The sequence below is a fragment of the Aotus nancymaae genome, unplaced genomic scaffold, assembly GCF_030222135.1.
Source record: "Aotus nancymaae isolate 86718 unplaced genomic scaffold, 86718_ANA_hifiasm-v0.15.2.pri h1tg000040l, whole genome shotgun sequence".
Lineage (NCBI taxonomy): Eukaryota > Metazoa > Chordata > Mammalia > Primates > Aotidae > Aotus > Aotus nancymaae.
Window position 1 is genome coordinate 83179394 of NW_026988454.1, and position 1136549 is coordinate 84315942.

Here is a 1136549-nt window from a genome sequence, read left to right on the forward strand (position 1 = left end):
TGGAACATGCTTAAAATTTTTGGAGGCCAAGGCAGATGGATCACAAGGTTGGAGTTCAAGACCAGGCTGGCCAATATGGTGAAACCTCATCTCTACTAAAAATTTAAAAATTACCTGGGCTTGGTGGCACACATGTGTAGTCCCAGCTGCTTGGGAGGCTGAGGCAGGAGAATTGCTTGAACCCAGGAGGCAGAGGTTACAGTAAGCTGAGATGGTAAAACTGTACTCCAGTCTGGACAGAGCGAGACCAAGTCTCAAAAACAAAACAAAGCAAAACAACCCAACCCCCACCATGATTTTGAATATATTCAAGGTGTAATGTAATAAATAGCTCAAATATAACACAGTTTCATTTTCAGGTGCTTTGTATCAGCTAATCCTATAAACACTAATACTGTAATAGGTAGACTAATTCCTTTAAGAAGGACTTTGGGATGTTGCCAGTATCTGCATCTATATTTTATTCTTTGATCCCTTTAAGAGTTCATTATGTGAGCTTTGCTTAGACACCGAGAACAATTATGAAATTATTGTACAATTTGCTTATTTCATTGAAAACTCTCCATTTTATAGTTTCAAAGTTTTGGTTTTCATTTTTTATTTGTGGACCATAGGAATTATTGTATTTGAAATGCAAGTATATTTCTGAGCCCACTTTCAGTCTGCCATCCAGCTAGGATTAAGGGATAACATTTCGGCAACTGTGTAAGTTCACATTCTTGGGTTCCAAGCAACAGTTTCAAAAAAGGTTTCCTTTCTTCTTTGCTATTTCCAACATAAAGAAATCCTATCATAGAGTTTCTTTCTATCATGAATGGACAGCTTCTACCACAGAATGACAGAATCTTAGAATTGGATTTAGTCCAACATCCCACTCAATTCAAGAATCCATTAGTTAACATAATTTAGTATCCCAATGGATGACCATCTAGTCTTTGCCTAAAGTCCATCAGTGATGGGAAAATTCATCATTGTAAACCCCTATTCCATATATGGTATAGTAGAAAGCCCAGTGGCTTTGGAAACAGATAAGATGGATTACAATTGCAGTTCTACCAACATGAGCTAGGGCAAAGTTACTTACTGTCTCTGATCTGTGTCTTCCATGCCTATGTCTAGCATATAAGTGCTCAAAAAATGGCTGATGACAAACTCTACGAAGATAAAACTAGTTAACATAAAACATCAGTAGTTGAAAGTTCTTCCCCTTTCCTCATAGAAAGAAAATTCTTTCTCTATTAAGCCCAAATCTGCTTCCCCATAAATTAGTTCACTCAATAAATATTTATAGTAGTACTGTTCAAGGTACCGTATATAACTGTGAACAAGACAGAAGGGAACTTAGTCTCAGGGAAATTATGTTCTAGTGAGAAGAAACAGACCAACAGAAAATAAATTAATAAATTAAGTTTACAGGAAAAAAATTAAGTGAATAGATAAAGATATTGATTATACAGAAAGCTAAAACAGTTATGTACTAATTACAGGGTGGCTACTTCAAGGCAAGATGCAGCTGAAATCTGAATGACAATTCTTCTACCATTTGTTTCTAGGCATGATTTCTGTGGCAGCTCAGAAAAATTCTTTCCAATTGTCAAAGGCAGCTATTATGTGTCTCTTTAGTTTTTTCTTCTTCAAGCTGAATATTCAGTCACTTCAACTGTTTTTTATATAACATGATTTCAACATAAAGTTTCAGCTGAGGAGACTCATGTTTTATTAATGCCATCTCTAAATGTGTCCTTAAGTTGAAAACAATACTCCAGGTGTAGCTTGAACCAGGTAGAAATGGTAAGAACAACTCTCCCCTTCCATCTGGATTCTACACTTCACTGATGATACCTAAGCTTACATTATCTTTTTTGGCAGCCCAATTCTAAACTATAGCCCAATTCTGGCTAAGTTTTCATCAACTAGAAATACCCAGTCTTTTCCACAGGAACTCCTATTTTGATGCATTGCGTTCTTCCCATGCAGGCACAGGTGTTTCTATACCAGGACTTTACATTTACTTTTTTTTTTTTTTGAGATGGAGCCTTTCTCTGTTGCCCAGGATGGAGTGAGGTGGCGCAATCTCTGTTCACTGCAACCTCTGCCTCCCAGGTTCAAGCAATTCTCCTGCCTCAGCCTCCCAAGTGGCTGGGATTACAGGCACATGCCACAATGCCTGGCTAATTTTTGTAGTTTTAGTAGAGATGGAGTTTCACTATGTTGGCCAGGCTGGTCAAACTCCTGACCTCAGACGATCTGCCCTCCTCAGCTTCCCAAAGTGCTGGGATTACAGCCATGAGTCACTGCGCCTGGCCTTCATTTACTTTTGCTATAGTTTATCTTGTATTTCAACTAATTCTTCCAGCTTATGGAGGGCTTTGAATCCTAATTCTTTCCTCTACCATACTAGCTATTCCTTTCATCTCCATGTCATTCACAAATTTAGGTAATATGTTGCTAGGTCTATGAAATGGGCATTCTGACAAATATAAAAATATTTCAGAGCCTTGGTAAATTATTCAAGAAATATAATTTGCTAATGAAAAAGAAAAGCCACACTACTATGGATGATTCCCCACCACCACCATCCTGTGTTTCCTAAATCATCTGTGTTAAGCATTAATTAATTTTATAATTAGGAAAAAAGTTAGAAGACATACATATCACAATATAAGTATACCACCTATATTTTCATCCAAAACGTTGGTGAATGTTAAGAGTAAAACCAATGAAAGAGCTGTGTGGCATTCTATTAGAGACTTTGTCATAGGCTGATGCAGGCCTGTTAATTTAAACCTAATTCAACCTGGGCAATAAAAATGTATTACTTAGTATGTTAACATATTATGGTAGCAAAATAATGGTCCAGAAGGATGCAGGCCTTTGAGTCAATATGCTATTTGTTATAGTCTCAACCAAATGAGATTTTCTGGTGGAATTTCTTCTTCTATTTCTTAGTTTAATAATAATTTTCTTGGCCGGATGTGGTGGCTTATGCCTGTAATCCAAGCACTTTGGGAGGCTGTGGCAGGCGGATTATGAGTTCAGGAGTTTGAGACCAGCCTGGCCAACATAGTGAAACCCCATTTCTACTAAAAATACAAAACATTAGCTGGGCATGGTGGCAGGTGCCTGTAATCCCAACTACTTGGGAGGCTGAGGAAGGAGAATCGCTTGAACTAGGAAGGCAGAGGTTGCAGTGAGCCAAGATCACACCACTGGATACCAGCCTGGGTGAGAGAGCAAGACTCCCTCTCAAAAAAAAAAAAAAAAAAGCCCAGGCACAGTGGCCGATGCCTGTAATCCCAGCACTCTGCGAGGCTGAGGCCGGCAGATCACCTGAGGCCAGGAGTTTGAGACCAGCCTGGCCAATATGGCAAAAACCCATCTCTGTTAAAAATACAAAATAAAATAGCTGGGCATGGTGGCAGGTGCCTGTAATTCCAGCTCCTCAGAAAGTTGAGGCAGGAGAATCACTTGAACCTGGGAGGCGAAGGTTGCAGTGACCCAAGATTGCGCCACTGCACTCCAGCCTGGGTGACAGAGTAAGACTCTGTCTCAAAAAAATAAATAAGATAGACTGGACAGGGAAAATGTGGCACATATACACCATGGAATATTATGCAGCCATCAAAAACGATGAGTTCGTGTCCTTTGTAGGGACATGGATGAACCTGGAAACCATCACTCTCAGCGAACTGACACAAGAACACAAAATCAAACACTGCATGTTCTCACTCATAGGCGGGTGTTGAACAATGGGAACACATGGACACAGGGAGGGGAGCACTACACACTGGGGTCTGTTGGGGGGAAATAGGGGAGGGGACAGCGGGGGGTGGGGAGTTGGGGAGAGATATCATGGGGAGAAATGCCAGATATAGGTGAAGGGGAGGAAGGCAGCAAATCACACTGCCACGTGTGTACCTATGCAACAATCTTGCATGTTCTTCACATGTACCCCAAAACCTGAAATACAATTAAAAATAAATAAATAAATAAATAAATAAAATAAAATAAAAGTATTTTTCTCAAGAATCCCTAGAAATAGTGATTAAGTCAGTCAAACATTAAAAAAAAAAAGTCAGTTTTCTGCCATAGTGTATGCTTAAAAAACTAAACAAAAGTGTTTAGAATTTAAACTTTGAATCTTGGCACAAAACTAATACTCAGAGGACCAAGAATGCATTTCTGAGTGTGGGAAAGCATTTGCCTTTGAGAGAAATTTAGAACAAAAAATAACATTTTGCCGGGTGTGGGCAGAGAATTAGTTCTTAGTCAAGGAGAAATGCTTACATGATATAATTGTCTTGATACAATTTATACAGAGAACACATTGACCTTGAGAAGTTCAAGTCAACTTGAATATTTACCCTTTTATTTCCCTGGAGATCTGACATTGGAATTTGGTTCTTTTCTGATAAAACCTATCTTAAAACCTAATCTGTGTCTTTTTCCAAAACTTGACAGTAACACAGGCAAAAGCAAGGTCATCACCTTAATAACATCAGCCTCTTCTCCCCATTTCCCAGCTTTCTGTTGCTGATCTCAGGGCAAGAGTGAGCTGGAACATGGTAGGTAAAGCTGTTACATAGGTTCAGCTGAGGAAAGAGGGAGAGGTCTGAGACGAAGAATCATTTTTCGTTGTTAAAACAATGACCAGTTTTCTTTTAAAAGCATGAGCATGGTCTTGATGAACACATTTCTTCTTCCGTCGTATCAGATTTCATATCAATGATATTCACTGATTTTGCTTGTCACCTAAGAGAGTTAGTCAGTCAGCATCTTACTGCTTAAGATGGAAGTTAGAGAATGTCCTAGGGCATGTACATACCCTCCATAGTTAAACTGCCTTTTCAAGTCTTCAGGCCAACATACATCTTGAACTATTATGCCCCAAACACCAGGGATTCAAAGATGAATGAAGTGTAGGACTTACTCTCAAAGAGCTCACAATTAAGTAGGAAAGATATAGGCAATCTGGATATAAATGCAACCTAGAGGAAAATACAATAAAGATATGCCCATCTTATTTTGTGATCACCGAGAGGGGACACCCAAACCCAAGCCAGAGGGATTCCTAGAGGAAGCAATAGTCTCTAAACTCGATCAATAAAATTCTGAGACCACCATGCTCATCACTGCCTCTCTCCAGCAGCTACCATAGTGCCTAGCCCATACTAGGTGTTTAATAAATATATGCTGGACCAAATTGAATGTGCTTTACTCTTATTAAAAGATTTATACAAGATCAGAAGAATGGTATATTCCCATTATACAGTTCTTCCCATTTCAAAGAATTCAGATATATTATGCTTATTATCTCCACAACACTTATCAACACTCCACAACACTTTATGTTGTACACATAACTAATTGTGCTTATTATTTGACATGCCACCTCCTCCAGGAATGTGAGCTTTTGGGGATAGGATTTGCATTTCTGTTGCCTAGATCTGTGGCTGGCATCTAGTAGAAACTCAATAAATATTTGTTAAATGAATGTGGAGTTCAACAGTAGTGATGCTGATGAAATGAACAATTTAAAAGGCAATTCAATACATTTGGCTTATTTTTGAGGGGGTTACATGAAGCAAATTCATGGGACTCTACATGAGAATTCAGTGACTAAATTCTTGTTGCCTAGGGCAACGGTCCTGGGTTTTCTGAGACACTCACGAAGCTATTAACTCTCTCTATAAGAAAATGTACACATACATCAAGTTTTGACATTAACAAATATATAAAAATATTTGGTTGAGAGCTCTTGAGAACTCTTGGGAAAATTTGAAAAGAATTGATTAGGCTTCTTTGTGAGTTTGCTTTTTTAGGGGGGTAATTTTAATGTCGGTCTTTAAGTGTTGTCTTAATTTATTTGTAAAATGAGAGCTATTGCATGATATATGTGCCAAAGAATCTGTATTCTATATTATCCAGCTCAATATTGAAACATTTTGAAAAAAATTGATTTTTTTCTTCTGACTCCCTTTAATTTTGTTTATGTTTTGAGCATTTAGATATAACATTAAGTGAAAACTAGGCAATTATTTTAAGATTTATATAAGAAATTATTTCAAACAATTTTTAAAATTTCAGAGTACAAAATATACCATCCTTTATTGAAATAAAACTTACCAACCTTTAGAAATGATTATCCAAGATTGTTGAGATCTGCAAAATCTCTCGAGCTATAAAGCATTTCCCATATCTAGTGTGGTAGGCAGGCAGCCTCTAAAAAAGCTTCCAAAAATCACTGCCCCTTGGTATCCACATGTTTCGTGCAATCTCCTCTCCATTATGTTTAGTGGACTAAACATAATGACTTGCTTCTAACTAACAGAATATGGCCAGAGTGATGGGCTAACACTTCTCAAATTAGCTTATAAAAGTCTGTAACTTGCATTTTGCTTCTAGTCTGCTTCTCACTCTGGCTCTTCTTGTTTGCTTGCTTGTTCTGGTGAAGCAAGTTGCCGTGTTTGTTTTGCCCTATGGAGAGGGCTGCAGAACAAGGCCAGCTAAAAACTGAATCCTGCCAACATCCACAGTGTGAGTGAGCTTGGAATCTGACCCTGCCCTAGTTGAGCCTTGAGAGGACAGCAGCCCTGGCCATCACCTTGACTGCTGCCTTGTGAGAGACCCTGAACCAAGGTACCCAGATAAACCCTCTCTGGATTCCTGACCCACAAAAACTGTGAAGTAAAAATGTCATTTTAGGCCACTAATTTCTTACACATTGGTAGATAACTAATATATCAGTACTAACTTATCTACTGCCAGGAACACTCTGATGTAACTCAAATATCACTACAATGGCCTTTAGGGTGAAACAAGTACTTCATAGTAAGAGTAGCACATTTCTAGCAAAACCATCTTTACTAAAGTTCAGTTTACTCTCTTTTTAAAAAATTATCTAATTATTTGTTTCTCCAGTAACCTTTCTGTCCAGCCCCCCACAAGAAGTCTTTCTTTGTAGCATTCCACTTCTGCTTTATTTTAATAGGTTGAACAGAAATAAATAATAGCAATGCCTTTTTAAAATGAATAGATTAGTTTCCTGAAATGACTGTGTAGAAATAAGAAGATAAAACCTCAGAATTATAAATATAAAAATAAATTTACATTTATATCCACTGCTAGTATCGATGGTTTTGAAATAATTGGCATGTTGTGAATGTTTGTTTATACATTTCTAAAAAGAAGTCTCCAGGGAGATGTGAATCTTTGTCTGGGTTTGCTAAGTCCTCTTCTGTTTGTAAGACTACTATAAAGACTATCATAAGTAGAACTGGGAAACAAAAGAATCTTAAATTCAAGTAAATTGTGTCATTGAAGGAAGAAATAACTCTTTCCCATATGTTTGATACAGATTTTAAAGCAGCTAATTCTAGAAAAATTGCAATACATTATCTTCCTTGAAGTATGGAGGTTGGGAGACATGTATATGAAAAAGTGAGATCTTCATGTGTAAGAATTAAAATACCGTTTTGTCATTCTCTCTACTGATCTTTAATAGTTCAGAAACTAAGGTTTCAAATTTATATAACTTTATCTTTATGCCCTCTTACTTTTTGTTACGTGCACATATACTTATTAAGAAACTATACGTGTTGAAAGAAAACATAATTTTAAAAGAATTTTAGCCTCATGGAGATGGACTTAGTGTCCCTTCAACAGATATTAGAAGACATAACAATTTCCAGACAAACTATATATAACAATGTCCAGGTGATTTAATACTTGTAGTAAGTTAACAATATCTTTTCTACAATTATATATCAGTTTCCCTATACACAGGGCAAACAAATCAAAGTCTCTGGGATCTGACCTGTAAAACTAATCATATAGTTTATGGCAAACCTAGAACCTATCACTGAACTTAATATCAAGTCTTTAGGGACATTTTGATAATTATATTCTTTTTAATTAAATGATTTTTATAGTTTTGCTCTAACTTTGTCTGTGTTCTGGAAGCTTCTTCCCTTTTCTGCTCAGGATGATCTTTTCACTGGTTGCTGCTTATTTTTTTCCATTACATCAAGTGGCTTAGTAAAGCATGAAGAAAGGAAAGGGAAGGGATGAAGCAAATGTGTTTGGATTATTCATCTTCCCTTTGTGCAGCTCTGGTTTGCCTGTTAAAACTTAATCCCTGCCTTGCCCTGATACTTTACCACACTAAAGCCACAATGAGGGCATAATGGTCTCAGGATTTTCCACAGCCCAATTTAACTGGATGACAGAGCAGTTTCCATAGCAATCAGAGAGGAGAGTACACTGAGGAGCCTCCTTTTCTGCTCCATTAGCCTTAGAGGATAAACAGTCAGTGGAGGTGGAATAAGCAGGGAGGAAGCCCAGAATTACTTTGCAAATTTTTTTGCATATGGTTCTAGCAAAGAATCCAAAGTTTTCTAGTATTCTAGCAAAGAATATCTCTAAATCTAAATATGAATGACCTGGAAATTTTTTAAATTGCACATAAAGTTTTTTGTATCAATATGAGTTTGACTCTAATTTGGAAGTCTTGAATGGATTTGTGTGGATAACAAATACAAAAAGTTTGGATATTGTCAAAACCCCAAAGTGACTTAATAACTTTCCTACCAAATCCGTATGATTTTTTTTCTCCTGCCCAAAGATTCCCCAATTTCTCTTGAGGAATTGGACCTTGTCTTCAGAATGCATTTTAACACTCTAAATTTCCTCTGGCCTACGTGCTTTCATTCAGGTCTCTCCATCTATCATGAATGAATCTCTGTGTAACTCTCCTGAGTACAACCTTTCATGTACATATTCTCCCTCTTCCAAGAACCAGAAGGTGTGGTGCTCTGCCATTAAATTAGGAGCTTCAGCTTAGAACTAGATTTTAAATGCCAAGTTTCTGGTGGCATTACAGATGGATAGTTTGTGCTTAATGCTGGCTTCATTCTATTTCTGGCTGGTCACTGGATGTTAACCACTAGTTAGAGTGGTTAACAAAGTTAACAAATTAAAAAACTTTGTGTTTTGAGTTGATCTCCAAAATAAAGAATATTCTGTCTAGATTAAACAAAGAATATTCTCTCTAGATTATTCAAATTACATAAAGAAATTTGGTAAGGCTAACTCTTTTTCTGTGTGCTTTTTTTATTCATTTAAAAAATAATATATTTTTGAGATAAGAGACCAAATAATTTAACATGGTACCAGAAAATAATGCCACTTTTAAAGCAAGAATTGGCTAGAATTCATTCCAAAGAAAAATTTTAATTGTTTTTTGCACTACTTTTTTTGTGTATGTTTGAAAAACTTTACTCAATAAATATTAAATGTGTATTTTCTCTAACTCCAGCGTCAAAATTTTCAAAATATGTAGAAAAATACTGAGAAGTAAAAAGCCACATAATACTGTTGCTTAGTGAATTACTATTAACCTCATGTTGTTTTTGAAAGTCAATTATTTATTAAATAAGTTAAATGACTATGTGTTCTTTAGATGAGTCTGGGTTAAATAAATTCAATCTATATTGTTATGAAAAAAAGTTAAACTTTCAATAAAGTTTTTTAAATTTTACTTTTAAATTTTTAAGATAATTTTTGTTTGTTTGTTTTTAGTCTGGCTTTTTCAAAGTAAGAGCAGGGTGAATCTGCACGGATGTTTGGCAGAGTAAGGTATTCTGAAACTTACCCTCCCTAACTCAGAGTTGCATTATGTGGTTGACTTCAGTGCCTACTGGCAAGCAGTCAGAGATTTTAAGGTATCCACATTGCAGGAAGGTAGTGAAGTAAGATGCCAAATCATCATCTCAAATTAACTTTGGAACAAATGGAAAAAAATTGTGATTCCTAATATTTTATCATATATTGCTTTTATTATATCCTCCCCTGGGGTATGTTCCAACTGTTAAATGTTTTTTTTTTCCTGAATGTAAAAGTAATACTTTTTTGCAAACTTCAAACATTACAGAACTACAAAAGGAAACAAACCATCAACAGTTTAGAAGCAGATTTTTCCAAACTGAAAAAATTCTCAGGCCACACGTGGTGGCCCAGCACTTTGGGAGACTGAGATGGGAGGATCACTTAAGGCCAGAAGTTCAAGACCAGCCTGGGCAACATAGCAAGACACTGTCTCTCTGTAAAGAAAATTCTCTATCTGTTCAATATTCAGTGTCTAGTATTATTTTTAATATGGTATTTTTACTGTAACTAAATCACTTCATGGTTCCAATGGGCTCAAACAACTTTTGTTTCTAATATATAATTCTTTCACAGCTCCTTGTTAGCATTCTCTAAAACCAGCCTAATTTAGTAATCTAAATTAGTAAACTATTTAAGGTAGTTAAAATATTGTAGAATGTTGTATTTTGGCTAATATAATATTCTGGCTGAATTCTAAAATAAAATATACTTCATTAAGCCACACTGAAAACAATTTAGAAGGTATTAATACTTTGAAATCTCTTTGTAATTAGAATCACCATGAACTCCAACATCTGATGCACTGAAGATGTTGTAAGGGTTGGGGCCTGAATCTAAACTGAATTATGATAGACCCTATAAACTACCTTCCTGGAATAAGTTTCAACTTATTTATTTATGCACATTTTATATTGATGTCAATATTTTGTCTATATCAAGTGCGCCACCCTCTCTTTATTTCAAATGAGTTTAAAAGGTGACATAAAAAAGTGTTGGAAATAAGCAGATAAGAAGAGTTAGGTCTCTTCTGCCAGGGGCAGTGGCTCACACCTATAATCCAAGCACTCTGGAAGGCCGAGTTGGGCAGATCAGGAGGTCAGGAGATCAAGACCATCCTGGCCAACGTGGTGAAACCCCATCTCTATTAAAATACAAAAAAATTAGCTGGGTGTGGTGGTGTGTGCCTATGGTCCCAGCTACTCAGGAGGCTGAGGCAGGGGAATCACTTGAACCTAGGAGGCAGAGGTTGCAGTGAGTGAGATTGTGCCACTGCACTTGCACTCCAGCCTGGAGACAGAGCAAGACTCTGTTTCAAACAAAAGAAAAAAAAAAAAAGAAAAGTTAGGTCTCTTCTTACTTCCACGTGTGTGATTGTATTTTCCAAATGGCTGCAACATTTATCCGATCATACAAGCTCTTCTTACAGGTAACTTGGACACTCTTCCAATGGAGACAGGCTTTTGTGACTGCTTGTTTGGATCAAGAGAGTAAGAAAGAAGTGACAATATGTGACTTCTAAGGCTAGGCCACCCAAAGAAAAAGCATATTCTGTCCTGTTCCCTGGAATGCTTGCTCTGAAAGTCTTCAGGCTCCTGGTAAGCACTTTGACTGCCCTGAGGCTGCCATGCTGTGAGGAACTCATTGGCCCATAATAGAATATGTAGAGAGCCCTAGACTACTTGAGAGATAGAGCTGGGAGTGGAGGGAAGAGAGAGGAGAGAAGAGAGAGGAAAAAAAGAGAGAGAGAGAGAAAAAACACACATAGCCACCCTTCACCCTCTTTTATCAGTCCCAGTCACTGTTTACCTCTAACTACATGAGAAACCCTGGGCCAGAACTAACAAGCTAAGCCCCTCTCAAATTCTGAATGCACAGAAACCATGAGAGATAATGTAATGATTATTACTGTTTTAAGCCATTAAATATTGCAGTAATGTGTTACAAACTGATAAATAACTGGAATATCCCATAAGCTTTTCCTAATTTGGGGGGTGACATAATTTCCTTTCTTGTTGTAGAATCTGAACAGCTGTACCATTTTCAACCTGGAGAACAGTTTTGGATTTGCACAGGTACAACAAAGAGAGTGGCAAGCTTTAGCATGACATACATAGATAGCTGACCCCTGACCTAGATAGAGAAATGATGTATTGTAGAAGGCATATTGTAGTGATATCTGGGAAAACATGAAAATTAAACAAAAATAAGCAGTTTCCAAAAAATTTTACTTTGTTATAAGAGAGTGAAAAACACAAACAGAAAAATCCTGTACAACATTAATTAATCCCACAAGATTAATACTTAATCTTGTCAAGTCACTTAATTCTACTTTCTAAAGCCAAAACCTGTAATGGCTAAAATTGTAAGTAAAATTTATACTCTTAAAACATTTTAATTTCTTTCTTTCTTTCTTTCTTTTTTTTTTTTTTTTGAGATGGAGTCTTGCTCTGTTGCCCAGGCTGGAGTGCAGTGGTGCAATCTTGGCTCACTGCAATCTCTGCCTCCCCAGGTTCAAGCTATTCTCCAACCTTAGCCTCCACACTAACTGGGATGACAGGCATGCACTACACCTGGCTAATTTTTGTATTTTTAGTAGAGAAGGGGTTTTGCCATGTTGGTCAGGCTGATCTCGAACTCAGATAATCTGCCCACTCGGCCTCCCAAAGTGCTGGGATTACAAGCATGAGCCACTGTGCCTGGCCAATATTTTAATTTCTTTTAGTGATGGATAGTGTTTTCTTTTTAAAAGTTGAAAGTAAGTATACAGAGTAATGCATCTGATTTATTTTTATCTTTGTTTTCATTTGACAACTACCCATGTAGTGCTTACTATGATGAGGATAAATCATTGGAGGGGACAAATGGAGGTAAGTAACTTGACAAAGTTGGCAAAGTTGGAACAGAAGCCCAGGAACTCTTAGTCCAAAGTCTATATTCTAGATTACTATCTTTAATGCTTCGTTGACAAGTACACCAGCTATTACTTGTCTAAATGAGTATTTTCCCCTTCAAAGTTAATGAAGTATTTCTGGGAATATCCCCAGTGGGGGCAAATGTGCTATGAACATTCAAGTGAAGTGTTACTGAAGCTATCTTTTATTTACATTTGAAAGAATACTGTACTGTTCAAAGAGATTTTCAAATACTTAAATATAAGACATCCCAAATACTATTAAAAATTCAATTTAAAACATTATGAATATTTAAAAATATTAGTCTTCATGTTGCTAATTGCTGAAGTGTACACTAATTTCTTTTACGGTTCAGATTTCATAATTACCTATGTCTTTACTTGTGTATTGGCTGTTTGTTCCCATAACCTTATGTCTGCATACCAGTGCCTAGTCTAAGTCTTGGCATATAGAAAGTGTTCAGCAAACATTTTGAATAAATTAAGGGAGAAATATTTATGTGAGGGAACGGGGAATGGCTTCATAAGATGAACCAGATCTTGAAGAAAAGGAATAACATTTGTTGAGTGCTTACTATGGGACAAATTTAATTTGTTATAAGTGCTTTACATGTATCTGTATTATATGATATGACATAGTATAGCTTGTTTATTATCTCAATAGGATGTAATTTCCAGATGCTGGAGAGTTTGTATTATTCACTATAAATCTTCCAGGGCCTATATCAGGGACTGACACATAGTAGGTTAATCAGTAAGTATTTATTGAATAAATACACACAAATCACCTCATTTAATCCTCATAACAACTTTAAAAGGCAGATACTTTTAATATCCTCTTTTTTCTGATGAGAAAGCTGAGCCCCAGAGAGAATAAGATATCCAAAGACACAGAGTTAGAAAGATTCAAACCCAGTCAGTCTGCTTCCAGACTTCATATTTGTTATGGATTGAACTGTGGCCCCCAAAAGATATTTTGAAGTTCTAAACCTGGTACCTGTGGATGTAAAACTGATATAATCTTTTTTTTTCTTTTTTCTTTTTTTTGAGACAGAGTTTTGGCTCTATTGCTTAGGCAGGAGTGCAGTGGCACAATCATGGCTCACTGTAGCCTTGACCCCCTGGGCTCAAGCAATTCTCCTGCTTCAGCCCCCTGAGTAGTTGGGACTACAGGTGCATGCTACCACACTGGGCTAATCTTCTTTCCCCATGGTTTTTGTAGAGACAGGTCTCACTTTTGTTGCCAGGCTGGTCTTGAACTCCTGGCCTCAAGTGATCCTCCTGCCTTGACCTCCCCAAATGCTGAGATTACAGGTGTGAGCCACAATGCCTGGCCTGAAACTAATAAAATGCTCTTAAAAGAATGTGGTATAGTGTTTACCCAGAGTAAATAAGAACTAATTCCAAAAGAGGAACTGAGAAACATTTCAAATAATGGCAGCTGGCCAGGTGTGGTGGCTCATGCCTGTAATCCCAGCACTTCAGCACTTTGGGAGGCTGAGGTGGGCAGATCACTTGAGGTCAGAAATTTGAGATCAGCCTTGCCAACATGGTGAGGCTAAAAATACAAAAATTAGCCAGCCATCTGGTGCACACCTGTAATCCCAGCTACTAGGGAGGTTGAGGCAGGAGAATCACTTGAATCCGGGAGGTGCTGGTTGCAGTGAGCTGGGATTGCATCACTGCACTCCAGCCTGGGTGACAGAGCAAGACTCTGTGGGTTGGGGGGAAGGCGGTGGTGGGGGTTTGGGAAATGGCAGCAACATTGAGAGTATGTGCAAAATTTCTCTAGCAGTTGGCTGTCTTGAAGTACAATACTTACATGGTCATCTGAATTTTAAAAGGTTTATTCAAAATGCAGTTTTACTATTTTGGAAGTTTATTCCATATGCCATGTTATCAACTGGGATGTTGTGAACTTTTAACACAATGGTTTAAGGAATGAAACTAAGTTGGCTACCTGAGAAGAAGGAAAATAATCTGCTTTGTAAAGAAAATCAGTATGTTGCATGCATTTACAGTTATAAATAGCTATGTATGTGAAAGACTAATAAGGTAATATAACTTGAGTTACTCTGCAAGTCATATAACCTCTGTATGAACATTACAAAAACACAGGTATGTATATTTGACCTTTATTTATGTAAAACATTTAATTAAGGGCCCAAATGGATTGGATTAGCCTTGTGCTAATTCAGTGGTCATTGGCATGTTATTAAGCATTTGAAATGTGGCCAGTGCAAATGAGGTACTCAGTTTCAAATTGTATTTGATTTTAATTTAAATATAAAACAGATACTCAGTTTAGTTGTTGGAAAAGTTTAAGGTGTATTTGCAACAAGTTAGGTCTAAGAGTCTACTATAGCAACTGTAAGCTTTATAAAATTGAAATACAGATCAAATTCTTGATAAAAATTTGGTGTCTAAATTGAGATGTGCTTTAAAATGCACACGATTTCGAAGTTGTAGTGTGCTTTTTATGTGAATACAGAACCATTTACTTAATATTACAAATCATCACAGATACATCATTTTCTATTAATTTTTTTTAATCTCATGAAAGTAAAACATTTGAATTGCTGTATGTGCTATATTCCTGAATTTTCTATACTTGCAATCTCAACTAACATTTGATCAGAGTATCTATTACAATCATATTTTACTCAATGTTGTAAAAGCTCTTTACATACTAAACTATAACTTGGGAAAGAAAAATGTGATTTTGACTGATAGCATTCTCGCCTGTATATAACAGAAATTTATAGGTTTTATTCCCTTAACTTGTAAATGATACCCATTCTTAACATTACCAATTATGTGCAGAGTGACAGCACAACCACAATTTGTTACAAGGCAAATTAAAGCAGGAATTTCTTTCTCTGCATCCGTTTTCCTATGTTTTTGGAAATAAAACCTAATCTTATAAAAGATTATTATAAAAAGACTGAAAATTTTTATATTCTAGCTAACATTTATGTAGAAAAATAGGTTCTTTTCAGTATTCTTGGAACTGCATATGAATGTACTAAATGACTCCTTCAGCTAGGCCTTTTTCTGTTATTATTCAAGATGACTGAGGCTATTTACATAATTAAAGTAAACATATAAATGAAAGATGTTTACCTACTACTGGCAGGATATTGTAATCCCCTTGTAATGTTGCCTTTGAGGGAGAGGCCATATACTCTTTGTGGGTTACTCCCTGTACTTATAACACCTTTCCTTTCTGTAAATATTAAATCTCAGAAACAGGAACAGACAGGTAATATATCTAAATTTATGTAATAAGTACTTCATTATAATAAGGGTCTGTTGTACTAACATTTTGTTTCTTCTTAAGCAGCTTGAATTCCCAGGCCTGCTGTTAAACTGTTTTCTCTTACATAAAACACCCTAATTGTAATGTGCTTCTGTTAATTCAGGAGAGTGAGTTTTGTAAAGTATACTTTTTTCTTAGATGTTGTAGGATTAAGTATTTATGGAGTATAGAATTCACAATGAAAGGTGTCATTTAACTTCAAGGACTTTTTTGAAAAGAGCTTTGTGTGCCTAGAAAATATTCTCTATAAACACAACTAATTATAGATAATTCAGACTAGGTCAAAGAAGCTTCTGGATGTAAATATGGACAAAATATAATTACTGTAAGAAATCTTTCTGATAAGCTAAAGTAACATAACTAGAAATTAAAACACTGTGATTGGATGTGTGTCTAGTGTATGGAGATACAAAATCAGCAAATAATCAATCTCAAGTAGTATTTTTTTGTATTATCAATATGCAGAGATGAATGAGACAAACTAGCAATCCTATTTAACTGAAAAGGAAACTGGGGCACAGAAGGCTTTAGTGTCTGTTGCTATTAATTTATTTTTATCAACCAGACACTCCTTTTGGTATGATGTGACTATTTCTCCAGTCCATGAACCTCCAAGCATAAATATCAATAAAACAATACAAAAATATCACCTTTGAAAGATCATTTGATTTACCCTCTTTTTTTTTTTAACCAAAGAAGAAACTGAAGCCCTGAAAGACTGCTTACCCCTTATTCAGAGAGAGCAGCGGTTCTCGAACATCAGGTTTCTAGAAATCCCAGAAAAATGATATACAAGATAAAAATGACTGTTCATTGGGCCTTTGCACCCTAGCACCTTGACTCTTATTTTAATGGCATTCTAATAAAATTCCCGTGGAAAATCTACAGAAACTGACAGGTGTGGCGCCTGAGCTCCCCTCTGGGCTTCCTCCCAGTTCCCCGGGCCTCCAGGTCAAGGTTGGTTTCCTCAGGCCTCAGGGCCCCAGGCATGGCTGGCATCCTGGACCGCGCGGTGATGGCTGTAGATAGAAAGCTTCGAAGACGCTAATGAGAAGGGAGAGATGAGTCTGATTCTCGTCAGCCAGTCGAGGTCTTTTGTCAAGTCCCGGGGTCTCATGAATCCTTCAGTCCCGTAGTCCCCCTGGGTGTCTGCGCAGCCGCCAGCCCTGTCTGAACCGCTCAGGTTCGCACTTTCTGGCATCTTCTCGCACCTTCTCCGGCCTTCCTAGGCGGGCGGGGGTTAACCTGTCCTGACGCTCCCCGCTCCCCACTCCCACCCTGGGTCTCTGGGGTCAGCGGACCCACCCAGGGCACACCCTTTAGGCCCACATGGAGAGAGGCGACCACAGCGGTGATCGTAAGCCCATGGTGGGCAGAGGCCCTATGGAACCAAGGGCTCCGGCCGCCTCCCCCTCCGCCACCAGCAGCGCTGCCAGGGCCTCGCTCTTCCTCCTCCTCCTCAGACGCCGGCTCGGATGATCTCCTGCCATGACTCAGCGCTTCTCGTAGGCTGCCCTGTGGGAACACCAGCTTCGCTCGGGCCCCTCCCGACGCGTCCACCCCCTCTCGCCACTCACACCCGCCCCCAGCTGCTGGGCCTTTCACCGTGCGGCCGTCACCGCAGCTGCAGTCAGCGCCGGCGCCCCAGCAGCATCTGCCGCCTGCACCACGCGTGCCGCCAGCCCCGGCCTGACCCCGCTGCCGAACCCAGCCCCAGCCATGGAGCCTAAAGTCCCCCGTCGCCGCCACACCCACCAGCGCGGCTACCTGCTGACGCGGAACCCTCACCTCAACAAGGTAAATCTGCAGGCCCGCCTGGCCGCCTATCAACCCCTCTCGCTCAGAGTCAGGCCCCTTTTGCGGGTCCCTGAACTGAACGATGGCCTCGGCCCTCCGCCGCTCCCCCGGGACGGTTCCCCATGAGCAGCCGCGGCGTGGGGGACCGAGAGTGATGGCAGGGCGGTGCTGGTGCCTCTGCACTTCGGCATCCCAGGTTAAGGATAGAGGTAAAGGTGTAACTTGTTTAGGATACTTTTTGGCAATTTTTCTCCAAAAACAAGAGCCCAGCCAAAGAAAGTAGTATCCAAGTGTGTGAATGGAGTGTTTTTTGTGAAGGTAGCAGACGGGCTGCCAGGTCAGTCTCCATGTGCCACCTACTTACTGGTTGCACACAGTGTGGCAATTATTGGAGGTTGATATGGCGAGAAGTGGCTCTACTGGTCCTGCCCAGATAGAAAAATGTATTGAGTACCGTAAGATCACGTTAGCACTCTGGAAATCCAAGTCCTCTCGGTTTCTAGAGTGACATGGTTAAGAGTCTGGGAATGCGTGGTGGGTGGCCTCTGCCTTGGACACTTTGCATGGCCTGGTAGAAGAGCTCTGTCCCAGACATGGGACTGTGGGTAAAGCCATTTCTTTTCTTTCTTCTTTTTTTATTTTGTTTTTAATTTGGTCTTCTGCAAGTTAAAAATTTATTTTGTTTAGACCTGTTCTCTTTTTATTAAAGGGGAATTCATTGTATACCCTATTCAAAGACTCCTTTTCGGATCTGGGTAAGACTTCATTTTCCTTCACTGGTGATGCACTATAAACACTCGGGATCTGTCTCAAATAAAAAATACCTCCTAATTTATCATTTTGCTTCCACGATGTTATTTTACAGCCAGGTTTGTCTCTGGATTGTTCCTTTTGTGAGTGAGTGTGTGTGTGTGTGTGTGTGTGTGTGTGTGTGTATGTGTGTTCGCGCTCGCGCATTTTGGACATTTCCTATTTATTCAGGACTTTGAAAATGCCATCAGCACAGAGGTCCATTTAGTTATTTTGGTTGTCTCTTTGGTGGACATGCTTTTTACATTAAGAACAGGAGCTCAGCTTTTTCCTGGTGGTGTTCCTGATGATTTGTTGATCATATTAATAGCTTAAAGACATGATTTATTTAGTAAGTTACAGTTAGTGTGAGTTTTTTTGTGTGTTTTGTGGTGACAGGCAACTTTTACATCTCTATAGTTATGTGTTATCTGTGGTCATGTAGCATTATGAAATTGTAAATAATTCCTACTTATTTCTTTCTTTAAAAATTTAATTGCTAGTTTGATTTTTAAAATTCTCTTTTATTATTCTGCAGGTTTGCCACCTATTTTCAGTAGAACAAAAGTAAAATTTGATGTGACAAAACTATTTGTGACTTATATGTGTCACCTGCCTGCTATAATTTATGACCAAGTTGTGGGTTGACACTTAAGAAGGACTACATGAGTTGTATAACCTGTTTGATTTTCCTCATCTTGGGGGCAAGAGTGTCTATTAAGAGTGTATAGATGGCATAGGCAATCACTGAGCAAGAGTAATTATTGCCTTTACTATGATTACGTCAAGAATTTATGATATAAAAATTCTTTTGACTCCTGTTCACAAGATTACTAGGAATCAGGGATTAATTCCTACTTCAGAGTAATAGTATCACAAAGATCTTCCAACAAAGATGAGATGTAACATTAATATGTTAAAAGCACATTTTTGAATTTGTAATAATTGAACTTTTTATCTGCATTACATCAAATTGGATTCACAGTCCAGTGTACCAACTTTGAGTCAATCAATGCAATAATGTTTTACTCAGTTCTAGGTTAGTTGTCTGGTGCCTTATGGAAGTAACAGAATTTCCTATGTATCATTGAAACCGCAGCCATGGGACTTTCTTCATTTGTCATATACTCAAGACCTCTAGGCCTTTAAGTTGCTAGTAGCCCAAGAATGTTTTGAAGTGTTTTTTTTTTTTTTAATTATTTTTTAATAACCCTTGGCTCTTAATGGTAGATTTTACTTTGTTCCAGCAACCCAGCCTGTCACGTATCTTTTTCAACCACGCTAACACAGAACTTCATCACTGTACCTTTGGGTAGCTGCAGCAACAGTTTTGCTGCTTTTATTTCCACTGATATAGTTCATTCTACATGTAGGTATAAAAGATTTACCTTCATTAATTAGCATTTTCTTCACTTTACTCTTATATTGTTTAACCATTTATAGTATGTTATTATTTCCTGTCATGTTTAATGTAAAATCAGTCTGTCAGTTGGGTTTACTGTCTTCTCCAAATTTATCTTATTAGTTCCCCAACATAGGCTCCCACTTAAAATATATTTGCTGAATCTCTTAATTCTTTTCTTTTTGTAATTTCTACTATTATAATATCGTAGTTGATTTAATAATGATCTCTCTAAGGAAGCGTTTCCTAGTTATATTAGTCTTATTATCATTATTTGACACCTCTGTTTTTATGTATTCAGTTGTACTATATAGTTTTTTTTATTTTGTTGTATTTTTTCTTTCCTTTTTTTTTTTTTTTTTTTGAGACAAGGTCTTGCTCTGTCACCCAGGCTGGAGTGCAGTGGTGCGATCTCGGTTCATTGCAACCTCCACCTCTTGGATTCAAATGACTCTCATGCCTCAGCCTCCTGAGTAGCTGAGATTACAGGCATGCACCACCACGCCCAGCTAATTTCTATATTTTGATAGAGACAGGGTTTTGCCATGTTGGCCAGGCTGGTCTTAAACTCCCAACCTCAAGTGATCCGCCTGCCTTGGCCTAGGACTTCCAAAAGTGCTGGGATTACAGGCGTGAGCCACTGTACCTGGCCATAAGTTGTATATTTTTTCTCATTTCTTTGATTGTCATAGGGCAGGAGTGACAACATTTAGAACAGTATTTTGCTCAGTAGACATTAAATAAATATTTACTTAATGAATGAATGAGCCATGTCTTTTTTTTGTCTTTAAACAGAACTCACCTGTTTAAAGTGATAGTTTGGGCATTATCCTCTTTAAAATAATTTTGTGAAAATAAATTCACATTGAAATCTAAAGTTTAGTTGACTTCCTATGTCATTATATTGTATGCTGGAATATAGTCAGAAAAGTTGGAATTTGGTTTAAGCTTGATAATCTCATAAAATTTTAATTACTTGCTAGATAACCTAAGGGTGGTGCTTCATCTTGGTAAAATCAAAGTTAACAGTAGATGTGATATGAATTCAAAAATTTTCAAAAAACTTAAGAGAATTAGGATCTTCAGTTATAATGATTTATGTATGATTCTAAGACTATTTGTTTATACTAAAATATGCATCATTCCAGATAGGATTTAATCAAAGCAATTGGGGAAGTAAATCTACCTCATGTTTAGGAAATTTAATATTTTTCTGTACATAGCCCAAACTATTTTTGAGATGCTTATCCTTGCCGGTCTTATAAAAATGTGTCTAATTTCATGTTAGTGTTTTTTATTTTCATGGATATCATCTGATATAGATGAGTTGTGTTTTAAATTTTTTCTCAATAATTTTCATGTGACTAATAATATTTCATAAATTTCCCTTCAGAATTAAAATTCTACACATAATAATCATTTTTTTTTATTTCTCAGTTAGTTTATTTCCCTTTGCAATGGTAGAAAACACTAATTGATAGTTCTATCATAATTGTGCTTACATGGTTTCTATGTCTTAAGATTAAATAATAAGACCCATAAGTACATCTCCAAAAGATACCACTCTTCCATATTTCAGTCAGTTTGGTGCAGTATAAGTCATGTTTAAGAGTTATGTTTCAATAGAAAATAGTACTGTATCGAAGTTAATTTGGGTCAGCATTATTCACTTTTAAATCTAAAAAACGAGGTTTTGTTGCTGTTTGCTTCCTGGAATGACAAGATCTAGTTGGGTGTGTTGTAAGGAAAAGAGAGAGAAATAAGTTTCATGACCATGAAGGAAAAGTACCTTAAACCTCTTTTTCTTCAATGTAAACTAGACCCAAATGAATTATTTGGAAAATTTCATCCATCACAGTTCTCTAGAGTTGCCTCAGCAACAAGAGAAACTGATTTATTATTTAAGATAGAATCCCACTTATGTGAAAGCCATATACAGCCAGATGCCTCTATCTATGTCTGTTACTTTGCTTTAGTTGAAACAACAGCAGCAGTATAGAATATCCCAATAACAAAATGTGTGCTGTAATAAGAAAGATGAGTTTGATATAACTCTTGAGAAAGGTGATATGGAGTTTAAGAAATATCAAAGAGAGGAATGTATTTGAGATTTTTCATTTTTTAGCTCTGATTTCCATCTAACTTTTGACAGGTAGAGGAGAATGTGATGTAAAGGAATGGACATTCTAAAACTTTGTGCCTAAAAGCAATGAGCCCAAGTCCCAATTCTCCCAATTAGCTGTGTGATGTAGCATCTGGGAAGGTCCCTCTTGCTACATCATCTCATGGTGGAAGGCAAGAGAGGGGATGACAGAGGGTGAGAAAGAACAAGAGAGGGCTGAACTTGCTTTTATAAGGAACCCACTCTTGCTTACAATAACAAACCCCCTCCTGCATTAACAACACTAGTCACCTCATAAAGATCCCACCTCTTAACACAGTTGCATTGGAGATTAAATTTCCAACACATGAATTTTGGGCGACACATTGAAACCATAGTAGGAAGTCAAGTAATATAATAATGAATAATGTTCTCTAAAAACATGAGACTGTAACTCCTAGAGCTTTGTATTAATGTACAAACCCTAGATTTAAAAACACTGGTATTATTTTTTCAATAATCAGGTTATGGTTGAGTAAGAACATCAGCAAAAGTACTTGTGTGTTCGATATGGTTTGTCTGTGTTTCTACCCAAATCTCATCTCATCTTGAATTGTAGTTCCCAAAATCCCCATGTGTCATGGGAGGGACCCAGTGGGAGGTAATTGAATCATGGGGGTGGTTACCCCCATGCTTCTGTTCTTGTGGTAGGAGTAAGTTCTCACAAGATCTGATGGTTTTATAAGAAGCTTTTCCCCCTTTTGCTCCTTCTTCTTCCTGCCACCATGTGAAGAGGATGTGTTTGTTTCTCCTGCCATGATTGCAAGTTTCCTGAGGCCGCCCCATCCATGCTGAACTTTATAATTACGAATCAATTAAGCCTCTGCCTTTATAAATTACTCAGTGTTTCTATATCTTTATTAGTAGCATGAGAACAGACTAATACAGTGTTCATACCAATGTTAGTAATTCTGTTATGAGGCCAGGTGTGAGGGCTCACACCTGTAATACCAGATGTGAGCCACCTGGAAGGCCAGGGTAGGAGGATTACTTGAGCCCAGGAGTTCAAGACCAGACTGGGAAACATGTCAAAACCTCATCTTACAAAAAAGAAAAAAACATACAAAAAACTGGGCATGGTGGTGTGCACCTGTAGTCCCAGTTACTTGTGTAGCTGAGGCAGAAGTCCACAGTGAGCCATGATCACACCCACTGCACTCCAGCCTAGATGACAGAGTGAGACCTTGTCTCAGAAAAACAAAACAAAGCAAAACAAAACAAAAACCTTAGAGATCCAGAGGCTGAAGGAGTTCTGAGACTTCCATTATAATATTAGGCATTGGCCTTTTAAGCTTAGAATATATTAAAATACATTTAAATTGTCTTTTCAGAGTCTTAAGATGACCATCTAATAAGTCCAGAAGAGAAGCCATAGAATAAAATCAACCCTGCCAACACCTTGATCTTGGATTTCTATCTTCCAGAACTTTAATAAAATAAATTCCTGTTTAAGCCACCCAGTATGTGGTGCTTTGTTGTGGCAGCCCTAGCAAACTAATAATATACTTATGTAATTTAGGTAAAATTTCATAATATAGCACTTTCCCTGGCTTTGTTTGGTTGACATTTCTTAGACTTTGATAGGAACATGTAGGTGAGAAGCAGTAATGATCTAATTAGTCAGGTTTACTTGTAGCCATTGCCAATTTCTGACAATCTCTATCTTTTGATTTGTGTGTTTAGACCATTTACATCTAATGTAATTATTAATACACAGAGAGTTAAACAGATTTCTATCATAGGTGTCTGTTTCCTTTTCATTCCTCTATTTCTTCTTTCCAATCTAATTTTTTATTGCTTAATTTTTTTTTTTTTAATTGAGACTGAGTCTTGCTCTATCACCCAGGCTGGAGTGCAGTGGCATGATCTCAGCACACTAAAACCTCCGCCTCCTGAATTCAAGCTATTCTCCTGCCTCAGCCTCCTGTGTAGCCTGGATTACAGGCACATGCCACCACACCCAGCTAATTTTTGTATTTTTAGTAGAGATGGGGTTTCACCATGTTGGTCAGGCTGGTCTCAAACTCCTGACCTCATGATCCGCCTGCCTCAGCCTTCCAAAGTGCTGGGATTACAGGCATGAGCCACCACACCTTGCCTACTTAAATATGTTTATTATTCCATTTTGATTTATTCAGTGAGTTTTTGACAATATTTCTTTGTATAGCTTGTTTTTAGTACTTTTTCTGGTGATTTTAATACACATACTGAACTTTTCACAGTCAACTTAAAGTTAAAATTTTACCACTTCAATTGAAATATAGAAATCTTACCATTATATAGGTCTCATTACTTTCCTCTATTTATGTTGTAGTTATATGTATTATATTTTCTTATATCTTTATATATGTATTACATAAACATTTTTAGAATGATAATTCAATGTAATATTTATAACTTCTTTTATGTGGTAGAGTCTTGCTCTGTTATCTAGGCTGGAGTACAATGGCACGACCTCCTAGACTCAGTCCATCCTCTTGAGTATCTGGAACTCCAGGTGCACACCCTCATGCCTGACTAATTTTTGTATTTTTTTGTAGAGGTAGCATTTTGCCATGTTGTCCAGGCTGGTCTCAAACTACTGGGCTCAAGCAATCCTCCCACCATGGCTTTCCAAAGTGCTTGTATTATTGGTGTGGCCTATAACTTTTATTTTTTATTTATTTATGTTTTTGAGACAGTGTCTTGCTTTGTCTTCCAGGCTGGAGTGCAATGGTAACATGACTGACTGCAGCCTTGACCTCCTTGGCTCAAGTGATCCTCCCACCTTAGCCTCCTGAGCATCTGAGACTACAGGCACATGCTACCACTCCTGGCTAATTTTTATATTTTTTGTAGTGACATGATTTCATCATGTTACCATGACTGGTGTCAAACTCCTGAGTTCAAGGTGTCTGCCTACCTCAGCCTGCCAAAGTGCTGGGATTACAGACTTAGGCCACTGTGCCTGGCCCTAACTTTTGTTTTTAACTGTCACACGTATTTTAAAGAGTTTAAGAGGGAAAGGATAATTTCTGTTGCTCTTGTTTCATTCTTCATGTTCCATGTTTGTTTTGGGATATCACTTCCCTTCATTTAAAGAATGTCCTCTAACATTTTTTTAGAGCAGATTTGCCAGAAACCAGTTGTCTTAGTCTTTCTTCCTCTAAGAATTTATTTTACCTTCATTTGTTAAGTTATTTTCAGTAGTTATACAATAATGAGTTGACAGTTCTTTCCCTTTAAGACCTAAGAAAAGCCATTTCTCTCTCTCCTGCCCTTTCTTTTCCCTGATGAGAAATCTGAGGTCATTCAAGTTCTTATATGTTTACAATACATTGGTTTTCTCTGGATGTTTTAATGGTATTTTCTTTTTATTTTTAGTTTTCAGAATTTTACATATAATGTTTCTGGGTTTGGAGGTTTTGGGTTTATCTTCTTGGGATTTGCTGAGCTTCTTGATTCTGTAAGTATATGTCTTTTACCAAATTTGATATGTTTTCAGCCATTATTTCTCCAAATATTTTTTTCTTTCTCCTCTCTTTCTGGGACTCTGATGAAACAAATGTTAGGCCTTTTGATATTGTCCTAAGGCTCTGAGCCTCAGGTAACTATATGATAGTATCAAAAGGCCTACTTTTTTAAGGAGTTGTTTTCTCTTTATTTTTCAAACTGGTTTATTTCTAATGATTCAGGTTTAAGTTCACTGACACTTTCTACTCTCATCTCAATTCTGTTCCTGAGCCCATCCAATGAATATTTTATTATAATTATTGTATTTTTAAGTTCTAAAAGTTCCATTTGGTATAGCTTTTATTTCTTGGTCAATACTTTCTTTCCGTTTAGTTAAAAAGAATTTGCCTTTATGTTTTTAGGCATGGTTATAATAACTGATTTTAAGTCTTTGTACATTGTACAAAAATTTCAAGGTCTGATGTCTCAGGATTGGTGTTTGGTTATTTATCTTTTATTTTCCAAGTTAACGTTTTCCTGTTTCTTTCTATGTTTAGTAATTTTTTAATCTATTCTGGACATTTGCATATTATGAGATTCTAGCTGTTGGTTAAATCTTAAGGGGAATACTGTTCCTTTTAGCTTTAGTGGTCACTCAACCTGGTTAGGTAATTTTGCAAGTTGGACCCACCTGTGGTCTGTGGGTCTGATGTCAATTTGGTTTTCAAAGTCTGCTTATTTGGATTTGTCCACTATGTGTACCACCCATTGGATAGTGTGGGATCTATGCAGTAGTCTACTCCATAGTTTACTTCTCAAAACTTTTGGTATGCTGTTTAAGGTCAGATCTATGCACATTTACCTCAAAGGTGAATGTATAAGTTTATATACAACTTTATGGGATTGCTCTCATGAGTTCCCTTTTTCTGTCATCTCTCTGATACTTTATGTTTCCATGAGGACCCTCTTTCCAGTCCTCTGGCCAGAAAACTGGACCTTTGTTTTCCTGCCCTGCTGTGTATTTCCTTCAGATGTATTTGCATCTGAGGTCATGTGATTGGAAGACAGGGAGAGAAAGGTGCAACAGGCATTTGACCCAAGATTTTGAGACCAGGTTTATATCCTCTGATAAAAAGAATTATTCCCTTACTTTAGAATTTTAGGCATCTGTTGTGGTTATTACTCCTGACATCCCTGTGGGATTACCTGGGAGTTGGGACTAGAAAGGATGGAAAAGAATACTGGATGTTCTTTCTTCCTCCTCTGACCTTCCAAGAGTCCCCTTTCTGATTCTTGGTCTCTTGGCACTCTTTGTACACAGTCAGTTGCACTTCCAGATTTTCTGCTACTTTTGAGTCAGGCCAGTGGACTACAGCAGGGAGAGAAAAAAAAGTCAGGCCATATTGGAGGAAAAAAATGCCAGGAAACTTAATCTGGTTTTGTGGTACTTTAGGTTCTAATCTTCTTCATTAGTTCTTCTGCTACCATTTATTTTTCAGTCTTTAAATAGCTGCTCAATGCATTCTATACAAGGATTATTGTTGGTTTCACTGGGAGAGTATACTGTAGCCACCATTTGCACAGAACCAGACCCTTAGGTTGTTATTTTTAAGGTATGAATGTGTGAAACTCAGTCTAACTTGATTTTAAGTTCAGAAAAGAAAAATATCAGGGAATTGGCTCTAAAATGTATACTCAAAAATTTCCCCATTTTACTAGGTACATATTTGGTATACAAATCAATATTAATAATAAAGATTATTGTGTGGAAATGGTTCATGTAAGATAAACACTCTATATATAATTTATAAAATTTCTGTGTTTTAAGGATTTAGAAAAAAGTTTTGCCTTTTTGATCTCTACATACCTTATTTCTGCCCTTCTTTGTGCTGTGGAGGAGAAAATACATTGCACAGAAATTACGAGGTTCAAAATTTCTTTGTGATTCCCTCTTCTGGCTTTGGGGCCCCCTCCCTGTCTCTATACAGGGGAGCTTCTTTCTTTCTTCCCTACCTTCTTTCTTGCCTATTTAGCTCTCTGCTCCTTAAAAAAAAAAAAAAAAATTCTTTGTGGATGTGGAAAGAAGTGTTATACTGGTTTGCATCATAGATTTGTCTTTCAACACAATTGCTCTTGGGGATTCGAATGCAGTAGGTATTTTGTAATCATTTGTTGAATGGATGAAACAGGGATAATGTTTGAAGTAACATTCTGTTTTACCTTGCAGATACTGCTGTAGTTAACATCCTACCTTGTGAGATAAATGCAGAATAACCTCTTTTATGTGCTGTTGAATGTGTGTTGGAGAATCTCTTTTCCTTAATGAGTGTAAGGATGACCAGTATATCATTTAGGATTAGGTTTTCCTATATATAACAAAAAAGCAAAATAACAGTGAGTTAACTAAGATAGAGCTTAATTAAAATAAGGTGTTTGGTGGCTCCACAAAGTCATCAGGAACATAGGCTTCTCTATTGCTTTGCTGTCATCTTCACAATCACTTCATGGTCCTGAGTATGTAGGTCTAAAGATACCATCTACAGGCCGGGCACTGTGGCTCATGCCTGTAATCCCAGCACTTTGGGAGGCCAAGGCAGGCTGATATTTGAAGTCAGGAGTTCGAGGACAGCTTGGCCAACATGGTGAAACCCTGTCTCTGCTACTTGGGAGGCTGAGACAGGAGACTCGCTTGAACTCAGGAGGTAAAGGTTGCAGTGAGCCTAGATTGCACCACTACATGTCAGCCTGTGCAATAGAGCAAGACTCCATTTAAAAAAAAAACAAACCACCTATGCAATCCAACATGGCTGCTGGAAGAAATGAGAGGATTACAAGAAGGCCTGCTTTTCAGTGGAGTCTCCTCTTTCAAAATAGCCTTCCCCACATCCCACATCATACTTCCACTTACTGTTCAGAACTCCATCATATGGCCACATATAACTATAGGGGAGTCAGGAAATGTCTTTTATTTAATGCATTGCCACCCCAAATAATATTAGTATTCTGTTCGTAGGAAGGAAGAGGGAAATAGATGTTGTGGTAGGCAATTAACAGTCTCTACTGTAGCCAGAGCTACCAGAAACAAAAGGATTGAGATGTAATCGATGTAAATATTAAATATGAATATAATATTCTTGGAGATTGAGAGGAATGGTTCTTAATATTTTTAAAATAGTCTTATAGATTCATTGTATAAAAACAAGAAGATACAAAAATGTGAAAAGTTTGTCTGCCATTTCTGTGTCTGGGCTAGCTGGTTCCCCTTCCTAGAGGCAACTACTGTTGCCAGTGACCAGTGTTTTCATTATATACTAGAGATATTGTATGAAGTATATATATTATTATATAGTAGAGATATTGTGTGAAGTATTTTTTAAATTAATTTTCATAAGTTAAAATGTTATTTATACAGGGCATAAATCAGATATGCCCTTAGTGTGGTACATAGAAAATAATGTTATAAAGAAAAATGTTTCAGGTGGGAGTATGTATGTGAATTTTATAGAGACACTGAAAACAGATTGAGAATCATGATATGAGGTTGAACCATCTATGATTTGCCTGGTAGTCTGAAACTGGTTCTGAAGATTTGTTCTACACACCACCTTTTGTTTTTTTTTTAAATCTGAGCTACCCTTAGTGTCTTGGTTCCTTAATGTGGTGAATGATAAACATTGCAGGTTGACTATTGCTAAACTCACTCACAACATTTTTATGAAATGGAATAAATAGGAAAGGTGCTGGGGCTTCCCATTACTCTTAGAATAATGTTTGAAACTTCTTACCTGGTTAACTAGAACTTGCTCAGGTTTCTACCTGCCTTTCTAGTGCTCATATTTTATCATTTTCTCACAGTCAGTGCAGTTTCCTTCCCTATCCTCTCCCTAGGAAGCTAAGCTTTTATGCATTAGGCTTTATGTCCATGCTGTTTCCTCTCCATCTACCCCCAACTTTTCACCTGGTCAACTGTTACTCTTTCTAGTCATCCTTCAGATTGCATTTTGACATTACTCCTCAGTGAACTCTTTCTTTTTTAACTGCCTAAATTATCTTAAGTTTTTTTTTCTTTTCCCTATACTTATCACAATTGTTATAGTTATTTGTGTAGCTTTTCATATAATATCTCATTAAGCTCTTTATGTCATAAGCCTCATGAGACTATTGACCATACCTAACAAGCCACTGTTTCATTGGAGTAGTGCCTGTATGCATTGTAAACATTCACTCAATGATATCTCTGAACGTGATGATTAATTTTATCTGTCAACTTGCTTAAGCCATGGGGTGCACAGACATTTGCTCCAACATTACTCTTATAGTGTCAGTGAGGGTGTTTCTGGATGAGATGAACATTTGAATTGAGTAAAACAGATTGCCCTCCCTAATGTGAGTGGGCTTCATCCAATCGGTTGAAGGACCAAAAAGCTGAGTAAGAGGGAACTTCTCCTGCCTGACTGTCCTGAAGCTGACATCAATATTTTCCTGCCTTTGGACTCCAACTAAAATGTGGGCTTTTCCTGGGTCTTGAACCTCCTGGCTTTCAGACTGGATCTACACCATTACCATTGGCTCTCTTGGGTCTAGCTCGCTAGCTGCAGGTCGTTGGACTTGTCAGCCTCCATAATCATGTGAGCCAATTACAATATTTCTCCCATAATAAATCTCTTCATGTATATGAAGGTTCAGTTTCTTAGGAAAACTGTCCTTCCAAAAAGCAACTGTAAAAGGAGAGAGAAAACATTTCTTAAAACCTCCACAGTGGATCTGAAGCAAGAAAGCCATCTTGTGGTGTTTCTGGGAATATCATGTCTGAGGTATATATCCCTTAAGAAACGCGTAATTCTCTGCAAGAGTCCTTAACATATTTTGTGCCAAAGACACAAAAGTTGGAAAGTTGATGAAGTCTGTGGACTCCTTCAAGCAATGATTTTAAATAAATGTATACATAGAATTACAAAGGAAACCATTTGTAATTAAATATAGATATCAAAATATTGACAAGTATATCTTACAAATGTGTATTGCAAAATATATTCCTCTATTGAAGACTTATATAGCAAGATACTATATTTAAATATGGGCATTTTAAAGTAAAGTTATATTTTTTAAAGAGATCAGTATGAAGGTTGTCTGCATGACTAGTTTGTGTGCCTGTTCATGTTATTAAAGTTTGTCAGGCACAGTGGCTCATGCCTGTAATCCCAGCACTTTGGGAAGCTGAAAGAGGAAGATTGCTTGAAGCCAGAGGACAGGAATTTGAGATCAATCAGGGCAACACAGTGAGACCCTGTCTCAAAAAAAAAAAAAAAAAGCCAGATGTGGTGGTGTAGGCCTATAGTGGTGTATGTCTATAGTCCCAGCTACTCAGGAAGCTAAGGCAAGAGGATTGCTTGAGCCCAGGAATTCAAGGCTGCAGTGAGCTATGATTATACTACTACTCTCTATCCTCAGCAATAGACTGTCTCTAAACAAAGCAAAACAAAACAAAACCTTATTGCAGATCTAAAGCTACAGTAATTTCAAAGTAATGAAGAACATGAATGCTATTTCAAGATATATGCCACAGATGTAACATGACATTAAAATATTTGTTATTTCTGTTATGACAAAGACACCGAAACAGGTGTCTGGTTTTTTTTTTTTTTTTTTTTTTTTGGAGACAGGTCTCACTCTGTCACCTAGCCTGAAGTGCAGTGGCACGATCTTGGCTCACTGCAGCTTTGACTTCCAGGGCCAAAGAGATCCTCCTACCTCTGCCTCCTGAGTAGCTGGGACTACAGGTGCATGCCACCACACCCAGCTATTTTTTTTCTATTTTTTATAGAGATGGTTTGGGGGACGGGGTCTCACTGTGTTGCCCAGGCTGGTCTTGAACTCCTGGGCTCAAGTGATCCTTCCGCCTTGGCCTCTCAAACTGCTGGGATTATAGGCGTGAGTCAGTGTGCCTGGCCGGGAACTACTATTAATATGTCTCTTGTTGATTTCATTTAAAATGGAAGGAAATACTAAATCTCATAGAGTTCGTGAAAAAGATGTCCATGTTCAGTCCTCCTTAATTACTCATCCATGCCGTGAGGATCTGTGATTAGGTCTGTGAACCTTAGGTTAAAAACCTCTGATAGGGAGCTAAATTGGTTCTTCACCAAAAGCACTGACCTAGGTCTCTGAAAACTGATTCTTAAACTCAGAGGCTTTCAGACAGTACTGGAATGTGAAGAATAAAAGTCAGTATTCACTGAGCATGTGCATATTAGTGACTTTATTTAAACTTAATAACATAAGCGTTAATAACACTTTAAAATTTACATAGGATGAGAAAATGCCAGGTCTCATTTTTTCTTCCCAGCAATCCAATGAAACACACATAACATATACTATGTGTTCAATAAATAGTTGATTAGCCTTATTTAGTAGATGCAAAAATTGTAACAAATCTCCATTTACCCCTTAACACCTTAAATATTTTCTCAAAATCAAGTGTTAAGTAATATCTACTTGTGACTCAAACTTGACAAATGGTATGTCCTTCAGCCTTATGTTGCTATTCAGTCATATTTGTTGGTTAAGTGTGCATCTAAATTTCTAGTGTATGGATTATTGCAATCTATTAAATACCAAAAATCTACTGAATAGCTGCCTACAACAAGTAATTGTTGGTCCTAAAATGTCATTAGTGTCAAGATTGAGAAACCTGGTCAAGATGAAAGTACTTTAAAAGAATCCCCATAAATTCTGGCATTTATTCTGATATGTAGATATATATTTTGGTCAAACCAAAGTTGATCTTGAATGCCTGGTTTAGAGTCAATGAAAAAACCTGTTTATATTAAATGGATTAGTAAATTAAATGATTTCCTAACATATATATGGAAAACTTAATTATTATTTGGGAGATTTTAAAGTAGCACTCTTTGTACTATTTCATAAATAAATCTTCATTTGAAATTTGAATTGATGATTTGGTTATTCAAAATAGAACTACACAGAACTGAGCCACAGAGTACTGAAAAGTTGTTTCAGATTAATATATTTATGCATTTATTTGTTTATTTAAAATTTGTTAAGGCCCTGCTCCATCCCGACATTGTACTAGGTGCTGTCATACAAATATTAATAGCATAGTGTCTATCTTCCAGACCTGGGTAAAACAGCAGTAAGCAGAAACAATGAAGTATGGAACATTCTATGACTGAATCATACCTTGAAGGAGATCATTATTCAGGAATAGGCAAAGGACACAGGAAGAAACAGACATTTGCAACTTTGTGTGTAAATTAATTGGTAATTAAATGTAAATAATTTTGGGGTATTGTAAAGTGATATTTTTCTGTAAATTTTAGGGTATCAAAGGCCAAGACTTAGCTGAATATATTTTAGATATATTATTATAGTTATTACTCTACCAGGTTAAAATTACTTTATATCACATATGAGTAAAAATTCATTGCTATGCAATGAAACTAAATGATTTTTTTGTAAAGAAGCTGTGTTTAATATATTGTTGGTCTCTTTTAAGGGACAGAAACCAATTATTTAAGACCAACAATATATTAAAGAATTTGTTTGTATAGTTAAATGTATTCAAAGTAATTATTTTTATATGATTATTTACTGATATAAACTTTACTTTGGAAATACATATGTCATCTGGCTGATATTTTTGGGAAAAATGAGGTTGGATACCACAAGGAAAATAATTTTTTTTAGTTGTTTTTTTTTTCCCCCCCCAAGACCGCGTCTCATTGTGTTACCCAGGCTAGACTACAAGTGGTGTGATCTCGGCTCATTGCAACCTCAACCTCCCGAGATCAACAATCTTCCCACCTCAGCCTCTTTTTTATTTTTATTTTTATTTTTATTTTTTTAATTTTTTTTTTTATTGCATTTTAGGTTTTGGGGTACATGTGAAAATCATGCAAGGTTGTTGCATAGGTGCATACGTGGCAGTGTGATTTGCTGCCTTCCTCCCCTTCACCTATATCTGGCATTTCTCCCCATGCTATCCCTCCCCAACTCCCCACCCCCCCGCTGTCCCCCCCACTCCCCCTCAACAGACCCCAGTGTATAGTGCTCCCCTCCCTGTGTCCATGTGTTCTCATTGTTCAACACCCACCTATGAGTGAGAACATGTGGTGTTTGATTTTGTGTTCTTGTGTCAGTTTGCTGAGAATGATGGTTTCCAGGTTCATCCATGTCCCTACAAAGGACGCGAACTCATCGTTTTTGATGGCTGCATAATATTCCATGGTGTATATGTGCCACATTTTTCCTGTCCAGTCCATCATTGATGGGCATTTGGGTTGGTTCCAGGTCTTTGCTATTGTAAACTGTGCTGCAATGAACATATGTGTGCATGTGTCCTTATAGTAGAATGATTTATAATCCTTTGGATATATACCCAGTAATGGGATTGCTGGGTCAAATGGAATTTCTATTTCTAGGTCCTTGAGGAATCACCATACTGTCTTCCACAATGGTTGAACTAACTTACAGTCCCAACAGTGTAAAAGTGTTCCTATTTCTCCACATCCTCTCCAGCATCTGTTGTCTCCAGATTTTTTAATGATCGCCATTCTAACTGGCGTGAGATGGTATCTCAATGTAGTTTTGATTTGCATTTCCCTAATGACCAGTGATGATGAGCATTTTTTCATATGTTTGTTGGCCTCATGTATGTCTTCTTTTGTAAAGTACCTGTTCATATCCTTCACCCATTTTTGAATGGGCTTGTTTGTTTTTTTCTTGTAAATCTGTTTTAGCTCGTTGTAAATTCTGGATATCAGCCCTTTGTCAGACGGGTAGGCTGCAAAAATTTTTTCCCATTCTGTTGGTTGCCGATTCACTCTATTGACTTGTTTCTTTCGCCATGCAGAAGCTGTGGAGTTTGATCAGGTCCCATTTGTCTATTTTGGCTTTTGTTGCCAATGCTTTTGGTGTTTTGGTCATAAAGTCCTTGCCTACGCCTATGTCCTGAATGGTTTTGCCTAGGTTTCCTTCTAGTGTTTTTATGGTGTTAGGCCTTATGTTTAAGTCTTTAATCCATCTGGAGTCAATTTTAGTGTAAGGTGTCAGGAAGGGGTCGAGTTTCTGCTTTCTGCACATGGCTAGCCAGTTTTCCCAACACCACTTATTGAACAGTGATTCCTTTCCCCATTGCTTGTTTTTGTCAGGTTTGTCAAAGATCGGGTGGTTGTAGATATGTTGTGTCGCCTCTGACGCCTCTGTTCTGTTCCATTGGTCTATATCTCTGTTTTGGTACCAGTACCATGCTGTTTTGATTACTGTAGCCTTGTAGTATAGTTTGATGTCCAGTAGTGTGATGCCTCCTGCTTTGTTCTTTTTGCTTAGAGTTGACTTGGCTATGCGGGCTCTCTTTTGGTTCCATATGAAGTTTAAGGTGGTTTTTTCCAGTTCTGTGAAGAAGGTCATTGGTAGCTTGATGGGGATAGCTTTGAATCTGTAAATTACTTTGGACAGTATGGCCATTTTCACGATATTGATTCTTCCTAACCATGAACATGGAATGTATCTCCATCTGTTTGTGTCCTCTCTTATTTCGTTGAGCAGTGGTTTGTAGTTCTCCTTGAACAGGTCCTTTACATTCCTTGTTTGTTGTATTCCTAGGTATTTTATTCTCTTTGTAGCAATTGTGAATGGCAGTTCATTCTTGATTTGGCTGTCTTTAAGTCTGTTATTGGTGTATAGGAATGCTTGTGATTTTTGCACATTGATTTTGTATCCTGAGACTTTGCTGAAGTTGCTTATTAGTTTCAGGAGATTTTGGGCTGAGACGATGGGATCTTCTAGATATACAATCATGTCGTCTGCAAATAGAGACAATTTGACTTCCTCCTTTCCTAATTGAATACCCTTGATTTCCTTTTCTTGCCTGATTGCTCTGGCTAGAACTTCCAATACTATATTGAATAGAAGTGGTGAGAGAGGGCATCCTTGTCTAGTGCCAGATTTCAAAGGGAATGCTTCCAGTTTTTGCCCATTCAGTATGATATTGGCTGTTGATTTGTCGTAAATAGCTTTTATTATTTTGAGATACGTTCCGTCGATACCTAGTTTATTGAGAGTTTTTAGCATAAAGGGCTGTTGAATTTTGTCGAAGGCCTTCTCTGCATCAATTGAGATAATCATGTGGTTTTTGTCTTTGGTTCTGTTTATGTGGTGAATTACATTTATAGACTTGCGTATATTGAACCAGCCTTGCATCCCCGGGATGAATCCTACTTGATCATGGTGGATAAGCTTTTTGATGTGCTGTTGCAATCGGCTTGCCAGTATTTTATTGAAGATTTTTGCATCTATGTTCATCATGGATATTGGCCTGTAGTTTTCTTTTCTTGTTGAGTCTCTGCCGGGTTTTGGTATTAGGATGATGTTGGTCTCATAAAATGATTTGGGAAGGATTCCCTCTTTTTGGATTATTTGGAATAGTTTCAGAAGGAATGGTACCAGTTCCTCTTTGTATGTCTGGTAGAATTAAGCTGTGAACCCATCTGGACCTGGGCTTTTTTTGGGTGGTAGGCTCTTAATTGCTGCCTCGACTTCAGACCTTGTTATTGGTCTATTCAGGGTTTCGACTTCTTCCTGGTTTAGGCTTGGGAGGAGGCAGCTGTCCAGGAATTTATCCATTTCTTCCCGGTTTTCTAGTTTATGTGCATAGAGTTGCTTGTAATAATCTCTGATGATGGTTTGAATTTCTGTGGAATCTGTGGTGATATCCCCTTTATCATTTTTTATTGCATCTATTTGGTTATTCTCTCTTTTCTTTTTTATTAGTCTGGCTAGTGGTCTGTCTATTTTGTTGATCTTTTCAAAAAACCAGCTCCTGGATTTATTGATTTTTTGTAGGGTTTTTCATGTCTCTATCTCCTTCAATTCTGCTTTGATCTTAGTTATTTCTTGTCTTCTGCTGGGTTTTGAGTTTTTTTGATCTTGCTCCTCTAGCTCTTTCAATTTTGACGATAGGGTGTCAATTTTAGATCTCTCCTTTCTTCTCATGTGGGCACTTATTGCTATATATTTTCCTCTAGAGACTGCTTTAAATGTGTCCCAGAGATTCTGGTATGTGGTGTCTTCGTTCTCGTTGGTTTCGAAGAACATCTTTATTTCTGCCTTCATTTCAGTGTTTATCAAGTCTACATTCAGGAGAAAGTTGTTCATTTTCCATGAAGCTGTGCGGTTCTGGGTTGGTTTCTGAATTCTGAGTTCTAACTTGATTGCACTGTGGTCTGAGAGACTGTTTGTTATGGTTTCCGTTCTTTTGCATTTGCTGCCACCTCAGCCTCTTGAGTAGTTGGGACCACAGGCATGCACCACCAAGCCCGGCTCATTTATTTTTATTTTTTGTGGAGCCAGTGTCTCCCTTTGTTGCCTAGGCTGGTTTGGAACTCCTGGGCTCAAGCTATCCTCCTGCCTTAGCCTCCCAATGTGCTAGGATTATAGCTGTCAGCCATTGTGCCCAGCCAATTCTAGAAATTGTTATCTGTATTGTCAATTAGAGGTTTAAAATAATCATTTCCAAAGAACAATTTTTGGCACTATAAAAGCCTTGGAGGAAGGAACCCTTCCTTCAGGACAAATTAGTACCACTTCTCTTAATGTATATGTAATAAATTGAAAATATAACACCTAACACAAGCCCAATTTTATCTCTTTATTTCACAATAATAAATAATAAAAATATAATGGGTCTTCCTTCTGTACTCTTTGTATATAAATAATTTCTCCCCCAAATTAGTATTAAAATTAATTCTAAAACTTTTTTGATATGAAGAAATAATTTTAAGATAAATCTTTATTATTTGCAAAGTCACATTAATAAAATACCTATAATTCATTTGAAATAAAAAATTATGAAAAAATTTTGATAAAGGATTCAAAGACAATAAAATTGAATGAAGAATATTTTAGGCTGGATGCGTGAGCCACTGTGCCCTGCCTAAAATATTCTTTATCTAATTTGATTGTGTAGTAATCCTAGCACTTTGGGAGGTCAAGGCAGGCAGATCTGTTGAGCTTAGGAGTTCGAGACCAGTCTGGAGCAATATGGTGAACCCAGTCTTTACCAAAAAATGCAAAAACAATTAACTGAGCATGGTGGCATGTACCTGTGGTCTTAGCTATTTAGAAGACTGCGGCAGGAGGATCACTTGAGCCTGGGAGGTGGAGGTTGCAGTGAGCTGAATTGAGTCACTGCACTCCAGCATGGGTGACAGAGTGAGACCTTGTCTCAAAAAAAAAAAAAAAAAAAGAGTATTTAAAAATTTGGAATATGAAATATGTCAATAATTTGCTAATTTTTAGTCATCGTAATTATGTTTCTTTTTTAACTAAAGAGAATATTAGTTACCAAATTGACTCTATAGAGCCTAATAAAATTCAGTATAAGGAAATTTACTTTTTGATGTGCAGTTCTAGTAGTTTTGACAAATGTACAATGTTGTGTAACCAACACCACAATAAGGAATGTTTCTATCACCTAAAAACATTTTCCTTTTGCTTCCTGTTTGAAGTCAAACCCTTCTTTCCACTCCCAGTCCCTGGAAACTACTGATCTTTTTCTATCCATATAATTTTGCTTTTTTGGAATGTCATATAAATGGAATCATACAATATGTAGCCTTTTGAGTCTGGCTTCTTTCACTTCACATAATGCATTTAAGATGCATCTATGTTTTGTGTATCAATAGTTTGTTTCTTTTTATTGTTGGGTAATATTTCAGTGTATGGATATACCTTAGTTTTATCCATTTACCAGTCGAAAGACTTTGTTGTTTCAAGTTATTTGCAATTATTACTTTCCATTTTGCTACTCTACTATTTTTAAACTTCCTTATTCACTTTTCTGCTTTGTCTTCTACAAAATGTACTATAGCAAGTATAACTGATTAATTAATCATTAGTTAGTTAATCTAACACATTTTTGTTGATTGCCTATAAAGAATAATACCACACAAGTATTATTCTAGACACTAGAGATTATACTAGTTAAGCAGAACACACAAACTGTCTCTGCCCTAATTTGATCATAGCCTCAAACATGTAAATTATAAGCTATCTTACTATAATGAATTTTCATACATGTATAGATTAACTGTCTTAAAGATCTTTGTGAATAAGATAAAGTTCCACCCCCTTTGTTTTTTTGTTTTTTTTTTTTATTTGCAATTCAGCTTGATTTACTTTTAGTAATTATTCAGGGGAAAAAAGAAAGTCATTCATTGGTTAGTACAGAATATAGAATATATTTGTACTGTTTTTATGGTAATAGTTTCTGATAAATTACTCAAGACAAAGTTTCTTTCTCAGTTATGCTTGCTCCCTGCAAATGTGTTTCTAATACAAGTCCTTTGTCATGTCAGGAATTTTCATTGCTGCTTGATAGTCTCAGTTTTCTCAAGAAGATATACATAGGTTAATTAGCACAATCCAGAAGAATAATTGTCCTATTTACTGCCCTCAGCAGTGAAACAATGTACCATTCTGCTGTCTAGGGATCTAGTCCAAAGGTTTTTTAAGGAATAGGGAAAGGAAAGGATAGACAAAAAAGGAGAAAAACCAGGGTCGAACTTAGCATATATGAGGATGCTTTTAGAGAATTAGATGGTCTGGAAACCTTATATAGATATATAGATAGATGTCTAATATTTTCAACTACATGAAAGTCTTGGTAGAAGTCCAATGAAAGTTAGAACCTGCATGTATAATTTGGATTCATTATCTTTTGTTGTATAGGCCCTTCAGGATAATGCTAAGGTAAAAATTCTTTGAAACATTTTACTTTAAACTTTAGACATAAATGACCTGTTTATAAATTTCTACAAACTATATCTCTAATGAGTATATCTCTGTTAGTATGAAAAATAGAAACTGTGGCTTAAATGAAGTCATACAATATCCATTTTAAATTTTTCAGGGATTTTAAGATTTAAGTTTACTTATTGATTGATGTTCTTTTAACTTACAAAGGGTAGTCATAGAATGTGAACCCAGTCATAGGACTATTTTTTTCCCCCAATCCTAGGACTTTAACTTGGCCTGGTTCCCTAGATTTCTAAGCTCTAGGTTTTGTTGCTATTGTTTTTAAAAGAATTGAATTGGCACTTACTAAAGTAATTTAGTAATTTAGTATGTCTTGGAAAATTTGGCTAACAGTGTATGGGAGTTTGTAGTTACTAAATATCAAAGAATATAAAAAGATTTCCAGATGGCATTGTCATTTACATGGCATAAGAGATGGAGAACTGTTAGATTTAGGAATCAGTTTCAGAACACACCACTGGAAAATTTATATTAAAACACTGGCTAAGTATAGCAATAAATGTTGTTAAATGCCATTTTTAAGTGAATGAAAGGGCATATGTTAGTACTTCTTACAATAAGACTTATTATCAGAATATTGATATTTTGATTATTATGTTTTTGGGCAGATTTTCAAGGCATAATACTCAGAAGTTTACTGCTTTTTTGCATATATTTGTATATTTTTGAGACTTTAGCCAGCTTTCCTTTCCCCTTTTCATTTTCTAGTTAGAGAAAAATCCATTGAGTTTTCTCTTTTTTCTTTTTCAAATACATTACTGTCCATAATTTTGTCTCATTCCAAGGAGTTATTTCATGACATTTGTTTTAAATGTTGTCTTCCCAGGTATCTTTAACAAGTGAAGTCTGTCTTCCATTTTATAAATTACTCTTTTATACAAATATCTCTTTCTTGTTGCTTTAAATTTTAAAAGTAATTTGATCAGAATGAATATTCTAATCAGTTTTTTGAGCAGTAATTTAATGGATTTGTAAAATTTTTTATGTCTCTAAAATTGAATATTTGAAATTTTCTATGAATTCTAAATTTTCTAATAATAAATTTCAATAAATTATATTCTATTGAATATGTTAAAATTTGATGTGCAACAAATTACTGAGTTCTAATTATGTCAGTCACTGTTGTAAGCATTAGGGAGAAAGCAGTGAAGACAACAAACAAAATTCTGTGGCTCCGTGGATTTTTCATTCTGGTGTAGGGACACAAACCACAAGTAAAAAAGTAAATGGCAAGCAAAGAGTTTAGGCAATACCACAAATGTCTCCTGATGCCAGCTGGAACTGCTGGGCATAGGTCTGAAAGATTGTACTGTCTGGCATTTAGGTATCCAGGAGCGGGTGATTGGTCCAGACACAGTTGGACATACAGGATTATCCTCTTAGAAAGGGATCATTCTGCTGCCATTCACACATATTGGAACTCCAGAGGATGCCCTTCTGTAACAGTGGGGGCTTTTGCAGCTATGAGAATGGTTGCTAATGAAAAATATCTTGCAACTAGACACCAGCTGTGGTGATAGCACTTAGAGACCTTATGAGAATTGAAGGTTGTACACTGCTTCTTGTGCTGAAGATTCTGGAGCCATTGGTCTCCCTAACTCTTGCAATTATCTTAGAGAGCTCTATCATGGCACCATTCAGTGGATGAATTTGTCTTTCTTCAATCTGGCCCTCAACCCAGGAGGCTAATTAAACATAAACTTTTCCATCAGTGACATGAATTAATGGGTATATCTATGAGAAAAATTAGAAGAAAGAGAAGATTGTTCATTCATTGACCTCTTTCACAAATTTCCTGAGGTTGGACATGTTTATTCTTAACCAATCAGGGTTTGTCATCTTCCTGTGGAATGAACCAAATTATTTCTCCTTTCTCCCAAGTAATACACTTTGTAAGTTCTCAAGAGTTACTATGCTGTCATTGCAAGAAACTTTCAGGGACGGAGGAATCACTGTAGAATCACTCAATGCAAAATTAGTGAACACATTCTTACCCATCCAGGTTGTTTAGAGATATCAGTAGTCACAATGAGCAAAACCAACCGTCTTAGTCCTTTCAGGCTGCCATGATGGAATACCAGGAACTGGGTGGCTTATAAGCAAAAGAAATTTATTTCTCGCAGCTCTGGAGGCTAGGAGGTCCATCATCAAGGTACTGCAAATTTGGTGTCTGGTGAGGGGTCTGCTTCCAGATTTGTAGATAGTGGTCTTCTCACTGTGTCCTCACATGAAAGAAGGTCTGAAAAGCTCTCTGAAGTCTCTTTTATAAGGGTACTAATCCTATTTCTAAGGGGTCTGCCCTCATGACCTAATCACCTCCCAAAGGCCCTTCTTCCTAATGCCATAGCCTTGGGGGTGAGGATTTCAATATGAATTTTGGGGTACACAAATGTTCAGACCACAACACCAACTATCATATCATGTTGGTGTACTTACCCTGGACCCAGAGGAACAGCAGTCACAGTCTAGACAAAGAAGTCTCTTGGGCTTCACTGTCTCCAATGGGAGGCCTCTCCAGAGAAACTCCTCATACTAATCTACTAGATCACTTTCCTGACTATAGGAGCTACTCTGCTGTTACTGTGCCTTGAATTATATGCCAGTGAATATCTTATGTCCATTATGGTTTGTGTATCAACACATAATATCTATTTGGTTTTTATGTTTTTGAGTTTCATTGTTCATTATTATCATTTGTTTCATACAATCGATGTTCATATAAACAGATAACATAGGTATAATAATAGAGTTGTAATGGATATACTAAGGCTTTAGAGAGGAGGAAGCATTTAAGGTAAGGCATGAAGATCAGAGAAACAGGGAAGAATATCTTGACCATGTGCCATGGAAGAATAAAAGGGCATGGTATGTATGGGCAATGGTTAGAAGTTTTGTATGCCTAGGAGTGAGTAAGAATCAAAGGCTACAACTTGGCAGAGGACTGTTAAAACAGGTAACTCAGAATCATGTAGGGCATTTCCTGCCCTAAAGGTGGAATCACAGCAGGGTACAAGTGACTTACTCACATTCATAATTTTAAAATCTCTTTTAATAATGACTTTTTATTTTTATATTTACTGACAATAATAATGATTGTATCTTCTTTCATTTTTGTGTCTTTAAGTAGTTTCCTTCCATTAATCATCTGATTTTATCCTAATAATCTTGAGTGGCATAGCTCTGAAATATTATAGTATTCTAATTTCTAGAGATAGGGAAACTGAGATATGGAGAGCTTACATGATTTACTCACAGTCACATGGCCATGCTTCCAGTGATGCAGACTTCTGATTTTTATTGCATACACTTGTTGGATTTTATATATGTGCTTTCTGTCTATTTTCCTCTCAAATACTATTGTGGATTTTGTTTCTGTTTTTGTTTTTTTGTTTTTTTTCTCTGTAGGACTTGGCCTTTACCCTGGAAGAGAGACAGCAATTGAACATTCATGGATTGTTGCCACCTTCCTTCATCAGTCAGGAGATTCAGGTCCTTAGAGTACTAAAAAATTTTGAGCGTCTGAAGTCTGACTTTGACAGGTAACACATTGCTGAAGGTGGTTTTTATATTTCTATTAGGCAGTTGTCTAGTTTATTTTTTAATGGGTGAGAAAATGAAAACATTTAATGATTTGGAAAGGGTAGTCAACTTTGAGGAGAATTTGCCTGTAAATGCAATGATGTTCTAAAAAAAGTTTACTCTCTCTAGGAACATTTGAATGAAATAAAATTCTGTTTTCTAAACTGTATGCTCAGAGAGACCATGTTTCTCTTATGGTAAAATTGTTACTATAAAAGTAAGTTATCAGGAAATACCATCCTAAAGGAAACAAAATAGGTTAAAGTGGCTTTTGGTCAGACTTTAAGTATATTGTAGATGAAAGCACACATTTCCAGCCTCCAGACTTTTTCCAACATGGTTGCGAATTTAGGTCACTTACTTTGTGTAGTATTCAGTATAGGATTCAGTTTCTATATTTGCACAAAGATGAAGATAATATTTTTCCCTCCCTTTGGGATTAGATAGTCTTAGGTTGAAATTCTGGCTCTATCTCACTCACAGTAGATCCTTGAGCAAACCACTAAAGCCTCTGCCATGGCCACTTAACTGCTTTGCTCTCTGCTTTTAACCTCACTTTTTCTCACTAAGGTACTAAACCTTTGTAGCCCTTAGTTTTTCTTCATCCATGGGTTAGAGAGAACCATAGTTACTTGAAAACATTGTAGTGAGGGTTAAAAGAGATAGCCAACTCAGTGTCAAGTAAGTATGGGTATTAATCAGGGTTCTCCAAAGAAACAGAGCTGATAGGATGTGTGTGTATAATTGAAAATATAAATATAAATGGAAAGCGGGGGCGTGGGGAGGGAAGGAGAAGGCTTGTTAAATTCAAAATCTTCAGGTAGGTCGTCAGCCTGAAGATTGAAGGAAGAGTTGCAGTTGAGTCCAAAGGCAGTGTGGTAGCAAAATTTCTTTTTGCTGGAAAGGAGGTCAGTCTGTGCTATTAAGGCCTTCAACTGTTTGGAGGAGGCCCACCTACATTTTGGAGCATAATCTGCTTCACTTAAAGTCCACCAATTTAAATGTTAATCTCATCCAAAATCACCTATGCAGAAACATCAAGAATAGTGTTTGACCAAATGTTGATACACCGTGTTTGTTATGGACTGAATGTTTGTGAACCCCTGCAAAGTTTTTTGTTGAAATCAGTTCCCTGTGATGTTATTTAGAGGTGAGGACTTTGGGTGATGATTAGGTCATAAAAATGGTGCCCTTGGCTGAGCATGGTGGCTCACATCTGTAATCCCAGCACTTTGGGAGGCCAAGGCAGGCGGATCACTTGCGGTCGGGAGTTCAAGACCAGCCTGACCAACATGGAGAAACCCTGTCTCTACTAAAAATACAAAATTAGCTGGGTGTGGTGGCACATGCCTTTAATCCCAGCTATTTGGGAGACTGAGACAGGAGAATCGCTTGAACTCGGGAGGCAGAGGTTGCGGTAAACCGACATCACACCATTGCGCTCCAGCCTGGGCAACAAAAGGGAAATTCCACCTCAAAAAAAAAAAAAAATGGCACTCTTATGAAATGGGATTAGTACTCTAAAAAGAAGAGGCCAGAGTAACAATGAAAAAGACCCCAGGATCATATGGATTCAAAACTGAATTCTACCAGAAATACAAAGAGGAGCTGTTCTCGTTCCTTCTGAAACCATTCCAAACAATCAAAAAGGAGGGACTCCTCCCTAACTCATTTTATGAAACCAGCATCATCGTGATACCAAAACTGGGAAGAGGCACAACAAAAAAAACTTCAGGCCAATATCCCCTATGAACAAAATGTGAAAATCCTTGATAAAATGCTGGCAAACCGACCACAATCAAGGCGGCTTCATCCCTGGGATGCAAGGGTGGTTCAACATATGCAAATCAATAAACATAATCCATCACATAAACAGAACCAATGACAAAAACCACATGATTATCTCAATCGATATAGAAAAGGCTTTGATAAAATTCAACAACACTTCATACTAAAAACTCAATAAACTAGGTACTGATAGAACATATCTTAAAATTATAAGAGCTGTTTATGACAAACGCACAGCTAATATCATACTGAATGAGCAAAAGCTGGAAGCATTCCATTTGAAAACCGGCATAAGACAAAGATGCCCTCTCCCACCAATCCTATTCGACATAGTATTGGAAGTTCTGGCCAGGGCAATCAGGCCAGAGAAAGAAAGAAAGGGTATTCAAACAGGAAAAGAGGAAGTCAAATTGTCTCTGTTAGCAGATGACATGATTTTATATTTAGAAAACCCCATCATCTCAGATCAAAAACTCCTTGAACTTATAAGCAACTTCAGCAAAGTTTCAGGATACCAAATCAGTGTGCAGAAATCACAAGCATTTCTTTACACCAATAATAGTCAAGCAGAGAGCTAAATCAAGAATGAACTCCCATTCACAATTGCTACAAAGAGAATAAAATATTTAGGAATACAACTAACAAGGAATGTGAAAGACCTTTTCTTGGATAACTACAAACAACTGCTCAAGGAAATAAGAGAGGACACAAACAAATGGACAAAAATTCCATGATCATGGATAGGAAGAATCATATCCTGAAAATGGCCATACTGCCCAAAGTAATTTATAGATTAAATGCTATTCCCGTCAAGCTACCATTTACTTTCTTCACAGAACTGGGAAAAACTACTTTAAATTTTACATGGAACCAAAAAGGACCCTGTATAGCCAAGGCAATCGTAAGCAAAAAGAACAAAACTGGAGGCATCACGCTACCTGACTTCAAACTTGTTTGGTTACAGTAACCAAAACAGCATGGTATTGGTACCAAAACAGATATATAGACCAATGGAACAGAACACAGACCTCAGAAATAACACCACACATCTACAACCATCTGATTTTTGACAAACCTGACAAAAACAAACAATGGGGAAAGGATTCCCTATTTAACAAATGGTGCTGGGAAAACTGGCTAGCCATATGCAGAAAACTGAAATTGGAACCCTTCCCTACACGTTATACAGAAATTTACTGCAGATGGATTAAAGACTTCAATGTAAAACCTAAGTCCATAAAAACCCTAGAAGAAAACCTAGGCAATACCATTCAGGACACAGGCATGGGCAAACACTTCATGACTAAAACACCAAAAGCAGCCAAAATTGACAAATTGGATCTAATTAAACTAAAGAGCTTATGGTCAGCAAAAGAAACTATCATCGAAGTGAATAAGCAACCTACAGAATGGGAGAAAATTTTTGCAATCTATCCGTCTGACAAAGGTCTAATATCTAGAATCTACAAGAAACTTAAATTTACAAGAAAAAAACAACCCCTTCAAAAAGTGAGCGAAGGATATGAACAGACACTTCTCAAAAGAAGACATTTATGTGGCCAACAGACATATGAAAAGAAAGCTTATCATCACTGGTCATTAGAGAAATGCAAATCAAAACCACAATGAGATACCATCTCACACAGTTAGAATGGAGATCATTAAAAAGTCAGGAAACAACAGATGCTGGTGAGGCTGTGAAGAAATAGGAATGGTTTTACATTGTTGGTGGGAGTATAATTAGTTCAACCAGTGTGGCAATTCCTCAAGGATCTAGAACCAGAAACACCATTTGACTCACCAATCTCATTACTGGATATATACCAAAAGAATTATAAATCATTTTACTATAAAGACACATGCACACATATGTTTATTGCAGCACTATTTACAATAGCAAAGACATGGAACCAATCCAAACACCCATCAATGATAGATGGGATAAAGAAAATGTTGCACATATATACCATGGAATACTACTCAGCCATAAAAAAGAATGAGTTCATGTCCTTTGCAGGGACATGGATGAAGCTGGAAACCGTCATCCTCAGCAAACTAATACAGGAACGGAATACCAAACACCATATGTGGGAGTTGAACAATGAGAATACATGGACACTAGGAGGGGAACATCACACACTGGGGTCTGGGTAGGGGAAGAGAGGAGGGAGAGCATTAGGACAAATTCCTAATGCATGCAGGGTTTAAAACCTAGATGACAGATTGATAGGTGCAGCAAATCACCATGGCACATATATACCTAAAACAAACCTGCACATTCTGCACATGCATCCCAGAACTTAAAGTAAAATAAAAAATAAAAGATAGAGGCCTAAGAAAGCTGCCCTTTCCCTTTCCCTCATGAGAGGATGCAGTGAGAAGATACTGTCTATGTGGAATGCGTTCTTACCAGGCTCAGAGTCTGCTGCCACCTTGATCTTGAACTTCCCGGCCTACACAACTATGAGAAATCAATTTCTGTTGTTCATAAGCGACCTAGTTTATGGTATTTTTGTTATAGCAAAGTGAATGTACTATGACACCACCCATATGCATCTCCTCAAATCATACTTAATCTTTGAATAAAGGCAATACCAAAGTTAATACTTTCACCTAACACAACATAACTATCCTGCATACAACTAAAAATGAACCAATCCTTTCCTCGAAAAAGGTTGCCAAATCCTTGGGTGATGTTTATTCTCATTGATATTCCTTAGCTTAAACACTGTGATGTAATGTTAGCAATACTTAAATACTATGATGCAGAATCAGTGTATCTTATGTTATCTGATAAGGTGACAAGGAAGAAAATTATATTTTCCGATATTTGCATATGGATTTTTGCTTATGTGTATACACACATATTAATAGAAAATTAAGGAAGAAGTGCTTATGACAATTATAGTCTTTTCTTTAGTTGATCACATGGTCATAGCTGGTATTTATAACTATCTTTTTCCATGACCCATTCCATATCCACTTTGCCCTCAACAGGTATCTCAGATGATTTTGATTCTTTACCTGGTGAGGGTGACTCAAACCTTCCATCCTGAAGTCTGGGCCATTAGTAATCCTGCTTGAATTGGATTGTTGTTTTCATTAGCTTTAATCACAGAGCATGGTAATATTAAGAGCTACCCTAAGGGATCTCCTGTATTTCAGACATACTCTCTCACCTCCACTGTAGTGTAACAGTTTAGTTTCCTCTTGGTAGTCAGGATCAGTTTTTCCCAGCCAGCACAGTAACTCCTTTCTTGGCCTGCTAATTCAGAGGCATGTGGTGCCCAAAGTGGCTAGGTGGCAGTCTCAATTTCCTGTTCAGTGAGTTTATTACTGTTTCTTTGGATGGAAACATTCTTCCCTTTGGAATAAAGACCTCTAGACAAGCAGAGCATAAAGTCACAGGGGCAGAAAGGAGAAAGTTTGATAGTGTGTCACTAGGGTTGTTAATGAGTGGTGCCATTCTCATTTCCACTCCTTGATTCCTACACCTATGAATCCTGGCTATGAGAAAAACAGTACCATTTTTTTGGACACAGATTCAGAGCATATCCAGCCTCCTGAAGAACCTTGCCTCAGCTTTGCAGGGTATTGCCACTTTGCTGGTACTGTAACTGAGTCTTCAAAAGTATGTTCCACTTTTCTGTCAAACCAGTTGCTTCAGATTTTGGGAAGCATTGTAAAACTAGTGAGTTTCATGAGCATGGGCTTATTCCCGTACTTCATTTGCTATAAAATGAGTTTCTTGATCAGAAGCAATGCTATATGGAATACCATGATGGTAGATAAGACATTTTGTAAGTCCTTGAATAGTAACTTTGGCAGGAACATTGCATCCAGGGAAGGCATATCTAGATCCAAAGTAAGTATCTATTCCAGAAAAAAAAGTAAGTTGTCCTTCCCATGATGGAAGCTTTTGAGTATAATCAGCTTGCCACCAGGTAGCCAGCTGGCTGATTACCCTGGAGAATGGTGCCTCATCAGGGACTCAGTGTTAGTCTCTGCTGCAGATTGAACACTCAGCAGTAGCCACTAATAGTCAGGTTGGCCTTAGTGAGTGAAAGTCCATGTTGCTGAGCCTATATTTAACCTCTATCCCTGCCACCATGGCCACTTTGTTCATGAGCCTGTTGGATGTGATGAGGTGGCTGGGCAAAGAGGCTGACTCACTTTGTCCAGTGTGTATACATTTGCTTCTTTTTAAACTCCTTCACAACCTTTCTTTCATTTGTTCCATAACATTTTCCTTTAGTTGCCTGTGTCCTTTATATTCTTTTCATGGGCCATTTTATCAGCTATCTGCTAAGAGCTGATGACCTTTATATATTTACTACAAACTGTTCCTCAATATATATTGAACATCAACTCAGTGTCAGGTACTCTTTTAGATATTGGGGTTATATGCAATGATCTCTGACCTTATGAAATTTACATAAATTATTAAAAATTATTATTATTTTGAAAGAGGATCTTGCTCTATTGCCCAGGCTGCAGTGCACTGACATGACCATAGCTTACTGTAGCCTCAACAGCCTGGGCTCAAGCAGTTCTTTACTGCCTCACCCTTCCAAGTAGCTAAGACTGCAGGCATGCACCACCATGCCTGGCTTATTTTTAAATACAAATTATTAAATTTTGTAAATAGTAATAAAAATCTGTAAATTCCAAAATATGCTAGAAAATGATTACTGTCTTGGGGTGGGGGAAGTAAAGGTAGAATGGGGTAAAGAGGAACTGAGAATGCTGAGGGTAGGTATAGCCAGTTTGCATTGTTGAGTTGGGTGATAAGGATAGCCTCCATTGAGAAGGTGAGTTTTGAGCAATAATCAAAGGTGGTGAAGCAGTTAGCCATGAAGAAGTCTGAGGAACGGTATTTTGTGGCTGGCATGTTCAAGAATCAACAAGGAGACTTAGGTCTAGAGTAGAATGAGCTAGGGAAAGAATGGCAAATTGGGAAAGGAAGTTAGTGAGGTAATGGGTGATGGATTAAGTATGGCTTTGCAGGGTGCTAAAGGACGTCTGCTATGCTATGAGTAAAAAGGTTAGCCTTTTGAGGTTTTTGAACAGAAGAGCCACATGATCTAAACTATAGTTTCAGAAAGACTGGCTGCAATGTTGAGAATAGAATGTAGGCTGGGAGAACTCTTAGGTGACTATTATAATAATCCAGGCAAGAGATGATGGTGATTTAGATCTAGGATAATAGTAATGAGGGTAGTCAGATTTTGGATATATTTTTAAAGTAAAGCCAACACAATTTCTTCATGTATTTCACATGAGTGTTAGAAAACTTTCAGAGAAGATGAGTGTGTTAGTCTGTCCTTGTATTGCTGTAAAGAAATACCTGAGGATGGGTAGTTTATAAAGAAAGGAAGTTTAATTGGCTCACCGGGGCAGCAGATAGCATGGTGGCAGATGATTTGGGAGCAGGTGCATCACATGGCAAGAACAAGAGCAGGTAGGATGGAAGTGCCAACTAAATCTTGCATCAACTTAGAGCAAGAACTCATCACCAAGGGATGATGCTAAGCCATTCATGAGGGATCCACCCCTATGATCCAAATACCCAGCAAGACCCACCTCCAACGCTGGAAATTACATTTCAACATGAGATTTGGAGGGGACAAACAGCCAAACCATATCAAGGAGAAACCAGCAAGGAAATAGAAAAGGAATGACCAGAGAGATAGGAGGAAAACTGTGAGAATATGATAGACTGAAGTCAAGGAAAGAAAGTATATTGAGCCCTAGAGAATATCGCCTGTGTCAAATGTTCTAATAGGTAAGATGAGGTCTGAGAATAGACCATTGATTTAGCAATGGTAATTTCCACATTGCCAAATTAATTTTATCATGTCTAAAGTTAAAACTCTTTGTCTTCCACATGTTTACTTTCTGGGTTATGTCTATCTAATTGCCTAAACGTTGGAATCCATGCATCTCTTACTCAGAATTCTGTGCATTTTCAGCTATTCTAGGGAATGAAAATCAATTCAAAAAGGCTGGTAAGATTGTTGAGTAATTTTGCAAGATTCTTTTAAGTTGTACTGAGCAGTTTGAGTTTTATTCTATAAACGATCGAAGGTTACAGATAACATGAAAAGGTTTATATTTACAAAGATAAATCTGGGTTAGAAATGAAAGCAAAAGGCCATAAGATACAGACACAAAGAAAAGTTTCTGGAATTTCCCTATCTTAGTTATTTTTAGGATGAGTGTTACATTCCCTTACTTATTTGCTGTGTGTCATTTCCCTTGGTTATTCAGTACTGCAAGTCAAAGGATGGAATCTTTCTTCTAACATATTTACTATTAAACTAAATCTATAGTGGTGTTTTCATCTCTTTTAAAATAGGGATTAAGTCTCTTCAAGTGTTAAAGAAAACTGTGCTTTTTCAGCAATGATGTTAATGTTTCAATGATATTAATTAAGTTTATGGTTCTTTATTCTCTGAGATATTTAAGAATATTTCTTGGCTCGGTGTGGTGGCTCACACCTGTAATCCCAGCACTTTGGGAAGCCAAGGCAGGCAGAGCACTTGAGGTCAGGACTTCAAGCTCAGCCTGGCCAACATGGTGAAACCCTGTCTCTACTAAAAATACAAAAAAAATTAGCCGGGCATGGTGGCATGTGCCTGTAGTTCCAGCTACTCAGGAGGCTGAGGCAGGAGAATTACTTGAACCTGGGAGGCAGAGGTTGCGGTGAACTGAGATCACACCACTGCACTCCAGAGCAAGACTCTGTCTCAAAAAAAAAAAAAAAAAAAAAAAAAAAAAAAAAATTAGCCGGGTGTGGTAGCAGAAGCGTGTAATCATAGCTACTCAGGAGATGGGGTTTCACCATGTTGGCTCGGCTGGTCTTGAACTCCTGACATTGTGATCCACCTGCCTCCTCTTCCCAGAGCGCTGGGATTACAGGCATGAGCCACCGTGCCCAGCCATTTTTGTATTTTTAGTAGAGACAGGGTTTCACCATGTTGGCCAGGCTGATCTCAAACTCCTGACCTCATGATCTGCCAGCCTCATCCTCCCAAAGTGCTGGTATTACAGGTGTGAGCCACTGCACCTGGCTGAGACTCTGTCTTAAAGAAAAAAAAAAGAACATTTCTTAAGTCTTTTTTAATCAGATGTTTTCTATATAACCTAAAAGTACTTTATATTTGGTTGAAAATATTTAATTAGATTTCTAAGTAGCTATTTCACGGCTTTATGGGATATAGATCTAATTATGTCCAATTTCTACAGGTATCTTCTCTTAATGGATCTCCAAGATAGAAATGAAAAACTCTTTTATCGAGTGCTAACATCTGACATTGAGAAATTCATGCCTATTGTTTATACTCCCACTGTGGGTCTGGCTTGCCAACAATATAGTTTAGTGTTTCGGAAGCCAAGGTATGTCAACTTTTATTTTAAATGCAACTTGTGTCTTTATTTTTGTAAGTTTTTTGCAGTAATTTAAAATTTTATATTATTATTTTAAAGTTGACAATGAAATTATATATATGTATGATGTACAGCATGTTTTGAAACATGTATACATGGTGAAATGGTGGAATCAAGCTAATTAGCATATGCATTATTTTACATTCTTAATATTTATTTGGGGTTAGTACAATAAAATCTACTTTTAGCAATTTTCACGTATATAATAAATTATCCTTAGCAATAGTCACTAGGTGTCTTTAACTCATTCCTCCTGTTTAACTGTAATTTTGTATCCTTTCATCAGCATTTCCCTAATCCTGCAACCCACTGCCCCTACCCTTCTCCTATCCTCTAGTAACTACCATTCTACTCTCTGCCACTATGAATTTGACTATTTTCGGGTTCCACATATAAGATCGCGTGGTATTTGTCTTTCTGTGTCTGGCTTATTTCACTTAACATAATGTCCTAAAGGTTCATCTGTATTGTTGCAAATGACAGAATTTCCTTCTCTTTAAGGCTGAGTGGTGTCCTAGGGTATATATGTACCACATTATCTTTATCCATTCATCTGTTGATGGACTCTTAGCTTGATCCCATATCTTGGTCATTGTGAATAATGCTGCAGTGAACATGGGAGTGCAAATATCTCCTAGACATACTGATTTCATTTCCTTTGGATACGTACCCAGTAGTGGTATTACTAGATCATATGGTAGTTCTATTCTTAATTTTTTGAGGAGCTTCCATACTGTTTTCCATAATAGATGTACTAGTTTACATTCCCACTGAATAGTGAATAAGAATTTCCTTTCCTCAGGATCCTTGACAAATCCTTATCATTCATCTTTTTGAAAATAGCTGTTCTAACAAGTGTGAGGTGATACCTCACTGTGCTTTTAATTTCAGTTTCTCTGATGATTAGTGATGTTGAGCAATTTTTCATATACCTGTAGGTCATTTATATGTCCTCTTTGAGAACTGTCTATTCTGGTATTTTGCTCATTTTAAAAACAGGTTATTTGAGTTCCTTATATATTTTGAATTAATCCCTTGTGAGGTCTATGGTTCACGAATATTCTCTCCTATTCCACAGTTGTGTCTTTACTCTGTTGACTGACTCCTTTGTTATGCAGAGCTTTTTAGTTTATTATAATTCCATTTGTTTATTTTTGCTTTTACCTATCCCACTGGGGTCATATCTAAAAAAATCATCACCCAGACCAATATCATGTAGCTTTTCCCCTAAATTTTCTTGTAGTAGTTTTACAGTTTCAAGTCTATTCAAGTACCTATTGAGTTGATTTTTTAAAATATAGTGTGAAGTAAGGGTCTAATTTCCGTCTTCTAACATATGGAAATCCAGTTTTCCCGTCACCATTTAATGAAGAGACTGTTGTTTCACCATTCGTATTTTCTTTTCACTTTTGTAAAAAATCAGTTGACTGTAAATGCATGGATTTATTTCTGAGCTCTATTCTGTTTCATTGGTCTCTGTGTTTGTTTTTATCCTGCTACCAGGCTGTTGTGATTACTATAACTTGCAGTACATTTTGAAATCAGGTAGTATGATACCTCTAGCTTTGTTCTTTTTGTTCAAGATTGCTTTGGATATTTTGAGCCTTTTGTGATTCATATGAATTTTTTGATTATGTTTTTCTATTTCTGGGAAAAAATGTCATTGGAACTCTGATAGAGATTGCACTGAATCAGTAGATCTCTGGGTAGTATGGTCATTTTAATAATATAATTCTTCCAATCCATGAAATGGAATATTTTTCCATTTATTTGTGTCTTCTTCCATTTCTTTCATCAATGTTTTGTAGTTTTCAGTATATAGATATTTCACCTCCTTGGTTAAATTTATTCCTCAGTATTTTGTTTTTTGGTGGCTATCATTATTATTATTATTGTTTTGAGACAATATTATGCTATCTAGAGTATAGTGGCATGATCTCAGCTCACTGCAACCTTTGCCTCCTGGGTTCAAGTGATTCTCATGCCGCAGCCTCCTGAGTAACTGGGATTACAGGTATGCACCACCACACCCAGTTTATTTTTGTATTTTTAGTAGAGATGGAGTTTCACCATGTTGGCAAGGCTGGTCTCGAACTGTTGGCCTCAAGTGCACCCACCTTAGCCTCCCAAAGTGCTGGGATTACAGGCATGAGCCACCACAGTTGGCCTTGGTAGCTATTATTAATGGGATTGCTTTTTTGATATTTTTGGATAGTTCATAGTGTATTTGAAACATTACTGACTTTTGTATGTTGATTTTGTATCTTGCAAATTTCCTGAATTTGTTTATTAGTTGTAATAGTTTTTTGTGGAGTCTTTAGGGTTTTCTATATATATGATCATATTGTCTGTAAACAGAGACCATTTAACTTCTTCCTTTCTAATATGGATGCCTTATTTTTTTTTTCTTTCACTTGCCTAATTGCTTGCCTAAGTACCAAATTTTCTCTCTAGATTTAAGATTTGGCCAGGTGCAGTGGCTCATGCCTGTAATCCCAGCACTTTGGGAGGCCAAGGTGGGCGGATCACAAGGTCAAGAGATCAAGACCATCCTGACCAACATGGTGAAACCCCATCTCTACTAAAAGTACAAAAATTAGCTGAGCATGGTGGTGCGTGCCTGTAGACCCAGCTTCTTGGGAGGTTAAGGCAGGAGAATCACTTGAACCTGGGAGGCGGAGGTTGCAATGAGCTGAGATCGCACCACTGCACTCCAGCCAGGCAACAAAATGAGACTCCTTCTCAAAAAAATTTAAGATTTAAGATAATGGAAAGTATTTCTAAATCAATTTGGATTCCCTTTTACAGATAGTAAATGAATTTTTTTGTTGTTTTGAAAGAAAGTAATTGACCGGGCGCAGTGGCCCATGCCTGTAATTCCAGCACTTTGGGAGGCCAAGGAAGCAAATCACCTGAGGTCAGGAGTTCAAGACCAGCCTGGCAACATGGTGAAACCCCATCTCTACTGAAAATATAAAAATTGCTGGGTGTGATGCTGGTCACCTGTAGTCCCAGGTACTAGGGAAGTTGAGGTAGGAGAATTGCTTGAATCCAGTAGGCGGAAGCTTCCGTGAGCAGAGATTGCACCACTGCATTCCAGCCTGATGACAGAGTGAGACTCCCTCTCAAAAAAAAAAAAAAAAAAAAAAGGAAAGTAATATTCATGATAATTAAACTTACCTTTGATATGCTAATTGCCACTATTTTATATATATATATATACACACACACACACACAAGTTAAAGATTCCAAATTTTTCTGAAATGAGAATATTACTTTTTAAATTAAGTCGAAATTAAATGATCTTAAAGTAGCTCTTTTGTTCTTTTCCTTAAATGAACTGGTATTCACCTTTGAGGTGCATAAAATATAGAATACAATTTTTCTGGCACTATTTATTCATTACATTAGTTTCAATACTTTCTGAAACGAGAAACTATTGAAATAAATAAATATTAATACTTTTAACAACAGCGACAACAGAAGGTCAAGTTGAATATGTCTGTGCTACTTTTGGCTCTGAATTTAAAAATAAAAAAGAAATGTTTAAACTATGTACCACAAACCCAAAAGCCTATTGAAAGTACTGTCCTTAAAAGGAATATTTCAGGGGCATTATCTGAAAGTTATATTGAATGTGGATTTCATGTAGCTGTATTGATGTAGTGGTAATATTTATCATACTTGTGCTGCATTACTCTTTGTATAAAGAAAAGAGTTAGCCACATCATCCCTTTGTATAAAGAGAATAATTAGATAAGTATCTATAGATGATCTAAACTACATTAAAAATGTGCATTGATACATATTAGATGTACATATTTTGAGGGTATATGTGATAATTTAATACATTCATATAATTTGTAAAGATAAAATCAGTGTAATTGGGATATCTATCACTTTAAATATTTATCTTTATGCTAGAAACATTTGGATCATCTTCTTCTAGCTATTTTGAAGTATACAATAGGTCTTATTTCTTCTATCAAACTGCATAATAAACTACATTAACAGCACACACCCATGTTATATTGATATAATAGCTACATTAACAATGACTAAATTTTTTTCATGGAAGAACAAGAGTTAGAATTTACTGTTAATTATATTTCAAAGTAATTGTTTTCTGGGTATATAAGAGTATTGTTTTAACTATACAAATAGATATTCATTACTGAAAAAAATAAGAAATAAAATATTCAGAAGGAAGGAACTTAAAAATGCCTAATGTTGTCATACCAAAAAATCCTGACAGACACAATACAATTTTCCTTATAGATGAAGGAATTATACTGTATAAGCTATTTCTTGCCTTACTATAGGCAAGAAACCTACATTATTTTTCTTATAGATGAAGGGATCATATGATATAAGCTATTTCTTGCCTTACTGTCTTCTCTGAGGAATGTATCATAAGCATTGATGCATGTCCAAAAATATATTTCTACATAAAGAAAGAATCTTAATAAAAGCATAATAAAAGGCTATTTTAAATTCAAGGATGTTTATTGAAATTCTGTTTCTGTGAGATACTAAGTACTAACAATGATAAGAAATGTAGAAGAGCTTAAATGAAGTATTTGGGTTGAAGTTGATTGAAATCTCAATAATAGTTTTTTTTTTATGGCTGAGCACAGGGGACTTTATTGATGGTACATGACAAGATGGGGCTCTCTAGGCTCCTCCCTCTTCAGGGGGTCTGCATGGAAACTGTGAGGAGGGGAGATTCTCAGTGTAGTGGGGCACTGAATGTGGCAGGGACTCCCCAGCAGTGAGGGCCTCTGTCTTCCTGTCATGCTCTCACTGGGGCTGGTGGTTTGGGGGTCTTACTCCTTGGAGGCCGTGTGGGCTGAGGTCCACCACCCTGTTGCTGCAGCCAAATTCATTGTCATACCAGGAAATTAGCTCAACGAAGTGGTCACTGAGGGCAATGCCAGCCCCAGCATCAAAGGTAGAAGAGTGGATGTTGCTGTTGAAGTTGGAGGAGACAACCTGGTGCTCATTGTAGCCCAGAGTGTCCTTGAGGAGGCCCTCCGACACCTGCTTTGCCACCTGTCATCATATTTGGCAGGCTTTTCAAGATGGCAGGTCAGGTCCATGACTGACATGTGGGCAGTGGGAACACAAAAGGCCATGCCATTGAGCTTTCTGTTCAGCTCAGGGATGACTTTGCCCACAGCCTTGGCAGTGCCAGTAGAGGCAAGGGTGATATTCTGGAGAGTTCTGTGGCCGTCACACCACAGTTTCCCATAGGGGCCATCCAAAGTCTTCTTGGTGACAGTGATGGTGTGGACTGTGGTCATGAGTCCTTCCACAATACCAAAGTTGTCATGGATGACATTGGCCAGGGGCACTAAGTAGTTGGTGGTACGGGAGGCATTGCTGACAATCTTGAGCTGTTGTCATACTTCTCATGGTTCATACCCATCACAAACATGGAGGCATCAGCAGAGCGTGCAGAGATGATGACCCTTTTGACTCCTCCCTGCAAGTGAGCCCCAGCTTTCTCCATAGTGGTGAAGATGCCAGTGGACTCCATCATGTACTCAGTACCAGCATTGCCCCATTTGATTTTGGAGGAATCTTGCTCCTGGAAGATGGTGATGGGATTTCCATTGAAGACAAGCTTCCTGTTCTCAGCCTTGATGGTGCCATGGAATTTGCCTTGGGTAGAATCATACTGGAACATTTAGACCATGTAGTTGAGGTCAATGAAGGGATCACTGATGGCGACAGTATCCACTTTACCAGAGTTAAAGGCAGCCCTGGTGACCAGGCACCCAATACGACTAAAACGGTTGACTCCAGCCTTCACCTTCACCATGATGTCTCAGGAGTGTAGTTGGCAATGAATGAGGAGATGTGGCTGTATGTTGAGTGGGAGGAGCAGAGAACTGCAACAATTATTTTCTTGAGAGCTTTTACTATGTTAGATGGTTTTCTCAGGCTTAGGATACTTTGGTGTTTATATATTCCAAGAGAAGAGACAGACATATAAAATAAGTAAATTGTCTAGAATGTTTGAAGGTGATAAATGGTATGGAGAAAGAGAACAGGAAAAGGGGGATCAGGGATGTCAGTTGCTTTGCAGGAAGCAGTTGTAATTTTAAACAGAGTGGACAGTGTAGGTCTCATTGGAAGATGATATTGGAGAGTTAGGGAGGGAGTCACGTAGGTACAAGTGGAAACATTCCAGACAGAAAGAACAGCCAATGCCAAGGCCCTCAGTGGAAACATGCCTGGAGACCAGGAGCAGCATGGAAACCAGTGTGTCTGGAGTGGAGCGAGCGAGCGAGAGAGAGAGAGAGAGTAGATGAGTTCACAGAGATAGGTCAATGAGGGGGTGTAGATCTTAGGGTTTCCTGTAGGCTATTTTGAAGAACATTGGCTTTTACTGTTAGCTAAATGTAAAGCCCTAAATGGTCTTATGCAGTTACATGACATGAGCTAATTTTTTAAAAAGAGCATTTTGGTTGCTGTGTTCAGAATAGACTAAAGAAGCAAAAGAAGAATCAGGGAGCCTTGTTAGGAGGCTATTACAATAAACCCAGTGAGAGATAATGGTGGCTCAGATTAGGAAGGTAGTAATGGAATTAGAGGTAAGTTTTAAAATCCAGATTCTGGATAAAAATAAAGACAGTCACAAGGACTTTCTGTTGGACTGAAGTCTTCCTAGAGTAGTGATTGAAAGTATGGGCTCTATATAGAGTAGGTAGCCTATTTTTACTTACTGGTCTTGCCACCTGTTGTTGTAGTCTGGTGTAAGGTATTTAACTTTTCTGTGCTTCAGTTTCCTCATCTATAAAGTGGGAGTAATACTACAGCCTGCTGTATCTTATCCATATTTTTAAATTCCAAAACTTTGAAAACAAATCTCATTTTGGACAAAATGTAAAAAAATCTCATTTTGGACAAAACCTGATGTTATCTGAAATCACTGGTAGAAGTACCAAAGACTATATATAGTCTCATCAGCCAGCAGTAAACTGGATTTATAAGACTATAATAGTTTGTTTATCTCAGTGTCATTTGTTTTTCTGTAGATGTATTAATATATTTGATTATGGGGGCTTTCTTAGAAATAAATACATTTATATATATAAACTTATATAAGTATATATTTGTGTGTGTGTGTGTGTGTGTGTGTGTGTGTGTGTATGGAGGGGATGGCTAGGGATGGGAAGAGGAAGAAATGGGGAAGAGGGTAGAGGTAGGCGAGCATTTGTGGCAAATGCTTACAAATATTGAATCTAGGTAAAGGTATTGGTTGTATTATTCTTTCATATTCTTTCAACTTTTCTGTAATATTTGAAATTTAAGTAAGTGAATGCTTTACTACTAGAGAAAGCAAAGTTTCTAATTCCATTTTGGTATGATCTCTTCTTGGCAGTTTTCTGTCATATTGCAAGTTAGTATGTATATTTCATTGAATGTTTGATAATTTTGAATTTTTCCGGTAAGATAATTATGGCTTCTCCTATAATTATAAAAAAACTGTTTGAAATTATGTTATGTAGCTTAAATTTAGGTGTTGTATTTAATTAGAAAGGGAATTGTGGATGTGTGAATGATGAATCTTCCATTAGCATATAGATGAATTTTATTTTTAAGCCAAAATGGAAAAATGTCTAGTAAACCTTATATACTAAAACAGCAGATATTTTAAAACATTCAGAAGGTACAGATGAGAATTATACCTTTTATTCTATTAATGCTTACTGTGTATGATTTTGGTGGTAGCACTTAGGAACATAGTGAAAATTAAGGGTTAGTAAGTACTTCAAGTACTGAGCTTAACATAGTTACAGTTATATCTTTTGATAATACTTTTAAATATATAATGCTGTGATACTCTTCTGTGGCTGGATGTTTTTTAATTTTGAATATGGCATTAAAATCTTGCTAGGTATCCAAAAATAAATTCTCATATGAATAACCCTATTTCTATTTTTTTCCTAAATGACTGCTGGAATATTCATTTATTGGTTTTGTGTGGAATTTCTCTTCTCTTTGGCATAGATACTTTGTGTGAGTTTTTAAGCTGTCATAGATAATCATTTTTAAGAATATTTTTGGGCTTGCTTAGATTGTCTTGTTCCCATGTGCCCATACCATTTTAATTCTTGAAGAATTTCCAGAGTTTGGTAGTGCAATCTGCTTATGTCAGTGTGCCTTATTGTGATTAATTTGTACATAGAGGTGTGATTTTTGGAAGCTACAGACAATTTTTTTTATATTTTTGCAGACTGCTGAGCTTCTTTGTTACTTAAGTTACCTGTATTTTGTGAAACTTTTTCAAAGAAAAGTTTTGTGCAAATTGATAATGCAGGTATATGTAATGGACAGCTGAAGCAGATTAATACAATTTCTTTGGAAATATTTCTACTTACTATATTTTTACACTGCCTTTTCTAAGATTTATCTCCCTCTCTGAGTTCTGATTAGCTACATATTATTATACCATATATTTGGAAATTATTCATGTTCCTACTTTTGATATTTCTAATGTTCTATCAAGATATGCTTGATCTCTCTCTTTTTTTTTTTTTTTTTTTTTGGTATTTTACCATTCATTTTCTCTCAACTAAATTGTAAGCTTCCAGAAAAAAGGGATTATATTTTATAAATTATTCTTGTATTTTTCATGCTATTTAGACTTAATGCCTGGTTGGTGTTCAATTAATATATGTTCCTTGCTGTCTCATAGAAATAATAACTTAGAATTACTTTATTCATTCACTCACATAGAAAAATATAAAGTACTCATATGTTCTTTATTTCTCCTACTGTTTAAACATATTATTCTAACAGGCAAATTCTCATAAATAATAGATATTAAAGAAATTGGACACACTCCAAGGAATCAGACTGTGAGGACATGAAATATTATTATTATTATTATTATTTATTTTTCATCTTTGAGATGGAGTTTCACTCTGTCACCCAGGCTGGAGTGTAGTGGCACAGTCTCAGCTCACTGCAACCTCTGTCTCCCAGATTTAAGTGATTCTCCTGCCTCAGGCTCCCAAATACCTGAGATTACAGGCATGTACCACCATTTCCAACTCATTTTTGTTTTTTTTGGTAGAGATGGGATTTCACCATGTTGCCCAGGCTGGTCTTGAACTTCTGGGCTCAAGAGATCCACCCGTCTTGGCCTCCCAAAGTGCTGGAATTACCACTGCACCTGGCTTGAGTCACTCATCCTTATACAGTGCACCACTGATTTGATTTTGGCAAACAGAATGAGCTAATACAACAGTTTGTTCATGATAGTCTTTTTTAAAAAAGCATTTCCAAAGTGTGATTAGAGTAGTACTGTTGGTTCACCAAAAAATTATAATGAAAATAGTATTCAGTACTCAAATTAATTGGAGAAAAACGGAATTAATGAAATCAGACAGGATTCTTTACGGCAGAGTTTCTCAGAGTAATACCTTCTTTGTGAGTGTTTTGGATGGTGAGAAATAGATTTAATAAAGAAGTATATGTAGCCTAATTCTTAGTACAACGTAGATATTCTCAAATGGTGGTTATTGTTACTGGTATTATTTTAATTCTCAGGTTTCTTGATGATCAAATAGATTACCAAGTTTCAGAATATTGGAATATTTGAGAGAGAGAGAAAGTTCATTTGGGGGGCCAGACATGGTGGTGCATGCCTGTAATTTGGGAGGCCAAGGCAGATGAATTAGATTAGTTTAACAGTTCAAGACCAGCCTGGGCAACATGGTGAAACCCCATCTTTACAAAAAATACAAAAATCAACTGGTGTGGTGGTGTGTGCTATAGTCCCAGCTACTCAGGAGGCTGAGGTGGGAGGATTGCTTGAGCCTGGGATGTCGTGGCTGCAGTGAGCTGTAATTCCAGCACTGTACTCTTTCTAGCCTGAGGGATAGAGCATGATCCTGTCTTAAAAAAAAAAAGAAAATTTATTTTGGGACATGCTAACTTTTAAATGTCTTTTGAACTTCTAAGTAGAAGGGTCTAATGGTCAATTAAATGTATGGATCTGAAACTTAGTAGATGAGGTACTTAAAATGTCCTAACATTTTAACTTGCATATTATATTTGCTGTGCAAATGGTATCTGTTTTGATTTTGGCAGTATCACACATTGTCAACAAGAGTAATTGTTAAAAAGAATGAGTCAATAAAATGTTCTATTATGCTGCTTTATGTCTTCCTAGAACATTCTTTGAAAAATACATAAAAGAAAATATTAAAATCAGCCAAAACAAAATATTAAAAGATTTTTTCTACATTTAACAATATATTTTTATACTTATTTCCTTTAGTATCCCAAAACTATTTGAAGTAGAGTATTCATTATTTAAATTGCGGGGACTAAGCTTTCTTTATCACTTAATATATAATTTCATGTGAGGAAGTATATCTTGTATACCATCGTGACCATGATTAGAAATGGAGATATATACAAATATGAGAGTCTAAATAATGTTTACTTATATGGAAACATATAGTCTCTGGAGATGTATAGCCAATAGTATTGTCTTATATGATGAGGGTGTCAGTTTTAATATTTGATTTGTGAAATAGCAAGAAAAGAAACTTAAGAAGACTAACTGTAAAAAGAAACCTTCCCAAAGCTAATACTTCTTTAACCAAAGAATGTTCTCATTGTATGGTGCAGATTATAATTATACTATCGAAGGAGAGATTAATAGAATAAAACTTTTATGTTATTCTTGCTTTATAAATTTTCTCTTGTTTTAAATCTACCTGGCTTTTTTCCTATATCTATAATGATATACTGTATAGTATGGTGAGTTTACTTGATTAAGGTGTAAGTATTTCAGTAACTCAGTAATTGATTGTAAAATGAGCCTAAGTTGTTTATGGAAAAGAAACATAATTTCACAGCACTTTTAATAAATGCAAGTTAAATTTTTAATGCTTGAAATAAGACTGTGGCACTGTCTTAGTCAATTTGGACTGCTATAATAGACTACCATAAACTGGGTACTTTATCAGTGACAGAAATTCATTTCTCACAGTTCTGGGGAAGCTGGGAAGTCGGAGAGCAGGGTGTCAGCATGGTTGTGTTCCAGTAAGGGCCCTCTTCTGGGTTGCAGACTGCCAGCTTCCTATTGTTTCCTCGCGTGACAGAAAGCAGAGTGCTCTCTGGGGTCCCTTTTATAAAGGGCACTAATCATATGACTTAAATCACCTCCCGAAGGCCCCATCTCCTAATACCATCATATTGGGGGTTAGATTTCAAAATATATTAATTTTGGGGGTCACAAACATTCAATCTATTGCAGGAACTTTCAATAATTTAATGCAATTCTACTTGTTATTTGACAGTCACAATGTAAACTGCCAGGTGATTCAGTGCCCCGAAGTTAGTAGACATGCCTTGCTGTCCTAGGTCCTCTCACTCTGAGACATGTGCAGCTAGGCTTTTTTCATGGACCAGAATGGGAGTTTCTGGGAAGGGGTGAGTGAAGGTCCTAAACCTTTAGGTAGTCCTGGATACTAGAGCTGTTCAGGTGTACCAGGACTATTCTTAATTAGATTTGCCTTTCTTTAATTATACTGTTTTAGAATCTTAAGGAATATCTAGGAAACTTTTGAGAACTAGGGAATATTTTTGACTTACAGTTCTGGTTTAGTGTGTGACTTTTATTTTCTACTATGTTATAATTGTCTGCATCTCTAGAAATTCTCTTAAACATCAACTATTTGATGTTTAAGAGGGCAACTAGCTTTTAATGCTTTGAGAAAAGTGATCATTTTAATGTTCAATATTAATAAAATTTTCACTATCTGTAGTAATAAGCCTTTGATTTTGATTTATACTTATTCTATAATGTTATTTGGTCCATTTATTTCATTTCCTTTGAAACTGGCTGAAAAATACATGCTGTAATTTTTTTTCGAAGAAATGAAACAAGTCAGATGGAATGTCTGGACAAGTTCGAGTCTTAACTGTTACCTTAGTTGATTTTGTAGTTAAAGATAATTATTTATTAAAAGTTGATTTTTATTTATTATAGATATATAGATGATGATTTCTTAAATTACTAATTTGAACCAATTATTTTTTCCAAGTAGAATAATATTTATGAAAATGTATATATAACTTGTGCTAACTAGGAGTGAGGTAGAGTATCCTATATCTTAAGTACTGGAAATTGAGCAAGTGCCCAGAAATAGTTTAAAACACCAAACTATCTTCTTTCCTAAGCATTGCCTTAATGAGGAAAAATTTGGAGAATGGAAAAAATGTAGACATGTTTCAAACATCAGTTCTTTACATCAAGATCTAAGGGTTGTCTAAATTTGTGCATAGACATATAAATCTTTTTAGCAAAGCAGTGAAACTTATCTTTTACTGTAAAAAGCCATTAAAAATATAAAGTAACAGTTCATTGAGTCTCCATATTCATCTAGAGATTTTAAATATGGAAAAGTTGAATGGAAATTTAGTTTAGGATCCAAAAATAACTTTTCTACAATCTGTGTGGTATATCCAGGTGTTTTGACTTAAGTTTACACTAGCATTTGGAGAATTATGAAAAATGGGCAAGTTTTATCTCAAGTGGTATTTGTGGAAGTCTGTTTATTTGGGCATTATTTCTTCATCTTTAAGAAGGGTATTTATTTTTAAGGAAGATTATAAATCTCACTCTTCTTTACTAAAAATAAAGAAATTTTTAAAAGGAGGTATAGTTCTTATATCACTTTGCGTCCCCTTTCCAGATCACATCTGGAATACCGTGTTTATTTTTGCATACCATATTTTTGAAGTGTCATGGCTACTCAGAGGAAGTGACCATAGTAGTGACAGTTATTGAAAACTTGTTGTGTGAGAAATGGTGGAAATAGGAATGTTTAGCCTAAAAGGAAAGACTTGAAAGTTAAGCCTTCAATTATTTGAAAGATTTTCATATAGAAGAAAATGTATGCTTGCATATAGTCTCAGAATGTAGAACTTAAATCACTAGATGAGGTTTAAAGCCACATACCCACAACCATGTCATCTTTAACAGAGTCGACAATTACAAACAATGGAGAAAGGACTCTCTATTCAATAAATGGTTCTAAGATAACTGGTTAGCAATATGTAGAAGATTGAAAGAGAACACCTTCCTTTCACAGTTAACTCAAGATAGATTAAAGACTTAAATGTAAAACCTGAAACTATGAAAAACTAGAAGAAAACTTAAGAAATACCATTCTCGACATTGGCCTTGGTAAATAATTTATGGCTAAGTCCCTAAAAGCAATTGCAACAAAACAAAATTTATATATATATATATTTTTAAATTGCACTTTAGGATCTGGGGTACATGTGCAGAACATGCAAGATTGTTGCATAGGTATCTATATGGCAATGTGGTTTGCTGCTTCCATTCCCACATCACCTATATTTGGCACTTCTCCCCATGTTATCCCTCCTCAAACTCCCTACCCCCCATTGTCCCTCCCCTGTTCTCCCCCAACACACCCCAGTGGGTGATGCTCCCCTCCCTGTGTTCATGTGTTCCCATTGTTCAATATCCACTTATGAGTGAGAACATGCGGTGTTTGATTTTCTGTTCTTGTGTCAGTTTGCTAAGAATGATGGTTTCCAGATTCATCCATGTCCCTACAAAGGACACAAACTCATCGTTTTTGATGGCTGCATAGTATTCCATGGTGTATATGTGCCACATTTTCCTTGTCCAGTCTATCATCAATGGGCATTTGGGTTAGTTCCAGGTCTTTGCTATTGTAAACAGTGCTGCAATGAACATATGTGTGCATCTGTCTTTATACTGGAATGATTTATAATCCTTTGGATATATACCCAGTAATAGGATTGTTGGGTCAAATGGAATTTCTGTTTCTAGGTCTTTGAGGAACCGCCACATTGTCTTCCACAATGGTTGAACTAATTTACACTCCCACCAACAGTGTAAAAGTGTTCCTGTTTCTCCACATCCTCTCCAGCATCTGTTGTCTCCAGATTTTTTAATGATCGCCATTCTAACTGGCATGAGATGGTATCTCAATGTGGTTTTGATTTGCATTTCTCTAATGACCAGCGATGATGAGCACTTTTTCATATGTTTGTTGGCTTCATAAATGTCTTCTTTTGAAAAGTGTCTGTTCATAGCCTTCACCCACTTTTGAATGGGTTTGTTTGGTTTTTTTCTTGTAAATCTGTTTTAGTTCTTTGTAGATTCCGGATATTAGCCCTTTGTCAGATGGGTAGATTGCAAAAATTTTTTCCCATTCTGTTGGTTGCCAGTTCACTCTAATTGTTGTTTCTTTCTTTTGCCATACAGAAGCTCTGGAGTTTAGTTAGATCCCATTTATCTATTTTAGCTTTTGTTGCAAATGCTTTTGGTGTTTTAGTCATGAAGTCCTTGCCTATGCTTATGGCCTGAGTGGTTTTGCCCAGATTTTCTTCTAGGATTTTTTGGTGTTAGGTCTTATAGTTAAGCCTTTAATCCATCTGGAGTTAATTTTAGTGTAAGGTGTCAGGAAGGGGTCCAGTTTCTGCTTTCTGCACATGGCTAGCCAGTTTTGCCAACACCGTTTATTAAACAGGGAATCCTTTCCCCATTGCTTTTGTCAGGTTTGTCAAAGATCAGATGGTTATAGATGTGTGGCGTTGCCTCCAAGGCCTCTGTTCTGTTCCATTGGTCTATATCTCTGTTTTGGGACCAGTACCATGCTGTTTTGAATACTGTAGCCTTGTAGTATAGCTTGAACAAAACAAAAATTGACAAGGACCCTAATTAAACTAAAGAGCTTCTGCACAGCAAAAGAAACTATTAAAAGAATAAAGAGACAACCTACACAATGGGAGAAAATATTCACAAACTATGCATCTGGCAAAGGTCTATAATATAAGGAACTTAAATTTACAAGCAAAAAGCAATCCCATTAAAAAGTGGGCAAAAGACAGACACTTCTCAAAAGAAGACATGAAAAAATGATCAACATCTCTAGTCTTCAGAGAAATGCAAATCAAAACCACAAGGAGATACCATCTCACACCAGTAAGAATGATTATTAAAAAGAAAAAAAAATCAGATGTTAGGGAGGTTACAAAGAAAATAAATGCTTATACACTGCTGGTGAGAATGTAAATTATTTTAGCCACTGTAGAAAGCAGTTTAGAGATTACTCAAAGAACTTAAAACAGAACTGCCGTTCAACACAGAAATTCCATTTTTGGATATATACCCATTATTGGGTATATTCCCAAAGGAAAATAAACCACTCAACCAAAAAGACGCATGCACTCATAGGTTCATTGCAGCATTATTCACAATAGCAAAGACACGGAATCAACCTAAATGCCCACCAGCAGTGGACTGGATAAAGAAAATGTGGTGCATATACTCCATGGAATACTACACAGCCATAAAAAGAATGAAATCATGTCCTTTGCAGCAACATGGATGTAGCAAATTGTTGATTTTAACGCAATACTGTATGTTTTATTGTATATGTTACAATAATATTTTATTTTTGCTATAGTAAAATTTATAAAATTGTTGGTAGAAGGATTCCAAATGAAATAATTACTTAAAATGAATCCTTGAAGTTATCGAATTTTATTTTTTCTAAGCAATGAACTTTCTCATTTAACAGTGTAAACCCTGATCTTAATATGATTGGTGGCTGAATTAATGACATTTATAATAGTTTGGAGAGTATCATATTTTAAATATTTTCAAAACATAGTGCTGCCTTGTGAAATAAAATATTTTCACTATGAAATGAGGTAATTTATTTTAAAAGCTGAAAATGTGCAAATATATTATTTCCCTCTTCAAATAAGTTCATTTTTATTGTCAGTGTGCCAAATAAATGCCATCTGTCAGATGAGATCAGTGTTACCTTAGGATTCTTTCCAGTGCTTTTTACCATGAAAAGTACTTTGGAGTTTATCAGAACAACAGTCTATTTGTATTTAATTAATTGGGTGCTTATACTAGTTTAAAAATGAGTAAATGAAGAAGTTATGTAAAATTATTTTGTGTACATTTTGAGTTCACATTTATTTGGAAACAGTAGTTGAGCTGTGATATGTAGAGATTGAGTCAGTAACATTTGCTATTTGTTGATTTTTAAAGTCTGCTCATTTTATAATAGAAAGTAGTTATTGTAAGGAAAGTATCACCAGGTAGTGAAAGCCAGAGTTGGGACTTGAACTTGTTTTCTTCCTCCTAATCCTCTGTATTAATAAGAGTCCTCCAGAGAAACAAAACCAATAGTATATATGTGTGTGTGTATGTATATGAATGTATATGTATGTGTTTATACATTTTAACGAATTGTTCAATGAGATTGTGGAGGCTGGCCAGTCTAAAATCTGCAGGGTAGGCTAGCAGGCTGGAAACCCAAGGAAGAGTTGAGTCTGAAGACAGTCTGCTGGGCGAATTTCCTCTTCTTCAGGGGAGGTCAGTCTTTTCAAATAAGGTTTCAGCTGATTGGATGAGGCCCATACACACTGTGGAGGGTAATCTGTTTTATTCAGAATCTACCAATTTAAACATTAGTATCATCTCAAACTTACCTTCGTGGAAACATTTAGAATATTTGCCCAAACATTTGAGTACTGTGCCTAGCTAGGGTGACACATGAAATTAGCCAATACATATTCCTAAACCAATCTTGAGTCTTCTTATCTTTGATTGATTATGTTTTCCAACTCAGCTCTGAGATGTTCAGAGAAGCTTCACTCTATAATCTGTTTTATTCAGAATCTACCAATTTAAATATTAGTATCATCTCAAACTTACCTTCTTGGAAACATTTAGAATATTTGACCAAACATCTAGGTACTGTGCCTAGCTAGGGTGACACATGAAATTAGCCAATACATACCTAGACCAATCCAACTCAGCTCTGAGATGTTCAGAAAAGCTTCACTCTATCATGTGGCTTCCTGGAACTTTCCCTATTGACTAATATGTGTTCTCATTTTCAAAAGGTAAAATGATATGTTTGTTAATTAAGATTATTCTCTTAAATACTGGAGTGTTTATGTATGAAGAGTTTCATATATTGCTTTTCAGAAGAACTTAATTCTAACAGATATTTCTTAGGAATATTGCTCTACTATGGTTTCACTTTTAAAAGTTCCTAACACTGATTGGATTAATTATAGTAATTTAACATTTAAACCTAGTTTTAGAAATTGCCAGATAACATTATTGACCATTCAGTTCTTCCAGAAGCCTCTTGCTTTGTTTTTTTCCCGACTCTGCCATTTCTTTACAATCTTTTAAATTATTGGCTGTGTTTATTATTTCATTTCTGCTTCCTTCCTTTCCCAGAAATTAATTGTTTACTGCATGCCAGGCACTTTACTAAGCATTGAGAATAGGTAAATAAAGATTTAATTTCTGGATTTGTGGAATTTACAGGTAATAGTCAAGTGAACAAAGGGACATGAGTACTGTTTGTGTTGTGAAGGAAATGAACAGAGGACAATGATAAACAATAATGGGATTTCCTTTCACAGTGTAGTTAGGGATGTTCCTCTGAGGAGATAATATTTAGGTGGCCACTTGAAGGATAAGGAAGCAGCTTGTGAAAATCAGAAAAAAAAAGAAAAAAAGAAAAACTTTTGAGCCTAAGAGAATAGCATGTTCAAAATATTTGGGACTGGGGAGGTGGCATGAGATGAAGTTCGAGGAAGACAGCAGTCTCTTTTGGGTGTCTGGGTCATGATAGAGTTTCATTATAATGCTTAATCCATTTAAAAAGCCACTGAATATTCAAAGTAGAGGAATGACAGCATCTAATTAAAGTTTTAAAAGATTACTATGGCTACCATGTGGTTAAAATATTAGAAATGAGAAGCTAGAATGGAATGGAAAGAGCACTAAGAAAACTTGCAGTATTGGCTCCCTTTCCAATCCTAATTGCTTTGAATGCACATGATCTTCTTAGGTTATGGAGCAAGGAAATCAAGAAAAGCTGTAAGCTAACAGAGTTGCCAATAGCAGCAACCAGTTCACATGGGAATAATTCCACCGTCTTGTAGTCCTGTAGTGATGGCTATAGGTAGATGAGATGATAGGGATATGATATGGATACACAGCATCTAGTTATATACATAGACTCTAAATACATCAGCTGGAAATAAGAAGGTCTCCTATACATAAGAATTTCTCAAGCTTGCAGGCTTAATACAGTTCATTTTATTTATAGCCCAAGTCAATCCCCTCACTATCTTGTCCTTTGCTCACTGCACAAATCCATCCTGAACCAATCCTTTCTTACCCTCCCAGAAGAGCCAACTAGATCATGTTCTACCCAGCTAGTAAGTATTACTCATTGCATTTCTGTGCACCTATTTTTTTTAATTAAAATATTATTAATGTGTGGTTGGAGTGCTATAACTCTGCCTGCACAGTTCAATTTCAGCTAGGCCTTCTGCTCCTCAGAGTTTCCTTCCAGCTGTGTTTTTGGCTCATCTCACTCCTGTGGTTACAAGAATTTAAACACTCTGCAGTCTTATCCGCCTTATCTCATATATTTCTCTCCATGTCCTCCAGGAATTTATTGGTTCAACATTTTATTTCCATGAACTAAATCTAATACATTTCCTTTCTTCAATATAATATATTTCCTTCTTAATCTGTTTGACTAACTGCAGTGATCCATTCCACCCACTAAATGTTGGTAAAGTTTTATTCTGGGTTCTATTTTCTGTTTATTCTGTATATTCTCTTATTCACATGTAACTGGAGAATTTTTAAGTCAATATCTGTAGCCTATATCTCTTTTCCTAAGATTATTACTCACATTTTCAATTATTAAGTAGGTCATCTTATATGGTAAACAACTGCTTCCACCTACTCACTCCCTAGCCTAACATCCCAGACTCCCAGGTTTTCTAACAGTGTAAGGTGCAACATCATTCATTCAGCTATCTAAACCAACACCTGAGATATACAGGAATTTTCCCCCTTCCTTTCTCTCTTTGAGCATTAGAAATTGTACCTCTTAATTATCTATTGCGTGTCTTTTGTCCTTTCAGTCCCCATTGCCACTTTTTCAGCTAGGCCCTTCTTGCTTCTTTCCTGGACTGTTACTGCATATTTACCCTTGAAAACTGTCAAAAGAGAGTGGATTTTCAAAAAGATATATCTAACTATGTCATTGTCCTGACTAAAATAACTGAACGACTCCCCAGTTACCCAATGGTAAAATTCAAACTCCTTAGCATGATATTCAATGATTTTTATAATCTGACTCCTTTGCCTGCTTCTCTGTCATCTCTTTCCTATTCCTCCCACCCAGATCCCTACCCCAAGTTGAATGCCTTCAAAATCCCCTGGGCATTTTCAGAATCTATATCATATTGATGGTGTAGTAACTGACTTTCTTTTTTTTTCTTGAGGGTAGCAACTCTATCTTCCAGCTCTACCCCTCAACTTAAGTAGAATTAGCAATTTTTGGTAAGTGAATAAATGAGCAATAAATTATGACTAAATATTGCCAGCCTTGTATGTGCTTTGGACCTGAAGAGGGTTGGTTTGAATCCTTCTATTTCTCCTTGCTAAATGTCTGATCTGAACATTAGTTTCCTCTTCTGTAAAATGAACATTGTTACTTTGCTTAAGTAAAATGTTCCCTCTTAAACTTTTCTTTTGACAAGAGGTATATAGAACTTAAAACTGACTTATCTAAAATTCAAATGTACCTACAGTTCTCAAATATCAAATTCTTCTTGTAAAGCCAACATTTCTTTTTCTAAGTATTGAAATTTCTTTTGACCATAATTACAGAAATTATCACTGGAACATAATTAGTTGTAATGTTATAACATGTATTTAGTAATATATAAGAATGGAAAAGGATGGATATCATCTGACTCATCAACTAAACTTATAATTTTAAGGACTGGATTTTAAAAAAACCGAGCAAATGTAAATTATGTATTATAAGTACCATTAATTAAGATATTTCTAAGACACTAACAAATCAAGAATCATATAAAAAGTAAAAACAGTGTTTACAAGTATTCATAAAACACAAAGGAAGCTAATATGTTACTCTGCCTCATGATTTGTATATCGTATTTAGCACCTTAAAGAAAATACAAATATTTCTGAAGACAGATGGAAAGTGTTAAATCTAAGCAATAATTTAAACTATATGAACTTTCTCAAGGAAGTCCTCACTCAGAAAACAATCTTTTTTATATTACGGAGTTCTTTCTTTTTCACATGGGCAGATGAGCTTACTAATTTTTCTTTTCTTTTCTTTTAATAAAATATATTTTATTGCATTTTAGGTTCTGGGGTACATGTGAATACAGGATTGTTGCATAGGCACATACATGGCAATGTGATTTGCTGCCTCCATCCCCATTGCCTACATCTGGCATTTCTCCCCATGTTATCCCTCCCTGACTCCCTACCCCGCAGTGTCCCTCCCCTAGTCTCCCTCCACAGACCTCAGTGTGTGATGCTCCCCTCCCTGTGTCCATGTGTTCTCATTTCATTACCAGCCTGTGAGTGAGAACATGCAGTGTTTGATTTTCTGTTCTTGTGTCAGTTTGCTGAAAATGATAGTTTCCAGGTTCATCCATGTCCCTACGAAGGAAACGAACTTATCATTGTTTATGGCTGCATAGGATTCCATGGTGTATATATGCCACATTTCCCTTGTCCAGTCTATGATTGATGGGCATTTGGGTTGGTTCCAAGTCTTTGCTATTGTAAACAGTGCTGCAGTGAACATACGTGTGCATGTGTCCTTATAATAGAACAATTTATAATCCTTTGGATATATACCCAGTAATAGGATTGCTGGGTCAAATGGAATTTCTATTTCTAGGTCCTTGAGGAATTGCCACTCTGTCTTCCACAATGGTTGAACTAATTTACACTCCCACCAACCGTGTAAAAGTGTTCCTTTTCTCCACATCCTCTCCAGCATCTGTTGTCTCCAGATTTTTTAATGATCGCCCTTCTAACTGGCATGAGATGGTATCTCAATTTAGTTTTGATTTGCATTTCTCTAATGACCAGTGATGATGAGCATTTTCTCATATGTTTGTTGTCCTCATATATGTCTTCTTTTGAAAAGTGTCTGTTGATATCCTTGGCCCACTTGTGAATGGGTTTATTTGTTTGTTTCTTGTAAATCTGTTTTAGTTCTTTGTAGATTTTGGATATAAGTCCTTTGTCAGATGGGTAGATTGCAAAAATTTTTTCCCATTCTGTTGGTTGCCAGTTCACTCTAATGATTGTTTCTTTTGCTGTACAGAAGCTTTGGAGTTTAATTAGATCCCATTTGTCTATTTTGGCTTTTGTTGCAAATACTTTTGGTGTTTTAGTCATGAAGTCCTTGCCTATGCCTATGGCCTGAATAGTTTTGCCTAGGTTTTCTTCTAGGGTTTTTATAGTGTTAGGTCTTGTATTTAAGTCTGTAATCCATCTGGAGTTAATTTTAGTGTAAGGTGTCAGGAAGGGGTCCAGTTTCTGCTTTCTGCACATGGCTAGCCAGTTTTGCCAACACCATTTATTAAACAGGGAGTCCTTTCCCCATTGCTTGTTTTTGTCAGGTTTGTCAAAGATCAGATCATTGTAGATGTGTGGCATTGTCTCTGAGGCCTCTGTTCTGTTCCATTGGTCTATATCTCTGTTTTGGTACCAGTACCATGCTGTTTTGATTACTGTAGCCTTGTAGCATAGTTTGAAGTCAGGTAGAGTGATGCCTCTAGCTTAGTTCTTTTTGCTTAGAATTAACTTGGCTATGCAGGCTCTCTTTTGGTTCCATATGAAGTTTAAGGTGGTTTTTTCCAGTTCTGTGAAGAAGGTCATTGGTAGCTTGATGGGGATAGCGTTGAATCTGTAAATTACTTTGGGCAGTATGGCCATGTTCACGATATTGATTCTTCCTAACCATGAGCATGGAATGTATCTCCATCTGTTTGTGTCCTCTCTTATTTCGTTGAGCAGTGGTTTGTAGTTCTCCTTGAAGAGGTCCTTTACATCCTTTGTTAGTTGTATTCCTAGGTATTTTATTCTCTTTGTAGCAATTGTGAATGGCAGTTCATTCTTGATTTGGCTGTCTTTAAGTCTGTTATTGGTGTATAGGAATGCTTGTGATTTTTGCACATTGATTTTGTATCCTGAGACTTTGCTGAAGTTGCTTATCAGTTTAAGGAGATTTTGGGCTGAGATGATGGGGTCTTCTAAATATACAGTCATGTTGTCTGCAAATAGAGACAATTTGACTTCCTCCTTTCCTAACTGAATGCCCTTTATTTCTTTTTCTTGTGTGATTGCTCTGGCTAGAACTTCCAATACTATATTGAATAGGAGTGGCGAGAGAGAGCATCCTTGACTAGTGCCAGATTTCAGAGGGAATGCTTCCAGTTTTTCCCATTCAGTATGATATTGGCTGTGGGTTTGTCATAAATAGCTTTTATTATTTTGAGATACGTTCTGTCAATACCTAGTTTATTGAGAATTTTTACCATAAAGGGCTGTTGAATTTTGTCGAAGGCCTTATTTGCATCTATTGAGATAATCATGTGGTTTTTGTCTTTGGTTCTGTTTATGTGGTGAATTAAATACTGATGTTGTAGACTTCTTTTTGCAAATATGATTTCTTTACTAAATTTAGCTTGTGACTTACCTTGCAGTTATAAGGCATTCCTAATATGTGACTGTTAAAGTCTTGGAGATGGTAATATGGTTTTTTTTTATTAGTTTTCATTGTTTCTCACGTAACAAAATAGAGCACAGTTTACTCAAAAATGTGAAAAGTTATACCAACAAAATTCAATTTATTAGTGTCAAAAATAAGGAAGTAATTAGAGCACTGTGTATAATAAATAAGTCATTATCATGAGCAATGCCAAAGAATATATAGAACTGTTTTCTTCTTGCTTTTATTTGGAATGAGGTACATGCTAAAAAACAAAACAAAACAAAAACCTCAAGCAATCCCAGAGGACAACCTTCTTTAGTTTGTACCCAGAGAAAACCACCGATGACTATGGTGAGAAGAATTCCTTGTGGTTAGAAAACAGATGAACAAGTTGCTGAAAGTCTCATTTATGTATTAAGCTAGTTCAGTCAGTTTAAGAGTTATATGAAGGATTTCTTTTATGCAAGTATCTGGTAACTGCCACATTTAATTGGTTAAAAAAAGAAAGAAAGAAAAAAACCTTCCTTCTGCTGTCTTCTCCAATCAATAGACAAATATAAATATCTGAATAGAGAAGATACCTTCTAGTTTGATACTTTAACAATATAGCAAACTGTCTTTGGTGAAGATTATTTCTGACTCATTCAACCTGATTTACAGGCATTTGTAACTTTCATTGTATCTCGTTCTTGTCAGGGTCTATATCAAAAAAATATATATCAAGTAGAGAAGATTCTTTTATATCTTTCGTTGAAACCATGGTTAGAAACAATGTCTGCTATGTTGTTCAATGTGCTTTATATAAAGACGTGTATGACAAATTCTTCTCAATATCAAAGAAATACCTTTTTTCTTCTTTCCCTCTTGCTAGAATTGAGAACCAATTCAGTTTCCTTATTGAGTTTGCCTAAATAGTACTTTATGCTCAACTATAGTAGTTTTCTTTAGACCACCTTTTTCCTGTCTTTTCCCCACCCCCATTGTATTAATTATTTTTTAATGAATGAGTCTTGCAAACACACATTTTAGATAGTCTTTAGCCCTTGAGTTCCTCCTAGGCTCAGTGGAGCGCTCATGTCCTTTAAAAAATTAAAAACAAAAAAAAACAAAAAACAGAGAAAGTGTGAGTCTCTGCCCCATTTTAGCAGAGTTTCACACTTTCTCCTCCAGGTATATGGGGCATCTTACTGCAGCTCAGAGAAAACAGAGACAGGGTAAATCTTGCCTGTCTTCTGGATCTCCTCTCATTTTTCGGTGGTTTGAATAATTTCATGATTTTACTGAATCTGTAACTTTATTATTATCTCAAGCCTTTTAAAATTTGTTTGAAACCTCTAACAATTTATTGTTTATTTTATTTTAGTTTAAATGGAAAACAAAGAAACTAAAACCATAATTTGAGTCTTTTTTTAAAAAAGATACTTTGTAAACACAAAACAATCCCTTTGTATTCCCAGCTATGGACATAGTTAATTAGCAAGATCTTGAGGGAATCTGAAGGCTGAGATCCCAAAGGCTTCATATATTTTTTTTCAAATAATTATTTACCAACCTAGTACCTCTCTCTTTTAAATTATTATATGTTTGGGAGTTTAAAAGGTTAAATTATTTTGATTGCTGGCATGCTGCCAAATGTTAGGTTAAATTTAAGTGTTTCCAAAAGCTATGCTCTCAAATCTGCAGTTGCATGTTTGAGAGTGAATAGTAATTTCATCAATGCCAAATGATTATCATTCCTCTTTCTGAAGAGACGTTTTTGATAAAAAGTTATTTTTTCTTTCTTATTACTGAATGTCAAAGAGTTTTGTTTAGCAATGTCATTTAATACTTAGAACTTTTTCCAACTCATGTGCCAAAAAACATGTAGAGATATATTATGGAAACTTACTGATGTACCAATTGACAACTAGAGTATATTCTCCTTCAAAATTGTCGAAAGCAAAGAATTAGAAGCCACTTGAATTGTAAAAGGATTTGTTACCCCATCATCATAATGATCACATTTTGAATTTCTGAAAACTATCTCCAAAAATCTTTACTAAGATTTTTCAAATGGTCTATTATCTGTTATTTTTTCACTTAAAGTCAATAAAGTCATTTAATCTGAGATACTCATAAAGGGTTGGGAAAATTAAAATATTAGTTTTGACGCATTTCCTCAGTATAAACTTTTCATTACAAAATGTTTATATCTTACACTTTTGTCATAAACTTGAAGTTACAGATTTAATTCATTGCCTTAATGGAAAATACTTGCCATGTAACTTCATTGGCCCAAGCAGTCCTCTTTATCAAATCATATGGGTGAATTAGACTTACTTTCTGCCAGAAATATTCTGACTTCATTTTCAATCAAAATGTGTTAATACTTCTTCCTTGAATTTTTTATTTACTTTTTATTTTTATTTATTTATTTATTTTTTAGACAGGGTCTGGTTCTGTTGCCTGGGCTAGAGTTCAGTGGCACATTTTCAGTGCATTGTAACCTCCACTGCCTGAGTTCAAGTGATTCTCATGCTTCTGCCTCCCAAGAAGCTGGGATTATAGGTGTCTACCACCACGCCCAGTGATTTTTTTTTTTTTTTTTTTTTTTTTTTTGTATTTTTGGTAGAGATGGAGTTTCGCCATATTGGCCAGGTTGGTCTCGGATTCCTGGCCTTGGGGGAGTGCTGGGATTACAGGATTACAGGTGTGAGCTACTGCACCAGGCCTCTTTTGTGTGTTTGTGTGTGTGTGTGTGTGTGTGTGTGTGTGAGAGAGAGAGTTTTGCTCTTGTTGCCCAGGCTGGAGTACAATGGCGTAATCTCTGCTCACTGCAACCTCTGCCTCCTGGGTTCAAGTGATTCTCCTTCCTCAGCCTCCCAAGTAGCTGGAATTACAGGCATGCACTACCACACCCGGCTAATTTTGTATATTTAGTAGGGATGGGGTTTCACCATGTTGGTCAGGCTGGTCTTGAACTTCTAACCTCAGGTGATCCACCTGCCTTGGACTCCCATTACAGGCATGAACCAACATGCCTGGCCCTGGCCTCTTTTTAAAAATATTATAAACAGCACTGAGAAATAATTTATAGAACACATCTTATATGATTAATAAAAATTATAATATGAAGATTAACGTGATGCAGATATAAGTAAATTGATTTATCTATTTAAAAATAAAATATAAAACAAGATAATTGTTTCTCATTTGTTAATTTGTAATAAAGCAACATAATATATAGCAGAAAGTACAAGTTATTTATGTAGTAGAGAGTATGAAACACTTCCAAATATGATATTACTTGGAAGTATGTGTGTATCCATATATTAAGTTCTGGTGTTGGGCATTTAGAAATAGCATACACAAATCAATTAAGGTAATCCATCACATAAACAGAACCAATGATAAACACCACATGATTATTTCAATAGATACAAAAAAGGCCTTTGATAAAATGCAACATCCCTTTATATTAAAAATTCTCAATAAACTAGGCATTGATGGAACATATCTCAAAATAATAAGAGCCATTTATGACAAACCCACAGCCAATATCATATTGAATGTGCAAAAACTGGAAGCATTCCCTTTGAAAACTGGCACAAGACAAGAATGCCCTCTCTCACCACTCCTATTCAACATAGTATTGGAAGTTCTGGCCAGGGCAGTCAGGCAAGAGATAGAAATAAAAGGTATTCAAATAAGAAGAGAGGAAGTCAAACTGTTTCTGTTTGCAGATGACATGATCCTATATCTAGAAAACCCTAACGTCTCAGCCCAAAAGCTCCTTAAGCTGATAAGCAGCTGCAGCAAACTCCACCAAAGGATATCAAGTCTATGTACAAAAATCACAAGCATTCCTATACACCAACAGTAGGCAAGCAAAGAGCCAAATCATGAATGAACTCCTATTCATAATTGCTACAAAGAGTATAAAATACGTAGGAATACAGCTAACGAGGGATATGAATGCCCTCTTCAAGGAAAACCACAAACCACTGCTTGAGGAAATAAGAGAGGACACAAACAAATGGAAAAACATTCCATCCTCATGGATAGGAAGAATCAATATTGTGAAAATTGCCATACTCTCCAAAGTAATTTATAGATTCAGTGCTATTCCCATCAAGCTCTCATTGACATTCTTCACAGAATTAGAAAAAACGATTTCAAATTTTATAGGGAATCAAAGAAGACCCCATATAGCCAAGACAATCCTAAGCAAAAAGAACAAAGCTGGAGGCATCACGCTACCTGACTTGAAACTATGCTACAAGGCTACAGTAATCAAAACAACATGATACTTGTACCAAAACAGACACATAAGCCAATGGAACAGAATAGAGACCTCAGAAATAAGACCAGGCAGCTACAACCATCTAATTGTTGATGAACCTGACAAAAACAAGCAATAGAGAATGGATTTTCTATTTAATAAATGGTGCTAGGAAAACTAGCCATAAGCAGAAAACTGAAACTGGACCCCTTCCTTACACCTAACACAAAAATTATCTCAAGATGGGTTAAAGACTTAAATGTAAAACCCAAAACTATAAAAACCCTAGAAGAAAATCTAGGCAATACCATTCAGGACACAGGCATGCACAAAGATTGTATGATGAAATTGCCAAAAGCAATTGCAACATTGTTAAAATTGATAACTGGGATCTAATTAAACTAAAGCCTTCTGCACAGCAAAAGAAACTATCATCAGAGTGAACAGGCAACCTACAGAATGAGAGAAAATTTTTGCAATCTACTTGTCTGACAAAGGTCAAATATCTGGAATTTACAAGAAACTTAAATTTACTAGAAAAAAAACCCCATCAAAAAGTGGGCAAAGGTCATGAACAGACACTTCTCAAAGGAAGACATTTATGTGGCCAAGAAACATGAAAAAAGCTCAACATCACTGATTGTTAGAGAAATGTAAATCAAAACCGCAATGAGAAACCATCACATGCCTGTCAAAATGATGATTATTAAAAAGTCAAGAAACAAGAGGTGCTGGTGAGGTTGTGGAGAAATAGGAATGCTTTTTCATTGTTGGTAGAAATGTAAATTAGTTCAACCATTGTGGAAGACAGTGTGGCAATTCCTCCAAGATCTAGAACCAGAAATACCATTTGACCCAACAATCCCTTTACTAGGTAGTTACCTAAAGGAATATAAATCATTCTATTATAAAGATACATGCATGCGTATGTTTATTGCAGCACTATTCACAGTAACAAAGTCATGAAACCAACCCAAATGGTTATCAATGATAGACTGGATAATGAAAATGTGGCACATATTACACCATGGAATACTATGTAGCCATAAAAAGGAATGAGATCATGTCCTTTGCAGGGATGTGGATGAAGCTGGAGGCCATCTTTCTCAGCAAACTAACATAGGAACAGAAAACCAACACTGCGTGTTCTCACTCATAAGTGAAAGATGAACAATGAGAACATATGGACACAGGGAAGGGAACAACACACGCCGAGGTCTGTCGGGGGTGAGGGGGAGGAGATCACCAGGACAAATAGCTAGTGCATATGGGCTTAATACCTAGATGATGCATTGATAGGTGCAGCAAGCCAACATGGCACGCGTTTACCTGTGTAACAAACCTGCATGTAGTGTACACATGTATCCAGGATCCTAAAGTAAAATAAAAAAAAAAATTAACAAATTAATTTTGTTAAATATAATGATCAAACTTTCTACATATTTAATGAAAGATAAAAATACACATTGCTAGCTGGGTACAGTGGCTCACATCTGTAATCCCAGCACTTGTGGAGGCTGAGGCGGGTGGAGTTCAAGACCAGCCTGGCTAACAGGTGAAACCCTGTCTCTACTAGAAATACAAAATTACCTGGGTTTGATGGCATCTGCCTATAGTCCCAGCTACTGGGGAGGCTGAGGCAGGAGAATCACTTGAACCCAGGAGATGGAGGTTGCAGTGAGTTGAGATTCCACCACTGCACTCCAGCTTGGGCAACAGAGTGAGACTCTGTCAGAAAAAAAAAGGAACACATGTTGCTAAAAATGTTTCGTTTGGTGGTCGGTCAATAATTTGACCTTTGGACAAAGATACAGAAAATATGAAATATTTGATAAAACAATATGAGGGTTATTTAACAGGAATAAATGTTTCCATTTAATTAAGTGTTATCTACTGTCTAACTGAATGATGGACCTTTTATTTGAATGAAAATAACATGAAATTTTATCTGCAGGTTTTATCTAGTATATCTAGTAATATTTAGTAGTTTTAGAAAATATTCTATTTATATTAAAACAATATCACTAAACATTTACTTATTTCAGGTATTTCAACATATGGTTGCCTTACTTTTATGAGTGTTTCCTTTAACAGTGAAGCCATCTCCCACTGATCTACTCTACATTGTCTGAATTCAGAACTAAATACCCTCATTCTAGTGTCAGAGTTTACCTGTAACAGGAATATGTGAAAGACAGATAAAGCATGCATTAGCAGGCCTTACCTGGTCATGTAAGTTACCTCACCAAATCCAGTAAAATCCCAAAGGTTTTTACACCTCGAGACAATACCAATAATAACTTGAGATAGATAATTTGGTGTCTTTCTTTTGTAAGACAGGAAAAGGTCTAGCATTAAAGCAGCTGGGGAATGCAGAATCTACTTAGGTGGATCAGTCTTGGAGAACCACACTAGGTTTTAGCAGATCCAATTTAGGAAAGAGAGATATGGAAGGTAAATATCTAGAAATTGATTACAGTAAAACTAGTGATGCTTTTGTTGTCCTAGGAAAGTCTCTCAAACCATACCCCTGTCAGTCAGGGTTCCAAGAACAAATGTTTGAAGAGACAAAGTGGAAGCTGATAGTTCTTTTTTGGTTTTTTTTTGTAGTTTTTTTTTTTTTTTTAAATAGATACAGGGTTTCACCATCTTGGCCAGGCTGGTCTTGAACTCCTGATCTCGTGATCCACCCACCTCAGCCCCCACAAAGTCCTGGGATTACAGGCATGAGCCACTGTGCCTGACCAATAGTTCTTAAAGAATTGGTTGGAAAATGTCACAATGTTACTCCATATTTTATGTGTCAAAGCAGTTACAGAGACCATCTGAAATCAAGGAGAAGACATCTACCCCACTTCTCTATGGGAGAAATGTCAAAGGATTTGTGATCATCTTTAATATGCCTCAGCTACTATTTGCCAGACACTGTATTAGGTCACTAGAATAAAATAATGAATACAACAGACACAGTGGTTTGTTACATGAAGCATATGGTCTAACAGAGGAGACAAGCAAGCGATTATAATATTGTGTGATAAACACCATGATAAGAGAATATAGGGTATTATGGAATCATACAGGAGAGGGCCCTAACCAGAGAGTACTGGAATGCAGGCACAGCTCCCCACAGGAAGTACCATGGAAACTCTATTGTGAACTAAGTCTTATTGATATGATAATAATACAGCTATACTTTTTAAAAATGTATTTCTCACTCATGCTAGACTTAAAGGAAACTAGTGACAGATTTTCAGTCATAGTATAAATTTGAATTCGTGACGAGATGATCTAGATCTGGGGGAAAATGGGCATTATTTGGTTTATAGAGTAAAATTGGAGGGATCATTTTCTTAGTACCCAGCAGTAGCAACCTCCTCTGGAAAATTCCTTGGAAAAGTGGCTTCATATCAGAAGAATTTGCTTGAACTGCATTTGGCAGTATACCAAGTCTGTCCATATGGCTTATATTTTTCTATTGATAAATTTTCTTTTCTCTGAAAAGGAAAAACCCAGCAACAAGGCTTGTGAGCAAACAGCAGTTTTTCTGTTTAGGTTTATATAGGCCAATTCCTACAGTTTTCAGCATATGCATATGATTCTCGGTCATTTTTCTAAAACATTAGAAAAGAAAATGAGATTGATTTGTTGAATGATTTGATCAGTTAGTTTTGGGTTTAGATACACTAATATGCAAGAATACAGACTTCTAAAGTAAGGATCGGGAGACGGAAAGACTTCCGGATAAAGGCTGAGTCAAGGCTGTGGGATTTACTTTATTAGCAGTTTGAAAGGACCTTGAAAATAAAACTTCAACTAAGAAACTCTTGCTGTTTGAGAATGCTGCTTATCAGAGAAAGAATAATGAAATTATGAGAATAAATTATAAATGAAATTACTACAAAGTTTATAGTGACAACAATATGATTAATTAAAGTTATATTAATCATAGAGATTACCTAAAGATTTGGGACTTGAGATCTTGACCCAGCATAGGTAAATTTCATATAAACATTGGGGAAAATCTTAATGGTCTAAGTAAAGTTTTAGAGGTTTAGAAGTAATTGAGTTCTACTGTATCCTCCTTTTCTTCATTGCTGTTTTTTGTGCTTTATGCTTTGACTTCTTGCATAAAAAGCGTGGCGTTACTGTGGTGCTCTTCCATCAGAGTGTCTCTTCTATTTCCGCTCTTTGATTCCGTTGCATAGTCAGTTTATATTGGCCCCAGATATAACTGTCATTCCCTAAACATTAAGTAATGGAAATATTTTTTAATTTGCATTGCCAATAAATGCTTGATAGGATGTATGTATTTTCATTTAACAGTGAGAAGTGCTTTCCCCCCCTTTACTTCATTGCTATTATTTGTAATATTTGGAAAGAAATAGGAGATATCAATCTAGATATGAGGCTAAGCAATTATTTTATTTGGTAGAATTCGCTAACTCAAACAGGATGAGTAGGATAGATACTTGGCAAGCCTTTGGTACTTATGCAGTAGCTTTTTATGCATAGGAGCTTATTATTCTATGGATATTTCTGTGTTTCTCCATTCTCATTTCAAATTGTCTCTTATTTCCCTCTCTATAATGTCATATTCAAACAACTGTAGTCTGTCCCATTAAATATTACAGTGTTTTTGCCACCCTCTTCACTGAAAGGGAGTTTAGAAAAACCAAGTTATCACCTAAGGGATTGAACACAGTTAAGTTGACTGTTTTTCCTGCAAAGTAGTAGAATTTATTATGCCTTTTCCTCTCACCATATAGTATCTTGAAATAATTACAGTACTGACCGAGAAAGATAGGGATTTGTCAGCTACTTCATTTCTTTAGCTTCCAATGTCACAGAAAAGTATGAACACGTCTTCATAACTTTATCCATTTTAGTATGTAACAGTCTTTACAAATTTTAGCCTGAATCACTTGTATTTTACTTGTTTTTATTTTTGATTGAGATATAGATTCTTAAACTCTTTGCAATAATCCTATAAATATTTAAGAACTATTATCTTTTTCTCTTCATATCTTCTCTGCTGTGTTCTTTGAAACCTTTCCTGTGAGGGTTCCCTTTTAAAACATTGAATCATCTTTACTGTTCTTTTATGACCCTTTAAAAATTCTCTGTAATCAGTTTAAATCTTATTATACCGAAGTTAATTTGATTGGTAATATATAGGACTTTGATATAGTTGACTGTCAAGTTTTGAACCTAGAAAGAACATATTCCTTCCTCTCAAGTTGTGAAAAAAGCATTGTTTTCTATGAATTTCATTTCTCTTTCTCTTTCTTCCCCCAACCCCCTCTTTTTTTTTTTTTTTCTAACGAATTCGCATTCTGTTGCCCAGGCTGGAGTGCAGTGGCATGATCATGGCTCACTGCATCTTCAACCTTCCTGGGTTAAGCTATCCTCCCAACTCATCTTCCCGGGTAACTGGGACTACAGGCATGCACCACCACACCTGCCTAATTTTTTAAATTTGTTGTAGAGCTGAGGTCTCATTATGTTTCCCAGGCTGGTCTTGAACTCCTGGACTCAAGTGATCCTTCTACCTCAGCCTCCCAAAATGCCAGGATTACAGATGTGAGCCACTGTGCCTGGGCTGTTTTCTGTGGCTTTTATTTCTAATAGTAGTAGACATTCTTGCTCTTTCATGATGTGATCTTTTGATCTGAATGAGAACATCCTTTCTTAGCATATTAAGAATGAAACACTTACCAGGCTCTCAACACTGTGCAGGCATTCAACATAGGAGATGTTTGCCTTGTTCCTAAAAGTTATAGCTAAATATAAGGCCAAAATCCATATGTTGCCTAAAAATAGAGAATAGGGAGGTTACATGTTATAAAATGACTGAAACAGTATCATCTATGTAAAGCCTGCTTGCCATCTGTATAAAAGGAGCTGCCATTTCAGATCAGTTGGCATGGCCTATATAGGAGAAAAAATCATTTACTTAAAAAAATTTGTTTTGTTCAATAATATGGTGATCGTTACATAATGAATGCCAGTTTGTACTTATGAATTGAAGAAGAGGAAAATTTGCCCATTTGTTATGCTTGATGAAGCATTCTTTTTTTTTTTTTTTTTTTTTTTTTTTTGAGACGGAGTTTCGCTCTTGATACCCAGGCTGGAGTGCAATGGCGCAATCTCGGCTCACCGCAACCTCCGCCTCCTGGGTTCAGGCAATTCTCCTGCCTCAGCCTCCTGAGTAGCTGGGATTACAGGCACGCGCCACCGTGCCCAGCTAATTTTTTGTATTAGTAGAGACGGGGTTTCACCATGTTGACCAGGATGGTCTCGATCTCTTGACCTCGTGATCCACCCGCCTCGGCCTCCCAAAGTGCTGGGATTACAGGCTTGAGCCACCGCGCCCGGCCGATGAAGCATTCTTATAAACTATCACCAATTGTGACCAATTGGTGATAATTTTTGAGAATCAAAATGTATAATGTAATATTAACAATATTATATATAATGGTCAAAATATATAATGTAATATTAACAATAGTCAACATCTATCGTCTTAGAAAGTAGAAGGATCATTTTTCTACCAGTCATTTGAAAATGAAAGGTGTTATCTCCATCTTAGTAAGGGTACTATTTTTATTATATGGTGGCAGATTTTGCATTTAGGTAGAGGGAGAAAATAAGGTCATTGACTTGGAAGTACTAGAGAGTTACTTTAATATAATCTGTTAGGCCCAAACCCTGTTAAATAAAATATATTTTTAAAATTATGGAACAAACACCTCAATTCATTTCAGTAGACATTTAGAGTGCCTACAGTAAGTTTAGTGTCAGGAATAGAAAAGAAATTTCCAATGATGTGTCCTCTTTGGGCTACCAACATTTAGTTAGGTCTTTAATCTGCCATTCATCACCCTTTTCTTCATGTAATGGCCCATGACACTTAACTGTGTGCCTGGAAGTACAAGGAAGAGTGGGGAAAAAATACAGGAGAAAATTCTTTAAAGAATATTTATCTGTTTTTATTTTAAAAGTCACATTCTGCACATGTATCTCAGAACTTAAAGTACAATTTTTTAAAAAAGTGTATTTTATTTGAAAGGAAGATTTCTTCTTTGAACTTTCCTGCAGTTCTCTGGTTGCTAGCAAATATTGCAGAGGGAAATGAACATAAAATGGGAAAATCTTTCTATGGCAAATTCAGGATTGGGAAAGACAATATCATAGACTTAGAGAATATTGAGTCTCAGCTTACTGATCATTCTAGGCCCAGCTCTTCTTATCTCTAAATTACTGAGGCTTGAGAAGATAACTGACTGTTCTAAGGATTCATAGCTGTGACTAAAATTCCTATTCCTATCCAGTACCTTTCTTAGTAAGAAGCCAAAAAATATAATAGGGTGTACTCAGTAAATTGTAACATGTTAGTTTTGTAAATCAGTGTTGTAAATGATGAGATCAATGCATGTAGTTATATCACATTTTATCATACAATAACATGTGACTCCTTTGAAGTTAGTGGACTAAATGCAACAAAAATTAGAAATGTGGCCATAAAAGTGGCCATAAAAGTAATGTAATTAATAGTTAATATTTAAATCTCAATGCAAAGCATGTTGAAATATTTAATATGAATTAGAACCAAGCTTATTAGTACAAGCATGCCTCATTTAATTTTTGTTCACTTTATTGGGCTTTGCAGTTTTAGTTTTTTTTTCAAATTGAAGGTTTGTGGCAATCCTGCATTGAGCAAGTCTATCCATGCTGTTTTCCAAAAGCATGTGCTCACTTGTATCTAGTACGTCTGTGTCACATTTTGGTAATTCTCACAATATTTCGAATAATTTTGTTATTATATGATAGTGATCTTATATCTGTAATCAGATGTTTGATGTTAGTTTGGAATTATTCTGGGGTGTCACGAATTGCTTCCATATAAGACTGCAAACTTAACCCATAAATGTATGTCTTCCAATGGCTCCACTGACAGCAGTTCTCATCTCCCTTTTCTCAGGCCTATTTCCAGACACACAGCAGTGTTGAAATTAGCCCAATTCATAACCCTACAGTGGCCTTTAAGTGTTCAGGTGAAAGGAAGAATCACACATCTCTCAGTTTAAATCGAAATCTGGAAATGATTAAACTTAGTGAGGAAGGCAAGCTGCAAGCTAGGCCTCTTGTGCCAAATCATTAGCCAAGTTGTGAATGCAAAGGAAAACTTCTTGAATGAAATTAACAGTGCTATTCCAGTGAACATACCAATGATAAGAAAGTGAAGCGGCCATATTACTGATATGGAGAAAGTTTGAATGATCTGAATAGAAGATCAAACCAGCCACAACATTCCCTTTAAGCCAAAGTCTAATCCAGAGCAAGCCCTAACTCTTCATTTCTAGGAAGTCTGAAAGAAGTGAGGAAGCTGCAGAAGAAAATGGTGAAGCTAGTAGAGGTTGGTTCATGAGGTTTAAGGAAAGAAGTCATCTCTATAACATAAAAGTACAAGGCTAAGAAGCAAGTGCTAATGGAGAAGCTACAGCAAGTTATCCAGATCTAGCTAAGATCATTGATGAAGGTGGCTACGCTAAACAGATTTTCAGTGGAGACACAGAAGCCTTCTATTGGAAGAAGATGCCATAGGACTTTTATAGCTAGAGAGGAGAAGTCAATGCCTGGCTTCTTCTCCATAGCTTCATAGCTCCAAAGGACAGACTGATTCTCTAGTTAAGGCCTAATGTAGCTGGTGACATTAAGTTGAAACCAATACTCACTTAGTATTTTGAAAATCCTAGAGTCCTTAAAAATTATGCTAAATCTACCTTGCCTATAAATGGAACAAGAGTCTAAATGACAGCACATCTGTTTACAGCATGATTATTGTTTTAAGCCCGCTGTTGAGACATGGCTCAGAAAAAATCTTTTCTTTATTTAAATTATACTTTAAGTTCTGGGGTATGTGTGCAGAATGTGCAGGTTTATTACATAGGTATACACATGCCATGGTGGTTTGCTGCATTCGTCATCTATATTAGGTATTTCTCCTAATGCTATCTTTCCCCTTTCCTCCCACCCCACTGCTATCCCTCCCCTATTCCCCCACCCCCTGACAGGCCCCAGCATGTGATGTTCCCCTCCCTGTGTCCATGTGTTCTCATTGTTCAGCACCCACTTATGAGTGAGAATATACAGTGCTTGGTTTTCTGTTCTTGTGTCAGTTTACTGAGAATGATGGTTTCCAGCTTTATCCATGTCCCTACAAAGGATATAAACTCATCCTTTTTAACAGCTGCTTAGTATTCCATGGTATATATGTGCCACATTTTCTTTATCCAGTCTATCATTGATGGGCATTTGGGTTGGTTCCAAGTGTTTGCTATTGTGAATAGTGCTGCAGTAGACATACATGTGCATATGTCCTTATAGTAGAATGATTTATAATACTTTGAGTATATACCCAGTAATGAGATTGCTGGGTCAAATACTGTTTTTATTTCTAGATCCTTGAGGAATGGCCACGGTGTCTTCCAGAATGGTTGAACTAATTTACATTCCCACCAACAGTGTAAAAGCATTCCTATTTCTCCACATCCTCTCCAGCATCTGTTGTCATGTGATTTTTTAATGATCGCCATTCTAACTAGCGTGAGATAGTATCTCAATGTGGTTTTGATTTGCATTTCTCTGTTGACCAGTGATGATGAGGTTTTTTTCATATGTTTTTGTCTGCTTGGCTGCATAAATGTCTTCTTTTGAGAAGTGTCTGTTCATATCCTTTGCCCACTTTTTGAGTTGTTAGTTTTTTTCTTCAAAATGTGTTTAAGTTCTTTACAGACTCTGATTGTACTTCACGGTAAAATGGAAGGAGCACTGCTCTAGGAGTCAGAAGATCAGAGCTCTTATTCTACCTCTGCTACTAAGTAGCTATCCAAGTTCGGGGAAAAAAAAAGGAAATCACTCATCTCCTTTCTGCTTCAAGAGAAATATATTTACTTTACTTTTCTCTTAAAAATATAAAATAAAATCACTTTTTTGAAAAAAAGTTCAAATGTAGGAAAAGTAAAAAGACTATAAATGCCTATGTATTCATCGTCTGGAATTCAGATTTGTTAACATTATGTCATATTTCATTTAAAAAAAGTTAGTGATTACATTGAAGTCTCCTTTGCCCTCTAACCTTGCTCCCATTGCCCTTACAATTATTTATATATTCCCCATAGAGGCCTGAAATAGAATATCTTAAAATACACATAATACAATTATTTATATATTCCCGATAGAGGCCTGAAATAGAATATCTTAAAATACACATAATGTAACATTAACAGTGATTCTTTTTCAAACATATGTGATTCTTTTGCCTAAATATTCTTGTTTTCCCATATATCTGAGATTATCATACTATATATGCATTTTTAGAAGAATATTGCTTTTGCCTCCTTTTGAAATTCTTAAAGTTGAATTGTAATAGGTAGCATATTACCACCATTTGGAATAATATTGGAAATCTCAGTAGTCTTGATTTCTGGAAACTACAGCCATCTACGTGTGCTATTTAAATCTAAACTATCAATGCAATGCATTGATAATTTGGTCACAGAAGTGACAAAGAGGTATACAGCAATGCCTGATAGTCCTCTTATATTGATCATGTAGCTCCTCAATGTTCTTCATCCTAGGATTTTTGTTACAGTGTTTCACCCACTTTTGAGCCAGCTAGTGCCCCAGTCTAATCTGAACTATCTTTCTTTCTTTTTACCTTTATCCTTTCTGTTTCTCCCTGTTTCCTTCTTTTCTGAAGGCAAATTCCTTCTTCACACAAAATTCCAGACTTCAAGAGTTGGTATAGGACAGACATATAAGAAATTGAAAAATTATATGACAATATGATAAGTGTCCATAGAAGAGAAAAGCAGCAGGATTCTATGGGATTTCTAAGGGATTCCAAACTCAGCTTGAGAATGTGGGTCAGGAAATATTTCCAAGAGGAGCTAACACTTGAACTGCCTCTGGTAAGCAATTAGGAGTTAGCCTAGCAGTGAAAAGGATGGAGGTATTGGACAGATGCCTAAATGAATCCTTAAAAGATCACTCAAAGTTGGAAACCAGATCGTTCTCAGGCTTAGTTGATCAAATGCCAAGAACAAGGGTGGGAACTTTAATGGGAGAAGAAGCCAAACGATCTGATATAGCAGAAACTGAAACAAAGTGGACTTTGAAAATGAGTCCAAGGATTGGAGAAAAGCAAGGATTCCCTAGGCATTCACTGTTCGCTAGAGTGAAAAAGAGAAGAGTTGAACACTGGAGTCTGGAGAATGCCAACATTTAAGGGATAAGCAGAAACAAAGAGACTGTGAAGAAGACTGAGGGGTAGCCAGAGACTGACAGTGTCAGGGTAAACTGGACTAGAGGGCAGAGACACTGATCCTTTATTTACTAATACTATAATGAAGGAAAGAATTGGGGTACAGATGGAAGGGAGTTTATAGGTGGATGACTAGAAGCTGAGTCCCTGTTTCTCTTTGGAGCAAATGAAAGTGAACTAATCTAATGAGAGTATAGAGTGGTGGGAGTGAGGGACGGGGAAATATGAAGTAGCTCTTGTGAAGAATCTAAGTATAACTAGTAGGAGGTATCTGAGTAAGTCATGTTGAGCTGTGAGGACCTAGCTGACACTAGAAAGATTATAAGGTTTTGGTGGATCTAACACACATGGTTGAGTGCCTTTTTCAACCATCATTCTGCAGTAGAGGTTGCAGAAAAGAGAAAGCAGATGAATTGATACATTTTTGGAGGTTTTCAAATAAATTCAGTAAGGATACATTGATAATTATGAGGAAAAAAATAAAGCAGGTGTCCAAAGACAGGAGACATTAATGAGATCAAAGAGTAGTTATACCAGAAGTATATTTGTAAAAGTATGAAATGCAATTTTGGATTCCCACCTAATGGACTGTGCTGAAATTTTAGATTTAAAGAATCAGATTAAACCTAGGAAAAGTAGTGAAATACAGAAAAGTGGTTAGTGAGGCATGCTTAAAGAAACAGAAATCTGAAAGGAAAAAAATATTCAGTTTATTTCACTAAATACAAATGGAAACAACAAAGAAAAGTGAAAGATAAATAGGAAGACAATTTCTACAAGTATAAGCAAGAGATAAAAAATTTTTAATATATAAAGCTATGACCTAGGTTGGTATTCCTCCAGCAGCAGTAATTTTTTTTTTTTTTTTTTTTTTGTAGACAAGGTCTGGCACTATTGGCCAGGCTCATCTTGAACTCTTGGCCTCAAGCGATCTCCCATTTTGTCCTCCCAATGTGCTGGGCTTACAGGCACATGCCACTGTACCAAGCCAACAGTAAAATAATTTTAGCTTGTTTTTGTATACCTTGCAACCAGCTTTTTTTGTGTGTTCCTTGGAGGTAGCAGTAACGGTCGGCCTGCACCCCTCTCTGTGTCATGCTCTTTCATTCTTTCATTGAAGGGGCTGGAGCCCCTGCATGAAATGTTGAAGGCTGGGCAGGGTTAAAAACACTCCCATAGGACCAGGCACTGTGGCTCATGCCTGTAATCCCAGCACTTTGGGAGGCCAAGGCAGGTGGATCACCTGAGGTCAGGAGTTCAAGACCAGCCTGGCCAACATGGTGAAACATATCTCTACTAAAAATACAAAAAATTAGCTGGGCATGGTGGTAGAAGCCTGTAATCCCAGCAACTCCAGAGACCGAGGCAGGAGAATTGCTTGAACTCAGGAGGCGGAGGTTACAGTGAGCTGAAATTGCGCCACTGCAGTCCTGCCTGGGCAACAAGAGCACAACTTTGTCTCAAAGAAAAAAAACAACACCCATATAGGTTGGTGGCCTGCCTCAGGGTGTGAGGACAAAGGAGGTGAGAGGAGAATCTGTGTAGGAGGGCAGTCCAGTGCCAGGGGACAGAATCCCAGTGGGATGAGGAGGACTTCTGGGTAGGAGAGCTACCCTTGAGAGATTGGTGTGTGAGTGAGGTGATTGGGGCATCAACTTGGGGAGGGAGGGCAACTGGTTTCATTCAGGAGGACTGATCAAATAAGTAAATATATTGAACACAATGGGAGCTAGGTTTCTCACTATAAGAAAAAGTGAAAACTGAAAGGAGACAGTGACAACTAGAATGAACCGTGTTGGAAGTATTGCTGCAAATTTATGCTTTCAATAGGTAGATAGATAGATGATAGATAGATAGACAGATAGATAGATATGTGTATACACATATATTCACATACATATGTATGAAGTATGTATGTATCTGCATATAGTCTCCAGCTCTGTCCATTGGGTTGGCCTGGAAGCAGCAACACACCTGGAACAATGAGTACATGGAACACTCACATGTAAATAGTTTTCTTTACCAAAACTCCTTATTAAGAACCAGAACTTCTTAGAAAAATTGCTGACTCCAGGGCTGTGCCAGAGTAAGTAAAAGATGAGCTTGGGATATGTACCAAAAAGTAAGGAAGTACTTGAAAAATGATTGGTGTATTAGTTAGGGTTCTCTGGAGGGACAGAAGTAATGGACATATAGAGAGAGAGTTTAAGAGGAGTTTATTATGTATTAACTCACACTCACAAGGTCCCACAATAGGTCATCTGCAGGCTGAGGAGCAAGGAGAGCCAGTCCAAATTCCAAAGCTGAAGAACTTGGAGTTCGATGTTTGAGGCCGGGAAGCATCCAGCACAGGAGAAAGATGTAGGCTGGGAGGCTCTGCCAGTCTCTCTTTTCACATTTTTCTGCCTGCTTATATTCTAGCCATGCTGGCAGCTGATTAGATTGTGCCCACCTGGATTAAGGGTGGGTCTCCCTTTCCCAGCCCACTATCTCAAATTTTTTATCTCCTTTGGCAACACCCTCACAGACACACCCAGGATCAGTACTTTGTATCCTTCAATCCCATCAAATTGACACTCTGTATTAATCATCAGAAGTTCACCCCTTGTCAATTTGAACCCACACACATCTCCTGAGATCATACATAATCTTCAAATAAAGACAATAATAAGGTCATAATTATGCCTAACATAATACAATTATCCTTCCTACGGCTGGCACCACACCAATCCCCAATGCATACATAAAGTTAACAATACTTAAATGCTGATGTGAAGTCAATTAATCTTATGTCACATGATAAAGGGGAAAGGAAATAAAATGATATTTTCTTAGTACAAGTATATATATGAACAAACATGTTTTTAACAAAAGAAGGAGAAAATACTCATGACAATTACAGTCCTCCCTTCTGCAGCTGGTCATGTGGCCATAACTAATATTGATGACTACCTTCTTCTACTATCCATTCTGTATTCCCTTTGCCTTCAGCAAGCACTTCAGCAGGTTGTAGTTTTTTTTCCTGGTGGAGTATCTGAAGTGACCCAAACCTTTATTCCTGAAGGGTCTGGGTCATTTGTAGTCCTGCCTGGATTGGGCTGTTGTAGTTTCCCATTGACCTTATTCACACAGCATGGTAATACTCAGAAGTGCCCTAATGGATCTCCTGTATTCCATGCATACTATTCCTTGCCTCTATTGTGGAATAGCAGACTGATTTCACCTTGATAGTCCAGGTCAGTCACCCCAGCCAACACTGTTACTCCCTTCTTAGCCTGTTAACTTAAAGGTAGGAGGAGCCGAAAGTGTCCAGGTGACAATTTTAACTTCCAGTTTAATAAAATAGTTGTTGTGTCTCCTGGTGGCAGCATTCTTCCCTCTGGAATTAAGACCTCTAGGCCACCAGAACATAATGTGGGAACAGGAAGCAAAAATTTTGCTAGTGGATACTAGGGTTGATGGTGAGTGTCACTTCTACTTTTACCCCTTGATTCCTGGACCCATTAATCCTGGCTAGGGGAGATACAGTGCCATATATTGGACACTGATTCAGAGCATACACTGCCTTCTGGAGACCTTTGCCTCAGCCCTGCAAAGTATTGTCACCTAGTTGGCATTGTAACTGTGACTTCAAAAAGCCATTCCACCATTCTGTCAATCCAGCTGCTTTAGGATGATGGGGAATGTGGTAAGACCAGTGAATTCCATGAGCATGAGCTTACTGCCACACACTTCTTTAGCAGTAAAGTGAGTGTCTTTGTCAGAGACAATGCTGTATGGAATAACCATGATGGTGGATAAGTCATTCTGTGAGTTCGCAGATGGTAGTCTTGGCAGAAGCATTGCCTGCAAGATAGGCAAACCCATATCCAGAATAAGTGCCTATTCCAGCGAGGACAAACCTCTGCCCTTTCCATGATGGAAGAGGTCCAATATAATCAACCTGCCACCAGGTAGCTAGCTGATTACCCTGAGGAATGGCACCACATTGAGGACTCAGTGTGGTTTTTGCTGCTGGCAAATTGGACACTCTGCAGTGACTGTAGCCAGGTCAGCCTTGGTGAATGGAAATCCATGTTGCTGAGCCCATGCGTAACCTCCATCTATGCCACCATGGCCACTTCGTTCATGGGCCCATTGGGTGATGACAGAGGTGGCTGGGGAAAGAGGCTGAGTGGTATCCACAGAACAGGTCATGTCCTATCAGTTGATTATTAAAACCCTCCTCTGCTGAAGTCACCCATTGGTAAGCATTCACATGAGATACAAATATCTTCATAGTTTTTGACCACTCGGAGACATTCACCCACATACCTCTTCCCCAAATTTCTTTGTCACCAATTCTCCAATCATTATGGACTACAGCCCATGAATTCTTATAGAATTATGCATCTGGCCATTTCTCCTTCCATGTAAAGTGCACAACCAGGTGTACTGCTTGAAGTTTTGCCCACTGGGAAGATTTTCTTTCACTGCTGTCCCTCAAGGATGTCCTAGAAAGGGGCTGTAATGCTGCAGCTGTCCACTTTTGGGTGGTACCTCCATATTGTTCAGAACCATCTGTGAACCAGGCCCTTCTCTTCCTCTGTCAACTGATCATAGGGAACTCCCCATGAGGCCACTGGTGCAGGCTTGGGAAGAGAAGGCAGGGTGGCAGGAGTGGAGAGCATGGGCATTTGAGTCACTTTCTCATGTAACTTACTTGTGCCTTCAGGATCTGCTTGAACCCAGTCACCTATATACCATTTCCATTTGATGATGGAATGCTTCTGTGCATGCCCCATTTTATAGCTAGATGGATCAGAAAGCACCCAGTTCATGATAGGCAGTTCAGGTCACATGGTGACTTGATGACCCATAGTCAAACATTCAGTTTCCACCAAAGCCCAGTAACAGGCCAGGGCCATCTCTCAAAAGGAGATTATTTATCTTCAGAAGATGGCAGAGCCTCGCTCCAAAATCCTGGAGGCCGCAACTGTGATTAACCTATTAACCTTACAGCAAAGGCTCCAAACAGCATTCCTATCTGCCACTGACACTTCAAACACTATCAGATCTGCTGGGTCATATGGCCCAAGTGGCAGAGCAGCTTGCACAGCAGCCTAGAACTGTTGCAGAGCCTTCTCTTGTTTGGGACCCCACTCAAAACTGGCAGCCTTTCAGGTCACTCGATAAATGGGCCAGAGTAACACACAAATGAGGGATGTGTTGCCTGTCAAATCCAAATTGGCCCACTAGGCATTGTGCATTTTTCTTGGTTGTAGGACAGGCCAAATGCAGCAACTTATCCTTCACCTTAGAAGGAATATCTCGACAGTCTCCACACCACTGGACTGCTAGAAATTTTACTGAGGTAAAATATCCCTGAATTTTAGTTAGATTTATTTCCCATCCTCTGGCATACAAATGTCTCACCAAAAAGTCCAGTATGTTTGCTACTTCTTGCTCACTGGATCCAGTCAGCATAATGTCATCAATGTAATGGACCAGTATGGTATCTTGCAGAAGTGAAAGTGATCAAGGTCCCTCTGAATAAGATTATGACAGAAAACTGGAGAGTTGATATACCCCTGATGTAGGAAAGTAAAGGTATATTGCTAGTCTTGCCAGCTGAAGGCAGATTGCTTCTGGTGGACCTTATGGACAAGAATGGAAAAAAAGGCATTTGCTAAGTCAATGGCTTAGCAATACCAGGAACCAGGAGATGTGTTATTTGCTCAAGCAATGAAACCACATCTGGTACAGCAGCTGCAATTGGTGTCACCACTTGGTTAAGCTTACAATAACCTACTGTCATTCTCTATTATCCATCGGTCTTCTGCACAGGACAAATGGAAGAGCTGAATGGGGATGTAGTGGGAATCACTACCCCTTGATCTTTCAAGTCTGTGATGGTGGCACTAATCCCTGTAGTCCCTCCGGGATGCAATATTGTTTTTCATTTACTATTTATCTAGGTAGAGGCAGCTCTAATGGTTTTTATTTGGCCTTTCCTACCATAATAGCCCTCACTCTACCAGTCAAGGAGCCAATGTGGGAGTTCTGCCAGCTGCTAAGTATGTCTATGCCATTTATGCATTTCTGGCACTGGGGAAATGACTATAGGATGAGTCCGGGGACCCATTAGACCCACTGTAAGTTGGACCTGAGCTAAAACTCCATTAATTACCTGACCTCCATATGCCCCTACTTTAACTGGAGGACCACAGTGGCATTTTGAGTACCCTAGAGTCAACATTATCTCAAAGCCAGTAGTCCCCAAAATGTCTGATCATTTCCCTTTTCCCAATGCACAGTTAACTTGTAAAAGCCTGGAGGTCTCCTTGGGGAAGGATGGGAGAAAGATTCAGTACATAAATTGTCAGATATGTAGTGGGGTCCTTCCTCCAGGGGACCCAGCCTCCCTTTCATTCAAGGGATTCTGGGTCTGTAAACTGGTTCAAGTCTGGAAATTAATTGAGGGGCCATAATTCTCTGATTTTATAATCCAAATTAGGCTTTTGTCCATTGGACTGGAAGTTTTCTGTTTGTATAGATTAAGTAGGAATGCAGTAGACTTCCTATCAATTTCACTTCTAGCTCTACACGAGTCTAACTATTTTGATTGCTGTTTAGTCTCTGCTGTCTATTACGGTAGCTCTGCCCACCTTGCCTTTGACAATTGAGTGCTGCCACTTGGCCCCAGCCACCTTGGGATCCAATTATTCTCATTGTATTTAGGTTTTGTACTTAAGTGACTGCAGTTCCCACTGTTAGATCTGACATACAGAGAAGAGCACGTACAAGCCTTTTCAAAGATGTAGGTGCTGCCCTCCCAAATCTGTTTCTCAAGATGTTGGTCAGTTGGTCAAGGGTGTATTTTCTGTACCCTCCCAGTTGGGATGAGTCAGTCTAAAGTGACTAATCCACTCCACCACCCCACTCTCCCTACGCCCCTACCTCTACATTAAACTCTTCCTCTACATTAAACCAAGGGAGATCAGGCATTTCCAGCTCACTCACAGTGGGCCATCTTTTAATCCATATTTCAGCTAACCAAGCAAATAAACTATTGGAACCTTTTGTAACTCCCCAAGCTGCAACATTACAGAGTCCCTACTTAGCAGGCCCAATTTAATAAATTCAGCCTGATCTAAGTCTATGGTCCTTCCACCACTATCCCACACCCTTAATATTCGTTCCCATGACTGTTCTCCAGATTTCTGCTTATACAAATTCGAAAACTCAAGTTCTGTGTAATGCACCTCCTCATATGTCACACTGTCAACCTCGTCTCTAGGGGCCTGCCAGGACTTTAGTCTAATTATATTATAGGTCTAGAAGCAAACAGGGGTGTTTATGGTGGCTCCTGAGGAGAATCAACATTATCTTGTCTAGGCTGCTTCAGGGGAGGCTATCACTGTTGCCTCAAGCAGCACAGGGTTATCTTTTCAGACAAAGGTGGAAAGGCTGATGACAGCATGGGTCCGGGAGGGGATGTTGCCACTACTGGAGTTGGGGAAGCTGTTCCTTCTGGCAAAAAAAGTTCATCAGAGTTTACAAACTCAGTGTCCCCAGCTTCATCAGGGTCCTCCCACATGTCCCCATTCCAAGTTTCAGGGACCCATTCTTTTCCAGTCAATTCTCTCACTTTAACAGTGGACATGCATTACATCCTTTGGTAGTGATGAGGCATCATGTTGGCTATTTAAATCACACTTCAGAAAAAAAAATTTATATAATGTACTTCAAAGAAGAATTCAAACAATTTATTGCACTTAATTATCATATTGATCTATGCTTTCTTAACATTTTTTTCCTTTGACTTCCTTTGGCTTCAGAAACACTGGTTGTCTTACCTGTTAGAATCATTATTTTCTCAAGGGCTATTCTTAGTCACCTTATTCTTTTATTGTGGGTACTAATTTGTAATGTTCTTTCTTGGCCTTCTCTTCTTTCCCCTTTGATAATTTCTTCTATTCCTTTCAACTCAAGGCATATCTCTCCTAAATCTGCATCTTTATCCTAGCTATTTCCTGATCTTTAGACCTACATTTTACTTGAAGTTAGCCTTTTTTAGTACTTCTTTTTCTGTCAGTCCAGACCTTTGGTATATAACTCAGCATTGAGTTAACTCTCAGGGCTCCCTAATACATAGTCATATTTTGTACAAAATATGGGGTTTACTTTTCTTATTTCAAAAGATAATAAAATTGGCTTCTGTGAGGAAACAGGGTTATAAAGAAAATTTCAGGATGGCTACTTCCTGTACTGATCTAGGATCAGGGTTTGTAAATTTATTACCAAAATGAAATACAAATTTAATTACAGTGGAAAGTTGCATGTTATAAAATGAATTTTATCTTGATAATAAACAAACTTTTAAGGATATTTTCTGAGATAACATGAAGAAGTAAGAATATTATCTCATCTCTCAAATCTGTTTTGAAGGTTATATATACATAAGAGGTTATGAGAAAAATTTGAACTTCACATAGGAAAAAGCAGTCCATATTTTAAAATTGTCTCAGTTCTAACATGAAACAAGAATGAAAATATGAGTATTTTTTGTTGGCATGTTTAAAATTAAACATTTTAAATTGATCAAGAATAAGAGGATGGTGAAAAGGCATTCACTGTAATTCCATTCATTTTTAAAATATCATTGATATACCCTTCTTATTTAAACTTTTTTATTTTATAACTACATATATGTATATGTTGGAAATTAATGTTTTATATCCAACTGTATACCAGAAAGTATGAGTCATTTCTGTGCCAGAACACTTTTGGAAATCTCATTAAATTTCTAGTTATGAAGACATTTCAGAAAGTATTGTAAATCACTCTCCCAAAATGCTTGGTTTTGGTGGGAATTACAAATCCTTTATTTGTTGAGCTCTCTTCAAAAGTAATAATTCTTTCTATGAATGAATCTTTACTCAGTGCAAGAGATTACAGGTGGCCAAATGACTTTTCTTCTGAAGCTGAACTCAGATATAATAGACATTGGCATTTAATTGGTATTAATTTTGGTATAATTCATTATCTCTCTTATTAAAAAAAAAAAAAAGAAATTTCCTGAAACCAGTGTTACTTGGAAAACCTTGGCTAACAAGTTCCTGAGAAATATTGTTGGATACCCCAATACCCCCGACTTGACCACTGTGCAAGCTATGCATGTAATAAATTTGCACTTGTACCCACTAAATGTATACACATTAAAAATAGTTTATTGCCAAGAACATCTTAATAATTCAACAAAATCTCCTTCTTTAAAAAGTCCAAAATATTTTATTTTAATTTTGTAATTATTTATTGAGATCCTGCTGATTTTATAGGCTCACATTGGCTATGACAGGGACCCAAAAGAAATATGTACTTTATAAAGAACTTACAGTCAATTTTGAGAAACGAAATACATTCATATAAAATAGCAAGAAAACCATGAAAGGATATAATGTAATCAGCTTAGTAAATTAATATTCTTATTGAGTCAGACAGTCATCAGTAGTCTTCCTATAGCACTGACATAATTTTTGGTTACTTAATGAGTCAGTATAAGTCTGGATTTATTTCATGTTTTCTGTGCTTTATAATATTTGATTATAAAAGTCTTATTTTTTCAGCACTGAAGTCAGCACATATTGTTGGATACATACTACTTGCTAGCACACTTAGAGGCATCAGGGTTAGAAATGTAAGCAAAATAGAGTCTTTGTACTTAAGAACCTTACTGCTTTGTGTGCACATATATAGTAGGTGATGGTGCCAGGGAAGACACAGATAGTTCACATGTGAATACATAAATAAATAATTCTAGATATTTATAAGTACTATGAAGGTGATAAAAATGTTGGAGTGGAAGTGCATTGACTTAGTGTTATCAGAGAAAGCTTGTCTGAGGAGCCAAGATTTTAGCTGAAGATTGATTAATGAGAAAGAATTAAGTAGGTAGTTAGATGTATAGTTTGGAGCTCAAGGAGGGGTCTAGGGTGATGATAGAAGTTTGAGAGTCACTATTACGCATATGATATTAAAACCATGAGAGGCCAAGTACAGTAGCTCACGCCTGTAATCCCAGCACTTTGGGAGGCTGAGACAGGCAGATCACTTGAGGTCAGGAGTTCAAGACCAGCCTGGCCAACATGGTGAAACCCCACCTCATGTCTACTAAAAATAAAAAAATTGGCTGAGCATGGTGGCAGGCACCTGTAATCCAAGCTATTTGAGAGGCTGAGGCAGGAGAATCGTTTGAACCCAGGAGGCAGAGGCTGCAGTGAGCCAACACTGTGCCACTGCACTCCAACCTAGGTGACAGAGCGAGACACTGTATCAAAAACAACCAACCAACCAACCAACCAACCATGAGAGTGCTTAAGTTACATCAGTAAGTGTAGCTGAAGAAGAGAGGAGTATAGCGTCCCTGAACACTTCAACATTAAGAAGACTAGGAGAGGAGGTGGAGGCAGCAAAGGAACCTGAGAAGAAGCAGGTAGTGATGAGAAGGAAACTCAGGCAAATGTGGTATCTCAGCAGCTAGAAAAGAAAGTCTGTCACAAAAGAGAAAGTCAACAATGTCAAACACAGTCAAGATGTCAAATAAAATGAGAGTTGAGAGCTGACCTTTGCCTGCATTGAGATGAAAATCATCAGTGACTTAGTAAGAGCTATCTATGGAGAGGTAAGGAAAAAAAGCCTTATCGACAGATGAAAGAGAGAATAGGTGGTAAAAAAAAAAAAAAAAAAAAAGAAAGAAAGAAAGAAAGACAATAAGAAAATGCAAATCTCTTGAAGGATTTGCTATGAATCAGAGGAGAGTAGGGGATAAAATCCAATCTTTTGAAAAGATGGATAATATAGCACAGGTTTTTGTGCCAAAAATTGATCCCGTAGAAAAAGCAGTGATGCAGCATAGAGACAGAATAATTGTAGGAGTGAAGCCTTTGAAACAGTAAGATGGGATAGGACCCTGAGCACAGGAGGATGGCCTTAATTATGGTAGGAAAAATTCTTCTATTTTAACAAGGAGGGAAGGCAGAAGTTGTGAAAAAAAGAAAAAGATGCAGCTGGGTTAGTAGAATTTATATTAGAATGATGAAGTAGTTTTTACCCTTTTGCATCTACTTCCGTTTGAAATTCAAGATTAAATTATCAACAAAGCATGACAGGGGGATGGGTGTGTGAGAGTGGGAGAAAGAAGGTGTAGAATTGTCTTCTCTGAGAATAATAAGTTAAATCTGCTAAGACATCATAGTGGTAAACTTCACAGAGAAGAGTACCAGTTGGAGATTTGCAGCTATATATAGGAAGTAAATCTTACCAACATTGTTTTGTGATTTTTCTAAAAACAATACTTTTGCCAATTAGTAGCAGTAGGCATCTCTATTACCTAGATTGTATTCTTGAAAAACTACTTTCTGGTCAAAGAAACAGATTCGAAAAATGGCTCATTTTAGGCCTGGGGCAGAACATTTCCAAAATAAACCTGGAACATTTGATCATAACAGAGCAAGGAAGCTATCAAAAACTACTATAGTCATGTCAAAAGGACTCAAGGGACAACATGAAAAGTCTTTCACTTTCTCAAGGTGAGATAATATGAATATCAACAAGGAAAATAACTAAAATGGGCTGAAACACATCAAATATGTTTAAATCCATGAGTTCAAATTGATCCAAAATAAAACCAACAACAAAACCACACACACACACACACAACAACAGCAACAACAACTAAGTGGAAACCCTGGAAGAATTCTAGTTAACTTGCTTTTTAATTTAAAAACTGATAAGCAAAGAGAATCAAGCATTTTTCCTTTTTCTATGTCAACCGTATCCTTGGATACCCAAATAGTAGATGCGGTGAATTTCTCTTTAAAGGAGTGTTCCAGTAAATAAATAATGAATGATAAAATTGGAATATCACCATTTTATAATGCTAGATGAATTCATGAATTTAGACATTTAGCAAAAGAAGCTACTGACATTACAAAAAGGAATTCCAAATATAGTGTGCCTTCTGATAACATCAACACATAAAATGTCTTGTCCAAAAAATTGAACATGAATCTGATTATGTTTCTAGATTCAATTACCAATTGTCCAAGAGTACAGAGGAAAGATCATGTTAACCTATACCATAGGGATGTAATTAACTAAATCCATATTATGGGAAACTCTACTAGAGAAATTAAACAATAGTACCTATGGAAGGTTTATGATTTGGGGGATAAAACAAAAAATTAACTATAAAGGAAGTGATACCAAAAAGTGAGGATAGTAGTTACACCTAGAAGGAAAGAGTCTTTGGAAGAAAACCTGTGGATGGGTTCTGGGTAGCTGGAAAGATTCTGTTTAAATGAATATTTTTATGTAGAAAGGTGGTTGTCTTACAAAAATTCATTAGGCTGTATTTGGTTCTCTGTATATGAGTTATATTTAACAATACTAGAGCAAAATTTTTAAATGAGGGTAAGTTACTTACATATTTAAAATTCTATTATTTTAATATGTGAAGTTACTTGTTAAGCTTTTGTAGGAAATGGGAGGGGCCAGCAGTGTTAAAGAATTGAGAGTGTAAATAACAGAGTTGCAAACAGCAGTTTGCAACTAAGATCACAAATCAAAGAATCAAGTGAGCTCCACATGAAGGAACTGCTCAGCATTAGTCAGTCACTTTAGCCATCTTTAACACATGTTCTCATCTTCATATTGAAGATGGATTAAGTGGAATATACACTGAAAATGCCTGTTTACAGATGCTTCATGTTGCTTTTCAAAGTGCTTTTATATATATTATTTCATAACAGATTCTGAATGAATTTGTGAGTGGAACTGATAATGCTATTTAAGTTCTCTGTACATAAAAATAGTAAATGTTTCTTAATTTTAAAGTATTTAAGAGAACAAACCTACATTTTTTGTAGATGTCAATATATTATTTCAAGTAATTTCTCCTATACTTTTAAGATTCCTGGCCCTTATTTGTTTAAGGAAATAATGTTCACTAGTTTGATAAAAATTGAGATATATTAAATTATTGTTTGAGAAAATTTTAAAGATATTCATGATAGTTTGACAGGCCTGTAAATGTAAACTATTCCTTATGTTGTTGTTGTTTTCTACCAGAGGTCTCTTTATTAGTATCCATGATCGCGGGCATATTGCTTCAGTTCTCAATGCATGGCCAGAAGATGTCATCAAGGTAAGTTATCACATTTTTCCACTATGGCAATTTTTTTCTCTTTTCTGTCCCATAAAACAGTTTAAAACATACTGACAATTCTCATGATAATAGGTAGCATTCATTAGCTTTTCTCGTGAATATCACCTAATTTATATCCTTTTGATTTTTACGTAGTGGGTTAATTTTATTCTGGTGCCATTTAGATACTAAGTTTTCTCATTATTTCTGTCTAATTTCTTAGTACCTCCATTCTAAGTGATGATAAATGTTGAATATGCGGTAGCATCTAAATTTCTTTAAGCAAACCCTTAAATTCTATCTGTTGTGTTTAATTATCCCACTAAGAGGAATCCAAGTAGGCAAAAAAAAAATCTGTTAATTTATTTCTTTTATGATTATGACTTTAAGTAGCTCATTTGACTTCCCTCTGTAAGTAATGAAAATAAAAGTAGTAATAGTACCTGACATTTGGTAGCGTTCTGAATGAGACATTTTACATGGATTAACTCATAATAATAATAATAATTCATTGAGGAAAGGACGGCACAGATAGGTTACAAAGTAGTATAAGATAGTGGTAGGAACTGAATGCAGGCCCCAGAGCTGGCCCCTGAGTCCCTGTTCTTAGACACAGGGCTATGCCATCCTGCTTGTCTAAGGGAGGTGAGAAGTATTTGTTCTCCCTTTGGTTCCCTTTTTATTTTCTGTTGAATACCTAGCAACTTTGTGGAATCTTTTAGGACTAGGATGGAATAAATCAATGCCTTTTGGTGGTACAAAGGCACTTCAGCTATAACTTATGATGTGTAAGTCCGTTAATGATCTTTTTAAAATTATTTTAACTTTTTTAGAAACAAAGTCACACTGTGTTGCTCAGGCTGGTCTTGAACTCCTGACCTCAAGCAGTCCTCCTTCCCCAAGTATTGAAACTATAGGTGTGAGCTACCATGCCTCAGCGATCGTTCCTATTTGAGAAATTGTGGCCATAATTAATTAATTTGGCTCTCTAAGGCTCATGCTAGGAAAACTTATAAATTAAAATGGTTTTTGTTATTTCTGGTGTCCTCAATTTTTTTATTATATTTATTAATTTATTTATTTTTGCTTTTTCCACCTAAGTTGCTTCCTCAGCTTTTCTGCTATCAACTTCCTCAGCTTTTCTAAGACCATGTTATCCACAGATTCCGGTCTTAGAAACTACCCTAAGAAACATCTTAATTCTATAAAGCAGAAGTATCTGATCACCTAAAGATGTTTACTTTTAATCAGGAATCTAAAGGAGATTTTAAGAATAAACAGGTTGACCAGAAGTGGTGGCTTATGCCTGTGCTCCCAACACTTTGGGAGGCTGAGGTGGGTGGGAGGATTGTTTGAGGTCAGGAGTTTGAGACCAGCTTGGGCAACATAGTAAGACCCCATTTCTAGAAAATATTTAAAAATTAGCTGGAATGGTGGTGCATGCCTGTAGTTCCAGCTACTTGCTGGGGGCTGAGGTGAGAGGATCACTTGAGCCCAGGAGTTCGATTCTGCAATGAGCTATGATCACACCATTACACTCTAGCCTGGGTAACAGGGCAAAACCCTGTGTCAGAGAAAAAGAAAAAATAATTGACAAGTCAATAGAGAAAGTAGTTCTGCAGTAGAAAGTTCTAGTCAATATCCCTATAATCATAACAGCTAGGGAGTAAGCTATCACACCATGTTTCTTGTTCTTCCAACTAGTTGATCTCTGCATCTTTAACTTTATTCATAGCCTAGTTTTATCCTTTGGACTCTTAATATTGGGTCCTTACTGATGTTCTTATCCCTAGCTATGCCCTCTTTTATTTAAAAATCTTAGCATAGTGCCTGGCACATAGTAGGTACATGGCAGCCTTTGATTGTAAAAGAATACTGAAGATAAATAAGAATATCATATATGGTCTCTACTATATAATTGAAAGTACATGTGAAACAAAGTCAATTATTATTAGGCATAATGTAATCAAACTGTGTATTAGAAGTGCCTTATTCATTCATTCTGAGGAGAGTATTATTTAGAGAAGTCTGGAACAGTTAAGAAAACTTTTCTAGCAAAGTTGGAACTTAATCCAACCTTTGATAATTAGAAAGGGAAGAACATACTATTCTAGGAAGAGAACAGATGAATGTAGGTATCAAGTTCAATAAGAGAATGTAGTGTTTTTAGACAATAAGGAAATTCACTGGCCTGAGTAAAGCTGAGTGTTAGTATTGGAATATAGTGGAATTAGCATTGCTTAAGTAGTGATCAAATTATTATAAAAGGTTTTGAAATTCAGAAACAGATTTAGATTTGAGAATAGAATGTCATATTTGACAATATATAAGTAATATTTGAAGATTTGAAGAAGCTTCAGCTGGAAACAGATTTTAGAACAGTTTCAAAAAAGCAGGAAAAGATGCAAAGGTTCTACATTTAGGTAGGCTACAAGAGGATGGGCTTTCAGAAGGAAAAAGAAGGGGTGAAGACTGGACACCTGGAGAGTAGTTTTATGTGTTCAGGAGAAATCTGAATATTTCATACAGAAGTTTCTATTCAGGTAATGCCTAGATAATAATTTGTGTAGTGAAGTGAAGATTTAATTTCTGAAAAACAGACATCATTGATAGAATTGTAGTTGTCTTACTGATATTAGTCCTGCTATTGTGACTTGATTATTGTATGGAAAACGTCCAACTGCTTCATTTTTCTGAAGCAGGAGATAAAGTAAGTTAAAAAAAAAAAAAAAAGCAAGGGAATATTAATTGTGATAAAATATGTAAGTGACAAAACTTTTTTCTTTGAGAGAATTCTTTTACTGTTAAAATATATATTTTTTATGTGGAAGTATTTATGAATTAATGCCATAAATATTCATTTGTAATAAAGCATAAATATCAAATGACTCAAAACATTTTAAAAATATCTCAAACTACTACATATATAAATGTTCGTGTATATGTATATAACTAAATAATATAAATAATGACTCTGAAAGAATAAATAGGGAATAAAAATTATGAAGAAACAAGAAATAATGTGCTTTTTTTTTTTTTTTTGAGATAGAGTTTCACTCTTGTTGCCCAGGCTGGAGTGCAGTGGTGCAATCTCGGCTCACTGCACACTCTGCCTCCTGGGTTCAGCATTTTATAAATTATTGTTCAAGTCATAACTAAGCTAAATGACAATATTAGTCTCCTTATAAAACACATCATAAAAATTTTTGTAACTATAGGCAGGCCAATTGGACTTTACTAAACTATACAAAGAACATGTTCATAAAAGTATATAACATCAGTGATATGTAAAAGTATCTCTATTTGTGGTAATGCAATAAATAAAACTGTTAAATACATATTAGAAATATTAGGACTTTGAAAATTTGGCCTTAATTTAATTTAAAAACCAAAGTTATAGTTCTTTGCAGTATTTATTTTACTTTAAATCAGAGCTGAGTTAAGCCAGTGGTATCAGATTGCTTCCTCCAAAAGAGCATCACATACTGACCCATTGCTGTTTGACATGGAACATTTTCCAAAGACAAATGTGTAGAATATGCAAAAATGATTTTCACCTACCTCTCAAATGTATTTACCTTTAAAATAATTTTTCAAGAGCTGCATAATATAGGTGAACAGGAAATTAAAGGAAATATCTTAAAAGTATATTTTAAAATATATTCTGCAATGTGGTATGGTGAAAACAGCACTGTACTAGGAATTAACATACCTGGGTTTCTGCTTCTTTGATATTAACCAAGTAAATCACCTTAGGCAAATTACTTCAGTTCTCTGATTTTTTTCAGTTTCCTAATTTATAAAATAAGAGGAATGGATGGAATGTACTTTAGATTTCTCTTGACTTCTAAAATGCTATGACTTTATAATTAGTTCTGAGGAAATAATAGTAATAATAGTTGTAAATTTTTAAGAATATTTGTAATGTACCAGGTACTGTGGTAAGTTATTTTTATATAATGATTTCATTTTATGTAATCATAGTTTTATTCAGTTTACTAATATTTGTTGATTATTTACTGTTTGCCAAATAGTGTACTAGGTGTTGATGGACAGTGGTAAGCAAAAAGAGCTGGTTCTCAATTTTATACAGCTACTCTGAAAAGTGCATTTATTACTCCCAATTTACCAATAGGAAACAGAAGCTTAAATTCACCCAAGGCCAATAACTGACCTTTTTCCACATTTCTCTGAATATGATGAGTGTAGCAGTTTGTAGAGTATCTAATAAATTGCTTCATAAGATTGGTTTTGTTTAAATTCGTATAATTGCCATGAAACACAAAGATGTTCAATAATATCAAATTACATAAAATTAAAATCTCCACATGATTGAAGTATATGCTTCATAAATATTCAAGGTAATTAGAAATAAACTAAACAAGCTGGGCATGGTGGCTCACGCCTGTAATCCCAGCACTTTGAGAGACCAAGACAGGCAGATCACAAGGTCAGGAGTTAGAGACCAGCCTGGCCAACATGCTGAAACCCCATCTTTACTAAAAATACAAAAATTAGCCAGGCATGGTGGTATGTGCCTGTAATCCCAGCTACTCAGGAGGCTGAGGCAGGAGAACTGCTTGAACCCGGGAGGCAGAGGTTGCAGTGAACTGAGATCATGCCACAGCACTCCAGCCTGGGCGAAAGGGCAAGACTTGGTCTTGGGAAAAAAAATTAATTAATTAAAATATATATATATAAAAGAAAATGAAATTCATTAAGTCTAGTGGAAGATTTTCAGGTAAGAGAAGTAGCAGACTGTAATGGACATGTTTCACAGATACCAGGTGGTTATAGGAGTTAAGGAGAATGGGTCAGATTGTTGTAAAAATAGGAGAATGGTGCCAGGATGCATAAACCAAGGATCAGAGCATTTGGGGCAGAGGTATAACCTTCTCAATCTCCTTCAGTAATTATGCATTACTTTACTAAGGACACTCTTGTGCTCAAAATGGACGTGACTAAGTTCAAAGCCATCCTATGTTTCTTTTGGTTCCCAGTCTGAGCTCTTATTTCCCTATACTTTACCCACTTGCTCCTCTTGATTGCAAACTTATTTGGTTTGTTTGAATCTTTATGTGCACACTTGCCCTTCTTTTTTCCATAACCTAATTTAATATATTTATAAATCAAGTTCATTTCTTCACCCTATTCTTCCACAGTTACAATTATAAAAACTTTTCCATATATATTCAATTTATGTTTTTTAACAGCTTGATATTTCACTAGTATTAACTTCAGAATTTGTCAGAAATTGTGTCTCAGGATTTGCAAAAACTTGTTAATAGGTAATTTTTCTTCTAGGCCATTGTGGTGACCGATGGAGAGCGTATTCTTGGCTTGGGAGATCTTGGCTGTAATGGAATGGGCATCCCTGTGGGTAAATTGGCTCTATATACAGCTTGTGGAGGGATGAATCCTCAAGAATGTCTGCCTGTCATTCTGGACGTGGGAACCGAAAATGAGGTAAATAATTTAAGTCTGTAAGGAAGCTGTGTACCTTTAAAAATGGCACCAATTCTTGCATTTTGAACTTATTCTGGGAACTTCATAAAATTCATTCTTTTTTGTCTGGTTCTCTCTCTCTCTCCAAACCTGCCCTTTGCTATTATAAGAAAATTACTTCTTCTGTTTTCCTTTTCCCATCTGTATAATGTGATTAATCTTTTACCTGCTTCCCTAGTGCCTTATGATGCTTTGGTATGCATTTACACCATTATTCCATAGAGTGTATGTTTTACTTTAAGACTTAATAGTTTTTAAAATTATTATTTTTATATTATATAGGAATTAATCTCATGGGATTTATTAAGTTTAATCAGTCTGAAATATTCTTGTTTTAAAACTGTATTGAACCTGAGGTAGATCATTTAGAGTTTAACTTTTCTCATTCCTGACTCAATATTTAGAATCTTAAAGTTAGATGTTAAGTACTACTCACTTTTGCTCATCCTTTACTGCTAATATTTAGGATTAGTTAGATGGATACTAGGAGCTAAAGGCAGAATTTTCTGAAACAGAAATGAAAGATAATAGTCAGTTAAGGATGAACTTTTAAAAAGTTATTTATAAATTTCAGACCTAGGTCCCAAACAGATAGATCACCAAATAAGACCTTGATATAAATATGTACATGCATTATGTTTATTTTCTTTGTCTCCTTCTAAAACAATTGAAAATATAACTTTTGATCTGTCAGTAATGTGAAATGTATTTTTTAAATGAGCAAAAATATATTTATAATAGTAACTTAACCAGTTATGTTTTTTAATCTACACATACAAAGTTATAATATATAACTTGATCTGTGTATGAATGCTCACTTAACCTTTATCAAAGGATATATTTTGATAAAAATACATGGCTTATTTGGCCTTTTCTCAATACCAATAGAAATGGCTTAGAAATGATCAAAGCTGGCTTCTTTAAACAATTATTCTAAAATTTTCCTCAAGCCAGAAGAGGTAGTGCGTACCTATATTTCTACCTACTCAAGAGGAGGCTAGAAGGTAGGAGGATTGAACCCAGGAGATTGAGTCTGCAGTGAGCTGTGATTGTGCCACTGAACTCCAGCCTGGGCTACAGAGTAAGACCCTACTCTAAAAAATTTAAATAAAATAAAATAAATATATTTCTACTTTATTTTAAAAGATATTCTAAAAATTAGTATGTGATAAGTTACATTGAAATAAAAGAGTTTTTTCCTTATTTTTTTATTTTATTTTTTTAAGACAGGATCTCACTGCCGTTGCCCAGGCTAGAGTGCACTGTCATGATCATGGCTCACTGCAGCCTTAGTCTCCCACACTCAGGTGATTCTCCCACCTCAGCCTCCCAAGTAGCTGGGACTACAGGCACTTCCCACCATGCCTGGCTAATTATTTGTTTACATTGAAATCAAATTTTAAAAATTACAAAATTATATAGTATATCTTAAAATTCTATGAAGAAGTGAATATGTAATGACAAAACAGGCATGCAAAAATGTAAGAATTTGGCTTTTTTGTTTTTTTGTAAGAGATAGGATCTTGCACTGCCACCTAGGCTTTAGTGTAGTGGCACTGTCATAGCTCACTGCAGCCTTAAACTCCTGAGCCCAAATGATCCTCCTACCTCAGCCTTTCAAGTAGCTGGGATTCCAGGTGTGCACTGTCACACCCAGCTAATTTTTTTTTATTTTTATTTTTTGAGATGGGGTCTTGCTATGTTGCCCAGTCTGGTTTTGAACTCCTGGTCTCAATCCTCCTGCTTCACTGGGATAACAGGTGCAAGCCACCATGCCCAGCAAGAATTCAAGTTTAAACCTGGGCCATTTATTGAGATTGTTTGTATAAGGTAGACATTAAAAAAAAGCTGTGCACTAGTGAAACTGTAACACTAAGACTCATGCATTGATAGACTGTATTATATGAAAGAATTGATTTCATAAAACAGATTGTATTATATGAAAGAATTGAGTTCATGAAAGTAGGTCTTAAAATTGCCAAATTGATGGTTGTCTTGAATTTTCCACATTATCTCTGTTTAATGTGCATTTGTTTCCTCTTTTGGTGTTCATTGTTTTTATGTTATTACATTTCTATCCAGTATCTTACTTCCTCAGCCTGCAGAACCCATCCACTTACCCTTCATGAAATTTCTTACTTTACCCCGCTGTAGATCTAGCTTTTTCACTCTTGTTTTATTAAGATATGTCTGGTGTATACTACATTTCAAAATTTCAAAATTTTTAAGCTGTTAAATTAGAAAATAATCTGATTATCTAAATTAATCTATTGTTAAATGCTATGTATTATTTCTAGAGATTTTGCTTACTGCCACTGGCCTTTCAGGAATTATTAAGGGAAGAAAATTAAGTGAATGGTGGATCTTTAACTCTTTGACAGGTCACTGGAGCATACTTTTGTCACTTAGAGAACTGTCTGAAACTCCTCAAATTCCATTTGGTAGATTTAATTGAATTAGACTAATATTGAGTACCTACTCATTATGTTAAGTGAAATAAACCAGGTACAGAAAGACAAATATCCCATGTTTTCACACTTGAGCTAAAAAAAGTTGATCTCATGGAGGTAGTTGCCAAAGTCTGGGAAGGGTGTGTGTATGTCAGAGTAGCGGGTGTGAGGATGAAGAAAGGTTGGTTAAGGGGTGCAAACATGTAGATTGAAGGAGTAAGTTCTAATGATTAATAGCAGAGTGGGGTGACTACAATTACCAAAAATGTGTTGTATATTTCAAAATAGCTAGAAGAGAGGACTTGAAATGCTACCACCACGTAGAAATGATACTCAAGGTGATGGACTCCCTAAATGCCCTGACTTGATCATTACACATTGCATGCATGTAACAAAGTATCACATGTACCCCATGAAAAGGTATGAATTTATGTATCAATAAATCAAATTTAAAAAAATATTGAATATCTGCTATCCATCAAAGCTTAAGAAAAGCCTAGATATCATTGGAGTAAGAAACTTAGGATTTTGCTGGCAGGATGCTCTGAATCTAGAAGAGGAGATACACATATAACTAGTTTCAGCATGTATTAGTTGCTTTGGTAAAGGCTTTTGAAAGCGTTTAGCAAACCAATTCTCTAATAATTATTATATAATCTTGTTACCAGTGAACAAAGAATTGGACAAATCACACAAAGCAAGGAAAGAATGAAGTAACAAAAGCAGAGATTTATTGAAAATGAAAGCATAATATCCTAAGTTCTCACAACCAAGCTAAAAAAGTTGCTCTCATGGAGGCAGAGAGTAGAATGGTAGTTGCCAAAGGCTTGGAAGGGTGTGTGTAGGTCAGGGTAGTGGGTGGGAGCCCACAGCCCAGGAGCAGTCCTGAACAGCCGCTCAAGGACCTGTATACAGAATTTCTCAGGTCCAAATACTGCCTAGAGGTTTCCCATTGGCCACTTGGTGATCACCCCATGTAAATGAGGTGGTGGCCTGCAATCAGTGAAGTTACAAAGATCACACTCCTAGCAAACATCTGATTGGTTGTGGAAAGCAACCAGTCAGAGGCTAAAGTGAAGTTACAAAGCTGCACTTCTATGCATATGAAGACTTGGCCCACAGTCAGTCTGACTGGTTGTGGACAGCAACTCATCAGAGGCTAAAGTGAAGTTACAAAGTTACACTCCTATGCAAACGTCTGATTGGTTGCAAAAACCAACCAATCAGAGGTACTTTCAATTTCTCATCTGCTAGCAGAAAAGGTAGGGGTTTGCAAAGGGAGTAGCCTCTGGTCCTTTTGTTACTTAGGCATGGAAGTTTCGGGTTTTCCTTTCAATTTGGTTCTAGGAAGTCAGTGCGAAATGGCCTTAGGTTTCCAGCCTCCAGACCCTATTCTCCTGCCTCACTCTTAGTTTTAAACTCAGCATTGCTGTTATCTTCTTATAAATTATCTTTTTCGTCTCTACTAAAAATACAAAAAATTACCTGGGCATGGTGGTGCATGCCTGTAATCCCAGCTACTCAGGAGGCTGAGGTAGGAGAATTGCCTGAACCCAGGAGGCGGAGGTTGCGGTGAGCCGAGATCGCACCATTGCACTCCAGCCTGGGTAACAAGAGCAAAACTCTGTCTCGAAAAAAAAAAAAAAAATTATCTTTTTAAATAAATCATATTTGGGGAATTTAATTGTAAAAATGTATACTATTAAATGATCAACTAGAGTTCTTGTTGTAAAAGGAGAGTAACTTATTTGTTCCATTTATAAAAGACAGTTTAGCTGTACACAGAGTTAGTTACACTACAAAGTTTACGGGTATACTCCCCAAGACTGCCCTCATTTCTGACATCAGTTGCAAGTTCAAGAGCTTCCCAAAACTAACTTCAGTCTTGTTAATTTGCTAGGACTCACAAAACTCACCAAAAGCTATTGTACTCACAGTTACAGTATATTATGGGTGAAAGATACACATTAAAATCACACAAAAGAAGAGATGCATAGAGAACTGTCTAGAAGAGTCCCAAATGTGAAGTGTCCATTTTCTTGTAGAATCAGAACATGTCACCCTCCCAATATGGATATTAAATATCAACATGTGTCCCACTGTTCAGAGTTTTATTGAGGATCCATTACCTAGTCATGATTCATTGATTGATTGATTGCCTATGTAGTTGAACTCAGTCTCCAGGTTGACTGGTACTATATAAGAAAAAGGCCCTACCCCAGATCACATGGTTAGTCTTTCTGGCATCACCAGCCTTCGCCTGGTGACTATCAGTTATGATCACTAAGCTACTAGATAAAAGGATTAGGCCCTATTCAAACTGGTGGAATGCTTATGAATTGTCACCAGAGCCCATGCACAGAATAAATAAAAATATAAGAGGCAAACAGACAAAAAGGAAAATAGATGGCCGGGCACAGTGGCTCATGCCTGTAATCCCAGCACTTTGGGAGGCCGAGGTGGGAGGATCATAAGGTCAGGAGTTAGAGACCAACCTGGCCAATATGGTAAAACCCGTCTCTACTAAAAATGACAAAAAAATTAACCAAGCATGGTGGCATATGCCTGTAATCCCAGCTTCTCAGGAGGCTGAGGCAGGAGAATTGCTTAAACCCCAAAGGCAGAGGTTGCAGTGAACCAAGATCGCACCACCATACTCCAGTCCAGCCTGGGTGACAGAGTGAGACTCTGTCTAAAAAAAAAATAGATGTAAATTTCATTGTTAAATAAGCAGAATTAAGTTTTAAGCTCAGATAAAATTAAGGATTTGATCATTTAAGCTTTTAAGGAAATATAGTTCCTATGTTAAATAAACTGTCCCAGAGCATATTAAAATTGAAAGGTTAACATTTCAGTTTTTAAAAAGAGCATAACCTTGATATCAAAACCTGGTTAAAAAAAAAAAAAAAAAAAGCACAAACCAAGAAATTGCTAATTAGTCTCATATTTACCCATGCTCCCAGTTTTGTCACTTACTAGTTACATAATCTTAAAAGAGCTACTTAACCTTTCTGTGTTTTGCTCATGTAAAATGAGTACTTACCTCATAGAGCTGTCATGGTTTAATACATTTAGAATGCTTAAGTTGTGACTGGCATTTGGTAAGCACTTAGTAAATGTTAGCTCACATGAATGTAGATGTAGAAGCAAAAGTTCTTTATAAACTATTGGCAAGTAAAATCTTGCAGAATATTTTCATGTTGAAATAATGTTAATGTTTGAAATCTATCCAAACCATTAGTTACATCATAATTAGTGGTGATATAGTAGAGGCATTCTTTTAAAAGACAGGAGAGCTGTTATCACTGCTGTTCTCTTTTTTATTATTCAGAAAATTCTAGCCTACATAATGAGACAACAAAAACAAATGGGATATAACTGACAGGAAAAAATAATTATCATTATTTTTAGGTAATATGTTTATCTATTACTGAAACATAAGAAAACCAACTAAAAATACTGTGGTCAAATTATAGCACTCAGTAAAGTGGCTGCTTATAAAATAAATATTCAAAACCTAATAGCTTTTCTATGTAATTGTAATAGCCAGTTAAAAAATTAACTCATTAACGGTAGCAACAATATTCTAGTCTGCTAATGTTATATAGTATTTTACATTTCTAAGCAAAGAAATAGTTACATATTATTTGATTAATCAGAAGAATTAAATTGGGGGCAAGTATTTTTTTCAAATCTGATCAAGGTATGTTGCATTTATTAAGCAAAATATCTTTTCATCTTTGACTCAACTTGCTGTTACTTTTATTGACTTCTGGGCTGTGCATATCAACTGTATTCCATTAGCAATATAGTACTTCTCAGGGTAAAAATAGAAGCGGTTTAAGATTCTGGTTTAACATTTCTGTTGCTTAAAATAGATAGAAATGCTCTGACACATAACTTTCTCTTTCTGTTTGAGTTCTTGGAGTTCAAACTATGTTAGTAATATTGAAACCTGTAAAACTTCCTAATCTGGATTTTTATGGTCTTTAATAATGTGTGGTGAAGAATAGAAAAATATTTGGAATCAACTGAGTTGCCATGCATAATGTTCTTATTTTATTCATTCTGACATTTTATTCTTTGTATTTATTCTTCCACTGCTGCATTACTGAGAAGACAGGAAGGAAAACTTAATTATGACTGAGTCTGTAGGTTTGTTTAAATTGTAATAGTGTTTTTATGTAGTGACAGTTTCACATGTAGAAAACTGATCTGCTTTACTGAGAAGACAGGAAGGAAAACTTAATTGTCACTGAGTCTATGGGTTTGTTTAAAATGGAATGGTGTTTTTATGTAGTGACAGTTTCACATGTAGAAAACTGATTTTAGTCAAAATATTCCTGTAGTAATAATTTTTAATCTTACTGCTTTTTTGACTCTCTGAATAGTTTTACACTTCATAACCAAACTATAAAAACTGCTTGATAACATCACTTAGTTTCTTATCCAGAATAACCTAGCAAATTTTTTTTTAATTTTTAATTTAATTTTATTTTATTTTTTGAGACGGAGTTTCGCTCTTGTTATCCAGGCTGGAGTGCAATGGCGCGATCTCGGCTCACCGCGACCTCCGCTTCCTGGGTTCAGGCAATTCTCCTGCCTCAGCCTCCTTAGTAGCTGGGATTACAGGCACGCACCACCATGCCCAGCTAATTTTTTGTATTTTTAGTAGAGACAGGGTTTCACCATGTAGACCAGGATGGTCTCGATCTCTTGACCTTGTGATCCACTCGCCTCGGCCTCCCAAAGTGCTGGGATTACAGGCGTAAGCCACCACGCCCGGCCTGCAAATTTTAATAACACTATAAAAACCCTAGAAGAAAATCTAGGCAAAACCATTCAGGACATAGACATAGGCAAGGATTTCATGATCAAAACACCAAAAGCATTGGCAACAAAAGCCAAAATAGACAAATGGGACCTAATCAAACTCCACAGCTTCTGCACAGCAAAAGAAACAGTCATTAGAGTGAATCGGCAACCAACAGAATGGGAAAAAATTTTTGCAGCTTACCCATCTGACAAAGGGCTGATATCCAGAATTTACAAAGAACTAAAACAGATTTACAAGAAAAAAACAAACAAGCCCATTCAAAAGTGGGTGAAGGATATGAACAGATACTTTACAAAAGAAGACATACATGAGGCCAACAAACATATGAAAAAATACTCATCATCACTGGTCATGAGAGAAATGCAAATCAAAACTACATTGAGATACCATCTCACGCCAGTTAGAATGGCGATCATTAAAAAATCTGGAGACAACAGATGCTGGAGAGGATGTGGAGAAATAGGAACACTTTTACACTGTTGGGACTGTAAGTTAGTTCAACCATTGTGGAAGACAGTATGGCGATTCCTCAAGGACCTAGAAATAGAAATTCCATTTGACCCAGCAATCCCATTACTGGGTATATATCCAAAGGATTATAAATCGTTCTACTATAAGGACACATGCACACGAATGTTCGTTGCAGCACAGTTTACAATAGCAAAGACCTGGAACCAACCTAAATGCCCATCGATGATAGACTGGACAGGGAAAATGTGGCACATATACATCATGGAATATTATGCAGCCATCAAAAACGATGAGTTTGCGTCCTTTGTAGGGACATGGATGAACCTGGAAACCATCATTCTCAGCAAACTGACACAAGAACACAAAATCAAACACCGCATGTTCTCACTCATAGGTGGGTGTTGAACAATGAGAACACATGGACACAGAGAGGGGAGCACTACACACTGGGGTCTGTTGGGGGGAAATAGGGGAGGGACAGTGCGGGGTGGGGAGGAGGGGAGAGACAGCATGGGGAGAAATGCCACATATAGGTGAAGGGGAGGAAGGCAGCAGATCACACTGCCACGTATGCACCTATGCAACAATCTTGCATGTTCTTCACATGTACCCCAAAACCTAAAATGCAATAAAAAATAAAATACTTTAGCCAAAAAAAAATTCCCTTTTAATACAAATTATAAATGTTTTCCTCTTTTATCATATCTACATGTACTAGATAGTAATGAAAACAGAAAATGAATTCATTGCAAGTTAATAAGACAGTCTTCACTTGTCATAAAGCTACACTTGCCTGACTGCTTTAAATCTTCTGCAGCTTTGAGCTAAAGGAAGTTTAAGGAACTAAGACACCACAACAGAAGTACACAGAAGTGCTTGGCTAGACACCTGAATAACATTGTACCCAATAGGTAATTTTTTTTCCCTTACCTACCTCCTACCCTCCTCCCATCTGAGTTTTCAGTGTCCACTATACTGCTTTGTATGTTCCTGTGTACCCATAGCTTAGCTCCCACTTATAAGTGAGAATATTCAGTATTTGGTTTTCCATTCCTGAGTTATTTCATTTATGCTAATAGCCTCCAGTTTCATCCAAGTTGTTAGGAAGGACATTGTTTCATCCTTTTATATGGCTGAGTAGTACACTACGATATATATGTGAAATGTGGTGTATGTGTATATATATCATAGGATATCATAGTGGTGATATGTGGTATATGATATATATACACATACATCACATTTTCTTATTATACTATGATATGTATCATATATACTATGATATATATACACTACATTTTCACATATATATCATAGTATAATGTATAGTATATCTATAGTATAGTATACTATGATATATATACACATACACCACATTTTCTTATATACATATACCACATTTTCTTTATCCACTCATTGGTTGATGGGCACTTGAGGTTGATTTCATATCTCTGCAACTGTGGATTGTACTGTGGTTAACATGTATGTGCAGGTGTCCTTTTGATATAATAGCTTCTTTTCCTTTGGGATTAATTTCCTTAGGGATTCAACATATGAAGTTGGGGGCAACACCATTCAGCCCATAGCATATGGTCAGTCCTCAAGAGGTCATGGACAAAATGAGTAGGAGAATATCATTTCTGCATAGTTATTCTTTGCATATTAAAACATTGCTCCAGGTCTCAGCTTTTATGTCTAGTTTTATGTTTAGTCTGGCCTTTAGCTGATGTGTACAGTGAACCCTGATACAGAATCCTTATTGCTTGAACTGGCAAAGTTGAAGAGTGACCTTTCCCATTTAGACGATTCCCTTATGTGTTCCAGAAAGTAGTCTTCATCTTTGGCATGAACCAGCCCTGCTGGAAAGAAACTGAATGAAGGAAAAACCTTACAGATTTTGTGTTGTGTGTACCTGCCGTATATCTTCTAGCCTCTCTACTGAATCTGATGTTATCACCAAATTGTGGCCTGTGTTTGTTTTCTATTGCAGCTATAACGTATTGTTACAAATTTAGTGACTTAAAACAACATAAATGCATTTTCCTGTAGCTCTGTATGTCACAAGGCCAACACAGTCTCAAAAGGTTAAAATCATGAAAGGTGTCAGTATGGCTATATTCCATTTCCTGGTCATTTCCAGCTTCTAGACTGCATGCATTCCTTGGTTCATGGCCCTCTTTATTCATTTTCAAAGCCAGCAATATAGCAGCATTTCTCTGACCCTGCTTCCATCTTACATCTCTTTCTCTCACTTCAGCCAGAAAAAGTTTTCACTATTAAGGACTCACCCTTAGTCACGTAAAGTTTCTTTTACCATATAAGTTAATATATTCACATGTCTCAGGGATTAGAATATGGGCATTTTGGGGGGAAGATATTATTCTGCTTACCACGTGATACCAACTAGAGTATCATCATCTGTCCTTTAGCCCTCCTTCACTTCTACCCTTTATACGTTTATACTGCTTGCCACTTCACACAAGTGATTCTGTATTGGAATGAATACCAGTCATCATTAGTAAAGCCAGGGAAAGAAGAAAATTCTCAGCTCCCAGAATATTGGTTTGGCGTTTCATTCACTTGCTCTTTGTTGTCTCATTTTGCCCCATCTTCTCTAAATTAGAAGGCGATAATGGATTTTATGAAGAATTTATCTGCTTTTTTGAGACACTACACTAGTGCCTTGGGAAAGAGAATGGGGTCTTTCTTTTGTTTGATTTTATACACACTATAACTAGAAGGAACTTCTTGAAATTTTGAGGTAAATTTCAGAAATACTGATTGTATAGAACAAAATAGAAAAATTATTTAAATGAGACAGAAACCTGGTAGGAAATAGGAGAATGGTTTTAATTTAATAGTATAAGTTCGAAATGATAATACAAGTTCTCACCACTTCAGAATTATCAGGGGCATGTGTTAAGAATGTGGAATTTTTCACCCCACTCCAGACATACTGAATCACAAGTAAATTTTAATCATTTTTATTTCTAGCACTTTTTAACAATCGTGCCAGCTCATATGCATGCTGACATTTTAGTGCTACTGGTTTTAGACTCTTGCCTGAATCTAATGGTTACTTTGCTTAATACTGTTGATGACACGAGCAAACAAAACAGCAAAAGTTGTATATTATTTCTTTATAGAGTCTGTAACAAAAAATAAGAAATTGTAACAAAGAAAATAATTTTCTGTAGATTATAAATAAAGTTTAAGAATAAATGCTAAAATGAGGAATAGTTACAACAGTATGGAAGATAAAGGTATATAGTGTTCTTAATATTCAAAGAATACTTTCAGGTTGATAAGAGAATATTAGACTAAGCTCAGTAACTCACACCTGTAATCCCTACACTTTGGGAGGCTGAGGTGGGAAGATCACTTAGCCCAGGAGTTCAAAACCAGACTGGGCAACATAAACGAGGCCCTGTCTCTGCAAAAAGTAAAATAAAACTAGCTAGGCATGGTGCCTGTAGTCCTAGTTACTTGGAAGGCCAAGGCGGGAGGATTGCTTGAGTCTGGGAGTTTGAGGCTACAGTGAACTAACTATGATCATGCCACTGTACTCCAGGATAGGCAACAGAGTGAGAGCCTGTCTCTAAAAAATGATTTTAAAAGAAAACATAAAAAAAGAGAACACTTTAAGAAAATGTCAAATGTCCAATATACAGATTGCCTAAGGACATATGGACACAGACAATTTACAAATGAAGAAGTAAAAATGGTCAATAAACTTATGAAAAAAATACACAACAGTAATAGAAAAGAAATATAAATGAATGCTACTTGATAACATTTTTGTGCCTACTTGCCACACACACACACACACACACACACAGACATACATATAGCAGGTAGTATAGGTATTTACTTATTGTATCCTATTGTATGTTTATAGGTATACTTCATAAACAGGCATTATATGAAAAGGTATCTTATTTGAGACTACAACAAAATAGACATACTTATTATATACCACTGGAGGTGTGACGAGGGGCTGTTAATTTGTTCGTACATTCTAGGAGAGCAGAGTACCAATACAAATGTTTGTCTATTGACATGAAAACTTTCATCATATATTCCTTTGTGAAAAGAGGTTAAAATATACTCTGCTGTCATCCCAAATTTGGACAGATAATCTTGTATATTTATAGATACAAAGAAAAGGACCTGGAAGAATATGCATCAAGGTGCTAATGTTGCATAGTTCTGAGTGGGTAGAAATTATTGGTATTGTTTTTAATTTTATTTTCAGTGCCCTCAAACATTTGTGATAAACAAATACTGCTTTTGTAATGACAAAAACACTTAAAAAGAAAATATTAAGACAGTATTTTTTAATTCTCAGATTGTAAGGATAGAAATGTGAGAAACAGGAAATGTGAGAAACAGGCTGGGCGCAGTGGCTCATGCCTGTAATCCCAGTACTTTGGTGGGCAGATCATGAGGTCAAGAGATCGAGAACATCCTGGCCAACATGGTGAAATCCCGTCTTTACTAAAAATGCAAAATTAGCTGGGCTTGGTGGCAGGTGTCTATAGTCCCAGCTACTCAGGAGGCTGGGGCAGGAGAATCTCTTGAACCCAGGAGGCAGAGGTTGCAGTGAGCCGAGGTGACATCACTGCACTCCACCCTGGTGAAAGAGCAAGACTCTGTCTCAAAAAAAAAAAAAAAAAGTAAGAAATGTGAGAAACAAAAACAAGGTGAGATTTGATAATGATTAGCTTCAAATAAATGGATGCTTCAGTTATACTTTCTGAAGAGTCCAGAGTTGAGATAGTATTAACAAGTAAGATAATTAGTATAATTGCCAACATATGCCCTCCTTACTTCCATTTTTGAGCTCTCCTATATTTCCATATGTCTTGTTCCTTACTTTTTCCCCAGTCTTTTTCCTTTTCTCACACTTATAAATTTTCGTAAGTCTTCAGTTGCACCACATGTATTTAGCATGACATTTTTTTAAGTGCTTGCTTGATAGCAAGTGTTTATTCTCTAACAATGATCTATTGAGTGTTTAGTAGTGGCTATAAGAAGTTTTTAATCTAGTAAATTACTATCACTTCTTCTGTGCCAGTCTATTTGGTCTGTGCAACCATTATCAAATTGAATAATCTTGTTAAATTGCTTTTTGTAGATACTAATTTTTTTTGTGAACCAAATCTCTGAGGATATACTCATTATTCAAGCCTTAATTATCTTAATTAAAATTATGAAATTTAAAAAAACTAATTTTTGACAGGGATATTATTATGATTGGAAGAATTTTTTTTTTAATTTTAAGTTCTGGGATACATGTGCAGAACAGGCAGGTTTGTTACATAGGTATACACGTGCCATGGTGGTTTGCTGCATCAACCCATCATCTACATTAGGTATTTCTCCTAATACTATCTCTTCCCTTGTCCCTCACCCCTGACAGACCCTGGTGTGTGATGTTCCCCTCCCTGTGCTCATGTGTTCTCATCGTTCAACTCCCACTTATGAGGGAGAACATGCTGTGATTGGTTTTCTGTTCCTGTGTTAGTTTGCTGAGAATGATGATTTTCAGCTTCCTCCATGTCCCGGAAAAGGACTTGAACTCTTTCTTTTTACAGCTGCATAGTATTCCATGTTGTATATGTACCACATTTCGTTATCCAGTCTGACATTGATGGGCATTTGAGTTGGTTCCAAGTCTTTGCTGTTGTAAATAGTGCTGCAGTAAACATAGGTGTGCATGTGTCTTTATAGTAGAATGATTTATAAACCTTTGGGTGTATACCCAGTAATGGGTTTGCTGGGTCAAATGGTATTTGTAGTTCTAGATCCTTGAGGAATTGCCACACTGTCTTCCACAATAGTTGAACTAATTTACACTCCCATCAACACTGTAAAATCATTCCTATTTCTCCACATCCTCTCCAGCATCTGTTATTTCCTGACTTTTTAATGATTACCATTCTAATTGGTGTGAGATGGTATTCACTGTGGTTTTGATTTGCGTTTTCTAATGACTAGTAATGATGAGCTTCTTTTCATATATTTTCTGGATGTATAAATGTTTTCTTTTGAGAAGTATCTGTTCATATCCTTTGCCCACTTTTTGATGGGGTTGTTTTTTTTCTTGAAAATTTGTTTAAGTTCCTTATAGATTCTGGATATTAACCCTTTGTCAGATGGATAGATTGCAAAAATGTTCTCCCATTCTGTAGGTTGCCTTTTCACTCTGATGATAGTTTCTTTTGCTGTGCAGAAGCTCTTTAGTTTAATTAGATCCATTAGATCCCATTTGTCAATTTTGGCTTTTGTTGCCATTGCTTTTAGTGTTTTAGTCATGAAGTCTTTAGCCCATGCCTGTGTCCTGAATGGTACTGCCTAAGTTGTCTTCTAGGGTTTTTATGGTTTTAGGTCTTATATTTTATCATTTTTTATTGAGTCTATTTGATTCTTATCTTTTTTTATTCTTTATTAGTCTGGCTAGGGGTCTGTCTATTTTGTTAATCTTTAAAAAAAAAAAACAAAAACCCAGCTCCTGGATTCGTTGATTTTTTGAAGGGTTTTTTGTGTCTCTAATCTCCTTCAGCTCTGCTCTGATCCTGGGTATTTCTTCTCCTGCTAGCTTTTGAATTTGTTTGTTCTTGCTTCTCTAGTTCTTTTAATTGCGATGTTAGGGTGTTGATTTTAGATCTTTCCTGCTTTCTCCTATGGGCATTTAGTGCTATAAATTTCCCTCTAAACACTGCTCTAGCTGTGTCCCAGAGATTTAGTTCGTTGTGTCCTTTTCCTCATTGGTTTCAAAGAACTTATTTATTTCTGCCTTAATTTTGTCATTTACTCAGTAGTCATTCAGGAGCAAGTTGCTCATTTTCCATGTAGTTATGCGATTTTTGAGTAAGTTTCTTAATCCTGAGCTCTAATTTGATTGTGCTGTGATTTGAGAAACTGTTATGATTTCCATTTTTTTGCATTTGCTGAGGAGTGTTTTACTTCCAGTTATGTGGTCAATTTTAGGATAAGTGCAATGTGGTACTGAGAAGAATGTATATTCTGTTGATTTGGGGTGAAGAGTTCTGTAGATGTCTATTAGGTGTGCTTGTTCCAGATCTGAGTTCAAGTCCTGAATATCCTTGATAATTTTCTTTCTCATTGACAATTGTCAATATCAAATATTGACAATGGGATGTTAAAGTCTTCCACTATTGGGAGAGAGATCCAAGATGGCCCATTACTAGCAGCTCAGGATTGTAGCTCCCAGTGGAAGCACAGAGAACGAGAGGACGCCACACTTTCAGGTGAATTTTTGTTGCTCACGGACCAGGAGATTCCCAGCAGAGGAGCCCCACGGGTCGCCAGCATGACTCTTGTGGCCGGTGCGGCAGTTTTGCCAGCCCCTCAGTGCGGCAGTTCTCAGTGCAGAGTAAACGGGACTGGGTCCCCTTCTGGTCGACGTTTGGAGCTCCGGGAAGGCAGAGGTGCCCATTCAGCTGATTGAAAAAGGGACTCAAGAGGGAAGCCAGACCGGAGATTCCCAGGCAGAAAAGCACCATAAATCTTAATGCCGCTGTTTTAGCCGGCACAGTGGGTTGCTCAGATTCTGGCGCTGGGAATCGACAAGTTGGACGTCCACTCAGAGACCTAATTTGAAAGTCGGTAATTACAAAGACGACAGGTGGATAAATTTACAATGATGGGAAGAAACCAGCATAAAAAGGCTGAGAATACCCAAAATCAGAATGCATCTCCCTTTACAGGGGATCACAGTTCCTCATGATCAGGGGAACAAGGCCTGATGGAGAACGAGTGTGTTTCAATAACAGAATTAGGCTTCCGAAGGTGGATAATAAGAAACTTCTTTGAGTTAAAAGAACATGTTCTAGCCCAACGTAAAGAAACTAAGAACCTTGAAAAAATGTTTGATGAAATCCTAACGAGAATAGACAATTTAGAGAGGAATATAAGTGAATTAATGGAACTGAAGAATACAATACGAGAACTTTGCGAAGTATGCACAGGTTTTAACAGTCGAGTTGATCAAGCAGAAGAAAGGATATCAGAGGTCAAAGACAAACTTAATGAAATGAAACGAGAAGACAAGATTAGAAAAGAAAGAGTAAAAAGGAATGAGCAAAGTCTCCAAGAAATATGGGACTATGTGAAAAGACCTAATTTACGTTTGATAGGTGTACCTGAATGTCATGAAGAGAATGAATCCAAGCTGGAAAATATTCTTCAGGATATTATTCAGGAAAACTTTCCTAACCTAGTAAGGCAGGACAATACTCAACTCCAGGTAATACACAGAACATCACAAAGATATTCCTCAAGTAGAGCAACCCCAAGACACATAATCGTCAGATTCACCAGGGTTGAAATAAAGGAGAAAATTCTAAGGGCAGCTAGAGAGAAAGGTCAGATTACTCATAAAGGGAAGCCCTACAGACTCACAGCAGATCTTTCAGCAGAAACCCTACAAACTAGAAGAGAGTGGGGGGTCAATATTCAATATCCTCAAAGAAACGAATTTTCAACCCAGAATCTCATATCCAGCCAAACTAAGCTTCATAAATGAAGGAAAAATAAAATTTTTCGCGAACAAGCAAGCACTCAGAGATTTCATCACCACCAGGCCTGCTTTACAAGAGCTTCTGAAAGAAGCATTACACACAGAAAGGAACAACCAGTATCAGTCATCCCAAAAACTTACCAAAAGGTAAAGAATATCTCCATAATTAAGAATCTACATCAACTAATGGGCAAAATAGCCAGATAGCATTAAATGACAATATTAAACTCACAAATATCAATATTAATCCTAAATTTAAATGGATTAAATGCCCCAATCAAAGACACAGACAAGCAAATTGAATAAAAAGTCAAAACCCATCGGTACACTGTATCCAGATCCATCTCATAAGCAAGGACACACAAAGACTCAAAATAAAGGATTGGAGGAAGACTCACCAATCAAATGGAGAGAAAAAAAACAAACAAACAGGAGTTATAACTTTTGTCTCTGACAAAATAGACTTTAATAGTAACAAAGACTAAAAGAAACAAAGAAGGACATTACATAATGGTAAAAGGATCAGAGCAACAGGAGTCAATGATCATAAATATATATGTACCCAATATAGGAGCACCCAGATACATAAGACAAGTTCTTAATGACTTATAAAGAGACTTGGACTCCCACACAGTAATAGCAGGAGACTTTGACACCACATTGTTAATATTCGATGGATCAATGAGATAGAAAATTAACAGGGACATCTATGATTAAAGCTCAGACCTGGAACAAGTAAACTCAGTGAATATTTATAGAATTCTTCACCCCAGATCCACAGAACATACATTTTTCTCGGTATCACATTACACCTATTTTGAAAGTGACCACATAATTGGAAGTAAATCACTCTTCAGCATTTGCATAGCATTTCATAGACTTAAATGAAATATTGGTTGGCTGTTTGTTATTTTCTTCCCTTATTCCTTCCTGTCTCCGCTGTTAAGCACAATTATTGGCATAAAAGAGGTTTTTAATACCTATTTTTAGATTGCATTTCAGCCTGGGCAATAGAGCAAGACTCCTGTTCTCTCTCCCCCTTTCTCTTTCTCTTTCTTTCTTTCAAAAATAAATAAATAAATAAAATACATAAAGTCTCCCACTATTATTGTATGGGAATCTAAGTCTCTTTGTTGGTCTTTAAGAACTTGCTTTATGAATCTGGGTGCTCCTGTATTGGGTGTGTATATATTTAGGATAGTTAGCTCTTATTGTTGCGTTGATCCCTTTACCATTATTTAATGCCCTTCTTTGTCTTTTTTAATCTTTGTTGGTTTAAAGTCTGTTTTATCAGAGAGTAGGATTGCAACTAGTGCATTTTTTTGCTTTCCATTTGCTTGGTAAATCTTCCTTCATCCCTTTATTTTCAGCCTATGTGTGTATTTGCATGTGAGATGGGTCTCCCAAATATAGCACACCAATGGGTCTTGATTTTTTATCCAATTTGCCAGTCTGTGTCTTTTAATTGGGGCATTCAGCCCATTTAATTGGAGCATTTAGCCCATTTACATTTAAGGTTAATATTGTGATGTGTGAATTTGATCCTGTCATTATGATGTTAGCTAGTTATTTTGCCCACTAGTTGATGCAGTTTCTTCATAGTGTCAGTGATCTTTACATTTTGGTTTGTTTTCACAGTGGCTGGTACTGGTTTTCCCTTTCCATGTTCAGTGCTTTTTTCAAGAGCTCTTCTAAGGCAGGCCTGGTGGTGTCAAAAACCCTGAGCATTTGCTTGTCTGTAAAGGATTTTATTTCTCCTTCACTTATGAAGCTTAGTTTGGCTGGATATGAAATTCTGGGCTGAAAATTCTTTAAGAATGTTGAATATTGACCTTCACTCTCTCTAGCTTGCAAAGTTTCTGCAAAGAGAGCTGCTGTTAGTCTGATAGGCTTCCCTTTGTGGTTAACCCGACCCTTCTCTCTGGTTACCCTTAACATTTTTTTCTTCATTTCAATTTTGCTGAAACTGACAATTATGTGTGTTGGAGTTGCTCTTCTTGGGCAGTATCTTTGTGGTGGTCTCTGTATTTCCTGAATTTGAATGTTGGCCTGTCTTGCTAGGTTGGGGAGGTTCTCCTGGATAATATCCTGAGGTATGTTTTCCAACTTGGTTTAATTCTCCTTGTCACTTTAAAGTATACCAGTCAAATGTAGATTTGGTCTTCTCACAGAGTCACATATTTCTCGGAGGCTTTGTTTGTTCCTTTTCATTATTTTTTCTCTAATCTTGTCTTCATACTTTATTTCATTAAGTTGATCTTCAATCTGTGATACCCTTTTTTCCGCTTGATCGATTTGGCTATTGACATTTGTGTATGCTTCACAAAGTTCTCATGCTGTGTTTTTCAGCATCATCAGGTCATTAATTTTCTTCTCTAAACTGGTTATTTTAGTTAGCAGCTCCTCTAACCTTTTATCAAGGTTCTTAGCTTCCTTTCATTGGGTTAGAACATGCTTCTTTAGTGCAGAGGAGTTTGATATGACCTACTTTCTGAAGCCTACTTCTGCCAATTTGTCAAATTCATTCTCCATCCAGTTTTGCTCCCTTGCTGGTGAGGAGTTGTGAGCCTTTGGAGGAGAAGGAGTGTTCTGGTTTTTGGGATTTCCAGCCTTTTTGCACTGGTTTTTCCTCATCTTTGTAGATTTATCTTCCTGTGCTCTTTGATGCTGGTGACCTTCTGATGAGGATTTTGTTTGAATGTCCTTTTTGTTGATGTTGATGCTATTGCTTTCTGTTTGTTAGTTTTCCTTCTAACAGTCAGGCCCCCTTCTGCAGGTTTACTGGATTTTGCTAGATGTCTACTCCAGACCCTGTTTGGCTGGGATCACCAGCGTAGGCTGCAGAACAGCAAAGATTGCTGCCTGTTTCTTCCTCTGGGAGCTTTGTCCCAAAGGGGCACCCGCTAATTGCCAGCCGGAGCTCTCCTGTATGAGGTGTCTGTTGACCCCTACTGGGAAGTGTCTCTCTGTCAGGAGGCACAGGGGTCAGCAACCCACTTGAGGAGGCAGGGTGTCCCTCAGCAGAGCTCAGACATTGTGCTGGGGAGATCTGCTGCTCTCTTCTTCAGAGTCAGCAGGCAGGAATGTTTAAGTCTATTGAAGCTGTGCCCACAGCTGCCCCTTCTCCCAGATGCTCTGTCCCAGGAGATGGGAGTTTTATCTATAAGCCCCTGACTGGGACTGCTGCCTTGTCTTTCAGAGATGCCCTGCCTAGAGAGGAGGAATCTGGACAGGCAGTCTGGATAAAGTGGCTTTGTGGAGCTGCCTTGAGCTCTGCCCAGTTCAGACTTTCAGGCAGCTTTGTTTATACTATGAGGGGAAAACTGCCTACTCAGTCCTCAGTAATGGCAGAGGCCCCACCTCCAACAAGCTCCAGTGTCCCAGGTCGTCTATGGACTGCTGTGCTGCCAGTGAGAATTTCAAGCTAGTGGATCTTAGCTTGCTGAGCTCCATGGGAGTGGGATCTGCTGAGCAAGATCACTTGGCTCCCTGGCTTCAGCCTCCTTTCCAGGGGAGTGAATGGTTTTGTCTCATTGGTGTTCCAGGCGCCACTGGGGTACAAAAAAAATCCTGCAGCTAGCTTGGGGTCTACCCAAACATCCTCCCAGTTTTGTGCTTGAAACTCAGGACCCTTTTGGTGTAGGGACCCAAGGGGATCTTCTGATCTGTGGGCTGCAAAGACCATGGGAAAAGTGTAGTGTCTGGGCTGGAGTGTACAGTCCCTCATGGCATGGTCTCTCACAGCTTCCCTTGGCTAGGGGAAGGAGTTCCCTGACCCCTCGAACTTCCTGGGTGAGGTGACGCCCCCTCCTGCTTCTGCTCACCCTCTGTGGGTTGCACCCACTGTCTAACCAGTACCAGTTAGATGAACCAGGTAGCCCAGTTGGAAATGCAGAAATCATCTACCTTCTGCATTGGTCTCTCTGGGAGCTGCAGACCAGAGCTGTTCATCAGCCATCTTGCCCGGGAATCAAGAATTTTTTAACTTTCTGATTTACTTCAAAATCTCTATCTTATTCATAAATCTTTGTATTTTACTGTGTTGTAGTCAGACTTCTTTATGGTGTATACTTTAATCATTAACATGGGAAAGGAGGGAGAAAAGAGAAGGGGAAATGTAACATTTTTTTCTCAATTTTGTTCTTTTCTAATTCACATTTTAGAAGTCTAAATATATTTTAGACAAGGAGAAAGTATTTTAATTCTGGCAGCCATTAGTAGTGCATCGGCACTTCAACCTCAGCTGCTCAGAAGCCTGCCAGTAGATTGTTTAAAGTTTTTATGCCTTAAGGAGCAGCTGCACTTTACAGCAGCACTTGGTTTCAGATTTCACATTTCATCTGAAATACATTTATATGGTATAACTTGTTAACTTTCAGCTGGCTGGAAATCCTTAACTCTTGTTATGCAGTATATTATAAGTAAGATATATCGGCCAAACCAAGACAATTTCACAATGACAGAGGGTGCCATTACTAATTACACAGGACAACAAGTGTCAACAACTGGGCTATAATTTCTGTTGGTTTTAGATAAACTCCACTTCAGATTATTCTTAACATCTGAAGATTTAACCTTCTTAACATCGCCATTTCTGAAAAACCTTATCATTTACCAAAGCCACCCACAGACTCAGTGGCTTAAAACAATTACTGTTTTATTAATGTTTATGATTCTGTGAGTTGGCAGTTTGTACTGGAATGGCTAAGAAGGCTAGGATGCCTGCCACAGCTGGGCCTTTCTCCACATCAGTTCTCATTCTTCAGAAATTATTCACATTCTATATGCAAAATATGTTCATCACCATCCTAGGATTTTAAAAGTTTCATCTCACTGATAGCAGCGAGTCCAGAGTTCAAGATATTGTCATCTAAATCAGGTCTAGATGCAAATGAGGTTTCCTGGGTTTTGCTCCTTGGTGGGACTCCTTTCTGTATTCCTACATATCAAACATACAATGGCAAGGCAAGGACAGAATAACCACCATGAATATTCTCATTCAAAGCTGGAGGAGTAGGAATCATATGGCTCTAAATAGGCCATAGCAATTCTGAAATCTCACAGTACACATGTTGCCAGGTCACCTACATTGGGATAAGGGGTGAATAGGGCCCATTCTGTTTCCTCAGAGTAGTTCTATAATTCATTGTTTATTTTAGGCTTTTGGTTTTGCCCTCTTGGTCTTGACTCTGTCCTCTGAGATATCCTTCTTTTTTCATAAGAAATGATCTGTATTAGCAGCTGAATAACTTTTCAGTCTGTTTCCTGACTATAGAAAATTGGGGACCCAGATAATTATTTTAATTTTAAAGTGTCTTTGTCTTAATAATCCAAGATAGTACCATACCCTTAAAAACTCTTTAGGCTTTCTCTATATCAGGTTATAGTCTACTCAATTTGACAGAAGCTCCATTCACAATTCTTTTTAAAGTAGGCCTCCTTCCTTTGTTGGCTGGTATGTCAGAGTGCTGCAGGGCCAGTTCCTTTTGTCTAGTCAAGGTGATCTATTAGGCTTCATTTTAAATCATTCAGATGTTTCTAAAAAAGTTATTATAACCACACACTAAATTTGATCTTTGAAGAGCTTATTTTACTCTGCAAATCTTTTACCAGCAAGTCCTGTGTTGTCTATATTCCTTCAATTTTGATCACATACTGAACATTTTCTTCTCTAGCTCTTCTCTGTTTTATATCTTATTATATAGACACAAGAAGCCAATTCAGCATTCTGCCTGGAAATCTCATTAGCCGGTTTCACAAGTTCATTATTTTGATTTTCTCTAGTCTACATTACTGAAGGTGTCAATTTGGTCTTTTTTTTTTTCTGGGCTATTCCCAGTTTAAGTCTTTTTGAGTTTTTTCAGCAATATTTTGTAGTTTACAGTGTGCAGGTATTACACATATTTTGTCAAATATGTCCCTGTGAATTTTGCATTTTGGGATGGTATTATAAATGGAGTTGTATATTTTATTTCATTTTTAACTGCCCATTGCAAGTATATCGAAGTGCAATTGATTTGTGTATATTTACTTTATAACCTGTGATTGTGTTAAATTCATGTATTTTTTTCTACTTTTTTTTTGTTGTTGTAGATTTCTTAGTATTTTCCATGTACACAATCATGTGTGTACAAATAAAAAAAGTTTTGCTTCTTTTTTTTCCAATCTGTATTCCTTTATTTTTCTTGCCTTATTCTAATAGATAGGGTCTCCAGTATAGTGTTTAGTAGAAGTGATGAGGGTAAATTTTCTTGTCTTTATAAATGCTATAAATACGCTATTAGCTTTGGGTTTTTCATAGATGTCCTTTATTGCATTGAGGAGATTTCATTCTGCTTCTAGTTTACTGAGAGCTTTTGTTATGAATGGGTACATTATACTGTATTTAAATTATATCTCAATTTAAAACTGATTTAGTAAAATTTATATTACATACTATATATATCAAAACTTATACAGAGAAATGTTCTCAGATATATCAGTTTAAGAGACAACTTAAACTGTATAAAGTTAAAAAGTTTAAGAAAATACTAGTAAAGGCTAAAAAGTTTATTTTAAAGTCTGTTAACTATCATAGTAAAGGTAAAATAAAACTGTTGTTTGAAAATTTTTTTTTTTGGAAGTGGAAAATTAAGAAAGCAGTTGCTAAGCTGGGTGCGCTGGCTCACACCTGCAATCCCACCACTTTGGGAGGCCCAGGTGGGCAGATCACAAGGTCAGGAGATTGAGACCATCCTGGCCAATATGGTAAAACCCTGTCTCTACTAAGAAATACAAAAAAAAAAAATTAGCTGGGTGTGGTGGCTCACACCTGTAGTCCCAGCTGCTCAGGAGGCTGAGGCAGAATTGCTTGAACCCAGGAGGCAGAGATTGCAGTGAGCTGAAATGGTGTCACTGCACTACAACCTGGGCGACAGTGCAAGACTCCATCTCAATAAAAGGAATTGCAGTCTTTCCATTCTTTAAGCTAATATTTTAAAACTCAATATTATTTCTCTGTGTGATAAACTTTGTAAAATCTGAATTGTACTTTTCAAATAAACACAAATGAGATATTTTAATTTTTTTCTTTTCCTCAGAATAATCCAGAATGTTTTTAACATTTAGGATTTATTTTTCTTATTTGGCGGATAAATACTATAAATATAGTCTATGTAACATTAAGTAACGACTCTAGGTTAATTCTGAATCAGTATAGTCAGATTTCATTTCTATTTTTAATCCCTTTTATACAGATTAAAAAACTGAGGCTCAAAAAACTACTTGCCTATAGTTATTTCCATTTTTATGGTAACATTTTTTTTTAATAGGAGTTACTTAAAGATCCACTCTACATTGGACTACGGCAGAGAAGAGTAAGAGGTTCTGAATATGATGATTTTTTGGATGAATTCATGGAGGCAGTTTCTTCCAAGTATGTATCTTTATTTTATCTATATTTTAGTCAATAACAATAACATAACAGACTATTTTAAAAATCCAAGATTTATGCAACATGGTTTAATAATTAGAAGTAATTTGAATGAAAAAAGTATATATCCTATTTCCTCTTAATTATTAATGGACAGATAATAATATCATGTGTCTATCCAGAAAAGATTATCTCTGTTGCTGTCCCTGAATATGCTTTTTTTTTTTTTTTTTACAATAATCTTTAGAACCTGTGGCTGTTGAAATGTGTGACTATGGTAAAGTAGGCAGTGACCAGTGACTAAATTATGTGGCAAACTTTTTGTTTGTTGACAATCTGTACTTTCTGGTTGATGATAAAATCTGATCTTCAGTCATCTTTGACTCTTTTATGGTCAACTACCAGCCACAAAGGAAAAGCAAAGAAAGAGGTAGGGATTGAGCATGAGTTCGTACAGTCCACAGGGTTCCAGATGGAGCAAGAACAGGGCATTCCATCACGATCAATACATCTCTGATTAAATCTATGGTATTTGATTAAAATGCAGTAGTATATATGCTGAGTATCTCTTATCCAAAACACCTGAGACCATTAGTGTTTATGCAGATTTTGAAGTATTTTCACATATATAATGGGATGGTACCCATATCTATACATGAAATTTATTTTTCATATAAACCATATACACATAGCCTGAAGGTAATTTTTTATTTTTTTTTTTTTGAGATGGAGTCTCACTCTGTCACCCAGGCTGGAGTGCAGTGGTGCAAGCTCTGTTCACTGCAACCTCCGCCTCCTGGGTTCGAGCAATTCTACTGCCTCAACCTCCTGAGTAGCTGGAATTACAGGTGCATGCCACCACCCCCGGCTAATTTTTGTATTTTTGGTAGAGACGAGGTTTCACCATATTGGTCAGGCTGGTCTCGAACTCCTGACCTCATGATCCACCTGCCTTGGCCTCCCAAAGTGCTGGGATAACAGGCGTGATCCACCACATCTGGCTGCCTGAGGGTAATTTCATGCAAAAGTTTAAATAATTTTGTGTGTAAAACAAATTTGTGTACGTCGAACCATCAGAGGCAAAGATGTCACTCTCTCAGCTACACATGTGGACAATCTTTGGTTGTTTGGCATCACCATTATCCCTGACTCTGAATTTTACATGCTACCAATAAGCAAACTTTTTTTTATATTTATCACACATAAATCCTTAACAGTAAAAAACATGATATACCATGAATGCAATGAAAAAAATAATGTGTTCAGGGTATGTGGCATCATATCAGTGCTCAAAAAGTTTCAGATGTTGGAGTATTTTTGGATTTTGGATTTTTGGATTAGGGATGCTCAACCTGTATTTTCATCTTTTCCAGTTAGCATTTGATTGTGGGCCAGATGCTATTGTAAATTTTTCCTTTTTTTTTTTTTTTTTTTTTTTTTCAAAAAAGAGACTCCCACCATAATTTAGCAATATGTTCTGAGAGAATTTTGTCACACTGACAGTCATCCCTTGGTTACTGTATAGCCACAAAAACCACATACTATTTAAAAACACATATGTTGCCTTGGTTTTTCTTAGAAATAAAGTCATCACTAGAATTAACTGTAACTAGAGATGCACTTCTGGTTTCTTTTTATTATAATGTTTATTTTTAAGCAGTTGTATCCAACAGCAGAAAGTGCTTTCATCAGTTTGCACAACATTTAGAATGTATTGAACCTCTCATTACTCAAGGTTTTAGTGCTGAGTACATTTACCAATTAGTATGGACTACATTTTAGAACCACATGCTTGATTTGTTTATTGTAATTATTTGACCAATTTCATTATACTTATTTATAGAAATAGTTGAGAAACTTTTCAGTTTAAGTTTGAGATCACATGATACAGTTAATTTCTGATAGTTTTTCATAAAGTGCCTTACCTTGTGAAATACTCATGTAAGATTTTGAATTATCTAACTTCCTCAGTAATGACATTAATCAAGACATATAGATAATACTGTAAGGCTATATAAAAGGAAAGGAAATGCAGTCTGGAATAAAATCTATCTAAATAAAGCAACTTTAACAAACAGAGACACTGTTAACAAGTTAGGTGCACTTTAAGTACTGATGAAGTAAAGGGAGAATAAATTTTTTTTTTTTTTTTTTTTTTTTTTTATTTAAAACTTAAAATATTTATTAGTATGAATCAGTGTGTGTTAAACCAAAAATAACAGATACAATTGGGCATTGTTGAAGGAAATGCTTTACTACAGAATAGGATACATGGTGGAAAGGTCCTAGCTGACTGTAGCGGTGTCTTGTATGTGCAAGAACTGGGTCCAGCCCAGACGGAAGCGCTTTGCAAAAACACGAGAAAAGGAAGCGGTCTGCACAACAGAGCAGCACCATTGGATTACGGGGTCTGGTTTCAACAATGTTAAGACAGTAAGCTAGATAACAAATAGGTCTGAATACAGCTCAGAACCCTTTAGTGTATAAGCTAGTTCACCATTCAGTTTGCCATGAGCATTGCAGAACAGTGAGAACTGAAGCTCACACAAAAAAGTTCAGTTTCAGCCATCACATGCCAAGGTCCTTGACTGTAGAGGAAATATTTCAGTCATCCAAACCTTTCTCAGAAAATGAACTCAGTTTTCATTGGGGCACAGCCCTTATTGTTGGTTAAAAGTTAGTTTCGCGTCTTCAGCCTTTTAGTCTGCAAGGTAACATCATCTTCAATGCCTAATGTGCCATTTTAAACCATAAAATGGCAAGTCAATTATGTGACAATGCAAAATGCTTGCACAACTCCACTGCCATTCTCAGGGATTTCCGCTGGGAAATCAGCCCTCTGAGAAGCCATGCCTACCTTATATTAATGTATGGCTAGAGGCCAAACTCAATCAGTGAAATGGATTACATGTTGGAAAAACACATACACAATCATATTTACACAGACACACACTCATGCCACACATGAAAGGAAAAAAAGGGAGAAGGAACAAATTTTGGAAAACGTTACATGAAACATCACATGAAACTACATGAGTTCTTTTTAGCAACAGTAATTTCCAGGCCTTTACATAATACTATGTGGTTATGGTTCAATTATTAGACAGCCAGGAAGTAATCCCAAGCCAAAACAAAGGAAGGTCGTAATGCCTCATTGTAGACAAGGCCTGAGCATCCACAGAGAAGATTCAATGTTTATGTGAATACCAGTGTGCCCTAGTGTGATCTACTTTCTTCACCGACTGCTCTGAGTGATGATCAGAATATATATATATATTGTCATCTGACTGGCTTGAATAGCTAAGGCAATACAGAAAGGTAACAGTGGTTTTACACCTTCATGTGCTTCTGAAATAAAACCATGGGCTCATTAGTGAGTAGCTCACTACGTGTGGCTAAGACTAGACATTTTATGCAAAATACAACCACTGCAAACCCAGCCCAAAGATACAAAACTCTCAGCTAGGATCTTATCCCTCAGCTCAAAACCTGATCAGCTGTCTAGAGATAAATCCAGGTTCTCAGGGAAAACTAGATGAAGAAAGGTTACAAATTAAGCCTACATGTCAGCTGGAAAGAGGTCACTTTAATTTTCAACTCAATTTTTTTTTACCTTTGGCAAAAGGTATGATCATTTCTTGGCCTGCAAGCACCATCATGCCAGCCGTTAATGTGGAAAAAACCCTAAAAATTCCTGCAAAGACCCTGTCAAGACATCCAAATGCCACTTGCTAAGTTTTTGAGGTACCTGTTTGGGAGATCCAAATGTAACTCTTGAAGCAAAATAAATGTTTTCCAGCCTTCATATCCTAAGACTGTCAATGAACTCTCTTGAGTGAAGCAGAAGTGTGCTGATTACTGAAGTGCCAGGTCTTTTTTTTTTTGAGATGGAGTATTGCTCTGTTGCCCAGGCTGGAGTGCAATGGCGTGATCTTGGCTCACTGCAACCTCTGCCTCCTGGGTGCAAGCAATTCTCCTGCCTCAGCCTCCTGAGTAGCTGGGACTAGAGGCACCCAACACCACACAGCTAATTTTTGTATTTTTAGTAGAGATGAGTTTTCACCATGGTGGTCAGGCTGGTCTCAAACCCTGACCTCATGATCTGCCTGCATGGGCCTTCCAAAGTGCTGGGATTACAGGCATGAGCCACCTTTAATCTAATCAGCTCATGATCTCTTTCCTGACTTTCACATTATAGATTGTCAATAAGGGTTAGCTGTCCCTCGAATGCTCATGGCAAAGAAGGTACCAGCTGGCCCTGGTTAGCACACAGCATGATTAACCATTTCTGAGCACCAATCCTAATGTCCTTTAAGAATCACCCCCTAATATAAGCCCTGGCAGGAAATCAACTGCTTCTTGATCCCAACATTTTATGAAAGTTAGAATGGTAATAGAATTTGAATTTTCAGTAGGAATCACTTTTCTTCCTTTCCAAGCTTTTTATTCCTTGACTTCCTTTGGATTCAAAGATCTTTAATTAATTGAGCAGACAGGGAATCTGAAAAGGAAGGTTTTCATCGAAGTCCATTCTCAGTTCCTTGGCATTCCAGGGTCAGACCTCTGGTTAGCCCTAAAACCTTCTCTCCAAGCTAGAAACATAAAAATACTTTCTCTGATTTTGTAGTTTTTTTGTGTCTAGAATTTTAAGGTGCTGATACTTCCTTTGGCTGGCTTTCCTATAACCTATTATTAATTGCTATTAATAGAAGTTTGCCCTATGATTTAGATTCAAACATTAAACTTAATTCCAGTTAATTCTCTTCCCTTAGATATGACACTAAGAGATATTCTCTTAGTAAAATAATACTATGTGCATTAAACTTCTCTAAGAGAGGAGAAATGTACTCCTGCGGAAGAGAAGCATGTCAGGTGGTCTCTTGAATAACATGTATATCCTGCATCTCTCACCACTTACATAGTGATTACTTAAATTGCTCTTTCAAACTAGGCCTCCCAGTCTCAAAATCATATGCAATAATTTAGTCTGATTTGGTTTGTTTGGGTATATATGACCATAACTTAGAAAAATGTTCACCAATTAAAAGAGGTGTAGACAACAGTTTCTAATACACTTTTCCTGGCTTCTGTAATAGCTCAAGTCTCAGTCTGAGTGATGGTCCATTGACACTTCTCCCTTTCCCTCAGAAAAGTAATAAATAAAGGCTTACTTCCAAAGCTAGCTAAAACCTAACCTCCTGAATTAAATTTGCCTTTCAGTGAAGGTTGGTTAGGCAACAAAGGCAATGACACTGAAGAAGTTACTGGAATTTGGATAGATAGCACAGGAAATCCGAGTGGAACTCCACTTTAGAATTCCATACACATAATAAGGCAGTAAGACTTTTGCATACATCCAAGAATTTTTAAAGGTTTTTTAGCAAAAATGCAACTACATCCCTTCCATGTGCATTTCATGCACTAAAGGCCATTTTGTGGTGGTGTGGTGGGTTTCTCCAGGGTTTTCTAAAATCCTTTTTCAGGGACATTTTCTGCCCCACCCCCTGCAGGTCTTCCAGGATGCAAAGCCAGGGTGCTCATTCTTCTCAAAGTGAGGTGCCAGGACACCGAGCATAGGGTCCTTCAGCAGCGCACAGGGTTGTGGGCTCTGGCTTCTTCAAGTACCATGGACCATGGCCCTTGGGTCAACAGCACCGGCGGCTGGCTTGCGTAGTTTGCTTCACAAGTTTGATTGCTCCATTGTTTCCATTTTCATGGGGGTCCAAGGGTGGGATCTGGCGGCTGATTCCTTGAAAGAGTTCTTCAATATTAATAGCATTTTTTGCACTTGTCTCAACCACGATGGCACCTATGGATTCAGCATATTCCTTAGCATCCTTCAGGGGAACCTCCCTAATATCCGAGAGGTCACACTTGTTTCCAGCAATGGCCATTACAATGTTTTCCGGACCATGTTCTTTCAGCTCCTTGACCCATTTCTTCAAGGTATAAAATGAATCCTGCTTCGTAATATCATACACAATAACAGCAGCAGCCGAGCCTCGATAGTACATGGGAGCCAACGAATGAAACCGTTCCTGACCAGCAGTGTCCCAAATGAGGAACTTGTGAAGTTCATTTCCACAAGGCACAGTTTTGGTCATAAAAGATGCCCCAATAGTAGGGCTGATGTTGTGGTCAAAGTGATCCTGGACAAATCGACACACAATGCTTGATTTCCCAACCCCAGTGTCCCCCAGAAGGCACACTTTGAGCTCCCGTATTGCCATCATGTGCTCGCGGCCGGACCAGGCCGGGGCTCAGCAGCATCCTCCGGGGCCGCCGCGCCCGCGCCCCGCCGGCGTCTCCCGCCTGGGTCCCTTGCTCGCGCCGCCAGCCGAGAATAAATTTTTATTATTGGGAACCAATGAAAAGCTTTTGGGAAAAAATGAGATATGAGTGAATTTTGAATACTTTGTGTTAATCCAGAATCAGAAAAACTGGTTATTTTTAATGTGAAATTGAGGGATTATCTTAAGTTTTTTGTAAAGAAATGGGGATTGACAAGTGTCAACAATAATTTTAAATGTAGAGAGCAACTATAAATCAGGGGTTGTGCTTCCAGAGAAAAATGCGAAAGACTAAAAAAATAGTTCCCATCATAACATTGTTTCAGGAAAATTATCTAGGTGTGAAACCTAAATTGAGAAGTAGTCCTGGAGATAAACTCAAGATTATTTTAAAAGGAAACATAACTTAAATTCAAAGTGAGAAATGATTGTTACAGGTTACCTAGACATCAAACTCTGAGATAGAGTTTATTAAGAAGTACTCTTGGGCCAGGCACAGTGGCTTGCACCTTCACTTCAGGAGACCAGGGCAAGTGGATCAGGCCAGGAGTTGGAGATCAGCCTGGCCAACATGGCGAAACCCTGTCTCTACTAAAAACTACAAAAAAATTATCCAGGCGTGGTGGCACATGCCTGTAATCCAAACTACTTGGGAGGCTGAGACATGAGAATTACCTAATCTGGGAGCTTAAGTTTGCAGTGAGCCAAGATCACGCTACTGCACTCCAGCCTGGGCAACAGAGCAAGACTCTTCCACAAAAAAAAAAAAAAAAAAGGAGTACCCTTGGGATAAACCTCTTTGGAAGAGAGGGGTTAGTACTGAAGTTATACTGCAACATGGACCCACCAATAGCCATGGATAACTTAGTTGGGACCACCCCTGCTTGCTATTTAGATACTTACATGGACACTTATTTCTGCCCATCAACCTCCCACTCTTTCTCCTTCAATGCTGTGTTGGTTTTTTTATTTACCATCTTGGCAGGTTTTGGGTAGAGCAGCTTCAAATTCTTCCTCTTGGTCTTCTCCACAATGAGAGCTCTTCCCTCACAGGCTGAGGATTTAATGTGGGTCTTGTGGCACTTACCAAGTCTGTCTTTTCTGATTATACATTTAGAGTCTGAGGAATCACCACTAGGTGGGTCTGTGGTCACAGTGGACCTATTATGAGCTAGACCTTGGCTGGGGCTCCGTTTATTACTGGCTCCTGCACGCCTCTGCTGTAACAGGGAGAGGGGAACAGTGTTTTGATGCCTCGGGTCTCCAGGTATCAGTGTCAACTGTGTGCTCATTAGTCCTCAAACATTTGGATAGTCCTTCTCCAGTGCACAGTTACTTGAGTAAAAGGCTTTAGTCCCTGTGGATAAAGACTGGGGGAATTATTACCCTGTATTCTTGTCATGGTGTTATAAGTTTCTTTATTCTAGGAACTAGACTTCTTCTTCAGTTTGTGGGTTGTGGGTCTAAAAATTAGCGCAAGTTTGTATTGAAGCTGAGCAAGATTGTGACTTCATTGGAGCAGCTATCCTCAGTTTTATGGTCATTCATCTTTTGATGGTAAATATTGAGTAGTGGTTTTGTTAGCTCTCTGTTTTGCCTCTAGGGATGCAACATTCCATTAATTATCACAATAGCATTTTGTGGGTTAGCCTCACCCACACTGCACTTTGCCACTCTTATGATAATTGTGTCCACCTCACTTCTGATGGGTAAGCATTCTCACCTGGTCCTGTCATCCTCATTGCTATCAGTCAGTCTAGTTATATGTCATCCTTTTCTTCTGTCACTCCTGACTTTCAGAAGAGAGCCACCACTGAAATTTTTAGTAATGTTGATGTCTTCTCATTGAGATATTCCTTATGGCTTTAGGAAATGATGTGTTTTCTGGGCCTTCATATGGAATATATTCATCTGATGACTTTTCTGACTTTTATATACTATCCACATACCAGAATGCCCAGTTCCCTAAGCCTTGCAATCCCCTCTTCTGCCATCTGCAACAGGATTCCTGGCATTTCAGTCATGTTAGTATCAGCCATTAATTTGTTTATGTTTCTGGAACCATCCTAACAGTAAGTTTGCACCATCTTCCAGGATTCTTGCCACTTGTTAAATCCTACATCTCAGGAGAGTGTCTGCAAATCAGTAAACTCTCCCTTATCTTAGGTTCCGGCCCTTTTAATCAAACACCCTCAGAATTTAATTCTACATGTATTCTCCTGGCTAATACAAGCTATCTAGGTCTTGTGGTAAAGTCTTTGAAGTAAAGTCTCTTTCTTCTTTTATCAACTCTAGCATGTCGCAGGTAGGTTATATCATGATAAAACCTTAGTTATTAGCCCAGGGATCTGGAGGGGAGGCAGAGGTAGATGGTAGTTAGGGGGCACATGTTATCTTATAGGGGTGAAATCTCTATCCTTACCACCCCAATAAAGAAGAGGAAGGCCGCTTTTGTGAGATTAGAAAGCTCCGGGGGAATCTGGAGATTCAAGATTTCAAAAGACATCAAACCAGACATCCCATTCCATGTGGCAGATTCCCATTCTTTTCCAATTAGAATTCTGACTTAGCAGCTCTGCTTCCCTTGAGTTTGGGAGCTTGAATATTCTGATGATTAAGCCCTGTTTCTGGACATAAGCTTTCTCTACCCAGGAGCTACAGAAGCTGAGAATATCTTTGTATCTACAAAGTAGGCCTTCTGGCTTTCATGTTGGCAATTACTTGCCTTGAGCTTTTTGTGATCTTCTTCCATTGTTCTTATAGTTACTATTTCTCCCATATTTCTAAAACATCTGAAATAGCACTCTAGCTAGCATGTTCCCTTCCCAACATCTCAACCCACCTCTGGTGAGTTTTAATAGTTGGACTGCTACCTTAGACTGGGCGTGTGCTCCATCTACTACCAGTGAAGGGGTCCTCGTTGCCACCATGGCAGCAAGTGGACCAGCGCCAAAGCCTCGTCTTATCACCTGCTTTCTCAGACCATTCCAAGATTAGGTTACCTGGGAGGCATATGCGGAAATGAAATTTAGTGTTTAAGAGGTTTGTAAGAAGTGCCCTTGAGATAAACCTCTGTGGAAGAAATAACAAAGGAAGCAGGAATGAGCAGAGGAAGAAGTTGAGCTGCCTGCAGGCACAATGTCAGTTTTCCCTGATCCCATGGGGAACTCTAACAGATATATCTGCTCATTGGTAACATAAAAAAAGACTCAAAAAAAAAAAAAAAGAAGAAGACTCAGTGTGATTTCCTCAGTTATACTCATAGATTAACCTAAAAAAAAAAACAAAAAGCATTATCAATAGCAATATCTTGTAGGTTAAAATAAGGTCTTTTGTTTATAATCTTTTATTCTTGCCATCCTTAATTTACATGTATTTATAGACAAAGGTAAAGCAGGTATGAACATATGAAAGCAGTTTACTTTTTCTTTTTAAAGACCAGCTATGTGATTGGTTTGGGGAAATCTTATAACAATATTAATATTAAGTACATAGATTTTCATTATTAGAGATTAAAGATGCTGAAAGGAAAAGAATAATTAAAGAGGCCAAGTTAGAAAATTGGTTTGAGGATAAGGTCCAATTAAGGGGACTTTTTTTGTTCTCTAGGAAATTGAAACTTTAATTTGCAACCAGTATCATATCTGAACCTAACATTAGTATTTACAGTCAGTACATTTCAGTTTCTTGAAGCCAAAGTTCTTATAATTGCCCTCAAGACCTGGCATAGCCCCCTTCTTGACTTCTATGATGCACTCACTCTCCTGCCCCCACACTCTCCATGCTGCCTGTACTGTTATTGAATTCTCAAGGCCTGTTTCTAACTTAGAATATTTGCACTTGCTTTTCCCTCTATCTAAAATTTCTTCTCCCAGAAATGTGCTTGGTTAACAACTTAATCTTTTTCATATATTAGCTCAATCTTAACCTTTTTCTGAGGTTTACCCTGACTACCCCATATAATACTGAAACCTGTACCATCTTCTCCCCACCCTGGCTCTCCTGATCACCCTTGTTTTGCTCGACTTTTCCTTTTTTTAAATACCACTTACTACCTTTATTCCTTTATTATGTTTATGCTTATTGTGTGTCTCTTCCACTAGAACGTATGCTCTCAAGGGCAGGGATCTACTTTGTTCATTTTATGAACAAGTTCTTTCCTACATCAATGCATGGCACAGACTAGATAAACAAGAAATATTTGTTGAACTAAATTGAGCTACTCCAAGGGAGGCCACACAAGAAAATCTGAGTGGTTTTGCTGAAATCTTTCACCATTACTAAAATATTATTTCATTTAAACATATGTCTTATTTTTATTGAATTACTGGCATCATTTTTATGTGGAAAGGAGAGCCATAAGCACATGGTAAGTGATGAATACCTGATTGTCTCAGGTCCCAGAAACAGATGATCCCTCAAAGAGATAGAGGTTAGTTCTAGTTAGCTTGCTACATAGCATAATCTAATGACATTTAATGCAAGTTGATAGTAAATATTGTTTGGGCCGACATATTTCAAAGTCTCATTATTTAAAGCTACAACAAAATTTGTGTAAAATTTGCCATAATCAAGATGTAAGAACAAAATAATCATTCCTGTTGCCAAGATGATCACATTCTGGCTAACTCAATTTTCCATGAATTGACTGTTATTTTTATTTCACTAACTATGAAGCAAGCCAGAATTAACAGCGTGCCATGTTTTTGATTTGACCATGTCATAGTGATTAATTCTTGACTGTTTTTCTTTGTGGTATCCACAGATGGTGACCCATTATTTTTCATATCCTCATGAAAATAATATCATATTCTGCATATATGTGGTAAAAATGCCACATTTGTGAATAGAAAGCAAAATAAGCAACTGTTAAATTTTTGTTGACCAATATTGTTAGATTGGGATGTGTAGAAATTTAGATGGAAAGAAAGGCTCATCCTACTGAGCACATGTTGGAGTGGTGTTACCTGAAACAGATTTGCAGTCCATTTCTTCAGAGGCCTCATAGAATGACATTTCTTAATTCAGTGAGTTTACCATGGTTTGGACAGAGTCTGACTCTCAGCTCAGGAAGTTTAGAAATCTAATTTTGACAGCTCACAAAGCCCATATCTCAGGTACATGTGATAAGTAAAACCCACACTTTGGAGTCAATCCTCACCTTCATCAACTACTACATTTGCAACCTTGGGAAAATTATTTACCTTCCCTAAGGCTTAGTTTTCTTGCCTGTAAATTGGGGGAAAATAGTAATAGTACCTTCAATAGTACCTTCAGACTATTTTATAATGATTGAGAGAAAACATAAAAAACAAATTACTTTTATTAAGTGCTATAAATAGTAACTATAATTTTTATTTTTCAGGAAGGATAACTAGGGCCAATAATTTAGTTAAAAGGCATAGTCTGGGAAATTTGGCTTAATATTAAATGGAGAATTTAATAGTTGGAATTGTCCAAAAATAAAGCAATGTATATAAAATTACTTGCACATAAAAATTACTCAGAGGATGTTATTCCTGATTGTTTCTGTTGTTAATATTATTTGTGACCTCTCTGTCACTCTAAGAATGTGGACAGATGTGCTTAAAGATATAAAGATTTATAGTTTTAAGTGAGATGATGAATTAGACTTAAATGTCTCTAAAATGTTCCAACTTTAAAATTCTATGAAAGTGCTAAAAATAAATCATATTTTGTTTCAACATTCAGGACTGGTTGTATCATAAAATACAGTGATTCAGCCATGGTTGTGATCATTGAGTCAGTTGAAATTGATCATCACAATATATTTGACCCAGAGGAATAAACTTTTCATTCAACATTGTAATTTATTTTGTTTTGCATAACAAAACAACTTTAATAAACTTCAGTAAACTTATAGTTTTCCCTTGATACCCAAAGTTTTTTTCATAAGGAGCTCATGAGACAATTGGCAAGGTAAATAATTCAAGAGAAAAAAATTTCACAACATTTTTCTTTGCCTTGCATTCTACTCCCTATGCTACACATTAATTGTATAGCTAGCTTCAAAGTACGTTTGTAATAAAAATTATTTTCACAATAAAAAAATGGTACATACATGCAAGCAACTATCGAATTAACTTTCAAAGAATAAAAATAAGATGTGGGCTTACATAAGCCATTTATGCCAATTAACTAGACCAGTTCTCAACTCTCTCTTTTTTTGAAACCTCTATATCAGTATCGTATGATTATATCCTAAAGCAGATATAGAAATAATTTATTGTTCTTGAGTCTCTTCTATGACCCCATTATTGTCCTGTGCATTTATCTCAAGAGCAGATTCACTATTAAATCTATCCAGACAATTCCTCTATTATGTCCTTGATCCATTTCCATAACCATAACTCAGTTTCTGTAACCATAACCCAACTTGACCATTTTATATCTTACACCATCTCAGTAACTTCTGATTGTCTTTAGGATCATATTAATAAGTATTCAGGAACTTACCTTTACCCCATTATTGACTGTTTTCACCTACATATAAGTCCCTTTCTGATCTGGCCCATGCACTTCACGTTCCTATCTTGCCATCCTCTACCCCTCCATCTATCCTTTACACCATTGTATAAATAAATAGTTTTAGTGGCCTGCACATGTCATTGTTCTGTCACACTTCTGTCTCTGTATAAACTGTTCCTTCTTTCCCTACTGCTTTTGCTTATTTAATTCATGCTTGTCTTTCATAACTCAGGTTAAATATCTAGATTGGATTAGAGAAGTTTTCTGTACAGTATTCTAGCATGGATACACCCTAAAGAGCATGTATCACACTGTATTGTAATTATATTTATTTTTTTGACTTAGCATTAAGTCATCAAGATATAATAGATCAGGACCTCATTCTTTTCTCTCTTCCTTTATAATATATGTTGTTATTGTGATACTTCTTTTTAATAACTTTAATTTTTTTTTTGAGATGGAGTCTTGCTCTGTCTCCAGGCTGGAGTGCAGTGGCACAATCTTGGCTCCCTGCAACCTCTGTCTTCCAGGTTCAAGAGATTCTCCTATCTTAGTCTCCCAAATAGCTGGGACTACAGGCGCGTACCACCACACCCAGCTAATTTTTGTATTTTTAGTAGAGATGGGGTTTCATCGTGTTGGCCAGGATGGTCTCAATCTCCTGACCTCGTGATCTGCCCACCTTGGTCTTCCAAAGTGCTGGGATTACAGCGTGAGCCATCGCGCCTGGCCAGTAACTTTAATTTTAGGTTCAGGAGTACGTGTGCAGGTTTGTTATATAGGTAACCTTGTATCATGGGGGCTTGTTGTACAGTCTATTTCATGACCCAGGAACTAAGCATAGTACTTGATAGTTATTTTTTCTGCTCTCTCCTCCCACCCTCCTCCTCTAAGTAAGCTCCAGTGTTTGTTGTTTTCTCCTTTGTGTTCACATGTTCTTATTTTGCTTCCACTTATAAGTGAGAACATGGGGTAATTGGTTTTCTATTCTTGCATTAGTTTGCTAAGGATACTGGCCTCCAGCTCCATTCATGTTCCTGCAAAGGACATAATCTCAGTTTTTTTTTTTTTTATGGCTGCATAGTATTTCATGGTGCATATGTACCACATTTTCTTTATCCAATCTTGTATTGGTGGTCATTTAGGTTGATTCCATGTATTTGCTATTTTGAATAGTGCTGGAGTGAGTATACATGTGCATGTGTCTTTACAGTACATTGATTTATGTTCCTTTAGGTATATACACAGTAATGGGATTGCTGGGTTGAATGGTAGTTCTGGTTTTAGCACTATGAGGAATCTCCACACTGCTTTCCACAATGAGTGAACTAATTTATACTCCCACCAGCAGTGTATAAGTGTTTCCTTTGCTCTGAAAGTACACTAGGATCTGTGTTTTTTGATGTTTAGATAATAGTCATTCCGATTGCTGTGAGATGGTATCTCATAATGGTTTTGATTTGCATCTCTCTAATAGTCAGTGATATTGAACTTTTTTCGTATGTTTGTTGGCCACATATATATCTTCTTTTGAAAAGTATTTGTTGATGTCATTTGCCTACTTTTTAATTTTTTTTTTTTTTTTTTTTTTTTGTAGATTTGTGTAAGTTCCCTACAGATACTGGATGTTAGACCTTGTCAGAATGCATAGTTTACAAATATTTTCACCCATTCTGTAAGTTCTTGGTTTACTCTGTTAATAGTTTCTTTTGTGTGGAGAAGCTCTTTAGTTTAGTTAGATCCTATTTGTAAATTTTTGCTTTTGTTGCGATTGCTTTTGGCATCTTTGTCATGAAATCTTTGCCAGATCCTATGTTCAGAATGATATTTCCTAGGTTACTTTCCAGGGTTTTTATAGTTTTGGGTTTTATGTTTAAGTCTTTATTGAGGTGACTTTTGTATATAGTGTTAGGAAGGAGTCCAGCTTCAGTCTGCATATGGCAAGCCAGTTATCCCAGCACTGTTTATTGAATAGGGAGTCCTTTCCCTATTCCTTGGTTTTATCAGCTTTATTGAAGATTAGATGGTTTGCCTGATACCAAAACCTGGCAGAGATACAACAGAAGAAGAAAACTTCAGACCAGTATCCCTGAGGAACATCAGTGCAGAAGTCCTCTATAAAATATTGACAAACCGAATCCAGCAGCACATCAAAAAGCTTATCTACTGCGATCAAGTCAGCTTCATCCCTGGGATGCAAGGCTGGTTCAGTATAAGAAAATCAATAAATAAGTTCATCACATAAATAGAACTAAAGACCAAAATCACATGGTTATCTCTATAGAAGCAGAACAGGCTTTCGATAAAATTCAACATCCTTCATGTTGAAAATTCTCAATAAACTAGATATTTATGGCACATATCTCAAAATAATAAGAACCATTTATGGCAAACCCACAGTGCATATCATACAGAATGTGCAAAAGCTGGATGCATTGCCCTTGAAAACTGACATAAATCAAGGATGCCCTCTCTCACCATTCCTATTCACTATAGTATTGAAAGTTCTGGCTAGGGCAATCAGGCAAGAGAAAGAAATAAAGGACATTCAAATAGGAAGAGAGAAAGTCAAATTATCTCTGTTTGCAGACAACATGATCCTACATCTAGAAAACCCCACTGTCTCAGCCCAAAAGCTCCTTAAGCTGATAAGCAACTTCACAAAGTCTTAGGATACAAAATCAATGTACAAAAATCACAAACATTCCTATACACCAAAAATAGACAGACAGAGAGCCAAATCATGAATGAACTCCCATTCATAATTGCTGCAAAGAGAATAAAATACCTAGGAATACAGCTAACGAGGGAAGTGAAGGACCTCTTCAAGGAGAGCTACAAACAACTGCTCAGGGAAATAAAAGAGGATGCAAACAAATGGAAAAACATTCCATGCTCATGGTTAGGAAGAATCAATATTGTGAAAATGGCCATACTGCCCAAAGTATCTTATCGATTCAATGCTACTCCCATTAAGATACCATTGACATTCTTCACAGAACTAGAAAAAGCTGCTTTAAGATTCATGTGGAACCAAAAAAGAGCCCTCATAGCCAGAAAATCCTAAGCAAAAAGAACAAAGCTGGAAGCATCAAACTACCCTACTTCAAACTATGTACAAGGCTACAGTAACCAAAACAGCATGGTATTGGTAAAAAACAAACAAACAAAAAACCAGGCACATAGACAAATGGAACAGATTAGAGCACTAAGAAATAAGACCACACATCTCCAACCATCTGATCTTCAATAAACCTGAGAAAAACAAGCAATGGGGAAAGGATTTTCTATTTAATAAATGATGCTGGGAAAACTGGCTAGCCATATGCAGAAAACTGAACCTGACCTCCTTTCTTTCACCTTATACAAAAATTAACTCACAATGGATTAAAGACTTAAACGTAAAATGCAAAACTATAAAAATCCTAGAAGAAAATCTAGTGAATACCATTCAGGACATAGGCATGGGCAAAGATTTCGTGACAGAAACATCAAAAGCAATTACAGCAAAAGCAAAAATTGATAAATGGGATATGATTAAACTAAACAGCTTCTGCACAGCAAAAGAAACTATCGCCAGAGTAAACAGACAGCCTACAGAATGGGAGAAAATTTTTGCAATTTATCTATCAGACAAAGGTCCAATATCCAGAAACTACAAGGAACTTAAACAAATTTACAAGTAAAAAACGAATAAGTCCATCAAAAAGTGGGCAAAGGATATGAACAGATACTTCTCAAGACATTTATGTGGCCAACAAACATATGGAAAATAGCTTAACATCACTTTTACACTCTTGGTGGGAATGTAAACTGGTTCAACCATTGCAGAAAATGATGTGATGATTCCTCAACGATCTAGAACTGGAAATGCCATGTGACCCAGAAATCCCATTACCAGTTTTATAGCAAAAGGATATAAATCATTCTATTTTAAAGATACATGTACACATATGTTCATTGCAGCACTATTCACAATAGCAAAGATACGGAATCAACCCAAATATCCACCAATGATAGACTAGATAAAGAAAATGTGCTACATATACACCATGGAATACTATGCAGTGTAAAAAAGAATGAGACAATGTCCTTTGTAGGGACATGGATGAAGCTGGAAGCCATTCCTCTGAAAACTAACACAGGAACTCATAAGTGGGAGCTGAACAATGAGAACACATGGTCACAGGGAGGGGAAGAATACACATTGAGGCCTGTCAGGTGTGGGGGCAGGGAGAGCATCAGGATAAATAGCTAATGCATGTGGGGTTTAATACTCAGGTGATGGGTTGATAGGTGTAGCAAACCACCATGGCACATGTTTAGCTATATAACAAACTGCACATCCTTCACATGTATCCTGGAACTTAAAATAATATTTTTAAAAAAGATTAGCTGGTCATAGGTGTGCAACCTTATTTCTGGACTTTCTACACTGTTCCATTGGTGTCTTTGTCTGTTTTCATTCCAGTACTATGCTGTTTTGGGTACCATAGCCCTATGGCATAGTTTGAAGTCAGGGAACATAATGCCTCCAGCTTTATTCTTTTGCTTAGAATTGCTTTGGCTAGTCAGGTTTTTTCATGGTTCCACATGAATTTTACATAGCCTTTTCTAGTTCTGTGAAGAATGTCGTTGATAGTTTGATTGGAATATCATTTAATCTCTAAATTGCTTTGGGCATTGTGGCCATTTTAATGATATTGATTCTTCCTATCTGTGAGCATGGAGTGTTTTTCTGTTCGTTTGTGTCTTCTCTGATTTCCTTCAGCAGTGTTTTGTAGTTCTCAGTATAGATATGTTTCACCTCCCTGGTTAGCTGTATTGCTAGGTTTTTAATTCTTTTTGTGGCAGTTGTGAATGGGACTGAGTTCCTTATTTGGCTCTCAGCTTGGCTGTTGTTGGTGTATTTTTATGTGCAGGTATTTTACATCCCTTAGGTAGAAGAGAAAGCTGAAGTCTACTGAAGTTTATTAATGTTATTTTCTTATGCAAAAGAAAATAATTTAAAATGTTGAATAAGGAGTTTATTCCTTTGGGTTAAATATGTTATGATCAATTTCAGCTGACTCATAATGATCACAGGTATGGCTGAATCACTGAATTTTATGATCCAACCAGTCCTGAATGTTGAAACAAAACACAGTTTTTTAGCACTTTCATAGAATCCTGAAGTTGGAACACTTAGCTGAAGTTGTTTATCAGATGAAGGAGCTTTTGGACTGAGAAAATGGTGTTTACTAGATGTAGAATCATGTTATTTGCAAAAAGGGATAGTTTGACTTCCTTTCTTCCTATTTGGATGCCCTTTATTTCTTTCTCTTGCCTGATTGCTCTGGCCAAGACTTCTAATACTATGTTGAATAGGAGTGGTGAGGGAGGGCATCCTTGTCTTGTGCCAGTTTTCAAGGGGAATGCTTCCAGCTATTACCCATTCAGTATGATGTTGGCTGTTAGTTTGTCATTGATGGCTCTTATTATTTTGAGGTATGTTCCTTCAATACATAGTTTATTGAGCATTTTTAAGATGAAGGATGTTGAATTTTATCAAAAGCCTTTTCTGCATCTATTGAGATAATCATATGTTTTTCGTGTTTAGTTCTGTTTATGTAATGAGTCACATTTATTGATGTGTACATGTTGAACCAACTTTGCATTACAGGGATGAAGTTTACTTGATCATGTTGGAGTAACTTTTTTTTTTTTTTTTTTTTTTTTGAGACAGAGTTTCGCTCTTGATACCCAGGCTGGAGCGCAATGGCGCGATCTCGGCTCACCGCAATCTCCGCCTCCTGGGTTCAGGCAATTCTCCTGCCTCAGCCTCCTGAGTAGCTGGGATTACAGGCACGCGCCACCGTGCCCAGCTAATTTTTTGTATTAGTAGAGACGGGGTTTCACCATGTTGACCAGGATGGTCTCGATCTCTTGACCTCGTGATCCACCCGCCTCGGCCTCCCAAAGTGCTGGGATTACAGGCTTGAGTGGAGTAACTTTTTGATGTGCTGCTGGATTCAGTTTGTAAGTCTTTTATTTCTTAGGATTTTTGCATCAGTGTTAATCAGGGATATTGTTCTGAAGTTTTTGTTGTTGTTGTTGTTGTGTCTCTTCCAGATTTTGGTATCAGGATGATGCTGGCATCATAGAATGAGAAGGAGTCTCTCCTTCCCATTTTTTGGAATAGTTTCAGTAGGAATGGTACCAGTCCTTCTTTGTACATGTGATAGAATTTATCTGTGAATCTTTCAGTTCCTGGGCTTTTTGGGGGATGGTAGGCTATTTATTATGATTCAATTTTGGCGCTTATTATTGGTCTGTTCAGGGATTCAGTTTCTTCCTGGTTTAGTCTTGGGAGGATTTATATGTCCAGGAATTTATCAATCTCTTCAAAGTTTTCTAGTTTGTGTGCATAAAGGTGCATAACAGTCTCTGGTAGTTATTTGTGTTTATGTGGGATCAGTGGTAATATCCCCTTTGTTGCTTCTAATTGTGTTTATTTGGATCTTACCTCTTTTCTTCTTCATTGATGTAGCTAGTGGACTATCTATTTTACTAAGTTTTTCAAAGAACCACTCCTGGATTTGTTGACCTTTTAGATAGTTTTTCATGTCTTAATCTCCTTTAGTTCAGCTCTGATTTCGTTATTTCTTGTCTTCTGTTAGCTTTGGAGTTGGTTGGTTTGCTGAGGCTGGAGAATTGCTTGACCGCAGCAGGCAGAGGTTGCAGTGATCCAAAATAGTGCCATTACACTCCAGCCTGGGCGACAAGAGCAAAACTTCATCTAAAAAAAAAAAAAGATTTCTTGAATTGAATTTTGATTTCTCCTAACTCTCAATGATCTTCATTCCTATCTATATTCTAAATTCTATTTCTGTCATTTCAGTCAGCTCAGCCTGTTTAAGAATCCTTGTTAGAGAACTCTGTGGTCATTTTGAGAACAGAAGATACTCTGGCGATTTGAGTTGCTGAAGTTCTTGCTTTGTTTTTTTCTCATCTCTGTGTTTGAGTGTTCCTTTAACTGCCATGTAGATTGATTAAAATCAGTAAAATTCTTTTCTAGATGTCTCCAGACGGCTGAGCTTTTGTGCAGGGTCTTTGTTTCTAGCTGTCTTCTTGTCTTTGATTTCACACGGGGATGTGTTAGCAAAGTATTTTTGGTTTTGAAGTTTTGGGGTGTGATCCAGTAGGTGGCGCTTAAGCATAATGGTCAAGTAGGTAGGCTCTTAATCAGAAGACTACTTTATATTTCCCCACAGTTGCAGCCATGCCCCCTCTTTATGCTCTGAAGGTGGGTTCCTCTTCTATTTAAGTGCTGGCTGCAAATCGAAGGTTGGCACTACTGGGCTGCACACCACAGATCTGGGAAAATCTCAGTTTTTATGTTCCCTCTCCAACTTGGAGGTAGTGGTTGTGGCTGAGGGTCTTTCTCTTTCCCTTTTCTTCTCGGGCTCTACCCCCAGAGAGATGTGGCACTGCAATCTATCAGTGCAATCGAGTGGAATGGGGAGACCGCACTGCCTGTTGATCAGCAGGGAATTTGGGGGGAATTGTGGGAGACAGATTGGCCTCCCCTCCTTAGGGTAACTGCACCTTTCTGGAGATGTAGATGAGGCCCTTAGGGTCTTTGCTCCTAATCCAGTGTGAGGACCACAGGGGCAGTACCACTGCAGAGGAAGTGGCAGAAGGGCTTTTGGTTACCCCTGGGTGCTGCACATCCAAGAGTCGTTTAGCTGCTGCCACTGGGAATGTTCACAGGGGGTTGGGTGGCTAATGCTGGCCTGAGTGGGGGCCTCTGCTTGTTTGGGAGCGAGGGGTCCAGGGCTCACCAGGATGAGAGACTGTTCTCTCTATATGGTGACCATGGCATGGTCCAAGCTTGGATAGAATACTTATTAGGTGGTCAACAATTTGTTGTTGAATGAGGGCTGAGGTAAAATCTTAGAACTGAAATGTCAGAGATGGTGTATCTGAAGACTATGTAATCTTAAGGGAATTACTTGAAATTAATTCAGAATTCTGGATGAAATAGTGTTTCTTTTTTCCTATGGATTTACAACATAAAATTAACAGTTCTTAATAAATGAGCAAAGTATACATAGAGTGGTTATATATTTGTCCAGTGTTTTTGGAAAGGTATTGTGTATGTATTTCAGTGGCAAAAGAATTTCTTGCATAGAAAGTAAAAGTTTAGCTTTATGCATGTCCCATACTTAATATATAATATAATCTACAAGCATTTATGTTGTTTTCTGGTTACAAATAGTTGAGAATAATACCAACTTTAGCCTTATTTTAGTTTTCATATTAAACTCTGGATTAGTCTACAACTATAGTCTCTGCCTAGAAGTATTTATAGCTAATATAAATCTCAAGTGTACATAGAGAGTAAATAGATGCTACAACTAAATGCAAAAGAAGAATTAAAATGAGTGTAGTAGCTCACTTGAGTGGTGTTGGTGATAAACCTGACTCTGGAGAATTTGTATGTTAGAGATGTCATTTGGAAATAGGAATTGGGCAAAAGAGAAATTAAGGAGATACCCTGGAATGAAGGCAAGTGCAGTGAAACAACTGAGCCAGAAGCAGATATAGTATGACAGCTTCTTTCACTTATTTAATTTCAGCCCTTTCCTCATTCCACACATTTATGCAGTTGATTTCCTGGGCAAAATTCATTTCTATTCAATTTATTTTAGAAAACATTTTTTTTTTTTTTTTTTGGTTCTGGTTAAAGTGCTAGGCACTGACTAACTCTTCAGCTTCAGTAAAACATACCTAAATAAAACTTTGCCTGTGGGAAATTGTAATGTTATTTTGCTCATATGCAATATCTAAAGTAGGAAAAATCATAGAAACGGAAAGTAGAAATTGGTTGCCAAAAGTTGGGGGAAGAGAGGAGGGAGAATTAGTATGACGGGTATAGAGTGTCAGTTTTGCAAGACGAAAAAGTTCTAGAGATCTATTGCATAACACTGTGAATATACTTTACGTTTCTGAACTGTACACTTAAAAATGATTATGTTGATAAGTTTAATGTTACTTTTTTACCACAATAAAAAGATTTTTAGTATTCATCGATGAAAATTTTCATAAAAACTGTTTTAAAGGATTGTTGAAATATCATTTAGTGTTATATACTAACCTGTTTTATCATTTTTGTTATTAAGTGAAATATACAGTTCATATAAAGTGCTTGGACTAGTACCTATAGTAAGTGCTTAATAATAATATGATTGAATATGTAACATTCACTTTCCAATGCAATATGATGCTTTCTTTTAAAGCTGCTTTTACTGAAAGGGTACTTGAACTGTCACTCAAAAAGATCTGATATAGTTCATGAGGGCTATTTATAGACATAGAGCACCACAAGGCTATAAGGAAAATTTTAATATAAATATACATTTTTCAGGAATATTTTATGCTTTGTAATGACTCATTTTCCTTGAAATAGCCAGCCTGCTCCTGTGTTTATTACTTGTTTGTATTTTTCTTCTAAATGTTATAAATACAAAAGAATTTGCTTTTAAGTATGCTTTTTATATACTGCTGAGCACTCACAAATATTAGGTATTAAAAAGCATGTTTTCTTCTAATTTAGATATTATGAGAAGGTAACTTAATTTGAATTCATTGATTCTCAATATTTAAAAATATCTCTTTAAATGTAAGAATGAATACTTGACTCAAATATTATCATGGATTTGAATCTTTAGGAATTGGAGAATGATTTTAACTATTGACATCAAGAGAGAAAAATAGAAGAGTTAAGGAAGCATTATTTTTTCTTATTTTGGCTATGACACGTCAAAATACCCACCTGATCTTTTCCATCAATGTTAATAACAACAATCACAGCTAGTACATTTGTTGCTCAGTTCTATGTGCTTTACATTATTTTTATTCTCAAAACAACTCCGAGATACTTATAATTATTTATCTTAATTTTTCAGAATAAGATAACAGAGGCACAGAGTAACTCACTATAGCTACCCAATCAGAAAGTGACAGTCTGAGATTGAAATCCAGACTCTGGCTCCAGAGCCTATACTTTTAATCAGCGCGTGACACTCCTGTCTTATTTAAAGAAATGTTATTCAGATATATCAAGTACAAACAGGATGGCATCTCTAGTACATTCAGACTTCAGAAATCTTATAAGCACCGCTTTTGGTATAATGTGAAGATAGAAATGACAATGACTGTATGCTTTTGGCTGAATTTTAAACATGAAGATAAGCAGTACCCGAACAACTGAAAAAACAACTATGGAAAACTTGGTTATTCAGTTGAAAATCATCCATTTTCCTCTTTTCCTAAACATTATAACTTCCCTAAAAAAGACAAAACAGTTTGATAGTCTTTTGTTGTATTTGAAATTCAAACAAATAGGAAATTTATGTGAATTCAATAGAAGTTTCATTCAATGACATTCCAAATCTTGCTATTTCTTATACACTTCAGGTGCACTCCTATCTTAAGGTCGTTGCTTTTGCTGTTCTCTTGAATGTGAAATCTCTTCTAGGTGTCTGCATGCCTTTCTTTATCCCTCTCTCCTCTTCTGCAAGTCTTTACTAACTTCTCAGTGAAGCCTTCTCAGTGACGCCTTCCCTGCAACATTTATGTATCTCATAGTGGCTTTCTCCTTCTTCCTTTTCTGCTTTACATTTCTTTACAGCACATATCACCTTATAACATGGTGTATAGTTTACTTATTCTTATTTATTATCTGTATTCAACAGGTACAATACAAACTCTATAAAGGCAGGGACTTTTTTGTCTATTTTGTTTACTGTCATATCCCCAGAGCCTGATTGCAAGTAAGCACTCACTATAAATTTGTTAAAGGTATTCACTTTATCTCTGGTTTCAAAGCAGTTTACATTAAGATTTATCTGACAGTCTAGTAGATTTAAAGCTTTTATGCATTTTGATGCAGGCAAAAAAACAAATGAGAAAAAACCAATCCATTTGGTTTTCAACAGTCCCTAATGCACATACATTTTCAATAACTGTTAAATATATATTATACTCTGCTGGTTAACATTGTTGTATTAATCAATTTTGTAATATACTGTACCCCCATTCACTTATTTTCAGTCTAATGTTAAGAAAAGATAAAACAGGAAAACAGATCATTATATCAAATAGATACCCGCACTCATATGTTTATCGCAGTGCTATTTACAATAGCAAAATCATGGAATCTAAGTGTCCATCAACAGATGGTTGGATTTTTAAACATGATAAATATATACCATAGAATGCTACTCAGAGAGATTACTTGACTTCTTCTTTTCCTATTTGGATGCCTTTTATTTCTGTTGCCTGGTTGATCTGGCTAGGACTTGCAGTACTATGCTGGATGGGAGTGGTGAGAGTGAGCATCATTGTCTTGTTCCTGTTCTTAAGGAGAATGATTCCGGCTTTTGCCACTTCAATATGATGTTGGCTAAGTTTGTCATAAACGGCTCTTATTATTTTTAGGTATGTTCATTCTATGCATAGTTTGTTGAGGATTTTTATGATGAAGGGATGTTGGATTTTATTGAAAGTTTTTTCTGCCATCTATTGAGAAGATCATATGGTTTTTGTTTTTAAATCTGTTTATGTGGTAAATCACATTTATTGATGTGTGCCTGGTGAACCAACCTTGTATTCCAGGAATAAATCCTGCTTGATCATGGTATATTAACTTTTTATGTGCTGCTGGATTTGTTTTGCTAGTATTTTGTTGAGTATTTTTGTGTATATGCTTATCAGTGACATTGGCTGTAGTTTTCTTTTTTTGTTGTGTCTTTGCCAGGTTTTGGTATAAGGGTGATGCTGGCTTCATAGAATGAGTTAGGGAGGAGTCACTCCTCCTTGATTTTTTTGGAAGGATTTCAGTGGAATTGGTACCAGATTTTCTTTGTACGTCTGGTAGAATTTGACTGTGAATCCATTTGGTCTGGGTTTTGTGTTTTGTTTTGTTTGGTTTGGTTGGTAGGGTTTTTATTACTAATTCAATTTTAAATGACTACTTGGCTGGGCATGGTGGCTTGTGCCTGTAATTCTGGTGCTTTTGGAGGCTGAGGTGAGGGATTCCTTGAGCCCAGGAGTTCAAGATCAGCCTGGGCAATGTAGCAGGACCCTCATATCTACAAGAAATTAAAAAAAAAAAAAGTCTCTAGTGAGGCACCAGGCATGGTGGCAAGCACCCGTAATCACAGCTAGTTAAAAGGCTGAGGCAGGAGGATTGCTTGATCCTAAGAGTTCTGGGTTACGGTGAGCTATGACCTGGGCGACAGAGAAAGACCCCATCTCTAAAAATAAAATAAATGTAAACAATCAAATTTAAAAAGTGATTACTATTCTCTCCCCCCTTGCTGGAAGTATAAGGGGCTTTTCCTCAAATCTACAGTCAAAACCTAATGAAGCTCCTGGACATAAAATTTATGAAAGTATGGAGGCCCCCATAAGACTGGACCTCCTAGTAGTTTTTAACTTGCAAGTCAGTATACACTGAGTCTCCAGTAATTCATTAATTATAGATTAAAGCTTTGCTACTGATACTGGCTCTTGCTGCAGGGTTCTGCTCCTGGGCTCCTATTCAAAGCCATGATTCTCTGTATTTACCTAGCTTTCTAGTTTTGGGGGCAACCTAATGCATCGTGATAGATTGAGTTGTTAACTTGTAGTTTGTTCAGCATTTTTATTGTGAGATGGGACTAACAGTTTCCAAGCTCTTTACATATAAGAACCGGAAACTCTTACCCTAGATTCAGAAGTCTAGGGTGCAAATCGCAGGAGGTTCAAGAAAATAAGGAAGCTTTCTGGCACACTAAGTTGAATTCCAAATCTTCTTCTTATTTTTTTTTTTTTTTGAGATGGAGTTTCACTTTGTCACCCAAGCTGGAGTCCAGTGGTGTGATTTTGGCTCACTGCAACCTTCACCACCCAGGTTCAAGCACCACCACGCCTGGCTAATTTTTGTATTTTTAGTAATGATGGAGTTTCACTATGTTGGCCAGGCTGGTCTTGAACTCCTGACCTCAAGTGATCCGCCCACCTCAGCCTCCCAAAGAGCTGGGATTACGTTGTATGTTAGCCACGATGCCCAGCCCCAACTCTTATTTTTGTTCTTAGTTTTAGTTTGATAATCTAAGCTATAGATTAGAATGTACTGTATGAATCCTTTTCCCATGTTGTGTTACCTTAAGCAGTATGGTATTCTAACTATCCTGTCATAAGCGTAACTGAGCCTCTCATCTTCCTTGGCCTGTGACTGTCCATGACACAGAGCCAACACACGTGTAGTGGACATTGGTTTTCAGTTGTGCTTTCTGCTATTGTATTAGAATTACTGGTTAATCCTGATTAAACTAGGGGTGCTAAGGCTAGGCCTGCTGGGGAATTTATATCCAGATTCAAAAGCCATTGAATTTCATGTTATAAAAAAATGTTGTGTATTTAAGGGGTAAGCATTATACAACTTAAGACAGTGAATATGTGAATGTTAATATTCCCTTCATCAAAGACAATATGATGGATATGTAAGTAGCCAGGCTTGTTTTGTTTGGTTCGCAAAATATATTAAAAGTTGTATTTAAAAGAATGTTTATTGCTGTTTTTTCTTCTAAAGAAATGCCATCTTATACATTTATCAGTTGTTAAATATTTCTTTGATGTGGAATGGAGTTTACTTCAACACAGATGACTATCTCTTTTAAGACTCAGTATGCTAAAATTCGGTTTTAAAATTTTAACCACTTAACAGTTTATTGCAGATCTAGAGAACTGTAGTGTAGCATATACGTTAGTCTCTTTCTTATGGCAATTTGTTATCAGTGACAGAACGTTTTGCAAGTAAATCAGTGATAATTCTAAATGACCAGGGAACCTGAAACTGTGATTATTAGTTATCTTAATGACCAATAGGAAAAGTTAAAATTGTTCTGTGACCTTTACAATTTTTTGTCAAAACATTAAAAGCTCTCTTAATGTGGGTTATAAGTACATTGGGGAATGAAAAAATAGTAAAACTAATATTTAGTATACTGTAATTGTAAACATCAGAAACTTCAGAATTAAAGTGTTTTATTTCTTTGTAAAAACTTTCCAAGAGTAGTTTGAACACTTCTTGCCTTGTTTTCATTTTATGGAGCAAGAGGTTTTCTATGCCTTGACAAATTATCATACTCCTTTCCAAATGTGGATAAGCTGTCCACTTTTGATCTGTGCATTTTTGATGTCCTGAAATATCTGAAAGGTCTTTTAATGTGAAGATATTTGCTGGCATCACTGCTTCTGGGACATCGTTATGCTTTGCATCACAACTACTTTCCTGAGTTGATAGAGTTCTGTTGTATATGGATTTCACAGCAGAATCTTTATCTGCTCCAGCAGTTCAACAGATAGCTGAACATCAATCAATTCATGCTGACTTTTGAAACAAAGAAATCAGCCTTTACCGGAGGTTAGAGATTCATCTTCAGTCTTCTGGTAATTACTGTTTTCTTTCAGTGTGATGCCTAACTTTGGTGCTTGGACCTAAATGCTAGGCAACTGCATCGTGAATTTGTTTTATTATACGATCTTCAGTGCAAAAAAGTCACTGCTTCATTTCATCCATAAGTGACTTCCTGTATGTTGTGCAGATTAAACTAAAAAATGTCAAAACTATTTTACCTAATTCTCTAAATACCCACTGGACTTTTCAATATAGTTTATACAGCAGCTTCATTAGATTCCATATAGTGCTAGGTTTTTGTTGTTGTTTTTTTTTGTTTTCTTTGAGACAGAGTCTCGCTCGATTGCCCAGGCTGGAGTGCAGTGGCACAATCTCAGCTCACTGCAACCTCCATCTCCCAACTTCAAACAATTCTCCTGCCTCAGCCTCCCATGTAGCTGGGATTACAGGTGTCTGGCACCACACCCAGCTAATTATTATATTCTTAGTATAGACAGGGTTTCAACATATTGGCCAGGCTGGTCTCAAACTCCTGACCCCATGTGATCCACCCACCTCGGCCTTCCAAAGTGCTGGATTACAGGCATGATGAGCCACTGAGCCCAGCCCATTTTTGTCCTATCTTAACTTTGCTTTTATCATTTTAAAATCCTCTAGTCACATCTAATTTCACTTCCAGTGTCACTTTTCATTTCTTCATTGTACTTTCTTAAGGCATTTTTGGAAATTTCCTCTTTTTATTAAACATTTTTGTAAAATGTCACTGGAAGTTTATTACTTGGAGACAACACAGTTACATACTTTGCTGTCTATGCATGAGCTAACAGACGCATGATGACCAATCAATAGTAGGCTCTGAAAAGAAGTGACATGATTCATCACTGATCCTGATGTGCATCTCTTATTTATGTAGTGATTTGTGAACAGCAGCAAGCACACCTGGTTTGGTATATTTTCTATAACAGATTTCAAAATGTAAGTCAATTGCTTACATGGTGGTTTTAAGTCCCAATATATGTCTTATACTCTGAAATAAACTCTTCTAGATGTATTTTATGTTGATGCTTAGTAGTAGTTTAAATGGCCTTCTATCCTGGAATTAAACTATAAAGATATTAAACAAAAATAATGAAAACTAAATAGAAGAACTGAAACAACCTTTTATGAATCCTTTGAAAAAAATGTTTCTTTAGTAAATTTCTGCTAAAATAACTAATATTATATATGGACTCATCTATAATATACTATTTATGTGTTTACATCAAGAGAAATTACTACCAAAAGATCCAGTCCTTCAGGTTTTTGTTTTTAATGTTCCCTGTAGTTGAAGAGATGGAGCATTTTTATAAGCTCCTGTACTTCCCTTTTCCCATCCATTCACTGCTTAACTTCAGGCAGTATTTTTATCAAATGTGTTCTTTTTCTCTGTTATCATTACCCAAGATACATGTTCCATTCTTTTTAAGTTAACCATGGATATGAATACTTATCAATACAGTAAGAGAAATCAGAATGGAAATTTTAAAAATCAGGTAGCAAGCATAAAATAGTTTCATATTCTTCTTCTCCATATTTTGTTGTTAGTAGAGCATTAGGTGACAATATTTGAGTGTTAGCACATCAGAGGAAGGGAGTCAGATTTTGGAAAGGTAGCAGTGAAGCTAAGGGATACAAGTTTGAAGAAAGAAGGGATTAATAGGGCCAAACATAGTGAAGCAAGCAAGGCAAGCATTTAAAAGTTTCCATTGAAATCTCACTTTTACACTCTAAAAGTAGGGTACTTTTACATGAAGGGGCTAAAAGGCACTTAACCAAATAACTGAAAAGGTCCGTGCAGCACATAGGTTAGTATAGTTAGAAAGGCTTGGCAGAATAAGACTTAACTGAAGCAGCAGAGACAGTGTCATATAACTTTCATTTCATAACATAACATGAAGTAGATTCTTGTCAGCTGACATAAAATCTTCTTTCTAAAATAGTAGTGATTTTACCTGATTTTAGCACTGTAAAATCAATCATCTGAATCTCTTAGTATAATTATATTTCAAGAGTTTAAAGGAAAATCAACCTCTGTTTTATACGTAAAAATAATTTATCATAGAAGAAAAATTTCTTTTCAATCATGGAATGTTGTTTTTGTTAATGGACAAGTTTAGGATTTTTGTTGAAAACATTAAGTGTTGGCTTGAGGTGGTTGATTGTTGTAGAACCTTTTAAAAACTTTGTTAAAAAGTTTTTCAAAACAAGTTTTAAAAGAACTTGGAGAGCGGTGTTTAAACCAAGGTTTTTATGAAGCCAACCTTGAAAAAATAGCATTCTATATATTTTGAGTCAATTGTTTCTCTTTATTATTTTACAAAAGATTTGCTCATAGTCATATTAAAATGTTATTTTATGTCTTCTTAAAGGGGATAATTTGAAATTCTCATTTTAGAAACTGATATTACAGCTTTATACAGTGTCTTATCTTTTGCCTATATATTCTTTTATATTTTGAGATGTTGTCTCACTCTAGCTTCCAGGCTGGAGTGCAGTGGCACTGTGTTAGCTCACTGCAACCTCCATCTCCTGGGTTCAAGCAGTTCTCCTGCCTCAGCCTCCTGAATAGCTGGGATTATAGGTGCCCACCACCATGCCCAGCTAGTTTTTTTATATTTTTAGTAGAGACGGGGTTTCACCATGTTGGCCAGACTGGTCTCGAACTCCTGATCTCAGGTGATCCACCTGCGTCAGCCTCCCAGAGTGCTGGGATTACAGATATGAGCCACCTTGCCCAGCCCTTTTGCCTGTATTTTAAGGCACTATTAGTTGCTTTTAGAAAATTAGTCTACATGTAAAGATTAATTCTATGAATACACATATAAATATCAATATAAATTAAATATATACACATATATAAATATCTGCATATATAACTGCTAAATCTATAAAGAGAGACATTCTATGAACATGATATGTATGTCCTCAGTTTTAGAGAAAGCTTTATCTTGCATTTAGTTGTTTCAATCTAATTCTTGAACATGATATGTATGTCCTCAGTTTTAGAGAAAGCTCTATCTTGCATTTAGTTGTTTGAATCTAATGCTTGGACTTAGTGGGTAAGTAACTGACTACATTACCTTTCTAATCACCCCTAAAAGAAATAAAGCATAGCTTCCCTGAAGTATAGAGCCATGGGAATATTTGCAAGTATAATATATAAGTCTTGCCAACTTTAACCTGCATATCCTCTGTTTCACTTTCTCCTCTTTCATACAGTTTTCAAAAATATTATACACCTCAATTTTAAGGCCTAGAATGTTGTTTTTAGATACAATTAAAGTATGTTACACACAAATTATCTTCTGTAACGCTTGAAATTGGTACCTTTAAAAACTTAATACATACCAACATGGAAATTCAAGAGAGCACATTATATTTCAGAAAAAAAAATGCTTCTCTGTTAGGATTTCATGACAGTGTTTAGACTTTTCTGTGTCTGTTGTTTTACAGTAAATTTTTTAAATATATATTTATTTTAAATTGTACTTCAGGTTCTGGGGTACATGTGCAGATCATGCAGGATTGCTGCATAGTTACATACATGGCAATGTGGTTTCCTGCCTCCATCCCCCTGTCACCTATATCCAGCATTTCTCCCCACATTATTCCTCCCCATCTTCCCCACCCCCGGCTGTCCCTCCCTTAGCCCTGCCAACATATCCCAGTGTGTGATGCTCCCCTCCCTGTGTCCATGTGTTCTCATTGTTTAACACCAGGCTATGAGTGAGAACACACAGTGTTTGATTTTCTGTTCTTGTGTCAGTTTGCTGAGAATGGTGGTTTCCAGATGCATCCATGTCCCTACAAAGGACATGAACTCATCATTTTTTATGGCTGCATAGTATTCCATGGTGTATATGTGCCACATTTTCCTTGTTCAGTCTATCATCAATGGGCATTTGGGTTGGCTCCAGGTCTTTGCTATTGTAAACAGTGCCGCAGTGAACATACGTGTGCATGTGTCTTTATAATGGAATGATTTATAATCCTTTGGGTATATACCCAGTAATGAGATTGCTGGGTCAAATGGAATTTCTATTTCTAGGTCCTTGAGGAATCACCACTGTCTTCCACAATAGTTGAACTAATTTACACTCCCACCAACAGTGTAAAAGTGTTCCTATTTCTCCACATCCTCTCCAGCATCTGTTGTCTCCAGATTTTTTAATGATTGCCATTCTAACTAGGGTGAGATTGTATCTCAATGTGGTTTTGATTTGCATTTCTCTAATGACCAGTGATGATGAGCATTTTTTTAAATGTATGTTGGCCTTATAAATGTCTTCTTTTGAAAAGTGTCTGTTCATATCTTTTTCCCACTTTTGAATGGATTTTTTTTTCTTGTAAATCTGCTTTAGTTCTTTGTAGATTCTGGATATTAGCCCTTTGTCAGATGGGTAGCTTGCAAAAATTTTTTCCCATTCTGTTGGTTGCCAATTCACTCTAATGATTGTTTCTTTTGCTGTACAGAAGCTCTTGAGTTTAATTAGATCCCATTTGTCTATTTTGGCTTTTGTTGCAAATGCTTTTGGTGTTTTGGTCATGAAGTCCTTGCCTATGCCTATGGCCTGAATGGTTTTGCCTAGGTTTTCTTCTAGGGTTTTTCTGGTGTTAGGTCTTATGTTTAAATCTTTAATCCATCTGGAGTTGATTTTAGTGTAATTTGTCAGGAAAGGGTCCAGTTTCTGTTTCCTGCACATGGCTAGCCAGTTTTCCCAGCACCATTTGTTAAACAGGGAATCCTTTCCCCCATTGCTTGTTTTTGTCAGGTTTGTCAAAGATCAGTTGGTTGTAGATGTGTGGCATTGCCTCCGAGGCCTCTGTTCTGTTCCATTGATCTATATCTCTGTTTTGGTACCAGTACCGTGCTGTTTTGATAACTGCAGCCTTGTAGTGTAGTTTGAAGTCAGATAGTTTGATGCCTCCAGCTTTGTTCTTTTTGCTTAGGATTGTCTTGGCTATGCAGGCTGTCTCTTGGTTCCATATGAAGTTTAAGATGGTTTTTTCCAGTTCTGTGAAGAGGGTCATTGGTGGCTTGATGAGGATAGTGTTGAATCTATAAATTACTTTGGTCAGTATGGCCATTTTCACGATATTGATTCTTCCTAACCATGAGCATGGAATGTTTTTCCATCTGTTTATGTCCTTTCTTATTTCCTTGAGCAGTGGTTTGTAGTTCTCCTTGAAGGGGTCCTTTATATCCTTTGTTAGTTGTATTCCTAGGTATTGTATTCTCTTTGTAGCAATTGTGAATGGGAGTTCACTCTTGATTTGACTCTCTGTTTGTCTGTTATTGGTGTATAGGAATGCTTGTGATTTCTGCACATTGATTTTGTATCCTGAAACTTTGCTGAAGTTGCTTATCAGTTTAAAGAGATTTTGGGCTGAGACAATGGGGTCTTCTAAATATGCAATGATGTCGTCTGCAAATAAAGAGTTTGACTTCCTCCTTTCATAATTGAATATGAAAAGAGGAAGTCAAATTTTATTTCTTTTTCTTGCCTGTTTGCTCTGGCTAGGACTTCCAATACTATATTGAATAGGAGTGGTGAGAGAGGGCATCCTTGTGTAGTGCCGGATTTCAAAGGAAATGCTTCCAGTTTTTGCCCATTCAATGTGATATTGGCAGTGGGTTTGTCATAGATAGCTTTTATTATTTTGAGATACGTTCCATCAATATCTAGTTTATTGAAAGTTTTTAGCATAAAGGGCTGTTGAATTTTGTCAAAGGCTTTCTCTGCAGCTATTGAGATAAACATGTGGTTTTTATCTTTGGTTCTGTTTATGTGGTGGATTATGTTTATAGACTTGTGTATGTTGAACCAGCCTTGCCATCCCCAGGATGAAGCCTACTTGATCGTGATAGATAAGCTTTTTGATGTGCTGTTGCAATCAGTTTGCCAGTATTTTATTAAAGATTTTTGCGTCTATGTTCATCATGGAATTGGCCTGAAGTTTTCTTTTTTTGTTGAGTCTCTGCCAGGTTTTGGTATCAGGATGATGTTGGTCTCATAAAATGATTTGGGAAGGATTCCCTCTTCTTGTATTGTTTGGAATAGTTTTAGAAGGAGTGGTACCAGCTCCTCTTTGTACATCTGGTAGAATTCAACTGTGAACCCATCTGGGTCTGGGCTTTTTTTGGGTGGTAGGCTATTAATTGCTGCCTCAACTTCAGCCCTTGTTGTTGGTCTATTCAGGGTTTCAACTTCTTCCTATTTTAGGCTTGGGAGGGTGCAAGTGTCCAAGAATTTATCCATTTCTTCTAGGTTTACCAGTTATTTTTAGAGTTATTTGTAGTAATCTCTGATGGTAGTTTTTATTTCTGTGGAATCGGTGGTGATATCCCCTTTATTGTTTTTTACTGCATCTATTTGATTCTTCTCTCTTTTCTTTTTTATTAGTCTGGCTAGTGGTCTGTCTATTTTGTTGATTTTTTCAAAAAACCAGCTCCTGGATTTATTGATTTTTTGAAGGTTTTTGTGTCTCTATCTCCTTCAGTTCTGTTCTGATCTTATTATTTCTAGTATTCTGCTAGGTTTTCAGTTTTTTTGATCTTGCTCCTCTAGCTCTTTCAATTTTGATGATAGGGTGTTGATTTTAGATCTTTCCTCACTTCTCATGTGGGCATTTATTGCTATAAATTTCCCTCTAGACACTGCTTTAAATGTTTACCAGAGATTCTGGTATGTTGTGTCTTCATTTTCATTGGTTTTGAAGAACATCTTTGTTTCTGCCTTCATTTCATTGTTTATCCAGTCAACGTTCAAGAGCCAGTTGTTCAGTTTCCATGAAGTTGTGCAGTTCTGAGTTAGTTTCTTAATCCTGAGTTCTAATTTGATTGCCCTGTGGTCTGAGAGACTGTTTGTTATGATTTCCATTCTTTTGCATTTGCTGAGGACTGATTTACTTCCAATTATGTGGTCAATTTTAGAGTAGGTGTGATGTGGTGCTGAGAAGAATGTATATTCTGTGGATTTGGGGTGGAGAGTTCTGTAAATGTCTGTTAGGTCTGCTTGGTCCAGATCTGAGTTCAATCCTGGATATCCTTATGAATTTTCTGTCTCGTTGATCTGTCTAATATTGACAGTGGAGTGTTAAAGTCTCCAACTATTATTGTGTGGGAGTCTAAGTCTCTTCGTACGTCATTAAGAACTTGCTTTATGTATCTGGGTGCTCCTGTATTGGGTGCATATATGTTTAGGATAGCTAGCTCTTGTTGTTACGTTGATCCTTTTACCATTATGTAATGCCCTTCATTGTCTCTTTTTTTCTTTGTAGATTTAAAGTCCACTTTATAAGAGACTAGGATTGCAATTCCTGCTTTTTTTTTTTTTGCTCTCCATTTGCTTGGTAAATCTTCTTCCATCCTTTTATTTTGAGCCTGTGTGTGTCCTTGCATGTGAGATGGGTTTCCTGAATACAGCACATTGATGGGTCTTGACTTTTTAATCCAATTTGCTAGTCTGTGTCTTTTGATTGGTGCATTTAGCCCATTTACATTTAAGGTTAATATTGTTATGTGTGAATTTGATCCTTTGCTAGCTGGTTGTTTTGTCCATTAGTTGACGCAGTTTCTTCTTTGTGTCAATGGTCTTTACCATTTGGTACGTTTTTGGAGTGGCTGTACTGGTTGTTGCTTTCCATGTTTATTGCTTCTTTCAGGAGCTCTTGTAAGGCAGGCCTGGTGGTGATGAAATCTCTGAGTAATTGCTTGTTTGTAAAGGATTTTATTTCTCCTTTGCTTATGAAACTAAGTTTGGCTGGATATGAAGTCCTAGGTTGAAAGTTCTTTTCTTTAAGGATGTTGAATATTGGTCCCCACTCTCTTCTGGCTTGTAGGGTTTCTGCCGAGAGATCTGCTGTGAGTCTGATGGGCTTCCCTTTGTGGGTAAGCTGACCTTTCTCTCTGGCTGCCCTTAGCATTTTTTCCTTCATTTCAACCCTGGTGAATCTGACAATTATGTGCCTTGGGATTGCTCTTCTTGAAGAGTATCTTTGTGGTGTTCTCTGTATTTCCTGAATTTGAATTTTGGCCTGCCTTGCTAGGTTGGGGAAGTTCTCCTGGATAATATCCTGAAGAGTGTTTTCCAGCTTGGATTCATTCTCTCCATTACATTCAGGTACACTTATCAAAGGAAGATTAGGTCTTTTCATGTAATCCCATATTTCTTGGAGGCTTTGTTCATTTCTTTTCATTCTTTTTTCTCTTTTCTTGCCTCTCTTTTTATTTCAGAGTTTATCTTCAATCTCTGATATCCTTTCTTCTGCTTGGTTGATTCGGCTTTTAAAACTTGTGTGTACTTCGTGAAGTTCTCATGTTGTGTTTTTCAGCTCCATAACTTATATTCTTCTCTAAGTTGTTTATTCTTGTTATCATTTCATCTAAGCTTTTTTTTCAAGGTTCTTAGTTTCTTTGCATTGGGTTAGAACATGTTCTGTTAGCTCAGAGAAGTTTGTTATTACCCACCTTCTGAAACCTGTTTCTGTCAGTTCATCAGATTCATTCTCCATGCAGCTTTGTTCCTTTGCTTGTGAGGAGCTGTGATCCCTTGGAGAAGTGTTCTGGTTTTTGGTGTTTTCATCCTTTTTGCTCTGGTTTCTTCCCATCTTCGTGGATTTATCTACCTGTGGTCTTTGTAGTTGGTGAGTTTTGGATGGGGTCTCTGAGGGGACGTCCTTTTTGTTGATATTAAAGGTATTTCTTTCTGGTTTTTAGTTTTCCTTCTAACAGTCAGGCCCCTCTGCTGCAGGACTGCTGGAGGTCAACTCCAGACCCTGCTTGCCTGGGGATCACCTGCAAGGGCTGCAGAACAGTAAGAGTTGCTGCTGGTTTCTTCTGTTATCCCTGTCCCAGAAAGGTACCCACCAGATGTTAACCTGAACCTTTCTTTATGGGGTGCCTCTTTGGATATACAGGGGACAGGGAGCTACTTGAGGAGACAGTCTGTCCCTTATAGAAGCTTAAGTGCTGAGCTGGGAGTCCCATTGTTCTGTTCAGAGCTGCTGGGCAGGTACATTTAAGTCTGCTGCAGTGGAACTCATAACCACCTTTTTTCCCAGGTGCTCTCTCCTGGGAAGGTGGGGCTTTATTTATAAGTTCCTGTCATGCTGCTGCCTTTTTTCAGAGATGCCCTGCCCAGCAAGATGATAGAGTAGTCACAGTCTGCCAGCAGAGGTGTTGCTGAGCTTCCACAGGCTCTGCCCAGCTGCTGTTTAAACTTCCTTGTGGTTTTGTTTACAGAGGTACAGTTAGAACTGCCTTGATAATGGTGGTCTGCCTCAGTAATCGCAGACTGCCTTGGTAATCGCAGACTGCTTCAATAATGGTGGACTTCCCTGGTAATGGCGGACTGCCCCAGTAATGGTGAACTGCCTCGGTAATGGCAGATGCTCTAATCCCCACTGAGCTGGACTGTCCTGGGTCCAGATGTGCTTGCTGTGAAACTCTCAATCCAGAGCGTTTCAGGTTGCTGGTGGTTGTTGGGGTGGGACCCGCCGAGCCAGATCACCTGGCTGCCTGTTTCAGCCCCCTCTTTTTCAGTTGAATGGGCGGCTCTGTCTCCCAGGTGTTCCAGGTGCCAGTTGAAACAGCCGCCTAGATTTGTGTGAGTTTTTGTGTGGAAACCCACAGCACCGGCTGAAACAGCCGTGCTGGAAACTCGCAGCACTTTTTGGCCTGGGAATCTCCTGGTCTGTGTAGTAAAAACTCGTTTGGAAATGCATTGATCACTCACTTTCTGCGTTGTTCTCACTGGGAGCTGCACTCCAGAGCTGTTCCTATTCGGCCATCTTGGATCTCCCCCTACAGTAAATTTTTATGGATTTCTTTACTTGGTTATTTGGTAGCCCTGTTAAGGATATTTCATAATTACAGCTTTAGGATCCTTTAATATATCAGGTGAGTTGGGTTGATGATGTCCACATTTTAAAACGGGTACAAAAAAAATAGAAAGAATTAATAAGACCTAGTATTTGACAGCAAAACAGAGTGATTATAGTCACCTGTGCATTTTTTTGCATTAAAATTTGAAATGCAAAATTGTGCATATTTAAATAACTAAAAGAGTACAATTGGGTTGTTTGTAACACAAAAGATAAATGCTTGAGGGGATGGATACCTCATCTTCCATGATGTGATTCTTACATATTGCATGCCTGTGTCAAAGTATCTCATGTACCCCATAAATACATATATCTACTATGTACTACAAAAATTTTTTAAAATAGTAATGAAAATAAAATGTTGCCCTTACTGTCTTATATTTTGATTATGAAATTGAATATTTTTACTTGAAGCTATAACCTCCTGTGTAGTTCATATTGTCTTTGCATTCCTTGGTATGTGGGGAATTTGGAATGTCCCATATTTAATATTTTGACTTGCCACCAGGATTGCTCTGAACCCATATTCTTCTTTATTGCCAAGTTTCTTCTTAACTGAGGATTTGAAAATATAAACTTTAACCATTTTTTCTGGACACCACAGAACCCACAACATGTAACTGTGATCAGCTTACATAAAAACACAATGACTAATATGTGACTAATGACTGATGTAGTTGATATGAGAAAGACTAATCATATCAATGATTAATATAGTTCATATGAGAAAGAGGAATGGGGACCTCTTTATTCCACATATGCTTGTTATTCAACATTGCCAAATTTTAAAAAACCAATTGTAGCCTCCATGTGACTCAGTTGTAGCCACAGTCTCCCCTTCTCCATTAAACTGCCACACAGCTCTTTTTGCTTATGACCTGATAGAGCCATCCCTAGGAAAAGAACATGGTTTTCAGACAATTTACATCTCTAAGTCATTTAACTTACTTTGTTTTTAAATTTTTATTCCTTTTGAATTTTCTGGAGCTTTATGAAATTACTTACTACTTAATAAGCCTATCTTTGAAAAGCGTTAGTGCTGTATCAACAAGTAATCCTGAGGTGGGAATAGTCCCAAATTATGGGCCCATTCATCTTGAGATCTTTTCATTTGGTATTACCAGAAAGTAAAAGGCCCTTTTCTGACATTTTAGTGTGAATTTTCTAGTTAGATTTTTTTTTTACCTCCTTCGCCTATCTACAACTTTACTTCATTTGAAATTAACTAAAATTTTTTGGGTTTGATTATAAATTTATCTTGTTTCTTTAAATGTTCTTCTCCCAAAAATGACATTCTTATTTATTAGTGTGGAACAGTTATTAATCCTTTTCATTTTTGTGATTTTTATTATAAATTGTTGAACAACTTGGAACTTTTCTTACTCTGTTTTAAGAATTGCATGTGTAGAGTCTTTTCAGTAATCTTTTCAACTCTTTTGGACTGTGAAAAGATATTTTCTATTAAAATAAGAATGAGAAATTCCACATATTATGCATCTCCTTCTCAAAGATCAGTTTACAGTAGCATGTTAGGATTCAGAGAACTTGAATGCTGAGTAAAGAAACCCCATTGTTTTGCTTTGTCTAGTGTTTGCAAAATCATTTAGTCAGGATTGCTGTGTTTGCAAAATCCCAGTTAATGCCCTCCATTAGCGTGCAGCTACTGCGTGCAATAGTGTGCAGTTCTGAGAAACCCAGTTTCTCAGGTATTTTTATTCACTACAGGATATGGTGATCACGTTTGCCAGAGGAACGTATAATAATTAAATATCCTAAATAAATATCATTTTTTTAAATTTTCTAGAAGGCTTTAGGGAGAAAAGAGATTTTGAAGTAGAGTAGACCATTTAACAAGAAATCTGGGGCCTAATCTGTTCTGCAGTTTAGCTAACAACTTCAAAAAGAAAAGGAATAAAGAGTGGCAATTGAGAACATATAGAATGTAAAAACAGATATGGTCTGCTAAGAAATGTGTTTTTAAAATGTATACGTCTTAGAAAAATCAAAACGGAATTTATTATGCAAATCAACTGAAGTATGAAAATATCATTTATTTCACTTACACAATAATACAGGTCACCCCACCCCTTGCCCTAGCACCATTTTTTGATGTACTGTTTTTTTCTATTAGATGGATTAAAGAATGAGATATATGATATATTTGTAAAAAAAATCATTACAGAGGCCTATAAATCCAGACCTCTGGTCTATATTTTATGAGAACTTTTGAAACAATACAGAGCAGAATTTTGGAATGAGGCAAAGATTTTTTAAAAGGTAATGAAGACTTTTATTTTTAAAAACACTTACACATTCCAGACGTTTACATTTGGCCAAACTTCTAGTTTAAAAACTGAAGATAGCCACTAAAATGTCATCGTAATAAATCTGTTTAGGTCATTTTGGAAGACTTAATGCTCTTCCAAATTCTCATTAACCTAGTCTCCGAGGACAAGAGCACAACCAGAATGCGTTAGTTACTGAACTTCTCTCCCAATCTCTTTTTATAGATAGATTCATTTAGGCCTATAATTATTTCAAATTCTATAATATTATCGATATAAAAAGGGGGAACAATTGGGTATATCTGAAAAATGCATTTCAGGAGGGAAAGCCAATTAGCTGATTTAGAAAACTGACTATATTTTGACTTATGTATTGTCTAAATAATGTTTTATGTTATTGTTTGATTACTTTGTAATACCTCCCCCTAAAGTAAACTAACAGAACAGTCGCAACATTTTTATATTATGAAATCCAAATATTGTGTACTTTCTGATAGAAAAGGCGTGTAATCAAAGCCTCACAAGAATATTTATGAAATTCATAATTAGTATTCCTTAATGTTACTTGCATACAATTTATTATATATGTGTTGTATATGTATTAAATACTTGCATGTACAGTTTATTATAGATAAAAACACAAATGACAGAGGAACATTTAGAATATAAATGAATTAGTAACTGAAAGGTAATCAGACTGGAACTGTTTATTAGCACTGAGTATTTCAGTTGGGATCATATTACCTTTACCCACATGCTATAGTAACACCTACCTAAATATACACAGATATCTAACGAAAGGACCAGTAAATATTCCTGGGTCATTGTTTACTCAACCATGGTTTCTTATACCACCAAGCTTACTCACAGCTTTTATGATAAATAACAAAATCCCACTTGGCAAACAATAACTAATAATTGGTGAATCTTTATTATGTACCAGAGTTTGTTCCAAGGGCTTGTATGAATTTAACCTCTCAAAAGTATGAGCCAGATGCAATGACTTACACCTGTAACCCCAGCACTTTGGGAGGCTGAGGCTGGCAGATTGCTTGAACTCAGGAGTTCAAGACCAGCCTGGAAAATATGGTGAAACCTAGTCTCTACCAAAGATACAAAAAAAAAAAAAAAAATTAACTGAGCATGCTGGTGTGCATCTGTTGTCCCAGACACTTATGGCACTAAAGCTGGAAGATCACTTGAGCCCAGGAGGTGGATACTGCAGTGAGCTGAGATCGCACCACTGTACTCCAGCCTGGGTGACAAAAAAGCTTTATCTCCAGTGATAGAAGCCAGTCACTGACTTTCTGGGGCCAGTGCTGGACTGGGGATTGACTGAGATGGGCCACAAGATACTTTTTGGGGTCATTGTGAATATTGTATATCACACCTTTGTAAAGGTGAGACATAAGATACATTTATTGGCTGGGCACGGTGGCTCATGCCTGTAATCCCAGCACTTTGGGAGGCTGAAGCGGGTGGATCACAAGGTCAGGAGTTTGAGACCAGCCTGACCAACATGGTGAAACCCCGTCTCTACTAAAAATACAAAAATTAGCCAGGCGTGATGGTGTGCATAGTAGCTGTAATCCCAGCTACTCAGGAGGCTGAGGCAGGAGAATCACTTGAACCCGGGAAGCAGAGGTTGCAGTGAGCCAAGACTGTGCCATTGCATTCCATCCAGCCTGGACAACAGAGCGAGACTCTCTCCCCACAACCCAAAAAAAGATACATTTATCAGAACTTACCTAATTGTACACTTAATAGGGGTACTTTTATTGTATGTAAGTAATACATCATTTAAATTAATTTAAAAGAAAGCAAGACACAGTAAAAATTTTACCCTGAAATAAAACTACAATAGTACCTTACTGTTTATCTAGGCAACTTTATAGATTTTATTATCAATATTTAGATTTTTCCAGGCGTTTTATTTATTTTCTCCTTTCATACGAACATACCACCTTTTTTCGGTTTTATTATTCAGTTTAAACCCTAAGGGAGTATGAAAAGAAGAACACTTGCTAACTTAGGCTGTTTGAGTGAGGAGAATGTTGGACCTATTGGCTTACAATAATTGGTTATCAAGTATCATATATGTGTGTTCTTGTTATGCTACTATTTTTCCATGGATTATCAGTAGCTATCACATATACAGAATATATATGTTTATATATAAAAACAAAAAATATAGATTGATTCAGTATTTCTTTGAACCTTCTTAGTCTATTAGTTTCAGAAGTGATAATGGAATTCCAAGGCATTTGCCAACATGAACCATAATTATCTTTTTCAGAAGTTACCTGTGTTTCTTGCACATCTCTGGAAAAAACAGTTGGACCAAAATGCTCTTATCTGGAAAATTCAAAATTTATATGCCTCATTAAGAGACATAATTTTATTTACACATTTTTCATCAGAGAAGCTAAAACTGTTCTCCTCTGACTGGACTACACTGAGAGAAAAATTATCAGATTTTTACTTCCTCACTTTCACTCATCAGGTTAGTGACAGGGTCAGACTTTTTCAAAACCTGAATATTTTGCATAGTAACAAGTGGCCTGGGGTTGTTCATTTGATCTCTGTTGAGTATACTTTTTCCACTTCTTTTTATTGATTTAGAATTGCACAAGGAGTTCTTAGAAGGGCAGTGGAAAGACTTGAGATTTTAACCCAAAAGGCTCAATTTGTTTGTAATAATCTGCTGAATTATTTTGGGCTCTTTTCAGTAAGTATTGTTTTAGGCACAGAAATTTCTTGTGTTTGTTTATGTTTCTCAGTCATACCAGAATAAAAGTATTAGTTTAAAATGATAAATTATTGAGCTTCAACACATCCCTATGTTAGTAAACTCAGTAAACTACCAAAATTACCCTTTCTAAAAGATAAACTACCTACAGTATAGCTTTGTTAATCAGATTATGGAAATTTGTCAATGTGGCAGAGATGAAGTTGCATTCTTGAAAATGTAGGCTAAAATATAAGTATACTTGTTAATTCAAAAAAGTTTCAGTCATCTATAAATGGTTTAATATGAAAAGAAGTCAAAACAATTAGTAGAACTACATAGATGGCATCATGTTTTGTCCCTAAAAAGTTAAGAATTAAACAGAGACTCTGCTAATAGAATTCTAATTTTAGTAGTATGTTGGATTAAATTAAATAATTATTGCACTATTTTAAAGGTGGGCAGAGATTCGCATGCAGGTAATTGTACCCATACGGGTGCCAATGGAAACAATTCTCAAACAGTTTGGGCTTAAATAGCTTCAATACCACTGGACGTATGATGGCTTAGTTCATGACATCCTCAGTTTATGAGAGGAAAAGAGCTTATTTATAAACAAGGAACATAATATTTTGGCATTTTTATTAGTATTAGACAATAAGACTGCCATAAGAAACACTATTAATTTGGAATTATAAATAGACCTAACTCAGGACATGTTATTGGTAGGTGAGTGCTAATTATGGAAGATAGTGTTCAAACTTTGACTTTAGTCCAGATGATTGTGCCAGAGAAGCTAGATTTGTACTTTACGTTGGATTTGCGCTTTCAGCTATTTCTTAATGTAGTGTTCTGATTATTCTTAAATAGTATGCATGAATTTCCATTACTCTGTGGCCTAAGAATGGATATTGGCTTTCAAAGTTTTTATTTTAAGTAGTTATACATGCAAAGTCCTTTTATAAATTTTTACTCTGATTTTGAGATTTCACTATGAAATAGTTTGATTTTTTTTTTTTTAAGCACAGACCTGAATGAATGTAAACTTTTTCTAAGTGGTACTCTGGAACTCTGTACAATGATAACTGCTAATGGTCATAATACTTTTGCAATGCCTCTTTGAAGATTATGTATAGAACCTACAAGCAATTATTTTAAGTATTGTAATAGTGACATTTCAGGAAAAATATTTGAGATGGATATTGACTTGTGAGAATAATCAGAATGAGAATATTGATCCAATTAGTATGCATGTTCAATTATAGTTCACAAAATATTTTTTCAAATCTGTTATTGCCCTGTAAAGAAAAAGGATAGAAAATTACCTACAGGATACAACTATAAAGCAATGAAACTGATTTTAAATTCACCTTGAAAGTAGTTGAGCAGTTGCAGCATCATTTTCTAAACATATAGCCTAAAAGTGTGCACAGAAAGATAAATAACATTCATATTCATTTGAATACAGGCATACCTCAAAGATATTTGGTTCAAAGCTTTGGTTCCAGACAACCACAATAAAGCAAATATTACAATAAAGCAAATCACATGAATTTTTTGGTTTTTCAGTAAATATAAAAGTTATGTTTAAGGTCAGGCCTGGTGACTCATGCCTGTAATCCCAGCACTTTAGGAGGCCAAGGTGGGTGGATAGTTTGAGCCAAGGAATTTGAGATCAGCCTGGGCAATGTAGTGAGGCCCTGTCTCTACAAAACATTAAAAGAAAATTTAGCCAGGCATAGTGACACACTCCTGTGGTCTCAGCCACTAAAGAGGCTGAGGTGGAAAGATTACTTGACCCTGGAGGTTGAGACTGCAGTGAATTTTGATCTTGCCACTGCCCTCCATCCAGCCTGGATGCTAGAGTGAGATCCTGTCTCCAAAAAAAAAAAAAAACCTCAATTGTGTTTATACTATACTGTAGCATATTAAGTGTGCAATAGCATTATGTTTAAAAAATTTGTATACTTTAATTAAGAAATACTTGATTGCTATTGAATGTGAATAATCATCTGAGCCTTCAGAGTCATAATTGCTGGTAGAGGGTCTTGCCTTGATATTGATAGCTGCTGACTGATTAGAATGGTGGTTACTGAAGGTTGAGTGAGTGTGGTAATTTCTGAAAATAAGACAGCAATTGAGTTTGCAACGTCGATTGACTCTTCCTTTCATGAAAGATTTCTTTGTAGCATACAATGCTGTTTGACAGCATTATATCCATAGTAGAACTTCTTTCAATACTGGAGCCAATCCTTTCAAACATGTTGTTGCTTTATCAACTAAGCTTATGTAATATTCCACATCTAAATATTCTAAATTGTTGTTTCAACAGTATTCATAGCATCTTCACCAGAAGTAAATTCCATCTCAAAAAAACACTTTCTTTGCTCATCCATAAGAAACAGTTCCTCAGCCCTTCAAGCTTTATCATGATTGCAACAATTCAGCCCCATCTTCAGGCTCCAGTTCTAATTCTAGTTCTGCTTGTTATTTCCATCACATCTGCAGTGACTTCCTCTGCTAAAGACTTGAACCCCTCAAAGTCATCAATGAGGATTGGAATCAGCTTCTTCCAAACACCCATTAATGTTGATGTTTTGACCTCCTTCTATGAATCACAAATGTTCTTAGTGACATCTAGAATGGTAAATCCTTTCCAGAAGATTTTCAATTTACTTTGCCAAAATTCATAAGAGGAATTATTGTCTAGGGCAGCAATAGCTTTAGGAAGTGTATTTTCTATGTAATAAAACTTGAAAGTTGAAATTACCTCTCTATCCATGGCTGCAGAATAGACGTTGTTTTAGCGGGCATGAAAACATTGTTCTTGTACATCTCCATCAGAGCTCTTCAGCTGACTAGGTGCATTGTCAATGAGCAGCAATATTTTTAAAGGAATCTTATTTTTTTGAGCAGTAGGTCTCAGGAGTGGACTTAAGATATTCAGTAAACCATACTGTAAACAGATTTGTTGTCATCCAGGCTTTTTTGTTTCATTTATAGGGCACAGGCAGAGTCTAGCATATTCTTAAGGGAATTGTGTTTTTCAAAATGGTAAATGAGCATTGGCTTCAGATAATATCACCAGTTGCCTTAGACCTTAACAAGGGTGTCAGCCTGTTTTTTGAAGCTTTGAAGCCAGGCATTGACTTCTTCTCTGTAGCTATGAAAGCACTAGATGCTATCTTCTTTCTACAGAAGGCCATTTTGTCTCCATTTTAAGTCTGTTGTTTAATGTAACCATCTTCATTCATGTCCTTAAGTAGATCTTCTGAATAACTTGCTGCAGCTTCTACATCACTACTTTCTGTTTCACCTTGCTTGTTATATTATAGAGACAGTTTTTGTCCTTAAACTTCATGGATCAGACTCTGCTAGCATCAGACTTTTCTTCTGCAGTTTCCTCAACTTTCTCAGCCTTTATAGAATTGAAGAGAGTTAGGTCCTTGCTGTGAATTAGGTTTTGGCTCAAGGAAAAGTTGTGACTGGTTTGATCTATCCAGATCACTCAAACTTTCTCCATATCAGCAAAAAATACTTTACTTTCTTATCATTTATGTGTTCACTAGTGTAGCGCTTCAAGTTTACTTCAAGAACTTTTCCTTTGCATTCATAACTTGTCTAACTTCCTGGTACAACAGGTCTAACTTTTGTCCTGTCTCAGCTTTCAACATTCCTTTCTCACTAAACTTAACCATTTCAAGCTTTTGAAGAGATGTGTGACTCTTCTTTCACTTGAACACTTAACGGCTATTGTGGGGCTGTTAATTGGCCTAATTTCAATGGTGGTGTGTCTCAGAGGATAGGGAGGTCCTAGGAGAAGGAGAGAGTCATGGGATTGGTAAGTCAGTGGAGCAGTGAGAACATACAGAGCATTTATTAAGTATGCCATCTTATATGTAATTATAATGATAACATCAAAGATCACTGATCACATATTTAATAATATAATATAATATATAACACATAATAACCATAACACATATAATAATAAAGCCAAAGTTTGAAATATTGTGAGCATTACCAAAATGTGATAAAGAGATGCAAAGTGAACACATTCTGTTGGAAAAAATGGTCCCAATAAACTTGCTTGTCAAGGATTGCCACCATTCTTCAATTAGTAAAAAAATTACAGTATCTGAAAAATGCAGTAAAGCAAAGCATAATAAAATGAGATGTGCCTGTATATAAATTCTGATAAATTTATCTAAAAATATTCTGTATTCTTATAGTATGAAATAAGAAGATATCTACTACATTACAAAAAAAGTCAACTCTACCACAAGTGGCTATTGGACTTTGTCCCTCTGGCTTTTCTCTTAGGTGACAATACTCACTAGCATATCTTTTTCTGGAACCTTGGGTGTTATTTAACCCTACTAGTCATCAGTTATTGCTAAATGGTCTCTGAAGACCTTTCTAGATCTAAAATTTTATGACTGTAATATTCTTCAGTAAAATAATATACAATTCTCTTTTCTGCTGAATATGTGAGCCCTAGTGTTTTGTAGAAGTTGCTGGCTTTTAGAAAGAAATAGTTTGATTCAGACTAAATGGAGAAAAAGACACAGATTTGGTGATTCAAACTACAGAAGTAAATGACATGATTGAGGTTAGAGATGAGGTATTTACTGAAACATGCATTTGAGGAGACCTTTAATTCTCTATTGCTCTATTGTAAGTTTGCAGATGGAGTTTATAAAAGCATTTTCTAAATTTCTGCATCCCTTATATGAAGGCATTTTGGGCATAAGGAATGGTACAAACTAGAAATAGAAGACACGAATGCAATGATATGTTGAAGCACAGATAAGTCCTTTACAGCCAAAGCTTCTCTGAGGGTTTGAGCCTGTATCCGTGCTGCCTTCAGCTCAGAGGCCATGATGTTCCCTCTTTCGCATACTCATCTTCCCATGCTTCACCTTTGCAGTTCATCAGATGGCTTGGGCACATAATTAGAAAATCTTGCTTCACATTATTGTTAAACTTGATTGCCTATTAAAATGTAAAAATAACATGTAATTTGTCTCTTTCCATATATGCCTTCACATACTTCATGGATTTTTTTTTTCTGTTTTTCTTTTTCTTTTCTTTTTTTTTTGAGATGGAGTCTCCCTCTGTCGCCCAAGCTGGAGTGCAATGGCCCAATCTCGGCTCACTGCAAACCCCGCCTCCTGGGTTCAAGTGATTCTCCTGCCTCAGCCTCCTGAGTAGCTGGGATTACAGGTGCCTGCCACCACACCCAGCTAATTTTTATATTTTTAGTAGAGCAAAGTTTCACCAGGTTGGCTAGGCTGGTCTTGAACTCCTGACCTCAGGTCATCCACCCGCCTTGGCCTCCCAAAGTGTTGGGATTACAGGTGTGAGCCACTGCGCCCAGCCTGTGCTTTTTCATACTTCATTTTTGTGCTTCATCTTCCCTAAACCAGACTCCTAACATTCTTCTTCTCAGATCTTTCCACTGTTTACTTGGAAACCCACACTTTAACAGCAGGCTCCCTTACCCCCTCGCTTCCTCACTGGATGTTCCCTTTACCTCCACGCTTTACTGAGAAATGGCTCTCTGAACACAGGAACAGGCAAAGATTTCATGACAAAGATGCCAAAAGCAATCACAACAAAAGCAAAAATGTAGAAATGGGATCTAATTAAACTAAAGAGTGTTTCCACAGCAAATAATAAATAATAGTAATCAACAGAGTAAACAAAGAACCTAGAGAATGGGAGAAAATATTTGCGAACTATGCATTTGATAAAGGTCTGATATCCAAAATCTTAAGGAACTTAAATCTACAAGAAAAAAACAATGCCATTAAAAAGTAGGCAAAAGACATGAACAGACAGTTTTCAAAAGAATACATACATACGTCCAATAACCATATGAAAAAAAAGCTCAATATCACTGATCATTAGAGAAATGCAAATCAAACCGTAATGAGATACCGTGTCACACAGTCAGAATGGCTGTTATTAAAAAGTCAAAAAGTAACAGATGCTGGCAAGGGTGCAAAGCAAAGGAAATGCTTATACACAGCTGGTGGGAGTGTAAATTAGTTCAACCATTGTGGAAGCAGGGTGGAGATTCCTCAAAGAACTAAAAACAGAACTACCATTCGACCCAGCAATCCTGTTAGTGGGTATACACCCAAAAGAATATAAATCATTTTACCACAAAGATACATATGCACATTTTTATTTGTTTATTGCAGCACTGTTCACAATAGCAAAGATATGGAATCAACCTAAATGTCCATCAATGATGCACTGGATAAAGAAAGTGTGGCACATGTACCATGGAATACTATGTAGCCATTAAAAAGAATGGGATTACATTCTTTGCAGGAACATGGATGGAGCTGGAGGCCATTATCCCTAGCAAACTAATGCAGGAACAGAAAACAGTACTAGTACCGTATGTTCTCACTAACAAGTGGAAGCTAAAATGAGAACACGTGTACACACAGAGGGGCACAACAGACACTGGGACCTAGTGTCCATGTGTTCTCATCTTCACCCCAGAGGGTGGAGGATCAGAGGAGGAAGAGAAGCAGAAAAAGTAACTATTGGGTGCTCACATAGCATCTGGGTGATGAAATAATCTGTACAACAAACCCCCATGACGTGAGTTTACCTCTATAACGAACTTGCATGTGTACCCCGAACCTAAAATAAAAGTTTAAAAACAACAAAATAATAAAATTAAAATCACAAGGGGAAAGATTTCATAATTTTGGAGATGAGGATTTTTAAAACGCTTTTTAGTAAAATATACTAAATAGCAAATTTAGTTATAAATGAAGCTTCAAAACTTGTTGAATTTTAAGGAACCTAGAATCTCTTAGGTTTGCTTTTTGTTTGTTTTTGAAAAGCAGACAACACCTAAATGAAATTATTCTATTTTGCTTGTGATTCCTTTTTTTGTTCTTGCTTTAAAAGTTGTGTGATTTTTGATACTATAGATTCTTTTGCAGAAATAATACTGAATAAAAAATGGTTGGAAATATTATTTTAATTATCCCTTATTCTAAAAGAAAAAAGATTCATAGTATAACATTTCAAGTCCTTGGTATCATTTTGGAAACAGAATTGTTTCTTTGAAAGATAGCAACAGAGATATAATTTAGAAGTCGTTTGTGTAAAACATGATTGTCAAATTCTTAAAAATAAGAGAAGTTTAAGGGGATGAGAGTCTAGGGGAAAAGAATGCATGATTATGGCTGAATCTTTATCATTTCTACTGTCACAGATAATAATTAAGAAGTCACAGTAAAATGTAATAAAATGAATGGTAAGAGAAATCAAAGGACTGTCTAAATGTTACAAAATAATACAGAAGTAAAGTAGTAGGAAAAAAGCCATATTGCAATGAAAGAAGTGAACACATCTGTCTTCTTCATTTTTACCTACAAGGAAGAATTGAATGTGAATGGTTCTTGGCCAGAGAGAAGTTGAGTCAACTTCACATTACTTATTCTAGCATTCAAGACCATTCATAATCGGAAATTCAACAACCAGTACTGATCTTCTAAAGTCCTTCTAACTAATGTTTGTCAGTGTCCCCAGTACAAACTTTGAGACCTCTATTCTATGATTGATTCTTCACTCCACTCTTCTCCTTATTTGAATTCTATCAAGGGCCCATCTTAAGTCTCACCTAATTCATGTCTCCCCTCAGTCCTTTAGTGATCAATGTGCCACTGCTTTGGCTTTTAATCTGAACCTCTTTTAAGTTATTTGCTTGTATCCTTTTGTCTTCCCAATGAGACTGTTTCCCAGTGAGCATTTTCAGGGCAAGATCCCTGTTTCTATTTGCTGCTTAATTCATTGAGCACTCTCAAGCTTCAATACATTATCAAAAATGAATAATTTGGAATAAGTTATCCCTAAAGTACTCATCAGAGCTAAAGTGCACTGGATCTTGAATTTTCCATGGTTCTACATATGTAATAAATCCTATAAAAACATTTTACTATATCTCATAGGAAAAATTAAAGCATGCTTGGTTAACCTGGTTACAGTGAATTCTTGATAGTTTATAATCAAAGAAAGAGTCATGTTTTTCCTAGTATCTGTTCATACATTTCCTATAATAAAAGGACCTGGTATCTTGAATGCATACAAATGTTGTTTTTCTGTTAATATTTTTATTATAAAATTATAACACCTTTATTTTATCAGTGCAATCTTTTCAGATGTAAATATGCTTTTCATTTCATTGATTTGATAACTCTGTTGGTGCTCTGTGGTAGCCAGTATATATAGCAGTGAAAGCCAACCACGGGCCCTGTGGTTCAGTCCAGACCTTACCACGTATTAGCAGTATGAACTCAACCATGGCTCTTAGTTTTACTGAGTTCATTTCTTTATTTGTTAAATGGATAATAATGCTACCTTCTTCACTGGGTTGCTGACAGAATTGAGATAATCCCTGTAAAGTATGAAGCATAGTGCCTGACACATGGAAGTGCTAGGTATAGTGATTAGTCACTGAAATAAGGTATTTGTAAGATTTAACAATGCCATAAGAGCAAAGTCTCTGCAGTTTTTAAATGTTAATTTTATGGGTGCTATTTCTGTTAACTTTCAAAACCGTTTGCACCTACTATTTTATGTGATATTTTGATCATAAAATAGTAGGTTCTTTTCATAGTTATGTAGAATTGAATTGGCTAACTTCTCAGTGTTCTACTACTTGTAATTTTATAGTGACAAAGTGGGTTCAAATTGGAACTAACTATCGCTTACATGGCTTTCTTTTATTATATGATGCAAGATGCTTGTATCACAAAATGAATTCAGAATGCTTCTGTCTAAATCTTCAGGAGTCAAATCAGAGTTAACTATCAGGTAGAGAAAAGTCATAAAACTAAAACTGATACGTAGTTTCCAAAGGATACTTGTAAAATAAATTTTTGTAAATGATAAGGTATCCTATACACACCATTTTATTACCTATGCCTATTCCCAGATTTCACTTAAGAAACATTATAAATTTATAGCCTGACCACATTGTGCCCTAAACATTAAAGGCAAACTATATTGTAGGGATTTCATTTTAACCACAGAGAAATTGTAACAAGCGCAAAACCGCAGAACCAAGTAAGTAGTAGATCCGGGAATAGAATTGAGAAGGCTCTGATTCCTCCTCACATACTGAGACCACAGAGTTCTGCTCCTTCTGAACATAATGACAGCTCATCCAATGCTGCTAGACCACCAGTATATGATATGACAAACCATATGCCAGCAGTCTCCAAAGGCTCACAGACTTTACTTTTTAAAGGCCTACTTTGAAACCAGAGAAGTAGGAGGAACCATTACAAGCACCTCGTGATTATTGACTGATACTTGTGTTTGGGGTACTTAGTTGCTATGACAAAGTTTGCTTCTCTGCTAGGTTATAAAAAAGTAGTAATTTGTAACCATAGAAATGGTTTTACTAGTTTTTAGTAACATTTTTGTAATTACCAATACAGCTAGCTAAAGAGTTTCCTTGGAGAATGAATGGCATCTTACATAAAAGAAGTAGAAAAATTTTACATTTCCTTTAAGAATTGACCCCATTATCCCATTTTACTTTTAAATTTTTGCTTTTTGTCTTTAGTGATTTACAGAGCACTGAAATGGTTGTTTTAAATATTTTGTCTTGCAATATTGTTGCTGTTTGGAGAATGAATTTGCCAACCTCTTCACTCTGTCATGCTAGAATTAGACTTATTTTTATTACTATTTTGGATAAAATTTGATTGGATAAAAATTGCTTGTATTTCCATACATTTTACCATTTTATTATAGATAGACCTTTTAAACTGGGATTATTTTCATTCTTTCTGAAATATATGTTTTAGAAGTTTCTTTAGCAAAAGTCTTTTGATTTTTATTGATCTAAAGATGTCTTCATTTTAACCTTACTGTTGAATAGCTTTGTCTAGGATAGCAGTTATTTTCCCCTAGCCCCTTGAGGGTTCTATAGCCTCTAGGCTTCACAACCACTTTGTGAAGTAAGTACTGTTATTATTCTCATCTCATAGATCAGGAAACAGGCACACAGGTATACTACATCCATTCTGCTCAGTAATGATAGTCTGATAGTAATGATTAGTCCTACTAAACTATCAAGAAAAAAATACCTCTCTGCTTTAATTCCTATAGCTTTATAGTAACTTTAATATTTAGTTCTGTTAATCATCTGTATTACCTGCCTGTGGCTTCTATTGTTACTATTAAATAATTTTTTAAAATCTGGTGGCTATAGAGTACTTATGTGTCAGTCATTGTATTGAACACTTACTTTTATGACTTCATTTAATCCTGCCAACAACCTTATGGTAATAGGCTGTTACTATTCTCATTTTTCTGATAGGAAATCAGAGGCACAGAACAGTTAAGGACACATAGTATGTAAGGATGACAAGATTCATCCCGGGAGCTCTGACTCCAGAGCCTATACTTGTAAACCAGTATGACAGCCAAGTAAATACTTAAAAAGAAGGATAAAAGATGATTAATAGTACTAAATATTAAAGTTACTATAACGCTATAGGAATTAAAGCAGAGAGGTATTTTTTTCTTGATAGATTATTAAAACTACTCATTACTGTTAGACTGTCATTACTGAACAGTACCAATGTGGTATACCTGTGTGCCTGTTTCCTCATCTATGAGGTGAGAATAATAATAGTACTTACTTCATAGAGTGGTTGTGAAGAGTGTGTGTGTGCGCGCGTGTGTGTGTGTAATATAAATTGAAAACATATTTATTGTCATCAACAGTAGTAGAATAAAATAGAAAAGCACAGAAACAGACCCTACTATATGTATCAGAATATAGTATCTAATTACACGTGATTAGGAGAAGGATGGACTACCACCTATGTACTGGCATAGGTGGGTGATTATATAGAAAACAGAAATTTTGATATAGCTTGTTTTTTTAATCTATGGCCTAACAGTAAAAGTATACTTGATTTAGAGGTTAACTATTTTCTAAATCTATGATATAATTTGAGGAAATTTTTGATTAATAGTTAAATAAATATATGTAGAGGAGACTGTTGTAAGTATTTCATCAAAGGAGAAACCATAAATAAACGGATTGAAAAATCTGACCACATAAAAATTTAAAATTTATTTGGTGAAAACAATTAGGAACACTGTCTAAATAACTAATGGTACAGTGTACTAGATTAGAAAACCATTTGCAACATATATAACAGAAGGTACTATTCTTATGAAATAATAAAGAAAACAACTATAACAATAGAAAAATGAACAAACATAGAATCTTCCAGAAAGAATTAAAAATGACTAATAGACATAGAAAAGGGTGCTAGGCTACAATAGTAATAATAAAAACTAAAAATAAAAAGTTAATACCAGTTTTCACCTGTTATAGTAATTTAAAAAGATAGTCTATCAATGATAAATATATAATTATAGATAAATTAACTTAATGGAAGGGAAATAACAGACTTACAGAGTTTGTTTTTATTGTATCAAAAGAAAAAGAGAGAAAACTCATCTGCCTTGTGGTATTAGGGGGTGGTGGTTTGATACTGTCCTTGAATTATAATGTTGACAAGAAGTGATAAATGAGTGCAGTGTTTAACATTCTCTTTTCTTGAGGTTTGACATTCAGGGGAAGAAAGATAAGTAGCTATAGGTTTGATTTTGCCATGGCCGAGGGAGGTGGTTTTAAACTCAGGTAGTCCTGAAAATGCTTGAGGACAGGAAAGGACCAGTGGAAGAGGAGAAATTGAAGCTGTCAGTATAAAGAGGTGCAGTTGATTCAGTAAGGTCCGTAGAGAGATTAGAAACAAGGAAGCAGAATCGTTCTCACAAGTTGAGGAAGAACATAGAAATAAAAGTACAAAATATTTTAATGTAGGGGAAAAGTGAGAAGGTTAATATTGTTCTCTCTAGCATTGATCTTAATGAGATAGTGACTGGTAAGAGACTTGGGAGACCAGGAGAATAAAAGAAGGTTCGTAAAAGCTGCTGCTATGGTCTGATCATTACTATTACATGTTAAGTTTTATATGTTGGAATGTAGTCCCCATTGTGAAAATATTAAGAGATGTGGCCTTTGGGGAAGTGATTAAGCCATAAGGACTCATCCTTCATGAATCTTTTATCAGTGCCCTTATAAAAAAGGCTGAAGAAAGCATGTTTATTTACTCCTTCTGCCATGCAAAGATGTAACTAAAAGCCACTATCTATGGGAAAAGGGTCCTTACCAGACACAGAATCTGCTAACACCTTAATCTTGGACTTTCAGCCTTCAGAGCTGTGGAACAATAGATTTTTATTGCTTATAAATTACCCAGTCGAAGATGTTTTCTGATAGCAACTGCTCTGGGTATTGTGTTGTGGACCAGTAACAGATGAAAACAAATATTTCAGGACTTTATTGAGATCCTGGCTGAGATTCAATAGCATTGATTTATGTGCTATCTTAACAGAAAAAGAGCTTCATAGTGATAGAGAACAAGGGGACAAGGAAGTCTAAGGAGACAGCCAGTACACTGTTGAAATAACTGTCTTTGGTATCCAGATATGAAGCTAGACGAGAGGAATGGAAGGGCCACAAGAAGATCTGACCGTATCTTTCACTATACCCTTACATATACTACCACTTTATAGCCAAATAGGGCTTTTAAACTATTTTATTTATTTTTATTTTTATTTTTATTTTTTTAAAGATGGGGTTTCACCATGATGGCCAGGCCAGTCTTGAACTCCTGACCTCAGGTGATCCACCCATCTCGGCCTCCCAAAGTACTAGGATTATAGGCGTGAGCCACCACGCCCGGCTAAACTATTTTTTAAACAGTTTTTTCTTTTTCTTCTTTTACCTGAGTTATTTTGCTTCTGTTTTTCCTCAGCTTATAAACCCCCCATCTGTACTTTTGGAATTATAACTATTCGTTAAAACTTAGTTCATTTGTTGCTTTGTCTTTGATCACAGCCAGAAGTGATATCTGTCCTCTGAACACCTATTATTCCTTATTTATACCATCTTTATATTACTTCTCATTTACTTCAAGAAGAGTTTTGTTTCTACTAAAAGTTAAATTCCTTAAGGAAAGGGAACATATTTTGGTCATTTTATGTTATTTCACAGTGCCAACACGATGCCTTTTCCATAGTAAGCATGTAGTAAATATTTGCTGAACAGATACTATATTGCATATTTATACTAAGCAGCGAGATAGAACCTTTAAAAGGAAATAATGTTTTCCTATTTCTATGGGCTAATTTTAAAAGTTTATTTTTTTATTTTTTTAAGTTTATTTTCAAATAGTATTTTATTAGCTCTTTTAATATGAATGTTTTTGTCCCATAGGTATGGCATGAATTGCCTTATTCAGTTTGAAGATTTTGCCAATGTGAATGCATTTCGTCTCCTGAACAAGTATCGAAACCACTATTGCACATTCAATGATGATATTCAAGGTAATGAAATTTTCACTGCTTATGGATCAATAACATATCTGAAATTAGTTCATAATTTTATAAGGATTCAAATTAAACCAATTATACTGAGTATCTTTTCAAATCCAGGAATTATGCTTGTTGATGTCACATATTATTTCTCATCTAGTTGCATATATTTGAGGAAAGTACTCTCTGACTCTAGAATATACCATATTATCCATTAGCTAGAAAATGAGCTCCAAGAAATCTGACAAAATCCCTGGTGATTATGCCTAAACAAAGAATGAAATGTATGAGACCATATTATTCATTGTTTAAAAATAAAAGTGTATATACTTCTGTCTTCAGCCTCATCTCAGTCAGCCAATTTGTGCTTTACCCCAGTAGGAGCCACCTTTATATGGTGTGCTGCATTTTACTATTTGATTGTAGATGCTTGGCTACCTGCCTTTGTCTAAGCTGCTGAATTTTTTCCTCTTTAAGCTCTACTTTTTTAATCCTCTACAGATCCATGCAGAGCCCACCCCCTATACACATGTCTTACTATGAGAATCTTAGGGATCCTGTTTCATTATTGGAAGGTAGGGGGAAAGCACAGGTAGATACCCTGAGGAGAAAGACCATAAAGAGTTTTTGTAACTTGAAATAAGATTCAAAATGCTTCCATTTCACTAATTTTAATGAATGTTTTCCAGTGTTTATCTTACTTGATTCTCAGCAGCATTCCACATTGTTGGCTCACCTTGTTTGTTAAAATACTCTGTGCTGTTGGCTTCCATGTCACAGCATTCTGCTGATTTCTTCTTACCTCTTTGGCTGTTGGCCTTTTCTTTTTCTTCTGCAAGTTCATCCTTTCCTGTCTAGCTATTAAATGACAAAACATTTCATTTTTAAGTGACCCACTCAATGCCAGGTCATTTTCTTTTTGTTCTGCTTTATGTTGTTAGGTATCTACTCCAAGTCCACAGGTTCAGTTAGCAGATTTATATTGCCAATCCAGACTTCTTTGTGTTCCAGGTCTATATACCCATCTCTTTATTTAAAATCTCCTCTTAGGCACCTGTAATCCCAGCACTTTGGGAGGTCAAGGCAGATAGATCGCTTGAGCCTAGGAGTTCAAGACCATTCTGGGCAACATGGCAAAACTGTCTTTACAAAAAAGTACAAAAATTAGCCCAGCATGGTGGTGTGCACCGGTAGTCCCAGCTACTCAGGAGGCTGAGGTGGGAAGGATCGGATCTCTTGAGCCCAGGAGCTTGAAGCTGCAGTAAGCCATGCTCATGCCACTGCACTCCAGCCTGTGTGACAGAGCAAGGCCCTGTCTCGAACGACAGCAACAGCAGCAGCAACAACAACAAAACTCCTGTTGGATATCTCAAAGTTACCTCATACTTAACCTGCTCCCAAATCAAACTCTTATTTCCCCACCATACCTGACCTTCTTCCAGTGTTCTTTTCAGTGAATTCTGATAGCTCCCTCTTCAGCTTTCCCACCAAATACAGTCTATCACTAAATCTTTCCCATTTCTTATCATAAAAATCTGCACTTTCCACAGATTTCTCCTCATCACCCTAGTGTAAATTACTATCATCTAAGAAATCTATCCACATTTACTCTTGCTTCCCCTTCTTATATGTTTTCTGCATAGTATCTCTACAGTTTGTCAGATACAGATCTAAGTAAGTGCTGAGGCTTTTGTGGTGAACAGATAGTTTTCTTTTGGTTATAGAAATCCGATCATATTATTTCTTCCTCGAAATAATTTAATGGATTTTCATTGTACTTAGGATAAAAATGAAAATCCTGAATGTGGCCCAAAATGCATGGTCTGACCCCTGTTTTTCTCTTCAGCCATTCTAGCCACACATCCTTTCTCAGGTCCTGAAATGAACCAGGTTTCTGCCTATTAAGGGTCTATCCAAATGTTGATCTCTCGTCCTAGAATACCCTTTCTTCTGCTCTTCAAATCTCATCTCAAATATGACATTACTCAGTAAACCCTTCTGAATTTCTGTATCTGGGTCAATTCCACCTCATAGGCTGCCATAGCACTAATTATTTTTCTTTTTTGCTTATCATAGTAGCATTGTTACATATTTATGCAATTTTTTTTGAGACAGAGTCTTGCTCTGTTACCCAGGCTGGAGTACAGTGGGACAATCTTGGCTCACTGCAACCTCTGCTCCCAGGTTCCAGTGATTCTCCTGCCTCAGCCTCCTGAGTAGTTGGGATTACAGGCACGTGCCTCTATGCCTGGCTACTTTTTGTATTTTTACTATAGACCAGTTTTTGCCACATTGGCCAGGCTGGTCTTGAACTCCTGACCTCAAGTGATCTGCCTGCCTCAGCCTCCCAAAGTGCTGGGATTAAAGGCATGAGCCACCACACCTGAAGTACTTATGCAATTTAAAAAAATTAATATCTCCATCCCAACTAAATTGTAAGCTCTATGAAGGCAGGGAACATGACTATTTTGCTCATCATTGTATCATTAACTTGTCACTAATACAGCCCTAGGCCCATAGAAAGTACTTAATATTAGTGGAACGAATCAACATAATATGTCTAAAGCAGGCAAACTACAGCCTGTGAGCCAAATCTAGCTGACTGCCTGTTTTTGTAAAGTTTATTGCAACATAGCCATGCCCATGTGTTTATGTAGTTTACAGTGGCTTTCATATCATAATAGCAGAGTTAAGTCTGGGATAGACACTGTATGGCACAGCCCTAAAATATTTACTATCTTGCCCTCTATGAAAAGAATTTGCCAACCTTTGGTCTAAGGGATTAAACTTGAAGGAGTTGGTGAAAGTTGAACTAAGGAGTTGGTAGGTTGGTTTGGGTAGGTTTGCATTTGGAAAGATCACGCACACTGCCTTCAATCTAGAGAACAGAATGAATTGGAGCACATTTGAAGTCTGTTGCAGAAATCCATGATGATGGCATCTTGCTCTAAGAAAGTGCCAGTGAAGATGGAAGTAGACAGATAATTAGTTATTGATAGTAAAGGTGAGGAAGGAGCCAAGGATGGAGCCTAGGATTTTGCCTTGAATAACCAGAAGAATGGCAGGGCAGTAACTGAGATGGGTAAAATGAGAGAAACTCTTACATGTAGATGTTAAGAGCATGGACTTAGGAGTCATAATGATTTGCTTTGCCCCTTAGTAGCTATGGACTTTGACCAATTTACATAACCTCTCTGTGTTTTAATTCCTTTCCTATGGCAGAAAGTTACACAACAGTTTCTATTTTTTCTTTGAAACAATAGATCAGAAGTTTACGGAAGATAAAAAAATATGTCTAATAGCCTGTAATTTTTCTTTGAAATAACAGGATTGGAAATTTGAGGAAAATAAAAAACAGATCTGAAAGAACTATTGTAGAGGACAAGAGAGCCACTGACTATGAAACATATAAGGATTCAGTTAGTGGACGTTGCAGATTCAGTTGAAATTAATACTGTAAATATATCATGATGCCTGTCTAAGCAGCTTGAGTTTAACAGTTCAAGAATAGGCAAGGCCATAATGAACAACTGGATTCATCTACATTAGAAATTTTATTGTATTTGTGCAAAGAAAGGACAACGGGATAAGAGCTAAGGTTAAAGTGATGACCATGACACTAAGCTGGATAGGGAAGGAAGTGAAGATAAAAAGATTGTTAGATAGGGGAAAAGGTCTAGACATTTCAATGGGGTTGAAGATGGGTATAATAAGGATAATTGAATAAGAGACGTGGGAAGATAGGAGGTTGTAGACTATACATGAAAGTAATTGGTCAAATCTTTCTTTTCCCCAAATTCTTTGTGATATTAATTACATTGTTCCTTTAGTGCCAGTTTTCATGACAAAGATGCTTAAGTTGTTTAAGCTTTGTTTTATTCTTTTTCATATTAAATTTCTTATCGAGTATTCATGAAAAGTGAATATTTGGAGATTTCAAAAATAAAATAACCTCAAAATTTCCAGGTGTTAAGAATTATGAGCTATAGAAGGACTAATACAAATAACATGAAAATCAGGCTGTCTATTTTCACACTGCTACAGAGAACTTTCCTGAGACTGGATAACTTACATAAAGGAAAGAGTTTTAATTGACTCAGTTTCTCATGGCTTGGGAGGCCTCAGGAAACTTACAATCATGGCAGAAGGCAAAGGGGAAGCAAGCGCCTTCTTCACAAGGCAACAGGAGAGAGACAAGAGAAGGAGGAACTTCCAAACACTTATAAAACCATTAGGTCTCATGAGAACTCACTCTCTATTACAAGGACAGCTTGGGGGAACTGCCCCCATGATCCAATCACCTTCCTCCCTTGACACGTGGGGACTACAAGTCCCTCCCTCAACACATGGGGATTACAATTTGAGAGGAGATTTGGGTGGGGACCCAGAGCCAAACCACATCGGTATTGCACACTAACTTGAAGATACCATGCATAATAACTATAGAGTGCCTTTGTTGCTGCAAACACATGCTTTGTAGACCAGTGTTTTGAAGTCACTTATCAATTCATTTTGCAGTGTTCTCTAAAACAGCCACCAGTAAACTGTTGAACAAACCTATAGAATTCCTTTAATATTATATATCTTCTGATTTTGTGGGTCTCATGTAGATGTCCATACAAAGTCCATAAATGTCCATAAAATGTCCATACTGGTTAAAGACCAGTATTAAATAATTTTGAATCATCATGTAGAGTTAATGGGAAACAGAGTTCAGTTTAAGAAAAAGAATGCTAAATTCAAATTATCAAACAAAACAAACAATTAGGGTCAGGATTTTTATCCATTAAGGCCAGGAATTTACAGGTCAGGCTCTGGGTACATCAGAATGAAAGTCTGGAGCACAAGAAATCAGAAGCAAGAGCCAAGCCTAGGTCCAGAGCAGTGCATGAAGGAGCCCTGAGGATCCACAGCAGAATATTCCCCCCTGAGCAGGGCACCACAGTGGAGGCATTAAATAACTAGTTTTTCACCACGACTAATTTGTCCTAAAATATAATATGTACATATATAGTCTTTTTATTTCCATATAGGAATTTGTGTTCAGAAAGTATTTCCTAAGGCAGAAAGTATTACTGCCTTAGGAAACAAAAAGATAGGTTTGAGAAAAATATGTCTAATCTCTGACTAGAGAAAGCCTTTGATAAGTTATTGGGGTTCTGACTAGAAATGTCCAAACCATTTTGTGCACGTCATACAAAATTGTGTCCTTATGACACATTTTCTCCATACGGTTCTTTTTTACCTTTTTAACCTTATGTTCTTACCATTATGCCCACAGATGTAATACTTTCCTCTTTGTGGGCACAGAAATTGCCTTCTAGTGTCAACAAAAATAATTACCTAACCATTACAGCCTTACCATGTAAATAAGTGTGTTTACACTGGACCCTTGGGTGGACTCTTTTCTTTTTCCTTTCTTTTTTTTTTAACAGATGTGCTATTTAAAGATATGATTTATGAAAAGTATTTGATTAAAATTATATATACTTAGAAGTCTACTAAGTTAGTTATCTAAAATAACCTTAAATAATATAGATTTTGGTTCAAAATGTATTTTAGACATGAATGCGTTCTCATTATAAATTATTTTAAACTGGAAAAATGCAACAAATTGAATCTATTAAGAAATTGGACATGTAATTATATAATCTGAAGACAACCAGAATTCAGCAAATTCAGAATGAAAAAAATTACGTTTTTAACCTCTAGTCATTTAAAATAAACTACATAAAGAAATTTTTCTTCTCATAATAGCCTCTCTGGAATGGCTTCCCTGTAACATGGTACTTTAAATATTGCACATGGAAATCTTAGCCGTAATAAACTAGTTTGACTTGTTAGGATTTTTAAAAAATACATTTACTGTATCAGGCTACATTTTTGTAAAATAATCTAATCTTATACTGAGTGCTTTGATTGAAAAGATCAAAATCAGACATGGTGAAACAGATATTCACAAAAGGATACCATGGCCAGTAAACGTATTTTGGAAGTTTAGCCTTACTATAAAGTTTTTAAAAATTTATTAAACAGCAAGTGAGAAACTGATTTTTCTCTATCAAGCTAGCAAAGATTTTCATTATAATCCCAACTGTTAATGATGCTTTTAGAAAATGACAACTTGCATACATTGATGATAGAAGTATAAGTTGGTACTCTTTCGGGGGGGCAGATTGTGTCAAAAACCTTAAAAACATTCAGATCTTTTACCTGATACAATTCTTTTATACAAGTTTATCCTGAAAACATAATGATGTGCAAAACAAATATACAATGTATTGCAGTGCTATCTTTAACAGCAAAAAATCAGAACCCCCTAAATATCTAAAAATAGAGGTTTGGTTGAATGAATTACCATATACCCATAGTAGGGAATATTATAACTGTACAAAATAATATTTTAAAGTGTAGACATGGTAAGGTAGTCACAAGATTTTTTTAAGAGATAAAAGCATGTTAAAATGGTAAGTAGTATTTTATTAGGTATTTTTTGTAAATTAAAATCTTTTGAATATACACATGTCACTATGAGACAAAAATTTGTTAAGACTATACATAAGAATGTTGAAAATGCTTATAGCTAGACGGTGGGATTACAGGTGACTTTTTTGTCTTTGTTTATCTGGATTTTAACTATTTGATGCATTTACCACAATAAGCATGTATTTATGAATAACTATTTCAACTGTAAAAAGATCAAACATGGCACAATTGTTGAGCCATAATATCAAAAATACCTAAAATATATTCTTTGATTAGCAAGATAACTTAGTATCAAATCTTTTAACTTCTATTAGTATTCTTCCCAAAGTGGTATTGTTTTTTGTGTTGTAATCTGGAATTTGCCATCATCTCATATCAATGACATTCTTCATTATGTCACCACTTATTTGACAAAATATTGGACATAACGGATCATAGCAGACAAGACAAGTCATACAAAGAAAGATAATAGCATTGTAACTATACTTGTTACTCATAGAATTTTCTGAGTTAATACTCATTTAATACTTATAATATAATATTCTGAAACTTTTTTATGTGTAGATCTTATATTTATGTGTAGATCCTTAAAGTATAGGTTTTCTTTATATTAATATGCAAGAAAATATTTTAGACTTTTATTATATTAAAATGTGTTTGTCAAATACTTATCAAAAAAGCAGCACATGAATTAGAATATAAGAATATTTTATTAAATATTTTTATTACAAAAGAATGTAACATAGAAGAATTTTAAAGTGTTACTTTGCCTTATTAATAATGACACCCCACCACTTTGGGAAACATGTTCATGGTTGAAAGATGGCTTCTTTTGCTGTAACTTCAACCTCTTTCTCTCTATTGCCTTCTTCTTAGTCTATGACCATATTTAAATTGCTTTGATTCTTAAAATTATTGCCTCAATTCTACTTTCTTCCCTCCAGCAGCCCATGTCTTCCTTCTCTTAAAAACATAAAAGTAAGATATTTGCCTCAATCCTGTTTCCCTCCTACCCCATCTCTATCCTCACGCCATTCTTCCTTTTCTTATCTAAGCTTCTCCAAGGAGTGTTCCACACCTGCTCTCCCTGTTCTTTGCCTTTTATTTCTTCCTAAGAATACTGCTGTACATCTTGAGCCCTAACATACATGCCACTAAAATAGCTCTCTGATAGGTTACAGATGATGTGATTGCAAGATCCAATAACAATTTTTCATTTTCTTTCTTGATTGACCTTTGTTCTTTGTTCTTTGTACTTCTCTCTGTTTTCAGGTAACTATATGCTGTCCTACTGTCTCTTACCTCTTTGACCATTTTTTTCTGTCATCTTCCCCATATCACATTTCTTGCCCTTTACTCCTTAAATGTTCATGTTCATTTAGGTTCTCTCCTTTTGCCACTCAGTCTGAATAATGTTATCAATCCATATGACCTCAATACAACTACATGTTTTAAAATCTTTATCAGTGGCCCAGATTATATGTAACATAATAATATAAATGTAATATAATATACATCTTTATCTGTGGCCCAGAATAACTCATGACAGAAAGCATAAGCTTTGTGCAGAAGCTCAAAATTGAATCTTCTAATTTGTTTACTTACCCACAGCCTCAAACCTTTCAAACCTGTCACTCACCATGATTCTTGAATTTAAAATCTTTCAACACCATCTGCTACCTATGTTATAATTATGGATAGTCATATATGCCTGTACGTAATATTAGCATATAGTAGAAGGCCCTACATGATCTGACTCCAATACTTCTCTAGCCTCATATCACTTTGCATTCGGATAAGTTGTGTTTGCATCAACAAAACTGCTCTATTCACAGTTTCACATGTGTTTCATGTCCTCTCTCTTTTATGTATTGGAAGGCTGGTTATACAGATGGAACTTGTATTCTGAGTCTTTACTGTAAGGTGACTTGGTTGGGCCACTTCCTTAGGTAATCTTCCTTGTCAGTCTCTTTGGATTTTTTTCTCTTACACTGCTGAGATTCCACAGAAAAGATTTTTCCAATCTCTCTCCAGATACTGCCTTTCTGCCAGTGTTCTTTAAGTAGGAGAAGATTGGAGGGTCTCCCTATTGAATATGGAAACTTTCAGTTAATCTTGTTTCCAGTATGGCACCCTTGCCCCCAATTATGCCTAGTCTCTTGTTTTTGTTGTTGTTTGTTTGTTTGTTTGGAGGCCAAGTCTCACTGTTGCCCTGGCTGGAATGCAGTGGTGAGATCTCAGCTCACTGTAACCTCTGCCTCCCAGGTTCAAACAATTCTCTGCCTCAGCCTCCGGAGTAGCTGGGATTATAGATGCCTGCCACCACACCTGACTAATTTATTTTGTATTTTTAGTAGAGACAGGGTTTCACTGTCTTGACCAGACTGGTCTTGAACTCCTGATGTGGTGATCCACCCGCCTCAACCTCCCAAAGTGCTGGGATTACAGGTGTGACCCACTGCACACACCCACCTGGTGTCTTATACTCCAGTGACCCCTTCCAGAAAATGAGCCTCAAGTTTTCTTTCAAACTTCCACAGTGTGGGGAAGTTGGCTATCTTCTAGGAGAGGGAAGCAGATCTGGGTTTTAACTGATATATAAATATATATTTATTTATTTATTTATTTAATTTTGAGACAGTATCTCTCTCATTACCCAGGCTGGAGTGCAGCAGTACAGTCATAGCTCACTTCAGCCTCAAACTCCTGGATTCAAGTGATCCTCCTGCCTCAGCCTCCCAAGTAGCTAGGAAAAAGGTGTGCAGTACTATAATCAACTAATTTTTTAAAATGTTTTTTTGGGGGTAGAGATGGGTCTTTCTGTGTTGCCCAGGCTGGTCTCAAACTCCTGAGTTCAAGCAATCCTCCTGCCTTGGCCTCCCAAAGTCCTGAGGTTACAGACATGAACCTCTGTACCCCAGCCTTCTTAATAGATTTTTTGACCAGCTTTCTGTTTTCAGCCTCTCCTTTATCCCCACTTCCAGAGGCACTTGGTGCCTCCAATACCTGGGTTTTTGAAAATTTTGCTGTATCGGTCTGGTCACTTATTCCCCACTGCTGGCCAACAATTCAACTTTCTCAGGTCTGCTAAGTCAGTTGCCATTTGCTCATTTAGAAGCCTGTCAGTTTCTAAAATGTTATTGCTACCCTTTTCTCTTGGCCTTTTAAATTCTTTTCTTTTCAAAAAAAGTTGCTTTTTATTGTTTTAGTAGAGTTTGTTGGGGAAAGGAATACTAATCGTGTGTTCAATCTTCCATTTTTAGTAGTGAGTCATCTCTGCTTCCATGTCTTCACATATGTTTTTCCTGCTCAGCATGTCCTCCTGTCTGAGGTCCTGGAACTCTCACATTAATTTTTCAATACTGTGTTCAGGTAGAAGGCACTCTAAATGCGTTTACCTTTGCCTAGATAAATTCACCTCTCCCACTGGTACTTAGAGTTGTTGTATTTTACCCGATCTATTTTACTCAATCTATTTAATAGCACATAAATAGTTCTTGTTTTTACCCAATCTATTTAATAGCACATAAAGATAAATAAATATAAATATGTGCTATTAAATAGATTGGGTAAAATACAAGAACTATTTTAATAGGATTATAATTATTTGATTACATATTGATCTCCCTTACTAAATATATATGGTAATTTTAATCAGATAATAAATTATTGCATTAGTAGAGGCTATCCTTTGATGAAAGGTGAGACTTTTATTTAACAATCATATGTTGCTATGTTTATGTTAAAGTCATAAGTTTCTAAAATGTTAAGAAATATTTGATCTGTTTAATATCTTGCTAATAGTGTTAAGTCTTCTTTAAAACTGATAGTACAGGTGGGGCTCAGTGGCTCACGGCTGTAATCCCAGCAGTTTGGGAGGCTGAAGCAGGCAGATAACCTGAGGTCAGGGGTTTGAGACCAGCCTGTCCAACATAGCAAAACACTATCTCTACTAAAAATACAAAAATTAGCCAGCCATGGTGGCGGTCACCTGTAATCCCACCTACTCGGGAGGCTGAGGCAGAAGAATCGCTTGAATCTGGGAGGCAGGGGCTGCAGTGACCAAGTTCGTGCCACTGCATTCCAGCCTGGGTGACAGAGTGAGACGCTGGCTCAAAATAAAAAAAAAAAAAATCTGATAGTACGAAGATAAATTTAAGCATGCTTTCTATCTCATTTACAAGAAGCTTAGTTTTAAATCTTAAAGAAAAAGTTATTATGGAATAATTTATTGTAAAAATTTACAGTTTTATGAAATTTCAATTTTCTACATGTATTCCCTTCTCTGCAATGAAATTTAAATCAAGGTAGTACCAGGCCATGTACAAGAATCATGTTCAAGTTAAATTTTTGATACTGCTAAAAGTATCTTTCTGATTTTATTAATTCTATAAATGGAAGATTAGTGTTTTCATTATATTCTCAGGAAATATTATGAAATATATCTTTAAATATAATGTTTGACCTTAACACATTTTGAGTTTTGAGTTATCTAGCATAACCATATGAAAATAAGGTATTAAATAGGATATTTACTATTTCTGAATGACTTCTTATTTAGTAAGTGGATATCTATACTTCTTTTTCTAATTTAAATTCTCTTTCATCTGTTTAATGACTCTAGTGAATATATCTTACATGAGGAAAATATCATTCTAATCATGTCATGATATATTCTCTAAATACACTAGCCATATTTTTTGCATAGACTTTCACCTTAAATAATGTATAGAAGAGTGGCTTTTTCATAATATATAACTTAGCACAATTCATAATTATTGAAATGGGGACTCTAAATTGCATGCATTTTATTTTTGTAGCCCACATTTTCATCCTAAATAAAAGACACATATGGAACAAACAGGCCTTCAACAATTGTTATTTATTGTGTTCTTATTTGTGACTACCTAATTATACAAGAAAAAAACTAACTAAAAGATTGGATAGAACAAATTTACTGATAGTAAATGTTGAATATCTTTGATACTTGGCATGCGTAACACTTCATCGTTGTGTCATTCATCAGACCTAGTCTAATCTTTGTTTTAACCGTAACATTAAATGAGAGTATTGAATGTTCAGCCAGGCATTACTACCCAGCTAAGTGATGTAGGAAATATTATAGGTATAATGTTACCTTAGAGGAGTAAAGTATAGATACAGCTGGAAAGTGCTGCAAGAAGCTGCTGCTTTATTTCAGGCATAAGCCATAAAGAAGTTGAGCTGTAATTATGTTTAAAGCAAGAGAACTGCTCTGTGATCTGTGAAAGCTTATATGGTGAAGTAATATTATTAGAACTGGTGAAGATTTTATGCCTATGAGACATAATGAGGAAAATACAAATTTTATCTTAAAGAACTTTTGCATTAGTTTTGTCTAGCACCTTTGGGATCCACCGGTGATTGTTATAGGTAAAAAGTCATTATAATGCAATAGGGCCTGGTGTGGTGGTTCATGCCTATAATCCCAGCACTTTGGGAGGCCAAGGCGGGCAGATCACAAAGTCAAGAGATGGAGACCATCCTGGCCAACATGGTGAAACCCTGTCTCTACTAAAAATGCAAAAATTAACTGGACATGGTGGCGTGTGCCTATAGTCCCAGCTACTCAGGAGGCTGAGGCAGGAGAATCATTTGAACCTGGGAAGCAGAGGTTGCAGTGAGCCAAGATCATACCACTGCACTCCAGCCGGGTGACAGACTCAAAAAAAAAGCAATAAAATTATATTTTAGTTGCTATTAACATTAAATTCCAAATGTATCAAAAATGTCAGTGAGCACCAATACCATCATCAGCAAGAATTTACTTTGTGCCTTCTTTGTGTGAAGGGGATCATTAATAAATTTCAAAACCCCAAGAGTAATTAGGTGGAAGAATCTAATAGCACTTATTACATTTTATATCATAAAGTAAAACTACTTTACATATGAGGAAACTATCTATTTGATGTACACAATAATTTCTCTAACTTCTTTCAGCTAGACAGTCGGTTTTTGAGCTGGAATCTGAAGAATCCACATCCCATGTTTTCATTGATTATGTGACTAAGATAAGTCACAGAATCTTCTTTTAGGGAAGTTTTTAAGAATAGTGGTAAGCGGCTATCTTAAAATATTGATGTAAAATATGAGGTAAAATACTGAGAATTTTACCTCATATGCAAGTATGGAATCAGACAACCACAGGTTTCTCTTCTGTACCAGTTAACCTGTGTTATGATGATTTCAAGATGTGAATAAAAGCTTGGAAGTTGGCAGGATCTGTTTGAGGATTACTCAAGGATATTTATTACTTGTTTCAGGAACAGCGTCTGTTGCAGTAGCAGGTCTCCTTGCAGCTCTTCGAATAACCAAGAACAAACTGTCTGATCAAACAATACTATTCCAAGGAGCTGGAGAGGTAGTTGCCTTGTATAATACTTTATGTTCTCCTAAACTAACATATAGTTAGTGTTAATTGCTCATTAATTCAAGATTTGAGGTATTCTTTCAAATTTTTAGTATATTATGACTGTAGGCTTTATGGAAGATTCCCAAATTAAGTACTGAGACATGTTAATCATTCATAGGCTAATTTAGTACAGAGGTATTGAAATATTTTTCACAGTTTTAAATTTGCAATATTATCAAATGTTGCCATAGGTATTTGTTATGCTTATCTAAGGTGCCAAACAGGAAAAGTTTCCAATGTCAGTGTATATATGCAAGCCTTTAAGTATTTAAGCTAGTTTATCTGATGCTGGCTGTTAGTATACTCTAGTGTTACAAATACAAGTTTTTAAAATTTGACTCACAATTCAGTTACATATGTAAGTATATATGTATTTTTAAGAAAAAATGTTTCTAATTAGGGATTCATAATACATTATTACTGTTCACATGCAAAAAATCCCAAAATATTTTAAATTGTTGGAAAGAGACTGCAGCAAGACCAAATTATGTTTTTTGTTATTTGCTTAATTTAATAATCTAAAAGAAGAAAACCAGATTCCTGTAATAATAATTTACCCCCAAAATAGAAATTAAAATGTTAGTTGAGTTTGAGTTTAAGAGAAAACTGCCAAAATCTCTTTAGAATTATAGAATGTAAGTAATAGAGAAATATTTTGTGGGTATGAATGTAAATTACAAATTCACTTTTACATTGAAATAAAAATCAAGGCTAAATGACAGCTCATTAACATTTGAGTTCTTTATTTTGTGGATTATTACATGCTGTATTTAACTTTAGTAAACCTCTTTGAATTTTCAAAGAGTTTGATGAATGGCACAGACCAGTTCTTGATACTCAACTAGGCAGAAGAATTCATGGTTGGATGATTCAAAATTAGCACTTGTTTGCCCCTGAAAAGATATTGGAAATTTCACAGATTATTATAAAATGTACCAAATACCAATTCCATGATTCCTTTAATCTTGGAATAAATTTCACAGCACTTTTGATATCCAAATTAGAAGAGTAAGTAGATGCTTGGGAACACAAATTTTTTTTTTTTGTTAGTTTCATTCTGTTGCCTAATTGGTCAAGTTCCCATCCAAATGACCAGGCTTCATTCTTCAAATTCAATTAGAGGAGCTTGAACCTAACAATAAACAGTACAGTTCAATGAGCAAGGTTGACCAGTTCATTATTTTAAATTCAGTATTTTTTCTTGGAGCAAATCTTGGTTGTATTAACAGGATTAAATACACTGACAATCAAGGATATCACCAGTTTATCTGTGGCCAAATAGCAAGCCACATAATAGTGGTTCTGTTGTAGTAAAAAGGGTAAATAATTGTTATTTGGCTTAACTTAAATGTAACAAAAATATTTTGTTCCCACTAACAAAGACAAAATAGGTTGAAATGTAACCCTTGATAAGATATCATGTGGAACAACTTTTAAAAATTTTTCTTTTCATTACCCAGGCTGCCCTAGGGATTGCACACCTGATTGTGATGGCAATGGAAAAAGAAGGTTTACCAAAAGAGAAAGCCATCAAAAAGATATGGTTGGTTGATTCAAAAGGATTAATAGTTAAGGTAAGAATTTCTCATTTATAACCAGAATAAAAACCAACTTTCCATTCCGGATGTCCATCTCAAAGACTACTCTGTTTCTACCACCTCCCTTTACACTGTGTTAAAAGAGTAGCCATTAAATATGAATGATCATGTCGTACAGTAATACTGATATTCTTCTGAATAAAACAGAAAACTATGGCTCTGGATAGATTCTAGCTGCAATGTGAGTTGACTTCTTACATCCCTTTGAATTGTCAGTCCATTTGAATTAGTTTAGTTTGTTTGCTTGCTTGCTTGCTTGAGATAGGGTCTTGCTCTGTCACTCAGGCTGGAGTGCAGTGATGCTACCAGTCCCTGTAGCCTAGACCTCATGGGCTCAAGGGATCCCTACCCTGCCTCAGCCTCCTGAGTAGTTGGGACCACAGGCGAATGCCACCATATCCAGCTAATTAAAAAAAAAAATTATAAAGACAAGCTCTCACTGTTTCCCAAGCTGGTCTTGAATTCCTGAGCTCAAGTGATTCTCCTGCCTCAGCCTCCCAAAGTGCTGGAATTTACAGGCATAAACCACTACACTTAGCCAATTTAGTTTTAAATTTAGCAATTTTATATTGATACAGATGAAACACCTAGATATATCACTTTTTATTGAGAGTTGGTCATCAAATTGTATGTTAGCTAGAAAGAAATGAGGAAATAAATGAAATAGCTACTCTTTACCTGCTACTTTCTCTCAACCAAATTCTTAAGGGTTTGATTGGGAATTCCTGACAGAAAACTTTGATAAATGGCTTGTTTGAATGTTATCTTATCTGAGCTTGAGTTTCCCCATCTTTAGTAGAGATAATAGTACCTACTTCATAGTATTAATGTCAGAACTAAATAAGATTAGGTATGTGGCCATATTGCTATATAGTTATAAGGCATTATTAATACTTATGCCACCTGTGCATATCAGTCATTCTTTAAACTGCTAGGAGAAAAGTACATATAAATCCCCCTCCTGTGTGAAGATGAATGATTAGGAATAACTGATGATAAGCAGTGTCTTCTGGAATGTAGTATAGAAATAAATGTGAATGTGTACAGACAGACTTTCTGGAAAGCTGTTTTATGTGCCTTTAAAAGTTTATACTTTTGAGCCAATAGTTACCATTCAAAGAATTCATCCCATGGAGATAGAGATGTATACAGTGTTTTATGTATGAGGATGTTATTGCAGGATTATTTACAATAATGATATGGTTTATAACACATTAATTATAATGCTGATATGTTACACTTAACCTAAATAAAGGATGATTGTGAAATAAATTGTGGAATAGCCACGTTAGTATACTGTATAGGCTTATAATTGTTTTCAAAGAGCAATAGATGACATGGTAAAGGATTCATCATACAATATTAGATAAAAAAACGAATACCATAGTATATATAATTTTTTATTTAAAATACAGTTGTATATAAAAGTCAGAGAAGGAAATACATCAAATGGATATTACCTGAAAACATTATTTCTAATGTCTTTTTATGTAATATTTTGAAGTGTTAGTAATCTGTTCCTTTAAAGCTAGAAAGATGTTTTTTAAAATCAATATACATATTTTCCTTTAAATGAAGAAAAATATATGCACAACTTTTTGTAGCAAATAAGTATATATAAAGAAAGACTTTTGGTATGGATTTCTTAGCTTAAAATTTGCTATTGCTTTGAAGAATCAGCATAACTATAAAAATTTGTACACTGTTACTATGTGACAAGTTGTGGGCGTGAAATAAGAACATTTACTGAATAAAATTGTCTGTGGATCAGGTGTTGTTCCAGACTCTGGGGATTCAATGAAGCTTGATATCAGGAAGCTCATAGCCTAGTGAGAAAAACTCAAGCCATGAGTTACAGAACTAGAACTAAATGAAAGTGTTATAAAAATATGTTCATGGGTGTCAGGGTGCACAGGAGATGATGCTCCCAACTGCACTAAGGAAAAAGATGGGAATACTGAGGAAGATTTCAAGACAAGGTGTCTATTAAGCTAAGTTGGAAAGGAACAGTTAGGAGTTTATCTAGGGTCTCCATAGATGTCTTAAATTTCCTATATACAAAACTAAAACAAAGGAAGCATGATGGCAAGTGCACCGAGATATCTTGATCAAAGCTAAAAATTATGTCTTTTGTCTCTTTATATCTTCAAAGTTCTATACAATGTGTAGTACATTCCTGACAACAAATATTTTATTAATAAATGAATTAATAAGTGGCTTTACAGGCAGAAGAATAAGCATGTACAAAATAAAATATTTTGGTATAAGGGACATTTACAGATTAGATTAGAAAGGAAGCAGATGGCAAGAGATGAAGGACTTTCTGAACCCCAAAGATGAGCAATTGAAGAAACCTGTGTAGGGGGGTTTGCCTCTCCTTTACGCTGATGGCATTGTGGAGGATGGATTACAATGAGGGGAAACTGAGAAAAAGAACTAGTTACAAAGCTGTTTCAATAATCCAGATAAAAATTAATTGGGGCATGACCATGAAGGTGAGTGAAAGAAGCTTAATTAAGTAGATATTTAGGAAATAGATGTGGCATACTTAGTCACTGATGAAATATGGAAAGAGGAGTAGGGTATAGTGGAGGAAGAAGTCTAGGTGGACTCCTTGGGGGTCTAGGAAGTAATGCAGCTGTTCATGTGGAAAAGGAATAAAGAACAGACCACTTGAAGGGAAGTAACAGGATCAATTTCACACATAGTAAGTTTAAGGTGCCTGTGGAGACCTCAGACAGAGATACTCCATTGACAGTTGGAGACATGGGACTGATACAGAGGATGGGGTCTGAGTTGGAGATAGGGATCTGGGGTTCATCAGCATGTAAATAGTAGGAATAGTAGGAGCTGTAGAGAAAGGTATACAAATTGTTGTCCTTAGGGATATAAAATATTCAAGAGTCCAAAAAGGGGAAGTCTATGACTGTGGTTTTATTTTGTGGTTTCTGATGACATTTTTACTTGAAATCTGTATAAAAATGTATAGATTTTAGCATCTCAAACAATTGTAACTTACATTTACTGAGCTGAGACTCCAAAGTCCATGGATTATAATACTTGGAATAACTGTGAAGTCGTTGGCTAGACCTAGTCAGTCACTCTTACTTCATGTATTCTACTTGCCAAAATAAAGAAGTTCATATGTTCTGCTTGCCAAGATAAAGTTACATTTTAAAAGGTTGTTATATATTTAATAGCTTGTACACTATTTAATATAAAAGATACATATTAAGTTTCAATCACTTTCTCTTTCATGCTTTTTAAACAGTCAAAATCCTTATACTGACTTTTGTTGCAGAACTAAGTCTTAGAATAACCAGTAAATTAGTGTAATCCTGTTTTCAAATTTACATGATTCTTTTGTGTTTTTTATCCTTCATCCTTAGTACTTTTACATCTTCTGAGAACCAGTAATAATTTTATTAACTTGTAATGTAACTGTTTATAAATGTAAAAATACCATAAAATTTTAAATAAAAAATTTTCTTGGTGAAACTCCACTTTTTAAAAACACCATGCCAAAAACTAAAATATAAACTGTGAAGTCAGCTCATCTTTGAAGTTATATCATCATCACACTAGGGAACTATTATTACAGCACATTTTCTCTTTTAACTTTCAACATCACAGCCTTAGCAGTTTCCATCATTTACCCCATATCCATATGTGCATTTATGCTAAAAATACCAATATTATAAATAATTCATCAGTATCAGGAAGGTTAATTGAAGTCAATTACTTGGTCATAGATCATACCCAAATATCTTTATACTTTAGTATAAAGTACTAAATATACCTTAGTGTTTTATGATGGGAAATAATTGACATATTAATTTTGTCAAATAATATTAATACCTTTTAATGTAAAACTAATAATTTTAAAAAAAGCTTTCAAAATAAAAATTAGAGTGAGAATAAAGACAGTGAAGAGAGGATGAAAAGGGAATGTTGCCAACATAGTATTTGCATTTTGCAGTGATTTGGAGCATTTTCAGGGAGGATAAGAAGCCACAAAGATAAGTGCAGCCATTAATGTAAAAAAGGAATAAAGAACAGACCAATTTAAGGGAAGTAACAGGATGAGTTCCACACATAGTAAGTTTAAGATTTAATCTTTGTCTTAAATAAATATTATAGTTTGGATATTACTAATAAACCAAATTAATGCTACAACAGAACATCAAAATAAAAAGTAGGATATTAACGGGTGTTATAAAGGATAGATTTTATCTAACCCAGAATAAGGCCATAGACTGGTCTGAATTTTGTTTTTATTTTTATTTCTTTTTGTTTTAAATAATTTTACTGTACTGTATTTTTCTGATTTATAGTTAAATGTTTAGCTCTTGTAGAAAGAGATAGTGAATAAAGGTATGTTGTATGTTATAAAGGTAGTTTTGACAATATAGTTATTTCATTCCTGAGAGTATAATCTCTAGGTCAAGGGCTTGAAACTACAGACACTATAGTTTCTCTGCTATTGAAACTATAGTTTCTCTGCTATTTTATCAGAATTCTTCATGGGTGCTGCCTTCACCCTGAATGATGGTTAATACATTTCATACACTGTGGTTTAATAAAAAAAAGTCTAACTCCCAAGAGACCATGTAAGCTGGTTAAAAGTATCTGGCTTGATTATTTTCTCCATTTTTCATTTCATATAAAGTATGATCAATGCATGTAGGTATTAAAAAGAACAGAGGCCAAAGATTATATGCGTGAGTCTTAGAAAATTATGAACATTGATTTTTAATGTACAGAATTAAATATTGTTGGAGTTCCCCTTACTATACTTTTGTCATATAATTTATCTTTATTTAATCTGTATGAGATGATGAAACACGGCTCTGAACTCTCACAACTCTGGACTTTTTAGCAAGTGCATATACCTGATTTGCAACAATTGCAGTGAAATGCTACTATGTGCTGAGAAGTCCCTCCCTACAGATCCATAGCAGGGCCAGGTTCATCTCTGATAAACTAATGACATGACAGCAAAAACAGGCCAGTAAAATGAGGGTAGGTAGTCCAACTGGGCATGGATTCAATGTAGGCATTTGTGGAAGAGTTTTCTAGTCCATTTGTAGGAAGGAATAAATATTTATTGCTGGTAATCTAGAACTAATTTACTTATACCTCTCCTGGGCTGTGGAATGATAGCCCAAAATCTTGGCAACCTTTGCCCCATTCTCCTTGCTACCCCCACTAAAAACTTATGTGCTTTTGAAAAAAGTAGTAATTCAATCTGGTTATATCTTCTACCATATAGTAAGAGTCATCACAATATAAAGGAAGAGGGGAGATTAAAGTAATAATAATACAAATAAAGTTTCAGCTATCCATAATATGTTTGACATAATTAGAGACTCTTTAAAAAAAGAGAGAGAGAGAAAAGAAGCAGTATAGAATTTGGGATTTCTGAGGTAAGAGGTGCCTACATGCACTTTGCCAAAAGAAGGCAAAAAAAATTTCAGCAAGGGATTCTGAAAAGGAAGAATGAAGGGAAAATACATCTACTCATCTCCATACCAACTGAAGTTATTGGCGTAAAGAATATGTATTCCAAATCAGATTTTGAAAAAATAGAGAAACATAAGCAATTCGTCTAGAAAATAGAAGTCCAAAGGTACAGGTAGTTGCCTCAGTATTACTGGATTTAGAAAAGGTTATCACATTCCAATAGTTGCTTTAATCTAAACTAGATCATCAAGTCAATTTTGAAAATGGTAGAGAACATACTTGGGAGATCTTTTGTGTGTGTGTCTTTTGATTCTTCTGTTTTGTCAAGTAAGACTTTTGGTGTTGCTAATATTACCATTTCGTGATTCCTGGCCTTTTTTCAGCATTCTTTCAGCATTTGTAAGTCATACCGGGAATCAAGCCTTTGAAGGTGGTGCTGTGGGTAATTTAGGCTTCTTACTAGATGAAATGTCTTCTGGCTAAGTTCCGGCTTCAGTGTCTAGGAGCTGCCAGTGGCTATACTGTGACTAATAAAGATGTTTATGATTAAGCATATATCTTTTTCTTTACATACATTATTCAACTGTCTTCTTTATTATTTGTTTCCCATTCTAGGCAATTTAAATATTTTTCATTATATCTCAGGTTATCAGCCAAAAAAAGCTGTGATTTATTTCCAGTTTGTCTTATTCTATAGCTTGTCTTCTTTAGACTCATTATTGTATACGTTTTTGAAAACATTTCACATAACTTTTTAAAAATGCATATGGTAGGGATATGATAGATCATTTAGTACACTGATTCTCAAAACTGGCTAATCATTTCTATTCACCTGGTAAGCTCTTTAAAAAATACAAAGAGATAACAGGACCTCACCCTGGAACTGAGTTTGTTTTGGAAGCTTAGGCTATTTTTCCTCACGTGACTGGTGCTCAGTTAGCTTTAAAAAGCACACATCTGGTTTATTCTTACCAGCACTGCCATGATCACCAATCCAAACCATTTTATAGATGGAGAAACCAAGATCACTGGAAGTATGCAACGCCTTGTCCAAGGTGGTGTGGTGCATAGAGGAGCCTAAAGACGCCTCTGTCCTGAGTTTTAGTCCCATTTTCTGTCTCCAGCATTTGTACATGTTGGATAGTCTGTTAGACATACTCTGTGTCTGATTGTGGAGCCTTTCTTTTCCTGAATATCATGAAAAGTTATCAGAAATAACATAAATTTGATGTTAGCTATTAGAATCCATTCTGCTACTAGTTATTTATGTTCCTAACCAACAAAATTTATCACAAAATTTGATATATTAACTACCATCAACAGCGAGGAGGACAACACTGTAAAATACATTAAAACATTTTAAATTTGCTGTTTTGGATAATTCAGGGCATTTAAGTGATTGCATTAAGAAAATAGGGAATATATCTCTCACTTTCAGATTATTTACCATATTTTAAATTTATTTTACATTACGGATTTGTGGGTCCACATACAATATAAACAAATTCCTCCCTTATTCACGTATAGCTTTTAGCAGCAATCATTATGTATCAATTTGAATTTGGTTATTTCAGCTGCTAGCAAAATCATCTTTAAGATATTTACTCTTATGCTAATTTTATTTTCTTCCGTGGGTGACTACTTCTTGGTTTGGTAATCTAATGAAAAGGAATATATTTCATTGTTTATGGCTATCATATGCACATTTTTAACTACATGCCAGAAGCAGTTTGGATATGTTTTCATTGTCATGTTGTTTGTCAGTAGTTGAATGGCCTAGGACTGGTCATTTTTTCAGACTAGGAACCTCTACCCAGCTGCTTTCACAAGCCTGCCTTGGGAGCTACCATTTCTGTTTCATGCTGGGCCGTGCTGTTTTACCATGGATTGTGCGGAATTTTACTGTTTGGTGAGCCCAAGCATTTTCTAAAATAAAGATAACTGGTGGCACATTTTCCTCTTAAACCATTTTTACTGTTTTTTATTCCTATTCTGTTAACAATCCTGAAAAATCTTATAAATATTCATGTCTCTCACAATCATTTTGTTAGGTTTTTTCTATTTCAAAATAAACTGTAAGGTAAGGAATAATTATAATATTTTACTACTATTTAAAGATAAAACACGATACTGGAATACATTAGTAGAACATTAACGGGAAAATCCTTCAGCATATCCTTGACCGTATTCGTCACCAGTTATTCCTTTCAGTAGAGGTTTTTTTTTTTTTTTTGGTTCTGTGGTATACAGAGGGTGACACAAGCATCTGAGAGTTCAGAATAGAGCCACTTTGATAATTATAAGAAAGAAAGTGGCTCCATGAGAACAGATATGGGTTCCTTATCTGGTAAAAATGAAGATGTGATTAATTATCTGTCTTCAGATTTATAAAAGATTATTTAAGGGTAATGGTACAAAATTGAGTGGAAAGAAATGGAATCACATTGCAGTAAGCAGTTATTTGGTTAGGAATAAAAAAGAATTGCCTAAATATAGAAATATGGTAGAATTTACGTTACTGCAAATCTTTCAAAATTGTGTGGACACTTTCTTGGTCTTACTAGTTTGATCACTGACTTTCTTTGCCCTCGAAGATAAGAGCTTGTCAAGGCAGAGTCTTCTGAGTCTGTCTGTCTGTGCTATTTTCACATATTTAAATTGAAGGAATTAGGTTTTAGGTTAAGCTACTATACAAGGAGACACCAAAATATAGTAACTTAAACAAGATATAGTGTTTTCTTGTTTTTTTTTTTTTTTTTTTTTTTGCCACCTAATATTGTAGTGGTACGCAGACCAGGAATTTAGGATGTAACCACCATCCTTTGCAGGGCGGAAAGAAGATTTTAACTTATTACCATCTTCCAGTCAGCTGAGGGGAGTGGAGAATGGAAGTGGGGTAGTGTGTCTCATTCCTTTCTAGGGACACAACTCAGAAGTTTCACACATCACTTTTCATTTCATCCCTTTGGCCAGTAGGTAGTCTCATGTCCCTCCAAGGTGCAAGGAAGATAAGAAATACAGTCTTCACCTGGGAAACTATGTAGCCAGCAAAAACTGGAAATATTATTATTAAAAAGGAGAGAATGGAAATAAATAATAAAAAAGAGAATATTGATGGGCAGTTAGAATTCTCTGCTACAGCATGAAAAAAGAGTTTCAATATTTGGAAACAAAAGTTATGTGACATATTAAGATAATTTAGCAAATTTGTGCAATTGTATTTGCATAATATTTACATGTTGTCTAGTGGAAAGCCAAAAAGACTAATAGGCAAACACTGAGATTCATTCAGTCTTCTCTATAGACATAAGTTTTCTCAGCAGCCCTCAAGATTATTGTATAACATTTCATTGAGATGACTATAGCTAGTTTGGAGTAGGTAAATAATTATCTTGAGATCTTTTTTCTCTGTAGAGAACCTAGCATACATTAGACAAGTTCCCTTATCTGTAAAAATGTCCCAAAAAGCAAATCTCTGTGAACTCTTGAAGAATTAGGCTTCATGCTAAGTTTTAAGTAACAATTCTTGCAATACAAATCTCTGTCAGCAAGGAAGCTACTGTGGCCACTGCTATTACTGCTTACTCAAGAATTAGCGTTTCAGCCAGAAACAGGAAAGCTACCAGATATGGTAGCTGCCACCACCATTACTTAGCATCTACCTGTTGTTAGTGTACTAGATACTAGAGATTGCCATATCTACCTGAGAAAAACCAAAACGTCACCAGCACAAGCTTCCAGAAGAGCTACATGGTCACCATGATGCCCATTTCTCCTTTAATGTGCTATGAGGATATATCAGCTTGGCAAATGACATGTTTCATGCAGAAAGTCTAGCTGCAAGAGAGTCTGGGGAACATAGTTCAGACTTTTAGCCGCAAATATACAGGAAGTCGTGCTAGAAGCATTTAGGAGTTTGGTGGTATTTGCCACATATGGCTTCAGAAGGATATTAGTTGAATTTCTTGCCTTACTTCTGCAGTTTAGTCCATGTATTTTTGGGAAAGAGTAACAAGCCAAAACTGTATCATGTTTTGTTTAGAATGCTCGAAGCTGAAAATTATTACTCCCAGGAAATATGCCTTCCTAAGCTGCAACTTTATTTGGTACTTCTCCTCACTGTTTAAGAGTCAAAATAGTCATGAATTTTAGCTTACACTACTTCCAAAAGTTGTTTGTAAATGATTTAGTCAGTTAAAAAACAGTAACTGTCAAATGGTTTTAAATTCCTATTCCTATCCATGACCAGAATTGCTCTTTTCTTTCTCATAATTCAAGATTATTTTTGTCAAGTAATAAAGGCAGTAATAAGAGCATTGAAGTAGCATATAGTTTACAAAAGCATCTTTTCATCAAAGCCCTTCAGGGAAAAGAACTTCCTACTCACAGAGCAACAGCTAGGAACAATATTGAGTTAAAGAGAAGTTGGAATATATAATCAAACTTAAAATCACTTCTGTATCAGTCAGCTATATTATCAACAACCACAAAATCTAAGAGATATACAGCAATTATCATTTATTTATTACTTATCTTTGGGTCAGATGGGACAGCTGTGAAGATATTGGCTCTGTGGCTGTTAGCTACAGGATGGGAGGATGGGTGCACATCTGCTTCACAAGGCTTTCATTCTCCCCAGACCAGCAGCAGGCCAGGTCATGCACCTTTTTTTTAAAATATAGGATCTTGCTCTGTCACCCAGGCTGGAATGCAGTGGCAGGATCACAGCTTACTACATTTTTGACCTCCTCACTCAAACAATACTTCCACCTCAGCATCCCAAGCAGCTCGGATGACAGGTGCATGCCACCATGCCCGGCTGATGTTTTCATTCTCCTATAAAGACACATGCACAGGTATGTTTATTGCAGCACCATTCACAATAGCAAAGATTTGGAATCAACCCAAATACCCATCAATGATAGACTGGATAAAGAAAATGTGGCACATATACACCATGGAATACTATGCAGCCATAAAAAAGGATGAGTGCTTGTCCTTTGCAGGGACATGGATGAATGAAACCATCATTCTCAGCAAACTGACACAAGAATAGAAAACCAAACACTGCATGTTCTCACTCATAAGTGGGAGTTGAACAATGAGAACACATGAACACAGGGAGGGGAACATCACACACCAGGGCCTGCTGGGGGTGGGGGATGGGGAGCGATAGCATTAGGAGAAATACCTAATGTAGATGATGGGTTGATGGGTGCAGAAAACCACCATGGCATGTGTATACCTATGTAACAAACCTGCACGTTCTGCACATGTATCCCAGAACTTAAAGCATAATTTTAAAAAAGCTTTTATTTTTTATAGAGTCAGGGTCACACTATGTTGCCCAGGCTGGTCTTGAACTCTTGGGCTTGAGAGATCTTCCTGCCTAAGCCTCCCTAGTAGCTGGGATTACAGGCATGACCCATAATGCCCAGTTAATTTTTTTCTTTTTTGTATTTTTAATAGAGATGGGGCTTTGCCATGTTGGGTGCCAGGCTGGTCTCGAACTCCTGAACTCAAGTGCTCTGCCCACCTTGGCCTCCCAAAGTGCTGGGATTACAGGCATGAGCCACCACACCCAGCCTGTCACATACTTTTAAAGCAATGACAAAGCCACAAGCAAGTGAGCAGAAACGCCAGTTCTTCTTAAGGCCTAGGCTTGGAGCTGGCACACTTATTTCAGTACACATTTTATTGAACAAAGCAAGTCACATGTTCAAGTCCAAAGACAAAGATGAGAGTATATATTCTGCCTTTTGTAGAAGAAACTGCAGTTACATGGCAAAGAAGATTGACAGGAAAGGGATCACGAGGAATTGGAACCAACTGAATCTACCACTTCTGCCAAGTCAAAGTCTGATGATTATCAAAAAATATTTGAGGATAATTCTTTTATACCTCAAATACCTCTGTTTTCTTATTTGTGACTAATAAATTATCATTAGGTTTACCCACATTCTACATGCTAGGATAATGCTTATTTAATCTCCACGATTGAGATATGTAAAGAAAATAAATTTCCTAGCTGTGAATCTAAGAGAGGTGACAATGAAAGATTAGGTGTCACCACCACCCCCAATCATTGCAAACTTTGTGAGAACTGGAGAATTGTAATTATTTCAGCATTGTAATAGATTTTAAAATATGAAAAGGCAATTTTGAGACCAGGCATGCTGGTTCACACCCATAATCCCAACACTTTTGGAGACTGAGGCAGGAGGATCACTTAAGCTCAGGAGTTTAAGACCAGCCTGGGAAACATAGCAAGACCTCATCTCTACTAGAAAATAAAACAATTAGCTACTTCAGAGGCTGAGGTGGAAGGATCACTTGAGCCTGGGAGGTCAAGGCTACAGTAAGCTATGATTGCACCACTGCGCTCCAGACTGGGTGACAGAGCAAGACTGTCTCAAAAAATAAAAATAAAAGTAAAATAAAAGGCAATTTTTAAAAATCTTGTTTCATAAATACAAAAGACGTGTTTGAGAACACTGTTTATTCACAAAATCAGTCTAGGTTCACATCAACTGTATGTTCTTTTGGACCCATGACTGATTCTAAAAAGGCAATGATAATAGATGAATTTTATTGAGCAGTGTGATGCTTCTTGATGAAAAAAACTGAATTATATGATTCCTTTGACTAGGTTTTCTTTAATAAGCATGATGAACATGAGTATGGACTAATGATATTCAACTTAATATTACTAGAGTCGAGAACGTTCTCCGCTGAAATGAATATGAAACAGCAACCTTCAAATATGATTCTGAATGAATTAAATAAGATTATTATTCACAGTATCTCAGATGTAGTATATTTTGATGTATAGGGAAGAGGTAAGATAATAACATCTTAGAATCTAGAAATGACTAATGGTGAATTCTGTTTTTAGAAAGCCATCCAATCTGATGTTACACTCATAATGGAAAACAGTGATACAGAAGTAGCACTTTACAGCAGACTATCAATAGGAAAAAATATGCCAAAATTTTAAGTGCTGAAATTGTGATTATTTTTCTTCTTCACAAAAATTGTAATTGCAACAACTAGCATTGAGCTCTTGTTACAAACCAGGTACAGTCCTGAGTGTTTTACATATATTACATTTCATTTACCCCACAAACAACCTGACGAGGTAGAAATTCTTATTATCCTTATTTACAGATGAAGAGACAATCACAAAGAGGTTCATATGTTTCCAATTTTTTTTTATAATTAAGTATATTGCTTTTAAAAACAGGGCCTGGCACAGTGGCTCATGCCTATAATCCCAGTGACTCAGGAGGCTGAAGTGAAAAGATCCCTCCTGAGGCCAAGAGTTCAAGACAAGCCTGGCAATGTAGCAAGACCCCAATCTCTAAAAGAAAATGATAAATTAGCCAGGCATGGTGGTACATGCCTGTAGTCCCAGCTACTAGAGAGGCTTTGGCGGGAGAATCCCTTGACCCTGGGAGTTCAAGGCTGCAGTGACCTCTGATCACGTCATGGCATTTCAACTTGGGTGATAAAGTGAGACCTCATCTCAAACAAACAAAAAAACAGAAATAAAATAATAGTAACCACTTAAAGCAAGAAAATTATAGCATCTTCATTATTAACGATTTGCAAAGACTTGTGACATACTATTTGTTAAGCTTTTTGCCCAGGGTGGTTCTGTGCTATATAGAAAAGACTGGACTGAGTTCCAGGACAATCTCTTGCCTCGAGCAAGTTCCTTAAAACCTCTGTACCTCAGTTTCCGTATATGTAAAATGATTCTACTTATACTTGCCCTGCTTCTCAGAATTGTTGAGAGGATCAAATGAAATATATGAAAACAACTTGTAAGTCATAAAGTACCATATAAAATTAGGCAGTAATTTATTATGTAGTCAAATTTTTAAAATTTACAGCTAGAATATTATAATTAGATATTTACTAGGTAACACATGGCACATATATAATCAGAAGATTAAAAACATAAAAATGAATACTTATTGAGAAAAATCTAACAATGACATAAATATAGCTTCAAATTCCTTTCTTAGAATAAATCGGTAGTGCTACAGCTAAAGCCAACTGCAGATTTTGAGATGTGCTATAGAACACAATGTGTGGCAAACAATATCATTATTTAAATGATATTTTGCATTGCCATTTTGTTAATTAGTTCTCACATGTCTGTAAAATTAGGATTTTTAATATCAGTTAAATGAAGGAACAGCCAGGCGTGGTGGGTCACACCTGTAATCCCAGCACTCTGGGAGGCTGAGGCAGGTGAATCACAAGGTCAGGAGATCAAGACCAACCTGGCCAATACGGTGAAACCTCATCTCTACTAAAAATACAAAAACAGTAGCTGGGCATGGTGGCAGATGCCTGTAATCCCAGCTACTTGGGTGGCTGAGGCAGAGAATTGCTTGAACCTGAGAGGCGGAGGTTGCACTAAGCCAAGATGATGCCACTGCACTCCAGCCTGGGCAATAGGGCGAGACTCCATCAAAAAAAAAAAAAATGAAGGAAAGACTTTGTTTTGTTCACTGTTATATCTCTGTTGCCTAGAACATTAACACATAAATATTGTTGAAAGAATGAATGAAATAATATTCTGACAATTGAAGAAGAGACTTTAAGAATAGCTATAACACATCATACATAAAAATGTTAAACATAAATACTGTTAATATATATACTGAAATTTCTTTTACATGTTTGGCAGATTCTTATTTTTTTCTTACTTGCTTTACTTAGGGACGTGCTTCCTTAACACAGGAGAAAGAGAAGTTTGCCCATGAACATGAAGAAATGAAGAACCTAGAAACCATTGTTCAAGAAATAAAACCAACTGCCCTCATAGGTAAACTTTTTCTCCTTCCACTTTCCCCCTGCCCACCATTTTAACCTGATTGGTGTTTTTACTACCAATTTTGGGGGTATAATTTATCCTTTTTAAAATTCTAACCCTTTGAATTCAAAAACAAAACCACATGTTCAGTCAAGTGACAGTACCCTGTAGAGACCTAGATTTTTAACTTCAGTCCTGTCTTCTTTCTCTTACTGATCTGCACTGAAGTATGTGGCCTCCTTCTTTAACTCTGTCAGCCTGCTAATACCTGGCACATTCAGCACTTTTCTAGGCTTGATTATTCCAGATAGACAGTGGTTCTCAGATAAGAGAGATTTTTACCAGGCAGAAAACAGTTGGCAACCTGGAAGCTTTTAGTTGTCTTAACAAGGGCAGCAGGGTTGGAACGGGAGTAAAGGGAGGGGCTACTGACATCTAACCAATAGAGGTGGCTGAAAGATTCTGCTAAATATCCTACAGTGCACTGGACAGCCCCTGTGACAAGGAATTATCCAGCCTAAAATGTCAGTAGTGCTGAGGCTGAGAAACGCTGAAGTAGATAAGACCCTCCTGGAAGACAGGGATCACATGTCACAAATCTTTATATTCCTTATAGCACTTACTACCGTACTTACACATTGCATGTGCACTGCAAGACTTTAAAATGGTTTTAAAAAAACTCAAAGGAAGTTATGAAGCTTTATTCTTTATTCTGTATATATATAATGTTGATTTTTACCTTATATTATACTCCATTCCTAGAAGCTCTTGTGAAACAGATGATAATATTGAAAATAATGATGATAATCATAATAAAACAAGTACTCCATGACAGGAACTTTATTAAGTGTTTAATATTGTTTTTACAAAATATAGTCTGTCAATAATCTTATTGTTTTTCATTTCCATTATGCTAATTGCTTTATTCTTCTGTTAAAGTTATTTCAATAGGTGGTACTTCACTTTTGAAATTCAATCAGATGGTTGTCTTAAGTGATAGCATTGGTTTATAAAACTTAATTGCTTGATAGCCTGACAGACTGGAATATACTTATAGAATTGCTTATAGAGAAAGTATACATACTGGACACAGATTTCCAAGTGATTGGCCACTAATTCACTGTATTATAGGAGCCAAATATTATCTTTAATAGGTATTTGTAGATTTGTGACCCTAAGGATTGTAAGGATTGTTGGCATTAACAAACTTGCCTCTTTTTGTCACTATATTTTAATACAAATATTCTATACAGTATTTTGTTTAGGGCCTATTAGAAAATGACCTGACAGAGATCATTGATTTGGGGCATGGGCTTCTTGTGTGAATTAACCAATGACAGTGTTAATCACCAGTTTTTTATTTCTTCATTAGGAGTTGCTGCAATTGGTGGTGCATTCTCAGAACAAATTCTCAAAGATATGGCTGCCTTCAATGACCGGCCTATTATTTTTGCTTTGAGTAATCCAACTAGCAAAGCAGAATGTTCTGCAGAGCAGTGCTATAAAATAACCAAGGTAAAGTAAAACTATAGCTCATATTTTAATAATCAAATTTTTATTTATTATAGGGAGACCTAGGATATCTAAGGTGCTTACTGTTTATGTTTAAAAATTATACACCCAAAATGGAAAGAAAAGCACACAGGTCAGAGGGATAAGAACTATTTCCTTTTCAAGAATGTTGTATAAATCCTCTTTCAATAAAATAAAATACATATTTCAATGTGTTACTGATAATTTTCCTCAAGTGATTTGGAAATATCTAAGATTTAAACATAGTAGTTAAATATAAAGGATAAAGCTTGGTTCTAGAGGCTTATTAAAATAGCTTTTTTAACTAGCTGTTCCCAAACACTGAAGCATATAGTGTAAAACCACAACCTTATTTTTGCTCTGCAAAATCCTGGGTTTGGGTTTTGGTACCATGGATGGAACATTTGGGCAACTATCTTGACATCCAGCCAGATTAGGATAGGAGTCCTCAGTGTTTCAGTATTTTACTATGATTTATTTTATACCATGTTTGAACTAATATATATTTGATTGATATGCTGAAAGGAGCCTTTTTCCCTTCAAAAACTTTAAAACATCATTACAACAAAATAGAGATTGAGTCTTACCTATCTAAAACATTTATATTGGAAATACAAAACAAACTAGAGAGGTAAACATGAAAGCTGTGTCACTCTGCACTGATTGGAACTTAATGGCTCTACTTTAATCATATATCCTTAAATGCTTACTAGAATTAATAATTTGTTTTTTTTGGCAAGGAGTCACTCCATTGTTTATCTCTCTTATTTGGGATGGCATCAGTGTTCTCACTAATTTTGTCTCATCTCTAAATTGGGGAATTTGCCTGACATTATTCAGTAGTCCTTAAATCCTTAAAGGAAACAAAAAATGTTCTTTGAGCAACAACAAAATTTTAGCATTGTGTCTTGCACATAGTAGGCATTTAATAAGTGTTTAATAATTATTTTGTCTTAATATATCTCGACAGGCCTCAAAGGTTAAGAGACTTATCTATAACACACATAAAGTTAGCCAAATTTATGTAGTTATGTTTTAAACTTTGAATGTGTCTGATATAAATGTATGCTTCATATCTTTCTTATGATCTTGCCTAATGGTCTGTGCTTTTCTACATAAAACATAGTTATTTTGAGAATGAAAATTTAGACACTGGTTTGGCGAAAGGATTGGATAAAAAGGAAAGGTCTGCCTATTGGTGGATGTGAATTTCTCTTGTTGCAGGCACAGGTGAAGATAGGAAAACTTAAATTACAATATACAAAAAGACTATTGAACAAGAAAAATATAATCCAAAAATGGTATGGGAAGATTTCCTTTGCCATATTAATAACATATATTTGAGAATGTTTAGCTAGCTACAGTACTATCATTTATTTAATGACGTTTCTCCTTAACATATGGTGATTATAGAAAGATAGGCAGGAAGAGTGGGAGTGAAAGAGGGGAGGGAAATACATAATGTTACAAGCCTCTTTCTCAAATATAATTTTCCAAAACCTTTATACATGAAATAATAATTTAGTTACATTAGAAAGTTATTTATAATAAAATATTTTATCTGCTAAAGAACTTAAGGTATCTGACTTGTCAGAAAACAAAACCAAATTCTGTGCAAAACCTAACAGTGTCTTATAAACAGCTAGCTGAGAATTTGTTTTTCTGTCTCATCTATTTTCATTTTTTAATATCTTGAAGAAGGTTGAATTTTTATGTTATACAAGTTTAAGAACAACTAAAAGGTATGTTATGACATTTGCTAAAAACAAGTTATAATTTAGACTCTAGATCCAAGAGATATGAAAGTTAAAACCCATTCTGTCATCATTTAAACTATGCTTGGGGATTTGATGCTTTAGACTTTTCAAATAGATTTCTTAGACTGTGATTCTCTATTTGTTGAGGGTTTCTGATTCCTCCTTTGAAGCCTAAATACTCTCAACTAGATGTTCACTCACCATCACAGATGAGACGAATATTCTTTTGATTAGCAGTATGAAATGCAGCACCTAACAGGCCCTAAGTTAATGCCTTTTTTTTTTTTGAGGTGGAGTCTTGCTCTGTTGCCCAGGCTGGAGTGCAGGTGGTGTCTCACTGCAACCACTGCCTCCCGGGTTCAAGTGATTCTCCTTTCTCATCCTCTCAAGTAGCTGGGATTACAGGCGCCTGCCACCATGCCCAGCTAATTTTTATATTTTTAGTAGGAATGGGGTTTCACCATGTTGGCCAGGCTGGTCTCAAACTCCTGATCTCAAGTGATCCTCCTGCCTCAGCCTCCCAAAGTGCTGGGATTACAGATGTGAGCCACCATGCCCAGCCAAGTTAATCCCTTTTTAAAGCAAGGGATACATGAGATTCCTCAAAAACAATTATGACAAAATATTAATACTAGGCAAAATGAAGACAGCTGTTGAAAAATATTGATAACTTAATCTTCCTCTTACTTGCCAGTTCTACCCCCTGCCAATGAGTTTGTTTCCTATGTGAGTGATTCTCCATAGAACTCTTTTTTTTTTTTTTTGAGCTGGAGTCTCGCTTTGTTGCCCAGGCTGGAGTGCAGTGGTGCAATCTAGGTTCACTGCAGCCTCTGCTTCCTGGGTTCAAGTGATTCTCCTGCCTCAGCCTCTCGAGCACATGGGATTACAGGCACCCACCACCACTACCCAGCTAATTTTTGTATTTTTAGTAGAGAAATGTTGGCCAAGGTGGTCTCAAACTCCTGACTCCAAGTGATCTGCCTGCCTTGGCCTCTCAAAGTGCTGGGATTACAGGCGTGAGCCACCATGCCCAGCCCACATAATTGTTTATAATATAGAAATATATATGATTTTCTCAGTTTTTATTTTGGAAATGTGTGAGTTCCTAAGCCCCAACCCAAAATATCATTATTTTAATATTTAAATATTAGCCCATCATTTTTTATCTTCAGAAATCTATTAATTGGAAGCCTATATAGAAATGGTTAATGAGCCTATGGGTTGAACCACTGCAGAGAATAGAGTGATGGTCTTAGGGTGTCCTGTACTTTGCATGCTCCTCTTGGGAGTAAAGAGTAAGATAGAGAATAGTAATAATCACCCATTCCAAAACAGGTTGCCCAACATCACAAAAGCTTGTCCAGACTAATTAGGAAGTTAATATAAAAACAGACTTCTTTCTAAGTGCTCATAATTTAGGCTATGGGGTAGTTCCGTTATGATACATTTGTTTTAAAATATCCTGCTTCCTTTTAAAGTGAGTTGTGTGTGTCTTTGTTGTAGGGACGTGCAATTTTTGCCAGTGGCAGTCCTTTTGATCCAGTCACTCTTCCAAATGGACAGACCCTATATCCTGGGCAAGGCAACAATTCCTATGTGTTCCCTGGAGTTGCTCTTGGCGTTGTGGCGTGTGGATTGAGGCACATCACAGATAAAGTTTTCCTCACTACTGCTGAGGTATTGTAAAATCCTCTAAGTTTACCAAGGGTATAAAATACCACATGTACTCAGCCTAGGTTGTCTAATGTTTTATTTATCTAGCATCTCAGCTTGCTCTCTGGAAGAAGTAAACTCTGAAGAAGAGAAAATCTCCAGTGGACAATAAGGGGTTGGTAGCATGTTCATACTGAATCACAAACAAAAGGTTCTTCTTCAATAGATATTAGAATAGTTGTGTTATGATTTCTTAAGGGGAACATTTTTGTGTCTTCACACATCAGATCAAGTTCTGTGACAGTGATGAGACAATTAAAAATATTGTTTCCAGGGCTGGGCACGTGGCTCATGCCTGTAATCCCAGCACTTTGGGAGGCCATGGAGGCTGATCATTTGAGCCCAGGAGTTCAAAGCCAGCTAGGCAAACATGGTAAAACCCTTTCTCTACTAAAAATACAAACATTAGCAGCGCATGGTGGTGCGTGCCTGTGATCCCCACTACTCAGGAGGCTGAGGAAGGAGAATCGCTTGAACCTGAGAGGTGAAGGTTGCAGTGAGTCGAGATCGCACCACTGCACTGCAGCCTGGGCTATAGAGTAAAACTTTTATATCAAAACAACAACAATAACAAAACTTTCCAAATGATGATTAAGTGGTAAATATTTCCCCATTGAGAACACTGCTTAATAATGAATGGCATTCTGAAGGTTTAAAGTGAAATTCTGATATGGCATAGTGAACATGTTTATCATTTAGGGTTCAGTACAGGAAACAGATACCACCCTAGTATTTAAGCAGAAGTTAAATCAAAATAGGAAATTCGTTGTTTATAAAATCATTAAAAGAGTAGAAGGGAGCTCTGTCTGGGCCTTGAAGAAAGATTCTCAGAACATCACAGAGCAGTCCCACTGGGGAATCTTGTACTGTCATGAACTGTGAAAGATCTGAGCTTTTGCTCTACTTGCAAGATAACAACTTAGCCACAGTTTCATAGATATTGACAGAAGACATGTTACTCTTAGGTCACAGACAAAGAACTTTGATTATTCCTGGCACAAGTGATAATCATAAGCTGCATGTTCCTATTAGTTCCCTCCTTGTCCCAATCCTCAGCACGATGATACAGTGATTGGGCATATATTTGTAAAATTATGAGCTTTTGGTAATCAGAATGTTCATCAGGTTGATATCATGTTTTCAGATTTGAACAGGATACTATTTGTGGATGAGAAACTTGAATTTCTTCTCTTATGATTAAACATTCGCAGTTGAACTGATCCAAATAGAATTTGATTGATAGTCAAATATTTTTATCCTACAAATATTTTTTCCATTGTGAAAAGGAACCCAAAATATATAGACAAAGAGTCTTATGTTACTGACGTGATCTAAAGGAACATAATCTTGGTGGCTAGCGCCTGGCATCATTCTATGAGAACAGATGTCTGGAAGCTATAATGTTCTCATGTTTTTTTCTTCACTGCATTAAAAGCATGCCAGCTGATGTCTCAGGTTTTCTTTAACTCAGAAAATCTTGTTAAACATAAATGGATGTCTAATTACTAAGAGAGCATTTAAAAGTTGTTTCTGCATTAAGGACAATGTAATCATTGTCGGTTTTGGTTACTTGCAGTAGTCAGTGTTTTCTTTCTTAAATAACTCTACCGCCCTCTAGTGACAAATGTTATGAAAAATATTTTCAATTTACTCTCCAAGAAAGGTAATAATCACTACTAAACAAAAACTTTGAAGAAAAAAAATGTGGTGTTGTCCGCATACCACATCACTAATTCTTATCATAGCTAGTGATCTCTCTGGCTGTATCTTTTGGACTTTCTACTGGTTTTCTCTTAGGCTTCAACCCAACAACCCTATTTTTTATATCATCTCTATTATGTCCCCATTCATTATTTTGTTTGTCTGCTTTTCATCTCCCTTTTAAGTAAGAGCTTTTTTCTAGCATTCATTTTTTGTTACCAGTTTTTTCTTTCTTATGCTTTCAAAGATCTCATTCATTTTTTGCTATCATCTTCATTTTAGTAGTGGCCAAATCTGTGTATCTCCGTTCTCATCTTTTTCCGTATCTCCAGTTGCCTGTTGGATAATTCCAAAGAAATGCCCTACTGTGTCCTTAAATACAACTTGATTATCTTCCCTCATTCTCAGCATCCACATTTTTATTAATGATACCCCCTTTCCAAGCAGGCACCAAAGCTTAGAAGCCTGACATTCTTTTCATTCTCCCTTATCCCATAGCCTTCAAACACATCATGTGCATGTATGCCTGTGTAACTGCTTTCTCTCTTATCCTGCCTGGAAAGTCCTCAGAATTATTCTCCACTGATCTAAGTTTGCCCTTTAGGGTACTCCTTAAATCCCACCACATCCTGGAATCTTTCTGTGACAAGTCTAGCTTATCTTGATCTTTCACCCAAGCCATGGCTATCTTTTATTTCATACTTTGACGTTTAATTTTATTTCTGGTTATATTACGCTCTTGAGAGCTTCTTATCATAAAAGATTAGGTGTACTCTTTTAAAACTTCAGTAGCACCTAGCACAATGCTAGACACAAAGCAGAAAATTAATAAATACTTGTTGAATAGGATTAAATAGAACTATTCATGTATCTTAGCAAGAAGAATAAATACAATACCACAGACATTCACTACTAGATGGCTGCAAAAAGAAGAAAAGTACTTCTTGTCTAGATTATATTTTGTCGTTAACAAAAGTAATGTATAGGAGATCTATCTGAATTTTTTGTTTTGCAACTACAAATTTAATAACTGTTAGGATTATTATCAAAAATACTAGTTGGATCTCTTATGGAACTAGAAATTTTATGGATTAACACCAATCTCAAAGAATATTTCTGGACTTTTTTTTTTTTTTGAGACCAAGTCTCGCTCTGTCACCCAGGCTGGAGTGCAGTGGTGCAATCTTGGCTCACTGCGACCTCTGCCTCCCTGGTTCAAGCGATTCTCTGCCTCAGCCTCCCAAGTAGCTATAGGCACGTGTCACCACACCTGGCTAAATTTTTTGTATTTTTAGTAGAGACAGGGTTTCACCATGTTAGCCAGGATGGTTTCAAACTCCTGACCTCATGATTCACCCACGTTGGCCTCCCAAAGTGCTGAGATGACAGGCGTGAGCCACTGCGCCCAGCTATTTCTGGACATAGTTATATCATGAAGAGATTTTTGGCTTTCCTGGCACTGTAGACAGTCTTCTGGACCTCTGGTGAGAGCACACAGTGCTCCCCTGGATCAGCCCTCCTGGCCCTTTGTGGTCTGCACTATAGCCTGGGAATAGATTCCTCACCTCCTGTCCACACCTGGGAGACAAATCTCAGCTTCCTATCTTCACACCACTCTTCCTGAATCACCTGTTGGTGTCTTCTCATCTGCCCTGCTCCACTCCTTTCTCATATCTGCTCAGAGGACCCTTTAGATAATTATCATGGACAGTAGTATCTGGAGAAACCTTTTCCTTACTTAAGATAATTGGAAATCCAACTGCCATAACAATGTCAAAACAAAATGGAGAGAGATTATTTTAAATTAGCCACAATGTCATTAGAGAGAGACAACCAAAGCACATCAAAGGCAGCAAAGAGTTTTTGAATAAATGATTTAATAGATGAGAGTGAGGCTAGGACTCTTGTATGCTCCTTCCTTTCCCCCTAAGATAAATTCCTTACATTTAGTGCATCTCCTCATGGTCACCTGTTTGCTACTTGATTTTGTTTCACAGTTCTTTGGCTCCTTCTTTGTTTGACAGTCATACATGGAGAGTAAGGATCCAGAATGATTCTTCTTTACTCAGCTATCTTATCACTGTCTCCAATCACTTTAAAGTGATATTTGTGTGGCATTCTGAGAAGAAATAGTGATATTGAATGCCAGCAGTGTGCTGGCGGTTAGAGGTGGAATACACACATTATGTCGTATAAATACTTGAAAAAACTTGAAGTTGATTAGTTATAGAACTTGCCCCCAAATCAAATAGCTAACAAGCTATACACTGTACAGCCAGATCTGACAGCAAAAGCTATTTTGCTTCCACTTAGCCATGTGGGCTGCCTATTTGTTCTTCTTAAAACAAAATAGCAGGCCAGGTACGACGGCTCACGTCTGTAATCCCAGCACTTTGGAAGGCCAAGGCAGGTGGATCACTTGAACTCAGGAGTTTAAGACCAGCCTGGCAAACATGGTGAAACCCCATCTCTGCTAAAAATATATTTTAAAAAAAAGGAAAAGAAAGAAAAAGTAGTGGGGCATGATGACAAATGCCTATAGTCCCGGCTTCTCAGGAGTTTAAGGTGGGAGAATCACCCAAGCCCGGAGAAACAGAGGGTTGCAGTAAGCCAAAATTGTGCCACTGCACTCCAACCTAGGCAATCTGAGTGAGACACTGTTTCAAATAAATAAATAAACAAATAAAACAAAACAGCTAAGTTTCACTGAATGCTTTCTGACAGACACTGTGGTAAATTCTTTGTTAGCATTTATTTCATTTAATTCTTATGAATTAGGAACTATTATTAGTCCTGTATTACTAATGAGAAAATTGAGGCCTAGAAAGGTTAACTAATTTGCTCAAATACAGATAGTAATTGATGGAATTAGAATTCAGACATAGGTCTACCTCACACCGGAGCCTGAGCCTTCAATCACCATGCTGTGACATCTTTTTAACATTGTGCTATTCATTTTCTTCTATCCAATCAAATAACAATACCTGATACCCTGAAAAGTTTTTGCCTTAACATCTGAGAAATTCTGATTTAAATCTGCCACATATCCTTTGCAGAACAACAAGAATTAACAAGATTTTTTAAAAGTTTCAATTCAATGGAGCAATTAACATAAAATGGTTTTATTTTGCCTCAGTCACTGTTTTAAATTATTCTCCACCAGCTTTCCCTCTTGTTTCTCTTAGTGATATTTAGGTAAGATCCCATAACTTTCAGTTCACTCATTCTTTTAATATTCTTTTAATTAAATAACTGACATATGCTAGGCATTATTCTGAGTGCTGGGAATATATCAGTGAACAATAATTAAACATCTATGCAGTTCAAAATTTTATATCCAATTCAAATGTCATGTCCTCGCCCTGCAATATGCGAAGCCTGCAGTAGCAGATAGAGAATACACCTATCTGTAACTGCTCAGGCTCAGTAGGGAAATAGAATGCCCCCTAGTCTTTCCTTGAGGACACTGTAAGCCTTTAAGAAGGAGTAGCATGCACCAAGAAGCGGGGAGGAAAAAGCCACTACATTACCCAGTAAGGCAAATCATGGTTTCAGCAAACTTTCTACCTTTCACCATCTCAGCCTTCGGGAATCAGGTGGCTGTGGTTGTGTGGTTGGCAGGACTGGTTCTATTTCTGAGGTTGATGGCAAGCCCCACTTGTTTGGTGGCTTCCTGATAGTTTGGAATGCTTAATATCTCTTTGTCCTAGAGTTTGGGACCCTGATCACCAATTCTAGGGCCAACATCCTGTTACAAAGGCAAGAAATTAATGAGTTAAATGATGAAGTTATTATAAAATTATGGTCAACACCCTGCAATTATATGTTATAATATTTTGTATAATATGTAGAGCAATACTAATCAAACAGTTACACTAGTAACTTTACCTTCCTCTCTTTCCCCTCCATCCCACTGCCTAAATGACCAGGACTTCCTTGGTGGGAAGTCCTCAGTCACCCACAGGATTTAACCCCAAACTCCTTTTTTGACATTGGTAATGCTCCAGCCCTTATTTCTGTACTACCCAGACTCTCTGCTTCCCCAGGTCAGGATACTTGGGCCTGCTGAATCCAGCTCACACACATCTCTGCCTTTGGTCTGACTCTGGTTTTTTTGGTTTTTGTTTCTTTGTCTGGAATGCCCACCCCCTTTCTGTTTGTCTAACTCCAGGCATTCCTGTAGGTTTGCCTTTCAAGCTGCTCTGCATATGAGGCCTTCCAGAACTGCTCTTCCTCTGGATTTCTTAGCACCCATATTTCACCTTTAGCCTAAGCCATCTTCTCTTTCAGCATTCTCTTTTTCTTCCCATACACTGTTACCTCACTAAATTATAAATCTCTCAAGGACAGTAACACTTATTTTTAGCTTCTCTGCAGTGTTATGCTTGTTCAGTGTCATATATATTTGTTGATGGCAACAAATAAATATTTTGGAAATAATTTCATGATTTAAAAATCTAAAAGGTATTAAGATATACTGAAAAATTAAGATATACTGAAAAATAAATATGATTATTTAAAATGTTGCAAAAGAGGAAGGTTTCCTACTCCCTCTCTGCATCCACATTTTCATGGAACAAAGGCCCAGGTATAAGCTGATTTAGATTTGCCCCCATCAAGAAATTTAATCAAAGCCTTATAGCTGGAGAGAACATCAGGGTTACTGAGTGAGTCTCCCTCTCTGCTTTAGGATTCAATACAAAATTTAACACTGTTTGATTTGCAACTAGGGAATGGTTTGGGGAAAGCAAATGTTAAGGCTAATTAGGTGATTCAGATAATGCAGAATCCGTATAAAATTAATGTCTTACTCACAGTGAGACTCTGAACTAGCTTTCTCAGCTTTTTGCTCTACCTTCTGCACAAGAGTATGGCAAGGAGCTGGGAGTAATGGCATGCTTAGCCTCGGATAGCTGTCCTCCTCTGCTTTCAGGATCCGTTTTCATGACTCTGTGGTCTTCCTCTTTCTTTTCTTTTCCCTTGTTCCCCTAATGTATCAATTGGAAAGTATCTAGCATTTCATGGTACAATAGAAAAGGAAGTGGACTAAAAGGAAACGCAGATTCTGTTCCCATCTTTTTCAACAATTGTGTGACCCCAACCACCACCGCACCTCTCTGGGTTTAGTTTCCTTATTGATAGAAGTGATGATGAAATTAGATAATCCTATTAATGTCACTGGTTTTTGTATAGACCATTATATGTGACCATTCACTTCTTATTTGCATACTCGCCACATTGTATGATGTGAAGTATAAACACTTTCTTTCTTTTTTTATAAGGTTATAGCTCAGCAAGTGTCAGATAAACACTTGGAAGAGGGTCGGCTTTATCCTCCTTTGAATACCATTAGAGATGTTTCTCTGAAAATTGCAGAAAAGGTAAAACCATCTTGTTCAAGCTTCATTATTTTTCCTTCCTTCTCTTGCTAAATATGCATTTTTAAATATTAAAAATCTGCTTCCTTGAAATGTATATCTGTATCACCTTACTATGTCAGAAGTCAGAGAAGTGAGGCACAATGACTCCGTAGAGCTTAGGAGTTGCATTTGCACCTCAGAGAAGAAAGGAAGAACTGGGCTGAATAATTAATTTCCCTTCCTGTCATTCTTTTTTCTCCTAAAATTTAAATAATTTTTTAGGGCTTCGTGTCAGCCAGATTTCTCCTATTTCACCTTTTGAAAGTTATTCTTTTCTATATCACATTTGTGATAATTAGCAAAGTATTACAGATATGGTAGAGTGACATTTAGACCTTGAACCCCACTTTCCATATCCATGTCACTATGATGTATGGCATCTTAAATGACAGATCACAATGATAATACTGGGGCGGAAGGCAAAATAAAGAGGGAAAAGAACTTGGAGGCTGTTGGGGTGGCAGATGAGCTACTGAAGGAATTGGCCAAGAAGAACCCAAAGGCAGAGAAACTTGCTGTAACTAAACTGGAAGATAGGTGGAATTTTTTTTGCAGTATAATTGTATTAGTTTTCTTGGGCTGCGATAACTACATACCACAGTTATTTAGTAACTGTTTTTAAATATTTAAGCCAAAGACTGTGTGGCTTAAACAACAGAAACCTATCTTCCCATCATTTTGGGAGCTGGTAGTCTAAGATCAAGATGTCTGCAGGTTTGGTTCCTCTGAGGTCTCTCTCCTTGGCTGGCAGATGGCTGGCAGATAGCTGCTGCCCTCTTTCTGTGTCCCCATGTGGACTTTTCTCTGTGTATGTACACAGTTGTGTGTCCAAATTTCCCCTTCTCATAAGAAAAACCATCAAATTGGATTTAGACCATTCTAATTATCTCATTTTAACTTAATGATCTCCTTAAAGGCCCTATTTCTAAATACACTCACATTCGGAGGCACTAGTGGTTAGGGCTTCAACAATGAATTTGGGGTAGGGGGAGCACACTTCAGCCATGACAGTAGTTATATGTTTAAATTGGGGTTTCTCTACCTCAGCACTGTGGACATTTTGGGTGGATAACTGTCATGTGGCTGTCCTGGGCATGGTACAGAGTTTAGCAGCATTCCTGGCCTCTGCCCACTAGATGTCAGTAGCATCTGCTCAGTTGTATCAACCAAAACTGCAGACATTGCCAAGTATCCCCTTGGGGGCCAAATTGGTTCCAGTTGAAATAGTTTAAGTATTAGCAAGTTATCTAAACAACACCAGTTAAGAGTCACATATCATTATTTATCTTGTTGACTGAAGGTAGAGTTTTAAAAAGAAGTAATCCTCCAAAAACCTTGACACAATAATCTGCTTGGTTATCTAATTATGAAAAAGTATGTTCATATTTTCTACTAATATGTATCTGCTAATTTCTAAGTAGATTAAACTATTAATATGCTGAATAGCATATTATTTTAAGTTCATTTTGGATATTTAAATGAAAAGGAATTAGCTTACAATTAGAGAAGGAAAAAAAGCAGGGGACAGCAGGGGAGTGCAAAAAGATTCAGCTATTACACCTACAATAATAGAAGAATACAGAGTGCATACACAGAAATTGAGAAATTAGAACAAAGAACCAACTTCAGAGAGGAAGATCATATAAGTGGACTGCAAGTTTGAGGTATCAGTGGCACATTTAGATGTACCATTCTATCAAGTAGATAGAAATGACTGAAACTTAAAAAGAGGCTAGATAAAAGACCTGGGCATCTTCTGCCTGAAGTAACTGGTGAATGTCTAGGAGTGGGTGGGGTTGCCAAGAAAGCAAGTATAGAAAGAAAAGAAAAATGAGGATAGCATATAGTTTGTTATTCTGTCTAGAAGACAGAAGAAAGATGCCAGCTGAGAAGAGAAGTGGTCAGGATTTTAAGAAGAGACTCCAAACTGAGCAGTATGTCAAGAATTAGGAGAGAGAATTCAGAATGGGAGTGGAAGTTGTGGCCAACACAGCCAAATCTTGGAGAGAAAAACAGATGCAGACTTTTTTTGGTACTTTACAAGTTATCAGAGATTTTTATAAAAGAAATTTCAAGATGTTCAAAAGGTTAAGAAGTCAGAAAATTAGGAAAGCAATAAAATATAAGCCACTCTGTCAGAGAGTTTGGCATGGACAGGACAGGGATTTAAGATTTCATTGAGAGAGGGGATTATTTCTATGGTATATACCTGGGAGCAGAAAGAGGAGATGAATTTCCACAGAGTCTGTGTCAGTAATGAAACAATGTGTTTTATTATAAAATTAACGTAGCCATCTTAAACAGGCATGAGGATCTTTCTGGGGTGATGGAAATATTCTAAAACAGAATGTGGTATATTGTTGTGCAGTAAATTTACAAAAATAATTTAGTTGTGCACTTAAAATGGTTGAATTTTGTGTTAATTATATTTCAACAAATCTGTTTAAAAAGTAATAATACCACATTATAGGCACTTTGGAAAATAAAAAGAGAACAGGAAAATAATCAATATTCTATTTTTCTAATATAAGCATTATTTTTTTCCTGTATTTTGAGTCTTTAATTTTTTTATTTTCTAACATCATTATAGTTATGAAGTATACATATTGTTTCTTGCTTTTTCATAGACATCTCTTCATAGTACAGCACAATATTTATAACCTTAATTGTTCATAAATGCATAGTTTTACATTGAAAAGAGATACTTAATCATTCTGATATTCTTTGAAATCAGACTTATCAAAATAAATCAGTCATATAAATACCGTTTTAAGAACTGGTATGAATTAAGCCGGGCATGGTGGCTCACACCTGTAATCCCAGCAGTTTGGGAGGCCGAGGAGGGTAGATCACCTAAGGTCAGGAGTTTGAGACCAGCCTGGCCAACCTGGCGAAACCCCTTCTCTTCTAAAAAAGTATAAAAATTAGCCACGTGTGGTGGCAAGAGCCTGTAATCCCAACTACTCGGGAGGCTGAGGCAGGAGAATTGCTTGAACCGGTGGCAGAGGTTCTGCAACATCCAAGATCGTGCCACTGCACTCCAGCCTGGGTGATAGAGTGAGACTCCATCTCAAAACAAACAAACAAACAAAAGCTTGTGAATTAAATAGTACATATGGAATGATTAATTTTGATGAGAAGAGTCCATTTTTCTAAAAGAAAGTAGAGAAAGAAGATGTATGAAGATACTGAGGAGATAGTTTGAGTTGGTCAAAGGGGAAATTAAGGTCATTTTTTCTGAGTAGTTGGAATTTTCTCCAGTGATATGATGTGATAATCTGATTCTCCAGTGTATGATGTGATCACTCACTCCAGTGAGTGATGAGAGTCAAATGGAAACTTGAAGACAGCAGGACGGTTTGGAATTGCTTTTTGGGAACCACAAGAGAAAGTTTTAAGAGAAGAGAGAGGGAGAAAAGTATAATGTGCAGACTAGAAAAAAATAAAGCACCGCAGAAAGTTTACTGCATGGTTCTAGGATGCACAGCCATGAAAGGAGAAAGCTAGCTCTGAGGGGTCCCCAAATGAGGGACTAGAATTACGCATGTAACACAGAACGTGGTGATTAGAGATTCTGTGATACTGCAAAGAGCACTGATACTGACTGTGGTGTGCAGATGATAAGCTGAGCAGGATCAGGAGACCCTGGAATACAGGAGGAGATTCTGCAGGAGGCTGTGGTCAGAATAGGGATTCTTAAAAATTCAAGGTTCCAGGCATGGTGGCACAAGCCTGTAATCCCAGCTACTCAGGAGGCTGAGACAGGAGAATTGCTAAAATTGGGGAGGCAGAGGTTGCAGTGAGCCAAGATCAGACCACTGCACTCCAGCCTGGTGACAGAATGAGCTTCTGTCTAAACAAACAAAAAAAAATTCAAGCTTCAGGTTTAGCAGGACTATTGAGGTATTTAGTTCAAGTTAATTATCAGTCAGGTCATGACAATACTTTTAACGCTGGCTTGTTGGAGAAATCCAGGTGTGATAGTAGTTGAATCAGCCTCACTTATTCACACTTTCCTCAGTTGCTGGTATCATTTTCCTCTCTCACTATATGATTTATAATTGCTTTTTCATCTTATATCTTCATTGCTTATATGTGCTTTTATTATAATACACTTAATGTTTTTGCAAACATAAGATATACAATGTTTTTGAAATGGATAAAAACTCCCACTCACATGGGCTCACCATCACCTCTATTATTAAAATAATTAATATTATTTTCTTATATCTAGATTGTGAAAGATGCATACCAAGAAAAGACAGCCACAGTGTATCCTGAACCGCAAAACAAAGAAGCATTTATCCACTCCCAGATGTATAGTACTGATTATGACCAGATTCTACCTGATTGTTATTCTTGGCCTGAAGATGTCCAGAAAATACAGACCAAAGTTGACCAGTAGGATAATAGCAAACAATTCTAACTCTATTAATGAGATCTTTAAACCTTTCATAATTTTTAAAGGTTGGAATCTTTTATAATGATTCATAAAATGCTTAGATTAAGATTTTACTTTAACAGTCTAAAAATTGATGGAAGAATATTGATATAAATTGGGATAAACATCATTTGAGACAATTTTGCTTCACTTTGGCTTCTCGTTATTTATGATTTCTATCTGAATTATTCTGCCTACATTCTCTTTAAAAGCTATTGTACCTACTACTGAGAAACTCATTGTTTTTATACATGAAACTAATGGGAAGACCAAAATTAGTAATAAATTGATATAATCAACATTAAAATGCATAATTCTTTTCTTGACCATTTTGTTAAAACCTACTTTTTTTAAAAAAAAAGGTAGAAATGAATCTAGGCATAGGTGAACTTTTGCTAAGCAGAAATAACATAACACTACGTTGTTGCCTAGAGAAAACAACTTCTCAGGTATTTTTATTCCAGTCCTAGATCATATATCTTTTTTTTTTTAATTGCATTTTAGGTTTTGGGGTACATGTGAAAAACATGCAAGATTGTTGCATAGGTGCATACGTGGCAGTGTGATTTGCTGCCTTCCTCCCTTTCACCTATATGTGGCATTTCTCCCCATGATATCTCATATCTTCTTTAGTGCAGCCGAATTCTAACATTTCTAAGAAAGATCATTGCTGTTTACAATGCCTTGTACAGCCTTAGATTTTAATATTATTTTGTCATTGTTACAGCTCATAGAGTAAAGCTATTATTACCTTGCTCTAGAGCCAGAAATCCCACCTAAAACCACCTTTATTTCCCCTTGATCAGTCATCCTATCCTTCAGCTACTATACTGTTGCTACAGGGCCTTTGTGGACTGTGGCCCCCGTCCAGAGGTTGATACCTTTAGTTCAGCACAGCCTGAGCAGTGAGAAGGTCTGAAAGGAGAGAATAAAGTTAAGATACTTGAGAAAGGGCTGCCTGAGGAACTGACCTCTTAAAGATCTCAGGAGTCAGTTCCTACTGGAGTTACCTGCCATAATGGCCTCTTGATTAACTCAAGTAACTAAGGGCTCACTGTGTTACAATCACCTCAGTTTCTCCTGAATTTGGACAAAGTGTTATAATTAAGTTCCCAATATCAGAAATTATCTTAAAGTATTAAAATATCTTGATTACCAAGACCATTCTATAAGAAAGAGTAGTTATATGCCCAGACTATATTAATTTATTTTAGCAACTAATGGTTGAAGTAATGGAAAAAATTTTAAATTATAAAGCTAAGGTGCAATAACATTTGCTATTTATTTGTAGAATTATTTGAAGAATTTTGTTTTTGAAGTAATGCTTTAAGGAGTATAAGATGTTCGAGATAAATTGTACTATAAAATGATTTTATTGAAAGTTGACAGTTATGCAAATTGTTTTAGGTATGAGCAGAAGAGGTTAAGGTATTTCTAAAGGTAACATATAGTCAAGAGCTTCCTCAAAATAGTTATTTGGAGAAGAATCAGAATGTCTATGTATTTCTTGCCTATGTTGTCTTAGAGTTCTAACTAAATGTATTTACCCATGCAAAAGATTTATTAAAGCATAGAAAAAGTGAATGAATAGAAATATAAAATAATTGTCCTTGTTTCTTAAAATGTTACACTGTAATGCTGGATCTTGGGGTTGTATGATTATGTATGATGAATTTGTAAAATATTCTAATAACTGCTAATTTCAGTACAAACATCATTCATTTAATATATGTGGCTGGGCGCGGTGGCTCACGCCTGTAATCCCAGCACTTTGGGAGGCTGAGCCGGGCGGATCACCTGAGGTCAGCAGTTCGAGACCAGCCTGGCCAACATGGTGAAACCCTGTCTCCACTAAAAAAATACAAAAATTAGCTGGGCTTGGTGGCTCATGCCTGTAATCCCAGCTACTTGGGAGGCTGAGGCATAAGAATCGCTTGAATTGGACGTTGCCATGACCGAGATCGTGCCACTGCACTCCAGCCTTGGAGACAGAGTGAGACTCTGTCTCAAAAAAAAAAAAGACTATGTAATCACATATTCTGGACACTGTGATGTGTGAGCCACTTCCTTGTCCTCAGGTAAAGATAATGAAATAAAGATTAGATAGTTACTTACTAGGTGTCAAGTATGCCACATACATTATTTTAATTTAATGTAGTCCCCTCACTTTCCTTATGAAGTTGATATGTTAAGTAACTTGCCAAGTCCACAAAACTAATAAGTAAGGAAAGTAACCTTGACATCCATGTTTACCTTTCTTTACAGTTTCTTCTCCTTTCCCTAGGCTATAGTCTGGAACAGCACTGTCCCATGTGTAATTTTAAATTTCCTAGTAGCTTCATAAAAAAAAGACACTGGTGGAATTCATGGTAATAATATATGTTGTTTGAACCAGTATATCCAAAATATCACTTCAACATGTAATCAACATAAAATTATTAAGATAGTTTATTTTGTTCCTACTGTCTTCAAAATCCAGCACACATTTTACACTTACATTTTTTTTTTATTTTACTTTAAGTTCTGGGGTACATGTGCAGATCTTGCAGGATTGTTGCATAGGTATACATATGCCATGGTGGTTTGCTACCTCCATCCCCCCATCACCTACATTAGGTATTTCTCCTAATGTTTTCCCTCCCCTACCCCCCACCAACAGACCCCAGTGTGTGATGTTCCCCTCACTGTGTCCACGTGTTCTCATTGTTCAACATCCTCTTATGAGTGAGAACATGCGGTGTTTGGTTTTCTAGTCTTGTGTCAGTTTGCTGAGAATGATGGTTTCCAGATTCATCCATGTCCCTGCAAAGGACATGAACTCATCCTTTTTTATGGCTGCATAGTATTCTATGGTGTACCTGTGCCACATTTTCTTTATCCAGTCTGTCATTGATGGGCATTTGGGTTGGTTCCAAGTATTTGCTATTGTAAACAGTGCTGTAGTGAACATATGTGGCCATGTGTCTTTATAATAGAATGATTTATAATCCTTTCGGTATATACCCAGTAATGGGATTGTTGGGTCAAATAGTATATCTATTTCTAGGTCTTTGAGGAATCACCACACTGTCTTCCACAATGGTGGAACTAATTTACACTCCCATCAAGTGTGTAAAAGTGTTCTTGTTTCTCTACTTCCTCTCCAGCATTATCTGTTGTCTCCAGATTTTTTAATGATCGTTATTCTAACTGGAGTGAGTTGGTATCTCAATGTGATTATGATTTGCATTTCTCTAATGACCAGTGATGATAAGCATTTTTTCATATGTTTGTTGGCCGCATAAATGTCTTCTTTTGAAAAGAGTCTGTTCATATCCTTTGCTTGCTTTTTGATGGGGTTGTTTTTTTCTTGTATATTTGTTTTAGTTCTTTGTAGATTCTGGATCTTAGCCTTTTGTCAGATGGGTAGCTTGCCAAAAGTTTTTACCATTCTGTTGGTTGCCAGTTCATTCTAATGATAGTTTCTTTTGCTGTGCAGAAGCTCTTAAGCTTAATTAGATCCCATTTGTCTATTTTGGCTTTTGTTGCTATTGCTTTTGGTATTTTAGTTATGAAGTCCTTGCCCATGCCTATGTCCTGAATGGTTTTGCCTAGGTTTTCTTCTAGGGTTTTTATGGTGTTAGGTCTTATGTTTAAATCTTTAATCCATCTGGAGTTAATTTTTGTATAAGATGTAAGGAAGGGGTCCAGTTTCAGCTTTCTGCACATGGCTAGCCAGTTTTCCCAACACCATTTATTAAACAGGGAATCCTTTACCCATTGCTTGTTTTTGTCAGGTTTGTCAAAGATCAGATGGTTGTAGGTGTGTGGGGTTGCTTCTGAGGCCTCTGTTCTGTTCCATTGGTCTATATCTCTGTTTTGGTACCAGTACCATGCTGTTTTGATTACAGTAGCCTTGTAATATAGTTTGAAGTCAGGTAGTGTGATGCCTCCGGCTTTGTTCTTTTTGCTTAGGATTGTCTTGGCTGTGCAGGCTCTCTTTTTGGTTCTATATGAAATTTAAGTGTTTTCTTCCAGTTCTGTGAAGAAGGTCTATGGTAGTTTGATGGGGATAGCACTGAATCTATAAATTACTTTGGGCAGTATGGCCATTTTCATGATACTGATTCTTCCTAACCATGAGCATGGAATGTTTTTCCATCTGTTTTGTTCTCTCTTATTTCCTTGAGCAGTGGTTTGCAGTCCTCCTTGAAGAGGTCCTTTACATCCTTTGTTAGTTGTATTCCTAGGTATTTCATTCTCTTTGTAGCAATTGTGAATGGGAGTTCACTCATGATTTGGCTCTCTGTATTTTATTGGTGTATAGGAATGCTTGTGATTTTTGCACATTGATTTTGTATCCTGAGACTTTGCTGAAATTTTTAATTCAGTTCAGACTAGCCACAATTCTCAGTAGCCACATCTGGTTAGTGACACCATATTGCACAGTGCACGTCTAGAAGAGACAGTTATATATCAATAGCTGTAACACCGCGTCTCCATGAGAAAAGTGAAGCAGAAGTTTGCAGGAAATGTTTATTCAAAAAATATTTTGGTAAATAATGCCCCAATAAAATAGATAAAAAAACAATTTATGTCAGCCTCTCTTCATAAGCCTGCCATGCATATTAGGAAGGGAGCATAGCCCCAGAACAAGAACATTATTTAACAATTTTTTATAGAATGCTCACTTTGCTATTAACAAAAGAAATGTAAAATGCTACTAGAGCACACATAGAACAAATAAATTATACAGTGAGGAGATGTCAGAAAAAAGAATATAATAACATATTAATGTTAATAAAATTAGACAAAAAGAGAAAAATTTAAAAAGACAGATTACTTTATCACAAAAATAGAATATCCAAAGAATTAAATTTACATTCTAAATGTAAAAAAAATATCTGAACTTAGGAATTCATCAGACAGATGGCTTAACAGCCAACTGGAGGTCATGGAGGAAAGGATCAATGACCTCAAAGGCAGGTCATTAGAAATTGCCAACTTTTTTTTAACTTTTAGGTTTGGAGGTACATGCAAAAGTTCATTATATAGGTAACTTGTGTCATGAGGGGTTTGTTGTATGGATTATTTTATCACCCAGGTATTAAGCCTAGTACCTAATATTTTTTCTGCTCCTCTCCCTCCTCCTGCCCTCTACTGTCAAGTAGACCCCAGTGACTGTTGTTCCCTTCTTTCATGAGTTCTTATCATTTAGCTCCCAGTTATAAGTGAGGACATGTGATATTGGTTTTCTGTTCCTGTGCTAGTTTGTTAAGGAAAATAGCCTCCAGCTCCATCCACGTTGCCACAAAATACATGATCTCATTCTTTTTTATGGCTGCATAGTATTCCATGGAGTTCCTGTACCACCTTTTCTTTATCTGATCTGGCATTTATGGGCATTTAGGTTGATTCCATGTCTTTGCTATTGTGAATAGTGCTGCAGTGACCATTCGTGTGTGTGTGTCTTTATGGTAGAATGATTTCTATTCCTCTGGGTATATAGCCAGTAATAGGATTACTGGGTTGAGTGGTAGTTCTACTTTAAGCTCTTTGAGGAATCGCCATGCTGTTTTCTACAGTGGTTGAACTAATTTGCACTCTCACCAACAGCGTATAAGTTTTCCCTTTATTCCAAAACCTTGCCAATATCTGTTATTTTTTTGACTTTTTAATAATAGCCAGAATGTCATGAAGCCATTCTAACTAATGTCACAATGAGATAGTATCTCATTGTGGTTTTGATTTGCATTTCTCTAATGATCAGTGATATTGAGCTTTTTATCATGTTTGTTGGCTGCATGAATGTCTTCTTTTGAAAACTGCCTGTTCATGTCCTTTGCCCACTTTTTAGTGGAGTTGCTTTTTCTTGTAAATTTGTTTAGGTTTCATATAGATGCTGGATATTAGACCTTTGTCAAATGCATAGTTTGTAAATATTTTCTCCCATTTTGTAGGTTGTCTGTTTACTCTGCTGATAGTTTCTTTTGCTATACAGAAGCTAAATTTAATTAGATTTTGTTTGTCAATTTCTGCTTTTGTTGCACTTGCTTTTGATGTCTTTCTCATGAAATCTTTGCCTCTTTCTATGTCAAGGATGGTAATGCCTAGGTTGTCTTCCAGGATTTTCATAGTTTTGGGTTTTACATGTAAGTCTTCAATCTATTTTGAGTTGATTTTTGTATGGTATAAGGAAGGGGTCCAGCTTCAATCTTCTACATATGGCAAGCCAGTTATCCCAACACCATTTATTGAACAGGGAGTCTTTTCCCCATTGCTTGCTTTTATTAGCTTTGTCAAAGACCAGATGGTTGTAGATTTGCAGCCTTATTTCTGGGTTCTTTATTTTGTTCCATTGGCCTATGTGTCTGTTTTTGTACCCGTACCATGCTGTTTTGGTTACTGTAGCCCTGTAGTATAGTTTGAAGTTCCGTAATGTGATGCCTGCAACTTTGTTATTTTTGCTTTGTATTGCCTTGGCTTTTCAGGCTGTGTTTTGCTTCCATGTGAATTTAAAAATAGTCTTTTCTAGTTCTTTCAAGAATATCAGCTAGGTGTGGTGGCTCATGCCTGTAACCCCAGCACTTTGGGAGGCTGAGGTGGGTGGATCACCTGAGGTCAGGAGTTCAAGACCAGCCTGGACAACATGGTGAAACCCTGTCTCTACTAAAAAAATAAAAATTAGCTGGGCATGGTGGTGGGCACCTGTAATCCCAGCTACTCAGGAGGCTAAGGCAGGAGAATCACTTGAACCTGGGAGGCAGAGGTTGCAGTGAGCAGAGATCATACCATTGCACTCCAGCCTGAGTGACAGAGTGAGACTCTCAAAAAAAAAAAAAAAAAGAAATGTCATTGTCATTGGTAGTTTGATCAGAATATTATTGAATCTATAAATTGCTTTGGACAGTATGGTCATTTTAATGATATTGATTCTTCCTATTTATGAACATGGGATGCATTTCCATTTGTTTTTGTCTTATCTGATTGCTTTGTGTAGTATTTTGCAGTTCTCTCTGTAGAGATCTTCCACTTCTCTGGTTAGCTGTATTATTAGGTATTGTATTCTTTTTGTGGCAGTTATGAATGGGATTGCATTCCTGATTTGGTTCTCAGCTTGTCTGTTGTTGATGCATAGGAATGCTAGTGATTTTTTACATTGATTTTGCATCCTGAAATGGATGAAGTTGCTTACCAGCTGCAGGAGCTTTTGGGCCAAGACCGTGTGATTTTCTAGTTATAGAATCATGTCATCTGCAAACAGGGATAGTTTGACTTCCTCTCTTCCTATTTGGATGCCCTTCATTTATTTATCATGTCTGATTGCTCTGGCCAGGACTTCCAATACTATGTTGAATAGGAGTGGTGAGGGAGAGCATCCTTGTCTTGTGCTAGTTTTCAAGGGGAACACTTCCAGCTTTTGCCCATTCAGTATGATGTTGGCTGTGGGTTTGTCATAGAGGGCTCTAATTATTTTGAGTCATGTTCCTTCAATATCTAGTTTACAGAGAGTTTTTGTGTTCTTTTGTGATTTTTTTTTTGTTGTTGTTATTATACTTTAAGTTCTGGGGTACCTGTACAGATAGTGCAGGTTTGTTACATAGGTATGCATGTGCCATGGTGGTGATTTGCTGCATCCATAACCCCATCATCTACATTAGGTATTTCTCCTAAAGGTATCCCTCCCCAATCTCCCCACTCCCTGCTATCCCTTCCCTAGGCCCCCACCCCCCAGGCCTCAGTGTGTGATGTTTCCCTTCCTGTGTACCTGTGTTCTCATTGTTCAATACCCACTTGTGAGTGAGAACATGTGGTGTTTGGTTTTCTGTTCTTATGTCAGTTTGCTGAGAATGATGATTTCCAGATTCATCCATGTCCCTGCAAAGGACATGAACTCATCCTTGTTTATGGCTGTATAGTATTCCATGGTATATATGTACCACATTTTCCTTATCCAGTCCATCACTGATGGGCATTTGGGTTGGTTCCAAGTCTTTGCTATTGTGAACAGTTCCACAATAAACATATGTGTGCATGTGTATTTATAACAGAATGATTTGTAATCCTTTGGTTATATAGCCAGTAATGGGATTGTTGGGTCAAATGGTATTTCTATTTCTAGATCTTTGAGGAATTGCCACACTGTCTTCCACAATGGTTGAACTAATTTACACTCCAACAGTTTAAAAGTGTTCCTATTTCTCCACATCTTCTCCAGCATCTGTTGTCTCCAGATTTTTTAATGATTGCCATTCTAACTGGCATGAGAGGTATCTCAATGTGGTTTTGATTTACATTTCTCTAATGACCAGTGATGATGAGCATTTTTTCATATGTTTGTTGGCCGCATAAATGTCTTCTTTTGAAAAGAGTCTGTTCATATCCTTCACCCACTTTTTGATGGGGTTTTTTTTTTTTCTTGTAAATTTGTTTAACTTCTCCATAGATTCTGGATATTAGCCCTTTGACAGATGGGTAGCTTCCAAAAAGTTTTTACCATTCTGTTGGTTGTCAGTTCACTCTATTGATAGTTTCTTTTGCTGTGCAGAAGCTCTTAAGCTTAATTAGATCCATTTGTCCATTTTGGCTTTTGTTGCCATTGCTTTTGGTGTTTTAGTTATGAAGTCCTTGCCCATGCCTAGGTCCTGAATGTATTGCCTAGGATTTCTTCTAGGGTTTTTATAGTGTTAGGCCTAATCTTTAAATCTTTAATCCATCTAGAGTTAAAATTTTTGTGTAAGGTGTAAAGAATGGGTCCAGTTTCAGCTTTCTGCACATGGCTAGCCAGTTTTCCCAACACCATTTATTAAATAGGGAATCCTTTCTCCATGGCTTGTTTTTGTCAGGTTTGTCAAAGATCAGATGGTTGTAGGTGTGTGGCGTTACTTCTGAGGCCTCTGTTCTGTTCCATTGGTCTATATCTCTGTTTTGGTACCAGTACCGTGCTGTTTTGATTACAGTAGCCTTGTAATATAGTTTGAAGTCAGGTAGTGTGATGCCTCCAGCTTTGTTCTTTTTGCTTAGGATTGTCTTGGCTATGTGGTCTCTTTTTTGGTTCCATATGAAGTTTAAGATGGTTTTTTTCCAATTCTGTGAAGAAAGTCATTGGTAGCTTGTTGGGGATAGCACTGAATCTATAAATTACTTTGGACAGTTTGGCCATTTTCATATTGATTCTTCCTAACCATGAGCATGGAATGTTTTCCCATATGTTGTGTCCTCTCTTATTTCCTTGAGCAGTGGTTTGTAGTTCTCCTTGAAGAGGTCCTTTACACCCCTTGTTAGTTGTATTCCTAAGTATTTTATTCTCTTTGTAGTAATTGTGAATGGGAGTTCACAATTTGGCTTTTCATGATTTTGCTCTGTGTTTGTCTATTATTGGTATATAGTAATGCTTGTGATTTTTGCACATTGATTTTGTATCCTGAGACTTTGCTGATGTTGCTTTTCAGCTTAAGGAGATTTTGGGCTGAGACAATGGGGTTTTCTAAATATACAGTCCTGTCATCTGTGAACAGGTACCATTTAACATCCTCTCTTCCTATTCAAATACCCTTTATTTCTTTCTCTTGCCTGATGGTGCTAGCCAGAACTTCCAATACTATATTGAATAGGAGTGGTGAGAGAGGGCATCCTTGTCTTGTGCCAGATTTCAAAGGGAATGCTTCCAGTTTTTGCCCAATCAGTATGATATTGGCTGTGGATTTGTCATAAATGGCTCTTATTATTTTGAGATACAATCCATTGATACCTAGTTTATTGAGTTTATAGCATAAAGGCTGTTGAATTTTGTCGAAGCCCTTCTCTGCATCTATTGAGATAATCATGTGATTTTTGTCTTTGGTTCTGTTTATGTGATTGATTATAGATTTGCAGATGTTGAAACAGTCTTGAAATCCTGGGATGAAGCCAACTTAATTATGATGGATAAGCTTTTTGATGTGCTATTGGATTCGGTTTGCTAGTATTTTATTGAAGATTTTTGCATCAATGTTCATCATGGATATTGGCCTGAAATTTTCTTTTTTAGTTGCATCTCTGTCAGGTTTTGGTAGCAGGATGATGTTGGTCTCCTAAAATGAGTTAGGGAGGATTCCCTCTTTTTGTATTGTTTGGAATAGTTTCAGAAGGAATGGTACCAGTTCCTCTTTGTATCTCTGGTAGAATTCGGCTGTGAACCCGTTGGGTCCTGGACTTTTTTTGGTGGTAGGCTATTTATTGCTGCCTTAACTTCAGACCTTGTTATTGATGTATTCAGGAATTCAACTTCTTCCTGGTTTAGTCTTGGGAGGGTATAAGTCTCCAGGAATTTATCCATTTCTTCTAGATTTACTGGTTTATTTGCATAGAGGTGTTTGTAGTAATCTCTGATGGTAGTTTGTATTTCTGTGGGATCGGTGGTGATATCCCTTTATCATTTTTTATTGCATCTATTTGAATCTTCTCTCTTTTCTTTTTTATTAGTCTGGATAGTGGTCTATCTATTTTGTTGATCTTTTTAAAAAAACCAGCTTCTGGATTGATTGATTTTTTGAACGGGTTTTTGTGTCTCTATCTCCTTCAGTTCTGCTTTGAGCTTAGTTATTTCTTGCCTTCTGCTGGCTTCTGAGTTTGTTTGATCCTGCTCCTCTAGTGCTTTTAATCATGATGTTAGAGTGTTGATTTTATGTCTTTTCTCACTTCTCTGGTGGGCATTTAGTGCTATAAATTTTCCTCTGGACACTGCTTTAAATGTGTCCCAGAGATTCTGATACGTTATGTCTTCATTCTCATTGGTTTCAAAGAACATCTTTATTTCTTCCTTCATTTCGTTATTTATCCAGTAGTCATTCAAGAGCAGGTTGTTTAGTTTCCATGTAGTTGTGCGGTTTTGTGTGAGTTTCTTAATCTTGAGTTCTAATTTGATTGCACTGTCATCTGAGAGACTGTTTGTTATGATTTCCGTTCTTTTGCATTTGTTGAGGAGTGTTTTACTTCCAATTATGTGGTCAATTTTAGAATAAGTGCAATGTGGTGTTGAGAAGAATGTATATTCTATGGTTTTGGGGTGGAGAATTCTGTAGATGTCTATTAGGTACACTTAGTCCAGATCTGAGTTCAAGTCCTGGATATCCTTGTTAATTTTCTGTCTTGTTGATCTGTCTAGTATTGACAGTGGAGTGTTAAAGTCTCCCACTGTTACTGTGTGGGAGTCTAATTCTCTTTGTAGGTCATTAAGAACTTGCTTTATGTATCTGGGTGTTCCTATATTGGATGCATACATATTTAGGATAGTTAGCTTTTCTTGTTGCATTAATCCCTTTACCACTATATAATGACCTTCTTTGTCTCTTTTGATCTTTGTTGGTTTAAAGTCTGTTTTATCAGAGATTAGGATTGCAACCCCTGCTTTTTTTTGCTCTTCATTTGCTTGGTAAATCTTCCTCCATCCCTTTATTTTGAGTCTATGTGTGTCTTTGCATGTTAGATGGGTTTCCTGAATACAGCACGCTGATGGGCCTTGACTTTTTATCCAATTTGTCAGTCTGTGTCTTTTGATTGATTGGGGCATTTAGCCCATTTACATTTAAGGTTAATATTGTTATGTTTGAATTTGATCCTGCCATTTTGATGCTAGCTGGTTGTTTTGCCCATTAGTTGATGCAGTTTCTTCATAGTGTCAATGGTATGAAGGTATGTTGAGTTTTATGGAAAGTCTTTTCTGCATCTATTGAGATAATCCTGTCATTTTTGTCTTACATAAACAGAACATTTCCAAATGGAAGCTTAAAGAGATATTTTTTTAAAAAGGAAAAAGAAAGATGTTGGCTAAAATGAAGTGGTCGAATATATGTGCTATGGGGTGCTGTAAGGAAAGAAAAGATACTGGAGTACAAATATTTGAAGAGATTATGGAAAAACATTTTCTCAAATTAATGAAAAGTGTCAACTGATAGACTCAGAGCTAGCAAGCCCCAAGTAGCATCGATACAAAGGAAGCCATAACTAGGGATATCATAATCAAATTCCTGAAAACCAAAAATAAACATCCTAAAAGCAGCCAAATGAAACAGATGTACAATGCCTTCAGACCAACAATAAGAATGACAGCCAACTTCTCAGCAGAAAAATTTGAGAGATAATAGAAAGACATTTTTAATGTGTCAAAAGAATAAAACTTAGCATTCTATACATCGGGAAAATATCCTTCAGAAATTAAATCAAATAGACACATTTCAGACTAATGAAATCTGAGATAATTAATGGCCTGCAGATATATGCTGCTAGAAATACTAAAGGAAGTCCTTCAGGCTGAGGGAAAATGATCCTAGATGGAAACATGTATCTGTGGGAAGAAATGAAAAGCACCAGAAAATGTGAATGTGTAAGAATATAAAATATTATTTTAAAATTTGTATTAGTTTGACTAATACAAATAACAATGTATGTGGGTTCTATAAAATATGTACTAGTAAAATGTATGGCAACAGTAGGGAAAAGGGTGGAAGGGGGATTAATAATGGAAGTATACTACTGTATGTTTTATACATTATTCATGAAGTGGTTCATCAATTATAAAAGAAATACTGTGGTAAGTAATATACCACTTCACAAACAATCTAGAAACCTTACAATTTAAAGTGTATTGCAAGAATTCAAGGAATATTGAAATAAGAATATTATAACCTCTAAATCACTAAAAATAATACAAAAATATATAGTTTACATGTTAATAGGCTGGAAACTGTGGTTCACACCTGTAATTCCAACACATTGGGAAACTGAGGTGGGTGGATCACCTGAGATCAGGAGTTCAAGGCCAGCTTGACCAACATGGTGAAACCCTGTCTCTACTAAAAATACAAAATTAGCTGGGTGTGGTGGCACATGCCTGTAATCCCAACTACTTGGGAGGCTGAGGCAGGAGAATCACTTGAACCCAGAAGGTGGAGGTTCCAGTGAGCTGAAATCATGCCATTGCACTCCAGCCTGGGCAACAAGAGTGAAACTCTGCCTCAAAAAAAAAAAAAAAGAAAAAAAAAAGCTAATAGAAGAAATAGAATAATTTAAAAATACTTGATTATTGCAAACAAAGAACATAAGAGCTTAACTCCTTAGATAAATATAAAACTAATAGCAAGATGGTAGACTTAAACCCAACTTTGTTGGTAATTATCTTAAACGCAAGTGAACTAAACACCCCAATTTAATAGCAAAAATTGTCCGATTGGATTTTTTTTAAAAAGATCCAATTATATGCTGTTTATATATGTTTTTGTTATTATGGAGATGAGGTCTCATTATATTGCCCAGGCTGGTCTTGAACTGCTGAGCACAAGTGATCCTCTTGCCTCGGCCTCCCGAACTGCTGGGATTACAGTTATGAGTCACCATACCCAGTTTACAATTATATGCTGTTTATAAGAGACATACTTTAAATGTAATGACACAAAAAGTTTGACAGTAAAAGGATGGGAAATATCTCATACAAAAAGTAAGCCCAGGAAAGATGGTGTGCTTCTATTAATATCAGAGAAGTAGACTTCAAGCCAAGGCATATTACCAGAGATAATGATAAATGGGTCAGTCATTAAAAGACACAAATCTGTCTATGCTCTTAATGAAACAGCTTCAAAATACATGGAAAACATGGCAGAAATAAATAGTAACATATACAAATTCACCATAATAGCTGGATATTTTAACTTACCTCTCTCCATAAATGAAAAATAATGACCCATAAATAATTAAGGCAATTTGTCACCAGGAACGGTGGCTCACACCTGTAATCCCAGCACTTTGGGAGGTCAGAAGTTCAAGACCAGCCTGGCCAACATGATGAAACCCCATCTGTTTTAAAAAAAAAAAAAAATTAGTTGGGTATGGGGCCCAGTTACTCTGAAGGCCGAGGCAGGGGAATCACTTGAACTTGGGAGGTGGAGGTTGTAGTGAACCAAGATCACACCCACTGCATTCCAGCCTCGGTGACAGAGCAAGACTCTGTCTCCGAAAAAAAAAAATAATAATTTGTAAAAGCAAAGCAAAGGGGGAATTACTCTACAGATAGTTGGATATACCTCAAAGTCATGAGAACACACAGGACAATGGAATGGAACAGGAAACCCACAGGAATATGAGATACAGTTTGGCTGGGTCCCCACCCAAATTGCATCTTAAATTATAGTTCCCATAATTCCCACATGGTGTGGAAAGGACAGGTGGGAGGTAATTGAATCATGGGAGCAGTTACCTCCATACCCTTCTCATAACAGCAACTGAGGTCTCATGAGATCTGATGCTTTTATACGGAGTTTTTCCCCTACTTCGCTCTGCACTTCTCCTTGCTGCTGCCATGTGAAGAAGAACGCATTTGCTTCTCCCTCCACCAGGATAATAAGTTTCCTGAGGCCTCCCCAGCCATACTGAACTGTGAGTCAATTAAACCTCTTTCCTTTACAAATTACCCAGTCTTCAGATATGTCTTTATTAGTAGTGTGAGAATGGACTAATACACCAAGGTAGCACAAAAATCAATAGAAAAAGAACAGACTGCTTGGTAAAAGGACTGGAAAAACTGGCCTACAACATGGAGAAAATTAAAACTAGAACCATACCTTACACTGTATGAATAGGTAGACTCCAGACGGATTAGAGACCTAGATATGAACGGTAAAAATATACAGTTAATGAAAATCAATGTAGCAAAATATGTTTGGGACCTCATAAACACAACTATCAGGTAAAACACTTACGAGATGTATTATCTAAGGAAGGGAAGGTTTAGGTGGATCAAATGGCTGCTGCCATAAAACAATGTACAGGACAAGGAATTCCAGAGCTGTGAGGTGGTGTGATTGCTGCTAGCAGAGATGGATACATAAAGAAAGATAATTTAGGCTTGAGTCTGAAATCCTCAGCTCAAAACTTTTAGACTGAATTCTCAATCTAAAAACCAGGAAAAGCCCCATGTTTTTGTTAACAAAATCTTTTCTCTCTTTCTAGTTATAAGGCTGTAACAACTGAAAACCAAGGTCATACTTAATCTTGCTGGTTGCCAAATTTTTTTAGTACCATGAGTTAAATTGCCATCCTCATTAGGCCTCTTGGGTAAAACTTAGAGTACTGACCAAGGAACAGTAGGACCTTGATTTGGAATGAGGAAGGGGATTTGGAGGACTCATAATATTCTACACTAGGGAGAACAATAGTCCAGGTTTCAGAACTGAAAGTCCTGTGTCCCAGGAACCCCCTCAGTCCCAGGAAACCTGGGATAGTTGACATGTTCTCCTTCACCAATTCAAGCAGTTGCTCTTCCTGTCTAAAGAGGTTCTTACTGCCTTGCTAGAATATCCTGTAATGATCTCACTTGAGGTAATAATTACCTTGTAAAGGGAAACCAATTTGCCTTACACTCCTCCTCCAGTATTCTTATTATTTCAATACACCCCAAATCAGATTTCAGCATGGAGAGAGGCTGTGGTGGCTGAAATTTAAAAGGCAAATCCAGGAGGAGGAGACTTATGCCAAAAAAGTTCTAGACTTTGCTCAAATATACTGGCACAAAGCCAAAGAAAAATGTGTGGTATTCTCAGAGCATTACTCTGACAAGGAGAACCATAATTTTGGATTGTGCAGAAATGATTAATCGGGTACACCTGTCACAGATCCTGGATTATGTGCGCTGCCTTGAGGAGCTGGGGGTGATTCTACTTGTTCAGTTAGTTGAGTGAAACATGGACTTAATAATGGCCCACATTAAATGAAATTGAGAATCCAAACATTCCTTGAATAAAATAAAGGCATTCAAAGATTTACAAAGATGGGAATGCCGGAGTGGAGTTTTCGTGTGCAATCTATCCTAATCTATTGATCCCCCAAGTCTCCTTGGAGGACCTATCAATCACTTTCCTTTCACTAAGGCCTTGAGAGAAGTACCACTGGTGAGGGGGGGTGCCAGCATCCATGAAAAGCATTTTAATGATGCTTCTCTTTAAGCTAGGAAGGCTTGTGGAAAATGCTGTGGTTAAAAGGGGTTCCCAATTTCAATGGAGACATCAGACTCTTGGGGGTTGGTACAGGCTTAATAGCATTTAGGAGCAATTAACAACTGGAGACAAGGTGAAAACAGTGATTATAATGGGAGCAGGTCCAGTGTAATCAAGAGTTCAGCCCACAGAAATCTTGGTTGTGGATAACACGTGGCCTCCTGGCCTGAAAGGCTGTTCAAAAATTAACGAGGCAGCATAGGTACTGACCAAGAAAAATTGATACCATTGTATAAAACTGATACAGCCATGCCAGTACATACCAGCTGAATGCCAGCCTGGCCTAGGACCAAATACACTGGCAGTCCACATAGGTCCTACTTGATATATATAACAATAGCAGAAAAGTCTGACTGGAGCCACCAAAATACAGTGTCACCAAATTGCCACAGATATGAGTGAAAGACCCCTAAAGATGAAGAACTCTGTAATAATATCATAAATGTGTTTCCAAAATCCTTTGAGGTTCCCATTTGCTAAGGTAACAATGCACTGCAGAAAGGAAACTATTAGGCCTTTTGGAGGTCATCTGGGAACAGCTCTGAACAAATATAAATTTCTGAGGTCTCTGAAACCATTGTGGTCTATGGAACAAAGTATATGCTATAGGAATAAACCCATCCTCCAGTTATTTTTCCAGTGAAGAGTTAGAATTTATTTCTTCATCCTCTGTGGCAATATTGGATCCCTGATCCATAGAAAGAAGGTCATTTTATCAGGAAGTATGAAGAGATTTGCAGAGATGAGCCCCACCATCAAAAGCTTTAAAAGCAGCAGGAATGTGGTTCTTACCATGTCCTGGTTTAGCATGATCTTTCGCACATGTAGGAGGAGAGAGAAGGGTCTCTAAGAATGACTGTACAGGCCAGGTTCAGTGGCTCACGCCTGTAATCCCAGCACTTTGGAAGACTGAGATGGGTGGATCATTTGCAGCCAGGATTCGAGACCAGCCTGGCCAACATAATGAAACCCCATCTCTTCTAAAAATACAAAAATTAGCCAGGCATAGTGGTATATGCCTGTAATCCTAGCGACTGGGAAGGCTGAGAACGAGAATCACTTGAATCCTGGAGGGGGAGGTTGCCCTGAGCTGAAATTGGGCCACTGCATTCCACACTCCAACCAGGGCAACAGAGAGAGTGAGCAATCTATTATCTTAAAAAAAAAAGAATGACTGCACATATTCAGAAACTTAATTAGATGGTGATTCCAACTGCAGCTGCTGTTAGACAAACTATTTTTCTTGGAGCAAAACAAAAAGTAGCTGGCTGTTGATTTGGTCAATGCTTTTTTTTTGTTTTTCCTTTATTCCAGTAAGTAAAGAGCACTTGAAGCATTGACTCTATCTCAGTAAGCAGCAATGTGATTGTCTTTTTCCAACGTTACATTAACTTTCTATGTCAGAATATCAGTCTCGATATCAGACCTTTGATCAGCTTACCACTGTACAGGGCAGCATGCTGTACATCTCCAGGCGATATTCTGATAAAACCTGGAGAATGGAGTCACGTTTTCTGGATGCCTGGTGAGATGTGTCATGCCAGAGGGTGAATGATAAATCCCATGAAAGCACTTGGCCTGCAGCCAAGTTTTATAGAGGTCCAGTGTCTGGTACACACTGGGATTTCCCCTTTGTCATGAGGAAAATTGTATACTGTTTTTCCTATAACTACTGAGAACTCTCAGTGTTTGGTGGGTGACACGGTTTGGCTGTGTCCCTATTCAGATCTCTCCTTGAATTGAAATAATCCCCAAGTGTCAAGGACAAGACCAGGTGGTGATAATGGAATCATGGGGGTGGTTTCCCCCATACTGTTCTCGTGATAGTGAATAAGTCTCACGAGATCTGATGGCTTCATCAAGGAAGTTCCCCTACAACAGGCTTTTTCGCCTGCCCCGATGTAAGATGTCGCCTTGCACTGCCTTCATCTTCTGCCGTGATTGTGAGGTCTCCCCAGCCGTGTGGAACTGTGAGTCTATTAAACCTCTTTCCTTTATAAATTACCCAGTTTCAGGTATGTCTTTATTAGCAGCATGAGAATGAACTAATACAGTAGGCCTATTTAAATTCCATGTGCCTTGCTCAAATTCATTTATGGGTTAATCCAAATGTGTTTAGTTCTGACTGGGCTCAGAAACAGAGGTCTCTCTAGCTAGTCCAGGGTGTGGTGAAATTAGTTCCACCATGTGGAACTTATAAGGGAAACCCAATGGGCTCAGAGTTTCTGTGGCAAATCAGGATTAGGTATAAAACCAGGAAGTGTGAGCAACACTATGCCTTCTTCAGACAGTAACTATTGAGATAAAAGCAAGTGAAAAAAACCTGTTCAAACAGGTTCCATAAAGACTGCAGCAGACAGCATCAGAGCCTTCTCCAGTTCTAAGAGGAAATGGATGGCATGTAAGCAGTCGTATATCAATGCTCGAGTTCACAGGCAATGTATGTTTGATTTAATAAGGAATGTTTTAGAGGTCCCTGTGTTGTGGTCTGCCAACTCATCTGGGACACTCAATTCATTATGCAAGTATCCTCATCTCTTAGCCTACCACATAACAGACCAATAAGGAATGAAAAGCAAAGAACATACTTGACGATATGCTTAACTCAGCAAACTTTAAAAAGACACTGCAACTTTTTTTTTTAAATGAGCACATTTTCCAAACAACCATTTAAAAATATATAGAATATCCAGATTTGTAAGTTACAAGCAATAGAGACCGATGCTGATTTCCAACAAAAGGGAAGATGCTGGGTCGTTTAAAGGACGTGCTGAACAGCTGAGCATTCAGTAGTAGGCCAGAAATTAGGGTGGCACTAGAGGCTTCAGCAGCAAGAGCTCACAGCCATCTCTCCGGGAGGCTGCCAGAGGACAACTTGATTCCTATCACTTTCTCCCAAATCACACAGAGAAGGGGCAGTTCCCCAGAATAAGCAATGTGTGTAGGGGAAGAGGGGAGGGAATGCCGGACATTTTGTATGTGCTCATATCAGGTTGTGCCAACAACCAGCAGTCTCCTATACATACAAAGTTGAGTTTTGAATTAGATATGTACTTTTTTTCTATAAAACCTACACTTCCCCATAATACTATCTGCATTAGTATTCCTGATAGGAAAAAAGTATTGCAGAAGGCTCAAATTAGGCTTGTAAAAGTAGGTTCTGAAAAATCTCCAGATTTTTCAGAAATAGCTCCAGAAGCAGTAGAGTTCACAACCTAGAATTTCTTTTACTTTACACTTATCTTTCTGTAGCTACTTTTGCTCATGTAATCTGGGAAAAAACCTCTATTAGGTAGGTAGATGGCATATAATGATTCATTTCAAAGTAATAAAGTTAATGGAGTTACATCTGTTGAAGGCCTAAAAACTTGTAAATGCTAAGTATACTTATCGATAGTTTTGCAGAGACTGTGGAAAAAAGATTCCTATACTTTGATTTTAGTGCTGGCAAACATTAAGAATTAATTCTTTGGCAATGTAAGTCCTATTTCTTCTGTTTGCATATAGGCAAAGTGTGAGGCTCCAGCCTGAGTTCCAGCACAACCAAGGCTAGGATGGAAACATGAATGGCAAGACGAAGGACCTGGCAGGGCAGGGCTCCCCACAGTGAGCCATGGCTTGAAGATCCGAGTTGTGCCCTGAGAGGAAACTCATTGTGACCTAAGAAGAAAGAGGCAGTACAAAGTGGACCCAGTTCTAAGACCTCCTGGGCATAGGGCTTTCTGGTCCATCATGTCCTCTCTGTAGCCCAAGGACATGTCTGCATCCAGGGCACAGAGTCGGTAAAACCAGAAGGTAGTTTCATCAGGAGTTCTGTAGGCTCCCCAGCACAAGCAGCACTGTCTGACATCTAACAGGATGTGTCACAGGATGGAGAGTGAGGTGTTGCCCTGCATCTTCCTAAATCCCAGCACCCAGCTTTGGCATCTTGAGGGGACCTAGTAGGAGAATGGAATGCCTCCCGGGAAAGGGCACCAGTACCTACAGAGACCACAGAAATGGGGAAAACTGTGGAGGCTGCTCAGGACATCTCTTAGCACAGGAGACTCACAGAAATACTTGGGGAGGGATGGATACCTGGTAATGAAAAGGCTTGGCAAGAGCCACTTAAATAGGGGTTTTTATCATTAAAATAAACTCATTTTGAAAAGCCTGGTGAAGCCTGTGGAGCTTGGAATTTTCAGAGGAGATGGCAGTTAACACCACCTAACTGTAGAATTAGATATTTTTTACCCATAAGGCAATGATACAGACATCCACACTGGTCCCCTCAACACTCTCTTATCCTGTATAGTAATGCATACTGGCACACAGGCAAAGACTGGATTGAAAAAGGAATACTTTGTAGACAAAGAACCATGTATTTATCTTTTGTGTATAAGAATTAAGCTAAGAATACTGGTTATCGACGTTGCTAGTGTCATTAACTGATACAAACAGCCAAAAGAAGAATACATAGCATTGTATGTCATCTTTATAACTCATGGGACTTCATTTCTGAGTCCTTTGCCACTGCTGTTAGGATCTAGTTTTACTAAAAACTCGAAATAGGAGTTTAAAGTAAGAAATGAAGTAAATATGTCCTTTCTTTTTTTTTTGAGACGGAGTTTCACTCTTGTTACCCAGACTGGAGTGCAATGGTGCGATCTTGGCTCACCGCAACCTCCGCCTCCTGGGTTCAGGCAATTCTCCTGCCTCAGCCTCCCGAGTAGCTGGGATTACAGGCACGCGCCACCATGCCCAGCTAATTTTTTGTATTTTTAGTAGAGACGGGGTTTCACCATGTTGACCAGGATGGTCTCGATCTCTTGACCTCGTGATCCACCCGCCTTGGCCTCGCAAAGTGCTGGGATTACAGGCGTGAGCCACCACGCCCAGCCCAGTAAATATGTCCTTTCTTTCTGTTCTCATTTTAAACTTGATTTCCAATAATGAAAGACAAGTGGGTGTGTCACATGTGTGCTAGCAATGTAAAACAGAAATGCTATTCATATTTTTGGATTCATAACTGGAGTTTGATTTTTGATGTTAGCTATGGGCTTTGGACTCTTCATCAATCAAATCAGCTTCACAGGTTAAATGGATTGTTTTTATTAATTTATAATGAAATAGTTTTTGAATGACTTAACACAAGAACCTAGAGATAACATCACAATTGCACTGTTATAAAGTTTAAAGGCCTGTTCATTTCACTGTCAGTTGAAATTCATTATCAGGTGAAAATTCTGGAGCTAGGTTTTGCACTGAGGATGCTACACAGCCACTAGCCTTTTTATTTTGGTCTTATTAACAGAAATACTGACTTAGTGAAATTACAAACATAGGCCTCTTAATAGCTTTTTACGGGTCTGAACTTTTGCTTTCAATACCAAATAGTATCTGAAAAACATGCTCACTTTTGTGCTTCTTGAGAAATTCTAAGAACTGGCCCAGATTCATGTGATAGTCATTCCTTAATCCATAGTCACCATGGGCCTCAAGGAGTAATTCTTCAAAAGAATGGAAAAGGCGCAGGTCCTCGCCATTTCCTTCTGTTTCCACACTTTCAGCATGCTTACAGGAAATGTGCTTCCAATTAGGGTACCTAATTGTATGCCAGAACTCCTCACAGTGCTCTTTAAAACCCTCCACACAGATTATACCAGGCTTTCCTGTCATGCAAAATCCAGTCACATCTAACCTTTTCCCAACATCCAAAATCTTTTTCCTTAGGTCCTGCTGATATATATGGTGACTGTAGATCCACATTCGGAGGAATGTGTTCTTGACTGGCTTTGCTTGTGTAGATGGTTCATATACAAGCTTTCTATTCAGGAAATAGGATGCACTGTTGTCCTGTAGCCACTGGATTGCTGCACATATACAGAGCTCACCTGGATCAAAAGTCCCTATGTAAGAAGTGAGATCTTTGTTGAGAAGTAGCTGCTGATGTCTGTCAAGTTCAGATGACCGTCCAAACAGCTGCAATGCTACATAGGGGTAGCTGTGAGGCATGGTCACTTGCAAATCAATTTTCACCTTAAAATGAAAATCAAATAGATTTAAATACCATAACATCACATAAGCTGGTTTATCAATAGCAACTGCATGATTCTGAAAAATGAGTTATTGCTACTATTGTCAGCTGTGTACCAGGTGCCTTACATACACGACTCCTTCCTTTTATGCATTCCTTCTTTCAATATTTATTGAACAACTACATGTGCCAGGTGCCCTTGTGCTGGGATAAAAAAGTGAGTAAGCCAGACACTATCTTTGCCCTTCATGAAGTCCAGGGCCTAGTGAAGGAGACACACATTAAATAATTACACATAGCAAGTATTTAATTTCAATTATGAGAAGCACTGCCATGGAAAAGTGGAGGGTTCCACTGAAGTGTGTAACCAGCAGGACAGATTCCATTCTGGGGAACCAGGAAGTCTCCTCTGAGAGAATGGCAACTGAAGGATGAGTAGGAAACAGCTAAAACAGTGGTTCACAATTGCCCAGTCCACGTGTTACCTATGCTATGCTAATGTTGCTGGAGATAAATGGATCAGAAGATGGAGGTAAACTCATTTTTAGTCTTTAGATTTTTTTCATCGGTATATTTGCTTTCTTTGTTACGGTGCCATAAAAAAAACACTCATTCACTCCTTAAAAGCCAGTTTTGTTACAGGTGATACTTAGATTTAGGAAAATCATGATACATGTGAAAGGTAGTCGAACTGGATGATGAACAAAATAATAATGGCATTATAAGACTGCGAGATAGCTTCAATAAAAACTCCAGATATATTTGTTAAAAGGTGTGTATGTTTATATAAAATTCAAGATATTTACTGAAAACAATTTATAGGGCATTCCATATCTTACTTTCAAACAAGTAAAGGACATATACACCTTGAATATTTCTGTTTCCTTGACAGAAAGCTCATGTTCCAGATGTTTCCGTTAAAAACTACGCACCTGGCGAACACTTAAATCAGGGCACCTACCTTGGGCTCCTCAATCTGGAGTGTAATTACAAATTCGATTTTTGGTGGCAGCGCCTCCCTTGTGCCTTCCAAATACCTCTTTATATTCGTCAGGGCATTTACATCTTCAAGTTTTACTTCTCCTTGGTTAGGAAACATAGAAAACAGCATTTCCATCTCCAGTAGCTGAAGCTGAAGGCTTTCTTTCACTGAAGCAGACATGTCGCCTCGAAATCAACCTGCCTGAAAACCTCACAAGGCCCACGGACGCTGGGTTTGTCAATGCCAGCGGTGTCCAGCGAAATTTCCCGAAGGTCCCTTTACGTGGAAGCAGGTCTGCAGGAACGCTTTGCACCGAGAGCTAGGGGCACAAACCGGACACTTACACTCTTCTGCTTTATTTCCTCACTCCAAAATCTAATATGCATAACATCCCCTAAAACACTGCTAAAATCCATATTTCGCGTGTCGGGGCTCCAGCTTCCCGCCTCCCGCACTAGATCCGGGAATCTGCACTTTCAACAGGTGTTTAGAATTGTCCCGCTGCAGGTGGCTGACCGACGCCTGCAGACGCTCTGCAAGCCTGAATTCTGGTAAAGGCTGGGGCCGGGCTTCCGATCCCACCCGGGTCTCGGGCTTGGGTGGAGCCAGACGCCGCGGCGACAGAGACCGCAGTGCCAGCGGGATGGGCTCCGGGTTCCCCAGCTCAGGCGCCACCCATAGCGCCCGTCGCCACCTCTCGGTTCCGGACTCGCAGACTCCCCCGGGGTGGCTTTTTCGCCAGGGCTGCATCTCAGGGCTCCGGAGGTTTAGGATTCACTGGCCTCTGCCCCGAGGGACCCAGGCTGAGAGGGTAGGGGGGTCTCAGAGGTCATTAAATAAAAGATGACTACAGCGAGCTGGGGGAAGGGGATACTCGGGGAGACGGCAGCTGGAGACGGCTTCCCGGATTCAAAGGTTTGGGAGATGACCTCGACGACGTGCAGGGGGATGCTGGCCGCCGGCGGCGCTCACAGTAGGCGAAGTCGCCATGTCGGAGGGCCAGCGACGGGGCTGATTCCCCACCCCGCCCCCATCGAAGACCACTAGGAACCCCAGCTTCCCAGGGACGCGGGGCTTGCCGCCCCCTGAGGCCCGGATTTGGAGGCAGAGGCTGCGTCTCCGCTGTCGCGGTGCTCTGAGGACCCGCAACCCTCGACCCCAACCCCCGGGCTACCGCGGGGGCCTCACCCTTCCTGGTCATTCAATGGAAACAGCCCCAGAGCCCCGCTCGGAACCGCAGCCGCAGTTCCTCAGGCGCGAGCTGCGCGCGACCGGCGGCGAAGCGGGGGCGGGGCCGGAGGACCTTCCTCCGCCGTGATTGGCAGTGGGGCGTGGCGACGAGCCGGAAGCCACGCAGGGCCACGTCTGCGGTTGCGAGGGCCGGCTCTGGGTGCCGACGTTGCCGCTAGAGCGCTTCTCCGCTTCGTGGAGGTGAAGGGGGCTTCCTGACTGAGGTAAGCTGGGCCCGAGGCTTGGAGTTGAGAAGGGGGACTACTGGTCGGCAGGGGCTCGGTGGGAGCGGGACAAGTCGGATTCTCGGCCAGACCGAGGGGCTAGCGGGTCGGCGGGCTCCTGACCGAGCGGCGGAAAGCGCGGGACACACCTACAGGTCTCTGCGCCTCGCGGGCGGGCTGGGCGGGCCCGGCCGCGGTCTCCTGCGGGGACTCTGGTCCGCGGTCCTGGGCGGGGACCTCACGGTGGAGTGCGGGGAATCACTCTGTTGCGGTGATGCGAGGGCAGGTGGGAGAGAGGCACCAAGGAGGTTTGAAGATTGAATGGAGAGAAGGGCATAGATACTCTAACTTTCTTAGGGAGGACTTTGGATTTGGCAAATATACTTTCAGTAAAGGCATTCGCAGACACATTGAAAGTAGTTGTAGTACCTAAAACACATGGAAGGGTGAAAGCTTATTATCTGGACTTTTTTTTTTTTTTAACGGCTTTTTGGAGTTAACAGGACTGGTTTACTCCCTTATGAATAATCATGATGCATAGCTGTTCAGTTTTTACAGGTATGTATTCATCCTTAGGAAAGAGATTTGATCACTCACTTGAACTAAATTAGTTTGCTGAATGCCAGCTTTTTCCAACTGGACAAAAGCAAGTATTTTTCACCATTTCTTGTAAATTCTGTTCATTGAAGCAATGAAGGACAATAAAGAAAACAAGACTATGAGGCTACAGCTGGGGGTCTGCTCCTCATCTCTGGGCTAATTGGGAATTAATTGACCCAGGAAATGCATAGTATATGGGCCACTGAAGGAAAGCTACTGCCTGAAGTTGGAAACCCCAAGTTCCACTTAATTGGAGTATCCCGCAGAAAGCAGTATTAGTGGGCTAAGGGCCGATTTTGTTTTGTTTTGAGACAAGAGTCTCGCTTTGTCACCCAGCCTGGAGTGCAGTGGTGCGATCTCAGTTCACTGCAACCTCCACCTCTTCGGTTCAAACGATTGTCCTGCCTCAGCTGAGATTAAGGCACCCACCAACACGCCTGGCTAATTATTATTATTATTTTTTATTTTTAGTAAAGACGGGGTTTCGCTTTGTTGGCCAGGCTGATTTCGAACTCCTGACCTCAGGTGATCCGCCCTCCTCGGCCTCCCAAAGTGCTACGATTGCAGGCTAGCCAGCGTGCCCAGCCGATGTTTGTTTTTTTAAAGTAAAGGAAAAAAGTGGTATTCTTTAGGAAGAAGATACTGCTGGTTTTAGAGCAACATTTTAGAAGGGTGTCCTGATTGTTCTTAAGAAAATGGAGAAAGATGTGGGTAGTCTTGGAGAAGAAACTGTTGTCTTTTGCTTTTCCTTTGAGAATATGTGTCTGTAGCTTGGGAGAAATAGCAAAAGAACCACAAAGATTTCTCAAATATTTGGGGGTATGTAGTTTCAGTCCACTCAAGCATCTGACTTTAGGCCTTAGTCCATCACCAGCTATCCATATTAATTTAGTTTCCCCTTTTGTAAAATGAAATGATCTTTGAGCTCATAGGAGTCTCTGAATAGGTATAAAATCTTCATTTTATTTGAGAGCGGGCCATTTTAAATGTGCCCGGGGTCCAGGAATAGTCCTGGAGCTAAAATGGGAGGAGAGTTGGGGACAATCTGATATCTGCCCTGAGGCTGCCCAGGAGTGGACCGTACAAGTTGGGCAAGATCTTCTAGTTGGTAATTCTTACCCACAGGACTTACTCTCCTGCCCACTGCTCTCTTAAACATAGGGTTCTTTAAGGAGGTTCAGAATGAGACAGACTTATTAGTTTGGGATGGCAATTTTTGAAGCATATGGTTCTTGAGAGATTACTTGTTATGCCTGAAATAATATTTCTTAATTTTGTAGATATGGATTTAGGTGCTATTACAAAATACTCAGCATTACATGCCAAGCCCAGTGGACTGATTCTTCAGTACGGGACTGCTGGATTTCGAACAAAGGCAGAACATCTTGATCATGTCATGTTTCGCATGGGATTATTAGCTGCTCTGAGGTCCAAACAGACAAAATCCACTATAGGAGTCATGGTAACAGCGTCCCACAATCCTGAGGTAATGGTTTTAGTGCCCTGATAAAGGAGACCATCACTTACAAGATCAAGCCTTAATGTCTGAGCAGTTTGACCTAAAGTACAAATTCTAATTCTAGGAATGTGCCTTCTCATTTATATGTGCCTTTGTGAAACAACTTTTTTTTTTAAAGAGCGTAACTAAATTACAAATCATTTAGTTTGTAATTCCTTAGAGGGTGTGGAAAGAATAAAAAGAGACTCATTTTTTGGAGTGTCCATATTAAAGAAATAACAATGTCCTTCCAAATTTATTGATTTAAGACAAAGACATTTTCAGTAATTGAAAAGTGTATCCTTTATTAACTTAGCAGTGATTAAAGATATTGGGGATGGGTGGGGAAGGGCAGAGATTATTATGAACTACAGTCACCAGGCTGTACGTTACTCTTCCAGAATTTACTCATCTTATAACTGCAAGTTTGTACCCATTGGCCAACATCTCCTCATTTCCCTTACCCTGTAGCCTCTGGCGGCCACCATGCTACTCTCTGTTTTTATGAGTTCTACTTTTTTACCTAACACATGTATGTTACGAGCCTGCAGTATTTGTCTTCATGTGTCTGGCTTATTTACCTTAGCATAATGTCTTCCAGATTCAACCAAGTTGCAAATGGCAGTATTTTTTTTTAAGGCTGAATAATCTGTTGTGTGTGTGTGTATATATATATATATATAAACACACTATATTTTCTTCATTTATCTGTTTATGAGCACTTAGGTTGTTTTTATATCTTAGTCAACCTTTTGACACAATGTTACTATTCTGTATGGCCTATAGGCCATTAATACAGGTTTGAGTAATATGCTTCTATTTGATTGCTGGGGGTGTGGGATGTTTGCCTTTGTAGCTGAATCAGCAGCAAGTTAAAGTGGGGTAGGTTTGTGAAGGATTGTAACCTCCTACTCCCCCAAATAAGGGCATTACTTGTCCAAATGTGTTATCACTAAAAATGTGTAAATGTCTAAATATTTAAGTCACCGTAATTGATCGACTGACTGACTTACAGAAAGAGCCTCATATTTCTTGCTAGTTCCAGAGGCATTTCTTAAAACAATTTTCTTTTCTTTCAGGTGACATTCACTGTGTGAACTACATTTTCTTTCTAGGAATTTGAGCAGACCGGTGTTGGGAGGCAGTTTTCAGTTTCTGTCCCACCTGCTGGTTGACAAGCTGGCCAGTGTGTTCTTGGAGTTCTGAGTCATAGTGAGCAGGGTCTCCGTGTGCCCTTATTCTGCTCCACTTGTGCCCCGGTCAGTTTTTATTGATAGTGAATGCACAGATCACAGCCTTTTTACAAAGGCTAGTGTGGCATAGTGTTGTTAGGCGAGTCAGATAGACTCAATGTTTTAATATCAGTACTGACACTTATTAGCTGTATGATCATAAGCAGATCACCTAACCTAACCTCTCTCTGAAGCTCAGTTTTCTCAAAGTTAAGATTGGAATAACAACAGGATTATTAGTTTAATTTAAGTGTATGATGAGGATTTAATGAGGTTTTATATATATATATATAAAAATACCTAATCCAGGGTCTAGTGTTAATATTTGGTGTTTATTGTTGAAACTGCTCAGTCATCACTGTCTTTGGTTAAGGAGAAATGGCTTTTGAGTTCTACTCTCAACTCAGCCTCATGAGTATGCGCAGATTGGTTATTGTTTGTTTTTCTTTTAAGGAAGACAATGGTGTAAAATTGGTTGATCCTTTGGGTGAAATGTTGGCACCATCCTGGGAGGAACATGCCACCTGTTTAGCAAACGCTGAAGAACAAGATATGCAGAGAGTGCTTATTGACATCAGCGAGAAAGAAGCTGTGAATCTGCAACAAGATGCTTTTGTAGTTGTTGGTAGAGACACCAGGTGATGATAAGAGTTACTGTCAAAAAAAAAAAAAAAAAAAGCAGCTTTGGAAACATGATATAAACAGTTGTATCAATTTTAATATCCAAGACAAATGGAAAGAAGTAAAGTAGAACTACCCTGAGTCGCATGTCTACCTGCATGGCCTTTTTAGTAGGATATTGTAGCTAAGTCACTGCTGCAGCTTGCTGTTGGGAGCTGACTGGTTTGAACCCTCACTCCAAAACCCAAGCTGTAGAATAATGTATATAAAATACTTCCTGACACAAGAGAAGCATTTAATAAATGTCTCCTACCCCCCCCCGTAGGTTTTTTTTTCCCTACAGAGTCAGAACACATGATTTGAACTCATTAATTTTAAAGATTTACTTTGTAATCTATGTTATTGTTTCAAATATTTATATAAGTTTCCCCATGCTGGAATTCACTGAAAAATACAGTATTATTTTCCACAGTTACATTTTGCAGCTTTTGCCTTCCTTAACAAAGATACATCTTTTTGTAAAATGTTAGATGAAAAGTGTACTTTGTAACAGTAGCATTTCTTTTTGCATAAGATCTAGTTTTAACCTGAGATTCTTTCAAAACAAAATTTCTACTCAATCTCCCAATGGCCTGGACTGGTGCTTTTTTTTTCAACCCTCTATTGTGTTACCGGAGGGTCTTCCAGAAACCGATGATGGTAGCAGAAATAGCCAAGTGACTTATGTTCCGAAGTAAATTATCCCACCACAGTAAAGCCATCCCACACGTATTTGGTTCTTAACTATTAACTAATCTAAGTGATAAAACATCTTTTCCTACAAGTGAGTTTTGTAATCTGTTTTATTTTCAGATAATTTTTTGTTCTGACTTTACAAAATGGAAAACAGGTTCTATATCCTTGGTGGCTTAATACAAGTACAGTCTTATACACATCATGTATACTTAGTATTTATGGTTACTGTTCTTAGAGTTCAAACATGTTGGTGTGGTCAAACTTCAAAAGGTATTTGGGTATCGTGTGGTTAGAGTGTTCTTTGTATCTGTTCTCTAAATTCATTTAAATGCCAAAATTTTCCCAAGAAGTAGATTGTGAAAGGCTACTGGAAAATGCTTATAATTTACTAGTATCTTCAGAGTTTATAGCTTTCACTTCATATACAAGGAACTTATTATTTTGAAATTTGTAGCATGTAATTTCTGCATTTGCTTGCAGAACCAGTAACCCTGCCAGTTTCAGAATGGGATATATTATTTTCTTCCTTTTCTTTCCTAGGCCCAGCAGTGAGAAACTTTCACAATCTGTAATAGATGGTGTGACTGTTCTAGGAGGTCAATTCCATGGTATGTGGTTATCCTGAGTTGGAAATTAATCTTTTTTTTTTTGAGACAGAATCTTGTTCTGTTGCCCAGTCACTACAACCTCCACTTCCCAGGTTCAAGCGATTCTTCTGCCTCAGCCTCTTGAGTAGCTGGGATTACAGGCGCGTGCCACCACACCCAGCTAGTTTTCGTATTTTTAGTAGAGATGGGGCTTCACCATGTTAGTCAGGCTGGTCTCGAACTCCTGATCTCGTGATCTGCCCACCTCAGCCTTCCAAAGTGCTGTGATTACAGGCATAAGCCGCCACACCCGACCAATTAAACTAATGTTTAAAAAACTTTTAATTGACAAAAGTAATACGTATTTATTTAGAAAAGTTTGAAAATACAGATGAATAAAAAATGTTTAAAAAATGAACTCCTAGATACAAAATAATAACTTTAAAAATAATCTTCCAGGTCATTTCTGGACAGGCATGTTTTGTTTGACCTATAGCAGTACTATAGGAGATTATAGGTGGGAAAGGCTGAACTAAACAACTTCCTTTACTTTGGTAAGGCTGAATTTCCTCAAAAGCCTTTTAAGTACTTGAAGATGTTCATTGGGGGGAGCTTTTGTCAATATTAGGTCTTCCCTAATAGCTGCTCTCCTGTGAAATCAGCTGTTACCTGTCAAGTAGTGATGGGAAATATATTTGACAGGTAGTTCTTTCTTTTATATCAAATGACAGAGAATCAAATGAGACAAAAGAGAATATGATCCTCCTCACATTGTGTCTGTTGTGAAGGCACTATGTTTTGAGGTGAATATTTTCCTAGTGTGAGATCTTTCTTATTAAAACAAACATCCTCTCTTGACCTTTGAAACCTCCTCTCGAGTTCCAGCTGTGTTCCCTTCCTGCACGGTCAGTCTGGCCTCTCCTGAGGGCTCCCTCTGCTTACCTTCTCTGTTTCCTCCTTTTCTGTCATTCTTCAGCCTTCTGCAGGTGAGTATCTATCCTTACCTCTTTGTAAAATAAATGTCTCTGCAGCCCACCCCTGACATCCATCTGCATTGTGATTGCTCAATCTGGTGGATATTATAAAGTAGGGATTCTTTTTTTTTTCTTCTTTTTCTTTTTTTTTTTTGAGACGGAGATTCGCTCATTACCCGGGCTGGAGTGCAATGGCGCGATCTCAGCTCACCGCAACCTCCGCTTCCTGGGTTCAGGCAATTCTGCTGCCTCAGCCTCCTGAATAGCTGGGACTACAGGCACGCGCCACCATGCCCAGCTAATTTTTTGTATTTTTAGTAGAGACGGGGTTTCACCTTGTTGACCGGGATGATCTCGATTTCTTGACCTCGTGATCCACCCGCCTCATCCTCCCAAAGTGCTGGGATTATAGGCATGAGCCACCGCGCCTGGCCCAAAGTAGGGATTCTTAACCAGGGACCTCTGTGGGATGTCTGGGAATGCTGCAGAGGACCTGTGGACCTCGTGATATGATGTACAGAGTGTTGCCCACACAAGCACTTTACCAGGGCATACACACATACGTCTGCTCAGATACTCTGTGGGGCTGTGATCTTAATTTTAATAATTTATGCTTTTAAGTTGTTATAATTGAAGTCTTTGTAGCTTTCCATAGCATTAAAGCTCTTTGTTTGAGCCTCTAATTGCTTAGCCACTATTCCTTGTTGGTCTTCTCTATTGGCTCCTCTCCTGTCTCTTTCCAGGAGGGCATTCCTTGGGACTCTCTTTTTCTTTCTGCATGATTTCTGAATGATTATCTCTACTGCCGTAGCTTTAACTACCTTTATTCATTCATTTATTAATTCATCAAACACGTTTTACTACCTGCAGTGTACATCCCTCTAATAGTCTATTTGTTTTGCTGTGTATCAACCCATAGTAAGAAACCCAATATGTATCATGACATGTCAATGTATACTTGTGTGTATAACTGAAATAGCTTCAGTAAATAATGCTCACCTATCTTAGATGACATGCAGTCATCTGTTTAAAATGCAGAAATGCTGGTTGTGTCTCACCGAGTAAATTCCATGGTCCATTGGCAGTCTGTGGCCTGCAATTTGTAAAGCATTGATCTGAGTGGTATCTTGCCATAGATGGCCTGCTCCTGTCTCGTGTTCACCCTGCTCCAAACTGTATTCTTTCTGTCATCTCCAGAATGGTTGTCTTTCTCAGCATTTTCATTCTATTGCTAGAACCATCAATCTTCTAGTGTTTTAGTCTAGAAAAAGTTGAGAGTAAATTTTTTTAACCTTTCCCTCATTTCTCTCTTCAGCTTAGTGTATTTCAGGAAATGAAAAAAGGTTAATGTAGCTGCAACATAGGGAGAATGGGGGCTAGGAGAAGAGAGTAAGGAGGTAAGGTGGGGACAGTTCATTTCAAACCTTGGAGGTCGTGGCAAGGACTTGGGCTCTATTCCAGATGCAGTAAGACTCTCCATTGAAGGATTTTATGCAAGAGAGTGATATGATCATATTTTCATTTAAGCCAGTCCCTCTGTTGTAGACAGAAGGGAAAAGAAAGTTGTAAGAAAGGGAAAGAGACCAGCTGGGCCACTCTTGAAAAATTAGTATTGCATTCAGTGGATTTTGTGATATGTGGGGAGGACAGAACTGTGAAGAACACAGTCCAGGTTTCTAAGTTGATAAGTTGGATAGATGATGATCCTTTTCACTGGGTATATATACTAGTCATTTAGTAAATGTTTATTGAGTAATTTTGATATTAGTCACAAAATTCTTTTGTTTCTTCCTTTAGCATGTCTTTTAGAATAATGGGCTCCTGTAGTAAACACTTCTGTTAAACTAATCAATGCTATTTGCATTTTTTTGAGCTTCTCCATCTCCTCCCATCTCATCATCATACCAGAGCTAAGGTTGCCTTCATAAGGTATCATTTCTGTTAAATAACTTCAGGGCTCAAGAATTTAAAGTGACTCCTTTTTGCCTTAGTCAAATTCTTGTGTTTGAGGTTCAGGTCCAACTGATAGGTTTAGTAACTGAATATTTACTTACTGGAATCTTCGCTATCCATTTTTCTTTTTTTGCTCATGGTGTTTTTCTTATATGTTAGCTATGTTTAACTGTAAGCTGGTTTTCTTTTCTTTTTTTTTTGGAAAATTATGGGATGTTTTTGAGGTTTACAATGAAGGTATAGTCTTTGGTAAAGTTTAGTCTTTTGCTTCTGCTGGGTACCTGGGGCACTGGCTGGGTTCACTTTAAAGTGATACATGACAGGCCGGGCGCGGTGGCTCATGTCTGTAATCCCAGCACTTTGGGAGGCCGAGGTCGGTGGATCACACATGAGGTCAGGAGTCCGAGACCAGTCTGGCCAACATGATGAAACCCTGTCTCTACTAAAAATACAAACATTAGCTGAGCATGGTGGTGTGCGCTTGTAATCCCAGCTACTTAGGAGACTGAGGCAGGAGAATCACTTGAATTTGCGGAGTGGAGGTTGTAGTGAGCTGAGTTTGTGCCCGTGTACTCTAGCCTGGGCAATACAGCGAAACTCCATCTCAAAAAAAAAATTCATGACAAAGTTCTTTTGGACCCCAGTGGTTATGTTTGGGCAGGAAATCCGTGCAAGGGCCTGTGCTTGGTAACAGCTCTTCAAGAATGGATTTTCCCCTCTTCCCTGCTCAATGTTAAGCTAACTGTCCTGGGAGTCATGACATGGGGTGATTAATTTCTGACTCACTCTTGCACTGAAGGTATGGTTCTTTGGGATTTCAACTTAATGAGAGTGGTCTTCTACTGGGCTCTGGATCTTAGATCAGCATGGGCCTTTTTCTTCTGAAAACCGTAGCTCAATTTCTAGTTTAGAGGAATTACCTCAGAACAAAACTGGCTTCTGAACTATCTTAAATCTTGGAGTCCTTGCTTTTAGGCATGTTTTTGACCTGATACTTCTGTAACTTGTCAGCACTGTAGTTCTTTTTAAAAGGAGATTTTTGTCTTTTATCTAGCATCTTGGTGGTTTTCAGAAGGATGATTCATCTGAGTTACATAGTTTTCAATGTTACTGGAAACAACTCAATTATTACTTTTCTGTATTGCTTTATATTTACATTGTTATGTGTCTATATGTAATTTTTTTTTGCTACTAATAGTTTATATTTCTTTTTAAGATCGTTTTTATGTTTTCTAAGATGTCTGAGTTGACAAAAAAGGATTTGTCACCTTGAAATTCCTACATATGAATGAATTTGAACTTTCTTCTGTTTGTTAAGAAATGTGGTGAACTGCTTTTGGTATTTCTATGACAGATTATGGCTTGTTAACAACACCCCAGTTGCACTACATGGTGTATTGTCGAAACATGGGTGGCCGATATGGAAAGGCAACCTTAGAAGGTTACTACCAGAAACTCTCTAAGGCTTTCGTGGAACTCATCAAACAGGTGAAAATTCTCTTGAATATGGTTAGAGTTAAAACAAATGAATAAAGTAACACAGTCTGTTGAACAAATTATCTTAAGTTTGTCACGCCTCCTCCTCCCTTTTCCAAAAATGCTGTGTATCTCTTTTTTTGTTTTGGTTTTTTCCTTTAGGGCCACACAAGTTTCTAGTCTATGTATCCTGCTAACTTATGTTGGCGTTTACTTGGCAAAGCACATAATATATTCTGAGATTCTTTGGGGAAGAAAACATGGTGGGAGTCTTGATTATGGTTATCATATTTATTCAGATGAATTTGATCTTAGTAAATGTAGGTGCTGTTGGCTCAGTACCTGAGGCATCTACTGTTGAGAGATTTGAGAAGTATAATTCATTTGATCAACAAATGTTGAGTGTATATCCTTACCAGGGACAATTAACTAAAAGCCCTTGTTCTCATAGAACTTATAATTTAGGGTGAGGATAGCTGGGAGAGGAGACAATTAGGAAAAAAACCAAATCTGCCTGATGATGATGTCACATACTATAAAAAGAATGACATGTCATTACTGCTTATTTGTCTTTGTGCATAATCTTGCATTTGAATGTCTGCCTTGTAATACTACTTTTAAGAGACCCTATTAATTGAGACTAAATTCTAATAAAGTTCTATTTTTGTAAGTTGTTCAATCAGCGAAACTGTTCTGTTGTTCCAGGTGTTTTCAGATTTTTAGTGTTTTATAATTATAAAAATTGCTAAAATTTAAAAAATTATAATTGATAAAATTTAAAAATTAAAATAGATGAGTTAACTGGATATTTACATAGGCACATATGTATATATGCTTTATATTTCACTTTTATTTTTGTAACTTGAAATTTTTCTTCCATGTGTCTTTTTCCTTTATAGGCTTCCTGCAGTGGAGATGAATACAGATCACTTAAGGTCGACTGTGCAAATGGCATAGGGGCCCTGAAGCTAAGGGAAATGGAACACTACTTCTCACAGGGCCTGTCAGTTCAGCTGTTTAATGATGGGTCTAAGGGAAAACTCAATCATTTATGTGGAGCTGACTTTGTGAAAAGTCATCAAAAACCTCCACATGGTATGTCATACTAGCACTGTAAAATTTTGTTTTTAATGCTCTTTGAAGCCAATCTCACTTATAAACTAAGGTGGTAAAGTGAGTTAAGAATCATGCAGCTAGTCCTGGCTCTGCCACATTTAGACACTGAGAAATCTTTCCACTCTCAGAGCCATTGAAACATGGTCTGCTCTCTATGTCTGTAAATCACACCACTCCTCATTGTCTACAGGAAATCAGGTGGGGAAAGCAAAGTCAGGAAGTGGCATTCTAGAACAGTGGTTCTCAAACTGGCGTGTGTCAGAATCACTTTGAGGACTTGTTAGCACACAGATTCCTGGGCTCCACTTCCGCATTTCTAGAGGTCTGGCATAGGATTTGCATATGATAGAAATTTGCATTTCTATCAGGTTTGCAGGCTTTGTTCACAGTGCTTGTCTGGGGATCCCTTTTTGAGAATCACAGCTCTAGAGGGTAGCATAGTAAGTATTATTAGATACTTTATCTGAATTAGATATACTATGGAAAGTGAATGTAACTCTGCTTATACAATTTTCAGCAGTCAGTGTTTTCCACTGAGTGCAGATTAGGAGGAAGACCTTTCTTAAGATTTTAGTTGTAGTAAGAGGTGTTCTGGATTTATCTGCATTATGGACCCTAAATTATTCACCTAGGCCAAACCCAGCTTGCAGATATGTTTTGTTTGGCCCACTGCATTTGTGTTTGTGTCTATGTGCCAGTGTTTAAAAATTCTGTGACTTCTCTTATATATTGAAATTTCTAGCATCTCTTTACCAAAATGAGAAAATGGTCACACATGGCATTAGTCCGCTGCAGTCAGGTGCTGCCCCGCTTAAATAGGACATGCATTCTAGAACTCTATAGACTTCATCATCCAGTTGCCTAATTCATTCATGTTATTATGCCTTACTTAGTAAGCATTTAAAATATCAGTGTAATCAACCAATCTGAGCTCCTTTTCATTGAATTGCTTGTTTTGACATTTACTTGACTGACAGTTCAGTTCTGTCACTTATTTATCCATTCATTAAATACTGAGCTCTTACTCTGTATGCTCTAGGCATTGGGACTACAGTATGAACAAAACCATAGCCCTTGCTTTCCTGAAGCTTGCATCGTGTCCTTTAGTCAATCTTATGATCCCATTCCTGACAAAAGCCTTTTACTTCTTAGTTGCCTCATGTTGGATTTGTCAGTCTGCTGTGGTCATGGCTAAGGAAGAGCCAAATTTTCTAATAAATTTGATGTGACGATTGCTGAGATTTCAGCAACTTTATGTAAATTTCCAAGCCATTTATCTCTCAAAGTTAAAATTCTTGGCTTTTTATTGGTGGTATGAACAAATAAAAATCACTTATCTTAGAATTAAAGCACATAACTCACCTGCTGCTGATTTTTTCTATGTAAAGATCATGGTACTAGGTAAATGACATTCAGAAATACATGTAGCTTTAAAAAAAACTTTATGGGACACCTGTCTAGCCAAACCAACCGGCTTGTAAAGTGGAATTTTATGGTAGTATTATAGCAAGTTTCAGCATAAATAGATTTTGAATGCTCCTTTTTTTCACTTTGCAGTGAATGAATTTGACCTGTAAAAACCACTAATCAACTATGTACTGTTTAAAGATTAAGACACTGATTTTTAGGACGATAATTTTAAGAGAAAATTCTAAAACTCTTTATAATAAATTCATAGACTGAAATGCATGTTAAATTATCCTCTGTGCTAGGAATGGAAATTAAGTCCAATGAAAGATGCTGTTCTTTTGACGGAGATGCAGACAGAATTGTTTATTACTACTATGATGCAGATGGCCATTTTCATCTCATAGATGGAGACAAGATAGCAACGTTAATTAGCAGTTTCCTTAAAGAGCTCCTGGTGGAGGTATGGTGGGGGATTGCTACCCTCTGAAACAAGACTTACTAGTGAAATAGTTCCATATTTTACAGTCATTTGTCAGAAAGGCATAATTTGTGACAAGTTTCTTACATTAGTGACCAGAAAATTTAAAAAAAAAAGAGCAATGGTAATTCCAGTCATTTGAACACTTGAGGCATTGGCTTTGGAACCTGAAGGTACTCTTTTCTTCTTTATACTGGCCAAGTTTTGTGATTTTAAGCTGTAGGAAATTTTGCTTCCTTCATAATTGAAACTTTAATGAGAGTTCTGTGGTCACTCCCTGAAGCCCTAAATTCTAATAGGAAATCTCATCATCTGAGATATATATTAACTATAAGTTTACTAATGTGAGATTTGTTTCATTTTGCTTTTTTAGAAATCTCTTTCAGGCAAGCTTTAAGTATAGGATGTAGCTAGAAATTATTATAATCTGAAAAAGTGTACTTTAAGAATTCAATAGATGACTTTTTTGTTTTGAGAGGGAGTATTGCTCTGTCACCCAGGCTGGAGTGCAGTGGCACAATCTCGGCTCACTGCAACGTCTGCCTCCTGAGCACAAACAGTTCTCCTGTCTCTGCCTCCCAAGTAGCTGAGGTTACAGGTGGATGCCGCCATGCCTGGTTTTTTGTATTTTTAGTAGAGATGGGATTTCACCATCTTGGCCAGCCTGGTCTCAGACTCCTGACCTCAGGGGATCCATCTACCTCAGCCTCCCAAAATGTTGGGGTTTACAGGCATGAACCACCGCATCTGGCCAGATACTTTATTTAAAACATTAGAGAGGTGAAGATCAGGAGATACAGGCTTCTTAAGAGGATTTCTCATAGAATTGCTTTAAGTAGTGCTCAGAAGTATTTTAGGCCTTTTTTCTGGTATACATGTAAATTTTCAGTCAGACATTTATTGCATAAACTAAGGTACAATTGAACTAGCTGATAATTTTGTTAGCATTTAGAACTCTCATTATATTTGTTTTTGTAAACCATACTTTTGATGGCAAGTAACATTGTTTTTGTCTAGATTGGAGAAAGTTTGAATATTGGTGTTGTACAAACTGCATATGCAAATGGAAGTTCAACACAGTATCTTGAAGAAGTTATGAAGGTATTGAACCGTTTTTGTTTTCTGATAGTTTCTTAACATTATAAGATGTTTCTGTGAGGAAGATACTGCCCTCATAAAAGTGGTTATGTTGTAGTGCATAAAGCTGAGCTGGTGTTCATGTAAGGGTAAAGAGAAATAAAAAATAAGAAAAAATTTAGTTATCTTTGATGAAAAAAGGAAGACTTCCTTTTCTTGGGAGTATTCCTTTAGAAAAATGGTGAATTATTTCTCTGCCCCTTTGTAATGAATATAAATCTTTTTAAAGGCCTAATAAGCCAGTTTTGTAGCTCAGGAATACTTTTTTTTAAGGGCTGAGAATCACCAATTTCAAGTATAAACATCAAGGAAGATAGCTCCCCTGTCTCCCAGTCTCATGAGAGTTTAACTTAGGTGTCTGGCTCCAATTTCTAACTATCTGCCTGTCACAGAGGTACGAAAAGTTTTATCACTCCCTTAGAGAGAGGCAGTTAACACAGGTGGTTGTCCCTATTTCCAGGTAAGTTTAGGATAAACCATGTGTGTGACAAATGGTGTTGTCAGGTTTTCCTATTTGAGGACTAGTGTTAAAAAATAATTCATGACACTTGTTAAAATGGTAAGGCAGACTTGATTCAGGACTATGTGATAGGTACAGGGACTAATGTGATGGAGTTTTGCAGTGGTAGGAGAGAGATTGGGGTCAACTCCAAATGAAGTAAGGAGAAGTGGGGTTTTATAGTCAAGGAGCAGGCTGTGTGTGGCCTGGGTGTTGGTCAGTGGGTGAAAAATTACTGAGAGGAAATGAGGGTAAGTGGGTGGTATTTTGGCTAAACTGACCTAACAGGACTTTTGCTGAAGGTAGGCCAGGACAGTCGGTCATATATTACCTGGGGGACAGTGGAGAATGAGAACTCAGATCAGATGTCAAGAGTGGTCATATATTAGGATGAGGGAGTCTGGCTAAGCTCACTTACCATGACTCTTACTAAAATCAGACTATTGGAAGACATGAGGACAAGGCCTAGTCAGGCTCACCTAAGCCTGACTAAAGTTTGGTCAAGGAGAGAATTTTTGTCATTAGTCATCTTTTATCTTAGAAAATTGGATTGGAATGTATCTGCTTGGCTATGTTAAAAGATGAGAGTTTATCTTTGCTATCTCGGCAAATTTGCCTGTGATTGAACATCAGTTTGGCTTAATACTTATTCAGTAATAGAACTGTTTCTTGCCTTTATGTTTTTTGGAGAGATTTTCTGGGGTGGTGGGAGATTCTAATTATTTCCCTGGTGTCCACCAGATGACCACCCTTGGCACCACACTACTTGTTCAGAGAGTTACCAGGGTTAACAGATAAAACTGGAAGCCCGTTTGCCTTTACTCTTTTTCTCATTAATGAGTATAACATTTTTCCAACTTTTTTGTATCCTGTTTCAAGTTCTGGCATTTATACTAGCTCTAGTTACCTTTCCATTCTCTAGAAAGCAGGAATTGTAAAGTCAGATTCCTGCAGGATTTGGACAGGAAAAGTGAATGAGGGCGGCAGGTGCTTAAAAACAGGGAAGTATGTGCTAGCTGATGTTAAATGTAGGCAGATTCTTCAAGAGAAGCACAAAATCTGAATTTTCATGTGAATTTCCTACTTTTTTAAAAGAAACAGTGGCTGGACAAAAGGAAATATATCTTGAGGCTGCTAGTTTGTGACCTGATTTTAATACATGGTTATAATAAACTCATTCAAGGGACTCCATCTGGGGCCTATTTGCCTCCCTTTCACAGGGATTAGGTTATTTCACAGCACTTGGGTTTAGTTTTTTCATTTTCTGTCTTAAAAATTTATTATAAATAAAATATAATAATAGATTATTATAGATAAAATATATATTATAAAATGTAATATAAAAATAAATATAATAAAAAATAATAGTAAGAAACTATTAATTCTCAACTCAGTCTTCCAGATGAAATATTTCAGCCCTTGCCATTCTTGAGGTCTCCTACATCCAATCTAATGCCAATCTTTCTTTTGCAGTTTTGCTCCTATCTTTTCTTAACCATTCTTAAAGCTCTCTCAGATCCATCCATCCATCCATGACTTTCCCTATTCACTGTTGCTGATCCAGCCACTATTTCTTACTGGAATTAGTACTAGAAGCCTCCTGATTCCATTTCTTAACCTTCTAATTGAACTTGCCACTATTTGTAAACAAAGTTTTATTATAGATCTATGTTCATTTTTTGTTTGTTTGTTTTTATGTGTGTAGTCTGTGACTGCTTTTGCACTATAATGGCAGAGTAATTGTGACAGAGACCATATGGCCTGCAAAGCCTGAAATATTTACTGTCTGGCCTGTTACAGAAAAAGCTTGCAGAACCCTACTCTAAGCTGTTCTCTACACTGTAGCTTAACTCAGCTTTTTAAAACAGTTAGGTCATGTCACATCCCCACTTGTAATCTTTCGTGTCTCAAAAGGAGACCCTCATCTCTCTCACCGTGCTTTACCCTTGGATGCGTGCTTCTGGAGTACGTTCATGCTCCTATTGTATACATACCATTTGTGTTTTAATGCTTAATCATCTTCCTCACTAGACTCGGCTCCAGTACATTTTGTTTCCCTTGTATCTCTTGAGTACTAGGTATGCAAGAAACATTTGACATCTGAGTAATTGCTGTATTTCTTTAAATGCATGTGTTATAGGTACCTGTCTATTGCACTAAGACTGGTGTAAAACATTTGCACCACAAGGCTCAAGAGTTTGACATTGGAGTTTATTTTGAAGCAAACGGGCATGGCACTGTAAGTTCTCTTGATTACAGTTGACCTTAGCTGGCACTTTTTTTTATGATGAGACTTCTGTATCTGGGAGGTAATAGGTAATATTGTACTTTGTTGAAATAATTGGATGTGACAAAAAGATTCCTTTGTTATCTTATATATTGATGTGTTATAAAACTGTGATTCTCTTTTAGATTATAATGATTCTTCTTTGAATGTGAAGAGATATACTAAGGTGTTTTGAATAGTTTAAAATTTGTAGTTCTAAATTTTCTTATAAGCCTTTTGTCTGTGCATTTTCCAACTGGCCATAGGAGGGGGAAAAGAAAAATTCAGTAGCTATGGTGAATTGCAAAGTGTTGGAAAGTTGATAATTAATAAAAAGAAGTGAAAATGAATTTAAGGTAACTGGTGATAGGCATATGAAATTTTTTAATGGCTTTCTTAGAAGACAGTATTTGAAAAACGTTTCAACTTATATAATGTAAAATTCACATTTTACATAAAATTACATTTTCAAGTGTATAGTTAAGTAGTTCTTAGTAGATTCATAATGTTCAGAATATTTTTAAAATGTTTTTATACTGACCTCATTTAACGAGTGCACTTGAGGTGGCTAATGGGACATTTGAGTGTAAGCCAAATAATTTTCCTCATTAATTTAAAATTGGCTTTTGGAGGGCATAAATATAAAAAGGGGAAAAATAAGTTCCTACAAAATGCAATTAAGATATAACTTCAGTGATCTAGTAGGAGAAGTTGGTAAATTATTTTTTAAAAGGCAGACAGTAAATATTTTTGGATTTTCAGGCCATAAGGTCTCTGATGCAGCTGCTCAACTCTGCTGATCTAGTTTAAATGAATGGGTGTGGTTGTGTTCCAGTAAAACTTTACAAAAATAAGTGACTAGCCTGTGCCTTATTTTATCAAGAAAAATGTATTTTATCAACTAGTTGAGCATAGTATGCTAATCTTGCTTAGTATTAGGCCTCTTGAAGGCAGTTAAAAAAAAAAAAAGGTGTTTCCAAATGAGATGAGACTCTTGAGAAGCATCTATATTATATATTGTAATAACTATCCATGGCACTATTCGCCATATTTTGATAAATATTGTGAACTCTCTAATTTTGCCTAACTCATACCCTTAAGTTTTAGAATAAAACTGTACTAACTGCAGTGAATTATATCCTTCAAAGTAAAAAGAATACAGACAGGCTCTAAGTAACCTGGTTGCACAGAAATGATTTAGCTGGTTGAAGGGAAAACATGAAATCATTGTGTGTGTTCACCTCTTGTCACGGTGGTGTTTTCTTTGTAATCACGTTTAAATTTTTATTACCAGTTACATAATCCACAATAAAATTTTTTTCCCTAGTACTATCTTTGGGTTCTCATGTGAATCTTACATTAATTTCATACATTTTAAGGCTCCCATTATTTTTCCCCTCAGTTTCTCCAGATTGACTAAGACAGAAAAGTGGGTTGGGCAGAATAATAGTACTTATGATTAGGGCTTGGATAGTGTTTTGAGAATGATTTTGTATGCTTTTGTTGCAGGCATTGTTTAGTACAGCTGTTGAAATGAAGATAAAACAATCAGAACAACTGGAGGAAAAGAAAAGAAAAGCTGCTAAGATGCTTGAAAACATTATTGACTTGTTTAACCAGGTAAGGACTAATGGGGCAGTAGACTTGGTTACCTTTACATTATTCAGAAGATGGACAGAACAGAGTGTGGCTGCACACAAAATTAATGTGGAGACATCCTGGTGGCTTCCTTGCAATAGTGGTATATTCAGTTGAGATTTATACTGAAATGGAATGACAGAACATTTTTAGTATGCTTCCCTTCCCCTATATCTTATGATGGAAAATTAAGTATATTGGGTAGCTTCTACCTAGGATCACAGATCCAGCTACTGAGTGTATACATACATATTATTAAATTTTTTTAACCAAACCTCGAGGAAATTCAGTAAAAATAACTGGCTGTCTCATTGACAAAGGACATAATGTGGGTTAGATAGTTGGGGTTGGAGTGTCGTTTGATACTCAGTAGGGAGGAAAGCAATTCAGTCATTTGAGTGTCTTGCACACATTGGATACTTTATATACCTTATTGTGTAATCCTTGCAGTAGCACAGGGAGAGGTGTTACTATAATTCCCATTTGATAAGTGAAAAAACAAGGGCTGAGAGAGTTACTATAGGGTAAAAAAAGAGGTCTATCTTCAGTTATGTCTTTTACACCAAAGCTCATGTTTCTCCATTTTACCATGATGCTATCCATTGTTGTGGGGTAATCTCTCAAAAGGGATCTAATTATAAAGAAAAATGAGTGATGGAATATTAGGCTGAGCCTTAGAGTTATCCAGTCTAATTTCATTTCATAGATAAGGAGTACTAAAGGCAAATTTCTCAAGAGCTATTTTCAGTATTCTTTGTATACCTTTCATTGTCTTCCATGGAGATTTTTACCTCATTATTCATATTCATCCATCCACAAAAACACTTCAGTTAATCATGCTGCATGTGAGAAAGCACAGTATACAGGGTGAGTATCCTTTATCCAAAATGTTTGGGACTGGAAGTGTTTCAAATTCCAGATTCACTGGATTTTGGGATATCTGCATATATATAATGTGACATCTTGGCTATGGCACTCAAGTCTAAACACTAAATTCTTTTGTTTCATGGAATATAGTTACATAAGCTTAAGGGTGATTTCATAGAATACTGTAAATTTTGTGCATGAAACATGTTTGCTGAACCATGAGAAAGCAAAGGTGTCACTCTCAGCCACCCATTGGACAGTCTGTGGTGGTTTGGCATTAGCATCATTCCTGACTGAATTTATATGCTACCAATAAACAGTCATTTTTTTTAACACTTACACACAAGTATTTAATTGTAAAAAATACGATGCATATCTGGCATGCATGGAAAGGATATGTCATAGCTGAAGGAAGCTGAGAGGGTCTTCTTCCCTTGGGGATGCTGAATAAACTGTGGGCCTGCCTTTTTTTTTTTTTTTTTTTTTTTGATGGAGTCTTGCTCTGTTGCCCCTGCTGGAGTGCAGTGGCACAGTCTTGGCTCACTGCAACCTCTGCCTCCCAGACTGAAGCCAGTCTCCTGCTCAGCCTCCCGAGTAGCTGGGATTACAGGTGCCTACCACCACACCTGGCTAATTTTTTTTTGTATTTTTAATAGAGATGGAGTTTTACCATTTTGGCCAGGCTGGTTTTGAACTCCTGACTGTGAGGTCAGGAGTACATTTGTTTTTTATTAAGAGACAGGGTCTTACTATGTTGCCCAGGCTGGAGTACACTGGCTATTCACAGGCATTATCACAGCACACTGCAGCCTCAAACTCCTAGTTTCAAGTAATCATCCCATCTCAGCCTCCTGAGTAGCAGGGACTGTGGGTTTATGCCACCATACCTGGCAGTTGTGTACCTGCATTTTGACTGACCTGTCATAGGAGGCCAGGTGTGGAATTTTTCACTTGTGATGTTATTTTGGTGCTAAAAATGTTTCAGATTCATGATGTTCAGCCTGTACTGTGATTGGTTTTCTAAGACAAAACATCAGTTTCCAAGATTTGCTTGTGTTAAGTGGTTTCTTTCCTTTGTTTCCCCATTTTGCAGGCAGCTGGTGATGCTATTTCTGACATGCTGGTGATTGAGGCAATCTTGGCTCTGAAGGGCTTGACTGTACAACAGTGGGATGCTCTTTATACAGATCTTCCAAACAGACAACTTAAAGTTCAGGTGTGAGAGGAACAAACTGTAAAATAACTTATCTGAATATTAGCTAAGTAAAACCTATTATCCCAATTCTTACTATATCTCACTGACAAACGTTTCCTAAGTACACATCATTATATACATTAACACATAATACATAGAAAATAAGGCCTTGTGATAGCTAACTGTATTTTCTTATAGCTTAAAAAAAATTATAGAGTAAGTTCATTTACTTAACCATTCTATTGTTTGAGAAGTATTTGGTTTCCAACTTTATTACATAATACTATGAGTGACTGTATCACTTTTAAAAGAAGATGTTACGGAAAATTAAAAATAGATATACATGTAGAGAAACAAAACAATGAACTTTTATGTACCCAGCTTCAACAGATTTCAGTTATTGCCCTATACATTCACCATACCCCCACCCAACATTCTTTTGTATATTTTATTTAGAGACGAGGTCTCATGATGTTGCCCAGGCTGATCTCGAACTCTTTGAGCTCAAGTGATCCTTCTCCCTTGGCCTCCCAAAAGGCTAGAGTTACAGGTGTGAGCCACTGTGACTGGCCCCAACATTATTTTGAAGCAAAACTCAGATACCCTGTTATTTCAAGTGAAAGTACTTCCTCTGCATTATGTTTAGTTTACAGAGTACTTCCTGAGGGAGAGAATTCAGATAAATTGCTAACTGATTTCTGTACATGTTTATGCCAGTTTATACAGCAACAGAATTTGTGAAAGCCACAAATGGCTGTTGATTGTTTAGATTGTTTTTGGCATAGTTAAGAGATTCCCATCAGTCTTCTTATATAATGGGCCACTTATGTTGTTTTTATGTGTGATAATGGGACTTAAGGTCATATTGTATTTACTGGCCATTATCTTAGTGGTAACTCCCAAGCGTCTGTGGAAATACTTTTTTGCTAAAGGTAATTCTTTATAGACTGAAGAAGAAGAGAAAAGTTGTACAGATGTTGAAATTAGTTACCCTGACCTTGGAGAAATAACTTACGAAGTTTTATTGTAATTTTGTATTTAGTCTGAGACTTTACTATCTCAGTGTTGTATTTTGTGGTACAATAAATTGAAATGTAGGTTTATTACTGTGAAAATATTTTGGTAGAATTTAACAGGTTAAGCTTCTGAAAAAAAGTGTAATCTAGTAACAAATATGAAATGCTTGCACTTAGGTTGCAGACAGAAGAGTTATTAGCACTACCAATGCTGAAAGACAAGCAGTTACACCCCCAGGATTACAGGAGGCAATCAATGACTTGGTGAAGAAGTACAAGCTTTCGCGAGCTTTTGTCCGGCCCTCTGGTACAGAAGATGTCGTCCGAGTATATGCGGAAGCAGACTCACAAGTAAGCTAGGATAGTTCTATTGAAAAAGAGCCTAATATTAGGTGATGGGGAGGCAAACTATTTTAATAGTGTTTAGAATCTCACTATGATGATTAAGGCTTTATTTTGTTGAGTCTTTTAGGTTCACATTAAGACTACAAAATTATTTTCGGTAAATATATAGTTGAACAAAATTAGACCCACTTAGTTTATTTCCCCAAATATTTTTGACTTATTCTAGACTTCCTGAAGGTGTCATATTTTTAACTGGCAGGAATAACAGTTGCTTTATAAGGTAGATGATCCTTTTCTCTTCTTTTAAAAATATAATCTTGTGATGTTATGAAAACAACCAACTTTGTAGTTCATTTTTAAGTCAACTGATAGCATTCTGGATTCTTGATTTGTTGTTTTACAAAATATTTCCTTTAAATGAACAGCCTTACTCTGTGCCTCTGTTTTCCTGATGGGGTCAAGACTTGTCATCTGGATTTTTATTATTTGCCCACTTCACATACATACTCTTTAAAGTATCTGCAAAGCTAGGGCAGAGTACAGTGAGTGCACTGAATAGGGACTCAGGAGGAGACATTTCCAAGTAATTTATACACAACCTGGCAGCTTTTTTTTTTTTTCCACTTTATTTTATTTATTTATTTTACTTTAGGTGTATGCTATAGCCAGCATTTCTCCCCATGTTATCCCTCTCCACCCTCCCCTACCCCCCGCAACTGCCCCCAGTGTGTGATGCTCTTCTCTCTGAGTTCACATGTTCTCATTGTTCAACACCCTGTGAGTGAGAACATGTGGTGTTTGGTTTTCTGTTCTTGTGTCAGTTTGCTGAGAATGATGGCTTCCAGATTCATCCAAGTCCCTACAAAGGACACGAACTCATCATTTTTTTATGGCTGCATAGTATTCCATGGTGTATATGTACCACATTGTCTTTGCCCAGTCTATCATCGATGGGCATTTGGGTTGGTTCTAGGTCTTTGCTGTTGTACACAGGGCTGCAATGAACATACGTGTGCATGTGTCTTTATAGTAGAACGATTTATAGTTCTTTGGGTATACACCCAGTAATGGGATTGCTGGGTCAAATGGAATTTCTATTTCTAGCTCCTTGAGAAATTGCCACACTGTCTTCCACAATGGTTGAACTAATTTACACTCCCACCAACTGTGTAGGAGTGTTCCTATTTCTCCATATCCTCTCCAGCATCTGTTGTCTCCAGATTTTGTAACGATCGCCATTCTAACTGGCATGAGATGGTATCTCAATGTGGTTTTGATTTGCATTTCTCTAATAATCAGTGATGATGAGCATTTCTTCATGTTTGTTGGCCTCATATATGTCTTCTTTTGAAAAGTGTCTGGTCATATCCTTCACCCACTTTTGAATGGGTTTGTTTTCTTGTATATCTGTTTTGGTTTTTTGTAGATTGGAAAAATTTTTTCCCATTCTGTTGGTTGCCAGTTGGCTCTAATAATGGTTTCTTTTGCTGTACAGAAGCTCTGAATTTTAATTAGATCCCATTTGCCTATCTTGGCTTGTTGCCATTGCTTTTGGTATTTTAGTCATTAAGTCCTTGCCTACGCCTATGTCCTGAATGGTTTTGCCTATGTTTTCTTCTAGTGTTTTTATGGTGTTAGGTCTTATGTTTAAATCTTTAATCCATCTGGAGTTAATTTTAATGTAAGGTGACAGAGAAAGGGGTCCAGTTTCAGCTTTCTGCACATTGCTAGCCAGTTTTCCCAACACCATTTATTAAACAGGGAGTCCTTTCCCCATTGCTTGTTTTTGTCAGGTTTGTCAAAGATCAGATGGTTGTAGATGTGGGGTGTGGCTTCTGGGGCCTCTGTTCTGTTCCATTGGTCTGTGTCTCTGTTTGGGTACCAGTACCATGCTCTTTTGATTATTGTAGCTTTGTAGTATAGTTTGAAGTCAGGTAGTGTGATGTCTCAGGCATTATTCTTTTTGCTTAGGATTGTCTTGGCTATGCGGGCTCTCTTTTGGTTCCATATGAAGTTTAAGGTGTTTTTTTCCAGTTCTGTGAAGAGGGTGGTAGGTAGCTTGATGGGGATAGCATTAAATCTATAAATTACTTTGGACAGTATGGCCATTTTCACAATATTGATTCTTCCTAACCATGAGCATGGAATGTTTCTCCATCTGTTTGTGTCCTCTCTTACTTCCTTGAGCAGTGGTTTGTAGTTCTCCTTGAAAAGGTCCTTTACATCCTTTGTTAGTTGTATTCCTAGGTATTTTATTCTCTTTGTAGCAATTGTGAATGATTTCGCTCTTGATTTAGCTCTATTTGTCTGTTACTGGTATATAGGAATGCTTGCGATTTCTGTACATTGATTTTGTATCCTGAGACTTTGCTGAAGTTGCTTATCAGTTTGAAAAGATTTTGGGCTGAGACGATGGGGTCTTCTAGATTCACAATCATGTCATCTCCAAATAGAGACAGTTTGACTTCCTCCTTTCCTATTTGAATACCCTTTATTTCTTTTTCTTGCCTGATTGCTCTGATTAGAACTTCCAATACTATTTTGAATGGGAGTAGTGAGAGAGGACATCCTTGTCTAGTGCCTGATTTCAAAGGGAATTCTTCCAGGTTTTGCCCATTCAGTATGATATTGGCTGTAGGTTTGTCATAAACGGCTTTTATCATTTTATGATACATTCCGTCAATACCTAGTTTATTGAGAGTTTTAACATGAAGGGCTGTTGAATTTTGTCAAAGGCCTTCTCGGCATCTATTGAGATAATCATGTGGTTTTTGTCTTTGGTTCTGTTTATGTGATGGATTACGTTTATGGATTTGCGTATGTTGAACCAGCCTTGCATCCCCGGGATCAAACCTACTTGATTATGATGGATAAGCTTTTTGATGTGCTGTTGCAATCAGTTTGCCAGTATTTGTTGAAGATTTCTGCATCGATGTTCATCATGGATATTCGCCTGAAGTTTTCTTTTTTAGTTGAATCTCTGCCTGGTTTTGGTATCAGGATGATGTTGGTCTCATAAAATGAGTTAGGGAGGATTCCCTCCTTTTGTATTGTTTGATACAGTTTTAGAAGGAATGGAACCAGCTCCTCTTTGTACAAGTCTGGTAAAATTCGGCTGTGAACCTGTCTGGACCTGGCAGCTTTCTTAACAATGCTTAAGCCATTTCAGAGTCGAATGAATATCCATGATGGATGAGGATAATGGCAGCTGAGGCAGCAATAGTTACTGTTAGGCCAATTGTGGACTAAGATATTATTGAATTTTTCAGTTTTGGAATGATAGCTATTTTTATAATATGAATTAATTAAGAACTTACCTTATTGGGAAGAATTTGGCCTGTTTTCCATTTTTTTTTTAAAGGACTTGGAATTTGTTACTGAAAGATGAAAAAAGATTTTCATTAGCATTTGTTAGTGAAACAAAATCAAGAATCACCCCTCTCTCCCCTAGAGGTCCAAGTAACATGGTCTTGCACGTTAGACACATGCTATGTCTTTCTCATCTAATATCTTTTAATGTAATTTGCAGGAAAGTGCAGATCACCTTGCACATGAAGTGAGCTTGGCAGTATTTCAGCTGGCTGGAGGAATTGGAGAAAGACCCCAACCAGGTTTCTGAAGATGATTTTGATAATCCTGAGAAACTGGACTTTTAAAAAGTCTTTACAAAGCGGTCAATAATAATGGCAATACTAAGAGATTTATCATAATGTTTACAAGGTACCCCTACTGGATTGTCTCTAGGTCTGATTGTTATTCTTAAAACACTACCAGAATAATTCTTTATAAATAGGTAAGCCTTACACTTATTAAAGAAACATACCGCTCATTTGATTCTCACTAATGTAAAATATTGGGGTTTAAGTATACAATTCAATCACTAACCCAACAGTTTTATGTGGGGAACAACTCATGCAGGCTACTGGAAAATTAAATCTTGTTATCAGCTCTTTCTTTGTGCATCTTTGCCATTGCCATCGTATGAGCAAGATGATGTTTTACAGCATTCCCCATTGCTGATACAAATGGAGAGGGTGGAGAAGACTTATAACCAGTTTTTCCACTGCAAAGTCTTAAGAAAGATTATTAGATGACCTACCTATATGACTCATGCCATCAGGAACTCAGAGGTATGAATAGGGAGGGGGTTGTCCATTCCCCCTACATACTGAGGTGGAGATGCTCGTGCAATACTTAGAAGGATGCATGGTCCAGCCTTCAGATATTCTTCACTGCTCTTGGTGAAGGTATGTGGGAAAAAAACAACTAATTGTAATACATTTCCCAGCCTCTGATGGAGAAGGGACACCACTCTGATATCAGAACACAGTTAATAAGGGAAAGAAAGAGAAAAATCCCCAACCAATCTTGTATTAAACCAAGCCTGAAACCAATGGAAAAAAATGTGTAGTGTATATTTTGCAGGTTTAAGACAACTCAGGACAATAAAAACAATGGACTTTACATGTATATATAGCTCTCTTAGGCACCATAATCAATATGAGCCAACAATATTTAAACTTGATTCAGGCCACGCTCAGACATTTGCTCTTATTTACAAATATTTAAATTAAAAAGAACCTGAAATGTGTTTTGTTACATACAAAAAAAAAAAACAGGAAAAACTATACAACTCAGAGCAGTGTGTTTGTTTTAAATAATTACATTTACATGTAAGCTAAATGGAACCACCATTGGTGCTCAAGTTTTTATCATCCCTTCCAGAAAATCTTTTTCTACCATCTCTTCTATTTTTTGCCTGGCTTTGCTGGAACATGGTTTGTGGTTCTCCAGTTTCATGTCCTTATTAGGGAAGGCATTTGAGTAGAGGATGGGACTTCCTGAGTGTCCTCCACATCGGCTTGTGACTTTGCTGTTGAAGACTTGACTGAGCACATTGAAGAATGGCAGAAGCTGCTCCATGCTGCGCACGGTGCAGATCGTGAGCAGCAAGTGCCCTGGCTCCCAACCCAACGTCCTCCCTGAGTTGTCTTCTTCTGGATTTTTCTGCAGAAAACAAAAAGTGAATTGGTATTAACAATGTGGTGTGTTAGAAAAATTAAAAAGATACAAGCATTGGCAGTTGGTCAAGGAATGAACACAAATGACATTAAGTTTCTACTCCTGACCTGATCAAAACCCTTGGTGCTTCTGAGACCTTTTAGTGCCATCTATTAGTTTTATATGGAGCAGTCTAACACTGTAGTAATAGTTCCCAACTAGAATGGACAGATTAGCTTAGTTAACAGAAATAGCTTTGAACAGGACTAGAGTCAAACAAAAAAGTTTTATGTTGTGCTTTGTATTTACTCAAAAAGCTCCCAGGTTTCTGAACTCTTGCTAATGTATGTAACCACGGACTAGGTCACAAAATGACTACAGAAAAAAGGGACGAAGAGCTTTATACATCCCCTTTTATTATAATTAGTTAATTCCCATTTATCCAAATGGCCTAAATTTGCTTTGATGGTAGCAGTGTCCAGAATGAATAATTACTGTCAGTACTGCATCACAGAAAAAGGAAGGGATCCCTCAGGAGAGACACTGCTTTTTCCTTCTGGGTTGTGCTCAACAACACAGGGAGGAAAGCTGGACCTAGAGTCAAAGGAATTGGGTTAGTGTACTGACTGTACCATACTTGTGACATCCTTGATACACAAAGGTTCCTCACTTATAAAATGGGACAGTCTATGAGAAGGTATATGAAAACTCTGTCAACTAAAATATAAACAAATAATTTGTGTATTAAGAGACTAGTTTAAGAAGCCACTTGAATTACACAAACATAGCCACAAACATCATTCTGTCTAGAGAAAGATACGAGACAACTGAGGTTGGTTGAACTTGGGCAGAATCACAGATACAATACCACACTAAGAATAATGAAAATAAGCAGTGAACTAGACAGAAGGAAGAAATCATGAAGACTTAGGAAGCAGAATTATTATCTGTCATATTAACAAATGGAGTTTGCCTTCTAAGATCAGATGTTGCTGAGAAACTCATTGTTTACCTAATAATTTATCATCACTAGTTTCCTAGAGGGTAAAGCAGATGCAAAATCCAGCTTATTTTCTTCTATGTGCTCTCAAGCTTGTTGCTTAAAGTAAAATCCTGAAAAAGGAAAATACTAGGTTGGTGCCAACATAAAACTGCGGTTTTTGCATTGTTGAAATTTGCCGTTTTATGTTGGAGTATGTTCTTATATAAATTTGGTTATGTTATACATAATTTTAAGCGCATTTCTCACTTTTTTAATGCTAATGACTTACTTCTGTTTATATTCAGACTTATAGAAATGATGTTAGACAAAAATCAAATTTGAGTCATTTTCTTAGAGTTCAAAATTGGTCATAGGGCAGCAGAGACAACATGCAGCATCAACAATGCATTTGGCCTAGGAACTGCTAACAAACATACAGTTCTGATACAATGCAGTGATGGTTCAAGAAGTTTTGCAAAGGAGACTAGAGCCTTGAAGATGAGGAGCACAGTGGCCATCCATCAGCAATTGACAATGATCAATTGAGAGCAATCATCAAAGCTGATGGTCTTACAGCTACAAGAGAGTTGCCCAAGAACTCAGCATTGACCATTTTATGGCCGTTCAGCATTTGAAGTAAATTGGAAAGGTGAAAAAGCTCATTAAGTGGGTGCCTCATGAGCTGAGTGAAAAATAGAAAATCGTTTTGAAGTGTTATCCTCTCTATTCTGTGCAACAATATATATTTCTTGACTGGACTTGTGACCTGCGACAAAAGGTGGATTTTATACAACTGACAATGACCAGCTCAGTGGTTGGACTGAGAAGCTCTAAAGCACTTCCCAAACCTGAACTTGCACTAAAAAATGGTCATGGTGATTGTTTGGTAGTCTGCTGTCCACTACAGCTTTCTGAATCCAAGTCAAACCATTACATCTGATAAGTATGCTCAGCAAATCAGTAAGATGCACCAAAAACTGCAATGCCTGCAGCCGGCATTGGCCAAAAGAAATTCTTTTCCACGACAATGCTGGAGCACATATCACACAATCAGTACTTCAAAAGTTGAACTAATTGGGCTATGAAGTTTTGCCTCATCTGCCATATTCACCTGACCCATTTTGCCAACCAAATACCACTTCTTCAGGCATCTCAACAGCTTTCTGCAGGGAAAATGCTTCCCCAACTAGGAGGATGCAGTAAATGCATTCTAAGAATTCGTCAAATTTGGAAGCATGGACTTTTATGCTATAGAAACAAACTTCTCGTTGGCAAAAATGCGTTGATTGTAATGGTTCCTATTTTGATTAATAAAGATTTGTTTGAGCCTAGTTAAAATGATTTAAAATTAAAGGTCCCAAACCACAGTTACTTTTGGACCCAACTAAACATTTACATTAAAATGGAAGAATCCAAGAGTGAACCAAGAAAAGATCACCTACTTTATCTGTCTCTGGTCAAAACCCATAAAACTCAATACCTATCACTTAAGTTTGCTTCTTACTAATTATTTAACTTCCAGTCTAGATTATAGGATATATGAAACTATCTTTCTTAACTGACACTGGCACCAATGAGAGTCCTGTGACTTTCACATTTCAACTATTACTCAAGTACTGGTACCATACCTAATCCCCTAAATCAAAACTGCAATTCAACAATAGTGTACAGAGATGACTTTATCCTGAAGGAAAATAAATAATATCCTTACACCCTCTATATAGAGAACTATGAGGAAACCTTTTGTTTATATTCTTACCAAGATGAACCTTTAACAGAAGGACTTTTATTAAGCTCTTGACAAGAATACACTTGATTCAGAGCTTCTGATGCTCTTAATCAGAGCTATATCTATCATTTCAGTATTTAAAGTCAAACATTTCCATACAAATGATTTCTCCTTGGACTTCACCAATCTACACTTGAAAAAAGACTTCCTTCCTGTTTACCTCTTGTATCTGTTGACATTCAGACCTGGGTTTGTCTCTCGATATTTGGCAACTTTTACTGCCATATCATAAGCATGAAACAGCCACCCTCACCTGATTCTTGGCCATCTCCAATCCCTCCAAAACCACTGTCTTAAAGTCCTCCTCCTTGTCCTGTGGAAGGAAAGAGGAGAACTCACAGCCTTTGTTCCAGTGAAAAGTACGCTTGGCCATGAAGACCTTGTTTAAAGTGATTTGGATGGGAAGATGCCTTTCAATCAAAATAGTTTTCTTACTCTGTGGGACAAATTTTGGGCAAAAGACTGTCATTTATTATTTAGATAAAGGAGGGGGGGTCTTATAAAAATTCTCATTACTAATGAAAGGCAGGCATAACAGAAAGGACATGTGGCTAGGGTCATATTTGCTTCTAGATCTGTCATGATTACTTGCCCAAACTCTGAGATATCAAAGTGAAAGTACCGAAGTCCTATCCTAAACTCAGGACCCAGCTTTCATCCTCATCTCTGTCCTTTTATTAATCCCCTACAGAAGCAACTGGGAATTTAAATCAAATTTCTCATATAAATTTCTTCCAGCAAAACCTCTTTAATCATTTTCTTCCATTCCATATCTATAGTTTATGGAATTCAGTTTTAAGAGCTGCTGCCTGATGAGAAGGACTCCAGAAGACTGGAAAATATCTGAGCACTCAAAGCACACACTGCAAACTAGAGCTCGCCAAACAACCAAGATCACTCCTAAATTGTACAATTTGTTTTTGAAATTTGTTGAATGCAAAAGAAAATTTGACAAAAGGTTAGTAACAAAGGCCCAATAGTGAGCATACCAGTGTCACTGCTGGTAGGTTCTTGGGCAAAGATTTGTAATAAATTAGCATGATTAGGGAAGATAAGAAGTATGTAAGATACAATATAAATATATTTTATAAGTTTTATTTTCCTACACTTTTTAATGGTATATGTTTTAAGTAAATTCCTACTTTTCACCTTATATAATTTCTCTAAGAAGATGCTTTATATTAATGAGTTGTAGAACCAGTTTAATTTCGAGCAATGTTTTAAAAACTGCAAGTTGTGGGTGTCTTCAGATCTGTAATCAACATCATCACTGTGAACTACAAAAAGGAAAATACCTCACATGTTAAGGGCAAGAATGGTTTTATGAAACTAGATTCTATAACTGTATTGGATCAGGATAAGGAATGCATTTCTTAATGTCAGAAAGTGAAGAACACTTGGAAAATGAATTTTTAGCATATACATTTTATTTCATATAAACAGAATGAATGCTAATGGTTATTTCCTTTGTTCGGACTGACATCTAGCTCATTCAATTTTAATGAAATTTGACTCTTTTTTTTACAAATTTAAAATGTATAATTTTCTCACGCATTGATTAGTTCTGTTGAAACAACTCTGACAGGTTCTAAAAATCTCTTTTGTATTGCATTTTTCTCAAGTTATATTTTCCTGTTTCTCATCATGGTGTTAAGATGAACACTACGAATATAGTACATTCTCAAGTTTCTGACATGAACACTGTTCAGGATTACAGTCTTAAGTACTCATGTGTATGGTTCCAAAGTTATTTTCTTTTTTGAGAGGAAAATATTTTAAGGTAGATGTTATTAATGTAGAAAAGACTTCCTTTTTCTTCTCTTTAAAAAAATGATAACCACATATTCCTTTAAAATACATATGTTTTCTAATGTCCAGAAATATGAGTCTTACGGACATTAATTCACAAAACGATGGACTTGTTTTCAAAATAGCTGAACTTGATAATGTTCTGTTTCCCATGAAGTATTTAATACCTACTTCACTAATGCAACATGTAGTAATGTAAAACAACCACAAAAAAATGGAATACCTTTGCCCTTTTCCGAAGAAGTTTTGCTAGTCGTACCACGTAAGGTTTAAATTCTCGTTGATGCATACCCTGCCTTCTGACTTCCAAACCTGAATCATCTGAGGCTTCTGGAATAAAGGCCCATCGGTACCTATGTATAGAATAATGACATTAGCATCAGTAAGGCAGACTTTATGCTATCTAAGATAAGGCCACATAATGTAGTAGAAAGATCATGACCCCACTGCTTATAAAAATCCAAATGCCAGTTGTGCCACTTGTAGCCTTGTCACTGGGTATGTTTCTTAACCTCTCTGAGCCTTCATCAGTAAATAAAGATACTATTAACTACACCTCATAGGGTTGTAAGGAATAAAGGATATGAAAACTTGTACTCTCATCATTACTTTTTTCATGAGCACAAATCAAGTACTCAATAAATGTTTCTTTTCTCATTAGCTAATAGGCAAAAAGTCCTTAAAAGGAAATTTTTTTCATATAGCTTATTATCTCTTTGTACTGTAACATAACAGTCTGACAAAGACTTGATTTTTCAACATATAATTGGCCAAATGTTCCCTAGCTGCACAGTAAAGGAGTAAAAAATTGAATGAATTTAAGAAAACTGTAAGTAGGACTTTTTTTACACTTGTATTTTTGTTTTTGTCTTTAATAACTAAATAATATCTGACCATGGGAAAAATTCAAACAGTATAAAAGGGCATACCAAAGAAAGGTAGTCTCCCTCCTCACACAGGATCCATCAATGTTGTCAGCTTCCTAAGCCCTTCCAGAGAGTTTATGCCCAGAAGAGTACATACTCACACAACCAACCCTCTCCTTTAAAAAAAAAAACATGATTGCTGCCTGTTCTGATTTAATCATACATGTAGGATATTTTTTATGTAATTTATTTGATATTAATTATCTTGGAGATAATTCTGCATCATATAAAACTTCATTCTTTTTAACAGCAACATAGTAGTACACACCACAGCCAGTCTCCTAGATTGTCCAGTCTCTTGCACTTAGAAAAGTGCCACAATGGATACCCTTATATAATGCTTTTTTTGGTGCATATCTGAGAGTATAGAGGCAGGATAAATCCTTGGATATAGCAGAATAATATCTATTTTAAATTTTGGTAAATATAACCTCTGAACAATGTTGGACAATATCAGTGTATACTTCCAACAAGAGTAAGAATGCTTCTATTACTAAACGTAAAATGAAAGCCATTTTCAGATCTTTACCATTCTGATGGTTATCTGTAATTTTAATTGGAAACTCGGGAGAGCAACTGAGCAGCTTTTCCTATGTTTAGAAACCATCCTATAAATTATTAACTGTGTTGCTCATTGGCCCATTTTTCTACCAGGTTATTTTTATAAAGCGTTTTAGACTTGTGTCATATACATTGAAAATATCTTTTGCCAATTCATTGCTATCTTTCAGACTTTATAGTACCGTTTAGTTACATGGCTACTTTTAAACTTACAGATGGTAAACTTACCAAATATTTTGAACTTTCCAAATATGGATCATGCTAAGATACTACTCTTTCAAGATAATTGAAATCTTCACATTTTCTACTTTATAGGTTTTTATTTTTAGAAAGACAAAAGTTTTTAATAAACTAGTTAATAGAATGGCATGTTTCCTTCCCTTTTGTAGTAACATCTTGACAAGAGGATAAACTCATTTTGGTTCTTGTCATGAAAGGTAAAAAGTCAGTATCATAAGCATACTATTTAATGTCCCTCAAAAAGCATCACAGAATAGAGTTTCTATCACTTTTGTGAAGTTAAGTATCTTGGTTAATATTGGCCATTTTCCTACAATTCTGTTTAATATTCTTTTCTGGACTTCCTTAGGAGTAACATCTGTGTAACAGATACCAACCAATGAAATTCATCAAAACATAGATATGTATGGTTTTCAAGTAGAAGAGAAAAATTAAAGGAAATAGACTAAATCTAAAAGTAATTTCTAGTTCTTACCATTAAGTGTAATGAAAAGTAAGCTTGTGAAACAATAAATTTTGAAGCATGTCCAAATAAAAAAGAGAAAAAGCTCTAGTATACTCTTCATCCTATTATTCCCATTCCAGAAGAAAAATATGACACAATGTAATAAATCATATTAATACATATTTGATCTTGTGGATAAATTCTCACATTACCTTAGCTACATTTTGATAAGACAATCTTACATAGCTTGCCCATTATTTTTTAAATTTATATTATGAAAAACCATAATTAAATATTTTTGCCACTTATGAAGCAAGGCATTGTGAGAATTTTATCAACTTTTCCTCTATACCTTTCAGTTCAATTCATTATCATCTAAGATAAAACTGCCTCCTTCATTTTAGCCTTGCCCATCTCCAGTCAATTCTCCACACTACATAGGCAAAATAACCATTCTAAAATTCAAGCCTAACAAAATCACTTCCTTCCTTAGCTGTCCAAATTCACTAATACAGCTAAGAAGGTCTTACATGGTTTAGTTCCTTTCCAGTTTCATCTCAACATTCTGCTCCAGCAATACTGATCTCTCCACATTTCAGACTTATCATGTCTGCTCCTGCTTCTGTCTTCACAGGTATGCCTCCTCCCAGTTGTCAATCTTTACCACCTGAGGTTAAGACTCCCCTCAGGGCCTGCTCTGACCCTCAGAGCTAGTAGGGGTCTCTGCTATGTGGCCTCACTGTGTCTTGTACGTGAGCTACCATAGTATCTATCATATGTTGAACCGTATGTCTCTTTCCCTGAACTTGAAGCATGTGTTATGTACCCTACTGTCTTACAACTGGAGGGTATTCAATCTGTTGTCCCAATAGCCTGTTAATGTATCCACATCAACCATTTACTTCCAATAACTGTGCTGTGCCAAAAGAATTACATTTTATTAAAAATGATGAATATTTCAACTTCCACAAAAAACTTTTTAATTAGTCATAGATGTCAGTGACCAAAGCAAATGCACTTTAAAAAATACACATTTAATATCTTTGATTTTACTTACATCTGAAACTGAGGAAGGTTTTCAGAGGGCAATGCAAGAGCCAAATCCAAAAATTTGCAAGCAGACAGATAGAGGTTTAACCACCGCTGGCTGTTATATGAAGTAGAGAAGCCATTACCTCCTGTATATGTTGTCTCCAGACCAGCTACAGAGGGGCCTGAAGTCCTGTAAGCAAGAGACAGTGCTGTCAGCAGCTGGACCCATTTACTCAGGAATTCCTGGAAAGATCTAAAAGTGACAGCTAATATTTTTCATAATCATCCTGAGTTAAATGTGCCAGTAATTGCTAAGCAAGGTCATAACGAAATGTCACCGTTTTCAAATCGAAAATTTACTTTTCTTCTTTAAGAATGTAAAAACAGTACATAAACTGGGCGCAGTGACTTATGCCTGTAATTCCAGCATTCTGGGATGCCAAGGAGGCAGATCATTTGAGTCCAGGAGTTTGAGACCAGCCAGGGCAATATGATGAAACCCTGTCTCTATAAAAAATAAAAATTAGCCAGGCATGGTGGCACACACCTGTGGTCTCACCTGCTCAGGAGGCTGAGGTGGGGGGATCACCTGAGCCTGGGAGGTTGCGGCTGCAGTGAGCCATGATCACACCACCGCATTCCAGCCTGGGTGACAGAGTGAGACCCTGTCTCCAAAAAAAAAAAAAGGTAGTACATAACTTGTATACTTGTATTACATTCAAGAAATATAAAAATATAAACTGTAAAAGCAAGAAAATTCTTTACTACTCAGTTTCTTTCTGCAAAGATAAGACTGTTCTCTATAATAATAAACATAGTTATTAGTACAGGAGAGCCTTTTTATAAATCTGCTGAAGAAGAAAATATATTCAAGTTGGTCTTGAACTTTTCAATTTATAAATTTGTGTAAAAATTTGTATAAAAAATTATATTTAGTCACATATCAATAAACTGCCTCTACTAAAAAGAATAAAATTAAAGTACATTAAATTGGGACCATCTATAAGATCTGAACATATGGATGGCCTGGTTTCAGGTTACCTACTGTAACAGGGTTTGCTGTATGTTGCAATGTTTCAGGGACCAGATCTGACTTACCCAAACCAACCTAGCTCATGTAGCTGAAACAATACTGTACTGCTTTAAAGTAAATTTGTGTCTAGGGGCCCAAGGCAATGAATGCTGATGGTGTAACTCAATCTAAAGTGCTTAAGGAATAAGTAAAACTACATTATATCCAAACGTGATCAACTAGATAATAGACTAAGCATTCAGAAAAATAATTTTCTCCTAGATGCTGAGTAATATTTTGAATAATTTCACGATATTAAATAATGGACAAGAATACATTAAAATTACATATTACCGTGAAATATCTTCATCAGCAGTGAGTTCCTGCTCCATCAGTAAAAATACCTGTACCTGAAAATGGTGAAATAAATGTTAAATGTTTAAACTAGATATTTAATCCTTTCAAGTTATCTTTAAGTTATATTTTCATTAACACAAAAGCAAATTTTAGAATACACTTTCAGAATCTTTTAAATTATGCTTAGTTTCTGAAAGTAAAACTGCAAGTTTAGCCACATAGAGCCCTGCTAATCATTTGGTGGAATCCAGTGAGATGAAGGCGAGCTTTTGTTTTTAGTGATTATGGAACAAAGTCAAAATTATTAAAAAAGTAAAAAGAAAAGAAATATTGAAGCAAATATATTTGTAGGGAAAGTATAAAGCTAGATTTTCAGAGAAATAGATACCTTTTCCTTTCTTTACTCATTCCTCTTTCCTAACTCCTCAAATCATTCTGATAAGAATGAGGATGACTGGGATGGTTTGAGGAGGGGAACAGAATGGTGTAGGTAGGACTTGGGAAGGTTTTACTGTCTGGTAGTTTACAAAATCTTTGTGAAAGTCTCTGAAGCAAGTTTAACTGGTGCTGCACTTCAAGAGTGAATATATGTCAGAGCAGTTAAATCCAGCTCAGCCATCTCTATCACTAGAGGTATTGCTATAGCTATTGTAAATGGCTCCAGCTGCAGGACTGCAGGCCATGACAGAGTTAAAAATGTAGTGTAGTACAAACTAAACACTAAACCAGATCCAAGAAAGTAATCATTCACAAGGAGCTGGCCATCCACCTACGTTGCATATTTGTAAATTTCAACTGTATGGAAATGGAATCTGACTTGTTTTACTATTTTCAACTGTAAAAAGTATATGTGACTGGTTTAACTACAGTTCATTTCTCTCCCAAGATTCGTTTTTATCTAGTAAGTACATGGAAACAAATCACTGTTTTATCATTTAGATTTATAATCTTACTGAATTAAAATTAACTCACAAGTTCTGTAATCATGGTAGGCCAGAGTGAGGTAAGATGCTGGGGAGACATTCTTAAAAGTAACACTCTAAAAAACAGGAACACTTGAGAATGGAGAGTTGGCACCTGAGGCAAACGGAGACTCTCAACCAATCTCTCTGAAAGACATCCAGAGCATTTTCAATAACTAAATAATCTTTATCACATAAAACTTTCTATATCATCTGATCCAGTACTCTCAAACTATCTGTAGTGAAAGATAAACTTTAAAAAAATTCCAAACTATTGTGGGTATTTTCATAAAATATAATAATGAATTATAAGAAAACTCCAATTAAAGATACACAAAATACAAATATCATTTTCTTATTAAGCAGATTCTGTCAAATAGCAGAAGTTTAAAATGTTTACTCTAAATTTCTGTACTTATGTATGGGGTAACAGACCGATTACTGGTCCATGGACCATACTTTGAGTAGCAATGATCTAGTCAACTTAAACAAAAAAAGCATAGGGACAAAAAGTGTACATGCTGTAAATCAGGCATAAAAGGTTAGGAAACAAGGAATCATTTGTCTTCTGGGAGAAAAGAAAATTCTCCCTAGAGAGATGACAACTATCATGTTCCCATGTCAGCTACCGAGGCTGGAGGCTTTAGAGTACACTGACTTGAGCAGCAAATAATTCTGCTCTGGATAAGTCCTCTTTGTGGAGCTGTTTGGTGGTACAGGGTGAGGATGTGTGTACTGATATCCTTCTGGACACAAGTTCACCAAACCCATTTGATGAAGGTTACCAAAAATGTTACATAATCCCCATGCAGTCCCCAAATCACAGATCTCCAGATATTACTTCTAGCCACAATTTCCTGGCTTTGCCTTATATTTTGGTCTTCTCAGAGTATACAAACTCTTGTCCACAAGGAAAACATGCTAACATGCTCAACAGCAAAATCATCTTATACCTCATCCTCAAACATGAATTCCTAAGAAATCTGAACTAAACAATAAAATAGAGACCACATTTAGGCATGTCCTACAACTCAGTGATGATTTCTTTTAGATACCAGCAAATTGATAATTTTTGTTGTTTCAGTAGAAAAATTTCTAATTCCCCATTGATCTACACTTGATATATTTTACCCCAACTTAGAATTTAGAGAAGTATTTTCTAAGGAACAAAAAACCTAAAGTTAGAGAAAATAAAGGTTTTTCATTTGTTACCTTGTATATCTGGAAGATATTTCTGGTACTGGTCAATTTCACTGCTAAAAATAGCAAACGCTAATCTTTTAAGAAGCATGGCTCTCTGTTCTAGCTCCACATCACGGTTTGCAAAGAGATTAAGTGAACTGCTTTGAGCCACTGCTACACGAGCTGAAAAAGCAAGTGAAAGAAACTGTGACACTGTTATTTGAAAAAAGATTGTTCTGTTGTTATTAAAAACAGCTAGATGCTAGAGGACATCCAAAACTGAGAGGAGCCTGGGGTACAAAACTTGATGCCCCTCTCTGGGGCAGATGGACTGGCAAACAGATCCAGCATACATAAGCCAGAGGACCAGAGTGGTAGAAGTTGTGATGTAGAGAGGAAAATTTAGAACTGTAGGTTTTAGAAGGTAAAACCACTAATAATACAATTTTATAAAACCCCAAGGAAATCCTTTTATTAATTGAGGCCATCTGCTTAAATCCTTCTCATTATTTTGAAAATACTTTATGGTGTAGCCTTGCCTACCTCCCTCTCCTTCCTCATGTTATTACTTACCCTCGACTCATTCTGCTTAGCAACACTGTCTTGCTTGCCATTCCTTCAATGCACCAAGCTTGCTCCCATCCCCAGACCTTTGTAATTTATTTTTGTTTTTTTTTAGAGATGGTATCTTGCTCTGTCACCCAGGCTGAAGTGCAGTGGCACAATCATGGCTCACTGCAGCCTCAACCACCTGGGCTCAAGCAATCCTCCTGCCTCCTGAGTAGTTGAGACTAATTTTTAATTTTTTTTTTTTTGTAGAGATAGGGGTCTCGCTATTCTGCCCAGGTTGGTCTCAAACTCCTGGCCTCATGCAGTCCTACTGCCTTGGCCTATCAAAGTGCTATGATTACAGACATGAGCCACTGTACCCAGCCAACCTTTGTAATTTTTGTTCACTATTCCTGGAATATTCTGACCCTAGGCCTTCTCATGGTTGGCTTCTTTAGTTTCACCTTGTATATTATGAGCTGTTTAGCTGTTACTTCAAATCCATCATACACTGTCCTATTTTCTTCACAACTTCTTAGTCCACGAAATAATTTTTTTTAAATTTGATTAAGGTTAGCTCAACGCATGGCCCACTGCTGTCTTGTAATAAACATTTGTTGAATGTATAAATCTGAACCTTAAAACAACCCTATGAAGACAAAACAGATATGCTGCCATTTTTCCAAATGAGAAAACTGTAGCTTTGGCTAAAGAATTTGTTAAAAAAAAATTACAGAATCATATAATGTCACTGCTATTTAAGTTTATTTAGTAACTTTCAAACATTTTCTAAAACTTTTTCAGATGAAATTATAAATGGAATCCTAAACTATAAACCCAATCAAGATAGAATAGAAAGAGGGGATGGAAAGTGATTCTGTCCTTCTTGGCACCCCTCTTTCTTCCTTAAGATGAAATAAACAGAGCCCCAGAGATTTAAAGTGACTTGTCTGACAGGCTGGATTCAACTGCCTGCCCTTCTCTGCTTCACCATCTGTCAGTCTCTCGTTAACTGAATAATTATTTATTGAGTGCTATTGTGTGCCAGGTATGATGCTGTGTGCTGAGGAAATAATTTAGAGTCAAATTAGAGACGGCCCCTTCCTTCCACTAGTTGCTTCAAAAGGACACAGTTTTACTTCATATTTAGTACTTAAACTGTCCTCTGTAAATTTTAAGATTACATTCCCATAGGGTACTAAGTATAACTTGACAAAGAGCTAATTCAGTAGTCTCCAGAAAAGAGTAAATAGTAAGAAGCAATCATGCACAGGAAAGAAATTGGATTGTCATCCCACAATACTCACTCATCAAATCTCTAAATGTTGTTTTATCATGTGTCATCAGATTGTCCATAATTGCTCTCCAACTGAAAGAGATAAAGGTTACAACATGTAATTAAGATTATGTTGTTACTGTTAAAGAACAGTATTCTGAGGATCCAAGAGAGTAGCTGATTTCAACAGACTGTGAGGTACATTACCATGCTGAATAAAAACAAGAGAAAAACTTACTGATTAACACAAGAGGCATCCATCTGAAAGAAACTGGGATCCATAAAGAGGTCAAAAGCTTCTTTTTTCCAAGCTCTTCGTGTATACTGATAACCGCTAAGACTGCTGAGCAGCTGGACACAAGCTCGATAACTAGGGGCATTATGTGCACTATGAAGAAGAAAAACAACCTTAACCTGTATGTCCTAACTTTAATCATCCTATCAAGTTATAGATAAATGTTCACATTTACCTAAGACAGTGACATGAAGATATGAAATATAAAGTACCATAATAAAAATAACATATGAATTTTTTTAAACAATTATAATTCAAGGTAAAAATAATGTCATTTTGTAAAAATTCCAGAAATGGCAGTAAGGGAACAGAACTTGTTTCTAACAGGCTATGAATTAATTTTTAAAAACTATTTAAATAACAATAGTACCTGTGATTTCTGAGGTAGGGCACAACATAATGCATAATATTTACAAGTAAAGGAATAACCCGCTCCTTTTCATCACTATAGAAAACCATATCCAAAAGATGAGCCAAAACCTATAAAAACATAAAAATGAAGAGTAACCTATGAACTCAAACTGACATCATCCCAAAGTACTGATTTTCAGTTTGTTAGAAAACCCTGACTACTTGAAATTAAAAAATCTAAAATTAAATACTCCTGAATCATTTTTATGTTAATGGGTTTTGCCACCATCTAGCGTTTTTGTATATTGTTACTATAGGATATAAATATGGTTAAATCTTGCCATTTCCAATGTAGATAGGAAAGTAAAACAAAGAAAATAGTTCAAGAACCTTCTGTGACAGTGAGTAAAGTGAATTTAGGACTAGAAACTATAGTATTCTTTTTCCCTGACTCAGTTAAAATATGGCTTAGAAAAAAACCAAACAATTGCACTGGGCTGTTCAAATCCCAACACTGTCAATTAACAGCTATTTCACCTTAGTCCTATTGTTCTGATCTTTATAAAGGTCACTAGCCACATCTGCAAAGAAGAAACAAAATGACATGTGTATAATAGGGTATAAAAAGAGCCTGTCAGACAATGTACATAAAAATGTTTGGTAAATAATAAAATACATTATAGTGACAGGCATCATTAGATCACCTCCACCCCTCCCCTCCGCAGTGATACAAAAGCACTTTCCTTTCTTAAAAAGTACACTTTAGGCTGCGTGTGGTGGCTCATGCCTTCATAATCCCAGCACTTTGGGAAGCAGAGGCAGGAGGATTACCTGAGGTTAGGAGTTTGAGACCAGCCTGGCCAACATGATGAAACCCCGTCTTTACTAAAAATACAAAAATTAGCTGGGCATGGTGGCACACGCCTGTAGTCCCAGCTACTCAGGAGGCTGAGGGAGGAGAATTGCTTGAGCCCAGGAGGTGGAAGTTGCAGTGAGCCGAGACTGCACCATTGCACTCCAGCCTGGGCAACAAGAATGAAACTCTGTCCCCAAAAACAAAAACAAAAACAAAAACAAAAAAACCCATACACTTAAAAAAGAACAGAACATGGAGAAGGGGAGCACTATCTAAATTTATCACTAATGTTTGGCAAACTAAATAATCCAAATACATACAAGGCAAAAAGTTTGTTAATTCTATATAGTGATTTCTAGAAGTACAAAATAGTTTCTCAAATTAAAAATTCCTCTATAAAAATTACTTGCTAATTTTTAATAATGAAACTGTCTACTTGAAAGTTCATGTGAAAAAGCTTGATAATATTTACCTCCGAGAGTAATGTCAATGCATGGACACTATATACAGAAGGAGTTATGTTTGCGGTTTCCATTGCAGGTGATAACATATCTATAAATAAGAGAAAATTAAAGATATGGCTAGTTCCCACAGAAAACAAGTTTTATATGTGTGTGTGTGTGTATATATATACATAGTTGCCATGGGAAAAGAGCTACTTGTTGGACACAAGGGATAAATTTGTGCTACTTACAGAACCAGCCAAAGTGATTTCTTAGTAAATATATGCCTACTTACAGATTATAAAACTAAATGTTTGACAGGAATACCTTCAACATCAGATTCCAAATTGGTTCCATCCACCATTATTTTGGGAGAAGGCTTAACTTCAAGATTTCGTCGCAGCCATGTTGTCTGTTCCAGAGAAGAACCAGCAATTGCACCAATTGCATCCACTATTTTGTGAGTTACATCCTGAAGAAATAAGGAAGAACAACTATATATGTACACACATGCACACTACTTATGAATTTCTGCAGTTTATATTTCTGATAATAGATATTTTACAAAAGACAGTGCTGATTTCCATAGAATGTTTGAGTTGAAAAAGCTTCACAGTTTATCTTATTTGACTCTCTCATTTTCAAATTGAGGGCACTGAGAAACAGTTTTGGCAACAGTTCTTAACTCAGACTGCCTTACCTGAAGGTCTCTTTGGTCTTTTTTATTTTCCAGACTAGGGTTTTTCATAATAAACTCATTCAGAACCCTAAAAGGGCCAAAGAGAAAACAGAAATGGGAAAGAGAAAATAATTTGATCTAATTTCTCACAATGAATAAGTGCCTTAGTGGTCTTGATTTCCATTTTAAATATTTAAAATGTATATACATATCCTATGACTCAACTGAAACACATAAACATATGTATAAAAAGACATTGTATAAGAATCCTCAAAGCAGTATTATTTGTAAGAGCCCCAAAGTGGAAGGAACCCAAATGTCCAGCAAGAGCAGAAAAGATAAATTGTGGAATGTGGCCAGGCGTGGTGGTGTATGCCTATAGTTCCAGCTACTTGGTAGGCTAAGACAGGAGAATTGCTTGAGGCCAAGGCTGCAGTGTGCAACATGCTGTGAATAACCCCTGCATTCTGGCCTGGGAAACTTCGCATAATCCCATATCAAAGAAAAAAACCACAAACTGCAGAAGGTTCATAAAAATACCAAACAACAACGGAAATAAATTATAGATATGTGAATTACACAAATGAATCTCATAAACATATGTTGAACAAAAGAAGCCAGACACAAAATATTTATAAATACTTATAGTTCAAAAGCAAGGCAAAATGCATCTGTGGTGTTAGAATAGTGGTTACATTTGGGGAAATAAAATAATAGTAATTGGCAGGGGTGCAGAGGGACACATGGTGTTTTATTTCTTAGTTTGGGTTTGTAATGTATAGTGGTATGTTGACTTTTTACAAACTTTTTATTTGTAGAGTTGTGTACTAATTCTTTGTATATTTTTCTACGTGTTTCACATATAAACAGAGAAATTTAAAAAATCTTAAATTGTAACAGAGAAATGATTTCTTACCATAACACATTAAAAATAGTTCACAAAGAAAATTTCCATTTTCTTTATTTGCTAAGAGTCTACTCAGTATTTACTGACATGATTTTTTAAAAGATAAATTATATGCACAGTTACTTCCAAACTAATATGTAAAATGAAACTAAAGAGCAACCTTCGTATCAATTTCTATTTTTTAACTAGGTGATTTTACAGGATCAGTAGAATGGTTGGCAAAAAGGTAAACTGACAATTTCAAAAAGAAATTAAGTTTCTAGTATAACTGAAAATATTCAACTTTCAACTTTTTGTTTTAACATTCAGAATATGCACATGTTGAAAAGGAAGAGGATCCTTCATTCCGAAAGAAAGAAAAGGCATGCGAGGAAACAGTAAAATCTTGTAGGGGAGCAGCTACAGATCACAACAAATGAACTTAATTTTTTAATGAAATTAGCCAACAGGGTTATTTGGTGATGATTCCAAGAACTGTACATACATTTGTTCTTTGAACCTTATGACAACTCGTGTGTAGCTGGGACTACAGGCATGTGTGACCACATCTGGCTAATTTTCAATTTTTTTGTAGAGACAGGGTCTCCCTATGTTGCCCAGGCTGGTCTTGAACTCCTGGGCTCAAGCAATCCTCTTGCCTCAGCATCCCAAAGTGCTGGGATTACAGGCAAGAGCCACTGCACCTGGCTTCTTTTCATGATCAAATATCCTCAAAGAAGAATCAACACTTACTTTCCCACACTAAGCATTTGCTCTTAACATGTGTGCTTACTACCTCTCCAAACCCTCTCTCCTATATCACCAGATAACTGGTGATTAGATAATTAGGATGCCTGTCGAGATTGTCAACAAACATAGCCTTTTATTGTCCCTCACCTTCCTAAACCTCTCTGAAGGTGTCAATCATGCCATCTTAATCTCCCTTTGCTTCTGGAACAACTAAATGCCTAGTTTTCTTCTACCTTTTTGATATTTCCCTTTCTATCTCCTTTGCTGGCCCTGTTTCCTTCTTTATCCTGCTCTTTCAATACTGTCAATAGTTGGAACCATCCTCACACCTCCCACTTGAAATAGAATTCCAAGTCTAGCCTCTTTCCCCTCTGATCTCTCCTCAAAAACCTGCCAGTCAAGGCTCTCCTCAAAAACCTGCAACCACTTCGACTCCCTTTCAAGACAAAATTCTTTAAAATTCAAGATCCTTCCCCATCTAGCTCCCATTTCCCTCTTCATCCAGTCTTATTTTCCACTATACCACTGCCTGTGCCCTGTTCTATTACCAAACCAAACAATGTACTTTGCTCCAGTATACTCTTCCCCTTCCTCTTTCAACAAAGGCTTTCTGCACCCGCCACCTCTATTCACTGAACAAGTATTTACTGGGGACCTATTAAGAATCAAGAATAATGGCAAGCAAAAAACAGAGACTGTGTATGGCATCACAGTACTTGCAGTCATAGGTGACTAGCATTTATCAGATAATCATATAAATCATTAAGATAAATCAGGGAACTCCAAGACAAAGAAAGAAAAACTTTCCCAGCTTGTTTAGGTTTGGGATCCAGCTCAAGTGTCCCTCCTCTATGAAGCTCCCCTTCAGACATGCTACATGATCCCTTCCCCTTTCCATCCCATACTCTCCACCACCACCAAAACTGCTGTTGTAACAGTTTTATGTTAGTGTATTTACATTCTGTATATGTATAAACATAAGAGTATTTCGTCTTCTCACCCTGCCCCTCACTCTTTAAAAAAAAACAAAAACAAAACAGGCCTTATACATCTAGTTTTGCATCTCAAAAACAGTGTGAAAAGGCAGAGAAATCACACTGTCACCTAAAACAGCTGTTATTAATACTGGACAGTAAGGACAATGAACATTATCCTTTTATTTGAAATAATATTTTTAAGTGAAATTGCTTACCCAAGTATAAGAAACTGCCCTGGAGCTGGAAGACTCAGCTGTATAGAGTCTTTCAGAAGTATCAACAGTGATGCCCAGCTATCCACCAAATTGGGCACTGGGATCCTGCAAGATAAATATAGTTTGTATATAACAAAAGCCACAACAAATTATAGTTTTCTACTAGTTTCTGGAACATCCCCTATATTTATAGACAATGATAGAACAAAATTCCTAAAAGCTTTACATTTTTACTAACATTAATAATGTATTTTATAAATTAATAAACCAACAGTTAAAATAGCACTAATAAATAAACATTAATAAATAAACCAACACAGTTAAAATACCAATGCAATTTCATTTTTCTTTTTTATTTCTTGTAATAGAGATGGAGTTTCACTATGTTACCCATGGTGGTCTCAAACTCCTGGGATCAAGTGATCCACCTGCCTTGGCTTCCAAAGTGCTGGGATTACAGGCATGAACCATTATGTCTAGCCCCAGTGCTTTTTCTTTTTTTTTTTTTTTTTGAGATGGAGTATCACTCTGTCCCAGGCTAGAGTGCAGTGGCAAGATCTTGGCTCACTGCAGCCTCTGCCTCCTTGGTTCAAGCAATTCTCCTGCCTCAGCCTCCTGAGTAGCTGGGACTACAGGTGTGGGTTGCCATGCTAGGCTAATTTTTGTATTTTCAGTACAGATGGGGTTTCACCAAGTTGGCCAGGATGGTCTTAATCTCCTGACCTCGTGATCCACCTACCTTGGTCTCCCAAAGTGCTGGGATTAAGGCATGAGCCACCAAGCCAGGCCTGCAATTTCTTAATCTGGAAATTATGCTATTGAAATCTCATTTATCACATGGAACCTCAAAAGTAAAATACAACTGCAATAATTCTCAGTATAACTACTGACATCACAGTCACCTACTTCCTAACCACCTAACCTGGTCTCTCCACTTCCCTCTTACATTAGTTCTTTTTCCTTCACCTTATAAGTAAGTCTCTACCTTATGTTATGGAGGGCTGCCAACTGAACATTAGTCTTTAACCTGCAAAAAGAATGAAGATTATCTTTGTTTCAGTCTGACCTTAGACCTAACACCTCTGTATATAAGTTCAGATTTTAGGCAGTCCTTGCTCTAGGTCACAACCAGTTTAAAATACGCTAAATAGCATGATCTTCTAATGCTAGTCACAGATTACAAATGGACACTGAGTTTGGTGATTAAAATGAATTATCCTATAAAGGAAGATTAAGAGTCAGGTTCTTAAGTAAGAAGTTACAAAAACTCAAATCATAACTTCTGTTCATAGGTCAGTTAAATGCAAAATGGAGTATGATAGCAAGAAGATAATTTTCATTTTTGTTTTTGAGACAGAGTTTCACTCTGTCACCCAGGCTGCAGTGCAACGGCACTATTTTTCATTTTTGTTTTTGAGACAGAGTTTCACTCTGTCACCCAGGCTGGAGTGCAACGGCACGATTTCGGCTCACCGCAACCTCTGTCTCCCAGGTTCAAGCAACTATCCTGTCTCAGCTTCCCGAGTAGCTGCGACTACAGTTGCATGCCACCATGGCAAGCTAATTTTTGTATTTTTAGTAGAGACGGGGTTTCACCAGGCTGGTCTCAAACTCCTGACCTCAAGTGATCCACCCACCTCAGCCTCCCAAAGTTCTGAGATTACAGGCGTGAGCCATGGCGCCCCGCCTGCAAGAAGGTATTTTCACATCGTCATTCCTAATATTAAAAAGCAGAATGAATTACTGTATGTTCACCTATACCAAAATAATGGGTTCAGTGGCAATATGCATAGTTTCGAGAGTAGGTTCAGCTTTTCATTTATATTTAAATGATTTTTATCACAATTCAGTGTTTTACTCTCTAGGAATCTTCAATATCCTTAGGTCTTTAGGTTTGTAGAATATACATGGCTGGGTCACTAAGATACTCATGACTTGTATTAATATACCCATAAATAATGTTTCTCTGTTTCTAACAACATAGTAAGGAGAGATCATTATCAGTAATCTTACCTTTGAATATAAGCATAGAAAAACTGAAGCATGCAGACTTCCAAAGAAAGATGTTTCTATAAACAAAAGAAATCAATTTTATAGTGAAGAATACTGCCTTTGCCTTTTCATTGTTGCAACTACTCTGTATTTTACTGCCAATTTTTAATTTAAAAACTTAACAGAAAACAAAATCATAAATTTTTCATTAATGAGCCATGTACCTCTCTTCCACTCAGTAGGAAAAATTTGTAACACAAGAGCTATTTTAAAAGTTGAAAATAGATGGTAGGAATGGAAAGATTGTCAATTTTTCCCTCCATACCACTCACTTTTAAATGATTCATGTACTCTATAAGTATCAACACTATCTTAGGTAGCTTATGCTTGGTGCTGTCAGAATTAGGTTGAGATTTTTAATGAAACGTGTATTTAAGTCTTTACTTATTACACATATCTGTTCAATTAGTGTAGTTCAAATTTGTGATCAATTCCTAACAGCTTCAAATATAGCCACTAAATTAAAGACAGTGTTGAGTGTAATATATAGTAAAACACCTGCCCCTGGAAATTACTAAGAGGTCAGAGAATGATAATGATGTCCACTGACGTTTACCAATTTGTTCTTTTTTAGACCCAACTATTTCCTTGAAGGTTTGCTGTTTTACCACACAAAGAAAAATCAAGTGTTTAATAGATTCAGAATTTAATAAGGGGACACAGGTTGGTGGGGCAGAGGGTGTATTAGCTCTAATTTGTTTTCATATCCATCATGTGTAGCCCAATGTCTGGCACAAACAGGTACTCAAAATACAAACTAAAAATCCTATGACAAATGCCCCAGTTTTTATTAAAAACTTAAAAAGAACACTGGCTATTCACACACACCTTATTCCGTTTGGATTCAAGATAAAAGGAAAACACAATTCAACATTTTCAGATACACATAATAATTCATTAAAGGATGTGATTAGGTCTATTTTGGCTTGTCTCAAAGTATCATGTCTGGAGTTGGTATATACTTTCTGAGAAAATATGACCTCTTGGTATTACTTGAACAAAGAGCAGAAAAAGTAGAAAAGTCCATAATATTCCTAATTTGTAGACTTTTATTTCTGCATAGAGACAAAACAACATTATGTGCAGAGACTATGTCATTCATAGTGTAGCCCTTGCAGAGCACATTATACATGTTCAAGAAATAACATTGAATAGAACTAAGGTTATAGCAAAATTTGGGGGAGTTCACAGAATTAAGAGATTCATTCAGAAAAGCAAGCAATAAGGAAGCTGTGAGAAATGACAACAACTAAGGAAAGCTGACCTTGAGCTCTGGCTTATGTTCTTTAAGTGACCAGAAAAATCTCCCCTGAGAATTTAGTCATATGGTTGCTGACTGCCTTTGATGTACATATGAAGATACGAGCAGTTAATGGCTCTTCACTGGCTACTGAAGAATCAGAAAAGCAAGTCCCTACAAATATTGATAATTGTTTTGATTGAAGCAGTGTGAGACACACAGGCAGTCATCTCTGCAATCTGTACTATAATGAAAGGACATTACTGTAAAAAAAAAAAATCTTACTTACCAGCATCATTTCTGAAACAGAATTGTAAACACATGTGAAGAAGAGTTTTTTCTTACCTTGTCCTTGGCTATGGCTGGTGGCTGTTTTAAAACTTCTTTTACAGTCTGGATAACAGTTTCTGCTCTCATGACACTGATTGAACGAACCAGTTCCACTAATAAAAGCTGTTCTTCACTGGCTGCAGGAATGACCTAGGTAATACATCATTGTATTTATGTATATTTGCATATAAGTCTTTTAGGGGAAGTTACAGAATTAAGAGAATATTTTGTGACCTTTTTAAAAATTTATTTTTATTTATTTCACGGTCGCCCAGGCTGGAATGCAGTGGCGTGATCTCAGCTCACTGCAATCTCTGCCTCCTGGGTTCAAGTGATTATTCTTCCTCAGCTTCCTGAGTAGCTGGGACTATAGGCGCATGCCACCATGCCTGGCTAAATTTTGTATTTTTTGGTAGAGATGGAATTTCACCATATTGGCCAGGCTGGTCTTGAACTCCTGACCTCATGATCCACCCACCTCAGCCTCCCAAAGTGCTGGGATTACAGGCATGAGCTACTGCACCAGGCTTTTTTTTTTTTTTTTAATTGTATTTGGGCTCTGGGGTACATGTGCAAGTCCTGCATCCTGCAGGATTGTTGCATAGGTACATACATGCCATGTGGTTTGCTGTCTCCATCCTCCCCCACCACTGCCTACATCAGGCAGTTCTCCAGGGTTATCCCTCCCCCTCCTCCCCGGCACCCCCACTGTGCCCCCCTCCCCTCCTCTTCAACCTCCCACCTAGCTGTGTGAGTGCTGTTCCCTTCCCTGTGCCCAAGTGTTCTCGTTGTTCATCATGGCCTATGAGTGAAAACATTCTGATGATAGGGTGTCGATTTTAGATCTTTCCTCGCTTCTCGTGGGCATTTATTGCTATAAATTTCCCTCTAGACACTGCTTTAAATGTGTCCCATAGGATCTGGTATGTTGTGTCTTCATTCTCGTTGGTTTCAAAGAATGTTTTTATTTCTGCCTTCGTTTCACTGTTTATCCATTGGTCACTCAGGAGCAAGTTGTTCCGTTTCCATGTGATTGTTCGATTTTGAGAGTTTTTCTTAATCCTGAGTTCTAATTTGATTGTGCTGCGGTCTGAGAGACTGTTATGATTTCTGTTCTTCTGAATTTGCTGAGGAGTGATTTACTTCCAATTATGTGGTCAATTTTGGAGTAAGTGCAATGTGGTGCTGAGAAGAATGTGTATTCTGTGGATTTGGGGTGGAGTGTCCTGTAAATGTCTATTAGGTCTGCTTGATCCAAATCTGCGTTCAAGTCCTGGATATCCTTGTTGACTTTCTGTCTCGTTGATCTGTCCAATATTGTCAGTGGAGTGTTAAAGTCTCCCACTATTATTATGTGAGAGTCTAAGTCTCTTTGTAGGTCTTTAAGAACTTGCTTTATGTATCTCTGTGTTCCTGCACTGGGTGCACAAATATTTAGGATAGTTAGCTCTTCTTATTGCATTGATCCTTTTACCATTATATAATGCCCTTCTTTGTCTCGTCTGATCTTTGTTGGCTTAAAGTTCATTTTATCAGAGACTAGGACTACTACCCCTGCTTTTTTTTTTTTCCTCTCCATTTGCTTGGTATATCTTCCATCCTTTTATCTTGAGTCTATGTGAGTCTCTGCATGTGAGATGGGTCTCCTGAGTACAGCACACCGATGGGTCTTGTCTTTTTATCCAGTTTGCCAGTCTGTGTCTTTTGACTGGGCTGTTTAGGCCATGTATATTCAACGTTAATATTGTTATGTTTGAATTTGATCCTGCCATCTTGTTGCTGGCTGGTTGTTTTGCCCATTAATTGATGTGGCTCCTTCATTGCATCATTATTCTTTACCATTTGGTACGTTTTTGCAGTGGCTGGTACCGGTTATTCCTTTCCCTGTTTAGTACTTCCTTCAGTAGCTCCTGTAAAGCAGGTCTTGTAGCAACGAAATCTCTCAGCAATTGCTTGTCCGTAAAGGATTTTATTTCTCCTTCACTTACAAAGCTTAGTTTGGCCAGATATGAAATTCTGGGTTCAAAGTTCTTTTCTTTAAGCATGTTGAATATCGGCCCCCACTCCCTTCTAGCTTGCAGGATTTCTGCTGAGAGTTCTGCTGTGAGTCTGATGGTCTTTCCTTTGTGGGTGACTCGACCTTTCTCTCTGGCTGCCCTTAGCATTTTTTCCTTCATTTCAACCATGGTGAATCTGACAACTATGTGCCTTGGGGTTGCTCTTGAGGAATATCTTTGTGGTGTTCTCTGTATTTCCTGGATTTGAATGTTGGCCTGCCTTGTTAGGTTGGGAAAGTTCTCTTGGATAATATCTTGAAGATGGTTTTCCAACTTGGATTCATTCTCCCCATCACATTCAGGTATGCCGATCAAGTGTAGATTAGGGGTTTTCACATAATCCCACAGTTCCTGGAGGCTTTGTTCATTTCTTTTCATTCTTTTTTCTCTAATCTTGCCTTCTCATTTTATTTCATTGATTTGATCTTCTGTCTCTGATATCTTTTCTTTTGCTTGACTATTCGGCTGCTGAAACTTGTGTATGCCTCAAGTAGTTCTCGTGCTGTGTTTTTCAGCTCCATCAAGTCATTTATGTTCTTCTCTAAGCTGGTTATTCTAGTTAGCATTTCATCTAACCCTTTTTCAACGTTCTTAGTTTCTTCGCATTGGGTTAGAACATGGTCGTTTAACTCAGAGAAGTTTGTTATTACCCACCTTCTGAAGCCTGCTTCTGTCAATTCATCAGATTCATTCTCTATCTTTTTTTGTTCCCTTGATGGTGAGGAGTTGTGATCCCTGAGAGGAGAAGAGGTGTTCTGTTCTTTGGTGGTTTCATCCTTTTTGTGCTGGTTTTTTTCCATCTTCGTCGATTTATCTCCCTTTAATCTTTGAAGTTGGTGATTTCAGGAGGAGTCTCTGCACAGATGGTTATTTTTCTATTGAGGTTGGTGCTGTATCTTTTTTGGCTTGTAGAGGACATTGCTGGGCTCCCTCAGGTTCAGTCAGGTTGTTGGGTGGGTGGTTCTTCCCTGGAGCTTGTTTGCAGGTGAGATTGGCACCACATTCCCAATGGTGTCTCTCCCAGAGCTCAATCTTCCTGGTTGGGGTCAAGCTGGTGTATTTGCTGTCAACCTCTCTAGCGAGGGTTTCAGTCTGAGTTCTGTGGGGGTGAGGCCTGCCGGCCTTATGGCCTATTTCCCTGCTTTCAACTCTGCCTCCCTCTGTGGGATGGTCCATCCCGCTGGCATTACTCCAAACTCCTGCCCAGATCCCTGTGACAACTTGCCAAGCCCAGTGGTAGCCACTGCTCAGATTTGCATCGACTACCCATGGTGTCCCACCATCTGGCAGGGCCCCTCTGGACCCTGGGTTGCAGGAGGGATGAGGCAAGCATAGGATCTGAAACGGTGCACTGAGGGGGTTAAGTCCCCCAACCCTCCGAGCTGGCTGCACATTTCAGGTGGGGACGCACCCACCCCGTCTTGATTTGCCCCCCGGGCGGCTCTTGCCCTGCAGCTCCTTCCCTGGGCCTATTTTCAGAGCCCTATCTGTCCCACAGAAAAGAACCCAGCACCTCGTTTGGAACTGTGAAGTCCTCCAGCCCTCTGCGTCTCATTCACTGGGAGCTGTGTTTCAGAGCTGGCTTCTCTTGGCCATCTTGGCCCGCACAGGCTTTTTAAAATTTTTTTTAAATAGAGATGAGGTCTTGCTATTTTGCCCAAGTTGGTCTTAAACTCCTGCGCTCAGAGTGATCCTCCTGCCATAGCTGCCCTCAAAGTGTTAGGATTACAGGTGTCAGCCACTGCACCCAGTCCTGGCCTCTATTTAATATAAAGACCTCTTCAAGTCCCTTGACTACTTTAGGCAAATTTTACTTTTATTTAGATATATATACATATATTTTTGAGACAGGGTCTTGCTGTCATCAAGGCTGGAGTGCAGTGGCTCAATTACAGTTTACTGCAGCCTCAACCTCTTGGGTTTAAGTGATCCTCCTGCTTCAGCTTCCTGAGTAGCTGAGACCACAGGCATGCTACCATGCCCAACTAATTTTTTAATTATTTGTGGAGACAGGGTCTCCCTAAGTTGCCCAGGCTCAAATTTTTTTTCTAATCAATACAGGTACATCCTCTCAAAAAACTAAAACAGAACAATGAGCTTTGTAAGAAAAAACACTATTTTCCTATATCTCTTACCACGCTCCAAAGTAACCATGCTCAACTCTTTAAGTTCTTTTCCATTTTGTTTAAATAACATACACTGCCATTTTTCCTATTTCCTGATTTTATTTTCAATTTTAGATATTATCTATTCATTACTTATTTTAGAAGACAAAGATGTAGCTCTCTTACACTTTTCTACCTATCCTCCCAACATTGTTATATCATATTTTTATTTAAATCCATATCCAGTGTTCACATGATTACGTGTGGCTGCACTGTGTATTGTACTAGCATTGGTTTTACAGCACAACTTTTTGTTTTTCCTAGAGCTAATAAACTGCTTTTTTCGTTTGCTTCATTTTCTCTGTACCTATCAAAAATTCGTCCCTAAATGCTTCAACTGTAAATCTCTAATTACATATTCAAATACTTCAGATAATTAATAATGTATGATTTCCTCCCTCTCTTCTCTTTTTTCCTGGAGACATGTCTGTTAGATGTCTTTTTATTCTACCCTGGGTTGCTACTCTCTAGGTTTGCTACAGAGTGTCACCTCGGTATCTCTCCTGTTACCATTATCCCAGAGATTTCCCTTGCTCTCTCTTCTGTGTAGGAACCCTTGTTTCTTGGATCCCCTGTCTTCTTCATTCTTGGTTTATTCCTCCTCTGGTGGAGTTAAATCTTCCAGTAGCTGAGAAAAAGGGAACTGATGGCAATTTTCTGTTGTTGTTGTTGTTGAGACATTGCATAGCTGAAAATGTTTTGAGTGACAGTTTGGCTGGAGATAGAATTATGGGTTGAAACTGGCTTCCAATCAATATTCCCAATGTTGCTGTTAACAAATCTCATCTTCATTCTTTTGAGTGTGAGCAGTGTTCTTTCTTTAGATTTTAGGATCTTTTCATCGCCAGTGCTCTGAAATAATATGCTAATCTTTGCACACATCACTTTTCACAGTGCTAGAGACAATCTGGAAACATATTTACTTCATTCCTGAGGAATTTTATTGTATTGTTTCTTTGCATTTTTCTCCTGTTTTTAAATTCTGCAGAAAGATACTGGGTCTCTACTATCACTCCTCTAATATTCTTATCTCTTTCTCCTATTTTCCATATCTTTAAATTTATATTCTACTTTTGGTATGTATCCACTTTCTGTTCCAACCTTCCTACAAACATTGTTTTGTTTCTGCTGTAGAATTTTTAATCTCCATGAAAAATTTTAATTTTTGGAATGGTCTTTCCTATGATCTCCCTTTCTATTTCACAGTCTCACTCACTGAAGGACATTATTATTATTTACATTTTCTTCTGTTATCTGCATTGTTTGACTTTTTAAAATCTAGATGTTTCAGTCTTTGTCTATCACATTAGAGACTTTCTTGATGAGACTGGTAATCCTTGGCTCCCCATTTCTATTTAAATATGAGGAATAATATTACAGCTAATATTTGTGAGTGATTATTAAGTACCAGGCATTGCTCTATGTGAATTACATGTTATCAGCTATAATATACCTGATAATCCTTCTGCCTCACCTCTGAGTAGCTAGGTCTACAGGCACATGCCACCACACTTGGCTAATTTTTTAAAAATTTTTTTGTAGAGACAGCGTCTCATGAGGTCTTGAATTCCAGGCCTCAAGCAATCCTCCCACCTTGGCCTCCCAAAGTGCTAGGAGCTGTGAGTCACTGTGCCTGGCTTCAACATGCCATGTTAAATCACATGTCCTTAGGATTTCAATTTTCAACGTGAGTGATACCTACTACTGAATCTTCACATGCAAAATAATGTAATAGGGTGTGAATGTTTATTTTGATTACTTTAGAAATGTAATGTGAAATCAAAACAAAATCATATTTTTTAAATAAATGTAAGTTATATAATTTAGGTGGAAAAATCATATTTTTAAAATAAATGTAAGTTATATAATAGCCTTATTATTCTAATGTGCCATTATTTATTTCCAATATAGAGCATTTCTCTTGAGCTTTGAAACTCAAAGCAACAAAATTCACACACATAAGACCAACAGCAAAGTGAGACCTCATCTCTACCAAAAAAGTAAAAAAAAAAAGAAAAAAAAATTGTGAATTATATTCAGAAACATGAACTATTCGAACTATCACATAATAAAAAACATAGTCAAGATGAAAACTTTTCTCTATATCCTTGCTTTGTACCCGAAATGACTAGCACTTTAAAAACATACTGTACCATATTACCATTTCTACTTAGTTTTAGTATCATACTAAATTTTTTTTCACATATCTTTTATATTTGACCTCAAATTTTATTTTTATTTATTTATTTATTTATTTATTTATTTATTTATTTATTTATTTATTTATTTGAGACGGAATCTCACTCTGTTACCCAGGCTGCAGTGCAGTGGCGCAATCTCAGCTCACCACAACCTCTGCCTCCCAGGTTGAAGCGATTCTCCTGCCTCAGCCTCTTGAGTAGCTACAGGTGCGTGCCACCATGCCCGGCTAATTTTTGTATTTTTAGTAGAGACGGGGTTTCATTATGTTGGCCACGCTGGTCTCAAACTCTTGATCTCATAATCTGCCCACCTCGGTCTCCCAAAGTGCTGGGATTACAGGTGTGAGCCACTGTGCACGGTCTTGACCTCAAATTTTAATCAATACTTAAACAAATTAAGGCAATAATTTATCTAACCCCGTTGAAAAACTTTCGTTTTATACTCCAATCTACCCCAGCCCCACTGCAATGCATACAGAGGTGAAAATTAGCATGTACTCATCAAATGCAGAAACAAAAAGTGCCAAATGTCTAAATACATACCTTAGTCCTGGTGGTTGTTTTATTCTGTTTTCTTTCATTCCACACAAATGCAATGGCAGCCATAAAGTGAACACCATGATTCATTGAAATGGGGCCCAACAATTCAAGAATCTGTTGTCTCAAGTTCTAAAACAATTTGAAGTAAATGAAAGTGAAATTAAAAACAATGAAAACATTCACCACTAGACTGCATTTTTAGTTTCTTTGAAATAATATAGTTCTTATAGGTTTTACTACCTAAATAATATGAGAGGAACCTTTAATAACATTAAGAGCTACACTATGACTATAATTCTAAAAGAAAAACAAATCCTATAAAATGACGGCTACCAATCTGCCAAATACAAGTCTATTCACTGTGAAAAGATACTAGAAAAACACAACATAGGAAATTCGACTAAGTTTGATATAGAGTACTTTAAAAAAAGGTGAGGCATTCTATAATTATACAACACTTTATGTTTTATTTAAGTAAAACAAAACCTAAAAAGTATAGTTTAATCCAAGCATCAAAACTTAGATTAAATGTTCTAATGGTTCCCGTTCTTATCCTTCTCCCAATTCCGTATGTGTTCCCATGGATCCTAAATCCAGGTAGTCTGGTTCAGGAGTAAAATTAGGCTATTGAAGGATGTCAGTTTGACAACTCAACATGGCAAAGCATTTGGAAAATATCAGAGTGCAAGGAAGAAAAAAAAATTTAAAAATAATTAATCCTATCATCCTGAGATAATTACTGATAAAATGTAAACTTTCTTTATTCCTTTTTCTGCAGATTTACTTTTTACATAATTGAAAACATGTTATTTGTTCAATTATGTAACATCCCTGTTTCATTGAGCTTTTGAGCCCTTCTCCATCCGATAAGAATTCTTCAAAACCATGATTATTATTGCCTGTTTAATGAAACACCAAAAGGATAATTTCAACATTCCCTAATTTCTCTTCTTCTGCCATTGAATAATACTATAACGAACACTTTATATATATATCTTTGCATAATTTCTATTACCTTAGAATTAATTCCTAAAGTAGATTACTAGGTCAAAGACTATGAAACCTTTAAAGCTCTCTGTACAGATTGCTAAATTGTTTTCCAGGAGGGCTTTGCATATTAAAATGTCAACTTAAAATGTCCTAAAAAAAGGAACAAAGTATGAATAAACCTTAAATCACCTGAAAGAAGCTAGACACAAAAGACCAAATATTGTTATCATTCCATTTATATGAACTTTTTCAAAAAGAGCAAATCAATATATGGAGAAAACAGATTACTGGTTGATTAGGATTAGGAATGGGAAGAGGAAGTGGAAATGGCCACAAAGAATCTTTGTGGTAAAAGACATATTCAAAAATTTACAGAGTTCACAACTCTGTAAATTTACTTTAAAAAATTAAAGAATTATATACTTAAAAATGGGCTAATTCTGTGATATGTCATCCATAGCCTAAGAAAAATGTTAAAAATTATTTGATAATTACTTCATCTATGCAGGTTCCTATAAATACTACACAAATTATTCATATATTCTGAATATAATCTTTGGGAAGGTTCTCAAACAGACTCTTAAGCTCTACAGATAAATATTAATTGTCTAACCTTTGTAGCTCCAAGATTAATAGTGGTAACAGATGCAGATGCAGCAATAGTCATCTTTTCTGAAGAATCGGCTTGATGCAGTATGCTCCAAAGCAATGTCACAGAGGACATGATCATATGAAGGATTGAGAGGATTCCACTGCGTGCTTCAAACAAGTGTTTCTGGTCTACACTGACCAAAAGCTATTAACAGTGGAGGAAAAAAAATATATACTATTACTTACTGAGATTTACAAATGGAAATTCATTAGACCTCATAGTCTTTCAAAAGGAGTCAAATATATGTACAGTCTTACTTGGTGATACTGTGTAGTTGGATCCAACAAACAGTAATGAATAATGGCTGTAATCCCTTCCAAAAGAGTAAGAATCATATCTGGTGGAATAATTGATGCCATCCACAGAGGCCTGAAATAAAGTTCATTCACTTAAATCTAAGTTTTATAATAGCATAGTTCATATTTTATCACTAGTACATACAATGTGTCAGGCACATAGTAAATGTGCAATAAATACTAGATTAATAAGTGGCTAAAAGAATAAATCAGAGGCTTTTACTACTGCATCTATAAAATAAGTGAGTTGGACTAAATGTACTAGAGTTCTTTTGGCTACAGAACTCTATACAAAATAAACAAATAATGGCCAGTGAATCTCTAGCTATAATAAATGGCTAAAAGAATAAATCAGAGGCTTTTACTACTGCATCTATAAAATAAGTGAGTTGGACTAAATGTACTAGAGTTCATTTGGCTACAGAACTCTATACAAAATAAACAAATAATGGCCAGTGAATCTCTAGCTATTGGGAAATGGGAGGCATATTAACATTAAACAATACAGGCAGTTTTCTTATTATTTTACATGTAGAAACTGAGGTTACTCTAAAGAAAAATAAGACATCAGTCTACTTGAACTAATTTTTCAGACTTCATTTTGAGCATGGAGACTCATCAAATTTGCCTCTAAACCATGAAAATCCAAAACGAGAAATAAAATTGCATGGAAAAGATTTATAAATTTAAATTATTTTCAGTCTGAAATGTATTTGCACTTAGATAAAATACAAAACCTGGGAAACCTTTTCCTAAGCTTCCTATTAGTTTTGCCAGCTGAGGCAAGAAGAGCATTAAAATTAATTTCAGACCTTGGGAGAAAAAAGGCCTGTTTAAATTTTTCTTCCCTTTCCATTCTAGATTCTTTTATTGATACTCTTCCTCAAGCCAAATTTTCTTTTTTTGTGGAACGTAACATACTATTTGTAACCTACCAAAAACCACTAATTTACTCAAGTTGTGACCTACTTTCCAGACATTACGCAGTCATATGTGAAAAATGTCAATAACAATAAAGTTAAAAATCACCTCTTACCTACTATCAGATAATCCTGTTTCGTATTTGTACTGCTGAATTAGATTATCTAAATTTCTGCACATTTGTAGTGTCACAGAAACAACCACTCTCTGTAGAACTTTTCCCATGTAAGGCAGAGTAGATGTGATTAAACCAATCCATTGTGGGTGCATCTTACATGCACAGTGTTGATGCAAAGCTCGTATCACCGCACAGAGGAACATGCCTTGACACGTGATTGGCTGAGCATGCAAATACTGAAGAGAAGTCATGGGCTGATGGGGATTAATGTGTTCCAAGTCAGATACAACAAAATCAAAACCTGTTTCGTTCTCTTCAGGAATAGTCATTACTCTGTGTTCTAGAACAATCAGTCTCTGAAGCACCTTAAGAAGTTGTGACTGTAACGTGCTGCCATTGTCAAATTCATCCTCTGAGAAATTAATAAGGCTGTCCTCTGAGAAACCTTCTTCCACAGCAACCATGTTCTTACCTGCCATTTTTTCACTATGCCATTTCTGAGCACTAAAGATAGATGACAGCAAACAATGAAGAATCACTTTCTGAACTTTGCACTTAGATAACATATCAGAAATAAAACTAGGGAAACCCTTCGCTGAGCTTTCTATTACTTTTGCCAGCTCAGTAAAGAGTAGTGTCAGAATTTCTATGCTCATCATCTGCATGTTTCGATTGCCTATTAAATCTTGTGGAGTAACTTTAACATGAGTTGGGTAATGGCTACGCATGTAATATAAGCAGAGGGAAATAAGAATTTCTATGTACATAGAACTCCGGAAGTTATGATTTGAGTCTACTGGAATGTGACTATAAAAATCTTTGCCCATAACAGAAATCCGGTGTCTAGCCAATAGATTCTGAAGGAGAGACAACTGAGGAGTATATGCATTATTTACACTAGTAGTTGAAATGGCATTTACAAAAGCTATAGGGTTAGTTTTCAAGATGGCTTTGATGGCAGAGAAAGCATACAAAGTCCTGGATGAATCATACAACTGGAGGTACAGGAGCACATGTTGATAGAGAGGATGAATGTTGAATATGGGAGACTTCCGAGATCCTGGAGAACCCATGTCGCTCTCAATTTCAGAAATGTCTCCCTCTCCACAGCTATACCAGTTCTCTAAATCCAGACCATCACTAAAGAATACACTGGTTTGTTTGAGTTTTTCATTTGAAGATTTTTTCTTATCATCATCCTTTTTTCTGGCAAGTTTTACTTTAGGTTTTGCTCCTGGTTGTTTACCTGACTCCTTAACTATTGTTTCCTTCTCTGAAACTTTTTCTGATAATTTTTCTTTGAAGCTGAATTGAATACTACTGTGACTCCTCTGTCTAGATTTGGTTTCTATGGAAGCAACAGAATCATCATGAAGAGTGTGTGTGGTTCCTGAAATACAAGGTGAGGAGCTATTCCTGGAGATTCCATTTGCCACACACTCATGGCCTCCCTCTGCAGACACAGACAGAAACTGAGAACTTTCATTACTTAGCAAAGCATTCTGACTCTGTTGATTGGAGTCATCTTCAATTTTAATTATCTCTTCACCTGGATCTGTACCACTGCACTTTGGGGGCATAGCTTCAATTTCTAATTGAGATGTAACTGATGCAGATTCCACTTCGAGGCCACTTACAACTTTACATATCAGGTCAAACACTACCTGCTGAACATCATCATCTGGGGAGCCTTCCTTTGGCATCTGAGAATCCTCTTGGGCATTCACAGTTTCAGAATCAACTTCATAACTCAAGTTGTCCCCTGCAGAGGACTGTGAACATCCTGAGTCAGAACTCTGAAGTATTTCTATCTGTTGGTCTGGAAGATCAAAATCAGACACAACCATTGGAATTGTCTCACTGCTGGTACTTAGGAGGGAAAGTCTGTCGCTTAATGGATTAACGGTGAGACTAAAGTTCTCTATTTCATCCATGGTAAGTGGCTTTTCTCCATTTCCTTTTAATGTGATGAGTTGTACTTGGCTCACTGATAGAGAAAAACAGTAAAAGAAGAAAAATACAAAATGCATTAAAATAATTGAAATGCAGAAATGTAGACTGACCAAGATTTTTAATCATCAGTGTCAGCATCTACTTATATTTTCCTATTAAAATTACATTTTATTGCAGGTAAAAATTTTATTTTTCCTCCCTGTGTAATATCTCACTTTAGTTATGCTGTTTCTAAACTCTCTGAAGAGTTTAAAATTAGCAGCAAACCACAAATATATCATTCATTTCTGTATTTTTTAGGGGGTATACAATGATGATGACATTCTTTTAGAAAAGGTGAAAGGCTTAGTGCTATACAAAGTAGTATATAACAAATGCTAGCAAATTTAGGGAAAGAATCATAATACCATTGATGAGGTCTGGTACTGATCTCAGAGAGGAGGTGAGAATTCAGCACAGTCAGATAAAGCATCAACACAACGATGTTTTGGCAATACACAGGGTAATGCAAATTCTTAGAAGACTCAGAAGAGGCAGTGGAAAAGAAGTCAGAGAGAGGAATCAAGCCTCTGTAGGAACACACTAGAGATGAAGTAGGTATGTAACAGTTTGGTTTCAGCTTCATCACTTGCCAGCCATGGAACTCTTGAGAAAGACATGGCCTTCTAGGCATCAACGACCTGCTTAGTAATATCATCTTTTCAATACTGACCCCACAGGGTTATCCGTCAAGAGACAAATGACATATATGAGAGTCTTCTGTCCCTTAAATAAATTAATTCAAGGGGACATTACCACTGTATAGAAGGCATCAGTCAACAGTTTATAAAGTGTGGACTCTGTAGTAATGTTGGAATAGTGAATATTTGGGCATGTCACAAATATGACTATATCTGACGGTCATAATAAAACCTTGAAAGTTGGGCATTATTATTCTTTTGAAATATGAGGAAAATGATTCATGAAATGCAAAATGTGTATTACAGGTTTACTATAAATTCCCAATAAAGTATCTACAGAGCTTTGTAGGACCAGAATTGCTAACTAAGCTCTAAAGGTATTGCCATCAAAACTGAAGAATGCCTCTAACCAGAGCTGTGCCTGATTCCTACCCTGAGTCAACTGAGAGACCCACATCCTCTAAGATGGTCACTGATGAAGTATATTCTGACATGGTCCACATGGCACTGTGGTTGTATTCACTTATCACTTTATTTTAATAATTCTAAATAAAGCTGTCTACTTCTATGTGATATTCACCATTGCTGCAGGCAAAATTTTGCATGAAATGCTTGTCACTCTCCTCTCCTGGATAACAGGGAGCCTTATTCCAGTAACGTTCTGCTTGTACGCGCTGTACTGAAACTCTCTGAGTTTTTGGATGAAGTAAGAGCAATAGCAATGGTTCCAAAACTCGTGCAATATCATGTCTTTGTAGGACTTGGTTCAGCCAGGCTTGTCCCACAGAGCTAGTAGAACCATCAAGACTGTTAAGGCTATCTAACATGATGAACAGTGACCTAAAATAAACACAAATAATTAAAACAAAGAACCAAACATCTACTTTAACTGTCACACTCTTTTCTAAAATAAATTGTGTTTCCTATTTTGAAGTGGTCATACTTTGACATAAATTTTACATAAATTTATGCTTCAGCATAAATCATAGCATTTTAATAACCTTAATCCCAACATTCTTGGTAAATATAATAAGAAAGGAAAAAAACTTTTTGCCCTTTTAAAAATATACTTATGCTTTGAAATTTCACACGCATACATTACTTTTCTAAGATTAGTACTGAAGAATAGAAAAAAAATATAATTAGTCTTGCTTTATATTATATAAAGCAAGACTAATAAAGAAACATAAAACCAAACAGTTTATGTTTCTTTGTATTAGCAACATAAACTGAGCCTTCTGCAAGTCAACATTACTCCATGTTGGTCCATGTTCCTCTGCTCACACTCTCTTTGTGAGTCAAAGCTATACGTTTAATTCAAGTAAAGATCTTCTGCGAAAGGTAAGAGGGTGTGGTTTGGAATCAGAAAACGCAAGATTCAAATCTTTTGTATGGTGTCGGACAAGTAACAACTTTTCCTGACCTCTATTCCCTCACTTCTAAAATTAGGAAAGATAGTTGTCAAATTAGAGATGATTATTTACAAAGTAAAGGTTCAATATATTCAATACATTGTAGGGGTTCAATATCAGATCACTTAAAAATGGTAATGTTCATTGAAAAGCACCAGCTGAAATTATGTTAGGTAGAGCACACAACTGATCTGACTGAGCTCAAACACAGATTCATGGCCACCATTATGAGACCGGCTGGTGAGACTATCTTATGACAATATGTGAATCCACCTATAAATGGCAGCTTGGAATTTAATGCAGATCTGGTATTTGAAGTCACCTATGTAGTCCTGACAAAAACCAAAACCACTCTTAGGCAGCTACAAATTCTCTGGATTCATGGAAAGAATCTGTTAGTGTTTTCAGCTATAGATTTTAATAAATCTAATTTAGGCAGAAGCTTGAAAATAATTGCTTGAGAAACACACAATCTATTATTTATATGCAATTTCACTAAACATGAATATAGACTCAAGAAAGCTGTATCCATTGCTTTATCATTGGCATCTAGAATGGTGCCTGACACATAGTAGGAACATGATGAATAGTTGTCCAGGGAAGGGAAGGGGAGCTGGGTAATATAAAACCAACAAGTAAAAATTTGGTGAGTAAAAATGCCATGCATTTTAATACAGCTTACAGTTTTCAAAATAATAAATTTTCTTTATAAAAGTTATAAATTGCTATCTCCTACACTTGCCAAGCTAGACAGTAGACTCAAGGAAAGAGACAACATTAAGATATCTGACTGTGAAATCTTAATATAAAATATAACTGACCTGTCAAAAGAACGTGCAAAAGATGAAGATTTATTTATATGGAGATCTCTTGTTAGATGCCAAAGGACTGCAAACTTGGCATGTGCTTCCATCCTTATTTTCTGAGGAGAAACATGGGACTTTAAATTATGTTATTCTCTCTTGAAGATATTAAGTGATTTTAGTAAAATCAAAGTATTTAGGAGTAATGTATTAAAATCAAACTATTTAGGAGTAATGTATTATGTTCAATGCCCACAATATTCAAACACACACTGCAATAAACTTCATATTCTTTATGGAAGTAGAAACATAGAAAATATGTAAATACATACAGAAATATTGAACCTGAAGGGCCATCTCATCCTGTCTCATAATTATTACTGAGTTTAGACTTTAAGTAATGAGTTTACTAGATTATTATATAACAGAAGAAAGAAGTTAATAACATACATGTCATATCTAGAGTCAAGAAAGCACTTCATCCTTCATTTAGCATAAACATTTAGTTGTCAAAATTGATTATATTGCACTATATATTTTTTTGTCCCAGAAACGATACATTAATCCCAAATAGTTCTTCATCACTTAAAAAGCTGATTTAGTTGACTCAAAAAAAAATCTAAACACTTAAAAATTATTTCTACAAAAAAATATTAAACTACTTTTAAGATTACTTGGGAAAAGATTAACATAATAATGGGTAGAAAAATGTAAAATAATTTAGAAAGGCAAGCACATTTGGTATTAGATAATAAACATGTATTAATATAAATCAAGTAGAAATTGTCATATTATCCAAATTTCTTAAAGCCTTTCCTTAGCATTTATGGATCCTCCAAGCAAAAGCCCCAAGAAACCAGACTGCAACTTTCTAAATTGCTTGTGATCGGTTAGAAGAGTGCTTGTTTTTTCTATGAGCTTAATACATGCTTTTCTTATGAAGCCTGAATTTGTATCAACCAACAGAAATGTAAAATTTAAGTAATAAAATATATTTTAATTTTTTTCATGGACATATGTCTTTATTTAGAACTTGGGAGTATTTCTTTAAATGAAATGCTACCCAAGTGAACATAGGCATATAATTGGTCCTAGATTTATACTAATGTAAAACTTAAATTCTTAGAATAGAGTGCTTTATCTAAAATCTTATTTCTGAATAATTTTGAAAAAAAATGTATTATAGCAGAAATAGAATTTTAACGTTTTTCTTGGAATAAAGTTTTCATTCCTTTTATTTACTCTATCATATACCACTTTCTTCTCTGCCAAATGTTTCATTTATTTAACACAATTCCTTTTCTGAATATGACTCACTCAAACTCACTAGCATTTTGAGTTTTTAAAAATAGGACAATCCACTTCTAAAAGTTCTTCAATAAAATCTTTAATTTATATTACAGAGCAGCACAGGAAGACCACAAACATCATTAAATTACCCTGATGAAGTTAGTCAAAATGCTTATTCCAGCTTCTTCTCAGGCTGAAAAATAACTCAGCCACCTCTGACTGAATTATTTATCACACTTCACATATATTAGGATACAAAATTCTTATTTTAAATATGTAGTATAATAATGCAAATAATATAATCTCATATTCTAGCATTCTCTGGCTTATAAATATACTTTTATACATTATTTCATTTCATATATATTAGTTAATATATCCATAAGTTCCCTAACTGAGGCCACTGGTTCCTCTTTAAATGAACCAAGAACTGAGACCACCAATACTAAACATCATTATCCATAAGTGGCATCCTGAACAAAGAAATAAACCCAGCATTTGATTTTTGTATTACTTAATTTTTCATATTACTGATGCTTTTGTGAAGAATTTGCTTCTAGAAAGAACTGAATACATTTATAGATATTAAGATCACTGTGAACAAAGCTATTTTCTCTTACTCCCATGTTAACTGCAATAATTTCTCTAAAGTTTTCTTAATTTACATTTTAATATCATGTGTGTGTGTCAGAAGGTCAGAGTGCACAAGATAAGCGGATTTACCTTATCTTTATGGGTTAACTGGTGACTTATAACATCCTCACAGATGCTAGAAGAAGGAACTAAGTTATGTAATTGATAAAATAGTTCCACACTCTTCTGGTGATGCTGAGGTGTCCCATCTCCCAACTGGTCCCACAATGTTGAAGCTACATGCTACAGAAAAAGATGTAAAAGTAACAGTCACAATACCATATATGAAAATTTATTTAACAAATATTTCCTATCAGGTACAAATGAATGCCTGCTTTCTGTCAGACCTGAAGGGTTTTTAATATTCTATTCCACGGGAATGAGATTAGTAAGTGCAGTCTTTCACGTGCCTACTTTCTGATCACCCAAGCCCTTGGAAACTAATGATAGTCCTTTAATGATACTTATTTTTAGACATCAGACATGTTGGCTGGGCACAGTGGCTCACGCCTGTAAACCCAGCATCTTGGAGGCAGGGGCAGGTGGATCACCTGAGGTTGATCATCTGAGGATCACCTGGTAGATCACCGAGGCAGGTGGATCACCTGAGGATCAGGAGCTTGAGACCAGCCTGGCCAACATGGCGAAACCCTGTCTCTACTAAAAATACAAAAAGTTTGTTGGGCACAGTGGCATGCACCTGTAATCCCAGCTACTCAGGAGGCTGAGACAGGAGAATTGCTGGAACCCAAAAGGCAAAAGCTGCAGTGAGCTGAGATCACGCGACAGAGCAAGACTCCGTCTCAAAGAAAAAAAATCAGACATGTAAATGTTTTCTGCAGGGCCCAGATAAGACCCCGTTTCACTATTTAGTGATGTTTGGTAAAGTGATGCTAGAATAAATTATCCTTAATAAGATACAAATCCCATACTGAATGCAATTTAATATTTATGGTTATATATTACAGAGTGAAAAATAATTCATAGTCCAAATATCCAAACTACTTAAAACCTATAAAATAGATAATAGGTATTTCAGAGCTACATATGCTAACACATCACTTGATCTGTGACAGTATTAATAATAATGCAATTAGTAATAATAATAATGCAATAATCTTCAGGGTTCACCACAATACTATAGAAATCAACTCTAGCAGGAGGAAATATCTTAAGGGGCACAATGACGTGAAATCAGATTTTAAAACTTTTTTTTTAATGTACAGTATAAAGAATCTACCTGCTTAAGATGTACACAATCCAAATCTACTTGATGTTTGTTATACAGGATAATATTTATACTATTGTGGTAGAAATCAAAGACTGAATTTTCTGGATTTTTTTCTGAATGACTTTATATACCACAGATGATAATGAGACAATATGAAGAGTCAGAAAAAGTTTTCATGAGTGTTTTGGAGTGCTGAGATTTCGCTATATGAAAGCAAAAGTGTCATAACCACTTAATTTGAAAGAAAGTTCTACTGCTTTCCTCTTTTAGCTGAAATTATTTCCTCCACGGCCTCAGTGCCCTGATACTTCTCTTTCTTTATCCTAATATACCTATTCCTTTATCCTTATCTTTCTCCCCTGCTCACAAAATTGGGAATAAGATGGGGAGAGCAGTATGTATATCAGCTGTGGCATCATTTTCTACATGGTATGACATATTAAGAGGTGTTTAATGAAGCTTTATTATCATATTTAAAATAATTCTTAAAGCAAACTAGGCCAAGTATCATACATGGCTGTAATTTTCATAGTCATGTATGCATTTCTTAGAATTTACCTTGAAAAATTCAGTCTTCTCAGCTATGTACCTCAGATTGCCCTGAGTGAGGGGAGGTCTAATAACCACAGCTACTCTTCCCTGGTTTGGACTTAAGGGTTGTGCAGACTCCACACTGTTGATGTTTTCTCCAGTGACCATGGCCACAGACTGTGTCAGTCCCACCAGGTCCATGACTAGTGAAATAGCAACACTCTGAACACTGAAATCACTTGCTTGGCTGCAAGCATTCATCAGAGTCTGGAGCCACTGTGGAGGCTGCACATGCTCACAGTCTGAAACAAAAGATGGTAGCAATCAGAGTTCATCATACTAAACATTTCACACACACTTTAAGTTAATTTTGAAAAACTAAGTCACTAAATACTTTTAAGGCCTTGACCTGTTAGCAAAACCATGGTTTCTCACCTAGTCTAGAACTTTAATTAAGTAGCAAGAAGAATTTCTTATATATTTTTTTCAATATACATTTTTCTTATGCCAAGTCATACAATCTATTTTCCTGTCCCCAAAATCAGTATATTGATTAATAAACATTATGCAGTAGTCACTGCACTATGTGTGTATATTTAAAAATCAGGCCGGGCACGGTGGCTCACGCCTGTAATCCCAGCACTTTGGGAGGCTGAGGCAGGCAGATCACAAGGTCAGAAGTTCAAGACCAGACTGGCCAACATGGGGAAACCCCCTCTCTACTAAAAAGTACAAAAATTAGCTGGGTATGGTGGCTCGTGCCTATAATCCCAGCTACCTGGGAGGCTGAGGTAGGAGAATTGCTTCAACTGGGACCAGGGAGGCGGAGGTTGCAGTGAGCTGAGATCGTGCCACTGCACTCCAGCCTGGGTTACAGAGCGAGACTCCATCTCAAAAAAAAAAAAAAAAAAAAAAAAAAAAATCAAAATAAAGGTAAACACATATGTTACTTGTCATAATAAAAAGCAGAACTACTGCTACATTACTTTTCTCCAGAAGATTTCCTTTTCAGCTCCTACTTACCTGCAAGAAAACTGTGAAAGACATCAAAATCAGAAAATCTTCCAATGTATCAACCTCCGCATAGTGACAGTATTTCATTTAAAAAAAAAAAACTTACAAATTAAAACCTTAAAAAACTGGCTAAAAAAATCCAGCTTTAATGAGTGCCTCTTTAAAAAAAAAAAAAGCATACTACAGAAAATACTGAAATATAAGCAAAACTGAGATGACCTTACCAGTCTCCAATTTTTCAGAATGTAACTCTGACGTATGGTTCCCCTCAGCAATGTAAACTGGGAAACTTGAGCACTCTAAGAAGAGCTGACAGGCAGCAAGGAAGGCAGAAAGGTATTCTTTAGAAGTTTTTTGTTTACTTATGTTTCTCTCTTTTACATCTCCTTGTGAATTTCTGTCCCATTTTGAAGTCTCTCCTTGTTCTCGACCAAGATCCCCTTGATGCTCTGTAGCCAAAACCTGAGAAAAAGAGTTACTCTGAATGATGTAGAGGTTGATAAGTCTGGTAAGAAACTGTTGGACATATTCCAAGCAGCACTGCATTGCAGTCTTTTGGGCTGTCTTCCCACTTCGGGTTGTTGTCCCCTGAGTGACTAAAGAAGGGGTCTGAATGATGGTTTCTTCAGATCCCACAGTGGATGCTGTTTCTGTCTCAGAGGACGTGCTACCAATTGGGATGGTAGCTGGTCCCTGTCCCTCACTCAGTTCTCTGTCAATGTCATCAGTTCGGTCTGCTTGATATTGTATAAACTCAGTGAATCCACTTTCTGATGATCGACTACTTGGTGGATTTTCTCCATCTTCAAACACTTCAGTAGGATTTTCATGAGAAACTGATGATACCTGTTAGATTGTTAAGAAAGCGAAAGGCTGAGTAGCAAAGGATATATTAGGAATTAGAAATGGCCATTTTTGAGAGACATTTTAGATTATTCACAATTTAACCTACCCATTCTGTTAACTCTTAAGGCAGCCCCTACACTGATTTATATGTAATCAATAGGAAATACTGATACAGTTCTAATACATTAATATGCATTCATTCACCAAGTATTTATTATGGACTACATACACAGCATATGTAAAGTTAGATTGAGGACAAAAATACATACATACAAATCTCTAGGATCTATATCCTTGTTTTCAAATGACTATTTCATTTACTTCATGAAATCATTTTCCTAATGTCTAAACAATACAAATAATGAGATATGTAAGGTTAAAAAATGACATATTAATAACTACAAATAAAATATAATAGGTCATCTGTTCAGGGACAAATGAATGTAAAATTTTTATTGAAATATGTAAAGTACTAATTAAATCTTTACTATTAATCTTACATTCTTTCAGTGACTAGTTCCTGAACTCTTATCATGTGCCAGACACTGTATTAAGTAGTAGGAATAAAGGGAATAGTTTATAATCTAGAGGGGAAGATAAGAGACAATTAAAATAAACAAACAAATGAACCGGTTCCTGGAGTATAACTAGAGTATGTTAGCCTTTTCTTTCCTATAACTGAATAGAGTAAGTATAAATATCAAGCATATTTTCCGGCTTAGTTTAAGTAAAAGTTATACCTAAGAATTCCTTGGGTGACTGTGTCAGAGTATAATTTGCATTTGAATAAGATCACAAAAAGTGATCTTATTAATATATGAACTAAATGCTCTGTTGCCCAAAGCTGGGTGTCCAATGTTCCTTGCCTCAGTGAATGACACATTTTTCCTTGAGTCAGTAACATAGAAACCTAGGGGTCATTCTTGGTACCTTCTCCACCCCTCCTCCCCTTCCCCACTTTCGTATCAGTAGAGGGGGTAAGGATGCAGGCCTTAAATCAACTAGGGCTCTGCCATTCAATAGTTATGTGATACCTGGCAAGCTATTTAACCTCTCCAAATCACCATTTCCTAATATGTATAACTGAGATAATAATTCTTACATTCTACAGTTGCTATGAAGATTACATGACAGTATATATAAAGCACAAGGCACAATGCTTAGCACTAGTAAACACTCATTAAGTGTTAGCAATCATTACCCTTATCAATCTATTACTAAGTCTATTTTTCCTCCTAAATATATTGCTAATCCATCCATTTCTATCTTTACTCCTCATATCTTGGTACAAATTACCACCACCTCTCACCTGTGCTACTATAGGTCTTCCCACATCTGTTTCTCATCTACATTTCACAAGGCAGCCAGAGTAACTTTTCTAATACACTAACTTAATTATGCCATTTGCCTTTTCCCCTTCAGGGCCTTCCCGTTGTTCCTAAATAATAAAAGCCCTAGAATAGCTCAAGGCCCTCTAAGACCTGGCCTCTGCCTATCTTTTTTTTTTTTTTTTTTTTTTTTTTTTTTTTTTTTTGAGACGTAGTTTCGCTCTTGATACCCAGGCTGGAGTGCAATGGCGCGATCTCGGCTCACCGCAACCTCCGCCTCCTGGGTTCAGGCAATTCTCCTGCCTCAGCCTCCTGAGTAGCTGGGATTATAGGCACGCGCCACCGTGCCCAGCTAATTTTTTTGTATTAGTAGAGACGGGGTTTCACCATGTTGACCAGGATGGTCTCGATCTCTTGACCTCGTGATCCACCCGCCTCGGCCTCCCAAAGTGCTGGGATTACAGGCTTGAGCCACCGCGCCCGGCCGGCCTCTGCCTATCTTACAGCTGCATCTCTAGTCTGCTTGGTGCTTGTCTCTGCCTAACAGCCTTTGCGAAATCATAGCTGAGAATATTACGACAGTGAAAGATATCACACCTAACTGACTTCATCTTGCTTCTAACCTCTCAGCTGTCCTTGTTCATTCCTGGGTGTAGGCTGAACTAGCCTTAGGAAAGAATTTAGTTTATAGTTTAAAGCTATATTGTTCTTGTAAAACAAATGAAAGGCTGCCAGGTTAGAATCAGAAGGTCTGGAATTCTATATATTACCAGTCATTATTCCAGAGGTCCTAAGATTTGCAACTTCCCCAATTACTCTTGTAGGTAACATCACTATGTGAACCTAAGTTTTTGCATTTCTAACAACTGAATGGCCCCACCTGGACAGACCAACCAGTTCTGTGGCCCCTACCCAGGAACTGACTCAGCATAAGAGAACAGTTTCAAGTCCCTATAATTTCATTCCTGAGCCAACCAATCAGCATTCCCAATTCACTGCCCCCGCCCCCCACCCACCTAACGAATTATCTTTAAAAACTCTGATCTCCAAGTTTTCGAGGAGACTGATTTGAATAATAATAAAACTTCAGTCTCCTACACAGCCAGCTCTGCATAAATTACTCTTTCTTCATTGTACTTCCAGTCTTGATAAATCAGCTATGTCTAGGCAGTAGGCAAGGTGAACCCACTGGGCTGTTAGACTTCTTCCTCTGTCAAATGCTGTCTTTTTACCTCTCTCACCACACCAATCTCTCTAGGGCTTCACTCAAACATTCCTTCCTCAAAAAAGCATTCTTTGACCCCAGCCTAGGTCAGGTCACACCATTTTCCACATTCCTACCATTTGATTATTTTCCTTTGTACATTTACCACAACTGTAATTAAATACCCATTTACTTGTTTAATATCTGTCTCCCAATTAGAAAGAAAGGATAGATAAGGGCAGACTATGCATAGCTCACCACTGGTTAGCCAGCAACTAGCAGTGATAGCAGCAGGAGGCAGACAAATCCTAGGCAGCCAGGAATGGTCTGCTGAAACCCTACCTTCAAGCCAAAGACAGTTTAAAGCCTAGCTGCAAATCCTGGATACATCCACAGACCAGATTGAGAACCTCTCTTCCCATGTGGCATGCCTTCCTCTGATTGATCCCCACTCTTCACCTATTTTACATATACCTACCCTTCCCTAATTGGTTATTTATACTGTTGTGCCCACATTTGAGTGGTGCCTTTGTTTTAGCCTCTTTTGTATACTCAAAAACAAATTAGCATGAAGATGTGCTGTTAAGTGTAAAATGTGCACTAGATCTTGAAGACAGTACAAAAAAGAATTTAAGCTACCTCACTCATTTTTTTATGACATCAATTTTATGTAGCTCACACTGAAATAATATATTGGCTACAACTGTCTAAATAAACTATAATTAAAATTAATTTCACCTGTTTTTTACTTTAATGTGGGTACTAGAAAATTTTGAATTACATATGCCATTCACATGATACTTCTATTGAAAATTACTGATATAAACTGCCCTACAACCAAAAGCCTACAAGCCTACTAACGCTGCATTTGGATCTAAGAAAGACTCACTATTATTTAAATGCTTATGTATAAGTGATTTTACTAAGTAACAGTTCTGCTTTAAAGAAATATAAATGGTCTAATACCAAAAATAATAGTTAAAATTACCTTTTTGTCTTCCCATTCTTTGACTGAATTGTTCTGCCCACTTGGAAACTGTAACACAACTCCAGTGCTAGCAGATAACAGTGGAGGCTGAACCTTGCTAAGGATCTTTGAGCAGAGTCTGAGTGAATCTGTGAGTTCAGATAAGTTCAATGTCTGGAGATGGCTCGTCAAGGCAGAAATCATTCTGAGTAGCAACTGAGGCAAGTGTTCTGTCTGGATTTCAATATAAGTCTCCTGAAAATAAAAGTGAAATTAAAAAAGTTTAAACAATATGTAACCCAAAAGTTACATTTTTAAAATCTATATAAATAAGGCAATAATTTTACTCTTTCATGTTTTATATGCATCATGCTCTTAATTAACACTGTATATTTTATTATTGATGCCTTATAAAATTTCTAATCCCAAATTCTCAATTTAAATATTGCAAAGCATATATTATAAAAGAACCCCAGTTTTATCTGTTACATTATTAAAATTATAACATAACAAAAGTAAACAGAATCATTTAAAAACAAAACAGGCTGAATGTCGTACCTGACACAGCACCCTCATACTTCTAGTAGGCTTCAAAATGAGAAAGCAAAGAAGTGAGGAGAGAAAACAGAAGGGAAAAGATTTCCAACAGTCTTCATTTAATAGAAATACGTTAATATAAATGCAGTATTAGACCACTATGCATTAAACAGTTAAGATTTTATAACATGCAATTATGATGTATACTCCATATATTCTTTATGTGTATATGTCAAAAGACAAAACACTTGAAAGATTTTATGATAAAAAGCTTACCAAAGAGGAAAAAATCAATTTAATTTTAAAGATGAAATGTATCTAAAGACAAGGCTTGCCTCCAACGTGAAATATTTGAACTGTATTATTAGATTTCCTTGATATTTTCTTACCAAGGTGGTCTTACCAAAGAAACTATGTCCAACAAAAAATCCACCAGTAAGCAGAAATTCGTCAGCTGTAATTCAGATGAGTCACTACTATCTCCAGGCCCAATCTGAAGTCTGGCATGCAGTGTCCTCCTAAAAGGACAAAATTGACTTTATTAAGTATACTGTCAAGTGATGTGAACACCTGTGACAGCATCATCATCCTTCTAATGAAGGCCAAGTCAATATTGGGTCACACACAGTATTGTTTTTGTGATGACATATTCTATTTCCCCTAGGACACTGTACCTTTATGTGGAAAATTCTCAAAGCAAGATTCCTAGGCTGAACCTCTCCCTGCAACTTCTATCCTGCACTTCGAAGCGTTCTGAATGGATCTCACTTTCTGGGACTTATTTCCCACTGCTTCTACTACAGATGTCACCTCCCAGTTAACATTGATTAATTGCTACTTGATTTATAACACTGGGGTCTTAAAACAGGCTCATTTGTCCTTCTGTACTACTTTCCTCCCCAATCTCATTTTGCCATGTTCAGAATGCATCTGTCCTTCAAAGTCTGAGATCAAATGCTACCTCCTCCAGGAAGCCTCTTTTGATCCAAGTAGTAGAGATAATTCCTCCAACATTCATATTAAATCATAGAAATCCTATATGACTATACATTGCCCTACACTCTGAAGACATAAAGTAAGAATATAATATAGTCCCTGACCAACAAGAATATAAGCATGTAGGCAAATAAATGCAACAATGTGACAGTGTTGGAGGCATTGATTCTGATAGGAGATTTGAGGGAGTCAAGGAAGGAAAGGTGGGTAACCTCTACATAGGCTCTCAGATGGGCAAGAGGGAAGAGTATTTTAGAAAGAATAGCACAAGTGAAGCCTCAGCAGCATGAAAGATAACTTTCTAACTTTCAGAGAATGGTCCAGATTGGCTGAAGAAGTTTGGATGTGTGCATTTCAGAATGTAGAAGGAAAAATCCCAGGGTAGGATCAGGTGGCACAAAGATACGATTCCTCTGCATTCCTATAATCTATTAAGACTAGGAATATACATGTGCATGTCTTATTTGTTCTCACTATAAGATCTTTGAAGACAGGGACGGTCTTTCTGCCTAGCATGATGCTTTTTAGCTGGGTGTTCAACATCTGCTGAATAAGCCAAGAACTTTCTAAATCATTAAAGGATTAATGTATAGGAGCAATAATTACATTTTTTATTAAAAGACTTCTAATGCGAAATCATACATAATTACATTTTGACTACATGCTGCTGAGCCTTGAGTGATTAATCTGGTTGAGAGGATATGGTGTAGCAGCCAGACAGAGATTCCACACAGGCTCACTAGTATCCTAGGGTTTTCAGACATATTTTTGGCTTTATTTCCTAAGGGGTAGAAGGCTTTTATCACTCACCAGTGACAGTAGGAATTAGTTCTAATGGCTTTAAAAACACAAGTCAGGCCAAGAAGTTTTTTGTTAATCAAAGTGGAAATTCTTTTGGGAAAGTGTGCTGAGGCAGTAGCCAAAAATTTGCTATCTTTTCTACACAATAAAAAAATGGATTATTATAGACTGAAGAGGAAAAATCTTTAATCTATTCTGGTGTATGAATAAATGATCTCTAAACTCCTTTCCAATTCTAAGATTATATGATCAATGAGTTTATATCCTATGTGACAACATAGAGTCAGATTATGGATAGTAAGTAACTAATAGTTGTTAGTAGTAGAACATATAAAAAAAATTCACTAAATTTAACAACTTAGAAAAAACTCAAAGGTTAGTTTTGGAAGCTACTAAATTAAAAGGAATGAAAGTTCAACATACCTACAACATTCTTCAAACCATCGTGCAACATAATCCCACATATAATAAGGTTCGAAGGAATTAAAGAGAAGGTTGGCAGTTTTAATCAGCTCTGCTGTTTTCTTATTTTCTCTTAATTTACTGAAAAAAGAGAAAAGAAAACACAACTAAAAAATATTAACATTTATTTTTTCAAATTTAAATTTGAGTGCAATGCCAGTACATATTCCCAGGTAGTTGCTAGAAAACGTGCTAGTAAGAAGACTGCAAAAAACAATTTTTATCTACTGCCACTCCCTTATTACTTTATGTGCAGTTATTTTTCCAAATTTGAATTTTTGTAACTCAAATACGTGGTCAAGATCAAAAATTAGCCTTGCATAATTTCTGAATAAAAAAGACAAAGAACAAGAAGTTCTTTTTGAACTATTAGAGTGTGGGACTGTTAATTTGGCAAAATTCTTTTATTTCCCTTGGCACATATAAACTGAGTAGTGATTTGATTTTCACAGCCTTGATTCTCAAGAATTTTATCTGCTTCCCTGTGCCATTCAGGATTTTCTTAAGAAAGGTTTAGTTTATTTTGACCAGCTTCAACCAAATTATTATTCTTAGTTTGAAAAACAACAACAACAAAATAAACTAGTGCTGTTAATACCCATTATTACTGAAATTGCATCAGGAAAAAATAACTTTGTTATTTCAAGTGGCAACCTTTAGCCTATTAGCTATTTTGTCCTCCTGTCTTTTCTAACAATTAAAACAACTGTCTTTATATACTGAGGTACTGTCAATACAACCAGTATGTCACAGAAGAAGACTAATTAAATACTCTATGGGTGTATTTCAATTATGAATTGAATGAATTGAATATGGATATCAATTCTCAGATAGATAGCATACAGAATGAAAAAGAGTACCAGGTTGGTTAATGCTAACTTCTACAACAAAAAATACATGGGATTATATCACCAGACATTAAAAACTGTCTTAAAACATTCATATATATATATATATGTTTTAGGAAAGCCCAGGGTAGCTCCAAAGTCTCACCAAGAAGACACCAATGAAATGCAAACTATGTAAAAAACAAAACAGTAGTTTTGGAACCCTTTGCCATATTACAGTGACAGATGATACGGGAAAAGTGTTGGTCTGCTTAATGTAGAGAAGAAAAAAAATTTTGTCAGCATCTATTACTGATTAGAAAACAGGACATGCTAATGTTACATGACTTGTCCTATGTATGCATGTACACAAACATACATATGCCTGATTTGTTACAACTCCAATTATTAACTAATATGTGGCAATTAGTTTCTTGTGAGTTTGGTAAATATAAGTAAATTCCCTGGAGCCAGTATCTTCAAATTAACTTGTAAAATTTAATTTTTCTAAACAGGTGAGATTAACAACCAACGCTGAAATGTGGTGGTTCTGACATCGTGCTGTTAAGTGTCTGTTTGAAAGATTACAGTGCAGTTAATTATAATAAATTACCAAAATACAGTTATATTTTAACTTATTAGAACACAAACTTCATAGAATATGATCCCCAGTTATTACTAACACTTCAAGTTTCTATTAAGAGAATACATACTATATCTTTAAGTCATATTTAATTTTTTTATAATCTACCTGCTTAACTGAGCATGATCCTTGCTGAATGGTGGTTCCGTTTGAAGATCCAACTCTGCTTTGCATTGAGAATATAATGTTCTAAACACTTCAATCAGGACATCTTCTAGAATTACAGGTCCTAAAATTAATATGCAAATTAAAGACAGTACTTAATTTGCATGAGCAAATCATGCTTCTCTGAAAATTGGCCTAATTAAACAATGCTCTAAAAACAAGTATTTTTTTTTTTGAGACGGAGTTTCGCTCTTGTTACCCAGGCTGGAGTGCAATGGCGCGATCTCGGCTCACCGCAACCTCCGCCTCCTGGGTTCAGGCAATTCTCCTGCCTCAGCCTCCTGAGTAGCTGGGATTACAGGCACGCGCCACCATGCCCAGCTAAGTTTTTGTATTTTTAGTAGAGACGGGGTTTCACCATGTTGACCAGGATGGTCTCGATCTCTTGACCTCGTGATCCACCCTTCGGCCTCCCAAAGTGCTGGGATTACAACAACAAGTATTTTTTAAATAATATTTCTTCAGGAGCTAAGCTAAATTCACATTTTTTTAAGATGATAATATAAAACATTACACAATTGAACAAATATTTAAAGTGCAGGTTAACACAACAGAAGTTACAGAATCAGAGAAACTGGTTTTGCCAGTTAATAGTTCTGTTACCTTGGACAAGTTATTTACCTTTTTTGAGCTTTAGTTTCCTCACCCAAAATGAGGGCAATACCAAAGCTTACAGGACTGTTAAGGGTTATAAAAAATATTTGTAAGGTGGGTAGCATAATTTCTAAAATATAATAAATATTAAACAAATGCTACTCGTAATTACTATTAATTTAATACTAAAATGCATAAGGCTTAATTTTCTTGCTATTACAGATATCATTTCCTTAAAAAAATTTCTGAGTTTCATCTGTTATAATAGCTAAAAAATCTCTCAAGACCATTTATATAACTCAAGTTATTCTTACATTTAAATTTTTTTCATTTTTAAGAAATGGTGAGAAGACATCTGCTAACACATCTGTATATAATTTAAAGAAATTACATACTTTATGATTTCATTTTATTGTTGCAAATATTTACAATTTTTCCTGATTTCTGTCTCAAGGGCCATAATATATAAGAAATACACAATGAATAAAGAGACAACATACAAAATAAAGGGAATGTGGAGAAAAAGTTCATATAACATATTTTTTCTCAAGTCATTGGATTCTGTGAACTATAAATTGGTCATGATAGATAAATGTTTTAATTTCAGTAATATAATCAGGATTAAGAGAAGCTTAAATAGCATCTTTATAGTGATCCCTTCTGCTACATACATAGCACAGGACAAACATATAATAATGTATCAGCTGGATGAATACCTGTATCTTAACTTCGTAGAGTGAACTTTAAGAAACTGTTGAGAACTTAAATTTAACAGCCACCTCAAAGTATAACAATTTCCTTGATGACTCTTCTTATTTTCTTATTAACACAAAGTACCACACATGACCTTATGCCCTAAGACAGTATATATTACCTAGCTCAGGTTTGTCCAGTAAACTGATTAAAATTCGAAAAGGCTTTAGATCCTGCATTAGAGTGCTCTCTTCTCCATATCCATTCACTTGTAAGATTCCCACCATTGCCTTTAAAAAAGGAAAGTACACACTGGTCATTTAAATGAACAAATTCAAAGATTTTTTCCTTAAAATACTTTTAAATGTAACCATATGTAATGGAGATTTATGCATCCATTGCTTTTCTGAAGCCTTTTCACCAACCTTGGCCTTCTTATGCTGCTAGGAAAAAAATATATTTATCTATCTTGAGAAAAAAACTGTCTAAATTTACTTTAAACATAGTGGAATATCAAAGTAAATTTAGAAAAACATATTCATGAGCCAAGTGTTTTCCCTACAGATGAATTTCTATTTAAGATAATCCTTCTCAAATTATGCCACATTATCATTGCAGTATCTGCTGTTAGGTGATTATTTTCCCACTAGTGACTTAATAACTATATTCTTATAACCTCACTCCTTTAAAAATGCTTCAGACACCATGTATTTTCTTCAGTTTATTTGACTACCTTAAACAAATATAACTGAAATAAAAATAATATAAAATAAACTTCTCCAGAGCTTCACAAGAAAAAGCACAGGTCCTGACTCATTTTTGGAAAAGCTCCAACTTTCACAGGGCAGACAAGTGAGAAGCTGCAACTATGTTTTAATAAAGTAATGAAAACAAAGTAAGAGAAAAAAATCTTTTGTCTTACGTGGTAGTCTAACATATGATTATTTATCATTTTACAAGCATTTGCATGTTATGAACATTCTTGGGAAATTTGTAAGTTTTGTCTCCACCCCTTCAACTGTAAAATCAATTAAGGGAGGACCTCGTCTTACACTTTTTCAGTAACTCTAGTGGTCAGCAAGTGACCAAAGAATAATGAAAATATTCATTACCTGGACCAATAATTCTTTTGAAAATGTAGTGAAATAGTAAGTGGCATGTTCTTCGGGATTACTGTGTCTTGTGCTTCTGGGTCCTATGATAGCACCGTTGTTATCAAAACCTCCAGGGAAACAAATCACAAAATTAATTAAAAAGGAATTCTCAAAACTGCTGTTCACTAAATAGCAAAACAGCAAAATCTCAAAAACAGCACTAAACACTTACCAATTAGTAGCCCATTCAATGTCAGCAAGAAAGATCATTTTAGATAGTTTAATAAAGGGAAACCAATACATAAGTATCATAGTATTCTCCCAGAATTACCCTTTTTTTAATTGGCCAATTTTACTAACAGTGAAATAACTGAATATGCAGAACATCCACAATAAGTTACATTATGCCCCCTCACTCTAGGGAGAGAAGAGTTGTGAAGACAGGCAAAACACAAAAAACATGGAAAATCAAAGTGTACACATGTATTAATGCCTGAGTGGGACATTCGTATCATGTATAAGACAATGGTACTAGTCCTGATTCCTTTGATGACTTCAGAGTTTTGGACAGTATGCCAGCATTTTATTAGCTCATCCTTGTTTGCCTACTAACTTAAAGTACAACTACCTCAATTTGTAATGGGAAAAACAAATTAAGGACTAGGCAACATGACTTTATGGATTCAAATAGCCTATTCAACTATGAAGCTTCTGAAATTTCTTCATGTAATACATAACTAATACTGTTTGTATTTTTATTGTCCATTTACACAAGAAATCTTAGTGTTTAAATTTAAGACACACATACAACTTGGTAATCCTGATAAATGACAAATCTCCCTCCATTTTTTCCCAATTATGACTGAAGACATCAAATACCTACCAAGAAGCCACGCATAAAGTCTTCGATTCAGAGACATATCCCTTCTTAGTACTACATGAAGGGCTGCTGACAAGATCCTAATCATATCCGGTCGAGTGGCCTGAAAGAGTCAGGAATATGGTTGTACTTAACAATATATAATACATAACATTATGTTTTTCCTCTTCAAAAAATGCTTTGCAATATGCTCAGAACATTAGGGTGTATGGAGTACTTTCATATATTATTTCAAACACAGAAATTATTACTTCCATTTTACAGATTAGCAAACAAGAAGAAAGTTAGGTAACATGGCTATTTAGTTGTATAACTGAAACTGTAACTTAATTATTTTAACTTCCTGTTTAAAGTTTTTTATATAAAGCAAATTCTGACATAAAATAAATAAAATGGAGCAAGATGGGACAGACATAAGAAAATCATATGCTATTAGTCTTTCACATTTACAATGTTGTCAACTGACTATAAACTTAGAAGGTCACTAACTTCATCAACTCAAATTCATTTATTCTTTTAAAAAATTTTTATCCTGTAGTATTTTAAACATATCAAAAAATACAGAAAACAACATAATAAACCATTTTCCACCATTCAGCTTTAACAAATCTTAATTTTCCTATCATTTTCTTCCAGATCTTTTTAAGAGATTTTTTTTCTTCTTTCCCAATATCCTTAATTCAATATTTAAAAAACGATTAAAGGAGATCTGGTTAGAGCTAAAAGAGGTAAAGTTATAAAAATCAAAATAGAAGAAAAGCAACTAACTTGCTATTAAGATGAATTACTTTACAATAGAATCTTGGAATCAGAATTAGAAGAAAATGTGGAAACTAATTTAGCAACCACTCTATAAATAAAGAACCTAAGCCTCACAGGTTCTGGAGGTTTTGGCTAAGTGCTTAGTCAAATTCAAATGCCTGGTTATGTGCCCAGGCTAGATGGAGAACTCACTTCTCCCTAATCATAGATCAGTGAACTTTGTCCTCCTATACTATGCTTCTTTGATAGAATTAGAATTAGAAAGGATTCACCCAGATCATTTATTTTAAAGGAATCTTAGAGAAACAACTGAGATGATAGAGAACACAGATCACCAACAACTGACAAATTAGGTTCACTCCTTTGAACATGAATGTCTTCTATTGAACTGCACGATCCTGAAAGTACAGTTCAAGACCCCTTAAGACTTTTTCAGGGTGTCCACAAAATAAAAACTAATCATATTCATAACAAATAAAACTATGCATATTCATAACATTACCAAGATATTATGGGGCTTTTTGTTCTGTTGACATTTGCCCTGATGCACCTTAGCATGAAAAGAGGCAGCACAGCAGTGGCACCCACTATACTTGTAATCATTGTATTTTTACTGCCATGTACTTGTAGTAAAATCAAAAACAAAAAAAAAGAAGTCAGTTCCATTTAAAAGTGTTGTTAAAACAGTATAAATTTGTTTTCTTAAATATCAACCTTTGAGTGCATGTCTTTCAATATTCTGTGTAATAAAGTGAAAGATACACTTACAGTACTTCTGATGTACACTGAAGTATGACAGTTGTCTCAAGGAAAACCAATTGTGTAACTGGATTGTGAGCTTAACTACCAGCTTTCTCACAGAATGTCATTTTTTACCTGAAAGAATTACTAACACCAACTATGGTTATGCAGACTTGGGCATTTTGTAGTCATTTTCTCAAAGTGAGCCTGTCATTTCAAGGAAAATAATATTAATCGTGACGAATAATAAAAGTTGAGCTTCCAAGAGAAAAGTAGAATTATAGAAAACTTGCGCTTAGATTGAAACTCTGTGTGTGTGGGGATCACTCCAGCGTTGAGACCCCAAGTGTCTCCGCCATAATGGAGTTTGAGCCCAGACACGTTTCTCCCCACTGGAGGCAGTCAAGCTGAGGGAAAGAAGGAACTGAAAGGAGTTTGATATTGCAAAAGTTTATCTCTGGCTCACTGACCTAATATTATGGCTGGGTTAAGGCTGTGTGGTTTTATTAGACATTGTGTTTCTTGAAGTTTTTGTACTGGGATAGTTTTATCACTTTGTTTACCAAGTATTCACTGAAGCTTGTGACTATTCGCATGTCATTTGAAATTGTTGTCCTCAAGATTTATCACTTGCTTTGACAGTTGTAAAATGTTATCTTATTCCTGTAAGTGGAAAAGGTCATCTGTTTGTTTTACGATTTTTTGGATCAATCTTTATGTACTAGTTTTATCTTGATCCCCAGGCTTGCAATGTTCTGTTCCCCTTTGTTGTAATGATTTGACGTCAGCCATTGCGGGCTGAAAAGTATATAATGAGACGCTGTACATGAAATAAACTGCTGACTGAGGTATCCCCTCGTCAGTCCTCCAGACCCCATCTGTCTATCATTCTTTTCTTCCGTGCACTCTCTCTTCCAGGTATTGGGACCCTCTTGCAGGTCAGGAGACCCCGGCAGACGTGCCGTTCTCACGGACCCCAACATGTGTGTATATAAATATGTGTGTGTGTGTATTTTTTTTGAGATGGAGTCTCGCTGTATCACCCATGCTGGAGTGCAATGGTGTGATCTTGGCTCACTGCAACCTCTCTCTCCCAGGTTCAAGCAATTCTCCTGCCTCAGCCTCCCAAGTAGGTGGGGTTACAGGCATGTGCCACCACACCCAGCTAATTTTTGTATTTTTATTAGAGATGGGGTTTCACCATGTTGGACTTGAACTCCTGACCTCAAGCGATCTGCTCGCCCAGGCCTACCAAAGTGCTGGGATTACAGCTGTGAGCCACCATATCTGCTGAAATTGTACTATTTTGATTTGAACTAGCTTGAAAGCTTCTCAATACTGGGCTTAAAAGTTTCTCCCCATATCTAAGAATCTTTACTGATGAGATCAGTGGCAACAGTAATAAATGTTATTGGTATTGTACAATAAAATGTGAAAACATTCGGAAAATCTGCATAATTCAGTAAGCCAGTATTTCCTAAATATCCAATCATGACATTACAAAAACATGTATGACTTAAAGATCCACTGAAAGTACAAGACAGGTCAGTGGATTTTAATGAAATAGAACATGAAAAGTTCATTTATATGGTTTAAGACTCAATATTGTAACTAATTTTTAAAATCTACAGCTTGCAAAATTTGGTATATCAAAGAACATGTAATTTTAACACAAAATGCTACTGAAATACTTCTCAATTTTCCAGCTATATATCAATGTGAGAGCAGATTTTCTTCATACACTTTAACCAAAAGAACAAATCACAGAAGACAATGCAGAAGCAGATGTAAAGCACTCTGCTTTCTGCTATTAGGCCAGACAATAAAGAAATTGGCACATATACAAAACAATGCTTCTCACTAATTTTTTTATATGTTGGAAAACAGTTACTTACATAAAATGTTATTTATGCTAATGTAATAACTGTTATTGTTAGATGAATCAGTAAATATTTTAAAATTTGCCAGTTGTAATTTCTAATATGATAAACACAGATCCAACCAATACAAGCAAAAGATTTTTGAAGACCTTCAGTATTTTTGAAGAGTGTAATGGGGCTCTACAACTAAAGAATCTGAGAACTTCGGATCTAATCAACATCAGGTAAAGGATTATATTGTCACAAAATCTTTAAAAGTACAAATGTCTCCCCATCTTATTTTGGGAGAAAAACTACTCTTCTTAAGAAAGCAGGAAGCAGAAGATTTTAGTCAAAGGATAAAAAATTTCAGATAGGAAAAATAAGTTCAAAAAGATCTACTGTACAACATGGCAACTATAGTTGTTAGCAATGTACTGTATTCTTTAAAACTGCTCAGAATATATTTTGTGTTCTCACTGTAAAAATTAAGTGTGAAATAATGAATGTTAATTAGCTCAATTTATAGATTCCAGAATGTATACGTATTTCAAACATCATGTTGTACAGGATAAATATATATAATTCATGTCCATTAAAAAATTTAAAAAGTTGCTTCTTGATTACAACTAGTATCACCATCTATTTCTAATATGAAAAAAGTCTACTATAATCTCAAAGTGTAAGTACTACAGATTTGGGTGTGCTTTCCAGGAAACAAGTAAAAGAAATGTAGCAGTCCATCCCACTGCTAAAGTTCCTAACAGCAATCATCCTTTTGGGATATGGTAATGAAGGTACTGTTAAGTCACAATTATAATACAATTCCATACTTGCCAAGAATCTGGCAAGACACAGAAAGAGGGAAAGTGGGAAACTAAGGTGACTACATCATAATCCTTATTCAGTTTGGTACAGTAATAGGGACAACTGTATTAGAATTGGGTGGAGTAGTGGGGAGTGTCAGGCCTCCATGTGCAAGTTCAGACTCAGAAAGGCTAAAATTCCGCCTGCCTCAGCTGATCACCCCCACCGCAAGCCTGCAGAGCTTCCCCTGGACATAAGCTTCCCCTCACCCATCCTGTCATCTTAACTGTTCTTATAACAATGTGAATACTCCTCACCCAACCCTGCCATCTTAACTACTCTTATGCCTTACCTCACCCACCACTATAACTGAAATTATGGTAATGTATACTCCTTGCCCCTACTCCTGCCACTGTAACTTACCTTAATCCAACACCCCTGCCCCCTCCCCAAAAGATCTGCCCCAACCTATAAAACCAATTCCTATCCCACCACCCTTCGCTGACGCCCTTTTTGGCCTTAGCCTGCCTGCACCTAGGTGAATAAACAGCCATGTTGCTCACACAAAGCCTGTTTGCGGGGGGGATCTCTTCATTCAAAGAGTGAGTTTTAACAGGGAGAAAAGTATTAGAATTACAAGATTATTAGAATTGGGTGTGTACTTTTAAAAAACACATTCAACAAAGCTACTGTTTTCATAATACATATTACAGAATGTAAAAATCTAGAACATTTTGGCTGGTAGGAATACAGAGAAGGTAGAGTAAGAAAGAACAGGCTGAGAAAAGCTTAGGAAACACTGATAATAATATTAAGATTACAAATTAAGTTCTTAATTTGAGTCTACTATGACTTAATTCCTCAGATCTTGTTGAAACATGTATCAAATGAGGGCCCAATGATGTTGAATATTTAGAAGGTAAGAAAGCAATGGGAAAGTTCAAGAGTGAAAGTCAATAATAAATTTTTTGGCCAAAGATCCAGTCAACACATATCTTAGACTTTTGGATTACATATATTGCTTTGGCATATTCTTTGTTTTCTAAGACAAAACAAAAACCTTTCTTATCTTTTGGGCTGTTTGGCCATCCCTATACTAGAGATTTGCTAAATTTAGATTATGCTGAGTTGACTCAACAGGTGTTTTTTGTGAAAAGCCAAAGGGTAGAATAAAGTCCCTTGGTTTAAGGGTCAAAGACTCAAAATAGAAACAGAGAGTGATTTACATTCCAGTTAGTGACAGTATAGACAATGAAGTGTACAATTATTTAAGTTATTAACATTTCAACATCAAATTAAAGAAAAATCTTAATAGAGTAATGAATAAAAAATTGTCCAGTCATAATGAAAATTCACTACAGTTATCAATTAATCACAGTTCTTATGAAAAACTCAAATAATAGTCTCTTCAACTAATATCTTTTTAGGAATAAATTTACTTTTCCAAGGTAGTTATTCTCTATATCTTATTACTTTTGTTAGGTATGTAATTCTACCATTCTGAATGCCTACATTCTGGTGCTGTAAATCACCTTCATTAAGTTTTAGAACTCAAAGGAATTTAGATAATCTCTTTTAAAATGAGGGCACTGATTAAATTAAGTTCTAGGAATTACCTTCATTTATGATTTGTCAAATTAGTTGCACTTATTACAAAAATAAATTTATTACAGTAAGTTGCACTTATTGTAATAAGTTACACTTATTTGTAATAAATTTATTACAATAAGTTGTACTTATTTGTAATAAATATCACAGTGATAAGGCTGGGCGTGGTGGCTCACGCCTGTAATCCCAGCACATTGAGGGGCTGAGGCGGGTGGATCACAAGGTCAGGAGTTTAAGACCAGCCTGGCCAAGATGGTGAAACCCCATCTCTACTAAAAATACAAAAATTAGCCCAGTGTGTTGGCAGACACCTGTAATCCCAGCTACTTGGGAGTCTGAGGCAGGCAAGTGCTTGTACCTGGGAGGTGGAGGTTGCAATAAGCTGAGATGGCGACACTGCACTATAGTCTGGGTGACAGAGTGAGATTCTGTCTCCAGAAAAAAAAGAATATCACAGTGAGTAAACATGTGGCTGGCTCTTAACTTATAGTCAACTCTGCTAAGGGTCTGGCATGCATGTTAAAATCAGCATAACAAGATAACATAACATCAGTACAGATGATGGCTGGGTAGAAGGCCTGCGTCTCAGTCTTGGCTTACTCAGAGTTAGGAATGAGAACCTCTTGCTTTTTATATGTTACAACTTTTTTCAAAAGTATGAAATAGTCTACTTGAATTACCACATTCTTATCAAATCAGTGGAGCTTTTTTCTTTAGTTTTTCTTTTTTTCATGACAAATTCCACTCCTAAAAAGGAACTTATTTTCTATGTGCTTACTTATTTATACAAGAATTCAACATACATGCCTTTAAAAAACAACTACACATTATCAATCTATAGTTTTGCAACAATGCTTTATATTAATATCAGCATTAATATTTTACCTGACTCATGTGGAATGGAAAACAGAAGAGTATGAGGTCCAGTGTGCTTCTCTGTACAAGGACACTTGAGTCCTGCACCGAAGTACTTACTGCTTCTACCTGAAATAACAGCATCTTTAACATCTATTGTCTATTACACTGGGAATTTTTTGCCATAAAAATGTAACAACTCTTCATTTTCTCAAAAGTATGCTTCTGAGGATCTAATCAATATTTAAAGATATTCACATTATTTTGAATAGTAAACACATCACGACAGTTTAAAAATTAAGAAGTACAAAAGACTATACAGCAAAACTTCCAACTATCCAATTTTCCTTTTGTAGGCAACAGTTTTACTAGTAAATATCTTCTGCAAATACAAGAAAAACACATACATATATTCTAAACTCTGCCTTTTTCATTTAACATCTTTCAGAGATCTTCCCTTATTATTACATAAAGAGCTTCATTTCTTAATGGCCAAAGTATTTTATTTTGTAAATGAACTCTAATTTATTCAACCAAGCTTCTAATCATGTGCACTTATACTGTTTCTAAGCATTTACTATTGTAAATAACGTTGCAATATATAATATTTACATAATATACAACTACATCTCTAAGATAAATCCCTCAAAATAGAATTGCCAGGTCTTGGGGGTATGTGCAGTTACAATTTAAATAGCATAATACTGCTGGGTGTGGTGTCTCACGCCTATAATACCAACACTTTGGGAGGCTAAGGTGGGTGGATCACTTGAGGTCAGGAGTTGGAGATCAGCCTGGCCAACATGGTGAAACCCTGTCTCTACTAAAAATACAAAAATTAGATGGGCACAGTGGTGCATGCCTGTAATCCCAGCTACTCGGTGGCTGACGCAAGAGAGTTGCTTGAACCCTGGAGACAGAGGTTGCAGTGAGCCCAGATTTTGCCACTGCATTCCAGCCCGGGTGACAAAGTGAGACAGTCAATAAATAAATAAATAGCATAATGCTTTCTATTAGATTTCTATCACTTTATATTCCCTCCAAGTTTGCATGACAATTTGTTTCTCCACATGCTTGCTTAGCAATACATTTTTTTTCCCCATTTTTTTTTAGACATAAACACTGGCTTGGTGTAGTTTAAACTTTTATTTCTTTATTACAATATAGATCATCTCTTTATATTTGAATGATGTTTATTTCCTTTAAGTTAATTATCTACTCAAATCCATTTTCTACTTGATTATTCATATTTATCTATAGCTCTTTGAATATTAGAAAGAATATTCCTTTGACTGTGATATTTTGCACGTTTTTCCATGTGTCATTTGTTTAATAAGTAAAAAAAGATTTGTTTAAAATTTACATTAAGTCATTAAAAATAAATGTAACAGTATATTTTAAAACCTAAACTTAAAAAGCTTACCCATTTTGGAAATAGTTTGGCAATTTCTAATCAATTTACACATTAGAAGAAAAAAGAGTAAATCTCTGATACCTTGGATTAGACAATGGTTTTTTTTTTTTTTTTTTTGAGACGGAGTTTCGCTCTTGTTACCCAGGCTGGAGTGCAATGGCGCGATCTTGGCTCACCGCAACCTCTGCCTCCTAGGTTCAGGCAATTCTCCTGCCTCAGCCTCCTGAGTAGCTGGGATTACAGGCACGCGCCACCATGCCCAGCTAATTTTTTGTATTAGTAGAGACGGGGTTTCACCATGTTGACCAGGATGGTCTCGATCTCTTGACCTCGTGATCCACCCGTCTCGGCCTCCCAAAGTGCTGGGATTACAGGCTTGAGCCACCGCGCCCGGCCGGTTTCTTAAATATAATATCAAAAGCATAGGCAGCAAGAGAAAAAAATTAGATAAACTGGACTTGATCAAAATTAAAACTTTTTTGCTTCAAGGGACCCTATCAAGAATATGGGAAGACAATCTACAGAATGGGGGAAAATATTTTCAAATCATATATATGATAAGGGTTTAATACTCAGAATATATAAGGAACTCCTACAATTCAAAAACAAAAAGGCAAATAACCTAATTTTTAAGATGGACAAAGCATCTGAACAGAAACTTATCCAAAGAAGATATACAAATAGCCAATTATCACAATATGTTCTTCATTAGTCATTAGGGAAATGCAAATCAAAACCACAATGACAATACTTTATACACACTGGGAGAAGTATAATAAAAAAGACAAGTGTTGGCAATGATGTGACGAAACTGAAATCTTCATATACTGCAAGTGGGAATAAAAATTGGTGGTGTCACTTTGGAAAAAAAATTGCCAATTCTTCAAAAAGCTAAACAGTTACCAAAAAACTCAGAAATGGCACTACTAGGTATATACCTGAAAGAAATGAAAACACATGTCCATACTAAAACTCATACATGAGTGTTCAATGGGCATTATTTTTAACAGCCAAAATATAGAAGCAACCCAAATGTCCATTAGCTGATTAATGGTATATGCACACAGGCCGGGTGCAGTGGTTCATGCCTGTAATCCCAGTACCTTGGGAGGGCAAGGCAGGCATTTAAAACCAGTCTGACCAATATGGATCTAAAGACCACAAAAAATGAGTCCACTTATATACAGTACGATTTATGTAACATTCTAGGAAAAACAAAACTATAGAAACAGTAAACAGATCAGTGTTTCGAAGGGCCTGGGAGTACAGAGGAAGGGGAGTGCCTAAAAAGAGGCACGGAGGGCTTTTAAGGGCGATGGAAATATTTTGTATTTTAAGGAGTATACCACTCTAGAGATCTGAAAAATGTAAGTTCCATGAAAATGGAAACTCTGTTCATTATACAATCCTCAATATATGTCTGGAATAGTGTCTGGTTCTAAGGAAATATTGCTGAAATGAGCAATCGTATTTTTAGACCTACCATTAGCTCAATATCACTGCCAATGATATAAAGTTGATCTTCCATAGAAAGCTTCCTGTTTAAATGGGCAAGAACATATGTGATTCCAGGTAAACGCACAGCAGGACTGGTGAGAAGACTACCCCACAGGGCACTGTAGAATGCTGACTGGTCCACAGCAGCAGCAACCTTTTCCAACAATGTATTTGTTCTGAGGTATAAATAAAGTAGTTTAAAAAGGGAAACATTCAGTTTCATATTTTTAAAAATAAATCACTTTCTTCCCAGAATGTATGCAAACATCCATGCTATAGTCATATGTTCCACCCTAGAAACAAGTGTGATAGATTGAAAGAAGTCAGAAAACTGACTTTAAGCCCTGGCTCTACCATTTACTAACTATATATGTTGAGGAAGTCACTTCATTGTTCTTCAGTTCAGTCTCCTCATTTGTAAAATGAAGAGAACAACAAAAAACTCCATCACAAGACAAGACAAACAAACATCACAAAACATCACAAACCTACCTCACTGGGCTGTTAAAGTACTCTAAGTAATAAAACACCATATACATTTCAGTTAATAGTAATCCTATAGAACATATGTTCTGTTGACTTTCTAAAAAATCTTAAAAAGACATTTCAAATCTTTCTTTCTGAAATGATATAGTTCAAAACTTCAATGAATTAGATCTATGACAAAATCAAAGATACCTCACTGCTTTAATAAGAAATACACTTAAAGATTACTTTTTAGGGGAGGGAAGAAAGGGGAGTGGGCTAAAAAAAAAAACCTATTGAATACTAAGCTCATTACCTGGGTGAAGGGATCATCCCAACCCCAAACTTCAGCATCATGCAATATAACCATGTTATAAACTTGCACATGTACTCTCTGAATCCAAAATAAAAGTTGAAAAAAATTACTTTTGTTTTTAACATAAGATAAACAATGCAATACATGAAAGTCTATTACACTATAGTGAAAAAAGTCTATAGTGAAGAGAATTTGATGAGTTCTACTGTTTACTTGCTACTTAAAACTAACCCTGTAATTTCTTCTGGCCTCAATTTATCTACACAGTAAAAGAATAACATTTACAAATCCTTTTATAGAACTTATATGAAATAACTAGCAAAACATTAACAAGGTAAATCATGGGAATACCGCAGTTATAAAGATCATTATTCAACTTCTATAAAATTTTAAATTGTAACTAGCAGAGTTATAATTGGTATTGAGTCCATGCTTCCTTAAGAGAAAAATAACAGTTTTAAACAAAACTAATTTATAAGCTAAATGAAATAATTTCATATTGCATTTATGAAACTGTAGGCAAATAAATAAAAAAGTAAAATTAATTAAAACAAGTGATAAGCTTTAAACTCTGAGGACAAAATTATTTTTTCTGCAAGGAGCCTTTAAAAAGGTAATTTAATGTATTAAGAATTAGATTCTTACTGCATGATGGGAGCAGCTGAAAAATAATAACTAGACAATGCACTTGAATAAAATATTTAAATTTAACAATTAAGTCTACTTATAAAGTAAGTTTGGTATTTTCTATTTTTGCTACCTCAACTCAGTTTTTTAAAATAAGAATATTAGTAATGAGATATTAGAGATACTTAATGCCATAATGCATTGCCTACAAGTATTAACTCCCCAAAAATAATAATGGGCACCAAACAGATCAAGTAACAGTTAAATACCAAGAGTACCATGTCAATCGCTAGCAAAACAGCACTGTACTGGCACTAAGCTATTTTCTCCCATTAGCAATTTAAAAATTATTACTGCATGAACTAATTTTTCATTCTTTTCATTAAACTAAATGTCCTATTTATTATTTTAAATTATCAGTCACAATTTTCTTGAGTGACTTGTATGTACTTGGCAAAGGACTAAGTAAGTGATTTCTTATTATAATAACACAAAGAAATAGGTACTATGTTTGTTTTAAAGATGAGGAGACTGAATGAAGTTCATGGACACTAAAAAAACTTGCCTAAGATCAGTGTCTGTATAGGCAGGACTTCAACTCAGTACATCCACCTCCGAAGTCTATGCTTTTACCACTAGCTATGTTTTCAGTATGATACACAGACTAGATAAACTATAATAATGTTTTATTGCTATAGAATCACTCATGTGATACACTGAATTGTCTAGAATAATTCATTTGTGATGTTAAAACATATTTACCTAAAAATGCTTGCTGACAAATCCATGACTTCAATTACCTAACTGCACCAAATATGATCTTACCTCTCATAGTACTCTGATCCTTCTTCTAAGCCAGGAAGAATACCAGTAAGCAATCCCTGTAGACCAGGTTTCAGTGTTTTACCCAAAGGCAGATAATATATCTCATACAAACTGAGCAATGTTGGTTTCACAGACATGGCAGCATTTGCAAGAAGAGGAAATAATCCAGAACTGTTAAAAAAAAAAAAAATAAGGACAAAGAGGGAGAGGGAAGCAAAATAACTAAAAATACTAATTCATATGCAATTATATGTATAAATATTTTACTTATTTTTGATTAAAATGTTATACTGATTGGCTTAAAATGATACTTGTATATTAATGACTATATCCATTAAACCAGACCAGTTCTCTCACCTAAGTTTTATACTTGTAAACCCAATAGCTACCTAGCTGTTTCACAAAGTTCTCATATTTCACAATTCCAAAACAGAATTCCCCAACGTGCCCCAGCAAAACATCTGCCTTCCCTGTAATAACTGTCATTTCAAAATATGGCATCATTATCTATCTGGCTTCTATCTGGCTGATCAAAAGCTATAAATCTAGGACTCATCCTTGACTCATGCCATCCTCCTGCCTCAGTCTCCTCAGTAGCTTTAAAAATCTTCTACTCTAAGCTGACTAAGTTGGCTCATACCTGTAAACCAAGCGCTTTGGAAAGCTGAGATGGGAGGACTGCTTGGGCCCAGGAGTTTAAGACCAGCAGCCCAGGAAACATAGTGAGACCCTATCTCTACAAAAAACAAAAATAATTAGCTGGGTACAGTGGCATATGCCTGTAGTCCCAGCTACTTGGGAGGCTGAGAGTGAAGGACTGCTTGAACCTGGGAGGTAGAGGCTGCAATGAGCTCTGATCATGCCACTGTACTCCAGCCTGAGTGACAGAGGGAGACCCTAGATCCAAAAAAAAAAAAAAAAAAAAATTTTTTTCTACTCTAACCCGCAATCAGTCATTGGGTCATCAAGTTCTCTGTACAAGTCACTCTCCTAGATAATTTTTGAATATAATAAATTATATCTCCACTAGATAGCTATCTAGAAGCTGCTATCATATCTTGCTCTTCATGTTTTAACATGTATTGCTTCATTACTGCCCTGAAGCAGCTCTCAATAAAACCTTTCACTGATTTCCCATTGCCAATGTGGCCTTTAACATCTTTTAAGAAATGAATACTACATACCTCTGTACAGTCCATATACACTCACCAATTTTACTCCTGTAACCTCTGCTCCAGCTATACTGAAGAATTCCTTTCTAGTTTCTTTCAGAACCTTCCACGCTCTTTTTAGTGTCCATACCTTTCCATGTGCTGCTCTGACAAATATAATTTCCAATCTCTTACAGCCTTTTTGTCTGGGTGATTCCCAAACTTTCAGGCCTCAGTCTAAGAAGCCATTTCCTTAGGGAGACTATCTCCTAATTAGACTAGGTAGGCCCCCTATTTGACGTTCTCATAGTACCCAATATTTACTTACTAAAACATTTATCATTCTTTATTTGAATTGCTTAATGTATATCTTTTCCAACAGACTGTGAATATCAGAAAACAAGGGACCATGACTATCTTTTTATTTCTGTATCCTAAGTTTCAAGCACCGTGTCCTGTAGTTAGCAAGTGAGGAACAAATGAACTAAGAATCTCTCTTGCTCCTAGTTTATAAAAAATAGAAATCATCAAGAATGGCTTCAGCTTTCTACTTTTCCATCTCTCATTTTAGGTACTGTTTGATCTAAAGATACGGTTATAGTCGCTCAGTCTCTTTCAGGGTACCTTTTTTCCATGTGCCCCAGGGCCATGATCTGCCTATCCAGGGACCTGCTTCATCTATTATCTTTTTTCTTTTCCATAATTTCTATCTTTCTTCCTCAACTGACAACTTTGCTTTTTAATACAAATGTACTCACATCTTTCCTCAAAATTCTAAAATGAGAAAAAAATAACAGCAACAACCAAACCCCAAAATCTCTTTTTTTTTTTTTTTTTGAGATGGAGTCTCACTCTATCACCCAGGCTGGAGTGCAGTGGCATGATCTCAGCTCACTGCAACCTCTGCCACCCAGGTTCAAGCAATTCTCCTGCCTCAGCACCTGAGTAGCTGGGATTACAGGCACCTGCTGCCATGCCCGGATAATTTTTTTTGTATTTTAAGCAGAGACAGCGTTTCACCATCTTGGCCAGGCTGGTCTTGAACTTCTGACCTTGTGATCCACCTGCCTCAGCCTCCCAAAGTGCTAGGACTACAGGTATGAGCCACTGCACCCAGCCCCAAAATCTTTATTCTAAGTAACTTTCTGGTTTAAAGCCACCATCCTCTATCAATTGTTAATACATACATATATATAAATACACACACACACACACACACACACACACACATATATTTCTTCTATTTATTATCTTCCATCATTAATCAATCACAATACTTCTACTCCCTCCACTGAAACTGTTCTCATTTTGGTCACCAATGTCTACCAATTGCCAGATCCAATGCTCTATTTTCAACCCTTATCCTATTTTATTTAACATTTGATACTATTAACCACAGCATTCTCTTGAAGTGTTCTTCCCTTTTGACTTCCAGGATTGCTCTGTCTCTTGGTCTATTTTCTTTTCTTTTTTCTTTTTTTGATAAGGAGTCTCTGTCGCCCATGCTGAAGTGCAGGGGTGCAATGTCGGCTCACTGCGACCTTGGCTCACTGCTACCTCCATCTCCCAGGTTCAAGTGATTCTCATGCCTCAGCCTCCCTAGTAGCTGGCATTACAGGCACTCACCACCACACCCGGCTAATTTTTATATGTTTAGTTGAGATGGGGTTTCACCATGTTGGGCAGGCTGGTCTTGAACTCCTGACCTAAGGTGATCCACCTCAGTCTCCCAGCCTTTTGGTACATTTCCTATCTCTGATTCTCTTTCATTGCCTACTTTCCCTCACCTAATCTTTAAATACTGAGACTCCTAAATACTCTCAAAACGCCCACTTTCCTTTTTCCCTCTTGTTACTTACAATGTGCCTAGGCAATTTCAATTATTCTCTTGGCTTCAACTGCCACCGAAATGCTGATAACTCTACAGTATCTGTCTAGTCTGCAGATACTGTAGGGCATTAAAGATAGTATGTAAAGCCAGTAAAGGTACTTTTAATAGTAATACATAATACATTCAAAGGATAGTGTTAAGAAAACTAAGCATTGCTGAATCATGCTGTATGTAATTAATAATTTTATTATTTTATTTTACCAAAAGCTTACTTGACATGCCCATCTAAATATTTTAATGCATTCAAACTCCACTTCTAGCCTTCTTAGTAACATCTTTGTGCACTGTATCACATTAAAAAGAAACAACCTTGAAGAGGCAACATGGTACTCTATCATGTAATAGGTTATAAAACTTTAAAAGTATTTGTATTTATGTTAAACCATAAACCTTGAGACTAAAAAAATCATTAATTAAAAATAAATGTATCTACATTTAACATAAACTTTGGTTTTTAAAATAGCTATACTTCAAAGTAGTATAGAACCATGATATAATTTACTCCATAACATTTGTGTGTGCATGTGTACAAGAATATATGCCATACTTAGAAACGGTATTCTAGAATTTAATCTTACATAACATACTGAGGATAAAAACAGGTACACTACAACTGAAGAATAACTGTGTTGTTTAAGGTAAACTTTCTCTTAAGAGTTAAAAAGTAGCAGGCAGGAATTATGTAAATCTTGCCTTGAGAAAGGAAAATCTATCAACTATTAGATAATTACATGCAACACTGATTCAGCAATGCTCAGTTTTCTTAACATCACTCTTGGAATGTATTATTTATTATTATTAAAAATACTTTTACTGGCTTTACATACTATCTTTAAGACATCCATGTTTGGCTGGGTGTGGGATTACATCACGCCTGTAATCCCAGCACTTTGAGAGGCCGAGGCAGGGAGATCACGAGGTCAGAAGTTTGAGACCAGCCTGGCCAACATAGTGAAACCTCGTCTCTACTAAAAATACAAACATTATTTGTACTTTTGTATTGGTGGCAGGCACCCATAGTCCCAGCTACTTGGGAGGCTAAGGCAGGAGAATTGCTTGAACCTGGGAGGTGGAGGTTGCAGTGAGCTGAGATTGCACCACCGCACTCCAGCTTGGGGGACAGAGTGAGACTTCGTCCCAAAAAAATAAAAAAAAGACATCCATGCTCATTTATCTTTATTATATTTCCATGCTAATTTCTCTTTAATAATATTTTAAAATATCTAAGAATTGAGTACAGCAAATAGTGTTTCTTTATTCACTAAACAAATGTTCATTAAGGGTCTACTATCTGTCAATTCTTCAGGATACTGAGAATAGAGCACTTAATCACAGGAAGAAATCCCTGCTCCTTATTAACCTTATGAAGTTTATTTTTTGGAGAGTATATATGTATATATTTTAATTGCTTGGTTATTGTATGTCTATACATACATACACACATATACATACATGATACGCATGTATACATATATACATACATATCAGATGGTGATAAATGTTACAGCAGAGGAGAAAAAGGTACAGGGGAATAACAATGAGATTGGAGCAGAAGCAGGTTCTAAACAGGGTGGTCAGAAAAGGCTTATCTGAGCAGAACTGAAAGAGCAAAGACATACACAGTAGAAAGGATCAGTAAAACTAAAAGCTGGTTTTTAAAAGACTAACAAAATTTATAAACTTATGATAAGACTAATCAATTAGGAAAAAAGGATGGCTTGAGTCACCAATATCAAGAGTGAAAGAGGAGGCATTACTATAGATCCTAAATGTTACAAAGAAGGGACTATATTATGAACTTTAGGCCAATGCATCTAAAATTTAGTAAAAATGGGTAAATTTCTAGAGAAAAAAATTTACTGAAACTGACAAAGAGATTTGAATAGTTCCATGTCTGTTAAAGAAATTAATCTGTAATTACAAATCTTCCCATGAAGACAAATTTCAGATAAAATTTTCTAAATATTTAATTATACCAATGTTGTAAAAACTGTTCCAGAGAGCAGACTAACAGAGAACAATCTGAAATTTGTTTTATGAAGTTAGCATAAACTTGAAACCAAAATTAGATAAAAATGTAATATCATGGCCATTCTCTACTAAATAAAGATTAAAAACTACAAATAAACAAAAAAAAAATCCAGTGATACAAAAAGGATTCTAAATCATGAGCCAACTGGATATATTCCAGAAATGGAAGGTTGACTGAACCTTCCAAAACATTTAACATTTCCTACCTGAAGTGAGAAGACAGACAAAAATATACTTGTCCCTACTCTCTTCAACACTTTACTATAGACCCTAGTCAATACGATAAGGCAAAAAAAAAAAAAAAATATTAAAAGTGGAAAATAAGAAATGTAACTTGCTATTCACAGATAGTGTGATTGTATATCTCAAAATTCCAAAAGCTATTAGAAAGAACAAGTAAACTTAACTAAATTTCTAAATACAATGTCAATACAGAAAAACACCTTTGTATTTCTTCATTCTAACACCAATATACCAAGGAAATACTCCTTAAACGAGAAGCAAATAGGACCACTCAATAAAAGGTTGACAAATCAGACTTCATTAAAATAAACTTCAAAAGACTGCATAAAGAACTTTTGGTTCTTCAAAGATACCGTTTAGAAAGTTTTAAAAGTTAAGCTGCAAGGCCGGGTGCGGTGGCTCACGCCTGTAATCCCAGCACTTTGGGAGGCCGAGGCGGGTGGATCACGAGGTCAAGAGATCGAGACCATCCTGGTCAACATGGTGAAACCCTGTCTCTACTAAAACTACAAAAAATTAGCTGGGCATGGTGGCGCGTGCCTGTAATCCCAGCTATTCAGGAAGTTGAGGCAGGAGAATTGCCTGAACCCAGGAGGCAGAGATTGCGGTGAGCTGAGATCGCGCCATTGCACTCCAGCCCGGGTAACAAGAGCAAAACTCCGTCTCAAAAAAAAAAAAAAAAAAAGTTAAGCTGCAGTCTGAGCAAAATATATATAGTTAAATAGTAGGCATTTTCAGTAGAAGGGGGTAGGAGGGAACTTTCTGGGTTGACAAGAATGTTCTATATCTTATTTTCAATGGTGGCTACAAAATTGACTAAATTTGTCAAAACATCACACTGAACACTTAGGATCTGTTCATTTTACTGTATGTAAATTATATCAACAGTTTAAAAAGAAAAGTTAAGTGGTTAAGAAAAGGGGAGACAGAATTAGGGACCCAGAAACTAGGTCAGAGGAAATTCCTGAGAATGCAGCACAGAGAGAGAAAAAAGTTAGAAAACTGAAAAATGGTTAAGAGATGGAAAAGCCATAGTGGGAAGACATAACATGTTTAAACATAGTTCCAAAAGTAGGGAGAGAACAGAAGCAGTAAAGGCAATCTCAAAACAGAATGGTTGAAAATTTTCCAAAATTGGTGAAAGGCATCAATTTATAGATTTAAAAAATTTTTTTCAATGGCTTTTTTGCATAACAGCCATGTTTGGTTACATGATTAAGTTCTTTAGTGGCGATTTCTGAGATTTTGATGTACCCATCACCCAAGTAGTGTACACTGTACCCAAAATGTAGTCTTTTATTCCTCACCCCCTTACACCCTTTCTCCTGGGTTCCCGAAGTCCATTGTATCATTCTTATGCCTTTGCATCCTCATAGCTTAGCTCCCACTTATGAGTGAGAACATACAATGTTTGCTTTTCCATTCCTCATTTACTTCATTTAGAATAATGGTCTCCAATTCCATTCAGGTTGCTGCAAATGCCATTATTTCATTCCTTTTTATCCAATTCATAGATTTTTTTAAGTCCAACAAATATCAACGGGATAAAAAAAAAAACCTACCTAAAAACACATCACAATAGAACAGAATACTAGGGACAAAAATGTGGAAGAAGGGCCATTTCAGATGATAATTAAACAAGTCTTTAGAGGAGCTGATATCTGATCAGAGGCCTGGATTTGAGAATTACAGGGCAAGGGAATAGCAAAGAGAATAAACAAAGAGACCTGTGTGACCTGAGTGCAATAAATTGGGGGAAAATAATAATAGTTTAATTTTAGTTTATTAAGAGTTGAGGTCACTGACAGAGCCAGGGTCAGAGTACTTCAGGAAGTATTCAATGCCATGGTAAAGGCTTTTCCCTAATTTTCCTTAAGTGTGCTGAGAAGAAGTCAATAAAGCTTTTTAAGCAAGAGAGTAACATTATTTAATATATTAAAAAGATTACTCTGGTACTATGTGGAGAAAAGGGTAGAAGAGGTAAGAAGAGATGGTGGACAAATGTTAGGCTGCTGACAAAGCCCAACCTAGAGATGATGTTTACTTAGACTGCATGCTGCCAGTGAAGGTTCAGGGAAGTAGATGTATTTGAGACAGCTATCAGAAAAGAAGCTAACATTTACTGAGAACTTATTATATGCTGCCCATTGCATTTTACATGTACGAACTCTTTCAATACTATTAACCACCCTATGAGGTTGATAATCTTATTTTTGTTGTGCAGGTAATGACACAAACAGGTATGGACAATGGCCCCAGATCACAGAGGTAGTTTGACTCTACCATCTCTTCTCTTAAGAGACAGAACTCTAAACAACAGACTGTGTACATGGAAGGTGGGAGAATGTGGGTGGGGAAAACAAAGCAGCAAGTGTAACTCTTGGATTTGAGGGTTGTATAAATGGAACAGATGGTGATACCATTTATTGAGCTTTAATATAGTACATTGCAGAAAGGTCAGGTTAATAGGAGAAGAAGTTTAGTTTTAAACAGTTTGAACTTTAGTTGCCTTTAAAGATCTATATGAAGACATTAAGCAAGCAGGAGTTTAAAGCTGTTGCCAGAACTGGAAATGTCCACTTGGGAGTCAGCATATAGAAAACAGTTGTTAACAGGGGCAAGAGGAAATGGGAAATGACAGAGGAACAAATCTAGAGAGCAAAAAATGAAAACTATAATTAATAATATTTTATTAGGGATTTTTACTAAATGAATATATTTTAACTGCTCCTGTCACATACACAAAAAATAAGATAACTATGTAAGACAACAGCTATGTTAATTTGTTTATCTATAGTAACTGTTTCACTATCTTTAGGTATCTCACATCATGTTGTGGCACATCTTAAATGCATACAATATAATTTAAAATAAAAAATAAATCACAGGTATGGCTAAGTTTGCCTAAGGAGAGATTACAAAGTGAAAACATAAGAAGGTGCTGCATTAAGTGAGCCCTAAGAAACTGTGTGGAGTTTGGGTAAAGAAGGAAAGGTTGGTAAAGCAAACTGTGAAAGAGTAACTAAAAAGGAAAACGTGGTATCATGGAAGCCAAAGGAAATGACTGTTTCAAGTGGAGAAGATTCAACTATGTTGAAAGTTGCTGAGAGATCAAGGTATCTTATTTTTTTTTCCTCAGGCCAGTTTTCAAGCTTAAGAAGGTAGAATGTACCATAGTTTGAACAACTTTGAATGAAAACTTTTAATAAATGACTTATAAGAATAAAAAAAAGAACATTAAAGGCATTTTTCTGACTCACTTAAATATTTAAGATTGATATCTGAAAACTTCTAATCATTAAGGAATTTTCAAGTTTTTAGTTTTTAGTGCAGAAAGTATAACAGTTTAGCACTATATTTTCTTTATATTATTTGTGTGTGTGTGTGTGTGTGTGTATATATATATATATAGTAAAATTATTCTTACCTATATAAAAAAAGGTCTTTGGCAAGTCGCTTAGGTCCAATTATTTTGAAGATAATTTCATATGTTTCAAGTGCCTTCCGATGAACTCCACCTGGTAATGCTGGATGTAGACATTGAGCTAGGCGTTTGCCTATGGTCAGCTTTTTGGGTACTACCTGGTACTTTGCATTATTTTGTAAAACCTTAAAGAAAGCATTTTAATGTAGTTGAGAAAAACAAAATATTGCATTCATTTTACTTCCATTTTCTAGCATATTACTAAAAATGATCATTATAGATCTTTGTATTTTGTCAGTTACATTTGCCTATATATATATTTAAAATTAAAATTGAGGAAATGTTAAAAACTTTATTAATTTGTTTAAAAAATAAACCTGTTAACAGAATAACATTTTTAATGAAAAATAGTATTTTCCAAAACAAATTTATGGAGCAGAGAGGCATTTTAGATTTTTTTTTGGTAAATTTGTAATATTTGATGCGAGGTAAGATAGCTACATGAATCAGCCTTCAATCTATTTTTGCTACTTTGTTTGAAATAAAGTCTGACCTCACCATAGATATTTACAATACTTGGAAAAAGTACAACCATTGTCCTGGCATATCAAATTATAGCAAGTAATTCTAACGCTTATAAGAAAACCTATATAAGATTATAATTGCCCATTTATTTTTATAAACTTAATTTTTCTAATCGGACAAAACAACTTTTTGTTTTATTTATTCAACCATAACTTTCCTTAGAAATAATGGTCTGGGCCAAATTTATATAGAGAGATCCTATCTTACCAACCACTCAAAGGGGATTAGTTAAGTAAAGAAGATCTTATAATAAATGTAATTCTTTAGCTTGAACCTAGAAGTCAGTATTATAATAAAGTATTGATAGAATGTCATAAAGTGAAGACTCAGAATGAATACAGACTGTGTTAGAACTGGAATTTAGAAGAAATATACAAAGTCTTATTTTACAGAATAAACTGAGGTTGAAATATTAGGTTGGTGTAAAATTAGTTTTTTTTCCCCATAATAAATGAAATGGTTATCAAAGGCAGTATAATAGAAGAGTCAGCACTAGATCTCCTGGTTCATTAAACTTATACTAAAACATGTTTAGACTACATTCAAAAAATACACACACACACACACATACACACAAATGTGTATATATATACACATATGTAATCCTTGCCTTCTTCCATCACAATTTTGGCTAAGTTTCATTAATAACTTGGGTATTCTACTTTTAAGTTATCTAGATACCATGAAATCTATTTTCATGACTACTGATTAATCTAAAAAAATGAATTATGTACCTAATTAGGCAAATTAATTTCCATCATTTAATGACTTGTCTTTAATACCAGTTCCCAGTATATCTTCAGAAACAGACTCTTCAGAACTCTTTAGAAAAAGAAAGAACCTAACTACCTTTAAGCAAACTTGTACATTTAGATGCAAGTTCTTGTGGATGTTGTAAAGAAATAAAGAATTATTCAAACCTCAAATGATAAATGTCAGAAGTTCTAACATGTTAAAGAGAAGCTTCTGTATCGAATTTTAAGATCAATTCTTGGCATATTGAAAATGTAAACTTTTCTTTTTAGGGTATCAAAGTGATTATCTGTCATATCAGGTTGAAAACTAGTGTCCCGGTGTGGTATTGTGAATGAGTGTGTGTGTGTAGGTTTTCATCCGTTTCCTGGCTCATAACTCCCATAGACCTTATTATAATATTGGGGAACTTTGGGGCCTCAGAAGCAGGCCTCAAAAAAACAGCTTCTGACTTTTTCCTGCCCTCTTCTCATCTCCTTTTTCTCCCTAAGGCAGGAATCTTTCCCTACCTTTCTGTCTTGGAGCTGGCCATAATGAAATTCTCTGGAGTACTTGGTCTCATTGTAGGTCAAAAGACCCCCATTTCAGAAGGGGTCCTGCCCCATACCCAGAAGGAAGGAATGCTGCACAGAGAGGCCATTTCTACACGGCTGTCCATGCTTCAATCATGCCACTCCAATGAAGTCTCAAAAGGCTCAAAATATGTTTCTAGGCCAGCTGAACATGTGGAGGATCCTGAAGGGTGGCACTCCTGGGGAGGGCGTGAAAGTTCTACATCCCTTCACCCATACCTCACCCTATGCACCTCTTTACGTAGATCCTTTGTAAGGCCTTTATAATAAACCAGTAAATGTGTTTCCCTAAGTTCTGTGAGCCGCTCTAGCAAATAAAACCTAAAGAAAGGATTGTGGAAATCTGATTTATAGCCAGTTGGTCAGAAGCACAGGTAAAACAACCTGGGGCTTGTAATTGGCATCAAAAGAGGAAGGCAGTCTTATGGGGCTCAACCCTCAACCTTGTGGGATCTGATACTATCTCCAGTAGATAGTACCCAAATTGAACTGGGGCACATCAAGCTGGTGTCCATGGTAGAACTGATTGCTTGCTTGCTGATAAGGGAGAAATAACCACTTATTTTAGGGTCATAGAAGTCTTCTGCATTGATTGTAGTGGTGTAAGAGGAGAGGAAAAGCAATTTGTATTTTTTTTTTCCCACACACATCTTTGTGTGTATTTTGAGAAAAATTTCTTTCCTTATTTGTATGTTAAGCTATTTGATAGCCTGGGTGTGGTGGCTAATGCCTGTAATTCCAGCACTTTGGGAAGCCAAGATGGAAGGATCACCTGAGGCCAAGAGTTCAACACCAGCCTGGCCAACATAACAAGACCCTGTCTCTAAAAAAAAAAAAACAATAATAAGCCAGGCATGGTGGCATGCCTGCAGTCCCAGCTACTCAGAAGGCTGAGATGGGAGGATTCCTTGAGTCCAGGAGGCTGCAATGAGCTATGATGATGTCACTGGACTCCAGACTGGGTGAAAGAGTAAGACCTTGTCTAAAATAAAATAAAATAAGTTATTGAAAAACCACATCTTCCCTATCTAACCCCTTTAATATTTAGAAACACTCCCATTCAGCAACAATTAAAAAAAAAAACAAAACCCTTAACTATGGGTATGAGGTGAAAAAAACTGATGTTTACAAAAAAAAAAAGGTCAAAACAAAGAGCCAAAAGTTGATCAATGATGCCACCACAGTAACTGAATAAAAAACAGATGTGTCAAGAAGAATCACTCGAGAACAAGCTGCAAGTCATAACCAACGGCTTATATATTAACTGCCTTTGTAAAAAGTACGAAATTATAACTACAGCTTGCCTAGATACAAAGTGTTTCCTTGCTGCTATATAGCATTCGTAAAGGACACAGGAATTTCTGCTTTCCATCTGTAGGTTTTCATTTTGCTGCCAGGAATTCCAGGATCATATCTGATGTTCAATTACAGAAATCTACTAGCCCTCATAGTTAGCATAGTTGCTTCCTTCCTTCTCTTGTTTTTATAGTTAATAATCATAGTGGTAACTATATTTTTCAAGCACTGTTATTTCTTTCAATTAAAACTTCCAAAGCCTTAACAATATACTTGACTATATAGACATGCAACTCATGAAGAAAAATAGCACTACCAAGAGTAACCCAAAGTTCATTTATGTTTTTGCATTCTTACTTCAAGATTTAGAGAAATCTAACAAGTACAAACACAGATTTCTAATTTTTACTCCTTTTACGAAATGGATAATACAGACATACCTTATTAAGTTTTCCAAGTGCTGATATCAAATCTGCCCATTCACTGGAGTATTCAAAATTCTTTAGTGCTTTGTCAATTGCAGCTACATAGTTTCTGTATTTGGAGTCACTCAGTAACTCCAGCTCTTCTGTGTTCATCCTCCCACAATGTCCCACTAGAGACCAGTTCCAAACTTATGTAAAGTCATTACCTACAAAAGAGTTTGCAGGAGAAACCAAGGTTACAAAGTATTAAAATGGGTTCATATGATCTTACTACAAAGGTAATGACTAACTTGAAAATGTTTCCTACCGTTAGCAGTGGTTGAAACTCTTTTCAGCTAGTGTGCAGGGTCATGGAAGTATTCAAAGACAGCCTGAAAGATAACTATTTATGTGTTCCTTCCTAGGAATTGGAAAAATGACTGTGAAAATTTATTATGTAATAGCGTAGAAAATTTTCTTATACTTATTTCAATTTAGAAATCATGTTATTTCCCTGTCATATTTATGTAACATTTCTGATATATATGCTCCATTACTTTGTTTTGATCCTAAAATACACTAAGTCTGGTTAGATTGGCAGACTCAGGAACATAGAAGGAAATTTTTAAAATGAATGATTTGGAGATCATTTTTATTAAATAATAAGTGAGCATCTAGTATGAAGGCCCATCAGCTGTTTGGAATTAGACTTTACTTTGAAAAAAACAGACAAGAACATGTGGTGATTTAAAGTATGTCCATAGCTGGGTACAGTGGCTCACACTGGTAATCCCAACTCCTTGGGAGACTTGAGGATGGAATATGGCCTAAGGTCAAGGTTTTAAGACCAGCCTTGGCAATACAGTGAGATCCTAAAAAATAAAAAATAAAAATATATTTAAAACAATAATAAAAATGAACCAGGCATGGTGGCACCTGTAGTCCTAGCTACCCAGGAAGGTGAAGCAGCAGGATGGCTTGAGCCCAGGAGTTCAAGGATACAATGAACTATGATTGCCCCACTGCACTCCAGCCTGGGTGACAGAGCAAGATTCTGTCTCTATTAAAGCAAAACAAAACAAATCCACAAATTCTTTGATATTTCTTTGAAAAAGTAGTGCCTAGTCCCCCAGCACTGTAGGGTCAACTTTGTGACTCATTTCTAATGAAAAGAATAGGGTAGAAGAGACAATGTTTAATGGCCAACAGGTCATAAAAGCACTTTGGTTTCCTTTACTCTCTTATCATTAGTTTTGGGGGAAGCTAGCTGCCATATCACGAAGACACTTTTAAGGAGCCCTATGGAGAAGGCAGGACCCGTGACAAGGAGCTGAAGCTTTCTGCACAGCCATGTGAGCCACCTTAGATGCAGATCCTCCAGCCTCAGCCAAGCCTTAATTTGACTGTGGCCCCAGCTGGCATCCTGACTGTAACTTCATGAGAGACCTGAAGCCAGAATTACATAGGCTAAGTCTCTCAAATTCATGACTCACAGAAGATTTTGTTACAGGCCACTGAGTTCAGGAGTAATTTGTTACAAGCAATAGATAATCTAGGATAATAGGAAGAATTTAATCAAGGTTCCACTTAAAAACCAATGTCATTCTCCTTTAATTTTTTTAGTATCCTAACTGACTTCTTACTAACTTGGTACCTTTCTCTAGAGCTGGGTGTGTGGATCTACAGGAAGGTCTAAGAGTGGGCCTCAGGGAATGCTAACACAATTCAACCAAGGTAAGAATAGTCTTTTCAATAAGCAGTTTGGGATAAGTGAATATTCCATGTGCAAAAGAACAAAGTTGACTTCCTCACATCTACACAAAAGCTACTTTAAAATAGATCAGAGATCTAAATGTAACAGCTAGAACTATAAAACTCTCAGAAGAAAATATAGGATTAGATCTTCATTACCTATGGCTAGGCAAAGTCTTCTCAGAAATAAAACCAAAAGCTGGGTGCAATAGCTCACGTCTGTAATCTCACCACTAAGGGAGGCCGAGGTGGGCGGATCGCTTGAGGTCAGGAGTTCAAGAAGAGCCTGGCCAACACGGTGAAATCTTGGCTCTACTGAAAATACAAAAATTAGCCAGGCGTGGTGGCTCATGCCTGTAACCTCAGCTACTTGGGAGGCTGAGGCAGGACTATCACTTGAACTCAGGAGGCTGAGGCTACAGTGAGCCAAGATCACACCACTGTACCCCAGGCTGGGCAACAGAGTGAGACTCCATCTCAAAAAATAAATAAAATAAAACCAAAAACATAAGCAACAACAACAAAAAAACAGATAAATTGGATTTCATCAAAGGTAAAACTTTTGTGTTGCAAAGGATAACATCAAAAAAGTGAAAAGACAACTGAGAGAATGGGAGAAAATATATCCCCATATATCTGATGAGACTCAAACTAGATAATAAATAACTCTTCTAAGCCAATAATAAAAGGACAAATAATTCAAAAATGGGCAACAGATGTGAATGGACATTTCTAAAAGGAAAATTTACAAATGATAAGTACATAAAATGACACTCCACATAAATAACTCTTCTAAGCCAATAATAAAAGGACAAATAATTCAAAAATGGGCAACAGATGTGAATGGACATTTCTAAAAGGAAAATTTACAAATGATAAGTACATAAAATGACACTCCACATAATTAATCATCAGGAAAACAAAACCAAACCACAAAAATATTTCATGCCTAGTAGGATGGTTATAATAAAAAAGACAGACGATAGTAAGTGTGGGTAAAGATATGTGGAAATTGGAACTCTCATACACAGCTGGAGGAACATAAACTGGTATAGCTCTTTGGGAAAACAGTCTGGTAGTAGTTCTTCAAGGTTCAACACAGAATTACTATAAGCCAGAAATTCCACTCCTAGGTGTAGTGTAGACCCAAGAGAAATGAAAATATATGTCCACTCAAAACGTATGTGAATGCTCATAGAAGCATTATTCATAATAGCCAAAAATAAGAAATAACCCAAATATTCATCAACTAACACACAGATAACTAAAATACAGTGGAATACTATTTGGTCACAACAATGAATGAAGTAGTGATATAAACTATAACATGCACGAACCTTGAAAACATGCTAAGTGAAAGAAGCCACTGATATAAGACCATATGATTCCGTTTGTAAGATATGTCAAGAATAGAAAAATCTATAGAGACAAAGTAAATTAGTGGTTGATGAGAGTTGGGGAAGAAGAGGATTTGGTGGAAAATGGAGAATGAACTCAAAATAAATATAGGGTTTCTTTTGGGGATGACAAAAATGTTTTAAAATTGATTATAGCGATGATTTTACAACTTTGAATATATTGAATACCATATTATACACACATACACATATATACACACACACACACACACACACACACACACACACACACATATATATATATATATATATATATATATTTTTTTTTTTTTTCCCCTGAGACAGAGTCTTGCTCTGTCACCCAGGCTGGAGTGCAGTGGTGCAATCTCGGCTCACTGCAACCTCCACCTCCAGGGGTCAAGCGCTTCTCCTGCCTCAGTCTCCTGAGTAGCTGAGATTACAGGCACCTGCCACCACGCCCGGCTACTTTTTGTAGTTTTAGTAAAGACAGGGTTTCACCATGCTGGACTCAAAATGTTGACTTCGTGATCTACCAACTTTGGCCTCCCAAAGTGGTAGGATTACAGATGGGAGCCACTGCATCCAACTCATATTATATACTTTAAATAGGTGAATTGCAGGGATCTATGAATTGCCTTAAATTACGTGCAAAATTTACACATCTTACATTTTATTGGAGAGTCTACTTCTTTTATAATATTCTCAAACAATAGTTTTTTAACAAAGGTTCAGAGCCACTAGAGAATATTGCTAATGAGAAGAACTTGTTTGTGTTTAAAAAAAAAAAAAAAAAAAAAAACTACAAATCTGTTGACTTATAAAATCAAAATTTCCTTGGTTAAGGCTGTGTCAAAGAGAGGTAAGACAAGCTTCCCAATTCTCTACTTCACTTCTTTTATCCACAAAAATGAAAACAAGCCCCAAATCCTATCTTTGAAGAGAGTAATCACTGTAAATGTGATTTCACTTCACATGAAATTATTTTGCTTCACTATACCATGTGCCAAGTGTGCTGACTAGAGAGAACATCCCTGACCTCATGATACTTTCATTCCCAATTGGGACGGGTAAGAGTAGAGAACAAAATAATATAGTCAATCTATTTTTCTCTTTAAAACTGAGTATTTGATGCTAGGGGACATAATAAAAAGTTTATGTGGGGGGAAAAACACAGTTATACAGTAGTTCTCTCTCACCCTTGTCCACATTTTCGTTGTCTGTGGGGTTTCAGTTAACTTCAGTCAACCACAGTCTGGAAATATTACATGAAAAATTCCAGAAATAAACAATTCGTAAGTTTTAAATTACATAGCATTTTGAGTAGCATGATGAAATCTCTCACATAACAAAGTGAATCCTCCCTCTGTCCAGTGTATTCATGCTATTGATGCTAACTGTCCATTAATCACTTAGTAGCTGTGTGGGTTATCAGATTGACTGTTACAGTATCACAGTGCTTGTGCCCTTATTTTATTTAATAATAGCTGTAAAGTGCAGCAGTACTATGCCTAATTTGCAAATTAAACTTTATCATTGGTATATATGTATAGAAAAAAAACATTATTTACAGAGTTTGGTATCTGCAGTTTCAGGAATCCACTGGGGGTCTTAGAACATAGCCCCGGCAAATATGGGAGGGTGGGAGGGACACTACTGTCCCTTCAAGCTTTGGACTCAGCAGCAAATTGAACATAAAACAGTATTTTGAAGTACTCTGAGGAATTCACAATAAACATGAACTTAAATACATGAATTAAAATAGTATTAACCTTGCACATCGAATTAATTTTGTTTTACGTAAGAAATCACTATGCAATTTTCCTACCAGGGAAGTTCTTTAAGGGTAGGAACTATGTTTTATACATGTCCATATGCTGGAAAACATGTAACTTACAATAGTGAGGCTCAAGTTGGACTCATGATTAAAGTGTTTAAACATAATAGTTAAAGACTGGTAATAAATTAAAAATGATACAAGCTACTTAATTATCAACTTTTAAATACAAGATTTAACCATAAACACACACACAGCATACATACAAAGCAATATCTGTATGCATGTCAGATACAAAAGACTAGCATACTAAAACATGCAAAGCCATAAACTTTTATAGCTAATAAAACAGTTAATACTAATAGTGACATATACAGAACGAACGGTAGAGTGAACACAATCTAAAACATTTCTAATTCTGTTTCTCAGAGTCAGAAGGACAGCAAAACCAAATTAAACTCAGGAAAAGTATCAATTGGACTGGATTTTCTGAAAGCATATAAAATTAGTATAAAATAACTACATTTTAGTCAATGAACCTAAGAATGTACTTGTTGTGCTGATAAATTTTATCAGCAGTTGAAATTTTATCAACAATTTTCTTTCCTTAGCAAGATTTCCAGAATAAGATATAAAACAGCATTCATTTTGAAGATATATAATATTCAGTGCATGAGGAAGATTAACCTGCAAAGCAATTTAGTAGTACTTTCTATTAATGAAAATAGGGGGCATTTATCAGCCTAACAATTTTTAAGCAATATTATCTCAACATACACATCCTTCAGATAATCTTTTCTTATTTGCTATTAAAAAAAAAAAAACAATGAATAATGACCAACTAAGGTTTTTAACTCTTGCATGTTTCTACAGCTAAAATGTTTGGTCAGGAAATTAATTTGAACTTTCTTATTTTTTAGCCAAAAAATTCCTAAATATTTAAATATGATTTAAAAGCGTTCATATAGCTTAAAACACACATAAAACACAGAATATTAAAAGTAAAATCTTATGAAAATTGCTGAAAAATGAGAGGGGACATTCTGTAGAAGTTTCATCAGCAGAGCTGCAGTATTATTTTTCATATGAAAAGATGGTTGGTATGTTCGGCCATGTCCTTGCCCAAATTTCATCTTGAATGCCCACATGTTGTGGGAGGGACCTGGTGAGAGGTAAACAAATCATGGGGGCAGGTCTTTCCCATGATATTCTCATAGTGGTGGGTGGGGCTCATGACATCTGATGGTATTCCAAGGGGGAGATTCCCTGCATAACCTTTTTTTTTTTTTTCCTGCTGCCATCCATGTAAGACATGACCTGCTCCTCCTTGCCTTCTACCATGATTGTGAGGTTTCCCCAGCCACTTGGAACTCTAAGTCCAATTAAACCTCTTCCTTTGTAAACTGCCCAGTCTTAGGTATGTTTTTTATCAGCAACGTGAAAACTAATACAGTGGTCAAATCCTGGGAATAAAAATTTAGTTATAATTCCTCATAACTTTAATACAAATAAAATTACTCATTATATATCAGAAGAGAAGTGTAAAGATACAGGACTTTTAAGCTTTTCATCCAATATATAAGTACAAATTGCAGTTCTCAGGTATTTTTCCCCATATTTTATTTTATAATGGCTTAGGTCAATACTTCTCAAACTATCTGTAGTGAAAGTTCATTATTTCCACCCAACCCATCACTGACACTGACCAATACTTTTCTAAAACATAAAATCATGTACTTTAGTTGTTGCAGTAACATTAAATTGCTATAGAAGTTTTTAAACGTTTACTTTTATCTCTGTGCTTATTTCATCATGTCTGTTAACAAAGTTTGTGAAAGTCACACTTTAAACACCACTGGCTTAGATCAAAATGTAAATATAACATATCCCCATACTGTATCAAACTTTGTATCATGCCTCTTCTCCAGAATAAATACACATATTCAATAACAAAACTGTTTCACAGAAACCCCAGGCAATGAAAAGACAGGCAGTAGAGGGTAGGGCTTCCAAGAACAGGGGTTAAACTCAAGATGGCCTAAATTCAAATCCTAGCTCTAATGTTTATGCAGCTGAATATATTCCCATCAAGCAATGCATTACTGTAATAACTACATAAGTATAATAAAACTTTTTCCAAAATTTTCTGCAACTAGAGATTACCATCTAATTAATTTGAAAAGATTTGACTTGACTTCTGGGAGTATCATACTTAAGTAGTTTTTTTTTTTTTTTTTGAGACAGAGTCTCACTTTGTAGCCCAGGCTGCAGTGTAGTGGTGCCATCTTGGCTCACTGCAACCTCTGCCTCCCGGGTTCAAGCTATTCTTGTGCCTCAGCCACCTGAGAGACTGGGATTACAGGCATGTACTACCACACCTGGTTAATTTTTGTCTTTTTTTTTTAGTAGAGATGGTTTCACATGTTGGCCAGGCTGGTCTCGAACTCCTGGCCTCAAGTCATTCGCCTCCCTTGGCCTCCCAAAATAGTGGAATTACCACATCCAGCCTAAATAGGATTTTTAAAATCTCCTTTCACAAGGGCTGGAATGACATCCTTCACATTTACAGTTATGTTTAATACAGATTAAACTGAACAAGATTTTTTAAAAAGAGTAACTGGATATAGTACATTTTTTATAGATGTTCTTAGGCAATCTTTGTTTTTTTAAGCACTTAATAGCCATGTGAATATATTCTATATTTGAGGAGAGTAAAGTCAAGTGTGACTATACCAGTTAAGAAATATACTGTAGTTCCGCTTTTATTTTTTTCTACAAAGCTTTTCTCAGAAAAAAAAAAACAAAACAAAATGGTTAACTACATTGTCATTGATAGATTAATTCATTTATTTAGATCATATTTGAGGGCCTATTATCAATCACTATTATGGGATTGTTGATGCAGATATGAACAAGTAAGATAAGGTTATTGACGTCATAGTATTTACATTCCATTGAGAGATGATAGGAAACAAGCAAATAAATATGAAAATTTCAAACATTAACAAATGCTAGCAAGGAAATAATGTGATGTTATGGGGAAGATGGTAAGAGTTTGGGCCCCAGGCAGGGTACTTACACTGATCAGAAAGGGTTTTGTTAGGGTTTGATATTACTGAAGGATGGAAAGAAATTTGTCACACAGAGTTGACCTAAGAGATTTTAAGAATAGCAAGAACAAACTGCCTGCAATGAAAAAAATTTTGGTCTATTTGAGTTTGGATGTTATTTTAAGCTTTGTATTGGAATATTTGTTTTTAGGGTGTAAGTACACTGTAGGGTTAGCTAAGATGCTGCTGTTTCTGCTGCATCAGAAGAGGTCTTATCCTCAGAATAATTAAGACTAGAAGGTGACAGGACAAGCTTTGAAGAAAACCATTGTGAACTACTGTCTCCTTTGTCAAAAGCCAGTTTGTTGTAAGGCTGGGCATGGTGGCTCACATCTGTAATCCTAGCACTTTGGGAGGCTGAGGCAGGTGGATTAATTGAGGCCAGGAGTTTGAGACCAGCCTGGCCAACATGGCAAAACCTCATCTCTAATAAAAATTAGCCGGGCATGGTAGTGCATCCCAGTAATCCCAGCTACTCAGGAGGATCGCTAGAACCTGGAAGTGGAGGCCACAGTGAGCTGAGACCATGCCACTTGCATCACAGCCTGGGCAACAGAGCAAGACTCTGTCTCAAAAAAACAAACAAACGGTTGTAAAAGTGTGGAATTATTTCTGGGCTCTCTATTCTGTTCCATTAGTCCATGTGTCTGTTTTTATGCCAGTTCCATGCTGTTTCGGTTACGATAGCTTTGTAGTATATTATGAAGTCAGGTAGCAAAATATCTCCAGCTTTGTTCTTTTTGCTCAAGATGGCTTTGCTTATTTGGGGTCTTTCATGGTTCCACATGAATTTTGGGATTTTCTATTTCTGTGAAGAATGTCATCAGTATTTTAATAAGAATACCAATGTGTATTGAATGTGTAGATTGTTTTGGGTGACAGACATTATAAAACAGGGATTCTAATTCAATAAATGGCCATAGTGGAACTATATACAAAGTGAACTACATACAGAACATAGAAGACGACAATCTACTCCTCCCAAGAAAATAATTCCTAAGAGGTAAAAATATGCTCTGAAATGGGATGAAATACTATTTTAGAGAAGTACTGCATGTAGGGTTGCACATCCAAAAACAGAATCACAGATCTGGCTGTCCCCAAATTTAGGATGTCTAGGGCTGATAACAGGATTCCTGATCGACTAGGAGTATGCTTTAGTGTACAAATTCTATTATTAAGCATCTAAGTGATGCCTTATAGGACCTACTAAAGACAAGTTTTTTCTCTTGGCAAAAGGAGACATAATTCCTGAGGGTTATTAGTTATTAGGGACAAAACAATAGTTCAGAAAACAAATATATCAAGGAAGTTTCCTAAATTTTGATGAAACCTGTGAACAGCACTGATAGTTCAATTACATATTCTGGTTTAGTCATATATCATTGTATTAACCGTATCTATAGAAAGAAGTAGTTGTGTGGATAATCTAAAACAGAATCCCAAACAACTAAGTTTTGCTTTTAGGATGTATCTGCTTTTCTCAAACATATCTTTCTAATGTTTTGTTTTTCCTAACATTAAAATGTATGATTTCCCTGTGTATACACTGATTGGGCAGGGGAAAATGAAACAAACATTTTAGATGGCAAGGGAAAAAAGTCAGTCTAAGAGTAAAATCAGAATGATACACTTAAAGAACATTTAAATTATCTAGATTGACCATATTCTGTTTTGCTTTCATTAATAGTTTGGAAGAAGCAAGAAGACATTGATTATTTTTTTATATATAGCAGAAAGCAAGACATTAAGAATAATGATAAAAATGAATGCATGGCTATTCAAAATGATTAGAAATAGAGAAGTGAAATACAAGATGAGGAATAACTTTTAACTATCCCACCATGTTTTTTTTTCCAGCTTATTTGAAACGTCACTTTTCTCAGAAAGTACCTTTCTCAAAATTAGTATCTTTATTTGTAGCTATAGCTCTTCATTTAATGACAACAATTTTGCTTAAACTTTTAAATATTCTAAAACATACTACTAGAAATATAGTAAAATAAGCAAAAATAATTTTTACAGCATAATTAAACCCATATGTTAATCAAATCATTATTTGCAAAATAGCATTTAACCAATATATTTAAAAATTAGTAATTTAACAATGTTTTCAACATTTAAAAATAAATAGTATGCTATTAACTTATTACAGTGTTGGATTTTAAAATAAAGACTGGTTTTTACATAATTTAACATAAAAGCACTGTACTATACATGCTAACCAAACATTTTTCTATACTTCCTAGTGTGTTCCAATTTAGCTGAATATCTGTAAACAAATTTTAATCACAACCAGTAGAAAAAAATTTTTCCCATTAAAAAAAACCCATGCAATTTTTTAAAAGATTTTTTCTTTTGCACATTAAGACTGTTCCAAAAGTAAAATCATAAGAGAAAATACACATGCAAAAAATTCACTGAGATGCAAATTCAATCATGCCTATGTATCTAAAGGATAAGATGAAAATATTACACAGGAAGTCACCAACAGGCTGAGTAATTTAAAGGCTTTTAAAAAATAAAGATTCACATTGTACGCAGACCATGCATGTATTTGTGCACATTAGTTTACAAAAAGCTATGAAAGAATGGTGACAGAAAGCAGTCTTGCACAAGGGTTAACTCCATTGATGGGCAAAGGACAGCAATCTAGAATGAATTTTGAGGATATCAAGATACTTTACTGAGAAAAATGGGGTCCAGCCTACAGCAGATCTTCCCCCAGCTCCTACAACCCTTCAGTGTTCATCCCCTCTCATGTTGTAAGGTTAAGATGAAAACAAAACAACAGCATTAATAACATTCATTATGAAAGAACAAAATAACTTTGCTGAGGTGTTAACTCTGTAAGAGAGAATTAACTCTAGATATTTTTGTAGATTCTGAAGCACCTAACAGAATGAGAATCAAAATAAGGTATTGCTTATTGTAAAACCTTTATTCAGAATCTCTACAAAATATAGGCACCCTCAAAAATACTGATGAACCATAACCTGTTATTAGACCTCTCCTTACTTTCCATTTCATACTACCTGTTGTCAGAATATCACTTCAATACAAGAAATGCTGTAAAATCTGTCAAGCACTGCTACTGTTTTCAGAATTTCCCTTTTTCCTTCATTACTGTCAACTGCACCATCATCTTCCTAATTGAACAAGTTTGTACTTGGACAATTTCGTTTTGAAGCGGTTTTAATAAAGTCTACAAATGCACATTTTTCACAATAGTCTTCTATTCATGTATCCTATTTTATACCTAAACTATGACAACAGCCTATTTTCATTACCTTCACCTTCTCCAAGAGCCAATTAATTTTACCCAGGAAAGAGCAGGTGGAGCATGTTCCCTGCTAAAAGCTCAAAAAAGTACATTTGATAATCCCTGGAAAGCACTTTAGCTCGGTGTTAACTGAGCACACAGGAAGTGCTCTTATTACTGCTATAATTGTGACATTCATTTCCTGAGACATGAAATTCAAGCCGTTAGCCATATAACTAAGGTCTTCATAAAGTAGACCTATTCCTTCACTCTTATCATTCACAGCTCTGTCCTGGCTAAGCAAAACCTAGGCGATTGTCCACTGTTAAAGACTTGCTCCCTCCCATCTCAGTGCCTTTATGCTATTAATTTTACGGACAGAATTTAATTTTCTATTAAATCATACTAAACTCAAAATGCTATGCCTCTGCATGATACCTTGTGACTCAACCCCTTTGACTTGGCTATGTTTAAATCAGTATCTTTTTCAATATTCAGAACAAGCCTGTCCAACCCACAACCCAAAACAGTTCTGAATATGGCCCAAGAAATTTGTAAACTTTCTTAAAACATTATGAGATTTATATATGGACCTTTTTAGTTCATCAGTTGTATTTTATGTGTGGTCCAAGATGATTCTTCCAATGTGGCCTAGGGAAGCTGAAAGTTTGGACACTCTTGATTTAGAAACATGGCTTACATGACAGTATAAAATGTAAAAAATGTACATATGCTTCATGTTTTAAAAGTTTAAAGCCCTTTTTATTTTTTTGAGACAAGGTCTCATTCTATCACCTAGTCTGGAATGCAGTGGCACAATCATGGCTCACTGAAGTCTCTTAACTGCTGGGCTGAAGCAATCCTTTTGCCTTAGCCTCCTGAGTAGCCAGGATTACAGGTGGGTGCCACCATGGCTAATAAAAAAATTTTTTTTTTTTTTTGTAGACAGGGTCTTGCTTTCTTGTCCAGGTTGGTCTTGAACTCCCAGCCTCAAACGATCCTCCTGCCCTTGCTTCCCAAAGTGGTGGGATTACAAGCATGAGTCACTGTGCTCAACCTATAGTCCTTTAAAAAAATTTTTTTTTAAGCATACAACATTTACTATCTTTTTTTTTTTTTTAAGGGGTCTTCCTATGTTTCCCAGGCTGGTTTTGAACTTCTGTGCTCAAGCAATCCTCTGGCCTTGGCCTCTCCAAGTGTTGGGATTACAGGAAGGAGCCACTGAGCCTGGTTTACCATCTTAACCACTGAGTGGTTAAGTACATTCACGTTGTTGTGCAATCAACCTCCAGAACTTTTCATCTTGCAAACTGTAACTCTAACTCATTAAACAACAATTCTACTTTCTGTTTTTATGAATTAGACTACTTTAGATACTTCATTTAAGGGGAACTATACAGTATGTGTCCTTTTATTATGACTGGCTTATTTTACTTAGCATAATGACGTTAAGATTCATCTATGTTGTAGTATGTGTCAGAATTTCCTTAAGGCTAATATCTCATTGTATGTAGACACTATATTTTGCTTATCCATTAATCCACGGATGCACATTTAGTTGCTTCTACCTCTTGATTATCATGAATAGTGCTATCAGCATGGGTGTGCAAATTCCTCTTCCAGATCCTGCTTTTTGATCCTTTTGGATACATCCAAAAGTGGGATTGCTGAATTTAGAGAGTAATTTTTTAAACTTTTTTTGAGGAATAGACATACTGTGTTCCACAGCGGCTGAGCCATTTTACATTCCTACCAACAGTGGCCAACAAGTTTTAAATTTCCCTATATCTTTCCCAATACTTTTTTTTTTTAATAGTAGCCATCCTAATGGGTGTAAGGTTAGGTATCTCCTTGTGGTTTTGATTTGAATTTCTCTAATGATTAGTGATCTTCAACATTGTTTTTTCTTTTTTGAGACGTAATCTCACTCTGTTGCCAAGATGGAGTGCAGTGGCGCAATCTCAGCTCACTGCAACCTCCGCCTCCTGGGTTCAAGCGATTCCCCTGCCTCAGCCTCCTGAGTAGCCGGGACTACAGGTGTGCGTCACCACGCCTGGCTAATTTTTTGTATTTAGCAGAGACCGAGTTTCACCATGCTGGCCAGGATGGTCTCAATCTCCTGACCTCGTGATCCACCTGCCTTGGCCTTGCAAAGTGCCAGGATTACAGGTGTGAGCCACCGCACCCGGCCTCAACATCTTTTCATATGTTTGTAAGCCATTTATATATCATCTTTGGAAAAATGTCTATTTAATTCCTTGGCCCATTTTAAAATTTGGTTATTTTGCTATTATCATTGAACTGGATGAGCTCTTTATGTATTCTGGGTATTAGCCTCTTAACAAAACATACAATTTATGAATATTTTCTCCCTTTCCATAGTTTGCTTTTTCACTTTATGATCTCTGATGCACAGAAAGTTTTAAGATTAACATAATCCCTTTTTTTATTTTTGCTTTTATTGTCTGTGCTTTTGCTGTCCTATCCAAGAAACTGCCAAACCCAATGTCATAAAGCTTTTCTCCTATGTTTTCTTCTAGGAGTTTTATAGTTTTAGGTCTTATCTTTAGGTCTTTAATCCATTTTGTGTTAATCTTTGTATATGGTATAAGACATACAACTTCATTTTTTCACATGGGGTATCAGTTTAGCCAACACTATCTATCTACTATCTAACCAGTTTACCCAACACCTTCCTCATTCAGTCATCCTGGCACCCCTGTCAAACAGCGTTAGACCATACAAACTAGTGTTTAATTTAGGTCTGAGATTTTATCCCCTTTGGGAAGTCTTCTGTGACCATTTCACCATTTCTCCAACACTCACATACACACCTCCTTCTTGTCAATTCCTACTACACAGTAAACTTCCTCTATCATAGAACTTACCTTGCTTTATTGTAATTGAACTGTAACTCCAGGGGTGGTAATCCCTATAACAGAGAGACCTCATCTGTCATTTTAGCTCTCAAACCCCCAGCTCCTAGTAAAGTGCCTGATCCACAGTAAATAGTCAATAAACATTATAAAAATTGAATGACAACAGAATATTTTCAGCTGGTAAAAATAATGAATTAAGTCTGTACATTGATTTTTAAAGTGCTAAGATACATTAACTAGAAGAAGCAAAGTACAGAATAGTGTTTATAATATGCTACATTTACATTAAGAGGAAAAATATGTATTAATTTGCATAGGTACAATACATATCTCAAAGAGCACGCAAGAAAACAAAACATTACTTCCTAGGAGACAGGTGGTAACAGGGTGGATGAGGGTCCCGGAGAGGGAGTCTTTTCATTGTACAGATGTTCTTTGACTTACGGATTATATTCACACAAACTCATCCTAAGTTGAAAAATCCTAAGTTAAAATGTATTTTAACATTTCATCTAAAATTGCTAGGCTCAAGCAATCCTCCGGCTTTGGCCTTCCAAAGTGTTGAGATTACAGGAATGAGCCACTGAGCCTGGGCAAAATTTATTATCTTAATCACTGAGTGTACAGTTCAGTAGTGTTAAGTACATCACATTGATTCACTATTATTTACATTATTGTTTAGCCTAGCCTACCTTAAATGTGCTCAGAACACTTACATTAGCCTATTGTTGGGCAAAATCACCCAATATAAAGCATATTTTATAATAAACTGTTGAATAGCTCATGTAATTTATTAAATACTATACTGGAAGGAGAAATCAAAATGGTATGGGTACTACAAGTCCAGTTTTTACTGCATGTGTATCATTTTTGCATCAGTGTAAAGAAAAAACTACCATGTTTTGGGGACTGTCTGTATACTTTCTTACACTTTTAAAATCATATTACTCTATGGTAATAAAGGGTGAAATAATGAATAATGTCTCTAAAGAACATGAAATAGCAACTCTGTAAAATGTGGTGTTTCCTTTCATCTAATATATAACAAAAAGAAAATAAAAATAAAATCTGTATCTTAAGTGCCACATCTCAACTCAAAATCATAACCCCCTCCCAAAAGACCATGGAGACTAAGAATTTTGTCAAAGTGCTTGATTTGTATGGCACATTAATTTTCAAGTGGCATTTTAAGTTAATCTTCGAATATTCTTTCCAAAATCATAATGAGGTGTGTATATACCACATACGGAGTAAATAGGTATTGCTTACAATTTAGACACATATTCACATACTGGCTTCCAAGATGGCTTTCAAAGATACTCACTTCCTGATATTCATGCTCTTGTGCAATTCCTTACCACACGGAATATTGCTGGCCTCTGTGAATAATCAGTAGAATACTGCAGAAGTAAAAGGCCATAATAGACAGTGCAATTCCCACCTTAATGTCTCCAGAATCTCTTATTCTGGCGCAAGTTGGCCTCTATGTCATAAGGACACTCAAGTAGCCCTGTGAAGAGGTCCACGTGGGAGTAACTGAGTCTCTACTCTAAAAGCCAGAAACAACTTGCCTTGCCAGTCATGAGTGAACCGCTTTGGAAGTGGGTTCTCCAACTGCAATCAGACTGCCTGCAGCTGACGCCAACATCAGACTGCAACCTCAAAAGAAACTCAAGCCAGAACTCAACCCAAACAACTTCCCTATCCCCTCTGACAACATTTGTGGGAGATACTGTAAAAACAGTTTATTCTCAAATAATATTTTCCTTTTTTCAACCACAACCTCTATATATTAAGACATAATAAAAGTTACCAGATTACACAAAACTAATTGGCCGCCTGAAGTTATGGAATCAGGTAGTTTTGGGAAAACAGTGCTTTGAGAACAGCCTTCCAATAAAATGTCAGAGGCCATATAATATTTCTGGAACCCTTCATTCAGGCTCAAATGTGAACTGCTGATCGGGTGCCGTGATTCACATCTGTAATCCCAGGACTTCGGAAGGCCAAGGTAGGCAGATCTTAAGGTCAGGAGTTTGAGACCAGCCTGGCCAACATGGCAAAACCCCATCTCTATTTTAAAAAATACAAAAATAACTAGCCAGGTGTGGTGGTGTGCATCTGTAGTCCCAACTACATGGGAGACTGAGGCAGGAGAATCACTTGAACCCAGGAGGCGGAAGTTGTAGTAAGCACCGAGATCACGCCACTGCACTCCAGCCTAGGCCACAGAGCGAGACTCAATACCCAACCCCCCCATCCCCTGCAAAAAAAAATGAACTGCTAATTGGTGGTAATGCTGTATACAATATGGAAGTCATTCAAACACATATTTCTTCCAAAATGTCGGAGACTAAAAGCAAGTACTGTACTATATTCTATTTTTTCACAGGCCAGCAGGAGAAAAACCTCTCCAGGAAATTTTTAAACTGTTAAGCATGTATGGAAAAGCCACTGTGCCAGCTACATCATGCTGAACAGAAGCAAAAAGCATAATCGGTGCTCTGCGATGGCATTTGGACTATATAAAAAATTCTAGCTATCTAGAACATTTGACAAAAATAACACATATTCTAAGGGTTTAGGTAGCTGATACTTTATAGTACCTTTTCATAATATAATAGCACAATCAAAAGCAACTGAAAAACGTAGGGCTATTTACCTGTATAATTCAAAGGGCTAAGACCGCAGTGCTTTAGATTACAGTCAGCTGTCACTTCTAAATGATGACAGTTTAGCTGTACTGCTTCTATACTGCTCTTTTTACTGTAGAGAAGCAGGAAAGAAACCACTTGCTTGCAAAATAAAGGCTATGCATCCAAGATGGCTCTTTTCTTCCAATTTTTGAGGTTGTATCCCAGAAACTTAGATTAACAGGAATCTGACCTCTGGTTGAGTAGCAAATAACTGTGTGTACTGATAAACTTATCACTACCCAGGTTAATTTTTTTTTGGAAAACAGTTAATACCAAATGAAAGGGTCTATCTACCCAAGCTCTTTGTTCATGAAAAAAAGTAACAGCAAACTTTAGGATCACAATATGGATATATGCCTGTAAGTAACTACAGCAACTTTACATACAAGATGTATGTTACAAGGCCAGGAACGGTGGCTCATGCCTGTAATCCCAGCACTTTGGAAGGCCGAGGTAGGCGGATCACGAGGTCAAGAGATCTAGACCATCCTGGCCAACATAGTAAAACCCGGTCTCTATTAAAAATACAAAAATTAGCCAGGTGTGGTGGCACGCGCCTGTGGTCCCAGCTACTCGGGAGGCTGAGGCGGAAGAATCGCTTGAACCCAGGAGGCGGAGGTTGCAGTGAGCCAAGATTGCGCCACTGTACTCCAGCCTGGTGACAGAGCAAGACTCCATCTCAAAAAACAAACAAACAAAACACACACACACACAGAAAAAGATGTATGTTACAAACTAAGAGCAGGGAATTTATTTTCCAGTCTGTTCATATGAAACTCCTTCCATGGGAGAGTAGAATGTGTCATCTCAGAAGGAAAAAGTCTAGAAATGTCTTCAGCAGGATGGAAATATGAAAATATAGCTATATAAAACTTAAGTGACGAGAGAACTTTAATACCTCATCTACTCATACAGCAGCTTTCCTAGATAATTATATTAACATTTCATCACTCCTGAGTCAACAGTCATCACTTTGTCATCTAACAGGTTCCCACTTGTTTTCAGATTTAGATTTTAGATTTAAATGTTTATCTTAAGGGTAATATACCCTAATAAGATGTAACATCAGTAACATTCAGAACATTTTTGAAAAAATAAAGACATATATCTGATTCAAGAATGATTATATTATTGTTGTACTGTATTTTCTAAAGTAACTATATTTTTGTACTATATTTTTTAAGGTAAATGTAGTACACGTCTCAATTTAATTAAGACTTTATTTTCCAATTATTGCACAGATAAAATTCTAAGGCATTTTCAAGCACTGATTAACTTGGTATCTACAAAAATTTGGGCCACCAAATGGACAGATGTGAGATTATTTTATCAGATCCGAGGGCAGAGGTAAGTGACAATGAATCAAATGAAGGGCCAGGCGTGGTGGCTCATGCCTGTAATTCCAGCCCTTTGGGATGCAGAGGCAGGCAGATCACCTGAGGTCAGGAGTCTGAGATCAGCCTGGCTAACATGGTGAAACCCCGTCTCTACTAAAAATACAAAAATTAGCCAGGTGTGATGTCAGGCGCCTGTAATTGCAGGTAATTGGGAAGCTGAGGCAGGAGAATAGCTTAAATCTGGGAGGCGGAGGGTGCAGTGAGCCAAGATCATGTCACTGCACACCAGCCTGAGCAACAGAGAGAGGCTCCATCTCAAAAAAATAAAAAAAAAAAAAGTTATTCCCTCTTCTTTCTCTCTCAGTTCCTCTGGCTGCATCAAGAACAAAGTCCCAGTTTGGTGCCAAGATGTTAACACCATTGAAATTCTTGCCAATCTTACTTTTAAATAAAGGGCAAGTTTTAGTAGTTCCTAGCTAGAAATTAACAACATTTGGTTTTCATTACTTTTACGTATATGTCCAGCTTCTGTTTATGCCAAGTGCCACCTGCTTTCTACTCATAGTTATCTCAAGTTTCCTTTAAAACATTACACATTGATATAAAGAAATATTAGTATCAGAATGTCAAACAGGAATATATGGCCAAAATGTTGAAGATGATACCACAATGACTGAAGTTTAGAAAATATCACACTAATCCATTTGGTCAACAAGTAAGTGCCTGCTGTATGTTCGCCATTGGGTTAGCCACCACAAAGAACAGAGAATAATGTTTAAAACAATGTGAATAGGAAAGTCAGAAGGGGGGAAATAAATTCAAAATGAGGTAATCAAAAAAAGGTTCACAGGGTAGCATTTGAGTTAGGTCTTGAAAGATAGGTATAATTTAGACACTTAGAGACAGGAGAACATCCTGAGAAAGTAAAAGTATAATATATGCTTGAGTGGCGGCATGTTCCAAATCTTGATTGTGGTGGTAGTCACATAGGCGCGTATATATCTACTAAGACTTGCTGAAATGTACATTTAAATAAATGTACAGCAGTGTATATAAATTTTTCCTTAATAAATTTGATACCATATCATTGACCAATGCAATGAAAGGTCATTGAGATTTCAGGCTTGGACAGCTTACAGAGGAGGAAGTAAATACAATAAAGGAAAAAGGGAAACCGCCAATTAAAGACAAATGGATCATATTCTCAATAAAAATTGTTAGCTGTTACACAAAAAATATTAGTTTTACATTTCTACTTAATAGTTCCAGGGAGAGAATTTACCTGAATTAAGGTTTATCTATTAAAATTTCATGTTCTTTTCCCACCTCTATGCCCAAGCAAAATTGTACATTAACACCATTCACCCTAAGAAAGTAACAAAGAATGGACAGAATAGCCACACTGGTTGTGTGCTAGTGACACTTAACAGAATTTAGCAAAACAATTTAAGATTGTGTTCAGCACACATCCTGTTTGTAAAGCAATTTAGAAACAACCATCTCAGAATTTGTGTTTTAGCCTTTAGCTCTTTTCCATGATATAACCTCTTAAAATTATGTAGTTATTACACAGGAAGCACATTTGGGGTGGCTTGTACCACAATTTCATTTTAGAAATTCAAGACTTAAGGAGAAATCATAAAAGTGATGCCACTATCAACAAGTCTTCACTTGGAACTTTAAAATGCCATTTTGAGTAAAATCAACTCCACTCCACCATAAAATCAAATTCAAAATGTTAATTATGGTTTTAAAAAATTTTTTAAAAAACAAAAATAATAAGATAACTCTTCTGCCAATAACTAAAGCATTAAGATTCACGGGAACTTAAGTATGTCCTTAATGTTTTACTAAGAAAGATATAATTCTTTTTTATTTTTTAATACAAGTGAGTTGCCACTAGATCTTCATGCTCCAAAAAGCTTAAAATGAATGACAACCCAAAAAAAAAAAAAAAAAAAAAAAGCCTAATGCATGGACTTTTATAGTTGAAAGGGACTCAGCTCAAGTACAATAGTTTTCAAATTTGTATTCCATGTAATTACATTCTGAGAGTTGTTAACCAACTGGTCATGAGAAAATAGATTAGGTTAAGTATAGGGAATGCTAGGATAACCTTCCCCTGGAGATTTACATGTATAAGACTAACAGTAAAGGTTTTGAAGAGTCCTGCCTTTATAGGCAAAAAAGTTAAACCTAGCTTAACCTAGTGTGCTCTCAAATTATTTGCCATGGAACACTGCTTTGGGGGAAGTAAGCCTATCAAATGACTTTAGAAGACTGTTCTGAGGGAAACACAGTTTGGAAAACCTTGGTCTTTTCAAATTCCCTTAAACAATGACAAAACTAAAGCCTAGAGATCATGCTACCAAGCCTGGTTAGTAGCATATTAAAGAACTTGAATCTAATCTCTTCATCCCCAGGTCAGAGCTCATTCCATTACTTTAACTACAAAATAGGAATTCTTTGAACGTATACAATCAAACATTTAACTGACAACACTTACCTTACATTTAAGATTTGGGATATGGTGTCACATTTTCTGGTTTGTGTATTAACTCAGGTGTTTTTAGTTCTTTCAGCACTAGGTTCCCCAATAATGAAGCCCACGTGGAGATTTGCTACTGCTTAACAATTATAGAGAATGATTTAGTTATCAGTTGTGGCTGAAAGTAATCACTAATAAAGCATTTAGACTACTCAGTGGTTTTAATTTACTTATAACTTCAGTCGGCCCACCTAAATCACTGTGTTATCTATCAGGTGGTGAGTTACTTAACACAGTAATGCTGACATGTTATTAACCGTAGATCATATTAATACCTACAAACAAAATTAAAATGCAAGAACTTATGTCTGCATAGACAATAGCCAACAACATCAAAACAGTTATTTGTCTCTGTACAGTTCAGGGCCGATTTGTCAGGCAAAGAGTTTCCTACATTTTTGGTAATTATAACTTGACAGCTTTAGCTGGAGTCGAAATAATTTTCCCAATCTTTATATTTTTCAAGCTCCACAGAACTCTAAGATAGTGTAAAAAATGTTCAAAACACAGCTTACTTAGCTTTTGAGAATAGTTATGTGCATTCCCCGCCTGCTCAGGGTATTGGAATGGAGGAGGCCGAACAAGTGACTATTGTTATGTTGCAACTTTAAAAGGCTAGGAAATCAAAGGTGGTAATTGTTAACAACTGCCGTTTGACGCTTCGGACTTCCTCTTGATAAAACTTCGGTACTCCTTTCTAAGCCCCCTGGAGAACCGGAACCATCGCGGGCCTTCGTGTCTCCTCAATGCTGAAAGAACCCACCAGCTGAGGAGAATGCACAATGCCGCGATTCCTCCAACAAAGAGGGTATTCCGCGCGCCTCCACCTCACAGGTGCGACCTCTGCCCCAGCTTGCGCACTGCTCCACCCCAGCTCGGGAAGCTCGGGACCTGCCCTCGGGCCCGGCCCCGCCTCCGGCCTCCCTTGCCCGAAGCCGCCCTCGCGCCTCCGCCCGGTCCCGGTTCCGGCCCCAGCCCTGGCCCTGTAGTGCCCGCGCAGCTCCCGACTCTTCCCGGAAACCAGAAGGCGGCTGACCAGCTTCGCGGCTCCAGGCGGGGCCGGAGCGGCAACACCCCTGACGCCACAGCAGTCAGACCCGCGAGGCGTCCCGGCGGCTCAGAACCTAGCCTAGCCTGGCCGAGGATGATGCTCGGAGCCGGCGACCAGCCTGGCGACCGCACTAGGGGCGGGAACGCTTTTACCTGCTGCGGGCTCAGCCGCTCCCCGCCGGCACCGCTCTCCTGGCAACCGCGGCAGCTACACCGAGGCCGGGAGCCGAAGGGCCTAGTGACAGCTCCCAGCGTACACCGCGCTCGCGCCCACGCCGGCGTCGACGTCTGCGGCCTTCGATCCCCGCCCCCGGTCGGCTTCTTGCCTCCCAGCGCTAGCTGTTGCCACAGCGCCCTCAAGTGGACTGTCGCGGGAAGCGGCCATGGCTACCAATTTCAGGAGTGGCTAGAAAGGGGTTTAGCAGGTGTTTTCAACTTGCCAGAGCCAGTCTCATCTTGATGGAGAGTTTGAAGGGATAATAAGAACCGGAAACAGCTTTTAAATATTATTTAAATAACTATGTAAATATTATTTTAATAGTTTCTCAATATTTCATGTAAGTAACCTGCGGCCCAGAGAGGTTAGGAGACTTGTGAAGTTAGGAGACAAATATTTGGTATCAGATTCGGAACTATTTTGAGTCTAGAGCTCTTTTCTGTCAATCATGTCTAGTTATTCCCAGGTGGATTGCACCGTTTTGTCAACACTTTAGGGTCAAAAAAAATGATTGAAGTTTTTACAAATACGTAATTAAATATATAGCAATCTTTTAAGCTGACAAAACAATTATGAAGGGTAAGCTGTGCTAAGGAAGATGTGTATTTCAATATAATGTGTCAATATTTAAACATTCAATAGCTTCGAGGATTAAAGGTGGAGGATATGAATAGTTGAAATCATCATCCTTTAAATAGATGAATTGAGACCAAATAGTAGTAAACTTAATTTTTTTAAGTGAGTTGTTGCTTCCATGTATGATTTCAAATTATTGTGATAGATATAATAATTTGTGCATCAACATGATGAACTTTAATAACCCCAAATACTGATTGTAGAAAAATTGTTTCAAGCTATTATCTTAAAATATGTGACAGGATTTATTTATTTATAATTTATTGTCTGGGCTAGGTGGCTCATGCCTGTAATCCGAGCACTTTGGGAGGCCGAGGCGGGCAGATCACATGAGGTCAGGAGTTCGAGACCAGCCTGGCCAACATGGTGAAATCCTGTCTCTACTAAAAATACAAAAATTAGCTGGGTGTGGCATGCGCCTGTAATCCCTGCTACCGGGGAGGCTGAGGCAGGAGAATCGCTGGAACCCAGGAGTGGGAGGCTGCAGTGAGCTGAGATCGCGCCACTGTACTCCAGCCTGGGCAACAGAGTGAGACTCCATCTCAAAAAAATAAACAAATAAAAATAAAAAAGAATTTATTTATGGTCTAGGCAGGGCGCTATGGCTCACACCTGTAATCCCAGCACTTTGGGAGGCCAGGGTGGGCGGATCACTTGTGGTCAAGAGTTCTAGACCAGTCTGGCCAACGTGGTGAACCGCGTCTCTACCAAAAACATAAAAATTAGCTGGGCATGGTGGCGCGCGCCTGTACTCCCAGCTACTCAGGAGGCTGAGGCAGAAGAACTGCTTGAACCCCGGAGGCGGAGGTTGCAGTGAGTGGAGATCGCGCCACTGCACTCCAACCTGGGTGACGAGTGAAACTCCGTGTCAAAATATATATATATATATTTATGGTCTAATTTTTTTGTTTAGAAATACTCAAATTAATGTGTTTGCTGTGCAGTAATTATTACTTTGAAATAATGAAACAGAACATCAATAAACAAGGTTTTATGTATACAAACCATCACTATTTTTGTTTTTAAAAAATAGCAGCTTCTTGTTTTTAAGAAATCCTATTGTAAATTCTACCCTGGTCTTACATTTTAATGGTTCTTCATTATAAGTATTTACATTATATCAAGTGCCAAACTTTTCAAAACTATCTTCTAGTCGTAATGGGATGACGACTTCTCTTAGTTTTTACTTCTGTGAAAGTGAATAGTGGAGCTGTACGTACGTAATCATTCTCATAGTCCTTTTTTACCCCTTAAAAAATGGTTAATCCTGTATTCAAGATAGACTTCAGCTACACTCTTCTGCATCAGGTAACAAAAAACTTCTTTACGTTTTTGCACCTGTTTCAGTTTTGGAGCTATCCTGTCTAAGTTGAGAAGCAATGGCAAGTCAATTCTTGAAATTTTTGTTGCTTTAGACAGAGGCTAACAAACTATCCTTGTTCATAAAAGAGACCAGGATAAAATGGGTTTGGGGCGGGGAATTCTGCTCTTGGATCTCCTGGGGACAAAGCCCACCTGTAACACCTGCCTCCATCATCTCCTTCCCTTCGAGCTAGCCAAAGGAGTGTACCCTGGGTCTGATTTTTATGGTCATTTCCTGGGAGGCCAAAGCGTCAAGTCACGTTCATAAGAAGCAGAGTGGGAGGATAGTTTGCCTCTCGCCACCCACCTTTCTCAGCACTCTGGGCCAAAGCCTGGTTTTGAAAACGCGCGCCCCGCCCCGCCCCGCCACGCCCCGCCCCGCCCTCCGGGGTCCCGCGCGTTCACTGTAGCGCGCTCACCGGACGGCAAGCGGCGCTGTGAGCTGGTAGGCGGTGCCAGCCGCGCGACTGGTACAGGCGCCTGCGTCGCAGCGGCGCTGCTGCTGGTTGGTCCGCACGTGGAACCGCTCCTGGTCACGTTGATCCGGGCCTTTGGGACCCTCCAGCTTGGTCCAGTCCGGGATTGGACGCCCGCCATGGCAACAACTGCGGCGGAGACGCGCGTGTTTCTGGAGGTGCGGAGACAGCTGCAGAGCGCGCTGCTGATCCTGGGGTAAGAACTGGGATCCTAGGCGCGCTGCCTAGCACGCTTTTCTGCTCCCGGGGGCTGGGGGCTGGTGAGTCTCTTTCTGCCTCTCTCGGAACGAGGGACTTTGAGTTTCTTGTTTCCAGTTGCGTAGAACCTCTCGACCAGTGAAGCTTTCCCCTGTAGTTCGCCTCCGCCATCTCCACCCCTACTGACAGTCTGGGTGTTTTGGGGTGCTTTTTAGAAACTCGGGGTCTCAGCCCCACACCAGAGTTACGGAATCAGAACTTTTATTTAAACAAGATTCCCAGGAATCAAATGCACATTAAGATTTGAGGAACGGTGATGTAAAACACTGTTGGCAGTGCTTGGCGTTTCCGACAAAATGCAAAAAATGCCTCGTCTACCTCTCTTCGGGATCCTCCTTACTGGATCAGTTCTTGTGTGCGCTTCTTGTTTTGTAAATAACTTCGGGTCTTTTCCCTTCAAACTGCTCTTTGCAGAGAAACCACACAGTCATTCAATAAACCTGAGTTTAGTGAACCACTAAGAAAGGTTGCAGACTTCTCATTGGAGCTCGTTCTTTTATTCATATTCTGAGTTCCAATGAGAACGTTGAACTTGTTATTTGCTACACAAACAAGAAACTTTTAGGGAAAATTTTCTCTTTTTTGTTTGAAAGCAGTTTTAATGATTTGTGGTTCCCTTGTCTATTCCTTTGTGATCGCTGTCTCAGAGAGAGATTAAGTTAGATGTTAAAATCCTGAGAATGTTATTACACAGTGTCACAGGTAGATTGATGCTTAGTTTTTTCCTCTTTTCTCTCAATCTGCCAGATATCTGGTGTGGCAGTTTGGGATATGGCTTGAGAACTGAATTCAAATGCTTGCTTCCTCACAAAGTTGGAATAATTTAATCTGAATTACTTCAATCTTGAAATGGAAATAATACTTAGTACTCTAAATGTATTTCTTTTTCTCTTTCAAAAATCATGAATTTGGACAAATATCTCCAATTCTGGTGCACTTTGTAATTAGGAGCCCAAGCCCTACCAAAACAAAACAAAACAAAACAAGAAACAAACCACACACACCAACAAACTCTCCCTTCCTCTTATCTAGGGTCCTTTCACAGTTCCCTTGGACTACTCTCCCTTGTTTAAGCAAGTTAGGAAACCTAACTTTGCTGGACTTAGTTTTGACATTTCTTGAACTGCTTATAAATGGATATATATATATAGATATCTATATATATATCTATATATATATAGATATATATATGTATATAGTGTCTGGCTGCATTCCTTCCATAATATTTTAAAGATTCATGCTCCATCTATGTGGCTGCATATATCAGTAGTTCGTTCCTTTTTCTTGCTGAGTTTTCCATTGTGTGAATATACCACAATTCATTTATCTGTTCTCCTATTGCTGGATGTTTTTCTTGATTCTAGAGTTTGCTTATTATGACTACAGCTGTCATAACATTATTGTATAAATCTTTTTTTGGACATACATTTTCATTTCTTTTTAGGTAAGTACCTAAGAGTACTTATCTGAAATTTCTGGGTCGTAGGACAGATATGCGTGTTACTTTGTGAGAAATTACCAAACAGTTCTCCGAAGTGATTATACCAGTTTACACACTCAACCAGAAAAAAAATGAGAGTTTCAACTGCTTACATTCTCTCTTGGGTTTAGTATTGTTAGTCCTATTAGTTTGAACCATTCTAATGGGTGTAAAGTAGTATCTTGTAGTTTTAATTTTCACTTCACTGATGACTAATAATGTTAAGTGCCTTTTCACTTGTTTTTTGCAATTCATATATGTTCTTTCTAAAAGTGTCTTCCAATTTTTTGCTGTTCATCAGATTATTTGTCTTATTGTTTAATTGAGAGTTCTTTATACAGTCTCAAAACGAGCTTTTTCATATAAATGCCTTGTGAATATATTACTATTCATATCTGTGACTTACCTTTTCATTTTCTTTTTTTTTTTTCTTTTTGAGACAGGGTCTCAGTCTACTGCCTAGGCTGCAGTGCAGTGGTGTGATCATGGCTCACTGCAGCCTCAACCTCCTGGGCTCAAGCAATCTTCCCACCTCAGCCTCCTGAGTAGCTAGGGTACAGGTGCATGCCACCACACCTGGCTAATTTTTGTGTTTTTTTGTAGAGATAGGGTTTCACCATATTGCCCAGACTGGTCTCCAGCTCCTGGACTCAAGCGATCTGCCTGCTTTGGACTCCCAAAGTGCTGGGATTACAGGTGTGAGCCACCATGCCCAGCCTCATTTTCTTAATAGTGTCCTTTGATGAACAGAAATTGTTATTTTAATAAAGTCCATTCTATTGCTTTTTTTTCTTTAAGGGCTTTTTTTTTTTTGGTGTCTTAAATCTTTGCCTACCTCAAGGTTGTGAAGATTTTATGCTAGGTTTATTTTCTAGGAGTTATATAGTTTTAGCTTTTACATTTTGATCTGTGATCATGTCGAATTCATTTTTGTGTTTGCAGTGAGGTAGGGATCAAAGTTTTTTTTTTTTTTTTGTATGAGGATATTCAGTTATTCTGTCACCATTAGTTGAAAAGCCCATAATTTCTCCCATTAAAATAACTCAGTATATTCATGAGAAATCAATTGACTATACTGTTTGCATAGTATGTCTTTTCTACCCTCTTAACTTGTCTTACGTCTTTCAGTATAAAGCATAAAACTGCAAAAATACTGTATTTCTGTAAAAATAGCATAAAACTATATGCTATTTTTAAAAATATATAGTTTGGTGATTTTAAATCCATTCTGATGATCTGTGCGTTTTAATGAAAATGTTTAGTCTATTTTATAGTTAATGTAAATACTGGTGTTCTCATTCCTAGTTGCTATGGTTTGGATGTGTTTTGTCCCTATGTTTTGTCATGTTGATCCCCAGTGTGGCAGTGTTGAGACATAGGGACTAGACTAGTGGGAGGTGCCTGGTTCCTGGGGGCAGATCCTTCTTGAATAGATTAACACCCTCCCATGGGAGATGGGTAGGTGAGTTCTCTTTCAGGAATGGATTCATTCCTGCAATAGTGGGTTGTTCAAAAGAGTCTGGCTTCCTCATTTTCCATTCACAGATGTAAAGATCTATTTATGTTAAACCATCTTAGCATTTTGGGATAAACTTTGGCCATTTGTTTATTCAATCCACAGATGTTTATTGTGTTCTTACTCTAGTACGGAAAATTCACATTCTAAGTGCTGAGGATACAGCCATGAACAGTAATAACAGCAAAGAAGAATACTTGCCTTTGTTGAGCTTACAGTCTAATGGTGGCAGTACGGAAGAGGCAACAGAGAGTATACAAAATAAATAAAATATATATTTGATAGAAGTAGAGAAAAAATTTCAAAAGGGATGGGGAGGAAAAAGTTACAATCTTTTATTTCAAATGAGAAATAGACATTTGAGTATTAAACTAAAAAGGGTGAGATATAGAAGTGACATACTTGTGTGAGACAATTTCCATTTGTGAGAAAGTACGTTTGAAAGGGTTCCTAATTCAGAGAGATGCGGGTGAGGTGGGGCAACACATAGTAAAACGTCTTATGGCAGTGTGCTGGTACGTGTTTAATATTCTACTCTCCATGAAAACAAAAAGACAAACAAAAGGTCTTGATTTGCAGCATTTGTTGATTTCTTTGGTGTGAATACTTTGGCCATGGATGACCTTCAGCCTACCAACTGGGTGAGTTGACCTGCTTTGCAGAACTGCTAGAATTTTAACAACAGGTTCTCCAAACCTTATAGCATACTAGAGTATAGTAGTGGCCTACTAAACCACTGTGACTTGTGGACCATCAAAAGGACTTTAGTTTGTAGAGTGAGAGATGAAGTCATTGGATAGTTGTAAGCAGGATGTGATACCTGACAAAATATAAGTCAATGGTGAAGAAAGCCTCAACTATAAAAATAGTGTATGGACCTTGTCATCAAACTTAGTCTCAAAGTAGGACTCTCCTAAATAACCATCATTCAACCCTCAGAATTGGGAAATATGTTGCTACCATCTTACATCATTCATTCTTTGCCAGTTGTCTGTTATAATATCCCTGATAACAGAAGAATCCATTTCAGAATAATGCATTGCATTTCACTGTCATGCTTTCTTTGTTTCAGTCTGGAAGAACTCCTCATTTTCCATTGACTTTCATGATCCTGGCACTTTGGAAGATGATAGCACGATCATTTTGTAGAAAATCCTTCCATTTGGATTTGTCTTATGTTTCTTTAAGACAAGATTCAGGTTTTGCATCTTTGGCAGGAATATAACAGAATATAACAGAAGTGACGCTTCCCATCAGGTGGCACAGGATTTTGCTTTGTTCCATCAAATTGGTTGTGTTAACTTTGAGCACTTAAGAAAGTTGATGTCTGCCAGGCTTCTCTACCTTAAATTTACGCTTTTTCTCTTCGTAATCAATAATTGGAGAGGTATTCTGAGATTATGTAAATACGCTGTTCCTCACCAGAGTTTCATTTTATTCATTTATGTATATCAGTGAGGACAAATGATTCTTATTGTGGGTTACTCAGTGGGTTTTAATTTTTGTTTTATTCAGTGGGCTACTTTTTTGCTCATATTATACATACCAGATGTGGCCAAGGAAGTCCCTTCTGGATGGTTTCTGGGTCTTTTTTGATACGTCCCTGTCATTCTTTGATTTCTTCATGTTTCAGCGACATATTCCAGGTTTATTTCATTCTTTCCCTGTTACAGCCCTGGATGTAGTCATTTTACTGAGGAACTTTGTTTTTATTTGTTTGTTCTGTTTTTTTAAAAGTGGAAAGTGACCTTTACAAACCAAGATCTGGGCGCTAAGTATACTCATTACTATTGGATGTCACTTCTCCCAGAACTGTGTATGACTTATATATGATGTTTATGTATGGATGTACCTACATACATATGTACATACATGCATTTACATCTATCTGTATTACTGTATTTATAAATATTGAAAACCATCACTTCACACAGATATTTCCAATTCTGGCCCACCACCATAGGGTCCATTCTAGTTATCTCCCTTTCTCTTTTTGTAACTCCATTCTCCTTCAGTGAGAATCATGGCCCTCATTGTCCTCCTGGCGTTTATTATTTGGTCAGTCTCCCTCTATGTGATTGTCTGCTGGCATCCTTTGCCACCTCCCCCTGCTCATTGTTAACACTCTCCTCGCCTGCCAGGACCCTGTTGTGGACTGAATGTTTGTGTCCCCTCAAAATATATATGTTGAAATCCTAACTCCCAAAGTGATGATGTTAGGAGATGGGGCTTTGGGAGGTAGTTAGATTTAGATGAGGTCTTGAGGGTGGGTCCCCCCCAATATTAGTGTCCTTATATGAAGAGGAAGAGACACCGAACTTCTTTCTCTGCCATGTCTGTTGTTTAAGCCACCTATCTGTGGTATTTTGTTATAGCAGCTGAGCTAAGACGTGCTGCCCTCACCTCCTGTTAAGATTTCCACCTGACCTGTTTTGCGATCTGACACCCCTGCTAGGTGGTCCTCCTGGTGGAAGCCCTCCGCAGCCTGCTTGGTTTCTCATATCCATGCTGGGCTACTGTGTCACCACCCTTGTATTGGTGCCTCCCTTGCTTGGCCCTATAAAATGACTAAAGTTTTTGGGACTGGGAAGAAATGTGGTAAACCAGAGATGGGGTGGTAGTGGGGACTTAGGAACCCAGTGATGCCTTGCAACACTTGGAAGTGTCAGTTCTACACAGTCTACTTTGAAAGCCATTGAGGTAGCAAACAGACATTGTGTTATCTTTAGAGCAGTGGTCAGAGAACTATGGACCATTGGCCACATTCTACCTGTAGCCTGTTTTGGTGTAGCCTGTGAACTAATCATTGGATTTTTCTTTGTTCTTTATCCCTTCTTTTTTTTGTCAGGTTCTTGATCTGTCACCCAGGCTGGTGTGCAGTGGCTTGATCATGGCTCACTACAGCCTCCTGGGCTCAAGTGATCTTCCCCATCTCAGCCCCTTGAGTGGCTAGGACTACAGGTGTGTGCCACTATACCCAGCTAATTTTTAAATTTTTTTGTAGAGACAGAGTCTTGCTATGTTGCCCAGACTGATCTTGAACTTTTATTATTATTATTATTATTATTATACTTTAAGTTCTGGGGTATATGTACAGATCTTGCAGGATTGTTACATGGGTTTACATATGCCACAGTGGTTTGCTGCCTCCATGCCCCATCACCTACATTAAATATTTCTCCTAATGTTATCCCTCCCCAACCTCTCCACCCCCTGCTATCGCTCCCTTAGCCCCCCACTCCCCAAAAGACCCCAGTGTGTGATGTTCCCATCCCGGTGTCCATGTGTTCTCATTGTTCAACACCCACTTATGAGTGAGATCATGCAGTGTTTGATTTTCTGTTCTTGTGTCAGTTTGCTGAGAATGATGGTTTCCAGATTCATCGATGTCCCTGCAAAGGACATGAACTCATCCTTATTTAAGGCTGCATAGTATTCCATGGTATATGTGTGCCACCGTTTTCTTTATCCTCTATCTTTGATGGGCATTTGGGTTGGTTCCAAGTCTTTGCTATTGTAAACAGTGCCACAATGAACATACGTGTGCATGTGTCTTTATAGTAGAACAATTTATAATCCTTTGGGTAAATACCCAGTAATGGGATTGCTGGGTCAAATGGAATTTCTATTTCTAGGTCCTTGAGGAATTGCCACACTGTCTTCCACAATGGTTGCACTAATTTGCACTCCCACTAACAGTGTAAAAGTGTTCCTATTTCTCCACATCCTCTCTAGCATCTGTTGTCCAGATTTTTTAATGATTGCCATTCTAACTGGTGTGAGATGGTATCTCAATGTGGTTTTGATTTGCATTTCTCTAATGACCAGTGATGATGAGCATTTTTTCATATATTTGTTGGCCACGTAAATGTCTTCTTTTGAAAAGTGCCTGTTCATATCCTTCCCCCCTTTTTGATGGGGTTGTTTGTTTTTTTTCTTGTAAATTTGTTTAGGTTCTTTGTAAATTCTGTATATTAGCCCTTTGTCAGATGGGTAGCTTGCAAAAATTTTTTCCCATTCTGTTGGTTGCTGGTTTACTCTAATGATTTTTTTCTTTTGGTGTGCAGAAGCTCTTAAGTTTAATTAGGTCCCATTTGTCTATTTTGGCTTTTGTTGCCAATGCTTTTGGTGTTTTAGTCATGAAGTCCTTGCCTATGCCTATATCCCAAATGGTATTGCCTGTGTTTTCTTTTAGGGTATTTATGGTGTTAGGTCTTATGTTTAAATCTTTAATCCATCTGGTGTTAATTTTTGTATAAGGTATAAGGAGTGTGTCCAGTTTCTGCTTTCTGCATATGGCTAGCCAGTTTTCCCAATACCATTTATTAAACAGGGAATCCTTTCCCCATTGCTTGTTTTTGTCAGATTTGTCAAAGATCAGATGCTTGTAGGTGTGTGGCATTACTACCGAGGCCTCTGTTCTGTTCCACTGGTCTGTATCTCTGGTTTGGTAGCAATACCATGCTGTTTTGATTACTGTACCCTCACAGTCTAGTTTGAAGTCAGGTAGCGTGATGCCTCCAGCTTTGTTCTTTTTGCTTAGGATTGTCTTGGCTATGTGGGCTCTTTTTTTGGTTCTATATGAAGTTTAAGGTGGTTTTTCCAGTTCTGTGAAGAAGGTCAATTGTAGCTTGATGGGGATAGCATTAAATCTATAAATTACTTTGGGCAGTATGGCCATTTTCATGATATTGATTCTTCCTAACCATGAGCATGGAATGTTTTCCCATATGTTGTGTCCTCTCTTATTTCCTTGAAAAGTGGTTTGTAGTTGTCATTGAAGAGTCCTTTGTCATTGAAACGTCCTTTGTTAGTTGTATTCCTAGGTGTTTTATTCTGTTTGTTGCAGTTGTGAATGGGAGTTCGCTCATGATTTGATTCTCTCTGTGTTACTGGTGTATAGGAATGCTTGTGATTTATGCACGTTGATTTTGTATCCTGAGACTTTGCTGAAGTTGCTTATCATCTTAAGGAGATTTTGGGCTGAGACAATGGGGCTTTCTAAGTATACAATCATGTCATCTGCAAATAGAGACAATTTGACTTCCTCTTTTCCTAATTCAGTACCCTTTATTTCCTTTTCTTTCCTGATTCCTCTGGCTAGGACTTCCGATACTATGTTGAATAGGAATGGTGAGAGAAGGCACCCTTGTCTAGTGCCAGTTTTCAAAGGGAATGCTTCCAGTTTTTGCCCATTCAGCAAGATATTGGCTGTGGATTTTTCGTAGATAGCTTTTATTATTTTGAGATATGTTCCATCGATAACCTAGTTTATTGAAAGCTTTTAGCATAAAGGGCTGTTGAATTTTGTCAAAGGCATTCTCTGCATCTATTGAGATAATCATGTGGTTTTTGTCTTTGGTTCTGTTTATGTGTTGGATTACATTTATAGATTTGTGTATGTTGAACCAGCTTTTCATCCCTGGGATGAAGCCTACTTGATCATGATATATAATCTTTATGATATGCTGTTGGATTCAGTTTGCAAGTATTTTATTCAAGATTTTTGCATCTATGTTCATTATGGATATTGGCCTGAAATTTTCTTTTTTAGTTGTTTCTCTGCCGGCTTTTGGTATCAGAATGATGTTGGGCTCATATGATGAGTTAGGGAGTATTCCCTCTTTTTGTATTGTTTGAAATAGTTACAGAAGGAATGGTACCAGCTCCTCTTTGTACGTCTGGTAGAATTCAGCTATGAAACCATCTGGACTTGGACTTTTTTCGGTTGGTAAGCTATTAATTGCTGCCTCAACTTCAGACCTTGTTATTAGTCTATTCAGGGATTCAACTTCTTCCTGGTTTAGTCTTATGAGGTTGTAAGTGTTCAGGAATTTATCCATTTCTTCTAGATTTACTGGTTTATGTGCATAGAGTTGTTTGTAGTAATCTCTGATGGTAGTTTGTATTTCTGTGCAATCGATGGTGATATCCCCTTTATCATTTTTTATTGCATCTATTTGATTCTTCTCTCTTTTCTTTTTTGTTAGTCTGGCTAGTGGTCTGTCTATTTTGTTGATCTTTTCAAAAAATCAACTCCTTGATTTATTGAGTTTTTTGAAGAGTTTTTGTGTCTCTGTCTCCTTCAGTTCTGCTCTGATTTTAGTTACTTCTTGTCCTCTGCTAGCTTTTGAATTTGTTTGATCTTGCTTCTCTAGTTCTTTTAATTTTGACCATAGAGTGTCGATTTTAGTACTTTCCTTCCTTCTCATGTGGGCATTTAGTGCTGTAAATTTCCCTCTAGATACTGCTTTAAATGTGTCCCAGAGATTCTGGTACATTGTGTCTTTGTTCTCATTGGTTTCGAAAAACATCTTTATTTCTGCCTTCATTTCATGATTTATCCAGTAGTCATTCAGGAGCAGGTTCATTTTCCATGTAGTTGTGCAGTTTCACATGAATTTCTTAGTCCTGAGTTCTAATTTGATTGCACTGTGGTCTGAGAGACTGGTGGTTAACGATTTCCGTTCTTTTGCATTTGCTGAGGAGTGATTTACTTCTAATTATGTAGTCAATTTTAGAGTAAGTGTGATGTGGTGCTGAGAAGAATGTATTTTCTGTGGATTTGGGATGGAGAATTCTGTAGATGGCTGTTAGGTCTACTTGGTCCAGATCTGAGTTCAAGTCCTGGATATCCTTGTTAATTTTCTGTCTTGTTGATCTAATAGTGACAGTGAAGAATTTTGTTATTACCCACCTTCTGAAGCCTGCTTTTGTCACTTTGTCAAACTCATTCTCCATCTAGTTTTATTCCCTTGCTAGTGAGAAGTTTTGATCCCTTGGAGGAGGAGAAGCGTTCTGGTTTTTGGTGTTTTCATCCTTTTTGTGCTGGTTTCTTCTCATCTTCATGGATTTATCTACCTTTGGTCTTTGAGGTTGGCGACTTTTGGATGGGGTCTCTGAGTGGGCGTTCTTTTTGTTGATGTTGAAGCTAATTCTTTCTGTTTTTTAGTTTCCTTCTAACAGTCAGGCCCCTCTGCTGCAGGACTGCTGGAGGTCCACTCCAGACCCTGCTTGCCTGGGAATCACCTGCGGGGGTTGCAAAACAGCAAGGACTGCTGCCTGTTCCTTCCTCTGGTAGGTTCATCCCAGATGGTTACCCACCAGATGTCAGCCATAGCTCTTCTGTATTAGGTGATTCTTTGTATATACAGGTATCAGGGAGCTGCTTGAGGAGGCAGTCTGTCCCTTGTCAGAGCTGAAGTGCTGTGATTGGGGCTGAGTTGCTCCCTTCAGAGCAGCTGGGCAGGGACATGTAAGTCTGCTGGAGTGGAACTCACAGCTACTCCTTTTCCCAGGTGCTCTGTCCCAGGAAGATGTAGCTTTATTTATAAGTCTCTGACAGGCTGCTGCTTTTCTCAGAGATGCTCTTCCCAGCAAGGAGGGAGTCTAGTCACAATCTGCCTGCAGAGGCATTGTTGATCTGCCACGGGCTCCCCCCACCTGCTGTGTAAACCTCTTTGTCCTGTTGTTTATGCAGATAAGGTTAGAGCTGCCACAGTAATGGCAGACGCCCTACCCCCAAGGAGCTTGACTGTCCAGGGTCATGCTCAAACTGTTGTGCTGGCTGCGAAAATCCTAAGCCAGTGGAATTCAGTTTGCTGGTCTCCATGGGGGGGACCCCCCAAGCCAGATCACCTGGCTCCCCGCCTTCAGCCCCCTTTCTCTCAGGTGTACGGGTGACTCTTGTCTCACAGGCACTCCAGGTGCCAGTCAAAACGGCTGCTTGGATTTCTGGGGGGTAACTGGTGGCGCCGGCTGAATTGGCTGCTCAGATTTGAATCGGCTGCCCAGATTTACCCTGGAAACCTGCGGCACCTGTCAGCATGTGGGGATCTCCTGGTCTGTGGGCTGCAAAGACTGCAGGAGAAGCACAGCATCAGAACCAAAGCTCCAGAGTGGCCGGACATCCCCAGTGGCCTCCGTTGTATAGGAGGGAGGGCCCTCCAGCCTGTTGCACTTCCCAGGTGAGGCAGCACCCCACCCTGCCTCAGTTTACCCTCCTTGGGCTACACCCACTGTGCCTCCAGTCCCATTGAGATGAACCTGGTACCTCAATTGGAAATGCAGAGATCACTCACTTTCTGCCTCACTCTTGCTGGGAACTGCGCTCCAGAGCTGTTCCTATTTGGCCATCTTGGCGGAAGTCCACTGGTCTCGAATTTCTTGGTTCAAACCATCCTCCCACCTCAGCCTCCCAAAGTGCTAGGATTAGAGGCATGAGCCATCTCGACCTGCTGATTTTACATTTTTAAAGGGTGTTTTAAAAACTAAAAAGTAGAATGTGTATTCATACATCACTATGTTGATGAGACCATATGTGGCTCATAAATCCTAAAATATTTACTACCTGGTCTTTCACAGAAAAAAAAGTTGCTGACCCTTGTTTTAGAGTATCATTATTTCTTAAACACTATTTCTTGAAATTGAACTTTTGACTCTGGTTTGAGGCTGTCGTCCCTGCAGAAAAACTCAGATGCTTAATATTCTTAATTGCCAGTTAAGGGCAGATCCATATGCTTTGAAAAGGAACTAGCCAAAAAGTAGATGTAAGATATTCTAAGGTGGATTTCTAAGGCCTAACCAAGGTTCACACTTGAATACGTGGTCTGCCCTCTGTACTTAGATGATACTCAAGCAAATGGTCTATTGTCTGCACTTAGTTGACACTGTGTTGATGGCCTGCTGTCTGCACTTAGTTGACACTGTGTTGATGGCCTGCTGTCTGCGCTTAGTTGACACCATGTGGATGGCCTGCCGTCTGCACTTAGTTGACACTGTGTGGATGGCCTGCTGTTTGCACTTAGTTGACACTATGTGGATGGCCTGCTGTCTGCCCTTAGTTGACATGGTGTAGATGGCCTGCTGTAGGCACTTAAGAGGGAGCCATGGTACTTTGCACCTCTGTTGCAGTGCTAAGCTGATTGCAGCTTCAGAGGAGGGTCATTTCCATACATGCCTTTATCCCCACTATATTTTTGACACCTGGGGGCTTTTGACAGGGACTGTATTTTACTCTTTTTTGCTTATACCGAGTAATTTATGTTTACTGTGAATTGGATTGGTAAGTCCTTTCACACCTGATATTCATATGTCACTATATTGTTTTCTTCTTTTTATTCTTAAAATTGACAAATTTTTCTCTTTTATCTTTGTTTCACTGAATCTTGGTCTCCTTATTAAAATCTTGTATATGAAATAACAGTACTTTGCTCTGATTTACTGTAAGATAAAAACATGATTTTAGTGCTGTTCTCAGAAGAAAGAACCAAAAATCTGTCCCAGGACTTGCGTATTATGGTGACAATGAAGGGCATTTTCTGACCAGATCTAAATCTAGTGTAGTTTGCTTTCCTTTATGATCTGCTTGCTCCTGTTTTTCTGGGGCAGTTACTTTAGAGCCCATACTGAAGAGGAACAAAGAGATCCTTAGCCATTTTTGTTTCTTTCATCATGTGGATTTCGTTATGAGAAATAATTGGTTTGGGTTTTGTTTTTAATTACCAGAGACTCGAAAGAAGGAGGTATGCCCCTGGATATTTCCATAATGCCATCTTCACTCCAGGTGAAAACCCCTGAAGGCTGCACAGAAATCCAGCTTCCAGCAGAGGTCAGGCTTGTACCTTCCTCTTGCCGTGGGCTGCAGTTTGTTGCTGGGGATGGACTGCACCTGCGGCTGCAGGCACAGGCAGAATTAGGCACAAGTGAGTAATATTAGCACTTCTGTTTCTGTATTTACCTTTCTGTTATAAACCAAATGTGATTTTTCCTTTGGTAAGGTGAACTTTTCCCAGGTGATAAAAGGACTCAGCAGCAGCATGGTAAAAGCTGGGGTTGAGAATATCTAGGGTCTTTGTCAGCCTTGCCAGTTATTGACTGTATGCAATTGAACATGTTACCTAACCTCTCTGAGGCTTCCTCCCTCCTTCCCTCCCTTCTTTGTTTTCCTCCCACAGCAAAATTGAGCAGAATGTGTAGAGATTTCCCATTTACCTCCTGGTTTCTTTAATTGTAAAATTTTCTGGCACAGGGATGGGAAGATTAAATCAGATAGCAATTGTGTAAGACCTGATTGGTTTGAAAACATTACATGGAAATTTATTCATTCAACAAATATTTTAGTTTGTGCTATGTGCTAGTCATCAACCTAGATGCTGGGGATACAGAAGTGAACAAGGTAGGGGAGATGTTTGTTCTCATGGAGCTTACATTCTAATTGGTGGGATCAGATAATGAACAAACAATTTAAATATTAAGAAAAGTATTATGATAATATAAAACAGAATAATGGGATAGGGAGTGACTAGTGTTGGCTGAAGGATGATCAGGAAGGCCACTCTGAGGGGTTGATGTTTGACCAGAGTCCTGAATAAGGAAAATGATCCTATCCATGTGGGGACAGTTCCAGATAAAGAAAACAGTACACAAAAGATCCTACAGTTGAGTTTGATACATAATTTAATTTTAATTTTTACTATGCCTGTTATATTTACAACATGTTTTAACTGGTTTATTGATTCAGTAAGGCAGTAGAAATTTTGCTTTTCCTAAGACTTAGAGGTTATTTATTGAATAAAATTATTGATTCATTACATCTATTACGTAGATGTAATATATGCTTTGGGGGATTAAAATTATGTCAAAAGGGGAAACAAGCTGTAAAAGACTTATGTGACATTTATTATCAGAGAGAGATTATAAGTCTTTCAGCCGCACACTGACACTTCACTGCTGCCTCATCTGTAATAAACCTTTCATCTGAACTGTGTGGATCCTGGAGGTGGGGTCAGTGGGAGTGTTTGGAAGAGCCATTTGGGAGATGCTGAGCATTCTCTTGAGTCTCTCTATTCTTGGCTTTTGTGGGGAAAGAGAAGACGGAAAGGGTTTCATTTATTTTTTGCTGGAGAGCAATTTTTGCTCAAGTCCTGGATTAGTAGATAACTAGTTTGAGTTGGGCAGGGTTGGCTTTAGGAACAAGGGATAAGGAAAAGAGATGTCATGGCACTTAAATGTTATAGGATAAATACTGGGAATGACTATTGGAATAACCATAGCAAGAAGGTTAGGGTCACCAAGATGGGAAGTAGACTCCCCGAGAACACCTAATAATGGGCAGAGAAAGTGTTGTTTCAGGGAAGAGACCATGGAAATCTGGATGTTGTGTTGTGATCACCTTCTCCTTCAAAACAGTTACCTCTTTTACATGAGTAACCACAGTAGGAATTTTGTTTTGGATCTGGAAATTTGGGAAAGGCAAGCATGAAAGCCACAGTGGAGTGTTTTCTGGGACTGTGATTTTGAGATGGAGGAATAGAGACCACTGGGGACATAGTATTGGGTTTTTGCCCATCCATATTCTGTATTCTGTTACTGAATATCCAAATAATCAAAACTGGAATTATTTTTAAAAATTTAAATCTGCAAACATTGTTTAAACTATAGGACAAAGTAAATTGACTGCTCTGTGTTGATTTGCACATTGTTTGTGTTCATTGGTCTCCTATTTCTTTACACTTTTAATATATTTTGCTCAAGTATGTGAAAAGGAAAACTATCAAAGGCCTGTTCCACAGTGCATGAAAGAGTATGCAAAACAGATTCCTCAGCACTTAATTGCCTGAGTGCCTTCCATATAATAGGTGGTACATAAATATTTGCTGAATGAATAAATGTGAATTGATGTGTACTGGTGTGAACTTGAATCAAACTGTTTTGTAGGAAGTGACTTTTGAAAGTTTTAGCCTTCAGTTTATGTTTCAGGGTTTTTAAAAAGTTGACTTTTCAATGCTAAGAACACCCTTTAAGGACAAGTATAGTAAACATCATACTGGTATACTGCTATTTTGAGTTCAAACTGTGACCCTCCATGCGGAACTAGCTACAGTAGGATGTATTTGAGCAAAGCCGTAGATTGATCCTCAGCAACAACTTTCTCCCAGGATTCCTCTATATCAAAAACTGAATTTTAAACCTGACCCAGTGCATCATACTGGGTGGCCAGCAGAGGGTAGTGTTTTACTGAAAATTTGTGGATCTGGAAAGACTGTTTTGTATTCCTAGGTCTCCTTTTAATCTGCTCAAAGTTAAAGAATAATATTTCTTTATAATTATTTCACCTTAGTGCTATAGGGATTTCTGGCCACCCCTTAAAAACTGTTAAGGGTTTTAATTTCCAAGATGTAAACCTTTTAGCATCAGTTTTTTGAAATCTTAAAATACATATAGAAGAACACAAACGAAATCTACATTGCTTGATCCTGATGGATATGACCTCGTTTCTTTAGTTAGACTTTTATAGACGTATTTTAGTAGTTTCTTTTAAATGTAAGGTTCCCTATTTCATAAAAGAAATATTATAAACGAAGAAAACTTGCTGCCTTATGTTGCTCTTTCCCAAAGTGTGAGAAATATACATTTTCCCCACAGCTTTCAATGTTTTCCCACAGCGTTCATTAGAAATTGAATTTTGCTCTGGGAAGACTGGACTCTTTTTGGAACCGTTTCATTCCCAGGGAGGTATCCAATAAACACTAGTTTGAGATCTATTGTTTGTTCATTTGGTAATATGCTAGAACGGACATAAACCTTGTTTAAATAAAATTAAACTCAAATTTGACTGGGCATGGTGGCTCACACCTGTAATCCTATCACTTTTGGAGGCCAAGGCCGGTGGATCACCAAGTCAGGAGTTCTAGACCAGCCTGGCCAAGATGTTGAAACCTTGCCTCTACTAAAAATACAAAAAAATAGCTGGGTGTGGTCGTGGGCGCCTGTAATCCCCACTACTTGGGAGGCGGAGGCAGAGAATTGCTTGAACCCAGGAGGCAGAGGTAGCAGTGAGCTGAGATTGCGCCATTGCACTCCAGCCTAGGCAACAGAGCGAAACTCCATCTCAGTAATAATAATAATAAAATAAAAATGAACTCAAATTTAAGAGCTCTATTTGTTCACTCTGATGAAACACTGCTGTAAGACATAACAGAGGAAAGCTAAGCATGTTGAAGATCTGTGTAGTTAGCTTGATGAGAAGGAAATAGTTCTTTTTCACTCATCCTTAATGTTGGTATTTATAGAATGAGAGAAATAACAAATGTTACATGCATAATCTAGGGCAGCACCTAGCTGTGGAACACTTAGCAAAATCTGTTGCTTTTGAAAACACTTCACAATATTTGCTTCTGCTTGAGTCATCAGATAGTATTAATTAAATGTGTACTTCTAAGTGGATCATAAACTGTTTATGGATGGTAATTTATCATGGCTGAACTGTTTAAGTATGTTAATATATTTGTTTCAACCTCTAAGATTTGCTATTTCATCGACTTCCTTTAGAACTGATTTCAATGTTTAATCAACACTTACAAGCCCAAGAATGTTGCACATTTTATTGCCAATCCTGTGGTGAAGTCATAATAAAAGACAGGTAAGGAATATAACACTTATTAATTCTGTGTCTGGCAATGATTATCTCTTTTCCCATCAGAATTTTTGAAGTAATTGCCAAGGGAGTAGTATATGGCCTTAAAGTGAGAGCCAGCTTAATGTCGCTTTGAACAAAATCAGTCACAAAACTTGCTAGCAATCACAGAGTGATTAACTCTTAGGAACATTAAGGGGAGCACTAGGATGCTGATTTTGAAGGAGGAGAGCTGATCTTGGCCGAAGAACCTGTGCTGATCACTGAAGCACCTCCTTCCTGAAAAGAAACATGGCATCTGTCACATGTTTCATCCAGCACAATGCTGAGTGACGTTTTCCACATTCAGTGATTTTTTTGCACATAACAGAAGCTTTGCACAACACTTTTTATTTGAACTATTTTTATCAGTGCCCTTCTAAAATCCATTTCCTATGACTCCTGCTTATTAAAACAGAGCGTACAGAGCACAAATTAACCTTTTCTCAATGATTAGGTTAATTTTATAACTTATTCTTGCCATGTGCTGTGATTACCCTGTTGAGATGGGAAGGGCTCTTTGCTGGGTTTTTTGTTGTTGTTTTCAGGGGGTTTTTGTGGTCCCAAAGGCTGTTTTAATTTTTTTTTTTTTTTTTTTGGTCTTCTTTCTTCCGCCTGTCAACCTTCTTGTTTCTTGGGCACAAACCCTCCCCCATGAAATTTTAGCCACTAGTCACTTATAGGCTAGAGAGACAGATTAAATCCTAATTATTGTTAACAATATTTAAAGAAAGGACTTAGAGTTCTTTATTAGATGCGTTTCCTGAGTCAGGTTCCTAAGACTTATAAGTGAACAGATCCTCCTTATCTGAAACCTGCCTCTCTTCCAGTGTTCCTTACCTGAGTGGTGCTATACTTCTACCTGCGTCCTCAAGGTAGAAGCCTGATACTGCCTTCGGTTCCTCCCTCTGTGGCAGGGGAATCCAAGCTTTTGGCTTCCCTGGACGACAGTGGAAGATGAAGAATTGTCTTGGGCAACACATAAAATACGCTAACACTAACAATAGCTGATGAGTTTTAAAGGAATTGCCAAAACTCTTAATTTTTTTTTTTAAATATATTTTATTGCACTTTAGGCTCTGGGGTACCTGTGCAGAACATGCAGAATTGTTGCATAGGTACATACATGGCAATGTAGTTTGCTGCCTCCATCCCTGTCACCTGTATCTGTCATATCTCACCATGTTATCCCTCCCCAACTCCCTACCCGCCACTCTCCCTCCTGTAGTCCCCCCCAACAGACCCCAGTGTGTAATGTTCCCCTCCCTGTGTCCATGTGTTCTCATTGTTCAACACTCACCTATGAGTGAGAACATGCGGTGTTTGATTTTCTGTTCTTGTGTCAGTTTGCTGAGAATGATGGTTTCCAGATTTATCCATGTCCCTACAAAGGACACAAACTCATTGTTTTTTATGACTGCGTAGTATTCCATGGTGTATATGTACCACATTTTCTTTGTCCAGTCTATCATCAATGGGCATTTGGGTTGGTTCCAAGTCTTTACTATTGTAAACAGTGCCTCCACCCTAGTGCCTCTACCTTAGTTGAGGCCACTGTCTTCTCACCTAATTATACTTGTTGCCAGCTCCTCATCCACTGAGCCTCCCTCTAGTTTCACCCTCTCGTCTGATGTATTTTAGCACAACTGAGTCATTGTTCTCAAATGTATCAGGCTCTACTGATCAAACCCCTCCTGGGCCCCCCATTTCTCCAATATAAATTCCAGAAACATGCTGCGTTAGGACGTTTATGAGTTTACCTCTATTTACCTCTCCACACTCATATTTCATATCTCCTTCCCCAACCTATTCCTCCTCCCCACAAAAACATCCCATTATTGATTAGCATTCTGTACACAGCTCTGGTGATCAGTGTGTAGCCCAGTAGTGTCTTCATGATTCTTTTCATCCTGGGGCCTTATGAAAGTGACTTCCTTTCCTGGAATGTACCCCACACCCTGTCTCCCCCTTGTTGGCTTCTTCCTGAACTTCATAATTCAGCTGACAGAACAACCACTGTTAGGAGCCTTCTCTCAACCCTGAATTGGTTTAGGTGCTTTTCTAAGGTTTATTTGCCTGTCTTCACAATTAAACTGTAGGCTCTCAGAGTGGAGATAATCTTGTTGTCCCCTGTATCCTTTATCCCTGCTCTTTTGAGAGTGCCATATAGTGTAGTCCCTTCTGAGTCTGCCTAGTAGTGCAGACTCAGAAGCCAGACCAACTGGGTTTACACCTGACATTTACTAGCTGTGTGACTCTGGGCAAGTCTTAACCATTCTGTGCCTCAATTCTCTTATTGCAGAAATGTGGCTAACAATAGGACCTACCTCATTTGGTTGCTAGGAGAATAGAGTGAGTTTAAGTGTTTATGACAGTGCCTGGCATGTGGCAAGCATTCAGAATTAGCTACTGCTATGATTGCTATTCTCATCATCGTCATCATCCCCATCCTCAGCATCAGGCACTGTCCCTGGTGAATGGCATGGTCTCAATCAATTTTTGCTGGTTGAATTGAATGAACATTGACATGTTTGTTTTGGCCTTCCACCAACCTCTCTCGCTTGCTTCCTGATTTCTGGCAGTGTCCCATGTGGATGAGATGGTGCAGAGTTACACTGGCATAAGTGAGAGGTTACAAATGGAGGATCCTCAGAAGGACTATCTTGAGTAAGAAATGAGATCACTTTAAATTTGCAGAGGAGGGACCTTATCTTTGCTTGGATTTCATAAAGGTTGAAGTTACTGCATGTACTCAGTGACAGGCCCACTTTATCCTAAAAGGTTCAGGGGAATCTCAGTTTGCATTGTAGTTAAACCAAGAGTGTTTTCCCTTCCTCAGTCTAGTTGAGGCTTTGGTTGAATTCTCAAATGAAGTTTATGAAACATTCATTCCTAGACAACAATGGGGATACCTAGAAGTTATAGTCAGAACCTGTTAAATCCGTGTAACAGTGTTTCCTGGTGCTGCTTACAGTAAAGGATGTGTTCATTCATTATTGGCTGTTATTTGTGTTTCATTGGAAGAGGATGATAATGTGAAAAATCTTTTATCTGTTGCCCCCATTTTTTCTGTTCAAGAACTGTATCTTCTGTGTCAGTCCCTTTTACAGTCATGGAACTGAGAACTAGAAGGGCAGCAATCACTCTCCCTACCCTTGACCATCGGCAGGCCCTGGAGGCAGGAGCAGGAGAATGGGACCTGGGTTTGAACTCCAACTTTGTGACTTAGTAGCTGGGAAGTCGTGTTTGTACTACCTCAGGTTCTTCTAATACAGCCTTCTAATAAGGCCTATTTCCTAAACTTGTCAAGAGAGTTAAAGGATGTAACATATATAATAGTTAATGCTCAGCAAGGTCTTTGAAGTTGGTTTTATAGACTTTTACCCCCTTTTCCAAATTGTTCCTATTAACAAACTAGAAAATTATCTAGTTTAGCATTTCAAAGCTTTTGGTTTCAGGACTGTGATTCACATACTCTGTATGTGTCAAGGAAATGAATTCCCTTTCTCTTTTTCTCTCTGAGAAGATAAACAGTGGACTTGACTTAGCCTTTGCCTCATTTAAGCAAGGCTTACCCAAAAGCTTTTTCATATCACACCCATGTGCTTGGCATATGCATGCCTCTTCAATAATGCAGAGAAATCCTTAGTAAATGACTTAAGGCTTTACTTACCTTTAACTCTTAGGTAGCACGCCCTGTGACTATGTTGTATGGAAAAAGATGCTTTCTTAAGTATATGCACATGGATTTCATGTTGACCGTTAATGTTAAACCCAGTGTTCTTATTTCTCCCTCAGTTTTCTGTTTTACATGAGTGGTAAGGACAACTTTGTGCTTGTTAAATAGAAACAAGACCAAAGGTATTCAAAAGAGCATGTGTGTGCCATAATCAAAATCAACTAATTATAAACATATTTCCCAAGAAGGTACCTTGGAATACGTTGATTTATCTTTATTGGGAGCAAATCCATAGGAGCAGTGGAACAGAGTTAAAATCTACTTACTGGCTAGTCTTATTATCTGGGAACATGTTACATTAATTTCCTTGGCTCCAGTTTCCTCATATATAAATGAGGATGTTGGATTAGATAAACCTGTTACGTGCTGTGAAGCACAAAATTTCCCTGATCAGTGAACCTCATTTTGTATTTGGGGTTTCATGTACTTTGTGATTCATGATTATTTGATAGTGTGAGACTAATGCTTATTCCTTTTTTTTTTTTTTTTTTAATAAAAAAGGTTCTTGTCAACCAAATTATAGAAATAAGATGTTGTAGAGGGCAGTTTAAACATTAAAACTCATTAATGGCTTTTAATACTTACTAGCACCAGGGCACATGACATCTGCTAATGAGGGCAGCTTTTTTTCTTTTTCTTTCTTTCTTTTTTTTTTTTGAGAGGGAGCCTCACTCTGTTGCCAGGCTGGAGTGTACTGGTGGGATCTCAGCTTACTGCAACCTCCGCCTCCTGGCTTCAAACAATTTTCCTGCCTCAGCCTCCTGAGTAGCTGGGACTACAAGCCCGAACCACCACACCCAGATAATTTTTTGTATTTTTAGTAGAGATGGGGTTTCACCATGTTGGCCAGGATGGTCTTGATCTCCTGACATCATGATGCACCCGCCTCGGCCTCCCAAAGTGCTGGGATTTCAGGCGTGAGCCACCATGTCCGGCTGTGGCTTTTTTTTCTTAATTTAAGATCACATGTTCTTAGCTATTTGTTGTGGTTATTTGAAAACAAATAATGTCTCATTTCTTTATAATAAAATTCTCCAATTTACATTTTATCAGATAATTTCTCTATAAAATTTGTGTGAATATATGTAATTTTTGATTTCGCTTTTGTTAAGATTAACAGGCCCTAACAGCCAGCAACAGTAGTAACATTTACTTTGTTGTGAATACTCTCAGAAACAGCCAGATATTCCTTGTGTTTGGAATTTATGTCTTCTAGGAATAAATTCATCTCATATGTGAATGAAATCAGTTGGCTGAACAAACTTTCAAAATGAAGCCTTTTGATTTTCAGATGATTTGAAACAGAGTGGCTCTCCTGAGATCTCTGGATGGTCCGCCTTGTTCTCCCTGCACTGGCAGGGTAGTGGTAGGTGTCAGCTCAGAGCTCATAAGGGCATGGAGACCCTAGAGGGAAACCAGAGCTCATGAGGGCATTGAGACCCTAGAGGGAAACAAGCAAGGTGGGATCTTTGGAAACATGAGATGTCAGGATATCCAACCACTCGATTGATCGACTCAGCAGACAAGCTACAATTGTAATCTGAAAATAACTACTCCCAAGAATACTGTCACTTTTCTATATGAAAGAGAAAAAAGAGGTTAAAAAAAAGAGTACAGGCACCAGATGCACTATTGGTAACATTGTAGGAACCTTTAGAATAAAATTATACTTTTGTAGCTCTAATCATACTATGTACTTAATAGTATTAAAATGCTAAGCTAGTTTTATAGGATTTGTGGCTTGCCAGTCAGAGAATGTCACCTGAATTTATCTAATTCCAGCAGCCATATTTTTGAGCTTTAGATAGTTGATGTTATTAATATTCTTAATGTCCACTTGGTTATAATCCAATGTGTAAAAGCTGTTATTACTATTGTTATTATCACTGATTAATGACTGATTTTAAAGTTAAGGGCATAATTTTATTTTCTTACATACGTTTCTTTATTTTCACATTCTTCATTTTTCTTTACCTCTATTATCTTTAAAGTTCGGGGGCATACATTATCTTATGTATATTTTAAGTTATTTTCTAAAAGTTTGTGCTCATGGTGCATTAAAAAAAACTAGCAAATTTTAATTTATTTTGAAGTTGTGTTGCTGCTCATCATAGAATCTTAAGCTGAGAGAAAATTTAGGAAATCATTTCACTCTTTCTTTGAGCTCCACCAAGTTTCTCCCTAAAAACTAACCTTGAAAACAATGGTATCTATTTTATTTTGAAAGTTCTCTTGAGAAGTAGATCATATCAAAGTATATTTTTCACGGTTTTGGATAAATATACTTTCAATAAAGCAGTGATTAAAATCTTTTGTCCTTAAAGGTTTTATGTTTTCTTCAAAACATAAAAAAAAAAAAAACTGCTTTAAAAACTCTTTTATCTTTGCAATGACTTGCAGATTTGGCACTTTCTTGCTCCTGGCATCTTACATAGACTGTTATAGGATATATTATAGCTTTTATTCCCATGATATGTGGTCACATTAAGTTTAAAACATCATTTTGTGTTAATGTGAGTTGTCTCCCAGATCTCTGTAAATATTGATGCAATTTTATTTCCCTGATCACGTAGGGGATTTTGACATTGTTATATTTTGCAGTGTATTGAGGGTTTGTTTATCGGCACTACATGCAGTATGTCAGGAGACAAAAGATCTTAATGATGGAGAAAGTCCAGGAGCCTATTTAGGCCTAATTCCCTCCCACTCTAAACAGGCAATTTATTTGCCCTCTTCTGCTGCAGCTTCTTGGTAAAATTCAAATCTGACCTGCTGCTTCTCTACTTAAAATTCTGTAATGCTTCCCACCCACCTGAAGTCCCAAATCCCTATCCCTTAGCATAGCCTGGACACCCCACACAGTTTGCCACCATCCTACCTGCCCAAGTCTTCTCTGTTGCTGTGCTGCATTACCAGGAGAGGGAATCTATTCTAAGGAAAGAGTTTGGTTTTGGAGTCAGGAAGACCTGGGCTAAGAACCTGCCATTACTGATCGCCTCTGATTCTGTGAACTTACGCAGATTATTTGACATTTCTGAACCTCACTTTCCTCCTCTGAACAGGGAAATGATATTTCTTGTCTCACAAAGTTGTTGCAAGCATTAAATAAAATAAGGTGTGTGTAGGGCCCACCAAGGGTCTTCTTAAGTTAACTAAACACGAGGACTCACAAGGCTACCACAGGCCATGTTCCTTGCCAACAGGACAAGAATTCCTGTTCAAGAATTCCTCTCAGCAAGGCCTCTGCATGTTTACACAAGTGACAGCTCACATACTTTCCGGGGACTATTGTCTCCCCACACGACATAGTTCCAGGTACAAAGCATAAGCTCCAGATCAGGGAGGTACAGGAGCTGCTCTGGCTTAGAAGAAGCCTCCTGCTTTAAGCAGCTGATCTCTCTTATAGCAATTCTTGACATAGTTTGTAGGGTTCCCAAGAAGAGACTGCATTCAGGGAAGGCCAAAGCATAGCATTCCTATCAGACAGTTACAGCTCATTCACATTTCTTCCTGATTCAGATGCAGTTTACCAACCAAGGATCATTTTTAATGTAAGCAGTGTTGCCTAGCAATATAGTCGATGCCTAAGATCTTACCTGGTTTCCAGGGTAACAGAGCTAGGTGGTTAAACCAAAGGTCAGATTCTCAAGCAGCAAGGGAAAAGGTTTGTTAACCCGTTCATTCCAATGTGCGACCTAGGTGGTTAAACCAAAGGTCAGATTCTCAAGCAGCAAGGGAAAAGGTTTGTTAACCGTTCATTCCAATGTGCGACAGACCCAACCAGGGGCTTCACACATTACAGTTCTCAAAATACACTAGTTCGTTTCTTCAACAAATATTTAAGAGCTCATGCTATACGTTAAGAGCAATGTAAGACAGAAGTACAGTGTCAAGGTAAACAGATATGGCATCTACCTTCATATTGTTTCTTCCATGATGCCCTTAATTCCTTTCATTGCCTGGAAAACTATCCTTCAAAGGCCAGCTCAGATAATACCTTTTCTCTGAAGCCTATGCACAATCTAATCCCCTAGCACTTTGTGTATATTGCCCTGAATTCATGGATTGGTCATGGGGATCCATGAATCCCCTAAAGTAATATGCAAATTTTGTGTGCTTATAGGAATGTATGTTTGAGGAAAGGGGCTAACACTTTTCTTGTTCAGTGGGATCTGTATTACTCCCCCTGCACCCGCCAGCCCAAGAATTTAGAACCATTACTCTGTTATGAGCATTTATAACGTGGTTTTGTTATTTGTTTATAGGTCTATATTTCTTACTAGAACATGAGTATCTTAAGAGAGACAACTGTATGTATTCATATTTTGTGCCAGGAGAATGCCTGCATCATAGTAGACTTCTAGGAAATGTATGTTGAAAGAATCACTTCTTAGTATGCTTACCAGGTTCAGCACCTTGATGATACCAATGGTTCAGTGTATACTAATTTCAAAGGAAAACTTCTACCTTATGGTAAACTAAAATCAACCCTTCTTGTTCCTAGCTTTGTCCTCTGCAGTTATAAATTGTGTACCCTCTTCCAAACTTTTATGTTTGCCCTTTTATGTTGATTGGGGAAATCAAAGGAAAATGGTTAACATGGGGGCATTCTTAAAAAAAAAAAAAGTTGCATTCACATCTTAAATATTTTAACTTATAACATCTGAATGTACATTAATTTACTAGTATTTGTATTTTGTTAGAAGGAGAAACTTAGCAGATATTACGTTAACCAAGTTATCAAGATTATCATCACTAAGTTGTGTTGATATGATATATTCTCTGATGAGAAGGATACGTCACTTCTGTGAGATTCTTTCCCCCAACCCATACCACCAGTCTAATCTTGAGACAATATTAAACAAACTGAGATTGAAGAATATTCTGTAAAATACCTGAGCTTTTCAAAAGTCAAGTTTCTGGAAAATAAGGAAATACTGAGAAACTATCACAGACCAGATGAGACTAGGGAGACATGATTACTAAATGCAAAGTGTTATCAGGAATTACATCTTGGAACAGAAGAAAGGGTATTAGTGGAAAAACAGGTGAAATTCAAAGTGTATAGTTTTGACAAATGTACCATGGTCTCATAAAATAGTAACATTAGGGACAGCTGGGTGAAGTGCATATGGGAACTAATATACTACTTTTGTAACTTTTCCATAAATCTAAAATTATTCCAAAATAAAAAGTTTGTTAAAACATAGTAATAGAAGAATTTATAGAAGAAAGTTTTTAGGTGATTTGACAGTTAAGACAGGTAAACCAAAATAAAAGACAGGAACACCAAAAAAATTTGTAACAGACTAATAGAGATAGGGCTTATACTCTTAATATAGAACACATTTTTACAAATTAATAAAAACATAATAATACCCTGGAAAATAGTCACTAACACAATTCACAGAAGAAACACAGTGGTCTCTAAGTAGAAAAACTAGATGAATCTCACCAGGAATTTAAGAGTTGCCAATTAAAGCAGCACTGAAAATAATTGCACCTATTACTAGTGCAGAAATGGAAAAATGATAATATCCAATTATGAAAAGGGTGAGTGGAGGAATTAGAGATTGGCACAGCCTTTCTGGAAAGAAATTCATCTAATAGGTGTTGGGTTTTAAAATATGCGTATCATTTGTGCTTATCATCTCTCACTTATATAAGATTCTTTCCAAGGAAATAGATATGTTCATAAATGTTCTAACAGGAGCATTCATCACAGAGTTATTGATAATGAAAACCTCAGAACCTAAATATCTAACAGGTGAGGGAATGATCTCAAAAGTTTTGATGTACTTATGGAATAGAACGTTGTGGACTAATTAGGATTCATCTAAATAAAACAACAAAAGCAAGATATAGTATATATAGTCACGATTCCAAATATATCTTTTGAATGGATGGCAGAGAAACACAGTGTCATGTAAAAAGTAGTACTTATCTCTGGGTAGTGAGAGAAAAGGACGATTTTTGCTTTGTGTATACCTCCTTGCATTTTCAAAATTACCTCTAGTGAGTATATATTACTTTTATAATTGGGGAAAAATTAGCATTGCAAGCCTTGTAGTTAATGAATTTCTTTCATCTTTTATGTTCATTTAATTAAGAGAATGTTAGTTCCATTTTGTTCTGTGTAAAACGATTTTTCCTCTTTCCACTAGGAAGCTGCTCAGGGTGCTCCCACTGCCGAGTGAGAATTGGGGAGCTCTAATTGGAGAATGGTGTTGTCATCCCGATCCCTTTGCTAATAAACCACTTCATCCGCAAGAGGAGGACTGTTTTATTGGAGACTCTTTCTTCTTGGTGAATTTAAGAACCAGTTTGTGGCAGCCAAGACCTGAACTATCCCCCGTGGAGATGTGCTGTGTTTCTTCTGACAACCATTGTAAATTGGTAAAATATCATTTCAAAATAAACGCTAATTTAGAGGTTGTCTTAGATACTGGTTTCTTCAATCTTTTCCTAATTCAGGGCTTGTTACACAGACTGCTGTAAAGGCCAAAATTCATTGTGTTCAACTGTCATCTCTATCTCTGCTTTATCAAAACAGGAAGAACATATGGCTTTAAACTAAAACAGCCACAGGGGCCTAGAAGAATAAGGAGAGGAAGACCTCTGCAGGCATAGAATTGGGAGTACTACCACTTTACAAACCAAAATGTCCCACTTTCTTGTTCTTAGGACAATATTCCATAATTTGTGTGCATTTTATCCTAAATAGTCTGATTTAAGTTAAAAGTGTTCTCTTGCTCTGGGATATGTACTATCCGATTAGGCTGAGATATTTTACTATTTCTGCCCATAGACTAGACTTCTGCTGAAGTCATAAATGCAGATATCATCAAGTAAAAAGAGGAATGGAGGAGCCCAGGAATGGAGATAAAGCTCGTGTCGCAGGGTCTAAGTTGGTGCTTGACAATGTGAGGTCTGGTGGCTCTTGCTGTATAAGTTGCTTTGGGAAGAAGGCAGTTTTCTTTCACTGCAGAGAACAAGTGTTTTACTTTATTTTAAAAGAAAATCAGTGGCATTGGCGTGGCCCTATGAGAAATCATTCCCCTGATGGGCAGTCAATATAGATGTTATTTAAAAAGTAAAGAAAATCATTGCCAGAGAATCATTTTAACATCTGATTATTGGTGGGAACAAAAACATTGTATTTTAAATTTCATTTAGAACTCATTTAATTTTTGTAATAAGAACTGAGTGACTGCAGGAAATATGTAGTAATTGGGCAGCTCTTAGGTTGTAAATTAGTTTTGTAGAACTATTTTGAGGGAGATGAAGGAAATTTGTTAAAGGTGGAAGTTTAAGTTGTTGTCAGATAAAATTATTTAAGTGCCTCATCTTACACTGTAAACAGAAATCCCTTTACTAAATATGGTTCACTCTGATGAACTGTAGTACTTTACATTTTATATTTTAAAAGGTAAATAGTAAGTTAGTATAAATTTGTTATATTTAATATGATTAATTTAATTTGTATTTTGATCTAAATATATGTACTAATACTTTATTATTTTATGTGTTTTAAATTTCATCTTTATGATTAAGCTTTAAAAAATATTTGGAAGTTGTGAGCAGAAAAGTAGAGAAAGATTAAATGAGGGAAACCAGGTTTCCCTTTTTGAATAAACTCAGCACTCTGTGCTGAAATATATTCTTCACATTTAAATCTTTATCAGTTATGTGATGCCATTTACAAGAATTTCTCTTCATAGTTAACAGCTGTCTGATCCATTAAAGAAAGGCCCTTCATATTTTTAGACATTACAGTTTTTAGTATCAAGGAGACTGTGGGAAATTCTGTACTGTCATGACAAGCTGCTGTTGACAAGATTTTCTTCAAGTTAGCCTAGATGAAAGTTCTGCTTTAATTGTATATTGTAGCAGTCCAAAGAGTGTGCCTGTGACCAAAATAGAAACATAAATTTGGAGGGACTGCTTAAACCGTGCTCTCAAGGCTCCTGTGGGAACAAGGCTGCTCTGTGCTATTGAAAACCTTTTTCTCCTATCACCCAGTCTAGCCATCTAGCAAGGTTTTGAAATGTCACATGGTAACAAAGCATCCTAATGGTATCTCTTGGGAAACATTTTTTTGGTGAGACAATATCAAGCATCCTTAGAAATTGAAACAACACAAAGGGAAAATAAAGCGAGGACAGGAGGCTAATCCACCTCTCTGAGAAGCCCTGCCATGTCTCAGATATATTGACTTAATTAGTCCACAACAATGTCTGTCTTTGCTCTGTAGAGTTCCCACACTGTTAGACTGCTTCATTGCACAACTTGCTTTATTATTTCCTTGAAGGATAGGTGAAGAAAAATGCATTACAAAGCAGAGATTCTCTTTAAACAAAATGTATGTGTTATGTTTAATTTAAAAGATCTGGTTTAAAAACAGCACAAACAAACAAACATGAAGCCCAACTCTATTATTTCTTTTCTTCCGTAGCCTTTTAGAACTTATGGTACTTTATTTGCGCCTTTGTCATTGCAGCAGTATCTACTTATTTTTAAAAGATACCTGCTGGAGATTTCCCTATTCATGTATTCATGTATCATCTCTCTTGTGCTATTTTGTGCCTACCCACATAATAAAAATTTTGCATCTTATAATAATGGGATAATAAAGATGGCATTTCATCCTTTTATAAGATTCAAACTATTATTCAAGACTTCACCCTTTTTTAAAGAACAAATAAAATTGATCTTTGATTGGATTAATATTACTGCTGGCAAGGATGATTAATATCTTTACCTTTTTGTTCTTTCTTGGAGTACTTAGTAATAATTAGTTGATTTTGGTAATTTGTTTTTTTAAATCCATAAGTGTGTCTTTTTTGTTTTTTTAGAAAAATGTGTTGTCAAACTCTTAAGTATTCACAAGTATAAAAAGAATAGTATTACGAACTTCAATATGGATTCATCAAGTATGCTTCATCTGCTCTTTTTTTCTGAAGTGTTTTAAAACAGTCATGTCATTTTACCCCATGTGTTTCAATATGTTCATCTACAAATAGGGATTTTAAAAATGTAGCCACCCTATCATTATCACACCTTATAAAATTAACAGTTATTCCTTGATGATAAAATACCAGGCCATATACAGATTTTATCAATTGTCTTAAAAGTATCTTTTACTATAGGCTTGTTTGAATCAAGATCCACACATATGATTGAGGTAATTTGCTTGTTGTTAATCTGATTCTTAAATCCTGATTATCCATGTCTGATAAGGATAGAGTCTTATTTTAACAACAAGCGAACAAAAAACACTCCACCTGCCCCCTTGAAAGACAAAGTGAGATGTTCTGTGAGAGCAATTACAAATGAAGTACATATCAGAGCACTTGAAAAAAAAATTTTCTGCTTCAAATAGAACAATTCTTTCTTCTCAAGCATTGTTATTACGATACAAATATTAGTTTTTAGTAAAGCCTTTGGTTTTTGGTAAGAGCTAATAAGTGTGATCAGATTTAACTTGTACAAAATAGTACTCTTTAAAAAATATTGTTAATATCAATCAACTTGGAGCCATACAGGTATGTTTTACTGTAAGAAAGCATGAAACTGCCAGAATACCACTCTTTATAGACCATACTGACTTTCTGAGCTCTCTTCTTACTGGACCTGAACAAATTGGCACCTTCCTAGGTTTCTGTGTCTGTCTCTTACCTCTAATGGGAATGACCCTATCCAGTTTCCCACCTGGGTCAGGTTCTGAGACCTGCCATTTGTGATGTTCCTGATAAAGATGTCGGTACAGTGGCCAGAGATGGCACACTGTGGGGCCCACTTTGTGAGTGTGCCTGGATAAAAGTTTGAGCCAAGTCTGAGCTGACTTATGAATTTCATGTGTGCTTTTGTTTTCTCAGCAGAGACTTTTAGAGAAAGTCTGCAGAAATCTAGAACAGGAAAAAATGGAATAAGTGTTTATATTACTGAAGGTTACTTCAGTGTGTGAAGGGATTCATCTCAGGAGTTTCTAAATAGAAGAGCTGTGGACATCTATGGATTTTTTACTAGTTGTCTGTGTTTGATGCTGGGAGAAAGAATAGGTCATTAGAGAAAGACCCCAATATGAATTGTGCTGTTACTCTTGACTTTGACCACTAATTGAATATATATATATTTTTACATCAAGATCTGATAACACACACACACTCATGTATACCTACACACATATACAAACACATCAAAAGTTTCTTGAAGCAGAACTTACTCAGTGTTTGAAGCACTGCCATATTTTCTGTTCTATTGTATTTCATTTTTTAAAAACACAGTAATCCACTGAATTGGTTCCCACTAATGGGATGCATGAACTGTAGTTTGGAAAACACTTAGCATAGTGTTTAGAAGCGTTAGCATCAGAGGCACCCAAATTCAAACATCAGCTCTGTCAGTTACTAGCAGCACATCCATGGAACACAATTTAAATGTACTACTTCTGCAACTTTTCAGGAAATTATGCCAAGGAAAAAATATTTATACTCAAATGTATATTAATCAGGAAAATTTTTTTTCCTTAGGTTAAATACACATTATCCCACATCAGAAGTCACCGTCCTTCTTTACTTCAGCCTACACCTATTCTGTGGTTACCGAGGAAGGGTACCCTGGAGTGTCCAGAGTTGCAGAATCTCCTTTTCCCTGCCCACTTTATATGGCTTCTGCCTTGTTGCAGTATATCTGAATGAGAGAAATGTTGTATGGTTTTAACAAAAGTACAATTATGGATGTGAAAATGAGTATTCTTTGTTTATTGATTAGGCAAATGCTATTTTAATCTGTATCTCAAATAGTGAATTTGGATTTTCAAAGGTTAGGATTGTTTCAGGAATTGTTCCAGAGCACTACCTGTCTTTCCAGTTACAGTGCCTATCCTAAGTGGAAAAAATGAAAGTATATGAACAGACTAGGTATTTTTAACTTTTCATTTATTGGTAGTTAAGGGTTATAGGTTACTTTGATATAAATTACACTGGACTAGGAGTCCAAATAGTGTGAGTTCAAGTTCTGATTTTTCTGTGTTGTATACATATGAGTTGAGGCAAGTCATCAACCCTGTCTTGTTGTCCACTATCTGCCTGTTCTAAGTTATAAGGCTATTTGGAAGTGCTTTTTAGAAATTTAAGGTGCTACTTATTCAAATTAGTTGGCAATATTTGCATTATCAAGAAGTGGCTAGTTTTGGAAAATTTAATCTGTGCTTTATTGTTTCTTAAGACTTGAAAAAATTATCTCTGTGCATGGGAATTATGCATACAAGCTAAATGTATCTGCAGTATTTAGTAGAGGGCAGAATAAAATGTAAAGTTCAATGTATACTCTGGGGACTATGTTAAAATTATATATTCCTTTTAAAAAAAGCTCAATGACATTTAAATGACATTTTTCTGTTCTACAGGAACCAAAGGCAAATAACAAAGTAATTTGTAAGCGTTGCAAGGTGGTGTTGGGAGAGACCATGTCATCAGGTAAGAATTTCATAACAAGAAGCCAAAATGATTGCCTTCTTGTTTAAAAGCCAGAATGATATAGTAAATATATAGGAAAGATCGATGATTAATACATGTTGTAAAATTGGTGCTTTTCAAAATAGACCCTAACTAACATATCATTCAATATACCAAGAAGTTTCTGTATTTGGACTTTCATAAGTACAAAAGTATTGAGTTTTAAGCATTAAGAAGTTGAGTCATTTTCAGTGTTTCATAGCCTCTTTGTAGATATAAAGTAATAGTATAAAGTTTGTACTTCGGTCTATTTTAAAGAAAATTGGAGCTTTTTTCTTTCTTTCTTTCTTCCTTTTTTATTTTGTAATGTTACCTTCCTGGTAACTTACAGAGCAGAGCCTTTTTGTTAATACAACTCCTCAATCAGAAGAGTTGGAGCCCAGAGATGGAGAAATTGTTTTCCTTGGCTGCCATCTGGCTTGGGGCTGTATTTTGGGGCTGGGGATGGGAGAGGACCTGTTGAAATGGAAGAAAACACATTCTGAGTTTTGTACTTTGTCCCTTATTCTTTTTTATTTCCCAGTAGTATTGATTATATTTTATGTAAGCTCTGTTACACTACTTTAAAATATAATAATGAAAATCCTGATAATTAAAATGCATTGCTGTTTAAAGATACGGTTTAAAGTGTATAGAGAGCTACAACATGCTGTGTTAGCTTTGTGGATGATAAATAATTGCTGTTAATACAATTAATTAGAAGATGTGATTTATATGAAGAAGTTGTACTTAAGGGAAGGCAGATGATGGTATTTTTTTGTTTGTTTGTTTAATCATCAGAATCTTGTAAGTAGTTACTTGTTCACAGTGAGCCAAAAAGGAAAAATGAGTTAGTAATGGATACCATCCTCAATATCATTTTTGGAAAATGAAAGCAAGCCCCTGAAGCAACACCTTAGAAAATGTTAAGGCTTCTGGTTAAATAAGGTGAATTGATTTTTAAATTCTTTTCTCCCTAAAGTCCTGTTGAAATGTCAGTTGAGGAATGAACAGATATATATCTACAAAGGCAAAGAGAAATGGAGAAGAGTTGACAATGACATAAACAAGAGATGTAAGCAGACTTTTTTGGAATACACTTGGCAGCATGAAGGAAGCTGCAGCTTCAGTGTCTGTAGATAATTTGGATGAAGAGTGAGCCAGTACTCACTGTAGAACCCTAGAACAGGTTAGAATTTGGAGGCAGCCAGTAACAGGGAAGGCAGTCTGAGGCAAGGAGCTGGAAGCAGGATGATTGGTTCAAAGTGTACATACGGAGCTGCTAGACTTCTAGATTTCCCACTTCATTTTCAACTTGCTTTTATAATCCTCAAGGTGGGAGATTGGAAGACGACTCCCCCTTTTTTTGAATAATGGAAGAGTACCAACTAAAGACTTGCAGACACTGATTCTTTGGGGTCATTCAACCAAAAATGAGCTTACTCTAGGCACAGTGGTATATGCCTGTAGTCCCAGGTACTTGGGAGGCTGAGGCAGGAGGGTCACTTGAGCCCAGGAGGTCGAGGCTGTAGTGCACTATTATTGCACCTATGAATAGCCACTGCACTTCAGCTTGGAGAATATAGGGAGACCCCATCTCTTAAAAAAAAATTTATTGGGTATAGGTACAAAAAACTTGTATTTGTTCATTCACTGGGTATAGGTACAAGAGCTTCCTCTCAGCATTTCACTGCCTTACATTAAAATTGAAATGGATTGTTGAGAATCATCAAATATTTGAGGAAATCTCCAACAAAAAAGAAACCAAGGCAAATAAATAATTTAGCAAGCAGATTAAAAGCACTGAGAAGAAACGCATTATGTATACCAGAAGAAAACCTTTAAAAAAATACATAAAATGCCCTTGGAGAAATAAAATCATATTGCTTCCATAATTCAGAGAATATGGAATTTAAAAATGTGATACTTCAAAAAAGAAAAATCAAAGAATTGGAAGATAAAACTAAAGAATTAGGCCAGAAATTAAAACCAAAAGACAGAGATTGAAAGTTAAGGAAGAGGCCAGGCACGATGGCTCACACCTGTATTCCCAGCACTTTGGGAGGCTGAGGTGGGCAGATCACCTGAGGTCAGGAGTTTGAGACCAGCCTGGCCAACATGACAAAACCTCATCTCTTCTGAAAACACAAAAATTAACCAGGTATAGTGGTGGGTGCCTGTAATCCCAGCTATTAGAGAGGCTGAGGCAGGAGAATTGCTTAAACTTGGGAGGATAAGGTTGCAGTGAGCCAAGATTGTGCCAGTGCACTCCAGCCTGAGCAACAGGGCAAGACTCCATCTCAAAAAAAAAAAAAGAAGAAGAAGAAAAGAAAGGAGATTAAAGAAGAAGTACAAAAAATATATATAATCAATTAAGTTTCCTGAAGGTAGAGACATTGTCTATCTTGTCTATCCCTGTAATCTCAGCACTTAGTATAACATCTGGCACATATTAAGTACCCAGTAAGTATTTGTTGAAAGAGTAAGTGAACTGAGCCTTTCAGGACAATTAACATCTAGCTTGTAGAAATTCTAGAAAGAGAGAATAGAGACAACAGAATGTAGGAAATTATCCAATACCAAAAATACCACAAATACAAGACTATTTTCCACAGCTAGGACTTCAGTTTCTTGACTGAAAGGGCCCACTAAGTACTCATTGTAATTAATAGAGGAATAGCCAGGAAGCCACTCAAGGCCGCTATAGTGAGTATTTTCAGAACACCAAAGATGAAGTTTCCAGAGGGAATAAAGCAGTTAATATATGACAGATTAGGAATTAGAATAGCATTGAACTTCTTAACAGCAGAGCTGAAAGCTAGAAGGCAGTGAAGCAGTGCCTTCATAATTTGAAAGGAAAAAGATTTTAAGTCCAGAATTCTATACACAGTCAAGCTATCAGTCAAAATATGAAAATAATAAAAGGCATTTTGCAAATAACAAAGTCTCAAAACACAGTTACTAACAGTTTATTTTTCTTAGTAATTCACCGTAAAATATAGATCACTGAAAATAGGAATTTAATCTAGAAAGAGATGACATGGAATTGGGTAACAAGTTGTACAATTCAGGAGAGCAGGATAAGGAGTGGGCAGCAGGCTTAGAGAATAGCAGCCTATATTGAAGCCAATGGGAGAGAAGATTGTAATATATATATTTTTTGAGACATAGTCTCACTCTATTGCCCAGGCTGGAGTACAGTGGCGTGATCATGACTCACAGCAGCCTCAACCTCCTAGGCTCAAGTGATCCTCCCACCTCAGCCTCCCAAGTAGCTAGAACCACAGGTGCATACCACTGTGTCTGACTAAATTTTTTGTAGAAGTAACATCTTCCTGTGTTGCCCAGGCTGATCTTAAACTCCTGGACTCAAAGTACTGGGATTATAGGCATGAGCCAACATAGCTGGCCGATTTTTTTTTTTTTTAGTTATAAAGTAGAATTGATAAATTAGTTGATTTGTTTGACCATATGTGTATTAGTCCATTTTCACACTACTGTAAAGAACTACCTAAGACTGGATAATTAGTAAAGAAAAGAGATTTAATTGACTCATAGTTCCACATGGATGGGAAGGCCTCAGGAAACTTACAGCCATGGCAGAAGGCAAAGAAGAAGCAAGCACCTTCTTCACAAGAGGATGAGAGAGAGAGAGCAGAGAACTGCCACACACTTTTAAACCATCAGATCTTGTGAGAATTCTATCACAAGACAACGCTAAGGGGATAGTGCTAAACCATTAGAAATCACCCCCATGATTCAATCATTTCCCACCAGGCCCCACCTTTAACATGTGGAATTACATCTTGACGTGAGATTTGGGTGGGGACACAGAGCCAAACCATATCAATATGTGACAGATAGTCTTGAGAGAAACTATTTTATTATATGGAAAGGATTAGCTAAAGGTGATTGAAGCAGTTATTCACTGCAGTAAAAAACAAAAGGTTGAAAAAGGAAGGAAGCATCTCCATGGTATTATTATCATAATAATAATGTAAACACTGAATATTCACTTAGTTAAACATTGTAATGTGATACAAAAGTATATTAGGAGGTCAATATGTGTGAGTTTTTGGGGTGATATAAGAGATCTATATCCACATGTGTTCTAAAAGTAAATCACTAGGACTCCACTTCCAAAAATGGTGTCATGAAGAGAATGGGCAATCTGTAGAAAACCTGAACAGAACTGGACAATTTTAAGAATTATTAAGAACCATATTAGGGTACTGGAAAATGAACAAAAGTAAAGCAGCAGTTTGACAACTATTAAGTAATGGAAAACTGCTACTGTATTGGGAAAGAATAACAAAAATTGTAATTTTTTTTTTGCCTGGGGATGCAGGTGGACCTTGCCACCTTATGTCTTCCCAACTCAGGCAGGAAAAGCCCACGGCTTTACTGTCTCTACATGGTGGGTTTGATTTAGGGTAGGTGGTAGAGAAAGTAGAAATTTTAAGGAGTATATTTAGAAGCAAAGTGATTATATTAGTCCATTCTCACATTGCTATAAAGAAATACCCAAGACTGGGTAATTTATAAAGAAAATAGGTTTAATAGGCTTATCGTGCTTCAGGCTATACAGGAAGCATAGCAGCTTCTGGTTTTGGGGAGGCCTCAGGAAACTTACAATCATGGCACAAAACAAAGGAGGAGTGAGGCATCTCACATGGTGGAAGCAGTAGCAAGAATGAGAGGAGGTGCTACATACTTTTAAACAAGAAGATCTTGTAAGAAGTCACTCACTCACTATCACAAGTACTACACCAAGGTGATGGTGCTAAACCATTCATAAAGGACCCACAACCATAATCCAGTAACCTCATACCAGGTTTCACCTCCTACATTAGGGTTTACAATTCAGCATGAGATTTGCGTGGGGACATAGATCCAAACCATATCAGTAATATAGTTCAGATGTTTGTCTCCTTTAAATCTCATGTTGTTAATAAAATGTAATCTCCAATTTTGGAGGTAGGGTGTGGTGGGAGGTGTTTGTGTCAGGGAGCAGATCCCTCATGAATGTGTTGGTGCTATCCTTATGATAGTGAGTGAATGCTCATGAGATCTGGTTATTTTAAAAGTGCATGGCACTTCCCCTGTCTCTCATCCCTGCTCTCATCATGTGAGACACCTTGCTCCTTCTTTGCCTTCCACCAGGATTGTCAGGTTCCTGAGGCCCTCACCAGAAGCCAAGCAAATGCTGGAGGCATGCTTGTACAGCCTGCAGAACCGTGAGACAAGGAAACTGTATTAGTCTGTTCTCGTGCTGTTAATAAACACATACTCGAGACTGGGTAATTTATAAAGAAAAAGGTTTAATGGACTCACAGTATCACATGGCTGGGGAGGCCTCACAATCATGGCAAAAGGTGAAGGAGGACAAAGGCACGTCTTTGTAGACAAGAGGGCATGTGAGGGGAACTGCCCTTTATAAAACCATCAGCTTTTGTGAGACTTATTCACTATCACAAGAATAGCATGGGAAAAACCCGCCCCCGTGATTCAGGTAATTCCCACCAGCTCCCTCCCATGACACATGAGGATTGTGGAAGCAACAATTTAAGATGAGATTTGGATGCGGACACAGCCAAACCATATCATTCTGCTCCTGGCTCCTCCCAAATCTCATGTCCTCACATTTCAAAACCAATCATGCCTTCCCAACAGTTGCCCAAAGTCTTAACTCATTTCAGCATTAACTCAAAAGTCCAAGCCCAAAGTCTCATCTGAGACAAGGCAAGTCCCTTCCGCCTATGAGACCGTAAAATCAAAAGCAAGTTAGGTACTTCCTAGGTACAATGGGGGTACAGGCGTTGGGTAAATACACCCATTTCAAATGGGAAAAAATTGGTCAAAACAAAGGGGCTGAAGGCACCTGGCAAGTCTGAAATCCAGCAAGGCAGTCAAATCTTAAAGCTCCAAAATGATCTCCTTTGTCTTCATGTCTCACAACCAGGTCATGCTGATGCAAGAGGTGGACTCCCATGCCCTTGAACAGCTCTGGCCCTGTGGTTTTGCAGGGTACAGCGCCCCCCACCCAGTTTTTTCATGGGCTGGTATTGAGTTACCGTGGCTTTTCCAGGCACATGGTGCAGGCTGTCTGTGTATCTATCATTCTGGGGTCTAGAGGATGGTGGCCCTCTTACCATAGCTTCACTAGGCTGTGCCCCAATGGGGACTCTGTGGGAGCTCCCACCCCACCTTTCCCTTCTGCACTGCCCTAACAGAGGTTCTCCATGAGGGCTGCAGCCCTGCAGCACACCTCTGCCTGGACATCCAGGCATTTCTGTCCATTCTCAGAAATCTTGGTGGAGGTTCCCAAACCTCAATTCTTGACTTCTGTGCACCCACAGTCTCAATACCACATGGAAGCTGCCAATGCTTGATGCTTGCACCCTCTGAAACCAGGGCCCAAACTGTACCTTGGTCCTTTGTAGCCACGACTAGAGCAGCTGGGACACAGGGCACCAAGTCCCTAGGCTGTGCACAGCAGGAAACCATTTTTTCCTTCTAGGCCTCCTGTCTGTGATGGGAGGAGCTGCTGCAAAGATTTCTGACAAGGCCTGGAGTCATTTTTCCCATTGTTTTGGTAATTAAGATTTGGTTCCTTGTTACTTATGCAAATTTCTGCAGCTTTGCAAAAGCAGCTTCTGCTTGATGTTCAAACAGGCTTGAATTTCTCCCCAGAAAATGGGTTTTTCTTTTATACCTATTTGTCTAGCTGCAAATTTTCCAAACTTTTATGCTCTGTCACCTCTTGAATGCTTTGTTGATTGGAAATTTCTTTCACCAGGCTGGGCACAGTGGCTCATGCCTGTAATCCCAACACTTTAGGAGGCTGAGGCAGGTGGATCACTTGAGGTCAGGGGTTCAAGACCAGCCTGGTCAAGATGGTGAAACCCCATCTCTACCAAAAAAATACAAATATTAACTAGGCGTAGTGGTGCTTACCTGTAGTCCCAGCTACTCAGGAGGCTGAGGCATGAGAATTGCTTGAATTTGGGAGGCACAGGGTGCAGTGAGCCAATATAGCACCACTGCACTCCAGCCTGGGCAACAGAATGAGACTTGGTTTCAAAAAAAAGGAAGAAATTTTTTTCACCAGATAGATACCTTAAATCATCTCTCTCAAGTTCAAAGTTCCACAGATCTCTAGGCAGGTACAAAATGCTGCCAGTCTCTTTCCCAGAGCATAACAAGAGTCACCTTTGCTCTAGTTCCCAATAAGTTCCTCATCTTTGTCTGAGACCACCTCAGCCTGGACTTTATTGTCCATATCACTATCAGCATTTTGGTCAAAACCATTCAATAAGTCTCTAGGGAGTTTCAAACTTTCCCACATTTTCCTGCCTTCTTCTGAGCCCTCCAAACTGTTCCAACCTCTGCCTGTTACCTAAGTTTCAAAGTCATTTCCACATTTTCCAATATCTTTACAGCAGCACCACACTCTACCAGTACCAATTTACTATATTAGAATGTTCTCATGCTGCTAATAAAGACATACCTGAAACTGGGTAATTTATAAAGAAAAAGAGGTTTAATGGACTCAGTTCCACATGGCTGAGGAGCCTTCACAATCATGGCAGAATGCAAAGGAGGAGGAAAGGCAGGTCTTGCATGGTGGCAGGCAGGAGAGCATGTATGGGGGAACTGCTCTTTATAAAACCAGATCTCATTAGTCTTGTTCACTATCATGAGAACAGCATGGGAAAAACGGGCCCCCATTGTTCAATTACCTCCCACTGAGTCCCTCCCATGATATGTGGCAATTATGAGAGCTACAATTCAAGATGAAATTTGTGTGGAGACACTGCCAAACCATATCAGAAACCTTTTTTTTTGTTGTTTTTTGTTTTGTTTTTAATTACTCAGCCTCAGGTATTTATAACAATGCAAAAACCACCTGCTGCACAAAGTGTCATAGAAGGGCTGAGATAACTTCTCTGTCCTAACACAACTCTGGCTGACTGCTAAACTCTGCATACATACAAAAAAATGGCAGAGAGTATTTATTGTATGTATTTTCAATAAGGATTGAAAGCTTAGGGGGATCTGTGAATTTGCTGTGACTGATTGCATTACTCATACAACTTGGGTAGCAGAAGGTAATTCTGGCAAGAAGTGTCACTGGCTTGAGGTATCTGAGTAGAGCCTCATCCCAAATTATTTGCTGACAGCTAACCTATGCAGGTACAATGGATACTTGCCAGTGAGCCAGACTAAACAAAATTAAAGCTGAGTAGAGATATTAGTGGCTACACACTGTGGGGAGATAGATTTCACAGTTTTGAGTCCAGGCGAGTCAATCAACTGCTATCCCAACCAATAACCAACAACCTTCAGAAGAGCAAAACAAAATCCACAGTTGCTACTACATATTGCACACAATATCATGCTTCTGTCTAAAAATTATTAGATGTGCAAAGAAACAGAAAAAATGTTTTATACTCAAGAAAAAAATGACTTAATAAACAGGTACTTAGCACAAATATTCAATTGAGCAGACAAACGTATGGAAGCAACTATTATAAATATGGCAAGTAACTTTTTAAGAAAACCTTTGAACAGATAGCAAATCTCAGTAAATTAGAAAAATCAAAGAAAAACAAATTGGTAATTCTAGAGTTAAAATGTACCATAACAGAAAAGAAAAATTCACTAGATGATCTAAACTACAGATTTGAGATGACAAAAGATTTTTTAAAAAAAGATAGAACTTATAGATTAATGCAAATTAACCAAACATAAAACAATCTGAAACAAAATGAACTGAACCTCCAGTTTGTGAGACAATATCAGGTGTTTAACAAATGTGTAAATAGGGTCTCAAATGGTAAGGACACATTTAAAGGGTCAGAAAAAAAATTTGTAGAAAAAACTGGCTGAAAACTTGGCAAATTGTTTGAAAAATGTTGGCTTATAGATTTAAGAATTTCAGTGAACCTGTAGTAAAATAAACACAAAAACACTTCACTCAGGCATGTTGTGGTAAACTGTTGAAGATGAAGAGAGAATCCTTGAAGTAGAAAGAGAAAAAAACCTCGTATGTAAGGGATTTCATAATATAGTAAAGGTGAACTTCTAATAGAAATAATGACAACCAAAAGACACTGAAATAAGATAATGCAAAGTGCTGGGGGGAAAAGATGTGGCAACCAACAGTGCTATGTCTAGCAAAACTATCTCTCAAGAGTGAAGGCAAAATAAGGATGCTTCCAGATAAATACATAGCAATAATGGATTACTAGCAAACCTGCTGTACAAGAAATGATAAAGGCGGTTCTTCAGGCTGACACAAAAGATACCAGATGGTAACTGGAAACTACAGCAAGGATAAAATCAGGGAGAATGGAAAATAATGTGGGCAAATTACCAAAAGCAAACTCAAAAGAGGTAAGCACAACATTCAAGCCACATTTTCTTTGCAATTTGCCCATTCTCTAAAATTAGAACTTTTGTTCTGAGAAGGACAAAGATGAAAGACTACCCAAGAAGAGAACCTAATAAAAATATGAGACCCTAAATGCTGTGTGCCCTCACAGTGAGGGTGAATTGGAAGTAGAACAGCCCTGTAGAATTAGAGATCAATCCTTTGGGACTTTAGGGAATTTCACGTCTTAAATTTGGTTTAGTTTGCCTTGTTCTAAACATTTGCCAGGTGCCTGGCAAAATCACCTTTGTAAGGAAATATTTTCATTGTAAAACTCATGTTATTTGCACAGATGTATAGTATTCATCATGCAACCAAAGATAAATAGGCACACAAGTAAATTAGACTTCCATCAACAAGCATTAACAAAAACAATAATGAAAATAGACTTCTTATTGGAATTACATGTAAACTGTAAAATAACCATGCTTAGCATATTTAGCAGTATGAAAGATTTGAAGGTAGTTGGGAAAAAAAAGGAAATTATAACAGTAAGCATATTTGGGAAAGACACAATAAAATTTCCTAAAAACGTATTGTAATTGATTTTAAAAACTCAGCCAGTGGGTTAACACCAGATTAGGTACAATTTGAAGACAGAATTAATAAACAAAAGATAGATGAAAAGAAAAACCTGTTATGTAGCAAAGAGAGACAAAAGGCAAAAAATATAGAAGAGAGAGTAAGAGAAATAGAACATAGATTGAGACTATCTGACGTAGGAGGAAAAGAATGGAGCTTGTACAATTTTTGAAGAGCTAATTGTTAAGAGTTTTACAAAAGTGATGAAGAACAGCAATCTCTAGATTCAAGGAGCCCGGTGAATTCCAATTCAGTGAAGTCCCAGCAAGAAAAATAAAAATAAATCTGTTCTAGACACATGCGAGTAATACTGTAGAATAAAAAGTGAAGATAATCTTAAATGCAGCTGAAGAAAACTGATAGAGTACCTTCAAAGGAAGAGCAGTAATAGAAGTCTGAGGACAGTGGAACAATATTGCCAATGTGTGCAAATAACTGTTGATCCTAGGACTTAATATCAAGTGAAAATTTCCTTCAAGAATGAAGGCTAAGATAAGTATGTTTTCTGACAAACGCAAACTGGAATAATTCACTACTAGTGGTTTCTTATGAAAAGAAATTCTACCTGTATTCAGGTAGAAGAAAACGATCTCACATAGAAGGTCTAAGTTCAATAAGGCTTGATAAAGTAGTGAATATTCAGATAACACTTAAATGAGTATTAACGATAACATAATAGAAATAATACCTGTAGGATTAAAGTAATATAATTAAATTATAGATTAATAACAGCTGGGATAAAAAGGATCATTTCTGCTTTGGGAGGCGGAGATGAGAGGATCCCTTGAGACCCCCCCTAGGCAACATAGTGAGACCTTGTCTCTACAAAAAATTAGCTGGGCATAGTAGTGCATACCTGTACCCCTAGCTACTCAGGAGGCTGACACAGAAGGATCACTTAAGCCCACGAGTTCAAGGTTACAGTGAGCTATGATCACACCACTGCAATCCAGTTGGGCAACATAGTAAGACCTTGTCTTAAATAAGTAAATAAATAAATACATAGTTATTTCATAAAGTTAAAAAGGTTTAGTTTAGTTCTGCATCTAACATAACTTCAAAATAGTAAATATTGACTGATCTTCAAGGAGAAATGGGTAAATCTATCATGACTATTGATATAATAATCTACTACTTGATTTATTTTTGACTTTTTCTGTGTGTAATATTGAGCAATTACACACTTTCAAAAACTAATTTTCTGTCTTATTAAAAGTTGTTTGACAACACTGTTTTATATTATTTTATTTTTTTAAGAGATGGGATCTTACTTTGTCTCTCAGACTGGAGCACAGTAGTTCACTGAAGCCTCAGACTTCTGGGCTCAAGCGATCCTCTTGCTTCAGCCTCCCAAGTAACTGGGACTACAGGCACATGCCACTGTGCCTGACTGATTTTTAAAACAATTTTTTGTAGAGACAGGCTGTCACTTTGTTGCACAGGATGGTCTCAAACTCCTGGGCTTCAAGTGATCCTCCTGCCTTGGCTTTCCAAAGTGCTGGGATTAGGTGTGAGCCACTGTACCTGGCCAACAATACCATTTTTTAATGACAGCCTCATTTTTAATTATTTCTGGTTTTAATTTGACCTATTTAAAATTTGAAACATGCATGGAATTATGTTGCCTGAACATTATTCTCAATTTTTAGACATTTGTTTTCAGTATTTTTCTGTTGATATTATTACAAGAATCATTATAGATAAGTGTTTTTATATACCAGTGAGTATTTATGTGAAATAAATTCTTATATAGTTAATTATGGTACCAGAGTACATATACAATTTTAAGGCCTTTGCAAAGTGGCTTTCTAGAAACTGTCATTTGCAATTCTCACAGCAGTGTGTGAATAAGCGTATCCATCTATGTGAATAAGTGTATCCAGCGCTACACCTTATCATTTTAAAATATTTTGTTTGATGCTAAAAAAAAATCTTGTTTTGATGTACATTTTTTCATTGTTAGTAAGATTAAATATTTTTCTTAGATTTTTTTAGAAATCCAAGATGGTTGTGTTTACATTTATGTCTATTAAATATCTAGTCTACTATTTAAATTTTTCTGTAAGTAATCATAACCAGATTTAATGCGAATTGTACCTCAATAAAGTCAGTAAGATTCTGGGTAGGTTCTAATATGAGATTCACCACATCTGTGTTTTGGGATGCTGTGATTAAAAACCCCTTTTTGGGTAGGAACACTCAAACATCAAAGGCAAGGTGGGTGTGGTTAGTGTAATGACAGAAAGTCAAGACAACAATCACGGTAATTTGTGTTATTCAGACCTGTGGTGTTTGCTAGTTGATCATGGTGTTGTCTAGAAGTGAAACAGTTAAGAAGCCTACTAAAATCTTACTTGATTTGTATAAGCAGAAAGTTCTGTATCAAGTGAATAAAAGCCTAGCTTGAATCATAAAAACAGAGAGTCCTGGCCCCTTATTCAATTCTCACACATGAGTCTTTATAGACCCAGGACCCCTTGAATGAAGGAGAGGCCAGCTGCCCTCAACGAAAAACCCTAGTATGCTACCTAAAATTTATACTGTTAATCTTTCTCTCAGCCTTCCACAAAGGGAACCATGGCCTTTATCAGGGTAACAGTTCTCCATGTGCACTGGGGAAAAGCAAATAATCACACCTTTTAGGGACTACTGGACACTGGTTCTAAATGAACACCAATTCTAGAAGACCCAAAACATCACTGTGGCCCTCCAGTTAGAGTGGGGGTGGGGGATCAGGTGATCAATAAAATTTTGGCTCAGGACCATTTCACAATGGGTCTGGTGGATCGCTGGATGCTTCCTGTGATTATTTCCCTAACTCCAGAGTGCTTAACTGAAGTTAACACACTTAGCAGCTGACAGAATCCCCACATTAGTTTCTCAACCTGTGAATTTAGGCTATTATGGTAGAAAAGGCCAAGTGGAAGCCGTTAGAACTACCTTTATCTGGGAAAATAGTAAATCAAAAACAAACCAGAAATCTTTTTTATTGACTTACAGGTTTATAGCTGTTCTGCAGAATTGAAGAAACCCAGTGACTAATTTCTACATAAATGCCCTATGCCTGTGGTGTAACTAATTTTTATAATCTTCCATATGTGTGGGCAGAGTCTCTGGGCATTATTTTCTAAAAAGACACAGAAGCTTCAGAACTGTCTCCTTTAGTAACCAATGCTTTGTCTTCTGAAACTAAGTGGTTTTTGGAAAATGTAAACTGAATATTAATTTTACCAGTATATTGAATATTTACTTTGGAATGTCATAATTTGGAGCAACATGCCCACAATAAAATTGTTAGTGTATTGGGGAGAGTATTAATTTTCTTTTTTGTTTCTAGAAACTACCAAGTTTTATATGACAGAGATCATTATTCAGTCATCTGAGAGAAGTTTTCCCATCATGCCAAGGTACAAATAGCAAATTACTTTTATTTATTTGTAATTTCTTTTTTTCCCCTATTCAGACCTTTATTTATTTATTTTTTTGGTTTTGAATTTATTTTTTATTTCAATAGGTTTTTGTGGAACAGATGGTGTTTGGTTACATGATAGTGATGATTTCTGAGATTTGGGTGCACCCATCACCCAAATCTGGTACATCACTGTACCCAGCGTGTAGTCTTTTATCTTTCACCTCTCACCCAGCCTTTTCCCCAAGTCCTCAAAGTCCATTGTGTCATTTTTAGGCCTTTGCATCCTCGTAGCTTAGTTCCCACTTATGAAGGAGAACAGACGATGTTTGGTTTTCCATTCCTGAGTTACTTCAGTTAGAATAATAGTCTCCAGTTACATCCAGGATGCTGTGAATCCTTTATTTCATTCCTTTTTGTGGTTGAGTAGTAGTCTATGATAAATATTTGTAATTTCAAAGGTAGGGAAAAGGAAGTACAGCTGATCATTTGGGAATTCATTTTTATTCATACCTTTCTTTATTTGGAAAAGGAAAGAGAAAGCCTTTTAGATAGTTGAACCAAACCACACATATAAAAGATTTGAGGATTTAAAAAAATCTTTTCCTCATATAGTGCTGTAGACAAATGTGCTCTTATAAATCTTCTAATTCTGAAAGTTTTTTATGTTTCTATTTACCAGATATCCAGAATCTTATCACCTAGTCACCAATAAGTTTTTGAATAATTTCTGGTTTTAATTTGAATTATTTAACATTTGAAACATGGGTCAGTTTCAAGTGACTCCTATGTTTTAAAAACATGGTATTTATCTACTAAATCTATTAGTGTTTCTTTGACTCTTTTTAGTTTGCAAACAAGTTAACCATGGTATGTCTTTATTCCAGCTTATTTGTTGATGTCCAACAATTATGGCAATCTGAGTATAGCCTTGACTTTTATCCTTATGTAAATACTTTGATTATGTACCTCAGACCTGACACTTGAGGGAGATCCAAATGGAAAAAAATGTAGACAATACTGTCTGATGTTTGGCAGGAAATCTCTTGCCTTCTTTTGTAAATTAGTTATTATCTGTTTAATATGCTACACCACAAATGGAATATTGACTTGTTCTAACATGGATTCTTTTCATTTAATAGGGGTGAATAGTTAGGTTTGGGGTGGAAAGTGTATTCAGGATTGGAGAATAGATTTTAAGAAGAATGTAGCAAACCTGAGTACATTAAAATATATTAAAATCCACATCAGTACAGATTGTGAGGGAATGAGCAGTACATAGAAAAGTCTGGCATGCGGATGTCTCTGCCTCTTAGGTACGCTGTGGGTATTTTTTGCTTATCTTGCCAGTTAGCGTTATTATGAGACACACTTGTGAAAACTGATTTCTGTTCAAACAGGTCTCAGTTTGTCCAGAGCGTGATTGCCCAGTGTCTGGTGCAGCTCTCCTCTGCTAGAAGCACTTTTAGATTCACGATTCAAGGTCAGGACAACAAAGTGTATATCTTGGTAAGAAATTATTTTATCCAGCTTCTTGTAGCCTAGGAATCCACGGTCGCAGAATTCTTTAGTTTTTTCATTCTTTTTTCTTAATTCTCAGGTGTTGAAAATAAGGGATTAAAAGTGTTAATATCATGCTGGGCACGGTGGCTCATGCCTATAATCCTGGCACTTTTAGAGGCAAAGGCAGGTGAATCACTTGAGGTCAGGAGTTTGAGACCAGCCTGGCCAACATGGGGAAACCCCATCTTTACTAAAAATACGAAAATTAGCCTGGCGCAGAGGTGCACGCCTGTAGTACCAACTACTCAGGAAGCTGTGGCAGGAGAATCGCTTGAACCTGGGAGGTGGAGGTTGCAATGAGCCAAGATGGTGCCACTGCACTTAAGCCTGGGTGACAGAATAAGACTCCGTCTTAAAAAATGTTAATATCAGTTTAATTCATTAATCAACTCCCTTAATTTAGTAACACATGATCAAGTGCCTCTATGTCATAGGTACTAAGGATACAGAAAGAAAGAAATCCTGATTCCTGCTATTTAGAAGCTCATACCACAAAATCAGGTTTTTTCCTCTCAGTTTGTAATGGCCTTTTTTTGGTCACTATAACACTATTCTGTCTCACTTTTTTTTTTTCCTATTTAGTACTCTTATGTATGTTCTATTGCTCCTGTTTGTTTTTTGTCTTTCGAGACAAGGTCTTTCTCTGTCACACAGGCTGGAGTGCAGTGACATGATTATGGCTTACCACAGCCTTGACTTCCCAGGCTAAAGGGATCCTCCCTGCTCAGTCTCCTCCCAAATAACTGAGACTCCAGGCGTACTCCACCATTCTCAGGCAATTTTAAAAATTTTTTGTGGAGATGAAGTCTCGCTATGTTACCCAGGCTGGTCTCGAACTCCAGGGCTGAGGTAGTCCTCCCGCTTTGGCCTCCCAAACTGTTGGGATTATAGTGGGATTGCGGGCATGAGCCACCAAGCCTGGACTTCTTCTGTTGTTTTTAAATGCCTCTGATTCTGTGATATATGAAAATAAATGCCTCTGATTCTGTGATATTTGAGAATCAGTGGCAATTTTTGAGGAAGAGGCTCTGTGGCTAACAATCATCCCAGCATGTACCACTAGAATCTAATATTACACTGCCTCTATTAAAATAGTGTCCTGCAGAAACAAATTTGGGGCATTTATCTGGATAACCAAGTATCATGGCCCAAGTATCCTCTCTGCTTCTACATCTATTTTATTCAACCAGTAAACATGTATGGAGCATTTCCTATTTGAAAGACACTGTTCCAGGTGCTCAAGGGAGAATACAAATGCCTTCATGAAACTTAAAAGGTAATAGGGAAACATGGTAACAAAAAGGAGGGAAGGGCTTGAGGTTGCTGGTAGATGTGACTCTGTAGCTGGCCATCCATTATGGGGACCCCATGCTCTTCTAAATGCAGATCATTTCTATGAAAACCTAAAATATTTTCTGACTGATGTTGGTACTAAATATACCTCACAGTTATCAGATATCAGTTTTAGTTTTTCTTTTATTGTAAGTTTTCAAGTTGGAAATCAGGAGTAGGAACTTCTTAAACTTTCTAACATGTATTTAGATTTTTCTTTTTTATAAAAGTAAAATATTTTGGAAACACATTCAGGCAACATGAAGAACATAAAGAAGGTGTGTCCCTTTCCTGCCTTACTGTATCATACTACTCGGGGGGGCAATCAGTATTAACAGTCTGATATGTGTACTCCATTGTTTTTATTCTTTCCATACACAGCTATATATAGGCACACTACCAGGTGTTTGTCGATTTGTTAAAAAAAAAAAAAAACAGTATCACATGATTAGTATTTTTCTGCAACTTGCTTGCTTCACATTATATATCATGAGAATAGTTTTTATTAGTTTAAATATAGGTCTGGCTCTTTAATGACTGGTATTCTGCTGTAAGGCTAAGACCGAACTGCAATGAAAGTAATTTTTGCCTGTATATTTTAGTATTTCTTTAGAAATGTCTCTTTCTAATCTAATATAGTATTAGAATTTGTGTATTTGAAACTCAGATGATTATCATCTTCCAAAAAACTTGTACTAATTTATCTTTATAGTGGGTATTTTTGGTGAGCCACCCAGACCCCATACTGAGTTGGTGCACCCATTCCCAGCTGCTGACAGTGTTGGCTGATAATGGCTCACAGCTGCCCCCTTCTTCACAGACTTCCTCTTTAGATGACTGGTGTTGCCTTGCACAGACGTTACTTGTCTACCACAGTCCCACCTCCCTGACTCACCCCACCTTGGTCAGCCCACTGCCAGTGATTTGATCCTGGGACACAGAAAGCGAGGGACACTTGTCTCAAGGTAGAACAAACTCTGTAGGTGGGATTCATGCTGTAGAAATCCCCCATGGATCAGGCTGAAACCCGACTCCAGATAATTCTATATCCTTGACTAGCTCTTTCCCCTGCCTTATCCCATTTCCTTCACTTCCTTTCTCCTGTGAGTATTCCCTCAGTAAATTACGCACATCCAAATCCCAAAACACTCTCCCACCAGCAGTTTATGGGATGCTGACTTCAAACCCCTTTTCTGAACTGGCTGTTATCAATCCTTTTATATTTGCCAATCTGATAAGTGAAAATTGGTGGCAAAATTTTTGCATTTATTAGTTACATTAAGATTCTAATAAGTGTTTATCATTTATTTCTTCTATTAATTGTGTTCATATTCTTTGCCTGTGTTTCTCTTGGGCTATTTTACCCCCTTATTGAAGCTCTGTATATTATAGATAATAACTTTGTTATATATGTGTTATTTTCTCCAAGTCAGTTGTCTTTTTTTTTTTTTAACTTTATGTCAGTTGCTCTACCAAATGTTATATTTTGAAAGGCCTACCCAACTTTAAAATTATGTACATGATTGTCATTTATTTTTTCTGGTGTTTTCATAGCCTTTTTTTTTTGAGAGGTCGTAAGATATTGATAAGGTGACAATATTCTTATACTTGGACTTTCTTTTCACATCTTTAGCTATGGCTTTTAAATTCAGACAGTTTGCTGATTGAATCATTGAGAAATTCCAAATATATCAAAGCATTCCCCTTGTTGGAAGACACATTGAAAGCACATTCTAGTTCTGCCTGGAGTGCTGTCAAGGTCCTCTACCAGCCATGCATCAAAAGCAGGAATGAAAAGTAAGTTGTGCATTTGTTTTTTCATTCCACATTATGTTTTAGCTTCTGTTGCCATGTTGGTGTTAAGAAATTAATGAATTAAATGCCACTATACCATTCCCCTACTTGAAGCTTCTAGGAGCCATACTGCTAAATATTATATGTTTAAAATAGGTTGAATCATTACAGATGATTCATGTTAATATGCACAAAGCTTGCTTTTACCAAAAATTAGTTTTTTTTTCTTGTAATATAAACTGTCTATACATATGACTGCAGTACTAAATCACACTTCAACAGTGATGAATATTTACAAATAATTACTTTCCAGGCATCAGGATACAATAATGAACAAAACACAGGCTGTACCTCTTAGCATTGTTATTCTAATAGGGGGAAGGCAGACCATAAACAAAACAGACTCATATGTCCCTTACTATGTGTCAGGCATTCATCTAAGAACTCGTGGTTCATTTAAGCCTAACAACAACCTGTGTGGTAGATACTATTATCACCTGCATTTTAAAGATAAGCACACTAAGACACTGGTAGTAAATTACTCTAGTGAAAAATGAAGCAAGGTAAGGTAGTTGGTGAGTGGTACGATGGGTGTAGGATGTTGTCATTTTATATTGCAAAGTCAGGGAAGGTCCCTCAGATAAGGTGAAATTTAAGCAGGTAACTTGAAGGAAGTGAAGTGGTGAGCCATATCTGATGGCAGATCATTCCTTTTCGTGGTGAGCCATATATGATGGAAGATCATTCCCAGAAAAGGAAACAGCAAGTATTTTTATGGGAACAGATTCAAAGTTTGTACTTGTCCTGTACTCTGTGATGGGTTTGATCAAATTCGTCCTAAGAATGGAAGGATCTTAATCTTTTTCGGGAAAGTAAATAAGACATTGAAAAAAATTAATTGTGTTTCTTTTGCAAGTAGTACCAGTCATAAAAGATTCAAACACTAAAAACATATATAAAGTTAAATGTAAAAGTTCTCCATCATATCCCTCTCTAGAAGTAAAAAGTTTGTTGTATACTCTTCCCCTTCTTTTTCTATTCAGTTTGCACCTAAACATAATTAAAATATGCTTGATATTTTATGAAATAGAGGTACTATAAATTATTTAGCCATTTTTCTTTTAATGGATATTTGTTTTATTACCTTTTTGTCATTCTTAGTGTTGTACTCTTGTATATCTGTTTTCTGATTATAAGTTTTTTATATTAGAGGAATTTCTAGAGGGACAATTATTGAGTCAAAGAGTATGGACATTCAAAATTTTGAGAGGTAATATCAAATTGTTTTCTAAAAAGGGATCATGAATTTATACTCCCACCTGAAGTTTTTATAAATGCCCATTTTCCTACATTCTCACCCGAATTGCCATTTAGATTTTTGCCTATCTGATGTGATTCTAAAGGAAACAGATTTACTTGACACTATCCTTATATTTTATTGAGGCATGTTGAAAGGATGGGTCTTGGTTTTATGCTTTTGAGACTCTTTTAGAGGGTTTGGGTTTTTTTATTTTTTTTATTTTTGGTGCCCTTATAGTCAACAACTAAGCTGATTATATATTCTCTGTTGACGTGTGTGTGTGTGTGTGTGTGTGTGTGTGTGTGTGTACTTTTATATATTTAGGTTTATATCATGAAATTTATTAAAACCCTTTATATTCATCTTTTCTGTTTATTGAAATGTGGACTTTTGTGACAGGTATGTTGAATCTCACATTATGATTATTTAATATTCTTCTGTTTTGATACTGGTTTTCACATTATGTATTTTAAAGCTGTGTTATTAAATAAATAAAAGTTTGTGGCATGACAACTAATTGAACATATTATCAATAGGAGATTTTGCTCTTCTTCAATTTAATGCTAGTTTTTCTTTCATTCTAACTTGCTCTAATGGTTAATACTAAATATATCAACTAGCTTAGATTGAAGGATGCAAAGTATTGATCCTGGGTTTGTCTGTGAAGGTGTTGCCAAAGGAGATTAATATTTGAGTCAGTGGGCTGGGAAAGGGAGACCCACCCTTAATCTGGGTGGGCACCATCTAATCAGCTGCCAATGTGGCTGGACCATAGAGCAGGCAGAAAAACATGAAAAGACTATACTGGCTTAGCCTCCCAGACTACATCTTTTACCAGTGCTGGATGCTTCTCGCCCTCGAATATTGCACTCCAAGTTCATCATTGAGACTTGGACTGGTTTCCTTGTTCCTCAGCTTACAGATATCCTGTTGCAGAATCTTGAGATCATGTGAGTTAATACAATCTTTTATATATATATGTGTGTGTGTGTGTGTGTGTGTAGATATATGTATATATATATTTATAGATTTGTATACATGAACATTTATACATATACTTTATATATATGAAGATTTATATATATATATATATAAAGATTTAGATATATATATCTACATATATTCTATTAGTTCCATCCCTCTAGGGCACCCTGACTAATTCAGATTTTGATACCAGGAGTGGTTCTAGAGGAACAGAATATTAAGGATGGAGTTCATTTGTTGGTTTTGAGGTTTCTGGAGTTGGCTGCTTGATATGATTACACCCAAAGATGCTAAGTACTCTACTTCTGATAGCATGGAAAACACTGATAGTTCTTGGCATGGACTGTTTAGAGAGTTATGCAAAATAAATGTGTTTGACACTCCTGATTCACCACTCTTGAGAGTCAAGGAGTTTAGTGACTCTATACAGCCCTTTGACTATATGTGGAGAACTAAGGAACATAATGAAGTTGGTTGATTCCTCCTAAGTTCACTGGACAAAGTGATGAAGGAAAACAATGAACTCAGGGATTCTAACTCTCAGCTTCAAAAACAGTTACTGTGCCTCAAATCTGCTAAGATTGCTCTGAGTGAGAGTCCTATCTCCTGTAAAGAAAGAGCTGAAATTGTGGAAAATCAGACACAAGCTTTTATCATGCGAGTGGCTGACCTGCAATGAAAAATGCAGGCACAGTCTCACCAGGTGTTTACTGGTGAGGAATTCCAATTAAAGTGAGGGCATTAATTGGAAAAAAAATGGTACCCTGCAACTTGGAATGGGGATGTGTGGGAGGACTCTGATGAAGTTGAGGATACTGGGCTTGTAAACTCCAATGAACATTTTTTGCCAGAAGAAACAGCATCCCCGACCCCAGTAGTGGCAACATCCCCTCCCGGACCCATGCTGCCATCATCTTTTCTCCCTTTGTCTGAGGAGATAAATCCTGTGCTGCCTGAGGCAATAGTGATAGCCTCCCCTAAGGCAGTTGCCAGGCAAGATAGTGATGATTTTCCTCAGGAGCCACCCCCATCCTCTGTTTGCTTCTAGACCTATAACTAGACAAGTACCGATGGGCCCCTAGAAGTGAGGGTGAGAGTGTGACCCATAAGGAAGTGTGCTATGCTGGAAAAGAACTACTTGAGTTTTCTAATGTATATATACAGAAATCTGGGAAACAGGCATGGGAATGGATATTAATGGTGTGGGATAATGGTGGAAGGAACATAGAGTTGGATCAGGCTGAATTTATTGATTTGAGCCCACTAAGTAGGGACTCTGCATTTATGGTTGCAGCTTTGGAAGTTACAAAAGGTTCTAATAGTTCATTTGCTTGGTTAGCTGAAATATGGATCAAAAATGGCTCACTGTGAGTGAGCTGGAAATGCCTGATTTCCCTCGGTTTAATGTAGAGGAAAGGATCCAAAGGCTTAGGGAGATTGGGGTAGTGGAGCAAATTAGTCACTTTAGACCTACTCATCCCAGCTGGGAGGGTCCAGAAGATATACCCTTGAGCAATGCCTGGTGAAATAAGGCAGCACCTTCATCTTTGAAGAGCCCTGTAATTGCTCTTCTCTGTATGTCAGATCTAACAGTGGGAACTGTAGTCACTCAACTACAAAATTTAAATACTATGGGAATAATTGCATCCCAAGGTGGCAGGGGCCAGGTGGTGGCACTCAACTGTCAAAGGCAAGGTAGGCATAGCTACCTTGAGCAGAGGCAAAGCAGAGGCAAAGCAGCAATCAGAATAATTTGACTTGTGTAGAGCTCTGGCATTGGCTAATTAATCACGATGTTTCTAGAAGTGAAATTGAAAGGAAGCCTACTGTTTTCTTACTTAATTTGTATAAGCAGAAAACTTCCAGACTAATTTGAATTGTAAATGCAGAGAATCACAGTCCCTCAATCAATTTTCAGACTTGAGCCAGTTTACAGACCCAGAACCCCTTGAATGAAGGGGAGGCCGGGTCCCCTTGAGGAAGGACCCCACTACACTACCGACAGTTTGTGCTGTGAATCTTTCTCCCATCCTTCCCCAAGAAGACCTCCAGCCTTTTACCAGGCTAACTGTGCAATGGGGAAAGGGAAATGATCAGACATTTCAGAGACTACTGGACACTGGCTCTGAGCTGACGTTTATTCCAAGGGACTGAAAACGTCATTGTGGTCCTCCAGTTAAAATAGAGGCTTATGGAAGTAAGGTAATTGTTGGAGTTTTAACTCAGGTCTGACTTCTAGTGGGTCCATTGTGTCCCTGGACTCATCCTGTGGTAATTTCCCCAGTGCCAGAATGCATAATTGGCATAGACATACTTAACAGCTGGCAGAACCCCCACATTGGCTCCCTGACTGATAGGGTGAGGGCTATAATGGTGGGAAGGGCCAAATGGAAACCATTAGAGCTACCTCTACCTAGAGAAATAGTAAATCAAAAACAATATCGCATCCCTGAAGGACTGTGGAAATTAGTACCACCATCAAGGACTTGAGAGATATGGGGGTGATGATTCCCACCACATCCCTGTTCAGCCCTCTTATTTGGCCTTTGCAGAAGACTGATGGGTCTTGGAGAATGACAGTGGATTATCATAAGCTTAACCAAGTGGTGACTCCAGTGGCAACTGGAGTAACAGTTGTGGTTTCGTTGCTTGAGCAAATTAATACATTTCCTGATACTTGGTATGCAGACATTGATTTGGCAAATGCCTTTTTCTTCATTCCTTTCCATAAGGCCCACCAGAAGCAATTTGCCTTCAGCTGGCAAGGCCAGCAATATGTCTTTATTGTCCTACCTCAGGGGTATATCAATTCTCTGTCTTTGTGTCATAATCCTATTTGGAGAGACCCTGATTACTTTTTCCTTCCTCAAGATATCACACTGGTCTTTTACACTGATGACATGATGCTGATTGGATCCAGTGAGCAAGAAGTAGCAAACACACTAGACTTTTTGGTGAGGCATTTGCATGCCAGAGGATGGGAAATAAATCCGACTGATACTCAGGGACCTTCTACCTCTGTAAAATTTCCAGGGGTCCAGTGATGTGGGGCCTGTTGAGATATTCCTTCTAAGGTAAAGGATAAGTTGCTGCATTTGGCCCCTCCTACAACCAAGAAAGAGGCACAACGCCTAGTAGGCCTATTAGGATTTTGGAGGCAACACATTCCTCACTTGGGTGTGTTACTCTGGCCCATTTATTGAGTTATCCAAAAGGCTGCCAGTTTTGAGAGGGGTCCAGAACCGGAGAAGGCTCTGCAACAGGTCCAGGCTGCTATGCAAGCTGCTCTGCCACTCAGGCCATATGACCCAGCAAATCCAATGGTACTTGAGGTATCAGTGGCAGTTAGGGATGCTGTTGGAGCCTTTGGCAGGCCCCATAAGTGAATCACAGTGGAGGCCTCTGGGATTTTGGAGCAAGGCCCTGCTATCTTCTGCAGATAATTATTCTCTTTTTGAGAGACAGCTCTTGGCCTGTTACTGGGCTTTGGTGAAAACTGAACGATTGACTGTGGATCTTCGGTCACCATGTGACTTGAACTGCCTTCTCATGAACTGGGTGCTTTATGACCCATCTAGCTATAAAGTGGTCTTGCACAGCAGCATCCCATCATCAAATGGAAGTAGTATATGCATGACTGGGCTTGAGCAGATCCTGAAGGCACAAGTAAGTTACATGAGGAAGTGGCTCAAATGCCTATGGTTTCCACTCCTGCCACCTTGCCTTCTCTCCCCCAGCCTGCACCAATGGCCTCTTGGGGAGTTCCCGATGATTAGTTGACAGAGGAAGAGAAGACTAGGGCCTAGTTCACAAATGGTTCTGCATGATATGCAGGTACCACCTAAAAGTGGACAACTGCAGCACTATAGCCCAATTCTAGGACATCCCTGAAGGACAGCAGTGAAGGGAAATCTTCCCAGTGGGCAGAACTTTGAGCAGTACACCTTGAATGGAAGGAGAAACGGCCAGATGTGTGATTATATACTGATTCATGGGCTGTGGCCAATGGTTTGGCTGGATGGTCAAACACTTGGAAGAAGCATGATTGGAAAATTGATGACAAAGAAATTTGGAGAAGAGGTATGTGGATGGACCTCTCTGAGTGGTGAAAAACTGTGAAGATATTTGTATCCTATGTGAGAGCTCACCAGTGGGTGACTTCAGCAGAGGAGGATTTTAATAATCAAGTGAATATGACTCATTCTCAATCTCTTTCACCAGCCATCCCTGTCATCGCCCAGTGGGCCCATGAATGAAGGCAGTCAGTTTTGAGTGGGGTCCGGAACAAGAGAAGGCTCTGCCACAGGTCCTGGCTGTTATGCAAGCTGCTCTGCCACTTGGGCCATATGACTCAGCAGATCCAATGGTGCTTAAGGTGTCAGTGGCAGATGGGGATGCTGTTTGGAGCCTTTGGCAGGCCCCTATAGGTCACAACAAAGGCCTCTGGGATTTTGGAGCAAGGCTCTGCCATCTTCTGCTGATAACTACTCTCCTTTTTGAGAGACAGCTTTTGACCTGTTACTGGGCTTTAATAGAAACTGAACATTTGACTACGAGTCATCAAGTCAGCATGCGACCTGAACTTCCTATCGTGAACCAGGTGCTTTCTGACCCATCTAGCCATAAAGTGGGGCATGCACAGCAGTTTTCCATCATTAAATGGAAGTGACATATATGTGATTGGGCTTGAGTAGCTCCTGAAGGCTCAAGTAAGTTACATGATGAAGTAGCTCAAATGCCCATAGTCTCCACTCCTGCCACCCTGCCCTGTCTCCCTGGCCTGCACTGATGGCCTCATTGGGAGTTTCCTATGATCTGTTGACAGAGGAAGAGAAGACGAGGGCCTGGTTTACAGATGGCTGTGCATGATATGAAGGCACCACCCAAAAGTGGAGAACTGCAGTATTACAGCCCTTTTCTAGGACATTCCTGAAGAACAGTGGCCAAAGGAAATCTTCCCAGTGGGCAGAACTTCGAGCAGTGCACTTTTCTTGGAAAGAGAAATGGCCAGATGTGTGATTATATACTGATTTATGGGCTGTAGCCAATGGTTTGGCTAGATGGTCAGTGACTTGGAAGAAGCATGATTGGAAAATTGGTGCCAAAGAAATTTGGGGAAGAGGTACATGGATGGACCTCTCTAAGTGGTTGAAAACTGAAGATATTTGTATACCATGTGAGTGCTAACCAAAGGGTGACCTCAGCAGAGGAGGATTTTAATAATCAAGTGGATTGGATGATTCATTCTGTGAACACTACTCAGTGTCTCTCCCCAGCCACCCGTGTCATTGCCCAGTGGGGCCATGAACAAAGTGGCCATGGTGGCAGGGATGGAGGTTACGCATGGACTCAGCAACATGGACGTCCACTTACAGAGGCTGACCTGGCTATGGCCACTGCTGAATGCCCAGTCTACCAGCAGCAGAGACCAACACTGAGCCCTCAATATGGCACCATTTTTGGGGGTGATCAGCCAGCTACTTGGTGGCAGGTTGATTATGTTGAACCTACTCCATCTTGGACGGGGCAGAGGTTTGTCCTCAGTGGAATAGAAACTTTGGATATGGGTTTGCCTATCCTACACACAATGCTTCTGCAAGACTACCATCTGTGAACTCACAGAATGCCTTATCCACCATCATGGTATTCCACACAGTATTGCCTCTGACAAAGGCACTCACTTAATGGCTAAAGAAATACAGTAGTGGGCTCATGCTCATGAAATTCACTGATCTTGCTGTGTTCCCCATCATCCTGAAGCAGCTGGATTGATAGAACAGTGGAATGGCCTTTTGAAGTCACAATGCCAAGTAGGTAACAGTACTTTGCAGGGCCAGGGCAAAATTCTCTAGAAGACTGTGTATACTCTGAATGAGTGTCCAATGTATGGTACTGTTTCTCACATAGCCAAGACTCACGGGTCCAAGAATGGAGGGGTAGAAGTGGAAGTGGCACCACTTACCATCCATCGTAGTGATCCATCCACTAGCAAAATTTTTGCTTCAACATTACTTTCTACTGGCTTAGAGGTTGTAGTTCCAGAGGGAGGAAGAAGGTTGCCACCAGGAGACACAACAATGATTTCTCAAACTGTACGTTAAGTTTGCCACCTGGACACTTTGGGCTCCTACCTTTATGTCAACAGGCTAAGAAGGGAGTAACTGTGTTGGCTGGGGTGATTGAACTGGACTATCAAGACGAAATCAGTCTCCTACTCCACAACAAGGTAAGAAAGTGTATGCATGGATACAGGAGACTGCAACAGCCCAACCCAGGCAGGACTACAAATGACCCAGACCCTTCAGGAATAAAGGTTTGGATCACTCTACCTGGGGGAAAAAAAACACAACCTGCTGAGGTGCTGGCTGAAGGCGAAGGGAATGCAGGATGGATAGTAGAAGAAGGTAGTCATCAATACCAGCTATGACCAGGTGACCAGTTGCAGAAACGAGGATTGTAAGTGTCATGAGTATTTCCTTTTTCCTTTATCATGTGGCATAAGATTTATTGACTTCATATCAGCATTTAAGTATTGTTATCTTCATTAATAGAGGATTGGGGATTGGTGCATTTCCAGTTGTACAAAGGATAGTTGTATTATGTTAGGCGTAATTATGACCTTTTTATTGTCTTTATTTGAAGATTATGCATGATCTCAGGACATGTGTGTGGGGTCAAGTTGACAAGGGGTCGACTTGTGGTGCTTAATACTAAGTATAAACTTGATTGGATGTAAAGTATTGATTCTGGGTGTATCTGTGAGGATGTTGCCAAAAGAGATTAACCTTTAAGTCAGTGGGCTGGAAAAGGCAGATACACCCTTAATCTGGGTGGGCACCATCTAATCAGCTGCTAGCGTGGCCAGAATATAAAACAGGCAGAAAAACATGAAAAAGCTAAACTGGTTTAGACTTCCAGTCTCCATCTTTCTCTTGTGTTGGATGCTTCTTGCCCTCGAACATTGGACTCCCGAGTTTTTAAGTTTTTAAGCTTTGGGACTTGGACTAGCTTCCTTGCTCCTCAGCTTACAGACAGCCTATTGTTGGACCTTTTGATCACGTGAGTTAATACTCCTCAATAAACTCCCCTTTATGTTTGTATGTAGGTATGTATATGTGTGTGTGTGTGTATGTGTGTGTGTGTAATATGTCCTATTAGTTCCATCTCTCCTGATGTTAATATTGCTATATTTACTTTTTAAAAATTGTTGATTTTTTCTTTTTGTGTTTATTTTCACCTGTCTTGTGTCTTTTAATTAAGTGTATATTGCATTAAGATATACCTTATGAACTGTGTATAGCTGGATAGTTTAAAACTCCAGTAGGAGAGTCCTTCTATTTTAAAAGTGAATTTAACTAATTCACATTTGTTATGATTTTGATGTAGTTGGACATAGTTTGCTCTCTTTTAGATTGGTTGCCTTCTCTGTGTCATTTATTTCCTCTGATGATTTGGAACAAAAACATAACTTTATTTATTTCAAAATCATTATATGTGATTAACCTTAAAATTTTAATACACATTTAAATTTACTCATTTTTAACTGTCAATATTTAGATTTAATTAGTATTCGTACTCTTCACTGGAACAAGAAAAGACTTGGAGATTCATATTTGTCTTCTTGCTCCCTCCCTAACCTCCTCCCTTCCCTATGTTGAGATTCTTTGTGATTCTGATGACGTGATGGTTATGTTTCTTCTTAAAGAAGTATTAAGCCAAATTAAGCTGAAGCTCTCTTCAATTTGTCTACTCTCAGGCATCATGACCATGAATGTTTTGTATCTTTATTATAAATACTTCCTTAAAAAAATATGGTATTGCTTGATATGTTGTCTTTTTGTCATTTTTTTCACTCAGTATTCTTTTTTGATTTTTTAACTTGATGAAGTATACTTTTTAATAGTTTTTTAACTTTAGACTTTAGTCAATTCATGAATATCTGAAAATGTATTATGCCTATTCTGTTGCTCTAAAAACCTTTAAGATTTTCTTTTTATCCTTGGCTTTCTAAGGTTTTATACAGATGTGTTTAAAGGTGAGCGTTCACTCAAAATTTTCTCTTATGTCATAATCTCTTTTTACAGATACAGTATTCACTCAATCTCCATGAGAATAATATTTTTACTTAAAGCCTTGTATTTTCTCTATTAACATTTTCCTTGGATGTTGGCTTTTCTGTTTCTGAAAACAAAGGTTGAGTTTGGTACCACTCTTTTATGGTGGTGCTTTTCCCAAATGTTTGATTATTTTGCTAGAATTCCTGCCCTAAAATGTAAACCCCATGTGAACCGGGGCCGTCTCTGTCTTGCTCAACTAGACGAGTACTTATAAAAGTACCCAACCTATACAATTAATGTTTCTGTAGTGGTGCATGGTTTTCTGCTTATCTTTGTCATATTTGATAATCATTGTTTATCTGTTGGTAACTGTAGGTTCTTGTTACCGTAGCCTGCCTGTATGGATTAGTGAAAGAGAACTCAAAGGATATATTAGCATGGATGTACCAGTTTGTCTTTTGACAACTTTTTAGTATTAATTAAAAGGAAGTGGTTATTTAGATGATTTTTGTATTCATTATATGTAGAATCTTTACCTTTCCTTTCTTGAAGAGTATTTTAAGTATTTGATGCACCTGCCTCATTACTTCACTTATTCTTAAGAGATTCCTCTGACACTGGAAATATTGTGACCATAGTCATGTGTTCTCTTATATTTGGTTAGTAGATTTTTTTAAACTCCAGATGTCTTAGGGACAAGTTGACATCTAATAAATTAGTTTGGTTACTTTAGTTTGCCTGTTGCATATAACTACTTTTGTTGTATTTTTCTCCTACTATTGTTTGACTCTCTGTTCCCAAGTAGAAAGAGAAGTAGGTAAACATGCTGTGAGTTACTTACTTTGTCATTTAAGGACGTTAGTGTCTTTCTTTTTGGGCGTGACTGAACAAGCTGTAGACTTCCTGGCATATTTTTGGCACATGGGGTGGTGTATTAACTATTTTAGTCCAATTGGCTAGAACTTTTATCTAGTGGAAGTGTGGATTGCCAGATGGTAGTCTAAAAGAGGAAAATAGCAAATGTAACTATGGTTTTGTTTTCTTGAGCATACACAAAAGTGGCATGTAATATTTTTAGAGTGTTCCTTCTTTCTAGCAATAGACATTCATCTCTCTCAACACTTTGAAGTGTATTGCTTTCCATCCTCCTCCCCTCCTGCCCACTCCAACCAGTTTCACATCTTGGTGAGCACCAGTGGTTTTTTTACTGCTCCACATTTTGTATTGGGGAAATAATTTATTTTATATATCACATTTTTTAGTTTGTGTATCAACATTTAGATGTTAAATATTAACTTTTTGGCTTTAGACTCTATATTAACTTCCATAGTTTAAGTCTGCCAATTCATCAGTTCACCTGTGGCCTCATATGCTCTAGACTGGGAGTAATTTAGCCTTGCAGGAAACATTTGGCAACGTCTGGAGACATTTTTAGTTGTCACCACTTGGAGAGCTACTGGTGTCTAGTAAATAGGGATGCTCTTAAGCATCCTACAGTACACAGGAGAACCCCCGCAACAAAGGATTTTTCAACCCAAATGCCAGAAGTGCCAAATTTGAGAAACCCTAATCAAGACATCTGAAATCAAACTGTGTCTGCCTCTTCCTTCTGTGTGTTACATAGCCCACAATTTTCTTGAAATTGCATTTAGGCCAGCAAATAAGAAAATCTTACTATCACATAAGCCAAAAGTTCTTTTTTCTTTAATTTTTTACTCTTTTTGAGACAGGTTCTCACTCTGGTGATCACTCAGGCTGGAGTGTAGCGTAGTGAAATCTTGGCTCACTGCAGCCTCAACCTTCTGAGCTCAAGCGATCCTCCCACCTCAGCCTTCCAAATAGCTGGGATTATAGGCGCTCACCATCACACCCGGCTACTTTTTGTATATTTTATAGAGATGGTGTTTTGCCGTGTTGCCCAGATTTGTCTCAAACTGCTGGGCTCAAGTGATTCACCCACCTCAACCTCCCAAAATGTTGGGATTATAGTCATGAGCCATTGCACCCAGTGAGCCAAAATTTCTGTTAAATATAATCCTCATTAACTATATTAGGATAAACAGAATAAGTGACAAAACATAAATGTTTATGTCACAACTCTCTTTTTATATAAGGGAAATCGAAAGAATAGACTTGTTTTTATTAAACGTTTGTGAGGAATTTCATAGTTACCAAGCTCCTTGTATTTGTATTTTTAGGACAAAAAGACTTAAGAGAATGTAATTATCAAGAGTAAAGAAGTGTTTTTTATTTAAGCTGAAATTGAATTCTCTACACTTTATAAGTTACAATCCTAGTATTGGTATTGGTACTGGTTCTTCGCATGTTTTTCAAAGAATAAAGTATCTAACTTAGGAATGTGAAAATTTGAGCTGGGAAGAACAATTCTACATTCAACTATTATTATTAGCATTTTCTCACAAAATATATTGAAGGAAAACGATGATGAAATGTTATATTTATCCCTAGCTTTAGTAGAATATAGAGACTAAATTGTATAAACTAATTTGGTTTCTTTTGCTACATATTGCTAAATATTGCCTCCAAAATAGATGCTGTTTTAGTTTAAGATAGTTTAAAAACTGGGTTTTTTCCAATGAAATAAAAACACATATAACCACACCCATATATATTTCAGACTCCTAGAATAGTATTAGTAGTTGTCTTTACTTGTAAAGTAGTGTTTTCTTATTTTTTTCTTTATTTCAGCAAGAAAATTGAAACTTTACTTAATTTTTAAAATTGTGTTTAAAAACACATAACACAAAATTTACTATTTTAACCATTTTTAAGTGTACATTTCAGTAGTGTTAAATATATTCTATTGTTGTGAAACAGATCTCCAGAACATTTTTATCTTGCAAACTCCATACTCATTAAACCACAGCCCTCTCTCCCACTCACCCCAGCCTCCGGTAACCGCCATTCTACTTTCTACTTCTATGAATTTAACTATATTATATAGTTGACTAGAGCTGCCATAACAAAATACCACAGACTATGCCTTAAACAGCAGACATTGATTTTTTTCTGAAGGCTAAAAGTCTAATTTTAGAGGCTGAAAGTCCAAGATCAAGGGTTGGTTTCTGGTGAGGCTTGTAAATGGCTGCCTTCTCTCTGTGTCCTCGCATGGCTTTCCCTCTTGCACATGTCAAAGGAGAGAGAGATCTCCTGTGTCTCTTCTTCTTCTGGTAAGAACAGCAGCCCTGTCAAATTCGGGACCTCGTTTAATCTTAATGACCTTTTGTCTCCAAATACAGGGACATTGGAGTCCTGTTTCCAATACAGGGACATCAGGGTTCTATCTCCAAATACAGAGATATTTGGGTTAGGGCCTCAACTTACTAATTTGAAGGGATGTGATTCAGTCCATAACATTGACTGCTTTTTGTTTGTTTGTTTTTGAGCCAGAGTCTCACTCTGTCACCCAGGCTAGAGTGCAGTGACACTATCTTGGCTCATTGCAACCTCTGCCTCCCAGGTTCAAGCAATTCTCCTGCCTCAGCCTCCCAAGTAGCTGGGATTACAGGCATAAGCCATCATACTTGGCTAATTTTTGTATTTTTAGTAGAGAAGGGGTTTCACCATATTGGCCAGGCTGGTCTCGAACTCTTGGCCTCAAGTGATCCACTCACCTTGGCCTCCCAATGTCCTGGGATTACAGCTGTAAGCCACCATGCCCAGCCAACATTGACTACTTTTTGATATCTTGTGTAAGTAGAATCTTAGTGTTTGTCTTCTTGTGACTAGCTTATTTCATTTAGCGTGATGTCCGCAAGTTTCATTCACATAATAGTATGTGACAGGATTTCCATCCTTTTCAAGGCTGAATACCATTGCATGGTATGTATATATCACATTTTGTTTATCCTTTCATCTGTCAATGGACATTTGGGTTGCTTCTACCTCTTGGCTATTTTGCATAGCACTGCTGTGAACATTGGTGTACAAATACCTCTTTGAAGCCCTCTTTGCAGTTCTTTTCTTTTTTTTCTTTTAATTAAAAAAAAAAAAAAAAAAAAACCAGAGACAGCATCTTACTTTGTTGCCCAGGCTTGTCTTGAACCCCTGGTCTCAAGTGATCCTCCAGCCTCAGCCTTCCAAAGTGCTGAGACTGCATGCATGAGCCAACATGCTGTCTCAATTCTTTTGGATATATATCTAGAAGCGGGTTTGCTGGATTATATGATAGTTCTATTTTTAATTATTTGAGGAACCTGCATACTGTGTTTTGTAGCAGTCGAAGCATTTTACAATTCTATCAAAAGTACACAAGCAGCCCTATTTCTCTACATCCTTCCTAGCGCTTGCTATTCTGGTTTTTTGTTGTTGTTGTTGTTAATAGTAGCCATCTAATGGATATGAGGTGATATCATTGTGGTTTAATTTGCGTTTTTCTGATGATTAGTGATACTGAGCATCCTTTCATATTTGTTGGTTATTTGTATAATATCTTTAGAGAAATGTCTGTTTAAGTCTTTTGCCCCTTTTAATCAAGTCATTTTAATTTGTTGTTAAGTTGCATGAATGCTTTATATTCTGGATATTAATCCCTCATCAGATATATGATTTGCAAATAAGTTCTCTCATTCTGGAGGTTGCCTTTTCACTTTGCCCATTGTGTCTTTTGATGCACAAAGGTTTTTAAGTGTGAGATAGTCCCATTTGTGTATTTTGGCTTTTGTTGCCTGTGCTTTTAGTGTCATTTCCAAGATGTCATTGCCAAACTCTGCTTAATTCTGATATTCTGCACCTGATGTGGCAGAGACTATAATTGCCTGAAATAACTTTGGAAATAAAATTAGGTTGTCTTGAGAATATTTAGAGAAAATTGTCTTTTTGGTTCATTAAAAGCAAAACAAACAAAGGTTAATTATGCTGATTTTGTATCCAGCAGAGTATCTAAGACTATTACTTAATAGTTATGAACTGCTAAAACACTTTGTGTTAACTTATTTGAATAGTGCGAATATGATGCTAGAATAAATGAATGAATGAATTGACAAGTGTCACCAAACCCTAAAGAGTGCGTTATTAAACAATCTCAAGTAAGTGTTTATCCCACTTAGGAGTCACAAGGTGACATTGTCAGTGCATCCTAATTGGGTACATTGACTTTGCAGCATAGGATAAACTTAAAATGCATGTTTAAGTCTTACATTTTACAATTGAGAAATCTGAAGATCAAAAAGAGAAATAACTTCAGGCAGTCAGTATGTTACTGACAAAACTAGAATTAGGGTTGGGTTGTCCTGATTTCAAATTCAGTGCTTTTCATTGTATCATGTAGTCTCTCACCATAAAATATTAGGACATCTGAAAAGGCCACTATGAATTTTTTCCTCAAGAGAAACTCTCCTGGTAGTTTAGAATGTGTCGGACTTTTGATTACTCCCCAAAATATACTGTGTACTATACTATATTCAGCGAAATTTATGTCTCTTAATCTGTAACATCAATAGCAGAAACTTCTGATTTGCAGTATGTTCATATCTGATGTTAGATCAGAAGTTATTGGTTACAAATGTGATTTTCTTTAGACGTCCAATGCCTTAGCTCCTTAGAATAGGAGTCTATTGAATGGAAATTAGTCTAAAGATACAGAGAAGTAGTTAGGTGCTTATGAAAAAATATAAATGCATCATTTGAAATCACTTTTCACATATTTGTCTGTTGTTACGTTATCACCAAAATGTATACATCAAGGGACCACTCATTAAGCAGATTAAGCACGTATTTTTTTCATTTGTAAATGGCAAATGTCTCCTTTAAAATTGTAAGTACAGTCATAAACTGCACAGTGACATTGCAATGACAGACTGCATGTGTGGCATTGGTCCCATAAGATTGTAATACTCTATCTTTCCTGTACCTTTTCTGTGTTTAGATATGTTTAGATACATAAATAATTACTATCGTTTTAGTGTTGCTTGCAGTATTCAGTACAGTAATGTGCACTGCGGGTCTGTAGACTAGGAATAATAGACGATATCACTTAGGTTTGTTTGAGTATACTCCATTATGTTCACACAAAGACGAAATTGCCTAATAATGCATTTCTCAGGACACATCCATGTTGTTAAGTGACACATGACTGTACAATGGCCTAAACTAAAACTTATTTTATTTGCAATTCCTTTACTATCCTTGATTCCATTAGTAATCATAAAAGAAGAGACAGAAAATAAGACATAATAAAAGTGAGCTTTTTTTCCTAGAAATTCCAGGTTTCCTATGAAAAGCAGTTATTATCTTGAGATTGCTTCTTTGAGGAGAATATGATTTCCTTTTTCCGGTGAAAGAATATGAAACAAGTATACTCATGACCTGTGAGAATAAAAAGGGCTTAGGGACGTGGACTGGGTAGAGGATGGAAGGGGAATCTGTATATAAAATTGTTTTTCTCTGTTCTGTGTTTTCTAATTGTATATGAGATAGTTTATGAGTCAGACCTGAAGTAGTTATCTTAACCTTTCTTATGAGAAAGGATTTTTTCTTTTTTCTCTTTTTTATTACCTCCAGCTATACTTGGTACTGTATTAATAAGTGATTTCAAAGAAGGAGAACAAAGATTTTGCCAAAAAGGAACTTATGGTCAAGTCAAGGCAACGATAAATATAGCCCCAAAATTTATTCAAAAGACCAAAATCAATATAAATGCTAATATCTTAGTCTCTTGTTCTGTTATAACGAAATATCTGAGACTAGGTAATTTATAAACAACAGAAATGTATTAATCCGAATTCTGGAGGCTGGGGAGTCTCAGATCAAAGTGCCAGCAGGTCCAGTGTCTGGTGAGGGCCCCGTCTCTGCTTCCAAGATGGTGCCTTGTTGCTATATCCTTACATGATGGAAGGGATACAAGGGCAAAAGGGCCCAGCTAGCCCCTGCAAACTCTTTTAAAAGGTGCTAATCTCATCTCCCTGAGGGCAGACCCATCCTGGTCTAATACTGTTGCATTGGGAATTAAGTTTCAAAATGACTTTTGGAGAGGGCACAAACATTCAGACCACAGCAGCTACGGAACAAGTTTTCAGGAAGAATAGTATTCATTCGCTGTAATAGAAAAAAAGGCAGGAAGTACTGTCCCCCATCCACTTCTACTCCAGGAAAAACTGAAAAGAGCTGGGGAGGGAAAGCATACACATGTTCATATGGTAGAATCTAGCTAATAGGAGAGTATGTGGCTCCCAGAGGACTTGGGAGGGTGGGGTGGAGGGTCAGCCACCTACTCTAGAGATACTCACATTTATCTCTTTCAAATATTAGTCCATATTCAAGGGGGATTTTTGGAAGAAAGGATTCCACAGCTGAAAGAAAATTAAGAACCACTGTGATATGAGGTAATATTAAAGAATCTGTGATGTGTGTTTCACCAGATTGTGCTTGAATCCAGTGGGTTATGGCAAAATTATGACTTAGAAAACAACTACACTGAAGTCCTAATTGTCAGAATGATCGTCTTTTCATTTGAGAGAAATCTGCCTACCAGACACTCTTCCAGAGCTGCTAATTTTTGAATGTGATAGCTCTTCAGTTACTCAGATAACCTGCTGCTCTCTCCAGGCCAAACATCCTCAGATGGGGTGGCTTCAAGCTTCCCTTTCCTTTCACAATCTCTTTTTCCTTCTCGTCCTTCCTCTCTCCTAATACCATCTTATTGCCTGTAAGAAGATGTTACCCAGCATCTTGTCAATTTTGTGTAGTAAGAGGTGAAATGGAGAGAAGCTAAAGCTAAGGATACACCCTACAAGGCTGCTGTAGGAAATTTAGATGTAAAGGGAGAAGGCATCTTCAATGAAACTAGACAAAAAGAAGCTGAATTTTAAGACTCCATAGAATTTGGGCAGTTACTAGAAAAGTGTTCAACTTCAGGAATTAGAGAAGGTCATTGATTCATTTGTTCAGCAAATACTTATTAAATGTATACTCTTGTGCTAGGTATTAGGAATTTAGTATTGAACTAAAAGAGACCTTGTTCCTTGAATCACAGACTTATTACAGTCTAGCAGGAAAAATAAATAAATGCAAAATTGCAAACTGATCAGTGCTATGATGAAGAGATAAATGGTGCTATGAGAGCAAATCAGAGAGAGACCAACTGGGTCAGGATAGGAGTCCATGAAGAATTGATGCTTGGGCTGGGCGCAGTGGCTCACACCCAGCACTTTGGGAGGCCAAGGTGGGCAGATCACCTGAGGTTGGGATTTCGAGACCAGCCCAACCAACATGGAGAAACCCCTGTCTCTACTAAAAATACAGAATTAGCCAGGTGTGGTGACACATGCCTGTAGTTCCATCTACTTGGGAGGCTGAGGCAGGAGAATCGCTTGAACCCGGGAGGCGGAGGTTGTGGTGAGCCAACCATTGCACTCCAGCCTGGGCAACAAGAGCGAGACTGCGTCTCAAAAAAAAAGAAAGAACTGATGCTTGACTGCTGCCTGAAAGATGAGAAGGAGTTTACTGTGTGAAGAGCTTCTAGACAAGGGGTGGGAGGCAGCACAGTGACAGGAAGGTCAAGATGACTGCAATGGAGAGCAGGAGAGAGCAGCAGGCATAGGGTAGGCAAGAGACAAATCATCTCAGGGTCCCAAAGGGACTTGAAAGAATTTGGTCTTTATCCTAAGAACAATAAGAACTGATTGAACATTTTATCTGGAGAGAAGGAAAAGGTGGTTTAATTTAAGCTTCAGAAAGATTATTCTGGCAGCCATATAGAGAACAGTTGGATTTGGGTAGATCAGATAGGAAGCTATTGCAGTAGCTTAAGAGACATTATTATAGTTTGGACCTGGGTGATGGTAGCTGTGATAGATTTGAGAGATACTTAGTAAGTAAAATTGCAGTACTTGGTGATTGATTGGATTTGGGGAACGGGCCACTATATACTGGGATAGATAACACTGGAAGAAGATAAAGTGTTGGGAGAAGATAATTGGTTCAGTTTTGTACATGTTGAGTTTGAGGTACATTTGACTTTTTCAAGAGGGAATAGCAAACAGAATGTTAATATATACACCTGGGGTTCAAATGAAAGGTTGGGGGTGGATCTGTAAATTTGTGAGCCATCTGCATATTGGTCATAATTGAAGCCAAAGACATGGGTAAGACTATTTAGGAAAAGAGAAGACAGAGCAGTGAAGAACTCCCACATTTATAGGCTAAAGGAGGGTGAGTCTGGAAAGGAGATGGAGTGGTGAGACAGAAGGAAAACAACTGTTGCTTTTTAGAAGCTAAAGAAGGAAACTGCTTTAAGAAGGAGAAAGTGGTCAAATGCTGCTGAGAGAGAGGTCAGGTAAGATGTTGAATGTAAAACATGTGTTGGATGTAGATTACAAAGGTTATTAATGACTTTAGCAGGAATTATCTTGTAGGGTTCCTGGGATGGGAGCTGGGTTGGAATGGGTGAACAATGAGTGAGAGGTGATATGAGAGACAGTAAGTGGGTACAACTGTTTCAAGAAGTTTGACTGTGAAGATCAGAAGAGAGAGGAAGGGGATGGGAAGCTACTTAAGGTAGGCAGGTGGGGTTAGAGTCACTTTAGTCTATTTAAAAGCCAGCAGGGGACCGGGCACAGTGGCTCATGCCTATAATCCCAGCACTTTGGGAGGCCGGGGTGGGTGGATCACTTGAGGTCAGGAGTTCAAGACCAGCCTGGCCAACGTGGTGAAACCCTGTCTCTACTAAAAATACAAAAATTAGCTGGGTGTACATTTCTAGTCCCAGCTACTTGGGAGGCTGAGACAGAACTGCCTGAACCCGACAGGCGAGGCTGCCATGAACTGAGATTGTGCCACTGCACTCCAACCTGGATGACAGAATGAGACTCTGTCTCGGAAAATAAAAATGCCAACAGGGAAGGTCCCTGTTGAGAAGAGGTTGATTACACATGAGAAAGAAGGAATGACTGATAAGGCAGGATTCCAGGACAAGATGGAAAGGTCTGGTATCTCAAGTTCTGGTGGAACAACCAGCCTCAGGAGCAGGATAGCTCCCCTTTTGTAACAGGATAGAAAGAGATCAGTATTAGAGTGGATGGAATAGATTTGCATATTGGGTTTTGAGAAGATGAAATACTTGTCCTCTGATGGCTTCTGTTTTATTTGTAAGATAGGAGTCAAGGGGGAGGAGGCACAAGAGGGAAAAGGGATGAGGGTTTTGAAGAGTTGCAGGTTTGAGGAGAATGGAAAAGATTTAAAATGATCATTTGGAGAGGAAAAGAGTGAGATGACCAGAGATGTGTGGAATTGGTAGGCATTGTTCATTGCCCATTTGAGGTTCATGATCACAAAACCATAGTGATATTAACCTTTCTTATGCTGTGACTTTTTCCAGCTTATCTTCTACTAAGTGCTAGCACAGAGAAACAGACAGTTGAGTTCATCAGGGTTAAAGTTTGATTATCCCCATGCAAAGAGTACTGTGTAACTCCTGCATTAAATATTATTATAGTGATGAACTATAGATTCTATATGGCCTGTTTTAATGACTTAAGAGTTGGAAAGAAGCTGTAGCTTTTAATCACTTATCGAAACTTAGATCTGGTAGAAGAGAAAGCTTTTAATTATATAGATGAAGCTTCTTCCAATTTTTTTTTTTAAATACCAAAGATTATTGATGGGAAATGATCCCCTTAAAATATATTAAGAAAAACTCTAATCCTTTAATGGAGTTTTAGCACTCATTCAGGCACATGCCCTGAGTTAAATTTCCTTCAAGATTTTCCTTATGAGTTTTGTAATCTCATTTTGTAAGGAAATCTATTGGCCTAATGTGAGATAACAAGTATAAAGAAAAAGGTGCGTAATCTTTAGTGTCTGCCAGAATTTTAGTTTGATGTTTGTCATGTAAAGCAACTGCAATGTTCCTGGTTGGTTCTGCTTTTATTTTAGACTTTGGGGTTGAAAAATGATCTTTGAATCCTAAAGTCAGCTGGAGTAGAGGGAAGAAATCAGTTTCTTTCATTATCACTTGGGGACTTTTTATCCCAATGGCTGTAAGAGCCCTCCAGGTGCATGCACCTCTATTGCAAAGCAAAATAAAAGGAACATTTCATTATTGGAGTTCCCGCTGTTAAGTCTAGCTGCTACTGTAACATCCACTGTGGGAGGAACTGCTTGTCTCAGGGACCTAGGCAAGGCTTCAGGCCAAAGGCCTCTAGCAAAAGCGCCATCCTCCGTGGGACACCCTCTGCCTCACTGCATAGTATCAACTGCCAGAACCTTACTCTTGTGATTTTCTCTCCATATCAGAGAAAACTGTCTCCCTTATTTAAAAAAAAATAATCATTCCTAATTCCCCCAGTAAATAAATGGTGAAGGCATTCTCCTTGTAAAATAATTTCAAATCACAGGGTCAAGTTCAAATCCCTAGACTACCATTTCTAATTTCACTTCCATCTGTGTAACCACTGTAACGAGGTCGCTGTGTATCTTGCCAGACCTTTTACCTAAACGTATGCATATGTTTATGCCCCTAGAAGTATATACAAAAGCGATTGTGTTTTCCTTTTTCTTTTTTTAACATAAATAATATCTTATACCATAGTGTCCTTTTGCAATTTATTTTTCACACAACATTATGTCTTCTCAGTTCATATAGATGTATCTCATTCTTTAAACCTATATTCCTTAAGTATTTTACGATTTATTTAGTCATTCTATTAAAATTATTTTTAATTTTTATTTAATACAATTCTGCAATGAAGACTTTTGCACATGCCTTCTTGTGCACCTCTGCAACAATTTCTTTTTTTTTATTTCAATTAACTTTTTGAAGAGTGTTTACTCTAGATAGGGGTTATTTTGCTGGAGAATACTTTTTTTTTAATACTTTAAGTTCTGGGTTACATGTGTAGCTCGTGCAGGATTATTTCATAGGTATACACATGCCATGGTGGTTTTCTGCATCCACCCCCCAGTCATCTACATTAGGTATTTCTCCTAATGTTATCCTTCCCCAATCCCCCCACCCCCTGCTATTCCTCCCCTATCCCCTCTGCTCCCCAACAGGCCCTGGTGTATGATATTCCCCTCCCTGTGTCCATGTATTCACATTGTTCAACACCCACTTATTAGTGAGAACATGCAGTGTTTGATTTTCTGTTCTTATGTCAGTTTGCTGAGAATGATGGTTTCCAGCTTCATCCATGTCCCTGTACAGGGCATGAACTCATCCTTTTTTATGGCTGCATTGTATTCCATGGTGTCTATATGCCACATTTTCTTTATCCAGTCTATCCTTGATGGGCATTTGGGTTGGTTCCAGGTCTTTGCTATTGTAAATGGTGCTGCAGTGAACATACGTGTGCATGTTTCTTTATAATAGAACAATTTATAATCTCTTGGGGATATACTCAGTAATGGGATTGCTGGGTAAAATGGTATTTCTATTTCTAGATCCATGAGGAATCACCACATTGTTTTCCACAATGGTTACACTAATTTACACTCCCACCAACAGTGTAAAAGTGTACCTATTTCTCCACATCTTCTCTAGCATCTACTGTCTCTAGATTTTTTAACGATCGCCATTCTAACTGGCATAAAATGGTATCTCAATGTGGTTTTGATTTGCATTTCTCTAATGACCAGTGATGATGAGCTTGCAACAATTTATTTAAAGTGGATGGAAAGAAGTGGTGGTGGTGTTCCTGGGGTATATTTATTTTAAAATTTTAAAAACTTCATTTTGAAGTAATTTTAGATATGTAGAAGAGTCGCAAAGATACGACAGACTATGCCTGTGTACCTCTAACCCATTTTCAGTTTCCCCTATGTAAGATGATAATATTATCATGGCATGTTTGTCAAAACTAAGAAACCAACATTGGTGCATTGCTATTAACTACATTTCAGACTTTATTCACATTTTATCAGGTCTTCCAGTAATGTCTTTTTACTATTCCAGGATCCTATTCATGATACCACATTGCATTAATTTGTCATATCTCGTTTGTCTCCTCTAGGCTATGATAGTCTTTTCTTGTTTTTCATAAACTTGACAGTTTTGAGGAGTATTGGTTATGCATTTTGTAGTATGCCCCTTCATGCCTGATGTTTTTCTCATGATTAGACTGGGTGGTGGGTTTGGGGAAAATAGCATCACATTATATCAGGGTATCCACATGTCATCACCAGCAATGTTAGCCTTGAGTACTTAGCCAAGGTGGTGTTGGTCACGTTTTTCTACCAAGCTGCTCTTTTTTCCTTCCCATGCTGTATTCTTTGGAATTGAGTCACTAAATCTAGCCCACACTCAAAGGGGTAGGAGTGATAAGGGCTGTCTCCTGGAGGAAGGTATTGTATTTTATTTGGAACTTTTATGTAGGAAAGATTTGTTTCTTCTCAATGATTTGTTCATTCAATTATATCTTAAGGACTTGTGTATATTTATTTTAGAATTTGGGTTGTAATCCAGTACTATGCTATTTTGTTATTTATTTATTTGTTTGTTTATTTTGTTGCTCAAATTGTTCCAACTTTGGCCATTGGAGCTCTTTTGGGCCGACTCCCATGTCCCTTTGCCTAACCCCAGACTTTTAATTTTTGAGCACCTCCTTGCTTCCTGATCTCACAAAATACTCCAGACTCACCTGGTATTTTCCCTGCCCCAGCCCTAGATCAACCATAAAAGAAGCCCTTGTTCATTTTTATCAGAGGACAGAAGTGCTCCCTACTACTGATGTTTTTTGTTTTTTTGAGGTAGAGTCTTGCTCTGTCTCCCAGACTGCAGTGCAGCAGCATGATCTCAGCTCACTGAAACCTCTGCCTCCCAGTTCGAGTGATTCTTCTGCCTCAGTCTCCCCAGTAGCTAGGATTGCATGTGCCTTCCACCACACCTAGCTAATTTTCATATTTTCAGTAGAGACAGAGTTTCACCATGTTGGCCAGGCTGGTTTCCAAGTCCTGACCTCAAGTTATCCACCTGTCTTGGCCTCCCGAAGTGTTGGGATTACAGGCATGAGCCACCATGCCCAGCCCTACTGATGCTTTAAAGGTTAAGAGCTACTGTCCAATTGATCTCTTATGGGCTTTTCTAGTTGACACCTTTATTTTTCTCCTCAGACCTGTTAAAATACTTGATACTATTAGGCTTACTAATTTTGGCCTGATAGAATTGTGTCTTTTTTAAGTGACTGTTTCTCTGATTGCTAATGTGGTTAAACATCTCTGTTTATTTATTACACATTTGAGCATCCTTTTCTGTGAATAGCCCGTTCTTGTTTCTTTACCTACTTAAGCTGGTTACTGTAAGAGAGAGAAAGGTGGGAGAGAGAGGGGGAGAGGGAGAGTGAGAGTATGTGTATCTGTGTGTGTGGTGTGTGTGATTGTTAGTATTAATCCTTTATCTGGTTTTGATGAGTAGTCCTTTTTTCACCCTGTAACTTACTTTTAAATTATATAATTTCTTTTGATGTACAGAAGTTTTAAATTTTGATACTGTCACAATTGAAATTGAAGGCTTTTGCTTTTGTATAATGTTTAAGGAGATCTTTCTAGCATGCCCACTTATGCTTTTATTGCAAACTGCTGATTCAAAGATCTCAAATGAACACAGCTGTTAAGCAAAATTATTTGCTTTTTCTGAATCCTTAGCATTTGGCATTATTCATGGTTTCTTCTTGGAAGTGTTTGCCTTGGCATTCTCCTGATTTTCCTCTGGCCTCTGACCTCTTCCCTTTCTCCTTCCCATTTCTACTTTTTCCTGTAGCCTGCTAGCAGGGTATTCTCTCTGCCTCCTTCTTCCCCTTTGCTAAACTCATCTGCTTTCATAAAGGAAACTCTAATTTCTGTTGAGTAAAAACATTCAAGCCTACATTTCAAATCCTGCCTTTCACTTAAGTTATTTGTTTACTTCTCCCTCTTGTCTCTATGTTGTCCCTGCTGCATATCCCACTAACTTCTCAAATTCAGTTTGCCCAAGGCAGAAGAAACTCATTACCATTCCCGGCAAACATATCTTTCCTCTTATTTGTGTGTCTACCAATGGCATCATGATTCTCCTGGTCACTGGACTCAAAACCTAAAGTTGGCCCCACTAAACCTAAAATTGTTTCTCACTTCCCCCACATCCCACCTGTTACGAAGTCATATTCATTCTGTCTTCAAAAACTCCTTCACATCCATTCTTTCTTTTCTCTTCATCATTACGTCAACCTAGTTCAGGTTTTTGTCCTCTTCATGTGGTATTTACATACATCTCTTCAACCTGTCTCACCTCGAATCCACCTAGCCTGGTCATTGCATTCATACCCCTGCCTCCGTTTGCTTGCCGTAAATCCTTACCTCCTTGGATTAGGATTAGAGGTCTTCTGTAGCCTGGCTCCAGTTTAACTCCCTACTCCTGCTTTCTCCTGTGCATGTCATACTCTCTGTCATGTCCAATCAGAATGGAATACTGCAACTGCTCGAATGTTAATTCATCTGTGCAGGTCACATACGGTTCATTGTGTTTGCCCAGAGTATATATTTACCCATAGGACTCTAAACTTCCCGTTTCAATTAGGATCTATCTTTTTGGTAATATTTCTGTAAGTAGGGGATTGATATACAAATTAGTGTTTTTGCTTATAAGTATTGCATGGGTAATGTCATTAACAAATATATTAATATTTTTTCTTCTGTTGTCCATGGCTAATAAACAATTTCTTACATCTTTGGGAATTAATTAAAAATTAATACGTGAATACATGGAAGTTTATTTTAGGTCCTATGGATTAATGTTTTACTCCTGTTTCCCTAGTATCTGTTATTTCCATTTTTTTCTCCATTCAGCAACTTCAAATAATACCTTTACTGGTGACGTGACTTAAGCTTGCCAATTTTATCACAGAGTTTGTTCCTAGATTAATTAAAACAGGGAAATTGGGCCGGGCACGGTGGCTCACGCCTGTAATCCTAGCACTTTGGGAGGCCGAGGCGGGTGGATCACGAGGTCAACAGATCGAGACCATCCTGGTCAACATGGTGAAACCCCGTCTCTACTAAAAATACAAAAAAATTAGCTGGGCATGGTGGTGCATGCCTGTAATCCCAGCTACTCAGGAGGCTGAGGCAGGAGAATTGCCTGAACCCAGGAGGCGGAGGTTGCGGTGAGCTGAGATCGCGCCATTGCACTCCAGCCTGGGTAACAAGAGTGAAACTCCGTCTCAAAAAAAAAAAAAAAAAAAACAGGGAAATTGACAAACATGTAGTATGTAGCACTATGAATCTTACATGATCATGAAACTCTTTTTCATGGGAACACTAGGTCCAAAGAATACACTTTTGAGAAATTGTACATATAGAAAGAGATTTCTCTGTTATTAATTGGATGAAAGTTGGAAAATAAAAATTTAAGGAAGAAGTTTAGAGAATGTTCAGTTAACCCTCTGTCACTGTGGGTTCCACACCCATGGTTTTAGCCTCAGAAAGAAAATATTTTTTAGGGAAAACAACCCACAAAATTCCAAAAAGCAAGACTTGGATTTGTAGCACACTGAGCTCTATGTTGAATCCACATGAATGAAGTGATGGGTAGGCATTGTCTTAAGTATCATAAGTAATCTAGAGATGATTTAAAGTATACAGGAGGATTTCCTAGGTTATATCTTAATATTATGTCATTTTACATAAGGAACATGAGCATGACTGGATTTTTGCTATCCGAGGGGAGTCCTGGAACCAATCCCCTGTGGATACTAAGAGATGACTGTGTATTCACAGAAGTAAACCATTTTCCTTGTCGGCTGATAGGTGTCAGCGTATGCCAAATACAGCTTGGGTACAGGCCTGCAAGAGGAACAGATTGGAAGAAGACAGTCATATGTTGGTAATTTCCAAGAGTGCCTGTACATCAAAGAAAGAGAATTTGAATTTATTTATACATTTAAGATTATATATTTTAAACCACTTGAATAATGAATTATACTTTTTCTGACTCTCTCTTTCTCTCTTTCTCTCTCTCTCCCTCTCTCCATACCCTGTTTCTTTCTCTCTCACAGTAACCTAACAACAGAGATAAGGTGGAAGATTTATTTATTTGTTTATTCATACATTCAACTAACTGATACTGTATTAGGTGGTAGGTACACATTAGTAAATAAAAACTACAAAACTCTTGCAGTTGTGGAACACATACTCTAATAATGGGAATTAATGGGACTAATCTGTATCTAGTATTATGTAAACCATCACCACTTATCTGAAAAACACTCAAGTGGCAGAGGTAGTTCTTAGTAAAGGACTCAGATAGAAGTAAGTTCTGGAATGGTTTATAATATGAAATACGTCAAATGACATCACTATGTATGCCAGCCTCTCATAGTTGAACCTGTCCACTATTCTGGATTCCCAGAATTATAGATAGCAGTAAACTGGCCCATGAGGAATTACAACTACTGGATCTGATATTCAAGTATACGCACACAGCCAGAGACCGATAGTGCCCGTTTCCCACAGAGGAAACAAAAAGGAAGAGTATAACTATGCATTCCAAAGCTATCATCTGCTTCTAGCTCACAATTCCATTGGGAAATTGAGTTTCTCCTACTTTATACTCCCTTCCCTAAAGGGTGCAGATGTCAGCTGGGTGCAGTGGCTCATGCCTGTAATCCCAGCACTTTGGGAGGCTGAGGTGGGCAGATTGCCTGAAACTGGGAGTTTGAGACCAGCCTGGTCAGCATGGTGAAACCCTGTCTCTACTAAAAATATAAAAATTAGCTGTGCATGGTAGCAGGCATCTGTAATCACAGCTACTTGGAAAGCTGAGGCAGGAGAATCACTTGAACCCAAGAGATGGAGGTTACAGGGAGCAGAAATCGCGCCATTGCACTCCAGCCTGGGCAACAGAGTGAGATTCCATCTCAAAAGAAAAAATTGCAGATGTCTTCACAGGTACAGACTAACTATAAATCCCACTTCTTTACCTTGGAGACATGACCTATAAATGTTGGAGTGCTTATTATTCCAAGACATGTTGGAATACTTATACACATTCTCTGTGCATGTTTGTGCTGGAACCTATTAAAAGAAAACGTAATAAAAACTTTAAACTTACCTTTTTTTTTTTTTACATGAACATCTTAATTTTTTAAAATTTATGTACTGGGGACTTTTACAGGTGACACTAATTAATGCTAATATGACTTGCACATTTAATTCTCTACAACCTTATTGCTTATGCCTGGCAGCTTTACCACCTGAGGCTATGTGTTTGGCAGGTTTATATATACACAGAGCTTGGGTGAAAAACCTTAAGGGAAAAACCCAAAAGTTGGGAATTCAGGAAATGCTCAGAAGATGGTTCTTTTTTCAGTAAAGAAAGTAAATCTTAACTGCTTAGGGATTACTATGCTTATTTTGTTGATTTTTTTAATTTTCAAAATGATAAATTTCTTGACAAAATTTATCCATTTTTACCTTCTTGTGTAAGATCTTCCTTAGCCAGAATTTGGAGGAGGAGGATTTACTCTTAAGCTGTTGGAGCATAGTTTGGGAATTGTCATCTATTCTTCATTTTACAGTTTAATTCATTTATGAGAGTTAAAGATTCTATTTAGATACTTCCAAAGATTGTTTGCTACCATATTCACAAAATTATTATGAAAAACTACTTGACCCTTACCTAGCTCAGTATAGTAATGAGTCAGTGCTGGGTATTTTTGTAATAATTATGGTGCTAGAAACAGTGAGGGATTCAAGGCAGAGTAAACATAATACCACCTTCTTGGTTATGGGTTCCTGGGAGGTATTGATGGTTGTAAAATGGGGTTTTAAAAATTCTTTCATGTTCCTTTCTTTAAGAGGTGGAGCTTAATTTCCCTCTCTTTTGAGTGTGGACTGACTTACTGACTCACTTCTCAGGGATAGAACAAAGATGATATGACAGTTTTAATTCTGGGAATAGATCATAAAAGGCACAGTGGATTCCCGCCTGCTCTGTCTTGAGCACTCCTTCTGTGGGAATCCAGCTGCCAGCGTGAGGACACCAGGGCCTATGGAGAGCCCACATGGTAAGGAACTGAGGCCTCCTGCCAGTAGCCCTGTGAATATACCATCTTGGAAGCAGTAACCCTAGTCTCGATCCGGCCTGTGGACGACTATAGCACCTGTTGGCATCTTGACTATGTAAACCAAAAAGTATCTGAGATGGTTCTCAATCAATTTAGAAGTTTATTTTGCCAATGTTAAAGATGTGCCTGGAAAAAAGGCCCCAAATTCACAGGAACAATCTGTGATTCATGCCTTTTTCCAAAGATGATTTTGAGGGCTTCAGGATTTATATAAAGGGGGAAAGTGGCTGGAGGGGAAAAAGAGAGAGTACAGTCACATTACTAAATCCATATATTGCAAGAGAAAAGGAGCAGGTAGAGGAATAGTTAATTATGTATTCATATAATGCTCAGTCTATCAGCACTTTACATAAGATAAGGTGAACATTGAGTCCTGTGGAGATTTTTAGTATTTTTTCTGTAGCTATCTGCTTAGGAACAAAAGGAAAGGCAGGCCAAAGTGAGTGGGTCAGCTGAGGTCAGGAGTTCAAGACCAGACTGGCCAACATGGTAAAACCCCATCTCTACTAAAAATACAAAAATTAGCTGGGTATGCTGGTACATACCTGTAGTCTCAGCTACTTGGGAGGCTGAGGCAGAAGAATCCCTTGAATCTGGGAGACAGAGGTTGCAGTGAGCCGAATAGTGCCACTGCACCCCAGCCTCTACAACAGGGCGAGACTCTGTCCCCCAAAAAATGAAGAAAAGGCAGTTTCTTGCATGACTCAGCTTTCAATTTAATTTTTTCCTTTTGTCATAGTGAATTGGGGTCCTGAGATTTTATTTTCCTTTTATAAACAACTTCAGCCACATGAGAGATTCTAATCCAGAGCCACCCAGCTAAGTTGTTTTCAAAGTTGTGTCCTACCTAAACTGTGAGATGTTTGTTAGTAACTAATTCAAGAGATGTGGCAGAAATGTGGAGTCCTTGGACATATTGACTTCACTTCCAGCAAACAGCAGCATATCAGTGACCTCTGTAAAAATGGATACAGAATTATGTGTATGTATGTGTGCATTTGCGTGGCAAGTATTCATAACTTTCACCAGTTTCTAAAAGGACTCCTTAATCTCTGAAAGGCTAAAAATCCTGCATTATGTGTTCTGTTCAGAGGAAGCAGGGCAGTGAAGCCTGGAAAATTAGATAGAAAGGTTTCATTGAGGGAAGCAGAGCTTATATGTAAGTAAGTGATGTGTATTTTTTTAAGCTGGGATTGAATTGGGCTTTAAAAAGTGAAAATAACTTAACTTGGGTATATGGGACAGTTCCCTTTCAAAGTATCCTTGATTGCTTTAGATCAGGGATAGGCAAATTATAGCCACTAAGACAAATCCAGGACCTCACTCTACTTTTATAATTTTAATGAAATACAGCCATGCCTGTTTGTATCATATTATCTGTGTCTGCATTTGCCATGCTACATTAGAATTGAGTAGTTGCGATAGATGCCCTATAAACAGATAATAAACTATGTACTATCTGGCCCTTTACAAAAAAGTTTGCTGACCTTTACTTCTGAATATTGAGAATAGTTTGGTATTCTTGTTGCATAAAAGTAGTAGCTAAAATTCATCTTTTTAACTAATGAGTGAATGCACTACATGCCATGTAGCCAACCGTCCCCAGGTAAGTAATACATTAACATTTGCTCCCCAAACCCCATCGGAGTAACTGCTCCCTGGTCTAAGGAAGTGGCTATCTGGACAGTCTCCTGGAGAAATGAGATTTGTAGAGCAGAGGGCAGGGGTTAATGATGCTGCCTCAGAGGTGAACACCCAGGGGCCTTGCACTGCTAACAGTTAAGTAGGAGAGGCTTGCAGTATTTGCTACTATAAAGGAGCTCTTACTTCCTCTGTATTTGTCTCAACTTGACATTTTTCTTTTCTGCCCAAAGAATCTCATAAACCTGATCTATAAATGACACATATGTTATTTTGAAATAAGATGCTTGAGGGCTGGATTCTAGTCTATTTCCTTTCTAATTCTATTTTTGTGTAGTGTTGTGAACTCACTTGTCACTAAGAGTTACTGATTGATTCTTCCAGATAAAAGTGATATTCACGTTAGAATTGGGCTTAATTTGGAGACGTTAAGTCTGATTTCTTTTTCTTTTTTTTTTTGGTAGTTAATCTCCTGGTAACAGCTGGTTTTACTTTGTACCTTTTTTTTCTTTTTGGTAGTTAATCTTCTGGTAACAGCTGGTTTTACTTTGTACCTTAGGTTCTAATGTGCTAAATGTTTATCCTTTAATATCGCAGATGTTTCTCTACTTTAGAAAAAGTTTGCCAAAGTTTAGAAAAAGTAAAGAAAGGAAATGGCACATGGCAGACCATATCAATGTTTTATACAGTCTTTCATGCATGCAGTATATAATATTTCTGCTGACTGTGACAGCCCACATGCTCTATCTGAAGACTGAGGTCCTATATAGACCTCACGTGATTACTGGCTGATGTCTTCAGCAGGAAGAGCAATGACCAAATTTATTCATCTGTCTTCAGAGTTTATCATTTAAGAAATCTGTGTTCATTGCTGGTTGTGTCAGTTAAAGAATTTTTTTTTTTCTCATGTCTTCTACTTCACTGAGAGGGTCAGTCTGTCAGTGTTTTGCTAATTTTCTGAAAGTTCTAACCAAGTTCATAATTTAATTAACTAACTTGTTATGAACTGTTTTGAATTTACAGAAAAGTTATAGAACAATGTAATAAAAATCCATTTTACTCCCATTTTTAGTAAAACTTGATAAGAGATAGATAGATAGAGTGCTAAAAGTAAAGCATTTACACAGTTGAAGCTTCCTCTAAGTTCATTCTCTTTTATCCTTCCTCAGAGGAAACGTGGTATTTGAAACATGGTGTTTATCATTACCAAACAAAAAGAATTTGTAAAAACTTCTTAATTTTGTAACTAAGAAGACTAGAAGACTATTGACTGTCATATATACTTTTACTAAATACAAGTACTTTTGTATTTTTACTAAGAATACATATTAAAATTATATACTGTTAACTTTTATTATTATACCTTAAGTTCTGAGATATATGTACAGAATATGCAAGTTTGTTACATAGGTATACACATTCCATGATGGTTTGCTGTACCCATCATCCCATCATGTACGTTAGGTATTTCTCATAGTGCTATCCCTTCTCTAGCCCCACACCCTCCAGCAGGCCCCAATGTGTAATGTTCCCCTCCCTGTGTCCATGTGTTCTCATTATTCAACTCCCACTTATGAGTGAGAACATGCAGTGTTTGGTTTTCTGTTCTTGTGTTAGTTTGCTGAGAATGATGGTTTCAAGCTTCATCCATGTACCTGAAAAGGACATGAACTCATCCTTTTTATGGCTGCATAGTATTCCATGGTATATATGTGCTACATTTTCTTTATCCAGTCTATTACTGATGGGCATTTGGGTTCATTCCACATCTTTGCTGTTGTGAACAGTGATGCAGTAAACATATGTGTGCATATGTCTTTATAGCAGAATGATTTATAATCCTTCTGATATATACCCAGTAATGGAATTGCTGAGTCAAATGGTATTTCTATTTCTAAATCCTTGAGGAATTGCCATGCTGTCTTCCACAATGGTTGAACTAATTTACCCTCCAACCAACAGTGTAAAAGTGTTCCTATTTCTCCCCATCCTCCCCTGCATCTGTTGTTTCCTGACTTTCTAGTGATTGCCATTCTAATTGGCATGAGATGGTATCTCATTTTGGTTTTGATTTGCATTTCTCTAATGACCAGTGATGCTGAGCTTTTTTTTCATGTGTTTGTTGGCCACATAAATGTCTTCTTTTGAGAAGTATCTTTTCATATCCTTTGCCCACTTTTTGATGGAGTTGGTTTTTTTCTTCTAAATTTGTTTAAATTCTTTGTAGATTCTGGATATTAGCCCTCTGTCAGATGGATAGATTGCAAAAATTTTCTCCCATTCTGTGGGTTGCCTGTTCACTCTGATGATGGTTTCTTTTGCTGTGCAGAAGCGCTTAAGTTTAATTAAATCCCATTTGTCCATTTTGGCTTTTGTTGCCATTGCTTTTGGTGTTTTAGTCATGAAGTCTTTGCCCATGCCTATGTCCTGAATGGTATTGCCTAGGTTTTCTTCCAGGGTGTTTATGGTTTTAGGTCTTACGTTCAAGTCTTTAATTCACCTTGAGCTAATTTTTGTATAAGGTGTAGGAAGGGTCCAGTTTCAGTTTTCTGCATATGGCTAGCCAGTTTTCCTGACACCATTTATTAAATAGGGAATCCTTTCTCCATTGTTTGTTTTGTCAGGGTTGTCAAAAGATCAGATGGTTGCCGATGTGTGGCATTATTTCTGAGGCCTCTGTTCTGTTCCGTTGGTCTGTATATCTGTTTTGGTACCAGTATCATGCTGTTTTGGTTACTGCGGTGTTGTAGTATAGTTTGAAGTCAGGTAGCATGAAGCCTCCAGCTTTATTCTTTTTGCTTAGGATTGTATTGGCTATACAGACTCTTATTTTTTTGGTTCCATATGAAATTTAAAGCAGTTTTTTCTAATTCTGTGAATAAAGTTAATGGTAGCTTGATGGGGATAGCATTGAATCTATAAATTAATTTGGGCAGTTTCACAATATTGGCCATTTTCACATGTTTTTCCATCTGTTTGTATCCTATCTTATTTCCTTGAGCAGTGCTTTGTAGTTCTCCTTGAAAAGGCCCTTCACATCCCTTATAAGTTGTATTCCTAGGTATTTTGTTACCTTTGTAGCAATTGTGAATGGGAGTTCACTCATGATTTGGCTCTCTGTTTGTCTGTTATTGGTGTATAGGAATGCTCGTGATTTTTGCACATTGATTTTATATCCTGAGACTTTGCTGAATTTGCTTATCAGCTTAAGGAGATTTTGGGCTGAGACAATGGGGTTTTCTAAATGTACAATGATGTTATCTGTCAACAGAAACAATTTGACTTCCTCTCTTCCTATTTGAATACCCTTTATTTCTTTCTCTTACATATTTTTTAATGACATATAAATGGTATCACATTGTATTTTTTGCAGCTTGCTTTTTTCACTTGTTTTTAAGACTTCTCCATGTTGACACATGTAGTTTATTCATTTTAATTGCTGTAAGGTATTCTTTTGTCACAATATACTGCAACTTATATATCTGTTATTTCTGTGGACACTTAAATTGTTTTCGATTTTTACATTAAAAATAATACAGCAGTGAGCATTCTTGTTCATATCTCTTTTGAACATGTGTGAGCTTTTCTCTTCTTTACATAAGCAGTGGAATGATTGGTACTTAGTATTATTAGGTAATTCCGAACAACTGTCTGAAGTAACTATATGAATTTACACCCACACTAGCATCGTAAGCATTCCCATTGCTTCACATCATGATCAGTACCTCTTAATTTTGCTGATTTGATATTTTATTGCTGCAAGTAATATTTCCCTCATTACTAGTATAGTTGAGCATTGGCTTTAATTATTTATCTTTAACATTGTGTTGGAGATCATAGGTAATGGAAATAGAAAGCAATTAGAGGCAAAGAAATTGGAAAGGAAGAAGTAAAACTGTCTTTTTGGGGGATAGTATAATTATATATCAAAAAAACCCAAAAGCATCCATGAGAAAACTACTACAAACAAAATAACTTACTAAATTAGCAAGTTATAGGTTAGGCATGGTGGCTCATCCCTGTAATCCCAGCACTTCAGATAGCTGAGGTGGAAGGATTACTTGAGGCCAAGAGTTCAAGACCACCCTGGGCAACATCGTGAGACTCTGTCTCAAAATAACAGTAAAAAAAGAAAGAAAACATAGTGAGACCCAGTCTATACAAAAATTTTTTAATTAGCCAGATGTGGTGGCATAGTCCCAGTGTAGCACCTGTAGTTGCAGGAGGATAGCTTGAGCCCAGATGGTCAAGGATGTAGTGACCCTTGATCATGCCACTGGACTCCAGCCTAGGTGACAGATCAAGACTGTCTCATGAAGAAAGGAAGAGAGGAAGGGAGGAAGGGGAAGAAAGGCAGGCGGGATATATGAAAGCTATTATACATATATATAATATGATTGTTTTATTATATATAAAATAAAATAAAAATAACACCTATAAAAAATGCTTTGTAATTCAAACCAGAGACAAGGCTAATATCCCCAATATATAAAAATCTATAAATAAAGAATATATATTTGTATAATACATGCATACATAGATATGTATAATGCATACATACATAAAATATAAATATATGTATAATTCTTACATATGTGTAAAAATATATATGTATATAGTTTTTCAAAAGTCACAACATATTATGGAAGAGAAGACCCCATGTACACTAACAACACAAAAAATAAATTAAAATGCCTAAATTTAATCAGAAGTCTCAAAAACGTATATGAGGTAAATTATAAAATACATTTGGAAGACAGTACAAAAGTATTATTATTATTATTATTTGAGACAGAGTCCGTCTCTGTCACCCAGGTCAGAGTGCAATGGCACAATCTCGGCTCACTGCAACCCCTGCTATCCAAGTTCAAGTGATTCGCCTGTATCAGCCTCCCAAGTAGCTGGGATCACAGGCATGTGCTACCACTTCCAGCTAATTTTTGTATTTTTAGTAGAGACGGGGTTTCACCATGTTTTCCAGGCTGGTCTTGAACTCCTGGCCTCATGATCTGCCCGCCTTGGCTTCCCAAAGTGCTGGCATTAGTAATAGGCATGAACCACCGTGCCCGGCCAGTACAAAAGTCTTCTTAAGCAAATGGAAATATATATCATATTCTTGGATAAGAAGGTAACTATCATTAAAATGTCAGTTATCCCTAAGTTAATATACAAACTCAAAAAACTAAAACCCAATAAAAATGACATCAAATTTTGTTTTGTTTTTTCAGCTAGACAAGTTGATTATAAAGTTTATTTGGAAGCGATAGTGGGAAAACACTTGAAAATGAAAGAAATCAGGGTAGAGACTAGCCCTATCAGATATTAATATTAAAATATATTACTAAGCTACTATAATTCAAGTAGTGTGATTCTGACCTATGAATAGACAGACCATTGGAACACATTAGAAATAGACCTGATTTTAGATAAAAATATAATACATAGGAAAGGTGGCCTCTCAAATAGTGAGGAAATGTAAAATGTATAATAATTAGTGTTGGGATGCTGAGATAAATGCAAAGAAAAAGATAAAATGTAATCTTTATATCTTACATGAGGATCCATTCCAAACAGATCAGAGGTTTAAAAAGAAACCACATTAAGTACTGAAAGAAAATATGGATGAATTCTTTCATTGCCTTGGAGTGGGGCAAGCTTTTTAATAGTGACTTTCAGGATACAAAATCAATGTGCAAAAATCACAAGCATTCCTGTACACCAATAACAGACAAACAGAGAGCCAAATCATAAGTGAACTCCCATTCACAGTTGCTACAAAGGGAACAAAATACCTAGGAATACAACTTAAAAGGTATATGGAGAACCTCTTCAAGGAGAACTACAAAGCACTGCTCAAGGAAATAAGAGAGGATACAAACAGATGGAAAAACATTCCTTGCTCATGGTTAGAAAGAATCAGTATTGTGAAAATGGCCATACTGCCCAAAGTAATTTATAGATTCAATGCTATCCCCATCAAGCTACCATTGACTTTCTTCACAGAATCGGAAAAAAACACCTTAAATTTCATGTGGAACCAAAAAAGAGCCTGCATAGCTAAGACAATCCTAAGCAAAAAATAAATAAATAAATAAAGCTGGAGGCATCATGCTACTAGACTTCAAACTACACTACGAGGCTATGGTAATCAAAATAGCATGGTACTGGTACCAAAAGAGAGATATAAACCAATGGAACAGAACAGAGGCCTCGGAAGTAAGGCCACACATCTACAACCATCTGATCTTTGACAAACCTGACAAAAACAAGCAATGTGGAAAGGATTCCCTATTTAATAAATGGCATTGGAAAAATTGGCTAGCCATATGCATAAAGCTGAAACTGGATCCCTTCCTTACACCTTATACAAAAATTAACTCCAGATGGATTGAAGATTTCAACATAAGACCTAACACCATAAAAATCCTAGAAGGAAACCTAGGCAGTACCATTCAGGACATAGGCATAAGCATAGGTGTAGGCAAGAACTTCATGACTAAAACACCAAAAGCATTGGCAACAAAAGCCAAAATAGACAAATGGGACTTAATTAAACTTAAGAGCTTCTGCACAGCAAAAGAAACTATTATTACAGTGAACTGGCACTTAACAGAATCAGAAAAAATAATTTGCAATCAACCCATCTGACAAAGGGCTAATATCCAGAATCTACAAAGAACTTAAACAAATTTACAAGAATAAAGCAAACAAACCCCATCAAAAAATGGGCAAAGGATATGAACAGATACTGTTCAAAAGAAGACATTTATGCAGCCAACAAACGTGAAGAAAAGCTCATCATCACTGGTCATTAGAGAAATGCAAATCAAAACCACATTGAGATACCATCTCTTGCCAGTTAGAATGGTGATCATTAAAAAAATCAGGAGACAATAGATGCTGGAGAAGTTGTGGAAAAATAGGAATGCTTTTACACTGTTGGTGGGAGTGTAAATTAATTCAACCATTGTAGAAGAAAGTGTGGCAGTTCCTCAAGATAGAAATAGAAATACCATTTGACCCAGTAACCCATTACTGGGTATATACCCAAAGGATTATAAATCATTCTGTTTTAAAGACAAATGCACATGTATGTTTATTGCAGAACTGTTTATGATAGCAAAGACTTGGAACCAACCCAAATGCCCATCAAGGATAGACTGGATAAAAAAAATGTGGCACATATACACCATGGAATACTATGCAGCCATAAAAAAGGATGAGTTCATGTCCTTTGCAGGGACATGGAAGAAGCTGGAAGACATCATTCTCAGCAAACTGACACAAGAGCAGAAAACCAAACACCACATGTTCTCACTCATAAGTGGGTGTTGAACAATGAGAACACATGGACGCAGGGAAGGGAACATTACACACTGGGGCCTGTTGGGGGTTGGGAAGGATAGGGGAGGGATAGCAGGGGGCAGGAGGATTTGGGAGGGATAACATTAGGAGTAATATCTAATGTAGATGACTGGGGGATGGATTCAGCCAACCACCATGGCACGTGTATACCTATGTAACAAACCTGCACATTCTGCACATGTATCCCAGAACTTAAAGTATAATTTAAAAACAGAAGTGATTAATGCAAATAATTCCCTCCTGCATATGCCTGTAATGAATTATTCTTATTTTTTTTAGCACATAATAAAGTAATTATAGTCTAAGTAAAAAAAAAAATTTAGGAAAATGCTTTCTTCCTTGAATTCAGGACTCCAAAAGATGAGTGACTTTCCTACTACTTTATAGGCAGCATTGGTCTTACTATACTACTGGATCATTTAGTTGCTATATGCTTTGCATTCTGAAGGTTAAAAACAGTAACATGTCACCTATGACTTGGACTGCTCCCATTCCTAAATTGTATTCTTAAGAGAGCAGAAATCTGCATATGGATGATCTTGGTAATAAAAACCTACCTTTTCTACTATAAGGACACATGCACATGAATGTTCATTGCAGCACAGTTTACAATAGCAAAGACCTGGAACCAACCCAAATGCCCATCGATGATAGACTGGACAGGGAAAATGTGGCACATTTACACCATGGAATATTATGCAGCCATCAAAAATGATGAGTTCGCGTCCTTTGTAGGGACGTGGATGAAGCTGGAAAACATCATTCTCAGCAAACTGACACAAGAACACAAAATCAAACACTGCATGTTCTCACTCATAGGCGGGTGTTGAACAATGAGAACACATGGACACAGGGAGGAGAACACTACACACTGCGGTCTGTTGGGGGGAAATAGGGGAGGGACAGCAGGGAGTGGGGAGTTGGGGAGAGATAGCATGGGGAGAAATGCCAGATATAGGTGAAGGGGAGGAATGCAGCAAATCACACTGCCACATATGCACCTATGCAACAATCTTTCATGTTCTTCACATATACCCCAAAACCTAAAATGCAATTAAAAAAAAAAACTACAAAATGCTGATGAAAGAAATCAGGGAAAAAAAAAAACTACCTTTTATGCTATATTCATATGTTATCTCTTTGATATTCACAAGAAAGCTTTGAAGCTTAAAGGGCAAATATTATTACCTCCATTTTACAGCTAACAAGACAACCTCAAAGGTGTGATAGAAAACACTTCAGAGCCAGGACTTGAATTCTGGCTCTTCTGGAGAAACATCTGCATGTTCATTTAACCTCCTGAACTTCAGTTTGTTTGTTTGTAAAATGAAACCCTATTTTACAATGTTGTTATAAACACTAAATCAAAATATATATGTGAAGGAATTGGATACCATATAAGGTACTATGCAAATTTCCATTTATCACTGAAGAAGATCATGGTAGGATTATTTTAATAAATGATCACTATGTTGATAAAAACTGGAATAGTAAGGAAACTCATCCATATGATATGAGATCACTGTTGGAACATGGTTCTGGTATAAAAATAAAGACATAAACAAAAGGAACAGAATAGAGAACCTAGATAAAAAGTCACATATCTGCGTCAGCTGATTTTTGACAAAGATTAAAAAAATACACACTGTGGAAAGGACACCCTTTTCAGTAAATGGTGCTGGGAAAATTGTGAATCCTTATGTAAGAATGAAATGATCTCTTACCATATGGAAATCAAGACAGATTAAAGACTTAAATGTAAGACCTAAAACTATAAAAATACAGGAAGAAAACCTAGGAAAATCTCTTTTGGACATTGGCCTAGGCAAAGTATTTATGACTAAAATCTCAAAAGCACAAGCAACAAAAACAAAAATAGACAAATAGGACTTAATTAAACTAAAAAGCTTGTGTACAGGACAGTAAATAACTTAGTGAACAGACAACATGAAGAAGGGGAGAAAATATTTGTAAACTATACAACTGACAGAGGACTCATATCCAGAATTTACAAAAAACTCAATGTAACAAAAAATCTCAAATAACTTCATTATAAAGCAGGCAAAGGACGTGAATAGACATTATTCAAAAGACATACCAATGTTCAACAAACATGAGAAAACTCTTAACATCACTAATTGTCAGGAAAATGCAAATTAAAGCCACAATGAGATATCTTACACCAATCAGAATGGCTACTAAAATGTAAAAAACAAACAGATGATTGTGAGAATCCAGAGCAAAGGGAACACTTTACAATGTTGGTAGTAATGTAAATTGGAACAACTTCTATAGAAAACAGTATGGAGACTTCTCAATTAAATAGAACTTCTATTCAATCCAGCAATCCCACTACTAGGTATTTAACCAAAGGAAAAGAAATCATTCTCTCAAAAAGTTACATGCATTTATATGTTTATTCCAGCAGTACTTAAAAATCTCAAAATAGCAAGGATACGTAATCAACCTGAATGTCCATCAGAGGATGGCTGGATAAAGAAAATGGGGTACATATAAAAAAAGGAATGCTGTTTGGCCATGAAAAAGAATGAAATCATGTCTTTTGCAGCAACGTGGATACAACTGGGAGCCATTATCTTGCGTGAGACAACTGAGAAACAGGAAGTCATATACTGCATGTTCTTACTTACAACTGGGAGCTAGATAATGTGTGTACATGGGCATAGAGTGTGGAATGAGAAATGTGAGTGAGACAACAGATTAGCGGGCAGTCATACTGCATGTTCTTACTTAAAAGTGGGAGCTAAATATTGTGTGCACGTGGGCATAGAGTGTGGAATGATAGATGTTGGAGAGTTGGAAGGGTGTGAGAAGGTAATGAGCAATTACTTCATTTGTACAGTGTAGATTATTTTGGTGATAATACACTAAAAGCTTAGACTTCACCACTATGTAATGTATCCATGTAACAAAATTGCACTTTACCCCATAAATTTATACAAATAAAAATAAATAAGAAATCAGTGTTGGAAGAAACTTGGGGAATGTTTAGCTTAGAGAAAAATCAGGAGAAAGTGTTAAATGTCAGATATTTTCTGACGGACTTAGGTTCTGAAGAGCAAATTTCACTCGCTTCAAAGAACTTCCTGGTAGTGAGTTTCTCTGTCATTGGAGTTTTTCAAACAAAGACCAGGGAGTCACGTGTTAGGAATGTTCAGAGGAGCAAAATTCATCTCAGGTTAATATGTACTCCAAGGTTCTATCATTGAAATTTTATACAATTTTAGAGTTGGGTGGTGATTTCTGGTTACTGGTCCAAAGTTCAGAGAGGCACTAACGATAATAGTCCTGTAATGGTATAAAAATCACAAAAGATTATCTATATGATGGTTAAAAAATCATTTAGCAAGTATGTATTAAGCACTTATCATATTGCAAGATGATGTGCTATGTACTGGGGCTCTTTTAAAAAACCCTCTCTAGTGTTCCATTGTTTGAACATAAGATTCTGTTCTGCTAGCAATCATTAGCTCACCTTTTGAATATACTGTTTCAGTTTTGATTTTCCCAGGTCTTGTAAGGGAGGTGATAAAATGTTAACATTACCTACCTACTATGTATGTTATATTATTCCAACTGATTTAGTTTCCAATTTTATTGGACCTTTTCTGCATAGACTTTTATTCTTCAGAGTAGAGTCAAAATATGTTGAAATGACCTCCTAAAAAAAGAAAGGGAAAATAGATCACCTAGTACAAAATATGTTTTTGCATGCTAGGCTCTGAGGATAAAATGTGGTGATGAGTAATGTATCAGAACCTTAATGCTATTTAAACATACGGATGGGTGCATTGTGTGTATTTTGTGTATTTAAAATTGAAATTTTTGTTTGAATTTTGTCTTTCATTTGATGTACTTCATGGTGATTTATCATAATAGACTGATTTAAATCATTTGAAATACCAAGACATATGAATTTTAACAATAACTTCCCCAAGGCTAGAGAAGTCAGCAGGAGCTCAAACTGCTAGGTAGACATTTTATTTTTTTTCAAACTCATATGCAAGTGTAAAACTTTTATGAGGCTTCTTTAACAAGGCCCTTTGGGACTTACGGTTATTTATCTAAGCTCTTATTAAAAATGAAAACTTTTCTATGTTTAGCCCTGTAAAGCAAACCTGATCCTAACAATACTGTAAGCTGGAAGAATGAACACTGTTCTGCAGACTTACTTGAAAATAAAGTTAGGAGACTTTGGTGTCTCTGCACTGACGTTATGATAATAGGATAGTGACAGCAAAGCCAGTATTTCAAAGTCTCCTTTAATTAGGAAAATTTAGCTCTACCAGGCTTATAATTTAGGCTTTGACATGACTTATTAAAATGACTTCCAGCCCTAGAATCAAGCTGTTTCACTCAGCACTCCAGTGTCTCCATTAGCGTCAACTTGCCCCAGGACCGTGTTGCCTGGTACAAGATCTGGGGGCACCTTTTCATTTGTGGTATCTGTACTTGTTGAAGTGTCTTTGGCTTCTGCCCTTTCCCACTGAGATGTGAGGCATGAGAGAGAGGTTGTTTCTGAGATTAATGTGCCCGAATCTCTCCGTATATAACCCAGTGGAAGACCTGGAGCTGCTACAGGGAAAATTTTGTAATCTTGAAATGTGTTCAGCATTTTTGTAAGTATGTTCAGGTTTGATAAGTCTGGGTCCTGTAGTAATTCTATTTTTAGACAGATCCTGGGAGCTAAGGTTTTTTGTTTTTTTGTTTTGTTTTGTTTTGTTTTTTGAGATGGAGTTTTGCTCTTGTCGCCCAGGCTGGAGTGCAACCTCCATCTCCCAGGTTCAAGCAATTCTCCTGCCTCAGCCTCCCAAGTAGCTGGGATTACAGGCACCTGCCAAACCCGGCTAATTTTTGTATTTTTTAGTAGAGACAGGGTTTTACCATGTTGGCCAGGCTGATCTCGAACTCCTGACCTCAGGTGATCCACCCACCTGGCCTCCCAAAGTGCTGGGAGATTTGTAATGCAATACATTTGTGAGGAGTAAGGACATTATGAGAGAATAAAGCAAATGTTACAAAATGAGGATCAATATCTTTTGTACTCATTAAGAACTTATAAGAGTCAATTTAGCTTTGTTGTATCCAGTCCACTTGGCAAGGATTTTAAGCTGAGACTGTAGGTGAATAGATGGGTGAAAAGGTGGATAGAAAGGTTGGATAGAGACTTGGATATATTGTTAAAGCTAAATAATCATTGTAGGTAATATAATTGTTGGTTAATAGGTTTGTATGCTACAGAAAATTAGACAAATAGGCATCTTTGATAGGGATCATGGTGAAAATGCAACATTTTGAAGACTTTTTTTTTGAGACGGAGTCCTGCTCTTGTTGCTCAGGCTGGAGTGCAGTGGCGCAATCTCGGCTCACTGCAACCTCCGCCTCCCAGGTTCAAGTGTTTCTCCTGCCTCAGCCTCCTGAGTAGCTGGGATTACAGGTGACTGCCATCACGCACCACGCCCGGCTTATTTTTGTGCTTTTAGTAGATATGGGGTTTCACCATGTTGACCAGGCTGGTCTTGAACTCCTGACCTTGTGATCCGCCCGCCTCGGCCTCCCAAAGTGCTGGGATTATAGGTGTGAGCCACTGCGCCTGGCCTTGAAGACATTTATAAAGTGACTAAAATGGAAAATTCTGTGCCAGAGACCATTTTTGGATTATTTTTAAGGGTCTTACCTTTACCTTCTTTTACCTTTGTAGTACTAGTGTAAGTCATTAGAAATAATATTTCACTTAGTAGAACCTGGAGACTCTGAGTTACCACCTGTTTCAGAGGAAGTGAAAATGCTTCCAAGACAATGGAGGAGTAAGTGTAAAGCACACAGATGATGTTTCTAAGGAGGGAAGAACAAAACCACCAGTTGGCAATTATGGTTTAGAGTATGATGGAGACAAAGAGCAAACACCAAGACAGGTGATGATGGCAGAAATATTGGCTGAAGGACAGATGTAGAAGCAATACTGGTATAAAAACTTAAAACAGGTTGGGAGATGTCGGTATGATGTTTAGGAACTTCTATTCTGAAAGAATCTCAGAGCAGTTGTAAATGGGGGAAAAATTGGATGTACACTCAGTTTTTAACTCTTCAACATGAGCAGCTGTTTTAACAGTTGAGTTGCTAGGCACTGTCAGGAATAGAATATTTTAATTTTGGAAAAACCCAACTGTTAAAACAGCTGTTTGGTCTGATTAGACTTAAGCTGGCTCTGATTAAGTTGCAAGATCTAATGCAACCATAGAACCAGGCTATTGTGGTTCTATGATTTTATTTTATTGGACATAATAAAAAATCTGAATGGATATTAGGTTGAATGTTTGGTTAGACACCGACTCTCCAAAGAAGCCACATTACCCGGTTTGTTTCTGCCAAGTACTAAGGCAAATAATGGGATTTTTTTTTTTTTAATTGTATTTGGGCTCTGGGGTACATGTGCATGTCCTGCATCCTGCAGGATTGTTGCATAAGTACATACATGCCATGGTGGTTTGCTGTGTCCATCTCCCCCCAACAAACGTCACCTACATCAGGCATTTCTCCTGGTGTTATCCCTCCCCATCCTCCCCGCCCCCTGTCCCCCTACCCCCACTTCCGTCCCCCAATTTCCCCCTCCCCCGCCCACCTAGCCCTATAAGTGTTGTTCCCTTCTCTGTGCCCAAGTGTTATCATCGTTCGTCACCCGCCTATGAGTGAAAACGTGGTGTTTGGTTTTCTGTTCTTGTAACACAGTCTTTTTTACCTTGTTCCTAGTTAATGGAAATTACCTGAAATAATTTTGCCTTACATTTCTTGGATGTGAGCTTTTTTTCTGGAACTTAAAAAAAATTTTTCCTGGTTCTATTAACATCTCTTTTTATCTCTTAGTAATACTTCTCTTAATAATAGATAATATACCTACTCAGATCACCCCAAATTGTCTGTCATTTGTGTTACTAATTTTGTATTCTTTGTTACCTAAGAATTCTATTAATAGCAACCACCATATTTGTCAATTTGTAGACATTTTTAATATCTACAGCAACTTGACTGATGCTAATGACAAAAATCTTAAATTCCAAATTTAGCACCTTAGGTACCTTTCTTCATGGAGAACACTACTTTTTAGGTTAGTTTTTTAAAACTTACCTGAATTTAAATAAAAATTAAGATTACTTGTTAAGATGACTTGGTCGGTTTCTCATAAAAAAATTATGTTAATCCATATTTTAAAGCTTTCAAAGACATTTCATTTCATATATCTTCAAAACAAAAGTAACTCTACTTTGTGTATATCACCAAAATAGTATATATTTCTTGTGAACTATTTGAAACAATACAAGAAAGAATAGACGAGGGCAAGCAGAATTTTTATATTTGTAGCCCACACTGACAACTACTGCTAGTATTCTGGTACTCTTCTTCGCTTGCATCTCTTTATGTACCTGTACACAGAAGGATATGGCTAGAAAATTTAAGTTTGCCTAAGTTAAGTGTAGTTAAATGTGCTGTTCTTTATTTTTTTAAAAACTTATCAAAATATTATGACCATCTTTCCATGTCAATTAGATCTACAGTCATTTAAGTCTTGAGTTTTAGAGATTTCTTACTTTAAAGCAATTACTTATTTTTGCTAGTTTCTAAAACTCAATATTGTAAGTAATTAGGAAGCAAAATTGAAGAAGATGCTTGGGGTCTTAATAAAGAGAAGAACTCAGATATCAAAAGTATAATTTTGCTGCTTTCACTGAAAAATCTATGTGTTTATCTTATTAAACTAAAGCAAGTTTATGTATTTTAGATATATTTATCAAAATTTGAACAAAAGTATTTTGACTATAAGTGATATTTTTGTTAAAGTAAAAAAATAAGTGTTTTTATTCAGATCATCAAGAAACACTGTGCTTTCTTCCTATACCCTAGACTCCCCTAGGCTAAAAATTATGAGCTTTCCTCACTTTAACATTCATAAATATTTCTCATTATAGTATGAATTGATTCAGAGAATGACAATGTTTTAATATTCACAATATGTTTTTTAAAAAGGACTTTTTTTAAAAAAGCTCTTTTAACATTGGTAAATTTAGGTGCTTGCTTACCTTTCACAGTTTTCTTACAATTACTTTAAAATGTTTCTAGAATATTGATTTCTTGAGTAGTTATATTTAACTCCTTCCCTACCCACTGCCACACCAAGTTAAACAATCAGCCTTCATTATCCACGGGTTCCTCATCAGAGGATTAAGCCAACCACAGATGGAAAATATTCAGGGGTTGAAAAACATTAAAAAAGAAACAATACAATGATAAAAAAAATACTAATTTAAAAATACCATGTAACAACTATTTACATAGCATTTGCATTGTGTTAGGTATTATGAGTAATCTCGAGATTTTTTTATGGGAGGATATGTGTGGGTTATATGCAAACACTACACCATTTTAAGGGTGTAGTGAACACCATGAATGTTGTTATGTGCAGGTTGTGTGTAGGTGAGTGTGTTGCAGGGGGCGTCTCGGAATTAATCCCTTGTAGATACTTAGGGATCACGGTACACAAATACACTGTACAGCAGCAGTTCCCCACCTTTTTGGCACCAGGGACCAGTTTTGTGGAAGACAGTTTTTCCACAGACCAGGGTGGTGGTGGGGGGTTAGTTTGGGGATGATTTGATCACATTACATTTATTGTGCACTTTATTTCTGTTGTAGGTTGGTGCAAAATTAGTTGCAATTTTTGCCATTTCTTTTTTTTTTTTTAATTGCATTTTAGGTTTTGAGGTACCTGTGAAAAGCATGCAAGATTGTTGCATAGGTGCATACGTGGCAGTGTGATTTGCTGCCTTCCTCCCCTTCACCTATATGTGGCATTTCTCCCCATGCTATCTCTCCCCAACTCACCACCCCCCGCTGTCTCCTCCACTTCCCCCCAACAGATCTCAGTATATAGTGCTCCCCTCCCTGTGTCCATGTGTTCCCATTGTTCAACCCCCATCCATGAGTGAGAACATGCGATATTTGATTTTGTGTTCTTGTGTCAGTTTGCTGAGAATGATGGTTTCCAGGTTCATCGATGTCCCTACAAAGAACGCGAATTCATCGTTTTTGATGGCTGCATAATATTCCATGGTGTATATGTGCCACGTTTTTCCTGTCCAGTCTATCATCGATGGGCATTTGGGTTGGTTCCAGGTCTTTGCTATTGTAAACTGTGCTGCTATGAACATTCGTGTGCATGTGTCCTTATAGTAGAACGATTTATAATCCTTTGGCTATATACCCAGTAATGGGATTGCTGGGTCAAATGGAATTTCTATTCGTAGGTCCTTGAGGAATCACCACACTGTCTTCCACAATGGTTGAACTAATTTACACTCCCACCAACAGTGTAAAAGTGTTCCTATTTCTCCACATCCTCTCCAGCATCTGTTGTCTCCAGATTTTTTAATGATCGCCATTCTAACTGGCGTGAGATGGTATCTCAATGTAGTTTTGATTTGCATTTCTCTGATGACCAGTGATGATGAGCATTTTTTCATATGTTTGTTGGCCTCATGTATGTCTTCTTTTGTAAAGTATCTGTTCATATCCTTCGCCCATTTTTGAATGGGCTTGTTTGTTTTTTTTCTTGTAAATCTGTTTTAGTTCGTCGTAAATTCTGGATATCAGCCCTTTGTCAGATGGGTAAGCTGCAAAAATTTTTTCCCATTCTGTTGGTTGCCGATTCACTCTATTGACTGTTTCTTTTGCCGTGCAGAAGCTGTGGAGTTTGATTAGGTCCCATTTGTCTATTTTGGCTTTTGTTGCCAATGCTTTTGGTGTTTTGGTCATGAAATCCTTGCCTACGCCTATGTCCTGAATGGTTTTGCCTAGGTTTTCTTCTATGGTTTTTGTGGTGTTAGGTCTTATGTTTAAGTCTTTAATCCATCTGGAGTTTATTTTAGTGTAAGGTGTCAGGAAGGGGTCCAGTTTCTGCTTTCTGCATATGGCTAGCCAGTTTTCCCAACACCACTCATTAAACAGGGAATCCTTTCCCCATTGCTTGTTTTTATCAGGTTTGTCAAAGATCGGATGGTTGTAGATGTGTTGTGTTGCCTCCGAGGCCTCTGTTCTGCTCCATTGGCGTATATCTCTGTTTTGGTACCAGTATCATGCTGTTTTGATTACTGTAGCCTTGTAGTATAGTTTGAAGTCAGGTAGTGTGATGCCTCCCGCTTTGTTCTTTTTGCTTAGAATTAACTTGGCTGTGCAGGCTCTCTTTTGGTTCCATATGAAGTTTAAGGTGTTTTTTTCCAGTTCTGTGAAGAAGGTCATTGGTAGCTTGATGGGGATAGCGTTGAATCTGTAAATTACTTTGGGCAGTATGGCCATTTTCACGATATTGATTCTTCCTAACCATGAACATGGAATGTTTCTCCATCTGTTTGTGTCCTCTCTTATTTCGTTGAGCAGTGGTTTGTAGTTCTCCTTGAAGAGGTCCTTTACGTTCCTTGTTAGTTGTATTCCTAGGTATTTTATTCTCTTTGTAGCAATTGTGAATGGCAGTTCGTTATTTATTTGGCTCTCTTTAAGTCTGTTATTGGTATATAGGAATGCTTGTGATTTTTGCACATTGATTTTGTATCCTGAGACTTTGCTGAAGTTGCTTATCAGTTTCAGGAGGTTTTGGGCTGAGATGATGGGGTCTTCTAGATATACAATCATATCGTCTGCAAATAGAGACAATTTGACTTCCTCCTTTCCTAGTTGAATACCCTTTATTTCTTTTTCTTGTCTGATTGCTCTGGCTAGAACTTCCAGTACTATATTGAATAGGAGTGGTGAGAGAGGGCATCCTTGTCTAGTGCCAGATTTCAAAGGGAATGCTTCCAGTTTTTGCCCATTCAGTATGATATTGGCTGTTGGTTTGTCATAAATAGCTTTTATTATTTTGAGATATGTTCCATCGATACCTAGTTTATTGAGAGTTTTTAGCATAAAGGGCTGTTGAATTTTGTTGAAGGCCTTCTCTGCATCAATTGAGATAATCATGTGGTTTTTGACTTTGGTTCTGTTTATGTGGTGAATTACATTTATAGACTTGCGTATATTGCACCAGCCTTGCATCCCCGGGATGAATCCTACTTGATCATGGTGGATAAGCTTTTTGATGTGCTGTTGTAATCGGCTTGCCAGTATTTTATTGAAGATTTTTGCATCTATCTTCATCATGGATATTGACCTGTAGTTTTCTTTTCTTGTTGAGTCTCTGCTGGGTTTTGGTATCAGGATGATTTTGGTCTCATAAAATGATTTGGGAAGGATTCCCTCTTTTTGGATTATTTGGAATAGTTTCAGAAGAAATGGTACTAGTTCCTCTTTGTATGTCTGGTAGAATTCGGCTGTGAACCCATCTGGACCTGGGCTTTTTTTGGGTGGTAGGCTCTTAATTGCTGCCTCGACTTCAGACCTTGTTATTGGTCTATTCAGGGTTTCGACTTCTTCCTGGTTTAGGCTTGGGAGGAGGCAACTGTCCAGGAATTTATCCATTTCTTCCAGGTTTTCTAATTTATGTTCATAGAGTTGTTTGTAATAATCTCTGATGATGGTTTGAATTTCTGTGGCATCTGTGAGTGATATCCCCTTTATCATTTTTTATTGCATCTATTTGGTTATTCTCTCTTTTCTTTTTTATTAATCTGGCTAGTGGTCTGTCTATTTTGTTGATCTTTTCAAAAAACCAGCTCCTGGATTTATTGATATTTTTTGAAGGGTTTTTTATGTCTCTATCTCCTTCAGTTCTGCTCTGATCTTAGTTATTTCTTGTCTTCTGCTAGCTTTTGAGTTTTTTTGATCTTGCTCCTCTAGCTCTTGCAATTTTGACGATAGGGTGTCAATTTTAGATCTCTCCTTTCTTCTCATGTGGACACTTATTGCTATATATTTTCCTCTAGAGACTGCTTTAAATGTGTCCCAGAGATTCTGGTATGTGGTGTCTTCGTTCTCGTTGGTTTCAAAGAACATCTTTATTTCTGCCTTCATTTGATTGTTTATCCAGTCAACATTCAGGAGAAAGTTGTTCATTTTCCATGAAGCTGTGCGGTTCTGGGTTGGTTTCTGAATTCTGAGTTCTAACTTGATTGCACTGTGGTCTGAGAGACTGTTTGTTATGGTTTCCGTTCTTTTGCATTTGCTGAGGAGTGATTTACTTTCAATTATGTGGTCAATTTTAGAGTAGGTGTGATGTGGTGCTGAGAAGAAAGTATATTCTGTGGATTTGGGGTGGAGAGTTCTGTAAATGTCTATTAGGTTTGCTTGGTCCAGGTCTGAGTTCAAGTCCTGGATATCCTTGTTAATTTTCTGTCTCGTAGATCTGTCTAATATTGACAATGGTGTGTTGAAGTCTCCCACTATTATTGTGTGGGAGTCTAAGTCTCTTTGTAAGTCTTTAAGAACTTGCCTTATGTATCTGCGTGCTCCTGTATTAGGTGCATATATATTTAGGATCGTTAGCTCTTCTTGTTGCATTGATCCTTTTACCATTATGTAATGTCCTTCTTTGTCTCTTTTGATCTTTGTTGCTTTAAAGTCTATTTTATCAGAGATGAGAATTGCAACTCCTGCTTTTTTTTTGTTCTCCATTTGCTTGGTAAATCTTCCTCCATCCCTTTATTTTGAGCCTTTGTGTATCCTTGCATGTGAGATGGGTTTCTTGGATACAGCACACTGATGGGTTTTGGCTTTTTATCCAATTTGCCAGTCTGTGTCTTTTGATTGGGGCATTTAGTCCATTTACGTTTAGGGTTAATATTGTTATGTGTGAATTTGATCCTGCCATTTTAATGCTAGCCGGCTGTTTTGCCTGTTGGTTGATGCAGATTCTTCATTGTGTTGATGCTCTTTACCATTTCATGTGTTTTTGGAGTGGCTGGTACTGGTTGTTCTTTTCTATGTGTAGTGCATCTTTCAGGAGCTCTTGTAAAGCAGGTCTGGTGGTGATGAAATCTCTGAGTACTTGCTTGTTCACAAAGGATATTATTTTTCCTTCACTTATGAAGCTTAGTTTCGCTGGATATGAAATTCTAGGTTGAAAGTTCTTTTCTTTAAGGATGTTGAATATCGGCCCCCACTCTCTTCTGGCTTGTAGGGTTTCTGCTGAGAGGTCTGCTGTGAGTCTGATGGGCTTCCCTTTGTGGGTAACCCGACCTTTCTCTCTGGCTGCTCTTAGCATTTTCTCCTTTGTTTCAACCCTGGTGAATCTGACGATTATGTGCCTGGGGGTTGCTGTTCTTGAGGAATATCTTTGTGGTGTTCTCTGTATTTCCTGGACTTGAATATTGGCCTGCCTTGCTAGGTTGGGGAAGTTTTCCTGGATAATATCCTGAAGAGTATTTTCCAGTTTGGATGCATTCTCTTCTTCACATTCGGGTACACCTATCAAACGAAGATTAGTTCTTTTCACATAGTCCCATATTTCTTGTTGACTTTGTTCATTCCTTTTTACCCTGTTTTCTCTAATCTTGCCTTCTCGTTTTATTTCATTGAGTTGATCTTCAACCTCTGATATCCTTTCTTCTGCTTGGTCAATTCAGCTGTTGAAACTTGTGCATGCTTCACGAAGTTCTCGTGTTGTGTTTTTCAGCTCCATCAATTCACTTATATTCCTCTCTAAGTTGTCCATTCGAGTTAGCATTTCATCAAATCTTTTTTCAAGGTTCTTAGTTTCTTTGCATTGGGTTAGAACATGTTCTTTTCACTCATGGAAGTATCTTATTACCCACTTTCTGAAGGCTGATTCTGTCATTTCATCACACTCATTCTCCATCCAGTCTTGTTCCCTTGCTGGTGAGGAGTTGTGATCCCTGGTAGGAGGAGAGGTGTTCTGGTTTCGGGTGTTTTCACCCTTTTTGTGCTGGTTTCTTCCCATCTTTGTGGATTTATCCACCTGTCAGCTTTGTAGTTGTTGACTTTCTGATTGGGTCTCTGAGTGGACGTTTTGTTTGTTGTTGATGAAGTTATTTCTGTTTCCTAGTTTTCCTTTTAACTGTCTGGCCTCTCTGCTGTAGGACTGCTGAGGTCCGCTCCAGGTCCTGCTTGCCTGGGGATCACTTGCAGCAGCTGCCGAACAGTAAAGATTGCTACCAGTTTCTTCTTCTGCTTTGTCCCAGAAGGATCCCTGCCAAACATCATTCTGAGCTCTCCTTTATGAGGTGACTCTTTGGATATATGGGGGTCGGGAGCTGCTTGAGGAAACAGTCCTTTATATTAGCTCAGGTGGTGAGCTGTGAGCCCCATTGTTCATTCAGAGCTGCTGCGCTGGTAATTTTAAGTCTGCAGCAGCAGAACTCATAAACCCTCCCCCTTTTTTTTTTTCCCCAGGTGTTCTGTCCCAGGGAGTTAGGGCTTTATGAGTCTCAGCTGTACTGCTGCCCTTTTTTTTTCTTCAGGGCTGCCCTGCCCACAAGGAGGCAGCCTAGTCACTCTCAGCCTGCAGAGGCTTCGCTGAGCTGCTGTGGGCTCCGCCCGGCTGCCATGGGAACTTCCCTGCAGTCCTGTTTATATGGGTATAGTTAGAACTGCCTTGGCAATGGTGGCCCACCTCTGTAATGACGGACCCTCTCTGTAATGGGGTTCAGGCTCTTATGAGAATCTAATGCTGCTGCTGATCTGACAGGAGGCAGAGCTCAAGTGGTAATGCAAGTGATGGGGAGTGGCTGTAAATACAGATGAAGCTTCGCTTGCTCAGCTCACTAGCTGGCATCAGTCTGTGGTCTGAGGGTTGGGTACCCCTGCTGGACAGGAATGATTACCCTCATTTTAAGGATCTTTTTTATACCTTGGTACCAAATACTGAAGCTAGCCTCTTCAAAATGAACAGAATGTAGAATAATGAAATCCATTTATCAGAGATAACTTATGTTAAGGGTGTGGTAACAAGGAAAGAGAAGCTAAGAATTTTATTTTTAATAAAAAATAGCGGCCTTTGGAAGTTTCAGTGAAATTCTTCTTAGGTTTCAAAAGCTGCCATTTAAAAATATTTTGTTCTACCTTGGAAAAACTTAGCAAATATTTTTCTCTTCAACTCAAGATGATCTTCAGGGAGATGCCTTTTAGTGCATAAAACCTTTGAATGAAACGAGCATATTTTCCAGTTTCAATTTATCAGATCTCTCTACAAGTCAGCTAATGAGTAAATGACAGGTGTAAAATTTAGGAGACTGTAAGGACTGACCTGGTAGATTTTGTTGGTTATATTTATCTTATCTAGGTATATACAGATCAAATTCTTACAGGATAATAAAATACAAGTTGGTAGAAATGAATTTTTCTCTATGCCAAATAACTTGGAAATTTATTCTCCTACCTTACATAAAATAGGTGTTATCAGTATTGTCTTGTTTTTCGTACTATAATGTGGTGTTATCTTTTATTCAATCATACAGTTGGGGGTTCCTGAACAAACTTTTACCTGTGCAGAAACAACAGATTTCAGAACATTAGTAGCTTCTCATTTTTGTAGCTTTTGAAAATAATTTCATAGCATATTCTTTAAAACAATACACTTCAACAGATGTGTTTTCAAAGTTAACTGGTAATGATTGTATTTCTATCATAGCTTATTTAAGAGAACAGTTACTTTAGAAGGACAGACTAGGCATGTATTTCTTTTTAAAAATATAATTTTTGGTTATGTGAATGATTCATGTTCAGATTTCAAAAATAGAAAATGTTTTAAAGTGCATCATTTTATTTATATCACTTCTTGAAATTACAGCAGTCTGCATCATAAACAGTACAACAAAGAATACCAAACTATATTTTTATGTACATTTAAATTTGTAGAATTATGTACATTTTTAAGTGTGTGAACTAAAACCAGGGTATTTCCAACATATAGCTTATGCTTTTATGTGATTATTTTTAAGAGCAAACTTAAAATCAACTCTACTAGAGTTACACTGACATGTGACTTCACAAAAGGTCTAAAGGCTTAAACCTGAGGGCATTTTCCAAAATCAAAGGCTCTTTCACAGGGAGCATGAGATCTTGGTATTTGGATTCTAATCTCTTCTCTTGGAGGGACAGACTTCTTAGTCATTAGTATTTATCTTCTAATGGGTCAGAGAAAGCCACTTATGACTTAGGGTTATGAAATTCATTCACTGGTAGCTAAGATGCCAAGATTGGCCGGGACTTACTCATCTGAATTCAGTTATACTGTTGCCAACTGCCCTCTTGTGAAGAAACGGTATCTGGGTTTCCAAAGGAAGGGCATTGGAGGATAGATTTGGGCAGAGGTGTAAAGAGAAGCCAAGGATACTGAAGATGATGGTACTCTGTGCAGGTAGGAATGGAACTCTGTGGTTGGATATGATGCTGACAACCAGAACCCTGTTCTCAAGGCATGGGCTGAGAGAGTTCTGCTAGATCATCTCTCTCTTTCCTGCTGAGACCAGACGTGGTTTCACTGTCTGTCTCTGGTCTCACCATCTATTTCAGCACAGTCACTGCCAACCAATTTGAATTTAAAAATGAAGAGAACCTATTTGTTATACGAGGTCTAGGAAATCATCAAAGAAGAAAACATCAAGCATCTTGAATATCTCTAATACAACTCCAAATAAAGCATTTATAAAAAGTAATGCCATTTTATCAATACCAATAATATCCATGTTAATAATGTCAACATATTTCCTGACGTATCTTTTTAAAATTCTTTCTTGCAAAAATAAGCTAAAAAAAGACATCACGAGCTATTTATAAAAATAAAAAGGCCACTATACGTATACCTATAATCCTAGCACTTTGGGAGGCCAAGACGGGAGGATCACCTGAGGCTAGGAGTTCCAGATTAGCCTGGGCAACATAGTGAGACCCTGTCTCTAAAAAAAAATGAAAGAAAGAAAGAAAAACTTAAATTCTTGCTTTGTACCTGTACATCCTAAACACTTTGTATTCATACTGGCAAAGGACTTCCACTTTGGGACAGAGTGGGTAATGCTGATTAATGAAAGTGTTAGCTGGGTTGGCCCCTATGAACAGGGAATCTAGTAATACCAAGTGTCAGATTTTCTTATGCGAATGTTATTAGAATGGACCTAATTAATTATGTCTTAACCCACATATTTTGACTGCCAGTTACTCAGGAGGGTGATTAGAGGATTGGAAATGCACTTCTCAGCCTGCTAAGTTTTTAACTAATTTCCTTTGGTAGTATAATAGAACTTAGTAAAAATGTGAGCCAAGAGACCTTCTTTTTGAAAACTTTTCCTAAATGGTTATATTTATTAATATACTAACAAATATTATGATATATAATTAGTTCAAAATGGAGTTGTTTAAATTATTTTGTCAAAAAATGGTAAATTAGAAAAGGAGAATTTTGACTGAAAAGCAGTGATCCTTACTCAGCGATCCACGAATCTTGAAAACATTATACTAAGTGAAAGAAGCCAGACCAAAAAGGCCACATATTTTATGATTCCATTTATATCAAAGAAGGGAATGAATGGACTTGGAGACAGGGGTGATCTGAGAAACACCCAAAATTATATGCAAAATGTTCTTCGTAAAGATGAATATTGTTGAGGGGAGAGAGTCCCTAGTTTTAACCATATTGTCATTGAGACCTATGACCTTCAAAATTGTTTAAAAATCACTACTTGGAAACCTTTTAAAAAATGAAATCTGTCCTTTGTCCTCTTTTTATAAATTCATAGGAGTTCTTTCTGTCATTGGGGGTTTCTGCCATCTGCCTGTGATGTAAAATTTTTTGTTAGCAATACAATTTTTAAAAATTATAAAACCTTTGTAGATTATGGGTTTGTAGTAGTTTTTTTAGATTTTTTGGGGCAAGATTTATTTTATGTTTACATACATGCCTGTAATACATCTTGAATTTATTTTTGAAAATGATATAGGTATTTAAATTTATTTTCTTCCAGATGAGCAGTTATTTGAACTATCACCCTTAATAAATAATCAATTTTTCTGTCCTTAAATTGTAATAGTATATCATGAGTAAATACCAAAGAAATATGTTACTTCAGTAGGGTCTACTTTTGGATTTTGTGTTTTGTTCCATGGGTCTATTTGTCTGCCTCTATATCAACACCACTTTTGACTTGATTACATTGGTTTTATTGTATATTTTAATCCAGAAAGCAAGTATGCCTATCAGCATTCTTTTTGCTATGGTCATTTTCAAACATTTATTCTTACAAGTAATATTATTTTATCCAGTTCTGATGAAAATCAACCCCTTTGGGATTCTAACTGAAATTGCATTAAATTAAAATATAAATTTTGGGACCATTGACACTTTATGATTTAAGTATATCTTTCCATTCTTTCATGTCTTGTTTTATGTTCTTGAGTAAGGTTATATAGTCTAATTTCTGCAGGCTTTGTATTTTTTGTTAATTTTTACTTCCAAGTTTGTTTTGTTTTTAGAGAGGGTCCACTCTGTTGCTCAGTGTGGAGTGCAGTGAGATGATCTTGGCTCACTGCAACCTCTACCCTCTGGGCTCAAGGGATCCTCCTACCTCAGCCTCCCAAGTAGCTGAGCCCACAGGTGTGTGCCACTATGCCAGCCTACTTTTTTGTATTTTTAGTAGAGAGGGGCTTTCACTGTGTTGCTCAGGCTGGTCTGAAACTCCTGAGCTCAAGCAATCTGCCCACCTCGGCCTCCCAAAGTGCTGGGATTAGAGACATGAGCCACTGCACTGGCCTGTTTCTAAGTATTTTTATAATGATGTTCTTATTGTAAAAGAGGAATGTTTTTTCTTACTATTTTTAGGCTTCACTTCCACCCCACCCCACCTCATTCCCACCCCTGCCCTGTGGAATAGAGATTCTTGCTTTTTACCTAGTTATCTTGGCCACATTTTTTAAACTCTTGTTAACATAGCCTCTCAGGCTTTCTAGGTAAAACAGTCATATCACCAGGGGAAAAGGGGATTAATTTTAACATCTCCTTTACAAGAAAATGTTAATCAGTAATGACAGTGACCACTCCTGTCTACTTCCTGATTTCAATTACAATAATTGTGTGTTTTGCCATTTATAATTTGATTTTACATATTGCTTACAAACTGATGAGAAAAGGCCTAATAATTAAGGCTACTGATGGGATTCCTGAAGCTGTACAGTGAAACACCTCTGCAAATGACTCAACAAAATTTAAAAATAAGATAAAATTTTTAAAATGCAATTCACAGAAAGCAAATCCAAACAGCCAACAAATATATGAAAAGAAACTCAAGTTCAATAGAATTAAGCAAATATAAACCAGATGAATAACACAGAATAAATTTACTTCCATCAAACTTTAAAAATTTCAACTGTTAGTTCATTATTGGTGGGAGTATGAGGCAAAGAGTACTCTCATGACTGGTTGTAGAAATGTGAATTGGCGCAGACTTTCCAGAAATATCTTTTAAAATTAAAAAATGCATATATACCTCAATCTGATATTACCACTCTTGAGACTCTATTCCAAACAAATGAAAGTACCAGAATGTAAGGAAATGTAAGCAAGGACATTATTGTAGCATTGTTCATAGCAGGGAAAGAAAACTGGGAGCAAAGCTAACCAAGGTACAGTTTTTAGACATACATACCTTGACATGTTATATAGCCATTAAAGAGAGCGAATTATTAGTGCCAGAGCAGTTGATTTGAGGGCAGAGAGTGGCCATTGGATAGTGAGAGATCAGTGATGTGGGGGAAGACAGGGGAAATAGGGAGAGGTGAGGGAGGTTAAAAGGGGGAGGATCAGTACAATATGAGATTTGGCAAATATTTCTTAAACAGGACACCAAAAATGGTAAGGTTTTAAAATGCAAAAAGCTTGATTACATTAAAATTAAGAACGTTTTAAGCATGTGCTTATCATATGACCCAGCAATTGGATTTTGGGGGCTTTTATCCTGGAGAAATGAAAACTTAATGTTCACCCTAAAACCTGTACAAAGATGTTAATAGCAGCTCATAGCTATTATTATAATAGCCCCAAACTGAAATCAGCCCAAATATCCTTCAGTAGATGAATGGACAAACAACTATGATTATAGTCCATGGAAATTTATTCAGTTATAAAAAGGAATGAAAGCTGGATATGGAGTTGAGTAACCTGTAATTGCACCTACCCTGGAGACTGAGGCGGGAGAATTGCTTGAGGCCAGGAGTTTGAAACCAGCCTCAGCAATATATTGATCCATTTCTTAAATTAAAAAAAAATAAATTAGCCTGGTATAGCAGCACATGCCTCTAGAACCAGCTTCTTAGGAGGTTGAGGTGGGAGGATCACTTGAGCCCAGGAATTCAAAGCTACAGTGAGCTATGATCATGCCACTGCACTTCAGCCTAGGTGACAGAGCAGGATCCCATCTCTTTTAAAAAAACAAAAAATAAATAAACTATTGATACAATTCTTTGGATGAATCCTGAAGGAATTATGCTAAGTAAAAAAATAAAAAGGATTGCATATTATATGATTCTACTTATGTAACATTCTTGAAATAACAAAATTACAGAGATGAAGAACAGATTAGTGGTTGCCAGTGGTAGAGAGTAGAGGAGATGGGGAAGGGAGGTAGCTGTGCCTCTAAAGAGTTACCTTAAGAGATCCTTGTTATGGATCAGTGGTTCAGTGTTAATGTGGTCACACGAATCTGTACATGTAAAAAAAATTGCCTAGAAGTAAATATACACAGAAACACATAAATGAATGCATGTTTAAACATGAGGTTTAAAAGAGGTTGGTGATTTAAATCAATGTTGATGTAGTTATCCGGAATGTTACCATTGGGGAAAACTGGGTGAAGGATAGACAGCATCTCTGTATTTCTTACAAATGCATATGATGCTACAATTATCTCAGAATAAAAAGTGGGAAGAAATGGTTTAAATATTTAAAATGGAAAAAATGAAGGACAAGGGAGAGCAAATCCCAGCTTGACAGAGTAAATCATTTGGAGCTTGATTTTCCCATTTGAGTCAGGGAATGGAAATAAAAGATTAATAAAGTAAAAATAAACATGTAAAAAATATTTTTAAGGTAGTGAACTACATGGTATAGAGGCCAATTTGTCTCACATTTTGATTTCAAGTAAAATTTTTCTAGAATTAATTACAATTGCAACCACAATATGTTTGAGATTCTGTTGGGAATATTTACTCTTTCTACTGGTTTACTGTCACATAATTAAATCAATGCATTCGACATTCTTCCATCTTGATAAGAAAGAGCTGAATAGATCTATAGGTATCCTTACAGCTGACTTAATTTTTCTACAAATTTCTTTTTTGTTAAATTTTAATGTAATATACATACCATAAAATTATCTCTTTTAAAGGGTGCAATTCAGTGGTTTTTAAGTATATTCACAAGGTTGTGCCACTATCACTATCCAATTTCAGAATATTTCCATCACCCCAAAATGAAACTCCGCCCACTACCATTCCTCCTTCCAGCCCCTGACAACCCCTAATCTGCTTTCTGTCTTTATGGATTTGCCTATTCTAAGCATTTTTAATAAATGGAATCATACGATATGTGGCATATAGATTAGGAATGTCTTGAAAGACAAACCAATCAGTTGTAATATGTGGATCTTATTTAGTCCAAACTCAAACAAACTAAAAAAAATTAATGAATCAGTTGAGGATATTTGAGCACTAACTACAGACTTGATGTGAAAGACTTGTTACTTTTTTTCAAAGTGTAATAAATTATATTATGGGTATTCTTTTTTAAAGAATTTATCTTTAAAGATACATACTGAGTTATTTCCTCATGAAATGAATGATATGTTATCTGGAGTTTCCTCCAAAATAATTCAGAGGGGTTGTGGGGTAGTATGTGGGGATACAAATAAAACAAAGTTGGCCATGTGGGAATGATGGCTTGAAGCTGGGTCTTGGGTACATGGGGTTTATTATACTTTTCTCTCTTATTTTCATATATTTGAAATTTTCCATAATGAAAAGTTTTTATTAAATCTGAAGAAGTCGCTGGCCTCTTTAGATGGACTTCTAATTATTATGTTCTTAATGATATCACTTCTAATTACGAAGTTTCTGGCAGGTTTGTTTGTAGCATGGATTCTCGTCTTTAATGAAAGTGGTCTCAGTCTAATTGCTGCATTCTCAGTAATTGGTGTCTTGCAATGATACAGGCATTTGTAAAAGACAAAATTTCTTATTTTTTGGCATGAAGTAATACATTTAATTTTGAGACTGCCTTATTGGTATCTTATTTAAATGAGAGCCATTTTCCCCATGCTTTCTGATGTGTGGGAGATTTGACTTGACAAGCTTAGAGGTCATATGGGCAAAGTTTGAAAGGCATAGCATTCAGGATCTGTGTACTTAAATTCTCTCAAGATCTCTTTCATTCAAAGAGAATTAAAGACCAGTTTTGGCATTTGTGATTTTAAAGGGTCAAATTTTTCTTCTGTAATTTTCAAGAAGATTTTCTTATAGATATTGTTCATTACTTAATGAACTTTATTTAGATAAACAGTAGTTGGTATATGCATTTTTTCAGGGTGGATTTTTATTGAATTAATGCTTTTGAAATATTTTAAGTATAATACAGTCAATATGGCTTATCAGAACAGACATTCCAATACATTTAGTTGTTTTTAAATGTTGTATTCCTGAGTGACTTATAAGAATTTAAAAATTTTGATTATGTATTAAATAGGTAAATGTTTATAAAAATGTTATTACTAAGTTGTCATTTGCTTGTTTTGCTAGTTTGAGAGCTTAAATTGAAAGACATATCATTGATACAGCTTTGAAATTGAGTATCTAAAATCTGTAGGTATAAACAACATAGTATTTCAGTATCTTTAGTAGGCTCTTTGCTTTCTTAGGTTCTTCTAGGGTTGAAGAGTTCAAATTATCTACTAAAATATGAGAAACGAGGTTTAAGTTAAATATTTTTATCTTGAGCTGTCTCATACGTATCATTTCTTTCTTCTCTACACAATAATATGTTGGATTCCTTTTAAATATTTTAATTTTGGTAGCGTTGTTATATCATTTCTATTTGTCATTTTCACCTGTGTTACATTAAGTGACCTCCATGTTTCCTAGAAGACTATATCACCTTTCTATTTACTCAGGTTCTTTTCTTGATATTGATTGGTTTGATTCATTCTCAATTTCACCAGTTTTGTTAGAAGTGATAGAAAGTGACTTTTTTTTCCCTTCTCAATGCCTCTTTCAAAGTAGATAGGCCATAGTTATTTCTCTAGGGAATTTTGACAAGGCAAGGTTTAGAAATAAGGATGGTGTGTCCTCTACTTTTATTTTGGTCTTTTAGACTAAGATCATCTGGCTGTCAGTTCTGGTCTCCTAGGAAAGCTTTTCCTCTCTCAGTACTTTAAAAGTCACAGAAGTAAGTTTTAACTGATGTTCAGTTCATTATTCCCTTTGCAGTATCTTTCTTATTGACTTATAGTGGACGATTACTGATTTAGGTATAATAGTCTGGGATATCTTTGTAGGAAATACCAGAAATATTCCAGATTCTGCCCAATGGTTCTTAAAATGCTTGTATCAACAGAAATTTGTATTGATATGTGTGATGGTTAATACTGAGTGTCAACTTGATCAGGTTGAAGGACGCAAACTATTGATCCTGGGGGTGTCTGTGAAGGTGTTACCAAAGGAGATTAACATTTGAGTCAATGGGCTGGGAAAGGCAGACCCACCCTTATTCTGGGTGGGCACCATCTAATCAGCTGCCAGCTCAGTCAGGATATAAAGCAGGCAGAAAAAAAGGTGAAAAGACTAGACTGACTTAGCCTCCCAACCTACATCCTTCTCCCATGCTGGATGCTTCCTATTCTCAAACATTGAACTCCATGTTCTTTGGCTTTGGGACTGGCACTGGCTTCCTTGCACCTCAGCTTGTGGACAGCCTATTGTGAGACCTTGCAATCGTGTGAGTTAACACTCCTTAATAAAATCCCATATATCTTATTAGTTCTGTTTCTCTAGAGAACTCCAACTAATATAATACGTGAGTCATGGCAGAGTTGCAAGTAACACCTCTGGCTTTGTCAATATATGTCCTAAATTCTATATAATCAGTTTGGTGATTGTTTTAGGATATACAGTATAGATTCAGTATGCAAGCCATTTCTTCCTCTTTCTATTTTGTTCTCTTTTTTTTATTTCTTCCTAAATTGAAAACAAACAAAATGAAACAAAATGAAAACTTTACCTGAAGTTTTGAGGGAAAATTACCTGTAATACTTACTTTCCTAAACAAGTAATTTCATTTTTTATTTGTTACTTTCTTTGTTCATATGTATGAATGCTTCCTGTGATTTAAGTAATATTTTATGTGTTTTTACAGAGAAATAATTTACAGAGAAAGTTTATAAATTACAACATTAGAAATAAATCCTGAGACTCATGAAAAACATCCTGTGGGAATAGAAAGAGCAGATGAACATTAGGAATTTGAGCTATATTAGACCCAAATAATTTGAAGAGTCTTATTTATTCAAAAATAAAACTCTTCAAATTATTTTAAAATACGTGTTTTAAGATACCTAGAACTTATCCTATCACTTGCCTGTGAGGTTTTTAATCTCTTTGGATGGAATTAAATAATGCCTACTGTACTTTTGCCTTGTTCATAGTATATTAAAAAGAATGAGATTTGGGTGGTAAAGGTCATACTTGAGGTTTTTTTCCTATCATTTGTTGACTCTGTGATCAAGATAACACTCTTTTCCTTTATGGACTTCAATGGGAATAAAAATTGTTAAATCATAGAATATTTTAAGAATTAAATTTAAAATGCCAATGTTGGATTCACATACCATGCAAATGTCTGTAATTACATAGAGATAAGGGTAACTAATATGAGAACTAATTGTATCTTTTTTGTGACTCTGGTTATCATTAGTGTAACAATGTCCTTTTGTATAAATTTTGATAGTTTGATACATTGGACAGATTGTGTACCTGACTCCAAGGTCCTATGAGGAAACTAGGCTCCAGAGTGCTTGTCCATGATCACTCACTGGTGAGTGATAAGGCAGTGCAAATGTATTTTTATTTCTATTTGAATGTCCTTTTTTCGATAGGTCGTACCATAGCCATTTAACAGCGTGTTGAAACTTTTATGCAGCATTTAAAATTTCATTTGTCTGAACCAGAAATCACATCAACAGCATAACATTAACTTGTTTCCAATTATAAAAATAACACTTGAAAACTAAAAGTGTTAAGAAGAAAATGTAAAAGTCAGATTATTATTTTCTTATAATGGAAATAACCATGAATGTATTGCCTCCTAATCTTTTTTTCTCACCACATGGTTATTATTTTCACTTACTCTAACATAAGTGTTTTTCAATGTCTGTCTTACTACCCTTCCTAGTCAAGTTTTGAAGTAAACACACACGCACACGCACACACATAAATTAGCATCTTAGAAAGAGTAAAATAAGATGAAACTACTCAACTATATTTTACAAGCCAAAGAGTTAACTTGCAGAAGAAATAGGCATTAACAGATTCGGCAATTAAAGTCCTACTTATAGTTTGTCTAGAGAGGATAATAATATATATAGTGTCCTCAGCAGTCAGTGTGGTGTGGTGTGAATAGCACAGGCTTTGCATTCAGGCTGACCTGACTGAATCCTAGTCCCACTACTTACTAACTGCCTGATGTTGGACTATAACTTAACCTCTCTCACCTTTGGTTTCTTATCTTTAAAATGGGGTGAATGATCCCTGCCATTCAGGGCTGCGTTAGGATTAGAGAAACAAATATAACTAAAGTGCCTTACCTGGTGTCTGGATATGTTAGGCATAGGATAAATGATAGTCAGAAGAAACCTAAGGCCCTGGGCTTACAAAACTGAAGTAATTTTGTAAAAATTAAAGGTGACCATGTTATACCCATAATTAACTAAGTAGCTATGTCTTCAAAATATTTATTTGCATTATTTACCATTTTTCCTTTATCTTGCAAATATATTACTGCCCAAAGAGGAATGGAAAATGATGAAAAAGTGACTGTCTTGAGATGCTTTCTACTCTGGCAGGCCGTGGTCCAGGCTACAGTGTTTACCTCATTTCAGGAAGGTCCAAAGCATTATGGGCTTGGAGTAGGTCTTAGAGATTCACTGATGAGTTCCCACGGAACATTCACAATCCAGGGCAAGAGATTCAATTCAGAAAAAGCAAAAACCTTTCCACCACACATTATAAAAAAAATTCAGAATGAAGGTAGCTGAAGTGAACCCTATTGTGGGTGGCGGGAGTTGGGGTCAGGGGTATAAATTCTGAAAACTTGAGTTGTTTTATTGAACATACAAATGTCAGGGAAAAAAATTAAAAAGGTATTTCTTTTAACCAGTAAGAGGTTAATACCTGATTGTAACTGCAGAAAAGCAACATTGAGACAACTTTTTAATCTTTACTTCCAAATAAGATGAGAAAATTAGAGGAAATCACTTGTTTCTGTTATGGAAAGAATTAGAGACATAGACCTATCCCAAATAAGAACACTAGTAAGGCATTTGTAAGTGATATAAGTATGGAAGTTTATTTAAATATACTATTATGTAAGTGATATAAGTATGGTATTAGGCAAGTTCTTATGAAGGAAACAGGACAATATCGCTAAGGAAATGATATGTAAGTGGATCTTGCAGGATGAATAGAAATTCACCAGCAAAGGTAACTGCCTTCTAGACCCAGTTAACTGTGTATGTAAGACAACAGTGGATTATGGGGAGCATGAGGGAGGGGTGGAGAGTGAGCTTAGAGCCACTGCTCTGGTACTAAGTTTGAATTATGGAAAATACAGCAATATTTTAATTTTCATTGCAGAGAAATGTTGAGAATGTTATATAATCAGTAAAAGCAAAAAGAATAGCAGAGCCAATCAACCAATATAAGATAATTTTTAAAACACAGAAAAGACACTTAAATGTGCCTTTGCCTATGAAAGGGTGAAGGACATGCCATCCCAAAATATGTCAGATTGGTATATTGATTATTTCAAGGTGAAAACTTTGGTGAAATTGGAGTTTCGTTAGGCTGTATGCACAGAATGCCTTCCTGAGCCAGGAGTTCCAGTATACAGAAGAGACACTGGATGAAATCGCCAAGATGTTGGTGTATGTCCCCAAGGAGGAACAGCTCTTTTCTTCCCAGGGCCGCAAGTCTATTTCCCAGAGGATTAACCACTTCTATCATGAAGGCTAGATGAAGACTTCCTGGAGCTACCTTTCTTCCACTAACAGGACCCTGGGACCTGTAGGAGCACCCTGTTTGCCACTGTGAGGTGTTTGAGGGGTGTGGATTGGCATTCAGCAGTCACTAACACAAAACTGATGTGTAAAAGGCAGGCCTTACATTAGAAATAGTGCCAGTCCTTTTTTGTTTTTTGTTTTTTGTTTTTTTTTGGAAGTCCCACCGAAATAGAAACTTGGATCTCTGGATTCAAAGAAACAGAGCCAATTCTTAAGATCACTTGGTGCTTTAAAGACATGCATTCCAAAGTGGAATGTGGTTGAAGAAAGTGGGCCAGGTGGTTGAAGAAAGCCATGTGGGAGCTCAAGAAATCCCCAGAGCTTATGATGATGCTGCAGATGGTCTCTTTAGCATCTCAGCTCTTCTGTAAGGAAAAGCTTGGGTGTTACGCCTCAGAGGTTGTAGAGTCCTTGGGTTACAGATCAGATGAGAATGAAGTTCTGTGACCCAGCAGTGGAGAGTACATTCTAGGTTTGCCGGCTGGTGGGCTTTCAAATTGGTACTCCCAGAGGAAAGCTGAGCTGTTTCTGTTGTGAATGGATCAGCAAAGAGCCTCAGGCTGAAGGAAAAAGTGCACAGAGGAAAATATTTTACAAATCAGGTCAATGTAGGCCAAGACTTAGTATACAGATTTTGGAGGGAGAGGGGGAACCTTGTAAAACAATTAGGGGTCTTGACATGTTATATGTAAAGATTAAAAGTTTCTATTCTTAAAAACAAAAAAAGAAGAAGAAAGAGCAAGCTTTGTCTTTTCCTGTGTGCAGCAATCAAGATTCCTGTGGGAGGGGCACCCTCTCCATACCAGGGTGACAAAACAGCGATTATCACCAGAGTTGGAATTGGAGGCTGCAATGGATCTGAATAAACATATTTACATTGTCTTCCATCTGCTTTACACACCCCCACCATTTATCTCTGGTGACTCTCTTGGAAAATTTACTTCCTCTAGGCAGATTTTCTTTGTCCTGTCATTTTTCCTCATATTTATCACTCTGTGCCTAAAAATGTATAAAAACATCTTGGTTTGGCCACTTCTTTGGACTTCACTTACTTGTAAAGATCCCCATATACATGTAAAACTAATAAAATTTGTAGACTTTTCTCTTGTTAATCTGCCTGGTGTCAGTTTGGCTCCTAGATCCAACTGAAGAGCCTACTAAGAGCTGAAAGGGGGTTGGAGGTGATCTTTTACTCCCCCACACTAAAATTGGACCATTTTCAGGAAGATGGCCAGTGTCTTATTCCCGTCCAACTCATTGGCCAGTGCTTCAAAGGAGAGTGAACTCCATCACCCCACATCAGAAATGTATCAGCATAATAAGTAACCTGATTGATAAAACATCAAAACTAGTTGCCATGACTTGTTCTCTAAAGTGTTAAAAATCCATTATGCCCCGAACCACTGATTTGCTCTAAGTTTCCATTATTCACCACTGATTTGGTTAAAGATCGCTTTGTAGAGAGAAGTTTATAGAAGTGGCAAAAAATACATATATATTTATATAAACAAACATAAATATTATATACATATATCTTTAAAATTAGTGATAAGAGACACTTTGGTTGCAGATCTGACAGGAAATACTCAAGTAAATAGAAAAATTGAAAACCTAAAGCTCATGCTGTTCTCATTACTTTGTTTTCTCATAATTACTTCTTGACATTTCCCCTTAGTGTAAGCACTAGATGAGGAGCCAGGAAGCCAGGATTCTAGACCCAGCCATATCAGTTTCTACACATCTGCCTCATCTCAGACACATCCCTTTACTTCTCGAGCCCTTGGTTTCCTGATCTCTCAAATGAAAGGATTTTCAAATAGGTTCTGCAGGATATGGGAGAGATACTTCAAGGGCCACTCTGGAAGATGAAGGGAGGCCTCCTGCCAACCTTTCCCCTTCAGACAGAGCAGCTTCGCTTTTATTTGTATTATAAGTTGGGACTGTCACAAGATTTTTTTTGACAAAAGGATTCTGTCACTTTTTTAAAGTTTGAAAATCACTGAGCTAAATGTTCCATAAGGGCCTATCCAGCTCAAAAACAATTTTCATAGCTGTAGATTGGGAACAATAGTTCCTTCTCTTAGGTTTCTATGGGGTACACAAGATATTACATGTAGAACAGGGCATAGAATGTAGGAAGCATTCAGTGTGTTAGCTGTTAATCTCTGCCACCCCTTCCCCCAGCAGGTCCCACACAACTAAGACTGCATTTGTGACTGTATACTTTAGAGTATGAAATGATGGCCTGAAAAATTGCGTGATCCATCTGCTTTATATCAACAGCACCATAAAAATGTCTTGGACATGTTCTCTGTGAATTTTTAATATAATTTATTTCTAGCTTTTGTACTTTGCCTTTTTCTCTCACAATTGAGTTTTCTTCTTTCGTATGAGAATTTTAAAATAATTTTGATAATGCATTTTTGAAAGTTAATGTGTTCTTGTGTTCCAGACTTGTCAGCTTGTGGGAAAGTGACGTCAGCGTCCACCCCCTAACCCTGCCCTCTGCAACCTGCTTGGAGCTACTTTTGATATTATCGAAGAGTAATGCCAATCTGCCTTCATCCCTTCGCCATATGAATTCCTTTCAGGTGAGCAATGGCTTCTTTTTTAGGCTGTGATTTCTCAGTTTTACTTGGAATTATTTTTCAAGGATCCTCTCTTTCACAGGAGATAGCCCATGGAATTCACCAGTTTCAAATCATAACAATAAGCATAATGCATGTATTGCTTTGTCCATCTGTTTTTTGTTTGTTTGTTTGTTTGTTTTTTGGAGGCAGAGACTCACCCTGTTGCCCAGGCTGGAGTGAAGTGGTGCGATCTTGGCTGACCTCAGCCTCCATCTCCAAGGTTTAAGTGGTTCTTGTGCCTCAGCCTCCCGAGTAGCTGGGACTACAGGTGCATGCCACCACACCTGGCTAATTTTTTGTATTTTTAGTAGAGATAGGATTTCACTGTGTTGCCCAGGCTGGCCTCAAACTTCTGAGCTCAGGCAGTCGCCTGCCTCAGCTTCCCAAAGTGTTGGGATTACTGACATGAGCCACCGTGCCTGGGCTTTGTCTATCTCTTTTTAAATAAATGAACAAACAGAGGCTCAGAATTGACTAGGTAATTGTCTAGTCATGGCAGAACCCACAGCTCTATAACTGCAGGCTTTGTTCTTCCGGCTCCCATCTTGCCTCTGGGAAATGGCAAGAAGATCCGGCAGATACTTGTGAATGCCAACTCCTTTCTCCCAAATTGCACAAGACCCAGGAATCTAAACCATTATTAGTGGCTTTGCTGCTGTTAGACTGAAGTCAGATTGCCAAGTGGATGTTTAACAGGATTGGTCTGTTTAACAGGGTTCTACTTTCTGAGCCATTTCCCTCTCTCTCCTTAGCCTTCTCCCTTACCACTTCTCTACTGCCCTGGATATTTATTTTTTCCCATAGTCTAACTCAGTGCTGCAAATGTAGACTGACCAGCAAGATGACCAGCATGACGAGACCTACCGCCCTCACAGTCAGTTAGTTGTCAAATGGGGTGGCAAATGAGAATTAGGATGTTAATTCGTGGCTTCAGTTGTGGCCTTATCACTACTACATGTAATTGGACTTATCTGTGACTCCTGACAATGGAAAAATACTCACGAGCCCTCTGATGCTGGTGGGAATACAACGTATATTGCTGAGAAATAAATAAACATGGGTTGTTTCTACTTCTGAAGGGTTGTTGTTGTACTCTAAGAAAACTTCAGGAGCGTTGTATATTGCTTGGTACCTCTGTTACATGGTAAAACAAGATGTGGATTTTCCGATGAATCATATCTCAAGAAAGCGAGAGAAAACAACTGATCCAATCTTACTTACATTCTTCTCCTCTTGGAAATCTGTTACATGGATTTTGTCCATAATATTCTTCCTCTTTCTGAGCCTCAGGCACTCATAGAATACAGTCTTTGGCCTTAGCATGGCTGTTTGTATTTGCTGTCCATTGGTCAACTCCAATCCTGGTCTCTCAAAGGGACCTTAAAGAACATCTTCTCATTTTATAGGAGAGGAAATTGCGACCTGGAGCATGGAGTGAATTGGCTAGGGAATACTCAGTGGGTTAGAGACCAAACTGGACTCATTCGCCGGGGTTACTCCATTTGCCACTAATTGCAGTGCCCACTAAGGTCCTGGAAGTGGCCGGGTGTGAATGGTGGGTGGAGGCAGGTTATTAGATCTGCCTTGAAATGTCCACAGCCTCCCCTTATTTTACAGTAGTTTGTATTTATTTATTTGTATACTGCCTTAAACTAGATATGATTTAAAATTCTATCTATCCATATTTTTTTAAGTTCTGCTCATGGGATTGAATAATGCAGAAAGTTTGTATATGCCCACAAACATTCATGGAGAAAGAGACAAGAAACTTAACAGTGGTTATCTTTGAGGAGTGAAGCTGAAAAACAATAGTTTTTTATTTCACTCCTTCCTCCATGTACTGAAATTTTCATGCCGTGGGTGAGTAGGTGCAAGAGAAATTACTCTGACTTCAAGGATTTTATGGCATATTGGGGGAAATAGGACAGTCATCCATGTATGATTTAACTTGAGAGTAATTTTACTACAAAGTAGCCTCAACACATTCTTAAAGAAATTAAAGGTAAAAGAGTAATCTAAACCAAGTATTGGAGGTTTGAGAGGAAGCTTCCCCATGAGACCCAGGAGGCCTTGCCCGCTTTAAGGATGTCATCTCAGTCTCATGAAAATACAGGTGCATGAAGCCTGGCCTACAATTGGCAACAATAGTGTGGTCTTAGCACCTTTAATTAGAGGAGCTCTTAGAGTGCTCTGAATGTTAATTACTCAATGCCCTTTACTATTCGTGATTGTACTTCATGTGGCTTTAGTCCATTTGCTTAGTATTATTATCAGAAACACACACGCTTTCCCAGATTCACAGATACAGAGAAAATCTTGAGAATCTTACGAAGTGTCTACTAAAGGTTGGTCCCTGCTGCACCCCTGGAAAGATGTATTCTTATAAGGAACATACCAGGAATCATCTTCCCTATGCAGGTCTTCACTCCAAGATGAAGGATCAGTGAAAATGGGGAAAGTGTCTGTCAGGATTAGAAAGAGATGCTCTGTTTTTTCATCTTTGTAACTCCCACATCATCATTTATTATAATGGCAAGGAATGGGGCTTCTAATTTTGCCTGTGTTTAGGATTTTTTTTTTAATTGGAAACTTACTTTCATGCACATTTTTTAAAGAGCTATATCGGCAAGAGCTATATAAAATAGCTATCTAAAATAACAGAATGACACTTGTTAAAGATATCTTTATATTTCCAATTCTCTTTTCTGGCTGAGTCACTGTGAGCAGTGCTTCTTTTTCTGTAAAACTGTCATTTTATAACTCACTTGGTGCTTCTGCTTGAGCTGTTACCACTGCTGAATCTCAAAAGGAAGGGTTTATCTTATTAATTAAAGCCATTAACATATATGATATTCTAACTTCTTAAATTACACTTTAACATTTCTCTCAGGCCATCAGGGACCTCTTTTGGTGGTTTCGTTATAGCTTCCACTCTGTTACAGTACCTTAATATTTCTAATGTGATTATAAGCCAAAAAAATGTAGGATTTGGTTGAAATGCACTGACATATTGCTAAGCATATACTATAGTTGTTGCAGTGATCCCAAGAAGATGGATGGACTTATCATTCCTTATCATGTCACTTCCTGCTTAAAATTCTTCCATCGTATCCTGTTGCAATGAAAATAAAATCAAAACCCTTTATCTTGGCCAATAAAGCTGGGGAATGTCTTGGCCCCGCCTTCCTTTCTGACCTAATCTCCGGCTCACTCACTGTTACTCTGCTCCAGTCACACTGGCCCTGTCTCCCTGTCCTTATCATGAGCTGGTTCTGGCTGTAGGATCTGTGCATTGGCTGTTTTCTCTGCTACTGGGAGAACACTCTGCACCAGGTTTTTTGCATGGCCAGCTGCTTCTTGTCGTTCAGGTCTCAGTTCAGGTATCCCCTCTGAGGAGAAGCCCAACCTGACCCTCCTTCTTCACATCACCATTACTCTGCAACCTTACCTTTTTAATTTTCTTCATAGTACTTTCCACTATCTGATCTTGTTCATTAATTTGTTTGTCTTTTTCTTCTACTAAAATATGTGTTGAATGAATGAATGGAGGAATGTCTGTTTTTCTTCAACATTGTGCCAATAGAACTTAGTATAGTACCTTGATGTAGGAGGAAGGTAATAAATATTGGATGGTTGGCCAGATGGCTGGATGGGTGGATGAAGGCACAATTAAAATGCAGATGGACACAGCCATGTGACATTCTAGAAATCTAAAAGACTGAACTGGGTTACACAGAGGTATGTGCAGTACACACTCAGCACAGAAGCCCCAGCCCTTTCTCTGCTGGGACAGTGCTAGACTCAACAGATAAGGTCTGGATTTGACACGTCAACAAAGTTGAGCACAGATGGGTATCCACATTGAAATACAACCTGGTACTTTGTACAGATAAGATGGGGCTGTCTAGGTACTGGAGACCGCAGTACCATAGTAGGGGAAATGGGAATGATGCTCGTATTTTTATTCCAGAAACCAAGGCAGGGGGCATTAGAGGTGCAGAGGGGTCCTCTGGAGCAGAAAAGTTGCAGCCTGCTGACGTCATTGTTGTTGCTAGTTTATTTCACTCTGTGTGCTTCAGAACTCCGGGGTTAGGTGGCACAAGGCCATTTCCATACTCATCTTGCTAGGCAGCAACCAGCTCTTAACCTAAAGTCCTGAAATGGTAGCTTTAAATCTGAGTAAGATGTCTGGACGGTAGAACCTTAAAAGCAACCAGGTTGGAACCAGGACTGGGCAAGAGCTGCTGGTTTTAATGGTAACTATGCATTTTCCCTAGAATCCTAGCCTATTGCAGCTTGAATGACTAGCTAGTCTAATAATCTTATTTTTATAGATAAGGAAACACATACCCAAGAAGGTTAAGTTGATATTGGAGACTGAAACTCTGATTTCTTAGTTGTGCTTTTTGTGCTACATAAAGTATGTTGACTTCTCTTTGGGTGGAGAGGGGATTTTTCTGTACTTAGCATTTCTCTGGCCAAAGTGCTCACATCTGTAACACCAGCACTTTGGGAGGCCGAAGCAGGAGGATCACTTGAGCCCAGGAGTTCAGGGCCACCCTGGGCAACATAGGAAGACCCGTCCCTGTAAAAAATTTAAAAATTAGCCAGGTGTGATGACATATGCCTATACCTCTAGCTACTCAGAAGGCTGAAATAGGAAGATTGCTTGAGCCCTGAAGGTCGATCCTGCAGTGAGCCATGATTGCGCCACTGCACTGCAGCTTGGGTGACAGATCAAAAAAAAAAAATTACATATTAATAATCAGATAGTAATATAAATTATAATAGCTAATTTTTTAATGCTTTCTGTTTTCCAGGTACTATTCTCCATGATTTGTACTTAGTAGCTCATTTCATTTTCATGACACCTCCATGAAGAAAGTATGTTATCATTTACATTTCATAGGTGTAGAAACTGAGCCACATGTGCAGAATGTGCCCAAGCTCACACAGCTAATAAGTAGAGGAACATGAGGCACAAGACCTGGCTCTAGAACCCCCATTCTTAACCACTAAATAATGTTAACCTCTTTTAATAAGGATAGTTAAACAAAGTTAGATGTTTTTTAAGTGGCATGACTTGTCAACACCTTGCATGTGCTTAAGAGGTAGTGTGATCCTCCTAGTTGAGGAATATGTAAACGTTATTTCCCAAATGTACTTGATAGCAGAAATACTTTTTCTAGTGGCATTTTATGTGATTATGTTAACAGAACACAGATGGGGAGACACTTCTATCACTAAAGACCCTTATGTACCTTTTTTTTTTTTTTTTTTTTTTTTTAAAAGAGAAAGAGAGAGAGAGAATAGGAAGGAGGAAAAAGGAAGAGAAAGAGAGAGAATGGGGAGGAGGGAGAAGGAAAAGAAAGAGGGAGAGAGAATGGGAGCATTGCTTTCTTGCCCAGGCTAGAATGCAATCTAGTAATGGGCATCGAAAACCTCTTCCATACCGACAATTATACCCAACGACGTAGTCAGGAAGGAATAAGGGAAGAAGATAACAAACAAACAGCCAACCAATATTCAATTCAAACCCATGAAATGCCATGCGATTACCGAGGAGTGATCCACCTCCAATTATATAGTCACCCTTGGAATAGGTGTGAGGTGGTAATGTATGTTTTGTGTATTTGAAGTGGAGAGTTCTATAAATGTTTATTAAGTTTATTTGTTCCGGGTCTGAGTTCAAGTTCTGAATATCCTTGTTAATTTTCCATCTCGTTGATCTATAGAATCGTTAGCTCTTCTTGTTGCATTGATCCTTTTGCCATTATGTAATGTCATTCCTTGCCTCTTTTGATCTTTGTTGCTTTAAAGTCTACTTTGTCAGAGGCGAGAATTGCATCTCCTGCTTTTTGTTTATTAGTTTATTTTTACTCTGTTTGATTGGTAAATCTTCCTCCTTCCCTCTGAGTCTTTGTGTATTGTTGCATGTAAGATGGGCCCAGATGCAGCATACCGATGGGTTTTGACTTTTTATCCAATTAAAATATATATAAGTTTAATACCGGTGTTTGATGCTAGCTGGCTGTTTTGCCCATTAGTTGATGTAAATTTTTTATTGTGTTAATGTTCTTGCTTTTTGATATATTTTTGGAAAGGCTGATATTGGTTGTTCCTTTATATGTATAGTGCTTCTTTCAGAAGCTCTTGTAAAGCAGGCCTGGTGGTGGTGAACTCTCTAAGTACTTGTTTGTTCGCAAAAGATTTAATTTTTCCTTCGCTCATAAAGCTTAGTTTGGCTGGATAGGAAATTCTGGGTTGAAAGTTCTTTTCTTTAAGGATGTTAAATATTGGTCCCCACTCTTTTCTGGCTTGTAGGGTTTCTGCTGAGAGATCTGCTGTAAGTCTGATAGGTTTCCCTTTATGGGTAACCTGACCTTTCTCTCTGGCTGCCCTTAGTATTTTCTCCTTCATTTCAACCCTAATAAATCTGGCGATTATGTGCCTTGGGGTTGGTCTTCTTGAAGAATATCTTTGTGGTGTTCTCTGTATTACCTGGAGTTGAATATTACCCTGCCTTGCCAGCTTGGGAAAATTTTCCTGAATGATATCCTGAAGAGTATTTTCCAACTTGGATTCATCCTCTTCATCACATTCAGGTACACCTATCAAACGTAAATTAGGTCTTTTCACATAGTCCCATATTTCCTGGAGACTTTGCTCATTCCTTTTCATCCTTTTTTCTGCATTCTTGTCTTCTCGTTTCATTTCACTGAGCTGGTCCTCGACTTCTGATATCCTTCCTTCTGCTTGATCAATTCGACTGTTTAAACTTGTGCATGCTTCACGAAGTTCTCGTGTTGTGTTTTTCAGCTCCATCAATTCGCTTATATTCTTCTCTAAATTGTCCATTCTCGTTAACATTTCGTCAAACCTTTTTTCAAGGTTCTTAGTTTCTTTGCATTGGGTTAGAACAAGTTCTTTTAATTCACAGAAGTTTCTTATCACCCACGTTTTGAAACCTGCTTCTGTTATTGGAACACACGTGTAATCTATTAAGCCTTGTTCCGTTACTGATGAGGAATTGCAATCCCCTGTAGAGGGAGAGGCATTCTGATTTTGAGTATTCTCTACCTTTTTACGCTGGTTTCTTCCCTTCATTATATATTTGTCTGTCTGTCGTCTTTATAATTACCGACTTTCTAACTGGGTCTCTGACGTCCAACTTGTTGATTCCCTGCGCCGAGATCTGAGCAATCCACTGAGCCGGCCAAAACAGTGGTGTTAAGATTGATGGTGCTTTTCTGCCCGGGAATCTCCAGACTCTGCACCAAGAACTGGCGTGCTAAGGCACCAGCAAAACCGCCACACCAGCCACAAGAGTCGCCCTGGCGACCCGTGGACCTCCTCCACTGGGAATCTCCTGGTCCGTGAGCAACTAATATTCGTCTGAAAGTGTGGCGTCCTCTCGTTCTTTGCGCTTTCACTGGGAGGTACGTGCCCGAGCTGCTAATCATCAGCCATCTTGGATCTCTCTCCATTATGTACCTTTTTAGTGGCAACCTTCTTTACCTCCACAAGAAGTAGTGCTGCAGTTTTAGAGGCCAATTGTCAGGAGGATACCATCTCTTTCTTTTAAGACGGTTGTCCTTTGGTTAGGGCCTCTTTGGTCAAAATGGTACAGTAGGAACAAAATCTGCTTTTGGCAGTCCTTGGTATATACTGAATCTAGCCTGTGGCCCAGAAGGTCCCTGGCTGAGTATTGCTTTCCCACCCTGTACCTGTTCACAGTTCTATTTCATCTGGCACTCATCCACTCTGTACACTGTGTACCTAAGTAGTAACATGGCAAAGGGTTCTGCTGGTAGATTGAGCCATCTGACTAAGCTCTGCCCCTCCCTGAACTTAAGGATTAACTCCCACTGAGAAAGCCCCAGAAGAGTCTTCCTTGGAAAATATACTTAACTAAGATAAGGAAGGAGTGTTTCATAGCCTTGTCCCTGAGTGGAGGAAACCCTTCTTATTTATTCCCATACCTTACCTTATTAATTCCAGCTCCAACCAGCTGCTCCAGGCTATCTAAATGGTATGGATAGAATTTCTAAGGGCATAGAGTCCCAGGGAGATGACAGCATTCTAAACAGTTTTAAATGTTTTCACAAACACTTGTCTTTTTTAGATCGTCACAATTCCCATTTTATTTTATTTATTCTTAATTTTTATGGATACATAGTAGGTGTATATATTTATGGGTTACATGAGATATTTTGATACAGTCATACAATGGACAATAATCACATCAGGGTAAATATGGTGTCTGTCAACTCAAGCATTTATGCTTTGTGTTACAAACAATCCACTTATACTCTTTTAGTTATTTTTAAATGTGCAATTAAATTCCTTTTTAGTATATTCATCCTGTTTTGCTAGCAAAATTAGATCTTACTTATTCTATTTTTTTAATCCATTAACCATCCCCACCTCCCCCATCCATCCACTACTCTTCCCAGCCTCTGGTAACCATCTTCCCAACCTCTGGTAACCATCTTCCCAACCTCTGGTAACCATCTTCCCACTCTCTATCTCTATGAATTCAGTTATTTTAATGTTTAGATCCCACAAACAAGTGAGAACATGTGGAGTTTGCCTTTCTGTGCCTGGCTTATTTCACTTAACATAATGACCTCCAGTTCCATCCATGTTGTTGCAGATGACAGGATCTCATTCAGGTTTATGGCTAACAAGTATTCCATTGTAAATATGTACCACATTTTCTTTCTTCATTCGTCAGTTGATGGACACTTAGGTTGCTTCCACATCTTGGCTCTTGTGAATAGTCTTGCAGTAAACATGGGAGTGGAGATATCTCTGTGATATACTGATTTCCTTTCTTTTGGGTACCTACCTAGGAGTAGGATTGCTGGATTGCATGGTAGGTCTTGAACTCCTGACCTCAAGTGATCTGCCCACTTCGGCCTCCCAGAGTGCTGGGATTACAAGCATAAACCACTGCGCTCAGCCGGTAGTTCTATTCTTAGTTTTTGAGGAACTTCCCAACTGTTCTTCATACCAGTTGTACTAATTTACATTCCCACCAACAGTGTATGAGAGTTCCCTTTTCTCCACATCCTTGCCAGTATTTGTTAGCCTGTATTTGGAGAAAAGCCATTTTGTTTTGTGCTTTTTTTACTTGTGCATGATTCATAAAAAATAGAAAATGTTAACTTTATTCATCCCTTTGCACTTATATTACCTAGACATATATTTTAATTCTTTATATTGTTATTTCATACATTGAAATTGCAATTACACTTTCAATTTGATTTTCTTTTTTTAATTTTTATTATTTATTTATTTTATTTTAAGTTCCAGGGTACATGTGCAGATCTTGCAGGATTGTTACATAGGTATACATATGCCATGGTGGTTTGCTGCTTCCATCCCCCCGTCACCTACATTAGGTATTCCTCCTAATGTTATCCCTCCCCAATCTCCCCACCCACTGCTATCCCTCCCCTAACCCCTCACCCCCCACCCCCCAACAGACCCCAGTGTGTGATGCTCCCCTCCCTGTGTTTATGTGGTCTCATTGTTTAATACCCACTTATGAGTGAGAACATGTGGTGTTTGGTTTTCTGTTCTTGTGTCAGTTTACTGAGAATGATGGTTTCCAGCTTCATCCATGTCCCTGCAAAGGACATGAACTCATCCTTTTTTATGGCTGCATAGTATTCCGTGGTGTGTATGTGCCACATTTTCTCTATCTAGTCTATCATTGATGGGCATTTGGGTTGGTTCCAAGTCTTTGCTACTATGAACAGTGCTGCAATAAACATACATGTGCATGTGTCTTTATAATAGAATGATTTGTAACCCTTTGAGTATATACCCAGTAATGGGATTGCTGAGACAAATGGTATTTCTTTTTCTAGATCCTTGAGGAATCACCACACTGTATTCCACAAGGTTGAACTAATTTACAGTCCCACCAACAGTGTAAAAGCATTCCTATTTCTCCACATCCTCTCCAGCATCTGTTGTCTTCAGATTTTTAATGAATGCCATTCTAACTGGTGTGAGATGGTATCTCAATGTGGTTTGGATTTGCATTTCTCTAATGACCAGTGATGATGAGCTTTTTTTCATATGTTTGTTGGCCACATAAATGTCTTCTTTTGAAAAGTATCTGTTCATATCTTTCACCCACTTTTTGATGGGGTTGTTTTTTTTCTTGTAAATTTGTTTAAGTTCTTTGTAGATTCTGGATATTAGCCCTTTGTCTGATGGGTAGCTTGCAAAAATTTTTCCCCATTCTGTTGGTTGCCAGTTCACTCTAATGATTGTGTCTTTTGCTGTGCATAAGCTCTTAAGTTTAATTAGATCCCATTTGTCTATTTTGGCTTTTGTTGCCATTGCTTTTGGTGTTTTAGTCATGAAGTCCTTGTCTATGCCTATGTCCTGAATGGTATTGCCTACATTTTCTTCTAGGGTTTCTATGGTTTTAGGTCTTATGTTTAAATCTTTAATCCTTCTGGCGTTAATTTTTGTATAAGGTGTAAGAAAAGGGTCCAGTTTTAGCTTTCTGCACATGGCTAGCCAGTTTTCCCAACATCATTTATTAAACAGGGAATCCTTTCCCCATTGCTTGTTTTTGTCAGGTTTGTCAAAGATCAGATGGTTGTAGATGTGTGGCGTTACTTCCAAGGCCTCTGTTCTGTTCCACTGGTCTATATCTCTGTTTTGGTACCAGTACCATGCTGTTTTGATTACTATAGTCTTGTAGTATAGTTTGAAGTCAGGTAGTGTGATGCCTCCAGCTTTGTTCTTTTTGCTTAGGATTGTCTTGGCTATGCAGGCTCTTTTTGGTTCCATATGAAGCTTAAGGTGGTTTTTTTCAAGTTCTGTGAAGGTCAGTGGTAGTTTGATGGAGATAGCATTGAATCTACAAATTACTTTGGACATTATTGCCATTTTCACAATATTGATTCTTCTTAACCATGATCGTGGAATGTTTTTCCATCTGTTTATGTCTTCTCTTATTTCCTTAAGCAGTGGTTTGTAGTTTTCCTTGAAGCGGTCCTTCACGTCCTTTGTTAATTGTATTCCTAGGTATTTTATTCTCTTTGTAGCAGTTGTGAATGAGAGTTCACTCATGATTTGGCTCTCTGTTTGTCTGTTATTGGTATGTAGGAATGCTTGTGATTCTTGCACATTGATTTTATATCCTGAGACTTTGCTGAAGTTGCTTATCATCTTAAGGAGATTTTGGACTGAGACAATGGGGTCTTCTGAATATACAATCATGTCATCTGCAAATAGAGACAATTTGACTTCCTCTTTTCCTAGTTGAATACTCTTTATTCCTTTTTTTTTCCTGATTGCTCTGGCTAGCACTTCCAATACTATGTTGAATAAGAATGGTGGGAGAGAGCACCCTTGTCTAGTGCCAGTTTTCAAAGGAAATGCTTCCAGTTTTTGCCCATTCAGTATGATATTGGCTGTGGGTTTGTCATAAATAGCTTTTATTCCCTAACTCATTTTATGAGACTACATCATTCTGATACCAAAACCTGGCAGAGATGCAACTAAAAAAGAAAATTTTAGGCCAATATGCATGATGAACATCGATGCAGAAATCTTCAATAAAATATTGGCAAACCGAACGCAACAACAGATCAAAAAGCTTATCCATCATGATCAAGTAGGCTTCATCCCAGGATGCAAGGCTGGTTCAACATACGCAAATCTATCAATGTACTCCATCACATAAAGAGAACCAAAGACAAAAACCACATGATTATCTCAATAGATGCAGAGAAGGCCTTCGATAAAAGCCGTTTAAACTGGTGTGGAGATGATATCCCATTATAGTTTTGATTTGCATTTCTCTGATGATCAATGATGTTGAGCACCTTTTCATATACTCATTTGCCAGTTGTATATATTGTTTTGAGAAATGTCTATTCTTATCTTCTTTAAACAGATTTTTTTTTTACAGATGATTTTTTCAACAAATGATTAGATTTTTACCTATAGAGTTGTTTGAGCTTCTTATATATTCTGGTTATTAATTTCTTGTCAGATTGGTAGTTTGCAAATGTATTGTTCCATTCTGTGAGTTGTCTCTTAACTTTGTTGATTGTTTCCTTTGCTATGCAGAAACTTTTAACTTGATGTGATCTCATTTGTCCATTTTTACTTTAGTTGCCTGTGTTTGTGGGATATTACTCAAGAAATCTTTGCCCAGTTCAGTGTCCTAGAGAGTTTCCCCAATGTTTTCTTATAGTAATTTTATAGTTTGAAGTCTTAGATTTAAGTCTTTAATCCATTATGATTTAATTTTTGTTTATGGCGAGAGATATCGGACTAGTTTCATTCTTCTGTATAATGATATCCAGTTTTCTCAGAGCCATTTATTGAAGAGACTGTCCTTCCCCCACTATATGTTCTTGACACTTTTGTAGAAAATGAGTTCACTGTAGATGTATGGATTTGTTTCTAGGTTGTCTATTCTGTTCCATTGGTCTGTGTGTCTGGTTTTATGCTACTACTGTGCTGTTTTGGTTACTATAGTTTTGTAGCATAATTTGAAGTCAGGTAATGTGATTCCTCCAGTTTTGTTCTTTGTATTCAGGATGGCTTTGGCTATTGTGGGTCTTTTATGGTTCCATATACATTTTAAGATTTTTTTTTCTATTTCTGTGAAGAATGTCATTATTGTTCTGATAGGGATTGCACTGAATCTGTAGATTGCTTTGAGTAGTATGGACATTTTAACAATATTGATTCTTCCAGTCCATGAACATGGAATATCGTTCTTTTTTTTGTGTCCTCTTCAATTTCTTGCATCAATGTTTTATAGTTTTCATTGTGAGCTTTTATTTCTTCAGTTAATTAAATTCCTAGTGATTTTATTCTATTTGTATCTATTGTAAATGGGATTACTTTTTAATTTATTTTTCAGGTTGTTCCCTGTTGGCATATGGAAATCCTAGTGATTTTTATATGGTGGTTTTGTCCCCTGCAACTTTACTGAATTTGTTTATCAATTCTAATAGTTTTTCGTTGAAGTCTTTAGGTTTTTCTAAATATAAGATTAGATCATCTGCCAACAAAGATAATTTGACTTGTTCCTTTCCAGTTTGGATGCCGTTTATTTCTTTCTCTTATCTGATTGCTGTAGCTAGGACTTCTGGTACTATGTTGAGTAACAGTGGCAGTGGGCATCCTTGTCATGTTTCAGATCCTAGAGGAAAGACTTTTAGTATTTTCCCCATTCAGTATGACAGTAGCTATGGGTCTGTCATATATGGCTTTTTTATGTTAAGGTGTGTTCCTTCTATACCCAGTTTTTTAATGGTTTTTTTAATCATGAAATGATGTGCAATTTTACCAGATGCATTTTTAGCACCAGCATAAATTGAAATGTTCATGTGGTTTTTGGCCTTCATTCTGTTGATATGATGTATCACATTGATTGATTTGTATATTTTGAACCATCCTCATATCCCTGGGATAAATCCCACTTGGCCGTGAAGAATTATCTTTTTAATGTGTTGTTGAATTCAGTTTCCTAGTATTTTGTTGAGGATTCTAAATCAATATTCTTTAGAGATAATTAGCTTATAGTTTTCTTTTTTTAATGTGTCTTTGTCTGGTTTTGGTATCAAGGTAATACTTCTGGGCTCGTATAATGAGTTTGGAAGTATTCCATTCTCCTCTATTTTCCAGAATAGTTTGAGTAAGATTGGTATTAGTTCTTCTTTAAATGTTTGGTAGAATTTGGCAGTGAAGCCACCAGGTCCTGGGCTTTTCTTTACTGGGGAACTTTGTATTATGGCTTCGATCTCATTTGGTCTGTTCAGAACTTTTTTTCATGGTTCAGTTTTGGTGCATGGTATGTGTCTAGGAATTTGTTCATTTCTTCTAGATTTTCCAATTTGTTGGCATATACTTGCTCATAGTAGCCACTAATGATCCTCTGAATTTCTGCAGTGTCAGTTGTAATTTCTCCTTTGTGATCTCTGATTTTATTTATTTATTTTATTTATTTATTCTCTCATGTTTTCCTAGTTATTCTGGCTAAAGATTTGTCAATTTTGTTTGCCTTTTGAAAAGAAAACAATATTTTGTTTTGTCGATCTTTTGTATTGTTTTCTTCACTTCTATTTTGTTTATCTCTGTTCCTATCTTTACTATTTCTCCTAATTTTGAGTTTGGTTTGCTTTGCTTTTCTAGTTCTTTAAGATGAATCATTAGGTTATTTATTGAAGGTTTTAATTTTGTTTTGATGTAGGCACTTAATAGTTATAAACTTCCCTCCTAGAACTTTTTTTCTGTATTCCATACGTTATGGTATATTGTGTTTATTATCATTTCTTTCAAGAAATTTTTTAATTTACTTCTTAATGTCTTCATTGACCTACTGGTCATTTGGTAGCATATTGTTAATATCCATGTATTTATATGGTTTTCAAAATTCCCCTTGTTATTGATTTCAGGTTTCATTCCATTGTAGTCAGAGAAGATGCTTGGTGTTATTTCAATGTGTTCTGAGTGTTCAAACACTTATTTTGTGATATTAACATATGGTCTGTCATTGAGAATGATCTGTGTGCTGAGAAGAATGTATACTCTTCAGCACCATAGGACAGGGCAAGAAAAAGAAAAAAATTTTTAAAATTAAAAGAAAAGAATATGTATTCTACAACTGTTGGATGAAATGCTCTGTAAATATCTTTTAGGTTTATTTGGTCCATAGTGTAGATTAAGTTTGATGTTTCTTTGTCTATTTTCTGTCTAGAAGATCTGTTGAATGCTGAAAGTGGGTTGTTGATATCTCCAGCTATTATTTTATTGGAATTCATATCTTTCTTTAATATTTTCTTTACATATCTGGGTGCTCCAGTGTTGGGTGCACATACAGTTACATTCATGATATAATTTTGCTGAATGGACCCTTTTATCATTATATAATGCCCGTCTTTGTTTCTTTGTATCATTTTTGTCTTTAAATCTATTTTAGATGATATAATTATAGCTACTTTGCTCTTTTTTGGTTTCCATTGGCATGGAATATATTTTTCCATCTTTTTATTGGAGAGTTTATATTCAGTGTTGTTATCGATAAGTAAAGACTTCTGCCATTTTGTTATTTGTTTCCTGGTTGTTTTGTGGTCTTCTCTTCCTTCTTTTCCGTCCTGTCTTGTTTTTAGTGAAGGTGATTTCCTCTGGTGATATGATTTATTTTCTTGTTTTTTATTTTTTATGTGCCTGTTGTATGTTTTTTGATTTGAGGTTACCATGAAGTTTGCAAAACCTATCTTATGATTCATTATTTTAAGCTGATAACAACTAAACACTGCTTGCATAAACAAGCAAACAAAACTAAAAAGAATAAAAATTCTACACTTTAACTTTGTTCCCCACGTTTTAATTAATTTTTTAATTTTTTTGTTTCTGTTTATATCTTATTGTTCTCTGTCTTAGAAAGTTGTTAAAGTTTTTTTTTATTAATTCATTTTTTCATCTTTCTATCTAAGATCGAGTAGTTTACATACCACCATTACAGTGTTATAATATTCTGTATTTTTCTATGTACTTATTTTTGCTGGTGAGTTTTATACCTTCAGATGATGTTTTATTGCTCATTAACATTATTTTCTTTCTGATTGAAGTACTCCCTTTAGCATTTCTTCAAGAACAGGTCTGGCGTTGAAATTCCTCAGTTTTTGTTTGTCTGGGAAAGTCTTTATTTCTCCTTCATTTTTGATGAATATTTTCTCCAAATATAATACCACAGGGTAAGAATTTTTTTCTTTCAGCTTTTAAAGTATGTCATGCCACTCTCTCCTGGCCTGTAAGATTTCCACTGAAAAGTCTGCTGTCAGATGTATTGGAACTCCATTGTATGTTATTTGTTACTTTGCTCTTGGTGATTTTAGGCTCCTTTCTTTATTCTTAAACTTTGGGAGTTTAATTATTAAACGCCTTGAGGTAGTCTTCTATGGATTAAATGTGTTTGGTTTTCCATAACCTTCTTGTACTTGGATATTGATATCTTTTTCTAGATTTGAGAAGTTCTGTTATTATCCTTTTGAATATACTTACTTCTCCTGTCTCTTTCTCTACCTCCTCTTTAAGGCCTATTAATTTGCCCCTTGGAGGCTGTTTTCTAGATCTTGTATGCATGCTTCATTCTTTCGTTATTCTTTTTTCTTTTGTCTCCTCTGACTGTGTATTTTCAAGTAGCCCACTAATTCTTTCTTCTGTTTAATCAGTTATCTTATTGAGAGACTTGGATTCAATCTTTAGTATGTAAGTTGCATGTTTCTACTCAAGAATTTCTTCATGATTCTTTTTAATTATTTCACTGAGTTTAATGTGAAGCCTCATAATCACTGTACTCTCTTCCCCTCAAACACACAGATTTCTCTGAGCTGCACAGCTGTTGTGGGGCATAGGGGAGGGATGGTGTTGGCAATTCAAGACTGTTTCCTACTCTTTTCAGTGATATGAAGTTAAAATCAAACACCATGATCCTTACCTAATTTTTGATTTTTTTTTTTTTTTTTTTTTTTTGAGCAAGAGGGTCTTGTTCTGTCACCCAGGCTGTAGTGTAGTGGTGTGATCTCAGCTCACTGTAACCTCCACTTCCTGGGCTCAAACAGTTCTCCCAACTCAGCCTCCTGAGTAGCTGGGACTACGGATACATGCCACCACACCTGGCTAATATTTGTAATTTTAGTGGACACGTGGTTTCGCTATATTGCCCAGGCTGGTCTTGAATTCCTGGGCTCAAGTAAAACTCCTGCCTCAACCTTAAAAAGTGCTAGGATTATGGGCATGAGCCACTGTGCCCAACTGATTTTTGGTCCTTATAAAGGTGCTTTTTTGTGTGTAAATAGTTGTCGAATTTGTTTTTTTTGTCAAAGGGACAGTGGGTAGGGTATTCTATCCTGCCATCTTGCTCCACCCCTCCAAATCAATCTAACTCCCATTTTTAAAAAGTAAGTAAAGGTGAAAAAGGTAAGTTAAGTGGGCAAGTATAATTATTTAACTACCAAAATGTGAGGCTGTGTTTTAAATATTGGTCTTCTAATTCTGAATCTATTATTTATTCTACCTCATACAGATACATCAAAGAAAATGCCTAATGGTCCTCTTTGACAGTCCTGTGTCTTGTGTAACTTTTTTTGCCATGTGGCAGCAACAATATCTCTTTCACTAATGTCATCCTTTAGAGAACAGCAACCTTCAAATATGGGAACAGTGTGAGAAATAAGCATTAAGGATCATACAAATAAGTAGAGCATCATCAAATTACAGTGTTCTGTCTATGTTGTATAGCTTAATCATATGGTGAAAATATGTAGAAAAGAAGAAATAAAAAGCTGTATGGACTTTATTAGCAGTTGATAATTAGGGTTGGTCAGGGATATTTCCTGTTCTAGAGGGACTTGAAATCATACACTGTTCTGTGGTGAAGGGTGAAACAATTGAAGCATCTTGAATATCAGACCCACATACTATTCTAAACAAGGAGGTTCTCCATTGCTTATGTTACTTACCTGTAATTTGATTTTAACTTTAAGAAACTGACTGATACTTAAATTTGTGTCGTTTTCATGATGTAAAAATCATGTATTTAACTTCACAGTTATTCAGATATTAATAATTTTATAATTATCTCATTCAGCTAGTGTTTTACTACCTGTCAATAGCTATATCAAAAGAAAAGAAAACAAAATAACATGAAAATTAGATTTAGTCATTTTGCCATTTGTTGGCATCTCAGGTGAAAAGCTTTGATGGTGTAGGAGTTTAAAGTTGTGGTTTAAACTTAAGATATTAGTCCATTCTCATGCTGCTATGATTAAATACCCAAAACTAGGTAATTATAAAGAAAAGAGGTTTAATTGACTCACAGTCAGCATGGCTGAGGAGGCCTCAGGAAACTTACAATCATGGCAGAAGGCACCTCTTCACAGGGCAACAGGTGAGAGAATGAGTGCCAACAGGGGAAATGGCAGATGCTTATAAAACTATCAGATCTCATGAGAACTCACGATCATAAGAAAAGCATGAGGGAAACTGCCTTCATGATCCGATTACCTTCACCTGTTCCTGCCCCTGAGGCATGGGGATTCTGGGGATTGCAATTCAAGGTGAGATTTGGGTGGGGACACAGAGCCAAACTGTATCACTTAAGAACTTTAAAAAAAATAATATAATAGCTTATAGCAGCTCCTAGAAATAGATAGACAGAGGCGTGGGAATCTTACAGATAAGTAGCAACAATGGGCTATAGAGAAGAGGAAGTGACATTTTTATCTCTGCACTCTTTTTTTCTATATACTTTCAAACATTGTACTACAAAAATGGCCTCATCTGTTGTAGTACACTTTTATCTCTGGATGAATAATAGCCATTATTATTTTTTAAAGTAATGCTTTCCCCTAACTATTAAAAATAACCTTTTATCATAAAAAAATTCGAAAATTTAGAAAAATGTAAAGAAAATTAAGATCACTGGGAGTAACCAGAAACCAGTATTGACATTTTAGAGTAATTTTTTTTTTTTTTTTTTGAGATAGTGTCTTGCTCTATCACCCAGGATAGAGTACAGTGTCAGGATCTCAGCTCACTCCAACCTCTGCCTCCTGGGTTGAAGCAATTCTACTGCCTCAGCTTCCTAAGTAGCTGAGATTACAGGTGCCCACCACTACACCCGGCTAATTTTTGTATTTTTAGTAGAGATGGGATTTCACCATATTGGCCAGACTGGTCTTGAACTCCTGACCTCAAGTGATCCACCTGCCTCGGCCTCCCAAAGTGCTGGGATTACAGGTGTGAGCCATGGCACACAGCCATTTTTGAGTAATTCTTATTAGTGCTTTTAATGTATGCTTATACACACACAAATATATATTTATTTAATATAAAATTGGGCTCATTGAAGATGCTAGCTGGGGCACAGTACTGATAATAATCTGCTCTTTCCTCTGTTTCATCTCCTGGCATGAAGACATCTACTCTTCCCAAGAGACTATCAGTGGGCCTTGGGGACCTTATATATGAGGGTCTCAGGGCCCTGTTATTAGCTGAGAGTTGTTAGGGAAGAAGGGTGTGAGTGATTCTGCGTATCAAGGGGCTTCTGCAGATGTAGTCATGAAGCAGATAGACCTAAACCAAAATGGTCAGGCACTCCTAGAATTTTCACTCAGCACTTGTGGTAATCCATGTGTGCATCCCAGGGAACTGAGATGGGAGTGGTGTTGGCAACCTCAGGTCCCTGGATGTGTCCACGATATTTCCCTTCCTGCTAATCCCTTTGTCCTCAGTGTGCAGAGATAATCAGAAGTTGAGTGCTAGTCATTATATTTAGGAACTTCATTCTCAAAGGTAGTGATTACTGTCCTCTTTTCCGTCCCTCTGCTCGAAACAATTTCTAAGAATTGCCTTAGCAATTTGGATGTGAAAAGATGTTGCCATTTTCATTCCTTTTTGCCCTGCAGGGCATTCTGTGGTCTGGGGAAATAAGCAGGTATTCTTAGTTGAATACAGTTCTCTAGTCTGAATAGTCTCTTTCTCTGCCTCCTTTCATTTTGGACTCTCCTTTTTGCCATACTCTAGAGAGAATGTGGAGGATGGGGCCAGGCAGAGAGAGCCTAGAGGTTAACTAGACATTTAGCCAGATCCACGCTGCTGCCACATCACATCTTTCAAAGGCTGATCCCCTACTCAGATGCTTGCCACATGACCTGCTCCTCAGACATTTCTGCCCCTACCAAGGAGATGAGGTTGTGGGCAAAACTGAACAGTTTCTGTGCCTTCTGTAGCACTTGGTAGGGGAGGTCTAACGGAGCTCAGGATGCTCTGCCCTTTGCTTTATTGAGAGAAGCAGGGTTGATATACAGCTTACTAAGTCTATAATTATGCTTTTTGTTTTGTTTGCTTGTTTTTAGTAAGTTATTTTTTTCCTAATTCTAAAGGAAATACAGTTATGTATCACTTAATGATAGAGATACATTCTGAGAAACACATCTTAAGGCATCACAGAGAATGTCATAAGATGCACTTAACACAAACCTAGACGGGCTGGGACAGCCTACTGCACACCTAGTCTATGTGATATGGCCCATCGCTCCTGGGCTGCAAGCCTATATGGCATTTTTACTGAATACTGTAGAGCTCAAGTAATTCTCCTGCCTCAGCCTCCCATGTAGCTGGGATTATAGTTGTGTGCCACTGTACCAGACTGTGGTACTAGTTCTTAAATGTCAGTGTACAAGAGAAGCTTGTTTAAAATTTAGATCTCTTAGTGATCTAAGAAATCGGAATCCTAGCCAGAGAGATTCCAATTCAATAACTCTAAAGTAGAGCCCAAAAATCTGCATTAACAAGCATCCAAACGTGTATCTGATGGGGAATTTCAAGAAGTAAACAGTAAGAAACACATGATAAGAGAATATACCCCAACTAAAGTGAGAAATGAAATTTAAAAAAAGTATTTTAATTATAACAAACACCTAGTCACTAATCCAAATAGCTTAATTATTTTCCTATTGTCTTCACTTCTTATTAACCTGCACTTAACACAGTCCCTATTGCACTCAACTGAATAGTTGTCATGAAGTTTGTATTTTTTCCTTTTACTTTTTCCTTCTTTCTTTACCCTCAGATGCTTTGTAGAATCCTGCTGTTACCTCTGTCACTTTTCTTTCTGCTATTGGTGTGAACATCCGGCATCCCCGCCTCTCCTGATCTCTGGGCTTCTTGCTTTTCTCAGGGATGTACAGCCTCTGTAGTCCTCTCTTCTTCTCACGGCAAGTCTGACATGGTAGGACAGTCGCTCACACCGATGTCAGACACTCAAAGTCTAGTCTGGGCTGCTAACCCTCTCCTAGTCAGATAACCCACTGTAGATCCCAGTTTCTTTATCTATGCCATGAAGAGTTGGTTTAAATTATATATCTAAGTGTTTTTGAAGTTTGTTTAAAGTAGAGGCACAGAGTCATTTTTGTCTGTTCCCAGCTGTTCCTAATTTATTCACCCAGGCTGCATAATATAACTGTATTCCTTAAATGTTATAGGACCTTGTTTCTTGTGAACATCTTGAAAGTGTTTAACTGAGGAAAAACGTAGATAAAGTCAGATTACATAGGGTTGTTTTGTGTGTGTGTGTGTGTGCGTGTGTGTATGCATGTGCTCTCCAAGAGAATGGAGTTAATGCCGTAAGACCTCCCAAACAGCTGCCAGGAAGGGACAGGAATGTTGGGTTTAGGGAGCTATCTGGCCCTTGGCTCTTCCTGCCTCTGAGACGTAGGTGATTCTTTCATGTGGAAGCTAGCAAAGGAAGAACCCTGTCCGATGGGCTGTGTGTCACAGAAACTTGGAATGTTCTCTGACAGCCTATAATTTCTCCCCTTTCCTCTTCTCTACCGTTCCTTAGGCTTCTTCCCCTTTTATTTTTGACTCTGGTTCTCGGTGCACATTGAAACAATGTATGGCTTAGGAATTTTTCAGTGATTTTATATTTGTATTTTATTTACAAATATAGTTACTCCAAAAAATTTTCTAAAATGTGAGCCTCTTCTGTTGCCTCGAGCTGCTAACGAGAGGACTTCATTCTTTCGCACACACTGAGCATGGCTGCGTTCAGTCAAGTGGCTTCCTGGTGGTGGGTCTTACTTCCTTGGAAAGGAGGCTAAAGATATATATCTGCTTTTAGAAGCAAAGTGGGATCAAGAAATAACTGAGCTTGCCTCATTCATGGAGAGAGCTGCTATGTTGTTCTCAGGAGCTTTTTTTTTTTTTCTTAGTGAGGGAAACAACAGCCTGGGAAGGATGCTAGCCTTCAAAGGAATGTGTTTTAGAAGGTGAAACTGTTTTAAGCCTCCATCGAGAACCTTTTGTGAGCCCTTCTAGTAATGAGTAATCATTTCAGCAAAGTGAGAATATTTAGAATATTCTAGTCTAAGGATCTTTTCTAGTCTAAATGGGAATAGGTCAAAGGAAGCATGGGAAACAAGAATGAAATTATTTTACTGTCCCTTTGGGCCTTGCTCTTATAGACCTCATCTATGGTGCAGTAAATAAAAGGGCCTGCAGTGGAGGTGGAAGATATGTTTGGGATCCTTCATGACTGTTATGAAATCAGCAACCAGTGTTACTGGGCCTAAGTCACTTTCCCTGGCTACACCTGTGTTTTCATTCCTCCAGGGCTAAACCCACTGATTCTAACTTCTAGTAGTTGAAATATTCACAGAAGTGTAAGAGCTTGTGGATTAAATTAGCCTGAAGAAGAAAAATTATCATCCAGTTTGCCCTCCTCTGAGATTAGCACATTACTTCTTTGGGGGTTGGAGGTTGGAAGTCATGGTCACAAACCAAGTGATCATGTCTGGGCAGCAAGGAAGTATTTCTTCAACTAGGGGCTTAATGCAATTAGCATCAACATTGGATTTCAGTAATCTAAGACAGTGTGATTAATCTGTAGCATCCAAAGGTTGTCTGATATATAGTCTAAAGCTGTGATAACAGAGCACAGGCTAAATTAGAGTAAGAAATTAGCAGAATAATGTTTTATTACTGGCTTCTTTTCTTGTCTCTTTAGATCTGAATGCAGTTCTTCATTAAAAAAAAAAAATTGGGCTGGGCGCGGTGGCTCACGCCTGTAATCCCAGCACTTTGGGAGGCCGAGGCGGGTGGATCACGAGGTCAAGAGATCGAGACCATCCTGGTCAACATGGTGAAACCTCGTCTCTACTAAAAATACAAAAAATTAGCTGGGCACGGTGGTGCGTGCCTGTAATCCCAGCTACTCAGGAGGCTGAGGCAGGAGAATTGCCTGAACCCAGGAGGCGGAGGTTGTGGTGAGCCGAGATCGCGCCATTGCACTCCAGCCTGGGTAACAAGAGCGAAACTCCGTCTCGGAAAAAAAAAAAAAAAATTACGTGTGTCCATAGTCCCTATATTTCTGGTTCTCTTCCTGCTGGTAGTAAATTATTGTTTTCTTCTGATTTAACTTCAGCTTGAAAATCATTTGTAAAGGCAATAAACATTTGAGACATTGGTCATTTTAACCATCAGCTGCTTTTCATCAAGTCTCCCAAGTATGCTAATGTTTTTAGCAGAAATCAGAGCCCTGAAAATAGACTTGGTTCTTGGTATTTTTATTTTAAATAGCAGAGTTAAATCTGTTTATATTACATTTTTGTGTTATTAATGTAGTTGGACTTATGTCTACCATCTTTGGCAGGGGCAGGATGGAATGCATATAGGGTTTTCTAGCAAAGACTAAATTGTTCAGTATATTTACCTTTTTTAAACAAGCAAAGATCTTACCTTTTTTTTTTTTTTTTACCACCTATCAGGCACATTCCACTCTCTCACCCCACATTTCCCCATTATTATTATCTATTGTTTTTGTTGGTTTCACTTAAAAACACAAAAAGTCATTATTTTAAATATTTTCATGTTCATTACCTAATACATATCATTGTCAGGCTTTTTTTTTTTTTTTGCATCTCACTTCCTGTAGTATTCCTGTCACTGACAGTTTGTGAATGGGAAACTCTCTCAGTCTTTGTACATCTGGAAATGGCTTCATTTTGTTCACAGTCTTTAGTGATGGCTAAGCTAAGTATAGAATTCTGTACCCTTTTCACTTTGAAGAGCTGTCACTCATTGCCTGCTGACATCTATTTTTGTTGATAAGACAGCTGTTGTAAGACTATTTGCTATTCCTTTGAAGATAAACTGTCTCCTTTCTTTTTCTTGGTAGCCAGTCAGATTTTATCTTCATATTTGATATACTATAGATTTAGAGTGATGTCTTAAGTGTGGAGTCTTAAAAACTTAATCTACATAGTGCTCTTGAGAATACATGTAAGAACTCCTGTCTTTAAGTAGTTCTATAAAATGATCAGCTATTATATATTAAATTTCCATTATCTTCACCCCCATTTCCTTCTTCTGTCCCTGTATTAGATATATATTGGTGATGTAGTTTGAATATTTGTTCCCATCCAAATCTTAGCTTGAATTTTAATCCACGATGTTGGAGGTGGGGCCTGGTAGGAAGTTGTTTGGATCATAGGGGTGCATCTCTCATGAATGCATGGGCCATCCCCTTGGTGATAAGTGAGCTCTCGCTCTGAGTTCACACAGATCTGCTAGTTTAAAAGTGTGTTGTGGCACCTCCTGCCCCTCTCTATTGCTTGTTCCTGCTTTCTTCATGTGATGGGCCTGCTTTCCCTTTGCCTTCTGCTATGATTGTAAGCTTCCTGAAGACTCCCTAGAAGCCAAGCAGATACCAGCACCATGCTTCCTATAAAGCCTGCAGGACCATAAGCCAGTTAAGCCTCTCTTCTTTATAAATTACCCAGTCTCGGATATTTCTCTATAGCAGTGTAAGAACAGCCTAATACTATTGGAGTCATTCTTGCATTCTCTTTGTCTCTTAACTGTTTTTTCATATGTATATGTATGATTTGTAAATACACACTCATACTTATTTTTATCTCATAGCTGTATCAGGATAAATTTCTCAGTACTAGATCTTCCAGTTCACTCATTCTGGTGTTTATCTCTACTACTGGGTTTTATTTCAGTGGTTATATTTTTTCATTTCCAAGGTATCACATTTTAAAAATCTTTATGAAGATATTAAACATAGCCTATAAATCTAGTTTGTTCTGTTAATTTTTTCTGAAAGTGCTTATTCTTCTACTTGTTAATTTTGTGGCCAACTTAGATGTCTTCACGTGTTTTGGAATTTTGATTTGCAAGCTTACCTTAACATTTATTTTCTCCTCCTTATTCCTCCCCAGAACTTGCCCCACTCCCATGGTAGTTTTGCAGCTGCTTCTGCATCTATGTCTGTGTTTTTCTATTTCTCTAGATGAGAAGCCATTTAAGTCATAACTTGCAGCATTTGTCAGCAACAATTTTCTTTGGTTTCCTTTTTCATGCAGTCTAAGTCCAGACCCTCTGTTAAAAAATTAAAATAACAGAACAAACTAAAAGATTTACAAGCTGTGTTTAATGTCCTTATTGTATTAGTCCATTCTCACACTGCTATAAAGAAGTACCTGAAACTGGGTAATTTATAAAGAAAAGAGGTTTAATTGACTTGCAGTTCCACATGGCTGGGGAGGGAGGCCTCAGGAAATTTATAATTATGGCAGAAGGGGAAGCAAGGCATGTCTTACATGGCAGCAGTTGAGAGAGGGTGTGTGAAGGAGTAACTGTCAAACACTTAGAAAACCATCAGGTCTTGTGAGAATGCACCCACTATCATGAAAACATTGTGAGGAAAATAGCTCCCAGGATCCAATCACCTCCTACTAGGACACTCCCTCAACACATGGGGATTATGGGGATTGCAATTTGAGCTGAGATTTGGGTGGGACACAGAGCCACACCATATCACTCACAATGATTGTTTTAATTTGATACCTTGAAAATAAAAAAACCTTAACTTGAGGCCTATTAGGCAGTTCCATGGCTTTAGCTCTGCCTCCACACTGTGTGCTTTGGTTCATGGAAGTGCTTAGCTTGTTTGCTGAGTATAGCTATAATTTGGAATTCTCTCATTTTATGTTTTACCTGTCATTGCCTTATCTTTGAAGAAGGCAAAGACTTTTAGTGTAATCTCTGGCTCTGTGATTTAACTTTGGTTTTCATTACATAGCTGTAGAAGGAAAATAACAACTGCCCTTCCCATCTGTGAAAGCACTTTGTAAATAAAAAAGGCAAGGTGTGGCCATTTGTATAATTAATGTAATTGGTGTCACATTTTCCTGCTATACTCTACCTATGGAGTCAAGGATGTTCAGGATGGTTGTGTGGCATGCTGGGGGAATGAAATACCTTAGGTAATAATAGAATTAAACATCCCTAAAGTTGTCTGCTAAATATTGTCAGTGGTTTAGTCCACAAATTGCAGAGTGTTTTCTGCAGGTAAATGGATTGTGACTGTATATTTACTTTTAGAGTTGCAGGCAATGAAAATGAAATTGTTTTTCATGACAGTAAAGCTGGCTCACTATTCACTGGATTATTCAGTTTTTCTTAACTCTGCTGTTGCTTTTTAAACTCAGTAATGGTATCCAAAATGTAACTTGCCATTTGCTGCTTAGGTACTTTATAAAATCTGTCTAAACTTAAGATGGATTTGCTCTGGATATAAAAGAGTTTATTAAACTTTGTCTTTCAGGTGCTTATCGCCATCATTGCATAATGTTGAAGGCCTAGGGAGTCATACTGTGAAGGTGATACCTTTTATCAGTGTTATAAACCATTTAGTTTGTATCTTCCCCCATCCCCCCAAAAAACCCCAAATCTGCCTGGTCAGGTGGTAGGAATCAACAAGAGAAGCCATAGCCTGAATTTGACCCTGGATACACAAAATGAAATGTTTTCCCCTCTCATACTGTCACATTCTTTATAACAGACAGCTAGAGCCCTGCTTTTCTCCTTCAGCCATTTTTAATTAATTGAAAATTTGTGTTCCTCTCTCTCCATCCTCTGGCACATCCGCTGGTATCTAAATATGCTCCATACACATTTCCTGCTAGCGGAAAACAATGGCAATGTGTAGTAATCAATCTCCTAAACTTAAAGTAAGAAACAACTTTCCAATTAGGAAAACACTACACAAAGCCACACCCTTAGCATTACTTACAGACAGATAATACCAAAACACAAAGAGCAGTGAATAAATAGGGAAAAAACATAAGTAAGTTCTAGTGTTCAGTTCTTCACACTTACTTCCCACTTCCATTCTTTCCAAGATTCATGGGAGGGCAAAGGCAGACCAAGAAAAACTGTGAAGATAGAAGAGATAGGCTAGTGACAGTGCCTAAGGGTGATTTGGAATGGCCACCAAAAAGATTAGATTTAGCCTAAATGTTAAAACGCTGGGGAAATGGCCAAGCAGATCAGAGCATGTAGTATAGGGAAGGTATTTTAAGGGTGCATGATTTAAAGAGCCAAAGGCCACATAGGACCAGATACACCATTTAAAGAGACAGGTACTATTTAAATGGACAATCATGATTTAAAAGGATAGGTATCATTTAATGGGTCAGTCTTTCAAAGCAAATTTCCAGTGAAACTACTCTCTGTGATACTATAACTGGTAGATATGTGTCATCATATGTATTAGTCTGTTCTCATGCTGCTAATAAAGACATACCTGAGACTGGGTAATTTATAAAGAAAAGAGACTTAATTGACTCACAGTTCAGCATGATTTAAAAGGCCTCAGGAAACTTACAATCATGGTGGAAAAGGACGTGAACATGTTCTTCTTCACGTAGTGGCAGGAAGGAGAGGAATGAGAGTGAAGGTGGGGGAGCCCCTTATAAAACCATTATATTTCATGAGAACTCACTCTATCAGGAGAACAGCATGAGGGTAACCACCCCCCGATTCCTCCCATGACATGTGGGGATTATGGGAACTATAAGTCAAGGCAAGATTTTAGTGAGGACACAGCCAGATCATATCATTTCACCCTGGCCCTTCCCAAGTCTCACGTCTTCACATTTCAAAACACAATCATGCCCTTCCAACAGTCCCCCAAAGTCTTAACTCATTCTATGGCTAACTAAAAATCCAAATCCAAAGTCTCATCTGAACTAAGACAGTTCTTCTCTGCCTATGAGCCTGTAAAATCTAAAGCAAATTAGTTGCTTCCTAGATACAATGAGTGTACAGACATTGGGTAAATACACCTGTTCCAAATGGGAGAAGTTGACCAAAACAAGGGGGCTGCAGGCTCCAAACAAATCTGAAATCCAATAGGGCAGTCATTAAACCTTAAAGTTCCAAAATTATCTCCTTTGGCTCCATGTCTCACATCCGGGTCATGCTGATATAAGAGGTAGGCTCCACAGCCTTGGGCAGCTCCATCCCTGTGGCTTTGCAGGGTACAGCCTCTCTCCTTGCTGTTTCACAGACTGGTGTTGAGTATCTATGGCTTTTCCAAGTGCACGGTGCAAGGTAGTGCCCCAGTGGGGATTCTTTGTGGGGGCTCTGACCCGACATTTCCCTTCCACACTGTGCTAGCAGAGGTTTTCCATTAGGGCCTCCTGCAGCAAAATCCTGCTTGGACATCCAGGCACTTCCATACATCCTCTGAAATCAACGCGGAGGTTCCCAAACTTCAATTTTTGACTTCTGTGTACTCACAGGGCTAACACCATGTGTAAGCCAACAAGGCTTGGAAATTGCACCCTCAGAAGCCAAAACCTGAGCTGTACATTGGCCCCTTCTAGCCATGATGAGAGCAGCCAGGGTGCGGGGCACCAAGTCCCTAGGCAACACATAGCAGGGGAGCCCTGGGCCCAGCCCGTGAAACCATTTTTTCCTCTTAGGCTTCCAGGCCTGTAATGGGAGGGGCTGCTGTGAAAGTCTCTGACATGCCTTAGAGACATTTTCCTCATTGTCTTGGTGATTAATATTCAGCTCCTCATTACTTATGCAAATTTCTGCAGTGGGCTTGAATTTCTTCCCAGAAAATTTGTTTTTCTTTTCTACTGCACTGTCTGCCTGCAAATTTTTCAAACTTTTATGCTCTGCTTCCTGTTGAACACTTTTCCACTTAGATATTTCTTCCATTAGATAACCTAATCATATCTTTCAAGTTCAAAGTTCTACGGCTCTCTATGGCAGGGGCAATATGCTGCTAGTATCTTTGCATAGGAAGAGTGACCTTTACTCCAGTTCCCAACAAGTTCTTCATTTTCATCTGAGACCACCTGAGCCTGGACTTCATCATCCATATCACTATCAGCATTTTGGTCAAAGCCATTCAACAAGTCTCTAGTTTTCCACATCTTCTTGTCTTCTGAGCTCTCTAAGTCTCTAGGAAGTTCCAAACTTTCTCACATTTTCCTGTCTTCTTCTGAGCCTCCCAAACAGTTCCAACCTCTGCCTATTACCCAGTTCCAAAGTCGCTTCCATATTTTTGGGTATCTTTACAGCAGCACCCCACTACCCATTACCAATTTACTGTATTAAATTGTTCTCACACTGCTAATAAAGACATATTTATAAAAGAAAGAGGTTTGAGGGGCTAACAGTTCAGCATGGCTAGGGAGCCCTCAGGAAACTTACAGTCATGGCAGAAGGGGAAGCAAACACATGCTTCTTCACATGGTGGCAGCAAGAAGAAGAATTAGAGTGAAGGGTGAGAAAAGCCCCTTATAAAACCATCAGATCTCATGGAAACTCGCTATCATGAGAATAGCATGAGGGTCACCACCCCCATGATTCAATTACTTCCTACTGGGTCCCTCCCATGACACATGGGGATTATGGGAACTATAAAGTTTTTGTTGCAGACACAGCCAAACCATATCATCATACATTTGTCCAAACCCATAGAATGTACACTGCCAAGAGTGAACAGTAATGTAAACTGTGGACTTTGGGTGATAAGGATGTGTTGATGTAGGTTCATCGTTTGTAACAAATGTACTGCTCTGTGATGGATGTTGATGATGAGGGAGGCTATGCGTGTCAGTACAGAGGGAATACGGAAATTCAGTGCACCTTCCTTTCAATTTTGCTGTGTACTTAAAACTACTTTTTTTAAAAAAAAAAAATGAATATTTCATAAAAATGGCATAATTTCTGGAGAAGAAAAGAAGAGCTTTTTAGCAATTGGATGAAAGAGAAAAGAAGAAAGGGGAAAAGCTTAGGCTTTTGTCAGAGAATCACAAAATCAGAGGACTCACTCCCCCTGCCCCAACCAGAACTAACACACTAACAAAAAAAAACCCATTAAAGTACTAGAGTTTGCTAGACTGACAGAAAAGGACATCTTTTAAAAGAGGAATTTTTCAAAACCCTTTAATCTCATAAAAATGACCAAAATGAAATTAAAATCAGTAGAGAAATTTTGCAAAAATAGGAAATCTTTAGGCTTTTACTAAGGGAAAGACCTTAATTAGTCCCTTAATTATCAAGAAAGCTTAGCAAAAATTACAGTTTTTTCAAAACACAATTAAGTGACTCTTTCACCACAAAAGTCTTAGTTCCATGGTAAGACTGAGAATTTTATTATGTCAGAGTTGATCTCTATCAGATATAATTAGGGCCCAGAGTTATGCAAAATAAGCATGGCTATTGAAGAACCACTCCTATGAATAAGGAAGTCTTTAAGAAAGGGTTCATTGACTTATGGACTGGATGGATATCTTATGTTTACCCAAAGAAAGATTTGTTATTTTTATGATTTTGATGATGTTATTTCTGCATCCTTGGATTTAGATCATACAATCAAGCAAGAATCATAGTAGCCATAGTTTTATTTTGGTCACTATATGGTTCTTTTGGAATTATGTTTGAAATAATTATGTTTGAAATTATAATGCAGAATAATTGATTAAACTATAAGGTGTTTGTAGTCACTTCTATATAAAGTTGGGACTAGATTTTGTTATGCATATCTTTGTTATAATAGTATTTCCATAAGACAATCAAATTTATATTACTTCTCCTAACTACAGCTTTTTTCCCTAGAAGAACATAACTTACCATATGGACAGGGACTGCTGCTGTTTGAATTCCCATGGATATCTTTATCTAGCATTTTGTCAAAGGGGAAATTGCCTTATGCATATTCTGAAATAATTGAAATAATTGGAAGTATAATGAGAGCCAACATTTAGAAGCTCCCCTGTGCTTCTTTCTACTCTGCAAATAAAATGATCACTGAATGCATTCATGTTTTAAAATTTAAGCAGACTTGGTAAATGAATCTTGTTATCTAAATATGCAGAGGGGCTAATGTAAGGTAGTTGGTGTCCTTAAAACAGGTGTTAAAAGATCTTTTTAAGCTTCTCAATACATTTGCAAATTTACCATGATGAAGTGGCAATTTGCAGTGTAGATCTGATTACAGAAATCAGGACATAGTTGAAATGTATTTTTTAAAAATTCATCATATTATTGCCTATTCCTCTGCTTATTTATGATACATATAACAACATTAATAATGTTCTCAGAAGTCCCTGAGAGATTTGTTGGCTTGTTTTAGTTTTAGTGGTTGACAGGAATTGGCTCTAAAAAGCAAGTCAATCGTATGTGGTTCCCAGGATCCATTTTAGCATCTGACCAAATTTTGCATTCTTATTCATAATTTTTAAAAGTAGACTTCATTTTTATGGAAATTTTAGGTTCACAGAAAAATTAAGAGGAAGGTTCAGAGATTCTCATATACCCCTTGCCTCTACATATTCATAACTTCCTTCATTACAACATCCCCCACCAGATTGGTACATTTGTTATAGTTGAGGAACCTACACTGACACATTTTTGCCACCTAAAGTCCATAGTTTACATTAGGGTTCACTCTTGATATTGTACATTTTATGATTTTGAATAAATGTATAATGACATGTATGTACCAATATAGTATCATACAGAGTAGTTTTGCTGCCCCTAAGAATACTCTGTGCTCTGCCTGTTCATTCCTTCTTCCCCTCAACTCCTGGCACCCACTGTTGCTGTCCCTGTAGTTTTGCTTTTTTTCCAGAATAGCATTTGTCTTTGTTCACAAATGCCATGATTGTCTTATCTAGAAAATCCTGAAGAATTAAAAAAAAAAAAAAACTCCCAAAACTAATTAGTGATTTTAAAAAGATTGTGAGATACAAATTTAATATCCAAAAGTCAGTTGCCTTCCTATATACCAGCAATGGATAAATGAAATTTGAAATTAAAAACATTACCCCCCCAAAAGTCAAATATGCAAGTATAAATCTAGCAAAATATATATAAGATCTCTTTGAAGAACACTGTAAAACTCTGATGAAAGAAATCAAAGAAGAACTAAATAAATGGAGAGATATTCCATGTTCATGGAAAGGAAGACTACATGTGGTCAGGATGTAACTTCCTTCTAACTCTAGATTCCCAATCTATAGATTTCATGCAATCCCAATGAAAATCTGAGCAAGTAATTTTGGGACATTGACAAACTGATTCTAAAGTTTATATGGAGAGGCAAAATACCCAAATAGCCAACACGATATTGAAGGAGGAACAAAGTTAGAGAACTGACATTACTCTACTTTAAGACTTACTATAAAGCTACAGTAATCACCACCAGTGTGGTATTAGCGAAAAGAAAAAAAAAAAAAAAAAAGACAAATCAGTGGAACGGAATAGAGATCCCAGAAATGGACCCACATAAATATGGTCAACTGATCTTTGACAGAGAAGCAAAAGCATTTCAACAGGGAAAAGTTAGTCTTTGTAATAAATGATGTCGGAAAAATTGAACATTTACGTACAAAAAAATGAATCTAGATACAGACTTTACACCCTTTACAAAAACTAACTCAGAATGGGTCACAGACCTCGATGTAAAGTACCAAACTATTAAACTCTTAGAAGAAAACATAGGAGAAATTCTAGATAACCTAGCGTCTGATGATGACTTTTTAAATGCAGTGCATAGGCATACTCCATGAAAGAAAGAATTGATAAGCTGGACTTCATTAAAATAAAAATTGCTGCTTTTCAAAAGACCCTATAGAGAATAAAAAGAAAAGCCGCAGTCTGAGAGAAAAGAAAACAACTGGATTTTTTTTTCTTTTTTTTAATTTTACTTCAGTTTCTGGGGTACATGTGCAGATTGTTACATAGATACACACATGCCATGGTGGTTTGCTGCTTCCATCCCCCTGTCACCTACATTAGGTATTCCTCCTAATGTTATCCCTCTCCAATCTCCCCAGCCCCTGCTGTCCCTTCCCTAGGCGCCCCCCACCTCCCAACAGACCCCAGTATGTGATGTTCCCCTCCCTGTGTCCATGTGTTCTCATTGTTCAACACCCACTTATGAGTGAGAACATGCAGTGTTTGATTTTTTGTTATTGTGTTAGTTTGCTGAGAATGATGGTTTCCAGATTCATCCATGTCCCTGAAAAGGACACGAACTCATCCTTTTTTATGGCTACATAGTATTCCATGGTGTATATGTGCCACATTTTCTTTATCCAGTCTATCACTGATGGGCATTTGGGTTGGTTCCAGGTCTTTGCTATTGTAAACAGTGCTGCAAAGAACATGTGTGCGCATATGTCTTTATAATAGAACAATTTGTAATTCCTTGGCTATATACCCAGTAATGGGATTGCTGGGTCAAATGGTATTTCTATTTCTAGGTCCTTGAGGAATCGCCACAGTGTCTTTCACAATGGTTGAACTAATTTACACTCCCACCAACAGTATAAAAGTGTTCCTGTTTCTCCACATCCTCTCCAGCATCTGTTGTCTCCAGATTTTTTAATGATCGCCATTCTAACTGGTGTGAGATGGTATCTCAATGTGGTTTTGATTTGCATTTCTCTAATGACCAGTGATGATGAGCATTTATTCATATGTTTGTTGGCTTCATGGATGTCTTCTTTTCTAAAGTATCTGTTCATATCCTTCGCCCACTTTTGAATGGATTTGTTTGTTTCTTTCCTATAAATCTGTTTTAGTGCTTTGTAGATTCTGGATATTAGCCCTTTGTCAGATGGGTAGATTGCAAAAAAATTTTCCCATTCTGTCAGTTGCTGGTTCACTCTAATGATTGTTTCGTTTGGTGTGCAGAAGCTCTTAAGTTTAATTAGATCCCATTTGTCTATTTTGGCTTTTATTGCCGTTCCTTTTGGTGTTTTAGTCATGAAGTCCTTGCCTATGCCTATGTCCTGAAACTCCAGATGGATTAAAAATTTAAATATAAGACCTAACACCATAAAAACCCTAGAAGAAAACCTAAACAACTGAATTTTAAAATGGTCAAAGACCTTGAGAAACATGTCACTAAAGAAGATATACAGATGGCAAATAAACATATGAAAAGATACTCCACATCACATATCATCAGGAAAATGCAAATTTAAACAACAGTTAGAAACTACTACACACCTATTAGAATGGCCATAATCCAGAACACTGACAGCACCAAATTCCAGTGGAGCAACAGAAATGCTCATTCATTGCTAGTAAGAATGCACAATGGTACAGCCACTTTAGAAGACAGGTTGGCAATTTCTTAGAAAATTTAACATACTCTTACCATATGGTCAATACCAAAGGTGCTCAAAACTCATGTCCACACAAAAATCTGCACAGAGATCTTTATAGCAGCTTTATTCATAATTGCCAAAACTTGCAAACAACTAACAGTCTCTTCCATAGGTGAATGGATAAACTATGATACATCTAGGCAATGGAATATTATTCAGTGCTAAAAAGAAATGAGCTGTCAAACTAGGAGAAGACACAGAGGAAACTTAAATGCATATTACTAGGTTAAAAAAAAAAAACAGTTTAAAGAGGCTACATATTATATGGTACCAAATATATGACTTTCTTATTTACTTTTTACCTGGATTCCACTCCATTTTCCCTTCAAGTTTAGAAGTCACAGTGAGGTAAATTGAAAGGGGCTTGAGTAAAGCAAGCTGGGGTTTCCTTCTTTAGGAAATATTTTTGAATGATAATCATTAGACCATTGTTTTTATATCCTCTATTGAGGAAGGGAGGCAGGGACTTTTTTTTAAATAAGATTTTAAATATAAAGCTAGAAATGTGGGGATTTGAATGCTGGTTCTATCATATAATTATCAGTTATTTGACCTTGGGAAAATTTTACCACCTAAATGAGCGTTTAGTCTGTACTTCGTAGGAACAAAGTATAGAACCACAGAATGAAGTATTATTTAATATTCTGGTAATTTGTGGGGCATTTATTGTTATTACCCATATTTTAGAGGCTGACTGTCATCATTCCTCCTGTTGGTCAGGGCTTCTTCTTAAAGCAACAAAATCCTCTCTGACTAGTTTGAGCAGAAGCAGGATTTATTGAAGAATATTGGGCAGTTAAGCAGGCAGCCAAGAATAGAGCCCAACACTATCCTGATTGCTTTTAGGAAAATGTCACTACATCATTTATACAGGTGACTCTACCAGGATGTCCTTGGAAAGACAAATACTTCCTTTCTATGGTCAACATAGGATAGGCTTCTGAAGCTAATCCTAAGCCAGGTGTCTAATCAATAGAGCCTGATCACGTGCTGCTCTCCTGGCTACAAGTTTTCTGGCTTTTGAATTAAAAAAGTAGGGTGAGACAGATCCCAAGATGGCCAAATAAGAGGCAGCTCCGGAAAGCAGCTCCCAGTGAGAGAGACGCAGAAGCCGAGTGGTCTCCACAATTCCAAACGAGGTACCAGGGTCATTTTGTGGGTCTGGTTGGGCAGTAGGTATAAACCAAATAGGGCAAGTTGAGGCAAGGCAGGGCACTGCCCCACCCAGGAGATGCGTGCAGCCTACCTGAGGACCAGGGGATCTCCCCCTCTGGCACTTTGATTCGGATACAAGGCTCCACCCAAGCCCTCTACAACCCACAGAACAGGTGATCTTCGTTGGGCTGGAAAACCTCAGCAAACTGCCTGAACAGGGCATAACAGAAACTTTGGCCGGCGCCGGGGCTGTCAGCATAGATCTAGGCAGAAGCACTGGCTGACGCAAAAGTCAAAAGCCGGCGAGACAGAGCTACCCACCCCTCCAGTAAGAAGGGGAACTGAACGCGGAGAAACAGCCCAAATGGCAGGACGGGTACCCCCTGCAGAAAGCCCAGCAGGCTAAAAAAAACCTCTCACTACAGAGTTACACACCCAGAACACCAGCTAGAGAGCGACCAGGAATGATAGAGTTTGGTGGGGGGAAGGGAAGCCGCCATTTGCAGAAGCTGGCCTAATTTTCCTGAGTAAATGAAAGACACAGCAGCTCCACGGAATCTGTGGCAGCCCAACAGTGCCTCTGCAGGCAGACAAAGGAAAGGCTGCCTCCCCAAGCAGGTACCTGAGATCAAAACTACATAAATCCAAGAGATGGGAAGAAACCAGCACAAGAAGAATGAAACCATCAAAAACCAGAACGTCTCTCCCCCACCACGAGATCACAACTCCTCACCAGCAAGGGAACAAAGGAGGACAGAGAATGAATTTGACGAACTGAAAGACGTGGGCTTCAGAAGGTGAGTAATAACAAACATCTTTGAGTTAAAGGAACATGTTCTATCCCAATGCAAAGAAACTAAAAACCTTGAAAAAAGGTTAGATGAAATGCTAACTATAATAATCAGCTTAGAGAAAAACATAAATGATTTGATGGAACTGAAAAACACAGCACAATAACTTCATGAAGCATACACAAGTTTCAATAGCAGAATAGATCAAGCAGAAGAAAGGATATCAGAGATTAAAGATCAACTCAATGAAATAAAATGAGAAGGCAAGAAAAAAGAACAGAGTGAAAAGAAATAAACAAAGCCTTCAAGAAATATGGGAGTACATGAAAAGACCTAATCTACGCCTGATTGGTGTACCGGAAGATGATGGGGAGAATGAAATCAAGGTGGAAATCACTCTTCAGGATATTATCCAGGAGAACTTCCCCAACCTAGCAAGGCAGGCCAACATTCACATACAGAGAACACCACAGCGATACTCCTCTAGAAGAGCAACCCCAAGGCACATAATCGTCAGGTTCACCAGGGTTGAAATGAAGGAAAAAATACTAAGGGCAGCCAGAGAGAAAGGTTGGGTCATCCACAAAGGGAAGCACATCAGACTCACAGTGGATCTCTCAGCAGAAACCCTACAAGCCAGAAGAGAGTTGGGGCCAATATTCAATATCCTTAAAGAAAAGAACTTTCAACGCAGAATTTCATATCCAGCCAAACTAAGTTTCATGAGTGATGGAGACATGAAATCCTTTACAGACAAGCAATTGCTGAGAGATTTTGTCACTACCAGACCTGCCCTACAAGAGCTCCTGAAGGAAGCACTAAACACAGAAAGGAAAAACCAGTACCAGCCACTGTAAAAAATAACCAAATGGTAAAGACCAACAACGCAGTGAAGAAATTACGCCAACCAAAGGGCAAAACAACCAACTAGTAATAAAATGGCAGGATCAAATTCACGCATAGCAATATTAACATTAAATGTAAATGGACTAAATGCCCCAATCAAAAGACACAGACTGGCAAATTGGATAAAAAGCCAGGAACTATCAGTGTGCTGTATTCAGGAGACCCATCTCATGTGCAAAGACACACATAGACTCAAAATAAAGGGATGGAAGAAGATTTACCAAGCACATGGAGAGCAAAAAAAAAGCAGGGGTTGCAATCCTAGTCTCTGATAAAACGGAATTTAAACCAACAAAAATCAAAAGATACAAAGAAGGGCATTACATAAGGGTGAAAGGATCAAAACAACAAGAAGAGCTAACTATTCTAAATATATATGCACCCCAATACCCGAGCACCCAGATACATAAAGCAAGTCCTTAATGACCTACAAAGAGATTTAGACTCCCACAAAATAATAGTGGGAGACTTTAACACTACTGTCAATATTAGATAGATCAACGAGACAGAAAATCATCAAAGAAATCCAGGACTTGAATGCAGATCTGGACTAAGCAAACTTAATTCATTTACAGAAACCTTAAACCAAATCCACAGAATATACATTCTTCTCAGTACCACATTGCACTTACTCTGAAATCGACCACATAATTGGAAGTAAATCACTCCTTAGCAAATGCAAAAGAACAGAAATCCTAACAGTCTCTCAGACCACAGTGTAATCAAATTAGAACTCAGGATTAAGAAACTAACTCAAAACTGCACAACTTCATGGAAAATGAACAACTGGCTCCTGAATGTAGAATGGATAAATAATGAAATGAAGGCAGAAATAAAGATATTCTTGGAAACCAACAAGAATGAAGACACAACATACCAGAATCTCTGGGAAACATTTAAAGCAGTGTCTAGAGGGAAATTCATAGCAATAAATGTCCACATGAGGAGCAAGGAAAGGTCTAAAATAGACACCCTATTATCAAAATTGAAAGAGTTAGAGGAGCAAGATCAAAAAAACTCAAAAGCTAGTGGAAGACAAGAAATAACTAATATTAGAGCAGAAAAGAAGGAGATAGAGACACAAAAAACCCTTCAAAAAAATCAACAAATCCAGGAGCTGGTTTTTTGAAAAGATCAACAAAATAGATAGACTGCTAGCCAGACTAATAAAAAAGAAAAGAGAGAAGAATCAAATAGATGCAATAAAAAATGATAAAGGGGACGTCACCACTGATTCCACAGAAATACAAACTACCATCAGAGATTACCACAAGCAACTCTATGCACACAAACCAATTAATCTGGAAGAAATGGATAAATTCCTGGCCACTTGCACACTCCCAAGACTAAACCAGGAAGAAGTTGAATCCCTGAATAGACCAATAACAAGGGCTGAAGTTGAGGCAGCAATTAATAGCCTACCAACTAAAAAAAACCCAGGTCCAGACTGGTTTACAGCCGAATTCTACCAGACATACAAAGAGGAACTGGTACCATTCCTTCTGAATCTATTCCAAACAATACAAAAAGAGAGAGTCCTTCCCAACTCATTTTATGAGACCAACGTCATCCTAATACCAAAACTGGGCAGAGATGCAACAAAAAAAGAAAACTTCAAGCCAATATCCATGATGAACAATGACGCAAAAATCTTCAATAAAATACTGGCAAACAATGCAACAGTAAATCAAAAAGCTTATTCATCATGAATAGGCTTCATCCCAGGGATGCAAGGCTGGTTCAACATACACAAATCTATAAAGGTAATCCATCACATAAACAGAACCAAAGACAAAAAACACATGATTATCTCAATACATGCAGAGAAGTCCTTTGACAAAATTCAACAGCCCTTTATGCTAAAAACGCTCAATAAACAAGGTATCGATGGTACATATTACGAAATAATAAAAGCTATTTATGACAAACGTATAGCCAATATCATACTGAAAGTGCAAAAGCTGGAAGCATTCCCTTTGAAATCTGGCACAAGACAAAGATGCCCTTTCTCACCACTCCTATTCAATATAGTATTGGAAGCTCTAGCCAGAGCAATCAGGCAAGAAAAGAAATAAAGGATATTCAGTTAGGAAAAGAGGAAGTCAAATTGTCTCTATTTGCAGATGACATGATTGTATATTTAGAAAACCCCATCATCTCAGCCCAAAATCTCCTTAAGAAGATAAGCAACTTCAGCAAAGTTTCTGGATACAAAATCAATGTGCACAAATCACAAGCATTTCTATACACCAATAACAGACAACAGAGAGACATATCAAAAGTTAATTCCCATTCACAATTGCTACAAGAGAATAAAATACCTAGGACTACAACTAACAAAGGATGTAAAGGACCTCTTCAAGGAGAACTACAAACCATTGCTCAATGAAATAAGAGAGGACACAAACAGTTGGAAAAACATTCCATGCTCATGGTTGGGAGGAATCAACATCGTGACAATGGCCATACTGCCCAAAGTAATTTATAGATTTAATGCTATCTCCATCAAGCTACCAATGACCTTCTTCACAGAACTGGAAAAAAACACTTCAAACTTCATATGGAATCAAAAGAGAGCCCGCATAGCCAAAACAATCCTAAGCAAAAAAAACAAAGCTGGAGGTATCACGCTACTTGACTTCAAACTATACTGTAAGGGTACAGTAATCAAAACAGCATGGTACTGGTACCAAAACAGAAATATAGACCCATGGAACAGAACAAAGGCCTCAGAAGTAATGCCACACAACTACAAGCATCTGATCTTTGACAAACCTGACAAAAGCAAGCAATGGGGAAAGGATTCCCTGTTTAATAAATGATGTTGGGAAAACTGGCTAACCGTGTGCAGAAAGCCAAAACTGGACCCTTTTCTTACACCTTATACAAAAATTAATGCCAGATGGATTAAAGATTTAAACATGAGACCTAACACCATAAAAACACTGGAAGAAAACCTAGGCAATACCATTAAGACATAGGCATAGGTAAGGACTTCATGACTAAAACACCAAAAGCAATGGCAACAAAAGCCAAAATACAGCTACTCAGGAGGCTGAGGCAGGAGAATTGCCTGAACCTAGGAGGCAGAGGTTGCGGTGAGCCGAGATCGCGCCATTGCACTCCAGCCTGGGTAACGAGTGAAACTCCGTCTCAAAAAAAAAAAGCCAAAATAGACAAATGGGACCTGATTAAACTTAAGAGCTTCTGCACACCAAACAAAACAATCATTAGCGTGAACTGGCAAGCAACAGAATGGGAAAATTTTTTTGCAATCTACCCATCTGACAAAGAGGGCTAATATCCAGAATCTACAAAGCACTAAGACAGATTCATAAGCAAAAAATAAACAAACCCATTCAAAAATGGGTGAAGGATACGAACAGACACTTTACAAAAGAAGGCATCCATGAGGCCAACAAACATATGAAAAAATGCTCATCATCACTGGTCATTAGAGAAATGCAAATCAAAACCACATTGAGATACCATCTCACACCAGTTAGAATGGCGATCATTAAAAAATCTGGAGACAACAGATGCTGGAGAGGATGTGGAGAAATAGGAACCGTTTTACACTGTTGGTGGGAGTGTAAATTAGTTCAACCATTGTGAAAGACACTGTGGTGATTCCTCAAGGACCTAGACATAGAAATTCCATTTGACCCAGCAATCCCATTACTGGGTATATAGCCAAAGAATTACAAATTGTTCTATTATAAAGACACATGCACACACATGTTCTTTGCAGCACTGTTTACAATAGCAAAGACCTGGAACCAACCCAAATGCCCATCAGTGATAGACTGGATAAAGAAAATGTGGCACATATACACCATGGAATACTATGTAGCCATAAAAAAGGATGAGTTCGTGTCCTTTTCAGGGACATGGATGAATCTGGAAACCATCATTCTCAGCAAACTGACTCAAGAACAGAAAACCAAACACCGCATTTTATCACTTATAGGCGGGTGTTGAACAATGAGAACACATGGACCCAGGGAGGGGAGCATCACACACTGCGGTCTTTTAGGGGAGGCTAGCGGCGGGACAGCTGGGGGTGGGGAGGGTGGGGAGGGTTAACGATGGGAGAAATAGCAGATATGGGTGATGGGGGGAATGAAGGCAGCAAACCACCTTGCCATGTATGTACTTATGCAACAATCCTGCATGATCTGCACATGTACCCCAGAACCTAAAGTACAATTTAAAAAAAAAAGTAGGGTGAGTAAGGAAGAAATTTCTCAGACATTTTAAGAAATGTTGAAGAAGTGCTGGGCAGGCAGAAAATAGGACAGCACTCCAAGGACATTTTTGTTTCAGTAAATGGATTCATAAAGATAGACATATGTTCAAATTAAAAGGAAGATGACTTTGGTTTATATTCCTTTTTTGAATCATTATTTTATATTTAAAGTAGACTTTTGTTTACAGATATATCTGTATCACTTGCCTTTATCATTCACTTTTTTGTCCCTATATACAGGGACAGAACTATTTGAGGCTAGTGTTGCAATGGGGTACCATGGCTGGAGACTGTCTCTCTTTCAACATTATGCAAGAAAAGTTGCAGATTGTCAACTTGCTATGTTAATAGCATTGAGAAATATCAATCTGTAGGGGCATATGCAATTTCAACATGGCTGAATGAATTTGTGACTCAGAAGTGGGCTCGTTTAGGCACAGCAGGCATGATGAGCAATAGAGATGAGGTTCCATATCTTAGGAACAGCATGACCAGAAAGCCAACAAGGATTCTTATAAAGTTTTTAGTTAGGTTCACTCAAAGGAAGGATAATGTTTAATATAAATACTATGCGTTTTCTATATTCTACCTTAAATTGGACAGTTGAACTTCAAAATATTTTTAAATAAATGGATGAAAAATTTCTAAAGGAAACAAATGATGTTATTTGAAAATGCAGAACAAAATGAGATATGTATGCCTTTATTTTTCAATTTATTCAAAGATTCAGTGATTTTAAAGATAGAGCTACTGTCCTGCTTGGCAAATATTCTTATATTATATTCTATAGATGGTAATTAATTTACACATTACCTAATCACTTTCCAGTGTGAGGCAAAATATTGTTTTGAATTTGTGATACTAGAAACTGTGAACAAAGTTACTATGCTGTTGTCATAATAAATTTGACTTTTTGTACAAAAAATAAATTGTTCTGTAGTAAAGTTTCTGGTCCTTAAGCTTTGGCTAAACACCTGATCATTTCCTAAATTAAAACTCTGAATAGTTTTGAGACTTTTGACATTTTACCAAATTATTCTCTAAAATGTTCATATCAACTTTTATTTCATCCAAGTATTCTTTATCAGTTAGTAATTGTAAGCTCTGTGAGGAAATGGCTATATCTGGGTTTTTTCTTTTTAAGTAACTTTTCAAGTAAATATTTTTGAGTAAATTAGAATAATGTGTTTAATGGCTACCTTTGGTGGTCTTCTAAATACTTTTCTTTTTTCTCCTCCTTTTTTTTAATACGCTGCTTGTGCATATGCATGCTTCTGCTTAAAAAAAGCCTCTTTTCACTGCTTCACCATTTTGAAGGACAAGGTACACAGTGAGGGTATGATTGTTCTACAAAGAATATTACAAGCTGAAATTTATTTTTTTACTTTTGACTCTAGGCTTTTCCAACACACAGTTTTGTTTTGTTTTGTTTCTTCATTTAATTTGTTTATATGGTGAATTACCTGAAATAATTTTCAAATGTTAAATTAACATTCTTGAATTAAATTAGTCATGATATGAAGGTCATGATATAAATTCATATTTTGCTTTTTATCTGTGTTTGTGTTCAGAGTCTAGATAAGTTACAGACTTTCCTCTTTTATACTGTCAGTGGGTTTTTAATATCAAAGTTTTGATAGCCCCATAAAATGACTTGGAGAGAGTTTCTTCTTTTTCTCTTTTTGGCAGACTTTGTATAAGATTGAAATTACCAGTTTGGTAAAATTCATTGGTAAAACTATCTGGGTATGGTGTTTGGTAAGTTGGAAGAATTTTTAACTGCTGATTTCAGCCTCTTTAAATGTTTAAGATGATTCAGGCTTTCTGTTTCTTCTGGAATCAGTTTCAATAATTTCCACTTTTCTAGGGATTTGTCCATTTCGTCTGTATTTTCAGAATTTTCATAGAATTTGTTCAGAATATATCTTTTATGTTTGCTACAACTATTATCTGGTCTTACTCATCTTTCTTCTATTATGTCCAGTTTCCTATTTGTCTAATCCATTAAATTTCTGATAGCAAGTGTTATGTTTTTTCCTTTCTGGATATACTGTTTGGTTCATTTTCAAATCTGCCTGTAAGTTCTAAAAGTCTCTTGTAGCCTAGGCATACTCTTGCTATTTCTTTTATTTTTTTATATTTACTATATATTCTTCCCAGTGAAAATATTTACAGGTTTGCAGGTCTTGTTGTGTATGTTGTTTCTGTTGACTTGCTCACATATTGGGTGATTTTATGATGGCGAGCTCATGTTCTCCTTGGGACTTTGGGAGGGTTCTTCAAGGCCTGGTTGAAAATATGTTCCTGCAGATAGGACTGTTAGTGAGGCCCCATAAATAGTGTGAAAATTCCAACCCCAAACATGCCTGTGAGTGAGCCTGTGATCAGGAATTCTCAGGAGTGCCTTTCCCCTGACCCTCCATGCCACATTCTGAGCTGAGGCTGAGATAGGCAAGTAGCTTTATTCACCATCTGCCTCTAAAAGGTGTATTTTTTTTCTCCAATTCATACTATGGGAGAGTGATATGGAGGAAGAAGGATCTCAGGAGTGTGTGATCCAGAGTGCTATTTTGCAGGGCCACAGGCTTTTCTGCTGACCCTCAGCCTTTTACAAGTTTAAAGCACAAGCTCAAGTCTAGACCTTCCAGGATGAGCAGAGGCTTTAGGGAAAATTCTCTCTTCAGCCCTGGTTTACCAAGAGGCTTCAGGATTTTTTTCTACGTCAGAAGATTTGGTCATTCTCCTGATAGTTCAGTTATGTGTTTAAAAGATTGTTTTTAAATATTTATTCAGGGCCAGATGCTCATGCCCATAATCCCAGCACTTTGATAGGCCAAGGTGGGTGGATCCCTTGAGCTCAGGATTTTAAGACCAGCCTGGGCAACATGGCAAAACCCAGTATACTAAAAATACAAGAATCAGATGGGCATGGTGGTGGGCACATGTAGTCCCAGCTACTTGGGAGGCTGAGGTGGGAGGATCACTTGTGCCCATGAGGTGGAGGCTGCAGTGACCTGAGATTGTGCCACTACATTCCAGCCTAGGCCGCAGAGTAAGACACTGTCTCAAAAAAAAAAAAAAAATCAGTATTTTTAGTGTTCTATACTGAGAGGGCTTCCTCTGACATCAGGCTGTGATACTGGAAAAAATAGGAGTTAAATCTTTTCTTTCTCCTTTCCTTCCTTCCTTCCTTCTTTTCTTTTCTTTCCCTTCCTAGAAGAGAAATGGGAGTTGTAGATCTTATGTGATAACTTTTTAAAAGCTACATATATAGGTCAACCTCAATTTTTGAGATCACAGTCAAAAGAAAGGATATAAGTGAAAAAGTAGCAGTGGCTAACATTTTTGGTGAATCCTTAATAATGTATGGGGCTCTATACCCAGCGTTTTATTAGGAAGATCTCATTTAATCCACCATCACGATTCTGTCATTCCCATTGTAAAGATGAGGACACTGAAAATTTGGAGAGGTTCAAATGACTTGCCCAAGTTCACACAATGAACAGGTAATTCATAATGTTTATCTTGGGTCATCAAGAAAAGAAATGATGCTAGATGGAATCTGTTTATATTTGATGCATTTTTTTTTTTTTTTTTTTTTTTTTTTGAGGCGGAGTTTCGCTCGTTACCCAGGCTGGAGTGCAATGGCGCGATCACGGCTCACCGCAACCTCCGCCTCCTGGGTTCAGGCAATTCTCCTGCCTCAGCCTCCTGAGTAGCTGGGATTACAGGCACGCGCCACCATGCCCAGCTAATTTTTTGTATTAGTAGAGACGGGGTTTCACCATGTTGACCAGAACGGTCTCGATCTCTTGACCTCGTGATCCACCCGTCTCGGCCTCCCAAAGTGCTGGGATTACAGGCTTGAGCCACCGCGCCCGGCCTGATGCATTATTTTAAAAGGCAGCAAAATGTGTAGCATATCTTAAATTTCCATCTAATTTGTGCTATTATAGATAAGTGTGGTCGTATCATATTAAACAGATACATGTGTCAAAGGAATGCAGAAGCCAGTTTACCTTGCCCCTTTACTACTTTGTCTCCTGTAAGAAAAATTACTCTTAAAATACTTTCCAGGGATTTTTCTGGATGTCATATCCCAAAACACATTTGTCAGCCTGGATGAAAAGAGAAACTTTGGCCAAGGACTTTAAAGATTCATTACTAGACATGGATCCCCTTTGTTTCATAATTCATCTCAAACTACTCTCCCACTTCAGTCAACTGTGTGGTATTTGGTTATAGTGTTAATAGATACTTCTCCCTATGAAAGTGGCTTTTTAATATAATTTATATATATACACACACATATATATATATATTCCATTTGAAGCATAATGTTATAAAACAAACTTGGAAAATGTAACTTTCACAGTACAGTCATTTTTTTTGGTGATACTTGAAGTACAATTTTCTCAGGGAGTGTTTTCAGTGAACCCTCTTTTTCTTGTGTGATATTGTTTTCTGATTGCCAGTTTGGGGATAGATTGTGAAACTACAGTGTCTGTGTGTTTTTCTCAAGCAAGTTCTCATTCTCCTAAAGTAACCATCCATCAGTCCAGGAAAATCGGGAAAAAGATTGCTAGGAAGACACTTTTGTCCCAAATTCAAAAGTAGGCAGTTTCCCTGGTTATTTAACTTCCTCTATGCCATGCTAGTAATTGAACCTTGTGCTGTTAACCTCCAGTCTCCACTAGCATCTTTATTATCATCTGTCCTTGCAGGTACTGATACTTCTAAGGCCAGCCACTGAAAAAGAGCATGGGTCACCACGACTTGGGAACTTAACCGACCCCTCTTCTTATTAATACTTACATCCCTACACTAGGGTCTTTTTGCCCTTTCTAAGCATGTGGGAAGAGGAAGAAAGTGGAAACTCCCTTATAACGCTTCTGTGAATGAATCTGTTACCAAAACACCAGGGGATGGATCTAGGTCCTGATACTCACTGCACAGGAGGCCAGTCATGGGAAGAGGCTTCATTTGAGTGCTGCAGCTGATGGGAGATCAGTCTCAAATCCAACTCTTTGACCAATTAAAATCAGGGGCTTATATGTATAGCAGGGAAGGAATGTAACTACATGTAGGTAAACAGGAATTAGGGAGAAGTGAAGAAATCATGAGAGATGAGGGGGTCTGGCTTCTCACTGTCTGGATGTGGTGATGTGGTGAATTTCACTTCCTTTAAACTATCAAGGAGGCCTGAGGAAGGAACTCTATCAACAAGGGAGATAGTACACTAGTATATATCTCCATAATTCATCCTGTTACACCAAATTCTATTTTCCATGGTACTTTAATTATTTAAGCTACTAGGAACCTGTTCTGGAAATGCTTTGTTTTGCTTTGTTTTTCAACTTTTTCATTGAGTAAAACTCAGGTGTATTTCTTGATACCTGATACCATCATTTTCTCATTTGTAAAATGACTTTAGAAACATTGTAACTTTATGATAAGTCATACATATGAGGAGCATGAAAAGCTCAGATTGGTGAAGGGTTCACATGACAATAAGATTCAGGAAATGAAAAATTTTATGTTTACGCTTTACCTTATTTCCATGGTAGAAGGGCAAATGAACATTGTTCTTTTCAAAATTAAAAGACAACTTGAAGATAAATATAAAGCTACTCCCCAAAACTAGAAAGATAATTCCGCTGTATCATTTCAATTGTATTACCAGAAAGTGCGGGAGTCCTTGGTTCTTGTCTTACTTGGAGAAAGAATTAGGCCAAGAGACAAATTTAGCAAAGAAAGCATAAAATTTATTGAAGGAAAACAAAGAACAGGGAGTTTGTTGAAGGAAAACGAAGAGCACAGAGTTTATCGAAGGAAGTACAGTTGAGAGAGGAGCAGGCTGTTCTGGCTGGAAAACAGCCACAGTAGCAGCAAGGGTTAAAGCAGTGGCAGAGTTTAGAGACAATACACTCTGAAAGGAAAGGCATAGTGGGCTGCTGGAAAGAGAATGAGCCAACAGCCCCGAGAGTTCTGTGTTAAGGTTTTCCTTTTCTTTAAGTTCCGTCCTCTGTCTTAACTCTCTACCTTTGTCTTTGTCTAGTTTCCGTCTTCTGCCTTAAGTCTCTGCCTTTCTCCCACCTAGTTCTCATTCCAGGTATGTGGTGTTCTGCCTCGCTGTCAGTTGATGCACAGATATAGGCTCACTGTTGGAAGTAACTCCTTCCTAATGATGGTGTTGCTCATTACAGTCACCCCAGGAAGGTCTCACAGTGGTTAAATATGTACTTTCTGCACCTGTGTACCTCTTAGGAATTTCACTTTTGCCCTCTTTCCTTCTTCATCAGCTACTTTCTGACAGCTTAACTGCAGAGTGAACAATTACTGAGCATCTATCTATCTTAGACGTTCCAGGGTGTTCCTTCCTGCTTAAGTATCTTCCTTTCTCTCTGCTCATATCTAGCATGCATGTTTCGGGTAGTCTCTGGGGTGTGAGATTTTCCAGACCTCCTTTTCCCAGGGGCTCCCCGCTCCTGTTCATGTCTAGCTATCTGCATGTCCTAGCATTTATGCTAGTCTTACCTTCCTTCCTTTCTCCTTTCTTCCCTCCTTTCTTTCTTCCCAGTCAAGCTCCTGTAATCTCTCAGGAGAGTGGAAATGCATTTCCTTATTAGAATTTACATCTTTATTTCGATGCTGGGAATATAAATTGGGAAAGAGCTCTCATTTTGAACTGTCATTTTTTTCCACATTCTTTAGAAAAGGAAGATAAAGCAGGATTTGGAGGCAGAACCTTAGCTTTTCCCTTGTTCTCTAAGTGCTCCCAGGTTTTCTCCCTCTCTAAAATTATCAGTGTTCATTTTTAGACTCAGTAGGAGAAAGTGGCTTTTGGTAACCATTGTCTGACTTCTTAGTGCAGGAAGCTGGGTGGATTAATTGAAACATTCTAAAACTAAAGAAAGTTGGCATCGGGGGTCCAGCTGAGCACATACAGGTGTTACATGCTAGTCCCCCTAATTAGTTGCCATATCAGGAAGTGATTGTATCTTCAGCTGACTTTGTTTAAGCATGAGATGTTCCTTAGTACTGGAGATACAGCCCATTTGTATTTGTTTTTCCTGTTTGAGAGTTACATTTGAAAGGTATGTAGATATTATTTGTCTACAATAATTTTCTTGAACCATATTATTAAATCTTTGTCAGATTTGTATCTTCTCCTTCCAGTCAACAACACAATATTTATTTACTTCACTACTCACATATCTCGAGTTCAACTCAATGTTTCATTTATCGAAGTGAAATAAAACGGCTATGTAATTTACCAGTTATTAATGTATTCTGATTGTGCCAGCCTTCAGTGTGAACCTCTGGAGACTAAATAAGATGTATGAACTGTAGTCTTCTGTGTTGTTTTACAGTTGCTGTAGTAGTAGTAGTCAAGATGTATTAATATAAGAAATAGAATATTATTACATACCTAGATGTCAGTAATGTCTAAATACTTTATGAGCCTTGCTATATTTAATAATTGAAAATGACATTATGGTGGATATTTTAACACAGATTTACAGAATCTGAGAAAGGGCTGGACTTGGGCAGGACTGGAATATGGGCCTACAAATTGGACAGGTCTGGTATGAAATCGCAACCCTTCTACACACTGGCCAGGTATGAAATTGCAACCCTTCCACACACTGGCCACAGAAGCTCAGGGAAGGCGTCTTCATCTGTATAGTAAGAGTATTACTTATTTTATGGGTATTGTAATGATAAAGTCAGTGAATGTACAAGAAGTCCTTGGAATATAATAAATAATAAATAAATGATTATGACTTCTGTCCCTATGACTATGCCATTTCTAATTCTAAACATCTACTTCAATGACTGTTAGAGGCCAGGCTTCTATTCCTCAGCCCAGTGCTCTGTTGAACTCTTTTTCAACAAGCCGTGTCATATACCTAATACTAGGTATTATAAAGGATATCAAAGAAGACAGTAAGATCAACACTGATATTTTCATCACTTCCTGCTCTGCCTGTTGTCACATAGCATGACTAACAGCTGCTCAAGTGTCTGTCTCAGTTTCCAGTGAGATCATAAGTGCCTGTTAAAGAGGATTATTATCTTACACTTTTATAAGGTAACTCACAACACCTGGAACATTGCTGAGTGTAAGCCCAGCTGTTCAATAAGAGAATATCTTTAAAAATTATAATTCAAAGAGAGCATTTTGACAAGAAGAAATGGTTGCAGCTGTGTTGGGTGGGAGAGGTAGAATTGGACCAGCTGATCTCTCACTACCCCTCCCACCCAAGGTTCTGCCACCCTTCAGAAACACATTCAGTGAGGCGGGTAAAAGCTAAAGAAGACAAACATCAAAACTAACATACAAAACTGGTTGGTGGGGTGGTCATTTTTCAGTATTGTACTTATCTGTGAGGTCATATATTTAATATTTGTACTTGAATTTTGTACAGACTCATACAGGCCCAGTCTGTGATTCTGATATTTATAATCGAATCTGTAAGAGTAATTGCTTGCCAAAATATTCCTGCTAGCTGTTGCTAATGTTACAACTATTTTTTCTGTGATCTCCTGTAATCTACTTTTGCCATATTATAGCTCAAGGTTAATGCAACACAAACAACATTATTTAGACTGTGTCTTAGGGGCATGAAGCTCTAATTTTGGGTGAGAATGACCAAATATATTGCTTCCTAAGCTTTATTGCTTTTTGCTAGATCTCATTTTTCCCTATCCAAAGTTATCAAACATTCTATAAAACTTAAAACTTTTTGCTTCTAAAAATAGGCCCTCAACTCTTTATTGTCTGAAGAAAAAATGGAAAGGAGAGCATTGACAGGTTATAAAAGAGAAAAAGGTGGGCAGTCCACTCAGGGTTTCAGGTACAACTATAGCAACACTCAGGCCTTTGGGATGTTGAGAAGCCAGGGAAATAGAAAAAATAATTTCCATCATCCTCTCATGATGAGAGAGGATGGACATAGGTTCTTTTTTCTAAGGAGCTTCAGTTCTTGGTCCTTATTTTCTTACCACCAGCATGCATTCACAAAGATGTTGAGAAGCAAGAGGTATCATCTTGATTGCTAAGTGGGGAAGTAATAGGACAGCAGTAGATAGGGGCTTTGGCAGAATGCTGTAAATTATTTTTTTCAAAAATGAGTGTGGAGATCACAGCTTTGTTGATATTGTATAGGATGTCGTCTAACAATGGTATCAGTCCTCCTACTCCTGGCAGCAGAAGCCTTTCCTGCAGCAAATGGAGCAGAACACTAATTTGGAAAGCAGGGAGAAAGTAAAGCTGTCCTGCTTGCCCAAGGTGCCACTGCAGAGTCCACTTTGCCAGCCAACTTCTCCCTACCCCATGTCACTTATGTCTGCACTAGACACATTCCCACCTTCAGCACCTTGGAAACCACTAGTCTAATTGCTGTAGTCTCTACCCAATCCACTGCGTTTCACCTGGTTTTGCTTACTGACACCCTTGAAAATCTGCTAAAAGCTTTGGGTCCTATTCCTTTAAAAAAAACCCACATCTGCTTGAAATTTTGCTTGCTGTTTCAGAGCATTCATAGACTGTTCCACCATCACCACAGGCACATAAATTCCTCAGACCTAAGCCCTTTCTAAAAATCAGACTGCATCTTTTCACACTAAACAAAATAACAATAAACAAAAACAAAATATTACTCTAACCACCTAAATACACTATACTTTCATCATTTTAAATTAGTTTTGGATGAAACTGAAAGAAACCTAGGTTCTGGTTTTAGCTCTGCAGCTACTAGCTAGATTGCTTTCAGCAAGTCATATAAGACATCTTTGGGCCTCAGTGTCTCTGTCTGTGAACTCTAGTGTTCTGTATTCAGCTGTAGTCTTCTGTAATTCTGTGAGCCAAAGTGAGGTCCCATGAACCCTGTGATTGAGCATATGCTGTTTGCATCCATTCATTCATTTTTAGCTTATGAGGGAATGGCCTTTCCATTCACTCAGGCTAGATGTGAATGTTGTAGTTGATAAGCGGGGCAATGTTGACATGCTTATATGTAAAAAGACACTTTCTGCTGTTCAGTTTGAATCATTAAGTTCTGGATTCATTTTGTTTTGTTTTGATCTAGCTATCCAGTCCTCTTCCTTATATTCCTATCACCTCCATCCCCAAGCAAAAAGTAAATTAATTTATCACTTTCCCTTCCCTTGACTCATTTAAAGTAATTCACTAACCCTGAGTTGAGCTAAATAAAGTATCTAAATAAATTTGGATGATAGAGGAAAAGATAATGGTGACAGGTAAGGTCCAGTGAATGGGGTGCTCATCTATGGAGATAATGGGTCCTTAGGTGAATGAAGCAGGAGCACAACTCAAGAGAGAAGAGGGGTCGGTTAGGACACGTGATACACTTCTTTTACAACCTAGTTATCCTCAGCCTACTCAAAATTAACCCTGTCATTCTTTTTCTGAGAAAAAAGAATTCCTTGCTTGGGGCAGTCATTTCTCCCAGGCTGTAAAACCCAGCCATTATATTGATGCTGCTAAAATTATAATTTATTGAACATCAACTTTGCAACAGGTACAGTGTTAGAAACTTTGTGGATTTTAATTCACTTAATTATTATAACCACCCTTTGGTACTTGTGCAACCACTTCTGTTTTTCACCTGAGGAAACTGAGGTTCAGAGAAACTAAGTCAAAGCCATGTAGGCCTCAAACCACAGAGCAAGAATCTAAGCACAGGTTATTTGATTCTAAAGCCTCTTTTTCCCCACTAGACTGCATAGCCACTGGGCTTTCACTTAATAGTGAAACAGCCCTGTAAAACTGTGTCCACCTTAGGGAATCTGCCTGCAGGCACGGTTATTGTTACTGTGGCTCCTCATCTTTTGCAGGTAAATACAATTTATGAGATAATTTTTGAGGAGAGTGGCATGCCTAGAATACAGAATAACCACTGACAGTATTCTCAGGATTTAAAAAAAAGGTTGTTTGTTGTTTTATTTTGATTTGCTTTAATTCATCTCTGTGCCTGGCACATTGTTAGGAACCCAGTGAATACGTGGATGTATGAGTGAATGAAAGACAGTTCATTCTACAAGATTTAAATGAACTGATTTGCAATAGCAAATACAGAAAGCAAAATGTTAGCATTACACACTGGTATGACTTTATTTCTACATTTCAGGAACAAAATATCATAACTTTACACATAACTCTTTGAAGCTCTTGATAGGTTTTTTATACTCTGCTTCCCAAATCCTTTGTGCAGTTACGAGAACTACACCACTTTCATTGGAAAAAAGACTAATTTTACATTGTAATAATTGTACCTGTTCTGTGACAAAGCCTTGATTTAAAAAAAAAAAAATTCCAATTTAATAGCTCAAAGAAAGAAGAATGTCTCTAGGAGAACTGGGACACAATTTTACAGTTTACTCATTGTAAAATTGTCCTTCAGTGCTAAAATTGAAAAAAAAAAAAGGATGAATGTGGAAGAAAAAAGCATAGAATAACTGACTAAGCTCGAAGGTCATTAATGACACTAAGAGGAGTAAAAATGATAAAGTGAACATAGAAAATCATATTCTGTGAAAAATGAAATAGAATTGCTCTTAGCAAGAAAAAAAGGGGAAAAAAAGCATGGAAGAAATCTTTTTAGTACATTTGACAGAAGGGAGGAAGGACTGTGTAGCCAAATAAGTAGCTCTGTGTTGGAGCCAAAGAGTGGGTTCTAATCCTTACCAGAACTTCAGAGCAAATTTCTTAAAAATGTAGATCAATAGGAGCTTATAGTTAGGAGAGAAGCCTGGTTTCCTGGAGACATGTTTTCTGTTCCACAGGAAGAAAGTCCAGTGTCAGTCAGTCTGTGAATCCTAATGCCTGATTCGAAGGAGGTGCAGCATTAATTGGAGCAGCTGCTAGCACAGGAAGAATGTCGAGCCTTTCCAACTGACGACAAGAGAAAGTTTTAAGCAGGGTAGATATCAACTCCTCCCTTGACTTTTCCTGAGATTATAAAACTACCAGTGTAAATGTCATGGTCCCCATTCCTGATCCTATACATCGCCTTTTTTCTACCCCCTCGTCTTCACTGGGGAAAGCCATTCATTATTTAGAAGGCAGCAGCACTAGTGAATGCACAAAACTCAGATTGTTTTTGCAAGAGCCGACCATTGTGTTTAAATGAAAGTCTCAAAAGAAATAAAATCTGTCTCATTTGTGGCCCATGTGGTAAGTTTAAAAGGTTGCTATGGGAAACTTTCAGCTAACCTTTGGCCTCTGTGACTATATATTGCCTAGCTCAGACTTGTGAGAAGTGTTCTAAGTTATGATCAATTCTATTTTCATGTAATTAGAAAAACAAAAACCAGTTACTGTCTCAGATGTTTGAGTTTTTGTTATTCCATTTAGAAGCAGTATATTGGTAACGGAGCTTTTTGCTGTATGCCCAAATTGAGGCTTTGCATTTCAAAGCCTCAATTCTGGTCTTTTACCATGTAGGAAGATGATTGGAAAGTACAGAATGAACTGATAATCAAGTCTTATATTAAGGTAATAAATGAAAAGACTGTGTCACAAAATCTATTCATGTCCACCCTAGTTTTTTTGCCAAAGTGTTCTTGCTGTGACCTACTTCTGCAGATAAGAAAAATGATTTTGCCATCCTTCTATGACATTATGGCTATAGTGAACTGTTCCCAAGTGTCTTGGTGTAGGTGGCCTTGTGAGGATAAGCATTAATTATTTTCAGACTGCTGATGCATCACCTCTGGGGTGTCTATATTTGTCTTCTAAGAATGCATCATCACTCTCTAATTATAGGTGATCTGGTGGGATTAGATCTTTTGAATTAAACAGACTAGGATGACACAAAATATGCACGGAAAGTAAACATTTGAAAAACTGGTGAGCTGCAGTGATTGTTAAGATCCAAACTATACTGCAGTGTTCAGAATAACACTCAGAATAGTCTTCACGTTGTCAGTGTCACCACCTGCCTAATGCCTACGTTTTAAATCGCTTGCCAATTAAGTTTATTTTTATGTTTTCAGCTTGAAAATTTATCACCTAATTCTAATTCTTGAAATCTTGCAATGTTACCCCAGTGGATTTTGTTAAAAATCAGGAAATCACCATGGAATCTCCGGCACACTGCTCTTTGATAGCCATCTCTGCAGAACCAGGAAGAGCAGGAAGAGCAGTGAGGGCTGTGCCGCCTTGGTCTCAGCTTTGAGGCTTCTGAGGCAGTACAGAGCAGAACTCTGAGCAAAGTTTTAAAGAGATCATTTTCTGGCCAGGATGCTTTGTCAAGTAACATGGAAGTCTGGGTTGAAAATAACAAAGCTCCCAGTCTCTTTTCAGCTCCATCCTATAAAAGGTTATTTTCTCTGATGTTGATGCAGAAAAGTAATAAACCTAGATTCTAGTCATATAATTAATTTAGCCAATCATTCATTCAGGCAACAAATATTTACTAAAAACCTTCTGTGTACAAGACCTCATAGAGGGATATATGGAGATTTAGATAAGACATTGCCCTTCCACATGAATGGTCCTTTTGCAGGCAGGAGTGGATAAGCAAGGGTTTTACTGGGAAATCTAAAACACATAGTGTAGCCAAGAAGAGGCATTTGGTTCCCCTTTTCAGTGTCTGTATGTATGGACTGTGTCACATGCAGGGTTTGGGAATTTTAAATCACCAGTGCTTTTCCTCTTTTCTTGAATGCCAGTCTAAGAAGTAGTTTTCAGGAATCAGAAATTCAAGTTTTTAATCAATGATGAACATAAAGCTGGAGGATTTGAACATGTTGAAGGTGGTGACCAAAGTACAGGGGTGCCTTTCTTGTCCCCCACAATCACTTCTGAAACTCTGTGCCATTTTAAACAGTGAAGTTGGGAGGTAGGGGAAGGATTGCATCCAATTTCATTCCCCTACTGAGCAGCAGATGTGCCCACAGGAACAACTGCACAGTGTGAGGTTGTCAGGTTTCCAAAAGAATTTAGCTAATGGGCTTCATTGCTCATAGACTTCGAATCCGAGAGAATCAACATGAAGGTGAGAGACAAGTACAAAACTTGAAGCTTCTGAAAGTGAGTAAGTGAGGAAGTTTTTGTGAGCAGTTTTTCTAACCCGGGAGTTCTAGTTTGCCCCACCCAAAATTTGAAGCAGCTACCCCTGCGTAAAGGGAAAGAAAGCAGATGTGAATGCTTATGTTAAAAGTCAGCTAATTTAAACGTAACAAAAAAGTTCTTAGCTGCGGCGAAGGCCAGAAAATTGAAGGAGCTCTGCAGCATCTTCTCTGGAGGCATTTCTGAATAATATCTCTGTTGAATGGCTTAGCTGTACAGGTAATGGGAAAAGCTGACTCAGGGCTGCCTTCAGGCTTAACAGAGAATATATTCTGGGTACCATTGTAAGTATTAGGGAAGGCCTGAAAATCACTGGCAGAAAGGCTAATGTTAAACAGTTCAGATTCCCTCAAGGAAGAAAATGTTTATGCAATTCAACGTTAGTAACCTGAATCATAAGCTGCTTGTTTTCTGCAAACATCAGAGTTAATAGTACCTGTACCCTAAACTAGTTCATGGCATTGCATTTTCAGATTCATTTTTCTTTCCACATAAGAACAAGTTTTAACTTTGTACCAGGAGTGTTCTCTTAGATTCAGAGAGAACCACAGAAGTAAGTTGCCAGCTTGTTACTGTGACCTGTGGGACAGGGGATCACCACTTCAGAAGTCCTCACCCAGTTTCACACTTGCCACACTCCCTGTGACTACTTCAAACTGCATGAATTGAGCACAGAGCCATGGGCCCAGGAAGAGTGTGGCACTCCAGAGTGGGGCGAGTGAAATGCTGAGGCTTACTGGGAGCTGACTCACCTGCAGCCTGAGCCAGGCCCTGTTCCACTCCCACACGCTTTATGACTCCAAGGCTGTCTGTGTGCACTGGCTGTGTAAACATCTCCCTGAGGCCTTCAGGAAGTTTGGAGTAGCATAGAACATGAGTAAGTTAAGCAAGTGGAAAAAGGGAAGAAAGAAGGAGTGTATTTGAAAGGAGAGTTGTTGAGATGAAGTCCTATACCCCATCCATCTTTCTCCTAATATTTTTTATTTTAATAAACATATATTAAGCACAGTGGAACTCATAGGATTGAAATATGAAATTCCCCCACCCCACCCCCATGCCCCCGCAATCTTCAGGAGTTAGAAAAGGTGTTACTGAGTTTCTTTTTGTACAAGCGATTTTTGGTTACAAGGAAGAATTGTATAGCATTGAAGTCCGGGCACTAGTGTCACCCAAATAGTGTACATTGTACCCAACTATTGACATTTTAAGATGGATTTTTTTTTTTTTTTTTGGTAGAGAGCTGTCCTGTTCATCCCAGGCCTCTGCCTACAGATGCCAGTAGCATTCCCCTAGTTATGACAATCAAAACTGCCTCCAGACATCGCCAAATGTCCCCTGGTTGAGGACCACTGATACACACCCATGTAACCATTATCCAAAAAGAAGATTTAGATTATATCCATTTCACATAAAGTTCCCTTCAGGTCTTTTACAGTCAATCCTCCCTCTTTGAAAACCACTCTTTGTGTTTTCTATCATCTTAGATTCATTTTGCCTATATTTGGACTTCATATAAATTGAATCATACAGTATGTACTCTTTGTTGTCTGGACCTGCCACTTAACATAATGTTTTTGCAATCTCTCCATATTATTGCATTTATTAGTAATTCATTCCTTTTTGTTGCAGACTAGTATTTCACTGAATAAATATGCCATGATTTGTTAATCAGTTCTCTTGTTAATGGGCACATACATTGTTTCCTGTTGGGGGCTATTTTGAATAAGGCTGCTGTAAATATTCTGGTAAAATCTTTTTGCGGACTTGTTTTCATCTCAGGTACATATCCAGGAATGGAATTACTGGGTTGTAGGGTAGATGGATATTTAACTTTTAATAAATTGCTAAACACTTTTGCAAAGTGCATGTGCCGTTTTACACTCCCAGCATCCATGTCTGAGAGCTCCAGCCGTTCCATCCTTCATCAATGACATCATTTGGTGATGCCAGTCTTTTATTTAGCTATTCCAGATATCTAATTACGATTTTCACTTTCATTTCCCTAAGGATCAATGATATGAACGCCTTTTCAGGTGGTTTATCTTCTCTTGTGAAGGATCTGTTTAAGGCTTTTTATCATTGTTTGTAGGAGTCCTGTTCCCCTCCTACATCCCCCACCAGTACCGGTAATTGTTTTGAGTTTTTACAGGAAACTCAGGGACTGAGAAACCTTTGGGCATCTGAATAAAGTTGATCTAAAGTATGAAAACCACTATGAAACATGCCTTCTGGATTTTGTTTGTTTCCATTTCCAAACATCCTGCGAGTTTAGAGAGTATTTTCCTTAGAGGTTAGAAATACTCCTCCTAATTAGCCAGACAGGTATACAGAACTACTTTAATTTTCTATGGCATAGCCTTCCAGTGCGCACAGCCCCTACACAGCAACAGCCCGACCTCATCCTTCCACAGCTTTGACAAGCAAATTAACAGCAGTAACCTGTCCCCACATAAAGCAGTGAGTCACTTTTATAATTCCATGCCCAAGGGAGTTTTGTGGTGAGCCTTTTTCTGGAAGCAGTTATTTCTCCCTCCTCTCTCCATTTTTCTTTTACCCATACAGGAATGTCTTTACCTAGTTAAAAAAAAAAAATTCCTCTATCTAGAAAGATCCTTTTTTCCATTCCTATTTTCTGATAACAGAACTTAGCTGTTTCCTTTTAATTACAGTGGAAAAGGGAGGAACTCATGAACTTTTTAATTGTTAAGATGGTTTTAAGGTAGTATTTTCTACAGAAAGATTCATCTCCGAGTAGTTTAGGACTTTGTTTCTAAACAGGATACAAGGACACTTGAAGCAGGGTGTTTTCTCGCTGCACTTTGAAAAGGGAATGCAGTGGCCTGCAGAAGGGGAGTGGCTTGTGTTAGGTATATACATGAGGTTAAGTGTTCAAAGTGCTTTGTAAGCAATAAAGCAATCTCCAGATGTGATGGCTAAATACCATTCTCCACTAAAAGGAAACAGGCTTCTTGGGAAAATGGCCGATTCTATGTCTGAGATAAGAAATGTGCAAAACAAGACTGAGTTCTGTCTTACCATAAAGTGAGGAGAAAAGTAATCAAATTATTATAAACTACTAGGATCATGTCAAAAGGACTCAGGCTTTAAGCTGAAGAGTTTCCTACTGATAACGATGGGCAGGTTTGAGTATCAGTGAGAAAGACTGCAGTGGATTAAAGCATATCAAATATATTTCAAATCCATGAATTCATAAGGACACTAAAAGCATAGAAGCAGTCACATTTTAGTCTTTGGAAAACTCTGCAGAACAGAAGGCCTGATTTCTTTGAAACACAAATTGCAAATGGAGAAAAAAGGAAGGAAGAAGAACCTATTATTTAAGAGCCAAGACTTATTAGTTGTAATACTTATACAACGTCTGGATTCTGACTTGAACAAACATTAACTGTTAAAAAAAATGTATGAGCTAGTTGGGGAAATGTGGTCACTGACAGGATATTTGGTTATATTAAGGAATTGTTGATATTTTAAATGTGATCATGGCATTGTGGTTTTATTTTTATAGTAACCTTTCTCTTTTAAAGATACATACTGAATTATATGTGAAGTAATAGGACTGGGATTTGCTTCAGAAGAGGTCTGTGGCAGGGATTTGGATGAAACAAATGGTCGTGAGCTCGTAATCATTGTTTCTGGGTAATAAATACTTGTAGATTTGTTATATCTTTACTAGAGAATATATTAGAATTTGAAATTTTTCCGTAAGTTAAAAACAAAACCAGTTTAGTACACTACAGACTATTAGTGTTAAGGGTTTATTGGAGAATGAAAGCAGATGTTTGAACAGGGAGAGAGGACTGCTGGGATGACTAGACTGAGTAAGGAGCTGTGTCTTGCTGGCCTTGTTTGTTGGTATGTTGCTGTGAAAAGATTAATATCCAGTGATTTAACCTGCCCCCAACATTTTTCTCTCTGCGTTTGTTTATTAGCATCATACTAGTGTTATAAACGTGGGGTTCTTGAGAAAAGAAATGAGAGCATGCATGCTTACCTCATGCTGGTTGGTTGTCCAAAGATCCCTACTGAGGGACCCATCTGGATCCACTGTTTTGTTTTTCCATTGATCTCTCGTGCCTTAGAAAGATGAAGACTCAAAGAAAACTAGCAGAAAACTTATAAAAATATATTTTCAAAGGAATGTTTTACCCCTAAATTGAAAGAAAATAGAGGAAAACATTTTGTAAAGGAGTGTATAAGGCCTTATCTTTAAATATACCAAATGGAATACTTCTGAGAGCACACTAGGCTCAATGACATAATTGTTTATGTTCATAATCTTTTAGCAATTTAGGTGTGTTAAAGACATCTAAAATAATATATGAATTTCAAATTTTTCTCTACTCCCTTTCAAAACATAGTGTATTTTCTTTCATGGCTTTATACTTTCAACAAGTTATGGTCCTTACTCCCATCACATTAAAATTTATGTTTCTGTGTCTCCTTTCAGGACTTCTTCAATCCTGAAAACTGGGGCCAATAGACTTACTTGATGAGAAATTATTTCTCATTTTGCTGCAGAAGAGCCCCTGGATTTTTAGTGCTATATTTGCAGCTCTTCAGTCATGAATTTCAGATCCCATTGAGGCAGGTGGAGGCCTTTGGTTGTAAGCTTTCCCAGACATGAGTTTGAGAAAGAGAGTGCCTGCAGGGGGCAATCACAGAAATTGCAGTATCTGACTCGATCCTTGACCAACCAGAAGAAGAAGGGAGGCCTGTCTTACAGATGAAGACACCAAAGCGTGAAGACTGGGCAGTCTCACCATGTTGTCTCTGACACATATGTCCTTCCTCCTAAGCCAGGCTGCCCCTTTAGCTGTACACTGGGCCAGCTCTGACTTGCATTGAAGTGTGCAAATTAGTGAATTAATGAAGACAAGTCATAGAACTTGCATTTCTATAGAAGGATGGCGAGATGTAGGTCTCTTAGTGAACTAGAAGCCGGCAGTTTGTGATAGCCAATTTTAAAGGCTCATGATATTTTCCAACGAAATATGAATAAGCATTTGTCATTCCAAGTATTCAGTGTCCCAGTAACCAGAAAAGTCCAGTCCACAATGAAATACGCTAATTATTTAGTTATTACTGGTCATATTTAGCCCATCCATTCCCATGGTTATTCAGTGTCTGAGTGAATAATCATCCAGACTCTTAAGTTAATCTTATGATTTAAGCTGAATATACAGGGCATACCGCAGGGATTGCGAGTCTGGTTCCAGACTACCACAATAAAGCTAGTATCTCAGCAAAGGAAGTCACATGAAGTTTTTGGATTCCCAGTTCATATAAAAGGTATGTTTACACTGTACTATAAATGCCTAAAAACACAAAATATCTAATTTAAAAATATTTTATTGCTGCTAAAAAAAGAAAAGAAAAAAGCTAATGATTTTCTAAGCCATCAGTGAGTCCTGATCTTTTCACTGGTGGAGAGTCTTGCCTCCATGTTGATGGCTGTTGACTAAGAGAGTAGTGGTTGAAGGTTGGAGTGCCTGTGACAATTTCTTAAAATAAGGCAACAGTGAAGTTTGCCACATCAGTTGTCTTGTTTTTCATGAACAATTTCTCTGTAGCATGTGATGCTGTTTGATAGCATTTTACCCACAGTAGAACTTCTTCCAAAATTATATTCAGTCCTCTCAAACCCCACCACTGATTTATCAGCTAAGTTTATGTAATATTCTAAATCCTTTGTTGTCATTTCAACCTTGTTCACAGTATCTTCACTATGAGTAGATTTCATTTCAAGAAACCACCTTCTTTGCTCACCCATAAGAAGCAACTCCTCATTCATTCAAGTTTTATCATGAGATTTTGGCAATTCAGTCATATCTTCAGGTTCCACTTCTAGTTCTAATTCTATTGCTATTTCCACCACATCTGCAGTGACTTCCTCCACTGAAGTCTTAAAGCGCTCACAGTCCATGGACAGCCCACAGTTAATGTTGATAATTTGACCTCCTTCCATGAATCACAGATGTTCTTCATAGCATCTAGAATAGTGAATTCTTCCCATCAGGTTTTCAATTTACTTTCCCCGGATCCATCAGAGGAATCACTTTCTATGGCAGCTATAACCTTACGAAATGTATTTCTTAAATACTAAGACTAGAAATTGAAATTACTTCTTAATCCATACCCTGTAGATTGGATGTTCTATTAGCAGGTACAAAAATGTTAATCTCCTGTACATCTCCATAAGAGGTCTTGGGTTACCAAGTGCCTTGTCAATGAGCAGTAATATTTCCAAGGTATCTTTATTTCTGAGCAGTAGGTCTCATTTTCCCAATGACAAATGAGAATTGGCTTCAACTTAAGTCAGCAGGTGCATTAGGCCCTGACGAGAGATTTAGCCTGTCCTTTGAAGCCTTGAAGCCAGGCACTGACTTCTCTCTGGCTGTGAAGGTCCTAGGTAGGATCTTCTTTTAGTAGAAGGTTGTTTTGTCCCTGTTGAAAATCTGTTGCTTAGCATAGTCATCTTCATCAGTGATCTTAATTAGATCATCTGAGTAACTAACTGCAGCTTCTCCATCAGCACCTGCACCTTCACCTTTATGTTTTAGAGATGGCTTCTTTCCTTTAACTTCATGAACCAACTTCTGCTGGCTTCAGTCTTTTCTTCTGCAGCATTCTAACCTCTTTCAGCATTTATAAAATTGAAGAGAGTTAGGGTCCTAATTCTGGATTAGGCTTTGAGTTAAGGGAATGCTGTGACTGGTTTGATCTTCTATCCATATCATCCAAATTTTTTTCATATCAGCGTTAAGGCAGTTTTGCTTTCTTGTCACTTGTGTGCTCACTGGAGTGGCACTTTCAGTTCCCTTCAAGAGCTTTTCCTTTTCCTTCACAACTTGGCTGTTTGGTACAAGAGGCCTAGCTTTTGCTTATTTTGGCTTTTAACATGCCTTCCTCATTGAGCTTAGTAATTTCTAGCTTTTCATTTAAGTGAAAAATGTGTGGCTCTTCCTTTCACTTAAACATTTAGAGGCCACTGAAGCGTTATTAATTGGCCTAATTTCAGTATTGTTTTGTGTGAGAGAATAGGGAGGCCCTAGGAGAGGGAGAAAGATAGGGGAATGGCTGGTCATTGGTACAGTCGGAACACACGACATTTATCAATTAAGTTTGTGGCTGTATATGGGCATGATTTGTGGTGCCCCAAAACAATTACAATAGTAACATCAGTGATCGCTGATCACAGATCGCCATAACAAGTATAATGTTAATGGAAAAGTCTGAAATATTGAGAGAATTACCAAAATGTGATGCAGAAAATGAAATGAGCACATGTTGTTGGAAAAATGAGGCCAATAGACTTGCTTAATGCAGGGTTACTGCAAACCTTCAATTTGTAAAAAATATCTGCAACGTACAATACAGTAAAGCAGAATAAATGAGATGTGCCTGTATTAGTAAAGGCCTATTCGGCCAAATAGTTTCATGTATTAAAGATCCATTGCTTAATCATTAATCCTGGTTTCAGAGTTGAATTTCTCAGGAGTGGATTATGTCAGCAATCCAGGATGTGCTGTTTTGAATCCCTAGGAGTGCTGCCCATTATACACCATTAGACATCCCCTACACAATCCAGTCAGTGGCCTCTGTGCTTCAAGTTATTTTTCAAGTAGTGGGTGATATTTTACACTAAGTCACCTACATTCTTATATTTGTAATGCTATAGGTTTTGTTTTTTCTTCAGATGCAGTATCTGCAATTTCAGTGACTGTCACTGGTAGATGTTACTTGGGATAACATAGGGGGAAAAAAGCCTTATTTAAGCCTTGGATATTTTATATACACAATTAGCCATTTATGCTTCTCCTTTAAAAATAAACAATTAAACATGAATTTGTTCATTAGCATCAGACAGAGAAAGAGATGCATCTGCAGCAATATTTAAAAGAAACATTAAGGTTTAGTGTAATAATATTAAGCTCTTCCATTTATCAAAGGCCTCATCTGTGCCATGGCCTGCCCAGCCATTTATGTCCTTTATTACTAATCCCCACAACCACTGGTGGGCAGAACTGCAGGGAGCTAAGCCTCCAAGAGGTCACTCAGCTAGTAAATGTCAGGGAGGTATTCAATCTCAGCTCTCCCAAGAGCCTATATTTTTCTGCTCTCCCACCATGTCTAGCAGTGTACAAACTGCTCCCTTCTTACACGAATCTGTTTTTACTTCTCTCTGTGTAATGTACAGTAGTCCTAGTTTAACATTATTGATGGGTTCTTGGAAATTGTGATTTAAGTAAAATGACATATGGCAGGTCCTTGAATAATATTGTTTCCTTCAATGTCATTTCATTGTAACGTTGATGAAAAAAATTGCTTCATTAATACATTGTTTTGCTTAAAGTCAGTTTACAAAAACGTATCAACAACATTAAGTGAGGACTTACTGTACTTTATCTCCAATTCTCCAGTCTTTTCATATCAATTAGAATTCACCTTTCTGCACCTTCCTAGTAGCCACCTGAGACTTCCAGCTTCTCATGGAGAATCTACCACTTTGAACACTGAGAGCTTTTTTCTAGTCCCATTCCCTACACTGTTCTTGACCTGAAAAAGCTCAGTGAATTGTTCTCATCTATAAAAGAACCCCCTTTGCCTTCCATGTGCCTAAAAGTAAAAAAGCCAAGACTTCTGTTAAAACCTCACATAGCATCCTCTTCAGCTTGTTCCCCTCTGTTGATATGACTGTTTGTAAACTCCTCATAAGCCATTATTATTAACCCCTCCTTTAAAATAAACAGGCTAATTACTGTTTTGTGATCCCTCTTTATTTCCAGCAAGTCCACTTGAGAGACGTAAGAAAAAAATGGTATTTATTTTTAAATGGCTATATTAGCATGTTTTCCTTTTTAAAATTTGCATGTCTTAAGTATATTTTCAAAGGAATGTCTGAGTGGTAAATGGCTAAATAAAATGAGCATCTGTTTACAATTTGATCCCTTTCTTGCCAGTCCTTACCTGTTATTTGATTATTCCAAGTCATAATCACTTTTACTGAACTGATTGAACTATGCTACTATGACGTATCCAGCTTTAAAATTCCTGCCCAAGATTTCAGGCCAATTTATCATCTATCCTGTTGACTTTCTTCCTCTGCCGGAAGTTTCCTCCTCTAATCAAGAATTATTTTCCCCTTATAAGTAGGATTTTCCTTTGCCATTCTGTCTCTTCTTTCTCCTCCTTACCACTAATCCAAAAGAGGGAATCTACTTTCTTCTCAAAAAAATAAGATGCTGGCTGTGCATGGTGACTCACCTGTAATCCCAGCACTTTGAGAGGTCAAGGCGGGAGGATCACTTGAAGCCAGGAGTTTGAGACCAGCCTGGGCTACAAACCGAGACCCCCCATCTCTAAAAAGAAAAAAAAAAAAGAATGCCTGCATCATTTCGACTGCTACCAAATCTGGCTTAAAATTGCATTATGGATTCCTTCTTCAATTAAAGTTACCATAGCAGTTATCTCTCACCATAATTAAATGGAAGGGAGCTTTTATGATGAAATGAATGTGAGGCTGAGACAAAGATCAGCTCGTACCCCTAGTCTTGTTATTAGCTTTACAGCCATGAGCAAAAGTTACTCAACTTCTCTGACCTTTGAGTCTTCACTTACAATTTAGAGAGAATTAAATTAGATATTCAATTCAAGTGGATTTTTTAAGGATTTAGTGAGATGGTACCATGATTGGCACTTAATTTCTTCACTGCACAAAAACATTAACATTTACTAAAGAGCTTATACAAACTACTGAAAAATGTAGACAGTGTTGATAGGTGCACTGAGTTCTGTACAGCTTTATCACCTGTGTATTCTTGTGTATCCACCAACATAGTCAAGGCACTGAACAGTTCCATCAACACAGGAATCCTTCCTGTTGCTCTTTTATAATCATACCCTCTCTCCTCTCCACCATCCTTAACCCCTGCAATCATTGCTCTGTCCTTGACTTGTAAAATTTTGTCATTTCAAAAATGTTGCATAAATGGAATGATACAATATGTAACCTTTAGAGACTGGCCTTTTTCACTCAGCCTAATTCCCTAGAGATTCTTGCGAGTCGTGTTTATTGATAGTGGGCTGCTTTTTATTGCTGAGGAGTGTTTGTGGTGTGGATGTACAATTTAACCATGCACCTGGGCTGATTCCAGGTTTTGGCTATCAAAATAATGCTGACTTAAACATTCGTGTACAGATTATTATGTGACCATAAGTTTCTATTTCTCTGAGACAAATTCCTAATCTGATATTGTTAGGTCATGTAGTCATTACATGTTTAGTTTTTAAAATAAAGTGCCAAACTGTTTTCTCGAATGGCTCTACTCTTATATTCCCCTCCTCAGCAATGTATGGAAGACTCAGTTTCTTTGCCAGCTTTTGGTGGTGGTACTGTAGCTTATTTTGAAGCCAAATTTGTGACCGTTTTCTTTACTTGAGCTAACCAAATAAATTTGCTGGAAACCCATGTGGAGTGACCAGATTTAGAAAGGAATGTAGTCATATGTAATATGCTACAGTCTAGTTATATGCCATATCAGGGCATATCAGAAGTTGTCCCCACTAACTGCCACCCTCCCCCAGAAAATTCATTCACTTAACTTTTAACAGCCTAACTTTGTATGATAAGTTAATTTGACTTTGAGATATTGGCCCCTTCAGTCTCAACATAATGAACAAAAAAGGGCTTGGCTTTCCTTTTGTCAACAGCAATAACAGATTATATCCAAGCTCCTTTATTAATACTTCCCGATTTATTAATATTGGGAAATAATAAAGGAGCTTGGATATAATTTGTTTCTTTCTCCCTTGTTTGACAATTTTATTGTCTTCTAGAGGAAAGAGATATTTTTTGAAAGGATTTTTGGACACCCAAATCAGCACCTTTGAGTTTGCACTGGTCTAGAAATGAAGACACTGGAGTAGGAGTTAGAAGACCTCTGTTTGAGCCCTTGCCTAATTAGCTATGTCACTTTAAGCCAGTTTCCTTCTCCAGAACGGTTTCCTCAGCTGTATAAAACGGTTGGACTAGATCAACAGCTCTCAAACCTAGCAAGCATTAGAATCACCTGGATAACCTATTAAAACACCCCTTGCTGGCCCCCACCCTTACATTCAGTAAGTCTGGAGTGGGGCAGTAATTTGCCTTTCTAACATGTTCTCAAGTGAGGCCAGCACTGCTGGTCCAGAAACAACCCCTGAGAACCACTCGGCTGGACTATTTTAAAGTGCTCCCTGGGACTGTCAGTGAATACTACCCTCTCCCAAGCCCTGCTGCCCCACCAGACTACTCAGATTTGCTTTCTGGTGAAATAAGTTATTCACTGACTCTTTTTTGTTGTTGTTTTTTAAGTGATGCAGATACATAGTAAAATATAATGCAGCAATTAAAAATATCCTAGAACAGTATTATATGAAAATTACCACAATACATATTACATTTAGTTTTAAAAGTCATATTTCACAAAACAGCTATATGGAAATGTCCAGAAAACATAGAAAAAAAAATCTAACAATATATGTCCAAAATGTTAATAGTAGTTATCCCTAAATAATGTAGCCACAAAAATTTTCTTTTTGTGTGTACCTTCTGTGTTTTCTCAGTTTGTCTATAATTCATATAATCATAAATCATGTATTTAAACAGGAATTATAGTAGGCAATATAAATCTAGACTTCTCTAAGTTTCAATAATTGCAATAAAGAACTTGTTGAATACTAAGCAACAGAAGTAAAGCTTTTTATTTCCGGTATAAAATAAGTGCCCAGGATGGTTTTCAAAGGCAGGTATGACCCTCCTTAGCCCTTCCTCTTAAAAAGTGTATTAGGTCACCTTTTGCCATTCTTCCTACTGGACAGAATTCTTCACTCATGCACAAGTAGCCCTGGCCTCAGGTCACTCACTGCAGCTTCTCCTTACTGCCTGCATAGTGTTTCCCTGACACTTTTCCACTGACAACTATTGGGATCCACAGCCACAACCTTACAAGCTGTTTCCTCTACTTTACTTCACAGTGGGTCAGAAAGTGTTTTATCTGCATGAAGCAGGTTTTCTTCTTGGTTGCATGTCTCTTCGAAGAATTAATATTTACAGCTAAAATAGGAATTTAAACATTGCCAGTGAAATAAATCTATTTAAATGACAGAACCCATTCACCTGCTGTAGAAATCTATTTTGTTCCATAATATAGGGGTTCATGTCCCTTCCTGGGATTTCTAATTTTACTGATATTGTAAGCATATCATTTCTTCAACAGCCATGCTTCTTAACTTTAAGGTAAGAGTGGGGGTGGTTTATTTTAAATATGATATATTACAATGGTTTTGCTGCTAAAGGTACCTCTCCTTAAGCAATTGTAAATGTTTCAACTAGTTGATACTATAGAAAAGTACTTTATTTCTGAGCTCTAGGAACTCTGTTTCTGAATAAATGTGTTTGATCAGAGGCACGTCGCAGCACACTGATGATTTTCAAAACACCACTCTAGGCCAAAGCTGCAGCAGTGCCACTCTTCCCTTCTTCAGGTTCCTTCCTGCAAATATTCCATAGGAAGGAGAAATTACAGGGACTTTTTGATTTTTGAGTGTGTGTGCATGTATTGAGGTAGCACCATTTTATATCTTGTGGTTTAACACCCGCTCATATTGGTATCATAGAATTATTTCCTTACAAATATTTTGTGCTTCAGAGGCAGTCTGTTTTTATGTAACATCAGAAGACTACTGCTATATAAATATCGGCCCCATGGGTTTGCTCGCATTAGTAAAGTTACTGGATTTGCTTTAATGACTGGGAGCATCAGAACTGCTTGTTCACTACAGTGTTACAATAGCACCATCCAATGCCAACAATATTGTCAGTAGTCCAGTTATTCTAAAAGAAGTGAGGAGAAGTTCGTGTCTAGGACTTCCTTGCTTTGTCGAAGAATAGGATCAAGATGCAGTAACTGTTACAGTGGTCCTTGATTTCAGCCCCATCTAGAGATGAAAAGGCACCAGTAGTCCTCTGCCACGTACACATCGCTGATAGTACATCTAATCCTGTAAGTGGACTGCTGGCCTTCTACCTAGATGTCTGCTAGGGACATAACAAAGCTCAGCCTAACTTTTGAAATCAACAAGCTATTTAGTTATATGTAAAGTTGCATAGTACATCAGGGCTTAAAGCAAATACAGATGAAAGTTTAATTTACAGACATCCATCTTTTTTTCTCTCTCTACTTTTTAAAAGTCTTTACAGAATGTGTGCAGAAAGTCCAGGTTTGGAAGGCTGCACTGGTGTTCCCTTAGTCTATAGTTTCTGTCCCTTACATACATAATTGTTGCCAATTTGGAGGGACAGGATCTTCTTCCTCATTGGACTGTGTTTCTCACATTTTTGGTGTCTTGTTTGGTCTTTCCTGTTTGCCAGTCATTCATTTAGCAGGCCAGCATCCTAGGGGGATCAAGTGTGTGCCAAACTCTGTGTCATGGCGGGGTTTATGGCTCTCTTTGCCTCCCCCAGGGTAGTGCCTCAGAAGGCTCTCTTGCTTTCATAACGCAAAAATAGTTTAGTTTCTCCCAACAGGTGTTAATGTCCATCTTAAATTTACTCCACCTTATTGGAATCACCTAATTCTCTGACTGCCTCTCCCATTCTCTTTTTAGCAGGAGGCAGGAATCCCTTCTCAGTGTGGTCTGTGGCTGGAACAGTCAGTGTCACATAGATGATAATTAACGATTGAATGAATGAAGCTAGCCTCCCAGCCCAGAGAGAGGAATATCTTACAGTATTTATTCAACACAGAAAGTTGAGTCCCGGGTATCCTCATCATGGGCGTGATTAATGCCAAATTAGTGGGTCAGTAAAAACTACTTAATCCCAGTGTTATTTCAAGACATCAAGTATATTTGATAGATACTAGAAAAAGTTGGGGTTTTTTATTTTATTTTTGTTTTTACATGTATATTGTGTATTTTGTAAAGGAAATTCGGATCTTGGAAACTAGATTTTATTTTATTTTATTTTATTCAAGTAATTAATTATTTATTTTTGAGACAGAGTCTCACTCTGTCACCCATGCTGGAGTGCAGTGGCGGGATCTCAGCTCACTGCAACCTCTGCCTCCTGGGTTCGAGCGATTCTCCTGCCTCAGCCTCCCGAGTAACTAGGACTACAGGTACCCACCACTGTACCTGGCTAATTTTTGTGTTTTCAGCAGAGATGGGGTTTTGCCATGTTGGCCAGGCTGGTCTTGAACTCCTGACCTCAGGTGATCCACCCACTTCAGCCTCCCAAAGTGCTGAGATTGCAGGTGTGAGTCACTGCGCCTGGCCAAGAAACTGGATTTTAGGTCAACAATGTCCTTTTTAAAAGGAACATTTGTGTCTGTGTACTTAGTGTGAAGAGTCCTTTCTAAAGCCTTTCTATGTAGCCAGCCTTGATGATATATCTTTGTAGTGATTGAAATTCTAAATAAATGTTGAGAAATAATATAAATTTGTTATCTAGGGTAAAAATCACGTTAAAAAGTGTTTAATGTGTCACACAAATGTATTAATGCTTCCCAGGCTTACATTTGGTCAACAGTACATCAACCTGGCCATGTTTATTGCGGTTTAAAAAGATCATTTTTCGATGATGACTCAAAGCAGAGACATAATTTTTAGACATCTTAACGTCCTCTCCCTCTCTCCATTCCCAAGTGTCACTATTCAGGCGCACAAAACTAAGTCAAATCTTACAACCAACAGGAAAAGGTTCATCTTTTGTTTTTTAAAATAATTATTTATGCTTTGTAACTATATTCCAGAAATGTAGCAACCAACAGAGCTTAAAGCTGCAGCTATAGTCACATGCAATGAGAAGCTTTAAAACTTTTACTTTGGGGAATAAAACTAAAAAGATGAAATATAGAGATCTTTTTCAGTGTAGTGGAACAAAATAAAATTATCCTCTCTTAAAATAAATGGCAGTTAGGGGAAGTAATTTTTCCTGTCATAGATAAATGGTAGAGAACACAAAAGCAGCATTTGAAATATGTTAACTCACAGTGTTTAAAATATAAGGAATTAAAATGCATTGTACAGTACCTGTTCCCAAAGATGATTGCAGTTTCATGTTGTCTTTAAAAATACATAATGTGCTCAGCAAATGAAACTATAAAAACTAGATGGAAAAAAAGGCATTAAGCCAAATTTTAAACTTTTTTCTTTTTCAGTGGGAGGCTCCATTTTGCATCATTTAAGTTAAGCAGCTTGGCCTCTTTTGTAGTTGTTCCTCATCTTGAGTTCATATTCACAGGCATGCAAAAGAAATCTTTTGATATTTGAGGCAATACCAAAGATTGGAAGTCTCTAAGCCTCTATAGTTTTCTGTCATTCATCTGTTAAGTTATAGTGGGAAAAAGATGGATTAGAAATCAATTTCTTTCTAAGCCCACCATTGTCACTTAACAGCTTTGCTACCCGAGCAAGTTTCTTACATTTTCTGAGCTTCTGTTTCTTCATATGTAAAACAAAGTTTCAAATGCCTGCTTTACTAAATCATAGGACTGTGCTGTGGATGAAAAAAATCAAAATAGGCTTAATAAAATGTTTTACAAATTTCAAGTACATCCTGTTAGAATTCCCATTTTGTGGATGAGGAAAGGCCAAAAGGGGCTAGCTGCTAATTCTTTGTCGTAGGGGCTCTCTACATTGTAGGTGAACGCCCCTGGCCTTTGTCCACTGGATGCCAGTAGCACCCCCTTCCAGTAATTATTGACCATTGAAAATGTCTCCAGATACTGCCATATGCCCCCGAGTACACAAAATCACCTCAAGTTGAGAATCACTGTTCTATATAGCTAAAATTCTTAACCATTTTATTTTTTTTATTTAATTTATTAATTTACTTATTTTTGAGATGGACTCTCCCCCTGTCAGCCAGGCTGGATTGCAGCAGTGCAATTGTGGCCCACTGCAACCTCTGCCACATGGGTTCAAGTGATTCTCATGCCTCAGCCTCCCGAGTACCAGGGATTACAGATATGTGCCACCACGCCTGGCTAATTTTTGTATTTAGTAGAGACAGGGTTTCACCATATTGGCAGACTATTCTCAAACTCCTGACCTCAAGCCATCTGCCTGTCTTGGCCTCCCAAAGTGCTGGGATTACAGGCATGAGCCACTGTGCCCGGCCTCTTAACCATTTTTGTAATGTAATTTATCAGTGTTATCCTTACGCTAAGTAGTTTCTGGTTGGAATACTCCATGGCATAGCAATTTTCAGAGTTAAAAAAAAGAGATAACTGATTTTCTTCCATTGTCTTCCTGTTTGAATATAAGCAGCAGCATTGTCTTCTTTGTACAGTTGTGAGCTTCCTGTCCCTGTAAACTGTCTATGTAGAAGCCGAATGTCACCTGCCAGGGACACTGCCCACAGTGAGCTCTAAGTCAGACTCCATGGCCTCTGGTCTTCCTTCCCCTGTCTACTGTAACAGGCTCTACTGGCCTCTCTTCTCAGCTGGTGTATTCACAGCCTTCTAATATCTCCTGTCAGCTGAGAGACAGGGGAAACACATGGATGTTCCTAATAATTACTGTTAGGTTTTGAAGGGAAGGTGAGGGTTAAAGACAGAGAGGTAGTGGCTCTACAGCAATGCAGGTTTTATGTCCAGCATGAGAACTGCAGAGATGGGGGACCAGCTTAATGCCAGAGCCCACCACTGCTTACAAGCTGGGGTACTTACAGGTGTGGGAGGGAGGGATTTGGGCAGTATGGCTTGCTGCCCAGCGGGATATTGATAAGATGTTCCTGTGATCAGGTGGTTTGGCCCTTTTTCCAGTGGGATGTCATAGGATGTTCCTTGGACCTTTGTCCAGCAAAATATGATAGGGATGTTCCTTCCGTTGGGTCTTTGCCCACCAGGGTATGATAAGAAAGTCAGGTGGTTGGGCAGGATGTTTGTCATGGTCCGAACCCTCATGGAATGTTTTACTTTGACCAGGGTCTGTGAAGTGGTGGGGGGAGTTACAGAATGGTGTAGCTTGAACTAACAATGGTTTCATTTGAGCTTCACAGTAAGCTCTTGAGGTTTGCATTAGTTGTCCGTGCTTACATTTTGTTTAGGAATTAACCTTTCCTCTTTGCTGCTCTTTCCAATTTGGTGTTCTCTTGATAGAGAAACTCAGCAGGAAGTTGATACGGAAACTCAGCAGGTGCCTTTCTCACTAGCACTGTATGAAGGGTAACGTCCCGAATTACTCAACATAAAGCAGATGCTTTCTGCCCTGTGTGACCCTTCCTTTCCCTTTCCTTTTAACAGAGATAGTTAAATACATACCTCTTTTTATTGCATTTGGGACTTAAAGACAAACTTTCCTGATGCTATTGACAGATGTCCCATACTTCTTTAAGAGTAGAGTTTTTTTCTTCTGTTGCTCACACTTTCTCCCCAGTAAAGGCCTCATACAAGCTTCCCAAGCCTGCCATACTTCACGATCTATCTCTGTTCTATCCTTGACTCTCTCCCTCATATTGGCACAATTTATTGTCACCCCTCAACTACACCTTTCTAAACATTTATGATTGACTTCGTTATGTTTGTGTCTGTTTCCAGAACTATTGGTAAATTAGATGCATTTGATTTGGACCTCATTACATAGTCTGAAAATATTTTGAACCTAAGACTGTATGAATTAATTTTTTTTAACTCTAGGTTTTAAGATGAATTGCTGCTGACCAACACAATTTAAGTGAAAGTACCACCATGACCCAGGAGAGACTGGCATAATTACCTATAGTGATGAGGACCTGGAATCACATAGGAATGACACTCAGAATTCTAAATATGGAAGGTCCAAAACAATAGTTGTGAACCAATGGGAATGAGGACTGGATTACTTCACGGCAATAGAACTTTAGTTTCAATTAAAATTCTATTTTTCTGTAAAATGTATGTGAATCATCTTAATTACTATATGGTTCATTAGAAAAAAAAGGCTAATTGGTTCCTGCTGTAAAATGCAATGTCAGCCTCCACCGAGTCATTTTTCTGTTTAAATTGGCATGTGTTCTTATTGACCGGACTTACCTGATTCTGATTTGATGTGCATGTAATTCTTTTGTCGTGTTATAGAAGTAAAGCATTGTGGGTTTTCCTTCCTTCTCCAGGTGGCCTTTTTGAAGATGTAACTGTTGGAGCTGGGCATTTTCCTCCCCCGACAGACAGCTCTCAAGCAGGAGCACACAGAGGCTGGCAGTCTGCTCAGGAGGCATCAATTACAAAGACAAGAACCAGAGCTATGGGTTGAGAGCATTGCATTGAAGTTTTACGTTTACTTGTTTGCATATATTCTCTAAGAGAAGAGTTAACTTTAGATCTTTGAAAATCCAGGACTGTGAAGAAAGTCTTAGTAGCAGGTTGAGGCAAGTATAGAAGTTACATCTCTATTTCCCACTGAGGGGAGTATTCACATATGTGCTTTGTCAGCACCACCTGGAAGGTTATTAGCTAATGGAGACCCATCTGTCCTGTGGAATCCAGTGAGGAATTTTATTGGTGGAACTGAATGTTAACTGCTATAAATCCTAGGAAATAAACTTTTAAAGAGTTTCTCAGGATCATTTAAAACAAATAGAAAACATTTTATGCTTTATTCAGAGGGGATGCTCAGTAGATGTGTGTCGAATGAATGATTCGCAAAGGTTTTCCCGTTTATGCAAATCTGCATATATTTCTTTTGTTCTTTATTTCCTTTACCGTACACTATGGCAAATTAATAAATATACCTCACTAGCATCCTGTTTCAAAGTTGTTCTAATCCTTGTGTACCAGCACAGATATTGAGGAAAACTTTGAGGGAGAATGATAGAGCTAGAAGGAATCCCACAGAGTACAGGCTAGCTCCTAATTTCATGGAGAAGGTTTGAGACTTGCCTAGAATCACACTGCTAGGATCAAAGCTGGTACTGAAGCCAGGCACGTCCATCTCCTCTGCCCAAGATCTGATCCATCTCTCTCTTGACATCCTCCTTTCCTCCTCCAGGATCAGGAGTACAATCTCTAGATTTGCAAATATCCCTGCTGCTCATCAAACCTATTAGGATTAATCCCTACAGACCACCTAATAACCGTGCCTCAAAAACCCTGAGTTTTCTATCCCCAAGTTTTCTAGTTTTCTAACATTCTTTTTTTTTTTTTTTTTTTTTGAGACGGAGTTTCACTCTCATTGCCCAGACTGGAGTACAATGGCATGGTCTCAGCTCACTGCAGCCTCTGTCTCCCAGGTTCAAGTGATTCACCTGCCTCAGCCTCCCAGGTTGCTGAGATTACAGGCACCTACCATAACGCCTGGCTAATTTTTTGTATTTTTAGTTGAGATGACGTTGTGCCATGTTGGCCAGGCTGGTCTCAAACTTCTGACCTCAAGTGATCCACCCACCTCGGCCTTCTAAAATGCTGGGATTACAGGCGTGAGCCACCATGATGACCTCTAACATTCTTAACCCAGGTATCACTTGGCATTTTATGATTGGGTGAGACTTTCATGATTTCTTCTTCCTTGTAGTGCAACCAAAACATTTGTCTTACTAGCCCAGCAGTGGTATGGCACTCCTAATTCTGTAACTGGTAAACTGACATAGGAATAATACCCAACTGTTGATCCTGCAGAGTCATTTTATTAAGCACAGTTTGAAACACCGAAGTTTTTAGTGATAGGTCCAAGACTCACAGCCACAGAAAAAAATTAGTTTGGCTTCACTTAGCTACTAGGCTCCCAAACATCATGTGAATTTCCATGCTTCAGATTCCTTTCTGTCAGTATACAGCAGGGTTCTTCAGCCTCAACACTGTTTACCTTTTGGTCTGTATACTTCTTTTTGTGGGAGACTGCTGTGCATTGGAGGATGTTTAGCAATGTCCCTGACCTCTAGATTCATTAGCACAGCCCCTCCTCCATTCCAGTTGTGTTGACTAAAATGTCTGTAGATATTGACAAAATCAACGTGCTGAGAACAACTGCTGTAGAAGATACAGCCTGATAAACAAGATTTGGTGACCGTCTATAGAGTTGTGTATTGCCCATGACAGATTATTACAAAATCTTAATCTTTTTTGGCATGTAGCCTGAGCTTAGTATGCCATATTTTTTTTCACAAATGAATACATTAGTGGTGAGTACCTTTGTGTGTGACTATTTCTTAGAGTTCAGTTTGTATTGGTCTAATGTTGGAAACTGGAATAAATTAGATGAAGCAGAGTTCAGCCTGTGCATAAAAAATTTTCTTCTGAAATAGTTTTTCTCCCTCTGGAAGAATGCAATGGCCATGCTACCATCCTAATGTATGTTTATGGTTTAGATGCTAGAGGTGCTCGTGGTTCCATAGATAACTCTGTACTGCCCAAAAAACTCAACTAGAAGAATATTAATTTACTAACCTTGCCTACCTAATAAAATCAAATTGAGTCAAATGTAGTGAGACACCCTCATCTCACCTCTTCCTTGGGTCTTAGGAGGAACCAAGCTAGCCTCCTTTCTGATGGCACGGAGTCGGGAGTGGAGGTAGAATGACCATGATGATGAGAAGCTCTCAGGGACAGATGTAAGAGGAGGTCATGCAACACACACATGCACACAAAGGGCAGGTTTCTGGCGACACTATAGTTACTGTGCTTTAAGTTGCATCTGTCATGAATCACATGAATCTTGTCATAGTGAAGTTCCCAAGCTCAACAGGTCTCCATTGGATCTTCCACAGCTGGGAAGGGAGGGCCAGCACAGCTGAGCCAATGCCTAAAGTGAACTGTTTACATCTCGTCACTGAATAGGTCTGAGGGGTAACATGTCTGTACCTGTGAGAGTCTACTTTGAGGCTACGAGGCATGAAGGGAAAAGGGAAATGGCCCTTTCTATCTTTTTGTCTAAATAAAGAAATTGCTGTGGGTGGGTAAATTGATGTGTATGAGACACATGCAGAGACAAAGAGACACAGGGACAGCATTAAAGACTTTTAAATTTCATTTTAAACCATCCTGGGAGGGCCAGACAGAACTGAAGCAGGCGGTATAATATTAATCTGACCCTTGGAAGTCATTCCACATTAGCTTCCTATGTCTTGTGAGTATAATTCCACAATCTCTTCAGTAGCATTCCTAGATAAGGATGCCACAGAATGCAGACATGCTATTAAGAGTTTACCAATGACCAGCTGGGCGTGGTGGCTCACGCCTATAATCCCAGCACTTTGGGAGGCCAAGGCAGGCAGATCACTTGAGGTCAGGAGTTCGAAACCAGGCTGGCCAACAGGGTAAAACCCTATCTCTACTAAAAATACAAAAATTAGCTGGCTGTGGTGGCGCATGCCTCTAATCCCAGCTACTTGGGCGGCTGAGGCAGAAGAATTGCTTGAACCCGGGAGGTGGAAGATGCAGTGAGCCGAGATTGTGCCACTGCTCTCCAGCCTGGGTGATAGAGCAAGACTCTGCCTCAAAACAAAAAAAAAGGTGGAAAAAAAAAAAGAGTTTACCAAGGACCTCTTAGTAAAACACCAAATTTCCAGTCCATTTTTTGTGTCTCTAAAATCTGCTGTAAACAAATGGTTCTGTGAACTCATTCTTACCTAGTATAAAGTTATGGTAAAATTACAGTGGATAGACCCTGTTGAAAATTTCTGTTGGCCACTCATTTTGGCAAACCTATACAGGTTTGTTCATTCAGTGAGTACTTTTAGAACATCTACTACATTTCAGGCGTAGCTATAGATACTGCAGATAGACACAATAAGATGAAGTCCTTGCCCTCATCAAGCTTACATTCTCATGGGGAAGCAGACGAAAAAGAAGTACTATGTTTTATCATAAAATTATTATATAATTTCTAAAAAGCACAATAAGAAAAAAATAAGAAAGAGTAAAGGGAGGTGCGATTTCAGACATGGCTCAATTGAGCTTAAAGTGTACATATACTGTTGGTACCATATATGGTTAAAATAATTCAATTCCTTCAACAGCTGCATTGTTAAATGCCAACAGATTACATACAAACTTCAGTCTTGCTAGTTTTGCCAAAAGTAGCTTGACTAAACAAGGATCCACCAATATTAGCAAAGCATGTTTGATTCCATAGATACCAGAAAAAAGTTTGGTAATTAAGTCTGCTCAGTAGCCAGACTTGTTGTAAAAAGTACTGACAGTGTTAGTTTTCGTTTTGCGTGATAGATAAAGCCAACCTAGTTGTGTCCCTGTACATTCGTTTTTGTGCCTAATGTATGACAAAGATTAATTGAGATCCACACTTCATTGTTATTCAGGAATGTAGGAATGATTGGTACATCTTAGTCTGTAGCTAGAGAAGAATCACCATTTATGGGACCCATCAGAGGGTGTGTCCCACTACAGGCTTATCTAAGAGTTCTGCACATTCTTAAATAATCTTAACTACACAAGATCACTCAATATGATTTCATGTAACCATTTCTCTTGGTTTACGTTTTAAGATTTTTACATTTTACTATGTTTTACCTTTTAAGATACATTTTACATTGTAAGATACATTTGAGATTTCAGAGCTCATCATCAATCCTTAATCTGGGAGAAAAAGTATGAGGGAGTTAATGGAAATCAGTCATTCTAAGAGGTAAGTTCTCCAGTTTTAAGAATGACAAACACGTAATTGTTCAAAACTACATTTTAAAAAGCATCTAAACCGGACCACCATTCTTTTAAAAATATGTTCCCTATTTCCGTTCTGTAATAAACTAAACCAATTTGTTCTCAATCCCATTTGCAGGGCCATGCTTATTCTAGGATCCTTTGGTTACAAGGTAAGCAGCGTGTAGGATTTGTGTCCTGGTTCTGTCTCTTAGTAAACTTGCTTGGACCTTTGGCAGCCTTTCTGGTCAGAAAGACAACAGCTGACCAGATACCTACATTTTCTTTATTCACCTTTCTTATCTACTATACACAACCTGATTAGTTTCTTTCTATAAATATTTGAATATTCGTATTTGAAATCTTTTTAACATTCCATAGATTAAAACTATTTACTATTTTATTACTTGTTTTAGAAAAAAGATGACAATGATTTTTATTGTCATAATTTGTATGCACTGTATTTGTGTTTTGGTTGCAAATTTCAATAAATCTGCTAAAAAACAAAAAAAATCATGAACACCAATAAGTGGTTAATCTAATTTCAAGCAGTTAGCAGCAGTAGATTTCCTCTATGGAGGTTCTGGCTGAACTCTTCCTAAACTCAAGGAAAACAGGGCTTGTCACCCTTTGCCCATTGCCCTTCCCAGCCTAAAACGGGCATGGCGGGCCGGGCGTGGTGGCTCACGCCCGTAATCCCAGCACTTTGGGAGGCTGAGGTGGGTGAATCATGAGGTCAAGAGATCAAGACCATCCTGGTCAACATGGTGAAACCCCATCTCTACTAAAAATACAAAAAATTAGTTGGGCATGGTGGCACGTGCCTGTAATCCCAGCTACTCAGGAGGCTGAGGCAGGAGGATCACTTGAACCCAGGAGGTAAATGTTGTGGTAAGCTGAGATGGCGCCATTGCACTCCAGCCTGGGTAACAAGAGCGAAACTCAGTCTCAAAAAAAAAAAAAAAAAAAAAAAAAAAACAGGCATGGCAGGCTTTCTGAAGATCAAAACTGGGAATAAATTGTAAAAGCAAAGCACTTCATAAGTGCCCACAAAAATAATGGAATCTTTTTTCACTGGAAGCCACTGAAGGGAACCAGTCTTTGGTGAAAAAGATCTCTCTGAACTGTACCTCCCCTTACATTTCCCACGCCCTCTTCCTGTCTTCCTAGGCAATACCATTTAAAAAGAGCCAGACGTGCCCCATTGATCACTCCTATGCCCATTTCCTGAATCCACACTCAAGGGTTGATCACTGTGTGACCCCTTCACTTGAAACTTTCTCTTCATAGGATGGTGATATAAGTATCAAAACTAGTCATCGTTAGTATTGTGTTCCATAGTAGTACATATTGGACTCAGAAAGTATACCATCTACTATTCTTTCTTTTTTCTTTTTTCTTCTTTTTTTTTTTTTTTTTTTTTTTTTTTTGAGATGGAGTCTCACTCTGTTGCCCACAATGGAGAGCAGTGGTGCAATCTCAGCTTACCACAACATTTACCTCCTGAGTTCAAGTGACTCTCCTGCCTCAGCCTCCTGAGTAGCTGGGATTACAGGCATGTGCCACCACACCCGGCTAATTTTTGTACAGGGTTTCACTATGTTGGCCAAACTGGTCTCAAACTCCTGACCTCAAGTGATCCGTCTACCTCGGCTTCCCAAAGTACTGGGATTATAGGTGAGAGCCACTGTGCTCAGCCCAATATTCTGTATGAAAAAAAAAAATAGTTACTGTCACTGTATCCTCCAAATACAGGGCTCCCTCCCCTCCCCTCCCCTCCTCCCCTCCCCTCCCCTCCTCCCCTCCCCTCCCCTCCCCCTCCTTTCTTTTTTTTTTTTTTTTTTTTTGACAAAGTCTCTTTCTATGGCCCAGGCTGAAGTATAGAAGCAGTAGCTCAATCTCAGCTCACTGCAGCCTCTGCCTCCTGGGTTCAAGTGATTCTCTTGCCTCAGCCTCCCAAGTAGCTGGGACTACAGGCACCCACCACCACACCCAGCCTTTTTTTTTTTTTTTTTTTTGTAGTTTTAGTAGACACAGTGTTTCACCGTGTTGGCCAGGCTGACATTGAACTTCTGGCCTCAAGTGATCTACTTGCCTTAGCCTCCCAAAGTGCTGGGATTACAGGCATGAGCCACTGCACCAGGTCCAAATACAGGCATTTTGAATAATAAACTCAATATAGGGCAATATAAATTCTCTGAATTGTTCATTTGATTATGCACACTGTGTTTAGTGCCAGTGTTAAAAAATTCTTGAAATAAGGTGCATACTGTGACAAAAGAATTGAAATAAAATTCCACATTTCAGTTCAATACCATCTGAAAAGTGATGATGTCAAGAAGAAAAGAAACAGTGGCCAAGCACAGATACTTTGTCTGGCATAGGCAAGAGATACTTATTGTTGACATAAGGAGAAAATTAACTTGAAATATATATTTTTAAATTTCTAATGAAATCACCATAAATCAGAAATATGTGTGTTAAAAATCACTAGATGAAACAAAGAGAACTTAATCAAGAAAACACATTTTCTATGTATCTTTCCAACCCCAAGACAGTTGCTCCTGGCAATTATAGAAGAGCCAGTTTCAGTGCTTGTGTTTATTTTTGTTTCCCTTTATTCCATCAAGGCAAGGATATCTCTACATCAGGGGTCCCCAACCCCTGGGCTGTGGACCAGCACCAGTCCGTGGCCTATTAGGAACCAGACTGCACAGCAGGAGGTGAGTGGAGGGTGAGGGAGCGTGACCACCTGAGCTCCTGTCAGATCAGGTGGCATTAGATTCTCGTAGGAGGTGAATCCTCTTCTGAACTGTACATGGGAGAGATCTCAGTTGCACAGGCCACTTATGAGAACCTAACCAATGCCTCCCCTCCACCTTCATCTCCCCTCCACCACCGGTCCATGGAAAAATTGTCTTCCACAAAACCAGTCCCTGGTGCCAAAAAGGTTGAGGGCCGCTACCCTACGTAAGCAAAGGCGACCACCTGTGGTTGTGCCACAGTGGTTATTTTGCTTACAGAGACATAAAGTGTTTCTGAAATGAGTACTGTCATTAGAGATTGCTTTGTATGAAGGTAAAATTAAGAATGGAGGTGAGAAAAAACACACAGGAGAAACGTGCAAAGCAGTGAGTGATGATGTCAAACTGCTCGTGTGGATTCCAGCAGTTGTGGAGTACTAAGGGGCCCTCCCAATGGACAGAGAAGGCATTCTTGTCTGGATGAGGCAGGATTTTACGTGAGCCTTAAGTGATGATTAAGCTTAGGAAAGATGGAAAGAATGAGACACTCTGGAAGAATGAAACTTTGAAACAGTAAGAACATTTGGCTAGATTGGAGGAATTGAGATTGGACCGTGAATGATAAGATAGGAAAGAGTTCTTGTTAGATTGTGGAAAGCTTTGAATGCCATCATTAAGCTGAAGAATATTCCCCTCCCTTCTGACTTTTCAGGGCTCGAGCACAACATGAACAGAAAATATATATTTTTCGTACCCTTGAGGGCTTTTTGAGTTCTGAAATGTAGATGCAGAAGTTAAGAGTGAGAGGGTTCTAGAATCCACCTGCCTGGGTTGAAATGCCACCTGTGCAATCTTGAGCACGTTCTTTAAGCTCATCTTGAAAATGGGGTAAAACAATAGCATTTGTCTCATAGGGATTATTTGAGCATTAAATGGGTTAATGCATACATAATGTTTAGAACAGCACCTGGCACACAGTGTGCAATACATTTTAGCTATAGTGGTTACTCTATAAATTTGCTGCTCTGCCACCCCTCCTTGTCATTCCCTATGGAGTTGATTTTCTGAGGTTTTAAGCAGGAGAATAATATAAAAGTGATGCAGAGAAAAATCAATCTGGTTACAGAACACAAGATAGGTTGAGGAGAAGAAGAAAAGATCTTTTGTTGCAAAGCGAGAAGAGGTTTCCCAATTCCAAAAAACTCAAAACATGTCTTGATCAAATAGCTTTGTTGGTGCTTTCTTTTCTATTCTACTTTGAATTGTTTGTGAAGCCCATTAAAGATTCAACGGAATACATGGTTTTCCATCTCCAGTCAACTTTGTTCTAATAAGGGATGTGACAGTCCATTCTAAGCATTTTCATGCAGATATTTTAAAATGAGATCTTTTTCAGAATTTTCTTCTGCAAGCAGAAAAGCTTTTGCAAAAATCTTTAAGTAAGAAAAGGAATGCAGCCCCAAAGTTTCTGACCAGGCATCCTACAGGGATGCCCTCTGGATTAAAGTTCAATTTACTTTTTATCTAATTTCCAAAAGTACCAGTAATCTTTTTTTCAGTGCCACTGGTTCTCAGGAGAACGAGGCAAAGCGTCTTCTCTTGTGAACCAGCCCTACTCCCTTCTATTCATATTTCCCCATGCATTTTCTTTCTCATAATTCTGCTGTGGGATCACCACAGTATCAAATCTCAGTGTTCCACCTGAAATACCATGATGGGAAAGAAGTTGTTGACTATGTAACTAAATTTCAGATAAGTGGGCACTTTTATTTCTACTTAAAAAATAATTCAACACATTCTTAAAATGAATTAGGATCTAATACTTGAGTAACCTATGTTTATGGAGCAGAACACAGGGAGTAGACAATGAGGTGAGATGAGCAGGAATAAACCCTATTTATCTGATTCTTATCCTCACTTACTATTGAAAGTCCTGCTGCTCCCTGCAAAATAGTCTCCAATTATGTCTAGGGTGCCCTATGGGGTGCACCTCTGCATCATTTGCCTCGTGACATCTGCCACTTTCTTCCTTTTTTTCTCCAGCATCATTTGGTGCTGATGATCTTCACTGCTGCCCCATGTGAGATGCAGGCGCCCGTCCTACCTGGGAGCCTCCAGTGGAGCAAAGGAGTGAAACAGTCTTGGAAACTTCCATAAGTCAAAGTTACACTGTGTAGGGTATAGATAGAAGGAGAAAGTAGATCCTTTCCACCATGTATTGCACTTTGTGACACAGATCCCAAATCAGGTGTTTCCCTGCAGTTTCTTAGTGAAAGGTGCTCTTTTGAATGTTTTAAAATTTGAAATTCTCATCCAAGCCCAGGGGCTAGACGAGGACAAATTTTGAGTACCATATACTCAAACAGTAAAACACTATTTTTGAACCAAACCCAAGTGCTGAATTCTCTCTTCTAAAATGAGGTTCTCCCAGAAGTTCTCTTGGTCCTTAGTCCTGCACATAAACAGATTCAGGGCAGAAATCTCAGGTGTTAGCACTGTTTGGGTTCAACCTGGGACTACAAATATAATTATATATATAATATATAATATATATATATTGCCTATTCTACCTTTATAGAAGTGCTGTATCACAAGCTTTGATAGTTCTTGTTCTTTTTTAGTTTTAAAGCGGTTATGTAAAATTACCAGCTTTACTGTGGCTTTGGTGAAAGTATATTAGATTTAGTTGATTTTTTGCAACTCCTTTCTATCCTGGGAAAGCTGTCTTCTTTGTATCTTAGGTCACTCGATTTTTTTCTCATTCAGAAAATTGCTGTGGAACAAAACTTTCATGTAGAGCTTCCAATTAAACTTGGGAATCAATTTATAATGATTCTTGTGTTTTATTTTATGTAATAAAATTAAGCAACAGTTGAACTTTTTGAAGGGTGGGCACTCTTTGAGGGCAGTTTCAGTGTTTTATTCATCTTCTTAATCCTGTGCTTAGCACAATGCCTGATGCAGAGAATGAATTTGGTCAATGTTGGCTTCATTAATTACTCTATTGGGGACATTCATATTGAAAAACTAGAAAAGTTGGGTCAATAGGGTGTGATTGATTTGAGTTAATCCAATCTTATAAAATGATTATGAATCTCCCTGGCTGTTAAAAGGTTCTATAGCCTTTAAGGTTTATTTCCAATATCCCTTCCTGTAAGGGACATTTTCCTTATTCCTCACAGCTTAAAAACATTTATTTCTTTTTTGAAAATACACTTTTCAAAAATAAAATGATTAAGTCTTTGGTCCTGTTGGAAAGACGGAAGACCGTATAATCTAACAAGAAGTGAAGGTTAATGTGCATTTTACACGAGGTTCATGCGCATTTTACACATGAGTAAGTGTAAAATGCACATGAACCTTCACTTCTTGTTAGATTATAAGGTCTTAGATGTATATAATGACCAGGTTTACGAATCCATTCTATGTCGTGACTCTTTCTTGACCTGGTTTGGAAACTTTGTGTAAAGTGGCCCTTTATCTCTTATTAATTCCAAAGATGACAGACACAGAAATTTATTGTCTAGTTAGAAGAAGCTGCATTCTCTGATTAGCTGCCTTGCCCTTTTTGAAGCTTTGATTTATTAGGGCAGAGCAAGCAGGGGCTTTTGTATATGTTGAAAGGAAACTAGGGTGAGGAATAATTTATGCTTCTCTCTTTGTGGCTGAAAAAAAAAATAAAGGTTATTTTCATTATACTGCTATAGGAACTGTTCTAAAACAGAAGAAAGATACTGTAATAAGTAGAAACCCAAAGAATGACATTGAGCTACTGTTTCAGATAACTTAAAAACATTGTTAAAGTCATAGTTTGAAGTAGATTGGCCCTTCTGCTTCAAAATCTCTTATCTTAGTTTCACAGAGAACAATGTCTTTCCAGTCTGGCAAGAGTAGCATTTCTGCAGCTCTCAGGCGAGTTATGCTTGCCAAGACAAAGCATAGGTGAAAGGTGGCTGGGAAAAACTGACTGGTAGCCCTTTTAACCTGGGAAAGTGCTGCCAAAGAGGAATCCAAAATAGAGGTGCCAAGCATTCAATTGTACACACACACACACACACACACACACACACACACACACACACAAAGAACAGTAGCAAACATTAGATATTACCGCATGTTTGTGGTTTCCAAACTTTTATTTTCTCCTTTTTTATATTCCAATAAAGCCTTTATTTTGATGAGGTGCTTTGCTATATGATCCCTCTGTTAAAGGTTTTAGGAAAGCCCTACAGCCTGAGAGTATTTTCTTTAATAGGATAAAGTCTGGATTTCCCCTTCTAAACCAGTCAAGTCTTTTTTAATCATCACAGTGAGTGTACAAGATTTTCTAATCTCATGGATAACTATATATTCGAACCCTGGATCCTAGAGTCAAGTATGTAGGATTTCGGAATCTTGTGTAGAGAGTAAGATGATCGGGAGGAATCAGTTCCTTTGGGGGATGAACTGGGGTGAGAATAGGAGAGCACTGTAGGTGGAGAGCAGCAGCAGGGACAAATCATGGGAGGAAGGAAAGTTCTGGGTGTGTTCGTGGAATGGTAAATAATTTGGCTTAATAACAGGTGGTATTTCTAGGCATTTCCAATATGCCAGGTAATAACTGGCATTAATTAATTTATTTTGGGGAACATTATACAGAAGATACTTTTGTTATCACCAGTTCATATGTGAGGAAACTGATGAGGCTCAGAGAAATTCAGTAACTCACCTGAGGTCATACAGCTAGAGAGAGGCAGGACTAGTATGTGATTCTAGGATGACTGGATTCCGCATGAGCTGTTAGCCACAGCGCTATCTATAGCCCCTCAGCTGTGACGGAGAAGAGGGCCTTTTTTCAGAGGAGGAAAAGGCAGTAGAGAAGTGACTGATACTCTGGAAACTTTAGAGCACTCAGCCTCTTTTTCTAATAGTGTGCTGGACATCTCCAAATGAACATAGTATCTGCCTTCAAATCCAACTGGTCTAAAAGCCAAGCTCATTATCATTTCCTCCCCTTAAAGGTGGTATCCAGGTTACGGCATCATCACTAAACACTCAGGCACCCAGGCCAGAACCCTTGGAGTCAAGGTACAGCCCCTCCTCATAATCCTCCTCTTCTGTGAATCTCTGTCTGCCCTCTTATTCTAGTATGGTTGCTTTTCTCTGCTTCCCACCCTCATATTCCTACCTGGGGGCATTGGCACAACTACCATCTTAACGAAGTCCCTTTCTCCCTACCTCCTCCTGGCCCCAGTGCATCCTGAAGTTGCTGGCTAGAGAATTTTCCGAAACCAGGACTCTGATCATGTCACTGCCTTCCAAACTTCATGACTCCCTCTTACCTAGAAGATTCTCTCCAGACCTCTCAGCCTGGCTTTCAAGGTCCCCACAACTGAATCCTACAATTGACTGAATGTTTCTGTCCCCCTAAAATTCATGTATTGAAATCTGAACCCTCAATGAGATGGTATTAGGAGGTGGGGCCTTTGGAAGGCAACTAAGTCATGAGGGAAGAGCCATTATGAATGGGATAAGTGCCCTTATAGAAGAAAGTCCAGTGAGCTCTCGTCTTCTTTTCCTCATGCAAGGACATAACAAGAAGTCAGCAGTCTGCACACCAGGAAAGAGCCTGCACCAGAGCCCAACAATGATGGTGCCCCGCTCTCGGACTTCCAGGCTCCAGAACTGTGAGAAATAAATTTCTATTGTTTATAAGCCACCAAGTTCATGGTGCTTTATTATAGCAGCCTGAGATAACTATGATAGGTCCTAACCTATCTTTCCAGCCTTTTTGCCCACATTTCCTCGTTGATGTTAACTTTCTGAGCATGCTAACCAGACTTCCCTGAGGCTTTCCTCTTCACCCCTTGTTAATGAAGTGCCCTGGCTTGAAGCACCTCTGCCCAAACCATCCCACTTCCTTTTTTTTCCCCCCCATCCCACTTCTTAAAAACCCTTCCTCATTCTTTCAGGTCAAATGAGTTACTCCCCAGGTCCCTCATAGCATTTGCTTATACCTCACATTCCCTGCATTATGTCATAGCCTTTGGGATTGAAGACTTTCTCCCCAATTACACTACAAGACTTTTATGATGAAAGACACATCTTATTCACTAGTGTGATTTCACTACTTAGTAGTAAGTCCACTGAAATGAATTTTGCTGAAATGAAGACATAATCACTTGGTCCCAAGTAGAGGCTACTTTTGAAAATACCTTGATGGGCCCCTTTCTTCTCTGAACCAGAAGATCATCCTGATAAAAGACCATATATTGAAGGAGCAGGTAGTTATAAGCCACATGAGACAGGGTGGCTTAGAAACACATCAAGAGCTTTTTACTGTGTAAAGCCCAAACTAGGCTAATTAACTGAAGTGAACGCAGGAAGAAAGTTTACAGAGTTATGGACCTTGGTATATTCTTAACAATGTGGATATTTTTTCATAAAAAAGGGGATCCTAAATCATTTTCTACGTGTGTGTGCAATCTGCATAGGGCAAATCTGACAGGATACTAGGATACCACACAGAATAAAATTTATATGGTTTATTTATTAAATTATATTAGATATTTTTAATTATATATTGACAAATTATATTGTATATATTTATAGGGTACAAAGTGACATTATAATTTTTAATATAATGTGGCATAATTAAATCACATGAAATAATATATCCATCATCTCAAAAAGCTCACATTTTTGGTGATAAGGAGATTTGAAATTTACTGTTTTAATGATATTGAAATATACAATACTCAGCCAAGTGCGGTGGCTCATGCCTGTAATCCTAGCACATTGGGAGGCCAAGGCGGGCACATTACCTGAGGTCAGGAGATCGAAACCAGCCTGGTCAACATGGCGAAACTTCGTCTCTACTAAAAATGCAAAAGTTAGCTGGGTGTGGTGGCTCATGCCTGTAATCCCTGCACTTTGGGAGGCCAAGATGGGCAGATCACTTGAGGTCATGAGTTTGAGACCAGCCTGGCCAACATGGTGAAACCCTGTCTCTACTAAAAGTACAAAAATTATTAGCTGTGCATGGTGATGCATGCATGTAATTCCCACTACTTGGGAGGCTGAGGCAGGAAAATCACTTGAACCAGGAGCAGAGATTTCAGTGAGCCAAGATCGTGCCACTGCACTCTAGTCTGGGCATCGGAGTGAAACTCCATCTCAAAAAAAAAAAAAAAAAAAAAAGAAAAGAAATATACAGTACTCAATTATTAGCCACATTCACCATATTATACAATTGATCTCACAAAAAAAATCAAACTGATGATAGTCAAAGGGGACAAAGCCTCAGTTAGATGGGAGGAATAAGTTTAATTTTTTTTAAATTAATTCCACAGATACTATAACCTACAGGCACACATAATGCACTATCTACAACACAGAGGAGAAATAAAAGTAATTTGTAATAAATACTCTGCCCTTTAATATGGGGATGCTCAGTTTAGGACCATACTGGAAGACCTGTGGAGCAGTCTATGCCTGCACCACACATGTGCAGCTACACGTGCAGACTCACGCAGGTGGGCGGCCTCCGTGACTCACTCTAGCGGCATCTCAGGGAAAGTGCCAAACCAAACAGTGCAATCTCCCCTCAATACGTGGTAGTTGTAAATCTGGAAAATTCCATGTGTTTTAAAATCATGCAAAAACATACCTTGTTTTTCTGCATAAAATGGAGTTAGATTCTGGGCTCAGATAATTATATAAAGCTATCTTACCTATGGGAATGTCTGATAAAACATCCAATATTTGTGTGGGATGTGGAACAATTCTTTGATGGGCAGTGCTGTGCTGTGCCGTGTAGAAAATTTAGAATCCCTCGCTTCTCCCAAATGCCAATAGCACTCTCAAATATTATGACAACCAAAAGTAGCCCATCAATTTCCAGCATGGCCCCTGGCAGGCAAAATCATCCCCACTGAGAACACCTGACCTAGGTGACTGGGTTTATGAAAAAGTAGACTCAAAAAATTTAAGTGAATCACCAAAGTTGACTTGGCTAGGAAGTGGCAGAATCAGAACTCTAAATGTAATCTACATGTGTTGACTCTCAATCCAATGATATTTTGTTAGGTATATTCATACATATATAGCCATAAATGTATATCTTATATTTATATATAGATGCATACACATATGATGAAATTTGTTTTATTGAGAAACTAGTCATCTTTGACTAATCTGAATTTCATAAAAGCCTGTTCTGACATTTTGATTAAAGTTAGTTCAGTCATACTGCTCAACTTAGGTGAAACAGATATGGCAGGAAACTGTTGTATCTCCTAATTACTACAGACTCTTCCATTTCTAACTATGTGACTGGCTGGGTAATGAGACCACCTTTCCACTGAAGCAACCACTTTCTACTGAAAACAACTGCAGAGGTAGGGGAGTCTCCAAGACCACCCTCACTTCTGATACCAATTACAAGTTTGTGGTCCCCAAGATAGCCACAGACTTGAAAACTTGCTGGAAAGATTCACATAACTCACTGAAAGCTTTTATACTCATAGCTATGATTTATTACCGCAGATGGATACAGATTAAAATCTACCAAGGGCAGAGACACATGGGGCAGAATCCACATATTGAGCTTTCATTGCCCCCTCCCAGCCGAGTCATGGGCAGTGCCACCTTCTCCCAGCAAGGATGTGAGACAATGTGCACACTTTTGTTAACCAGGGATGCTCACCTGAGCCATGGTTTTCCATTTTTACTGGGGCCCAGTCAGTTAGACAGCCTTGTAGCTGACCTGTAGTCCAGCCCCTCTAGAGCTTCAGCTGACACCATGTGACTCACAGCCCCAACTCTAAATCACATTATGCTATTGGTGTGGTCCAGGCTCTCAGGTACACAAAGACATTCTTATTGGGCAGTACATTCCAAGGGCTTAGAGATCCTCTCCCAGGAGCCAAGAACAAAGGGCATATGGCTCTTTGGGTGATAGAAGACCTATCTGCTCATAATACTGGGATCTCAAAATATAAGGGTAACCCAGAAAAAATTCACCTCATAGCCTCCTCCAAAGAGTGCAAGCATATTTACCTTGGCACCAAGTAGTGTCAGAAAGAGGGAAAGCTATCCCTAAGATATAACCACAAGATAATCTTGACAGATTTGCAGCCTAGTCTCCCAGATTTGCAGTCCAATAAAACCACAGATTGTGAATTTTGTTTAAATTGGCCTTGAAGTGGTAGTGCCTCCTATCATTTGGCAGAAGTAAATTCCAGTCCTCTCTGGAGGAATATTCCTTTATTCTAGGCCTCAAAGAAGTCTCACAATAAATTTTCTGAAAAAAACAAGCAGCTTATAACAAAAAATATCTAAACACAGTATGGAAGTAAGACCCAAGAGTAGGAACCAACAGAATAAGAAACAGCAAAAACAGACCTACAAATACTTCAGATATTAGAAGTATCAGAGAAAGAATAAACTAATTATGCTTCCTCTTTTTAAAGAAATTTAAAAATGCTAATTACTACAAAAGATACTGAGAGAGCTAAGAAAAATGAATCTATAGCTTAGAATTTTTTAAGATTTGAGCCTCTTCACATAACAAGCACACATAGACAATAAGTAGAAATTATTGTTTATAGAACTGCAGATAAGCTAGATTGGCTGTAGCCAAAAGGGCATTATAATATTTGGCCTTTTTGATTAAAAAAGTAGAAATCTTATGATAAATATTACTCAGTGCTATTTTAAAAAGTGTAAATACAGCTGCTCCTCATTTACTATGCCTCACTTAAAAAATAAAATTAATTGGGTTTACTATTTATTTGCTAGTTGGCATTGGACAAATTATTTAGTAACATTAAGTCTAAGTTTTCTGTGAAATGAAAATAATAGCATTGACTTCTTTTTTGGTAAAATGAGGATGGGGATAGTATTGACTTCCTAAGAGTATTGTGAAGAGTAAACAAGATGATGCATGTCAAATGCTCAGCACACTTGGCCTATAGTAACTGATCTATACAATGTGGCTTTTAAAAAAAAAAGGAAAATGTAATGTTTTAAAGATGACTAATTATGGGCAACTATTCACTTGATAAAAGTATACACTATGGTGTTCCTTTAAAATGAGATATATTAATATGCATTAATTAAAATATCTTTTACTCCTGGACAGAAGAGTCTGCCATGGAGGCAGAGAGGAGAGCCAATGGGGCCCACTGTTTATCGGTGTTTACCTCGTCAGGTCATTATATTCTTCCAGTTCAATTTTCTTCTCAGGTCTTGCTATTCCCTTCTCTTTAATTCCCATGTCTTTCTACTCAGTGAACAAACAGTTGGACAATTCTTAGCAAAATAACACTTAAAACATGTGAAAACTATTTTATTAACTTCTTTGTTGCTTAAGTTGAATACATCAGCTCATTTAAACTTTTTACTTGGCCAGTTTTCCAAACCTTTAATTATCACTATTTTAGAACCTACGCGAGTTTTATCATTTCCCACTTAAGTGTGGAGCCCAAGGAAAACACTCATTCAGTGATGGTCTGACTAATGCTGACTCATCTGGAAGATGAGTGTCCTGCTCCTACCTATGTTTCCTAGGATAGTATTGTGCCCAATTTTATTCTTTCAGGGGTTGGCAACTGAAAGAATTTGGCCTGTAGGCTAAGTCCACCCACTGCCTGTTTTGATAAATATTTACATGTTACTAGAACACAGCCACCTGTATTCATTTAAATATTGTCTGTATCTGCTTTTGTGCAGCAACTGCAGAACTGAATAGTTGTCACAGAGACTTTATGACTTATCAAAGCCTAAACTGTTAATCTTTGGCCCTGTGATGACTGAGTGTCAGCTTGATGGGATTGAAGGATACCAAGTATTGATCCTGGGTGTGTCTGTGAGAGTGTTGTCAAAGGAGATTAACATTTGAGTCAGTGGGCTGGGGGAGGCAGACCCACCCTTAATCTACTGGGTTCCCACTAATCAGCGGTCAGCAAATATAAAGCAGGGAGAAAAATGTGAAGAGGGAGACTGGCCTAGCCTTCCAGCCTACATCTTTCTCCCATGCTGAATGCTTCCTGCCCTCGAAAATTGGACTCCAAGTTCTTCAGTTTTGAGACATGGACTGGCTCTCCTTGCTCTTCAAGCTTGTAGATGATCTATTTTGAGACCTTGTGATCGCGTATGTTAATACTTAATAAACTTCCCTTTGTGTGTGTGTGTGTGTGTGTATTCTATTAGTTCTGTCCCTCTAGAGAACCCTAATACAGGCCCTTTGCAGAAAATGTTTGCCAACTCCTGCTTGAAAATGTTACTACGCTTGTGAGCCATATTTACCCTGGATGCCTTCTCTCCAGCCTCATCTCTCTTTCCCCCTACTCTCATCTCTCTACCACCTTATGTCTTTCTTCCCCCTCTCTTGTCCACTGTGCTCAAGCCACACCTACCTCCTTTCAGTTCCAGGAACACACCAAGACCTTTCCTGCCCGGGGACTTAGCACAGAATATTCACTCTGCCTGGACAGCCCTCTCTGTCTGGAACAGTTGGAACAGTCTTCTTTCAAAAGCAGATTGCTTCTGTTTGCGTTCCAGCTCATATCTCAGAGAAGTTTCCCTAACCACTCTACTAACAGTTTCTTCTCTCACACATCAGTTGTTCTTTTTCATATTACTCTGCTCTTTGCCTTGAAAACACTTATCACACCTGGAAGTTTTTTGTTTATTTCCTTGTTTAAGGCCCCTGTACCCTCTTATCTGTAAGTTCCCTGAGTGAGAAACAATGCCTGTTTTGTTTACCACTCTATCCCCAGAGCCTGGCACGTAATATGTGCTCAATAATAAATTGCTGAATAGATGAACAAATAAGAGGCAAATTTGCATGTACAGTGACCTTTCTTTTATTTTGTAATTTGGATTTTCTCTTTAAATGTAGTACTCTGCTTTGATAATGTTTGTTATATTTTCTCTCCTTTGCTCCAAATTATCAAGGTCATGTTGTATTTAAGTTTTTTTCCTCCCCTTTGTGGTAATTTATCTCTCAGCATGATGCCATTTGCAAACTTAATGAATACTATTTGGTTATTTATGTGGTTAGGAGCAGAATGAGGAAGACAGGTTGCACTGACTGCTCTGCTACATTTGGGTCATTTCAGTAATAGGAACACTGAATCTTCACACAGAATGTCTCAGCTCATTCCTGAATGAGGTGCTGAAAATAATGTGTTCAATATTAATGAATACTTCATAAATTACATAATGTTGGTTTCTAGAATATTTGTACATTGATGCCAGTATACATTTTGATTTCTAGCAAAACCTTCCCATAGGCCAAAACTGATTACACTTACATGCTTTAATTATAAAAATTTTCTACGGTAAATGTCTCTTCACAATAAAATGAGATACACTAGAGAAAATTAGAATTCCTATGCAGTGTAACAATTATGGCTCTGATTAAACTGTGTCTGCTCTGCAGTGATGATCTGACCAAAATGTAAGCTTTTCTACTGCTGGCTCCACTGTATGCATCTCCTCACCTAACACCCCTTCAGAACAGCCCCTGAGGCAAAATCCAACAGCTTCTAAACAACTCAAGAACACTATCCCGAACTTACAGAATGTAGGCAGGGCCAGTAATTCTCAGAGTGTGGTTCCCAGACCAGTAGCAGCAACACTGGGAACTTGTTACAAATGCAAATTCCTGGGCCCCACCCCACCCTACTGAATCAGGAACTTGGTGGGCTTAGAGAAAAGCTGTGCCATGACCCTTGTTAAAGATGGTAAGACAGACCTTATCAAACGAAGGTACTACAACAGGGTTTTGTAATAGGAGAGAGTTTGGGCTCAACTTCGAATACAACAAATATGAGTGGGAATTTATAGCTGCATTAGTCAGCGTTCTCTAGAGAGACAGGACTAATGGCATAGATGTATATGGAGATTATTAAGTAGTATTGACTCACACAATCACAAGGTGAGGTCCCGCAATGAGCCGTCTGCAAGCTAAGGAGCAAGGAAGTCCCAAAACCTCTAAAGCAGGGAAGCCAACACTGCAGCGTTCAGTCTGTGGCTGAAGGCCCGGGAGCCCCTGGCAGACCACTGGTGTAGGTCCAAGAGTCCAAAAGCTGAAGAACTTGGAGTCCGATGTTCGAGGGCAGGGAGCATCCAGCATGGGAGAAACATGGAGGCCAGGAGACTTAGCCCGCCTGGTGCCTCCATATTCCTCTGCCTGCTTTTCTCTTAGCCATGCTGGCAGCTGATTAGATGGTGCCCACCCAGATTGAGGGTGGGTCTGCATCTCCCAGTTCACTGACCCAAATGTTTATCTCTTTTGGCAACACACTCACAGACACACTCAGGAATAATACTCTGCATCCTTCAATCCAATCAAATGGACACTCAATATTAACTATCACAATAGCTAAGGAGCAGGAGGGTATCAGAAGATGAAAACTTACTTCAGGAAACATCAGGAATAAGGGGAAATTCTGGCGAAAGGAACCTAAGAGGATTCTTGCAGAAGGCAGGCCAGGGTGATCAGACATCACCCAGGGGATGGTGGACGATCAGATATTCAGGGTAATCAGATCTAGAGGGTGGAGAGTTCTGGTTAAACTGATTTAGTAGGATTCTTGCTAACGTGGACAATGCAGAGACAAACACAGAAGCCTACAAGCCAGGACTTCATTGGGAAGAGAGTTCACAGGAGGCTGACTGGAGTTTGGTGAAGCACAGAATCTTTGTCAGGTGGTGGAGAGGCGGGAAGAGAGGAAGTCAGTGATCTGTGTTGTTGTAACAAGTCCACCAGAAGAATCTAATACAGGTAAACTACTGAAATAGGCAGAAAAAATTTATCCCAGGTGGTGTTTAAGTAGGAAATCTGTGTTTTCACTCACTTATGTAAAACACAGAAGTCCCCTAGCTATGTAGGCTAAGGAGTGAAGCTTTTCAACTGGGTCCATTCTCTTCTGATGCCTACTAAGGCATAGTTTCTGGAATGAGTCTCCACAAGTCAGCAAATTTCTTCTCTGGTTTGGAGGGCTTTTCCTCAGGTATGTTTTACACACACTTCTCCTGACTCAGATGTCAGTAATAATTGGGCCAGGACCTTTCTTCTCTGCACTCTACATTACACACTTAGTAGCCAGAACTTGGACTTTCCCCACTTTTTTAAAAATTAAAATTGATCCTGGACTCTCCCTTGTTAGACTTGCTCTACCTTGTGGGCTGAAATGGAAAACATTTTTACATTTGAATAGTCATTCACAAACTTTAGCATGCAGAATCACTGGATGCCTGTTAAAACAATTGCTGACCTTCACCACCACCAAGTTTTTTGATTCAGTAGGCCTGAAGTGGGTTCAAAGATCTACATTTGTATAAATTCCCGGGTGGTACTGATGATGCTGATCTGGGGACCACAGTTTGAGAACTACTGTTCTGGAAGAGCAAAAAATCATTTAATTTATCAAACAGTACTCAAAGTGTTTAAAACAGATGTGTGTTAACTAGGTATATTAGTCAGTTCCCAAGCCCCTAATAAGGACATACCAAAGACTAGGTAATTTCTAAAGTAAAGAGGTTTAATTGACTCACAGTTCTACATGGTTGGGGAGGCCTCAGGAAACTACAATCATGGCAGAAAGGGAAGCAAATATGCCCTTCTTCACATGGTGGCAGCAAGGAGAAATGCTGAGTGAAGAGGGGGGGAAGCCCCTTATAAAACCATCAGATCTCATGAGAACTCACTCACTATCATGAGAACAGCATGGAGTTAACTGCCCCCATGATTCAATCACCCCCTACTGGGTCCCTTTCATGACAAATAGGGATTATGAGAACTACAGTTTGAGATGAGATCTGGGTGGGAACAGGGACAAACAATATCACTAGGTACTTGTCCAAAAGAAATTCTAACAGAGAGGATTTTAATTTTTTAATGCTTTTTTTCACCTTCATGCAAGCCAATATGGGAAGGAGCTGATGGCATACTAGAATTCACTGGCATCAGGTACAGAAAGCTGTACCTGAGAGATTGAATATCTCTTTCCAATTCTGTTCAGTGACATCATGTTGGTAGCTTGAAATCGTTCATGGCAGCAGTATCTATATCATGGAAATCATACAAGCATTATAGTTCAGTGTTTATCTCCCACTATCCCAAATTGATTGCTTAACATTTACCAGCACACAACTGGGAAGAACCATAAATAATGCGCACACAGGATAAGATCTGAAATTTCCTTGCAGGAGTATAGATGTGAATTGGACAAGGGTTGGGAAATGAAATTTGTAAATGTATATGTTTTCCAAGAAAATGTGAAAGGGAATGATGGGGTCAAAAACTTTTTCAGCAATTTCTTAGGGCAAGTTGAGAGGCCGGAAAAGTGTACTCTTTAAGTGATGGGCTCTTTAAGTGACTCCCAGGAGTCAGATACACTTGGGATGGAGTCTGACACCATCATTTACTGTCAATTATTGCATGTGATCTTGGGTAGGGCATCTGACCTCTCTTGATTTTAATTTCCTTATTTGTAAAATAGAAATAATGTGCTTTTTGAGGCTTAAGTAACAGAAGTAATTTTAAATCTAGAATGATGCCAAACACACCTGTTACCTCCATTCGGAAAACATTAATTATTATTATTACTATTTTTAAAAATTCAGTGTAAAGGTTGCCAACATTCTGTCAACAAATATTTACTCAGCACCTTTTATGCACCCAATACTCTGTAGACACCATTAATAAGTTGTGGTTACTACAGTCTAGGAGTTTACAAAGTAATGGTGCCATCACATTTTCTATCAGCCTGAAAGAAAAGAGAATTTAAATGTATTTATTTAGGTATGTCTGCTAACACTTTGAAGTATAAATATTGACAGAAAAGGAAATAGACCCAAAAGAATTAATAGGATTATAAACTAAAAGGAACAGAGGCTATGAAATATAATGTGAAACAATTGCTCTTTCTGATCATGCCTTAGCGATAACTGAAAAAATTTCTCAGGCACTAGAATACTTTGCAAAGAATACATAGAGGATTTTAAAATCTTGTTTGAATAAGAGAAAATGTTAACATATGATTTAAAATGATTACAAGCAAGAACGTTTTGTCTCTTTTCAGGACAATATAGAATAGTGTGACATAACACAATATGAAATGAAGAATATTAATTGACATACACAATTAAAACACTATTTGAAATATAATTCTATAAGAAGGAGACTATGCATTTGTTTTTTCATGATTCCTAACAAAACATTTACTGAAATTTTTATGTATCTAGAGTTGACAATAGAGAGGATTTTTAACTTATACTTTTATAAAGATATAAAAATAATTCATTCAGAATCAATCTACTCTCTGTATAGAGAGTAATATATATATTGCTACACAATTTTAAAAATGTAAATATATATATAATACCTATATATTCTGTTGAATGGGGTTCTGATGTCAATATCATGTTCTTTCTCATCAAACACTGGACAATCATTCTTCTACAGATATCCAAGGGAAGGGTTTCTGTTTTGGATTCCTCCTCTCCCCATGTTGTCCAAATTCAGCTTATTTCTCATTTACATCCTGTGATCACTTCTTGTCTCTCTTGATTCTGGCTGAAGAGTGTAGGCTTGTGTTAAAACCACCTAGATCTTATTATGTATATGCTGTGTGATTTTGGGCAACTTACTTATTTGAACCTCAATTTCATCTTCTATGTGATAGCTAAAATTATAGTTTGATTTTATAGGGTTGGTTGTGAAAATTAAGACAACACGTGAATTGCTTTTGCATTCTGCCCAACACATGGTAAACACTCATTAAATAGTGGTGGGTTTGTTTTCTCTTTCCTTTCAGGGTTCTTACTGCTGGTTACAAGTTTTCAGTCAATAAAAATGCAAATGAAAACTGTTCATTGTAAGCATAGTGTTTATAGAGGTCCTTCACCATGCTCTGCAAATTGCTGGCTGCTTGCCTTATTGGAAAACTATAACTTGAAAATTTGTCTCTTACTGTTGTTAGACTCTATTGTAGCTCTCTCTCTAACCTGAGTATTCTTCTCTGACTGGGTACTATGGCCTATCCTAGATTCTCCATTTAGATGGTAGCAGTTTTTTCTTGTTAAGAGATGTTTCTTTCTTTGGGCCTTAGATAATAATGGATTTCCTCTGGGCACAGTGATTCGTGCCTGTAATCCTAGCACTTTGGGAGACCAAGGTAGAAGGATTGCTTGAGCCCAGGAGTTTGAGACCAGCCTGGGCTATACTGAGACCTCTCTTCAACAAAAAATTAAAAAATGGATACCCATCCCAGTACATAGGTTCTAACACTGCCTGAATAACCACATTAAATATCCTCTCTGTGTTCTGGAAGCACTAGGGGGAAGAAATGAATCCAAAGGCTTAAAATATATATTCCTAGTTGCAGAAGTATTTAATGGAGATGAGGCTTGGGGTGGATGGAGGCAAAGAAATTTAAGTCAAAGTAATAAAAATTAAAATGGAAGTGAAAAGTTTAGATAATGTCAAGAAGATGAGAAGACAGAGAAGTTCAGGCAACAATAAAGGGCTCATCTCCAGAGTGTACAAGGGACAGAGAAAAGTGGGTAGTGATTTAAAGAGAGAAAAAGATAAAATGAAGATGGTATCAGGAATGGTTTCAAAAGAAAGAAATACAGATTTGGGGATCTGACGGAAACCAAGAAATTAGCTGTAGATGTCAGGCACTTTGATTGAATTACAGACAGAATGTGGCTCCTTGTCCTTGTGAGGAGACAGTTTTTAAAAACTACATATATACTTTCTCTTTTGCAGTTCCTCCTACTGTTCTGGAGAGCATACTTTGCCTTGGGGAGGCTGAAGATTGTTATAACAGAAATACAAGTGGGATGGGGTGTGTGTTGAGGCAAGGGTGGGGGAGAACGAGATAAAAGCAAGAAGTTTTAAATTAGCTCCTGAAATCCAAAATAGGATTTTGCAAAAAGACACAGCTCTTAAAAGCCAGACATTTTTTTTAAGGCAAAGAAATTCTCTGATTCTTATATTTATCACTCATATGTCAAGGCCTAATGGACTGTGACCATCAAGGTACGTTTGATTGAAATTCCAGAATGGAGGAAGAAGGATCTGAGTTGAGCTCCTATAAGAAATCCTGGGTACCTGTGTGACCAGATGGGACAGAGAAGTTTCTACCTGTTCCTGAGGAGGGATACAAGGGATATGGCCAGGTTGTATCACTGGTGTGGGCAGAACTGACCTTGTGGCCAAAGGCAGAGGAGGACAGTCTGGACCAGGAATTGAATGGCAGAACCACAGACCTCTGAGGTTCTGCATACTGACAGGAGCCAGGGTGGAGCTGTCTCAGCACCTGGGCCCTAGCCTGACAGGTTGAGAGACAACAGCTGGGAAGTGTACCAGACCCCTTCACAGCCACAAAACAAGTGAGGATGGTTGCCCAACCTTAGGCTGCTTTCTGAGTGACATGAAAAAGAATGATGGCCAAGAAGAATGGCCAAGGCATTGTAGCAAAATTCTTTGTGATAATATATTTTTTAAAGACCAAAGGTGAAATTAACTGATGGGTACTGGTTTTAATAAGATCAATTTTCCAGATTTTTACAGTGTATTTGGTCCATTATCACATTGCTATAAAGAACTACCTGAGACCGGGTAGTTTATATAGAAAAGAGGTTTAATTGACTCACAGTTCCACAAGCTGTACAGGAGACATGGCTTGGAAAGCCTCAGGAAACTTACAGTCATGGCAGAAGGGTGAAGGAGAAGCAAGCACATCTTCATATGGTGACAGGAGAGAGAGCAGGAGGAGAAAGAGAGAGAGTGAGAGCATGAAGGGGGAAGTGTTACATGCTTTCAAACAATCAGGTCTTATGAGAACACAATAACAAGACAGCACTAGGGCGATGGTGCCAAACTCACCTTCCCCCAGGCCCCACCTCTGATACTTGGGATCACAATTCAACATGAGATTTGGGTGGGAACACAGAGCCAAACTGTATTACACAGGAATTGTGCTTTAATTATAAATAGGTGAAAACACAGAGTGCATGATAGGTCAGGTCCAGGCAGTGTGGCAGAAAAAAAAAGTTAACTCCAGAGTACATGATAAGAGGGAACCATACAGCTTATCTATAACATGCAGATCAAGAAAAGGCATTGACTATTTAAAGCAAGACGTATTAATATATTTGTCTCTTAATAACCAGGCAAAGATGTGGCATGGCATCACTTAAGCATACAGGTGTTTGAGAATCATGGACCCAAACCCCGTCCCACCTCATTCCACTGGCACTGTAGAGCAGCTTTGCCATGCTGAGAACATTGCTGGGGGAAAATGTAAGTGATAGGCAAGATCCATTAAGCAAGGCCACTCATGGAATATTTGCTGGGAATTCTTCTGAAAAACATGTATACATCAAATCTGAAGGTGAAGAGAGAGGAGGAAGAAGAAAAGGGGAGAGCAATGTGAAGATTGAATAAGCCAGAGCTTATGCAGACATCTTCATGGTGAAAGCAAGAGAAGGGTTGACTTAATAACCATCCTGCCCAGTTCAGTTTTATCTGCTAATGAGAAGAAAAATGAGCATCAGTGAAGGAGAGGAAATACATTCATATGTGGGGTCTCTCAGGGTTCTTTTTTGAGGGGCACAAGAGCTCTGGGGCTTTGATTAATCCATCTGCTAGAACTGCCAAAAAAAAAAAAAAAAAAAAGGAAAGAAAAGAAGAAAAAGCACAATAGGAGCTGCTGACTCTGAGTTACTTGATGCCCTGGGCAGAAATGGGCACCTTGCTGCTTCTGGTCACTGCAGGGCTGTTGGAATTCAAACAGTTATCAGCTATTTCCTGTCCACTGTACTGGATACAAAACAGATTCAGGAAAGGGTTAGCTGCCCACCCAATCTAAGACTCTTGGAGGCGAACACTCAGCTCATCCAGACAGTAACTTTCCATAAGGGCAGCTGGAGTTTGTTTGGTTTTATTTGCTTTTTTACTAAATAGATTATGTGGACCATATTTCTAAGAGGGATGGGATTTGGTAGATACCCAAGCACAGCATATATTTATTTTGTGTTAAACTAAAATAATGTGTTATACAAAGAGGCACTAAACTTTAATAAAAAATGGCCTTGATTTAACTTTTAAGCCAAACATTTGCAATTTGAAGTAACTAGTAGTCAGTAGTTTGAAGTAACTAGTAAGAGAATGACACCTGGTACTTTTGCAGGCATGTTTCCAGAAAATTTACATTCTATGAGTCTAAACTTATGTTAATGTCAGTTTATTCATTGACTTTTATTGAACTGTTAGCTCAGTTACAAATAGTAGCCTGCTGTCACCTTGCTGATTGAAAAAGGGAGGCAGAAAGAGGATAAATTACCTCCTCTGGACTAGTGGCTTTGTGGCACAGTTAGGATAGGAACACAGAGACACTAATCTGGTTGCAGCGATCTGACATTTGAGGCACAGCAGAAGCTGTGTTGCAATTGCCAACTCCTGTTTCCTGCAATTGATACCTGGAGGAATCTGTGACTTTAAGGACATGATGTTGCTTTCATGAATAATATTTACCAGATTATTTATTCATGGGTTATAGATTATTTACAGACCATAATTGTGAATAAAGCCATTGCAGCTGATCATGCCATGCCGATTAGCATTACATTAACATGTGGGATGATAGAATAAATGCAAGCAATTTTGTCCACAGAAGAAGATGCCCAAGCTGAACTGATGATGCGGACAGCTTCTAAAAATTACAGGATTTGCCAGTCCTCTACTGTAGTCCTTCAAGTATATTAGACAAGCCTGAGAACACAGACAGCGAGGGGCATAAAGTAGAGCTGCCTACAGAGAGAACTGAGTTCTCATTTGGAACAGGAATAACTGACTGTATTATGAGCGAGAGGATTTGCAAGAGAAGCTTGCATGTGGATATTCTGCATATTCATCAAATGCTTCACCGTGCATTTAAGTATTACACTGAATCCTTTACATTACATCAAAGGCCTCTACTTTCTTCTCTTATCCACCTATAGAGAAAACCTACACGCATTATCAACTCAATGGTTATTTCATCTTACTGTAACATATAAAGAAATTTATTGCCAAAACACCTCACAAAGGTGTTACGTTAGAGAAATGAAGGCCATCTGTGCTGGAGTCTCCAGGTAGTACTTCTTTCTCTTTTGTTCTATAGAATTGCACTGTTTTGTACTCTCTAACTTTCAGCAAAAAGCAATTTTGTAAATGGTACACTCAAATGCTCTGATGAAGTTATAACTGATAAAGGCACTGAGACGATGATGCTGCAGTGAAAAATGGGGCACGTCAAAGAAAACTGATTCGTAATCATAAAACGCAGCAAGGAAGAATGAAGTGGTATGTGTATTGCAGGCTGTCAGTTGCCCACTTCCACGTTTGTCCACAGCCTGAGGGCACTATGTCTTGTCAGAAGTGCTTGTGGATGCTAATCTATCAACACTTGTTCAATGTCAAATTGTATCAGAGGGTTCAGTCTCCTTTTGGACTTCAGTAGTCATCTCTCAGCTCTGTTATATCTCCTTTGGTTAAATGAGTTTCATTTTAAAACTGTCAGGCTTTTTTCATGTGTCCTTTTCCCGATGGAACTGGGAATTTGGGGTGGATCTTAAAGCTGTATATACTGTTTCTTTCTTTTAACAATGACCTGATACAGATCTTTAATATAAAATTCCCATCACCTCCCAGAATGCACATGACCCAGCACATTCTCCAACTTCTATGCACCTTCATCTAACAGTCCTCTCTGATGGGGTCAAAGATTTTTGTCTTTAGTCATGAAAGCCAATTGCTTTATCCTTTTCTGTTGTGGTTCTTTGTGACCACCACTCTCCTCCAGGGTACCTTTTTCCTCTTTCCCGCTACCATTTCCTTTTTTCTTTCTCAGCAAATTCAACCCCTTCTTTAAGATTCATTGTCTCACAGCCCTTTCTAATTTATTAACACCTGAGACTTCCTTTCCAGACAATATTTTATATGAAATAAACTGCAAATCCTCTCATGACAAAATGCCTAGAAATTCTATATTACCAATTTTTAAACCTCTCCTTTACATGCATTGATGAGTTAATAAAACATGATCTCCATGGAGAAAGTGAATAGAAAGTCATAAATGACACCATAGCAGTTACTGAGTTACTGTTATTGTGTGTGTGTGTGTGTGTGTTAGGTGGGAGTGGGTTCCAGTAGTCATGAGAAGCTAGGGATGTAGACTGTAACACCATGGAGCGACAGATGATAAGATATAGAGATTGTAAGAGACAGTAATTGGGACTGAGATACATGTATAAAGCTGGGACTCTTGAAGGGCAACACTTAGTAAAAGAGTGACTAGAAAATAAATATGCTCACCCACACAAGGAAGCTATGTGGAAGCTTTTCTAGCTAAGACCTGTTGTTTGGGGACAGAGTCTCCCCTGGAGAACTTTATAATCACAGGCTTGTCATCTCATGGTTTATGATTCAAATATATACGTTTCTTTATGATTCATGAACCCACAAGCTGAGAAACAAGATGAGAAGTTATCACAGGTCAGTGAAACCCATGGGTACCTGGGAAAAGCAAACACATACCCTAGGCCAAAGTGGTTTCCCACAGAAATAGATCCTCTAAAGATGAGCTCACACTCTAAAATTACAAAATATTCAAGATTTACCCCGAACAAGAATTAGTAAAGACAATAAATAAATATCAATGTCACAAGCATAAGAATTCAGATGTTATATTTATCTGTTAGACTTTTAAAAGGTATATTAAAATGATGAAAAGAAATATACTATCAAAGAGGCCAAATAGAACTTCCAGAAATTGAAAATGTAAACATTGAAGTAAAAACTGAGTGAGCACTTTAAACAGGATTTTGGACACACCTGAAGAGTAAATTCATGAACTGGAAGATAGATCTGAAGAGAGCTATTTGTAAAGGGATGGCAGATAACATTATGAATGACATAAACATTATGAATGTGATACTTTATCTTTTGCATTGTGTTATGTACCGTGTACAGAGATTAAAATCTAGTCCTAAACTTATACTGCCAAAAATTGCCTAATGTTGTGTGACCACCTTCTGAATGATCAGAAACTCCTGAAGGGAGGAAACTAAAATTTATTTAGTGTATCAATCAAATTCTCACTCCAAGTTCTGCAATATGAGTACCAAACAGCAAAGCTAACCAACCTGAGAAAAAGGAAAGAAAAGAGAAGGGCATTTTATCTAGGCATATAACTGTATATATAATACAGCAAGGAAGAAATGATGGGTAGATGCCATAATTCTTACTTCTGCGATGGCATGAGCCGTGGTTGAGTTTGTTTCAGTTAGCACCTCAGACTGTTGACTTTCTCAATGAAGCCTTCGTTTCTGAGGAATATAAACTCTTGGTGTCCAGTTTGTTTTGGATTGCAAGACCCTTCCATTAATCTTTGCCTCTTGACTTAATAGAGGCACACCAGATCAACTGGATTCTAGCTAAAGTCTTCCTGCCCCCAATTTGTAGCAGTTATTCTGTTTCTCCTAGACAATCAGGATCAAACACCATTTTTTTGTCGTTTTATCTGGTGTCCTCGAGACTAGCTGAGCAGATGGCAGTTGCCACTTCCAATTTAGTGGTATTATTGATAAACCCTTTGATGGCAGCATTTCTCCCTTGGATATGGAAAAGTTAAGTTGGTAGAGTAAAAAGTAATGGATATTGGGAGTACATACTTTGTAAATGAATCATGAGTTGTAGCTATAAAAAGGGCCAACCCTATTCACCCTTTCAGTGCTGGAACTCCTGTTTTCTAGCAGTAATTGATTGCTCTTCAGAGCATTTACCAAATTCCACAGGAGAGCATTTTGAGCTTGCAAAGTGTTAGATACTGGCTGACATAGTAACTGAGTCTTTAATAGGAAATTCCAGCTACATATGGATAATGAGGAAGCAGTTATGACCAATGAATTTTTATAACATTTTCTTATTTCTTTTTATAGTTAAAAGGACTTTCTTGTCCAAAAGCAATGTTGTGTGATTCATCCACGAGGATGCAAAAGCCATCTAGTAAGTCTACGGTATGTGCTATGTGAGGAGATTATGAAACATGGCAGGCATACCCAAATTCACAATGAATGTCTGTTCCAAGGATGTAGCAGAATTCAGTGTAATGAATCTGCCACAGGTGAATTCCTGGTTCAATTAGATATTCTACCTTACTGGAGGGGTCAGGGTCAGTAACTGTTGTTGGCAGACTTGGCACCTGACTCTGACAATAACTTAGTCAACCACAGTGAGAGCAGGTCTTTGTTGATGAGCTTGTATATAATCTCTGTCTTTGCCAATATAGATGACTTTAGAACCCACTGAACAAGGATTGGCTGGCTGGAGAAAGAGGCTAACTAATACCACAGGTTAGCTGAGCTTCACCTGACAACTAAGAACCTTCTCCGCAGTGGAGGCATTGTAATAAGCATCACTATAAGACACAGATATTTTTCTTGTCATCAATCCTCTGATCCTGTTTATTCCAAGAGCTTGATGACCTTTTAAATCCAATAAATCTGCCCTTCTCCTAGCCAATGACAACAAAAAAACGTACTTGAAATTCTGCCAACTGGAAAAAATTCTCTCTTCCACTTCAATTCCTGAGTGGGTGCTAATATCATGGAGGTCTGTCTCTGCCTACTGTCAGCCACAGGTTTCTCTTTTATATTACTGCATCATAGGGAACTTTCCACACAGCAGTGTGAGTCCATGAAGTAAGCTGAGGGGAAGATGGCAGCATGGAAGTTGCAGTCCTGCTAGAAGAGTAGGCAACATACTTAGTCAACTTTTTTTTGAGGATCTGTCTAAGGCTGGTCTCTAATACACTAACTTTTCCTTGACTGTATAGGAAAAAAAAAGTTTGCATCCACTGTAGGGGTAGGTAGATCTGGTAACACCAAGTTTATAATGGTCAACTGAGTCCCTTATCACCAGGTATACCATGGTTAGCAGGGTCCAGTGGCAATCAAACTACTGTTTTCCAAAAGAATGATAGCTACATACCAAAGATGATGCGGTTTTCTCCCAAATTCTTAGGAGACTTCATTGTGATTCTTCTAGTGGAAATTTCTGCAGCCTTCATATATTATCTTAATCTGCCCAAGGCATTTAATTTGCCATATCATTGGCTCAGTCATGGGGATAAAGGTACAGAGAGCTATTTGCAGTATAGCTTGGACAACGTGAAGACTCTTCTCTTGCTCTGGGCCTTACTCAAATTAGACAAGGTTTCAGGTCACCAAATAAGTAAGTTACCTTGTAAATATAGTATATATTACTTCAAAAATGCAAAGATCCTATGAAGAATTGCATGTACAAAATATTGCAACTTATTTTATATTTTAGAAGGAATATGCTTAGCCAGCCTACTGGTCTGCCAAAAACTTTACTGAGCTTTCAGATTTTTATAATTTTGTGGAGGACACCTTCTGTCTTCTGATGAGCTTGACTTCTAGGCAATCAGCTTCTTTTTGTTCTTCAGGTTGTATTGTTACCAACAATGTGATGAACTAGGGCGATACCTTGTGGAATGGGAAACAGTCGGATCCCTGAGAAATAAACTGTGTCATAGCACTAAGGAGTTGCTGTGTCCTAACACAGTAACGAAGATGTACAGCAGGTCCTTGAAAAACATCTTTTTGTTCAATGTTTTTTCATTATAAATAATGTCGATGAGAAAAATAAGAATTGATTCTTGGCTGGGGCCTCTATGTGAAGTCTGCATGTTCTCCCCATTCTGCACGAGATTTCTCCAGGTACTCCAATTTCTTCCCACATCCCAAAGATGTGTACATTATGTTAACTGGTATATCTTCTAAATGGTCTTAGTCTGAGTAAGTGTGTAAGCATGTGTGGGGTGTGTGTGTGTGTGTGTGTGAGTGCATCCTGCAATGGAATAGTGTTGGTTCCAGTCTTGTGCCCTGACAGATTCCATCCACTGGCAACCCTGAACTGCAATAAGTGGGTTGGAAAATGAATGAATGAATGAATAATGAATTTTATTATTGTCCAATAAAAATTCATAAAGTATACAATAATCATCCAAATGCATAACATAAATGATACAGGATGAAAGTGCTCAGTGATCCCACCATATTTGTTATTGTGTGGTTTTGAACTGTGTGGTGGTAAGAGGTACTCTTTTCAATTTCTGACTTGTAAACAGTTATTCCTTGATTTAACCCATCATTAGGACTGCGGTTGTCACCAGTTCACCAAAACCAGTAAATAATTATCTGGCTAAATAATTATCTTACTTGCTTTTATTAATCATTCTTAAATTTATGTGTAGCCCACATTTATTTCAAATTTTAATACTGTAAGTGTTTTGAGCCTTTAGAAGTTTAGTAATGGTTTTGTGACCAAAAATATGCTGTAGGAGTTAACTCTTGTTTGTATCAATTAGCCTATGATAAAACTGGTTTCAGAGCATGTTGTCTTGCATAAAGTCATAATTTCCAAGAACTTAGTGACAACATTAAAGGATGACTTACTGTACTAATCTCTTTTCCCAGGGAAACTATTGGTTGCTGGTATTTACTGCTTGTTTGGATTGAAAAAAAGTCACTAGATCAATAACTAGTTATTAGGTATCCATGGTTGTATTAATTTAGTCCATTATAAAGATTCTATCTGGAACAGTAGCTTTTATTGGAGTCATCAACTAACTCAGGCTATGAAAATTCACTATTTCTCTCCCAAAATCAATCACTTTTTGCACTAACTAAACTAGAGAATTATGTTGAGCATTTTATAATTACCACTCTGCATTTTCTGGCCTTCCGTGGTAGCAATAATTTCTGCACTTCTCCTAGGGGTGTAGTATTGTTCTTGACTTACTCTTCTGCATGCAAAGAGAAATACATGGCCTCTGCATGTCCTTATTTTTCTATAGCTCTTACTCTACAAGTTAGGAATCTAATGTGAGTATTTTTCTAGCTACTGAAATGTATTCAAACATTATGGTCAGGACCTGGGGAAATAACCATGTAATGGGTTGAGAGTCACACACAGCCAATTGTGAGGGAGACTCAAGTGAAAAATATTTTCGTGACATGTGGCTCTGGGAATATAATGGATTCAATACGTGTGTGTGTGTGTGTGTCTGTGTGTGTGCATGTGCATGTGCATGCAGGTCTTCTTATTGGGAACTAAAGTTAGATACTTCATACAACATAGTTCTTATGTTTTGGGGTTTGAAGAAAGTAAGGGAAATTTCCAAAGGACCAGAAAAAAAGGAAAAGCTGCGAGAACTTAAAAAACAGTTAACACAGAAGTAATAAGTGATTCCAACAAAGGCAGGAGCCAGATTGTCACTGCTGCCAGGAAACTGTGCTTTGGTCTGGTGAAAAGATATATGTGGGAAATTGCTAAACTTGAGCATCCCAAGTTAAGTCTAAGAACCTTGAAGGTGACTTATGTCATCATAGAGATTGGTAGCCTATCCTGGCTTGCATTTGATAGAAACCAAATCCACTTTGGTGAAAATATCTTTATTTTATGCTCTCATGTTTTCCATCAATCAAGATCAGCCAAATATGAACTCACAAAGAAGAATTACCAAACATGCAAAGAAAATAAACCATATGAATGATAATTAACATAGGTAACCCACAACACATATGAACCCTCAAGGCTTTGAGACATGATAATCATTAAATATAGTTGCATAAGATGTAGGCTATAAAACATTTTATGAACCATTTAAAGAAATGGAAGATGGAACAACAAAAAATGTGCAAGCAACAAAGCACTTAAAAATTTCCAGGCATTGAGGAGTACCCGCCAACTGGCAGGACCGAGCAGGAACCCGCATCCAGGAACAGAGCCCTTTGCTCCTCCCTCAGAATGAATGGAGACCAGAAATCAGATGTTTATGCCCAAGAAAAGCAGGATTTTGTTCAGCACTTCTCCCAGATCGTTAGGGTGCTGACTGAGGATGAGATGGGGCACCCAGAGACAGGAGATGCTATTGCCCGGCTCAAGGAGGTCCTGGAGTACAACGCCATTGGAGGCAAATATCACCGGGGTTTGACGGTGCTAGTAGCGTTCCGGGAGCTCGTGGAGCCAAGGAAACAGGATGCTGATAGTCTCCAGCGGGCTCTGACTGTGGGCTGGTGTGTGGAACTGCTGCAAGCTTTCTTCCTGGTGGCAGATGACATCATGGATTCATCCCTCACCCGCCGGGGACAGATTTGCTGGTATCAGAAGCCAGGCGTGGGTTTGGATGCCATCAATGATGCTATCCTTCTGGAAGCATGTATCTACCGCCTGCTGAAGCTCTACTGCCGGGAGCAGCCCTATTACCTGAACCTGATTGAGCTCTTCCTGCAGAGTTCCTATCAGACTGAGATTGGGCAGACCCTGGACCTCATCACAGCCCCCCAGGGCAATGTGGATCTCAGCAGATTCACTGAAAAGAGGTACAAATCTATTGTCAAGTACAAGACGGCTTTCTACTCCTTCTACCTTCCTGTAGCTGCAGCCATGTACATGGCAGGAATTGATGGCGAGAAGGAGCATGCCAATGCCAAGAAGATCCTGCTGGAGATGGGAGAGTTCTTTCAGATTCAGGATGATTACCTTGACCTCTTTGGGGACCCCAGTGTGACTGGCAAAGTTGGCACTGACATCCAGGACAACAAATGCAGCTGGCTGGTGGTCCAGTGTCTGCAACGATCCACTCCGGAACAGCGCCAGATCTTGAAGGAAAATTACGGGCAGAAGGAGGCTGAGAAGGTGGCCCGAGTGAAGGCGTTATATGAGGAGCTGGATCTGCCGGCCGTGTTCTCGCAGTATGAGGAAGACAGTTACAGCCACATTATGGGTCTCATTGAACAGTATGCAGCGCCCTTGCCCCCAGCTATCTTTCTGGGGCTTGCGTGCAAAATCTACAAGCGGAAAAAGTGACCTAGAGACTGCAGGGGCGGAGAGGAGGCTCTCAATAAATAAATTATTGTGTTAAAAAAAAAAAAAAAATTTCCAGGCATTTATAAAGAGTATCAAATGTAAATTTTAGAAATAAAAAATGTAGTTGTTGAAAAACAGAGGCTAAAGAGCATAATAGATATAAAGGAAGAGAAATAAGTTAATTGGGAGACAGACTCAAAGAAATTAACTAGAATGCAACACAGAGAAATGAGAGGTGTAAAATGAAAGAAATGTTAAGAGATGTGGAGGATAAAAAGAGAAGGTCTAATACTATGTCCCGTGTGACATGTACAAGAAACGGTAGTAAGAGATCCACCTGGGGGATTGTTAGAAATTCAGATTCAGCCTTATTGCTGACCTCTTGAATTAGAATCTTTATTGGTTAGGAAGCTCCACAGGTGACCATATATATAGCCAAGATTTGTGAAGAACTAGGTGAATAAATTTATAGTCAGAATCCCAGACTGAAAATAAAGAGAATGGAGAAGAAGCAATATTTGAAGAGATAACAATTACATATTTTTCAAAATTGAATGAAGACATGAATCTATTTATACCAAGTAGGATATCTATCTATCTATCTATCTATCCATCTATCTGTCTATCTGTATTGTTATGAAACCAAAAATCAACTCGTTTGTACCAACCAAAACTATCTTTTAAGAATAAAGTAAAATAAAATAAAGTCATTTTCAGAGAATCAAAAACTGAGAGAATTATCTATACATCATACTTAGGAACTTCTAAAGGATGTATTTAAGAAAGAAGAAAGATTATTCTAGAAGAAAGATCTGAGATGCAAAAGAATGGTGAACAAAGAAATTGTTAAAGTCATAAAACAAGTCAAAACAAGTATCTTTATAAAGTGATATCTAATTTGTGAGGGCTTAAAGGGAACAATTAAAATACTTGACAACTAATATTATGTAAGTTGGGAGGGGTGATTATAATTTAAAATTTTTTTGTAGATATGTAAAAAATGTACATTTTTTGTACATATTTGTAGAATACATGAGATATTTTGATACAGGCATACAATGTATAATAATCACATCAAAGTAAATAGAACATCTGACACCTCAAACATTTATATTTTCTTTGTGTTACAAACTATCCATTTATATTCTTTTAGTTATTTTAGAATGTATGATAAATTACTGTTGACTGTAGTCACCCTGTTGTGCTATCAAATACTAGATCTTAATCATTTTCTCTAACTATCTGTTTGTGTGCATTAACCATGCTCCCTTCCCCCCACCTGCCTGACTACCTTCCCAACCTCTGGTAACCATCATTCTACTTTCTATCTCCATTAGTTCAATTATTTTAATTTTCCAATAAATAAGTGAGAACAAGTGAAGTTTGTCTTTCTGGGCCTGGCTTATTTTGCTTAATATTCTCCACTTCCATCCATGTTGTCGCAAACAACAGGATCCTGTTCTTTTTTGAGGGTGAATAGTACTTCACTGTGTATAGTACACATTTTCTTTCTCCATTTATTTGTTAATAGAAACAGGTTTCTTTCAAATCTTGGCTATTATGAGTAGTGCTGTAATAAACATGGGAGTGCAGATATCTCTTCTGTATACTGATATGATTTCTTTTGGATAGATAGCTACAAGTGGGATCACTGGATCATGTGATAGTTCTATTTTCAGTTTTTGAGGAACCTCCCAACTGTTCATAGTGATTGTACTAATTTACATTCCCAGCAACAGCGTATAAGGTTTCCCTTATCTCCACATCCTTAAAGTATTTGTTGTTGCCTGTCTTTTGCATAAAAGCCATTTTAATTCAGTTAAGATGATATCTCATTGTTGTTTTGATTTGCATTTATCTGATGATCACTAATGTTGAGCACCTTTTCATAAACCTATTTGCCACTTATATGTCTTCTGTTAAGAAATGTCTATTCAGATTTTTTGCCCATTTTAATATCAGATTATTAGATTTTTCCTAAGGAGTTGTTTGAGCTCCTTATGTGTTCTGGTTGTTAATCCCCTGGCAGATGGCAATTTTGCAAATATTTTGTTACATTCTGTGGGTTTTCTCTTCACTTTGTTGATAGTTTCCTTTGCTATGCAGAAGCTTTTTCACTTGATATGATTTCATTTTTCCATTTTTGCTTTGGTTGCCTATGCTTGTGTGTATTACTCAAGAAATCTTTGCCCAGTCCAATACCCTGGAGAGTTTCCCCTATGTTTTCTTATAGTAGTTTCATAGTTTGAGGTCTTAGATTTCAGCCTTTAATTTTGATTTGATTTTTGTATATGGCAAGAGATGGGGGTTAGTTTCATTCTTCTGCGTATGGATATATTGTTTTCTCAGACCTCTTATTTAAGAGACTGTCCTTCCTCCAATGTATGTTCTTGGCACCTTTGTAAAAAATGAATTCACTGTAGATGTAGGAATTTATTTCTGAGTTTTCTAATTTGTACCACTGGTCTATGTGTCTGTTTTTATGCCAATATCATGCTGTTTTGGTTACTATAATTTTGTGGTATAATTTGAAGTCAGGAAACATGTTATGTTATTTTTGCTCAGAGTGGCTTTGCCTATTATGGGTTTTTTGTGGTTCCATATAAATTTTAGGATTGTTTTTCTATTGCTGTGAAGAATGTCATTATTATTATTATTATTTTTTTTTTTGAGATGGAGTTTCGCTCTTGTTACCCAGGCTAGAGTGCAATGGCACGATCTCGGCTCACCGCAACCTCCGCATCCTGGGTTCAGGCAATTCTCCTGCCTCAGCCTCCTGAGTAGCTGGGATTACAGGCACGCGCCACCATGCCCAGCTAATTTTTTGTATTTTTAGTAGAGACGAGGTTTCACCATGTTGACCAGGATGGTCTCGATCTCTTGACCTCGTGGTCCACCCGTCTCGGCCTCCCAAAGTGCTGGGATTACAGGCGTGAGTCACCGCGCCTGGCAGAATGTCATTATTATTTTGATAGGGATTGCATTGAATCTATAGCTTGCTTTGGGTAGTATAGACATTTTAACAATATTGATTCTTCTAATCCATGACCATGGAATGTCTTTTCATTTTTTAATGTCCTCTTCAATTTCTTTCATCAATGTTTTATAGTTTTCATTATAGAGGTCTTTCACGTCTTTAATTCCTAAGTATTTTATTTTATCTGTAGCACTGTAAATGGTATTGCTCTCTTGATTTCCTTTTCAGATTGTTAGTTGTTGGCATATAGAAGTACTACTGATTTTTGTTTGTTACTTTTGTATCCTGCAACTTTACTGAATTTGTTTTTCAGTTCTAATAGTTTTTGGTGGAGTCTTTAGATTTTTCCAAATATAAGATGATGTAATCTGCAGACAAGGATAATTTGACTTTCTATTTTCCAATTTGTATTCTCTTTTCCAATTTGGATTACTCTAGCTAGGACTTCCATTGCCATGTTCAATAACAGTGGTGAATTGAGCATCCTTGTCAAGATCCAGATCTTAGAGGAAAGGCTTTCACTTTTCCCCCCATTCAGTGTGGTACTAGCTGTGGATCTCTCATATATGGTTTTAATGGCATTGAGGTATCTTCCTTCTATACCTAGGCTTTTCATGGTTTTTATCATGAAGGAATGTTGAATTTTATCAAATGCTTATTCAGAAGCAATTGAAAGGATCATGTTGTTTTTTTCCTTTATTCGGTTGATACAACTTATCACATTGATTGATCTGCATGTGTTGAACCAACCTTGCATCTCTGGGTTAAGTCACTCTTCATTATGTTGAACAATCTTTTTGATGTGTTGTTGAACCCAGTTTGGTATTATTTTGTTGAGGATTTTTGCATCAGTATTCATCAGTGATATTGGCTTGTGGTTTTTTGTTTCTTAAATGTATCCTTGTCTGGTTTTGGTATCACGGTTATACTGGCCTTGAGGAATGCATTTGAAAGTATTCCCTCTCTGTCTATTTTTCAGAGTAGCTTGAGTATGATTAGTAATAGTTCTCTTTAAATGCATGGTAAAGTTCTGCAGTGAAGCCATCGGGTCTCAGACTTTCATTTGCTTGGAGTCTTTATTGCATCTTTGATCTCATTACTTGTTATTGGTTTGTTCAGATTTTGAATTTCTTTATGGTTCATCCTTGTTAGGTTGTATGTATCTAGGAATTTATCCATTTCTTCCAGGTTTTCCAATTTATTGGCATATAATTGCTTGTAGTAGTGTCTAATTATGCTTTGAATTTCTGTGGTATTGGTTGTAATGTCTCCTTTTTCATCTATGATTTTATTTATTTGTGTCTCTCTCTTTTTAGTTGGTCTGGCTAAAGTTTTTCCATTTATATCCCCCTCCCCCTTCCCTTTCTCCTCCTTTCCCTTCCCCTGCCCTCCCCCTCCCCTCCCCCTCTCCCTCCTCCTCCTCCTCCGCTGCTGCTGCTCCTGCTGCTTCTGCTTCTTCTTCTTCTTCTTTTCTTTTCTTCTTTCTTCTTCTTTTTTGACATAGGGTCTCCCTCTGTTGCCCAGGCTGTAGTGCAACAGCATGATCATGGCACACTACAGCCTCTATCTCCTGGGCTCCAGTGATCCTCCCACCTCAACCTGATGAGTAGCTGGAACCACAAGTGCATGAGATCACTAATTCTTTGCCTTTTTGTAGAGATAAGATCTCACTGTGTTGCCCAGGCTGGTCTCAAACTCCTGGGCTCAAGTGATCCTCCCAATTTGGCCTCCCAAGGTGCTGTGATTACATGCATGAGCCACCATGCCAGGCCTGATTTTGTTTCTCTTTAAAATAAAGGCTAACTTAATTTTTTGATGCTTTGTGTTGTTTTCTTTATTTCAAATTCATTTATTTCTGCTTTGTTTTTTATTATTTCTTCTACTAATTTTGGGTTTGTTTTGCTTTTGCTTTTATAATTCTTTAAGATGCATTGTTAGGTTGTTTATTTGAAGTGTTTTTTACTTTTTTGATGTGGGTGCTTATAGCTATAAACTTTTCTTTTAGTACTGCTTTTGCTACATCCCATAGGTTTTGGTATATTGTGTTTCCATTATCATTTGTTTCAAAAGTGTTTCAATTTCCTTCTTAATGTCTTCATTGATGCACAATCAGGAATATACTATTAAATTTCCACGTGTTTTCAAACATTCTTTTGTTATTGATTTCTAATTTTATTCCATTGTAGTCAGAGACTATCGTTGATATAATTTCAATTTTTTGGAATTTTAAAAAACTTTTTCTTGTGACCTAGCACGTGACCTATACTTGATAATGATCCATGTGCTGAGGAGAATAATGTATTCTTCAGATGTCAAAGAAAGTTTTCTGTAAATATCTATTAGAACTATTTGGTTTACAGTATGGATTAAATCTGATGTTTCTTTGCTGTCTGATCTGTCCAGCGCTAAAAGTAGGGTGTTGAAGTCTCCAGCCATTTTGGATTGATGTGTATCTCTCTCTTTAATTCTGACAATATTTGCTTTATGTATCTGGGTACTCCACTATGGGTGCATATATATTTACAATTGTTATATTCCATTTCTGAATAGACCTCTTCATCATTGTATATTTTTAAAACCTTTTATGTCTCTTTTTATAGTTATTGGCTTGAAGTCTTTTTTGTCATATATAAGTATAGCTACTCCTGCTGTTTTTTTTGGTTTTCATTTGCATCGAATATTTTTTCCATCTCTTTATTTTCAGTCTATTTGTGCCTTTATAGGTCAAGTGTGTTTTAGGCAGTAGATCACTGGGTCTTGCTTTTCTTTTTTAATCTGTTCAGCCACTCTGTGTCTTCTGATTTCAGAGTTTAGTTCATTTACATTCAATATTATTATTGATAAGTAAGGACTTACTTCTGCTACTTTAAAATTTGTTTTTTCATTGTTTTATGGTCTTCTCTCCCTTCGTTTATTCTTTCCCATGTTCTTTTTAGTGAATATAATATTCTCTGGTGATATGTTTTAATTTTTTGCTTTTTATTTTTTTTGTGTGTATCTGTTGTAGGTTTTTTGATTTGAGGTTACCATGAGGTTTACAAAAATATCTTATAACCCATTATTATAAACTGATGACAACTTAACATTGTTTGCATAAACAAACTAACAAGCAAACAGGACACTAAAAAAATTCTACATTTTAATTTTATTCTTCTATTTTTAATTTTCTGTTGTTTCTATTTACGTTTGATTTGTACTTAAAATTTATTGTTTTCATTTTTGACCAGTTTATCTGTTAGTGTTTCTACTCAAGATATGAGTAGTTTACACACCACGATTATGACATTATAATATTCTGTGTTTTTCTGTGTACTTACTATTACTAGTGAGTATTAGACCTTCAGATGATTTTTTAATGCTCACCAACAGCTTTTGCTTTCATATTCAAAAAATGCCCTTTAGAATTTCTTGTAGGACAGGTCAGACACTGATTAAATCCCTTAGCTTTTATTTGTCTGGGAAAGTCTTTGCTTCTGCTTTATGTTTGAAGGATATTTTTGCTGGATATACTATTCTACGATAAAAGTTATTTTTCTTCAGCACTTTAAATATGTCATGCCTCTCTCTCCTGGACTGTAAGGTTTCCACTGAGAAGTCTGCTGCCAGATATATTGGAGCTCCATTGTATGTTATTTGTTACTTTTCTCTTTGTGCTTTTAGGCTCCTTTCTTTATCCCTGACTTTTGGGAGTTTATTAAATGTCTTAAGGTAGTCTTATATGGGGGCTTGGTGTTTGATAACCTTCTTGTACTTGGATATTGATGGCTTTCTCTAGATTTATGAAGTTCTCTCTTATTATCCCTGTGAATAAACGTCCTACCACCCTCTCCTCTTTAAGGCTAATAACTATTAGATTTGACCTTTTGAGGCTATTTTCTAGAACTTGTATGCATGCTTCATTCTTTCATAATTCTTTTTTTCTATGGTCTCCTCTGAGTGTGTAGTTTCAAATAGCCTGTCTTCAAGCTCACTAATTCTTTCTTCTGCTTGATCAATTCTGCTGTTAAGATATTCTGATGCTCTTCATTATGTAAATTGCATTTTTCAGCTCTAGAATTTGTTTGATTCTTTGTAATTATTTCAATCTCTTTGTTAAATTTATCTAATAGAATTCTGAATTTCTTCTGTGTGTTATATTGAATTCCACTGAATTTTCTTCATATGGCTATTCTGGATTCTCCAAAATGTTACAAATGTCTGCTTCTCCTGTATTGGTCCCTGGTGCCTTTTTAAGTTTGTTTGGTGAGATCATGATCTTGATAGTCTTGATGCTTGTGGATGTTTGTTGGTGTCTGGGCATTGAAGAGTTAGATAATTATTGTAGTCTTCACAGTCTGAACTTGTTTGTACCCATTCTTTTTGGGAAGGCTTTCCAGGCATTGAAGCGACTTGGGTGTTGTTATGTAAATTTTTGGTCACTACAGCTGTATCTGCATTAGAGGCTATTCCAACACTGTGGCTCTTGCAGACTTGTACCAAGGTAGTACCTTGGAGGTCTTGGATAAGATCTGGAAGAATTCCCTGGATTACCAGGCAGAGACTCTTGTTCTCTTTCCTTATTTTCTCCCAAACAAACAGTTCCTCTGTTTGTGCTGAGCTCTCTGGAACTAGGGGAAGGGTTATACGGAACAAAAGTACAAAAGCCAGCAGAGCACTGGGTACCCCCCAGGCCTACAGTAACCAGTGCCTGGCTACTTCCTAGGATAGCTCAAGGCCGTAAGGCTCTACAGTCAGCAGGTGGTGAATCCAGCCAGGTTTGTGTTTTTCCTTTCAGGGTGGTAAGTTCCCATAGTTCCCAGGTCGGTTCATAGATGCCATCTGGGAGTCAGGGCCTTGAGTAGGAAACCTTAGGTATCTACCTGGTGTTCCATTCTACTGCTGCTGAGCTGGCACCCAAGCCACATGACAAAGTCCTTCCCCTCTTTCCTCCCCATTTTACAAGTAGAGGAGTCTCTCCCAAAGGCTACAACCACCGAAGCCACATGGCCAGAGCTGTCTGGCTACCACTAATGTGCAGTCAAGGCTCAAGAGGTTTTTAGTCAGCTTGTGGTGATTGCTGTGAGGCCTGGGTCTCTCCTTTCAGAGCAGTGGGCTTCCCTCTGACCCAGGGTAAGTCGAGAAATGCTATGTAAGAGCCAAGGCCTGGAACTAGGGACTCCAACAGCCCAGTTGGTGCTCTACCACACTGTGGCTGAGTTGACACCAATTCCTGTGAAAGTGCTTTTCATGTGAATAGTTGTTCAATTTAGTGTTCCTAAAGGGAGGATGATTGGTGAAGGCTTTTATTCAGCCATCTTGCTCTAAAGTATTTTTTTAAAAATTAACACACAAAAACATTTTTTTTGAAGACAGGGTCTTATTATGTCTGTCCTTGAACTTCATTGATATAGGTTTTTATTGCTATAAACTTCTCTCAACACAGCTTTTGATGTATCCCATAGGTTTTAATATGTTGTATTTCCATTTTTCTTTGTTTCAAGAACTTTTTTGATTTTCTTCTTAATTTCTTCATTGATCCAATGATCATTCAGGGGTATGTTGTTTAATTTCTATGTAATTAGAGTTTCCTGTCTTCCTCTTGTTATCAATTTCTAGTTTGATTCCATTTTGGTCTGAGAAAATACTCAATATGATTTCAAATTTAAAAAACTTTTTGAGACTTTTTTTGTGGCCTAAAATATGGTTTATCATGAAGAACGTTCCATGTACTGATGAGAAGAATGTATATTCTGAAACTATCAGATTAAACGTTCTGTACATTTCTATCAGGCCCATTTGGTCTAAAATGTAGTGTATTCCCTGGTTTCTTTGTTATTTTCTGTCTAGATGATCTAATGCTTAGAATGGAATGTTGAGTTCTCCAACTATTATTGTATTAGATTCTATTTCTCTCTTTACGTCTAATAATATTTACTTTGTGTATCTGTGGTGCTTGGGTGTTGGATGCATTGTAGGGTGCAATTTTAAATTGTTATATCCTTTTGCTGAGCTGATTCATTTAAGAATAGTACTTTCAGTAAATAGTTCTGGGAAAACAGAATATTCACATGCAAAAGAATGAAGCTAGACCGTTACCTCGCACCACACCTAAAAATTAATTCAAAATTGATCATAGACCCAAATGAAAGAGCTAAAGCTTTAAAAAAAAAAATCTCAGAAAAAAACAAAGGAGCAAGTTCTCTTAACTTTGCATAGACAATAATGTCATAGACATAATAGCAAAAGTACAAGCAGCAAAAGAACATTTAGATAAGTGGTGGTGTATCAAAATTAAAACTTTTGTGCTTTAAAGGGCAATATCAATAAACTGAAAGGACAGCCTCCACAGAATGGGAGAACATTCTTGCAAAATATATATCCATGGCCGGGCGCGGTGGCTCAAGCCTGTAATCCCAGCACTTTGGGAGGCCGAGGCGGGTGGATCACGAGGTCAAGAGATCGAGACCATCCTGGTCAACATTGTGAAACCCCGTCTCTACTAATACAAAAAAATTAGCTGGGCATGGTGGCGCGTGCCTGTAATCCCAGCTACTCAGGAGGCTGAGGCAGGAGAATTGCCTGAACCCAGGAGGCGGAGGTTGCGGTGAGCCGAGATCGCGCCATTGCACTCCAGCCTGGGTAACAAGAGCGAAACTCCGTCTCAAAAAAAAAAAAAAAAAATATATATATATATATATATATCCACTAAGAAACTCTTTAGTACCAAGAAAATATAATGAACTATTACAATTCAACAATGAAATGATAACTCCATTTAAAAATGGAAAAGGATTTGAATAGATATTTCTACAAAAATATATGCAAAAAATAATGTCCAATATAGCACAATGAATTATTCATTAGAGAAATACAATCAAAACTATTAGTTAACACTTAATGTCCACTAGGATGGCTATAATAGAAAGATGGATAATAACAACTGTTGATGAGGACAGAGAAACTACAACCCTCATACATTCTGGTGGGAATGTGAAATGATGCAGCTCATTCAAAAACAGTGGAAGTGCCTCACAAAGCTCAAGTAACAGTTACTGTATGATCCAGCAATTCTACTCCTAGATATATACCCATGAGAATTGAAAAATGGATGTTCATCCAGAAGGTTGTACACAAATGCTTATAGTAATATTATTGACAATAGCCAAATATGGAAACAACCCAAATGTCCACCATTTGATGAATGGATAAATGCTATGTGGTTATATTCATATACTGGAATAGCATTTGGTGACAAAAAGGAATGAAGCATTGGTATATGCTATGATACGGATGAACCTCAAAAACTTTATGCTAACTGAAAACAAAACAGACACGAAGGTTATATATTATATGATTTCATTTATATGAAATATCCAGATTAGGCAGCTTCATAGAAATAGAAAGTACATTAGGGATTGTTTGGCTGGGGGAAAGGGAAAATTAGAAGTGACTGCTTATGTGTCTGAGATTTCTTTTTAAGGTGATGAAAATATTCTGTAAGTGGATAATGGTAAAAGTTGCAAAGATCTGTGAATACTAAGAACCATTGCATGATATGCTTCAAAAATTTTAGTATTATGGAATGTGAATATCTCAACAAAACTGTTATTAAAATAAAAATAACATTTAACCTGACATCAGGGTATAAGCCAACTGGGGTGGATGAGGACAGTAGAATAGCCAAGTTAATAGATTATTAATTGACAAGTGCTTAAGCTCAGTGTTATTGATGGAAATGGGGAAAAATGTAAGACCCATAACCAAAGTTAGGTTTTAGAAGGTAGCAACTCCAATGGCAAAAGAAGTTAGAGAGGGAAGAATCAATAAGCTTTGCTCTTGGGTAACTCAGAGAATGGTTGTGCCATGAAGGAGTGAGAAGCTGTCAGAGATGAAGGGAGTCAGTGTAAGGTTGGGGTTGGAGATCTGAGTGGAATGTGAAAGAGAGTAAAAAAGAGGTGAGTAAAAACCACTGACTGCCTTTACTTAATGTACAACTAAGGTTTTTTTTGAGACAGGGTCTTGCTCTGTCACCCAGGCTGGAGGGAAGTGGTGAAATCTCAGCTCACTGCAGCCTCTGCCTCCCGGACTCAAGCAATTCTCCTGCCTCAGCTTCCATAGTAGCTGGAATTGCAGGCGTGCACCAAAGACATCCAGGTAATTTTTGTATTTTTAGTAGAGATGGGGTTTTGCCATGTTGGCCAGGCTGGTCTCAAACTCCTGGCCTCAAGTGATTTACCTACTTTGCCCACCCAAAGTGCTGGGATTACAGATGTTAGCCATCATGCCAGGCTAACAGCTAACTTTTATATAGAATTTGCTGTGTGTCAGATACCATCCCAAGCACTTGACATGTATTAATTCATTTAACCCCTACAATGACTATAAATAGCTCTATTTTAAAAGAGCAGAAACTGGCCAGGTGCAGTGGCTCACACCTGTAATCCCAGCACTTTGGGAGGCCGAGGCAGGTGTGTAACAAAGTCAGGAGTTTGAGATCAGCCTGATCAACATGGTGAAACGCTATCTCTACTAAAAATACAAAAATTAGCTGGGCGTGATGGTGCTCGCTTGTAATCCCAGCTACTCAGAAGGCTGCGGCAGAAGAATCACTTGAACCCAGGAGGCAGAGGTTGCAGTGAACCGAGATCGCACCACTGCACTCCAGCCTGGGCAACAGAGCGAGACTCCGTCTTAAAATAATAATAATAAAACATAAAAGAGCAGAACCTGAGGCTCTGAGAGGTGCAAGAATTGCCCAACATTAAACATGAACTTATACTCTAATTTCTATACTCTATACTGCCGTTTCTATACTCTATACTGCCGTTTTAAGTAACAAAAAGGCACCCATCATTTATAGATAATATTCATCTCCTCAATTCGTGGTTATTATTAATTAACCATTTGCTTACAAAAATGCAAATTATCATGGAGTATTTTAGTCTTAATTTGTATAACTTGATTTTGGAATCTATCTGAAAATGAAACCAGTCACCTCAGTGGCAAATGCACTTGCTGTCACTGAAATTTGATACTTTAGGAAGATGTGAAGCAAGTTTCAGAAGGATTCATGTATCAGCCAAGGGTAGAGCTGATATCTTCTTATATGCCCTGTGAGACATTATCATCCTCTGTGAAAGAAATTCACATAATGTCTGCCCTGCTGGTCTCTCTGACTTCTGTAACATAAGCAGAGGGTTCTTTTTTTGGAGAGCTTGAGATTTTACTTTTACCAAGCATTATGAGTTTTGTAGCTACCTTTTGGCATAATTTTTCAGCTTAATTTGCAAAAGTAATGATTCCTTTCCTACTAATGGCTAACTGTATTCCCCTAATATTTAAAATGACTTACTTCTATCACCCACTATGAGATAATTATATTTTCTTTATTTCCTTTTTCAAAAGGAGATTACAGTGTCTAGTGTATATTATGAATGAGGGCTGTTGCAAAAAACAGTCATGCACAGGCTACTGACCCTTGTATGGCTGCATAAAAGAGTGCCTCAGTCCTGAAACATTTTCCTACATGGAGATAAGGAGCCCTCGCAACCTGTGCTTGGCATATCATCTTGTTTGGGAGTATCTTTTTCTGCTCCAGGTTCAGTGTATACTTTTTTGTTCTGTGTAAACTGTGTGCCTCCTATGACACCTGGTCAATCATATTGCATTTCTTTTCCTTGTGGAGGAAGAAGTAGAATCCTTCACCTACAGCACAAGAGGGGCCCATGCAGACTGTCTCCCTGTGTTGGCTGTGGAGCAAGACCTGCTCTTCACAGCACCTGCTTGAAGTCAATCTTGCTCTGCTCTTCTCTATGCAAAAAAAGCGATGTTCCATTCAGCGCCTGTGTGTCATGTCTTTCTTGGTGATGCTTTCTTGGTAACTTGATGCAGTGAGGTGCCATCGTGGGACTGCTGCTCCTGGTGTTAGGCATTGATTGTCATGCTCTTTGCTGTCCTCCCTACAGTGGAACTCCTCCCCTAGAGATGGTAACAGGTGTCACTTGCTTGACAAGGGCCAAAATGCTACCTATCTGAAGAGGCCAGAGACCAAATGCTGGGACTGTTAGATTAATGTCAAACCTTCAAGAGCCTAAAAATAAAAATTCAATGGTATTATTTTAAAAATATAGATAAACAAAAAGGAAAAATTATTTGTAATCCTGCCACTAAAACACAACTACTAATAAGATTTTTGAGAGATATCTTTCTAGTTTTTTCTTCTTTTTAAATACATATTTTTTAAAAAAGAATTGTTCTAGATTTACAAAAGGTTGCAAATAGAGTATAAAGAGTCTAATATACCTTATACCCAGTTTTTCCTATTTTGACATCTTATGTCAGTATGGCATATGTGGCACAATTAATGAATTGATACTAATACATAATTAATAACTAAGTAACATTTTATTCATATGTCTTTAGTTTTTATCTGATGTCCTTTCTGTGTTCCATAATCCCATCCAGGATGCCACATTACCTTTAGTTGTCGTGCCTCCTAAGGCCATTCTTGGCTATGACAGTTTCTAATACTTGGCTTGTTTTTGATGATCTTGATAGTTTTGAGGAGTACTGGTCAGAAATTTTGTAGAATGTCTTTTAATTGGGATTTGTCTGATATTTTTGTCATAATTAGACTGAGATTTTGTGTTTTTGGAAGGAATACCACAAAGCCTCAAAGATAATCCAGGGCAACATACTATACATATGACTTATTACTGTTCAAGTTATCCTTGATCACCTGGATTAGGTATTGTTTGTCAGATTTCTTCATTGTGAAGTTACTCCTATCCCACCCCATACTGTACTCTTTGGAAGGAAGTTGCTATGTACAGCTCAAACTTATGGAATGGGGACTTATGCTCTACCAGCTTGAGGGTGAAGTATCTATATACATTATTTGAGACTCTTTTGCATGAGAGATTTGTCTCCTCCATTTATGATTGATTTATTTATTCAGTCATTTAATTTATATCGGTATGGACTCATGGATATGTATTTTATACTTTGGGCTATAATCTAATATTATTTTACTTGTTTTCTTGCTCAAATTGTCCCAACTTTTGCCATTGAGTGCTCTTTTGATTGGCTCCTGTATGCTTGCCCTTTGGAATACCCCTATAATTGTGGGTTTGTTTGGGGGGATTTTTTTGGAGTAATTTTTTACTTTCTGGTACTGTACTTACTCATCTTCAATGGCTCATATTCATGACCCCAGGCCTAGAATTGGAATTGACCATTTCTCCAATGAGCTTTTGTCTTTTAATGAAAGAATGGCATTAGAAAGCAAGATCTGGGTGCTAGGGGTGTTTATTAATGTGGGGTTGTCATTACTTCTAGGTCTTTTCAGCAGAACAGAGCAAGAAAATACGTATGTATATATCAACTTGTGTATATATGTAAAATATTTCTATATGTAGCAATCTATACTTATTTTAAGCTAAAGCATGAGTTCATACTGATTTCTCCAACTCTAATTCATTACCATAGTGATCATTCTAGCTTCCTCTTCTTGCTTGTCTAAAACCTCCCACTCCAACAGTGAAAATCCTGGCTCCTACCATCTGCCATCCATTTACATATGTTTTAATACGAATATACATGTTTAGCAGAATCAGAATTGTTAACCTGTATTCCCATGGAGACAACTTTATTAACTGGAACACAGTAATTATGTGCAGTTTATTTTGTCATTAGTCTTCCTATATTCACTCACTTCTGAACTTACTTATTAGTACCTTTTCTCCCCTACCCATTTCACTGAAATTGTTTCATACATTTGTAATTTGTAATAAGTTAAATTCATTTGTCACATTCTGCATTTGAGGATGACATGCTAAGATCCCCTGAACTCCTAAATGCATTTTAAAAATTTTTCACAAAGTGTTTCACAACACTCTTTTTGTTGTAAAGTTCCATGGGTTCTGTCAACTATATAAAAACACGTATATGCCATTACAACATCATACAGAATAGTTTCACTGCCCTAAAAATCCTGTGCTGCATCTTTTCAACCCCCATTCCTCTTCTTGAAACCCCTTTAACAACTGTTCTTTCTAAAATTGTTTTGCCTTTTTCAGAATGTCATATAATTGGCATCATACAGTATGTAGCCTGTTCAGACTGACTTTTTTCACTTAGCAATATGTGTTATGATTTATCCATGTCTTATTATGGCTTGATAGCTCACTTCTTTTTATCACTGAATAATATTCTACATTTTACCATTGAATAATTGTACCACTGTTTATTCATTCATCTGTTGAAGGACAAATTGGTTGCTTTCAATTTTCAATTTAAACTTGCTAGAAACATTCACATGTAGGTTTTTGTGTGAATGTAAGTTTTAAAATTTTTTTGGTATGTAGCTAAGAGTGCAATTGCTGGATTATATGAAATGACTATGTTTAGTCTTGTAAGAAAGTGCCAAACTTGGTCAGATGTGGTGCCTCCTGGCTGTAATCCCAGCACTTTGGAAGGTTGAGGTAGAAGGATGACTTGAAGCCAGGAGTTCCAGACCAGTCTGGGCAACAAAGAAAGACCTCATCTCTACAAAAAATTTAAAAATTAACCAAGCATGGTGATGTGTGCACTTGTAGTCCCAGCTACTCAAGAGTCTGAGGTGGGAGGACCACTTGAGCACAGGAGCTTGAGGATACAGTAAACTATGATCTATCATGCCATTTCACTCCAGCCTGCCTCTTAAAAATAATTAAAATTAAAAACATTAGAAACTGCCAAACCCTGATTCATTATCATTCTAGCGTCCTCTCCTTGTTGCTTCTGAATGACCATCCCATTTTGCAGTCCCACCGGCAATGAATGAGAGTTATTGCTGCTCCACATCCTCAACAACAATTAACGTGGTTAGCCTTTTGGATTTTAGCCATTATAACAACTGTGTAGTTGTTTTTGTATTTTATTGTTTTGTTGCTTTTTTTTTTTTTTTTTTTTTTTTTGAGACAGGGTCTCACTCTGTTGCCCAGGCTGGAGTGCAGTGGTGTAATCTCAGCTCATTGCAATCTCTGCCTCCCAGGTTCAGGCGATTCTCGTGCCTCAGCCTCCAAAGGAACAATAGGTACGTGCCACCACGGCAGGCTAATTTTTGTATTTTTTGGTAGAGACAGTTTCACCATGTTGGTCAGGCTGGTCTCAAACTCCTGATCGCAAGTGATCCACCAACCTTGGCTTCCCAAAGTATTAGGATTACAGGTGTGAGCCACCACATGCAGCCATTTATTCTTATTTTAATTTGCAGTTCATGACAGCTAATATTGAGCATCTTTACATATGCTTTTTTGTCATTTGTATATCTTGTTTGGCGAGGCATCTGTTCAGATCTTTGGCTTATTTTTTGGTGGGTTGTTTTCTTATCATTGAGTTTTAAGTCATCTTTGCATATTTTAGATACAAGTCTTTTATCAGATATGTTTTGCAAATATTTTCCTACCGTTTGTGGCTTATGTTTTGATACTCATAACTGTCTTTGACAGAGCAGGCTTTTTAAATTTTAATACAGTCCAACAATTATTTTTCTTTTATATATTGTAATTTTGGTATTATATCTAAAAACTTATCACCAAACTCAAAATCACGTAGATTTTCTCTCCAATATTTTTTATGCCTATATATTTTATCAACATAAGATTGTACTGTATATACTGCACTGCAACTTGCTTTTCATTCTTTTGTTTTTGTTTTTGTTTTTTTGAGATGGAGTCTTGCTCTGTTGCCAAGCTGTAGTCTTGCTCCCGGGTTCAAGCGATTCTCCTGCCTCAGCCTCCTGAGTGGCTGGGACTACAGGCATGTGCCACCATGCCCAGCTAGTTTTTTGTATTTTTAGTAGAGACAGGGTTTCACCATGTTGTCCAGCATGGTCTCGATCTCCTGACCTCGTGATCCGCCTGAGTCAGCCTCGCAAAGTGCTGGGATTACAGGCATGAGCCACCGCGCCCGGGTGCTTTTCATTCTTAATGATATATTGCAAACTTTTCTCACACTGTTATTCTTCTAGAGCATCTTTCCATTAACTGCTTTAGTATTCTCTTACATAGATGTACCAATAAGTATTAGGTCAACATTCTAGTGTTGAATAATACATTTTTAGATTTACTGAATCATTATGCATATTTCTGAAAAGTTGTTTCAAATTAAAACTTATTGGACTAACTAAGGGGTTCTTAGTCTCCAAATTGAAGAAATGATTGTATCCTTTTTTTCTTCCTTCCACAAATATTTAATGAATGTGTGCTGTGTATGAGGTTCATGAGAAGCTCATTCCGTTAAACCCTGGGATTGCAGCAGTGAATTGGAGTCCCTGCCCTTAAGGAGGTTACATTCTATTAGAAGAGTGATAAAAATCAAAACAATATGACTTTCGATAGTTATAACTATAATAAAGAATATAAAGGAAGATAAGGGATACTGATGGAACATGAGTCTTGAGGCTTTAGGCAGTAAAGACAATGAACACATTTTAAGGACTGTTAAATTTGAAGAGAATGGTGTTAGGGCTTGGGAAATCTTGCTGAGATTTCTGAACTGGTATAGCAGGAGTAAAGAAAGGTAGAGCCAGAAGGTTAGAGAATATAGAGAACGAATTTTCAAAATAGGAGCAATTCTGAGCAATGACAAGTGCTCCAGTGTGACTGGGGGAAGGAATAGATGGAATGACAAAAGCTATAATCAGTGGAACTGTGATGAACCATAAGGGTTAGGGACCTGAATGGCCATCTGCATAAAGTCTCACAGGATGGCCCGGAACTCAGATGGCAGAATTCCAGAGTTGAGGAAGAATTCCAGCAGGGCAATGAACAGTGAGGTGGAGTCAATGGAGATGAGGAGGGGTATGAAGCCATATAGCCGGCCGGGTGGGGTGGCTCACACCTGTAATCCCAGCACTTCGACAGGCTAGGCCGAGGTGGGTGGATCACCTGAGGTCGGGAGTTCGAGACCAGCCTGGCTGGCCAACATGGTGAAACCCCATCTCTACAAAAAAAAAAAAAAAAAAAAAATTAGCTGGGCATGGTCGCCTGTAATCCCAGCTACTCGTAAGGCTGAGGCAGGAGAATCACCCTTGAACCCGTGTGGCGGAGGTTGCAGTAAGCCGATATCGCGCTACTGCACTCCAGCCTGGGGGACAGAGCAAGGCTCTGTCTAAAAAAAAAAAAAAAAAAAAGTCATATAGCCAAATGGCTGTGTCTTAAACGGAATGGCGATTTTTTACAATACAGCAAAACCCAATGGTCTGCAAGTGGCATGTATTTTTATTTTTATTTTTTGTTGAAAATGCCGACTCCAATTCCCAACCCCCAGGCGCAGCGTAAGAAAATGAGCTAGAACTGTCTCCTGAAGCCTGTCAATGGTAAAGAGCAGCCATCTCAGGCGAGGCAGGTTTTAGTGAGGGCAGTGAGGGAGGGAGCAGGAACGAACTTTCTGTGAGGGGCGCAGGGGAGCTTGTTTATCGTGTTTCGGAGGAAGAAAACTCTGGGAAGGCCGGAAGCGGAAACGGTGAATCCTGAGGTGAGGAGAGGAAGCACGGAGCAAAACTGGACGCGGGGGAGAACACAGGTGATAAGAGTTGCTTCTGTTTTGAGCCATAGCCAAGGAAAATGTAGACCTCAAGGTTTTAATGGAACTCTGGGAGGAAGTGCCTGGATGTCAGTGCAGTTTGAGGCTCAAAGGAAGCTCATGGCTAGCGCCCTGCTGTGGTCATTGGGTAAGTTGAGGCCATTACTGGAAAGCGATAAAGCCATACTAAACTAGAGTAATACATGCTGTAAACCAAATTATAGGCAGTTGCTTATATTCAGAGGAGAACAAAATCATTTAAATACCTTCAAGCACTTCAGAAATGCCCATTTATCCTCAAATTGTTTTGTTAATTACAAGTCACTCAGAATTTCTTTAAAACAATTCCTTTGAGAAATTTTATCTAAATTATACTTCCTCACCTTACCTGCTGGTAGTGTGTACCTGAAAATAATGGAACTATATTTCTTTAAATATGTTTAATAATTACAAAATTCACCTGATCACCTGTTCTGAAATAGCATGTGCCTGTGTCACTCTCGTCATGAAATTTTGTGAGGTGAGCCAAAACGAATTCTCCTGAGTTCTCCACTCAAGTTCCAGTATTTCTTTATGCTGCTTCTCCTCTCTCCTGATGGCTATAGCAATATAGGCTGGAGAACTCTAGGACTTGAAGAAAGGCGAGGATGTCTAATCTTACCTCCACAGGGAGAGGCAGTATTAGGAAGTGTCACTGCCCAAGTTAGGGAACAGGGCATTATTTTCCCATAACTGGAGATGCAGGTTGTTTTTTTTTTTCCTAAATTTTAACCTACTTTTTTATCACATAAAAATGGCAGTTTTGAAGTCGCTTTCCTGTGCCTCGATCATCATTCTTGAAATGCTACTCCAGTGTTAGGGAAGCGGTAAGTTCCAATGAATTTACCTTGTTACACAGGAATAGTTTCAGATTTGAAAGAGCCTGAAGATATCTAAATATGCAGTTGTTGCTATTAAGGTTACTATATAGTAACTTTGAAATTATTTGTCTTAAAAAAGTATACTACAAAATATAGTTAAATATGTATAGATATAATAAAAATAGATAAAATATAGATAGGTAAACGTTTATAAATTTAAATGTTTAAAACAGTGACATTAATTATAGAAATATGTAAAATGTACAAATAAAATATGTATAAATAAAACATAGTTAAAATCATTAAGGAATGTTATATGTAGTCACAATAAGATTTTGAAAAAAACTTTGGAAAGGCTTTTTTAAAAAAACTCTACCAATTATATTTAAATTATTTGTCAAGAGTTTGGCCCAAATGCTGTAAATATATTGTTGCTTTAGTCATAATTTTCAGCTGAAAGGCTGGTAGCCTTTTCAGTAACATAAAGTTTTGGAATGGATGACCATTACTTAGGAGAGGAGGGAAAAAAACCTCTAAACAACAACAGTAACTTTCCAGTTTGGTATGGTTTGGATATTTGTTCCCTCAAATCTCATATTGAAATGTAATCCCCAATTTTGGGGATGGGGCCTGGTGGGAGTTATTTGAGTTACGGGGGTGGGCCCCTCATGGCTTGGGGCTGTCTTTGCAATAGTGACTGATTTCTTGAGAGATCTGATTATTTACAAGTGTGTAGTACCTCCCCCCACCACTCTCTCTCTTGCTCCCCCTCTTGTCTAGTGAGATGTCTTGCTCCCCCTTTGCCTTCTGCCATGATTGTAAGCTTCCTGAGGCCTTACCAACAGCAGATGTCAGTGCTATGCATCCTGTACAGCTTGCAGAATGGTGAGCCAGTTGAACCTCTTTTCTTATAAATTACCCAGCCTCAGGTATTTCTTTATAGCAATGGAAGAACAACATAACATACAAGTAAACGAACACGTGGGGCCAGGTAATAAAAGGTCAGGCTCAAGAGGTCAGGGGTCAATCTTCCTTAGGTTCCAAGAAAGTTAAAAAAAAATTATACTTGTCTGGAAAAAAATGATATGTTAAAATGGACTCCCTGTACTAAAAACAGAAAGGGGTAGCAAAATTGAAATGCAAATATACCAGTGCTTACAGGAGGACATTCTGCTGGATTGATGTTGTCTCTTGACCTTAACATTAAGAGTACTTCTGTGTAGGTGTGAATCTCCCTTTCCCCCAAATAGGTAAGCCTGCAGTTGTGTGGTGTGATACGCAGCATACCCAGAGAATATTCTATAAAGGGGTTCAGAATCTTGAGTCTACTCTGTTGGCTTAGTAGATTGTCAACTAAGATTCAGCCAATCTTGAATCTACTCTGTTGGCTTAGTTCAGGTTAGCAGCCAATCTCTATATGACAATTTTGTTAAGTATAACTGAACTCATACACTTAAATGAATTTTGGGGGATTAGGGGCATAACATTTTGGACTGTCGTCTCAGTATCCGGAAAGCAGAGCATTGTGTCAAAGAGGATTATTCTTGAGGTTTAAGATCTCGTAGAGTTTGCCTTGCTAGGTTTTGAACTTGCTGGAGGCCTGTCACTTCTTCCTTTTCTCTTTTTTCTCCCGTTTGGAATGAAACCAACTTTGCAAAGATAATGACACTGAGAGAAATCTAACATGACTGACTCCATCTTGCTGCTAGTCTCACATGCTGGGTATCGTTGCTCATTCCTGGGTATAGGCCAAGCTAACTTTGGGATAAATTTAGTTTATAGTTTAATCTTAAATCAAGGATGATATTAGCCCTTCCCCAAACTAAACTGACTTTTGTAAAACTAATGAAAGGCCATGAGGTTAGGATTATGAGAGGGGGATGAATTTTAATAAAAGTAAATGTAGTTGAATGATACCAACTATTGTTCTGGAGATTTGTGACTTCCCCAATTACTTCTGTAGATGATGTCACTACTGTAGAACTTAAGATTGATCTTTTGAGATATTTTTCACACTTTTACATTTTGGCAAATGACTGAACCCACTCACAGGTGATGTCACAGGTTCACAGCTAGAGAGAAATTTTACTTTAGGACAAATAGTACCTTCAGACTCACCCATATCACATTTAGATAATATTGAGATAAGACTTTGGACTTTAGATTTTAGAGCTAATTCTGGAATGAATAGACTTTTGGGGTTGCTGGGGGTGGAATAAATGTATTTTTCATGTGAGAAGGACATGGATTTGGGGGAATTAGGGGCAGAATGTTATAGACTAAGTGTTTATGCCCTCCCCACCGCTTTCATATGTTGCAACCCCCATTGTGATGGTGTTTGAGGCGGGACTATGGGAGGTAATTAGGTCATGGGGGTGTAGCCTTCATGATGGAATTAGTACCCTTATAAAAAAAGATATGAAAGAGCTTGCCTCTTTCTCTATTCTCTACCATGTGAGGCTGCAATGAGAAGATGGCCATCTGCAAACCAGAGAGAGGTCCCTCACAGATACTAGATCTGCCAGTGCCTTGATCTTAAACTCCCTAGCTTGCAGAACTGTGAGAAATAAATGTCTGTTGTTTAAATTACCCAGTTTCTAGTATTTTACAGCAGCCTGAACAGACTAAGACAATACATTTAAAGGGCCATAAGTGGTCTATAACTGAGACTTAATTGAGTGTAATGTGTGAAATGTGTGATTGTCTCAAAAAACTATTTATATCCAGTGATATACAGAGGAGTCAGAGAACCTTCTGGAAGCAACAGTAATAACCTGTCTTTTGCTGTGACTTCCAAGGAAGTTCAGGAGTATGTGGGCATGTTATGATAATGAGGGTAGAGGACAATGGAATTCAGGTTTCATATAGGAACAGTGAAGATGCTGAGGGTCTGAGGAAGTAATGATTTCAGATATAAGAGAGAGAATGCTACATATACTTGAAACTGACCCTCTCCAGCCAGAAGTGTTACTTGGAGGAAGCACCTGACTTTTCACTTCAGAAGATTCCACCAAGCTCTCAAGACACCAGGAAATGGGAGATTTACAAGGATCTATACTTAGCATAGCAGAAGCCAGTGTGGCACAACTGGGCAGCGTGGCTGGCAGTTCAGAACCATAGGACAGCAGAGGCGAGGACTCATCGATGAGGGTCTTCCGATCAGTTAAGGTTATTGGTTGCCTGCTAATCACAGATCATGTGATTAGTCTTTGCCTAGTAACCCTAGAGATGGCTTTGTGGGGCTGTAGATGTTTGTATCTTTAATCTGAGTGCTCTAAATTTGGGCTCTTTCTGTTGGATTTGCATTCTTCTGTATACCATGGTGGTGATGGCTGGGAGTTGAGAGGTGATAGCAGAGAGTATAAATCTTGGTTGGAAGAAACATTTGCAAATTGGAGTTGATGTTGAAAATGCATCTGTATTTGCCTAACCAGATGATGGTTCCTATGTAATCCCTCTTAACACTCCCTATTGCAGTGCCTCAGGAGTGGTTTAGGAGTATTTCTTTTTAACTGTTTCATGCCTGATATCATTTGGGTTCCATTTGCTCTAAACCATGTCTCTTCAGACTGGTATATCTTTGTCACACAAAGTCCCCTGAGGACTTTGGAGACAGTTTTGAAAATTCAGTTCTAACCAGATGACCATCTTGTGTTGCTTATACAGATTTGATATTTTAGATCAAGTTACAGAGAACTACAGGTTCCAAGGGATCTTATCAAATTATAGAGAATTACTAGTTCCAAAGGGTATTATATGGTGCTCCCTGAAAGTTTGTGAATCACTTGGTTAAATGATGTAAAACAGGTTTCTTTATTGCACTATTTTTCAGGGTCTTTAATATGCTAATGTACATTGGAAAAAAGAGAAGTTGTTATAATATTAGGCATTTCACTAATTTATTTGAGTATTTTTCACAGAATACTTATTAACATATTTTTTCTCACATAATTCTTGTTAATAACTTTCAGGATAATACTGTTCTAAGAAATAAAGTTTGAGAAATATTGTTTTACAGAAATTAAAAACATTAGCCTGGCCTTTTGAATTTTTATCAAGCCCTGGCAGAGCTGAGCTATTATTTCTAGGTGAAATTCCTACTTCATTAACAAGAGTATATTAGCTAAATTACCTTTCTGAGCCATTGGGGCACAATCTGTCACCTCCTGTCCTAAACTTCCAAATTATTATCTTGGGGATTCACGTCTAGTTCACTAAAAGAGAAACAAATTCTTTCCAGTGGAAAAACTTCAGTTGCTTGGTTTATAGTGATGGTTACACAGTTTTCCTATTTTTATTAATTTTTTAAAAAATTCACTAAAACAAGAGTAGGACACTGCCTAGGTCTTACTCTTGAGTTTTAGAAATTAGTTTTATTATAATTTGGTAAGTAGAAAAGTCATTTTCCAGAAGGGTAGTTGTCAGAATCAGATCTCTTCCTTAGCCAAAAATAGGAGCAGCCCAGACTACTCTCTTTCCTGCTTGAGATGGCATAATTTATCAACAAGAGGCCTTTGAATGTGATGTTCTCAGATGGAGGCTTACAGTGGAGCTTGAACTTTCTGGTTCTTTAAAGTTCTTCTAGAACTAAGAAATAGCTCAAATCATGAGTCTCTAGGTGACACAGAATCTTACGATCCCCAAGTACTTGTGGTTGGGGAACAGGTGTCTCTCTCTGACGTCTGTGGATAATGTAATATGTGATATAAAGGAAGGGCAAGTAATTAGCATGCGCTCTCTGGTGGGTTAAAAGAAAAGCCCTGGGTGGAAGTATATTTTTAAAGTTGAGTTTGCGACCTCAAATTTTGGGTCTACAAATGGTTTTACCTTTACCTATCTAGCAAGTAATCAATTCATAGCCACAAAACAATATGACACATTATTTTCAACATATCTTTAAAACCAAATATCTGATAATCCATTTAAATATTTGAAAAGTATTTAATCAATTGTTTGCTTTTATAAAATGAAACTGGGTAATAGGATATTGTATTAGTCAAAAGTTTTTTCTATATTAACAAACTCCTCCAAAATCTCAAAGGTTTATAGCCTAAAGATTTATTTTTCATCCACACTACATTGCTAGCATAAACAGGTTCATCAATGGGTAAACTACAAATCTGCTCCCCATACTCTTGACTCTGGGGTCAGGTGGGTGCAGTAACCTTTACCTGAATCATTGCTAGCTTTGTGACAGAGGGGGAAAAAGACAGCAAGCCATGTGCTTGTTCCTATAGCTTCTGCCCAGGAGTGACACAAGTCACTTTGGCACGTTTTATTGGCTGAAAAGAAATCAGAGACCAAGTCTGACATCAATGGTGTGGGAGAGTATAATCTTTACCCTAACAGGAGCAGTGAATATTTTTGAACAAGAATGCAGTTTACATTCTTGTTAAAAGTCAGGAGATCCTGACTTTGTGTTAAAGGGGTGCAAGCAATAGGGAGAGGGGAGGATAGACTCAAGGAACCCATTGCTATGCTAGAAGCTTTATAGATGCCAACTCTAGTCTAGACACTCTTGGGTCCAGCAGCTCCATTTTTCACCTTCCATTTTCAATGCACACCAATCCCCTCAATGCTTGAGTGTCTTAGCTCCTGAAGGTAGGTTTAGAAGTATTCTGGTTCAGTCTAGACAGATATTACAGCGTAATCTTTGCTTTGGAGTTTGTCTGGACTCCAAAAAAAGTGTGCAGCTTTGAAATGGCTGTAAAGCTAACCTTGACGTGCCAGAGCATCTAGATGTCAGTACCATCTTCTTGCCAGCATGGTACCAACCTTTTGCCATGGCTCCTCCTCTGACGCATATGAGTGTTGAGGAAATCCTGGGTATGAGTATGTGTGTGTAGGTGGGGGATAAAGACCTAAAACCTACATCACTCTTTTTAAAGCCAGAGGAGCCCTCATTGAAATACAAACTTAGTAGGCACCCCACAATTCCTGAGCTTATGAGAAAAGGAGAAAGGAGGGTGAGTAAACTTGACATTTTTTCATCTAGAACCAGTATTTTATCCAGAGTAACTCCATTTTAACTGCTTACATAATTGGGAACCCTCACAAGATTGAGTTTGTGAATAGAAATTTATGGAAACCACAGTTTCACGGAGCATGAAGGCAGGTGCTTAAGTCAGTTAAATATAGAAATAAAGTGTAAGGAAATTTCTACTTGTAAAAGCCTTTAGAGCAACTGGGCATGCTGGCTCATGCTTGTGACCCCAGCATTACAGGAGGCTAAGGTGGGAGTATTGCTTGAGCTCAGGAGTTTGACACCAGTCTGGACAACATAGTGAGACCTTGTTGCTACTAAAAATTTTAAAAATTACCTAGATGTAGTGGCTTGTGCCTGTAGTCTGAGCTATTGGGGAGGCTGAGAGAGGAGGATCACTTGATCTAAGGAGATTGAGGCTTAAGTGATTACTCCACTGATTTCCAGCCTGAGCATCAGAGTGAGACCAGGTCAATCAATCAGTCAATGCCTTTAGAGTCTCTTTTATTAAAAGGAGATGATATATAGTTTCTTCTTTTAATTTTAATTTAATTTTACTTTAAGTTTGGGAATAAATGTGCAGAATGTGCAGATTTGTTGTATAAGTATACATGTGCCATGGTGGTTTGCTCCACCTATCAACCCATCATCTAGGTTTTAAGCCCCACATGCATTAGGTATTTGTCCTAATGCTCTCTCTCCCCTTGCCCCACAACCCCCGACAGGCCCCAGTGTGTGCTGTTCCCCTCCCTGTGTCCATGTGTTCTCATTGTTCAACTCCCACTTATGAGTGAGAACATTTTTGGTGTTTGGTTTTCTGTTCCTGTGTTAGTTTGCTGAGGATGATGGCTTCCACCTTTATCCATGTCTCTGCAAAGGACATGATCTCATTCTTTTTTATGTCTGCATAGTATTCCATAGGTATATGTACTACATTTTCTTTGTCCAGTCTATCATTGATGGGCATTTGGGTTGGTTCCATGTCTTTGTTATTGTAAATAGTGCTGCAGTAAACATACATGTGCATATGTCTTTATGGTAGAATGATTTATAATCCTTTGGGTATATACCCAGTAATGGGATTACTGGGTCAAATGGTATATCTGGTTCTAGATCCACACTATCTTCTACTATGGTTGAACTAATTTACATACACACCAATACACACCAAGAGTGTAAAAGCATTTATGTTTAAGGAGATGATATATATTTTCATTCACATATTTAATCTTTCAGTTTAAACCCACTTCCACTCAACCTGTAATTGGCAGTGACCTGGTGTTTGTGTGTGTGTGTGTGTGTGTGTGTGTGTGTGTGTGTGTGTTTGCATCTCAAAAACAGCATGGAGTTTATCCTTTCTGCTCCTTTCAACTCTGCAAACACTTCTTTTGGGACTTTTAAGTTGTAGTATACATTTTTATATTTTTACTTTGAAACAGTAAAAAACTTACAGAAAATTTGTAAGTCCATTTCAAAGAATGTTTTTTCCTGAAGCACTTAAGAATAAGCTAGTAACCTAACACCTCATCACTCCTGTTTATTTAGTTTCCTACAAACAAGAACAGTCTCTTACATAACCACAACGTAATCATTATATTAAATTGAAAGTGCTGTCATAACAGAGTATCACAGACTGGGTGGCTTAAACAACAGAAATTTGTTTTGTTCAAAGTTCTGGAGGCTGGAAGTCCAAAATCAAGGTGTTGGCTGCTTTGGTTTTTCCTGAGGTCTCTCTCCTTGGTTTGCAGATGGCTGCCTTCTCACCGTGTCTTCACATGGTTTTTCTCTGTGCATATGCATTCCTCATATTGCTCTCTGTGTCCAAGTTTCCTACTTTTATAAGGATACCAGTCAGATTGGATTAGGGCCCACCCAATGGCCTCATTTTAACTTAGTCACCTTTTTAAAGGCCTTATCTCCAAAAACAGTCACTTCTGTGGTACTGGGTGTTAGGTTTTAACATGTGAATTTGGGGAGAAGGACACAATTCAACTATACCAACCATCAAAGTGAAGAAGTTAACATGAATGAAGTATGACCATCTAATCTTCAGACTCCATTCATCAAATGTGCTAACAATGTCCTTTATAGCAAAATAATCCAGTTCAAAATCACAGGTTGCATTTAGTATCAAGTCTTGTTAGGCTTATTCACTGTGGAGCACTTCCTTAGTTTTTTTTTTTTTCTTTCACAGCCTTACTATTTTTGAACTTACAAGTCATTGTTTTTGTAGGATGTTCCTGAATTTAGGTTTGTCTGATGTTTTCTCCTGATTAGATTATGACTATACATCTTTTGCAGGAACATTGCAGAAGGGATGCAGGCTTCTCATTGCATCCTTTCACGTGGCACCAGTTCTGATCAGTTCCATTACTGATGATGTTCACTTTCATCACTTGATTAAAGTAGTTTCTGCCAGGTTTCCCCACAATCTTATTCTTTTTTCCTCTGTAAAAAACAAATATTTTGTGGGACGTTGCTGTGAAACTGTTAAAATATGTAAATATTATACTTTCTTTTTTTTTTGAAAGAAAGAAAAAAAGAATAAAGAAGAGGAGGAAAAAGGAAGAGAAAGAGAGAGAGAGAATGGGAGTATTGCTTTCTTGCCCAGGCTAGAATGCATTTTAGTAATGAGTATTGAAAACCTCTTTTATACCAATAATTATACTTGATGTAAACAGGAAGGAATAAGGGAAGAAAATAACAAATGAGCAGCCAACCAATATTTCATTTAAACCTATGAAATGCTATGCGATTACTGAGGAGTGATTTACTTCCAATTATGTAGTCACTTATGGAATAGGTGTGAGGTGGTAATGTATGTTTTATGTATTTGAAGTGGAGAGTTCTATAAATGTTTATTAAGTTTACTTGTTCCAGGTCTGAGTTCAAGTCCTGGATGTCCTTGTTAATTTTCTGTCTGGTTGATCTATAAAATCGTTAGCTCTTCTTGTTACATTGATCCTTTTGCCATTATGTAATGTCCTTCTTTGCCTCTTTTGCTCTTTGTTGCTTTAAAGTCTACTTTATCAGAGGCGAGAATTGCATCTCCTACTCTCTGATTGGTTGATAAATCTTCCTCCTTCTCTTTGTTTTGAGTCTTTGTGTATTGTTGCATGAGAGATGGGTCTGGATGCAGCATACCAATGGGTTTTGGCTTTTTATCCGATTAGAATATATATAACTTTAATACTGGCATTTGATGCTAGCTGGCTGTTTTGCCCCTTAGTTAGTGTAAATTTTTCGTTGTGTTAATGTTCTTTTCTTTTTGAAATATTTTTGGAAAGGCTGATATTGGTTGTTCCTTTATATGTATAGTGCTTCTTTCAGAAGCGCTTGTAAAGCAGGCCTGGTGGTGGTGAACTCTCTAAGTACTTGTTTGTTCTCAAAGGATTTAATTTTTCCTTTGATTATAAAGCTTAGTTTGGCTGGATAGGAAATTCTGGGTTGAAAGTTCTTTTCTTTAAGGATGTTAAATATTGGTCCCCACTCTTTTCTGGCTTGTAGGGTTTCTGCTGAGAGATCTGCTGTAAGTCTGATAGGTTTCCCCTCATGGGTAACCTGACCTTTCTCTCTGGCTGCCCTTAGTATTTTCTCCTTCATTTCAACCCTAATAAATCTGGCAATTATGTGCCTTGGGGTTGGTCTTCTTGAAGAATATCTTTGTGGTGTTCTCTGTATTACCTGGAGTTGAATATTACCCTGCCTTGCCAGGTTGGGAAAGTTTTCCTGAATGATATCCTGAAGAGTATTTTCCAACTTGGATTCATTCTCTTCGTCACATTCAGGTACACCTATCAAACGTAAATTAGGTCTTTTCACATAGTCTCATATTTCCTGGAGACTTTGCTCATTCCTTTTTATCCTTTTTTCTCCAATCTTGTCTTCTCGTTTCATTTCACTGAGCTGGTTCTCGACTTCTGATATCCTTTCTTCTACTTGATCAATTCGACTGTTTAAACTTTGCATGCTTCGTGAAGTTCTCGTGTTGTGTTTTTCAGCTCCATCAATTCACTTATATTCCTCTCTAAATTGTCCATTCTTGTTAACATTTCGTCAAACCTTTTTTGAAGGTTCTTAGTTTCTCTGCATTGGATTAGAACAAGTTCTTTTAATTCACAGAAGTTTCTTATCACCCACATTTTGAAACCTGCTTCTGTTATTGGAACACACTTGTAATCTATTAAGCCTTGTTCCGTTACTGATGAGGAATTGCGATCCCCTGTAGAGGGAGAGGCATTCTGATTTTGAGTATTCTCTGCCTTTTTACGCTGATTTCTTCCTTCATTATATATTTATCCTTCTGTTGTCTTTGTAATTACTGACTTTCTAACTAGGTCTCTGAACAGACGTCCAACTTGTTGATTCCCAGCGCGGAAATCTGAGCAATCCACTGCGCCGGCCAAAACAGCGGTGTTAAGATTGATGGTGCTTTTCTGCCCAGGAATCTCCGGACTCTGCACCAAAAACTGGTGCGCTAAGGCGCCAGCAAAACCGCCGCACTGGCCACAAGAGTCGCCCTGGCGACACGTGGGGCTCCTCTGCTGGGAATCTCCTGGTCCGTGAGCAACAAATATTCGTCTGAAAGTGTGGCATCCTCTCGTTCTCTGCGCTTTCACTGGGAACTACGAGCCTGAGCTGCTAGTGATCAGCCATCTTGGATCTCTCTAAATATTATACTTTCAATTTGCTTGCTTATTTATTTATAACTCAATTTTTTCAGGGTTTCCTAATTCAATGCATTTTAATTCATCATTACCATTAGGTATTTTAATGACCCAGTTGTCTTGGATTTGACCACTGGGGACCGCTTCAGGATGATTTTTGTATTCTTTTGAAATGTCTCATTCAACTGTGAGTGTTTTCTTGTTATCTGGCACAGCAAGATGTTCCAGCCCATTTCACGTTTTCCCTGCTCCAGCCCTGGAATTAGCCACTTTTCCAAGGAGCTCTGGTTTCTTTCGGTAAGAATGGTATTTAGATCTTAGTGCTAGTATGGTCCTTGCTACTGGGGTAGCGATATCAGTAGACAGAGCTAGAGAATATATGTGTCTGTGTGTACACACATTTATATATATTTATATCTATTTCTGTATGAAAACACACACATGCACGCACATGTGCGTACACACACATACACACACAAAACTGTGAGTTCACCCTGATACATTCCAGTTCAACACCAGAGGCCTCATGCTAGTTCCCTCTCTTTTCATATTGGTAGTTCCCTTTTCTGGCAGGGAGACACCTGGTACCCACTATGCTTAATGTATTTTTTTTTATTTGATCAGTTCTCCCAAAAGTCACCAATTTCTTATCACAGCTGCCACACCCTTCATCGGGCAGGTTCCCTCATCACCCAGCTCTGGCTCTGACACCCCATACTGGGTCCTCCCCTGACACATATACCTTCTCACCCTTCTTGGGCCCTGATACCTGCTATGAACCACTGTGCCTCCTTCCCCCGTCTTGGTATGGACACCTATGTTATTCTGTCCTACCTAACTACATTTTTAGGGAAGGGAAAGGAAAGAAAGGGGAAGTGGAAGACAATGGGTCTGGAATCACATTAAACCTATTCTATGCAAGCTATAGAATGATATCTACAGTATTGTTAAGCATGTGAAAGTACCACATAGCCCTAAAAGAATATATAGCGATTTTTTCTTTTTTGTTTGAATTCATTGCACATGTTACTGTGTTCTTTCTCTCACATGTTTATAATCAATGCTAGCTTCTGAGTTTGACTTTCAAATGAGAAGACTTATATACACCTGCTGGATAATGTCAGTTACCTAGAAAGTACCCAAGAAGGGAAGTCTGTTAGGAGTTGTCCTGTCCTGTCTGTGCTGGAAACCACTCTGGTTATTTTAAACAAGCAGAAACTCAAAGGACAAGTATAAATCATATGGCTAGGACCTGTGGCTACTCCTGTCTTGGATTTGTGGAATTCTTTGTTAAATATTGTATTCTTGGGACTGCTCATATAATGCAAGCAGGCTAGTTATACGTGACAGCTACAGAAGAAACTAAAATTAATAATAGATCAGAAACTGATGCTATTTGCTATTCACAATTTTTCAAAACATGGCATTTTGCCTGTACATTTATTAATGTGCATGTGTGGATAAATGTGTATGTAGTGGAATCCATTACAAGGTAATGTTACCTGACAGTCGCACTGGGCCTTTTTCAATCATATGTTTTATTGTATTGAATTACAATTTAGGGAGCATAAGGAATCAGATGTTTTACTGTATTGAATCACAATTCAGGGAGCATATTTTGACAGCAATATTCTAAATCCATCTGTTTTAACGGTATCTCACTGTAACAATATAAATACCATCATATATTAGTCTTTATCCTCTATAGGAATTTGTGATCTGCACAGATTAACACTAATCTTTGCTTGTATGGTTGTTCATTTTAGTATATTTATAGTAAAATATACAGATGTGATATTGTATATAAAAATAGCACAATCAGATATCTGTACAAAAATTAGCATAAATGAATCCTAATTCTAGAATTTACTTTTGTGAAAAAAATGAAACTCTTTCATTTCAAATTAGATATGAAATCCAATTAGTTTCACAAGTCTGCTTTCATTCTTAAATTATTTCTTGGAGCTGCTGCCTTGATACCACTACTTTTATTGGGTAGGAGAGCCAAATATCTAGCAGGCTTATTAAGCCACTCCTAACACTAAGACATGAAATATAATCTGTATTTATAATGCAGTTTGAAAACATTTGCTTATAGTGTGTTTTTCCCCACAAGGACAATTGCATTTAAGTTAAAAACATCTGATTCTGAAGGGGTGTTTTTTTGTTTATTTACTATAACTTACTGAAAAAAATATTTCTGATTTTCTTGAATTCTCTTTATATTCAAGGCAGTTGGAAAAATAACTGTTTACTTCCATTACTTTTATTCCTGCTGTGGAAACTATTCTTTTTCTGTTTTTCTTTTTCTCATTATGCTTTTCACTTCCTTTTGTCTTTCTCTTTCCTTCCCTGTCTGGATTTTGTTAGTTCATATCCTCTCTGGATATGGTCAGTCATCAGTGATGGAAAATGTGACTGCCAGGAAGTCTATCTTCATCTTTAAAGCTAAATAACTTGACAGCCTTTTAATTTACACTGTTGTCAGATGGCATGGAACGCTTTGTTACTGATTTCTGACATTTAACTCATTAAACAGTGTGGCAAATAAAATTCAGGAACTTCTTATTGGTAAAAAGACATTAATTTTTTTATAATGCATGTCTTTTACAGTTTTTGTTTCAAGAAACTGTGACTATGACCTAGAAATGAATATTTTTCAGAGCTATAAGAATGTGTGTCTAGTCCTTGTGAAAAATGACCTACCTGTAGACAACTGACCAGTTAGAAAAAGCCTATAAGCTATGTTATCTATAAATGCAACCTTCAAATTCCAATATTTATGAACAGGTCTCTCACAGTTTACCATGATAAATGATGTTACAGGAACTAATTAGAAATGACCAACTTTTAAAATGACATCCATGTCTGCAATTCTTTAGACCCTATGACTCAGGAACCATCTTTCTCTTATATGGTGTTTTATGGTGTTTGGTAAACTTGAATGTGTGTGCTGTAGTTGGTACCTAGAATTAGTTTGTTTCTTTTAAATTGTCTAGGGATGTGTCTAAAAGAACGTTAAAAAATGTACACTGTGATACATAAACAGTTTAAAGGTCAATGGAAATTTTAAAATCCAAATATCCAATAGAATGTATAATTAAATAGCAAATCAGAATTAATTTTCTCTTATTTTTTATCCATATTTACTTTGAAACAAACCAGCTTTCTAGGTTAATACATGTTTAATGTTAACTCTTACACAAATGTATAATTTAAAAATTTTTAAAAACCCTTTAAAATTTTTTATAAACAAAACCTTCTTTTTAGAAATTACTCCTTTTTGATAAAAAGCATTTTTATTTCTTTTTGTTAACACGTGATCTTGGCTCACTACAGTCTTGACTTCCCAGGTTCAAGCGATCCTCTCACCTCAACTTCCCAAGTAATTGAGACTGCAGTCATGTGCCACCATGCCCAGCTAATTTTGTTTACTTTTTGTAGAGATGATGTCTCTCCTCTACTCACTATTTTTCATGGGCTGGTCTCCAACTTCTGGGCTTAAGCACTATTCCTGCCTCAGCCTCCCAATGTGCTGGGATTACAGGTATGAGCCACCATAGCTGGCGAATAAGCAGCATTTAATATATATTAATGTATATATTAATACAATATAACCTGTTCACAGAAGGCTGAATAATAATAATTATAACTCATATATGGCTACCATTTATTGAACATTTGTGACCCATTAGGCTCTTTCATATATCTCATTTAATTCTCATGGCATCTCTACAGGTAAATAAGATTATGTTTCTTTTATAGATAAGGAAACTGAGGCTCAGTGAGTTGTAATTTTCTCATGATCCAGAGGTAGAAAATGATGGAGTGATAGAGAAACTCAAGTCTTGAATTTGAAAAATCCATAAAAACCCTGCCATTATACCACATAGGTTTGAATAACTTACAATGCAATTTCACATATATTTATCTTTTAAACTTGCTCTCACTATTTATGTTCTAAAATCTGAACTGTGGTTTCTAGGCTCATGCTTTCACTTTTCTATATACTTAGTAAATATTGTAGAAAATCATGTAGAAGTATTTCTATTGAACATAATAGGCCTCTAATAAATACAGTCAGCCCACTAGATCCACAGGTTCCTGTCCAACTGTGTGGATACAACCAACTGCAGATCTTAAAAATTCACAAAGTTTCAAAAAGCAAAATTTGAATTTGCCATATGCCAAGCACTATGTTGAATCCATGTGAGTGAAGTGACATATAGGCATTATATTTAGTATTAAATGTAATCTAGAGATGATTTAAAGTATATGGGAAGATGTACATAGGGTATATGCAAATATTACCCCATTTTATTTAAGGGATGTGAGCATCTGTGGATTTTGGTATTCTAAGGGGGCCCTGGAACCAATTTCTCATGGATACCAAGGACCACTGCATTTACAGATTGAGTGCAGGATTGATTCTAGAACAGTATCATCTTTGTCTTTTTAAAGCACCTTAATGAACACTTCTCTGTGGAGCGTTGTGTGTTGATGGAGACTGGACAGCTCTCTACAACAGCATATAAAAAAGTAAGGCATTCACTGCTGATGTTGAAACAACTTCTGCCTGTGGACTAGCTCTTAAGCCACACTGGCATTTTACAAATACAATATTATTCAGCCAATAATTTCCCAAGATGTATAGACATCTGAATGTGGATCATGTTCGTCCAAGTCTCAGTACAGTTTTATGCCTGAAAAGTGAATTCATTGACAGTTGTTACAGATGTCTCAGCTTCTTTTTGAAAGGTATCTCACTGAGGTCAAGAATTAAGAAACTAACTCTTCGTTTCTTTGGTATCTGTCATGAAAACTTGAGGCTAAATATATTTGTACTATGCAAAAATTTACAGCCATAGCTAGGTACTACATGTTTTAATGTAATTTCTATCTAGGATATGCTGTGAAAATATTTCTAAGAAAACGTCTATCTAACTGCTCTTTGATTGGAAACTTCTCCATTACATCAATTATATTGAAACTGAATAATAAGTACATTTTTTATTCCTCATGGGAATTTATTTTATTTTTTTTCCTTAGTTTTCTCATTTTTCCCAAAAGAGATGTGCTTATCACACAAAGTAATTATTAAGCATTGTGAGATTTGTGCTACAATTGGAGATGAAAATATGACGCAAATGAGATGAAAATAAGATTAAAATATGACCTCTTTGATCTCCATGGATTGAAATCAAAATGTCTGTTTACCTCAAGTATCCATCTCACCATCTCTTCTTTTCTGCAAGACCACAAGTGGTAGAGGATAAAGCTCGCTCTCCTGGCACCATGGAGCCCAGAAAATTGCTCTCTTTTTCTTATTTGTATTTCTGTACTCTGCACTAGGTGCTACCAGAGGTTGACAGGAAGCATGTTAGAAACAGAACTAATGCTTTCTATTTCAAGTGGGTAATGGATGATCATAGAGGTAAAAGCGGCTCTTGAAGAGCCCACTTCATCTTGTAACAAGACTTTGTGGCTTGTCCTACTTGAATCTGGGTTACCTTTGGAAACCCAGTTAATTACTTGCAGATGTAAGAAATCTCGATTAACCTGTCTTCCCTCTATGGCTAATAGAACTGTCAGCTCTCCTATCACTCAGCCATCTCCAGCCCTAGAATATAATAAAGACCTTGAAGGTAATACAGGAACTGAAGCATCCCAAGGGTGTAGCCTTCTTAAAAAAAAGCCTGCTTGTTGAACCCAATACTCTACTTCAAATGTCTGAATTCAGAGCAAAGGAGAATGAACTTGAAATAGCCTTGCTTTTTTAATCAGTATAATTTCCTTTTCCATTTCAACATGTGCATATCACTTTAATCTATGAATGTCCCAAATGTAGCAATGGAAAGTTGAGCCTGGCAAGGTGAGAAAAGATAACTCAGAGGAGGCCATGATTTGTGTGTGTGTGTGTTGGGGATCTAAGTAGGTAATAGTGGTTAGTTGAAGGAATAGTGCTTTGTCTGAAGGAAAGCTAAAACCCAGGTTTTAGTAAATAACTATTAAATTCTATTCCATTTATTGAATCAGGCAATATACAATTGAGCTTTTGATCTTGACTGGTATAATCCCCTCTGCTGAAGTTAGAGACAGAAGATGCCTCAACAGAGATGACAAATGCTCACAAAACCTTCATGTTCTCCCCTTTACATTTACATCCAGTCTCCCTTGCAATGATGTTTGAACCATGAGATTAAGTTCTCATCAAGGGGAGCTGAGCAGAGATAATATAAACCATTTCCAGTCCTGACTGCTGAAAACATCTCAAATGACTCTCTAGATCTTCCCTTGCCTTTTGACCTAGGAGGCCACAAGTTCCAAATGGCATCACTACAAGGGAGGAGCAACGTAGATTCCTGGATTTCTGCTTAGAAGAGAACTGCCCTGGAGAGGTACCCAGTTACACACTGAATAAGTGAAAATAAACTTTTATTTTATTAAGCTGATGGGATTTCAGGGTTTGTTACCACACAGCATGGATTATCCCAGGAGTTCTCAAAATGTGGTTGCCAGACAGCAGCATCAGCATCTCCTGGGAATTTGTTAGAAATGCATATTCTTTAGCTCATTTGAGGTCTAGTAAATCAGAAACTCTGAGGGTGGGACACAGCAATCTGTGTTTTAGCAGGCCCTGCAGGTGATTCTGATACACGCTAGAGCTTTAAGAACCATAGGTCTAAACTGTCTCATCAGTATGGCAGAATCCTTGATCTCAAGGATCTTATGGTCTAATAGGCAGTCTAATATGCCCTTGTATCCTAACATCTTTTCAGTTTTCCCAAGGTCTCCTTGCCTTTGCTGAAACCAGCCCATCTCCTGAGGACAGAGCATTTCTTATAGCTGTCTCAAAGTAGTGCTATTTATTCTTTTACTACTCATGCCAAACCTGTGGTTGGTGATTAAACAAACTGTTATCTTTGCTTCTTCCAACTTAACACTCCCTTACCCTTTTATAAGAAAAAATCTTTTGAAATTCATGCCATTCAGCTCTATCACTCTATTTCCTGGTATATGTCATCTGGCAGCCTCTGGGTGTCCATTTGTTAATGACTTTGGCATCTGGATCACAGGCTTCACTTCCACCATGAGTATGGATCGTTTCTATGCACACTTATACTTGTTTACATCTCTCGTAGATAAAATAAATTCCTAAACCTTACATACTCCTCAAAAGTTTTTATCCTATTTCTCCTCTCCCTATTCACAACCAAGTTTCTTGAGTTGTCTATAATCATTGTCTCAATTTTTTTACTCCTCTCAAATCCATTGCAATCTAACTTATGCCCTCAATAATCTACCAAAATACGTTTTATGAACGTCACCAATGTCTTCAGTGTAGCTGAATTCAATGGATAATGTCAGAGCCCAATTACCTGATCTGACTCTGATGACGACACCCTTGTACTTGAGATAATCTCTTCTCTCAACTTTTCTTATAATACTTTTTTGTTATGTTAAATTTTCTGACCAGTTCTTCTGTGTCCTTCATGCATGCCCACCTGCCTCAAAGCATAGTCTTAGGCTTGCTCCCCACCACCTGTTTTTCCTCATGCTGTATTCCTCCCCTAGGGAATCTCAGCCAAAACTATATTTCAATTACCATGGATGCCCAGACGACTGACAAATGTATATTTTCATTCAAGATCTCCTAAGTATAGTCTTGTATGTCCAATGGTCCACTGACTTCTCTTGGATATCTCAAGCATATCTCAAACTCAACATGTCTAGCCCAGGACTTAGAATTTTGGCAAACAATACTCAGTGTTCCTTATCTCAATAAAGGATATTCTCGTCAGTCTGTTTCTATTAGCCACAAACCCATGAGTTATTCTTGATGCTGACTTCTCCCTTACCCTTCATATCCAGTGTATCACCAACTCCTGTCAATGTGATCATACTAAATATCTCTCAAATGTTCCTGTTTTTAACCTTTCCATTAGCATTCTTGTCCAAGCTACTATTCACTCTTATCTGGACCACTGCATCTGCCTATACTTCATTTCACACTCTTCCTTCTGCTCTCTTTCTACTTTTTAGCTGTGCGACCTGTTGCAAGTTATTTAACTTCATTGATTTTTCAATATCTGTAAAATGGTGACATTAATGTCAGTTTAACTGGACTTGGTATCTGGAATGCAGCATATCCTAAATGGTAGGAGGGATTCTAGTAATTATTAAAGATTTGCAGCAATTCTAACTCTGTCTGAGTTTAGACCCTGATCAAATGGATTGTTCAATACAGATCACAAAATACTATGCAACAAGTGATCTGTCTTCAATGTTTTAGTAACACCATTTGTGATGAGAAATATAATTCCTGAGGCATTCTGGGTGGATCTTTGAGATACGTGATTCCTACCACTCCCCAAAATGCTGCACCAAACAAGTCACACACATCCTTAAGGATTCTTTGTTGTAAATCTTCTTTGTAAATTATCTGACAGAGTCAAAGATTTCTTAGCTCAGCAGTTCTTCTGGGTTTTAGTTTGGGCCTGTCATTAATGATTCATGAAGAACACATTAAAGTTTAGGTTTAAATCATAAAAAGGCAGTGTGGGCCAGACGCGGTGGCTCACGCCTGTAATCCCAGCACTTTGGGAGGCCAAAGCGGGTGGATCACGAGGTCAAGAGATCAAGACCATCCCGATCAACATGGTGAAACCCCGTCTCTACTAAAAATACAAAAAATTAGCTGGGCACGGTGGTGCGTGCCTGTAATCCCAGCTACTCAGGAGGCTGAGGCAGGAGAATTGCCTGAACCTAGGAGGCGGAGGTTGCGGTGAGCCAAGATGGCGCCATTGCACTCCAGCCTGGGTAACAAGAGCGAAACTCCGTCTCAAAAAAAAAAAAAAAAAAAAAAAAAAAAGCAGTGTGGATGCTTCACATAGGGGGTGTAATTAGATCAATTACATGAATTCTTAAAGTAATTATAGAATAAATATTAATTTTATGTTGCACAAATTGTTTCCAGCTTGAGAAAATGTCTTGTCTGGATCTTTAGGTCCTTTATTTAACATTTAACCCATGTTAACCTTTTGGATGACATTTGTTGGAAAAATTGAAGTATATTACCCTAAAGGGCCACTGAATATGGGACACCAAATGAAGCATATATTTTTGCTCTGTACAAGATTTTTCTTCCCTTTTATCCTCTAAGAATATAAATGTAGGAAAGAATTAAAATAGACCTATTAAGTATCATCATGCAAAGTTAAGAAGAATTAATAGGCTGCACAGTTCCAGCAGGATGATTCTAGTCACCCTGGTGATGTGCATCTAATAGATTTTTCAGGGCCAAATGTAATCTACCTGGATATCTCCATGTGTGAGCAAGATGCCATGAGGATTTTCATGACATGGACTGGCTCCTTCATTGACTTAGCATAATAACTGGTCTTCTTGTATTATATAAATTGTTATTTTTGTTCTGAAAGAAGCAAGTCAAAATCATGTTAAAATCTATGAAAATATTATCATTTGCCAGAACAGCTGTGACAGTAACAAAAGACCCTCATTTATTTACTACTGGAACTATAAACTGAAAAGAACTTAGTGAGTAAGGGTGAATATAATATCCTTATATGAGTTTCTGACACAACAAAATGGACACAGCACAGGGAAATGGGAAATTATATTATTTTGTTACTCACTATGATCTGCCCAGCTCTATTACATGAATAAATGAACCACAGGCAATTGACAGGGTGGGGAAGCCTAGTGGGTCTGCTTAATAAAAAGATAAAGTGAAAGCTATGAAGGTCTGGGTAGAGTATTTTGGGGGAAACATTCTATTAAAGAGACTCATGGAGCCTGCTGCAAGGCTTTCAATGATCAGATAATGTAAGAATCACTTTGGTAACTAGTGACTATCTTGTTACTACAAATATCTCTTCATCATTTTTAGACAGTAAGTAATCTTTTTCACAGATCAGTGAATTTCCATTAAATTCTACAAGTATTTATTGAGCAACTATCATGTATGTATTTAGTACTGTGTTAGGGACAGCAAAGGCTAGAATTTAGTATTGTAAGGTGAATAGTAACTAAATAGGGAGATGTGACATCTGATGACCAAATAGTTAAGGGCAAAGGTTGTGAATTGTTTTCTAAATGAATGATATACATGTTATACATACTCTAAGAATTAAGATGGGGATGAGAATGCCATAGGATGCAAAATATTGAGGAAGGTTTTATGTATGACATGATGTTTGAACTCTGTCTTGGAGAACAGATAGAACTTTGAATGGAAGGAGAGAAATGGAAGAGATTATTCTTTGATAAAGACCAACTTGAATAAAGTCATAATGATTAGGTAGACTAAACCTGATTTCCAAGATATGAGAATAACACACCTGGTTGTAGTGCAGGACTCATGTTTAGAAGAGTGAGAGAAAAAGTTTCTGAAAGGTTTATTCAAAATTGCTTCACTAGTAACTGCAAAACAAAGACAAACAGAGCCTGGTTCTCAGTTTTGTGCTCTTTTATTACTCATGCTTTCTTGCTTTAACATGTAATCTTCCTCTTTTTTCCCTTCACACATAATTCATCTGTCCCCCAAATCCACTTCAAATCTATATTTTCTATGCATCTTCATATTATATTGTGTGGACTGAAGCTTATTAGCACATATACTTGATATTCTTATCTAAGCCCTGTATACATTTGCCCTTACTGAATGAAACAGTTGGTCACTTTTAGCTGCTTCTTAAGTATTGTAAGTATTAATGTTTATTTTTTTAGTAAAAAAATTATTTGTATGACATATTTTCTGGATACCTGACTCCAAGCAAATATGCAGGTCTTATAGAGGTGATTATACCACATACACTGTGGTTTTGTACACAGAAGATGCTCAATTTCTGAATACATAAATATATGAAAAAATACATATAGGCTTTTTTTTTTTAATTTTACAAACTTTAATCCTTCTAGAATGATTGGCATGTGCTGTTGTGAGTCTGGAGATTTCATAGTGAATAATGAGAAGATTTTACCTTATTCAACAAACGAGAGAGAGAACTCCCTAGGCTACTTCTTAGACAACTTGGCTCCTCACAGGTATAATCAGAAGTAACTTTTATAAAAATTATGAATGAAATAGTCAAATTATAGAAAAATAATATTTTACTAGTCATGAATTAGAACAGAAATTCACATCTAATATTTATTAAACAGTCTTGAAATCATTTCATGTGACCCTGAGTTATCTTCTGGTCAATTCCCATTAAAACTTAAGTTGATAATGTGGCTTTTCTTTTTTATTTATTTTTTCTTTTTATTGAGATGGAGTCTCATTCTGTCACCTATGCTGGAGTGCAGTGGCGCAATCTCAGTTCACTGCGACCTCCACCTGCTGGGTAGAGGGTTCAAGCAATTCTCCTGCCTGGGCTTCACAAGTAACTGGGACTACAGGTGTGTGCCACCATGCCTGGCTAATTTTTTATATTTTTAGTAGAGATGGGGTTTCACCATGCTGGCCAGGCTGGTGTCAAACTCCTAACCTTGTGATCCACCCTCTTTGGCCTCCAGAAGTGCTGGAATTACAGGTGTAAGCCACCATGCCCAGCAGATAATGTGGCTTTTCTATAATAACTGATTGAAATTTCATGTTTCTTTGGACTTCAGGAAGCTTGGCATCAAATTTATGACCCAATTATAATTGTTCATGCTGTACTTTTTTGTTTGATTGCATTTTTTAGATATGCATTTTTTAGATATGCATTTTTTAGAATGCATTTGTCATATTGTGTGTGTTTTTACAAAAGAATACCTCCAATTCTCTTTTAAAAGTGACAAGATATAAAGGAGTAGACATTTTCAAAACACATATACTGTTCCAGGCATTGTGTTAAATGTTGTAGATGTAAATCAAAACTTGATTAATAAATCACAGAAAAGAATATTGAAGCCTAATGAAAATTGGTAAGATTTCTCCATTCCCTAAAGTTATGTCAGTTCAAAGAAATAATATGGCAGATAGATATAACCATAAACTCTCATAGGATGTTGAAGTAGAAAGGAATAAAGAAGGTTTTTAATACAGCATTTCACAGATATGTTACACAGAGCACTATTGCAGAAGATAGTAGTTATTTTGGGCTACAGAGCAAGACTCTGTCTCAAAAAAAAAAAAAAAAAAGGAAAACATAAATATAAACCCTTTCTGTGGTCAAATAATGGCAGTGCAGGCAGGGCACCGGCTCATGCTTGTAATCCCAGCTCTCTGGGAGGCCAAGGTGGGTGGATCACTTGAGATGAAGAGTTTGAGACTAGCCTGACCAATATGGTGTAGCCCCATCTCTACTAAAAATACAAAAATTAGCCAGATGTAGTGACATGTGGCTGTAGTCCCAGCTACTCAGGAGGCTGAGGCAGAAGAATTGCTTGAACGCAAGAGGTGGAGGTTGCAATGAGCAGAGATTATACTACTGCACTCCAGTCTGGGTGACAGAGTGAGACTCCATCTCAATAATAATAGTAATAATAATGGTAGTGCAAAATTAATGGTAGGCAATGTGGCTGGTGCCTTAGGAAAAATTAAGGAGGTGGCTTCAAACTGCACTAGTCATTGCCACACACTTGCAGTTTAAAAAACAAAAGGCCAGTTTTACTTAGGATCTTCAATAGAGTAGTATAAATTATTGTTACTAAATCTTGGCTATTGAGCACATGTTTTTAATCCTGTGTGACTAAGTGGAAAGTACTCATAGAAAACACTTCTACTTCATGTGAGTTATGATGATTATCCTGAGGAAAAGCACTTGTGGAGTTGAGTTGTAGCTGAACTAACCACGTTTTCCTTGGAACACCATTTTCAGCTGAAAGAATGACTAATGAACAAACTGTTGGTATTAAGACATGACTAATTGGCCAATTTTATTTTTTTAATGAACAAATTGGTTCTGTCACTTTAAGGAAAACTGACAGCATTTGTTGCCAGTGATAACATTTGAGCTTACAAGTGACAATTTGAGTTTTAAAAATTTGTATTTGCCACCATGAACTTGATAACATTCCAATACATAAAGACTTTTCTGATGAGACTGGTAAAGATAATAATGAATGTGTTTTTTGATACTGTGCATTGAAATGCACCAACATTTGGGAAATCTCCATAAGTCAGGGAATCAAGATAGTCCAAATGTCACAAAATTATGCCTGAGTAAAAGATCCATTCAAAGAGTAAGATAGAACAGTGAATTTTAATGTAACAGAGAATAGAAGTTTATTGATATGGTTTCTCATTCCGTATTGCAGCTAACCTTTCAGAGAGGACCACTTGTTGAGTTTTAGTGTAGAATAAAAGAGGGATAGCCACAATTATCTGGAAGAATATTAAAATACTCTTCCTTTTCTAGATCATAAATCTTGAGATGCCTGATTTTCTTTATATGCTTTAACTAATACCACTTATCACAACAAATTAAATCCTGAAACAGATATGACATTCTAGCTGTCTTCTCTTAAGGCAGACTCAAAAAAGATTTTCAAAAAATATTTTAAAGATGCAGCTCTTTTTATTTTATTTTGGAAAACAAACTTATTTTTTCTGAAATATTTTTAATGTGAAGACTTTATTATTGTTATTTTAAAGTGAACTAATATTTTTAAAATCTATCAGTTTTAGTTTTTAAAAGATTATCAATAGAAATAACCCATATAAACAAAAGCAAATTGGATCCTCATAAATTTGTAACGATGAAAAGGAACCCTAGGACAAAAAACTTTGGGGACTGCTGTCCTAGAAGAAATCTCCCAAGATCACATTCAAGTTCATTCATGCATCTTTATTTGCTCATATGAAAATTAAAATCAGCACCTATATTACCATTTCAACTAATGTTTTAAAAAAGCCATAAAAAACTTCAGTAGTGTTATAACTACTAAAGCTAGGTACAAACATTTATGGAGAATGGAAATCCTAAAATATTATTCTTGTATTACTTTACCAAAGATACCATGTGTTTATGTATCAGATAAAAATTCTCAGCCCGGCATGGTGGTTCATGCCTATAATCCCTGCACTTTGAGAGACCGAGACAGGTAGATCACGTGAGGTCAGGACTTTAAGACCATCCTGGCCAACATGGTGAAACCCCATCTCTACTAAGAATAAAAAAACATTAGCTGAGCATGGTCATGGGCACCTGTAATCCTAGTTACATGGGAGGCTGAGGAAGGAGAATCACTTGAACCCAGGAGGCAGAGGTTGCACTGAGCTGAGATTGCACCATTGCATTTCAGCCTGGGTGACGAGAAAAACTTGATCTAAATAATAAATAAATAAATAAATAAATAAATAAATAAATGGGATTCCTGGGCAAGATGGCCAAGTAGGAACAGCTCCAGTCTGCAGCTCCCAGAGAGACCAGTGCAGAAGGTGGGTGATTTCTGCATTTCCAACTGAGGTACCCTGCTTATCTCATTGGGACCAGTTAGACAGTGGGTGTAGCCCATGGAGGATGAGCAGAAGCAGGGTGGGGTGTTGCCTTATCCAGGAAATGCAAGGGGTCAGGGAACTCCCTCTCCTAGCCAAGGGAAGCCATGAGGGACCATGCTGTGAGGGACGGAGCTATTTGGCCAAGATACTGTGCTTTTCCCATGGTCTTCACAACCCATGGATCAGGGAATTCCCTCAGGTGCCTACACCACAAAAACCCTGTGTTTCAATCACAAAACTGGGTGGCCATTTGGGAAGACACTGAGCTAGCTGCAGGATTTTCTTTTTCCTCCCCCAGTGGTGCCTGGAATGCCAGTGAGACAGAACTATTTACTACCCTGGAAAGGGAGCTGAACCCAAACAGCCAAGTGGTCTAGCTCAGTGGATCCCACCTGCATGGAGCCCAGCAAGCTAAGATCCACTGACTTGAAATTCTCGTTGCTAGCACAGCAGTCTGAAGTTGACCTAGGATGCTTGAGCTTGGTGAGGAGAGGGGTATCTGCCATTACTGAGGTTTGAGTAGGTGGTTTTCCCCTCACAGTGTAAATAAAGCCACCAGAAATTCAGACTGGGTGGAGCCCACCAGAGCACTGCAAAGCCATTATAGCCAGACTGCCTCTCTCAATTCCTCCTCTCTGGGCAGGGCATCTCTGAAAAAAAGGCAGCAACCCCTGTCAGGGGCTTATAGATCCAACTCCCATCTCCCTGGGACAGAGTACCTGGGGATAGGAGTGGCTATGGATGCAGCTTCAGTAGACTTAAATGTTCCTGGCTACCAGCTCTGAAGAGAACAGCTGATCTCCTAGCATAGCGCTTGAGCTCTGCTAACAGAAAGACTGACTCCTCAAGTGGGTCCATGACCCCCATGCCTCCTGATGGGGAGACACCTCCCAGAAGGGGTTGACAGATACCTCATACAGGAGAGCTCTGGCTGGCATGTGGTGGGTGACCTTCTGGGATGAAGCTTCCAGAGGAAGGAGCAGACAGCAATCTTTGCTGTTCTGCAGCCTCCACTGGTGATACCTTGGCACACAGGGTCTAGAATGGACCTCTAACAAACTCCAGCAGACCTGCAGAAGAGGGGCCTGACTATTAGAAGGAAAACTTACAAAGAGTAATCAATAGCATCACCATCAACAAAAAGGATGACCATGCAAAAACTACATCCAAAGACCACCTATAGCAAAGACCAATAGATAAATCCACAAAGATGAGGGAAAACCAGTGTGAAAAGGCTGATAATTCCAAAAACCAGAATGCCTCTTCTCCTCCAAAGAATCACAACTCCTCACCAGCAAGGGAACAAAACTGGACAAAGAATAGGTTTGACAAATTGACAGAATAGACTTCAGAAGGTGGGTAATAACAAACTCCTCTGAGCTAAAGGGGCATATTCTAACCCAATGCAAGGAATCTAAGAACCTTGATAAAAGAGTAGAGGAATTGCTTACTAGAATAACCAGTTTAGAGAAGAACACAAATGTCCTGATGGAGCTGAAAAACACAGCACAAGAACTGTGTGAAACATATACAAGTATCAATAGCCAAATTGATCAAGCAGAAGAAGGGATATCAGAGATTGAAGATCAACTTAATGAAATAAAGTGTGAAGACAAGATTAGAGAATAAGGAATGAAAAGGAATGAACAAAGCCTCCAGGAAATATGGAACTATGTGAAAAGACCAAACCTACATTTGATTGGCATAACTGAAAGTGACAGGGAGAATAGGACCAAGTTGGTAAACACACTTCAGGATATTATCCAGGAGAAATTCCCCAACCTAGCAAGACAGGCCAACATTCAAATTCAGAAAATACAGAGAACACCACAAAGATACTCCTCAAGAAGAGCAACCCCAAGGCACATAATTATCAAATTTATCAAGGTTGAAATGGAGGAAAAAATGTTAAGGGTAGCCAGTGAGAAAGGTTGGGTTATCCACAAAGGGAAGCCTATCAGACTTACAGCAGATATCTCTGCAGAAACCCTACATGCAAGAAGAGAATGGAGGCCAATATTCAACATTCTTAAATAAAAGAATTTTCAACCCAGTATTTCATATCCAGCCAAACTAAGCTTCAAAAGTGAAGGAGAAATAAAATCCTTTACAGACAAGCAAATGCTGAGGGATTTTGTCACCACCAGGCCTACCTTACAAGAGCTCCTGAAGGAGGCACTAAATATGGAAAAGAAAAAAATGGTACCAGCCACTGCAAAAACAACCCAAAATGTAAAGACCATTGACACTGAAGAAACTGCACCAGCTAGTAGGCAAAACAACCACCTAGCATCATAATGACAGGATGAAATTCACACATAACAATGTTAATCTTAAATGTAAATGGGCTAAATGCCCCAATTAAAAGGCATAGACAGGCAAATTGGATAAAGACTCAAGACCCATGGATATGCTGTATTCAAGACACCCATCTCATGTGCAAAGACACTCATAAGCTCAAAATAAGGGATGGAGGAAGATTTACCAAGCAAATGGAAAGCAAAAAAAAACCTCAGCAGGGGTTGCTGTCCTAATTTCTGATAAAACAGATTTTAAACTACCAAAGATCATAAAAGACAAAGAAGGGCATTACATAGTGGTAAAGGGATCAATGCAACAAGAAGACCTAACTATTCTAAATATATGTGCACCCAATATAGGAGCACCTGGATTCGTATAGCAAGTTCTTAGAGACCTACAAAGAGACTTAGACTCCCATAAAATAATAGCAGGAGACTTTAATGCCCCATTGTCAATATTAGATCAACAAGACCGAAAATTAACAAGGATATTCAGGACTTGAACTCAGCTCTGGACTAAGCTAACCTAATAGACAGCTACAGGAATCTCCACCTGAAATCAATAGAATATACATTCTTCTTAGCACCACATAGCACTTATTCTAAAATCGACCACATAATTGGAAGTAAAACACTCCTCAGCAAATGCAAAAGAATGGAAATCATAGAAACAGTTTCTCAGACCACAGTGCAATCAAATTATAACTCAGGATTAAGAAACTCACTCACAACCACACAAGTACATGGAAACTGAACAACCTGCTCCTGAATGACTACTGGGTAAATAACAAAATAAAGGCAGAAATAAAAAAGTTATTTGAAACCAACGAGAACAAAGACACAACATACCAGAATCTCTAGGACACAACTAAAGCAGTGTTTCAAGGGAAATTTATAGCACTAAATGCCCACAGAAGAAAGCGGTGAAGATCTAAAATCGACACCCTACCATCACAATTAAAAGAACTAGAGAAACAAGGGCAAAATAATGCAAAAACTATCAGAAGACAAGAAATAACTAAGATCAGAGGAGAACTGAAGGAGATAGAGATACAGAAAATCCTTAAAAAAAAAAAATCAATGTCAGGAGCTGATTTTTTGAAAAGATTAACAAAATAGACCACTAGCCAGACTAATAAAGAAGAAAACAGAGAAGAATGAAATAGACAAAATAAAAAATGATAAAGGGGATATCACCACTGATCCTACAGGAATACAAACTGCTGTCAGAGAATACTATAAACACCTCTATGCAAATAAACTAGAAAATCTAGAAGAAATGGATACATTCCTTGACACATACAGCCTCCCAAGACTAAACCAGGAAGAAGTTGAATCCCTGAAGAGACCAATAACAACTTCTGAAATTGAGGCAGTAATTAATGGCCTACAAACCAAAAGAAGTGCAGTACCAGACAGATTCACAACCAAATTCTACCAGAAAGATGAGCTGGTACCGTTCCTTCTGTAACTATTCCAAACAATAGAAAAAGAGAAACTCCTCCCTAACTCATTTTATGAGGCCAGCATCATCCTGATACCAAAACCTGGTAGAGACACAACAAAAAAAAGAAAATTTCAAGCCAATATCCCTGATGAACATTGATGCTAAAATCTTCAATAAAATACTGGCAAACCAAATCCAGCAGCACATCAAAAAGCTTATTCATCACAATCAAGTCGGCTTCATCCCTGAAATGCAAGACTGGTTCAACGTATGCAAAAAACGTAAACCATTACATAAACAGAACCAATGACAAAAACTACATGATTATCTCAATAGATGCAGAAAAGGCCTTTGATAAAATTCAACACCCTTCATGCTAAAAACACTCAATAAACTAGGTATTGATGGAACATATCTCAAAATAATAAGAGCTATTTATGACAAACCCACAGCCAATATACTGAATAGTCAAAAACTGGAAACATTTCCTTTGAAAACCCACACAATACAAAGATGCCCTCTCTCACCACTCCTATTCAAGATAGTATTGGAAGTTCAGGCCAGGGCAATCAGGCAAGAGAAAGAAAGAAAGAGTATTCAGATAGGAAAAGAGGAAGTCTCTGTCTGTAGATGACATGGTTGTAAATTTTGAAAACCCCATCTCAGCCCAAAATCTCCTTAAGCTGATAAACAACTTGAGCAGTCTCAGGACACAAAATCAATGTGCAAAAATCACAAGCATTCTTATACACCAATAATAGACCAACAGAGGGCCAAATCATGAGCAAACTTCCATTCACCATTGCTACAAAGAGAATAAAACACCTAGGAATACAACTTACAAGGGATGTGAAGGACCTCTTCAAAGAGAACTACCAACCACTGCTAAAGGAAATAAGAGAGGACACAAACAAATGGAAAAACATTCCATGCTCATGGTTAGAAAGAATCAATATTGTGAAAATGGCCATACTGCCCAAAGTAATTTATAGATTCAGTGCTATTCCCATCAAGCTCCCATTGACTTTCTTCACAGAATTAGAAAAAAAAAAAAAAAAAAAAAACTACTTTAGGTTTTATATGGAACCAAAGAAAAGCCTGTATAGCCAAGACAATCCTAAGCAAAAAGATCAAAGCTAGAGGCATCATGCTACTTGACTTCAAACTATACTACAAGGCTACAGTAACCAAAACAGCATAGTTCTTGTACCAAAACATATAGGTAGACCATTGGAACAGAACAGAGGTCTCAGAAATAACACCATACATCTATAACCATCTGGTCTTTGACAAATCTGACAAAAACAAGCAATGGGGAAAGGATTCCCTATTTAATAAATAGTGTTGGGAAAACTGGCTAGCCATATGCAGAAGACCGAAACTGCACCTTTTCCTTACACTACGTACAAAAATTAACTCAAGATGGATTAAAGATTTAAATGTAAGACCTAAAACCATAAAACCCTAGAAGAAAACCTAGGCAATACCATTCAGGACATTGGCATGGGCAAAGACTTCATGACTAAAACACCAAAAATAATGGCAACAAAAGCCAAAATAGACAAATGGGATCTAATTAAATTAAAGAACTTCTGCATAGCAAAAGAAACTATCAGAGTGAATAGGCAACCTACAGAATGGGGAAAAATATTTTGCAATCTATACATCTGACAAAGGGCTAATATTTAGAATCTACAAGGAGCTTAAACAAATTTACAAGGAAAATAAAACCCCATCAGAAAGTGGAAAAAGGATATGACCAGACACTTTTTAAAGAAGACATTTACGCGGCCAATAAACATATGAAAAAAATCCCATTATCACTGGTCATTAAAAAATGGCAAATCAAAACCACAATGAGATACCATCTCACACCAGTTAAAATGGTGATAATTAAAAAGGAAACAACAGATGCTAGAGAGGATGTGGAGAAATAAGAATGCTTTTACACTGTTGTTGGGAATATAAATTAGTTCAAATATTATGGAAGACAGTGTGGCAATCCCTCAAGGATCTAGAACTAGAAATACCATTTGTCTCAGCAATCCCATTACTGGGTATATACCCAAAGGATTATAAATCATTCTGCCATAAAGACACATGCACATGTATGTTTACTGCATCTCTATTCACAGTAGCAAAGACTTGGAACCAACCCAAATGCCCATCAGTGTTAGACTGGATAAAGAAAATGGGATACATATATACCATGGAATACTATGCACCCATAAAAAAGAATGAGTTCATGTCCTTTGTAGGGACAGGGATGAAACTGAAAACCATTATTCTCAGCCAACTAACACAGCAACAGAAAACCAAACACCGCATGTTCTCATTCGTCAGTGGGAGTTGAACAATGAGAACCCATGGACACAGGGAGGGGAACATCACACACCAGGGCCTGTGGGGGGTTGAGAAATAGGAGAAGGATAGCATTAGGAGAAATACCTAATGTAGATGACGGGTTGATAGGTGCAGCAAACCACCATGGCACATGTATATCTATATAACAAACCTGCACTTTCTGCACATATATCCCAGAACTTAAAATATAATAAAAAAATTTTTCCAAAAAGCTTAATAATATTAATATTAAAATAATGTTGGTATACAGATAAAAGGTGAGACTCAAGAGATATCAGAACAGAAATTCAATACTAAGGAGTACATTCATTATTCTTTCCCAAGGGCCTTGTATTTATGGAATTATGACATCTGACAAATTGCTGCAGGGAAAGTATGCCAAATGAGTTCCCCTGTTGTTTACAGCTTGTAGCAGGCTGATGCCATGCGAAAAAAAAGGTGAATATATCTTTCCCCCTCCAGATTGTTTCTACCCATAAAAGGAAGCCGCTCTCTTCCCATCCCTATAATGTTTGACTTAGATCACAACAGCTTAATGATTAGTTGCTTAATGAGTTTATGGAAACAGCAAGGAAGATGGAGTTCCACTCATGGATTTCTCTGCAAGTTGATCTCACAGTAGCCAAAGCTAAAGAACATTGTTTCTGTTTCATACAGGTTCCACTTTTCATGTCTCCAAATTGCCCTCTGGGTTTTTCTGATTAAATCAATGTCATCCTGGCATGCTACTGTCTTCTGGAGCCTTTCTGCTCCAAGTGTGGTTCACAGACCGGTAGCCCTGGTAGTCCCTGAACTTTTTGGAAACATAGACTCTTAGGCACCACTTTAGACCTCCTGAATCACAGTCTGCATTTTAATAAGATCCCTAGGTAATCTGTATGTTTATTCATGTTGGAGAAACACTTTTGTATATCAGATGATTTCAATTATAACTGCACTTTGGAATCTCCTAGGGAGTTAAAAAAAATTATAACACTTGCGCTATATTGCCTAGCAATTAAATCAGAATCTCTGACAGTAAGACACTCACTGAAGAACAGTATTCTCCAAACTCTGCCATTGTCACCCTTTTCTACTGTCTCTATTTTTCATGGATGCACCTTTGGATTTATTAATGGAAGTCAGTGGGAAAACATACTTCTCTTCACAGATAGTTTTTCAAAGGCACCAAGTTGCAAGTGGCATAATGGTACCCAACTGGGCACCATTTTAACTATCTCTTGGACAGTCCTCTGTAGAATCCTCAAATTTCCTCCAAACTTAAACCTCTCCTTTTATTTCACTGAAAGATGCCCTGTTGGGAAAGCTGGCATGACATCCACTGTTAGGTTGGAACCAGAAGGTTCATTAAATTTTTAGTGGATCGGAGTTCACAACCTAAAATTGGACCTAATCTCCTCCTTGCCAAAGACCTTTGCTTAGAACTGGAACTAAATACAGGCATACCTCAGAGAAATTCCCTGTTTGATTTTAGACTACTATAAGAAAGCAAATATTGCAATAAAGTGAGTCACATAAACTTTTTGACTTCTCAGTGCATATAAAAGTTATGTTTCCACTATACTAAAGTCTGTTGTGTGCAGTAGCATTATATCTAAAAACACAATGTAAACATCTTAATTAAAAAATACTTTATTGCAAAACATGGTAACAATCATGTAAGCTTTCAGTGAGTCCTAATCTTTTTGCCAATGGAAGGTCTTGCCTAAATGTTGATGGTTGCTGACTGATTAGGGTGGTGGTTCCTGTAAGTTGTGGTGGCTGTGGCAATTCCTTAATATAAGACAGCAATGAAGGTTGGGCATGGTGGCTCATGCCTGTAATCCCAACATTTTGGGAGGCCGAGGCGGGTGGTTAGCTTGAGCTCAGGATTTTAAGTCCAGTCTGGACAACATGACATAAGCAGACTGCATATCTACAAAAAATACAAAAAAGAAAAAAAAAGCCAGGTGTGGTGGTGCCTGCCTGTGGTCCCAGGTACTTGGGAGCACTGATTGACTTCCTTTTACAAAAGATTTCTCTGTAGCATGTGCTACTGTTTGATAGCATTTTACCTACAGTAGAACTTCTTTTAAAATTGGAGTCAGTCTTCTCAAAACTGCTGCTGCTTTACCAACTATGTTTATATAATATTCTAAATCCTTTATTACTATTTCAACAATATTCACAGCATCATCATCTCCAGGAGTAGATTCAATCTCAAGAAACCACTTTCTTTGCTCATCCATAAGAAGCAACTTCTCATCCATTCAAGTTTTATAATGAGATTATAGCAAGTCAGCCCTATCTTCAGGCTCCATGTCTAATTCTAGTTCTTGGTATTTCCACCACAGCTGCAGTAAATTCCTCCACTGAAGTCCTGAACCCCTCAAAGTCATTCATGACAGTTGGAATCAGCTTCTTTCAAACTCATGTTAAGGTTGATATTTTGACCACTCACTAAGAATCATAGATGTTCTTAATGGCATCTAGAATGGTGAATCCTTTCCAGCAGATTTTCAATTTACTTTGCCCAGATTCATCAGAGTAATCACTGTATGTGGCAGCTATAGCCTTATAAACTATATTTCTTAAATAATAAGACTAGAAAGTTGAAATCACTCCTTGCTCTATATGCTGTAGAAGGGATGTTCTGTTAGCAGGCATAAAAACATTAATTTCTTTATGCGTCTCTATTATCAGACCTCTTGAGTGACAAGGTGCATTGTTAATTAATAGTAATATTTTGAAAGAAATCTTTGTTTTTTTTTCTGAGCAGTAGGTCTCAACAGTGGACTTCAAGTATTTGGTAAACCATGTTGTAAACAGATACGCTGACATTCAGGCTTCATTGTTTCATTTATACAGAAGAGGCAGAGTTGATTTCACACAATTTTTAAGGGCTCCAGGGTTTTCAGAATGTTAAATGAGCACTGTCTTCAACTTCATGTCACCTGCTGCATTAGTCTCTAATAAGAGAGTCAGCCTGTTTTTTGAAACTTTGAAGCCAGGCATTGACTTCTCTCTAGCTGTAAAAGTCCTAGCTGAAATATTTCTCCGATAGAGGGCTGTTATGTCCACATTGAAAATCTGTTGTTCAGTGTAACCACCTTCATCAGTGATCATAGCTAGATCTTCTGGATAACCTGTTGTGGCTTATATATTAGCACTTGCTGCTTCACCTTATACTTTTATGTTATAGAGATGGCTTCTTTCCTTCAGCCTCATGAACCAATGTCTGCCAGCTTCCAACTTTTCTTTTGCAGCTTCCTCAACTCTTTTAGCCTTCATACAATTGAAGCAAGTCAGGGCCTTACTCTGGATTAGGCTTTGGGTTAAGGGAATGTTGTGGCTGGTTTGGTTGTCTATCCAGACCACCCAAACTTTCTCCATATTAGCATTAAAGCTGTTTCTCTTATCAAATGATAAGAAAGAGAAACAGTCTTAATGCTAATATGGAGACAGAAATAGCACTTATAATTTACTTCAAAAACTTTTTCCTTACATTCACATCTTGGATAACTGTTTGGTGTAAGAGATCTACCTTTCAGCCTATCTTGGCTTTTGGCATGCCTTCCTCACTAAGCTTAATCATTTCTAGCTTTTAATTTAAAGTGAGAGATATGTAACTCTTCCTTTCACTTAAACACTTAGAGGCCATTGTAGAGTTATTAATTATCCTAGCTTCAATATTTATATGTCTCAGGCAATAAGGAAGCCTGAAGAGAGGGAGAAAGACAGGGAAGCAGTCTCTTATTGGTTAAATTTACTATCTTATATGGGTGTGGCTCATGGCACCCCAAAACAATTACAATAGTAGTATCAAAGATTACTGACCACAGGTCACCCTATGAAAAAGGTTGAAACATTGCAAGAATTACCAAAATGTGACAAAATTGACATGAAGTGAGCACGTTATTAGAAAACTTATGTTGATAGACTTGCTTGATGCATGGTTGGTGCAAATCTTCAATTTGTAAAAAATGCGGTATCCGCAAAGAACAGTAAAGTGAAGCACAATAAAATGAGATATGCCTGTACCTTATTTAACATTATACTAATCTGTATGAATTTGCTAGGGCTTCCATAACAAAGTACCATAGACTGGGTGACTTAAACAACAGAAATTTATTTTCCCACGGTTGTAGGTGCTAGAAATCCAAGATCAAGGTGTCAACAGGGTTGATTTCTTCTAAGCCCTCTTTCCTTTTCTCCCTAGCTTGTAGATGGCTGTTTTCCCCCCATATCTTCACCCAATCTTCTTTCTATGTATATGTTCTAATCTCCTTTTCTTATAATGATGCCAGTCTAGTTGGATTAAGACCCATCAATCGGGGCCGGGCGCGGTGGCTCACGCCTGTAATCCCAGCACTTTGGGAGGCCGAGGTGGGTGGATCATGAGGTCAAGAGATCGAGACCATCCTGGCCAACATGGCGAAACCCCGTCTCTACTAAAAATACAAAAAATTAGCTGGGCATAGTGGCGCGTGCCTGTAATCCCAGCTACTCGGGATGCTGAGGCAGGAGAATTGCCTGAACCCAGGAGGCAGAGGTTGCGGTGAGCCGAGATCGCGCCATTGCACTCCAGCCTGGGTAACAAGAGCGAAACTCCGTCTCAGAAAAAAACAAAACAAAACAACCCATCAATCATTTCATTTAACTATCATTGTCTCTTTAAATACCCAGTCCTCAAATACAGTCAATTCTGAGGTAAATTTTGGAGTTGGGGTAGGGACTGAGTTCAGCCTATAACAATAATTAAAGGTTGGACGTGGTGGCTCACTCCTGTAATCCCAGCACATTGGGAGGCCAAGGTGGGCAGATAACCTGTGGTCAGGAGTTTGAGACCAGGCCAACGTGGAAAAACCCCATCTCTACTAAAAATACAAAAATTACCCAGGTGTCATGGTGCATGCCTGTAATCCCAGCTACTCGGGAGGCTGAGGCAGGAGAATCACTTGAACCTGGGAGGTCGAGGTTACAGTGAGCCAAGATTGCACCACTGTACTCCAGCCTAGGCAATAGACAAGACTGTCTCAGAAAAAAAAACAAAAAAACAAAAAAACAAAAGACCCCCAAAGCAATGATAATTAAAGAAGAAAAGATTACAGGAGAGAGAAAACTATTGATGCTTTCAACATTGTCAGTAGTAACAAATGACATCAGTAAGAATGATGGCACACTTTTTAGATGTCAGTACACCTAAATATTTGCATGGAATTTTATATACAATATATTTAATATTTTTACTTTTAGACCTTTTCAGTTTGGAGGACTATACACAGTTTCTTGCACAGTTGGTCCCTGCTTCATCTTGTATATTTTACCTCAAAACAGAAAAGAATATTTTATAAATGTATAGCAAAGCAGTATGGTTGACTTAATTTGGTGCCCAAGGAAGTTGACTATCAATGGACTTTTAAAATATAACCTTTAATTTTAAAATCATTTAAGACTTAACTGAAATTGCAAAAATAGTACAGAGAGTTTATGTGTGCCCTCACTTAGCTTCCCCTGATGTTTATCTATCATTTTAAAAAATGCTTGTCTGTAATTGATAGAGCTTTCTTACGTTTTAATATTTAAATAATTATAGGAAGGAAAAATAAGGATTGATAGTGCTGGCTTTTTTTTTATATAAATGTGCAAAAGACTCATAAAAATAACACTTAGAATACAAAAGCCTAGTCAAAGAAAGTGAAACATTTCCTAGTAGTTAAGAGCTTGAGCTTTGGAGTGAGAAAGTTGTGATGGTCAGAACTCTTTGGTTTCATATAACAAAAGGCTAACTCAAGCTGCTGCATCCAGAGACTTTAGTAATGTTATCAGCATCTTCTCTTTCAACTTTTCTTCCTTCTATTTTAGTTTCATTTGCAGTCATGCTCTCTCCATCTCAAAGCTCCAGCCATATGTCGTGCATACAGTTAGTGAGCTCAGAGAAGAGAGAAGACTTACTTGTAAAGAGGATACTGACTAGCCTAGCTTGGTTTATTTATGTGCCTGTGGGAGGCAGAATTCTAAGGCAGTGCTGAAAATTCCCAGCCCCTGGTGTCCCTAACACCTTTTTCCCAGTTATTTTATCAGGCACTAATCTAGGTGTTGCTGAAAAAGGACTTTATAGATATAACTAAGATCTCAAATCAGTTGCTCTTAAGCTAGAGAGATTGTCTGGGCCCTTTAAATCTGAGTCTACAGGTCAGAGATGGTGACATCAGAGATACAAAATATGAGAAGAATTCAACACACTTGCTGGCTTGAAGGTGAAGGGGGCCTTGTGGGAGAGAATGTGAGCAGCCACTAGCAACTGAGAGTGGCCCCTGGTTGACAGTCAGCAAGAAAATGGGACCTCAGTCCAACAATGGCAAGGAATTGAACAAGAATGAACTTGGAAGCAGATTTCAGTCCTGGAGCATCAAGATAAGAATGCATCCTGGCTGACACCTTGATTTTAGTCTTATGATGCTCTGTGCAGAGAATGCAGCCATACTGTGCCTGGACTTTTGATCCTTAGAACTATGAGCTGATAAACTGGTGGTATTGTTTTAGCCTTCTGTGTTTGTGGTTGTTTGTTATGCAGCAGTAGAAAACTAATACAATGCCCATCCCTGAATTAATCACTGTGGCTAGAAGAATGGAATTCTTTAACTGGCCAGCCTAAGTCACACCCCTTGAGAGAGGCTGGGACTGAGCATTCTTAGGAAAGAAAGATGGTCATCACCAAAAGTTAACTCTAGGAAAATTGCTTAACCTTGTTGTGCTTCAGTTTTCTTATTTATAAAGAGACGTTAAAGAGTACCCTCTATTGTTATTGGGTTGGTTAAATGAGACAATGCATTCTACTCAAGTACTTAGTGTAGTGCCTGGAACATAGTCCTAGCCTAATAAATGTTAGCTATTATTATTATTAATGAAACTAGACCATCCGATCTTTGACAAACCTGACAAAAACAAGCAATGGGGAAAGGATTCCCTGTTTAATAAATGGTGTTGGGAAAACTGGCTAGCCATATGCAGAAAGCAGAAACTGGACCCCTCCCTGACACCTTACACTAAAATTAACTCCAGATGGATTAAAGACTTAAACATAAGACCTAACACCATAAAAACCATAGAAGAAAATCTAGGCAAAACCATTCAGGACATAGGCGTAGGCAAGGACTTCATGACCAAAACACCGAAAGCATTGGCAACAAAAGCCAAATAGACAAATGGGACCTAATCAAACTCCACAGCTTCTGCATGGCAAAAGAAACAGTCATTAGAGTGAATCGGCAACCAATAGAATGGGAAAACATTTTTGCAGTTTACCCATCTGACAAAGGTCTGATATCCAGAATGTACAAAGAACTAAAACAGATTTACAAAAAAAAAACAAACAAGCCCATTCAAAAGTGGGTGAAGGATATGAACAGATACTTTACAAAAAAAGACATACATGAGGCCAACAAACATATGAAAAAATGCTCATCATCACTGGTCATTAGAGAAATGCAAATCAAAACTACATTGAGATACCATCTCACGCCAGTTAGAATGGCAATCATTAAAAAATCAGGAGACAACAGATGCTGGAGAGGATGTGGAGAAATAGGAACACTTTTACACCGTTGGTGGGAGTGTAAATTAGTTCAACCATTGTGGAAGACAGTGTGGCGATTCCTCAAGGACCTAGAAATAGAAATTCCATTTGACCCAGCAATCCCATTACTGGGCATATATACAAAGGATTATAAATCATTCTACTATAAGGACACATGCACACGAATGTTCATTGCAGCACTGTTTACAATAGCAAAGACCTGGAACCAATCCAAATGCCCATCGATGATAGACTGGACAGGGAAAATGTGGCACATATACACCATGGAATATTATGCAGCCATCAAAAACGATGAGTTTGCGTCTTTTGTAGGGACATGGATGAACCTGGAAACCATCATTCTCAGCAAATTGACAAAAACACAAAATCAAACACCACATGTTCTCACTCATAGGTGGGTGTTGAACAATGAGAACACATGGACACAGCGAGGGGAGCACTATACACTGGGGTCTGTTGGGGGGAAATAGGGGAGGGACAGCGAGGGGTGGGGAGTTGGCGAGAGATAGCATGGGGAGAAATGCCAGATATAGGTAAAGGGGAGGAAGGCAGCAAATCACACTGCCATGTGTGCACCTATGCAACAATCTTGCATGTTCTTCACATGTACCCCCAAACCTAAAATGCAATAAAAAAAAATAAAAAAAAATGTACTCCCCCCCCACACACACACAAAAACAACTTTGTACAAAGTACCGTGAAAGTTGTTGTGGAAAATACACAGTAAGTACTTAAAAAAGAAAAAAAAGAAAAAGAAACTAGAATGGACAAACTGGGCAACATTATTTAGAATTTCACGAATTGGCGGTAAGGGTGAGTTGCCATCTCTTCTCCATGGCTAACTTTTAGCCTAAAAGGATTGTACCACTACAGTGTCTGGGCATTATTTTAAGACTCATTTCTTTTTATTTAGTATTTTGGCTGGGATCTGGGAGTGGAGAATGAAGAGCAAGGTGTGGAGGCTTGCAATGAAACAGATAAAAAGAACTACATGAATAGAAGTCCTCAAAATAATGGAATTCAAAGAGTATGGTTTCTTACATAGAAATATTTTCTTTTGGGACTTAGTGTTTCTGTGAGTCCCATAATCACTCTTGGAGCAAAATATGTAATGATAATTACGTGAGCCAAAGAAGGAGAATGCTGTGTGGACATTCTCTACAGGAGAGTATGTGTTTAATTTCAAACATCAACATATGCTTGTTCTGTATGAAAGCACATTGCAAAGCTCCTGGTTACCACTAATTGGTTTAAGCCTCAGATCTCAGTAGGAATCCACAGATGTTAACTGCTCATTGATGCACTAAAGCTATCTAAGTTTCTCACAAAGGTTCAGAGTAATTATAAAATACCTTCTGGAAGACCATGGATTAGTGAAGTTGTTAGTTGGGAAGATGCTGAGAGGACTGAGTTAATTTTGGACTAAAAAGTCTCTTCTGAAAGACAAAATGTTTTGGTTGGTTTGTGAGTTGTAGGGGTAAGTAATCAGCTGAGAAACAGAGGTAGGTTTTAATATACACGCATCACAGAAAGGAATTCCTGTTTTGCAGAATCTGAAGCTTAAAAAATTTAAGGAATCCTCTTTACAGTCAAAGTGAAGTAGGTTTCAGTGTGCACTTTTGTGATTTTTACAAAGTCATACACTAAGTGAGGGTAATTGGGTTCTGGTTCCAGGACTCTGAAAAGATGTATGCATATGTGGGGATCTGGAGTTTAAGCTTCAGTGGATTCAGGATAAATCCACTTCTGCCCAGCAGTGAGATTAAATAAGCAAATTTTAACCTACACAACGTAACTTGGAATTAGGGGGTCCTGCAGCCTGTTTTCATTCTTATCTTTGGCTCACTGAGTGGTTTGATTTAAATAACTTGCTCACTTGGAGTCTTAGCATCTTAGCTTGTTCTGGAAAACACAGATACTTAAAAAAACTTTTTTCCAACAGTGTTGCTGTAGCAAGCAATGACTATTTTAGAGACACAGTATATTTTCTTTGGAAAAAAGTACCAATATACCACAGTATTATATTTTTCATCCTAAATTAATTTTTGAGTGACCTTGGACTCAGTGAAGCAGAGGCTCTAATTTAAAGTCTTCCTTTATGTTTTTATATATCCATTAAAACAACAATGGAAGGGAGTCAAGTCTGCATTTTGAAAACCTATAGCCTATAGACAAAACCTATTTTAATAAAGATTGTATATTGCTTCAGAAACTAAAGCATTACCAAATACCAGTGAAGTAAAAATACAAGATAAAGGTGAACTTAAAAAAAAAAATTTCTAGGATTAACCCAATACAAATTTAATAAAATTTAGGTGAAAAGCTGTCTTAGTTACAACAAAACAAATATAGTGCACCAAATACAGAAACTGAGCTTATTCAGACCAAACATTAATTCTATTTATTTTTTTAATTTTTAATTTTTGTGGGTACATAGTAGGTATATATATTTATGGAGTGCATGAGATATTCTGATACAGACATACAGTGTATAATTACCACATGAGAGTAAATGGGGTATCCATCATCTAAAGCATTTATCTTTGTGTTACAAACAATCCAATTATACTCTTCTAGTTGTTTTTAAATGTGCAATAAGTTATTGTTGACTGTCATCACCTTGTTGTGCTATCAAATACTATAATAACTCTTACTCATTCTATCAAACTATATTTTTTACTCATTAACCATGCTCCCCTCCCCCATCCCGCCCAACTACCCTTCCCAGCCTTTGGTAACCACCATTCTACTTTCTATCTCCATGAGTTTCAATTGTTTTAATTTTTAGCTCCTACAAATAAGTGAGAACCCATGCCAAGTGTGTCTTTCTGTGCCTGGCTTATTTCACTTAACATTATGTTCTCCATTTCTGTCCATGTTGTTGCATGCAAATAACAGGATCTCATTCATTCTTTTGTGGCTAAATAGTACTCCATTGTGTATATGTACCACATTTTCTTTGTCCATTCATCTGTTGATGGACACTTAGGTTGCTTCCAAATTTTGGCTATTATGAATATAGCTGCAATAAACATGGAAAAGCAGATATCTCTTCTATATGCTAATTTCCTTTCTTTTGGGTGCATATGTAGCAGTGGGATTGCTAGATCATATGATAGTTCTATTTTTAGTTTTTTAAGGAACCTCCAATCTGTTCTCCATAGTGGTTGTACTAATTTACATTCCCACCAACAGCATACAGAGGTTTCCTTTTCTCCACATCCTCCCCAGCATTTGTTGCTGCCAGTCTTTTGGATAAAAGCCATTTTAGCTGGGTTGGGATGATATCTCACTGTAGTTTTGATTTGCATTTCTCTGATGATCAGTGATGTTGAACCCCTTTTCATAAACCTATCTGCCATTTGTATACCTTTGAGAAATGTCTATTCAGATCTTTTGCCCATTAAAAAATCTGATTATTAGGGTTTTTTTTCCTAATTAGTTGTTTGAGTTTCTTGTATATTCTGGTTATTAATCTCTTCTCAGATGGGTAGTTTGCAAACATTTTCTCCCATTCAGTGGATTATCTTTTTATTTTGTTGATTGTTTCCTTTGCTATGCAGAAACTTTTTAAATTGATGTGGTTTTTTTTTTGTACATTTTTGCTTTGGTTGCCTATGCTTGTAGGAAATTTTTGCCCAGTCCAATGTCCTGTAGAGTTCCCTAATATTTTCTTATGGCAGTTTCATTGTTTGAAGTCTTAGATTTATCTTGATCCAATGTAATTTGCCTTTTGTTTATGGTGAGAGACGGGTATGTAGTTTCGTTCTGCATATGGATATCCAGTTTTGTCAGCACCATTTTTTGAAGAGATTGTCTTTCTCTCAATGTATGTTCTCAGCACATTTGTAAAAAATGAGTTCATTATAGATGAATGTATTTGTTTCTGGGTTCTCTATTCTGTTCCATTGGTCTGTGTGTCTGTTTTTATGCTCCACCATGCTGTTTTGGCTACTATAGCTTTTTAGTATTATTTCAAGTCAGGTAGTGTGATTCCTCCAGTTTTGTTCTTTTTGCTTAAAATATCTTTGGCTATTCTGTGCCTTTGAGGTTTCATATAAATTTTAGGATTGTTTTTTCTATCTCTGTGAAAAATATCATTGGTATTTTGATAGGGACTACGTTGAATTTTTAGATTGCTTTAGGTAGTATGGATATTTTAACAATATTGATTCTTCCAATTCATGAACATGGAATATCTTCCAATTTTTTGTGTTCTCTTCAATTTCTTTCAATGATGTTTTATAGTTTTCATTGTAGAGAGGTTTCACTTCTTAAGTTAATTTTAGGTATTTTGTTTTATTTGTAGCTGTTGCAAATGGGATTTCTTTTTCACATTGTTCACTGTTGGCATGTAGAAATGCTACTGATTTTTGTGTGTTGATTTTGTATTCTGCAACTTCTGAATTTGTTTATCAGTTCTCATAGTTTTTCATTGAAGTCTTTAGGTTTTTCTAAATATAAGATTATATCATCTGCCAACAAGGATAATTTGACTTATTCCTTCCCAATTTGGATGCTCTTTATTTCTTTCTCTTGACCGATTGCTCTATCTAGGAATTTCAGTATTATGTTGAGTAACAATGGTGAAAGTAGGCAGACTTGTCATATTCCAGATCTTAGAGGAAAGGCTTTCAGCTTTTCCCCATTCAGTATGATATTAGTTGTGGGTCTGTTATATATGGCTTTTATTATGTTGAGATATGTTCCTTCTATACTCAGTTTTTAAATTTTTTCTTTTAATCATAAAGGGATGTTGAATTTTATCAAGTGCTTCTTCATGGTCAATTAAAATGATCATATGATTTTGTACTTCATTCTATGATACGATGTATCACGTCTATTGATCTGCATATGTTGAACCACTCTTGCATCCCTGGGAGAAATCCCACTTGATTATGGTGTTTTATTTTTCTGATGTGTTGTTGGATTCAGTTCACTAGTATTTTGTTGAAGATTTTTGTTTCATTGTTTATCAGGGATATTGGCTTGTGGTTTTCTTTTTTTGGCATGTCTTTGTGTGGTTTTGGTATCAGGTAATACTGTACTTGTAGAATGAGTTTGAAAGTATTCACTCTTCCTCTATGTTTTAGAATAGCTTGAGTAGAGTTGGTGTTAGTTCATCTTTAAATGTTTGCTAAAATTCGGCAGTGAAGCCATTGGTTCTTGGGCTTGTCTTTGATGGGATACTTTGAATTACAGCTTTGATCTCATTATTTGTTCTTAGTCTATTCAGGTTTTGGATTTATTAATGGTTCAATGTTGGTATGTTGTTTGTGTCTACAAATTTATTCATTTCTTCTAGGCTTTCCAATTTACTGGCATATAGTTACTTATAGTAGCCTGTTATGATCCTTTGAATTTCTGTGGTATCAGTTGTACAGTTTCTTTTTTCATCTTTGATTTTATGTATTTGAATTTTCTCTCTTTTTTTCCTTAGTCTGGCTAAAGGTTTGTCAATTTTGTTTATCTTTTTAAAAAACTAAGTTCTTATTTTGTTGATCTTTGTATTATTCTTTTATTTAAATTTTATTTACTTCTGCTTCAATCATTATTATTTTCTTCTACTAATTTTGGGTTTGGTTTGCTTCTGCTTTTCTGGTTCTTTGGGATGCATTGTTAGGTTGTTTCTTTGAAGTTTTTCTACTATTTTGATGTAGGTGCATATTGCTATAAATGTTCCTCTTCTCATGCCTGTAATCCCAGCATTTTGGGAGGCCGAGGTGGATGGGTCACGAGATGAGGAGATGAAGACCATCCTGGTCAACATGGTGAAACCCTGTCTTTACTAAACATATAAAAATTAGCTGGGCATGGTGGTGTGTGCCTGTAATCCCAGATACTCGGGAAGTTGAGACAGGAGAATTGCTTGAACCAGGGAGTTGGAGGTTGCAGTAAGCCGAGAATGTGCCACTGCACTCCAGCCTGGCCACAGAGTGAGACTCCATCTCAAAAAAAGTTCCTCTTAGAACTGCTTGTGCTATATCCCATACGTTTTTGTGTGTTGTATTTTCATGATCATTTGTTTCAACAAATGTTTAAACTTTCTTCTTAATTCCTTTATTGATCACTGATCATTTAGGAGCATATTATTTAATATTCATATATTCGTATAGTTCCCACAATTATTCTTGTTATTGATTTCTAGTTTTATTTCATTGTGGTCACAGATGATCCTTGATATAATTTCAAATATTTTCAAAAATTTTAAGACTTTTTTTTGTGGCCTAACACATTGTCTATTCTTTTAGCAATTCTTGTAGGACAGTCCTGATGTTGATGAAATCCCTCAGCTTTTTTTGTCTAGGAAAGTCTTTATTTCTCCTTCATGTTTGTAGGATATTTTTGCTGGATATGCTATTTCAGGATAGAAATTCTTCCTTCAGCACTTTACATGTGTCATGCCACTGTCTCCTGGCTTATAAGGTTTCCACTGAGAAGTCTACTGACTGACATATTGGACTTCCATTGTATGTTATTTATTTCTTTTCTCTTGCTGCTTTTAGGATCCTTTCTTTATCCTTGACCTATGGGAGTTTGATTATTTAGTGTCTTGAAGTAGTCTTATTTGGGTTGAATCTGCTTGGTGTTATATGACCAATATTCAAGTATGATATTGTACTTGAATGTTTTTATGTTTTTCTAGGTTTAAGCTGTTCTCTCTTATTATTCTTTTGAATAAAATTTCTCCCTTGATCTCTTCCTCAGTCTCCTCTTTAATCCATTTCCTGTTTAGGAAAAAGAAGTGTGGCTCGATGCCAAGTGCTCATTTAATTTTACATAAACATATTCTTTGAGGCTGAAGCAAATCTGACTGATTTACAATGTGAAAATAAAATATAAAAACTGTTATTGGAGTTATTTCTAAATAGAACATATCTCTAATCCTAATGTAACAGAAATGTATATGATTAGGGACAAGAGTATTCTTGGGCAAATGGGAAATGGGTTAAGGCCAGTAACTCTTAGATTTGCCCCTTTGAAGCTATTTTCTAGATCTTGTAGGCATGCTTCATTCTTTTTATTCTTTTTTGTTTTGTCTCCTCTGACTGTGCATTTTCAAATAGCCTGTCTTCAAGCTCACTAATTCTTTCTTCTGCTTGATTAGTTTTGCTGTTAAGAGATTCTGATACATTCTTCCATATGTCATTGCATTTTTCAGCTCCAGAATTTGTATTTGATTTTTTAAAATTATTTCAACCTCTTTGTTAAATTTATCTGCTAGGATTTTGAATTCCTTCTCTGTGTTATCTTGTTTTACTAGATTTCTTCAAAACTGCTATTTTGAATTTTCTGAAAGGTCACATGTCTCTGTCTCTGGGATTGATCACCAGTGCCTTATTTAGTTCATTTGGTGATGTCATATTTTCCTGGATGGTCTTGATGCTTGTGGATGTTTCTTGGTGTCTGGGCATTGAGGAGTTAGGTATTTCTTGTAGTCTTTGCAATCGAAGTTTGTTTGTACCCATCCTTCTTGGGAAGGATTTCCAGATATTTGAAGGAACTTGGGTGTTACCATCTTCATGTTTGCTCAGTGGTGCCATATATTCATTAGTGGGCATCCCAAGCCCAGTAATGCTGTGGTTCTTGCAGACTGGAAGAGGTATCACCTTGGTGGTCTTGGGTAAGATCTGGAGGAGTTCCCTGGATTCTTATTCTTCTCTCCTCCTTTCACCCAAAGAAATGGAGTCTCTCTCTCTGTGCTGAGCTGCCTGGAGGTGAGGGAGGAGTGACACAATCACTGCTGTGGCTACCACCACTGGGACTGTGCTGGGTCAGATCCAAACCCACCACAGCACTGGGTCTCTCCCAAGGCCCAGTGACCAATTCCTGGCTATCACCTATGTTCTATCAATGCCCTAGGGCTCTACAAACAACAGATGGTGAATGCAGTTAGGCTTGTGTTCTTCCCTTCATGGAGGCAAGGTCCCCCCCAGCTCCAGGCAGGTTAAGAGCTGCCATCCAGGAGCCAGGGCCTGGATTTGGAAAACTTATGAATTTACCTAGTACTGTAATCTACTGTGGCTGAGCTGATACCCAAACCATGAAGACAAAATCCTTCCTACTCTTCTATCTTCTTTCCATAAGCAGAAGAGTTTCTCCCCATGGTCACCACTACCCCAGGCCTGCAGTGAGTGCTGTCTGGCTATTGCTGATGTTCACTCAAGGCCCAAGGGCTGTTCCATCAGCTTATGGTGAATGCTCTGGGTCAGGGTTTCTCCTTTCAGGGCAGTGGGCATCTCTCTGGCTCACAGTAGTTTCAGAAACCAAGGCCTAGAATAAGAGACCCCAGAAGCCCACTTGGTTTTCTACTGTACTGTTGCCAAATTGGTACCCAAACGGTAAGATGAAGTTTCTTTTACTCTTCTCTCTCCTTTCTTCAAGCAGAATGGGTCTCTCCCCGTAGCCACTACAAGTAGAAATGTGCTGGGTCATCACTGAAGGCAACACAGCTCTGAGTCTCACCCAAGGTCTGTGGTGAGTACTACCTGGCTACCACTGCTGAGTATTCAGGGCCCAAGTGCTCTTTTGTCAGCAGATGATGAATTCTGCCACAACTGCATCCTTTCCTTCAAGGCAGAAGGTTTCCTTCTGGCCCAGAGTATCTAGAAATGTTATCTGGGAGCTAGGTCCTGGAATGGGGCCTTAAGACTCTGATGGGCGGCCTATTCTACTGTGGCTGAGCCAGTATCTAAATTGCAAGACAAAGTCCTCTTTATTCTCCCCTCTCCTCTCGTCAAGCAGAAAGAGTCTGTTCTGGAGCTGTGAGCTGTGCTGCCTAGGGTTGGAGAAGGGGTGACACAAGCACTCTCTTGGCTGCCTTGGCTAGAGTCTCACTATATTGTATGCACCCCAAGTCTACTGGCTCTGATCCCAGCACAGCACCAGGACTTGCTCAAGAATTGGAGTCCTTATGGCCTAAACTGCTTTTCAAGTTTATTTAGAACCTCAGAGCACTTTAGCCTGTGGTGGCAGGGCTTCCCAGAACTCAGGTTCTAACCACGGGGATGGGTGATTCCTCTCTGGCTAGGGCTGGTCTAAATGCTGCCTTCGGCTGGCTGAGTTCTGCTCAGTATTGCTTTCTGCTGTGACAGGGCAGCAATGAGTTCCAGTGCAAATTCCCACAAGCTCTGCTCTCTCCCTCCTCTGAGCACACAGATTCTCTCTCCATGTCTTGAGGCCACTGCTGGGAATAGGAGAGGGTGGTATTGGCAACTGGAAACTTTCCTACCCTCTTCAGTGCCTCTTTCCATAATATGTTAAAACCTGGTGCTGTGATCACTCACCTGATTTTTGGTTCTTATTAGGGTGATTTTTGTGTGAACTGTTGTTCAATTTGGTGCTTTTTAGGGGTGAATGATTACTAGAGACTTCTCTTCAGTCATCTTTCCCTGCTTCTCCTCCTAATTCTGAAGATATTTACAGAATTGCTATGTTTTGTCCTCTAAGGCAAGTATGCCAAATACTACTTTTGGCTTTTGAATAAATATGGTTGATTTTTTAGTTTTACCTCAAAATTGCTTGTTAAATCAGGTTTAAACCTGATTTATAGTCAGTTCTGAATAACTGTCTGATTGAATTGAAACAAAGGTTCTGAAAATGTGGCTCTTGTTAAGAATTGGATGAATATGTCTCATACTATTTGAAACAGACTGTTTACTTATTATTCTAGGTTCCCATGACATGATCTAATATATTTATCTTTTTTTTGGAGACAAAGTCTTGTTCTGTTGCCCAGGCTGGAGTGCAGTGACATGATCATAGCTCACTGTAGCCTTAAACACCTGGGCTTAAGTCATCCTCCTGTTTCAGCCTTCTGAGTAACTGGGACAACAGATGCAAGATACCTTGCCTGGCTAATTTTTATTTATTTATTTTAAAAGTTTAAAAATTTTAATTTTTTTTTGTAGAGGCAGGATCTTGCTTTGTTGCCCAGATTGTTCTTGAACTCCTGGGCTCAAGTGATCCTCCTACTGTGGCCTCCCAAAGTGCTAGGATTATAGTCATGAACCACTGCTCCCAACAATTTTCTTTAAATATCCTTAAAATATGCAAAACCAAACTGGCTTGGTCTTCCCTTTCTGCCGTAGCTTTGGGACCTTTTGTGTTAGGGTGAACTTCCCCAGTAGAACACTCCAAGGCCAGGATTTGAGTGCCAGTAGGGGTAAGTATTCAGTGAACATGGGTAGGAAAGTGAAATGGGTCAGGGAAGCTCCCACAGCGTGTGTCAGCAGGCGCTTTACCTGACCTCTGAGAGATGGTGTAAAGCACACTTAAGGGTTGTCCCACCTGAGAGTGAGAAACTGGTTAATAATCTAACTTCTTCTGTCATTAGCTGAGAGCTGGTATGAAGCATTACATTTCCAGCACCTTCTTCCACTCATGCATAAACTCAGTATGTTCTGTGGCCAGAGAAGGGAGATATGGGAACCCTTAGGAAGGGCTGCCATAGAAAACTGGTCAGATATAGGAACCCTGATTGGTAAAGTGATAATTCTGGGTACCAAGAACCTCTGCTGTTTGAAGCAAAAACCAATTTCAGGGCTGGAAGGAAACTTTGAGTTTACTCTAGAGAATCCACCTTCTTTAACTGCAAAATGAGAACTGTAGAATAGATAATTTCCAGTTATTTTTGTCTCTAAGTTTTCAGTTCTTTCACTGTTCTGGTCTTTCATGCTTGTGTGGTCCTGCAAAGTAAGATTTCTGTACAAAGTCATGTTCTGTATGCCCTTGGTAGAAGTATATTTGCTGAAAGCATAATACAAGTACCAGGAGGCTTACAAATTCTTCTGGAATTCACAAATACAAGTGTTTTTATTCTGTACCAGCGTTAGCATGAGGGCTTTTTTTGTGGTAAAATGTATGATGTGAATTTAGTATGTCTGAATCAAAATAACTTCTCTAAAAGGAAATCTATACTGAATAAAATCAAATGAGGAACTTAGTATTCAACTTGAACTTGTCTTTAGAAGCAGTCTCAACTCAGGCAATTATTGAAGTTAAACAAAGTTAAAGGTTAGATATTTGAAAATAGTAAGAGAATGATTTTCTGTATTTATCTCTGAGGTTTCCTTTCTTAAAAAGGAACTGGGGAATCAGTGTATGGCCTTGCTGTTCCTCAGTAGCCATGTTTGAACTTTAAACTTGCCTGGTTAATTTTTTGTTGTGTCTGGCATTGATTGGTGACAACCAGAGGAATTATGGGTGCTTGCACCATGAGCAGCACCAGCCAGAGATGCTGCAAAAATTCCTCTGCGACTCACTTGCAGCCGCCCTTCTGAGCCAGTAATATCAGTCAATAAATAATAGCAAGGCAGGTGGCCAGAGGCACTGCCTGTCCAGTGAAGGTGGGCACCTGGTTAGGAAGAGACCTATATGAGGTTTGAGGATTTTTACCCAATGCATAAACATTTGTAGAGTCACTTCATCACTGACATACATGGCTTCCAGATGCTTTGTGCACTCAGAGAGCAGGACTGAGTGCATAAACAAGCCATAAATACTTGCAGGAAATTCCCCAAAGTTTCTTGTTACATTAAAAAGGGAGTTAGGGTCCCTGATGTAAGTTCAAATAATTAAATATTGAATGCTGCCACTCCAAAGTGTTTGAGAATTTATGGATTACATGTACATTGTGTGTGATATCAGTAACAATAGCTGAAATCAGAACAAACGTGGAGAAAATAATAGACTGAAGCAATATAATTATTCTCCACAGATATAAGAATACGCCACACAAATACTAACTTTCCATGATGATCAATTCAGGAGAGTTGCAACAAACATAGAAACTGTAACACTGAAGCATAAGAACAACAACTTGTCTGTGTTAAAGAAGATCTGTTTTCCTGCAAAAGAATGCAACTTGAGAACAGAGGCAGGGCAAAGACAACAGATCAGAATAGTGTGCATACAATTTAGCCTTCTGAGTTGAATCATCTTCTGCCATCAGTCTCCTCCCCTCTGTTATCGATCATGGTGGTTTCAGGCCCACCACCCTTCAGAGCATTAGACTGCTGATGTTTTTTTTAGATCTCAAAACTTTGTTTGCCTCTGACATCTATTATATCGATACACTTTTGTTTGTTTATTTGCTTGGGCTATATTTCTATATAGGTTTCAGAACAGGCTCCAAGCTTTTAAGTTTTTAACTAGATATATGCAACATATTAAATACATAAATTTTAACTAGATATGTCCCAATATGAAACTGGAAGATAGTATATTTTTCCCCAAGCTAGTCAAATAATCCAATAATTGGTCTATTTTTCAGCTGCTGCTTTCTACTCAAAGGTGAGGCAGGTACCTATCCACCCAATCATCCCCAATCATTGAAGTAAAACAGAGCCACATGACAGATAAACATATTCACTGGCAATGTATTTATCAAGGTGTGGTCTATAGACTGCCCAACTCAAAATCTACCTAAGAAACATTAAAACATAGATTTCTAGAGCTATCAAGAGCCCGCCAAATCTGTATTTTAGCAAACCCACCAGATGATTTCTAAAGGGACTGAAGTATGAGAAGCCCTGCCATTCTAGGGTAACTGCTAAATGTCAAAGGGCCTTTTCCATCTAGTCCCTAAAAGCATTTAAAATACATCAGTCAGAGAGAGATCCAAGATGGCTGATCACTAGCAGCTCGGGCACATAGCTCCCAGTGAAAGCGCAGAGAACGAGAGGATGCCACACTTTCAGACGAATATTTGTTGCTCATGGACCAGGAGATTCCCAGTGGAGGAGCCCCACAGGTCGCCAGAGCAACTCTTGTGGCCGGCGCAGCGGTTTTGCTGGCGCCTTAGCGCAGCAGTTCTAGGTGCAGAGTCCGGAGATTCCCGGGCAGAAAAGCACCATCAATCTTAACACCGCTGTTTTGGTCGGCGCAGTGGATTGCTCAGATTTCCGCGCTGGGAATCAAAAGCTGGACGTCCACTCAGAGACCTAGTTAGAAAGTCGGTAATTACAAAGATGACAGAGGGATAAATATATAATGAAGAGAAGAAACCAGCCTAAAAAGGCAGAGAATACTCAAAATCAGAATGCCTCTCCCTCTACAGGGGATCGCAATTCCTCATCAGTAACGGAACAAGGCTTAATAGATTACAAGTGTGTTCCAATAACAGAAGCAGGTTTCAAAATGTGGGTGATAAGAAACTTCTGTGAATTAAAAGAACTTGTTCTAACCCAATGCAAAGAAACTAAGAACCTTGAAAAAAGGTTTGATGAAATGCTAACGAGAATGGACAATTTAGAGAAGAATATAAGTGAATTGATGGAGCTGAAAAACACAACACGAGAACTTCGCAAAGTATGCACAAGTTTAAACAGTCGAATTGATCAAGCAGAAGAAAGGATATCAGAAGTCGAGGACCAGCTCAGTGAAATGAAACGAGAAGACAAGATTGGAGAAAAAAGGATAAAAAGGAATGAGCAAAGTCTCCAGGAAATATGGGACTATGTGAAAAGACCTAATTTACGTTTGATAGGTGTACCTGAATGTGATGAAGAGAATGAATCCAAGTTGGAAAATACTCTTCAGGATATCATTCAGGAAAACTTTCCCAACCTGGCAAGGCAGGGTAATATTCAACTCCAGGTAATACAGAGAACACCACAAAGATATTCTTCAAGAAGACCAACCCCAAGGCACATAATTGCCAGATTTATTAGGGTTGAAATGAAGGAGAAAATACTAAGGGCAACCAGAGAGAAAGGTCAGGTTACCCATGAAGGGAAACCTATCAGACTTACAGCAGATCTCTCAGCAGAAACCCTACAAGCCAGAAAAGAGTGGGGACCAATATTTAATATCCTTAAAGAAAAGAACTTTCAACCCAGAATTTCATATCCAGCCAAACTAAGCTTTATGAGTGAAGGAAAAATTAAATATTTTGTGAACAAACAAGTACTTAGAGACTTCACCACCACCAGACCTGCTTTACAAGAGCGTCTGAAAGAAGCACTATACATATAAAGGAACAACCAAGATCAGCCTTTCCAAAAATATATCAAAAAGAAAAGAGCATTAACACAATGAAAAATGTACACCAACTAATGGGCAAAACAGCCAGCTAGCATCAAATGGCAGTATTAAACTTATATATATTCTAATTGGATAAAAAGCCAAAACCCATCGGTATGCTGCATCCAGACCCATCTCACATGCAACAATACACAAAGACTCAAAACAAAGAGAAGGAGGAAGATTTACCATCCAAACAGAGAGTAAAAATAAACAAATAAACAAAAAAGCAGGAGATGCAAGTTTCGCCTCTGATAAAGTAGACTTTAAAGCAACAAAGATCAAAAGAGGCAAAGAAGGACATTACATAATGGCAAAAGGATCAATGTAACAAGAAGAGCTAACGATTCTATAGATCAACCAGACAGAAAATTAACAAGGACATCCAGGACTTGAACTCAGACCCGGAACAAGTAAACTTAATAAACATTTATAGAACTGTCCACTTCAAATACACAAAACATGCATTACCACCTCACACCTAAACCAAAAGTGACTACATAATTGGAAGTAAATCACTCCTCAGTAATCGCATAGCATTTCATAGGTTTAAATGAAATATTGGTTGGCTGCTTGTTTGTTATTTTCTTCCCTTATTCCTTCCTGTCTACATCATTAAGTATAATTATTGGTATAAAAGTGGTTTTCAATACCCATTACTAAATTGCATTCTAGCCTGGGCAAGAAAGCAATACTCCCATTCTCTCTCTCTCTTTCTCTTCCTTTTTCTTCCCCTTCTTCATTCTTTTTTTCTTTCTAAAAAAAAAAAAAAAGAACATGCTTTTTGTCTTTTCATATTTTGCTTCTAACAATTTACCTCTTCCTCCAGCACCTTTTTTTTACTTTTTTTTTTTTTAAGACAGTGTTTCAAATAAATAAATAAATAAATAAAATACATCAGTCAAACCAGTCACATCTGTGCAGAAGTATTAGGGTAATTCAAGGTCCAAATCACTGGAAATTCTCTTAAGGTCAGCATGAAGCTCCCACCCTCAGCCTAATGGGTTAAGCCAAGGTTAAGATTAGACATAAAAGAATGGTTCTGTTTGAATGCCAAGTCTTTTTCTTAAACTTTAAGAACATGGACAATATTGTCTACTGGTTGGTTTTAAGTTTAAATGGCATATTGTGTTTGTTAGAAACTAGACTTTATTTGTTGCCTGAGATTATTGATGTGTTTAGTTGTCTTTCTGTGTCCAGTGCCTAGCTTCATGCTGGGCTCACACTCAATTCTAATTAACTCGCATATAAGTTCAGCTAATTGTTGAATGAACTAAATAAACTTTGCAAGCTCTGTTGGTTGCATTGAGGGTATTGGAATAGTAATTTACCAAATGAGAATAAGGCAGATGGGGCAAATACATAGCATGTATGTTGCCACTCTGTATACCTGATTGCTTAGCAAGACATTACTAAGGCATAATAGCAGTCTTTCTTGTTGGGCCAGAATGCTATCTCTTGATCACCTTAAGCAGTGCTCCAGAAGAGCCACTACCAGTCAATCACAGTGGTGGAATGGGCAAGAGAAAGAAAAAGGAAATCTTTTTTTTGCCAGTTCAATACTGAGGCTGAAGTTAATACCTTCTACTGCCAAGATGATAAAAATCCCCTAGAGATTGCAACAGGTGTCATCTTCCATGCCCAGTCTTATTAATTGGTGGTGGCTGTCTCTAGCGATGTTTAGGATTTTGAGATTGCAAGTAAGTGTTAAAAAATCAGTTAATGATTTTTATCCCGGGCAAGTGAGAGAAGAATGGTGGCACTCCACCAAGCATTTTCTTTCCCTACCTGGCAATATTTTTAGCTCATGGGACATTGTGAGAGCAAACAGGGAAACTGAAATAGTTGAGTAGGGGAAGAAAAAAGAGGATCAGAGTAGAGCAAGACCAAGAAAGAGAGGAGGGGCTGTATGAGGCATAAATAATAAAGGGCTATGCAGTAGGTAATGTGAGAGTGTCACCACTAGGGACTTCACATGCCACTTGGTAATTTCATTGCCGCAGGCTGCCTGTTTTTGCATTGAACTGCAATGGATCTTAATTGCCATTTTTTTGCAGCACCTGCCACATTCAGAAGAGAGTTATATTGTGAATCTACAAGTTACAGTTTTAATAGAACTTAAGAGAAAAAAGAGAACTATGACTATGAGTTTGAGAGGCACTCAGGTGAAATTAACTGCTTCAACATTTCACCCCCTCTGCCTTGCCACCCACATCACAATGTTGCTGTGGGGATTAGGCAGAAGAGAGAAGACTACAAACCTCTGGCTACAAGTTTTCATTATTCATTCATCTATAATGTGGGAGGCTCTGCGAAAGTCATTGGAGCTTACTTAAAGATAAAGAAGATCTGTTCTCCACTCTCAACAGGAGGGTCCCAATCTGGTGAGAACAGAAGATCTATCAAAAACAGCACCTGTTGAAAATGTGAGAAACAGTATAATGTATATGTCTTAGTCTATTTTATGCTGCTGTAACAGATTACTACAGACTGGGTAACTTAAAAGAGATTTCTTTGGCTCATGAATCTGGTGGCTGGGAGGTCCATGATCAAGGGGCCAAATCTGATGAGGGCGTTCTTGCTGTGTCACAATATGGTGGATGGCATCACATGGCAAGGAAGTGCATGTGAGAGAGACAGAGAGGAAAAGAGGGCCAAACTCCCATAATAACTAACCTACTCCCATGGTAATGGCATTAATCCATTCATGAGGGAAGTGGAACTTTCACGACCTAATCACCTCTTTAGTCCTCCCTTATAGTTGGTTTTACATTCTGTGGTTCTAGTTATAATATTTTGAGATCTATATATATCTATAGACATATAGATATATATATCTTATTATAGTATAATTGTCCTGTTTTATTAGTTATTATTAATCTTACTGTGCCTAATTTATAAATTAAGCTTTATCTTTGGTGTGTATGCATAGGAAAAAACATAGTATATATAGGGTTTGGCGCAATTCATGATTTCAGGCAACCACTGAGGGCCTTGGAATATATATCCTCTGAGTATAAGGGGGGTACCGAACCGTCATGATAGCAATTAGATTTCAACTTCAATTTTGGAAGGAATATTCAAACCATAGCATTCTATCCCTGCTTACCCCAAACTCACATCCTTCTGACATAGAAAATATATTCATTCTATCCTAATAGCCCCAAAAGTCTTAAGTTGTTCTAGCACAGACTCAAAAATCCAAAGTTTAGAGTCCCATCTAAATCAGATATATGTGAAACTCAAGACATGATTCATCCTGAGGCAAATTCCCTCCAGCTGTGAGCCTGTGAAATTAAATGAGTTATCTGTTTTCAAAATATATCGTTGAGACAGGCATAGGATAGACATTCCCATTCCAAAAGGGAGAAATATGTAAGAAAAGAGGGGTAACTAGTTCCAAGTAAGCCAAAGTCCAACAGGGAGAAAAAAAATCACATCTTAAAGCTGGAGAATAATCTCCTTTGGTTCTATATCCCACAACTTGGGCATGCTGGGGGTGGAGGGGTGGGGTGGGGCTGATTGGGTACCCAAAGGCTTAGAAAGTCCTATTTCTATGGTTTTGCTAGGCTCAGTCCACCCAGCAGCTCTCATGGACTGGCACCTTGTGATGGCAGCTCTCCCATGCTGGAGTTGCACACTGGTGGCCCTACAATTCTGTGGTCTTGGGTTGGTCCCACTTCCATGGCTCCACTAGGCATTGACCAAGCGGAGACTGTTTGTGGTGGCTCTGACCCCTAGCTGGGGCTTAGCATTGCCCTAGCTGGGGCTCTCTGTGGTGGCTCTGCTCCGGTGTCAAGTCTCTTCCTGGGCCTCCAGGCTGTCTATGAAACTGAAGTCTGCGTGGAGGTGGCTAAGTCTCCACAACTCTTGAATGCTATGCTCCTGCAGAATTAGCATCACATGAGTATTGCTAAGCATTTGTGGCTTGTAACTTCTGGAGTGGCAGGTAGAGTCACACCTGGGCTCACCTGAGCCATAGATGGGGCAGTTGAGGAGCACTGTGTGGATTCTGAGTTGGATGTGGGCAGTGGTTCCATGGAGGACACCCAGAAAACCATTCTGCCGCTGGGCTTGTGGTGGGAGGGACAGCTTTAGAGATCTTTGAAATGCCTTTGGGGTCTTATCCCTATTGTCTTTATGAAGACACTTGGCTCCCTTCTAACCATGGTAATCTCTTTAGCAAATAGTTGCTTGGCCACACTCTTGGTTTGCTCTTCTATGTCCAGGCTATAAATTTTTTTAATCTTTCTGTTCTGTTTTTTATTATTATTATTATTATAAATTCCATTTTAAATCATTTTCTTCATCTTGCATCTCACTGTATGAGGTTAAGAGTAGCCATACAACAGCCTGAATGCTTTGCTGCTTAGGTATTTCTTCTACCAGGTGTCCTAGCTTATCAGGCCCTCAGGCATGAACACCATTCAGCCAATAGCAACTATATAGGAAGAATGACCTTTACTACAGTTTCCAATACCTTGTTCCCCATTTCACCCTGAGACCTAGTCAGACTGGCCTTTACTGTTTATATTTCTACAGGTTAAGTATCCCTAAGCCAAAGTCCAAAATCTGAAATGCTCCAAAGTTCAAAACTTTTTGAATAACAACATGATACCACAAGTGAAAAATTTCACACCTGACCTCATGTGAAGGATTGCAGTCAAAACTGAGGGGCACAACACATGGTTTATTCAGCATCCTGAGGGATAAAAGACCCTCTCAGTCCCTTTCAGCTGCAATATATTTTTCTTCTCATACCCAGATTCCCTCACAAAAGCGCACCTACAAAGCGTAATAAAATAGTTTAATATACACACATTTTGTTTCATGCTCCAAGTTATTTAAAATATTATGTAAAATTACTTTCAGCGTATGTGTATAAAGTGTATATACAACAAGTGTATATTCAGATACCTCATTATGTTTATGCAATTACTTCAAAAACTTTTCCAAACCTGAAATGCTTCTGGTCCCAAGCCTTTTGGATAAGGAATACTCAACCTGTACCAACATGCTGATAACTACTACTCAAGTACTCTTTAAGAGTACTTTCCTGACATCTTTTTTCTTCTTCTGAGCCCTCACAAAAACTGCTCTTATTGGTCCATTTACAGCAATCTAGATTTTTAATTAGTATAAGCTTCTTGGAGCCTGATGATGTGACATCATAGCAGATAATAGAATGGACCTAAGAAACAGTGCTAAAATTAAACATTCCTTCCAAATGTTTCAGGCAAACTTAAGCTGTGAAATGCCTGCTTCTCCAAATTCTTCTAGCCTCTACCCATTACACAGTTCTAAAGCCACTTCTACATTTTTAGGTATTTGTTTTAACAACAGCCCCACTTCCGGGTACCAATTTTCTGACTTAGTCCCTTTTCTCCTACTGTAACAGAATAGCACAGACTGGGTAATTCATTAAAGACAAACTTATTTGGCTCACGGTGCTGGAGGCTGTAAAGTCCAAGATCGAGGGGTCACATCTTGGAGGGGCTGTCTTGCTGCTTCATAGTATGGTTGATGACATCATATTGCAAGGAAGCACACCAGAGAGAAAAAGAAAGCTGAACTTTCCCAATAACTAATCCACTCCCATGAAAATGGCATTAATCCATTCACAAGGGCAGAACCGCTTGACCTTATCACATCTTAAAGGTCCCACCTCTTAATACTATCACAATGGCAATTAAATTTCAACAGAAGTCTTGGAGGAGATATTTAAACCATAGCAATATGTATGAACAAAGGGCTGTTAATTCTGTGTGAGGGGGGCTGGGTAATTTCAGCTGTGAAAAATATTTAATTATACAGCACCATAGGAAATATTTATTTCAATAGATAAATAACTTGCTGTTGAAAGAGAGATTCTAAGCTAGTACAGAATTGCAAAGTAGATACAGTATATACTTCTGCATTGATGGATTTATTGGGAAGAGCATGTAATGCTTGAGCATATTTTTCCTCTTAAAAATAATGTACAATACATGAGCATTAAATTTAATGAAGCAAACTAAATGACATGGATAAATATACTGGTCAGTAAAGAACAAATATTTTTTCCACAAAACCAATCTTAATGTTTGTGATTGGAATTGAATTTTTTAAAGAAAAAACCTTATTATTCAAGATGACCCTAGAAGGCTTGTGTTTAATATCAGTACTCAAGTGATTCCTAAAGGCAAGAACTCGGTGATAATCTAATTCTATTCATGTGAAGCCATCTTATCAGTTTGGGGCATGTGGGTGTTAGTTTTTGCAGATCTAATTGCTCACTGAACCATCTACCAGAGTTAGAGGCACAGATAAAGGGAATCCATTCTTCTGTAAGAATGTGCTTATACTGTAGACCGATTGCCCATTGTGGACTTTTGTTAACTGGTCTTTCCAGTGGGCGGTTCTGCTTTATATGCCCAGTGGTTGCTCTATTGATCTTCTCAGGGGGTTGGCAGGCATTTCATGGCTTAGGGTTGCCTGAAACATTTGGAAGGAATGTTTAATTTTAGCACTGTTTCTTAGGTCCATTCTATTATCTGCTGTGAAGTCACATCATCAGCCTCCAAGGAGCTTATACTAATTAAAAGGCAAGGTTCAAGAGACCATGCTCTTGTTTCACCAAAAACCTTTTTGTATGAAATAATGGCCCGGAGCATATAGATAAATAGTTCAATAAAGACTTTGGGTAATTTTAGCTTATGTGATGAGAAGTTGAAGCGGTCTTTTGGGAAGAAAAGCTTTAAAATGAGATTGCTGTGTGGATACTATTTGCACTATGTTCTTTAGACGTGGCACTAAATATTGAAATAGGAGGTATCAATTTGGTCAAAACCCATTACAAATTTAATTGGGAGTGAGATACATAAAGAAATTGTGCATCTACACAATATAAGCATTTTGCAAAGGTCAAAAAGCCTTCAGATCGGAGAAATTTGAACCATACAGAGACTGACAAAAGAGACTTGAATCTACAGAGCAATCTTGGAGTCAACACAGGATGGGTTTTTTTCCCCTAACTTTTCTGGTATAAAAAGAAAAACTTTGTTTTGGGAATTATGCTGTCAGATATGATTAGTTTTTTTCCTTCTTTTATATGATTACTTACCATTTATCAACATTTATGCTTTTAAACTCTTCCCCAAATATGAGCAAATGTAGCTTATGTTTCTCTTGAGAATTGAATAGAGCAAAATAAACCTTTGTTTTTTCTCTTCCCTGAATTTCTAACAGGAAAGATTAAAACTTTTTTCAGTCTGAAAGAATCCATCTACACTATAAAGTTATCAAGTCAGAAGTAGACAGCTTGTAAGTGAAACCCTGTATAATTTAGTTTGCAACAGAGTACTCTCATCTGTGACATACTGAAATGTTTTATTTTTATAATAGACTCAGAATTGGGGGCATTAGAAGTTAGAGTGCTTGCATGACAATAATTGTTCATACTGGGATAAAGTTGACTGAATAATGCAAATATATGGGTTCTAGGTAAATTTAAACAGAAAGTTAGCAATTTTATAATAAAGTACTCCCTTTTGGCTTAATGATCATTGATGAGATTACAGACTAGCAAATCACAGGCCAAATCCAACCTATAGGCTCAAAAATAGATTTTTAAAAAAATTTAATATACCTTTTGGTTATAAAGTGAAAGGCAAATCTTTCTTCCACTATTGTTTCCCAGCTGAGAAACTAACTAATTTCTAATGTATCCTTCCAGAGACAGTTTGTGCAAATGTGTTTATAAACAAATATATGTATCCATTCCCCAACCCCAACTTTATACACACTTTTCTACACTACTTTCTTCTTCTTCCCTTTCTTTCTTCCTTCTTTCATCCATCCCTCCCTCCCTCCATCCTTCCCTTCCCTCCTTCCCTCTCTTTTTAAACATTATATCTTGGAGTCCATTCTATTTTATTACATTCTTATCAGTGCATTTTTATTCTTTCTGATTCTATTATATAAATATACCAGAATTTATATAACAGTTTTTCTGTTAATAGTCATTTTGGTTGTTTGCAAACATTTGCTATTTTTATGTGACTGTGCATACCTTTGTACAAATACAATATTAGATATGTGAGTATATGTCTATCTGTAGGATACATTTCTGGAAGTGCAACTGCTGGGCTAGAGGGTAAGGACATTGGTAATTTCACTAGATGTTGTTAAATTGCTCTCCAAAATGGTTGTATGAATTTAGTCTCCTAGCCACAATGCAATGAGAATGCCTATTCCCTCACTCTTGCCAGCCCAGTGTGTTATCTAATTCTTCGATCGTTGCCAATATGAGTGAAAAAATATAATCTCAGTCTTGTTTTAATTTGCATTTTTCTTAAGAGTGAAGTTTAGCATCTTGTCATATGTTCAAGAGCCATTTTTATTTTCTCATCTGCAAACTGTTCAGAGCCTTTTAAAATTGAGTTGTTGCTCTTTTACATATGGAATTATAAGGCTCCTTTTAATTTAGAAATAGCAGCCATTTGGAATATCTGTTGCAAATATTTTTAACCATTTTTTCCTTTATGTTTTATCTTTACCATGTGGTGGTTTTAGCCACATGAAAATGTTGTTTTATGTGTTTTAAATTATTAGTCTTTTCATTTGTGAATTATGGATTTGGTGTCATACTTAGAAAATTGGGAAATATGTATATCTCATAATATATCTCACATATATATGTTTGTACATAGATGTATGTATAAATATAATTTCTATATATCTCATATCTCACATATGTGTATGTTTAAAAACAAACTATTTCTACAGGGAATTTCTATTTAATTGCATTATTTCTACTTTTTTGAATTTACAAAGGTTATCTTTGGGGTCTAATGTGTTGTTAATTTTTGTGAATGTTTACGTTCATATGAAATGAGGTATAATTTTCATTTTATAGGGTTTTATATTTATTAATCAGATTTCTATTTACTGATTTTAATTTTATTATTCTATAACCTTGCTTATTTTTTTTTCCCACACAGTTTGTCAAAAACTGAGAGAGGGAATTTCAAGTCTTTTACTACTAATGAATTCCTAGGTATTTCTCTTTGAAGCTCCTATCATTTCTGCTTTGATTATGATACAGCTATGCTAGTTGGTGCATAAATATTTGTAGCACTTGAATCTTCATTGTGAATTTTACATTTTGTCATTATTAAGTAGGCTTCTTTGTCTTATTTAATGCTTTTAGTTCTGAATTCCATTCTGCCAGATATTCAAATTCTAAGTCTTGCTTTCTTCTTATTTGCTTTCTTATTATAATGCTGACTATATTTATATTTTCACTTTCTGAATCAGTTTGTTTTGGAACTAGGTTTTGATTTGTGCTTCAGTTTTTGTCTTTTAATTGGTGTAGGCCATTCAAATGTACTGAAATGACAGAGATGCTTGGTCTTGATTCTGTCATGTTAGTTCATGTTATAGTTTCTATTTTGAAAAGTCTGTCACATTCTGGTCTGTTTTCATTTAGTTTGCCTCATGCAGCTTTTTTGATATTGAGAAGTTTACATTTTTATATTGATTACCTTTTAATTATACTTTTATATAATTATTTAACTTGTTACCTTTGAGATCCTTGGATTTCCAGGTATAAAAGCTGAAACAATCAGAGAATTTATTTTACCTATCACCTTCTTTTGACCTTTTTATAAAAATAAAAGATCTCTCCAAACTTTTGTTCTTTAAGTTTACAATTAAATACATTCAGGGTTTACCATCATTTCTTTTGCTAGATTTTCCCCAGCTATATTTCAGCTGAAGGAAACTTGTCATCCAGCAGTTTTCTTAAGGAGGAATCATGGCAACTAAATTCTTTGAATTTTTGCGTATTTTAAATGGTTTGACTGAAGCCTTCATTAAATTTGGAGGATAGCTTACTGGATATAAATTCTTTGGCTCACAATTCTTTCTTTGAAGTTCTGCTGTGTATTGATTTACTGGTTTTTGGCATTGGATTCTGTGGAGAAATCCATGGTCAGCCTTGTTTCTTTTTCTTTATATATTATTTCATATTGTGCCTAGGTACTCCCCAAAGTTTGGATTTAAACTTCAATAACTTCCTAAGATACATCTCAATTTTGATCATTCTGGATTAATTATTCTTAGATCAGTATGTACCCTTTTACTCTAAAGAAAAAAACTAATGAGATTAGATGTGTTATTATTTGTTATAAAACATTATTTAAAATGTAAATATCATTCTACCAATGCATATGAAATGCTTAAAATTTCCATCATCACTAAAATAATTATTCAAAGTTGTTTTTCACTTAATGTCTACATGAATATTTATCACAGGTCTAGTCTCTCCAATTCAACCAAAATGTGAATGCCACTTATGATAATATTAATGGTTGATAAGAGTCATTCCAGGCCCTCCTATGTATTATATTGTCTCATCTTCAAAACAAACTATATGTAAGTAATGTTATTATCCCCATTTTGAAGAGGTGGGGACTGAGGCTTAGAGAAGTAACTAGCCTGAAATTAGTAAAAGATAGAGCCAGGTTTTAAACCTAAGCCATCTGACTCTACAGTCAAAAGTTTTTAAACACTAGGTCACCCATTTATTGAGCTAGAGGGCTATATATTTGGATACCTTTTTAGATGGTGAGCTATTATTCGATATATTAGTGTATCCCTTTCATGAAAACTATGCGCTTCAAGGTTTTCTCAGAGCTTTAGATACTTTAATTAGACAGTTGTTCTCAACCTGAGGTGATTTTGTTTCCCAGGGAACAGTTGGTAATGTCTGAAAAACAGTTTTTGTTGCTATGGCTGGGGCAAGGGGTAATGCCCCTGGCCTCTTCCCTGGCTTCAATGCACAGGACAACCCTCCCAGCAAGTAATTATTCATCCCAAAATGTCAGGAGAGCTGCTGCTGAGCAAATCTGAATTACATGATAATTTTCTTGATGGAAAGTCTTTACTTTTACTTGTATCACTCCATATCATTTAATCTAATGCTGTAACTGAGAAGATACATAGTAGCTGTCGACTGGCTGATGTTTTTAACAAAAATAATATTTAAACTTATTCCAAAGTTCTAGTACTTTTTAGAATTGTATTGTTTCAGTGACAAAAAGGACAGCAATCAGCTACACCTTAAAGAAGATTTGACCTTTTTTTTAAGAAAAAAAGCTTTTTATCTCTCTCTGATCTAATTTTATATCAATAAATATTTCAGTAATAGTTACCTTATCATTGAATTAAAGGGAGGCTGTTCATTAAGGAATTTCATTCCCATTACTAATGAAGAGATCTAAATTAATTATTTCCTGATTACTTAGCACAGTGTTTATGAAAATTAGTAAGAATTGTTCATTTTTCTTTGGGAGTGGAGAAAGAGGTTGTTAGAATAATGAAATTGGGCAGAATTATCTGCGTTTCTATTTAAAAGACCATCTTATTAATTAGCCCTTCTCTTCCCTCAAAGAATGAGATCAAGTTTTCTTTCCTTACCAGAAGCTTCCCTTTCAATCCCACCCCACACTTTGGAGCAACTGTGAACAATAACAACCCATAGTTATAATAAAGTCTGGCCACTTTGAAGGCAAGGCCCACTACCATGATAACTTAAGAATGACTGACTGTATCCTTTTATTTCTTCTGCAGGTCACATATATCCAAAGCAAGAACATGTATTAATTGCCTCTGGATAGGGGTGTGGAGCTGTCATAGAACTCTAAGCACAGTATCTTTTTGAAAGTGAATTAGTGAATAATGTCCAAAAGGGAAGTTCCTACTACCTGGCTCCAGTATTCAAAAGTATCTGTTTACAATTCCCTTATGCAATTCCAGGGGCTAGCTACCAGTCAAATAAGTGCGAAGTTTTTTAAACATTTCAGGGAAATAATTCCTATTGCAGGCTTTCATGAGCTCACAAAACGATTTTTTTAAAAAAACAGTGATAAATCTTTCTTGTCTTAATGAGTTCTGTTTGTAATTGAAGGAAATTGATTTAGGAAGGATGAATTGTGCATTTTACAACAAAAATAAGGCATGTAAGTAAGATGTTTATCAGTATGAATTCCTCTGAGTGCTGATAAATGCTCTTCATAACAAGTTCTCCAGCTAAAGGTTCCCATTAGCAGCTGTTCGGTTGTAAATTGTCTTTCTTCAACAAGTAGTCACGGAAAGGTTTCACAGTGCCAGAGTTCTTTCTGTGTGTCTCCTCCATCCAAATTCAAAGGTATCATTAGAACATCTGGAGGACAGTATGACAGATAGCAGAATCCTTCTGGTACTTGAACTTCTCTGTGTCTCTCTATGTCTTCTTAATTAGGATGCAAAGTAAAAGTGACAGAGCCACTGCTAGTGAACAGGCAGCATCTGGCACCTTCATGAGAGGGGGCAGATTTAGCGGTCGGAGGAGTAGGATAATAATTCATGTGCTCTGACAGACAGGAAAACTTTAAAAATGCAGTGTTGCAAGGTTCTTTGCTACAGTCAAATGTGACTTCCTTGCTACAGTTTGCAGTTTTGTGTGATGAGAGTAAGTGGGGCCACTCAGGTTCCACCAGATCTCTAACTTCTGAAGAACTCAGAACTGAGTTCAGGGGAGTTGAGTTTCCTTAGCAGATAGTGGGAAGAATTGAGATATTTCTTTGGGAAAGATAACCTGAATATAGTGGAGTAAAATTCTTGGTGATGGAGTTCATTGCATGTATTGACTAATTTTTAATAGGTGAAGGTCCAAAAAGCAGGCAAGGCATTTAAGTTATGGGGTCAGAAGGTTGTAAATTTTAGAATAAGATTATATGAGTCTGTAGATTGGAAATTACATCTCCTCTCTTATTTGTTATAAGGCTGTAATTGACAAAATATGATTTTGTACTATATCCATGGATCTTTAATACATCCAACCAAAATGTGAAAATCAGTCTTGTCAGCTGGTGAAAATTCAATAAATTTTTTACTTTTCTGTATATATAATAAAACCTTTTAAAAAGTCACTCAACTGTTTCATTCTTACATTACCAACTGAACAATCTGACTTTTATTCTCTTTTAATTAACCAAATTTTTTATTAAAATGACTTATTTACCATTGAGATGAACTAATTTGTTACCAGATAAAACATCGGCTTTGACATCCCACTATTTTTGCCCTTGTTTAGCTATATGGGTTTTGGGGAAGTACCTATATTCCCTCTGAACTTGACTTTCTTTGTCTATAAAATGGGGCTAATAATGTCTTTCTTATAGCAGTGTTCTAAGAATTAGAGACCTCCAGCTTCCAGCATTGTTTCAGGCACATGATAAATATACCATAATTGGTAGCTAGGATGATGATGATGATGATGATGATGATGATGATGTGATGATATAGCCTGTAGTTATGAAGGAAATAGAAGTAAAACAGGTGTAAAGTAGCACAAAAGCATATTCATTTAGTTACTTAGAGAATATATTATGAATACTTACCTTCTGTTGTAGTAGTAACTCGGGGAATTATTACAAATATTCATAATGACATCATGCTGGCTAGGTGGGGCCTCACATTAATGTTACTGCCCCAGACCTGGTATCTGATGTTCCTGAGCTGTGATCTAGGCATCAGAAGGCTTTGCACCAGGACAGGAGCTTTTCTGGCTCCTATCTGAATGGCTAGGACCTTTCTTCATCAGCCTTAGCTTCTCCTAAGCACTCTAACACTGAGAGGGACTGTACCCTGTCTTGAGCCCACAGCTGGGTCTTTGTCAGAGCCTTTCCCAGGCTTGGGCTCTCATGGCCAGAGAGGAAGGCCTGGAACCATGGTTTTGCTCACCCTCTAACTTCACATGCTCTCTGCGGTCTAGGCTTCTATGTTTGTCCAACCCAATTGATGGGAGCTTGGTACCAGGACTGAAAAGGAGGGTACAAATCCTTCAGGCTCCTTTACACATTGTCTATTAGATTGTGAGCTTTGGGGCCAGTTCTAGTCTGGTCAGTTATTCTAGCTTCCATTTTTGCTCAAATTAAAATACTCCATCCTTTCTATGTGTCGTCCTTGATCCTCTCAGAAAATGTACTCACCTTTGAAAGCCCAGAGAAACCATTATCTCCTGATGACATTCTGTCTGGCAATAGCAGACCAAGAATTTCATCCTTTTCTTTATGCCCTACGTACTTATAGTTCTCTGATAGGCTTTATCATGTGGTATAATTTATGGCTGCCTATGTAAGGATGGTGCATTTCTTGAAGGCAGGAAATGTCTACTTTGTTTCTGTATACTAGAGATCTACCAGAGATTAACACATATTAACTGATTAGTAAATGCAGGATAAATAGAACTGATTTAAACATCTTATCATCTGACTTCAAAACAAACATATAATTATTATAGTTAATACTAGGAAAACAGAAGTTGTTTACATTTGGCTTTGGAATGTACAGGGCCAAAGGGAAGCTTATAACTGAATGTAGATAAGTATAGTATTCTGGGAATTTATTAATGGAGCTACAAAGCATCTCAATTCTCTCTGTTCAACTCCCTACTGAAACTTCTGCTTCTCTCTGAAGCTGCTGTTTTGGTTTCATCTTTCCCTTTGCATCAATGGGGAAGATAATTAAGTGTTTCAAAACCAAATTATGTTTCAAAGTTCTATCTTTGTGCTCTGTCAGTTTAAGGACAAAGGAAGAAATTAGTGACTTCCTTTAGTGACTTCTCATTATCATAGGAAGGCATTACAAATTTCTTGGCCTCTTTCTAGACCAGGCTTGTGCCCTGTTGGGAACCCAGTCTTTACACCCTGATGTTCCTTATCCCTTACTCTGTTTCACTTAAAATTACTCCAGTTGTATTTCTACAATATCTGTATTTTCATATTTCTATCTCAAGTGTTTTGTGACAAGGAGACTGTACCACCATACATGAAAGGAAATAGGCTGTGGAAAGGGCATTGGATTGGGCAGCCTGAAATCTAGTTGTGATTCTTTAATGTGTGATATAAGCAAGTCCCTTAACCACGTGGAACCTCAATTTCCCATCTGTAATAGGACAATGAAATCTAAGAGTGTCTAGAGATCAAATAAATGAAACTTCTGGTACAATGATTGGAATACAGCAACCATTCAATGAGAAATGGAAGTCGTAATTACTGTTACTATTATTTCTGTGCATTTTGCTGTATTCTCTAGTACTATGCATATAGTTTTAACTCTAGTTATTTTCTTTTCTAAATTTTCTTTGACCTCTCACCCACTGTCCATTATCGTATCTCTAGTTGTCCACAAAATATGGATGCTATACTTAATCTAAAATCTAACATTGAAATGATTTGCTATTTGGCCCCCTCAAAGTCACTTCCACCCACTTGCCTCATTGCTCTCCAGAGCTCCTCCATCCTTCTAGTGCCCTCCCAAAGACCTGGATCTTCTCTACTCTGTTTTCTACCTACATGTAGCTCTGAACAATTCTTTGTCAAATTTGTCCCATTCTACAATTATCATCAAGTCCTAGCAATTATTTTCTTACATTTTAAATCACTCTAACAGCATGAAATCGTAGGCTTTCTGTCTTCAGTCTTCTTTGTAATTCATCCTACACACTGCTGCTGAAATCTTTCAAAAAGGAAGATTGATTTTATCACATCCCTAGGTAAATCAAGAATTTTCGAAAACTCTCTGCTCTATTATGTGAAGATCTTAACTTTTTGGCCTTGTCTTTATTATCCAACAGTAACAAGAATCTTTTACTCCCAATTAATAAGAGACAAGTTAGTATTTTCAAAAAGGCCTATTACTCAACTCTAAAAGAAAAGCCAAACAAAACTAAATATGAGAATACATAGATTAACAGACTTTTTTTTTTAATTTTAGGAAAACCATTATCTACTTTATTGATAGAACCCTCAGGATCAGAACTTTGAATTTCTTTCCTTACTCTCAGCCCTCAGGTTGGCATGGCTGCTGGGCTGATAGAATTATCTGTCCCTCTCAAAACTTTTTTCAATTTTTTTTTTCTACCTCATTGTGGGCCCAAGGTTGTCATCTCCTTAGATCCAGACCTGGGTTGCACGCCAGCTGTGTATGGTGGATTCCCCTCCTAGACCTGACCAGCCTGTGTTGACCTCTTGTATGAAGAATATTCTAATCAGAATACCCTTGTCTCACTGTAACGTGATGGGCTGGGACAGTGCAGTGAGCACTGTCTTCCGGGGAATCTGTTGCCAGAACATGTCCACTCCATTATCCTATTCCACAAAGTCCTTGCTTTGTAGGGGCCTTCCCATTCCTTCCTACATCCAATCTGACTGATGGCTCTTGTCAGATAATTTGCTAAATAGAACTGATAGGCCCTGATCCCAATACTTGCACTCTTTGAGGCTCTGTTCAACTGCCATTCACTGCTTCACAGGTTCCCTTAATAGGCTCTCTTTGGGACATTGATGTTAAATAATTTTAGTTCTTACAAGCTATGCTGATAATCCTGAGGAGGTCCTTTTGTTCTTTGTTTCTCAAAGCAATGGTGGTGACTTTTAATTTTTGCTGGACCCTAATACTTATGGGCAACTTAGTTCTCAGTAGCAGGTCAAGGCGGAGCTCACCTAGTTCACCTGATTCCTCTATCTGCTTCCTCAGCTTGAGCTAGAGCTCTGATTTCTGTAACCTGCTGAGCCTTGTCCTGTTCTAGCTCCTGGAGCTGCTGCTGGCTCTCAGCTGCAGGTCTTCATTAACAATTACTGAAAAAGAAAAATATGTTTCTCCAAAAAGAAAACAATTTGCAAAGTTCTGCCCTGGCCAAATCACTAGGGTAATAGATTCCCATAGTGATGCTAAGTGTTTTCATTCAGAATGACTCAAGTGTCCAGGGATCGATCAAGGCTTCCAAACTGAACTTTTCTTCCTCTTTTCAATTCTTTTAAAGAAATAATTGCTATGGAAGGCACTCTCCCAGACCCTGCCATTTAATAGAACAAGTTTGAATTGTGCTAAAGTCTCCACTAGGTTTCTTCACTTGAAATTTAAAAATGACTATTTAGTTTCAGTTTTTTTGAGACGAAGTCTCAATCTGTAGCTCAGGCTGGAGTGCAATGATGCAATCTCAGCTCACCACAATCTCTGCTTCCCAGGTTCAAGCAATTCTCCTGCCTCAGCCTCCTGAGTAGCTGGGATTACAAGCATGAGCTACTGCACGTGGCTAATTGTATTTTTAGTAGAGACGGTTTCACCATGTTGGCCGGGCTAGTTTTAAACTCCCGACCTCAGGTAATCCGCCTGCCTTGGCCTCCCAAAATACTGGGATTACAGGTTGAGCCACCGTTCCCGGCCTAGTTCAGTTTTAATGTCATTGGCTCTTTTTACTTGTTGGCTGCTTTTAACTTGAATCAGAATCCATAATTTCTCAGCTTCCAGAATTCAGGTGAGATTCAGGCTGAGCCATGCTCTTTGGCACAGCAACACCCCCTACCCCCATTTTCTCATTTTGCCCTTTCTCTCTTACACCCACTTTATCTCTTCCAGTTTTCTTTATGTATATAGGAGGTAAGCAAATCTTGTCTTTTTTCTTCACATTCCCTTGTTTTCTCAGTTCTTCTTCCTGGTTATGGTAGTCTTTGTTTTTTTCTCTAATTCCCTCCGCCAGATCTATAAACCTTACTTTATTCCAAATATGGCTTACAGCTGGTATTTCCCAGGAAGAGAATAACCACAGCTAACTTCTTGTGGTGATGTTCCGTTCATAAAGCACTTTTGCAAAGTTATCAAATGAACTTCATGTGGCTCAGTTCACCCTTCTTAGTGAGTTCTCAGAATGTCATTGCTCAGCACAGTTGTAGCTTGCATGAAGAGATAGTAGTTTGTGGGGGTTCTTTTTTTTTTTTATGGAGTCTCGCCCTGTTGCCAGATAGCCCATTGCTGGAGTACAATGGCGTGATTTTGGCTCACTGTAACCTCCGCCTCCCAGGTTCAAGCAAGTCTCCTACCTCAGACTCACAAGTAGCTGGGACTACAGGCGTCTGCCACCACGCTCAGCTAATTTTTTGTATCTTTCGTAGAGACGGCGTTTCACCATGTTAGCCAGGTTGCTCTCGAACTCCTGACCTTGTGATCCACCCACCTCAGCCTCCCGTCTGTGTGTACACTCAATCTTCCCACAAAAATGGTAAATTTCTTAAGCCATCATTATTTAATTACTTTGAGAAATGCTAAGAGCGACCACTAAATTAGAATTACTTTTTAATAAGTGTAGTGAAAGGAAGTCTAAGTAGTAATGAGGAAACTGTGACTCTGACGAGGACAGCAGGACACACTGCTGTGAGTGTGCGCTGCAGTGAGGAATGAGGGCCAAAGCTGGCTTCAGGGATCCCAGCCCTTGGCCCACTCCCACCTCCTGATGCTGAAGCACTAACTGCAGAGCCAAACTGTAGCCTGAGGTGAAAGGGAGTGTCAGTAACACTGATCCTGCCTTTATTGAAAATTTTAGTATTTTACTCATCACGACTTTTTTGCATTCATATGATTTTTTAAAATACTGCATTAAAGTATTATTCATGTTGATTGTTGAATATTTTGGGACCTCACTGGCCTCAGTCTTGTCCCAATCTTATGTTGAAGCTCCATTGCCAAGCATGGGAGTCTTGCTTGTGTATCTGTGTGTCTGGGAGGAATGTTGGGTAGACATCCATTGACTTCAGCAAGCATCAGAATCACCTGAAGGGCTGGTTAAAACACTGCTTGCTGGGCCCCACCCACTCATTCAGCAAGTTGTCAGAGCCTGAGACTTTGGGTTTCTGTCAAGTTCTAGGTGATAACTGCTGCTGTGGCTGCTGCTGCTGCTGTTATATATCCCATACTAAGAATCAATGACATGGGGATTCCTCTGTGTCTGAGACTGTTCAGCATGGATGAGATGGGTCCCTTTATTTAGTCTCTGAGCATTTTTTTCTTTGTTTTATGTGCATGTGTGTGAACAAGAAGCAACAATAACATAGTAATGAAACCAATTACATCTAATCTGAAGATAATTCCCAACTTTTAGTGCTTTATAATGACTTTTTTTCAGGAAAAATTAATGCTTGTATTAACAAGTCTCTGAAACAGATATTTGTAATATTAAACAAGTCTCTGAAACAGATATTTATAATATTTGTTAAAGTGTACAATTTGATAGCTGTTTTTAAATGAAGAGACTTCATTTTTCAGTGCAGTTTTAAGTTTACAGAAAATCTGAATAGGAAGTACAGAGTTCCCATATACTACTACTCCTAACCCCTGAATAGTTTCCTTTGTTACTAACATCTTTTATTAGTGTGGAACATTTGTTAGGACTGATGACCCAATATTAATACTGATGCATTATTCATAATTGAAATCCATACTTTACATTAAGGCTCACTCTGTGTTACACATTCTACAGGTGTTGACAAATGTATAATGACACCATTATGATATTATACAGAAGAATTTCACTGCCTTAAAAATCCTTTTTGCTCCACGTATTCACTCCCCTCTTTCCCCTACAAAACACCTGGCAAACACTGATTTTTTTTTTTTTTTTTTTACTGTCTCCATTGTTTTGCCTTCTCCATAATGTCATATAGTTGGAACCATACAAGATGTAGCCATTTCAAGTGGCTTATTTCTTCTTTCACTTAACAGGGACCTGTGTGGTTCCCATACATTTCAGGCTCCTTTATATCTTTTAGTGACTTCGTAGCTCATTTCTTTTTATCACTGCTTCATATTTCATGGTATGGATGCACCACAGTTTATTTACCTATTGAAGAACATCTTAGTTGCTTCTAAGTTTGGGCAGTTAGGAAGAAAGTTTCTATAAACATTTGTGTGCAGGTTTTAGTGTTGACATAAATTTTCATCTCATTTGGGTATGAAAATTTTAAATACAAGATGTTTTAAAAGTTTCCATTGCTCTGTTTTTGATAGGGAAGTAGTGGGAATGGGAATGGGGTCCTCAGACTGAGTACTACCATTACTACAGTTACTACTGCCTGCTGCTATCTATTGAGAAAATGTGTTTAGTCATGTAAAATGCTCAGACAAGGGCCCAAAAGTAGCAAGCACTCAGTAAAGGTTATTGATGTTATCATCATCACCACTACTAGGTGACTAGACCTTGTGCTAGGGGATTTTTATACATTATCTCTTCTCCTCAAAAAGCTTCACAAATTAGGGCTGCTTTTCTTGATTTCCATGTGGCTCTCTGAAGCTCAGTGAGGGTAACATGTCCAATGTCACACAGCTAGAAAGTGGGAAAGCCAAGATGTAAACCTAGGCCTTTACAACTTTTTAAACTTTAAAACTATTTCCATGAGAAGGTGAAGGAGTTTTACCAAAAATGTTAGAAACAAAAATATTAGTAATTAAACAAACACTGGAATTTTTAAAAAGGCATTATTAAAATACTAAGTAAAACATTAATTTTATCAACCCTTGTAAAAAAATCCATTATGCTGTAATTACATGCCATTATCATGGCCCTTAATATTGTAAATAGTTCAGTATGAATATTTTTACAAATTACAAAATGAGTTCTAATTATTCTCATGATGTAAATAAGTGGTTAAATGCTGCCTAAGAAACATAATGAAATGACTTTTCAAATATATTATTCTTATTAAAGCAATTCCAATACTACTGGAATTAACATACACCAATTCCATACTACTTAGCATTCCAGATAGCCACAGTTTTCTAAGTCACCCTGCCTGTCTCTACCATTTCATGAAATTAATACATTTCTTTACTATTTTTTCTCACATTTCACAGTCATGAGAACTCCACCTTTAGGATAGCGTAGTAGCTAAATGCTTAGACTCTAAAAAACATAAGGGTGTGGATCCAAATCCTGTGTCTCTTCTGTATTCACTGTTTCCTGACATAGGCTTGTTATTTCTAGACCTTGATTCTTTCATGTGTTGCAGTAATGATAACGATACCTAATTAATGCATTGTTGTAAGGATAAAATAATGCAACATGTAAGTAAACACACACAGACTCTTAGCATATGATTTGGAACATAGGAATTAATTCATGTTGCTAATATTATCAAGGCCGGGTTTTCATTGATGTTCTTTAAGTACAGAGTCAAAGATTCAATACCTTGGGAAATAGGAGTGAACATGTATGAAAAACAAAAAATATTTGATATAATTCTTGCAGGGTAGATTGTCCACTGAGTAACCTTATTTTTTTCATTTATTCAATACTTTTAAACAAAAATGTATTTTCAGATATTTTGCATAGCACTAGGGAGACACAGAACAATAAGACACATCCCTGCCCTCAGAGAATTCGTATTTTGGAGAGGGAAGATAGACATGTCAACATATAAACTCACGATACCAAGAGTGCCATAACGAAGCTACAAACACTGGGTTGCCAGATATTTTTGGTCTTCAGTGTTAGTAAAGGATGCAAGAGCAGTTAAACCTGCTTATAGTCACCTGATAGGGACCTGCAGCTGAATTCAAGTCAATGCAAAATGAAACTTTAAGGAGGTAGAGCCAATACTCTACCTATATAAAGTTGGTGCCTCTGTCTGAAAATCCAGTTGGGAATGGAAATACCGAAGCTCTAACATCTGTTTTCATACATGACTCTGGGCATGGCACAACTCTAATTTTGGTTGCTGATATCACTCACCAAAGAGCATGGTACCAAAGTATGTTTTATGCCTTTGGGACCTCGTTTCCTATGTCCATTAACCAAAACAGCCAAAATGGCCAGGTGCAGTGGCTCACGCCTCTAAACCCAGCACTTTGGGAAGCCGAGGCGGGGGTATCATGAGGTCAGGAGTTCGAGACCAGTCTGAACAATATGGTGAAACCCGTCTGTACTAAAAAAATACAAGAGATTAGCCAGGCATGGTGGTGTGTGCCTGTAGTCCCAGCTACTAAGGAGGCCAAGGCAGAAGAATCGCTTGAACCCGGGAGGTGGAGATTGCAATGAGCCAAGATAGTGCCACTGCACTCCAACCTGGGTGATGGAGTGAGACCCAGTCTCAAAAAAAGAAAAAGCCCAATGGCCCCTGACTACCTTGAAAACAGCCCAATAACTTGATGTAGAAATGAGAAGGTGCTAAAGAACCACAGGCCAATTGTGAAAGATTCCTATGGCTCTCAAAGATGGTGAAATTCTAATACGGATGTAGACTCTCCTGTAAATTTCCTGGGGGTCATTTGGCTGTCTTACCCTTGTGTCCTTTAGGTCCTTGGCAAAAGTCCTGTCACACAGATGCTCATCAAAAGTTTGATCAATCTAAGTGAAATGAATTACTAGAATTTAAAGACCTGCAAAAAGAAGTCACTATTGTGACTTTTTCTATAAAGAAATTATTATAAGTAAAACACAAGAGGATTCAGTATTTTAAAGGGCTGTAAAGTAATGCTCTAGAACACTGCTTTGGCCATGTGTTTGCTAATACATAAATTATAGTAAATAATACCATGCTCTCCTTTTTATAGGACTACAGTGCTAACAACTCTTTCTTCATGGGGAAAATGTTTTTATTTCTTCCAAAAGTGTTGATAAGTGGATTGTTCAGTTATTCATTTCCGTGACCAGCTTCTTTTTACAATAAGTTTGTTATTTTAATTTTTAAATTATAAAAATTGCAAAATTCTTCCTTACCCAAAACAGACGTGAAAATAAAAAGTGAAACTCTTTACCTTCCTCCACCTGCTGCTCCCGATTCTGATCTTTCAGTGTCCATCCTTCCAGTTCTCTTCCTATGCATGTAAAAACCTGTATTCCTAATGCATATTTATTAATATATAATGTTTTAACCCAAAACTGACATGTATATGTTTTCTTAGGATTCAGTCTCTGTACAGAAGTTTTACTATACTTATGCACTTATTTCTATGTTTGTTTCTTTTCCTTGCCAGCATGTAAGCTACATAAGAACTGTTACTCTTCAATATGTACCCAATACTTAACACAGTGCGAGGCATATAACAGGCCCTTGATTAATACTGAGTAAATAAATTAACGAATGAAAACATTTTCACCCCCATCACATTTGTACATCTTCCCATGAGGGTTTTGACATCTTATTTTGTCTTTCCAGCCTCCACACAGGACTCCATTGCATGGATTCCTTATGAACTATTGGAAGATATACTACTAGCTCTCTGTTAGAAAGGGCCCACCTTTATTTTAAGCTAGTCTTCTATAAAAAAAAATAAAGTTTCATCTAGGCATAGTGAAAGTATCCAAACCATAAGAAAAATAGATGAAAAGAAAAATAATAGTTCTCTCTCCCTACCCCTAATTCCACTTTCCAAAGAAAACACTAGTACCACTTTTAACTACTTCTATTTTATGTCTTCTGGTACTTTTCTTTATAATTTAAATAAAATATTTATGATTCATAACATAATTCATAATTTGGATGGTACGTTTCACATCTTAACTATGAAAAATAAGGAATTTAATACACAACCCCTCAATCACAACCTCTTCAATTTCTTGCTTTTAACAAAAGTTTTATTCATATTTTTTACGGTCAAAGTTTATAACATTTAGAATATAATTTTTAGCTAGAATTCAGCATTCCCTGATTTATCTGTAGATTGACTCTAAAACAACTTTAAACCCAAATTAAAATAACATTCAAAGTATTAAAAAATTTATTGCCAAAATCAAAATATTTTCGTGTTTTAAAAAAAATCACCATAATACTACTTCTGAAATCTAACTACTGGGAAAGGAACATCTCAATTGCATCTTCAGTTTCTTTTCTTCTTTTAGTTATTACTTGGTTGCCATGGTTGCTTGTATCTCAAGTCATATTCTTTCTTGCATTCCTTTTTGAGTTTTGCTGAAATTTTTTTCTCAGGGAAATAGTTTTCATATGGGATGCATGCGTGTAAACTTTCTGAATTCATACATGGCTGAAATTACTTCATTCTTATTTGATCATTGAAATGTATACATATATATATATATATACATACACAAAATTCTGGGTTGAAAAGTATTTTTCCTTGGAGCTTTGAAGGTGTTGCAGCTTGGTAGTCTAGTATGCAGTGTTGTTGATGGCCTGTTGCCAGTTTGGTCCTCATTTCTTTGTAGTTAAGTGTGAGACTTTAAAATTTATTTTTAGCAAAGTAGTACATGAGTCCTTTCAAGTTGCTATTGCTGTTTTCTGATTAAAGAGTCAAATAGCTGTAACAAGCTTATTAAATAACATGTTTTACTGACACTTTCTTCTTTCTTCCTTTTTTATTTTTATTTTTCTTCCTTTTTCTTCCTTCTTGTTTTCTTCCTTTTTTTCGTTTGAAGCATTATCTATTGACCTTCCCTTATGGAGACTGAAGATGTAGCATTCTTTCATAGCTACTGCAAGTAAGGCTTCAATTCCTTCTATCCTTTTGATGAACTTATATTTAATTTTGGTTAGATGAATATTATATTTTAATGACTGGATCATGTAAACTTTGTTCAGTGCTCTCTTACACCTCTTTTTGCTCTCTCTGGAATTATTTATTTCCTTTTTATTTTAGTTTTAAAATATATACTTATCATTAATTTATACCCGGACTCTGCCAATTGTTTAAATATCCTTTTGATATATTTGAGCACATCTGGTATGCTATCAATTTGTATTTCTGGAGAACTCTCTACTGGAAGTTTCTCAACTTTTCCAACGTGAACCTGTTTATTCGTAGGCATCCCACACAGCTGTCATCCTAGTGTCTCCCTTCACCATTATTTGGTGAATTTCCTAACCCACTTGGGGTTCTAGAATCCCATGCATTATATCTTGTTTCACTTACTCGTTTTGTGGGAACACCTCCTCTAGTAGCTTCCTGAGAAAGAGTACATGGAATATAAATTTTTGAGGCATTTTATGCCTGAAAATATCTTTACCATCATAATTAGTTGGTAATTAACTGGATGTGGAATTCTTTGTTGAAATTATTTCCCTCAGAATTTTTGAAGACATTGCATTATCCTCCAAGTTTTCCAGTTTTCCAATATTGAAAAGTCTGATGTAATTTTGATTTTTTTTTTTTCTTACATGTGACCTATTTTTGCCCTCTGAAAGCTTTCAGGATTGCCTCTTTGTTTCCAGAATTTTTTTTTAATGTTTATTTTGATAGTTTTTGGGAAACAAGTGGGTTTTGGTTACATGAAGAAGTTCTTTGATGGTGATTTCTGAGATTTTAGTGCACCAGTCACTCAAACAGTATACATTGTACCCAATATGTGGTCTTTTTTCCCTCACCTCCTTCCCACACTCCCCCTGACCAGCCCCGCCGACTTCGCAAAGTCCGTTGTATCATTCTTATGCTTTAGGTCCTCATAGCTTAGCTTACATTTATGAGTGAGAACATACGATGTTTGGTTTTCCATTCCTGAATTACTTCACTTAGAATAATGACCTCCTGCTCTATCCAAGTTGCTGCAAAGGCCATTATTTTATTCAGTTTTATGGCTAAATAGTATTCCATGGTGTATATATATATATACACCAAAATTTCCTTATCCACTTGTTGGTTCATGGGCATTTAGGTTGGTTCCATATTTTTGCAAGTGCAAATTGTGCTGCTAGAAACGTGTGTGCCTGTGTCTTTTTCATATAATGACTTCTTTTCCTTTGAGTAGATACCCAGTAGTGGGATTGCTGGATTGAATGGCAGTTCTAGGTTTAGTTCTTATACTGTTTTCCATAGCAGTTGTACTAGTTTACATTCACACCAGCAGTGCAAACATGTTCCCTTTTTACCACATCCACACCAACATCTATTTTTTTTTTAATTTTTAAATTATGGCCATTCTTGCAGGAGTAAGTTGGTATCACATTGTTGTTCCCAGATAAATTTTAAAATTTATCCATCATATATTTAATTTTAAGAGATCTTTTTACTCTGAATGTTCATTATTAAAAGCATCCTCTTCTTATTTTATGGGTGTAACATTTTCTCATTTCTCTGAGATATTAATAAATGAATCAATCAATGAATACATTTTAAAGGCTTTAAAAAAAGAGAGAAAGAAAAAACAAAATAAAACAGACTCTGTTTCTTCCAACTTGCTTTATTCTCTATGTGGTTTTGATTTTTCCTATTAGGCTTTCCTCAAATATCTTTGGTTCTATACTCATTTAAGAATGGGGCACTAAAAAGCTGATGGGAAACTCTGTGAACTTGGTTAGGACTTGTTGACTGTTGGTCTCCCAGCAGGGAGATTGACTAGGAGGTTTAATCGGGAAATTACTAATGTCAGTACTCTTTGGTCATTTTCTTTCATACTGTTCTTATTTCCCAGAAAAGAATCTCCTAGTATTCTATTTGGAGGATAGACGCATCACTGAAAATATTCTGAGATCCAACTGGGAACAGTGTGATGGATTTCAAGATTCTGTACATACTTAGACTTTTACCTATTTTTCTGTTTTTAATATGGAGACTAATCCTTCAGCTGTGCTCCATTTCCTCCAGTCCAGAGACTTTCCATTTTGTCTAAGGTTTGCTGAGTCAGTAATCATTTATTTTTGTTTCCAGCTTCCAAAATTTTACTGTTAGAATCTTTCTGTTCTTTTTGTTCTTATTGAATTAGTCTTTTATGTTTACTCTTTTAACTCATTCATATTTGTGATTAGTGATATATTTTAATTTATTCTACTTTCCATCTTATTTTGTGTTTTCTAGTTTACATTCGTTTAATAACTTTTTTCCCTTCTATTTGGTCTTTCTTGAACAGATCATTTTTCTGTTTCATTTCCACCCCTCATCCTAAGGTTTGGAAATTTTACAATCTTTATATTGCTAATCTTCTGGTGGTTGATCTTTAAATTTTAATATTAATAATTAAACATGTTTCTATTGATATTAATAAGTTTATCAATATCTATATCATTTTTCCTCCAAAAAGTATAAGAACCTTAGAATGTTATTTCCTTGTCTACTTATCCTTCCTATTTTGAGATTATCTGGAATTTTAGTTCCAGATTATTAGAAATATTTGTATACTTGACATATATTATTTTATTTATATTTATATATTTTATATATATAAAATTTTTCTTTCATTATTGCTTTGAATATTTTTTCCTTTTAATACTATATAATCTCCTTTCTGGAATAATACTTAGGTAAATACTGGAAACTGTAGGGTCTGTCCTCTGAACTTTACTTTTTTTGTTGTATATTCAAACTCTCTGTCCTTTGAGTTCTGTTGTGAATTCCTCAGTCTGATTATAGTATTGTATATGACATATAATATATACATAAGCATATTAATAAATGTAATATAATGTTTATAATTTTATGACAGTATATATATAATAGAGTCTACATATTATATATTTTTAATATTTTTGCTATTGCTTTTTTGGATCAAACTACTTTCTCTTTGCATGTATTTTTTTTGCTAATGTACTTTAGTAATTCTTGGAGAGAGTGTTAATAGGTTAAAAATTTTTTTGATTCTTTTGTATATTCAAAATGTCTTTGTTTTGGTTTACTCTTGAATGATAGTTTGCTGAGCATAGAATCTAGGTTCAAAATAATTTTCCCACATAAGTTTTTAAGAGGAAGCCCCAAGAAGATATTCTTTCATGTGCTGTGAATGATGAGGTAGCCTGTGTCAGTCTGATTCTTGTTCCTTTATACAGAATCAAGATATTTAAATTCCATAAGGCAATTGAGCTTTGTCTCTATCAATGGAGTTCTGCATTTACACCATAATGTGTCTTTTTGATTCACGCTGCTCGACACTTAGTGAGTGCTTCTACCTACCTTGCGGATGCCTGTCTTCAGTTTTGGGAATTTTTCTTTCATTATTGCTTTGAATATTTTTTCCCTTTAATACTATATAATCTCCTTTCTGAAATAATACTTAGATAAATATTGGAAACTTTAGAGTATGTCCTCTGAACTTCTTACTTATTTTGTTGTGTATTCAAACTCTCTGTCCTTTGAGTTCTGTTGTGAATTCCTCAGTCTGATTATCTAGCTAATTAATTTGCTTTCGTTTCCCATTTTGCTACTTAGTTTAGCTATTGATCTTTTTATTTTTAATTTAAATGATTAAATTGTTAGTGTTCAAAATTTAGACTTGATTCACTTTGTGAATATCATGTTCACTTTTATGTCTTTGAGGATATTATTTATACTCCATCCTAAAGTTTTATTCTTTTTTTCTTGATTTTTTTCGGGATGCAGTTGCTTCCATTTGTTATGTTTGGTGCCTCTAATCAAATATTAATGATTCATGGTTTGTTTTGTTTTTTGAGATGGAGTCTTGTTCTGTCACCAGGCTGGAGTGCAGGGACACAATCTTAGCTCACTGCAACCAACCTCCACCTTCCAGGTTGAAGCAATTCTCCTGCCTCAGCCTCTTAAGTAGCTGGGATTACAAACGTGCACCACCAAGTCTGGCTATTTTTTGTATTTTTAGTAGAAACAGGGTTTTACTATGTTGGTCAGGCTGGTCTCGAACCCCTGACTTTAAGTCATCCATCCACCTGCCTTGGTCTCTCAAGTGCTGGGAGTATAGGCATGAGCCACTGCACCCAGCCTGGTTTTGTATTCTTCTCCAGATTCCCCAGTAGCCTGTCTATGAAGTCTGCTTTGGGGAGAGGGTCAGCATGTGCTGCCTATCTAGGTACATTCTCCGGTAACTGTGGAGAAGGAGCAGTAGTGCTTATGTCTAGAGCATGTAGGCGTTTTCTGGGTCTGGTAAATACCTGTTTCCCCTCATTTTACCCAAGGCTTTACTCTGTGTTCATGACCCAGGTGCTTGCAGTCAAAGTTCTCACTGAGAGCCAGCTTTCCAGTTGGGGTTAGAGTGGTACTTGGTCATTAGCTGCCCCAAGGCCCATTTCTCTCCATAGTCACTGCCACATCTGGGTTTCAAGCACCTTTGGGCCTCCTTTCTTTTTTTTATTAAGCAGTACCTTTTTTACATATGCTTTAGTTTGTGGTTTCCTTCTTTAACCTGATCCCATTTGACTTCTGTCTTTAGGAGTCTTCAAATTTTCTGGTCCTATGTGGACATTTTTTCTCAGTGTAGAAATGGATGCTAATTTTTTTTTGTTGTTGCCACTGTCTTGAAGGATGGCATCTTCCTTGTGTTTCACTGTAAAGATGAGTGCTAAAACATTGGTGGCTGTTTTTCTCAGGATGGTGCAAGGAAGTAAGACTAGAGCTTGTTCTCAGTCTGCCATTCCGAATCTGAAGCCTCCCAGTTTAATAAAGGCAGTTTTCAACTGGCCTTCTGTGGCAGTATAGCATGGTTATTGAGGAACTTGTTTTCTGGAGCCAAACCGTTCTTGGGTTTGAATTCCTGTTCTATCAGTCATTATCCATATGACCATAAGTTACTTATCATCTCGGTGCCTCAGTTTATTTAACAACTAGGATAATAAGGTAGAGTCTACTTCAGAGAGTTGTAATGAAGATTCATGAGTACCTGACTTTTTTGTCTTCAATAAAAGTCTTCCATTATAACTTTGGAAATTGCAAGGGATCAAATGGCTCAGCTGTTCTATATTCAGTTTTTTATTAATTACTTTCATGGGTGCCCCAGGTCCCATTCCTGCTTAGTGTTAGTTGACCTAGATCTTGGAGTTTCACTGGGCAATGTGGTTTGGAAGTGCCGTTTTCCCTGTTTGGTTTTCTTTGTTCATCTGATCATATTTGCTTTTTCTCTTCCTGATTCCTTTGAACTTTCTGTTCTTTTGCTTGATTCCTTTCTTACGAGCTTTGTTGTAGGCTCATTAAAAAAACCAACAACTTTTCTACCATTTTATTAGGACACAAGAGGAATAACAGTAGTTGATGCATATATTTGGTCTTTCATGTTGAATCTGGGTCCTGTCTTATGAATTCCTCAACTTTCTGGCTAGCGTTGGAATGTAATCTGTGGCCACTGGCAATGAAATAGGATTTTATCCCTGCACGCTGCACTAAATTATAGTTTGGGGCTTTTTGGGTTTTCGTTTGTTTGTTTTAATTTGCTTGCATTTCGGTGGCTCACAGTTTTTCCTCTCTGTGACTAATCACACAACAGCATGGATATTTATGAAACTCAGCCACCCGTTCAGACCAGAATATTGGCACTTTCAGATCTTCAGCCAGAAGGCTGAGCAGCAGGCTCTGTTTCTAAGTTAGCTTTCTCAGTGTCTCACAACCCACACATTCTGTTTCTCTCCAGGTCCACAACTAGGAAAACATGATTCTTTCAAGAAATTTTTCTTGCATCTCTCCAAAAGTAAACACAAAGTCTAGGACTAAATAAACCTCTTTAAGCTTTTAGGTGGAAAAGAGGAAAAATGAGCAGAGTGTGACAAAATTCAGACTAATCTGAATTGGTTGGATTAGAGGCCACTCTCTGATTTGAAAGGGCCTATTTTCCAAGAGATTAAAGCAAGCTGTATTAATGGATAACACTTTATGTAGGAAATAGTGCAGCTTGTGCATTCTTAACACTGGCATTTAAAAATAAGGTTTGAATGGACATGAATTTATGAGTGAAAATAGTAATATGTATAATTTAAAAGAAGAGCTTAAGTTGCAAAGTACTGTGTAGTTACTCATTTTCACTCAGTAGTTAAAATGGTTTAACTGTTATGTGTAGTGCTGGAGAAAATGTTTACAGCTACAGAGGATTAGTTCGGATATCTTTCTGCCTGCTCCCAACCAAATAAAAGGTTCTTTCTCCTTTCTGAAATGTAATAGTCTTAGAGTTAACTGTGTGGAGCACATTTCTGTAAATAAAGATACTGCTGAGAGTCAGTCTGAAGAGAAATACAAATAGCTACTGAAAAGCTATTATCCAGATCCTTAAAACTATGGTTTTAGCCAGAACTTTCTTAGAAAATACATTGCTTTCACATCTGTAATTACTAAGATGTATAAATAGCTCCCAAATTAAAGCATAGTACTTTTTTATTCCTTCCACTTGGGAGATTGAAGTAATCTTGACACTAGGGCAAGACCTCATCTATAATGCTCACATGGAACTATGTCTGCTTTGCTCAATTTAGACCCAAATGGATTGTATCTATCTTTGTAGTATTTTGGAAGATGTCTGCAACTAGGTGTTAACCATTGGATGAATCCAAACCTGCAGAACGTTGGACCTTGCAGTTTTGCTGTCTTATGCCCCAGTTCAGAAATACCCTATGTGTCTGCCACTCACCACCAAACGAATACTAAGGATAGGCTAAGTGAGGTTAAAAATAGATTTCACTTTGAGCCTTTATTCATTAACTAAACCAAGATTGTTTTAAGGATTACAGTAATTTGAAATTAAATAAGGGTAGGGATTTCTGTTCGGTGGTAACTTCTCAACGGATGGTGACCCTACTGATATCTAACATTACTGATGTTTCCAGAATTACGCACTATTCTATTTGGCCGATAAAAGAGGAAGATCACCGTCATTAGTGGCTTAGTAGACTGTTCCTAACAGCATTCTAACTCTGGAATAGGAAGGCTTATTTGTCCCTTTAGAAGAGAAGTTTTCAAACAATCCTAGCAAATTCTGGAATTATTTTGGGGCCTTTGGGGGATATGCAGGAGGTGGGTTTTTAAGAGAGCAGGCGAGCTGGCTAGAGGCCAGACCCTACCTTAGTCCAAACCCAGACACCTTCACCACTCATATGTGCAGCTTTCACTGATTTTATAGAGATTATGCTTCAACATAAAATTCAGTTTAATGGAGATTTCACTCCTTAAAAGAAAACAAACTCCTCTCATGTTTGGAAACTGGTGTTTTCAAAGAAAATGTGCGATTCTTTACTTTCTGAGAATAAAGTTATATCTAAGAATTCTTCTAAAGAAAAAAAATCAGTTTGATGAATTGGAAACCCACTATTCTCTAGAATGCTACTCCAGGGATTTGGGGTGTGGTAGGGTCAGCAAGGGAATTAGAAGCCATGTATATTTGCCTTTAAGGACTGGAGGTATCTAACTTCAGGCTCGACTAATATTCAGATTCAGCCAACATTTACAGAACTCTACTTGTGTGTCTAGGCCCGTGCTATGAGCTTTCATGCATGTCCTTTTACCCATTCCTTATAGCACCTTTGAGGTATGTATTATTATCCCTGTTTTTATAACCGAGGAAACAAAAGCTTATGGAGGATAAGTGTTTTGTGCAAAAACACAGAGCTCATAGTGTTAGAGCCAGGATTCAAACACATCTTCCCATAGCTTTCTTTTACAACATGATTTAAGTCTGAGAACCTAAAACTCTGGGAGTTTGTCCATGACACCGTACTTCTATATTTTCACTATTTATGATTAAAAGTATATTATTGTAAGGGAAAATTTATATGCTAGATGAAATTGTACATTTATACGGTGATCCCATGGAGATTCCTTTATATTTTCTGGGCTTTCCTATCCCTACAATAACAAGCTACTAGGACCTGGGGAACTTTTGAAAGTCAAAGTATGAGGACACCCAGCTTTGAGAACTCGTAGAGCTACTCCAGAGGATCAAGATACCTACACCCTCTACCTCCAAACCAATTCTGCATTTTTGAGGTTTTTTCAAATGGGTCCAATACTAATAAAATACTTTTTAAAGGACTACTACAGAGATTGATTTTAACCTGAAAGAAATCTTCTATCTAGTTTGCAAGACAGGTTGTAATAAAAGGTAGGTTATTTATGAGAAAATTATTAGTTTTCTGACTTCTCATTAGATTGTTTGGTGACATCTTGGGTAGTTTACATGCATTTTCTCAAGTTCTAAGATAGCTATCAAAACTATAACCAGAAACACTCTTTTCTTGTACATCAAATATATTGTTCCAAATTATGATTTCTCAGCATAATTCAGTATTATTGTGTATTTTTGCTGTTTTTTATATTTGTATTTATATTTCATATTTATAAAACAATAAGCACAAGCTGGCTTGTTAACTATAAGAGCTACTGCAAATATTTCTTCGAAGAAATGAAAATACTGAATCATCAATGCTGCAGCAAAATCGGAATCACATGGAAACTGAATTTGTTTTCTTTCTTCTCTCATATCATTGGCCTCTGCTTTGTTTCTGAATGTCCCCCTGAATGTCACTGTAGATTTTTCATACCTAATCTACCTACAGTTTTCTTAGACAAAAAATTACATGAAAATAGTGTATATGAAGACGTATACACATGTGTATATACATATATGTATATTATATGTTGATATAGGTAATATATGTATATATAGTGGATATATTTTTTATATGTTGTATGTGTATGTACATATATATTATGTATTTATAGCTATGAGCCTGGCCAACATGGTATTGTGGGAATCATGTCAGTTCTTGGCTACTAGAGCCAGAAAATAAGCAGAACTTGTAGAATTATTCCCTATTTAAGAAACACATAGGTTGTGTGGAGAATAGGACAAAAAATAAAAGACAAAAGGGCCAGGAGGCAGTGTGGTGAGGAGTGTCTGTGTAACCAAGTCTGGGCTCAAAGTCCAGCTCTGGTTTTTACCAATGGAGTGGCGTTGGGCAATCATGTCCTGCCCTTTGTGCCTCAGTCTCCTCTTAGGTGAAATGTGTGATTAGTCCTTAACTCGAAGGGCCTCAGGCTAACAGCTGCTACTTTAAAGAATACTTCCTCCTGCTGGTCACCATGGAAATTGCTGTAATAAATCAGAACACCTTTTCCTCCCAACATGTCTTTGAAATAGGTATGCTTATCTGAATTTGACCCTTCCAGAGAAGTCAGTCAACCTTGCTCAAGGTCACTGAACCTGACCTAGAGCCAGATTCAAACATACATTGATCTTTCTGGGCTCTCAAGCCCATGCTTTAGGAGCAACTGTAAAGTTGCCGCTTAAACTGGAAAGTGTGGACATTGGCAAATATTTTATTTTGGAGAAAGAGAGAAAAAGCACAAGTACAGTAGGGAGTTGGGGAGTGGACAGGAGGAGGGAAAAGAGATCTAGAACAAGAGGACTGGAGTGGGATCTTTCGTTTGTTTTCATGCCCTACACACAAACCCAAGAGAGGACTGCAGGAGGGAACACCTGGGTGGTGGGCAGTGCTCATGTGTCATGTGCCCAGTTAGGTCAGCAAGCACAGCTGTACTGCACATGTTCACTCTGTGTTTTGACAGTTTCTTCCAGCACATTCTGGGCACTGGATCCAGGCACCTGCAAGAGTGTAGCATCCTTCCCAAAGACACTTCTTTGGGAAGGATGCTACACTCTTGCAGGTGCCTGTATCTCACCCGGCTGGACCCCAACCTTCCAGGCTGATGTTAGGAGTGTTCCCTACTTCCTTTGAGAATCCAGATAAGTAAACAAAATGTGTGGTAAAAAGGAAACATTCACAAAGCACCTGCTGTCCTGGGAAGCATGTTCACCAGAAACTGCTATAGAAGGAGACAGAGCTTCTCAGTAGCTGCATCCGGAAGCCCCGTGCTGGCTACACTGTGGAGCATCCACACAATGGATTGTTTCCCAGTACCTCTAGTATTACATGATATCTGAAATTCCAGCATAAGGTCAGTTAGGTAGGAAATGACCACCTGAAAAAAAATTCTAAAAATCCTTTCTCTGCTTTGCTTCTCATTTCAAAAGGAAATGGCTTATGAAAAGTAAGTTCCATTTGCAGAACGGGAAAAGGAGGATTTTCGTTTCTTTCCATTGCAGGTCAGAACCATATGAATAGTGACACCGTAACAAGCTGAGTAATCAATCTTCAACAGTGGGTATTTTCTGTGGACACAGAGGATTTAATTGGACAGCAGCATTTTATAAAGACCAAGAAGTTTCTGACAATAATAACTAACGATTGACATTTATACAGTACTCTGTAGTTTATAAAGTATTTTCACAAGTTTCATGTAGTTTCATCTCCAGCATTTAATATACTTTAAAAAAGCAATAGCTAACACTCACTGAGTCTTGCTATATGTTGGGCAGTTACATTTAACCCATTAAATGAAGCAGTTTATTTATCCCCAAGACATCCTTATGTTTTCTCCATTTCATAGATGAGAAAACTGAGGCTCAAAGAAATTAAATGACTTCCCCCAGTCAGTCATTCACACCCACAGGGCCTGCAAATGGCTGTAGTTGAATTATTGCCTAAGAGGCTAATCCTCACCTTGATATTTGCATTGTCTCAATAGGGGTGAGGAGTGGGTTGTCTCTTTCCTTACTTTATTAAGTGTTCTGTGAATTCTCACTTCTGCAGAGTCCTAGAAAGAAGACTTCTGCATCAAGTGAGTTTCTGAACTGCTGAGCTACACAAAACTAAACATGTATTTTCCCTTTTTAAAAAGTTGCTTCTTAGCAGCTTCGTGTTTCTTCATCCACATATTGGGGATGCTGACCTGGACTTTTCTTTGGGGGAGGCGGAGCTGGAAGGTCAGTCACTTTGGCCTCCTAAAGTCTGGCAACTCTTCTATTGTGATCATAGAAGTAGTTGAGAAAACACTGAAAATGGCTTAACTTATATAAAGTGTATCAAAAACAATACTGCCCAGAGCCATACCCTGCACCTGTTGTCTCCCCACTTGCAGCTTCAGTTTCTGCCCTCCCTGTCAGGGCACCTCTCAGAACTCACCCCACCATCCCCACAGCAGCCTAGGGAGGATGTGGGACCTGGTAGATAGATGACTTTGAGATAAACTCCCATCTCTACTGCCCTCAAGGAATGTGAACTTCAGTAAGTCACTTGCCTTCTGTGCTTCCATTTTAATATCTATGATATTGGGTATAATGATACCTACTTGATATGGTGTTTTAAGAATTAAGAGTCTATGAGAAAGCTGCCACTATGAAGTCTGGGACTGAGTAGGTGATCAATAATGGTAGCTGTTGTGGCAAGCTAGAAATAGGGCCTTCAAAATAGAAGTTGATCTTTACTCTGGTCTTGGCGCTGGCATAGGAAAGGGATAGTAATATTAGTAAATATTTGCTTTGCTGATTCTCAGTAGTGTTTTACATTAGCAAGAGATTTCCATGTTGTCCTTTAACCAAAAAGTTAAAAAACGTAATGTATTTCTCATACACAGCAGTAGGATTATAGTGGGCAGTCTTTATGGGAATCCTTTTGGTGTATCCTTAGCATGATACGTGATTCTTAACCGGCTTATGAGGAATGTGAGATAGAACAAAATTTCCCTCCAGTAACGTAGCATGTTACCATTTGTAAGCACTTTCTTTTATGTGAAACTTGAATCTCTTATGAATCCTATCATCTTCACATCTCCTTAGTGTCCCAGGGCTCAACACAGACAATAGGAATTCCTCCTTGCAGCAAAATTTCAAGGCAGCCTATTCCATCCTCAGTGCTAACTCTCACAGCCCCTTCTCTTTCTTCTTCTTCTTTTATTTATTTATTTATTTATTTTTTGAGACAGAGTCTTTCTGTCATCCAGGCTGGAGTGCAGTGGCGCAATCTCGGGTCACTGCAACCTCCGCCTCCCAGGTTCAAGCGATTCTCCTGCTCAGACTCCAGAGTAGCTGGGACAACACCATGCCTGGCTAATTTTTCTATTTCCAGTAAAGACGGGGTTTCACCATGTTGGCCAGGCTGGTCTTAAACTCCTGACCCCAGGTGATCCGTCCTTCTTGGCCTCCCACAGCACTGGGATTACAGGCATGAGCCACCAGGCCCAGCCAGAGGTCTTTTCTTTTGAGGTGAAGTCTCCCTCTTCCACAGTATCTGTTCCTATCCCCCAAGGGCCACAGAGAAGGAGATTGATCCCTCCCCTAGAACAGCAGCTGCTGTGTGCTTCCTACAACCTCTGTCCCATTTGTAGACAGAGGAAACAACAATTATTTAATACCTCTTCCTGTCTATTATAATAGCATATGAACACATCACTACAAGCATAGGACTCTAACACTCTGATAGAGTCATTTGGTGGATAATTTGCCTGTCTTCCTGGACTGTGAGAGCCTATCAGGCATGGGCAGTAACTTCCTCATCTTGGTGCTCCACACACTTAGTACAGTACCTGGAGCAGCTTGGTACATGCTTGATACATTTTTGTTGAATGAATAAATGAAGAGTAGTAGAGTGAAAGCATCCTTCAACCTCAAAAGTTAACAAACAGCCAGGGGCTGGTTGGAGTCAGGAGGGTCTAGTGATTTGAGACTCACTCTAATGTTCTGAGTGTAGTCACTAACGTCAAGATAATTATCTCCCTGAACTGGCAATAGCAGGAGAATTTGTGGGTCTGAATAGGAAATGAATGGAGCCAGTGACTGTGTCCTGTGCTCCTACCCTGGCTGACTGAGAGGTTTAGGAGGGCCTGGCTGCTGCCTGGCGCATCTGGTGCAGTGTCCACTGCCGAGTATTAAAGCTTCCTGAAAATTCAGACTTAGGGGCTCTCTTACTCAGAGTAGCCAAGCCCTTCACGTTTCTGAGGACTTGAAGGGTAAGTGACACCCCCAAAAGATGGATCAGACTAATCTGAACAGAAGCCCCAGCTGACACAGAGAGGAAAGTGTTGCATTTAGCAGGAGGGGGCAAGCTGTTCCGGTTCATGCACGTTGTTGGATCTATACACTGGATTTGCATGTTGGATCTCCCAGTCAGCCTAGCTCCTCGGTCAATGTTAAGAACAGCTCCTTGTAGAGAGATGGACTTCTCTTAAGTCTCCTCTGCTCAGGCTGACTTCAGGAAGTTGATGTGATGGCACAGGAGTCAGGACCAGAAAACAAGTCATGACCCAATTAAGTGATCCTAGAATCTGAAACAGCAGCAGCTGCCAAAGAACAAAGCAGGTTTTCAGGCACCAGAGGGCCCCTAAGAAAATTAGGACAAAGCAGTTTCATTGTAAGTATGTAAATAAACTTTCTGACTTGATGAATAGGCATTGCATCAAGTGGTCAGGCAGGGGGATTTGTTACCTTGGGGGTGGCTGTGGAATTTTCTTTCCTAGGGATTTGAACAGCAGGTTACATTTTTATTTGTCTAGAGCTGTGCAGCTGTGAGCCATCCTGGAAGCAGGGAAGGGGTGGCAGCTAGGAGAGATTAGTCTACCCATAATTGTGGAAACTGCTTTAGAGGAGGTATGAGGGGAACTGTGTATGATCTACAGATATATTTTTACCACAGACAAGTCTTCCTTCAGTTGCCCATAGAGGCATGACCTTGTTTTCTCTGATGATTCAGAGTTCTTGGGAGTCAACATGCTAAATGAGTCCCTTAATCAGTATCCAGAATAGTGTAAGAGTTCCGGAAGATGAACAGATAGATACAAACCACAAAAGTTGCTTTAGTTCATCCTGTAGGCTAAAAACAACTTTTAAAAAGCCTGAATTAGTAAGATTATAAACAGGTTGTTAGAATAAGTAACTGCATATTTGAAGTGAGAGGTAGCATGGTATATCAAATTAGCTCTGAAGCCAGATTTTGTAGATTCAAATCTTAACTATACCACCTACTAACCGTGTGATCTTAGGCAAGTGCTTTAATCTCTGTGTGCCTCAGTTGCTTCCATAATAAAGAGAAAATAACTGCTCCTACTTCAAATGGATATTATAAGTATATATTGTAAGTATGAGCTTAGTCATGTAAAACACTACTGTGAATAGTACTAAATAAAATATTTTAGCTATTGTTAATATATTTGACAAAATATTCATATATCCTATGCCTCTGGTTTCTCTAATTAAACATAGTAAGAGTATAGAAATAAATATCTTAGAGACCCTCACACTGAATAGAAAAGTCATTAGCCATGAGTAGGTGATTTGTCTAATTTATGTATTTAGCATAATTGGTAAGTATTGTGTTAAAAAATATCCAACTGCTTCAAAAGGATTTTGGATCTTTGTACTCCGTTCCCTCCCTTCTTGCCTTATGCACTTCAGTCTGACCGGGCTACTGTATTATTTCTCCTTTAGTCCTTTTCTTCAATTGTCTGCTGTCTTGGAATCCCTCATTCTTTCCTGTGCTGCTCAGCTTGTTAAAATCTCACTCATACTTCCAGAGCCCGCCTCAAGCCCTACCTCTTCCTTCGTCCTCCAGGCAGTCTTCCCGGACCTCTCTGGGGAAGCAGTGTCCTATGGCAGAATCATTTACAAGTCTCTACCTTGTTGTGTAGTTTATTTTTGCAATAGTTTATTTTTTCCTACTAGACGTGAACATCTTATGTCTTCTATATCTCCTAGCATAAAACCTTTTATGTCATAAGTCCTTGAAACCATTTATTGAGACTGAAGTCAATCCTATAGTCTAATGTTTTCTATGAAACACTTCCATCCTTGTGGTGTCAGGGTTGACCACAATCACTTATGCTTCTGGTAGCAGGAATTACTCGGGAGATTGAAAAAAGTTTCTATTCTTACGTAGGAAAATGTGTTCCTCCCGAAAGAACAAAAGCCTTTGCACTAGGCTCTAAATCTATTAGCTTGGTGCAAAAGTAAATGCGGTTTTTGCTATTACTTTTAATACTACTAAATGCAATGCTAAATACTGTGTGAATCTTCCAGTAAGTATATTTTTACATTGACATTGACCAAATAGGACATAGTCATGGGAAAGTGTCCTGGGGAATATGGGGTCTGCTGTAAACGAAGAGGTGTGAAAACTGGGAATGCGCAGCCTGAGTGAAGAAGGCTCTTGCTGCCTTCAAATATTTGAAGAGTTGTCATGGTGATGATGAGGGTTAGACTCTGAAATGCTTCAGAGAACAAAACTAGGACCAGTGGGTGGAAATTACTAGGAGGCAGATTTCAGGCCAATATTAGAACATTCTAATAACTGCTGCTGTTTGTCAGTAAAAGGAGCTGCCTGAAGCAGTTATAAGCTCCCCAAGTGGAGTGTTTCGAACACGGGCTGGGTAATCTCCTGGCTACAGGAATATTGGGTGGGAGACTGGGCATCATGACCTCCAAGTCCCCTTTCACTCTAAAGATTAATTGATTTTATGGAAATCTGTATTTGGGCAAAGGGTGGTAGGATAAATATTCTGCTTTGTATTGCATTTTGAATGCTGAGTTAGAGATGAAAAAAAGTCAATGGCTTATTTCATTGCCTTTCCCAAAGAAAGGGATTTAAGCTTTCATTTAGGGATTTTAGAAAATCCATTTAGTTTGATTTTCTTGTCTCATGGCTTAAATGCAAGAAGGTACTAGCTGGGTTTTCTACTTGGTGACAGGCTAAACTGTGTTTGCACAAATTGCTTCCTGTGAATCTTGTTTTTGGGTCCATATATATAGGCTGTACTTGCTATCAGGGCTGTATTTCTATGACTTAAAAATTGGTGCCAACATGTTTATGCTCTGCATGTTGGGGGAGAGAAGAACTGTTTGTAATCTTGTACTAACCTGAATTTCCTGAGTAACTTGAACAGTTTTCATACACTTTCTACACTGCTAGATAATGATATTGCCAGCTTGCTCCCATGCTGTTAATGTATTCATGTGTATTCTTAGGACAAAAAAAAGTACACGATGTGTTGGCTGAAGGGGTCCCTTCATTTCCTCCTCTTCTGTCTCTCCTAGACAGAACAAAGTCTTTTCTGTTGTTCAAGACCATGTTTGCATTTTCAAAGTAATTAGCAATAGATTCTTTTGCAGTTTTTTCCATTCTGCTTGCTGTTTATAGTTAAACCATCAGGTGCAGAGCTTGCATTTATGCCCAGTATTTACTAAATCATTTCTATCAAAGACTTGGATGTCTCCACCATAACTTTACCACTGGATGATCTGTGGTAGATATCTTCTCATTTACCAGGTTATTAGAAAAGCAGGAAGCACTTTCTAATACTGATCTGAAGGAGACCATGTCCCATCTCTGTCCCCAACTCTGCACTATCTCTAGGCTCCCTCTTGAGTTGAGTTCAAAACAGTAAGATTATTCTGGAAATTCTGCTTGCCTCAGGGCAGTTGGAAATGAGAATTGGCTTTAATTACATTTAAACAGAAAAAACAGTCCTTTGGTGGAGGGACATTCCTCTTGCTTCTCACCTGTTACAATTCCAACAGAACAGAGTAATTGCCTTCACCATGCTTATTTCAGGAAAAGCTTTCTCACTAGCAGCAGTTCTGACTTAATTAAACTGAAGGAGTTAATTTGAGCTATAATTTGAGCTATTATATATGCATAATTAATAATGTTTATATTAATTCATATTAGATTTATAAGTTGTTTTCCTTAAAATAATTATTGAATTTTATAAAAAAGAGCTTCTGAACAAACAAAAACACCTCAAACTCTAACCTAGAAGGGGAGGGTATGGGGGGAAGGAGATCTTTTTGTAATTACTCACTTATTAGAGCTCTCAGTTCTCAACTCTGGTTGGGAGTATTTGTCCTTTTCTCGAATTCACTAATAACAGAAATAGGAAGAAAGGAGGATTTTTTTTTCCTATCTTTGGCTTAAATCAGTGAACAAAAGTTGCTGCAGATACAGGCTGAATTTTCTAGTTCTTTCTTAGGACCAGGGGAAGCCAGATAACACATCTTTTCTCTCTGCTCTTAACATTTTGTGCTGTTCTCAGTGTTTTATTTTGGACCTGATTGGTTTCACATACCACCCGATAGGGCAGAGAGAGAAATAATTTCCCCAGGAGGTCTCCAAGCTATTAGAATATTACTATAGAAACAGTCTGTCAGCACTGACATTCTTACATACCAAAATTTGTTTATGTAGAAAATGAACTACATAAAACCATCCTGATTGCAGTATTTTACCTCCTTCTACTAACTGGGCCATTGTCTGGTTTACATTTTGATGCCATTCTCACAACTATTATGTTAAATAAAATTGATAGGTTTTTTGTTTGTTTCTCTTTTTTTAACATCTACCATCTGCAGTATATACAGTTGCAACCTGCATGCATCCTACTTAGTTTCTGCAATGTGATCAGAAATGCTATCTTATTTTATCACTATTGGATCACGTTACCTGAACTTTACTTAGATTTTTGTGAACAAAGTTGGAAGCTCATCATCACCAACTTTAATCCTAAGAGGTCAGGCTCGCTGCCACTTGGTGGCAGGGGAGCTGTTTTGGAGGACATGCTGTCATTGTTAGAGTAAAATCCCTAAGGCTTTAGAAACTCTTGGTGTAGATATTAAGCTCAGATTTATATGCTTGCTAAATCACCCTAGCTTTTCAAGTGTCAAGGTGGTTTTAATAACTAAGGGAAAAACTCAGAATAAAACTTTAAAAATAAAAGAACAGAAAGGAAAATTAAGATTTCTACAATCTGATTTACAAAATTAAAAACATATCTTACTTAAAAAGCACAATGGCATTATTCCTTGTTTGCTTTAATTTTTTTCCCCAGTGACTTCTCTTAGTCTTTTTTAGTTTGGTACCACATTTTTGGTAATAGATTTTGCTGATTTCAGGAAGGGAATCCTTTCCTCTGGAATTACTGGAGTGCTTGGAACTTCATAGCACCACCACTGTCTGATTGTAATTGATATAACAGCACAAATAGCTAAATATGTTACACACTCTATTTGGACTTCAGTTATTCCAATTATTATTTACTTATAGTCAATTCAGTATCCCTAAAAAGGAGTTTTTCTGACCCCTCTTTTAAAAATCCACATTATCAGGCCGGGCGTGGTGGCTCACGCCTATAATCCCAGCACTTTGGGAGGTGGAGGTGGGTGGATCACGAGGTCAAGAGATCGAGACCATCCTGGTCAACATGGTGAAACCCCGCCTCTACTAAAAATACAAAAATTAGCTGGGCATGGTGGCGCACGCCTGTAGTCCCAGCTACTCAGGAGGCTGAGGCAGGAGAATTGCTTGAATCCAGGAGGCAGAGGTTGTGGTGAGCCGAGATCGCGCCATTGCACTCCAGCCTGGGTAACAAGAGCGAAACTCTGTCTCAAAAAAAGAAAAAAAAAAATCCACATTATCTGCTGGGAGGCGGATACCATCCAGCTCTCATTTATTCCATTTATACTGTGATTGATAAGAGAAACTGCCACCAGTTGCCGTGTTTTACTTCTGTAGTCAAAGTCTGAATTGCTTATGGCTTGATGTGGGTGGAGGGTTTCAAACAACAAGGATACCAAGGTTAAGACTTCTCAGCACCACAGGCCCTGTAAGTGTAAGTAATACTACTAGGCATATGCATAGAGAAGGGCTCCAAGAGTGTCAGGGTGGGTGTATAAGATTTAGGAGGTGAGCCTAGGGGACAATGTAGAAGAGGATACCTTGCTAGAGGTGGAGATGAGCAAAAGGTAATGGGCCAAATCCAAGGTAGAGCCCTAGAGGTTTAATAAGCTAGAGAACTTAGTCCTTATTTACTCTGTATGTGAGAACTAGGTTGTAAACAGAATGGGGATGTCTGTGGCATTTATCCCCAGTGTTTCTACTTGCAATTTCTATGTGCTTTCTCTTCTGTTTGAGTGTATGAACTGTGTCAGCTCTGTTTTTGTATCTTTCTGGGTTCTAGCTGTACCATTTGTGAGTGTTCTATATTTAAGTTATATTGTTCCTTCCTAGCTTCTCATTTTCTTAATTTATTTCATTTTGAAATATCAGATTACAGCATTAGTGATTTTCTCTCTCACTCTCCATATATGTGTGTGTATTTATATTTCTAGTATGTGGTAATTGTCTCAGTATATGATTTGGACAATTTCCCTTTTTGCTTGTATTTGCTTGGGGCTCCATCTTGATCCTTTCTGTTACTCATCACATCAAAAAATGTGATGGGCTTTCCTGTACGTTTAGGAGTTCCTTTGTAAGGGATGAGAGTGGGCCGGGAAAGCTTTCGTGGCTGTTGCCAAGCATTAAAAAACATGGCCTTTCTCTGGAGCCACCTCTGATTCCCTGCTTCATCCCTGTAGTGTGCCCCTTCTGCCCATTGGGTTCTTTTCCCAGGGGTCTGCCTCCAGATGTGGCTTTGTTCTTGTGGAGAGTTTAGCTGAGGATTCTGTGGGTTTTGATTGCTCTGGTCACCCCCTTCTCTGCCCCACTTTGCGTCTTCCTGTAGCCCCTCATGGGGCTGTTTCCCTATATGCCTTAATGAGAGACTGGGAAGCCTTGCAGTGGGTGCCATGAACTGGGACCATTGGGAGTGGGATTCACCCTACTGAGAGTGAGTCCCAGGGGATTACTCAGGGTCTCCCAGCTCGCTACCCTCAGGGCTCCTCTGTGGCTTTCCTAACCCACCTGCCCTGCAGAGTCAGGCTGCCAGGTGGTGATGAGTTTTCCTGCTCATAGATGCACTCTGTCCCCGCTAGCCCCTCCTCTCCCCTCTCTCTGCTTTTTATGCTACTCTTTGTGCAAGAGGATTTGGAGAGATTCATAAACTACTCCAGGGATCCTTCATCTTCCCCTTCTCTGAAGGCCCTCCTTCCCCTCTAGGTTGAAGTCATTCCTTCTTTGGGTTCCAGAGTTTCAGATCACAACTCTCTTTGGGTCTGTATTTCTCTGATGAGTCCTAATGCATTTTTTATGGTTCCTTCCTCTGATCTACCCTTTGTATGTGGTCTTTAAGGGCTATATTCTCTATTCTCTTCCCCGTACATTTTCTGTGTAATCTTTACTGTACCCACAGTTTTAAAGTCTTTATCCCTTTGGTGAAGGCTTCTCTGTTTCATGTCCAATTCCTAGTTCTCTGCTAAACTTCAGACTTGTGTTTCGAGTTGCTTGTCAGGTGTACAACAGGTGAATTAAATTGGGAAAATTCAAAACTAAACTTTGCAGGTTTGGCTTCCCACCAAAAACCATTTTACCCTAATTCAATGGCTAGGATCAATGTCTCAGAAACATGGTAGCTGTTATAGGTTCTTCCCTAGCATGACTCCTCTATTCTGGCAATCCCTACCTTCTGTCAATTGTACTGCCTAAATTTATTATTATCATTACTATTCGGCATTTAAAACTCTTCCGTCATCCTTCTCTGCTCTCCTGGGTCCGATACTGTGATCTCTTGACTGAACCATTGTAGTGTCCTTGTCTCTTGGTCTTGACACTGTCTGTTACTCCTACATTCTTACTGGGGAATGATGTGGCTAAAGAGCTCATCATAGGCTAGGGTATCAGTTTGCCATATTCTTATTGTTTGATTTTTCTTGCTTATTAGTATGTCCAATATATAGTTGGTACCTTGCAAGAATATTTTTAAAGCCACAGATACATTTTATAAAGATTAGATTGGTTTCTAACACTAGACAATGTAATCTCTAAACACACAATTATACAAGGGAAGAAACACATGACCTGCAATATGTGTTAATATACTGAAAGTGAACAAATGAGTGAGACTGCTGTCTGTATTAGTCATTGCTATAAAGAACTACCTGAGATTGGGTAGTTTATAAAGAGAAGAGGTTTAATTGGCTCACAGTTCCACAGGCTCTACAGGAAGCATGGCTGAGGAGGCCTCAGGAAACTTACAATCATGATAGAAGGTGAAGGGGAAGCAGGCATGTCCTGCATGGGTGGAACAGGAGGAAGAGAGCAAAGGGGAGGTGCTACACACTTCTGAACAACCAGATCGCGTGAGAACTCACTATCACAAAAATGACAAGGGAGAAATCTGCCTCCACCTCCAACACTGGGGATTACAATTCAACATGAGATATTTGTGGGAACACAAATCCAAAGCATATCACTGATATCACTGTCTTCAACAATTCCATGCCTGTAATCTTCTGCAGTTCTCCAACTTTTCCTATGGAATACTTCATGTCACATATAATAATGATAACTTCTGTTTATATGATCCAAATGAGGGTGTGAATCCTTAAATATTAGTAAATGTTAATTGCTTTTATGTTAGCTAAAATGATAAGTGATAACTAAAAATAGGAGTTCTGGTTCCACTTGCACTAATGGCCAAGTAGGTCCTATTGGATCACCTATCCTGCAAATAATATCTATACATTTTGGTCATAATGTGAAGCAGCTATGTAAAGCAGCATAATGTAATGGCTATGTAGAGTGAACAAGTGCAAAAAAATACTGAAAGAAGGATTAGATTTGAAGAATAGAAGTAGTACTGGGTGAGCTTCAATTTTAGAGTTTCTAGCCTGGGGGTGAGCGCAAGATTATTAACATAGGCTGTTAAAATATGGACAGAAATACACAGTCCTACTGTTTCTGAGGAGCCAGAGTTTAAAGTAATTGCAGTAGCTGGGAAGTGGGGGAATGCCATAAAGGAGAGAAAAAAGTATACATTTCCCAAATCTCTAGAAAACATCCTTCATGTGCAGGGCAGACTCCAAGCAGCCCAGCTAAGGCTAAAAGCACTGTTTCAAAGTTTAGAGTCTGAATTCAGCCAAGTTAACTGCCTGCTAAAGCAAAAATTTATATTCCTTTGAGGAACATAACAGAATCTACATTCTCTACCATGTATCATTTATAATGTCCATGGAACCAGACAAAATTCCAAGGTACAATACAAATCCTAAGAAACAGAAAAAAAGGAAACCATAATAAAGAGAAAAGGCAATCAATGGAGACTGATTCTGAGTTGAAATTTAATGTATCTATTATAACTATATTCAAGAATGGAAAGGCTTATAATAAGAAATCTCACAGAAATGGAAACTAAAAAAACACGCAAATTCTAGAATAGAGATAAAAATTTACTGAATGAGTTTAGTAGTAGATTGGAAATGACAAAAGAGTTAGTGACCTTGGAAACTGATAAATAAAATTATCTAATCTGAAGGTCAGAGAAGAGAAATTGAAGAAATAAATAGAGCTTTAGTGACTTGTGGAGAAAATCAAAAGGTATATTTATAGGTTATATATTTGTAATTTATTTGTAAAATATGTAACTTTTTGTAATCGGCATCCTGGGGGAAAAGATAGAGATATTGTGGCCCATCCACAAAGTTTTAAGACATAATGGCTAAAAATTTATCAAATTTGTTGAAAGACATAAGTTCATGAATTCAAGAATCTCGGTGAACTCCAGGAAGGATAAATAAAAGAAAACTGCAAATAGATGCATCACAGTCAAATTGCTGGAAAGCAAAGATGGATAGAATATCGTGAAAATGGAGAGAGAAGAATGACACATTACACATGGAAGAGTGCTGACTTTTTTTAACAGAAATAATGAAGGCCAGAAGACAGTGGAGTGATGACCTTAAATTGCTGAAAGTAAAAACAGACTGTCAATCAGGAATTCTATATCCATAAAAATTATCTTCAAGAATAATAAATATAAACAGAAATATACAGAAAACATTAAAAAATAATAGATTGCTGTGTGGATAGATCTATGAATAATGTTTGATAAGCAAATATATTAAACTGTTGTACAGTTTAGGTGGTGAGTATATGGGCTTTCTCTGTACAATTCATTTAACATTTGGTGTGCTTAAAATTTTTCATAATGTTGGAAAAAATAGAAGTTCTAATATTTTCTTTCATAAGCCTTACTGATGATCTTGACTCTTTTTGGAATAACCCAATTGGAGACCACTGCTCTGGAGGGTAGCATCTAAACATAGAATAGCCTATTAGGACCTTTGCCATCTGACTGGCTTGCCTCCCAGAGATGCTTCTTTTATTACTTGTCTTGCATTTTAAGCTTTGAGAATACAAAATCTATGTAGTTCAACACACATGCTAGAGTCTCTATCCTATCTACTTTATTTCACGACACTTTCCTCCAGAATGAACTTCTGTACTTGACTCCTGACAATTTTCTACTCAGCTTTTAAATCTCAGCTTTTGTGGACATTTTGTGATTCCTTACCAAACAACACCAGAAAGAATGTTCACTCCTGTGTGACCCCATTCTGATTTGTCCATCTTTATTCTCTTTGTACTGTAAGCTTACAATATGAATATTATGACTTTATTCTACCCAATACAGTCCCTGATACATATTAAGTGCTTAATAAATGTTTGTTGAATTGATGAAATAGCATATTCTTGAAGGACTTCAATTAGAAGTAAATCAAATTTTGCTTATATCCATGAACGTAGGAAAGATCTTTCTTGAAGGATGTCAACGACATAGAAAAATAATTTGACTTAATGAGAACCAAATCAAGAATGAACTGCCATTCACAATTGCTACAAAGATAATAAAATACCTAGGAATACAACTAACAAGGAACATAAAGGACCTCTTCAAGGAGAACTACAAACCACTGCTCAACAAAATAAGAGAGGACACAAACAGATGGAGAAACATTCCATGTTCATGGTTACGAAGAAACAATATCGTGAAAATGGCCATACTGCCCAAAGTAATTTACACATTCAATGCTATCCCCATCAAGCTACCAATGACCTTCTTCACAGAACTGGAAAAAACCACCTTAAACTTCATATGGAACCAAAAGAGAGCCCGCATAGCCAAGTCAATTCTAAGCAAAAAGAACAAAGCAGGAGGCATCACACTACCGGACATCAAACTATACTACAAGGCTACAGTAATCAAAACAGCATGGTACTGGTACCAAAACAGAGATATAGACCAATGGAACAGAACAGAGGCGTCAGAGGCAACACAACATATCTACAAGCATCCGATCTTTGACAAACCTGACAAAAACAAGCAATGGGGAAAGGATTCCCTGTTTAATAAGTGGTGTTGGGAAAACTGGCTAGCCATATGCAGAAAGCAGAAACTGGACCCCTTCCTGACACCTTACACTAAAATTAACTCCAGATGGATTAAAGACTTAAACATAAGACCTAACACCATAAAAACCATAGAAGAAAATCTAGGCAAAACCATTCAGGACATAGGTGTAGGCAAGGACTTCATGACCAAAACACCAAAAGGATTGGCAACAAAAGCCAAAATAGACAAATGGGACCTAATCAAACTCCACAGCTTCTGCACGGCAAAAGAAACAGTCATTAGAGTGAATCGGCAACCAACAGAATGGGAAAAAATTTTTGCAGCTTACCCATCTGACAAAGGGCTGATATCCAGAATTTACAAAGAACTAAAACAGATTTACAAGAAAAAAACAAGCCCATTCAAAAGTGGGCAGAGGATATGAACAGATACTTTACAAAAGAAGACATACATGAGGCCAACAAACATATGAAAAAATGCTCATCATCACTGATCATTAGAGAAATGCAAATCAAAACTACATTGAGATACCATCTCACGCCAGTTAGAATGGCAATCATTAAAAAATCAGGAGACAACAGATGCTGGAGAGGATGTGGAGAAATAGGAACACTTTTACACCCTTGGTGGGAGTGTAAGTTAGTTCAACCATCGTGGAAGACAGTATGGCGATTCCTCAAGGACCTAGAAATAGAAATTCCATTTGACCCAGCAATCCCATTACTGGGTATATATCCAAAGGATTATAAATCGTTCTACTATAAGGACACATGCACATGAATGTTCATTGCAGCACTGTTTACAGTAGCAAAGACCTGGAACCAACCCAAATGCCCATCGATGATAGACTGGACAGGAAAAATGTGGCACATATACACCATGGAATATTATGCAGCCATCAAAAACAATGAGTTCGCGTCCTTTGTAGGGACATGGATGAACCTGGAAACCATCATTCTCAGCAAACTGACACAAGAACACAAAATCAAACACCACATGTTCTCACTCATAGGCGGGTGTTGAACAATGAGAACACATGGACACAAGGAGGGGAGCACTACACACTGGGGTCTGTTGGGGGGAAATAGGGGAGGGACAGCAGGGGGTGGGGAGTTGGGGAGAGATAGCATGGGGAGAAATGCCACATATAGGTGAAGGGGAGGAAGGCAGCAAATCACACTGTGACATATGCACCTATGCAACAATCTTGCATGTTTTTCACATGTTCCCCAAAACCTAAAATGCAATAAAAAAAAAAAAGAAAAATAATTTGAGAACCATAATAGACTAAAAAATAATTAAAATTTTGTTTTAAAAAAAATAGGTTAAAAAAGAATCCTACAAAAACAAAGTTTCCTATTTGTGAAATTAAAAACAAGGAACAGAAAGCTTTATTCTACACATACTATTGAGGGGAGAATATTTGTTTAATTTCCTCAGTTTGGGGGTAGAGCAAAGGCTGGGAGAAAATAGAGAGTAAAGAAGTGGTCAAGGGCAAGTGAAATGGTAAAATAAAGACACAAGGAGAAGAATGTGTGTAGGGAGATCTTGCAATGACAGGTTATTTTCAGCAGCATTCCTTCATTTGTAGCTCTTTCATGTTCTCAAATTTTCTTTCTGAAATTCCAATAGCAAACTTTAATGATAAAAATCAAAATGGAAATCAGTTACTAGTAAAACATTATTATTTGGTGCATATAGATATAGTGATAGATAAATATTAAAACAAAAAACATTTTACTGTGGCACTTGGGATTTTTATAAGGTAAACTGTCAGAAACCACTTTGTTGGAAAATTCTACTGCTTATGTAGATGATCAAGCTTGCAGCGACTTACCACCTCTACATTAAATTAGACCTTTACATGTTTTAAATAAATGTATTTATAAGAAAGGTGTTATAAGCCATTAAATTTTATTAAAAATTGAGCTTGTCAGTGTATATCAACTTAATTTTATAAACAACATTGTTCACATTGAGAAATGTTCTTACAACTTATGTAATTGTCTGAGCAATGCTTCGAAAGTATTTTTTACAACTAAAGATAAAGGGATTTAGCAGAAAAATATAGTGAATATATTAGCCAAGAGGAATTCTTCGAGAAAATATTGCTATGTCTTGGATCAGTTTACTCAATAATATTGGTGAGAATCTTTTTTTTTCACTTTGAAACATTTTTTTCCCTTTGCTTTCAGGTTTGCTAGCAAGCAAAATACTTTTCAGAAGCTCACTGTCATAAAAGGAAAAACGTATTTCTGATCCTTTTCTTCTTTGAGTCAAGAGGAGCTTATATGTCCCTTTTCGACATTCTCTTTTCTTGAAGCTTTGTTTGTAGCTCCAATTTCCTCATATTGGAATCAATTTTTCTAAGCAGATTTTTATTCATTTCTACATACATTCAACACTTTTTCAATGTATGAAGAATCTTTTCCATTTCATCAACATTTTGGTACAATAAGCAAACTATCACCAGCATTCTTATAACACTGTATTTGCTCCACCTCCCAGCTCTCCCATTAAGTTAAAAATTTAGGGTAGTGGGCCTTTACCTTTATTCTGAAATAATTTAGTCCAACAAATTAGCAGTGATATCACTAACTTTTATTGTTTAATTAAAAAGAACCATCTTTAGAGCATAAAAATTGATGTTTACAGCTAACTATCCTATCATTGTGTGTATGTGTGTGTATGTATGTATATATAGAAAATTTTAATATTTAGCCTTTATATTTTGTTTTAAATATTCCTTTTAAAATCTTTATTTTTCAGCTTTAAACAGTTTTTTTTGTTTTGATAAAGAAAATTTGATAAACATTTTCTCCTAAGTAATATAACTCTTTTCAAAAGAAATGAGTAATATTTTGAAGTATTTGTACTCTGGTGCCGTCTTAGAATTAAGGAAAAGAAAGCCGTTGTAACATGTTTTGCAGAGAGAAGAATATTTCCAAATAGACATGCCAGATTAATTGAAGAATAGTAAAATCGGCCACTAGAAAAACTTAAACATTCAGTATTACTTTATAGAAATCTGATAAAATATCATACTAAAATGACCAAAAGAGTCAGAAATTTAAATCGTCTTTAAAATTGGAATATTAAAAAATTTACATGAAAGGAACATCTAATGAGCATTTGCGTATAATGTATGAATAAAGAAATGCAACTGAATTTTGCAAAGTGTAAGGCAATCGTTTTATATGCAAGAATGCTAATGGAGAAGATTGAACACCTCTTGAAATTCAGTTGACCTGACCCTTACAAGTTCTAAGACCTATGCTTTCTCAGGAATTTGGCTGGACTAAATTTTAACCTCCAACCTGCACCTGGGAGTACATTGAGAAGAGCCAAAACTTTCTTGTGGATATGTTTGTAATGCCTTTTCTAGGAGTTGTTGGTTTACCCAGATGTGTCTTTCATCAGCTCTTTAAAATTCCTATTTATGTACTTAATTTTATAGTGATATAGTATTATTGCAGGGAAACATTCTGGGCTTTGGAGTCACAAAAGAGATGAGAAGCAATATATATTTCAGAGAGGGTAGGAGTCAGGATATGGCCAGATGGAAGTTAAGTAAAGAAGGAAGAAGGCAGAGATATGGAAACATTGATATCACTATTTTTATTATTTTACATCAGCTTCTGATTTTTCCCCTGAAACTTGCTCCTCCCTCCCAATCCCCCTAACAGTGGTCCCTATCCGACTAATTCCTTTCATCTAGTTGCTCAGACCCAAAACTGAATCATCATTTTTTGTTTTCAGACATTGAATCTTTCCCATCCTACGTGCAATCCACCAACAGATTCTGTTTGCACTGCTTTTGTAATTTATCACAAATTTGTCTGATTCTCATCCTTTCCACCTCCACCTCCATACTCTTTTACAAGGACTATTGCAATAGCCACCTAACTAGCATTTTCTGTTTCAGTTCTTGCCTCTTTACTTGCTTTCTGGAACCACCCAGCAGTCAGAGTGATATTTTAAAATATAAGTCAGATAATTTCACCCTCTGCTCAAATCCACCATGGCTTCCCATCAGTCTTAGTACAACGTGTTATGGTCTACAAGGCCTCGCAACAGTGGTTCTAAACATGTCTGTGTATTAGAATCACTTGAGGGGCATTAAAAAATTACTATTGCTTGGATATGACCCCTGACCAACTCAAATGAAATCTTTAGGTTTGATAAGACCTGAACATTTGTGGATTGTCAAAGCTCCTCAGGTGTTCCAGAGGCAAAATAAAGGCTGAGAGCCTTTTCTGGCCACCTCTCCAACACCAGTGCCTACCACTCTCCTCTTTGTTCTCTCTGCTCCACCATATTGACTTCCTTGTTCCTAAAGCTTGCCAAATATGCTCATGGCTCAGGACCTTTGCACTTAGTATTCTGTCACTACAGCCAGGCTGCATGGCTGGATCCCTCAATATATTCAGATCTCTGCTCAAATGTCACCTTCTCAAAGAGGCCTTTCCTGACCATCCTTACCATCTAAAATAGGTGAGCAGCCCTCATCTTGCTCTCCTTGTTCTATTTCAGTTTTCTTACAGGTAGTCTTAATATTATATTGCAATTATTTCTTTATTTTTATTCTGCTCACCACTGGAATGTTACATCCATGAGGCCAGGGAATTTGTCTAATTTGTTCATTGCTCTATTTCAATTTTGTAGAAGAATTCTTGGCACCTAGACATAGTAAGAGCTTAATAAATACTTATTAAGTGAACTAATTAATCAACAAATGCAGTTGAATTCCATGAGTATATTTTAGACATCTATTTTGGAGACATTGTAGAAAGTTCTTCAGGCCATGCAACAGCAACAACAACAAAACAAGATATGGTTATCTGTCTGGGTGGGAGAGGCCAACATGCCAATGGATAAAAATAGAATCCAGACTCCAGTATGTGCTAAAAACAATATGCCGGGCACATAAGGACAGTCACCCTGATATAGGAACATATATACTAGGAAGTTCCTAGTATACATTTTTGATGATATGGAATATAAAGTAGATGGTGTCTGTACAAAATCTGTTTGAAATTTAATTTTGTATTTTTTGACTGCAAAGGCTGGAAAGTTAATTACATTTTTTTTTTTTAACTCTTGTGGTTAGGCTTTCAGATGCAATTTATGTTGTTCCAATCAGGTGCATATGTAGGAGATCGTAATTCAGAACTGAGTTAAGTGGGGAAAGAAGCAGTAGTACACGAACCATCCATATTGCTGGTGTGGATTGAGCAGGTACTATATGGCTCTTAAGTCAGCAGTTAATTCAGCAGTTTTTCCATCCTTAGACATCACTGTGCTTGTGATGCTCTGTGCCCTGGGAATATTATGAAATAGTTCACTACCTCACCTGGGTGCCATTGCTGTTAGTTTTTGAAAGTAATTTTTACTGGGTGTATCATTCTAGGTTGACTTTTCCCCCTTGTGTTTTAAAGATGTTGCTTTACTACCTTTCTGTTTACATTGTTTCCAAGAGAAAATTGCTCTCATCTGTACCTATCTCTATAAATAATGTATCTTTTTTCTCTATCTGCTTTTAAGATTGTCTCTTTATCACTGGTTTTGAACAATTTGATTATGATATGCCTTGGTGTAGTTTTATCCACATTTCTTATACCTGGGATTCATTGATCTTCTTGCTACTGTGGGTTTATAGTTTTCATTAACTTTGAATTTTTTGAGCCATTATTCTTTCATCATACCCCCTCCTTTTTGAGGTTGTCCAGGAGCTCACTGATGCTATATGTTTTTTATTATTACATAGTTTTTTCTCTGTGTATTTCATTTTGGATTTTTTTCTATTTTTATGCTTCAAGTTCACCAACCTTAATATTTTTCATTTCATATGTGGTAGGCAGAATTCTAAAATGACCCCTCAAGTTTTTCATCCTAATTCCCAGAACTGTGACTATAATGAGAGAAAACCCCGAATTTTGTAATGTTTTATGGCAAAAGGAATTTTTCAGATTTAATTAATTTTAGTAGTTTAGGTTACTAGTCAGTTGAATTTGCATGAATCAAAAGGGAAATTTTGGGTGGGCCCTTAAGAGGAGTTTCTTCAGGTTGGTAGCAGAAGAGGAAGTCAGAGAAATTTAAAGCACATGAAGGATTTAAGCCATTGCTGGGTTGAAGAGAGAAGGAGACTCATGAAAAAGATCTGACAGTGGCCTCCAGGTGCTGAGAGTAACCCCTGGTTACTAGTCAGCCAGAAAATGGGGACATTAGCCCTATATCCACAATAAACTAGATTTTACTAACAACAATGAGCTTGGAAGTTAATTTTAAAAAATTATATCTGTATTTTTTGTAGAGACAAAGTCTCACTGTGTTGCCCAGGCTGGTCTTGAACTTATGTCCTCAAGCAATACTCCTGCCTCAGCCTTCTAAAGCAATGGGATTACAGGCATGAGGCACTGTGTTTGGCCTAGAAGTTAATTTTTTTGTCAAAGCCTCTGGTTAAGAACCCAGACCAGTGAATGCCATAGTTTCAGCCTTATAGGATCCTAATCATAGACCCCAGGTAAGCCCTCTCAGACTTCTGACCTATGGAACTATGCACTAATAAATGAGTGTTGTTTTAAGCTGCCAAGTTTGTGATAATTTGTTATATATCAATAGAAAACCAATATATCAGACACTGTAATTTTTATCTCTAGAAGTTTGAGTGTTTAAAAAAATATCTTTCATGTCTGTACTTAACTTTTTGAACATAGGGAGGGCTATTGTAAAAACCATCTTAATGTCCTTATCTGCTAGTTCTAATGTCTGTGTCAGTTCTGGGCCAGTTTTATTAGCTTGATTGTTTGAGAACCCCGTTGTGGATTGTATTTTCCTGTTTCTTTTTGTGCCTTGTAATTTTTTATTAGATACCAGACATAATGAATTTTAGGTGGAAGCAGAATTATGTTTAGTCTGAGGCTAATTATTCTCCATTTAGGGGTAAGATCCTTCTAAATACTTTACCAATTTCCTGTGAGTTATGAGGTTTTCTAGTTTGATTAGTGGGAATCAGCATTATTGCTGGTCCTGTGTTACATACCATTCCCTCTAATTTTTTCAGCTGTTTTTGTTTTGTTTTGTTTTATTTTAAGACAGAGTCTTGCTCTTGTTGTCCAGGCTGGAGTGCAATGGCACAACCTCAGCTCACTGCAACCTCCGCCTTCCGGGCTCAAGCAATTCTCCTGCCTCAGCCTCCTGAGTAACTGGGATTACAGGAGTCTGCCACCATGCCCAGCTAATTTTTTGTATTTAAGTAGACATGGGGTTTCACCATGTTGGACAGGCTGGTCTTGAACTCCTGACCTCAGGTGATCCACCCACATTGGCCTCCAAAAGTACTGGGATTACAGGCATGAGCCACTGTGCGCAGTCTCAGCTGTTTCTTTTACTGGTAGTTTTTCTCATGTATGAGCAGAATCAAAATCAGTTTAATATTTAAGATTTTAGACTTCTCAATCTGTGAAGCTCTCTTCTCTCTGGTACTCTTTTCTGTAAACTCTAGGATCTTCTGTCTTCCTAGACTCCTAGCTCTTTCTCTTAAACTCAAAGAGCCTATCAGATGCCACTTAGGTTCCCTCTCTCTGTGCCATATCCTGGAAATTCTCTTAAGGGTATAAGCTGGGACAATTACAGGGCTAACCTTGTTTGTTTCCTATCTTTCAGGGATCACTAATCTTCATTGCCTGATATTCAGTGCCCTGAAAAACTGTTGTTTCATATATGTTCTGCAGTTTCTTGGTTGTTTCAGATTGGATGATAAATTCATTCTCTGTTACTTCATCTTGGCTAGAAGCAGAAGTCTGTTATTGATCTTTTGACATATAATAGTATGACGAGGTAACACTGCTTATACCTAGAAAGGATATCTTTTAATCATAATATGTATTGTCATGCATAAATCAATGTGAGGCATGTACTATATATCACATTTGTTTTCAAAATACATTCCATTTTTCTGTTGTTTGCATGTCGAAATATCAAACTACTCGAATCAGATCAACTTCATTAGAAGACAGCAGAGAGGAAGGCAAGTTTTTAGATAGTCAGAGGTTGGCAGTGGAGGATATGGCAAAAATAAAATGATGAAAAAGAAGGATGACATATTGTAAAGGCCAGTGATGTAGAAGTTTGGAAGCAGGAATGGAAATAAAGATGAAGAGAGAAGGGGTCGTCCTTGGAGGGCAGCTTTTGTGTGATGGATTTTTTTGTTCACATAATAGGGAGGTATGGTTTTTGTTCCCTACTCCACCCCCTTTATTCTGTGTCTTTGTACCACTTCCTTCAACGCACCTCTTTCCTACATGCATCTATGGGCATGTAGCCCTAAATAGAGAATATAACAAATGAAGACTGTCATTCATTCCTTTAACATGTAATTTTTATTATCTATTCTAATCTAGATTATGGTAAGTGCTATAACTTTTAACAAGGCAGACACAATTCTTTGTCCCGAAGATGGTAGATTCTAGCAAGGGAGACAGATAATAAGCCAGAAAAACAGTTTGTTGTATACTAAGAAAGGGTAAACAGGGCACTGGGGGAGCCATAGAATGCCACCTATTCAAAAGTTGGGATAAGGGTGCTCAAGGAAAGTATCTTTGTGCTGAGATTTGAAAGATGAAGAATTGGTTAAATAAAGGAGGAATAAGAGAAAGGGAAGGATATTTCAGGCTAAGGCATTAGCAAGTCTAGTATCAATAGAGACTGATTTGCAGGATGGCAAAGCTCAGTACAGTTGGGACTAAAAAGGCTAAGAGGGGATCTTGCTGTAAAGTTTAAAAATGTGGTAGAGATTTGGCCCCCATCTTTAGGATTTTGGTTTAAGTAGTGGCTACAGATGGAAAAACATCCCTGCTCAGGGATTTTGGCCACATATATCCTGTCTATATAAACCTATCTGCAGAGGAGGGGCAGGTGAGAGTTGAGATTTCTTCCTAGTTTGGTTTTCCTGGGCAAATCAGCATCTCAGCATCCTGTAGCTAGGAATGTACCATGTGGCAAAATGAGAATTCCCGAGGATTTTGTGCTTTTTGAGAGACTGAAGAAACTCAAGAAAGTGCTTTCATGTATTCCAAAGTTCTGAATATGTTGCCTGAACAAATAAAGAAACAAAGAACAGGCAGTGTGAAGAAACAATGGGACGGTAGCTACATCTTGGCAGTTTTGTTTTCAGAAGAATATTTGGTTTTCTTCACTGAATACCAGGATAAATGAGCTTCCAAGTGGGGCAGCTTAGTATCCTAAGTGCTATTCCCTTGGTCTTGTGCATGGGTTACGCCAGGCATAAAGGAGTGAAAATGAAATAGTAGCCAATGTATAACAAGCGAGGATGTATGATAATGACTTACATTTTGGCATTTTAAAATGTAAACCAAGCAAATTTTTAATTGTCCAAATATGCAGAGTCCAAGGACAGGCTAAATTACCTTCTTCGATCACTTGAATAGTTATAAATCACTTAGTAAATATTTTAAGTACTGTTGTTGTTTACAGAAGGCCAATAACTTTCAATTTGCATAGTATCTCATAATAGTTCATTAAAAAAGATGCCCAATATAGAAAGCAATATATTATTTAAATTACTATGAGTAAAGCCATTTACATCCCCCAGCCTTGTTTTATTAAAACCAATTTGATTATAAAACAGCATTTTTATTCAGAGAATTCGTATATGTGTTTGTGTATTAGTTTTCTAAAGATGATACTAGGGCAAGGAATAAATATTCTAAATTCTCTGTTTTTCAGTGGCCAGTTCTTGGTGACAACATGGGGCAAAATTAGTGTGATGGTTATGAGCATCTGTCTGGGCTCAAATCTGACTCCTGCAAACTTCAGCAAGTTATCTAAACTCTGTGGGCATCTGGGTATCAGTCGTCCATGATGTGGTTTGGATATTTGTCCCCTTCAAATCTCGTGTTGTAATGTAATCCCCAGTGTTGGAGGCGGGGCCTGGTGGAAGGTGTTTGGGTCATAGTGGTAGACCCCTCATGAATGGCTTGGTGCTGTCCTTGCAGTAATGAGTGAGTTTTCACTCTGTATGTTCACACGAGATCTAGTTGTTTAAAAGAGCCTGGCTTTTACTCCTTCTCTCTCTTGCTCCCTCTCTCCATGTGAAATGCTGACTCCCCTTCAACTTTCGCCATGATCATAAGCTTCCTGAGGTCCTTACCAGGAGTAGATTCTGGCTCTATGTTTCATGTATAGTCTGCAGAACCATAAACCAAATAAACTATTTTAATTATACATTGCCCAGTCTCAGGTATGTCTTTACAGCAGTGAAAACAGACTAATACAGCCCATCTGTGATACAGATACTCTTTTATCATTATCTACAATAATACTTTTATCATACAATCGTATTGAGAATTTGACTCATTAATGCTAGTACTAGGCACATGCCAAATCTCAATAAAGGATGGCTATTATTAGTATTAGCTCTTAGAATACTAGGGCTAATTTTTTTGTTTTGTCTGAGATTTTTGTAAAAGCTATAGATATTTTCTTAGGAACAAATATGAATACACCTGACGTTTTGCATATCTTCACAGGATATCAGCTCTTTTTGATGCTTTTTCACAGTTAAGAACCTTTCCACTTGAGCAGCTGAGAAGAGTTGAGATCCCATGTACAAAGGGAGGAACTACTAGATAAAAACAAGGGCAGTTGGTTTGTCTAAAAAAATTGATAAATTCAATGATGGGAGGATGTGGAATTCTTTTCTGATCACACCCATTTCCTCATTGAAATGCAAAGCCATTGGTTGAGAATGAGGAGGGCAGGGAGTGTTGGAGGGTTAAGGAGGGAAAACTTGTGAATCATTGGGAGAGTAACAAAAGAAAATGACTAGGAGAATATAGTAGGATTGCCAGGCAGCACTTGAGGACAACTTGAGATTTGTGATCACAAATTCAAAATGAGACCAGACAACTGCTTGAACATGAATGCAAAGTAGGATGGTTGAATGTAATCGGGTTTGGATATTTGAGGTGAATACAAAGGAAGGAGAGGCAAGGAAATTGAGGTATATGATAATGTTTCTCATGTGACTTTACCTACCCCCTGTTACTGTTACAGCCTTTGGAAAGGCATGGGCCTTTGGTCATTTAGATATCAGTTACTGGGAGGTGGCAGGAGAGAACCTTCCTTCCCTCCACTGCCCCACTTTTCCTTTCCTCCTCTTTAGGAGCCAAAGAACTGAGTACTTTCACCCTGGGTTGCCTTGAGGTGAGAGAGTGTGCTTCTGAGATGGGGCAGGGAGGAAATCTGTACTACGGAATAGATCTCCATGCCTCTTTCCACCAATGTTTATTCTTTGTTTGTTTGTTTGTTTGTTTGTTTTGAGATGGAATCTCACTTACTGTGTTGCTCAGGCTGGAGTGCAGCGGTGTGATCTCAGCTCACTGCAACCTCTGCCTCCTGAGTTCAAGGGACTCTCCAGCCTCAGCCTCCCAAGTAGCTGGGATTACAGGCATGAGCCACCACACCTGGATATCAATCAATATTTATTCTTAAGTAACTATATTACCTATACTAATACCATCTTAGGTAACCACATTTCTGATGATGGAGTGTTACATTGAATGTATCCTCTTTGATAATCACAGCATTTACACATTTAGGAAAACATTCTCCAAGAAAAAAGTACTTAGTCCATGACGAATCATGTTCATATTGAATTTACTTTTTTACTGATACATAATCATACACATTTATGGGATACATGTGATATTTTAACACTTGCATACAATGTGTAATGGATTCTCATGACCTAAAGGGAGATGTATATTCTTTATTTCACTTGCCTTAAAAGGAAGGAAAATAAAAACAATGAATTAGTTATTTGTGACGTTCTTTGCTCTTTTACTAATTTTTAAAATATACTTGACTCCACTGACAGTATTTTATTTTATCCATTAATCAACCTTCTTTTTTTCTGTTAAGCCCTTGAGAATAGGAGTTGTTGACAGTTTCCTTCCCATTTAGCTCCAGAATTTGCCTTGTTATAAAACATGGCCCAGGAAAGCCACAGAACAGGAGAGCCAGCATTCCTGCCACCTCTACCTCCATAGGATCTGGGTTTCTCCTTTAAAGCCTGGGTTCCATGGTTAGGACCCTTTCTCTTTTATATAGCCCTCTATTTTACAAGCAAAAGCTCTTTATCAGCTGATGTGGAGATGCAGGGCACACCCTACTCAGACAGGTAATCAAGAGTGTGCTCCTTCCTGCTATTCACTGTGGGGAGGCAGCATGAGATGAGAATGGGAAAAGATGGACTTTCAAAATCAGCTAGACCCACACTGGAGTACTGATTTATTACAGGTTGATTAATTTTTCTGAGTTTTACTTGTAATCGAAACTTTTAATTTTTTCTTGTGCCCCTCCTTCTGTCTTCTTCCTTCTTCTCCTCGTCCTCCTCCCTACCTTCTTTTCTCTAGAATATTTCAGTGATGTGACAAAGTGTCCAACTCAAACTGGCTTCAACCATAAGGATTTTACTGGCTTGTGAAACTGAAAGTCCAAGGTTGAATGGCTTCTGAGTGACACAACCTCATGGCCTTGTTTTTGTGTTTCTGTGGCTCTTCTTTCTCTAGTGGACTGCATTCCTAGGCTGGCAGCAGTTCTGGGCCTTGCAGTAATGAATTTCCAGAATCTCTTCCAGAAGATGGGGAAAAACTTCTGCAGAAGCTGTAGGAAGTCTCTCTTTGGTCTCAATGGTCATGTGACAATTTACCAAGCTCTGGAAAGGAGGACAGGATTAAACTACCTGAAACCCACCCTTAGAATTGGGCATGGGGTCAGCTTTTCCTGAGGCCCAGAGGCTGCTCAGGGGAAAGTGAACTGCATAGAAAGAAAGCAGAATTCTGTTAAGAAGGAAGGAGGGATTAGCTGCAGGGCTGACAGCTGATAGCATCCACTCTGCCCAGGGCCCACACACTGCTCTTCTGCTTACCTGACAAGCAAGATCCCTTCTCTATTTGACTCCTGGTGAACACAGGTTAGACACCTGGCCCCGAAGGTCCATATGGCTACCAACAGCAACTCCCTGAAGCAGATGTTCTGGGTGCACAGCCTATACTAGAGTTGTAGTGATTCTGCTCTCTTCACAAAGAAAGCCTGTCACTCAGTCTTTCTTTGTGCTTTTGGTGGCCTGGCTTCCTGACCAGAACTCTGTGTATCCTTTCATCATTAATCCTCTCCTTGGCACTCCCACCATTTGAGGCTCCAGTCTCCCATTCAAGTTTCCTGCACCCTGCACAGAGAGTCACCTCTCCCAGGCACCCATCTCCTGGTCTTTTCTTGTTACTGACATTGGCATTAGCTTTGAAAAATCAAAAACCCAATTCCGTTTGATAAATCCCCATCTGTCATACCAAATTCTTTTCAATTCCCGTTTTATTTTTGTTCTCATCATCCAGGGCATGAACTGAGCAGAGAGGATGCAAGGGTAGAGGAAGCAACTGGGCATGCTCAGCACAGGCTGCTGTGACTAGGAGCCCTGGGAATGCTGCTTTTAATGCCACAGGGGTGACTTTGCTGAGCAGAAGTCTTCATGGACTGCAGGAGGAGGCTCCGCATTCCCCATCCTCAACACAAAGTGGAGGCCTGCTTGCTCTCTTAGGGAATTGCTGCCTCTGAGGACAGGGAAAGTATCATGTTCCTGTAATTGCATCCTCACCACTGAATAATCAGGGAATTTTAAAGCATAGTCCCAATTTGTCAAAAACACAAATTAAAAACAGACTTACTGCAAGGTTGTTTTTCACTCCTGACAGTAACTATATGTCATAATCTGTCAGACTCTTTCCCTTCAGACAAGAAACTTGGGTTACTATGAATGAAGAGGATCAAGCGGGCTCCTTTCCTATATTGTCTTCCAGGGCTGATACTCTGCTTGTTTTGTCCTTTGGGGAGAAAGAAATAATAAGCACATTAATTTAGCACATATACATACCAACTTTAAGCCATTTTGCATATGTTTAAAATACTTTTAAGAGTCAGGAGTCCAAATGACATTATTCTCATGAAACTAGCCAGTGTACATACTATGTGCCAGGTATTGATGCGAATTAATGTACTTAGTCTTCACAAACTGTTATGAAGGTAAATGGTATTATTATTCATCTGTTAAAGCTGAGCCAAGAGAGGTTAAGTAATTTTCCTAAGTTAACCTAGTTGGTAAACAGCAGTGCTGAACTCAAATCTGTCACTCTGTCCACAAAGCTCCTTTTAACTACTTGCACTATAGTTGGAACCCTGCCCCTACCACCTTTAACAAAACATCCCTTGCACTTCACAATAAGACATGTGTTACTTCTCTTACTTTTATGACTATTTCTTTGCTGTCTCTTTTCTTGGCTCCTTTTCCCTCTCTTATTGCTTTTCATGATTTTAGTGTCTTTTGCATGTGAAGGGAGGTCCATGACATCAAGGAGAGGTCTAACAAGGGTGTTTGGGCTTGAGTGATAACCTAGGCAGAATTGAAAGAGGATTACTGGAATGCATGAATTAAATGAACAATAAATGAATTCCACAAAATTAGGAAAGGTCCCAAGGGCCTAGAAAAGAGGGATCTAGAGTCTTGGCAGACAAAATGGTATATGTAGAAGCTTTAGTAAGGAGTCAATACTACTGTTAAATCAGGTACCAGGGAACAGGGCCATGGAAAAAGATCCTGTGGCTTGGTTTTTGGGGTGAATTCCACCAAACTTTTAAAGGAGAATTAATGCCAATGCTTCTCAAGGTCTCCTAAAAAATTGAAGAGAAGGGAATATTTCCAAACTCATTTTAAAAGGCCAGCATATACCTTGATACCCAGGCCAGACAAGGACACCACAAGAAAAAAATATTACAGTCCAGTATCCCTGATGAACATAAATGCAAAAATCCTCAACAAGGTAAAACTGAAAGCTGAATTCAACCATACATTAAAAGGATTATATACCATAATCAAGTAGGATTTATCTCTGAGATGCAAGATAACTTGACATATGCAAACCAATCAATGTGATATACCATATTAGCAGAATAAAAAATAAAAATTGTATCATCTTAATAGATGCAGTAAAAGCATTTGACAAAATTCAATATTATTTCATGATAAAAACTCTCACCAACAAGCTATAAAAGGAATGTATACATCAACATAATAAAGGTCATATATGACAGGCTTAAAATTAACATGGTATTCAACTAAGATCTGGAATAAGACAAGGATGCCCACTCTCACTATTTTTGTTCAGTATAGTACTAGAATTCCTAGCCAGAGCAATTAGGCAATAAAAATAAATAAAAGGCATTCAAATTAGAAATGAAGAAGAAAAATTGTCTCTGTTTGTACATAATGTGATCTTGAAAACCTAGACACCACTAAAATAAAACCTGTTAGAAGTAATAAAAAGGTTCAGTAAACTTATAGGGTACAAAATCGACATGCAAAAGTAAGTCACATTTCAATACACTAACTATGAACTACCAGGAAAAGAAATTAAGAAAACCATTCCATTTATAATTTTTAAAGAACTAACTTAAGAATGAATTTAAGAAGGTAAAAGATGTATACACTAAAAACTGTAAAATAATGATGAAGAAAATTGAGGAAGACACATATAAATGGAAAGGTATCCTCTGTTCATTGATTGGAAAAATTAATGTTGTTAAAATGTTCATAATATCCAAATTGCTCTACAGATTCAATGAGATTCCTGTCAGTATTCCAGTGACTTTTTAAAAACAGAAATAGAAAATTCTAAAATTCATATGGAAATTTTAGAGTTCATCATCAGACTTATCAGAGAAATGCAAATTAAAACCATGGTGAGCTATCACCTCACCCTTTTAGAATGATTATTAACAAAAAGACAAAAGATAGCAAGTGCTGGTGTGGAAGTGGAGAAAATTGCACATTGTTGGTGGAAATATAAATTAGTACAGTCATGGAAAACAGGAAGTTCTTTTAAACATTAAATATAGAACAATCATATGATCCAGCAACCACACTTCTGGGTATATATCCAAAGGAACTGAAATCAGTATGTTGAAGAGATATCTGCATGCCCATGTTCCCAGAAGCATTAGTCACAGTAGCCAAGATATGGAATCAACCCAAGTATCCATTGATAGATGAATGAATTAAGAAAATGTAGTATATACATATACGAATACATACAATGGGATGCTGTTCAGCCTTACAAAAAGAAGGAAATTCTGTCATTTGCAACAACATAGATGAACTTGGGGGACATTATGCTAAGTGAATTAAGCCAGGCACAGAAAGACAAATGCTGTATGATCTCACTTAAATGTGGAATCTAAAATCATAAAAGCAGACAGTAGAATGGTGGTTTTCAGGGGCTGGGAGGGAGAAGGGAGTGGAAATGGGGAGATGTTAGTCAATGAGTACATAGTTTGTTAGATGGGAGGAATACGTTCTGGAGTTCTATTGTATAACATGGTGATTATAGCTAATAGTAATGTATTATAGAATTGAACATTACTAAGAGTATGTTTTAAATGTTTTTACCACCGAAAAGTGGTAAGTTTGTAAAGTGATGGACATGTTAATTAGTTTTATTTAATCATTGCATAACATACAGATATAGCAAAATGATTATATACATAAATATATGTTGATAAGGTTTGGCTCTGTGTTTCCACCCAAATCTCATCTTGTGGCTTCCTTAATTCCCATGTGTTTTGGGAGGAACCTGGTAGGAGACAATTGAATCATAGGGGTGGGTCTTTGCTGTTCTAGTGATAGTGAAAAAGCCTCATGAGATCTGACAGTATTATAAGGGGGGATTTCTCTGCATAAGCTCCTCTCTTTGTCTGCTACCAACAATGTAAGATGTGCCTTGCTTCTCCTTGCCTTCCGCCATGATTCTGAGGCCTCTCTGGCCATATGGAATGGAATCTCATTAAACCTCCCTCTTTTGTAAATTGCCCAATCTCAGTTATGTCTTTATCAGCAGTATGAAAACAGACTAATATAGTAAATTGGTACCAGTAGAGTGGGGAACTGCTGAAAAGATACCCAAAAATGTGTAAGCAACTTTGGAACTGGGTAACAAGCAGGGGTTGGAACAGTTTGGAGGGCTCAGAAGAAGATATGAAAATGTGGGAAAGTTTGGAACTTCCTAGAGACTTGTTGAATGGCCTTGCCCAAAATGCTGATAGTGATACGGACAATGAAATCCAGGTTGAGGTGGTTTCAGATGGAAATAAGGAACTTTTTGGAAACTTGAGCAAAGGTGACTCTTGTTATGTTTTAGCAAAGAGACTGGAGGTGTTTTTCCCCTGACTTAGAGATTTGTGGACTTGGAACTTGAGAGAGACGATTTAGAGTATCTGGCAGAAGAAATTTCTAAGCAGCAAAGCATTCAAGAAATAACTTGGGTGCTATTAGAGGCATTCAGTTTTATAAGGGAAGCAGAGCATAAAAGTTGAGAAAATTTGCAGCCCGACAATGGAATAGAAAAGAAAATCCTATTTTCTGAGGAGAAATTCAAGCCAGCTACAAAAATTTGCATAACTAATGAGCTGAGCATTAATCTCCAAGACAATGAGGAAAATGTTTGCAGGGCATGTCAGAAGTCTTTATGGCAGCCTCACCCATCACAAGCCCAGAGGCCTAGGAGGAAAAAAATAATTTAGTGGGCCAGGCCCAGATCTCCATGCTGTGTGCAGTCCAGAGACTTAGTGCCCTGTATCCCAGACACTCCAGCCATGACTAAAAGGGGCCAAGGTACAGCTGGGGGCTTCAGAAGATGCAAGCCCAAGTCTTGGCAGCTTCCATGTGGTATTGAGCCTGTGAGTGCACAGAAGTCAAGAATTGAGGTTTGGGAACCTGTCTAGATTTCACAGGATGTATGGAAATGCCTGGATGTCCAGGTAGAAGTTTGCTGCAGTGGCAGGCTCTCATAGAGAACCTCTGCTAGGGCAGTGTGGAAAGGAAATGTGGGGTCGGAGCCCCCATACAGAGTCCCTGCTAGGGCACTGCCTAGTGGAGCTGTGAAAAGAGGACCACTATCCACCAGAACCCAGAATGGTAGATCCATCTATAGCTTGTACCACATGCCTGGAAAAGCCACAGACACTCAACATCAACTCATGAAAGCAACTGGGAGGGAGGCTGTACCCTGCATAGCCACAAAGGCAGAGCTGCCCAAGACCATGGGAACTCACCTCTTGCATCAGTGTGACATAAATGTGAGACATGGAGTCAAAGGAGATCATTTTGGGGTTTTAAGACTTGACTGCCCTGCTGGATTTCAAACTTGTGCCTGTAGCCCCTTTGTTTTGGCCAAATTCTCCCATTTGGAATGGCTGTATTTATCCAATGCCTGTACCCCCATTGTATCTAGGAAGTAACTAACTTGCTTTTGAATTTTACAGGCTCATAGATGGAAGAGACTTGCCTTGTCTCAGATTAGACATTGGACTGTGGACTTTGAGTTAATGTGAAAATGATTTAAGATTTTCAGGAACTGTTGGAAAGGCATGATTGGTTTTGAAATGTGACAACATGAGATTTGGGAGGGGCAGAATGGTATGGTTTGGCTCTTTGTCTCCACATAAATCTCATAGCTCCCTTAATTCCCATGTGTTGTGGGAGGGACCCAGTAGGAAATAACTGAATCACAGGAGTGGGTCTTTCCCATGCTTTTCTCATGACAGTGAATAAGTCTCACGAGATCTGATAGTATTATAAGGGGGAGTTTCCCTACACAAGGTCTCTTTCTTTGCCTGCTGCCACTGATTAAGATGTGACTTGCTCCTCCTTGCCTTCCACCATGATTCTGAGACTTCCCTGGCCACGTGGAACTTTAAACCCAATAAACCTCTTTCTTTTGTAAATTGCCTAGTCTTGGGTATTTCTTTATCAGCAGCGTGAAAATGAACTAATACATATGTATACCTGTATTTATGGTTGTATGCCATAAATATATAGTTTTCATTTGTCATTATACATTAATAAAGCTGGAAGCAAAAAGATCCTGCCACGGGTCTGTCCATCACTCACTCTTGGTTTCTGTCACTTTGCTTCTTCATGAAAGCTTGCTGGCTTCGAACTTACCTTTCCTCTTGAAATCTGATTCTCTGAAGCACCACTGCTAGGAACTGATGACTCATGTTAATTCCGTTTCTTACCATGGCTTGTTTACCACCTGACTCATTCTCTTTAATCAGAGTTCTAGCAACCTGATCATCTATGTGCCTTTTCCAGCATTGTTCCTTTGACACAACTTTATTTTGGTTGCCAATCTTGTTTGTCTTTATTATCTTGAAGGGCTTTACTATCTTTATCCTGGACCTTCCTGGGTGAAATTAAAAAAAAAAAAAAATGAATCCTACGGCTGAAGCTATTTCTTAATTTGTTCACACATCAAGAATTTATTGAATACCTGCAATATGTCTGGTCTTGCCTTTGGTGCAGGAAGTTATCCAGATGATCAAGACACCTCCAGCCTTTCTATTGAGGAAGTAGGGAACAGGAAAAGAAGGCATTTTAATCTAACAAACGTATGTCCATGAACAAACTCTGGTTCATGCCAAGTAATGAGGTTTATCTGAATCTCAAATCCAGACCAGGTGATAAAATTTGTTTCCACTTTAAATCCAGACTATTTCTTTTCATTAGGAGATTTAGTGTTAGTCAATTGTCACTAGAATCAGATCTCCAGCGACCAGATTTGTGTCTTCACTGTTGTATCCCAACACTCATCACAGTTCTGAGATGTAGTAGCGGCAGCAGCAAGCAGGCAGCATTTATTGAATAAACATCACTGTCTGTAAACCTCTTTGTAATGCCAGTATGCTTTTTGAGGGTTTCTAAAGCCTTTGTTTGTGAGAAGGACCCAGGAAATAAAGAGATACTCAGAACGCAACAAGAACTCTCTGGAGCCTTTTTCTGTGATAATGGCAATGGGAGACAGATGACATACGTGGGAGTGAGTTCTTTGTGAAACTTTTGCCTCGAGGTCCCTGGAGTTAAAATGGAATTTAACTTTCATCACTGCATGTGATGAAGTGCTACGTTTGTTTAATGAGCGCTTGCATTTTGTCTCCTTTTCCCATTGTCTTCAGCTATAGATCTGAGGAAGGAGATTGTATGAAAACAGAGATTCAGAGAGGGAAGGCTTGTGGCATGAATGAAATGTGTCTGAAAATGCTGCCTAGCATGTCTTCACAGCATCATGCAGGTGGAAAGATGGGAGAGGAAGAGGCAAGGGTAGGGTAAAGGCTGTGGGAGGAGGTTAGCTATTTGCTACTACATCTTTTTATATCTGCTGAAAATGTACAATTACACAGCATGCTGATTTAAATTTGCTTTAGCACCGGAGACAAAATTCTCAGAAATAGGATTATCAACTTTTCTATTTATTAAATATCAAGCAAGCTGTGGCTGAAAATGTTTAAACTAAAACTTAGACTCTTTGAAGGAAACCAAGCTGAACTATCATTGCTCAAGGGACCATGTGCATTTTCTCATTATTGCCAGTGTACTTCCTCAGCATGAGTGACACCCCTCTTTCCTCTGACCTTCCGCTCCACTGGCTTGTGGCTATTATCCATTCTCAAGGTGAAGCTATGAATAAGCCTATTGTCATTTGGAAACCTGAGAGTGTGAGAATCTTTCCCTTTTGCTCCTAAATCTGAATAATGTTCACAAGCAATCCAAGCCTGTCTTTCACCTATGAAGTCAATATAGTTCTCATGCTTTTATTTGTTTCACCTTTCTGGGCCTCTGTTTTCTTATCTATTAAATGGAGAAGCTAGATAGTTTTGTTTCCTTCTAGTCCTAATGTCCCATAGCATCTATGATGGGACTATCTTGGTAAGAGGACAAAAAGAGATCATTAATGGGGTGCCTCATTTTAAGTATAAAAAGTATGTGTCCAGAAAACTGTATTTTGAACATGCCAAAAATGGTTTTTGAAAGAAATTTTTAGTGACTTGTTTTGGAAAGTTCTTTTCTCCAACCTCACCTAATTTGGTGTGCTTTGATAGCTTGTCTTAAAATAACCACTTATCTGAAGTTTTCTGTCTATAAAACATATACTTGTTTTGCCATGTGCTCGTTAAATGATAAAAGCATCAATAAAATTCTTCATCTCTATGGTGTTGTGTGGAAATCATCTGAAGAGAGTTAAATATACTATATCTGACTCTGGGAGCATGTCTGGTTAACAGTTGCATGTACAGATAAAGGGCAAAAAACAAGTTCTTAAAACCTATAATACTTAAATTGAGTTATAAGAAACAACAAATGGGTGATTCTGTGTGAATTCTTATGTAGTGGAAGGGAAGAGATGTCATCACCTATAGTAAATCAAAGAGCACAACATGAAAGACATCAGAATTTATGAACCACAAGGGGAAAGGGCGAGGCCTCATCAATTTGGGAAGAAGACCTGGGCACCTGATGACATCTGGAAGACTTGAAGAGAGATGTGGCTTTAACTCATTTTGAAGAAGATCTAACTCATTTTGAAGAAGATCTAGTTATTACTATATTTTAATGGTGATAGGCAGAATAATAGTCTTTCCAAAGATGTCCATACCCTAATTCCTGGTATCTATGAATATGTTACCTTACATGGCAACAGAAACTTATGCAGATGTGATTAAGGCTAAGGACCTAGAGATGGGGAGATCATTTCAGTTTATCTGGATAGGCCCAGTCTAATCACATGAATCTAATCTCTGGACATCAGAGATTAGAAATCAGAGAACTTTTCTGAGCCGTGATCAGAGAAAAATATCACAAAAGAATGGTCAGGGTGATGTGATAATGCTGGCTTTCAATATGCAGGAAGTGGGGCTGGGTGGCTCACACCTGCAGTCTTGGCATTTTGGAAGGCTGAGGCATGAGGATCACTTGAGGCCAGGAGTTCAACACTACTGGCCTGGGTAACATGGCAAGCCCTTGTCTCCACTAAAAATTTAAAAATTAGGTGGTTCACATCTGTAATTCCAGCACTTTTGGAGGCTGAGGCAGGAGGATCACCTGAGGTCAGGAGTTCGAGACCAGCCTGACCCGGCTTTACTAAAAAATTCAAAAATTAGCTGGGTGTGGGGGCACATGCCTGTAATCCCAGCTACTCTGGAGACTGAGGCAGGAGAATTGCTTGAACCTAGGAGGTGGAGGTTGTGGTAAGCCCAGAGTGCACCATCACACTCCATCCTGGGCAACAAGAGTAAAACTCCATCTCAAAAAACAAAAAAAAATTTAAAAATTACCTGGTGTGGTGGTGCATGCCTGTAGTCCTATCTCCTTGGGAGGCTGAGGTGGGAGGATCACTTGAGCCCAGGAGTTCAAGGTTGCAGTGAGCTGTGATTGCACCACTGTACTCCAGTCTGGGTGACAGAGAGAGACCCTATCTTAAAAAGAGAAAAGATGCAGGAAGGGGCCACCAGCCAAGGGATGCTGGCAGCTTTTCGAAGCTAGACAAGGCAAGGAAACAGATTTTTCCCTGAAGTCTCCATGAAGAAATACAGCCTTGTCAACAACTTGATTTTAGTTCATAAGATGTGTACTGGATTTCCAACCTATGGAAGTATAATATAATAAGTTTATGTTGTTGCAAGCAATTAAATTTTCATAATTTGTTACAGCAGCAATACAAAACACATATTCAAGTTTGTATTCACATAAATAAAACTCTGATATTTCAGTGTGAAATGAGTTTCCGAAAAAAAAAAAAAATCTAGATTTCATTCTCAAAACCCTTATGCTTCAGTGAGAAAGTGTTCATGTCTTGCAATGCTGAAACCAGATCAAAATAAAAATTGGATGCTTCTTTGATTTCTCTGACTACCTATGATCTTTCCTTGACTCATGCTGACTAACCCTGAACTCCTCTTATCCTTCCTTGGCCCTTCCATTGCTAAGCTACCCTAAAAGACCTTCAGTTTGTACTTTGCCATTTGAATTATTTTTGCTAAGTATTTCAGATATTTTTATTTAGGGCAAGATAGTCTAATCTTTCCTTGAGAATTCCTGCTTTAATTTATTGTGCTTATTATTTTTTAAATATATTTGAATAACCTCAGTTTGCTGGGTCCTTGTTCTTGCTTTTACACCTTAGATGAATTTGAATACTACTTTGCTTTGGAATATAATCTTAGACCGGGGGACAGTTTAACTTTTAAAATAAAAATAATATTCATGCTAACATTATACCACCATTCTCTTCATATGCTTATAGTGCTTTATAAGACTTAAGATTTATTCTTATCTAACATTTAATAAAATTTTAATTTCCACTTAACTTCTAGGTCATGGCTAATGTCTGTCAATCCATTAATATGCATACATGACCCCTAAGTTAGTTAAATCTGGCCATACTTATATGTTTCTTATTAACCAATGATTTCTAAATTTTCATTAGACATTGTTCCTGTATCAAAATGACATTCTTAAGTCTTCCAAAGTTTGTGTTTATCTTCATTTCCCAATATTACTTTTTAGACAGCATTCTTTTGATATAATATCTATTTCTCTTAGGGCTGAAGTCATCTCTTTACTTTTTAACAGTTGCCTTGGTTAAACCATTCCACTGCTTTAGATCTCTATTTGAAATACTACAGACATTTCCCCTCTGTCTGTCACTTAAAAGCGTTGAATACATACTCAGAGACTGAAAGGATAAATTAGACTGCACAAATTATAATGGACAGAAAAGGAACAGGACCCATCAATACTATCTCACAAAGCAATTGAAACTTATTGGACATATGCACAAATTAAGCATAATTAAGCAAAATGCTCTTGTTTCTTTTTCTTGAAAGAAAAAGGGGCATAGTAACCTCAGGAGATAAGCCCATGATGGTGAGATTAGCTAAAGTCACCCCATGCCTTCTTTTACCCAAAGAAGTAAAAGCAAAGTTTGCGTGATGTCCTAGGAAATTCTGGCTACATCTTAAAACATATTTTTAATGTTCTGGTAGTTAGAGTTATGTTTTCCTCATTGAGTGTCTTCCATATGGCAATAGTTGTCAGTCCTTACAATCAAACGAGAAGCTCCTAAGAAATTCTGATGCTCAGGTTCCACCCCAGGCTAATCAGCATTTTCCCATGTAATTCTAATGTGCTCTTGGGTTGAATTCAATATCCATTCATTTCTAAGGATAACAGGATAATACAACTCACAAGGCATCTGGTGGGTTTCTTTAACCTGGTGGCTTGCCTAGGGAATTCAAAATTTTATGTAGAAATGGTTCTTATTAATTGGATCTCCTGAAATATTAATGATCTCCTAAGGAAGTTTGTTGCTAGTAACTGAAATACAGCTCATAACTTCATTTTTTTTTTTTTTTTGCATTTGGTTGGTGAATTCAGATTCACACCTTTGACCCTTCACCTATACAAGGGAAAACAACTGGCTAAAGAAAAATAAAGTGACGAGTTCTGTTAACAGCTGATGTACGTCCTGGCAGTTTCTTTAAGCTGCTCTGGAGACTGCTGGGTTCTGTCATGGGAGGTTTTCAGCCAAAGCAGTTAATTAAGGCTCATTAGAATAGTCAAAATTGATTGTTTTGCTTCCATCTCACTCTCTTGCATCTCCATTAGTTTTATAGTCATAGCCTTGGCTGCTGGTCTCACTTTTGTTTGAGTCTGGCCTGCTTCCTTCATAGCTCTGTCAGTTTCACCAACACCAGTTTCACCTCTGCCATTGGCTCTAGTCATTTTCACCTGGCACCCTGACTTCCTTGGTGCCCTCACTCATTTTGCATTCTTGTTTTCCAAACTTGCAACTCTCTTCTGCCATTCTTCCTCCTGCTTCTCACTTGCCAAAATCTTCCTTATCGATGTTGACACTCATCTGTTCTATGCCCTCCATTCTCAAGCCCGTGTTCTCAATCTATTCCCTTTTTTGACCCTTCCTGCTTCCATTAGCCTCCATTCACTCTGGAGCAAAGTGATGAATTCCTAACAAACTATGTGAAAAAAAAGAGTTTCCCTTCCTAAAAGTGATTTGAATCAAGCTTCTGGTTTTGCTAATGCTGTGAAGGCTTTTGATATCTTTGCCTGCCTACATCTTGGCAAAAGAGCCCATTGGCAGACAAATAGAAGATTCTCGAATATGTAAAATTATACATACTCATAGAACACAGGGGCAGCAGGGAGCAGTCAGCCTGCAAAATACAACCTGCAAGTACAAATAATAATGACATATGAGAGTGTTTAATTTTTCATGTCTTATACAACAAGGAAAATAAATGTGAAGCTGAAATCTCAGGTCTGAGAGGAGTTATGTCAAGCTTAATAAGCATGAGTTTTTGAATATCCAAAGTGAGGTTTTTAATAAAAAGGCCAGGTCAGGAAACACTTCTTCAGGCTTTTTCTGCTCATGAGCAACATTTCTGTTCACTGTAGAACTATATCAAAAGTTCAGAGTTGTGGATAAATTTGAGGAGCCCTGTAGTTCAGAGCTGTGTCAGTCATTTTATTGGGAATTTCATGTGCAGTCTGGCTCTTTGAAAGAGACTTTTTAATTCCAATATCATTTATCTGAACTCCATTTTACATATATATATTTCCAATTAGTTATGATTGGAGTTATGGTTCTCAGGTGGCTTACAGAAACAAGGGTATTTGACCTCATAAACTTCTAAGTATTGAGAGCTCACATGATAAAAACAATATGCACCATTATAAAGTAAACACTTATTATTTTAGTGATCAGACAAAATCTTTGACTCTACAGACAACTAATAGAATTGAAACTACAAATTAGGGAAATTCAGGAGTAACCTTACCAAGGAAAGCTGACTTAAATAGTAAGTATTAGTGTTTAAAAGTTTTAAAACTTTAAATTTTTACGGAAGATTTTTTAAATTAAGCAGCTCTGATAGTATCCAGAAAAACAAGGCAAAAACCTGGTTCTTTGCAGTTACTTGGCAGAATGTGAAAGCGGTGTTTTGTTTCTCCTGTAGGGTTACAAAGATAACAAGGCAGTCCCAGGTTCTCACATGGATTCTCCTCCAGATAATGGACAAAAACACAGTCCTTGTTGTCTAATTTTCAATTACTACAGAAAGGGAGCCTTATTTTTGCTTTTTTTGTTGATATTAAAAGAGTCCCGTTCAGGGTAAAAAGAATAGAAATCCTATGTCTTTTTAAAAATCTTAGATTATAACATCAAACTTTGAATAGAAAATGATGACTCATATTTTATTCAGAAGTCTCTATTCCTGGAATTCTTAATAAAAATTCCATATGTTTCAGCAACAGTTTTCAATGCCTATAATTTATGCTATTAAGTTGCTCCTATAACTTATGTAATGAAACATAGGGAAACATCTTTTCTAAAAGCTTCCAGGAAAATGGTGGGTAAACCATTTAAAGGTACCGTTCAGTTTGGGGTTATATTTATCTGGACCACAGGATCTCAAAGTGTAGCCCCTTCCAACAACAGCATTGCCATCACCTGGGAAGTGGTTAGAAGTGTAGATTCTTAGCCCCCACCCTAGACCTTCTCAGTCAGAAACTCTTCAGGTGGACCTCCACAGTCTGGAGTCTACTAGGTGATTCCATTGCATGCTAAAGTTTAAGAAATGAGTCTGGGCTCAGTGCTCAGTGGCTCATGCCTGTAATCCCAGCACTTTGAGAGGCTAAGGCAGGTAGATCATGAGGTCAGGAGATCGAGACCATCCTGGCCTACATGGTGAAACCCTGTCTCTACTAAAAATACAAAAATTAGCTGGGCATGGTGGCACATGCCTGTAATCCAGCTACTCAAGAGGCTGAGGCAGGAGAATTGCTTGAACCAGGGAGTCGGAGGTTGCAGTGAGCCAAGATTGTGCCACTGCACTCTAGCCTGGGAACAGAGCAATACTCCATCTCAAAAAAAAAAGATATGGGTGGGTGTGTCTGTCCATTTATTCAACAAATATTTATTGAAACCAACTATGTAGCAGATATTCTTCCAAACTGATATGAAGAAATGTGAGACTGAGTGATAGAAAAGGCAGAGATCAAGACTGTATATCTAGATTACCTTTGGAGATACATCAAAATACAAATGCTTGAACCCCACCTCATATACATGGAGCCACCACATTCTTTCGAGTAGTCATGCTTCCATCCAAGAGTAGGGATGGGCAGAATGGTGCAGACTTTCCTAGTATCTGATGAAAGGACAAAATATTTATGAAAGATTCCTTATCTGTGGGCTGAGGCTGAATACAGAAGTATTCCCCACTAGAGTCAATATTCGGTGGCAATCTTGTCTACTACAGTTGCAGTAAGAAGCAGGAACCAGAGACAACACGGTTTTTAAGTAATGGGCATAAGTTTCCAGGCATCACTCTGCTCAGAACATATTTTATACTGTAAATGTTTTTAAAACTCTTCCCAGCACTTAGGGACAAAGCACAGTCTCTGGCAGAGCATATATAGAATTTTATGAGGACTGTAGGTTCCAGCCAAATTGGACCATTATGTTTTTTCTCTGAACATTTCCTACCACCTCCGATTTCCTAGACTTTGATAGACATTTTTCTGCCACCTGGAATGCCTTCACCTCATTTCTACTTATCAGAATCCCATAAATGCACTAAGGTATAGTCCAAAACATCCAGTGGCAGCCCAATCCCTCTGCTCCCAACTTAATACAATGTCTCCTTCCTTCGGTGTCCCCATATTTGGTGTGCGTCTTTTGTGTTGTGTGCACCGTGTACACACTGACTCGTGTAGAAATAGAAGTGATTTCGTATAAATGTTTCTAACTTACTCATCAGCCACCAGTCAGCTCTAGAAAACATGTGATCTTGCCCCTTCAAGTTTACTCAATCATTAGTGAAATCAGGACTTACATGTAGTCAATCAAGGTTCATGTTCCCTACCAGGATCAGTGTCTCCTCATAAGTGTTCTCTCTTCTTGCTTCCAGTACATGGAAAGGAAGCATGGGCTCCTTGTGGCAGGGGCAGGCAGGTGGGCCTGGCTGACTTTCTGTGAAGTCTCTCTGTGTCTGTTTTGAAGGCTTCTGTGGCTGGTGTAGCCTGTCCTCTGTTCTCTTGGTCATAATCCTTGAGAACATGGTCATGATCATGGTCCCTTTCTGTTCTCTCCTCCCTCAACTCTGCTCTCACCAGTGCTGCTGATCCTGTAAGGCTCACCGATGGCCCCATCTGTCTTCTGGCTTTGAGCGGTGTACCTTGCAGCCTCTGTGAGTCGTCCCTTTCCCAATGATGCAGCATTCTTCAAGCAGACATGAAGACTTGTCACACTCTTTTTTTTTTTTTTCTCAGATGTCTTTCTTGAGCCTCTGCAGTAACTCCAGGGATTTTCTGGATTGGTTTCACTTTGTGCTGCAGTGAAGAGTAGGGATCTATCTCAGACCCTCTTAGCCTAAATGCAGTTCTACTTGACTGTGGCCCACAGTGGCTCAGTTTACTTATGAGGAGTTCCCCTCCAAGAGATCCTGGAGGGAAGTGATGCTCAAGCCTCCTACGCTCTGGATTCCCAGCTAACCTGGGTTCTAAATCCCACAACCCCACTAGGTTTTTAGCCCCAGGGTGGCCAAAGACAAGCATCTCAATTTTCTGGGTTCCTCATGCAGCCCCAGGATGGGCTTCCTCAAATTCCTGCCCCATTCCCTAACCTGCACTTCCATAATCTGTGTTTACAGTTAGAACTCTACAATCCAGTCTTCTAGGCTTGGCCAACTGGAATTTCAAAGACTATCTGAGATTTCTGAGAAATTGGCTTTCTCTTTCAAGCATCTAGCTCTTTCTGTTGAAAGCCAGAGGGTTTCCTGTCTATTGTGAACTCTCTAAATGTAAAAAAGAGTCATACTGTGCCTGTGACTTCCTTATTCTAGGGAGATTCACCTTCTCCCTGAAAATGATGAGCATCTCAGCTTCAGTGTGTGGAAAGTCACAGGAAGTCAGTTTTGGGAATTAAAAATGGAGACATTGAAAAACAAATGAAAAATATTATTCTTGCTACATCTCTTCCAGTTGATCCCATTCTGCGTTTTGTCATGCTTATATGTCTTCTGATATTTGAGTATTTTTTCCACTTTTTGCTACCTCTCACTCAGATTGTCAATTTTAGGTAAGGGTGGGGCCAAGTCCTTTTTATCTCTATAACTCTTTGGTACCTAACATGATATCATCCCTCAAAAGTATTTGTTGCATTGTATTGAGTTGATTCTTAATATTTTATTTAGACTTTATTCTATAAGATAGCTATTTACTATTAAAAAATTCTCTTTTGCCTCTTTTTTCTTTTCGAGTTTCTTATTTAAATCCTGAGAAAATAAAATTCTCTCAGGAATATACCTTTGATTCTCTGAAGCGTAAATTGGCATTATTTATAATAATTATACCTAAAACCACCAACTGGATACCACTACTAAACAAAAAAGGGCATGGGTATCTCATTAGCATTGCTTAATTAAAAGAGTGCTCAAACGTGATTCCCATAGCTATTAATTTCTTCTGTGCACATACTCTCTCTCTTCTTTTGGCCTGAATATGTATTTTAAATGTAGGTGTATAGACCCAGAGGAGCTCCTTAAACACACTGGTGTCTGAAGGATGGGTTAGGCAGTTATGATGATGAGTAGGAATAGCTGGCTTGCTCATTTGGGGTTTCACATTGTCTCAGCTTCTAGTGGGGTCACCAGGAACCTTGAGTCTTGTCTGGTCCATGAAATCTACAAGATTAAAAGAACATTAGCAACTTTTTTGTTGGAATGGGACTCTGAAAACAGGATTATATTGTTCAAACTAACAAAAAATGTGTGTGTACCAAAGAAATATCTACCTACCTGTAGTGTTTGTATGGCTAGATATTCTTACCTTTATGGTGTTTGTTGTCATTTAATAGGTCAAGATTTGCGCCTTTAGCTCTCACAGTTATTTCAATCATCATATGAAACCCACACGTAACAGGGTCTTAGTTCCAGCTAACTTAAGAAGAAAGTGGATTTATTGAAAATATAGTGGGTCATGGATAGAATTACCAGGAATCTGCAGGACCTGGCTCAGGCTCAGTGACTCCATAAAGACCTTTGTCATTACAGCTGCAGAGTGGTAGTGGATGCACTTAGGTTGCCCAAGTGGACCCTGCTAGCACAGAGCCATGATTGCTGCTGATACTACTGTTGCTCTGAGAACCTGATTTTGCTGCTGCAGCCAGCACTACAAAAGAAGCTTTCCTTCCCTCTCCAGTCTTTGTGCTGTTACATTGCTGGCTGGAGCAGGTGCCTCTGATTTGGTCAAGTGCTGGCACTTTACCTGCAAGGTTGACTTGGGAAATTGTGAATCTGACAGCCTCAGCCTATGTAGTGATAGATAACTCTCCTTCCCAACAGAACTTTCAAAGTGGGAAACTTCTTAGACAGAGGAAGAGTGGGAGGTAGTTTGGATGAACAGCAGCCAAATGGGAAAAGATATGAACTCCAGTCTAGTTAGAAAGATGGTGGTGATAGGATCTGCATGTGAGCCATGTGTGTCAAACAGAAGCTTATCCTTACCCAGGAGACGATCGTGTGCTTTTGTTCTTAGAATATAACATAGAAAATATTGTGAAGAAATAAACTTCCCTGTAAAGTCTGGTATCTGTTTTACTAAATCCTAAGTATTTTCTTTCCTCATAATTTTCTTGCCTGCCCTTAGTATTCCAGAAAGAAAACTTGGAGTTGAAATCCCCATCTTATATGCAGCCATTAGCTTTTGATGGCATAATCTTCAACACTTTGGAATTCACTTCCTATCTCAGTTTCTTTCTCTGTTATTTAATGGAGATAGTGCATGAAGCCTAAAATGTTGAAGGACTGCTAGAGAGAAAAAGAAAACAGTGTTTCCTTTTGGCTTCCTGCCTTAGCTTTCCTAAGATTCTGTATATTAGGCATAAGAAGGAAAGAAATCATTTAGGTTAGAATTCATGCTGAGAATATGAAGAAATATACATATGACAGGCTTTTTCCAACTAGAAGAGAATAATTTTCTATTCTCTCCTAAGAAAAATAAACAAGAATCTTTCCTCTACTATTAAGAGGCTCTATCAGTTATAAGATGGGAGGTAAAAGTAATGATGTCTCTGCCCAAGTCTCCTCTGAGAAGCTACCACAAAAATAACAAGAATAACAACCACAGCACAATTACAGGTGCTCAACTTTATCTTTAATTAAACCAGGAAACACCTAAACCTCCAAACTATAACATATGAAGATGGCATATGGTGGGCCAATTTCAACCATTGGGCACATCAAAATTAGGTCAAATTTAAAAGTGTATATGTGGAGGAAAAGAGGGAGGTTACCACTGAGAAGCTTGGTAGTTTATCCTGTCAAATTCTAGGAATTCTCAGAAATTGGAAGCCCAAAGCATGAAAGAGAGGAGGCCAAAACAAGAAGATGATTTGTTTAAGGAGCAGTTAGTTGCCAGTGCCTACCTTCATTCCGGGAAGTTAGATGACTACCCTTTCTGTGCCCTACGAGAGCTGAGAGATTCATTTCTTAGAGGAAACAGATTTTGGAGTTGTGGATAACAAGCACAGGGGAGAAAAGTGATTCAGTGCTGGATAGAAAATGGGGGAAATACAAGAAACACTGTATATCTAATGAGTAGGACTTCCATCATCTAAGCTGAGCATACTAGTAACCAGCCTTCTATCCCAAGGATGAGATTGGAGGATTCTTCTCTTAGGAAACTAAGGAACTGACCAGACATACAAATAAAGACCTAAAAGAGCTGAATTTTTTTTTTCTTGTAAATTTGTTTAAGTTCCTTGTAGATTCTGGATATTAGTCCTTTGTCAGATGGATACATGGCAAAATTTTTCTCCCATTCTGTAGGTTGCCTGTGTAATTACTCTGATGATAGTTTCTTTTGCTGTGCAGATGCTCTTCAGTTTAATTAGATCCTGTTTCTCAATTTTTGCTTTTGTTGCCATTGCTTTTGGTATTTTAGTCATGAAGTTTTTGCCCATGCCTATGTACTGAATGGTATTGCCTAGGTTTTCTTCTAGGGTTTTATGGTTTTAGGTCTTACATTTAAGTCTTAAATCGATCTTGAGTTAATATTTGTATAAAGTGTAAGGAAGGGGTCTAGTTTCAGTTTTCTGCATATGCCTAGCCAGTTTTCCAACACATTTATTAAATGGGGAATCGTTTCCCCATTGCCTGTTTTTGTCAAGTTTGTTAAAGATCAGATCAACCATTGTGGAGGACAGTGTGGTGATTCCTCAAGGATCCAGAACTTAGAAATACCATTTGACCCAGCAGTCCCATTATTGAGTATACACCCGAAGGATTATAAATCGTTCTACTATAAAGACACATGCACACATATGTTTATTGCAGCTCTGTTCACAGAACCAACACTTGGAACCAACCCAAATGCCCATCAATGATAGACTGGGATAAAGAAAATGTGGCACATATACACCATGGAATACTATGCAGACATAAAAAGGATGAGTTCATGTCCTTTGCAGGGACATGGATGAAGCTTGGAAACCATCATTCTCTAGCACAGGAACAGAAAACCAAACACCACGTGTTCTCACTCATAAGTGGGTTTTGAACAGTGAGAACACACAGACACAGCGAGGGGAATATCACACACTGGGGCCTGTCGGGGTGAGGGGGGAGGGTTAGGGGAGGGATAGCAGGGGGTGGGGAGGTAGGGGAGGGATAGCATTAGGAGAAATACATAACGTAGATGACAGGTTGATAGCTGCAGCAAACCACCATGTCACGTGTATACCTATGTAACAAACCTGCACGTTCTGCACTTGTATCCCAGAACTTAAAGTATTTTAAAAAAAAGAGCCGGATTGTCAAGTAATATGAATGATATAATCTTATGAAAATACAGTTTTCTTTAAATGTGTGAGCATAAGGATACAAAAAATACCTTTCCAGCAGAGTGGAATTGGTGAGGAGTAGGTTAGAGAAATTACCAACTTTTTCTTTATGTGTTTATTACATGCTCTGTTAAAATGGACATCTTTTACTGTTTTCTTTTTTTTCTGAGATAGGGTCTCACTCTTGTTGCCTAGGCTGGAGTGCAGTGGTGTGATCTTAGCTCACTGCAGCCTTGACCTCCTGGACTCAGGTGATTCTCCCACCTCAACCTCCAGAGTAGCTGGGACTACAGGCATGCACCACCACGCCCAGCTAATTTTTTTTTTTTCTTTTGTGTTGTTGTTGTTGTTGTTGTATTTTTAGTAGAGACAGGGTTTCGCCATGTTGTCTAGGCTGGTCTTGGACTCCTGGCCTCAAGCAATGTGCCTGCCTTGGCCTCCCAAAGTGCTGGGATTACAAGCATGAACCACTGTGCCTGGCCATCCTACTTACATAAATAGAAAGATAATACATTTAAAGTGACATTTCTTTTTGCCAACATTTTATATTTTCAAACAGACTGCAAAGTTGAAAGAATTCTGCAGTAAATTCTGTATACTCACCATCAGTCCATCTTATGTTTTGATGTGTTTCAAAGTAAATTGTAAACATTAGTATACTTCCCTTTTAATTACTTAAATGTGTATATCATTAATTAGAATTCTATATTTGTTTACATTTTTTGAAATGACTTTCATTATACAATATGTATTTATCACAGAAAATTGGTAATTACAGATAAAAAATCTGCAGATCTGTAAGTTAGTTTTTGTTTGTACCAAATTTTGTGCTATGTACTTTCTTAAGATCATTTATTTTAATCCTTTAACAAGCCCTAAGAAGTCACATTATCCCCATTTTACAAACAAGGAATCTATCAGCAAATTGCTCCATTTCCCAGAGTAGCAGAGTTAGGATATGCATCCAAGTATATCCCACCCCCCTACTCTTAACTGCATGCCATCCTGCTAGCCTTGTGTGCACCCCACTCTGAGATAACCACTGATGACTCCTCTCTAAACCCTTTCTAGGTGTATGTATTTCCACTAAACTGGGGCTATATTGTACGTGTTGTTTTATAACTAGCTTTTCTCATGTATAAATCTCTTCCTCCAGCCCCTTCTTAATGGCTGCAGAGTATTCTGTCAAGGTACCATACTTAATAATTACTTACTCTTGTGCATTTTTCCAGCTTTTGCTATTATCAAATCTTCTTGCATATTACTAATTTTATACTTAGGGTCATAAGTAGAATTGCTTCCTGAGAGATTATGCATAATTTCTACTGTTAATACGAATTACCCCATTCGTTTTTACCAATCTCCCACCAGTAGAATGTGGGGTAACATGCCAAACAGGGAAACCTGACGAACAAGTTTCCCAGCGTTCTACGCTGATATCAAATATAACTTAAAAAAATCATTTCTAGTTAGATAAGCAAAAACATGTATGTTTTGTTTAGCATACCTTTGATTGTTAATGAGGTTGAATGTATTTTCACCTATTTATGTATCAAAAGTTTTCTCTTTGAGATACTGCTTCGGATTCTCAGAGTTTATTTTTAAGTTAGTCTTTTGAAGAATTCCAACCCATTTTGCATTAAAGCTGATGTTAAGACTGAAATTTTATTTTTCATACAGAGTTCACTCTTGAGGTACAGTAGGAGAGAAGCGGGCTGCTGAGATGAGTGCGAACCAGCTTGCGGAGAGCCTTCTGGCTTTGAGCCAACAGGAAGAACTAGTGGATTTGCCAAAAGACTACCTCTTGAGTGAGAGTGAAGATGAGGGGGATGGTGATGGAGAGAGAAAGCATCAGAAGCTTCTTGAAGCAATCAGTTCCCTTGATGGAAAGAATAGGCGGAAATTGGCTGAGAGGTCCGAGGCTAGTCTGAAGGTATCAGAGTTCAATGTCAGTTCTGAAGGATCAGGAGAAAAGCTGGTCCTTGCAGATCTGCTTGAGCCTGTTAAAACTTCATCTTCTTTGGCTACTGTAAAAAAGCAACTGAATAGAGTCAAATCAAAGAAGACTGTGGAGTTACCTCTTAACAAAAAAGAGATTGAACGGATCCACAGAGAAGTAGCATTCAATAAAACCTCACAAGTCCTCTCCAAATGGGACCCTATCGTCCTGAAGAACCGACAGACAGAGCAGCTGGTTTTTCCCCTGGAGAAGGAGGAGCCAGTCATTGCTCCCATTGAACATGTGCTCAGTAGCTGGAAGGAAAGAACTCCCCTGGAGCAAGAAATTTTCAACCTCCTCCATAAGAACAAGCAGCCAATGACAGACCCTTTACTGACTCCTGTGGAAAAGGCCTCTCTCCAAGCCATGAGCCTGGAAGAGGCAAAGATGCGCCGAGCAGAGCTTCAAAGGGCCCGGGCTCTGCAGTCCTACTATGAGGCCAAGGCTCGAAGAGAGAAGAAAATTAAAAGTAAAAAGTATCACAAAGTCATGAAGAAAGGAAAGGCCAAGAAAGCCCTAAAAGAGTTTGAGCAGCTGCAGAAGGTTAATCCAGCTGCAGCATTGGAAGAACTGGAAAAAATTGAAAAGGCCAGAATGATGGAAAGAATGAGCCTTAAGCACCGAAACAGTGGGAAATGGGCCAAATCAAAGGCAATTATGGCCAAATATGACCTGGAGGCTCGCCAAGCTATGCAGGAACAGTTGGCCAAGAACAAAGAACTGACACAGAAACTCCAGGTAGCCTCTGAGAGTGAGGAAGAGGAGGGAGGTGCAGAAGAAGTGGAAGAACTCCTTGTCCCTGATGCAGTGAATGAAGTGCAGATGAATGTGGATGAACCGAATCCCTGGATGCTCAGGAGCTGCACCACTGGCACCAGAGAGGCTGCAACCGAGGACGAGGACCCTGAGCAGCTGCCAGAGCCTGTGGCCCACGAAGTTTCTGAAAGTGAGGGAGAAGAAAGACCAGTGGCAGAAGAAGACATTTTGTTGAGAGAATTTGAGGAAAGGCGATCCCTTAGAAAAAGATCTGAGCTCAACCAGGATGCTAAGCCAGCAGGCAGTCAAGAAACAAAAGATTCTAGCAGCCAGGAGGTGCTGTCAGAATTGAAGGCACTGTCTCAGAAATTGAAGGAAAACCATCAGTCCAGGAAGCAAAAAGCAAGTTCAGAGGGGACTGTTCCCCAGGTCCAGAGAGAGGAACCTGCCCCAGAAGAAGAGGAGTCCCTGTTGCTACAGAGGCCAGAAAGAGTACAGATGCTGGAAGAGCTAGAAAAAGAAGAATGGTTTCAAAATAAGGAGCTTTCCAGACCTGTGTTAGAAGGGCATTGGTCAGAGAAGACCCCAAATAATCACCCTGATGCCCCTAAGAAGAAAAAGAATGAGCAAATGATTGACCTACAGAACCTCCTAACCACACAGTCTCTCTCTGTGAAGTCTTTGGCAGTTCCCACAATAGAGATGCTGGAAGACGAAATGGAGAGAAACCAAAGGCAGATGATAAAGGAAGCTTTCGCTGGGGATGATGTCATCAGAGATTTCTTGAAAGAGAAGAGGGAAGCTGTGGAGGCCAGTAAGCCAAAAGACGTGGACCTGACACTGCCTGGCTGGGGCGAGTGGGGTGGTGTGGGCCTAAAGCCCAGTGCCAAGAAAAGACGCCGGTTTCTCATTAAAGCCCCTGAGGGTCCTCCAAGAAAAGATAAGAATTTGCCAAATGTGATTATCAATGAGAAGCGCAACATCCACGCAGCAGCTCATCAGGTACGAGTGCTTCCATATCCATTTACCCACCATCGGCAATTTGAAAGGACCATCCAGACCCCTATAGGATCCACGTGGAACACTCAGAGAGCTTTCCAAAAGCTGACTACTCCTAAGACCATCACCAAGCCAGGCCATATTATTAAGCCCATAAAAGCAGAGGACGTGGGCTACCGGTCTTCCTCAAGGTCGGACCTCTCTGTCATACAGAGGAATCCAAAACGGGTCACCACGCATCACAAAAAACAGCTGAAGAAAAACTCTGTAGATTGAGTTGCTGGAGGAGTGACAGCCAGGTGCCCTGACTCCACTTCCTTTGGTCCAGTTTTACTCTGCTACAAGGTGAATTCCAAAACTGGCTCAGCACCTTGCATGTAGTTGAGCCACATTTTAAAAATAAAGGCTTTTTTAATAAAGGCAGTCATTCTTGGAGTACCTCAGTGATGGCAGAAAGGTTTATGTTTTCCTCTTTGTGACAAGATACATCTCTGTGAGATTGCTGTAAAGGTAGGGAGGATTTTAGAATTCATTTGCACAAAGGTCCCCAGAGCTTCCAATCTGACATGAGTGGCCTTGGAAGATTTGCCTGGGCAAATCACAAGGACAGAGAGTTGGCTGGTTTAGTGATTGGCTTTGAAGCAGCACCAGATGCTGTGGGCACTGGGAGGCTCTGGGCATGCCCTTCAGGGGAACAGCCGAGCAGCAGAGGAGAATGCCATGGGAGAACATGGGCCACCCTGGGTGAGGACAGGAAACGGGCAAAGGAAGTGAAGGAATTCTTTGAGGAGCAGAGGAGAGAGAGCTGGTAGTTCTTCTCACTTTCTGTTATTAATAATCCTCACCCCTTCTGCCTGCCCAGCTTGACTGTGAGCAAAATCAGAAATGTACAGCTCATGACATCCTGAGTCCTGCTTCCACGTGGGTTGGGGGACCAGTATCTCTCATCAGCATTAGCTCTCAGAGGATTTGGGGTAGAGTATGTTTTGCCTGGCTTATTCAGGAAAAATATGTGGCCAAAATTCACTTAAGAGTTTCAACTACTTTGATTTTCCTATAATACAAGTTATAGGAGAAAGAAGGTGAAAAGAAACCTATTTAAATTGCTAATATTGGTATTTATGAGTGATTCTTTTTATTCCTTTCTATTGATCTTTATATTTTATAATGGGTGCATTTACATATATGATAGAACTAATAAATTATATATGAAATTTCTCCCTCTGGGTGAGAACTCAAATTTTATATATAAAATTTCTACCCCTGGGTGATAACTTATCTTGCTACTAAGTTAGGTTCAAGAAACAAGAAATCTTGTTTCTATACTCACAAGCAGTACCTTCTTTAAACAGGAGTTGCTGCTTGTGAGTATAGGTTCTTCTATATTGCTATATTGACAATTTAAGCCTTAATAGAAAAGGGCAGTAATTTGGTAGTGGTAGTAATTTAAAGTGAGGATGGCATGTTCCAGATCCCCCAAGACTTTGTGTGGATAATGTGACTGGCAGCATGTGGGCTTGTTAGGGACTCTGGTACCGAGGCAATCCATGCTGAGATTTGTTATATTTGCTCTAATCCAGTGTGATCCTTAGCTTAAAGTCTGTAGCTTAATCTCAGTGAACGTGGATCCTATAAATTCCACCAAAAAGACTCTATTAGGAGAGGTTACACACAGGGAAGCCTGCATAACGTGATGTCATCATTTCCCCTCATGAACGATCCCACTGAGTGAACACGAAGGGTGGGGCCCTCCATGAAACTTAAAGCCAATCCTTCCTGTGAGGCTGGTGGTATCTGAGCAGAGAGGGCCAGAAATGTAAGAAGTGCTTGAACTGGGCATGAAAAAGTTCTTGAAAAATGGTACCATTGTATCTTTTGTTGACTTGAAATTCTCGGTATGTTAATTAGTCTATAAAAAGGGCCTTCCCAATGTCATAAGGCAAGTTCTAAAAGCCTCAGGCTTTTAAACTTGAAGTAGCACAGTGAAGGACTGACCTCACACAGAATGTTCACAATGAATCGAAGAAAGTGACAAAAATTGATTAATTACTTATATGAAAATTAATTTGCAGTGATGGTATTAACATTCTGAAGCCAGCCATTTCGTTCCATTTGCTTCTTGTGGTTGGGTTGTATCTTCCTTCTTTGTTCATTTCTTAAAGAAACCATCTTTCATTTTCCCTCTTTTTTTGGTAACCTGTTTTTTCCATGGACTATAAATATCTGAGATTCACTTACCTAATCAAGACTTCCTCCTTGATAGAAATTCTTAGAGAATTCAGTGGCAAAAATGAGTTCTATCTTTGAATCAAAATCTGAAATTATTTTTTAAAAGAAAGATAAAAATAGAAAATAGCAAGTTCTTTAACTTGGGTAGGATGTTTGTGACAATTCAGAAACCGCCTTTGCAAAAATTAAAACAGTAAGAAAATTATGACAGTGGGGGAGATCTGATGTAGCTAATCCCCCTCTTACCTTTAGCCTTCAAGCTGATTTAATTGTTCCTGGACACAGGCTGGGCTAGCTTTGGGAGACATTTATAGTTTATATGATAATAGTCCTTCCCCCAAACATGACCATCTTTGTAAAGGTTAATGAGAGACCACCAGGCTAGGAATATAGAGAAGCTTGGATTTTGCTAAAGTATAGGCATTGCCAGCCATTTTTCTGGAGATGACAAGATATGCAACTTTCTCAATTACTTCTGCAAATAACATCATTATTGTAGAACCTAAGATTGTCCTTTGGAGATACCTTTTTCAGATGGCTCTACCTGGACCTGCCAACCACTTCTGTGTCCCCACCCAGAAGCGCTTCAGCCAGCAGGAGGATAATTTCCCATAGCCCTATGATTGTACCCTCAAACAATCAGCAGCAAGTACCCATTGCCTAGCTACCCCCACCTCTTCTCCCAAACTATCTTTGAAAAACTCCTAACTTAAGAGGAGATTGATTTGAATAATAACTGTCTCCCACATGGAATCGCCAGCCTCCTGTCAATTAAACTCTTTCTTTACTGCAATGCTGTGGTCTTTGTATATTGAACAGAAAGAACCTGTTGGGATCTTTCAATTCCATTAATTAGATACGTTAAAAGACATCATCTCATGTCAATCCCTCATTCCCTCCACCTACTTTTAATCAACTAGTTGAATTTAAGAAAATAATCTTAACACTAAGTTGTTTACCAACAAATATTCTATTTTTTAAAATTATCTTTTATACATCTACAAGTGATATAGTTGCTCAAACTTTAACGTATATAAAGTGCTTATCAGAAAGTCTTATCCAAAATAAATATCCAATTAAAAGTAAAAAGTTTTGCTTGATGGAGACATTTCTATCTTACCCCTGGTATGAGTGAGGTTCAACAAACATGAGAATCTACTTTCTCTCAAATGCTTCAGCTGTCTGGGGCACCAGGGCTTCCTGGATGGGTAGCATAGAAAGCTAAGAACTCTTTATTGCACTTGTTCATTTTTGAGTGGTCCACTGGCCAAAACTTGCTATATTCTATGGAGCAGAATTTTCCAAAATGTATTCCATAGAACACCTTCCCAAAAGAGTCTCCATGAAAAAAAGTGTTACTCAACTGAGCTTACAAAGCACTACTGATATGGTTTGGCTCTGTGTCCCCACCCAAATCTCAGCTTGAATTGTAATCCCAGCATGTTAAGGTCAGTACCTGGTGGGAGGTAACTGAGTCATGGCAGCAGACTTTACCCTTGCTGTTATGATGATAAGAGTTCTCACAAAATCTGGTTGTTTGGTAACTATGGGGCTCTTCATTCTTTTCTCTCTCTCTCTCTCTCTGGCCTGCTGCCATATAAGACATGTTTTGCTGCCCCTTTGCCTTCTGCCATGATTATGAGTTTCCTGAGGCCTTCCTGGTCATGAGGAACTGTGAGTCAGTTAAACCTCTTTCCTTCATAAATTACCCAGTCTCTGACAGTTTCTTACAGCAGTGTAAAAACGGGTGAATACAACTACTGAGTGAATATTACTGAGTAAGTTTAGTATTCACTACATAAACTGAAAGCCAATCATTAGGCATGTCTGACTGGTGCTGATGAATACTAACGGTAATTTGCTTTTCCATTAGCCTTCAACTGGTTATGATGCAGGGAACCTTTGTGTAGCAGGTGCCTGCCTCCTAACTGCAACCAGACTCCTTCCCACCAGCTAGCTCAGTCTTTCTCTCAGATCTCACCATTGCAATCTCCACAGACTCCAGCAAGGTTAACAAAGCCAATTAGGCATTAGTGGACATTGTCATAACTCTGGCATGCATCTGCTGGCATAATAAAACACTCTGTGTTTTAAATCAATCTATGGTGCAGCATTAGTGATAAGATCTTTTGTCTCCAGGAAGCTTTTCAAGTGCACATTTCTCAGTGAGAACAGCCTTGTCGGGGGTGGGGAGGCGGAGGGCGAGGGGAGACCGTGTTTCATGATCATCTCGCTTCAGACTGCAGAGTCTGACTTCTAGGTTTGCCATTACACATAATTAATGGCTGAGTTTGCCATTAATTATGTAATCTTGAGCAGTTACTTAAATGTACCGTACTTCAGTTTCTTCACCTGTAAAATGAGAATGTTAATGGGACCTACTTTGTGTAGGGTTGTTACAAAGGTTAAAGGAGATAGTACTTACATTAGTATAGTCACTGGGATGTGATTAACAATCAGTAAGTAGTTGTTATCATCCTAGTACTCTTATGATTATTTTCTCAGAAGTTGTGGTTGGAGTTAGCATTCACCTGATACTGTTTTTGTGAGTGTCTATAATTAGATCTTTCTGGTCTCTTTTGGAGGTCATATCACATTTAATAGGCATGTAAGACTTAGTCTGTATTTAGACCGCTGAATCTTGAGGAATTAATATTGAAAGTCTAGCACTTGGGAGTTGAATATGACTGCAAAAGTGACCAGGTCTCACTTTCATTTTGCAGATCAAGAGCCTCAGGTTCAGAAAAGTACTTTTCTAAAGCCCCACAGTTTGCTATAGGTGAGGTTGACAAGAGAACGTAGGACTCCTGATTCCAGATCTACTACACTATTCCATACTGCCCTAGTGCAGGAGGCCTCAGTTGTGTGTAGGATAATGTGTTATTAGTTACTCTCTCTTCTGCTTTAATTTGTAGATTGTTTCTGATTCAAGGTTGATATTCCTCAAGTGTAAAGAAGCAATTTGAAAGGAGAGGAAGAAAGACATGGAAGACACACAGGCTTTAGAGCCAGAGTCCTGAGTTTCGATCCTCTTATCTAACTGTGTAACTCTCAGTGACTTAGTGAACTTCTGTGACTTTCACCTTCTTTGTGTGCTTTGGGATGATATTTGCTTTTCAGGATTATTGGGAAAATTAAATGAGAAAATATATAAAATTGCTTTGAATGTGGTAGGTACTCACTAGATGGCAGTTTTACAGATGCTCCTTGATCATCATGGGTTTCTCTGGATACATGGAGGGGCGTACTGAATGCCTGTTGCTTTCACATCATCGTAAAGTTGAAAAATCCTAACTTGGGGATTGTCTGTATTATCATTTATTGTTAATGACAGCTTTAATAGGTGGATGCCATTGCCAGAAACAGCTACCTGAGAATAACAGGCTGGAAACAATGTGCATACTTTTCTTAATCCCATGTTTCTTGAACTGCGATATGTATAGTCCAGGGGTAAATAGCTGTGTGCAAAAGTGAACAAAATGGCATGTCATTTAGGAGTGTCAATTTTATTTGAAAAAAAAAAAAAAAAACTTGAGAAACTATTAAGTGATTAGTAATTTAAAACCTATAAAAAATAACATGGATATTTGTGGAATAAAGTTCAAAATTAAACATCTTAATAAAAAGCACAAAACTTCAAATAAATTTTAGTTTTGCAGAACACGGCTCCAAAATATTCTGCTGGCCTTCTATTTCACCATCCTTCTGCCCCGAATTCCAGAGTGCTCACCCTTTATGGCTGTTGGGGATATTCTGATGAAAAGTTGACGATTAATGTAATGTATCCTCTTACTGCTGCTTTGTAAAGGTAACCACCTAAGGAAAGCCAAGCTGAGATGATGTGTGCCAGGTGCAGCCAGCTCCTCTACTAAGTGATGTGGGAATGGCACATGGAGGGCAGTGACATAAAATCGTGTTGATTCTAAACCCATACATCTGCCTTGCTAACTGCTCTTCCTCATTTCTGAATGCCTGGTCCTCTTGCCTTTTCTACCTTAATCAATTACAAGAACTGTCTACTTGTCCTTATTGTAAAGATGAATATTTACATCTTCATCCTTCATACATTTGTCTATTACTCATTTATACTTGCAAAGTTTGTAGAATACTTACTGTGGAAGAACTGATAATTGTATACTCAGTGTCCATTTCTACTTTTTTGCCAACTGAGCTGCAAGTCTATTCAGGGCAATGATTTGCCACCTGAGGCCATGGGTCATGATTGATCTAATGTTCTAAGCTAATCACACCACTCCTGTTCTAGGTGAATCATACCAATCTGTCTTCTCCTTTCCCAGCCTCCCTTTTAGCTAGGGGTGGCCATGTGACCTAGTTCTGGCAAATTACACCTCTTAGTGGAAGTTTGCTAGGAGAATTCTGAAAAAGTTTGCTTTACTAATTAAACGGCATATGCACAATTAGCACAGCCATCTTCCTCCTCCTTTCTGTGACTGTGATGTGCAGAGCTGCAACCACTACCTTGCAACTATGACACCCACCAGGTATGAGGGAAAGGCCAAGAGAGTCACAGAAAAGCCAGCTTTGACATTGTTGAGTTAATGAACCTCACCAGTAGCCACTTCCCTCAAGACTTTTTATATGAGAATTACAAATCTCTATTTGTTTGAGCCTGTGTTGGCTTTCTGTTAATTGTAGTGGAAAGCATTCCTAAAAGATGCACCCAGAGTGGGAGATGATCCATGATGGCCGAATAGGAACAGCTCTGGAGTGCAGTTCCCAGCGAGAATGCAGAGGGTGAGTGATCACTGCATTTCCAAATGAGTTTTTATTGTCCACAGACCAGGAGATTCCTGGGCAGAAAAACACCACGAGTCTCCAGCACAGCTGTTTTAGCCATTGGTGCAGCGGGTCTCCGCACAAAAACTCACACAAATCTGGGCAGCCATTTCAAATGGTGCCTGAAATGCCTGGGAGATAGAGTCGCCCATTCAACTGAAAAAAAGGGGTCTGAAACAGGGAGCCAGGTGATCTGGCTTGGTGGGTCCACCGCCACAGAGACCAGCAACCTGAAACACTCTGGATTGAGAGTTTCACAGCAAGCACAGCTGGACCCGAGACGGTCCAGCTCTGTAGGGGGAAGGGCGTCCGCCATTACTGAGGCAGTCTACTACTAAGGCAGTCCGCCATTACTGAGGCAGTCCACCGTTACTGAGGCAGTCTGCCATTACTGAGGCAGTCCACCATTACTAAGGCAGTCCGCCTTTACAGAGACAATCTGCCATTACTGAGGCAGACTGCCATTAACAAGGCAATTCTGACTATACCTCTATAAACAAAACTGCAAGGGAGTTCACACAGTAGCTAGGCAGAGCCAACGGCAGCTCAGCAATGCCTCTGCTGGCAGACTGTGACTAGGCTACCTCTTCGCTGAGCAAGGCATCTCTGAAAAAAGGCAGCAGCACATCAGGAACTTACACATAAAGCCCCACCTTCCCAGGACAGAGCACCTGGGAAAAAAAGGCGGTTATGAGTTCCGCTGCAGCAGACTTAAACATACCTGCCCAGCAGCTCTGAATGGAACAATGGAGCTCATAGCTCAGCGCTTGAGCTCCTATAAGGGACAGATTGTCTCTTCAAGCAGCTCCCTGACTCCCATCTATCCAAAGAGACGCCTTATGAAGGACAGCTCAGGCTGACATCTGACAGGTATCCTTCTGGGACAAAGATAACAGAAGAGGAAACTGGCAGCAACCCTTATTGTTCTGCAGCCACCACAGGTGATCCCCAGGCAGGTAGGGTCTGGAGTTGACCTCCAGCAGTCCTACAGCAGAGGGACCTGACTGTTAGAAGGAAAACTAAAAAACAGAAAGAAATAACTTCATCATCAACAAAAAGGATGTCCACTCAGAGACCCCATCTGAAAGTCACCAACTACAAAGACCACAGGTAGATAAATCCACAAAGATGGGAAGAAACCAGTGCAAAACGGATGAAAACACCCAAAACTAGAATGCCTCTCCTCCTCCAAGGGGTCACAACTCCTCACCAGCAAGGGAACAAGGCTGGATGGAGAATGAGTCTGATGAATTGACAGAAACATGCTTCAGAAAGAGGATAATAACAAACTTCTCTGAGCTAAAAGAACATGTTCTAACCCAATGCAAAGAAACTAAGAACCTTGAAAAAAGATTTGACAGACTGCTAACGAGAATAAAGAACTTAGAGAAGAATATAAACAACTTGATGGAGCTGAAAAACACAACACAAGAACTTCATGAAGCATACACAGGTTTCAATAGCCGAATCAACCAGGCAGAAGAAAGGATATTAGAGATTGATAATCAACTCAATGAAATAAAATGAGAAGGCAAAATTAGAGAAAAAAGAATAAAAAGAAATGAACAAAGCCTCCAAGAAATATGGGATTATGTGTAAAGACCTAATTTACATTTGATAGGTGTACCTGAATGTGATGGAGAGAATGAATCCAAGCTGGAAAACACTCTTCGGGATATTATCCAGGGGAACTTCCCCAACCTAGCAAGGCAGGCTGATATGCAAGTCCAGGAAATACAGAGAACACCACAAAGATATTCCTCAAGAAGAGCAACCCCAAGGCACATAATTGTCAGATTCACCAACGTTGAAATGAAGGAAAAAATGCTAAGTGCAGCCAGAGAGAAAGGTTGGGTTACCAACAAAGGAAAGCCCACCAGACTCACAGCAGATCTCTCAGCAGAAACCCTACAAGCCAGAAGAGAGTGGGGGTCAATATTCAACATCCTTAAACAAAAGAATTTTCAACGTAGAATTTCATATCCAGCCAAACTAAGCTTCATAAGTGAAGGAGAAATAAAATCCTTTACGAACAAGCAATTGCTGAGAGATTTTGTCACCACCAGGCCTGCCTGAAAAGCACTCTTGAAAGAAGCACTAAACATAGAAAGGAACAACCAGTACCAGCCACTCCAAAAATGTACCAAATGGTAAAGAGCATCGACACAATGAAGAAACTGTGTCAACTAATGGGCAAAACAACTAGCTAGCATCAAAATGGCAGGATCAAATTCACACATAACAATATTAACCTTAAATGTAAATGGGCTAAATGCCCCAATCAAAAGATACAGAATGGCAAATTGGATAAAAAGTCAAAACCCACTGGTGTGCTGTATCCAGGAAACCCATCTCACATGCAAGGATACACATAGGCTCAAAATAAAGGAGGAAGGAAGATTTATCAAGCAAATGGAGAACAAAAAAAAGCAAGAGTTGCAATCCTAGTCTATGATAAAATAGACTTTAAGCCAACAATAATCAAAAGAGACAAAGAAGGACATTACATAATGGTAAAAGGATCAATGCAACAAGAAGAGCTAACGATCCGAAATATATATGCACCCAATACAGGAGCACCAAGATACATAAAGCAAGTTCTTAACGACTTACAAAGAGAATTAGACCCCCACACAATAATAGTGGGAGACTTTAACACTCCACTGTCAATATTAGGCAGATCAATGAGACAGAAAATTAACAAGCATATCCAGAACTTGAACTCAGATCTCAACCAAGCAAACCTAATAGACATCTACAGAACTCTCCACCCCAAATCCACAGAATATACATTCTTCTCAGCACCACATCACACCTACTCTAAAATTGACCACATAATTGGAAGTAAATCACTCCTCAGCACATGCAAAAGAATGGAAATGAAAACAGTCTTTCAGACCACAGTGCAATCAAATTAGAACTCAGAATCAAGAAACTAACTCAGAACTGTACAACTTCATGGAAACTGAACAACTGGCACTTGAATGTTGACTGGATAAACAATGAAATGAAGGCAGAAATAAACATGCTCTTTGAAACCAATGAGAACGAAGACACAATGTATCAAAATCTCTGGGACACAATTAAAGCATTGTCTGGAGGAAAATTTATAGCAGTAAATGCCCACATAAGAAGCAAGGAAAGATCTAAAATCGACCCCCTATCATCAAAATTGAAAGAGCTAGAGGAGTAAGATAAAAAAAACTCAAGCTAGCAGAAGACAAGAAATAACTTAGATCAGAGCAGAATGAAGGAGATAAGAGACACAAAAAAACCTTCAAAAATAATAAATCCAGCAGCTGGGTTTTTGCAAAGATCAAATAGACTACTAGCCAAATTAATAAAAAAGAAAAGAGAGAAGAATCAAATAGATGCAATTAAAAAAAACAGTAAAGGGTATATCACCACAGGTTCCACAGAAATACAAACTACCATCAGAGATTACTACAAGCAACTCTATGCACATAAACCAGTAAACCAGGAAGAAATGAATAAATTCCTGGACACTTGCACCCTCCCAAGCCTGAACCAGGAAGAAGCAAAACCATGAACAGACCAATAACAGGGGCTAAAGTTGAGGCAGCAATTAATAGCCTACCAAGCAAAAAAAGCCTAGGTCCAGATGGATTCACAGCTGAATTCTACCAGACATACAATGAGGAGCTGGTACCACTCCTTCAGAAACTATTCCAAACAATCCAAAAAGAGGGAATCCTTCCCACATCATTTTATGAGACCAAAATTATCCTGATACCAAAACCTGGCAGAGACTCAACAAAAAAAGAAAACTTCAGGCCAATATCCACGATGAACATAGATGCAAAAATTGTCAATAAAATACTGGCAAACCGATTGCAACAGCACATCGAAAAGCTTATCCATCACGATCAAGTAGGCTTTATCCTGGGGATGCAAGGCTGGTTCAACATACACAAGTCTATAAATGTAATTTACTACATAAACAGAACCAAAGACAAAAACCACGATTATCTCAATAGATGCAGAGAAGGCCTTCGACAAAATTCAACAGCCCTTTACGCTAAAAAATCCCAATAAACCAGGTATCGACAGAACGTATCTCAAAATAATAAAAGCTATTTATGACAAACCCACAGCCAATGTTATACTGAATGGGCAAAAACTGGAAGCATTCCCTCTGAAATCTGGCACTAGATAAGGATGCCCTCTCTCACCACTCCTATTCAATATAGTATTGGAAGTTCTAGCCAGAAAATTGGGCAAGAAAAAGAAATAAAGGGTATTCAGTTAGGAAAGAAGGAACTCAAGTTGTCTCTGTTTGCAGACAACATGATTGTATATTTAGAAAACCCCATCATCTCAGCCTAAAATCTCCCTAAAAAGCAACTTCAGCAAAGTCTTAGGATACAAAATCAATGTGCAGAAATCATAAGCATTCCTATACACCAATAACAGACTTAAAGAGAGCCAAATCAAGAACGAACTGCCATTCACAATTGCTAGAAAGAGAATAAAATACCTAAGAATACAACTAACAAAGGATGTGTAAAAGACCTCTTCAAGGAGAACTATAAACCACTGCTCAAGGAAATAAGAGAGGACACAAACAGATGGAAAAACATTCCATGCTCATGGTTAGGAAGAATCAGTATTATGAAAATGGCCATACTGCCCAAAGTAATTTATAGATTCAACACTATCCCCATCAAGCTACCTATGACCCTCTTCACAGAACTGGAAAAAGACACCTTAAATTTCATATGGAACCAAAAGAGAGCCCGCATAGCCAATCCAATTCTAAGCAAAAAGAGCAAAGCTGTAGGTATCACGCTACATGACTTCAAACTATACTACAAGACTGCAGTAATCAAAACAGCATGGTACTTGTACCAAAACAGAGATATAGATGAATGGAACAGAACAGAGGCCTCAGAGGCAAGACCACACATCTACAACCATCTGATCTTTGACAAACCTTACTAAAACATGTAATGGGAAAAGGATTCCCTGTTTAATAAATGGTGTTGGGAAAACTGGCTAGCCATGTGCGAAAGCAGAAACTGGACCCCTTCCTGTCACCTTACGCTAAAATTAACTCCAGATGGATTAAAGATTTAAACCTAAGATGTAACATCATGAAAACCCTAGAAGAAAACCTAGGCAAAACCATTCAGGACATAGGCACAGGCAAGGACTTCATGAGCCAAAATACCAAAAGCATTGGCAACAAAAGCTGAAATAGACAAATGGGATCTAATTAAACTCCAGAGCTTCTGCACAGCAAAAGAAAATCATTAGAGTAAACCGGCAACCAACAGAATGGGAAAAACATTTTTGCAATCTACCCATCTGACAAAGGGCTAATATCCAGAATCTACAAAGAACTAAAGCAGATTTACAAGAAAAAAAACAAACAAACCCATTCGAAAGTGGGCAAAGGACATGAACAGACACTTTTCAAAAGAAGACATATATGAGGCCAACAAACATATGAAAAAATATTCATCATCACTGGTCATTAGAGAAATGTAAATCAAAACCACATTGAGATACCATCTCATGCCAGTTAGAATGGAGATCATTAACAAAAATATGGAGACAACAGATGCTGGAAAGGATGTGGAGAAATAGGAACACTTTTACAGTGTTGGTGGGAGTGTAAATTAGTTCAACCATTGTGGAAGACAGTGTAGCGATTCCTCAAGGGCTTTGAAACGGAGATTCCATTTGACCCAGCAATCTCATTACTGGGTATATATCCAAAAGGTATTAAATCATTCTATTACAAAGATACATGCACACGTATGTTCATTGTGGCACTGTTTACAATAGCAAAGACCTGGAACCAACCCAAATGCCCATTGATGATAGACTGGACAAGGAAAATGTGGCACATATACACCATGGAAAACTATGAAGCCATAAAAACCAATGAGTTTGTGTTCTTTTTAGGGACATGGATGAATCTGGAAACTATCCTTCTCAGCAAACTGAAACAAGAACAGAAAATCAAACACCACATGTTCTCACTCATAGGCAGGTGTTGAACAATGAGAACACATGGACGCAGGGAGGGGAGCATCATATACTAGGGTCTGTTGAGGGGGACTAGGGGAGTGACAGTGGGTGGTAGGGAGCTGGGGAGGGATAACGTGGGGAGAAATGCCAGATACAGGTGACAGGGGTGGAGGCAGCAAACTACATTGCCGTGTATGTACCTATGCAGCAATCCTGCATGTTCTGCACATGTACCCCAGAACCTAAAGTACAATAAAATATATTTAAAAAAAAGACACACCCAGAAAAAAAACAGGCAATTGGCTAAGTGCTGGAAATACATAAATAAAAATTACATGCCATTTCAAGAAGTTTCATACAGAACTATTCAGTTAGTATAGTGTGATGATGATGTAATTGCTATAGAGTGTAGATGAGGAGCTAAGGGAGCCCAACAGAAGGCATGCCTGATAGACATGAGCCTTGAGCTGACTCTTAGACAGAAATGAGGGTTTTCTAAGTGGACTTTGGCATGGGGCTGGGGACTAGAGCAGTCCATGGAAGCTGGAACAACATGTACACATGGCTGGCTCAGTAGCTATAAGTAGTTGTAAGCTATAAATTGTGAGAGAGAAATCAGTAACAGGAAAGGAGTCTGTAGAAGTAGACAGGGGCCAGATTCTAAAGATCTTTTTTTTCCCATGCTAAGGAATTTAGAATGAATCCTATATGTCAGTGGATCAGCATCTGTATGAGCCACCCATGGGCTTTCATAACAGTTTCTCAGACCCTAGCCTAGATCTACTGCATTGGAATCTGTGCGTTGAATCCCAGGAATCTGTATTTTAAAGAAGTTTCACAAGTGATATTGTTAAGAATTAATCACACAGATTATTATAACAAGATAGTGAAAACTTTTGGTCAGGGGAATGCCAGGATCAGATCAGTCTTTTAGAAGATCCAGTTGTGTATCTATCATATTTAATGCACAGAATACATTACTTTTAATCAACTGCCTCCTCTATGTGACAACATTATCTTTAGTAATATTTGTCTGATTATTTTTTAAATAATTGAAAAATAAGAATAAATTTTAACTTTAAAGGTATTATTCAAATTCAATAAAATATTCTGTGTATGAGCTTAAAATTTATACCTACCAAACAAAACCTCACAGTTTATACTCTTTCCTCTGTTTGAAACATTAAACACAAATCAGAACTCCAAGTGGTCACTTAGAATGACTAACGGAAGTAACTCGAGTTCTGTTTATTCTTCTTGAAATCACTATACTATCATTGTTTGCTGTAAATCTCCTTTAGTAGTCCTTGTGTTGTACAGTTCTAATGACAAGAATTTCAGTTATCACAGTTTAGTTAAATGGCATGAGTCCTGCAGCAAGGTTCACATTTCAGTTACCAGTTCAGTTTATTAACTGTGAGTAATTGCGTGAAATACAGACTTTATAGCCAGCTCTTCAACTCACAAATCACTATATAAATAAAAGATGTACATCATGATTGGTGACCAGTCATGACACTTCTTTAGAAGTCTGTTAGTGACTGATCACCATGCATCTGTTATGCAGTACATGCACAAATAGTGCAGTGTGTAGTTGTGTTGCATCCCTGTTGTCCAGCGGTAGTCCACAAGATAGTTTACAAATTGGGTAGTCAAAACAGTATATTGGTCAACAAAGATGAAAGTGTAATAAAGGAACAAAAGTGGTAATGCTAGAAATGAAACTGACGTGAAACATGGATGGAGTTCTAGAAGAAATAGCTGACCATGGGAATGTTGACAGGGCCATCATTTGAGACTTAGATATGCAGCCAGAGGAACTTGATGAAGGTAATTTTATGAATATAAATGAGGCAAGTGGATGTAACAAAAACATAAAGATGTCACTGAGGAAGTGACACGAGGGACTTCACATGAAGGGAACTCTTGGAAATATTTCATGATGTTGAAAATGCAAAGGATAAAATGTTGGAAGCACATTCAAACTTCAAAATAGTATTTTTAACAATAGTATTTTAACAATTTGTTAAGGCATAAAAAAAAAAAATACTCATTCCAAAGATAAGTTATAGGACAAAAAGAAGGAAAACACCAAAGTACTCTTGATATGTTTTTTTTAAACAAAGAAATAAAACACTAATTCACAATGTTTCTAATGTTTTAAATTACAGTGTACTAAACAGATGTCAATTTTACTATTTTTCATTTCCTGATTCATTTATAACTGTCATTAAGAGAGCTTTTAATGTCTCAACCAAAAAGTTTAGAAGTCACAGAAGAATCTTACTTCTATCATTTGATTATGGAAGATCTTTTTGCATGGTTTCTGCTTATATGACACTTTTTGCAGTTGCACAGCGCTGTGCAAGCCAAGGACTGCCTGTATTTAAAAGTAGGAATGTATGACACCATGGAGGTTAGAGATAAAAACATCTCTTGAAAGGAGCTTGAAAAATACTTGAATCATTACAAACCTGTAAGAGACATATTTTAGGGTATTGACTGTACATTTGGAAATTGGCTGATACATTCCGATGTAAAAAATGTTTGTGAAAGTAAAATGGCTACTAAATACAATTAAAAATGTACTAATTTGAAGCTCATGTGAATAGTCACAATTGTTTAGAACTTAGGCCAAGAAAATATCTTTTGGGGGAGGAATAACGTATTGTTGATGTTGTTTAGACTTACATACTCATGAATATATTAAAAAGTAGACTAACTTTTAGGTATTTTTATTATTGTTTTAAATTTCCTTTGTATTTGCCCACCTTATGGCTTGTACTAGGGTGAACTGCTCACACTGTCCTGCCATTGGTACGCCACTGGAAACATCACTGGAGAAGCACTGTGGCAGAGGGTGACATGAAGGCTGTGAGAGAGAAGTCAGACATGTACATAGGAGTGGCAAAGAGACTGATGGAGAGATGAGCTGAGACAGTCACAATGGAAATGAACCTATTTTAGGCTGTTGGTCTTTGTCATGATGACCAAGTTTAATCCCTGTCTGAGATGACCACTGCCTCTTAGAATTTCTGCAAGAATTTATCTCTTTCAGACCTATCCTTCTGTAGCTGCTGATTATTCTAAATCTCCACTGAACTTACCTGTGAACCTGCTGAATGCCCTTTAACATATCACTGACCTCCAGTGATATGTTCTTCCCTACTCTTATTTGATTCTCAGGGAGATTTGGCTATGTCTGCATTTGGGTCTGACAGTCTAAAAAACACAGCCTATTTTTCTTACAAATTGTAAGTGAAAGAGATTCTAGATTCCCTTATATTTAACTTCTTTCAGAATCTACTAATTTTGGAAGTACAGGTTGTGCCCCTATTTCTGTCCTAAGTTGTCTTTTTTTCTGGAGACAACTATTCTTATTTTTCTTTTAGTTCATCATTGAAACTGGCCCAGTTGTGCCATAAAATTGAGGTTTATGGTTTCTTTTGAGTAAACATAGAAATTGATCCTCCCAGTCTTAAAACTTGAGAAAGTTTCATTTTGAGTTCCTTTCTCAAGGAATCAACCATCAGTCCTCCCAGATTATAATAAGGAACTGAAACTTACGAGATCATCACATCTGGACAGTGAGATGCCAGACCCCCTCACCCATCATGACTGCCTAACTGGCTGTTTGCTCCCTGTTGACCCATTCCTCTTCCTTACCCCTTCCTAATTTCGGTTTTCCCACACATGGTTACATTTCTTTCTTGCATATAAACTCCCAATTTTAGTCAGTCATGGAGATGAATTTGAGCCTGATCTCCCATCTCTTCGGCTGCAGCACCTGATTAAAGCCTTCTTCCCTGACAATACTTGTTGACTCAGTGATTGGCTTCCTGTGTGAACAGCCAGACCTAAACAGAACCCCTTGTATTTTGGTAACAATTCTACAACAACCTTTTTTGAATTTGGTTGTTTCATCACACTGAAGACACATATATTTTAATTGTATATTTGAACATCCTGGAAAAAGTCTGACAACAATAAATAAAAACCCAGAATTATAATAGTATAATTAGGCCAGAAGTTATAAGTTAATTGCCTCTAGTCCAAATTAATATCACAGATATATTTCATTTGGCCCATATACTGTTTTACTATTTTTAAACCAATGCTAATATTTCAAAACCTTCATGACAGAACAGGATTTTCTTCTTTTTCTTAAAAATACTCATTAATATTGGGTCTACATTTCTACAAGGTAGCATTCAATTGGTGCTAATGATGGCCACTACTTTTAGACAGGGTCTGTCTAAACTTGATTCCTGTTTTCCTTGATTCCTAGTTTGTGATGCATACTTAAACCTGGTAGACATTTGAGTTTGTAACTCATTATTTTAAATTTAGAGACTTCATTCTTATCAAGAGCAACATTAGTCAAAACTATTTTCTTCAGAATGAATAACCAGACTATTGATTGTCTACTCCTCAAAAAATTCACCTAATAAATTTAGATTTGATCAACACATTTATCTTGTGGTCTTTTCAGATCTCAGCACTTGCGTATGAGAACAGGGCCAGTTTTGCTTGGCTTTGGAGCCGAATTTGAGTGAAAATGCAGAAGGACATGTCTCTTCCCAGTTATGTGAGTAGAAATAAGTATTTGAAGAGTATGTTTTAATTTCCTTAACAGTCAACTATAATTAGATGTTGCCACAGCCTACACTAGTATAGTCTATGATGGCGTAGTATCTAGCAGTTGATCTGCAGTTGTTTATGTGTTCTTCCTGAGGTCTTCTCCAGCTTGACTTCTCATCTGTACCAGGACACCCAACAATTTAAACCACTCATACATATTCTTTGCAAATTAAAAAACAACAACAACAACAAAGTCTTGCATAGTCATAAGCCGGCCAAACATACATAGCCAGCTTACCTAACCAAACAGACTCCTCAGCTTCTTCCTCTGAAATAGCTAGTGTTTGGGTTAGTTCACTGCAGTTAGGTTTTCCTCAAAAATGAAAGATATGTACTTGCCTTATATTTGCATAATTAAGATGTCTATTGTATTGATTGTCCCAAAGCAAAACAATTTTTAATTCAAGGTTTCTAATTTTAAGAAACATACTGAAACTTGCTCTCACATTAAAAAATTAAATAAAATTTTCTTTTAGAATAATTTTAGGTTTACAGAAAAGTTACAAAGATAGTACAGTGAGTTCACATGTACTCCTCACCAGTTTCCCCTGTTCTCAGTGGTACCTTTGTCACAGCTAAGGAACCAACATTGGTGATTACAGTGAATGTCACACTTTATTTGGGTTTAACTGCTTTTTTTCCCAACAGATTTTTCTGTTCCAGGATCCAGTCCTTTTTTCTCTCTTCGAGGATCTCATTACATTGAAAACACATTACATGGAAAACACATTACATTTAGTTATCAAGTCTCTTTAGATTTTGCTTGGCCATGATAAGTTTTAGATTTAAAAAATAATTGATGACTTTGGATTTTTTAATAATTTTTTATTATGAGTAGTACTGGTTGGATGTTTTGTAGAAATATCTAAATTTGGGTTTGTCTGATGTTTTCTGTTTACAATCAGTCTGGGATTATGAGATTTTAGAAATAATACCACGGAGATAAAGTATCCTTCTTATCATATAACATTAAGGGTATATGCTATCAACATGACTTAATGATGATGTTAACCCTGACCACCTGTCAAGGTAGTGTTTGCCATATTTCTCCACTGTAAATTTAGTCTCCCCACTCCACAATACATGAAAGCAAATTAGTAAGTGCAGCCCATATTCAAGGGATGGGAAATTAAACTCTCTTTCTTGAGGGGTAAGTATCTATGTAAATTATTTGGATTTTTTCTACATGGGAGATTTGTCTCTTCTCCTCCTTTGAATAATCTCAGGTTAATTTGTGTATACTTTTGGCAGGTCCCCATCATTTTGTTTATTTAGCACTTCCTTGCTTTCTGGCACTACATAATGTGGGTCATCTTGCATATTCTCTATCTCAGCCTTAGAGTCAGCCATTTCTCAAGGAGACCTGGTTCCTTTCATTGGAAAATGGTGTTAGAAACCAAGATCTTGGTGTTGGTTGTACTCATTCCTCCTTGAGTTTATTGATTCTAGAAGGCCCTCTCAGAGGGTAGAGCTGGGAAATTCATGTATATATACTAACCCATGTGTTCACACATTTACAAAATAATTTCTGTATTTATCTATATGTATATATTTTAACTTAAACATGAATTCACACAGATGTCTTTGACCCTAAGCCCACACCACGTTTCATTCTGACTTCCATCTTATCTATAACCCCTCAGCAGAGAGAAACCTGGATCCCACTATCCACCAATTTACTCATTTGTTCAATCCCAGTATATGATTTTCTTACCTCCCTAGTTCCTATTTTTTATGGGTTCAAGTGGGATGTTGGGGCTTTACCTCAGGTAGGAAAACCCTTTTAGTTCTTTCAGTGATGTAAGCAGCAAAGCATAATTTGGCCACACTGCAAAATAAAGCCCTCAGCATGTTCTCTTAATTCATTGAAATAAACAAGTATGCATTAGCACTTAACACATCTGTGCACACCTGGGATGCTATGAATGTTAATTAGGGTTATCAGGTCTAGTGGATTTATGAAGGCAAGTGATTAAACAGTTAAATACAGATTTTAGTCATTCAACATTTCAGGACTACAAATTTTGTTTTTGTGTAAAACAGAAACCCCTTGGGAACTTTAGCTCTACTCATTACTTGGTTACAAAAAAAGATTTTAATGAAAGGATATTTTGTAAACTTGCACCAATGAGATTTTACCCTTTGGGAGGAACAAAAACGAATGTGAATGATACTGAGGGAATTAAATTATAAAATGAGATAGTGTAAGTTTGGAGTATACTGAGCTATTGCATTAAGAGTTGTTTGAATGCAGAAACAACTTAATGTCTTTCTGGAGTAAAATAAACTTCAGATTTTTTGAAAAAATACTAATGCAAACATATTATAAAAAGTATTTTTGTATCATTAGATGGAAGCGTCTAAGATAATGACTGCCTTCTGGGTAGGCCTACAGTGCTTTTGGAAGAATTGATCATGTTCTCCATTGTAAGTTCTGCTCTGGGTGCTACAACTATATCAGATGTGGGGGTATGATGCTACTTTTAGTGCAGAGAGATTGAGGGCTAACATTAACAAATGAAAGGAGGCCAGGCGTGGTGGCTCACGCCTATAATCCCAGCACTTTGGGAGGCTGAGGTGGGTGGATCACGAGGTCAAGAGATCCAGACCATCCTGGTCAACAAAGTGAAACCCCATCTCTACTAAAAATACAAAAATTAGCTGGGCATAGTGGTGCACGCTTGTAATCCCAGCTACTCGGGAGGCTGAGGCAGGAGAATTGCTTGAACCCAGGAGGTGGAGGTTGCAGTGAGCTGAGATCGCGCCATTGCACTCCAGTCTGGGTAACAACGATGAAACTCCATCTCAAACAAAAAACAAAACAACAACAACAAATGAAAGGAAACCATTGAAAAAAGGCCAAAGAATACCTGTAAACTCTGTAATAATGTTAAGTATTCATACAATATGGTGTGTAAGGTGGAACTATGATGCTAGGAAATGATTCCTTGAAACTTTTATTAAAAATGTGGCTCATAGCCTGTTGCTGTAATTAGTGACCATTTTGTTTAAGGCAATAGCCAGCTAGGTTGGTGAATGACACTGGAAAATTATAAATGGCAACATATCTGTCTAGATTTACTTCTAGAGGTTTTATTTTTTATTTCTTGGTCTTCAGAAAAGCTTTATTATTTATATATTTATTTGTTTCTTTATTTTTTATTTCAATAGATTTTGGGGGAACAGGTGGTGTTTAGTTACACAAATAAGTTCTTTAGTGGTGATTTCTGAGATTCTGGTGCACCCATCACCCAAGCAGTGTACACTGTACCCAACGTGTAGTCTTTTATCCCTCACCCCATCCCACCCTCTCCCCTGAGTCTCCAAAGTTTATTGTATCATTTTTATGCCTTGTGTCCTCATAGCTTAGCTCCCACTTAATGGTGAGAACATACGATGTTTGGTTTTGCATTTCTGAGTTACTTCACTTAGAATAATGATCTCCAATTCCATCCAAGTTGCCGGGAATGCCATAATTTCATTCCTTTTTATGGCTGAGTAGTAGTCTAAGGTATATATATGTGTGTGTATATATATATATGTATGTATATGTATACACACACACGCACACACACACACACCCCACACATTTTCTTTATCCATTTGTTGATTGATGGTCATTTGGGCTGGTTCCATATTTTTGCAGCTCTAAATTGTGCTGCTATAAACATATGTGTGCAAGTATTAATATCTTCTTCATACAATGACTTATTTTTCTCTGGGTAGATATTTAGTAGTGGAATTGCTGGATCAAATGGTAGATCTACTTTTAGTTCTTTAAGGAATCTCCACACTGTTTTCCATAGTGGTTGTACCAGTTTACCTTCCCACCAACAGTGTAAAAGTGTTCCCTTTCACCACATCCATGCCAACATCTATTTTTTTAAAAATATTTTGATTATGAGCATTCTTGCAGAATTAAGGTGGTACTGCATTGTGGTTTTGATTTGCATTTCCCTGATCATTAGTGATGTTGAGCATTTTTTCATATGTTTGTTGGTCATTAGTATATCTTTTTTTTGAGAATTGTCTAGTCATGTCCTTAGTCTGCTTTTTGATGGGATTTTTTCTTCTTGCTGATTTTTTTGAGTTCTTCATAGATTTTGGATATTAGTCCTTTGTCAGATGTATAGATTGCAAATATTTTCTCCCATTCTATGGGTTGTCTGTTAATTCAGCTGATTATATCTTTTGCTGTGCAGAAACCTTTTAGTTTAAGTCTCATCTATTTATCTTTGTTTTTGTTGCAATAAATGGCAACATTATACTTTCAAGTAGGGTCTTGGTGGTATCTCCAGTTCAGGATTTTTTAATCCTTTAGGTTGCCAACACTCATTTCTTTTGGGAACATATTTGCTGCCCATCTTTGGTCATCTCATAATAGTTAGGGTTGAAAAGGTACTTAGAAACCCAAACATTACTGTAAAAAGGCTTTGAGAAGGAAACTGCCTGGGCTGGGTTAAGTTAAATCAGATAAGAATACATGAAATGAGCAAAGAAGATACATGTGAACTAACATGGAAATCTCTAAAAGATACATTGAAATTGAATAAAGAAAATTTCAGAAAAAATGCATAACTGGGTTAAAGGGAGAAACTAGGGGATCATGTGGGGAAACTTAGCCTATTTTTTGTGGTATATTCCTACAACATTTGGCTGAGTAGTAGTCTAAGGTATATATATTTAATACAGTATGAAACTTATTCCATATTTTATAATGGATGACTCGTGAAATAAATAGCCTTATCAGGCTACATTAATGTGGGCAACCACAAACTGACCAGATGAAACTAGTATAATAGTTTGAATTAGTACATTCTCAGGCTGTGATTGTGTGCCTATTACTGATCTTACAGTCTTCACTTTGAGAATCAAAAATGAATTACAGAAATAAAAATACTGATGTGTCTTTCCAGATATTAAAAACAGAATCTTTTAAAAATATGGTTCATTTTTGTTACAATAAAAAGGGTTTAAAAATATTTTTTATTGATGTGACATGAATCTGTCATATTTGGTAAGTACAACAATTGATTTTATTTCTTTATTCTTAGTGATGAAATTTTTCTTTTATCATTTCAAGCCAAGAAAATACTGTTTTATATTATACTGCTAAACACTTCCAAAGTATGATGTTTACATAATGATTTACTTTTTACAAAGTATTTGCACAACTATTATGTCATCTGGAGTCTCCAAACAAGAGAAATGTTAATATCTAAAACATATATTCCGGGGGAAGTGGGACGGGACCAAAAAAAAAAAAACGTATTTTCTTTGAAATTCTGAAATGAAAGAGTTCTCTTAAATGTTTTATTAACAGTTTTTCTATTCAGATATTTTACCTTTTAACCCCAAAGTATGTTAAATTCTTACAGTTTTATTTCTAAGGTTAAGATGAAGTTTTAATGACGTAGAAACTTAGAAATACACTGAATCCTCATTACAGAAAATATTTTCATTAAAGAAAACTTTCATTTTAATTTAATTCAGTTCAATTCAACCATTACTACTGATTGCATGTTCACTGTGTAGAGGATGCTATGCTGGGTGCTGCAGGGAATATTGGGAGCAAAACAGTGTACTGCTTTCAAGGAGCAATAATTACACATAAAATATCGGCAGTTCAATGAGGAGTTTATCATTCTGCTGTGGTGAGTGTGGGAGAGTCGAGACAAAAACAAAATAAGTTGTAACACTAAACAGAACATGATGATATGAAGGAAATGAAAGCAGTGTGTCATGGGAGTTCAAAGGAGGAAGTTGGTGCCTTGTGTTGGTAGAATTGGGGAAGGCTTCATGAAGGTAGTGAATATGAAGAGAGCCTTGAATGTGAAATAGAAGTTAAAGAAATGAGGAAATTTACATGTAGTCATGGGCAAAACCAAAAGTATTTCAGTTTAGGCTATCTTAATGAGTTAGCCTTTTTCTTTTCTGCTGAAGATATCTGTAAATCATCTTATCAGTGAATGACATAAAGTAAGGACTCTGTCTTTGTCATAAGTCTTATAATATGGGTTATCATCTCATCCAAGTTTCTCAAGAAACTGTGATACAGAGAAATTAAATGCTATTCTGTAAACCCAGGAGCTTGGTAGAGGAGTCAGACTTAGAGCCAGTCTTGTTATTTCCAGGCCAGTGATGAACTCAGTTTATTTAAATGTATAAAGCAACACTACAAATACTAGTAACTCTTGGAGGTTTCTTTTCATTATTTGGGGTGCTACTATAAAGAAAAAAATGCAAGTGACTTTTTTTGGTGATTTGAGACTTTTTTCTATGTGATATCATAGTCTTGACTAAATAGAAGGAAATAATAATAGATGCCATTACTAAGAGGCAGGGATTTAACAATTGTTTTCTCATTTAATCTTCACCATAAACAGGCCCGATTACCATAATTATCATTTTCATTATGAGAAAAATGATGCTAAAAGAGTATAATTGATATGCTTATGCCATATTCTTAGAAATGGTGGATTCGAGACTCAAACTGATGTGCTGAGCTATTAATCCACATTGCCAATTTGGCACAGTCAAATACAGTTCCTGGATAGAGGAAGGTGTGAGGTCCTTCTAGTAATCCCCTTACAACTACTTTTTCCTTTCTCCAAGGCAAACAAAGTGTTTAGGACACACAAGTCATTTCGGTTATGCTTCCTCTAATTTTGGTCTGTAGGCTTTTGGGAAAGACATGGAAAAGTCATTTCTTGATTTAGAAACAAGGAAAACACAAAGCATGTGGTTATAAGTATATGGGGAGTATTTTCTTTAACCATTCCTATCAGTTAGAAATGTTCCAGAGCCTCAAATCACTTCTCTCCACCACCACCAGCACCATCACCACCAACACCCACAGCAACAAACAACTGTTGTCCAGCAGATGTCCTCTACTAGTTTATTCAAGTTATTTCTCCTTTACTAATGATACCACTAGACTTAAACACAGGGTAAATGCTGTTGTCTACAGGCCGGGAGTAGGTACCTTCTAGTTTTTTAACAGGTGAACTTTCTTGAAGGCTGAATGTGAAAAAATGTGCAAAAGAGATGTCCATGGCAAGTGAAGCTTTCAGTCACATCAAAAAATGGAGAAAAGTAAAATGGAGATTTCCAGAATAAGGTTTCAAATGTACAGACAGATGTCCAGATAAAGGTAGGCAGTTTTCTCAACATATTTCTTTTTATTTTTAATTATGGTGAGTTTTGAGGTTAGTCCTGTTCTTTGGTTGTTCTTTTATTCTCCCAGTTTTGTCTTCCTGTGTTATGATCCTTTTGACAGGCAAGAAGAAATAGACATTTAATAAATCAGATGTCATTCAATAAGTCCTAAGTGTTATTTTTAGTATCAGAAAAGCAAATGCAAACCAGTAAAGAAAAAAACGTGGCAGGTGGCGGCTGGATTTTAAAGTTATTCATTTGGCATAGTTTAGAGTTATTGACAATGATGCTCTTCAAAATAAAATCAAGAAAGTTCTTTAAAATGTGGCATAGAAAAGGACTTCTTTTGGGTGAGATGGGCAGTATGCTGGTGAAAAGCTAAATAGTTATATCTTTTTCTGCCTTTCTATCTATTTATTGGATATAGTTTATTCCAAAATTACTCCTTTCTTCAAATAAAAGTGGTATTACAGAGTAACACTTAGCATGACAAAGTGAAACATTGAAAGGTAGCAGACACTTTAGGTTTAATCAATGGCTATTCCTCTTGTTTGAAAACAGAACCCTGATTTTTGTTTACTCTCCTCCTATGAGCATCTCTTTCCAGGATAGCTGGACTGTTCCCCAACCAAAGAGGTAACTCATAATTGTTTTAAGCTAATTACAGTTATCTCATTATTTTTTTCTAAGTAGTTGGTGAAACCATGTGCAATTTACAAAGTTTTGGCCAAGAAGACGTGAAAGAAAATCTCTCCAGAGCCTCTGAGAAGATTTCTATCACTTATGAAAAAGAAAAGGACAAAAGACAGGGTAGGTATATCCTCAAGGAATACTTGAAAGTGAGTCATATATCTGGAGGCTATTGAGGGGAAGTTAGCCTAAGAGTCAGTCTCTTGGGGATCTTCAGATGGCAGAGCAAGAAATGGAAGGAACCTGCTTTTACCGTGACCTCATTGAACTATGTGATTACCTATCCCTAAAACTGACCTCGTTATGTGAGATTATAGTGTCCGTATAAACCTCTTCTGGCTGTGATTTCTCTAATTTGCAGATGAAAGCACTCTGATTGGTATAAGTCTCAACTTTTTTTCAAGACGATATTTAACTATTTCCCAGTTTGAACTTATTTCCAATTTTGCCTTGTATTTTCCACCTAAAATGCTCTCTTTGTCTTCTTGGCCCATCGAGAGCCTGAAATGTCTCTATGCATCTCTGAAATCTCATAGTATGTATGAAACCTGCCTTAAAACTTCCTGCAGAAGGTCCTCTCTTCTAAACGTCTAGAAAAATGCTTCTCAAACTTTAATGTTCATTTGTGTCATCTGGAGCTCTTGTAAAAATGCAGATTCTCATTCACTAGGTCTGGAGCAGGACCCAAGATTTTGAGTTTTCAAAAGCACCCAGGGGTTACCATCCTGCTCATCCAAGGAGCACACTTTGAGTAACAAGAACACTCTTACTGGTAACACTCATTTGATACTAGATCATATGCAAGCAATCTTGAATATTATTTAGCTTTCATGAGTTTATGTCCCCTCTTTCCAACTAAATTTCAAATTTTTCAAGGGCAAGGATCATGTTTTCTCAGTTTTTGGTATGATGACAACACTCAACACAGTGAATCTGTTAAGCAAAGAAGGGATGAATCAATTAATGAAAAGGAAACTAAGGTAAATATAACCATGTTTTTGATAAAGAGGAATCCATGGTCTCAAATAACTATCAATAAGATGATTTGTTCTATCTTTGCTAATTGACAAATACTTACAATACTTCTGCAGAGAATTACAAATTCTAGATAAAATATTTTAAAAAATTATTTGCTTGAAGGTACTGGAAAGTGAACAAAAGCAGGCAAATACTGGAGGGGAAGTGACACTAAATACAATAAATATTATTTAGTGATCATTTTTCTTTTTGCCTCAGTACAGTTCCCTGTCCACTATGCAGGGTGGCTATTAAAGTACTTCACAGAGTCTTACTGTTTTAAAGAAGTAAATGATAGAGTTCACAGAAACCACAGCCACTGGAAAACAAAGGAGAATTCTTGGAGAGGAAAGAGCCAGAGATGGGAAGTCCACAAAGCTGTTCAGAAACTCTGTTCAAATTTATGGGTAGTCTCAAATGATGCATGTGAGACAAACACCTAGCAGTTCAGCTATGGTAAAGGAATTGAACTGGTAAAGGAATTTGAGCAGCCATTCACCATAGAAAATACAGTTTTCAGTCTGAGTTCAGCCAATTTAACTGACTGCTCTAACAACAAAAATAATACTCTTCAAAGAACATAACAGAATCCAGAGTCCATATAACATGTTATTCACAGTGCTCAAGATATAATGCAAAAGTACTTGCCATATAAATAAACAAGAAAACTTAACCAATAGACCCTTCCCATGAAAAACACAACAGAGACTGACCCTGAGATAATCCAAATGTTGGAATTAGCAGATACAGACTTTAAAGCAACAATTACACCTATTTTCAGGTATCTAAAGGAAAATTTTCTCATATAATTAATTAAAAATAATAGACCTTAATAGGAAAATAAAATTATAAAAAAGAATCAAATGGAAATTCTAGAATTGAAAAATGCATTCTCTGAAGTCTAAAAATTCCACTGCATAGATTTAAAAGAAGAATGCATATGATAGGAGAAAAAGTCAGTTTATTCTGAAGCTAGATTGTCCGAATTCAGTGAGGTGATTTGGTTCTATAGATTGAAGCTTAGAAATGACAGTTATGGCTGGTCTAAAGATTTTCCAATTACCTTTTTTTGTTGGTTTGTTTTGAGATGAAGTCTCACTCTGTTTTCCAGGCTGGAGTGCAGAGGTATGATCTTGGCTCACTGCAACCTTTGCTGCCCGTGTTAAAGTGATTCTCCTGCCTCAGCCTCCTGAGTAGCTGGGATTACAGGTGCCTGCCACTATGCCCAGCTAATTGTTGTATTTTTAGTAGAGATAGGGTTCCACCATCTTGGCCAGACTGGTCTTGAACTCCTGATCTTGTGATCCACCCGCCTCAGCCTCCCAAAGTGTTGGGATTACAGGTGTGAGCCACTGCTCCAGGCCTCCAATTACTTTTTTAAGGACCCCAAGTATCCACTCTTTTTCTGGGTCAAGGATCTTCAAACTGAGGAAAATTCAAGGAGTTTTTAGTGTTCTTACCTTTGCTAAACAATAGTTGGAAATCTTCAGTGAGCCCAGAAGAGACATGCCAACCAGGGATTTTTCAGGTATCTGCTTGATGGTAGCCCCCATTAGCAATGCCCTAGAATGTACTGAATGACACGAACCTAATTAGATTGATTAGAATCTGATCAGTTCTGAGGATGCAATTAAGCAATGCTGCTGCTTAGTTTGCGTTATGTCACTTCCAGAATAACAGAAATATTTGATGTTGCTGAAAGAGAAGGGAGAACTTGAAAGGAATTAAAAAGTAGACACATCACCTGTTGGCAGCCAACATAATAATAATAATTTTAGCTAAGAACCAAGAAAGTAATGGTGGTTGAAAATTTGATGGTTGAAAAGTAGGACATTTACATCATGTCAAAGTAGGTCTCCAGGAGGTATTTATTAATTACAAAGGGAAAAAATATTTACACTGAGGAAACATGGCAGAAATCATTTTAAGTAAGTGATTGAAGTAAATGTCACTAATAATGAGACAGAGAGACCATGTGCTTCTTATTATCATGCTGTGAAAAGGACACAACACTTTACTTCTGTGCTAATTCTTCCAAAAATGCATAACCTAAATCTGTTTATGAGGAAACATTAGATAAATTCAAACTAAGGGCTTGTATACATCTTAATGTTGAGGTCATGAAAGACCAAGAAGGATTGAGGAATTGTAAGGCAATAAAGAGACATGACAACTAAATGCAATATATAATTCTGGATTAGAAAAAAAACCATTTTTTTCCTTTTGCTATCAAGGACACTAGTGGAATAATTAGTGAAATTTGACTAAATTCTGTATATTAGTTAATAGTCATATAAATAGTAAGTTCTTGATTTTGATAATTAAACTGTGCTTTGTGAAAGAATGTCCTTGCCCTTGTTTTCTAAGTAATAAACTTTATTTTAGTTTTAGTTTCACAGTGCAGTTGAGCAGTTAGGACACATACCCCTGTCCTCACATATGTACAGCCTCCCCCACTATTGACATCCTGCACCACAGTGGTACATTTCTCACAGTCAATGAACCTGCATTGACCTATCATTATCACTCAAAGCTCATAGATTACATTAGGGTTAACTCTCTGTGTTGTACATTCTATGAGTTTTGACAAATGTGTAAAACATGTATTCACCATTATGGGCCCTAAAAATCCTATGTGCTCTGCCATTTTTGCCTTCTTCCTCCCAACCCCTGGTAACTACTCATCTTTTTAATGTCTCCATAGTTTTGCCTTTTTCAGAATGTTATATTGTTGGAATCATACAGTATGTTAGCCTTTTTGGATTGGCTTCTTTCACATAACAATATAGATTTAAGGTTACTCCATGTCTTTTTGTGGCTTGACAGCTCATTTATTTTTAGTGTTAAATAATATTCCATTGTCTGAATGTACAACAGTTTACATATTCACCTACTGAAGGACATCTTGGTTGCTTCAAAGTTTTGGCAGTTGTGAATAAAGTTGCCATAAACATTAATGTCCCAGTTTTTATGTGTACATAAAGTTTTCAACTCACCTGAGTAAAAATCAAGGAGCATAATTGCTAGATCATGTAATAAAATTATATTCTGTGTTGTAAGAAACTGGCAAATGATCTTCCAAAGTATCTTTTCAATCTTGCATTCCCAGGAACACCGAATGAGAGTTCCTGTCGCTCCACATACTCATCAGCATTTGGTGTTGTCCGTGTTTTGGATTTTAGCCATTCTAATAGGTGTGTAATCATTGTTTTTAAGAAATATACATGAAAGTATTTGGCATTGCAAAGTAAGGAGGCATTACAATATAATCTTATATGGTTCTGAAAAAAATGTGTTTCTGTGTGTGTATAGCACACACTAGGCACTCACAAAATAATAGATATGTTATGATCCACATACCTTCTCTAGCTTCATCTGTTTTTCTTCCTTCTCCTAATCTTCAAATTCTCTCTCTCTCTGGGTGTATTACATCCAGAATAACAGAGAGGAGGTATTATTACGGCCAGGGTTATTGGAAGTAAGAGAAACACATTCTAATTCCTTATGGCTCTGATCAGAAATTCAAGAGCAATAGTTTTCAAATATGGCTGTACATTGGCATCATCTGAAGTATCTCAAAAAAAGAAACAGATGCTAATATTATGAACCATGCATATGTAAAAATGTTCAAAATACAAAATAGAACAATAATGTAACAGAATATACAAAGTTCGTTAATATTGTTTCAGATTTCATACTGAAACTAACATTTAAGAAACTATCATTTATAGAGTTTTTGTGTAATATCAAGAACACCCAAAACTAACTGAAAAGGTTATCAAAATACTCTCTTTTCCAACTACATGTCATGTGGGCCAGTTTTTCTTCAAATGTTTCAACCCAAACAATTTATTGCAACTTACTGAGTGCAGAAATGGGTATGAAAATCTAGTGCTCTGTTTTAAGCCAGAAATTAAAGAAATCTAGCCGGATGCTGTGGGTTATGCCTGTAATCCCAGCACTTTGGGAGGCTGAAGTGGGCAGATCACTTGAGGTCAGGAGTTCGAGACCAGCCTGGCTAACATAGTGAAATCCCATCTCTATTAAAAATACAAAAATTAACCTGACAAAGCAGTGCATGCTTGTAATCCTAGCTACTCAGGAAGCTGAGGCAGGAGAATCACTTGAACCCAGAAGGCAGAGGTTGCAGTGAGCCAATATCATGTCACTGCACTCTCGCCTGGGCTGCAGAGAGAGACACCGTTTCAACCAAAAAAAAAAAGAGAGAGATTGGCAAATTACTGAATAATATCAGTCTGTTCATATTTGGGGAGAAAATTTGGATTTATTTTTATATTTTCTTAACATTAATTTTCTATTGTTATTTTAGTAAATGAATAGATACTTATTTTTTTTCCATTTTAATTTCTAATTGGTAAATTTTGATAGGTATGATTCATATAAATAAAACCCTTTTGGGTCTTAAGTAAGTTTTAAGAATGTAACAGGGTTATAAGATTATGCTGATCTAACAATTTTCATTTGGGAGGATCAGAAAAAACTTCCTAGCAGTTGATAGAGTTTTTGTGGCTTGGCTTGGGATTTAGCAATTGAAGATTAGGGTTGGGCATATAAAAGGATATTATAGACAGAGAAATCAGTATGAACTGAGGCCTAGAGGTGTGAAAGTTTGGAGAGAATTTAGGGAACAATGAATAGTCAATTTCAATTCAGCTATCTACAGAGTGACCTTTGGGTGGTAGGTACATGCTGTGTGTGTAGTGCTGGAGAGTTAAGACATTATCTGTATCCTCAAGCTTACAGTTCATAGTGGTGGGAGAATTATATTTTGAGTAGAAAAGCAGTCAACAATACATGTGGCCTGACCACAACATTATTTTCCCAGGTGCTTTATTTAAAAAAAAACACAAACAATTTGCTTAATTTATAATTTCTCATTTATGAGTCTATACAACAACTTAGATTAATTAACTATAATGCCTTTGGACTTTATTATCTAGGCAATATTCAGCAGCAATGTCCATTTTTCTTTATGCACCCAGTTTTACAAGAAGCAGGTGAAATTCTTCAGCTGTTATATGAACAAGTTATGTCCATTAAAATTAATGACAGCTGACTATGTGCACTGAGGGAAGAATATACCTCAAAAAGTTAATTTACACAATGTTTCTTGTTACATTTTCATTGTAAAATTTCTCTTTCAATTATGCTTAATGAATTGTATTGAATGCCCCGGTCTGTAAGGTTAGTAACGTTAAATATGCTTCTAGTTCTGTTTCATGTCTTGGGCTGTCCAAAGCAATCTTTTAGGAATGGAAACAGTTTTATCACCTGTGATGTTTGGACAAACTCAACAGTTTTCTATATAGTTCAATGCCAAAGTCTCCACAGAAAGAGAATTTGATTAAGAAACTAGTAAAAGGGAGAGAACAGATTGCTTGTAAAACATAAGACTTTTGGAGATAATAAATGACACATTATTTATTAAAAGAGTATTTCTGGGTAGAAAAATAAACAAAACCTTCACATAAATGAGGGGTTCGTCAGGGGAGGAAATGGGCCTTTTCTCCCAGGGATGCTTTCATGGGTTGTGCACAGTTTGTCAATAAACCTTGGTTTCATTAAAGATTGTTCATCCTCATACTAATAAACCAAATTTGCCGAGAAACCCCAGAACAGCAAGATGGCAAACCTAACCCACACATTTACGTTATTGTCTACTTACTGGCTTGTGGATACAAATTGATCCTCTGTTGACCTGGCTGTCTCAGACCTTCTAATAGGCTCAGGAACTGCCTGGGGCTTTGACTCACAAGGAGCTAATGAATCTGGTCATCCTTGGTGGTTGTTATTCTTAATAATCTTTCCTTGCTTCCTCCAAAGGGACACCTAATAAGTGCCTTAACTCTCTATCAACATCATTGATGTTATTATTGCAGAAAGTTTTTACTGTTTCCTTGCTGTTCTGCTTCTGGTAGCTTTAATAGGATCTTGGAGAGCACTAAGGTAATATTTCTGCTTGTCAGAAGGATTCCTTGGATTGAGCTTTTGTAATTTGAGCATTTGCTTTTGAGGCAGCAAATATGTGAAAACTGTGAGCTCTTGTATTCAATCTTTAGCCTAGTGGTTCTACAGAGATGCACTTTGTGAGTGGTGCTATTTTATTATTTGTTTTCACTTTCAGCCAGCATATATCCATCATTCTAGTTTCAAAAAAGGTTATTCATGCCTTCATTAACTTACCTGGTATATAAGGAAGCAATCATTACACATAGGCACTCTCGTTAAAGAACTTTTGGTTTAGTTATCAACTGAATACATACACTTTATTTTCAATGAAAATTAAATTTAAAAGATTGACCCTGTGTTCTGTGAGTGACATTTTGGTTGCGACACTCATATTGGTATATTATAAGAAGAATCCTGAGCCAAAAGATGAAAGCCAAGATTATGTGTCAAAAAAACTACTTTTTTGCTTGTTTGTTTTAATAAGCAATGTCCTTTTCTAGGAAGGTGTCTTGCTTCAGAGGGTCTGCTATCTGAAGTGCTACTGTGCTCCTCTGAGCTCAGAACATGGGTGCATTTGGTCCCTGGTAGAAGGAGTGATGGATCACACTTACGTATCCCAGGCAGAGAGCAACATTTTGCATGTACTCCTGTTCCTTTTAATTTTAACTCATCTGCCCCATTCTGTCTAAGACCCCTCATAGAGATTAGAGGATATGTAATGAAATATATTATTTCAGTATTTTATTTTATTTTTATGCTATTCCTTTTCTTTCTTGATCTTTTAAAAAGCATCCTTGATCTATATTTTTTGGTAGTGATGTTTCTGAGGATGTGCTCTTTTCAATCACTATAGGAATTATTTCACAGTGAATGGGTCTAAGCTACCTGTAGTACGACTTTAACATTGCAAGGAACCAAACCAGGGCCCAGACTAGGTGCTGAGGCATTGTGTGGGCTGAGGGGGTGGGAGCTTAGTTTTAACTTAAAGATTCAAGATTTGAGCTGAAGTGTTTTTTTGTGGGGGAAAAAGCACATGGATCAATAGATTTGGGCACAATGGTTGTCTCAATAAAAGCAGACATGGAGGTAGAGAAGGGAAACTATATTTCAACTTACTGTAAGGTCTCAAAGCAAAGTACTTGAATGCAGAGAAGAGACACTGAAGGAAATGGAACTTAAAAAGTGTAAATGTCAACTGTAAGATATATTAAAACGTAAAAAGAGTCTTTAATGGAAAGAGATTGGGAAGCACTAGTATAAGCAACCTGCCTATTTATTTTTCTTAACAAATCTATTCAAAAATAGATTTGTTTTTGAATAGTCAGATGGAGAAAATCCCATGATGAGAACAAACAATTAATGATGTGATATCTTTATAGTTCAACCAGCAATGTTTAAGAATTGCACTGTCTGGATTCAGTTCCTCACAGATCAGTGCAGTGGATAGTCAGTAATAGTGTTGCATCACAGTTTGAATGTGTTATTCTAGGAAACTGCAGATATTTTGATTTTAAAAAGTACCACTTTAAACATTTATGTTATTTAGATTAGGGCACCATTGTGATAGCGGAAATGAAGAACAGAGAGATAAATTCAGAATATATAAAAATACTGTTTATGCAGCACCATTCCAGTTACAACATCTATGCAAAAGCCAGTTTGGCAGTTTATTTTTATGTTGTGATTAGAGCTTGAGGTAAAATTTAGAGCTACCAGTATGTCTTCTTACTCAGGTATTGGATGCTCAGAAATGGACTCCTACATGGTCATAAATCAGGAAAATGATTTGTGATACTTTTTACCAAGGCTTGCTTTCAGAATTTTGGGACCTCCTCAGCCATACATTTTGTGTGTGTGTGTGAATAGGCAGCTTCATTATAGCTGTGACAATTGTATGGATTCTAGAGTCTGTGCTGTATCTGTTTTATCTGCTGCTTTCTGCCACATTCTGAATCACAACCTCTCAGGTATTTGTGTTTTTGTTCCTTTCTAGCCCTGTAATCAGTTATTAATATTCATCATTGTCGTCATCATGACGATTATTTTAACTATCTTCCTCCAACAACTGCTGAGATGCTGGATCTAAGATTCATATGAGAGAACAGCATGTTTGCATGTTCTAGTATTTCAGAAGTTTAATTAAAAAACCGGAGATGTTTAAGCTCAGTTTAATCCGTTATTTTAATCTTTTGATCTTTGGCAATAAAATCCTCAAAGTAAAAGGATTCTAGCTATTTTTAATTCATAGATTTTTACTTATTTGCATTATAGATTTAAGATTTTTATCAAGTGTTTGTTACATTTCTTTAAACTTTAAGATTTCCAAGGCTTCTCTGCATACCAAAGTGGAATCCCCCTGCCTCCCTCTACCAATATCATGCATTATAAAGGCTGCCTTTTTTTTCCTTCTTAGAAGGACACCTTTGAAAAATTCTAGTGAAAAAATAGGATGTAAAATATGGTCATTTACTTCACAGGCAGTCTTTATGGGACTGTATCTATTTTCTAACTAGAAAAAATTAGTTTTACAATCAGTGCCACCACTCTCAGTGAACAATGGGTTCAGTCCAGCCTGTAATCCATCCCTGGTTCAGCATGGAGAAAGGAACTCCTTTTCTACATGGTCCATCCAGAAAGGTAACTTTTTCCTAATTCCTACAAACCACATAACATGTGCTAGAAGTAGCCATAGTAAGATGCATTAAAGCAATTTTAATTTTTTCTAAAAAAGATAAAAATTCCCCCTTATTTATCTTTTTATAGAAATCTCACAATGATGTCATTGCCAAGTAAGGCAACCATGACCCAAAATCTCTTATATTCCTGGGGGCATCAGAAATGTTTTCACTCTCCCAAATATACACATATGTATACACACATGTAAACACATATATGGAGAGAATTAATTTTTAATATTGCTGTTGCCCCATATTTAATGGCATTTCAGAAGGTTGAAATTAGTAACATTTCTGCTATACATTCATATTGGGAAAAAATAGATTATAGAAAACATTATGTTACTTTACATATTCTTTGATTTCAGAAAATGATTTTTCTAGAAAAAACTGCTAATGTTAGAATGATAACTAAATTTGTTTACCTGGAATCCAGAGTTATAGTCTTTGCAGTATTAACTTGCATAAATCTATTCTGTTTTGATGAGGAAGAGACAAAGGCCAGTAAACAAGTCGACCATGGGGAATTCTAGAAATCACCTTTCAGACTGCCATAAACTAGATGACTATATTGATTCCTTATGAAACTTGTCTTCCAAACCTGAGCACTTTTGAGAGTGAAAGGGAGAACTATGCTTAGAGGTAGTATTAACTGGGACTGTCCCAGGCAAAGTGAAATATATGAAGACCCTGGTTATAGATCACAGAAAAATCTTAATAAATCATTCAACTCTAAGATATCATAGTATTTCACTCTTTTTAAAATGTCTAAAGCATGCATTAACCATTTTATGGTGTGCTAGTTCGTTGTTAGTGTGTACAAACATGAATCTAATACACAGGTCTCAAATAGCTTACAAATAGGAGATAAAAGACAGGTATCAGCATGATTTAGCTCTTTAAGATGCTGCTTCTGGCCTGGTAAGATGTATCAAGACAGCCAGAGAAACTTAGAATTCTTGGAACAAAGCGTTCAGTGCTCTTTAGTGTCACTTCCTGTTTTCCTCCCACCTTCTCCCTTGCTTCCTGATCTTTATCCTCCCCAACCTAGGCTCAACAGGACCTGACCACCCTTTGCCTCTCTCCTCCAATGATTCTGGAAAAATGGCAGCTTACTACATGTTTTATGGATTTCTTTTTAGCCTTTTATAGCATGAGTTAATTTTATTTGCATATGTACACTGATTTGTTAGTGTGTGGGAGATTGTTTATTAGTCAATTTTCTCTTCAATGATCTATTTAAGATTTTCAAACCACAGCTGCAAGTCATTTTGAGTTTTATTATGTATTATAATTTTGTTTTAAAATTGTACCATGCATGTAGAATTCTCCCCTGTCTTAACTTATTTTTATGTTGTCTCTCCTTGGCAAAAGTAGTGATTCTTTTATTATAATGTTCAATAGAGCAGGAAAACAATAATAAAACAAACCAATTAAAAAGGAGACAAGTTTTAAATTTCTCACTGAGATAGTAATACTATACCTACTGAATCTATTTCTTGAATCTGTTACTGTGAGTCTCCTACAATATTAGATATTCATTATTTATTTCTTAGTATAGAGCATTTGGAAGACAATAATTATAATTAAAGGAAAGAGAGCTAATTGCAGAAAGTCCAATATGTGATCCAGTGATGAATAGTTCTATATTGCCCCAAGAGAAGCAGCTATTTAGCCATTATCAATTCAATCTGATCAATACAGACAGTCAAACTAGAAAATTAAAGCCTCAATTAAAGAGCTCTCAGAGAATCTCCAGAAGGACCATTTATAAACTTGATTCAATTCTAAGAGTTTGGAATTTCAAAAGTGAGAGAAGTCATATTTAGGAAAATATGAAGACTTCAACATTTAAAGATAATTAATTCTTCCCTATTTATTGTATGCCTAACAATGTAGAATGCTAGAGTTTTAGCAGCAAATAAAGTAGACCACTTCCCTGCCTTTAAGGCTTTTAATTGTAGCGAAGAAGACTTTGCACATGAAATTATGGGTATGGTGAATGTTTCTGAGGACAGGTATATGGATGCATAAGAGCTATGAAGATGAATCATAGGCTGATAGACATTTGAATTTGGAGGAAGCATTTTGACTATGCAATGCCAGTACCAAGTGAAATTGTTTCTAAGAGGTAAGAGTATTTCAACAGGTGGAGCTAATGTGGCTGGGAAGGCAGAGGGCATGGGCAAAGGAAGGAGGGAAGGGCTTGGTAGACTATGAAAAATAGTATGGTGTCCCTCAAAAAATTAAAAATACAGATACTATATGATTTGGCAATTCTCCTTCTGGATATATACCCAAAAGAACTGAAAGCAGAATTTCTGAAATATTTATATTCACATGTTCACATCAGCATTATTCACAGTAGCCCAAAGGTAGAAGCAACCCAGATGTCCATTGATAGATAAATGGATAAAGAAAATGTGGTGTATACATACAATAAAGTATTTTTTCAGCCTTAAAAAGGAAGAAAACTCTAACACATGCTACAACTTGGAGGAACCTTGAGGACATTATGAAAAGCCAGTCAGAAAAAGACAGAGCCAGGCGCGGTGGCTCATGCCTGTAATCCCAGCACTTTGGGAGGCCAAGGTGGGTGGATCACTAGGTCAAGAGATCGAGACCATCCTGGCCAACATGGTGAAACCCCATCTCTACTAAAAATACAAATAAATTAGCTGGGCTTGGTGGCCACGCACCTGTAGTCCCAGCTACTCAGGAGGCTGAGGCAGGAGAATTGCTTGAACCCAGGAGGCGGAGGTTGCAGTGAGCTGAGGTCCCACCACTGCACTCCAGCCTGGCGCCTGGTGATGGAGTGAGACTCTGTCTCAAAAAAAAAAGACAAATATTGTGTTATTCATTGCCATGAGGTACCTATAGAATAGTCAGATTCATAGAGGCAGTACATAGAATGGGGGTTGACAGCCTAGGGTGAGGACAAAATGGGGAGTTGTTTAAAGGGTCTAGAGTTTTCACAACATGAAAATAGTTTTGGAGATGGGTTGCACAACAATGTGCAGGTACTTAACAATCTTGAATTGTATACTTGTAATGGTTAAGATGATATATTTTATATTATTCATATTTTAGCACAATTTAAAAAGGGAGAGAGGGAGATATGCCAGAGTGTATCCATAGAGCTTGAGCAGTGGAGACCAAAAGGATCAAAGTTAGCTTTAAGATTTTAGGCTTATATGACTGACTGAGAGAAAAATGGCAACATTACTAGTGAGGGAGAAATTGGGTGGAGAAGGTTGGTTTGAGGTGGTTGGGGTGGAAAGGTGAGTTTGGTGGAGATGATGACTTGGATTTTAAAATATTCACCTGGAGCATCTTGTGGGACGTCTTGTTGGAGGTAATTGGAAGAGAAGAGCTAAAAAGATGTTTATCCTTTTCTTAGGTTGATAAATCTTACCTATCACATATTTGATAAGGTTATCTATCATGATATAAAAATGACTTTGTGAATAATTATCCTTTTCAGGTAAAATTATCAAAGGTTTATGGTTATGCTCCCTCAGACTGATCTTGATGACAGAAGTTCCAGGAAAAATAGCAGGGCATATGTGCTTGTACAAAGTCTTTTTATATTCCTTAGATGATACTTGATGAACAGTGAGTGACATCAATGTCCAACTGTATCACTTGAGTCAAAATTACTCAGCCCAACTCTAGTGGGTTTTGTCTCTCCTATAGTCTTAGATGATATGACTTATGCTATTCACCTGTTGTGAGGGGAAAAGCACCAGCATTGGTTTAAGCTCCTTGGATATTTCTCAATGAAATGGTGATCATAATATTTATAAACTATAAGAATATACTATTATTGTGATTATTTCTACTTTGTTTTTCTCACATTGTATGACCTGCTTAGGGGAGGGACCATATATTTTTTTATCTTTGTAATCCCAAGAACTAGTACACACAGCAGGACAAGTTTACACACAGCAGGAATAAGTTCACGACCTTTGATAATAGAATCATATATGGGTAAAATGGAAGAAACTGGAGGGGCCTCCCCTTTACTGTCACACAAAGTGATGAGGCTCAGAGATAGGCTGGCTTGCCCAAAGAAGTACTACTGGGCTAATCCAAACTAGAGCCTGGATTGCCCAACTTGTAGTCCAGTTTAACTCCATCATTTCGTGAAAGTTCCTGAAGCTCACGAACCTCAAGTCGTATCTCATTGTACCCTTTTAGTGCCAAGCATAGTACCTTGAACTTAGTAGTTGTCAAATAAATATTTATTGAGTCTTTTTCAAAGCAAAAATGAGATGAGGGGAGAAGCAACAGCAAGTGTAACATACTCCTGAATGATACTTAAGCTAAACTTTTATTTGAATTGATACTCTTAATACAAAGAATAGTTAAATGTTTGGTTATTAAATCAAATTCTGGGATAGCCTGATGAGAATGGAGTTTTTTTAATAAGCAGTTTTACTTACACCAATCTTACTAGCTGTGTGTGGTAAGCCAATTGGTCATACAGAAACTCTTTGGTTCTTTTTGGTAGATAAAGGAAGCCGCTGGAGAAAGTTGAAATCAATAAGGATAAACATTGCCTAATAACTGCAGTATCACTTATTTACAACAGGTCTCAGATCAAATTCTGCCACACATACAGATTTTTTAAACAAATATAGCTAGAAAGCAAGCATAAAATTGCACATACAACCAGCTGTGCAATCCCAATGAAATCCCTTCTGTCTGTCCTCTGGCACATTCTAACCCCAGTCTTACATGCGGAGTTTATTGGAGACAACCAACCATATTCCAGCAGCAGGAATCCATCCTTTTATAGGCAGTATCGGGCAACTAGAAAGCCTCCTGAATTAATGGCTGAACACAGGATGAGCTAGTGAGGTGTCATCCTTGAAGATGAAAGCATAGATCTCACTGGATTTTATACCTGGTTCATTAGGAGTTGAGTGTCACCAAAATGCCTTAAACCAACCCATACCTATATACCTTTAATGTAATCAATAAGAGCTGGTTCTAAAATTTATCATGCTACTCACCAGGTCACTATTTTTAATCATTGAAAACCCATTGCTGATACTCATTAAGCTAATAGCAGAGTGTTGGTTATTTACTGAGATGTGAATTATTCAAGTTATTATGGTAGCTGTTTGGGGGAACAGATTTCCTGAGTGGAATGCCAGAAGACCATCTGGTTTGTCCATTCTTGATTAGTACCTGAGTGAAGCTCATTCTAAGTAATATACACATGATATCACACTGTGTATGTTGAGTATTTTAAAGTGTATTATAGGACAGCATAACATGATCTCAGTTTTCTTATTAGGTCATTTTAGATTAAATGGAGGACTTGGGAAGCAAGATGGAATTTGAGAGCTAATTTGAGTAATTCATTGTCTGGACTGGATGCTTTTTTCTAATGATTGTCAGTGAATTGATATCATACCCATATGACATAAATGGAAACTGAATCACAGCTTAGTTAAGTGACTTTTTTAAGTGTAGAGAAAATGGTGTAGAGTAAGAACCAGGGACAATGTCCAGAGCCCTTGGTTTCTTTGCCAGTGTAAATTCCATGCAGGGCCCATGGTAGGAGCGGGGACATTTCTGGGAGAGAATTAAGTGAGACGCTAAAATTAGGTTACCTTTAAAAACCTTCCTCTTCACTATTGGAACTGGGCAGGCTTTAGATTCTGCACTTTAGTAGACATTTATTTCTGTTCTTACCTTGGGGAGTATTATCAAATGCCCTTTCTGCCTGTGAGGCTAGGGTCCTGCTCATCTGCGGCTGAGAGATCTGACTGATGTAGCCTCTGTGGATGCACACTGAGCCCCTGGGGTTATGCTTTTCAGCCACAGGATAGTGGCAGTTATGAGGACAGTGGCTGTGAGGACAGTGACTTGGCTGATTGTAAACCAAACTGTCTGGAGTTGTTTCCTTCATTTTACCTGGACAATCCTATGCCAACAGTGAACCTTCCATTAGCTTTATGGTACTCCAGATTCTAGTCATAGACAGTAAAGTAGCAGAACTTTCGAAATCCCCTTTTGAAGAGTTTTATTCAAAAGCTTCTAATTCCAAGGTTTACACAGAGTGACCTCCTGAGTTCCCCCCATCATCACCGCTTCCCAAATGGTGGAGACATGAAGGCCATGAGATGGTATGGAGAGAGAGGTGATTTTTTAAAAGTTGTTATTATGCAGAAGAAGGAGCAGTCCTACACACGCAGTACTTTCCCATCCCCATTTCAGGTGTTTGAGACCACATAACGAGGTAAGAGAAGATTTATTGCTGCCACTGTTTGGTGACCATCTTCAGTGCCCAAATTTGGTATGGGTTCTCTAATTTTGATAAATACTTCTCATTCCTTAGCCTGTACAAACATTTTCAAACCTCAGTAATGTCATAGCCATGGATATTACTGTTTTAACTAAAGTTTCTGAGATCTTGATAGACTTCAAACACTACTTCAAACATCCATGTCAATGGCAGGACCTTATGCCATTATTTCTGCATTACATTTTAGGCAGGATTTACTGACAAGATGCTACCTAGCCAAAATTGAATTAAGTCTCATCCTGCATTTGAAGACAGGTGTTTTATATAAGCTAAACTTTGTTATAAAAGGTATCAATATGTTTACCTTTTAAAAAGTAGCAGCACACAGAAAGCCCAGTAAAATCAAGTCACAAATGATATTTGAAATACCAAAATATAAAATATAACTTCATCTGGTAAGTATTATAAACACCTTGTTTAATGGAATTTATGAAGGTACATAATTAAGTTTCTGAAAAACACAATTCATCTTAACATTATATGAGATATAAATCTATTTGGTCTTAATAAAATAAAAGATACATTTTTAAACCGTTGGATTTCCTAGTTGGATAAGTTTTAGACTATAGCCCTTAGCTTTCAAGTATGGGTTCGCTCTTGTTCTCCTGTTCTCTTCTCTTTTAAGTCTCTCCATTATAGTGATGGTGGTAATAAAAACTAAGGTTTTATTGAGTAATATTTGCCAAGCACTATAGTGAGAATTTTATATACATAATGCCATTTAATTTCCTATTTTAGAGATGAGAAACTGAAGCTTAAAGAGGTTAAACAACTGATCTCAGGTCTTCCAGCCGGACCACAGTGAAAAAAGGATATATACATTGGTCACATGAAATTTTGGTTTTTCTAAATTTTGTAACATTGCTGGATTGCAATTTCTTGTCTAACACTGGCATGGAGTCTCCATAGATACCCTAGTCATTTTGAAAAATACCTTTTTAATCCAGCTGTAGGTACTCCCAGCCTGGACAGTTCTGTCCAGATAAGATTCTACTTAGTGACCTGGCTTTTTGGTTGTATCAAGCAGACTTCTGAAAAATAAACACAGCTCTATAAAGAAAGAGCCTAGTTGTATCTTAAAGATACTCAACATAGTTTCTCTCCCCTCCCTCCCTCCCTCCCTTTCTTCCTTCCTTCCTTCTTTTTCTTCTTTCCTATGTTTTGTTTTTGTTTTTTTTTTGGAAAGGTATAAGTTTTTTGTTTTTTTTTTCTTCAAAGAAATGCTGTAATTTAGTTCAGGATAGTCCTTGTATTGATCCTCTATAAAGGCACAGGGACTAGGCAAAAGACAGCATAGGACATAGAATGGGTTATCTGAGAATTGGGTAATAGGCGATGGCTTCCATGTGATTTATCATCATATTAATTAAACTTTGACTCTGTCAGTCTGCCAAAGAAAGTTAGACTCCCTTGAGCAGAGGACACACACTTGATCTTAGAATGAGAAGGGTAGATGAGTCATTTCTGTTATAAATTGATCTTGACAGGCAGTGTCAGAAGCTCAGGGCCAATAAGTCAGTGTCACTTACTGAACCCTAACCTGGCCACTGTATAATTACTCCCAGGCTTTTCCTCTTGAGTGCACCACTGTCTTTGTATTTGACAAGGTATTAATTACTAGACCTGGGAAGTTCAGTGTGTCTGGTTTCACTCAATCACTCAAACTCATGTCATTCTGTCTGCATGTTAAAATTAGGCATGGGTAGTAAGGCTAGTGGAAAATAAGGACTAACTTCAGCTCCACAATTCCTCCAGACAAACCTAAAAAATATATATCCTCAGATATCAGAAAGTTTTTAGTAATTCATACCATTCTGTGTTTTCATTTTAATTGTCACTGCTATTATTGTCATGGGGGGCGCTGGGGGAGGGACAGCGTTAGGAGAAATACCTAATGTAGATGATGAGTTGATGGGTGCAGCAAACCACCAAGGCATGTGGATACCTATGTAACAAAACTGCATGTTCTGCACATGTATCTCAGAACTTAAAGTGTAATAAAAAATAATTTTACAAAAAAGAAGCAGACTGAAAATTTACCACATGGTAAAATAATATAATTTTTTTGTTACATTTCTAGAATAGCTAGAGTGCAGTTTTTGAATTGGGAGAAAAAAAAGCATTTCTGCAGGTTTTACCCTATTTATAAAACATATATTCTAAAAGTCAAATGTAAAATAAATTTTATATATGTAAAGACTCATCTTGGAATCATTTCTCTGTGAAACCATTAATGAGCTTTACTTTTGACAGAGTTAAACCCCTGCCTTTTGTGCCTCCCTTATATCCACAATCTACTTCTTTTTTGTAAAGTTATTTTTTATTATACTTTAAGTTCTGGGATACATGTGCAGAACATGCAGGTTTGTTACATAGGTACCTATGTGCCCTGGTGGTTTGCTGCACCCATCAACCCATCATCTACATTAGGCATTTCTCCTAATGCTATGCCTCCCCTAGGCCCAAACCCCCTGACAGGCCCCAGTGTATGATGTTCCCCTCCCTGTGTCTATGTGTTCTCATTGTTCAACTCCCACTTATGAGTGAGAACATGCGGTGCTTGGTTTTCTGTTCCTATGTCAGTTTGCTGAGAATGATGGTTTCCAGCTTCATCCATGTCCCTGCAAAGGACATGAACTCATCCTTTTTTATGGCTGCATAATATTCCATGGTGTATATGTGCCATATTTTCTTTATCCAGTCTATTGTTGATGGGCATTTGGGTTGGTTTCAAGTCTTTGCTACTGTGAATAGTGCTGCAATAAACATATATGTGCATGTGTCTTTATAGTAGAATGATTTATAATCTTTTGGGTATATACTCAGTAATGGGATTGCTGGGTCAAATAGTATTTCTGGTTCTAGATCCTTGAGAAATCACCACACTGTCTTCCACAATGGTTGAACTAAATTACACTCCCACCAATAGTGTAAAAGCGTTCCTATTTCTCCACATCCTCTCTAGCATCTGTTGTTTCCTGACTTTTTAATATCGACATTCTAACTGGCGTGAGATGGTATCTCATTGTGGTTTTGATTTGTCTTTCTCTAATGACCAGTGATGATGAGGTTTTTTTTCATGTTTCTTGGCCACATAAATGTCTTCTTTTGAGAAGTGTCTGTTCATATCCTTTGCCCACTTTTTGATGGAGTTGCTTGTTTGTTTCTTGTAAATTTGTTTAAGTTCCTTGTAGATTCTGTATATTCGCCCTTTGTCAGATGGATAGATGGCAACAGTTTTCTCCCATTCTGTAGATTGCCTGTTCACGCTGATGATAGTTTCTTTTGCTGTGCACAAGCTCTTTAGTTTAATTAGATCCTATTTGCCAATTTTGGCTCTTGTTGCCATTGCGTTTGGTGTTTTAATCATGAAGTCCTTTCCCATGCCTATGTCCTGAATGGTATTGCCTAGGTTTTCTTCTAGGGTTTTTGTAGTTTTAGGTCTTATGTTTAAGTCTTTAATCCATCTTGAGTAAATTTTTGTATAAGGTGTAAGAAAAGGGTTCAGTTTCAGACAGAACAATAGGGCTGAATCTGAAGGGACCATGCTGACTCCACAGTGGGCGTATTCATGCTAGCCACAGAAGACATTGAGCTGATGGCCACAGGGCCTCCTGGTGCTTTATTACCATCTGAGAGCTTAGGTCTTTTCCTGGCCCTGCTGGGTTATTCCCAGAACCATTTCAGATATGCCTTCTGTCCAGTAGTTTAAAATAACCAATGCCCTCACAACAGAACTGACCATTGTTAATAAAAAATGTAGCTGTGCTTTCCTACAAGGCATAGCAAGAACTTTACATTCTGTTTTAAAACTCTTTGCCAGGCCCTAGATCTAATCATATTTTTCTTACCTACTTTGCAATGTTATTCAAACTCCAAATGATTCTTACTTCTTTGGGAAACTTGAGACCTCAATATTAAATGGTGACCCTAGTGACTCTGGTCCTTTCGTTGATTTTAGCTAGTGTGCACATCGCTTGACTGTCTGAACTAGGTGCATTATTGGGATTAAGACGGACAAACCTGGGTTTTGTCTTCTGTGGGTGAGCAGATGGTTCTGAGAAGGAAATCTAGAGAAGGAAGAATGGATCCCAAGTAGGAATGATCAGACTAGACTAAAGCTGAGTAAGCAAAGACATACAGAACTTGGACTGAGAAGGGTAAGATAAGGAAGGGCCAGAGGCCTGCCTTCAGGGTGTCTGTCTACTTCTGTGAAGTTCTGTCTGCAGAATGGAAGGACAGAAATACATTGTCAGTAATCCACTTTGTTGGGCATCACTAGCTTCTACTAATGAATATACAAGATTGAAAAGATAAATAATAGTCACAATGAACTTTAATAAACTTACTTTAGAAGATTTGGAATTTCCCAGGCCAGCTGGATGGTCCTGTTGCTGCCAGTAGACACCCAATAATGCATTTAGTCTTGTATTTTATCGGCACAGCCATGTGGTATTCGTTTCATTTCCCTTATGTCCTGAATTGGTTCCTCTGTCCTCACTGACACTGTCTTCCTTAAATCATAAATGCCTATTTAATTAGCTTTGTAAAATGCTCAGCACAGCTCTATACCCAAGAAAGTATTAAATGTGCTTACAAAATGAGTTGATGTTTGAGAAGTGGAAAAGGGCTCTGAATCACTTAAAATAAAGATTGCAGTTCATAGGATGCTTTTAAATCTCTTGTTAGGACTCTTTCTAGTTGTCAAAAAGCATCTTAGAGATAGGGTTGTTACTAGGGGTACATTGGGAGCTGGTGTTTATTTCTGTGCCCAGGAATGAGTTTCTTAAGTTCAAACTTCTTGGCCTAGGTTGAACTAAGGCACCCATGTGGATGCTGTGTTGAGTATAAGGAAAAGATGACTGATTTCAATGCATCGGAACACCCCTTTCCCTATGCCCTTCTTCTCTCAGTAAGCATAGGCAGCTGGTGCCAAGACCTGCCTGTAGCAGATGTGAGCCTGGCCCTGGGGCAATGAAATACGAGCATGAAATGACTTGCTTCATTCTTTGGCTGAGAGCAGAGACCAAAACACCCTTACCAAACAAAAGCCTAAAAGCCTCGTTTGCTCAAAAAATGACCACAAATTATCAAAGTTATAAAGAACAAGAAAAAATCCAGACTTCTCTCTGAGTGGTCAATTTTGGACACCCATTGTCCGTGAAATGTTAAGGGTCATGTAGATGAATGTATCCATGACAGAACACTTGAGACACAATTGGACCACAGAGCACAAGACTATTGTTGACTCTGACAATGGACAGGGAGGAATTGAGCTCACATGGGAGTAAGAGCCAAGGAGCTAATGAGGTCAGTGATCCAGGAATTAGAAAGAAAAAAAATCTTAAGAGCTTTGAAATGCTCACCTGTAATAGTTCTGGAGCTGTTAGCACTAGCTGTCATGTCTGCAAGCCCTATTTCAATAACTGCTCTAAGTGTCCAGCTTGTTAGATATCACACACTTGAAAACTTTTCTTGGCAGATATTTACTGAAGGTGACAGCTAGTAAAAGTTCTGAACAGGCTTATGAAATGATGCAGTGAGGATTCTGGCGAGGGGCCTGGAAAGGAAAGATGGTTAGTACAAAAGAAGAGCAAATCTCTGGAGGTTTTTGTCTCATTTGATTAATTACCTTAGGTTTACATTGAAGGAGGAGGATTTCAAAGGCAGAGTTTGGAGTGACAGATGACCGGTGACTTTGTTCTACAGAGGAGCTTGAGCACTCTCAGCCACAGAGATGTCCATTCTCTGCCCTTTGCTTTTCTCTCTACTCTGTACCTCTGGATCTCATTGGTGCTTGTGTCTTCTATCAGTTTAAAGCAGATGGCTTTCAACTTTGTATCTCAATGTCTCTTCTGAGTGTCTGTCACACATTCAAACTTATTCACTGGATGTTTCTACTTGGAAACTAAAATGTAGCCTGGATAAACCTAACTCACCATCTTCTATCAAAAACTTCTTGTCCTCCCCTAACTTGTCCTGGTTCTCAGGGACACATGACCCCTTTTATTCTGTACCACCAATAGGAGACCTTGAGTTCACTATTGACTTCTCCCTGTTCCCAACTTTCTCATAAATAATCACTCATCAAAACTAGTTTATTCTTCTCCCAGTATCCTTTCCTGCAACTTAGACATTTCAGGCCCTTTTCTTGGCAGACTTGGATTATTGCTTTTGTCTATGTATTATGCATTTCTATGGTTCATTCTTTCGTAAGACTGGTAGTTTGTATTACTGAGCCTTTTTCAGAATGTGATATATATGGAATCATACAGAATGTTGGCCTTTTCAGATTGGCTTATTTCACATATCAATATGCATTTAAAGTTCTTTTGTCTCTTTCATAGCTAGATAGCATATTTCTTCTTTCTGCTGAATAAATTCCATTGTCTGGCTATATCACAGTTTATTAAACTATTCACCTATTGAAGGACATCCTGGTTATTTCCAAGTTTTGTTAATTATAGGCTAAGCATCCCTAATCATAAAATCTGAAACCCAAAATGCTCCAAAATCCAAAACTTCACCAAGATGATGCCACAAGTGGAAAATTCTACACCTGACCTCATGTGCCATTGTTAGCTGTTATTTAACAGCTGATACACGTATTCTAGTGATGCTACTATGGTGCTTAGTTATCCTGAACACATTATTTTTTCACGATATTAACGATATGTCATATTTTTTACTGTTAAGTACTTATATGTGAATAAATATGAGAAAGTGATTGGTTATTGGTAGCTATAAATTCAGAGTCAGGAATGATGGTGATGCCAAACAGCCACACATTGTCCACACAAGTGCTGGGATAGTGATACATTTGCTTTCTGATGGCTCAATTACACAAACTGTTTCATGCACAAAATTATTAAAAGTATTCTATCAATTACCTTCAGGCTATATGTATAAGGTATACATTAATGTCATGTTGAGACTTGGGCCCCATCCCAAGATATTTCATTATGTGTATGCAAATATTCTAAAATCTGAAAACATTCAAAATCCAAAACACTTTTGATTCTAAGCATTTCAGATATGAGATTCTCATCCTGCACAAATAAAGCTCCTATAAATATCCATGTACGTTGTCTAGACGTAAGTTTTCAACTCATTTGGGTAAATACCGAGGAGCATGATTTCTGGGTCATTGATAAGAATATGTTCAGTTTTGAAAAAAAACTGCTAAACTATATTCTAAGTGACTTTCCATTTTGCATTCACACCAGGAATGAATCAAAGTTCCTATTAGTCCATATCTTTGTCAGTATTTTGTGTTCTCAGAGTTTTTAATTTTAGCCATTCTAATAGATACATAGTTTTTTTGTTGTTGTTGCTATTTCAGTAGTTTTGCAGGAGCAGGCTGTGTTTGGTTGCATGCCAAAGTTCTTTAGTGATGATTTCTGAGATTTTGGTGCACCTATCACCTGAGCAGTGTACACTGTACCCAATGTGTAGTCTTTTATCCCTCACCGCCCCCACACTTCCCCGAGTCCCAGAAATCTATGATATCATTCATATGTCTTTGCGTTCTCATATCTTAGCTCCTGCTTATACGTGAAAACATAAAATGTTTGGTTTCCATTCCTGAGTTAATTCACTTAGAAGAATAGTTGGTCTTGAATTCGATCCAGTTTGCTATGAATGCCATTATTTTGTTCCTTTTTATGGCTGAGTAGTATTTCGTGGTGTATGTGTGTGCATGCGCGGGCACACACATATCAAACATATATATATATATCACAATATATCACATTTTCTTTACTCATTGGTTGATGGGCATTTAGGCTGGTTCCATATTTTTGCAGCTGTGAATTGTGCTCTATAAATATGTGTGTGCAAGTGTCTGTTTCTTATAATGATGTCTTTTCTTCTGGGTAGATGTCCAGTAGTGTGATTACTGGATCAAATGGTAGATCTACTTTTTTTTTTTTGATTGTACTTTGGGCTCTAGGGTACATGTGTACCTCTTGCATCCTACAGGATTGTTGCATAGGTACATACATGCCATGGTGGTTTGCTGTCTCCATCCCCACACACACCCCTGCCGCCGTTGCCTACATCAGGATTTCTCCAGTTGTTACCCCTTCCTGTACTCCCACCTCCTGCTGTCCCTCCCTTCTCCTCCCCTCCACTCCCCAACCTAGCCCAATGAGTGTCGTTCTCTTCTGTGTCCATGTGTTCTCATTGTTCATCACCCGCCTATGAGTGAAAACGTGGTGTTTGGCTTTCTGTTCTTGTGTCAGTTTGCTGAGGATGATGGTTTCTAGATTAATCCATGTCTCTACAAAGGACACAAACTTGTTGTTTTTTATGGCTGCATAGTATTCTATGGTGTATATGTGCCACCTTTTCTTTGTCCAGTCTATCATTGATGGACATTTGGATTGGTTCCAGGTCTTTGTTATCATAAACAGTGCTGCAATGAATATATGTGTGTATATGTATCTTTATAATAGAATGATTTATAATCCTTTGGGTGTATACCCAGTAATGGGATTGCTGGGTCAAATGGAATTTCTATTTCTAGATCCTTGAGGAATCACCACATTGTCTTCCATAATGGTTGAACTACACTCCCACTAATAGTGTAAAAGTGTTCCTTTTTCTCCACATCCTCTCCAGCATCTGTTGTCTCCAGATTTTTTAATTATCACCATTCTAACTGGCATGAGATGGTATCTCAGTGTGGTTTTGATTTGCATTTCCCTAATGATCAATGATGATGAGCATTTTTTCATATGTTTGTTGGCCGCATAAGTGTCTTTTTTTGAAAAGTGTCTGTTCATATCCTTTGCTCACTTTTGAATGGGTTTTTTTTTTCTTGTGAATCTTTAGATCTTTGTAGATTCTGCATATTAGTCCTTTGTCAGACAGGTAGATTGCAAATTTTTTTTCCATTCTATTGGTTGCTGGTTCACTCTAATGATTGTTTCTTTTGCTGTGCAGAAGCTCTTAAATTTAATTAGATCCCATTTGTCTATTTTGGTTTTTGTTGCCATTGCTTTTGGTGTTTTAGTCATGAAGTCCTTGCCTGCACCTATGTCCTGATTGGTATTACCTAGGTTTTCTTCTAGGGTGTTTATTGTGTTAGTGCTTATGTTTAAGTCTTTAATCCATCTGGAGTTAATTTTTCTATAAGGTGTTAGGAAGGGGTCCAGTTTCAGCTTCTTGCATTTGTCTAGCCCGTTTTCCCAACACCATTTATTAAACAGGGAATCTTCTCTCCATTGTTTGTTTTGTCCGGTTTGTCAAAGATCAGATGGTTGTAGATGTGAGGCATTGCTTCTGACACCTCTGTTCTGTTCCATTGGTCTATATCTCTGTTTTGGTACCAGTACCATGCTGTTTTGATTACTGTAGCCTTGTAGGATAGTTTGAAGTCAAGTAGAGTGATGCCTCTAGCTTTGTTCTTTTTGCTTAGGATTGTCTTGGCTATGTGGGCTCTTTTTTGGTTCCATATGAAGTTTAAAGTGGTTTTTTCCAGTTTTGTGAAGAATATCGTCAGTAGCTTGATGGGGATAGCATTGAATCTGTAAATTACTTTGGGCAGTATGGCCATTTTCACAATATTGATTCTTCCTAACCATGAGCATGGAATGTTTTTCCATCTGTTTGTGTCCTCTCTTATTTCCTTGAGCAGTGGTTTGTAGTTCTCCTTGAAGAGATCTTTTACATCCTTTGTTAGTTGTATTCCTAGGTATTTTATTCTCTTTGTAGCAATTGTAAATGGGAGTTCACTCATGATTTGGCTCTCTGTTTGTCTGTTGTTGGTGTATAGGAATGCTTGTGATTTCTACACATTGATTTTGTATCCTGAGACTTTGCCAAAATTACTTACCAACTTACGGAGGTTTTGGGCTTAGATGATGGGTTCTTCTAAATAGACAATCATGTCATCTGCAAATAGGGACAATTTGACTTCCTCTTTTCCTAATCGAATGTCCTTTATTTGTTTTTCTTGCCTAATTGCTCTGGCTAGAACTTCCAATACTATATTGAATAAGAGTGGTGAGAGAGGGCATCCTTATCTAGTGCCAGTTTTTAAAGGGAACGCTTGTAGTTTTGCCTGTTGAGTATGATATTGGCTGTGGGTTTGTCATAAACAGTTTTTATTATTTTGAGATATGTTCCATCGATACCTATTTTATTAAGAGTTTTTAGCATAAAGGGCTGTTGAATTTTTTTCAAAGACTTTCTCTGCATCTATTGAGATAATCATGTGGTTTTTGTCTTTGCTTCTGTTTATGTGGTGGATTACGTTTAAGATTTGTGTATGTTGAACTAGCCTTGCATCCCCAGGATGAAGCCTACTTGATTGTCTTGGGTAAGCTTTTTGATGTGCTGTTCCATACTGTTTGTCAGCATTTTATTGATCTTTTAATTCTTTAAGGAATCTTCATGCTATTTTCCATATTGGTTGTTCTAGTTTACATTCCCACCAATAGTGTAAAAGTGTTCCCTTTCACCACATCCAAGTCAACATCTATTTTTTTTTCTTTTTCTTTTTAATTATGGTCTTTCTTGCAGAGTAAGATGGTATCTCATTGTTTTTTATTGCATTTCCCCTGTTAATTACTGATGTTGAGCATTTTTTCATGTTTGTTTGCCATTTCTATATCTTCTTTTGAGAATTGTCTATTCATATTTTTTGCTCACTTTTTGATGAGATTATTTGCTTTTTTCTTGCTGATTTCTTTGAATTCTTTGTAGATGATGGATAGTAGTCCTTCGTTAGATGCATAGTTTACAAATATTTTCTCCCACTCTGTGGGTTGTCTGTTTACTCTGCTGATTATTTATTTTGCTGTACAGAAACTTAAGCTTAATTGGGCCCCATCTATTTTCTTTGCTTTTGTTGCATTTGCTTTTGGGTTCTTGGTTATGAAGTCTTTGCCTAAGCCAATGTCTAGAAGAGTTGTTCTGATGTTATCTTCTAAAATTTGTATGGTTTCAGGTCTTAGATTGAAGTGTTTGATCCATCTTGAATTGATTTTTGTATAAGATGAGAGATGAAGATCCAGCTTCATTCCTGTACATGTGGCTTGCCAATTATCCCAGCACCATTTGTTGAATAGGGTAGCTTTTTCCCACTTTATGTTTTTGTTAACTTTGTCAAAGATCAGTTGACTATAAGTGTTTGACTTTATTTCTGGGTTCCCTATTCTGTTCCATTGGTTTACATGCCTCTTTTTATACCAGTACCATGCTGTTTTGGTAACTATATTATTTTAGTATAGTTTGAAGTTAGGTAATATGATGCCTCCAGATTTATTCTTTTTGCTTAGTCTTGCTTTGGCTATGTGGGCTTTTTTGATTCCATATGACTTTTAGAGTTATTTTTCTAGTTTTGTGAAGAATGATAATGGTATTTTGAGGGGAATTGAATTGAATTTGTAGATTGCTTTTGACAGTATGGTCATTTCCACAGTGTTGATTCTACCCATCCATGAGTATGGGATGTATTTCCATTTGTTTGTGTTATCTATGATTTCTTTCAGCAGTGTTTTGTACTTTTCCTTGTAGATACCTTTTACTTCCTTAGTTAGGTATATTCCTAAGCATTTTATTTGTTTTCCAGCTGTGGTAAAAGGGGTTGAGTTCTTGATTTGATTCTCTGTTTGATCTTTGTTGGTGTATAAAAGTACTACTGATTTGTACACCTTGATTCTTTATCCTGAAACGTTATGAAATTCATTTATCAGATCTAGGAGTTTTTTGGATGAGTCTTTGGGGTTTTCTAGGTATACGATTATATCATCAGTGAGCAGTGACAGCTTGATTTCCTCTTTACTGATTTGGATGCCCTTTATTTCTTTCTCTTGTCTGATTGCTCTGGCTAGGATTTCCAGTTATATGTTGAATAGAAGTGATGAAAGTGGGCATCCTCATTTTGTTCCAGTTCTCAGGGTGAATGCTTTCAACTTTTTCCCATTCAATATAATGTTGGTTGTGGGTTTGTCATAGATGGCTTGTATAACCTTGAAATATGTCCCTTCTACACTGATTTTGCTGAGCGTTTTCATCATAAAGAGATGCTGGATGTTGTCAAATGCTTTTTCTGCATCTATTGAGATGATCATGTGATTTTTGTTTTTAATTCTGTTTATGTGATATATCACCTTTACTGACTTGCCTATGTTAAACCATCCCTGCATCCTTGGTATAAAACCCACTTGATCATGGTGTATTATCTTCTTGATATGCTGTTGGAGTTGATTAGCTAGTATTTTGTTGAGGATTTTTGCATCTATGTTCGTCAGGAATATTGGTCTGTAGTTTTCTTTGTTATGTCATTTCCTGGATTTGGTATTAGGGTGATACTGGTTTCGTAGAATGATTTAAAGGATTTCCTCCTCCTCTATCTTTTGGAATAGTTTCAGTAAGATTGCTACCAGTTCTTTTTTGAATGCCTGGCAGGATTCAACTATGAAACCCCATCTGGTTCTGGACTTTTGTTGTTGTTGTTGTTGTTGGCATTTTTATTGTTTCAGTTTGGTTACTTGTTATTGGTCTCTTCAGAATTTCTATTTCTTCCTGATTTAATCTAGGAGGATTGTATATTTCCAGGAATTTATATCTGTCTCCTCCAGATCTAGTTTGTGTGTATAAACATATTCATAGTAGCCTTGAATGATCTTTTGTATTTCTGTGATATCGGTTGTAATATCTCCCATTTTGTTTCTAATTGAACTAATATTTGGATCTTTTCTTTTATTGGTTAATCTTGCTAATGGTCTATCAGTTGCATTTATCTTTTCAGATAACCAGCTTTTTATTTCATTTATCTTTTGTATTTTTGTTGCTGTTGTTTCAATTTCACTTAGTTCTGCTCTGGTCACGGTTATTTTTTTTCTTCTGCTGGGTGTGGGTTTGGTTTGTTCTTGTTTCTCTAGTTCCTTTACATGTCACCTTAGATAGTTCATTTGTGCTCTTTCCAACTTTGTGATTAGACATCTAATGCTATAAAATTCTCTCTTTGAACCACTTTTGCTGTGTTCCAGAGATTTTAATAAGTTTGCCACTATTATTGTTCAGTTCAAATAATTTTTAAAGTATTTTTCTTTTTTAAATTATACTTTAAGTTCTGAGATACATGTGCAGAACGTGCAGGTTTGTTACATAGTTATACACATACTATTGTGGTTTACTCCACCCATCAACTGGTCATCTATGTTAGGTATTTTTCATAATGCTATCCCTCCCCTAGCCCCCACACCCTGACACTCCCACCAACAGTGTAATAGCATTTCTATTTCTCCACATGCTCTCCAGCATCTGTTGTTCCCTGATTTTTTAATGATCACCATTCTAACTTGTGTAAGATGGTATCTCATTGTGGTTTTGATTTGCATTTATCTAATGACCAGTGATTATGAGCTTTTTTTCATATGTTTGTTGGCTGTATAAACGTCTTCTTTGAGAAGTGTCTGTTCATTTCCTTTGCCCACTTTTTGATGGGGTTGTTTGTTTTTTCTTGTAAATTTGTTTAAGTTCCTTGTAGATTCTGGATGTTAGCCCTTTGTCAGTTGAATAGATTGCAAAAATTTTCTCCCATTCTGTAAGTTGCCTGTTCACTCTGATGGTAGTTTCTTTGGCTGTGCAGAAGCTCTTCAATTAGATTTCATTTCTGGCTTGTAAGGTTTCTGCAGAGACATCCACTGTTAGTCTGCTGGGCTTCCCTTTGTTGGTAACCCAACCTTTTTCTCTGGCTGCCTTTTACGTTCTTTCCTTCATTTCATCCTTGGTAAATCTGACAATTATGTGTCTTGGGGTTGTTCTTGAGGAGTATGTTTGTGGCATTCTTTGTATTTCCTGAATTTGAATGTTGGCCTGTCTTGCCAGGTTGGGGAAGTTCTCCTGGGTAATATCCTGAAGAATGTTTTTCAACTTGGTTCCATTCTTCCCATCACTTTCAGGTATACAAATCAAACATAAGTTTGAGGTTTTCACATAGTCCCATATTTCTTGGAGGCTTTGTTCATTCCTTTTCATTCTTTTTTCTCTAATCCTGTCTTCACATTTTATTTCATTAAGCTGATCTTCAATCTCTAATATCCTTTCTTCTGCTTGATCAATTTGGCTATTGATACTTGTGTATACTTCACAAAGTTCTTGTGCTGTGTTTTTCAGTTCCATCAGGTCATTTATACTCTTCTCTAAACTGTTTATTCTAGTTAGCAATTCCTCTAACCTTTTATCAAGGTTCTTAGCTTCCTTGCATTGGGTTAGAGCATGGTCCTTTATCTCAAAGGAGTTTTCTATTACCCACCTTCTGAAGCCTACTTCTGTCAATTCATCAAACTCATTCTCCATCCAGTTTTGTTCTCTTGCTGGCAAGGAATTGTGATCTTTTGGAGAAGAAGAGGCATTCTGGTTTTTGGAATTTTCAGCCTTTTTGCACTGTTTTTTTCTTATCTTTGTGGATTTATCTACCTTTGGTCTTTGATGTTGGTGACCTTTAGATGGAATTTCTGTGTGGGTGTCCTTTTTGTTGATGTTGATGCTATTCCTTTCTGCAGTTAGTTTTTTTTTCTAACAGTCGGGCCCCTCTGCTACAGGTCTGCTGGAGTTTGCTGGAGGTCCACTCCAGACCCTGTTTGTCTGGGTATCACCAGCAGAGACTGCAGAATACCAAAGATTGCTGCCTGTTCCTTTCTCTGGAAGCTTCATCACAGAGGACACCCACCAGATGCCAGCTGGAGCTCTCCTGTATGAGGTATCTGTCAACCCCTGCTGGGAGTTGTCTCCCAGTCAGGAGGCACGGGGGTCAGGGACCTACTTGAGGAGGCAGTCTATCCCTTAGGAGAGCTTGAGTGCTGTGCTGGGAGATCTTCTGGTCTCTTCAGAGCTGGCAGACAGGAACATTTAAGTCTGCTGAAGCTGCACCCACAGGTGCCCCTTCCCCCACATGCTCTGTTTCAGGGAGATGAGAGTTTTATCTATAAGTACCTGACTGGGGCTGCTGCCTTTTATTCATTGATGATCTGCTCAGAGAGGAATCTAGAGAGGCAGTCTAGCTACAGCGGCTTTGCTGAGCTATGGTGGGCTCCACCCAATTTGAAATTCCAGGTGGCTTTATTTACATTGTGAAGGGAAAACCACCTACTCAAGCCTCAGTAATGACAGATGCCCCTCCCCCACCAATCTCAAGTGTCTTAGGTGGACTTTAGACTGCCATGCTTGCAGCGAGAATTTCAGGCCAGTGGATCTTAGCTTACTTTGCTCCATGGGGATGGAATCTGCTGAACTAGACCACTTGGCTTCCTGGGTTCAGCCCTCTTTCCACAGGAGTGAATGATTCTGTCTCGCTGGTGTTCCAGGCATCACTGGGGTATTAAAAAAAAACTTCTGCCCAAAGGGCCACCCAGTTTTGTGCTTGAAACTCAGGGCCCTGATGGTGTAGGCACTTGAGGGAATTTCCTAGTCTGCAGGTTGTGAAGACTGTGGGAAAGACATAGTATCTGGGCCAGAATGCACCATTCCTCTTGGCACTGTCCCTCACGGCTTCCCTTGGCTAGGGGATGGAGTTCCCTAACCCCTTGAGCTTCCTGGATGAGGCAATGCCCCACCCCACTTCTGCTCACCCTCTGTGGGCTGCACCCACTGTCTAACCAGACCCAATGAGTTGAGCTGGGTATCTAGGTTGAAAATGCGGAAATCACTTGTCTTCTGTGTTGATCTTGCTGGGAGCTGCAGACTGGAGCTGTTCCTATTTACCCATCTTGCCTATTTAATTTTAGTTCAAATAATTTTAAAATTTTCATCTTAATTTGATCATTGACTCAAAGATCATTCAAGAGCATGTTATTTAATTTCTATGTATTTATATAGTTTTGAGGATTCCTTTCGGAATTGATTTCCAATTTATTCCACTCTGATCTGGGAGGGTACTTAATATAATTTTGATTTTCCTACGTTTTTTGAGATTTCTTTTGTGGCCTATCATATGATCTGTCTTGGTTAATGTTCCATGTGCTGATGAAAATAATGTATATGCTACAATTGTTGGGTAGAATGTTCTATAAATTTCTGTTAAGTCCATTGCTCTAGGGTATAGTTTAAGTCCACTGTTTGTTTGTTAACTTTCTGTCTTAATGACCTGTCTAGTGCTGTCAGTGGAGTACTGAAGTTCCCCACTATTATTGTGTTGCCATCTGTCTCATTTCCTAAGTCTAATAATAATTTTTTTATAAATTGAGGTCTCCTGTGTTAGGTTCATATATATGTAGGCTTGTAATATTTTCATGTTGGACTGATCCTTTTATTCTTATCCATCTTTGTCTTGTTTAACTGTTGTTGCTTTAAAGTCTGTTTTGTCTGATATAAGCACAGATGCTCCTGCTCACTTTTGGTGTCCAGTTGCATAAATATCTTTTTTCACCCCTTCACCTTAAGTTTATGTGAGTTCTTATGCATTAGGCGAGTTTCTTGAAGACAGCAGATACTTGGTTGGTGGGTTTTTATTCATTTTACCTTTCTGTGTTTTTTTAGTGCAGCATTTAGGCCATTTATATTTAACATTAGTAATATAAGATAGGAAGTACTGTTTTATTCATCATGCTAGTTGTTGCCTGAATTCCTTCATTTTTTTTTTCATTGTGTTACTGTTTTATAGTCTATAAGGCATATGAGATTTATGCTTTAAGGAGGTTCTATTTTGGTGTATTTCAAGTTTTGTTTCAATATTTAAAACTCCTTTTAGCAGCTTTTTAATGCTGACTTGGTAGTGGTGAATTCTTTCAGCATTTGTTTGTCTACAAAAGAGTATCTCTCCTTCATTTATGAAGCTTAGTTTTGCTGGATACATTATTCTGTGCTTGCAGTTATTTTGTTTAAGGAGGCTAAAATAAGACCCCAATCCCTTCTAGCTTGTAATGTTTCTGCTGAGAAATCTGCTGTTAATCTGATAGGTTTTCCTTAGTAGGTCACCTGATGCTTTTGCCTGAAAGTTCTTAAAATTATTTCCTTTGTCTTGACTTTAGACAACCTGTTGACTATTTGCCTAAGTGATGATCTTTTTGTGATGAATGTCCCAGATATTCTTTGAACCTCTTCTACTTGGACATCTAGCTCTCTAGCAAGGTAGGGAAGTTTTCTTGGCTTATTACCTCAAATACGTTTTCTAAAGTTTTAGATTTCTCTTCTTTTCCAGGAACACCAATTATTCTTAGGTTTAGCCATTTAACATAATCCCCAAATCCTTGGAGACTTTGTTCATTTTTCAAAATTCTTTTTTCTTTGTCTTTGTCTGATTGGGTTACTTCAAAAGCTTTGTCTTTGAGCTCTGAAGTTCTTTTTTCTTGTTCAATTCTATTGTTGAAACCTTCCAGTGCATTTTGCATTTCTCTAAGTGTGTCTTTCATTTCCAGAAGTTGTGATTGTTTTTTCTCTATGCTATTTTTCTGGAGCATTTTTCATTCATATGCTTTATTGTTTTTTAAATGTCTTAAAGTTGGGTTTTACCTTTCTCTGGTATCTCCTTGAGCAGCTTAATAATCAGCCTTCTGAATTCTTTATCTGAAAGTTCAGAGATTTCTTCCTGGTTTGGATCCATTGCTGGGGAGCCAGCGTGGTCTTTTGGGGATGTTATAGGATATTGTTTTGTCATATTATGAGTATTCCTTTTCTGATTCTTTCTCGTTTGGGCAGACTGTTTCAACAGGAAAATCTGAAACTTCAGGGCTGCTATTCAGTTTCTGCTGTCCCACAGGGTGATCCCTTGAAGTGGTACACTCTTCCTTTCTATAGAGATGGGGCTTCCTGTGAGCTAGACTGCAGAGATTTTTTTTTTTTTTGCTCTTTTGCATCTAGCCATCCAGTGGGGCTACCAGGCTCTGGGCTGGTGCTGGGGAATGTTTGCAAAGAGTCCTGTGATGTGATCCATATTCAAGTCTATCAGCCAGCACCTGCTCTGTTGGAGATGGCAGGGCAGTGGAGTAGAATCTGGGAGAGTCCTTGGTTGTATATATGTTTAGTTTGCTGGCTTTCTCAAATGATGATTACACTAGCAGTGAAGTTGTCCCACGGACAGTTTGAGGACCACTGGTTAGCTGAATGTTGCAGGCAGTGGAATTAGCTGTTGTTTTCTCCTTCCTTGGAGCAGGATTACACTGTCATGAGCTGCTGTAATGTCCTGAGTTGGTTTGCCTCCAGCCAGGAGGTGGCACTTTTGAGAGAGCACCAACTGCAATAGTAGGAGGGGGATATAAGCTTGTCCTAAGGTTGCAGGGTAAATATTTGGGCTTCTGAGGTGATGGGTGGGGTCATCAAGCTCCCAAGAGTTGATGTCTTTTGTGATCATCTACCAGGACCAATAGAGAAATTCCATCAGGTGGGGGCAGGGTCAGGTGGGTTTGAACTTAAGACTCTCCTTGGATGGGGCTTTCTGCAGCCATTCTAGGGGGATGGGTGGTACTTGGGCCAATGGGCTTATGTTTCATGGGGAATTATGGCTGCCTCTGTTGCTAGGGAAATGGGGGAAAGCCAGTAGTGATAGGCATCACCCAGCTCCCAGGCAGTTGGCAAGCTCAGTCTTTCTCTGGGCACATCCCACTAACAGCACCAAGTTTACCTCCAGGCAGCTGGAAGCGGGGACTCAGATCTAACCCCAGCCTATAAGCTTCTCTGCTGAGAAAGGAAACAGGGCTTTCAGGCTTTGCCCCTCCTAATCTGCCAACACTTTTGGAACAACTCCTGGTCTTTTTTCTGCAGCAGTTTCTGTTTGCCCTGGATTCTGCTCAAAAGATTTTGCACCCAGTCAAAATTGTTACAAAGTTTAGTTGGAAACTTCTTTCTCCCTGTGACTCCTCAGAAAGTTTGCCAACTGCCTTCCCCAAGGCCTCCTGTAAAATATAGTCAGGAACGGCTTCTCTGGGTTCAAGCCAGAGAATTAGGGTCCCTGAAAGGCTCTTCCCATTGCTGCATCTACTTTTGTATTTCATGCTAAATCTGTTTCAGCTCTGGGTAAAGTGAAATCCTTCTCCCATAATCTGAATTTCCAAGTTCCCCAGTGGGGATTTGTGTTCTAAAGCAGATTTTCCCCCTTTCACACTTTGGGAACTCATAGTTTTTTGTCTGTCTCACAGAATTTGCAGTGGTCTGCTGCTTCTTTCTAAGAATCTGTGACTTCTTTTGGCTTTCTTGTACACCCCTGTAGTGGTTCTGGAGCAAAAGTCCATGGTGCGAGTCTCCACATGCTGTTCTGTCTGTCCAAGTGGGAGTTGTACATCAGCCTGTTATAGGTAGTTAGACAGGCATGAATAGGGCAGGAGAGGGCTCTCTCATCTACTAGGAATGTCAGGTGATTGTTCAGCAATTATCACATTGCTTCTCTAGAAGTGATAAATTGGCAGCTGGTGCCAGGGAGAAGACATTACCTGATGGTCCACATCTGTTGCACGAGAGTGTTGATTGAATGCAGGCTCAGGGAGAAGCAACTTCCTGAGTATGCACGTTAAGAGACAAAATGGTGGAGTATGACCTTTTGGAGGCATTTAACCAGAAAAGGGAAGAAAGCCTCAGACGGGCATGTGTACAACTTCCTAAACACACTGCACATACTTCCCAAGGGTGAGGGGGATATTGTACATGCGGGCAGCCCACCCTAAGGGAAGAATCATGGGAAAAGGGACCAGCCTATAATGTCCTGAGATCAAGGTCAAACACTGCACTTGACCTTCAGGTGTCTGCTTGGGTGTCTTCTAAGCATATTTTCCTTTCCTGTTCTAAAGTCTTTTAAAATAAACTTCCACTCCTGCTCTGAAACTTGCCCTAGGCCCTTATTCTGCCTTATGCCCCTCAGTAGAATTCTTTCTTCTGAGGAGGCAAGAATTGAGCTTGCTGCAGACCCATATGAATTTGCTGCTGATAACTCAGATACCTTCCACAAGTCAAGCCCTGCCTCCTGTCTGTCATCTTCTCTGACTCTTGTAAGTGTTAATTTGCAATCCCCTTATAGCCTATGATGTTATCTGCCATTTCCCCTGACTCTTGTGTTATTTTAATTTGCAATCCTCTTATAGTGTATGATGTTGAGTATCTTTTTATATGTTTGCCATCTGGTTTTTTTTTTTTCTTTTTTTTTTTTTGGTGATATGTCTGTTTAGATCTTTTGCCCATTTTAAAAAACAGGTTCTTCTTTTTGTTATCGTTTAGTTTAATAGTTCTTTGTATACTTTGGATAACAGTTTTAAATCAGATATGTCTTTTGTAATAATTTTCTCCAGTTTGTGTTGTCTTTTCATTTTCTTGAAAATGTCTTTTGCAGAGCAGAAGTTTTAAATTATATTACAGTCCAGCTTATGAGTTCTTTCTTTCATGGATTGTGCCTTTGGTGTTGTATCTACAAATTCATTGCCAAACTCAAGGTCATCTAGATTTTTTCCTGTTTTCTTCTAGGAGTTTTATAGTTTTGCTATTTACATTTAAGTCTATGATCCATTTTGAATTATTTTTTGTGAAAGGGGTGATGTCTCTGTCTAGATTCATTTATTTTTTGGCACATGGACATTCAGTTGTTTCAGCACTATCTATTAAAAAGACTATTCTTTCTCCATTAAATTGCCTTTTCTCCTTTGTAAAAGATGAGTCCACTTTATCTGTGTGGGTCCATTTCTGGACTCTTTATTCTGTTCCATTAATCTGTCTATTTTTTCACTAATACCACATTATTTGATTACTATAGCTTTATAGTAAGTTGTGAAGTTAGGTAGTGCTAGTACTCCAACTTTGTCTTTCTCCTTCAGTATTGTGGTGACTATTCTGGGTCTTTTGCCTCTCTGTATAAACTTTACAATAACTTTGTCAATATCCACAATATAATTTGCTAGAATTTTGACTGGAATTGCATTGAATCTGTAGATCAAGTTGGGAAGAACTGACATGTTAACAATATTGAGTCTTCTTATTGATGAACATGAAATGTCTCTTCAATTATTTAGATCTTCTTTGATTCCATTCTTTGGAATTTTATAGTTTTCCTTGTATGGATCTTGTATATATTTTGTTAGATTTATGCCTATGTATTTCATTTTTGAGAGTCCTAATATAAATTTTATTATATTTTTAATTTCAAATTCTTTATGCTAGACTATTGTTCATTACTGTATATAGAAAAGCAATTGACTTTTTTATATTAACCTCATATCTCATGACCTTCCTAATTCTAGATTTTTTTTCCCCAGTGCTTTTAGAGTTTCTGCATAATCAATCACATCATCTGCAACTAAGATTTTATTTCTTCCCTCCCAATCTGTATACCTTTTATTTTATTTTCTTTATTTCTATTTCCTTTTCTTATTGCATTAGCTAGGATTTGTAATATGACATTGAAAGTGTGGTGAGAGAGGACATCCCTATTTTGTTTCTACGGTTAGTGGGAAAGCTTCTAGTTTCTCCCTATTAACTATGACATTAGAAGTAGAATTTTTGTACATGTCCTTTAGCAAGTTGAGGAAGTTTCCCTCTACTCTGGATTTTCTATGAGTTTTTATTATAAATGGGCATTGGGTTTTATCAAATTCTTTTTCTATATCTGCTAATATGACCATGAGATTTTTCTTCTTTAGCCAGTTGTTGTGATGGATGACATTAATTTATTCTCAAATGATGAACCAGCCTTGGATACCTGGAATGCCTTTTACTTAGTGGTGTATAATCCATTTTATATGTTGTAGAATCTCATTTGCTAATATTTTGTTGAAGATGTTTGCATTTATGTTCGTGAAAGGTATTGGCTTGCAGTTTAGTTTTCTTGTAATATCTTTGTCTGAGTTTGGTATTAGGATAAGGTTGAACCCAGAATGAGTTATAAAGTATTCCCTCTGCTTCTATCTTCTGAAAGAGATGATAGAGAATTTGTATAATTTCTTCCTTAAATGTTTAGGATAATTCATCAGTGACCCATCTTGGTCTGGTGCTTTCTGTTTTAGAAGGTTATTAATTATTGATTCAAATTATTTAATAAATAAAGGCCTGTTCAAATGGTCTCTTTATTCTTGTATGAGTTTTGGCAGATTGTGTCATTCAAAGAATTGGTCTATTTTATCTAGGTCACCAAATTTTTTGGCATAGGGTTGTTCATAGTTTTCCTTAAATATACTTTTAATATCCATGGGATTTATGGTGATATTCCCTCTTTCATTTCTGATATTAATAATTTATGTCCTCTCTCTCATTTTTCTTGGTTAACCTGAATAGAGACTTATCACATTTATTTATCTTTTCAAATAAGCAGCTTTTGGTTTTGTTGATTTTCTCCATTGATTTCCTGTTTTTGGTTTAATTGATTTCCCCTCTAATTTGTATTATTTTACTTCTGCTTACTTTCGACTTAATTAACTCTCGTTTTTCTAGTTTCCTAAGATGGAAGCTTAGACTAGTAATTACAGATCTTTCTTCTTTTTTTATTTAACTTTTATTTTAAGTTAAGGGATAGTATAGGTAAACTTGTGTCATGGGGATTTGTTATATAGCTTACTGTCACCCAGGTGTTAAGCCTAGTATGCACCCATAAAAAAGAATGAGATCATGTTCTTTACTGGAACATGGATAAAGCTAGAGCCTTCAGGGAACTAATGCAGGAACAGAAAACCAAATACCACATGTTCTCACTTACAAGTGGAAGCTAAATGAGGAGAACGCATGGACACATAGAGGGAAACAACACACACTGGGGCCTAACAGAGGGTGGAGGGTGCGAGGAGGGGAGCGGATCAGGAATGATCTTTCTTCTTTTCTAAGATATTCATTTAATGCTACAAATCTCCCTCTAAGCACTGCTTTTGCTGTATCCCACAAATTTTAGTAAGTTATATTTTCCTTTTCATTTACTATAAATATTTTTAAATTTGTGTTGAGATTTCTTCTTTGACCTATGTGGGTTTTTTGGAACCCATTTTATTTTTAAAATAGCTTTATTTGGGTATACTTGATATACATAAAAAATTGCACGTATTTAATGTATAGAATTTCATGAGCTTGAGCATATGCATAGACACATGAAGTCATCACCACAATCAAGATAATAAACATATCCATCACTTCCAAAAGTTTCTTCATACTCCATTGCTTTTTCTTTCTTTCTCTCTTTCTTTTTTTGTGATAAGAACATTTAGCATAAAATCTACCCGTTACACTTTTTAAGTGCTTAATACAGTATTTACTATAGGCACCATGTTGCACAGTATATCTCCAGATATCCATGGAACAATCACTTCCCATTTCTGCCTCCCCACTACCATTTCTTCACTCCCCTGACAACTACTGTTCTACTCTCTGCTTTTATGAGTTCGATTATTTTAAATACCTTACATAACTGGAATTATGCAGTATTTGTCCCTCTATGATTGGCTTATTTTATTTAGGTTAATGTCCTCCAGATTTATCTATGTTGACATATATGACAAGATTTATTTTTTTTAAAGGCTGAATACTATTCCATTGTTGTATATACCACATTTTGTTTATTCTTTTTTCCCATCAATGAACATTTGGGTTGTTTCTATATCTTGGCTATTGTGTAATAATGTAGTGAACATGGAAGTGCAAATATCTCTTTGAGATCGTGATTCCAATTCTTTTGGGTATATACCCAGAAAATAGATTCCTGGGTCATATGGTAGTTCTATTTTTAATTTTTTGAAGAACCTATGTGTTATTTAGAAGTGTATTGTTTAATCTCCAAGTATTTGGGGATTTTCCAACTATCTTTTGGCTATTGATTTCTAGTTTAATTCTATCGTGGTCTAAGAGCATATACAATATTATTTCTGTTATTTTAAATTTGTTTATGTGTGTTTTATAGTTCAGTATATGGTCTATTCTTGGTGAATTTTCCATATGAGCCTGAGAAGAATGTGTATTATGCTATTGTTAGATGAAGTAGTCTATAGATGTCCATTATATCCAGTTGATTGATCATGGTGTGAGTTCAACTATATCCTTACTGATTTCCTGCCTGGATCTATCCATTACTGATAGAGAGGTATTGAAGTCTCTAACCATAATAGTAGATTCATCTGTTTCTCCTTGCATTCTGTTAGTTCTTGCTTCATGTCTCCTGATAATTTTTGCCCAAACATGTCCAGGTTGCCTCTTTACAACTCCCATAGCTTAACAGCATGCCCCAATAAAATGTCCTGCTCATCTTTGTTTCACAGTTTCATCTAAGATTCTGCTCAGTCCTAGTTTCACATACTGTAGCCCAAAGCAAGTTCAAGTCTGAGGTCTGGACTCAATCCAGTTTCCCTAGATCTTGACTATTGGGAAGGGGCAACTAGCTGTTTTACTTAAATTGATTAATTCCTCCTTATTACTGCATGTCAACTTTTTATAGGCTTATTGTGTGGCAATGTGTATAAGTTTCAACATGATCTTCTAATATTAATAAAATGAGTGTGAGGGGAGGAAACCTGTCTATTGGCCCCTGCACAGGATCGTGGTTGACACTTAATAAATGTTTGAGAATTAAATGAGCATGTTAGTGTCCAGCTGCAAGAAGAGATTTTATGTCCTAATTATGTTTGAGCTTGAAAATATAAAGGTCAAAAATGAAGATTTTAAAAAAGAAGAAAAGGAAATAAAACAGTTCTTTGGAATTAAAACCCCTAAAGAAAGAGAACCTATTAATGTGTTTATTGAAACAGTATTGTATTTAGAGTTATGAGATCAAAATATGAGCTTTAGTTCCATCCTTGGACAACTTGCTTATCCTCTGTAAGCTTTAAATAATACTTACCTCATGGAGTCATGGTGAGAATGCAATGAGATAATGATGATTTATGCATGCTATTAAATATTTCCATTAAGTTTTTATTAAGGGTGAGAATAAGATGACATCAAATATTCATTCACAGGTAACTGTTTGAAAAACACTGTTTGAGCATATGTATACAAAAGAGAACAGCTATGCCACATGGTTCACTTTTTCATCTTTGTTTAGAAAAGAGGTGAACCCTGATTTTGCTGTTTTGCTTGGCTTACATTAAAAAAAGTTCCACGTTGTGTTACTAGTTTGTAGAATTTGAGATTAATGCTTAATGGATGTTTATAAAGACACATTTTTATGTCTGCAGCATGATTTCATGCTATTTGGCTTAGACTGTCTAGTGTAAGCTCACTTCAATTCTCAGCTACTAATATGTTTCTAATTAATAAATGCATAATGGAAGCATTGAAAAATCTTTTTCAACATGAAGTGAGGCCTGAAATTATTTGTTATTTTCATATGTGCCTTTTTGGTTGTTTATTTAAGCTTTATTGCCAAATGGCAATTTATTTGCCTATAATGTTTTAGCAGGACTAATATTTTTCCTTAATAGAATTTCTGAATTATCACATATGTAGTGTATATGGGGTTTCTTAAAGTAATTTCGAAGAGGTCCCCTTTCAGAGCCTGAAATTCTGCTTAAATTTTCTTTAAAAAAATTTAAAAACAAGTTCAACTAAGAACTCGGTGGGTAGGATACTTGCTGTGTTAGTAACTTGCCTATTCATTCCTGTCTCTCTCTCACAGGAGAAATAACTAATTGATGTCTTCTAACCCAGGCTCCATCTTCCACAGTCTAGCTCCAGCCATGAACCAGTCCTAATCATGCAGCTGTGTACTGATATAGTTAGGCTTTGTGTCCCTACCCAAATCTCATCTTGAATTGTAGTCCCCATAATCCCTACATGTCAAGGAAGAGACCAGGTGGAGGTAACTGAATCATGGGGGAAGTTCCCCCATGCTATTCTCATGATAATGAGTGAGTTCTCATGAGATCTGATGGTTTTATGAGGGGCTCTTCTCCCTTTGCTTGGCATTTTTCCTTCCTGCTGCCTTGTGAAGAAGGTGCCTTGCTTCCCCTTCACCTTCTGCCATAATTGTAAGTCTCCTGAGGCCTCCCCAGCCATGCTGAACTGTGAGTCTTTCCTTTAAAAATTACCTTTTTAACTTTTTCCTTTAAAAAGTACCCAGTCTCAGGCAGTTCTTTATAGCAGTATGAAAATGGACTAATAGATGTCCACACTCAGTGGGAATTAGTCATATTACTATAGACTTAGACCAATTTGTGCAGCCAAGCTTTTGCCTCAATCTTTGAATAGCACCAAACTCTTCACCACCGTCCATTCAAGTCCATTTGGGTGGCCCCTGGTACCTTGCCAAGCTCTAACCCTCCCTTTTCTCTGGGAGTAGAGTCCTGCTCCCTGCACCAATTCAATCCACTAGCCAAAGAATAGCTGCTAATGACCAATTACTTAAATTCATAACCACTACTGGGATTCCTCTTCAAGTGCCTTAGCTAGGGTACTGGATCTCCTTGGATTTCTCATCTTCATTGCTCAATTCTTTAGCCATAAGCTTCTGTCAGTTCTTATAAGGCTTTGGGCTCTCTCTGATATCTGAATATCAGAGAGCACTTTCCCTCTGTATGGAACAGTTTTTCTACTTTGGCTCCCTCTCCTCCAAACACACACAACCCTAATAAATTCTATAGTTCATTCAGCTGATCATTCTGAGACACCCAGTTTGGGTTAGGTAGTTTTCTATCACATCTTGTAACTCTCCTGTTGTAGCATTATTATATTAATACCAGATTATAATTGCCTGTTTAGTTATCTGCCACCTCTTGCCCCAGATTATAAGAGATCATGTTTATCATGTTCACAGTTGAATTTCCATGTATAGTAAAGAGCTTACATGTAATAAGCACTTAATGAAAACTTGAAAGAATACATGTTGACTTCCTACCCCAACTAAGTCTGAAAATTAGCATGCTCTTGGGACTGATATCCAGCTGTCCTTGAAGAAACTAGCTCTGTAAACATTATTATTTCTCCATGATCTTGTCTTACCCAGGCCCTAAATGATCCTTTACTGGTCTGAAATGTGGGATTTTGACATAATATTGAAGTCTTGTAGACCAGGGCAGGAGGAATGTGTGGAAAGGTGAACTTTAGGTCACAGCATCTCTCTTGTATCCTATACCTCTGAAACTCTGTATCTCCAATCTTTCTTTCAAGGTGCTGGACAATCATATCTTTATACAGATTTAGATGTCTCTGAAAGCCATTATTCTCAGGCTCCTCATCTCTGTTAGGGTAGCAGTTCGCACTGACAGTAGAGCTGAGAAAAAGGAGACTCTGCCTCCCGCTCCCAACACTGACCTTAGCATACACTTTTTTCTCAAGGCAGGAGGGGGTCACAGACTTGAGTGCTTCTGAGCCTCTCACCTGGTCACCTTAGTATGGATGTGTTCCTGAGTCTGTTTCAAAAGGATAGAATCTACCCTTTGTCTATGTCTGGTTAAAATAAATGGATAGATGAAACTAAAATTATAGTAGTACTATAAATGTCAGTCAAACTTTATGATTCAAAGAGGATCCAGTTTTCTAATTCTTAACTTGACTCCTTCCATAAGAACCCAGCTAATGTAGAGGCCTCAGACTTGTGACCCATGGACTGAGTCTAACTCTCAGTTTCATTTGTCTTGTATAGTATTGGCCTAAATAGTGTTTCCTAAAATATTCCACTAGTTGTCAGTTTTTAAAAATCAGATGATTTCTAAATTTGAATTCTGGGTTCTCTTGGAAAAAAAAAATGAGAAGATCAGGGCCTGACTTCAGGCATAGAAACAATTGTTTTGAGCTGGGTGAGGCTGCTGTCTTTACAAGGGCCCATGTTTTCTGATTCACCATATTCTCAGCATTCCCTATTGTTGCCACCATTCCTGGGCCAGGCCCTGTGTTTACGTTACCTGCTAGGCCCTGATGGCTGTTTCAGTTTGTGATTCTTAGCCCACGCATCCATCATCATCTAGCTCCTAACTTATTAGAGGTAAGCTATGCGTGAGCTTTATCTAGTACATCCCCACCTATTGTACATGTGGCATAGACTATGAGCTAAGACCATGTAACTTCCAATAAAGAGATGAGATTAGGCCTAAGCAGAAACAACAAAATAGACAGGCATGCTTAAACATGATATGTCTAGTGAATGGCATGTAGAAAACCATTACAACTGATTTTTAAAAAGATTTTTAAGGCAAAGAAAAATATTCACTGTATGTTGAGAAGTGGAATGCAGACTGTATTATTACATATAGTATAATCCCACTTCTGAAGAAAAAATGTACAGATATATTCACTGAAAAAGTCTGAGAGGAAGGAAACATACTAGAAAATAAAGTCGGTGATCTCAGGTTACTGGGATTGTAGATAATTTTTGGATTGTATTTTGTAATAATTTTTTGAATTTTTCAGACTTTCTCCTGAGTACCTATTACCTTTCTAACCGGAAAATAAGTAATTTTTTAAATAAACGAAAATAGCATTATTCCAGCAATATAAATGCATCATTTCAATAAATTCTATTATGGGTCTAGGGAAGATTTTTAGCCTGTGGGTATCCTGAGTTACTCAGTTTTTGTGTATGTATATATCTTTTTATATATCTATACACACTATATATAAAATACATGTATAAAAATGTGTAGTGTGTATAGAATATATACTGTATACTAAAATATATAGTGCATATAGACTATACATATATAAAAATATACAATATGTATAGATATATAATATGCATTCATATGTGTATTTATATAGAGAGATATGTAATTTTATATGTATATATTTATAGATATAGATGTGTGTATAAATATATGGATATTATATAAATACCTACATGTGTTTATCTCTATAAAGTATATCTATATATTTATATATCATAAATTATACAAAAATATATATTTATATATTATATAAAAGTATTTTATTTATAAATTATAAAGAAATATTTATATATAAATTTTATATATTATATATAAATTATATATGTAATATTTTTGTATAAATATATAAATTTATTTATTTACTTTTGAGACAGAGTCTCACTCTGTTGCCCCAGCTGGAGTACAGTAGTGTAATTTCAGCTCACTGCAGCCTGCGCCTCCCAGGCACAAGCAATTCTTGTGCCTCAGCCTATAACTGGGATTACAGGTGCATACCACCATGCCCGGCTTATTTTTGTATGTTTAGTAAAGATAGGGTTTTGCCATGTTTGCCAGGCTGGTCACAAACTCCTGGCCTGTAGTGATCTGCTGGCCTCAGCCTCCCAAAGTGCTTAAATTACAGGCATGAGCCACCATGCCTGGCCATAAAATTATTTATATATATCATTTATAGATATTTATTATATCTATATAATATATATCTATTTATATCCTATGTATTATATATCTAATATGTATTATAGCATATATAGATATATGTTATATCTAATATATTACATATAAAAATATATATGCTAATATAAATATTATATAGATATATATTGAATAACATTGAGGGAAACATGAGCTTCATTAATGGGAGCCAGAGGGACAGTGAGGGGAGGAAGGGGAACTGGAAGCAAACAGATACTAATCATGACTGCTCTTGGGGCACCTGCTCCATACAGTCCTTTTTCCTACTCCTGTGCCTGTATGAAATAAACAATGAAAGAAGTCAAATAACCAATGTCAAGATTAGAAATTAGAAATAGATAAACTCACAGAGACAAAAGTTTAAGAAGAGCAGCAATTAAAACACTAAAGTGCATAGAACAGAAAAAATAAAAGAAACAAAAGTAAGAGATATTTAAAAGTTGAGATATAAATTAGTAAACAAAATATAGATAAAACAAAAGCAAATTTTAGGAAACAAAATCACAGAAACATATAAAATTAAAAGGAGTCAACAAAGAGAGAAGTAAAATATAGAAGGAAAAAAAGAAAAAAGGCTCAGGAATAAACCAAATGCAACTGTGAAAGAAGTGAAGGTAATTACAGTGATAAAATTTGAGAAATAAATGAAAGAGACAAAAATACCTAATCTTTGAAGAATAGAGTAAAAGATTACAGTAGCATAAAAATATTAAGAAAAAATTACAACCATTTAAGAGAGAAATCAAGAAGCTTAAAAACTAAAAGAAGATACAAGAAGACAATTGTCTTAGTCTGTTTTATGCTGCTATAACAGATTATCAGAGACTGGGTAATTTATACAGAAAAGAAGTTTATTTTTCACAATTGTGGAGGCTGGAAAGCCCAAGTTCAAGGCATCTGGTGTGCACCTTCTTAGTGTACCCTCACAAGGTGGAAGGGCAAGAGAGAGACCAACTCTGTGTCCTCACTTGTCAGAAAAGCAGAAAAGAGCAAACCTACTTTTGCAAGCCCTCTTTACAGTGGTATCAATCCATTTAAGAGCTGAACACCTCTCATTAGGCCCTACCTCCCAACACTGAGCCATATTCAGATCATAGCAACAATAGAAAAGAAAAACATATAGTGATTAAAAACGAAAGAAAAACATATAATGGATAGAATTACAATGGAAACCTTTTATTAGGAGCTTACTGGTACCAGGAGCTTTACATTAATTAATGTAATCCTTTCAATCACCCTTTGAGGTCAGTGATACCACCTTTGTCTTTCTTCAAAGCAGGAGGAAAGTGAGGCACACAGGTGAGAGGTTCCCTTGCATTTACTGACTGCAAAGGTGTGTGACTCTGGACTTGAATTGCAAGTCACCTGCCTTCAGATCCAGGATCTTTTGACCACTTGATCGTATGTACTACAGCTTAGTATAGATGAAATGGCAATCTTAAAAGAATAAACTCTACTAAAATAGTAGCCCCTATTTAAAACACATTTAAAATAAGCACAGCTACAATGAAGAAGGAAGAGGTAGAAGATGAAGACCAAGATATAAAGGCTGCCCTGCCAGGCTGAAATGTCCCATTAGACCATTAGTCTAATGAAATGTCCCAGAGACTATTAGTAAAGGCTACTCTACTGGGCTGAAATGTTCCTGGGAATAGGCACAGATGCCTGAGGGCAGAAGGCAGAAACCTAGGTGACAATCTGCATACTCTCTGAAGGATAGCACCCAACTTTATGCAATCTACAAAGAAACATACTCCCCTAACCCTTGGGGGTATATATACTTGATGCTGCTCCAACAGCAGTGTAAGCTGCCCAAATATTGCAAAGAAGGCTAACGGAGAACTGTCTTTACTTATTTAAGGAGATAGGAGATTTGGGAATAAGTAGAAAGTTGTAGAAAAATCTTACATCTTTTCTTTTCAGTTAAATTTTAGAGAGGGTTATTTGAACCTCATGACTGTATACATTTCTTTAAAAAGGGATCTTCATTACTGTTTTTCTTTTCTAAAGCATCTTTAGCAGATAAATCCTGTAAATGTAAGTTACTAACTTACTACAGTGTATTCAGAGCACATTGTTATTTCTTGAGCCCTCCTGTTTAATGTATACCAAGTGGGTATATAGGAAAGAAAAGAGATTAATATAACAAAAAGAATTTTGGGGAAAATTTTGATAGCAATATCAAATCTTATGTACTATTTTCAGCAAAATTAGAAAAGTCAAGTTCAACTGCTACTGAGGCTCCATACCTCACATATAGTGGGAATAAATAATTTTATGGAAAAGTTCTATTTGAGGCAATGCAAACACTTAAATACAAGGAATTTTATTGCAAGGTTTAGGCAAAATCTTGAAATCACAGGTCATTCTGTGTTAGAATTCCTTGCTACTAACTAGAAGCTTGGCAAAATCTTACAGGGAACATAAATTGATTTTGTTTTTTGTTTCAGCAGTTAGACTGTTGCTGTTACACTAAAGTGTATATATGACATTACTATCAGGCTGCTATAAAGTTTAAAAAGGTGCCACAAAACACCATTGCAATCTGCTTTCTCAAAATGTAAAACTAATACAAGATAGTAGAAAGGAGTGGGGGGAAGTTTTGAGAGTTGCAGTTAACTTGCTTTTTTTAATTCTTACTTTTCTTTAAAATTAAAGTGATTTTGGACTTTCAGGGTAAGGGTGATGATATAGGGATATTTCTTTTCCTCTTTCCATACAAAAATCAACTTTTAAAAAGAGAGGATTGAGAAATAGCAAACTCTGTCTTTGTGAAATTAGGAAACACACCAAACTATGAATCGAAAACTAAAATCTACTAGGTGCATTAAATACTTGGCCAGGGTTAGCAGACGTATGTGGTGGTGGGGAGGGGAATGCCAAGAGATGAACCTTGTTTCCAGATCTCAAGCAACAGAGTTGGTAGCCTATATAGCCCAAGGATTAGAGTGTTTTGTGAATCACAGAAGATTTCTTCAACTCTGTTGAACTCCAAAGGTTAGAAATGTAGGTGGGGCTAAATGCCTAACTCTAAGCATGGACCCATCTAGGATTCTACATTACATTCAGTCATTGTCTTTACTCCGCTTGGGCTTCTATAGCAAAATACAATTAACTGGATGGCTTATAAATAACAGACACTTACTTCCTGCAGTGTGGAGATTGAAAAGTCCAGGATCAAGGAGTGGAGATTTGGTGTCTGGTGAATTGCTTCCTCATAGATGGCAGTGCAGGATTTCCTTGGCACCCACCTTGTCATTCGCCTGTGGCTCAGAGGCATCTTCTTGACTCATGCAATACATATGATCTGCATGCCCATTAGGCATTTACCTATTGTGAATCTGCTGGGCTGGAAAAGAATCTGTTCCTGCTTCTGCTGCCTGATTGTATGATATGTAGAGGGAAATTACTCTTGATAATTTGAATCTATTTGTCATTTCCCCTCATCAAATTGTATGTGTGAAAGCCTACAGAATCTATCATTCATTCTCATGGCTCTTCCTGCTCTTTCCTCTCATGGCCAGCACATCTCAAGGTACAATCAATGCACCTAACATTTACCTCCCACCATACTACATTACTTGGTGTTATAATCCATGAACAAATGAAAAAGGGGTTACTGATGCATGGGATGAAGGATGCTGCATTGATTGTTTTAGAAAATAGATCCCAGTAAGATTGTGACCACCAGCTTCTACAAATACCCTGCATCTCCAAGGTCAGCAACATTATGGGAGAGAGCAAACAATCTCTCTAATCATGACAGCTCCCTTTATTAATCTCTTAAAATGAGCCCAGAACTTTATAAGCACTTTACATTCTACATTTGCTAAGCACTTTACATGCTTACAGAAACCCTCTGAAAGAGAAATAATTGTCCTCCATTTTCAGATGAAGGCCTGTATTATTCAGAGAAAGCTGATAATTGAAACTCAGGACAGTTTGACTCCAAAACCCATGTTTCCAACCAGCATTATTTTCCCTACTTTGGGCTTTGTACTTCTGGGGCTGGTCTACATTTACACTTCACTCAGTGGCAGTTCCTCCTGGAGTTTGGAAGATGGTGGTTAATATTCATACTTCCAATGCTGTGATGGTTTTGTATTTTTATGGTTAAGAAATTGGAGTCAAATGAAATATGAATAACTCATTAGCTGCCATCTTTACCCAACTGTCTCTATAGAGAATGTTCGAAAAATGAAGTTATAAAAACAGGTTTAAATTTTTAAATGACAGTCTGTATTTCTGATTTACAATGCATTTCACTATTCTTTAATTGTAATAAATTAAAATACTGTAACTATACTTAGCTGATATAACACTTTTCATTTGAGAGCTTTATCATCTCTGTCATTCATAAATCATCAAAGACTTTTGCGAAGCAGAATTATTTAATAAATGGCCCCTCATGACATTTGAAATTAAAAATTCTGAATTCTTTTATATTTTAAAGTATCTCTATGTTTAGCAATAGAAAAAGAGCAGTAATTTTTTTTTTTTTCCAAAACAAGAATGAGGCTTACATGTCTTGGATCATTTCAAGTGTACCTTCTATTCTTCTGTCTCATCTCCTAAAACAATTAAAGTAAAATTTTTTTAAAGTTAAACTCTACATGGTTAAATATATCCTGAGGACTTCTGGGACAAATACAGTGTTAACTTTGGCTAACAAAAATTATAATATTATTCCTACTATTATTCTAGTTCAAGACTTGCCTTCTTGTACCTGGATTATTGTAGTTATCTCCTAGCTGTACTTATTTCTAGTGTCCATTTCTCTTCTTCAAAACACATACATGTTCAGTATTGTGCTAATCAGTCCTGGGGAGTCTCTTTCATTTTCTGAAGTGGCAACACAGATCTGGTCTTAATTCCCATGGAAAGAGCATATCAGTTGCAGTCAGACAACCCTAAAATGGAATCCTATCTGCTCTGCTGGTTAAACCTGAGCAAGTTACTTAACCCAGCTAACCTTTAGTTTCTCAAGAGAACCCTGAAATAGTACCATAAAATTAAATGAGATGAAGTATATAAATAATCATTCCTCATTTCCCTATCCAGGACTGACACCCTATGGAAATTTATAGTTTCATTTCCCAAAAAATGGTAGATAAGCCATGCATTATCTGCCAGTTTTGAAACAAGTTTTGTATTTCCCTATGCATTTTATCATGTGTTCCCTCTGACTGGAATGTGCTTCTTTCCATATTTTTATGTGCCAAAAATGTCAGCCCTTTCTTGATCCAGCCTACCTTCTGAACTGGAGGACCTTCTAATGGCTTAGCCCTGTCATTTCCTAAGCTAAGGTCCTGGGTGTGGCAGGGTATAAAATAATACCTTCCCCATCCTAGTGGTGAATGTGTGATAACATATGGGCATGGATGCCCACTAACCCACAGACTTCTCTTAACTTCTGCTCTTTCTCTAGTATGCAAAATTGTTGATTACCTGTACTTTAAAAAATAACACTCTGATCATTCCATGTTAGGATTGCCTCCTATCCCTGGACTCCCATCTTCTTGTCTGGGATCCTGATGCTTCCTAATTTTTGATAGCTCCTACTCTAGAGGACTGTCACTACCTCTGAATGGGTTTTAATCTGCCTGAATGAATCCATACAAAATATCACACCTATTTATCTTGGCATCTTTACTTGAGAGAATGATACTATAGACTATCTACAGGGGTGATTACAATCTTGATTTCTGCCGTGCTTCTTTGGACATTATAATTTGGACTCTGGCTTCATCTTTTGGGGAGAAATTTTACAATCAAGTAAATTTCTCCACCTATCCAGGTCTGCCTGTTTATTCTCCTTAGTCTATGCATTGAGAAGTGAAATCCCATCTTGCCTCATAACCGTGTTCAGAAGCAATGAGCAACCCATCATTCATACCTAGCTCAAATGCTTCCTCTCCTAGAATCTCTTACTTTTCTTCCAGAACTCTCCTTCATTCAAAGATATTTACTAAACATCTAGAATGTGCCAGGCACTTGGATGCAGCAGAGAAAAAACAAAACAAGAAAATTCAAAACCCTACTCCTATTTTTTTCTTATTTTTAGCATGGTTTACTGTATTTTCATAGTGCCTTTTCTTAATTAGTCTTAAATGCTATAATACAAGGGCAGGAAACTTAAAAAAATTTGTCTCACCTGTAATGGGTTGAATGGTGGCCTGCCAAAAGATACATCCATGTCCTAACCCCAAACCTAAGAATGTGACCTTATTTGGAAAAAGACTTTCTGCAGAGATAATTAAGGATCTGGAGATGAGATCATCCTGGATTATCTGGATGGGCCCTAAATCCAATGTCCTTATTAGAGATAGAAGACACAAACACAGAAGTGAAGGCCATGTGAAGATAAAAGCACAGATGAGAATTATACAGCGACGAGCCAAGGAATGCCCGAGCCATCAGAGCGAGGCCAGAAAAGATTATCTCCTGTAATCTTTGGAAGGAGTACAACCCTGCTGAAACCTTGATTTTTGGACTTCTGGCCTCTGTAACTACCATAGAATGTATTTCTCTTGTTTTAAGCCACAATTATCACAAATTTGTTTTAAATTTGTGATAAATTTTTATGACAACCACAGAAAACTAACATACCACCATGCTTTGCAGATGATCAGAGCTGGCTAAAATCTTTATAATCCACAAATACTAAAAGGATTACAGTCTTCACCCTACCCTATGTCCTAACCTGTAATTTAAAAGATATTTCTGAATAGAAAAACAAATACCTATGCTGAAATTAAAATAGTTCCCTTTCAGCTTTTCTGTTTATAAGATTCTAAAGAGCTTGTAGAGTATGATTTGTTCTTTTGCTTCTTTTTTTTCTATTTTTTTCATTGCTCCATTTATTTAGCTATAATGCTGCTTTTTTTTTTATTTGCAGAGCATAAACAATAAGCCAGCTCATAATGTGAGAATAAAGTGATACAGCATGTGAAGTACATGGTGCTAGTCACTTGGTAACTAAATATGCCTTTATCTTGGGACTGGTGACGGGTATAATGAAGACGAGACATACTTTGTTTCTTGGTCCTATCTACTGACCCAGTGTGGTTCCAGATCTAGGAGGTAGAGACATGAGACAATTCTCCAGATAATTTGAATTAACCCAGCTCAACAAATTTGTTCTACATTGTAATTGGCACTTGGCGAATGTCACAGTTCTTCATTTCTGCACTACAGCTTTTTCAATCACCAGATGAGATCATCTGTGTCCTCCTCATTGAATTGTTCTAGAATCATGAGGCAAGATGTATTTGGGTCTGATTCCAAAGAAACAAATTTTAAAATTATTTTCCTTGAGTGGATGAGGAAAAAGAAGCAAGAGCTTTTTCCTTCAGATGTTTCTGGGTTTGTAGGTGGCTGATTGAGTGGCTATGAGCTGTGCATGAGCTTAGCATTTCTTCTAAATGAGAGTGAAAATAGCATAATTTCTTAGGGAAACTTTTTACTGTCAATTATATCTTACCTCCTGGAGAGACTAGCCAGACAGACTCCATCGACAATACGTAAAGGAAGCATCTTAAGTGCCACTTAGCTGTCCCTAGAGCTTTAGTCACTGATAATACTTCCTCAGGACTATAAAAACATAACCCAAAATTATTTTATCTTTTTTTAAATTGAAGAATTCTTTGACCTTTCTCTAATAGTTGCTCCCAAGAAATTTCTTCCAGCCGAAGCCATACTTTACCCTCATCTTCCAAACAAGTTAATGTCTGTGCACGCAGATTCCTCATATTCATTTGAAAATGGGGAAAATAATAATGGCATTTCTTGCCTTTTGAGCTATAAAGTTATTTTCTGAACTGACTTCCAATTTAATTAGATCAAATAGACTAGCACTATAATCACTAACAAGCATTCACATATCTGCCTTATCCCTAGGCGAATGCGGTACATTTTTTATATACTCCAGCAGATTCCTGGTGTTAGACTTCCTGTATCTTAACTTAAACCTGAGTTCAGACTTAATAGAACTTAGCAGCTGATACAACTGTGTGGTATACTCACTATTTATAGCCGAATTCTGTTCTGATTGACTGGTATTGTCCGTGTTAGAAATTTGGAATATTATCCTTGTTTAACAGCCATATTTTCAAACTGATCAGTGAAATAAATGGTTGTAGGAGTCCATAAAGTGCTTGTAAAGTATCACAGTGTTTGGAAAAAAAATTATTTTCTAAAATATGGTGAATCAATTCCCAATCTTTGAAAGAAATTGGAAATCTAATGCACAATATTATACCTTATAACTACTTAGATTTTTTATTCCATTTAGTTTAAATGATAGCTGTTGGTAGAGGCAGTCTTCTTCCATGGGCTCTGAGTATCCCTGCGTGCTCTTGCTGAGTGTGCCAGCCAGGAACACAGGGTCCTGTCTAGAGTTGAGTTTGTAGTGAGTAACCTTAAAAGATGAGGTAATATCTCCCCTGAGATCAAAGGCAGGCTTGCTTCTGCTTAATATAAAAACAATAAATCCCCAAGCTCAGTGTTCCTTTCCTGTAAATGCAACCCATTTTGTTTCCAGGCATCCGTCATGAGCCCTTTATGTTGCCCCATAAAACTTGGGGCATGTGGGGACCTGAAGCAAGTGATCATGAAGCTCTGGTCGCTACTTTTGCTATGAGTAATACAGTCTTTCGTCTCCATCTCAGGAGTCTCATGCCTTTTGTCAGCCATCGGTGAAATAGTAAGAGGCTCATTTGTTAGTTTGTAAGTAGAATAAAACCTTAGCTCCTTCAGAGTTCCTCAGGGTTTTCAGATATTTCTATATATACCCCAAAATAGGTCATATAATGGTTATTTGTGTTGTTTCAAACAATTAGTGAATATAACCAGTATACAATCTTGATCTTTTATCCTGACTCTACCACCAAGTAAATGATCTTGAGTAAGTTTTATTCTTGAAGGCTTTTGTGTCTTCATCTGTGAAATGAAGGGAGTCAACCATGCTCTGGGGAGCCAATGGCAAGTCACTTCAAGAGCACTCGCATTAGCCCCTGGTTGTGGGTTGTTGGCTATGGCTGGGGACAGTGATATAGTTGTGTTGACTCGCCTGGTCTCCTACCCTTGACAGGGCCAGCAGCTGTAGACATTGTCCCTAATCAGCTCCCTTTCATATGTCTCTTAAGTACGATTTCCTCCACACTTTTCATCATACTTCCTAATTCTCTCATTTCCTATTTCACAGGAAAAAAACAATGCAGATAATCAGAATTTTTTCCTGTCTATCACTTGAGCCACTGACTATTCTCTGGACACCATCCATCTTATCAATCCAGGGCTGACACCTGGTAGGTACCGTACCCTGCCTCAAGGACTTGTCTTCTAAGACTTTCCCTACAGGGATGTGGAATATTTGTCTCAACAGGGAACACAAAGAGCTGGCTTTGGCTAAGGTGATCCACTGTCCTAATTTACCAGAATTGAGGGTGTTCTTGAGATATGAGTCTTTAATATTTTAAGCCAGGACAGTCCTGGGCAAACTCTACTAACATATTCTTCTAGATCCACACTTTGTGGTATAAGCTTTATGTTATAAGGTCCTCAAAGTTTAAGGTTTTGGAAGCTCAGATATCAAGAATTTAATGTAGCCCCACTCCCCAAATGTTGCTGTAACAACAATATCCCAAGGCAGTAAACACCTCTGAATAAATGGAAGAAGGAAAAAATAGTAAACATAGTAGAAAATGTTGGTTAACGTAACACGTATTATCTTCCTGTAGCTATCTTTAATAACTTGTAGACTAAAATGGTTTCATTATGATCCCTTTCTAATGAATTTCTAAGTAGTGGGGGTGAAAATACTCATGACAATATGCTTAGAGCAAAGGCCTGATACAGAAAAAATAAAAAGTGAAAGAAAAGGGCATATAGAGATTGTATATGTACATAGCAAAAAGTAACTGTCAGGACATAAAATTCAGTATGATTAATAATGATTATCTCTGAGTGTTTATTTTTATTTTAGTATTTATGCTTTTTTGTGTTTCTAATATATCTATAATAACCAAATAATTGCTTTTGTAATAAAAATAACCATTAATTCCTGCTTAAAAAATGAGAAAGAAGAAAAGATATGTCAAGACAACAGTGGGAAGGACTGTGTTAAGAAATATTAGGATTTCATGCTGGAGACAATGGAAATCAATTGGTGACTTTTAAGCAGGAAAACCTCTTATACTTGATCAGAGAGAGAGTTTTAAATCAGATTTTCAAAAAGGGTCCTGATGGCACAGAGGGAGGCATTTGCCCTGGCTGGAATATTTGGTTTTAAACTGGGGTCTCTTATTTTCAAAATCCAAAATAATAGAAGTGCAGGTCCTCTGACAGGTGACTTGAGATTCATTTAGGCCAGAGGGCCTAGCCCAGTGTCAAATATTTTGACATAGGTGAGCATTTCTTTCTCCTACTCAAGTGGCCTGCCCTTTTCTTCATGAAAATCATTTAAAGGTCAGCTAGAAAGCTTGTTGAAATTGTCAACTTCCACTGTCTCTGAATTTCTGTTAATCTAAGTCTTCCAAGTTTAGCATCCCTCTTTCTGAAGTCTTGAATTTTTATGAGTTTGATTTTATATGATTGGTTGTACTGATTTGTAGTGGTATATACTACTGTGCTGCAATGAGGAACTGTGCAAAGAAACATAGCATGTTTGCTTTATTATTTATTTATTTTTGCTGGATATGCTTGCTGGGGTTTGGGACTTTATGTAATTCTGTAATCATTTGCCAAAGAGAGAATTTGTGTAAAAAGATTATAAAAGGGCTTCATTAAGGAGCGCTCATAGATACATTAGTTACTATGACTTAACACTAGAATATGAAGGAAATAATGACTTGTACTGAGAGCTTCTTAGTTCTCTTGCGTTTCATTTAGGAATGAGAGTTAGGAGATTCAAGTTGTGTGCTCAGGTAGCATGCTCTAGACAACACTATAAAACCATGAATCACCTCGGGTCTCTGAGGGAGGCCCTGGCTTCTTTATCTGCAGAATTTAAAGCACACAACTGTATTGTGTGATTTTTTTTCTGTTCTCTGTTTTCAACAGGCATTATCCAAAAAGAATTTTCAGTCTGCTGCTTGTATGCCATGTTGTTGTCATCGTACTAAAACATGAAATGATTTAAGCTTCACAGCTGTTTTTGTTTTCAGTGGAGCAGCTGCCCAGCACTTCCAGGGACAATGCCATGGAGGCTATCTATGCAAATTACAGTAGAAGCAATAATCTGGTGAATTTGATTATTACAGACTGTCTAAATAATTCAGATGCAGATAGTGTAAAGTTCTTTCATTGTCCAGAGCAATGCAACAGCAAATTGCTTTAGTTCCTTCACTTGATTTAGTGATTTTGGGCTTAGCCTTTGTGATCAATTTAATAACCAAATTCATAAAAGACTGATGTATGAAACTAAATGCCAGTTTACAAGGAGAACCACAATCCATGCCCATAGATTCTCTCTTCATAGGAAGATCTATATGTGAACAGTACTATAATCAGAAGATTTGCTTTTAACAGCCCAAGCAAGCATAGTCAGTTATTTTAATCAATAGTAATCTCAGCTATGGGACTAAAGCTACTCAGTAATAGATCCAGGATTTTAAAGCCAGAAAGCATAGGGTCTCTTAGCCATTACATCATGTTGTCTGGAACATTTTTTTCTTTATTAGTTTTAGTCTTGCTTCCAAAATTCTAATTTATACACCTTAATTGACTTCAGTACTTTCTAAGTCTGCTTCCCAGGTTCACACATAAAATCCTGAATCATATCTTTAGATGGCAGCCCCATCTAGTCTAGGGTGATTTCCTGTGTTTCGATTATCAGGCACTAAGGTTATTTACAAGTTCCGGGCACCCTTTAATTTGGGCCTGGACTCTAGGAACAGATGACATGAGGTTTCAGACCACGTAGTCATTAAAGTTTCTAGGAGTTGAGCAGAGAGAGAAATCACTATGAGCTGGCATGTGGAAAAATGGGGAAGAGTGACCTGGACCTTCAACAATGGCATTCTGAAATACAGGAGGAGAGCCCTGGAGACTGAGACTAAATCTGTTTGTCTAGGTGAAAAGGTAATGCTGCAGAGAAGTATTGATAAAGTTGGAAATGCACTTTGAGGCCAGATTGTGGAGGTACTTAAATGCCAGGATAGTAAGTGTGGATTTGTTTTAGCAGCTATTGTGGACGCCTTAGAGCTTTGGTTTAGGGGAATGACATGATCAGTCCAGGGTGTGAGAAAGATAAATCTGACATCCTTTCATAGAAAGAAAGAATGGAGAATAGAAGCAGAACAAGTAGGAGACTGTAACCATAGCCTCAATGGAGGTGAAATTGAAATGGATTTCAGACCAAAGTAAGGTAATAGAGACTGTATTCATTGCTGATTGCTGCTGTAAAAAACTACCACAACCTCAGAGTCTTAAAGTAACACTAATCTCTTCTCTTACAGTTCTGGAGGTCAGAGTCAAAATTCATGGTGTTGGCAGGACTGCCTCCTTGTGTTTCCCAGTTTCTGAAGGCTGTCTGCATTTCTAGGCTCATGGCCTCTTCCTCCATCTTCAAAGTGCCTTGCTCCAACCTCTGCTCCTTTCGTCTCATCTCCTCCTTCTGCCTTTGATCTTCCTACCTCTCTCATATAAGGACCTTTGTGATTACTTTGTGCCCACCTGGTTCATCCAGGATTATCTCCCCGTCTCAAGGTCCTTCACTGAATCCCATCTGCAAAGTCTTTTATGCCATGTTAGGTATCATATTGTCAAGTCTTGGGGATTGGGATATGGGGGGAGGTGCTTTATTCAGCCTACTACAGAGACACAGAAACATTCACCTCTCACTGTTTTCTCACACTACTTCCCTTTTAAAGACACTAGGCTCCAAAGTAACATGATTACTTATATCTAAAACATACTTTGTTCTTTGCTGCTTTTAATTCTGTTCTTTTCTTTCCCTTGAATATCTTTCCTCAATAGCGACAGCCTCAAATGATTCCATCCCCAAAAATCTTTCTACTATCCTTCCTTCGCTTCGACTTAAGAATCAAGGGAAGATTCTCTCTCCTTTGTCTTCTGTCTATGCTTTATATCACTCCTGTTATTTTAACAAAAACCTTTATTTCGAAATAACTTCAGACTTTCAAAAGATGTAAAAGTAGTATAAAAATTCCATATACTCTATGCCCAGTGTCTTCATATCTTAATAACTTGAATAGCTATAGCATAATGACCCAGACCAGGAAATTAACATTGATATAATACCATTAACTAATCTACAGACTTGATTGAGATCCTAGCAATTGTCTCACTAATATCCTGTATCTGGTCCAGAGTCACCTGTTGCATTTAGCTGGCATGCTTCTTTAATTTTCTTCAATCAGAGACAGCTTCCAAGTCTTTCTTTGTCTTTTATAATCTTAATACTTTTGAAGAGTATTGACAGTTATTTTGTAGAATGTCTCTCTATCTGGGTTCATTCATGTTTTCTCCTGATTTGATTCAGATTATTCATTTATGGCACAGATATCTCAGAGGTGAGGTGCCCTCTCAGTGCATCATATCAGGAGGTAAATGACATTGGTGTGTCTCATTACTTGGGATATGTAACCACTAGTTTAAAATGGTGTCTGCCGTGCACACGAATGTTCATTGCAGCACAGTTTACAATAGCAAAGACCTGGAACCACCCCAAATGCCCATCGACGATAGACTGGACCGGGAAAATGTGACACATATACATCATGGAATATTATGCAGCCATCAAAAATGATGAGTTCGTGTCCTTTGTAGGGACATGGATGAACCTGGAAACCATCATTCTCAGCAAACTGACACAAGAACACAAAATCAAACACCGCATGTTCTCACTCATAGGTGGGTGTTGAACAATGAGAACACACGGACACAGGGAGGGGAGCACTACACACTGGGGTCTGTTGGGGGGAAATAGGGGAGGGACAGCGGGGGGTGGGGAGTTGGGGAGAGATAGCATGGGGAGAAATGCCAGATATAGGTGAAGGGGAGGAAGGCAGCAAATGACACTGCGACATATGCACCTATGCAACAATTTTGCATGTTCTTCACATGTACCCCAAAACCTAAAATACAAATAAAAATAAAAATATAAAATAAAATGGTGTCTGCTAGGTCTTCTATTGCTCTGAGCACATTTAGCCTTGTACTGTATATACTTTTGTCAGCATTTTAGGACTGGAGAGGATCAAAGCAATGATTTGGCAATAATATGAAAGTAACATATAGCAGGTAATTTATACTAAGGATTTAGCATATGATATGAACTACATACATTCGTTTACCTAATCCGTAAAATACTTCATTAAAGTAGACACTTTATCAGCTCCATTTTATCTTTTTGGAGAAGACACTCCTGATTGATAAGTACTATTTTGAGATGAAGGAATACAACTTGCTCATTTTTATCCCACGCAGAACGTAGTACATCACTCTATGTAAAGTAAGGGGTAGAAAATATTTGTTAACTTAAATTGAAATTAAACGGTAGGCAGAATCTTGAGTTTGTATAACTAATTAATGTCAACAAAGGAGAAGAAATCCTGGGTGATAATGAGGTGCTGAATTTGTGGGAGGGGAACACATATAGAAAATGATTTCTTTTCAAAGGGGCAAAAAGTTCAAACTTTTGTTGGCCAGAGTATGAAGAGTGGCTTAAAAGCAAAGACATGGGGGTATATTCACATCGGTAAAAGAGAATAGGAGTGAAGTATAAACAAGGTAGTAAAACAAGGTAGTGTAGAGTTATGGCTAGACAATTTTTAAATCAGAAATGAAGAAAATTCAGTGGGAATATACAGAAAGCCATTATTAAATTACAATAAATATTTTTGGAAAACTGTAAAAACACATTTTATGAAGTTATTGGTTTTTAAAAAAATTAGGCAACACACAATTATTCATAGTAATCCATAGTAATGGAAAAGAACAATATCAAGCATAAATCAGAAGAATGGATGATTCTGAACATGTAGAAGTGACCGTAAAGCACATTGTGTATGATTTCTGAGGCAGCACATTTCCCTTTCAATGACTGCTGAATTTAGATGAAGAATACCTTTTATTTCTTAATACAAAACCTGAGTGCTGGAAGGGAAAAGGAACCAGAATTTGAAAAGGAGTCACGTGTTTATAGTTGAGGGTTTATTATAAATATAACAGTGTTTCACAGTGTTCTAAATGTAAGCCATTTCTGGCTTTATTAACCTTCAAATTTTACAATAAAGGAGATCAGGTCATTGAACCAGAACTCAGACCTGGCTTCTATTCTTAGCATGGCTACTAACTGTGTAGTGAAGCAGGGAAATTCATTCTGGCCCTTTGGGCCCTGGACAAGGAGGTTAACTAGACAATCTCAGTGATCCCCTCTGGAGCTAAATCGCTCAAGCTGGTTCTGTTGTTTAGGGAATGCTAGCTATATAACCGGTTTGCTTTGCATACAAATTTTATTTACTAGATTATTTCATATATGTAAGTACTTCCTTAAAAGCAGATTTTTCTAAAAAAATCTGAAAAGAAAAATATAAGTGGAGAGATTCATTGGCAGAGCTACACAACATGGTAATTATAGAATTAAGAATTACAGGAATAGCTTTCTATTTAAAACAAGCTTGGCATTTTCCATTTGTTTGGGGTTTTCTCTGAAGCATTAAGGATGGCCCTTGCCAATTAGTTCTCTCTCCCTGTGTCCTTAGATGAGCTGCCTTTGTGTGAAAGATTGGTTTTGGAAACCCAAGGCAGCCAGAAAGAAAGGTGTGAAGCTGGAGTGCCCAGCAATTCTGCAGAGAGGACAGATGGAGTCAGGAACTAAAGAGGGGAGGAGCCTGACAAAATAATGAAATTAATTTGGATGGGAGCCATGGAGTTTGGATGAAGTTAAATAGTTTATCAGTAGGAGGGCTTATTTTGCATCCAAAGTAGTTTTCTTCTGAAAGAAGACCCCTTAATGATGGGAAACATTCTTTCTTCTTCCATGGCAATCTCTGTTTTAAGTCTTTATTCTTGCCTCTTCCCTCCTCAACTTTGTCATTCTTCCTCTCCCTTTTCTCCACTCCCCTCCTATTTCTCGCCTTCCCTTCTCCTTCTAACATTCTTTCATGGTTAGATTAATTTGTTTTCCCTGACAAGGGGAAGAATGAAAGTTTGCAGACTTGTAAAAACAGACTTCCTTTCCCAGTGTACACTAAGCCTCAAAACATTGAGCTCCCCTCACTGCCCTTTGAGCAAGGAAAAGGGACACTTAGTCCTAAAACCAAAGTAAAGACTCTGAGATCTTTTAAAATTGAACTAATGAAAGTCCTGCTGTAGTGAGGAGAGAAGTGGTGTGTGTGTGTGTGTGTGTGTGTGTGTGTGTGTGTGTGTGTGTAGACAGACTATAAGACTCTGATAAAGATGATGCCAAGGTTACAAAAGATAGAAGGAGGGTAGAAGGAAGCCACAGGTGCCTTGAAGAATTAAGTTGAATATATGTTTGAAATAGGCAATTTTCACACTATCAAGTTCATATTTTTAGGAAGAGGGAGTCTGGAGTAAGTCTGAGCAAGTTACTTAACCTCCCTGAGTCTTCGTTTCCTAAAGTAAAATGGGCACATTCACACTTTCTCACACTGTTTTTGGAGGGGCACATAATAAGTCGTTCATGTGCTAGTGCTTAGAGAGCTGTGTGATATTAGATACACTTTTGAGTATTAACTTGCATGAATGTAAAATAGGAATAATGTCGGAGGGTTTTCATGGGAATTTCGTGAGATAACAGAGCCTGGCATAAGAAAATGCCTGATCCATGTTTATTCTCTTATTTTCCCTTAGGTACAGGTTATCTTAAATATTGAGAAATAATAATAAGTTAGTCTGTATTACTCATCATTAATACTAGCCTAAAAGCATAGTTAAGAATTAAAACTTACTGAAAGTCATATAATGCATTATACAGTAAAGAAGACGAGCATTTAATGTGGTTTGTTGTGTTTAAATTATCAATTGGCTATTGATAACAGCTCAGAGTTCGCTCTATATGAGCAAATGGTTAAAGTATCTAATTTATGATCTCATCCACTTACATTATAATCAACTGGTGCTGTGTGGGCATCATTCAGTTAGAATGGACACCCATCACAGGGCTCCAGCAGGGCCTCTGAGGCCCTCCCTGTGACATGTCAGGACATTAATCCTTGAATTGCTAGAGACTGGGGAGCTTTAGGGGTCTGAGGAAACAGGAAGTTACTTCATGGGGTTGTGGTAGTGATTGTTTAATAACTGGTATAAAAGTATTTCGATATTTTTTAAATGGAAAGGATAAACCAGTGCAGAAAGACTGAGTATCCCTGCTCACCTAGAACTGCAAAATAACCTAATGCAAACAAATGAAAGTTTCTGAATGGACTTTCAAGTCACAGAAGAGCCTTATTCTTTTGATAGGACAACAGAATGAGGACAAAACAGGCCAATCCATAGATGGGATCTCAAAATAGGCATGGAACAGGTGGCTTGTGCCAAAAATTACCTACCCAACTTTTAACATTTTTCCACTTACTAGGAATCAATTTCCATAAGTATTGCTGTGAGGTCTGGGCCCATCAATCTTTCTGCTTCAGAGAGATTTACTTAGTTAACTACGTTGAGGACCTGGAAACTTTGATTGGGATAGCGGTGTGAGGGGAGAGAAGAGATTATCTGGATGGTAATTTACTTTAGAAGAAAGCAGACATGGTGGAACACTACATTAGAACACTTGAACATCCATGAAGTACTCCTAAAGTTACTACCTGCCTAGTCATTAGGGGAAAGGGATTTCCAAAAAAGGAGGAGGCTTCAGGTCCCCCAATCCTAGTGACTGACCCTTTCCATACATCCCATGCTTTGGGCATGTGTGCCATCGGATGCAAACACAGGTTCCAGAATAAGAAACAGACTGGTCAAATGCACATGGCAGTTCTTGATGAAGCTGCAGCTGTGCTGGGTAGTATTATCTATTAGGAGTGTACCTGCAAACACAAATGAAAGAAAAGAATTGGAAGGCAGCCAAGAGTAATTTCTCTCTAATTGAGAAGAGAATCATACATTTACCTATGACATTTAATGGCCAGGAACTTAGATTTAGGGGGAGATCATTTGAAGAGCAGTGAGGCTGGAAAAGAGGTGAAACAGAGTCATATAGAGCCTTCAGCATTGTTTCAACCATGAATACCCTGGAAGATAGTCAATAACTAACTTATCAACACTGATTGCTTCACCACTGAGATGGCCTACTTGGAGGGCAGCCTCACATGAAGAACCTTGTTCAGTTAGGATCAACTGCTAGGATTATGGCTCAGGGCATAAAGCTTTCAGCTGACGTCCTTAGCAAACATAGATACTAGTTTAGTATTGCAACTGAAGTGAACTGTCATCAGTAATAATGTTTATAATTTAAGTTCTATTATGCCATTTTCTTTCTTTATCCAGAATTCCAGAATAATGGAATATTCTGGTTAATGGATTTTTTTAAAAAAAGAATTGTCTTTAGGACTATATAGGAAGCAACAATTACTAAGAATTGAGAGAGAATAAAATATACTTAACAGTACAGTAATTCTTTTATGATTTAAGAAGCCCTTAAGGAACTCATATTGCCTAAAACTCATCAGGGGCACCAAGTTGAGGATGTTAAATATTGTTCTTAATCTGATGTCACCATAAGAATACACTTCAGAAAGTGGTTTTTAAGTTGATTTAGCTAAGGTTTCATTTTTAAATGTTCTCAAAACTAGAATGTAAAAAGTATATAAAAACTGTGAAATTTGCATGTATGTTATTTTAACACTTATGCTGAATAAAAAGTTTATCTTATCTTTTTGAGAAGTTTAGATTGTGAGCTTGTTTGACCAAAAGATGGCTTTTATCCTAATTTAAGAGACTTTATTTCCTAATTTCTTTACTAGAGTAATTTTTTGAAAACCAAAATCAGAAGTTTTCAATAGAACTCAGAGCTTACTATGACTCCTAAATGTCCATTTAGTATAAATCTATTTCCTTAGAAGGAATCTATTTCCAAGTAATTTTAATAGTTATTTTAAAAATTGAGATGTAATTTACATACAGTGAAATGCACAGATCTTTAGTTTCACAGTTTGAATGATGAAATTTTACATATTTATGTACTACTGTAACCACCACTTATTAAGATATAGAATATCTTTACCACCCGAGAAATTTCCCTTATCTACTTTGCCAAATAAGGGAAAGTGACCTGCCACTTTCCCTCCCCCAAGGCAAATGCCATTCTGATTCCTATCAATATAAATTATAATATTCTGTATTATAGTACTACAGTGTGGGAGATTGAAGATGTTCATACACTTTATTTTTTTAAGAGGGAGTTTTGCTCTGTTGCCTGGGCTGGAGTGCAGTGGTGCAGTCTCGGCTCACTGCAACCTCCACCTCCCAGGTTCAAACAATTCTCCTGCCTCAGCCTCCCCAAGTAGCTGGGACGGCAGGTGTGCACTACCACGCCTGGCTAAATTTCTGTATTTTTAGTATAGATGGAGTTTCACCATGTTGGCCAGGCTGGCCTTGAACTCCTGACTCCAGGTGATCCACCCGCCTCGGCATCCCAAAGCGCTAGGATTATAGGCATGAGCCACTGCATCCAGCCCCCATACCCTTTTTGATATTCCTTCCATCACGAAGTAGGACCTATGTCCCCTAGCTTGGAATATATGGTAAGAGCTTAACGAATGGAAGACAATCAAAGTTATACTGTGCCAGTTTTCAGGCCTGTGCTTTAAGAAACTGGAAGCTTCTGTTTCCTGAATCTTGGGATACTCTGTCTTAAAACCCACTTGGCATACTGTGAGGAAATCCAAGTACCCCATAGAGAACCCCTGAGGAAAGAAACTGAGGCTGTAGCCAACAGCCCTGGCTGAGTTTCCAGTTAACACCCAACACTGATTTGCCAGCCATGTGAGTGAACTATGTTGGAAGTATTAATAGTTCTGACAGTCTCAGTAGAGCTGCCTAGCAGATACTGTATGGAGCTGAGATGAAGCACTCTCATGGATCTTTGTTCAAATTGCAGATTTGAGGCTAAAATTGATAATTTTTTTTGGTCTAAATCATTAAGTTTTGGATGGCCTGTTTCACAATAGGTAACTAGAACATTTATATAAATAGAATCCTACCACATGTACTTAAAAAAATATATCTGACTATAATGGTTAGTTTCATTTATCAACTTGAATGGGCCATGGGGTGCCCAGATTAAATATTATTTCTGGATGTGTCTGTGAGGATGTTTCTGGATGAGATTAACATTTGAATAGATGGGCTCAAAGGAGATTGTTCTTCCTAATGTGAGTAGCCATTATCCGGTCCATTGAGAGCCCAAATAGAACAAAAGTTGGAGCCAGGAAGAATTTACCCCTTTTTTTCTGCCCAATTACTTGAGCTGGAACATCTCATTTCATCTTCTTCTGCCCTTGGATTGGAATTTATGCCATTGTCTCCTCTGGTTTTCAGGCCCTTGGATTTTGTCTGAATTATACCACTGGCTTTTCCAGGTCTCCAGCTCGCAGATGGCACATGCTAGGACTTCTTGGCCTCCATAATCATATAAGCCAATACCTCATAATCTTCTGTATATATCCCATTGGTTCTATATCTCCTGTTAGTTCTGTTTCCCTGTAGAACTCTAACTAATACTCTAAGTTCCTTAGCTCAGCATTTAAAAAAGATATATCCATGTCATTGCATATAATGGTAGTTTATTCCTTTTTATTGCTAAGTATTATCCCATTAACTAAATATACCACAATTTGTATATCAGTTTTTATGTTGAAGGATATTTGGATTGTTTCCAGTTTTTGCCTACTGTGAATAATATTGCTATGAACATTCATGAGCAAGTTTCATGTGGGTATTTGTTTTTATATCTCTTGGGTAAATATCTAGAAGTGAAACTGCAGTGTCCTATAGTAAATATAAGTTAAAGTATTTAACTTAATAAAAAACCTGCCGAATCTTTTTCCAAAGCCACTGCCAAATTTACAGTTTTCTTAGCAATGTTATAAGAGTTCTTGTTTCTCTACATTCTACACATACTTTTATGTTGTTAGTCTTTTAAATTTTAACCATTTTTATGGGTGTTTAATAACATTTCATTCTAAAAATTTGCATTTCTCAATGAGTAATAATGTCAAATACTTTTCCATGTTCTTATAGCCATGTGATTCTTCCTTTGAGAAGTATCTGTGCAAGTATTTTTTCATTTTTAATTGGATTGTCTTTTTGTTACTGAGTTATAGGATATTTTTATATATCCTGATATCAGTTGCTTTTTATTTATAGGTTTTGTGACTATATTCCCCTAGTGTGTGTCTTATTCATTTTCTTAATACTAATAGTATCTTTTGATAATTAGAAAACTTATTTCAATGAGGTCTAATTTATCAGTTTTTTATAATTAGTGCTTTCTATATGCTAAGAAATTTTTCCTACCCTAAGGTTATGAAGGTATTCTACTATATCTTCTTTTAGAAGCTTCACAGTTGATATTTTAAGTCTATAATCCAACTCAAATTAAATTCTGTACATACCGTGAGTTAGAAGCCATGTTTCTTTTTTTTCCCAAATGGATATACAGTTGCTCCAGCACCATTAATTAGAAATTTCCTTTACTTATTGGATGTTTTTGCCTCTTTTGAAAATTGATTGTATATGTGTGAGTCTCTTTCTAGATTCTCTCATCTGTTTCATTGATCTAGTTTTCTAATTCTATATCAATGCCACACTGTCTTGATTAATGTAACTTATGGCAAACCTTGAAATCAGGTAAGTCCACCAACTTAATTTTTTTCCAGATTGTTTTACTATTATGTATCTTTTACATTTTCATGTAAATTGTAAAATTAGGTTGTCAATTTCTAGGTAAAAAGCTTGCTTGGATTTTGACTGGACTGTGCTAAATCTATAAATCAATTTGAGGACAGTCAGCATCTTTAAAAATATAGAGTCTTTTCATCAATGAACATAACATATCTGTCATTTTATACAAATATTTATTCTATTTCACAAAAGTATTTTCAGTATAGAGGTTTTGAGAATCTTTCCTTATATTTGTAATGATTGATTTTAATTAATTTTTCAAAAGGAGGTATTGAAGCATCTGTGTGTCATATACTATTTCAGGTGCTTTAGACACAAGATCAGCAAGTTTTCTATTTTCATTATGAAAGGAAAGACAAATATGCAATACAGCTTTATATAGTAATAAAGGCTATAAAGGAAATAATGCTTCATAAGAAATAGAATCATGAATATGGACATTTTTGATTGGGTCATCAGGTAGCATCTGTCTGAGAAAATGACAATTGATTAGAGGCTTAAACAATGTCAAGGAGCAAGTCATAGTATATATCTGAGGAAATAACTTTCTGGACAGAAGAAATAAGGGGCAGAAATAAGCTCAGTATATTTTGACAACAGCCAGAATTGCCGGTAGTTTTATGATCTAATTTTAAGATATTCTCATCTGATTACTTCTGTTTTCTCAAGGAATAAGAATTGAGATGATCATTTGAGAATGAGTGGGACAAATGTTGGAGAGAGAAGAAGTATAAAATGTTCTTTTGAGAAATGAGAGAACAGTAATACAAGAGAAGTGTGGCAGTATTGCTTGGGCACTTGGGAGTGTTCTTTGAGATCTGGATCATGAATAGCACTTAGTAATTATTGTGGATTGTATTGCAGGCAAATTCATCTGTTAGAGAGCAGATGGAGAACTGGTGTGGAGTTGGGTTTAACTAGCACTGAGTTTGTTTCCTTTTCCTGGTAAGAATGCCATAGAAGGAGATGAGAAGCGTTGAGAGTACATTCAATGGGATGATAGTGATGATTTATGGAAACCAAGCTGGGAGCAGTGAGAATATAAAGGGAATGAGAAAGTTTTAAGAATTTGCCAATGGACTGGAGAACCAACTACCTTTGGAGTTGGGATGTTGAAATAAATGATTTGGAAAGACAGGAATTGGTAAAGAGTAGGATGTTTGACGATTTTGGAGGTGGTGCAGTGAGTACTGATACTGAAAAGTTCTAAGACATATCCTTGGGATTGGATTGCTAAAGTGAGGAGGAGAAAATAATTGTTGAAAGTAAGGAAGTTGAGGAAGAAGAAAACAATGTAAAATGGATATTGATATGGATATGCAACTCACTAAGAATGATGAGAGGAATAATAGTGGATGGGATGATAAATGAGAAAGAGCCATCCAAAGGTTGATGGCGATGATAGCAAAGAATAGTACCCAGGGTTACAGTCTGATGGAATGTGCTTTAAAGATCTGGAGTTTTGGGGCTGGGTGCAATGGCTCACACCTGTAATCCCAGCAGAAGGAATTACAGACGTGAGCCATTGGGAGGCTGAGGTGGGAGAATCACTTGAGTCCAGGAGTTGAGATAAGTCTGGGCAACATGGAAAAACTCCCTCTATAAAAAAAATGTAAAAATTAGCTGGGTGTGGTGAAATATGCCAGTAGTCCCAGCTACTCAGGAGACTGAGATGGGAGAATCGTTTGAGTCTGGGAGTTCAAGGCTGCAATGAGCTATGATTACACCACTGTACTCCAGCCTGGTTGACAGAGTGAGACTCTGTCTCAGAGAAAAAAAAAAAATCTAGGGAAGATACAGAGAAGAATTAGAAGAGTGAGTTTCAGAGAATACAGTGCAGAAGTTTGGGAGAGATTTTGGAATAGTGATAGACATAGCTCTACGAAGGGATAAAGTGTGGATAATGAAGGAGGATCTAAGTTTGGACTTCTAGCAGTGCCTGAGATAAATAAAGTTGTGAGGCATGATGACTTTCCTTCAGATGATTTCTTCCGGGAAAGGAGAACGCTCAGGATTAGTGTCTTATGCCATTTGTGGTGTTAAGTGAGGTGGTATTGAAGTCAGGAGAGGAACAGTTGCACCAGGAGCACTTAGAGCTCTGTAGGCCTCTCTTACATTCATAAAATGCATGACGATGAAACAAAATCTCATGGACCTCACACACTTGTCAGTGGACATAAAAAGAAAGACAGTCATCAGTTTGTATTTATAGATTTTAAAATGGTTTGTTACTTCTAAAAGAAAGAGAGCCTTGGACATGCAAGAGGACATGAAGCAAGTTGAGACACATTATTGGTCAACTGTTAGGATGTGTTTGTCTTCCTTTTTAATTATTCCAAGTAATTAAACACCATTTTAAAATGGTATAAAATGTCAGGGCAGTAATTCTACCAAAATAAAGACTTACAATAAACACTATTATATATTAATAATAATGTTTGAGATTATTAATAACTTATTTACATATATATCTCATTAGAGCGCATTATGTCTTCACAAAGGCAAGCCTATTGTTTGAAATATAATTTTTCACACTTATGAAAAAATTGTAGTTGCTCACAAAGATTTTTAAAAACGTATATTTTGTGCTTATGTTAATTCAAAGGTTTAAAATCTATTTCTTCAACTGTTTAAATCTATGTTCTTCAAGTGTTTAGCTTTAATCCAAGAAACCTTTCTTATCCGGATTTACTCTTTGATTTTTCTTTATCAGTTTGAGACAGTAAAAAAAAATGTCCATAATAAGACAGAAAAAAAGCTGTATTTATTATTAATCTTGTGTTCCGAACTGATGTCTTATATTAATCCTCAGTTAAATAAAAGAAAGTTTTCCTATATGACTGTATCCCAGAAAGCTGTTGTCTCCCACTTTTCTTCTTGTCTGCTTTTTCCCTTTTGGGGTGAGCTCTTCGGTCTTACGGTTTAGATGATTATCTTTCGATGATTATCTTTCAGCAGCTGCCTTGCAAATATATTTATCTGCTTAAAACCCCTTTGTCTCTGCTTAGCAGCTCTTCTCTACCTGACACTCAGATGTATCAACTTAGATGGGTTTTTTTCTCCTTGCAAGTTAAACATGGAAAAGACAAAAATAGAAAAGCTCATTAATTGGTGTAAGAAAAACATGTCAGAGAGAGAAAAAGAAGTTATGTTATAAGGGCAAGCACAGTGTTGATTTTTAGCAAGTTGACCCAGGATTATCCTTCATCAAATAGCTGTAATGTAGTTCACAGTTTGGATCATGCAAATATTATGAAATACTTATTTGACTTATACATTTATTATTAATGAATGATAATATTAGTAATAAACTTGAACTAGACTCAGCTGCTTCATTTGGCAATATAATACTAATAAACCCCATGTTCAGATAAATAGGAAAAAAAAGCAATAAAAACAATTTGCTAAAGGGTCCATTTCCCACTTATTAGGACAGCTTTCTTAATTTGTTTTCTAAGCCTTTACTCATTTTCTCATTTATTGTAACAGTTTCTGGTTTGGGAAGTAAACAAGGTTACTTACAAAATTGTAATTAAATTTTTCCTCAAGTTAAATCACCACAGAGTTGGGCTTAGAGGCAAAGCAAATGTTTAATGGTATAACAAATGGGAATCTTCTTAATTTATTCAAAAGAATACAATAAACTTGGCCTGGAAAATCTGAAATGGTAGAAGAAATTGTAGCCTCACTAACCTTGTCTCACAGGTGAGTAAATGTAATAGAGAATACATTTTCTTTTTAGTGGTGTCTAGGGCAATTTTTTGAGATACTAATTTTTAATTTGTTCTATTTTTTTCCTATTGTTCAATTCCTGGAAGGTAGCAAAGTCTTCATACTCACTTGCCTCTGGGAAGGATTGTGTCACAGAGTGAAAGAAGAAATTGCTTATAGACTACAAAGGCTGATATGGAGATAGAAGAACCACATGGAGCTTGAAATGTGGGAATCTCAGTAATAATATAGTGGCTATGAGTCCGGGTGGCCGAGAGGGGGGTCCTTCAATGCTTTTGTTCTTGATAAAACCCCAAGGACCTTTGAAGCATAGTGGGGAGGGGAAGCCTCCAAATTCCTAAGATTAAATTTCCCACTGGTTGGTAGGATGGAACTTGTAAATGGAATTAATTTAATTTATTTATATTATTATTATTGTTATAATTATTATAATTTTTTTTTACTTTAGGCACGTAATAAGACCAATCATATTTTTTTGTTCATAAAATACTTGCCATCGTTTCTTAATCCTGCCTTCATTTATTTTACTTATTTAATTTTATATATTTATTGACAATATGATGAAGTTACATGAATTCACTGCCTGAATCAAGAACTAGAAACTTATTAATAACAAATATATACATATGCCTTCCCCCTACTCCATTTTTTAAAATCTGTCCTTGGAGTAGCTATTACTTTGAATTTTATTTTTATCCTTACTCTGTCTTAAAGAAACATTATTGTGTGTGTGTAGTCCTAAAAATATTTTGTTTAGATAAAAAATGTGTGGATCTTCTTGGATTTACTTCTTCCACTCTTCATTTTCATAATGAGATTCATTCACATGCTACATGTTGCTTGGTTCATTAATTTCCATTGATATTTAATGTGTCTGTGATTATGCTACAGTTTATTTAAACTCTTGTTAATGGGTATTTGGATTGCTTCCAGATTTGTGCTATCATGCACACTGCTGCTTTCTGGTACACATTTGCTAACCTTCTCTTGGGTAAATACCTAGAAGTGGAATTGCTGGCTCACTGGGTGTGCAAATATTCAACTTTATAAGATAATACCAAATTGTTTTCCCAAGTGATTATTCTAATTTACATCCTGTCAGCAGTGTGTGAGAGTTCATCAATCTACAGTCTTTGGAATACTTGGTATTGTCAGCTTTTCAGTTCTTGCCTACTGAATGCACATAAAATAATATTTCCTACTCTTGTTTCACATTTCCCTGAGTACTAGTTAGATTGAGCAACACTTCATATGCTTTTTATTAATACATATTTTCTCTTCTGCAGAATGCCTATTCAGGTCTTCTGCCCAGTTTTCATTTATTATTGAGTTGTGGGACTTCTTTACATATAAATGGTATCACAATTTTAATATTTTCTATTAAGTGTTTTTACAGTAATTTAAGAAATTATTCTTTACCTTAAATTCGTAAATATATTCATCTAACTTTTTATCTTACAATTTTAAACTTTTTATTTCAACAACACATCACCATTTCTACATATCATGTAGGAGTTTCTAAATAGTTCCATAAATGAAAAAATGAATTAAAAGTTATAAAGCTAGGAAAGGAGAAGAAAACTCTGTAATTTTCAGATGACATGATTGTCTGCTTGAAATTCTCCCAAATTGAGTATATAAAAATAGTAGAGAGTTGAGCAAAGTGGATGAACATAAGGTTAATATAGAAAAGTTGATTATATTTGTATAAATCAGAAACAATTAGAATAATAACTATGAACACACAATTTAAAACTAAAAGTATAAAGTACAATACTTAGGAATAAAGTAAACAAAAGACATATAAACCTGAATTTAGAAAACTATAAAACATTCCTGAAGAATATTTTTAAAACACTAATAAGTTGAGATGTCTCCCTTGATCAACAGGAAGATATCATTAAGACTTTAATCTTTCTTTTACAGATCTACAGATTTAATGTAACTGTAGTCAAAATCCAAAAAGGATTCTTAGTTTAACTAAAAAATGTCCAAAATAGCCAAAATACTTCTTTAATAAATGAAAACATGTAGAAGGAGTTGCTCTTATACATACAAAGACCTATAGAGCTATACTAACTGGCACATGTTATTCACACAGAAAAGAGAAATCCACACATGAAATAGGATATAGAACTCAATAAAGGACCCATGCATATCTGTATATACCTTTGATACAGGTGGCATGAAAGAACACTTGGGAAAGGAGTTATTATTCAATAGTTACAACTGAAAAAGTTGGTTGTCTACATAGAAAAAGCATGAAAATTGATCTTTACTTCATACACAAAACAACCTTCCACAAATTAGGAATTTAAATGGCAAAGGCAAAAATAAAAAGATTTTAGTAGAGTTAATTTGTTTTAGAGAAAGTAAAATCATGTAACATTTCATTTCTGCACATTCAAATTTGCAGTACCATCTTGATATCTGGCTTACATTTAAGTATTGAGTCCATACCTATTATTGGATACAGAGTCTAGAGAATCTCTTGAATAAAATATTCTCACATTTTTGTTTCCTTGTAAGAAATAATGCTCACCTTTTTTCCATTGCTTTCTCACTTCCAATCCTTCTGATTACCAGGAAAGAAAATCCTAGATTAAGTATCATGTCTTTAACCTTTGCAATGTTTTTGTAAGTTAAGAAGGGAATATCCAGGGAAGACAAAGTGATGTTGGAGCAGTGCTGAGACAGCAAATAAGAAAAACTGATTTCTGAATATGTATTAGCAGTTCTTACTTGAGGCAGATATTGTTAGTTGACGCTCTCAACACCCATTCCAACTTCTTTTTACTTGCCTTCCTCCATTTTGGAAGCTTAAAAGTTAAAAGCTCATCTTTTCAGATTGCTTTTAATTAGAGGTGGTCATGACTCAGTTCTGGCCAATGAGACATCAGCTTTGAAAGACTTCAGGACTTTCTGTTAGGGCTGCTGCTTCTCTTTCTTCCTTTCTGCTGTCCAGAATGTATAAGCCATCCCAGAGTCAAAGCAGCCCTTACTAAGGATGACGGAGCAGAAGAGCAAGGAGCCTCCTTTCTGGTTGATATCTTTGAGCCCCTACACATGCCCTAGAACTGCCTACAACTTTTTGTTACATAAATGAAGTAAATCTGTTTCTATTAAGTTACCATTGATTGAAGTTTCTCATACTACTGAATGCAATCCTAAACAACAATGTCTTATAATACTAATTCACGTGTGTGTACCTGAATACAGTGATTATCATTCATTAACATGAGTGCATACAACTTCAGTATACCTTTCTCAGAATTTAACAGTTCTGTAGACAAAGATTAAGTAGTAAAGATAAAGAGGAATTGAATCACACAATTAATACATTTGATTAAGAGGCATAAATAGGCCCTTTTATTTCTCAAAAAGAATAAATTTTATATATTCTGGAAGTTTCATAAGAAATGATCATGAATTTGATGACAAAAAATGTTAAAAGTGTTTAATGGTACTGTCAGCTTTTCATGGGTCACATTCTCTGGTCATATACCTATAGTCTTTGAAATAAATAGTAAATAGGTAAATATAAAATTCTGACTTCTTGGAAACACATTTCTAGAAATATTATATTGGGTCAATGAGAAAATGAAAAAGGAAATTACATGCTATGTGGGAATCAATTAAAATGAGAATACTTCATCCCAGAAGCTGTAATACAAAGCAAAAGGCACTCAAGATAAAACTAATAGTCTTAAATTTCCTCAATGTTGATGAGGAAAAATTGAAAATAAACGGATTCGAAATTTGAAAAAGAACACAAACCCCTCACACACACACAAATAAAATAAAGAAAATTTTAAAACATAAACTGGATTTAATAAAATTTTAAAAACAACGTAAGAAAAGAAAAAATAAATCTAAAAGGTTTTTTGAAAAACAATAAAACAGATAAGCCAGATTATTTTAAATAAGAGATAAAGCAAAAATGTATAAAATTAGGAATGAGAAAGTAGACATAAGTATGAATATAAAAGAGATTGGAAAGAATTACAGAAGACTGCATCTATTTTTGACAATGTATTTGGAGACCTGGAGGAGATGGATGATTTTCTAACAAAAGCTAAAATACCAAATTTGACCTAAGAAGATATAGGCTCCTTGAATAGAACAATTACCAAAGACAAGATTGAAAAGGTGAATAAAGATGTACCATTCAAATACACACCAGGGCCAGATGGGTTTTCAGCCAAGTTTTATATAACTTTTGAAGAAGAGTTATTCCAGGTTATTTAAACTATGTCAAGCCATAGAAGAAGCTGGAAATTATTCTCATTTATTTTATAAATCTCACAAAATAACAAAACTTTATCAGGTACCAATATAGTTCCCAAATAAAATGAAACTCATTTATTAATATAGGCAAAATTGTAAATAAAATATTGGCAAGTAGAATATATCAAAAGAATAACATATTATCACAAAAGTAACTCAGGAATTCAAAGGCAATTCAATATCATTATAAACAAATTTAAGAGGAAAAGATCATATGATCCTATAAACAGTGCTGAGGAGGCATTTGATAAAGCAATTTTTCCTAATAAAAAGTAAAATTAGGAAAAAAAACCCTACTTAAGTGTATTAACATGTTTTACTATATACCTCCAGGAAATACCATTCTAAACAGAAAAATAATTCTAAATCATGAAAACTTTTCAATTAAATCAAGAATAAATTAAAATAAACATCTAGCACTTCTTTAGTGTTTACTATTTGTAAGTATGGTGCCAGGTACTTTATACATGTAAATTTTCAAAAAAATAATATACAATATCATACAATATAATCCCCACACTGCAGATTGGAATAGTGAAGGACAGAGAAGTTGAATAGCTTATCCAATAGCAAGTGGAAAATTTGTGATTCAAAGCTATGCAGTTATGCTCCACAAATTGTACTCTTAGTCACTATGCTATATAGTTTCTGCACCTAACCAGAGATTCCTATCATTGTTACTTTTCAACATTTTTCAAAGTACTCACAACTGTAGTAAAACTAAAAAATGAAATAAATGTTAATGTTGAAAAACAGGGATAAATCAACATTTTTCAGATTGCATTTCTTGAAAGCCAAAGAACATCTAGGAAAATACTGCTAAAATTAATACAGAAATTTGGTAAGGTAGCTGCACAAAAGGTGAGGAAAATTGGTTTCCTCTACTCTTGCAATACAAAACCTAGAAATGGAAATAGGGGAGATATTTTACTCACCACAGTCAGATACAGAAACATAAACACATATACACGAATAAAATAATTTTTAAAATTGGCAAAAATTTGATAAGCTGTAGATTGATAGGAAAAACTGTAGTCTTAGAAAATATATGAAGAAGATTTAAACAAATGGAAAAAATCTCAATGGAAAGACTATTATTTAATAGCTCTGTTATCCAAAATTAATATGTAATTGTAATAAAATTTTAGTAACAAGATATTTGGGGCATTGGACAAAATAATCTTAGTATGCATAAAAGAAAAATGCCCCAAAATAGCCAGGAAACGTATGGAATGAATGAAGAGTGTTGGGGAAATTTTTTTACTAGGTATTCAGCATAATCACTGTGGGTATAGGGAGAGACAAATAGCTTGAAACTCAAAAATAAATCTCAGAGTATATGAGAATTTTATGTTTTATGAGTGAGGGATGAATTTAATGGAAAAAGGATGAGTGATTTTATAAATAATAATGTCACAATTGCCAATCTAACTAGAAAAAAAAATTAGAGTTGCCTTTAATTGTCCAGTATGTAGTTTTTTCAAATGGCAGACCAAATAGCCAGGCTGTTGCCAGCAACCCAAGAGTTAGCAAAAATATAGCAAAATTGATCAAAAGAGGTACTGGTTCAAGCTATGAGAATGGCCTGAGTTCTGTCTACTGAGTGGACAGAACTATTGAAAAGCTATTGATTACAGCGGACACTGTTAGGTTTCAGCTCAGCTAAACTATTAGTGAACTGGGCCCAGGCACTTAAGTGAACCTCAGTGCAGAGAGAGACCCACTGAGCCTACAGTTTCCTTCAGGTAACAGAGTGGAGAATAAAGTTTCCCCCAAGGAAAATGCTGCCTTTTTTTCCATATAATATTGAGATGACACTCAAACTGTGCCAGATGTGGTCTTCAATATACCATTTCCATGTGACAATCAAGGCTTGTTAAGCCCCTCCCATCTTTTTGCTGAATATGAGTTGATCCACTTCAAAATGAAAATATCAGGCCCTAGAGAGTCGCAAGGTCTCCATGGTCAGGCATTCAGTTTCAACAAGTGCTCAGTAGCAATCTGGGGTGTTCTTGGTAGCTATTTCAAGGAGGAAACAAGTTTAAAGTCACAAGGGGCACCTTTGGATGGTGACTGCCTCTCTGCCAGAGACTTCACTTGAAACGTCCTTCCTTCCTTCATTCTCTTTTCCTTTTCTTTTCTTTTCTTTCATTAGAATCTTTCTCTGTCACCCAGGCTGGAGTAAAGAGGCATGCTTTTGGCTCACTACAGCCTCTACCTCCCAGGCTCAAGCCGTCCTCCCTCCTTAGCCTATTGAGTAGCTAGGGCTACAGGTGCACACCACCATACTCAGCTAATTTTTGAATTTTCTGCAGAGATGAGGTCTCACTGTATTGCTTAGTCTGATCTTGAACTCCTGGGCTCAAGCATTCTTCCCAACTCAGCCTCTCAAAGTTTATAGGCGTAAGTCACTATACTCAGCTTGGTTTTACCCTCTTTTCAAGCTGCTATGTTAGCCTGCCAGAGTTTGGTGGTGATGGTAGAAGACATGAGTCTCCTGGGTTAGAGATGAAAGACAGTTCATTACACAGAGCAATAGCAATATCCAGAGTATAGCACTGGCATTTTTGCACCGCTTCACTGAACCCCAATTCTCATATCTGGTGTGAAGAGCTCCAGATGACACCTGTATACACAGTAAGTTGTGTTATAGGAGAGAAACTTTGACCTTAGGGAACCTGAATCTTTTTAAATGAGCAGGAAGTATGTCTGGACATAGCTGCAGAGGGAGACTCTTTATCTTCTAAGAATGTAAACCAATTTGTCTTTTGCTCTAGAGGGAAATAATAGTTGTATCATTCAAGGCTGTTTCCTTGAATGCAAACATCCTTGGAAAAGTAGTCTGGAACACAAAGGACATTCAATTGTAACTCTGAAGACACTCAAGGATGTGAGAAACCCATGGAGAATCATCTCTTAGCAATGAATTTATATTCTTTGCCAGAATGGAATAAAATTGAGAACTAAAATTTTACAGTATTTAAATAAAGGAAACATTAAAAAGAATCATAAACTTACTTGATGAAAACTATTATGATTTACAGGGAAGGGTCAATTGAAAGTGTCAACAATTTTAAATGTGTAATTTATAAATTTCTATACATTTTGAAGAAGATTTCAGGAAATTTCATGAAAAGGAAATTATAAAGACATTGAATCTTTTTTAGAAAAAAATTCTAAATCCAGTATTTCAAACAGATGTAGCTAAGAAACTGGTTTTCTCCTAATATTATTTTAAATGTTGAGATAATCAATATAACAAAGTTTTGAAATGTTTGCTTCAGATATACATAGATGTCATTTTTATTTTCAAGAAGAATTTTACTTTTGAAAATAGCTTTTGAATAGAACCATTTTTAAATCTACCCATATAATAAAAAACAATTGATAATAACATGTTTTCCAAAACAACATATAATTTCAGTTATTTAAGGGTTCCCTTTCAGTATCAAGGATGTCCTCTTAGCTTGGATGAAAAATTATCTGTTCGTCTGAGTATGAATGAAAGTTACCTGGTGAGAGGAAGGAATGGAGTGATTGCAGGAGACCAATAAACAGTAGGGAAATTTTAAAAAGCTTTCGTGAGAAATGTGAAAATGATCTCATACAAGGTATGCACATAACAGTGCTGTTCAATTCATTTAATTTCACCAATCATTCAGAGATTAATTGAAGTTTTGAATTTGAAACTTAGAATTTATCTACTATACTGTGCAACCCGATGCAATATTTTTAAGACACTCTTTACAGATTTAAATTTTATTTTAAAAGCATTACATATATTTTAAAATCATTTAGGGGGTATGTGAAAAAGTAATGTGTTGAATACATTTAACGTAAGAGTCTATTCTATTTATACTGTTTCTGCTCTGTTCAAAAAAATCACTCATATTTTCTCTTAATGTTGACTTTCCGCCTTTTAGCTGAGTGTAGTTTTGACCATCTTAATTAAAAGTCTGCCTTAATTTGGGGCATTTTCTACACCTGCAATAGTGTCAGCTTCTTGGTGTCTTCTTCCTTTCCATACATAATTGCAATTGGATTTTAATACCACTTTTGGTTGCTAAGAAATTTAATCATAAAGATTAGTATGATTAGTTATTAAAAATTGAGCCTTTGGGGTCAGCTGGAACCAGGTTTGAATTCTAATTCCACCTCTTACAAGCCATGGAACTTGAAGTTAATCTCTCAAAGCCTCCACTGCTTCATCAGTGAAATGGGGGTAATAATGCAATACTTCCCTCACTGAATGGTTGTTAGGATTAAATACTGTAATATACTTAACAGCTTAGCATAGTGCCTGGTACATGATTAACACTGAATAAACATGATCAATGCTGGCGAGTATGATGGCAATATCAACATAATGAAAAACCAAAGGTCAAAAAAACTCAACATAGTCTTAATTTTTAAAAAGCCATTAGTATCAGAATCTAATTCTAACTTTATTTTATTTATTAATTTATATATTACCTTCCACTTGATGGAATTATTTCAGTGGAGATGCCTAATGACACCTTCCACTCCACCATTTTCTCACCTGAGAAAATCTAGTGTGTGGGAGAAGGGAAAAATGATCTGAGTGGAAGAAGATGGTACTTGGACAGATGGACAGAAGTTCATCCTTTGCCTGAGTGTGATTTTTGCAGCTTGGTGATTTTTCGAAAGCAGTTTGCAAAGCTAGGATAACTAATCTGGACCATAGCCTTATTAGTAAAGTCAATATTTTTTATCCCTGTTTTACAGATAGAGGAACCGAGCCAAGACTTGGTAAATGTCTTTGTCAAGGTTATGTGGAAAGTCAGGGCAGAACTACATATTTATTTCAGAGTATTGATTCTAAAGCCAAAGCCATAGATTGTATAATCCTGCTAATGTGCAAAATAACTGAAAACACACCCTTAGGTAGTGGATGTTTTAAAAATAGAGTAATGTAAATATCATTTTCAAAATCTCCAAATTAATGTCACACCTGTGTAATCACTTATTTCTAACATTATGCTGGTGTTAGTTGAAGCATGAAAGAAAATGTATCTGCAAAAAGAAACTACGAATTGTATTGATAAAGCAGCTTTTGGAAAAAGACTAGAGCTGAAGAGAGAGGAAGGAAGAGGATAGAAGAAGGAATTTATTTAATATCTTTAACACATCTGTACCTGATGCATTTTAATATTCAACTGAAATTCATGAACAAAAATTACTGGTGAGGTTTCCCACTAACATAAATGGCAGTTTTGAATTTCCTTCCTCATTTGCAGCTCTAGCTCATCTGGGTCTCTATAGCTAAATGAAGGAGGGAGTCAGCCAGAGAGCGTGAATTCATCACAAAATGTAGTAATTCTTGTCCAGCAGAACAGAGATATTTATTTCCTTTGTTAAAGCAGGGTGTGGATAGACAGTTTAATTAGAAGTACATCTAGATGCAGGGAATAACTATATTTCCTTTCTCTATTTTTGTCTTCAGTCTTTTGCTGAAATGTGTGATCAAGCCACTCCTTAAAACCATTTTAAATTGGCATAGATGGATCTTTCTTGTCTAAATTTAGCAGGATAGTCAAAATTTTAGTAGTCTGTCTCACCCACTCTTAAGTTAATTTCCCACTAAGCATTTATGCCTGCTAACTGGCTGTTGTTTGTATGGAAATGTATAGTTTTGCTTTCTAAGAGAAGAGTTGGCAGTGGGGTATAGTCAGCCCCAAAACAGTTCCTATGCCAGGATTAAACATTATTTTCGTCTTCTAGAGGGAGGTAAGCCAGGCATGTACCGACAAGTCCTCTACAAAAGCCCTCTGTAGAATGTATTCACTTTCAGTATTGCTATTTTAGATAAATTGCATCTCCAAATACTTTGTATAAAAATTTTCCAGTTGCTAATTCGGTTTAAAAATACTACATTTGGATGGTGGATACAAGAATGTCATCGTGGTGACATCTGATACAATAAAAATAGTTCATGTGGGTAACTAATTTAAGAAAGAAAAACCTATCATGCTTTGGTGCTAATTTCAAATACTCTGTTTCTGTGCTCAACAAGAAGGTTCTATCACCACTCATAGTAGGAATTTGAAATTGACTTGGATAGTAAATCTATTATGGCTCCTAATGATCACATTGGAGTCCAAACAGTGCATTGATTTTTCCCCCCATTAACCAGATGATTAAATGAAAAGGGGGCCACCCCCATTCCAGCTCCCTGCCTGGTCTGGCTCTACCTCCTACTCAGGGCTCACCTTCCCAAGCTGTGTCTGCCGCCCTCTATGCTGCAGTCCCCCAGCTGAAGCTTCTTGATTAGTCACATCCATCTTTCCGTGAGCTTGGATTGGGACTTTTTATCCTTTTCTTGGGAAAGATCATTTGGCTGGGTTTCTGGGTTGCTCCCTCTTAGTCCCTATTTCTGACCTGATTCCCTTTCATTTATGTGGAATTATATCCTCTTTGGTAGGAGTATTTGGTTAATTTCTTCTGTCCCTCTCCCTAGACCATAATCTCTTTAAGAGCAGAAAATATTATTGCATCCACATCACTTAGTCCCTTGTCTAGCACCTACAGAGAGGAAACATCCTATTTGTTAAGTGAATGACTGAATAAATGAATGTTAGGGAACTTCCTCCAAATCAAGTGTCAATAAAATGCAGACAAGGTGTTGTGTCTCCTAGTGACCTGAGACAATGGGAAAACAGAAGAGGCTAAAACCTAGAAGACAAACTTCTCTAGTCTCACAATTTTACTTGAGGACTCACTCTGTTACTGAGTACTCCTGTGCCTTGGGACATGTTTATATCATTAGTGTCAGATTTATATCAGTAATATATTGTGAAAACCCCGATCTATAAAAAAAAATAAAAACTTTTTCCACAGGAACTGCTCCGGTAATGGAAGTGATTTTTCTCCAGCAGGGCTTGATAATCTTAACTACAACCCAGTTAGAGAACTGAAAGGAGCTCCCAAGAGAAAGGCACAGCCAAACGGAAATAACTTCAGAGCAGCAGTGCCTGTGAGATTTGGAGTCCAGGGTCACAGTGTGGGAGTGTTCAGGATGCCTGTGCTGATACATGAGAATCCAGGTAGCATCCTTTCCCACCCCCTGTGCCTTTACTCTCTATAGCATTGTGATGCCTGGGGTCAGGTCTAAGCAGATATCTTTGGTTTCAAACCTCTGCATATAAAAGCAGCAGCATTAGTTGAGTTCACATGCAGAGGACAGGTAAAGTATGCAACAGGAAGGAGATCTTACTAGCAAAACACATGTAATTCTTTTTGGTAGTTGTGATTTTTCTTTGTTTTTGGTTTTGTTTTGTTTTTTAAGAGAGAGTCCTGCTCTATTGCCAAGGTTGGGAGCTTGGGTGCAGTGGTGCAAACATAGTTCACTGCAGCCTGCAACTCCAAGCTTTAAGTGATCCTTATGCCTTGGCCTGCCACGTAGCAGGACTACAGGCATGTGCCACCATGCCTGGCTAATTTTAAAACTTTTTGCAGGGAGAACTTGCTATGTTGCCCAGGATAGTCTTGGACTCCTGGCCTCAAACAGTCCTCTTCCCTCGGCTTCCCAAAGCACTGAAATTACAGGCATGAGCCACTGCACTCAGCCAGTAGTTGCTTTTTTTAAGGTGTAATCTTGGGAGTGCTGCCATCAGATTCACCTATGTGCTTTTAAAAATTCAATTTGTGCCTGCTCAGCCCCTACTGAATCAGAATATTCTGTTGGTTGGGAGGTGAATGCGGAGTTGCATTAGTTTACTAGGGCTACTATAACAAAATACCAAGAATTGGGTAGCTTAAACAACAGAAATTCATTTGTCCAGAGTTCTAGAGGCTAGAAGTCCAAGAACAGTTGGCAGCAGGTCAAGTTCCTCCAGAGACCTCTCTCCTGAGTTTGTAGACAGCCACTTTTCTGCTGCCTCTTCACATGGTCCCTCTCTGTGCCTGTGCACCTCTGATGTTTTCCTGTGTGTTCTAATTCCCTCTTCTGATAAGGACCCCAGTCAGACTGGATGAGGAACCACTCAAATGACCCTATTTTCACTTTTTGTGTACTCTTTAAAGGGCCTATCTCTAAATACAGACACATTCTGAGGTACTAGGGGTTACAGCTTCAAATATATAAATTTTGGGAGGACACAACTCAGTCCATAACAGGAATCTTAACTTAAAAACATTTCAGATGGTTGATTATAAAAGCACTAATCTGAAAAGCAATGGTTATTCTTCACCCCTTGCTTGTGGAAAATTATAGGGCTTTTGCTAGTCCTTGGCAGAACCGGGAAGCTCCCAGCTCTTGCTGCTCTAAACTCATTAGGCACATCTGTGTGTCATAACCATCAAGGTCAGGGAATGCCACGTACTTTTTAAGCTAATGTGATGACTCTTTCCGCTTATACTTAAGTGTCTTATTAGCAAGTCTCAGAATATGAAAAGAACTTGACTCTGGGGCTAAATAGTATTTGCACTCATAATTTTTATTTTGTCAGGCTCAACAGACTTTTTTTTATGAATTAACCCCTAATAGAGACGTTGACCTCCATCCATTTTGTAAACCAATTAAATGTTGCACCTCCATGTACAAAGAACTCAAATAATCTGTGACCAGCACAGCCTAGATGCTAGTGTGCTGAGTGGCCATGCCCATGAGGTTCAGTGTGTGCTGTAGTCTGACTGTGTCCCCCTCAAAACTTCATATGATGAAACTATTGCCAATGTGATAGTATTAAAAGGTGGGGACTTTGGGAAGCGATCAGGTTATCAGGGCCCCACTCTTGTGGAAGGGATCAGTGCCTTATTAAAAAGGCCTCACACAGCATTATCCTTTTGCTCTCTGCCTTCCACCAGGTGAGGATACAGCAATAAGGCACCATCTCAGAAGCAGAGAGGGAGCTTTCACTGGACACCAAATCAGCCAGAACCTTGATCTTAGACTTCTCAGACTCCAGAACCATGAGAAACAAATTTCTGTTGTTTATAACTTACCAAGAGTGTGGTATTTTGTTCTAGTAGTAGGAGCAGACTGAGATTGTGCCAGTCAAATTTTGCAATTATGGGTAATTTGTCTGTGCCTATGTGATAGAATTGATCATATTATATCATAGGTAATTATTCATATATTTGTCTTTTTTGCCCACTGATAAGTTTCTTGAAAGCAGGAGCTGGAACTAGACTTCATTCAGTTTCATTTCTCTAAAATATTATCTAGCATCAATACTTATTCGATAAATGATCAGTGTATTTGAGAGATATCTTTAGATTTGACATTTGTCTTTACCCATTATCTTTACGAACCTCATTAAATTACACGTGTGTTATAAATCTCTGCCTATGAAGATGAAAGAAGAAAATCTCAGTCTTTGCACAATCTCAGAAACAACTAAATGTAAACAAACATGAATAAAATTCCAATCTATTTCTTTAATGGGAAAGCCTAATAGCAAACCAATAAGATTGAACAAAGGAATTATCTCATTATGGAAAACACATTATGTCCATATCAACCATTTGCCTTGTTCTTGTGGCACAAACAGAAGTAAAGTGGCCCTGGAATAAAATGAATTGAGTCTTTGAGGGAGAGGGTGCAAAACTGTCGCCTGCCTCCTTCCTGCAGAATGATTTGCCAATACAGAGAGAGCCACTTCTGAAAAAGGGTCTCCTTTCTTTGAAAAGAGCACCTGAAACAAGCGTTACAGCTCCAACCTGGTTACTCACACCATCCAGGGCATGAGCAGATTTCTTCACTGTGCTGCCACAAATAGGCAGGTCTTCACTGGGGACTAGGAGGTTATATTTAACTGTAAGAGTTCATTTTATTCGTTATAACATCATGGAAATGACATTCGGGATGTTTTATCTGCATAAAGTAGAATCTTTAAAAACTATTTTGAAAACCATTTCATATCCTTTCAAAACAATGCCTTTTGTTAAAATATTTCTAGTATAAGACTAAAGTATGAAACATTTGCTAAAGAAATCAAAATATTCCAGACAGCAAGCAGGCAAGGTAGTGGCAATGGCTCAAAAGAACTGAGTTATAAAAAAAGTTTCTAAATGGTGTAACAACTCACTTATCAGGATTTCCTTAATAAAGAATTTTTGGCAATTCTGATAGAATTGAAACTGAAAATAACTTACGTACTTCTGTAGAAGAACAAGACTTTTCTTTCTTAAGTAAAGAGATAGCATCAATATTTTTATTTAGGAAGAGTAAATAAAAGCCCATTTAATAAATAACTATTTGACAGCCATTTTCAAGTACGTTGGCACCACCATCCTACATATACTAGGCATGTTATAGTATAACATTTTCTTTGTTCTTGTAACTTCTCTTCTTCATTATCAGTGGTGGGAAGGTTTCGTTTTTGTTTTTTTGTAAAATAATGCATCATCCCTGAAAGATGATAAATAAGGGCCAGAGAAGAATCTGTTTTGTCTGATAAATGCTCCCAGAATGGATCAGGAATAGCTTTCCATGGTTTGGCAACAACAAGCAATAGCTGGAAGTAGCTGAGGCGCTAGAGGAGGACTGAGGGGAAAGTACCTTTTGGGTTGCCCATTCCTAGATAACTCTGAATGACCTGACAGGGACCCAAAGGAGACAGGACGAGGGATGTTGTGACTATCCTTTGGAGTCAGAATGTCTGGAATTGGCTGCTTATAAATTTGTGTTCTTTCTGACCATGAACTTATTGTCATGCCCTTTGAGGAAAGTAGGTCCTTTTGGCAAAGTTACGTTTACCCCATTGTTAAAGGTGTCCTTTGCTGCATAATTCTCCTCAAGCCCTCATAAACAATAAAAATGCATTCTTTAAACACATTTTAGAAATCACATTTTAATATTTACTGGCCTTTCTTTCTGTTAGCTTGGCTCATCTCTCATCTTCGAATGCTCCAATATTTCCAAAGAGGCAGGTCCTTCAATGTTCTCTCACTTTCCTTGTCTGTCTACCTGCTCCGACTCTGCTGTTAGATTGGGGTCAAGTTACTTCACAGTAATAGGACCTTGTTTTACACTCTTATAATCTCCAAAGAGCAGAGTATATAACAGGAACATAAAAGCGTTCAGTAACGATGTATTGCTTGTTTGAAATTTTAAAAATCGGAAAGCATAAATCAAACAAGGTTCTTCTGATTTCAGCTCAGTCTTTTCTCTGCTTTTCTTAAATCCCATCTTGAAAATTTTAAGAAAAAGATGTAGGTATTAAAGTCACCAATTTTAAAAAAAATAGAAAAAAAATGGACCCTCCCTTTCTGCCAGAAGCAGGAGTGATACAAACATGATTGCACTGAATCCTCTTCACGCACATTGTGCCATAGAGTCTCTTTTATACGTTAGCTATGAGCTGAGCTCTGTTGTTGTTCAAGTGATAAAATATGTGACATGCTTCATGTCAGATAGAACTACTCAGCAATCTTTCACCCACTGTGTCTTCTTGCTGCAGATCAGCCTCCCCCACAACCACCAACTGAGAAGCTTCATCGTTCTCACTCCCTGTCTCTTCTCCACCCCTTATGCACAGTACAGCAAGAGGAAATGGTAGCTCTCATCTTAGAGAAGAAATGGAAAACTCTTTCTCTTCCCTTCCCTTCCTCATACTTGGTGTTCCCAAAGGTTTAGCCCATTGCTGATTATCACATTTGCTAATGTGAGGCCACAGCAGTTCCTTCGTTACATTCTTTTATCATCAGCCCCATGTCCTAATGAATTGACTTGAGTATGTACACCATTGCTCTCCAGAGGAATATAATGGGCCTGCTTAAAAATAACCACCCTTTCCCCATGCTGTGCTAGTTCATTTTTGGTAAACACTCTATATCAGAGAATATTTTTTTGCTCTTGCGGTGATTTCGTGAGGAAAGATTTGACAAACACTGCATATTGATTATTGCTGAGAAAAAATGTGAAAATTAACTTTTAGGCTTTTTCCTAATTGTTGGATAGGCATTGAACTGAAAAATAATAGTAGTAAAATTATTGGGCTATTGATTGAGAAACTAAACCTTCTCTTAATGCCAATGTCAAAAGGGTTTTTTGTTTGTTTGTTTGAGGTAAGTTTCTTGATAGCTGTATATCACAGCATCATAGAACCTTAGAAGTAACTTTATAAACCCTCTAATCCAACCCCATTAATTTAGCATGGGAAGAAGTTAACAAAAGAATAAATACTCATAATAGTATATTTCTTTTTTTAAGCTTGAAAATTAAATTTTAAATTTTAGAAAAGATTTTATTTACAAAACATTGCAAAGATAGTACAGAGAATTCCTACATACCCAAAGATAGTTTACCTTATTGTTAATATCTTAAGTCAGCATGGCACATTTGTCACAATTGCTAAACTAATATTGATATATTAGTATTTACAAAAGTCAATACTGTATTCAGGTTTTCTTAGTTCTTATCTAGTATCTTTTATCTGTTCCAGGTTCTCATCCAGAATACCACATGGTATTTATTTGTCATGACTCCTTAGGCTTCTCTTGGTTGTGCCAATTTTTCAGACTTTCTTTGTTTTTAATGACCTTGACAGCAGTGAGGAGTCCTGGTCAAGAATTTTTAGAACACTCCTCAGTTGGGATTTGTCTAATGTTCTTCTCATGGTTAAGCTGGGGTTGTGGGTTTGGGGGAAGACACAGAGGTTAACTACTCACATCATGTTAAGGATACATTCTATAAACATGATTAACACTGTTAGTGTGAACCTTGACTATCTGGCCAGGATAGTGTCTGCCAAGTTTCTCTGCTGTAGTCATACTATTTTTTTTTTTAACGGTTTTCATATTGTACTCTTTAGAAGAAAGTCATTTTGTGCATCCTTCCACATAGATTATTTGGAATTCTTCTGCATGGGAGATTTATCTCTTCTCCCTCATTTCTTTATTAATTCAAATATTTTATATACATATGGACCCATGGCTGATTATACTTTGAGATGTGATATAATACTATGTTTTATTGGTTGATTTTATTGGTTGAATTGTTCCAGCTTTGAGAATTGAGAGCTCCTTCAATTGGCTTCTGTGTACTGTTAATATAATCTTATTGATTTGTGTTTTTGTTTTTTGGGGCATTTCCTACGTTCTGGTACTATAGATGTTCTGGGCTCATCTTACACATTTCCTGCTCCAGTCCCAGAGTCAGCCTTCTCCCCAGCTATCCCTGGTTCATTCTGTTGGAGAATTATATTAGAAACTAGTATCTGGATATGAGTTTTACTCAGTGCTATTGGAATGTCTTTGCTTGTATGCACTGTCAGCTGGCACAGCAAGGAAATACCTACATATGGGTATATACTAATCTGTGTATATACACATATGTATAAATATTTCTATATGTCACCAACCACATAAATATTGAGCTAAAGATGAGTTCATTTTGATGTCACCAACTCTAATCCATTACCCTGTAGATTGTTCTAGACTTCTACCCTTGCCTATCTATGACCTTCCATTACACCAGTGAGAAATCTGGCTTCCACCACCTGACATCTACTTAGTTAATTGTTATATTCCACATATACTGATTTTAGAATTATTAACTTATATCCCTGTGGGAAATAACTTTATCAACTATAGAACAGTGCTTAGGTATAGTTCTTTCTGCCTTTAGTCTTAAAGACACACTAATTTCCAAAATTACATGTTAGTGCATTTTTTCTTGTCAATGAGGTTATTTCATACATTTGTAATAAAATTAGACTTTCTTGAAGGGGTCACAGTCTATATTCCATACTGGGATCCTTCAACTCTTAAATAATTTCTTTTAAATTTGCATCCAATAAGGTTTATGCTTTATACTCTAAAGTTCTATGGGTTTTCTCAAATGCATTGTGTCATGTTTCCACCATTACATATCGTAAAGAATAGTTTTACTGTCCTAAAATATCCCATGTACTCTAATTATCTCACTTTTTCCTAATCCACCCCTTCTGAATCCCTGAAAACCAGTGATCTGCTTACTATCGATATAGTTTTACCCTTTTCAGATTGTCATATAAATGGAATGATATAGACTGGCTTTTTCAGCCTGGCTTCTTTCTCTCCGTAATATACATTTAAGATTCACCCATGTCTTTGCATTGTTTAATGGCTCATGCCTTTTTATTGTTGAATAGGATTCCTTTATATGGTTATACCACAGTTTGTTTATCCATTCACTTGTTGAAGAACATCTTGGCTGCTTCCCATTTGGGGTATTATAAATAAAGCTGCTATAGACATTCTTATGCAGTCCAGTGTGATTTAGGTGTCAGCTAGGGGTATGGGGTGGCAGCTCTTCTCCATAAGATCTTCCAAGGACTCATGTCAATAATTTGCACATTGAAAATATGTGTCTCTCTCAAGTTTCCCTGTTGATGTACACCTAGCAGCTAGGGAAGAGACAGGAAATAGTGCCATAGATTTTGTGGGCAAGCTCCCCTCTTCCTAGGCCCCATATGCAATGGCATCTGGTATACACCTCAATTATGCCCACATTCCTTTGGTTAGGACTCAGATGAATTACCGTGTTAACTGTTAAGGCAGCTGGATTCTATGCTAGGAAAAAAAGAAAAGTAAGTTTGGTAAACACATAACATCTTCTCTGCCATGTCACCCCCATTTGGTCACAGAATATCTGTTTTACTCTTCCTTCCATATATAGAACACACTGTCATCCTCTTCAAACTACACAATTCAAACTCCTGAAGCCACTGCATTCAGCTCGAAGTCTAGGATATCAGGCTGATACGGAGGTCAAGATGTAGCACTTAATGGTGTGGTGACGTTTGAACTCTAAAGATACCACACAATGATGGAGCAAGGGGAGGAAAGTCACAATAAACATTGTGAGAAGAATGGAAGGCACAGCTGTCACTGGTGCAGAGCAGTGAGGGAATCCTATAGGTCAGGCATTGTGAAGTTTCTCTGCCTTGGAAATGTGAGATGTTTCTGATTAGCTCCTGTTTAGACTTGATCCTGCTCTCTGGTAGGAACTCCATGGCCCCTGGATCCATTCTCTAGGAGATTCTTTCTTTTTTTTTCTTTTTTGCCTCTTCCTTGACCACATCTGCAATGGCATCTGGTATGCCCCTGTTGGAAGCTATAGAGCTTCCTGCATGTGGAAGGTTGAAGGTTCGATAATTATTTTTAAGTCACAGATAGAAATTTGCTAAGTCCATGCTTGTGGCTTTTTTGGTCATATAATGCTCTGAAAAACTTAGTAGGCTACTGATTCATTTTTTCCAGTTATTCCATATGCCAGCAACCTCATCATAAATTCTTTATTGGATATGATTCTCAAATTTATTTTATTTATTGGCTTCCTCTGTATCTTTCCCCAGTCCTACTCCTCCCAACTAATGATAGATATTTTGAGGCTATGAATCTTGAAAGAGAAGGCCACATTCTTAATTTCACTTTGTTGCAGAACTGGGTTTTAAAGGCTTCTCTGACTCAACGGCTGTCTCAATCTCAAATCCTTAAATCTTAAGATGTAGAAGCAGTTTGTTTTCCAACTCTGGCCAAATTTTGTATTGTAACTGGCCAATTCTCTACTAGGAACATCTTTTTCTTGCCCTTCCATGCCACTTTCAGTCAAGGTAACCAACACACACTAATTCATTTATATTTTTCCAAACAATTTATTCAGAATGACCACTTCAGTAGGGACATGGTCTGTTTTCCAAGTTACTGCCAGTTTCTCAAATGTTTTGCCACAGTATAACACTGATTACCATACTCCTGGCACCTGATATTAGTTTCTTTGCTAATGTCATATGTTTTAGGTTTGCGTTACCGCAGCTCCCTGCATCAGTGGTATGGATTTCTGTATTTGACAGGATAATTTTCACTGCTTTTGGTTGTCCACAAAAATCCCCAAATAAAAATGTCAGTGAGTTAACCCCTTAAAAATATATTAATTAATCCTGCCACATTACCTTATGGTCTGCAAGGGGAACTGCTTCACGTAGCTATTTAGAGAACCAAGTTGATAGACACATTTCCATCTTTAGTCTGTGGCTCACAAGGTCATCTTGGGTATAAATATCCAGCAAACAGATGGGAGGAGAGACCTCAATGCTTCTGCCTGTGTTCTACTGGCCAATAAACTGTGTGGTTTTATTTAATCGCAAGGCAGAGAAAGAAGTGCGGTGTAGCTCCAAGAGGAAAAGGAAATAGGTTTGGTTTACGAGGAGCATTGATTTTGCCATAATGTCCTTGAATTTCTGTCATCTCATCAATAAAACAGGGCCATTAATAACTTTCCTCATTGAGTGTTGTGTATGAATGCTTTAATTTATGTAAGCAATATTTGAGTTCTTGATGTGTTTTCTCATATATGAAAAATGGGGATAATTATACCTATGTTCTACATTATCTCCCTTCCTTCCTTCTTCTTCCTCACTGCTACCTTTCTTTACAAAACGTGACTTCAGCCATATTCTTCAAATTAGTAAAGTTAGAACTTAATGATCTTGTATTGTGCATCATATCAGTGGAATTAAGTGGTGGCTGATTATAGCTCAGTATTTGAATTTGTTTTTGTTTCACTCTTAATGTCTTTCTCATTCTTCAGCCATACTTATTTCTTTCTCTTTCTGCAACAATACTTTTCCAAAAATCTTGTTAATTTCCATCAAACTAACTGGGTTCCACATGTTCTTTGTAGCCTTCTGATATAAGGATGCTAAAGACCAAGAAGGGCTTCCTGGTCTTGTTCTTAGGTCCTTGGATTTTGTCATCATCAAAAATCATGAGTCCTGGAACAACAAACTTCTGTAATTGAATTCACCCAGACTTTTATTAATTTATAAGCCAAACACTGGAGATAATGATCATACCCAAATCATCACTCCAGATTTGTCAGGCAGCTCCTGGTGATAGGCTGCGGGAAATTACTATCTTTTCCCAGGATAGGTACCAACATGTCAAACCATTTAAACTAATACATCATGATAATCAGTGCTTTAAAAAATACTGAATGCTGCATAATGAAGATACAGAAACACTGGAAATTCTCAGCAATGCTTCACCCTAATTGTTACACAACTGAAAGCCTGGGATCTCCCAACAGCTGGAAGTTGCTGCCATGGAAACAATGTTCCATTATCTAAGAGATTAAAAATTGAGACTATTAATGGACCTGACAGTAGTTTGCATGTTTCATTAGTAAAAAATGCCATTATTCTAGGGCTCAGGAGAATTAGGTTTTTGAGTGATGTGTCTTATTCTCTATTAAAATGGTCCAGGCATAATTTGGATGGCATAACAGAAGAAAGAAAACAACGAAGGAGGAATTAGGACATTCTGGCAAATCAGTTGTTTTCTTCTCCTTGTTCTCCTGTTGATTGATTGTTTAACTGGGCACAGGTGGAGGTTGGAGGATGGGCAGGAAATGAGAGAGAAGACAATTTCAGATTACATTCCTTTCCAGTACAGGCTCCTGCCAAATCCCAGGTCTCCCCTTTATTTGAGGAGCCAGGGTGTGCTAAAGAGCACACAGCATAATGTAGTGCTCCGGCATTTGGAAAACTGAAGGCCACAACCCATTAGTAGAATGGGTAATAAATGGAATTCAGTGTGTCTCAACCTGCGTTTATTAAAAATGAGATGGAATCAAATAAAATGAATAATACTGAAAGGTGTTCTATATTGTTAGGATAGGTATTATTTTTTAAAACTCTTTCTACTGGCCCACAATATAAAGTTACTTCCTATTATGAATCATGACCAAAAATGTTTGGAAAAAATGACTACAGTGCTGGTTAAGAGGCTAGGCTATGAAGCTAGACTGTGAATTTGACTCCTGACTTTATCATCTGCTAGCTACATAAGCAAATCACTTCACCTCTCTACACATCCATTTGCTTCTCTGTAATATGTATGATAAGAGTAAGACCATAAGGTTGTCATACAGAGTAAATAATTAAACTATGTGAAGCATTTGGAGTATGTCTGGCACATAGAAAGTGCTCACATGACAGCTATTGAAAATGCCTCATTGATTACTTGAAAGAATTATATCTTTTGGTCACACAACATGTCTATCTTTTCATATTTGCATATGTGAAATAGGGCTAATCCTCACCATTGTTATATATTATCTTCTTAGACCACATGATACATTGTATTCCCTAAATAGCTCTTAATATCATTTTGTAGCTTTTATTCCTGTCTCTTGACACCAGAATCATAATGGGGTTCTATGGCCTCACAAAGTCCTTAGAGAAATGCTAAAAAGACAAATGCAAATATTACACATCTTTCTTTTCCTAAGAAACAAAAGTCTTTATTCCAATTTCTCCTTATATGCTGCATCTTTTCTGAATGGACCACTGGGGTACTATTTAGTGTGTGAAAACATTAATCCACTAAATGGTGCCTGAAAGGTTAATGCGGCTTCTGGAAATGACTGACCTGCTCCCAGAGGCCTGTCCTTGGCCTCCAAAGATGGGATATTGCCATGGACTGCCAGTCAGTAGAGAGCAGCAAAAAGTCTTTGAAATAGACACACGGGCTCTGCTGGTATATGGCCCCTCTTCGGATCTGACTGTATGTAGGGGTTGCCTTATTTCTTAAGAGTAAAAGATGTCCTAAATGAGTCCCAATGTCCTCTTTAACACACTGAAATATTGTTAAATATAATTTATTGGGAACAGGGGTATCCTGGACACTAAAATGTGATGTTGGTTTTGTACCTGAACTCTTTACTTTCAGCAAATCACTAGATAGGAGAATAATCTCAAAAGCATAGTCACATTCTAATTTCCATGAATGTTGCAGTTAAGTACAAATCAAATGACAATCATAGAATGTTAGAGTTGGAAATGACTGAATAGTACAGTCTTCTCCCCAGCCTCATGTTAAAAATAAGGAAACTGAGGCCCAGAGAGTTTGAAAGGGGGAGGGGACTAGTGATAATGATAGCTGCCCTTCCCTGAGCACTACACCATTTTAACTGTACCAGGCACTGCACTGACGGCTTCATATTGTGTGCTAACTGAATACCAACCATGGCTCTGTAATGTAGGAATTGTTAGTCCTATTGTCCAAATGAGGAAACTGGGGCTTTGAAAAATTGTTGAATATATTACCAAAGATAATGTAGGTACTGCTCTTAAAACTCTGTCTACTGCCTTACAGTGTAAAGTTACTTCCTGCTAAGAATCATAAACAAACGTTCCAAAAACATGACTGTAGTAATTATTTTAGCATCTTCATTTTAATGACTGATAATAGAGACCTTCAATCCATTGACCTCATTGATTTTTTTACTTTCCATCACCTCACCACCTGTATCCTCACTTCATTCCGAAGATTCTAAGTTTGCTTATTTTTTCCTTCTTTTTCTAAAGTCACTCTCTTACAAAATCCTCTCCTCTTGGACCTCTTCCCTTCACTGTATTCACCTGGGGAAACTCCAAGACTGGTTAAACCCAACTTTCTGCCTGCCCCACACCTGTACTGCAGCAGCTTTCTATCATTTCACACAGCTAGTTCTACTGATCTTCCTCCAATATATAGAATTTGTCCCCTTCTCTTTCTCTACACTGCTACCACCGTCATCTCTTGCCTAAACTGTGGTGGTCTTTAAGCAACCTCCCTGCTTCCACTCTTCCTCCCTACACTCTTGGAGCTGCCAGAACAGTCTCTTAAACAAGTATTTAGATTATGGCCTCTGTTTGCCTCAGACCCTCCAGCGGTTTGCCACTGATCATGGAAAAAAAAAACCAAGACTCGCCATAATCAAGCCCCTGCCTGCTTTTGGACCTCAGCTCAAATCACTCTCTCTGTGACTCACTATGTCCTCACCCCATTGGCCTTCTTTTCTTTTCTTGGACACCTTGACCTTGCTCCTACCTCAAAGCCTTCGCACTTGCTCTTTCCTCTACCTTATCAGCTCTTTCTCCAGACCATCCCATAACTGGCTGTGTCTTACCATTAAAGTCTCTGCTCAGGTCTCAACCGCTTTGAAAAGGCTCCCTGGATATTCAGTGTGAGGAGCCTGTTACATCGTAAAGAGTTCAAGCAGCTCCCCAAAGTAGCATAGAGGGCAGAACGAGGCTTTTTCACTCCTGTTCCTATGTTCTTTTTAAGTATTTCTTAATTTAAAACATAAGAAACTGAGTCCAAATCTTTCAGATTACCACTTTGATTAAAAATTTTAAAATCTCAGCAGAACAAATGGCAGAATTTTTTGGGTAACTTCTCAGGATTGTATCCTCTGCTGCTAGTTGCTCCCTGGAGCACTAAGATTAGGCCTGCTCTCAGCTGGCTCCCCACTCCATAGACAGATGGGCAGCTTTGGGGCCAGCTGTACAAACATGGGTAAATACTGCTCCATTGCTGTGTGGAGGAGAAACTTCATGCCCCACTGGTGTATCTGCACTTTTTATCTTCACAAAGTCAACTCATGTCATAATGACCAATTGTGCACTTGATATTTATGTGTACATAATAAAAAATAAATGCAGCCTTTTATTGAAGGCCTGCTCTATGTTGGGTGATTTTACCTATATTATTCCTAAAGTTCAGAGAAGTAGAAAAATATATTTAAGTTCCCATCCGCATGATGCCAGGGCCTGTGTTCTCCCTAGAACATCGTGTTGCCTTTCAAATAATATATGATTTGGCGAGCTGCCCTGAAGGTATAATTTTCAGTTAATGCTTTCCATCTCTCCATTCTTCGATCTTAGCATCCCTGACATAACCACCCCAAGGCTTCTACCTGTTTCTTACCTGGTCAGTATCTAAACTTCATGAAGGTTTTATTTGATATGGACCACCCTAAAGAGGTTGAAGAGAAGGCAAGTTTTTATTTTATTAGGACAATAACAGTCATACTGAGGAGGCATAAGAGAATGGGACAGATTTTATGAGAGTTTCACCATGAAGTCCCTCAAATGATACCATGTAAACAGCCACTGACTTCTATTTATGTGCTAACTCCTTTTCAGATGATATACCCTTGTCCATGTCCAAAATCTATTATATCCACCTGTACCTGATCCTGAAACAGTGTTGCTCATGCAAAGTAACCAGCCCAAGTAAGGATTAACTCTGATCTTAGTTTCTTTAACACAGATTCTAACCAGTAGAACTAGCTACTTCATATCTAATATCAGGAAACACTTTTGATAATGTATATCTAGTAGCTGTTAAACATCTAAGTGAATATTCTTCTCATATGATTTCTCAGATTTTTTTGAGTATAAAAATTATGTAAGAACTAGGTAGGAAAAATCATGACTATTGTTTTCTTTCCTGACTATATAATGAAGCTGTACTAGCTTGCCGCTGATCACGTTTTCTGAAAAGCTACTTTCTATGTCTTTTGGACAATAATCATTACCCATTATTAGTTTCTTGGCGTGGTTTTTATTTGCTAGGGAAGCTATTCAGAAGCTCCCACACCCTGCTTATGACCCAGATAGTAACAGAATATCAACATCTCTGCAGTGCACATTACCAAAACAGCAATCTGGAAGCATTGATTAATAGGAAGGATAAAGTGGCATTTTAAAATTCTATTCTAAATGTCAGAATTCTCCCATTTTAAAGTATTTTTTAACCTCTTTAAAAAATCAGGGTATAAAACCTCTAATAAACTCTATGGTGGAGTTTGCGCCAGGATAAATACGAAACATAACTAAAACAAAATCAAATGCCAAAGCAATCAAAAGTGGGCAGAAAGAAAATATATGCATTTTTATCTTCCAACTTGAAGTTGCATAAATTATCTTGATGACTCTTTACCTTTGATTTGATAATGGATCTGAGTATGTTTTATTTTCTGTGCTATTTACCTATTGTCTGTCTTCTCCATACCTGCCCTTCTCTATTTGTTTTGTGCCACTGGGGCTGGTAGTCTGAAACCTGCCTTTCCCAGGCTCCCTTGCCAGCTGTCTTCCCATTAGGTTTTTTCCAGTGGGAGGCACTGGTGGGAGCCCAGAAGGCAGAAAGAAGAAACATTTCTATTTCTGGCTCCCACTCCATGGCGGGGACTAATAGTTGCTGGTAGTTTCTGAGAGTGGCAGAAGGGTGATGTTAGGTTCCCCAGCAGCACATGCTTGCAAGTAGTCCAGTCCTGGCAACAGTGGGGCCTCACTGGCAGTTCCAGCCCCAGCCACAGTGGTGTCAGTACTGACAGTGGCAGCGTCTCCAGTGGCAAGGCAGCAGGTGCAACCCAGTGGGCACCAGCTGATGGCATATCAGCAGCTTCCTGATCTCCAGATACCCCAACTCCTTCCTTTTCCCCTTCTAACCCTGCCAACACCTTTGTAGCCAATCTTCTGTATTTGAAATACATAGCATGGATTCTGTTTTCCTGCCTGCATTCTAACTGGTACATTTATAGATAAACTACTCCAACATTGAAGTATCAGCACATTGATTTTGAGCTTTAAAGGTTCAGTGGTCTTACATTTTGTTTCTCATATTCAGCTACTGAGTCTTTTACTTAAATATTTAAGTAGAAAATAATAATGAAAACTAATAATAATGGCTGACTTGATCGATCATTTACTATGTGCTAAGTGTTATTCCTCATGCTTTTATTTAATCTTCACAGTAACCCTATTAGATATGTACTATTTTTTACTCTTGTTAGACCCTGAGAAAAGTAAGGGACAGAGAAGTCCATTGGATTGCCAAGGTTTACTGCCACCCAGTGAAGAAAGCCAAAATTTGACCCAGGACTGCCTGGCTTTGGAACCTGAAATCTTAATTGTCATGGAGTATTGCTTCCAGTCACCCTGCATTCTAACTCAATGCACTTATGGATCATGAAGTCTTTGGTTGAACCACAGTCTTTTAGGAGAGGCTTTGCAGATGTGCTTCCTGAGATCACTTCAGGAGTTGGGTAATTCTACATGTAATATAAAGAGTGTGACATTAAGTCACATAGATTGTTAGCTACATGAAGCCAGAAACAATTTTCTGCCTTGTTCATTACTGTATCTCCAACACCTAACAAGTTTCTGACACATTTGAAGCTCTAATAATATATTTACACAATACATGTTTATATAATAGATGTTTACACAACAGTAAGTCATATATATAAATAAATTATACATACAATAAACAATAAATCAGTGAATTGAAGCCTGCATAGACTTGGATGGGCTTAACATTCCACAGCCACGAAACTGTTTTCATTGCTAAATACTTTACCTGGAAAGACATCTAGATAACAGAAAGGCAAAAAAGGCCAAAGTTTGTTTCCTCAGCCAGAACACATTGTGGTCTAAAATTAGGAGAGGAAAATTTCCTAAAGGCAAAAATATGGATTAAGAACATCAGGGATGTAAAGTGAGAAATAACTTTATCATTAAAGACTGTATGTAATGATGTCTCATACATCCATGAGAAGTGTATCAATAAATGAAGAAGATGAAATAATACTAAGATATAAGAAAACGTGGCATGTCTTTAGAAAGAGGGAACAAAGAACAAACTTGACCCCCATGTATCTCCTTTGGAAGGAAAATATACAACGTTGAGAGCAAGCAGACACGGTGAAGGCTAGAGCCTTTGCATGTTAGGTTTAGTGATATCATGAAAGAAGAGGGACTGGGCACAGCGACTCACGTCTGTAATCCCAGCACTTTGGGAGGACAAGGTGGATGGATCACCTGAGGTCAGGAGTTCAAGACCAGTCTGACCAACATGATGAAACCCCATCTCTACTAAAAATACAGAAAGTTCGCCAAGTGGAGTGTCAGGCCCTTGTAATCCCAGCTACTCGGGAGGCTGAGGCAGGAGAATCACTTGAATCGAGGAGACGGAGGTTGCCATGAGCTGAGATGGCACCATTGCACTCCAGCCTGGGAAACAAGAACAACAACAACAAAAAAAAAAAAAATGAAAAAGAAAAAAAAAAGAGGAAGGAAGGGTATCTTTGGGGAAGTCAAGCACTGACTTAACCTTGGTAGGGAGAGAAATGAATGAGAAGCAAGGCTCACACTAAATATAGATCTTATTGAGCTGGCCATCCCAGGCCAAATATTCAGGCTCTATTCTGAGAACTTTGCCAATATAGGTCCTGAGTAAAGAAAGTTTGTGCAGTAGACTTCTGTAAAAACGAGTTGATAACTACATTTGATCTATGGTTGAAAGTGAAGGGATTATTTTAATTTACTGTAAGAAGAATATGACCCATCAAAACTGCAATCCAACTTCAAGTTGGAGAAAGTAGCATACTGAAAGTTGAATCATTGGGATAAATCTAACTGAGATACAGGCAATAAGAGGTACTTTGTCTATAGAGAAGGTAAAAACAATAATAAAATCAGTTAAGAGTTGGCCCACCTTATTATCGGTGTGACCCGCAAGTCTAAATACCCTCAGTGGGAAAAATACTCTTCTTTGTAAAAAATATTTTGTTGGCTTAAGATTTAGCAAGGAGAGAAATTACTGTTGTGTTTTAGTTATATATGTGTGTGTGTGTGTGCTTGAAATTAGCTCCTTTTAAAAAACTTTTTTAATGAATACTGTATTTTACATGAAAGTCAGTTAGAGAATTGCCATATGTGAAGTTGGCCCCTGACATGTGGGACTTAGTCACAATATATTTGTTTCAAGAGAAAGTTTGTAATAGTTTGGAATCATTGGACCTTCCTTGGTCACAGTTTGTATCTTTACATATTCCTGTGTCAAAATTGTGGATTTTAAATAAGAATTGTAGATATAATTAAATGGAGCTTGAGTTATTTTAATTCTGTCATTTTATGTGACCACTTGGAGTTACTTGTACTTAGAATTTTAAAATTAGTTGAAGCTAAGATTCAAAAAGAGAAATTATAATGTCAACTATTCATTACTATAACAGACCACAGAGAAATTATAATGTTAACTATTCGTTACTATAACAGACCAATATGTAAATACATTTTCCTTTTAAGTAAAGGACATTGAGAAAGTAATCCATTATTTTTTCCTTTTTATTACTGTAACATTTATTTATGTATTTCTTATATTATTATGTATATGAAGTTTAATAAAGAAAAATTTTCCTTGTGTATGTTTTTTAGGACATTATTTTAGTTTCATGTGACAGTTCTTGTTGAAAATAATTTTGTTGTATAGAGGAAGAGGTTATTGAAAAATGATCTTTTCTGAGTATCAAATATAATAGGCATGTCACTGGTTGGCAGTATGTGGATAGCTTGGCAAACGTCTCCAAATTGTTATTGCAAATGAAGCCCATCAGACCCTGGGTAACGGAAGTACTCTTAATTATGTTCTCCTTCTGTGCTAGTTAACTAATTTCTTGATAGAGAAGAAGAGTAATGACAGCCTATTCTTTGGACTCAAACCATGTCTCATGAATATCTTAATGTTTTATTCACTTAAAACATTTTAGTGAATGCTTTTAGGTTTCATGTATAAGTTATAGCATTTCTTTCAGGGTGACTTTATTTAAATGCACATGATGCCTGCTAGGGTCGTATTCCTTTTTCTTCTTCAGAGCCAATGAGTTAAGGACACTTTGCTAGGGATGGGCCCATCAATGAAGTGTTCTGAGTTGGATACCTGTTTAGAAGCTAATATTGTTTAATTATCTACACTTGCCAATGTTAGGAAGAAAATGCTGAAGTTCGATAAAGAAAAAATTTTCTTTTACTCAAGTAAACATCATAACCAATAGACTTCATATTTACCTTCCCTTCAGGATTTAACCTCCAGGCAAATTTTCTCGTATTTGATTGTGGAGTAGAGCAAGGCTAATAAAAAATCGTAACATAAAGTGTATGATTCATAGATACCAAAATCAGTAAATAAGCACCCTGAAGAGGACTGAAATAGAAATTATCATCATTGATTTGTAAAGAACAAGTCCTTCTGGCTAGGGCATAATACAAAATAATAGATATAAGCTTTCCTGACTTTGCAAGACCTTTGAGTTTGTCACATACAACTTTTTCAGAAAACTGGAATAATATAGGTACATCATTACCTGATATCTGAATTAGTTAGGGTTTGGCATGTATGATGGGATTAAAGGGGTTTCACAGAGGAATCAAGGCCTCCATGATGTGGACAGAGCTGAGGAGTGAGGGTTAGAGAGGCTATGTAGGTGAGAGGCTGGGGAGACAGTTACCTTAATCTAAAACCTGTGTTCACAAAATTTTTTTAGAAAATGGATGAACTTCCCAAGACTCTCTAGAAAAGCTTCCACCAACAGAGCAGTCTGAAGCAGAAAGCAGGCACTCTGAGGAAGCCTAAGGAAACTGTTTACCAACACATCTGGCCCCCACAGCCATTATTCTTGGGAATAACGGCTTCTCCTCCCTCTGCCTTCCCAATCTTGCACCAATTGTTTTCATTGGCAAATTCTAACATGAGGCTACACAAAAAAGAGCATTCTAAGCACTGGATTTCCCTACACGTCTACATCACATAGGAGGGAATGCATGATGTCAGGTTAACAAAAGACCACCCAGCAGTCTCCGAAGACTGACTACTACTTGTCACCTCAGACAAGTCAGATGTTGGCCGCCTCATGCTGACCACACCAAAGAATATTATCAATCCTCTGTTGACAAATGATATGAAGGAGACCACTCTCATTCCTTCATTCGTTTGTTTTCCCTTGACAACAAGCTACACAGTAAAATAAGGATTGAGTGGCCAATATGGTGAATTGGAATTAGGATTAGAATTAAAAACTAGGCATACATAAAATAAGAGATTTTATAAAGCATACTCATGTGGGAGAAATACAAAATTGCACAAATATTAATGATAATGGACTGGCCAAATGTGTTAAATTTAAAAAAATAAACTAATTGGTGATATTAAAAGAACAGAGTCTTAGATCTTTGGGAAACTTTAGGAATTGTCCAGCCTTCTTTTGCCTAAAGAAAAATGGGAACAACTCAAGTGTGAATAAAGCATTCAGGGAGGAAGCAATGATAAGGCTCCAGGAGGAGACATTCACCTCTGCCTGTGTCTAACTCTGTCTTACAGATGCAGCAATTTGTTTTCTTTGATGATAGAGTTAATTACATATAGAACATACTGACACAAATTGGGTGCTAAAAGAATACCAATTTCTTAACTTTTTATGAAAAATATAACTGCCAGAGACCAGAAAGTTATGTTTGTCTGAATGGCACCACTGCTTTTTCTTCTTCTTCTTTTTTTTTTTGACGGAGTTTCGCTCGTTACCCAGGCTGGAGTGCAATGGCGCGATCTCGGCTCACCGCAACCTCTGCCTCCTGGGTTCAGGCAATTCTCCTGCCTCAGCCTCCTGAGCAGCTGGGATTACAGGCACGCGCCACCATGCCCAGCTAATTTTTTGTAGTTTTAGTAGAGACGGGGTTTCACCATGTTGACCAGGATGGTCTCGATCTCTCGACCTCGTGATCCACCCACCTCGGCTACCACTGCTTCTTATAGGCAAGTGACAAGGCAGCCAAATCTCTAGTGGGTTCTGTGGTTGATGATTCACATGTGTAATGACAGCAAGATTTCAGAGCTACTGTAGCCGTCTCCACAAAGAGACCATTGTGGCAAGGTGTCAGAATAACCTGACCAACACCCTCTTCCCTGGATATTGTTTGAATGGGCATTGCCAAGATCTGACTCTGTGATTTCCCTTTTTATGCTTTCGTGGTTGACCAACACCTCTTCTGAGTGACACCATCTTTCTCATACTATGTGATCTTTAATCAAATGACCATCCTGTTGGTTCTGGAATTTTCCCCCATCAAACCTGTCTTAATCTAGGATGTTTTATATTAATTTTATAATTTTACCCTCATAGGGCAATCCTATAGTTCTTATTTTCTGGCAACTTATTATTATATGTCATATAGGGTGTGGTAAGTCAATGACCATAGAGAAGTCTACCAATCAACTGAGGATTCTATCAATCTCTTTCTAGTACATTCACTTCTGACTTTATAGAAAAGCATAAATGGGAAATAATTCAAAGGAAAGCTAATGAAGACGATTTATAGTTTTGAGAATGACTCGTGGAAGAGTCAAAAGTATTGAGAGAAAGTTGAGGATGGATATAATAACAGTGTCCAAAAATGCTGCACTGTTAAACATAAGAGACCAAATTATTTTGCAGCACGAAGGAGTTAGGCTTGACATAAAGAAGAACTTCCTTATGGTGAGAAATGTGACAGATGAATAGGTTACCAAAAAAGGTTTGGCAATCTACTCTGTAGAGTTTGAAAAATGAATATATTTGCACTTATTTTAGGCCATAGTTCTTTCTGAAGACAAAGAAATGGGACACATAGCATTTCAATTTTTTCCAGGTCTGAGACTCATGGATTAACTTTCTCACGACTAGAGTAATGAATCCTTTCACAGTTAAGTGAACCCAGAACTTCAAGTGGTGATCCAAGGTAAACTACGAGTTTTAAATTCTTTTTTGTGCACTGGTTTTAACTTCTTTTTTAAAAAAAAAAAACTCTTTGAAAAATTGATATAACCGTAGACTGCTGCCCATGGATAGATTTGCATAGGCCACATTTTTTAGGTAATTTCAAGAGATTCATGAACTCCCCACAGCTTATATAATGAGCCATTTAAGGGTCTAGGGACTCAGGTTAAGAATAAAACCAAACACAAAACAAAAACTCTTCCTGGAAGAAATTTATTCTTAACCCAGAAAAGGGCAATTCTATTTTTACGTTTATAGCAAAGTTGTTCTGGAATCTTTTTCCATATCATGTATGCCTTCACACTGTAGGAAATGTATGGCTTGAACATTTCTTTCTCAATTTTTTCTCTTTTGTTGGGCCTCCTAATTTTTTTTCTTCCTCCAATTCTCTCATACCCTCTCCTGGCTTCTTTTGTTCTTTCTACTCTGTCAGTGTCAGCCTAAAGTTTCTTTATAGCTCCCTACAATTAAATCCACAACGACAGGCCCTTAAATAAAAACTGTATTTCCCAGGTCCAGATTCCTGTCACACCTAAAAGTATGTATGGCAGAACATCATCTATGAGTAGTTGTATAGAATTTACATGAAAATCCCTTGTTTTTCAACTTCTTAGGATTTGGGGTCTGAATGGCCTGAAAGACACACAAGACATATGCCACATGTATTTAGATCTCAGATGTTTCCCCATGGATCCTGGTCATCGAGGAACTCTTTTGGTAGCACTTAAGTCGCCTCATTGCCATCTTTGGAAGAGCTCCAGAGGTTCTAGAGCCACTGCTGTTTTTCTAGAAAATCTGGACTTTCCCCTGGGGAGCACATACTAGGTGTGGTTTAATAGACATTGGCTACACAGCTAGGGGTTGAAAGCTGTGGTATAGGGACACCACCGCATCACCATTTAGGAAGGAGTGGGCTCATTTGTTTTAAAGGAATAATTTGAGAGGACAAAAGATTTTTATTGAATAAGGTATCAAGGAATTCTTCCAAGCATAGCATTTTTTTTCCTCTGGTGTCTACACTTGGCTGCTTGTTTATGTATTTTTCTTGGGCCTGAACAATTTTCAACTTTGAATTTCTCCTTTGCAATCTGTGAATTAAGAAAATGGCTCTGGATAGAGTAACTTGACTTCTCTTTGGCAGATTTCACGTGTCCCAGAAAATGACAAAGGAGAGAAAGATCGGAGAGGTGAAGGGAATTGCCAAAGGGGCTAAAATGAGAAAAGAAACTAAATTCATTGAAGTCATGCCTGACCCCTGGGTGATTAGAACTTTCACTTCTTGAGAATTCAGCATTGTAGGGATTCCTTAGATTATAGATAGAGCAAGTATAAATCTGGAGACCGGTTAAAGGTGATGATAACAAAACTTTAAAGATAAGCCTTCTGCTAAAAGACATAATCTTTTTCAGTTTCTGAAATCTTTTGGTAGAATCTTTGAAATACTTTTTTCCATTATGTTCTGTCTTTTCCTATAAAGAATACAGTGAATGAACTGAGTTCTGGAATGTATAAGGTGCAAAATAAGATCACAAAGAGAAGTAAGCCATCCAGACAAGGAAAATAACTATATCCTGCTCTTCTCCTGGGAGGATACTGAGAGTCTGGAGTTACTTTTGTTATTTGGTGAGTATAAGGCAACAGTGAGTGGTGAAATAAAGCAGTAGCATCAAAGAGAACCCTGTTGTGGGCTTGAAGGATGTGGTATGATGACTATATTTGAGGACTCTGATGTTAGAGAAATTTTGGGTTATTTGATGGGCAGTTACTTGAACTCTATCTCCATTTCCTAATCTCTGAACAGTGTAACAATGCTGTTTAACAAACATTAAATGAGATACTGCATGAAAAGCACACAGTGAGTGCCTGGCACATAATAAGTGCTAAGTAAATAGTGGCTACTATTATTTATAGTTATTAACTTTTTTGAGAATGCAAGATGCCCCTTTTTATATCTAAATTTCGAATCTGTGTTAGAAATAATTATGCCAGCAGTATTTTTACCTCATTAGAGGAAGGTATCATTTATTCAGTTAAAAGAAAAACTTAAGATAAATTTAATAGAGTTTAAATGAGCAAAGAATAATTTACAAATCAGGCAGTTCCCAGAACCAGAATAGGTTCAGAGCTACTCCAGGGCTGCCACATGGTTGGATAACATTTATGAATGGAAAAAGGAAAGTGATGTGCTGGAAACAACAGGAAGGGACAGAAACAGCTGGATTGGTCATAGCTTGGAGTTTGCCTTAGCAGACGTGCTTTGAGCAGTTGGCTGCCTGTGATTAGCTGAGATTTGGCTATTAGATTTGGCTGTAAGGGTAGGTTGCAGTTTGCTTATGCATCAAGTTAGGTTACAGTTCACTATGTATGGAGAAATCTTTAGGCTGAGCTTAAAATGTATAGGGAGGCAGCTTTAAGCCAAACCATTCACATCAAGTTTTACTAATTTAGAATGACTTGCTAGAGGGTCAGTCTTAATGATTAATAACTAGAACTATAGATATATCAAAAGCAATGCAGATGGAGCACTGGCTTGACCCATAGTTAGACACTTAAACATATTTGTTAAATTGAAAATATGCAAATAATTGGAGAAAACTGCTCTCTCTAAATCCCATAATTAACAGGTGGTGGCCACTTGTAACTAGTACCATTTGAATATGAAGGTGTTCATTATTTTATAGTTTTTTAGTTGTTTTCTAACTAAAATAATTTTTAAATGATGTTGAAAACTTCAGAGCTGAATTTGTGCATAGGGCAAGACGCAGTGTTTGCTAGGCCAGTTCCCCTAAGCAGGTCTCTGGCTAAGTGTATTCTGGGTTCTCTTACCTTCTCTCTTTTGCATTTTTCCTTTTTCTTGCTGCCTTCATGGTCCTCCTGCTTACCCCTGAAGCTACAAAGTCTCCCATTTTATAGCCCTTATGAGATAAGCACACTGAAATTTTTGTCTGTTTCTATCCTCACCCAAGCCAAAATGTACTTACCCAGTGTCCAATTTTTTCAGACCTCTGCTGTTTTGGTAACAGACTGATTTAAACTACAATGTGGAGTAACCTGTAATAACTTTTTATATTATACCTCCCAGATACCATTTGCATTTGTTACCATTAATGTATTTATAAAAAACCATTTTTGGTCTTCATTTATTCCTTTAAAAATTTGTTTCATTTTGAAATAATAATAGATTTATGAAAAAAAAAGTGGCAAAAAAAAAATAGTACCTAAAGTATCCATATATTCTCTAGCAAGCTTGTCGAAATGTTAACAGCGCACATATTTTCTCATGATTAAATTTGAAAAGTTAGCAGCTCGGTATTTCCTCATGATTAAATTCAGGTTATATAATTTTCTCAAGAATACCACGGAAGTAATGTATCCTTCTCAATGTATCAGCTTAGGAGGTACTTCCTGTCAAATATAACAGAACGAGTAGTGACCTTAACCATGATCACTTGGTTCAGTTGGTGTCTGCCAAGTTTCTCCACCGTAAAGTTACTATTTTTCCTGTTGTAATTAATAAGTATCTTGTAGAGAGGTATCTGGAGACTATACACATATCATGCTCCTCATCTATCTTTGTCCACTTTTAGCAACCATCAAATGATTCTTGCGTACAAGTATTACTATGGTGTTTGTCAATTATTCCTGGGTATTTCTATTTCATTAATTCCTTTCACATTTACAAATTAGAATGTTATTATAAAGAAGAGTTGTCCTTCCTCCCTCATTTATTTATATATTATTTACTTACATTGGTATGAGCAAGTGGCAGTTAGCTTTTGTCTGTGGGCTATATAATCTGTGACTGTTATTTATTTTTCAATAAATAATTGAGTCTGTCCTGAAAGGTTACTTTATCCTTTTAACATGCCTTTCCTCGACGTTTTTTTTTTTTTTTTTTTTTTTGGATCACTTTTTCTTTTTGGTACCACAAGGTGTCCCAAGCTCATCTTGTATTATCCCTGCCCTAGCTTTAGAATCAGAAATTTTTCCAAAGAGGCCTGGTTCATTTTATTTGAGGATGATGTTTAAAAACCAAGATATGAGTGCTATTACTTCAAGACCTTTCTAGAGGGCAAATATACACCGCACATTTACATACCCTTGTATGTATATATACACATAAATATTTGTATTTCTAGATCAGCATATTATTAAAAACTATTTTTAAGCTACCTCTGATTTGTATCCAACATCAAAGGAATCTTCCCCATCCTTATTTGTAATTCCTATCTCGGTGAGAAATTCTGGATTTCATTATTTGAAATATATTTATGATTATCTCAATCTTAGGATGCATAAACTTAGTTTCAGAATTACTCATACTCCTGTGAAAACAAAATTTACTAAAAAGAGTAAAATATTTGACTTTTTTCTTTGGCTTCATATAAAGACATTGTTTTCAACATCACCTAGCATAGTTCTTTTCTTCACCAATTCCTTTAGTGTGGCTTTGTTATTGATCAGTAATGCAGTTAGGTTAACTCTGCTGGAATTCCATTTTGGACTCCACCCACCATGACCTGGTTGATTTTGATTATTTTTAGCTATGTGAAACATTAACATGGTTCTAAAAATCAGAAATATGCAAAAAATGCATACTTTCCCTTATTTTTAGTACTTTATTCCACCTACCCACTGTAGAAAACGATTCCCATTAACATTTCTGGTTTGTGCTTCTCATATTTCTTTTTGTATACTGCCTTGTTTTCTCCTATTGCTTAATGAAGATAACATACTATGGACAATCTTTTGCACTTTGTTTTCTGTACTTAGCAATATATCCTGGAAATTACTCTGCATCAGTCCATAATGATTGCCCTTATTCTGCAGTTCCATAGTACTCCGTCTTGTGGCTGTACCATGGTTTTATTCAAACACTTTCTGTGTGTGGGTATGTGCATATATGGCTCTGTTACATAACGCCAAATTCCTCATCCACAACTGAATATTTGTTTCAGCGGCATTCCTAGAAATTTAAGAGAATGCATATTTTTTCATAGTCTGACCAGTAGCATATGATGTCATATTTTTAGATTATTTTCCAAACTGATAGGTAAAAACTAATAATTCAGTGTTGCTTTAATTTGCATTTATTTCATTATGAGGGAGTTTAAACCTCTTTACAAGTGTTTAAAAGCCATTTGTTTTGTAAATTGTCTATTCATATATTTTTACCATTTTTCTATCGGGGTTGAGTCTTTTTCTTCCAGGTTTTTAAGAGCTCTCCTTAAATATGAGGTGTCTTAGCCCTTTATTGGGATATGTCTTGCAAATATTTTCTACCAACTTGTCAGTTGCCTTTTAAATTTGTTTATTATATTTGCCATGCAATTTTAAAGAACATGGATAGAGCTGGAGAGAACATGGATATTGCTGGAGGCCTTATCCTTAGCAAACTAATGCAGGAACAGAAAACCAAGTACCATGTGTTCTTACTTAAAAGTGATGAGAACATATGAACACAAAGAAGGGAACAGCAGACACTGGGGCTTACTTGAGAGTGGAGTGTGGAAGAGGGAGAAGAGCAGAAAAAATAACTGTTGAATACTGGGCTTAGTACCTGGATGATGAAATAATTAGTACAACAAATCCCTGTGACACGAGTTTACCTATGTAACAAACCTTCACATGTACCCCTGAACTTAAAATGAAAGTTAAAAAACAAGAGAGTGGGCTGGGTGCGGTGGATCATACCTGTAATCCCAGCACTTTGGGAGGCTGAAGCAGGTGGATCACGAGGTTAGGAGTTCGAGACCAGCCTGGTCAGCATGGTGAAACTTGGTGTCTACTAAAAATACAAAAAATTAGCCAGGCGTGGTGGTCAGCATCTGTAATCCCAGCTATTTGGGAGGCTGAGGCAGGAGAATTGCTTGAACCTGGGAGGCGGAGGTTGCAGTGAGCTGAGACCATGCCGCTGCACTCTAGCCTGGGCAACAGAACAAGACTCTGTCTCAAAATAATAATAATAATAAAATTTTTAAAAATGAAAGAATTTTGTATGATCAAATTTATCAATATTTCCTTGCATTGCCTCTGACTTTTGAGTCACATTTAGAAAGCCTTTTCCTACACTGTGGTTAAAAAACGACTTATCCATCTTTTTGCCTGATCTATTTGGAGTTTATTACTATACTATATACAAAGTGAAGTGTGGGTCTAATTTCATCTTTTGCTAAATGGCATATTTATTTAAAAGTTTATCATTGCTCTGGCTGGGCACAGTGGCTCAGGTCTGTAATCCCAGCACTTGGGGAGGCCGAGGCAGGCAGATCACTTGAGGCCAGGAGTTCAAGACCAGCCTGGCCAACATGACAAAACCCTATCTCTACTAAAAATACAAACAATTAGCCAGGCGGGCATGGTGGCACACACCTGTAGTCCCAGCTACACAGGAGGCTGAGGCAGGAGAATTGCTTGAACCCGGAGATTGTAGTGAGCTGAGATTGAGCCATTGCTCTCTAGCCTGGATGGCAGTGAGACTCTGTCTCAAAAATTAATAAAAATAAAAATAAAAGTTTATTATTGCTTGAATAATTGAAGATGCCCATGTATCATATACTAAATTCCCACATGTATTTAAATCTATTTATCTTCTTTTCCTTCAGTCTGTCTCTTCATGTACCAGTATCACAATGTTTAAATGATAGAGGCTAGTTCCCTGTGATAGTTTTTCTTTTGCAGTGCTTTTCTGACTATTCTTGTAATTTGTTTTCCATACAAACTTTGGTATCAGTATGTCCAACTCCAGTGAATCTTGTTAGTATTGTATTGCAATTGCTGTAAATTTGTGAGTTAACTTAGAAAGAGCTGATATTTTTATAAAGTTGAGTTGTTCTACCGAAGAACAGGGGAGGTCTTTCCATTTGATCAAATCTACTGCTGTGTCTTTCAGGAGAGTGCCATTCATGTTTTAGTCCAAAGAAGAGACTTATAATGAAAGGTTCAGGAGTCATGGGACACCCCCTTTAAACATGACGTGCTGGTGATTGCATCCTCCTTGATATCCATTCAACTAATATTTACTAAGTATTTATCTACCAGATGGTAGGATCTATGCTAAGACCTGTGGATACAACAGTAAAACACCTGGTTCCTGCCTAGGAGGTGCTCACAATCTAGTAAGAGGACCGTTCATTAAATTGACAGTAGCAATTACTCTTCTAAAGGACAGCCCAGTCTTTTCACTTGGAAAACTAGAATTGGTGTCTGTGAGACAAGGAGGATATCGAAATTGGTTGTGTGAAACCTAGCTGGAAATTTGTTTCTCAATGTCATTTATGCGTGAAATAACTTTTGCTTACAACTGAGTCTTACAGATGATAATTTGAAAGTTTAGTCATAAAATGTTGAAGCCCTTCTTATCCCTGCATGTGTATCCATTGGATATCAAGTGGAATGTTGTAATTAGTTGACTTCAGCAGCAGCTGGTACTCAGCAAGCTTTTCTTCTTAATCACTTTACTTTCCCATGGTCATTAATAATTTGACTAAAAAGGAAGCAAATCCTTAAGACCTTTATTATGCTTCCTATTTTTTTCTCTCAGTTCTTGAAATGTAATATATGGCTAGCACTTTTTTTCTATGTGTGATAACAATGTTGGATATTGTGTTTTTTTTTTTTTTTTTTTTTTTTTTAGAAAGAGAGAGAGAGAATGGGGAGGAGGAAAAAGGAAAAGAAAGAGGGAGAGAGAATAGGAGTATTGCTTTCTTGCCCAGGCTAGAATGCAATTTAGTAATGGGTATTAAAAACCTCTTTTATACTGATAATTATACTTAATGATGTAATCAGGAAGGAATAAGGGAAGAAGATAACAAACAAACAGCCAACCAATATTTCATTTAAACCTATGAAATGCTATGCGATTACTGAGGAGTGATTTACTTCCAATTATATATTCACTTTTGGAATACGTGTGAGGTGGTAATGTATGTTTTGTGTATTTGAAGTGGAGAGTTCTATAAATGTTTATTAAGTTTACTTGTTCCGGGTCTGAGTTCAAGTCCTGAATATCCTTGTTAATTTTCTGTCTGGTTGATCTATAGAATCGTTAGCTCTTCTTGTTACATTGATCCTTTTACCATTATGTAATATGCTTCTTTGCCTCTTTTGATCTTTGTTGCTTTAAAGTCTACTTTATCAGAGGCGAGAATTGCATCTCCTGCTTTTTGTTTATTAGTTTATTTTTACTCTCTGTTTGGCTGGTAAATCTTCCTCCTTCTCTCTGAGTCTTTGTGTATTGTTGCATGTAAGATGGGTCTGGATGCAACATACCAATGGGTTTTGGCTTTTTATCCAATTAGAATATATATAAGTTTAATACTGGTGTTTGATGCTAGCTGGCTGTTTTGCCCATTAGTTGATGTAAATTTTTCATTATGTTAATGTTCTTTGCTTTTTGATATATTTTTGGAAAGGCTGATATTGGTTGTTCCTTTATATGTATAGTGCTTCTTTCAGAAGCTCTTGTAAAGCAGGCCTGGTGGTGGTGAACTCTCTAAGTACTTGTTTGTTCGCAAAGGATTTAATTTTTCCTTCGATTATAAAGCTTAGTTTGGCTGGATAGGAAATTCTGGGTTGAAAGGTCTTTTCTTTAAGGATGTTAAATATTGGTCCCCACTCTTTTCTGGCTTGTAGGGTTTCTGCTGAGAGATCTGCTGTAAGTCCGATAGATTTCCCTTTATGGGTAACCTGACCTTTCTCTCTGGCTGCCCTTAGTATTTTCTCCTTCATTTCAACCCTAATAAATCTGGCAATTATGTGCCTTGGGGTTGGTCTTCTTGAAGAATATCTTTGTGGTGTTCTCTGTATTACCTGGAGTTGAATATTACCCTGCCTTGCCAGGTTGGGAAAGTTTTCCTGAATGATATCCCAAAGAGTATTTTCCAACTTGGATTCATTCTCTTCGTCACATTCAGGTACACCTATCAAACATAGATTAGGTCTTTTCACATAGTCCCATATTTCCTGGAGACTCTGCTCATTCCTTTTCATCCTTTTTTCTCCATTCTTGTCTTCTTGTTTCATTTCACTGAGTTGGTCCTCGACTTCTGATGTCCTTTCTTCTACTTGATCAATTCGACTGCTTAAACTTGTGCATGCTTCATGAAGTTCTTGTGTTGTGTTTTCCAGCTCCATCAATTCACTTATATTCTTCTCTATCTTGTCCATTCTCGTTAACATTTTGTCAAACCTTTTTTCAAGGTTCTTAGTTTCTTTGCATTGGGTTAAAACAAGTTCTTTTAATTCACAGAAGTTTCTTATCACCCACGTTTTGAAACCTGCTGCTGTTATTGAAACACACGTGTAATCTATTAAGCCTTGTTCCGTTACTGATGGGGAATTGCAATCCCCTGTAGAGGGAGAGGCATTCTGATTTTGAGTATTCTCTACCTTTTTACGCTGGTTTCTTTCCTTCATTATATATTTATCCGTCTGTCGTCTTTGTAATTGCCGACTTTCTAACTAGGTCTCTGACGTCCAACTTGTTGATTCCCAGCGCCGAAATCTGAGCAATCCACTGAGCCGGCCAAAACAGCGGTGTTAAGATTGATGGTGCTTTTCTGCCCGGGAATCTCCAGACTCTGCACCTAGAACTGGCATGCTAAGGTGCCAGCAAAACCGCCACGCCGGCCACAAGAGTCGCCCTGGTGACCCGTGGGGCTCCTCCACTGGGAATCTCCTGGTCCGTGAGCAACAAATATTCGTCTGAAAGTGTGGCGTCCTCTCGTTCTTTGCGCTTTCACTGGGAGGTACGTGCCCGAGCTGCTAGTCATTGGCTATCTTGAATCTCTCCCCCGATATTGTGTTTATATGCTTTTCACAAAATATAATTGTTGCCCAAGTTGAGTTAATCATCACTTTAAAAGTTTTTTACTATGGCTCTTTCAGAATTAATTCACATCTTATTTTGATCCCATGGAGAGTCAAGCAGGATCTTGAATAAATTGTGATTCAAGGTGAAATTCATTAACCCTTTCAGGATTGTCAGTGTTCCTAGAAAAAGAGATAATTTATTTGTGGACTGTTCTTTGGCCAAATATGTAGTATAGAATTTTCAATCCTGCATTCTCTTGCTAGAATAGAATTCTAGTTTCAAAATGGAACTAAGATAATGATAGGATGCTAATACGGATGCATGCTTCTGACTTTTAGAATTAGAAGCGTGATTGCAAATACTAGCTGGGAAAAAGAGATGGTGTCAGAGAAGAGAAGAAATCTTACTCTTTTTGATCCCTTGTTATCTCAGCTTGAAAGTAGAAGGAGACTTGTTCACTATAGCTTTTCAAAAAGCAAAGACTGTTTCTTTAGGGAGTCCAAGAGTCCAAGAGAGAAAAATGATGGAATGTAGTCTTCGAAGCTTTTCAGAATGAGAAGCAGGTGACTATTATTAAAATGTGAGCTGAAAGTAACCTTAGGTGGAACTTACAAGTAACTCCCAGAATTTTACTAGTGTTTTTTTTTTTCTTTTCCGGTTAATTTTAACCTTCCTCTTTTCTGCACAGCACTATAGTCATTCAGTTAAATCCATTCATTCCCAATCCCTCACACTTCCCCACCCTGACTCTAGTCCCTGACCCTTTTCTCACCCCACTTGCACTTTTCCTGTATTATTTTCATTCTAAAGTGAATGCTACAAGAGAGTTATGTAGGCTCTAAGTCTTTGTGGTTTGTTATGATCCTTAACAATCTGCAAAACTGTTCTTTTTGGTTCTTAAAACTAGATCACCTAAAGTTACTGATCACATCAATTAATATCATCAGTTTTCTTCCATCAAACAAGAGTATTCCAAAATAATAACTAACACTTAAATAATGACAATATTTATTATCAGAAAATTTCAAAAACATAGAGAAGTGAGGTGACTGTGTCAAAGAATCATTACATACTAATTGACAAGCTGGGAAATGTGAACTATGGAATGAAATATGAATTTCAGTAGCAGTCAATAGTAACTGCTCCCTACTAGACTTCTGTCAGTGTGGATACACCTTTCTCCACAACCCTCATTCCTGACCCCCAAACCTAGTAAGGGGGAAAAAAAGCTTCTCACCACCATTTTTGGAAATCTTGGCTGACCTAGTGGTAGTATTTTCACCTCATCCCATGCAATAACATTCATTGTTGCATTTCATAGAAGAATTCCTGCTCCTTAACAGCCTTTCCATACCTGGTCACTTCTGTTTCATTATATATTAAGATCTGACAATAACTTATTAAAAGGAAGCATGTCTAGATTCACTTGTTACATCACTGCTGTCTTTCCTTCTGCAGTTTCACTTTGTATTTTTTAAATGCCATGTAGAAGAAGAAGAGGGATTCTTTACAAATTTGCTATAAAATTGTTATAAAGAGATGGATTGTTTTAGATTTTTTTCTCCTAGAGATTCAGGATTTGGGTTTTATTGATTGGACTAAAAATAGAACTATACAGTAGGTATAATTGCATGGAACTCACTGGTTCATTGTTTTCCATGGAATTAGAGGTTACTACCCATTTAATCTTAGAACAAGCTTACTTTCATTTAATTACAGTAATTCAGTACCAGCCATACTAAAATTGACAGCACTGCCCATATACCTGTCTGAGTTCTAGCCCAGGGGAAAGCAGAAGAGAGAAACACCTTTGTGAAATGAACACTTCTTGGCTATGAAAGAAAGTACTGCAAAATTCTTCCTAACCCACTCTCTTCTATCTCCTTCTGGGACTCCAATTATATTTGACTGTTTGATATTATCTCATTCTTATGGATATCTGTTGATTGTTTTTAAAATATTCTTCTTATTTCAATTTAGGTAATTTTTATTGACTTGTCTTCAAGTTCACTCATTCATTTTTTTTCCTGCAATATCTAATCTGCCTTTAAGTCCATTCAATAAATTTTGACTTCTAATATTGAATTTTTAAGTTTTAGAATTGCCATTTTGTTGTTTCATAGGGTTTCCAATTTTATAGAAAATCAAGAGAAAAGTCTGTTTCTTCACTCGTAATATGCATTTTTCTGTAAATTCTTTGACAAACAATTGTTTTAAAGCTTTTGTCTACTGATTTCAATAACTAGGTTATCGCTGAGTCTGTTTTTATTTCCTCTCAATTTTTACCTGATGATGTTTTCCAGCTTCCTTACGTTTTATATCTATCCCTCCTCTATTGCTGTTCTCTCACTATGAGGAAGACTCAATGAATAGACTTACCAGGTTGAATTCTTCCAGACTCCAGACTCCTCTTACCCTGTCCTTCATCCCAGTCATTCAGGGAAGGCCTGGCTATTTTTTCTCACTCTCAGAAAGTCTCCCCATCCAGGCGTGGAAGCTGCTACCATTTTCTGCTCATTTCTTTCTGGAATATAATTTATCAAGGCTTCCTTGCTGCCCTTGCTGTTCACTAGCACCTTAGAAAACAATGGTTTTTATTTTATCTTGGTCTTTTCTTGTAGATACTATGAGAACAAAGGTCTTTTGCATTGTTCTACCTCCGAACTCAAAGCAGAATTCTAACCTACTTCTTTAAGTCAACATGTAGATGTCTTGGCAAAGAACACAGGACATTGAGGAATATTCATAAAGTCCACAGAGAATTTGTGGCATCAATGGTTTCTGTTAAAAAGTTGGGGGTTGGTTGAGGGGGAGATGGATAATGAAACTTCCTTGGAAGATGTCATTTATGATTATATTTTTCAAATGAAATAACAAAGGGAAATATAGGGAGAGAACATGAATAAGCATAGGATCATTAAAGAGTCAGCATCACAAGATTAGCAAGTATGAAGTAACCATGCTATTATAATCACAATAGTTTAGAGCTAGTAGAAAACCTTAGGTGGTCTCAAGTCCAAACTCATTTGATACATGTCGACAGTTACTTGAGGTTCACTTCATAGACTGAATGTTTCTTTTGCTTTCTCCAGTGTCCTAGGAAGCCTGTGACTAAACATCAGCATTTTTTTTTTAATCAGACCTATAATGAAGGTCTCTCCTTCCTTTTTCATTTCTCATAACAAAAAACTCCAGGAAGCATTTATCTTTTTCTGAGTTCTAAATTGGAAATCTTTTTTTAAAAAAATCAAACTTAGACCTTGTAACCTAGGAGAAAAAAAAAATCACACCATCTCTGCACAATGGAAAACAAGTTTTGTTAAGTGGTGTTATCAACTTTTGACAGAAAGATAACACCTCAACTTAGTTTACATGAGGCAGGGCAGGTTTGAAGGATCAAAGTCATTTTGGAATGCATGTGAACCTGACAGGTCTATAGGATATCCTAGGAAAAAATGTGTTAATTAAGAGTAGACCTCAAATCCTTTAATACTGACTCACAGGCTCAGTGACTAGAAATTCCTGCTTTGGGCACGTAAAAACTGTAATTAGAACTCGTGGTAATTGAACAGTATTTCTACAGTCTAAGAAGTAATGTCGCCAGTGATTCTTTTTTTTTTTTTTTTTTTTTTGAGACGGAGTTTCGTTTCGCTCTTACTGCCCAGGCTGGAGTGCAATGGCGCGATCTCGGCTCACCGCAACCTCTGCCTCCTGGGTTCAGGCAGTTCTGCCTCAGACTCCCGAGTAGCTGGGATTACAGGCACGCGCCACCATGCCCAGCTAATTTTTGTACTTTTAGTAGAGACGGGGTTTCACCATGTTGACCAGGATGGTCTCGATCTCTTGACCTTGTGATCCACCCGCCTCGGCCTCCCAAAGTGCTGGGATTACAGGCGTGAGCCACCGAGCCCGGCCGCCAGTGATTCTTAATAGGATATAGTCCGCTGTTTGGTTTCTAGTTTGTGTCAGGGCTTGCAACCTTGCATTCATATGCAGTGTCTCTCGGAAAGTTCTAGAAAAAGGTGCTTGAGAGTCACCTTCATCATTTAACAGGGAATCAATAGGTTATTTCCTAAGGGAATTTCATAGTTACAAACAGCTTAAATATTTCAACCAGAAAAAGCCAAGGAGAGAGAAAAAAACAGTGCACTAATAATATATATCCTAGGAAGTAAGCTTAGTGTACAGGAGAAAACAGAAAATGCAGGAGGTGTGCACATTTTTAGGAAGAGAACATGTGAAGGTTGAGTTGATACAAGAACATGATCTGTGGTTATATCAACTGTGATAAGAAGATTTGTGCTATTTTTTCAGAAGATAATTTGGTTATTGAATGTGGCCAATACCTTCTTTAGAATCTATGGTAATACCATACACTAAACTTATATGAACATTCTTCTCTTACAGGAAAAGGTGATTTAATTATTGAAAGAGCTTTTAAAAATAGAAATTAAACTGTTATGGCTTTAGAGCACCTCCCAATTGTGGTGCTTTGGTAAGATAACTTAGAAAAAATCATGATTGCTACATTCCAGCCACCTCCAAGTTTCTTAAGGACATTTTGTAGTGTTCTAACACAATCCATTAAATGTAAAAATTTTGTTTGCAGACTATTATTTTATCTTGACTTGTTTGGGCTCCTTTTGTTTAATTTATTTTATCTTGTATTATTTATTATTTTTATTATTTTAACTTTAAAAAGTTTTTGTCTTACCTTTTCTCCTAGTGAATGCTCCAGAAGGCATTGGCTATAAGATAGTGAAAAAATTAGATTTTATTCCCTGTAGCTGGGGCCAGCAGGATTTAAAGAAAGACAATTGAAGATTAGTAATCATTATTGTTTTAAAATATTTAAACTGCCTACAGATTGCACATCATCTGCAACAATGACTTGGGAATATTGCTAGGGAAAGTAATAATTTATGACTCCAGACAAAAACTTGCTTAATATTCCATGGCAATTTACAAAAAACAAAATGTTCCTAACATTTTATTTATGAGTGATCATCCATTCATCCTTAATCATAAGGGTGTCAGAGAAACCAGAAAAAATAATAATATATCAAAATATTCTTTTAATTTACAATATGGTTTTTACTCAAGCAAGGAACTAAGATAACTTTACTGGCCTAGCTTTTCATCTACTTCTGCCACATTTTTGACAGCCATATTTTTAAAAATTGTACGTGTGTGTGTGTTCACTTTTCCAAGTCATATTAAATTGAAAGACTCTATGTCTGCCTATCCTATATGTCTACCTTGATGTAAAGGTCATCCCATGATATTACAGGTTCCATTTAAGACTCTGGTTAAATTCCACTTTCTTCATGAGCTCTACAGCTTTTTCTGACCTTCTATTGATCTTATTTTCCAAATTGCTCACCTGAGAATCAAATGTTGCTAAGTATATTGACTTATATTTCTGTGTTATGTAATTTTTAAACTTCTTGAAATATATTTTAACAATTGAGTATCCACATATTTTCTTCTGTAAGAAACTTTTATGCTCATTGAACAGTATTCTTTATAGTTTCCTCAGTCCCTTGTACAGTGTCTGCCATAAAGTTGGCTCTCATTAGTAGAAAAAATACCAGACCATATAAATTCTCTGAATTTCTAGCCAGAACACTCTTTTTCATCAGAATTTCTGAGCTCCCAAATTTGGAAGGGTATTATTCTCTCCCTAATAAAACATATAATGATCTTTAGAAAAAATAAAACAATCCATGGCAAACAATTTATGGTAGGTAACAATCCACGGTTTGTTTATTTTAAAAAATAAAACAATCTGTGAAGGCATTTCTTAGAGGAAGTGTTGCTCTAGCACTAGCTTGTAGCCTTGAAAACTAGAGAAGCTATTGCTAGAGCAATAGTTTCTCTAAGAAATGCCCTCATGTCCTGAAATAAGTCCTCAGTTCCTTGAAAGACAGATGGCTCAGTGTTACTACCTTGATACCCTCAGAAAGTAGCAGAAAGTAGTGCATTGGAAGTCTCTCCATTGAACCCTAAGAGTAGCAACTACAGGATAGTTTGGCACCTTCTGGAAGATTAAATGAAAAATTTGTAAAGTCTCCTGCATAGCATGAGAAGTATAATCTCATATCTGCTTTAGTTGAGTTGAGTTTATTGTAGTAGTTGGGGTTCTCCAGAGAAGTGGAACCAATAGGATGTGTGTGTGCGTGTGTGTGTGTGTGCACGCACACACGCATGCTCGCACAGGCACACACACATATATATAATGATTAAAAAGGCTGGCATGTCCAGAGTCTTCAGGGTGTGCCAGCAAGTTGGAGACCCAGAAAAGAGCTGATGTTGCAGTTCAAGTCTGAAGGCCATCTGCTCCAGAATTCTCTCTTGCTCAGGAGAGGTCAATCTTTTGTTTTAGTTTGTCTTTCAACTGATTAGATGAGGCCCACCCACATTTTGGAGGGCCATCTGCTTTACTCAAAGTCCACTAAGTAAATGTAGGTCTCTAAAAACACCCTTACAGAAACATCCAGAATAATAGCCAAATATCTGAACACTGTGGGTCAGCCAAGTTGACACATGTAATTTACCATCACATTTAGTTTTTATTTTATTTTAACTGCAGGTACTCCCACAGTCTTTTGGGGCAGTGTGAACTTCATCTACCTGAGGGTGGGGACCCTCTACAACTTATTCATCAGTGTATCCACAGTACTTAGCCCAACAGATGAATAAATCACTGCACGCTACTAGCAGCCATTCTCAGCCATCCTCCTTCTTTTCTCCTACTATCATTGGCATTTGAGGCAGCATGTGATTCGACAGTAGTCCCCTATGCCTTCATGTATACTCCCCACCATACATACACATTGTCTCACTTGCTCATAGGCCACAGGGGCATATATTAAAAGGGGATCATCCTAAATATGCAGTCCATAAGCAAACTGATATCTAATCAGACATTGGCCAAGTAACTTTATCCTACATTGTCACAGAATGTCTTTGTTACTTGGTAAAGTGGCATCTACTTCCCTAAGCACACTTTAGCTTCATTTTGATACCTTGCTTTTTCTTGCTCCTTCTCTTGTTACTTGGCCTTTACACACACACACATACACACACACACACACACACACACACCCCTACCTCCCCTACCTTTCTTCTTCTCTTTTGTCCTTTTTTCCCAAACTTTTTCTTACCTTCATATATTTTCCCAAGAGTGGAAATAATGTTAATATTAGGATTCACAGAGCTGTCTGTGAAGCTCTCTTGTCTTCTGGGAGATTATCAGTTGTTCTTTTGTCTCCTACCTACCCTAGGGTGTAACTCACTGCACTGTTCAATGTCACAGGCTTCAGTATCACATTCAGGCTTATGGTCGTTGTGATGCTTTTACTAAGTGTGAAAATAATATTGGGATTGGTGCCCAGAATCTAATGAAACAAGGCAGTAGACCTAGAAGCCATTTAAATGTTCCTTGTTTCTACTGCTTTCTTCCTTTTCATCTATCTTTTCTCAGAGCTGTATTTACAAATGAAGTCTGAATTTAGAGATCAAGTGATTTTTGTTCTTGAATAAGAAGTGGATGGAAATGCTTGCAAATAAAATATTCAAAATCAGTGGACACTCTTTGAGTATAATGATTTTGAAAAAATTTCTCTATACTATGTTGTATGTTTTCTTCCTCACAAAAATTGTGTAATATGTAGGCCACTCAGGCAGAAACATCCCTGTTCATGCATATTTTTATATGTGGGCTGTTTATTATGTGGGTTTTCTTGCTCTGTACACCAGAATTTTGACTAGATGAATGAGGTAGACCAATTCTAATATTTATCCAAAGTACCGATTCTTTACTTTTTAGAATCACAGATATCTCTAAGGGTCTAAAGAAAGTGATGAATCCCCCATATGCACATGAAATTTTGCATAGAATTTTAGTTGTGATCTAAAGATACCCTTCAAGTCTATCCATGGGACTACAGATAAGAATCTCTAAGTATTGTTCCTCTCCCCTGTGTCCATGTGTTATCATTTTTCAGCTCCTACTTATAAGTGAGAACATACCATATTTGGTCTTCTGTTCCTGCGTTAGTTTGCTTAGGATAATGGCTTCCAACTCTATCCATGTCCCTGCAAAGGACATGATCTCATTCCTTTTTATAGCTGCATAGTATTCCATGGTGTATATGTACCACATTTTCTTTATCTAGTCTATCATTGATGGGCATTTGGGTTGATTCTATGTCTTTGCTATTGTGAATAGTGCTGCAGTGAACATATGTGTGTATGTATCTTTATAATAGAATGATTTATTTTACTTTGAGTATATACCCAGTCATGGGATTGCTGGGTTAAATTGTATTTCCGGTTCTAAATCTTAGAGGAATCTCCACACTGTCTTCCACAATGGTTGAACTAATTTACAGTCCTACCAACAGAGTAAAAGCATTCTTATTTCTCTGTACATGTACCCTGAACTTTAAAAAAACAATAATTTTTTTAAAAAGAATCTCTGTTCTATGCACCACTGCATTCCAGCCTAGGCAACAGAGCAGGACCCTGTCTCTTAAAACTTTTTTTAGAAATAATTCCTGATCTATGGCAAAAAATTCTGCTTACTCTGGACTTTATAAATGATTAATTGAATCCTTTATAAAGGATGAATCCACTCATATGATCTAAGTTCTGTATATGTCACTAAATTCTTAACCTAACAGTGAAACTCAAATAAATGTCAGTGGTGTTTGCCACAAACTTCATATTTCCTTCTGTCTGAGACTTGGTGAATTTAGGGAATAGTCTCTGTCCTGGTGTGGGCCAAATTCCATGGTCCCTCAAGCTACAACTAGACCTGTTGATCCTCAGCATATTCTTACAGAGCCACACTGGGAGATATGGTTTCATATTCAGAAGCTAACTTTTACTTTTCTTTGTGCACTTGTGCAACTTTCTTTTAAAGAGCAAACTCTCTATTGTATTGCTAAGTTATTTCTCTCTTAAAAAATATCTGCTATCCCTAAGTTCCCAAAGGACTTTTCTCTCTGTTTGCAGAAATCTGCAGTGTAACCTCTCTCTGAATTGTGTTTTCCATCTGTCTGTGATCTGTACTCTTTGCTATCCTTGGGGGTTGGAAGGATAGAAGGTTTCTAAAATATCCTTTGGTTAAAAGAACTTCTTTGTAGTTGGGACTTGCACTAAAAGCAGATCCCTTGCCCCAAATGGGGTAGAAACATGGAAACCATGACACCTCCTGTTCCTCTCCCACTACCAGAGGCTGAGACAGTTAAAGGTGTACCTTCTCATAATCTCATCATGCTCAGTAGACTATGGCAGATTGAACAGAATATATAAGCAGAAAATCAAATTACTTTATTTCATAGTTTCCAGTCTTATATCATTTTTTTAAAAAGAGACAAGGTCTCATCCTGTTACCTAGGCTGGAGTACAGTGGTAAAATCCTAGCTCACTGTACCCTTAAACTCCTGGGTCCAAGCCATCCTCTTGCCTCTGCCTCCCAAGTTTGAGATTACAGATGTAAGCCACTGCACCCAACCAATCTCATATCTTTTAATCTAGAGATTTTAAAGAAAATGTTTTATGTGTGAAACATTTTGAATCCCAAATTTAAGCAAATTATAATTCAAGAAGGCAAAAATTATTTCCAAGTCCTGTAAATTGAAAGGCAGTTAATATATTCATTCATTTAATTCATTAATTATGTATATATAATATAGTGTAAATATGAGGCAAGCTTCTACCTTCTCAAAGTTTTGAGTGATAAAAAATTCAATCAAGAGGAAAATCATTAGCTTTGAATCTTCATTCAGGCCTCAGGGAACCAAATGCCAATCTCAATCTTTTAATGATTATAAAAATCATCTTAGGAGCTGGTAGAAGCTGACTCCAGTATATCATATATCATGCCCAATCTGCCTATTGGGATTTCTATTCTGTTTAGTTGGTCTACTTATCTAGTCTTACTTGACGCTGATCACTAATAAGTATTTGGTAAGCCAAATCTTCTCATTTTATTCTTTTTGGGGGAACAGTGTTGTATATTTGTAGGTTTTTGCTTTCCCATGAAGAACAGTTGTTTAGAATCTGTTGTTCAAATTCCACCAAAATCCTTTTAGTTTTTTGTTATAATTGAATGAAAAACATTGTTGAAAGAAACTAATCAGGGCCAGTACCTCATGCCTATAATCCTAGCACTGTGGGAGGCTGATGTGGGTGGATGACTTGAGCCCAGGAGTTTGAGACTAGCCTGGGCAGCATGGTGAAACCCCATTTCTATAAAAAAAAATATAAATTATCTGATGGTACATGCCCGTGGTCCAAGCTACTTGGGAGGCTGAGGTAGGAGGATCGCTTGAGCCGTGGATAGAGGGTTGCAGTTAGCCTAGATTGTGCCACTGCACTGATCCACCCTGGGTGACAGAGAGACCGGGACACACACACACACACACACACATGAAACTAATCAGATATAAATAAATAGGAAGACATTTCATGTTCATGGATTGGAAGACTTAATATTATTAAAAGACAGTAATTCCAAGTTTATCTATAGGTTCAACACAATTCCTGTCAGAAACCCACCTGGCTTCTTTGTATAAATAGATAAGCTGATCTTAAAATTTACATGGAAACTCAAGACACTCAAAATAAGTAAAACAATCTTGAATACAGTTGAAAGATTAACACTACCTTATTTCAAAACTTATTACATTGCTACAGTAATGAAGATGGTGTGGAACTGATGTAAGGATAGACATATAGACCAGTGGAATAGAATTGAGTCCAGAAATAAACCCATATATCTATAGCCAATGGATTTTGAACAAGAGTGTCAAGGCCATTCAATGGGGAAAAAAATAATCTTTAACAAGTTGTGCTGGTACAAGTGTGTAGCCATATAAAAAAGAATGAAGTTGGACCTACATCACACCATATGCACAACTTAACTCAAAATGAAAAATAGTGTATCACATCACTTATAAATCTTTATGACCTTAGATTTGGCAATGGGGTCTTAGCTATGACCAGAAGCACAAACAACAAAAGAAAAAATAGATAAATTGGATTGCATTAAAATGAAAACTTTTATGTTTTAAAGGACACAATCAAGTAAATGAAAAGACAATCCACACAATGAAAGAAGTTATTTACAAGTCTATGTCTGGTTAGGACTTGTATCTAGATTATATTAAGGAATCACAGCTCAAAAGCCAATTTGGTTCTGCTGGCTACAGGACCTTCAGTAACCATCACACAGGGGAGAAGAGATAGCACCTGGGCTTGCCCAGATGGCCTGTCGCTACCCTCCCACCTTCTGTGGCAGCGCATGGAGCTGCCTGCCACATAAGCAAAATTATGGGAGTGTACTCTTCATGGTAGATGAGAATTCCATGATATGAGATCACTTCAAGTGGTGGTGGCTATTTCCTGTGTTCTGTTTTTGAGATTAGATCAAATTTCAAGCCTTTTCATTATAGTTGTGTTCTTTATCTTGAGAAAAGCTTAAATGCTAGGCAGTGGTTCTCAACTTCAGCTGTACATTAAAATTACCTGGGGATGTTTTGAAACATACCCATGTCTGCTTCCCAATGCAGACCAAATAAATCAGGATCTCTGGGGGTGGTTCATGGGCATAAGTAAATCAAATGTGCAGCCAGGACAGTGAACCACTGAGCTAGAATCCTCTTTAATTCAGTCCAGCTCTTCTCCAATAAAGAGAGTCAATGTGTTTAGAGTTACTGTCAGCCATCTACCATAACAGATGTCAGGAAACTCTTATCTGTTTCTAATAAGACTCGCTTATCTGTCAGCTCTGATATTGAAAAAGAGAAGCATAGTGATGGGATTATTTCTTTTCAGAATACAACCTTATTTTTCTATTGTTAAAGTGATTTAATATTGAAATGAATGAATTTTGATGGCCTAAGACACCCTTTTATATTCTATTTGTAATTAAAAGTATGTGAAAACACCATTTTCCCTCAAACAAAGCAGGTCAGAATATTTTTAAAAACTGATTCTCTAGGTCCCTTTGAGACAGTCGTTAGTAAAAATATAAATAATATTATTTTCAAATTTTAACTTAGAAAGACTTCCTTCCCCTTCTCTCTCTCTGCCGTTGCTCTAGAGCTTAAAATATTTCATATCTCCAAAAAGTCTACATATGTTAATAACTCATGATTTGTACTTCCATCTTTTACCTCTTTCCTGAAGTATAGACTCATTTCTCAGCATGAGATGGATCTCAGTTGCATACTTCTCTCCCAGTTGTATTAAGTAATTAATTTAGAGAGGCTACAGAGAAGGGATCTAAGAAAGGGGATCCATCTTTAATGAGTACAAACATGCTATATATCTTATCTTTTTTTAAAAAAAGCAGCAAAACCTCTCCTGGATCCTATATCCTTTTCCAACTGACATAACGTATCTGTATCCCTTTAGGAAGAGTTGCTTATAGCCAGGCGTGGTGACTCACACCTGTAATCCTAGGACTTTGGGAGGCAGAGGCAGGCAGATCACCTGAGGTCAGGAGTTTGAGACCAGCCTGGCCAACATGGGGACAACCTGTCTCTACTAAAAATACAAAAATTAGCCGGATGCAGTGGTGCATGCCTGTAGTCCCAGCTACTCAGGAGGCTGAGGCTGGAGAATTGCTTGAATCCAGGAGGTGGAGGTTGCAGTCAGCTGAGATTGCAGCACTGCATTCCAGCCTCAGTGACAGAGTGAGACTCCATCTAAAAAAAAAAAAAAGGTTGTTTATAATGCTGTGGTTTTTTTTCATTTTCATTTCTCCTTCTATTCTTACTTTACCCCTTTAGAACTAGATATTAGTGCTTATACTCTACTGAATCATCTCTTGTAAGGGTCATCAGTGACCTCCTCGCTTCCAAATAAAAGGGCCACATCTCAGCCTACATCTTACTCATTTCATCAGCAGAGTTTGGCCAGGTTTTACTCTTTTGATCCATCTGGCTGACATTTTGGATAATACTTTGTCTTGGTTCCCATCTCACCTTCCTGACTTCCCCTCTGCATTTCCTTTGCTGGTTCCTCCTCATTCCCCTGATCGTTTACATTGGATTGCCCCAGAGTTCTGTCTTCCTTCCTCTTCTCTCTCTCTACCCTTGCTCTAGAGCTTAAAATATTTCATCTCTCCTAAAATTCTACATATATATTAACTCACGATTTATATTTCCATCTTTACCTCTTTCCTGAAGTATAGACTCATTTATCAGCATCTTCTCTTCAATACTAATAGATGTCCCTAGTTTAATGCATTCAAAATGAACTCTCGGTTTTCTCTTCTCCAAACTCTTCTTCTCACAATCTTTCCCACTGTAGTAAATGACAACTCCATTACAAGTTGATAGAAACCTTGCCATCTTCCTTGATCTATTTCTTCTATACTCCTCATTCAGTTTACCAGTTAACCTTGACAGGTCTACCTTTGAAATTTATCCAGAATACCACCACTTCCATGCTACTGAAATGGGAAAAGTTCCCATGTCCCCTTCATAGGGCATGTGATGGGAGTGTGGCTTGCTTGTTCAGTGCCCCGCTGCTGAAACCTCTAGGGGAACATACAGACGGGCAGACTGTGGAGCTCCAACCCCATGGCAGTGTCTAGGGGGGAATATTTACAGCTACTGAAGCCCCAGTGGGCGTGTATTACAGGGTGCTCTTCTAGTTTTGCCGTCTATAGGTGCCTTGTATTAACCAGCTCAATTAAACCTCTACCTTGTTGCAAGGACTGAGGGCTTTCTGTATTCCCCGTTCTTGCCTTGGTGTCCTGGAGAATCAGATCACACCCATGCTTGGAGAATGAGTGCAAGGTTTTATTGAGTGGAGGTAGCTCGGGGGAAGTCAAAAGGGGAGGGAGTGGGAAGTTTTTCCCCTGGAGCTGGGCCACCGGGCTTTTCTCCGACTGCCCCAGCCAAACTCCAGGTTGTTCTGCTTCTGCCAGTTGCTGGCCTGCCATTGTGCTAGTGCCTGTGGCTGTGTTCCTCCGCTGATGTGCTCCTCTCAACGTCCAGCCCCCTTTGTGTGCCTGCTAGAGTCTTGGGGTTTTTATAGGCACAGGATGGGGGTGTGGCAGGCCAGGGTGGTCTTGGGAAATGCAACATTTGTGCAGAAATGCCTGTCCTCACCTAGGTCTGTGGGGGTGAGCTCTAGCCAGGGACCATGCCCCTCTTTAGCCAGCAATTCCCTTCCCCACTTCCCTATCATTTAAAGGGACCACGCTCTTCCCTTCCCTCCACTTCAGTATCACTACCACTCTATTCCCAGTACTACCACCTCTCACCTGGATTGTAGTGGCCTACTTATGTTCTTTATGTTCCCGTTCTTATCAGCCCCTCTCCTGCACTCTCCCCTCACACAAGTCAGGCTCTATCACTCCTCTATTCAAAATTGTTTTTTTGAGATGGAGTTTTGCTCTTGTTGCCCAGGCTGGAGTGCGTTGGCGTAATCTTGGCTCACCATAACCTCCGCCTCCCGAGTTCAAGCAATTCTACTGCCTTAGCCTCCTGAGTAGCTGGGATTACAGGCATGCACCACTATGCACGGCTAATTTGGTATTTTTAGTAGAGACAGGGTTTCTCCATGTTGGCCAGGCTGGTCTTGAACTCCTAATCTCAGGTGATCTGCCTGCCTCGGCCTCCCAAAGTGCTGGGATTACAGGCATGAGCCACTGCACCTGACCCTCTGTTCAAAACTCTTAGAAACCTCTCACATGGTTCAAGATAAAAGTCAAATCCTTACAGTGACCTCTAGGGTCCTACATGATAGGGCCTCTACTACCTCGTTGACCTCATCTCCTAGAACTCCCATGCATACCCACCAGCTGCAGCATACTAGCCTTGATTCTGTTCTCAAACACACCCAGCATATGTCCTCTTTTTCTGGAATAGTCTACTTCCCTTCTCTGCCCTTTTCCAGAACGTTCTACTCACAGAAGGCATATAACTCACATCCTTGCTTCTCTATGCAAATATCCCCCCTTCAGAGAAGACCACCCTAACAATCTCATCTGAAATAGCAATCTCCCTCCACTTTTCTCCCCAACCTTATTCCTAACTGCTTTGTTTTGCTTCATAGCACTTATTATTAACTGATTTCACATATATTTATTTATTGTCTATTTTCTCTACTATGATGTAAGCCCACAAGGATTATTTTGTCCACTGCTATATCCTTATCATTAGGAATAGTGATGGGTAAATAGTAAATGCTCAATAAACATGTATTGTTTAAATTATAACTCTGATTTCTTAGCTTTTAGCAAAACTCTTTCTTACTACATGTTCTAAATTTTTACCATTTGATCGCCTACTTTTTATTTTTAACTAAAATGCATTAACAGTTTACCCCAAATCTGGATGAATAATCACTCATTAGGTACAATTCAGCACCATATTTTGTTGGCTGTAAGAAATTATCAACTATGGCCGGGCGCGGTGGCTCACGCCTGTAATCCCAGCACTTTGGGAGGCCGAGGTGGGTGGATCACGAGGTCAAGAAATCAAGACCATCCTGGTCAACATGGTGAAACCCCGTCTCTACTAAAAATACAAAAAATTAGCTGGGCATGGTGGCGCATGCTTGGAATCCCAGCTACTAAGGAGGCTGAGGCAGGAGAATTGCCTGAACCCAGGAGGCAGAGGTTGTGGTGAGCCGAGATCGCGCCATTGCACTCCAGCCTGGGTAACAAGAGCGAAACTCTGTTTCAAAAAAAAAAAAAGAAATTATCAACTATAAAATACATGATTATTTTGTATGCCACTAAGAAAAAAATGCTGCCATTTTAGGTATGACATGCTATTTATTGGAAGAAGTATTTTTGAGTTATTAAAATATGAGGTCATATATATATGCCATAGAATTAATGAAATATGGTATTAAGAATCTTCCATAGGGCAGATATTGCCCCTCTCTTCTCTGAGTAAAGGGTACGGAGGCTGGTGAGGGGAAAGACAGGTGTATGTGTGATAGCGTGACTCACAATAACAGGAGTCATGGGAGTGGTATTTTAAAAAGCAAGTAACCATAGAGATTATTATAACCATAAAGAGTACTTGGTATACTGGAGGGTAGAGTGAAAACTGATTTTATCTATATGAGTCTGTCTTATTTTGTGTTTTGTTTGCTGTTATTTTTGTCTTTTGTAAGCTCATTTTGTGACTGTTGAAGGATGTTTACTTCTTAAGGGATAAACTTAGGTGATAAAAAAACAAAGACCAAGACAAATAATATTGAAATTAATCTAACCAATTTCTTTCTGAACCAATAAAGTCAGGTATTATCTTTTGCAAAAGAAGCAATTTAGTTTGCTTTCATTTCAAAAGCATTTGAAGCTTTCCCAAAAGGATACTTCTGGTGAATAAAATAGAAATCCAAGATGAAAAACTGCCAGGTCAGTTATCAGAGTTTGATTTATTCCTGAGAGGCAGTTGACTTAAACTGTGCATGTTTGCAAGTCATTGTATCATCGGCAGTTCTCCTGAAATTACTTGGTAGGTAGATACTAAATCACCTTACATGGCAGCTAGTCATAAAGGATCCAGGGCTTAAGAAACCATGCAATATTAGATTAGCTATAGTGTTTTACAAGGACATTATCACTTGGAACAAATAAAGACATTGAAGGACAAAGACCAATTCTATCCTAAGGTACACATTGGATTCCTACCCAATAATAAGTGGTTTTAGTGTCTACAGAGAAAATACAGTATCTTTTCTCGTGAGATCATTTGCCATAGGATTCGTTTAAGCTTAGTCCTCGCCTCATACTCAGTGTTAGTTAGATTCATTTTCCATTCTTGAAAGTCTGTAATATATAACGTAGGAGACAGCAAAAAAGGGAACTTGAAGAGTTATGTGCAAACCTCCCTTCTCACCTGCCTCCTATATTTTTTGTTGGGGTTTTGTTACTACTAGGCCTTTATTGGACTAATCCCTACAATGAACTGTGGGAAGAAAATGATTTTTAAAGCCCAAACAGGTAGAATATAAGGTTGTACTTAAGATGGGCTTAAGCTACTTGAGAAGGAAGTCCCAGGGTCGGGGAGGAATCTAGAGGTACACCAAGAGAGAAGAGGGACATGAGTTGGAACTTGACAGCTAGTGGTTAAGAGCAGCGTTGAGCAATTTCCATGAGTAGAACTCTTGAGAGAGGAAGAGCTCTGAAGACCCCGTTTAGAAACCTTGCTATGACATATGTGCTGTATGCATCTGTATGCTACTTCTGCCTCTTGAAACTTCAGTAAAAGCTTACAATTCTTTCATTTTTTTTTGGAGTTAGGTGTGTGCCTTTTTCTTTTTGGATGTAATGGCATATTTGGATGGGCCTAAGGGTAAATGCAAGACAGCCCAAAAAGTCTAGCTTTATTTGTGTTATATTTACTTATATTCTCAAGCTCTAATAGGGCAGCAAGCTCACCTGGGTAGAAATGCAAAGTATGTAAAGTGTGCTTAAATTTGTCCAGTGACCTCTCCCTCATTCTAACTCAACATCTCCACCAAGGTACCACTAACACTTGAGCTGCCCACTTGGACTGGCCCACATTCTCACATCTTCTCTTCCATTCAACAGAAGTACCATGCTCCAAATCCTGTTCCATTAGAGACATAGTAATTAAGTGGCTGAAGGATGAATAACTGGTAGGAGAGTGCAGTGCTTAGGAACATGGAGTGGAATCCAACAGACTCAGGTTTGAATTGACTTTGGCCTCTCCTAGTTATGTGAAATTGAACAAGCTCTTAGCCAGTGCTATGGTTTGGTTATGGTTTGTCTCCACCAAAACTCATGTTGAAATTTGATGTAGCAGTGTTGGCAGGTGGCACTAGTGGGAGGTGTTTGAGTCATAAGGAAGGATTTCCCCACAATTGATTAACTCCCTCCCTCAGAATGAGTGAGTTTTTGCTCTGGTGGGAATGGATTAGTGTTAGAGAGCAGGTTGTTACAAAAGCAAGTTCAGCTTCCTGGAGTCTCTTTTGCCACTTCTCTCACCAACTGATCTCTTTGCATGTGCCCAATCACTTTTCTGCTTCTCTACCATGTTTTGACCCAGCAGATGGCCCTCACCAGAAGCTGGCCAGTTGTGGCACCATGCTCTTGAACTTTCCAGTCTACAGAATCATAAGCTGAATACATCTCTTTTCTTTATAAATTACCCAGCCTCAGGTACACTGTTATAGCAACACAAATAGACTAAGATACTCACCAATCCATTGTTTTCTTAAGGTGAAAGAGAGTGGATACCTGTCTCTTGGTGGTGGTGTAAGGATTCAGTAAAACAGTGTTTGCATAGCTGTCTCTACTGCTTTGGTCATCCTTTCTTTCCTTCTTCTAGTGGCAGTCTGCCACTGGTACAATGACTTATCTTCCAGCTACCGTGATTTCATCTCTGCTGGGCCTTCGAAATCTATCTCAGGGATATTTGTTAGACTGGAGCTAAGGTGAGGACAGCTCTTTGTGCTCTTGTCACGATCAAGGTGGGCTGACAGCCATTTCGTCTGCTCTGTGAAGAGGCCAGACTCCAAGAGTAAAGCTCAGGACTCCTGTTTGGAGTCAGATGGCATGTTAAGTGATTTGAATAAATTATCCTACTGAAAAACAAATAAAAAACACTAAATTGTTTCTAAGTTATCTTAAAATCAGTGAAAAGCTGACAAAATAGTAAGGTTACAGTTTAACTGAAAATGAGAATGAATGCTGGTAAACTAAAATCCAAAGCTTCTTATATTCATAAAAGATTTAAAAACTGAGGATGTGAGCTTTTGTTTTAATTAAATCAAATTTTCAAGGAACAGAAACCCAATCCTATTCAGCTATCTTGTCAGCCACCTGCAAATACTATGTTTTAAAACTTGCAGGACATAGCTTAGGTCAAACTTGGAGGGAAATTTAATGTCTTAAAATTCTTATAATTTTTAAATATAAGGCTGAAAATTAATAAGCTAAGCATCCACCCCTAGAAGTTAGAAAAGCTTAGGAAAATAAAACCAAGAAAGACAAATAATAATAATAATAATAATTATTATTATTATTATTATTCAACAAAGCCAAAAGATTATTCTGTAAAAAACAAAAACAAAAATTAACCAATAATTTACAAACCTCTGGTAAATCTTAAGCAAAAAACTTCTGGATCCAAGGCTCAGAAAATAGGATACTGAGTTGGAACATGGAATCTATGATTTTTAAGAAATTCCATAGAAGATTATGATGCACAATCATGTTTGGAAACCACTGACTTAAATGACATTTGCACTTTTAGCAAGAAATAATTATTTCCCATAACAAACTTCACATACTTTATCAGAGCAATATGGCCATGAGATACTTTTTCACCATTTTTATTAGCATTCGCCATAAAATGACTCCCAAAACCTATGTAAAAGTGGACTTGAAATTCCACCCCATTAGGGATTTTTCATTTTAGTTAACAATACTTTTTTCAGTTTTCCTTGCTCAAGTGCAAATGTCCCTTAGTAGGGTAAAACGTGAAATCACTAACTGATTTATAAAATATTCCTTGTAGGAATACCTTTATGTTATGCTTAAAAGCATCAAGAGGGATGAAGAAAGAGAAAGGAGAGGATGGGAAAGAGGGGAAAGGGCTGGTCTCAACCCTGTTAACTTGCTTTAAATTGACATGTATGCCAGACTTTCCATTCACTCCAGACTTGTTCTGAAAGTTGAATACATGATAATAAGCAGGAAACCACAAAGTTCAGATAATGGCATCTCACTCCCATATCCGCCTCAAAGTGTATGCTTTCAAATGTGACTTTTAGTGAAATGATAAATCGTAACATTTTAAGGACCTTTATCGTCACTTGTAATGCTTTAGTCTATAAATGTAAAATTCTTGAAAGTAAAACATCAATAAATTTGTAAACTGAAATTCAACAGGCTAGTAGAAAAATTAAGAATATCAATCCTATAGTCTTATGACAGCAGTCCACAGTCTTCTGTATTTAGAGGTCTATGCAATATTTAGGTGTGAACAGGATATAAGAAGGAAAGATGCTAATTTGTGGTTGTTTGGAATTACAACATAGAAATGTTATTTTAATTGTTAAGACATTTATATTTAATAAAGGTAGAGAAAGACACGGTATGGAAAACAGTAACTATTCCTAGGTCACTAGTAGATCAGAGGCTCACTTAAGCTACTTCACTTTAAAAAAAAAATCTATACCTTAAAATATCCATGAGTTGAGTGAGAAAAAAAGTCTTCTTACACACCCATGCTTCAAAATAGCTAATATTTTAGTTTAACAATTCCATGGCACTTCAAACAAAAAGAAAAACTAGATGTCCCTGCCATCCTATCCCTCCAAAGTTCTGATTCATCTGTCAACTTTAGAAAGGTTTATGATTCAATTCAAAGATATTTGCAACAAAAAAGATAAAGCCTTGATAGTGGTTTTCTATTGTCTGGGATCTCTGTTGTCTGCTATCCTCTTTCGGGGATTATTCTTATGATAGGGACTTCATAGATTCCAAAGTGGAATAGCCAGTATGACTGAGCCATTCTCCCAGATTTTATCAGCTGCTCATCACAGAAGACATGTAACTTGCTTAGGTGCTCTGGTGCTTGAACTGTAAGACCTTCCTCTGTGACTCCTAGACTTCTGTTCTCTGAAGTAGTGAAATTTAAAAGTTAGCAAAATTTGTCATTAGCACCATTTCTCTTCCTTAAAGTCTTCATCTCTACTTCCCAGAGGACCCCCTTCACCTGCTGCCCTCTCTTTGCTGCATATCTTCTTTTTATAACATCCCAATCTCTACTGCTGTTCTCAAATAGTTTTAGGGGTTCTGGACCTCCTCTGATAGTTCCATTTACGGAAGGGTCCCAATCCTAGCTAGCCAATCGGATAAGCTAGTTTGTTTAAAGTGTTGATAACCAAAATGATTTAGGTGCTAATTCCTTGAGTCTAGTTACTCAACTTCTAACAAAAAGAATTTGGCCTAGACCTATCTAAGCTTTATTTGGAGATAGTAGTATTAAATAACAAATTTTATATTTTTATATACTCATAGATACTGCATTTTCTGAGAACTAAAATGAGAAATTTTCTATTTTCCATAATCAAAAGTGTATTCTCAAAATCTAATAAAATTTAAAGAAACCATCTCTGGTTTTAAGTATTAGAAATGTGTAATGATTTACTTTTCTTGTTTAAAATGAGTATTGGGAGATCCTGTTTCTACCACTGAAAATAATCTTAGTCCATAAAAGTCTTAGTCTGATATGTAAAATTACCACAACTTTAGTCTTTATCAAGAATAAGAAATATATATAGATATGACTGGCCAGGCATGGTGGCTCACGCCTGTAATGCCAACACTTTGGGGAGCTGAGGCAGGCAGATCATGAGATCAAGAGATCGAGACCATCCTGGCCAACATGGTGAAACCCCATCTCTACTAAAAATACAAAAATTAGCTGGGCATGGTGGTATGCACCTGTAATCCCAGCTACTCAGGAGGCTGAGGTAGGAGAATTACTTGAACCTGGGAGGTGGAGGTTGCAGTGAGCTGAAATCACTCTACTGCACTTCAGCCTGGCGACAGAGTGAGATTTCATCTCAAAAGTATGAAATATATATAGATATGACCAAAAAATACTATCCTAAGCAAGATTTGAAGGTTATCATAAGTGTCACTGAATAAAATTGAACTTCGTTTTTCAAATACTTCGCAAGATTGCTCAAGTTAGAGATAGCAATGGAATTGCTCTCACACAAATCATACTGTTGCTTCCAGAATTTTGGATTGGCAAAATGGCCTTTGATAGTCAAAGTTCATATGTATGCACATGACTAGTCTCTCAATTCTAAATAAGAATTAAAAGTCTTAAATATCTTTAGTTCATACTTGTAGGTATTTTATTTGTTAAATTAATAGGAAGATGAACAAGAGTCCTTTCATTTTATGAATGAGGAGATGCGAAAGCAAAAAGGCAAAGTCACTTCCTGTGGCCACAAGGAAAGTCAGTGGCACATTTCCAGCATATTTGATCTGTCCCCTCTTGCTGAACTATGCTCCATTTAACCAGCTAAAGCACAGCAAAGTATGGTCTTTGCGACCATAACACTTTTTCTTTTTCAAAAAAAGGTGTAAAAACAGTCACTGAAGTGTTAAGGTTGGGCAGTGAAGCCAGATGTGGGCAGATGGCAGACTGTATGTGAACAGCCCTGGCTCTTGCAAGGTCAACAGAAGGCTGTTCATTTGACATTATATGCAAGTCTGCACTCTCTTGTGGTACAGTAGGAGGAAAGAGCCTTCCTACCTTCCCATGACAGTTCGGTATAAATGAAAATATGTATTTCTGTAGGTCAGTGAAGGACCTGAAAAGAGTTGGTACTGACATGTGCATTCTCTCCTTAATGGTGTCAGTTTAGCCATGCACTTGCCTTTCAGTCCTGCAGATCTACATGTGCACAAAGGGACATATACCAGGGTCTTCACTGTAACATTGTTTATTTATAGAGGGCAGAGGAAATAAGCTTGCTATCCATCAGTAAGCTAATGGACTGTATTTAGTCAGTGTTCTCCAGAGAAACAAAATGAAAAGCATAGAAACACACACATACACACATTCTCTCTCTCTCTCTCTTCAAAAAGTTCATTGAAAAATGGAATTAAAAGATAAAAATAAAAATATAAACTATTTCTCAACATAAGCTCCTTAATGTTCAAGACACTGTTGTAAGCAATGATATCAGCCATCCAGTCCATCCTTTAAGAACTGAGAGTTGTGGGAATTTGCAGTCTTTTTTACATTATTACCATGACAAAAATTGGTGCCCTTTAGAGATTTTTTTAAGATAAAAAAAACAAAAAGAAGTCAGAGGGAGCCAAATCAGGACTGTGAAGTAGATGCCTAATGATTTCTCATTGAAACTGTCACAAAATTACTCTTGTTTGATGAGAGGAATGAGCAGGAGCATTGTCATGGTGAAGAAGGACTCTTGGCTTTTCTGCTAAAACCTTGGCTGTTTCAAAACCCTCACATAATCATAGGTTATTGTTCTTCAGCCCTCCAGAAAGCCAATAAGCACACCAAAAACTGTTGCCATGACCTTTGCGCCTGACTGGTGTGCTTTTGCTTTGACTAGACCACTTCATCCTCTCGGTAGACATCACTTTGACTGTGATTTGTCTTCAGTATTGCACTTACAAAGTTGTATTTTGTCTCTTGTTACAATTCCTCAAAGAAAGGCTTCAAGGATCTTGATCCCACTTATTTAAAATTGTCATTGAAAACTGCTCTTTTCTGCAGCTGATCTGGGCACAACAAATTTGCCACCTATTGAGTGGAAAGTTTGCTTAACTTTAATTTTTCAGTCAAAATTGTGTAAGCTGAACCAGTTGAGAAGTCTATGGTGTTGGCTATTTCTACTGTTAATCATTGGGCTTCTTCAATTAGGGCATGAGCAAGATAATTTTTTCCCTTGCAAAATGATGTGGATGCTCTTCCATTGCAGGCTTTATCTTCAACATTGACTTGTTCCTTCTTTTTCTTTCCAACTTTTACTTTAGGTTCAGGGGATATGTGCAGATTTGTTACATGAGTAAACTGTGAGTTGCAGGGATTTGGTGTACAGATAATTTTGTCACCCAGGCAATAAACATAGTACAGGCAATTGTTTGATTCTCACTCTTCTTCCACCCTTCTTCACCCTCAAGTAGTCCCTGGTGTCTCTTGTCACCTTCTTTGTATCCACCTACTTATGAAAGAGAATATGTGGTATTTGGTTTTCTGTTCCTACGTTAATTCACTCAGGATAATGGCCTCCAGCTGCATCCATGTTGCTGCAATGGACATGATTTCATTTTTTATGGCCAAATAGTATTCCATGGTATATATCTACCACATTTTCTTTGTCCAGTTGATGGGCTATTGATGGGCATCTAGGTTGATTTCATGTCTTTGCTATTGAGAATAGTGCTGTAATGAACATACAAGTGCCTATGTCTTTATGGTAGAACAATTTATATTCCTTTGAGTATATACTCAGTAACGACATTGCTGGGTCAAATGAGAGTTCTGTTTTAAATTATCTAAGAAATTTCCAAACTGCTTTCTACAATGACTGAACTAATTTAAATTCCCACTAGAAATGTACAAATAATCCCTTTTTTCTGCAAACTTGCCAGCATCTGTTGTTTTCTGTCTTTTTGGTAATAGCCATTCTGACTGGTATAAGATGGTATCTCATTGTGGTTTTGATTTGCATTTCTCTAATGATTAGTGATGTTGAGCATTTTTTCAAATGCATGTTGGCCACTGTATGTCTTCTCCTGAGAAATGTCTGTTTATGTGTTTTGCCCATTTTTAAATGAGGTTGTAGGTTTTTTCTTTGCTTGTTAATTTGTTTAAGTTCCTCTGGATTATAGATATTAGACTTGTTTGATGCACAGTTTGCAGATATTCCTCCCATTCTGTAGGTTGTCTGTTTACTTTGTTGATGGTTCCTTTTGCTGTGCAGAAATTCTTTAGTTTAATTAGGTCCTGCTTGTCAATTTTTGTTTTTGTTGCAATTGCTTTTGGAGTCTTCATCATAAAACCTTTGCCAAGGCCTATGTCTAGGATGGTATTGCCTAGGTTTTTTTCCTAAGGTTTTTCTAGTTTTATGTTTTATATTTAAGTCTTTAATCTATCTTGAGTTGATTTTTGAATATGGTAAAAGGAATGTGTCCTGTTGTAATCTTCTGCATATGGCTAGCCAGTTATCCCAGTACCATTTATTGAATAGGGAGTCCTTTCCCCATTGCTTGTTGTCGTCAACTTGGTTGAAGATCAGGTGGTTGTAGGTATGTGGCTTCATTTCTGAGTTGACCCTTCTTAAAATGAGTAGTCCATTTGTAAACTGATTTCCCTGGGACATTGTTCCCATAAACTTTCAGTGAAGTATTATTGGTTTCACCATTCTTCTACCCAAACTTTCTCATAAATTTGATGTTTTTTCTTGCTTCAATTTTAACAGAATTCATATTGCCCTGATAGGGACCCTTTTCAAACTGATGTCTTATCTTTCTTAGTGCCTCAAACTAGATCCTGTTGAGAAATGTTATAAAAATTTGAAATCCATGCATAGTTTTTCATAATGTGCATTTTCCATGAACTTTTTAAAGACATTGAGTGTGTGTGTGTGTGTGTGTGTGTGTGTGTGTGTGTAGAGAAAGAGATGAGGCAGAGACTGGAACTATTATTATGAGGAATTAGCCCAGGCAATTATGGAACCTGAGAAGCTGCAGACTTAGGAAATCTGGTAGTGTAATTCACTCTTGAGTCTGAAGGCTGAGAACCAGGGGAGCCAATGGTGTAACTTCCAGTCCCCAGGGAAGAAGATGAGATGAGATGCCCCAACTCAAGCAATGAGTATGAAAACAAAGGCAAATTTCTCCTTTCTCTGCCTTGTTCTATTTAGGTCCTGAATGAATTGGATGATGCTCCCTCACATTGGGCAATCTCCTTCACTGAGCCCACCAATTCAAATGCTAATCTTATCTGGAAATACCCTTACAGACTCACCCAGAAATAATGTTTAATCTGGACACCCTGTGGCCCTGTGAAGTTGACACATGAAATTTGTCATCACATGGAAAGATTATGGTTTAGTTGTTAAATGGGAAATCTTAAGGTAGTTAAAGTGAATTAACTAGATCTGTAAGTATTGCTAAACTTCAAAAACAAAATGTAGAAAGAATAAGAAAATGGAAGTTGTTGATGCTTTTTATTTTTGGAGACAAAGTGTCATTCTGTAGCCCAGGCTGGAGTGCAGTGACATGATCTTGGCTCACTGCAACCTTGGCCTCCCAGGTCTCGGTTCAGTTCTGCGTCAGCCTCCTAAGTAGCTACAATTACAGGCAGGAGCCAACATGCCCAGCTGATTTTTGTATTTTTAGTAGAGACGGGGTTTCACCATGTTGGCCAGGCTGTTCTTGAACTCCTGACCTTGCAATCCGCCCAACTTGGCCTCTCAGAGTGCTGGGATTACAGGGATGAGCCACCACACCTAGCCTTTTTTTTTTTTTTGAGACGAAGTCTCACTCTATCACGAGGCTGGAGTGCGGTGGTGCTATCTCGGCTCACTGCAACTTCCAACTCCCTGGTTCAAGTGATTCTCCTGCCTCAGCCTCTGGAGTAGCTGGGATTACAGGCACACGCCACCACACCTAGCTAATTTTTGTATTTTTAGTAGAGACAGGGTTTTACCATATTGGCCAGGATGGTCTCAATCTCCTGACCTCGTGATCCACCCACCTTGGCCTCCCAAAGTGCTGGGATTACAGGCGTGAGCCACTGCACCTAGCCCTCTTGATGCCTTTTGACACTCTCAATAGTGCCTTTCTTGTGGCATGTAATCTCAATTAAAACAAGATGAAGATGATTTTTTTAAGAATCTTGATAATATTTTGGATTAAAGATGTTTATTAGAGTAATTGCTTTCTTTTTCCCACTCTGTTAGTAAGCTGCCACCTCTCATAAATTCTCAAGAAGATATGGCACTGAACTGCATACAGTGTTTGTATTTAAAAAGAAAAACTAAATGTAAACTCTTTATTAAAAGACACATTTTCTAATATTTCTAAACTTTTAAGTTATTTATAAGCAATACACATAAATAATCCAAACATCAAGAATTATCAAAGGGTGCGTAGAGAGTTTGTCCCACCAGTGTCTCTCATCTACTCAGTTTTCACTCCTCCAGCAGACACTGTTAGTATTTTCATCTTGTAATAGATTTTTAAATCAGTTAAAGAGATGTGTAATAGCTATGTTACTGTAGCAATTTCCTTATTAGGAAATTTATATAAACATATTTAAGGAGAAGCTGGGACATATAAGCAATATGCCATTCCAAGAAAGGTAAGGCCCATTTACTACCACTGATGAACCTGTTATGTAGAAAGAAAAATCAGCAAATGCAACCATAATAAAAGCGCCAATATGGTCAGTTTTAGGTCCATCCCATTGTCAGAATCCATGACAGGACGCAAATTCTGACTTTCATTCTGAAAGCCTGATTATTATAGCCATAATCATAAGGGCTATAGAAAATTACACCTGATTTGTTAAGGAGAGGGAACATTTGCAATGGCCTTAAATGATGGGTATAATGCTGCATATTGAAGGGAAAGGCATTACAAATGAATGGGACCTCATTAACAAGCATGTAAGGCTAGGACAGGATGGACACATGTAGAGAATTACAGGTAGCCTGTTTTCATTGAAGGGTAGTATATAGCAGAGGTTTTCTTTATATTTTGGGAAATAATGAGAGATGAGCCAGGAAAATTTAATTTGAGAACATACTGTGGGAAAACCCTAAATCCTGAGATATAAAATCAGTGCTTCATTTAGCATTTATAGGGAAGTGATGAAAAGCTTTTGCACAGGTGTAAGTGACAGGATCAGGGCTGGGCTCCAGAAAACTAATTTAGTGACAGTATAAACTTGAATTGGAGAATGTAAAAACTGGACACAAAAAAGATGAGTTGGGATGGGATAAGCATACCTTCACTTTTTCTAGGTTGGTTTTAATGTACGCCTGTTTTCCTTATATAATTATTAGTAGCACATTATTTCCATCTCATAAGTGTCCCGGTTTGGATGATAAATTAATATGCTCCCTTTAGGAGACTTTTACAACATTACAGGTATGTGAAGATGAGAACTGGAACTGGGCATTTTCAAGACATAGGATTAACCTTTATTATGTCTGGTAATAAGATGCAAGGGCAACAGAAAAAGTCTTGTCAAAGAACCATTTTAGGATTTTGAGCCCATTAAGTGAAAGGGAGATTGGTGGTAACAAGAAACAAAATAAGAAAGTTAGGAAAAGCAGTAAACTTAGAGTAGTGTAAGAAACATTATTGGTGTGACCTATCTCAAGTTTTCCCTCACTTCCATGTCTTTCTTAAGGGAAGAGACCCACATTTGTTCAGTCTTTTGCCTTTTGTTGCATAACTCTATTCTCAGGGAAAATGAATCAAGATTAGTCTAAACTCATAATGGTAACTGTTTAATCATTGCCAGTTGGCTTGGAGAGGGTCATGTGACCTCATTGTGGCCAGTGAGATATGAAGGGATACCTACTGGGAAGGAAGACTTCTGGGAAAGACTGATTAGTTTTTATAAATAAACAAACTTAAGGCAGATAGAGAGCCTTGTTCCTGCCTTCAGACATTGGTATGAGAAAAAATTGGGAAGCCTCAAGTTGCTATAATGATCTTGGGACCATGATGGTATGCATACAGAGTAGGAGGAGAAAGGCAGAGTGATAAGATAAAGGAATGCCAAGGATACTGGGCATGGAATTAATCACTTCTAAATACTCCCTGCCTCAATTTGTTTTGTGAAGTGAAACATCCCCTTACTGTTTAGAATATTTTGAACTGTGTCTTCTACTCCTTGTATGTCCCAAATCCTTCTAAGTGATACAGAGGTAAGTGCAGGGATAGAGTAGGGAGGGAGGAAAATCATGAGTTTAATTTGTGATTAATATCTCAAGCTGGAACAAGCATTTCATCTGAATTCCACAGCCTTTCATCCATACTCATCTGCTTTCTCTTTTCCATTTCTAACCAATACTATAGCTATCACAGTAGATGTCTTGCTTCTCCCATGAGATTGTATTAATAAATCTTTCTAGATTAAATTCAGTTTCACATTCATGTTGTACCTTTGTACCCACAAAGGCCAATGCTCATATAATGGAAATCCTGAATAAGTATTTCTTTAATTAATGAATACATTGAAAAAACTAAGTAAGGCACTTAGTCTCAAATAAATGTGTTATTTAGCCAATATTAGTGGGGTATGCAGACAATTAGAGATGTTTGAGAAAAGATTATATGTATATCTGCCATTTTGTAGTCTGAGCTCTCTGGGTAATTCTGACATTGAAATTAATGTTTTTTCAGGGTAATTGATCAAAATATGTAAAAGTGTTTTAGATAACTAGACATACTTTTCTGGAAAAGTACAAGAAGCACAAAACTTAATTTCAATAGAATAGGCACACTGGGCTTTAAAATCTACTTTACTATGATGATGAGGATAAATAACATGTGTAGTGAAATCACTTTGAGCTTTTTGGAAGCTGCTATATAAATCAAATATATTGTAAATACTCATGATACATACTTGCAGTTGCCAGATTTTTATCAGTGTTAAATTCATGCCCATGTCCCCCCAACAAAGAAAAGACACGTGTCTTATTTCAGAAAGTTAAGAAAAAATAATACATAGAATTGCAAATAATGGTCATTGGTTTGTATAATTGTTATTGCTTTGGAAATTTAAGACTTCACATCATTTTGACCTTGGAGATAATTTCATGCATTCTAACACTTGAAGCCACTTACAAAACTTGAAGCTGGATAACTTTGGGTTTATCAGATTATAAATATGAAGACTGATAAGGTTCCAAAAAAAAAAAAACAATTAGTAGTATCCTGAAATAGAGGCTGATTTTTATAGGATATAAAATTGTTTTGTGAAGAATATAGCGAGAAAGAGGTGAACTTGAAGATGGCCAGGACCAAATGAGAAAAGAACCATAGATAAAGTGACTAATTTTCTAAATATAGATGTGTTTTACTTTTAAAGAGATACATAAAAATAATTAAAAGTATACCATTTTTGTATCATCTATTTATTGGACAAAAAATTGGCTTTATTGTAGGTAGATCTGTAAAACATATATTTAAAACATTTTCAAATAAGTATATGCTTATAAAATATATTTAATAAATACATATTAAATATAACCAATACTATATTTATATTAACCAAAATACATTTATTAAATACATTTTATACACATAATACATTTCTAACATGTCAATTATTTTATTAATTTTTTATGGTATTTATAATTGTTATAAATTCATACATTCATAAATCAAGTAAAATATTACTGTTACACTAGTATGCATTAAATAAATCTTTTAAAGAACTTCAATTACCTGAATATTAAAAATTTTAAAAGCAGATAACAATACTTGTGTCCTTACATAATTTGTCTAATCCTCTTTATTAATAATTTGTTTAAAAATTTAGTCCTTTTTCCCATAAAAATTCCTGAAATTGTCTTCAAGTTTCAAATTATGGTTAATTGCATTTTCAGTTGGTTATTTTTCTGTAGATCATAATCTTTTTAATAGGGAAAATATTCTATTCTGGTTCTAGTATAATGTAAATTCAGATAAAATTTTGTCAGATGGAGGGCAGTGTCAATTCTAATTGTTTATGTTAAATGTCTAAATATTTCCACAAGCATTGTATGTTTATCTCCATTCAGAATATCTTTCTTCAGCAAATATGTTTGTAAGACAAAACTCACCAATCAGTTGTTTCATTATTCAAGTGTTTCACCAAATTTATATACTGCAATATCACAGGTCTTCTTAATTTATTTTATCCTGAAAAATAGACATTTATATAATAAAAATGTATGCTGCATCAAGATTCTTTGCAAAAATCAAGGGATTTGAAAGTATAATTGTATAATTTCAAAATCGTATTTTGCACATTGAACTCTCTTGGTTTAGTTTTTCCTCTTTTATTTGTGGAATATATTTCAGTGTATTCTATTTACACATTTTACTTTTATTAACTATAATTTGCTAACAGGCTCAAAAGCTGAAGTTTTATTCACATAATCTGTTGATGATGTGATAGCTAACTGATTTTGAACAGAATCTAACAATAATTAATAGAGAAGACTTATTTTCTAAAAGATCCAACCAATACCATGGTAGGACATTAGAGTGACTTAAAAATTATTTAAAGGGACAAACATTTAAGAAGTCAATTTTCAATGAGTGGCTAAGGGAGAAATTGCATGCTATGATGCTAAATTATTTATTTAAAGGGACAAACATTTAAGAAGTCAATTTGCGATGGGTAGCTAAGGGAGAAATTGCATGCTATGATGCTAAATTATTTTTGACATCAGCATTGACAGAAAAAGAAATTCAGGTACATTTCGATGTATAGATTTCTTAATTTAGTAAAAATACTATTTTTTTCCATATTCATTAAAATTTGTATTTTTACTGCAAAAGCAATAAATTTTATCTTCAATGATAAACTTTTAAAATGGTTCTTCATTCACTATGAGATATATTTTATTTTAATAGAATGAAATGCCTGAATACTTTAATTCCATGAATTAGATGAAAAAACATTGTAGTGGAATTAACTTGAATACTGATATATGGTATTATATAATTATTTGCACTTCTTCTTCTAGTATTAGAACCAACATATTAATAATTAATGCTTTATTTCTCATATTTACACAAAAAACTTTGATATTTGAGTTAAAGAGTTACTTGATCTAAATGAAAAGTCATGCTTTATGAAGTCTTTATGAAGTCTTATGTAAAGTCACCATGTGTAGCTTCATATGTTAAATCATCATCTTTGGGCACAGTATTTCTAAACCCACTACTGATTTTTTAGGTAGACACTTTTAGGTGTGCCTATTCTATTGAAATTAAGTTTTGTGCTTCTTGTACTTTTCCAGAAAAGTACGTCTAGTTATCTAAAACTCTTTTACATATTTTAGGTAGAAGATATTTGTATCTTCTAGTGTTTAGATAATTGATAATGTCACTGTGGCCCCAATGGTTGGTAGTTAATGTTAACAAGTATCTTATGCAAGTTACACATTCATCATAGTCATGAACTTTCAAAAAGGTCATTGTTCTTAAATGATTTCTTGCAAAAGAGGACAGCATTACCAAAATATTAAATAAGTATTAGGACTGTTCAGCCTTTATTTTCCACTCATATTCCATGCCCACCAATAAATAATACATTTATTATTGCCCATGTTTTCCATCATCCCTGCAGGATATAGGCCTGGGAGCTTTGTGAATCTCACAGGCCTCAGTGTAGGCCAAGGCACAATGAGCTAGTACATCAAGTAACTGATACAGCTAACAGTATCAAACACTTCTCCGTCCACCACTAGAGAACAAAAGGAGATGGATGTCCCGAGCTACTTGCATCCAAGCATATACATTTCATCAGCAAGAGGCATGCATGCTATCCTTTAAATGAAAGTATGATAGATCATTATAATAATGACCTCCAGTGAAGCCTTTTTGTGTAAATGCCCTTCTGCAATGTAATGTTGTCACTCCTCCATCAAGAGATAGAATTGTTCCATTGTCTTTTATTGGTTGATTGACTGTACTTTAGATTCTGGGGTACATGTGCAGATCATGCAGGATTATTGCATAGGTACACACATGGCAATGTAGTTTGCTGCCTCCATCCCCCTGTCACCCACATCTGGCATTTCTCCCCATGTTCTCTCTCCCCGAGCTCCCCACCCCGCTCCCACTGTCCCTCCCTTGGGACCCCCCCAACAGACCCCAGCATGTGATGCTCCCCTCCCTCTGTCCATGTTCAACACCTGCCTATGAGTGAGAACATGCGGTGTTTGATTTTCTATCCATTCTTTTTAATAACCTTTGAACTTATGTCTTGTGTATTTAAGCCACTAAATTTGGGGTGGTTTAGTATGCAGCAATAAATAGCTGATACAGAAGGTGTTAATTATATTTCATCTGGAAGGGTCAGCCAAAGATAGATGAGTTATTACTGTTCATCCTTCAGCGTTTTCCATGCATTAAGTGTGAACTTTGACACTATACATGTATTTTACATGCTACTAGATGAGACTATGTCAGAAGCCACAAGTACAAAATAGAGGACTATCAAACTCATCCCAGCTTATTTTAATGCAGCTATTAATAATATATCATCCCAGCTACTCGGGAGGCTGAGGCAGGAGAATTGCCTGAACCCAGGAGGCGGAGTTTGCGGTGAGCCGAGATCGCGCCATTGCACTCCAGCCTGGGTAACAAGAGCGAAACTCCGTCTCAAAAAAATAAATAAATAAATAAATAAAATAATATATCGTTAAATTTTTTTTTTTTAGAAAAAAGCTATCTTTACTAATGCTAAATCCAGTGAGTTGCCAGCATACCAAGCACCAATCATGACTGTCCCAGGAAAATGAAACATCTGGTCACATTACCCATAGTCCAAAATAAAATTCTGATCATCAGAAATCAGGATTCTACCAATTCTGTGCAAAGTTCACATGGGAAGATATTGAAAGTGCTCAAAATTCCATTGGTTGCAATCTAGACATAGATAAATAGTTTTATTCTCAATCTTCCTTGATAATGGTTAAAATATGGCTCTGTGAGTTATCACCTGCAATGGTGAGCAAGTAAGATTAGATATCAATTCTCTTAATAGTAAATATATTTTAATTTTTCTTGGTGAGATTAATAGTTTTCAAACCTATGGTGATATTCTTTCCCAATGATCCTCTTAGAGCACTGGAACATCTGTGAGCCAAAAGTCTTCCTGCACCACACTGAGAATTATTGAAGGCATTTCCATCCACTCCTTACCAGATTCCAGATTTCTGAAATCTTACTTTTCTTATCAATTCTTTCTTTGTTGTTGTTTTCAGATTCAGTGGTCCAGTATTGGACCAGGATGGAAAGTTTAAAACCCAAATTAATTTTTGAAGGATAAAAGGGAAAGAGTAATATTCCAAGGATGTGTATAATTTCATTTTCTCCAAGTATGTGATTTTGTATTTGTGCAGTGGCTGACATTATTTAAGAAAAAAAAGTGGCTGACATTCTGGGCTGAAATTGCTTCTGCTTAGAATCAAGTGATAAGAAACCAATTTCCTACATTAGGCTGGCTAAGTTCATGAACACATAGTGGCACACACACAAACACACATTCTTCATGAGTATTTAGAGGGTAGTTAGTGGAATCTTTTCACTTGGGGGCTGCCATCAATCTTTGGAAACCTGTTGTAACTGCCTGTATGGTATGTGTTTGAAGTGTAGTGTTTCTGCCAAATGTAAGTCACCTGGAAGGCCAAGTGCAGCACCCTGTACAAATAGGATTATGCAGAGGCATGCCCACTCTGCCTGTGACTGCTAGAGCAGGGAAGCAAGCATCCTCAACTAAACTAATAACCTTCATTCACCCACTCAAAATACTCTGTGGCAGGCTTTCTGTTTTTCTTTAAACCACTGCTTTTTAGACTTTTACTTTCCTGATTCTTTCTAGGAACTGAGTAATAAAAAGATTCTTTTTAATAATTAATTTAGTTTGTGTTATTTGTCACATAGGACTGTTTTGGAAGTTTCTATTTGACATAACTCTTGATATTTCCAATTTGTACTTATACTGTTATGAATTTAAATGTTCTTTAAATATGCACACACAGTGTCAGAGTCACACACACAGTGTCAGAGTCTCACACACATAGACTCATGGCATATACACACAAAAAGAAAAGTCCTAACCTTTAAAAGCTACTGATAACACTATTGGAATTCAAAATCCCTAATGCTTCAAAATCTTTACTATGACCGACTTAAATTCTTATATAAATTGTAAAATGTAGTTTAAATGGGACAAAGGAAAGAGGAGGATAAAAGATGACAAAAGGGAGAGCCTGGGGGTAAAAACCCATGACTAGATCCGGTAGTTAAATTGGAAAGATATCACAGGTATGAAAAAAATCCTCCAAAAAAAAAAAAAAAGAGAGAGACAGAGTTTTTTAAGCCCAGAAGAGGAATTGGTATGATTAGAGTGATAATAACTCAGAGCAGGACAATCACTCCTAGTCCCTGACAGAACTGAGAGCAGCTGAAACCTTTCTTAGGGGAACGTTAGAAAGTTCTTTTTTTCCAGAAGAAAACATGTTATTTCATCAACAGATTAGGACTATCACAAGCCACAGCCTATTAAACAGATTGTCCCTTGGCACTCATCCAGTTCTAGTGTCAATTTTCTTTGTATATCTGAACAAAGACACAGTCCCTGTTGTCTGTTTGCCTTCAGAGCAAGGAATCTGTGTTGCTTAGTTCACAGTAACAGTCACCCTGAGCATGGACCACAAGACAACACCCTGATGGCCTATGTGCTACCAGGCTATTTTTGAGTGCTGGACCATTTGAGATATTAAATCAGGTTCCACTATGTTTGTACTCCCTTAGTTGCAGTGGTAATAATGATTTGTTGTGGTTTTACATCCATTTGTTTAGGCCACTATCTCATCTATCCCCTCTAAGCTAGCCTCTGAAATATTATTACTCCATTTTACACAGACATCAGGCTCAAGTTGGAAATGCATATATTTATATTTTGTATTCACAATTTCAGTGATTGCCTGTCCACCCACGTCTCACTGCCCTGTCTTCTATCGCGGTCACATTGGTGGCCATGTACTGTAGTAGTAGACCCATTCTCTACTCCCATTCAAATCCACCACCTTGATCATACACAACTGCTTAGTTCTGACATAGCTGACTGACTAAGGGACCTCTCCAATGACTATGTCTGCCAGCAACCAGTAACACTTTCTGGAATGAAATGTTTATTTTAGCCAATCAGATTCTTGTTCTTGGGAACTGGAATTAGGAAACACTCAGAGAAAGTCAAACACAGGAATAGCAGAAGCTAAAAACTCATGATCAAAGACAGCTTTGTGGCATGCATTCTGTTCAGTCACCCAGGACTCCAGGCTTAGAAAGGTCCCAGCCCTGGTTTAGTCCTCCACGGTAGCCATCTTGAAATCCTTAATAAGTTTTGAACAGGGACCTTGCATTTTCATTTTGCACTAGGCCCCACAAGTTACACAGCAGGTCCTGGTCATGATGTAGAAATTAGAGCAATAATTCTCAGTTGGAGGAATGGGCTCTTAGAGAAATACTAGAATCTCTGGGAAGTGGGGGTGGTGGGAGGCAAGTGAAAAATTTGAGAAGACATGTTCAACTTCGTAATTTAGTTTTATTTTATATAAATATAACAAAACTATTATTTTTATAATGGCAACTCCAGAAAACCAAACACAACCACATTCTTTTTGCTGCTGGGTTACAAAGCAAATACAGAGATTCCTAACTGAAGTTTCTACTCCCCTAATCCTGAGGGATGTGTTAGAATTTCTGGGGAAAGTGTGAACAAGATGTTTGTATTTATGAAAAGTTGGCATTGGTTTAAAGGGTTGACAAATGCTGGAGTAGGAAGAGATTGGGCAGTCGTTGTAAAGCCAGTGGGAGCTGGTTACAGGGAGTGGACTGGAGGAACAGAGGGTTGGCAGTGCTAAACTCTGATTTCAGACCTTTCCTAACACCCCATTTAATCAGCCTATATGCCCTGTCTTCAGATATCTGAGATCCACATGCTGCCTGCTGCTCATTGATAGAGAACAAAAAAGTGTGCTTAGTGTTTGCAAAGATTGTGGAACATCATTTCTTTCTCTATACATACAATTATTAGGGGCCTGATTATTTTTGAAAATCAAATAATTCAAATCAAAGTTAGCATCTAATTGATACAATTATAATGTTAATATATAAGCTTTCTTTTTACCTAGAGGTCCAGAAGCCCTGTCAAATCCACACACTCTCTGCCTCCTCCCCCCAGCTCTGGGATAGTTAGAAGAGGAAGGAGATTTTGCATTGATATGAGAAGAAAGCTTTCTTTTGCAAAAGGCCAGAAACACCTTCCAGTTCCTCTAGTGGCACCTATAACATTAATTGAATAAAATTCTTAGGATATCAGGAAAACAGCGCTTCACCTGTAAGTAAAAAACACAGTCTCAAAGAAAAATAATCATTAGGACTTTCAGCTATTTCATATGATCTGTTAATGAGATAATTGAGAACTGCTTGAAAATGTGAAGGTTTTTTTCCTTTCAAAATATATCAGGTGTTTTATGTCAATTTAGATGCCAAGACTCTGTGGGTATAGTACACTTTGTAATTCATTTGGGAACCAGTATTGAATGGAAGTTTAAATACCCTATAAGCAATTTCCAGATATTTTATTTATTTAAAGTGTGAACATTTATCTCTTTCACCAGATTAGAAAATGTCTGTATAGCAAATATGTATTTTTTTTCAGTTGAAGTAACTTAAAATGTTATTCTGAGGAACTTTTCAGAATGGCATGACACCTTTTTAAATAGCTAAAGACCCTAGGGTGCTGTAAATCCAAATAATGAAAATGTTAAAAAATAGTATGGAAAACCCACCTGAAGCAACTAAGGATGAAATTTGACACTTCTGTGGAATGTATACATGCACACACACACACCCACACACACCCATCTTTTCATCATCAAACACCCACTCCCATGTTCACCTTAAGCCAAAAAGTTCATCTTTCCAGAGTTTAAAACACTGTAACAGTATTCTCATTACATAATACTGATCATTTATTTTATACCATTTATGTTTTCCAATGTAATTTCTTTTTCTTTTTTTTTTTGAGACGGAGTTTCGCTCTTGTTACCCAGGCTGGAGTGCAGTGGTGCGATCTCGGCTCACTGCAACCTCCACCTCCTGGGTTCAGGCAATTCTCCTGCCTCAGCCTCCTGAGTAGCTGGGATTACAGGCATGTACCACCATGCCCAGCTAATTTTTTGTATTTTTAGTAGAGACGGGGTTTCACCATGTTGACCAGGATGGTCTCGATCTCTTGACCTCGTGATCCACCCGCCTCGGCCTCCCAAAGTGCTGGGATTACAGGCTTGAGCCACCGCGCCCGGCCTGTAATTTCATTAATCCTCCGATCTTGGGAGATAACAATAACAACAGTGTCCAAAATTGTATAATGATGAAGAAATGAGGCAAAGTAAAAGTAGTTTGCTTTTTCCTCTAACCAGTTAGAAAATAAAGCATTTTAACTTTAAAAAAAGAAAAAAAAAAGGAGAACCCAGCATTTTTAAAATAGGGAAAAAAAGGAAAAACACAGCATTTTAAGAAAGACATAAGGGAAAGGTAGGTACAGTGGCCTAAGTGATTAAACTCTAATTCTCAATGATACGATTTCTAAAAATTTCCTGTGTTAGAGCTTTGCTCCAAGAGAGTAGAGATCTGTCTCTCCTGAAGAAAAGTTAAAAAGATTATTAAAACACAGAATCTTAGCATTGGAATGAAAGTTGGAAATAATCTAGATCAATGGTTCTCAGAGTGTGGTCTCTGGACCAGCAGCATCAGTATCACCTGAGAACTTGTTAATAATGCAAATTCTTAGGATCCTCTGCAGACCTACTGAATCAGAAACTCTCGGAATGGGACCTAGCAATCTATGTTTTAACAAGTCCTTCATACTAAAGTTTAATAACCACTGATCAAGACCATCCTTCCAGCTGCTAAAGAATTCCCTACCATGGCAATTCTAACAGAAATTTATCCATGCATATGATAACATATGTAAAGTACCACAATCAGATCCTGGTGATGCAGGATTTATTTGCTCCTTAGTACAGCCAAATCTGGGTTCTTGTCTCATGACCAGGAAAAAGTAGGCACGTGAACACATTGAAAGGTGAAGAAGACAGAATTTATTAGGCAAAAGGAAAGCTCCCCATAAAAAAAGAGGGGTCTTGCACACAGATTTCCACCTGACAAATCCAATAGGCCACTACACATGAGCTAAAGAGACCAAGTCCCTCCCCTGCATACGGAGTCAATTCCTGGTGGCTCCACCCCATTCTTCCAGTGTTCATGTGGGCTCTTGGTCAGAGCCACTCCACATTGATTTGTTTTCCTTACCATATGTGTTAAGGGACAGAATTTTTCACCATAGGCATGTAAGCCCCCTATGCACAATGACCTGGGTAGGTTGGAGGTTCTCCAGGGACTCTTCCGTATCTGCCTAGGCATTTGGTTGTCTCCTGCCTCTATCATTCCCCCCTCTAAAGAAGCACATCTAACAGTCATTAGAATAAGGATAAGGACAGTGATCTATCTTAACTGCTTTCTGCTCACCGGGCACTGTTTTCAAAATATGGCAGTCAGATCTCCCTCACAGGCCTATCTAAGGGTCGCTGGTAAAAAGGGGCCATCAATTGAGGCTCTGGTTGCATGATTGTTTGGAGTTTGATGGCCTAAAGGCAAGAAGAGACAAACCAGGTTATTAGAAGACAAGTAGCAAAATGAAATGTAAAGGTAAAGACAGCCCAAAAATCCCAAGGCTGCTAGCATGCCCAGATGACTGGTGGTTATAGTTATGCCTGCTAAGATTTGGGTGCGTGGGGCTTGGCTTTGGTGAGCTCCCTGGGTCTTATTTTCCCAAAAAAAGAAACCTCCAGGTTGTGGGCATCCCATTTACCCCCATCACCTGGTAGGAATTGTGGGATAATTGCTCAGAACTAGAATATTGATCCAGATTTTTATATCACCCATCTCTTTATGTTTCTTCTGAGCTGCAGCTGAAGATTGCTGGTTGGTTGACAGGAATAAGCAAGGTTAGTTTAAAATGTAGGTGAAAAACTTAACAACAACTAATGAGTCTAGAATTTAATGACAAATGTATAATAAGTTTTGAAACATAATTTCTCTCTCAGTCCTCATTTTTATTAAAAACAAATCATGATACGACTGAGTTGTTTGCAAAATAAACTTTAGTCTTACACTTGGCCTTATTATTTGTATAAAGTGCAGCAAGAATAATTATTTTTACATAGGCACATAGGCTTTTTAAATGGGCTTTGATAGAACTTTATTCCACAAGGAATCTAAGATAGGACTTTTAAAAGCCAAGCCAAGCCATGATTTTTACCCTCAAAAACCTGTGAGTTGAGTGAATTCCTCTCCTCTTGGGGTCCAAGAATATGGACTTCTTTGAGCTATTAGAAAGTGACATTCTTGGTCCCCTTTCTGCCATCTTTCCATGCTGCCACAATGGTGCGCATGAATGTCCTGGCTGATGCTCTCAAGAGCATCAACAATGCCGAAAAGAGAGGCAAACGCCAGGTGCTTATTAGGCCGTGCTCCAAAGTCATCGTCTGGTTTCTCACTGCGATGATGAAGCATGGTTACATTGGCAAATTTGAAATCATTGATGATCACAGAGCTGGGAAAATTGTTGTGAACCTCACAGGCAGGCTAAACAAGTGTGGTGTGATCAGCCCCAGATTTGATGTGCAACTCAAAGATCTAGAAAAATGGCAGAATAATCTGCTTCCATCCCGCCAGTTTGGTTTCATTGTATTGACAACCTCAGCTGGCATCATGGACCATGAAGAAGCAAGACGAAAACACACAGGAGGGCAAATCCTGGGATTCTTTTTCTAGGGATGTAATACATATATTTACAAATAAAATGCCTCATGGACTCTGGTGCTTCTAAAAAAAAAAAAAGAAAGTGACATTCTTTACTCACCACAGATTAGTAACCCTGTACAGGGACTGTGTAAACAAGGTATGAGGCCAGTTTCCCCAAGGGGCTTTTTATCAATTCTGCAAGTAGAGCTTGATTCCTTAAAGGGAAATATACCCTTCTAGTCAAAGCCTTAGTAGAGCAACCAGTTTCTCCAATTGCATCCTGTTGCAAAAGAAAATGAATTCTTATTGCACTGATGCAAATAACCACATTGTCCTAAGTTAAGAATACTCACAGATAGTTTCCAAATTCTAGAGGAATCATGCAGAGAGAAACAAGCATGCTCCAAATTTTGTTCACAGGTGTCTACCTTACTCAATTATTAAAGACTGTAAATAGCTCAAAATAAAAGTTTCCTTGACTCTAAAAAACAAAACAAAGATCAGCAATGTTTTAAGCAAAAGTTTAAGGAAAGACTACTTCAGTTTTCAGTTAGTTCAGTCCACTCAGTTAACTTTGTACTGCTTGATATTCCTGAACATTTCAGTTCTTCATGAGTCCTGTATGTTTTTCCTTTATTCCAATGTCATGATCTTCAAAGTTATCAGAAACCTGCATTTGAGAGCACCTATCAAAGTTCTATAGCTGATTATAAACCATCTTTTGAAGAGGATCAAAAGAAGACAATTGTCTACGAATAACCAAATGTCCAGGTAGTTACAGTCAAAAACATGACTGGCAAAGAAATTTGGTTATCTCTGTGGTTTACAGTAACTTAACACCCTTACTTGTGATTGATAACATATACTCAAGACATTAGAATTTTTAAAATCTCATACAATTTTGGAACATATATTAATATTATTCACTAAATATAACCTGAAGAAGATTAAACATAATTTTGGCAATCCTATATACCTAAAAAATGTCACGTAATCTTGTTTACCTCTCTTTTCAATGCTTTAGGGGTCCTCTGTAGCATCCAAAAACTAGGGATCAGGAAGGACAACCTTGAAGCTGAAATTTGATTTTGGGAAGCCTATTAAATATGTTAGTGGTTTAAAACATTTGATGTTATGAAATAGAATTCCAAATTACCATCAGTTATTTTGCCAAAATTATATCACAAAAATTTTTAAACTGGGCAAAACCTTTGCTCATTAAGAGGGAAGACTTAGCTTTTCCAAAAAATGTGACTCCTGTCTTCTCTTTCTTTTCCTTGGGAGTCTATCTGCAAGGCAAGTTAAAATATTTCATTATTCTTTACTATTACATTAAAATCTTGTACAAGGGAGAGAAAGTCAAATTTTACCCTTAATTAGTTTATAATTAATGTCAACCTAGTTTTTTAAATGAAACCTTATAGACAAGACTATCCAATCTTAACCAGTTTGACCATGAGGTGAGATTCATATAAATCTTTTATAACCCTTTACAGATTTTGCTAAAGAGCAGATTAGGACCTTAAGAAAACCTTTTTGTGCTTTTATTTCAATGCTCAATTTACAGAAAAACCATGTAATACCCTTTTGAATCTAGTCAGTGTTCACACACAGAATTTCTTTTTCAAGATTAATTTTTTAGAAACTTTCCATAACTTTTTTAAACCTTTAGCTTCATCTTAAAACGATCCTTTAGCCCTAGGCAAAAATTTACATTTCCGAGCCTCCCTATAATCTTTTACTGAAAACACATTTTACTGTTCTTACACACTTTGCATATAAATCTATTTTCAGTGGTCTCAATTACATATTATAATGGTAATTCATAGCAATTTTTAACTTTAATATAAAATTTGGCAAGTTGTTTTAGTTATGTACTAGGCATCAATAAAGTTTGAGTCCTTCCAGCATAGTTAAGGGTGTGGTTAATTTCGTATTAATATCTCAGGCCTTACCAATTGTGAAGCAGGCAAGTGGAATAGTTCTCAACAGCTAAAGAAGCAATTTATAACCTTAAAACATTTAGCAAACCTAGTATCTGACCTGTATAGTTTAGACCACCTATTTACATTCGACAACGTTTGCATTTTACCAATACTCATTAAGACTGTTTTTATTTCTCAGAGTTTAAAGTCACATGAAGTAAAAGGCATTACGGCTTTTATTTTTCCCTCAAATTTTATCTAAGCATTTATTTTTCTTTAGGACAATTAATTAGAGCTCTTTTAATTACAGACATCACAGACAACACCCATATAACTACAGAGATAGAAGGAGATTCAGTAGCTTTAACATTTTTTGTTTGCCAATCCCCTAACTGGATTATTGGTTTCTGGGTGGGGCCCTTTAAGAGCAAGACTAGGAAAGCACGCAGTTTCTATGGTCTGATAAACAGGCATAGCTGGAAGACAAAAACAGATTTTGATAGGGATCTGTCTGCCTCTAATTCTTGGGATTCCATGAGGAAAAGAGGTTTCTCCTAAAATGGAATCTGTGGCACTTTTTCTGTTTTTCCCAGGGAGTCCCATGGCATTAGAAGTTATCTTAGGGCCTATTTTGCATGCATTAAGAGTGGCAAGACAAAGAGAAGAAAAGCAATTCAGTCGACTGAGAAAAAACCTTTTTCCAGCAAAACAAGATCCATTATATATATAATACATTTTATCCATATAAAGAAGAGAAAAACATAAAGCCCTTTTAAATATACTTATAACTTACTCACTTTTAATTAAGTTGCATGCTCTTTGGAAAATTCTCTTAAATTCCTTATTACCTTTAGCAACACCAAGCAGCCAATATTACTGGCTTTTGAACATTACCAAAAGTGACGTCACAGGTTAAACCAAGAAGCCTCAATTAAGACATGCAAAGCATACCCAATTGCCTAGAGCTTAAGACCAGCCTAGTACATTCATTTTCATTAATCAAAACTTTACAGAGAATATAAAGAAAGATCCTTACCATTACTTGTACCAGTTTGAACAGGAAGAGAATAAAAGTCCAACTGGTTAAAAAAAAAAAAATTACCCTTTTGCCAGCATGTCAGGCTTCTGGGTTCCCTTCCTGTGAGCTCAATTCTAAGCCACCCAGTTTAAGGTTTGGGAAATTAACTTTTCTCAGTTTGGAGGATGCCTCTGAGGGAAGTGTCCTGGAGTATTGGAACACAATTATCCATTTGTGAAGACAGGATCAAGGAGGAAAAAGGAAAAAAGGTTTTTTGTATTCAAAGGAGCCCCAGAGGTTCAGGATGCATTCAAAAGGGGGACAGACTCAACATGAATGACTACTCATCTGGAAAGAGGGAAGCCAGGCCTCCCTGGTTCTTTTATCTTTCTAGCAAATACCTGAAGTACATGAGGGAGAGAAAGAAAAAGCGTCCTCTTTCCTTCTTTCATCCTCATATCCCCGAGTCCCAGCAATGTTAGCAGGGTGCCACCCATGGGTGCCCATATGGCTTTCACCCATGCTAATGGGGGGCTTGAAGCAGGAGCAGCCATGAATAAACCTCTTGAACACCAAACTGGGAAGGAAGCTTTTTATTCGGGTAGGAGTCTCAGCAGACTTGTGTCTCAAGAACTAAGCTCCCTGACAAAGAAAATCCTAGCCCTTTTAAAAGCTTACAATTCTAGACAGTACATGTAAGAGGGTTGTAATTGATGAAGTAGACTAGGTGGTGGTTTGAGCAAGATTGAGAGAGGACAATACTTTCCAGAGGGTGTTTCTCCATATTATGCCTGCAATCTATAGATAGGAGTGCGATTAAGAGTCCGGGGTTTAATCTTTAACCTCCAGGCCTGCCGACCTAGCCAGTGACCTCATGCCTGCTGTGCCTTAACTTTTACTTCTTTGAAATGCAAGGCTAAGGGGAAGTGGTCTTAGAAGCTTAAAAGGAAGAGCTGTCTTTCCTCAGCTAGGAGGTGGGAATCTGTTCTTACCCATATGCTGCCGTTCCCGCTGGTGTCAGTAGCCTTTGAGTTCTCTAGACCTCACTTATGCCATGGATAGATACTAGCATGACCTTTATCCATGAAACGGGAGGTTTGGCTTAAGAATTGAGAGGCTTGGCTTTATCGGCAAGAATTAGTCATGCTTATTTGTGCTGTGCCTTTTAAATTCCATTGTTGTCTGCCTCTGGATCCCTCAGATCCAGTTTTGTTTCCTCCAAGTCTTTGACCCAAAGCTTGGAATTCAGTTGGGACAAAAGAAGTGCCTCGGGGGTGCATGGACTCATCAAGCCCCAGGTGTCCCTCACCAGACTGGCTGTTGCCTCCTTACCATAAGCCAAATGCTAAGGTGAAGCTGAAGAATTGGATCCTTCTCAAACAAGGGAGGGAAAACTGGTATCCTGTGAATTAAGGTCCTGGTCTAATAAGATGCCTTTCAAGAAAGGAAAACCTCTCGCATAAAAGTTAACTCCTAAGAGGGTGGAGAAAAGAAAAAAAAGCTTAAGTGTGGGGCTATGTTAACTGCTGACAGGGTGCAGAAAAGGAAAAAAGCCTAAGTGCTGGATGGGGAAGATGCCTCGGGGAAGAACCTCTTACTCTTATGCAAATGATTTCTCCAACAGGGGCAGAAACTTTTAATCGCTGTCAGACTGGGAGGGAAAGACTCCATGGACAGTGGCTGGGAATGCTGGCTAGCTAGCCAAGCAGAGCCGAGGCCTACCCAACCCCGCCCCCGCCAGGCCACCCTAGGGCCCAGGCATCGGCTGTGACTCATCCCCGCCCTGCGTGGCTATTGGACACCACACGCACATGTAGTGGGCATGGCCATGCACCTAGCGGGGAGGGGAGGGTTGGGGGAGCTGCTTCTCATCAGTCCATTCTGAGCACATACCTGTGGCCATTGGGGTGGGGGTGGAACACCCCAATATTGTAAAAGAAAAAATAGGTGCCATTACAGTCTCCCCACTCCCCTCTCTCCCCGCCAAAAATAAGAAGAAAAAATGCCATAGAAAAGACTGGGTTAGACTGCATTCCCGACCCCTGAGAGCGTGGGAGAGTGTGATAAGGGCAGTTTCTCCTGCCCTTGGAAAAAGTCTGAGGATGAGAAAGCTCATAAATAAAAGGGAAATAGATTTTTGGGTCCACATTTTACTCACCCTTCCTCATGTCCCCATACAGGCCACCAAAATGATGCAGGAGTTTTTGCTCTTTAGCTCAGCTTATATCCGGGCTCTTGTCTTACCGACCAGGAAAAGTTAGGCACATGGACACATTGAAAGGTGAAGAGGGCAAAAATTATTAAACAAAAGGAAAGTTCTCCACAAAAAGAGGGGTCCTGCACACAAGTTTCCACCTCACGAATTGAATACCAGGGCACCACAAATGAGTTGAAGCAGCCAGGCGCCTCCCCTGCTTAAGGCACAAATTCCTGATGGCTCCACCCCATTCTTCCAGTGCACAGGAGGGCCCTTAGTTTGAACCATGCCACACTGATTTATTTCCCTTACTGCGCATATGTTAAGGGATGGACTTTTTCACCGTGGGCATGTTTAGGTAAGCCCCCTGTTCACAATGACCTGGACGGGTCGCAGGTTCTCCGGGGATCGTTCCTTATCTGCCTAGGCATTTGGCTGTCTCTTGCCTCTGTCACTGGCATATAATGGGCATTTAATATATTGTAAAGATAATCATAACATAAAATAAAAATGTAATAGAAATCACCATTATCATTGTTGTCATCATCATCATCCAGCCACTCCTTGAATAATATTTCTCTTAAAACGCATGAGCTGAATGAAGAGACCCCCACCCCCAAACAGGCTTTGTGTGAGCAACATGGCTGTTTATCCACCTGGGTGCAGGTGCGCTGAGGCTGAAAAGGGCGTCAGCAAAGGGTGGTAGGATAGGAGTTGGTTTTATAGGTTTGGGGTAAATAGTGGAAAGTTACGGAAGTAACAGTTGGCGGTTTTTTGCAAGCTGGGAGGGGGTCGTAGGGTGTGGCGTCACAAGGTTGGCCAAGGTCCATTACAAAGTCCAACGGCCTTGTCAATTGAGGCCAGAATAAGAAACAGTAGAACGTCTTAGGTTAGTTAGGCCCCGCAGGGGTTGATCGTTTCTTCCAGGAACTCATCTAGGGTGTACATGCAGGTCAGAGATTACCATGCCATTCATGGCATTGTCATACCTTACAGTTTCCATTGTCATCCTGTTTACTAGCTATCAACACCCTAGTCTTTCAGGATGCAGCTAATTTTTAGAAAGTTCCTTCATGTCTAGTTACAAGTCTACCTCTCTGGAATGTTTATCTAATTCTATTTTCTATAGTAAAACAAATCATATTCTTTAACCCATTACTATAACTTCGCAAATTTTGCACAGAGGAAGCCTATTATTTGGGAGATGATATAGATCCCATTAATTTCAAGCCCTTTCATTTTCTACAAGAAAAGTCTGAGGCTCAAAATAGCAGAATGACTTGAAAGCCAATCTAGGTGTTTATCACTGTCTAACCTTTTCCAGATTAAAATTCCAAGTTCCCTCAACCATTTTCTAATTGACATGACATCCACAGTCATCACCCTTTGTTCATTGCTTACTGAACATGCTCTTGTTTGTCAATATCTTTCTTAATATGTTGTATCCATAATCTCACACAAAACTCAAAATACGGTTTGACCATTGAAGGGTACATTAGGAATGTTTCTTTCTATGATTTGAGGCTTTCTTTCCTTTTTTGCAATGCAATTTAAAGACTGTATTTGCTTTTTAGAAGTCGGCTAATACCCTACTCAGCTCAAAGATGGCATTTACATTCCCAATGATTGATCTTCCCCCTGCCAAGCTACTTTGCAGCATAACCATGCATCTCCTTTTCCACCATCATATCAAGCATGTCATGAAAAAGTCAGTCCATTATTTTGCCGGAATAAAAATATGCATATTTTTTGGGAAAACTGGCTAGCCATGGGGAAAATATGCATATTTTTTAGTACTTCTTGATAAATGCTTGAAAAAACTTACATAAAATGCTAATAGAATGAGTTTAGGTAGTTTACATCTTTTCAGTGGACTCAACTATAGTTTTTTAGTATATTATTTTCACACACATCTATAGGTTTCTTGTGTGGGGATGATGTCCAGGGGGCTGTGATTTCTGAAATTACCATTTCTTAGCCTTTTGACTAATGCTTTTGAGTAAGACTGAGGGCATTTTCCCATCTCCAGTCTTCTGGAGATGTTTTCCAATACTCCCATGATTTTTCCACTGTGACTAATAGTGGCTTCTAAGTGTTTACCTAAGGCTGCAACATCCTTTTCTGGGTCTGAGGACTTGACTTTATTCAAAGAATTTACAGAGCGTTTTATTCTTCCATCTCTTGCCTTGTTTTCAGTTTCTCTTAATCATATTTTGCCATTACTAATTTAGAAAACAAATTCAATATTCTGGAAAAAGTAGTCACAAAATAACCTGGCAGTTATCTCTGTTATCTGTAAGCCATAATCTATCTTACTCAAGACATAGCAAAGTGGTATTGCTTAGTAGTTAGGAGCTCAGGCTTGAGGTCAGATAAGAAAAGGGCTTGTTGAGGTCTTTGAGAAACCCGTATTTGGAGCCAAATAAGAAATAGAACCCAAAAAGGTGAGGCCAGTGGGAAACAAACATATCTGCATGATTGACAGAGCAGATGTTGGAGTATTTGATATGTCTGGGAGCTAGCGAGCTGGAGCTGCACCCCAGGATTTGATAGACCTTCCCAGACAGTCACAGGAAGCTCTGGGCTATTGCAGATCTTAACAGGAGGCAAGGCCTTAACCTTTAGGTTATCTCAAGGTTGAGAGCATCTGAGGACATGTGCTTGCTGGGGCAGTTCTCTCTAAAGAGAGAAGGAGGAAGGGGCAGGTTAGTACAAATTCTCCTTCCAAACTTATCAATCAGCTTTTGTTCCTTCACTATCGCAGTGGAAGGATGAGAGAGATGAAGAAGGCCAGGTTAAAGGATGTTCCTCCTCATGCAAGGAGACATGAGTTGGGAATACAAGTTCTTAACTGGTTTGAAATCTCTGCTCCACTATTTACATGTTATATGATATCGCAGAAGCCACATTGTCTCTTTGCCACTTAATGTTCTCCTTTATAAAATGGAGGAAATAAAAATATATACTTCATGGTTTGCACAACCTGACATTTATCAGTGTTTTTACTTTTAGGCTGATAACTTCTTTTTTCTCTTTCTTAATTGAAGTCTCTGCTCACTTTGATCTTTGACTTCCCTGACGTTATTTCTAACAGTTTACGCTGTTGTTTGCCCTTGCCTTTGCTTTTCTTTGCTTTCCTCCATCTTTGACGTAGGTCCTTTAAAATCCTGGGCTTGTCAGGGAGCTGCCTATACAGCCATACTGGCTACTCCTGATGTCCATCATTCCCATCCCACAACCTCATCTGTTATTTGAATTGTTTTAATAATATATGGTCAGAATTTCATTTGTCAGGATCCTTGATCTTCATGAGTCATTTTTTTCCTTTTTGCCTCTAGCTGTTGGCATAGACTGATTCTTTCTAGAATTTTCTGAAGTTAGTCTGCAGTGTATGGCCAGAAATGTCTCGCACTGCACTCTCTTACTTTTGTGAACTCCAAGATGACATGGCCATTTTTCCCTGTTTCTGTCAATCCATGTTGTCACCAAGTCCTTATGTGTGGATCAAATGAAGTCCAGAGAGGTGCTTCATGGCTGTTCTTATTTTATGACATTTTGCTTGAGAGCCTGGAATTTAAATTAATAATTCTGGGTGTAAGTAATTTATATGGTCTTGAGCTGTATTATGTCAAAGATTCACTCATTCTTTAGATTTTTGTCATGTTTATTCTCTTTTATCTTTCCTGTCATTATAGTTCATTAAAAAATCCTATATGTATCTCATAATTCATCTCCATACACATCTTACTTTAATAGCCTGTTTTTCAAATTAATAAGTACTTTATGTACTGAAAGATCTGAATTTTCTGATAATAGGTTTAGTACTTGCCAATAGTTTAATGATTCATAGAAACTCTTAAAAAGTTAAAAATCTTGGCCAGGAATGGTGGTTCACACCTGTAATCCAAGCACTTTGGAGGCCAAGGCGGGCGGATCACCTGAGGTCAGGAGTTCAAGACCAGCCTGACCAACATGGTGAAACGCAGTATTAAAAAAAAAAAAAAAAAGTTAAAAATCTTTTGTGGTTCATATTTGTGACAATTTATATTTTTTCTAAAGTAAATATCCTTCGAAGGTAACACCACTAAGAAAAGAAAACTGTTTATTGGCAAGAAAAAAATAGATGAAAAAATACTTTTAAGCTAAATAGATAATAATGCTCAAGAATGTTATTAATGTACTAAATTAACATTTGCTTATCTCTTTGTTTTCATTGTTTTAAATAGTCAATAATTATGGCAAAGACCATGTTATATATAATTAGGAAAAGTATGAGATTATATAATGGAAGGTCTATTGCTTTAATACATGTGTAATATTTAGCACGAATTAAAAATAATGGCATATTCTAACCTGGTTGTTGCTAGCCTTTAGGATGGGGATAGTAGGGGAATAGTTCACTGAAAATAATGATAATCTCTCTCCCCAGAAAAGACATGTGTGAAATTATACATACAATTTTTCATGAAACTCTAGCTCTTCCAGAAATCACTTGAGTGTTTACTGTGTGCCAGGTACTTAGCTTATGTGTGTTAATTTTTTATTATTTGAGAAATTGGACTATTAATCTGTGGGCTTCAAACCGTGTACGAAAAAAGTAGCTGGTTAGTTTTATACTTTACATTTGCATGATCATTTAATATACACCAGACACAGCTATTTGGGAGTAGACATGGGGATAATTAAAATGTCTAAATAATTTAAATTACTCCGTTTTGTTATTGGTTTTATTGTTCCTTTTGCCAGACTACAAAACTTTCACAGGTGGCAAGAATTTGGATGATTTAAAGATCTCAGCTCATCTATCAACTGTATACTCAACTTACTAAGTAATAAAGAACTGATTGGAATGGAAACTGACTAGGCAAGTTGCCACTATGCCTGGTCACCAGTAAATTTAGGAGGCTTTATAGCATGCTACATCCCATAAGCCTCCCACTTCCCTGTCTTCCTCCCTGCCTCTCTGCTTCACTATTTTAGCTATTAAAAAGTCTCCCAGGAAGCTATTCACTTGCTAGGTGGGGGAGTCCATTCCAGAATTCTCTGGGTATAGAAGTAGGTGTGTACTACTTTGATCCCTCAGCATCTTCTAAGAGTGGGGAAGGTGACATTAGGCAGGGCGTGAGAAGGTTAAAATAGGTTAGCTCACACAGGGCTGCCAGAGATCTGGAGCTGGCTGAGTCGAATGGGGAAAAAACCAAGGGAAGGTGCCACAACTAGCAGGAAACAGACAGTCTCCCCTGCTTTCTCATTGAAGAGAGGAACATCTGAGACCCCAGAGTCTTAGGCAGGGTATGGGGGAAAAGCTCACTCTGTGCTAACTGGCAAATTTCTGTGTTGAATATATTGAGGGCAGATATTAGCAGAGGCCGTGGCATCCAATTTCTCAGAAGTTCTATCATTTCCTCCAACATCAGCCAGTGATTTCATAATTAGACACTCCATTCCCCAGACTGCTTGGGAGTTATCCATAGGTCTCACTTGGAAGGTAGTAGTTAACGTAGAGGCACCCCCAGTCTGGGATATTCTCTGGCACTTGCTGCTGGAAAAGGATTTCTCAAGTGACATCTTTCGGACCAGTAGAATAATCAGTAAATTGGAACACCATTTTAATGTTAATGTAGTTGCTGTTTCTCTCTCCTAGTAGACAGAGATGTCTTCATTTAAGGAAAAGTCAGGAAATAGCCCTTCTTATTTCTGTCAGTGAAAGTCAAGTCATTTCCCTGGCACAAGGGTATAGCAGTAGCTTGTGTGCTTTATAAAGCCTTCCCCTTTTGGTGCTTCTTGGTTTATGAAATGGAAAGTTAGTAGAGGTTAAGCAATTTTGCAAAGATATCAATTCCTTGGGAGAATTGGAATGAAGACTATGACCACTTACCTTTTGAGGTCATTACAAGACCCTTTCTGTTGGCCTGGAATATTCCTGCCTGAGATTTGCTAGGAGATAATGACACAAAGCGCCTCTTGCAGGGATGGTTCAGCTAGTGAGGGGAGTGTGGCATATGGTACTTGCACTGTGTTCTGGAGTGGTAGCCCCGCTGCCCAATCCTGCATCTGCAGAGGGCATAATGCTGCAAACAAGTGTTGCCATTTCTCCCGTCAGACTGGCAAAAATTAAAAAGTGTAGGACAGCATATTTTGTTGGCAAAGCTGTGGGAAAACAAGAGCTATTATCCATTGCTGGTAGAAACGCAAACTAGTATAATCATTTAGAAGAGAATTTGGCAATAGCAACAAAATTACATACCCGTGTACCTTTTGAGCCAAGAATCTCACTTCTGCTAATTTCACCTGAAGAGACATTTCCAACAAAACAAAACTATATTATTTTAAGGAAGCCCAATGGCTAACAGTCTGTAGACCACCAGCAACATCACTGCAGCAGGGCACAAAAACACTGGAATTGCAGAGATCCCTTTTCAGAAACATCATCTGACCTTTGTCTAAAACACAGCAGCAAAAATCTGGCACACCATTAGACTTCCCGAATTTATCTTCACCTAGTGTTTGGAAGCATGACCAGAATATTTAGGTATGATTGACAGCAAACTTGGCTCTACTCCCCTGCAACAGAGCTTTTAGATAATCCAGGAAAAGTAATAACAAATCCAATGACCAATTTTAATATTAAAAGGAAGTTAATTGAAACATACTGTCAGGGTGTTGTGGCTCATGCCTGTAATTTCAGCACTTTGGGAGGCCAAGGTGGGTGGATCACCTGAGGTGAGGAGTTTGAGATCAGCCTGGCCAATATGGTAAAACCTCATCTCTACTAAAAATACAAAAAAAATTAGCTGGGCATAGTGGCGGGCGCCTGTAATCCCAGCTACTTGGGAGTCAGGCAGGAGAATCGCTGGAACCTGGGAGGCAGAGGTTGCACTGAGCCGAGATTGTGCCATTGCACTCCAGTCTGGGCAACAAGAGCGAAACTACATCTCAAAAAAGGAAAAAGAAACATGCCATTAACCTCTACAATTAAGTATTAAGGATTTGGCACACAAATAGACAAACATACCATTGTTAGAATAGAAAGTCAAGACACAGACCCAAGTACAATATATTTAATATATAGTAAAGGTAGCATCTCAAATCACTGGGGCAACAATGAACTTTTTAGCCCATCACCTTAATAATATTGCTGGGACAACTGGTTTGCCTTTTAGAAAAACAGATAAAAGTATATATTTATATCACATCAAACACAGGAACAAACTCCAAATAGATTGGAGACCTACATGTAAAAAATATAAAACCATACAAACCCTACAAAAAAATGAGTAAATTTCTCTATAGCATGTAGAAAGGAAAATTTTATATGACTTAAAATCCAGTTGTAATTTAAAAAATCAATAACCTAGATTTCAAAAAAAAGGCTTTAAAACAACTACGTGGCAAGAAAAAAACCCACCTATAAACAAAGTCAAAAGTTCTCCGACAAACTGGGAGAAAATATTTGCAACAGAACACAAAGAGCTGATACCCGTAATATGTCAAAATTGAAACAGAAAAGACCAAAAACTTTCTTAAAATAATGGGCAAAATACATAGTCAATTTATATACATAAAATATGTACACACAGCCTGATATGGTTTGGATGTTTCTGCCTTCCAAATCTTACATCGAAATGTGAACCCCAGTGTTGGAGGTGGGGCCTGGTAGGAGGTGACTGGATCACAGCTGTGGATCCCTCATGAATGGCTTAGCACCGTCCCCTCAGTAATGACTGAGTTCTTGCTCAGTCAGTTTGTGTGAAATACGGTTGTTTAAAAGAGGCTGGGACTCCCTCATTGTCTCTCTTTTGCTCCCCCCATTGCCATGTGACATGCTGGCTCACCATCACCTTCCATCATGATTATAAGCTTCCTGAGGTGCTTACCTCAAAAAACTGAGCAGATTATCGGTGCCATGCTTATACAGTCTGCAGAACCACAAGCCAATTAATCCTCATTTTAAAATAAATTACGCACTTTAGGTATTTTTTTTTTTTTTTAGACGGAGTTTCGCTCTTGTTACCCAGGCTGGAGTGCGATGGTGCAATCACGGCTCACCGCAACCCCCGCCTCCTGGGTTCAGGCAATTCTCCTGCCTCAGCCTCCTGAGTAGCTGGGATTACAGGCATGCGCCACCGTGCCCAGCTAATTTTTTGTATTTTTAGTAGAGATGGGGCTTCACCATGTTGACCAGGATGGTCTCGATCTCTTGACCTCGTGATCCACCCGCCTCGGCCTCCCAAAGTGCTGGGATTACAGGCATGAGCCACCGTGCTCGGCTCTTAGGTATTCCTTTATAGCAATGCAAAAATGGCCTATATGTAGCCCTTAAACTTGGGAAAAGATATTCAGTTTTACTCATAATTAGGAAAAAAGACAAATTTAAAGATCACACAGATACCATGTATGACCTATCTGACTGACAAAAACTAAAATGTATTATAACACATTCTGTTGGCACAACTGTGACAAGACAGGTACACTCATACAATTTTTTTGTGGGAGTACAGACGAATATAATCCTTTTCGAAGGAAATGTGAAAATTTATAACAAAACTACACATAACTTTATTAATACCTTTTGACCCAGCAATGTCATTTCCAAGAAATTATCTTTAAGATACACCTTCTACAATACAAAAAAACACTGTAACATTATTTGTAATTGAAAAATGTTTGAAACAAACAGAAAGCTCACACATGAGAGAATGATTATGTAGACTTGTTTCATCCACAAAATGGAGTGCAGAGCAGCTATAGAAAAGGAAGAGGAAGATCTTTATCAACTGATATGAAATGATTTTTAGAATATATTAAGTAGAAGAATCTAACTGAAAAAACATAATATGCTACCTTTTGTGTAATAAAAGGAGGGAATAAGAAAGATATAGTGGGATAGAGGAGTGGGAATGGCATACAAGGACTTGGGGAAGTCCTTTCTTTGAAAGCCCTTTTTGCATGAATCTAACATTTAGAACCATAATAATTTTTCATTTCCTCAAAAAATAGAAAATACACACACACATCCAAAATCGTGTGATGTGGCAACTCTAAATAGAATAGAGACAGAAACAAATGATCCTACTGTATTTCAAAGGAATAACACAACTACCTTGTAGTGTGAATGAAAGGTGGCTAGAAAGTAATCCAAGTAATTTTTGAAAATTTACCATAAAATAATTTACCAAAAAGACACAGGAAGAAATAGAAAGCCTGAACAATACCATGTCAAATAATGAAATTGTGTAATTCAAAGACATTTCACAAAGAAATATCTGGGCTGAAATGGCTTCACCAGGCAGTTTCTCCAAATATTTAAGGAAGCAGTAACACCAACCCTACCAAACTCTCCAGGCAAATTGAAAAAGAGTGAACACTTCCCACTTTTCCTATTAGGTCAGTATCACCTCAATAACAAAATTTGACAAAGATGTTACAAGAAAGCAAAGACACAAGCCAATGTTGTTTGTTCCAAAGATGCAAAAATTAACAACTAAAGTCAAATTAATGCAATTCATATTTACAGAACAAAAATAGAATAATTTTAACAGATACAGGAAAATAATTTGATAAGATTCAGTATGTAGTCACATTTTTTTTTTAACAAAAGAAAAAAAGAGAACCTCCTCTAGCAGCCCAGAAACAGGAGGAATTCTCTTAATCTTATGGAGAGTATTCATTTTTAAAAGTCTATAGCAAAAATTATACTCAATGGCAAAATATTTAAAAATTTCCCCCTAAATTTGGGAACACCACTTTTTTCAATATTCTGAAGATCCTAGCCAGTCAATCAGGCACAAAAAACAAAGTTTATAATGATTGGAAAGAAAGAAAAAAAACTGATTATTTGCAAATGATACAACTGTAATCATAAAAATATCCAAAAAGATCACAGGATCTATGGGAAACATAGCAACTTTGTTTGAATAATAATCTGGTTTTAGTTCGTACTTACTGACTCTGTGTGGTGATTGTTGGGCTACTTATGAATATCCACAGAGCTACTGCTTCTGCTGGTTCCCAGACACTGCCACAGTCACCGTATATCTCTTTCAGCTATCTTTGGAAATGTTAATGAAACACCTGGAGTTTGATCTAGGACCCGTTGCTCACCACACAGAAAGGCAATCACTATGACAATAAGTATTGCCAGGGAAGAAGGCTTTATTCAGGTGCTATGGCCAAGAGATGAGAGATCAGTCTCATATCCATCTCCTCAACTGACTAAAATTAGGAGTTTATATAGCAGGAAAGAAATGTAACTGTGTATGGGAAAACAGGAATTAGGAAGGGGTAAGGAAGAAGAGTTGGTCAACAGGAAGCAGGTGGTTTGTTAGACAGTCATCATGGGTGAGGAGACTGGTGTCTCATTGTCCAAATCTGATGATCTGGTAAGTTTCAGTTCTTTGATACTCTGTGGGAGAACTGATAGTTGGTTGCCTGAGAAAGCAACTCAAGTTAGACAAACGTAAATCAGTCTCAAATCCATCTCCTCAGCTGACTAAAATTAGCAGTTTATGTAGAAAAGAAGAAATGTAACTCTTATGTGGGAAAACAGATATTAGGAAGGAGTAAGGAATAGCAGTAAGAAATCAGCAGGAAGCAGGTGGTTGGTTAGCAGGTGGTCATGATGCGTGAGGGGTCTGGTGTCTCATTGTTCAAATGTGATATGATAAGTTACAGTTCCCTAATACTCTCTGGGAGGCTTAATTGTTGATTTCCTGAGAAAGGAACTCAGATAAGACAAATGTAAGGTTCTCACGCTTTGAGACTGGAAGGGTTAATTTCTATGTTTACTCCAAAGAAACCATAAACATCAGTTCTATGGGCCGTTTTCAGAAATTCACACTCTATCATATTCAGATAAATACAATCAGATAAATACGATCAGATAAATACAAATCAAAATGACAATAAGATACATCTCATAGCAGTCAGAATGGCTGTTATGGAAAAAGTCAAAAAACAACAGATGTTGGTGAGGCTGCAGAGAAAAGCGAACACTTACACACTGTTGTTGGACATGTAAATTAGTTCATGCACTGTGGAAAAAAGTTTGGAGATATCTTAAAGAACTTAAAACAGAACTACCACTTGACCCAGCAATCTCATTACTCAGTATATATCCAAAAGAAAACAATTCCTTCAACTAAACAGACATGTTCACTCACATGTTAAATCGCAGCACTACATACAATAGCAAAGACATGGAATCAGTGTAGATGCCCATCAATGGTGGATTGGATAAAGAAAATGTAGTACATATACACCATGGAATACTACACAGCCATTAAAAAGAACAAAATCATGTCTTTTGCAGCAACATGGATATAGCTGGAGGCCATCTTCTTAAGCAAATGAACACAGAAACAGAAAACCAAATACTGCATGTTTTCACTTATAAGAGGGAGCTAAACAGTGAGTATGCACGAACATAAAGATGGCAACAGTAGAAACTGGGGACTACTATGGAGGAGGAAGGAAGGGGGCAAGGGTTGAAAAACAAACTATTGGCTGGGCGCAGTGGATCACACCTGTAATCCCAGCACTTTGGGAGGCTGAGGCAGGTGAATTACTTGAGCCTAGGTGTTCAAGAGTAGCCTGGGCAACATGCTGAAAACCCATCTGTATTAAAAATGCAAGAATTAGCTGGACATGGTGATGCATGCCTGTCATCTCAGCTACTTGGGAGGCTGAGGTGGGAGGATCATTTGAGCCTGGGAAGCAGAGGTGGCAGTGAATGGTGATCATGCTACTATACTCCAACCAGAGTGACAGAGTGAGACCCTGTCTCAAAGAAAGAAAAAGAAAAATGAACTATTAGATACTGTGCTCAGTACCTGGGTGATAAGATCATTTGTAACCCAAACCTCAGCATCATGCAATATATCCAGGTAACATGACTGCACATGTACCCACTGAATTGAAAATAAAAGTTGGAAGAAAAAAAATGTAATTGGTTATTTCTTTAGAAAAAAGGCGATCTGAGAGAGCACTGCCATTTCTTAATTGTTGATGAGTAAAAGGAGTCATAGAGTATGTAAGTAACTAACCCAATGGCATGCAAATAGTAACATTCATCCTATATGAGTCTATAACTCCAAAGTTCATGTCCTTTCTCCTATACAGTATCCATAATATCCATTGTGATAGACCATTGTCTGTTATATTTAGTAAGTACATTTATCCTAGTTTACTATTGGTTTTCAAATTTTTATTTTTTCAATTTATATACAGAATTTAACTTTTTAAATTAAATTTGGGAGAATTTTTCCCTTAATAATTTCTAGTGTTTCGCATTTAGGAAGTATTCTTCTCAGAGGCTTGTTAAATATTTATTTTTTTATTTCTTTCTTCTGGTTAAAAAAATTGTGTTAAAACTATCTGAACTTTATTTTGGTGTGTAGTATAAATTCAGAATATGATATTCATTACTCAAGCTATAGAATCATTTCTTGATTAATCCTTTTCTTTTTCAACAATTATTGGTGAAGATATATCTTCTTCAGATTGAAATCCTGGGAAAGTTAGCAATCCAAACCACTTTTCTTAAATCTATCTTGGATAACTTCTTACATCATTAGAGATCATGCTATATTGCTTAAGTTACAAAAGTTTTGCCTTTCTATGTGATACATGCAGTCTTAAATTCCAGAAGCAGAAGTATTCATTTTACATCTGAATTCAGATTTCATTACTTAGTTTTATTCCTAATTGTATTTTCTTTAGACTGTTTAAATAATCAGTCAACAAATATTTATTTTAAATGACTGTAAAATGTGTATGCATATGTAAATTATGAAATGGAAAAAAAGAAAAATCAAACATGCCCCTTATCTTCAAAGAAAATACTTCCTAACCAAAGAAAATAAGAGACTCATGAAAAGTTAACTCACAATAAAAGCAGTGTTTTAAATGCCAGTTTTTCTGACAGTATGCGCTACAGAAGTTCAAAGGGAAGGGTGATACCTGTGGGCTGGAGTAGACCAGGAAGCTTCAGGGAGAAGACGGGAGTTACCTGAGCACAAATGAATTGGCAGGAATTTGACAGCTGGAGATGAAGCAGTGGAAGTTAATGCGCTAAGAAGATAGAATGAGCCCAAATAACAAAGCAGACTTGTAAGTCATGTGGGTGTGGAGTACAAAGGGAAGAAGTACAAAGAAACAAGCAAGACTACACCAGAGCCTCATGCTTACAAGGACTTCTTTCATTCTACAACCCAGCAGACACCCAAGATTGACCCACAGGAAGAAGGAAGTAACCTGTAAACAGTAATGGCTTTGACTGTAAACTGGTACTCATTTTTTAAGTTGGGGGTTTGAATGTATAACACAAGGGTCAGATGTTCAGACTGGATTAGCCTACAGCAGTAGCGATTCCCGTGGCTAACTTCACCTTCCAATTCCTCTCAACTGTCTGGATGATTAATTAACTTTCTAACTCAGACATTTTACAATTTGAAATTTTACATTTTAGTTAATTTCTAACTCAGTTGGAAATTTTAGAATTTGAAATATTCTTTCATTAACAGGAATCTTCTTTCAGAAAAAAAATTTTTTTGAAAAGTTAAGTGTCTATCAATCATGCATGGGCCGGGCGCAGTGGCTCACGCCTGTAATCCCAGCACTTTGGGAGGCCGAGGCGGGTGGATCACGAGGTCAAGAGATCGAGACCATCCCGGTCAACATGGTGAAACCCCGTCTCTACTAAAAATACAAAAAATTAGCTGGGCATGGTGGCGCATGCCTGTAATCCCAGCTACTCAGGAGGCTGAGGCAGGAGAATTGCCTGAACCCAGGAGGCGGAGGTTGCGGTGAGCCGAGATCGCGCCATTGCACTCCAGCCTGGGTAATAAGAGCAAAACTCCGTCTAAAAAAAAAAAATAAAAATCATGCATATGTTATTACAGGCTAGTTCTACCTCTGGGCTGAGTTCAGCTTCCCCACATGTGCAGGTTAGGGTGAGTTTATGTGAGTCGGTGAGTGTATTAATCAGGGGTCCTCAGAGAAACAGAAACCAGAGGCAGGGAAGGCTGGCAGACTGGAGACTCAAGGAGGAGTTGCAGTTCAAGTTCAAAGGCAGTCTGCTGGTGGAATTCCCTCTTCTTTGGGGAGGTCAGTCTTTTTCTCATAAGGCCTTCATCCAGTGGAATGAGGTTCACTCACATCATGGAGAGTTACTTGTTTTTCTCAAGATCTACTGGTTCAAATGTTAACATCAGCTAAAAAAAACTTTCACAGAAACATCTCAAAAAATGCTCGACCAAATATTTGGGTACTGTGCCTAACCAAGTAGACACATAAAATTAACAATCCCAATGAATAATATATGAGACCTGGTGGTGACAAGAGCCTTCAGTTACCTGTGCTAACAGGAGCCCACATGTTAGCACAGGTAACTAAGGTCTAGGCAGAGGGGCCGTGGGACATGCAAGAAGAGTTGACCCCAACATGGCCTATTTCCAGCATTTTTCAGAACCAAAGCTGTGCCCAGGAACAGGGCAGAGGTGCTTTTCTTCCTTTTCTCAATCCCTGGTTGCCTCCTAATTCCTGAGACTGTTAGAACACAGGCTCATACTGTCATGACTATGATTAGGAACATTCTTAGGCCAACCAGCTTTTGATGGGCTTGCCCAGGGACCCAAACAGCATTCATGACATTGTTTCTATGGTTTCTAGGGGAGAAGGCATTCAAAATTCCAAAATTCCAAGTAACTGTTAATGAAGGTTTAGACTAAATTCAGGTTTTAAAGTGGGGACATTTTCTCTCCATATATATATGTGTATACATATAAATATATAATAAATGTATATCATTCAATACATTATATATAATATATATTTATATATAATATAAAGATTTATTAAAATATGTTATATTAAAAATTAAATTATATATAATTCTATATTATATGTAATATATATTTATACATATTTATTCTATATAAATATATAGAATAAATATATATAGAGAATGAAGATACATATATATATTTGATATACATATATATATATATATATATATATATATATATATTTTTTTAGATGGAGTCTCGCTCTGTTACCCAGGCTGAAGTGCAGTGGCATGATCTTGGCTCACTGCAACCTCCACCTCCCGGGTTCAAACAATTCTCCCTCCTCACCCTCTCAAGTAGCTGGGACTACAGGTGCCTGACACTATACCTGGCTAATTTTCGTATTTTCAGTAGAGATGAGGTTTCATCATGTTGGCCAGGCTGGTCTTGAACTCCTGACCTCAAGTGATCTGCCTGCCTTGGCCTCCCAAAGTGCTAGGATTACAGGCATGAGCCACCGTGCCCAGCCAGGACTCTGTATTTTTATAAAGATGGCTTTGTGAGGTCTTGGAGAAATAGTCCAGTTTAGGATAAGAACTGGTTTGAAATCCCTGCAATTCTACTCCTAACCCTGGACCTTGGGGAAGCCTCTGAACCTGTTTTCTCATTTTAAATGGTAATGCCCAGATCATAGACCTTTTTACAAAATTAAATCAGGAAATGAAACTTAAAACATATAAGAAAGTAAGATGTTGTTGCTTTGGTCAGTCTAGAATTCAGTGCTAGCTAAGCCTGTCTTGAACCGTACCAAAGGGATTTATTACACACTAGTACTTCTATAGCATTTGCCTGTGATATAGTCAGGAAACTTGTCGCCACCCAAATCTCGTGTTGAAATGTAATCCCCAATGTTGGAGGTGGGGCTTGGCGGAAGGTGACTGGATTATCAGGGTAGATTTCTCATGATTGGTTTAGTGCCATGTCCTTGGTGCTGTCCTTATAATAATCAGTGAGTTCTTCCGAGATCTGGTTGTTTAAAAGTGTGTGGCAACTCCCCTCTCCTGCTCTTGCTCTTTCCCTGGCCATGTGAGATGTTGGCTTTCTCCTTCACCTTCCATCATGATGGAAAGCTCCCTGAGGTCTCTCCAGAAGCAGATGCCAGCACCATGCTTCCTGTAAAGCCTGCAGAACTGTGAGCCAATTAAACCTCTTTTCTTTACAAATTACTGTATCAGGTATTTCTTTATAGCAGTACAAGAATGGCCTAATACAGCCTGTAACATAAAAAGTACTAGTGAGTTAGTGCATTTGTGAAGTACTTACAAAAAAATGTTTTTGATGCTCATGACAAACCATTAGATTGGCATTTCAATACTTGTCTGCAACACTAATCCAGAGCTCAACCCTGTGTATTAAAGCAAACCTCCAGTGTGTTTTTTAATAGTTACTATCTGAACAATACTACTGAATTTGTAGAAAAAAAAGTCACTGAAACCTATTAATGAAATAATTTAAATACCAAGATCAACAACTTCTTTCCCTAGAAAGGTCCTTTCAGGGTTGGTGATGTAATTTCTCTTTCTTACTTATAACCAGGCCCATCTCAAAGGAGAAAAGTATTTGCCAGAGAAATCACCTTTGGAGAGAATCAGATGTAAGAGCATCAGGATAATTGGTTGTCTAAACATTGGGTATCTAGAATAGTCAGTAACCCAAACCAGCCCAGTGCTCTGCCTTTCTTTTTTCGCTGTGCACAAATGGACTAGTTCTCCAGGTCATAAGCTACGCCAAAATAGTCAAAGCGTTTAGTCCTTCCTAGCCTAGAATTTAGGAACCTATTTGCCTCTCTGTAACTTATTTTTATCCCAATCAGACAAATTTTACTTTAAAAGATTGATTTTTATTTGGGCTTGTTTTTAGCGCTTCTTAATGGTTTTACCAATTGAGATTTTATTTTATTTTATTATTTTATTGAGACAAGGTCTTGCTCTGCCAACCAGGTTGGAGTACAGTGGCACAATCTTGGCTCACTGCAGTCTCCCTCTACCTCCTGGGTTCAAGCAATTCTTGTGCCTCAGCCTTCCGAGTAGCTGAGATTACAGGCACGCACCACCACGCCCAGCTAATTTTTTGTATTTTTAGTAGAGACAGGTTTTTGCTGTGTTGACCAGGCTGGTCTCAAACTCCTGAGCTCAGGCAATCCACCCACTTCAGTTTCCCAAAGTGCTAGGATAACAGGCCATTGACTGTTTTTTTTTTTCTATAAAATCAGTAGTATTTTTCAGATAATAACTATTAAAAAACACAGTGGAGACTTGCTTTAATACACAAGGTTGAGCTCTGGATTAGTGTTGCAGACAAGTATCGAAATGCCAATCTAATGGTTGTCATGACTATCAAAAAACATTTTTTTATAAGTACTTCACAAATGGACTAACTCACTAGCACAGGCTGTATTAGGCCATTCTTGTACTGCTATAAAGTGAGCCACCACGCCCAGCGAATTGAGTAATTTTTGCTATCTGTATCTGTTAGGGGTGAAATAACCTAACATCCTGCTTTGCCTGAAACAGTTCTGGTTTATGCCTATTGTCCTGGCATAATGCTAATAGCACCCTGTTCCACTTTTACTCAGTTTTCTTGCTCTATAAACACTTTGTAACAGATGATGTGAATTTGAATTGATCCTTTCAGGAATCAATTTTAGTCCTTTGAGGATTTTGTTACCCTTTCCCCCAGGTGCCTTATGGTTTTTGTATTTGAAAACATTATTATTTAACTGTGATTACCAAAAGTATCAAACTTAATTATCATTATACATTTCCCTTTGGGGGTAAAGTCATGGAGCATAATTGATATCTACCTCTCTCTCTCTCTCTCAGCATAACTGATATTTACCTCTCTCTCTCTCTCTGAGCATAATTGATATCTACCTCTCTGTCACACACACACACCCCATCTATCTCTGTCAGGTAATGCACAGATTAAAACAATGAATACATACCACAATGTCCTTGCCTGTGAAATGTTTTTAGTATAGTGGTGAGACATAAAAAAATCACACAACTATAACATAGTGTCTAAGTGTCATAATAAGGATGAGCATAGAAGTGCTTCGGTAATATACAAGAGAATAAAAATAACAGCAAGAACTTAATTATAAAGATTAAAATCTTGGAAATCTTAGTAGTATTTTTTTGTCTTATATATAAACACAATGAGATAATTATCTGGTGAAATTTGCATAGTCTACTAAAACATCATATTAACATTAAATCATAGTTGACTATTTGTCTTTTCCAAGGAAAAATCACACTTCATAAATAAGCATAAAATAAACTTTAGTATATTACTCATACATTAGGTAGAAATTATAAATAACCATGATAATTTTAAAATGTTTTTCAATGCAATGATATTTATGATTAATATTTATGATTTTTAATAAATGAGCAAGGAACACTTGTAGAGAGAAAAATTCTTGATAGTCTGAGGATTGAGAATTTTTGAAGGGCAGATTACACGAGATCATGTTTTATCAGAAACTTTATCAAATATACCCTGGAATATCTTCTTCAAATGTTGAGAAACTTTTTGTCCTCAAGCGTTATGTTTTAAATGTGGCTGATTAAGAACACTGATGTACATTTCTCCTTTTTCCTAGAAGGTAATGATGCCCCAGTTTATTACAGGGAGTAAAAATTCTATCATGTAAAGCATTTTCAGACAGTATTGCACACGTTTGGTGCATGTGACTGTGTTGGTGTAGACATGTGCCTCTGTGTATCTGGATCCAGGTGGTGGGTCAGACAGGTGAGTTGCAGTCAGTAAATGGAGGACTCTTGTTTACTTCAAGTTCTAGCCCTATAGCTAAATTGACATATACTGGAGGCATCCACTATACCTATAAAGGTAATAACAAATTGTGAACCTGTATCTGAGGTCAATTAGGGCATAATAGTTAGTGACATCATATTCAACTTATAAAATACTCTAGTGGGTGTGCAATTTGTTGATGTGCATATTATAATCATGTTAGTTGAAATGTGATTTTACTTTTAAAAATATTGAGTTGTACATATTTGTTAAATTCTCTGAAATCATGTTGATAAAATACAATATAATCACTCTGCCTCTGGAGATATTCAGAGATGTTCAACTCTGATAGATGAATATTTTATAGCCAGTAAGATAAACAGATGTGGCAGCTTTACTTTTCTTCAGAAAAAGAAGGTGCCCAACAAGATCACAAGCTCCTTGAAGCAAAGATTTAACCAACCATCACTCCTGACAACTGAAGTGGGCTTCGAAATGTACTATTTCAATGACTTAGGGAAGTCCTAAGTTAGAATGGGAATGCTGGTGTTATCAGTTTCAAGATTAGTGTGAAAAATTCCTTAGACCTGGAGATGTGCAGTCATTTGCCTGCATCTACATAACTAGTTATGCATGGAAAAGAGAAAGTAGAGCTTTGGATTCTGGCTTCCTATTGATGTGAATTAAGATATTATTTCTTCTTTCCAACTAGAGTGCTTCCTCTTACAGTATCTGAAATTGAGCTGTCCTCAGAAGATCCCCCCTCCCCGCCCCCAGCAAAATTCTCTCACATCTCATTGGCCAGAATTGGGTTTCACAGTCATTTCTGAACCAATCCCTGACCTGGATCAGGGTAGTCATTAAAAACAGAATGACAGTTGGGAAGGCATCCCAGTGTTTACCACACCCTTGTGTGTAGTCTATGAACTGAATGTGAGCAACAAGTTTCAGAAGCTTGATGAAGTGAGCATTAACACTTACACATACACATACAGTAGAAGGATGAAACTCTGAGTCTATACCTGTAGTCTTATTCTAGAGACTGTGTTTGTAATCTAGAAGTTGAAGCTCTTTCGAGTGTAAAGAAAAAAAAGATAAAAATAGACTTTTCCTATCAAAGTACCATAGTAACACGCATTGTAGAATGTGTAATTATGCCATTTAATGTGTTGATGAGACTGTCTGCCCAGCACCACCTGAGCCCAGCAGACAATTTCTGCCACTTATCTGAAGAACAGTCTAACATTAAGTAGTAATTATTCACACTACAGAGAACTAATATCCCTACATAATACAGAGAGTCTCCTAGCTATTAATTTAGAAAAATAAAAATATGTCCCAAATTTTAGCAGATATCTCAAAATGGCACTGTAGCAGCTAATATACACTTAGGGGAAAAATGGAACCCCCCTTATCCTCTCCAAAGAAGCATACCTAACATGAGAGTGAATTGGATAGGAAGCACACATCTCCATCTATCTTGTCTAAAAATTAGGATTAGTGGACTTTCCATTAACTCTCCTGACGACAGTTTCTAATTTCCCCAGTGAATCTGCCTGCCTCAAATGGCTCATGTGCTATTTATTTTCATCTGCATTTGTACCACATTTCTGAATTCATGAATTACAATTGCTTTATTTAACTGGAAAGGGATTCTATGGAGAGTTAAATTCATAAAACCAACCTGACGCCTCTTTTTTCTTTCTCAAAGCAGTATACATACTTTTAAGTTCAAAAAAATTTCTCCTTCTTTTAGCCAGGGCTGGGGGGCAACCAAATGGAAGTTGGTACACTCAGTTATTCAATTATCTGGCTTCCTAATTTCTTCTTGTAGCATATATATATGCTGACATTCAACAATGTGTGTTTGATTTGTTCCATATGTGGATATCTTAAATTCTTGAGATGTAGATATTTGCACACAAAAGCATTGATGATTTATACATTTCGAAAAAATCTTCATCTCATTTTAATAAGCACTTAGTGAATTTCCTACAATATGCTAGGCATTTGAAATATAAAAATAAAGATAGTTTCTGGCACCTCAAAATCTTGAGAATTAAGAGAAAACTACACAATTATAGACCATTGTCATCTCTACTGTGGTAGAGATGGTAGCTATGGCAGTGAGAAACACAGCATTGTATTACAGAGAAAGGGCACCAACAAACAGTCTTTGAATACTATCTGAGAAGCAGATTCTGAGATGACAACACTTGTATTAGCTTACGTTAGATGACATGGCACTTCTATTAACTTTCTGTGGCTGCCATAACAAAGTACCACAAACTGAGTGGCTTAAAATAACAGAAATATATTCTCTCACAGTTCTGGAGCTTAAAAGTCTGAAGTCAAAGTGTCAGCAGGGCCAATCTCCAGTAAAGGCTCTAGGAAGAAATCCTCCCCTACCTCTTCCCCTCCTCATCTCTGGTAGCTACTGGCAATCCTTTGCATTCTTTGCCTTGTAGCTGCATCCTTCTCATCTCTGCTCCCATTGTCACATGGACTTCTTTCCTGTGTGTTTCTGGTCATTAAATCTCACCCTCCTTGTAAAAACACCAGTCATTGGATTTAGGGCCCACCCTAATCCTGTATGACCTCATCTTAACTTGATCAATTTTTGGTCACATCTGAGAATACTCTATTTCCAAATAAGGTTATATTCATAGCCACTTGGGATTAGGATTTCAACTTTTTTTTTTTTTTTAAGTGAAAGCAAGTTTATCAGAGAAGTAAAGAAATAAAAGAATGACTACTCCACAGACAGAGAAGCCTTCAACATATCTTTTGAGGGGGGATACAATTAAACCCACAAGAGTATTGTAGAGAGAATAGGAGTTACCATGGCAAAAAAGGATAAATGTGTCCATGTACAAAGGCACAGGGTAGGAGGAAATTTGGATGTATAATGAGCCAAAGCAGGTCAGACTTTTGGGCACCCACTGACCTTCATCTGTCACACATTCTGCTCCATAACTGCAATTATGCTTCATTTGTCCTTGACAGTTTCTCTTTAGGGACTTGGTAGGATATTGGTTACTGACTGGACAGGTTATTGACTGATTAACCTGATTCTTTTGTAATAGAATCTTAAAATAGGTGCTAGTGGATCAATGTATTCACATCTCTGAGGTGATTTTTGCATCTCTTTACATTATTTTCTTGTTTGTTTCAAGGAACTAAAATGTGGATATAATTATATAACAGACAGAGGCAAAGAAAATTTGCTAAGAAACTGCCATTGTGTTTCTTAAATCATTTTCTTTGCCAATCATTTCTCCTACCCCAATACTCCTTCTCAGAGAATCTGCCCTAAAAATTCTTGCTAAATGGACAGCCTGCCATAGGAGTCAGCCCAATGGACACCTAACCTAAATGGAACCAGTCAGCCTCTCTCTTAGAAGGATTTAGATTTGGGACTCAGACACACGGCCATGCAGAGACTCAGTGAGTCTACAGCAGCCTTAGAATTGGAAATGATGCAAAGCTGAGGCTGGTAGCCATGTTTGGCTTGTACATTTCAAAATATGAAAACCAGTCTATAGAGAGTAAAATGAGTGGGAACTTTAAGACAAACAAAGATGAGAGACTATGTGGTCTGGAGAGACAAAGATCTTTTCCAGAGGTGGTTCCATTCTTTTGTGAGAACAGACTGTTCTTCTTGCCTTTGAGTCTTTAGGAACTCCTTCCCTCCCCAATTTATCTTAAGCTCAGCAAGTTTCTACCTCTTGTAACTAAATAATCCTCAACTAAAACAACGTGGAACCTCCTTATGTGCCTGTGTCGAGAACTGGCTGTAAGTAGGCTCCTAATCTTGAAATCAGCTGTACTCCCCCGAGTTCTCCTCCCCCAGTTAATGCCCTTCAGTTCTTGTCCTTCTCTTCTGGAATGTCAACTCTCCTCAGCTGCAGCCCATCAAGCTTTCTTTTTCACACCATGTCACCTCTCCGCCATTGTGTGGAAATATTAATTCACTTGTGAAAGCATTCTACCTGACCTAGAAGCAAGAACTTTCCACTTGTATAAAGGTCTCCATAGGAGAGTTGAATGTTTCAGTATTACAAGTATCATGTATATACTTTTATTTCTTCCCAGAAAACAATCCTCTTTATTATTGAAATGAGAAATGACTTTGATGGCTGAAACTGATGACTTTAGAGTGAATTATTGGCCGGGTTTATACCGTCCTTAAATGAAGCTTGTAAGATTAATTGCAACCTTGAATGTTACTATATTGAAGCACATTTACTTAGCTTTGGCCTTCTAGAAATATGACATGAGTCATGTCCTACAAACTTGAACCTAAAAGGAAACATTGTAAAGTGGTAAATATACAGCATCCAAAAGATAAGTAATTTATAAAGAAATCTGTGCGTGGTTATTGGGGCTTCTCAGTTGAGACAAGAACATTTTGATGATGTAAAGGACAAATTGAGTTTGCTCTGACAGAGCTGGCTGTCTTCAGAACTGCAGCAGGGTGGTTAAAGTAAATTATGGTTAAAATCTATCTGACAAAACTACATTTTATGCTGAAGATTCAATGTGATTAAACTGTCATCCTGTGGAGAAGAGTTCAGGTCCAAAATATCTTTTAATTTGCAGCATATTGTCCACTTTCAGATTCTTTTTTCTCTTCTTAAATATCCTTCTCTGAATTTGTGGGTCTGAAAGCTCAGTTTGATTCATTACAGACTGGTTCCTTGAGGGAGTCCAGTATAGGTTAGAGTGTATCTAATTGGACAGCTCTTTTTCATGCCCCTCTATCACCTCACTTCCTCTGTTCAGTTTTCAAATAGCTGGATCTGTTCCCAGTCCCTTTGGGGTTGGATGTAAGCGGCAGCAAGGGAAGACACATTACTTGACCCCATCGTAGTTCTTATTCCCTCCTGACCTATAAGCCACTAGAGGGATTAAGCTAGATAACCCCAGACATCTATAATTGTTTTAAGAAGCATCTGAGCTGGTTCTAAGACTTGTGATTTCACTGGAATCTTAGTTCTATATCTGAGTGATAACTCTTCCCTTGCACTAAATCTACCTCCACCCCATGTCAAAGATACAAAATTAAGGAAACTTCATGAGAATAAATGATGGTATTATAGCTCATGTGAATTCCCATCTTTATTCCCAAGAATTAGCACATAGCAGACGCTCAATAGTGTTTATTAGATTTTCAAGTGATTTTTCTACAGACCCTTGTGACAGTGCTCACCTTCTACTCTGACCACTTCTGCATATGGTAGCCTTTCCGATTCCTTTCACAGCATTCTGAACTTGACCTGCATGGCTTCCAGCTCTACCCAGTCCTGACTGCTCTGTTTCCTTAGCTAAGGAGTCCCTGCTGTAGCTTGTGGCTTCACTGAATCCCATCCAAGCTAAAAGAGATCCCTGAAGCTGACTTCTCAAGAGCCTTTGAATTACAAGCAGCTTAGTTCATGGATATTTTGTGATTTGGGTTTCAGATAAAATTAGATCCAGCCTTCAGGCTCAGGGATGGAGAATCAGAGCAGATGGTTATTCTATTCTATTTATTTTCATGCTGTTCTTCCATTCTGAATTGATTAGACTGATCTAGTAACCAAGAACAGAAACCAACCATATGATGGAAAAGCATGCAAAAGATTCAGTCTTTTTAATTCCATCTTTTGAAAAATATACATTTTGGGAAAATTATAATAGGAGTTAATGCATATTGAAGACTTACTACATTAAGGCACTATACTAAATGCTTTACTACAATATTCTCCCCTATAATTCTCAAAACAGCCCAATAAATTAGGTACTATTTTCACTCTCCAGTTCTACATATTTGAAAGGTGAGGCTAAGAGAGTAAGTAATCTACCCACAGCTTAGGCAGCTGCCTGGGACAACTTCAGGAGTGTGTTCCCACTGAGGTCTAGGAAAGTGGCTCTACACTTGCACTTACACAAAGTCGTGTTGGTCCCTAACCCAGGGGGTGCCATTCATATAGATTCTGACGTGAATGTGTTCTTAGAGTTGAACAAAGTAACTGCCCTGTCCATAGAAGTAAGGAGTAAAATCAAAGGTTGAACCTAGGTCTGCCTGACTTCCAAACCCAGGTTCATTACCACTAAGCAACACTGAGATAAACATTTGGGTTTTGGAAATACGATTTTCCTTTCATCAAGTAATTAGTAGAATAAGTAGGTAAGGTGTAGGGTGTACTATATTACAGTTGCAGGTGTTTGCCATTTTTTGTGTGCAACACTTAACACAAAGGATTCCAGATCTTTTGGAGCAGAGCCATTTCAAGATTAGTGACACTTAGTAGAGGAAACATGTCTTTGACCACATTGTAGGACAGAGGAGATCTGTGTATACATCCAAAAAATTTTCAATAAGTGAATTTGGGCTTATATTTATGTAATATATAAAAGAGTAACACATTTCTTCCCTGGAGAAAACAATGACATCATGCTTTTTTTTTTTTTTTGAGATGGAGTTTTTCCCTGTTGCCCAGGCTGGAGTGCAGTGGCTCGGTCTTGGCTCACTACAACCTGTGCCTCCTGGCTTTAAGAGAATGTCCTACCTCAGCTTCCCCGAGTAGCTGGGACAACAGGCATGCACCACCATGCCCAGCTAATGTTTTTTGAATTTTTAATAGAGATGAGCTTTCACTATGTTGGCCAGGCTAGTCTTGAACTTTTGACCTCAGGTGATCTGCCCACCTCAGCCTCCCAAAATGCTGGGATTATAGGCATGAGCCACTGCATCCGGCCAACATCATGCATTTTAAAAATCCAATGTTATTAAGATAAAATTAGAAGGAATCTTAATGAAAAACAAGAGAACAATTTAATAAGCTGTGTTATAGCTACTCAATGGAATTGTATGGTAGCACCATGTAAAATATATGCATATGAAAAGTGACTGGAAGGGAAGTGATAGTTGCTATATTAGAGTATGTGATTTATTTTGTTGTTGTCTCTGCTTTCTATTGCTATGTATTGTAATGTAATGCTTTCTATCTGTAATGTAACTCAATGTCTACAATTTTTAAAAAGTAAAGCAAATAATTTTAAAGTGTATTCTGTGTATGAGAGAAATACAATTTAACTTTAGACATCTGTTTAGCAGCCCAATTTTTCTCTAAAAACAAGAAAAAATACCCAGTTAGAACTGTTCATTACATAGACTCCCCCTATACTCCTGCAGTTTTAAACAATCTAGTCAATATAATAGCCAGCTCTTCTAAAGGTCACTGCCTTCATAAGCATATTGTAAACCATAAATTATTGTAATTTGTGAAATGCAGTAGAACGGTGAAACAATGTTTGCCTTCCTAAACATCCATCAGGTAGAATATTGATAATTAGTTTGTATTCAGTTTGTAATTTGATTTTTTAAACTGGTGCTTTGTTCAATGTTTGTTTTTTGTTCTGTATTGTTAACTACCACTTTGCAAATAGTTTATTCTAGAATCACAGCCCATCATGTTCTAAAACAAATTGAATTGCCAAGAAATACACCTTGTGTTTTAGTCTGTCAGGCTGCTGTAACAAAATACCACAAGCTGGATGGTGGCTTATAAAGAACAAAATTCATTTCTCATAGTTTTAGAGGCCAGAAAGTATAAGAGCAGAGAACCGGCAGATTCAGTATCCGGTGAGGACCCGTTTCCTGGTTCATAGATGGTGTCTTCTCCCTGTGTCCTCACATGGTAGAAGAAGCAAGGCAGCTATCTGGGTTCTCTTTTATAAGGCAGTAATCCCATTTTCCAGGGCTGAGTCCTCATGATCTAACTGCCCCCCAAAAGAGAGCTTACCTCCTAATAGTATTACTGGGTGGGCGGTGGGGATTTCAACATATCAATTTTGAAGGAACATAAACATTCAGGCCACAGCACTTCATAACAAAGTTGGCTGTTTTTAAGACTCACATTAAAAGACAAAAGAAAAATTCTCTCTCTTCTTTTGTGATGATTGGCTGTGGTACTGAACACTTTATATTTTTGATCAGGGATTTTTAGACAAAAAATATGAGTCATAAAAGTAGTGAGCCCAGGGCAAAATAAATCAGTTTTAGCCCTATAAGTAGTATATCAGTTTCTCCTTTCTATTCCTTTTTGGTTGCTTTTCATGCGAAAAAAAAAAAAAAAGAGTGTTGGCAAATAGCAAGAGCCTACTGAAGTAAAATATTTGTCTTCTTTTGGCTTCAAAGACAGTTTCAAAGATAGAGGTAGGAGAGAGCAGAAAATGAGAACATTACAACAAGGGTACAGCTGCAGTTTAAATATTGTCATTTTCAGGATTACCATTTTTGCCACCTTCATTTGGATTGTCCTAATGTGCTCTGGCCAGAGCACAGATGCAGAAATGATTTAGGACCTGAAGTCAGGAGCCTGGGCTTGAGATTGGATGACTCCCTCGCTTTCCAACTCTGTGACATGGGATTATTTTACTCAAGTCTTTATTCTATAGCAGAGTTTTATTTCTCAGATGACATAAAAGTATGAAAGTATTTTGTAGAGCACTGACTGTCCCTTCCCTTCCTGCACTTTATTCTAGTACATGTTCCAGTTCACTGTGCCTTTTCCAAGCAGTTTTCCCAGGTGTCCTGTCTTGCTGTCATTCTCCAGGCCCTCAGCCTCCTGCCTTTGAGTCCCCTTGGGTATGGCATTCAGTCAGTCCCCATTCCTCTGGTTCACAGCACTCCCTTGCCATTTTATTACTAGTTTTGCACATGCCCCTGATTTAGGTGTCTACCTTCCTCCCCATAGATTTCTCTTCCAAGCTCATGCCTGGTCCTGTGGGATCAATCTTTCTCTTGCAATCATGCTAATCCCACCAAGGAAGAGACATATGAATGGTATCAGGTGGGGAGTTCAAGAAGAGCAGGTTTATAAGGAGAGAAGAATGAAAAATATTCAAACATGGTTAGGATATGTTGAGTGGGAGATGCCTGTGGGACACCCAGTAGAAAATTTAGGAGGCTGTTGGAGCTAGAAATACAGGTTAATAAATCCTAACCCTGTTTGTGAGAGCTGAAGCTCAGAGTATGGCAGAGACTGCCCAGGTAAAGTATGTCAAATAATAAGAGGAAGAAGAGCATAAGGGAGATGCCAAGTAAAGCAGGACCAAAATGTGTTCATTGGATTGATTCTGCAAGGTCATGAGCAATCTCTGCAAGAGCAATTTCCAAGAAGTACAAGTAGATGCAGGCAGATTGCAGTAGGAATCAATACATTAGGGAAAGGAGGTGTGTTTATAATCAGTTGCCTGCAGGTATCTGTGGGTTTTATGTACCAGCCAGTTATAGTGTCAGGGATGAGAAAACTGCACATGCTCTTTACTGAAAATAAAAAGATGGTGGTGTCAGGACTTAGGATATTTGGAGACACTTGCCTTGAGAGTTGAAGGAAATTTATTAATACCTGCATTATTTGTTTACACTCTAAGGGATAGCAAACCTATTTCAGATATGCTGATTTTTTTCCCACCTATCTATAAGATTCAAATAATCTGAATGAAGAAAAGCTTTATGGGACTGTTTACTTTGATTTTATCATTTATCAGGAAATGGGAAAATCCTAACTTTGTCATGGTTTTTATAAAAGAGTGGTGGTGTATGTATGTGTAGGAGATGGCATAGGTGGGCAGTGAAGACATAGAGAGGGTAAGTATAAATACTGGCTAGCTCGTTTGTGTCCAGTGAGAATGCTGATAATGTGGCATTTTTAAAGCAAAAGGAAATGTATTGTAGTCCCAAAGGAGGTGGGGATATGGAGCAGAATCTGCCACATAGCCTGAAAATATCTCCAGTTGAGTTAGAGAATTGGGTGGGTATGTCTCTGTTTCTGGGTAATCCATTAATGAAAAGGAGGGCCCAGTGTTGCATTTCCGTTAGGAACTGGTTAGAGGGGAGACTGTCAGGACTGTGAGGGAATATTTCGGAAATAAGTTCACGTGGTCAGTAAGTATCTTGTTTCCTGTATCTTGATGCAGTTTCCCTTAGTGATCTCTCTTGGAAATCATCAAAATAATGACACTGATTTATAATATTAACAGTTCAGGAGATCCACTTCCCAGGGTTGGCATTTCTTGTTAATTGAAAAGGGAGAACTTAGGGTGTTGAAGGTAGAACCTGGGTTTCCTATAACTAAAGGCATAATAAAAGGTTCATTCTTTTCAAGACTGGATATTAAATATTGCAATGTTCTATTTAGGGGTTCAGTGAGAATAATTATTAAAATCTCTCCTGTGAGGAAAGTATAATAAAGTTTCCAGTTTTTACAGAGTGCCACCAAACAAGGTTTGCTAAACAATGTATGTGTATTTACAAGGGACCAATATAAATTCTTAATTAAGTTGTATAATGAAGTCATCATTAATCTCTATCCTAGCTCAAAGGTTTTGAAGTTGCTTCACTCAAATGTTTTTGTTGTTGTTCTGTGGGTATTCTAAAAAGTTAAGAGGAAAACTGGCCCCTCAGAGAAAGTTTCATAAAGCCTAGGGGCACAGACAAGCATCAGTCCTGGTACCTAGCCCCTGCAGAGTGCTTGCTGATAACACATCAATGAAAGGAGCAACAAACAAGATCCCTGGGCGTAGATTGCCCATGCTTGTGAGAAGCATGGCCCATTCCTGCAAGGCTATAGAGAGCCAGGTCAGGGCTTGCAAGGCCAGTGATGGCCACGCTTGCAGGAATGAAGGATGGTGCTCAGCTCCCTTCCCATTTCTGAACATTTGAACACTGTCCCTCATGGTGTTCTTAGTGGCTTTCATGCTGTACATGAGGTGCAGGAGTCCCGGCAAGACTGCCCATGAGGCCTTCTACCTACACATTTTCACAGTCCTTTCTTCTCTAGGGTGTTGCAGCTCTTCAGTTCTCTCCCACTATCCACCTCAGCCTGAGGGCACATTTTCTAGCCTGAGACAAATCCTCCTCTTTTCTGCCTGCATTTTGACTGAAGATACAAATTTCTGTTCTTTTAAGTCTTCTGTGAAAAAAAGAAATCCTTCTTACCATCAAACCCAGAGCTTTAATTAATCAGAAGCCAGTTCTCCTTTTCCTAGAGGGCAAAGACAGTTTAAACTTTAAATCCTTCCAGAACATTCAAAACGGGGGAAAACAAAATAGTTAATTGCCATATTAAAGCAGCTTGTTAATATTCTGCCTACGTAGTAAATAATCTAAGTTGCATTTTTTTTAAGCCTATGAAAGACTCAAACCAACATATTACTTAGGAAAAAAATGACATATCACTGGAAAGTATACATAAACTGATTGGTTTTATCCAGGCAAACATGCAAGTTATGAACTCAGTATTTGCAGGTTATAAATTCAGCATTTCTCTTCATAACCCACAAGCAGACAATGTAATGGTTTTCTCTTTTTGTAGATTTGAGTAAAAGGCCTCTATTTGACGCAACCCTGTTGTCATTTTACATCAAAATGTTAAAATGCCCTATTTGGGGTTATTAATCCATGGTACACCTGTTTCATTCACTAAGGAGTCCAAAGGTTTTTGCAGAAGGATCAAATGCTATTTGGACTAAACTATAAAAAGTAAGTGCTTGAGAGAAGAGACCTCGTCCTGGTTCCCACCTGCTTTAATATTGATTCAATAGCAACCTTCATCTTTAATATTTAAAAGTCAACATTTGATTTTCATAGTAGAGTGGCCTGGAGCCTGGTGTGCCTTCTTTCTGGGGTGTGCTCTGCTTGCAACTGACATGCTTTCCTCTCATAGGTCAATCCACATTTTGTTTTTGGCAGGCAACAAAGAAGAAAGAAATAACACATTTCACTTTAACTATGTAAAGAATTCTTATCAAGAACGTTTTCACCTTGTTGAGCAAAATAAAAGGAATACCACTTTTCAAAAACTCACAGAACTGGATTTCTATCTGAACACTCTGGCTGGCTGATGTTTCTTTTTTCCTCTCTGCCCCTTCCACTTCCCACCAAACACTTCTTCCAGGTCTATATATCCATGCTTTACTAAAATTTTAATTTATCAGTCAGGCTTTCCTTCACCACCCTAGGGCCAGGTGAGGAGATAATTTAGGAGGCTACAGAAGAAGTACTGATGGGATGGATCAGGATAACCTGACTAGGATGATAGCAGTAGAGATGGGGAAGTGGAAAGAATCAAGTTACAGAAATGTTTGCTTGAATGAATGAATAAGTTTCCATTTGTTTAGTATTAACTATGTGTCAGACATGATACCAGGTGCTTTATACATATAACCTCATTTACCCTTAAAATAACCTTAAGGAACAGCTATGGTAACTCCATTGTACAAAGGAGGACACTGACCCTTGTGGAGGTTCCATCACATGACATGAGTAATACTTAATTGTTGGGTCAGGAATTTGGCTTCAGGTCTGTTTGACCAAAGCAAGAGGAAAAAGAAAGCATGCAAAAGATAAATCTATATATCTATATCTGTAGATATAGGTCTGTCTGTATCTGTGATGGTCACTTCTGGGACAACTTGAGGTTGTTTTGGATAAAATTAACATTTAAATTGATGAACTTTGGGTAAAGCAGATTGTCTTCCATAATGTGGGTAGGCTTCATCCAATCAACTGAAGGCTTTTAATAGAACAAAAAGATCAGCTTCCCTAAACAAGAGGGAATTCTTCAGAAGACTGCTTTAAACTTTATCTGCTACATAGTTTCTCCTGGGTCTCCAGTCTTAGATTTGGATTTGCCAGCCTCTATGACTGCATAAACCAATTCCTTATTAACAAATCAGTCTTTCTCTACGCACACACACACACACACACACTCACACACTCACACATCCTTTTGTTTCTATTTTTGTGGAACCCTTGCTAATAAAATAAATTTATCTAGAAGAGAGAGAAATGAGCAATTGAGAGAACTATGACAAAGGGATGAATGTGACATTGAGATTATGGATCACCAACCATGGGAACAACTCATTCTAATAAAGTAGGAGGAATATGACCAATTATAAATGTTTATCTTTTGTTTGACTATGTTCTTTTCTATATAGAGATAATTTTTTTTATATTATACTTTAAGTTCTGGGGTACATGTGCAGAACATGCAGGCTCGTCACATAGTTATGCATGTGCCATGGTGGTTTGCTGCATCCATCACCCTGTCATCTGCATTAGGTATTTCTCCTAATGCTATCCCTCCGCCAATATTTAGTTTTTAGCATAGTCCTCATATATGGTAAACTAGTTAGACACCTTACATACACACACACATAAATATATAATATAATATTACATATGCTATATATGTCTGTGTGGTGTGTATACATGTGTGTGTATATATACATATGTGTGTGTGTGTATATATATATACTTGTATGTGTATATATATACTTGTGTGTATATATATGGCAAATATATATATATGGCAAATGTTTATATATGGCAAATGCCACACACACATAATAATCTTGGCCAAGAATACCCATTTGAATCTGTAAGGGAGATATGCACTTGGAGCTTTGCTACACTCTATTACTTCTAGGATGACTTGGATGAGCTTGGCAGTTCAACCCAGGAGGACTGGTGATAGGTATTTCTCTACTGCAGACAGAGCCATGGCAGAGAGAACATTTTCTTATCTTTGTTGCAGTGACAGAGACAACGAGATGCCTCCCACTAAGAATCTGGGAGATGATCCTGTGAAGGCCCAGTCAGCTAGGCAAAACAGAACAGAGTGAGCAACAAAAATGCATGTCAGCTCTTCTAGCTCAAGTGGCCCCAGCTCTAGGATGAGACGAAAGGGACTCAATAAAAGGATATTAAAAGACTGAAAATGTCATGGTGACATTATCTTTTGGAAATACCAGACCATCAGTTAAAGGGCTGCTTCCTAATAGTACAGTTTGTAAGATTTGTAGCTGGAATTTGCGAGTTGTCTTTGCAGTTCTCAGAAGATGCTTTACTGAGAATTTTGTGGGGAAAAACTCCTCTCTCTCACCCCAATACAGCAGGAATTACATCTAATTGTGCATTCTATGTACATCCTAGCACAATTTGTAGTGCTTGTAGATGAGAATAAATCACAGGCATGCGACAACTAATTGCATTTAGTTACCATAAGAAGTTTCAGAGTAAAAACACATGTGCCTAAAGCGTCACGTTTCCTATGAAGAGTATCATCAATTTTTATAGGACTACTGAACATACTTGAAATAGCAAAGATTTTTATTTCTTTTTTAGAGATTTATAAGAATTTAATCCGTAGTATAAATCCTCTAGCCGCATCCAGAGTATGAAAATACAGGTATATTTTTGCTAAACGGTATAGGTGCCTTCTAGCAAATTCAGCTTTAAAGCTAATCCCATTTCTCTTTGATGCCCTTTAAAAATTAGAGATGATTTCCCAAAGGGGCAAAATCTTCTAACAATCTAAGCTGTAAAGTTTCAGTAAAACAGTGGATAGCCCAGTGGCATAATGGAATTTGGGGTGCAGTCACTATTTTTGTTGATAGACTATTAACTCTAATGGGACTCTTTTTTCTTGAGTATTTTTAAACTTTTCATCCAATATACTTTCTTCCTTCTATTTATTCATTTTTTCCCCCATACACAGATATTTTCCCTAATTACCATTATCAACCTTATTGTTATCATGTTCATGTTATTATATATTTGACAAAGAGTTGTTGCTAGACAAACACTGGCAGGATACTGCTGGACACTAAAGGAAGGTCGATAAAGAAACAGCACTACTCACCAGGAGCTTTCAGTCTCTAATAGTGATATTTAACTTCTAATTCATACTGAAAGCTATATGTTTAAAAAAGCATACTCATATAAATGATCTCTTTTAAGCTTTCAACAACCTCTTGCCCAGTAGGTGGGTATTTTTATGTCTCTGAAACTCAGAGAAGTAAAAAAATGACTTGCCCAGTCCTTGCCCGTGTCCTTAAGGAGGCATGCTGCTTCAGATCTTGCACTCTTTTTACTACCCTATGTCGAGCTTAGAAAATGTTTGTTTTTTCTTTTTTGAAAAAAGGACTTCATATTTCTCTTTTGGTCTAGTCTGTGTCTAATACAGCAATCATTCATACCACCTACAACCAGTAGTTGCTACTATTCCCAAAATATAGAGGTTCTCAACCTCATGTCATGACTTCTGCTACATTGTAGCCAGTTAAATTGGGTGCAAGAAAAGTATGATGACAATAAAATGAAACAGATTCTAGGTTTTCTCTACAACTCATTATTTCAGCGTTCTCTCCACAGTGAAAAAAGAGATGGAGTTGCAGCAAAAAGACAGAATTTTATATACACCTACCTAGAAGATGAACGATAATGCCTTCTCTTAGTTTACTGTAGCAAAATAAATGTTGGGACCATCATATTAAATGCTAATTTTACCCTTACATCTCTCAGATTTTAGAATGCAAATAATATAAAATGAATTAGTTTTCTGCTTGCTCAATGTAGAGAAAATTAAGGTTGTCTCAACAATATCCACTCTACCTTTCCCCAATTTTGTGGTCAAGTGAGTTTAGATGGGATTGATCTCTCCACCAACCCCTGCAAAAATGAGCTCTGACAACCTTAATCAACCAGAGAATGACATGTCCTGGCTAGTGTGATTGGAAAAGGATCATTCAATTAAACCAAATGTAAGGACTCTTGTCCAATTGCTTGTGGCAAAAGATTCTTATTTTTCCAGTTTCCCTGCCCCTTTCTCTGCAACTCACAGTTGACATGAATGAGAAAGTAGGATAAGACATTGGTGTTGAAAGCTGTAATAAAACCATGCAGGTAGCCAGTCACAGAATGATGCCAACATCGAGCAGGAGAGATCTGTAAAAACTTGCAAAAAATAGGGCACAGAGTCCTGCTGGACTGTGCCTGAAATCTACCCACCCTCTGGACTTTTCTGTTTCTATGTAAATAAATTGCTCTAATTATTTAAGCCCTTACTATTGGATCTTGTTATTTGCAACAAGTGGTATCCTCACTGAAACAATCCATTCAGAATATGTATGAATAATAGTTAGGAATGGAGAATGTCAGGGTTGAATATCACTGATAAATTTTAACTCTACTAGGAAAAGACACAATGTTCCTGTACATTCATTTTTGAAGAATCAAATACAAAGGATATAGAAATTATTTATGGACCTTCAAAAATAAAAATTACAAGAGGTTTGGTTTTTAACTAGGTCTAGCTTCCTGAAAAACTAAAAAGAACATCTCTAAGATAATGAGAGTCTACCCAGTAGGAGGCTTTATTGCTCAGCATTAGCACATCAATCCCACTGAAAAATGAATGCTTAGGTCCACCTCAGTAGCCTAATCACCGTACAAATTGGTGTACTTATGAAGTGATTGATTTTCTGCCACCTTTGGGATAATATTCTGCAATAGCTATTCACAAACTCATGCCCTTGCACACGATGTTTAGCTTTCTTATAAAGAGAGCCACTTATTAGGTTAAGTAAGAATTGCTGTTTTCCTGAAAACTATCGTTATATAAAACTTTTGATATTGAATAGGCAGGCCCTTGATTAAAAAATCAATAAATGGGCCAGGTACAGTGGCTCACCACTGTAATCCCAGCACTTTGGGAGGCTGAGGTGGGCAGATCACCTGAGGGCAGGAGCTTGAGACCAGCCTGGCCAACATGGTGAAACCTCATCTCTACTAAAAATACAAAAATTAGTCAGTAGTGGTGGCGTGTGCCTGTAATCCCAGCTACTTAGGAGGCTGAGGTGGGATAATCACTTGAACTCTGGAGGTGGAGGTTGCAGTGAGGTGAGATGGTGTCACTGCTCCAGCCTTAGTGACAGAGTAAGGCTTCATCTCCAAAAAAAAAATCAAGAAATGTACAAATCACCCAAGTAATATTCGAGCTTACTCTACTGGTAAAGCAGAAATGATTCTAATAAATTAAGAAAATCTAAGTTTTTTGACTGAGGAATTATTTAGATTTCTGAGTGATTAAGTGGACACTTGACTTTGAAGCAGTAACAAAAGCAAAACTGATACCAATTTCTGAATGAATTGTTGCATTTCCTTTAGCTGCAAAGCCTCTGTGGTCAGTCATAGAGGGGAGGAGGAAAGAGGGGTTGATTGTTTTAACTGAATTTGCCTTTCATACAGGGTCATTTTGTTATTCAATATTTATGTTCCTCCAAGTTTGTGTATATTGGTTGTTTGATGATTATTCTGCTATCTTTCTAAATAGTACACTATAAGAAATTTCATCTTGCAGAAGAAACTTAAAGCATAATATAAACTTTACATTAAAAAATCTAGCTGACCAGGCATGGTGGCTCACGCCTGTAATCCCAGCACTTTGGGAGGCCTAGGCAGTGGGATCACGAGCTCAAGAGATCGAGACCATCCTGGCCAACATGGTGAAACCCTGTCTCTACTAAAAATACAAAAATTAGCTGGGCATGGTGGTGTGGCCCTGTAGTCCCAGCTACTTGGGAGGCTGAGGCAGGAGAATTGCTTGAACCCTGGAGGCGGAGGTTGCAGTGAGCCGAGATCGTGCCACTGCACTCCAGCCTGGCACCTGGCGACAAAGTAAGACTCTGTCTCAAAAAAAAAAAAAAAAAATCTAATATAGCCAGTTTTATAAAAGTAGAATAGTATTATTTGTTAATTTGACAAGTATTTATTGAGTACTAACTCTGTGCCAAGCATAGTGCTAGGCATGGGAGATATAAATAAACAATACAGACTAGGTCCCAATTCACATGGAATTTACAATCTAATAGAAAAGACAGACAATTAAACAAGCAATTCCATGTGGTGGGGGTTAAGGAAGAAAGCATTCCAAAGGAGAAATGGAAACTCATTTGTAGGGTTAGAAGTGATCTATTTATAGCCTCAGCATTGCCACCAAATTGAAACCATCCAGAGACTGTGGTGAGTTTTCTTTTTTGGTTGTTTTTTGTTTGTTTGTTTTTTGACTGAGGAATTGGATTTCAGAGTAATTAAGTGGACACTTGACTTTGAAGCAGTAACAATTTTAAGAAAACCCAGAATAAAAAGGCCCAGGAAAAAACAGAGACCGTTCACAGAACAGAAAATAAATTTCAAAAGAGAAAACACACCCACTAGCATCCTTTGAGATATAAGAGTAGTTATTGCATCCAGATAACAAAATCATCTAACATAACAAGAAAGTTAATGAATGATGTCTAAAATTGTTAAATCAAAGAATGGCCAAATAGCATATTTTTTTGGGATTTGGGAATAACTGCCACAAGCAGCAAATTAAAAAGCTCTAAGTAGTTGTCTCTAGAAAACTTGGCTGGAGAGTCAGAGGGCATGGAACCTGAGATTATTATTTTGTCATTATAAGGATTTTGATGCTATTTGAATTTTTTAGCTATATTCAGGTTACTAACAGAAAAGTTTATAAAAGGAAAAATATTACATGCCAAATCATGTGTCAAGAAATCAACATAGGTTTCTTTTTAAATTTATTAAATGTCCCTGGTCCTACCATTCAGAATAAGAATCACTGACAATAACACATCATCATCAGTAAATAATTTCAGTTCCTTGTACATCATCCAATTCTTATGGGCTCTTGTAGCTCTTTTATTCACTTTTTGATTCAGGTATATTCTTTTGTAGCTACCACCCTCTCAGGCACTATGTCTTCCTCTTTGCCTCAGCTACTAAGAAACTAGAAAACGGTCCCAGGTGGACTTTATCAGTTATTATCCAAAGATGCCCACAACTGTGCACTAACTGTTATAGTTTATTGATAGCAAAAGATCTTGCATTAAGAAGGCCCTTTAGGATTTACTCTACCTCTTCTTTCTATTGGAACTGCAAATCCCCCAAAAGTTGCCCCAGAAATGTCTTGGCACTAACTTTGTTGGATACCATCAAACTGACCTTAAAATATGTCATTTAAATAGACAATTTCAATTTCTTTCTCTAAAAATGGGTAAATTATAAGGATATGAATGCCCTAGAACAGTGGTGTCAAATAGAAATTTCTGTGATGATAGAAACATTTCCATACCTATGGTAACCAATAGCTACATGTGGAAATTGAACACTTGAAATATAGATAGCCTGACTGAGGAACTGAATTTTAAATTTTATTCTAATTTAATTAATTTGAAAGCCTTAGGAAGTCATCGTTCATATACATGTTTGTACGGTAAACATTATTGTAAAAAGATAATTGGTCCTAAAAGAAAGAGATTTAGATTTACCAACAGGCTTTATTTTAGATTATTGTCATTTATCTTTGTATCAATAGGAGTTAATTGACGGCCACAAGGTAATTCATGAGTCATTTCCTAAATATAAGTGAAAAATAGTGACAGTAAGAAGTAAAATGGATTAGATGTGATAATTACCCAGTTCAAGGTAAGAAGTTGGTAAATAAAAAGATTGATTTATTTTGGGGAGTTCAGGAGGCTGAAAATTGCCTACTCTGCCACTCACTCAGAGCCTGGAAGCTAGGTAGTGAGCTAACTACTTGGGCCTAGAATTCCCATTTTATATATTGCATTCCTATTGTTCTCTTCAATAATAATCTTATGTATGGAGAAAATTGTGCTCTAGATAGTAAAATATTGTGTCTGTTGTTGGGGGTGACAAGAACAAGAATAGGATTCCGTCTGGACCCTGAGCTGGTGTAGTGGGTGCCATGAACGAAAGAGACTCCAGATTTCTAATTTTTGGTTGGCTTACCTAAAGGGTTTGAGAAAGTTCAATAGGTGCTTCTGTTAAAGAACTGGGGAAAGCTACAGGTAATTACATACCACAGATCTGTATCCATATTCATTTAGCCTTATGTGTTCAGAAGATACCTCCAGGCCAGATGTGATGGCTTATACCTATAATCCCAGCTACTTAGGAGGCTGAGGCAGAAAGATCCCTCAAGCCCAGGAGTTCGAGAGACACACAGTAGAACGGTGGATGCCATGGGCTAGAGGGAGGGGAAAATGGGAGTTTCAGTTTTACAAGATGAAAAGAACTGTGAAGATGGATGGCAGTGACTGTTACACAACATTATCAATGTATTTAATACCAGTGAACTGTACATTTAAAAATGATTAAGATGGTAAACTTTGTTATATGTATTTTACCACAATGAAAAATTGGAGAATGGCACAACACGGTTTGGTATACTTAAGATTTCTGGCATTTGGCTTAAAATCTGGGAGATAAGTTCTATTGTAGGGCTTGAGGAACATGTTTTCCTGACCATATACCCTCTTCCATTAAGACATATTTATTCTACTGGCCGGGTACAGTGGCTCACACCTATAATCCCAGCATTTTGCGAGGCCCAGGCAGTCGGATTACTTGAGATCAGGAGTTTGAGAACAGCCTGGCCAACATACTGAATCCCATCTCTACTAAAAATACAAAAAATTCGCTAGGCGTGGTGGCACGCACCTTTGTAATCCCAGATACTTGGGAGGCTGAGGCAGGAGAATCGCTTGAATCCAGGGATGTGGCGCTTGCAGTGAACTGAGATCCTGTCAGTGCACTCCAGCCTGGGTGACAGAGCAAGACTCTGTCTGAAAAAAATATATATATACACATACATATTCTACTATATATCATATCACCCATCTCATCATCATTACTATTATTTTCATCTTATGAATCATAAAACATTTCGTATAGTATGAGAATAGGGCTTTTAGGTCTCTTGATGACTGTTGTATTCTCAGTGCCTAGAACAATGTCTGGCATATGGTAGGCATCCCATAAATATTTGTTGAATAAATGAGCAAATTAAGGCAGCGTCTCCTTTTAAAGCAGTGCTGGTTCCTGATATCTTGTTGTTACTTTGATGTCTCTGTTTTGGCAGGGAGTAAGCAAACAAGGAGACAAACATAAGCTTGGCTAGACCACTGAAAACTCATTACTTTGTGACTCAATTCAGCCTATCCTATTTCATAGGCATCTGAGTCTGGTTGTAGTTTGCTAAAAAATGTGTGTGCTTGTTGTGTGCAGAGGGATTTTTTTATCTAGTGCCATAAAACCTCAAATGACATCTCTTCATTTTAGGACAAGGAGCCAAACCAAGTTAAAGATTGGAAGAAATTAATAACTTTAACATCTGAAGGCAAAAGAGTTCATATCTGAGAGACATAAAGAAGTTAGTTCTGAGGTCACTTTTTCTCCTTTACCTTCCCTGTTCATTGCTGGAGGTGCTCTGCTTGGTTGCAAGTGGAATTTATCAAGGTAGATCTGACATTGTACATGATTTCCACTGTGTATAATTCAGCAATAGGGGGAGGCGATGGGTAATTTTTCTATTTAGCTTAGGAGAATGTCCCATTTGTCATTTGCAATACTTTAGTGGCTTTCCTCTGGAAGTGTATTTTGCAGATGGGGCAATGAGATTCATGACAGGCTTTAGGAGTGTTGCCAGCAAGAATTACCCAAACTATATCCTCAAGGGACTGAACATAAGCTCATGTCTGCAAGAAATAAAATCCTGGAGTGACTGGGCCCACTGAAGAGTTCTGTGAACCACAGAGGAGATCTGAGTAAAATAACAGTTGGTGTGAAAATACTTCCATTCTGCTGGGGTTAAGTCTGAACTGATAGGTTCTCTCGCTTGGAATGTGAACAAGAGTTGTTTCAGTTTTGCAGCAGACCTTAAAAAAGTAAATGGACAAGAGATAAAAGGAAATCTCAGAAGGCCAGTTCCTGAGCACAGTAACTATGTACCTCTGAGAACTATAGCTTAACCCAATTATTGGTGCATTGGCTATACAAAGACAAAACCTTGAAGACTTGACTAATTTGGATGCCTTCGTAAGATAACAGTTTCTGAGATTACTGTAGAAAGAACCAGTAGAAATTTTGCTTGCTATAAAAATAGGCTCGAGTGGGGGCTTTCAAAAAGATTAGAAGCAAGTTAAAATCTGTCGCCCTTTTTCTGTTACTCATGCCTAGTATTTGGTAGATAAGTTCATTTCAGCCGACAACGGCCCCAACCTTATTAAAACAGGCCTAATCCTAGTGGCACTTTTTTTCCCCCTGTGACATGGCCCAATAATTTGCATTTTAAAATTGTATTAGTTTTTGTTAAAAATTATAACTGTGAAATAAAACACATGCAATAAAGTGTTGCATTTTACATATTCCAGAAAGTTCCCTTCATGCCCCTCCCAGTCATAACGACTATTCTGATTTTCTTCGTGAAATATACTTTTGCTTGCTCTTGAATTTGCATTTTTAATAAACACTCCAAGGAGTTCTTTTGTACATTGAAATCTGAGAAACACTGACCTGAAGCTGTGAACATAAAGCAAAATAGAAATCTTTGATTGGGCCCTTTAAATAAAACGAAGCACAAAATTCATGTGTTTGGATTGATCTATAGTGTGGTGATCACAAATCAATATTTTCCATTTTATCATGAAAGCCCTGCAAAAAAATAAAATACAGCTTTCTGCCTGGACTAATATTGATGCCAAATATCAGAGAGGTTCACCTGAAGCCAGATGCCTACAAATTTCTTTTATCATAAATAGACCATGATGCTTCCTGGACTCAGAGTAAACCTTCTTTTGCATAGGCAGGAAATGCGGATTCAAGTCATATATTTTCTCTGTCAGCTGTGGTATATTTTCCTTACTCATTCTAGATCTGTCATTTTCAGTCTCATGGGTAAACTTCATGGTTTACTGTACTGTGATTTTAATATTGAATGCAATTTTACCAGGTTGTAGGATATAATATGCCTTTCAATGAATCCAAATAAAGCTGTACATATTAAAGTTGGAACTCTCCATATCCGTTTTTATGATTCATAAAATTTTGTTTAATAAAGAAAATAATATTTTGCTCTACTTTAGCCATCTTTCCCTAACCTTTCAGCAATATCTTATAATACCATTTGATTCTTCCAGAACATTGTCAACAGGCCTTTTTGAATTTCTTGACTAGCTTTTGATGACCTGTTTGCTTGATAATCTGTTTACTTCTTCTCGACTCACAGTGACTATTCAATGCATTTAAGTCTTCCTTCGAACTTGTGAGTGATCTGTCTGAATCAACATTTTTCATATTAGATGGACTTTTGAACATGGCTACATTAAGTTCTTTCATCTCCCATTGTGAGTTGCAATGGACCCAGCCACTCCCACGAATGTCTATGTGGTAATGGCTTTTGATATTGTTTGTCAATCTCTATAAGTGATTATCTAAATACTTATTACTTATAGTCCCCATTACCATATTTTTACAAGGAGGCACAGCTTCCATGGACAGAGAGTACAGAGTTAAAAAGAATCATCAAATCATCTCAAAGAAAAGTTCACTCCAACTCTGATTCCAACAGAGTCCTTGTGATACATGCGAATGCTTTAAGTCAGGCCATAGAATCTATGCTATTCTAATGATGGACTGAAAATTTTGCACCAATAATTTATATTTCCTTCCTGTCAATTAAATCCTACAAAGCGAAACTATGACATGATTGTGAAAGTTCTAATGCTAAAACTCATACATGTGTATATATGTGGTATCTGTATATTTCTATAGATCTTTCTATTCACCTCCAAAAAGACTAATTTACATTATGGTGCACAAAGCGAACTCATTTTGCTATTAGTTATAGTAGCACAAGACTAAGATGAGAAAAATTACTATTAACTTTCCCAGAAACTAAAACTTAATTTTGTTTTCAAATATAAGAATAATATACATACATTATAAAATATAGAAAATATGAAAATGAAGAAAGAAGAAAAAAGTGCGTTTATCCACTCATGAACAGCAACTGGTGTCATTATGATGCATTTCCTTCTATGGTTTTCCTCTCTGCAGTTTTGTTTTGGCTGGTTGTGATCCTTTTGTAATATGCTGATTTCATTTGCTATTTTACCATGATACTCTCCATTTTACTGATGTGCTTCAAAACATGATTTTAATAATTACATATTTTATTGTGTTAATGTAACATAGTTGAATTTATCATTTGTCTTCCTTTGAGCATTTAGCCTGTTTCAAACTTTTTACTGCTGTAAGTAAAACTATGATGAACATCTTTATTCATAAGGCTTCTGTTTTTTCTGATTATTTCCTTATGGTGGATACCATGAAGAATTCATGCAGGTGAAAGAGAATCACCAACTTAAGAGTGCATATTGCCTTTTTTTCCCCTAAAGAGTTACATCAAATAAAACATTTGTGAGCAGCACATCCTTTTTGTTTCTATTATTGATTGAACCCTTAACACCCAGCCTTAGCAAGCTCCTGTCTAGAATCCTTATACAGGAAATTGGTTACACTCTCCTCACTATCCAGGCTCATCTAACAAAGAAACTAGATGGAGAAAAAAAATGGAGGCAAAATAAAGGAGAGAAGAAAAGAGAGGAAGAAAAAGCAGAGAGAAAGCCGTGAGGGAGAAAGGCATGCAGGAAGGCAGGAAGAATGGACTTTTATAAAGGAAATTGAATCTGCAAGTTTTCCCCATAGAGTTTACACAAGACAGTTCTTCTCAACCTCTTCTTCCAGTTCAGGACCAAGAACTTATTTGTTAAAAAAAACCAAACAGGTTCGACATACTCTCCTTCCTCAATAGCACTCTTCCCTTCTTAACCCTAAGCTTATAAAAACAGAAACACTTACAGTTAGCCCTCTTTCTCCTTTTACCAGGGTACGTGAGTTTTCTTTTTATTTCTCTTTTTTTTTTTTTTTTTTTTTGAGATGGAGTCTGGCTCTGTTGCCCAGGCTAGAGTGCAATGGTGCAATCTCGGCTCACTGCAACCTCCACCTCCCAGGTTCAAGTGATTTTCTTGCCTCAGCCTCCCAAGTAGCTGAGATTACAGGTGCCTGCCACCACGCCCAGCTAATTTTTGTATTTTTAGTAGAGATGGGGTTTCACTGTGTTGGCCAGGCTGGTCTTGAACTCCTGACCTTGTGATCCACCCGCCTCTGCCTCCCAAAGTGCTGGGATTACAAGCATGAGCCACAGCTCCTAGCCAGGTACATGAGTTTTCATTGCATCATCTCATTTGATTCTCCGGTTATTATGAGGTAGATATGATTACCCCAAATCTACACATGAATAAACAAACTCAAAGAAGTTAAGTGGGTTCTCCTGTGTCAATCTGTAAATAATAGGATCAGGTCTCACATCCAGGTTTTGTAACTCCAATTTTACTCTGCTCCAGAATGTCTATGGCTTCCTGGTTTCTATTCACTTATCTGATTTCTCATGCTGGTATTGTCCTGGCATTCTTGGATTTTTGCCTTGGCTTTGTTTTTCTAGTCTGGGCTTCTTGACTAGTTCCAACTAGTTCCCACTGCTACTGCCTACATTTCAACCTGCCAATTCGCCAACTTTGTATTATTGACAAGTGTATTCATTTAAGAAAATTTCTTTCAGTATATTTTAGATAATGAAAAGACTTTATTAGAATTTCAAATGTTTCTCCTTAAATGTAACCACTGGCTTCCTGTTCACTTATAGGTCTGACTTATTCCTCTAGTGTATCTCTACCACCATGTTGAGTACAGAAGAGTGGTTCTTCCCTGATGCCCTGTAAATTCTTCACACTGATCCAGTTGCTACACCATTGTAGAGAAAACTGCTAATTGCTTCCCAGATGTCCTGTTCTTCATGGACACACAGCTAGATTACATTTCCCTATATATAACTGAGTTCTGGCTGTTGAGATGTGAGTGAAAGTCGTAAGTGCCATTTCCAGGCCTGGAAAAGTCTTGTATGTGCAATCTGTCCTTCATATTTATTTTCCTTTCACTGGCTTGAAGCAGAGCTTTGAAATCACATGTTGAAAATGACAGAGCCACAGATGAAAAGGATCTGAATTCCTGCTTAAAAGACAGCCAGCTGTCAATGAGAAATACCCATTTTAGACTTTATACAAGCAAGAAATTGCCCTATTTTTTGTTTCATTATACATTTAGGGGTTTATATGTTTCACTAGTTAGCCTACCTTAGCTAGTATAGCCATGAATATCTCTTTATAAGAGCATTGCTAATTAAGGGGTACCTCTTTGGTGTTGTGATTTGACTATAAAGCAGAACTAAATACACTCATACATGGGAATTTTCAAAGTTTGTGTATGTAAATGTGCATATTTGTGTGTGTGCATGCATTTTTTTTTTTTTTTTGAGATGGTGTCTCGCTCTGTTGGCAGGCTGGAGTGCAGTGGCATGATCTTGGCTCACTGCAACCTCTGCCTCCCAGGTTGAAGAGATTCTCCTGCCTCAGCATCCCAAGTAGCTGGGACCACAGGCATGTACCACCAGGCCCAGGTAATTTTTGTATTTTTAGTAAGAGACAAGGTTTTACGATGTTGGCAAGGATGGTCTTGATCTCGACTTCGTGATCTGCCCACCTCAGCCTTCAAAAATCCTGGGATTACAGGTGTGAGCCACTGCACCCAGCTTGTGTGTGGTTTTTAAAAAACAGTACCATACAGTTCCTGTAAGCTTTTAATCTATAAAGCAGAGCCCTATCTGCTTTGCCTTCTTAAAAATGGCATGTAGTTGCACTGCACTTAACAGAGTCTTATCCCAGGGTTGGAGGGGTACAGAGTCTTGGGAGAGTAGAGTCTCATCACCCAATCCACAGAAGCAATCCCAGGGCAATTCCAGCCATCTGCAAGGAAGCCCATATAGTCATCGACCAGGTAGGATGGCTAAGGAAGAATGCCCCAAACCCCTCCCATTGTAACCTCCAGCAGCAGAGTGTCATGAGCCTGACAAAGCATTCTTCAGGCTGCTGGAGATGTGATGACGGATTAATCGAGAGGCCTTTGATGACTTCTCAGGAGGGCGTGAGAAACACAGTTTCAGAACAAACGCCTCTGTAGACACTTCCAGTGTCTACATCCAGCAAACTAGAAGACTGGGTGTCCATTAAGAGAAATAAAGAAGTTGGAAGGCAGAGGCATTTGTTCTGAGAGGAAGACAATGTGTACCACTTTGGTGCTGTAGATGTTGGGGCGAGCAGCCACTCCTGTTTAAGGCAGTAAGTGTCCTCCTCTCTTTTCTCTTTAGGCTATCCATCCTCTGTTGTCTGTCCTTGTCCAAAATTTCCTTGTCTCTGCTTTTGACGTGTGTTTAGCACATCATTGAGTGATCCTGCATGCATTTCTAAGTATGGATATCTTTTGGCAATGCTTTGCCAGTAACTGAAACTTAAAAAAACAAACAAACAAAAAACGCAAAGGGAAAGCAGCCAAGTATAATATATCCATATCTTATTTAATCTCATCCTCTTAAAAAATTGTTATAGCTTCAATCACATATCTGCCTGGTTCTTAGGCTGAAGCATAGTCTATACCATTTCTTCTATCATGGTAGGCCATGATACATTTTTGGGTTTATTTGTTTTATGAGTTAGCCTGCCTTATGTAAAACAATCATGAACGTTTCTGCATAGCAACAGTGCTGATTAAAGAACACCTACCAGGTCTAAGTTGATAATCGAGATATTCACTCAAGTAATTGCACCATCATTTCAGCTGAGTTATGGGAAGAAACAAACTCTCATGACTCTAGATAAATAAAAAATTCACTTATAAAAGTAATTTTTGTTTCTTAAGTTACAGCTCTAAGTATTCTTGAAACATCTCAACTCTGAGCTTCTTTTCTCCAGCAGCCTTTCCCTTTGATCCATTCCCAGGTTCATACCCTGAGGCATCATCACCTGAAACAGCTTCAGCATCCCACTATGATCACAGTCCTTATCCTTCCAAAAATCTCACTCCCTGGCTCCTGACATACTTTATCTTTGAACTCATGAAAGTTACCAATGTGCTGTGATCACAGGCCATCCTCCATTCCCCTACACCAGCCTGGGACTCCTCTCTCTCTCCAAGTTTCTTCTGACAGTCTAGACTTAATGGCACATTGTTTCAGCACATTTCTTCTCAGAACTAATTCCCTTGCCTCTGCTCCAGCCTTGCTAATTGAGGACCTTTCTCATATCTATGCTCCTATGCCCAGACTCTTGCAAACTAATGCAGAAAATCATGCTAAAAATATACTACATCTCACCTGAGCTGAGCTGCCTGGGCCACTGAGCCACCCTTTGGTTAGCTGGCTTTCCCATTCCCTTCAGTGGCTGTTCCTAACCTCCATCACTCTCCCTAGACACCATATCCCATCCTGAAACTCTTCTCCCTCAGCAGATGTTATTTCCCATATTTCACAGGGAAAAAAAAATGGCGTCTTTCAGGAGAGGATTTTCTCATACTCCTTTTCCCACACAGACAGACGTGTCTATAACTGCCATTTTTTCCTTGTGTCCTGCAGAAATAAACTACTACCTAAGACTGGGCCCTCCATCTATTCTCCTCCGAATTATTCAAGGTCTTTCTGTTGTCATTATCTCTTCTCTGCTGGATCCTCCCTTCAGCTTCCTTCATTTTCAAGTTTCTCCCATGTTAAAAAAAGCAGCAGCAGCTATGCTTGATATAGTCTTACTCGTTCCCTTCTCACCCATCCTGTAAAAGTTGTTTGTGCTTTCTGTCTCCACATCCTGTTCTTAATCCCTCAATCTTTTGCAATTTGCATCTACTTTAACTATACTACTGAAATTACTATTGCTAAGATAATTTCAATAATTTCCAAGTTTCTCAATTTAAACACCAGTTCCTTATTCTTTTCCTTGACGTCCCTGCAGTAGCTTAGGCTCCTAACCACTCTCACCCTCTTCAAATGATCTCTCCTGGAGTCCAGAATAACAATCTCCTTTGTTTCTCCTCTTACCTCTCTGACCAGTGTTTACGAGCCTGCTTCTGGGACTCTTCTTCCTATCCATGTTAAAAAAATGTTTAAAAACCAAACAATACCAACAACAAGAAGAATTCTACATTTGGTCCCCTTCTCCTCCCTCTTTGTACTCTTAACTGTCACTTGGCCACAGATCTGACTTCCACTGCCAATACTCCAGCTCAGGTGAGGCGAATATACTGCTGGACTGGGAACCAGTCACCCTTAGAATAAAATCCTTACTCCTCAATATGATTCCAAGCTCCTTAATGACATGGCCTCTGAGGACCTCTCCTGCATCCTCTGATCTCTCCCCTCTTTATGTTGTAAATGCCAGAGAAAAAAAGATGAACAGAATTAGCTACTGTTTACTGAACATTTACCATGTACAGCACAGGTAAGTGGCTAAGAGCTCACGTGGAAACCAGGAAACCTAAGTTCAAATCTTGGGTCTGGCAGTTTGTAGCTATGGGACCATGAGCACATTAAAAAGATCTTTTTGTGCTCTGCTTCCTCATTTGCAGAACAGAAATGATAACAGTAGCTACCTCATAGAGCACTGTGAGTATCTATAAAATGATTAGAATTGTAGCTGGCATGTAGTATGTGTAACGAACAAACATTAATGGCTACATGGTTATTATGTCAGGTAATCTGCAAACAATGGTTTATCCCCAGGATTGAATGACACTATAAGTAACACGTTCCTAAGGCAGATGCCAGAAACTTGCTTTGTCTTACCTCTCTTGCAGATAGCCATGTGATAAAGACATAGTGCAAGATTTTGATTCTAAAGAGAGCAAAGTAAAGGATGCAGGCATCGTGTAAAATCCATTTTTTTTTAAATGAGAATGGACAGCGGAAGGCACAGTGCAGGAGGTTCTTGTGGTTAATGCCCAGTGTTGGCCATACACAACATGGTGTCTGTTCCCAGAGGTGACAATGGTGCTTTTGCTGAAGCAGCCCTGGGGTACAGTCCAGGCATTTTATCTGGCTGGGTATCCTCATAGCCCACCCAACTCCCCAGCCCTCTCAGAGACTCTGTGGACTATCCAGAATATCCTTTACTGACTGACTTTACTGCTTAAACTAAATATGGTGGGACCTAGTGTTGACAACTAATAGTCCTGGTTGTTCTTTTCTTATTGAGTAATAAGTTCATCAATATATGTTTATTTTTAAATGGTTTCTGTTGTTTCTGAAACCAAGTGCTACAACAGAAAGTTTCCTGTTGGCTCAGATGTTCTCTGCATTGCTGGGGACTGGAACTCTGCCACCTCTATTGCTCAGATTCCCTTGTCAGGTGTCTGCAGATTAGTCTTGTCAATGGGAGGCACTGGCAGGAGGAGTAAGGTGGCATAAAAGGATAAGCCACTTTTCTTTTCCTTTGCTGTTTCTGACCTTGTCCTAGGCAGTAACAATAGCAGTAGGTGTGTGTGAGCTCCAGGCTTCTTGCTCTAGAAGCATGGTTTCAGAGGTGACGGAAGCAGTGCAAACTTTGGCAGCCTTGGATCTGGTTCCAAAAACAGCTGTGGTGGGCGCAGGTAACTATGAGTTTCTTGACTCCTGGCTTTCTGCACGGTGGTAGCTATTGTGGTCCCAATGGCCTGGCAGCATGGGTGGATACTCCAGTAACCCTAGTTACAGTGAGTGTGGGCTCTGAGTAACAGCATTCTCTCTTTACTCCCAGGCACATATGGTAGTGACTTCATATTGTCATTAATTGCTGGGTAACTGCACCACCTTCTTTTTTGAATTTCCAGCCTTTCCAATATTTTGTAACCAATTTGCTGTATTAAGTAACCTCTGTTTAAAATACCTAGAGGGGCTTCTGTTTCCATGACTGACACAAGAACCAAAGAACACATTTTTTTTCTGAATTCTTTGGAACATTGTTATTTGTGATTATACTTCCTCACTGTTTTTAATATCTGAATAATCATTCATTGAACTGGAATGCTAACTCTATACTATGTAAATAATTCATATATGATTTATAAAGTTTAAAAGCTTTGGTTTCATCAGATAATGAGGGTTGAAGACAAGACTGCCTGGGTTCAAAACTTGGCTTTAGCACTTGTTTGTTGTGTAAACTTGAGTAAGTCATTGAATTTCTCTCAACATCTTCATCTATAATATGGAGATAACTTTAGTGTCTAGTTGCATAATTGCTCTGACAATGAAATGTGTCAATATATGTAAAGTTCTCAGGAAAGTCCCTGGCATACTGCAGTCACTCAGTAAATGTTAAGTGTGCTATTATTGTTGTGGTTTGGATACGCTGTGATTATTCCCATCAAAACTCATGTTAAATTTGATCCCCAACGTGTCAGTGTCAGGAGGGCAGCCTAGGGGGAAGTGTTTTAGTCTTGATGGTGGATCCCTCATAAATGGCTTGGTGCCATTCTTGCAGTAGAGAGTGAGTTCTTGCTCTGGCAAAACTGGATTAGGTCTCATGGGAATGGATTAGTTCCTGTAAGAGTGGGCTGTTAGAAAGCCAGGGTGCCCCTTGGGTTTTGTCTCTTCAAATGTGTCAGTTTCCCCTGTGACCTTCGCCATGTTGTGACGCATCAGGAAAGCCCTCACCAGATGCCAGGGCCATCCTCTTGAACTTCTGAGCCTGCAGAACTGTGAACTAAATACACCTTTTTTCTTTATAAATTACCCAGTCTTAGGTATTCTGTTACAGCAAACCAAAATAAACTAAGACTTATTATGCTGATTTTTCCTGAAGCAAAAAGAAACAAGTCAAAATCTTTTTAAAAATCCAAACAAATGATGAATAAATCATCTTAAATCTAAAGTAAAAATAGTCAAAAGATAAGTGGTTATTAGCAGTTGGGAAAAGGAATATATTGGCAGAGCTCAGAAGATTTTTAGGGCAGTGCAGCTACTCTGTATGATACACAGTGGTGGATCCATGTCATTATACATTTGTCCAAACCAGAATCTACAACAAAAAGAGTGAATTCTAATGTAAACTATGGACTCTGGATGATAATGATGTGTCAGTGTAGGTTTAGCAACTGTAGCAAAGGCTCAATTCTAGTGGGGATGTTGATAATTGGGGAGGCTGTGCATGTGTGAAGGCAGAGGTAGATGTGAAATCTTTGAACCTTCCACTCCATTTTGTTGTGAACTTAAAATTTCTCTAAGAAATAAAGTCTATTAAAAAATTTTAAAATAGTCTTTAAAAAATATTTGAACCAAAACATTTCTATTCACTTTGTGTATTTATAACTGTATGTTACCCTCTAACATATACCTACCTCTTAGAGTGGCTTAAACACTTTGAAAACTCTAATATGCAGAAATCAAGATAATGTCAGCAATCAAAAATCTGTCTATATTAAATGCATTCACTTCCCTCTAAAAATCCATATTTGTACAAAAAAGGAGGAGAAAAGAGAATAAACAGATTTCAAACATTGTTCTCATTAGTCCTTTCAGTTTATTTTCTTCCATTTTTTATTTTTGGTGTGAAGACAAATGGTTGTCTTTTCTAGTCCAATTCAAGAGCATCAGTGAAAATAAATACATCTACTGTATCCCTACTGTGTGCCTATATTGTTCAGGGAACTTGAGAGAGGATTGTGAATAAGAGAGATAGTCTTTGCTTTCACGAAGCTTAAAGCCTGTTATCCTTTAAAAAAGGAACCTAATGCTGTTCGATAAATTGTCAGTATTGTCTATGCTCATCTATTAACATTGCATATTAAATTAAAGTTGACTTTTTAAAGTTTAAACTATTATAACAAAAATGTTTAATTCTGGAATCATGGCTAAAATTAGACCTCTTTGCATCTACTGTCATTTTTTTTTTAAATGTATCAAATGCCTGCCTATTATGTGCTAGAAAATGTGAAATTTTACTAAAGATAGCCAATTATTTTCAAAGCTATTTCTTTTATGTAAAATTAGAAAATAGAATGCTTTTATCATTATAGAGCTTACTGAGCATTTTTAATAAGTTTTTTTTTGCTGGAATTTAAATTTATTACTCTCAAATTTTGAACCAACAAAACATTAAAAAGTTCTAAACAATTTATATTAGGAATTCTTCAAGGTAAAACACTTCCACATTGAGTTTTATCAAAAACTCAAGTTTTATCAAAGTATATTTCAGATGCTTCAATATGTATAACTCTGTTTTCTTTACTGAACTGGAATAAATAAAATTTTGGAAAATTAATCTCAGAGAATTAGTTACAAATAAAATTAATAAAAGTCCCCTTCTTCCAACGTAGCTACCAAAGCATTACATGTAACACCTAATAAACCAGTGCATTATTATTAGCATGACTATAATGTCACAAGCATCTAAGTGGGTATCTACTTCATTAAATTAAATATTTACCTAATTCTCATAATGGTCTGATATAAACCATATATTCTTTTTCTATTCAACTGGCCAAAATGGAAGTATTTTAAATGTGGTATATTACATAAAAATAGTTACTATTTATTGATTGTTTACTTAATAAAGCACTTTATTTGTATCAATTCGTTTAATCTTAATAAGGCTCAATGGGGTAGGTACTATTATCCTCACTTTAAAGGTGAGGAAACTGAGACACAGAGAGTTAAGTAGCTCACCCAAGGTGATACAGACACACTAGAAAGAGGTGGAGCAGGGACTTGAACCCACTATAGTATGATTCCAGGTCCTGCTATCAGCCTCTCTCCATACTCTCATATACATATCCTTCTCAAAACAATTTGCTGCTGTCTCTTCTTACACACCAAACACAAGAAGTTTCTCTTTCATTTTCTTAATCCTAAGACAAATGTTCAAAACTATAACCTGCTTCTCTGTCTCATATTAAGTAATAATAGTTGTGGTGTTCTGAACATTGATTTAGATGTCTCCTTTTATCTCTATGTTCTTTGGAAGTGTCTATAATTATAATGCTTATACACTCAGGGAAATATATGAGACATGGTTAGCAAGAGAGAGAGAAATTTTATCCTGGTCTCTATTACATTTTAATAGTGTGAGGAATAAGGCAGAGGACAGATAATGAAGCAAGGCAAGGAATTTGGGGAGTCAGCTTCTTTGATGATTTTTAGCTGGATCACCAGACAATAACTCAGACCTTGGCTATCCTGGCCTAGATTTCTGAATCTTGGACCAAAAAGAGAAGTAATGGTTAACCCTGAGGTGCAACAGTACAGTAGTCTCCCCTTATCTTCAGTTTCATTTTCTGCTCAGTTACCCACGGTCGGCCTTGGTCTGAAAATATTAAATGGAAAATTCTGGAAATAAACAATTCATAAGTTTTAAATTGCCTGTTATTCTGAGTAGCCTGGTGAAATCTTGTGCCGTCTTGCTCTATCCTATGAATCATCCTTTTTTCCAGTGTATTTATATCATACACACTACTTGCCCCTTTGTCACTTCATATCCATGCCAGTTATCAGATCCACTGTTGTGGTATGCTAGTGCTTACATGCTTGTGTTCAAGTTACCATTATTTTACTTCATAATGGTACCAACATGCAAGAGTAGTGATGCTGGCATTTTGTAATAATTGTTCTATTTTATGATTAGTTATTGCTGTTAATCTATTGTGGTGCCTAATTAATAAACATTCTCATAGGTATGCATATATAGGAAAAAACACAGTACATATAGAGTTTGGTACTATGTGAGGTTTAAGGGGATACTGGGGCTAGAACATATTCCCTGTGGATAAGGGGGCACCACTCTGTCAAGCATGCGATAACATCTAATTCATGCATTGTCATAGATTGGTAATGGACGACCGTGTTGAATTATTAAAGTATTTTAATTAGGTTTTCTTGCACTTCCAATAATAACTGTCCTTGGATAAGATATGCAATGAGTCTGCCTTATACTAATTCCACAATATAGAACAATTAGAAGCACTGTTAGAAAATAGGCTAAGTTGTTTACATATTACTCTTAGCACAAATTATTACTGAAACAAAAATGCCTGTATAAAGATACTAGACACATTAAGATAAGTTGATGAGGTAAACTCTAACTCTCTGTTCTTGTTTTCACATTCTTTTGGGTCTGAGTGTCTTCCTTTACTAATTTGTTTACTTGCAAATAATTTAATTAGATAATTTTAGTTGTATCGGGTTCTGTTTTCTTTAAGTTGGGAGTGTAATGGAGGCATATCCAGCTCCATGTTCAGGCTTTTTCCTTGTGGGAGATCTCTGGGATAGTAAGTAATGGCCATTTGTCACTCTCACTTGTCATTGTTTGTCAGGCTTCAAGTCAGCAGGCAGAGAGGTAAGAGAAGTGACAAAACCATCTTTCAAGAACTTCTGAGACTGTTCATTGCTAGTGGCAATGTGTGAAAGAGCTGCTGGTGCCCTGGGGAAAAGCAGAGAGCTTCCCATTTAGAAATAACCAGTAGATCACCCAAAGGCCATTCTTCTCTCTATGGCTTCCAAAAAGAGCATAGACAAGAAGCAAAGAAATCTGTTTAAATTTGGTGTTTGTTCCACATGTCACTTTTGGTGATAAAATTTTGAAGGAAGAAATTTCATTGTGATGGAAGTTAAAAAACTTAGAAGACAGGAGAGCATAAAAGAAGGGCAATAATTTACATTACCAAGATATCTCCAACATTCAGAATTTAAAGTACTTTTCAGTCTTGAAATGAGTGCAGTTCCTATTGACCAAAGAGACAGATTTGGTTCTGGACTGAATCATTCTGAACTCTTTTAATCATACTAAGTAAGATGTACAGTACCAGTTTTAAATATATATATGTATATAAACACACACACACACACACACACACACACACACACACGTATTATCTCCAGTATTTATTTGTGAATGCCATAATATTGAAACAGAAATTTTCACAAACCTTATAACTTGAAAAACATTTTTAAAAATTAACTTCAATTAACAATATACTTAAAATGAGACTTCCTAAAAGATCTTTCACTTTTAAATCCATTTTCATTGTCCTTAACAAGTTACCTTAATTATAATCTTTTATGACTATTTAATATCTTTTTCTCTTACAACATTTAAACTAGGTCTTTTTTTATAATATGGAATAATAGTATCACATTGCATTAATCTTCAAAGTGATTACAAAGAACTTCATGATGGAGATTAGCTTGTTCTATATTGATTTATTTTGGTTGTTATCTGACTAAAAGCATCATACTATAGCAAAGGTAGCAAGTTATTCATTCTGAGTAAAAGATTCACCTGAGACATTGTTTATTGAACATCTGTGTCTTTTGTCTCATCTCTGTATTAAGCCGTTGGTCCTAACAGTATTGAGTTCTCAAAAAGTAATTGTTTATAATTTTTGTAGTTTTATGTTCTTCACCCATCACTGTATTTTACTACTCAATGTGATAACCACTATACTACATTGGGAATGCTGATAATATCAATCCTTCTTGAAAAGCCTAGATAATAGTAGTATGTAGTATATATATGTATATATTTCTGTTTTTCCTGCTTATGCTTATTTTTAGCTAAGCTTTCTAATTACTAAAAATCTAAAGCCAGTTTATCTCTGAAACCAGATTAATAAAATTACCCACTGTTTATATACTGTAATTGAAAAAATCCATAGCCATATTTGCTACTAAAAAATAGCATCTTAAAAGGCACACGGCCCGTTGCTATATCTTGCCATGTGTGATCTGATCATCTCTGGTGTTCTACCATGACTTATACAGAAATTAGAGGGCAAGATATATTGGTGCAAACAAAAGCAAGAATCCTACGAGGTTGAAATTTTGGTTTTGTCACTTAATAGCATTATGATACCTGGAAAATTCTGATTTTACGTCTGTAAAACTGGAATAATACTTCTTATTTCATTAAGTTGTTTTGACGTTCATACGAGTTATGACATTGTCCAACATCCTGCATGGCTTCAAATAAGTGGTCAGTACATGTTGATTTCCTTTCTTCCTTTTGAGCTCCAGTTTCCTCAACTGTAAATCTGCTATAATATCTCTACACCCCAGTTAGTATACTGAAGGTGGCTTGTACCAGCTCATGGGAGCTGATTGTTAAATTTTAGGAACTTGGCAAGCCTGTTTAAAAACATAGCCAGCAATAAAAATAAAATTATATAAGCCTACAATTAAGTAACATATTAAAAACACTGGCTATAAATATTCAAAATTCATCACTTCCTAATTATTTTACTACATGTTTCTATTATCTAGGCTTGTCAAGTTTGTTTACACATATCTGTGTGGTAGAAATACTACAAAAACAGTGCCACATTCCGTGAAGTAATGTTGGAAGCTTCAAATGGTGGGAATATTTACGCCACAAAAATTGTCAAATGTTTCAAATCAGGGCTTTTTTTCCCTAGAGAACCAGTTACTAAACATTTATGTGTGTGCTCCATATACCTAATTGATTGTGAAATGGTAAAGCATTCCACACATATAATTTTAGAAGTTCTTTTAAAGTTTAAAATTCGAATGTTCCTACAATCGTGTTGAAATACTGTACAATACGAAAAATAGATGCTATTAAAGATCATGGACACATCAATTGTTAATAGCATGCTGACTGTAGCCTGAGACAGGTAGTCCTGAAAACTGGGTATAAAAAGTGATTGGGCCCTTCGATTTAAATAAATATTTAAAATGTGACGATAAGCATTTGGCAGCCATGTATTTCAGGAAATAAGTCCTGCACACAGCCTTAAATATAATTTAGTCTCTCATTCTAATTATAATCTGTAATTTACTAGCTTTACTTTTAGAGCAGACATGACAAAACTTGCATGTCTATTCTTTATGGTGTCATAGTATGCATTTATAAGGTGCCTTGTTGATAAAGCGGTCAGTGGACTTTGTAAATAATTGTATCTGAGCACCCACAGCCGTAAAACCTAATTCCACAAGACATAAATTCTCAAATGAAGTAAAAGGTTTTTACCCTAAAAAATATTTCTTAATTATTTAAGACCATGTTACCCACAAAGAATGGGTTATTTACTCCAAAGTTCCAAGGAAAAAAAGAAATAAAAATGCATGCTAGTGATGGAGTGTCATTATTTGTAGTACTTTTTCTTGTTAGTGCCGTTGAGAAAACTCTTAAATCTCATAAACCTCTATTTTGAAGTAGCTGTTTACAACTAAGCCCTTTTACATCTTAAAGTAACAAAAGGTTGAATCTGCCAAAAACATAATCTCAGCATGGAAACTTTAAAATAATAAAAAATAATAAATTGTAATGTTTACAGGAAGTACTATAAATTAGTCATTTCAAAAATAGAATCTGGAAAATATAAAGAATAAAAAGCAGGTCAACATTTGATTAATATTTCCGGCAATGATTTTATCTCTCATACTAAAATTCATTTTACTTATTCAAGAGACTAGTCTCTATTATAAATTACTTTATTATGAAGAAAGTTATTCTAACTTGATTATATGATTTGAGAGGATTTGAGAAAATAATATTTTATTGATAAATTATATTCTTAAATTTTATATCTTGCTTTTAAATTATTAAATCATTTTTTATCCACATTTTTTCATGTATTAGTTCATAGTGTTCTTTTTAACATTATAATTACGAGACTGGGTATGGTCTCTATTGCTTACTGATCATGAATAAATTAATATAATTCTTCTGATTAGTTTCTTACACTCATAAAAACCAGGAATAACAAAACCCGAGAAGCAGTTTGAGAAAGGTTTTTATCAAGCAAAAGTTTATTTCCACAGATGTTTCTATTTAAGATATTATATTTCTTTTCATATGAGAAAGTATGTTATGGTAAACTACTACACTTATATTACACAGGGGTTCAAAATGCCATCAAGAGAACAGTCCTTGTCGAGACTATTAACTTTTCACTAAAACACAGAACATGGAAACAAATGAACATTCACAACACTTAACGCTGAGATCAGACTATGGAAATAATCTATCCAAGTTGTAAGGAATCATGAGCTGGACTGACGAAAATTTAAGCAGGCCTCAACTTTCATGTGAAATGAAGAACATTTAAAAAATAATGCAAGTTTTTAAAAATTCTCTCAACTGCACTCCATTTGTCACTGGCCACAAAGAATGAGGAGAACCAGACAGTCATTTCTTCATGTTCTCTCGGCCCTATCCTTCACACACACATTCCCTGTATTCCAATAAAGATAGGAGACAATGGACAGATGCCCCACCACTTGTCCTTGGGAGGAGAGAGAATTCTAAAGTACCTACATTCCTCCCAAGGTCCCCAGTGGAATCAAGTCCCAGTTGTCCATGGTTGTCAATGAACTCAGTACTACTTTGACTATGTTTCTTTCTTTCTCTGTCTCACACTCTCTCACTCAAGCTTCTGGGGCTCATGCTGTAAATTAAGTACCTGCCTCTAAGTCCTTATTGCAGGCTTTGCATTCAGGAAACCCAAACTAAGACAAATTCTCTATTACCTCCTTCTTTGGCTTCTTCATACTTGTACTCACTCTTTGAGACTTAGCTCAGTGTCACCTTCCTGGAACAGCTTTACCTGACTGCCCTGAGTCAGATACTTCTTTCATTAAAACATTATAATTGTTGATTAACTGGAGTCTCCCTCACCATTAGATTGTAGTCTCCTGAGTATCAGGACATGTTTCTACTGCATTTTTACCCCAGTGCCTGGTACACTGTAGGCTCCAATAAATATATGTCAAATAGGTGGCTGAATAAATGTAAAAAAAAAAAAAAAAAAGAATAAAAGGAGAGGAAAGGAAGAAAAATGAAGACAGCCTTCCCTTACTAACATAAAATAAATTAGGAATTTGTGCCTGATCATCCCAAATGTAGCTCTTCATAACCAAACGATATTTCCTATTTTTGGCTTACACACTTATCCCATAAAAATAACCCTGGAAAGAGCTTCCATATCTTAATTCTCAAATGAAATGTAAAGGACTTGCTAAGACAAAGGTATCTGAGATCGTTTCAGCAGCAGGAGGAAAATAAAACTCTTCTTAGCTAAATCCAACACAAAATCACTCAGAAATCCCCCGATCGATAATTTCAGGAGCGAAAAAGAAGTCACAAGCTTACACTTGAAAAGTTATTCATACCTACAACACGAATGGTAGGAAACTCTGGAACAGTGGGACACACCCTATGCTGAATGCTAAATGAATCTTGTGCTGTGCCAGGTAGGAGATGCTCAGACAGATTTGGGCCCTGCATCCTGGCCCACAGAGCTGAAGGGGAAAGAGCTCACTAATGGGACACAGAGCTGCCATATCTAGTATTGGTGGAGTGGTGGGACTAATGGAAATCACTAAATGACACCCTCAAAAACCCTTGTAAGGGAAAAATCTTTTCTTTCTGGAAAGAGAGGATAAGGAGTAAATTCAGCCTTGTCTGGAATAATCTGGTGAGCTAACTGAGGTGTGCAGGAATGACAGCTGACTTTCTGTCTCGCTAATGTGCAAACTCTTAAATCAGGAAAAAAGAAGGCATGTGGTACAAATATAACCTTTCTAAGTCAATATTTTAGAAACTGCAAATTATGACCCGCTAATGGGGCATAAGATCAATTTATGAACCTTGACCATTAGTTTTAGGAATAGAATAGATTAGAGTCAGAAAATATCAGAATGTTCACATTTTTGTGAGCACAGGTATATGAATGTTGGGTCACAATATAAAATGTTTTCTTAACTCTGGGTTGTGGTTAAAAATGTCTGAAAGTACCTGTTCTTTGCTGGTGCTTCTTTTAAATGTGGTCTCGGGTTCCCCATATCAAAATCATAGTTCAGATAAAAATGTGGCTTCCTGCCGAGCGCGGTGGCTCACACCTGTAATTCCAGCAATTTGGGAGGACAAGGTGGGTGGATCACCTGAGGTCAGGAGTTCAAGACCAGCCTGGCCAATATGGTGAAACCTCATCTCTACTAAAAATACAAAAAAATTAGGGGGGTGTGGTGGTGCACACCTGCAACCCCAGGTACTTGGGAGGCTGAGGCAGAAGAATTGCTTGAACCTGGAAGGCAGAGGTTGCAGTGAGCCAAGATCACGCCACTGCACTCCAGCCTGGGCAATAGAATGCAGTGGCGTGGGCAAAACAAACAAACAACAAATGGCTTCCTGGTCCCACCCTTAGAGATTCTGATTGAATAGGTATGGGGGCAGGGCCTAGGAATATGCATTTCAGAACTGCAGATGATCATGCCACAAACTAAATTTGAGACACAGATGGTAGCACGTGGGGTTGCAATGAATAGATGTAAAGAATTACTTGTCATTTCATTTTCTGGCATTGCAGAAGTCTCCTCCATGGTTAGCATTTCAGGGAAGACCTTGATTCTGGATAAAAAGTAATGTAGCACAGTGGTTAAGAGGGCTTCTGTGAAGTGAGACAGATCCAAGTTGGAATCTCAGTTTGCCATTTATTAGCTGTGACATCTCGGGAAATCTCAATTACTTTGTATAAGTAGAATTGAAAACTACCTACTACATAGAATTAAAAGAATTACATGAGATAAAGCAGCTGGTACACAGTAAGATAGGAAATATTAGCTATTACTATATTTAAGAATCCACCAATATTTTGAGAAGAATGCTATTCAACTTAATTTGACAGACATTAATTGAGTGTGCAAAGAAGTATGCTAAGTGCTTATGTAAATGCAAAGATAAAAAACATTCCCTAATTTCATGGAAATTACAATGTCATGGTCATAGATTTTTATAGCAGAAAATCTTACAGATTACTTAGTCTAGCTCTCATTTAACAGATGAGGAAACTACCACTTGAGAATCTAGCTAAGCAAGTTGCCCTGAGTCATCCAGATAGTTAAGCGGAGGAGTCAGAAATAGAACCTGGAAACCGGAACCCAGGCCAGTGCCCTTCCACCAGAGTGGATCTCAGTTCCTGGGTGAGAAGAAAGCAAGCCTAATCCTGACAGTGATGTGCTGGTAAAAATTACCAACCAGCTCTTTGTTGGGAGTATGTGTGTGTGTATGTGTATATATATATATATTATATATAATATACTATATTATATATATATATTATATATAATATACTATATTATATATTATATGTAATTTAATTTTAAACTTTACTAATATAAAGGATATGTAGCACACAGTTTACTAATTATAATAAAATATACAATATACTTTATAGGTTCCAACTGATTCTCACAGAATGCTTTCGTTGATTTTTGCTCAATACCTATATCTATAGCCAACCTATGGTTGCAATTAACTATAATTTGACAAACAGAGTTGTATCTCAATCCACTAACTCTTTTTTAAAAATTGCGGTAAAATAGGCATCATAGGCTAGGCGCGGTGGCTCACGCCTGTAATCCCAACACTTTGAGAAGTCAAGGCAGGTGGATCATGAGGTCAGGAGTTCAAAAGCAGCCTCGCCAACATGGTGAAACCCCATCTCTACTAACACTACAAAAATTAGCCGGGCACGGTGGCAGGCACCTGTAATCCCGGCTGCTCGCGAGGCCTAGGCAGGAGAATTGCCTGAACCAGGGTGGCAGAGGTTGCAGTGAGCCAAGATTGCACCACTGCACTCCAGCCTGGGCAAGAGTAAGACTCCAACTCAAAAAAAAAAATAGGCATAATATAAAATCTGCCATCTTAACAACTCTTAAATGTGTAGTTCAGTAGTAGTATAAAGTATATTCACACTGCTGTGCACCCAATCTCTAGAATTTTTCATCTTGCAAAACTAAACTGTATGCCCATTAAATGACAATTTGCTCTCTTCTCCCCTCAGCCCCTGGCAATCATCACTTCTTTACTTTCTGTTTCTATGAATTTGACTACTCTAGATACTTCATGTAGTGAAAAAGAGTATTTGTCTTTTGTGACTGGCTATTTCACTTAGTATATTTCACATTCACTAATGTCCTCAAGATCATCCAGGTTGTAGCATGTCACAAGATTTTCTTCCTTTTTATGGCTAGATAATATTCCATGGTATGTATATACCACATTTGTTTGTCCATTCATCTGTCGAAAGATACTTGGGTTGCTTCTACCTCTTGGCTATCAAGAATAATGCTGCTATGAACATGGGTGCACAAATATCTCTTCAAGACTCTGTTTTCAATTCTTTGGATATATATCCAAAAGTGGGATTGCTGGATCATATAATAGTTATATTTTTAATTTTTTGAGGAATCACTGTACTGTTTTCCATAGTAGCTACACCATTTTCTATTCCCACCAGCAGTGCACAAGGGTTCCAGCTTCTCCATGTCCTCATGTCCTTGGCAACACCTATTTTCTGCCTTTTTTTTCTAAGATAGGGTCTCACTTTTGTCACCCAGGCTGGAATGCAATGGTGCAATCATGGCTCACTGCAGCCTCCACCTCCTGGTCTCAAGTGGTCCTCCTGCTTTACCCCCCCACTTTCCCGCCTCCAACAAGCAGCTGGGACTACAGGCACGCACCACCACGCCTGGCTAATTTTTAAATTTTTTACAGGGTTTCATTATGTCATCAGGCTGGTCTCAAACACTTGGACTCAGGCAATCTTCCTGCCCCAACCTCCCAAAGTGCTGGGATTATAGGAGTGAGTCACCACTCCAGGACTGCCTTTTTGATAGTAGCCATTCTAATGGGTGTGAGGCGATCCACTAACTTCTAAACCAATAACGATGTTGTCATTAAGTCTGACACGTGATCTACTATTAAGCTATCTCCCACACTCATACAGATTATATTCATCAAATTAAAACTTTTTCTTGGTTGAGCATATTTAAGTTCAAACATAATGGTCAATACTGTGAGGGATTACTGAATCAGGTAAGTTTTCTGATATTGAAAAAAAAATTTCCTCAATTTTGTGTGCTATCCACAATGTAACAGTTACTAATAAAACATGCTTTTAAGTTTAATTTGCATTTTTAACACTTTACTCATCACTTTTTAAAGTCTAGATGAAGGGTATGGAAACTTTTTCTATATTGGGACAAACAATGAATATTTTAGGCTTTGTGGGTCTAACATCTCTGTCAAAAATACTCTGCCCTGGTAGCATAAAACTAGTCCTTGACAGTACATAAGTCAATGGACATGGCTGTGTTCCAGGGAAACTTTATTTATAAACAACAGATATCAGGCATGCCCTTGTTTACTGAATCCTGATTTAGATAATCAACAAAACAATAAATCAAGCTGTGCTGCTTGCCAATTTCCCTCATATAAATACTCCCACCATTATCAAATTTAAGTTTTAACACTTAAGTTACTGAAAGTAGAGTTAGAAAGAAATGCATAGTCGCATGCCATTTTTAGCATTCCTACCATTAATACAAATAGCCATAAATAACTTCAATGGCACAGATAATAGTAAAATGTAGTTAAATAATTAGGGAGTGATAAATTTTAAGTATTTATTACTTTTTTAAAAGCATAATTTTGGGCTGGGCACCCTGGCTTACGCCTGTAATCTCAGCACTTTGGGAGGCTGGTGCTTAAGCCCAGGAGTTTAAGACCAGCCTGGGCAATGTGGCAAAATCCCATCTCTACAAAAAATAAAAAACTAGCCAGGTGTGGAGGCACATGCCTCTAGTCCCAGCTACTTGGGAGGCTGAGGTGGTGGGAGGATCGTATGAGCCCAGGAGGTGAAGGTGCTGGGGTTGTAGTGAGCTGAGATTTTATATATATATAAATTATATATATATAATAGATATATATAATTTTTATTAATGGTTAAAATTAAAAACAGGCTCACGGAATTTCTGAAAGTGTAATAATTGGCTCTCCCAAGCCCATGTGGGTGAGCTCCAGCACCCTAGTCTTCTGCCAGTCCCCACAGTGATCTGAGAACCAATCCAACCCTTGCCCCTTGCACCCTGTCTCGAACTTTAAGAAATATTCTCCTCTGAAAGGCAGAAACCTGCTTTCTGGATATATATCTTACTCCTCCAAAACTTAATTTATAGAAAAACATCTTCTCTTCCAGTTTTCATTATTATTCTAGTCTGGCCTTAGGTAATTACATTTCTGACCAGACCTGCACTATCTTAGAATTTACAGAACTAAACAATTGCTCCTGTGTTTGTATTGTGAGTCACATTTTGCCTAAAAGAATTTGCATTCCTTTAGAAGCTTCTAAAGTTATAGCATTTCCTAGTCTAGGAACCAGTAACTTTGGGTAGAAGGTAAAATGGGTATAAGATCGCATATCTGAGTAGCATCGGGGAATTTACATTTTAACCGAGTCCTAACATACATAGTATATTCTTGGACAATCGATTTCACTTATTTATACAAATCTCTATTTTCTCTCCTCTACAAACTAAGGAGGGTAATAATATTTGGTATTCTTAAAGTTTGTGAGGCCTAATATTGCTCAAGTGATTTAAGAACATTGGCTAATGGGGGTATTGGAAATGTAGGTTATCATTTATCATCTGGACATGTATGTGAGGCATTAAACACTGTAATTCCTTGAACCTGACAAAAACACTTTAAGCTTTGAAAAATGTACTTAGATGGTTAAGGCAAATTGAAACTACCAGGCAAAATTAGCATTTCAATTTTTATCTGCATTTTCTTTAACCACATTCTCCCTTTCTCCCTATGCCATAAGTAACTGAGAGGTCATAGCTTATTCAGACATGTTTTTCTTTGTTTCCTTTGGCTCTGGAATAGATAATGGTACCAGTGCCACCATTGCCATGTGATTCCTTTCTGTGCTCTTCCTTTCTTACTCTGTTTTCCATTCTCTTTTTCTTTTACTTTTCCTCTACTCTTGCTTGCCAGAGTACATGTACAACCCAGTATTTCAGCCTTGAATCAGTTTGAGGCATGAAGTTATATAACAATGTATATGGTTCTCTATTAAATAGGAGGCAACTTGAATTTTCATGATCAATGAATCCATATTTGTCATGCCATTGTATTAGATCATGCTTTTTCTGTTTCCAGGTTATTTCCAGGTTCTAACTTGTACCTTGTTATGGGTGCATCCTAGCAACATACAGCCTTCTAACATTGATATGTCTCCTTAATCATAAAACATGAGACAGGATACAGAATAGGGCACAGGATGGTCACTCTGGCAAAGCATAGCTCTTGCATGATAAAGCTCATTCTATGTATTCTACAGAGTCCAGTTTGGTTTACTCTTAGTCTCATGAGAATCCCAGCCTTCCCATGAATCCTTCCAGACCTCACTCACCTTCCTATCATGAAGACACAAAGTGAAATCTATTTAATGCATGAGATTTAATTACTCTTTACTTGTACTGTATGTTAACATATATTCAGAAAGCTGCACCAACTTGGGAAATATATTTTGCATTTTTAGTAGAATACTATATTTATACTATAAAGTTTTTGTTTTATGAGTATTTTATTGAAGAGTAGCTGGGAAAGGGTTATCCAATTCAAGGTTTTATTTACCTTTTGTATATGTATGTGAGTTTGAAAGAGAAAATGCTTGCTTTTTTATCTGCTAAGATTAGTCACAAGTAATTGTGGCTAGGTTTGCTGAAATTCTTCATCCTAATGATGCAAACAAAAATCACAAAGCACAGAGCTTTAGGTTTCAGAGGTGACTCACAAAGTCTAGCAATCCATCTTGGAAGTCTTAGCAGGCCTATTTTTGGGCTGTTCTCCGCACATGGCAAGGCTGAAGAATCCCAGGTGTTCTTGCTGAGAGCATAGTGAGAGCATGAGGATTGCCCTGAGAAGCAAGAAAATGCTCATTAAAGCAGGTTTCTGGTGGGAGATGACTCCGACTGGCAGGACTGCATTTCTCCTAGTGGTGACCCCTTTCCTTGCTAGAGAGGGGGCCTTATGTCCAAATGTATCTGGGTTTAATGAGTAGCAGTTCACTAGGGGCCCAGAGAGGGCAAAGTGCTTGCTTGGTGAACCAGGAACAGCATATTGTTTATTTTGTGGATATGACACTGTTTAAATAATATAAAAGTTTTTCTTTTGTGAGAGTCTTTCCATGCCTTAGTAAGTCCAAATAGCATATATGGATATAGAACACCTGGGGCTACAGCATAAATGGACTAATCAGGTTGGCTGAATTAATGATTCTGACAAAATTCCTAAATTGTTGAAAATGATTTGATAAGATCAACAGACATTTATGTCTCTATTGCAAATGAAGAGGGAATAAAATTAGGAATTCTTCCCATAAGTCTACAGATATAGAATGGTTAATCAGGTGAAAAGATCTTTAAATAACAGATCAGGGAATTAGGCCACCATATTGATTTTTTTAATTGTTTTAATCTGTCAGATAATTATTAACAGCAAACATACTTTGTCTTGCAGGGCATATTTCAACAAAATGGCAAATAATATGTATCTTGGTGAAACCAAAATTAAGTAATTGTATATAACAGAATTATGAATAGCAAAGTAGCAATTTATATGTGGCTGAGAATACAATTTTATACGAAACATAGAGTGCAACATCTGTGTGAGAAAATGCATGACAACCACTACAGTTCCAGTCCTCGAGAAACACCACATGTGTATCACAAGCTAAGCTAAGCATGAACTTGGCATTAAGTACATGAAAAAATATTTTCGGCTGGGCGCGGTGGCTCACGTCTGTAATCCCAGCACTTTGGGAGGCCGAGGCGGGTGGATCACGAGGTCAAGAGATCGAGACCATCCCGGTCAACATGGTGAAACCCCGTCTCTACTAAAAATACAAAAAATTAGCTGGGCACGGTGGTGCGTGCCTGTAATCCCAGCTACTCAGGAGGCTGAGGCAGGCGAATTGCCAGAACCCAGGAGGCGGAGGTTGCAGTGAGCCGAGATCGCGCCATTGCACGCCAGCCTGGGTAACAAGAGCGAAACTCCGTCTCCAAAAAAAAAAAAAAATTTTCATTTGGCATAATATAAGACATCCATCACTCAGAAGTTGTTGTTGTTGTTGTTTTCTGTCAGTATTCTAGAAATAAATGTGAAAGCAGTTAAGGTATATGGAAAACTTTTCTACTACTATTAGCATAAAAAACAACTGCAAAGGAAAACTCTGTGCTTTCCAAATCAATGTGTTCAACACCCTCTTTATAGAATCAATTATGTCAACCATTTCATTGTATAATTTGTCTCCTTCCATTCAAATGAAGTTCTAAATCTGTGAAATCTTCTTAAATACTTAATTCCTATTAGGCTATGTCTTATGCAACTCTGGCTAATTTCATTAATTTTTCTTCGCTTTAGTTTCCCACCTGAAAAATGAGGATCATTGATGTATTTTTACCTCTTCATCAACTGAGCACAAATAAAATATTTGTATGTAATAAAGGTATATGAAAGTGTTACTACTATTATAAATTGTTAATTATAACAATTTTTTAAATAAACATAATTTTCCAAATAGATGAGATGTAAGTATATGATTTAAGTTATCACGGAGCTTATCAGGTGGGCAGGGAAGAAACTGATACACAGATATGTACTGACCACATTCTATATGCCAAGCACTTCATATACACTATTTCACTCAACTATCATTACACTTTAAGGCAAATACTACTATGAGATCTACTTTATAAATGGGAAAATTGGGATTCCATAAGCCATGTACCTTGCCTAAGTTCATGCACATGGGAATTAAGAAAGACCAAGATGTGAACATAGTCCTGTTTGATTCCACAGCCCAAGGTCTTAGTCATGCTACTCTGTGAATGCCTCCCCAAACCCCAGTTTCCTGTTTATACCATCTGAGACTTTGAAATATTACATGAAGTCTTATCTCAAAATATAAATGGAATCTACTATAGTTGACATCAACACATAATTTCTGAATTCTTGTTCCATTCAAAACTTTCAGCTGAAATGCATGCACTTTTGTCATCCAAATGAAAATAAATTTAGAAGAATCTCATCATATGAGCTAGTAGGTGAGAGATAAGAAACATATTTCTTGCTTTGTTAACTTTGTGGGTCTGATTAAAAAAATGCATTTTCTTTGGATAATGTTTCGGTTCCCTTTGGATCACATTTCAATGTCCAAATGTTTCAATTCATGAAAGCTTTAAACAAAACATTTAAGGAAATATTTGTTTATTGTGTCAAGAAAAATATGTAAGCATGCATTATTTGGAAGTTTTGTTAATCAATACAATTATATATTTTTTCACCTCTTTCATGTAAAAAATATTATAGACTACAGATTAGGAATAATCTGTGTGAAATAAGTAAAATAAATAAGCTACTGACTTCATTAGTACTTAGTACATACATTTTTAATCTAACTAAATAGTTTAATTTTGGTAATTTTCCATAACAATTTGTTTATCTGTTTCTTTGAGACAGTCTTGCTGTATTGTCCAGGTTGGAGTGCAGTGACGTGATCTCAGCCTCCACACGTCTGCTCCTGGGCTCAAGTGATCCTCCTGCCTCAGCCTCCCGAATAGCTGGGACTATAGGTATGCACCATCATGCTGAGCTAATTTTATTTAACTTAAAACATTTTTTCTGTAGAGATAAGGTCTCACTATATTGCCCAGGCTGGTCTCTAACTCATGGGATCAAGTGATCCTCCCACCTCAGCCTCTCAAAGCACTGGGATTACAGGCGTGAGCCACTTGCCTGGTCCATAACAGTTATTTTTAAGGGAAATATAGAAATTAGATTAATTTTTAGAAAAATTAAAACAAATATACTCTAAATATAGGTAAGAATGATATACGGTGGTCATTTTTAATATGATTTTCTTAAAGGAAGAATGCATATTTGTGTTAACAAAACATGGTTAGAAAAAGAAAATTTATAAAACTTGTAATAATATAAACTGCTATTGCTTTCAGCTAGAAAAAAACAATATTTTTTTCCAAAAATGTATTATATTTAAATGTTTGAGCCTCCTTGAACAGGGTGGCTTAGTTTTCTGAAACATGTATTTTTTCTTAATGATATATTATAAACAATAAGTGTCACAGTAGGTTCAACTCATTTTTGAAAGTCCTAGAAGAGTACAAAATGGAGAGCTACATAAACACCAGGGAAGAAAGCAAATTATTCAGAAATAACCACCTTATTTAAAAGCTTCATCCAAATGAGGATTTTTGTGTAATGTAAATAAACTTCTTTTTACTAAAAGTAGACAGTTACCATTATTGTTAACACTTTATCCTCAGGAGGTATAATTTTCCCAATTCTAAGTAGTAGCACAAAAATGCCCAACAATTGTTCTTCCTAGAAAAAAAACTGCTGTATTCAATTTGTATTTATTCTATTATTTTGCAAAATCACTGGAACATTAAAAAAAAATACACCATATAAAGTTTCACTTTACATGAAACTAGGTTTATTTTCCAGCCTGCCAGTTGTTTTCCTCCTTTATTGTAAGTTAACAGTAGTGATATATCAAGGATATTGAGAATGTACAAATGTGTTAAGTCTCCTGCTGCCTTGTCTGTAAGCATCTTATTCATTTGCAAAAAAATATGTACTCAAGTTTGTACTTGGCATCTTCCAACTGAAAAGCTACTTTAAGATACATAATTTGTTTTCCGTTATTCTAATTTCTGCTACTAGATTCTACCTCAGCCTGCAACTGACAACCAAAGAAAACAAAAACATTCACTTTTATTTGCTTTCATCAAAAACACCACCCAAAAAGAATTCGTTAATGTTAAGTTAGTTCTATAATCTTCCAGTTCATTTTAAGTGACTCCTGAAAGAGTTATCCAAGATAAAGAGAAACGCTGACAGAATCTGATGGCACAAGAGGGAACTATCCAGGCAGAAAATCTCACAGCCCCAGCACTGCTTGGTGGTTCAGGAGTAGGAGAGTTAGATGTGAAAATATACACACCCATGCTCACACGCACACACACACATTCATGTGCACATGGATACATATACACAGAACATAACATCAAGGAGATTCCCCTCATGCTTGGTTGGAATTGCTTTAACAGACACCCTGTCACATCAAAATGTGGCTAAATCAGCTGTGTTCAAAAGAGAAGCAGAGAGGCCAGTGTCTTTCCTGGAAAAAGTTCAACATTGGAAGCCTGTTGCAGCTACATCTGAGGTTCACTTGCCCATTCCTGCCAAAAGTACATGCCTCTTAACCCTTTGGAGTCTATTACGCCTTCTCAAAATTAGGCTAATAATAGTCCCAAGACTTCATCTTGGTTTTACACAGCATCCACTAGATTGCATCTCTAAGTGCTGTGTGACCTGGGCAACAGCCAGTAGTATGGGCCATTATTAGAGGTATTAAAAGCTCAAAAAATCAGTGGACTGAGAAGTCAGTACTATATACTATACTCAATACAATCTTGATCCCTTGATCAATACCATAAAAAATTGAAAGCTAAATTAATTTAAAATTAAATCTAGGGCAAAACCCCATATCCTGATAAAAGAAGTTCAAATTTCTGAGCAATAAAACATATTAAATTGCAACATCACTAATTGCTTTTCTTTTACTCTGCCTTACTCTAGGAGGTTTTGGTGCTGTCATTCTGATTACTACTGTTTTTTAAGCTTCTTAATTAATGTTTTAAGTTTTGTACTTTTATCTTGAGGGCAGTTAAAGGAAACAATTTTGAACAAATAAAAAGTGTTACCTGAGCAGTTCTTCAGCTTAGCCAGCTGCACAGGTGTAATGGAGCACTTGGCACAATTCCATGTACCCTCTGGCATTCTGAGAATATTCGTTATGAAGCGCAATCAGGACATACATCTTAATGGATGCAGATGACTGAAGTCCTCTGGCTGGAGACCATCCCTTCATATCTGTATAGCTCCAGTCACCAAAAGCTTCCTCAAGACTTCCCAAGGTACAAAGCCACAAAGTATAAACAGGATGGTGAGAGGAGGGCTCTGTGCTAGAGCAGAGGCCAGAATGAAAGCTTAGTACGGTGTTGTTTCGGATAATGCCTGGCATAAGGTGGACACTCACTAAATGCCCAACTGAGGTTCAATCAGTTTGCTATGGGGAAAAGAAAGAGGACGAGAGCAGGGGTTAAAAATGCTGAGTACTAATATATTATGAAATGTCCTGTTATTATTTAATGAGCACTCAGCTGTGTCTCTGATACCACATAACCTTGATCCTAACACCTCTGTTGAAGTTCTGTGGCTCAACCTGTCTGTTCTTTCATAGAGGTTTATTTTTAATTACTTTGATTTTGTAATTAGGGAGTTTTTCCTACCATAGAAACTGAGATTGACATGCTAATGAGGAGACAGTGAAAATCTGAGAATTTAAAGTGAAATAAAAATCTCTTTAGGCTAGCAAATGACTTACCAGGGTTTGACATCCTTGTAGCTTATGATAAAGGTATAACTTTTAGTTAAGATTTGTGGTCCTCACTGCTGACCTCAGACTTGATCTTTAAAGAACTTGAAATATGACAAATGAACCTTGACAGAAATACATTTAATGACTAGTCTGCTGACATCCACAGGTAAGGCAGAGAAAACTGCCAGTTCTCAAAAAAACTTAATTTGCATCTAGCTCTCCCCCTCAGGAGCTGCCTCCAGGGCCCTGTTCACACTCACCAGAAGCAGCGCTGCTGGGTGAGCCCTGCTCCCACTCCTGGGCACCCTGCACCACCTATCTGGAGCCAACACAGTGAGCCAGAGGAGTCGGCTCCCAACTTGTTAAATTGCAGTTTGTAACCACTGAGATAAATATTTACTTCCTTTAACCTTTACTTATGTTAGATGATTTTACTCAGGAGATGAGGAAAAAATCTGCTTTGTAGAAATATCTGTTAAATTTCTGTTCAATGCCCAAAGTTCAACATTTTGAAAGGAAAGGAAATAAACAAACAAACAAAAACACTCTCTACATAATGAACATCTCCTCTGTTAGTTACAGGATTAGTTCTACTTAAGTTTCTCCCTTTCCCACTCTGGGATGTTTATGGAAGTCCAGTACGTAATTAGCCTGAATGTCTGCAGAAGGGTATCAAACACAAATCTACCATTTGAAAGGCATAAGCTCCTGTGAAATTCCAAACACAGTATTAATTACTTGTTAAGAGTAATTAATGAAAATGACTACATTTACATATCTTCAAAGACTTGGAAAAGACTCATTTCAAGTTTCCTTACATACACAAATCCAAAATATGAACTCGTATTTTATGTTTGATGTCTGCAGTCGACTCCAGTTTAAACTTGTTGTGTCAGAGTGACAGAGCTATGGAGTTAGTAACTACACAAAAGAAAAATGTTTTGGAAAATGTACCTGAGTTAAAATCTCACACATTATTGCAGTTGTGAATTGTTTAGTATTCAATGTTAGCCTTTCCTGATGCCAGCATTTCATGAGCAATTTATGTGTAATTAAATTGATCTATCAGACACTTTTCCAAATGCATTTTCTTTTTTCTCTTCCTCTAAAATCTTGTTATTCAAAGTGTAGTCCCCAAACCAACGGCTTCTGCACTGAGTTTGTTAGAAATGTGGAATCTCAGGCTCCACACCAGACCTGCTCAAACAGAAACTACACTTTAACAAACACTCTGAATGATTCCTCTGCACACTACAGCTTGAGAGGCACTGTTCTAAAATACAGCTACACTTGTTTTTTGTAAAGGAGAGATGGTTTTTTAAAATTTTCAGAACTAATAATTAAAGTCAATTTTTTTTAATTCAAAAACATTTCATATTTAAATCAAATAATGAATATAAAGGACTTTTAACATGACTCTTAAATTTTTCTAGAAATCCCCCCTATCTTGTTGGAGGTTTGTTATAACAGTCCCAATATGCAATAAACAGGTTACAAGTTACAAACAAAAGGATAATTCTTGATGTCAAATATAATAGCAACAACAGTTTTGTCTAATACAATATTTCAGATAGGCCACGTTTATTATTCTGCCCTCATTTATCAAATATTATGCATCTTGTATGCAGTATTTTCAGAATTTGTGATAACGAAATTATGCTGCAAATCCTCTGACAAAATTATAAAAAGCTTTGTTCAGAACAAGAGTAACCTCTACTGGATTGTGATTGTCTTTTGAAAATCCAAAACAAAATTGAGAATCTCTGTTTTTACAAAGAAAGAGCAACTGCTCCGTTTACTTGGAGATAGTCTACCTTCATTTTTTGAACTAAACTAAGACTCCTAATGAATATGCTTGTATCCTGAAGAACACATTATCTAAATGATAATGTAACAATTTACTGTCAAATCATGAAATCAGATTTATTTAATCCAGTCACATATTTTCTACCTAAATTTAAATATTTTAATGCATCATCTTCAATCTTCTAACAATAAACTAGTTTCAGGAAAAAAAGTTAAAGGGAAATAATGGTCTGAAGATAAGAAAACTATGTTGATTTAATTCTTGTTCCCATTTTTCAAAGAATTTCCCAAATATTTAACAATGAATAATTTATTTTTTTGTAATTTTTAAATCTTCATTTTTTTAAAAACAATCCAAAATTTCTTTACCCCTTGGTAAAGTAAAAAATAATTGCATATTAAAAATAGAATGAGCATTGCTAATATGAGGTCTTGTCTCCATTCCATCCATAAAATCATTTGATCCTAGAGATGCTTAAATGAGAGTCAATCAGAGGAAAACTACCTTATGCAATCAAAATTGTTAAGCAGTTATACCTAAAGTTTAAAGAGCAGTGATATGAAATGTATAATATTCTGTACTTCTAATTTTGACTTTGTAAATTACATGTTCTTGTTGACAGGACAGAAAATTTAACAGGAAAAAAAGTGTAACCACAACAAAGTATACAGTATATGTAAAAAGAGAAGATGTTCTTCAAAAAAGAAAGCATAGTTTTGATTATAGTTCTTTCTACTCAAAAACCTTCCATAGCTTACTGTTTCTGATTGAGTAAATTCCAAGCTTTTAAGCATGGCTCCAAAGTTTTCTATGACCTTGTCCCAAATCTTACCAGTTACCTCCTCCTACTTGCCATCCTCTCTTTATTTGAACCAAAGCAAACCATTTGCTATTTCCCTAGTGCAACCTAAGGTTTTCCATTAAACACTTCTGCTCATGTTGTTTATGTGGATTGGGATAGTCTCTCTTCAGCACCTCACCCTGCCTTACTCCCCATTATGACCCCAAAATACTACTACTCTGTCAGTTAGAATGCTTATAGCTTCTTGTAATAGAATACTCAACTAACTGTGCCTTAAACATACAAACATTTATTACCTCTGATAGCAAGAAGTCTGAGCTAGAAGGAGCCATGTGATTTCCATCATTCTATTTTGCTATCTTTGGCATGTTGACTGTTGTCTTCAGGCTTCTTTCCTTATAGTCAACAAGGTAGCTGCCACTGCTTCAGGCATCACATCCTCACATACCTATTTCAAAAGGAAAGGAGAAGTCGGGCGTGGTGGTTCATGCCTGCAATCCCAGCACTTTGGGAGGCTGAGGCAGGTGGATCACCTGAGGTCAGAAGTTCGAGACCAGTCTGGCCAACATGGTGAAACCCCATGTCTACTAAAAATACAAAATTAGCCAGGCATGGTGGCACATGCCTGTAATCCCGGAGGCTAAGGCAGGAGAATATCTTGAACATAGGAGGTGGAGCTTGCAGTGAGCCAAGACTGTGCCATTGCACTCTAGCCTAGGTGACAAGAGTGAAACTCTGTCTCAAAAAATAAAATAAAAAGGAAAGGGAGAGAAGTTCTTCTGATACTTCTTTTTTATAAGAGAAGGAAAATGTTTTCCAGCATGCCCTCAGTAGACCTTTGTTAAGGTGCCAATTGAAAGAAACCATCCATGCCCATTCTCTAGCTTCACAGGAGGCAGGAAACACAAGCATTTCGGCCTATAAAATGAATAGCCTCTATATTGTCCAGAAGGAAGACGGGGGTGTGGGGAATAGCTGTTATGTAAACAATCAGCAGTTGCCTCTAGTACTCTAGTCCTCCAAAGCCCAAATCCAGTAACACTGACTCTATGGAGTCTTCTCCAAGTCATCCAAATAAAAATAATCTTTCCATTCGGTTTTCCCAACCCTACGTACCTTTCTATTCACATTTTGCTTTGTATTATAGTTATCTGTGTACTTGCCCGATTTCTATTATAAGAAGGTACCAACTCCATCTTATTCATCTTTTGTTCCCCATATGCCCTGGCATAGTCCTTGACCCTTGGAAAGTCTTGAATAAATATTTTCTGAAACCTTACTAATGTGAACCACAGTGAGATGATTCATTTTGGCTTCAGAAGGAAAAACAAAAGCAAAAATCCACATAGTCCAAAAGGAAATGCAAGGCTTTCACCATAGTTACAATTAATAGATATTTTGTTTTTCAATAAGCAAACTACACGGTTAAGAGTCAGAAAAAAAAAAAACAGCCAGGTGTGGTGGTTCACGCCTGTAATCCCAGCACTTTGGGAGGCCGAGGCGGGCGGATCACCTGAGGTCGGGAGTTGGAGACCAGCCTGACCAACATGGGGAAACCCTATCTCTACTAAAAGTACAAAAATTAGCCGGGCGTGGTGGTGCATGCCTGTAATCCCAATTCCTCGGGAGGCTGAGGCAGGAGAATCACTTGAACCTGGGAGGCAGAGGTTGTGGTGAGCCGAGATCACACCATTGCACTCCAGCCTGGGCAACAAGAGCAAAACTCTGCCTAAAAAAAAAAAAAGTCAGAGAAAAAATTAAAAATATAGAAAAACGGAGGTTATCCCCTCTCCTGGCGCACACACACACACAGATAGAGAGAGAGAGAAAGAGAGAGAGAGAGAGAGAGACATAAAAGGCATCCTGGAAAGACTGGTCCACTTGTTACTGGAGGACAAAGTGGAGCCTCCCAAGGGCTCATCCTTACAGGATTCTAGACTCAAGCCAATTTAGACCAAAAGGATTAGGGCTGCCTACTAGGCACAGAGGAACAATAAGGCTAGAAATCTCCTGAGAAGTCGGTGGAACAAAGTTGCCATATCACTTCTTGATTCAAACCTCCTCTCTTAAAAATGAAAGAAAAATACATGTACCTCGACTCTGAGTTTTCTGCCACTCACAGTTGAACCTAATCCAAATTCATGCTCTCAGTCTCCCATGTAGACTATTGCCAGAATCTCCAGAAGCCATTGCCAGTACGAAAGTCCACTTGAGTCAAGCCTCAATCTGGCTTGGAGCGCCACTCAACTCAAGGATTGGCCAAAACTAGTCCCATCCAATCAAGTACCATCGACTCTCTGAACTCAGTTCGTTGAGCTAAATGCTGGCTGCAAACTGAGTTTCTCAAGCAAATCAAGGACAGTAACAAATTGTTAAATATCCTAAACATCAACATTGCTAGTTATGTTTAATTAAATGCCACTTTTTTCCTAACACAGAGTCATAGAATTGAGTCAGGTTTCCTCAATGCCAAAGCAATTACCTCCAATCAAGGGGTAGATGATACACACAGAAAAATCCGACTAAATGGTTCTTTGCTTTTTATTTGTATTGTTACATCACTAACCAAAGATCCTTAGACTAACACTATGGCAACGTGCACATGCAAAACAGTCAAGTGTAGGGGAAGAAAAGTGAAGTCAATCTAAAAATTCAGTTTCTATCTTATTCTAAAGGTCAAGTTAATTGAAAAAAGTTGTTTCTGTGGACTGAATGGTAATTTTGGTTTTATGATGAATAAAGCCAGTTAAAATAAGAAGCAGCTGATTTGTATGTGAAGATGCAGGTTATCTGAAAAATACCTTGATTGCAGTGTACATCAGGTCAGTTTACATATGCAGCAGAGGAACCCTTAAAGCTGGGCCTTAGTGGGGACACAGGAGTTAGCACTCTGGCAGACAAAGAAAGGCAGGAATGCTTGTTCTCAGCTTTTCTACCCAGAGGACAACTGCCCAGCTAAGATTAAGCTGAAAAGACATGACAAAGTTTTCTAAACTCTAAAAGGAGAACTTCTTAACCATCTGATTCATATGATAAATGCAGACCTCGGATCTGATATTTAAGGTCAATACAGTCAAAACAAGGCTTGAAATGTCTTACTTATCTACATTGGTCTTACACTAATATTCAAAACTAAGTTTCACTTTCTGGAAACCATTTTCCCAAAAATGGATGCAGCCAATAGCATAAAACTGATCATTTAATGTCACAGAAAATTTATGAGCTCATCTAGAAAGTCAAAGTAAAACAGTATTACTATTCTTTTAAGGGAAGTGCTTGAGTTATTTTTTTTTTTTTAATTTTTAGATTTGCAAATGGCATTCTTATGGTCCTCTTTTCCACACACAATATCTTAACTAGGGTCTTATTTTATTACCATTCTTCACATATGTTAAATGCCATCAAAATGTAGTGATTGTTTATAGTATAATGTCAAAAAATATTTTTGAAAAACTTTGAAGTTGAATTATTTATTTGGGTCACTTGGCCCATAATCCCATACACCATACATGCAGAAGAGAAACCTGTTATATATATACTACCCCTCCCTTTTCTCCTCTCACCCCACATCTGGGCAAACTAATAAGTCCACAGTTATTCCCATTTCCTACTTCGAACTCCTTCACAACCCCCTCCTACTTTGGCATGAATGGCAATTAGAGGAGAAGTGGAGGGAATTCAAACCAAGGAAACCTAGGAACCCTTATCCTGGTCTAACCCTTTACCCCCAACAAAATCAGAGCCACTCTCCTCTCTTTACTTAAGCCCTTCTATGTCTGCCCTGCTCTCTCCAGAAAGTCCCATTACATGGGTAATAAACCCTTACATACCCTCTTGGGGTGTGTGTGTGTGTGTGTGTGTGTGTTTGTGTGTGTGTGTGTGTGATTATTCTCAATCTTAATATTCAAACCACTTTTGTGGGGGCATGGGGAGATGATGATCCTGCCATCCATAGGGCAGCCAAAAAACAACTGGCAGACTGAACTGCATTGTCTAGTTGATGACCATCTCCACCTAAGAGTCTTTCTTTTCTTGATCTTGGCTTGCTCACTGTCTGTGATGACAATTATTCATGTCTCTCCTTTACCACTGAAACTACTGCCTTAACTAAATTTCCCATGGTCACAGTGCCCATTGACCTGAAATATCCCATAGTGTGCATGAATTCTTTTACCTCACAAGTAATAAATCGAAATAAAATTTAAGTTTTTGGCACTTAAAATTGGCTAAACAAAATGGGACCCCATGGACCTTCCCTCGAAGCTAAATTAGTTAATACAGTTCAATATAGATTAAACTAAGACCATGGACCTTCCCTCACAGCTAAAATAGTTAATACAGTCCAATATAGATTAAACCGAGACCTATGGAATTAAAATCCTCCATATAAGACTTCCAAAAGAAAGGCACCATCATTCCTGCTATTTTCCCTTTTAATTGCCCAGTTTAGCTAATGCTCAGACTTGATAAAAATGAATGGCATCTAACAGCAGATTATCACCACCTTAATGGTATGGTACCCCAATTAAGGCTCTCAGACCCGAATTTATTGAAATTACTGATTCTATCCAATCAGTAACTGGAAAATGCTCTTCTACTATACATGTGGCAAATATGTTCTATTAAGTTTGTATTTCAGCAGCCTCTCAGTTCCAATTTGCCTTCACCTTCAAAGGGACATAGTACAACTTTACTTGACTGTTCATGAGATATCTCAACAACCCTGCCCTCCCACACAAACTCTGCTGCCATGATCTTCATCACACCCACCTTCCTTCAGAACACAGATATGATATTACATTGACAGCATCCTCCTTTTGAAAGATTCATTTGACATACTCATTCAGAAAATACAAATACAAAAAGAAATGGGCATTGCCCAACAAAAAGGACAAGGCCCTGCCATATCAGTTAAATTACTAGGAATTATTTTGTCAGTCAAGGACTGCTCCATCTCTGACACTGTCAGAAAACAATTAGTAGCCTTCTCTTAGCACCCAAAATGTTAAGATAAGCAAACAATCTTTTAGGACTTTTTAGGTTTCTGAAGGCAACATATTCCTCACTTAGAAATTTTACTTAAGTTCACTTAGAAATTTTACTTAAGTTCACTTATGCTGCTACTTGCAAATTGGCCCATGATATAGTTTGGCTGTGTCCTTGCCCAAATCTCATCTTGAATTGTAGTTCCCATAATTCCCACATGTCATGGGAGGGAACTGGTGGGAGGTAACTGAATCATGGGGGTGGTTACCCCCTTGTAGCTCTTCTCATGATAGTGAGTTCTCATGAGATCTGATGGTCTTAAAAGGGGCTTTTCCCTCTTTAGCTTGGCACTTCTCCTTGCTGCTGCCATGTGAAGAAGGACGTTTTTGCTTCCCCTTCTGCCATGATTGTAAGTTTCCTGAGGCCTTCCCAGCCATGTTGAACTGTGAGTCAATTAAACTTTTCCTCTGTCAGTTACCCAGTCTCGGGTACGTCTTTATTAGCAGCATGAGAACAGATTAATACAGTAAATTGGTACCAGCTAGTACGGTGCTACTATAAAGATACCCACAAATGTGGAAGTGACTTTGGAACTGGGTAACAGGCAGAGGTTGGAACAATTTGGAGGGCTCAGAAGAAGACAGGAAAATGTGTCTCTTCCTAGACTTGGAGGTCTCAGAAGACAGGGAGATGTGAGATAGTTTGGAACTTCCTAGAGACTTTTTCAATGGCTTTGACCAAAATGCTGATAGTGATATGAACAATAAAGTGCAGGCTGAGGTGGTCTCAGATGGAGATGAGGAACTTGTTGGGAATTAGAGTAAAGGTCACTCTTGCTATGCAAAGAGATGGATAGTATTTTTTTCCCCTGCCCTAGAGATCTATGGAACTTTGAAATTGAGAGAGATGATTTAGGGTATCTGATGGAAGAAATTTCTAAGCAGCAAAGCATTCAAGAGGAAGCAGAGCATAAAAGTTTGAAGCATTTTCAGCGTGACAATGCAGAAGAAAAGAAAAACCCATTTTCTGGGAAGAAATTCAAGCCTGCTGCAGAAACTTGCATAAGTAATGAGGAGACGAATGCTATTGACCAAGACAAAGGGGAAAATGCCTCCAGGGCATGTCAGAGACCTTCCCAGCAGCCCCTCCCATCACAAGCCCAGAGGCCTAGGAGGGAAAAATGGTTTCCTGGGCCAGTTCCAAGCCCCACTGCTGTGTGCAAAAGGCTCCAGCTGTGGCCAAAAGGGGCCAAGGTACAGTTCAGGTTGTAGCTTTGGAGGTTGCAAGCCCTAAGCCTTGGCAGCTTCCATGTGGTGTTGGTCCTGGGGGTATGCAGAATTGAGGTTTGGGAACCTCCGCCTAGATTTCAGAGGATGTATGGAAATGCCTGGATGTCTAGACAGAGGTATGTTGCAGGGGCAGAGCCCTTATGGAGAATCTCTGCTAGGGCAGTGTAGAAAGGAAATGTGGGATTGGAGCCTCCACACAGATTCACCACTGGGCACTGCCTAGTGGAGCTTTGAGAAGAGGGCCACTATCTTTGAGACCCCAGAATGGCAGATCCACCAACAGTTTGTGCTGTGTGCCTGGAAAAGCCACAGATACTTAACACCAGCCAAAAAAAGCAGCCAGTAGGGGTGCTATACCCTGCAAAGCCAAAGGGGTGGAGCTGCTCAAGACTGTGGGAGCCCTCCTCTTACATCAGCATGACTTGGATGTGAGACATAGAGTCAAAGGAGATCATTTTGGAACTTTAAGGGTTAATGACTTCCCTGTTGGATTTTGAACTTGCATGGGGACTGTAACCCCTTTGTTTTGGCCAATTTCTCACATTGAGAATGGGTATATTTACCCAATGCCTGTACCCCTACTGTATCTAGGTTGCTTTTGATCTTATCAGGCTCATAGGCAGAAGGGACCTGCCTTGTCTCAGATGAGACTTTGAACTTGGACTTTTGGGCTGGTGCTGGAATGAGTTAAGTTAGGGACTGTTAGGAAGGCATGACTGTGTTTTGAAATGTGAGGACATGACATTTGGGAGTAGCCAGGGCAGAACAATATGGTTTGGTTGTGTCCCCACCCAAATCTCATCTTGAATTATAGTTCCCATAATTCCCACAAGTTGTGGGAGGGACCCAGTGGGAAGTAATTAAATCATGGGAGTGGTTACTCCCAGCTTCTGTTCTTGTGATAGTGAGTGAGTTCTCATGAGATACGATGGTTTGGGTTTTTTGGGGATTTTTTGAGATGGAGTCTTGCTCTGTCACCCAGGCTGGAGTGCAGTGGCATGATCTCGGCTCACTGCAACCTCCATTTCCCAGGTTCAAGAAATTCTTCTGCCTCAGCCTCCTGAGTAGCTGGGACTACAGGTGTGCGCCACCATGCCCGGCTAATTTTTGTATTTTTGGTAGAGAAAGAGTTTCACCATATTGGCCAGGCTGGGGTCTGATGGTTTTACAAGGCGCTTTTCCCTCCTTTGCTCAGCACTTCTCCTGCCTGCCACTATGTGAAGGACGTTTTTGTGTCCCCTTCCACCATGACTGCAAGTTTCCTGAGGCCTCCCCAGCCATACTAAACTGTGAGTCAAATAAACCTTTCCTTTATAAATTACCCAGTCTCGGGTACGTCTCTATCAGCAGTGTGAGAATGGACTAATACAGCCCACCTTGAATGAGGTCTCCTTTAACAAAAGGCTCTAGAATCTGTTCAAATTGCACAATAGAGGTTTAGCAACCTCCTCTCCTGACTCCTGGGGTCTCTGGATCACCCATAAATTGTCCACGGGCTTTTGATACAGGAAGCTGCCCTTCTCAGTCCCATACCACACACCATTTGAACATCAACTGCTGGTTGCACACTGGGCCTTTCTGGAAACAAATAACCTTCCAGCCCCTGAGCCTGTGATCCTATGTACCCAGCTGCCTTTTATGCCTTGGATCATTGACACAGCACTCTGCAGAGTTAGTTACAGAGGCCTCTGGACTAAGATGGAAACAGTACTTATAAACCAGAACCAAACCCAGGCCTTCTGGCATATCCAAGCTATAGGAGGAAGTATTTTCTCCTGTCCTCAGCCCCTTGCCAGAGGCAATGGCACTGTAGGCCACTCTTCTCCCGGGCCCACTGGCCACTTGGAGAGTCCCTTGGGATGAACTGAGTAACCAGAAAAGGGATTTCATATGCAAGGTTGCCATAAAATGTCATAAAATGTGATGACACCCTCTAGTGAGCTGCTACTATTAATTCCCTAACCAGGACATCCTTGATCAAGGATGGGACTCAAGAGCCAGCACAACCGACCGAACTTCAGGCAATCATCTTAGCACTAGAGGATGTTTAGCCAACAATTGCTCCAATATGTATATTTGTCTACATTATTGGGACATTACTAATTATGTAGCCAGTTAGTCTGATCTGTAGCAATAATAGTAATTCCTTATCCAAGGTCACCCATTTGGGCTAAAAAAAAAAAAAAACTCTGGAATTTCTTGCCTTACAGATAACCAAAATATAAACAACGTCACACATCGGCCCCACTAAAGGTAAAATAAATGGCCTCACAGACACTTCTTATCCCCTCCAGAGTTCCAGAAATTATTGATGATGACCAAGGCCTGCATTTCACTTTTTAAAATATACACCATGGACTTTTGAAGAAGACATTCAGTGGAACTGTCACCTCTCCTACTGACCTCTTTAAGAGAGGTAAGAGTTCCATTGACCTCATGCTGCAAGTCTCATAGAGAGCAATAATGGTTTACTTAAGTTCAAAATCAATTACATGAGCCTTGGCACATTTCAGTCATCAGTCAAACATCAGTGGTGAATTGCAATAGAGTCTGATTCCATCTGTGATGTCCAAGTACTTCTAACTTTTAAGGTTCATTCTTCCTCCTCCCACTTTTTGTCCCTTATCTGAGCAAGTCTATATCAAGGCCTGTGAACTTTATCCCTTGGCATCTGCTGGGATATGAATACCAGACAAACTTGAAGCTTCACCCTAGCCCCAAACCTGATCACAATAAAAAAAAACCCAAGTCCTGCTCTTCCCAGAAGGTCACAGTATGCAAGTAATAAACCTGTGCATACTCTCTTGGTGTGTGTGTAGTCTCATCAGTCTTGATATCCAAACCAACTTGGGAAGGGGGTTGATCTCATCCTTGGTGGGTACAGCCACAGCTATGTATATCACTCTTTTGCTCATAGACTTCCAGGAGCTCTCCCGCTGTCCCCTAAATTATATAGAAACTTTTTATCATAGCTACAGATTTATCTTTCTAGTTTTATATTCCATTATTCTCCTTTGTAAACATTATACTTCAAATATTACTATTCCCAAAAAACACTTTGTCTTCAATTGCCTCCATTCTCTTTGCTTATGCTAATCTCTCTGTCCTGAGTTTTCTCTTCTACCCATCATCTCTCTTTGCCTCTTCTTCATAATCATTTTAAAAGCAAATTCTTCCATGAACCCTTTTTGGATTCTCCTGACCAGACAGGACTTCTCCTTACTTTGAACCCTGAATCTCTGGTGGTGTTATCATGTTCTATGCTAGAAAAAGCAGACATTATCATTCACATCTCCTCTAGCACAGGAGTTAAGAGTTTGGATCCTGAAGGCTCCCCCAGTACCCTCCCCAGAAAAAAAAAAGTTCAAATCCCATATCTGATTCTTACTACCAAGTTGTTCTTGGGCAAGTCATCTATCCTCTCTAAGCCTCAATTTCCTCTTCAAATAAGATCTCATATGTGAAGAGCTGCACTCCATGAAATGTTATTATCACTACTTGTCCTCACAACTAGATTAGAAGCAAGTTTATCTCAGAAATTCACTTTTAAAAATCCAATGCAAGATCCAAATATCAGTTAAAACTGCAAGCAATGTCCTATATGTATAAAATATATGATTGTCTGCAGTACACTAGAACCAGATGTTAAAATAGTTTTTTATTACAGTGGAGGATGCTCAAAAGATTGTAAGTGAAAAGGCGAGATACATGTAACATAAAAAGAAGGCCATTTATCCTAATATTAGTGCTTTTCTTCCTTAGTCATAGTGTTACTCATGTACTTTTCCCTTCCTGTATTTCAAAATATTCTACAAAACATGAGTTCATTTAAAAATGTTTTTTAAGTGTTTCATACCCAGTGTTGAAATGGTCTATAAGAGTAACCACAGAGGCTTGGCGCGGTGGTTCACGCCTGTAAGCCCAGCACTTTGGGAGGCCAAGGCAGGCTGATCACAAGGTCAAGAGATCAAGACCATCCTAACCAACATGATGAAACACCATCTCTACTAAAAATATTTTTAAAATTAGCTGGGCGTGGTAGTATTCACCTGTAGTCCCAGCTACTCAGGAGACTGAAGCAGGAGAATCGCTTGAACCCAGGAGGTGGAGGTTGCAGTGAGCCAAGATCACGCCACTGCACTCCAACCTGGGTGACAGAGTAAGACTCTGTCTCAAACAAACAAAAAAAAGAATAACCACAGAATGTGTTTAATTGAAAATTAAAGTCCTCCTTGAATACAATGTAATTCTGTATTATAAAATTGAGAGAACTGTCATAAAGTCATGTGTATTTGTAAATTGACCCACCTAATGTTGCAGTCAGTGCAATTCCCATGTGTACAGTGACCTTGAAGTGTTATGTGTCATGGCTCTCTTTGGAGGAAGAAAGTAAAAGGTATTAGAAACAGAACTGACAGCCAGGCACAGTGGCTCAAGCCTGTAATCCCAGCACTTTGGGAGGCCAAGGAGGGCAAATCATTTGAGGTCAGGAATTCAAGACCAGCCTGGCCGACATGGTAAAACCCCATCTCTACTAAAAATACAAAAATTAGCCGGGCATGATGTGCATGCCTGTAATCCCAGCTACTCAGGAGGCTGAGGCAAGGAGAACTGCTTGAACCCATGAAGCGGAGGTTGCAGTGAGCTGAGATCACGCCACCACACTCTAGCCTGGGTGACAAAGCAAGACTCCATAGCAAAAAGAAAAAAAAAAAAAAAAAAAAAAAAACTATAAGGGGAAGAGGGGAAAAATAAATCTATAAACTTCTGTTTTGTTTTGTTTTTTTAAAAGCCTATCTCAATTACATCCTTGGTTCTTTAAAACATATCTTTAAATATTCGATTTTCACAAAAAGTATTATAGAGGGTCATACATATTTTTAAATATTTAATTTTCACAAAAAGTATTATAGAGGGTCATAGCTTGAGCTTCTGCTTCCTTGAGACCAAACGGTTTCTTACATTAACCAAGTTACATTGTGAATCACAAGTAAGTCCTATTACCATAAAATGTCAGCTAAATATAAATTGTATTTGTTTCTATAAACATTTATGTGTAAGTGTATGATACAGTAATCATGATCCTTAATCTTAACCCACACTTTTTAAAAATAATAAAGTAAACCTAATTAATTTCCCATGTAATACACTGAAAGGTATTCATGCTAGCTTCCCAAAATTCACATAAATTATACTCTTTGCAATCTGCAGCTCAAATACTATGATGTGAGGAAACTGAGATGTAGTATGAGTTCTGCATATGTAAAGACAGTAAACTGGCACATCAGCACCAGAGCTGGCAGTGTTTGGCTGGTCAGTCCCCTGGTTTTCCAGGGTGATAATAGATTTGCATTGATTTAACTTCCCTGTTTGGTCCAGGCCCTTGGAGGATGGCAGCATGCACCTGGAGTGGGCGTGAGCTACAAGAACAGAGCAGAAAATGCAAAGCTGACTGTCTCACCTGGTGACTGAGTGACTTAATGGTCATGAACTTGGTCTCCATTTGTTTAGTTTCTCACCAGCTGAGCTAACTCACCTTTAAGGCTGAATTACACAAACCAGCACAGCATTCGAGTTTTTGTTTTTCTTTTCCAAAGAAACATCATCATTAAATTTCCAAAATATTTCCTATGATAATATATTATAGACTGATAAAATTGTTATGAAAAAAAAATCATTTTGAAAACATTTAAATATATTCGGGGGGTTAAAACATGGCAATTTTTACCCCGAAGAGCCAAGACTTCCAGAGATGAAAAAAAGAAAAAAAAAGAAAGAAAGAAAAAGAAAACATGGTAATTTTTAACAAACTATAAGTAAAATTGAGAGCAAACTGAAGCATTTGCTCAAAGCAGAAACAATAAAACAAATTCACTAAAGCAATTGCCTTTTTTTATTAGACATGAGGATTTCAAAGGCCTCAAGGTAGGCAATTAGTAATGCCATCACCTGGCAAAAAAAGCACCAGAAAGGCAATCTAGAACCCTGGGATTTTGCCCTGGTTGTCATTATATAACATAGTAAGTCACAATTACCAGTTACTTCATTTGTAGAATGGAAAGCTGAGCTTGACACTTCTAAGAGCCCTTCCAATTTTGAACTACTAATAATTTGTATTCTTGTCAAAATGATATAAATCGTAAACATTTTTTTAAATCTAGATTTTTTCTTAACTCATGACAAAGAGCTGCTAAAATGTTCTAAGATAAAACTAAATAAAATGAGCCTGCCCTTTTGAAACAAAAGTCTCTAAGAGTAACAATGGGAAAATAACTATACAAAACATCCTCAAGCTGTTTTTCCTCATCTAAAATGAGACAGGATTGCCTAGACAATGTGGAATCTAATTTCTTAAACTAATTTCTAGTGCAGCACTGCAGTATTGGTGCAAGATTTTAAAAATACATTGTCAAGGTAATTTTCATATATCATCTAGAAATATAACTTACTCCCTCCCTTTCCTCTCCTTTACTGTTAAAAATCCTTGCACAAGTGTAAAAGGGAAACCAGAATTTCATCTAATAAATGTCTTCACTTTATGGTGCTGCTCTGAAAGCTGGATGACTGAATTTGGGAGCAGGAGGAAGCATGTGCAGAATTGTTTTTAACCTTGCAAATCCTCATGATGTCTCCTTTAGTGTAGTCTTGGGAGAAAAATTAAAATGAAATGCAGAAATTATATTAAAGAGTCACAGTCTAGAGTTGCAAAGCCTCTATGTCCTCAACAAGGTAAGCCTTGTTTTAGAACATCAAGTCAAAGGGACAGAGTAAAACAGAATTCCTAAGGAAACAATCTTAGTTGTCTCATCCAGACCTTCTTTTTTACAGCTACTTTAATTAAAAAGACAGAAAACAAAGATATGTTATTTCTAATTAAATACTGAGATGAGCATAATCCACATTTACTGCCAATCAAGGTATTTCTAAAGGATGTATTATTTGTGATTTGCTCATTTATTTCAACCAGCCTTCCCCCCAGCCCCTACTCTTTTTCATTTAAAAAATCCTATTCATTAAAAAAATCATATTCAATGTGCTTCAAAGTCCCTTTATTTTGTTAGAAAAATCTGTCAGCTCCTGTACAAATTTGCCTTATAGGTTACCCTTGAATGCTGCAAACTCAACGGTTATGATCAAAGGGGGCAGTTATGATTCAGGGCCAAATAGCTGTATTATCCTAAAATTTTTGCTACTTTAAATAGAAATTTATTGGATATTTGAATAGCTTTTTAAATTAAGGGATTTATCAAGTCCTTGAACTACTAAGTATTTTTTCTAAATTTCTTTAAATGAAACTTGTAAAGGATAAATGAAGGGTGTTTTATCTTGAAAATGTTACATTCAGTAATAAAGAGTATTACCAACTAAAATAACATTTTAAACATGGATACTTGCAGGTTTCTAGTCAATAATGCATTAATAGTAAGAAGAGTATTTAAAACAAACAGACTTGTCTTATTTTTAAATAAAGTGATACTTTTATTTTTCCCATATTCCCTTATTTATATTTCCCATTTTCCCTTGAGATCAAATGGTTCCTTACATTATAGTTATTAAATTTATATGTATTAAATTTATATAGCCTCTATCTTCCAAGAAGCTCAGAATGTTTTGTAGGCTTACAGACTTAAGAGTATTAGGGCTGCACAATATTAATTAGTTGTCAAATAATAACCATTTTTTATCTTAAGAATAAGGTGTTCTTTCTTTTTATTGACTTTTTATTTCCATATTTTGGAAAATAGCAGAGGATGTGATGTGATGGAAAACAAAGTGATGGAAAACAAAGCAGCAGCAACTGGAAAGTCCATACAAGAGTAAGTAGGGAAATGAAAAAGCAGCAATAAATTGTAACTTCAAAGAAGCCATCTACTTAACAGGAAAAACCTGGCTTCACTTTATCACAGGTTCATCACTGCTTCAAGGAGTTGATGAGAAAAGCTAGACTAATGAATCTACTGCTTTCCTGGTTCTTAGATAAAGCTCCACTTTAAACTGTTAGATTATCATGTGATGAAGAAACAGTTCTTCACAATAGAGGCTCTATCAATATTACAATTTGTTTTCTAAAATATCAGCAAACTTGCCAACTGAAGTTCATCAACAGTTTACTAAGATAGTGGTCATTATTTTTGACAGATTAGAATCTCATTGTTCTTATCAAATCATGGCAATGAGACACTTTAAGAATTTCTGATGAACACTGAAACTGCTTGAAAGAATATTAAGTGCCAAATGTTTAGCCTTTTCTCAGGTAATTATAGGGTCTGAAATATAACCTTAAATAATAAACACTATATTTCATAAAACGAGCCTTATGGAATTTAAGGAATTAAAGCTTCGTATTCTGACTATATAATCTAACCTAAAAAAGGAAAAGATTTACATACTTTTAGTCCTACTTTAAAATTTTCTGAATTTAATTCAAAGAAGGAATCAGCAAAGATTTCTAGAACCTAACATCCTAGCTGATCTTATTTTATTTATAAAAATATGGAAATGTAGATTATATTTCAAAGATAAAGCACTGCAGGACATAACCAGTTCAAAGGAAAAGCAGGCCCTAAGACTTACTGATGCAAGTTTACCTAATACTTTCAGTTAAGCAATAATGGTTACATTTAAGTCGCTTGATATAAGAGTTTGAAGATTGGTTAATTTACTTTTCAGCTTAAATGGCAGATAATAAACTGACAAACAAAAGCCTTGTATATTATGGATGGTATCAATTAATGATTGCCTGTATTTACACCTAAATGTGATTTATTCTTCACAAAGGTGTATATACTTACATTATGAACAGTGTAGCTAAAATCAAAATATCCTCAAATTCTTAAACACTGAACTGAAGAACCTATAAAAACGAGACGTGTTTATAGATGTAGACATTTATCTGTGGTTACTTCCTCAAGTTCATATTCAACCATGTCAACTTTTTAAACATATTAGCAGGGTCTCTGATGAAGATCATTTATGTTCCACTTTAAATATTTCTTAAAAATATCCTCAAGAAAACCTAAGTTTCAATTTACATTATGACATTGAGAAATGTTTAAATTTATATTTTGTATCTTTCAGAATATTGTTTTTAAGAAATTTCATCTTATTTATTTGCATTTGTTTCACATTCTGCTCTAAAAATCCACAGAACAATTTCAAATAGTTTTATTAAGTCAATACTATTGTTTTATGCTAACAATAACTTCATTAGCCTTGACAAAGCCCCAAACTGGGAACTGTTTATTGTACAGAACGCTTCACTTTTTCCAGCTTCGTTATGCTCTTACAAAACTGTTTCATAAATAGCGTTAACTTTGGGACCATAAGTCTAGTCACACGAATACTCAAACTCTCCATTTCAACACTAAAAGGATCCACCATTTCAAAATGATCTCCCAAGTCTATTTATATTAGACATTGCTACAGTTTGATTCTCAGCTATGCTAACTAATAATTATCATCTGAACCAAAACTACTGAACACCATTGTCCTTAATCCTTTTTTCAAAGCAGACTTGAACACGCTGTAATTCTTTTAAGAATCTTTATTTATTTATTTTTTTTAACAATTCAGTCTGTTGGATCTCGATGCAGTTTATTAAAAAAAAAAAAACCAGTACAGTCTCATATAAACTGCAATCAAAAAAACAATTTACTTTTTTTTTTAATTTTCAGAAGTTATCTGAAGTTGCAAGTTATTTTTTGTAATATGCAGAACAGTAAAATGTAAGCATGCTCCTGGATGCAGATGCTCCTGTGTACTATGGAGTTATTTTGAAGAGCTTGCTAACGTCTGCAGGCAGTTTATGGGATGCAATTATTTTCTCCACAACTTAGGCACATGAGAATAAAACTGATAATAAAGTATTTTTCTCAAAAAGTTGAGGCAGCTTTTGTTGAATGCTATCTGTGTGGGTACACTTGCTACACCTTGAACTGTACTAAGAGAGAGACAGACAGCAAGGAGTTCATGTTCATGCTGAAACCTGAAAAATCCCTCCACACGTGTAAGGAGTTCCAAGCAAAAGAAGAGGGTAAAACATTCTACATAGTTGTTCATCGCCTTAGTTAACAGAATACACCAAGAAACTTTACATAACAAGGAAGCAAATCCCCTATCACTGCTTTTAGTCAAAGTCAGCGGTGTCTATAGAGGATAAAAGTGGAGCAAGCCTAGTAGGGATAAAGCTTAAGTCTACACCTCATGCAGAGTTGTCCTTGGTCTGTCCTCTAATATTTCTCAGACATCCGAGTTAGAACTGAGGTTTGTTAACCTGGGGTCCGCATTGATTTCATATCTGTAATGATACCCTTCCATGTGATCCCTGCAGGCATCTCTGATGTTATGCATCCACTTTTTTATACCCTTGCGGTTCAAATACAAAACCAGGAGGAAAATAGCGCCTATCAGGGCTAAAACAATACCCAGGAAGACATAAGAGGTTTGCAGAGATGGGGGAAGAACAGGGTCACAGTCTAGGTCAGCACTGTTGAGTTCCAAGAGAACCCGATTCCTCATTTGTTCCGGAAATGCACAGGTGAGTTGATCTTTGCCTTGCACTACCTCTGTCTCCTTGAGCCAGGCCACCATGTCTGCCATGTGGCAGTCGCACACCCAGGGATTGTTGTCCAGGAAGACCCTGACGTGCGGCAGACCTTGCAACTCAGCTAGGGTGCCATTGTGAAGGACCTTGAGGGCATTGTCTTCCAGGTGGAGGCTTTCTAGATGTGTCAGGTTGCGGAAGGACACATAGGTCAAGCTTACCAGCGAATTGTTACTTAAGTCCAGGTGCCTGAGGCTGGGCAGTTGGGCCAGAACGTCCCGCGGCAGGTAGAGGAAGTGGTTGCTGGCCAGCTCCAGGCGGTGGAGCCCATGCAGTGCGCCGCCCGCCCGCAGGGCCGCCACCACCATGCCCTCGAAGCTCCGGTTATTCCGCTCATCTTCAGGGGGCACGATGTGGTTCAGGATCAGTTCCACAAAGGGACTGGGGGCCGACACGCTGGCATTGCTGCCTGAGAAAGCGAAGGGGCTGAGGACGGCCAGCGGGTTGTGGCTGAGGTCGAGGTGGCGCAGGCTGGGCAGATGCTCGAAGGCGCCCGCGTGCACCTCCTCCAGGCGGCTGCCGCTGAGGTTGAGCGCGGCCAGCTCGGCCAGCGGCGGCAGGCGGGCGAAGGCGCCGGCAGGGAGCACGGCCAGCTGGTTGCCGGTAAGGAAGAGGTTGCGCACGTAGGAGGGCAGGTCCGTGGGCACCTCGGTCAGATTGCGGTTAACGCACTTGACTGTGCGCGCCGCCTCGGAGCACTCGCACACCGCGGGGCACTGGCCGGGCAGCGGGGGCTGAGCGGACACGGCGGAAGCCAGGAACGGCGCCGAGGAGGAGGAGGAGGATGCTGAGGAGGTGGGAGAAGACGAGGAGACCCAGCCCAGGAGGACCAGCGCCAGTCGCGCCAACCGCAGCCGCCCGTCGCCGGCGGCGGAGCTCCGGGAACAACCCCCCGGCATCGCGGCTCGCGTTTCCGCGGAGCTGGGCTGGGACGGCGCCCGCCCCGAAGGTTCGGGAGACTGGGCCGGGAGAGCGCGAGCCGGCGGAAACGACAGGAGAAAACTTTCCTCTCGTGGGAGCGAGGGAGGGGCGCCGCAACCGGAACTTGGCTAACCCCCTCGCCACCGGGCGCTCCCCTCTGGGCCGGTTCCCCCGCCCCCTCCCTCCAGAAAGTACGCACGGCGGTGGGTCGGGACGCTCGGCTGCGCGCTTCTGCTCCCACACCTCTTCCTGCCGCTGCCCCGGTGGCACTTCCTCGCCTCTCGTTGGCGACCCTCGCTGGATCCTCTGAGGGACCTGGGACAAGCAGGAGAGAGGCGTGAAGCGGCTTCCGGAGTACAAAAACCGGCCTTTTCGAGTCTGGTCGCCTCTACTCTGTCCCAGAGACCTCCCTCAGAAAGGCCGCCCCGGCCTCGCCTCCCCAACACTTCCAGTCACCCTTACTCGGGAGGGGGACGCGCGTCCGACACCCAGAGCGCAAAGTCTTCTCCCCTGGCCCACACTCAATAAACCCGTCCGGCCTCCCGCCTTTCCCGAGAATACTCGTCTCCCGCGTCTAACTTCTCACTTAATCCCCAGTTCCTTCCCTAGCAAACTTCTCCCTCTCCCGGTTCCTTCCCGCACCGCCTCCGCGGAAGGTCAGCCTCCGGGAGTCTCCGCCCCCGCCCGGACCTCTCCTCCTGGTCCCGGTTAGGAAGCGAGGGAAGTTTCAGGTTACAGGAGTTTTTGATGTCTTTTTGTACCTTCTCGCATTAGCGGGAAGTGGAGGGCCCTACAGCTGTCGCCCCCCACCCAACCCGCGCCCCCGCCAGCCCCTCGGATCCGAAAAGGTTCAAATCATCTCCAAAGAGGAGAGAAGCGTCTGGGAACAAAGCAGCAATGGGACTTGGGGTAGGGAGGCAACGCGAACCAACGCTACTCTCCACCCGTGGTTGGGGAGGGGCCCCAGCGACGCCTCCCGGGTCTCTCCCAGGCTGCGGGCTCCGACCGCTCACCTCCGCGCCGCCGCCTCCAGAGCCAACTCCGAGTTCCACCAGAGTCGCGACGACTTCCCGGCTCCGCGCTGCAGGCGCAGATTCTCCTCGCACCGCAGCCCCTGGCCCAACCTCCCAACCTCCGCAGCTGGGAAAAACCAACCGGGGGGCGGGGGAGGGCCAGAACTGTCGGGGGACTCTTGCCGCGCGGCCAACCTCGGCTGCCGTAGGTAGAGGGATTTAAGAAGAGAGACTAGGGGAACTGGGCTGCGCGCCTCCTCCTGGTGGAAATTAACGAGGAATGTGCCGGAAAAGGTGAGGGAATCCCTTTCTCTCCCCCCTCCCCGACATCCTTGGGTGGGTCCTCATTTTGCATATTGTATTTACCTTGGACAGGAGCAAAACCTCTGGTGAATTTCGTGGAATTCACCTTGATTCGGGCACCTTTGGCAATGACGAGATAGATTTAGGCATGACAGAGAAGCGCGAAGCAGCAGCAGAAAGAAATGAGCTGAAAATCTACAGCGGCGGCAGCAGCAAACGCACAGCAGGTTGTATGGAAGCTTCAGAAACTCTCTTTCAAAGTGGTACCTGAGGCCGCAAACTTCAGATTTAGGTGTAATTAATGCCTTCCCGCCTGTCCCGCCCCCTCACTTCTTGAGTAGTGATGGAACTCGTGAAGAGAGCGCGCCAACTTTGAGAGAGATTGATTAGTGGAGAGGAGATTCATTCCTGATTCATTAGCTTTTCTCCACCAAAATTAAAAGCAGATGGAAGAGAAAGGCAGCCAAAGCATCCTAGAAACAAAAGGCAAATAGCAAAGACGTGAGTCACCCGGAAAGCGGACCCCCCCCCCCCCCCCGCAGATGTAGTGCGGTTAAAGTCCCTTTAACCGGGGAAGCTCCAAAGGTGGGGAGTGGGGGTTGCGGGAGCTGACCTGAGAGAAAGTTTGGTTCCGAAGTCGATTGTCCCAGGTGACATCTGGCAGGTGGTGATGGAGAGGATGGTGTTGGGGAGAGGATGGGCTTGGGGAAAGGGACAGATTGAATGGTTGATTACCAGAAGGATCTGTTATTATACCAGACAGGTTTTGGGTTCCGAAAGCCCTGTCGTTGCTCTCTGTAATTACATAGCCCCTTTGTCCCAATTAAATAATTTCCCCGAAAGGATAAGAAGGTGCTGGTTATTCCAGGCTTCTTCATTTTAGAGAGAAAAATGGCAATTAGAGAAAACATGGTTCGGAAATTTAAAACCTGGTCATATAAAAAGGATCAGATAAGGATGCTGAAGCTTGTGCCTGGGACGTGTGCCTTTAGTGTGAAGAAAGACCCCAGCTCCCCAATGGATGCTCGATTACTTTTATAGGAAGAGATAGTCTGCAAAGCTGACAGCAAAAATGGCTCAGATAAAAGCTGAAAGAAATGGAAACTGCAGAGATTTGTGCAAAAACGCCAGTTTCATTAATTTGCATCTTCAGCACGTTTATCTAAATCCCTTTTCTTATTTTTAAAAGTGTTTTGCAACATGAATGTAAAACACTTTGAAAAAGAATCTAAAGATGTAGTCATGTTCTGTATCCGGATTGTGGTGGTGGTTACATAAACCCATACAATGTGTTAAAAATCATAGAACTTTGTACACCAAAAGAGTCAATTTTACTGTAGATAAGTTTAAAAATAAAATTAATTACTCATTGGAAAAAACCTGTAATAATGCTCAGACATGATATGAACTCTGGTCCTGATCTGAAGAGCAACTGCTTTTTTAGGAGAGTGAGATACACTTTAGAAGTTAGAAATATAATATATATTCTCATCTGATCCTCAAAACAACTCAGAGGCAAAATAAATATTGTTAGTATTATTGCTTGTTGCTATCATTTTTCTTGTTCTGTTTTACAAATGAAAAAACTGGGGCTTTAAGTTAGCTTGACTGAGTGTCTTCCACTTGCCAAATCTGTGCTGATCACTTCACAGATATCTCATTGACTCTTCACATCAGTACTGAGGTTAGGTCCTCTCCAGTTTTACAGACAAGAAAATTGATGCAAAAGTAAATTATGTAACTTGTTCAAATGAGTGATGGAGGTGGGAACCAGGCCCAGATTTGCCTGCCTCCCATATAGTACATCCCACATTCTGCCTTTAGGCAAGATTAAGGAGTTTGTGCAAAGTTCTACTCTGTTCCACTTAGGCAGAACGTAAACCGCACCTCTTGTCCGCTTTTTACTTCTTCCCCCTCCACCTTCCTGCAGCTGGCATTTGCTTATGGCTGCTGAATAGGGACCCAGAAACTCAGGGTCATTTCTAGCTCTGATACTTGCTTACTGTGTGTCTTCTGTATACTTCTGTTTCTTAATCTGTAAAATAGGACCACTAACGGAATTTGAAAGTATTTCCATGAGAATTTAGATAAATATGTAACATACTTAGCAAAAACCTGTTTTGATTGTTCTTTTCTAAATTACTCCCCCTTATGCTGTTTATTGTAAACCACTATATCTCTGTAATTATGTTAGTAATAGGAGTACAAGGATGAATAATTTAAAGTCTCTTTAAGGTAGAGTTGCCAGATTTAACAAACAAAAATACAGGGCACTCAAACTTTAATTTCAGATAAACAATGAATACTTTTTTTTTTTTTTTTTTTTTTTGAGACGGAGTTTCGCTCTTGTTACCCAGGCTGGAGTGCAATGGCACGATCTCGGCTCACCACAACCTTCGCCTCCTGGGTTCAGGCAATTCTCCTGCCTCAGCCTCCTGAGTAGCTGGGATTACAGGCACGCACAACCGTGCCCAGCTAATTTTTTTTGTATTTTTAGTAGAGACGGGGTTTCACCATGTTGACCAGGATGGTCTCGATCTCTTGACCTCGTGATCCACCCGCCTTGGCCTCCCAAAGTGCTGGGATTACAGGCGTGAGTCACCGCGCCCGGCCCAATGAATACTTTTTTTGACTATAACTATGTCCCATGCAATATTTGGGAAATGCAAAATTTTGTTGCTTAGAGTTGAAATTCAACTTTGAGTATCCTGTATTTGATCTGGCAATACAGCAGTTGATAATCTGGTAGAATAAAGAAATAGACACTGAAACAAAAACTCTCAATGTAGAATTAAGTATGGTTTGGTATGGTATCTTTCCAGTCAGTGCCCTTTCTCTTTGTATATATTTTGCCTCTATTTCTGCTATTATTTTATGTGAATGGGATGATAGTATATGAATTATTCATAATCGTTTTTAAAAACAACTATCTATGTCCATACGTATAGGTATGCTTCTTGTTTTTTTAAAGACTGAAATATTTCAAACTGTGGATTGTTGTACCACAATTATTTTAATAGCCCTATTGAAAGACGTTTAGATCAGTAACTACTCTTTAAAGAAATTTCCTTCAAGTGGGAAAAGCTTACTAGGATCAGTTCTATTTTGATTGTCTTAAGCATTTAATTATCCCAAATTATCATACTTATTTTACTCCTGACAGCTTGAAAATTTTTTGTACATGATGCTATTTACATACTCTAAGGCAGGGTAGAGGATTGCAGAGCACATTTTTACCAATTTATTCTTCTATTCCAAAGCGAAATAAAGGAAGGATCTGAATGTTCCAACAGATAAGAACTAATTTAGTGTATTTCAAGAGGTCACTTTGTAGGCTCCAGGAAATGTTTCTATACTATCATTTACTTAGAAGATTGTTTCTATAGGAACCATTTTTTTTCTAATGACGCAAAGGATCACATCTTAGAAAAGATTAGTAAATTATTGAAATATTGCTTCTAAATCCTGATTAGGCAAGGAATGAGATAGGTATAAAAACAATGATGAGTGGTTATGACCACCCTCATGATAACTAGCAGAGAAAAGCTGCGTGGTCCAGCATGGATAAACACCAAGATTGTTTAAGACTAGTTTATTTTGATCTCTGCCTCAGATTAGCAAAGGAATTGATACAAGTGCCTACTGTCAAATCTGAAATGTAACTAAAACAAAAAGTCAAGTGTTGGTGAGCAACAAGCACATATGTCAGAAACCATGAACCAACACTTAAAACTAAAACCATCAATGTGGGTCAATTTGACAAAAAGAGAAAAATTATACATGCATATATATGTATATACATGAAGAAATATTTTTTTAATTGTGAATGATTAAAAAGAAAACTTCAAATCACTTTAGAAAGAATGGGCTTCTTTTCTGAGATGTGTACACTAAATTAAGTAACATATAAACTTGAGAATGGGTCAAAAGGAATGTATCTGCGTCATCAGTCAGTACAATAAGTGCTGAGGCTAGTAAAAGAAAAATATAATGATGCTTCAAAATTCATTGGAGATTAAATAAATATTAAAGAAAGAGCAAGCTAAAAGGCTGTGATAGACTGGAGAAAATAAACTGACTAGAAATATATGATTTTTCGAGGATGAGGAAATGTTGAAAGGTAAATGAAAACAATTACAGTCAGCCCTCTATATTTGTGGGTTCCATGTCCCTGGATTCAACCAACCACAGATCAGAAATATTCAAAAGAAAAAAAATGGATGGTTACATCTATATCAAACATGTACAGACTTTAAAAAAAATTATTATCTCCTAAGCAATTGAGCAGGTACAGTGGCTTACGCCTGTAATCCCAGTACTGTGGGAGCCTGAGGCGGGCAAATCACTTGAGGTCAAGAATTTGAGACCAGTCTGGCCAACATGGTGAAACCCATCTCTACTAAAAATATGAAAATTAGCCGGGTGTGGTGGTGCATGCTTGTAATCCCAGCTACTTGGGATGTTGCAGTGGGAGAATTGCTTGAACCTGGGAGTCGGAGGTTGCAGTGAGCTGAGATTGCGCCTCTGCACTCCAGACTGGGTGACAAAGCAAGACTCCATCTCAAAAAAACAAAACAAATAAAAAAACAGACAACAACAACAAAAAAAACCCAGCATAACTATTTACATAGCATTTACATTGTATTAGGTATTATAAGCAAACTAGAGATGATTTAAATTATATAGGAGGATGTGCATAGGTTATATGCAAATACTATGCCATTTAACTTAAGGAACTTGAGCATCCATGGATTTTGGTATCCACAGGGATTCTAGAAGCAACCCCCTGAGGATAACAAGGGATGATTATATATAGTAATATGCAAACTCTCTAAATAGTCACCCTTACAGGATCACTCAACTTTAATTCAATAAATGCTTTTTTAAGACCCCACTGTATACTGTCCACCTATTTGATGCACTTGAAATGCAAAGGTAGATAGGATAAAAATCCCTACCCTTAGATAACTCACAGTCTAATGGGAAAGCAAATGGTTACAAAACATATGGTAAGTGCAAATATGTAATGGAGTGGGGAGACTGTCAGAAGGTTTTACTAGGGTAGAAATGCTGGAGTTGCATTTTGAAGCACAATCAGCCTGTATCCTCAGCTTCTGTCCCATGTATTCAACCAGCTGGGGATTGAAAATAAACAGTAAAAAATAATACAAATGAAAAATACAGTAAAACAACTATTTAAAAAGCATTTACATTATATTAGGTATTATAAATAAAGATGATTTGAAGTCTGTGGGAGGATGCATGTAGGTTATAAACAAATACTATGCCATTTTATATCAGAGACTTTAGCATCTTTGGGGTTTGGTATCCACAGGGGGCCTGAAACCAATCCCCATGCTTAGTGAAGGAAGACTGTGTTAGTAAGAGCTTGCCAGACAAAAGGTCAGCAAGGGGTTGGTGAAAACCCCAGAGAATTTGTTCACTTCTAGAGACTACACAGGGTAGAGCACAGGACACATTGAGACGTTGGAGGGAATGGTACAAGGTGAGATTTGAAATACAGTGGGATCAGATTACTGACCTCCAGTCTAAAAGGTTTGTATTATCCCAGCCAGGCACGGTGGCTCACACCTGTAATCCCAGCACTTTGGGAGGCCGAGGTGGTGGATCACTCGAGGTCAGGAGTTCGAGACCAGCCTGGCCAACATGGTGAAACCCTGTCTCTACTAAAAACATAAAACTTAGCCGGGTGTGGTGGCAGGCACCTGTAGTCTCAGCTACTTGGGAGGCTGAGGCAGGAGAATCACTTGAACCCAGGAGACAGAGTTTGCAGTGAGCCGAGATCATGCCACTGCATTCCAGCCTAGGCAACAAGAACAAAACTCCGTCTCAAAAAACTGAAAGGTTTGCATTATCCTGTAGTGGCAGGAAGCCAATGGAAGTTTTCAGCAGAGGAATGGCATGATCATAAGTGCGTTTTAGAAAGATCACAGTTGCTATCTGTTTAAAAGGCAAATTATAGACAAGAAAAAACAGAGAAAAGTTGGGTAATTCAAGTGACGGATGACAAAGAGCCAAACTGAAGTAGAAGTAAAAGATTGGCATGGCAACAACAGGTTGTATAAACCAGTGGTTATTATATAGACCATAATATTACATACACCAGTGGTTTCCAACAGTGGCACTGCCCCCAATGCCACTAAAATATTTTTTTGAAAAGCAAACATTGACTTTTAGAAAGTTTGAAAACAACCTATATAAATTTTTTAAATAATCTACAAATCTTGGTGATTTGTTCACTTTGAAGGTAATATTGCATACGTTTATAATTCTAAATATTAGATTACAGATAATGTCTATATTTTAAATAATGACCAAGAGAAATTTTAATTTATCCTCAGTGTGACTAGATAAAAACCTGAAGTTCTCAGCCTAGAAACAACTTCATTTTGCATTGAAACTCCAAATACTTACAGTGTGGTTTTATTATACATTCAATTTTCCATGAACAGTTACACTGTAAGGAAAGAATATATATTGTTTTGTTTAGAACTTTACCAAGATTTTATCTCTGATAACCATTCCACTCATTCTACCCAAATCATCAATATAGTATCAGTTTGCGTTTGTAGTTGTTACATTTGCAGTGATTCTTATTTCAAAATATCTAATATTTTAAAAAATCATTTCAACATTCATATGAATATTGGTCTAACTTCTTTTAAATTTTAGCTTATTTATAAGTAGGCAGAAGAATACAACACTTCATTAGGTTTTCTATTATAGTTATGCCCAAGTATTTATGTGTAGTGCTACATATTAACTAATACTATTCTTTTATCCTTTAATATTCTAGTTAATATAGTATGTATTTTTTAAATTACATATCAAGATGCATTTTATAAAATAAAAAAGGCTTTATAAAATCTTTGTTTTGAAAAGGAAACATTGGTTTTTAGAAAGTTTGAAAACAACTTGTATAAATTTTTAAGAGAATCTACAAATCTTGGTGATTTATTCACTATGAAGATAAGAATATAGACATAATTCTAAGTATTGTAATGTTACAGAAAACTTATTTAAAATTTTTTTCTCTTGAATTTAGTATTTCAGATACACAATATTCAGTCAGCTTCTATATTTTAAGTAATGACCAAGAAAAATTCTAATAATTTTTTATTGAAGAGTCAAGTTTGATTATGATAAAGTGAAAAAATACCTAGAGAAAAATAGAATAAGACACCGATCTTATTTGATTTAAACTATTGTCTTTTAAAATGAAATTGTGGTAAATATTTAAATTAGCAATGTTACCTAATATCTTTTTTAGCATACATTAATTCCACTTTGGAGGTGACATTGAAGATTTTTCATTTCTATAGTTCTTGCCCAAGATAGGTTCTAAACCAAGACTGGAATTCAGTCAAGAAATGGGAGCAGTTGCAATTGTAGCCACCATTCGAATTCAATTCATTTCAATTAAATTCAATACAGTTCAATAAATGCTTATTAATGTGCATTTTTGTAGTACTCACTTTGTCTTCCAAACAGGACTACCTCCAAAGCCAGCAATTTTCCTTAAAAAAATTTATAATACTGGCACATTGCCAGGCAATCTATTGCATGTCCATGGCAGAGGTTCTGCAGATAGAGTTAGGCCAAAGTTTGGGTACATGACCCAGGCTTCTCTAATCTATTTTATAAGTCCTATCCAGTGAGCTCAAGTACAGAGGTCAATCAGATGGCTCTTAGCACTCTTTGAAATGTTTAAATTCAAAATTGAGTATCAAATTCAGCTTAGATCCCCATATGAAAGCTGAGGAAGAGAGTACTAAAGATGTTAGGTACTTTGAAATAGAAATTGATCATATTTCTTTGGAGTGAAAAAAAAGGATGTTAAGGAGCTTAACTAGGGAGATAAAGTCAAGCCAGCATCAACCATATGGCCTGAGCAATGTGGGTAACAATAGGATAAAGGAGTTGGGTGCAGAGCACACACTAAAGGATGCCGATACTGAACTTCAATGGAAGCTTAGTAGATAAATGTGTTACAACAGGCGGTACTTTTACCCCCAAAATATTGACGTGGGTAACATTTACAAAGGGGTGAGAGTCAAAATGGTTTGCAACCAGTATGGAATAGACACTGATCAATCTGTTCAATAATCAGAGGCTGCCACCTGTAAACAACTAATAGAGCTTTGTTGTTGCAGATTGCCTGAATACAAGCCCTGAATCTCCATAAGAAAACTAAAGACACTTCAAGGTTTCTGATAATCTCTACAACCACCATTCAGAGTATAGGCTGTCACTCAGAAATTGTTTGATAACTTCCAAGCTTCATCATAAGGAATTGGAAGCTTCTTTAAAATAGGAAAATGTTTTTGGAGTATGTGATAAGTACTTCTAGGCACTTTTCTGAGAACTGAGGAAGCAGTCATGAAGAAGACAGACATAGGCTCTATTTTCGTGAAATTTATTGTTTCCACTATATTAAATCAACTCACTCCAGTATGAAAATCTAGATTTCTTTTTTAACTGAATAAAATATTTAAATATTTTATTATTAAATACAGCAAATGCGAACTCAACAATACAGAACAGCATAAAAACCTGTGCACCTATTACTCAGTCTTACAAATCCTAACATTAGATTTCTTTTTTAATGTTCTTTTGCTTAAACCATACCATTGGATAATTATGTATACACTCTTGAAACCATCAGTGCAATCAAGAAAATGAATATATTCATTATCCTCAAAAGTTTCTTATGCCCTTTGTTAATCCCTCTATTCACATGCCTCCCTTAAACCATCCCATCCCCAGGCAACCATTAATTTAATTTCTGTCACTACAGATTAATTTGAATTTTCTAGATTTCATATAAATGGAATCATATAGTTTGTGCTCTTCTAATCTGGCTTCTTTCACTGTGCATAACTAATGTGAGATTCATTTATGTTGTTGATAGTATCAACAATTCATTCCTTTTCATTTTTTATGTGTAGTATTCCATAGTATGGATATAAGACAGTTCTGCTTTAAATGGCTCTGACCTTCCTCCTAAGACCAGTGAAATAGCCTAAACATGCTATTCTTAGGGCAACAGGTTAAGCACAAGAGCAAACAAACCTAAATCATGTAAATCCTTTTTAAGATACTGCTTGCCTAGCATTTGCCAATATGCTATAAGAAAGCAAATCACATACTAAAGCCAAGGTGCATGGAATTACACCCCTTGAAAGTGAAAGAGCCCTGCAAAGTGCCATGGCAAAAGGCTTGTGTAAAGGATTGTCTGAAGAAATGGGGCTATTGATGTAATCTACCATGAAGTAACATACCACCATTTCTTTAAACACCCCCCTGAGGATATTTTCAGTCTTGTGCTATTACAAACAATGCAGCAATGAATGAGTACATTGTCATCTTCCATGTAGGCCAGTATATCTGTAGGATAAATCTTTAGAAGTGAAATTCTTGGTTAAAGGATATAGGTTTTTGTAGTTTTGATAGGTGTTGCCAAAGCAGTGTTCAGACATAATTGATCGTAACAATTTATATTTCCACCAACAATGTTGAGACTATGTTATTAAAATTGTTTTTTCCAGTCTTACACATGAAATACAATCTTTGTATGGCTCTGATTTGTATTTTTCTTGTTAAAAATGAGATTGACAATCTTTTTATATGTTTAAAAGTCATTTACATTTCCTTTTTTGAATCCATCTGTTCAGATCTTTTGCTCATTTTGTTTCAGTGAAGGGTTTTTTTTTTTTTTTTTTTTTGGCCTCTTTTTTTTTTTTTTCAAAGAGGTGGGAGTCTCACTAGGTTGCCCAGGCTGGAGTGCAGTGACCATTCACCAGTGTGATCATAGCACACAACAGCCCCGAACTCCTGGGCTGAAGTGATCCTTCTGCCTCAGCCTCCAGAGTAGCTGGGACTGTAGGCACATGCCACTGTGTCTAGCTAAAGGGTTGTTTTTTTCTTTTCCCAATAGATTTGTACATACTAGGGAAATTAGTACCTTATTAAATTAGTTACAAATATTTCTTCATTTGTTTAATGACTTTGGTTCTTGAAGTTTTTCATGTTGGTTTTTCATTTTGATAGAGTCTAATTTTTCATTCTTTTGGGTTGTGTGTTTTGTGTCATACTTAGGAAGGCCTTCATTTCAAAATTATAACATTTCATTTTTTACTTTTTTTAATCATCTGAATGTGTTTTTTTTCAGCATCTGTTGAACTCTAGTATCTCTTCTTTTTTGTTTTTGTTTTATAGAGATTTTTGCTATAAATATTATCTTTTAAAAATTTTAGGTCAGGGCCAGGCATGGTGGCTCACACCTGTAATCCCAGCACTTTGGGAGGCTGAGGCGGGTGGATCATCTGAGGTCAAAAGATTGAACCTTCCTAGCCAACATGGTGAAACCCTATCTCTACTAAAAATACAAAAATTAGCTGGGCATGGTGCTGTGCACCTGTAGTCCCAGCTACTCGGAAGGCTGAGGCAGGAGAATCGCTTGAACCGGGAGGCGGAGGTTGTAGTGAGCCGAGATCGTGCCACTGCACTCCAGCCTGGGACAGAGTGAGACTCCGTATCAAAAAAACAAAAAACAAAAAACACAAAAACAAGGCTGGGCGCGGTGGCTCACGCCTATAATCCCAGCACTTGGGAGGCCGAGGCGGGTGGATCACGAGGTCAAGAGATCGAGACCATCCTGGTCAACATGGTGAAACCCCGTCTCTACTAAAAATACAAAAAAGTTAGCTGGGCATGGTGGCGCACGCCTGTAGTCCCAGCTACTCTGGAGGCTGAGGCAGGAGAATTGCCTGAACCCAGGAGGCGGAGGTTGCGGTGAGCCGAGATCGCGCCATTGCACTCCAGCCTGGGTAACAAGAGGGAAACTCCGTCTCAAAAAAAAAAAAAAAAAAAAAAAAAAAAAAAAAAAAAAAATTAGGTCAGAATACATGATTACTATTTTCATCTGCTTTAATGCAACATTGTTTGGTGGTTTTTTGTCTGGTATTTCTTTTTCCCATTCTTGTCCTGTTTCCTTTTCGATTACTCACCTTTCAGACAGGTAAGACTTTTCATTGACCACAATTTGTCAAAGGTTCACGAAGTGAAGGCGATCTTGGCCATGTTCCAAGAAACTAGAATTCTCCTTAAGATCCAGGATGTTGTATTTAAGCCACTTTAACCTATATGCGTCCCCACAGAAGGAAATAATCAAGTGTGGAAGTTTTCACAATGCGAAGCTTCTCTTCCCCTCTTTTGCCGCAAAGACTGACTACTTGCAAATATGACTGATCTGTGAGAGTCCTGATTTTGCCTTGACTCCTCTGCTTCACAGAGTCAATCCAGTCTCAGGGAAGCATCTGCCAGTAGCCCTTGCATCCTGTGCTAAATACAAGATTGATCTTTTCCACCTCAAGGTATGTTCTTTGCTTTCCAAAAGTGTGCTTTCTGACACTTTTTCTGAAATCTACATTCACAGTGTCTTCTTTCTTCTTTCATGCTCCGTCCCACTACTTTTAGGAGCCATTTCCCCTATTGTGTTATTTGGGGAGTTAGCTCTATCGTTGTTCCACTAAAAATGAGTTTGCACTTTTTTCTTATTTTTCTGCTCTTTTTGATGATTTTGGGGGGAAAAAAGGGCGAAAGTAGATGTATTACCATTATTTTCAAAAGGAAATTTTCTCTGGAGTTGTGAGGGGATAAATGTATGGGACAAAAAAAGATATTCTATTTTTTTTGAAAAAAAGAAAGAGTAAAGTTTAATAGATGATAGCATAGGGTGCATATGTTCCAAGTTACTATAAAAAAAGAAAGAACCACTCTATAAAAAGGGTAAAAAAAGTTAATTAGTTAAAAGGAAATAGCAAAAGGAGAACTAAACCAAAATGGTTTTAAAGATTCAGAAATAGAACGAACTCATCAGTTATGGCATTAAGTGAAATAGCATAAACTCCTATCAACAATAGACTCATAGACTGAGTCATAAAACAAACTGTATACTGTTTATAAGAATGGTTGACAGATTAAAAACCAAAGCCCTGGTAAAAATGCATCAAATAGCGCAAACAACAACAAAAAGTAGGGAGCAAATTATTATCAGACATAAGGGAAAGAAACAAAAAGAGGGTAATTTTATTAAGAAAATGACAGTATAACTCATAATGAAGAAAATATTCATAAAGTTTTATGCAATGAATAACAAAAATATGTAAAGAAAAACTATAAGAATTATTAAGAGAACATTTGTAGTAGAGACTTTCAGATGCACTTTGATAGAATCTTTGATAGATTATGCAAATAAAAAGAATGAAGAATCATAACGTAATTTAGGTTATAATTACATTGTGTATATGTGCATCATACTCTCATATTCTAGTGCTCATTGAATACATTCAAAATATGATTCTCTTAGGCATTATTGAACTTGAATAAATTTCGAAAAGCAGAAATAGAATAGGTCATTTTTTCTTACCACAAGAAAATAAAATCAGAATTAATAATAAAAGGTTTACCCTTTGGAAATAAAAAATGTAATTTTCAATAAAAAATAGGAAATTTTATAATTGTAGACAAGTTGGAAATATGAGAAAAGTATCTTTTAAGAATTGTGGGCCAAGTGCAGTGGCTCACTCCTGTAATGTCAGCACTATGGGAGGCCAAAGTAGACAGATTACTTGAGGCCAGGAATTTGAGACCACCCTGGCCAATATGATGAAACCCCATCTCTACTAAAAACACAAAAAATTAGTTGGGCATGGTGGCTCACACCTGTAATCCCAGCTCCTTGGGAGGCTGAGGCAGGAGAATCACTTGAACCCAGGAGGTGGAGGTTGCAGTGGACTGAGATGGCACCACTGCACTCCAGTTTGCGCAACAGAGGAAAACTCTGTCTCAAAAAAAAAAAAAAAGAATGTGAAACTTAGACAGAGCAACATTATGTATCATTTAAGAACAAGTTTTAGTGCCTAGAAAGTTTGGTTTATATCCTGGTTATACTGCTTTGAAGCTTGGGCAGACATTTTAAGTGCTCTGTGCCCTTATGTGAAAACGAGGATAAAATATTACAAACATTATAAGTCTGTTTTGAAGACTCTGTGACTCATTATGAGAACTTTATAAATGCTAGCCATTATTATTACTAGGAAAAAAAACTCATTATTTTCTTTTTTGGGACAGCATCTCACCCTGTTGCCTAGGCTGGAGTTCAGTAGCATGATCACAGCTCACTGCAGCCTCAACCTCCCATGCTCACATGATCCCCCCACCTCAGCCTCCCAGGAAGCTGGGACTACAGGTGTGTGCCACCCCGGCTAACATTTTTCATTTTTTTGTAGAAACAGGATCTTGCCATGTTGCCCAGGCTGGTCTCAGACTACTGGTATTAAGCGATCCTCACATCTCAGCTTCCCAAAGTCTGGGATTACAGGTATGAGCCACCACACCTGGCCAAAACTCATTTTTTAGCTAGTTTTGTCATCAAATAATGAAAATAAGTTATTTAAACACCAAACTCTCAAATTTAGATAAAGAATGAGAAAATCTAGGGAAAATCAGAGATTTAATAAAAAAGCAAACATTAAAAAATTTTTAAAATGACATCATTAACAAATAAGTCCAAAAGATTATTTGTAAAAGATATACGAATTTTTCTTTTTTTTTCTTTTTTTTTTTTTTGAGACAGAGTCTTGCTCTGTCACCAGGCTCCAGGCTGGAGTGCAGTGGTGCAATCTCGGCTCACTGCAATCTCCGCCTCCTGAGTTCAAGCAATTCTCCTGCCTCAGCCTCCTGAGTAGCTGGGACTACAGGCGTGTGCCACCACGCCCAGCTAATTTTGTTTGTATTTTTTAGTAGAGACGGGGTTTCACCATGTTGGCCAGGATGGTCTCGATCTCTTGACCTCGTGATCCGCCCACCTCGGCCTCCCAAAGTGCCGGGATTACAGGCGTGAGCCACCGCACTGGCCACAAATTTTTCTTAAAATGAAAGATCTTTTATCTTGTAAGATAAAAGAGCAAAAACACATTAAGAATAAGAAAAGGGATATAACTAGCCGGGTGTGGTGGCTCATGCCTGTAATCCAAGCACTTTGGAGGCCAAGGTGGGCGGATCACCTGAGGTCGGGAGTTCAAGACCAGCCTGACCAATATGGTGAAACCCCATTTTTTAAAAAAAGAAAAGGAAAAGGGATATAACCACAGAAATAATGAAATAAAAATTTCAAATTATAAGAAAGTACTATGCCATAACTTTGGAAAATATAAATATTAAAATTTCTAGAAATACTTATATTAGGAAAACTATCACAAGGGAGGGTAGAAAAATAATGGAAAAATGTGAAAACGCTTTCAAGTTGCTATCCCTAAACTGGTGCCAAACCTTAAAGTTTTATTGATGACTTCTATCAAACTTCAAAGAACAGATGTATTACCTTTATGCTATTTAAGATAGTACCTAACATTGAAAAAGAAGAAAAGTGTTCTAATTTACTATAAAAGACAAGCAGATCCTATAAGAAGAGACAAACATGGATGGCCTTCGAGGCTAATTTCCTCCTCTATTTCATGGTTTAGCAAAGTTGGCTTAGTAGGTCAGAGTCAGTCGAATAGAAAACAGACCATAACAGCTTGTGAGGTCTGAAAATCCCACTCCCATCTAACAGGCCACTTTCCAAATTAGAGAGCTCCAATATTGCATAGTAGCTCCTCCTGTCCTGATAAATATGTTCAACCTAATGGGACAGGACCTTTCTCCATAGCAACAGTGGCCATGGGGCATGCCTTCTGGCCTAAACTGTGGGATAGGAAATTAGAAGATTTTATGCATTCTACTGCTTCTCTACTTGTGAATTCTCTGCACCTCTAATAAACCCCATTTCACATCTGCAGCAGATGCCACTAGTGCTGTGTTCTGATTCCTTTGCCTAACACTCTAATCACAAAATGTGCCAACACCAGTACCAAATAAAAAAAATTATAGCTAAATAACACATACAATTAGTTACAGATATACTAGTAAACGAAATGCAGTAGTATACAAAAGGAAGATTTTCCCAGGAAGACAAATAGCATTTTTCCCAGAAATTCAAGTATTACTTAACATTGGAAATTTTAGTTTTATTCATAATATTTATAGATGAGAGAAGAAAAACCATACAACTAACTTAACAATTGTTGAAAAGATATGTTTTTAAATGACCTGCCAATTAAAACTTTAGGAAAACAGAAGTGAAGATTAGGGTTGTCAAGAATTACTTCATCACATTGAAAGCATGTCAGCTTTAAAGAGTGATTTGTGAATAATTTGTAAATGGGATGAGGTGATTGTTAAATATAATATAAATAAGAGACAGTAAGAGTCTTGCAATGTAGCTAATATGAAAACATAAGGCCAGGCTGGGCGCGGTGGCTCATGCCTGTAATCCCAGCACATTAGGAGGCCGAGGCTGGCAGATCACCTGACGTCAGGAGTTGGGGACCAGCATGGCCAGCGTAGTGAAACCCCATCTCTAATACAAATACAAAAATCAGCCAGGCGTGGTGGCACGTGCCTGTAGTCCCAGCTTCCTGAGGCTGAAGCAGGAGAATTGATTGAACCCCGGAGGTGGAGGTTGCAGTGAGCCAAGATCACACCACTGCACTCCAACCTGGGCAACAGAGCAAGACTCCATCTCGGAAAAAAAAAAAAGTTTATGGCTTAAAAGCAGGCCACAAGACAATACTTGGCTTTGTCTCTTAAAGACCCTTTTAGGGCCCTGTATGGTTGACACTGAGGTAAAGGCCTATCTTAGATCTCTTGTCTTTTCTAAACCCAAATCTGCTTATTACTAAATGCCAACTTGGTAGGCTCCCAAGTAGACTAGGTTTAAGGAAATTGCTAGGGCATGGAATGTGGGCTAGGCTTAGCAATTATCATATGAAATAATAAATTACTTATTGCAGAAATCATTTCTTAGAATTTTCACAGTCCATGGTATTTTTCTTACAGATCTTACTTCTGACCACCTTGTTTTATGGTTACTTATATGCAGCATGAATTTCCCTGCTACATTGTAAGAGACCAAGTTTTACTTATTTTAAAATAACCCATACCACTTTTTACAGTGGCTGAGCGTGTAGGAATTACCTAATTAATGTCCTTTCAATGTTAAATTGTTGAAATTCATTTATCTAAATTAAAATGTAGGATGATGATGATGCCAAAAATGTGTTTAGAGAATATTTTGGCTTCGCCACAGTTACGAATATTGATGATGCAATAATTGGATTTGCTCTATAGACCAACTTGTAGACAGGTGCCATTGCCTTTCTTTCTACCTCTCTTTTATTTTCTTAATCAGCAGCTCATTGAAGTACTTCCTGTAAGTGAGCTCCTTCATGTTTCAGCACCCTCCATAGACTTTCAGGGTATTCGGACACTTGCCCTTGGAGAATAGGCAGGTAAATTCTTGGCAGAATCCACAATTTTCATTGGAGACATAAAGTTTGCCAGGACTTGCAGTACTTGATGTGTTTTCATGGCACTGAGGCGGCCCTTGTCAGAACAGATAGATATCTCAGCCGCCTGAGGCACCAGGCCCTTGAATCACTGTGCTAGGAAACTGATCATAAGGCAGAGATGCAGGTTCCCAAGAGATATACAAGATGACCTTCCAGGTGTGGAAAGAAAATATTAGAGCTTCAATTTACATATTTTATCAAAAAATATGAAAGAAATCATACTTAATATTAATAGTTAATACGTACTTTGTCAAAATGTGGTTCTCAGTATATCCTGAGGAAAGAGAAGGAGAGGTTGATGCTGGTGCGCTTTTTCCTTTGTTTGCTTCAACCTATCAGAGTTTACTAATCCTGACCCTAATTCTAACCTTAACCCTTGCCAAGTGTAGCAGACTCTGTCAACACCACACCCCATACATGTGAGGCCCACCTGAATTCACCTTAGGTGTGGTATGCAGTTTGTTGAAAGCTCTCCACCTCTATACCAGCCTCTCTCTTCTTCTGATTCTCCAACACCAAGGAGTTTGCTTGGATGCAGTTGCATCACAACAGATGCAACCTGAAGTGAGAGGGGCTCGTGCCACCAGAGGCAACCATCAACCAATGGGGAAAGAAAGTAAGTGAATAAATGCCCCAGCCTCCCCATTATCCAAGAAAGGATGACTTGAGGGGTTCTCCACACAGCTTCGCACAGGGTTGCTGTTGAGATTGGGCCTACAAAAGCAACATGCTCATTGACATACACTTTATCTTATTTCCCAGGATCGCTTCCCAATAAAATGACCACACTTTCTTTATCCAATCTGTCACTGATGGTTATTTTGGCTAATTCCATCTCTTTGTTATTGTTAATAGTGCTGTAATAAACATTCAGCTGGGTGATGAAATAATCTGTACAACAAACCACCGTGACCTGAGTTTACCATGTAACAAACCTTTAAATGTACTCCCAATCCTAAAATAAAAGTTTTAAGAAAGAAAACAAAATTACCTGCACTCAAGACTTTGATTCAGGGTCTACTGTTGAGGGAACCAAAGAAGTCAGGTTAAGTGGATTTGTGTAGTGTGTTATATAGTTAACTAACCTCACATAATGTGTACATGTTTCAAAAAGATTTGAGCAAAGAAACTTTATAGTGAAGATTATGCTGATAATGTAAGAGCGAGTGAGCAAGAAAATGACATTGCTAACTTTTCTCCGAATCCAAGTAAGAGTTCTTTGTCAGCCAAATTGCAATATAAAAATAATGACTAATCATATCTGACAAGAAATGGGCAAGAAAATAAAAATTGTCAAGGACTATGTGAAGTAGGCATTTACATTTATAATGATAAACCTTACCCTACCTTGAGATTGTGGCTTGAGATGCTAGTTAATAATATGATACCATCACACTTGACAAGACCTAAAACTATAGTATTTGCTTCATCTTTATTTCATTCTTTTTATATTTCTGTGTTTTATGATATATTAGTAAAGTGATACATATACTAATTTATACATTTGTGAATAATTTATAAATTTGCTCATGCAGCATCTTACCAAATGGAGGTACTTGCAAAGGTTTCTTCATTAATGAGTCTATGATTAAAAATCCTTAGGACCACTGTGTGAAGAATAATAGGGTTTGTAACTCTCTATCAGAGGTCACTACATTGAAACCCCTAGTTTTAAAGCTAAGAAAAGTGAGCTCCAGATAGTTTAAATAGCTTTTCCAAGATCACACTTCTGATTGATGGTAGAACCAAGTTATAATGCAGGTTTTCTGACACTCATTTTAAAACTTTTCCACTCTACCACAGAGTGTAAGACATCTGACATGTGTTTATCATGATTTGGAGGGCACATTTGTCTTTGGCATACATTCTCTGCTTCTGTCTGCTCCCGTGACCCACACTGACTCTCAGTGTCTTTGTATGCTTTACACCTTTGTATTTGCTGACTTTAATTCCTCTACATGGACCTCTCTTTCACCTTCACTCATGAGGTCTAGACCATGTACTCACCTTGTTCTATATGGCAGCTCCAAATTATGTTTTGTCCTGCTTTACAGCCTTGTCTTTTCAACTCAATGTTGCCTATGGTCCAAAATGGCAGAGCTGATATTCTCCAAGTGGTTCAGATCCTACTGCAGAGGCCTACTTGGCTTTGAGCTATAGGAGCCATACTGGTTGCATCTCACATGTCATTCTATCAGTAGACCCTAATTTACTCTCTAGTTTCTTTTCAAACTCTTGAGCTAATTTTGATTCTGATGTGCTGTAGAATTAGATGAGGGGTTGGATGAGGCAGAGAAATGAATTTCGTTCCAGATTTACATCTGTAAGTTTGTGAATTTAGTATCTACTATACTTCTATAGCTATAATGGAGAAAGTAATTAGAACTTAAGTGTCATACATAGAAGTAGAGCAAAAGGAAACATAAGGAAGTGCAGTGGTTAAGAGCATGGATTTGAAACCAAACTGCCTGCAGTCTAATTCTAGCACTGCTAGCTCCACTGTTTATTAGCATCATAAATTTGGGCAAGTAAGCTCACTTCTGTGTGACTGTCTCCCCATCTATAAAATATGGATAATAACTTTATGTACTTTTAAAGAAGATTGTGATGATTAAATTAGGTAATATAGCTAAAGTATTTAGAATAATGTCTGGTAAATAGCAAGCACTATGTAAGTATTAAAAGATAGAATAAGCTTCACAAAGCATAGCTGTTGTATGGATATTCATCTGTTGCATCTATTGAATGAACAAATGTCTGATGGTCTGTTACTGTATACAAAATTGTGCTAGGTGTTGTAGGGACTACAATAAAGTGCAGCACATAATACTAGATCCCAAAAGGGAAGAGATAATATGAAAGGCTGAGCTAAAGCAGCAGAAATAATAATGAAGATGCATGGGTAAATTTATAAATTAGAAAACACAGCTGGGCGTGGTGGCTCACGCCTGTAATCCCAACACTTTGGGAGGCCAAGGTGGGTGCATCACCTGAGGTCAGGAGTTCAATACCAACCTGGCCAACATGGCAAAATCCTGTCTCTACTAAAAATAAAAAATTAGTCGGGCATGTGGCACATGCCTGTAGTCCCAGCTACTTAGGAAGCTGAGGCAGGAGAATTGCTTGAACCTGGGAGGCGGAGGTTGCAGTGAGCCAAGATCACGCCACTACACTCCAGCCTGGGCAACAAGAGGCGAAACTCTGTCTCAAACAAAAAAAAGAAAAAAAAAGAAAAAAAGAAAAGGAAAACACAGGACTTGGTGACTGATTCAATGTGGGAGTCAAAGGAAAAGAGATGTAAAAATGTCTCTTACTCCATCTATTAGCTTGTATGTTTATATAAAATATATTGTAGAATGAGGGAGGAAGTGTGAGAAACAGCCTTTGAATGAAAGACAATGAGGTTGATTTGGATGTTTCTAGGTTTGGTACCTATAAAGGTAGAGATAAATCTGGAGCTCAAGAGAAAGGGATCCTGGAATTAGAGTTTAGATCATTGTTGAGGCCATAGGAGTCACTGAAATCACTCAAGGAAGACATTCAAAGGGCAAGGGAAATTTAGATTATACCAACATTTAAGAGACAATTTCAGAGGCTAACTCAGCAAAGTTCAGAAAAAATAGTTAGAAATGTAGAGACACAAAAAGAGTGTAATATTGTGGAAATAAAAGCTGGAAGAAGGTCCCAGATATCCAATTGTGACAACGAGGCTGGGAGACTGAGTATGATGAAGACTGGAGATAAACCCTTGTATTTTAAGAGTCAGTGGTTGGCTTACAGTAAGTTGGTAGAGACAGTACGCATTGTGGATAATGGCAATGACTTAGACATCACCTATAGGACAAAACTAGAATGTCTGTGGTTGCCGCCTACTCGCTGACTTGCTGAGCAACCTACTCACACTCTCTCAGCCTCAGTGTTTTCATCTGTATAAACAAGGCTACTAATGATACCTACCTTATTTAATTCCTGGAAGAAATGTAAGCCACATAGTGCCGACACACATTATTAGCTATTACATATAATGGTATTATTATAGTTGATTGATGAGAAAATGAGAGGTTAGGACAGGGAGTCTATAAGGAAAGGAAGGAAAGACATAAAGCATTCACTTGAGTAGAAAACAGTGTCCAAGAAACGATATATATATGTGATGGAGAGAGGCTTGAAAATGTTTTTTAGGCAGAGGAGAAGTCAGTAATTTAATAAAAATAATATTGTTACTGAAAAAGGAGGCTTCTTTATTTAGAGTAAATTTTTTCATAAACGAAAAATTTCACAATGAGATAATATGATAAGTTCAATAAATCAATAACAGACAGTAATATTTGGATTGAAACATCTTTGGGTGAATCTAATTTATGAAACCACCTACACTTTGTTGGCTGTTCTCAAGAAAAGTGAATGCTTCTTCCATGAGCTGCTTTCAATTTACAGTTTTTTATTGCTTCTGAAATGAAAGCTAATTCTTTAAAAATGTAGCCAAGAGTCCAGGTAGGTTTACCTAGATGGGATATCAGCTCTTTCCAACAGTTTTTCTAGTCATGTGAGAATTGGAAAGGCACGCACATGCGCGCACGTGTGTGTGTGTGTGTGTGTGTGTGTGTGTGAGAGAGAGAGAGAGAGAGAGAGAGAGAGAACAAGGCAGGCAGTCAATCCTTCAAGTAAATCTCAGGCAACCAGTAGGGTGCAATGGAAAATACTGATTATCTTGCTGGCTTTAAAATATTCAGCAAAGTTAAATATCCTTTTCCCGCAATTAAAATGGCTTATATAAAAAAGATAGACAGTAACAGATACAGGTGAGGATGTGGAGAAAGGAGAACCCTAATCCACTGTTGATGGGAATGCAAATTAGTATAGCCACTATAGAGAACAGTATGGAGGTTCCTCAAAAAGCTAAAAATAGAATTACCATATGATCCAGCAATTTCACTACTGTGTATATATCCAAAAGAAAGGAAATCAGTATATCAAAGAGTTTTCTGCACCCTCATGTTCATTGCAGCACTATTCACAATGGCCAAAATATGGAATCAACTTAAGTGCCCATCAGCGATGAATACATAAAGAAAATGTGGTATATATACCCCATGGAATATTATTGAGCCATAAGAAAAAATGAAATTTTGTCATTTGTAGCAACATGAATGGAACTAGAGGCCATTATGTTAAGTGAAATGAGCCAAGCACAGAAAGACAAATATAGCACATTCTCTCACAGTCGGAAGATTAAAAAGTGGATCTCTTGAAAACAGGGAGTAGACTGGTAGCTGCCAGAGACTGGAAAAGGGAGAGGGAGGAAGAAAAGAGAAGGGGGAAAAAAGAATATAAATGTATTTATTACCACTGAACTGTACATTTAAAAATTGTAAAGGTAGTAAATTATATATGTATATCTTACCTCAACGAAAGAATAAACAAATCTTCCTTTAAAAAAATAGCCCCTACCAGAGTACATGGAGATCAGTAGCCACACAATGGCCACAGAAATGGGAAAAAGTTCTGAACTTGGTTCAGAAAACAGCCACTCCCAACATTATGTTTTAAAGAAGTGTGATGAACCATTTTAACTGCCAGATAGCATTTTGAGCTTTGCCAAAATAAATGCTTGTCAAACTGAAAGTTTGGAAAAATGTAACAGTACTTCTTTACGATTTTGCCTATAGAGTTGACCCTGCAGGCCAATGAAGAAGGTCCTTTTAGCTTAATCTCTAGGCCTCTCCAATACCAGGACTTCCTCCCTCAAAGGCTCTAGGCTCAGTCAGTAGCACAAGGAGAAGGCTGAGTGAAATGCATGTCACCAAACTTTGCCCTCTCCTGGCAAAGGCTGGACACAGCTCATTTCCGTGAAAATTCTGTTGAATTCACACTTTCTTCTTGGCCATTCATTGTCAGCAGGAAAGAATCTAATGGGCCAATTCACACAGTTGCTGATGACTGAAAATGGTTGATATCATTCAGGCTGTTGATATCCCTTCAGACTATTTACATTTGAAGGAGGGAATTTTCAAAAGCATTGACTCTTGCTTGTAGACATTACTGGGAAAAAAAAATAAACAAAAATAAAAATAAATAAATAAATAAAAAGCATTGACTCTGAAGGTAGGAATGATCTAGGAGAGATGCATGAAGACTTAGAACTCTTCCTAGCACTTCACCAATTATATAAACAACAGCCTGCTCTTAACTCTGACAATTCTTGGCAGGCTAGAGGGTGAGGATACTAAGAATAACAATCATGTAACCAGGGTCCCAATCCTAAACCCTGCCTAGAAAAGAAAAGCCTTCATGATCCAGGAAAACAAGAAATTACCTCCTTCCTTTGTGCAGCCCTTAACATGGACTCGCTGTGACAATTAAATAGATCTTGTACTGATTTTTTTCAATCAATTGGTTAAAAGTATATTCTCAACAGTTATTCTAATCTGAAAAGAGAAGAAAGAGGAAGAAAGTTTCATGGAAACTGTACTCTATAAAAGTAAATGCTCAGGCCATCTTTAGGAAATAAAGAATTTTCACTGAAAAATTTATCTAAAACAACACTGAATATTTACTAGGTTGTATCATTTGTAGAAAAGATACCATACTGTTCCGAGCAAATATAAAGGAGAAGACAGTAATAAATTACTATGTAGTGAAGCATAGTAAACGTAAATATGAGAAGCAGATCTATAACCCAAAACAAGTGTGTGTGGATAGAATGTAGATGAAAGGCATAGTAAAGTTATCATACATTGCTTTACACCGCAGACAATGGCAAATCCCTGTCTTTATATAGAGAAATTGCTTCCACAAACTTTTTAAAAATTTGATCCTTATAATCACCCTAAGATGTTAGGTAATAGAACATTAGAAATTCAATAGCAGGAGAGATCCAGAGAGAAGAGAGGGTTGTCTAAGAGGTTGCATAGCAGGTGGACAACTTGGGGGAGGGATGAGAGAGGAATCAAGACAAAGTTATCCCATTTATCATCATTATTGGCTGACACACAATTTTACTATACCCTCTGTGAAAACTTATGGTTACTCAAGTCACAGTAATTCTTAACCTGTTCACATGCAAAGCATCTTATTTCAACTTGATAATTCACTACCCCTATGTGTTTAGCTCAAGATAATTTCACTCATGTGAAGCGACACATGTATGAAGTTGTTCACTTTTTGCACTGTTTTTAGTGACAAAAGTTGGAAAATCACATAAATATTTATAACTTATTTATCCAGTAGATAAGTTATGGCCCAACCATACAATACAATACTATGCCAGCTGTCAAATAGAATGAAATAGGTCTCTATTAATATGAAAAGATCTCTGTATTCACTTCCTAAGACTGCTGAAACAAAGTACCACAAACTGTGTGGGTTAAGATAACAGAAGTTTGGGGCCAGGCACAGTGGCTCACGCCTGTAATCCCAGCACTTTGGGAGGCCTAGGCGGGCGGATCACCCGAGGTCAGGAGTTCAAGACCAGCCCGACCAACATGGAGAAACCCTGTCTCTATTAAAATACAAAACTAGCCAGGTGTACTGGCACATACTTGTAATCCCCAGCTACTTGGGAGGCTGAAGAAGGAGAATCACCTGAACCCAGGAGGTGGAGGTTGCCATGAGCCAAGATCATGCCATTGCACTCCAGCCTGGGAGACAAGAGTGAGATGGAGTCTCACAAAAAAGAAGAAAAAATAACAGAAATTTATTGTATTACAGTTCTGAAGCCTAGAAGTGTTACTGGTGGCGAATCCATATGGATCTGCTGCAACCTCAATTTTTGCCTCCTCAGAAGAAAGAGTTCAACCGAGAGACATAAGGCAGAAGGAGAGACCAAGACACATTTTAGAGCAGGAGTGAAAGTTTATTAAAAAGCTTTAGAGCAGGAACAAAAGGAAGGAGAGTACACTTGGAAGAGGACCAAAAGGGTGACTTGAAGGACAAATGTGTGGTTTGACCTTTTGACTTGGGGTTTTAGGAATTGGCATGCTTCTGGGGTCTTGTGTCCCTTCTCCCCTGATTCCTCCTTTGGGGTGGGCTGTCCTTATGCACAGTGGTCTGCTAGCAGTTGGGAGGTGAACATGTTCACTTCAGGCATTCTTCCCTTACTGGTGGAATGTCCCTGGAAGGTCATAACATACCAGTTAAACTTCATCATTTTGCCTCTTGATGTGCATGCTTGAGCCTACTCACTCAACTCCTGATATCATACCAGGAAGCTGCTGATCACCAGTTTCAGGTTTTTTCTATGCATAAGGTGACTACCTTTCCCTGGCACTGGCTGTAATCAATTATTATTTTAGAGAGACAGTTAACAACTGCCTGATCATCACCTGCTGGTTGTCTGACATTCATGGTGGTGGGGGGCCCTCTCCTGCCCTTGTCATGCCTGACTAGCTACCTACTAAACAGAAGTCCCAAATCAAGGCATTGGTAGTGCCATGTTCCCTCTGAAACCTGTAGGAGAGAATCCTTCCTTTCCTCTTCCTAGCTTCTGGTAATTTGCCAGAAAGCCTTGGGGTTCCTTGGCCTGTAGCTGCATGACTCCAAACTCTGCCTCTGTTGTTACATGGCATTCCTCCTGTATGTCTCTGTCTCTTATAAGGACACCAGTCACATTGGATTGAAGGCCCATCCTACTTCGGTATGACCTCATCTTAACTAATTACATTTGCCACAAACATTTTCAATAAAGTCACTTTCTGAGGTATTAAGGGTTAGGACTCCAGGATACTTTTTGGGGGGATGCAATTCAATCTATAACAATCTCCAAGGTAAATTAGGGAAAACAAACAACAACAACATGCAGAGCAGAGTAGATGTCATGATACATTTGTATAAAAGAAATATACACACACATATTAGACAAATGTTTGTAAACTCATTAGAGTATCTCCAGAACAAATCATAAAATACCAGTGGCCTTCATGCAGGAGAACTTTATAGCCAGCAGAAACAAGATAGAAGAATTATACTTCTTAGTTATTGCTTTTTTTGTACTTTTTGAATTTTTTGTTAACTCTTTTTAAAAATTCCCTTCTGTAACTATTCTTCAGTTACTGTGAATCTATTTAACATCCAGTTCCCTCAAATATTAGGAGAAGGTATTGAGATCATTTTTTTCTGAGCTGCTCTGGCAAGATTAATCAGAAAGGGAATCCACTCAGTTTAATGCCAGTCTGAAATATTAAGTAGAGAGAGAAAAAACAGAACCAAGATGAGATAGTCGGCTCAGAAATTGTGTGATCAGAATCCAAAGCTAAACAAACACATATGACAGAAGGTGAGTTCAAATTCTCCAGCTGGTTAACTATAGATGTGAGGGCAAAGTGGAGGCCAGAGTCAGAAATGGCCAGGCAAGTCACAAACACAGTTGTGTCTTAGTGGGCAGTATTTTCTAACCCTGCCAGTCCTAAGAGTCATCTTTTCCATATACAGATTCCTATGTCCTTCCCTTGAAGATTCTAGTTCTATCAGTCTTAAGACGCCTTGGCCACAAAATCTGAAGGTTTACTATGTGCAGAGAGAAAGTTTGGCAAACACTAAAGATCAGAGAAAGGACATAAGGAGGAGAGAGAACCTAATGACTATCTTTGGTGTTATCCCTCTGTCTACCTGATTCTGTCTTAAAATTAACCCTGATCCTAAAGCATAAGCAAGCTCTTCAGTTCAGGACTCTTTGGGTGACCTAGCTTTTGCCACACCATCCCACTGTTATCCTTTTTTCATCCCTGCTTCCCCCCAGTAACTAATATTAAAATTTCTCTGACACAAGCTTTTCATTGCCACTCTATTATTTACGTCCTGGAGGAAGATGGTCAAACTGATATTCCTAAGGGTTTTGAGAGAATAAGCATAAGAGATCAGGATCTAGAATGGAATTGATAATGGAAGAACTAAAATTACTCTTTAGGATGAAAATTAGGTCTTTCATAGGATGAAAATCATGTCTTTCAACAGAATTAGGAAACATGCTGTTGATTAAAAAATTTTCAAACTGTATCTTGATGTAATTTGTTTTGTAAGGAGTTAATAGTATGCCGTCTAAATAAGACTGGTAGTACAATAACTTTGCAAAATACTAATAATTATTCCCTCCTTAAAGACTCACAATTAATATTATAGTTAAGGCTCTAAGAAGTCTTGATGTAAAAAAACTGATTCATTGAACTCAGAGTTTACAAAACTTACTTGATACATATCTCTTTCTTATATTGTACTTATTGAAGTATTCTTGGAAATCTGGGCTTCCAAGGAGCATAGTGGATGAAACAGGACTATTTCTGTGCATATTTATATATTTAACAAGCATTTATCAAACAGCATCTAGAAGAATAAACTAGGCAAAAGTTTTTCTACAAAACATAGGGAATATTTTTACAAACTCCTTTTCTAACATGCATTATTTCCTAATTTTGTTTTTAAAAAGTATAGACATTTTCTTGAATATTCTTCTTTCTAAAATATGATTGAGATGAGAACAGACTAGATTGTTGAGCTAACAAATGTGGGTTTATTGGCTAAAAAGAACACCGTATTATCAACAGAATATATAGACAACCTACAAAATGGGAGAAAATATTGAAAAACTAGATGTATCTGACAAAGAACTAATTCTAGAATCTACCAAGTACAAAAACAAATTAGCAAGAAAAAAAATCCCTTTAAAAAGTAGATAAATTACATGTGTAGACATTTCTCAAGAGAAGATATAGAAATGGCCAAAAACATGAACAAATGCTCCACAACATTAATCATCAGGGAAATGCAAATTAAAACTACAATGAGATACCACTTACCCAGTCAGAATGGCCATTACTGAGAAGACAAAAAAAATAGATATTGGCATGGGTGCAGTAAAAAGGGAATGCTTTTACACTATTGGTGGGATGTAAATTAGTACAACCACTATGAAAAACAGTAGGGAGATTTCTCAAATATCTCAAAGTAGATTTACCATTCGATCCAGCAATCTCATTATTGGGTGTCTACTTAAAGGAAAAGAACTCATTATATCGAAAAGACACTTGAAACTCCTGTGTTTCTTGCAGCACAATTCACAATTGCAAAGATATAAGATCAACCTAAGTGCCTATTGACACACACACACACACACCCCATAGAATACTACTCAGCCTCAAAAAAGTGAAATAATGTCTTTTGCAGCAACTTGGAAGACTGGAGGCCGTTATCCTAAGTGAAATAACTCAGGAATGGAAAACAAAAAGCAGCATGTTTCCACTAGTAAGTGGGAGCTAAGCTATGGATACACAAAGGCATACAGAGTGCTATAATGGACATTGGAGACTCAGAAGAAGAGAGGGTGGGAAAGGAGTCTGGGATGAAAAATTACCTACTGGGTACAATGTACACTACTCAGGCAACGACTACACTAAAAGCCCAGACTTCACCACTATACAATTCATCCATATAACTAAAACCACAGTACCCTTTAAACTATTGATATTAAAAACAGCCGGGCGTGGTGGCTTACGCCTGTAATCCCAGCACTTTGGAAGGCCGAGGCGGGCAGATCGCCTGAGGTCAGGGGTTTGAGACCAGCCTGACCAACATGGAGAAACCCCATCTCTACTAAAAAATACAAAAAAATTAGCCGGATGTGGTGGCACATGTCTGTAATCCCAGCTACTCAGGGGCTGAGGCAGAAGAATCGCTTGAACCCGGGAGGCAGAGGTTGTGGTGAGCCGAGATCGTGCCATTGCACTCTAGCCTGGGCGACAAGAGTGAAACTCTTGTCTACAAAGAAAATAAAAATAAAAATAAAGATATTAAAAACAAAAGAACAAAAAACAACAGGTTATGTTGAAGTATTGTATTTATTTTTTAGATATGTAGTACAACAAATGCTGAGTTTTATAATGAATTTAAGTGGCAATAAAAATTGAATTAATGACAAACAAAAATATCCAAAGATAGAATGAGACTTCCGATTAAACATGCAAAATTGAACCTGTTTTGTTTAGTTCTCTGGTCTCCTAAAATCCCCACTTAAATGGCAGCAAGAGAATAAAAAAAGGAATAAAACCACTGTGAGAACAAAGACAACAAGGTGGGCAATAACAGCAGCTAAGAGATAGCCACACATTTTAGATGATGGGAAATAGATGAATGAGTGATAAAAGACAGCTCAGCAGAGATCACTGAAGTCTAACTGCCTGCAGTGTCAGATGCCCCAACAGAAGCATACCTATTAAACTGTAAGGGCCATAAAGCTTTGGGACTTGACACTGGTTCCTCATGAAGAACCAGAGTATGGAATAGCACTAAAAAGAAGAAAATTAATGAAAAAACTGTAAGTAGTAGTTAGAACTCCTAGATCCCCTCTTCAGCCAGGCTCTAGTACAGTGGCGTGATCTCGGCTTAGTGCAACCTCTGCCTCCTGGGTTCAAGCCATTCTTCTGCCTCAGCCTCCCAAGTAGCTAGGATTACAGGCACCCACCACCATGCCTGTCTAATTTTTATATTTTTAGTAGAGATGGGGTTTTGCTGTGTTGGCCAGGCTGGTCTCAAACACCTGACCTCAGGTGATCTGCTTGCCTCAGCCTCCCAAAGTGCTGGGATTACAGGCATGAGCCACCACACCTGGCCTGATATTGATATTTTAAATATGATAGGTTGAAACATAACATTGAGGAAATTCAGTTAATAACCAGGATTCCAGAAAAAAAGTATTTAAAAAAAATGAAGGGGAGGAAATTATTAAAGAAATAACACAAATAGGTTTCTGAGCTGTGAAAATCTGAGTTTTGAAATTGAAAGTCTACCAAATGATTAATGTAATAAATGATTAATATTAATAGCTTGTGTTTACAGAGGCCTTGCTATGTGCCAGGCACTATTCTAGACATTTTAAAATATTACTGCTATCCTCCCCAAACCCTATAGTGTGGGTTCATTTTACAGCCAACAGAAACATAAAGACATTGAGTAATCCACCCAAAATTATAGAGCTATTTAATAGCTCTGTTTTGTGATGAACCCAGCAGTCTGGCTTTAGAATCTGTGTTCATGATCACCACATATTTCTGCCTCTTGATTAAAAAAAAAAGGTCTTGTGCAAGCTAAATTATTTTAAAATTTTAGAACCCTAAGACTTCCAGTGGAAAAAAGTAGGTCACATTCCAAGGACTGGGAACAAGAATGACATCAGAATTCCAAATTGCAATACTGAAATCCAGAAGGCAATGAAGCAATGTCTAATTTCTGAGAAAAAATTATTTCCAACTTAGAATCCTATACCCAGGCTACCTACCAAGGGTGAGAGTAGAATAAAAACATTTTCAATCACTCAAGGTTGCAGAAATTTACGTCCTGTGCACCCTTTCTCAAGAGGCCACTGGAGAGCTAAATCGAGAAAGAGGAAGATGTGGTAGCTGGGAAAGGACACGCACCCAGGGGAGAGGCAGAGGGAAACCCTAGGAAGATAATGAAAAGGGACTTGCATATGACACCTATGCTGTGAGCCTGGAAAGTTACTGGAAAACACTGGAGCAGGGGAACAGAGGTCTCTGTGAGGAATGATGAGAGAGGAAGAAGAGGATAAGGAGAAAAAAAAAAACAACTGAGAATTAACTGTTGTGTTTGACCATATCGAGAGAAATTTTATCATTTTGGCAGAATGGTAGGAATGAATTAGTTCTCAGTACGTGGAAAACAAACCAAATGCCAAGAAAGTTGCAGTCTCAGAGAAAAGAAATAGTTGTACAATAAATGAAAGTAATTATAGTACAGTATATGCTTCAGTGTCAAGTAGCTATCTAGTCATATCAGTGAAAACATCAAACATTTTATTACAACTGTATTGGGTAGAGGGAGGAAAGAGACCTGTGTCCTTTCCCATTGTCTTTCTTTCTTTCCTTTTTTTTCGTATTATGGGTCACTTTATGTCATTCAGTTATTGATTTATTTAGTTATTTATGTGTTTGCCTTTTCATACCACAATGTAAGTTCATAAGTACTGGAGGCTTTGTTTTGTTCACGGGCATATCCCCAGTCCCTACAACACTTACTGCAGGAAGGAAGACGTAGAGTGTATAGCTGAGCAAAATCTTCACCCTTTAGAGTAGAAAATTAATAGACAATGTCCAATACTGAGAAATCTGGAAGTAGTGGTATAAACATGTCAATTCAAATAATTTCAGTAGAAACAGCTAACCAAAATAGTTGAATGAGATGTCTTCTGGGAAGCAGAAATTAAGAATGTGAAGAGATGATTTAAGAGACAGCTGTAAGCCTTGTAATATTTCTTGATTCTTCAATTATTTGCATGTATTACTTTGATAAAGAAATAATTAAACTTTGAATGAATAATATAACATTATTCATAGCAAAATAGATAACATTTGACATTGAAAGCACAGTAGTGTTTCAGAATGACTAATTTCACAACATGCATTAATGAATTGCATGAGGTAAGAGATGAGAGGGAAAGAAAACCAGAAAGGAGACTTTGAGCTAATTCAGATGGTAGATGCTGAGGAGCTGAGCTGGATGGGTATCACTGAAATTGGAGAAGTAATGACATATTAGAATATATTTTGGTAGTTAAAAAAGTAATTAAAAAGATATCCAGGAAAGACTGCATATTTCGTAACCATTACTAGTAGTCATTCTCAAGTAATTTTTCAGGACTTTTGCAATAGTGAGTGCAATTCTGTAGTTTCAAACAAACACAAGTTAAAAGAAATCAGCGTTACCCTTATTTATTGTGATATTCCTTTCAAGACAGTTCGGTAGTTCTAGTGTCCATCATGAGCAGTTTTTAGTTTTTTGGTAAACAGGACAACTTTTGAAGCATGAGATAGAATTGCAGTAACATGTCATCGTATTATCCTCAGTTCTATACAGTCAGAAGTCAACATTTTCTGGTTTTAAAACCAGATCATATAAAATATTCCTGAAAAAGACCTCAAGCTATCTCTCAGCTCTTTGAAGTAACAAAATACCTTGCTTTTTTTCCTGTGGCATTTACCTTATTCTGCTATGTGTGTGTATATATATGTATATATTTTAAATATTTTTAAATATATATATTATATATATATAAAATATGTATATACTTTGAGATGGAGTCTTGCTCTTTCTCAGGCTGGAGTGAAGTGGCATGATTTCGGCTCACTGCAACCTCCACCTGCTGGGTTCAAGCGATTCTCATACCTCAGCCTCCCAAGTAGCTGGGACCACAAGTGCACAATACCGGGCCTGGCTAATTTTTGTATTTTTGGTAGACACGAGGTTTCATCATATTTGCCAGGCTGGTCTTGAACTCCTGACCTGAAGTAATCTGCCTGCCTGTGCCTCCGAAAGTGCTGGGATTACAGGCATGAGCCACCACGCCTGGACTGCCTTGTATAATTTTTAATTGCTTTCATTCTTATGAATCAATAAGGCAATTTTAATAGGCATGAATACCACATATATGTAGGTCCTCAATAAAGATTTGTTGAATTGAATTGAGTATCGTATTTATACATGCTTATAGAAATTTAATTATTCCCTTCTAGAGGAGAAGAGCTCAGTTTCCTCAATGAATAAGGAATTAAGAAGCTCCTCTCCTCCAGAAGGGAATAATTCTTCCTTATTAAATTCCTTAGAACAGTTTTATTAATAATAAAATCATTGGAGACTTCTAAAGCAAATTCTGATGCTCAATTCAATAAAATATCTGGGTGTGTGAAGATTCTATATTCTTTTCTAAATTCCTCTCTTGATTTTAATGTGCATCAGAGATTGAGACTTACTGGATTAGACATCTACAGCTTTGATTCCAAACCTAGTTGGGTATCAGAATCACCTAAGATTTGTATATAAGGGATTGATGGGCTATCAAAGAGAGTATAATAATCATTTATCTCTAGGTATTTTCCCCTTCTCTGCACTATGTCTGTCTCCTTTGACTTGGCTTAATTCCTGCCTAGAATGAAGATTTTGAGGTTGGAACAAGTCAGCACCTATGAGCTGGTTTCAAGACCCTGGGGAAGCAAACTGAATAACATTACTGAAATGCTTTATGTAAAGCTGTGCTTGCAAAAGATTGTATTGCCATTTTACCAGAAATAGGTAATATTTTATGTTCAATATTGTGATCATTTCCTCCTAGTATCACATTATAATATTCTTTTACTATTTTTGATGCAAGTAAACATATAAGCTACTAAATAATAATTTCTAATTAATCATCCCACAATTATAAGCTCATACAAGCCTTTTAATAGGTTGGAATATCACCTCCAGTTTGCACTTGAGGAAACTGAAGTTAAAATTTGTTCAGAGCAGCCACACTAGACCTTCTGTCACGCAAGGTTTGCGACATTAGTGTTTTTTCTACTCCAATATGTTCACTGTCTTCTTTGTGAAGTAGAAACTTACTTCTTTTTTAAAAAATGTCAAATTTCAAGTTTTAACTATGCAATTTATTTTCTGATGAATATTTCCCTTTAAGAAACAAAATGTTTGGAATAGTGACTATTCTAAGCAATCAGGCCTGTACGATTTGTATAATAATTTTATATGTTAGTCATGTTTGTATTTTTCCACATGAAAACAACTGGCCATGTTTAAAATATGTTTCATGTAAAATTGCCAGCAACACAGCTATGAAGTAGATTTTTATCCTATAGAAATGCAGAAGAGGCCAGGTGTGGTGGCTCATACCTGTAATCCCAGCACTTTGGGAGGCTGGGGCAGGTGGATCACTTGAGGTCAGGAGTTCAAGACCAGCCTAGCCAAGATGGTGAAACCCCATCTCTACTAAAAATACAAAAATTAACCGGGCATGGTGGCGGGTGCCTGTAATCCAGCTACTGGGGAGGCTGAGGCAGGGAATTGCTTGAATCCGGGAGGTGGAGGTTGCAGTGAGCCGAGATTGTGCCACTGCACTCCAGCCAGGGCTACAGAGCGAGAGAGACTCCGTCTCAAAACAAAAAAAGAAAGAAAAGAAAAGAAAAAAAAAACCGAAATGCAGAAGAGTTTAACAAAAATGAAGAAGAGTCTGTCAAAGGATTGTTTTTCCATGTTGGCATAATAAGCACTTAATACCTGGTTCTTAAAAATAGTAACAATGGGTGTTAGCATTCAAGATACATGCACTTTGCTCATCAGGTGTGCATCAGCAAGACACAATCTGACTTTCCTGTGTGGAAAAAAGAAATATTTTATTTGGAAAAGCCAAAAGGAGACTGGAGTGGTTATATAGAGGGGTGTAATTACAGGTATTTAAAACACAAAATTATTGTTTAAAATCTCTTCACAGAGAAAAGCGTGTCTGCTACCAGCTGTAATTTTTCCATGTTCTTTTCTACTTTTGTGGAGATCAACTCCTTTCTTATTCTCCCAAAATGTTTAAATAGACTGGAGCTATAGTTTGAAAAACAATGAGAGGCCGGGCGCGGTGGCTCACGCCTGTAATCCTAGCACTTTGGGAGGCCAAGGTGGGTGGATCACCTGAGGTCAGGAGTTTAAGACCAGCCTGGCCATCATGGTGAAACCCCATCTTTAAAAAAAGAAAAAAAAGTTTTTATAAAAAAAAATTAAAAAAAGAAAAACAATGAGAAACTCTAGAGCCCTATAAGACATTAAAAACTACAATAACATTTCTGATTCATTCTCTGAATGTTATTTCATTTTAGAATGTAAAATGAAGAGGGGAAGAGTTTAAACAGGGAGTTAAGACCTTATTTTTAGTCCTGACTCTGCCACAAACTTATTATATAACCTTTGGGCACTTTTCAGAGCCTATATTTCCTCATGTGTGAAATGAAGGCATTAGACTAGAATGATCTTCCCTTCCTGCCTGAACATTTCATAATGCTACATCTCCACATTTCTCAAGTTTAACCTTCATTCTACACTGAATATATCTACAATTTTATGTAGCTCCTCTCTTAAAAATTATTTCACTGCTACTAACACTGTTTTTCAAATTGTGGTCTTCAAACTTCCTTTTAACAGCACCACCTGGAATTTGTATTAAAAATGAAGATTCGGCCGGGCGCGGTGGCTCAAGCCTGTAATCCCAGCACTTTGGGAGGCCGAGGTGGGTGGATCACGAGGTCAAGAGATCGAGACCATCCTGGTCAACATGGTGAAACCCCGTCTCTACTAAAAATACATAAAATTAGCTGGGCACGGTGGTGCGTGCCTGTAATCCCAGCTACTCAGGAGGCTGAGGCAGGAGAATTGCCTGAACCCAGGAGGCGGAGGTTGCGGTGAGCCGAGATCGCGCCATTGCACTCCAGCCTGGGTAATGAGCGAAACTCCGTCTCAAAAAAAAAAAAAAAAAAAAAAAAAAAAAAATGAAGATTCTAGGACCTGCCCAAGCCAAAATATTTGGAAAGAGATGGAGGATTCAAGAACATGTAGATATGTGTGTGTGTGTGTGTGTGTGTGTGTGTATACACACACACATATATGTATATATTTTTTTTCTGAAAAGAAGATAAACAAATGGCCAACAGATATATTTTTAAATGTTCAACATCTCTAATCATCAGAGAAATGCAATTTCTAAGAATTATCTCACAAAGTAAATTTTATTTTATTTTAAAATTTTTTAATTTCAATAGTTTTGGGGTACAGGTGGTTTTTGATTACATGGATAAGTTCTTTAGTGGTGACTTCTGAGATTTTGGGGGCACCTGTCACCCAAGCAGTGTGCACTGTCCCCAATGTGTAGTCTTTTATTCTTCACCCACCTCTCACCCTTCTCCAGAAGTCCCCAAAGTTCATTATATCAATCATACCTTTGCATCCTCATAGCTTGGTTCCCACTTATAATTAAAAACATACGATGTTTAGTTTTCCATTCCTGAGTTACTTCACACAGAATAATGATCTCCAGCTCTATCCAGATTCCTGCAAATGCCATTATTTTGTTCCTTTTTTATGGCTGGTGTAGTATTTCACCTTTTTTATTGCTGGTGTAGTATGTGTGTGTGTGTGTATATATATATATATATATATATATATTTTTTTTTTCTTTATCCACTCATTGGTTGATGGGCACTTAGGCTAGTTCCATATTTTTGCAATTGCAAATTGTGCTGCAATAAACGTGTGTGCAAGTGTCTTTTTCATATAATGACTTATTTTCCTCCGGGTAGATATCCAGTAGTGGGATTGCTGGATCAAATTGTAGTTCTACTTTTAGTTTTTTAAGGAGTCTCCATACTGTTTTCCATACTGTTGGTACTAGTTTACATTCCCACTAGCAGTCGGAAAGTGTTCCCTTTTCACCACATCCACGTCAACATTTTTTTTTAAATTATGTCCATTCTTGCAGGAGTAAAGTGGTATTGCAATAGGTTTGATTTGCATTTCCCTGATTATTAGTGATGTTGAGTATTTTTTTATATGTTTGTTGAGCATTTGTATATATATTTTTGAGAATTGTCTATTCATGTCCTTAGCCCACTTTTTGATGGGATTATTTGATATTTTTCTCACTGATTTGTTTCAGCTCCTTGTAGATTTTGGTATTAGTCCTTTGTTAGATGCATAGTTTGGGAATATTTTCTCCCATTATGTGGATTGTCTGTTTACTCTTCTGATTATTTCTTTTGCTGTGCAGAAGGTTTTTAGTTTAATTAAGTCTATTTATCTTTGTTTTTGATTTGGGTTCTTGGTCATGAACTCTTTGCCTAAGACAATATCTGCGAGAGTTTTTCTGATGTTATCTTCTAGAATTTTTACAATTTTAGGTATTACATTTAAGTCTTTGATGCATCTTGAGTTGATTTTTGTATAAGGTGATAGATGAGGATACAGTTTTATTCTTCTACGTGTTGCTTGCCAATTATCCCAGCATCATTTGTTGAATAGGGTGTCCTTTCCCCACTTTATGTTTTTGTTTGCTTTGTCGAAGATCAATTTGCTGTAAGTATTTGGCTTTATTTCTGAGTTCTCTATTCTGTTACATTGGTCTATGTGCCTATTTTTACACCAGTACCACGCTGTTTTGGTGACTATAGCCTTGTAGTATAGTTTTAAGTTTGGTAATGTGATGCCTCCAGATTTGCTCCTTTTGCTTGGTCTTGCTTTGGCAGTGTGGGCTCATTTTTGGTTCCATATGAATTTTAGGATTGTTTTTTCTAGTTCTGTGAAGAATGATGATTCTAATTTGAGGGGAATTGCATTGAGTTTGTAGATTGCTTTTCGCAGTATGGTCATTTTCACACTATTGATTCTACACTATCTCTACCCATCCATGAGCATGAGATATGTTTCCATTTGTTTGTGTCATCTATGATTTCTTTCAGCAGTGTTTTGTAGTTTTCCTTGTAGAGGACTTTCTTCTTCTTGGTTAGCTGTATTCCTATTTTATTTTATTTTTTGCAGCTATTGTAAAAAGGTTGAGTTCTTGATTTGACTCTCAGCTTGGTTGTTGCTGTTGTATAATAGCACTACTGATTTGTGTACGTTGATTTTATAATCCTGAAACTTTACCGAATTCATTTATTAGATCTAGGAGCTTTTTGAATGAGTCTTTAGAATTTTCTAGGTGTATGATCATATCATCAGCGACAGTTTAACTTCCTCATTTTTTTTTTTTGAGACACAGCCTCACTCTGTCACCAGGCTGGAATGCAATGGCGTGATCTTGGCTCACTGCAGCCTCTGCCTCCTGGGTTCAAGCAATTCTCCTGCCTCAGCCTCCTGAGTAGCTGGGACTACAGGAGCGTGCCACCACACCTGGTTAATATTTTTGAATTTTTTTTTTTAAGACTAGTCAAGTGCAGGAGTGAGTGGGGGAAAAGAGTAGAAAAGGAGTTCGATCTTTAACTGACTGTGAACAATCGAGGTAACTCAGTACCTTCGGACCAGCCTTTTTTTTTGTATTTTTAGTAGAAATGGGGTTTCACCATGTTAGCCAGGATGGTCTCAATCTCCTAACCTTGTGATCTGCCTGCCTCGGCCTCCCAGCATGCTGGGATTACAGGCATGAGTCACCACGCCCAGCCTTAACTTCCTCTTACTGATTTGATTGCCTTTTATTTCTCTTTTATTTATTTGGTTGCTCTGGTTAGGACTTCCAGTACTATACATTCCACTGCTAGGTATATAACCAAAAGAAAAGAAATCAGTATATAGAAGAGATATCTGCACACCCATTTTTATTGCAGCACCATTCACAATAGGCAAAATTTGGAAGCTAAGTGTTCATCAACAGATGAATGGATAGAGAAAATGTGGTACATATACACAATGGAGTACCACTCAGTCATAAAAAAGAATGAGATCCAGTCATTTGTAACAACATGAATGGAATTGGAGATCATTATGTTAAGTGAAATAAACCAGGCACAGAAAGACAAACTTCACATGCTCTCACTTCTTTATGGGAGCTAAAAATTAAAACAATTAAACTCATGATGATAGAGAGTAGAACAATGGTTACTGAGGCTGGGAAGGGTAGTGAAGAGAAAGGGGGGATGGTTACTGGAACAAAAATATAGTTAGGTAGAACAAATAAGAGCTAGTATTTGATAGCACAAGAAGGTATCTACAGTCACCAGTAATTTATTGTATGTTTTAAAATAACCAAAAGTGGCCAGAAGTGGTGGCCCATACCTGTAATCCGAGTACTTTGGGAGGCCGATGCAGGCAGATCACCTGAGGTCAGGAGTTCAAGATCAGCCTGGCCAATATGATGAAACCATCCATATCTCTACTAAAAATACAAAAATTAGCCGAGGATGGTGCCATGTGCCTGTAATCCCAGCTACTCAGGAGGCTGAGGCAGGAGAATCGCTTGAAACCAGGAGGTGAAGATTGCAGTGAGTAAAGATCGTGCCACTGCACTGCAGTCTGGGTGACAGAGTGAGACTTTGTCTCAAAATTAATTAATTAATTAATTGGCTAAAAGAGTGTCATTAGATTTTTGTAACACAAAGAAAGGATAAATACTAGAAGTGATGAATATTCCATATATCCTGATATGATTATTATGCATTGTATGCCTGTATCAAAATATCTCATGTACCCCATAAATATATACACCTACTATGTACCCACAAAAATTAAAAATTTTTGTTAAAAAAAGAGCCTGGCACCTGCCTGCCCACTTTCTTCCTCCCTCACTATGTGATCTCTGAATACTTCTCTCCTTAGCCTTTCCCCATAAGCGGAAGTAGCTTGAGGCTCTCATCAGGTGCAGATGCCCAGTGTACTTTCTGGCCATAAGAATTGTGAGCCAAATAAACTCTTTTTCTTTCTAAATTGCCCAGCCTCAGATATTTCTTTATAGCAGCACAAAACAGACAGACGGACAGACAAAGGGTACAAAGTTTTAGGTAGACAGGAGGAATAGGTTCTGGTGGTCTAGTGATTATGGTTAATAATAATGTATTGTATATTTCAAAATAGCTAAAATAATGGATTTTAAATGTTCTCACTACAGAGAAATGATAAGTACTTGATGGATATGTTAGCCTGATTTTATCATTTCACAATGTATACATGTTATGGAAAAATCACACTGTATTTCAGAAACATATACAATTATTATTTGTCAATTTAAATATATATGTTAAATAATATTATATATTTATATGTCTAATGACAAATTATGTTACATGTTTTATATATATGTGTGTGTGTTTGTGTATGTGTGTGTGTGTGTGTGTCTGATGACTTTCTTGGTGATTCTTATCTCTTCTAAAGTTTGAAAACAACTGAAAAACCAAGAAAAAATAACCTTAGAAGAGGGGACTACTATTACTATAGAGCGACAGTGATAATTGCTACCCAGTTTTGGATGAGGAAGAAATTGGTGAAGAGGAAAGAGGGGAGTGATCCAGGTGGAGAGCGTACTCCTAAATAAAGCATTTCTTTGTTAATATTTCTTGCACTAGGTTTCTTGTTTGAACAGACTGAAATCAGCACGGATTATGAGAACTGGTTGTACAAAATTGCCCTGAAGTCATAGCATTACCCAATATACTGGGTCTATAGCTTTTGTTCTCCATGATATTCAAAACCAGAGAAGCTGGTTGTGATTATGTCTAACGAATGGGAAATGGCCTTCCTGAAAAGGCAGTGAGAAAACTGGGATAAATGGTCATCATTTACAACAATCATTTTTCAAAGAGTAGATACAAACTCTTTGGTAAGTTAAAATGTATTCTCTTCATGCTTGGCATTTTACTCAAATTTTATTTATCCTGTTTTGGGGGTTGTTGGCTGGAATGTTTAGGCTAGATCATTTATGAAAATTCATGAGAAAACACATTATCAGCATGATTTCATAGTGTGATTCTACACTTTTATTGTGATTATCTCTGTAGGTGCTTTGACAATGTTGCCTTTTTGGCACAAACAACATATACACAAAATAGAAAGAGAAGCAAAAATCACATTCAGTGTCTCGACTTCAGACAAGTTTAAGATCAAGCCTCAGGGAATCCAGCTCTTCTTTTGACAAGTCAAATGTCCTGTGTGAAAGGACACTGAACTGCTCAAGGAGTTTGGCTAAGTCTAAATCTCCTGTTGCTTTAATGATGAGTTGATCACTTACAGGAGCTGCTCTGGCTTAGAAGAAACTTTTATGAACTGCAGACTTGTGGGTGCATCCTAGCACAGGGTAGCATTACATAGAAAGGGCCTGCAACCTTCTGGCTTTGCATCCGTTGAAGTGTGAATTTCTGAAATCATGGCAAGCAGGTCCCTGTGGTGACCTAGCTTCCCATCAAGACTTGTCTTAGTGGGAAAAAAAAAAAACAAAAACTAGAAGTAAATGGGAAACAGTGAACACAATATTTCTTTCCATTTCTCCATGGATTCCTAAACAAATGAACAACTTGCTTGGCGAGGCCTTTCCTCACCAAGAAGTAGTCAACCCTCTTCTCTATTTTTCTTTATAATATTTATGCTTATTTAGTTTATTGTCTATATCCACTTCTCTAGAACATAAGTTCCATGAAATTACTGATTGCATTCACTGTTTAGCCCCATACCCAGAATAGTTTCTAGCATTTAATAGGTGCTCATTAAATACTTGTTTTTTTTAAATGAGTAAATGTAAGTTATTGCTTTCCCACATTCATTGATAAAGGAATTAGACTATTTTAAGTAGTTTTAGAATTGTGTTCCCAAAAATGAAAATAAAATACTAAGAGAGATGAACCAAGGTAGATTATTTATCTGACCTATTGTTTCCGGCTTTATGAAAGATTAGGTAACTTAGTCATTGACAGATTCTGCTCTGGAATTGGACTACCTTGGTTTGAATCCTGGTCCTGCCACTTACTAGCTGTGAAACCTCTAACATATTAACTTCTCTGTACTTCAATTTCCTCCTCTGTGAAATGGGATAATAATAGGAAGGTAGTTCTGTGTATCAGCCTCATCTAAAGTGTTTGAAATTTGATCTTACTAGTAGTACACAAAAATAATATTTTCTGTGTTTATTTTCCTGTTAATAATAAAAGTTATCTCTTCCATCAATGGTGCTCTCAATAAACCATGAACACAGTTACATTTGTGTACTTCAGTTAAGTCTGCATTTCTTGAAATATGTAGCTGCATGACCCTTATGAGAATCAGAAATCACAATTTTAGTGCAGAAAAATAAAAAGAATAAAAGTGAGCCACTCTTTGTTCTTTTTTTTTTTAATTTTTTTTTTTTTCTTTTTTAAGATGAGGTTTCACCATGATGGCCAGGCTAGTCTTGAACTCCTGACCTCAGGTGATCCACCCACCTCGGCCTCCCAAAGTGCTAGGATTACAGGCGTGAGCCACCGTGCCCGGCCATGAGCCACTCTTTGGACAATGAAATCCAGATAATAAGAATAACGACAAAAATAACAACAACAACAATGTAACGTTAACTATGTTTAATATCTTATTTTAAATCTATTTATCCACTTTTCTACCTGTCTATCTACGCATCCATCTATGTATGTGTTCATCTACCTACCTACCTACCTATCTATATGATATGGTTTGGATATCTGTCTCCTCCAAATCTCATGTTGAAATGTGATCTCCAATGTTGGAGGTGGAACCTAGTGGGAGGTGTTTGGGTCGTGGTGGTATATCCCTCATCAATCACTTGGTGCCCTCCCCATGGTAATGAGTGTATTGTTACTGTATTAATTCACGAGAAAGCATTGTTTAGAGACTGAGACCTCCTCCCTCTCTCTTGCTCCCTCTCTTGCTGTGTGACATGCCTGCTCCCCTTTCACCTTCCACCAGGAGTAGAACCTTCCTGAGACCTCACCAGATGCTTAGCAGATGCTGACACCATGCAGAATCATGAGCCAAATAAATCTTTTAATAAATTACCGAGCCTCACATTTTCCTTTATAGCAATACAAAACAGGTTAACACATTATCTTACTGTACTTGTATGGCCTTATATTAAGAAGGTATTTATGAATGGATGTTTCTCTTTCAAAAGAATAAAACATCAAGGCTGAGCACAGTGGCTCACACCTATAATCCCAGCACTTTGGAAGGCCAAGGCAAGAGAAAGGCTTGAGCCCAGGAGATTAAGGCGAACCTGATCAACATGGTGAAACCCTGTCTCTACAGAAAATACAAAAAGGAGCTGGGCACAATGGTGCATGCGTGTAGTACTTGGGAGGCTGAGGTGGGAGGATCACTTGAGCCCAGAAGGTGAAAGTTGCAGTGAGCCGAGATCATGCCACTGCACTCCAGCTGAAGCAGCAGAGCAAAACCTTGTCTCAAAAAAAAAAAAAAAAAAAAGAAGAAGAAACAATAAGCACCAAACATACAGACATACAGCATTAGTTGTATCAGGTACCATTCTAAGCATTTATGTACAGTTTCTCATTTGTCAGTGTAAATGCCTGTGCATTCTCTTGCTACTTTCAAAATTATTTAAAAAAAATTTTAAATTCAGCTGGGCACAGTGGCTCAAGCCTGTAATTCTAGCACTTTGGGAGGCCAAGGTGGGCAGATCACCTGAGGTCAGGCGTTTCAGACCAGCTGGCCAATGTGGTGAAACTCCTTCTCTACTAAAAAAAAAAAAAAAAAAAAAAAAGATTAGCCGGTCATGGTGGTGGGTGTCTGTAATCCCAGCTACTCAGAAGGCTGAGGCAGGAGAATTGCTTGAACCCAGGAAGTGGAGGTTGTGGTGAGCTGAGATCACGTCACTGCACTGCAGCCTGGGCAACAAGAGTGAGACTGTGTCTTAAAAAATAAATAAATAATTTAGAAACACACTGACATGGTTCGGCTCTGTGACCTCACCCAAATCCCATCTCAAATTGTGATCCCCATCTGCAGCCAAAGTGGCTGGAAATACTGAAGGGTTTATATTGCAGCACCCATTTTGTGCAAAAATACACCCAGAAAACAAAGACATCCCCTCAAATTAGTATTCAGCCCTGAGATGGTTTGGCTCACCACATCTCACCTTGAATTGTAATAATCTCCACGTGTCAAGGGTGAGAACAGGTGGGGATAATTGAATCATGGGGGTGGTTTTCCTAATGCAGTTCTTGTGCTAGGGAGTGAGTTCTCACGAGATCTGATGGTATAAGGGGCTTTTCCCGCTTTGCTTCTCCCTTGTCTCTCCTGCCGCCCTCCGAGGATGTGTTTGCTTCCGCTTTTGATGTGATTGTAAGTTACCTGAGGCCTTCCCAGCCCTGCAAAACTGTGAGTCAATTAAACCTCTTTCCTTTATAAATTACCCAGTTTCAGGTATTTCTTCATAGCAGTGTGGGAATGGACTAATACAAGCCTTGAGGAAGAATCAACCCTGCACCTTTTCTCCGGCTTTTGGAATCTGTTTGTGCCTCACTTGCTGTGGTCTCAGTGTCTGTGCCTCCTTCCAAATTAATATGTTGAAATCCTAATCCTCAAAGTGACAGTATTAAGAGGAAAGGCCTTTGGGAGGTGATTATATTTTAAGGGCATATCCCTCACAATTAGGAGTCATACCTTTCTAAAAGACCGTAGAGAGTTAGCTAGCCCCTTCCACCATGTGAGAACACATGCAGAAGACGCATCTATGAATCAGGAAATAGGCCCCTACCAGACACCTAATCTGTCAGTATGGTGTTGGGGAATGGAGGCAGGACTTTAGTCATTCTGACGAATATAAAATAAAATAGTCCAAGATGGCTAGAGAGCTTAGGGATGTCTTAGCTGGAGTAGTTGGGTTTCCGCTGTATTGTTTAACTAATGCTGACACCCATTGTGATGAACTTTCACTGTTAACTGTATTTGAAGGGAGGTACAATACTCTTACTGGCCAGGCTGAGTCATAAGCTCACCTTTAGCAGAATTGATGAGGCCATGTGATTGACAGCTCTAACTGTTCCCAGAAAGACAGTTTCCAAAACAAAAGAAAACTGGGCAGACCAAAAAAATGAAACAAACAAACAAAGGTAAGAAAAAAAAGTGGTTACAAAATTACCGACTCACTAACTAAATAAACTGTCACTCATGTGGCTAAATAAAGGATGTGAGCAAGGGACAGTATTATGAAAAAACATTGCTTGCTACCTAATCAAGCAAGAAATACAGTATGTTAAAAAAAAATAGCTCCCCTGGCCAGGAGCGGTGCCTCATGCCTGTAATCCCAGCACTTTGGGAGGCCGAGGTGGGCAGATCATGAGGTCAGGAGTTCAAGACCAGCCTGGCCAACATAGTGAAACTCTGTTTTTAGTAAAAATACAAAAATTAGCCGGGTGTGGTGGCAATCACCTGTATTCCAGCTACTTGGGAGGCCGAGGCAGGAGAATTGCTTGAACCTGGGAGGCAGAGGTTGCAGTGAGCTGAGATCTGAGATCCTGCCACTGCACTCCAGCCTGGGCAGCAGAGTGAGACTTCATCTCAAAGAAAGAAAGAAAAAAAATGCTCCCTTGACTAGGCCTCACTGCTTGACTAGAGGTAGATGTTTTCTTCATTCTTAAACTGTACCTCAAAACTGCCAGAATAATGATAACTTCTATCCCTGTACCATTATTTTTTTTTTAGCAAGGAAATCAGAGATCTTCCTAGACATTACCTCATTCATTACTCTGAAAACACAAATTTGTTTAGTAGTAAGAAATATTATTGTTATTGTTATTTTGAGAGGGAGTCTTGCTCTGTCGCCCAGGCTAGAATGCAGTAGTGCGGCCTCTGCTCACTGCAACCTTTGCTCCCCCCACCCTGCCCCCGTTCAAGTGATTCTCCTGCCTCAGCCTCCCGAGTAGCTGGGATTGCAGGCACCTGCCACTGTGCCCAGCTAATTTTTGTATTTTTTTTTTAGTAGAGATGGGTTTCGCCATCTTGGCCAGGCTGCTCTTGAACTCCTGATCTCGTGATCCACCTGCCTTGACCTCCTAAAATGCGGTAATTACAGGCATGAGCCACCTCACCCAGCCGGTTTATTTTTATTTTACAGGGGGATACAGGAAATAAAATGTCTTTATCTGAAGTCAACATCTGGGAGACTGAATTTAGGCATTCTTTAACTGAGAAACTCTCCTGGCAGAATAACATCTGGGTGCCTACCTCTGGATTCTCTTAAACCCAAAATCCCTCCAGAGCTGTTTTTAACAGAAGGACTAACTTAGCTTTTGTCTTTTGGATTCTTCTCTCCACCCTTCTCCTTCTTGAATGTTCTAGACTAAGAACTTGAGGTTAGTACTATAGGTTAACAAGGCCAGGGAGTCTTTTTATTCTTCTCCATTCTCTCCTCCTTCCTGCAGTTACCTGAGAGTTTAAACTTTTCTTTCTTTTTTTTTTTTTTCTTTTTTGAGACAAAGTTTCAGTCTTGTTGCCCAGGCTGGAGTACAATGGTGCAATCTCAGTTTACTGCAGCCTCCGCCTCGCGTGCTCAAGCAATTCTCCTGCCTCGGCCTCCCTAATAGCTGGGATAACAGGTGCCTGCCACCATGCCTGGCTAATTTTTTGTTCTTTTAGTAGAGATAGGGTTTCGCCATGTTGGCCAGGCTGGTCTTGAACTTCTGACCTCAGATGATCCACCCACCTTGGACCCCAAAGTGCTGGGATTACAGGTGTGAGTCACTGTGCTCAGCTAAAATTAAACTTTTCAACTTTGTTCAACCAACATCCCTTTTGTACTTTCCTTTATTATAGAACTCTTATTTTGTTGTCCTATTTGTTTATATGTGCATCTCTCCCCATTTTCTCTCAGCCGTCTATCATTGACAAGGTGATGAAGCTTCTGCTTATTCATGCTGGGCTCATAGTTTTTACACTGCCTAACAGATGATAGGCACTCAATGAATGTTAGCTGAGTGAATGAGAACTTGATCATTAATTGTAAAATAACAATTCTCTAGTTTGTTAACAGGCAAAGAGAATAGAATTTTGGGAAAATTTTGTACAACCCAAAGAACTATGGCTATGCTAAATTTTTTTTTTTTTTTTTTTTTTTTTTTTTTGAGACAGAGTCTCACTCTGTTGCCAGGCACCAGGCTGGAGTGCAGTGGCACAATCTCGGCTCACTGCAACCTCCGCCTCCAGGGTTCAAGCAATTCTCCTGCCTCAGCCTCCCGAGTAGCTGGGACTACAGGCACATGCCACCACACCCAGCTAATTTTTGTATTTTTAGTAGAGACGGGGTTTTACCATGTTGGCCAGGATGGTCTCGATATCTTGACCTGGTGATCTGCCCGCCTCGGCCTCCCAAAGTGCTGGGATTACAGGCTTGAGCCACCGCGCCCGGCCTAGATTTTGTTATTAAAAAAGTAGTAACAGTATCAGAAGTTTAAAGAAGCCGTAAAATGTGTACTTTAAGATGAAATTTAGAGTCCAGCAGACTCAAGTTCTATTACTGGCTGTTCTGATTATTATTACTGCATAATTAATTTCCCCAATAATTAGTGATATAAAACAACCACCAGGACAGGGCATGGTGGCTCATGCCTGTAACCGAAGCACTTTGAGGAGGCTGAGGCAGGTGGATCACTTGAGTCTAGGAGCTCAAGACCAGCCTGGGCAACATGGCAAAACACCATCTCTACCAAAAATTTTAAAAATTACCAAGGCGTTGTGGTGGACGCCCGTAATTCCAGCTACTTGGGAGGCTGAGGCATGAGAATCTCTTGAACCCAGGAGGCAGAGAGAGGTTGCAGTGGGCCGAGATCACCCACTGCAATCCAGCCTGGGAGACAGAGCAAGACGCTGTCTCAAAAACAACAACAACAAAACAGCTAGGTAGTTTTCACCTGAAGTGTCTCATACCTTTTCAATCAGGCATGGAGCTGCAGGCATCTGAAGGCTCAGTTGTGCTGGACATTTAAATGACTCACTCACATGGCTCATAGTTGATAGTGGGCTGTAAACCAAACTACATGTGGCTTCTCTAGCATGGAAGGTTTCAGGATGGTCAGATTTCTCACATGCCAGTTTCTACTAAAAAAGCATCAAAAGGATCCAGGTGAAAGCTGTTAACCTTTTCTAACCTAGCCTCAGAAGCCACACAGTGTCATTTCCTAAGGCCAGCCCACATTTAAGGATAAGGGACACAGACTATCAATGGGAGAAATGTGAAAGCATTTGTGAACATGTTTTAAATTTATCACACTGGCTCTACTACCTAGTGTTTGAGTAGCCAGGGGAGAATTAGAGTTTTTCTACCTATAAAATATGATCCTTGTCAAGATCAAATGAGATAATACATGTAAAGCATTTAGCTCACAATAAGCTCTCAAATGGTGACATGGTTTGGCTGTGTTCTCACTCAAATCTCAACTTGAATTATATCTCCCAGAATTCTCATGCATTGTGGGAGGGACCCGGGGGGTGTGATTGAATCATGGAGTTCGGTCTCTCCCATGCTATTCTCATGATAGTGAATACATCTCATGAGATCTGATGGGTTAATCAGGGGTTTCTGCTTTTCGTTCTTCCTCATTTTCTCTTTCCAACACTATGTAAGAATTGACTTTCATCTCCCACCATGATTCTGAGGCCACTCCAGCCATGTGGAACTGAAAGTCCAATTAAGCCTCTTTTTCTTCCCAGTCTTGGGTATGTCTACATCAGCAGCTTGAAAACAGACTGATACAATGGTCTTTTATTATTGAGAGAAAATATGTGGGGAAAACTTTTAAAACCAACAAAATGGTATCCATGAATTACATTACTCTGAATATTGGAAAAAGAGCATTGCTCTCTCTTATTATTATTTTTAATCAGAATTCCTTGTAGGACACCAATGTTCCATGGAAGCATATTTTTAAACACTACATTCTAACAATATTTGTATATATACAATCATTCTAAGTTCCAATCAGCTGGTCAAAATGTGAACTTTTAAAACCCAACTTATTTGTTTATAACTGCAAAGTCATCTCCATATGTATGCATGTATATCTATTTATTAGGCTAATAACATACCACCTTGCTCTTCTGTCAAAGGGATAAAAGAAAAAAAAAGTTTAGTGGGGAAAAAAAAACCTGTTAGTCATTGAATAATACAACTTTGTACTAGGTTAAACATTTCCAGGAGACAGATTTATAGTTTATCTTCATTTAACACAGAAGCAAGAACTTTAAAGACTATCAGAACCTGGCTGGGCGCGGTGGCTCAAGCCTGTAATCCCAGCACTTTGGGAGGCCAAGGCGGGTGGATCACGAGGTCAAGAGATCGAGACCATCCTGGTCAACATGGTGAAACCCCGTCTCTACTAATACAAAAATTAGCTGGGCATGGTGGCGCGTGCCTGTAATCCCAGCTACTCAGGAGGCTGAGGCAGGAGAATTGCCTGAACCCAGGAGGCAGAGGTTGCAGTGAGCCGAGATCGCGCCATTGCACTCCAGCCTGGGTAACAAGAGCGAAACTCCGTCTCAAAACAAAACAAAACAAAACAAAACAAAACAAAACAAAAAGACTATCAGAGACTATGCTGAAGTATCACATTGATTCAATAGCTAGAATCACAATTAATAAAGAACAGGAAAATCATTAACAGTGTTGGGGCAATCATCCTGTAATCAGGCTTTTATAAATTCCCTGTGGGTAGGCCGAGCATGGTGGCTCACACCTGTAATCCCAGCACTTTGGGTGGCTAAGGTGGGTGGATCACCTGAGGTCAGGAGTTCGAGACCACTCTGTCCAACATGGTGAAACACTATCTCTACTAACAATACAAAAAATTAGGTGGATGTGGTGGAGGGCACCACCACCAGCTACTCAGGAGGCTGAGGCAGGAGAATTACTTGAACCCAGGAGGTGGAGGTTGCAGTGAATGGAGATCATGCCATTGCACTCCAGCCTGGGCAACAAGAGCAAAATTTTGTCTCAAAAAAAATAATCCCAGTGGGTAATTAATTTCATGTAATATTTATCCACTGTCGTAATTCCCTCCTTGCTCTCTTCCCTTTCCTCAGAACCAAGAAATATTTGAATTCAGTACAAGGATTCTTGCTACAGAATTATAGTAATACAGAAAATCCTGCATAGCATATCTATCAAATACAAAGATTGTTCTCCATAACGGTCTCAGGGATTCCTGTGCAACCTCTGTTTATAGAGTTGATTTGGTTTAATCAGAATCACTGAAACATTGTTTGTCTTCCTGAGAAACTGTGATAGACCATGGTTTGCATTCTTTTTTTTTTTAATTTTACTTTATGCTCTGGGATACAAGTGTAGGACGTGTAGGTTTGTTACATAGGTATACATGTAGCATGGTGGTTTGCTGCACTTATCAACCCATCATCTAGGTTTTAAGTCCCTCATGCCTTACCTATTTGTCCTAATGCTCTCCCTCCCCTCACCCCTCACCCCCTGACTGGCCCTGGTATGTGATGTTCCCCTCCCTGTGTCCACATGTTCTCATTGTTCAACTCCTACTTCTGAGTGAGAACATGTGGTGTTTCGTTTTCCATTCCTGTGTTAGTTTTCTGAAGATGATGGTTTCAAGCTTCAACCATGTCCCTTCAAAGGGCATGATCTCATTCCTTTTTATGGCTGCATAGTATTCCATGGTGTATATGTACCACATTTTCTTTATCCCCTCTATTGTTGATGGGCATTTGGTTTGGTTCTATGTATTTGCTATTGTAAATAGTGGTGCAATAAACATACATGTGCATGTGTCTTTATAATAGAATAATTTATATTCCTTTGAGTTTATACCCAGTAATGAGATTGCTGGGTCAAATGGTATTTCTGATTCTAGATCCTTGAGGAATTGCCACACTGTCTTCCACAATGGTTATACTAATTTGCATTCTCACCAACAATATAAAAGTGTTCCTCTTTCTCTACAGCCCCTCCAGCATCTGTGGTTTCTGACTTTTTAATAATTGCCATTCTGAATGGCGTGAGATGGCATCTCACTGTAGCTTTGATTTGCATTTCTCTAATGATCAGCGATGTTAAGCTTTTTTTTGTATGTTTGCTGGCCACTTAAATGTTGCAATCATTTTATATTCAACTTTCTAGGACTTCCTCGAACTGTTCTTCATGTAATGAATTTTGAAAGTAACCAAGACTTCCGCCTTAGCTCTTAGCCTATGGAATCATCTTCTCTTCTCTCTAGAAGCCCTTGATTAATTTGTCTGAGCATTGTCTCTTACTCACTTATCACCTTCTGGGAAGCCATTGAACAAGAAATGTGGAGCATCATGAGAATTCTCTGCTGTTTCTAAGGGGAAGGGAACTTAAACTCTTTGCTAATGATCACCGTCTTTTTTCTCTCCATTATAATTTTCTTATCTTGGGCAGAATAATGTTTCCTCTCTACTGTGTCTTTCAGTGGATTTTCTACTACCACCTTTCTCATTCTTCTAATGCTGTTTTACAATATAACCGTGCATGACAGTCTCATTTTGGGAGATGTATTAAACCATGCACAAATGGGAAGAAAAAACCTACCCCCAATAATAATAATCTGATTTTATTGAAGAAAGAAAGTAATACAATCCATTCAATGCTGAATATCAATGAGGCACAAATGAATTGACCAACAACCAAGCTCTGTTCTCAGCTTTCCTTGGAAGATTTCTGTCTTTGCTGTTTTCATTGAATCTCCATTTGTTTTCTTCCTTTTCAGGCAGCCATTTTGCTTCACTGGCCTAACATAATCAATTCTTAGTATCTGTGGGTTCCATATCCCTGTATTCAATCAACTGGAAACAGAAAATATATAAAAACAAATAAATAAATAATGACAATATGGGCCAGTTGTGGCGACTTACACGTGTAATCCCAGTACTTTGGGAGGCCAAGGCAAGCGGATCACCTGAGTTCAGGAGTTCAAGACCAGCCTGGCCAAGATGGTGAAATCCCATCTCTACAAAAATACAAGAATTAGCTGTGTGTGGTAGCAGGTGCCTGTAATCCCAGTTACTTGGGAGGCTGAGGCAGGAAAGTTACTTGAACCCGGGAGGCAGAAGTTGAGTGAGCCAAGATTGTGCCATTGCACTCCAGCCTGGGTGACAGAGCGAGACTCTGTCTCAATAAATAAATAAAATAAATAAAGACAATACTACAATAAAAACAATACTGAATAATAACCATTTTCATAGCATTTACATTGTATTAGGTGCTTTAAGTAATTCAGAGATAACAAAGCATATGGGAAGCTGTACACAGGCAATAAGCAAATACTATGCCATTTTCTATAAGGGACTTGAGCATCCTTAGATGTTGGTCTCCAAAAGGGTCTTAGAACCAATTGCCTGTGCATACCAAGGGATAAATATATTCCTTGTTGAATGAGAAGTCATTCAATGATTTTAGGGAGAAAAACTCCCTTTCTTCCTGTCCCACTTTCTAACAAAGTATTTCCTTCAAGAGTACATTTCCTCCATTAGATTTAGTTTTATTATTTGAGAATATTTTTACATATATATATGTGGTATGTGGATGCATATATGTGTTTACACATCTGCATATATAGGCTACATGGATTATAGATAGAATATGGGTATTATTTCTGTGAATATAAGTACCACACCATTTACTAGTTTTGTGATTTTATAATTTATCATGCTGTGCCTCATTTTTTTTTTTAACCTGTAAAACTAGGATAATGATAGTACTTCTCTCAGATGGGATTGTGAAGATTCAATAAAAAAACTTGTTAGAAAGTGCCTGACACATGGAAATACTCAATGAATCTTAGCTTAGCTATTATCATTGCCTAAAATTTCTTCTTTTACAATTTTACGAAGGCACATACAATACAATCTTAGGTCCCAAAAGATCTTCAGATGCTAATAATTCTCTCAATTCCAGATGCCAACACTATTTATGCTTACCTGTAATACACACCCTCCATTCATGTTACAACACCCAGGGAGTTTATTTTTTATTTTATCCCAAACCCATAAGACCATTTATCTTGCTGCCTTCTGCCCATTCCATTCCTTCCTTGACTATAGGAAATAAAGAAAGATCAATACTTAGAAAAATATAAAAGAAGGTAAATGTCTCTGTAATTTCTCAAAGTTTGTGTTCAGGATATATTGATCCATGAGCCTAAAATAGATTTGAAAAGGATAAGAGACTTTGCCCCCTTTTCTGTGGTCTATTGTAAAGTGACTAAGGTCTGGCAGAGAATGTGAGGAAGCACAGGAAAACTAAAGCTTTTTGGTACAGATTAATTTGAAATTGACAGGCAACTACCATAAAAATTCATCTAGTTTTTAGAAAGTTGCAACGCCCAATTCCTTACCTGATTGATACTCTACTTGAATAAGGCTAAAACAAACAAGTTAAATAAAAATGATGTATTAACCATATCAGCAGCAAAATAAGTCAGAGCAACTGGGAAAAAATGCATAAGCTTAAGACAATGTTAGAGTTAACATTCGTTCCATTCAGTTTGGTTTGGTGTAGCTGAGGTTAGCTATGTCTTTATATTTTCAGTTCTTTTCAGATGAATTCTTTCTGTTAAAATTCATGTTCTTTCCATCATCTTTTGATCTCCTTCCTTTTCCATATTAAAAGACTTCTGGAAAACTGGAAATATGAATGTTGTTTATAAAAATTTTTCTTGTCCTAATATTAATGAAAATTAAACAGCTATGCCTATCAATGTCCAACTAATCTCAATATTAAAAACTCAGTCATTGTGCAGTTTTAATTAAATTGATAGCTATCTTTGGTTCACACGATTTCATTCCAGAAAAGACAAAAATGTCAAAAGTGGATATTAAACATTAAGAAAGCTTTTATTCTTAATATACTTGATACAGTATATATCAGAATGTAATTATCAAATATAGAAGACTAATAATTTTTAAAAACCTTAGAACATAATGAATTCATTGTCAAAGAAAACTTTCATGGAAATTTCTAAAGGCAAAAGATTCAAAAGAGAATTGAATATTCTTTTTGAAATCAACGAAACTTCCATAATTATTCTGTAGACTAATGAAGTAAAATGTTTCCTTTGCCTTTCAAAAGTTTTTCTTGCAGAAGTAAAGAACATGTAATCTATGGTTCTGAATCAAAACCTGTAGCCTTCCATTGCTTCTCTGACTAAAACAAAGTGAAAAGTAGGAGCATTGCATGTTATTTAAAGTAAAATTGTGTGTGTGTTGGTGGAGTCATTACCTACTTCTGGGTTTCCCCTCATTTCCTAAATCCAGTTCTTGGACATATAGCCAATTAAGATGCATGCCAAGCACATGGAAGAGACTCATTAAATATTTACAGAAGTGAATTGTTTTTCTTCGGTTTGTTTTCTGAATAAAAAGAATGGTTTCATACTCTTTTTTCTTTTAAGATTGAATTTAGATAAAATCTAGTAAAGATGTTTTACAATCATTGATCTAATGTTGTCAATTTCAAAGTTTTCTTTATGTATATGATAAGAGTAATGTTTTGTTTAGTCCATAGTAATTCCTCTTTTCAAGTTATGACAAGGCTCCCTTATCAAGAGCCATACTTGGCAAATGCAAATCAGCGTTTCTTTCATGATGTGGAGAAGATAACTCATCCACCATAAAGGCTGAGCTGTTGTGCCTAGTGCTACCAGGAAAAAGAAGGATATGATACAAAGGAAGTATTTTCCAGAGAGAAAGAAAACAAAGTCTCTCCCTTCCAGAAAAATACAGTCAGAAGTTGGATGTGCAACTCTTAGAGTGCAGCATAGAGGAAGGATGCTGGTAGAGGCAGAATGGACTTTCCAGTTACACTTCAGAGGATACTAGTCCAGAGACCACTTCTCACTATGCACCAGGCCACAAAGACCAATAGAAAATCATATATGAATGCCCAGTGCCTGCACTGCCAAGAGAACTTTCCCCTACAAATGCTATCTTGAGTAGAAAAACCAAGAGGGAGGCACATCCCCAGTACAGAGCTGACACGGATTGGCTCTGTGTCCCCACCCAAATCCCATCTCCAGTTGGAATCCCCAGGTAGAGGGAGGGACCTGGTGGGAGGCGATTGAACCGTTGGGGCAGGTTTCCCCATTTTGTTCTTCTGATAGTGACGGAGTTCTCAGGAGATCTGATGGTTTAAAAGTGGCAGTTTCTGCTGCACTTATGTTCTCTCTCTCTCTTTCTCTCTCTCCTGCTGCCTAGTGAAGAAGATACTCACTCTTCCTTCACCTTCTGCCATGACTGGTTCCTGAGGCCTCTCTAGCCATGTGGAACTGTGAGTCAATTAAACCTCTTTTGTTTATAAATTGCCCAGTCTCAGGTAGTATTTTTATAGCAGTGTGAAAACGGACTAACACAAGAGATGACCCTGGAATTGATGAAATATTTATCAGAACACAATTGTTTAATCCAGAAGTTACTTTAATTGGCAAGTTAGTCTCTGTTGTTTTAACATTGAACCCTGTATACTTAAAGATGGTTAAAGTACTACATGTATTTCAGCAAATTTTTAAAAAATAAGTCTCTCTTGTTTCTTCACTTTCCTCTAATGCCACTGCAGGTATAGGAAGTAAGGAAAGTTTTGAGGGTTTTTTGTTTGCACAGCTAATATAATATAACTAAATCTAATCTTGAACACCTCCCCACCTACACACACACACACACACACACACACACACACACACACACACTCTCTCTCTCTCTCTTTGAGCCCTAGGATCCTTTTCAAACACTTTCCTTTCTCTTAAGGATTCTCAATTTCATATGTGGAATTCCTTCAAGGTTTTAGGTTTCAGATGTGGTCTAAGACTGAATTTTTCTTCCCCTAAAGATCACATAATCATATTCAGTCACATTTCACTCATAAATATAAAATTACAAGCCCTGTACATCAGCTTGTCCTCCTTCAAATCTCCAAATCTATAGTACTTGAGTAAGTGAGAGCTTTGAGGAAGTCATGTGTACTTATCATACTCCAAAGGGAATTTTGGGAGTGATTGTTCCACAGCTCTTTTAAAACAGTTTTAGTAATATCCTCCTCAGTATTTCCTGCCCATCCCCCCTCTATCTCTGATGTACGCTTGGAGCTGCTTTCCCACACTCCTTAATCCAAGTCAAATGAAATGGAATCCAGCTTGGTCTGTGCCACTTATGAACTGTGACCTATGACAATTATTTTATCTCTCTGACCTTCAATATTGTCCTTTATAAAACAAGGATAATTTAAATGTTAAGAGGTTTGTGGTGAGGATTAAATGAAATAATGAATGCAAAGTGCTTACTCAGCCTAAGTTGCTATTATGAATATCTTCTTAAATTTAGCCCATTTCATTTCATTTCCTTCCTTCCTTCCTTTCTTTTTCTTTCTTTCTCTCTCTCTCCTTCCTTCCTTCCTTCTTTCTTTCTTTTTTTTTTTTTTTTTTTGAGACAGGATCTCACTCCTTCATCCATTCAGGCTGGAGTGCAATGGCACGATCGCAGCTCACTGCAACCTCCACCTCCCAGGATCAAGAGATTCTTCTGCCTCAGCCTCCCCAGTAGCTGGAACCACAGGCACACGTTCCACCATGCCTGGTTCATTTTATGTATTTTTGGTAGAGATGGGGTTTCACTATGTTGCACAGGGTTGGTCTCAAACTCCTGAGCTCAGGCAATCCACCAGCCCCTGTCTCCCAGAGTGCTGGATGGCCTCTTTCTTTATTTTTTACCCCAACTCAGTTCAGTGAAGCCCCTCTCATTTCTATCTCTGTCTTATGGAATGCTTGTGAATAAATTTCCCTGTGCTTTCAACATTTTCTTTTATTCATTTAACAAGCACCTACTATAGACCAGATATAATGCCAGCTTCTGGTGATCCAAAAATGAATAAGGTACAGATGGTTCAAGATGCCCTCAGAGTAGCAGAGAAACAGATGCTATTGAAGCCCAGAGTGGGAAGCAACTGACTCTGTCCAGAGTGGGAGGAGGGTGAAAGAAGCCTTCTTAAAAGAGAAAACATTTGAGTTGCACAAGAGAGGAGGGTGCAGGCTGCTCATGATATGTCCCTTGTGCCTCTTATGAAGAGGGTCCCAAGGTTTTCCATGAACCTCCGACCTGTAGTTTGAAGCCTTGCTTTCTTCACTTTGCCCTATTTTTCTGAAAGCCCTCTACAATGTGATTGAGACACAGAAAGGATACATTTTGTCCTTGTGGGGAAATAAAGAGGAAAAAATGTTGCTTGCTTGCTTTCTCTTTTTCTTTCTCTCTTTCTCTCTCTCTTTCTTTCTTTCTTCCGTTCCTTCGTTTTCAGGGTCTCGCTCTGTCACCCAGGCTGGCGTGTGTAGTGCAGTGGCGCAATCATGGCTCACTGCAGCCTTTCTACTTCTTCTTCATGCATATATTATTTCATTCTTATCCACTCCACAACCATGTATAGAGTACCAGTTAAGGCACTGTGCTAGATGCTAGAGATACAGAGAAATAAGAAACTTAGTCTAGTGAGAGATACAAACAAGAAAATCAAAGATTACTCTACATTTATGAGAGCTCTAACAGAAGAATATTCAGGGGGCTGGGGAGCAGGGTTAGGGTGACCAACCATCCCAGTTTACCTGATACTGTCCTTATGAAGAGGGTGCCAAAGTTTTCCATGAACCTCTGGGCTGTAGTGTGAAGCCTTGATTTCTTCACATTGCCCTATTTTTCTGAAAGCCCTCTACAATAGGACTGAGACACAGAAAGGATACATTTCTTGTCCTCATGGGGAAATAAAGGGGAATAATGTGGTAGACAGAGGTAGTCCCCATTTTAGCACTGAAAATCTCACATCTTGGGAATCTCCTTAGTTCTGCACAAATTGGGACGATTGGTCATCGTGGCCCTGGGACACAGAGCATGCTCTTCTAATAAAATACTGATGGTTGAAGACATTGGAAACATTCATTAAGTGAATGCCTTTAGCACCTGTGAACTAGATTGCATTGGATGATGGGGAAAATTCCAGTAATGTGCCCACAGTTCATGTGTAATATTATTCCTAGAGCTGTAGGAAGATGCAGTGATTTAAATATATTTGGGTGTCTGTTACCTGAAAAGGTAATTCTGACAAAGTCACTGCTTGCAAACAGCTTATATTTCAATGATGAATAAAGCTATATGTACAAAGTGTAATAAAGTAAGTTATAGAGCAACCTGAAAGCAATTCAGATAAAGGACAGTGGTATTCAGAGGATGTTGTTATTCTGGCTGGGAGCAGGGGTGTCTTAGAGGGCCCGGGGATGACTTCATGGAATAACAGTGTGGGAGAACAAAGGAGAATTACAGCAAGGATGAGAAAGAAGATGCTCAGGTGGAGAGGCAAGAGCTTCTGCACAGAAGCAAAGCCACAAATACACCTGGTGCTTGGGCTCTGGACAGAGCTGTTGAAGTTGTGGGATAGAGGGACTCATTCCAAGCCTTCCTGATGTTTTCTCCCTCGAAAATAAAAATTTTTTTTTTTTGAGACGGAGTCTCCAACTGTTGCCCAGGCTGGAGTGTAGTGGCGTGATCTCGGCTCACTGCAACCTCCGCCCCCTAAGTAGCTGCGATTATAGGTGCCCGCCACCACGCCCAGCTAACTTTTTGTGTTTTTAATAGAGTCAGGGCTTCACTATGTTGGCCAGACTCGTCTCAAACGCCTGACCTCGTGATCCACCCGCCTCGGCCTCCCAAAGTGCTGGGATTACAGGTGTGAGCTACTGCGCCCGGCGTCTCCCTCAAAATTTTACTTCCACCAAAGATTTCCCAGGGACTCTGCCATAATGTGGTCATTTGGAGTTAGTTGGACTGTGGGTATACGTGTTTTGTAATTAAAGTCAATATATCAATATTTTGTTTCCCAAAAGCCTTCTTCACAATGCTAATGGTTTAGTTGAGCAAAATGTAGACACTTCAGTGACTATTCCAGTGTGCTTATTCACCACAGAGTTCATTTTTCAAGCTGAAACTGAATGATGACTGATAGTGTTGGAGCTCAGAAAACAATACCCCAAAGTATGGTGCTTTGGGATACTGAGTACATAAAACTAAAGGAGATTGGAAGGCTTCAGAAATCACCTCAGAAGCAAAGCCTCTCTCGACGTTCTCCTCCCCTCCTTTCTCTTGTCCTTCTCTCTCCCCTGAAGTGAGTCATAGAAACCAGAATTCATCTTCAAGGTGAGTCATAAAAACTAGAAGCCTCCTCCCTCAAAGCAAGTCATAATACCTAGAAAGGTTACTCTCTCCCTTCTCTTTTCTTCCTTGAAGATCCTCATTTCAGAAGGGGTCCTGCCCCATGGGCAGGGAGGAAGTTTCACCACACAGCGAGGCCAAGACAAATCTGGACAGGCCTTGCTGAGCTTTCCACCTTCGTCCGTTACCACTGGATTATAGCCCTTTGTCCAGTTACCTATCTATACAGCTGTTCATTCTCTATAGAACCTAAGCATAAAAACAGACAGTTTTCCCTAGGTCTTTGGGTCTTCACTTCTGAAGGCTCTTGTGTCACGTAAAACTTTGATTTTAAAAATGTGTTATGCTTTTCTCTTGTTAACTTGTCTTTTTATTAGGAATATCAAGTGTCGCTGTGACCTTCACGATGAGTGAGGAAAGGTGTCACACCTTTCCACGCCTACAGCAGCAAAATTCAAATTCCATCAATTCTTTTTTCCACCATTGGTGCCTCCCAGTCTCTCATTCTAAATCCGCATAAACTCACTCACACTGCTCATCCTTGTTCCTCTCTCTGCTCCCCTCCTCCAGCTCTTGGGACCACAAAGTGCAGTGTTCACGTCTCATTTCTCAGCAAAATTATGAAGTGTGTTGAATGAATTCACATTAAAAATATTTTAGCTAACAACACTTTGAAGAGTCTACAGATCATTTACCAAGGAAACTAAATTATGTCAAATACTTGTGTCAAAATAAATGAACCAAGGCTTCTCTGACGTAGCAGCTTAACATTTTATTGTGGGCGTAAACACAACTCTCTAATCGCCAAAATTCACAATCCTTATTGAGTTCTTTCTTCATTAGTGAGGGTCAAAAATGTTCTGCTATAGATTTTCCCATAACTTTTAGTGGGAGAATAGGGCATTTCTTTCTTAGAGTAATTCAAACTAATATGAAACTCTTTTCTAATATAAAAGTGTCTTTAGAACACCTTGGAATTATTGCAAACGTAAGTAGAATTTATTAAGGTTATGAATCAAAGAGAAATGTTGGTGTTTTTGTTGTCATTAAGTAAAATTTAGAGGTGAATCTTTTCTCCATTTTTTCTTTTTTGGCTTAATAATGACTCTGTTTTTTCTCTCTCCTAATAGGCTCTCTTCAGTTCCAAGGTATTCCCAGCTGCTGAGAGTCACAAATTCTGTCTGAAAAGCAGGGTGACCTTTTCAGAGAGGAGCCAATGTTTGTAAGCTAAAATACAGAGGAAGGGAGAAAGTTTCCTGAATGACTGTGTGCTGGAAGAGGAGAGCTCATTTAACCAGCCCTCTTCCACCTCACTCATCCCCAATCCCATACCACATATTCCAACTCCTCCATCTCTCCATTCCTTCCTAACTTTCCTGGACAAGTAGGACCACTAGCTACAGGACTGCCAGCTACAGGGATTTGGTCATCCACTCAGGAATTTTAAGTCTTTAAAATTCTCCCTCAGCGTCTGCTTCTTTCCTGGGGGCAGAAAGCAGCATATGGCACCTCAGCTCTATGGAACACAGCCCACCACTCCTGGGAAGAGGAGTCCAGGAGTAGCCGACCTGACTTGCCCCAGGCTAGCTGGGTTACCTCTGCCCACTGCCAGTTACACAGATAACATTTTGTCTGGATATGACCAGCTGTCCTCAATTGCCCAGGCTTGAACACACTTACCCTTGCTTCTCCGAACGGCTTTGCATGCCTTACCCACCCCCTCATCCTCTCCATTCTTAGCTCTTAAAAAAAAAATCACAGATGCTGCAGTTATCATCCATCTTCTGACTTTTTATTATAGCTTTGCATACTCTTTTCAAATATTCTTTCCCTTTCTCCCTCTTCTTTTTAACCTCACAATTTTGCTTTTTGGAGACCAATCAAAGATTTCTGTGTAACTTCAAAGAAATATTACAAGACAAACCCTCTCCTGGTACAAGAGCTACAGAATTATTTGCATATATAATCTCTTCTTGTGCCTCCTGCTAGCACGGGCCTTTTCGTCTTCTATCCTCATGGTGTAACAAAAGAATAAATTATGGTACTACTGATAGAACATTAAACTGACAATCTTCTGAGGCACCGGCAGTTTAATGGAAACCAAAGAAAATTCAAGATTATACATTTTCTTGTAAATGTATTTCTTTTTCCTGTCTTCTCTTTCACATATTATCAATTTTCTTGCCTTCTTATTATTCAGCTTCCTATCTGTCAAATAACAAACGTACAGCTGCCTTTGAGCCAATCTCCTGTCAAAGGAACTATACTTGCTGATAGAGGATTAAGGTGTTGGAAAATCTGTTACAAGGTGTTTAGGTTTATAATTAAAGGTTTAGTTAAATTAATAAACAGCAGCAATTTCAAGAAGACTAAAAGGATTGCTTTACTTGATATTTTTCCTCCTTCCTCACTACTTTGGGAAGATGTGAGAAGTGAAAATGAAGGTGTTTATATAGTGCCATCTAGCGACAGATACCTAAAAAAGCTCTGTATCATCTAGTGATTGCACTTAATCACAGAAAACAAAATCCTGCTCTTGGAGTCTGCTGTGGAATCTCCAGGTTTCATTCTAGTTTTGGGTTTTTGGTTTTTTTTTAACCTTCTATTGGGATAATTCAGTCCTGGGGTCTCTTTGTTTTCATTGAAAGTTTTAAGCTTTAATCTGCTTTGTGGAGAAGCAGAAATGATGAAAACTCTTTCAGTATCCGGAGGAATTGCTGTGTTGGTATTTTAACTTTGGACTTTTTCTTGCTACAGCACTTCTTTCTGTCACACTAAAATAAAACATTGATTCTACCAGGTATAGGAAATGTTAATAACCTAAGAAAATGGAAATGATCTTGTCATCTAAACCATAATACTGCTCCCCTCTTCCAACTCTTCTCACTTAAATTTATCTTTCTCAAATTTTAAACATCTGGACATGAAAAAACAAAGACATCTTCAATTATGCATATTAAAAATATACATCTATGAGAATGATAACCATAGATTTAGAAGTTGACCCACTGTTAGCAAAGTTCAAAATGGAAAGAAAACAAAAATTTAAAAAACCATCACCAAATCAGAAACTGCTGTCTAACTTAAATGAGTCATGTTTCCCAGAATCAGCTTGTCCTTTTAAAGGCTGATCTCTAACTTGAGACTGGCTTTGCTTTGACTGTGAGATACTTCCAAGATCAGGTCTCCATTCGGATCCCACTCACCAGCTGCTCTGTTTCCAAAGCACTTCTGCCTTCCCTAGGGGGCTCTCCTCCTGTACAGGTTCTGACAGGCTGATCAAATCTGCATGTGTCAATCATCGCCTGCTTGCCAGCTGGTGACAGAGGTGGATTCCTACCAAATTTACTCAGAGGACTTGACTTTCTTAGCACCTCTTCCTGTTGTGCTTCGTCATGATCTTGCAGACAAACTAATAGATGCAAAAGTGAATTGAAAGGTAAAACGTGGCTGGGCAAGTCTAAAATGCTTCAAATGATAGGAGGTAATTAAATGAATGACTTTCAAACCTTACCTGATGTCTGCTGAGATATCATGTATCTGCTGATTCAAGGGTCAAATCTCTAATTTCCCAATACCACCCATCACTTGGAAGTTTCCCTTCAATACATGGATCTTCTCATGGTTGCCTGATGCTCAGTTATGAAAGGGTTTCTTTTGTCTTGATCTTTTCATCATTAAGATAGGAAAGGCCAGGCACAGTGGCTGTCGCCTGTAATCGCAGTGCTTTGGGAGGCCCAGGTGGGTGGATCACTTGAGGTCAGGAGTTTGAGGCCAGCCTGGCCAACATGGTGAAACCCCATCTCTACTAAAAATACAAAAAAGTTGGCCAGGTGTGGTGGTGGGTGCCTGTAGTCACAGCTACTCTGGAGGCTGAGGCCTGAGAGTTGAACTCAGGAGGCAGAAGTTACAGTGAGCTGTTTGTGCCATTGCAGTCCAGCCTGGGAAACAGATCGAGATTTGGTCTCAAAAAAAAGACACAAAAATAAACTTAATTTTTTTAGGATGGTAGATTCTAGGACACTATACTTCCAGCATGTTCATTAGAATAAGAGTAACTGAATGAGACATACCTGCCTAAAGCAGTTTTAGTTAAAAAGGACTCAACACCTCTGATCTTAATTTCAGCTAAACTACTATGGAGTTTTTCTTTAAAAAACAAGGTCGTGATCTACTAATCTCTATGTCTCAGTACCCTCCCTTCATCCTCAATTCAAAGCCTCCTATTTTATTGATGACATTAGCAGTGATTTCATAATTGGTAGTTGCAATTGGCATGCAGTGAAGTTTAAGTGGTTGTTGGGATCTTTGTTGATTAAAGAGTTTTAAATTAAATACTAGTTTAGTTCTTGGTGTTATTTGAAAGGGCCAATCTTCCACAGCAGGAGATTTTGTGGCAGAATGGCAAGCAATGCTCACTTTATGTCTCACTTCCAACCCTCTCTAGTGGTGCCAACTTTATTATGGGTTAGAAAGTGAACAGGATTAAGCAGCCCGTTTCTAAAATGTAATCACCAAATTTTCATATAATTTTATGAAGCCAATTTAATTATTTTATAATTACATAACCAGAACATAATATGATGTAAAGTCATGATGAATGCACTGTCTTGTAACCTTAAATATGGCAAAAAAAAACCTTAATCAAATCATATGTAGAGATTCAATTAAAGTAATACATAATCTGTTTTGGCATCTCTCTTTTTCTTTCCTTTCTGACTAGGCATTAACTCAGAGTTTTTGTGGGAATATGGTTTTTTTTTTAATAAAGTCTTCCTTTTATTTATTCTGGCTTTCTAGTAACCTTTAAGAAACTACTTTGTGCTCCTCTTAAGTAGCATGAGACCCAACAGTAAGACAGGAGAGGAGCTGTACATGAGAGGACCCTCCTCTTGGAATCTGTCCACTTATGTCTGGCCTCTGCTTTTGTAAATGTCATGCAGCTAGAGCAAGCGTAGATGTTGGAGGTTGGGCTTTATTCTTTGCTCCACTTGAAAACAAACAAGCAGGCCGGTCGCAGTGGCTCACACCTGTAATCCCAGCACTTTGGGAGGCTAAGGCAGGTGGATCACGAGGTCAAGAGATCGAGTCCATCCTGGTCAACATGGCGAAACCCTGTCTCTCCTAAAAATACAAAAATTAGCTGGATGTGGTGGTGTGTGCCTGTAGTCCCAGCTACTTGGGAGGCTGAGGCAGGAGAATCGCTTGAACCTGGGAGGGGGAAGTTGCAGTGAGCCCAGATCGCACCACTGCACTCCAGCCTGGCGACAGTAGGAGATGTCAAAAACCTATTTATAGAATCTAGATTTCTTATTAAAGTTTCATTAGTTTTATGGGCATAAGAGATGAAAGGAAATTCCGTCTTATAAACTCAAATGCTGCTGAGAGCGCTATGGTATTGATGACCTCTCATATTAGAGTTCTCCTTATTTTTACAGGAATTTCTTATGCTTCAGGTGCTAAATAGAAGGTGACTAATAGGGATGAACATAAATAAGTATTTGTATCTTCATGGTCTAGAATCCAGGTCTGTAGAAACAATATAACTATATGTTCAAACAGGGAGCCATAATAATTCCTGTGTATTAGGGATAGGTGAAAGGTACATTGATAAAAACTGGGAAGGACAGATATTATGGGTTCCACCAGGAAAGACTGAGCCTGGTTGGACATCACACCTTTGCAAGGAGAAAACTCAGTGTGGAAGTGTTAGTGCTGCTGATAAATGGGGCACTAGGGCTGTAACATGAGGAATCTGATTGAATTTCTGGCCTGAACATAGGTAGTGGGGAGAAACTAGACTGCTAGCAGACAGTCCTCTGAGGGAAGATGTATGTAAGGCTTGACTAGGAGATGGACCAGAAGATTCCATAACCTTATGTAGCATCAATGGCAGAACAGCAGAAGACTAGCAGTGACAAATGGGTCACATGACATCAAAGAAAAATGCAGCAGCTGCAACTGTAGACTAAAAAATCAAAGACGTTCTCTACTCAGAATGTGGCCACCCTCAGCAGCGAGGGTCCTGGTATAGTGGAGAAAGTATATGAATAATAAATAAGACTTGTACCCAAATGGGATATTTATAAATAAATAGAGACGTATATAGAGAGATCTATAAATATATATTTATCTTTCTATATTTACATATAAAGATATTTGTACATATAAAAGACTTAGTTATAGAAAATTTAAAATATGGCTGGGCACAGTGGCTCACACCTGTAATCCCAGCACTTTGGGAGGCCGAGGTGGGTGGATCACTTGAGGTCAGGAGTTCAAGACCGGCCTGGCTAACATGGTGAAATCCCATCTCTATTAAAAATATGAAAATTAGCTAGGCATGGTGGCACACGCCTGTAATCCCAGTTACTAGGGAGGCTAAGGCAGGAGAATCACTTGAACCTGGGAGGTGGAGGTTGCAGTGACTTGAGATTGTGTCACTGCTCTCTAGCTTGGGCAACAGAGTGAGACTCTGTCTCAAAAGAAAGAAAGAGAATGAAAGAGAGAGAGAGAGAGGGAGAGAGGGAGGAAGAGAGGGAGAGAAGAAGGAAGAGAGGGAGGGAGCGAGGGAAGGAAGGGAAGAAAGGAAGGAGTTTGAGACCAGCCTGGCCAACACGATGAAACCCATCTCAAAAAAAAAGAAAAAGAAAATATATTCTACATTTAATATCTATTTTTCAAGTAAAGGCTTTATTTTCACTTAGAAACCAAGGACTACAAAACAACCTCCTGATTCAAAACTTCTGTTTCAATAATCTTTGGTTTGAATATTAGGTAGGAAAGATTCTGGGAGTGCTGGATCTTTACAAGAAAAACTCTTAATCTCATCGTTTACATCCACCTACATATTCCCACACATACTATATATAGTTTTAGGTCCATATTAAAGTGTTCAAAGAAGCCAGGCTCAGTGGTTCATGCCTGTAATCCCAGCACTTTGGGAGGCCGAGGTAGGTGGATCACCTAAGGTCAGGAGTTCAAGACCAGCCTGACCAACATGGTGAAACTCTGTCTCTACTAAAAATACAAAAATTAGCCAGGCATGGTGGTATGTGCCTGTAATCCCAGTTACTTAGGAGGCTGAGACAGAAGATTTGGTTATATCCAGGAGGCAGAGGTTGCAGTGAGCCAAGATATTGCCGCTACACTCTAGCCTGGGCCACAGAGCCAGACTCCATCTCAAAAAATAAATTAATTAAAAAAAAATTAAAAATGAAAGTGCTCAAAGTAAGGGAAAAGTGGAAAAGATGTATTAATAAAGAGTTACTCAGTCCAGTGGCTCATGCCTGCAGTCCTAGCACTTTGGGAGACCGAGGCAGATGGATTGCCTGAGGTCAGGATTTTGACCAGCCTGGGCAACACAGTGAGACACCATCTCTACTAAAAATACAAAAAATTAGCCAGGCATGGTGGTGTGAGCCAGTAGTACCAGCTATTCTGGAGGCTGAGGCAGGAGATTGCTTGGACCGGGAGGCAGATGTTGTGGTGAGCCGAGATCACACCACTGCACTTTAGCCTGGGTGACAGAGCAAGATTCTGCCTCCAAAAAAAGAAAGGAAGAAGAAAGAGTTACTCAAAATTATACATAGATGAAATGTGTTAAAGAATAATTTTTTAAATCGGATACAATTATAACTTTTTTTTTTTTTGAGACTGAGTTTCGCTCTTGTTACCCAGGCTGGAGTGCAATGGCGCGATCTCGGCTCACCGCAACCTCCGCCTCCTGGGTTCAGGCAATTCTCCTGCCTCAGCCTCCTGAGTAGCTGGGATTACAGGCACGCGCCACCATGCCCAGCTAATTTTTTTTGTATTTTTAGTAGAGACGGGGTTTCACCATGTTGACCAGGATGGTCTCGATCTGTTGACCTCGTGATCCACCCACCTCGGCCTCCCAAAGTGCTGGGATTACAGGCGTGAGCCACCGCGCCCGGCCCAATTATAACTTTTATATATTTATAAAATTAACACATGTCAAAGATTTTATATAGCTCTTTAATTAATGAGAGAAGCTGTAAGATGCTATAATTGATTCACAGGAGAATTAAAAATATCACATATATGATAAACAATGAGGAAACAAATATATAAACAAATGCAAAAGGCATTAGTGTGAGGCTGCCAATAGTGAGGGTGGCTACATGGGTCGCCATGGGGGCAGGGCTGTTCCCACGGAGGCTGTGATGGGCTAACAGGTGCATGGCAGTGAGAGTTACTCTCAGCACAAGAACGTAGAGCAAAGGCAAGAGTAACAACAGCATTATCCCATCTGACAGCCAGACCTGGGTGAAGTTAGCACTTCACATATATGAATATCTGCTCCATGTTGGAGCTCAGAAATCACCCCTAACATTTTTATCAGAGATAAGATGGAGAAAAAAATCACATTGGGGGAACCACCAGGACCTGGTGTTGTATATTTTGGGATCTCTATTCAGCAGCTCCAGAGACAAGGGAAACATGTGAACCCTCAAGTGAAACAAAAACCTTCCATTATAATTCTTTTATGTCACCGTGGCACCCTTGAAGTTCAAAGTTCCCATTGAGGATACCTAAACAGGCACTTGGAAGTATCCCAGGACGTCAGTCATGACTCCCAGTGTAACCCAACTTGGTAAGGACATTTAAGTTTGAGTGGGCTGATGCAGAACCACTCCAAGAGGAGTGGTTCCCTGAGGGCCACAGTCTGACCCTTGGTTACAAGTACTGTGGGAAGTTAAAAGTTCCTCTTTAAAGTTTCCTTTCATGTTAAAGAATAAATCATAAATGTGCTAATAACTCTTTGTTAAGCCGTATCCTATGTAGCTGTTAGACATCCCATGCTTATAGGCACATAGTATATTCTATGTCCTTGTACTTTAACCAAAATATCTGTGCTGAACATACTCTCAGGCATGTCCCAGCTCACTATTACTTTTATCTGTTTAGAAAAGTTTTAAGTTATTAGCCCATCAGGTTTTAGTTTAGATTGTGAGGTCTGGCTCCAGCCAACGGAGATCAGACACAGCAGTAAGGATGACCCCAAATGCGTAAGGGATAAACATGTCTGCTCCTCCTTTGTTCATTGTACTCTCTTGGCAAGATGGCTAGCAAGCATATCCTTCCTGCAGTGCAGGAAGTAAAAAAGTTAAAAATTACTTTCTAAGCAATCCTTTGTTTCAGTGCTAATTTTTCTTTGCAGACTAAGCGTCTGTTTTCCAACAGTACAGAATTATGAAGTTACAATGAGATGCCCAATGAATGTTTTAGATGGCTCTGGAATGCCTAGAATGAACATGGATCTGTTTGGTGGCAGAGCTTGGTCAAACCCAACAAATGCCAATTCAGTACCATACTCCTTAACATCTCCTAAGAATTACATAAGTCCTCCAGGAGATGAGTACCACAGGAACATGCATCATGTCTAGTCTATCACATTCAGCCAGCTCTGGAGATAACATGTATACTTGAATGAATGCAGTACATCCTACACCTAACAGACCTAATTTTCCAGTGGGACCTGGGTCAGATGATCCCATGGGTGGAGTAGGAGGAATGGAGTCACATCACATGAATGGCTTGTAGGCTCAGGAGATATGGACAGTATTTCTAAGAATTCTCCTGATAAAATGAGCCTGAGTAATCAACTGGGTTCAGGGATGATGGCAAATTTGAGGAAAGTTTTTTAAATCCTTTTCAGTTACTCCCCTTGCATAACAGTGAGTGTGTGATCCATTACCAAGTCCCCTCATGTAAACCACAATGAGCCAGCCCATCACAGAACTACCACAAAGGAAAATTATTCATCACAGTGTATATTTATTTATTTTTCAAGACAGAGTCTTGCTCTGTCGCCCAGGCTGGTGTGCAGTGGTGCGATCTCGGCTCACTGCAACCTCTGCCTCCTGGATTTAAGTGATTCTCCTGCTTCAGCCTCCCAAGTATCTGGGATTACAGGCGCGAGTTACCATGCCCAGCTAATTTTTGTATTCTTAGTAGGGATGGGGTTTCACCATGTTGTCCAGGCTGGTCTTGAACTCTTGACCTCATGATCTGCCCACCTTGGCCTCCCAAAGTGCTAGGATTGCAGGCGTGAGCCGCCACGCCTGGCCTTCCACAGTATATATTTAAACAAAGGAATCTGTCCAGGCTCGGTGATCTAGGTACACTACAACCTCCGCCTCCCGGGTTCAAGGGATTTTCCCGCCTCAACCTCGTGAGTAGCTGGGACTACAGGCGTGAGCCACCCCACCCGGCTATAAGTTATTTCTTAAGGTGAACTCAGATGTTATGATTTTGTAAATGTCTGCAATCATGAACAGGAATAAAATCACTTATTTGAGAGCTTATATATTTTTTTAAAAATATAAGTAAATAAATAAATACAAAACTTGCTTATTACAGGAATGGAAGTAATCAATTATATTTCCACCTGACAATATTAATTTGTAGTTTCGTGAGTCAGAGTTATTTTGCATTGCTATCTGTTATCTATAATTTGCAGAGTTGTAAAATATCTCAAAGGCAATGAAAGGAGCAATGACCCTGTCTAAACCACCTAATTTTCTGTTGAAGTCATCAGTAATCTTTTGATGCATTTCAAAGTCTTTTATAATTTTTCTCTACTTTAGCAATTATAGAAAAAATAGATTACTTTCCGATGCTCCTATTTATCCCTCAGTTTTTTCACAGATAACTTCATTAGAAGCTTTCAATTAGCCAGGATGAGGGCAGGCGCCTGTAATCCTGGCTACTCGGGAGGGAGAGTGAGGCAGGAGAATTCCTTGAAGCCAGGAGACAGACGTTGCAGTGGACCAAGGTCATGCCACTGCACTCCAGCCTGGACAAGAGTAAAACTCTGTCTCAAAAAAAAAAAAAAAGAGAAAGAAAGAAAGCAGCTTCCCCTGCACCTTTCAACTGAATGTGATCTCTCTCTCTTTTTGTAGCTCCACAATCTCATTGTCTCTTTATGACAGTGTCTCACTTTACCATCAATAATAGTTATATATCTACTTTAATCTCCATGCTAGATTTTAAATTGCTTTTCCTGAATCCTCTGCATTGGCTAACAGAGTGTCTATGTATATAATATGCTCAATAGATATGTTTCATTGGGTTTAATATAATTCTTATATGCATTCAACTAGTCTTAATCAGTTTTGCTTGTTATAGGTAGAGATAGCAGCTTCCTGCAAAGTAAAATCTGAGAAGCGATCTTTATCTGAAACAGGTCTCAGTCAATTTAGGAAGTTTATTTTACCAAGTTAAGAACACATACCCATGACACAGCCTCAGGAGGTCCTGATGACATGTGCTCAAGGTGGTTGAGGCACAGCTTGGTTTTACACATTTTAGAGAGAATGAGACATCAGTTAATATATGTAAGATGTACATTAGTTCTGCGTGGAAAGGCGGGACAACTCAAAGCCGGGAGGGGGCTTCCAGGTTATAGATAGGTAAGGGAAAAAGGGTTGCATTCTCTGGAGCTTCCGATTAGCCTTTCCAAAGCAGGCAATTAGATGCATTTATCTCTGTGAGCAGAGAGATGACTTTGAGTTCTCTCTGTCCTTTCTCTACCAGGAAATTCCTTTTGAGAGAGATATGTAGCTTTTTATCTTAGTAGCTGTCTTTTGTAGAAATAGAATGGGAGACAGGTTTGCCCTAAGCAATTCCCAGCTTGACTTTTCCTTTTGGCTTATTGATTTGCGAGGGGGGGGGGGGGGGTCCCGAAATTTATTTTTCTTTCACAGAATCATCTTCCACAGCATTAATATAAATTGCAGAACTCCAGGTAATGCTTGCTTTAGAGCTGATCTGTTCCCAACTCTCTCTCTCCTGAACTAGTACCTGAAAACATTTCTAGTACTAGATTTACTAATGAATTTAGTGAATTAAGGTATCATCACTAAAAGGCAATTTCAGTGCCCCAGAAGCTGCTATTAATAGATTAGTATGGAGTAGTTTACCAGTTTGATAGGTCTCAAAAGAATGGTAAAGAAAAGGAAGTGAGTTTTTTTTCCTTCCTGTAAGTAGGAAGTGAGGAAGCAGAACACTTGGAGTTGGGGATGTGTTGGGTATCTACATTTATTAAAGATGAATCGAAGTCCTTCATGGTCATCCTTATAAGAAGACTTTACTGGTATTTTCTTTATTAAAATTGAAGTTTAGAAAAATATTTCCATGAAAAGTTTGAGTAAAATTTTTTAAAACCCTTTTAATGGATGCCTCTTATTTTTAGAAATACAGTTTAGGTCGTAATCATCAGCTAATATTATGGGTTGGCATTACATTGAAATCTTTATGTTACTGGATGTGTAAACAGATTGAAGAAGTTTAAAATACTGTCTTTAAAACTGGCAATGATTGCTGTGGGACCCAGAAACAGTTGGCATCCTTGCATAAAAGATACTTGATGTCAATTATTTATGCACTAATGGGTCTAGAATTCCAGATTAAATTATCCACAGTTTTGATTCAGTTAGCTTTTGATTCAGTGCCTATGTCTTTAATGACAAAGCTATTCCAGGAAAAGTTGAGCCCTGGAAAAGTTTTATCTAGCTAAGATCCCCCTGAAGGGAGGATGTGAGTCATACTGCACTTACACTGGCAAATAAAACCGTAGTGCATATCTGCTCCCTGCGGATTTTAATTTGCAGCAACAATAAACTTCAAGTAATGGGCCTTAGGTTAAGTGGTTGAATATCAAATTAAAGTCACAACTAGAATGTCTGGTCTTGAAAAAGGTGATGTAAATGTCATAAACCAAATGGTCTCAGAGGTCTTGTAGAAAAGCCTACCCTCTCACATTGAGATAGCCTGATTTTTCCTCCACCCCAGATATTGTCATGTGAGTCTTTTCCCTTTTCTTCATTTTCTTTCTCTCTCTCTCTCTCTTTTTTTTTTTTTTAAAAAAAACAGAGTCTTTTTTTGCTCTGCAGCCAAGGCAGGAGTGCAGTGGTGCAATCTCGGTTCACTACAACCTCCACTTTCTGGGTTCAAGTGATTCTGGTGCCTCAGCCTCCTGAGAAGCTGGGATTACAGGTGTCCACCACCATGCCTAGCTAATATTTGTATTTTTTAGTAGAGATGGAGTTGCACCAGGGTGTCCAGGTTGGTCTCAAACTCCTGACCTCAAGTGATTCAGTCGTCTTGGTCTCTCAAGCGCTGAGAATACAGGCATGAGCCACTGTGCTGGCCTCACTTTAATCAGTTCTTTCAATTCAGTGCACCTTGCACTCACAGCTTTAGAGGAAAAGGCTGAGAACATAACGAAGATAAAATTTTAAGTTGTCAAGGCATGAATTTTCCATCAGTGCCTCTCCTTAGGGTACATTTTTGTCTCTAAATGCTCAGGCTGTTTTCACCCTTCAGTTATTCATTAATGTATTCTTTCATTTTTACTTTATTTTACTTACTCATTTATGTTCATTTATTCATTCCTAAGCTAACGCTTACTATGGTGTTTCTTAATGGATGTGCTACTGGCATTTTGGGTGAGATAATTCTTTGTGCAGAGCTATCCAGTATATTGCAAGACATTTATTATTTTTGGGTTTTAACTCCCAACTCCAACTTCCATTTCTAGGAAGCAGAAGAACTTCTCACACCACAATTTCTATTCTCAAACATTGCAGGAAAAGAACCTTGAGTAGGGTCCACTGCCAGAGAATATCAGGATGAATAACAAAATTCTAGACCTCAAGAAGTTGATAACCTCATAAGGAAAACAATAAGTAAATACAGTGCAATGTGAGTATCACACACAAACTAGTGACTTCTTGGGATATTCTAGAAGGCTTCTCAATATTTGAGTGAGAAATGCTTGAGCTAAGTCTTTAAGAACAAGTAAAAGTTAGCTAGATGAAATTTCCAGGCATCAGGAGAGGTCTAAAAGACATTCTAGAGTTCAGACAAATGTTTTGGAAGGGCAGCAAGCAAGTTCGTCAAGGCTGGTGCATGGAACTGGAGTTAGGGAACTGGTGACTGATAAGACTGGTGTGTTTGGGGAACTAGATCAAGGAGAATCACACAGGCCAGGCTATTGTGTTTGGACTTTATTCTTAGGAATATGGGGGCGATGAGTGACATAATCAGATCTGAGTTTTGAAAAGATCACTTTAGCAAGGAGTCTGGAATATCAATTGGAGAAAATAAGACTGGGGACAGGGAAAACCATTTGGAGGATGTTGGAATAATTCAAGGAGAGATGAAGGCTACTTCAATTGACTTCAATAGATACTGTGACAAATACAGTAAGGACTGTCAACACCCTCTAGCCAAAGGCTGCCAGGAACACATCATTAATTGAACAAGCTGATTTTATTACTGTTGTAAATAGGGATAACAGTCATCATGGGGAACTGAGAGGCATTGCAGTTAGAAGGCATTAGAACCTATTTAAAGGGTTTGACCTTCCACTGGATAATTTTGGGGAGAGTCTGAGGAAGCAGTTACTATCAAAAAGTGAAGGCAATTCTATGATTGGGTATCTCATACCCTGGGAAAGGGCTGTTACTGTCTTTGTAAATCTTATCTATGGAAAGGGGAGACTAGAGGAAGGATGGGTAAGGAAGTACCAGTCACTTATATTAGCTGGGAGAGAAGGTTGCTCAATGTTTTGTGGGTTGCAGAGTGATCTTATTTTTGTTTCACTTTAACATGGTTTATAGTGTATATAGAATGCAAGAGCTTGGTTGTGAGGGGAAGTAAACAAGATAGCAGTTAAATGGCATTGGTGACCGGGCGTGGTGGCTCATGCCATAATCCCAGCACTTTGGGAGGCCGAGGTGGGTGGATCACCTGAGGTCAGGAGTTGGAGACCACCCTGGCCAACATGGTGAAACCCCGTCTGTGCTAAAAATACAAAAATTAGCCAGGCATGGTGGCATGCATCTGTTATCCAGGCTACTAGGGAGGCTGAGCCAGGAGAATCGCTTCAACCTGGGAGGTGGAGGTTGCAGTGAGCTGAGATTGTACCACTGCGCTCTAGCCTGGGCAACAGAGCGAGACTCCATCTCAAAAATAAAAAGTCATTGGTTTCAGTGACCTTTGTTTTTCATTTTTACAAAGAGACATACTTTATCAAGTTAATAAAAAGAGGAAAAATACCTTACAGAGAGTGAAAAGTGAGTGAGGGGAGAGTAATAATTCTGCAGACATTGGTGATCATAAATTTTCGTTGGTGAATTCTACAGAGTTGTTTGATTTCTTCTATTAATACCTACCAGCCAAGGTAAATAAAAATGGAGGACATATGTTACTTATATCTATTTCCTTCTTTCCAGTAACTACTAATTTCCATTTGAGGATCCATGTGATTCTAGGGAAATTATTCAATTTTCATCTGTAATATTAGACATAGAACTGAGTTTAAGCTTATCAGTTTGTCCCATTTACCTGACCTGAGGAATTAGGTAAATGGTGGGCACATGACTGAGGGTTTTACTGTGAATACTGGGTCACATTTTTGCTTTTGCCTGCTGGATATGAAAGCAGAAGGACTGAGTAACAGGCTTCTTAGGATAATCAGGGCTTGGCCTGAGAATGAAGCCACGCCTGAAAAAAGCAGAACGGAAAGACAAAAAGAAACTTGCTTTTACTCACGTCATTTGAGCTGCAAGATCAAACTTCATTTGAAGCCAGTTTTACCTTCGGACTTTTCAGTCCAAATACGCTTTATTACTTAAGCAAGTGTAAGTTCATCTTCCTGTTGCTTGTAACCTTGCTCTAGACTAACAAATGTAAGGAGCAAAGAAGGCTGACTTTAGGGTTGATCCAGGGTTATGGTTGAGGCAGTCATGTGCAACAAGAAAGACAAGGTGTACCAAGTATGTTGGCAAAAGAATGGAAAAAATAATAGTGATGGATTCAATAGGCAAGAAGGTACCTGGCCTACTTCTACTGAAATTTTCCTTTTCTCTATACCTTCTTAGGGTCAAAGTCTGTACTTTCCATGCTATCATCTAATCTAATTAAATTAAAATAAAAATTAATTAAAATTTTTTTTTTAAACTGTGCTAAATTTTGTGAGAGTACAAGTCTAATTTGTTTCGAATACTTGTATGATTAATTAGGGGGTTACGAGTGCTCACGCACGTGCACATGCACGCGCACACACACAGCATTTACCTATTAACTTACTAAGCACTTAAAAGCAAGATAAAGCAAAATATGAGGAAGAACTCAAGTGAATTTTGCAGATGGCAAGTGCAATGGGATTTGAGAAGTAGAAAGCAATCTGTGCTACGTAGCTAATGTGGGGTGATTAGAGAAAATTCCTCAGGGCTCTCTTTTCTCTCAGCTGATGTGTTAGTATTAGACAGGACAGCAGGCTTACTCTGTTTCTGAAGTGGGAGATGAGATCTTTTTACTGCTCTGTGACCTTGAGCAAGTCACTTAACCTCTTTGAGCTTCATCTTTTTCATTAAAAAAATTTTTTATAATAATTTAAGTTGCTACCTCTTTCTCAGGGTTGTAGCAAATCAAGATCATAATGAGAAACAGGGGGTGTTATAGTAGATTCCAAACTAAAAAGTATCACAGAAAAGTAGGGAACGATGATTAATGGTGGCCTTTGGCAGACCCAGAGCTACTCCAACTTCCCTGGGAGTTTTGTTTTTGTTTTTTGTTTTTCTCAAAAGTCTTAATCTCTAATGGCAAAAATTTTGGATGATAGAGAAGAAACAATGACAAAACTATGAAGGAGAAACCATTATGCAAGTCAGCATGTGCGTAACTGCCAGTGGGTTCACCTTGTCAGCTGCCTAGATAGAGCCGATTCATCAAGACAGGGGCATTGCAATAGAGAAAGAGTAACTCATTCAGATCCAGCTGTGCGAGAGATGGGAGTTTTATTGCTACTCAAATCAGTCTCCCTGGGCCTTCGGGGAGCAGAGTTTTTAAAGATGACTTGGTGGGTCAGGGAAGCCAGTGAGCCAGGAGTGCTTGATTGGTCAGAGATGAAAATCATAGGGTGTCTAAGCTGTCCTCTTGGGCTGAGTCAGTTCTTGGGTGGGGGCCACAAGATCAGATGAGCCAGTTATTGATCTGGGTGGTGCCAGTTCATCTATCAAGTGCAGGATCTGCAAAATATCTCAAGTACTGATCTTAGGAGCAGTTTAGGGAGGGTCAGAATCTTGTATCCTCCAGCTGCATGACTCCTAAACCATGATTTTTAATCTTGTGGCTAATGTTGGTCCTACAAAGGCAATCTAGTCGCCAGGCAAGAAGGAGGTCTGCTTTGGAAAACGGCTGTTACTGTCTTTGTTTAAACTATAAACTAAGTTTCTCCCAAAGTTAGTTTAGCCTAAGCCCAGGAATGTACAAGGACAGCTTGGAGGTTAGAAAAAAGATGAAGTTGCTTAAGTTAAATCTCTTTTGCCGTCTCAGCCATAATTTTACAAAGGCGGTTTCATGTGTACCTCTGATAATTCCCTCTATCATCTTAATTTTTTTTTAAACGTGCTTTTGTAAGGCCATGTGCAGTTCTGGTTTCCTAAGGATTTCAGAATAACAACAACAATAAAAACATCTGAGAAAGTGAGGAGCATTGGCTGGGTACGGTGGCTCACACATGTAATCCCAGCACTTTGGGAGGCCAAGGTGGGTGGATCATCTGAGGTCAGGAGTTTGAGACCAACCTGGCCAACATGATGAAACCCCCGTTCTCTACTAAAAATACAAAAATTAGCTGGGCGTGGTAGCAGGCGCCTGTAATCCCAGCTACTTGGGAGGCTGAGGTAGGAGAACTGCTTGAACCCGGGAGGTGGAAGTTGCAGTGAGCTGAGAACTCACTACTGTACTCCAGCCTGAGCAACAAGAGCAAAACTCCATCTCAAAAAAAGAGAGAAAGTGAAGAGCATTAATAATCATAAAGCAGCATAGACCCCAGTCTCTCTACTTCAAGAAGTGCCCAAGAGGCTATAATCAGTGGCATAACAAAGATATTCTTGAGGTAGATTGAATATCCATTTATTAATTTCTAGCTTTATGCCAATTTCTTCAGTGGCTTCAGCGTGTAGAGATACGTTTTAGCTTTACTTATCACTCTCCCATATCCCTCAGGAGACAAAGACAGGCAATTGAAACTATTAGAATAAAAAGTGGCCGGTATTCAAATCTGCAAACAACAGAACATACAGTATCTAGTTTAAGTTGAAAAGGAATTTATTAAGATGTTGGGCAGCTTATCAAATCTCCAAGAGAGCCTTATAATCAGGTTTAGAGGGTATGTAGCCTGTAATAATTAGGCTACTGGGCTTCAAGTGAAGACTGTAGTGCTCCTGCTTCTGGATAGAGAAAAGGAAGCTTGCACTTTTGCACTGTCAACAATGGATATAGGACTTGACTAAATCTGGATGCCCTTTTTAAAAACTTTATTTTCACTTTTTCACAAGATGGCACTGAAGGCAAGGAGAAAGTTCTGCCTCTCCTAAAGCTGAAGCCAAAGCAAAGTCTTTGATGGCCCAGAGGTAGTGCTGAAAGGTGTCTGCTGCCATAAAAAAAGGAAAATCACCACGTTGCCCACCTTCTAGCGGCTCAAGACACTGCAACTTGGAAGGCTGCCCAAATAGCCCCAGAAGAGCATCCCCCAGGAGAAACAAGCTTGACCACCATGCTATCAAGTTTCCTCTGACTGCTGAGTCCGCTATGAAGAAGAAAGACAACAACAGTGAAACCACCGTTGCAAAATTGTAACCGAGGCAGTGAGAGATCTGACCTAACCAACTCCATCTAGCTTGTAACCCTCAAGCTGTCCTTGTTCATTCCTGGGCATAGGCTGAACTAACTTTGGGAGGAACTTAGTCTATAGTTTATAGTTTAAAACAAAGATAATCCAAGGCAAACCCCCTTCTTTCCTGGGGACTAGATTGCCATTGTAGGATTAACAAATTAGCCAAAAGATTAGAAATTATAGTTTAGGAGTCATGCAACTGGAGGCTACAAGACTCTGACTCTTCCTAAATTGTTCCTGGGCATAACACCATTATTGTAAGCCTGAGGTCAGTACTTGAGATATTTTGTAGACCCTGCACTTGATGGAACAGCTGGCACTACCCAGATAAACTGGCTCATCTGATCTTGTGGCCTCCAATCAGGAACTGACTCAGCCCAAGAGGACAGCTTAGACTCCCTATGATTTCACCTATGACTTGACCAATCAGCACTCCTGATTCATTGGCTGACCTGACCCACTAAGTAATCCTTAAAAACTCTGATCCCCAAATGATCAGGGAGACTGATTTGAGCAATAATAAAACTCTGGTCTCCTGTACAGCCAGATCTGCATGAATTACTCTTTTTCTACTGCAATTCCCCTGTCTTGATAAATTGGCTTTGTCTAGGCAGCAGGCAAGGTGAACCCATTGGGCAGTTACAGCAACACACTTGGTTTCGTTGTGGATGTTAAAGCCAACAAGCACCAGATAAAACTGGCTGTGAAGAAGCTCTATGACATTGATGTGGCCAGGGTGAACACCCTGATTAGGCCTGATGGAGATAAGGCATATGTTTGACTGGCTCCTGATTATGATGCTTTGGGTGTTGCCAGCAAAATTGGGATCATCTAAAGTGCGTCTAGAGGGTGAACTCTAACTATATATATTTTTTCATCAGAAAAAAAGTTATTTCCATTTCTTTACTTTTCAAAAGATGTTTAATTTTGAAATAATTGTAGATTACCAGAAAGTTGCAAAAGATGGTTTATAGAGGTTGCTTGTACCCTGCACCCACATTTGCCTTGAACTCACCAGGCTCAGGTGATTTTCCCGCTACCTCAGTCTCTCCAGTAGCTGAGACTATAGGTGGATGCCACCACACCTGACTAATTTTTGTATTCATATATATATATATATATATATATATATATATAATTGCTCTTTAGGTTCTGGGGTACATGTGCAGAACATGCGGGATTGTTGCATAAGTACATACATGGCAATGTGGTTTGCTGCCTCCATCCCCGTCACTTACATCTGGCATTTCTCCCCATGTTATCCCTCCCCAATTCCCTACCCCTCACTGTCCCTCCCCTAGTTCCCCCTAACAGACCCCAGTGTGTGATGCTCCCCTCCCTGTGTCCATGTGTTCTCATTGTTCAACACACGCCTATGAGTGAGAACGTGTGGTGTTTGATTTTCTGTTGTTGTGTCAGTTTGCTGAGAATGATGGTTTCCAGATTCATCCACGTCCCTATGAAGAACACAAACTCATCATTTTTTATGGTTGCATAGTATTCCATGGTGTATATGTGCCACATTTTCCTTGTCCAGTCTATCATCGATGGGCATTTGGGTTGGTTCCAGGTCTTTGCTATTGTAAACAGTGCCCCAGTGAACATACGTGTGCATGTGTCTTTATAATAGAATGATTTATAATCCTTTGGATATATACCCTGTAATGGGATTGCTAGGTAAAATGGAATTTCTATTTCTAGGTCCTTGAGGAATCGCCACACTGTCTTCCACAATGGTTGAACTAATTTGCACTCCCACCAACAGTGTAAAAGTGTTCCTATTTCTCCACATCCTCTCCAGCATCTGTTGTCTCCATATTTTTTAATGATCGCCATTCTAACTGGCATGAGATGGTATCTCAATGTGGTTTTGATTTGCATTTCTCTAATGACCAGTGATGATGAGCATTTTTTCATATGTTTGTTGGCCTTATGTATGTCTTCTTTTGTAAAGTATCTGTTCATATCCTTTGCCCATTTTTGAATGGGCTTGTTTGTTTTTTTTTCTTGTAAATCTGTTTCAGTTCGTTGTAAATTCTGGATATCAGCCCTTTGTCAGATGGGTAAACTGCAAAAATTTTTTCCCATTCTGTTGGTTGCCGATTCACTCTATTGACTGTTTCTTTTGCTGTGCAGAAGCTGTGGAGTTTGATTAGGTCCCATTTGTCTATTTTGGCTTTTGTTGCCAATGCTTTTGGCGTTTTGGTCATGAAGTACTTGCCTACGCCTATGTCCTGAATGGTTTTGCCTAGGTTTTCTTCTAGGTTTTTTATGGTGCTAGGTCTTATGTTTAAGTCTTTAATCCATCTGGAGTTAATTTTAGTGTAAGGTGTCAGGAAGAGGTCCAGTTTCTTTTTTGTATTCTTGGTAGAGACAGGGTCTCATTATGCTGTCCAGGCTGTTCTCAGACTACTGGGCTCAAGGGATCCACCCACCTCAGCCTCCCAAAGTGTTGCGATTACAGGCATGAGCCACTGGGCCTGTACTAAATACAGAAATTTATATTAGTACAATCCACTGACTTCAGATTTTCCTCTAGGCACTCATTGTGTGTATGTGTGCGTGTGCGTGTACAGTTCTATGCAAGTGTGTAGAATCATATAACCACCACTATAATCAAGATACTGCACAAGCAGTAGTCCTTGGCCAGGTGCAATGGCTTACGCCTGTGATCCCAGCACTTTGGGAGATCTTACTTGAGGCAAGAGTTTGCGACCAGCTGGCTAATATGGTAAAACATTGTCTCTACTAAAATAAAAAAAATTAGCAGGGTGTGGTGGCTTATGCTTGCAATCCCAGCTACTTGGGAGGTTGAGGCGAGAGGACTGTTTGAACCCAGGAGGCAAAGGTTGCAGTGAGCCAAGATCCTGCCACTGCCCTCCAGTCTGGGTGACAGAGTGAGACTCCATCTCAAAAAAAAAAAAAAAAAAAAAAAGATACTGCACAAGATCATTACCACAATTATCTCCTGCATGATACCCATTTATAGTCATATCTACCTGTTGCTTCCCAAACCCCTGGCAACCATGAATCTATCTATATCTCTATACTTTGTCATTTCAAGAATATATAAATGAGATTTTTTTTTTTTCACTCAGTATGTTGCTTGAGGTCCATCCAGGTTGTGTGTATCAATAATTGGTTCCTTTTTTATTGTTGAGCACCATTCATGGTGCAGGTAAGCCATAGCTTATTTAAGCATTCACCCACTGGAGGACACTCCAGGTATTTTCAGTAGGCCTATTACAAACATGACGTAACTCTGAATATTCCTGTGCAGATTCTTTGGTCAGCTTTTAAACTAATGTTTTCCTTAGGTGAGGCTGCTTGTCAGAGCCCAGGAAACAGTTTGTCCCCAACCTCCAAACAGATCTTCTTTTTATTAGTTTTATCTTCTACGATCATTTGCAATAAAATGTTTGATATATACAAAGTAGACAGAAGTGTATAATGAACAACCATGTTGAGCACTGAGTGTCAACAATTATCATCCTGACATTCTTTTCTTTTTCTTTCTTTCTTTCTTTTTTTTTTTTTTTTTTTGTTTTTTGAGATGGAAACTTGCTCTGTTGCCCAGGCTGGAGTGCAATGGCGTGATCTCTGTTCACTGCAACTTCTGCCTCCTGGGTTCAAGTGATTCTCCTGCCTCAGCCTCCCAAATAGCTGGGATTACAGGCACCCACCACCACGCCTAGCTAATTTTTGTGTTTTTAACAGAGACAGGGTTTCACCATGTTGGTCAGGCTGGTCTTGAACTCCTCACCTCAGGTGATCCACCCGCCTTGGCCTCCCAAAGTGCTGGGATTATAGATGTAAGCAACTGGGCTTGGCTGACATTTTTTTCATATATACTTTCATCCACTCTCCTCACTAATACTTGTATTTTGAAACAAATCTCAAGTAATATAATTTTATCTGTAAATATTTCAGTAAATATCTCTAAAACTGAAAAAGTCTTTTTTTTTTTTTTAAATAACTGAAATGCTATTATTCCAATGTTATATTTTGGGTTCTTCCAGAAGCTGAAACAAAGACAAAAATTGGAATACAAGTTGTCTGTTTGAGAGAGGAAACCACCAGTGGGGAAGTGGAGGGAGTGAGACAGAAAACGGAAGATTCTAAGTAAGACTTTTGCAGAGGGCTGCATCTGGCGAGCATTACCTCCTCAGCACTTGCAGAAAGTCACAGGGGCAGGCAAAGAAGACTTCAGCAGGCAAACACTTCAGCAGGCAAAGGCTTCAGGCAAAAAAATGCAGTTGTTGGCTGCTAAATTCAGGGTAGCATGCCCTGAAGTGGTAAGGGGGAGGGACTATGGAGTTCAGGACCAACAGCTTCTCTTTACACAGGCTTAAAAACAATAAACAGGCCGGGCACGGTGGCTCATGCCAGCAAACCCGGTACTTTGGGAGGCTGAGATGGGTGGATCATATGAAGTCAGGAGTTCGAGACCAGCCTGGTCAACATGATGAAACCTCATCTCTACTAAAAATACAAAAAATTAGCCGGGTGTGGTGGTGAGTGCCTGTAACCCCAGCTACTTGGGAGGCTGAGGCAGAATTGCTGGAACCTGAGAGGCGGAGGTTGCAGTGAGCCGTGATGGCACTATTGTACTCCAACCTGGGCAACAGAGCAAGACTCTTTATCAAAATAAATAAATAAATACTTAAAAACAATAAACAAGTAACAAGCCAATGTTCAAATTTTCCCTAGTTTGTCATACTATTTGGTTTTACAGCGTATGTGTCCAAATCACGATCCAAATAAGGTTCATGTATTGTAACTGATTTACTGTCCCATGCCATATAACAACATTTTGGTCAAAGACAGCACATAATACAACAGTGCTCCCATAAGATTATAATCCATATTTTTACTGTACTTTTTCTATGTTTAGATACGTTTCCTCACACAAATACCATTCAGTTACAATTGCCAACAGTATTCAGTACAGTAACATACTATACAAGTTTATAGTCAAGGAATAATAGGTTATCCCACATGGCATAGGTGTGTAGTAGGCAATAGCATCTAGGTTTGTGTCAGGATACTCTATGATGTGGGCACAATGACAAAAGTACCTAATGACACATTTCTCAGAATGTGTCTCCATTGTTAAGTGATGCATGACTGTTCATGTGTTTTAAGTCTCTTTTTCTTTTAATTTTTTATTTAGAAATTTTAAAGCATAGAACAAACTTAGAAGAATATCATTATGAACAACTATATGTCCATCAAGTTTAAACTATTAGCATTTTTAATATATTTACTTTATCACAATCTACCCATTTGTTCACCCCTTTATGCATCTTAGATTTCTTGATGTATTTCAGAGTAAATTGCAGATATTGACCATTTATCCCTAAATATTTTTACCCTGTAACACTTCAGTGTAAAATTACTAAGGTTTATATTGTTAATCATTTTTTTCTTTTAAGTTAAAATTTGCAACAATGAAACGCACAAATTTTAAGTGTATATTTGTGGAGTTGTGATAAATGCATGTACCCTATGTAACCTATTCTTTCATCAAGATATGGAATATTTCTACAATCTCAGAAAGTTTCTACATAGTCCTTTTCAGTCAATTCCTACCCTCAACTTCTCAGAGGTAACTTTTTTTTAACCTAATGTTATTCACAATGTTCTCTTATTTTATTTTTTTGTTCTAATGTCTGTGGGGTCAGTGATGATAACTGCTCTTTCATTCCTGATATTGGTAATTGGTGCTCTCTTTGGGAACGAATTGCCTATGGGTTCCTTCATATTTCTGTACATCCTGTGAGTAGAGGCACTGACAGCCTTTGTTCTGGGTTATCCTTTTTGTTTTTTTTTTGAGATGGAGTCTTGCTCTGTTGTTTAGGCTTGAGTGCAGTGGTGCGATCTCGGCTCACTGCAACTTCCACCTCCCAGGTTCAAGCAGTTCTCCTGCCTCAGCTTCCTGAATAGCTGGGACTACAGGTGCCTGCCACCATGCCTGGCTAATTTTGTATTTTTAGTAGAGATGGGGTTTCTCCATGTTGATTAGGCTGGTCTCGAACTCCTGACCTCAGGTCATCTGCCTGCCTCCACCTCCCAAAGTGCTGGGATTATAGGCGTGAGACACCGTGCCCAGCTGGGGTTATCTTTTTTTTTTTTATAGATGGAGTCTCTCGCCCATTCACCAGGCTGGAGTGCAGTGGCGCAATATCGGTTCACTGCAACCTCTGCCTCCCGGGTTCAAATGATTCTCTTGCCTTAGCCTCCCAAGTAGCTGGGACTACAGGCGCGTGCCACCACACCCAGCTAATTTTTGTATTTTTAGTAGAGACGGGGTTTCACCATGTTTGTCAGGGTGGTTTTGATCTCTTGACCTCATGATCCACCCACCTCTGCCTCCCAAAGTGCTGGGATTACAGGCATGAACCACCACTCTGGCGGGGTTATCTTTTAAAGATGTTTGTATAGCAAATAGCTTGGTAAATAGTGACAATGGAGCCCTCTAGAGCCGAGGATGGGTTGATTTTTTGTTTTGTTTTGTTTTCACTTTCTGGTACAATAAAGATAATTTCTACCTTGGTAAATCAGATCTGCAGTCAGCAGGCTGGAGATCTAGGAGAGCAAATGACGTAGTTCCAGTCCTGGTCCAAAGGCCTAAGAAGTAGAAGAGCTGATGTTGTGGTATCAGAATGAAAGCCAGCAGGCTCAAGACCCAGGAATAGCCCATGTTTAAGTCTGAGCCTGAAAGCAGGAAAAAACCTGATGTTCCAGCTCTAAAGCAATCAAGCAGGAGTTCTATTTTGTTCTAGTCCTTCCACTGATTGGATGGGGCTTATTCCCATTAAAGAAGGCAGTCTACTTTACTCAGCCTACCAATGCAAATCTCACTTGCACCCAGAAACACCCTCACAGATGCACATAGAATAATGTTTGACCAAATGTCTGGGCACCCTGTGGCCTAGTCAAGTTGACACATAACATTAACCATGATAGCGGTCAAGGTGGTTTACAGCATTGTTCAAATCACCCATGAATTTCTTGATTTTTTTTCTTTAACTCTTTTATCTATTGCTGAGAGCAGAGTGTTAAAATCTGTGATCATGAAATTGTCTATTTCTCCTTTTAGTTTAGTTGATTTTTGCTTCATGTATTTGGAAGTTCTGTTATCAGGAATGTAAATTTTTATGATTAGGCATATACACATTATTATTTTTTTCTTTTACTACATCTGTAACAAAACTGCATGCACATTATTTCTTCTAAAGAACTGACCCTTTTATTATTATCAAGTATCCCTCTATCCCACAATTTTTGTCTCAAATTTGCTTTTCTGCTCCTATAATGGCCACTCCAGCTCTATTATGCTTCTATCTTTTCTATGCATTTCTTTTCTTTTCTTTCTTTCTTTTTTTTTTTTTTTTTGAGACAGAGTCTCACTCTGTTGTACAGGTTGGAGTGCTGCAGTGTGTGATCTTGGCTCACTGCAACCTCCAGGGCTAATGTTTTGTATTGTATTGTATTTTTTTTGAGATGGAGTTTTGCTCTTGTTGCCCAGGCTGGAGTGCACTGGCACAATCTCGGCTGGGATTACAGGCACCTGCCACCATGCCCAGCTAATTTTTTATATTCTTAGTAGCAGTGGGGTTTCACCATGTTGGCCAGGTTGGTCTCAAACTCCTGACCTCAGGTGAACCTCCTGCTTCGGCCTCCCACGCCTGGGATTACAGGCATGAGCCATGGAGCCCTGTATCTGCATCCTGCTTTATCAGCAGGTTCTTCCTGTATCTTGTGCCAGTCTCTTATCTCATCTTGTGACTATTCTTGCCTAACCTTTTGGGCATGCAGCCCAATAGGTCTTAGCCTCATTTTACCCAGCTCTAGTTCAAGATGGAGTCACTATGGTTCAAATGCCTCTGACATCCCCTTATGTCAGTCAGAAGTTCAGACCTCTGGAACTTCTGACTGATTGGCTTCAAGTTGGGGTTCCCATGATTCCCTTTTTGAGTTCTATTAATTTGCTGGAGTGGCTCACAGAACTCAGGATATACTTATATTTACTGGTTTATTATAAAAGATATTGCTTTTTTTTCCCCTTTGAGACAGAGTCTTGCTCTATTGCCCAGGCTGGAGTGCAGTGGTGCAATCTCAGCTCCTTGTAACCTCCGCTTTCCAGGTTCAAGTGATTGTCCTGCCTCAGGCTCCAGAGTAGCTGGGATTACAAGCGCCAGTCACCACATCTGGCTATTATAAACGATATCACAAAAGATACAGATGAAGAGACGTGGTAGGGTGAGGTGTGGGGGAAGGGGTGTGGCACTTCCATGCCCTCCTGGGTGTGCCACTCTTCAGGAATTTCCATATGTTCACCAGTCTGGAAGCTCATGAACACTGTCCTCTCAGATTTTTATAGAAACTTCATGACATCAGCATTCCTTCCCGCAGGGTATAGGGTGGGACTCTCATGGGAGGGGCTTAAGACCCAGAGTCAGAAAGGTGGGGAACATTAGACTGGAAAAAGCGCAAGAGGTCAGAGTCCTGTTCCTGAGGTCTAACACACCCAACTTTATAACAAAAGACCATAACAAGGGCTATGGGAGTTATAAGCCAGGAACTGTGGACAAAAACCAATATATATCACAACACTACAGGCTATGACTTCTTCCAATCCAGCCTCTTATCCATTTTTCAAGGATAAGTTCATAATTTCTGGGCCTTCAATGGCCAAGTTTCTTGTTTTCCAGTGCACTGATGAGTTTAGTAATGTTAAGTATGTCTTTTTTGTTTTTTGAGATGGAGTTTTGCTCTAGTCGCCCAGGCTGGAGTACAATGGCGCGATCTCGGCTCACTGCAACCTCCGTCTCCCAGGTTCAAGCAATTCTCCTGCCTTGCTCTCCTGAGACACTGGGATTACAGGCACCTGCCACCACGCCCAGCTAATTTTTGTATTTTTAGTAGAGTCGGGTTTGTACCATGTTGGCCAGGCTGGTCTTGAACTCCTGACCTCAGGTGATCTGCCTGCCTGAGCCTTCCCAAGTGCTGGGATTACAGGTGTCAGCCACCATGCCCAGCCTAAGTATATCTTTTCTATCAGTCCTAGGGATTTATGGAATGAAGAGAAGGCTCCAACCACTGTGTATCAAACCCACTCTTTTTCTTTCTTCTCTCTCTCTCTCTTTCGAATAGTGATAACACAGATTTGATTATTTAGCTAAGGAGAGAAGGAATACAAGCAATTCTAAGTAAGATGGGCTGGGAAAGGAAAGTAGTACATTTTCAGTCATAGTAAAGGAAAGTTTTGGGAGTTCAGTGTTCTGATTATAATAGAATGCTAAGCCTGCTAAGTTTATAGGTTTGATTTCTCCCAAAATTCTGTTTATTTCATGTAGGCTTTGAATTTGCCTTGAATTTCTTCAGTATTTGCCTTGAATTTGAGATTTTTTTGGGTGGACTATGCTTTTAAACTTAAGATTCTAAAGTTGTATTCAAATACTGCCACCTTGTGGGTTATTCCTTGTTTCCCCATCCCACCCTTTAATCTGGTGGAAACATTTATCCAGCAGTTCATTTCAGGTTATGTCAATTAAGTCGCTAAGAGTTGTACTAAGAGCTTTACATATATGTAATCTCATCTAAACTTCTTAAGAACTTTATGAAAGCAGTACTATTACCCCTATCTCAGAGATGAGGAAACTAGGCCTATAGGGTTTATGTAACTTGCCTGACGTCTCACAGCTAGTAAGCATAGTAGTAAAATTTTATATACAGGCAGCTTGCCTCTAGAACCTTGTCTCTACTAGTAAAACTATCAAATCTAAAAATAAAACAGTGTGATACTTTATATGAATAAGTGATAGAAACAGTATAAAGGGAATAATCGTTAGGAAAGGCCATCTGGAAAGGCTTCACAGATATGTGAGGAGGTGGCCTTTTGTAAGTGAGGATTGGAAATATAATAATTCTATAGGAAGAATGGAGTCCATACACCTGGATCCAAAAGAACACAAATACCCTATGTGGCTCATTGTTTTGCCTGCCTCACCCTGCTTTCTTTTGGGGAACTACTCTTCACTCTGCTTTAACTGTGACTCTAATACAGGCTGTCAATCACAGTATCCTTGACACCTCACCTAATCTAAGCCGACATGAGTCCATCAGGTCCCTGGAATTTTTGTGCTTGAGACAGTGGGCTCAGTGCTATCTTCCCTAATGGCAAACCTGAGGTGAGATATGTGCTTTATGTGAGGTATTTAATTTATGTGTCAGACAAAAACAGAAAATCAAACACCGTTCTCACTCATAGGCTGGTGTTGAACAATGAGAACACATAGACACAGGGAGGGCAGCAGCACACACTGGGATCTGTTGGGGGGAATAGGGGAGGGACAGCAAGGGGTGGGGAGGTTGGGGAAGGATAACATGGAGAGAAATGCCAGATATAGGTGACGGGTGATGGAGGCAGCAAACCACATTGCCGTGTAGATACCTATGCAGCAATCCTGCATGTTCTGCACATGTACCCCAGAAGCTAAAGTGCAATAAAATATATATATATATATATATATGTATGTGTCAGAAAGTTGTAGTCAACCAGTGTTGTCCTGTGGAAGATGGTGTGGAGGAGAAGAGAATGAGGCCAAACAATAAGGTTCCAGTCATCTCTAGGCCAGCTGCTCTACTGATCTTCCTCTAATAACCATTCTTGTAGTACCTAATCAGGTTTGGGTTTCTAACCAAGTTCTAATATTTTCTGGCACCATCACTGTCATTTCCTACTCCTACACAACTTGAAAGACAGCAAAATACATATAATGATGTTAGTACTTTTCTTTTTTTTGAGACGAGTCTCACCCTCTCACCCAGGCTGGAGTACAGTGGCGTGACCTCGGCTCACTGCCACCTCTGCTGCCCGAGTTGAAGTGATTCTCCTGCTTCAGCCTCCAGAGTAGCTGGGATTACAGGCGCCTGCCACCACGCCCTGCTAATTTTCGTAGTTTTTAGTAGAGACAGGGTTTCACCATCTTGGCCAAGCTGGTCTCGAACTCCTGACCTTGTGATCCACCAGCCTTGTCCTCCCAAAGTGCTGGGATTACAGGTGTGAGCCACTGCACCCGGTCTAGTACTTTTAATTATAAAGGGTAGTACTACCAATGTATTTTGGAAAAATGGCATTTAGGGAGTTTATTTATAGATGCCATGTGGTTTAAAAACATTTCTGCGGTGCTTCAATCTTGATGCCTGTACTATTCTTTTTCTACTCCCTCCCCCATCACTGCAATCTTTTAAAGCCATCTCTGGTTTTATTTTTTACTTTAAGCCTACTTTAGAAACTCCAGTCAATTATTTTTCCAA

At 37.5% G+C, this 1136549-nt stretch overlaps 10 protein-coding genes, 1 long non-coding RNA gene and 1 pseudogene across 29 annotated transcripts; 8 read left to right on the forward strand and 4 right to left on the reverse strand.

Annotated features, from left to right (window-relative positions):
* The first annotated feature begins 17578 nt into the window (after positions 1 to 17578).
* On the forward strand, positions 17579 to 234092 carry ME1 (malic enzyme 1). 3 transcript variants are annotated; one of them, XM_064360881.1, is made up of 14 exons: positions 17579 to 17693; positions 42719 to 42852; positions 51929 to 52078; positions 103474 to 103549; positions 108854 to 109015; positions 132668 to 132771; positions 188279 to 188388; positions 201165 to 201262; positions 202774 to 202887; positions 217108 to 217213; positions 218574 to 218716; positions 221995 to 222168; positions 229188 to 229286; positions 233560 to 234092. In XM_064360881.1, the coding sequence occupies exons 1-14, from the start codon at positions 17616 to 17618 to the stop codon at positions 233728 to 233730; spliced, it is 1719 nt and encodes a 572-aa protein (XP_064216951.1). In that variant the 5' UTR covers positions 17579 to 17615; the 3' UTR covers positions 233731 to 234092. The 3 variants fall into 3 exon arrangements, with proteins under 3 accessions (XP_064216951.1, XP_064216953.1, XP_064216952.1); XM_064360882.1 differs by lacking the exon at positions 17579 to 17693 and adding an exon at positions 18272 to 18298; XM_064360883.1 differs by lacking the exon at positions 51929 to 52078.
* Positions 135003 to 139018, reverse strand: LOC135268350 (ras-related protein Rab-31). The gene has a single exon (XM_064360880.1). The coding sequence runs from the start codon at positions 138999 to 139001 to the stop codon at positions 138414 to 138416; it is 588 nt and encodes a 195-aa protein (XP_064216950.1). The 5' UTR covers positions 139002 to 139018; the 3' UTR covers positions 135003 to 138413.
* A 20745-nt stretch (positions 234093 to 254837) lies between the features above and the next one.
* Positions 254838 to 257241, reverse strand: RWDD2A (RWD domain containing 2A). The gene is made up of 2 exons (XM_064360418.1): positions 256748 to 257241; positions 254838 to 255788 (listed from the first exon to the last, which is right to left on the reverse strand). The coding sequence occupies exons 1-2, from the start codon at positions 256946 to 256948 to the stop codon at positions 255111 to 255113; spliced, it is 879 nt and encodes a 292-aa protein (XP_064216488.1). The 5' UTR covers positions 256949 to 257241; the 3' UTR covers positions 254838 to 255110.
* An 895-nt stretch (positions 257242 to 258136) lies between these two features.
* Positions 258137 to 290040, forward strand: PGM3 (phosphoglucomutase 3). 3 transcript variants are annotated; one of them, XM_021665571.2, is made up of 14 exons: positions 258137 to 258222; positions 260103 to 260308; positions 262006 to 262190; positions 263449 to 263516; positions 267777 to 267910; positions 268798 to 268993; positions 270727 to 270884; positions 271920 to 272003; positions 274679 to 274777; positions 276314 to 276424; positions 278403 to 278525; positions 279698 to 279871; positions 283395 to 283476; positions 286204 to 290040. In XM_021665571.2, exons 2-14 carry the CDS (start codon positions 260105 to 260107, stop codon positions 286392 to 286394), a joined length of 1809 nt encoding a protein of 602 aa, XP_021521246.2. In that variant the 5' UTR covers positions 258137 to 258222; positions 260103 to 260104; the 3' UTR covers positions 286395 to 290040. The 3 variants fall into 3 exon arrangements, with proteins under 3 accessions (XP_021521246.2, XP_021521242.2, XP_021521243.2); XM_021665567.2 differs by lacking the exon at positions 286204 to 290040 and having other exon boundaries at positions 283395 to 284259; XM_021665568.2 differs by lacking the exons at positions 258137 to 258222; positions 286204 to 290040 and having other exon boundaries at positions 260261 to 260308; positions 262010 to 262190; positions 283395 to 284259.
* Positions 283672 to 384278, reverse strand: DOP1A (DOP1 leucine zipper like protein A). Of its 9 annotated transcripts, none has more exons than XM_064360885.1 (40): positions 383408 to 384275; positions 363041 to 363133; positions 362749 to 362939; positions 359106 to 359287; positions 350363 to 350533; positions 348112 to 348305; positions 345249 to 345343; positions 338590 to 338689; positions 337725 to 337807; positions 336794 to 336902; positions 335269 to 335389; positions 333652 to 333771; positions 331835 to 331949; positions 331453 to 331482; positions 330916 to 331149; positions 326774 to 327395; positions 325563 to 325837; positions 323864 to 324016; positions 321869 to 321969; positions 320216 to 320475; positions 317000 to 318989; positions 315925 to 316036; positions 315629 to 315811; positions 314029 to 314154; positions 307078 to 307212; positions 305454 to 305509; positions 303441 to 303545; positions 300634 to 300700; positions 300261 to 300405; positions 299963 to 300042; positions 298654 to 298763; positions 298227 to 298376; positions 298020 to 298081; positions 296194 to 296346; positions 294992 to 295128; positions 294017 to 294072; positions 292676 to 292840; positions 289670 to 289799; positions 287891 to 287950; positions 283672 to 284872 (listed from the first exon to the last, which is right to left on the reverse strand). In XM_064360885.1, exons 3-40 carry the CDS (start codon positions 362884 to 362886, stop codon positions 284567 to 284569), a joined length of 7431 nt encoding a protein of 2476 aa, XP_064216955.1. In that variant the 5' UTR covers positions 362887 to 362939; positions 363041 to 363133; positions 383408 to 384275; the 3' UTR covers positions 283672 to 284566. The 9 variants fall into 9 exon arrangements, with proteins under 9 accessions (XP_064216955.1, XP_064216954.1, XP_064216958.1 ...); XM_064360884.1 differs by having other exon boundaries at positions 337725 to 337834; XM_064360888.1 differs by lacking the exon at positions 287891 to 287950 and having other exon boundaries at positions 383408 to 384274.
* Positions 384279 to 387186: 2908 nt separating this feature from the next.
* On the forward strand, positions 387187 to 589019 carry UBE3D (ubiquitin protein ligase E3D). 5 transcript variants are annotated; one of them, XM_064360894.1, is made up of 13 exons: positions 387187 to 387386; positions 399952 to 400148; positions 403777 to 403867; positions 413804 to 414035; positions 419050 to 419119; positions 432493 to 432562; positions 433965 to 434073; positions 437093 to 437256; positions 505380 to 505518; positions 578966 to 583431; positions 583585 to 583618; positions 586076 to 586168; positions 588233 to 589019. In XM_064360894.1, exons 1-10 carry the CDS (start codon positions 387310 to 387312, stop codon positions 578984 to 578986), a joined length of 1170 nt encoding a protein of 389 aa, XP_064216964.1. In that variant the 5' UTR covers positions 387187 to 387309; the 3' UTR covers positions 578987 to 583431; positions 583585 to 583618; positions 586076 to 586168; positions 588233 to 589019. The 5 variants fall into 5 exon arrangements, with proteins under 5 accessions (XP_064216964.1, XP_064216966.1, XP_012324266.2 ...); XM_064360895.1 differs by lacking the exons at positions 583585 to 583618; positions 586076 to 586168; positions 588233 to 589019 and adding an exon at positions 397397 to 397521 and having other exon boundaries at positions 387360 to 387386; positions 578966 to 579407; XM_064360896.1 differs by lacking the exons at positions 583585 to 583618; positions 586076 to 586168; positions 588233 to 589019 and having other exon boundaries at positions 433965 to 434047; positions 578966 to 579407.
* LOC105728456 (U3 small nucleolar RNA-associated protein 14 homolog A) lies at positions 586082 to 773287 on the forward strand. Of its 2 annotated transcripts, XM_012468848.2 has the most exons (4): positions 586082 to 586168; positions 591190 to 591256; positions 591757 to 591855; positions 770248 to 773287. In XM_012468848.2, the coding sequence occupies exon 4, from the start codon at positions 770291 to 770293 to the stop codon at positions 772595 to 772597; it is 2307 nt and encodes a 768-aa protein (XP_012324271.2). In that variant the 5' UTR covers positions 586082 to 586168; positions 591190 to 591256; positions 591757 to 591855; positions 770248 to 770290; the 3' UTR covers positions 772598 to 773287. The 2 variants fall into 2 exon arrangements, with proteins under 2 accessions (XP_012324271.2, XP_012324272.2); XM_012468849.2 differs by lacking the exons at positions 586082 to 586168; positions 591190 to 591256; positions 591757 to 591855 and having other exon boundaries at positions 770291 to 770463; positions 770529 to 773287.
* Positions 614024 to 615195, forward strand: LOC105728457 (farnesyl pyrophosphate synthase). The gene has a single exon (XM_012468850.3). It carries the CDS (start codon positions 614070 to 614072, stop codon positions 615129 to 615131), a length of 1062 nt encoding a protein of 353 aa, XP_012324273.2. The 5' UTR covers positions 614024 to 614069; the 3' UTR covers positions 615132 to 615195.
* Positions 773288 to 789795: 16508 nt separating the features above from the next.
* On the forward strand, positions 789796 to 869203 carry LOC135268305 (uncharacterized). Its single transcript, XR_010336561.1, has 3 exons — positions 789796 to 789932; positions 797005 to 797953; positions 868716 to 869203. It is a non-coding gene; the product is annotated as an uncharacterized LOC135268305 (long non-coding RNA).
* Positions 869204 to 950852: 81649 nt separating this feature from the next.
* Positions 950853 to 951300, forward strand: LOC105728472 (small ribosomal subunit protein uS8-like). Its single transcript, XM_064360419.1, has one exon. The coding sequence runs from the start codon at positions 950863 to 950865 to the stop codon at positions 951253 to 951255; it is 393 nt and encodes a 130-aa protein (XP_064216489.1). The 5' UTR covers positions 950853 to 950862; the 3' UTR covers positions 951256 to 951300.
* Positions 951301 to 1044880: 93580 nt separating this feature from the next.
* TPBG (trophoblast glycoprotein) lies at positions 1044881 to 1049165 on the reverse strand. 2 transcript variants are annotated; one of them, XM_012468851.2, is made up of 3 exons: positions 1048635 to 1049165; positions 1048269 to 1048528; positions 1044881 to 1047570 (listed from the first exon to the last, which is right to left on the reverse strand). In XM_012468851.2, exon 3 carries the CDS (start codon positions 1047231 to 1047233, stop codon positions 1045971 to 1045973), a length of 1263 nt encoding a protein of 420 aa, XP_012324274.2. In that variant the 5' UTR covers positions 1047234 to 1047570; positions 1048269 to 1048528; positions 1048635 to 1049165; the 3' UTR covers positions 1044881 to 1045970. The 2 variants fall into 2 exon arrangements, 1 of the variants encoding a protein (XP_012324274.2); XR_010336562.1 differs by lacking the exons at positions 1048269 to 1048528; positions 1048635 to 1049165 and adding an exon at positions 1047718 to 1047872 and having other exon boundaries at positions 1047346 to 1047570.
* A 66571-nt stretch (positions 1049166 to 1115736) lies between these two features.
* LOC105728471 (single-stranded DNA-binding protein 2-like) lies at positions 1115737 to 1116222 on the forward strand (annotated as a pseudogene).
* Positions 1116223 to 1136549: the final 20327 nt, after the last annotated feature.

Bases quoted from the DNA above. Each gene is read 5' to 3' on its own strand.
- ME1 (XM_064360881.1), top strand. From the start codon at position 17,616: ATGGAGCCTAAAGTCCCCCGTCGCCGCCACACCCACCAGCGCGGCTAC. The intron at 103,550-108,853 runs GTAAGTTATCAC...TTTTTCTTCTAG, and splicing joins GGCCAGAAGATGTCATCAAG to GCCATTGTGGTGACCGATGG. The intron at 201,263-202,773 runs GTAGTTGCCTTG...TTCATTACCCAG, and splicing joins TATTCCAAGGAGCTGGAGAG to GCTGCCCTAGGGATTGCACA.
- LOC135268350 (XM_064360880.1), bottom strand. From the start codon at position 139,001: ATGATGGCAATACGGGAGCTCAAAGTGTGCCTTCTGGGGGACACTGGG.
- RWDD2A (XM_064360418.1), bottom strand. From the start codon at position 256,948: ATGTCTGCTTCAGTGAAAGAAAGCCTTCAGCTTCAGCTACTGGAGATG. The intron at 255,789-256,747 runs GTAGGTGCCCTG...TTTCATTTTAAG, and splicing joins TCCAGATTGAGGAGCCCAAG to GTGAAAATTGATTTGCAAGT.
- PGM3 (XM_021665571.2), top strand. From the start codon at position 260,105: ATGGATTTAGGTGCTATTACAAAATACTCAGCATTACATGCCAAGCCC. The intron at 263,517-267,776 runs GTATGTGGTTAT...TTTCTATGACAG, and splicing joins TCTAGGAGGTCAATTCCATG to ATTATGGCTTGTTAACAACA. The intron at 278,526-279,697 runs GTGTGAGAGGAA...GCTTGCACTTAG, and splicing joins ACAGACAACTTAAAGTTCAG to GTTGCAGACAGAAGAGTTAT.
- DOP1A (XM_064360884.1), bottom strand. From the start codon at position 362,886: ATGAACACAGAAGAGCTGGAGTTACTGAGTGACTCCAAATACAGAAAC. The intron at 338,690-345,248 runs GTAAAATATTAA...TGACTCTTTCAG, and splicing joins TTCCATTCCACATGAGTCAG to GCCACTCGACCGGATATGAT. The intron at 316,037-316,999 runs GTAAGAGGTGAT...ACTTTATTTCAG, and splicing joins ACAGGATTATCTGATAGTAG to GCCTCTGTGGATGGCATCAA.
- UBE3D (XM_064360894.1), top strand. From the start codon at position 387,310: ATGGCAACAACTGCGGCGGAGACGCGCGTGTTTCTGGAGGTGCGGAGA. The intron at 414,036-419,049 runs GTAAAATATCAT...TCTGTTCTACAG, and splicing joins CTGACAACCATTGTAAATTG to GAACCAAAGGCAAATAACAA. The intron at 505,519-578,965 runs GTGAGCAATGGC...TTCCTTCTCCAG, and splicing joins GCCATATGAATTCCTTTCAG to GTGGCCTTTTTGAAGATGTA.
- LOC105728457 (XM_012468850.3), top strand. From the start codon at position 614,070: ATGAATGGAGACCAGAAATCAGATGTTTATGCCCAAGAAAAGCAGGAT.
- LOC105728456 (XM_012468848.2), top strand. From the start codon at position 770,291: ATGAGTGCGAACCAGCTTGCGGAGAGCCTTCTGGCTTTGAGCCAACAG.
- LOC105728472 (XM_064360419.1), top strand. From the start codon at position 950,863: ATGGTGCGCATGAATGTCCTGGCTGATGCTCTCAAGAGCATCAACAAT.
- TPBG (XM_012468851.2), bottom strand. From the start codon at position 1,047,233: ATGCCGGGGGGTTGTTCCCGGAGCTCCGCCGCCGGCGACGGGCGGCTG.